At 37.9% G+C, this 1153433-nt stretch overlaps 8 protein-coding genes and 6 pseudogenes across 35 annotated transcripts; 7 read left to right on the top strand and 7 right to left on the bottom strand.

Annotated features, from left to right (window-relative positions):
* Nucleotides 1-75414: 75414 nt before the first annotated feature.
* LOC131834580 (L-lactate dehydrogenase A chain-like) lies at nucleotides 75415-77259 on the bottom strand (annotated as a pseudogene).
* Nucleotides 77260-77651: 392 nt separating this feature from the next.
* Nucleotides 77652-78457, top strand: LOC131834579 (L-lactate dehydrogenase A chain-like; annotated as a pseudogene).
* A 172948-nt stretch (nucleotides 78458-251405) lies between these two features.
* Nucleotides 251406-251847, bottom strand: LOC131833128 (large ribosomal subunit protein eL33-like). The gene has a single exon (XM_059176331.1). It carries the CDS (start codon nucleotides 251781-251783, stop codon nucleotides 251433-251435), a length of 351 nt encoding a protein of 116 aa, XP_059032314.1. The 5' UTR covers nucleotides 251784-251847; the 3' UTR covers nucleotides 251406-251432.
* Nucleotides 251848-282279: 30432 nt separating this feature from the next.
* Nucleotides 282280-282634, top strand: LOC131833127 (large ribosomal subunit protein eL42-like; annotated as a pseudogene).
* A 105051-nt stretch (nucleotides 282635-387685) lies between these two features.
* UBE3D (ubiquitin protein ligase E3D) lies at nucleotides 387686-548145 on the bottom strand. 8 transcript variants are annotated; one of them, XR_009354561.1, is made up of 11 exons: nucleotides 547788-548145; nucleotides 538159-538355; nucleotides 534723-534813; nucleotides 516439-516667; nucleotides 512143-512212; nucleotides 503467-503536; nucleotides 502379-502487; nucleotides 500376-500539; nucleotides 484117-484234; nucleotides 454441-454579; nucleotides 387686-388248 (listed from the first exon to the last, which is right to left on the bottom strand). XR_009354561.1 is itself a non-coding variant. In XM_059177202.1 (10 exons), exons 1-10 carry the CDS (start codon nucleotides 547862-547864, stop codon nucleotides 388228-388230), a joined length of 1167 nt encoding a protein of 388 aa, XP_059033185.1. In that variant the 5' UTR covers nucleotides 547865-548145; the 3' UTR covers nucleotides 387686-388227. The 8 variants fall into 8 exon arrangements, 7 of the variants coding, with proteins under 7 accessions (XP_059033185.1, XP_059033186.1, XP_059033189.1 ...); XM_059177202.1 differs by lacking the exon at nucleotides 484117-484234; XM_059177203.1 differs by lacking the exons at nucleotides 484117-484234; nucleotides 547788-548145 and adding an exon at nucleotides 547003-547222.
* LOC131833263 (uncharacterized) lies at nucleotides 538913-546984 on the top strand (annotated as a pseudogene).
* A 2187-nt stretch (nucleotides 548146-550332) lies between the features above and the next one.
* On the top strand, nucleotides 550333-655589 carry DOP1A (DOP1 leucine zipper like protein A). Of its 12 annotated transcripts, XM_059177188.1 has the most exons (43): nucleotides 550364-550434; nucleotides 554381-554531; nucleotides 576906-577096; nucleotides 580678-580859; nucleotides 588382-588552; nucleotides 591751-591940; nucleotides 595117-595215; nucleotides 601302-601401; nucleotides 602128-602237; nucleotides 603125-603233; nucleotides 604424-604544; nucleotides 606092-606211; nucleotides 608132-608246; nucleotides 608629-608658; nucleotides 608977-609210; nucleotides 613916-614543; nucleotides 615204-615478; nucleotides 617123-617275; nucleotides 619072-619172; nucleotides 620692-620951; nucleotides 622598-624587; nucleotides 625781-625892; nucleotides 625995-626177; nucleotides 627674-627799; nucleotides 632452-632586; nucleotides 634432-634487; nucleotides 635627-635731; nucleotides 638297-638363; nucleotides 638535-638679; nucleotides 638853-638932; nucleotides 639814-639923; nucleotides 640197-640346; nucleotides 640484-640545; nucleotides 642347-642499; nucleotides 643666-643802; nucleotides 644626-644681; nucleotides 645757-645921; nucleotides 648922-649051; nucleotides 649894-649953; nucleotides 651789-652660; nucleotides 653155-653287; nucleotides 653369-653422; nucleotides 654412-655589. In XM_059177188.1, the coding sequence occupies exons 3-40, from the start codon at nucleotides 576959-576961 to the stop codon at nucleotides 652092-652094; spliced, it is 7464 nt and encodes a 2487-aa protein (XP_059033171.1). In that variant the 5' UTR covers nucleotides 550364-550434; nucleotides 554381-554531; nucleotides 576906-576958; the 3' UTR covers nucleotides 652095-652660; nucleotides 653155-653287; nucleotides 653369-653422; nucleotides 654412-655589. The 12 variants fall into 12 exon arrangements, with proteins under 12 accessions (XP_059033169.1, XP_059033171.1, XP_059033174.1 ...); XM_059177191.1 differs by having other exon boundaries at nucleotides 602155-602237; nucleotides 651789-653287; XM_059177189.1 differs by lacking the exon at nucleotides 653155-653287.
* Nucleotides 652801-677224, bottom strand: PGM3 (phosphoglucomutase 3). Of its 2 annotated transcripts, XM_059177198.1 has the most exons (13): nucleotides 677119-677224; nucleotides 675362-675567; nucleotides 673391-673575; nucleotides 670725-670792; nucleotides 665878-666011; nucleotides 664550-664745; nucleotides 661691-661848; nucleotides 660887-660970; nucleotides 658477-658575; nucleotides 656937-657050; nucleotides 655803-655925; nucleotides 654428-654601; nucleotides 652801-653240 (listed from the first exon to the last, which is right to left on the bottom strand). In XM_059177198.1, the coding sequence occupies exons 2-13, from the start codon at nucleotides 675563-675565 to the stop codon at nucleotides 653151-653153; spliced, it is 1629 nt and encodes a 542-aa protein (XP_059033181.1). In that variant the 5' UTR covers nucleotides 675566-675567; nucleotides 677119-677224; the 3' UTR covers nucleotides 652801-653150. The 2 variants fall into 2 exon arrangements, with proteins under 2 accessions (XP_059033181.1, XP_059033182.1); XM_059177199.1 differs by lacking the exon at nucleotides 677119-677224 and having other exon boundaries at nucleotides 673391-673571; nucleotides 675362-675493.
* Nucleotides 677225-677255: 31 nt separating this feature from the next.
* Nucleotides 677256-682808, top strand: RWDD2A (RWD domain containing 2A). Of its 2 annotated transcripts, none has more exons than XM_059177201.1 (3): nucleotides 677256-677341; nucleotides 678271-678609; nucleotides 679615-682808. In XM_059177201.1, the coding sequence occupies exons 2-3, from the start codon at nucleotides 678409-678411 to the stop codon at nucleotides 680290-680292; spliced, it is 879 nt and encodes a 292-aa protein (XP_059033184.1). In that variant the 5' UTR covers nucleotides 677256-677341; nucleotides 678271-678408; the 3' UTR covers nucleotides 680293-682808. The 2 variants fall into 2 exon arrangements, with proteins under 2 accessions (XP_059033184.1, XP_059033183.1); XM_059177200.1 differs by having other exon boundaries at nucleotides 677273-677385.
* A 7116-nt stretch (nucleotides 682809-689924) lies between these two features.
* On the bottom strand, nucleotides 689925-893684 carry ME1 (malic enzyme 1). The gene is made up of 14 exons (XM_059177184.1): nucleotides 893500-893684; nucleotides 869651-869784; nucleotides 865134-865283; nucleotides 827940-828015; nucleotides 821487-821648; nucleotides 806459-806562; nucleotides 738667-738776; nucleotides 724424-724521; nucleotides 722126-722239; nucleotides 708589-708694; nucleotides 707108-707250; nucleotides 703802-703975; nucleotides 695774-695872; nucleotides 689925-691526 (listed from the first exon to the last, which is right to left on the bottom strand). Exons 1-14 carry the CDS (start codon nucleotides 893575-893577, stop codon nucleotides 691356-691358), a joined length of 1719 nt encoding a protein of 572 aa, XP_059033167.1. The 5' UTR covers nucleotides 893578-893684; the 3' UTR covers nucleotides 689925-691355.
* LOC131833645 (chromobox protein homolog 3-like) lies at nucleotides 892956-940223 on the top strand (annotated as a pseudogene).
* On the bottom strand, nucleotides 897919-906913 carry LOC131834578 (acyl-protein thioesterase 1-like; annotated as a pseudogene).
* Nucleotides 940224-980331: 40108 nt separating the features above from the next.
* On the top strand, nucleotides 980332-995559 carry PRSS35 (serine protease 35). The gene is made up of 2 exons (XM_059177183.1): nucleotides 980332-980497; nucleotides 992773-995559. The coding sequence occupies exon 2, from the start codon at nucleotides 992792-992794 to the stop codon at nucleotides 994028-994030; it is 1239 nt and encodes a 412-aa protein (XP_059033166.1). The 5' UTR covers nucleotides 980332-980497; nucleotides 992773-992791; the 3' UTR covers nucleotides 994031-995559.
* Nucleotides 995560-1004807: 9248 nt separating this feature from the next.
* On the bottom strand, nucleotides 1004808-1151822 carry SNAP91 (synaptosome associated protein 91). Of its 8 annotated transcripts, none has more exons than XM_059177179.1 (29): nucleotides 1151729-1151822; nucleotides 1150185-1150344; nucleotides 1102643-1102785; nucleotides 1101944-1102019; nucleotides 1101083-1101185; nucleotides 1099298-1099391; nucleotides 1098276-1098387; nucleotides 1088187-1088293; nucleotides 1083210-1083251; nucleotides 1076901-1076971; nucleotides 1071973-1072000; nucleotides 1068892-1069001; nucleotides 1066773-1066891; nucleotides 1053242-1053256; nucleotides 1052928-1053095; nucleotides 1047034-1047141; nucleotides 1046135-1046398; nucleotides 1045853-1045930; nucleotides 1045607-1045678; nucleotides 1045070-1045153; nucleotides 1043705-1043788; nucleotides 1035119-1035253; nucleotides 1033511-1033660; nucleotides 1029791-1029821; nucleotides 1028802-1028913; nucleotides 1015699-1015782; nucleotides 1014955-1015059; nucleotides 1010580-1010682; nucleotides 1004808-1008574 (listed from the first exon to the last, which is right to left on the bottom strand). In XM_059177179.1, exons 2-28 carry the CDS (start codon nucleotides 1150312-1150314, stop codon nucleotides 1010590-1010592), a joined length of 2718 nt encoding a protein of 905 aa, XP_059033162.1. In that variant the 5' UTR covers nucleotides 1150315-1150344; nucleotides 1151729-1151822; the 3' UTR covers nucleotides 1004808-1008574; nucleotides 1010580-1010589. The 8 variants fall into 8 exon arrangements, with proteins under 8 accessions (XP_059033162.1, XP_059033157.1, XP_059033163.1 ...); XM_059177174.1 differs by having other exon boundaries at nucleotides 1151647-1151807; XM_059177180.1 differs by having other exon boundaries at nucleotides 1033511-1033645; nucleotides 1151647-1151806.
* Between the last annotated feature and the right edge of the window lie 1611 nt (nucleotides 1151823-1153433).

Below are 1153433 nucleotides of genomic sequence, written 5' to 3'. Positions count from 1 at the left end.
GGAAATCATGTAACGTGTAGGGTCTATCTTGACAAATTATACTTGTCTAACCCGAGCATCTCCAGCAATGAAGAGGGAAGGTAAAGAAGAAGGAGTGACTCTATCATTCTCCCGAAATATGAACTCTTTTGCTTTCAGATGTTACACAGTTGCTAATTTCTTCCAGCCTTTAACATGCTTTGGCTTCTAGTCACTAAACAAAAAGGGAAGATGCCAGTTGAGATAAAAATCCCTCTGCACACAATAAGTACACACATTTTTGAGCAAACTACAACCAGACCTTGGGTGCCTGAGAAATAGCCTGGGCTGAATTGAGTCACAGAAAACTAATCAGTTTTCAGTTGTCTAGCCAAAGTCATGTTTATCTAGTTGTTTGCTTATTCCTTGCCCAAACAGTAACATCAAAGTAACAAGAAGGTGCCAGAAACTAGCACTACTTAAAAGAAGACACTGTCTTTAATTTGTTCATTTATTCAACAAATATTATGGGGTGCCTGTCTTCCCAGATATTGTTCTAGGCCCTGGGGATACAACAATGAGCAAGAGACCCTTCCCTGCAAAAGAAATCCTCCTTTTATATTATATGAGATGTCTTATGATTCATTATGTGAAAATTATAGTAATGATAATGAAATGGGTGAAATAATAGTACAATAAATATGTTTTAATGGAAGAAGGAATATGGCTGGGAAAACATTTTCTTTAAACTCTGAAATAAAGCTTTCTCTTAAATCTCAAGTAAAATTAAAGAAATCTCATATTTTTTTAAAGAAATCTCATGCTTTTATTTTTATTGTAAAGATTGTGCTCAGAAGAAAATGGAAATGACTTCCGACCTCGTGAGAATAGATGAATATGGATGTAGATCTATGGTCTGTGACTACCGATAGGTTTCCCTAAGCCTTCTTTAGGAGCACCTGTTGAACTTTCTCAACTCCATTCAATGAACCAACTAAAAACAGAGAACAGGAGATTCTTTTCTTCATGCCATCCACGAAATCAGCTTAAAGTCCCTATGACTAGGCAGAAGTCTTTTTTTCCTTTTTTTTTTAACGTATTTTCCTAATAGTAAGTCTAAATCCCTCTCCCTTGGGATCAAATATCTTTTAAATATTTATTGTATAAGCCTTCATATAAACAATGATTTTCTAGAGTTTTAAATTAAATCGAAATAAAATTTAAAAATTCAATTCCTCAGTTACACTATCTGCATTTCAAGTGTTCAACATCCATATATAGCAAGGGCTATCATAGATAAAGAACATTTCCACCATCACAGAAGGTTCTATTCTAGCACTGTTCTAGGGAGTTAGAGCTCCCTTTAATTTGCCTGTTTAGAGAGAGAAATTGGAATTATCTACTTATATTGCTTTTATTAGGGTCATTTTCATGGTTAGTACCAAGAAACATCTGGGGTAGTCTTTGGGGGATTTGCAGTGCCAATAGAAGGAAGAGGTTGAGTGGATCTTAATGAGTCTTTAACTCATGGTATTTTGCGACCAATATTACCTCTCAAATATAATACCTCAGGGGTGGGCACCATAGGAGAACATCTGACTAGGTCCACCTGGGACTCTACTCTTGTCCCTTAGTGGTTTAGACAAAGAGGTATACATAGGACCACAGAGGTGTGGTAGCAACAAAAGTCATAACTTTCCTAAATTCATAAAGCATGGACCATAACCCACAACCTGAGTCACCCCATGCCACATGCATCTCAACATCTGCTACAGCAAGATTTATATGGAAAACTGGTTAATCTATTCAATACAAATACCACTGAATGGAGAATGACACCATTTGAAGCTTAATTAAGCCAAAGGAGTATTTAAACTTATTAATAAAGAAGCTAATGAAGGGTGCCTTTGGATCCTAACCAAACTACAACAGAAAATTCACAACAGCAGCATACTTACCTCGAAACTAAATGTTTGAGCATAATCAATATTGTTGAATGGAATTAAATTTGCGGCATCTTAATCTAAGATTCTAAAATACAAAGGAGGCATCTTTGTGAAATGCCTGGATTTTCTTAGGCAAGCGTGAAGCCAATAATTTTGATTCGATGACTTCTTCTACCTTCTTTGCCTTAAGTCCTCTATCACAGTTGTTTGCTTCCCCAAGAATAAGGAATAATCTTGCTCTTTTTTGTTGCTGTTGTTAACATATAATGTGTTATTTGCCCCAGGGGTACAGTCTGTGAATCATCAGTCTTACACAATTCACAGTACTCACCATAGCACATACCCTCCCCGATGTCCATAACCCAACCACCCTCTCCCTACCCCCCTTACCCCCAACAACCCTCAGTTTCCTGAGATTAAGACTCTTATGCTTTGTCTCCCTTCCTGGTCTCATCTTGTTTCATTTTTTCCCTTCCTACCCGCCAGGACCCCCTGGCCTGCCTCTCAAATTCCTCATATCAGTGAGATCATATGATAATTGTCTTTCTCTGATTGGCTTATTTCCCTCAGCATACCCTCTAGTTACACCCACATTGTTGCAAATGGCAGGGTTTCAGGTTTTTTAATGGCTGTATGGTATTCCATTGTGTGTGTGTGTGTGTGTGTGTGTGTGTATAACATCTTCTTTATCCATTTTACTCTTAAAGTCATTTTCCTACTTATACTGTTCTCCTTAATCTAGTGTTTCTTCACACATAAATATGATAACTCCTTAGCAACTACTTTTTTATTTGTAATTACTAAAATATACCTAATAGTCTTGCAAATCATGGTAATAAGGACCTCGTCATACCCTGTAGAATGCCACAACTGGAAGGGACTTTGGGGATACATAAGTATTTCTGATCTCTAGTCCATTCGTTTTTCAACCATGCCATGTTATGGAAAGTTTGTAACAACAATAAGAACTATCATTTATGGACACTTACTATGCTCCAAGAACATTACCAAGGACTTTATTTGTATTATTTTTTAAATCTTTTCCCCAACTCTTCAGTTACTGCTTTAATTAACCCCATTTTGAAGGGAGGAAACTGAAACTTGGAGGAGTAAACAATATGTCCAAAGTCACATACTGGTAAGTACCTGGACAAAGATTCAAAGTCAGGTTAGACCCCAGAGCACTCAGCCACCAAACTGCACTGTGCCAAGGGAGCCAGCTCTAGCAGGATGGCGAGAAACATACGCATGTCTAGTAAGAGTGAAATATCATTTTTATTATTAATGAAAATATTCTTTGTTTGCCACAGGCATTATTTACATTTCAGAGGTAATATGAATTATGTTAGTAGAATCCAGATGGTTATGATATGAATTTTAATTCATATCAAATAATAGTTACATACTTTGTTCTATCTTCATCAAAACTAGAAGGCAATACTCACCTCGAATTTAGGTGATAAGAAATACCTCTAACTTGCTTCCTATCTAGGAAAAACTATTCTATGTTTTTTTTTTTTTCTTAGCTTAAAAAAGAAGCAGTTCTGAGGGGGAAATGTAACATAAAACATATCAACAAATCTAAGAAAATCAACACAGAATAAATAGGGTAAAGGATTTTCTTTTCTTTCTTTCTTTCTTTTTTTTTTTTTTTTTTTTTTTTTTGAGACTTATTCCTGAGAATTCACTTAGGTAATTTTCAGTTTGAACAAGTTGTACAGAATGACCCATCTGGTATATAGTCCTCAACAAATTCTCATATAATTAAGTATATTTTGTTTTTGATTATGTGAGATATATTTATATGTGTATATATGTATATACACATACTTATATAATTATGTAACATATTCCTATGTATCAATATCTGAATCAAAAAGTAAATAACAGAGATACATGAACCCATAAGAATGGAATGGTGGGCAAGGAACTGAAATTGTTTATTGAACATGTATAGTTGTCATTGATTCTTTTTTTTTTTTTAAGATTTTATTTATTTGAGAGAGAGAGAGAGAACACGTGAGAATGAGCTGGGTAGGAGGGGGCAGAGAGGAGGAGGGGGAGGGGCAAAGGGAGAGGGAGAATGAATCTGAAGCAGACTCCCTACTGAGCCCAGAGCTGGATGAGGGGCTTGATCTCATGATCCTGAGATCATCAGCTGAGCCAAACCGAGTCAGAGGCTCAACAGACTGAGCCATCTAGATGCTCCTGTCATTGATTCTTACTCTTACTGTTAGGACCAGGGACATCTAACAAATTTAAACAGAAACCTATGCTAAATTAACAGATGATTTGACATACAGTATTACTTTCTTTTTATAAACTTCTCAATTTTTGGTGGTGACACGCATATTGCTAACAATTCAAATAGCCTCAAAATCCTTGTAATGACAACATAATAATCTTAGGTCCCATGCCCTCCTTACTTCTCAACTCAGCTTCCTAGGAGCAACTACTTAGAACTCTTTTATTTGCTTCTTCTACTAGTTATGTCCAAACTTCCAAATAATATGCTTATCAGGCTGCTCCTTGATCTATCCATTGTAGACATCATGCCTTAACTTCTTTATTGTGTCAGATGAGGGTATGAGTCCTACACACAGATACACACATCTCTTACTACTATCTTCCCCAAACAATCATATAGCTTTTAAGTTAAATTGACAATATATACATTTTTGTACTGGAAGGCTAAGAAGCATACTTTGATTACATTTACTTTCTTATACAGCTTCTTTTCCTAGATCTCTGTTGTTTTCCTCTCCTGCATATTTGCCCATTGTCATGTGTTCAGATTTTCAAGTGAGGCATTATAACAGGGTGCCCCGATTCCCCGTTTTCTGTTGTCAGAGGCCCTTTTTCTCTTGCTCTAAATTGGACTGGATATGCTGTTGACCTGATACACGGTTGTCTTCTTGGGGCTTCATTTTTTGGATTTACTTTTTCCTCTGTTCTATTTTTTCTTTTTCTAAGTTTATGTCCTTGCTTTGTTGAGCACGTCTTCCAATAACTTCCTAAGAAAGAGTATGTGGGAGGTTGAGTTTTGAGTCCTTGCATGACTGTATTAAAAAAAAAAAAAAGAATTCTTCATGAGTGGGTGAGTATAGAATTTTAAGATGAAAACAGTTTCTTTCTCAAAAGCTTGAGCATCTAGTAATGCTGTTGGGAAGTCCACTGCTGTTTTGATTTTTACTTCTTTGAAAGTGATCTTTCTCTCTAGAGATATTTGGATCATCTCTTCATTCTAGAATTTATGAAATTTATAATTAGATTCCTTGGTGTGGGTGTCTGCCCCTTTGAAAAGCTGAAACATCAGTGGGACCTTTAAAGCTGGCCACCTGTGTTGTCCTTGACTCTGGAAAATTTTTGTCCATTTATTCTTTGATTATTTCTTCTTCTCTGGACCTCCTAGATTGATCTTTGAACTTTTAGCTTTTCTTTCTCATTCTGTCTCTTCTTTGTTTTGTTCTGCATTATGGGAGATTTCCTAGACACTATCTCTCAAGCTATCTATTGTTTTGTGTTTTGCCAATCTCATTTCTAATCCTCAAGAACTCTTTCTTATTCCCAATTGTTCCTTTTCTGCGTGTGCTGACTTAGTTTTATGGATTCAATATCATCTCCTCTATCTCAAAAGATGCTAACTGAAGTCTTTTCTTTGCCTTACTTTCTTTTTCTTTTGTGTTCTATGAGCTGGCTTTATTTTCTTGGAGATCTTTTTGTTTCTGTCTTTCCCCACCTTGTTTGCTTATTTTCTCTGCTGTTCACATTGGAGGCTTTTCCCAAATGTCTGAGTTTTAGTTGATCCCTCATATTTAAGAATGAGTCATTAAAAACTGATTTGGCTTGTTGACAGGCATTGCTTGGGTGGATCAGACAAGGAGCCATCCCTATTATTACAGGATGCTATTATGTTCTTCCTCCAGAGCTGTTCAACGACTCCAAATAAAAGACGTTCAGTTTTCTGCTTGGAAGTTTAACTCTGGCTTACAGGTGATCTCTGTTTCAGAAAGATTTGTCCAGTTGTTCCAAATACATACTTTTATTTGACCCCATTATTTCCAGTCCTAGACCTTGCTTCCACTCTCACTCCAGCTCTACTCTTCAGCCTCTCTCAAGTTCTAGGAGGAAACTCTGTTCCTTTCTGGTCCTTTTATTCTACATTCAGTAAGGTTTCACTTTCCTCTGCCCTGTTTTACCACCAACCACGACTCTTCCTTTTGTTCTCCAGAAAAACCACTCAAATCCCAAACAGTCAGACTCCTTGGCTTAAATATCACCTTTTTCAAGAAGACTCCCTGATTTAAGATTGGGACAGAGGGAACTTAACCTTGAGTTCTTGCATCACTCTCTTTGTTACCTATTGTAGCACTTGTCACACTGTAATGGAGCTGCTTGTTTGTCTATCTTCCCCACCAGACCATAAACCCCATGAGAATGGGGACGTGGTCTGTATTGTTCACCTGTATTTGTAATGCCTAGCACTACGCTTGCACAGAGTGAGTGCTAAATAAATACTTGTTGAATGAGTGAATAATACCATCCCACTTTTATAAAGCTGGATATATTCAAAGATTTAGAAAAAATATAAGATGCATTCTGTGCTTGAATTTTCCTCTTTAAGGATACAAGATGACTTTTCTTATGGTATTATTTAGAAAGATAGTGGAACAGTCATTAAACGACCAATATTCACAAACTTAGAGGACAAACCAGGACCCTCTATGAAAAATCACATCCAGTTGAAACAATCAAACCCTTCTTTCCCTCCTCCCCCACATAGTTCTTCCCACCACGATGAAGCATTGGAGCTTTGTAGTTAAAGGAAATTCAACAACTCATTCAAAAGTTGGTATTGGTTTTGATTTTATTACTGCTTCAAAGTCAAGCTTCTACTTAATTGCTCTGAAATCTAAATAATTCCTCATCAAAAAAAAAATAGCAAAGAAAATAAAAACCACTCTCTGGATGGTTTCAATTTGGTGGCAAAGCTCGAGGCTATAAATAGACCCAACAAATGTGTTTCCATTTCTCCTTCTGGAATGCTTTCTTCCTTAACCCCACCACTTGGATAGAGCTGCCATCGCCAACTAAAGAGCCACAGCCTTAGCAAAAGTGACCTATTAAGAATGTAACCTATTATTTGATTTACTTATTGGATTGTTCTGGGCACTCCCTTTTGTTCAGGAGTAATTAGGAGAAATGATGACCCTTTGTTGTTCCTGTTTCTGAGAAGGATGGAAGACTCTGGGGTTTTGACTTAATACCTAAACTACCCAGGAGATGTAAAATCTTAGATGATCAATCTATTTCAATGTATTAGTGATTACAGAACTGTTGAATGTGGTGATAGCAAGACTGAAAATCGGTCTTTGTATATTCTGCCACTGTATTTAGTAAAATTATTGAGATGGAGACTCTGTCATTGATACTATTCTTACTATCTTTGTTATTTTATTTTATTTTTTTTTTTTTTTAAAGATTTTATTTATTTATTTGACAGAGAGAAATCACAAGCAGATGGAGAGGCAGGCAGAGAGAGAGAGAGGGAAGCAGGCTCCCTGCTGAGCAGAGAGCCCGGTGCGGGACTTGATCCCAGGACCCTGAGATCATGACCTGAGCCGAAGGCAGCGGCTTAACCCACTGAGCCACCCAGGCGCCCTATCTTTGTTATTTTAAACTGATAGTAATCTTAATGATCATCATTCTAAACACTTCATTTTATAGATGAAGAAATTAAGGTCCCAAAAGTTTAAAACAAGATGGGATCAGGAGGGAGACAAACCATAAGAGACTCTTAATCTCAAGAAACAAAATGAGGGTTGCTGGGGGGTGTGGGGATAGGGTGGTTGTGTTATGGACATTGAGTATGTGCTATGGTGAGTGCTGTGAAATGTGTAAGCCTGATGATTCACAGACCTGTACCCCCTATAATTAACATATAATATATTATATGTTAATTAAAAAAAACCTTAACCGAAAGTCAGTTTCAAATCTATACAATAATGGGAAACAATATAAATCTCACCAGACAGAAATCCTGACTTCCTATAAACTGGTAAAACATAGCTATATTTGGGAATATTATCCTTGAAAATATGTGACTCAAGTATCACAAACTTTATGCATTAGTTTAGACCACAGTTAAAATATTTGTGACCAATTAGTTTATATATTCTGATGGGAATTATCTGCATATAGAAATTCTTGCTTAGGTCTGCAGTATAAGATGTATTTTCCAGATAGACAGAATATTAGGAATAGTTAGAGCCAAACAATGCTTTTTGAGAGGATGTCTCTACTCTTACGTCTCTAATGTTTCAAGATACAGAGGCAGGAGTAGTATACAGAGCAAGTCCACTTGTGGATTGATAAGGGGGGAGAGGGAGTAATGTGAATTACGTTTTTCTTGAAAGTTACATAATTCGCAGCCTATAGAGATATTTTGGATAGACAATATCAGGTGATCAAAGATAGTGTCAGGTGATAGACTTGTCAGGTGATCAAAGTACAGTTTATAATATATTTACTGGTAGAGACATCATTGAGCTGAAAGATGGTTTTGAAGTAAACTTAGATTTTCTTAGTTTACTTGATTCATTTCTATGTTACCAGTATAGTGTGCCTGAATATCATCTACCTGTGAGATTGGTGTTTTTCTTGAATTTTTAATCAAGGGACCATGATGACAATTTTTATTTAATCACAAGTTTTAGGAAAATAGTAATTCTTATTTAACCTAATGAGTGACTCACTTCATAAGAAACATAAATATTGTGTGCAAGGGCATTAGTCTGAGAATAGCTATTACAAAATATTATCCCAAAAGTGGCAGAAAATCGATCATAAGCACACCAATTTGTACAGTGATTAGGCTTCATTTTTCAGTGGGATTGATGTGCTAATGCTGAGCAAGTAAGTCGCCTACTGGTTAGAATGTTGTTATCTTAAAGGTGATCTTTTTGGTTTTTAAGGAAGCTAAAGCTAGTTAAAATCCTCTTGAAATTTTCACTTTTGAAAATCCATGAATAATTTCTACATCCAGATTGTTTGTTTTTTAATTAATGTACAGGAATATTTAATCTTGCCCTAGATAAGTTAAAATTTATAAATGATATTCAGTTATGGCATTCTTCATTCCTAACTATATATTCTGAATGAATTATTTCAATGTTACTATATGATACTATTGGTTGCAAATACCCCAGTAAAAATGGTCCCTGACTTATGATGTTCCACTTGTGATTTTTTTTTATCTTACAATGGTGTAACAGCAATGCACACTCAGTAGAAACTGTACTTCAATTTTGAATTTTGATCTTTTCCTGAGATAGTGATATCTGGCATGATCCTCTCTCATGGTGCTATGTAGTCAAGGAGCCACTGTTCTCAGTCAGTCACTTGATCAAAGGGTAAACTTTCTTTACCCATACAGCCATTCTGTTTTTCACTTGTTTTTAAAGACTTATTTATTTATTTTAGAGAGAGAGAGAGAGAGAACAAGAGCATGGGGAGAGGCAGAGGGAAAGAATCTCAAGCAGACTCCCCACTGAGTGCAGAGCCTGACAGGGAGCTTGAGTTCACCACTCTGAGATCATGACTTGATCCAAAATCAAGAGTCAGATGTTTAACCAATTGAAAGACCCAGGTGCTCTTGTTTTTCATTTTCAGTACAGTATTCAATAAATTACACGAGATATTTAGCACTTTATTATATGATAGTCTTTGTGTTAGATGACCGTGCCCAACTGTGGGCTAATGTAAGGGTTCTGAGCACATGTTAAAGGAAAGCTAAGCTAAGCTATGATGCCATGATGCTATGATGTTATGAGGTTTGGTTGGTTAGGTATAGTAAGTGCACTTTCAACTTATAATATTTTCAATTTAACATGGGTTTTTAATGGATACAACCCCATCATAAGTCAAGGAAGATCTGTAATAAGAGCTTAAATAATTAGAGAATTTTATTGATGTAGGAACAGAAAAGTCCAGAGATAGGGTGAACTTTAGGCATAGTCCACCCAAACTCTGGGCCCAGTTTTTGCAGTTTGCTCAGATCTGCCCAGCTCCATGTTGATGTCATCTTTAGGATGGCTTCCTCCATGGTTTTATTACAGTTTCTTATACCAGTGTCTCTCATGCTTCCTCATTCATATCAACTGTGGGTGGTGGGGTGAGGGAGCAGGAAAACTGCAGAAGTAAGAATCTTTTTTCCACAAACTATCAAGTAATATTCCTGACCTTTCAGTTAATTGGACCATCCTTTATCATTCACACTGATGAAGGTATGCATTTTCTGATTGGATAAGGTTATCAGAGTCCATCTTTGCAGGGGAGGGCGGGTGAAGAGATCAATTACATTTAAACTCATTGTAGCCACAAAATGGGAAGGGGAAGGATGGGTATTGTTAAGACCACCTCAATTTTCTTTACATTGAGCAAGTAGAGAATGAATTAGTTATATATACTTTTCATCCTAAAACCCAAGAATTGTAAGAATAGAATTATCATATAAGATGATGGTTCTCAACATTTATTCTGTTCTATAGTATTCTGCCATACTTCATTGAGAGAAGATATTATCATTCATTCTACATGCGCCTAGGTAGATTTATTCCAAAATTTTCTTTTTGCTCCAGGTCTGTCTGTCTGGTTTTTTTGTTTGTTTGTTTGTTTTTGTTGTTGTTGTTTTGTTTTTACCACAAAGAGAATGTTGAAGTAATGAGAGAAAAACTAGAGTGGTCCATTTTAGTATCATTTATAATTTCATTGGATCCAATTCAACTGACTAGAACATAACAATGAGCCATGACATATGGTTAAGAACCTAGATTTTAGATAGAATAGCACCTATCAGTTATATGTGGTATGAATATCTGCTTTATTAAACATAGACCGTGCCAAAAAAATATATGAAATTCTGCTTTAAAAAAAAAAAAAACTTTGTTAGTGTATTAGTCAGCATTTTCTGGAGAAACAGAACTAACAGAATATACATATCTATAAAGAGATTCACTGTAAATTGTTCACTCACAACTTTGAAAGCTGAGAAATCTTATGATCTTCCATCTGCAAGCTAGAGACATAGGAAAGCCAGTGCTGTAGATGTCAGTCTGAGTCTGAAGGCCTAATATGCAAGAATGGTGAGGACAAGAGAAAAGTAATGTTTCAGACCAGTCAGGTAGAGTTATTTCTGCCTTTTTGCTTTATTGAGGCCCTCAGTGGACTGAATGATGCCCGCCTATAATAGAGAGGCCCATCTGCTTTACTCAGCCCAATTCAAATGCTCATGTCTCTTAGAAACACTCTTATAGACACACCCCCCAAAATATTTAACTAGATATCTGGGCATCCCTTGGCCCAGTAACAAGTAGACACAAAATTAACTATCACAGGTATGCATAGTGTAGTATAATGAAAAGAGCACAAGATTTGAACCAGCATGCTCCAACAAGAACATGGGCAAGGACCAGGCAACTCACTTCACTTCTCTGAGATTTAAAGACATAAAAATGTGTAATCTACCTACCATGTAAGAAGATGTTAAAAGCTTAAAAGAGATAATTTATATGAATAAGTTTTATAAACTGTGAAGTGACATAAAAATTTCATTATTAATTGGAAGTTAAATACTACTAGAGACTGAAAATTCCTCTATTGAATGTAAGCTCCTGAGGATAGAGAATTGTTTCTTGGTATACATTCCTCTGCTGTGTTTGTCTACCAGTAATTGTTTATTGAATAAAAAATGACATGAAAATCAGGACAATAAAGTTGATGATGGTAATTAGAAAAAAATATTTATGGTTTTGGTAAAATGAGTTAAGTTGAAGGAACAAATAAATGATATCAAGTAAAAGTGAAGAAAATGTAAGGAAAATATGAGTTCTTGAATTGAAGTTAATAATCTGTCATCAGAATATTTGGTGTTCCCAAGTTCTACCATGCCAGTGGGCTATCCATGGTTTCACTAATTGCTGGCAGATAAGATTGTTAAAAGATTTTTTCCTTTTGGGAAATCAAGTCTAACTTGAAAAGGACATCCAAGGGAAATTGGATAAACCCTAAAGCTGAATTTGCTGGAAGGCATCTATACTAGTTAGCAATGTATATTTTTACATTCAGGATGTGGCTAGGGGATCTACACAATTGATGAAGTCCTTGTAAATCTCCAAGAAAGAAATAAAAAGTTTTGCTACTTCAAGTATGCTCTGTAGTCCTATAAAAGTCAACAATACTCTTCACAGGAAACATGGCACATGTGTTTTTACTCTAAAACTTCTTTCTATAACCAAATGCAATTAGTTGCCACATGACCTCAATTTACTGCCATTTACCAACACTAAAAATCTTGCTACGATGTGCATAGAATGTACAATTAGATATAATTCCAGCTGTGTTGGGGGCAGGGAGAGTTTCCCCATAAAACAGTCAGTGAAGCATCTTTGGCAAACAGCAATAGGCAACCCACGAATTCCAGCTACAAATCTTGCAAACGGTACCATTGGGAAACAACACTTTAACTGATCGTCTGGTATTTCCAAAAGATAATGTCACCATGACATTTTCAGTCTTTTAATATCCTTTTATTGAGTCCCTTTCGTATCATCCTATTGCTGAAGCCACTTGAGCTAGAAGAGATGAAATGCATTTTTGTTGTTTGCCATGTTCTGTTTTGCCTAGCTAGCTGAGCCATCACAACATAACCTCCTAAGTTCTTAGCTGGAGGCATCTTACCCTCCTCACCACAAGAACAAAGATGTCACTTGTTGTGAAATAAGAAAATGTTCCTTCTGCCATGGCTCTGTTTTCAGTAAAGAAGTGTCCACTATTGGAAGTCTCCTTGGGTTGAGCTGCCATGCTCATTCTATGTCACCCTGGAAGTAACAGAAATCAGCAATGCTCTTCAAGTCTATAGACTCAGGTGGGTATTCTTGGCCAAGACTGTTTATGTGCATGTGCATGCACGTTTATCTGGCAAGTTTGGGTATAAAATGCATATACAATATATAAAGTAATCTAACTAGTTTATCATACAGAGGACTAGGCTCAAAACTAAAAGTCCTCTGTGTTCAGGAAGGAATACCATCAAAAGATAAATGTTTCAGTTGGTCTTTTTCTTCCACATACTGGAGCAGCTATTCCCATTGCTGGTAACCCATGTCAATGTCACAATCATGTCTGTCAAACTCTCAATTTTTCATTTTCCTCTCTTTTGACAAATATATAGCTAACTATATAGATGTTGCATTAGGGTTTTTCAGAGAAACAGAACCAATAGGATGTGTGTATATACATATTTCAGGCAGTGACTAATTTATTATCTTATCCATTGCCAAAAAGTATTCTTCCCATTATTTAAAGTAAATTTCTATTATTGTGAAAAAGTTGGAAAAGATAGAAAATTATAAGGGAAAAATACCATCACCCAAAATGGTGACAAATTAAAAATAACAACAACAACAACAAGAACAAAAACCCTTTTTATTTTGGGAAATAACAAACACATACAAAAAGAAAAAGGATAGTGTAGTGAATGTCCATGTCCCCATTACCCAGATTCCTTAATACCTGGTATTAATTCTTTAATACCAATTCCTGGACAATCATAGAAAAGAGATTTATTTTAAAGACTTGGCTCATGCGATTATGGAGACAGGCAAGTTGGAATTTTCAGTAAGGACCCACAGGCCTGAAGTCCAGGAGAGCCATGGTGCAGAGGAAGTCTGAAGGCAGTGTGCCTGGAGAACTCCCTCTGCTTTGAGAGGCTGATCTTTTTGTTCTATTTAGGCCTTCAACTGATTACATGAGGCCCACCTATGTTAAGGAAGAGCAATATCCTCACTCAATGTTCACCAATTTGAATGTTAATCTCATCCAAAATCATGCTCTTAAATTGACACAGAAGCTTAACCATCAAAGATTTATATGGGCCTATATCTATTTCTACATCTATTTATGACTCTCTATATATAGATATACCGATATATCTTTTGCTCTCCCTCTTTCTCTCTTACTTTCATCAAACAGACCTGAAAATCCAAATCACAGCCCCCAAATTATGTGTCACTTATGGCATATTATTGAACCACCATAAGAGTCAATCATTTAAACAAAAAATATATCACACGTATTCCTTAGGGTCTAACAGCAAAAGTGTTCAGGATGGAAATCCAGCCCTCTTGAGTTCTGAAAATGGCATCCCTTTTATTCTGCTCAACAATGTGAAAATGCTCTTGATAAGAATTTTTGACATAATGAAAGTGAAATGTGTTATCTCTTTCTTCCTCGATGCCTGCTTAAAATGGAACATGTGAATTGACCTATGAAGAAAAGCATGCCAGTTGGAAGCAGAGCACGCTTACGAGAGAGAGCACACAGGGCTCCAGGTCCTACTATCAAAATCAAATGTTGACGTTTGAAATATTAAAGATTAATTTTGCTATTGAATCAATATTAAAGCAGGTGGGACACCAGAATGAGGTCTCTTCCATTAAGCAATCATATTTTATGTTTAGTCTAAATAGCATTTGATCCTTCCTGCACAAACCTTTGGACTCAGTGAGTGAAAGAGGTATACCATGGCTTAGTAACTCCAAATCTGGCCTTTTAATATCTTGATGTAAAAAAGAGCACCGAGGTGAGTCAAATAGAGGCATTTAACCCAAATTCCCAGAATCAAGAAAGCCATAACAATGCCTGCCTGTGAGTTATAAAGGGAAAATGTTGAATCCATACCTTACATGTATGCTTGCACAAAAGCAATCAGTCTAGGCATGTTTTTCAGTAATATGTCTTGTTTTTTTTTTTCTTAAATAATCTTTGATTTGCGTCTTCCATCAACTTCAACCCTGACAAAACATAAAAATTAGATTTTTGCTACACTAGCAGGATATAAACAAGCTGCTTTAACATGGCAATTAGCTGTTTTGTTTCTCCTTTCTTTTTTTTTTTTTTTACTGCTCTTGAAGGGTTTCAAGTTTAAGTTGTCCTTGCCCTCTATGAAAAGGCGAACTGGCTTTGATTGATTGTGGCTCTCAGTTTGTTTTTCCAGAAGACTTAAAAGAAAAGGGATTTGTATCTATAGACAAAATGTTTCTTAAAAGCAGACAGGAAGTGGAAGGTTTCTTCCAGGCAAGAAAATATTTTCTCTTGCCAGTGTGGGGTGGGAGGAAAAGAGAAATAGAAAGCAGCAATGGTCTCTCTAAAGGAGAGTCTGTGAGAGCCTTCTAGGTAGGAGGCTTCCTGGGCCACATTGCTGGGACTCTTGCATCCCACGTAAGGCACATGAAGCCATAAAGGAAACCCTAAGAGGCTCACAAATGGGGAGGGAGTGAGTCGTCATCCTTGGTACCACTTGATTCTTGCAAGCATGGCCTTGCTGGCATGGGCAATCTATGCCCTGGGACCTTGTCCCTTTCATTGTTGTGTCATCACGAGTACCTCGACAGAGGTTGCAAACCAGAACTGATATGAATGATGCCTCCTCTATACAACTTATTTAGGAATTTATGTTGGTCCCTTGTAAATAAGTTATTTGCTTAATAAACCTTCTTGGGCAGGGCTTTGTAAAAACTAGGAATGTCTTTGCTATACTTACCTCACAGGAAATATATTTTTTAAAGATTTTATTTATTTATTTAAAAGAGAGAGAGAGAGAGAGATCACAAGTAGGCAGAGAGGCAGGCAGAGAGAGGGAGGGAAGCAGGCTCCCCACTAAGCAGAGAGCCCAATGTAGGGCTCTATCCCAGGACCCTGAGATCATGACCTGAGCAGAAGGCAGAGGCTTAACCCACTGAGCTACCCGTGAGCCCTCACAGGAAATATTTTAATAATTATTCTCACTGAACCCCTAAATATAACATTGCAATATCGAATACCCAGAATCCCAGCAAGAATGAACCACTGATTTTGCCTTTAGAATTTTTTTTTTTAAATAATGAACATAGCTTCTGCCTTCAACCTCCTCAGTTCTCTCCATTCAATTAGCAAGAAACACCAACCTTAGCAAGAGCAATTTCTAAGAAGTAAGATAAATGCAGCTATATTGCTGTGGGAAGTGGATCTCCTGAACTGTTAAAGATTATGAATCAGTGTCACTATTTTGATGATTTCCAAGATAGATGACTAAGGGCAACTGCATCAAGCTATAGGAGAAGACAGAACTGGCCGCCTGAGTTTATTTCAGACACAACGGCTCACAGCCCTGACACAGTTTCCTCTTTGACCAATTCCTAATGAAAAGGCAGTAGTGGACCCTCCTTTTCAGTAATGAGTTACCCAGAGACAGAGTTACTCTCTTCTAACCCTCTAACTTGGGGAGAGGTATTTTCAGATAGTATCACAGATTCTGTTCTATGTTCTCATCTCCTTTAGGAATACATTTTGGGCTCCTTCGGAAATGACACATAGTTAGCATTCTCACTGAAGTGGAAAGAGCTGGCAAGTGCTTACCCTCTCCATGTCCCCATTGCCTACAGATACCATCCCCTGTATACATAAACACATTCACATACACCATCATGCTTTCAGAAAAACCATGAAGAAGTTAGGATATTCACATTTTGTGATAAGTCCAGAGTTAAAAGTTCCATAAAGTTTTTCTTGATTTGAATTATTTCAGTCTTGCAAATTTGTAAAAAACAAACAAACAAACAAAAAAAACCACATTGTATGCAAAAGATCTGCTATGCTTAAGAATTTGATATGAATAATACAGGTATCATGAACTTCCTTTAAATTTCCAGGTGAACTTTTCCCAATATACTAAGTCCTGCTACCACCATCTTTCCATTTTCTGTAAAGAACACGACGCAGTTTTCCTGCCCCTGCCACAATGACTGGCTGGCAAATTAAGCCGACGGATCGCTGCAGGCAATTGACTAAAGACATGTTCCTCCCCAAATTCATTGATCCCACAGCAATATAGCTGCATTTATCTTACTTCTTGGAAATTGCTCTTGCTAAGGTTACTCATGACCTAGCAGAGTCAATCCAATGAACATATTTTGGTTCTTACTTTACTTGGCTATCTCTCTTGCACTCTTTTCTTCTCCTGTGGTATACTCTCCCTCACAGCATTATGGCTTCCCAACCTGTATTTCTGGTTCCAACATTTTCCTAAATATCTCTATTTGGGGGGCCCAGAAGCATCTTCAACTCAATACGATCTAACCATATTGGAATATTTTTCAGCCCTCTTTCCTTATAAACCTGCTTTTCTTGAATTCCCTACCTTCCTTGATGATTGGTGCCCTCCACATGTCCCTTGATGGGATAACAATGGCTGCAAAAGGGGAGAAGATTACCCAGGCCAGGCCAGAGCTCAGAAGAGAAGTTTATTGGGCCCAAGTTAGACACCTAAGTCAGGGATATGTGCACAGCGAATAGCCAAGTTGGAAGTGAACTCGGGACCAAAGAGGCCTTGATTGGATGTCAGAACCCAAGGGACCCAAAGCCAGAAGTCTGAGTACCAGAGAGAATGAAGGCAAGACAGAAAATCTGAGGAAACTGCTTAAAAAAGGCACAGTAGATTGAGACAGGCCATTATGTACTAGAATAGTGTGCAGGCGGGGAAAGGACAGTCAGTGCTTTACAAAACACTTTCACACTTTTATTTCTTTGAAGCAACAGCTATGCTACAGAGATGAGGACTTGAGTAGCATACTCCAGGCCACATGCTTGGAAAGCGAGGAAGCCACTTCAAGCTAGGCCACTGACTCTAGGTCCTACATCTGCCTGCACTCGAACTCCACCCAAGTTGACAGCCCCAGTGGAGGCGGCAGCAATGGCAAGTGCTAAAATGATGCGGATATTTCAACCACAGTTGTACCTGCTGTTGTAACATTCTTACTTTCTATTCTCTCCAACCTCTACCTGGGACCCTGAGGCCAAGAGAAGACAAAGGTTGCCTTCTTTAGGCTCTTGCTATTTACCAATAATACTTATTTTCATGGAAAGCAACCCAAAAGGAACAGAAAGGAGAGCTGATATATCGTTACTTGGAAGGCTAAGACTGATTGATCTTGCCCTGGGCTCACGATTTTGGTGACTCAGGTTTTTAAAAATCCTTAATTGAAAACCACAAGTGTCCAGCACTGAAGCCAATCATCATGGAGTAAGACAGAATTTTCTTTTGTCTTTCAATTGCATCTTAAAAATGATAAACTTTTGGATGATGTGTGCTTCTTTGCAATTCAGTACATTTTAGAACATGATGGGCTGTGACTCCAGAATACAGTATTTGCAAAATGGAGGTTAATGAAATAGCAAGAAAAACAAACCAGCTGAAGTACCAGTTTCAAAAAATCAAATTACAAATCGTGTACCAAGTAATTATCAATATTTTCCCTGATGGATTCTCAGGAAGGCACACACAGTTTCACAATTCTATTCCATTTCACAAATTACAATAATTTATGGTATACAGTTGCTTGAGAAGAATGGGCCATTATGCTCACTAGATTGTTTAAATTTCAAGAGTGTGGGACAACTCTAGGTAATGGACAATTCTGACTAGATTTTTTTTTCTCGTTTGTCAAGGAAAATTGGCCTGGAAAGCAAATGTTTAAAGTTCCATTATATTTCTCTCATACACAAAATATACCTTAAAATTATTTTTGCTTTTGCTTCTTAAAAATGTAAATACTACAGAACCAATGGGAACTGAAAACAACAGCAAAATGATTCCATACGAAATGCCACTACCATTATACAACAAATGTTTTTTTAATCATTTTTTTGTGTGTATTCCACAGTTTTTTCATACACATATCTTTTACATGGTGATAATGTACAATCCCATTGAGTAGATATATCACAGCTTATCAAGTCACTCTTGTTTGACATTTAGATTCCTTCTTATTTTCCATTGTAAACACTGGCTTTTTAAAATGCTTAATGGATAGGGGCACCTGGCTGGCTCAGTCATTAGAGCATGCAACTCTTGATCTTGGGGTCATGAGTTCAATCAAGCCTCATGTTGGGCATAGAGATTGCTTTAAAAAAAAAAAAAAGAGTCTGTAAAATGTTTGATGGATATAGAATACGATTGTCATTATTTTCCCCAAGGCGGAGAAAGGTATCATCCTTATATATCCTAAACAACTATAAGCCTCAATTCACTTAAGAACCCTTTTTGGATGTATTTTTTGACCTCCTTTGGCCTCCAATTTTGTCAAATACCTGTTTCTACCACTGACTGTCATTAAGCCTGAAATGGCTCTGCTCCAAAAAACCTAAGGTCCTTTGTATTGAGTGTTACAAAAAATGGCTAACACCTGCAACTGTAATATAATACATCCCCATTTGTTCCTCTAATTGCTTGATAAAAGGATAGATCATATTTCTAAAACCCAAATGTTTATCTCAGTATAGCTCAGTGATGACGAGCATGGGTTATGAAGTCAACCTGACCCAAGGTTCAAGCTCTGATTCTACTCAATGCTGTGGACAGGACAGCTACCTTGTCCACCTCCAGGAACATAATCACATTATAGTCTATATGAATGGCATCCCCCCAAATATGACATTGTAACCACTTATGTACGCCCATGGTAATGTACCCATGGAGCTGTACGAGGTAGCTGGACAGGCTTTCGTTAAGCTATTCAATCTCTGAGCCTAAGCCTTCAGATTTGTAAAACCAGAGAGTGATAACGGTGCCTAATTTATCAAGCTCTGTGCAGATTACAGAGGAGAGTATTGTAGTAAAGTCTTTAAAATAGTGTCTGGCTGTGGTAAGACCTCAATACATGCTCACTCCTTTTACAGTTTTCTCAAAGATGTGTACTTTTCAAAAAAGAAATTAGAAAGATAAGGGTTTTGTGGGGTTTTTTGCATGATTTTCCATTGCATGGTTCATCTTTGCTCTCAATTTCTACATCAGTCTACTCAGAATGGTAGAACAGCATGAAAAAGAATGGAATAGACTAACCATCTGCTTATATTCTCCATTCCTGAGCCGAAGGCTGATCTAATCTTATCTTAAACCAAAGTTTAAGAAATTGCCCCTTAACTAAACTGGTTGTAAACCAAAGCTTCTTAAGAAATCAGGTATAGGAATCTCTTTTCCATTGGGTAGGATTCCGTGGGGCCACAAGCTACAGGAGGGACTCCTTAACCAAACTGAGGGAACAGGAGTAGTTGAGGACTAAGTCTGGGTAGAGTTGGAAAACCCATATTTAGGAACAGTCAGAGAAAAAGAGGATAAACACAGTCATGAGTCTATAGAAAAATCATTCACAAATCTAATAAACATCACCAAATGCCACAGTGTGCTAATTCTTGGGGAGAAAGATGGGAAGAAACACAAGAGATAATAACATCACTTATTCCTATTCTACTTTTATTTGTATACTGGGCATAGGATGGGGGTGGACTGAGTCAGAGTAAAGAGCATCACTAGAATAGACATGACGCTAAGGTCCCAGTTTAATCACAAGTTGTGGAGCCACTCAGATGCTTCCTAATGAAGTTCTAGATCTCCTTAATTCTTCTAGTAGCTTACAGATTGGGAGGGAAAGAAAACCCCTGAGGTCAATGGAGTGTCTTCCTCTGCTGTCTCTTTTTCCAACCCTCCAGGGATTGGGAATAGATCCAACTATTTAATAACTAGCCAGAGGAACTGGGGGTGAGAAAGGAGCATGTAAAAGAGTTGTCTAATTGCATGCAGCCTAAGCTCTGTTGATTCCCTCAAGGAACAGGCTACAATGAGTCAGATTGGACTTTGGGCTTGTGAATCGAGAGAACATGGACAAAAAGAGAACCTGGGAGTAGACAATATGCTGCAAATTAAGAGATTTTTTGGACCTGAACTCTTCTCCACAGGATGACAGTTTAATCATGCTGATTCTTCAGCATAAAATGTAGTTTTGTCAGATAGATTTTAACCATAATTTATTTTAACCACCCCACTGTAGTTCTAAGACAGAAGACAGCCAACTCTGTCAGAGAGAGCTCAATTTTGTTCTTTGCATCGTCAAAATGTTCTTGTCTCAGGTGAGAAGCCCTGATAACTATGCACAAATCTCTTTATAAATTATTTATCTGTTAGATGCTGTATATTTGCCACTTCATATATTTCTTTGAGGTTTAAGTTTGCAGGACATGACTCATATATTTCTAGAAGGCCAAAGCAAAGTAAATATGCTTCAATATAGTAACATTCAAGGATGCAATTAATCTTGCAAGCTTCATTTAAGGAAGGTATAAAGTAGGACAATAATTCACTTTAAAGTCATTGGTGTAGGCCCTTGAAATAATTTTTTTTTAGCAATAAAAAGGATTGCTTTCTGGAAGAAATAGAATTTCCACATGATAATACTAATATATAATACTAATACTAATATAACATGCTAATATGTTCAATTCCCCTATGGAAACCTTTATCTATCTGCAACGTTCTTGCTTCTGGTCAGGCAGAAGATTCTCCCAAGTGAATTAACATTTCTGTACAATGGTGGAAAAGGATGTGGTGTGAAGAAAACAGCTTCTAGGGAGCAGCCAAGGAGGGTCTGCATTCCACAAGAGGAAGAAAAGGACTGGGCATTGCTGAAGAGATCAGGTTTAGGGGGCCCACTCAGAGCCAGTCCCAGATATAGGTGGTAAAGGAGCTTAAGGATTGTCCGGTCGGGGACTGTTTGGTTATAAGAGCTGAAATTCACTCCAGTGAGCTTAAGAAAAAGGTGTGTGTGTGTGTGTGTGTGTGTGTGTTTACTTAAAGACCCAAGGACAAGAAGCACAGTCTGGTCTCACAAAAGAATGGAAACATCTCTGACAAAGATCTTTGCTTTTCTAGGACTCCATGATATCTCATCTTTGTTACTTTCAACATTTATATTTAGTTTTACTCTCTACAGACTGACTTCCCAAGTTTTGAGACACACACAGACCAAATCTGGCTACGGGTCTCAGCTTTACATCCCTTCCTGTGATGTAAAGACTCACCAGAGGCCCTGAGTCCCAAATCCAATTCTTTTTTTTTTAAGATTTATTTATTTATTTATTTGACAGAGAGAGAGATCACAAGTAGGCATAGAGGCAGGCAGAGAGAGGAGGAAGCAGGCTCCCTGCCGAGCAGAGAGCCCGATGCGGGACTCGATCCCAGGACCCTGAGATCATGACCTGAGCCGAAGGCAGTGGCTTAACCCACTGAGCCACCCAGGCGCCCCCCAAATCCAATTCTTGTATGAGAGATTCTATTTGGCTCAGCTTGGCTCAGACATCCACTGGGCTGGCGGCCCACTTAGTGAGGGCAATGGGGGCAGATACTTTGAAGAATATTGGGGTGGGAGGAATGATTGGCAGAGGAAATGATTTAAGAAACACAATGGCAATTCTTTAGCAAAGTGTCTTCTCCCTTGTTATTTAATCATAATCCCTCTTTTAGCTCCCTGAAATCGACTAGAAAGTACTCTTAAAAGATACTTGCATCACCTCACAGGGGTAGATACATTAATCCACTACCATCCATTTTAAGATCCTATCACAAAAGAATCAGGTTAATCAGTCAATAACCTATTCAGCCTATAACTAATAGCTTACAAAGTCCCTAAAGGGAGTGTTAAGGACAAATAAAACATGATTGCCATTAAGGAGAAAGAGAAAGTGGTTAGCTGGAGGAGTTACCCAGATGATGTGTAACAGATGGGGCTTACTGGGTGCTCACTAGACAAGCCTTATCCATTTCAGCTCATTATAGATCCAAACTACCTCTCACCCCTGTGCCTTTGCACATAGACACATCACCTCTTCTTTACCGTGCTAACTCCTACTCTCTCTACAGTACTGCTGTGGGTTGACTTCTCTGCCCCCAGGAGATACGTTGATGTCCTAACCCCAGGTGCCTATGACTGTGTGATTTAGAAATAGGGTATATGCAGAAGTAGTTAAATTAAGATGTGATCACACTGGATTAGGGTAGGCCCTTAACCAAATGAATGGTGTGTTTACAAGGAGATAGAAATTTGGAGACAAAGACCCACACAGGGGAGAAAGCTATGTGACAATAAAGGGTATGTGCCAATGGAAGTAGTGATGTAGCTATAAGCCAAGGAACCCCAAGGCCTGCCGATAGTCACTAGAGGTGAGATGAGGCAAAGTAGGAATCCTTTCAAGAGCCTTCAAGGAGAGAAGGCCAACACCCTGGTTTGGTCTAACTTCCAGAAAGCTGAGAAAGTAAATTTCTGTGATTTTTAAGCCATGTAGTCTGTGGCACTTTGTTATAACAGTCACAAGAAACTAATATAAATGCTTCTACTGAGGGGTTGCCACCCCTGGGTTTGCTTCCCAGATAATGTCTGCATAGATCAAATGTCCGGGTCCCCCTAAAATCCGTAGGCTGAAATACTAACCACTAAGGAAATGGCATTAGGAGGGGAGGACTTTGGGAGGTGATTAGGTCATTCATGAGAATGAGCCCACAGGAATGGGACTGGTGCCTTGTAAAACAGAGCCCAGAAGGCTGCCTTGCTCCTTCTACTGTGTGAGGACACAGTGAGGAGACTGCTCTCTAGGAACCAGGAAGCAGGCCCTCAGCAGACACTGAGTCTGCCAATGCTTTGATCCTGGATTTCTCAGCTTCCAGAACTGTGAGAAATTTCTGTTGTTTATAAGCCACCCATTTATGGTATTTTGTTATAGCTGCCCAGACAAAGGCAACAAAGGCAACATTCAACTGTGCTTGTGACCTTTCTGTGCACTATCATACTGTGCTTCTCATTGCCGTAGCTACCTCCTGCCTCACTGTACAGATGACACAGTTCTATAATTGTATACTTTTCTGTCTCTGGATTGTAAAGATTTTGAGGTATCAGAAACTGTCCTTATTTTTATACCACCAATGCCTGGCAGGTAGTTGGAATTCCATAAGTGCTTATTAATATGAAGCAGAGATTATTTCCATTTGTATTAAATCTACAATGCTTTTGTGTGAAAATATTTACATTTCAAATATTTAAGACAGGCAAGTATGGAACAAAGTAAACTCATACTGTTTAATTTTACCCCATACATTAAAATATGATTCCAAAGAAATTAGGAAGCCAAATAATTAAATAACTGAAGGTACCAACTTGTAGTTGGTTGCCCCCAGCCCCGGTAAAATAAGGAAAAAGTTCTTTGCATTTAAAAAGTGTACTTTGTTGAGGAGGGAAAAAAAGAGGCTTCAGGTTGGCTTTATGAATTTAACTCTCCATAGAATCCCTTTCCATTGGAATAAAGTAATTGTAATTCATGAATTCAGATATGTGGTACAAATGCAGATGAAGATAAATAGCACATGAGCCATTTGAGACAGACAGATTCACGGGGGAAATTAGAAGCTGTCGTCAGGAGAGTTAATGGAAAGCCTAGTAATCCTAATTTTCAGACAGGATAAATGGGAGTCCTGCGCTTCCCATCCAATTTACTCTCACAGGAGGTCTGCTTCTCTAGAGAGGATGGGAGGGTGGTTCCATTTACCTCCAATTACATATTAGCAGCCACAGTGCCATTTTTGCGGTGTCTGCTATAAATTTTGGACTTATGCTTTTTTTTTTTTTTTTTTTTTAATAAAGAAGTAGCTGGGGTGCCTGGGTGGCTCAGTGGGTTAAGCCTCTGCCTTCGGCTCAGGTCATGATCCCAAGGTCTTGGGATCAGGTCCTGCATTGGGCTCTCTGCTAGGCAGGGAGCCTGCTTCCCCCACCCCTCTCTCTCTGCCTGCCTCTCTGCCTACTTGTGATAGGTCTTTCAAATAAAAAAATAAAATCTTAAAATAAAAAAAAAGGAAAAAAATAGCTAAGAGACTGTTATATATGGATTTAGTTCTCTCTAGTGTGAATAATTGCTACTTAATGTTAAACCGTTCTTCAGATAAGTGGCACAAACTGTCTGCTAAGTGGCACAGAGTTCAGGGATGCTGGGAAGCACATTTAATGGCACAATTACACATTCTATAATGTATGCCACTGTGGTAGTTGGATAGGTAGGGTCTATTTTTATTTTTGTTTTTTTATATTCAAAGGAATTTCAAGTTCTAAATCAAGATTCCAAGCATAGTCTCTGAGAATCATTCTTCCATTGTATTTGTTATATTCACTTAACCAACCTTCTGAAACTTATTTCTCATACCCAGTTCCTTATGTAGTAGACCTGGAGGATCCTTTCCCAACTGTCGCTGCATTTTTGATGAGTATCCTAATCCAGGTCAGGGATTGGTTTAGAAATGCTTGTGTAACACAATTCTGGCCAATGAGATAGGAGAGAAGTTTGCTGCAGAAGGGCAAGGTGGTGGGGGGAGTGGGGTGGTAGTGGTAGAGCTTATGCTAAGAAATTTGTCCTTGCTTCTAACAGACAGACAGAAGAGATGATTCCACTTCTGCTTCTGGACATTGTTTGGTCTGAATGTAAGGCCTGAAACTATTGCAGCCATCTTGCCACTTGAAGAAGAAAGCCTCACCAAGATGGCAGAGTAGGGAAATGAAGGAACTTGGGCCTTCAGTGACATCTTTCAACCAATAAATCAAAGAACTCTGAGGTCTTCTCCACTTGGAAAGTTTCCACTGGTATTAAGTAATACATTTCCTCTTTATTTAAGCCAGGTTTTATGTTAGTTGCATCTGAAGGCAGTTAAACTTCTATACTCTGCTTAAATTCCATGGAAGAGATGATGGGCCAGTGACTCAGCTGCAAGTCAGTGACTGAGTCACTACCTGTAGTGGGCATGTCTTTTTCAGCCTAAAACTTCTTTGATGTACTTTCTTGTTTTTATCCCATGTGGTTTCAGGGGCTGATCCAAAGTTCCACCTCCACAGGGGTCTGCAACCCAGGATCTGGCCACTGAAATGACCCCAGCAAGCTGGCTGTGGTGACAGGTTCCAGGAAGGGCTTGTGACCGAAGCTAGGCCAGTGAGAAGCATCACTAGCAAATTGACATTAGCTGTTGGGAAAGGAGAATATTTCTGTGCCAGAACTGCTAATCTGTGAAGTTATTATCTTAGAGCCATCAGTGCCATTTCTGGCTTTACATGGGAAGGGCATGACTGAGAATGGAGCCAACAGAAGGAAAAGGAACTGAGAGAGACAAGGAGAGGGAGCGCATGTACCATAATGACACTTGTTTTTGTCTGGGCAGTCTGCTCTTAAATATAGATGGGGTGGCTTAAACAACAAAAATTTATTTCTCACAATTCTGGAGGCTGGGAAGTCAAAGACCAAGACCCTGGCCAATTGAACATCGGATGAGGGCCCATTTCCTTGCTCATTGCCACTGTCTTCTCACTGTTTCTCAAATGGTAGCAGGGGCAAGGGAGCTTTCTGGGGTCCTAATCTTTTATTAAGCACTAATCCCATTTATGAGGGCTCTCTCCCCATGACCTGATCACCTCCAAAAGACCCTACCTCCAAATACCATCACAGTAGGGGCTAAGATTTCAACATATGAATTTTGGGAGACACATACATTCAGACCATAACAACACTAACCCTAACTATGCCAGAAGCTTGGCTTTACACTTAGACTTTTCAGTGACGTAAACTGAAAATCTCACTTTGGCTTAAATCATTTTGAGTTCCTTTCTTTACTTGTAAACAAAATTATCTGAATTAATACAAAATTATATCATTAGCTACCATTTTCTGATACCAATTATGTTCCAGGCATATTATATCATTATTTCAAGGCTCACAGTGACTCAGCAATATATTACTTTACAAATAAAAATGCTGAATCTCAGAGGCTTTCAATGATAAGCCCACTTCACACAGTACGGACAAGCTGAGCTGAGATCCAAACCCGGTCTGTCAGACTCCAAAAGATGGTGCTTTCCCTCCTCATTAGCATTAGTAACACCCACACTGCATTTCACAGAGCCCACACTTCTTTTAAATCTTATTTTTCAAATAACAACTTATCCTTTTAATATAAGACAGAAATGAATTTGAATTTCTAATACTATCCCTTCCCTTGTTTCCCAGGATTTTTTTGTACACAGGTAAAGCTATCTGATGAAACACTTATAATTTCTTATTTTCTTTGTTCTTGTTTTCTTCTGGAATTTTCTTGTTTCCTCATGATCAAATCCCATGCATCCTTGATGCTACAGCTCAAATGTTATTCCTTTCACATAGTCTTCTCCAACACCTTGAGATAAAAGCCACCTCTTCTTTGAACTCTTCTTTCACTGTGTTTGTGCATCTTTAATGACAATTTCCTTTAACTCTTAATGAAGTTACTTGGGCAGGAACCTTTTATCCCTTAATAGAATGCAAGTTCTTTAAGTAATACGTATCTGATCCAGCTTTGGATATAAATCCAGAATGGTGGGATCTATAAATGTTGACTGAGCAAATGGATGAATGAAAGGCATTAACAGACCCATCTTCACAGCTCTAGGATCCCACTGGCAGCCTGCAGGTAAGTCTATCAGGGTCTTTGGATACCATTTAGCAAGTAACCTGAACGAGGTAGGCATCCAATAATAAAACGACTTGAGCTTAGCATAATACATAGAACCTTCAAGAGTGAGAACAACTTTATTCTGAACTAGACTCAACTCCTTGTTTTCCATTAGGGCCATGCATTCGTTCAGTTGTATCAACCTTCCTATTTATATTTCTCACATTTTCACATATTATAGTAAAACACTGCTTTGAATTCTGATTTCATGTCTTTGGTCTATTCCTTCAATGACTTTGTCTCTCAGGCTACTGTTTTGCCACTTCATAGGAGACCCAAGTCCTTTATTCTGAGAATATGGTTTCTACTAACATTAGGTGTTCTAAGTAAAAGTCAATTCTATTCTTGATTGATGGTGGCCTCTGCCTAAACTGTTTCTACATAAAGGATAACTTGCTGTTACTTTTCTAACATCTGCTCCTCTGTGATTACACTATTTGAATTCATATGAATATATCTGCTCATTTTTAATAGTCTCATAGATGAGTCCTTTAACATTTTTTACTTCCAAACTACCTTTGAAAATTCGTATTAAATAAATGTTCTTACCAACCAGATTCCAAAGGGTGGGTGGGGGGAATGTCATTTGTCTCAATATAACTCTAGAAGAAAACTTTCATATCAAATGTGTCATGTGATGAAGTAAATTTAAAATGCCATGTAATACTGTGTTTAAATTTTTTAATGTCAAAATTACCTTATGATTGGTGTGTTGAGAAACTAAAGGAACTTATTATAAAGGCTCAGGTAAGCCATTTGCACTTTATCTCATGTATATTACAGCTACATTTTAGGTGGCAATATTTGACTCACTTTTCCTAAATTTTTGCATAATTGTGTAAAAACAGAATAATATTGGCATAGAAAGATATAGCAATCAGGAAAATAAATACCCAAAGCCAATGTAACAACTAGCTGAATATAGTTTATATACATCAGAATAACCTTTTCCTTAACTCATGGATCACCACTACAAATGTTGTCAGATTTCAAAGCTTCCTAAATTTACATCCTCAAAAGCAAAATCATGAAAGCCAACTTATAATTACCAGTAATAGATAAGCTTGCAATGAGTTGCTTGCATTTCATTCAGGTTTAGTTTAGAATAGCAAGGAATTCCTAACCAGGTATTGGCAGTTAAATTCCTCCTCTTGACTTGGGTATGACCCTATTCCTAAAACGTGCTTTTTAGTAACAATTTTCAAGGATCTCTCAAAATGATGGGATACTTAATTTAGATAAACTTCTCTATCTTTCTCTCTCTATCTTCCCTCTCTCTCTGCCCCTTTCTTTTTGTAAAGGGCTTTACTTCAGCAGTGTTGTGTTGACAGGAAAAGAAAACCTAAATCATACACACATATTTTATTCTTTTCCTCTCCCTCTTTTTTACAGCCTGAACTCCAGGATTAATTTTCTTTTTAATAACTTACACCATCACACTTTAAACTCTGGGAACTAAGGCTATATAAGAGTTTTCATGATGGTAACATTCAAATATTAAATATTAGGTGCCTGGGAAGATTTGAAGCATCTTAGAGTGTTTAAGTAATTTATTTTTCATACACAACCTTAATGGAAAAACCTCTTCTTAAAGTAAATCCTTGCATTGGTCTCAGTTTAGCTCAACTTCAGATCCCTTAATAGGGAAAAAGTCTCTATTTCCTGGAAAGGAGAAATAATATCCTAATTCATGATAGTCAGAGGCCAGAACGCAAAGTTCTAGTTTCTTTTTCTGACTCTTTTAAAGATGTATCTATTTATTTTAGAGAAAGAGAGCACTCAAGTAGGAGGGAGAGGTGGATGGAGAGAAACTCAAGCCAACTCCATGCTGAGCCTGGAGTCCCACAATGGGCTCAGTCCTACAACCCCGAGATCATGACTGGAGCTGAAATCGAGGGTCAGGTGCTTAACTGACCACCACCCAGGAGCCTCTCTCTTTCCCACTCTTAATTAGATATGTAGACACAGGCCAGTTGCTTCAGGTTCTCAGGTCTCACACACATCCTGAAACTGACAACTCCATGATTTCATAGTCTACATTAAGTTTTCCTTAAGTGCAGCAGTAACAGATAGTTAAGTCTGTGCTTTCAGGAGTTCAGGATCTCATTGGACACTACGATTTCCTAAAGAAAATTAGTTACTACATTTTATAGTTTTATTTATTGTAAAATGTTTAGCTTTCATTGCCTCTGAACAGTTGAGTACATGAACATCTCTAGAACCAGAGTGATTTTCATGTATTTTCCTTACCAACATTATTTCAGAGAATTTAACAAATACTTATAATTCAGTTTTAGAAAGTGGAAGTCACATTCACACTATGATTGTTTGCTTAACCCACAAATTATGCAATATTAGAGTGTTTTATAAGTTGAATATTACGTCCCTAAATATTATGATCTAGTAGCCCTGAGATAAATGGTTCACAACTTACTCTTTCCTTCAGAGCTATAGCTGGTGTTCCTATTGTCTGTCAATTTAGCTATGGGACTAAAGTTTCTAGCAAACAAGAGTCCCCAGTTACCAACTGCAATCCACTTAGATCCAGATAGACAGAGACACATGTCTACACCAGCATAGACACATATACCAAATTTCAAACATTTGAAAATGTTTTGCATGACAGAACAATCTCACTATCTGCAATAAACTGGAACACCATTACCAATGAAGAAAGGAGAATTGCACATTAATGTTCTGAAGAAACAATATTTAGAAAATAATGCTTGAAATGCTTAAAGACAGAAAGTCTCTTGGCATTTGTAGGAGATATTCAAGGGTAAGGCATTCTGATAAACTTGATCTCAGGTGATCTGCCCTTCAAAAATACTCACTAATATTCAAAAATATTCAGCATTTTCCCCTTGCAAGTGTTCTTTGCTCTTTTATTTTTTATATGATAATTATGAATATCATTGCATCATATTAAAAAAACTTTAAATCATCATGGTCATTTATATTTTTCTGCTTCATATATAACTAATACTAAAGCTTGTTTTATATTTATCTATGAAGTGCAGTCTTCTTTGGAAAAGACACGGAAGCAATCATGATTTGATGTTAATATGTTTCAGTAGACTATGCAAATTTCACAAGATAATTATGTCATTATGTTTATATATAACCAAGACCAAAAAATTGCTAAGACTATTCAAAGAACTTAATCTTTATAATTAAGTGCTTGCTATTATTTTTATTCTATTATGGATTACCAAGTCATCCTTAATGCTTCTCTTTATTATGACATTCATCAGGCAGTACTTTTTTTTAAAAGATTATTTATTTATTTATTTGACAGAGACCACAAGTAGGCGGAGAGGCAGGCAGAGAGAGAGGAAGGGAAGGAGGCTCCCCAGTGAGCGGGGAGCCCGATGCAGGGCTCTATCCCAGGACCCTGAGATCATGACCTGAGCTGAAGGCAGAGGCTTTAACCCACCGAGCCACCCTGATGCCCCCAAGCAGTACTTTTTTATGTCTCTGCACTAGACTAGAACTATTTCATAGGCAAGGACTACATGGTATTTATTCATTCTAATGTCTGTGTGTTATCTGAGAAAGAGAGATGATAGATTCATACATATATACATACGGATTCCTTCCTGTGGCTTTATTTTTTTATTTTTTTATTTTTTAAAGATTTTATTTATTTATTTGACAGAGAGAGATTACAAGTAGGCAGAGAGGCAGGCAGAGAGAGAGAGGAGGAAGCAGGCTCCCTGCTGAGCAGAGAGCCCGATGCGGGACTTGATCCCAGGACCCTGAGATCATGACCTGAGCCGAAGGCAGCGGCTTAACCCACTGAGCCACCCAGGCGCCCCCTTCCTGTGGCTTTAATCCTCCAATATCAAACAAATGATAATTAAGCTTGATATCTTTTTTATAGTCATGGTTAAGTAATGTCTAAATAGAAAAAGCAGAAACCAGAAGATATTTAGGGATAAGGTTAACAAAATTTTTAAAATACTAAAATTGATTCTTCAGAAGATTGATTTAAATTCACATAAATTGTTTACAGTAAGTGTTTATAGAGCAGCTAAATGAGGACGTATACAGCAAAAAAAAGGAAAAAGAATGAGAAAAGTAATCTTTAGTGATGGTTAAAACTTGTTAATCTAAACTGAAGTCCAGAGTCAAGATGGCAGAGAAGTAGCAGGCTGAGACTACTTCAGATAGCAGGAGATCAGCTAGATAGCTTATCTAAAAATTGCAAACACCTACAAATCCAATGGCAGACCGAAGAGAAGAAGAACAGCAATTCTAGAAATAGAAAATCAACCACTTTCTGAAAGGTAGAACTGGTGGAGAAGTGAATCCAAGGCCACGGGAAGACAGACCCTGGGGCTCCCGGCAAGTGGTGGAGCAACGGAGCACAAAATCAGGACATTTAAAAGTCTGCTCCACTGAGAGACATCACTCCAGAGGCTACTGGGGTGAAGCCCACGTGGGGTCAGCGTGGCCTCAGGTCCCGCAGGGTCACAGAAGGATCAGGGGTGTCTGAATGTCGCAGAGCTTACAGGTATTAGAACGGGGAAGCCGGCTTCAGAGACAGAGCCGAGGAGTGAACTCCCAGCTCAGGGTTACCTTAAACTGGTCGCAGGCTTGGTGAGCTCGGAGCGCGGCCGGAGCGCGGCCGGAGGCCACGGAGATGGGAGTAATGGGGCGCTGTTCTCTGAGGGCGCACTGAGGAGTAGGGCCCTGGGCTCTCGGCTCCTCTGGGGCCGGAGACCGGAAGGCCGTCATTTTCATTCCCGTCCTCCGGAACTCTACGGAAAGCATTCAGGGTACAAAAACTCCCGAAAGCAAACCCGAGCAAATTACTCAGCCTGGCCCCTGGTAAGGGCAGTGCAATTCCACCCGGGGCAAAGACACTTGAGAATCACTACAACAGGCCCCTCCCTCAGAAAATCAACAAGAAATCCAGCCAGGACCAAGTTCACCTACCAAGGAGTGCAGTTTCAATACCAAGGAGAGCAGCAGAATTTCAGAGGAGGAGAAAGCAAAGCACGGAACTCATGGCTTTCTCCCTATGATTCTTTAGTCTTGCAGTTAATTTAATTTTTTTTTCTTTTTCAATTTTTTTTCTCTTCTTCTGCTAATTTTTTTTTAAACTTTTACCCTTTTCTTTTTTAACGTTTTTTAACTAGTTTATCTAATATATATATATTTTCTTTTTTATACTTTTTCATTATTTGTTTTCTTTTTTAATTGTTTCTTTTCTTTTTTTTTTTTCTTTCTAAACCTCTTTTTATCCCCTTTCTTCCCCCATCCATATTTTTCAAAGAAAGGGAACAAATAATCCTAAAATTTATATGAAACCAGAAAAGACCTCGAATAGCCAAAGGAATATGGAAAAAGAAAGCCAAAGTTGGTGGCATCACAATTCCGGACTTCAAGCTCTATTACAAAGCTGTCATCATCAAGACAGCATGATACTGGCACAAAAACAGACAGACACATAGATCAATGGAACAGAATAGAGAGCCCAGAAATAGACCCTCAACTCTATGGTCAACTAATCTTCGACAAAGCAGGAAAGAATGTCCAATGGAAAAAAGACAGCCTCTTCAACAAATGGTACTGGGAAAATTGGACGGCCACATGCAGAAAAATGAAATTGGACCATTTCCTTACACCACATGCGAAAATACACTCAAAATGGATGAAGGACCTCAATGTGAGAAAGGAATCCATCAAAATCCTTGAGGAGAACACAGGCAGCAACCTCTTTGACCTGAGCCACAGCAACATCTTCCTAGGAACATCGCCACAGGCAAGGGAAGCAAAGGCAAAAATAAACTATTGGGATTTTATCAAGATCAAAAGCTTTTGCACAGCAAAGGAAACAGTTAACAAAACAAAAAGACAACTGACAGAATGGGAGAAGATATTTGCAAACGACATATCAGATAAAGGACTAATGTCCAAAATCTATAAGGAACTTAGCAAACTCAACACCCAAAGAACAAATAATCTAATCAGGAAATGGTCAGAAGACATGAACAGACATTTCTGCAAAGAAGACATCCAGATGGCCAACAGACACATGAAAAAGTGCTCCATAGCACTCGGCATCAGGGAAATACAAATCAAAACCACAATGAGATATCACCTCACACCAGTCAGAATGGCTAAAATTAAGAAGTCAGGAAATGACAGATGCTGGCAAGGATGCAGAGAAAGGGGAACCCTCCTACACTGTTGGTGGGAATGTAAGCTGGAGCAGCCACTCTGGAAAACAACATGGAGGTTCCTCAAAATGTTGAAAATAGAACTAACCTATGACCCAGGAATAGCACTACTGGGTATTTACCCTAAAGATACAAACGTAGTTATCCGAAGGGGCACGTGCACCCGAATGTTTATAGCAGCAATGTCTACAATAGCCAAACTATGGAAAGAACTTAGATGTCCATCAACAGATGAATGGATAAAGAAGAAGTGGTATATATACACAATGGAATATTATGCAGCCATCAAAAGAAATGAAATCTTGCCATTTGCAACGATGTGGATGGAACTAGAGGGTATCATGCTTAGTGAAATAAGTCAATCGGAGAAAGACAACTATCATATGATCTCCCTGATATGAGGAAGTGGAGATGCAACATGGGGGGGTTAAGGGGGTAGGAGAAGAATAAATGAAACAAGATGGGATTGGGAGGGAGACAAACCATAAGTGACTCTTAATCTCACAAAACAAACTGAGGGTTGCTGGGGGGTGGGGGGTTGGGAGAAGGGGGGTGGGGTTATGGACATTGGGGAGGGTATGTGCTTTGGTGAGTACTGTGAAGTGTGTAAACCTGGCGATTCACAGACCTGTACCCTGAGGATAAAAATGTATTATATGTTTATAAAAAAATAATAATAAAAATAAATAAATAAATAAATAAATAAATAGATGACCATTGAGAGTCAACGTGAAGATAGTATCACCATTCTGAGATGGGTTCAAAACATTGAAATCAGATAATGTAGCTAGAAGTTACCATAAACACTATAAAATATAAAAATGTGAATCGTAAACTTGGAATGTTAGAACTGAAAAACAATTTAGAAGAACACCTTAATAATCTGCCAAATTTAGAGATACTGTTAATTTCTGTGTTAAATCTGACAATGTTGTCACTGTCTTGGTAGTGAAGAGGTGAAATTTCAGTATTTGAGGACATAACGGACTCCAACTAAGGGGCAGATGCCATTTCTTTTTCCCCTATAAATTCACTGCCCTTCCAATAACTGGTATTTCCAGCTCTCCACTCTTGTGGTGTTTGGAAGTGGACCACAAAGGAATATTGACATCTTCCACCTGAAGCTCTGCAGACTGGACTTTTCCTACCAACAGGAGAGGTTGTACAGACCCATTTTACTCTTCTCCCTAGGTAGAAATTATGGGTCCAAAGTGAATTGCAACCAGATTCTAACTACCTCCTGCTTTCAGTGTGATATCTTACTCATTTGAAATATAGTAAAATCATTTGTTCTGCTTCTATTCTATTTGGGCTCACTCTCATCTATGGACTTTCGTATTGTTTTGTTATTTTTAGCATGTGAAATATTAACATGGCTCTAGATGTTAGATTTTCATAAAAAGGTCTTTTCAAGGTGTTATCCTTACCCCTATTCCTTCTACCATATTCCACCCCTCTATCCCCCTGTATCTTTCTTACATATAATGTAGTGTTTTTATTACACAAAAAGTAGCACATTATACTCTTTCGTACTTTGATTATTTCACTCAACAATATGTTGTAGAAATCACTTGATAACATTTCAGAGATTTCCCTTTTTCTTTTTTTATATAGATGCATAGTTATACAGCACTTCATTTTGTTGGCTGTATTGAGTTTATTTAAACATTCTCCTATGTATGAGTATTTTGGTTGTTTCAAATATTTTGCCATTACGAACAATGTTGTAATGTGTTTTTGTATTGTGGGAGGTTTATTCAAAGAGTAAATTTCTAGACTTGGGATTGCTGTACCAAAAGATAAATTTATGTGTAGTTTTGTTATATATCCACATTTCCTTCCAAAATGATCGTACCCATTTGTATTTCTACCAGAAATATACATGTGTACCTGTCTTCTCAAAATCATGCCAACCAAGTGTGTTAACCATACTTTCTAGTTTTTATCAGTCTAAGTCATAGATGATATCTCTGTGATTTTTAAATTTGATTTTTTTCTAAGTATGAGTAAGACTGAATATCTTTCCATATGTCACAGGGTCATGTATACACACACACACACACACACATAGTGCAAATTGACTATGTTTTTTTTAACCTATTTTTCTACCAAGTTTTAAGCATCTCTTCAGGTGAAATTCACAGAAATGCGATTTCTCCCTCAAAAGATAAATGAATATGTAGTTGTATTAGATATTGCCAAATTCTCTTCTAAAGGGTTATATTGACTTGCATCCCCACCAGCAATGGGTGAAAGTTCCCACAGCCTAGCCAATAGAATGTGCTATGATACACTTTTTAGTATTTGTTAGTGCTATGGTCTGAATGTTTGCACCCAACCACCTGCCCCAAATTCACACATCAGAATCCTAACACCTAGTGAGATGGTATTAGGAGGTGAGGCCTTTGGGAGGTGATTAGGTCATGAGGGCACAGCTTCATGAATGTGATCAGTGCCCTTATCAAGTCGGGCTGAGAAAACCCCTTGTCCCTTCCTCCATATGAGGTTACATGGAGAAGATAACCATCTGAAAGGAAGCTGGGTCTCATTAGACACCAGATCTGGCGGCACCATGATCTTAGATTTCCCAGCTCCAGAACTGTTAGAGCTGTTAGAAATAAATTTCTGTTGCTTATAAGCAATCTAGTCTATAGTATTTTGTTACAGAGCCTGAATGGACTAAGACGGTCAGTCAGACAGGTGAGGAATGGTAACACATTGCTACAGTATTATGCCCTCTGAAGATGCAAAATCAGATGGCCAGCTTCCACTCCAGAACACAGTGCAAGTATATTATGGTAGACTTCCTTCACTGCCTGAAGCATCTCCCCAAGAGGCTCTTGTGTTCTCTCCTACTAGCAAACCTCAGGCAAGAATACTCCAGCACAATAGATAGAATCTTATCACAGTGAACCTCAAAAAGTAGATGGTCATAGTCTCCATCCCATTTCTCCCAAGGAATTGACATCTTTGCAAAATTCTTTAACCCCTACTCATCCACGAGCTCATAAACCAAGAACCACACAAGCTCCTGATATATACCTTTTTGCCAGGGCAATGACTTCTCTTGCATTGGCAGAAATAAGAGGGGCAATCTTCTGACTTTCTCTTGAGCAAAGATCTCTCTGTCCACCAGGAGAGAAGAAACAGCAACCAACATCACATTGATCACTTCTCAAAGTTCCAAAAGACTGATGATTCCACTGGCCCAATAGATGTCACCTCTACGAATGTTTTTCCATAATGAAGTGCCTCAAGGTTAATAAATATTACCCTCCAATAAATTAATGAGCAAGAGAGGGTTGAATTATGCAGTCACTAGTGAATATCAAAGGAAGTGATAGAACTTCTGAGGAACTGGATATCATAGCCACTGCTCATGTCTGTCCTTAGCACATTAGATTTTTCTAATGTTCACGTTTGCCAGTTGGTACAAACACTGAGCTTTCACCCCACTCCCATGTCAATGTTCTCAGGCCTCAGGTGTGACTGTCTTCAGTGAAGCAAAATGGCAGGCTTTTTGTTCCCTGTCAGGAGTGGCACATTCCCTTGGCTCTCCCCTATCCTACTCAGCAAGTTCTGGATACCTGGCAACCCTATGGGATCTGACCTATTTTAACCTCACATCCCCTTATATAGCATTCACCATTCTCAAAAGATGCTGAGGGATCAGAATAGCACACAGTTACTTCTATAAATAGATAATCCCAAAATGGACTCCCCCCATGAGACTTTTTAATAGATAAAATATTGGAGGAATGAGCCAGGAAGGAAGATAAGAGTTTACAGATGCTCTGTGACATAATGCCTTCTAAATCTACTGGTGGCCAGGCATAGTGACAACTTGCCTGCCTATTTCAATTTTGAGCAATTCTTTATTACTTAGTGAATATACAGTTAATAAAAAGCTAAGATCTTAAAATTATCCAGTATTCATGCCACCTGTTAACTTTCTGTAGTTTGGCAAAAGGAATAAAACTAAAAACAAAATTGAGAAATTTGAATTATTCAGACATTCTAATTATTCCCATGTCTACTCTCAAATAGCTATGTCATGTGTAGATTAAATAATTATGGAAATGTGAAGTATAGTTTTAACCAGCTACTTTTTTTTGTACACAGTCTGAATCCCACAGATTAATAGATCAATTTCTCAAATAATGAAAAATCAACATGCATAAGCTAAGTATCTAGCACATAGTAAATTCTCAAATGAGTTTTTGAGGAAGCTAGAATTTTATGAAAAGTTTCAAGTGTAATTTCATACATACCTTTTCTGGGGAGAGAATCTATTATCATTTTCAACTGACTATTATCCCTCAAAAGGTTAGCAGCAACCAAACTAGGATATAGAATTTCTTTTAATTTGTATTAGACGTTGTACACATATTCAAGCAATAGTCCTTTCACTACTCAACCTCATACTTTTCCTATATAAATAACATGATTTTTGCTATAATTTTAATGACTATTTAAAACAATAAAAACAAGATATGCAAACATTAATTTAATATAATATGTCCTTGAGAATTATTGCCTGTTGTGCCTGAAAAAAAAAAACTCAAACATTTTTCTTAACAATGAGCAGATAGGTTTTTTATTTTTCCTTTTCCTAATGGTATTTCCTTTTAAGGATATTCGCTTTAGGAAAAATATAAATGTTCACAAATATGAACAGAAGAGATTTTGAATTCATTAATTTTCTATCAATCATTATACTGTTTGGGGAGTACTAAGCATATTTGCCAGAAAATTCAGATCTTCTTATATATCAATTCTTCATTTATTTAAAAAATAGGCCATTAAAGTAATGAATGAGTATGGAGATGAATTATGAGAAACTTACAGGTTTTTTAAGGAAATACAGTAGCTGCCAAGATAAAAAGAAGCACAATAAAAATCTACAAGATGAGTAAATGTTTGACATTTAAACAGCTCAAGGTCATATAAATTACTTCCACCCAGAATTATTCATTTAAATTCTAGGCCCTCATGTAAAACATCATAAAGTAAGAGAAACCATGAAGTAACTCTTAGAACTTATTTCTGACCAACAAAAAAGGACTTAGTGGTAACATGGGAGTGACAGAAACAGGGAAAAAAGATGGTATCACCAGGGCATTCACAAAAGAAAGGGAATAAAGTGCCAGACATTTCTGGACATACATGCCAGACTGACTTAAAAGCTTGACTTCAAAAATTCCTGGGAATAGTAAGTATATGCCAACAGCCAGAGACACAAGGAAAAAATTGACTCATGAAGATCACAGATCCTGAGCAATGAAATTCTGACTATACATTCAAACAACTCCAACAAGAGCTTGAGGGGAGGAGGTGGGCATCAGACAGACCATCATGGCTGCTTAAGGAGCCCTCTGACAAGCTCACACTTTCCAGGACATGAGTCAAATACGAATCAAGAAAAGCAAAGGCAAGTATAAACAACAGGATGAACGTCAGGGAAGCCAAAGAATGAAAGGAACAGAGATGAGAAAAAAAAAAAAAGAGCAGTGGGGAAAACAGAGTTGTTGAAAGCACTTGCTATACATTGGATTGTGTAGACCATGCAGTATTTGTTGTTATTTCCTCCATTTTATAGAGGAGAAAACTAAGCTGCAAAGAGGTAAAGTAGCTTCTGTGATATCCTAAACCTTTTAAACAGTGGAAAGGAGATTTCAAACCAGGGATGGATCCTTATTCCTTATTCATGTTCCCTTCCATGTAAAGGAACATCCTCTAATCCTTGCCCTTCACCATCTCTCTCACCACTCCACTGTGTGGTAGAGGTATAAATACCCGATTAGTAGGCTTAGAAGGTGCAACTGTGCTAGCCAGCCCCTTGCCCTGGCTCTCTCTTTCTCCTTCTCCTCATTCTCTTCCCTCCAACTCCCAAGAGAGAGCTTCTTTTGCCAGCAATCACTCCAGGCTTGATGCAACTTAGAGGTAAGGTCTTGCCCCCTTGGGGAAATCTATAGTTGTCCACAGTTGCCTGTGACTGATGGGGGTGGGGAGGACAGTCAGATTCGGGGGTGCAATTCCAGCTCATTAGCTACCAGGTATGTCAAATTCCCCTATATCACCTCTATCAATCAAACAGTTGGCATTTTTATTCCCATAATGTCATTTTTGGGGGTTCTGTTTCTCAGCTGGTTCAGCATACAGGCTTCTCAAAGACTTCAACAAAATCTTGCTTTGTATGATCTCAGGCCTGAGCTCCTAACCACTTAGCAATACATTTTGCATATATTTTATGTCAGTTGGAATAAAGCTTACAGATGATGGAGAGAACAATGAGGTTATTTTGTGATAGTTTTTCCAGAAAAATGGAATATTTTACTAAATTAGAAATGGCAAAACATAATTAAGAGAAAACTGAAAATCAAGACAGAAAAGGGGATAGTAAAAGACCCTGTAAAATCTTTGAATAAATTTTTCAGGCCCAGAAAAATGATACTGCAGCCTAAACTAAATAGCTTATGCCTCAGAGGCACTGTTGGTCATAGCTGAGAAGTCATGGTGTATGGAAAATGTTTCCAGAAAACTGAGGATGAACAATCCCCAGGAAACTCATAGAACAGGTCAGTGAGAGAACGATATAATGAAAAACCAAAAAGCTGGGTTCACTAAGAAAGGTAAGTTGCTCTAATTTCATTTCATTAACATTTTTGATAATTTTACTCATGTGTTTATCAAGAAATGCTCAAAAACACAGCATGTCTTTATTTCAACAAAGCACTGAACAGAGACTTTCATAATACATTTGATCCAATGGTAGACAAGGAAATGCAAGGACATCACACTGTTAAATATCTTGGCACTTGGAAGATTCAATCATTGTGAATGTGAATGACATTTGTGAGACAAATGGGATGCTGGCCATATCCCATGTATCTATAATTTTTGCCTCTCAGTTATGTCTCAAAGATGCTGGAAAGAAATATAAAGCAAATACAATCTTTACATAGCCCTACAAGAAGAAAGAGCCCCAGGTCATGGAAAGAAACCTTCCCAGTGCACTCTTTAATAGTAAAACCATATTTTGAGTTTCATGCGAGATTCTAGATGCTACCTGTCGGGAGAGATAATGACAAAGAGGGACATGTTCAGAAAACAGTAAGAAAGGTTGATGATCCTGCATATCAGGTCCATTAGAAGGAGGTTGAGGGAGTTTGGAATTTTAGTCTGGAGAATAAAAGACAGTGATAAACATGTAGAGCAGCTTTGAGTCATTTAACTGCGCTGGGCCTCAGATTTTTCTTACATAAAATGAAGGGGCTTAAAACCGATGAAGTCTTTATGATCTCAGTATCTCGGATTATATGCTTCATCTGTCCAAACATTTGAAAGAAAGTGATGCTGCTTACAGAAGAAGGCAGAATTGAAGTGGATGGGTAACTGCTACAAAGAGGTACATTTTTTTTAACCCAGCTTGAAAGAACTTCCTATCAATGGGATGTATCCTAAAAGAATGGAGTGCTGATGGCTTGTAAGGAGACTGACAATGGAGATATTATGCAAGTAGTGGGTGGATGATGATGAGGATGAGATGAAATTTATTTATATTTAACTGTAATTCTTATCATTACAATAGATTAAATGTCTGTGCTCAGATAGGATAGGGACACTTTATATATTTAAATCACATGTATAGGTAAGCTGGGGGAGAGAATTCTTCAGTGGCTAGAAGGATGTTCTGGATCACTGTTCCTCAAATTCTAGTATGGAGGACATGGTGAAGCTCAGATTGTGAGGTCTTACCCCCAGAGTGTCTGATTCAGTAAGTCTGGAGAAAATGTCCAGAGTTCACATTTTTAACAAGTTCTCAGATACTGATGCTGCTGGTCCAGGAACTATGATTTGAAAACCACTGATCTAGATTATTTCCAACTTCATTTCAATCCAAAGACAAGGTTTCAGTAACTACCGTAACTGTCTCCATGAGAAACAAAGAGATCCTCACTCCGTCAGAGCAAACCATAACTTTAGCAAAATAACTTTAAATAAAAATAACAGCAAAATAACTTTAAAAAATAGCAGATCACTGAGAAATATCAGTTGGCTTAAGCACTTGGGCTACTGTGCCCCACATTTCCCTCCACTTCTTTCTTAAAATGCTGGGTTTTTTATGTTTTGTTTTGTTTTTTAAAGTAGAGTTAAGGAATGCTGTCATTTTGAAATGGGCAGATAAAAAAGTAAACTTTCCTTTCTTTGTCTCGGTTCTTCACAATTCTGCAATTTCAAGCATTCTTATTGTATGTAACCTCCCAGGATCTGGGGATTAATAAAATCTAATTTTAAAAAAAAGCTGTAAATGAAATTATTACCAGTATGACATAATGACAATACTGTTAAAGGGTTTTGAAACTCTAGGAAGATAAACTTTTTGGCAGAGAGCGAGCATGGGAGTATTTGTAGATGGGATGTGTGTGTCTATGTACATATATTCTGTAAAAACATAACATTTTATCCCTCATTGCTTCAGGTGACTTCTCTTTGCTATTTTTAATGCTTTCATTACTTGAATTTGCAACACCCCAGGGGTCTTTAGCTATTTCAAGAGGTGTCATGAAATTGTGAAAATTTCTCAAAATAACACTTAAGTCATTTCAACTGAAAAAAATATATATTTTCGGTATAGAAATTTTCCAGAGTGGTGAAAGGGACAAAGGGGGATGTTTAGAACTGAAACAAACAAACAAACAAACAAACAAAAAAAGGAAATTTGCTGATACGGTTATTTATATTCCATTCTGTGCTGGTTTCCAATGAATGCAAAGTTGTATTCTGTGCCCACAGACTCTTGGCAGCTAAATCAAATGCAAAATTCCTCACATATTTTAAAATGAATAAACACCCCATATTTTCAGGCAATTCTTAATTATCTCATTAACAGAGTGCTTGTAATGGCTGAAAGCCCTAATGATTGTTTCTCTTTAATCTGAGACTATTTTTGTACTTAGAGGTGAAAAGCTGTTTTCCTGATGACCTGAGCTTTAATATTAAAGGTGTCCTTAAGAGGAGGGGAAGGTGGTTCACAGCTCTTTTGCAAAAGACAGCTTTCTCCTCAAATCATGCAAAGTCTCTTTTCTCTTAAAACTGTTCCTAGAACTGGGGAGAGGAGACAGAGAGAATTTCAAAGGGCTTCTGGACTTCTGTAGATTAAAAAAAAGGAGCCAAGATACTACCATTATGATTATATCAATTAGATCCTAACAGAAAATTATTTTATCTTTAAAACAAATAAGCGGCTAATTGTCTGTATCTGACAAAGGAGGGCCACATTCCTTTGGAACACCAAGCACAGTGGTTTTGTTCTTTATAAATGAGCAGCAGATGGGCCAGGGAAGATCCCAGAGATCTGCAGACTGGACTGGCTGTACGCTGGGATGAAACAGAGCAGAGAGAAAGGTCTGAATTCCCAGGGTAGCGCCGTCATTTCCAGCTTTCCCTGTTCTTCACATCCACTTCCTGTACCTTCCACTCTCCCTGGACACATCATGGCTGCCCACTTCTCCCTACTCTAGTTTTCAACCCCTTAAATGGATGCCAACTTTTCATAAATACCATTCACACTTCCCCCAGCAATTCAAACACATCCCTCAGGATTAGGGGAGGGAAAATTCTAGTCAGCCAGCTCTGTATTTTCTTTGTAACCTAGCAACGAAATGGGTGTGGTTGTGTTTCCTTTTCTGAAGGTGGCATTATAAGTATGGTAGCTTTGTTTTATTTTATTTTTCCAAGATTTTATTTATTTATTTGACAGAGATCACAAGTAGGCAGAGAGGCAGGCAGAGAGAGAGAAGGAAGCAGGCTCCCTGCTGAGTAGAGAGCCCGATGCGGGGCTCGATCCCAGGACCCTAGGATCATGACCTGAGCCAAAAGCAGAGGCTTTACCCCACTGAGCCACCCAGGCGCCCCAGTTTTGTTATATTTTTATAAAATAAAAACAAATGACAAGATCAATTATGTCTTCTCAAATTTTTCAATTGCCTCCTCCCACCCCATCTCTCCACCCCCCAGAGACTGCTAGAATTTCTCTTAGAATCTATTTCTCCAGGTGAGGACTGTTGTTCTAATTTCTCTGTCAGGACCAGGACTAGCTATGTAACCTGGTGGGTCCCAGTGCAGCATGAATATACAGGTTCCCTTGTTAAATAATTATTAAGAATTTCAAGACAGCAACAGCAGAGCATTAAACCAAAGGTGGAGCCTTTCTAAGCTTGGGGTCATTCATGACTACACAGATCCTATGCCATGAAGTTGGCCATGATCGTGACTTTTTAGTTTCTGCTGCTCCTACGACTCTTTGCCTGTGTTTCTTATCTCTGATTCCTAAGACTACCAATCTGATGGGCTAAGACAAGCATTTTATTCCAAGACGTGTCACTTCTTGCTGGCAAGCCTATTCCCTGGAGGTTACTTGGTCAGTTAAATGTGTCAGGTCCAAGCAGTTGTGTGTGACAAGGGTGAAGGGGTTGGAATGGGAGTAGAGAAGGGATTTCCTAGCACAGGACATGGACACCCAGTCAGCAAGGACAGTGGACAAGGCAGTTTTCCTTAGGAGGGGATGTAGGTAGGCAGATAATCATTGACATTGTTAGTACAAAGTATAACAACATGTATTTCCGGTTTGAGCCTGGCCTCTGTGTGTGCAAAATGGAGTCACAATATTTTGGAGGGTTGTTCAGGGACTACAAATGAGGTAGTGGCCCAAACAAGTGGGCTGAAAAGCCCTAAACAATAACTGTGATTGCCACTGCAACTGAGGGAGCTCATACATAGTGAAAACTAATTTAATATTTCCAACAACCCAATATTCAAAAATGTATGTGTACAATACTAGGTTATTAAGACCCTGCTCTTGTGGGATATGCTCAGGATGACTATCACCGTGAACTAAACAACACAGATTCCATGTTCTGAAGGCAGACACACACCAGGGATTACAGCTCTGTTCAGATAGACAGAGGAATTGCTACTAGAACCAAATGAGAACCGAGAGACAAACTATTTAATAGACTGTGGCTGGTAGCATTTGCAATCTGTTGATGAAACAACATGTTTCCTTTAGGGGAAAAAAAAAAAAAAAGAATTTCCTAACATTCTCCCAAGAAAGGTCTAAGTTGTCTTTGATTCTGTCAGTAACTAGGAGTTACTGTCCCACTCTGGGTCATTATCATTGTGATCACACCAGTTCTTCCTCTAGGCTTAAAAAATTCATTCCCATATATTTCTTTCTCCCCCCTGAGGATTTTTGTCTAATCAATGATCTCCTTCCAATTTAACCAGTGGATCTAGTCATAGATCATTAACCCCAGGCCCTACATTTTACCCTCCCCTTTTCCTTGTCCCAAGTTGAATTTTATAATCTGTACCAGAATTTAAATTGGTCACACAAAAGATTTTGAAACATGAAGGACTCTGAATTCCCACAATGATATCAGTAGCTTTGGACATTCAGGAATTTTTTTCCCTATGTGAGACTGGGTGTGTGAATATGTCCATGTGAATTTAAAGAATATTTATATTTATAGCAGTATAAGAAAAAGTTCAAATTGTCAAAGCCAGGAGTTACACCACATAGAACTTCTGACACAGTCCTATGTGATAAATGCTACTCATCAAATGAGTTTTTACAAAGAAACTTTCACATTATTCAATACTAGAAAGAATCAGGAAAGTAAAAGTTCAAAAAGTAGTGGTTTTGGCGGCATTGGGGGTGCATGATAAAAAAAAAAAAAAAAGGAAGCCCTTGACAGAGCATTTTGTGAGTAGGTGAAGATCACTGGTTAATTGGGAATGCCTGTTTTCTTTGCTCCAGCAGTCTCGGACAGAGGGGGCATGCATCTGCCTAATCCAATTATGTGTCGGGTGCTACACTGAGCCCTCCCAATGATGACTTATATTTATCAGAAACAGTTAGGACACACACCACAGGAGAAGTTTCAACAGGTTTCCAAAGATCGATGGTGCACTAAATTTGAAGAATTCTACTAAATACCCTAAAAATATTTATTTGAAGAATGTGGGCTTGTATGTGCATGCTACTATGTGTTCGTGTACTTAGCCAGCATCCTGTAGAAAACTTTTTTTTTAACACTTATTTGCAGACAGAAATAATTTCAAAACCCCCCAGTTTTTTCAAATGCCAGCTCACATGCTTAAAGAAAATGGAATTACAAACAGCCTTAGGATATGACCCTTTCTCTTCCACCATTCAAAAATCAATCAACTTTCCATTTTTGTACAACACACTAGGACAAGTAAGCAGCACATAAGAAAAGTAAGATTTTAAAAATATGGTGAGGAGTTTATCAAAATGTCTTAAACAGTTCTCAGTGTGGGATAAGTTTTAGCTCACACATATTCCAGTGCTCTGAGGGGTTTATTGGGAGAACATATCAGCATAGGTTTTAAAAACCATCAATCTCATGAAGAACAGAATCTATCTAGATTTACTACTAAGAAAACGGATATCTTATTTTCTCACTATGTAGGTGAAAGCTCACAGAGCCCTATTTTAACTGTGAGTTTGTCAAGGAAGAGTAGGAAAACAATTTCCTATGTGTCCAGATTGGGACAAATGGAATTTTGAGCACTTTCAAGATCCTTCTATTTGGATTTTGCATAGAATTGGTAGAAACCTGATTCTCTGATGATCAGAAATTCACTTTGGACTATGGCTAATATGACAAAATGTTCCATTTTCCTGGGATAGTTGTGGTTTGTGCCTGGTATCTTGGTATCTCATTTGCTTTGCTATTAGTCCAGGCTGCATTTAAAATTTTTTTTTATTTATTTTTTATTTTTTTTAAAGATTTTATTTATTTATTTGACAGACAGAGATCACAAGTAGGCAGAGAGGCAGGCAGAGAGAGAGAGAGAAGGAAGCAGGCTCCCTGCTGAGCAGAGAGCCTGATGTGGGACTCGATGCCAGGACCCTGAGATCATGACCTGAGCCGAAGGCAGCGGCTTAACCCACTGAGCCACCCAGGCGCCCGCATTTAAAATTTTTAAATAATGCATTATTAATAGTGACATTAAAAGAACTGAGGGTGAGTTTGACAGACCTCCATTTTGTACTTTTAGTTCCTGTTACAGTGTCATCTAGTAGCATGCAAAACACGCATGTAGTGATCACAGTTCACACTTAACATGTAGTTAAATGTGAAAGATAACCAGTGAGTGACCCTTCATCCCTCTTGGGCTGACCCTTTCCAGATAGAATTTAATTAATACCTTGTGTATAAGCTATCTATTGCTATATACCAAACCACTCCAAATATAGTGAATAAAAATAATAAACCATATTAAACCACGATGTATTATTTTTCACAATTCTTTGGATTGACTGGTGGCTCTTCTACTAATCTCATCAGGGCTTACTTGTGTGGCTGCATTTAGTTGGTGACTGGGATAGGTTGCAATACCCAAAATGGCTTCACTCATATGTCTGTAGCCTTCGTGCTGGCTATCAGCTGGCATGCTTTGGTCCTCCTCCATGTGGCTTCTGATCTGGACTTCTTCATAGTGTAATGGTCTCAGGGTTCCAAGGTAGAAGCTGGAAGACTTCCTATTAAGGATTAGGCTTCAGAATTCACTCAACATCATCTCTCACATATTCTACTGGTCAAAGCAAGACCTAAGGTCAACTCAGATTAAGAGAGTGGAAAAACAGATCCCATCTCTTAATGGAAGAGTGACAACATTCCATTGCAGAAGAGCACTAACACAGAAAGCAGCCTTCATTGGAGACCTTTATTATACTGATCTACATTACCTTACGTTATTTTTTTTTCCTCTTCTTTTAATTTTTTATTTTTTATAACCATATATGTTTATCCCAGTGGTACAGGTCTGTGAATCACCAGGTTTACACACTTCACAGCACTCACCAAAGCACATACCCTCCCCAATGTCCATAATCCCACCCCCTTCTCCCTAACCCCCTCCCCACAGCAACTCTCAGTTTGTTTTGTGAGATTAAGAGTCACTTATGGTTTGTCTCCCTCCCAATCCCATCTTGTTTCATTTATTCTTCTCGTACCCACTTAAGCCCCCATGTTGCATCACCACTTCCTCATATCAGGGAGATCATATGATAGTTGTCTTTCTCTGCTTGACTTATTTCGCTAAGCATGATACGCTCTACTTCCATCCATGTTGTCGCAAATGGCAAGATTTCATTTCTTTTGATGGCTGCATAGTATTCCATTGTGTATATATACCACATCTTCTTGATCCATTCATCTGTTGATGGACATCTAGGTTCTTTCCATAGTTTGGTTATTGTAGACATTGCTGCTATAAACATTCGGGTGCATGTGCCCCGTTGGATCACTACATTTGTATCTTTAGGGTAAATACCCAATAGTGCAATTGCTGGATCATAGGGCAGTTCTATTTTCAACATTTTGAGGAACCTCCATGCTGTTTTCCAGAGAGGTTGCACCAGCTTGCATTCCCACCAACAGTGTAGGAGGGTTCCCCTTTCTCCGCATCCTCGCCAGCATCTGTCATTTCCTGACTTGTTGATTTTAGCCATTCTGACTGGTGTGAGGTGATATCTCATTGTGGTTTTGATTTGTATTTCCCTGATGCCGAGTGATATGGAGCACTTTTTCATGTGTCTGTTGGCCATCTGGATGTCTTCTTTGCAGAAATGTCTGTTCATGTCCTCTGCCCATTTCTTGATTGGATTATTTATTCTTTGGGTGTTGAGTTTGCTAAGTTCTTTATAGATTCTGGACACTAGTCCTTTATCTGATATGTCGTTTGCAAATATCTTCTCCCATTCTGTCAGTTGTCTTTTGATTTTCTTAACTGTTTCCTTTGCTGTGCAAAAGCTTTTGATCTTGATGAAATCCCAATAGTTCATTTTTTCCTTTGCTTCCCTTGCCTTTTGCGTTGTTCCTAGGAAGATGTTGCTGCGGCAGAGGTCGAAGAGGTTGCTGCCCGTGTTCTCCTCAAAGATTTTGATGGATTCCTTTCGCACATTGAGGTCCTTCATCCATTTTGAGTCTATTTTTGTGTGTGGTGTAAGGAAATGGTCCAATTTCATTTTTCTGCATGTGGCTGTCCAATTTTCCCAGCACCATTTATTGAAGAGGCTGTCTTTTTTCCATTGGACATTCTTTCCTGCTTTGTCGAAGATTAGTTGACCATAGAGTTGAGGGTCTATTTCTGGGCTCTCTATTCTGTTCCATTGATCTATGTGTCTGTCTGTTTTTGTGCCAGTATCATGCTGTCTTGATGATGACAGCTTTGTAATAGAGCTTGAAATCCGGAATTGTGATGCCACCAACGTTGGCCTTCTTTTTCAATATCCCTTTGGCTATTCGAGGTCTTTTCTGGTTCCATATAAATTTTAGCATTATTTGTTCCATTTCTTTTAAAAAGATGGATGGCACTTTTATAGGAATTGCATTAAATGTGTATATTGCTTTAGGTAGCATAGACATTTTCACAATATTTATTCTTCCGATCCAGGAGCATGGAACATTTTTCCATTTCTTTGTGTCTTCCTCAATTTCTTTCATGAGTACTTTATAGTTTTCTGAGTATAGATTCTGTGTCTCTTTGGTTAGGTTTATTCCTAGGTATCTTATGGTTTTGGATGCAATTGTAAATGGGATTGACTCCTTAATATCTCTTTCTTCTGTCTTGCTGTTGGTGTAGAGAAATGCATCTGATTTCTGTGCATTGATTTTATATCCTGACACTTTACTGAATTCCTGTATAAGTTCTAGCAGTTTTGGAGTGGAGTCTTTTGGATTTTCCACATATAGTATCATATCATCTGCGAAGAGTGATAATTTGACTTCTTCTTTGCCGATTTGGATGCCTTTAATTTCCTTTTGTTGTCTGATTGCTGAGGCTAGGACCTCTAGTACAATGTTGAATAGCAGTGGTGATAATGGACATCTCTGCCGTGTTCCTGACCTTAGCGGAAAAGCTTTCAGTTTTTCTCCATTGAGAATGATATTTGCGGTGGGTTTTTCATAGATGGCTTTGATGATATTGAGGTATGTGCCCTCTATCCCTACACTTTGAAGAGTTTTGATCAGGAAGGGATGCTGTACTTTGTCAAATGCTTTTTCAGCATCTATTGAGAGTATCATATAGTTCTTGTTCTTACTTTTATTGATGTGTTGTATCACATTGACTGATTTGCAGATGTTGAACCAACCTTGCAGCCCTGGAATAAATCCCACTTGGTCGTGGTGAATGATCTTTTTAATGTACTGTTGAATCCTATTGGCTAGTATTTTGTTGAGTATTTTCGCATCTGTGTTCATCAAGGATATCGGTCTATAGCTCTCTTTTTTGGTGGGATCCTTGTCTGGTTTTGGGATCAAGGTGAGGCTGGCCTCATAAAATGAGTTTGGAAGCTTTCCTTCCATTTCTATTTTTTGGAACAGTTTCAGGAGAATAGGAATTAGTTCTTCTTTAAATGTTTGGTAGAATTCCCCCGGGAAGCCGTCTGGCCCTGGGCTTTTGTTTGTTTGGAGATTTTTAATGACTGTTTCAATCTCCTTACTGGTTATGGGTCTGTTCAGGCTTTCTATTTCTTCCTGGTTCAGTTGTGGTAGTTTATATGTTTCTAGGAATGCAACCATTTCTTCCAGATTGTCAAATTTATTGCCGTAGAGTTGCTCATAGTATGTTCTTATAATAGTTTGTATTTCTTTGGTGTTAGTTGTGATCTCTCCTCTTTCATTCATGATTTTATTTATTTGGGTCCTTTCTCTTTTCTTTTTGATAAGTCGGGCCAGGGGTTTATCAATTTTATTAATTCTTTCAAAGAACCAGCTCCTAGTTTCGTTGATTTGTTCTATTGTTTTTTTGGTTTCTATTTCATTGATTTCTGCTCTGATCTTTATGATTTCTCTTCTCTTGCTGGGCTTAGGGTTTCTTTCTTGTTCTTTCTGCAGCTCCTTTAGGTGTAGGGTTAGGTTGTGTACCTGAGACCTTTCTTGTTTCTTGAGAAAGGCTTGTACCGCTATATATTTTCCTCTCAGGACTGCCTTTGTTGTGTCCCACAGATTTTGAACCGTTGTATTTTCATTATCATTTGTTTCCATGATTTTTTTCAATTCTTCTTTAATTTCCCGGTTGACCCATTCATTCTTTAGAAGGATACTATTTAGTCTCCATGTATTTGGGTTCTTTCCAAACTTCCTTTTGTGGTTGAGTTCTAGCTTTAGAGCATTGTGGTCTGAAAATATGCAGGGAATGATCCCAATCTTTTGATACCGGTTGAGTCCTGATCTAGGACCGAGGATGTGATCTATTCTGGAGAATGTTCCATGTGCACTAGAGAAGAATGTGTATTCTGTTGCTTTGGGATGAAATATTCTGAATATATCCGTGATGTCCATCTGGTCCAGTGTGTCGTTTAAGGCCTTTATTTCCTTGCTGATCTTTTGCTTGGATGACCTGTCCATTTCAGTGAGGGGAGTGTTAAAGTCCCCTAATATTATTGTATTATTGTTGATGTGTTTCTTTGATTTTGTTATTAATTGGTTTATATAGTTGGCTGCTCCCACGTTGGGGGCATAGATATTTAAAATTGTTAAATCTTCTTGTTGAACAGACCCTTTGAGTATGATATAGTGTCCTTCTTCATCTCTTATTATAGTCTTTGGCTTAAAATCTAATTGATCTGACATAAGGATTGCCACTCCTGCTTTCTTCTGATGTCCATTAGCATGGTAAATTCTTTTCCACCCCCTCACTTTAAATCTGGAGGTGTCTTCAGGCTTAAAATGAGTTTCTTGGAGGCAACATATAGATGGGTTTTGTTTTTTTATCCATTCTGATACCCTGCGTCTTTTGACAGGGGCATTTAGCCCATTCACATTCAGGGTAACTATTGAGAGATATGAATTTAGTGCCATTGTATTGCCTGTAAGGTGACTGTTACTGTATATGGTCTCTGTTCCTTTCTGATCTACCACTTGTAGGTTCTCTCTTTGCTTAGAGGACCCCTTTCAATATTTCCTGTAGAGCTGGTTTGGTATTTGCAAATTCTTTCAGTTGTTGTTTGTCCTGGAAGCTTTTAATCTCTCCTTCTATTTTCAATGATAGCCTAGCTGGATATAGTATTCTGGGCTGCATGTTTTTCTTGTTTAGTGCTCTGAAAATATCATGCCAGCTCTTTCTGGCCTGCCAGGTCTCTGTGGATAAGTCAGCTGCCAATCTAATATTTTTACCATTGTATGTTACAGACCTCTTTTCCCGGGCTGCTTTCAGGATTTTCTCTTTGTTACTGAGACTTGTAAATTTTACTATTAGGTGATGGGGTGTGGGCCTATTCTTATTGATTTTGAGGGGCGTTCTCTGAACCTCCTGAATTTTGATGCTCATTCCCTTTGCCATATTGGGGAAATTCTCCCCAATAATTCTCTCCAGTATACCTTCTGCTCCCCTCTCTCTTTCTTCTTCTTCTGGAATCCCAATTATTCTAATGTTGTTTCGTCTTATGGTGTCACTTATCTCTCGAATTCTCCCCTCGTGGTCCAGTAGCTGTTTGTCTCTCTTTTGCTCAGCTTCTTTATTCTCTGTCATTTGGTCTTCTATATCACTAATTCTTTCTTCTGCCTCATTTATCCTAGCAGTTAGAGCCTCCATTTTTGATTGCACCTCATTAATAGCTTTTTTGATTTCAACTTGGTTAGATTTTAGTTCTTTTATTTCTCCAGAAAGGGCTTTTATATCTCTCGAGAGGGTTTCTCTAATATCTTCCATGCCTTTTTCGAGCCCGGCTAGAACCTTGAGAATTGTCATTCTGAACTCTAGATCTGACATATTACCGATGTCTGTATTGATTAGGTCCCTAGCCTTCGGTACTGCCTCTTGTTCTTTTTTTTGTGTTGAATTTTTACGTCTTGTCATTTTGTCCAGATAAGAGTAAATGAAGGGGCAAGTAAAATACTAAAAGGGTGGCAACAACCCCAGGAAAATATGCTTTAACCAAATTAGAAGAGATCCAAAATCGTGAGTGGGGAGAAAGGGGATAAAAAGAGGTTCAAAAAGGAAGAAAGAAAAAAAAAAGAAAAAAGAAAAAGAAAAAAAAGAAAAGAAAAGAATTTTTTAAAAAACAAAACACCTAAGAAAAATGTAAAAAAGAAAAAATATATATATTAGATAAACTAGTAAAAAATCGTTAAAAAAGAAAAAGGTAACAGTTAAAAAAAAAATTTTACCCGAAGGCGAGAAGAAAAAAAAAAATGAAAAAGAATAAATTAAATTAACTGCAAGACTAAAAAAAAAATCACAGGAAAAAAGCCATGAGTTCCGTGCTTGGCTTTCTCCTCCTCTGGAATTCTGCTGCTCTCCTTGGTATTGAAACCGCACTCCTTGGTAGGTGAACTTGGTCTTGGCTGGATTTCTTGTTGATCTTCTGGGGGAGGGGCCTGTTGTAGTGATTCTCAAGTGTCTTTGCCCCAGGCGGAATTGCACCGCCCTTACCAGGGGCCGTGGTGAGTAATCCGCTCGGGTTTGCTTTCAGGAGCTTTCGTTCCCTGAGCGCTTTCTGTAGAGTTCCGGAGGACGGGAATACAAATGGCGGCCTCCTGGTCTCGGGCCAGAGGAGCCGAGAGCCCAGGGCCCCACTCCTCAGTGCACCCTCAGAGAACAGCGCCCAGTTACTCCCGTCTGCCTGACCTCCGGCCGCGCTCCGAGCTCACCGAGCCTGTGACTGGTTCAAGGTAACACCGAGCTGTGAGCTTACTGTCGGCTCTGTCTCTGCAGCCGACTTTCCCATTCCAATACCCGCAAGCTCTGCGACACTCAGACACCCCCGATCCTTCTGTGCCCCTGTGGGACCTGAGGCCACGCTGACCCCGCGTGGGCTTCGCCTCGGTTTAGCCTCTGGAGCGATGTCCCTCAGCGGAACAGACTTTTAAAAGTCCTGATTTTGTGTGCGGTTGCTCCTCTGCTTGCTGGGAGCCGGCCCCTCCCCCCGGGGTCTATCTTCCCGTCGCTTTGGATTCACTTCTCCGCCGGTCCTACCTTTCAGAAAGTGGTTGATTTTCTGTTTCCAGAATTGCTGTTCTTCTTCTCTTCGATCTGCCGATGGATTTTCAGGTGTTTGCAGTCTTTAGATAAGCTATCTAGCTGATCTCCGGCTAGCTGAAGCAGTCTCAGCTTGCTACTTCTCTGCCATCTTGACTCCTCCCTCCTACATTACCTTACTTTAAAGGAGAACACATATAGCTCTTGCTAATAAACTAAGGCATGCTTAGATAAAAGTAGCTGGGGACACCCATCCAATTCTGTTCTCTAGGGTGGGGAGAAAAGTATCTGATATCATTAACTCAGCTGGCCACTCTGAGATGCACAAATCTCCTGGACCTCTACCCAGCAGGTGCTGAGAAATATGGACAAAAGTAGATTTGGCAAGCATGAAATACATAGAGAGAAAACAGAAGCTAAGCAGTTCTACAAATATTGATTTACAATTTTGGTTACACTTTTCTCTTTTGCAAAAAATTATTTAAGAAGCAATGAACTGGCCCCTCATCCTCTCCTTCAGCCATGTTGATGGGAAAGGCAGAGAAGATGAGAGCTTCCAGCCCTTTTCTCACTGGAGAGAAAAACTTGTCATTTGGCTTTTTGGAGAAGGTTGCACCTTGTGCTCATAGTACCTTATCTTTACCACGTGCTAGACTATCACATCTAAAAGGACAAAAAATATATATAAAATACTTGAAAGAGCTTGTATTATAACCTTAATATTATTGAGAGTATCTGCTTTCTAGGTTGAAAAGACTCATTCATTATTCTAGTCCTGCTTTAGTACTTTGTAATCTGTGGTAATTATGCTTTTCTTTTTAATACAAAAAATGTATAAAAATAAAAACTTGAAAAGGCAAAAAAAAAAAAAAAGAAGAAGAAGCAATGAACTTTAAAAAGTTCATGACTGTGGCACGTGGGTGGCTCAGTCTGTTAAGCTTCTGACTCTTCGTTTCAGCTCAGGTCATGATCTCAGGGTAGTGAGTTAGATCCCTGCAGTGAACTTTGCACTTAACACTGAGGTTACTTAAGATTCTATCCCCCCTCTCTCTCTTCCTCCCTCTGCTTGTGTGCGCTCTCTCTCAAATAAATATATGAATAAATAAATACAATAAAAAATAAAAAGTTCATGAGTATGATGAACATGGGAATTGTACAAGATACTTACTAACATTTAACAACATTGGAACCACAAGGACAACACTGACTATTTCAGAACTAGAAGATACAAATATGATAAAAAAAGCAGCAGGAGCTACCAAAAAATCAGGATTTTAGAAATACTATCCCCAAAGAAAATGATTTAACACACAAGTAGCAGGTGTTAAGATTACATAAGACTTCATAAAGCATGACTTCTCATATAGATCAAATAACTGCTTCACTCTTATATCCAAGTTTTTGTGCACATATGAGAAATGAATCATTAATTGCTAAAACATTGGTTCCAATAATAGAAAAGGAAGTATAAATAGTTAAATATCAGCATGACATCAATATCATCAAAGGCTTCAATAGAAAATCAATTAAATTTACTAATAATTTTATGTTTTTTAAATCTAATTCATAAAGTTATAGTATTTTATGATTTCATTCTGTCAAAAATAAAATATAGCTCATTACTGTGAATGTAAAATCATTTTAAAAGTTCATCATTGAAGGAAAATTTATTGCTTTTGTTGGGAAAATACAAAAAAATTTTGGTGAATAAGGCATCATGAAAAAACAATATTTTTACTAAAATTAAGAAATCTATATATCAGAAATATCATTGGAATTGGTGGAGGCATGGTTCAGAGCTGATGTTGAAAAAATTTAGCATGGTAGTATGCAATTTCTCTTTTGGCTACCCATCAAAAGCTGGATTTTTAAAAGTTTGACCCTTTAAAGGACTGATTTTTAAGTGAACCTAATGTTCTACCATGATATTAGACCTCCCGCCCCCCCAAGATTATTTTATTCATTCATTTATTTATTTATTTGAGAGGAAGAGAGAGCCGGAGGGAGCCTGAGAAGAGGTGAGGGGCAGCGAGAGAAGCTGACTTCCCCAGTAAGCATAGAGCCCGATGTGGGGCTCAATCCCAGGACCCTGGGATCATGACCTGAGCCAAAGGCAGATGCTTAACTGACTGAACCACCCAGGTGCCCCCAGACCTTTTTGAAGACAAATCTTCTATATTGTTTAGTGCTGTATTTGTTCAAAAGCAGACATCTTTAGTCAAATAATCAACAAATGGAGTGACTAAAGTTTAACTTTGAAGTTTTGAGCAAATTTCAGTTAATAAAAAAATTTGTAAATATGAAATATTTAATGTATCTTAGAAAAGCAAAAATGGAAATGAACAAATTAAACCAAGAGAGTTCTAACAGTGAAATTAAATAATTGTACTTTGGAATATCTTGATTTAAAAAGAAAGTTTTGTCACAAAACAAACTGAGGGTAGAGGTGGGGGGTAGGTAGAGGGTGGTGGGGTTATAGACATTGGGAAGGGTATATATGCTATGGTGAGTGCTGTGAAGTGTGTAAACCTGGCGATTCACAGATCTATACCCCTGGGGCTATAATACATTATATGTTAATTTTAAAAAATTAAAAATAAAAAGAAAGTTTTGATATAGCTTATATTTTAATCATGTAAACTTATACTTTGTCCTGAAATCAAATAAAATTAATAAAACTTAAAGACCATTGTACTATCTAAATTTGGCAAAACATCCACATGAATAATGAAAGGCAGCTTACTGATGAGTTTTGTCTTATAAAAATACTTGCTGAAGAAAGATAATCTAAATGGAGGCAATAAATTCTTGAGGAAATAGTCTGACATGTAATGTAAAAAAATGTAATTGGCATTATCTTCCATCTGTCAGAATTTTCTCTGAGTTTACCAATTACATCAGCACCTACAGAAATAGTATTTTTTCTATTGAAAATATCATGGTCTATAGAAATGAACGAAATAAAAATACAATTAATCATAATTTGAACCTCTGAGGAAGATTTCAGGCATTTTGATTAAAAAAAGGACTATATTGAAAATTTTTTTTCAGAAAATGCTATTAATAAAGAGAGAGAAATTATATAATACTATTACCTGCTTTTATATTTGTAATGTTGAGGTAATTGATATAAAGGAGGTTTTTGAAATTTCTATTAAATGTATATTGATGTAATGATGCTAATATTTTTATTTGATTTATAAATAGATTTTAAATTTATAAAAAATAAACAAATTTTATAATAAATATAATAGCTGAGATAAATAAATTTATAATAAAATATTAATTTAGTATTATGTTAATATTTTGTCATAATTATAAATATATTTCATATATGTGTATATGTACATAAAAATGTATTTATTTCAAAAAGGTTTTAAATACAACTATTTTATAGTTCTACTATAAAATCAATATTTTGTCTAATTTAAAGATTTATAAAAATGATATATTTTCAGTTATTTTTATTGAGTCCCTTAATGTAAAACACATTCTTGATTTAGATAATGACTTAACCATATTATCTATGGTTCTTTGCACATTTGGTCCATAATCATCTTTGCATTCACCTCTCTCCCTTTAAACCTCTAAAAATTAACTTCTACTTCAGGAAGCTACCACTAGATTGCTTCTTTTGGAACTCCACCAGCCTTCATATTTATAATCTGACAAACCCAAACTTTTGCTCATCAAGTGTTAGTGTTAGTAGCTTCAAGTGTTAGTAAGCATGAAATTGCCTCCAAGGACAAAATAATGTGAAGTGTTAGAGTTCTGTGGTAATGCAGCAATTAACAACTATGCTAAGAAATAACAGTTATGAGATACAATCATCATTATTTGTCATCTGATTTATTGTTTGTTTGTTTGTTTTAGGTTTTTTTTTTTTAACTTTCTGGAGTTAGAAAAACTCTTTTCTTGGAATTTAGGCATCAGTGTAACACTGCTAACAATCTGACAGACTAAAAGTATGGATCATTAGTATTTATAATATATTTGATTCATATAGCAGTTTCCAAAGACCTCAAAGTAACTCCCCATACATTAGGTTATTTATCCTCATTGTTTCTACTGAAGTAGATTTTAAAGCCCATTATGCCCATTCTATTGAGGTTGAGCCTCATGTTCCTTACACTTCTTAAGAAAAGTATGTCTAATTATTAAAACACTTTTTACACATTTTGATCAATTACTCTGAAAAAACGTTTCTGTGACAAAATTATCCAGGCAGTTCAGGATACAAAATGGTAGATATACATATAACCTTTTCTCAAACATCTCTGACTAACAGGCCACTTTCTGATATTACCTAAGTAACACATTTCGACATCTGGGGCGGTCTACCATCTAACTACCTTACTTGGTTTTGTTCAATGTACTCATTAATTACTTGAAGACCTACTTATTCAGGACCCCCATTATATAACCACTGGTCTTTGTGCTGCAAAAATAGAACATGAAGAAGGGTTTACCATCTCAAGGAAGACACAGGACATCTACTTTGATGGCTGTAGTACTTGTTAGAAAGGAAAAAGAGATGAGATGTATAGATGAAATGCTTTGGCAGTTTCTATGATAAAGGGTTTATTTCAGCTTGAGATACTAATTAAAAGTCACATTATGATTTCCTTAATCCTTCCCTGCACTTACCTCTGAATCACTTTAGAGAGTTTCAGAAATATAGTAATAGAAGACCCAATTCAAAATGTTCTAAACAGGGGATTTATCACCTCATCTAATAAGAAGTCCTGAGGCAGAGAGGGTCCAGAAAGGATTAATTAAGTGGCTCAGTAATATCAATGACATCCCTTTATTTTACCACTCTGCCTGTCTTAACGCACCATTAGTCATACACTTCAGATCCCAAGATGACTATAGCAGTTTCAATCACCCTGGTTTTTCATATCAATGTCTGAAGGCAGGAATGGAGACCCTATTTCTCCCTTAGGCTTCTTTACAGGAACTACGAAATATTTTCCAGATGTGTTACCTCCCATGAGACCTCCCCTCAGTATCTCATTGGCCGGAAGTAGGTCACAACAATTCTCATAGATCTAACTCATTTACTTTACTACCTAAAAATTTCCCATTAATGAATAAATCACAATCTGTCCACAACCTTACCAATGGGCAGCAAGCTTGCTTCCTTTGTTTCCTGTTATAAGAATGTTACAGGGAATGACTTTGTATATGTGACCTTGTGCCCATGTGAATTTGCATTCCCAATCACGATCAAAGGGAAGGGAAGGGCTAACTGATAACAGGACGTAGAGAATGCAAGTGTCAGCACCAACCATCTTCTCTTTCCAGGTCCTTCACCGACCTTCACAAACACATATTTTTCACTTATTCTGGGTTATCCTGGGGAAGCAAGAAGGCTCTTCCCTCCTACTGTGCCTTGAGAAATTACAGGTTTGAATAGAATGTCAGATGAATGCCCCACAGCCTTCTACTGACCTTGCAAGAGTCAGGGCTGTTCACACATAGTCTGCCATCTGCCCACATCTGGCTTAACTGCCCAACCTTAACACTTTAAGTGAGTGTTTTCACACCTCTTTTGAAAAAGAAAAAATTATTTGAGCAAATCCCAGAGTTTACTGTGCGTTAGCTGGTTAAATGAACCGTTGGCTAGCAAGAAGGGACAGATCAAATATATTGGAAATGTGCCACTGTCTTCCTTTGCGATTACAGGAAAGTCACTTTGCCTTGCTGTATCTCCATTTCTTATACTCATGAAATTAAGGACTCTTATTCATCTTCTTATTAATGTAATAAATAAAATATCCGCAAGTGTTAACTAAGTATACCTTAGCATTTTAACCCTTATTTACAGCTGAGAAAATAGTCATGGGCATATATATTAACTTCAGGCATCAAAGGTCACTTGCAGTGATCCAAACATCTGGAGGCAACAGTGTGATTTTGTATGAGAGTAAATCCATTGCTATCACTAACATGAGCAGTCTTGAAAAGACTTTTTTTTTTTAATTCACTTACACTAAACTTCAAATCCTTCTTAAGACAATGTTTTTTTGTCCTATTTGTATATACTTCACATTACTGATAAAGACTGAAGTCATGATAATTTTACAATATTAGACTAGTGATTTTTTTATGGACCAAGATTAGATAACCCCCAAAATGCTTACTCTAAAGAAGAAAAGTAAATCATTTTGTATTTCTGATTCATACACACATTTCTCACACCACTGAGATGCTTTCTTTAAAACTTCATTAAACTTCTTTCAGTCACTCTTGATTATGGCAAACAGAACATTTTCTAGCCTTAGTTCTGAGAAGATTCCGTATCCACGGTGTCTAAAAAGATGAAATTGGTCATTTAACACTATTCTTTTCAAGATCCAAATAAAGCCTTAGATATGTTCAGACGAACCTTATTTCCCTAGAAGTTGAGTAACTGCCAGCCTCAAGGAAGTAATACTTAAATCATTTTGATTATTAACATTTTAAACAATTAGCTTATCACAAAAGCTAGCTGAGATTAAGATCCTTCTAGAAATGGGACCACAAAGGAGGTCCAGAACCCCAGACATTATTTGAGTATAGCAGTACAAATTGGGGTGTTGTAAAAAGAAGGTATTCAATAGGAAGAGGCAGTATCTTGGAGGCTGGGTCTATGTGGAGGAGAGATGGAGACTTTAAGGAAGAGAGATGGTCCTCAGGGCAAATTTTGCCTGTTTTCAAATTTAATCACTTCTGAGAGAAGAAGACAGGGAGCCCCATAGTTCCAGGCCTTTTAAGGGAGTTAGAGAGCCTTTTTGGAAAAACAGCTGATAAAATCTGAGAGAATGGCCCAGTCATACTGGTTATTCCACTTTCAAATCTGTGAAGTCCCTAAAATAAGAATAACCTAAATAAGAGGATAAGAGATAATAAGAACCACAGAAGAATAAATAATCACCACCTAGACATTATCTTTTTTTATTGTAAATATGTCTATTTGAAACTTAACCTTTCAAAAAGTTGAATAAATCACAACTTTATAATTGGTCTTTGTTTGACATGATGTGAATTGTTAAGCCATAGAGCTTCTTTTTTTTTTTCTTTCTTTCCAACCTTTTTGTAAATTCCACCTGGTTAATATACAGTATAATATTAGTTTCAGGTTAGAATTTAGTGATTCAGTTTGTTCTTTACACTTAAGAGTCTGTTTCTTGTTTTCCCTCTCTTGCCCACCATGTTTGTTTTGTTTCTTAAATTCCACATATGAGTGAAATCATATGGTATTTGTCTTTCTCTGACTTATTTTGCTTAGCATAATACTCTCTTGCTCCATTTGTATCATTGCAAACAGCAAGATTTTATCTTCCTGATGGCTGAGTAACATTCCATTGTATGTATATATAATGCCACCCAGGCGCCCCATTGTTTACTTGTTTTATTTGAAAACAAGATCATCCTGTTAAAAATATTTTCTGATGTCCATAGTTTTTTCTATTAATTTATAAATGTTGTTTCTTTTAAAAAATCAAGTACATAGGGACATTATTATTGTCTTTTTAATTTTTATTTCAAATTTATAATTACACTGTGGTCCAAGAACATGTGCTGTATGGATTCAAGCTTTTGAAATTTGTGAAAATTTGCTTTCTGATGTTCACAAGCCTGCCTTTTTTTGCTTAGCTACATTACACATTTTTAAAAAATAATACTAAAAATTTTTTTTAATAAAACATAATCTTTGGCTACTAATTCTTATATCTGAGGTCTCCAGTTTTGTTTCTCTTCCTTGTTATTTGGAAGTTTCACTCATATTACTTTGTTTCCTTGTTAGGTTTGTTATTTTTTACTGTGAAATCCACATATTTTTACTGGAAAATCATTTGTGAGACGTCTTTAAGGCCTACGATGAAATACTTCTTTAGTGAGGATTTTATTTTGATTTTGCTACAAATCTTTACCAGCCCAGGACCACTTTAAGCTAAATTTGGACTTAAGCTTTTTTGGACTGTTTAGGTGATATGATTAGGGCTGCAAACTGCAGGAAGGCTAGCTTGTAGTTATAAATGCTCAGGGACTTTTTCCCCTTCTTTTCTACACCATTTCAAGGGTACTTCTCTTTGCAGCTTCTTCAGGTGGGTAGTGATAGTGAGATGGGGAGTCAAGTTACTGTTACTCTAACAATAGTCTTCACGGTACAAACACTATTTTATTAAAGTCTTTCACCACCATGAAGAGGTAGGCATTCACTTTCTTTTACCTGATGAAAATAATGGCTGTGATTAAGTAGTTTTTCCAATTTCATATAACTAGGAAGAGTCAGAGCCAATTCAAACCTGAGTCTCTTTGATGACATACTCCATGTTCTGAACCACTACATTCCCCTACCAGACTCTCTAACTGGCCACTCCCTTACCGTGTCTCTAATGGAACAGGATTGAGGACATGGTGTCTCTGGTGGATGCGATGGAAGATGTGAGAACATGGGCCAGTACAAGTGGGCAGCTCAGGAGCCAGTGGCACCTCAGTGGAGGTGTTGTTAGGGTGAGGGGAGGTCATCAGACAAACCCATCATACTAAGCATACTTTGCATTTCAGCCAAGATGGGCCTGGGGTTCTATTGAGTCTTGGGAAGGGAAGTCAATGGGACTCAAATAAATCTAGACTTTTTACACTGCTTTGCATTCACCGTATGGCCTATCTTGATATACTATCACTTCCTCCCCCCTGTTTAAAAAAAAAAAAAAAAAAAAAACAACTTACGAACAACTTCAGAAAGTATTGGAAAGATTATAGGTTTTCACTAAAGTTTCAAGAGGCAGAAGCAGCATACAGGTGGTGTGTAGCACATACAACAAAGCAAAGCTTCTTTTCCCTTAGTGTTCTCCCTCTCCCCAAAGATCCACTCCTCATAGAAACTGTCTAAACTTTCTCTCAGCCACTAGCTGTCACATCCCAACTCACTTCTCCTTCTTTCTCTTTCTCTTTCTTCTTTCTCTTCTTTCTCTCTTCTTTATTTTCCTCCCTGATCTTCAGTGCCTTTTCTAGGTAGCTTAAGCCCCTTCTTACATAGAACCTTACATTCCACTTGTTTTGAAACTTTTTCTTCCCCACAGTACTACTGTACTACTATTGATCAGTCCAGCAAAGGCCTAGGAGTCAAAGAGCCAACAAAGAGTCAAGAGGTAGGAGAGAAGAGAGTCTTGAATACACTTTAATGTTTCTTTTTTGCTTTCTCCCAAGTTTTCAATGTACATAATCAAGGGCTTCCAGGAAGAGAAGATCAATAATATAACGATAAATAATATTAAATGTGAGGTAAGAGCTAAGTATAAAATGATCACTAAGGATATGAGAAAAGACATTTGTCTTCTTTGTAGACACTGAAAACACTTATTAGATAGGAATCCAATGTATAGGCTAGAATGGAATTGTTCTTTGTCCTTCAATGTCTTTGTTTGTTCTTGGTGATAATGTCTCTGTAAAACACTATTGCTAATCTAATATTGCATAGTCTCTTAAACCCTGGATCCTTTACGACCAGCTGTCATGTAAAGTGATTCAGTATCTATGTACAAGTGATTTCCAAAGAAACTGTGCAGATGATACAATGACTTGCAGACGTGCACAGTTGAAGTCAACTGCCTCTCAGCGATAAATCAAATGCTCTGATAACTGACTTGGCAGTTTTTCATCTTGGATTTCCATTTTACTCACCAGAAACATCTTTTGGGGAAAGCTTAAATGCTTTTGAAATGAACACAAATGATTGGTATTTTTACAAAAGATAACACTTTATTTGTTTTAAAAAAATTGGCTGGATTAATTTGAAAATTATTTGTCTTGGTCTTTGTGTTTTGTGCTATTTTTATCACTTACGTCTATCCTTTAAGAAGTAGATACTTCTCAACAGCCCACAAAATGAGGTTAAAAGAAAAAAACCCCACAAAGTAAGAGACTCATGTAGGTAAAATCAGCTTTCACCCTGCCTTCCAGCATACCAAGTACGCACAATAGAGCAATCTCTATGGCTACCCTCCTCCCTTCTTTAGTACCATTCACCGAGGCCCACATTATTAGAACACACACACACCTGTCTCTCCCCTTATCAGTCTCCATACTTCTTAATATAGGGACTAGAGGAATGATATCTGCCACATGGAAGTTGCTTAATGCCATATTTCATTAATTCTAATAGACATTCACTTTTTAAAATTTTAATAATTCATAAAGATGTTTCTTATAATAAATAGCATGCTATATAAATAGCAGCATTTTTTTCTCAGTGGCATATAAAATAGTCATGCATCTTATAACAGATAAAGTCTTACATTCATTGAAATATGGTGCTGTAATGTACCTAATAAGAGATACTTACACAGAGTTTGGGGAATCTGTTAATGTATTTTAGTTAAAAATACAAAGAACAAGGGCTCTTAGGTGGCTCAGTTAGTTAAGTATCTGCCTTTGGCTCAGGTAATGGTGTCAGGGTCCTAGGATTGAGCTCAGCTTCCTGCTCCCTGCTCAGTGGGGAGTCTGTGTCTTTCTCTCCCTCTTCTCTGTCTCTGCCCCTCCTGCCACCCCATTCGGTGTGCTCTGTCTCTCTAAAATAAATAAATAAAATCTTTTTAAAAACACAAAGAATAAGTGATCAAATAATAAAAACTCTGAATATGGACTGGGAAAGAAATTTTCTAAAACTTAGAAAAATCAGAGTTATAATTCAGACAGTACCTATTTATTGAGCATTTACCATTTGCCATGCACTGTTCTTGATGCTATTGATAAAACAGAGAACAAAATAGCTTTGTGGAGCTTACAACAATGAGGGGAAACAAACAAATTCTAAAAAAATATATAACATCAGTTGATAAAGGCTGTGAAGGAAAAAATTTGTCAGGATTAAGGTAAGAAAGGGAGGCAGAAAAAGATTGCTATTTTAGATGAGATGGTCACAGTGAACTTCTCTGGAGGCAACACTTGAAGAGAAAGAAGCAAGGATATAAGTTATGTGCCTCCTAGAAATACAGCATTCTCGAAAAGGAAAGAGCAATGAAGTAGAACATTCCAGAAAAGGAGAGCAAACACTAAGAGTGTTTGAGAACAGAAAGGAGGCTAGTGTGCTATGGTCAGTAAGTAAGCATACATGACAGTTCTAAGAGAAGAGGCCACAGGTGGTAGGGCCCAGGTATGTGGCGCCTCAGAGGTCACCGTGAGGATTTGGTCTCTATTCTGAACCATGGGGGAGGCTCTCAAGGTTTTCTTTGTTTTGTTTTATTCCGTTTTATATATATATATATATAAAACGGAATAAAACATATATATTTTATATATTTTTTATATATATTATATATACATATTATATATATATATATATATTTTTTTTTTTTTTTGAGAGAGAGAGAGAGCACAGATGTGTGTGAGCATACTGGCCTGAGTGGGGTTGGGGAGGGTGTTGGGAGGCAGAGGGAGACGAAAAGAGTGTCTCTTAAGCAGACTCCATACTAAGGGCAGAGCCCAAGGTGGCCCAATCTCAGATCTCATAACCCTCAGATCACAACCTGACGGGGAACCAGGAGGGAAATCCTTAACTGGATGTCCCTCCCATGCGTCCCGGCTTGTCGGGGTCTTGAACAAGGAATGATACACCTGGCTTTTGTGTGGAGTTGTGTGCTGCTTTGTGCAGTGGGGGTGAGAGGACTGGAGAAGAAGGGCTGGCGAGGATGGGAACACTAAGGACAGGAAGTAGGCTATTCTAATAATCCAGATGACACGTGATGGTAATCAGGAAGGGGTTGGTAGCAATGGAGGTAGTAGTATTCTGGATAATTTCAAAGATAAAGCTGTCAGGATTAGCTGATAAATTGGATGTGGAGTACTGAAGAAAAAAAATCAGCACTGAAGGCAAGATTTTTGGCTAAGCAACTGATAATGAGGTTGCCATTTAGTAAGATAGGGAGGATTGTGGGAGAAATACGTTGGAGGAGAGAAAACAAGAGTTCATTTTGTATGTATTAAACTAAAGATGATGATTATTATTGAAGAGGAGGTATTGACAAATGAGCCTACACTTCAGGAAAAAGTTGGAAGATAGAAATATAAATGGGTAGTCATAAATATATGTGAAGTTTTGGGATATATCAATTCTCCTCAGCTCAAGAAGAAGGGTAGAGATGGTCCAGGGGAAGGTCCTGGGGCAACACAATCTGAACCATCAGGGGGATGAGGAGGAACCAGCCCAGCAAAGAGAAGAGCACTCCAGGAGCTGTGACAGGAATCATGAGAAAGTGGCATCCCAGATGCTGAATAAAGGATCAAGAGAGTAATAACCTTGTTACATTCAACTGATGAGAAAAGTAAGGCATACACTGAGATGTAATTATTGTTTTTGAAAGCAAGGAGGTTATCAGTGACCTTTAGAAAAGATAATTCAGTGGAATATAAGGACAATACTTGGCTCGAAAGGGTTAAAGCAAAAATGGGAGCAGGAGAAATAATAATGAAAAACAGCAATTATAAACTACTTTTTCTGAAGGGACACAGGGGATGTCACCTGAAAGGATATAAGATCGATGAGAAATTTTGTTGTTTTTTTAAAGATGGAGACATAGCATGTTTGTACCCATGAAAGAAGGGTATCCAACCTCCGCTGAGTTCCTTCTCTCTAGTCTCTCTAAATTAATCACTTAATACAACTGGGGGAGAAGCATGCAATTGAGATCAAAATCTGACATCTTGTCTTAGTTAAACTCTGAGAAGAATATTTATTTACACTTTTCTTTAAAAAAGATTTTTATTTATTTATTTGACAGAGAGAAAAAGAACATGGGGGGGGGGCAGCAGGCAGAGGGAGAGGAAGAAACAGACCCCTACTGAGCAAGGAGCTTGATGGGGGCTCCATCCCAGGACCCTGGGACCAAGACCTGGGCTGAAGGCAGAGGCTTAACCCACTGAGCCACACAGGCATCCCTGTTTACACTGTTAATACTAACTCTGTTCTAGATTTCTGAAAGGCTTCTAGAGAATGAGTTCCTAAAAATATATTGATCTGCTTTGTTTTTTATTTTTTGTTGCTTTGTTTTTTAATAAGAAATATGGAGGAATGTATTTTCACATATATCTGATTAGCAGTATGAAATAAAAGAGTGCCCTGTGCCTGAAAATTCATTCATTTCAATATTAAATCATATTAACAACAGAATCCTAAGGTCTCATTCTAAAAAGAAATAATCCCATCACTATGCTCCTCTTTTTCAATATCCAAGCTGACAGAGAAGTCAGTCTCATTAGAAACAGGTAAGAGTCTCCTGACATCTGCTACAGTAGAAGGCTGACACTAACGCTAAAACACGGTGACTCTATTTATTACAAAAGAGCTACACTGAATCAATGAGGATTCTAGCCCAGCGGTTCATGGCCCTGGCTGCACATCTGACTTCCCCATACCCGCGACCCCCACCCAGCGATTCGGATTCACCGGGTCTGAGTTTAGCACGCACACCCTGACATGTTTGAAAACATCCCAGGTGACTGTAATGTGTGCATGGGGAGTTGAGAATCACTGCCCTGGCGTGTAAGCTTTTCACCTCAAGGTGGAAAAAAAAAAAAAAAATCAGAGCTGACTATAATTAAAAGGCTTGAGATGAGATCTACTCTCAAACACAGCACAGGAAACAGCCACCTCCACGGGCAGTAACCTCCCCTGCATTCTCTCAACCGCGGGAGCCCACTCCCGGAATCCGGCTGGCGCGGCAGCGGCGTGGGCGGCCCAGGGCACGTGGAGGGGGGAGCGACTGGCCATCTGTGGGCAGGATTTCTCTTCCCCCTGAGTGCTGCTGAAGGTCTCAGAGCCGTCAGAATCAAATTGGTTTTTCTTTGTTCTCTTTACTACATTTGACAGCAGGGTACAGAAGCCAGGAAGTCCAAAAGCTTATTTTAGGTGTTTGTTGGAGGGAGAGCAGGAGAGAGGGAGATGGAATTGTGAACAAGAAAACAGAAGGAGAACAGAATGAAAAAGACGAAACTCGGCTGAAGTCAGAGCTCTAGTGGCAAATTCACTTTGGGTTTCAACTGCTCACATAATTTAGGTCACTGCAGAGTTTTTTGCTGGCATTTTTGGATAATTATATCTATTTTGTCTTGTTAATGGCAACAGGTTATTTTTTCCTCTGGAAGGAACCAATACCTTAATGAGGATCTTGGACTAAAAGCAACTTTTCATTCTTTCATTTTGCCTCAGGAATTTGATTTATAGGATAAAATAACAACCAAAGGAAAAAAATCTCTCATCAACACAAAAACAAAGAATTGTTTATCACCAATTACTGCCATTACTTACATGTTTCTGTTATTCAATGTCTTTCTTTCTTTTTTTTTTTTTTTTTTAGATTTTATTTATTTGACAATGAGAGAAAATGAGCATTAGGGAGGGGCAGAGGAAGGGAGGAAGAGAGAGAGGGAGAGAGAGAAGCAGACTCCCTGCTGGGCAGGGAGCCCAACGTGGGTCTTGATCCCAGGACCCTGGAATCAGGACCTGAGCTGTAGGCACACACTTAACTGACTGAGCCACCCAGGCACCCCTGTTATTTAACTACTTCTTCAGCCCCATGAATTCTGTTATAGCAGCTTCACTAAAGAATAGACTTCTTTGCATTCTGACTTTTCACTACCATCTATGTTTCCAGTTGGACTTCAGAGGCCAAGGTGGATTGACACAATCAAGCCTCCGTGGCTGCCTCTGCCTCTGAGCATGTTAGTTTCATCAGTTCATCCCTGCTCCTCAGGGTAGTTAGTTCCGCTAGTTCCCCTCCTTGTGATCCCAGTCCTAGATTCCACCCACAGGCACCCACACTCACACACTTAAGGTATTTTCTTGCAGTACATGTCATCTACCTTATCTAAGTGCATATCTATCCATGAGCAATACAAACTCTTCATTCTGAATGGGCTTTTCCATCTATATTAATGATATCAAATGATAAATCACATTATTGTTTTTAAAAAATAATTCAGTGTTATGTTTTGGAGAATTGTGCATATGAATGTATGCAGTTTTATTTCTTTTGACTGCTGGATAATATTCCATTGTTTCTTTATGTCCTATTGTAATTTCTTTTTAATAAATTCTCTTAGTGTTTATTTTAAGGACTATATAATAGTCCAACACACTGATACACCAGTTTAAATCTAAATATCTTCCTGCTATTGCTTATTTAGATATTATTTAGTCTTTTTTTTTTTTTAAAGATTTTATTTATTTATTTGACAGAGAGAAATCACAAGTAGATGGAGAGGCAGGCAGAGAGAGAGAGAGAGAGAGAAGCAGGCTCCCTGCTGAGCAGAGAGCCCGATGCGGGACTCGATCCCAGGACCCTGAGATCATGACCTGAGCCGAAGGCAGCGGCTTAACCCACTGAGCCATCCAGGTGCCCATTATTTAGTCTTTTAATTAATCTGTAGAGACATACATATTTAAACATGTATTAGTTTGCTAGCACCGCCATAACAAAGTGTCAGACTAGGTAGTGCCAGACAGAAATTGATCTTCCCACAGGTCTGGAGGCTAGAAGTCTAAGATCAAGGTGTTGGCAGAGTTGATTTCGTCTAAGGACTCTCTCCTAGACTTGTAGATGGACGTCTTCTCTGTCTATATGTGGTCTTTCTTCTCTCTGTGTGTGCATGTCTATGTCCAAATTTCCATTTCTTATAAGGACAACAGTTATACTAGATTAGGAGCCACCCTAAAGACCTCGTTTTAACTTAATTACTTCTTTAAAGACCCTCTCTACAAATACGGTTACATTCACAGCTTTAGGGAGTTATGACTTCGACATATGAATTTGGAGGAGGCATGATTCAGTCCACAACTAAAAAAACTGAGTATATATAATATATATAATTATATAACTACATCTTATTACTAATTATAGATCAATATATATTCCTATATATGTGATATGTGTGTGTGTGTATATATATATATATATATATATACACATATACATACACACACACACACATAGTGTTTTTCTAGTTTTCTAGATTAGTTTTAAAAATGAATACCTAGAACTTGGAATATTGAGTCAAAAGATATAAACATTTTTATACACCTTTGATATTCATTGCTTTCCAAATATACTGTACCCATGTTTACTGCTGATCTCTTTAGGTGTGTGCCAGTTTTACCAAGTATCACAAGCACTGGAAACAAAATTTAAATTAACTTTTCTTTTTTCAGCAAGTTTAAAATCAACACCTTTTTTCTGAGCTGCCATAAGTCTCTGCAGGAGTAACTTCTGATCCCTATCAGCAAGTACCAAGTCAAAAGTATACTTTAGAGACCAAAAGTATAGCAGTAGATAACAGTAGCAAAATTAAAGTGTGCTGTCATAACTGTACATATACATCCTTATAAAGCATTAGATAACTTTGATGGTTTCTGTTTGGACTGTCAGGGTTCTCCAGAGAAACAGAAACAAGAAGATACATAGATACAGATATAGATTGATAGAGATAGAGATAGAGATAGAGATGTACATACACACACACACACACACACACACACACACACACATATATGGAAAGATAAAGACTGATTGATTGATTTTAAGGAATTGGGTCATGTAAATGTAGATGTTGTCAAGTCCTGAATCTGAAGGGGAGGGCAGCAGGCTAGAGACTAAGGGAAGAATCTGATGGGTCAGCTTGGGTCCAAAGGCTGTCTGCTGGCCCTCCCTCTTAGGAAACAGAAGTCTTTTTTTCTCTTAAGACCTTCAGTTGTTCAGGTGAGACCCACTCACCATATGGAAGGTAATCTGCTTTACTCAGAGCCTACTTATTTAAATGTCTATATCATCTACAAAATATCTTTAACAGCAAGATTTTGACCAAAATCTGGGTACCATGGTCTAGCCAAGTTCACACACAAAATTAAGAATTGCGCTGGGTATGCTGGGTTTTGTTTTATGTTATAACAGCCTTGTTATTGTATAATTCAATATAATTCACCATTTAAAGCACATATTTCAATGGTGTTTCAAATATTCAAAGAGCTATGCAATAATTTCCATAATTGATTTTAGAAAATTTTTATCACTTTAGAAAGAAGCTCCGCATCCTTTAGCTATTACCCTCCACTTTCCCTATCACCCCCAGACCTAAGAAACTACTAATGTGCTGTTTGTCTCTATAAACTTGCCTAATCTGGAAATTTCATATAAATTGACTTTTTTGTAGTCTTTTGTGACTAGTTTCTTGTACTATATTTTCAAAGTCGTTCATCTTGTAGTATGTATTAGTACTTCATTATGGCCAAATAACATTTTGTCTATCCATTCTTTAGTTTATGGACATTTGGGTTGATCTCACCTTTTGGCTATTGCATTATATTGCTGTGCACATTTGTGTCCAAATTTTTGTGTGGCTTTATGTTTTCAGTTCTCTGGGTTATATGTCTAGCAATAGAATTGCTGGGGCATATGGTAACACTATGTTTAACTTTTTGAAAAATTGTCACACTGTTCTCCAAAGTGACTACACCCATTTTACATTGCATGAGGGTTCCAATTTGTCCTCATCCTGGCCAACACTTTTCTAACTCTCAGATTATAGCCATCTTAATGGATGTGAAAAGCATCTCATTTTGGTTTTAATTTACATTTCCATGATAACTAATAATGTTCAGCACCTCTCTCTGTGTTTATTGGCCATTTGTATATCTCCATTGGAGAAATATCTGTGAAGGTCATTAAGGTGGACGGTCTTTTTATTATTGGGTTGTAAAAGTCATTTATATATTCTTTATACCCTTATTAGATATATGTTTTACAAGTATTTTCCCCTATTGTTCAGGTTGCCTTCTCACTTTCTTGATAGTGTCATTTGAAGCACAAAAGTTTTTCAGTTTTGATGAAGTCCAGTTTATCTATGTTTTTCTTTTCTCATTTTCTCTTTTGGTGTCATAAGTAAGAGCCACTGACACATCTAAGATCACAAAGTGTTACCCCATGTTTTATTTTAAGAGATTTATAGTTTTGGCTCTTACATTTAAGTCTTTGATCCATTTTGAGTTAATTTTTACATAAGATACAATGTAAGAGTTCAACTCCATTTTTCATCATGTGGCTATCCACTTGTCTCAACACCACTTGTTTAAAAAACTATTTTTCCTTATTTAATGGATTTTCTCCCACCAAACGACTAAAACATTTATGTTAACAAAGTGCACTGAAGAGTTTACATTTATTTCCACATATTTTGTGAGGAAAATCTCTATCATTGCTTATATTACATATAGAAAATCTAAAGAAAACTTTAATTTTGTTAGGTGAAGATATTTTTTAACTCTCAAAAGTATGATGGCTATAGGTACCAAAAATAAATAAATAAACATAGGTAGCCTGGGAAATGACCTTTGTGAAAGTCAGGGATCCATTATTCAACCTGAAACTGTTTTCCACTGTCATTCACACCCTACTTACGAAGCTGAGTCAAAAATTCATACCAACTTAATTCCTCCTTCCCACCACCTCGTCACAACTTTAGAAATTACTGTGGAAATTTAACCTTTAAAATGTAATAAACAAACATCAACAGCACTTCTCCTGTTCTCTCCCCTCTGAAGGTGTCAAAAAACATCATGCCATTATAGACCAAACTAGTGCCAGCAGAGGAGGCCAGAGAAGTCATCCAAAGAGCAACGCAGAGAGTTAAGATATTCTTGGGCAAAGTGATTACTTCTTTCCTTTCAGCTCTTCCTTTACCTTCCAGAAGACCAGTTCCATGCAAGAGGTTGCATTTCAAGTTCCTAACAGAGTTAGTATTGATTCAGGAGAATCTAAACTGAGCAATAGATTCTAAATAGCTCTTCTTTATAAGAAAACAAAACCTCACAAGCACCCAACGTCCTTTCCCCAAAAAGAATAAAATAGAAAGATATAGCCTACAAATACTTATTATTCATCTGTGTCAATAAAGATAGGAACAGATAAATGGACCAATGAAACAGAATACAGAATCCAATAAGACAGATACTTTATGTGGGATGTGCTGAAGCCAGCTTCTACCAGATCCTAAGAGCAGATTGTTAAATCAGAAATTTAGAAAATTAGAATCTTGAAATTGATATTTGGTTCCACAAGGTTTATTATGTAGATTCAATCCAAAGCTAATAGTTGATCTCTTACCTGAAATGTTTATTTTTATCATTCAGTATTTTTTGAGAAGACAGAAGGCTTATTTCATATTTGCTCTGTTATATAATTAATGAATTAAAGAATGAAGGAATATATTAACTGCCTTTAAACTTACAGGTCTTAGAAACAATTGTTGCCTTCTTGGCTTTTATTTGCTTGGATATGGGATTCAAAAGTTTCACAACATAAAGCTGCTTAAAACCTCAGCCTGAAGCAAACTTTTAAAAATATCTGGATTGGGGTGCCTGGGTGGCTCAGTGGGTTAAGCCCCTGCTTTCGGCTCAGGTCATGATCTCAGGGTCCTGGGATCGAGCCCCGTGTCGGGCTCTCTGCTCAGCAGGGAGCCTGCTTCCCTCTCTCTCTCTCTCTGCCTGCCTCTCTATCTACTTGTGATTTCTCTCTGTAAAATAAATAAATAAAATATTTAAAAAATAAATAAATAAAAATAAAAATATCTGGATTAAAATTGTGAGATAAGACTGGATAACTATGAAATATAGTGAGTTTACTTTCTTTTTACAGTCTCTGTTCAATCTACTGTTGCCTACTGAGCATAACAAGGTAATGGGGGGCACCCTAGATGCTTTGGCAAGTGGTTGGGGGAGAGGGACAGGAGTATAATGCCTTATAAGTTTCTACCCTGTTTGGGGCAAAGGATCTGCTTGTAGCTCAAACCTCAATTATAAAGACATTTTTCAACCAAAAGATGTTTCGAAACTTCTTCCAGCCCCTAAGGACGGTAAAGAGCACAGAACCAAGGGTGATGGAATATATTCAATAGAAAGATAGGTCGTAAACTGCAGCTTCCTGCAAACAGAGAGAAAAGTCCTTTGGGACCTTACTGGTAGCAAGCATTGTTTAAGAGAGAAAAAGAATGCCTTAGCAATACAGTGGAGAGAGCTTGTACTTAAAAAGAAACTTGCACAAGTATATAAGTGTAGAGTGAGTTAGGTCTTAACTATAAAAATGTATGTCCCACTAAAGCTCTAGAAAAAGGGTAGCAGGTCCTGTTAGACCATGGAATCTACGCTAGGACAGGGACTAGCCCCTAGAGAAGGAAATGGGAAGTCTGTGACAAAACCACTGCCATTCACTTGAGATTCACTGATAGGTTAATAATTTAATAATAGCTCTTTTCATAATATGAGGGGGTTCCACTATTCTCAATTAATCCTTTACAAAATCTGGAGTAAGCAAAATCCCTTGACATAGATCACGACTCTTAAATGGAATCACATCGGTACACTTGCAGGGATATTTGGATCAAAACTAAAGGTCTACACAAAATTTCATGTCAATATGTGAATTTTCCTAGGTAATGGGTCCATCAATTTCTTTAGACCCTCAAAGGGAACTGTGACCCTTAAAGGTCAAGAACCAGTATTCTAGATAAAAATCAAAACTGGACAGGTCATACCTCATTTGTCTAGTCAAGATTCTGGTGTTCAGAGCAAGAAAACTAAATAAACATCCCACAGATAAAAATACTCATTGACAAACTTTTTTCTTTCTGAGGTCCCTATGTTACACTATTTTCATGGTGGAAAAAAACCATAAAGTACAGCATAAACAGTTTTCTCCAAAATCATTATACTCAAAATGTGTCACCAATTATGAATCTTTTCTTTGCAAATATTTTCATCTATTTCCTGTTCAAGAGCAAAATCCCCTGGTCTACACATTCAGGCTCCATCTGTAAATATAGATCTGAAAAAACTAGCCAAAAGAGAAGGAAGCAGGAGGGACAAGGCACAGTAAGTGACTTGTAGGCCTACTGCCTTGTTTCATTTAGGTTCTGGGCACCAACACATGTTCCTTTTCATTGAGACACAGGCATCATGACTAGATGTGATGCTTTTACCTGTGAATATGAGCAGGGCAAGAGGCAAGATCAACTGACAGTCCTCACTGAGAACAAGAGAATTTCAGAAAAAGTTCTTCAGATTCTAGAATGGACATTATTCCCATTCCACACTTGGGGAAAATACTAAGGTAGAGAAATACTTGGCAAAAAAAAAAAAAAAAAGAAGGAGGAACATGTGTGTGTGTTAAGGATAAGTAACAAGGGAGAGGAGCAGGAGGACAGGTATCCAAAAGCTACAGTGCTAAGAGAAGTACAGTATCCTTTGTCAAGTAAACACAGATCCTGCCTCTGTGACAATGTAGGGTAATATAATTTGGCCTGTGTTGTGGGTAGAAATCTGTTTATTATGTGTTACATATTTAGGATGACCCATCATTATGTGTCCCTGTGGCCTCCAAGTGAGGCATCTGATATCTATAGTGCACAAAATCAGATCCTTTGGAACAGTTACACACAATACATGCAACACTGGATTTAAACATGGGATCCCAGCATGCGATTGGAGAAAAAAGTTGGACTGGGCATGGTGGGTGAAGGGACCTGTAACACACAGTAAACACACATCTGCTTCAAAGGGCAGTGGCAGCAGAGGCTACACTGGCAGCTGTGCCCCGGAGGTGGTGGAGCTGTTTCACATGGACCAATCTAGAACCACACCAGGAAGGATCACCCAGCATTGAGATATACCTGCAGGGCTTGTGAACCATTCCTGTCTGTAACTTTAGGAAACTAATGTGTTCCCTAGGCCATTTCAGTATTGCTACTTGAGCAATAACTGATCAGATAACAAGGACAACATATACAACCTCCAACTAAAATCTGGTTGTGGTTTAGACAATGAAATGGTACACCATTAGAAAATGTTAGAACTGCTGCTCCTCGGGATGCTCCAAAGTGTATGAGCACTCTCCTTCAAACGGACCTCTTCCTTTGGAGTCAGAGTCACCTTCACAGCATCTAAGATCCTAATCTGTCCCAAGATGCAAAGAACACTAAGGAAGACATCACCTTTCATTCCACAGAAACCCTGAGTTATGGTGGAAATTGGATGCATGTACCCACATAAGAGTCTTCATTATACTTTCTGCCAAATCTGCCACACACAGTCCAGTGACCCAGGAAGTGCAGCCTTCTGGTTGGCTCACCTTGTAGGCCCTCTCAACCACCTGTTTGTGAAACTCTCTCTGTTGTTCCTTATCTGCATCAGCGCCTAAGTTGGAGTGAAGATTCTTCATGGAGAAACCCAAAGCATTGACTCCACTCTACATAGGCATGCCGGCGTCTCTGTGTTCCACGAGTACCTACCCACAACAGCTCAATGGGCAAACTCCCAGCTTTCCCCCTTTAGGTAATGGAACCAGGATGGAACTGGACTGGATCCAGATTTCAACCACTTCCAATAACACTTGGAAAGACACTTATCTTCTAAGCCACATAAGTCAAGATATCCTCTGGATTGGAAACCATAAGCCACTTGCAGTTTGGGGCTCTATTTTACAGTGTTACAACATAACCTTTTGCTACTGGCATAGTTTTTTATTTTACTTCTACCACATTTTTGAGAACCACATAAAAATTAATATATGTTCATATAAAATTAAATATGAATATAAATATATTTTAGAATATATATAAATGTAAAAATATATTTTTATATATGCACACACATGTCAAGTCATAGTAAACGGAAAGGCTATCCTATATGTTCATCTCCTTGTAAAGGGCAGTCTATGATACTACAAATTCTGTTCAAGGCTGTGACTTAGCTCTACTTTCTCCAGAGCCCTACAACCCAAAGAGAGCTTTTCCTAACCTTCTACTGACCTTCTTTTCTAAACTGCTCACCTGAGATTCATATGTTTGTAGGTATATTGCCTTATATTGCGGCTTTATATCATTTTAAACTCTTGAACATTTGGATAGTCACAGTTTTTTTTTTTTCTTTCTCTAAGAAGATTTTATGCTCACTAAACACTATCCTTTATACTTTTCTGCAACCCCATGTACAGTTTTGGCTTAGAGTTGGCCCTCATTATCAAAGAGAATGCCTGGCCCTGCTAATTCACCGAATTTCTAGCTGGAGCTCTCCTCAGAATACCTGGGTTTCCAGAGTGGCTGGGTTTCCAAATCTGGAAGAGCATTATTCGCTCTCTAATAAAACATATAAAGATCTTTTTAAAAAGCATCAAACAATTCATGGGAGATAAACTCCTTATTTTCAAGGCTGTATGATAGAGTTGGAGGGGCAGTTCCCATAGGAAATGCCCTCTCTTTCTGAAATAACCCATCAGTTCCTTGGCAGGTGGGTCACCCACTGTTACTATCTCAACACCTTTAGCAGAAAGTTTCTTTTTGGCAGTCTCCTCCGCTCCAGTTGGTCCCTAACAACCTAGCTCCCACTAGAAGATTTAATTGAAATCTGTAAAATCTTCTTCACAAAATCAGAAATGCCACCTAATACCTACTTTATTTTAGTTTACTTTATTGTACTAGTCAGGGCTCTCCTGAGAAACAGAACCAAGAGGATGTGTGTGTAGTTACATGCACATATACACACCTATGCGTACACATATTTATATAGGAGATTCTAAGGAGTTGGTTCATGTACTTTTGGAGACTGGTAGGTCCAAAACCTGCAGGGTGGGCTGGCTGCCTGGGGACACAGAGAAGAACCTATGCTACAGTTCAAATCTGCCATCTGCTACAGGTTCTTCCCTTGCTCAGAGAAGGTAAGTCTTTTTTTCTGAAGGTCAGGCCTTGAAATGAGTGCATGAGGCCCACTCATTATGGAGGAGAATCTACTTTATTCAAAGTCCACCAATTTAAAAAGAAATCTTATCCAGATCACTCTCTTAGAAGCATGTAGACTAATGTTCAACCAAATATCTGGCACCATGGCCCAGCTACACTGACACATAAAATTTGTTATTACATTTGGTTTATTATTTTATTTTAACCACAGATGCCTCAACACTCCCTTGGCTTAATGTGACTCTTTTCTGCCCGAGAGCGGGGGGGGGGGGGGGGGGGGGAATCTGCCTGCAGCTTACTTATCAATGTATCCACAATACCAGTTTCATAGATGGATGAACACCAAAAATTGTTTCTGGCAAAGACTATAACATGACTGCAAACTCCAAGCTGCTTATTATCACAGCTGGGGCACAGCAGCAGGAGGGACAAAGCCGTCTTTAAATTCATCGATCCTAATATTGGAAAATACAGCCCAAACTGTAGGTTGCTTATTCTTTCCAATCCACTGGGATATCTTGACCTATGTGGTTTGGAAGATACATGTCTTTCTCCAAAACTGTGTTATTAGAAGTGGTTGCAATCTGGATCCAGCATGGTTCCATTACCTAAAGAGGGAAAAGTTGGGAGTTTTCCCACTGAGTTTGTCATGGTAGGTCCTCAGGGAGCGTGGAGACTCTAGTGTGCCTGTGTGCAGTAGAATCAATGTTGTGGGTGTCTCCTTGAGGAATCTGCACAAGGTGAGCCAACCGGAAGACTGCACTTCCTGGGCCACTGGACTGTGTGTGGCAGATTTGGCAGAGAGTATAATAAAGACTCTTATGTGGGTGCATGCATCCAATTTCCACCATAACTCAGGGTCTCTGTGGAATGAAAGGTGATTATCTTCCTTAGTATTCTTTGCATTTTGGGACAGATTAGGATCTCAGATGCTGTGAAGGTGACTCTGACTCCGAAGGAAGAGGTCCGTTTGAAGGAGAGTGCACATACACTTTGGAGCATCCCGAGGAGCAGCAGTTCTAACATTTTCTAATGGTGTATCATTTCATTGTCTAAATCACAACCAGATTTTAGTTGGAGGTTGTGTATGTTATCCTTGTTATCTGATCAGTTATTGCTCATGTAGCAATACTGAAATGGCCTAGGGAACACATTAGTTTCCTAAAGTTACAGACAGGAATGGTTCACAAGCCCTGCAGGTATATCTCAATGCTGGGTGATCCTTCCTGGTGTGGTTCTAGATTGGTCCATGTGAAACAGCTCCACCACCTCCGGGGCACAGCTGCCAGTGTAGCCTCTGCAGCCACTGCCCTTTGAAGCAGATGTGTGTTTACTGTGTGTTACAGGTCCCTTCACCCACCATGTCCAGTCCAACTTTTTTCTCCAATCACATGCTGGGATCCCATGTTTAAATCCAGTGTTGCATCTATTGTGAGATTATATATATATCAGAATATAGAATACATTGTCATTTAAAGTAACAAGAAAGGTTTGTATATAAACAATGCAACCAACTATCCGTGTGTCACACCAACTGAAATTCTAAATAATCTTTGAACAGTAAAAAAATAAAAAATGATGACCACTAATCTTTAATTATCTTTCTTTAAATCCTTCTGGAAAACTTGGTTTATAAATAAATCTTCCCATTTTAAATACTACCCCCACACACACACAATATTGGAAGTGAGGTGAGTGTATAGCAAGAGCTCTTGGTTGATGCCGTCTCAGCAATATTTAACTGTTCCTATGAATGCCATATTGTCATTCAGTGATCAGATCCCTTATGAATTAGGTTTTGAGCTGATTCTGCACATGGTTTCTTTCAGTCATTCTTTGTCTTCCTTCACTTTGCTCCGTTTAGGGAGGTAAAGGTGGGATACTGACCCTTGTAGATTGCATGTCAAAGGCCTCAGTACTATCTGGTTTCTGGCTGAGTTTGATCAACAAGGGCACTGGCAGTTCAGGGGTAAGAAGAAGCAGGGACAACTTTTCTCTTCCTTGTGAGCCTCAAGTTGCTGAAACACATAGCTCAGCATCATAAATCTTCCCATTTCCCAGTTTTGCCTTATGGAAATGCTCTCTGGAATACAAACCACTAGAAGGGAAGGGAAGACCATTTTCTTAAAATTAAAGTAATAATAATAAATAAATAAGGCAAAATAAAATAAATCAAATCGAAGGAATGGTAATGCAACTCAAGATAAGAGAACACAGTCTGCAAAGAAAATTTCTCACTTAATGCATTTTGTCAGCAAACTACAAAGGGTCCTTAAGAACCTTGGAAATGGTAAGGAGGAAGCAATCAAAATGATTTTTTAAGTCTCCTCCAAATTATAGCCATTGGGAGCTATTCTAAAGCTAGTGAGTTTAATCTCTATTTTTAAAAGTTCTTACAGGGCGCCTTAGTGGCTCAGTGGGTTGGGCCGCTGCCTTCGGCTCGGGTCGTGATCTCAGGGTCCTGGGATCAAGTCCCGCGTGGGGCTCTCTGCTCAGCGGGGAGCCTGCTTTTCTCTCTCTCTCTGCCTCTCCATCTACTTGTGATCTCTGTCAAAAAAATAAAATCTCAAAAAATAAATAAATAAATAAAAAATAAAAGTTCTTACAATAATGAAATTACCTTTTCTGTGAGAGACTAAGGAAGAATGTTCACAGATATTTGGTTTGTGGTAGTGCCACAAATTCCAAAGAATGCACTGGCTATATTCAATAAACAGATTATTTTCTGAAAGAATGATTTTCCATATCACAGTTGATGTAACCAGTTATAGACCATGCTCATCTATCAACCACAAACTTAACTCTTTTCCTCCCTGAAGATAGGCACACCTCCCAAGTTCTCTGTTTCTCTTACATTCTGTATTGACTCAATATCATTGGTACAGTCCTTCTTTTCTTCCTTTGCTATTTCTGGTTGAATTACTTAAGCTGTTTGAAACTATGGAATTCCCTTAGGAAATAACTATTGATCTGTTAGAACACAAAGATGACTCTTAAGCACCTTTTCCTAGAACTTTTGAGAAACACTACCTAAGAAAACAAACCCCAAGCTCAAATTGAAAGTCAAACAAAGTAGCTGACTATATTCTGGTAGAAATCATTAGAAACATTGCTCCATAGACTATGGATAAATAGTTCAACTACTATGAGTTCTAATTTTAGTGTTTACATGCCTAAGGTATTAATTTTTTGTCACTGAGACTGAGTCAGTATTAGAGGGTTTGAGGTCTATTCATAACGAACATATTTTTCTATGATATCCTACATAATCTTGAAGGATTCATATGCATTGCAAAATGCCTTTGATCCTTCATACAGACCTGCCCTGCCTCAGATAAGCTAAGTTGAGGTGCTATCTTTTGTCAAAAGATGATACCACCCCCTCCACAACTTGTTTTCCATTATGCGAAGATGGTGTAATTTTCCCCTGAGGTATAAGGTCGAAGTTTGATGTTTTACAAAATAAGACTTCAAATTGAAAACTCAGAAAAAGATATGTTTCTTGCAATTTTTGATTATGAGAAATAACAAAGGAAAGAATGACTTTCATTATAGGTTTGGGGAAGAAATACTGATGTGTAGTCACAAGTTGTCCAGCACATTGGAAAAAGCAAAACATTCGGTCTATCGAGAGAACCCAGAAACATACTGCTGCTTATAAGTAAAGAGTTTGGGCTTTAGACCACCGAAGGCTTTCTACTAGCTCTAAACTACTGTGATTGTAAATGGTGTAGTTTCTTTATGCTCTCTGATCTTGTGATGTGGAGCAGTTAAGGATTCTTTGCTTATTCATACTTTTCCCTGCATTTCTCTCTGTCATTTCATTTGGAAAAGATAATTATCAATGATATCTTCTTAAGAAATGTCCTTCTCTACCTTTTTTCCCACTTTGTAACAGAAATCATTGATGCCATAGATACCCCCTGGTGACTTTATGGATATTCTTCTCTGCCCTGTGTCCTTTACTGGGGCATATAAATGTTGACTTAAAGAAGCAGCTTAGACTTCTCCTTCCAGTTAGGATGAAGAAGGATGCAAAAGACCTTTGCTTTGATAGTAACTGCAGGAAAAGAACAAGACAAAATAAAAACAATACTTCTCTATGAGGCTAGTGAAAACACAGACAGCAAAGAGGCCTTGATAAACTACATTCCAGAAAGAAATGAGCCCATCATAGGTAAGCAGAGAATGGCAGTAGCTTTTATACCTGGATCCAGGGCCCCAGGTGAGCTGTCAGAGATAGGAAGACCTTGTGGGGCGAGGGGGGAAATAGCCAGTCCTTTCTTGGATGACTGGGCTGGTGAGCAAAGCGCAATCACATGGTCCTGGGGATTTATACAGTGATTGGACTTTGGGGCCAAAAGTGAATCCAATATATCTTAAAGTGCAGTCAACCCCTCCCAGCTCAAGATCAAAAGGCTCCAATGTTCTTTCATTCACAATGTTTGGAAATCTCTCTTCTCACTTCACTCTTTCACTCAGACTCATACCCTCTATCTTTCTCTCAAAAATCTGAGGAAGCAGAAAACCGTGAGAAGATAAAGTTTGGAAGACAGAGAAACAGACTCAGAGATAAACTAGTTGCTGAATTAGTAGAACTTTAAGCAACTCTACGCCAATAAAGTAGAACTTTAAAACAGGAACTTTAAAACAACTATTATAAATTTGTCAAAGAATTTACAAGAAAATGTGTATTAAGGATAAACAAATGGAATTTTCTCTTAATTTTCTGTGAAAAATGTAAACACCAAAAAATAACCAAGTAGAAATTCTATAACTTAAAAATGCAATATTTGAAATAAAAATTTATTGGATGGTCCTTAAAAGCAGATTGGATGGGTGAATATCGAACAAGTCAGTAAAAATTACCCAAACCAGGGATGCCTGGGTGGCTCATTGATTGAGGGTCTGACTTTTGCTTTCAGCTCAGGTAATGATCTCAGGGTCATGAGATTAAGTCCCATGTTAGGCTTTGCCCTCAGCGTGGAATATGCTTGAAATATTCTTTCTCTCTCTTTCTCTCTCCTCTCCCCTTGCCCCTTTCCCAACTCACACACATTCTCTCTCAAATAAATAAACAAATCTTTTTTTTTTAATTACCCAAACTGAAATAAAAAGGGAAAAAAGATTTTTTAAATCAGAAGATCTATAACTGTTAGATAGTATCACACAAATGTAATTGGAGTCCCAGTAGGAGAGAAAGTGGGTCAGGAAATAATTTGAAGTACTTCCTTTCTCTTAGCAACAATGTGTTCATTTCACAGTGGGGTCCCTCTCCTGCCTTCTAACTGCTTTCTCCCTTCTACCTCTCCCTGGGCTAGAACTGGTGTGGGTATATGGTCAGAGCCGTCAATTGGAAGCCTGGTTGGTCATGAATTAAAATAATTAAATCAGAGTATGCTTGCTCTAAGACTCAAGGTGTACTAACTTCCAAATCCATGGAAGACAATGAACTAATAAGTGCCAAAAACTATTGCATAGTTCTATTTTTAGTTCAAACATGGAAACCCAAACTCTGAATCTCTGGGGGAAGTGGAAGTTGCAGGAGGGGGGCATAGAAACAATATTAAACATTAACAGTTCATTTAATCAGTTTATAAATAATCCCTCTGTTTTCTCGGCATGAGATTTTCAAAATACAAAACTGAAACCACTGAAGGGAAAGGAACAGTGATATAACAAGTAAATCTGGAAGTGCTCCTTTTAATAACTTAATTCTGTCAAATCTTAACATGGAACGAAATGGAAGTGACCAGGTGTGGAGAGATGAAGGAGTCCAAGGAGCACAAGTTCATCTATGAAGTGGATTGATGGATGTGGTTGCATTGGATGAGGCTTAAACACTATCTCTGGGTCAGCCAAGAAGCTCCTAAATGGTGGTGAGAAATTCCTGTTCTTATGAGAAGATTCACGTGGGGCAGGGCGGGGGAGGGGGTTGTTTTGTCCACACTGGCAGGAGTGAAAGAGGGAGCAGTTACTACTGGCAAGCTACCTCAGCCTGCCTGCCTCTCCTGCTGGCACCTTGTCAAACGCCCTGCATAAACAGGACAAGAAAGGAAGAAAGATCAAAGATGTTTTAATCTTATATAATTATAAGAAGACTAAATGGGAAAATTCCTATTTCATTCCACATTTCACATTTCTCAGCTTGTCAGCCAGTATTTAATGAATCTTTGGCACAGTAGCCTCACTTTCCTACGTTTTTGAAATTTTCTGATCATAAATTGTATCATTATGTAAGTGTTGCCTATTATTTTGGAATGCTCTTGTTTGATGGAAGAAAGACAGAATGAAAACTTGTGATAATAGTTGGTTTGACCAGTGATTTTAGGTGATCTCTGCATGTAACATATTCTTGGGCAAGTGGGGATAAGAATCAAAAAGAACAGCTGTGAAGGTCGTTGAGGGTGATGATAAACCATGTTATTCTCCCACAGCACACTCCAGAATGATTGAGCAAATGTGCAAGCGAGGGTGGAGAAAAAGATTGGAGACTTCCTGGTAGGGGTAGGTATGGAGGACGGAGAATAAATGGATTTAGCTGAATGACTACAATGCTGTACAGAAAACAGGAAGGATAAGATTAATAAGAAAAAGAAAACAGAACCCACTACAAAATTATAGGAGTTACCTGAGCAAATTCCATGTAAGGTTTCTTTCAGCTTATATTTGAAAATAGCTGCCTGAAAGGCTTCTCAGACTATCTGCTATCCCTTTTCCTCGTGGACTCTCAGTTTTCCCTGAAGAAACAGTCTTCACTTTTTGAAAAGCTAGAGCGAGGGGTGAGTGGGTGGCTGGGTCATCTGCTTTTGACTCAGGTCAAGATCTTGGGGTCCTGGGATTGGGGTCCTGCATTGAGCCCCTCATGGGGCTCTCTGCTCAATGGGCAGCCTGCTTCTCACTCCGCATTTGCCCCCCTCAAATAAATAAATAAAAGCCTTAAAAAAAAAAAAAGCTATAGCGACCATGTCTCCTTTTACTTTAAGCTGAGCTGAGAAAAAATGGAAAAGCCTACAATTATTTCCCCTTTCCCACCACATCCTTTTTCCCGAGTATCAGCAATTCCTGCCTCTAATTCTGCAGTTAGAAGCTGCAGCCACATGTTGTTGTTATCTTATTTCCATTTTTGAAACCTAGAATTGTTTCCTCACAGGAGAACGTGACTGAGAATTTTATACTAGATGTTTGGCCAGAAACAGCTTAGAAAGTAAATTGTCTCTTTTCCGGGAACACTGACAGTCCTGAAAGGGTTAATTAATTTCCCACAGGATCACACTTGACTCAGGATTCTGCTTGATTCTCCTCAGGGTTAAAATAAGATTGAATTAATCTTGAAGGAGTCACAGTAAGAAAGTTTCTAAGTGACTATTAGCTCAGCTGAGGGAGAAACTCTATTTTATTAAAAGCATATAAACATGATACCCAATGTTGCCATTACCCCCCAAAAGTGCTAGCCAAATGTTATATTGCAAGCACTAGTAGAAAAATTCGGGGAGAGTAATATAAGTCTTTAAAGTTTTGCTTCCTTTTTAAGCAAATTATTAATGACCATGGGAAAATAAATTGATTTGAGGGGAGAAGCTTGCTGTGTACCAGCTGCTGCTGGAGTCAACTAATTTCAACATTCCACTTGATATCTCACTAGATACACATGCATGAACAAGAAGGGCTTCAACACTTTACAATGAGACTTTTAAATTACCTTCCTAGATGCAGATGTAGGCGAAAGTTAATGATTGCATAAATGAAACTGAGAAACAAATTTCCAGCTAGGTTTCATACAACCAATTTCAATATCCTCTTTGACATCTTATGGTCACTGAATCTAGTTCTCCTTCTCAGTGAAAGAAGTGGGCTATCTTCAGAAAGGAAGAGTAATTGCTACCATCAGTTCAATAACCTGCATCTCCCACTAGACTGTGAGTACCTCCTGGGCAGGGGCCAGCTGCTTTACTCTTGTATCCAGAGGACCAAGCATAAAGTCTACCATCTGGTAGGTAAATGCTCACTACATATTACTTGAATAGATAATGAGAAGGAAGCAATCACCACCACATCATGTATGATAGTGGTGCCTAGTGACTCCTTGGGCCCTGAATCTTTCATTTTTAACCTCTTCCTCGGATTAAAATGTTAATGACATTCTTCTGATAGACACCAAAGTAGAACAAAGGCAGAGACCTCCCCTGTTCTTGAATAGAATGATTCAGCGTTATAAAGATGTTAGCTCTTCCTGAGTTAACTGATAAGTTTACAAAAATCCCAATAAAATACTAATAAACCTTTTTAAGAAGTTAGGCAAGTTGATCCTAAAGTTCATGTGAAAACAAACATGTAATCCAGAAAGCACTGAAAACACTGTGAGAAAGAACTAGCTCTACCTAAAGCACATGCTATGGTAAAGCTTCTATGGTTTAAACCTTGTGGTACAAGTACATGAGTAGACAATAGACCAGAGAAAAAGAACAGAAACGGATCCAAAGACATGTGAAAATTTAGTGTATGATAAAGGTGCATCTTGAATTAGTGGGGCAAAGACTGAGTTTTTATTTTATTTTATTTTATTTTTTTAAAGATTGGCTTTTTTAATAAATGGTAGTCATTTAGCAAAAGATAAAATTAGATCCATACCTCACTCCATATACAATAGTAATCTACAAGTAGATCAGGAACCTTAACATGATATATGAAACCATGGAAGTATTAGGGAATTCCTCTTTTCACACAATACTTTATTTAACTAGATTTAATGGCATTGTTGTCCTATTTGCAGATTAAGACATGTTTACTTATTGGAAATTAATTCTGATGTCTTATGACCAGCACATAAGAGTAAATATAGATGTTCAGCATCCATCAGGAAAAGGGCAGGACACAGTTATTCATTTTTCTTATCTGGATGGAACCTTAGGTTACCTCTCTTTATGATCTTATTTGGCACCTTACAAATTCCAGAACTCAGTTCATTTAATATATTCTTTAAAGGAAAAGACAGAACATAATGGGAAAAAGTATTTCTTAGATTCTATCAAGAGATTTCAGAAACCAGGAAAGATTATGTCATTTAGCAGAAGGCTTATTTTTAAAGTTTAACCAGGCTCCAAGCTTATAATTGCCTTAACCATAATCTAAAGAGTCCCTTAAAATGCTAGATTCTCAAGAAGTAAAAGTTCTCCCCTCACCCAGGGGCCAAGGATGAATACAAGAAAGTCCGTTTCTTTGCTCATTTCAACCTCTTGGGTGATTCCCTTCAGCTCTTCACACTTCCTCCCTTTTGTCACTTTCAGGGATACTATGAGATCTGCCAAAACAAAGTCAAGTGACTGTAAAAAGGGTCGTTTCCTTGATTCCCAGGTTATGAGGAGAAATTCAAAGTTAAAAATTGTTTAAGCTTAAGAAAAATACATAAGAAAGCAGCAAAGTGTTGGCAACAGAAAAAAAAGGTGCTATGGTTGGAAGAACTCCTGCATACCTTGTTCGGTAAAAGTGCCCTCTCCTCCCAAATTATTCTTTTACAACAAATAAGCGAACTCATTCCTAAACTGTGGTGTGCCCTCTACCATAGCCTGCACCCACAGTTGTGTAAACAGCCTCTCTACTAAACCACCCCAGTCTGTGTTCTCCAGGGGACCATGCAGCCTTTTCACAAAAACAGCAGCCCCTCTAGAAACTGGAGAGTCTACCAGAAATGGCAACAGAGAAAGTTAAGTGTTACCAAAAAGAATTCTTCCATGACCAAGATCCATGCAAAAATATTTAAGATCCACTATATGGTTTCCATATTTTATAGATCCTTCAGACCTAAAATCATAAATGGGAAAACATGGGATTTTGTTACAAATTCTGTTATAGATGATATTCTGCCAAACATACCTGTTGGTATGACATAAATCTGGACTTGGAAAAATATTTTTTATTCAAGAGCCTGTCATTGCTGTGGGCTTAATTGTGGGGAGCTATGCAGAAACTTTGGTTTGGTCCAATTTACAAATGAATCACAAACATTTTCTGAAATAGAAGTTGTCAACTCACTCATTGGAAAGTAACTTATTTTTTCAAAGGTAGGATTTTAAGTTTCAAGATTATATAATCATAAAATTATCTGTGTTATTTATTTAATGCCCTACCTTAATACAAAGTAGATCTCAGGTCATTTACGGACTTATAAGTATCACGATGAGATTCTTTTTTAAAGAGAGAGAAATCAGAGCAAAGTGAAAATAAGAAGAAGAAAAGTCTAGGAGAGTTAGTTCACAAAAATGCATGCCTCAAGTTTCTGCATAGGGATAAGGGAAACCAATAGTAAATTCTGGATTCCCCTGTTACCCAACATAGAAGGGGAATATAGTGAGCTATGGAACTCATGCTGTCCGTAACACAGGGTGACATGGAAAATACATAACAACCGAAATAGGTTAGGCCCTAACTGACCTGATGCTTAACCTTAAAAATGTAATATGATTATATGTGATGAATGTTAACTAGTCTTATTGTGGCAATCATTTCACAATGTGTACAAATATCCAGTCATCCATTATACATTATGTCTGACACTAGTATAATGTTATATGTCAATTATAACTCAATTAAAAAATAAAATAATAAAAAATGTAGTAAAGCATCTCAATGTGTAGTTTTTGGCAATAAGAAATGTCATCCTTGGGACACCTGGGTGGCTCAGTTGGTTGGTCCACTGCCTTCGGCTCAGGTCATGATCTCGGAGTCGCGGGATCGAGTCCCGCATCGGGCTCCCAGCTCCACGGGGAGTCTGCTTCTCTCTCTGCCCTTCTCCTCACTCATGCTCTCTCTTCCTGTCTCTCTCTCAAATAAATAAATAAAATCTTTAAAAAAAAAAAAAAAAAGAAATGTCATCCTCTGCGGAGAAAGGGGAACCCTCCTACACTGTTGGTGGGAATGCAAGCTGGTGCAGCCACTCTGGAAAACAGCATGGAGGTTCCTCAAAATGTTGAAAATAGAACTGCCCTATGACCCAGCAATTGCACTACTGGGTATTTACCCTAAAGATACAAACGTAGTGATCCAAAGGGGCACGTGCACCCAAATGTTTATAGCAGCAATGTCTACAATAGCCAAACTATGGAAAGAACCTAGATGTCCATCAACAGATGAATGGGTCAAGAAGATGTGGTATATATACACAATGGAATACTATGCAGCCATCAAAAGAAATGAAATCTTGCCATTTGCGACAACATGGATGGAACTAGAGCGTATCATGCTTAGCGAAATAAGTCAAGCGGAGAAAGACAACTATCATATGATCTCCCTGATATGAGGAAGTGGTGATGCAACATGGGGGCTTAAGTGGGTAGGAGAAGAATCAATGAAACAAGATGGGATTGGGAGGGAGACAAACCATAAGTGACTCTTAATCTCACAAAACAAACTTTGAGGGCTGCTGGGGGTAGGGGGGTTGGGAGAAGGGGGGTGGGGTTATGGACATTGGGGAGGGTATGTGCTTTGGTGAGTGCTGTGAAGTGTGTAAACCTGGTGATTCACAGATCTGTACCCCTGGGGATAAAAATATATGTTTATGAAAAATAAAAAATTAAAAAAAAAAAGAAATGTCATCCTCTTGACTCTGCCATCTTTAGATTAAAATTATTTGAGTACCTATTCAGTAAAAGATTCCTTTGAAAATCAAGCTCATTGCTTCAAACAAAAGTATAGCTTATTTTTTCTTTGTTTCTCATGCTTTAACAGAAACTCGGTCAAGACTTCAAATTAAAATTTAAATTTTGACTTCTTTCTGGTGATGTTTTTAAGTTAAAAGTAGGAGAAAACCTTCCAAATATGTCTACTGGTGTTATTTCCTCTTCTAGATCTCATATATAGATACTGAGATTTCCAGAGAGTTTATTTTATGGCAAGGTTTTCCTCAAACTGAATCCCAGCGAGAACATCTTTGGCCTACAAGCAATAGAATGCTATGAAACTGGAGGAGGTGAGTTCCCTAAATAAACACTTGATTAAGTATTAAATGACTGTGTTGTCCTTGCTCTGCAGGAGGCTTCCATAACAGCTCCTCAAAGGAGAAAGTATTGAACAGAAGTGGAAATTCTGCAAAGTAACGTAATGAGGCAAAATGATTTCTCACGTAATTTCGTTCTTGGGAAAGGGTAGGAAAAAAAATGTTAGGGATAAAGGGTGAGTCTTAACCTAATCTCCCCTTGACTTTTCATGTAAACCTTTTCTAAGGGAATTTGTTTCCAATTATGTGGAGAAGTTTGAGAAATTTGTTTTCCCTAAGTGCCTCAGACCCCAACCAAAAGAGACTTGCCAGATTTCTCACTTTCTCTCTCTCTTTTTTAAGATTTTATTTTTAACTAATCTCTATGCCCAAGGTGGGGCTAGAACCCACAACCACACCCAGATCAAGAGTTGCATGCTTTACCCACTGAGCCAGCCAGGCCCCCCTTCCCAGATTGTCCTAAGTGAAGAATTCCAGGAGCATAAAAATCATTTCCAGATTCTATATTCTGAGCTTAGGAACCTTTCTTCCTTCACAGGTAACTATAAAGTATGAGTGACATGAAGGACTTTGACCAACTCATCCAACTGGACTTAACTGATCTTTGTTTAACATGTAATTTAAATCAGATTCTGGACTTTGATAGGCAATCTTTTTGTTACCTTATGTCCTGTCTCCTTAGAACAAAGGAGAAAACCAGGGAAGGATGTGTGACACTCAAAAGAAGAGAAAAGAACAGGAATGGGAACAAAATAGAAGAAGATGAGAAAGAAAAGAGGTATGCAAGTTAGACATTTCCTGTGGTGTGAAGGTAACTCATGATACCAAGAATATTCCAGAAGAAATTTTCCATAAAAATGGGACTGGCCATATCTGAGATGAGAATAAATGTCTTTGGGGCGCCTGGGTGGCTCCGTGGGTTAAGCCTCTGCCTTCAGCTCAGGTCATGATCTCAGGGTCCTGGGATCGAGCCCCACATGGGGCTTTCTGCTCAGCAGGGAGCCCATTCCCCCCCCCCCCCCCCGCCGCCTGCCTCTCTGCCTACTTATGAGCTCTCCCTGTCAAATAAATAAATAAAATCTTAAAAAAAAAAAAAAAGAATAAATGTCCTCTAGACCCCACCCATGCCTCAGTTGTGGAGTGGCCTTCTGTGGTCTCTTCTGCAAATGGGCTCCATGGTCTAGCGTCAGGGTCACCACCACCCATGATTGAGCAGCAAAGCCCACAAGATGTCACTGCCGAGTGTTCCATCAACCCACAAACAACAGAATGTCAGCCATCCCCTCCCACAGCTCACTTGTGGCCTATGGCTGTTGCCCACACAGTGTGGGCTCCACTTCCACTAAGAGCCCCTGCCGAAGTCCAGAGTCCCCTGGGGAAGCCATCCCTCACCACCCCAGTCTCCCCAGGCCGACCCAGGCCACTGGTGGGCAAACTTCAGTTGGGGCAAGTCCACTCTTCCATTCATAGCTACAGTGTTGGAGAGTCCCCAGGACACTCAGAATCTCCCCAGACCTCCAGAGGCATGATCACTTGCAATATGGCTTTGGAAGCCACAAGGAAGCAACCTGGGAGCCAGCCTGGCAAAGCCCACACTAGGCCCCGGTCCTGAGTGGCTACCACCGAGCCTTAGGAGACATTAGGCTTGGAGAGCCTCACCCCCCTCTTCCCCTTCCCACCCTTCAAACTAGGCAGGCAGCTCCAAGCAGAAACAGTTGGGTTCTTTTTTCTTTCTTTCTTTTTTTTTTTAATCAAAATAGCAAAATACCAAAAAGGAAGCTGACAGAACCCCACTCTTTACTAGCAAAGCCACACACAGCCTTCTTGACACCCTGTAACCCTGTGCCTTACACCAAGTGGAAAATAAACTATAAGCAGCCAGAAAAGGAAAGGAAAGGAGAGGAAAGGAGAGAGGAGAGGAGGGGAGGGGAAGGGGAAAGATGTGAGAGGAAGGGGGAAGAAGGGGAGGAGTGGGGGGAGGGGGGAGGGAGGAAGCAGGATACGGAGAGGAGAGGAGAGAAAAAAGAAAATAATAAATTTCCTCTGATAAAGTCTATATTAATTTAGATCCCTTGATACTTAAGTCTCCTTATACAGGTTGTGGGGAGACCATGAATACCTAGAGATTATATGCAACTTTGACACATGCCCATGTAAGTATGTGTGGTCTATCATTATCTTAAAGAGTCCTTCTGTTAAAAAGAAGTTAGAACCAGTGCATAAAAAAAGTAATTTCTCTGTAATTTAGTTTGAGTCACCACCTGAAGTTCTTAGTTCTTGGTTCACTTTACTGTGGAAAGATTCATTACCCTATTCCTGAGAAAGTTAACCTATGGATCTCAGATCTGGAAAAAAAATGGTAATGTTATGTGTCCCATTTCTCTGCCTTCAGAAAAAGGACTACAGTCTATAAAAAGTGAAAATACATCATCTTTCAAACTCTGCAGAGCAGATTTCAGTCCTTTTTTGGTAGCCATTCATGGTTCACATTTCTCACTGTAAGGAAGTTCTTTCTGTCAAGCCTAATTCCCTTACAGTTGCAAAATAATTTAGTTTCTTATGTTTAACAATCTAGTAGTATCCAATAGTATCCAATTAGTGGATACTATTATTAAATTCATGTTCAGATTTCTCTCCCTCAATACTTTGCTCTTTCCATATTTTCATTCTCACATTCATTAATCATCTTCATGGCTTTCCTCTGAACCCTTTCCAATTCTTCATACTTGTCTATAAATTCAGAAGTGAGTGCATTGAAGAGAGATTCATAAAACCCTCAGTTGACTGGCAAACTTCCCTATGGTCACTGTAGTTGGTATGTAATAATAAATTGTCAGAAAATAATAATTATAAGATTGTCCTCTGAGTGTGAATTTATAAAATCAATACAAAATGGCCCACACAGTTTTACTGGGAGTAAAAATCTAGAATCAATAAGGTGATCATTTGATTAAAGACTGCACATTAAAGGAAAGATGGTGTCACTCAAGAGAGGCATTGGTTAGCCATGAAAGCTTGAAAAAGAAGAATCATAGAGTCAGATCTTGACAGTGACCACCCAAACAGTATCCAGGTAGGAAGGTGTTGGCCAGATCATTCTGATAGCCTGGTGGTGCTTGTCTCTTCCTATTGAAGAAACAGCTGCAGTAGGTCTGAGTCCTGTGGTCATTACAGATTTGATCACTGACCACAGATGTGACCATGTCACTTCTGTACAAGAAGGAGATCAACATGACCCAGAGAACTCACTCAGCTCTCCCTATATTCCTGGAACCCCTAATTTCTATATTAAACCTCTTTATTCTTACCATACTTGCCAAATTCTAACTCAGATACCAGATATGATGTGCCTACATTTTCCTAGTTTTTTTTTTTTTTAAAAACTATATGCAACAAATTCACTTTTATTACCTTTGCTTTATTCCACAATACAAAATGAAAACTTTTTCCTGGACATTTAAATCCTGAAGGAAAGGAAAATATGAAGTTTGTTGGTTGCTATGCCAATATTTACTTGAGTAAAAGAAATCTTTTTTTCATTATTTCACTTTAGCATTTTCTTCCTAGTAATGGATAGTATAGATAATTAACAAGTATATTATTAGCTTCTAACTGGTATCCAACTCAAAATCTTTGCTGATGATACACCCTTAGCAAATTGTCCTTAACTTATTAGCTCTGAGAATGAAAACAAATACACTGCCAAGAAATACCATATCCATTTGAAGAAAGCCTCTCTGAATGAAATGCTATATATCATATAGGAAACCAAAAAGGATTCATCAAAATGTCTTAAGTGGGTAGGTCATTAAGAATTTCATGAGACATGGAAGAAGGTTCAAAATATAGACCAGCACTACTCTTCTTCCCTATCATGGGAGTAAGTTAATGATCACAGGATGGACATAATTGATAGAGTCCTCTTCCCAGGGTTTAATGGGCTCATTAGCAATAACAATTTGGAGATGTCTGCCACGCATTTAAGAGCAATTCATACATTTCCAACCAGTGACATCCCTAGCATATTTGATACACAGAAAACATTTTTTCCACTATATGACAACACCATTTTCAGTATTAACTATGACATGAAACAAAAATAGTATTAAAAAGTGTGGACTGAGTTTTTTTTCTTTATTCACCTTAGTAAATCATACCAGAATGATTTAGAAATCATACCAGAAATGAACAAATGGATGGATGGATGGATGGATGGATGGATGGATGAACATTTGGTTCCAAAAGGAAAAAATAAATAATGGATTATGTTCTTGTGATCTCAATTTACTCAAGATATTTTTTGGGGGAGGGAGGAGAAACATACCTATGTTGGTTTGTCATGATTAACATTTCAGTTTCTATTTTTGAGCTTTAGTTTCTGCAAATTTAAAAATCTTAGACACAAATTTAAAAATCTTAGACACAAATAGAAACTTCCACGTAGTCCCATTAGATGACAGAATTGAAATTATTCAAGTTTTGTTTTATTGTATTTACAACTATTATTTAAAACCCACAGTTTAAACACAAGAATATGTGAAGATAGAAACTATGGAAGATGGAACAGTGAATCTAAATCATTACAAACTTACTCTTGAAATAATACATGTAGCGGAGTCTCATGTGTCAGGGGGTAACTTTACATCTGGCAGTAATTTACAAGTGGAATACAATATTCAGGGAGGAATAAATCTTTTAAAAGGAGCTAATTTTAAACATATTATACATTATATATAATATATATTTAAAATACCACAGTAACTGCTATACTTGTTTATTTCTTAAGCTAACAAAAATTTTTTCACGGAGGAGTATTTTTCCACTGAGAGTGTTTGGACTTGCAGGCTCATAGTGATAATAAATAGCAGGGAAGATCAACGTTTATGGTTTGTTATTGTTTTTATGTTTGTTATTGTTTTTACCTTCCCTATACACAATGTACCTCTTTGGGCTTGTATCTGGAATAGATTGATCCCACTCAACCAAATCTGATAAGCTGCATCTTCCAATTTAATGATGTTGGATTGCAATTTTGATGGACTCAGGTTCATACAGTAATCTGAAATATTCCTTCCACCTCCATCCACAGATCAAATAATGTTATCTACTTTTTTCACAGTAGCCTACTGCACAAACTGTTCTTACTTAGGACCTACCGTCTGAATTCTTGGCTAGCTCCGTAGGACATCAATTTTAGAGTACCACCTGTATCCCATTCATCTCCCTCCCAACATAGTCAGTGTGAGACTCCCCAAGGGCACCTTCCTTCATCTTTTATGGTATTGCTGAAGTTAACATGCAGAGAACCAAGCCTTGTGGTACCTGTTCACTCTCAATGTTGTACACTTTCCCTCCCAAGGAAATAGAGAGGGCTCAAATTTGTCTTTAATGACTCTTCTATAACCCTAAAGACCTGCCAGATTTCTCTTACATTCTGGTATTATTTTATCTCCTTAATTTGTTTCTACACTTCTTACGGGCTTATAAGAAATTATTAACCATAATATTTAATCATAAAGTAATTTTCTACTTTTCATCCCTGATGTTCTTGGGATATTTTGCCTTTATGAAAATGTACTCTGAGTTTTGATTGTGTTGTATTCTAACTGAGAAAATGAACTTAAAACCTTCTTTGCCTGTTACCTAGATCTCTTTCCAAAAGAAGTATTTAGCAGTTAAAAAAAAGTTGTTTGGCTATGGAAAGTTAACCACATTCAAGCCCGTGCAGGCTTCGATTTATTGATTCATTGTATATGGCATATATAAATTATTTTATACATGATTTATTGTTTATTACATTAACATTTATTGTACAAACATATTAGAGCTTCAGATGTGACAGAAACTATGCCAGATGCCAGGGATACAGTGATAAACATGTCAGATAATCAATTCTGGCCACATGGAGCTTATAGTCTACAAGTAAATATATATTACATTTTTTACATTACTTGTAGAATTATCCAACTTCTGAAGTGACTTCAACGTGCACATTTGCAAAAATCTGTCATAAAAGACTGTGGTTTAGCCAAAGATCTCATTGTCTACAATATATAAGTACATTCAGTTAGAACACAGACTGGCCAGAGATAATATTCCATAATGATTAAGAATTCAGACTACAGTGTCAGGTGGTCCTAAGTCAAATCCTGGCTCTCCCTGCTGCTGGTAGTGGACACTGACAATCCACTTGACCTTTCTGATTTTTATGTTCCTCAGGGTCAAAGGGGACAGAAATAGTATGTATTTCACAGAGTCATTATAAGGATTAAATAAGATCTGAAGGGCTAAAAATAGCACCCAGCATATAGTAAATGATAAATAAAAGTTAGCCATCTTGAGTATCATTTACTACTATGATTTTTAATTTTCTACTACAAATGTTTACCTAAAAGCCCCATTAGTTGACAATTAGACACCATTCTGTGTCTAACTCTTAAGGAGAGTTTAAGTAATTTGTTCATAAATTTATCAGTTAGAATCCAGTCAGAAAAACAGAAGCCACACTGAGGAATTCAAATAGAGGGAACTGACTACAGAGGAGTTGGCGAGATGAGCAAAGGGGAAAAGGAAGGCATCCGGGCACCTGGAGACCAGGAGGCTGGTGACGTACCCTGGGCTGGCACCTGCCGGCTCACCCTTGCTGTCTTGCAGCTAGAGATGTCACCACCACAGCCAAGACTAAAAGCACCTTGACTGGGGCCAGAGTCATTCAAGAGGTACCACAGTTGCCAGGACTGGGCACCTGCAGAGATGTGATGCGGGGAAACCCCCAGTCATCTCTCCCATCCCCAGAAACAACCAGCAGCTGCCAGTCCCTGCCATGGAGTTGGGGCCCGAGGCAGAAATCTCTCTACCTTCAGCCTTCTGCTTTCCCATCAGTGCCGTCCATGAGGAGCAGCCAACAGAAAGGGAGGCAGGGAGTAGGGTGGGCAGACTACGAGCCCCCGCAGTACTGAGCGGGGCGAACAAGGGCAGGCATGGAGCTGAGGGACAGCAAGTAAATAGCACAGACACTAACACCTGCTCAGACCCATGATCAAATCAGAATTGAAGGATGCTCAAGATAATTTAACTCAACTTCTAGTTGGAAGATATAAATGTAAAGGTTCTCTTTTCCGCCCACTTTTTGTTGTTTTGGGATAGTTGAGGTTGTTTTAGCTAAGTTTCATGTTTATCTTGGCACATACACCAGCACAGAGTCTATTAGAAGTTTCTATGGAGGATTCTTTTAAAAGGATTTTTAAAACGAGAGGATTCTAATGTTTGCTATAGAATTTTAAAAGGCCCCTCTCTCCAGGCTACTAATCGATGCCTCTAGTTTGCTGTCTTGGTAATGAGCACTGCAGAGGGGTCAGTCCCCTCCTATCCGTCTGGGTCATTGAGTAGTGTGTGGAAGCTTGTGAATAGCTTCCCCAGCAAATAAATACCATGCCAAGAAAATGATGATGGGTGATGATTATTGCCCAAAAGATACATAAAGCAGCCTTTGGAAAGCATGACCAGAGGCAAGGTAGCCAAGTCTCATTATGCAGTCAGGAGAGAAAGAAGGCAAGTCACAAACTTTTCTTACCTTGTTCTTAAGTATTTTTTTGCACTCAAAAGGCCTTGAGGACCAATGTGAGGAGAACAGTCATTCAGATGTTTAGACACATTACCAAAACTGTGTCCTGATATAAGGTCTGAAGTAGTTAGTTCTAGTAAGAATCGGTGTGAACAAAAGTAAGATAAAGAGTTAATCCTTACCTGGGCTGGTTACTTTCACATGAAAAATAGAGCTGTAGGATCAGGTACGGCTGGATTGAGACAAGGATGTGGGTAGATACGTTGGAAAGAATTAGCACGTAAGTAGAAATAGGCAGTCACTGATGTGGTAGGGACACATACATTTATTTGAGGGTCTTTATGGTGAGACACTCATTAAATCTCTTCTACCCTCTTGCCAAAATCCCTCCTCAACAAGAATAAGCTTCATTTCCCTAACGAAATTTTAAAAACCCACCTCTCCCCTCAATTAATACTTCAGAGTGGGCCATACCAAGTAATACATTTGTGAGGTTTACATATTATTTAGCTAAGAAACAGGGGAAAGCCATGGGATGTAGTTACATCAGGAATGCCAGGACTGAGAAAGGGGTGATACAGAGAGATGGAAAGCATTAATTGCAAATTCTGCCTAAAGGAAGCTCATCAAATATATGTATTATTTTAAAGGCAACATGATGTTCCAGAGAACACAGGCTCTGTCGTCACTCAGACGGGAACTTAAACATGATTTTGTTTTCATTTCTTGGAACCTTAGGGATAATATATGTAAAATCACCGAGCACAGAGTGACCCTCGGTAAAAGGTGGCATTCATTTTTTATTATAAACACATAAATATAAAGTGTGCGTTTGGTCATTATGACATAATAGTCGGTTGACCCTGTGAATATAAAAAGTGCGGTTGCCTCAGTGGGACACCAAGTTTCTCCTCCTCGCATCCCTGGGATATTTGTATATTTGTACAGCTGGTCCCCCACACTGCCCATCAGCCAGGGAGCAGGCCTGACCCCCAGCGCACACTCAATAGCCTAGGTGATAATACTGAGAAGTCATGGAAGGAAATCCTGCCCATGTGCTACTGGAATTTTAGAATCCCTTACCAAAGTGATAATTTGAAAGATTGGGACCAGGTTGTGTATGTTACCAACAAAATAAAACAAAACTTGAAGATCGCGCCAGATAACGGGGAGGACATGAGGGCAGGAGGAGAAAACCGCCTCTGGTTTTCACCACCAGCTCTTGGTGCCACCCTGGGGAGTTCTTTGCTCTCTTTACCATGTGAAAAGCCCCTTAAACAATGCATCTGGGAGGGATTCTCAAAGGAAGGGAGACAGGAGGGATAGGAAGGAGCCAGGTCAGGGAGAACCTGGCTAAAGAGCCTGGGGGATGGAGCAAATAGCAAGAGCACAGGCTCTGGGACCGGAGAAAGCGCAGAGTGCTCAAGGAGCAAGGAGAAGGCCCACGGAGCTAGGGCTCTGTGAGCACTGGAAACGGGATACCAGCTGAGGTCCAAAAGCACATAGGGCCTTGATCGTGTAGGGCCTTGATCATGTTGGGCCTTGAGTTTTTTCCAATAATCAGTGGAAACCCCCTGGAGGGCTTGAAGCACATGGAGGACATGAAGTGAATGATATTTTTAAAGACTGCTGTGGCTGTTGTTCAGGGAATAGTGTAGGGGGCATGAGTGGAAGCAAGGAGGTTATTTAAAGCCTATGTTAGGCAGGTGTTGAACCAGATTGGAGTTTCCCCAGGTGAATATAGTAGAGGAGAGATGGGCAAGAGGGAGGGGTTATGCAAGACCGTGACTCTTCAAAAGTGGCCTAGAATCTTAGGAGAGATATAAGGATACAGGTAGACGGGTGATAGAGCATGAAAAAGCATGGGAATCAGTGGATTGATGGTCTCTATTATCAGCCATTGACATGCAGATGCTATAGTAGTTACCAGCATTCTAACTTTTGGTAAATTTTTCAACAATTTTTCAAAGCCTCAATTTCTTCATCCAGAAAACAGGAGTAAGAATACCTACATTACAGATGAATACCAACCGTGGGGCTGGTATTCAATTATTTCATGTGTATAAAGCATTCCTGGGAGGGCCTAGGACCTAGTAAGTGCTCAGGAAATGAAATAATTTAAAATAATAAACCCCTATCCAAATCCCTTTCAATTTCTCTGGGCCACAGGTCCCATGATTGGTATTTATGCAACACCTATAGAAAGTAGAATGCGATTGACCTTTCAGTTACTCTTCCCCATCTAGCGATCAGGTAAATGTGAAGAATTTCAAACACACAAAATTTTCATCATCACATTTTAGTGTTCATAGCATCTCTGTCCCCAGTAAGTCCCATTTAGCAAAGTGTCAATTAGTTAAAAGAGGACATTGGGAACCATTTAGACATCTTTTACTTTTAGGAATTAAGGCAACCCCTAGACTCAGATCCCAAAGATGCCATCACCAGCAAAGTCCATGTGTCTATCTCCTGGACTTTTATGTTGCCTTCCTCTGACTTGTTCTCCAGAGCAATGCCCCATGTCTGACTTGGAGAACCCTGTTCTCCCAGGACAGGCTTCTGGGAGCAGGTCAGTCATTTTCAGAAGCTGCATTAACCTTTCAGGCATCATTTAGTGGATTAATGTTTTGATGCACTAAATAGTACCCTAGTGGTCCATTCGGATATGATGCAGCCTTTAAGGAGAAACTGGGCTAAAAACTTTGTTGTTTCCTAGAAAAAAAGAGCCTTAATATTTGCATTTGGCTTTACAATAGTTCTCTAAGGACCACATGATGCAGTAGAACGTATTATGATTCTGGAATCAAGGGAAAGGAATAAAACTGGCACAATGGTATTAAAAGCAATGCAAGTGATGTGATGTATTGTGTGGTTTAACAAGAAAATTTATAGTGATGCTTTTCTAAACTGGCAGGAATTAGCCCTATTTTACAAATATAAATGTGAAAAGATAGACACATTCAGTGTTCTAAAAATGTAATTCCTCCAAGTAATCGATGACATTTTTCAATAGCTAACTCTCACTTGAGTACTTTCTATGCACCGGACATATTCCAAGTACTTTGTATTGTTTTACTTATTTCCTCTTTACAGCAACCTTATGATTCTACTACCACCATGCCTGCAGTATGGATAAGCAAATGGATGCACAGAGATGTTAAATGACTTGCTTATGTAGCTAGCAGGTGGTAAAATCAAGATTCAAATTCAGACAGCCTAGCTTCACAGACTGGTCTCTTAATCATGCATTCTAACTATGTTTTCCAAACTTTTTTGGGCCATGACTCACAGTAGAAAGTCCTACTATCCTGTAAACTAGTAGAAAGAATTTTAAAGATAATAGTTATCCTACCAATTGGGAACACCTTTCATTATTTTTCTTTTTATCCTTTTCCATTTGCTTTTAAGAAATGCTGATTGAGACTCCCTGAATTTATTTTGTGACTCAGTAACATCTTAGGGTCCTTGGTTTTCCAAACAGTGCTCTAATTATGCTGGCTCCCAAACAATAGAACGTAGGATTCATAAAAAAAAACCCGCACTGGAATTGAATAGAGGCTGAAATAGGCTTCTCTCTCATTTCCCGCCTCTAAATCTCACCTGTGCCCAGTTAAACAGCCAGCCAGCAGGGGAAGATCAGGGAGAAGAGGAAAGACTGATTTGCTGAAATGTCCTAATCCGTCTTAGGTTGTTTCCTTTCTTTTGTTATACCATTCAAATCATGCCTGGACCATTTTAATAGAGAATAAAAAACATCACCCCAAAAATCCAATTCCTATAAGCCCTAGAATAATGGCATTTTTCACTAATGAAACATGCAAACTACTGCCGAGTCCATTAATAGCCTCAATTTTTAATCTCTCAGATGATGGAACATTAAGGTTTCCATAGCAGCAGATGCTAGCTGTTGAGGGATCCCAGGCTTTCAGTTGTGTGACAATTAGGGTGAAGCATCGCTGAGAGTTTCCAGTGTTTCCCTGTCTTCATTATGCAGCACTTAGTGGTTTTGTTTTGTTTTGTTTTGTTTTTTAACACTGATTATCATGATGTATTGGTTTAAGGAGCTTGACATGTTGGTACCTACCCTGGGAGAAGATAGTAATTTCTTGCAGCCTATCACCAGGAGCTGTCTGACATATTCTGAGCGATGATCTGGGGATGATCATTATTTCAGTGTTTGGCTTATAAATTAATAAGTCTTGGTGAATTCAATTATAGACAGTTTGTATTCCAGAACTCTGATGATTTTTATGAGGACAAAAATCGAATAATCTAAGATAAGATCAGGAAGGACTTCTTCATCTCTAATACACATATATCACAAGGCTGCAATATGTAAAGCCCAGTTAGTTTGATAAAAATTAACAAGTTTTTTGGATTAAGTATAGCTAAAGGGAGAGAGACACCAAAGCGGCAAAACCAAATTTGATCATTGAGTTATTACCAACTACTATCTAATGCCATTGATCAGAGGATACACAGTATAAGATCATCAAGTGTTAACTTCACTAATTTGAAGGGCACAATTCTTTTTCTAAAGAAGGGTTGGGGGGGACAAGAAGGCAGGGAGAGGAGGTTGGGGGGGGCAAGGAGGATTATACCCATTTTTCAAACATGAGAAAATATTCCAGGAACTCAAATGTTGCTCATATAAACTATAGCATTCACATATAACACCTTATGAAGTAGGTTATTAATGGTCTCATTTCATTAATAAGGTGGCAGAAGCTCAAGGATAGGGTGGCATAGTCAATGCTTTACATTAATCAAACCTAGAAACAAAAATATCCTCGTGGACATACAAACCCATAGCTAGACCATATTTCTTCCCCTGCCTTGCATTTAACTAAGATCGTGTGAGTTCTGGCCAGTGACATATAGAAAGCAGTGGGGTCTCTCCTCCTATCTGTTTGCTGGATATTGGTGCCCAAGATGATCTTGTGAGCCATGTGTTGAAGATGGGAGATACATCTGTCAATCTGGTTCTCTAAATGACTATATGGAAAAAGATCCTTCTCAAGACCCATACTAGAATGTGATGAGGGAAATTAATAGATGTTTAATGGGTTAAGTCCCTGATATTTCTATGTTGGGATTCTTGTTGAGAACCAATAGTGGTGTTAATTATCCCGCCTAACATCGAAATTAATACTTTTGTTGAACGATCCTGCTGTAACACAAAATATGTGGCATTAGGAAAGAAACTAAACATGCCAGAAGAATGGCAAGTTAGTGTTATACTGTGGCAAAACATTTGAGAAAATTGCAGTATTCCTGAAAACAGATAATTTGCCTACTGAAGTGGCCATTCTGGAGTAAAGGGTAAGAAAGAATGAGTGGATTAGTGTGTGTTGATGAACTTGGCTGGGTTTGGTATGAAAGTTAAAAAAAAAAAAAAAAGACAATTGTAGAAAAAAGCTGATCGGTGTGTAAAAATTTGGCCAGGACTGGAAAAGTCAACTGCTTTTCTATCCCAATTTAAGATTTGAGGATTAAGATCAAAACAGCCTTTGAGCCAAAGAAATCTTTAAAACCCAGTCCCACAGCAAAATCACCTTAAGAATGAGGCCTTCTATCTCAAGATTAATGGCCTCAAAATATTCACCATTTAATTGAGAGAGAAAGGATTGGGGAAGTTTAAAGGGGAATCCAAGAAATAAAATAATTTGCAAATCATATCTAGTAAAGAATTTGTTATGAGGTTACTGGCATGTGAAATGACTGGAAGAAAATAGATCGAAAGTTTTTAAAGGAATTTCATTACAAGAGGAACCATAGTATGGAATTAGAATGGCTTTGACTCTTTCGGACTTAAAATAACACCAGAATCTTCAATCTTCCACATTCAGAGAACTCTACAGCTTCCAACAAAGGCATACTAATACCCCTTTCAGATGTGGCCAGGAAGAGAAATAAAAAGGAAGAATTCCCTAGACATTGGATCCAGGAGCCATGAAGTACCTACAGGAAAGCAGAATTAAGTTTAATCAGGGCTAATGAGGACCTGAAAAAATTTCATAATGCCATCCCCATGGGATTACCACATTGCTCTGCACTGACTGCTGTGGCACGTATGGCTTCCATTCTTCCCTTTGCGGAATGGGAGTGCTTATTGTGGCCATCCTTCCCCTCCTTTATCATTACATAGTGTCTTTAGAATTCAAAAGACATCACATCATGAAATAGCACATATGTATGCCCATACCAGCCTGAAGTCCTAAACTTTGAGTGGATGAAGTGGTTGTATAGGATTGTAGATTATGTAGCTTGGGGTCATGCAGCTGTGTATAGAAGGAAGAGTAAAACAAATATTTGGTAACCTAATAGGAGTACTGAGGAAAGGACAATACTGTGTTCACCAAACACATTTCCTTTTCTTCCAAGGCACACAGTCCAGACTCCTTTACAGTTAATAGGCTGATTCAACAATCCTGACCAAAGAAATATTGGTATTATTGACATAAACACTACATTCAGACTTTGCTCATAAAATCTATGGCATAATCTTCTATTTTCTCTCCTCTTTCCCACCCCTGCCATCTGGACATCAACATCCAGGGAAAACTTGAGACTACACATTGAAGATGACAGATTATTTAGCAACTTGGGTTAAAATGTTGTATGGAGAAGAGCTCCCACTCCTTCACTCTAACACACACTGGACTGCACAAGAATGAATATAATCTCCCCAAACTGGAAGCAGCCAGGATGTTCCTCAATAAGTGAATGGATAAATAAAATGTGGTAGACCCTTACAATGGAATTTCATTCAGCAGAAAAAAGGAATGAGTTATCAAACCATGTAAAGACATAGATGAATATTAAATATACATTGCTAAGTAAAAGAAGTCAGTCTGAAAAGGTCAATTTATTTCATTCCATTTATATGACATTCTGGAAAAGGCAAAACTATAGAGATGATGAACAGATCAGTAGCCTTCAGAATTTAGGAAGGAGAAAGTTGGGGAAGGGTTGAATAGGTGAAACAGAGGGGATTTTTTTATGTCTATGAAACTATTCTGTATGACATCATAACAGTGGATACACAACACTAAGTATTAATGAAAACCCACAAAATTTTACAGTACAAAGAGTGAATTTTATTATATGCAAATTAAAAAGAAATCATTTAAAAAGTCAGAGGATCACAGGATAGAATGCAGAGTGTGACAAAATAATCTAACTATTAAAATGTATGAAACTCACTGAAGGGATAAGATGTGCTTACTTATGTAATTTTGGAAATAAGGGACACCTGTAAGACTAAAGACAGAAGGAACTGTACCCAAGCACTACTCTATAGTTGATAAAGTTGTTTCATACAGGGGTATATGTTAAAACTCTAAAATCAATTTATATAGAACTGAATAGTTACATAAATAGATAGCAGATGATGAAAGCAGTGTATCTCACAGTGGGAGTGGAAGGTTACACACAAGCAGAGAGAGAAGTCTAGAATGATCCATGCAGTAATGGACTAGAGAGGAAGACATCAATATGAACTTATGTTTAGCTTAATATAGACACAGTTGATGACATATAGAAATATTTATAAATATATGTATATACATGGGTTGGTATATATATTTATATTCCCCTGCTCTGCCAGTTGATAGTGCCCAGAAGTAACAATACTCCAGTAGTCACAAGTAAAACTTGCATCCATATCTTTCCTAATACCACTCTCCAATAAAAAGAGCCAAGATTACTTGTGAAAATGGCTGATTCTAGGACTAGAGCAGGAAACATGCAAGATGAACTACTGCAACATCTAGTAGTGCCAGAAAGTTAGCAAATGCTTAAAAACAAAACAAAACCCACAATGGTGGAATTACATCAGAAGAAATAGGAGTCAACTGAAAGAGCTCCCAATGATCAAAGGTAGAACAACTTAACAAACAAAATAAAGTATTGGATTCTATCTCAAAGTATTAAATAAATATCCCCAAGTCTATAATGACATAAAGAAATGATTGAATTAATAAATTAATAAACATCTCTCATGTAAAAAAATTCCAAATAGTCTAGGTAGACATTTCAGTCTCAAAGAAGGTTCCCACTCCTTAACCATGGGCTACACATAGTGACTTCCCCACAAAGAGAACAGTAGGAAACAAGGGAAACCCAATAACTACAGTAGGGAAATCTGAAAAATTACCTGAGCCAGGTGATCAAGATCAACATCAACTATCACATTGGTAGTATATATTCTTAATATGATATCATAAAAATGGCAATTTACCTCTGTGTCTTCGCCAAAATTCATAACTCCAGCCTAATTGTAGAAAAATCTGATAAAACCCAACTGAGGGGCATTCTACCGAATGAATACCTGGCCAGTTTTCCTCAAAACTGTCAAAAACAAGGTAAGTCTGAGAAACTGGCACAGCCAGAAGGAGCCTAAAAAGACCTGACACCTAAAAGTAATGCGCCATTCTGGATCAGATCCTGGAACAGAAAAAGGATATTCATTATATAAAAATTAAGGAAATCTGAATAAAGAATTGACTTTAGTAAATAATAGTAATATTAGTTCATTAATTGTTCCACATGTACCATAAAAATGTAAGATGATAATAGTAGGAAAAATTATGTTTGGAAATTCTTTGTACTATCTTTGCAACTCCCTGCATATTGACATTCTAAAATTCCAAGTTTGGGGTGCCTGGGTGGCTCAGTGGGTTAAAGCCTCTGCCTTCAGCTCGGGTCATGATTCCAGGGTCCTGGGATGGAGCCCCAAGTCGGGCTCTCTGCTCAGCAGGGAGCCTGCTTCCCTTCCTCTCTCTCTGCCTGCCTCTCTACCCACTTGTGATCTCTGTCTGTCAAATAAATAAATAAAATCTTTTAAAAAAAGAAATATATATAAAAAATAAAATTCCAAGTTCATTTCAGTAAAAAAAAATAGTGAATTCTTTGCAGAAATGTCTTCTAACAAATATATGTTTATAAAAAATAAAAAAAAAAAAAAGAACATAACAAAAAAAAAAAAAATAGTGAATTATGATATATTAAGATCACTTATTCTTTTATTCTCTTACTAACTTTTTCTCAAGCTAAGTTGATAGGGTTGGATAGAGGATTTATAAGTTTATTCCTATTTCTAAAATTCTGTGATTTCATGACTTAAATCTTTTAAGAAATTTATCACAAGTAAAAAATCCTAAGAATATTGGCATTAATAGCCCACTAATGTTACTATTAACTTTTTTTGTTCCATTCTATGCCTATCTAATAACTAGGGGAAAAAACCCAACTTAATGTCCATTTTTTTCTTGACAATAATAAATGTGCAGTGTTAGCCAGATCTTTCCTCCAACAACATCACAAAAGCAAAAAGTCTCTTCTAACGTAGAGTGTTTACTGAGAATGAGCTAGCACAGCATGGAGAAAGAGTGGTTATTTTTAAGCAGACCCATGATATTTCTCTGGAGAGCAGTGGTGTACATATTCAAGTAAATTCATTAGGACATGGGGGTGGATGATGAAAGAATATGACTGAAAGGTACTGCTGTGGTTTCACATTAGTAAGCTGGACGACCCGTGGCAGGCTAGCCCTGTGGGAACACCAAGAATGGAGAATGGAAGGGAAAAAAGAACTTCCTGGTTCTTCTCTAAAATGAGAGTTACCATTTCCTAAAGCTGTATGCTAAGTAAGAGGAGAGGCACAGTGTGGTAATTGTTATGAAGTTTCTCAGATGGGGATTAGGAGAAGGATGGCTGATCTGCATCAAGAACACACAGTGGGTGAAAAACTGTTAAATAATTGTAGACAATACAAGATATACCCTGTATTTAGTCAATTGAACAGCAACTAAAGTTCAGCCTGCCATTACCTTACAAAAAAGGATCTCCTGAGTGATGGGGTAAGAAGATTCAGTGAGCTACTGTTTGTAACATGTCTGCCAGAAAAGGGAGGTCTTTTTTTTTTTTTTTTTAAGAAACTGGTAAATTTAATATTCACATCTTAAAAAAAAAAAAAACTCTCAAGAGGAGATTTAAGAAAAGCTGAGAAAAGACTGAGTTGAAATAAGAAAAACCTTGTTTGATTTATGCAATCAGTATTTTAAAATTCCAAACAAGCAATACATTTTTATTAAGCACTTGTTTGCTCTTGTATTATATTCTACTCTTTAGAGATTATAAGAGGATTGCAAAAGAAGATCCCCCTACTGTGAGGGAACTTGACTCCCATCGAACAGCAGAACCAGAGCAGGTAACCACACATGGAAAATTAGAGAACCCAATTGTTTGGAAATATCAGTAAGAGGATGTCAGAGATGGACTTACTGGAACAAAGGTCAGTAAAAAATAATTAAAAGTTTGTCTCCTAAAATATGTTTAAAGAAACAATCTGAGGGGTTTGAAGTGGCAGGGGCGTGGGAGGTTGGGGTACCAGGTGGTGGGTATTATAGAGGGCACGGATTGCATGGAGCACTGGGTGTGGTGAAAAAATATTGAATACTGTTTTTCTGAAAATAAATAAATTGAAAAAATTTTTAAAAAAGAAATATATTTTTATTGTTTATGGGTGCTTAAAGAGAATTATGCAATAATGAAGCCTTAACAAAGAGGTAAATGCAATCCTGCCTAAATGACCAGTTACTTGGAAAGGCATGCCAGTAAATCCCCAGTGGGAAAGAGCACAATCTTGGAAATAGTCTATTTCAGTCATGCCCACATCCAAAAGATAGTCACAGCATCCCTTTATTCTCTAGGTCCCTGTCTAGGTCACCGTTATCCACAGTTGGGCTCCCAAAGATCTATTTTCCCAAAGTCTTCTCATAGAATCTTAGCTTCTTCCAGCTAGCTGCTCATTGCTATCAAAGCCATGGGAAACCATTCCTGGATCCATTCTGGGAGAGCAAGGGTGGATTCTTTATTCTTCAGAGTAGGATATGTAAAGGACAAAAAAGATCCTGCTTTTGCCATTGCTTCTTAAGGCAAGATCTAATGCATTATTTTTCTGGAAGAACTCACCACCATTTATAAGGAAGAGGTGAAAGAATAAAAGAGGTAGAAGGAATAGTTTATGCCATGTATACATAGGTTTGTGGTGCTAAGGTACTTGAAAATGGTGTGTTCATCAAATACATTTTCATGTATTCTTTCTAAACTAACATATCTATGCTAGCTCTTTAATAAAGAAAAATCTTAGTTTCCTATAGAAGCACATAAGATATTTTCAGTTTCAATTCTATCAGAATTATCAGAATTTGCTATTATGGGAGACCCCATAAGTGAGATATTATATTATTAAGACACTCTTTTTATAATTCTGTTCTTTTGAGTCATCTGCTTGCTCTCTGAAATATTTTTATCTCTCCAGCAAATGCTCACATTTCAGTCTTAAACTAGAAATATTTTTTAAAAGGCATTGTTTTAAAAAGATATAAAATGGCTTTCAAAATAAAACTTTTTAAAGATTCTACTTCATGCAAATGAAAAGCCCAAATATAGCTTCAATGCTGTTATGATGAATAAAATGAGAAACTCCCACAAAGAAATTTTAAAAATCCTAGTCCCAAATGAAGACCTGCTTATTTGTGTCATTTTATTTCTGTTGAGACCATGGTAACAAGGTAAATGACTAAGACAGGTATATTGTGTTTTCCAGAATGGGATCATTCCTTTGCTTTTATCTTACTGGTTTACTATTAAAATTTTATATTAAAATAAAAATATAATATAGCATATTATATTAAATATTTGAATAAAATGTTTTCTGTTAGATATATTTCACCTCCATATTCAGAAATTTAAAATAATGAAATGTGTAATTCAGTGAGATTAGCAAAGGGACAAGGAAGTACCATTTGAGACAAATCTTGAATATAAAAATAGTTCTCAAATGAATTCATCGTTCATTCATTTGAAAAACATTTATGCCAGACACTATTCTAGAGAAACAAAACTCAGAAAGTTCTACTGTTGGCCCCTGGTCTCAAGAAATTTACTAGCTGGCAAAAAAGAAAAATATGTAAACAATTAATGAGGTCCTTGGAGTGAGAGCTAATCCAACCTCGACTGATGTCCTCTTAAGAGGAGAGATTAAGTAGGACACATAGAAGGACATCAGGTACATAAGTACAGAGGAACGTCTGGTAAAGAGGCAGCAAGAAGGCAATCGCCTGCAAGCCAAGGAGAGCCACCTCAAGAAAAACCAACCCTGGCAGCACCTCATTCCTGGACTTCCAGCCACCAGTACTGTGAGAATATACATTTCTGAGGTTTAAACCACCCAATGTAGGATTTTGCAGCCCGAACAAATTACTACAATGCCACGGTCACCCACCCACTCCGTGACCACCACCAACAGAAAATTCTGATTCAGCTGAGGTTAGGCAGGCACAAATCTGAATGTTTTAAAAGCACACAGACGAATCCCATGCAGTGCTCTCAGGGTTAGATCTTGAAAAAGGCAGCTACCAAAGAGAACTGTGTGTTTTACCAGAGACATCTCCTTCTGGCTGCATACCTTCACCTATCTTCTGTATACGATCTCAACCACCACTGTGGTGCTGCTGCTGTCTTGGTTTGGAGGTTTGGGACCAAAGATGATTGCTCTGATCTGACCCCAGTCATCACAAAGATGGAGCAGAACAACGGAATAGGAAGCCTGTTAGGCCCATCGATTAGGATGGGCATCCTACATATGTTCCTGCTATGACCCTGCAATTCAAATCTCATGGATGCACTGTTGTGTCAAACTTATTCCCACTTGGCTGTGCCTCTCTCTTGAGGCTCCTTTTCAGTTCTCTAACTCTGGGTTGTAGTTAAGTTTTTTGAGCACTTCTGGAAAAAAAAAAAAAAATCACTTTCCGGATCTGGGAAGTTCCTGCAGAAAGAGTTCTTTTACAGATCAGGGTCTTCAAAATCTGACACTAATAATGTAAAATTGTCACAAGGCACCTGGGCACTTGGTAACAGAGTGAGCCCTCAAGCAAAATTGTGAGGTTAGAGAAATCTGTCTTCAACATTTTAGCCTCTTCTGTTTGTCATGATCTCAGTGAGGCCACTCATTAATCTTGGCTCCAGAAGTAGGTGGTTCTTCTGCATTCTACTGACATTTGATTTGGAGAAAGTTCTCCTAAAATTCGTTTATTCCGTCATTCACTCACCCAGTACTTACTGAGTTTCCTCTCTATTGCTGCTGGCCATTGAACTAAGCGGTAGGGATACACAGTAATATTTTCTGCTCTGAAAGAGATTATAGTTGGGGACAGGGAGAGGGGATTCAGCAAATACTGTTACCAAAGAAGATATAATTACACAGAGATTTTTAAAAAGGAGCAAGAGTAGAAACAAGGGCAACCCAGAAACCCACCCGAGGAATGATCTCAGGGGAAGGGAAAAAGCCCCTCTCCAGGCTCAAGCCAAGGTGGATGCGGCTAGCTCAGGAAGTGTCAGCTTAGAGTATAGCAGACACCTCTTTGGAGCATGAACCCAAAGAGCAAGGTGGGAACCCGACTACACAGGGCTCCATCACGGAACTGGAGTGGAGGCAGCGTCCTGTGCATGAAATCATCTGGTTAATGAGAAAAAAGACCAGCACATCATTTCTATGCCAGTGTGATCTTAATAGCACAGATTTTCACTGGCTACGTACCTTCCAAATTCTTATTCTATGTGGTGATAGAAGCTGGTTTGCTGATATGACAGTTGTTGAGCACAAAAGCAGTGTTTGAAATAGCCCCAGGCACAACAGGTTTCTTTCTGAAGCAATCCACATGAGAATTTTTTTTTTTTATTGTATCAGATGTCACAAAGATGACATCCTTTTATCCACCATCCAAATGGAATATGATTTTTTCAGCCAAATTTAGCAACTGGAAAATGTTTATACATTTAGGAATGTAACTTCTATGAAATAGCAATACTGAAAGTAGATATGCTCTATGGAGGGCTTTTCCGAGCGGGCCTTTTGTAGAAGACTTGTCTGTACTTGCCTGGCTTATCTCCCCCTTGAAGATGAAAATAATAGCTAATCCTGGCATAGGGACTGTTTCAGGGCTGGCTACACCCGGTCCCCACCTCTTTTCTCTTCGAAAGCAAAACTATACATTTCCACATAAACAACAGCCAGTGAGGAGGCACAAATGCTAAATGGGAAATTAACTTAGAGTGGGTGAGACAGACTACTAAAATTTTGACTATCCTACTAAATTTAGCCAGGGAAGATTCATCTATGCCAATTTAAAATGGTTCCCAGGAGCTGCTGGATCACACATTTCAGCAAAAGACAGAGGACCAAAATAGAGAAAGGAAATGTAGTTATTCCCTGCATCGAAATGTGCTTCTAATTAAGGTGTCTATGCACACCCTGCTTTACAGAAGAAATAAATAGCTCCTTTCTGCTGGACAAGGATTACTATGTTTTCTGATGAATTCACTCTGGCTTGCTGACTCTTTCCTTCACTTAGCGATCCAGACCCAGATGAGTTGGAGCTGTAGGAGGGGAAGAAAATTCAGAACTGCCATTATGTCAGGGGGAAATCCCACCGGTATTTTTTACTTTTTCAGTGAATTTCAGTTCAATATGAAAATGCACCAGGTACACTTTATTTAAATGTATGAAGTCAATTCCTTCTTCTATAGTACTTCTCTCTCTAGCTCCAGTTCTGTGTTGCAAAGACTGCTTTATCAACATAATTAGTGGTTTCTTATCGCAAATATGTTTTCTTTCACACTTCAACTACCACCGGCATAAATAATATTGTTAGAAATAAATGATCACACAGGTGTGACTTTGATCTGGAGAGATTTTGGAGATGATATTTGCATTATTTTAGAAACAACCACCACATAGGGTGTGTTTTCGGTTGTTTTGCACATTGCCATAATTATATGACCTATGGTTTTACAATCAGGACTCTGAAATAAATATGTAGTTCTACCCCTGACTTTCTACATAACCTTGACAAAGACATTTACCTTGTCTTGGCTCAGTTCCTCTATCTGTAAAAGAGGGATAAAAATATTGACTTCACTAATAGGGCTATGATTCAGATTAGTTATCCCAGCTTTGCAAAGTGCTTTCAAAAATCACCAGGCTGCAAAAATCACACTCAAGCAAAGGATATACTTATTCTGCCCATCCTTCTGAATACCATCCTTTCCCACTCAAAGAATTCATTCTCTTCTCCCACATCATAGATTCTTTCAGGTGAGGAAAAATAGCCTAATGGTGGGTGTTATCAGGCACCCCTTCTGAAATAATCTCATGAAATGTGAGGCAATACATAAATGAGTAACTAAAACAGAGTTAGAATTAGGTTCTGATACCAATTACCTCTTTTTATTAAGACTGTACTGAGTTTATTTAGACTCCTGGTTTTTGTATTATGTCAATATTGTCATCATACTGATCATCATTAATGTTTATTGAATGTTAACCAGGTGGCAGAACTAGTTATTTACTTTATTTAATCCTCATTTAATCTGGAATAACTCATTTAATCCTCAAAACAATGCAGAAAGTGAATTGTCATTATTATCCCCCATTTTACTGGAAAGGTAGTTGAGGCTTTACAAGGGTCAAATAACTTGAAGTCACAGGATTTGTAAGAGGTAGAATTGGAGCTCAGATTTGGTTCCAATTGATCCCAGAGACTAAGCTTTTTTTTTCTTTAATGTTTATCTTATTTTTATTTCATTTTTCATTTTTCTAAGTAGGTTCCACTTCAGGGCAGAACCAACATGGGGCTTGAACTCACAACGATGAGGTCAAGACTTTAGCTGAGGGTCGCCTGAGTGGCTCAGTGGGTTAAAGCCTCTACCTTTGGCTCAGGTCATGATCCCAGGGTCCTGGGATCAGGCCCCACATCGGGCTCTCTGCTCAGCGGGGAGCCTGCTTCCCCCCCCCTCTCTGCCTGCCTCTCTGCCTACTTGTGACCTCTGTCTGGCAAATAAATAAATAAAATCTTTAAAAAAAAAAAAAAGATGAGCTGAGATCAAGAGTCAGACACTCAATTGACTGAGGCACCCATATTTTTAAAAATTTATTTACTTATTTTAGAGTGAGAGAGCACAAGCAGGGGGGAAGAGGAAGAGGGAAAGAGAAGCTCAAGCAGACTCCACACTGAGCATGGAGCCCAACATGGGGCTTGATCTCATCACCACAAGATCACCATGTGAGTCAAAACTAAGAGCCAGCTGCTCAACTCACTGTGCCACCCAGGGGCCCCAGAGACCCAGCTTTTAACAACTTTGCTATATTCCCATCATGTAGCCTTTGTGATTAAATTATATAGCAACCAAAAGTAGAAAATACCTATGGAAATGAAGACATCAAGAAATGGATGTTACTGCTGGTGTAAAAAATGCCCCAAACTAGGAGCCTGGGTGGCTCAGTGAGTTAAAGCCTCTGCCTTCGGCTCAGGTCATGATCCCAGTGTCCTGGGATCGAGCCCCTCATCGGGCTCTCTGCTCAGCAGGGAGCCTGCTTCCTCCTCTCTCTCTGCCTGCCTCTCTGCCTACTTGTGATCTCTCTGTCAAGTAAATGGATAAAAAAATCTTTTAAAAAAATGCCCCAAACTAAAGCAGCTCTTAAATTAAACATTCAAGCAAACCTATACTCAGCTGAAAGGAGGAAAATTAACCCTCAGAGAGAATATAGTTAATTCTTCTAATTGAATTAGAAGCATGAATAGTAGCAGCATGAATAGAATATACTTTTATATTGAATATATCTGACATATTATTTTTCACATGGCCCCTAAATTATTTAAAAATATAATTAATGTTTTTAAAATAAAAATTAAATCTGTAAGGGGTGATTAAAAAGACACTGCATTAAGTTGAGCATTAAAATAAATGGATTCTAAATTTCCTTCCATCTCAAAAGTTCAATGATTCTCTGAATGATTGGTGAAAATATAAATGAATTGAACAGCACTATTCTGTGCATATACTGTATGAGATCACTTTTACATATCTCATGGAAGCTTTTTAAAACTCTCTACTCCCCATTAGTCTCCTTTAATTACTCAGAATTCCTTCCTCTCACAAGGTAATTTTTTTTTTAAGATTTTATTTATTTATTTATTTGACAGAGAGAGAGAGAGAGAGAGAGAGAGATCACAAGAAGTCCAAGAGGCAAGCAGAGAGAGAGAGCAGAGAGCCTGATATGAGGTTAGATCCCAGAACCCTGAGACCATGATCTGAGCCAAATGCAGAGGCTTAACCCACTGAACCACCCAGGCACCCCTCACAAGGTAACTTTCATTCATTCTGAGATGAATAGACAATTTGGGATCCACACCAGATTTTTGATACTAAAAGGGGACCAAAAATTTGAAATTATATATTGTTCTGAAAAACATTTATTGAAGAAGATAGTTTTTAAAATGTCATTGGAAGATTTATAAATAGTTGTACCTAGAAGCTATGTCCAAAATTAAAATTCTTTATGAAAATTAAAAAGACATGCATATTTGTGTTTTTTTAAAATAAAGATTTTATTTATATACTTGAGAGAGAGAGAGCATGAAAGGGGAGAGAGTCAGAGGGAGAAGCAGACTCCCTGCTGAGCAGGGAGCCTGATGTGGGACTTGATACTGGGACTCCAGGATCATGACCTGAGCTGAAGGCAGTTGCTTAACCAACTGAGTCACCCAGGCACCCAGACATGCATATTTAAAGCCAATTTTTCAAAACTTCTTTATATTGATAATCTCAATATTCAAAAATAATATAAACAGAATAGCCGGTGTCTGCACTGTATCTATTCTAAATACTTAATGTAATGCTAGTATTTTTCTTAAAAAAATTCAATATTCTATCATTTCTTTTTCATGAAATTGTTTGCAATCTTTAGGATGCATTCAGTTTATATATTTGAAATTGTTGAAATTTTCAATTGACTCTTTTCTGTCAATCACAGTAGTTTTCATCCAATGAGTTGTCTAAATTTATGATCCTTTTCAAAGTTCCAACTGATTTAGAGGATATAAAATTTTAGTCTTCTTCAATTTTATTCCATTCTAGCAAAGAATATAAATTCATTGTTAAGAGACAATTCTCCATGGGTATCCCACATTATTGCATATCTTCAGAGTGACAAGTGAGTATCTTTTGTTCTAGACTACCTTTTCAAGGATGTTTATATAAAGAACAGCCTTGGAAGATAGAGATAATGTTTCTCTACAGAGGACAGTATTAGAAGATAAAGATAGTATCTCTCTCTGAAGCAAAATGAGGGCATATTTACTGCCCATTATAAAAAAAATTCAGGCCCTCTAACATCAAGATTTCTCTCCTGTAATACAATTCATTCTGTACACAGGATTCATCTGGGGCTCTTTGCATCAGATATGAGAATTGAGGCTTAGGGAATCAATGCCAAAAATGTCAGTACTCTGGCTATTACTATTGTTACAAATACTAAACTCTCCTTCATCTCTGACCCAGGAGGCTTATGTCTTCTAGCATCATCCATAAAACTGGCAGACCAATATAGAGCTTGAATATAAGGTCAAACGTCAGACTTTGTCACAGTTCTTGCTAGCTGGTATAATGAAAATTGCATGCTGATGGAGACATGAATTTGTAGAAGAAAAAGAGGGAGTAATTTTTGGGCCAATTAAAGGAATTTGAGGGAAGTCTGTAGCTTACTTGGACAACTGGGCAATAAATGGTCCTTCAATTCATCACCCATTAATGAGGAAGAATTGAGAAGGTGGTTGTATATTGAGAACTAGGAAGTCAGTTCAAAGATAGCTGCCCAGAAGAGAAGATGGCCACAGAGTAGAAGGACCCTAGACTTGCCTTATCCCATGAATACAACTAGATAACACCTAAATACATAAAACAGCTAATAATAAACACAGAACTAACTGATAGGGAAAGAATAAAAAAAATACAGCAACAGTAGGAGACTTTAGCATCTCACTCACACTCACTTACAATAGACAGATTGTCTAAATAGCAAGTCAACAAGGAAAAATGGCTTTGAATGACACACTGGAACCAGATGGATTGAACAGATATATTCAGAATATTCCATCATCCTAAAACAACAAAAAACACATTCTTTTCAAATGCACATGAAATACTCTCCAAAATAGATCACATATTAGGCCACAAAGCAAACCTCAACAAATTAAGAAAAGATTGAATTCATACCATGCATCTTTTCTGACAACAATCCTATGAAAATAGAAATCAACGACAAGAAAAAATCTGGAAAGAACACAAATACATGAAGGTTAAATAACATGCTATTAAACAATGAATAGGTCAACCAGAAAATAAAAGAGAAAAAGACAGATGGAAACACATGAAAATGAAAACACAGTGTTTCAAAACCTTTGAGACACAGTAAAAGCGTTCTAAGATGAAAATTTATAGCAATACAGGCATACTTCAAGAAACAAGAAAAATACCAAGCAACCCAACCTTAGCCCTAAAAGAGCTGGAAAAAGAATAACAAACAAAACCTCAAACCAGCAGAAGAAAGGAAATAATAAGGATTAGAGCACAAATAAATGGTGTATAAACTAAAAAAATCATAGAACAGACCAATGAAACCAGGAGCTGGTTTTTTGAAGAAAAAAAAAATCAATAAAACTGATAAACTGCTAGCCAGGTTTATCAAGCAAAAAAGAAAAAGCACCCAAATAAATAAAATCACAAAGAAGAGAGGAGAAATAACAACCAACTCCAGAGAAATATGAATAATTATAAGAAAATATTATATGCCAAAAAACTGAACAATATAAAAGAAATGGATAAATTCCTAGAAATATATAACTTACCAACACAGAAGCAGGGAGATACAGAATTTTGAACAGATGGATTACTAGCAAAGGAACTGAATCAGTAATCAAAAAACTCCTCTAACAAACAAAAGTTGAGGGCTACGTCTTCCCAGGAAAATTCTACCAAACATTTGAAGAAGAGTTCTTCTGAACCTATTCCAAAAAATAGAAAATGAAGTGAAAATTCCAAATTTATTCAACAAGGCCAGCATTACCCTGATACCAAAGCCAGATGAAGACACCACAAAAAGAGAGAATTATAGGCCAGCATGTCTGATGAACTTAGATGCAAAAATCCTCAACAAAATACTAGCAGACCAAATCCAACAATATATTTTTAAAAAATAATTTATCATGATCAAGTGGGATTTATTCCTGGGTTGCAAGGGTGGATCAATATCTGAAAATTAATCAACATGGTACATCACATCAATAAGAGAAAGGATAAGAACCACATGATCATTTCACTAGAGGCAGAATAAGAATCTGACAAAGTACAACATACATGCATGATAAAAACCCTCAAAAAAAGAAGGTTTACAGGGAATATACCTCACCTAATAAAAGCTATATATGAAAAACCTACAGCTAACATCCTCAATGGGGAAACACTGAAAAATTTTCCCCTGAGGTCAGGAACAAAGCAGGGATGCCCATTCTCACCACTTTTATTCAATGCAGTACTGGAAGTCTCAGCCACAGCAATAAGACAACATAAAGAAATAAAAGGCAACCAAATTAGTAAGGAAGAAGTAAAACTTTCACTATTAGCAGATGACATAAAATTATGAATAGTAAACCCAAAGACTCCATCAAAAAAATGCTAGAAATGGTAAACAAATTCAGTAAAGTCACTGGATATAAAATCAATGTACAAAAAAAAATCAATGTACAGAAATCTGTTGCATTCCTATACACCAATAATGAAGTAGCAGAAAAAAAATTAGCAAAATCATCCCATTTATAACTGTACCAAAAACAAAAAGATACCTAGGAATAGAACTAACCAAAGAGGTAAAAGACCTATACTCTATAAACTGTAGAATGCTGAAGAAAGAAATTGAAGATGACACAAAAAACCAGAAAGATATTCCAAGCTCATGGATTAGAAGAAAAAATATTGTTAAAACATCTATACTACCCAAACAATCTAAACATTTATTTCAATCCCTATCAAAATATTAAAAGCATTTTCCTCAGAACTAGAACAAACAATCCTAAAATGTATATGGAACCACAAAAGACCCTGAATAGCCAAAACAATCCTGAAAAAGAAAAGAAAAGCTGGAGGCATTATGATTCTGGACTTCAAGTTATATTACAAAGCTGTAGCAATGAAGACAGAATGGTATTGGCACAAAGACAGACACAGAGATCAATGGAACATAACAAAAATAAACCCACAATTATATGGTCAGTTAATCTTCAACAAAGCAGGAAAGAATATCCAGTGGTAAAAAGACAGTCTCTTCAACCCAAATGGTGTTGGGAAAGCTAGTCAGCTACATGCAAAAGAATGAAACTGAACCATTTTCTTATATCATACACAAAAATAAATTCAAAATGGATTAAAGGCCTAAATGTGAGACCTGAAACCAACTTAAAAGAGAGCATGGGTAGTAATCTCTCTGACATCAGCATAGCAACCTTTTTTATTTTTCCATATTCATTCATGAGGCAAAGGAAACAAAAGCAAAGTAAACTATTGGAGCTACAACAAAATAAAAAGCTTCTGTACAGCAAAGGAAACAATCAACAAAACTAGAAGGTAACCTACCGAATGGGAGGGGATATTTGCAATAACATAAACAATAAAGAGGTAGTATCCAAAATATATAAAGAACTTGTAAAACTCAACTCAAAAAACAACACAATTAAGAAATGAGAACACATGCACAGACATTTTTCCCAAAGAAGACATACAGATGGCTAACAGACACATGAAAAAATGTTCATCATCACTTACCATCGGGGAAATATATATCAAAACTACTATGAGATATTACCCTACACCTGTCAGAAGAGCTAAAATTAGCAATACAGGAAACAACAGGTGTTGGCAAGAATGTGGAGAAAGGGGAACCCTCTTGACCTGTTGGTGGGAATGCAAACTAGTACAGCCACTGTGGAAAAGAGTACTGAGGTTCCTCAGAAAGTTAAAAATAGAACTACCTTATGACCCAGCAATCACACTAGTGGGTATTTACCCAAGGAACACATAAACGCCAATTCAAAGGGATACACACATCCCAATATTTATAGAAGCATCATTTACAATAGCTAAGATATGAAAGTAGCCCCAACTGATATCATCAGTTGATAAATAAAGATGTGGCATATATATAATAGAATATTATTCAGCCATAAAAAGGGTGAAACTTTGCCATTTATACCAACATTGATAGAGCCAGAAATATAATGTTATGTGAAATAAGACAGTCAGAGAAAGACAAATACTGTACGATCTCACTCATATGTGGGATTTGAAAAACAAAACAAAGAAGCGAAGGAAGGAAAAGAGAAAGAGACAAACCAAGAAAGACTTAACTAGAGAGAATAAACAGAGTTATCAGAGGAGACATGGGTGGGGGATGAGCTAAGTAGGGGATTCGGGAGTATACTAGTCATGAGGAGCACCAGGTGGTTGATGAAATTGTTGAATCACTACATTCCTACACCTGAAACTAATAGAACAGTGTATGTTAATTAACTGGAATTAAAATAAAAACTTTAAAATAACAGAGATGGTTGCCCCAAAGGTGCCTAGATTGTTGTGAACCTTCATCCAGATGGGTATGCTTTCTTAACAATTAGGCTATCAACCTTAAGTCCTCCACATTGTAACAACTAGTATTAAGATTCATCCTGGAATTGCAGGAAGTTCCATCCCAACAGTTACAGAGATGAGCATCTACATGGAATGTGAGAGAAGGCAAATTTGCAGAAACTGCCAAACCAACCAGTTTTAGTGTTCTGCCTGGATTGTTTGGGAGACAAGAGGGTGGGGTACTTAAGGATTGTTTAAAAAAAAAAGAAAAAAAAGATGGCAGTAGGTGAGACACCTTATTTCTTCCTTCTTCTGCAGGCACCCAAAAGTTTGCAACCCAAACTTAGAGTCATTCAGAGATGATAGAAAAAGGTCTCAGAGTTTTTTTAGTGGGTTCTGGCTGGATTTGGGTGATCTTTAACCTTTGTGGAGAGATTTCTCTGAAAGAAATAAAATCTTAGGGGGAACTGCAGCTGAGTCACTGACTAGTATTCAAGCTCTAACTGCCCAGTTGGATTTATAATGCTGATGAAAGGCAAATCAATGGAGAATGAAAAACTAACCCAAAGGACTCTGGATATATTTTTACTGTCAGCCTCATTACCTTGGAAAACTCCCTTAGCTTTTATGTTAAAATTGAAAAAAAAAAAAAAAACCCTCAAGAAATGATACCATAATAATGGGCCAGCCAATGACCCAAACTAAGGCAATTTTTTAAAAATTATTTTGTGCAAGTCAAAACAAGTCACCAAAGTATGCAAACCCCATAGCCCTAGCCTGAAAACAATATGGCTGTGGCTACTAAATCAAGGAGTCCTCAAAGTAGGAATAGACAAATGTTACAAATAATAACCTTGTCACTCAATGTGGGGTTGTGGAGGAGATGGTGGTAGGAAGGCAAAACATTGGAAATTTGTCTGGTTGAGTTGTTAGCAGTGGATACACCACTTGAAACCAAACATAAATATGTCTTAAAGTCATAGAGCTCTCTTCCTAGGTGCTCCCGGATCCCTTCTCCCCGACTATTCCACCTCCGTTGCTTAAGAAAAATGATTAGGGGTGGGTCTGAGGACTCTTGGTCCCCAAAGGCAAATCAAAAGCCAAATATAACCATCTGAATACCCCAGGGAATTTTGGAATGGGAGAGATTCAAACCTCTATGGCTGTCTTGGCTGTAGAAAATCAAATCATCATCCTACTTAGACACGTGGAAGGAAAAGGCACTTGGATTTAGCTAATGGGGTTTGAGCTGGGTTCACAATGTGGAAGAACAGATTTTGTGATACACTAGGAAACTTTGGGCTAATTTATTGCTATTTCTTCCATATCTGCATATATAATAAGAGTTGAGGTGTTACATCATAAAGGCCAGAAGGAAGTCTCCCAATTGCAAAGAGCCACATGGAGAGAAGTGATAACAAGACCTATAAATTTATCTTTGTATCACTTCCCTGTCCCCTCCCACATGGTCCAACAGAAATAGTATAGCATCCCAAGGGGGAAAAGGGAAAATGACAGCCTCCAAGACTTGACTTAGAGGAATAGTAAGAGACACAATATCTTACAATACTAACTCTATATGGCCAGTGGAAAAGGCTAATGGGACCATCAGACGTACTAATTTCAAATGCTGTTCCCAGTACACTGGCTGTACAGACACTGTGACTATAACTGAAACCACTGCTCAAACTGGTATGATGTCGCAGACGTTGACAACACCCTCTTTCCTAGCTCACTGGTACCTTTGAACAAAAATCAGTTCACATTCATGTAGCATGGCCTTCAACATGCATTTACAATATTCTCCTTGGGAATATCTTTATAATGACCTAAGTCTCCTACCATTTGCCAGCAGTGGGTGAGTCAGGATTAGGACAAATGCCTCTATCCTTTGATATCCAAAGCTTTCACTGTGTAGATAACATCCTTTGGTTGATAAATGAGAAGACTCAGTTTCAGCTACTCTAACTGCAATGTTATCACATTTCTGCCAGCAGGGGTGACTGATAAACACTGATGAAATTCAGGGGTCTGTGCAGCAAAGTTTCCTGGGACTATGTGGGTGGAATCACAATGTATATTTCCTTTGGCAGTCAAGGAAAAACTGCTGTTTCTGGTCTCCAACCACCAAAGAGGAGATCAACATGTTATTTGACTCTTTAGTACTAGAGACAGCATGTACCTCACTTGGGCATTCCACCTGGAAGTTGATATCCGCTAACTAGCAAATTAGTATCCATGGGGTGGGGATCCAGATGAACAGGTTGCATTGGAAGTTGTCTGGCAAGATGTGGGAGGCTCTCATCTCAACCTTTGACCCCAAATCCCAAAGAACCCTTCTGGGCTACAAGTTTCTGTAACCATGATTTTTCTCAATTGAGCCTCTGGTAAAGAGAGCCAGTCACCATCCAAACGTGCCTCTTGTAGTTTTAAATTTGTCACCTCCCTGACATGCTTATTAGGAACATGCTAGCTTATTACTGAGGACATGTTGAAACTGAACACTTGACTCATGAAGACCTCATGAGTCTCCATAGCCTGATACTGTCATTTTGGGGTGAAGATGACTCAATTAACAACACAGGAAGGGCCTAACAAGTCTTGGTTGTCACATGGAAATGGTATATTCAAGAACACAGCTGGCATGGCCTGAGTAACATCTCAGCTTTACATGGGGAAAAAAAAAATGACAGCTGTTCCTTTGGGGGAGAGTTTATCCTCTACTTTACCATCTGAAGGAAACATGGCTCATTGGCTCCTTCAGTTCACTGCCGTTCACCCAAATGCCTGAACCTAGCTGACTAATGCTTTGGCTAAGTTGAAACCTAATAGTGTCTGCTGGCTGCACGGCTTTTCAACCTCAATACCAGCTATGCAAACTAAAAATGGACACGGTTGCTCCACTGAGTAAGTAGAACACCAAATACTCATGGCTTGAGCAAATATCCTTTTTAATGAACTTTGTTATATTTTTATTAACTCTTGGACTGTTGCCAATGGCCTGGCTTTTTGCTCTGCCACTTGAAAAGCTACAGACTGAACAACTAAGGACAACTCCATATTTTCCACTCCAGTTGAATAGGCAATTGTGTCAATACCGTTTTTTAAATAATCCATCCTTTTTCCACTAAATTGAACTTCCACTCATAAAATACAAACTTCTCATAGACCTTGAGATTTCAAACTATTTGTCTCTCCCTGCGCCCATACTGATTATGGTATACGAGATACCTGGTATTGAAATGTCCCCATCACTGTTCATCCATTTCATGCTTGCTTTCTATTTTTAAGCATTTATTTTTTTGGTCTGCACTTTCGAATGATTTTATCTAATGCCCTCTAAATTTTGTTCCTGGAATTTCATTTAAATTACATATTATTTTTGGAGAATTTAGATTTTAAATAATAAGAAGTCTTTCCATTTCACACGTTTTTCCATTTGTCCAAATATTTTTTGTATGTCTTCTCATAAGGCTATAGTTTTCTTTCTATAAGTCTTGTGCTTTTCTTATCAAGTTTTGCCAATTTTTAAAACTGTTTCCTTCATGAGTATACGTGTACTTGTTCATAGATGTGACTGTTACAGATGAAATATTCCCCCCCATTACTATTTCTAGGTCTGTATTGCAAGAGTAGAGGAAAACAATTTGTTTATCTTTTGTCCAGTTACCTTACCAAATTTCCTTATTAATTCTTGTGGTGTTTCACTAGATGGTGATTGGTTTTCAAGGAATAAATCTGGAAAATAAATCTGCTGATCTCTTCTTTTCCAGCACTGTTTCTTTCATTTTCTTATTGCACTATAGTTGCTACTCAAAAAGATGCTGAATAGCAACAATCATAATAAGGATCAAGTGACTCTTAATCTCACAAAACAAACTGAGGGTTGCTGGGGGGAGGGGGTTTGGGAGAAGGGGGTGGGATTATGGACATTGGGGAGGGTATGTGCTTTGGTGAGTGCTGTGAAGTGTGTAAACCTGGTGATTCACAGACCTGTACCCCTGGGGATAAAAATATATGTTTATAAAAAATAAAAAATTATTAAAAAAAAAATAAGGATCTCTGATTAGTTACAGAGACTATCCAACATAGGACTAAGAGCATGATTTCTTAAGCATTAATGCATAACTTTGAACCACAAGCTTGCCACTTGCTGTTTGTGTGTTCTTGGGAAAGTTATTTAACCTTTCTATCTATTATATTTGGTCTTGATTTAAGTGAAAGTTTTAGTGTTTTGCTTATTAGAATGGCATTTATTCTAAGTATATGGTAAAACAACGTAATTACTATAGAGGTTTATTTTTTACCTAATTAAACCGAATTCATCTTTTAAATTTTCTTAACCAGTTTTACTGAGTTTTTATTAGGAAAAACTGCTTTATTAAATGCCTTTTTAACACCTATTTATATGAGCACATGGTCTTTTGCTGCGGTTATAATGGATTATGTTGATATTGAATCACCTTTGGATAGCTGACCTACCTCTTAGTAATAATGTATTATTATTTTGATATATTTTATTTTCCAACATTTTATTCAGAGTTTTAGCATATATTGATAAATGAGTTTTGTTTTGTTTTGGGTACTATATTGGTAGTTGGTCAAGTTTTGTTATTAAGTTTGTGAGATTTATAAAATAAAGTAGGAAAATTGTTAGCTTCTTTCATGGCTTGAAATAGTTTAAATAACCTGGACTAAACTTTATTCTGTAAAGGTTAGATAAAACTTGGCTGAGAACCCATCTGGCCTTGGTGTCTGTCTGAATGGTACATCTTTATTCACCTTTTCAAGCTTGTCTTTTGTAACCGGTCTTTTCAAGGATCCTATATCTTCTTAGATCAAATTTCTTATTTTATCATTTGCTAGAAAATTATCCATCTCCTCCAGATCTCTGAATTTGTTGTGAAAATATATGTGTGGTCTTTCATAATTCTTTTACATTTCTTCTGTGTCTGTACTTCTGTCTACTTTCTCATTCCTAATCTTGTATATATTTTCCTCTCGCTTTCTCTCCTATCATCAGGTTTATCTGTTTCATTGGTATTTTTTAAAAACTGTATTTTAGAGTTACTTTTTCCTTTACTATAGAGTTTTATTTTTTACCTAATTAAATCCAGTTCATCTTTTAAATTTTCCTCTTTCTATTTTCTTTTGGTTTCTTTTGGTATTGTTTTTCTAATTTATAAAGATGAATTCTTAGCTCCTTTATTTTCTATTTTTTCTTCAATATTGAGGACATTTAAGACTATTGATTTTCTCCTGAGTGCAATTTTTGCTGTGTTTGGTAGACTTGGGGGTGAAGTATTCTTATTTTCTTTGCTTCCCAAATGACATGTCATTTCTTCTTTCATTTCCTCACTGGCCCAACATAATATTTCTATAAGTATGATTATAAATAGTTGGAATTTCTGGTTATCTATTTACTATTCATTTCAAATATGATAGATTTATGACCAGAGTTTGTGATCTATAAAAAGCTGAAAATACCATAAATAAATTTAACATTCTGTGGTCAAATTCATGATCAGTTTTTGTGAAATTTCCAGAAATGCATAAAAATTATTATTCTCCTTAAGGAATATAAAGGCCCACTTATACCTATAAGATTTAATGTATCAATTATATGATTCAATTCTTCTATATCTTTGCTATTTAATTTTGTCTACCAGAATTTTTAAACTCTGAGAGTAGTATACTGAATTTGCATACATTCAAATGAATGAATGAATGATAATCACTGTATTCAGGTACACACATGTGAATTGGGAAGTATTATTTGTAGAGTGTTGATTAGGATTGCATTCAATAGTGAGTATGAGAAAGCCCAACAAATGGTGACTAAATAGCAACTGATTTATGTAACAAAAGGTTGTATGGAGGCAGGAGGTAGGTCTATGGGCTGTACAAGAATTCAAGAGTACCATGAAGAAAGCAGGACCCTTTCTTTTCTCTTCTGTCGTCCTTACTGAAGACTGATACAGTTCTGGGATGGCTTCTATGTTGCAGGCAGCAGAAAGCAGGGAAGAGAAGAGGTGGTACCAACAGATTTCAATGGTTATGTCTCATGGCCAGAACTGAGTAACAGGGTCATCTATAGTGAAAATGGAGTCTGAAAAACATAAGCTTCTTAACTTTAGATTTTCCAAAATGGAGGAAGACAAATGAAAAAAAAAAAAAAATGGAATGGGTGTTCTGGTAGTCAACCAATAGTATCTGCCACACATAAGAACAGTTAAGACATATATTCAGAATTCAAAGTTTTAATATTTGCTGCTAACTTTCCTCAGTGCTGCTCCAACATCCCTTCATCTTCCCTCTTCATTTTAAAAAGTCATATGAGTTAAAGACATTAATGCCTAACTTAGGATATTCTCTAGTGATCAGAAGAATTAAAAAGAGGAGACCTTCTTGATTGGATTATTTGTTCTTTGGGTGTTGAGTTTGCTAAGTTCTATATAGATTTTGGACACTAGTCCTTTATCTGATATGTCGTTTGCAAATATCTTCTCCCATTCTGTCAGTTGTCTTTTGATTTTGTTAACTGTTTCCTTTGCTGTGCAAAAGCTTTTGATCTTGATGAAATCCCAAAAATAGTTCATTTTTGCCCTTGCTTCCCTTGCCTTTGGCGATGTTCCTAGGAAGATGTTGCTGCGGCTGAGGTCGAAGAGGTTGCTGCCTGTGTTCTCCTCAAGGATTTTGATGCATATCACTCGGCATCAGGGAAATACAAATCAAAACCACAATGAGATATCACCTCACACCAGTCAGAATGGCTAAAATCAACAAGTCACGAAATGACAGATGCTGGCGAGGATGCGGAGAAAGGGGGACCCTCCTACACTGTTGGTGGGAATGTAAGCTGGTGCAGCCACTCTGGAAAACAGCATGGAGGTTCCTCAAAATGTTGAAAATAGAACTGCCCTATGACCCAGCAATTGCACACCTGGGTATTTACCCTAAAGATACAAACGTAGTGATCCAAAGGGGCACGTGCACCCGAATATTTATAGCAGCAATGTCCACAATAGCCAAACTATGGAAAGAACCTAGATGTCCATCAACAGATGAATGGGTCAAGAAGATGTGGTATATATATACACAATGGAATACTATGCAGCCATCAAAAGAAATGAAATCTTGCCATTTGCGACAACATGGATGGAACTAGAGCGTATCATGCTTAGCGAAATAAGTCAAACAGAGAAAGACAACTATCATATGATCTCCCTGATATGAGGAAGTGGTGATGCAACATGGGGGCTTAAGTGGGTAGGAGAAGAATCAATGAAACAAGATGGGATTGGGAGGGAGACAAACCATAAGTGACTCTTAATCTCACAAAACAAACTGAGGGTTGCTGTGGGGAGGGGGTTTGGGAGAAAGGGGTGGGGTTATGGACATTGGGGAGGGTATATGCCTTGGTGAGTGCTGTGAAGTGTGTAAACCTGGTGATTCACAGACCTGTACCCCTGGTGATAAAAACATATGTTCATAAAAAAATAAATAAATAAATAAATAAAATTGAAAAAAAGATAGAAAAAAAAAAAAGAGGAGACCTTCAAGAGTTACACAAAGAATCCTTTTGGGATTTTGACTTAAGTTATATTAAAACTATAAATTGGCATAGGAAGAATTCAAGTGTTATAACATCTTCCATGGATGAGCATGGACTACTAGTATATTTTTAAAATTTAAAAAAAAATTAAAAATGTTTTATACTTTTCTATATATAGGTTTTACACATTTATTATTAGATTAATTCTTAAATATTGTATTTTTAATTATTATAAATGGTATCTTTTATAGTTATTATTACACTAATTGTTTCTGGTTTATGGAATTGTAATCAACTGTTTTTGTGTATTGATCTTATGTTCAGCTACCTTGCTCAACTCCCCTATTATCATTATTACTATTATTTTATTATTATTAATATTACATGGGGGATTTCAAATAGACAATCATGTCATCTGAAAATGACCTTTTTTCTCTTTGTCTATTTTTATGATTTTTAATTAATTCCTTTTTCTATAGAATTGGTTAGAAACTCCTATATAACTGTTGAACAGAAGTGGTGATAATATGTTGTTGAAATAAAGTTTAAAATTTTAAGAGAAAAATATAGATGAATATCTTTCTGACCTTACTGCAGAAAATGACTTCTTAAACTACCACAAAAATATTTAATAAAGAAAATATTAAAATTTTGATATTATTTATAAGAATAAATATAAAATTTTTATAAATTTTTTAAAAATATAAATTTTATATAAATATAAACTTTTATTAGTCAGTAATAAAATTACAAAAATAAATGACACATAGGCAAAAGACCTAGATAGCTATTTTACAGAAAATAAAACATGTGTTACTAAAATATGTATGAAGTCAGGCTCAATCTAACTAGTATTTAGAGAAATGTGGGGGAAAAAATAGGAGGAAAGTTATTTTACACTCATTAAATGGGCAAAAGCTAAAATGTTGACAATATCAAGTATTGCATAGATTGTAGATCAGCGTACTCACATATTGTTGAAGGGATGTAGCTTGAAATAATTGCTTTAGAAAACAATTTAGCTTTAATTTCTACAGTTGAATATTTGCACACCCAACAAATTAGCAATTTCATCCTACGTATTTACCCAAGTGAGGTTTAGCAAATGTATATCATGAAAAACCTAGCCACAACATTATTAATGACAGCACAAATCTAGAAACAATCCAGATATCCACTGATAGGAGTTTGACTAAACTATAACAAAATCAGAGAAATATTAAATATCAATGAAAATTAATGAGGAAAACTACAGGTAACACATGGATGAGTCTTATTATGATAATGATGGGTGGAAGAAGGAAGTCCCAGAAGTTACATACATTATGATACCCACCTTCTAAAATTCAAAAAGAAGCAAAACTAAATAAAATATTTTAAAAATTTAGGCATATAATATTTTTTCTTTAAGACAGGACAAAGATAAATAAAACATTCAAAGTAATGGTTATTCCAGGACAGGCAGAAAAACAGAACTGTAAACAGCAGAGAGGTATATTAAATTCCAGTTCTTGAGTTGGGCAAGAGATTCATGTAATTTGATCACATTGTTAATGAATATATTAAGTAAATAAAATAAATGAAGGCCATGAATAAGCAATGATGGCAATATGTCATAAACCAAAGGTAATAATTAGTCCTATGTGGTGTCTTCAGGTAAAAAAATAAATAATAATCATAATTATATATAACAAAAACAACAAACAAACAAATAAAATGAATTCCATTTACAACTTCCATCCTGCTAAACTAGTGAAAATTTAAACTCAAGTATTTGGAGGATTTCCCTATCCATGCCCTATAAAGGTCTTAGGGTCTCATCAGAATACAAGCATTGGAAGACCCCTGCAGTCTCCTAGCCACTACAATTATTACTGAGATTCCCACTGTCCAAATTAGTTCCATGTTGTTCTTTTATCTCTGTCATGCTTTTAGTCTATAAGCAATTTTTCCTTCCAATCTGTGACACAATCCTTCCTAGAAGCAAAGGAACACAAAGTGTTTGATACCTTCTAGGAACTGAGCAAGAAAAGACAAAATACAGAGAAAAGGTAACAAATTTATACCCAAGAAGATTACTCTAGACACCACTAAAAAGAAAATGTAGCCTCTATTATATTTACTCACCTGTAAGATGTACTTTAGTAAGGCTGTACATCTTTCTCCAATTTCAGATTCTCTTGGTCAGATTTGTTACATTCTTCTGAATAAATTAAGAAAAATCTTACTTGCTATAACACTAAAACATTTGCTTTGCCTCTAAATTCAACTCTTTGGTGACTGAACTTGAGGAAAAATTTAATTACGATTTTACATGTAACCTTGTTCACTTCCAAAATCAGAAACTATTGCAATAAACGAGAAAATGAGTGAAGGCATAGAAAACAAATTAAGGAACTGTCATATCAAGAGGGAAATGGGCCTTTTGGCAAATTGTTTTTATTGCTTTTTTCCTATTTATCTGAACATAGAATTTATTAGCATTGTATTGTCAAATGAAGCAGCTGAATCTAATTCAAGCTTATTATTAATATTATCATTCATTCATAATAAATTTATAAGCCAAATAAGTATTTCATAATATTTGCATGATCCAAACTGTGACCTACATTACAGCTATTTAATGAAGGATGATCTTGGGTCAACTTGCTAAAAATCAACAGTGCTTGCCCTTATAACATAACTTCATTCTCTCAGCCTGACATGTTTTTCTTACATCGATTAATGAGCTCTTCTATTTTTGTCTTTTCCATGTTTAACTTGCAAAGAGAAAAAAAATATCTAAGTTGATACATCTGAGTGTCAGGTAGAGAGGAGCTGTGGAGCAGAGAGGATTTTGAGCGGAGAATTAAATTTGCAAGGCAGCTGTGGGATGGTAAGGGTCTAAGCTGTAAGAATAGAAGAACTCTCCCATTAAGGGAGGAAGCAGGTGAGAAGAAAATGGGCATTGTAAGTGCTTTCCAGGATGTGATCATATATAAAAACTTACTTTCATTTACCAAGTATAAGATACATCAACTTTCCAGCCCAGAATAGAACAATAATAATAAATACAGATTTTCATCTGTCTTTAACATAGACATTTTCCTCTTTTATTTTTGTATCTCTCAAGCTGACAAAGGAAAACTAGAGTAAATGTGAATCAAAAAGGTGTTTCTTGGATTAAAGCTACTCTTAAACATTTGAAGAAACAGATACTAAATTTTTGAATGAACATAAGCACATAGAATATGTTTTTAAAAATCTTTGTGGGGGTGCCTGGGTGGCTCAGTGGGTTAAGCCTCTGCCTTCAGCTCAGGTCATGATCTCACGGTCCTGGGATTGAGCCCTACATCAGCCTCTCTGCTCAGCAGGGAGTCGGCTTCGTCCTCTCTTTCTGCCTGCCTGTCTGCCTCTCTCTCTCTCTCTGACAAATAAATAAATAAAATCTTAAAAAAAAATTTTTTTTTAAAAAGAAATAAACATCTTTGTGGGCAACTATCATTTTTCATGGGTATACAAAAATTACAGTACAAACAATAGGCTTGGCTCTTGTGAAGACAATGTAATCTAGTGATATATATGCTATATTAACTATATATATGAATATGTTCACATATATAATATATATATCAAATTAAGTGTTAGTCTTCATTTTTATAAGATTACTGTCCTGACCTTTGATGTCACTTTTCAATGGTGTTTGATTAATTAATTGGAATAATTAAAAAAAAAGACAAACACATCCTAACAACTGGCCAATAATATGTCTCAAGTTCAAGTCCATGCATGCCCAAGCCTCTCCTTTTTTCAGAAGTAACAGATCACTTTTAAAACCATCAATGCAAACTTACAATTTTATTTCATTTTTATAACCACCACCAAGTATATGAGGTCCATGAGATTTTGCCTCATTCATTATGTATCTCATAAATATGAGCTCTAAGTTTTCCTGGCCAAACAGTGTCTCTCCCAACTTTAACACTACCTGACTCACAAGCACAAATGGCCCAGAACACTAATCCTGAAAAGGAAGCTGTGATCAGAATTGAACACACATTTTCCCTTAGAGTATTTGAAGGAAATTTGTCATGCCTCTTAGGCACTGCCAGAAGTCCAAAATTCTCAGACTGTCCTGATAACCACAGAGTACTTGATACGGCTCTGTCCATTCCCTAATCCAAAATCTTTGCCCTTCCAAACTTTTGCACTGTACTCTCCTAAACTCACTCTTCCAACTCTCCTCTAGAGCTTCTTACTCTCCTAGATATTAATTCCAGCTTTTTCATCTAACAAAAATTTAGCTACTCCCTGAAAATGCTGCCTCCTCACAAATGGCTGCTTTTTTCTCTCATATCCCATCAGACACCACAAGACTGGATATCAAGTTAGTGTCTCTAATCTTCATTGTTGCTTGTCAAAAATGTCCTTTCTTCCTACCTCCCATTAAAAAAATCTCCAATCTTTGAAGCATAGTCCATTAGACTGTACCTTATCATTCTATAGTGGTATAGATAGTGATGCTATAGGCACCCTCAAACTTGGATCCCTCTCTCTCATGTCTTGTCCACTCCACCATTATTTTCCACCATTACTTCTGTCATCATTCTTAGTGAGCTCTGTATTCCTGTTGATATCCATTTAACACCCAGGCTTCTCATTCACTGACTTCCTTATTCCAACTTTTTTTTTTTTTTTTTTTTTGGTCTTTTCTACTTAAGCAATCCAATCTGAAGGTTGTGTCTCAGAAATTTTCATTAACAATTACTCACTGCATCACTTCCCAAATCTTACTCTACTCATTTCTATCTTTCCAGATCATGAACAGGCATACCTTTGAGACACTGCAGGTTTAGTTCCAGATTACCACAATAAAGTGAATATCATAATAAACCAAATCAAATGAGTTTTTTGGTTTCCCAGTCCGTATTGAAATTATGTTTATATTATATGTAGTCTATTAAGTACTCAATAGCATTATGTCTGAAAAACAAAGTACATACCTTAATTTAAAAATACTTTATTGCTGAAAAGCAAATGCTAGCCATCATTTGAGCTTTTAGCAAGTCATAATCTTTTTGCTGATGGAGAGTTTTGCCTCAGTGTTGATGGCTGCTGACTGATCTGTGGTGACTGCTAAAGGTGGGGGTTAACTATGGCAATTTCTTAGACAAATTCAACAATGAAGTTTGCTGCATCAGCTGACACTTTCTTACATGAATGATTTCTCTGAGGCATGCGATGTTGTTCAATAGCATTTTACCTACTATAGAAGTCTTTCAAAATTAAAGTCAATTCTCTCAAACCCTGCTGCGCTTTATCAACTAAGTTTACGCAATATTCTAAATCCTTTGTTGTCATCTCAACAGTCTTCACAGCATCTTCACCAGGAGTAGATTCAATCTCACAACAATATTCTCTTTCCTCACTCAGAAGAAGTACCTCCTCATCCCTTCAAGTTTGGTCATGAGATGGTAGTAATTCTGTCCCATCTTTAGCCTCTACTTCTAATTCTAGTTGTCTTGCTAGTTGTTTCATTATCTCCTAACAAGAGAGTAAGCCTGTTTTTAGAAGCTTTAAAGCCATGCATTGACTTACATAGACTTGCAACAGGTATTGACTTCTTTTTTTGCTCAGAAAGTCCTTGATGGCATCTTCTATGATTATAAAGCTATTTCATCTACATTAAAAATCTGTTGTTTAGTGTAGGCACTTTCATTAACTATCTTAGATAGATCTTCCAGGTAATTTGCTATAGCCTCTACATCAGTAATTGCTTTACCTTCCATTTTTATGTTATAGAAGCAGCTTCTTTCCTTAAATTTCATGAACCAACCTCTGCTATCTTCAAACTTTTCTTCTGTGGCTTCCTCACCTCTCATCCTTCATAGAACTGAAGAAAGTTAGGGCCTTGCTCTGGATATAGGCTTTGGGTTAAGGGAATCTTAAGACTGGTTCGGTTTTCTATTGACCATTAAAACTTTCTCCTTATTGGCAATAAGGCTGTGTCACTTTTTTACCCTTCGTGTGTTCATTAGAGTAGCACTTTTATTTTTCTTCAAGAACTCTTCCTTTGCTTTCACAATTTGAGTAGCTGTTTGGCACAAGAGGTCTAGATATTGGCCTGTCTGAGCTTTTGACATGTCTTTCTCACTAAGCTTAATCATCTAGCTTTTGATTAAAAGTGAGAGACATGTGGCTCTTCCTTTCACTTGAACACTTACAGACCATTAAAGGGTCATTAATTGGTCAAATTTTGATACCATTGTGTCTCAGGAAATGGGGAGACTCATGGAGGTAGAAAGACTAAGGAATGGCTGATTGGTGGAACAGTTAGAACATAACATTTATCAATTAACTTTGCTGTCTTACATGGTAAGGTTCATTGTGCCCCTCAAATAATTATAAGAGTAACATCAAAGATCACTGAGCACAGACTATAACAAATATAATAATAATGAAAAAGTCTGAAATATCGTCAGAATTGCCAAAGTGAGGAAAAGCTACTTGAAAAATAGCACCAAGAGACTTGCTCAATGTAGGGTTGCCTCAAAATTTAAATTTGTAATAAATAAATAAATAAATAAAATCAGTATCTGTGACGTACAATAAAGTGTTATAAAACCAGGGATGCATGTATTTTAATATCCCAACTCCAAAGAAGTTTGCATCTCAAGTTCATTGGCACATTTTAAAATTCTCTTAGTCCCTTTATATTCTCACTTTTCTCAGTTAGGATTCCATAAAGCATCACTGTAATCACTTCATTGCATGAACTATCCACTCTCTTTCCCTTGTCTCCTTCTCTGGCATTCTTGCCAGTAAGAAGGGGGAAAAAAACAAAATCAAAACCAAACCAAACAAAAACAACTCAGTGCTAGTAAAATGCAACTCCATGCCAGCTCTACATCTACTCTATAAGAGATGAATTTGGCTGTAGCAAAATTCACAATCATTACTTTGCAAATCATAACCCAGATTTCAAAGTGTCCAAGAAATACTGCTCTATTTCTCTTGTATAATTGCTTTCTCGCGTCTTAAAAGAATTATTGTACAATTTCTCCTATCTTCAACAGCTATTCCATGCTTTCTCAAATGATTATCTCAATTTTTATTCCTTGAGAAGATAGAAGCAGGGCGCCTCCGTGGCTCAGTCATTAAGCGTCTGCCTTCAGCTCAGGTCATGATCCCAGGGTCCTGGGATTGAGCCCTGCATTAGGCTCTCTGTTCAGCAGAGAGCCTGCTTCTCCCTCTCCCCTCTGTCTGTCACTCTGCCTCCTCGTGCTTTCTCTATCTTTCTGTCAAACAAACAAATAAATAAATAAATCTTTAACCAAAAAAAAAAAGAAAAGAAAATAGAAGGGATCAGATGAGAATATCTCAAAATCACACAGCAAAATTACCAGCAAATCTTCTTGCTTTTGCTGAAATATATCAAGTGTATTTCTGCATGTGGACCTTTTGCCTATAAGACTCTTTCTTCAAATGTCCACTAGGACTTGCTCCTTAACATCATTTTAGCCTCTGTTAAATATTCACTTTTTCAGAGAGATGCTTCCCAACTACTCCATCAAAAATGCACCCATTTGAGGGCACCTGCATGGCTCAGTCGGTTAGGTGCCAGACTCTCAATTTCAGCTCAGGTCATGATCTCAGGGTTGTGGAATGGAGTCCCACGTCAGGCTCCATGGAACCTACTTAAGATTCTCTCTCTCCCTCTGCTCCTCCCTACCCTCTCTCTCCCTTTCTAAGGAAAAAAAAAAAAAAAAAAAAAGACAGAAGGCACCCATTCACTACTCTGTTCTTACAGGGGATTATTTCCATTACAATCTTTATTAAATGTAAAACTATATTGCTTATTTGTTTTTGTTCTATGTCTTACATTTTAGAATGAAAACAAGGAATTTGCTGATCCTGTGTCTGAAGCATCTAAAATGGTGCATGATGCTCAATACCTACTTTTGAATAATTAATTAAAATCATATCATTAAAAATGTAATGAAAGATTTTCAAAACCTCTGAACTAAAAACAATGTTAACAAGAGAAAATAAATATCTAAAAAAATAGAGATATACCATGTTCATGGATTAGAAGACCATACTGTTAAGATGTTGATCTATAGATTTAACACAGGCCCATTAAAAATGCATGAAAGCTTCCTTTTAAAAAAAAAATTTTTTTATTTATTTATTTGACAGACAGAGATCACAAGTATGCAGAGAAGCAGGCAGAGAGAGAGGAAGAAGCAGGTTCCCTGCTGAGCAAAGAGCCCCATGCGGGGCTCAATCCCAGGACCCTGAGATCATGACCTGAGCCAAAGGCTTTAACCCACTGAGCCACCCAGGTGCCCCAAAGCTTCCTTTTTTTTTTTAACCTAGATATTGACAAGGTGATTTTAAAATGTGTATACAAATATGAAAATACATATAATAGCAAAAACAACCTTAAAAAACAAAGTAAAGTTGGAGGACTTATATTACTGACTTTAAGACTTACTATAAAGCTACATTAATCAAGACAGTGTGGTATAGATATTGGGTAGGGAAATTAGATCAACAAAATATACTGAGAGTCTAAAAAGAGGCAAAAACATATACACAATTAATTTTCCACAGAGGCATTAAAAAAATCCAATGAATAACAGAAATTCTTTTCAATTGTACACCTAGTTGGAAGAAAAGGCACACCACTCTCTCACAGTGCACACAAAATTTAAGTTGGATCATTGGCCTGAAATACAAACTGTGAAGCTTCTAAAAGAAAATACAGAATATCTTCATATCTTTAAGGTAGGATAAATTTCTTAGACAAGACACAGAAAGCTCTAATCATAAAAAAAGTGCTAAATTGGACTGCACTGAAATAAAACTTTTCTACTCAAAGACATTATTAATAAGGGGTACTGGGGTGGATCAGTAGGTTAAGTATCTGCCTTTGCTCAGGTCATGATCCCAAGGTCCTGGGATCAAGCCCTGCATCAGGCTCCCTGCTCAGTGGAGAGCCTGCTTCTCCTTCTGCCATCCCCCTTGCTTTGTTCTCTGGCTCTAGATCTCTGTCAAATAAATAAATAAAAATCTTTAAAAAAGACATATTAATAAAATGTGTAGGTAAGACACAAACCAGGGGAATATATTCACAAAACCCGTATATGAAAAACAACTGATAACAGGATACACAAATAACTCTTAAAAATCAATAATAAAAAGATAGACAACCCAGTTAAAAATAGAATAAATATTTCCACCAATACTTCTTAACTGAAGAATATAAAAGACCAATAAGTACATTGAAAAGTGCTTGGCACCATTACGCATTAAGAAAATGCATATTAAAAAAGTTAAAAATGGAACTACCTATGATCCAGCAATCACACTAGAGGGTATTTACCCAAAGAATACAAAGCACTAATTCAAATGGATACATGCCCCCTTATGTTTATAACAGCATTATTTACAATAACTGAGATAACTGAAGTAGCCTGGGTCCATTGAATAATGAATGGATAAAGAAGATGTGATACACACACACACACACACACACACACACACACACACATATTCACACAATGGAATATATTCATCCATAAAAAAGAAAAAGAACGAAATCTTGCCATTTGCAAGCTTAAGAGTATAATACTAAGTGAAATAAATCAGTCAAAGAAAGACAAATACCATATGATTTCACTCATATGTGGAATTTAAGAAACAAAAATTAAAGGGGGAAAAGAGAGAGAGAGACAAACCAAGAAACAGACTCTTAATTCTTAATTGTAGAGAACAATGGTTACCAGAGGGGAGGGTGTGGAGGGATGGGTTAAATAGTTGGTAGAGATTAAGGAGTGCACTTATCATGATGAGTTCCAGGTGATATATGGAAGTATTGAGTTTTTATATTGTATATCTGAAAATAATATAACACTGTATGTTAACTAACTGGAATTTAAATAAAAACTTTTTAAAAAGCAGGAGAAAAGGAAAGAAAATGCAGATTAAAAGAACAATAATAGGGGCATCTGGGTGGTTCAGTTGTTTAAGGGACTGCCTTTGGCTCAGGTCATGATCCTAGAGTCCCAGGATCGAGTCCCGCATGGGACTCCCTGCTCAGAAGGGAGTCTGCTTCTCCCTCTGACCCTAACCCCCTCATTGTCTCTCTCCCAACCTCTCTCATTCTCTCTCTCAAATAAATAAAGTCTTTTTTAAAAAAATAAATAAGTAAAAGAAGAATAATATATCACTACATACCCACCAGAATGGTTAAAGTTTAAAAGACTGACAGTGTAGCAAAGGACATAGAGAAACAAGAATTCTTACATTGCTGGTAGAACTATAAAATTATGTAATAGTTTTGGAAAAATATTTGGCAGTTTCTTGTAAAATTAAACATATTCTTTCCATTTGACCCTGTAATTCTACTCCTGGGTATTTACCAAGACATATGAAGACATATGTCCACACATAACTTGTACATGAGTGTTCACAGCAACATTATTCATAAGAAGCATAAACTGGAAACAATCCAAATATCCTTCAACATCAGAAAGGATAAGCAATTTGTGGTATAGTCATTTATTGGAATATTACTGAGCAACAAAAAGGAATTAACTACTAACGCATAAATGGAAACTCAAAATGAAATGGGTATATCTTTAAAATTTTTAAACTTTAAAAATTTTGAAGTTTAAAAAGATGAAGAAGTCAGATTCTTAAAAGTACATGTGGTAGAATTCAATTTATAAAAATTTTCTAGTTATCTACTATGTTACAGACTATTCCAAAACTTAATTTAAAAAAATTTTTTAAAAATTAAAATTAGGTATTTTGCTCTCAAATCTGCAATTTGGGAAGATTTGTGAATATCCCATCTCCACTCCATACAATGTCAGCTGGGCAGCTCCACTGGGACAGTCAGACATACTTTCAAGATAGCTCACTCACATGGCTGGGAAATTGGTGTTGGATGTTGAAACTCAGCCAGGGCTATTGGTTAAGGTCCTCAGTATCTTTCCACTTGGATTTTTCTATAGATTATTTGGACTTCTTCACAATATGCTAGCTGGGTTCTCAGAGTGTCCCAAAATTCACAAAGCAGAAACTGCCCATCTCATAAAGCATGAGCCTGAAAATTGGCACAGCATGACTACTGCCATTTATTGGTTAAATTTTTATACAGTCCTCCTATTTTCAAAATGTTGAGGATACAGATCTCACCTCCTGATGGAAAGAGTATCAAAGAATATGTGGTCATCTACCAGACACACAGTACTAGAATATAGAAGGCTAATCTATGTTGATAGGAATCAGAATAGTGTTTGCCTTGGGGTAGAGAAAGTAGTAGGTATTGACTGGCAAAGCACATATGGGAAATTCCTCAAGTAGGAGAAATGTTCTATATCTTCATTAAAATGGTAGTTACAGAGGTGTATAAATCTGTCAAAATTCATCAAACTGTAACACTAAATATCTATGTATTTCACTGTATGAAAATTTACCTCTACTTAAAAAATAACCTCTTTATGTGGTAGCAAGTTCCTTCTAAGCAAACATATTCACACTAACTAAAAGTTTAGATGTCAGTTTACTATATACTGAGTTCTGTTGAAAAATCTCTTCTTTCTTATTTTTGAATTACTTTAGTAAAAGAAATCATAAAATACTGTATCTTAAATCATGTTCAAGCCAATAAGTTCAAGACTGAAAATTCTGGGAAAAAACATTTTTATTCAGCATATATGTTAAAGTGATAGATATGCATATATACAAATTAATATTTACACATACATAATTTGATTTTGATTATTTTATTCAGTTTTTATATTTGGGCTTTGAGAAAATTCAAAAAAAATCCTAGCTAAAACCATTTAAAAATCAACTGATTTCTGAAGTATGTTCTTATGGTGGCATCAGATTAAGAACCATTTTTGACATCCTAAACTTGATACCCTTGATGAACTTTAGGAAGGACAAATTCTCCTAGAGTTTCTTAAATCACGAAGGAACTACTGGATTATCAAGTATATTGCATTATATTTAATTCTCAATAATTATTGATCTATAGATAATGCTAAAGGCAATTCTATTTTAAAAAATCCATTAACCAGAAAATTCTGTTTTTTAGGAATTCTGTATAAAGAAAGAAGGTAACAGAATAGGAGTTTAAAACTATAAACATTATTCATGACTGTTTACCTCAGTTGCAAAACTAACGTAGTATCTATGTTCACTAAGGATGTTAGCTGGAGACTGGGTGCCTTGAGCTATAATTCTAGCAGTTCTCTTTTGCTGAGCAAGTTTTCTTCATGTGAGTGTGCCCTCCAAGCAGGCCAAGTCAATGGTTCAAGAATTAGTGTTGATGAGTTAGCTATTCACTATCTTCCAAGAGATTCCCCATTGAAACTATGCTTAAGGCTGTCTGTGACTTTGTCTTCTTTCTCTCCTTGGTTCCCTTCCCTTCAAGTGACTGTCCTCTGAATACAAGTCTGTGGCTACTGAATGTCATGGGTGACTGCATGCTTGCATTTGCAATTAGAGGAAAATAACACTTGGCTACCTTTTAACTCCATTCCTTCTTCTTTGTCTGCAGACAGCACTGCCCAGCACAAGAACTATCATGTGCATTTGACCAGCCCCCTTCTAATGCTGGAGTTCATGTTAGTATTCAATGCTACACATGTCTACAGCACAGTGTGTATACAGAGGGTCAGCCACCAGGGAGAGGGGTTGATATCACCCTCTTACTTACAGGCAGCCTGTAACTTCAGGAGTGCTTCATGAATATCCAAATGCCTGAATGTAGGATGTCACCATGTCTACCTCTTCTAAAGTAAATCATCTCTCAAAATAATCTCTTTTCTCTCTTCACATCCTGATTCCTAGGAGAGTCCCCAGGTCCTCAGCATAACGAATTAAATAAATTCTTCTAAAACAGAATGAGTGATAGGTTTAGACTTCACAGGACTACTTATAGAAATCAATTCCTAATTAATGGAAGAGTATCAAAAGTGTCAAAAGAAGGGTATGTATATGCATATATTTTTCGCAGAAGCCATGTGTTCCATGCCTATTTTGGATTCCCATCTTAAAAAATTTCCCTCTTTTTGCCCCCATTCTGTTGGCTTACCAAAAGAATAAGTTTCAGTGATGAAAACCCATTCAGAAGTTTGCCAGTCAATATAATAATGGGTTGATAGTTGGTGTTTGGAGAAAAAAAGTTGTGGTGTTAAGATATTTTTATTTGTTTACCTGAGATTATTGTGGAGGTCTGGATGAGCAGGGATACTCAGTTTGTATGCATGGGTTCAGCCCTCCACTTTTTAAAATATCAAAATCCTTTCATACCACCTAATAAAGATGCACTGCCCCAATACCCATGAAGGACTTCCTTTTCCCCCCAAACTCTGTCCCAGACCCTTAAAACTCCCTAGGATCCAGCCATTCAAGAATTAATGTCTGGCATGTCCTAGAAGGGTGCCTCTGAACCCCTGTTTCAGTCTATTGTAATTAGTCAGTGATCACACGGGACCAGTTGGTTATAATGAAAGTCGATGAGGTCATATAATTGTATACTTTTTTCCATTAATCATCTGTGCATATGGAGTCAACTCTGAGTTAGCTATATCAATGACTAATTGATAATATAAAATGTAACAAACCATATTAAATGCTCTTCATTTTACTTTGGAATACATTATGTGATTTTCAGCAAGTTCAAACCTTTAACTATGGTTTGATGCTAGTAATAGGTCAGTAATACAAACTAACTTGTTATGATGTCCCAAATATCCAAGATAACTAACACCCCAAGGGAAATTAAGGGAATGAACAGGTATTGATCATTTTCCTATACTGGCTGTTATCTCATTAAATTCTTTCAAAATCCTCTCAGTATCATTATTTCCACTTTTTAGTTGCATTTCATATGACACAGCTCTCTAAGCACCAGCACAAAGATGATCTATTTTATGCTTTTCGAAAAAAGCATAAGAAATATGACCGTGCCAATTTCATTTTAGGAAAAGACTCAGGTTAAGTAGCTTGCTCAGGACTACACACCAATAAGGAACAGACCTTAAGTAAGGATTGTAATTTTTAGACTTCTACTCCAGATTCCCACTTCCTGGGGATATGTCATAACTGCACTATTTGAGAATTATATTCCATTCAGGCTATCTTCCCTATGTCAAGATACCTCTTGGCAACAACAGAGCCCCTGTGTACTTTCTCCCACCCTCCATCGCGTTGGCATCAGTCCTCAACATAGCCTTATTATTGTCTGGCTCCTCCGCAGAGAATGCCCTTGACAGTCCCTCAGAACTGTGGGTCAGTACACACACACACACACTCACACACACACTCGCACACTCCCCTCTCCTTGTGTCAACAGGATTTTGATTAGTTAGAATTTTAAATGATCTCAGAAGCTTTACTTTTGTTTTCAGATGAGATGTCATTTCTTTGTTGCTGACAGCCTCCACCAGGCAGAAAGGAGAGTTCAATGTTTTCAGCTGCCACTGTGCACTGGAAGTTTCTTACCACTATGCAAACTCTCATTCTTCCCCTTGTCCACATAAACAAATTAATCTCATCATGAAAGGAGGTGTTAAAAAGAAAGGAAGAGAGTGAATGAAGGCGGGAGCAGAGAAAGACAAAATTAAGGAGGGGGGAGGCAAGAATAAAGACTCCAAACAGAGATTGCCATGGAAGAAAGAATGTTTCCCAGTGTAAAAGACTCGTCTTTCAGAAGAAAACTACTTCTGGCTGCAAAATAAGCCTCCTACTGTTAGACTATTTAACTCTAGCCAATCTCCAGGGGTCCCATCCAAATTAATATCATTCCTTTGTCAGAATCCTCCTGTCTTTAGTTACCCCTCTCCATCTGTCCCCTTTGAAAGATTGCTGGGCACTCCAGCTTCAATATCCTTCTTCCCGGCTGCCTGCCTTGGGCTTTAAAGACCGATCTCTCACACAGAAGCAGCTCATCCTGGGACTCGGGGAGTGAGAACTAATTGGCAAGGGCCATCCTCTATACTACCAAGAAAACCCCAAACAAATGGAAAATGCCAAGCTTGTTTTAAACAAAAAGCTATCCTTATAACTGTTGATTCCACAATTACCATGTTACGTAGCTCTGGCAATGAATCTCTCCAGTTACATTTTTCTCTAGAAAATCTGCATGTAAGGAAGCAATTACAAATGTCAAATCATTCAGTAAATAAAATTTGTATGAAATGCAAATCAGTTACTTAGCTAGCATACCCCAAACAACAGAACCATCTACAATGTTTGAGTTCCAGAAGGCATAATTGAGATCATCTAGCCAATCTCTTCATTTCGAGGTGAGAAAACAGACACATGAGGCCTGAAAGTTTCCCTGCTGCACTACACAGTTAGCTAGTGGTGATGCTAAAAATAGAAACCAGATCTGAGTTCTGGTCCAATGATCTGATTTTTTTGTTATAAAATGTGAAGATAGATAAAGCCAGAAAGGGCTTACATTTAGAACAATGGGAAGCACTTTTATATTTATAAGCCCACGTATATAAACACATGACCACTTTGCAAACACCAGTTCTCTTTCCCTTTCATAGCTCAGGTTTTGTGTTAAGAAATAAGAGCTATTCTTCATATAAATCTAGCAGACACTGAAAGGGAAATGTGCTGCTTCAGAAATCATATCCAGTGTGCTTTAAATTCAATCTATATATTTGGAGTTTATCTACTCCTCTGCCTTACCTTAACATTTTTCCCTTCCTTTATTGTAGATAGCTGTGTATTGGCTAAATTAGAATAAAACAAACAAAAACCCTCAAAAACTTTATAAAATTTGTATTTTTCACATTTTCCTCCAAATACCCACTGGCATTTAAAAATGCTCCCATACATACCCTCATTTAATTATCTTCACCCCAGTTCTGAAAATCGGCTTGCTATTACCCTACACTGTCTAGCTTCCTTTGCCCTATTTACACTTAAATTCCTTTCTCCTTTTCTGAATTGTCTTCTACCTATACTCCTTAAATGTGATTCTTTCACCAGGTCTTTGCTCTGAACCCACTCTGGACAACAACAATTTCAGCTTCTTTCTTAGCTTTGCCCGATTGAGAATAAATCATCACCATTACGCATTCCTCTTCCTTAAATTCAGTACTTCATAATTATCCGTGATTACTTCTCCTGTGTTGACATATATTTAATTACACAATCTGAACACTCTGCCTTCCATTTATTTTCAGTTTAAGTCAATTTAACAAACATTTACAGTCCCCTTATTTTATGCAAAGCACTGTGCTAGGCTCTAAGTGGTATAAAAAATGAGCTACTTATATCCCCTCATCCCAGGGTGGTTATCTGTCAGTCGGGAATATCTTCTCCAATAATGTGTCAATGATAATTTGTCTACTTTATAGAGGTATTTTGAGAAGTAAATGAACAAATGCATGTAGATCTCAGCACATAATAAGTTCTCAGTGTGTATTACCTGATACGATATTGCTTTTAGTGTTATTGACAAATCATTTCTTTGATCCTCTCCAGTCTTAAATGCTATGATAAAAATATATAGAATACAAAATTAAATGTGTCAAGAGCAATAGGAGACCTTGCAGACAGCATTCTAAACAAGTGATTAAACAACACTGGTAACGTGACATACTGATGTCATTTGCCTCTTGATAATCATGCACTGAGAAGGGTCATTGACCTTTGTGATATTCTTGCTATCTATAAGTATATAGCCTGAATCAAATCATGAGAAAACATCAGGCAACCCCAGAACAAGAGGTGGTCTACAAAATAACTGCTCAGACTCTTCAAAATTCTCAAGGTCATGAAAACAGACTGGAGAACTCTCTCTGATTAGAGAAAACTGAAGAAACATGCCAGATAAAGGACCAGATAAATGCCATTAATGGGATAATTGCTAGAATCTCAAAAAGGGTATGGATTAGTTAATGGTGGTGTATCAATCTAATTTTCTGGCTCCAATCATTATGTTATGGCTATTTAAGTTATTGAGATTTGGGGAAACTGGGTGAATGGTGTATAGAGTTCTTTGCACTATTTTAGTAAGGTTGAAATTATTTCAAAATGAAAGGTTTTCATTAAAAATTAGAGCACTATAAAATGCAAATGTAAGATAAGGAAAGTGAGAATTGTTCCTCGATGCACAGGTGAAAGGGAGAGAATGAAGTAGATAGCAAAAGGATTTTAGAAGATGCAAGCACCTAAGCCAGGATTTGAGGCCACTGATATCAAGGAAAGATATTCTAGGCAAAAGAAAAAAAAAAAAAAGAGCAGAATTATAAGCAGCAAAAAGCAAAAAGGAAGGTGTGTTTGGATAGAAGTAATCATGTTCTTTTGGGATTCAGTGTCTTTGAGGGGGAGTAGTGTGAGACAGAAGCCAGATTTGAATATTTTTATATCTCTGTAGTATGGTATATAATGTGCATCCTCACCAAAATGTCCACATCCCAATCCCCAGAATCTGTGACTATGACTTTACATCGTAGAAAAGACTTTGTAATGTGATTAAATTAAGGATCTTGAGAAGGGGAAAGGATCCCAGGTTATACAGATGGGCCCAGCAGAATCACAAGGGTCCTCATGAAAGGGCAGGAAGAAGACCCAACGCAGGAGGATATGGAACAAGGGAAGCAGAGGTTGGAGCAACAGGCTTTGAAGAGGGAAGAAGAGGTCGTGAGCCAAGGAAAAAGATGGGCCCTTGCAGCTGGAAAAGACTAGGAATTAGATTCCTCCCTTAAGTTTGTGGAAGAAATAGTCTTGTGAGCACTTTTATTTTAGACTTCTGACCTCCAGTATTGTAAGAGAATAAATTTGTGTTGGTTTAAGCCACTGAATTTATGCTACTTTGTTACAGTGGCAATAGGAAGCTAATACAGTCTCTATTACCCTTCTTGGGGCCCACTGCGGTTTTACTTCCATCTGGACTATTGTTGTAACCTCCTCAGTGTTCTCTCTGCTCTATTCTGTATCTCTGCCTTCTATGAAACGATATTAAATTAATTTTTTTGTCAAGTCCTGGACTGATCATGTCATTCCTCTAAACCAAAGCTCTCAAGGGAACCCAGTACCTGCTAAAAAAAAATCCGTGCTTACTATCCTGCCATTTACAAATCTGGCCCCAACACGCACTTCCAACTTCATCTGGGTGTCTCTGCAGCATTGATTCTTCACCCAGGCAAATGAATTTGGTCGCAGTCTCTGGGACTCTCCTCCTGCATCTCAGAATGCCAGGTTTAAGGTCCAGATCATGTCCCCACTCTTTCATATCCTAGCCCATAATAATGTCTCTCTCTATTGAATGCCTATCGGCTACTGATTGTGCTCTCAAACCCTCATTCCAACTGTTTCTAGTGCCCAGGCCCAAAATAAAGAGGCCCCAAAATTCACAAACAACTTTATATCTGAGAATTGATACATGGAAAAATCCCAGTGAGCGGGATTGCCATTTGAAGACATGATTCAGGATTTTGTAAGTATGTACAAATCTGGGATGCAGATTTAGAAAATCCTCAAGGCAATTAAAGTGTGTAAAACATGGAGGGGAGGGGGATGGGGGGATGGGTGATGGACATTTAGGAGGGCACGTGATATAATGAGCACTTGGTGTTATACACACCTGATGAATCACTGACCCTCTACCTCTGAAGCTAATAATACACTTATGTTAATTAGTTTAATTTAAATTTAAAAAATAAAGTGTGTAAAATAGAATTCAGGAAGACTAAAACTGATAAGGAAAAAATGACCCAAACAACATGTTATAATGGTGGTTTTGTAGTCATGTTTTCTGGGTTCAAAACCTGGATCTATCACTAAGCAGTTTTAGTTCCATAACTGGGATCACTGTCAATTAAGATAACAGATTGTCCTTCCTCGTGATGTAATTATAAGCACATTTTCTGATTATAGTACTTAGTTTCATACATAGATCTTTCTACCAAGGGAGAAATTACCAGCATGAACTGTGGTTCTCAATGTAAATTTCTAAAATGACATTCGGGTTCTCACATCACCCTCTTGTGAATTTGGTTAAGTCGATCACTTAGGCTAAGTCCGTAATCAACATAAATCAAGAGAAGCAATCTGAAGCAATCTGCTGCATCGCTCTGGCCAGTGAAAATAACTTCGTATTATTTGCATCTCAATTATTTAGACTGGTTGTCTGTAATGATCAAATCCACCAGATTTTCGCTCAACTTTCCACTGTAATTTGCATAGATAACCTTCTTGTGCACCTGGCATTGTCCCGGAAAGTGTCAGGCAGCTGCTCCATTGAAAACAATAACAGCTGTGAAGCTTAAATCATTTCATGTTTTAGTAAGATGACAACAATATAATATGCAAGCAGCAGACGGGAAATTCCTTTTGGACATTGCTTGTTGAAAATGCAGAACAGCAAAGAACCATGCAATACAGTTATGTGTGTTAAACTCTGCAGATAGAAGCCAGTGACACTTTCAGAAAAACCTGGTGATTCACAGTTTCAGAGAGTTGCCAAGAGCATGTTATCTTAGTACATACCTTAAATCCCTGAAATCTCATGCCTAAATGAAACTGAGGAGAACTAAGAAGCACTTCTTAGCCTAATTCCTAATTCCCTTCATATGATGATATTGAGTCATATTAATTAGTTTGTCTATAAACACTTTTTGATAAAGTCCCTCTACATTCTTTTTACTTAAATTCTCTTTGGCAAATGGTTATAGAACCACATACAGTCCCAAACTCCCATATATGTATATAGTAAAAGACAGAAAGAAAGACAAAGAAAAGAAATATCCCATGCTTATTTGCATAATTTCTAATTCCTGTATAGTAGCATGCCCCTGCAAATGAGTACAACCAATTTCATGAAATCAAACTCCTAAAAACTCTCTCTTTAGAAAGGTGACAACACAGAAACCTACAGATTACCAGACACTCAGAGGCAATGGAGACTGACAAATTCAACAAGCACTCTAGCTGACCTTTAGATGATTTTGATGAAGAAAAGGGCAGCTCACTTGAGTCGGAGAAAGAAGTGCTCACCTAAGTGAAAATATTTGGCAGGCACTGAGCTGGGTCCTTGGTTGGTCCCCAGTGAATCTCAAGTCACTGTCTGAAGATTTGCCCTTCTGCTATTTTTGAATTTGAAAGCAAAAGACCTATTTCAATCCAAATATTCCAGGAAACTATCTACCTATGTATCATGAGGATACTTTGAAAAATTCATCTTTAATGCTCTCCAACCCAGTATAAGTTATTTTCTTGCTTAAAAAAAATCACCAGTTGGATTCCCATTGTCTCTAGTATGGAATCCTAACATTTCATGACATGGTCTTTGACACTTTCACCTTGTCATCTTTTCTTCTTTCTCATTTTTAAGCTTTGTTTAATGAAGGTTTTCCAATTACAAAAGTATGTGGTTAAAATAAGCAAATTAAAAATACATGGAAGTAGGGGCGCCTGGGTGGCTCAGTGGGTTAAGCCGCTGCCTTCGGCTCAGGTCGTGATCTCGGGGTGCTGGGATCGAGTCCCGTATCGGGCTCTCTGCTCAGCAGGGAGCCTGCTTCCTCCTCTCTCTCTCTGCCTGCCTCTCTGCCTACTTGTGATCTCTCTCTGTCAAATAAATAAATAAAATCTTTAAAAAAAAAAAATACATGGAAGTATAAATATTAAAATAAAAATTAAAACCCAAAACTAACCACTATTATTCATATTTAATTTTATTTCCTAACAATTGCTTTTTACTGTGTGGATATACATTCTCCCTCCTTCTGCTTTTGTTCTTTTTTATATCCGGCCTTTACTCTAAGCACTTTCACAAATATTTTTAGCCCTACAACCTAGGAATTCATTACAAAAAGATCATAATGAAACAGTTTTAGACTCTACGTTATTAAGAGGATAATACTTTTTATGTTAGCCAACATTCCCCACTATGTTTTCTTCTTTTTTCTTCCTTAGGATATGGGTGTTAGAGAAAAATGCAGGGAAAAAGTCCAATTCTTGACTTTTGAGCTTAAGAACCCTAGACTTTGAGGACAACATGATGTAAACTTATACCATAATGTGTGGAACTATAGGTTTAGTAGGGCAACCAACATGTCGTGCTTTGCCCAGGACTATCCTGGTTTGAAAAAAGGAACCTCTCATGTTCTGAGAATACCTTCAGTCCTAGGAAAATCAGGACAGCTGGTCATCCTACCAAGAGCCAGCTTTTCTTGCTCCTTGTTTAGCCAAATATTCCATGGTCTTGGAAAGCAAGAGTCCCCAGGGCAGGGCCATGTGCCTTGCCAGCAGTCAAACCTTGGAAAGACTGATTCAATGGCAGGTAGGTGAGGGAATTTGAGAGTAGAGAACCTTCTCCTCTTTCTTTAGTAGTACTCAGAAAGGTGCCAGTGGGTCATGAGATAGGGAGGAAAAATTCTGATTATCTTCATTTTTCTGTCTGAGAAACAGGAAATGAGAATGTTAGGAAGTATGAGGAGAACAGAGGAAATGGTGGCTAAGGGAAATGTCAAAGACCCTGACCAGGGACAGCAACTACAGCACATCTGGTGGCCCTGCTGAAGGTAGAGGCCAAGGCGAGTCAACACAGTAATATCCCTGCTTTCAACTGTATCCAACAGCCTCACTCAGGAGCTAATGAAAGGATTCTTGAAATGATTAGCCATAGTTTCTCCAGAGGATTTTCAAAACACTGATCTGGTTCCCCTCATTTTATAGATAAAGAAATGGAGTCTCATTTTATAGATGAAGAAATAGATGAGGAACAAAACTTCCTCAAGATCATTCACTTAGTAGTAGAAGCAGAACTAAAACCAAGATTCTATACTGATCATGGTCAGTTTGAAATGTTTGAAATGATATAACTTACAGGACTTATGGGTGGGAATAGAAATATCTCCAAAGTACCAGGAACTGTGTAGGGTTTTGAACTTTTACCATACTTATTAATAAATGAACATGTTGCTATTTCTTGGATACTGACAAAAGGCATGAGACCAGTGGGTTGGAAACAAAGAACTCTACTACTCACAGCAAAAGCAGTGGTGAGCTTCACGGTTATTTGCTTCAGGTCTCCATGTTCCCAAGTTTCATGAGGGCAATGCAAAGGGCTCATGATGGATGCCTGCAAACAAAACAGGTTGCATTTAGAGGACAGAAATGCTAAGCCTGGGTTATTCACCACTTTTTTAGTAAGCAGAAGTAAACCAGCCTTGCTTTTGGTAAAGATGGTACCTCATCTCTCAAAACTCCTTGCTGCTGCACACAACTCTGATAAATGGTCCATTAAAGAGTGAGAAGATTCCAGCAAGAATGCACAAGGAAGCTCAGGGCCTGTGACAGACTGTTTCTCCCAATAACTATCATTTAAACTAAATGGTGAAATGAACTTACATGGTTATATGGCATAATACAGCCCATTCATTTACCCATTCTTCCAAAAACTGAGATTTGACTCACCGCATTATAGGAAATAAAATGTTTTCCAAACATTGTGGAATGTTTCTAAACATTCTAAAGTAGTATTACTAATAAACACTAATACTAATGCTAATTCTAATTCTAATAAATACTAATAGAGTATTCTAAATACTTTCTGTATTTCTATAATCACGTATTCCACATATCAGTGTTAAAGTATGGCTATTTAACAAGGGTAATAGTCCAAATATCTAATATGAGCACCAGTCAATCAGAACAGAAACTAGACATAAATAGCAGTATACTTCATGATTGTACTAGCTATTAAGTTCTATTAAGACTGAGCTCATGCTTAACTTAGAATATAGAAAGTTGAACACCAAGAATTTGTAGGAGTCCATCAAAAATGTGTAGCATTTGCCTAGGGACATGTGAATGCATGTTAGTGATCACAGTCCCAGTCTGTTTGCTCTAATTCAATTGGAAGTCAATCCAGAAAATAACTCTGTGACTCAAAAAAACCCTGTTAACTTCCCAACTTTCAAATGAGTATGAGGAAACCTGTTTGCATAGAAATTAGGTTGTTTGGAAGGCCAGGGTAAAGTATGGCTTCAGCTAAAAGGAATTCTCTAGGGAGCAGCTGTTTGAGAAAGGTCAAAGCATTCTTTTAATTAACAAAAAGGTGAAATAATTTTGGGTGATGTTTTTATAGTCTTGAGGAAGGATTATGAGTGACTAAAGCTCTGGGGACAACACAGTGGCACTTAAATGCTTTTTCTACATATTGTCAATGGAATCTCTCTGGTTAGTCTCTCCAGGAGGTAAGATATAATTGGCAGTATGAAAAATTTCCCCCCAAATTCTGTTATTTTCTATCTCATTTGGAAGAAATGCTAAGGCCTACGCATGGCTCATAGCCACTAAATCAACCACTTACAAACCCAGATGCATCTCAAAGAGAAAGTTCTCGCTTACTTTCTTCTAAGCCTCTCAAGGAAAATTATTTTACCGTTTTTTTCTACTTTTTTAAGTTTTTATTTTAATTCCAGTTCATTAACATATTACCATCTGTTTCTTGGGAGTGACACTAATTTCATCTTGCCTCATGGCCCGAGAATCCCAATGAGAAAGTCACCAATGACCTTGTATGGTAAGCAGAGAAACCAAAATACAAAAATGAAGTCCTTTCAGAGGCACTGTCAGTTGTATTGTAGAATAATGTAGGACTCTGTTAATTCAAATGAACTGAACAACTGTCTCATGTTTCTACTGCATAGATCTGGAATCTCTGAGTCAGCAGAGATTTAAGCTTCATTCCTGTTTGGAACATGTTTATGGGTTTTTTCCCCCCCTATTAATAAACATGAAAAGATGTGAAAATATCAGAGAATTCAACATTCAACTTCAAATTAATAAGAATCATTTACTAAGAAACTCTCCTGCTTCCCCAAATGGTTTGATGATTTATGAATGGTATAGAGACAGTAAAGTTCTCAAATGAAAGGTGATATATTGATTGACAAAATTTATAGTATCTTTATTGAAATGAAACATAGCAGTGAGGCGCTTTCTAATCCATACATGTGTACTGTAATTTAGGAGGTAAAATCTGTTTTTGCAAGTTCATTTTTCTAATGTCAGTTGTAGAGCTGGATAAAAATGGCAGCTCCTGAGCAACTCAAAATTCATTCTACAAATTTCCTAGTCACTAAAATATAAAATCATTATTGAACCAAAAATATGAATATTAAACACCACTTCCAGACTCCAAAGAGAAATCCCACTGAATGAAGTGTAACTGACCCAGAAGAGCAAAGCCCAATAAGAAGGAAGAAAATATTGGTTGGAAACATAAGTTTCAGAGTCAGATTGTCTTCCATTTGAATCCCAGCTCTGCTGCTTATTAGCAGTGTGTCCTCAGCTATTTCCCTAAGTTTTATATTCCCTTATCTGTAAATTGAAGACAGTTATTTCTATCTTAGAGGGTTGCATTAAGAATTAAATATCATAATACATTTACAATGTTGTTCAGCAAAGTGCCAGGCACATTTTAAGAGCTTAATAATGAGAGCTGTTATGGTTAGTGAGAATTTCTCTCTCTTCCAATGTATCACTGTCCTTGGATATGCAGGGTATTTGCAGAAGCTAACAGTCACACTCTTACTAGGATAGCTGTTTTCTAAAGTAATCAATGAAATATCCTTCATCCCATGCAACAATAGCTCTCTTCCTTCATCTGTTTTATAGCTTATAAGTGTAAGTAATTCAGTATATCTGGGAGTAAAAAATTAGGCCAGGTGCATTAATTGCACCTAGTGTGTGCTGGCCATAAGAAGGAGTAGAAAGGACAGGTAGAGTCATGGGAATGACAGATTCTGGGGTCTGAAAAAGGAAAAATACAGATGGGTTCAAATTATCAAGAGTAATTTCTGTCCACGTATCACAGAATCAGGCAAAAGAAACAAGTTCTTTTCCAGCCAAGCAGATACACAGTAGGTAAACACTAGTTGCTGTGTAAATCTCATGGTTCTAGGAGCCAAAGCGATTCCTTCAAGTCCCAGGTGAATGGTGAGTGGGAGCGAGGGAATCCTACACTAGTTGGAATACAAATATCAGGCCTGGCTGGCATCTCCTTACTTAGAGATAAGAAACCAGAAAAAGAGCAAGCTGAGGCCTAGGAAAGAATTTCCAAGATAAGGAAAAAGAAATACTACCCAATTAAAAAATGAGCAAAAGATCTGAACAGACATCTCACCAAAGAAGACACACAGATGGCAAATAAGCATATGAAAATGTGCTCAAAATCATATGTCATCAGGGAAATGAAAACTAAAACAATGAAATACCACTACATAACTCTGAGAACGGCTAAAATTCCAAAGATTAACAATACCAGTTCCTGGTGAGGATTGGAGCAACTCATTCATTTCCGGTGACAATTCAAAATGCCACTTGGGAAGACAGTTTGGCAGTTTCTGACAAAAGTAAAAATACTCTTATCACATAAAACAACTATTACAGTCCTAGGTATCCCAGGTAATCACATTTTCATCTGATACAAAAACATAAGTTGGCAGAAAACCCGTATGTAATTGATTATAGCAGCTTTGCTCAGATTGCCAAAAACTGGGTGCAACCAAGATATCCTTCAACAGATAAGTGGATAAACAAATTGTATAATTATTCAGTGATCAAATATAGATTATTATTTCATGATAAATGAGATATTGAGCCCTGGGAAGACCTGGGTGTATATCTTAAGTGCATATTGCTAAGTGAAAGAAAACATTCTGAAAAAGCTATACACTGTATGATCCCATTATATTACATTAAAATACAGAAACAGTAAACAAATCAGTTGTTGTCAAGAGATCAGGGACTTAACAGAGATGGTTAAATAGGTAAAGCACAGGGGATTTTTTTAATGGTAATAGAACTGTTTTGTATGATACTCTTATGGTAAACACATAGTATTATGCATTTGTCAAAATCCATAAAATTTTACAGTACAAATAGTGAACCTTAATATATACAATTAAAGGGGTGCCTGAGCTGCTCAGTCACTTGGGCTTTGGACTCTTGGTTTTCACTCAGGTCATGATCTGATGGTTGTGGGATTCAGCCCCATGTCCAGCTTTGCACTCAGTGCAGAGTCTCCTTGAGATTATCTGCCCCTCCCCCTGCTTATGCTTGTTCACTCTCTCTCACATAAATAAATAAGATTATATATATATAAACATATATGCATATATGTATACATATATATACATATACATATATATGTATATATATAATCTCCACAATGATGAGGTATGTCAAAAAGATGCATGAGCCATTTGAAAGAGCTCCAATGATGAAACAATTTTTAGAACAAAATTTGGTATTAAATCATAACCTAAAGTATAAAAGAAATAGTCATGAGTCCATACTGATGGACTGAATAAATGAATAGATGGACAGAAAATAGACAAGTCTCCATGCAGAAAAATTCCAAATAATATGTGAAGATATTCTTCCCTCAAGGAGAGGTAACCACTTCCTTCTGAAGAATATGATATGGAAAGGGAAGAAAAAGAGTGATTTTATCGTGGAAAAATCTGACACATATTACCTCAGCTAGGTGATCAAGGTTAATATCAACAGTAATAAGCCATGTTGAAGTATGCTTGATAGATTATGATCAGAATGGCACTTCTTCTTTAAAACCTATAACTCTAGTCTAATCATAAGAAAAAATTTTAGACAACTCTCAACTGAGGAATGTTGTACAAAATATTTAACTGGAACTCTTTATACATGTCAAGGTCATCAAAAACAAGAAAAATCCAAGAAATTGGCACAGCCAATAGGAGTCTAAGGAGACACAATGACTAAATGTAATGTAGTATCCTGGATAGGATCCTACCTTGAGTTAGGCATTTAGCCCCACCTACGTCTCTAATCTTGGGAGTTAAATAGAGTTCAGGGAATCTTCCATGGCTCACAAAACGCTGAACCATGTACCTCAGGCTATGTAGGCTGCCAACTATGAGTATCTTGCATCTGCACTCTTTGCTCGAAATCTGAAGAGACAAAGTTCATCTCTTGGCATCCCCTGTGCCCACCACACACAAACATACCCTTCTCCTTGTCCAGTATTTGTTGCACTTAGCAGTTTTGTGTTTATTTTTCAGTCCAGTGTTTGAAGTATTTTTTAATCTCATCAAAGTAAAGTTTGCTACTTCTCATCCTCCTCTTTCTTTGAAGTTGGCTTTTACATAGAGATAGGGAGAGAAAGATCTTTATTCCAGTGTCTTTAACCAGAAAGTCCAATATTACCTTATTTCAAAGGAAAGTAAACATTAAAAAGAAAAATTACCTGCAATGCTCAGCACTCTTTCCCCTCACTTCCACTATCTTGTATTAGCTTTACATTTTAAGACCAAGTAGATTGCAATGGTATTTTGTGGTACTTTTTGAACTTTAAGGCAGTTAGAACAGTAATGTCCTATATGGATTTTAGCATGATAGCAACTGCCAAAAGAAAAGATAAAATCAGTCTATATTTCCTGTAAAATTTTGTCAAACTTTTGGTTAGCAACAAGGAATTCTAACATATATATGTTATATGTATATGTATATATGTATATGTATATATATGTATACATATATGCATATATGTTTATATATATATAATCTTATTTATTTATGTGAGAGAGAGTGAACAAGCATAAGCAGGGGGAGGGGCAGATAATCTCAATCTAACAGATTGACGTGGAAATTTCTTCCAGATTCTGCTGAGACTTTGTAATAAAAGTTCCCATATTTAAGTGTTTGCATTATCCAAACAGTACTTTTCCATAAGTTATTTGTACCTATTATGTGTGAGGGATTGAGTCTCAGGAACCAGTGAATTTGACTTTTGAAATTTTGTTGAAAATAACACTTAAGATTTGATATTATCAATAGGCACTGAGGGGGGTGTAGTGGCAAACAAACAAATAAACAAAAATATTTGACACTGTCATCAAATCTCCCCCAAAAGTTTTTTTGATTATGCCACTTCTTTGGTTTTCCATGTACCCACTTAGTATATATTAAATAAAAAGTCTCAAAAAATAATGTGTTTAAATTCAGTGCAGCGAGTTAGTGAGTTACATTTAATAACATTTATCTGCTAAAGATAAACAGTATCCTCTTTTAAAGAAAATCACACAATCATGAGGCTCAAATATCTCAACTTTCTGTAAGAAAGATTTAACTAAAAAGATATGGGATTTTCTTATAACTTTCTATTTACTCCCAAATCTTCTATCCCCTTAAATAAGTAAAGATAGCTCTATGTTAGCCTTCCTCACAATATTTGAGCAGCTAACATCGCTGTTGGACCAGTGCTGGATGCACGGACCTCCTGGGGCTAGGGGAGCATGTATTCTATGTAGATTGTGCAAGTCTGTGTACTCTCCTTGGGGAGAGTACAGAACGTTACCCAGATCCTGCCCTCTGCCCTCATGCATCTGTCCCCATCCCCAAGAGGTGTTAGTCCAGCACAGTAGACTTTGCTACTTCTATCATCTTGGTCTTTGTGTTCCTCTTCCTTCATTGGAATTTTATTTATTTTAAATATTTTTCAACTTCAGAGGACATATTGTTTTAGCAGCATTTATCTCTAAAATCACCATTTCATCTAAACTAAATCATAGTATGCATGTTAAAGTGGTCAAGAAGACTCCTAGATCTGGGCAGGTTAAGAATTCAAGTCCAGGACCCACCCCCTTCCCATTCAGCACCTACAGGGGAGCCTCTCACCTGTATGCCTTGCTTTCTCTTGCTTCAAGGGAGGAGGAAGACAGTAACACTGACCTCACAGAATGAGTGAAAGGATTACATGAATTAAAGTAGAGTCCCTGGTAACTAGTAAGCTTCTACTGTAAACTGGCTATTACAGTTCTGAGGACAACATGTTTCTTCAGAATTGTCTTATACCTTCTTTTAGTATTTAAGCTTCTTGATTTTACTTTTATCTTCTTTTAAATCATTTAAATTTTTTACTTACTATTTTTATGCCTTTAGTAATCTTTTATTCTACCCTTTCAAAGTTTTACAGTTTCTTTTTAAGTTTCTTTTGCTCACTGTTAAATTGCATTATTGAAATTAACTTTAATTCTTTTATGGTTACATGTGTTTTATTCCTGAGTTTTTATCCTTTTTTTTTCCTTTTATGTTTTGCCTCTCCCTTTATTGAAACTTTACATTGCTAAGCTTTTAAAGTTTTTTTTCCTTACTTGTTCTTACTTTGATTATATTTTAACATCTATATCTCAATGTTTTAAATATCCTTTATTTGTCCTTTATTTCTCTCTCTTCTTTACACTTTAGTCTCAACTTCTATTCTCAACCTTTCGCTTTTGTGAGTTCATCTATTCCTAATGTCCTCTGTATCTTGATGTCACTTCTTTGACTTCCTTCTGTCTCATTTCTTACAGGTCCAGGAACATGGGAACAGGGAGAATTATGAAGTAAGGCACCCAGTAGTGGAAGTGATTAGTACTTATTTTCTTCCAGCCATCCTCCAGCTGTCCCTCAGGCTCCCATTAATGGGGTCCATATTCCTTCAATGTTTTTTTTTTAAAAAAGATACACATACAATGAGTAATTTGAGAGATCCAACAGACAAAAAAAAAATCTTCCCTAGCTCCATAAAAAATGTTACTGAAATGGTACACTCAGATTGCTAAAATAATGCTATTTTGTTTTTTTAATCACCTCTTATTATAAAGGTAATAGATACTCAAAAGAAAATTTAAAAATTCAAGAATGCATTTTAAAAAGCCCTAAAAAAACTAAAAAATTATTTACAATCCCATTGGCCAGAGATTACCACCTTTATACTTCAATGCATTTCCCTCCTTTCAGACTTTTTTTTTTTGAGGTATATAAATATATATATTTTTTCCTGTAAAAAATAGAGTTATACCATATGTAGTGATATAGTCTGCATTTTCCTACTTAACATACAATGATTATTTTCCTTTGCCTTAAAGATCTTCCAAAAATCATCTTTAATGGTTTCTTATATGCTACTAGATAGGTCCACCATGTGTAAGCATACTTAAAGTAGGTATTACTTCTCTTCATGCATAATCCAGGCTTCTTACGGGAAGTTAAATATTCTTAGTCCATAATCTATCACATGTACAATAAGAAAGGAAGTAGACTAGATATTGTCTTTAGAACAACATCATGCACAGTCTATTTGTAGTAAGTTAGAAACTAGATGATTTTGGATCTCTGTACCAGGAATCTTAAACTCAAGTGGCCATAAGAAACCAAGAGATGACATAGGGGTGCCTGGGTGGCTCAGTGAGTTAAGCCTCTGCCTTCGGCTGAGGTCATGATCTCAGGGTCTTGGGATCGAGTCCTGCATTGGGCTCTCTGTTCAGCAGGGAGCCTGTTTCCTCCTCTCTCTCTCTCTCTCTGCCTGACTCTCTACCTACTTGTGATCTCTGCCTGCAAATAAATAAATAAAATCTTTAAAAAATAAAAAAAGAGAGAGAGATGACATAAATACTGGCCAGGTGTGGGCATGGGCAGGAAGTGATAAGGACGAGGTAAACCAGAAAGTAGAGACTCCTTTAAAGAGAGTAGCTCTATCCAGCTCAAGACAATTGTTACCATGTCTGATATCAGACCCCACTCTTCTCATTTTTTTCAAGTGAAGCCATTTATAACGTATTTATAAGGGTATTATCTAATTCTGAGGAACTAGGAATATGGACAGTTTTTAGGAATATTATTCAGGCCAACACTATGCAAACAAAACCAAACTGTCAGAGTTAGGCCCAGTCCATAGGCCACAAATCCAGGACCCAACACTAGCTGATTATCATGGAAGGAACCAAATTAAAATTTGGAAAACTGGATACTCTCTGAATCATAAAATCTGATTGAGGTTCACTACACCCTTATCATTTTAGTCTTGTCCACCTATCTGTTTTAACCAAACATGTACAAAGGGTGTGGAACAGACCCAGGAACACATCCATGCACAGATATTCATTCAGGAGAACCAGAAGCACTTCTCAGTCTGTGATCCCCTCCTGCCTTGAGAAAAAAAAAAGTTTATACTAAAGGCAGGGGAGTCAGGGGAAGAGTCTTCTTCCCTTGGTTCTACTAACAGTGCAAACTATTACTTCTGGCATAGCTGAGGAGCAAGGGAAATGGCTTCTAGAAAGGTCTGAATCAGCATAAAGATATGACTACACAACCCCTTAGAGAAGAGTTGAAGGGAAAGAGTTTCAGAGGAATCATAGGATAGAGGAGAGACACTATAAATCAAGGTTGACATTTCCACACACTTCCTCTAGCCCTGATCAGCAAGGTCTTAGGACCATCAAAATTCCAGTATTTCAGACAGGTAAAAGGATGATTTGGACCTAGATAAAACAAGGCCAAAGAGAAGTAAAAGGAGCTTTACAGAGCTTTTTTTATTTTATTTTATTTTTTTCAAGGGCAGCTTGATATTCAGTTGTAGGATCATAATAAACTCACACTTGGTTGGAACAAGCATCTTTCACTCAACAGGTTTTCATAAAGTACTTAATATATTCCAGCCTTAATATATGCTAAGCATGGGAATTCAAATGTGGGGGATCCTATAAAATCTGGGGACTGAGGTAACAGATAAGTAAACAGGTAACCCAAACTGGAATGTCTTGGAAAACCTTTAGAATCATTAGGGTTATAAATGTTTGGAGAGTGGAAGTAGGAAACTGTTCCCTACGAAAGGATATACACATAAAAATACTCAGACACCAAAGATAGCTTAAAGCCTTAGAAGAACTAAAGTAAGCTTAGTATAGTTGGAGTACTGAGTTCCAGAGGCAGCAATGAGAGACGAAATACCTAAGAAGATGCAACATGGTTGGTACACTTAAAAGGAATCTTGGTAGTAGATTCCTTTTGATTAGTGGATTGAGATGGTGCAGGGAGCAAGACTCTATTGCAGAAAAGGGGAAAGGCTAGAGCCTGGCAGGGTATCAAGAGCCCACCAAGTGTGCTTGGGCTGAGGATGGTAAAGAATTAGGTGCCATTCAAGGATAGAAGCCAAAGTTCTGTCACACAGATTAGTCAGAATAGATATCTAGGGCACACTACAGTATAGAACTATAGCCACAGGACAAACTCACAACCCTACTAGATGTGGGCAAGACTGTATGGTTAAGATTGGTTCATGGCTGGAAATATCTGAGGAAGACAAATCTTGGGTTGGAAGACATAAATTAGTGATTTCCGGTATGGGGAAAAGACATGAATTAACAAGTAAGAAGCGTCCTTTTCACTGAGGCCTCAGTTGAATTTGTTTTTAATCTACTTTTAATAGAAATTAAGCAGAGTTTCAGGGTCTGGATGGGAACCTCCTTGAAATCAGTTATTCTTTAAGAAAGCCTATATAAGCTATATTTCAGAAATTCTATTACAGAAAATATTAGTTCAGCTGAAGCATTATGGGAATAAAATCTCCATTTGGCAATAAATCTTAAATAAATGAACAAAAAAGGCACACATGAAAACAACAAATAATATCAGGTCTCACTTCTTCATGATAAAAGAAAAGATTTTTCAAGGTTTCCATTATACATTCACTAATTAGAAACATATTTGTGGTTGAGAATTGAAGTGAGCTTATACTAGACAGATGGTGTGAGCACAATAGCATGAAGTCATGCTACAAAAATAAAAATGTGTCTTTGTAAACATCCATTAAACATTAATCTCAAATTATACAAACTAGTAACACAATGTGGAACTTTTTTATATAAGCCAAATAAAACAGTAATATCAGGATTCACCTCTTCTCTAAACAGAAATGAAGAAGTGAACAAAACAGAAATGAAAAAAGTGAACATATTATGACACACAGTTCATATGCTATTTATTCTGTTTTATATGACATGCTCAAACAATATTTTTCAAACAGTTATCTGTGCACAAATATTTGATGTCATTGTACTCTCACCCTAAATAAAGATTTAATGGAAATATTTAATAGCATTTGTAAAGCATTATGTCTCACTGCAACCTCACAATGATTCCATAAGGTATTATTTAAAGCTTAGAGAAGTACATTGTCCAAGATGATGGAGCCAGAAGTCATGTCTAGATTTCATAACTCTAATATAGTACTATTCTCAGACTACACATTGATATATTCTTTCTTCTTTAATGAGTAGTTGTGATTCCAGAGAACTGTTTTCTTCCCTTTTCTTTCTCTCATCCTTGGTGTCTATTTTTTCAAACTAAAAACATCAGACTACAATCTCTTCCTCAAGCTATAACAAATGTCCTTACTCAACTCTCAAACATACAGTAAGTGTCAACCATATTCTTGATACTGTGCAGAGACCAATGAACAGAACACCCCCTCACATTCATTTTTTTTCAATGTTAGAAAAACATGCTGAGATTGATATATAGCACCACACAATTTTTTTTTTTTTTTTTACCACACAATATTCTTAAAAAAAGTTTGGCATGCAGTAATGAAGAATTAATTCAAGTGGCATAGATATTTGTCCCAACAGGTAAGATCTGAGGAAAGTGGATTGAGTCAGCGTGTCAAGTTTGAACTTGCCTTGGCCACAGTACATGAAAACATGGCTAGCAGAATCTAAGGTGGCATGGTGAAACAAAGATGAGCAGAATATTTGGTCGGGTCATGTTGTCAAACTAAAGGGGCATAGAGAAGCAAACTAGACATGTTGAGCAAAAAAGATAAGGAGATAGGAGGCAAAAAACTGAAAGAACTGAAAAACAAAACCAAAAAACCCACAGGTGAATCCACTATTATAGCTGGAGACTTCTTCACCCCTCTATCAGTAATGGACAGATCCAGCAGGGAGAAAATCAGTAAAGACATAGCTGAACTCAACAGCCTCATCAATCAACCAGATTTAATTGACACCTAGAGAATCATCATCTAACAAAAGAAGAATACACATTCTTTTCAAGTTCACATGGAACATTCTCAAAGACAGACCGCATTCAAAGTTATAAAATACACCTTAACAAATTTTTAAAAAGAAAAACCATACAGTGTATTTTCTCACATCAGAGTGGAATTAAATTAGAAAGTGCTTTAAAAAAAAAGCTATAAAATCCCCAAATGCCTCAAGATTAAACAACATATTTCCATATAACACATAGTCAAGGAAGAAATCTCAAGAGAAACTTTAAAAATATTATGAAATAAATGAAAATGAAAATATAACTTCTAGAATCTTGTAGAATACAGTGAAAGCCGTACTTAGAGGGTGATTTATAGCATTGAATACAGATTTAAAAAGAGAAGAAAGTTCTAAAAATCAATATTCCAAGCTGCCAAATTAGGATATAAGTAAAAGATAACAGATTAAATCCAAAGTAAGCAGAAGAAGAGAAATAATTAAAAAAAGGAAAATAGAGAAGAAATCAATAAACTGAAAACAGAAAACGAACAGAGAAAATCAGTAAAACCAAAGCTGGATCATTGAAAAAAAAACTAATAAAAGTGATAGGCTTCTGGTCAGGCTAACAAAAGGGAAAAGAGAGAAGACACTAATTACAAATAAGAGAGAACATGACGACAGAGTCAATGAACATTAAAAGGATGAAAAAGGGATACAATGAACAACACTATGCTCACAAATTTGACAACTTAGATGAAATGGAGCAATTCTTTGAAAAATACATCTGTCAAAACTACATAGGAAGACATAGACAATCTGAATCGGCCTATATCTATTAAAGAAATTAAATCAATTATTGATAACCTTCTAAAACAGGAAACACCAGGCTCAGATATGTTCATTAGTGAATTCTACTAAATATTAAACAAAACAAAAAAAACTATACTAAACTATACTAACAGAATCTAGTGTTCTCAAAAATCTCTTCCAAAAGATAGAAGTAGAGGTAATTCTTCATAATTTTTTCTGTAAGGCCAGCATTACTCTAAATCCAAAACAAGATAAAAACGTTGTGAGAAAACTATAAGCCAATATCCCTCATAAACATAGATGAAAATTCCTCAACAAAACATTAGCAAATGAAATTCAAAAATATATTTAAAACTATATACACCATAATTAAATAAGATTTATTCCAAGTGTACAAGTCTGATTTAAAATTTGAAAATAAATTAATGTAATTGATTATATTAATGAGCTAATGAAGAAAAAACACACAACTATATCAATAGGTACAGAAAAGTATTCGACAAAATCCAACACCTGTTCAGGATAAAATAAAAATTCTCATCAAACTAGGATAGAAAAGAATTTTCTCAACTTCATAAAAAGAAAAACCTACAACAACCCTGAAAACAAACATCAGATTTAATAGTAGAAGCTTTCTAGCTAATATCAGTTAAGAAAAGATGTCTCCTCACACCACTGCTTTTAAACATCAAACTGGAAGTCTTAGCTAATGTGACAAGACAGGAAAACAAAGGGTATACAAATTACGAAGGAAGAAATAAAACTGTCTATTCATAGATTAAGTTTGTCTTTGTAGAAAATCTGAAAGAATCAACAATAAAAATAAACCCTCCTGTAACTCATAAGTGATTATAGCAAGGTTGCATGATGCAAGATGAACAATCAAAAGCCAACTGCTTTCCTAATATTAACAAATGAACAATTTGAAATAAAAAATAAAATACCATTTACCTCAAAAAATGAAATACTTCAGTATAAATCTAGCAAAATGTGTATAAGTTCAATATGAGAAAACCACAAAAATCTGATGAAAGGAACCAGAGAACTAAACAAATGGTGAGCTATTCCATGTTTATGGACAGGAAGATTCAATATTGTTCAGATGTCAGCTCTTTTTGATCTACAGATTCAATACACTCTCCAACAAAGTCCTAGCAGATTATTTCGTGGGTATCAACAAACTATTCTCAAGTTTATATGGAGAAGCAAAAGATTCAGAAGAGCCAACACAACATTGAAGAAGAAAAAAATCAGAGGACTGCCATTACCTGATTTCAAGACTAACCATAAAGCTACAATAATCAAGACAATGTGGTATTGGTGAAAGAAAGGACAAAACAGATCAATAAAGCAGAGTACAGAGTTCAGAAATGGGCTCACAAAATATAGGCAACCAATTTTTGACAGACAAGCAAAAGTAATTTAATGGAGAAAGGATAGTCTTTCCAACAAATGGTGCTGGAACAAATGGGTTTCCACATGCAAAAACAAAAACAAACCAAAAATTAATCTAGACACAGACCTTACACCCTTCACAAAAATTAATTCAAAACCTAAATGTAGGGCGCCTGGGTGGCTCAGTGGGTTAAGCCGCTGCCTTTGGCTCAGGTCATGGTCCCAGGGTCCTGGGATCGAGTCCCGTATCCAGCTCTCTGCTCAGCAGGGAGCCTGCTTCCCTCTCTCTCTCTCTCTGCCTGCCTCTCTGTCTACTGGTGATCTCTGTCTGTCAAAATAAACAAATAAAATCTTTAAAAAAAAAAAACTAAATGTAAAATGCAAAACTATAAAACTTTTGGATAACATAGGAGAAAATGTTGATTACAGCAATGACTTTTTAGATACAATACCAAAGTCATTATTTGTGAAAGAAAGAATTAATAAGCTGGACTTCTGTAAAAGTCCTGTTGTGCAAGAGACACTGTCAAGAGAATGAAAAGATAAGCCACAAACTGGGAGAAAAATCAGAGCAAAATACACAAAAGTCTGTTACCCAAAGTATACTAACAATTCTTAAAATTCAACAATAAGAAAATGAACAACTTCATTTTTTAAAGATAATTTTTTAAAGATATAAATAGACACTGTACCAAAGAAAATATACAGATGACAAGTGAGCACTTTCAAAGATCTCAGCATCATACATCATTAGAGAATTGCAAATTAAAGCAATAGTGAGATAGTACTATATACCTATTAGAATGGCTAAAATTCAAAATACTGATAATATCAAATGTTGACAAGGATGTGAAGCAACATGTACTCTCATGCATTGCTGGTGGAGATGCAAACTGGTAGAGCCACTTTGAAGAATAATGTGGCAGTTTCTTACAAAACTAAACACACTCTTACTTTATGATCCAGCAATTGCTCTCCTTGATAGATACTCTAATGAGTTAAAAACTTACATCCACAAAAAACCTGCACATGAGTATTTATAGCAATTTTATTCATAACTGCTAAAACTTGGAAGCCACCAAGATGTCCTTTAGTAGTTGAATGGATAAACTGGTACACCCATACAATGGAATAGAATTCAATAGTAAAAAGAAATGAGCTATTAAGCCATGTCTTGTCATGGAGGAAAGTTAAATGCATATTACTAAGTAAAAGAAGTTAATCTGAGAAGTCTACACACTGTATGATTTCAACCATATGACAATTTGAAAAAGACAGATCTATGGAGAGAGTAAAAAGATCAGTTGTTGCCAGGGATTAGTGAGGAGACAAGGATCAATAGGTAGAGCACAGAGGGTCTTTAGGTAAGTTATTCTATATGATACTACAATGGCCCACACATGTCATTATACATTTGTCAATAACCATAGAAGTACAACACCAAGGTAAGCTATGGGCTTTGGGTGATTTTATAATGTGTCAATGTTGGTTCATGCATTATAACAAATGTACCAATTTGATGCTGGATGTCGATGGATGGGGAGGCTGTATGTGTGAGGTAGAAAGAGGTAGATGGAGACTGTGCAACCTCCATTCCATTTTGCTATAAATCTAAAGCTGCTCTAAGAAGGTCTACTAAAAAAAGAAAGAGAGAGAGAGAGAAAGAGATGAGTAAAGTAGTGGGTCCTGGAGAATCCTCCAAGACTCAAGAGATAGTTACAACTTAAATGTATGGTCCATTATTATGCCTAGGGAGAAGCAGGGCTGGAGAGACATTAAGGACACTGACCAGACTCCAAACTTACATGACATGAAAAAAGACCCTTGGATCAAAAAGAGCTAGAGACTTGGAGTCAAGTGACTTAGTCTACCACTGCATAGCTGTGACCTTGACGTGACCTTCAGTTTCCTTGTTCTCGTAACCATGATTACGAGAATCACATGAACTGGCAGGTGTGAAAGTCTCAGTAATACAAATCACATTCTTGTGGATGATTGAAACCACAAACAGGTACAGCGCTGAGATGGGGGAAATAATCCACATCTGCCAAGAAAAGGGCCGAAAAAGTCCTTGTAGGAAAGGATGTTGTGAGAAAGAGTTAGCTAGTTCTAATGAGTGATTACTTACAGAGAAGTTGAGGAGAGGAAAAAGCCAGTAGTGATGTTAGGATTTCTTTTTGGTGGTACAGGGAAAATAAAAGGGAAGGATGTCCTACAGAAACAGGACAGGTTAGGAAAGGCAAGCAGCTTTTCATGGAAAGTGGTGAGTTAGGCTTATAAGGGCCAAATATTAGTCTCCAAGTGGAAACATCCAGTGAAAAATTTAATACATGTGACAGAGACTCATAGAGAAAATGAGGACAGAGATGTAGAGGTAAAAGCCATCTGCTTCAAAGATTGATAGATGAAGACAGGGCACTAGTGAGACCTGGAGGCACTGAACAGAGAGACAAACAGAGGGCTAGGAACCAACATCCCAATGTTGGACTCTGCCTGAAGTGCTCAGTTTCCTAGATGGCTGGTGGGCTGTTAAAACCAAGTCACCATGGGGTGCCTGAGTGTCTCATTTATAAAGCATCTGCCTTCAGCTCTGGTCATGATCCCAAAGTCTTGGGATCAAGCCCTGCGTCAGGCTCCCTGCTCAGTTGGAAGCCTGCTTCTTCTTCTCCCTCTACCTGCTGCTCTCCCTACTTGTGCTCGCTCTCTCTCTCTCTCTCTCTCTCTGTCAAATAAGGAAAGAAAATATTTTTTAAATGTTAAATAAATAAATAAATAAAACCAAGTCACCAGACATCCATCATTCCAAGTGCTGCCCTTTAAATCGTTCTCCTCCAATTTAAACCTGAGGTAATTAATCAAACAAGACAACATTTTCAGAGATTTGTTCTTTTTTTTTTAAAGATTTTATTTATTTATTTGACAGACAGAGATCACAAGTAGGCAGAGAGGCAAGCAAAGAAAGAAGGAAGCCAGCTCCATGCCAAGCAGAGAGCCCGATGCGGGGCTCGATCCCAGGACCCTGAGATCATGACCTGAGCCAAAGGCAGAGGCTTAAACCACTGAGCCATCCAGATGCCCCAGAGATTTGTTCTTTTCTATACTAACCATCTCTTGTCTCTTGGCTCTTCTCCAAAGTCTTCATTGAATAGTTTCCTAAGCCTGCTGGAGTTTTTACTAGCTGTCTCCCTCAGTAAATATCTGCCAAGGAAAGTCTTCAAGTGTGTGGTATCTAATAAGCTGGACACTTAAAGCAGTTATTGAAATAGGGCCTGTGGACATGACAGCTTGTGATAACGACTCCAGAACTATTATTGGCAAACATTTCAAGGCTTTTCAAAATTTTTTTTTTTCTTTTTAATTCCTGGACCACTGACCTCATTAGCTTGGAAGCTCTAACTACTGTGTGAGCTCAATGCTGCACCCCATTGTCAGAGTCAATAATAGCCTGTCCTCTCTGGTCCAATTGCTTCTCAGGTTTTCTGTCATGAATACATTCACAATCCTTTATATTTCAAGGACAATGGATGTCCAAAATTTGGCCAGACAAATCCAGAGAAGTTTGGATTTTCTTTTATTACTGATTCTTGTTCTTTAAAACTTGGATAATTGAAAGTCATTCTTTGAGCTAACAAGGCTTTTGAGTTTTTATTTGGTTTGATTTGGTTGGCCCCCATCCTGACCGAATGAACAGAGCAAGGCATTTCATCCACATGTTTCATTTCCCTGCAGCCAGGCTCACCTCTATTACAAACACGTCTCAATGCCAGCTGCCCTGCGTCTCCTGAGAGAAGTGGCTCATGCCCTAGACGGCATGCAATAGGGATGTTCAGAAGAACTGGAATCAAGCTCTCCTGGCACCTAACAAGGCAACCACGTGGGGACCTCAGTTCTCATCCACAGAGATAAATACCATTTTACCACGTGTCCCCAGGGATATCCCCATACTTCCTCTAAAGAGTCCCCCAAAGAGGGTAAGAAGCATCATGTGAAATACGATCTTTATTTTAGGTGACTCAGAGCCCTTTTTCACTTTTCAAACATTGGCTCATTATCCAAGCACATTTTATAATTTCCTGTGTAGAGAGTTGTGCTAGGCATTTTACAAAGCTAATTAAACAGACACGGTGTCTAACCTCTAGGCATTTATGATTTAAGGAAGATGAAGCAAGTGGAGCCAGAAAAACTAATTCAGGACATAAAGGAAATTAAATGAGTACCACACAACTGCATAAATGAACTACACAGTAAATACGGCACTGGTCTCTACTGGCATCAACAGGACCAGCCAGCCTGCGTGGGGACCCCTAAATGTTCTAAAATGAGTTTACTGAAGTTCCTTGTGACTATTATTTATCTGTACGATCCTGTATACTCAGGAGCTTGCTAAGCCTAATGAAATCAGATAACAATACATTCTTGTCCTTCCATTCTGTAGACAGAGTTCCTCAGAAGATAGACACCTTCTAACACAGACCCTGTGCCCTCCTTAACCTATATAAGCTTCAATTCTATATGTCTCTGCTTGCTTCGTTGTATTTGTTTTAATGAGTCTGACTTAGGGTCTATTCTGGCCTCTCTAGACTTCCTTCCTAGAATTATCTGCCTGCCACAAAGTCAGGTTTCTCCATTTCATTCCCGGTAACTTAACCATTTCAGAGAGGCACTAGCTGGGCACAGTAACTACAGCCAATGAAAGGGCCAGAGTCACCAGGATTACTGCTGGATATCAGGAGTCCCAAGGTCCCCAGAGAACAATAATTGTATTTTGACAGTGTGGGTTTGGATAACTTTACAAACTAGGTTAGGAAAATGAATGCATTAGACCAGTCGCCTGACAAAGAGCTTAAAAGGAGAGGGTAAAGTTCTTGTTATGGCTCAGTAGCAAAGCAGAATTACATTTTTATTAAAGTGGTCAGTTCTGCTGTGAAAGTGTTGGTTACTTTATACTAGTAAACAGAGGACAGTATCCAAAACTGCTGCTGGGAGTAATTCAGGAGGGCCAGGAAAGACCTGGGATCTTCCATGGAGCCAAAGTGCCAGGAGACCCCTGCAGTTATTGGTCTGCAATCTACCCTGGTGCTACCATAGTAGCAATACACTGTAGTTCTGTGGTCCCTTCAGACCCAGTGTTCTACTGCTTCTGCACCTAAACAGGCATCTTTAACAAGGCTGGGAACTTCCTAGCAGGCCCAGCCCTGCCTTCTGAACCATGCTACCTTCTCAGGGTCTGCTGCAGAGCAGAGTGCAAGTCCCTGCTCTTTCTGGAACCTATGCTCAGATTCCACTAATTCTACCATCCTCTTTTTTATAGATTCTCAACAGTCCTATCCTCTCTATGGTGGTGTTGACCTCCAATATACCTTGCATACTTACTCAATAGGTTTAGACTTTTCAAAAATCCAGAAGGTGTGCATCTTGCAGGAAACTGGCTTTTGGCTCAGAAACATAAACCATTCCTGAGTCAAGAAGGCCATAAAATTTTATTTGCTTTGAAATGGGGAAAGGGAAAAATGTAGGAAGAAGAACTATTCTTAAGAGGTATACTATGGCTATAACGCAGACACAAAAGTCAGGGGTCTAACTCTGCCCAAGGCAAAGATGAGGCCCAGAGATGGTTAAACAGAGAAATGATTTTAAGATGAATCTCCACATATATAAAATTTACATTTAACATTCAAGAATATACATTTTGTAAATTGGGGATACCCTCCATAAATCATTTTTTTTTCCAATTCACAAATTAAACTCCAGGTGGTCAAAGAATGTAGCATAAATCATAGTTTTTAAGCATGTGGTAGATTTCCTAGTGATGACAATAACAGCAGTGACAATTATAATGAAAACACAGAATGGCATGAACTAATAAAAATTTTCTGACATCCATATATATTTTAGGTTTGCCTGGAGGGACTGTGGAGATCAAGTTAGTCCCTACTTTCTCTAGCCTTGTTCCCCATGCCTAATTGTAACATGCACAGAGACTGACATGAGTTTGAGTGATTGAGTGAAATCAGACACATTGAACTTCCCAGGTCCAGTAATTAATACCTTGTCAAGTAGGAAGACAGTGGTGCACTCAAGGGGAAAAGCCCAGGAGTAATTATACAGTGGCCAGGTTAGGACTCAGTAAGTGACACTGACTTATTGGCCTTGAGCTTCTGACATTGCCTGTCAAGATCGATTTATAACAGGAATGACTCCTCTACCCTTCTCATTCTAAGATCAAGTGTGTGTCCTCTGCTCAGGGGAGTCTAACTTTCTTTGGCAGACTGATGGAGTCAAAGTCTAATTAACATGAAGATAAATCACATGGAAGCCATTGCCTATTACCTGATTCTCAGATAACCCATTCCATGTTCTACATTGCCACTGGTCTCTGCGCCTTTTGAGAGGATCAATGCAAACCGCCCTGAATTAAATTACAGTGTTTCTTGGTGGGAAAAAAAAAAAAATAAAAAAATAAAAAAAATAAAAAATAAAAACCTGTGTCTACTGTAAAACAGAAAGCAGGAAAGAAGGATAAAAGCAGAAATGGGACATATACTGAGCATCTTTAAGATACAACTAGGCTCTTTCTGCGTGTTTGTCATACAAACACATACTATTGTTTGTATTTTTCACAAGTCTGCTGGATCCCACCAAAAAGCCAGGTCACATACTAGAATTGCCTTGGACATAATGACTCAGGCTGGGAGTGCCTCAGGCTTGGCCAGATAGGGATTATTTCGTATGTCTGAGGAACCTGTGGAGGTATATAAGTGGTATATAAGCAAATGAATTCCAGTAAATGCTGCAAAAATTGAGAAAAGCAAAAATTTTGTGTGGTCAATCTATATATCATTGTTCTATCATTTTCTAGCTGACAGACTTGAGATCAGGTCCTTGACTTAAGCCTCAGTTTCTTGTCTCTAAAATAGGTAATTAAATAGTAGAATGTGTGTAAAGTCCTTACCACAATGCTTGGTAGATATCAGGTGTTTTGTCATAACTTTTATAGAAAAAAAAGACAGGAAGAAGAACTGGTTTGGAACAGAGAATGAGTTTGATTTTAAACTCTGTGAACTCAAAGGTCCAGAAGCACTACCAGGTAAAAAGTTGGAAGCATATTAAAATCAATATTGAAATCAGGCCAATTAAGAACTCTTCAATGGCCTCTAAGTGTTCAAAAGAAGAGTTGCATTCTCTCACTTTAAATCAAAACCTAAAAATGATTAAGCTTAGTGAGGAAGACAGAATAGGCCAAAAGCTAAGCCTGTTCAAACCAAGAGTTACCCCAGTTGTGAATTCAAAAGAAAAGCTCTTAAGAAAATTAAAAGTGCTACTCCAGTGAACACACAAACACTAGCTATCTTCACCACCATCACCAGGGTGAAGGGACTCAACAGAGGCAGGATAAGAGAATAAGAGCCCACAGCTGGAAGCCAAGAGCTATTGTCTGAGACTTGCTCAGTTAAGAAGTTCAACGGTTTAAAATCTAAAACACATTTTTCATTATAATTTCTAAGGTCAATGAGATTTATATCTTATATAAAGTTACAACTCATTTCATTTTTCAGAAATTTAGTTACATATCCAAAACTACCATAAATTCCATAATAGGGTGTTTATAATACTAACTGGATGAAGTCATACTTCATATCCTGCTATGATAAATGTTATTTGTGACTTGATTTTACTGTGTTTTCTACATAGTCCTATATGTAGTTATTTTTTTTAAAGAGGAAACAGTTAGCACTTTATAGAACAAAGCTGACTTTATATAAAACAGCTAAGTCTTCAAATACAGGATGAGATTAAATTTAATTTTGGCCAGGTGGCATGTTAGTAAATCACTTCCCAGAACAAAATGGAGAAATAATGGAATAAAGCCTTATCATGATCATGAAATTTTGAAATAGTGTCTAGAGTCAGTCAAGATCTCAGTAGTATTTCTCAATTAAAATAGCAGTTTACATGTCTATGTCTATCTTTTTTAAACTGGGATAAAATAAACATAATATGAAGTTTATCGCCTTAACCATTTTTAACTATACAGTTCAATAGTATTAGGTACATATACACTTTTTGCAACCTATCTCCAAAACTCTTTTTATCTTGCAAAGTTGAAGCTTTAAATCCTTTAATCAACTCTCCATTCACCCTCCCACTAGCCCCTGGCAATTACCATTCTACTTTCTGTCTCTTGATTTTGACTGTTTAAGGTGTCTCTCGTAAATGGAATCAAACAGTATTTGTCCTTTTTTGTGACTGGCCTACTTAGTATAATCTCAAGTTTTTACCATACTAAAGCATGTGTCAAAATGTCTTTCTAAGGCTGAAAAATATTCCAAAAATATTGTATGTATATATCACATTTTGTTTATCCATTCATCCATCAATCAATATCCATCATCCATCAATTATGAATAGTGCTGCTATGAACAGGGATGTACAAGTATCTCTCTAAGGGGTACCTGGATGGCTCTGTTGGTTAAGCCTTTGACTCTTGATTTTGGCTCAGGTCATGATCTCAGGGCTGTGAGATGCAGGCGTGTCAGGCTCCTGCTCAGTGCAGAGTTTGCTCAAGATTCTTTTCCCCTCCTTGCCCCTCTCCCTATGATCCTCCTCCCCAACATACTCTCTCTCTCTATCTCTCAATAAAATAAATTAATTAATTACAATTACCTGTCAGTAGAAGCACTAACTCTTTGACTGGATTTTCAGGAGCAGTCAAAATAGAACTTCAGTCCATGCTCCTATCAGACCCTGCTCTGTTGTGTTCTTCCTTCCTTGCTTTGCGCATGCTGTCCGCCCTCCTGTCTATGTTTCCTCTACCTGCTGAATATCCTCACCCCTTAGAAATGATTTCACTTGGTATTTGTGCTGAGTATTCAAAATGACCCTTCCAAATCTGAGTGTCTATCAGTCTGTGATTCATTGATGTAGTTTCCATGCATCTGTGTACCTGCCCTTGGAAATAGTCTCCATATTCGTAATTTCATATTCAATGTCTTATTCTCCACTACACTAAAAACCTTAAGGACAGGGGAGTGATCTATTTCATTTGTTGCTACAACCCCAGTGCTCTACATTGCTAGTCAACTGATTGTTGTTCAATATTGAAGGCTTCATATTTTCCTAAATATGAATTCTGCTCTCCCTTTTGAAATTCTAAACTCTTAAAATTGAATCAAATTCACAAATGGGCCCTCTGGAGATATTCTGAAGTCTCTTTATTCAGAGCTTAAATTACCCAGTTTGACTGTATTGATCATACCAAAGAGATAATGGCTAAATATCTGCTTCCCTGGGGCAGTACAGTCAGACATCACTAGATTTCATATTGGACTTTCTGCAATTAGCTCCCTTTCCCTTAATTATAATCATTGTCTTCCACATGCTCTATGTTAATAAATAAATTATGATTATCTAATATTAAAAGGATCTCATGGAAATGGATTTGAGAAATATTATTCAATAGGCAGAGCATTACTATCTCTGTGAGAAGTTGAAAACCTATCTTCTTTTTAATTGGTTTGTTTTATTATTCTTTTCCTGCTCTGTTGGACAGAATACAATAAAAAGAATCACTACTTTTGCCAGGGAGAGACAACGTAAAAATAAGTTAAAACAGGAAACAACTCTACATGCATAGTGCAATTTTAAAGTAAAATTAGAATACGTAATAAAACTCAAAATGAGTTGCAGCTGTGGTTTGAAAATCTTAAATATATTATTGAAGAGAAAATTGAGAAATAAACAATCTCCCACACATGAACAAATCAGTGTACATATGCAAATAAAATTAATCCATGCTATAAATGCTAAAAAGAAATCCATAAGCCATGTAGTAAGCTGCCGTCTTTCCAGATGAGTTGGAGGAGAAGCCGGAGGAGCTCCCATCCCACTGAGCCTGGGGAGGGAACAGGAGAGAGGAAGAGATCAGTATGCCAGGGAGAGGAAGATGGAAGCAAAGCCAGGATGTGGTATTAAGGTGAACAACTAAGAGAAACCTGAAGGCCTTCCAGAGAGGAAACAGGAGGGGAGAACACAGGTAGTCAAGAGAACACAGTGAGGAGAGAGGCCCAGGCTCCTACACCTGAAGGGTTAGCACTTTGGGCTGGGAATTCTGCATTTCTCTGACTGGGTGCCTGCTCACATTTTACCAGCCCAGAAGCAGCATCTTAAAGGAGGTGAACCAGGTTGTATCTCCCATCTTTTACTTCCTGTTTGATTTTAAGCTCCTGTAGGCCAGAATCTGTCATTGACTCATGACTATCCATATTCCAATGTAAGAACTTGCGCACCATAAAATGCCTAGTGTGTGTTTAAAAAATTAAGAGATGGATGAGATACTGCAGTATCCTAGAGTCCACACTGAAGTATTAATTCAGATTATTCGGTGCTCTATAACCAAGGTCTTCATGGATGCCAACTTGCTGGGATAGTTCTGATTAACCCCTGTCCCAATAGAGTCCCCCCCACCAACTTCACTCTCAAAAGTACCCAGGTTTCAGAAATAAATTTTATGGTGTCTCGAGTCATAAGACAGTCTGAAAGGTGATTTCTAGAATTCCCTGTCCAGTTGTTCACTGGTCCTTGTTTCTTTCTGATCAAAACAGAGAACAGACTATTCAAATTCATACAGCAAATACCCGGACTCTGGATTACAAATATACATATTTATTTATCATTATTCTGACATTAGCAAATTTTTTTCTACAAAAAGTATTTTCTAAACTCAGTGAGTATGTATAGCTTACATAATGATTTCTATCACCAATTTTTCCCAGTATGAATGTACAGCAGAAATGCTACCACTTTCAAGCTTCTAGAATATCAGTATAATAGTTCATTAAATATCAGGCCACACCTATATTGAAAATTGGTTTTTTATATATGTATTCATACATACACACACATACACATGCACACACATACACATATTTGTGGGAATGGAAACATACTTCGATGTTCCCAGAAACATAAAAAAGACTTTGTAGCATGGGTGCCTTACTTGGCCATCATTTCACTGTCGGATTTGTTTAAAAAGATAAATAAGAGTTAAATTTTACCATTTCCAAAAACATTTTAAAATTACTTTTAAATGCATCTTACTCAGTGCAGCACTAGCTTATCCCATGTCATTTATAGGAGTTAAAAAAAAAAAAAAATCACCTCGCTGGATGGACCAAATAGAAGAAGGGTCCTTTTCCCTTAGCTGAGTTTGGGGCTGGATCACAAGCTGCATTTCATCTGTTTGCTCCTGCAAATGTGAGTCGTGAGCCTGATGTAAAACTAATTTTTTCCCACTTACAAAATACAGTCACATAAAGGTTGCCTGTGAAGTAAATCACCATATTTTACATCCTATTTATTTTTATTAGAGCTTTTCAACAGTGTCAATCTGAGAGGAAAAACAAAAGCAAGCCTCATAATGTGTGTGTGTGTGTGTGTGTGTGTGTGTGTGTAGGTGACAGGGAGATTCTACTTCATAGTGCAGAGAAGCCTGAAGTTTAAAGAAATGTAACAAGCATTTGATAAGATCATAAATCTATAATTCATATTTAAAAACCTATGAATTAGAAATAGCTGGAACGCTTTAATTTCAGGATTGTATGCCAAAGACTGAAGATTATGAGAACAGACTAAACTGAGCTTAAAAGTCTTTAGTTTTTAATTAAACCTCTAAAAAGTGACATGAAAACATGCTCTTCTCTTACATGGTTCTCAGATTCAGCTTCTCAACAGTGGTTGCAGAGTGGTGGTTAAAATAATGATAATGACGATGATGATGAATATTAATAACTGGCTGCAGGACTAATGAAGAACAAAACCACCAATGTGAGAGAGTGGGATTCACAATGTGTCAGAAGCAGGCGTTGGTGCTATAGTGGTGAGCATAGCTGCCTTCCAGAATGTGGCAGAAAGCAGCAGATGAAAGAGTGAGAGCCCCAAATCCATACAAGAATCACAGCAATAGTGGAGCTCAACAGTCACCAAAAATCCATGACTGAGAGGACTCCCCAAACTCTGAAAGCATGCCTTGGTAAAGGAAAGCAAGCACTTCCCTGACTTACGACACATGTAGGAGTGCATTTGTGCGCCTCCAATACCTGAGTGAGGAGATATACGGGTAGCTTTCTATTTTATCTCATGCTATAATTACAACATAAAAATAAAACCGTCAGACTGGCTTTAGCATAGATGTTATCACTGGAGTGGTACTGTATAAACAGTATTTTTATGTACTCGGAACTGATCTGTCCATTGTTTATTTCTGCTATTACAATGGCCCCCAAATCCAAATGAAATAAATGTTTAAAATGGTATTGTTTTATCAAAATACTTGTGGTTTCCTAGAATAAGAGAAAACCATTCCACATCTTGATGTGACATTTTTACTGACTGGTGAACCAAATAATTCCAACTGCACTTATCTGTGAGGAACACAATCTAGAGAATGCAGTCCTGAAGGAAACATTGCTGGTTGAGCAGGAAAGAAATCACATCATTAACTATCCTTATCACGGTATTTCCATTTGATGCCAGACTCTTCAGTGAGTGTTCAACCTGAGATTTATTTATTCAACAAGATTTTGAATGGATTTGTTAAACAAACAAACAAACAAACAAAAAACAGGCAGTGTTCATACTAGTAAGTCCCCATAGCTTTCCATTAAAGATTCTTTTTACAGTTTAGTATATCTTTCAGTTGACATTTACACTTTGTGAATAGATTCCATTTCCTTTATTGTCACTTTTCTTCATCCTAGTACTTTGAGACATACAACATGGCTAAATGTAGCTTTCCTTCCTCACCTCTATATCTGCCATTACTGGACTGCCACTATGCTATAACCTATTGATTTATATGTTCTCCCCAAAATACTTTATTTCCAATCATAAAGCTTCAACTTAAAACTAAGTTTCCCCTTCACCCCACAAAATACCTCAGCACCCAGTTTAGGTGCTGGTTCTCTTCCTTGCAATGGTTTGGAGCCATTCCCTGTGAACCAATTTGCATAGTGATTGAAAAAAGCACATCCTGAGAAACACTGGTACCAACAAATAAAGGAGATCAGAAGTACCTTTTAAGAGGTCAAAAAAGTGAAGTTATAGCACAAAAATAAAATTAAGTACTAAAATAAATTTTTTTCCGGGGGGCACCTGGCTGGCTCTGTTGGTAGGTCATGTGAATCCTGATCTTGGGGTCAGGAGCTTGAGCCCCACATTGGGCAGAGAGAATACTTAAAAAAAAAATTTTTTTTAATAAAATTTCCTGGGAAACCTGTAGTCTCTATGAGGAATCTTGGACAGAGAGTGTGGGCAAACAAGTTAAAATCAAAGGAAAGGGAAGAGAAGTATACACACACTGCTCGGTACTTAACATCTGCACGTGTAGCTTGTCACTACTCCTTCCTTATAGGGAACAAAGGCACCCACATTCTGTGTCTAGACCAGGACAGCTACCCATCAGCCAGCAGACCCACTAATGTGAAATGCCGTCTTAACAAGAGAGATTGTTTAAACAAACAAGCAAAAGAAATAGCATTATTTATAAGACATAATCTTGTCTTTTACCTTTTGGCTCAGGATGCTCTTTATATATCAATATAAACATGCAGAACCCGAAATGCCACTCACTGAGAGCAAAGTCAATCTTTTAAATCTAATTTTCCTTGACAATCAAGTATATGTATTCAGTTGGTCACTAAACCCAAAGCTCTTTAAGAAGAGTGACTAAGTGCTAATGATTGCTACCGTGTGTGCCAGATGAATGAAGGCAGGCATGGGTAACTTTTTCCAAAAGCTAGAATGATTGACACATGATGGTGATTACTGATAATAATAAAATAGCACCATTCACAGAGTGCATACTCTGTAAAAACACTATACAAAGGTTCAACACAGTGTCCCTGCAACCACACTGTGAGCACCAAGATTAACCTCATTTTTTAGGTAAGATCATTAAGGCCCAAAAAGGTTAGGTCACCTCCCCATATCATATAGTCCAGTAGGGCAATACCACAATTATGACCAAGGCCTTTCTGATGTCTGATCCTGAGCCATATGCCCTATGAATTTTGAAAAGGTAAAAATAAGCCTTCTCCTTAGAAAAGTAATCATACAAAGGATGCTTGGAAAACTGGATGTTTTCATGTCAGTCCTCATCAACTAATTATTTGCTATTTATACTGAATCTATTTTCAAAAGGGATTTGAGGCAAATTCCTGAGTAGAGGATAGGATAGGTATATACATATGCATGTGGATAAATGTGTGATCGTATCAGCTTCTACAATGAATGGCTGGGAAGCAAGGCTGATGAGAACAGAGGCTCTAACAGAGGGTGGTCATGGACAGCAAGTCTGATGAGAACAGAGGCCCTAACAGAGGGTGGTCATGGACAGCAAGTCGTGACAAACACACAAACGCACTTCCTGTTGATTTAATCCTCCTCTGCCCCATAATACTACGAAGTGTGAAGTAATTAAAAGCTGAAGCCGGGCACCAATCTGTTTGCATTCAGATTCTGTGCAGTTTCATGTCAGTTTGTTCGTTTCTCCTAGTCTCAATTTCTTTGTCTTTAAAAAGGAAAGGACATTAGTTATCGTACTTTCCTCAAAGAGTTGTAAGTAAAAGAACCCTACAAATAAAGTTTCTTGCATAGCCCTGGTAGGGCTGGTAGGCACTCAAAAGAAAAGAAAAGTTTTGGCAGCAGGAAATGCTACGAATAAAATCACTGAGTAACAGCAAGAAGTCCTGTTTCTACCACTCCTATAATTTTCCCCTACCTCCTTTCTCAAAAGTAAATGTGAAAATTACAAAAGCGCAATCCAAGGAATGCTTCCTGATGTGAAATCTTACATTAGTGCTCTCCAAGAATCTCATAAAACCACCAGAAGCAGAACAGCAAGGAAAGAAAAAAAAAAAAAAAGTTCCTTCAATAGCAATAGCAATGTCCATGATGTCCCTGGAGAGCTGAGGCATTTATTAAGTGTTGCTTTGGAAGATGTTAGGAAAGATGATTAAAAATAACAACAAAGGATGACCAGATTCATTGGTGCCTGTGAGTAAAGGCCCCGGCAGTTCCTGAGCCAATTAGAAAGGCTGGAACAGCCAGGTCAACTGAGGGTCAATCTATATCCAGAAGCCAATAAGTAGATAATAAATACATTGTTCTGGAGTTTCTTGGTGAATGTGGTTTATTAGTACAAGGATGAACAATCTTTAATGAAACCCAGGTTTATTGACAAACAAAAGGAGCCCTGGGAGAAAAGGTCCATTTCCTCTCCTGAATGTCCATGCATTTGTGTGACGGTTTTGTTTATTTTTCCTACTAGGAATGTTCTTCTAATGAATAACATGCATTTATTATCTCTCCGAGGCATGTGTTTTACAAGTGATTTGTTATCTTCCCTTTATTAGTCTCTTAATCATATTCTCTTGCTGCGGAGACTTTGGCATTGAACTATATTGGAAACCATTAAGTTTGTCTAAACATCACAAGCAGTGAGGTTAATTCCACTTCTAAAGATCGCTTTGGACAGCAGAAGACATGAATAGAACTAGAAGCATATTTGATGTCACTAACCTTAGAGACAGGAGCATCTAATACAATTCATTAAGTATAATTGAAATAGAAATCCTACAATGAGAACGTAACAAGGAACATTGTGTAAATTGACTTTTTGAAGTATATCCTTCCCTTGGTGCACATATTCAGCTCCCATTAATTTTAATGGACATAACTTGCTCATATATCAACTGAAAGATTTCACCTGCTTCTGTGTAAAACTAGCTGCATAAAGAAAAAGGTGCCCATGAAGAAAAAGTGAGAATGCTCATAAAGACTGCTTGGATAATTGAGTCGAAGAGTACCACAGATAATTAAATATAAGTTATTGCATTGAATAATAAAGGAGGAATTGTTATGAAATGAAGCCAATTGTTGTTGCTGTTTTAAAAATAAAGCCCCTAGGAAAATAATGTTGAGATCAAGTCCTGTGTATCCTGGACTTCTTTCCCACTCAAAACCCGGTGCTCCTGTAAGAACTGTGAGCTGAAGATAGAAACTCTGTCTTATTCCCCAGCACTGTATACATGGCATGAATCTGCCATACAAAAGACACTCTGCAAATACTTGGCAAAATGAAATGGACTTTCTATTGTTTTTTAAATTCTCTTCGAACTTCCACACCTCTGGGCTTCTACTCACATTGATCCTCTGCCTAGAATGTCTTCATACACTGGCCCCAATCTTCAATTGCTAAATTCCCAGCCTACTGATGAAGAACCCATCCAATGTTAGGAAATTTTTGATTTTCCCAAGTGAATGCTGATAGATCAGTGCCGTTCCAGAATCCCATTATACTCTTAAAACTTCATAAAGACGTCAAAGACATTTTGTTTAAATTAATTATACTTATTAATGTTTATCATATTAGAAATTGAAACAAAAAGTTTAAATATTAATTCATTAAAGCCAACAATAATAAACTCATTACATTTTGGCATAAGTAATACAATTTTTGTGAAAAATAACTATATCCCCCAAAATATTAATAGATTGACCTTGCTTTACATCTTACAAATCTCTTTCATGTCTGGTTTAATAGAAGACAGATGGGTTCTCATATCTGCTTTCACAGTTAATACATTGCAACTTATTGTGTGATTGAAACATGTAAAGAAAAACTAATTTCACATTATATGTAGTTGGAAAAGGAAGGAGTATTTTGGTAGCCTTTTCAGATAATTGTGGGTATTTCTTTTTTGATGCTCTACCAAATCTTTCAAAGGGTAAAACTTTCTTAAATGTTAGTTTCAATGTGGAATCTGAAACAATATTAATGAATTTTTCATACTGTTAAATTCTTGTTCTATTTTGCACTTAGAATAAATCTGTCTACCCATGCATGATTTTTTAACATTAGTATTCATCATTTGAAAAATACTCATTCATTAGTTATGCAGAATTTCCAAATATTCAACTCCATAGACTTTTAAAAACTACATTACTATCACTAGCAATCTCATCATTAAAAACCTTCAACTATCGAAAAACAATAAAACTCATGAAAAGTTTCCCAAAATTCCAATTTTCACCAGGAAGTTTATGTCTTATCACTGACAACAAATACTGCCAAATGGTTTTCTTTGAAGTGATAAGCTCACTTAATTCATTTTGAGAAAATGTCTACCAAATACCCAGGTCTGAATAATCAATTTGTCAATCATTGTGCCATGAAAAAAAAAAAAAAAAAACTGCTAACTTTGCTCACAACAAAAATAATTGTGCAAATGTTTGTCCTAAGATGACCATTGTACTTCAGTATTCCATAGAAATTCCCATTTCATCACGGGATATTAAAAACACACATATGCAAGGATCAAGATTTGATAAAATCAGTGATTTTGACTGCTTCACCAAGGACATTCCTAGGTGAAACTAGCATTTTGTTTTATCATGAGTGTGTGGCAATTAAGGAATACGATGACTTCCCATGCAATTGGAGCCACTTCTTGATTTCCGCAACAGCGTTTTTATCCACTGTTGTTTTTGTTCCATCATTACAAGTGATGAAGTGAAAGGAGAAATATCATTTTAGGATTACTTTGAAGTAATTTTAACCACATGGACCCCCTGAAAAGATCGTGGGGAGCCCCCAGGGGCTTGTGGCCCCACTTTGAGAACCACTGTGATACAGACTTCAATGCTGACCTTGAACCAATCACTTAACCATATCTGTAAAACAGGGATAATAAATCCTGACATATTGGGTTATTGTGAGAATGACATAACATATGGAAAGCACCGTATGCTACCTGTCACATATTCAGTACTGAACTAATCTTATTCTCTTGTCAGCTCCCCAAACTTACTTTATATCTATGACTACACTTAGAGCATGGCTTATAAAAATGCTTTTTTGTTTTATTTCCCTCTTGGATAATAACTCCTTTCTGTACCTTACTCAAATTTTCTATCCTAGGTAGGGAGTCATTGTCTGATGTACATGTAAGGCCTTCCACCTTCTCTCTCTCTCTCTCTCACACCCACACACACACACACACACATAATTTTGTTTACCACTGCAAACCGGAAGACCCCTTGAGATGGATCTGTGATTCCCCCAAAGAAAAATTTTTTTAAAAAGTTGATCCTTGAAACATCTGCTTCAAAATCAACCCAAACATTAAAATAATGATTCCTGGGGTGCCTGGGTGGCTCAGTCAGTTAGGCATCCAACTCTTGGTTTTGGCTCAGGTCATGATCTATGTATGGGTCATGGGATCCAGCCCTGCAGGTCAGGTTCCCCACTTATCAGGCAGTCTGCTTGAAGACTCTCTCCCTCTGCCCCTCCCCCCACTCACATGAACATGCATGCTTTCTCTCTCATAAATAAATAAATCTTTAAAAAAGAAGAGTAATATTAAAATAAAATAATGATTCCTGGCCCCCTCCCAGAACTACAAAATCTGTATCTTTGGTGGTCAAGCCAAGAACTTCATTTCAATAGTTCCCCAAGTGTTTCCTATACCCTTTCAAGTTGGATCTCCAAGGGAATTCATTAGCCTGACTTTAGAAATCCTACCTCATAAAAGCTATTTTATGGCTGATACTCCATCAGTATACATTAATCTGAATATACACATACTTTGGAAATCAATGAAATGGCTAGAAGCTCATAGAAGTTTAAAGTGTAAACAATCCCCATATTTCCCAAACCCTCACTAATCAGCACAATTACTTGAGGGTTGTAGTTTGGTTTGGTTTGGTTTTAAAGCAAGCATTTACTCGGGCTTTTCTTCTAGAGGTTATGATTAGGAAGGCATGGAGTGAGATCTGAATATTTAAAAGTTTTTATAAAGTTTCCCTCTAGTGATTACCATTATGAGGACTTTTTTAAGAACCATTTTGTGTTCCTCTGCACAAAGCTTGCTTTGGTAAAAAAACACAAGATATACCTCCTGTCCCTACAGGTTTATTTGATCTCAGACTTAGATAATTAATAAATCCAGATTTATCTTTGACAAACGTTTTTCCTTGCCAACTTGTTTTCTTTGCATTTATAAATCATAAGACCACTCTAGGATAGTGGCTTTCAAAATTTGCTGCACTATGGAATAACTTGAAGAAATTTTAAATATCCCAACAGGACCCCAATCCAATTAAATTACAATCTGTAGGCATCAGTATCTATTTAAAACTCTTCAAATGATTCTACCTTGCCGCCAAGTTTGAAAACTATTGCTCCAGAATTTATGGTCAGAATTGTAAGAAATTAAAATGTGTTTCTTTTACTTCCTCTCATCAACCCTGGCCATAAAAACCCTCCTGCTATTTTGGATATAAAACAGAAAGAGAGAAGTTGAAGATTAGGAAAAAGAGGTGGGATATGAAGTAGGAAAAAGTAGAGGGATCACTAGTAATAACTACTACTTTGTTAGTGTCTAGTATGTGCTCGCAATTTTTTCTGAGCTATGTAAGATTATATTGCAATGCCTCTCCACCTGCAAATACTTCAGTGTATTCAGTTCCATACCTGTAAGGATGTCCAAAATCCAAAACACAGACAAAACCAAATGCTAATGAGGATACAGAGCCACAGAAACTTCTCCCATTGCTGTTGGGAGTGCAAAATGGTACCGTCACTTTGGAAGACAGTTTCTTATTAATACCAAATACCCTCTTACCATACAATCCAGCAACTGTGCTGCTTTGTATTTATTTAAAGGAGGTGAAAACATGCATCTATCTAAAGCCCTGCTCACAGATGTTTATAGCAGTTTTATTCATAATTGCCAAATCTTGAAGCAACCAAGATGTGCTTCAGAATGTGAAGGGATAAACTGTGGTATGTCCAGAAAATAGAGTATTAGTCCTCACTAAAAAGAAATGAGCTATCGAGCCATGAAAAGACAGAGGGGAACCTTAAATACAAATTAGTAAATGAAAGAAGTCAATCTGAAAAGGCTACCTACTGCGCAATTCCAACCATATGACATTCTGGGAAAGGCAAAACTATAGAGCGAGTGAAAATATCAGGGGTTGCTAGGGGTTAGTGGGGAGGAAGGACTAGATAAACAGAGCACAGGGAATATTTAGGGCAGTGAAACTACATTGCATGAGACTACAGGGGTGTGAATACATGTCATACATTTTTCCAAATCCATAGAAGACCCAGCTCTAAGAGTGAACCCTAATGTAAACTCTGGACCTTGGCTGATAATGATGCGAGTGTAGGTTCATCAGTTGTAACGCATGCACCGCTCTGGTGGGGACTATGTTAATAATGGGGAAGGCTATGCATGTGTGGGGACCTGGGGATAAGGGAAAATCACTGTTAACTTCAGCTCAATTTTTCCATGAACCTAAAGCTTCTCTGAAAAATAGTCTACTAAAAAGAAAAAAGTTAAGTACCAAAAACTTATTAAGTAGGTTCCTTCCATTTTCTGCTATGCCATCCACCTCTTCAGCATATTGACTGTTTTCTTAGGCTGACCTCCACCCCTCCTCAGCTCAAGATGTCTGGCTCAGTTTCAAGTGTTCTGTGAGGTGTTAAACATATCTTTTGTGGTCTCTTTTTAAGAGTGAGGGAAAAAATTCTTCTTAGAAGTGTTCCATAGATTTCCCCTAATGTCTCACTGGCTGGGCTTTGTTGCATGCAAGCATTTAAACCTAATTACTTATTAAAGAAAATGAGACCTCTACAATTGGCTTAGATGAATCATAAGTTACCTCCTTGATTGGAAAAAGCCCACCATCCTTGAAGGAAGTAGACATAGGAAGGTGAGCAAAAATCAGAATCCTGTTTTCGAAGGGGAATGGTTATTGATGAAATCAAAAGTGCCTGTCACCTTGAACCTTCTGCCCTGTTGAGTCTTCCTCTAGAATCAGCCTCCTTTACTTGAGGAAAAGGGCACTTCAGAAACAAACTGCAGCCAATAAATCAATAGATAAACTTATAGAAAGATAGAGAACATGGTAGGTTATTAATGGTACTGCTCACATAAGAAATCTTTTTCTACCCCACATTTTAAAAGACTTTCTCAATTTTACTTTCAAGGGTGTCATTATCATAAAAGCCCTAAACTATGCCAAATTAATGTTTAAAAATCAGACCCTTTTTTAGTGGTTTACATTTGCTTTTCTGATCCAGAGAATAACATTTAAGATTTATTGAGTGACATCTGGTTAATTAAATGTCTATTTCCTCCCACCTCTTAAAGAGATCATAACACAGAAAGACAACACTGGGAAAATAATTAAAGTGCAGCCAAAGAGCAGGACTAACCTTGTAATTCACCGTAATTAAAAATAAAACATCCCTTCCTGATCAAAACTCTTCAAAGTGTAGGGATAGAGGGCACATACCTCAATATCATCAAAGCCATCTATGAAAAACCCACCGCAAATATCATTCTCAATGGAGAAAAACTGAAAGCTTTTCCGCTAAGGTCAGGAACACGGCAGGGATGTCCATTATCACCACTGCTATTCAACATCGTACTAGAGGTCCTAGCCTCAGCAATCAGACAACAAAAGGAAATTAAAGGCATCCAAATCGGCAAAGAAGAAGTCAAATTATCACTCTTCGCAGATGATATGATACTATATGTGGAAAACCCAAAAGACTCCACTCCAAAACTGCTAGAACTTATACAGGAATTCAGTAAAGTGTCAGGATATAAAATCAATGCACAGAAATCAGTTGCATTTCTCTACACCAACAGCAAGACAGAAGAAAGAGATATTAAGGAGTCAATCCCATTTACAATTGCATCCAAAACCATAAGATACCTAGGAATAAACCTAACCAAAGAGACACAGAATCTATACTCAGAAAACTATAAAGTACTCATGAAAGAAATTGAGGAAGACACAAAGAAATGGAAAAATGTTCCATGCTCCTGGATTGGAAGAATAAATATTGTGAAAATGTCTATGCTACCTAAAGCAATCTACACATTTAATGCAATTCCTATCAAAGTACCATCCATCTTTTTCAAAGAAATGGAACAAATAATTCTGAAATTTATATGGAACCAGAAAAGACCTCGAATAGCCAAAGGGATATTGAAAAAGAAAGCCAACGTTGGTGGCATCACAATTCCGGACTTCAAGCTCTATTACAAAGCTGTCATCATCAAGACAGCATGGTACTGGCACAAAAACAGACACATAGATCAATGGAACAGAATAGAGAGCCCAGAAATAGACCCTCAACTCTATGGTCAACTAATCTTCGACAAAGCAGGAAAGAATGTCCAATGGAAAAAAGACAGCCTTTTCAATAAATGGTGCTGGGAAAATTGGACAGCCACATGCAGAAAAATGAAATTGGACCATTTCCTTACACCACACACAAAAATAGACTCAAAATGGATGAAGGACCTCAATGTACGAAAGGAATCCATCAAAATCCTTGAGGAGAACACGGGCAGCAACCTCTTCGACCTCTGCCGCAGCAACATCTTCCTAGGAACAACGCAAAAGGCAAGGGAAGCAAGGGAAAAAATGAACTACTGGGATTTCATCAAGATCAAAAGCTTTTGCACAGCAAAGGAAACAGTTAACAAAATCAAAAGACAACTGACAGAATGGGAGAAGATATTTGCAAACGACATATCAGATAAAGGACTAGTGTCCAGAATCTATAAAGAACTTAGCAAACTCAACACCCAAAGAACAAATAATCCAATCAAGAAATGGGCAGAAGACATGAACAGACATTTCTGCAAAGAAGACATCCAGATGGCGAACAGACACATGAAAAAGTGCTCCATATCACTCGGCATCAGGGAAATACAAATCAAAACCACAATGAGATATCACCTCACACCAGTCAGAATGGCTAAAATCAACAAGTCAGGAAATGACAGATGCTGGCGAGGATGCGGAGAAAGGGGAACCCTCCTACACTGTTGGTGGGAATGCAAGCTGGTGCAGCCACTCTGGAAAACAGCATGGAGGTTCCTCAAAATGTTGAAAATAGAACTGCCCTATGACCCAGCAATTGCACTATTGGGTATTTACCCTAAAGATACAATTGTAGTGATCCAAAGGGACACATGCACCCGAATGTTTATAGCAGCAATGTCCACAATAGCCAAACTATGGAAAGAACCTAGATGTCCATCAACAGATGAATGGATCAAGAAGATGTGGTATATATACACAATGGAATACTATGCAGCCATCAAAAGAAATGAAATCTTGCCATTTGCAACAACATGGATGGAACTAGAGCGTATCATGCTTAGCGAAATAAGTCAAGCAGAGAAAGACAACTATCATATGATCTCCCTGATATGAGGAAGTGGTGATGCAACATGGAGGCTTAAGTGGGTAGAAGAAGAATAAATGAAACAAGATGGGATTGGGAGGGAGACAAACCATAAGTGACTCTTAATCTCACAAAACAAACTGAGGGTTGCCGGGGGGAGGGGGCTTGGGAGAAGGGGGTGGGATTATGGACATTGGGGAGGGTATGTGATTTGGTGAGTGCTGTGAAGTGTGTAAACCTGGTGATTCACAGACCTGGGGATAAAAATATATGTATATAAAAAATATATGTTTATAAAAAATAAAAAATTAAAAAAAAAATAAATAAAAAAAAAATAAAAAATTAAAAAAAATAAAAAATAAAAAAATAAAACAAGAGCCGTATGCTGAGAGAATTGCCTGTCTTTATCAGGACACCTGTCTGTATATTTGAAACCTTATTCTGGAAGTCTCCATTTTGCTTTTCTCCATTTTTATGTGCAAATGAAAATTTCATTTTCTATGGAATCGTTTTAGCAAAAATCTTTCTCTCTTCACCCTTCAAGAAAATTCACCCCCTATAAGACCAAAAGATAGTGTCCACCTACCTCTATACAGGAGAAGTAACCTCAAGTGTCATTAGTAAAGGAACCATAACAGGGGTCAGCCAAGAGAGAGCAACTTGCCTGATAGCTGTCATTGGTGGGAGAGGGCAATGATCCTAGGCCTTCAGATGGCTGAGAGCAAGACTGGGGGTGACAGTGTATTAAAGACCTCTCCAGAATAATAAACCAATAAGAGTTTTAATATGACACTTCCCCATACATTAATAAGCTCATACTTGATGTTTCATCTTTTTTTTAAAGTTTTTATTTAAATTCCAGTTAACATATGGTCTCATGTTAGTTTTAGTGTTTCATCTTTTTCTAAAGGAAGAAATTACCCACCCTTATCTTTCCAAAAAGCCTATGGACCAAATATCAGAGGAAATATAACCTAAATGTGTGTCCCTAAAATTTTTTTTTACCTTAGAGAAAAAGGAAAAGTACTTTTAAAGGGATTAGAAGGATCTCACCCCCTCATTCCCTACCAGAGGCTGTTAACACCTCCTTCCAAAGGGGCAGTGAAGATCCATAGCTCAACACACTATGTCTGAATCTTGATTCCAGCGTTTTCTACATATGGGTTATTAGCCGCATCATTTACCCTCTCTTAGAATCATTTTCTTCATCATGAAAATGATCATGGTAATTGGGCCTGTTTATCATGAGGATTAAATGAGATAACACATGCTTAGTGCCTGCTTGGTTGAAATGTCATCTGTTATTTCCTCCCATTTGGTCAAGACTGTGACATAGTGTCATGGGCTGAATTGTGTCTCTCCATATTCACATGTTGAACTTCCAACCTCCCATACTACCTCAGAATGTAACTGTATTTGGAGACAGGACCTTTATAGAAGTAATTATCAGGGTACCCGTGTGGCTCACTTAAGTGTCCAACTCTTGATACTGGCTCAGGTCATGATCTCAGGGTTTTGCGATTGAGCCCGGAGTCAGACTGCACTAGGCACGGAGGCTGCTTAAGATTCTCTCTCTCCCCTTCCTTTGTCCCTCTCTGCCCCTTTCTCTTTCTCTCCATCTGTAAACAAAATTTATAAATAAAGAAGAAATTATGGTCAAGTGAGATCATATGAGTAGATCTGAATGAATGTCTGGTGTTTTCCTATGATAAAAGAGAAAAACCAGGGAGGCACACACACACAGATTCAAGGCTATGGGGGAACAGGGAAAAGGCAGCCATCTATAAGGCAAGGAGAAACCAACCCTGACAACACCTTGATCTTAGACTTCAAGGCTCTAGAATTGTGAGAAAATAAATTTCTTTTGTTTAAGCCACTTAGTCTGTGGTATTTTATTTAAGGCAGCCCTAGCAAACCAACATACAGAATATAGAAAAAAGTCTCAGAGGCCATCTCCCATTACCGAAAAACAGTCACTTGAGTTTTTTCTTTATATTAACATCTCGAGTAAGGAAAAGAAACCTCCACAAGTCATTGACATTTGTGTCATTGTTTTCTTCTGTTTTGTTTTGTCAGTGAACTGCATTTAGCACTGGCCTGGAAATAGAGAGATGGCTTTAATCTGATCCTATTTAAAGGATCCATGGTTTCTGAACTGGCACTTAACTTCTCTGGACTAGAATTTTCTGAGAAAATTAGAGACAACCCAAATCATAAGGCTTTTAATATCTATTATTCACTGATAAAATGATGATTTACAGATATTTTTGGCAGAAAAGAAATTTCAACTCATTGAGACATCCTGAACTCCTATCCTTTTTGTTTCTGATCACAACTATGTTTAAGCTTCTTCACTTCTTTAAACTCTATGTATTCTTCAAAGCTTAGGTCTTAGTACTTCTGGGAAACTTTCCCCAATCTTCCCAAGTCAGGGTTCTGTTCATCCTTTGAATTCTCATAGCTGCACTGCTTTTATCTCTCTAGCATCATCACGTCCTACTTAGCGTCCTACTTAGCATCATAGTTTCTTTTGTCCTTGTCTTGACTCTCCCCCACTCCCCACAGCAGGGAGTTAAGCTCCTCATGAACTGCTTCTACTCTATGTCTGATTACTAGATCTTGGGAGCAGGAAGTGGTTTTACTCATCATATCTCTTACAGCCCACAGCATAGCACCCTCCACATGGCAGACACATGTTCAGAAATGGTCAAATCAAACTGGATGAAACTAAAATGAAAGAGAATTTTAATGCAAATATTTTCTATGATGAGGATTCATCATATTGTTAGTAAGTTTCTATGTCATTAAAACTTAAAGCTGAAACTATAGTGGTGTAACATATGTTGGGATTAGGGCATATTAATAGAACATTTAAAAGAATCATTGTCTTTCAGCATTTCCGAGAAAATTTTTTTTAAGTCTGTCATTTGTCATGTTTGGTAATTCCAGTTGAAATAACAGTTGTGCAAATATTTTATAAAAGGTAAGTTATTCTATAAACATTGTATTTTGAAAGTATTTAGTATGTATATAATATAGAACACCATTTTCTTGACTTGAAACCATATAACAGAGAGATTTCCTACTGAGGATAAAGAGAAAAAATCTACTTTTGTACTTACCCAATTTGGCAGATTCATGGCAATCAATAAGTTATATTTTATAAACTTTTTTTTTTACAAAAATGAACCATACCTTGTAAAAGATTTAGCTTTTCATATCTAGAAAAGACACATGGATACTTTTATTTTTGTGCTTCCCAAGGTGATGACTGTACGATCAGTAATAGACACAATCATTCATTGTGAGAATTGCACTGACTTAAATAATTGCACCAGATTCATCTGGTCAGTCAGTTCTTGGTTATCCACACTAACATAACCAGTCAAGGCTGTTTATCCCATTAGTTTGAATAGTGTCAAGTATTTCAAGAATGTACCACAAATAAAACCTTTCTAAATCTCCCTGCCTAATCTCCTAACTTCTACCTTTAATCCACGTCATATATTCATATCTGGTTAATTAATAACCCCAAGCAGAGTTTCCTTCTCTAGGCCTCTCTGCAGTGCTGCTAGGGTTTTTCTAAGTACTACTTCCCCCTTAAATAATGTGAGATGACAAGAACTAGACAGTAGATGTGTCCCCAGATACGAGTGTTGCTGACCTAAGGGGGATGGGATAAAGAGAGAACTAGCAATACCTCTAAGACCCCTTTTGAAAGTTAACATTGTCCTTAAACTTTCCAATATGGAGCACCAAGCTAGGAATAGCTGAATATTGATTTGGATGAAATGTTCAGTAATTATAGTAATAGGCCATGAGCTCCATTTTTAATGGAAGTTTTGTAGAATTATCTCCTATCGTCATAGTCCCACCACATATTCCATGTTGCATCAAAACTTTATATTGATTGTGAGCTTCAGAGATCTTCTTTGGTCTTTTACTAAGGTTTCCTTGTGTTTGTTAGTATTAGTCCTCATTTCTCTGCAATAAAATTAGCTTCACATTCCATCTCTGGTACAATTATAGCACCCAGAATAAGACTCTCACTGGAGAACATGATCAATTCTTTCAAAAGCACTGCAGGCCTTCCCAGAAGTACAGTCATTATTTTACTTGCTTCCATCTAATGATATGGGAAATTTTTATAATATGTTTGCATTAGCATTTTTTTCAAGAAAACCAGAAATTTATTTTTCTCCAGAAATACATTAAGCTGTTTCTGCATTCAAACAACTCCTAATGCAATAGTTCAGTAGACCCCAAACTTATGTTATCTCATTTTATAATTTAATTCCCTAAATATCACTCACTTTGGTTTTTGTTACTCCCGAAGGATAAAATTTCATTTGTACAACTTTACAAAATATGCTTTTGTAAGAAATCTTTTTTTGCAACCAAGTAATGAGTATAGCTAAAGCATCCCAAGGGGGTTCTGTTGTATACAAAAAACAAAGTTTCTACATCTATGTTGAATGACTAAACTCTGTATTTACCTGTTCAATCACTTGCCTGCATAAATCCTCTAGACCTGATACCCTAATTAGCATTCATAGTATCCCATGTATACACAGTTATATTACCTGCTAATGCATACTTATATATTTCAATGGATTAAGTAAACATGCTGAAAAATGTATTTTGTGGTTTGGCCAAATAAGCTTTACTTCCTACATAGTTATTTAGAAAGAACTAAAAGTAACACTGTTTTCCTACCTGAGTTTGGGCCCCGAGGTCTCTCATGAACTCATGATATGTATAGACTATGGACATAAGAAAATCTTATTCTGAGACAGCACAAATGAATAAATGGATGATGGGTGGTAAGATCTAGATTTCTCACTACTGAGACATTACAAATCAAGGTAGAAGCAGAATGAAACATACGGCCTTGGCTTAGAGTCAGAAACATCAACATGAACTTGTGTTTAGTTTAAAACAGATACAGATAGATACAGAAAAGATTTTACACATGTCCTAGCTCTGCCCACTGAAAGGGCCTAGAAACAACAATATCCTAGGAACAATGAACACATCCAATGCCCAGATCTGGGTTTCTAATAAAAGAAGCCAGAGTTCCATGGAGAAATGATTGATTTTAGGACTTAGGCACAGAATATAAAAGATGAACCCAGAGAATCTGGCAATGTCAGAAAGTAAGGAAGTGCTCAATAAACAAAATGACTTGGGCACATCAATGATGGGGGCACATCAAAATGACGGGGACACAGGAGCCAAACTGAAAGTGTTCTCAAAGGCCAAAGCTGAAATAATTTGAGCAACAAAATATATAAGGTAGTAGTGAATTATAACCCACAGTATAAAATGCATATTTGTGAGCCTTTACTTATACAAATAAATTACTGAATAAATAAATGGAGAGAAGTGACAAATCTTCAATGCAGAATTCCCAATAATTTATTTAGATACTACCCCCTCAAGGAAATAAGGTTTTAACTCCTTACAGCTTGAGTGTGGACTGTACTTACTGACATGCTTTCAAATAAGGAAGCAGAGCATGGGAGGGCCGTACATTTCCAGTAGAGAAAGCTGGCAAACACTAGGTAAACCTGGTGATCAAGCTTAACATCATCATTAACAAGTAATGTTGATAGCCTGTACCCTTGATATAATGAGAAGGGCACTTGACGTCTGTAGTATAATTTCAAAAATCTCATAATTCCAGGTTGATTAGGGGAAAACATCAGGAAACCCTAAACTGAGGGGCTTCTATAAAATATTCAAAATTGTCCAAGTCCTGAAAAACAAAGAAAATCTGAGAAAATGTCACAGCCAAGAACAGCCTAAAGAAACGTGATAGCTAAATGTAATGTGTCTTTTGTGGTAATAGGATCCTGGAACAGAAAAAAAGAACATTAAGGGAAAACTAGTTAAATCCAAATAAAATGTAGACTTCAGTTCAATGTAATGTGCCAATATTGGTTCCTTAGTTATGACAGAAGTTCCATAGTAATGTAAAATGTTAATAATAGGGGAAACTTGGTGAGGAGTACTCTAGGTACTATATCTTTGTAACTTTCCTGTAAATCAAAAACTATTCTAAAAGAAAACCTTGCTCAATTTTTTTTAATGTGAAAGCAAGTTTCAGTTGGTTTCCTAAAATAAGGAGCTCTGAGTTAAAGTTGTTTTGTTCTAGGACAACCAATGCAATAGACCCTCAAATCCTGAAAACAAAGCAGGTGCACGTCTTTTATTCTTAAAGAAGACCCTTCTGCAGTGGACTGGCCCAAAGAGCAGGTATTTTAGAGGGAAAAACTGAGCAGTCTGTTTAGTTAGGTAAACTGGGTGTATAGTAAGTTTGGCAGATTTATGAGTAAGCAGACTTTGTTTTTCACTTTAGAAAGAACATGCCTGAATGGCTTAAATCATTAGGTGTTCTTGAGTAGCAAGGAGAAGTGGAGCTAGAAAAGACCTTGGGATGGACATGCAAGCAAATATTCGCAGATCCCCTGCCAGATATTATGCCATGATAGACTGGACTAATGCACAGTGTGGTCACTGTTTAGGAAATCTGCACCTACTTTTACAATACTTAATTTATTCCTACCTGCACCATTGGGAGGAAGCACCCCTCCTGCGTTTTCATTCTCCAAAGCTAAACAAAATTTACCCCATCTTTATATATGGGTGCTGAAAACTGGGGGAAAAAAACAAAATTAGATCAAAGCTAAATTTATTAGATGGACTTCTGGGGAATAGACAGTCAACAGTCTGATTATTTATTCTGAAGGAAACAGTTTTGACTAATATGGCTTTTGATAATAATGTAGCCTCTAAATTCTGTGTCATGAGTTACAAATCCAAATGTCTACTAGGTTCAAATAGGTCTCAGAGGGTGCCTGGTGGTTCAGTGGGTTAAGCCTCTGTCTTCGGCTCAGGTCATGATCTCAGAGTCCTGGGATTGAACCCCACATCGGGTTCTCTGCTCAGCAGGGAGACTGCGTCCCCCCCTCTCTCTGTCTGCCTCTCTGCCTAATTGTATCTCTCTCTCTTTCTCTCCCTGTCAAATAAATAAATAAATAAATCTTCAAATAGTTATCACAAAAGCAGAAATCAAGTTTAGAGAGACCCTGAAAGTGATGGCCCCTACTTAGCACCAACTGACTATTACCTTAAAGAAATACAGATCCAGTGTTAATGAAAACTTTTAAGACAAAGCACAAAAGCCTTATTTTTGTGCATAGGATCTCAAATTTGGAATACTAGTAACCAATTAAAAAGTTTAATTGGGCCAAATTAAATGCAGATGAAGGATGCATTTATTTGGCCTATAGGCCATCTATTTGTTGCTTCTGGCAACTACATTATTATAACTCCAGGTTTTGTCGTTCTTTTTTTATTTTTTTAAGATTTTATTTTTTTATTTGACAGAGATATCACAAGTAGGCAGAGAGGCAGGCAGGCAGAGAGATAGGGAAGCAGGCTCCCCACTGAGCAAAGGGTCTGACAGGGCCTCGATCCCAGGACCACGAGACCATGACCCAAGCCGAACACAGAGGCCCAACTCATAAGCCACCCTGGAGTCCCAGGTTTTGTCGTTCTTGAACTTTTTCCAAGACTTTCAGTTATACATTAAATACATATGTCTCTAGCCAAATGAAAGAAACAAACTTATAAAAGAGTGTTATAAGATGATGACGTTGAAGGGAAATAGGGATAGTCATTTCAGGAAAACAGGGCAGGGCTGGGGGAAAATTCCTGACTTTAAAAGTTAGTAAATTCTAAAAGATGTTACCAATAAAGAAATTATAGTATCTATTTCACTAACAATTTTATTTCATTCAACAATTCTAATAACAGGCTAGATTGTTTAGACCATCAAGCCCAACTAAGGGCATGGCTAAGCCACAGTGAAGGTCATACATAGATACAGGGAGGGCTGGATACCTAGTGACAAGTTGAATGACAACTGGCAAGATCACAGGTAATGTCAAGGAAAACCCAAAAGTACTCAGCAATGCCAACTATGGAGGGATGGATCTGATAGAGATGAACTGTCGCAGCAACTTTAAGAGGAAGTGGTCATCTCAGGTAGGAATTAAACTTGATCATCATTACACAAACCAAGTAGTGCTTCCAGTGCCAGACCAAAGGCAGGGAGGTAGGAATGGTCCTCCTGAGTGCAGGCAGTAGGTGGACAAGTCTCTTTAGAGTTTAAAACAATAATAAAACTGTGAAGAACTCATTCTGTTTCCAAATATGAGTCAGTGAGTCTAAACAATTTCAGTGACATCCATTCCTCCCACCGAAAAAATTATTTTCTCACTCTAAGTTCTAAATAATTGCTGTGATGACTACTTTTTAGTATTATATACATGAGACTCAAATTAGCACATTTTTAGTTGCATATCTTTTACAAAAACATCTTTTACATGGAAATCAATTCAAAGAACTTCCCGTTACAAGTTAGCACCCTGTGTTAATCCAATGAGTAAATCTGTCTTGATTCAATACTGTTTAAGTTTACTTCAGGAACAGTTCATATCTCCAACCCCTATGCTACCACACATTCTCCAATACAGGCAGTCCTTGCTTTGCAAGGCATTATGGAACCAAAAGAGACTACACATGCAGAAATCTTCATAGTCACTGCAAAACAATCTTCATAATCAATGGAAAATGTCAGCTTCCCTTGTGACTTTTAAACTTTTTCATTGAAACATTAAAAAAACTCATTATTATAATTAACTGGGAAATGAGAAAGAAGTAAAGTTTGTATTTATTTAGTATACTGTAATTTAAAACATTGGAAACATCGTGAATTAAATGTTTTCTTTCTTTGTAAAAAAAAAAATTATCAAGAGTAGTTTGAATGAATGATGCTTGCCTTCATCTTGTTCTAGAACTTATCATATGGAAGGAGCATTTGTTCTATGCCTTGAAAAACTATCATACTCCTTTCTAAGTTTGGATAAGCTTCCAATATTCTATCCTTTGCTTTTCTAATGTCATGAAATATCTCCAAGAGTTCTTATAATGTGAAGTTTTTGCTGGCATCAGTTCCTCAGGGACATCTTTATGTTTTTTCATTATAGCCACTTGCCTCATTAATGTCGTAAATTCACCTTCACAGAGTTTCTCTGGCTCCATATCTAGAGTCCCAAATGAAGAAGTGTTAACACTTGCACGGTCAGCTACTTCTTCCATAAATGTTCAACTTAGATTTGAGTTTCACTTTTAGTATTATCACTCTTGTTTCTTTGTTGCACTTCATTTTTGATGGTCAATTTCCTCCTTTGGTTATCCATTTTTGTAAAATGACATGTGGATTATCACCAGACAACAAGGATGTAGCACAACTACACACTTCACTGTCTGTGCATAAACTGATCAACAGATACACAGTGACCAATCACCAAAGATTTTTAAGGAAGTGTCATAATTGGTTACTGACCACACCACACAACTGTTATTTATTTGTTTGTTTATTTATTTATTTATTTATTTATTTTAAGATTTTATTTATTCATTTGGCAGAGTGAGAGTGATCACAAGGAGGCAGAGAGGCAGGCAGAGAGAGAAAGAAACAGACTCCCCACTGAGCAGAGAGCCTGATGCAGGGCTTGATCCCAGGATCCTGAGATCATGACCTGAGCTGAAGCAGAGGTTTAACCCACTGAGCCACTCAGGTGCCCCACAACTGTTATTTACATAGGGAGTTGTGGACCAAAGATTTACAAGGGTAAGTTTGTGCCCTGTGAAATTATTCACAGTTAGTGAACTAAACTAGTAACTGAAATTTGAAGCTTGATGTTGAGGAACTGGTATTATTTAACTAAGTTGTGGTAACTGAAATTCATGTTCATTAGAATCCCACAAAGCAAGAACTGTCTATAGTAGATTCACAGTGATAGTACAGTGATTATAAAGATGAATACACAGAACTTGTGTTACTTCAGTTTTGTCAGTCTGTGATCAATTGATGTTTTGATTTGTGCCTAAAATTTCAAACAATGAAAAGAGTGCAAAAAAAACAGGTGTTGCTTAGTACATGTAAATTTTAGTTCATACTCAAAATTAGATTTCAATCTTCAAAACTGGGATTTACTTTTTAGATACTTAATTTTCATTTATTTTAAAAGAATTTTATTTATTTACCTGATGGACGGAGATCACAAGCAGGCTGAGAAGCAGGCAGAGAGAGGAGGAAGCAGGCTCCCTGCCAAGCAGAGAGCCAGATGCGGGGCTCAATCCCAGGACCCTGGGACCAAGACCCGAGACGAAGGCAGAGGCTTTAACCCACTGAGCCACCCAGGCACCCCGATACTTAGTTTTTAAAAAACAAAGTACCAAAACTACTGAAAACAGCTTTGTCACATACAGAAGGAATGTGTTTTTTAAAAAAAATAATGGACTCTGTGTTCAAATGTGCCAGGTATGCAATAGGATCTTTCTAAAAGGCAGATCTGATCTGGTAAAGACCCTGATCAAAATTTTTCACTTTTTATCACCTACATCAGTAATTCTTAACCACTATCATCTGTGAAGGTTTAAAAAACACAGATTCCCAGGATGTATACACACAGATTGCAATGCAGGTCTAGTTTAGGGCCTGGGAAACTGTACTCTTAAAACCTATTGATGATTCACCCAGGCGCTGATCCACCAACACACATGTTATGTTAAGTTCTTTTGCATGGAAAGTAAGGGTCCCTAAAATCTGGAGTGTAATCCTACAAACTCATCTCCCGCTACTGATTTTCCCCACTTTTTACAACTTGTAACTGCTTATAGCTCCTGAATTAACTATGCATCTTTACACATTGTGTTCCACTCCCATGAACTGTTCTAGTCTCCCAATCCCATGTCTGGGTCCACTTGCAAAACCTCATTCCTATTTAAGAGTTAACTCAAAGCTCATGTATTTTAGGTACCACCCCTTCCATATACCTCCACTGTAGCAATTACCTCACACACTGCAGTAACTGAATAGTTCTGTGACAAACCTCTTGAAATAGGACCTGTCTTTTCACCTCTATGTATCTCTAGCATTAGGCGCATTACCCATTTCTTTAATACCTGCTGTATTTAGCAAGAATACTTCCCACTTTAAGTAACAGAAAGATGGCAGAGACTTAAAAAGAATAGAGATCTGTAATTCCTACATGATAAATCTTGAAGGAATTGAAGATTGGTGGGGATTCATCAGCTCAACAACTAAAGTTTGGTTTCTCTGTGATTCTCCAAGCCTTTCTCTCATACTTGCAGCCTCAAGGTTGCAAGGAGGTGCTCACAGCTCAACGCATCACAGCCACAGAAAGGAGGAGCAAGAAAATTGCGCCTGTTGTCTATGTACTCTTTAATCAGAAAAGAAACATTTTCCAAAAATCCCTCAGCAAACTCCCTGTGAGGACTCGTTTGCCAGAACTAGGTCACATGACCACCATGAGCTACAAAGGAAGCTAAGGAAGCAGATAGGATTGGTGTGTGACAGGATTAGTATGATTAATTTATAACGTTAAATTAATTATGATCCATGGCTTCAGACAGTACAACATTGGTCTGAATAAAATTACATTTCTGTTAACAGAGAAGAGAAGGGAATGGATATTGGGCATACACTGTCAGTATCTGCCACAGTAGGTATTCTATGACTGTTATAAGTATAAATGAGAGAATAAATGTATGAAAGACTAAATGATTAACTTTCGAGATAAAGATAGGCAGATAATTCTGATAATTGAATAGAGTGGAGAAGCCAAGGGTATATATACCAATGCAGAATGATACAAGTAACAGGAAACTCAACTCCTACAATTCTAGGCAAAGACAAAACAAAGGACTTAATTTGTGTGTCTCTATGTAGCTTTCCTCATTGACAGAGCATTAGACAGCTCTAGGCTTAGCAGCTTCAAGTTCATAGGAAGTGCAGGGGGGAGGGCACAGAAAGCACCACAGAAGCCAGAGAAGGAAAGAATAAGTTCATGCTCAGGCTAGCATTGTATGGCCACCCTGGCCCAGCAGTTCCATCCATCACTCTTGGACTGAGTCAGGGGAGGGTGAAGAAAATCAGAAGCTATTACCAGCAGAAGGAAAGACAGATGATCAGCAAGCAAAAATTATAGATGCAAGCGTAGATGGAGCTCCAAAATAAGGACTGGGCTTTCTCATAAGTGAGAATGAGAGATTAGCAAGGCAGATGTATGGGACCAGACAGGTCTCTGACAATCAACATGATTTCACTGTCACCACCCTCCAAGTATCACCTCCACATCATTAGTTAAAGGAACTTGGCAACTCAGTTTAATTTTACCTAGGTAATTAGATTTACAATCTAGCAGTGAGAGGACAATATTTCTTAAACTTTCCCATCCAAATAGCCCCAACAAGCCATGGAGAGTGAGCACTATGGAATTTGGGGTGAGTAGTGGAATAGGAGGCTAACAATATATTTTGAGGAAGTCTGCTGCAAAACCAAAATGTATTTCAAGTCTTGTGCTTTTTCTTAGAACTGTCTATTAACTGTGAGTTTTATTCCATAGAATATCCATGTAATTTTTAAAATGTTTTCAATTACTAGCCACATAAAATTTCCTCAAGTTTTGCTTTTTTTTTTTCCAAATGAAACCTACACTTCTAAATGATATAGCATTTTATTCACTTTTGTACACAGCCACTTACCCCTGGACTATATTTACTCCAGTTCAAAAGCAAGGGATTAAGCCCCCATATTAATTTCAACTCTATTATTCTCAGATAGTTGTTTCTGGCAATGACATCATCTATTAAAACTCTCATTAGAAATAAATCTATATGATAACTGCCCTCTATTTAGTAACTACTACATTCAATGCTGTTTTATACATTTGCTGATTTAATTCTCTAAATAATTCTGAAAACCAAATATTATCCCCAAATACATGAGAGAAGTAAAAGTCACAGAAGGTCACTAATTTCCCTCAAAGTTACACAGCCACATATCAGGTCTGAAATCCAGAACCCTCTAGCTCTAAAACCCATGTCTCTTCCAACATGTCTCATTTCTTCTGCTTTCATATTGTTTCTTTAAGCTCCAGGAATGTCAACTATAAGGGACTACTTAGCCAGAGTGAGCCATTTTGTTGTTTATGCAGTAAACTTAGATTGAACCTGCCCCTTCCCCCCTAGAGGAAAGCGCTTAGAAACAGAACTGGTGAAATAACGGCCAAATAGCCCCAATAACTGAGCACAGATACCAGGACATGTCAGGCAGGGCAAAAATAATGGAGCCCAGATACAAGGACGTGTCCGGCCAGGTGGAAACGTCCAATCAGTAAAAGCGCATGTATTACCTCCCTACCAGCCAAGGACGTGTCCGGCCAGGTGGAGATGTCCAATCAAGTAAAAGCGCAAGTATTACTCACCAGGGAGTGTGAGCCCCGCCTTTTGGTTGCCAGACAAAGGCGCCAATTCTAGCCAAGGTCATAGGCTGAATTAAATTACTATCATGAGGTAGAATGTAATTCAGTTGGCCACCTGTATGTGGCCAGGCTCAACCACATGGCCTTTGCTCCATAAAAGTTAGTCTGTGAGGCTGGGAGGGGTCGCCTCTTTGCAAGAGACAGCCCTGGCCGGTGAGTTTGATTCTCCATGCTTGGTGCGAAATAAAGCTTTGCTTTACCTTCGCTTTATATCAGTCTCATCCTTTGGTCTACTGACCCTTTCATCAACCTCAACTGTGAAACAATCCACAAATTCAAGCACAAAACAAAATAACTAATGCCATTATCCTCCACATGCTGAGGTCTCCAATACCAAGGATGTATGAAGAAAAAAGAGCAGGAGACCTGTGGTCAGGAGGCTAAGTTCTTTTGTCAACTCTACCCGGAGCAAAGTGTGGAGTTTGAAAAAGTCTCCTTACCTATCAACCAGAGTGTCTTCACCTATGAAATGAGAGCAGAACTTGTCACTTTTGTCATCTTTTCCAACTCTGACAAGCTATCATTTTAACATCATAACATCAATTCCTCAGGACTCAGTTGCTTAAGTGTAGAATATGTCTCATATGGCTATTGAATGTAACATGCCCTATAAAAGAGACCAGAAAGATCCAGTTGTAGACATGCACTCAAAAACAGTATCAGGTGAATGTTAACTCCAACCTCAACTTCTGAGAAGTAATGATGATGATGGCAATTACTACTGATTTGTTACCAATCTGTCCCAGTGACTATTCTTCTGTAAGTATCATCTCATTTAACTTCCACAACAACCCCATGAAGTAAGCCTCACCATTATTCCTATTTTATAGGTGAAGAAACTAATGCACAGAAAGCTTAAGTAATTGCCCAAGATCAAATACATAATCTATGACAAGTCCTCAAGCAAATAGCTAGTCAGTCTCCATAGTCTGACTCCAGATTATCATGAAAGACTACCTGCCTCCTTACCAGGCTGTTCTCACTGAGAAATCTATACTTGAAAAGTTTCTTGGAGAAGAAAATAAAATCTCATCACTAATGTTGTGCCATGGATTAAATTTAAAATTCAGTGTGTTTTACCCTGTCAGCAGAGGCATACCAGAGTTACAACAGTGTCCGTTTTGTCCATTTGGCTTTGTTAACCTTGGAGCCTGTGGGGCTTAAAATGGTCAGTGGGGAGGGAAAGACTGCTCTAGTGGGAAGGAGTCTGGTTGGGACGAGGTGGCAAATACCTTATACAGAAGGATTCACTGCATTGCAACCATTTAAAAGTTGATGGTAACACAGAATTACCATTATGATTTATCAACACAAGTTAGACATACATAATCATCAGGTGTCAAGCTGAAGGGGAAAATACTAAATGTACTTAACGTTCTTCCTCTAGTGCTTCTGAAACTGAGTTGAACACATAATTATTTTCTTCATGGAGCCTCCTTTGGGACCATTATTTCGCAGAACACATTTGGAAAATTCTGCTCAATGGAATACAGCAAGTTTTGACCAGTGGACCACAAAAAAGGGAACGAGTACTCTAAAGAGTCCTCAGCTCCTCATACTATCTATCCAGAGGGTCCTGCTGCCCCAGACAGCTGGAGCACGTGAGAGAAGGCAGTTCCTCATTCTTCATCACTCCCATCAGGGCCAGAACAGAAATGCCTTCCCATCAAGACAGAAAACGATTCACTATTTTTAATTGAGCATTTATTACAGATAAGACACTATAAGAAGCACGTCACATACTTTAAATATTTAAAAGTTTGAACATCTGTATCATTTATAGATGTATGAAAGATAACTTTTGGAAATAGAACCTTTGCTGGTAACCAATATAGCTCCAAGAAGACTTAAGTAGAATTCGTTGATTAAAATTTGCAGGGAGGCAGTGAGGGATTGATATGAGGTAATGTCCTTAACATGTTCTGCTTAATAGAACTGTCGCAAACATCCTTTCCAGGAAAAGAACGTCCTATCATCAATTTTCATCTCTCTCTCTTTTTTTTTAAGTAATTTCAGACTTCATACATACAACCCATTTTTTGCAACTGAATTCTCTAAGAACCTTTATCCAGAAGGAAATTTTGATTAGATAAGTGAACTTCAGATATTTATAGTCCTTGAAAGAAACAGTTACCAAAAATGAAGGAAAATGAAAGATGGTTGCTTTAAGAAATGAACAAAGAAGGAAAGTAGGTTCCCAGCCACGAGACGCACACTGAAAGAAATAGCTGGATTCAGAATGTTAATGCCGTCACTGCAAATTAGTTTTAATATAAGTAATTAATCAATTTTTGTCACTTTTTGCAATACATTGTGAACATTCTGTGTGAGGTCCGTCCTTCACTGTACTACTTCAAGTTTAAAAGCCTGAGGCTTTTAGAACTTGCCTTTTGACATTGGCAAGGCCCTTTTTATAGACTAATTAACATGCCAAGAATTTCAAGCCAACAAAAGATACAATGTACCCTTTTCCAGTTTTCAAGAACTTTTCTGTACCCACTTCAAGCACATTTTACCCTTTGCCCCTCTCTGCTCGGATACCATCCAGCTCAGAAGAGGGACTGCCTTTTAATTTCACCTTGCATGCCATCACTCCCGGGACCCGTGAGGAGGGGAAATAATGACATCACATTAGGCAAGTTTCCTTTGGTAACCTCTCTTTCTAGAGCCATTGGTGGAATTCGCAGAAAAATAGAAACCCACACTCACTGAGATTAAATTTAAGTCTCTAAGCAAAAGGACCGCATTGGATCAGAGGAAATATAAGAGATTTCAGCATGGACTTCAAGCACTCTAGTCCCCAAGAAATGCACATGCTGCCAGTCACATTGTACACATAAGGACCTCAGGGATCTGGAATGACAGGTGCTGGCTTTAAATTATTATTGCTATTGAACTGCTGCCATTCCATTAAAGTTTAAATTATCAATAATGCTAATACAAAAGAACCTATATTCACAAGCCGTAACATTTTTGGAAAGGAATGTTTATGAACAACAGGATTTCTTGTTTCTTGACCCTAACTTAGCTGCTAGAGCAGATTCTCACCCAGGTGGAGAAATTTTAAATTTAATTTATCAGTATTTCCATTATATATGTAAATGTACCAATTATGGAATATACAGAAAAATAGAAGTGAGAATTACATCACATGTAATATACGAGTATTAACATTTTCCAGTAATACTGATGTGAGTCCAAGTAGTTTCTATGATCTTTTTTCTCCCATAACTTGGATTTTATTATCATGCTCCCATTGAGAAGAAGCACAATTGAAACTATGGGTGAATTTTTAGCAAATATATCTACTAACTATGCCAGACTGAAGAGGATCTCTTGGCCATCCTCTGAGAGCTAACGCAGATGAGAGCCACCATGTCTCCCTACCAACGAGGAAACAGGACTTAGTGCCTCACAGATTGCACACTTTTGATCTTCCTCACAGTGAAGCAGGGAAGACAGAAGAGTGAGGATTATTAATCAGGGAAAAGTGAAGCTAAACCACCAGCTCACTCTTTGTTTCTCTAATATCACCCACACTTCCTTCTTTGCCCAGGCACAGTTTCCCTTTCCTCACTAGGGTGGTCCAACTTCTCAAATGAGCCCTCCTCTGCTCCCCTGAAGGGCACTCCCATGGCTTCAAAGCCAGCTTCTAAATTAGCTAACCCCTCAGTCCTTGTGGGTTGCCCAGGCGAATCTCCCAGGGCCACTGCATCCGATGGGAAGCTCTGGGATTTCTCTGTACAAATGTATTCTAAAATCCTTCCTTCCTTCCTTCACGGCAATCTCACAGAGATTCATCTTGTCACTAAGAGGGAAATGCCAACATTTCTGCTGTCACTGAGGTACTCCAAGTGTGACTGCCTTTACTGCACTTCTCAAACACTAGACTCTGCACCAAAAATAAAATTTCCATTACAAGATGGGTTTTAACACGAAATGGGTGAAAATCCTTCAAAAGAGTCACTTAAAAATGAACTGTGTGAACATGAACAAGAAAGCTTTCTGTATGTGAAAGGAAAAACCTAAATGAATAAACATGGAAAAATAGGTTCAACCTCATGAATAATCAAATGTATGTCAAACAAAGCATAAAGGCTTTCGCTTCTCTAACTAGAAAAGATTTTTTTAATTGTATATGCAGTGTCAGTGTTGGCTAGCAAGTAGAAAAACCTGCTGGTTATATATACACTATTGGTGAGAGGAGATTGATAAAAAACAATTTCCCAAACACAATTTGGAACTCTGTATTGAGAGCAAAAACCACATAATCTCTGACCCACCAATTCTACTTGGGACCCAAAGGATGTAATTAGTAGTTTTCATAAAGATTTATATTCTCACAGCTGGTAATAGAAATTGAAAAAGCATTCAACAATAAAGTAGTGATAAAATATGGCTTAGTTACTCAGCAGAATGTTTTGCAGCCATGAATAAGAAGCTGGAGGAAGAAGTTTGCAAACATGGAAAAAAGATAATTATAAAACAACACACAAGACAGAATCCTATTTTTTGTGGAAAAATTCAGTTGTCGAAACACAGACATCTAGAAAATGGTCTGGAGAGGAGCGATAGTTATCTTGAAGTTCAGTGGGATGGAGTCAAGACTAGCAGAGGAACATATAGCTAAGGATGAGGGTCTGAGACAGATTCGGTACATATTCTAACTGCTGCTGTGGGAGCTGTGGCAACTTACTTCAGATTTCTTATCTGTAACATGGGGATAATGCTACTTCTTAGGGTTTGGGAAAGGATTAAATGCAATGATGCTAGTAAAGTACAGAGCACAAGCCCTGATACAAATAAATACTAATCAATAAAATTGTAAATTTTTTATCTGAAATATCAAATTTTCAGCAATGGACACATATTACTTTTATAATTTAAGTCATTGCAAAAAACCTATAAGCAAATATAGAATTCCAATTAATGATCTACATGCTTAAGTACTTAGGAGGGCAGTATACTGACATCCAGAATCATTCTTTTTTTTTTTTTTTTTAAGATTTTATTTATTTATTTGACAGAAATCACAAGTAGATGGAGAGGCAGACAGAGAGAGAGGGAAGCAGGCTCCCTGCCGAGCAGAGAGCCCGATGTGGGACTCGATCCCAGGACCCTGAGATCATGACCTGAGCCAAAGGCAGCGGCTTAACCCACTGAGCCACCCAGGCGCCCTATCCACAATCATTCTGATATGCATCAGAAAATAAGATGGATTGATACAAACATTTATTATAAAATTCTTTCAGCCTTGATATATGTTTGAAAATGTTTATAATAAAATGTTGGGGAAAGGGTATTTCAATTGAAATTACCTTTTTGTTTATATATGTAAAGCATACTCATTTTTTAAAAGAAATTATTTATTTGAGAGAGAGCACATGAAGGCACACAAGCAGAGGGGGGTGTCAGAGGGATAGGGAGAAGCAGGCTCCCCATCGAGCAGGAAGCCCAATGTGGGGCTCAAGCCCAGGCCCCTGGGATCATGATCTGAGCTAAAGAAAGACACTTAACCAACTGAACCACCCAGGCACCCGAAAGCATTCTCATTTTAACACAGTGTATAAGAAAGACATATTCAAAGAAAAAATAGTCTGCCTAACACTCCTCACCAATTCCACTGTTCTCAAAAGGTATTTTTTTTTTATCCTTCTACATCTCTGTGATCATAAATTTAAAGGAAGCTTTTTCGTAAGATCAAAATGTTCATGATACTGGGCAACCAGTATTTTTTTACACTTAGAAAAGTAACTTATATTTAAAAAATGAGGTCTACCTCTTACTAATAAACCTGTAAGTCACAAATCAATTTTCTTTATAGATAAGATAGCAGTGAGAGCATAGCTACTTCAGATATTTGATTTGTATTATTATTAAAATTTTGCTTCAAAGTAAGAAATAAGATATTTTCATTTTTCAAATGAACAAACAAAAAGCAGAATCAGATGTATAAATACAATGAACAAATTGATGGTTCCAAAGGGCAGAAGAGAAGGGGAATGGGTAAAATGAGTGAAGGGGAGTAGGAGATGTAGTCTTCCACTTACCGGATGAATAAATCACAGGAACAAAAGGCACAACATGGAAATAAAAGGCATGACTATATAATCGATATCATACAGTTAATGATATTGTGATAGCTTTACAGTGACAGATGGTAGCCATATTTGTGGTAAGCACAGCATAATGTATGGAAAAGTTGAATCACTATGTTATACATCTGAAACTAATGTAACATTATATGTCAAATATCCTCAAATAACCTTTTTTAAAAAATTTATTTATTTGCGAGAGAGAGAGAGAGAACACATAAGCAGGGAGAGCAGCAGGCTCCCATTTTGCCCCATGTAGGACTCAACCCCAGGACCCTAGGATCGTGACCTGAGCTGAAGGCAGACGCTTAACCAACTGAGCTAACCAGGCGTCCAAACTTTTTTTTAAAATACACTTTGGGTCTTGAAATTCTTTATTTTGATATGAAAATACAATGTAACTAGGAGTCTGTGAGTCCCACTAATCGGCTAGGGCTTTATTCTCACTTCCTCCTGCTGGTCCTGAGCCCACTCACCTAAGTCCTTGTCTGCAGTGACAGTATTGTGACTGTTAAAATTAAGGCCATTTTTCTGAAGCCACCACTCCAGCCCAGGGTAAATAGAAAAACTTACCTGAGATTTACATGCCTCTAAATATGCAGGGCCACAATTTTTACTCACATTTATACACAGAATATGAAGGGGAAAAAAAAAAAAAGCAGCATTGCATAATGCATTGCATAATGCATTGTTGTAGCCACCCCACAGAAGCAGGATAGACCCTACCCTAAATGTTGTTGGCATGTGGAAACTGATGATGCCACACACAAACCAAGAGGATTTCCAAGAAGCATGGAAGAGGGACTACAGATGCCCACATTTTTATTTGCATTGTCCTGAGTCAGTAATTTGTGGATAGCCAAAATAGGATAGAATTAAAGGATCCTTGGGACACCTGGGTGGCTCAGTCACTTGAGCATCAGACTCCTGATTTTGACATAGGTCGTGATCTCAGGATCGTGGGATGGAGCAATGGGCTCCAACTCAGCAAGGAGTTGGCTTGAGATTTTCTCCCTCCACCCCTCCCCACATCCGTACAAGTTCTCTCTCAAAATAACTAAATCTTTAGAATTAAAGGACCCTTGGTCCAAACATAAGGGTCCCAAGGCTATTATTATTTAACCAGATGCTCAAATTTAGATATGAGATGAACACACATTATAAACATGTGCATCAGAAACATGTAAAGAGGAAAAAGAAAGCAGAGGTTAGTTTTGCTCATTAAGAATATTTCACCAAAATTACATTTGCCTGAAGATGTGTTAAAGAGAATCAGCTTACCAGGATCCATGAAAAGAACCTATCCATATTTTGATTGGAAGTGCTTTGAATCTATAGATCCACTGATATCTCTACAATTTTGTTTTGTTTTGTTTTGTTTTGTTTTGTTGGTACAAGATGGTGGTTTATTAAAGCAGGGGGATAGGACCTCCTTGGGCAGAAGAACTGCTGCATGGGGCTTGTGAGGGGTGGCTGATTATATACTGGAGGTCAGGGGGAGGTTAGGAAAACTAGAGGTTTTGAAAGAACTTTCATATGCTAAAGAGGACCTACAAGATACTGGAGGCTTTGCCATTGTCAAGTCAAGGTTGTTTACCCCTCTAGGAAGGCATTAACATTATCTTACCCATAGTTTCTCCCTCCATTATTCAGGTTTTCAGGTAATGTCTCCTTTATAGTTGTGTATATTAAATGTATATATCATTTTATAGTTTTCCACAGAGATTTTGCATGTCTTTTATGAGATTTATTCCTGTTTACTTATTTGCTATTTTCTGATACTTCCCAGATATCTTCTAGGTATTTGTTGCTGGTGTAAAAAAAATGGAGTTGACTTTCATTTAAAACAAAAACAAAAACAAAAACAAAAACTGATATATATCCAACATGTTTAATTCTATTATTTCTAATGAATTATCTGTAGATTCTTTTTCATTTTCTGCAGAAAGGATTCCAACATCTGCTAATAAAGATACTGTTTAAAAAATACAGTTACATCGGTGAGTTGCATAAAATATCTCTGGAAAAGCATACAAGAAACTGTTAACATTGGTTGCTAACCTAGGACCTTAAATAATCTTTTCTAGGGGCGCCTGAGTGGCCCAATAGGTTAAACATCTGCCTTTGGCTCAGATCAAGATCCCAGGGTCCTGGGATTGAGGTTGGGCTCCCCGCTCAGCAGGGAGTCTTCTTCTCCCTCTGCCCTTCCCTCCACTGGTACTTGGGCTCTTTCTCTCCACTCTCTCAAATAAATAAATTACACCTTTAAAAAATAATAATATTCTTTTATACCTCATGTTCCTTTTGAATTTTGAGCCACTTTACATATTCCCTGTTGCAAATAACTACAGTAATTTTTTTCAGAAACAATACAACTTTTAAGGGAGCTAAAATATGACTGAACAACTGGGTAAGTCACAGGCTCTCTGAGCCTCAGTTTCCATGTACTAAGTGCCTTTGACTGGACTAGATCTGAGGTTGTAAATCAGATGTCCTTGAGTTAAACCCAACCTGCCCACTTGGGATGTCCGGCTGTCACAGTAGGGTTTTTGTTTTATCCAGGTGCCAACATTAAGAAACAGGTTTCAGGTACACGTTTATACATCCAACTGTCTTAAAACATCTGTAAACTCCAGAGCAGAGCACTGACCTCCTCCCTATAGGCAAGCATGGGCTCCTCAGGGTGCCAGAGTCCCAGCCAGTAGGATTTCATCATTTCCATTCTCACCTGTCTGGGTCCCTATGAGCACTTAACTTTGCAACTTCTTCAGAAGAAGTCCCTGCTCCCTTCCTACTCCATATTACTCCATATACTCTGAGAAACTATACACCTTAAGCATGTGTGTCTGTGCGTGTGTGCCATTTTAAGTTGGCTGGTAAGGAAAATACTGTTTTATTTAAGGAAACAGTAGTCAACTGGTAAATGATTGTTTTTTTCAAAAGAGGAAAATTATTAATGACAGTCTTAATAAACTGTTCGGTGAGATGGAAAATTGCCTTACAATTCAGATTTGTAAAAAAGAAAAAAATAGGTCTATTATTTTATCTATAATTGATCTGGTCTTGTTCATCACCACCATTCACTGAGTTGCAGACAGGGAACAAACTGTTTGGTCCCACTCAATAATCTCAATCCAACAATTTAAAATGTGTCCATAAGGAACTCAGACTTGGCTTATATAAATCAGGAAAATGAAGAACATTTCAGAGTGCTTTTCTCCTCTGCTCCCAAATAATGTCTGGGTGTAGGGAAAGGAGTGTGGCTCAGATAACCTCATGGCCTTAGTCGAGGAGGGAGACACCTGGCCCCCTGTCTGAATACTTGACTATGAGCTAGCTACAGAGGCTACTAAGGGAGTTTGGACTAGTCTAGCCTCCCTTGGCATTCTGTTTTCTGTTGCTGATGTCAGGGACTGGCACTCACAGTCTGTTTGCTTTCAGCTAAGCCGGAGCTCTATAATTTTCCCATGCTGATCAACCCCACGTGGGTTGTCACTAGTATGTCCCCTCTAAGTCTGACCATGATTTCCGTTGATTCCACTGCCGTTAATGGTTAAGTTCGCCTTGATATGGAAGCTCCATCTGGATGATTCTACAGTGAGGCTCAGCCACTTTGAGATCCTGTCCACACACAGGGGAACTAGGAGACTCAATAAACCTAAACACCAAAGTCTCGCTCTGCTGAGAGAACAGGGTGTGCTTTGATGTATTTAGAATGCTACTGGGTAGGTGATTGCTTCTAGACTTTCTCAGGAACAGAGATAGGCAAAATATGTTCTTCAAAATAGAATATATCCTGATTTTATACTATTCTCCCCAATTCAAATTTGATCTATATATTTGTATTTAATGTCCCAAGTATGATAAATGTTAGCTCTTTTCTCCTATGCCAAAAATCTCATTTCTCAACACCACCATACTATATACACTATATATGGATATCAGATTCAGAATAAAAATACAAAAATTATCACCAATAATACATTTACTGAAAATAGTTTAAAAATTTTTAAGTTCTTTTTGTCCTCAGGATGATACATTCTACTAGGATGAATGATCAAATTACTCAGTGTTAGAGTTATTTGAACTCATTTCCATGATACTACCACCCCATAAACAGGTTCATTTCCTTTCAATTATGAGAATGTTTTTCTACTATTTTATTTTAGAATTACGTGAAATATTTGCATGGTTCCAAATCCAAATCTACAAACAAAAGTTTAATCAGAGAAGTCTAGTTTCTCTTTCCTTTACCTCTATTCTGTCTCTTCCTTCTTTAGCCTCTTTGTTTTTTCACGTTTTGTCTTCCCGTTTTAAATATAATCATATCCCCCAAATATTCTTAAATAAAAGAGAGTGTACTCTTTTGTATGTACTTTAAGTTGGACATTTTAAATACGTTGAGATGTAGCGTTTTAGATCAGGAAGTCACTTCACAGATTATTCAGTCAAACACTTAATCCTAAAAAAGAAGAATCAGAACAGATTTGGAAAGGTTAAATCACTTGCCAAACACATACAGCTAATTGCTAGAGCTGGGACTCAGATTCACGTCTCTTGACTCTCCATCTTGCCTTCTTTACTCACAAAGAAAAATTATAGGCAATCATAATGGTTTCGTCATAAATTAGTAAGTGATTTGAAGCAAAATTCAAAGAAACATGAACACCTGGATACAACCAGACAATTCATGTTATTCCCTTGGTTGTCTATTTGGCTTGACTCAAATCCCTTTAATAAGTATGAGAAGACCAATTCACTCTATTTTTCTCTTACAGTGACCAGCATCTCCCAAAAATACGACTACTGACTGCTTTGCACTTAGCAGCTATAACAGCAAAGTCCTTGCACTCCTTTTTCTGTTTTTTTTTTTTTTTTGTTAAAAATTGTTAACTATCATGATTTCCCCCTACTTAGCCCTAGCATTTTCCACCTAATGCCCAAGTCACTCTAAGCTTGGGGAGGAATATACATTTCCATTTTGGATTACTTGGTACCATCTGTGGAAGGGATCAGGCAAATGTTGAACCCTTGTCATTGGTTTTATACTGCTAGAAAATACAATCCCTTGGTCTTTGCTAGTTTAGAACACACACTGGCAAACACTGCCACCTGTTTTTATGCTGCCTGTGAACCATGAATGACTCTTATATGTAAAAATAGGGGTATCTGCTGGAACATAGCCATGCTTATTCATTTATGTATTGTCTATAATTCTTTTGCCCTATAACAGCAGAATTGAGTAGTTGTGACAAAGGGACAAAGACCATATGGCCTGAAAAGCCTAAAATATTTGCAAACACTTTGCCAACCCCTTCTTTGCAGGTTTCTCCTTTCTGTTCCTACTTTTGCTTCATAATCTGTACACAATTCTCTTTGACAATTCACTACCAGGATCTCTCTCTTCTAGATACTGATTTCTTTCTAAGCGATCTAAGATTGCCAAATTTTTGTCAAACCCAGAGTGATAGTTTCAAAAGCTTTATTGAGCTCAGCTAAGTTTCAAAATGGCCATAACCTGGGTTTTTACCCATTACAACATCATCTATCTTCATATCTAGTATTCTTTTATTAACAAATTGAACATTTACTCTGTGCTCACTTATACATAAGGACCCCAGGTTTCCTTATTCTGCCTAGCAACTGTCTTCCCCATAACTCTCCTGTTACCACCTACCAGGAGATCACAATTTTAGAACCGGCTCTGGCTCCTCCAAACAGACAGGGCCCGAGTGAATGACCCACAGCTAAACTGCCCACTATACATGCTTATAACTTTCACGCTGATAGCTACAAATCTTGCATGGATAGTAAATTTATTTTTTGAGAGCAAGAGAGAGAAAGCACGTGCATGTGCATGTATGTGCATGACCAGAGTGGGTGGGTTGGGGGGAACAGAGGGAGAGGAAAAGGGGGGAAAAAAATCTCAAGCAGAATCTGTGCTGAGCACAGAGCCCCACACTGGCTGATCTCACAAGCCTGAGATCTTGACCTGAGCCAAAACCAAGATTTGGATGCTTAACTAACTGAGCCACCCAGGTAGTCCTGCATAGTAAATTTTTTTGTGTGGCTTTGTATTTCTGAAATAACTTTATTCTATCCTCACACTTGGATGGCAGTTTAACTGGGTTAAGAATTGACAGAACTGGGGGAAAAAGACAACAACATGAATCTACAAGTAAGGAGAGAATAATTTTCCCTCAGAATTTTGAAGATTTTTCTTCTAGTCTGCAGTGTTGTTGAGAGAGCTGATGTGACTCTAATTCATAATCCTTTGCATGTGTCTGCTTTTTCTTTCTGGAGGCTTTTTGAGTTATATCGCTATCCTTGTTGTTCCAAAATTTCATAATGACATGCTCAATAGGGGTATAGTTTTCATTCATTGTGCTTGATACATGGTGGGTCCTTTTAATCTGGAGACCCATATCCAAGGAAATTGTCTTTTGTTACTACTTTGAAAATGTCCTATCACTATCTTTTTTTTTTTTTTCCTCTTTCTGAAACTCCTATTTGTGAGGATACTGGACCTCCTAAATGAAGCCTCTACTTGTCTTAGTTCTTCTCCCTTCATGTTCATGTCATTATTGCTTTTTCTTCCTGGGAACTTTCCTTGATTTTATCTTCCAAATCATGACAAGCATTTTTAATCTCAAGTATCATTTTGAATTTTCAAGTGCTCTTTACTCTGACTATATTTGTTTTATAGCTTTGCATTTTTATTTCATTAATGATATTAACTAGAGTTAATTTATAGGGTTGTGTTTTGTTTTGTTTTAATTCCCTGCATTGCCTCTGTTACTTCTGAGTTTTTTAATTTGGGTGGGGGGGGCACGTTCATGTTGGAGGCTTTCTTTAAATGTCTGGTCATTTGTTTATAGTTAAAAATGAGGCATTAAAATGCGGATCAGGAACCTTGCTATACAGGCAGGGCTTGACAACTAGTGAACTTCATTGTAGGGCAATCAAGTAGGGATCTAGCTCTTTATTGAGACCCAACCAAAATATCTTTATTTGTAGGTCTGGTCAGTTTCTGAGTTTCCTTTAATCCCTTCCCTGGAATAGGACTCTGGCTACTGGTATTCTCAAGTGAGGTAATGAAAGAACTCTGCAGAGGCCTCTTTATTATAAATACAGAGTTTCTTGTAGTTCCTCTGTTTGCCATCTGGAGCCAAATCACTGCTTTCTTCTATGTGTGCTATCTGTAATTCCAAAAACTATTTCTGAAATTTCTCCAAGACGTAGATCTCTCAACTGTTATTGGGATACAGGAAGGGTAGTCATCTAACTTCTCAGAATGAAGGTAGGAACTGAGGTCCAATTGCTCCTTAAACAAATGGATCTCTTGTTTTCAGTTTCCTGACTCTTCCATCCTGTGTGGTACCTGGTGTTTTCTAAGAGTTCCTGAAACTTGACAGGGTAAATCACCCATCTTCTCACTGATAACCTCCCCCAAATACCACACACACCTCTTTAGATTCAACCTACCTTTGATCTGCTAAATGGATGAACAGTCACACATCCACTTCCCACCTTCCTATACTAAACTTTGGAGTTTCAGATATTTCCTGGCTTTGGAAATATTTCCTTCCTATACTAAACTTTGGAGTTTCAGATATTTCAAAGATAAAGTTGAACACCTGTAATATTATGGCTGTTACCGTTCTTATTTTGCAGTGACTTCTGAGAGGAGACATGGTCAGAGACACTGTTCCTTTTACGTCCCGTCCTCTGAGAGTACATCAATAGTCTTCTTAGTATGGGAAAGATTCTTGTTTATTTTTTAAGTGAGGACAGAAAGTTATTCTCTTCCAATTAGAAAAAGCCTGTTATATTCCTTATATTTCTTATATTTCTCAACATGAATTCTCACCTAAATGATTTATTTATTTCCTTTGCTTTATGCCTAAGACATAGAAAGTCAGAAAAGTTATGGCAAGAAATCAAAAAGGAAGCAGTTCTTTTGCTCTCTGGCAGTTTCTTCAACAATCTGGGCTTTATATATTATCTCCACTAGGTGAGAGAAAGAGAGAGAGAGAGAGAGAGAGACTGAGATAGCATAGAAAGCCAAAATGTTGAAGGAGATTATGCTAAGAGAAACTATCATCTACATGTAAGACTGGAGTCTATCAACCCAAAGTTTTCTTTTCTTCTTTTTTTCCAAATTTTCTTTTTAGAACACTGAAGGAAAAAAGTGGGGGAGGGGAGAATAACAAAGAAATAAAAATACTTCTTATACAGTGAGATAGATACAAAACTTTACCAAGCAGTTTATTCCTCCATAGTATTTTTGATGTTATATTCCAAACACAGAAGCATAGAGCTCTTCCCCTAGATGAGCAAGAGCCTAATTGTTGCAAATGTCCCTCCATCTGTGCCCCTCCCCAAGATTCCTCTAACTGCGATCAAGTTGACATCTCTCCTTATTTGGCTACCATTCCTCTGAATCTCCTCCCACTCCTCAGTTGCCTGAAAATGTTCTCTCTTTACAGTCCTGTTGGACTCTCCCCTTTCCTCTCTCCCACAACCCAGGCTTAGCCTGTCAGAGTCTCACTTTCTCAAGCCAAACTTGCAACCAGGGTGCCAGCACCTGACCAAATCAGACACACCACCTCCTGCCAGCAACATAAAGCCGAGAGGATCACAGGAGGGAGGGGAAGCTCGCTTTTGCCCTGGTAGCTATGGTGGCAAGATTAGGTGTCCTGCAGGCAGCAGTATCAGCAGCATCCGATCTCTGTGCCCGCCGGGTCCAGGTTGGTGACTTAAGTACAGCACCTAACACTCTGCAGCTGTGGTGGCGAGGGCCTCAGGGACATGGAGCTTGAGCCCGGTGCTCCAGGCTGCTAGTAATTCTCTCCATGACCCACTTTCCTGGTCAAGTCAGCTTTAACTAAGACTCAGACTCATATATGCAAGTTTCATATTTTGATTATTGAAATAACTATAAGAGGGATGCCTGGGTGTCTCAATCAGTTGAATGGCTGTCTTTAGCTCCAGTCATAATTCCAGGGTCTTGGGACTGAGTCCCACATAGGGCCCTTGCTCAGCAGCGAGTCTGCTTCTCCCTCTGCTTGCTGCCCCCCTCCATGTGTGCTCTCTGATAAATAAATAGATAAAATATTTAAAAATAATATTGAGAACTAAAGATATAAATCTTGATCTATGAAACAACAACAAATACTATAGATAGGTAAGTATTATCCATCTATATCAACACTATGGATAGGAAGATATTCCTTTTGTGCCAACAATTCTTTATTAATTTGAATAATACAAGCCTCTGTTTTTAGAGCACCAAACCAAAAAACCCTGCTAATATTCTACTCTTGCAGATTTCAGGGACCAGACTCAAGGTTCTTGTTGGTTCCTTTACAAGTTGAGACATATGAGAACCAAAATGAACAAGCCAGTAGGCCTTCCTCATCATCATTACAGCCTAGACCCATTCTTCAGACACCAGTGTTTAAGGACCTTCCTGGATCTATACACCTGCCTTCAAAATGTACATTCAGGTGAGAAAGCAAGCTGGCAGAGGAGGGAGGAAGGGGGACAAAAGGAAAGGGAAAGATCGGTGGAGGAGACGGGGATGGAGGGAGAGAAAGAACTCACACAGGTGGTTAACAGCTATAAGAATCAGATTTGATATAGAAAGAGAATTTAGAGAATCAATTACATTTACTATAGCACCAAGAACCATAAGATACCTGGGAATAAACCTAACCAAAGAGGTAAAGGATCTGTACTCGAGGAACTACAGAACACTCATGAAAGAAACTGAAGAAGATGCAAAAAGATGGGAGAGCATCCCATGCTCATGGAATAGAAGAATAGAATATATCTATACTTCCTAGAGTAATCTATACTTTCAATGCTTCCCAATCAAAATTCCACTGGCATTTTTCAAAAGGCTGGAACAAACAATCCTACAATATGTCTGGAACCAGAAGAGACCCCAAATTTCTAAGGAAATGTTGAAAAAGAAAAAACAAAACTGGGGGCATCACATTGCCTGATTTCAAGCTTTACTACAAAGCTGTGATCACCAAGACAGAATGGTACTGGCACAAAAACAGACATATAGACCAGTGGAACAGAGTAGACAGCTCAGATATGGACCCTCAACTCTATGGTCAAATGATCTTCAGCAAAGCAGGAAAAAATATACAGTGGAAAAAAGACAGTCTCTTCAATAAATGGGGCTGGGAAAATTGTACAGCTATGTGTAGAAGAATTAAATTCAACATTCTCTTACACCACACACAAAGATAAACTCAAAATGGATAAAAGACCTCAACACAGGGCAGGAATCTATCAAAATCCTAGAGGAGAACATAGGCAGTAAACATTTCAACAACAGCCACAGCAACTTCTTTCAATATATGTCTCCAAAAGCAAAGGAAACAAAAGTGAAAATGAGCTTTTGGGACTTCATCAAGATCAAAAGCTTCTGCACAGCAAAGGAAATAGTCAACAAAACAAAGAGGCAGCCCACAGAATGGGAGGAAATATTCACAAATGACACTACAGACAAAGGGCTGATATCCAAGATTTGTAAAGAACTCCTCAAACTGAACACACACAAAACAGATAATCATGTCAAAAAACAGGCAGAAGACATGAACCCACACTTCTCCAAAGAAGACATACAAATGGCTAATAGACACATGATAAAGTGCTCATCATCATTAGCCATCAGGGAGATTCAAATCAAAACCACATTGAGATACCACCTTGCACCAGTTAGAATGGCCGAAATTAATAAGACAGTAAACAACAAGTGTTGGAGAGGATGTGGAGAAAAAGGAACCCTCTTACACTGTCGGTGAAATGCAAGTTGGTGCAGCCACTTTGGAAAACAATGTGGAGATTCCTCAAAAAATTAAAAATAGAGCTACCCTATGACCCTGCAATTGCACTACTGGGTATTTACCCTAAAGATACAGATGTAGTGAAAAGAAGGGCCAGCTGTACCCCAATGTTCATAGCAGCAATGGCCACAGTCGCCAAACTGTGGAAAGAACAAAGATGCCTTTCAACAGACAAATGGATAAAGAAGATATGGTACATATATTCAATGGAGAATTATGCCTCCATCAGAAAGGGTAAATACCTAACTTTTGTATCAGCATGGATGAACTGGAGGAGATTATGCTGAGTGAAATAAGTCTAGTAGAGAGAATCAAGTATAATATGGTTTCACTTACCTATGGAGCATAAGAAAGAACACAGAGGACATGGGGACATGGAGAGGAGAAGTGAGTTGGGGGAAATCAGAGGGGGAAACAAACCAAGAGAGACTGTGGACTCTGAGAAACAAAGTGAGGATTTTGGAGGGGAGGGGCTTGGGGGTTGGGTTAGCCTGCTGGTGGATATTATAGAGGGTAGGTATTGCACAGAGCCCTGGGTGTGGTAAATAAACAATGAATTCTGAAACACTGAAAAAATTAAATTAAATTAAATTAAAATGAAACAGATTTGAGCACTCTTTAATTAGGCAGAACTAATGAGTGCTGGTGCCTCCCCCTTTTTTTAAAGCAGTATTAGGTGGTGTTTTTTAGTATCATCACTATAAATAAAGGCAGTATAAGCTTTAGGAAATCATGGGTAAACTCCTGGGAGAATTTTATTTTCTACTCAGGATTTAAATAAGAAACTCAAAAAGATGACACAGGCAAAGGAAATTTTTTTCCAGTAATAAACAAATAGCTATAAAATAGCTATTTATTTAATGTTATTAAAATATTGATTAAAATTTATTTAATGTTAGTAAAATATTGAGAATTAATACATTAAAAGAAATACTTCTGAAGACAGTACCCCACTAGGTTCTGAGGAGTATCTAGAGATGAATAGGGTTTTGGCTCCACTCTTACCTCAAGTTGGCAGTCTGCGTGAGTGTTAGTAGAAAAGTGGAAGAGGTATGTGAAACCAAGAAGATATGTAATATAACAAAAGGCAGAATGTGACAAACCAAAAAAGGTGTAGAAAAAAAATCACATTTTTCATTTGTTTTTCAATATCTCTATTTTTCATTCCAAATGAAACATTCCCTGGGGCTCCCCACACACTGAGAACAATGTGCTCACCATTTTCAGGGAGAGGGTGCATCTGCCTAGAATAAAGAACTCAGAGCCACATTTTTTTTTTTTTAATTTAGAGGGTTCACAATAGACATGAAAACCCCTAGCTTTCAAATACAAGAGCTAGACACATGAAAAGCAAAGGATTTTCTCAGGAATTTTCAAAGATGTTCTTCAAAACACTATCTGGCCAATCACAGAAGACAGGATTGAACAGTTTTAACTGTAAACAATAGTAGGGAGATGGTAGGGAAAAGAAGAGGGATTTGAGGAAAGTCCATCCTGAGGCTGGAGGAGGAAACTGAGGAAAGGGTGGGAAGAGCCAGAGAGCTGAGATGCATCTGTCTTGGGTATCTCTGGGACTGAAAGCTTTGGGTGGGGAGGGAGGATGCAGAAACAGGTAGGCTGATAATCCCAGGGTGCAGGATGCTTGAGCATCATTTCCTACAGGGACCCTTAGAGGAGAGTGACCCAGTTCACTCCTCACTGAGTGAATGGGGCCACCCTGAGCCCATAGAGTAGCAAGTTGTGTTTAGGCTGAGAGAGTCCGAGATAAACCCCACCCTCTACTCTAGAAAGTAACCCAGAAAAATCTCTGGAGTCCTTTCAGAGGGACATGGAAGCTATCTGAAAATGAAGAACCTCAGGGTGTGAAAAAGAGTCCTTGGACCTACCTGAGAATGCTGCATCAGGGAGATGGGGGACCCTTAGCAGATGCTGAAAGGCCAGGGGAGTATGGGGACAGCTTTACCAGCGGGAGTATTATTGACAGAGAAGATAGTAGGGAGACACTGATCATACCTAGAACGCAGATGAGCAATACCAGCCAGAGCTATACCAACCAGAGATACCTCCCGAACAGAAACAGTGAGATGTCATAGAAGACCAACCAGGCACACCTGCGTCCCCCTTCCTTTCTAGAGTCTGGAAAGGCGAAGGGAGATACCTATAAGGGAACACCAGCCCTGGTAGGAGGCGTGAACCTAAACTGACTGAATTTGAGTCCCAACTTGACTAGTGAATGAGTAAACTTGAAGTGGAAAAATCAAGTCCTTTCTATAGCTAATGGGGATGACTAGTAAGTTAGATTCATTGATAGGAAACCACCTATATTTCTACATAAGACAGTGTGAACATGGGTCCCACAACACAAAGGTACACATCAAGTATTGCGAGGAAACTGAAGGAAGGAGACATTGTATTACACTGAGGGACAGAGGGATATCAGGCCATATTTTTTAAAAAGATTTTTTAAGTGTGCCTTAGTGAATTTATGGGATTTTGAGAAGTAGAAATGAAGTGGAGCCATTCCAGATGGCAGAAAGAGGTTGATGAAAGCCTAGGAAATGGGAGGAGGTGGGAAATGTTCAGGAAAAAATGATGGTCCAATTTGGCTGGAACCTAAGTTCCTCTTTTAAAATTCCACACATGCTCTGCCAGAGCCCTGTGCTTTGTACCTCAATGACAGGAAGAGTTTTATAAATATCTACTGTATAAAATATATTCTGAGCTGAGGGATGCCTGGAAACACACCCATTCCTTAGAAGTCCTATTTTCTCTGTATGTTTCCTGCCACTTCTACAAACATAGTAAACAGACTTGCCACCAAACGATGAAGATACTCCTCTTGTGGAAATACTCCTCTTGCTCTGTGTGCAGCCTTTGCCTACAGAGAAGGGATCTTCCATCAATATTTTGTCCTTTCACCAGATGTTAGGAAAGCTTTCACCATTCTGGCTTCCCCTATTCCTTGGGTGGAGGCATGACTATCATGAGAAGGTGGTGGTTCACTGGGGTATGAGGCAAATTCCAGGCATTTCTATTTTGACAAATCTCCAAAGGTGATCCAGATATGCAACCGTGATCTCCCTTTTTTCCCTGTCACTTTCCTTGCCTCCCATTCCTTCATAGCAATTTAGAATAATATATGGTACATATTTGGTGGCAACAGCTATTATGAATGAATCCATAAATAGATGAATGGACACACTGATCTATTTTTCAAACTTTAGCATGCAGTGGAATCACCAGGAGGACTTGTTAAAATTAAGATTGCCCTATTCCTGAAGAGAACCTGAAGAGCTTCTGATTCAGTGGATTTGAGGGAGGGGCAGAGAATTTGCATTTCCGACAACCCTTACTCTCCCCACTCCCTGGTGATGCCAATACTGTTGGTGGAGGCAAGGGGTACACTAAGTACTGGTTTAGATCAATATGGAAATCCTCTGAATACTTCAATCATGACACAAATCTGATTGATATCTTTGAATGTTTTGTCTACCATTTTGGGGGAAGCTTTTAGAAAAAGATATTTCTCTATGTTTATGTACATAAATTATAAAAGCAACTTAATAGCACAAATTATAGAATTGAAACTATGGAATTTTTATTAAGAATTCCAGAAATCAGAAACTTCTGAATAAAATGTGAATTGGCATTTTCCATTCAAGGACTGATGTTTTAATGATGCATTAAAAAAAAAAAAAAAAGCCATGACTTCTATTATTTTACCCTAAACTGATCTCCTTTAATATCACAACAAAACAAAAACCAGCCCACCCCTTCTGGAGGGATTAAGAATTGAATAAAGAGAAGTGTGTTTCTGTCCCTTATCTAGATAAGAATCTATTTTGAGAATCTAGGCCTGTCCTATTATCTTTTTACTCCTACAAGGAAAACAAAATAACACTTTTCACATTATATCAAGCACCCATAAGAAATCAGGCTTTTGCCTTGTTTTTCAGACACTATAAAGAGTCCTGAATTTCTTCATTAAGAAAATCTTCTTCAAAAATTTAAGGTTTTGTTTTGTTTTGTTTTTACTTTTAAACACTAATGCTTAATATTCATATTGGGCATAGCTTTCTTTGGAGAAATTATTCTTGAACTTTCCTCACCTGGTTTTTCCATTCTGTTAGTAATCTATATAGTCAAAGACACTCAGGTTTTGCTGAATCACTGTAAATAAAAAGGGTTTACTTTGTAATGGTGCATATTCTGTTTACCATGTGGACTCCCACTACTCAGAAATTTAAATGATCAAATGCCCTTGTTCCATGAGAACCATTAATTCCAATTAAATCTAATTGAATATATATTATAGAACTTGGGAAAATAACATTTGAGTTACAAAAAAATGTCTTTTCCTTTCTCAGAACCAGAATGCACATGAAATTCCCAATAAAATATTGGACATAGTCTGAACTACAAAGATCCTCAAATTAGCCACAAACCTGATTTTGATAATAGTCTTACAGTGGACAGAAATGATGCTCTTAAGGTCAGAAAATATCCTTTAGTCTGCAGAAGTGTCCACTGATCTTGTTGTTTTATTAATCTCACTCACCAAAGACTGATGCTCATTTAACTTGACATAACTCCTTCCAGACACAAGCCTTTGGCTTCAGATTTATTTTCCTTGCTGTATTTTATGAGATATGAAAAATTAAATACTCCTATATGTAATTATTATTATTATTTGTAATTGCAGGTTATATTTTGCATGCTAATTGTTCCCTGCTCTCCCAGTGTTCTATATGTAATTTTATAATGTGCTCTAATTATACATTAGAGAATTTTCCATTTATCTTACAATGGGTTATTTTACCAAAATGCAGGCAAGCATTGATATTAAAGGCCTTCATAGCAGTAGCAAAAACAGAACTTGGTTAAAATCTCTTTTAGGCAAGGAAAATTAACTTTTCCTTTTTTTACATAATTTGGCAGAAATTCATGACTCAGTCTCCTGAGTGGATGAAGGCTAGCAGAGGTGGGTAGAGGTCAAGAGGGAGAATAGATACAGAGCTCCGGTTCAAAAGTGGAGAGCATCAGAACAGATGAATGTCAAGACAGATAAGGAAAATATTGGCATAAGAGCAACAATAGCAAGAATGGCAGCATAGGGATGCAGATTTGGGAAGCGAGCGTGTAGGATGAGTAGGAGGACCAGGGAGTTAAGGACACCACGTGGGCATGCCAAGAAGAAAAGGGAAACTTATGCAGAGGTGAAACTGGCAGATCCATGTAGAGGGTAAGAAAACAAAAGTTAGAGTCACAGCCGTGGCTAAGACTGTAAGACTAATGGAGATGTCCGAGACTGAAGATGGAAGCAAAACAGACAATCTATTTTGACTACCCTAATGAGCCTTAATTAATACCTTTGGCTGGAAACTTCCCATGACAGACCATACTAGCCTCCAGAGCAGCTTGAAGAAACTGCCAGGATGCAGATTAGCTGTTAATTGAATACATAGTTTGAGTTTTCTTTAGCCAATTGTTTTCCATTGTATAGGTGAATGGTGAAAGATATGAATCTGTATTCCCCAACAAGTGAACCGGATAGGAGGAAAACAAAAAACAAAAAACCTATGAACTCTATTTCTGTAACTAATAGCAACCCTCCTTACGGGCTGTGAAAATTAATATTTCAAGAGATCCTATTAATAAATGTTTACAACCATTTCAGGCTTAAAATTTTAAATTCCTCAGGCAAGCGACCAGGTTAGCTGTAGAAAAACCCACAAGGCGGTCCTGTAAGCCATGTTCATCTGCTCTCTCCAGGAATGAATGAATGTTGAATTCAACACTTAAGCGACAGGCCCTTAATTAGGCAGCATATTGGATTTATAGAGGTGAATTCTGATTTGTCCAGGAGCATGAGCATCAGTATTTCTTAGAAGCTCCCCACATGGAAGAAGGGCTAAGAACCACTGCTACTCAAAAGAAAGCTCCATGATGAAAACACAACTCTAAGTGCCACAACATTAAAATACATTCTAGGATGTAGCCAGGATTTCCTAGGATTTTGAGCAACTTTTGCTTTTATTTCTTTGTATAATAGAAGGCATAGGTGACTTTGGCTATTAGTAAATAACAGGGTTTACCTCCTGAGGTCACAACAGTTCTTTTGCTTTCAAGAAAAAGAAACATGAGAACTGGTTGCTCAATCGTACTTCAGGAATATATCTGATAAGTTTAAATTGTTGGTGGACTACTATTGATGGGTGCTGTTCCTCCTCTGTTTGTTATGAGTTGTATAACCTGATTTAGCCTTTCAGTTTATGTATCCAATTCTTTGTTGTGACAAAAAGAGGGGAAATATCTGTATTTCTAATAGAGATCTAAAGCAATGGGATGTTTTAACAAAGGCAACTGTTAAAAAGCAAAGAAATGGTGTCACATCCAGGAGAAAAAGACATTACATCATTAGAATACTTTCTAAAAAGTCATATTGTGAAGTGGATATAAACACATAGTTGCAGATTCAAACAAGTCATTTTGATGCAGCAACAATGTCTAATAAAAATTTAGGAATCATTAATAATAAAACAAGTTTATAAATAAATGTGGCTATAAACTCAACTGAGTTTGAGATCATATGCACATATGAAGCAGTTGATGAACATTAGCCATGACCCACAAATTTAAATAGAAATAAGAATCCTGCCAAATATCAGATTAAAAAAAAAAAACTTAAGTCCTGGAAAATCTTATATGCATATGAGGAAAGTAGTAGCATAATTTTAGTATGAATACCACTCATTTTGACTTCTGAGTTAAATTTTCTCCATATCCCAACATTCTATATCAAAAGGAAGTAGTATTCAAACCTTCTAAGGCATAAAACCCCCTTCTAATTAAAACAACAACAACAAAATCAGAAAAACTTCTAAGGAAACATGATAAGTAAGAGCCTTGTCTGATTGAAATCGAGCTCTGGCCCCAAAACTCCACACACAGCTTGCTGTTGGCCCCTTGGAGCCCTAGGCCACTGACCTGAAACCAGACTTTTACCACCATTTCTCCCTCTCATAGATTGAATTCTTTCCTATGAGGTTCTTTGGTTTGATAAAGTAATGATCCCCCAACTCCCCCATGAATCCTAGGGAAGAAATAATTTAGATTTAATCTGGGACCCCTACTATCTTAGATATTAAAGAATATATTAATTATCATTTGGCAACAAGTTTGGGCTACTAAAGGAAAAGTGCTGAACAGCAGGCAGTAGAAATCTAATTTCAAGTATCTCAGTAAGTAACTCCACACTGAAATGTGAATGAACTCATTGTAAAAGGACTTATGCAGCAAACAAAGAAGGTAGTAAAGAAAGAAATACAACTCGGAGCCAGAGAGTGTGCTAGCCTGTTAACAAACACAAACTGACTTAATCCTCATTGCAAAAGCAGGTATTAACTCCTAAGTAAGGAAGAGAAAACTGATACAGAAATTGAGCTACTTGTCCAAATTCACACTACTAAGTGGTAGAGCTGGAATTTGAATTAAGGAATATCTGACTCCCAAAGCCTATGCCCTTCTCTCTCACCACACTGGCAAAGAGGGTGCCTACTAAGTATCATATGTGAAATCAATTTTGAACTTAAAACCTTATAAAATTCAGTATGGTCTCTACCAAGAAGACAAATTATCAAATTATTAAACAAACATTTCTCACCAGTCACCCTGCTTCCTGTAATTTATATGTTGAAAATATTTCATTCAACATTAAAGTAAATAAATGAAAGAAAAAATCCAATGGGATCCAAACCTGGATATTTCGTGAAATTATCAAATATTATCGACCCTAATAGTAACAATGTAGAGATTTAAATTTCACCAACAAAATGAACACAGTGAAGGTATTACTAGAGCATGTCATAAAACATTTTACCTCTACCTCGATGTATATATTGTTTTTCTATTGCTGCTGTAACAAATTACTCCAAATTTAGTTGCTTAAAACAACAAATTTATTATCTTACAGTTGTGTAAGTCAGAAGTCTCATACACATCTCATCAACTGAAATCAAGGTGTCGGCAGAGCTACATTCCTTTTTGGAGGTTCTCAGGGAGGATCTGTTTTGTCAACTCTTCTACCTTCTAGAGGCGGTCAGCATTCGTTAGCTCACAGCCTATTCCTCCATTTCCAAAGCCAACAACACTGCATCTTCCTGACCCTTTTTTACTGATCACATCTTTGGGAAAGGTTCTCTGGTTTAAAGGACTAATATAATTAGACCAGGTTCATCTCCCCAACCTTAATCACAGCTGCAAAAGTCCCTTTGCCATGCAGGGTAACAGAGTGACAGATTCCAGGGATTAGTTACAGACATATTTGGAGGACACTATCCACCCACTACAGTAAAGAAAACTGGATCTTCTTCAGAATGAGCTAAGCTCACATTTTCGAGTCTTCCAGATGTCATCCAATGCTTATGCCTTTTTCTCCCCAAATCAGTGGGGCATCTCTTTCTCTATAGGGGTTCATAAATTCTGATGTCCTTCAACCTGTGCTCTTTAATTTACTACACGAGATGATGTCTTCTTCCATCCACTGAATAGAAATTCACCTAGTATATCACTTGAGATATTTGGTATTCCTTGTACTCAATTAAAATATCATAATTTCACTTGTTTTTTGTCCTTCATGTATACACACAACTGATATATCAAACACTCTCCCAGGGGCAAGTACTGTATATTTAACTCTCTTTGGATGATTTCCACACAGCACCATGGAGATTGAGGATTTTATTGATGCTTCTACCATTTAACAAGCATATGGCAAAACAAGTTTATATTTTATAGAGAGACAACAAGAGATAAGTGGTTATTTTAAGTCCAGCTATCAAAACACATCAAATTAGGTGAAGTTGGAGGAAAAAACTTTCCAAAGCAGGTCACTAAAAATTTCCTTCAAAAACCATTTTTTGGCATGTTTAAAATTCAATTTTCTACATGTATTTTTTTCAGAAACTCTTTTGCTACTTAAGATGAGGTTTCCCACTGATGAGCTACTTTCATCCTCTTCTCAAGGCTATCAGATCATAGACACCACAGGAGACCAGAGCTGGAAAGAAACTCTGAAATCTATGTTCTCCACTTAATAGACAAGGAAACTGAGGCTCAGCAAGGTAAAAAGAACAAAGCAAGAGAATCACATTGGTTTTGTGGGTGAAAAGACAGGCTTAAATTGCTAGTGAAAGATTCTCACACTCTCAGCCTTCCAACTAATAACACCCTTGTTCATAGCTTAACCTTGAGAATGGTAATGGCCATGAGCCAGTGGAGCGGAAGGCGAGAGGAGAGAAGGATGTCACTCACGCTGATGGAGTGAGTGCCCTGCCAATAATAGGAACCTGCACACAACCCCTTAAGCAACGGTGGTTCAGCATGGTTTCCCCCAAAGAGTCTGTTTTCATTAAACATTTTCAGCTACAGCTTGCTTGCTTTTTAATAAATAGGCAAGTTGATAATCTTTCTTCTGAGAATTTTATATCTGGTGTTAAAACGAATTTAAATCAGCATCCCATGTAATTGTACATTTTCACCAGAGTATAAAAACATGCAGTAGCAAAGAGCTCACCTCCCACAGTCCTTACCCAACACTTAACCTCTTCCTCACCCCCTCTTCGTACATAACATGTGACACCTGGGAAGACACCAATAAGTCAGAGAGTGTTTTGTCATGATTCATTTAGGCCACATACCTTTGGTCTCTGAGAGAAATCTCCATTCTCCCACAGTCTCCTGCCTCAGATATCCTACAGCTGAAAACAACGGGAAAGTGAGAGAAAATATAAGGGCTCATTAGACAAACATAATATCCCCAACACATGTAGCGATGAAAGTTTAATCTGGTTTTAATTTCAGGGACCTCCAAGGAAAGCTTCACACAAAATATGCTCCCGTATTCTCTCTATCCCTCTGTCGCCATCACAGGAAAAGGTTCCAGAAAGCGTTTGTTGGTTCCCCCTCCCCAGACTTATTGAGGTATAACTGAGAAATAAAATTGTGTACAAATTGTATAAAAAAGTATACAATGTGATGATTTGATATACACACGCACTGTGAAAAGATTCCTTTCATCCGATTAATTAACACATCCATCACCTCCCACATTCACCCTCTTTGTGTGTGAGAACATTTAAGTATTACTCTTTTGGCAAAGTTTAATTATTCAATACAGTGTTATCAATCATAGTCACCATGTTATGCATTAGAACCTCAGACCTCATTCATCTTATACCTCAAAGTCCGTACCCTTTAACCAACCCCTACCTAGCTCACACATCCCTGGCCCATGACCCCACTTTTCAATTCTTTGTTTCCATGAGTTTGATTTTTTTTAGCTTTACATATAAGTGATACCAGGCAGCATTTGTCTTTCTCTGAGTTATTTCACTCAGCACAATGTCTTCCAGGTTCATCCATATTTTCATAAATTATAGCCTTCTTTTTAAAGGTTGAATAGTATTCCTGTGTGTGTGTGTTTGTGTGTGTGTGTGTGTTTAAGAGTGAGAGGGAGATATCTATTCATCCATTAATTTTAAATTAGGTTGTCCCCACATCTTGGCTGTTGTGAATAATGCTACAATAAACATGGGAGTATAAATATCATTTCAAGATAATAATTTGTTTCCTTTGGATATATTCGGAGAAGGGATTGCTGAATCATATGGTAGGTCTGTTTTTAACTTCTTGGGGAACCCCCATATTGTCTTCTATAATGGGAAAAAATTCCACCAACAGTGTGCAAGGGTTCCTTTCCTCCTATCCTTGCCAGGACTTATCATCTCTTTTTCCTTCATCCAACATTTTTATTTCTCCTAATTTTACATCTTTTATTCAAGTATAATTAACAATGCTACATTAGCTTCAGGTGTACAGTATAATGGTTTAAAAATTCTATACATTTCTCAATGCTCATCAAGGTAAGTTCACTCTTTAATTGCCATCCCCTGTTTCACCCATCCCGCCCACACACCTCTCCTCTGGAGAAGAACCATCCGTTCTTCTCCGTATCTAAGAGAATATTTTATGTCTCTTTCTGTCTTTCTTTTGTTTCCTAAATTCCACATTTGAGTGAAATAAGTCAGACAGAGAGAGACAAATACCATATAATTTCACTCCTATGAGGAATCTCTTGTCTTTTGAGAATAACTAGTCTAACAGGTACCAGGCGATATCTCACTGTAGCTTTGATTTGCAATTCCCTGGTGATTAGTGATGTTGAACATCTTTCCATGTACCTGTTGGTCATTTGTATGTGTTCCTTGGGAAGATGTTTATTCATGTCCTTTGCCGTTTTTTAAAAATATTTCATTTATTTGAGAGAGAGAGTGTGTGAGTGAGAGAGCCTGAGCAGGGGGAGGGACAGAGGAAGAGGGAGAAGCAGACTTCCCTGCTGGGCAGGGAGCCAACGTGGGGCTTGACCCCAGAACTGGGGGCTCATGACTGGAGATGAAGGCAGACATAACCAACTGAGCTACCCAGGTGCCCCTGCCTATTTTTTAATTTCATTTTTATTTTCTGTTTTTAAATTAAGTTGCATGAATTCTTATGTATTTTAGATATTATTCTTATTCTTATGTATTCTTAGATATTATTCTTATTCTTATGTATTCTTAGATATTATTCTTATTCTTATGTATTCTTAGATATTATTCTTATTCTTATGTATTTTAGATATTATTAAAATATAATATGCTCCTGTGGTTTGCAAATATTTTCTCCCATGCCATGGGTTTCATTTTGTTGATGGTTTCCTTTGCTGAACTTTTAGTTTGATATAGGCTCACTTGTTTATTTTTGCTTTTGTTACCTTTGGTGTCAAATGCAAAAAATCATTGCCAAAACCAGTGTTGAAGTACTTACTTGTTAAGTTTTCTTCTAGTTTTATGGTTTTGGGTCCTACATTCAATTTTTAAATCCACTTGGCGTGATTTTTGTGTATGGAAAATTCAATAAATTTTTGATGCATGAAAAATACTAAGAAATAGTTTGTTCTAGGATTTTTTTTTCCTACTGTGTCTAGGAAGGTCCAGGAGCCCATCAAAGACAAAAAAGGGGGGGGGCAAAAATTGTCACAGAAACAATGCTGGGAAGGGCATATAAAAGTTCTCATCACCAGAAATAGAACTTGAAATAGAGCAAGTGATGGACAGATCCAACTGAGAAACAGAAGGGCTGTGGCCCCATGCTCTGCTGTCTGACTGCTTACCAAGGCCACTGTATATAACTTTCTATCTACTAAGATTCTGGATCCCTCTCTTCTAGGTCCTTAGAATATTTTGATCCCCTGGAATTAATTTATTAGTCCCTGATTTCATCTAGTCCAATATCCCTCTTTCAATTGTACCCAGTTCTTCCTTGGGCCCTGTCAGACCACTCCTTGCTGGGATGAAGCTGTCTCCACATGGAAAGGACACTGAAATCATGAAAAGTAATAGGGAAGGGGTGCCTGGGTGGCTCAGGTCATGATTCCAGGGTCCTGGGATCAAGCCCCACATCAGACTCTCTGCTCTGCAGGGAGCCTGCTTCCTCCTCTCTCTCTCTCTCTCTCTCTGCCTGCCTCTCTGCCTGCTTGTGATCTCTGTCTATCAAATAAATAAATAAAATCTTTAAAAAAAAAAAAAAAAAGGAATAAGGGAGTAAAGGAGCCAAGAAAAAAAGACAACAAAGGAATACTCCTAAGTATAAGAAAAGTAACACAACATAGAAACTGCAAGAGATGTGTGTAAAAGGGTGAAGGAGAGACTTCGAAGAGATCTAAGTGGTGAAAAGCAAATAGTTTGGAGATAGAGTGCTAGATTTGAATCTAGCTCTGCTGTTTACCAACTGGGTTAATTTGGACAAATTACTTTCTCTCTCTGCGTCCTAGCTTCAACAGATAAATAATACTACTTACCCTCATAGCAGTTTGTGGAAACTAAATAAATTAATACACTTTAATGCTTAGCACATGGTTTGTGCTCAAAGTTGGTTAATATCATGAAAGTAATATCACTTGAATCCTTGACTCTTTTACAATATCTTAAATATAAGTAAAAAGTCTTAACATGTGTATATGTAAGTGCCAAATTAGTGCCATATTCTTTCCAAGAAACAGAAAAAAAGTATTGTCTCTGGAAGAGAATATAGGAAAAGGGCTTGTGTTGGCCCCTTCATTCACAGTAACACATATTCCTCCCTGGAGGGAGTTTGACAGATTATAACATATCGTTGCCGTCAGGAGTGAAAAACAACCTTGTAGTAAATCAGTTTTTAATTTGTGTGTTTGAAAAATTGGGACTATGCTTTAAAATTCTTTGAAATTAGCCACTGGTGAGTATATGATTACAAGAACACAGTGCTTTCCCTTTCCTCAGTGGCAGCAACTCCTCAAAACAAAGCAAACAGACCAGTTCTTCCTGCTGCAAAATGGAGCCTCATCCTCCAATCCCCAAGCTGGAAAGTCTTTTCCTCGATTCCTAATAAAGGAATCATAGCTGTGGCTCCTCCCAGCAGCAGTCTGTGCTTTTTCTCCTCTACCCATTCCATGCTCCCTGGATGATGACAATGAGAATAATTTGGTATTGAAAACAATCTGGTGTAACGGATGGAGAATAATCAAACATAGTTGGGTTTTAGATTTTCCAAAGTTGATTTCAAAGTGTGTAACAAGAAAAGACCAGATGATGAATTCCTGGGAAAGATGGTTCTCACTGAGTGGAGCACAGGAATCTCAAATGAGACATGGAAGCCTTAGATGGGGTGAAAATGCCAAGGAGAATATTAATTCATGAAAGAAAATATAAAATCCTGTCATAAAAGCCAGCCCACCAAAAGCACAAACAATGAATGTGTGTTAAAGGAAGAGGGCAGAATCTCCAAGACTCTAGAGCAGGCTGTATGCCCAGAAAGTCTACTTCGGAGGCATGCCAATGGAAGATGTAAGCAACCTCTGGGGCCAGGTGTCTGAACAATCTTAGCCTGGAACCAAATAGAGAAGGGAGCTTACCTGTTACAGAAGCAGAAGAGCTGAGAGAGCAGTGCCTGAGCTCCAGGTAGACTGGATTGTTCTTATCTACCCTTCATTCATTCCTGCCTTCTTCCTCCCTAACAGTCTTCCTTTCCTTTCATGGATTTTCTCTTCTGCTATACCCCCTCAGAGAAACCTGACCCCATCTCCAGCTGTTAGGGTGAGTCTTAGCTATCTAAAGGAAATCTCATCCTCCTTTCCAGAGGTTGATAAATTATCATGTGACCCACTGATACCAGGAAGAGGCTTCCTGGAACTTCTGCAAGTTTCTCCTCATCTTCTGGAAGATACTTTGGGCATTCCTCAAAAATTGTTCCTTGTGATGCAAGGCCCTGAACTGCCGCCAACCTGGGAATGAACTCAGTACACTAAGAAGAGAAGAGCTAAAAAATACAAAAACTGGAAGCAGGGGCCCTGAGAGTAAGTTACTTGGAAGCTGTCCTGCCTAGGAATTCCAGTTACGCTAGCAGATAAAATCCTTATTATGGTTGAAGTCAGTATGATTTGGATGCTTTTGTTATATGTAGCTAGAATACACTAATAAAGAAGTGGGAGCTGGAAGAGGAGGAGGAGGAGGATGACAAGGATGAGATGGAGAAACTAAAATCTTCAATAATAGGTAAGACTCAGGAAAAATTACCACAAATTGCAATAGCTCATGTCTAGCTAACTTTGAAAGCCTATATTTTCCCACTATTATCTCTTGTTGCTTTTCTACAGTGAAGAGCAGAAAAGAACACACTCTTAATTTCCTGCCTGAGTAGGATGTGCACTGGACCTCCACACCAGCTGATAAAATAGCTTCACTTGAGAAACACAGGTCTGTCTACAAGAGGGAGTGAAAGAGTACTACTCCTGGAACTCAAGTCTTGGAAGGAGAAACCTAGATCCTATGGAGGTTATGGGAGCAAAAACTATGACTGGCCTTAGTTCTGTTCTATGGCTTCCCCAGGTTAGGTTTCATCACAGTGCAAATTCTGGAAGTATCAGAAGGAAACTGCTAGCAACTTCCATTCTCAAGGGCTTAGCAGAAATAAGTTGATGGAGAAAATAAAATGCTAACAGTGGAGTCAAAACATAGAGAAATTTAGAACACTTCTCTAAAATGAGCATGGAAAGTTATACCCTTTCTCATTTGTTTTGATTTTCCTACCCTTTAAGGCATGAAATAAGGCATGTATTTTCCCCTTTAAGTCAACAGAAATTCAGTGTGAACACGACTTTTTATACACAAAGTGCTTCTTCCCAGAAAATGTTTTATTAAAGGCATAGGTACTTTGATTATCAAAGAACTCTTTGACAATCAAACAGAACACTCTCTTGTCAGGAATGTAGTTGCCTAAGATGGAATTAGCACAAGTAATATGGTTATCTAAGATAGCAATAGTTAAAAAGAATAACAAGTATCTATTCTAGAGTACAGATTCCCTCCCTGCCCCATCTCAGAAAGGCATCTCCTTCTTACAAGGGAACAGCAGATGAAGATTCTGAGCCCTCTGGCGCCTGATAAGGAAGAGAGCAATGGGGAAGTACCCTCTACCTTGATGGATATCCTACCACTTCCCAGGAACAGAGGGTCTGCATGTCACCACATGGCTCATGATTTCTCCAAAGGTTATAACAAGGGGTAGGTGAAGTCACATGAGAATTATTATCATATACCACAGTTCCCTTGCCTCCCCTTCCATGATATTCATCTGGAAATGCCTAAACCTGATTACACACAACTATTTTTCTACTCTGCATTTGTGTCTAAGTAGTTGCCTGGTCTCTTTGAATTTGTGATCACAAATCTCCAGTGGGCCCCAGAACTGCCCGGCAATCCTTCTCAATTTCCCCTATGCAATTATTTTCTCATTCTACCAATTATTTACCTTCCTCTCCTTAGGCCTCCAACACTCCCTACCTTCCTTACTCTCAACGCACAGCTTTTCTTCTTATTTCAATGAGAAAATAGATGAAAACAGAAGAGAATTCCATATCTTCTCGTTATTACACTTATAAATTTTTCATATATATAAACATTCTTGTTCTTATCCAGCCAATTCCTCCCCATGTACACCGGATATCACCCCCTCTCATCTGTTCTTAATTATGAAAGAGCCTCAAGGGTTTGGTGAGACTCTTGAAAATACATGCAAAGTGTCTTCTGCATAAGTATTTTTTTCTGAAGAAACATCCATAGTTTTCACAAAAATCTCAGAGGGAGCCAAAACATTTAACACAACTATGAGCTAATATTAATAATAATAGCCAACATGTACTGAACCTTTAATATATGTCTAGTACTAGCATGAAACACTTAATTTAATTCTCAGTGCAATCTTACAATAAAACTATTATTGAGATACCTGTACCACAGGTGGGCAAACTGATGCTAAAATGCTTAGAGAGTTTATATAATAAGCTCAGGTTTTTACAGCTAAAATTGCAGGGTTTCAATTTGAGTCCAGACAGATGCTCAAGACAATCACAATAATATTACCTCTATGTTGTCTGGGAGGACTGGCTACCAGGGGATATAGAATTTACAATTATTTTTTTCCTTGTCTGCATCTTATATCTGGAAAACTAATACCAAAAAACCACACAAATTTTCTTAAAGAAAATGCTATTTTACAATCAAAATTATTCCAATAAACCATAAAGCAGGGGCAGGTGAATGCTTTTCTTTGTAAGTAATTTAAGTGATACATTGCTTTCTACATCGTGCATCATTTTTAATAAACTATTATGAAATATTATGCAAATTTAAAGTTATCAGCCTTCTGTAAATAACAAAAAGAACTTTAAATATTTAATCAGTGATTTATAACTGCTCAAGTGATCAAAGAAGGTAATTTAGCCTGTTCCTTGCACTCTATATATTTGGATAATTAAAAAATTGCTTGGCTTGTTTTTAAAATGCCAAAATATGGGTCACTGTAATACATCCCCACTTGTTACACCTTCACTACTGTTTCAGCCTGACTTCTTTATGCCCACAGACCAAGGAACAGGAGCTCAAAACGCTCAAATGTCCCTCCTTAAAGCTCAAAAGAAAACAAAATATTCTTCTGAAAACAAAACTGCCAAGATGTAGTCACCTATCCATTGCTTCATATTGCCTGGCCTTCATTTCTTTATTTGCAAAAGTCATAAGCACCATGTCCAACTATTTGGAATAGACAGAAGCACTCTCTTGAGCGTCTACAATCTGCCAGAATACATACACCAAAACTATAAGAAGTCCCATCTTGTCATGTAGGAGGTATGTTCCTGGCTATAAAATGATGAGAGAGGGATTTACCCAGGAAAACCAATACAAGAAAAAATGTCATCTCTCACCCTCGGTTTCTTCTGCAGAAGGGTTATATATCCAGGAAACATATTACCAAAAACCCTTAGGGCAGATATTCTTCAGACTCTAACCACCACTTACATTAACACCTGGAAAGCATCAAGTCTACTCCCAAATTTCTCAAACCTTCCAATAAATTCCCATACCCCTTACAGCACTTGCTGCACCTATATTAAGCTCTGCCATTCTGTAAAACCATTCTTTGTTGACACTAGCCTCGTTGCCTCTGCACGGAACACCCTCTCCTTCTTCCCTCTCCCACTTTATTTGCTCAATTCTTCATTCTCCAACTCTCACCTCAGGGATGTTTTCCTTGAGCACCCCCACCCCAACTCTGGAATAGGTGGCATTCTATGGATCGTTAGTGCCCTGTTTACTCTTAGCTTAGCCACAAAGTCTGTTATTATGGTCTACTCCCTGTCCCCCTTGCTAGACTCTACCATCCTTGGAATGAACAACTGTATCTATCCTTAAAACTTGTGTCTTTTATCATAGCCCAGTGCCTCTATTAAAATAGATGATAAATAAAACTTACTTATTGAAGGAATGAACAACTGTCCTCATTTATCATATACTCTATTTAGAACTACATGATTGTAGATGCATGTAGAAAAGATGCATGTATAGGAGTGTACAGAGACACAGAACAAAGAGAGAGAGAGAGAGAGAGACAGAGAGGAAACAGCCTTACCCCAACATATGAAAATACATATTACATAAAAACTGCCCTCCAAGGATCATTTCCTTCTTCATCTTTATTTCCATTCTTCCTCCTACACTACTACCTCACTGATTTTCACAATATGCCCTCCTCCTTTCTCATCATTTTATTTTTGCCATATCCTCTACTGTCAATTCCTGATCATTCTCACAACTTGCCTTTCTCCCCACTATCTTCTAATGGAAAATTTAATCTGAGTTGAATAGTTGTCTCATTCTATTTGGATGTCAAAACAATATGGAATTAAATGTATAAATAAAGTGGTACACAATATACAGCATTCGTTGATTTATGCCTTACCATACATACTTGTTAACAAGATATGTTTTTAAGGCATAAGCAGTATATCTGAACAAACCACAGCATGTCAAAAGATCAGTGAAAGACTCTGGCTAAGATGAAGGAAACAGACTTATGACTGAACCTGAAACAACACACACACACACACACACACACACACACACACACAAGCTGCAGAAAATACATGAAACAACAGTTTTAAAGACAGTGGGCATCAGGCAATGAAGGCCAGTAATCCCCGAAATCGGATAGGAAATAAATGAGGTAATTCCTATCACTGCCCAGTTTACAGCCTTGAGAGAATTTCCAGGCTATGGTAGGGAAAAGGAAGCTGGGTGGAGCCTAAGTAGACTCCTTGAGTCTAAGAGATAGAGCTTGGAGTCCAAGCAGATAAAGGAGGCTAGAGTTTGCAGAATACGAGAACCAGAGAGGAGAGAGTTTCGCACAGAAGTCTAAAGTCTCAAAACCCTGAGAATGGATCAGCTCATGCATTTGTGAAAACTACCAAAAAAAAAAAAAAAAAAAAAAGAGCCACTTTAAAGAATGAGAAGAAATAGTATCTCAGTACTTACAGAGGACCAGGAATAGTGTCTATTCCCACCAGTTAAATTGGAAAAACCTTGTAACTCATAAGAATTGATAGAATACTTAATTAATACTTGCCTTTGAGTGGAAAAATAATAGTACTAAACTAAATACAACTCTGCTGGTGCCTCACAAATATTAAAGGCAAGAACTGAAAGGATCCAACTATTACCAAGTAAGCTAGCTGCACCCCCCAGACCAAAACTCAAGAATAGTTATATGAAAACAAAAATATCTAGCACTCAACAAAGTTATTTATGTATTGCTGCTAATCAATAATTACAAGGCATGAAAACAACAGAAAATGTAATCCACAATGAATACTACATAAACCAAGCAAATGAAACTGATACAGAACTGACAGATATTAAAACTAGCTGAATATTAAATAATTTTTATAATAAAAAAGAAGATTAAATCAATTTTATAATAACATTCCTTATGCTTAAAAAGTTAAATAGAGACATGGAAGATATAAAAGAAGCCAAGAAGCCCCCCTCCCATTTAAACCTCTAGAGATAAAAGTCATAAGGTGTGTATACTGGTCTTCCTTTGCTAGTGAACAAATTATCCTAATTTTGGTAGCTTATAACAACAAACTTAAAACAACTTAATACACAGATTATGGGTCAGAAGTCCCTGATTAGACTGATTAGAGTAGAACTGAAATTATGCTATTGGCTAGATTAGTTCTTATCTCAAGGCTCTGAAGAAGAACTCAATTTCAAGATCACTCAGGTTATCAGCAAACTCAACTTTTTTGTGGCAATAAGGCTGAGATCCCCCACTTTCTTGCTGTGAACCAGAGGCCACTAGGAGCCTAGACGTCACTCTCAGGTCTTTTTTATTTGGATCCCTCTATCTTTAAGCCAACAACAGTGCACTCAATCCTTCATTGTTTCCTATCTCTCTGGCTTCTTCTGAAATCCTGAAGAACTCACTTACTTTAAAGACATATAATTATATAGACCCACCCAGATAGTCTCCCTTTTGACTAACACAAAGTCAACTGACTAGTAACTTTGACTACATCTAAAAAATTCCTTTTGTTATGTAGCATTACATAATTGGGAGCCTGATATCTCATCATATTTACAGTTCTAGGGATTAGGCAAAAACTCTCAGGAGTCATTTTGGAATTCTGCCTACCACAGATGAGAAGAAAAATACACTGAGACTAAAGGAGTATCAGACATTTTGGAAAAAAATTTTAGTGAACTTGAAGACACAGTAACAGAAAATTTCCAAAATGAAACAGAGAGAAAAAGATATAATAATAAAGCACCAAAATGAAGCATCAGTAAACTCTCAGGACAATTTCAAAGAAGGTAGAAAATATTTGAAGGAATAATTGTTCAAAAATTTCCAAAACTAATGAAAACTGTAAATCCACAGTAGCAAGATCAATGTACTCCCAAGCACAAGAAATATTAAAGAAACTACACCAAGGCACATAATAATCAAATTGCTCACAACCAGTGGTAAGGAGAAAATCTTAAAAGCAGGCAGAGGAAAAACATACGTTATTTACAGAGACAGATTAAAAAGAGAGCAAAATTCTCACTAGAAATAATGCAAATAAAAAGACAGTATAGCAACATCTTTAAAAATGGGTGGAGAGTAGTGTATAGTCAACCTAGAAATGTATACACAACAAAAATTACTTTAAAAAACTATGGTAAAGGCACCCTGATGAAGAAGTGAAGAAATTGAAAGCACAGATTACAGTAAGTACAGTGATGTTAGGATTCAAAATTGGCTGCAGGAAAAGCATGCTGACTTCAGAGCCTTGTAATATCTGCTCAGTCCACACCAGTAGCTCCAAGAAAGGAACCTGTACACATATCTGGTGCCCCATCTTTTATGGCTGCTGTCCAGAGGTCACATCCCTTGATAGCCTGGCACTGATGGCCAGTGGGGTTTGTGGTCAGGTATTCAATGGGACAGTAGCAAACAGATCTATCACTCTAGGCCTCCACATAGAGGGAACAGACAGAAATTCTTATGTCCCAGGCTTCATTTTGAAGGAGTGTTCTCATATAGCAGATGAATCTTACTGTTCAACCTTGTCCTAGCTCTTGGCTGTCTCTCAAATCTTTGTGATTGTCCAAGCAGCCTAGTTTATTTTTAATAGCTCCCAGTAGTTGAGAGTGTGTCAAAACCTGTCTAGGATCCAAAGACAAAGACCTCCATCAGCATCTAGTCTCAGGCTGATTGGAAGGTGAACCCCAGTCAGCAGCTTTTAAAGTATGCAAATATACCTCTTTCAGAGGAAGACATCTACAGTAGATACACAAAAGATAAAAAGAATCTAAGATACTACTATATAAAATTACCAAATCACAAATGATGAGAGCCAGAGAAGAAAGTAATGGAGCGGAGCTACAAAACAACTAGAAAAGAATTAATAAAATGGTAATAATACCTACCCACAATTACCTTCAATGTAAATGGGATAAATTCTCCAATCAAAAGACAGAGTGACTGAATAGATAAAAATACAGACCCACCTATATGCTACCTATAAGAGACTCACTTCAGATATAAGGATACACACAGACTAAAGAGTCTGTGAAGAGATGCAAATGGAAATGGAAAGAAAGCTTGGTAGCTATATTTACATTGGACAAATAGGTCTTAGGACAAAGACTATAATAAGAGACAAAGAAAGTCATTGAATAACGATAAAGGTGTCAATCAAATGAGAGGATTTAACATCTGTAAATATTTATGCATGCAACATAGGAGCAGCTAAACATAAAGCAAATGCTAACAGAGGTAAAGAAAGAAACATATGGCATTACAAATATAGTAGGGAACTTTAATATCAGACTTTCAGAATGGACAAATTATCCAGACAGAAGAGCAATATGGAAACATTGGCCTTAAACAACATGTTAGACCAGATGGACTTAATGGACATTTACAGAAAATTCCATCTAAAAGGAACCAAATAAATGCCATTCTCAAGGTATATAGAACATTACAGATCATATGACAGGCCATAGAAAAAGTCCTAATAAATTTAAGAAGATTGAAATAATAACAAACACCTTTTCTGACAATTGTACAAAAAGAAACCCACAAAAACTCAATTATAAGAAGAAAACCAGATAACCCATAAATACATGGAGATCAAACTACATATAACTGAACTACCACTGAGTCAAAGAAGAAATTTTAAAAATGTATATCTTGAGACATATGAAAATGAAATACAACACACCAAAACTTACGGTATGCCTCAAAAACAAAAAACCTCAAAAACATTAAGAGGGAAGTAAATGGTGATGAATGCCTATATTGAAAAATAAGAAAGACCTCAAAAAACAAACAAACAAAACAAAACAAAGAAACAACAACAACAACAAAAAACCTTTATACCATAAGCAACCAGAAGAAAAAATAAAATAAACTAAGTCTAAAGTTAGTAGAAGGAAGGAAATAACAAAGATGAGAATGAAAATAAATGAAATACAGATTTTAAAGACAATGGAAAAGATCAATAAAACTGAGTTGGTTTTTTGAGAAAATAAACAAAATACACAAAACTTTAGCTAGACTTACTAAAAAAAAATTTTAAAAAAGGAGACTCAAAGAACTAAAAAGAGAAATGAAAGAAGAGAAATTACAAAGATCATACAAAAGATGCTTACAAAGGACCATAAGCAACTACTGTGCTTTGAAAAATCATATGTCAAAAAATTGGACAAGAAGAGGATAAACTCCTAGAAATATACAACCTACCTAACTTGAGCCATGAAAAAACAGAAAATCTGAAAAGACCAATTACTAGTAAGGAGATTGGATCTGTAATAAAAAAAAAAAAAAAAAAATCTCCCAACAAACAAACTCAAGGACCAGATGCCTTCACTGGTGAATTCTACCAAACATTTAAAGAATTAATGCCAATCCTCAAACTCTTCCAAAAAACAGAAGAGAAAGAAACACTACCAAACTCATTTTATAAAGTCAGAATTACCCCAATACCAAAACAAGACAAAGGACAGTTCAAGAGTAAAAATTACAGGCCAATATGCCTGATAACATCGATGCAAAAATCCTCAAAAAAAAAAAAAATTAGCAAACCAGAGCACCTAGGGGGCTCAGTCAGTGAAGTGTATGCCTTTTGCTCAGGTCATGATCCCAGAGTCCTGGGATCGAGTCCACACTGGGCTCCCTGCTCAGCAGGGAGTCTGTGTCTCCCTCTACCTCTCCCCCTGCTTGTGATTTCTCTTTCAAGTACTCTCTTTCTAACAAATAAATAAAATCTTTTTAAAAAATTAACAAACCAAATTAAACAATACATTTTAAAAACATACAGTGTGATCAAGTGAGATTTATTCCAGGGATGCAGGGATGGTTCAAAATCTGCAAATGAATCAGTGTAATATACTACATTGAAAGAGAAAGTATAAAATCATATGATCATCTCAAGAGATCCAGAAAAGCATTTGACAAAATTCAACATCCATATGTGATAAAAACTCAACAGAGTGGGTATAGAGGAAACATACTTCAACTTAACAAGGCCATATATAACAAGATCACAATCAACATCATATTCAGCAGTGACGAGCTAAAAGTATTTCCTCTAACTTAAGAATAAGACAAACATACCCACTCTCACCACTTTTATTCAACATTGTATTAGGAGTCCTAGTCAGAAAGATAAGGCAAGAAAAAGAAATGAGTCATCCAAAACAGAAAGAAAGAAAGAAACAGAACTGTCTCTGTTTGCAGACGACTTATATGAGAAACCCTAAAGACTTAACAAAAAACTGTTAGTATAAACAAATTCAGCAAAGCTGAAGGATACAAAATCAACTCCATTACTATACACTAATAAACTATCAGAATTTTTAGGAACGAGAAGCAAGATGGTGGAGGAGTAGCAGATTGAAATGACATTAGGTCCCAGGAGTTCAGCTAGATACTTATCAAACTCTTCTGAACACCTACAAACTCAACAGGAGATTGAAAAGAAGAAGAGCAGCAATTCTAGGAACAGAAAATCCACCACTTTCTGAAAGGTAGGACAAGCAGAGAAGTGAATCCTAAGTGATGCGTAGATAGATGGCGTTGGGGAGGGGCTGGCTCCTGGCAAGTGGTGGAGCAGCAGAACACAAAATCAGAAATTTTAGAAGTCTGCTCCACTGACGGTCATCGCTCCAGAGGCTAAATGGGGGTGGAATCCTCGCAGGGACAGTGTAGTCTCAGGTCCTGCAGGGTCACAGAAAGAACGGGGATGTCTGAGTGTGGCAGAGCTCCAGGTATCATAGCAGAAAAGCCAGCTACAGAGACAAAGCTAAAGAGTGCAATCTCAGCTTGGGATTACCTTAAGCCATGATCCTAGGCACAGCTGGGCCACTGCTCTTTGGGCAGAGACCTCACAAGTGGCAGATCTGGGGAAACCCCTTCCTTCTTCCTCCAAGAGGAGTGGCACACAGTGCACTACAGAAATCTGCTGGGTTTGGAGACTCCAAACAGGGCCATGCACTAGAGATAGAAAGGCTCGGTGACAGGCCAGGTGAGCTTGGAGTGCGGCCAGACATCAGGGAGACAGGAGGAATTGAGAGCTTTTCCTTGCCAGCACACTGAGGAGAGGGACTCCGAGATCTCCACTGCCCCTGGGCCAGAGATTGGGAGGCTGCCATCTTCATTCCCATCCTCCAGAGGTCTATGGAAAGCATTCAGGGAACAAAAGCTCTGAGAGCAAACCCGAGCAGATTACTTAGCCCAGCCCCTGGTAAGGGCAGTGCAATTCTGCCTTGAGCAAAGATATTTGAGACTCACTGAAACAGGCCCCTCCCCCAGAAGATCAGCAAGAACATCCAGCCAAGACCAAGCTTACTGATCAAGGAGAACAGTGGAACTCTAGAGATAGGGAAAAGTAATGCATAGAATTAATGGCTTTTCCCCATGATTCTTTAGTTTTGCAAAGTTAAATTTTTTTTCTTATTCTATTATTTTTAACTTTTCCTCTTTCCTCTTTTAACATTTTTTAACTAGTTTATCTTAATACCTTTCTTTTTAAAAAAACCTTTTTAGGGACGCCTGGGTGGCTCAGTTGGTTAGCGGCTGCCTTCGGTTCAGGTCATGATCCCAACATCTTGGGATCGAGTCCCACATCAGGCTCCTTGCTTGGTAGGGAAGCCTGCCTCTGCCTCTGCCTGCCATTCTGCCTGCCTCTGCTTGCTCTCTTACTCTCTCTCTCACAAATAAATAAATCATTTAAGAAAAATTTTTTTACACCTTCATTGTTATAGTCATATTTTATCCCTTTACTGTATTTAACATTGCTTTTTTATACATAAAGGGTTTTTTTCCCTAAAAAATTTTAATATACAATTTCTTCTAATAGATGAAAACATACCCTAAATCTAGCACATGGTTTTTGTTCTAGTCTCCAGCCTGAGCACATTCTCTCCTTTTTTTTTCCCTTTTTCCAAACAACTTATCAATTCCTTTTTTATAATTTTTTTAAATTTTTACCTTTACACTCATATTCCATCCTTTCATCATGTTTACCCTTATTTTTGTATTTATACATATAAGGTTTTTTTTCTTTAAAATTTTGGGAGGTAGTTTCTTCTAAGAGACCAAAATACACCCAAAATCAAGTGAGTGGCTCTAGCTCTGTTCTATTCACCAGTCTCTCTTCTTTCTCATTCTCTCTCTCTATCTCTCTCTCTATATATATATATATAATACATGTTTTTTTTTATTTCTTTTTTTTCCCTTTCTTCTCTGCCTGGTTTTAGGTCTCTTATTTGGTTAGTATACATTTTTTCTGGGGTCTTTGCCACCCTTTTAGTATTTTATTCTCTCATTCATATATTACTATCTGGATAAAATGACAAGGTGGAAAAACTCACCAAAAAAAGAAAAAAAGAATAAGAGGCAGTACCGACAGCTAGAGACCTAATCAATACAGACATTGGTAATATATCAGATCTAGAGTTCAGAATGACAATTCTCAAGCTGATAGCTGGGTTCAAAAAAGGCATGGAAGATATTAGAGAAACTCTGTCTGGAGAAATAAAAAACCCTTTCTGGAGAAATGACAGAACTAAAATGTAACCAAGCTGAAATCAAAAAAGCTATTAATGAGGTACAATAAAAAAATGGAGGCTCTTACTGCTAGGGTAGATGAGACAGAAGAGAGAATGAGTGATATAGAAGACCAAATGATGGAGAATAAAGAAGCTGAGCAAAAGAGACACAAACAATTACTGGATCACGAGGGGAGACTTCGAGAGATAAGTGATACCACAAGATGAAACAATATTAGAATAATTGGGATTCTAGAAGAAGAAGAAAGAGAGAGGGGGGCAGAAGCTATATTGGAGCAAATTATTGAAGAGAATTTCCCCAATATGGCAAAGGGAACAAGCATCAAAATCTAGGGAGCACAGAGAAGCCCCCTCAAAATCAATAAAAATAGGAGCACACCCCATCACCTGATAGTAAAACTTACAAGTCTTAGTGACAAAGAGAAAACCCTGAAAGCAGCTCAGGACAAGAAGACTGTAACATACAATGGTAGAAATATTAGATTGGCAACAAACTTATCCACAGAGACCTGGCAGGCCAGAAGGAACTGGCATGATATCGGAACACTAAATGAGAAAAATATACAGCCAAGAATACTATATCCAGCTAGGCTATCATTGAAAATAGAAGGAGAGATTAAAAGCTTCCAGGACAAACAAAAATTAGAATTTGCAAACACTCAACCAGCCCTATAGGAAATATTGAAAGGGGTCCTCTAAGCAAAGAGAGAGCCTCGAATTAGTAGACCAGAAAGGAACAGAGACAATACACAGTAACAGTCACCTTACAGGCAATAAAATGGCATTCGATTCATATCTTTCAATAGTTACCTTGAATGTAAATGGGCTAAATGCCCCAATCAAAAGACACAGGGTATCAGAATGGATAAAAAAAAATAAAACCTATCAATATGCTGTCTAGAAGAAACTCATTTTAGACCCAAAGACACTTCCAGATTTAAAGTGAGGGGGTGGAGAACAATTGACCATGCTAATGGACATCAAAAGAAAGCTGAGGTAGCAATCCTTATATCAGATAAATTAGATTTTAGGCCAAAGACTATAATAAGAGATGAGGAAGGACACTATATCATACTTAAAGGGTCTGCCCAACAAGAAGATCTAACAATTTTAAATATCTATTCCCTTAACATGGGAGCAGCAAACTATATAAACCAATTAATAAAAATATCAAAGAAACACATTGACAATAATACAATAATAGCAGGGCACTTTAACACCTCCCTCACTGAAATGGACAGATCATCCAAGCAAAAGATCAACAAGGAAAGAAAGGCCTTAAATGACACACTGGACCAGATGGACACCACAGATCTATTCAGAACATTCCATCCCAAAGCAAGAGAATGCACATTCTTCTCTAGTGCTCATGGAACATTCTCCAGAATAGATCACATCCTGTGTCACAAATCAGGTCTCAACCGGTACCAAAAGCCTGGGATCATTCCCTGCATATTTTCAGACTACAATGCTCTGAAGCTAGAACTCAATCACAAGAGGAAAGTTGGAAAGAACTCAAATACATGGAGGCTAAAGAACATCCCTCTAAAGAATGAATGGGTCAACCAGGAAATGAAAGAAGAATTGAAACAATTCATGGAAACATATAAAAATGAAAACACAATGGTTCAAAATCTGTGGGACACAGCAAAGGCAGTCCTGAGAGGAAAGTATATAGCGATACAAACCTTTTTCAAGAAACAAGAAAGGTCTCAAGTATACACCCTAACCCTACACCTAAAGGAGCTGAGAAAGAACAGCAAAGAAAGCCTAAACCCAGCAGGAGAAGACAAATCATAAAGATCAGAGCAGAAATCAATGAAATCAAAACCAAAAGTACAAAAAAAAAAAAAAACAAAACAAAACACCAAAAGTATAGTAGAACAAATCAATGAAACTAGGAGCTGGTTCTATGAAAAAATTAGTAAGACTGATAAACCCCTGGCCAGACTTATCCAAAAGAAAAGAGAAACAACCCAAATAAATAAAATCATGAATGAAAAAGGAGAGATCAAAATCAACACCAAGAAATACAAACAATTATAAAAACATATTATGAGCAACTATCGCCAGCAAATTTGACATTGTGGAAGAAATGGATATATTCCTAAAAACATATAAACTATCGAAACTGAACCAGGAAGAAATAGAAAACATGAACAGAACCATAACCAGTAAGGAGATTGATGCAATCATTTAAAATCTCCCAAAAAAAAAGAACCCAGGGCCAGAGAGCTTCCCAGGGGAATTCTACCAAATGTTTAAATTAGAATTAATACCTATTCTCCTGAAACTGTTCCAAAAAAATAGAAATGGAAGGAAAAACTTCTAAACTCATTTTACGAGGCCAGCATCACCTTGATCCCAAAACTAGACAAAGACCCCATCAAAAAGGAGAATTACAGACCAATATCCTTGATGAACACAGATGTGAAAACTCTCACCAAAATGCTAGTCAATAGGATCCAACAGTACATTAGAAGGATTATTCACCACACCCAATTGAGATTTATTCCTGGGCTGCAAGTTTGGTTCAACATATGCAAATCAATCAATGTGATACAATACATTAATACAAGAGAAAACAACAACCATATGATCCTCTCAATAGATGCTGAAAAAGCAGTTGACAAAGTACAGCATCCTTTCTTGATCAAAACTCTTCAAAGTATAGGCACAGAGGGTACATACCTCAATATCATCAAAGCCGTCTATGAAAAACCCACAGCGAGTATCATTCTCAATGCAGACAAACTGAGAGCTTTTCCCCTAAGGTCAGGAACATGGAAGGGATGTCCATTATCACCACTGCCATTCAACATAGTACTAGAAGTCCTAGCCTCAGCAATTAGAAAACAAAAGGAAATAAAAGGCATCTGAATTGACAAAGAAGAAATCACTCTCACTCTTTGAGGATGATAAGATATTCTACATGGAAAACCCAAAAGACTCCACTCCAAAACTGCTAGAACTCATACAGGAATTCAGTAAAGTGTCAGGATATAAAATCAATGCACAGAAATCAGTTGCATTTCTATACACCAACAACAAGACAGAAGAAAGGGAAATTAAGGAGTCAATCCCATTTGCAATTGCACCCAAAACCATAAGATAACTAGGAATAAACCTAACCAAAGAGGCAAAGAATCTGTACTCAGAAAACTATAAAGTACTCATGAAAGAAATTGAGGAAGACACAAAGAAATGGAACAATGTTGCATGCTCATGGATTGGAAGAATAAATATTGTGAAAATGTCTATGCCACCTAAAGAAATCTACACATTTAATGCAATCACTATCAAAATGCCATCCTTTTTTTTTTTTTTCAAAGAAATGGAACAAATAATCCTAAAAGTTATACGGAACCAGAAAAGACCCCAAATAGCCAGAGGAATGTTGAAAAAGAAAGTCAAAGTTGGTGGCATCACAATTTCAGACTTCAAGCTCTATTATAAAGCTGTAATCATCAAGACAGTATGGTACTGGCATAAAACACAGACACATAGATCACTGAACAGAATAGAGAGCCCAGAAATGGACCCTCAACTCTATAGTCAACTAATCTTCGACAAAGCAGGAAAGAATGTCCAGTGGAAAAAAGACAGTCTCTTCAACAAATGATGTTGGAAAAACTGGACAGCCACATGTAAAAGAATGTAACTGGACCATTTCCTTATACCACACACAAAAATAGACTCAAAGTGGATGAAAGAACTCAATGTGAGAAAGGAATCCATCAAAATCCTTGAGGAGAACACAGGCAACAACCTCTTTGACCACAGCTGCAGCAACTTCTTCCTAGAATTGTCACCAAAGGCAAGGGAAACAAGGACAAAAATGAACTATTGGGACTTCATCGAGATCAAAAGCTTTTGCACAGCAAAGGAAACAGTCAACAAAATGAAAAGACAATGGATAGAATGGGAGAAGATATTCATAAATTGCATATCAGATAAAGGGCTAGAATACAAAATCTATAAAGAGTTAGCAAACTCAACACCCAAAGAACAAATAATCCAATCAAGAAATGGGCATGAACAGACATTTCAGCAAAGAAGACATCCAGATGGCCAACAGATACATGAAAAATGCTCAACGTCACTTGGCATCAGGGAAATATAAATCTAAACCACAATGAGATACCATCTCATACCAGTCAAAATGGCTAAAATTAACAAATCAGGAAATGACAGATGTTGGCAAGGATTCAGAGAAAGGGGAACCCTCCTACACTGTTGTTGGGAATGTAAGCTGGAGTAGCCACTCTGGAAAACAGCATAGAGGTTCCCAAGAAAGTTGAAAATAGAGCTACTCTGGGACCTACCGATTGCACTACTGGGTATTTACCCTAAAGATACAAATGTAGTGATCCGAAGGGGCACGTGCACCCGAATGTTTATAGCAACAATGTCTATAATAGCCAAACTATGGAAAGAACCTAGATGTCCATTAAGAGATGAATGGATAAAGAAGATGTGGTATCTATTTATAATGGAATACTATGCAGCCATCAAAAGAAATGAAATCTTGCCATTTGCAAGGATGTGGATGAAACAAGACAGTATTATGCCAAGCAAAATAAATCAATCAGAGAAAGACAATTATCATATGATCTCTCTGATACGAGGAATTCGAGAGTCAGAGTGGGGGGGTTGGGGGTAGGGAAGGAAAAAATGGAACAAAATGGGATCAGGAGGGAGACAAACCATAAGAGACTCTTAATCTCACAAAACAAACTGAGGGTTGCTGGGGGGAGGAGGGATGTGGAGAGGATGGTTGGATTATGGATATTGGGGAGGGTATGTTATGTGTAGAGAGCTGTGAAGAGTATAAGCCTGATGATTTACAGACCTGTACCCCTGGGGCAAATAATATATTATATGTTAATACAAACAATTAATAAAAAAGAATTTTAATTACTAAGAATTGCTTTATTTTCTTAAAGATTTATTTCTTTGAGAGAGAGCACTAACAGGGGAACAGTAGAGAGAGAGAGAGAAGCAAACTCCCCTCTGAACAAAGAGCCCAATGTGGGGCTTGATTCCAGGACCCTGTGATGAACCAGGGTTGAGACCATGACCTAAACTGAAGACAGATGCTTAATCAACTGAGCCACCAAGCACCCCTAAGCACAGTTTTAAATCCCAGATCCAACTCTCCCTCAGTCCACCCTGCCAGCTGGTTAAGCCTCAGTTTCTTGGGCTGTGGGGACAGGAGCTGTGTCTTTCCTGTACTTAAGTGAATCGATGAGTGATAAAGTGAATTGGTGAGTGAGTGAAGTCTGAATGGATGGAAGACATGGACAAGTCTAATACGTGGCTGGCTGGAGGAGGGATGGATGGAGGGATGGGTATATGGATGAATGGGTGGAGGGACAGAGGGAAGGAAGGAAGCAGGGGTGGAGGGATGGATGGAAAGATTGATGGATGGGTGGAAGGGTTGAACGATGGGTGGAGCGAGGAAAGGAGAGAGGGATGGAGAGAGAGATTGGATGGGCAGATCACAATGGTACAGTGGTCCCAGCTTGAGTATCATTTTGGATTTGGCCCCACCTTACTGAGTGTGTTGATAAGTAGGTGGGATGAGTACATGTGCAGAATGTTACCTCATTGTTGTTTTCACAGCAAATAACTGGAAAGCACATAAATGTCTGTCCATGGCAAGTTGGTTAAGTGAGTTTCCCTAGAGTCATACAACTAAATACAGTGCACCATTAACAAGGATGCAGTTCTCTATGGCAGGGTGGCGGTGGGGCGGGGGTTTGGTGAAGGGAACATGTGCTGGAGGTGACATCATGGCCTGGTTCCCTGCTCTTTGGGAAGCCTGCTTCTCCCTCTCCCATTCCCCCTGCTTGTGTTCCCTCTCTTACATTCTCTTTCTCTGTCAAAAAAAAAAAAAAAAAAAAAATCTTAAAAAAAAATTGCAATCACATAAAAAAAAAACCTAGGCATAAATTTAACCATGGAGGTCAGTCTATACTGAAAATCAAAAGACAATGATGAAAAAATAAATGCAAGATAAATGCCCAGTTAAACATATGAAAAGAGTATTGTTAAAATGCCCACACTATTCAAAGCAATCTATAGGATTCAATGCAATCCTTATCAAAATACCAAAGGCATTTTTCAAAGAAATAGAACAATTCTAAAATTCACATAAAATCATAAAAGATCCCAAATAGCCAGAGCTAAGCTGGAAGCATCACATTTTCTGATTTCAAACCATATTACAGAGCTATAGTAGTCAAAACCATATGGTACTGGCATAGAAACGGAGACATAGATTAATAGAACAGAACACAAAGCCAAGAAATAAACCCATATGTATATAGGCAATTAATTTATGACAAAGGACCCATGAATTTAAAATGAGAAAAGGACAATCTCTTCAATAAAGGGTGTTGGGAAAACAGAACAACTACATGCAAAAGAATAAAATTGAACCGGTTTTATTTATTTTTTTTGAACTGTTGTCTTAAATCAAACATGAAAATCAATTCAAAATGGATTAAGAACTTGAACATTACTTTTAAAACCATAAAAATCCTGGCAGACAAAAAGGCATTAAGTTCCTTGACATCTGCCTTAGTGATGATTTTTTTAAAAGAACACCAAAAGCAAAAAAAAGGGGGGGGGCAAAATAAACAAGTGGGACTACATCAAACTAAAAAACTTCTGCACAAAACAGGGAACTCATAGATACAGAGAAGGGGCAAAAATAGATAAGGGGAGTGAAGGTGACCAACAAGTACAAACTTCCAGCTATAAAATTAGTAAGTCCTGGTGTCACTCTGGTAACTATAGTTAACAATATTGTATTGTATATTTGAAAGTTGCTAAGTTGAATCTTAGAAGTTTTCAACACAAGAAAAAAATCTGTAACTATGTGTGCTGATGGAGGTTAACTAGACTTATTGTGGTAATCTTTTGCAATATTAAATATATCAAACCACTGTACACCTGAGATGGATATAACATGTCAATTAATCGCTGTACAAACAAACACAACTAATTTCCATTTTACCTCCTCTGCACTTTTAACAAAATCTTGAAATAACTGTGCGGCAACAATTGTATTTAAAACTCCAGGTCTTCTTTTGCTGAGTCCTTCTGGCAGCCTAGTTCTGCCCCCATGACCCTTGCAAGGTCTGGGGAAACAATGGTGGCTGCAGCTTCCCCCACTCACCCTGGAGCCTGCCCAGCTGCACCTACTCCAGGAGGAGCTGGAGCTCCACCCAGCACCCTGTGCCTTGACAAGTCCCAGAATGCACAGCAGGTAAGTGCCTGGGCTTCACAGATAATCTGCTTCACAGATAAGGGACCATGGGGAAATTCCAAAAAAGTTAAAATGAAACAAACAAAACCCACTAAGAGGCAAAGCTTTTAAGCCACAGATCCCAGGCAGTGGCATCCTTTCTACCACTGGCCAAACTAATAAACAAACAAACAAACAAACAAATAGTTTAAAAACAATTTTAAAATGCTAATAAATCAATCTGTATTAAGCTTTTACAATACTTAGGTGCTAGGAACTGTTCTACAAACTTGAAATATGGCAGTGAGCAAATTAGACAAAATCTCTAGTCTCCTCGATTTTACCTAAGTTCTTAGTGATGAGACAGAAGGAAAAAAGAAACCACAACACATGTATTATTACCATAATGTTAACACTTCCTTTAAGAAAAGTAAAGAGAGCAAGAGGAGGACTGAGAACTATTTTAGATCAGATGGAGTCCTCTTAGGTGACATTTGAGCAGAGATCTCAATGTAGTGAGAGAATGAGCTATGTAGCTGGCTGAAATGAAGAGCAGCATGTGCAGAAGCCTGAGTCGTGAATAATCCTGTCAAGCCTGAGGAGCAGCAAGGAAGTCAACACAGTAGATCAGAGGGAATAGAGAGAAGAGGGGTGGGCAACGGGGTTGGAGGGGTAGCCAGAAAAGACCGTCAACCATCAATGTGCCCTTGAACCATCTGGGGAATTTTTATTTTTTTAATAAATTTATTTTAAAGATTGTATTTTATTTATTTGACAGAGAGAGAGCACAAGCAGGGGAAGTGGCAGGCAGGGGTAGAGGGAGACTCAGGGGATTGATCCCCCTTGGCCCTGAGCAGAAGGCAGCCGCTTAACTGGGGAGCTTTTAAAATTCACAGATCCTAAACCCAGAGAACTGACTTCAGGTGTTTGGGGATGGTCCCCAAGCAAAGGTAATTTGCAGAACTCCCCAGGTGATTCTAATGTCCAGATATATGTTTGAGAACCACTGATAGGGGGCCTTGCAGCAAATGTGATAGGAGGTGTGGTAAATTTGAGCAGGGGAGTGAAATGATCAGATTTACATTTTTTAAAGGATCTCATATGAGCTGCCAGGTGTCAGAAGAAAGCAAGCAAGGAGGCTAGAGCAGAACTAGGGAATACCAGCGAGGAGGCCATTGCAATAGTCCTGGTGAAAAAGAATATGGGGACTAGGGTGGTGGAGGCAGAAGTGATAAGAAATGGCCAAATCTGTGATGTATTATGAATGCAATGCCAACAGGATTTGCTGGTAGATTAGATGTAGGATGTGAAAGAAATATTCAATGATGACTCAAGAAAGTTTGGGGCCTGAGGAACCAAATTTGTGAGTGAGACAAGAGTCCTTCACTGGGGGAATGGGAAGAGAGGAATGATTTTGGAGGGAGAAATCAGGAGTTGATATAAAAAGAATGTTATTAACACTTTTCTACATTTTTTTTTTTACAAGAGAACAAATCTACACCTTTATTTATTTTTCATTAAATTTAAATCCTTGAGGGGCAGCATCACACGGATTCTGTGGCCAATGGCTTTAGCAGGAAGGTTGCTTCGGAATTTGGCACGAACCATGCCGCTGTTTCCATGAGCACGAGTTACTTTTCCCCAGATTACTCTGGTTTTGTTTGGTTTGCCATCAGGAGTCACTGTGTTGTTCTTTGCTTTGTACACGTAAGCACATCTCTTGCCTAGATAGAATTCTGTTTCATCTCGAGCACATACACCTTCGATTTTAAGAAGAGCTGTGTGCTCCCTCTGGTTGCGGAGACCCCGCTTATAGCCAGCAAAAATGGCCTTGGACCACAGACTTCCAGACATTATTCGGCGTTTTAGAGGAGTCCTGTTCCCAGCAGGCCTCCACAGGCCCCAAGATGGCGGGGAGAAAAGCACTTTTCTACATATTTGTCTTCTTCCCTTTGTAAAAAATTTTATTTATTTCTCTATTTATATGTCAGAGAGAGAGGGAGCACAAGTTGGGGGGTGAGGAGGAGCAGAGAGAGAAGCAGACTCCCTGCTGAGTGGATGCGGGACTCCATCCGAGAACCCTGGGATCATGACCTGAGCCCAGGGCAGATGCTAAACCAACTGAGCCATCCAAGCACCCTGTCTTCTTTCTTTTATATCTTTCATTTGGCCATAGCCTAAGTTCCACCCTGTCCAAACCACAAACTGCAGCTCATCTCCCTTGTGAATCCAAAGCTCAAAACATTTCCATATGGTGATATTATATGACTATAAAATAATGTACCTGTGCAGATACTCTAAAGATCTGAGGAAAGACACACCCGCTAAATCTACAACTTCTGGAAAAGGCATTATAAGCATCTCCACAAGGAAAGTTTTAGCTCTCATCAATGCACTCCTGTGGGCAAATTGGCAGTTAAAATTTGGTTCAGCCACATTCCTGAGTGGGAGTAGGTCCTGAAGCTTCTAAGAGTCAGACCAACTAAATTTCAAGAAGTATCCAATCTTCTCCATTAGCATTCTTACATATAAAATGATTGCATGATTTAGATTTTGCAAAAATCAGATGCATTTCTTTATTTACATATTATAAGCAAGGCTCATTAAAATTTTTTTTTAATATCTCCATTTTTTTTTTTTTAGAGAACTGTTGAACTTCTGATCCCTCTTCTCAATTTTAACATGAAGTTTAATCCGATTTCTAAAAAGCAGTATTGACTGTTTAAATTTTTCTAGTGGCTGATTTCCATTCTGGAATCAGTCTAGCCTATTTGAAAATAATCTCTCTGAAAAACATGTTAGAATAGTTTTCCTTTTTTTAACTCCTAGAGGGCCCTGGATTACAATATTGCTTTAGCAATATTCATTTCTATAAAAAAGAATTATACATTTAAATTAAGAGAAAATATTTTATATCTTTATCAAATTTCCTTTATCAAAACAAAAATTTAAAGTTGTAAAGTGAAGACTTTAAAAGACATCTTTAATAAACTATAAAAACTACATGAATATTAAAATCATTTTATAGAAATATACTGATAGGACAGCTAGCTGTAAATATCAGTTTTTATGTTTAAAGACAGTACTAATCAAGCCTTCTTAGTTAAACAAAAATTAGAGATATCACAGCCAATGTATTAAACTAAATTACTTCAGAATAAAGACCAGATACCCAGGTTATTTTTCTTTGGTTGGTTGTTTTTAAAGATTTGTTTTATTTATTTGAGAGAGAGAAAGAATGAGCGAGAGGGATGGCGGGAGAGAAAAATCCCAAGCAGACTCCCCACTGAGCACAGACCCTGACTCGGGACTCCATCTCAAGATCCTGAGATCATGACCTGAACTGAAATCAAGAGTATGCCACTCAACAAACTGAGCCATCCAGGCACCCCCAGCCACCTGGGTTTTTAACTTATTGGGAGACTCTGGGGGAAAAAGTAAATAAAATGTCATAACAATGCTATTGATAAGAGTTTGCTTATATGTACTAATATGTTGATGAAATAAAAGTAGCTCTTCATATGTTGAAAAGAGATTGCATGTGTGTATAAATGAAAAAAAAAAGTGGACCTTTTTTTTCAAAAGAAGAGAATGTCAAAGAAGGACATAATAAACTGCTCTTGACTAAGGGAAGAAAAAGATCAGAAACATAGTTTTCCTTTTATGATAGTGAGTTTCTGAACAGTGTTTTGTTTGCCAGAAAATTTGAAAGCAAAGGAAAAAGCTTTTCAAAGTGACAAAAATTTCCCAACCATGTTATAAAGTAGACTGATCCCATAGGATAGGTTATAAAGTAGACCTATCCCATAGCAATAGGTTTTTGGAGACAAGAATTCATCTCATGCTAATAAATATATTACTTTATTTTTCTGCTAAATTCCTTTGCCTTGAGCTTTTTCAGTGCTGTCAAAGCATTGCTCAATCACACTTAAAAACAATTGTTAATATGAAAAATTAATGATGTTTATAAAACTATGTTGATATACACTGAGATAACTCCTTTATAAAAACCTAATAGCTTCTTATTAGTACATTTATTCAAAGCATGCAAAGATCTAATTATCTTAATGGTGTTAATAGCAATATTAACCCAATTATCTACATAATGTTAACTTGAATGGCAGAATCTTTTTCTATTTCAATTTTTTAATTTTTTAAAATATTTTTCCAGTTTTATTGATATAATTTATATATAATTATAGTAGTTTATGACATAATGTTTTGATAGATGTTATATTGTAAAATGATCAGCACAATAAGTTAACACCTATCACCTTGCAGTTTCAAGTTTTTTTCTTGTGATGAGGACTTTTAAGATTTTCTCTCTTAGCAACTTTCAAATATATAACATGGTATTGCTAACTGTAATCACCATGCCATGCATTATCTCCTCTGGGTTCTCTTTCCTATGGCTACCAATCCCATTCATGAAGAACTCCTAATGCCATTACATCAGGAATTAGGTTGAAATACGACACAAACATTCAGTCTATAGTGATGCTAAGAATTGACAAAAGTTAGAGATCTCCAAAATAAAGGAGTCCAGGGAAGAATCTGGAATGATTACCTAGTTTTGGAGAAATTGATTCTGTCCACTGAATTAGGGTAAAATTGTTTCTAGTGGGAAGCTGACATGTTTAGTTTTGGAATTTCCAAATTTAATTCACCTGTTGTACATCTAACTAAAAACCTGAAACATGGGTCTGAAGTTTAGCAGAGAACTAAACTGGAAGAGAATTGGATACATGTTGGAGAAGTCTTAAAATCTTAAAGCCTTAAAAATAGCAGGTACAGTAAAAACTGCCCAGAAAAATTATGGAGAAAAAGTTAAAGACACAGCACTTGATTATTACATACAGAGGGGCAATTAGACAAGGGAACTATAGAAATCTATCAGATTTTTCAGGGTGTCAGAGGCCCAAAGGCAGTGATTTGAAATCCTAGAACCCAGAGAAGGAACAATTTCAACCTAAAGGGTAGGGATGGTGTGATGGTTAGTCTTATGTGTCAACTTGAACGGGCTAAGGGATGCCCAGATAATTGGTAAAACATTATTTCTGGGTGTGTCTGTGAGGATATTTCTGGAAGATACTAACATTTGAATTGGTAGACTGAGTAAAGAAGGCTGTGATCTCCAACTCCAGTGTGCATCGTTGGCAAACCACTGAGCTGAATAGAGCAAAAAAGAGGAGGAAGGGTGAATTTGCTCTTTTACTGGAGCTGGGGCATCCATCTCCTCCACCATCAGACACTCAGGTCCTGATTTTCAGGCCTCTGAACTTCCTGAAGTCTGAATCACACCATGGAATTTCCTAGTCCTTTAGCTTACTGTCAACAGATCACGGAGCATCACCACCTCTGTGATACATGTGCCAACTCCTGTAGGAAGTTTCTGTTTATATGTATACCTATCTATATCTTAATGATTTTGTTTCACTGCAGAACCCTGACTAGTACAGGGGACCTTCTGAGAGGAGCAAAATGGAGGGTTGCTGGAGAAGTTTGTTTATCTCTCCAAAATCTTTCACAAAATAGTGTAATATAACAGAAAGGGGTGGGGAGATGCAGAGAGAGAAAGAAGAGAGGAAGAGAGAACCTCTATGAAAACGAATCCTCAAGTAATGAGTGGGGCTGAGGGGCAGGTGTCTCTCCTCTCCCTGGTGTCTCCCGGTATCAGGAAAGCTGCAGAGGACATCTGACAGCTCTGAGCTGGGAAACCGGAAGCAGCCCACCAAGAGATCACACTCAGAGGGAGGAATCATGCTTCCAGAGAAGATCGTGGGGCACCACACTAATGTGCAGGGGCTCTGAAGGCTCTTACTTGGAGTATGTGCAGAAAACCTCCAGAGACCCAGAGAGGTCATGGGAAGACAGAAGATGGAGCAGGAAAGGAGTGATCTGAGCAATCACAATCAAGGCTCTCAGAGCCTCAAACAACACTGAGATTATGGGCACCAAGCCCCCCCACATTTGAAAATCCCCATATAAGTTTTGTCCCCCACCAAAAAAAATTTTACTAAAAGTTTACTGTTGACTGAGAGCCTTTACCAAAAACAGAAATAGTTGATTAATATGTATCTTCTATGTCATACGTTATTATATACTATATTTTTACAATAAAGTGAGTTAGAGAAAAGAAAATGTTAAGAAAATCATAAGGAAAATACACTTATAATACTGTATTTAAAAAATCCACATATAAGTGGACCCATGCAGTTCAAACCCATGTTGTTTAAAGGTCAGCTGTCCTGGGATAATTACCCCGTAGCAGAAAAAAAATAATAATATATGGCCACAAAGGAACTGACAACTGTAATCTAGCATTTCAAAATGAGATACAATACATTTTAAAGACCAGAGAAGCGATGAAAGAACAGCATAGCACTCACAAATGGTACATCCAGAACACAGAAAAATATGAAAACAGAGCCAGCAGAGCTCAGGGGCTACCAAACAGAAGGGAAAGGACATAGAAATGGCATAGAGGGACGCTGGAGACTCGTGTCACAGATATCACCATTTACAACCTGGTTCTCACTCAGAGAACCAATAAGGGCTAAGTTCTCTAGCCAGTTATGCCTCTAGAGCTCTGTCTTTGGGCTTGCCCCCCAACTGACCTTTGTTTGTCTCCACTACAGCATTTTGTATTCTCTTCCACAACGTCCCTTAGGTTTTCCTTCTTAGCCTCATACACTTTCCCTAACGCTCTCTGAGCCACGTTCCATGAAGGTGGCTAGTATCACTACTTGTACCTATGGGGCCCGTGTGTTCACACTCCACAAAGAATCAAATGTCTTGACACTGACATTCTCTTTGTTCCCTTAAAACCCTCCACCTCACCCCTAGCAATGAGTCATTCAGACTTTGACTTCAGAAGCAACACTTGGCAGCTGGTGACAGTTTCTCTTGGCAAATTCATGTATCAGATAAGTATACACGAGACCTGGATTATGTCAATTTCCTGGCAGATGATATGGTTTTTAAAAGTGGAGGTAGGAAAAACTCCCTTGCGTGTATGTTGAGCTGACTTTAAGTAAACAATAATTGGAATAATTGAGGTCTGAATATTGTGTGTAACATACTTAGTTGTTTGTGCTGTTATGTTAATATCAGTCAGAGAGCAGTGGCATTATGAAGCCCTAAGTACATCAGTAATTCCAGAAAGAAGCATTCTCTCCCTGAGATTTCTTCTCTCTGTTCACTGGATAGCCTCCCAACAGCCTGACTTTCATAAAGACAGAATACTTCGTGGTCAAAAATGTACTACTCCGCCAAAAAGACCAAGAGAAGTCACTGGGGAAGGAAAAAAAAAAAATCAGCGAGTAGGGAATAATGCCATCATCCTTTGAAAGTAAGAAGCATCTTTGATTTTATAAACCAGATTGCAGAAATTTTAATTGCCCTACCCCTTTCAGCTCTATCCTTTATTTTAAAGTTTCATTCTGAATTTCTCTCTTAGTTAGGGATAGTAAAACCACCTTGATGCTTGGAAAGCTATGGTGATTTAGCAAGCACATAAATCTGAACTTAGTATATAAACCAAGAGTTTCTAAAGACTTATGGATTTTACTCCAAAGATGACAGCACGTTCTCCCAAACGGCTCCCCGCCACCAGGTAGAGGACAGCCTGACCTCTGAGGATTAAAGGTGGTGATGATGAGCTTCCAACTTTCCTCATAAAAATCTAAGTACATTTCAGGTAATGTGCTCTAACACTGATACAATAGGACGGCATTTCTGATCCCATAGCTGCGGCTGAGCGAGGATGCTTAAGGTACTCAGTATTCAGGTAGCAATAGACCATGTTGCAGATGTAATGTACAAGCAAGGAGAAGCCTACTGCTTTTCATTTGGCAGAATAAATAATTGCGAGAATGGTGTCAAATTTCAAACCCAGACCACGGCTCAGTTAGTTGAGGAACGGGGGAGTAGGCGGGGAACAAGGACAATCAGGATGGTTTATATAGCTCATTTTCTATATAAACAAATTTTGATGTGTGAGAATGTCAGTGCTGGCAGACTGTTTCTATAGTAATATCCTAATAGCTTAGAGACCTCCTGGGGAAATTATTTCTCTCTCTGCTCTATCTGGTGGTATGTGAAACCAATAACGTCCAAAATAAAACACAGAACAGCACAAAAAGTAAGCATGGAGAGAAGAAATGTGTTATATGGCTACCTCCCCTTCCTAAGGAAGAACTAGAAAATTGAGGCTGTTCTTAGCCGCAACTTTTGTCCAGTGATTTAAGCAGAAGATGGGGGAGGGGGTGCTCCTTCTTTATTTCTATTGTTCGTGAATTTGAAAAAAAGACAAATACTCCCACTAACAGAGAACGTGATGGGTGAATGATTACCAAAGGCACTTTTCCTCTCTTTGCCTCTCCTTCTGGGTTAGAGACAGAGGCATTTTTGTTTGCTCAGAAGCCCTTCTTATAAAGTTCCATAATTATTTTAAGGAGAATAGCCTCTAAATCTAATATAAATTAATACATATGATATTAATATATATAACATTCCCCATTGTCACTTAAATTAACTGAATTCCATTTTAGGTCATTCCACGTAATAAAATCAGAGCATTGCTAGCACTCCCAAAATAAGTATGGTGAGGGCATTTACTCTGTTCTACTGGAAGTGTTGCAGGTGGAAAGCAAAGGGAACATCCTCTACCAAAAGACTGTTTACTTTCTGCTTAAATTTAATTAAAGCCAATTCCTATCTCCAACTGCCCTGAGACACCTAGAATTTCCAAAATAACCTTACTATTTTGTGCTAAACTCAAGAGATAGTGCAGGATTGGGGGTAGAGGTGAGGCACTGTTTTCTTTTAAATAAGAATTAGGCAATGTTTCCTGCTTTTCCAATAACTTAGTGAATGAAAAGATGTCTGGGTCAGACTGTCTCACAGTAAAATTATAGCAGGAACACATGACGCTTTTATATACATGATTTAGTCAATAATAGGTATAATGCAAACCCCGCCTCTAATGGTCTGACTATAAGCTACAAACAATACGGGGGAAAAAATGCAAAATTGCTAATTACTTTGAAAATGCAAACATGGTCTATATCAATGGCAGGAAAGAGTTCAGTCTGGGAGGGACCAGAGGAGGAGGAAACACTGCACATTTTTTTGTCCTTAACAGAGTACACGTGACCACACTAATAGCATGGGAGTAGGCTAGCAATGTCATTATCCACAGGAGTGTAGAAAGTGTGTGAAAACTGTTCAAGCCACTCGGGAAATTCAGGTTAGTAGGAGATTACAAACCGCTCTTTCCTCTGCCTGCACGCAGATCATGAGGCTCTTTGCACTCATTTTGAAGGCATAGAAATACAGGCCTAATATCAAGTACAGCCTATAAATATGGACCCAAAAAGGGATTCAAAGGAACAACTTTAGCCCGGCACCATATAGAAAGCCTTGCTAGTACCTCCTTGTACTTAAGCTATGAGACGAGAAATTCAAACTAAATAGAGTTTTAAAAATCCCTAAATGGAAGCCTGTATCCCTTTCTTTAGGAAAGGCAAAAAAATAAGCCATTGACTTTTTTTTTTTTTTTTAATCTCTAACTTAGCCAGCATCCAAAAGGCAGTACAAGGCGGGATATTTATCCTACCACACTTTGCACAAATACAGATTTCCATAAAATCAATTAATCAAGGGTCGAAGGGGCTTTGGAGGTCATGAAGCCCAATCTCCTACCGAGTTACTCCTACAGCCGGAAGATTATCCAGCTGTGTTCAAAAACCTCCACATGGGGAGATTACCGCTCTTAAAGCAGCTCCATCCACTGAGGAAGAGCAGAAGTTATTAGAATGTTCTAATATTGGGCTGAAATCTGCCTCCTGGTAATTTCCACCCACTGGTCCTAGTTTTATTCTCTGAAGCATTTCAGGGTCTAACCCCTCATCATCACCATGACAACTCTTCAAATATTTGAGGGCAATGAGAGCTTTCTTCACCCAGGCTATACATTCCCAGTTTCCATACCTTTTCATTTAGAGACAGGCTCTTCATTCACCTCAGGATGCTGTCCTTGAAAGTATATCCTACTTGGTCAATGTCATGTTAAACTATACAGACCAAAATATGATACAGTAACACATTTGGGTCTGGGTACAAAGACTTCCACCCCTTTCCAGGAACACACATTTTCTTACATAAGAATAAAAGTGTCGTTCAATCACTCTCCCTAGTAATGCCCGCTACCAGAGACATAGGTGGTAGCACTCAATCTTGACATCTCCAAAGTAGAAGTTTTTCCCAGAAAACATTACAGAACTGACTTCAGTTCAGTAAATGGTTTCAAGCACTCGTGATAAAGAAGGCTTTACACAGGGGACATAGAAGGTATAAAATCCTAAAAATTATACAAAAGTTTATTAGATATGGAGGAAGGCAAAACCATTTCCTTAGAGAAGTCTGGGAAGGCTGAATGGAGAGCAAATGAAGAGACAGGTATTGAGGAATCTTGAAGCTTGGATGAGATTTTAGTGAGCATAAAAATATGTAGAGACAGTGAATTTCAAGATAGAATAGACAACTGAAGAGCAAGGACTAAAGAAAAGGCTATGATGCTACCAGGAAAATAACAGCTCAATGAGACTGTGGTGTATAAGACAAGAAGGGAAGGATTGGGATATAAAGCTTTGAAATCCATTTGAAGAAACTGGACTTTGTTTAAATGCTTACCAGTGATGCCAAATGTTTAAATCTGGCAAATCCTCTAGTCATGGCTGATGACTTTTTTACTCAGAATAGGAATCCCTAAAATATTCATTTCTATACTCATATTCTAATGGGATTTGGCCACACAAAAACTAGAGGTACGTGCCTGTTAAAATGGCCATCATGATAAAGACAAGAGATAACAAATGCTGGTGAGGATGTGGAAAAAGGCAACTGTGAGGCATGGTTGGTAGGAATGTTAATTAGTCCAGACACTATGGAAAACAATATGGAGGTTCCTCAAAATATTAAAAATAGATCTTACATATGATCTAGCAGTTCCACTTCTGGGAATATATCCAAAGGAAATGAAAACGCTAACTCAAAATGATATCTGAACTCCCATGTTCAGCGTTAACATTATTTACAACAGCCAAGATATGGGAACAATCTATGTGCCCATCAATGGATGAACAGATAAAGAACTTGTGATACACACACACACACACACACACACAACCCACTGGAATATATTATTTCACCACTTAAAAAAAAGGAAACCCTCCCATTTGCAACAACAAGGGTGGAACTTAAGGACATTATGCTAAGTAAAATAAGTCAGAGAAAGAGAAATAATGTATGGCCTCTTAAGTGTGGTATCTAAGGACAAAATCAAGAGCAAAAATTTCTTTAAAACAATCAAATTCATAGGAAAAGAGATCCGATTTCTGGTCATCTGAGGCCAAGGGTTGAAGAGAGGGGAAATAGGAAGAAAGTGGTCAAAAGATAGAAACTTCCAGTGATAAGATAAATATGGTGACTACAGCTAACACTGTTTTAGAATACACAGGGAAGCTGTTAAGAGAGTAATTCCTAAGAGTTCTCAACGCAAGGAGAAATTTTTTTATTTTTTTCCTTCTCCTTTTATTGTATCTATATGAGAGGATTGGAGGCTAACTAAGCTTGCTGCACTAATCATTTTACAATTTCTGTAAGTCAAACCATGACGCTGCATACCTTAAACTTACACGATGATGTATGTCAATTATATCTCAATAAAACTGGGAAAAATCAGAGATCTATCATATGCACATATTTTGCAAACACCATAACAGCTAACATATTGTACTTTATGTTGTACCACGCACATGCCAGGCACTATACACTAAATGTTTTACACAAATGAACTTACCGGAGACTTAGAATGTCTATTTGAAGTAGGAATTCTTAATTTCCTCCTTCTCCATAAGAAGAAACTGAGGCACAGAGGGGTTAAGAAACTTATCCAAGATCACAGAGCTAGTGAGTGGGAGGAGTAAAGATTTGAACCTAAAGCCCGGCTCCAGGGCAAATTTGCTGCACCATGCTACCTCTCACATTAAGTATGTGGTTATTTATTCTAGCAACCTGCTTATAACCTTACTAATTCAGGTTTTTAAAAGCTGTTTTTAGCCTTCAGAATGAGCTAAAGCCACTTTTCGGTTTATATCTATCGGCTCATCTTCCAGAACTCTTAACGCTATTCTGGATCCTGATTAAGGGGCTCAGTTAGCCTGCTGAATCCCAGGAACTCTGAATCATCACATAAAACGAGTCATTCCTCCATGGCTAACTGAAGGGAAATTTGCCTGTGGTAAAAATACATCTACAGATCATACACAGTTCCCCTCATTCCTCCTCTAAAGCAGATTCCATAATTAAGGGTAGGCTAATCTCTTCAAGCTGCCACTCCCTCCCCACTTCCAGGACAGTTCACAGCTGAACAACTCTGACAGATAAAAATGTAACCTGCTGTTAAGATCCCCAGGAACGAAAATTCCACAGCCACCCCCAAGGTAACAAATCCCCTTGCCTGACCACTTGGAGCCATGGCTATTCATCAAATGAGAAAGTTTATTTACATACTTCCAATGAAACTGCTTTCTCTTGATTTTCTCGGGGGCCCTCTGGTCCCTGAAAACTGGCTTTGTTCTGTGGCAGCTGGCGCTATTTCAGATTATGGGATCACTTAATTGGGTCATGACTTGTTTTCTAGTCCTGACTCCTCTGCCACCAAGGAAATTTGCTGAAGTTAGCAGACTGAGAAGAGGTGACTTAAGGGGAACCTGGACCCTTAGAGGGAGGTGTTCTTATCCTTGACCAAAGAGCTGGGATATATGCAGGTCCAACATGCACCAACCCAGGGAGGCTTGCCCTCTCTGAGTAAATCCTATACCTTCCTCTCCATGTCAGTTGAGTTTCTGCTCTGATAGTCTGACTTACCTTTTGGGGGACTGACCTACTTTTCAAATCCTCAGAAACTTCCAGGTCAGGGCTAGGCTACATTGGGCAGGAGAGTCCCCAAATCTCCAATTTTCAAGAAGCTTCAAAACTCTGTAATAACTAGGAATTAATTTAACCAATGAGGTAAAAGATCTGTACTCTGAAAACTATAAGATATTGATGAGAGAAATTCATGACAATACAAATACACAAAAAGATATTCTGGGCTCATGTATTGGAAGAACGAATACTATTAAAACGTCTAAACTACTCAAAGCAAACTATAGATTCGATGCAATCCTTATCCAAATACCGTGGCGTTTTCCACAGAACTAAAACAAATATTTCCCAAATTCGTATGGAACCACAGAAGACCCCTGAATAGCCACAGCAATCTTGACAGAAGAACAAAGCTAAAGGTAACACATCCCCTGATTTCAAACTATACTATAAGGCTATAGTAATCAAAACAGGATGGTACTGGCACAAAAACAGACACATAGATCAATAGAATAGGATAGAGAGCCCAGAAATAAGCCTACACTTAAATGGTCAATTAATCTATGACAAAGGAAGCCTGAATATGCAATGGAAAGACAGTGTCTTCAACAAATGGTGCCGGGAAAACTGGACAGCCACAGACAGAATGAAAATGGACCACTTTCTTATACCATAAACAAAAATAAACTCAAAATGGATTAAATATTTAAGTATAAGACCTGAAACCATAAAAATCCTAGAAGAAACCAGGCAGTAAGCTCTTTGACCCCAGTCTTAGCAATATATATATATTTTTTTTTTGGTACGTCTCCTCAGGCAAGACAACAAAAACAAAAACAACAAACAGACTACGTCAAACTAAAAAGCTCTTGTCTAGCAAAGAAAAGCATTAACAAAATGAAAAGGCAACCTAATAACTGAGAGAAGATACTTGCGGATGATATATCCATATGGGGTTAATATCCAGAATATTCAAAGAATTCACACAACTCAATCACAACAACAAAAACAACCCAATTAAAAATGAACAGAGAAACTAAATAGACATTTTAAAAAATACATACAGATGGCCAACAGGTACATGAAAAAAAAATGATCAATATCACTAATTGGGGAGTTACAGATCAAAACCACGATGAGACACCACCTTATACCTGTAAAAATGATTATTATTAAAAATACAAGATATAGTAAATGATGGTGAAGATGTGGAGAAAAGGGAACCCTTGTGCACCATTGTTGGAAATAGAAAGTTGTGCAGCCACTATGAAAAACAATATGGAGTTTCTTCAAAAAATTAAAAGTCAGGGCGCCCAGTGGCTCAGTGGGTTAAGGAGCTGCCTTCAGCTTAGGTCATGATTTCAGGGTCCTGGGATAGAGCACCTCAGCAGGGAGCCTGCTTCCCCATCCCCTCTCTGCCTACTGGTGATCTCTCTCTGTCAAATAAAAAAATAAAATCTTTAAAAAAAATTAAAAGTCAAACTACCATAAAATCCAGTAATTCCACTTCTGGATATTGATCCAGAGAAAATGAAAACACTAATTCAAAAAGGTATATGCACCCTTTTATTTATTATAGATTATTTATTAAGAGCCAAGATATGGAAGCAACCCAAGCAATCATGGATAGATGAATGAATAAAGAAGAAGTGATAAAAATATACAGTAGAGTATTACTCAGCTGAAAAAAGAATGAAATCTTGCCCTTTGCAACAACATGGATGGACCTTGTGCGCTAAATGAAGACAGAGAAAAGACAAACACGGGTACGATCTCCCTTGTGGTGTCTAAAAACAAAACAAATGAAGAAAAAAAAGCAGAAATAGACTCAGAGATACAAACAAACTGGTGGTTGTGAAATAGGTGAAGGGGATTAAGGGTACAAACTTCCAGTTATAAAGTAAATAAGTCACAGGAACCTGATACATAGCTCAAGAAATATAGTCAATAATATTGGAATAACTTTGTATAGTGACAGGTGGTAACTAGACATGTCATTTCATTTTATACATTATGATCATTTCATAATGTATAAAAATATTGAATCGATATGTTACACACCTGAAACTAACATAATATTGTATGCCAACTATAATTCAATAAAGAAATAAAGATAAAGCATCTCTAGTTGTGAAAAAAATATTCTTACAATGAACATTCTTGCACAGACTCTCGGGGTACTAGTTAGGCCCCCCTCTACCTCCCAGCCAGCAAAGATAGAAGCATAAGACACAATCACCCTCCATTCATTTCATACTTTTATTCACATATTATCTTGGTATTGCTAAGTCTGGGACACAATTATCCCGACATTAATGACTCTACTCAGAGCATGAACGTCTCAAACTGTCAACCTCTCCTGACTCAAAGCAGCCCCTGTCTGAGGTAACAGGATGCTTTCCCTGCTCACTCTTCATTCGCTTATTCAACCAACACTTACCAAGCATCTTCCAAGTTACCCCAAATACTGCACTATGTGCTTGGGGGCACAAAGATGAGCAAGTCACTGCCCATAGCTTCCAGGAGCTCACAGTCTAGTGAGATAGACTGATATAAACCAAATCACTGATTTAGAGGCTTATGAGTCCTAGATCTGTTGTGATATGTTTATATGTTATGGTAATATACAGCAGGAAGTAAATAAGTATCTGGAGAAGTTGGAAGATGCAAAATTGAAGCTGAGCCTTAAGAATTAATGGGTATATGCATGGAAGAAAGAAGGAATAGAATGTTCTTGTCAAAGAAAGAACATTGAACAAGACACTAACATATAAAATATATGCCATATTCAGAGTCAAGAGGGTGGTCTACTATGGTACTTAAGGCCAAAGGGAGGAAGAGAGGGCCAGAGAGAGTAACCTGAAAGACAGGTTGTGACTAAACTGGGTAAGCCTTGCCAAGGACTCTGGTTTCATTCAGTGGGCCACAGGCTTCCGGAAGGGCCAGGAGTTTTCTCTTTATTTTAAAAAACTCTCTCCAGTATGGAACAAGCTATAAAGGACATAAGTACTGGAGATAGAACGGTTGGTTAGGGGATCATTCTAACAATCCAGATGCCTCTCCCATGTTCTCCCTATTCCTGATGCGGAGGAGACTATGAGGGAACATAGTGCACTCATAGGGCTTAGTGCACTTCTCCAAAGTCCCTGAGAGTAGGGTGAAGCACCAAGAAAGAGGAACATTTCACCTCAATAGCAGGGACCGGCAAGGCTTGGCACTGAGGACAGAAAGTGCCTACAAATGGTGCCACGCTGGGGCGCCTGGGTGGCTCAGTCATTACATGTCTGCCTTCAGCTCAGTTCATGATCCCAGGGTCGTGGGATCGAGCCCCTCATCAGGCTCTCTGCTTAGTGGGAAGCCTGCTTCTCCTTCTCCCACTCCCCCTGATTGTGTTCCCTCTCTTGCTCTGTCTCTCTCTGTCAAATAATAAATAAAATCTTAAAAAAAAAAAAAAGTGGTGCCACGCAACAGCATTGGAAGAGATGGGTACTCTGTTTCATGTTCCTCTCAAATCCATTTAGAATTACATATTACACTAAGGACATACAAAAAGGTTCCCAAAGGACTATCCACTATGATCCTACTGCTATGTAGGAGAAATACAAGGTTTGGTTTTTTGGGGTTTTTTGTTTGTTTGGTTGGTTGTTTTGTTTTGTTTTGTTTTGTTTTGTTTTGGCTAAGGGATAACATGGAGATTTGTGGTTAATATAAAATATTGCTGAATGTTCCTCAAGAAGGAGCCAGCAAAGCCAATATTTACTAAACCCCTTTGTATACTGGGACCATACCACAGCTAAGATCAGCTTTTCTTTTGAAGGCTCTATTTCTAGCTTTCCAGAATAGCTACCTTTATGGATCACCTGCTCTACACCAGACTGTATACTAGCTGCCTTATTATATAATCTGAATCCACACAAACCACCATATGAAGCAGATATCATTGTTCTTATTTTGCAGATATTGAAATGAAAGTACAGAGGGGGAAACTTACCTAAAGCAATTGTGCTGGAAGGTGACCAAGATGAAATTGGGTCTCCCCCCAAGTCCTACATGTTGCCCTGGGCTGCCTTGGGGACGGTGGGCAAGCCTGGAGAAGAGCTTTGACCTGGAATGCAGAAGCTGGCGTTGGAGCTAGGAAAGATATCAAATGCAGGGCATGGCTCTGGGAAGCCATATTTGTTTAACACACTTTTTCTAAGTGAAGCCATTTCAATTCAGTATTTCTCCAACTGTTTCTTAGAATAGAAAGAGAATGGTTCACAGACCCTGGGAGGCCAAAATTGACTCACTTTCCAGTTCTGCCTCTTGCTTTGAGGGAATAACCTAGGTCAGCATCCCCCAAAGTGTGTTTGGTGAAACTTATGTCTCCTGAAAAGACATTTTTAAAGTAAAACACTTGCATAGTTTTCTATAACTCAAAAGTGCAAAAACTCACTTGATCAGAGCACCTTTTTTCCATACGACAGCCAGCGCCCTGCAGATCGACAGTTCAGAGAACACATGGTGACAGAGGCCCCTCTCCTGCAACCCTCATCTCCTCCAAGGCAATCCCAGTAGTGAGATGTGGATTAGCCTCGTAGGTTATGACCAGACCAGAGCCTTCTGCAGACAGTGTGGGTGTGAAGAAATAGAAAATGCCTTGTTCTGATGACTGCTTGGGTGAGTCATTAACTCCTGTGAGCCTCAGTTTCCTTATCTAGGAAATGGAGGAAACAGAACGTTATCTTGGAGACTGATGAAACAGTGCACCGAATGGGTTTCATATAACTGCCTGACACTTAATAAGACTCAGGGAATGTTAGCTATTATTTTTGAAAATCATATTAAATGCTGAAGGTGACGTTACATGAGACTTGTGAAAATACTTTATAAACTCAATAATACTATATAAATGTCAATTCTTCGTTGTGGTTGTTATTAAGAGACACTTCCTAGTTTCTGTAAAATGCTGCAGCTAAGTCCTTGGAGTGCACAGAAATACTCAGCTGCTGAAGATTGATTACCCTGTTTGTTAAGGCTTCATTACTCATGTGGCCCTGACCTGCAATGGAAAAGAACAAAAATTCTTCTTTTCCCCCTCTCTATAAATGGAAATTACTTTTCAAGAAGCCACTTCCTTTTGGTATGAGAAGGGAAGCAAAGAAAGCACTTGAGGAGGGGCTGTTTGTAATCAATAAAGTATAAGGAAGTAAAGAACATTTAAGCAGATAAGAAAGTTTTAATATGGCAATCTGAAGGATCTTTAGCGTTTTTTGGTTTAAGCAGTCAATCTTTAGCTAACTGACCCTACACTGGAATTTCAAATAATATTGAGAAAAAAGAGATCCTGGAAAATAATCCACTGAGCTTCTAGATGCGGCTCATGAGTCCTTGCCTTCTTCTCTATGGGCCTCTGATGAACAGGTTTCCTATGCAAGTAGGAACTTTGTGAATGTTTCCTTTTCCACAGGTCTTGTTTATTCATCTAGACTCTTAGAGGAAGTAGCTGACACTCTTAGCTTAAGCGTGGCCATTGGGGCCCAGCAAGGTGTTCATCTGGAGGAGTTCAGTATCCTTCCCAAAAAGAGTAATTCCCTACACTAAGATGCCCAGAGTACGTTGGAAGAAGTTGTCCCAACACACTGTAGATGTGTCCATACTGAGTGCAGACACTTGATAGATAGGTGACGTCACCCATTCCACAGACGCTCCATCCCCTTGTCCTCCCTCAGTTGGGGGAGGGGGACATGAACACGGAGAGGAGAGCCCCTGCCCTAGTCCTGCAGCGCTCAGGTCTCTCCTCTCTCATTTCCCGTCCTCTCTACTCCCCTCCATTTTCTTCACTCACTTTCTCTCTTTCCCCAAAAGAAATGCCATACCTAGGACAACACTTTTTAGTTTATAAGGTGATTGTACAGCTGTCCCTAACACATGGGCTTGTGAGTCCAGAGAAAGGAGTCTGTGTTTGAATCCATCTCAGGCCACTCACTGACTTCGTGCCCTTGGGCAAGACTCGCTAACTTCTTTGAGAAGAGGCAGATAAGAATACCTAATGTGACATAACTAAAAAAAATTAAAAATTAAAAAAAGAATTGTTGGGAAGATAAAATGATGTAATGTATGAGAACATTTTTCCACTGTGACTAACGTGGAGAAAGTACTTGTTAAGTAGCAGCTATTCATCTTGTTTTGTTTGTTTCTTTTTTTTTTTTAAGATTTTATTTATTTGAAAGAGAAAGAGAAAAAGCATGAAGAGGGGGAAGGGTCCTGGGGAGAAGCAGACTCCCTGCTAAGCTGGCTTGATCCCAGGATTCCAGGATCCTGACCTGAGCCGAAGGCAGACACTTCACCGACTGGGCCAGACAGACGGCCAGTAGCTACTATTCCTTATCAGGCTTCTCTGAGTTAGGGACTAATGGCACTGTTTTACATAAGAGAAATGGAAGGCATAGAGGAAGGGTGACATTGCCAAGGCCATCCAGTTAATAAGGAACAGAACTAGACTTTGAAACCAGGGCACTCGACTCCCTGGACACTTTTTACCAACCCAAGAAATCTATTTCTTAGTAACACACAGAATGAGTCTATGAGATTTGCTTTATTTTCTAGCTCTGGAGACCAAGAACTGATATGATACAACATGATGATATGATATGATATGATATGATATGATATGATTTGATGTGATACATCCTACAATGGCCAGGAAATTATGATCTTACTTAGACAATCTATAGCTTTACACGGGAATATATGTGCATATGTATTTATGCATACATGTATGTATATATATGTATAGAAAACTATACATAGTTTCCTTTTTTTTGTCCAGAAATACTATAGATAGGTTAGGTATGGGAAAGCTGCAGTGACATTGAGGGAACGTTCAAGAACAAAGGAGAGGCTATCCAATGACATGAGAGGAGAAAACACATTCAGTTTCCAACTTTGCTGCAGCAATGCTGATTCAGTGTTTTCATTTCTTCAAAGAAATATTTGCAGTAGCTCTAATATTTAACAAGCCAACTTATGCTTAGTGTTTTATAAATACAAAATAAGAACACAATTTAAAAAAAAAAAAGCAAGAACACACAATAAAACCACATAGTGCTGAGAAAGCATCATAATTTGGTACAATATATTTGATGTATAAGAAAAGAATTTTCCTGGGCACAGTTTGGATAGTTATGATCTTAGAACTCAAGAAAATATACATTAAATACTAAGACCTTATCAAATATAATCATGTCGAGAAGCCAGAAAACTTTACTATAACCTAAATAAACACTTGTAAATTAAATCTACTTTTTATTACAATCTGCTTGCAAACTAGATGGGCAATTTCTTTTGGGTTAAAATCTGTAGCCCTTTAAAATGCATTTTATTAATATTGGACCCATTGGAAAACCCTCAGAATGTTGGGGGTGGGGAACAACTAATTTCCTTGATCCTCTGGAATAGCCCCAGGAGTTCTTCAACCTGGGTATCCTTATACTCTGACACCAAAGTGACCCTGGTTTATTATTGGAAGGATAGGAAAACCCAGAAAATGTAAAGGCATCTTCATGGAATCACTGTAAAAAATAAGTCCTTTCACCCACAGTAGAATTTTATTGCTTATAATAAATATACTTTCAGTATTTAGTATTAAATATACTTCCCTTTAAAGAGAAATTAAGACTTTATATTCCAGGTACCTGTGTGGCTCAGTCCGTTAGCATCTGCCTTCAGCTCAGGTCATGATTCCAGGCTCCCATCAGGCTCCCTGCTCAGGGGGGAGCTGCTTCTTCCTCTGCCACTCGCCCTGCTTATGCTCTCTCTCTTGCTTTCTCTCTCTCAAATAAATAGATAAAATCTTTTTTTTTTTAAAGATTTTATATTCCTTTAGGTTCATAGCAAAATTAAAGGAAAGGTGTAGAGATTTTCTTGTACACCCTCTACTCCCATGCATGCATAGCCTCCCCATTATCAATCTCCTCCACCCCAGAATGGTACATCTGTCACTATCAGTGAACCTACAATGACACATCATTATTACCTAAAGCTCATAGTTTACATTACAGTTCACTCTAGGCGTTATACAGTCAATGGGTTTGGACAAAGGTGTAATTCTCTGTGCTCTGCCTTCCCCTCCCGGACTCCTGCCAAGCACTGACAGTTTTATGGTTTCCATAATCTAGGGTTTTCCAGAATTTCATATAATCGGAATTATATTTAATCATGAATAGTGCAAATAACATGAAAGTAAGATAGAATGCATAAATTCTCAGAGTTTTAGGGTCTAAGACCCAAATCACGTTATAGAAGACAGCTCCAAGAAGATGGGTTTAAATCTTGGCCCTACTACTTATGGAGCCGTGTGCTTTTGCACAAAACATTTATCCTTTGTGAGCATTTGTTTCCTCAGTTATAATATAGGAATAATAATATATACCTCACATGTGCTTTGGGAAATGGGCAAGGTAACGTGGACAAAAACTCCTAGGATGGGGCTAGACATACAAGAAGGAAGAGTTCTGCAAATGTTGGTTGAGACTGAATATGAATTGAATGTGAAGCTAGATATATCCAGTCCCTGAAGTCAAATATATATATTTGACTAAATCTCTTCTTGCCCCCACCCACCCCAGATCCCTACAGAAGAATTCAGAGAATAGTGAATTTTCAATCTGTCAGACTGTTCTTTCCTTCAGAAAATCTCAAAATTCTTTGACCACTTTACTCTCAGAAAGAATGACACATTTACTTTGAAAGTGCCAGTTTTGAAACAGGAGGGGGTTTTGTTTGTTGATTTTATTTTTTGAGGTGGATAATCTTTATTAACTGAAACTTTATGTTGAAGTACAACAATCTCCATAAAATCAGTAGAATCTGCGAGTATGTGATAGTGAAGTTGTGTGAGTTTGGAACAAGGTAGGGTCTGGCCTTGAGCCAGGTGTCTTGTCTCTGACAACCAGCCTCCTCCACAACCCCCAAGAGCCCCCAGATAACTCTCAGAAATCCCTGGGACAGTCTGAAAATCTCTGTTCTCCAGGGACAAATAAGCCTTCACATTCCAAGGTAGGAAAGTTGCCAGGAATATTCTGCTACAATCTTCTGCTACAATACCAGTTTTTAAATACCAATAGGGCCACCATCTCTGGAGAAGTCACAACTAAATAGAGATCTACCCCTTCCCCCATTTCATTTCAAATTCTTGTGATCTTTAAAACTACCTTGGTTCAGTTAATTAATAAAGGCTCTAGTTGGGATTCATTTTAACCTAACTTATTAACCCATCCTTAGTATTGGTTTGGTAATGAGTGAAACAAATGGAAGTCACATGGGGTATTTCCGATTGGGGCATAAGAGATCAAAACTGCAAGATTCAGTGTTCTGCAGCTTTAAAATCATCTAATGCTTAGTGCCTAGTTGCAGACATCCTCCAAAAAAATTTAAAGATAGATACAATCCACTTGGGTCTAAATTGAGCGAAGTAGGCATAGTGATATGAGAGTATTAGAGTTGAGACCTTGCCCTGGTGTCAAGTTTACTTTAATCTCCCAAGCGGAAGGAATAAAGAAAGTACTGTGTTTTAATTTGGGGGCTATTTATACACCTTAGTAATTACAGATGTGAAAGCAATGTCTTTGTAAGAAAGTTCTGGCTAAAGCCATAGTTTTAAGGATCTGGATAATAGCTTTCCAGTAGCTATTTGTATTTCTTTCCAGATTGACTATCAGTGGTATCTTTACTTACAAAAATGTGCCCAACACAGCTAAATCTAAGATTATTATATTTCAGAAAAGAGAAAGGCTCTCTATTTGGTTGGAAACAGACAGAAGGGTATCTGTATTAATTCTCTGTAGCCCCAAACATTTTCCCCAGCACCATACTTAACAATTAAACCATTTTAACTATTGGTTGGAAGTGACTATATAACACTTTGCAAGTTAAGCTCTTGTCTTAAATAATATATATATTGCTATTATCACTCATAAATTCATTTCCAAGTAAACCCCATTTATAAAAGGCAAGTGTTAATAACAAACAAGCTGCACTATTTCCCATGGAGAGTGGTATCCATTAATATAACTTGCTTCAGTCTTTTAGAAAATGGGCTTTTTAAACCAGTGAGTAGTTTCTAATCTAGTAAATACAAATCAATCTGTATTTATTACACTTCGCTCTTTTTTTGCCCTTTTCCGTCTTAAACTTTAAAGATGTGTACTTAGTCCTAGACTTTGTGTTTGCTCTTGGAGCTATGTAAGAAAATTTTCCTGAAAGAATCATGTTTTCCTAGTTGTGAACCATGGAGAAACAGAATGTGTGGGGCTGTGAGACACCAAGGAGGCTAACTTGGAAACAGAACCTGCTGCTCAGCCTTATGGCTGAAGATCTGAAAGTGCCAATATTCCAGTCTGAACGGGTAGCTGAGTTTCATAAATATCCATGCTGTTGTGTGATTAGCCACAGAAAGAAGAAACTGTGAGTCATTGAAATGCAAGCAAATTAAAACAAACAAATAAACAAAAACCCAGAAAAAACCAAAAGTATGATTCAGTGCAGTATTCAGGGATAAATGCTGTGTCATTGCCGATGGCTCCAGAGATCACACTCCAGTGCTAGCTGGGAAGCTCAGTATTTCCTAAGCCTGGACACAGATTCAAGATGGAAAACTGAACATAGGCATTGTGTATCCTTCCTCGTCTTGTGTCCTATTGAAATGGGGAAAATAGATTCATTTTTTTTTAATGAACCTATCACAATGTGGGCAAGAAAGGAATCAAGCAGAAGAACAGAAAATTCAAAGGAACCAGGAAGAGAGAAAGCAAATGTGATCAAATGAACAAAGGGAATAGGGTAGGGAAAACAGCACTTCAAAACTATAGTGCTCAATGAAACTTCAAGACTTAGGTCAACTAATACAAAAAGCAGGAATGGAACCTGGGGTACTTATCAAGGTAATTAACAAAGAACTGAATGCCTGTTGAGCCAAATAGACCCTTCCAATTTCTGGAGTTATAAGGACTGACATTTGTTGAGGATTTTAAAAAGCCAGATACTCACTGAACCTTTACAAACTCTCTGAAGCAGGTATTATTATTATCCTTGCTAAATAAAGAAACTGAGGCACAGAGAAGTTAAGCAACTTACTTACAGTCACTTGGCTATTAAGTGATAGAATCCAAATTCAGGAACAGTTTGGCTCCAGAAAAGATGTTTCTATAGCCATAGATAGTATACCGCCATAGAAGGCCAGCTGTAAACTGCTCCTTTATGAAACTGAGGAACTTCAAAATCAGGATGGCACACTGAGCACCAGTGTTAGCCTTACCTTCCCAGACCATCCCCAGAAATAATAGCCACAAAAAATTTTTAGTATTCAATGAAAAGCAAGGAACGCCTTCATAGAACCAGAAACTTTGAGGACTCATGAAAGACAGAAGTCAAAGGGATCAAAGAAAGAAACCACAAACCAAAACACTTGCAAAAAAAAGGACTAAAGAGAAAAGAGGAAGGAGGCATAGGGGTTTTGAAGACCAGACTTGGCAGTTACGGGGGAGAGAAATAGGCCTTGGGGCAGCTGAGGAGACAAGCACCCCGCCCTGCCCTCAGGCTGTGCTGAGGACACAGAACCAAGCCCTGGGTAAAAAGACATGCATATAAGCATGTCTACCTGTCCTCCGGTCACTGACCGTCTCCCAAAGGCAGGTTTCGTGGAAAGGTTAATCGGGAGGCTCCAATCGGAAGAATGCAAAACCATGAGGCACCAGTACTGCATGTCAACGCAATAAGCAGAAGCAGCTGCAAACAGAAGAAACCTTGAGAATAGGAAAAAAACAACATCTTGAATGTCATAACAGTGAATATGACATCTATACAGTAAGTCAAGTGTAGGTCTTGACAACTAGAAATGTGATCGTTTAAATCAAAAAATAAACTCAATAGCTAGGCTAAATGACAAAACGGACAATTAAAAGCAGATTAATGAGCTCGATGATCAGAAGGAGGCATTCTTGCACAACATAACTCAAGAGATTGGATATACAACAAAAAAGGTTAAGAGGCTCAGAGGTTAGACCCAGATGTTGTCAATATTTATCTAATTATTATCCCAGAAAGGAGATTATATAATATTGAAGTGAAGAAATATTGAAGGCAATAATGGAAGATAACTTTCAACAACTGAAGACTGGTATCTCCAAGATGGGAGGACCCACTAAGTGCCAAACAGGATAAATAAAAAAGACACATTATAGTATATACTCAGCACTCCAAAGATAGAGACAAAAATCTCAATTGCTTCACAGAGGAAAAATATCCTGAGTCTAAATAAGGAAACAAGTATCAGACTGACACAGGCCTTCTCATCATCCACAGTACATGCAAAAATGTCTTCTTGGGGCCATCTCTTAAAATTCATATGGGGGGGTTGTCGCCTGGTTTTGGGCACTCAATTGGTTAAACAACTCTTAATTTCAGCTCAGGTCATGATCTCAGGGATGTAAGATCAAGCCCCTGCTTGAGATTCTCTCTCTCTCTCCTCCTCCCCACCACTCTCACTCATTCTCTGTCTTTAAAAAAAGAAAAAAAATCATGCAGGAAAATTAACCTAGGATTATAAGTCTAGCAAATTATCTTTCAAGAGCAAATCAAAATAAATACATCTTAGAACACACAAGGAATCAGAAATTTTCTTGAACCAATAAACTTTCTCTCAATGAATGATTTGGGTTTACTTCATTAAAAAAAAAAAAAAAGACACACCAAAAAAAACCCCGCAAACAAAAAAATGAATCTAAGAAATGGATCCAAAAAAGCAATGATAAGTAAAAATATGAATATTATTATAATATATATACTATATCATTAAATGTGTTGTAATATATAAAATTATAACTTATAAATATAAAACATCTATTATATATAAGGTATATAATATTATACTATATAACATATTAAACATAATAATATAAATAAAATATCAAGTATATAAGTATTTCTGATAATCTGGAACTAAAATATCAGATAATCTCAACATGGGAAATAGCTAGGGGACAGAGAAGTAGGACATATAAGCATTCTAAGGTTATCTTTTTTGGAGAAATTATATAGATATTGACTTAAAAAAAAACACTAGAAAAATTTTCATTGCTATTAAAGTTTAAGATCAACCAGAAATTATAAATAAAATGTAAAGATTGTAAAATTTCCAAACCTTAGGATAGACGTAGAAATGGAATAGAAAAATGATCTCTCCAAGAAAGAGTTTTTAATTGAATGGAAACTAGAAAACAAAAAAGACAGTATGTAGAATAAATCCAAGCATATCACTAACCACAAAAAATATGAATGAGTTTAAAAATCTTTAAAATTAAAACTATTAATGAGGATAAAAAGAACACGAAGAAAGATTATAACAACAAAATTGAGGGGAGCTAGAAACAGAAAGATAAATGGTCACTGACTTGGGGTACCTGGACTAAAGAGAATCTCCTGACTGGGGCAAATTAGATACAGCTGAGGGAAGAGTTACCATGCCAAAAACAGAGAAGTAAATGAAAGTCTAGGTAGGTATATACAGAATCTTGATACCCAGTGCCCTATTCCCACCTGCATCCCAAAACATTTTCAGTGGTGCTTTTTCCCTTCAGACAGGGCACCAGGAGATTCTTCTCTGAGAAACAGGATGACCCAAATAACAGACCAAAGGATACTGACACCAGGGATTCCCCAATTAAACTGCCTGGTCAATATCCCTGCTAGAAAACCAATGGTCAATAGCCCCAACTATGTTCACAAAGCTTCCCATCAGCTTTTTAGTGCCCCATTCTTATATGAACATAGAACCAAGGATCTATAGATATAGATATAGATACAGATATAGATATGTGAAGAAAGCATAATCGGAAAGACCAAAGCTATATCCAGAATAAAGAAAGTTAGAGGAAACAGTCTGTTTTAAAGAAAACTTTGAAAAATACTATCTTTAATATTCTCAGAGAAATAAAGGAAAGTGTTATAACCATTAAATAAGATTAGGATGCCTTTAATAAGAAGCATGCAGGGCAAAAACATCTCTTAAAATTAGATATGTGATGGATAAATATTAGAAGACTGTGAGCAAAGAGAAAATCCTAAAAACTTTCAGAGGCTAAAAATACACCTATTTTTAGCGGGCACATTAAAAAAGAAGAAGAAAGAAAAAAGAAGAATCAAAATTGTATCAGACTGGGGCGCCTGGGTGGCTCAGTGGGTTAAAGCCTCTGCCTGCAGCTAGGGCATGATCCCAGGGTCCTGGGATAGAGCTCCACATCGGGCTCTCTGCTCCACGGAGAGCCTGCTTCCTCCCCTCTCTCTGCCTGCCTCTCTGTCTACTTGTGATCTCTCCCTTTCTCTGTCAAATAAATAAAATCTTTAAAAAATATAAATAAATAAAAATAAAAATAAATAAATAAATAAAATGTTTTAAGAGATTGTATCAGACTTCTCAATGTCAAAACTGGAAACTTGAAGAAAATGGAACAGGGTCCTCAAAAATTCTGAGGGAAATAGAATTCAACACAGAATTTATATTAAATCCAGTTAATCATCAATCAAATATGAGGGTAGAATAAAGATGTTTTCAGAAATGTAAGATGTCAAAACTTATATCTCATGCACTATTTCTCAGAAAACTGTAGGAAGAGGCATTCCTCCAAACTGAGCAAGTCAAATAAGAAATAAAATCTGAGATTCTGGAACAGGGCATTCAACCTAAATGCAGTGAGGAAATTCCCAAAATGACTATGCAACAAGCCTGGAAAGAAACAGGTCCAAATTGGAGAAGTTCAGACATTTCCAGAGAGATTTCTCCAAAAAGACAAAATTGATAGCATACCACATGTGCTTAAATATATATGTCAAAAGAATATTTAAGAAGTAACAGAAAATGTGGGTATAAATCAACGATAAATATATATTTTTAAACTAACATTAAAAAAAGCTTTCTGAGTTTTGATCAGGAAGGGATGTTGTACTTTGTCAAATGCTTTTTCAGCATCTATTGAGAGTATCATATGGTTCTTGTTCTTTCTTTTATTGATGTGTTGTATCACATTGACTGATTTGCGGATGTTGAACCAACCTTGCAGCCCTGGAATAAATCCCACTTGGTCGTGGTGAATAATCTTTTTAATGTACTGTTGAATCCTATTGGCTAGTATTTTGTTGAGTATTTTCGCATCTGTGTTCATCAAGGATATCGGTCTATAGCTCTCTTTTTTGGTGGGATCCTTGTCTGGTTTTGGGATCAAGGTGATGCTGGCCTCATAAAATGAGTTTGGAAGTTTTCCTTCCATTTCTATTTTTTGGAACAGTTTCAGGAGAATAGGAATTAGTTCTTCTTTAAATGTTTGGTAGAATTCCCCTGGGAAGCCGTCTGGCCCTGGGCTTTTGTTTGTTTGGAGATTTTTAATAACTGTTTCAATCTCCTTACTGGTTATGGGTCTGTTCAGGCTTTCTATTTCTTCCTGGTTCAGTTGTGGTAGTTTATATGTTTCTAGGAATGCATCCATTTCTTCCAGATTGTCAAATTTATTGCCGTAGAGTTGCTCATAGTATGTTCTTATAATAGTTTGTATTTCTTTGGTGTTAGTTGTGATCTCTCCTCTTTCATTCATGATTTTATTTATTTGGGTCCTTTCTCTTTTCTTTTTGATAAGTCGGGCCAGGGGTTTATCAATTTTATTAATTCTTTCAAAGAACCAGCTCCTAGTTTCGTTGATTTGTTCTATTGTTTTTTTGGTTTCTATTTCATTGATTTCTGCTCTGATCTTTATGATTTCTCTTCTCCTGCTGGGCTTAGGGTTTCTTTCTTGTTCTTTCTCCAGCTCCTTTAGGTGTAGGGTTAGGTTGTGTACCTGAGACCTTTCTTGTTTCTTGAGAAAGGCTTGTACCGCTATATATTTTCCTCTCAGGACTGCCTTTGTTGTGTCCCACAGATTTTGAACCGTTGTATTTTCATTCTCATTTGTTTCCATGATTTTTTTCAATTCTTCTTTAATTTCCCGGTTGACCCATTCATTCTTTAGAAGGATACTGTTTAGTCTCCATGTATTTGGGTTCTTTCCAAACTTCCTCTTGTGGTTGAGTTCTAGCTTTAGAGCATTGTGGTCTGAAAATATGCAGGGAATGATCCCAATCTTTTGATACCGGTTGAGTCCTGATTTAGGACCGAGGATGTGATCTATTCTGGAGAATGTTCCATGTGCACTAGAGAAGAATGTGTATTCTGTTGCTTTGGGATGAAATATTCTGAATATATCTGTGATGTCCATCTGGTCCAGTGTGTCGTTTAAGGCCTTTATTTCCTTGCTGATCTTTTGCTTGGATGACCTGTCCATTTCAGTGAGGGGAGTGTTAAAGTCCCCTACTATTATTGTATTATTGTTGATGTGTTTCTTTGATTTTGTTATTAATTGGTTTATATAGTTGGCTGCTCCCACATTGGGGGCATAGATATTTAAAATTGTTAAATCTTCTTGTTGGACAGACCCTTTGAGTATGATATAGTGTCCTTCCTCATCTCTTATTATAGTCTTTGGCTTAAAATCTAATTGATCTGATATAAGGATTGCCACTCCTGCTTTCTTCTGATGTCCATTAGCATGGTAAATTCTTTTCCACCCCCTCACTTTAAATCTGGAGGTGTCTTCGGGCTTAAAATGTGTTTCTTGGAGGCAACATATAGATGGGTTTTGTTTTTTTATCCATTCTGATACCCTGTGTCTTTTGACAGGGGCATTTAGCCCATTCACATTCAGGGTAACTATTGAGAGATATGAATTTAGTGCCATTGTATTGCCTGTAAGGTGACTGTTACTGTATAGGTCTCTGTTCCTTTCTGATCTACCACTTGTAGGCTCTCTCTTTGCTTAGAGGACCCCTTTCAATATTTCCTGTAGAGCTGGTTTGGTATTTGCAAATTCTTTCAGTTGTTGTTTGTCCTGGAAGCTTTTAATCTCTCCTTCTATTTTCAATGATAGCCTAGCTGGATATAGTATTCTTGGCTGCATGTTTTTCTCGTTTAGTGCTCTGAAAATATCATGCCAGCTCTTTCTGGCCTGCCAGGTCTCTGTGGATAAGTCAGCTGCCAATCTAATATTTTTACCATTGTATGTTACAGACTTCTTTTCCCGGGCTGCTTTCAGGATTTTCTCTTTGTCATGTGTAGGGATAGAGGGCACATACCTCAATATCATCAAAGCCATCTATGAAAAACCCACCGCAAATATCATTCTCAATGGAGAAAAACTGAAAGCTTTTCCGCTAAGGTCAGGAACACGGCAGGGATGTCCATTATCACCACTGCTATTCAACATCGTACTAGAGGTCCTAGCCTCAGCAATCAGACAACAAAAGGAAATTAAAGGCATCCAAATCGGCAAAGAAGAAGTCAAATTATCACTCTTCGCAGATGATATGATACTATATGTGGAAAACCCAAAAGACTCCACTCCAAAACTGCTAGAACTTATACAGGAATTCAGTAAAGTGTCAGGATATAAAATCAATGCACAGAAATCAGTTGCATTTCTCTACACCAACAGCAAGACAGAAGAAAGAGCTATTAAGGAGTCAATCCCATTTACAATTGCATCCAAAACCATAAGATACCTAGGAATAAACCTAACCAAAGAGACACAGAATCTATACTCAGAAAACTATAAAGTACTCATGAAAGAAATTGAGGAAGACACAAAGAAATGGAAAAATGTTCCATGCTCCTGGATTGGAAGAATAAATATTGTGAAAATGTCTATGCTACCTAAAGCAATCTACACATTTAATGCAATTCCTATCAAAGTACCATCCATCTTTTTCAAAGAAATGGAACAAATAATTCTAAAATTTATATGGAACCAGAAAAGACCTCGAATAGCCAAAGGGATATTGAAAAAGAAAGCCAACGTTGGTGGCATCACAATTCCGGACTTCAAGCTCTATTACAAAGCTGTCATCATCAAGACAGCATGGTACTGGCACAAAAACAGACACATAGATCAATGGAACAGAATAGAGAGCCCAGAAATAGACCCTCAACTCTATGGTCAACTAATCTTCGACAAAGCAGGAAAGAATGTCCAATGGAAAAAAGACAGCCTTTTCAATAAATGGTGCTGGGAAAATTGGACAGCCACATGCAGAAAAATGAAATTGGACCATTTCCTTACACCACACACAAAAATAGACTCAAAATGGATGAAGGATCTCAATGTACGAAAGGAATCCATCAAAATCCTTGAGGAGAACACGGGCAGCAACCTCTTCGACCTCTGCCGCAGCAACATCTTCCTAGGAACAACGCAAAAGGCAAGGGAAGCAAGGGAAAAAATGAACTACTGGAATTTCATCAAGATCAAAAGCTTTTGCACAGCAAAGGAAACAGTTAACAAAATCAAAAGACAACTGACAGAATGGGAGAAGATATTTGCAAACGACATATCAGATAAAGGACTAGTGTCCAGAATCTATAAAGAACTTAGCAAACTCAACACCCAAAGAACAAATAATCCAATCAAGAAATGGGCAGAAGACATGAACAGACATTTCTGCAAAGAAGACATCCAGATGGCGAACAGACACATGAAAAAGTGCTCCATATCACTCGGCATCAGGGAAATACAAATCAAAACCACAATGAGATATCACCTCACACCAGTCAGAATGGCTAAAATCAACAAATCAGGAAATGACAGATGCTGGCGAGGATGTGGAGAAAGGGGAACCCTCCTACACTGTTGGTGGGAATGCAAGCTGGTGCAGCCACTCTGGAAAACAGCATGGAGGTTCCTCAAAATGTTGAAAATAGAACTGCCCTATGACCCAGCAATTGCACTATTGGGTATTTACCCTAAAGATACAAATGTAGTGATCCAAAGGGGCACATGCACCCGAATGTTTATAGCAGCAATGTCCACAATAGCCAAACTATGGAAAGAACCTAGATGTCCATCAACAGATGAATGGATCAAGAAGATGTGGTATATATACACAATGGAATACTATGCAGCCATCAAAAGAAATGAAATCTTGCCATTTGCAACAACATGGATGGAACTAGAGCGTATCATGCTTAGCGAAATAAGTCAAGCAGAGAAAGACAACTATCATATGATCTCCCTGATATGAGGAAGTGGTGATACAACATGGAGGCTTAAGTGGGTAGAAGAAGAATAAATGAAACAAGATGGGATTGGGAGGGAGACAAACCATAAGTGACTCTTAATCTCACGAAACAAACTGAGGGTTGCCGGGGGGAGGGGGTTTGGGAGAAGGGGGTGGGATTATGGACATTGGGGAGGGTATGTGATTTGGTGAGTGCTGTGAAGTGTGTAAACCTGGTGATTCACAGACCTGTACCCCTGGGGATAAAAATATATGTTTATAAAAAATAAAAAAAATAAAAAAAAGCTTTCTGAGCTGATAGCGCTCTCGCAAACATGGTGAACTTTCCTAAAACCCGCCAGACTTTCTGCAGGAAGTGTGGCAAGCACCAACCCCACAAAGTGATGCAGCACAAGAAAAGCAAAGATTCTCTTTATGTCCAGGGAAAGCAGTGTTATGACAGGAAGTAGAGTGGCTATGGTAGGCAGACTAAGCCTATTTTCCGGAAAAAGACTAAAACTACAAAGAAGATTGTGCTGAAGTTCAAATGTGTCAAGCCCAACTGCAGATCTAAGAGAATGCTGGCTATTAAGAGATGCGAGAATTTTGAACGGGGAGGAAATAAGAAGAGAAAGGGCCAGCTGATCTAGTTCTAAGCTTCATATTTTGTTATATTATGAAGACAATAAAACCTTGAGGTTATGTTAAAAAAAAAAAAAAGCTAACAAAAAAGAAGTGAATGACTCTAGGGAAAGCAAAAAGATGTGCAAGATAGCTTTGAATAAAATGTACATGATAATAATCATAAAAAATGTTAATATTGACCTAATCAAAATTCTGAGTTCATCAGAAAGATGGGTGGAAGACTGCTTGGAGGACCAGATTAAAGAACGATAAATCTTGAATTTCCACCAATGAAAGATCAATAGATAATGGCCAAAACTTTGAAAAAAAGAAGTGACAGTAAGACGTTATTTAATAAGCTTTTTAGAGCTATTTGATTCAATCAACAAATAGCAACAACTTGGAATCATGAACTACTTTGCTAAAACAGGACTCCCAATTACCTATAGGCAATGAGAACGAAACTGGCAACAGGCTTCTCATCAACAACACTGAATTCTAGAATGCTAAGTCACACACCTTTCAAGACTCAAGGAAAAATAATTTTCAAGTTGAAATTTCATACCTATCTGAATTATCAAATATTATTAGAATAAAATAAAACATTTTCAGCTCTGTATGGGTTTGAAAAGTTTACATTCATGAATCTCATAGGAAAACTATTTCTCTAGAGAAAACTTAAGCAAAACAGAAAGGGAATGCAAGAAAGAATATGAAATGAGATAAAAGGAACCATGGAAACTGAGTATTACCTACAAGAAGACAAGAAAACTAAAGACACAAATCCATATTCTTTGGCAAATGGGATATATTTTTTTCCCAGTAGGTAGTATTCAGAGACATGGTATTTTATTTCTTTATTTTTGGGGAGCAAAAAGAAAACCTTACTTGGCAATGAAGAATATTTAATGACTGTGTTATCTTTATTTGGGTTTAAATTTTTAGAAACAATCAGATAAATCAGGGAATGCTGAATTATAGAGATTATATCATAAATGTTATAGACTTTGGCCATGAAAAATAAGAATAAACCTTTTTTAAAAGCAGAAAATTGAAGGGATTATGACAGGGGTGATACTCACCACTATAATAACGAGGACTGGCTGTTGGAGGGATTATGGTTAAGAAACAATATGTACAAAGTTCCTCATCTTTTACCTTGAAGGATTAAAAGGTGCCATCTAAATTATGAATTATGAATCATAAATATTTAAATAACAAAGGAAAGTCCCAGAGGATATTAAATAAAAGCAGTTGAAAGTACTAGTATTCCCCTTAAGAAATGGGTTTAGGGTTAGGGAGAGATGACAACTCTTGTTTTTCATTACATATATATTTTTTCCTTTTTGTTTGAATATTTTTACTATGCTGCTATGGTCTGAATGTTTGTGCCCCCTCAAAATTCATGTCGAAATCCTAACCCCTACAGATGATGGTAAAAGGTGGGGTGCCTTTGGGAGGTGATAGGTCATTAGGGTAGAACCCTCAATGGTGGGATCAGTGTTCTGGAGATCCTCCAGGGCTCCCGAACCTCTTCCACCAAGTGAGGACACAACAAGGAGCAACCTGAAAAGGGCTCTTACTTGATCATGTTGGCTCCCTGTCCTCAGACTTCCTGCCTCCAGAACTGAGAGAAGTAAATTTCTGATGTTTGTAAGTTACCCAGTCTGTGGTATTTTGCTGTAGCAGCCTGATATATGGCTAGATAAAACTTTTATTTTCATATAAGACTAGCTTAAAATGAGAAAAATAAAATGAGGTTAGTTTCTCATCAATAGGGAATTGGTATTACCATCCAATCGATGGTGCTGTATCCATGCAGGAATCCTGGTAGACATTGGAAGGACAGAAAGGAAGCTCAAGGCCCTCACAGCAGAATGTCTATAGTTGCTCATAAAAATGGTTTGTATTGGGCGCCTGGGTGGCTCAGTGGGTTAAGCCGCTGCCTTCGGCTCAGGTCATGATCTCAGGGTCCTGGGATCGAGTCCCGCATCGGGCTCTCTGCTCAGCGGGGAGCCTGCTTCCCCCCCTCTCTCTGCCTGCCTCTCTGCCTACTTGTGATCTCTCTCTGTCAAATAAATAAATAAAATCTTTTAAAAAAAATGGTTTGTATTCACTTATTTAGTTGATATTAAACAAGGGATTGGGGCAGCTGGGTGGCTCAGTGGGTTAAAGCCTCTGCCTTCAGCTCAGGTCATGATCCCAGGGTCATGGGATCCAGCCCCGCATCATGCTCTCTGCTCAGTAGGGAGCCTGCTTCCTCCTCGCTCTGACTGCCTCTCTGCCTACTTGTAATCTCTGTCTGTCAAATAAATAAATAAAATATTTTTTAAAAGTGGGGGGGATTTTTAGGAGCTTGAATTGTGCTAAGCACTAGGCACACACTGGAGAATAACAGTTCTTAAGGAGCTCATAATCTGGTGTGGAAGATAATAAATAAATAAACATAGAAATAAGCATATAATTACATTACAACTTCTGTACAAAGACTGAGTCCTAAGAAAAGGCCTTTAGGTTGCAGAAAACAAATATGCAACATGATCAGTTTTATGTTAAAATATTATATGAATATAAAAGTATGCACTATGGATGTAGGTTTATGCATACATTAGAAAGAGGATTGAAAAGTTGTACACCAAAATGTCAGAACCAGGAGCAGTAGGTAGAGGAAATGAAAGATTTCCATTTTTATTTTCCACATGTGTTTCCCACAAGTATTGATTTTGCAATTTTTATAATTTAAAAATTAAAATAACACAAATTTATAATAAAACTAGTCAAGAGAATGGACAATTGAGCAAAATGATATTCATCACTTCTGGAAGAAAAAAAATAAAACATTTTCCCCAGGAATAGTTGTTTGCCTTATATTCCTATAAAAAGGAAGAATGCTATTATTTATTATAATTCATTGATTATATTTATTACTAATAAGTATATTAGCCAGCCCTTAGCCAAAGATACTTTCTAGAGTGTTAATTTACAGTCCTTTAAAAAATATTGAATTACCCAAGCATTCATTCTTTCTTCTGTATCATAGGCCTCTTAAACATTTTAATTAAGGTCATTTTTTTTAGCTCCAATACAGCTCAGTATTTTGCAAGTCTTTAAAATCTAATAATTCAATCTACTTATACTCAACATACTTTTAGACGAGAGTCGGGGTGACAGAATTCTTGCTAGGACCTGAGGGACACAAAGATGAGTAAGACAGAAAAGCAGCTCACAGGAAGTTCATAGGGGGAGTCTCAGTGTCTATATTAGGATCTCACCATCCCTTGAGAGCCATAGAAATCTTTCACAGCTAGCCTGTGGTTCTCATCTTCTCATTTCTGTATCAAATTACTAGGCTATTTTTTTGAGGTAGCCAGGATTCGTGTGGCTCTTTTGGTTAATAGCCCTTGGTTTGAAATGTGACCCTGAGGCATTAAACATGGTTTCAATATTTGATACTGTGCTCTTTTCTTGTGTGTGATATCAACGACCAAAATTAGAGCGATGCTGTGCCCAGAACTTGACTGAAACTCCGCTTGTGTGTACCAGTGTTAAAGCTGTAGCCGCCTCATTCCCACTGGGGCTTGGAGGTGCTCCGACCTGTGTGGGTGGAATATTGGCTCTACTTCTGGAAGGCTCCATTTTGCATTGATTTGAATTCAGCTGCAGGTCTCTCTCAGGTGACCATAAGCAGGTCTAATTGCTCTTTTGTGCCTCCCTATCGCCAGATTTTTGGTCGCCAGAGACCAAAAATAGCCAGCACCCCAGTGTTTGTACCATTTTTTTTTTTAAGATTTTATTTATTTATTTGACAGACAGAGATCACAAGTAGGCAGAGAGGCAGGCAGAGAGAGAGAGAGGGAAGCAGACTTCCTGCGCAGCAGGGAGCCCAATGCGGGGCTCGATCCCAGGACCCTGAGATCATGACCCGAGCCGAAAGCAGCAGCCCAAACCACTGAGCCACCCAGGCGCCCCTGTTTGTACCTTTTTTATGTAAACTAATAAATGTTTACACATTCACATGCCTATCCTCCTCTTTGGACATGCATGTGAGCTCTGTGGAGACAGGAGACCTATGTCATTGTTTTGTGTCTCCTGGGTTCTGTGTAAAATGTTCAGAAAAAAATTTTTGATTGGTACATGTTTAATGAACTTTTAAAAATAGTACTTAGTGGACAGTCTACCCTCTTATTTCCGTACATGCTCACCCCCCTTTTCCCCGAGGTGCTGAATCTCCGACTCACCATATGAAGAGCACTTATGAGAATTGGGCCCTAATCACAGGAAGACCATGAGCTAAGTATGTGTGTGTATTTATTTACACATTCCACACACACATCTTTATAACAATCTTAGCCAGGATCCATTGTATCACCACAGCATACATGAGGAATCAAGGTCTAGCAGCAATGTGCCCCCCCATCAAAGCACAGATCATAAAGGGCAGATACAGGATTTGAACGTCCACCCATCTGTCTTTTGAGCCTAAGCTTTTAATCACGGCATTATACTAAAGGTGGCATTCCCAAGACTATCAGAGAAAATGGTAAAGAAATGTATTAATCTCAAGAAGTAGTAGAGACAGGTGGGGCAGTTTAGAAAGGCACGGCTATGACAGGAATGCTGATCTTGGGGTTGGGTACAAGTTAATTCCGGTGACATGGAATTCCTTTGCTTTAATAAAAATAATGTACATGACAAATCATTTCATTATGTGTTTCAGGAATCATGTAGTCACTTGTCATTTATTGACAACATGGGAATAATTACAACTCGTTTTGTAATTTGTACAAATATGCATAATGAATCGTTACAATACACCTGTGATTAGGGCATATAATTATAGCACAATGGCTTTGGGTTTTTTGTTTTTTGGTTTTTTTTTCACAAGGGTTGATAAAATCAATCTTCTCTTTTTTTTTGTTTTGTTTTGTTTTTTCCAAAATGCCTTTTAAAAAATCTCAGTGTTTAATTATTAGTATTATCTTTTTTTTTTTCTAAATTTTTTCAGTAAACTTCTCTCCCCTTGCCATGAAAGTTTTTAAAGCCTCAGCATCACCAAGGACTGGGTTTATGTCTCTGTCTGCCACTCTCCGAGTTGTGTGTCATTGGACATGTTACTTAATCTCCTTAAGTTTCAGATATCCACATGAAAAGCAAGAACAAGGAGTCCTAACTTGCCAAGTTCTTTGAGAAGAGACAAAGTACATGAAACTCTGAGCACAGAGCTTGGAACCTAGTAACTCTGATGACGACTGATGATGATAACAATGACGATGAGGATGACAGCAACCTTTACTTACAATTTGCCAGGCACGTTTCTGACCATCTTATATGAATAAACTCATTGACTCCATACAAAGGAACCAGCAGTAGTCACTGTACTAGCACTGCTCGGTTTGAGGACTGTATGCCCATGCCTCTAGTTCTCCACTGGAATCCAGGGATGGCAGGTTTTAAAAACTGTAGGGGCACCTGGGTGGCTCAGTCGGTTAAGCATCTGCCTTCAGCTCAGGTCATGATCCCAGGGTCTTAGGATCAAGTCCCAAGTTGGGTTCCGGCTCAGCAGGGAGTCTGCTTCTCTCTCTCTTTCTCCCTTTGTGTGTCCTCATGTTCTCTCTCCCTAGCTCTCACTATCTCTCAAAAACATAAAACCTTTCATTAAAAAAAAAAAAAAACACCTGACTGTAGCTCCTCGGTATTTACCCCAAATGAGTTGAAAACTTAGATTGACACAAAAACCTGCATGCAAAGGTTTAAAGCAACTTTGTTCATAGTTGCCAAAACCTACAAGCAACCAGGATGTTCATCAGGTGAATGGATAAACTGTGGTACATTCATACAATGCATAGTTTTCATTAATAAAAAAATGAATGATAGAGCCACAGAAAGATCAAGGAAGCAGAAATGCATGTTACTAACTGAAAGAAACCAATCTGAAAGGCAACATACTATATGATTCCAACTATTTGACCTTCTGGAAAATGCAAAACTATGGAAAAAGTCCAATTGTTTCCAAAGGTTCAGGAGGAGGGCGGGAGGGAGGTCTAGGTGGAGCACAAGGGATTTTTAAGGCAGTGAAACTATTCTATATGACACTGTAATGGTAGAGACATGTCATTACATATTTGTCAAAACCCATGGAATGTACAAAGAGTGACCCTACTGCAAATTTGTGGAGTTAATAATAATGTATCAATATTAAGATTGAATCATCAATTGTAAAAAATGTACCACACTAATGCAAGATGATAAATAGGAGAAATTATGTGTTTTAGGAGTGAGGAGTGTACTTTCTATACTTTAAGCTCGATTTTTCTTTAAACCACAAATTGCTCTAAAAACTACAGTCTGTTAATTTGTAAAATCATGCCAGATTGTACACTTAAAACCTATAGAATTCTTTCAGAGAGTTAATTAATAGGTTTTCCCTTTGCAAAAAAAAAAAAAAAAAATCCCCTTAGAAAGAAGTAACTGTAAAAAAAACTAAAAGTTGTGAATGGTCCTAGTTAAATAAGATTAGATATGTTTGGGTTCATGATTATGTATCACTGCTTCTTTTTCATACATGCACCAAAAAGGGAAAGAAAGAAAAGTTTTCAGAGACAAAATAAAGGGAACCCACCTTGAGTGCACACTTCACATATGCTGAATAATTTCAGACACAGGTTTGCTGGGCTCCTATCAGAATCAAGAAAACTGAGGAAAAGAGGTACAAGAGGTGTCAGAAGGAAGAGGCAAGGTGGAAGAAAGGGGGAGGGAGGCACAGATTATGACTAAGAGCATCACTCAGCCAGAACCTTACCTGAATTCCAGGAGCTGAGAAACTGGAGGTCCTGAATGGAGAATCAGAAGTGGCAAACCCATTAAAAGAAGCAGAAGACAGTAACACTGAATTAAATGGTCAGTTAACAAATTTCAAGTGAAGGAAACTGTGAAAGACTTCAGCACAATTCAACCTTGTCAACTCAAGTGGTGAGTGAGGGACTGCCAGAGCAATTATTATTTTATTTTATTTTTTAAAGAAGAGTGCTCAGTTTAGGAGTACTGACCAATTTCTGGGCACCTGAGTCATTCTGAATGGAGACACTCAGCATCGCTGTGGGAATCCACCCCCCTGGGGTGATTTTGGCAGGGCTGGACTTTGCAAACTGTTTTCTTTTTGGAAAACCGTATTTGTCTCTCTCTGTAATTGTTGCTGAAGACCTGCCGCTGAGACCCGGCAGCAGCTGCAGGAGGCAGAACAGGACAAGGCTCAGCAGGTTCCAGAAAGAAGGGCTCCAGCTCAAGCTGAGAAAGCAGATATAGAGGAAACAGACTGGGCAAGGTAAAGGTCCCCCTTAACCTGTTGCTAAGAAGGCAATTGCCAACAGACAGTAGGGTCAAGTAAAAGTGGAATAGCACGGTCATTGCTTTTTGAAACAGAAAGGAGAGGAGCTCCTCTGGGTTATTGGCATAGCCAGAAAGAACTAGAATTCTGCAAGATCCATTTCTCAGGGACAGCCACTGGGCATCTGAACAGGGCCCAGAAGGCTTTGATATTTATCAGGATCAGGGTCTATCACCTCTGTTTAGCAAGTCATCAAACTAGAGCCATCACTGGGACCAGAAGTAGGAAAGGAGGAGGGGGGCACTACAACGCACAGACCCTGCGGAACAGGAAAGAGCCGTGGACTTGTTCTGGTAACCTGGTGCTCCCTGACTGCCTCTATCTCATGCTAGTGAGCTATGGGCTGTCCTCGTCAGAATATTCTTCATAGAGGAGGTCAACACAGGCTGACTGGGTCCAGGAGAAGAAGCCACTGGCCAGAGCTGAAGTGCAGACCAGCTTTGGATCTAAGGAGATGTTGACCCTGGGACTACACCAAGGGAGGAAAAAAAGCAAGTTCTGAGAGAGAGTTCTACCAGCCTAGAGGTCATGCCAACCTTAGCGCTGAAGGGAAGGCAAGAAATTCAAGCTGAGATCCTGCAGGGTCTGTCAATGGGTTACATAATGATTTTCCTAAAATTAAAAAAATATATGTATATGTATGTATATATGTACATACATACATATATTTGTTTTGTTTTTCTTTTAAAGTTAAGTACTCCTCACCTGTGAAAATACTAACTTGTCTTCGGTAAATTGGGAGTAAATGAATTTTGTCACAACTTGAACATAAAAATGAGGCCAAAAAGTGGAGATCTTTGCATGATAGAGCAGGGAGTTTTTGAAGATTTTTGAATTACCCAGTGACATGATGAAGTCAGTCTTCAAGGAGAAAGATCTGAGCTGCACTGTACGTGATGAATCAGAAGAGAAGACTGAAGACACAAAGCCTAGTACTACATGCTGCTGAAACGATTTAAAACCTAAAATAACAATTGCTAGGACTTGAGGGTAGTAGAAAGGGACAAATCTGAGAAAGAATTGTTCAGAGCTGCACATAGGGAGAACAATGAAGGAGAGATGGCTCCGCATCTTCTAGGGGCGGGGGGCAGCTAGAAAAATGTGGGGGCTCTTGGTGGCAATAAGGAAAGGAAGTTGAAGTGACTGAGGGGAGTAGATCATGAATCCTTGCAATGTGAGATTTTAAGAGAAGCAGAACACCTATCTTTTGTGGGCAACTAGAGATACGGTGATGGAGAGAGAGTGAGATGTCAGATAAAATTTAGGAAAGAAAATACCCGGGTTGAAGCTATGTGCACAATGGTAGAGAAAGATCCAAGGGTACAATAGTAATAATAATAGCAAAAAGAATCATTACAACTACTGTGACTTACTGAATGGCTACTATGCTCTAGACACCATACCAGTAATGTCACCTGGTTCATCCCTAGATACCATGAAATAGGTTAAGTGGTTCCTATCACAGATGGGAGATTGATGCTCTGCAAGGTTAAGGGACTTGCCTAAGGCCACCCACCCACTGAAGAACCACGACTAGATGTCCAGTCTGTGGACTCCCAATTCAGTCTCTTTCCACAGGCCATTCCTTTCACGTGTGTGATGGGTCAGTCTCCTTGTCACAAAACACTGGAGGTGGAATTATGAAAATAGGAATATCGTGAAGATACCACTGGAGTAACTTCAATGGAAGAGAGGAAGGGAAATCAGGGTATTAGCACTGGTTGAGCCCAAGAGAGACACAGGTCTGGTAGAGAAAGAAGCCAAGAAATGTGTAATGTCCTCCCACAATGAAGAAAATCAGTAAAGAAAGCATTTCCCCCTTGTCCTAAACCTGACACAACACAAGGCGAGAACTCTGAAACGTAATTTTGTTTTGGAACACTTAATTACCTCCCCCATGGATGCAAAGGGAAGATGAGATCTAGGCAACAGCTTTTGAGTGAAGCAGAAGTTCCAATAGGGAGTTAAGCAGAGAGAACTGAGATGCTTTATAGCTTCATTAATAAATTCCCGGAACATTATACATATCCACCATTGCTTATAAGCCCCCCACCTCCTTGTATCCTCCCTTTGGCCCCATACATTCCAGAAGTGAATGTAAGCAACTTCTATTCTTATTTTCCTAGGATTGACTATAATAATTATATGTAAGTGTTGAGGTCAAAGGATATATCATAAAATCAGTGCCATTTAACAAGTATTTTCTAATCAATTAATGGGCTCTAATCTTGGTAGACACAGAATGTGTTAGATATTTCCTGCCTTCCAGAATCTCATCGTCATCACATAGGCAACCATAAATCATGGTATGTGATGAAGGTTATTAGAGAAGTATGAAATGAGGATTTGGGGCATAAAAAAGGAATGAAAATCCTAGTGTAAGGATTTACATTACACCTAGAAAGGCCAGATGGAAACTCATCAAGAGATAATGTTTGTTCTGGGCCTTCAAAGGTGAGTAAAATTTTTCCAAGAGGCTCAAAGACAAATAAGAAAGATGGAGTATTTTATTTGGGGCCGAAATGGAGGCTACAGTAATTGGCCAGCCTAGAGCTGGCCCCAAAGGGAAATAGTGCACAGCCTAATGGACATTGTATTAAGGAGCCTAAAGGATATATACCCTTTTTCAGGCCTGATATTGAACACAATTCCATCAGTTGGGGGATCAGCAGCAGGAGCCCAGACAGCAGGGAGCTTCTGAAGTCCCAGGGTCAGTGGAACCATGATTCTAGGCCTCTCTCTCTGGCCTGAGAACCCAAGCCTGGGAGAGGCTTTCACCGAAGGCTCAACTATGGGTTCAAGACAGTACCACTCGGTGTTTAGGTACTTCAAAAAATAGAGGCCCAGAGAGAATGGTCCTGGCCATTCCCTTGATAAGCAGACTGCCAATGCCTGGACTTCAATTCAGAAACACCCCACACCAGGTCTGGGACAGTAAAATTAACCTGAGACCCTACCCAGCCAGCATGGGCTAGTTTCAATTCTTTTTAATATTTCTCCCAAATTACTACTACCATGATTTACAGCAGGTAAGTATGCAATATGTATTTTCTGAACAACTACCTGAATATATTTTTATGCTACATTAAACTTGTTTTGCTTCCATTTCCTGAAGGACTACAAGCTACATTATCATTGTCATCCATCATCATCATAATCGCGTTACTGGCTTCCAATTATGGTGGGTTTACCATGTGCCAGATACAATGTTGGATGCCAGGAATCGCTAATCCTCATAACAGTCCTACAAGGTAAATACTATTGGCCACACTTTATAAATGGAGAAAGTCAACTTCAGAAGAATCACAGATCTTGCCCAAACCCACAAAGAGCTAACAAGTGGCAAAATAGTGGGACATCGGGGTGCCTGGGTAGCTCAGTTGGTTAAACCACTGCCTTCAGGGTCATGATCCCAGAGTCCCCGGATGGAGTCTCGCATCAGGCTCTGGGCTCCGTAGGGAGCCTGCTTCTCCTTCTTTCTTCCCTCTCATGCTCTCTCTCGCTCTCTCTCTCAAATAAATAAATAAAATCTTTAAAGAAAAAATAGTGGGACATCAACACCATGCTCTATGCAGTATGAAAACAACCCACCTCAATGGTAAATAAGGAAATTTCAAAAATTTGATCAATTACGAGGGCGCAAAAATTACTCTACTCGGTTGGTTTTGTGAGAATGTAACAAATGCAGTGACTCCTTCAAAGGTTTTATTGACTTTATTTATACAGAAAAGTATACAGTTTGATGAGTTTTCACCAGCTGACAAAACTGATTTTTTCCATTTCGATCTGCTATATTAGAGTTCTGTGAATATAGCACAAAAATCACATTTTCTTTGTCTATTATAGCCATCTTACAAATAAGAGGGGAGATATCAGTTTCCAATTTACAGACGCGTATGATTGTATTCTAAAGTTTACAGACAGTACTCTGGCACCATATTTCGAATGCCTTGTCTTCTTCCCTACCCTTCACGTGCTAGCAATTCTAATAGTTAATACATGCAATCAACTCCCTCACCAAGAGCTGCTAGACTGACTTGAAGACATTTTTACTAGACTACATGCAGGTTATCCTTCCCAAAGAAATATCTTAATTCTCCCCACTGTGTTCTGAGGAAACTCAACTCCCCCAAACTCAGATCTGAGTGCTTCAGAAGTGAGAGATTTGGGGGTACCCGAGAACCCCCATTTATCCTCATCACACAAAACTACAAAATGTAGCAAGGAAATGACATCAGACGAGCAAAGAACCTTGTAATATTCTTTTTCCAAAGTGTTCCTGTCTGTCAGGGCACATGAATGATTATGCTACACCCCTGATTGCTAAATCTGCCCCCTCTCGTGGAGGGGCCAGCTGCTGCCTGTTCACCAGCAACAGCTCTGTCACTTTTACTTTGCATCCTAATTAAGAAGACATCGAGAGACACATGGAAGTACAAGTACCAGAAGGATTGTGCTATCTGTCATACTTTTTCCAGATGTTCTAATGATGCCTTTGAATTTGGATGGAGGAGACACACAGAAAGAACTCGGGTGCCATGAAACCTTTCTGTGACTACTTGTTGAAGAAAGACAATTAACGACTGAACAGCTGCTAATGGGAACCTTTAACTGGAAAACTTGCTAGGAAGAGCACTTACCAGCTCTCAGAGGAATTCATACTGATAAACACCTTAGTTATGCTTCTTATTTTTGTTCCAAAATGCACAATTAATCCTTCCTAAATCAGTTTCCTTCATTTACTAAGAGAGCTCATTAAGATAAGAAAGATTTATCACTAGGTTAAAAAAAAAAAATTCTGTGAGCTCCTGGAAGCCTACAGTAGGAATCATTCCCCTGAAATGTTTTTAAAACTTCCCAAGTATTTGACTGGAAGTTTCTGGTATTGTACTATAGGGGAATTGCAAACATATAGTTTTGAATACTGAGGCCATGTTTTAGGAGCTTTCCTGTTGGACATACGTATCACTAAATTACTTTTTAAAGGAGATTGTGCTTAGAATACTGTGCTACACCTCCATACCCCAATCCAGAGGCAATCAATACAAGTTCTTTTGGATACATGTGGCTTATGGGGGGCAGGGAGGGTATAAAGAGTTGGAGAGAGAGAGACAGAAAGAGAGAGAGAGAAAGAGAAATTTTTTTTAAGATTTTATTTTATTTATTTGACAGATAGAGACAAGTAGGCAGAGAGGCAGGCAGAGAGAGAGGAGGAAGCAGGCTCCCTGCTGAGCAGAGAGCCTGATGCGAGGCTCGATCCCAGGACCCTGGGATCATGACCTGAGCCAAAGGCAGAGGCTTTAACCCACTGAGCCACCCAGGCGCCCTGAGAAAGAGAAATTCTTAAATTATCATTTTGGCAGTGGGCCTTGTCTTTGGGGTGGCCAGACTTTATTATAATGATGGTGTACTAGTGTTCTTAGTTGCTCTAAAGTGTAGGGTGAAATTGAAAGGTAAGCTTCCTATAAGGAAAGTGATCTTGAGCAAATCTCAATCAGTGTTGACCTCATCCCCTGTAAGGGGAGAAAGACTAATTAATAAAATGGTCTTTTAAATAGAAACTCTGACAGTTCTGTCCAATTTCATTATTCTAACAACCTCTTTCTCTACCCCTAAAGAAAAATGAACAACTCTTCCTAATTTTCATAAATACTGTACTATGCAATCAGGAAATAATTAATTTGGAGCTCTTCATCAGTAATGGGGATGAAGTTCTTTAATGAACAGCCTTCCTTTAACTCGATGATGAGGCAACTATTCCTGAAATATTTATTGGTATAAAACTACATCAAGGAAAGAAAAAAAAAAAGCAATTTTTTTAAAAAACCAGGCCAAATCTTAAATAAGGTACAGTTGGTGGCTTGTCCTTTGGGGCACTGAAGGAATGAAATTCTAAAGAGTATTGGAACTTTAAAAAAATACCTCAATATTATTTTTGTTAATTTAATAGTCACATTTCTATGCATCTTGTCAGTCATAACACTATATTAAATTACACTGAATTATGCAAGTATGAAAGAGGACTTTTCCTCCAATAAAATTAGCATCTGAGTTAGACTATCTCAATGGCAGCTCTATCAACACTTTGGACTAGATAATTCTTCATGTGAAGGCTGTTCTGTGCATTGTGGAATATGTAATGGCATCCTTGGCCTCTACTCAGCCTCTAACACCCACCACCTCTTGCCGCAGTTACAACAACCAAAAATGTTGCATTCAGGACATTCAGGCCAATGTCCCTGAAAACAAAATCACCTCTAGTTGAGAACTAATTGGATCTAAAGCTCAAAAAAACTTCAAGTACATGGTTTTCATAAGAAGGATACAATGATAGATTGAATAAAAGCTCAGCAACAAGAGAGGTATCTAAATAGCTAGACGATTAGGTGATCTAGTGGTTAGGAGCCCGTTGGTTTAGGTTTGCATCTTGGCTCTACTTTTCACTAACATGGACAAGCTATCTGTCTCTTCTAAGGCTCTGTCTCTCCTCTACAAAATAGGGATAATAATAGAATTTACACATAGGCTTGTCTTGAAGATGAGACAAAATAAAGCACAGAAAAATCTGGAATGATTTGCTACCATTGATCAACTACCATTACCATAGGTAGCCATCAAACTTTGTTTGGGTAGACTAGACTTATAAACATTTGTCCATCCATCATTCATATCGACATAAACAAGTACAAAATAGATTTGAATGAGTAGTGCTAATGGAAATGCAAGCTTTTATTATGCATTGGTAGAATGCTACTTACATTTTAAATAATATGTTTTATAACAAATATATCATGTTTAATCTCATGAGTTTTTTCTTTAGAGGAAAAGGGCACACACTGACCCAGGAATAATTAATCCAGAATGATAAAAATTGAGATATATCCTAGAAAAGTTTATTGAATTTTAAAAATAAGCCCCAAATCTTGGTAACAGCCAGGCAAAAGTATCAAACAATAGATAGGAAATGAGAAAAGAAATAAAGCTGACCTAGCTTTTTCCATAGACCCCAATGCCAAAACCCAATAAATCAATACCTGTGAAACTATCAAAGAAAGAATTGTGAGCTGAGGAATTTATATCCAGTCAAGCTATCCTTCAAGTTTTATAAACACTTCAGTCAAACCACTTAAGATATGTAAAAAATTCAGGGAGTATTGCCAGGATTCTTCCTTAAGAAAACTACTGGATGACAAGATTCATCCAACCAAAATATAGCTGGGAAAAGTAAGCAAGAGATGGCTGATGAACACTGAATGTATTTCACTATAAATCAAAGAAAGAGGGGTGCCTGGGTGGATCAATGGATTAAGCCTCTGCCTTTGGCTCAGGTCATGATCACAGGATCGTGGAATCAAGCCCCTCCTTGGGCTCTCTACACAGCAGAGAGCCTGCTTCTCCCTCTCTCTCTGCCTGCCTCTCTGCCTACTTGTGATCTCTCTCTCTGTGTCAAATAAATAAATATAATCTTAAAAAAATCAAAAAAAGGAAAATTTTAATATGATACAACTAACTAAAATCATGAGAGGACTGTGAAAGAAGGTGATAGTTTTCTGCTTCTCTCATCTTTAGTATCTGGAAATCAAAGGCTGTCAAAGGTAACAGAGCCAAATAATACAAATTTAAACATACTCAGCTGTTCAAAGGGAAACACTTTAAAAAGCTAGTAGTACTGACTAAAATAAGTTAATAAAGTACAAGAAAAGAAGAGGAAGGAAGAGGGAACTTGTGAATTTCAATATTGCATATAGTAGGAAACTAACAAGTACAGTCTAAATACAGGGAGGAACCAAAGATAGTATATAAAATTATCAAAAGGTAACTAAAATGAAAATGCAAACTTCTTCATATCAGAAAAACCACACAGAGACAAACTGAATGAAAACAGACCACAGAGTAAAATACTTTTCAAAGTAGAAAAGATAGCATGAACTAATATGACAGAATTCAGACAAAATATACAGATCGCACCAGTACATCTAATGGCCTACACTAATTGAGAGACAAAAACTGAATCACAAATCAAAACCCAATTCTATGTGGATGAAAAGTAAAAATGATTCAGAAAGTGAAAATAAAGAGATAACATTTTAACAAGCAAAAGCAAATAAGAAAGCAGGGCTTATGATTTTAAATGGCAGAGTAGAATCCAGAGCAAAAACCATAAAACAAGACAAAGAAATCTACTTGTAATGACACTATGTAAAATCTGCAATGAAGATACAACTGCTACAAATATTTCTGCACCAAAGAACAGCAGTGTAAATACAGAAGGAATTTTAAGAGATTCAAGGAAAAATACTGAGAAACACATTAGAAGTAAGAGATTTGAAGTCATCTCTCTCCATCTATTGACAAATAGCATCGAGGAAAAATAAGTAAAGTTATAGAAGAATAAAAAGAGGATTAATAATAGAGATCTGACTGATAAATATAAAATTCTGCCCCCTGGAAAATTGAGACTAAACCTTCATTTCATATATACATAAAGATTCACAAAAATTAACAACCTATTAAACCCCAAAGATAGCCACACCTTGAATCAGGATCATTTCTAGATGGATTAAAATGTTAAAAATAAAAAATTAGACATAAAAATACCTGGTGAAATGTCATGGGAGATGTATTTTTATATGACTTATGATGTTCTAAGTTTGACACAAAATCTGGAAGTCACAAAATAAAAGACCTATAATTTAAAATACTCAATGTATAAATTTCCACATGGCAAAGGCAAAATACAAAGAAAAAAAGTAAAAAAAAAGAAGAAGAAGAACCACAATCTATTTACACTACATTTCCCAATAGCTAATATTACTAAATTAGAAGGAGCCCCTATAACTCAATATGTGAAAGATCAACCTAGAGGAGAGATCACAACTAACACCAAAGAAATACAAACTATTATAAGAACATTCTATGAGCAACTCTACGGCAATAAATTTGACAATCTGGAAGAAATGGATGCATTCCTAGAAACATATAAACTACCACAACTGAACCAGGAAGAAATAGAAAGCCTGAAAAGACCCATAACCAGTAAGGAGATTGAAACAGTCATTAAAAATCTCCAAACAAACAAAAGCCCAGGGCCAGACGGCTTCCCGGGGGAATTCTACCAAACATTTAAAGAAGAACTAATTCCTATTCTCCTGAAACTGTTCCAAAAAATAGAAATGGAAGGAAAACTTCCAAACTCATTTTATGAGGCCAGCATCACCTTGATCCCAAAACCAGACAAGGATCCCACCAAAAAAGAGAGCTATAGACCAATATCCTTGATGAACACAGATGCGAAAATACTCAACAAAATACTAGCCAATAGGATTCAACAGTACATTAAAAAGATTATTCACCATGACCAAGTGGGATTTATTCCAGGACTGCAAGGTTGGTTCAACATCCGCAAATCAGTCAATGTGATACAACACATCAATAAAAGAAAGAACAAGAACCATATGATACTCTCAATAGATGCTGAAAAAGCAGTTGACAAAGTACAGCATCCCTTCCTGATCAAAACTCTTCAAAGTGTAGGGATAGAGGGCACATACCTCAATATCATCAAAGCCATCTATGAAAAACCTACCGCAAATATCATTCTCAATGGAGAAAAACTGAGAGCTTTTCCCCTAAGGTCAGGAACACGGCAGGGATGTCCATTATCACCACTGCTATTCAACATAGTACTAGAGGTCCTAGCCTCAGCAATCAGACAACAAAAGGAAATTAAAGGCATCCAAATCGGCAAAGAAGAAGTCAAATTATCACTCTTCGCAGATGATATGATACTATATGTGGAAAACCCAAAAGACTCAACTCCAAAACTGCTAGAACTTATACAGGAATTCAGTAAAGTGTCAGGATATAAAATCAATGCACAGAAATCAGTTGCATTTCTCTACACCAACAGCAAGACAGAAGAAAGAGAAATTAAGGAGTCAATCCCATTTACAATTGCACCCAAAACCATAAGATACCTAGGAATAAACCTAACCAAAGAGACACAGAATCTATACTCAGAAAACTATAAAGTACTCATGAAAGAAACTGAGGAAGACACAAAGAAATGGAAAAATGTTCCATGCTCCTGGATCGGAAGAATAAATATTGTGAAAATGTCTATGCTACCTAAAGCAATCTACACATTTAATGCAATTCCTATCAAAGTACCATCCATCTTTTTCAAAGAAATGGAACAAATAATGCTAAAATTTATATGGAACCAGAAAAGACCTCGAATAGCCAAAGGGATATTGAAAAAGAAAGCCAATGTTGGTGGCATCACAATTCCGGACTTCAAGCTCTATTACAAAGCTGTCATCATCAAGACAGCATGGTACTGGCACAAAAACAGACACATAGATCAATGGAACAAAATAGAGAGCCCAGAAATAGACCCTCAACTCTATGGTCAACTAATCGTCGACAAAGCAGGAAAGAATGTCCAATGGAAAAAAGACAGCCTCTTCAATAAATGGTGCTGGGAAAATTGGACAGCCACATGCAGAAAAATGAAATTGGACCATTTCCTTACACCACACACAAAAATAGACTCAAAATGGATGAAGGACCTCAATGTGAGAAAGGAATCCATCAAAATCCTTGAGGAGAACACAGGCAGCAACCTCTTCGACCTCAGCCGCAGCAACATCTTCCTAGGAACAACACCAAAGGCAAGGGAAGCAAGGGCAAAAATGAACTATTGGGATTTCATCAAGATCAAAAGCTTTTGCACAGCAAAGGAAACAGTTAACAAAATCAAAAGACAACTGACAGAATGGGAAAAGATATTTGCAAACGACATATCAGATAAAGGACTAGTGTCCAGAATCTATAAAGAACTTAGCAAACTCAACACCCAAAGAACAAATAATCCAATCAAGAAATGGGCAGAGGACATGAACAGACATTTCTGCAAAGAAGACATCCAGATGGCCAACAGACACATGAAAAAGTGCTCCATATCACTCGGCATCAGGGAAATACAAATCAAAACCACAATGCGATATCACCTCACACCAGTCAGAATGGCTAAAATCAACAAGTCAAGAAATGACAGATGCTGGCGAGGATGTGGAGAAAGGGGAACCCTCCTACACTGTTGGTGGGAATGCAAGCTGGTGCAGCCACTCTGGAAAACAGCATGGAGGTTCCTCAAAATGTTGAAAATAGAACTGCCCTATGACCCAGCAATTGCACTATTGGGTATTTACCCTAAAGATACAAACGTAGTGATCCAAAGGGGCACGTGCACCCAAATGTTTATAGCAGCAATGTCCACAATAGCCAAACTATGGAAAGAACCTAGATGTCCATCAACAGATGAATGGATCAAGAAGATGTGGTATATATATACACAATGGAATACTATGCAGCCATCAAAAGAAATGAAATCTTGCCATTTGCAACAACATGAATGGAACTAGAGCGTATCATGCTTAGCGAAATAAGTCAAGCAGAGAAAGACAGCTATCATATGATCTCCCTGATATAAGGAAGTGGTGATGCAACATGGGGGCTTAAGTGGGTACGAGAAGAATAAATGAAACAAGATGGGATTGGGAGGGAGACAAACCATAAGTGACTCTTAATCTCACAAAACAAACTGAGGGTTGCTGGGGGAAGGGGGTTTGGGAGAAGGGGGTGGGATTATGGACATTGGGGAGGGTATGTGCTTTGGTGAGTGCTGTGAAGTGTGTAAACCTGGTGATTCACAGACCTGTACCCCTGGGGATAAAAATATATGTTTATAAAAAATAAAAAATTAAAAGTAAAAAAAAAAAAAAAAAAAGATCAACCAACTGAATTTTATTTTATTTTATTTTATTTTTAAATATTTTATTTATTTGAGAGAGACAGTGTGCACAAGATGGGGTAAGGTCAGAGAGAAGCAGATTCCCCACTGATCAGGGAGCCTGATGCAGGACTCCATCCTGGGGCTCCAGGATCATGACCTGAGCCGAAGGCAGTCTCGTAAGCACCTGAGCCACCCAGGCACCCTGACAATTGAATTTTAAGAGGCTATGTACAGTTCTCAGAGGAGTAAAAATGGCTCCTGAGCATATGAAAAGACACTAAACACTGAGACGCTGTTTTCCACTTGTATTGGTAAAGGCATTCTCATGCAGTGTTGCTGGGAGGCCAGATGCATTCGACCACCATGGAGGAGTTTCAAACAATAGCATAACTACAACGTCCCCGCCCCCCCCCTCTTCAGTTCCACAAATGTATCCTATGGATAGATGTAGAGTCACATATCTGATGTGGTGTTTGTACAAAGGTACTCATAGTTCTTGCAAACATTTGCAAATAACCAAAATGGACACATTAACAGGGAAATGGTTACACAAACTTTGGTACATCCTTACAATAGAATCAGAAAGAATAATAATGTACTGAAAAGGAATGACCTCCAAAAAATAATGGTAAGAAAGGGAAGGAAGGAAAGAACGGAGGTGGGGAAGGAGGGAGGAAGGAAGAAATACGTGGTGTAGAACAGTGGTATAAAGTTGAGATTCAGGGTGTGGGAATGGACACACATATTTGTTTATTTGCCCATGTGCACAAACTATACCTGGAAGGATACATAAGAAATTGATTACAGTTTCTCAGCCAGGACAGTGGTAGAAGAGAGATTTGCCTTTCCCTGTACAGCAAAAAGATGCCTTTGGAATTTTTTTAAATCTATTTTTTGAGTCCATAAGTTGCATTTGCCCTATAGATTGCTAGTTTGAAATATCATCATAATCATTAAGCCAAAAGTGATCATTTTTTTAATCATAAAATTACTTTCTGTCTAATTTTATCTGCCTAAATGCATTATAATATTGGAGTTATGCAATCGACTTTATCCTAGCATGACAATTATTACAGTATAAGTACTTTAACTCCTAATGCCCCAAATTCTAAGTCCATTCCAAAAATAAAGTATTTTACTATGTCAGAGATGGGATTATTCTACTGCAGACTAAATCATACAAGGTTTTGCTTGACAACCCTTCCATCTCTGACATGAAAACCCTATAGTGCAGGTTGATTCATTTAGACTGAAAAAAATTTTTTTAAATCTGTCTTGTTAGAAAATCAAGGAAGAAAACAAAGAAAGAGAATAGGAGTTTATTTTGCTCTGTCCATGTCTCAAGAGAAACATATGCTAGATTTGCTCATATTTGGAGCTGAGTTTAAAAACATAAAGGCTGATAAATAGTAAGTAATCATATAAAAAGAGAAAGAGACTCATCATATCTGACAGCAGCATAATCTCAGAAAAAATCTTTCCTTTTTTATCGGAAGGGGCAGGAAACAAAATCACCCCAAATTGAACAATTTGCTCTATAGATTCAAATCCCCTTTGTCGATCCCTGAGTGGTCCAAATTTCTCAGATTTGAAGGCCTTTTGACTTTTTGTAATGTTTATATTCTCATTCCACACAATTGCCTGCATATATCTGACTCCCAATTAAATCTGTATTGGATTTCAACAAAACTGATGCTTCCTATTTTGAGTAATAGTTAGTGCCATGTCTAAAGATATCTACACAATGATCTCATTTTCAAGTTTTCCTTCCCAAAAGACTACTTCCACTTCTCCCCATATAAACTGAAATTACCCACAGTTTTTATTGCACTGTTTATCCATATACTCAGGGCCATTATTTCATATAAAAGTTTTTTGGAGAAACAAGAAGAGTGTCCTCTTGAACCTTGCTCTTTAATTAGTGTAAGCTCCTTGGAGACTGATAGTCTGACTTCATAGAAGGTAGGAGAACTGGTCTAGGAAATAGTGCTAAAATTAAACATTCCTTCCAAAGGTTGCAGGCAATCCTAAACCGTGAAATGCCTGCCAACCCCCTGAGAAGATCAATAGAGCAACTACTGGGCATATGAAGCAGAACCGCCCACTGAAAAGTCCACTTAATGAAAATCCCCAATGGGCGCTAGGTCTGCAATATAAGCACATTCTTACAGAAGAATAGATTCCCTTTGTGCTTCTGACTCCAGTGGATGGTCCAATGAGCAATTAGGCTTACAAACACTAACACCTACCAGCCCCACACTGATTAAATGGCCTCCCATAAATAAGACTAGGTTATTTTGGACTTTTTGCCTTTAGGAATCAGTAGACTACTGATATTAAACCCAAGTGTTCTGGGGTCATCTGAAGCAATGAGGCTTTTTTATTAAGAAATTCAACTCCGATCAGCAAACATTTAGATTGGCTTTTGTAGAAACAGCGCTTTGTCTTTTACCCACTAGCAAATTTATCCATGTCTTTTGGTTTGCTTCATTAAATTTAATGCGCATGTATTGAACATTATTTTTAGGAGGAAAGACATGCTCAAGTGTTACCAGCTCTTCCTAATAAATCCATCAACACAGAGGGGTGGGGGTATATGCTGTATCTACTTTGCAATTCAATAGTAGGTTATAATCTCTCTTCCAACAGCAAGTTATTTATCTTACTAATAAATCCATCAAAATAAATATCTCCTAAGGTACAGTATTATTAAATATTTTTCACAGCTGAAATTCCCCAACCTCCTTAGGCAGAATTAATAGCTTTTGTTCATACATACATCATGATGCTCCTCACATTTTTAATGGGTGCTGTTGTTGATAGATCTTTTATTACCAGCAGATTGGGACCCCCCGAAGGTGGACCACAGGTCTTATTCATCTCTGAATAAGTCCCAATAACTTGCACAGAGCCTTCCACAGTATGGATGAATGAATAATAAAAGCTTGTAGCCAGAGGATTGTTGATCCCCATAGCCATGCTGGGATGCAGGCAGCAGGGCAGAGACAGGTGGAGTGTTGAAGCACTGAAACTATTTCCCCTGACCTCCCCTCATCCCATAGCCCTGGTTCTCCTTTTCCCTTCAATTCTATTGCTACAATATAACTCACATCTGAATGTGGCAGTTGCTGCACAGAATGGCAATTTAGACCCACGACAGTTCAGTGCAGGGACAAGCAGCCTATGGCACTGAAAGGACAACATGTCTGTAAAGTCCCTGGTGGTGACACACTGTGACACTGCCCATTGCAGAGTCCTCTCTCAAGTCTCTCCCACAGAGTCTCTCCCCTCTCCCTCACTCAGCTTCTTCTCTGCTCCTCTCTCTTCTTCCCTGCTCCATTATTCCCATTGTCCTGCTTGTGTCCAGGATAGCCCTTGGCCTGAAAATATCGCTGGGTAGGGATAGAAAATGATGAGCAGAGTGTCACCACTCATCTTTCACTTTCCCAGGACAAAAATCATTAGAGGATTCTTAATACACTTACCTGCAACCTCAAAAGTCTAAAATAGGGCTAGATATAGCCACCAGCAATTAATATAAGTGGCCATGGAAGATAAAGTTTACTTGCAATCTCTAGGAAATTGTTACTTTCTTGGCAGTAGAAAGTATTACTTTATTTAAGCCTTAGTACTGAGCTTTTCTTCCTTTTCTTTTCCTGAACTGCCCCCTGCTCCAAGCCCATTCTGATTGGTAATGGTTCTGCTGGAGCACTGTGTTTATGATAATTAAGAGGTAGCGTCCTGGCCCAACAAGGAAAGTTATTATAGAGGTACCTGGGTGGCTCATTCAGTTGAGTGTCTGCCTTCAGTCAGGTCATGGTGCCACATGGGACAGATCGAATCCCACAGGGGACTCTCGGCTCAGTGGGGATCCTGCTTCTCCCTCTCTGTCTACTGCTCTGCCCACTTGTGCTCGTGCTCTCTCTCTCTGTGTCAAATAAACAAAATCTTTAAAAAAGGGGGGGGCGGTAGAAAAGAAGAGGTATTATAATGCATTAGCAATGTCTTGCTAAGTGATCAAGAATAAAGAGCAATGACATACACGCTAGTTACTTGCCCCATTTGCCCAAGTCTCTCATCTGGTAAATTACTACTCTTGATGTAATCATCAGGGCTTGTGAAGTTTATTTGATTCATTCCACAATTAACTGAACTTGAGTACGACTTAATTAGAATTGAGTATGAGCCAGCACTATGCCGGACATTGGACATGTAAAGATAATAACTCAGCACAGTCCTTCATCTCGGGCAACAGAGGCTAGCTTCTCACAACCGCAATATTCTGTTTACACTTCAGTAAAGGCAGCCAGCAGGCAATGTGGTCCATGTTCTTGCAGTTTAGGAAATGGCTGGCATAGAACCAACCTTATAATCCAGCAAAGAAATCTTAAGCTTGGATTTCCAAAAACCTAAACCTCCAGAGGGGAGAGGAGGTAGGGAATGGACGACATAGGTAAAGGGGATTAAGAGGTACAAACTTCCATTTATTAAATAAATAATTCATGGAGATGAAAGTACAGTTTAGGGAATATAGTCAACAATTTAATAATAACTTTGTATGGTAACATAGTAATTACACTTATAGTGAGCATTTGGTAATGTATATATTTGTCAAATCATTACCTTGTACACCTAAGACTACTGTAATATATGTCCACTATACTTCAATTAAAAATAAAATAAGTAAAACATAACTGAAATAAAAGTCCCATTTACAATAAACTCCCACAGTGTAAAAGCAGGTAGACAGAAGTCTAATAAATAGACCTACATAAAAAATAAAATATCCAAGAGAAGATATTTTTAAAAAGCCTAAACCAGTCAAAAATACTCCAAAGCATCTCCCCAGATTTTTGGACTACATCTGAATGGGGCTTAGGGCCTTTGATGTAGGTTCAAGCAATTAAATATTAAGCATTGCCACTCCAAACAGTTTGAGGAACTGTAGATGACACTTAGCTAGTACACGATCCTGGTAACGGCAGCTGAGATGAGGAGAAGCTTAGAGAAATAACAGACGAAAGCAATATGGCTCCATCCAGACATGAGTATCTGCCCAGCAAACAAGGACTAACTTTCCAGAGTAATCAGTTCTGGGCAAATGTTGGAGCTGTCACATGGACACACTCTCGCTAGGAGTCACCACCCGTCTGTCTGTGCTAAGAAGTGCTGGTTCCTTGTGGAAAGAGGAAACTTTCAGCCTGAGAACCAGAGCAGAGGCAGAACGAAGAGGACAGATCAGAATGGAAGACCCATAGCTTGGTCCTCCGAGCTGAACTGCAGCCTGCCCTTGAGGGTTCCTTCTCTCTCCATCCATCATCCTGGTGGTTTCCCATCCAGAATCCTCCCCAGCACTGGGCTGCTGCTGTGTTGTAGATCTCAAAAACTTGTTTCTGATGGAACGGCCTTGGACATGTATTCGGTCGGCAAATTTGGGGTTCTCTTTCTTTACCTGCTTACATAAAACTTGTACATAGGCTAAAGAAAAGCCTCTTAGCTTTTTTTTAACTAGGTATATGCACTATATTAAATATATAATTTTTAACTAGATACATGCCAACAGGAATTCCCCCGCATTAGCCAAAATAAATCCAAGAATTAGCTTACTTTCAGCTGTGGCTCTCTACCCTCGTTAGAGTTAAACGGAACTGGGATCTACGTGACAAGGTGTTTCTCAAGATGCAGTCCTAGACCATCCATCTCAAAATCGTCCTAGGAAATATGTAAATGCTGATTTCTGGGCTCCACATGGGAATTATAAAGGGCCCATAAATCTGCATTTTAACAAGTTCACCAGAGGATTCCTAAAGGGATTGACATGTAGGAATCTCTAACATGTTAGGGTGATTGCTCAATGGGAAAGGGCTTTTCCTATCCAGTCCTTAAAGGCACTTAAAATATATCAGCAAGGGGCCCTGGCCTGGCTCCGTCAGTTAAGCCATTGACTCTTGATTTCTGCCCAGGTCATGATTTCAGGGTCAGGAGACTGAGCCCACCTAGGGTTCTGCACTGCTTGATATTCTCTCTGCCTTGCCACCGGCCCCTCCTGCTGCTGCTCATGCTGTCTCTCTCTTTCAAAAGTAAAAACAAAAATAAACAAAACATATCAGCAAATATAGTCACAGCAGTGCGGTAGCGTTAGGATATTTCAAAGTTCAGATCACTGGAAATTCCCTGAAAGTTCGCATGAGCTACAACCCTCCCACCTACCCCCCCCCCCATCCTGTCAACTCCATGGGTTTAGAATAATCTTAGTCCCTCAGTACAAGGCAAAGGAAGCCTGCGGTGCACGAAGGCTAAGACTATTTACAGACTGGAGACAGATCTTCAACCCTCAGAACCGCCCCCCCGCCCCGCCCCACAGCGCGGGGAGGCTGGGGGCGGGGAGGGGGGGAGCTAGTCCCCACCCTTCGCAGGATGGTCAGAGGCCTCCGACCCCCTGCCTTGCTATTTACTGGAGGATATTCCTGACTCCGGAAGGGCAGCTCCCAAACTGAGTCACAGAGGGATTTTTGCCTGCATCTCTGGCGGTGCTTCTCAGCCCAGCACCCATAAATCCTCCTGCCCCCATGAATCAATAGCAGACACAACAAAACTGGAACCTGGCAAGTTTAAAGTTCAACGTGGTCGCTGAGGGGAAACACACTGTTGTCTGATTCCGCAGTTCTTTTTAAGGAAGAAGAGCTCGGAAAGAAATACAGAAAATCATTGTCTTGCTATTTTCCTATATCTAACCTTTCACTTTGTTTAGCTTCCAACAATTGCCTGAGTTGTCACCACTTTTAAAACCAGGTTCAAGTTAAATACTAAGTTCCCTACTAGATTTTATTCAGTATAGATTTTCTTCTCCAACACCTCAACAGAACAGTTATTCTGATTCAGACACACGTCGGGTCACACTTATTAGCACACACAAGAAAGTCCCCATGCTAATGCTGGGATAGAATGAAAATATTGAATTTCTTCATTTCCAACGTATTTGTATGCCTCTTGGTACTCCTATCGTGCTTCTAGCAAATACACTTCAGCCCATCAAATTCAAAACATGGCTTTGTACAGGATCATACATCCGTGAAAGATCTACCACCAGGGAAAGAATTTAAAAGGTAGAGACAAAAATGACTAGAATTTAGTCTACAACCTTCATCTTGCAATTATAGAGACCGGATTCTGTAGGGTGAACTCAAAATTTCCTTCCAGCACTCAAAACTGTGATTTCCTAATATGGCAGAAGCTATTGGTGCCTTCCTTTACCCCTTCATCAAAGTTCCCACATCTGCCTTCAGCTTCCTACAGCAAGCCCCTGTGCCTCTCCACCTGCCTGAGGGAGAGCTGGGCCTGCCGGGTAGGAGGGAGGTGTTGGAGAGTGAACGCCCCAGCTCTCAGCCAGTGATGCAAAGAAATTAGATTATTAACCATCTCTGTGTCCCCAAGTGGGACAGCTCGAAGGTGTGCATTACACCATATCCCAAGCCTGGGTCACCTGCCTGCTGACATACCCTGTGTTTGCTTCCCTGTCCTGCTTGGCCACTCCCGGCTGGTGCTCAAATCTTGTCTCAAGATGTGTTTCTGGGGGTTACACCCATGTCCCCCAGCTATGGCAGAAATGGAGAGCCATGATAGCTTGGTTTTTCACTTTAAAAAGACAAATAGATCAGATTTATATCATGGGAACTTAGAGGACGAAGTAAACAGTTCTGTCTCAAACAGCGTGAGAGGTATTCACCTGGTTCTCACAAGTGCCAAGTTTTCAGAATCTTTGTCTTAATTCACACTAGGAATTATTATGCATTGAATAAGAATACATATCAATCAGTCTCAAAACTGATCTTATGAGCAATTTTGAGGTAAAACTCAAAAAGTGACCATATTTTCTCAAAATCCTAAAGTGGCATTTGGGATACTTGCCTTAGGAGAGCAAAACTTAAGAATTCTATAGCTCTCTCATTTAGTCTGTATAAGCCTGCTGTCTCCATTGGTTCATTATTTTTCACTTTTACTTTAAATAAGACATTTTTTCCACTTCATTCAATTTGTATTGAAGTAACCCTAGAAATACCTCTTTTTTTTCATTTATTTATTTTCAGCATAACAGTATCATTATTTTTTCACCACACCCAGTGCTCCATGCAATCCATGCCCTCTATAATACCCACCACCTGGTACCCTGACCTTCCCCTCCCCCTCCACTTCAAACCCCTCAGATTGTTTTTCAGAGTCCATAGTCTCTCATGGTTCACCTCCCCTTCCAATTTACCCCAACCCCCTTCTCTCTAACTCCCCATGTCCTCTATGCTTTTTGTTATGCTCCACAAATAAGTGAAACCATATGATACTTGACTCTCTGCTCGACTTATTTCACTCAGCATAATCTCTTCCAGTCCTGTCCACGTTGCTACAAAAGTTGGGTATTCGTCCTTTCTGATGGAGGCATAATACTCCATAGTGTATATGGACCACATCTTCCTTACCCATTCATCTGTTGAAGGGCATCTTGGTTCTTTCCACAGTTTGGCAACCGTGGCCATTGCTGCTATAAACATTGGGGTACAGATGGCCCTTCTTTTCACTACATCTGTATCTTTGGGGTAAATACCCTGGAGTGCAATGGCAGGGTCATAGGGAAGTTCTATTTTTAATTTCTTGAGGAATCTCCACACTGTTCTCCAAAGAGGCTGCGAAATCAGCCTGAGATCAGAATTATACACGTCTGGATCTCTACTGGAGAAGAAGACGCCAGTGGGCAGGTAGAAATATCTCACTAAAACGTGAATTTTTACTCTCTGTTCTTACTAAACTGCTATCTGATAGCACTTGAGTCTCTATAATAGTACACAAGTTTTATTAAATAGGTTTGTGGAGAATTTACAGGTTTTCAAAACAAAGGCTTATCTGTCTTCCATTGTTATATTGATAAGTATGTAAAGCCATGAAAAGATGACTTTAAATTTGAGCCTGTATTCCACTGAGTCTGAGGTCACTCAAAAGATGAATTTAGGATGAAAAATGGTAATATGGTATATTTCTTCCCAACTAAAGATATTACCTTAAAAATAATTATTGCTGCAGCCACAGAGAAGAAAGAAAATCTGCGTTTTCTAGAACAAACCAAAACACTAAGATTATAAGTGAGCACGTGAATTGCCTGAGACTACTCAGTGAGCCAAATATCTGAGTGAAAACAGGCTGCAGGACCCTAATTCCAGATCATGCTGTCTAAATAGTGGGTTATTGAGTCTCACTGCCAGGCCAAGGTGGATTTACCCTACATCCAAAGAAGCCTTACTACATATGTATGCAATTATTTCTTGAGCTCTGGGTGGTTCTCTTGTATGATCTCACATGTCATAGGGTTTTGTAAAATTTGCAGAAGCACAATTCTTTTAACTGTAGTTAGTTTAGTTAGTTAAAGTCTGTCCCCTACAGAGGACCTCCCCAAATGTTACAAGCTTCAGATTCTATAAAATCAAAAGCTTTTAGGGCGCCTTGGTAGCTCAGTGGGTTAAGCCTCTGCCTTTGGCTCAGGTCATGATCCCAGGGTCCTGGAATTGAGCCCCGCATCAGGCTCTCTGCTCAACAGGGAGCCTGCTTCCCCCTCTCTGTCTGCCTCTCTACTTGCTTGTGATCTCTTTCTCTGTCAAATAAATAAATAAAATATTTTTAAAAAATCAGAAGGCTTTCTTCTGCTGTGTCTGCATGAACATTCCCTGTATTTTCCAGCTGAACACTTAGTCTCAGAACTCACAACCCCACCAAGTGTGCTCTTCCCAGAAAGACTTCATATCATAACATTAGCTCGGGCCTCACGGCACCTCCCCAAGTAACAACTTCACTCATCTATGAACTTCCAGAAAATATTTGGCCATGACTTGGTACCTTTGTCAGAAACTTAGGAAGCTTAATGCATCAGTGAGCAGTTAACATCTGCGGGTTCCCACTGAGATCTAAGGTATCAATCAGTGGCAATAAGGACTCTTTCTTTCTTTTTTTAAACCAGGATTCCTTGCCATGGGCCTTCATAGAAAACAAGCATATGCTGATGTTTTAAATTAAAAATGTACTGTTCTGTAGAGAATGTCTACACAGCATTCTCCTTCTTGGCCCAAATAATTCTTATTATATTTTGTCCTCCAAAAGTGATTATGGGACTCATGGAAACACTGAATCCCAAAAGAAAATATTTCTTTATAAGAAACCATAATGCTTTGAATGCCATTATTTTCTGGACTTTTAATCATGTAACTCTTTTTATCTCTGGTTTTGCCCCTGCTGCTCATTCTTCATTCTCTACCACCAAACCCCTCCAAAACACTAGATAAAAAGAGATGAACCCTAACATAATGGCAGGATACCACTGAGTCCTGGAAGGTGTTACCCTCCTTTTAGGCTTTGGGTAGACCTACAGAAGAGCTGGCAACTTACCCTTCTCTCTCTTATTATTGTAACTGATATTGCCAAGTGTGCCTTAGCTGGTTTCATTAGCAATAATAATGGCTAACATTTATTGAACTCAGACTATGTGCCAGACACTACACTAAGCACTTGACATGCATTATCTTATTTAAGTAAGCCAATGACTATAAAATGTTGGTATTCTCTAATGGCCCCATTACACAGGTGAGGAAACCAAAATACAGCAAGGTTAAGTAATTAGCTTAGTAATTACTTTCTGTTTGGGACTCTCGGTCCCAGCCTCTCCCAGTGCAGGATTAGACATGCGATTCAGGCTGGCCAGGTAAAGAATCCCATCCTCCTGGTCATAACTGTTGATTCAGAGAAGGGAATTATATTAGTTTTCTATTACTGCATAACAAACCATTGCAAACCTAGAAGCTTTAAACAATATTCATAGTTCTGTATGTCAAAAGCCTAGACACAGCATGGCTGCATTCTCTGCTCAGTTTACAAAGCTAAAATCAAGGTGTTGGCCAGGTTGAGTTCTCATCTTGAGAGTCTCGGGGGGATAGGCGTGGGGAAGTCCACTTCTAGAATCATTCTTGTCATTGGCAAAATTCAATTTCTTGCCATTGCAGGTCCACGCTCCCTGTTCCTTGCTGGCTGTTAACCCTGGGCCACTTGTAGATCCAAGAGGCTACCCACATTCCTTGCCACATGACCTCCCTCATCTTCAAATTGGCAATAGTGTGTTGAATGCTTCTTATACTTCAAATATCTGACATCACTATCTCTGAGCTCAAGACCCGGATTTAAAACATCTGTGTGATTAGATCAGCCTACCTAGATAGTTTACCTATCTTAACATCAACTGATTTGGAGACCTTAATTATATCTGCAAAATCCCTTCACAGCAACATCTAAACAAGTGCTTTACAGGATAACTGCAAAAGAGTATTTTGTACATTAAGGGCTGGAAATTTTCAGAATCATCTTAAAATTTTCCCTACCACAGACATACAGCTTAATCCATGCCAGTCAGAACCCTCTAAACAAAGAAGCATTCCTTCTTCTCTGGGCTCACTAATTGTAATTCCCAGCCTAGAGCTGGGAAATGGAGAAAGTGTGCCTACAAATGAAGCCAAAATAAAGGGAAAGAAAGTTGAGAGGGAGAGAGAGGTCACTGATAATATTATTTGAATATCTGGATACAGATACCTACTAACTTGATTGGCATCTGTTACTTGCAACCAAAGAGTTCTGGCCAACACAACTAAATCTTTCTCACTCCAAAGCCCAAGCTCTTAATGATGAAATTTCTGATTATGTTAATAATATCAGTAACAAGTATGTTTTAGGGGAGAAATAAGAGTGTAGACTTTTTGTGTATGTTAAGTTTTTATCTATTACAGTTAAGTTTTTATAAATTAGATGTTTTAAGGAAACCTCATGGTAATCACAAAGAAAATACCAATAGAAGCCACACAAAAGATAAAGAGATCAGGGGTGCCTGGGTGGCTCGGTGGGTTGGAGCCTCTGCCTTCAGCTCGGGTCGTGATCCCGGGGTCCTGGGATCGAGCCCCGCGTCGGGCTCTCTGCTCCACAGGGAACCTGCTTTCCCCGCTCTCTCTGCCTGCCTCTCTGCCTACTTGTGATTTCTCTCTCTCTGTCAAATGAATAAAAATTTAAAAAAAAAAAAAAAGATAAAGAGATCAAAGAACATCACTACAAAAATCAACCAAACACAAAGAAAGAGAGCAAGAGGAAAAGAGAAACAAAAGAACTGTAAGAAAAAAAGAAAATGGCAATTTTAAGTCATTCCCTATCAATATTTACTTTAAAAAGAAATTGATTAAACTCCTCATTGTAAAGATTTATACAATGGTTGAGTGGATAAAATATAAGACCCAACTATCTGCTGAATAAGAGATTCACTGTAGATTTAAGGACACACATCAGCTGAAAATAAAAAGATGGAAAAAGTTGCTCCATGCAAATAGTTAACTAAGAGAACAGGTGTGGCTATGTTTATAACAGACAAAATAGACCTTAAATCAAAAACGGTCACAAGAAACAAAGAAGGACATTACATAGTGACAAAAGGATCAATTCACCAGGAAGATATAATAATTACATTTATATCCAACAGCAGAACATTCAAATATATAAAGCAAACATTAATAGAACTGAAAAGAGAAACAGCATTACAATAATACTAGGAGACTACAATACCCCACTTCTGGCAATGAACAAAACAGTCAGAAAGAAAATCAGTAAGGAAACAGCAGTCTTGAACAACACTGTACACCAATTGGACCTAACAGATACATACAGGATATTCTACCCTATGGCAATAGAATATACATTCTTCTCAAGCACACTCCCAACATTCTTCAGAGTAGATCCCATATTAGGCCACAGAACAAAACTTAAAAAATTTAAGATCAAAATTGCACCACATATCTTTTCTGACCACAATGGTATGAAGCTAAAAACCAATAAAAGGAGGATAATTGGCAAATTCAGAAATATGTGGAAATTACACAACACTATCCTGGAAAAGGGGGGGGGGGTTGTCAAAAAAGAAATCAAAGGGGAAATCAGAAAGTATCTTGAGACAAATAAAAATGAAAACCCAACATACCAAATTTATGGGATACAACAAAAGCAGTACCAAGAGGGAAGTTTATAGCAATAAAAGTCTATATTTAAAAAGGAAAAAGATTTCAAATAAATAACCTAACTTTACACCTCAAGGAACTAGAAAAAGGAAAACAAACCAATTCCGAAGTTAGCTTAAGGAATTATAAAGATTAGAGCAGAAATAACATAGAAACTAGAAAAACTATAAAAGTAAGAGCTGGTTTTTTCAATAGATGAGCAAGATTAACAAATCCTTAGCTAAACTTGAGGTGGGGGAGGCTCAAATAAATAAAATCAGAAATGAATAAGGAGATATTATAACTAATGCCAGAGACATACAAAAGATCATTTAAAAAAAACTAGTAAGAACAATTGCATGCCAACAAAATGGATAATCTAGAACTGGATAAGTTACTAGAAATATATGATTTATATTTTTGTGAATCATATGTATGAAGTGAATCATAAGGAAATGAACATACATGCAAAAATTCTCAATAAAATGTTAGTAAACCAAACCCAACAATATATTAAAAGGATCATACACCACAGTCAAATGAGATTTATTCCTGAGATGCAAGCATGTTTCAACTTAAGCAGATCAACTAATGTGAGGCACCAAATGTAATGATAAACAAAATGAAGGATAAAATACCTCAAAAGATACAGAAAGAGCATCCAACAAAAATCAACATCTATTCATGATCAAAATTCAACCTATTAGCTATAGGAGTAATAAAGATAATAACCTTATCTTTATTACTTCAAGATAATAAAGACCATATATGACCAAACTCAGAGCTAACATTGTTTAACAATAAAACCTGAAAGCTGTTCATCTAAGATTAAGAACAATACAAGCATGCCTGCTCTTGCCAAGTGTAGTACTCAAAATCCTAGCCAGAGCAATTAGGCAAGAAAACAACAGAGTGAAAAAGTCAATCTACAGAGTGGGAGAAAATATTTTTAAACCATATATCTGATAAAGGTTTAATATATAAAATGTATAAAAAATGCCTACAACTCAATAACAAAAACATAAACAACCTGATTTTTAAATGGACAGTGGATCTGAACAGATGTTCCTCTGAAGAGGGCTACAAATGGTCAACAGATAAATTAAAAATATGACCAACATACCAATCATTAGGAAATACTAGTCAAAACTACATTGAGCTATCACCTCACATCTGTTAGGATAACTATTATCAAAGAGACAAGAGATAAGTATTGGTGGGGCTATGGAGAAATTAAAACCCTTGTTCACTATTGGTGGGGATGTAAAAGGATGTAGATAGTTATGGAAAATAGTATGAAGTTTCCTCCAAAATTTAATACTAGACCTACCAGATGAGACAGCAATTCACTTTGGGGTTTACATTCAATAAACTTGAAATAAGAATCTCAAAGAGGTATCTTCACTCCCATGTTTATTGCAGCATTATTCATAATAGCCAAGATATGGAAACAACCCAAATCTCTGTTAACAGATGAATGGATTAAGAAAAATGTGTATACATGGGGTGCTTGGGTGGCTCAGTGGGTTAAAGCCTCTGCCTTTGGCTCAGGTCATTATCCCAGGGTCCTGGGATCGAGCCCCGCATTGGGCTCTCTGCTCAGCAGGGAGCCTGCTTCCTTCTCTCTCTTTCTGTCTGCCTCTCTGCCTACTTGTGATCTCTGTCTGTCAAATAAATAAATAAAATCTTTTTAAAAAAGAAAAGAAAAATGTGTATACATACATGAGATGTTATTCAGTCTTTAAGAAGGAAATCCTGCCATATGCGACAACATGGATGAACCCAGAGGACGTTGTTAAAATTAAATACAAACTGGAGAGGAGACTTGGAAATTCCCCAAGCAGACAAAAACATTTGAGCCATATAAATGAAACTTAATTTAGCTTATTCTGCAAAACAACCTGAAACTTAACTTGGGTCAATTTTTTAAAAGAAGCAAGTATTTTCTGAAAAATTGTATAAGATAATCACTTTTATCCCATTCCTTGCCTTTTGGAAACCCTCATTGCAATAACTAACCATTGTAAAGATTAAGCAATTTCCTCACTTTCACTTTATAAACCATCATGTAGTATCATGCCCCTGAGCTTCACATCAGTCTTAGAATTAGAGACATACAAAAGATCATTAAAAAAACAACTAGTAAGAACAATTACATGCCAACAAAATTGATAATCTAGAACTGGATAAGTTACTAGAAACATGATTTATATTTTTGTGAATCATAAGGAAATGAACATACATGCAAAGAACTGTTCAGAACTGTTCTTCTATCTACAATAAACTCTTACCAAGTACTTCTTGTTGATTCAGTAGTTTTAATTTTGCTATTTCTGGATTTTTGACAACATCACTTTAAGCAAAACCAATCACAGGAAGACAAATACTGCATGATTCCACTTATAGGGGGTATCTAAAATAGTCAAAATAATAGCAGAGAATAGACTGGTTTCCAGAAGCTGAGAGCTGGGGGATATGAGGACGGTTGTTCAATGACATAAAGTTTCAGTTACTCAAGATAAATACATTCTAGAGATCTCCTATAAAACCATGCAATAGTTAACAATACTGTGTTGTGTACTTAAATTGCGTTAAGAGAGTCGATGCCATGTTTTTATCATATACATGCACACAAAGTATTCCTACCACAAGAAGAATAAACAAAGGGACACAAGGAAGTTTTTGGAGGTGGTGAATGTGTATTACCTTGATTATGCAATGTTTTCATGGATGTGTGAAAATGTCCAAATTCTAAATTGTATTCATTAAACACGCCATTTTTAATATCAATTATAGTTCAATAAAGGTGTTTTTTAAAAATTGCTTATGGAGTATTTTTCCCACCGACTTCCATGATAAATCCTGAGGTGCATCTATGAATACATATGCAGTAGAAAAGGGTGACAGTGACAGAGCTTAAAGAATGCTTATTCTTCTTAAGCAGTGTCCTACCTTCCGAGATTTTGTTTTCATTGCTCTGCAGCATAGCCTGAACCTCAGGGTTTTTTTTAAGCCCCCAGGTGATTTCAAAGTGCAGCCATGGTTGAAATCACCTGGTGCTCAACAGTGCCTCTCCACATGAATAAACATACACATCCCCTAAGGATCTTGTTAAAATGCAGATTCTTATTCAGGAGGTCTAAGGTGCAGCGCAGGAGTATATATTTCTAAAATGCTTCAGGGGATGCTACAGATGCTGGTCTGTGCCTCACTCTTGGACCAACAAGTCTATAGTACGTAGCCATTTGTAAGAGTGGTATTAATTGAATCAGAAAAACCAAAAGGGCAATTTAGATATAAGAAAAGTGGCACCCATAAAAAACATACACAGTGCTTCTTCAGCTTCGGCTACTGTGGAATCACCTTGCAGGGAATTCGTGAGTGGAACTACATCTTCCTTGTTCTGTTTCCATAAACTCATCAAGTAACCAGAACATCATTGATCTGTTGTAGTAATCTAAACCCATCATCGCTGAGATGGGGAGAGAACATCTTCCTTTTACGCAGAGACAATCTGGAGTAGGAAAGATGCATTCATCTTCTTTTTGTATTGCACTAGTCTGTGACAAGCTGTAAACAACAGGGGAACTCATTTGGCATATTTTCCCTGCAGCCATTTGTCAGGTGTCATAATTCTATGAGAAAAAAAAAAAGCCCTTGGGAAATTATAATAAATGTATTCCTTACTATTGAGTTTCTATTCATGCTGATATCTCTTAAGAGTTTCAGCTTTTATTTGCATGGCAACATCATTTTAATATTAATATCATCAAACATTATGGAGAATTTTTATTTGATACACAAACACAAAATATTTTTGGTAAAATAAAATAAGTACAGTATTCAGGATTTCCATTACCCATAAATATTTACAGCTAGAAATAATCAGAAAAGACATATGTTTCACAGTTACACCTCTATTAAAATTTTTTATAGCTATTTTTCCACATCATAGAAATAGGAGTGCTAGTTTTCATTTCCATACTAGCAAATAGAAGATGCATAAATGAAAGGATTTAAAGGTGACTTCAGCATTTGTTTGGTTTTTTTCCTCCCTAAGCCAGTGGTTCCCAAACATTTTTTTGTCCCAGAACTCCTTTCATCCTTAAAAATTATTGGGGATACAAATTGCTTTTATGTTGGTCCTATTCATATTTACTCATTTAGAAATTAAAACATAAAAACCAAGTACATTTAACTCATTTAAAAATAACAATAGTATATGCATTACAATCCACTATAAATAATGTATCCATAGGAAAAGCAAGTAAAATTTTCAAAGTAAGAAATATTTAGCAAAAAAGAATATCATTATTTTTTTAATTTTAAAAAATCTCTTTTTGAGTCTGTCTTCCTAGAAGACAGATGGATTCTTACATCTGTGTCAGCATTTAATTTATTGTGATATAAAGTAAATCTAGCATCTCAAGATCAATAATCTGATGTGCTATGGTGAGTGCTATGAATTGTGTAAGACTGATGAATCACAGACCTGTACTCCTAAAACAAATAATACATTATATGTTAATTTTTTTAAAAGATCCATAATTTGGAAAAGGAAGAGTATTTTAATATTCAGATAATTGTGGATATCTTCTTTGATACTACACCAAAACTCAGCAAGAGATCATTTCTGAAAGGTTAACTACAATTTAGAATCAGAATCCATATCAATAAACTTTTATTCTGTGTTACACTAAAATCTACTTGTCTAGCTTGTTCTTTGAATAAATCTTTTACTCATACATGATCTTGACATTTGGAGCATGTTGATTCACTGAATTATGGAGATCTTTCAAATGTTGACATTTCATTATACAATTTCAAAAAAACAAATCCATTAATATCACCACTAATCTGATCAGAAAGGTTTTTACATATTGGAAAGCTATGAAGCTAATAGTAGCTGATACAAAATTTAATTTTCTCTTAAAAGCTCAAACTTGATCATTAATAACAAATGCTACCAGTTGTTTTCCTTGTAGTGACAGGACCAAGTCATACACTTTTTAAAAAGATGTCAGCTAACTATTCATGTCTCAATACCAATAGTTTGTTTGTCATTCTTTCAAGTGAAAAGGAAACTTCCTGGTATTCCAGGAAAAACATGGCTAGCTTACCTAAAATTCAAACAAACCTACAAATACTTTTCCTCAAGAAAACCAGCCTGCTTCACATAGAGTAGAAATGTTATATGCATAATTCTCACATATCCATCTTGATTATTAAAAATAGTGTGCTCAGTACTCAAGGTTTAATAACTTTATTATTTTTTACAGATCCACTGAGGACATTACCAAGTAAAACTAACCTTTGTTTGTTTTTATGGGGTTTTCCTTTTAATTTTATTTGAGTATAGTTGACACACAATATTATATTAGTTTCAGCTGTACAACTTAGTGATTTGAAAAATTTATACATTATGCTATGTTCACCACAAGTTTAGCTACCATCTGTCTCATTACAACACTATTACAATATAATTGACTAATTCCTTATACTGTGCTTTTAATTCCCATGACTTATTCATTTCATAACTGGAAGTCTATATCTCCCTCTCCCCTTCTCCCATTTTGCCCAATCCCCAACTACCCTCCCCTATGGCAACCATTCTCTGTATTTATAAGTCTGATTTATAAGTCTGATTCTGTTTTGTTTATTTAATCATTTTTTTAGATTGGAATAAAAAGTGGAATCATATGGTTTGTTCTTCTCAGCCTACCTTATTTCATTAGTATAATACATGACACTGAAAGTCGTAGCCACAACAATTAGATAAGAAAAAGAAGTAAGAGGCATCCATATTGGTAAAGAAGAAGTTAAACTGTCCCTATATGCAGATGCATTGATATATACAGAAAATCCTAAAGACTCCACCAAAAACTACTAGAAATAATCAATTAGTTCACTAAAATATCAAGATACAAAATTAATACCAAGAAATCAGTAGCATTTCTACACACTAATAATGAAGGAGCAGAAAGAGAAATTTTAAAAACAATACCATTTACAATTGTACCAAAAAGAATAAAATATCTAGGAATAAACTTAACCATAAAGGTGAAAAGCTGTACTCCAAAGATTATAAAACATAGATGAAAGAATTTGAAGATGACAGAAACAAATAGAAAGATATTCCAAGCTCATGAATTAGAAGAACTAATATTTTCGAAATGCCCATATAAAGCAATTTTATTTTTCACATAACTAGAAAAAATAATCCTAAAATTTGTATGGAACCACGGAAGACCCTGAGTAGCCACAGCAATCCTGAAAAGAAGAACAAAGCTGGGGATATCACAATGCCTGATTTCAAGGATTTCAAGGATTACTACTACAAAGCTGTAGTAATCAAAATACTATGGTACTTGCATACAAATAGACATGTATATCAATAGCATAGACTAGAGAGCCCAGAAATAAACCCATGACTGTATAGTCAACTAATCTTTGACAAAGGAGGCAAAAACATTCAATGGGGGGTGCCTGGGTGGTTCAGTGGGTTAAGCCGCTGCCTTCGGCTCAGGTCATGATCTCAGGGTCCTGGGATCGAGTCCCGCATCGGGCTCTCTGCTCAGCAGGGAGCCTGCTTCCTCCTCTCTCTCTGCCTGCCTCTCTGCCTACTTGTGATCTCTGTCTGTCAAATAAATAAATAAAATCTTAAAAAAAAAAAAAACATGCAATGGGGAAAAGACGGTCTCTTCAACAAATGGTGCTATGAAACTGGGAAGCTATACGTGAAAGAATGAAACTAGACCATTGTCTAACATCATATACAAAAATAAACTCAAAATAGATGAAGGACATGAATGTAAGGCCGAAACCATAAAAATCCTAGAAAATAACAAGGGCAGTAATTTCTCTGACATAAGCTGTAGCAACGTTTTTCTAAATATGTCTTATTCGGTAGGGGAAATAAGAGCAACAATTAACTATTAGGACTACATCAAAGTAAGAAGCTTTTTCATAGCCCAGGAAACCATCAACAAAACAAAACAATTGAATAGGAGAAAATATTTGCAAATGATATATTCAAAAAGGGCTTGGGGCGCCTGGGTGGCTCAGTGGGTTAAGCTGCTACCTTCGCTCCGGTGTGATCTCAGGGTCCTGGGATCAAGCCCCGAGTCGGGCTCTCTGCTCAGCAGGGAGCCTGCTTCCTCCTCTCTCTCTCTCTCTCTGCCTGCCTCTCTGCCTACTTGTGATCTCTCTCTGTCAAATAAATAAATAAAATCTTAAAAAAAAAATTTTTTTTAAAGGGCTTAATATCCAAAACATATAAAGAACTTCTACAACTCAATACCAAAAAGACAAACAATCCTATTAGAAAATGGACAGAATACCTAAATAGACATTTTTCCAAAGAAGATATCCAAATGGCCAAAGGACACATGAAAAGATTTTCAACATCACTCATCATAAAGGAAGTGCAAATCAAAACTACAATGAGATATCACGGGTTTCTTTTTTTAATTTCCTTATTTATTTTTTAACCAAAACTGTGTGACAATGAAGAATGATGACTAGTACACTTTGGAGACACTCATCTGATTTGTGCTAAGGCACCAGCAATTGTACCCACCATTGATTTTATGTCGTCATTACTTGACAACAGGAAGTATTTATTTATTTCTTGAAACTAAAACTGCCTTCTGCAATAGTATTCCATGGAACACATTTGGAAAAATGTTAAATGCCTCTTTAGTCCTTTCCTACCTCTAGAGTTCATGGTTGCATCTATCTCCCATATTATCCTTCAAATTGACATATATTTAGGGAGTAGAGAAACTTGACCAATTTTCATTAAGCTTCAGTGTTCTTATAATTTACTAATCAAGTTTTGACATCTAACAGTGTCTGGAACAGAGATGTGTTTTGAAAATGTATGTTTCTTTATACTTTATCTTTTTTTTAAATTTTTTATTTTTTATAAACATATATTTTTATCCCCAGGGGTACAGGTCTGTGAATCGCCAGGTTTACACACTTCACAGCACTCACCAAAGCACATACCCTCCCCAATGTCCATAACCCCACCCCCCTTCTCCCAACCCCCCTCCCCCCAGCAACCCTCAGTTTGTTTTGTGAGATTAAGAGTCACTTATGGTTTGTCTCCCTCCCAATCCCATCTTGTTTCATTGATTCTTCTCCTACCCACTTAAGCCCCCAAGTTGCATCACCACTTCCTCATATCAGGGAGATCATATGATAGTTGTCTTTCTCTGCTTGACTTATTTTGCTAAGCATGATACGTTCTAGTTCCATCCACGTTGTTTCAAATGCCAAGATTTCATTTCTTTTGATGGCTGTATAGTATTCCATTGTGTATATATACCACATCTTCTTGATCCATTCATCTGTTGATGGACATCTAGGTTCTTTCCATAGTTTGGCTATTGTGGACATTGCTGCTATAAACATTCGGGTGCACGTGCCCCTTCAGATCACCACGTTTGTATCTTTAGGGTAAATACCCAATAGTGCAATTGCTGGGTCATAGGACAGTTCTATTTTCAACATTTTGAGGAACCTCCATGCTGTTTTCCAGAGTGGCTGCACCAGCTTGCATTCCCACCAACAGTGTAGGAGGGTTCCCCTTTCTCCACATCCTCGCCAGCATCTGTCATTTCCTGACTTGTTTATTTTAGCCATTCTGACTGGTGTGAGGTGATATCGCATTGTGGTTTTGATTTGTATTTCCCTGATGCCGAGTGATATGGAGCACTTTTTCATGTGTCTGTTGGCCATCTGGATGTCTTCTTTGCAGAAATGTCTGTTCATGTCCTCTGCCCATTTTTTTTTTTTAAGATTTTATTTATTTATTTGACAGAGAGAGATGACAAGCAGGCAGAGAGGCAGGCAGAGAGAGAGGAGGAAGCAAGCTCCCCGCTGATCCGAGAGCTAATGCGGGACTCCATCCCAGGACCCTGAGATCAGACCTGAGCCAAAGGCAGCGGCTTAACCCACTGAGCCACCCAGGTGCCCCCCATTTCTTGATTGGATTATTTATTCTTTGGGTGTTGAGTTTGCTAAGTTCTTTATAGATTTTGGACACTAGTCCTTTATCTGATATGTCGTTTGCAAATATCTTTTCCCATTCTGTCAGTTGTCTTTTGATTTTGTTAACTGTTTCCTTTGCTGTGCAGAAGCTTTTAATCTTGATAAAATCCCAATAGTTCATTTTTACCCTTGCTTCCCTTGCCTTTGGCGATGTTCCTAGGAAGATGTTGCTGCAGCTGAGGTCGAAGAGGTTGCTGCCTGTGTTCTCCTCAAGGATTTTGATGGATTCCTTTCACACATTGAGGTCCTTCATCCATTTTGAGTCTATTTTCGTGTGTGGTGTAAGGAAATGGTCCAATTTCACTTTTCTGCATGTGGCTGTCCAATTTTCCCAACACCATTTATTGAAGAGGCTGTCTTTTTTCCATTGGATATTCTTTCCTGCTTTGTCGACGATTAGTTGACCATAGAGTTGAGGGTCTATTTCTGGGCTCTCTATTCTGTTCCATTGATCTATGTGTCTGTTTTTGTTACTTTATCATTTTTTAAAGAGGATTTGAGGCATTTTAGAAAATACATACAATATGACAAATGCATTTAAAAATCTGACCAAAGGGGTGTCTGGGTGGCTCAGTTGGTTGAGTGTCCAGCTCTTGGTTTCTGCTTAGGTCATGATCTCAGTGTCCTGGGTTTAAGGCCTGCATTAGGCTCCAGAGTCAGCTGGGAGTCAGCTTGAAGATTTCTCCCCTCACTCTCTGCCCCTCTCCAAACTCATGTGCTCTTGCTCACCCTCTCTCTTTCTCTCAAATAAATAAATCTTTAACATAAATAAACAAAAATAAATAAAAATCTGATCAAAGAAAAAAGTGCAGCATGAACAATTATAAGTGTGTTGAAAATTTGATTCAGAGTTTCTGATGGTCAAAAAAACATGGAAAGCTACATTATGAACTTAGGTTTTAATGAACTGGGCAGAAGAGAATTCAGGGTCATAGAAAGTGATCTCCATTCATATTTAAACGTGAGTTGAGATAGTTTAATAAAAACCAGATGTAGATTTAATTTGGGGCTAGTAAAATATTATCTCTCTATAATTTTATTGTTTCACTTATAATTTTGATCAAATCTACTTAAAAAAAATAAAATCTACTTCCAATTATAGCTGTGAGGAATCAAGTTGTTCAAGAAGTGTCCAAGGTATCGTTTGCCTCATTTATTGAACAAATTAAAAATCCTGTCACCATGAAAACTTCAGAATCACAGCAGCAGCACATGGCAATCATTCTCGAAGGATTAAAGCTTGTAAAGAACCTAAATGTATTTATTCTTCTTTTCAGAAAATATGTATTGAGTATCCTTTATATGTAAAACCACTGTCTATGAGGCTTAAGTGCCTAGATAAGACCTTCATATTTCCTTGGAATCAGGTATCTAGACGATGTAAATCATACAGATAATTTTTTCCTAAAAATATAAATAATAATACTTAAGAAGTAGCTAAAAGTGATCAACTTTGCATTCATTAGGGCATCATCTTTGACCATTGTATACAGGGCTTGGATCACAGCTTATATTATATAGATGTGCTAATTTAGGTCTGCGTATACACAGCACAATATGAAATGTAGGCTTAAAGAAAATACAAATGGATTTGAACTGGATTTGGGACAGATGAATTAAATGTGGTGGAAGAAGAGAGGAATATTGCATATTAGAGCAAGAAAGTTATTACTGATACAATCTTTATTGGAACTTTTAAAACTTTTTCTCCCACTTTTATCTTATTTATTTATTTATTTATTTATTTATTTATTTATTTATTTTTTATTTGACAGAGAGAGATCACAAGTAGACAGAGAGGCAGGCGGAGAGAGAGGAGGAAGCGGGCTCTCTGAGGGACTCCATCCCAAGACCCTGAGATCATGACCAGGGCCAAAGACAATGGCTTAACCCATGGAGCCACCCAGGCGCCCCTCCCACTTTTCTTAAAGGTAAATACTTCATTACACCTGGTAATTATTCTCATGTCTTGGAAATTCAGATTTACTCCAACTAATCATAGTGACTTTATTCAAGCTATTCTTTACCAAAATGTAGATGGTAGATAGATGGTAGAAAAATAGATAGATGATTGATAGATAGATAGATAGATAGATAGATAATAGATAGATGATATAGAGATATATTTTCCATTCCTTTCCTTCCACTCAAAATTCTATCTGTTCTTCAAGACACAGTTCAAATTTCATGTTATAATGAAACATTCTCCAACATTCTACATCGCCTACTATTCCCACATCTCTCAATTCTTAGAGCACGTGTAATATGTACATCATTGATTTAGAAAATTATTCATGAGCTTTTGCTCTTAACTATTTGGCCATCTATTATGTCATATTTACCTACATACCTGATATGTGCCTCAAAATGCTAAATTCTAGCTTCTCAGTCCCTAACGTAATACTAAATATCTACATGATGGGTGCCCAATAATACGTGTTGAATTTAATGGAATTTTACTGATCTGTGTAAAAGAAGACACACCATCTAGCAATGATGAAGCGACATTTCTGTTAACAACGGAACAGTTGGCAGTTACCAAAGTGATCCTTAGAACATCTGATCATTGAAACTCTTCTCCCAGTAGCCTCCATGGGTGTCTTTTAAAGGATGGCTTCCTTGGGGCACCTGGGTGGCTTCGCCGGGTAAGCGTCTGCCTTTGGCTCAGGTTATAAATCCAGGGTCCTGGTTGAGCCCCACACTGAGCAGGGAGGTTGCTTCTCCCTCTCCCTCTTCTGCTGTCCCTGCTTGTGTGCTCGCTCGCTCTCTCTCTCTCTCTGGCTTTCTCTCTCTCAAATAAATAAATAAAAATGTTTTTTTAAAAAAAGGATGGCTTCCTCAGAATACTCTATGAGGGACTTCATGGTTTTTACTTCATATTTTTATTAAGCAGATCCCCTAGGCTTTCTTGTCTTATGAATGTCCTGTGTCTCATTTTGCACAGTGTGACAGAACTGGTATGATTATAGTGAGTAAAAAACATTTTATTTCCCATTTTTTTCATTTGGGTATCTCAGGAGCTTATATGAGAACATTATTTTTATCCTTACTTACTGAGCTCTTTCCTGTTTATAGTTTATATAAGTTTATATATGAGTTTATAGGCAAATAAATGAAGATACATCATTATTGTTACAGCATGCTTGGCAAGTTATGTTTCCATGGATCTTAACATGATTTTGAGTTGCTTCTTTCATAACTAAAAGAATAATAATGTATATATAGCACCAGAAAAACAGTTATTTTACTATATCAATGAAGAAGTCAGTTCACATCCTGAAAATCAGCACAGTGTCTTGTTAACACAGCCAAGTGCCCAGATGGATTAAGTTTGGCCCTGGGAAATTTAGGTACACATCACCAGAATGACTAGAATTATCATGCTTCAACTGTGCCAGCCTATTAATTCTTCTTAATTTGGCATGTCTATTATTCCTATTCTAATTCTTTCTTAAATTTTTATCTCAGAGGATAAAAGAGAAGAAATCTCTTTAAAGAACAAAAGTGTAGGCTTCATCTAGTATCCTACATGCCAATGGTCTGTTAGGACAATATATTTCAGCTAGCTTTTCCGAACAACCATCATCCAAAAGATCAACTTGGGTTAGACATTATATAAATAATAGACCTAAAGATCCAGGAATGACATTTTCACAAGCTTGAAACAATTTGAACAACATGAAATGAATACCCCCTTTATAATTAACTTGAGAGTAGTTGATCTAATTAAATTCTTCATTTTAAGTATCCACATTGCCTATTTATGGTGACTAAGTTTTAATGGTTTCTTCATGCATCATTGACATAGCGCCAAACTGAAACCTAGGAAAACTGCTGAATTTTAAAAATCTCCAACTCTGTTAATTAACTGACCAGGGAGGACCTACAATAAAAAGCCCTTAAGAATGTGTCTTACTTGTCCTGGTAGCACTTCAAAGCCTGGAATGAATTACATATCTCAAGGATCCACCCAGAAGGCTTTGGGAATTACATTTTGTATCATAAATGGGCCTTCCCAAAACACTGATGACAGAAGACTTATAACATGGTGTTTTGTGATTTGTATTGAACAATCCATTTGAACAGAGATTTGAATTTAGATAGAATTAGAATTGCTGAAATTCTCTAACAATTACTAGAAACCCACTACCATTTATGGTATGATGTGTTCCAGACACTAAGCATATCCCCATAACTGCAAATCTGTGAAGTTAAAAAACTTGAAGTAGGTCATATAGACAAAAAGTAGAAGAGATAAGAAACAAATGCAAATCTGTCTAATTTCAAGGTCCATGCTCATAAATACTCTGCTATGCAGCTCTCTGGCTTTTCTTTAAAAATTATTTTTAAATAATTTATGAAGAGGATTGGAGGTGGCTTCCAATAAAGAAATAAATGTAGTTTAGGTATTAAAACAATGGTATAAGAAATTTAAACAAGGAAGGGAGATCATTATACCAAAGGTCCCAATTAAAATACAATTTCCTAGAAAGCCCTTAGGGTAAAAACAAAACATACATCATATATTTTTCTCTCTCTGATAAAAGAAAACAGAGCAATAATGTGAGAGTTATCGAGTTTCCTGGCACTTAAGTTCTAAAGAAATGTCATTGTGTCCGTGGTTAGAGATGGGTCATTAAACACAATTTCTTCCATGCAGAGATTTGTAAAAAAAAAAAAAAAAAAAAAAAAAAAATGTACAAGTATTCCTTGGGTTACTACTACTAAGATCAGTCCTCAAAAAAAATATTGAGAATATAATGTTAAATCACCATCCTATGAAAGAAATTCTATGGTACATAATTTTTTAGTGATCTAGTAGAAGTATAAATCTTGGAGTGTATAGAAATAGTTGTTTAAAATGTTCCTCAGATGGAACTTTCACCCTGACTTTGAAATATTAACTGTTATAAGAATTACCATCCTGCCATAAATAACTAGAAAGTCAGATGAAATATGACAAATGAATACTTTTATCCAATAGACATCAAGCAGTGTAGAACTATGATTGCAGACAAATGAAGAATACCTACAATTACCCCAGCTTACTGGCTGAAGGGTTTTCAGGGTGTAGTATAAAGAAAGGAACCCAAATAGAGCCAGTACTAGAAGCCCTAGTCAGTGCTGTAAGTTGGGGGAAAAAAGAAAAAGGCATATGTAAATTGGAAAGAAAGAAATTCAGTTGTCTTTATTCACAAATGACATGATTATCCATATAGAAAATCCTAAGGAAGCTATTAAAAAGTTACTGAAGCTAACCAGTAAGTTCAGCAAGTTCACAGGTTACAAAGCTAATATTAAAAAAAAAAAAACCTATTTCTATAACTTACAATGAACAGTTGATATTGGAATTTTAAAAACATAATTATAGTATCACCAAAAATCATGAAATACTTAGAGATAAATTTAGCAAGATATGATCAAGACTCATACACTAAAAACTACAGAATATTTCTGAGCAAAACTGAAGAAGCCCCAAGTTCATGGACTGAAAGACTCAATAGTGTATGAATTTTGCCTAAACTGATTGCTAGATTCAATGCAATTCTAATAAAAATCCGACCAGTTCTTTAAGTAGAAACTGACAAGTCAGTTCTTTAGATTTATATGGAAAGGCAAAGGATCTAGAACAGCTGAACAATTTTGAAAAAGAAGAAATGTTGGATGACTTACAACAACAGTTTCCAAGACTTACTCTAAAGCTAGTTATTAAGATGGTGTAATATTGATATAAGGAAAGCACAGAGATCAGAGATCAATGGAACTGATTATAAAGACTAGAAATAGACCCGCATGTATATGGTCAATTGACTTGTAGGTGCAAAGGTAATTCAGCAGAGAAAGTACAGTCATCTCAACAAATAGTGCTAAAACAACTCAATATTAATATAGAAAAAAATATCAAACTTACCTCATGGTATATATAAAAATTAATTGGAAATAGATTATAGACCTAAGTATTAAAGATAGAACTAAAAAACGTCCAGAAGAAAAACACAAGAGTAAAATTTTATGACCTTTTAGTAGGTGAGGATTTTTTATGTAGGACACAAAAAAACATGAATCATAAAAGAAAAAAAAATGATTAACTTCCTTTAGCAATCTTGTAGAACAGATCCACTAGTAATGATATCCTTTAGCTTATATTTATCTCAGAATTTCTTAATTTCTCCTTCATTGCTGAAGGGTAATTTTGCCAGTATAGAATTTTTGGTTGACATTTTTTTTTCTTTCAGTACTTCTAATATGTCATCCACTACCTTCCAGCCTCCATGATTTCTGAAGAGCAACGATCTTCAATAGAATTGGCTTTTTCTATCATGGTCATAAAAGAAACCAGATATCCAAGGCAGGCAAATGATAGAAACACTACTGGCTAATAAGCAAATATAATCCTCTCTTATCAAGCATAAAACTCTCCTCTTATGATGGGCCAGGTTTAGCTTCAGCAATGATGGAAATATATAGGCAAAAAAAATTGGTATTATCATACTATGGTTTCTGTAGCATTAATAAGCTATTATCAGCTTCTCTAATTTAAATTAAAATAGGCTGTGGCTGTGACTTCTTAGCTCTTGACACCTTGGAATCTTCTCAGTGTGTTTCTTAGCCTCTCTGTGTCTATCATCTTTTCTTCCATCTCCCTAACCAAATACACACACATTTCTTTTTGCAGATAAAATATAAGTTACTTGGAAAATTGACCTAATTTTAATTTTTCTTCCTTGATGTTCTTTTTCTCTGTGGAATCTAAATAAGAATCTCCCTCTAAATATAAAATTATTTATCTAACATTTGTACAGCCTTGCCATGATGATAAGCCTTCTATCCAGGAATTAAAGCAAGGAATTTAGCTATGACTATGTTAAAGAAATAGTAGAGAAGAAAACATGAATTATAAAATGAAAATAAATCATTCATTCAACAAATATTAATTGAGTACCTTCATGTCAGGAGCTTTTCTTATGCACTGGGAATACATTGTAGGCAAATAAAAGGGGTTTTTGCTTTCATAGAACATATTCAGTGGGCAAGAAAGATATTTAACAAAAATCAACAATGCTATGAATATACCAGGGGAAAAAATAAAATAAGAAGTGGGCTCTGTGGAAAAAAATGTTAATCTATGACTGCACATAACAAATGAAGATTTTAAATTCTGGGAAGACTTCCCTGAAGAAGGGACTATTGACCTCAGATTATAAGCATGATACAGTGTTAACTGCATAAAGAGAATGAGGCCCAAAAGAGAGCTTTCAAAGATGGATTTGTTTGTACAAAGGTCATGTAGTAGGAAGCAGGAAGGAAGGTTTGGGAACCTGAAAGAAGACCCCATGGTTATGGGAAAGATAGCAGGGGAAAGAGTGTGAGGTTAGTTGTAAGAAAGACCAGCCTATAAAAGTTACCATAGCATCATAAGGATTTTGTTCTTTATTCTAAGAGTAATGTGAAGCTACTGGAAGATTTTAAGAAGGACAAATGGGTTGACATTCTACAGAACAGTTCTGGGAACGCCATTTGAGAGGCAATATGATAGTTGTCCAGACAAGTATGGATAGTGAATTGGATTAGAGTGATGGTAGGAGAAAGGTTGAGAACAGAAACATTTTGAGGGTTATTCAATATAATAAAATTGACAGGACTTGGTAATACATTTGATATAGAAAGTGAAGAAAAGTCCAAATCCAGGATAACTCATGAGTTCTGCATCATACAAAAGGATTGATAAGAGTATCATGAGATAAGAAATCCAGAAAGAAGACTGGGAGAGTACATGGCAAGATTCTAAAGTATGGGTTGGACATGTTGAGTTTAAGGTATGTTTGAAATACCCAAGAAAAGTCAGTGGGCAATTGCATATTTAGGCCTCTATTTAGCAGAGTCCCCTTATTTAAAAAAAAAAAAAAAAAAAAGATATAAATTGTCGGTCAGTCATCTGAGTCATCTGGGCATCCACAGGAATTGAACTATAGTTCTAGCTGAGATTCCTTAGGGAAGGAATAACAGCATGAGAAAAAGAGGGGTATGGAAATGAGGTATGGGCTTTAGGGAGATGAGTATGAATAAAAGACACAGAAGAAATGGCCAGAAAATATAAAATGGAAATAGATGGATATAAGAGAATACTAGGAGAGCTGAGAAAAGAAGTTATCTTAAAAGGAGGGTGTGGTCATCAGTCAGGTCAGTAACTGAGGTCCGAGATTATCCACTGATTTGGCAACACAGAGGATATGGGTGACCTTCACAAAAGGCATGAAAGGTATTTTGGTGGATTGTTGAGGGCATAAATTAGACTGTAATGGTTTTCAAAGGAGTGAAGAATGAAACAATGATTGTAGATGACTCTTCAAGAAATTGAGCTGTGAATGGGAAGAGAAGAAATGGGATAGAAACTTACATGGATATCTAAGGTTCAAGAATTTGTTTTATTTAGAGAAACTTCAACAAGTATAAATGTTCATAGTAATGATACATATTCAAGGTGGAGGTGAAGACTTTGATTCAGATGCCAAAATTATCAACAAGTGAAAGAGACACAGGAGCTTCCAGAAGACATGAACCAAGATAAAGAAAGATGGAGTGAAGTGGGTTTCAAAGAACAAGACTTTGAAAGATAGTAAGAGAGTACTAAGTTGAATACTGATTCCAACTCCACAAGGTGTGAGACGAGAGTGTTAAAAGGATAATTAGCACCACTTTGAATAACTACAAGGGATGCCCTGTCCTCTGAGAAGAGCCTGACTTCAGTTAAAGTAAGAGTGTGTTGGGAAAACTGACAATAAGGGCATCTGTCTAGCATCTCTAGACAGTAAGAAACTTGAGATCAAGAATTGGGTCTAGGGGCACCTGGATGACTCAGTGGGTTAAAACCTCTGCCTTTGGCTCGGGTCATGATCCCAGGGTCTTGGGATTGAGCCCCTCATCATGCTTTCCTCTCAGTGGGGAGCCTGCTTCCCTCTCTGCCTGCCTCTCTGCCTATCTCTGTCTGTGAAATAAATAAATAAAAATCTTTTAAAAAAGAAAGAATTGGGTCTATATTGAAGGTAGTTTACACTTTAGTATTGGGTCTATATTGAAGGTAGTTTACACTTTAGTATACACCAGAAGCACCTGAAAGGTTTGTTAAAACACAGAGATCTGTTTCCTATCCTCAAAGTTCCTAATTTAGAAAATCTCAGGTAAGCCCAAGGATGTGCATTTCTAATAAGTTCCCAGATCTGCTCATGCAGCCAGTCTGTATACCACACTTTAAAAACCACAATAAATAAATAAATAAATAAACAAACTGCTCTAACACTCTGAAAAAATAAAACAAAATAAAAATAAAAACCAATGGGATAATCTATGCTGTGATAAGAAACAAACCTTAAAATTCCAACAGGTTAATAAAGCAAAAGTTTATTTTCACTTATTCAAAATCTAACTGAGTTGAGGAGGTCTCTCAGACATTCTTTTCTAAGCAGAAACCAAGGAATCCAGGTCGTTTCTACCTTGTAGGAATGCCATCTGGAATCTGTGGTCTCCAAAGTCATGTGGTAAGAGAAGACACCTGGACAGTCACATGGTATGTTTTCAGGGGTCACGTCTGAAAGTGGTTTACATCCTCTCTGCTCTGATCTCATTAGTCAAAACTTAGTCACATGGTCTAAAAACAATAGCAAGAGGTCTGGGAAATGTAAAAGAGAGCATGAGTATTTTATGAGCATTAACAGGCTCTGTCAGGGCATCTTCTGTGTCTAACCTGAGCAGAGCGAACAATGCCAGTCAAGATAAGGAGCTCAATATATGCTGACTGGTTCAGTAAATTGAATAGAATTTAATAGCTATTGATTGAAACCTGGGTTTCAGTTTTCCCTTAGACAGGCAAAACATCCCCTACAACTGACTGTTGTTATTCACATATATCCTCCAACACACACACACACACACACACACACACACACACACACACACATTATTGCCTTCTCTGAGTGCCCTTCTCTGACCTTGCCAGGTTCAACTTTACATTGCTACTCTTGGGACATACATAGATTGAAGTGATATAAACAGGCTGAAATGGAAAAGAAAATTATACTGATGGAAAAAAACAAGGCTGTATCATGTTCACTGCCCCCTGCCATGAATTCAGACATTTGAGGTAAAGTATTTAGTTCAACACACAGCCTCATTTTTGAGAAGGTTGTGCCCTTGGGATGTTCCACTTCCCGTGTTACCTTCAAGGTCTTTATTGTATTCAAGGGCTGGTGATGGCTGAGTGACAGGAGAGCTGACAGCTCTATTAGCTGTAGAAGCAGGACAGGTCAATCAAGACTTCTCACATCTCTAGGTAACAAGCGAAGTTTCCGAAGGCAACCCAGATTCCAGCAGGATGAGCTGCAGAGCCTTGTTACAAGATGAAAAGGGCTCTTGAGGGCTCCTGTTACCTCTAGGATCCTCGGCCACCACTTGAAATGGAAAGCATTAGTCCTACTTCGAACTTGCTTCCTGCCAGCCTTTGGTAGCACCAAGTGCAAGAGTACAGAAATACAAACCGAGAGGGAGAGAGCAATTTTCTGGGCTCTAAGGTGTCAGGAGAGCAAGCTGCCTCTTCGACTACTTGCAGTCTTTCAGGAAGGAAAAGACCCTCTGATGGCACTTGAGATAAGCAGAGTTTTGGGTTCGTTTTGGTTTCAATCTATGAAGATAAAAGGGGTCTTGTTTTAATAATTTACTTCTTCTTCTCTCCTTTTGAAGCACAAATCTCACAATGCTGAAGAATTCCACTCTGTTTAATAAGCATATTTATTCAGGAGAAAATGAGAAAACCTTGTGAAAAACATGAGGGAAATTCCAATGGGGAGTAAAGAATGTATTATTTGGTTTCTCAATACAGTTGGTGTCATGGGATGTTTCCACTTCAAAAGTTAGTTAGATTGGCATTTTATTGGGCATGTAATTGTTACAGTATTTCATAGATAGCAAATATATTAGAACATGGAGTATCTAGCTGCTGCTTTGAATCTTTGCACAGTTTAAATCTTATTTATCTTCAAATTCTCATGATAGTGACCAAAGGAACAGCATGGCAGTTTCTTAATTCCTGACTGTGGTGAGCTGCCTTAGAAAAGGAAGCTGAGACACTTGTATCAACTGTCATTGAGTTCACTTTTCAGGTTAAAAAAACATACACTAAGGTTTATATAAAGTGATCTGCATTTCAGACCCCTACACATATAAAAAGCCACCTACACCTATAAAAAAGCCACACAAATCAAGAAATCACTGGCTGAATAATATTGGATTTGTAAAATGCCAGGTGGCCTGAAAGTTACTCCACAGGGAAGAGTTGTTGTTTCGGGAAGGAAAGTCTTATTTTTTTATATTCTGCCATAGTGATCTGGGAACCAGAGCTGTCCAAAATCTCCAGCAACACACAACACTCCACATGTAAGTGTTTATTAGGGTGTTATTTGTCCTTTAAAAAGACAAAATTGATATTGCTTTTGAATCAATTGTGCACTCAATCAATACATATCTGTTCTGGCCTATTATGACCAGTGAAAATAATTCCGCATAATTCTACATGATTTTTACTGAGTATACACAAAAGTGAAATCATGAGCCTAGGAATCAGGCTTTATGTTTCAATATACAGACAGTGAGAGGAAATCAAGAGATAAGCATATATTAAACTGCATTGTAACTTGTTCAGAGACTGTGTGATATAATGAAAAAGGTTTTTATGAAATTTTTAAAATATTTTATTTATCTATTTCGGAGTGAGAAAGTATGTGCACAAGTTGGGGGAGAAGCAGAGGGAGAGGGAGAGAGAATGTCAAGCAGACTCTGTGCCAAGTGGGGAGCTGGACACAGGGCTTGATCCCACAACACAGAGATCATGACCTGAGCTGAAATCAAGAGTCGGATGCTCAACTGGCTGGGGCACCCTGGTTTTTATTAATTTTTTAATTAGTAAGACTTGGGTTTTTTCATTACCTCTTATTTTCAATCTGCGGGATCATAAGAAAGTTACCTAAGGCTCAGTAAACCTCAGTTTCTCATCCATAAGAGACATAATATTTTGACTTGGTAGAGTTGCCATGAGAATTAAATGAGAGTTATATGAAAGCCAAGTATATAGTAGATGCTTAGTGAATGGTAGCTGTAACTGAACTATAGTTGTTATTATTCAGCCTTCTATGAATAGGTGACTGTACAAAATATTGTTTATCAAAAAGAATTTGATTTGTAAATAAAAAGTGCTGCAGACTGAATGTTTGTGTTTCCCGAAAATTCACATTAAAACCTAATCCCCAGTTAGGTGGTAATTTGGAAGCTGTAGATCATAGGAGTGAAGCCCGCAAGAATAGGACTTGTGCCAATACATAGGAAGCCCTCTATATGTAAATGAGATGCCAGAGAACTCGCTTACCCTTTCCATCATATGAAGACACAGGGAGAAGATAGCATCTATGAACGAGGAAGTGGGCCTTCACCATACATGGACTCTGCCGATTCCTCAATCTTCGACTTCCCAGCTTCCAGAACCATGAGAAATAAATTTCTGTTGTTTATGGGCCAGCCTATGGAGCTTTGTTGTAACAGCCTAAACAGATAAAGACAAAAAACTTCCTTTGTAATAATTTTTAAAAAGGATCTTACTGCATGATAATATCTTTGTATAACTGCTAACGTGAAAGATACATCAGCTTGTAAATGCCCGCTAACCGAAGGAGCTGGTTTATATTTCAAAATAAATGAGAATGAAAAATAAGAGGAAATGAATCCTGACCTCCTATTTGATTATACTTTCTGTTATGTATTTAGATCTCTTAAATTTCCATTGACCTTTAATTTAAACTGTTTATGTGTCACAGAGTGTATTTTGAACATTCTTTTAGACAAATCCTTAGACAATTTAAAAGAACCAGGCTAACAGTGGATATCAACTAAGCATACACATTGAAGTTTATCAAACACCTTATGAGAGAAAGATGATTCCTGAGTCAGAGTCCAAAGAAGCACAGAAGCGGAAAGTTATTTTAAAATCTTCTCATTTTTAATTAGTTCCTATACCATCATTTATCATAAAGTGTGAGAGACTTCTTCATAAATATTGGAATTTGAAAGTCACATTTATAGATGATATACGTGCGAGGCTTTCTCTAACTATCCAATTGTCCAGAAGTAGGTCGTTTTGCAGGTGGACTAGACACACATTTTTCTAGTTCTCAAAAAAATTTATTTCTTGGAGGTTGTGGTCACAGTTCCCAAAAGAAAAACTTCAATAGATATATATTGTAAAGAAATTAATATGTCTTTTTACCAATATGAAGTTCCTGGATTCACTTTCCACACTGTTCGACAGATTTAAATGTCAGAAATCAGGAGCAAGGCTTAAAATTTCCATGCCATCTCTGCAAAGAGTGTAAATTAAAAGGCTGTCAAGCTATTTAGTTTTAAAAATGAAGGTGGACTTCCCAGCAGTCACTGATGATTCTGACCATATCCAGAGAGGATATGAACTAACAAAACCATGACCGGCAAAGGAGAAGGACAAAAGGAAGTGAGAAGCACCATGAAGGAAAGAAAAATAGGAAAAGAATCATTTTTAAACCAAGAATAGAAATCATCAAGTTATTTTTCCAATTGCAAATACCAAGAGAATTCAAGAAAATTGAAAATAATTTCTTAGTAAGATGTGGTAAATAAACTAAAAGAGGCACCCTGTCTGAATCATTAACACTTGGTGCAATTGTGCTTGCATGAGAAGAGGCGCCTTAGGCCAAAGTTTTCAAATTGCATTCTATATACAGATTACTTTTCATGTTATAGTTTTGGGAGTGGCCAGACAAGCCTGCCAGACATTTGACTTTTCCTGTCAGATCCAAGCAGTGCACTCTGATGGGTGACATCTCTGATGAATTGATTTGGGGGATGAAAGCGAGATTTGGGAAACTAGTTTTCTGATCTAATTTGTCCTGTGTGAAAGAAATGAGATTCATTTCTTTCACAGAAATAAACTCTAGAACAAGGAGTCATCTGTGCTAATTTGTGTTCTTTCCTTTACACACATTAAGATATCTGTATATTCTCCTACAAAAAAAGCCACACAAAAGATTAGTGTTAACCTGTTCAGATCACAAATTTTTATAGAAGCCAAGGATGAATAGATAATGGTATTTAATCAGTACAACAGAATACCACTGAAACAGGTGGATTTAGACACACTGCTGTAAAAATATATCTAAATACCATTTGTCACTGAAAAGAACCAAGGCTCCTTCATAAAATAGTTAATTTCAGGGCTGGAACAAGGAAAACCTAAGATGAACCAAGAACATCTTGTGTCAGAAAAACTCACAGAATGAAGGAGACATTTCAAAGGAATCAAGAAATCATCCTGAAAGTGATCGCAGTGGGCAAATTTGAGACAATTAGATCATCAAAATAAATATAACACAAAAGAACAACACAAATTTGAAACTGTGAGTCCATTTACACACAGATTTTTTTCAATAAATACAGTACAGTATTTTTTCTTCCTTACGATTTTCCTAATAATGTTTTATTTTCTCTAGCTTACTTTATTATAAGAATACCGTATGTAATACATATAACACATAAAATATGTGGAATTGGCTATTTATGCTATTGGTGAGGCTTCCAGTTAACAGTAGGCTATTAGTAGCTAAGTTTGGGGGGAGGCAAAAGTTGTATGTGGATTTTTGACTGCACAGGATTTGGCATTCCTAACTTCTGTGTTGTTCAAGAATCAATTATATATCCATAATTTTGTGCAATAATGATGACAGAGTGATCAGTTTAAAAACCTTCCACCAGGAGGTATATTACTATAGGTTTTGAAACAAGAATAAAACAGAAATCTAGCTTAAATTGAAAACTAGAACAATGTAAAATGTCTGGCTAGTAATGACAATGTCATTCATGCATTTTTAAAAATAGGTGATGGTGTATCTCAAATACTGTACTATTTTGATTCCATACTGAAACTCATCCATACATTTAAAACTAATGTAAACAATTTTATTTTCTATGGTGAGATCTGTGAAGTATGTAAACCTGGAGATTCACAGACCTGTACCCCTGGGGCTAATAATACATTATATGTTAATTTAAAAATTTTTTAAAAAATTTATTTTAAAATTGGACTGGAAGTTATGCACTCTTCCAGATAGTTATACATTCTTTTGAAAACTTCAACTGTTTATTTGTTTATTTTAGAAAGGGGGGGAGCAGGTGGAGAGGGTTACAGGGAGAAAGAGAATCTTAAGGAGGCTCCATGCCCAGCTCAGAGCCCAATACAGGGCTCCATCTCGTTACCCTGAAATCATGACCTGAGCTGAAATCAAAAGTCAGGAGCTTAACTGACGGAGCCACTTAGGCACCCCCAAATATTTATTTCTATTATTTTAGGGGTTATCCTTGAAATTTTACCATGAATACTTAGCATGGTGCAGCCCATGGTTAACAGATTAACCTTCTCTCAGATGATACAAAAATTTAAAACACTTGATTTAAATCACTCCTTGTATTAGTTGTCAAGTATTTTAATTCTTCTCTGTGTTTAAACTCTCACTTTTGTACAAATAAAGTTTGTTTAGGCTTATAAGTTTATTGATTTCCTTGTTCACCACCCCTTCTTGCTTTTCAGACCTTCCTTCTAGAATAGTCTTTTTTCTTTTTTTTTTAATTTTTAAATTCTTTTATTATTTATTTTTTTATTTGTCAGAGAGAGCGCAAACAGGGGAAGCGACAGGCAGAGGCAGGCTCTCCACTGAGCAGGAAACACACTGCAGGGCTCTATCTCAGGACCCTAGGATCATGACCTCAGCGGAAGGCAAACCCTTAATGTACTGAGGCAGCCAGGCACCCCTTTTGGTGTTAAGTTGTGTAAGTTCTTTATTTTGACATTAACAACTTATTAGATACATCTTTGCAAATATCTTCTTCCATTCTGTGAGTCATCTTTTTGTTTTGTTGATGATTTCCTTCACCATGCAAAAGTTTTATTTTGGTATAATCCCAATAGTTTATTTTTGCTTTCATTTCCCTTGTCAAAGGAGACATACCAAGAAAAAATAAGATTCCAGTCTATGTTTTCTTTAAGCAGTTTTATGTCTCATATTTAGGTTTTAAATTTACTTTGAGGGTTTTTTTTTTAAAGATTTTATTTATTTATTTGACAGACAGAGATCACAAGTAGGCAGAGATGCAGGCAGAGAGAGAGAGGAGGAAGCAGATTCCCTGCTGAGCAGAGAGCCCAATGTGGGGCTCGATCCCAGAACCCTGGGATCATGACCAGAGCCAAAGGCAGAGGCTTTCAAGTCACCCAGGCCTCCCGACTTTAAGTTTATTTTTGTGTGTAGTGTAAGGAAGGGGTCCAGTTTCATTCTTTTACATGTAGCTGTCCAGTTTTCCCAAGACCATTTGTTGAAGAGACTGCCTTTTTCCTATTGCATATTCTTGCCTCTTTTATCATGGATTAATTGACCATATAATTGTGGGTTTATTTCTGCACTCTCTATTCTCTTCCATTGATCTATGTGTCTATTTTTGTGCAACTACCATACTGTTTTGACTACTACAGCTTTGTAGTATATCTTGAAATCTAGGATTATGATGTTCTAGTTTTTTCTTCTTTTTCAAGATTGCTTTGGCTCTTTAGGATCCTCTGTGATCCCATACAAATTTTAGGATTATTTGTTCTAGTTATGTGAAAAGTGTTGATGGTATATTTATAGAAATTACATTAAATCTGTAGATTGTTCTAGGTAATAGGGACATTTTAACAATATTGGTTCATCCAATTCATGAATATGGAGTATCTTTCCACTGGTTCATGTCATCTTCAATTTTTTTATCAACATTTTATAGTTTTCAGAGTATAGATCTTTTACCTCCTTGGTTAAGTTTATTCCTAGGTATTTCATTCTTTTTGGTATGATCGTAAGTGGGATTGTTTTCTTAAATTCTCTTTATGTTACCTCATTATGAGTGTGTAGAAATGCAACAGATTTCTGGGTATTAATTTTGTATCCTGATTTTACTGAATTTACTTATCAGTTCTACTAGTCTTAGTAGAGTCTTCAGGGATTTTTATACATAGTATCATGTCTAGTGCAATAGTAAAAAAAAGTTTTACTTCTTCCTTACCAATACTGGTGCATTTTTTTTCCCTTGTCTTACTGTTGAGGCTAGGACTTCCAGTACTATGTTGAATAAGAGTGATGACAGTGGACGTCCTTGTCTTGTTCCTGATCTTTGTGGAAAAGCTGTGGTTTTTCACCATTGAGCATGGTGTTAGTTGTGGGTATTTCACATATATTGCCTTTATTAGGTTGAAATATGTTCTGAAACTACTTTGTTGAGAATTTTTATCATGAATGGTTGGTGTACTTTGCCAAATACTCTTTCTGCATCTATTGAAATGATCATATAGTTTTTATCATTTCTCTTTATATGAGGTATTACCTTGATTGATTTGCAAGTATTGAACCACCCTTGCATCCCAGGAATAAACCCCACATGATCATGGTGAATAATTTTTTTAATGTATCATTGGATTCAGTTTGCTAATATTTTGCTGAATAATTTTGCATCCATATTCATCAAAGTTATTGCTTATAGTTTCCCTGTTTCTGTAGCTTCTTTTTCTGGTTTTGGTATCAGGGTAATGCTTGCTTCATAGAACAAATTTGGGAGGTTTCCTTCCTCTTATATTTTTTTGGAATAGGTATTAACTCTTCTTTAATTATTTGGTAGAACTCACCTATGAAGCCATCTGGTCCTGAAATTTTGTTGGCTGGAAGTTTTTTGATTACTGATTCAGTTTCATTGCTAGTAACTGGTCTGATCAAATTTTCTACTTCTTCCTGATTCGATTTTGGAGGACTGTATGTTTCTAGGACTTTATCCATTTCTTCTGGGTTGTCCAATGTGTTGACATATAATTTTTTATAATATTGTCTCATAATACCTGTGTTTCTATGGTGGTGGTTGTATTCCTTCTCTCTCATTTCTGATTTTATTTATTTGAGTCCTCTCTCTCTCTTACAATGAAAAAGATTTATGTTTTGTTGATCTTTTCAAAGAACCAGCTCCTGGTTTCATTGCTCTGTTCTATTGGGCTTATTTGGTCTCTATTTCATTTATTTCTGCTCAATTTTTATTATCTCCGGCCTTATTTTGGCTTCAGATAAACCCAGAGATTTTAAATAGTGCCTTGTAGCTGGCACATTTTGGTCATTCCATCCTCTATTTCTTTAACTATGTCATAAAATGTCATTTTATGTTCCACATCTTATGGAACTATATTTTATGGCTCCAATGTCTGTAGTCTTTTAGGGTCTAGGTTGTTGTAGGTTACCTATCCTATCACTAATGTCATTTATTCATTTCATTTGCATGTTTAGTAATCTTTGCTTGTGGGCTTATGTTTGGTTAAGCTTAATCAGTGGAAAACCTGAGATTCTAAAATAAGAATGCTTTTAGCAAGGAAAAAGACATGAGCCACGTTAAGCCACCAACCTATGACCACTTCAACCACCCTTAATATTCATAGGTTTAATCTGGAGACAGTACGTGTTAGCAATCTCTCACCCCCCATCTTGTCACCAGGCGAGGGCAATTTCTTGGCCACAGTGACAATTTGTTTCCTGACTTTGAAGGAATCCCTCCTTTCATATGTGTTTGTTGTTTGCTGACTCCTCACAGCTTTTCCATTCCCCACCCCCACCCCCATCCCTGGCCTCTTTGAGATTTGCCTTAATTCTTTAAACCCAAATACTAAAAATTATGTCTCATGAAAGATTTGTATTTTTTTCCCCAATAAGACCTCTCCCTCAAGACACATACACACACATCAACACATGCACACAAAGGTATTCCATTCATTTTATTCCAAGAGCTATAAGTTATGTAAAGAATCTTCACCTACAAGTCTCCCTCCCAATTAACTATGTATGTCCCTCAACCAATTACATCGTTATTTCCCTAGGTCCTGAACATAACGCTTAAATATATTTCAGCAACTGGAAAAATATTCACATTAGATTTCCATCTCACAGAGTAAGAGCTATACAAAAATAGATTCGTGTGGAGCCTGTGTATCCCTTTTTTTGTGCAGATTAGTAAGTCAAGAGCAATACCATACCCCTAGGAGAAACACAGAGATTATTGCCAACATTGAAGGCTGGAAAATGCAGGGTGGTGATTCTAATATACCCAAATGAATTCTCTAGTTAGGTTAATGTGAAATAACGTTGATTTTCAGAAAGGAATAATGAATTTTCTTAACTTGAGTTCGTTGATGATGCCAAGAAAAGCTGTTTGAGACATAATCTTTTTAATGGACTAACTTAGTATAACCAATGTCTCCTGGTAACAAGCTATTGATCCAGTGTCTTTATTTATTCAAACTCAACAAGCAGAAAATAGCAAAAACCATTAGATTCCCCTGAAAGAGAGAATAGTACATCTTTGTTATCCTGCCTCAGGATAGATCAACCCCTAGCTTTGTGTCGCAACTTAGTTCTCGGAAAACTTGACAATTTCCCAGTCAACAATGTATCTCACTGGTTTACCACACTGAAGATAAAAACAATATAACCTGAAGAGCAGAAAGTTGCAAGTTGCTTAGAGGCCCAAATTAGACATAGACTCAACAGGAGATGGAAGTATTCTTTACAGAATTAGAGGGATATCCCATATGAGGGATATGATAGAGGGATATGATAGCTCAGTGAAGTCTTTGGCAGACCAGTAACCTGTTACAAGACAGGCTCTTCTCTCCAAAATTAAAAATAAACTGTATTAACTTTCACCTACAATTCATGGTAGGATCTGTGCCTTTTGGAAACTATGCATACTATCCTTACCAGATTATTTATTTCATTATCTGGAACTCTACCTGATTTGGATGGGGTCCAGAGCAAAGGAAGAGTCCATCTTGTCCAAGCTACACTGCAAACAGCTTTACCCTTTGGTCCCCATGACAACCAATTCTACAGCATAGCAAACTAAATGTCTTAGGCAGATTAAGATCAAGTATTATACCTGTGGCAACTCCCAGAAAAGTCACAGCAAAGCCTCCTAAGAATATGGAAGAAAGCCACATCCTCTTTGATGTTTAACTGTTATTCTTTTAGGAAACAACAGCTTGCTTGCCACTGAGTTCTGCTAACCATGGGACATCTGGTAATCAGAAACTTCAGTCGACCATCAGATACTTAGATTTTCAGATCTACCTAGCCCTAAAACTGACTGTATGTAATGTACTCAACAATCAAGGAGAAGTTGGTATATTAGAGACCAGCTTTAGGAAGATCCTCAGGGCAAAAATTTAAAAAGAATGTTGTCCAGAATAATCGGGTTATGTCTCTCATGCTGCCCTCTCTCCCTCAGCTCACTTCATGGGCTCACACTGCTTCGTGAAATGTCCCATATGACTGAGTGGTGTGGAAGAAAAATCTGTGGCTGACAACAGACAGAGGTAGATCACCATGATATTAAAGCCCACTCCAGAGTGCCCCTGAAGAGAAGTAAATTGAAGGAGAGAAATCTTCCCTGGGAGCAGAACTTAAGTAAGTTTTTTGGTCCATATTGCTCAAGAGAAGGTCCTAGTTGGTTAGACTGAATGTGTTCTCAAGCTCTTAGAAGAGACAGAATCAGAGGACCAATGACAAGGAGAATATCTGTGTCTCACATTGACATTAATTATAATGGTTTCCTTACACAAAAGTGCAGTTAGTGGGCCTGAACCCTTCAATATTGTAGCCATATTGCGGCAGATTGATAATGCTGAATCCTGCTACATTCCCTGAGATAAAGATTTGTTCAGGATTTGGATATTCCTTCCAGGTTGGAGAGGCTTTTCAAGTTACACCAACCGTAAACTTACTGTTATGTTTTTTTCATTTTCACAGCACACAATATTGCTTCTGGGCAAGAAAGTCCTTTCACTATAAAAAGAAATAAGTCAATGCAATAAAAATTCACTGGTTATATCTGTTTCCCCATTACCCAGATATCATAGAAAATGTCTATTAAATACCCAGTTACCATATCAAACTAGTGCACAACATTTTGCAAATGTGAAATGCTATCCTACAGGATAAATGCCCTGGAGGGAATTCAGTTTATGACTAGAAGACATGGGTCCCAGCAAGGAGTGAGTGAGGTTGGCATCTGTTAGAATTATACCCAATGACCCATTTACAAAATATTTTCTCCCAGTCTCCATGAGTTTTTATTCTGCTGACTTGGAATTTTCAATATCTAAAGAGAAATGTTTTCGTCAAAGGATTTAGTAGTATTTTGACTAAATTGGAGGTGGCTACTGCAATCTGTCCATTTGGTCCTCTTGGGGACAATAAATAAAAGCAAAATAAGTGGTATTTGGTCCTGGCTCACTAGGGGAAATAGGGTGACTGCAGCAAAATGGGAGCATAAAGAAGTCTAGCTAGAGCCTAGCTGATACCAATGTGCTTATATTAAGTCAAGAGGTAAAGATTAATGGAAGAGTCCTGCAATCCAAGACAGATTGGACATCAAGAGTTCAGATTCCTCAGGAATGAAGGTTTCAGTGAGAAACACAAAAACCTAAAGTGCTTGCTCACAGTTATATCAACCATGGCTCATGCCAGCTGCATATTTTTTCTCTCTGTGTTATGTATATATTCATATACCTACACAACATCCTTCTCTTTTTTTTCCTTTTCCCTCAGATAGTTAACTTTGATGTATTATTACACATGTATTGCAGAATTTGAGATGGTAATCTGATTGAGATCCTAAATAAACTTTAATTCCCCCCCTTTGAGAGTTTTTGATCATCCAAAAGATTGCACAGCTTTAAACATTGTTTTGGAAGTTTAAATATGGGATTCGATTTTTATTTTTGTGTACATAGCACATAACACAATATATAAGATAAAGTCTATACAGTGGCTAACTGAACATAGTAAAAAAAAAAAAAGAATAGAGTTTAATACATTATATGTTAATTTAAAAATAATGAGGGTTGCTGGGGGGAGGGGGTTTGGGAGAAGGGGGTGGGATTATGGACATTGGGGAGGGTATGTGCTTTGGTGAGTGCTGTGAAGTGTGTAAACCTGATGATTCACAGACCTGTACCCCTGGGGATAAAAATATATGTTTATAAAAAATAAAAAATTAATAATAAAAATAAATAAATAAATAAATAAATAATTTGAAAAAATTCAAAAGAAAAAATATATAAGATAAAGTATATATTTGAAAGAATGTTTATTGAATGGATATATTGAAATGAAGGATTAATGAATAGGCAGATGGATGAATGGATGGGTCTGTGGTAATAGCAAAGAAGAAATGTATGTGATTTTTTTTCTTTTGAGAGAAATTCTAAACTCTATTTCTTCCTTTTAGAATTTGAATTAGCCATATATGTTAGAACATTAGTCTATTCTTTATGTCTATCACTAGTTCATTTCATCCATAATTTTATGAGTTACAATGCAAATAGTTTTCTTCAGATCTATCTTCTAATTCACTATTTCACTTTTAGGTGTGTCTAATATCCTATCCAGCATAACTGAGTTTTTATTTAAATGATACATTTAAGTTTCTAGAGATTCTATTTGTCTCTTCGATACTATCCATGCCATGTTCTCTTATACTTCTTCTTTTAATCATGTTAATACAACTTTTTAAAGTCTAATTAATAAAAGTAACATCTGAATTTCTTCAGTTATGATCCAGATGTTTGTTTACCGTCTTTGGCCGATTCTGGCTTAGGATGAATGACTTCCTTAAATATTTTGTAATTTTAGATTGTAAGCTCATCTTTAGCATATCTATTTCTGTGAGAAACCTCTGTGGTCATCTGGGTATTTGCTTTTCCCAGGTACCCATGGTTTCACTAACCTGGAACTATATTTCATGTTGATTCTCAGTTTGTGGGGTCATGAATCATCAGACTGAATATATATATAACTGAATCATAAACCCATGAGATGACAAGACTGTGGTTGTGAAATTCTCTAGGAGATTTGTCTCTCAGCAATAAGGCTTAGCTTTAAAGCTTCTACATGGTCTCTTTGTGGGGGTGATCAGAATTATTTTCTAGTTACTCTTATGGAATATGTTGCCTTCCAAGAGTCTCATCTTTCTACAGAGGTCTCGGTTCCAACCCCTGCCTCTCACGGGCCCCAAGCCTTGTCATCTAACCCTCCATGGTGTTGCGCTCTAAATCCCTAAGTTTTCATGACTACTGGCACCCATCCTCTTACGCACATGCACACACACACACACAGAGCAATAGCAGTAGCTGCTACAGTGTCAGATATGGCTTTTTATTCACCTGCTTCTAAAGATTATGTTTTGTGAACTCATCTAGGGATTTAAATGGGAGGTTTAAAAAATATTCATTCAGAATTTCTAGCTGTTTTATTATGGGAGAATTTTCAGGTCGTTTAATATAAAATACTGTTTGGAGAGAAAGTCTCAAGTAGGAGGAAACGGGGAAGATCTGTGAGCTAATGAGTCTTAAGAGAGGGTTTAATTTGCTGAGAAAGGAAAAGAGAAACATGACCTGAGGAAGGAGAAAAAACTCTCCCCAGGCTGAAGAGGAGCACGTGTAAAGAATCCATAACAGGAAAAGATAAAGCAGTTGGCTTCCACAACGAAGGGAAAACGCTGTCCCAGGCAGGAAGGACTATTAGATAAAGGGTCACAAAAGGGGTGGAATGTGCTAGATTTTGTGTTTTCTGGGAAGAGACTGGAATTCTCTATCAAAAATCTAAGAGATCACCATAAAAAGAAGCAAACAGTACATGTGACTTTAAGAACAGCCTACCTTCTCACTTCTAGGGAGAAGCCTACCTTCTCACTTCTCTCTTTCTAGGGAGAAAGAGACATAAGAAAAAGTCCTGACAGTTTTTAAATGAAAGCTCATTTGACCAAAGGAGATATAACAGAGCTAGCAGGCAATTGTTGAAGTCCAAAAGGAGACTGAACCCTCTGATACAATTTGACATTGAACAAGTGCTGACAGATTAGCATCCACAAGCATTTCTGACAAGATATAGTTCCCTCAGGCTGTGGACAAACCTGGAAGTGGGCAACTGACAGCCTGTAATATGCATTCCACTTTTTACCACCTTGACCGCATTTTATGATTACGAGTCAGTTTCCTTTGACATGCCCCATTTTTCACTGCAGCATCCTCATCTCAGTGCCTTTATCAGTTATAACTTCATCAGAGCATTTGAGTGCACCATTTACAAAATTGCTTTTTTGCTGAAAGTAAGAGTACAAAGCAGTGCAATTCTGCAGAACAAAAGAGAAGAGAGAAGTACTACCTAGAGACGCTAGCACAGATGCCCTTCATTTCTCTAACAAAACACCTCTGTGAGGTGTTTTGCCAAAAAATATCTTTATGTTTTACAGTTAGATGAAATTATCATTGAGTTGATCAAGCACTCAGTTTTTCTCCATAGGTGGATAAGAGAAGAAAGTAAAAACCTTCAATGTAGTGCATGTATGGTAAAAAAAAAAATTGGGGTATGCACATTACCCACATGCAAGCTTCTCTCTCAAGTCCTCTAGCTCATAATAGCATCAGTTATTCCTGTTGCAAATGAAAAATCAGCTCTTTTTATAGGTGGCTCTATTTTATGCCCTTCCCTGTCTGTGTTCCCAGCCTTCCCTAATAGACTGCAAGGCCTACAGTAGAGAACTGGCAAATCCTCTAATTTCTAGAAGCTGTCTGCACTGTCAGCTGAAATTTGGCTTCTATTGACAAGATATGCTTGAATTTATTCTCTCATCCCGTGCAGTAATGTAATGGAAACCATCATAGCAAGATGGGCTCCAGAGGCTTCACTCATGATTATGACCCATAAGTAATCTATAACCCATGAATAGAACCCAGTAAATAGTATCTTATTAAATATCATATCCTTAAAGTCCCAGTATCAATCATGAAAAACAGAGATTGGCATTTGAAATGTAGCTTCTGCTATGCCTCAAAGGTCAGATCCCTGGGACCAGATCAGCTTCTCTGTGTTCTAATCCTAACTGTGCCATGAAGCCACTGGTCCAGAGCTGGTAATTTACCTTCTTTCTGCCTTAGTTTTTCAATCAGCAGAGTGAGAGCAGGCTACTATTTACAACTGGGCTAACAGAGTTCAATAAATGTTATTGAGCCATGACTATAAATGTTCTTGAAATACGCCAGCAAAACTACCAGGTGTTATTGTCCTAACGGCTAATTACTTCAAATTGTAAATATTTAGTTTAAAAGTTGAATCGAGGCCATTTTTATATGCCAGAGCCACTTCATATAACAAATTATCCTAGCCTAACACAAAATAAACACCTGTCACACTTGGGTATCTACCAAATCCTATAAACATAAGACATGTAATTTATTTAGCAAAAAAAAAAAAACCCATACACACACACACGCAACAAAAACCAAGTAAATAAGAACAAAATGACCAAAAAAACCACCACCAACAATAACAAAAAACAAAAACCTCCAGCTGCCCTCATGGAAAGTTACTGTCTGGATGAGTGTTGACTCCCAAGAGTCTTCATTTGGGTGGTGGCTGACACTTTCCTGAATCTGTTTTGCATCCAGTCCAGTGAACAGGAAACAGCTAATGATTATTGAATTCCCACAGCCCTGCAGTGACCAGAAGCAGCAAAGACCACGTCTTTGCCCAGGGTGGGAAGGGGTGGTCAACTGATTCATAAATGATACTGCTGTCATCTGTCCTTATACTTTTTTGCCCTTTCTTTCCTTTTTTGGGCAGTTTTAGCAGATGGATCAGTGAAAGCCCCAGTGCTTTTGTGCCTGAAAAGAGAGCCCTGCTAAACCCAACATATGACTGAATTTCACCAACACTCATTTTTCACCAACAACTACTACCTGTTGAGAAGGATGGTTGTTAAGTCACCCCTTCTTGGGCTTTGCCAAGTGGGGGAGGGTACAAATAAGTTATGACTCATTCCATCTTCAAATTGCTTTCTCCTCCTCCTCTTCATCTCTTATCACCTTCATATTTGGTGTTAACATTTTTGCAGAAGAGTCCACAGTAAGTGTTTCATGAGTGGCCTTCCTTAATGGCTCGCCACCACTTCTCTCCCCTCCCCATCACTTACACCCCCCCCCCCAGCAACTTTCTCATCACAGATGCTACTTGGGGTGGGATGGGGTTGCGGTAAGGATCGCAGGATCTCGCACACCCGTATACCTGGGTGACAATGGCACCTGTATCTTTTTTTTTTTTTAAGATTTTATTTATTTACAAATAAATAAAAGAGATCACAAGTAGGCAGAGAGGCAGGCAGTGAGAGAAGAGGAAGCAGGCTCCCTGCTGAGCAGAAAGCCCAATGTGGGCTTAACCCACTGAGCCACCCAGGCACCCCATGGCACCTGCATCTTTGTCCAGTTACAAAGGGAAAAATATATCACCTTTTGAACAGTCAAATCCTTCACATGCTATAAATAAATGGCATACCTTACTCTTCTGATGTGCCCGGAATTTCTCCCAAGGCAACTTCTTTTTCCCACTGCACTGACTGGGTCTCATGTATCATGTCCTCCGTGTTTTCAGATACTTATGTTTGACGCACATGTATAAATGTAGAAAATTTATTGTAGGTCAACTAGTACCCATCAGCTCAAAAATTATCTTTATGAAGAATCTTGCTCTACTACCTTGGGCCACATCCTTGTATGTGGCACTTAGAAAGTAACCAAAGGCTTGTGATGCTGTCCTCAGAGCTTCTGTGGCAGTGACAGGGTCTGGAGCACTTAAGGACTGTTCTCTTTCGGCCTGGATCCCATCAACCCATCCAACATCAGAGCTGTATTTATAATGTTCATCCAATCCCTGGCCCAGACTGTGGCTCAAAGTTTTCAGCCACAAGGCCAGTTCACCCCAACCCAGTGGCAGCACCTAGCCATATTCCATATCTCTGGTACCCCTCCTCAGGAGCAGGCAGAAAAACTCCTCTGTCTTGTCCAGGTCACATGAGGAGCCAGGATTTCTCACAAGAATTCAACTCATACCTTTCTTCCTGTCTGCAGGGATTTCAATGAAATGTACCTCTCTGGTCAAGCCCGCCAGGCCTTGACGCATTCATGATCATTAAAAGAATCAGAACAGGGTGCCTGGGTGGCTCAGTGGGTTAAGCCTCTGCCTTAGGCTCAGGTCATGGTTTCAGAGTCCTGGGATCGAGGCCCGCATCAGGCTCTCTGCTCAGCAGGGAGCTTGCTTCCTCCTCTCTCTCTGCCTGCTTCTGCCTACTTGTGATCTCTCTCTCTCTCTGTGTCAAATAAATAAATAAAATCTTTAAAAAAAAAAAAGAATCAGAACATTCCTTTGTCTTAAAAAGTCTCACTCTTAAACGTGCCTCCTTGCAAAATTCTACTTCAGATTTCAGGAGCTAATTTAAAATGTTCTCGCTTTTCTTTTCATCCTGTTCTCCCTGACTCCAGCCCCACCCCTATCCGAAACTCAATTTATCCTATATCCCTCCTCCCCCTTTGTGTTCCTGTTATAACAATCTTCAACCTCTCCAACGCAAAGAACGATCTCCAGAATAGTGTAGGGGAAATGCGAAAGAGAAAGTATATATATAGCTTAACAAATCATCCCCCTCACAAGTACCCATCCTATCTGCCACTCAGTTGAGCTGCCTGACACGCACAGCTCACTGCTTTGTTTCCCTTGATTCCTACTTTTTTATTTTTTTTTTTTTTAAGTAGGCTCCAATACCAGTGCAGAGCCCAATGCAGGGGGTGAACTCACAACCCTGAGATTAACAGTCAGCCACCAAACCAGCTGAGCCACCCAGGATCCCCTCCCTCAGACCCTCTTAACAAGGTGAGCCATATCCTCTGTACTTCTTCCTCCTGAAACCCTTCCTGGCACCATCTTCATTTTCCCTGTTTGTCTCTTTCAATCATTCTCCTCTCCTCTCTGCCCCTCACACACTCTGGGGATGGAGTCTTCACTGCTACCTGAATATCTTTTTCTTCTCATCTCCATGACTCTATCCAAACATCTCACTTCTCCTTCAATTTTTACCATTTGACTTACACATCATCGCCTCTGTCCTCTCTGGCGCCCGTCTCTAGAAATGCTTCTGTGCCTGAGGATATACATTTTAAGTTTTAAAGTGTTCTGATTTGAGTTCTTCCTCCAAGTGCTTCTGGAACACAGCGGGGGATATTTAATGTTGTGGTCCAGGGAGTCTTAGAAGTTATGGACTGGACGTCCATTCTTAATCTAAGGCCCAAAGGAAGAAAACTTCCTTAGCAAGAAGAAACCCCAACCATGAAAATTGAGGACCCAGGACCGAGAAAGGACCCCAATAAAAAAAGAGTCAGGGCTAGAGACGGAGCTACAACAACAAGAGCTAACAACAGCAAGAGGCCATTTTTCAAGTTAGAGTTTTTCAGTAAGGCAGGCAGCCAGTATTTTGCAGAGCACAGTTAAGGAAAAGCCTCTATAAAGACTGCACTTAAAATGAACAGTTATATTTGCATATTCATTGACTGGAGGCAATTTGCAACTAATAATAATATCCCTGAGAGGAGAGAAAGAACAAACCCCACCACTATTTACTGAGTGTTTACCATGTGTTGGGCAGAATGCAAAGTGTTTTCCAGCATTATCATAATTAATTTTCACATCAACTCTATAATGGAACCATTATTTTAGCAATCTCACTGAAGGTGAAACAGGTTCAGAGAGGTTAAATTAATTGTCCCAAATCACACCGTATATATGTGACAGAACACAGGTAGTAGAAGTCATAAGATGTAAGGAGGATCTGGACGATACAGGACAGGAACAATCCAAAACAGACCCTTCTCATCCTAAAGAAGGATGGTCATCTAATATTTGAAGAAAAAGAACATGATTTTGAATCAGAATCCCACTCAGCCTATATTACCGATGTATATATTTAAACTTTAAAAATTATATAATAAAATAATGTCACTCTTTTACAGAAGGTAAAATAAAACCTTCTGAATGGATTATTTTTATATCTTCATAAAATTATATGCCAAAGGACCCCTCTGACTGTTGTCAACAATAGCTACATAAATATTTCAGTCCATATTCTAGTAGAAAGAATGGAAAGCTGGACAAATAGTCCTCTTGCTACAGATTTATATCTTAAATAGCGTTTAACTTGGTGTGCCAATTAATTCTCTAGTTCATATTAGGTGATATGATTCTATATTATCTTGAAAAGAAACAAGAGGTTCTCGTTTTTAATCATTTTAAATCATATACTAACATTTTCTCTTATTTAAACAAGAGGATTTTTATTCTCTATGTATTCTTTGCAAAGTGTTCTAGTGCCTGAGAAATTATTTTAGTTATTGCCAAAGCATGATAAGAGACACCAATCGTTTTACGTTATATATATTTCATAATCACTGTTCTTTTTAGTTCATAATCCTATTAATTCTTTTGGTCTACTTCCTCTTTGGTAAATATTTATACTCCAAAGTATTAGCATATGTACTTAGATAAATACCTTCCAATTCTTCCTCTTGGAATCTGGTTAGAAAATGTGATGGCAGCATTACATTGTAAACTCCTTGAGTTTACACAACTTATTAATGATGTTAGCAGAGTGCTGGGCACAGTAAAAGGTACTCGGTAAATATTTGTTTACAGGCTTAGTACCAATACTACTACTAATAGTAGTAGTAATAATAATTAACATTTCCTGAGGGAAAGTAACAATTTACCATGTGTTTGGCATTGCGCTAGGTTTTAAATTACTTTTCTCATGTGAATCTCATGAGAACACATTATTTCTATTTTGCAAATAAGGAAATTCAAATTTGGGGAGGTCAGATCCCTTCCTAAGATCCCACATCCAATAAGTGAAAGCACCAGATTCCGTCCAAGGCGTATCTGATTCCACCACTGAAATAGTATACTATACTATCATCTCACTACCCTGTCAACTTTCCTACAAACCTGCTAAATAACCTTTTAACCTCTCCATTTCCTTTCACATTTCCGTGCAAAACAGATATATTTATGAATTTTATTTCCCATACCCCTCCAATTCACATGCACGCCCCTGCAAGGAAATGTCAGGTCTCACCTCATATGTTCATTATTTATGGTTCTTTCCAGTGCTGCACTGCTAAACATTTAACATTTGACTCTGGGGGTGGAGGGTCCAAAGAAGCCCTGATTCGTAGAATTTATCTGATCTTCATAGTCTATATTCTGCTACCATGGATGACTTCCAAGTCACCAAGATGATGTCACTGAACATAGAGGTGGAAAGAAAAGTGTGGAAATGACATTCTTTATCTGGGGCCAGTGTATTTCAGCATACCACCAACTCTTCCCCATATTGAGTAGTGTGAAACTGGGAAAAAAAATTCTAAAAGTCCTCCCTGTTAGGAGTAGCTTTGGATGAGTACCTAGGAAACATGTCTGTTTTAAACACTCACGTACTGTCTGATGAATTAAAGTGTTTTTGGTTTTTTGGGTTTGGTTTTTTTTTTTTTTTTTCACTCTTCTAGATTAGTGGTCCTCAAAGTGTGGTCTCCAGACCAGCAGCATCAGCATCAGCTGGGAACTTGTTACAAATGCAAATTCTGAGCCCCATCCCAAACCTACAGGATCAGAACTTCGGTGGCGATAGGGGGAGGTCAGCAGTCATTGTCTTCAGGAGCCTCCAGGTGGTTCTGATGCACAATAAGGTGAGAGGTGAGAGCCACTATTGTAAATTTCAAAATCTCTCTTCCAATTCAGCCCACCAGGGAAAGAATTCAAGGTAGAGAAAGCTAATGAGGGGGACCCTAGGTCATTTTTACTGGAAAAAGAAGTATCAGTGGTCACAAGCAAGTAAGTATGCAATGCAGACCATGGAGAGGAAAGGTCTCACTTACCACTTACCAAGTACCCCTCACATGTCAGTCAGAAGTGAATGTAAAACCAACCTGTGGGAGTTCTCTCCACAACAGAGAAGATACTCATTGGCTCTTTGAGACTCACCCCAGAAGCAGTTTCTTAGCAGGTATCCAAAGAGAAGGGATCCAACTGGAAAGCCTCACTCTTTAGCGTACAGCTGGAGGCGTTCTCTACTTGTCATAAGGGAGTGAAAACACCAGTTCCCTAGATACACACAGCCTGGGTTTACCCTGGGTCTACTTGAGAGTCACTTTTTTCCTGTCTACCTCTGTAGTTCACCGACATCAGATTCTCCTGCAGGGCTTGTTAAAACCCAGATTGCTGACTTCCCTCCCCTCCCTTCCCCTACCACACCCCGTTCCTGTTCGAGCAGGTCTGGGGTGGGACCCAAATATTCCATTTGTTATAAGCTTCTGGCAATGCTGCTGGTGTGGGAACTACACTCTGAGAACTCTGGCCCTACCTGCAGGCTCTGTACAGGCTCCCACTGTGGATAGTGCTCTCAATTTGCTAGGGAGCTGTCCGATTTTCCTGAGAGGCTGGCCTGATAGAGTGGTAGGTGAGAACATGTGTCTGCTAGAACCGGCAAGAGCAGACCTTTCATTTTGGTAAAGTCTTCACCGCAAAACAGAGATACAGTTTAATCAGAGCCATAATTGGCACATTGCATAAGGATTTTCATTTATTTTCCTGCATCTCATTTTATTCTGAAGAGTCATTTACTACAGACAGTTTTTACAGGAAAATTTTTATAATTAGAGAATATATGTGTAATCAGTTTTGACTTATGGGAAGACTCCTCTGGAAATCAAAATGCATACTGGCATTCAATACACAAATATTCCAGAAACAAACATTATGCAATTTACAAGGTATTCATTAATATCCCAATATACTATTTCCAGCATCTCATTCAGGAGCCAGCTGATACTTTGTCTGGGAAGACTCAGTGTTCCTATTACTGAAATGACCCAAAGGCAGCAAAAGTAGTCAGTACAGCCTGTCTTCATCATTCTGCTCCGAACCACATAAATAACCAAATAGCATTCATTAAGTTTGCAGATGGCATCAAGCTAGAAGAGAAATTACCCCAAAGGGGTGAAAAAGTTTTAAGTATAGTATGATATTGATCATTTGGAGCAAAGAAGAGAAAATATAACAAACATTATCTGAGCGAGGCAATCCATTGAAGGAGAAAATCCAAACTGCAAGATAAAAAGGTCAATATTCATGCAAGTTTGCCACTTATTTATTTATTTATTTTCCTATTTAGCAATTAATTATTGAGCACCTATTATGTGCCAGGCTCTGGGGATAGAGTAATGAGAAAAACGGATATTGTTCCTCACTCCTGGAGCTCACAGACAAGAGAGAAGAGAGGCCTTAAACTAGTCAATAAACAAACAAAATAATGTAATTTCCAATCATGGTCAGTGCTTGAAGGAAAAGAGCAGACTAATATGAAAAAGAACAGCTCAGTGTGTGGGAGGGCCTATTTAGATAGAGTGGTTGGTTAAGGAAGCTTCTCTGAGGAGGGGACATGAGCCAGAACATGAAAGATGAGATGCAGTTAGCTTTGGAAAGACATTATTCCAGAAAGAGAGGATTGGTCCAGGGCAAGCCAACATCTTGCAGTAATTCTCTGGACAGGAAAGGTGAGCACCAAGACCTTTCCTAGGAACTGGAAGACCAGTGAGACTTGAGCACAATGAACAAGCAAGAGAATCGAGAGAGATGAGGGGGAGAAAAGGCATCCAGGAAAACAGGCATCAGCAGCAAAATAACATTTTAGGGCAAGAGTTCAGCAAACTTTTCCTATAAATGGCCAGATAGTAAATAGCATAGGCTTTTATGGGCCCTAAGGTCTTTGTCACAAGTACTCAACCCTCTGGTAGTAGCAACAAAGCAGACTTCCACAATACTTAAGTGAATACTTATTTGTGGCTCTTTTCTAATAAAACTTTATTTACATAAATAGGCAGTGGGTGGACTTAGCCTACAGGCCAAATTCTTTCTTTGGGCCCCTTGGAACATAAAAACAGGCGTGAGACAGTACTAGAAAACATAAGTAGGAGCAGGAAATTCATCTTCCAAATGAATCAAACCAGCTACATTAGGCCGTCACTCCATGAAATGTCTTCCCTCGGCTCCACACTCAAGTGGGATATAATTAAACATGCAAAGGTTCTAAAATAGGGATGATTACAGCTTTGGAAAACTCTGGCCATGTTGATGTGTTCAACCTGAACAACAGAGAAAAGTAGTAAAATCGCTTTCATGGGTCCCGAGTGTTATTTTGCTGAAGATGCATCCAGCTGTTCCCAGTGTTGCAGGAGTAGAAAGCTGCGGGAATCAGAGGTAAGGGAGAAGGGAGAAGGAACTGGAGCTGGAACCGGCAGGACGCAGCGGCCTGACCAGGCAGACCTGTGAAGGGTGATCTCTGCTGGCTGCCCTCCCTGTGTCTGTGGCACGCGAGTCTACCAGTAGAGCAATATTTTCATCGGTGGGTCTTAGATATACCACTGTTTAAAGGACTACCGTATTGTACACTTTTGTCAAGTGAATAGTCGTCCCATAATTCATCCATTTCTAAACACAGCAGTTTCCGATTTAAAAAGAAGCCGGCATATATTGATCACTGACTGCATGTCAGGTGTGCTGAGCACCTTCCTTGCATTGTCTCACTAGCTCCTCAGGAAGTCAATGTTTTTCTCGCCCTCATTTACCAACAGTGGACTGCCTGCTGTTATTACCCTCATTCCCAGAAAACTTAGACTGTAAAGATATTAAATGATTTCCCCAAGATCAAATAGCTAATAAATGGTAGACCCAACTTTTTTTTTTTAATTTTATTTATTTATTTGACAGACAGAGATCACAAATAGGCAGAGAAGCAGGCAGAGAGAGGAGGAAGCAGGTTCCCCGCTGAGCAGAGAGTCCGATGCGGGGCTTGATTCCAGGATCCTGGAATCATGACCTTAGCCTGAAGGCAGAGGCTTTACCCACTGAGCTACCCAGGAGCCTCCCAACTTACTTTATTTTTACAAGAAGGCAGATTAAGTGAGCACTGCATAATGCAAATCCTAAAATTTCCGCTTTTTTTTTTTGCTCAAAGGGTCAAAGGTTAGAATGCACTCTTGAGAATAGCCAACTTAGCTAGTCACAGCTCTATAAACATTTTCAGAAGATCAGTGATTTCTATTTATTGTCTATGTGCATGTGCGTATTATGTGAAGAGGTTCAATCTTGGAATATTCTAAAAGGTTTACCTTTATAACCTCTCCTAATATCCTTTGCAGCAATTAAGGTTTTAAGTTTCTTAAGCATGGAAAGCATAGTCATTTTATCTAAACCCAGTCAGATACTTCTCAAATCCAAAGCATCTGTGGGCCTGTGCCTGCTGTCTCTTATACTGTTCATTCTTACTCTTGTGTCTTCCTTCCTTACATGCTCATGTATCTTTTACTGTAAGATGCTCATTTCCTTCAGAAAACTATTTGTGAGGGCATGTGTCGGTGTCTTCATCAGCTGAACATCCAACTCTTGATTTCAGTTCAGGTCATGATCTCAGGGTTGTAAGATCAAGCCTTGAATTGGGTTCTACGCTCAGCAGGGAGTCTGCTTGAGGATTTTCTCTCTCCTTCTGCCCCTCCACCTGTTTACTCTCTCTCTCACTCTCTCTCCTTCTCTCTCAAATAAATAAATTAGTCTTAAAAATATACATTTTTGAGAATTCTTTGAGGCCTATGATAAAGGTGTGCTCCCCCAGAGAGGACTGGAATTTTCTCCTTCCAAGTGTTGGAGGCTTGGCCAACTTAAGGCCACTTTAAACAAAATTCACAGCCTGGGTTTCATTTGACTGCAAATCTGGGAGTTTAGGCTGCAAATCTTTATTGGGATTAGTATGCAGTTGCACGTCAGCTTTCCCTCCTTCTGTCACTGCTTGGTGCCCAGGTAAAAATCCTTGCGTTCTCTGGGAGGAGGGTGTGAGGTAACTATTTCTGGTTTGCCCTTTCACTTTGAGGTTCCAGTCTGCTGTTTCCAGCTCTCACCTTGGGCTTTTTCTGGCTCCGCACACATTTGGGGCCAAACTGACAAATCCACCAGCCATGCGGTTGTCCTCAAGGGGAGGGGCTTCCAGGATTGCTTATCTCTCTGGGTCCCACCTTCACTTAATTTTGGCCTAATAATTCTGTTGTCAGTGCCGTGATGTTCCTAAAAAGGGGGCTTTTAAATATTTTGTAGCAATTTAGTTTATTGTATAGTAAGGAATTTACCTTATTCAAAGAGAGGTCTGGCCTTTGGTCTTGGTTCTGGGGAGGTTGATCTCTAAGCTCTTGGAATGTACTGCCTGAAAAGAGTGTCTTGGTTTACCTAAGGGCCTGGGGTCACACCAATAGTCTGACAATGGGATTTAGGGTAGGGGCTCGGAGTCACTCAGCATCAGCTCTGGAGGGTGACCTACACAGGCTATCAACCATGTCTTCAGTGACCAAGTCCCAATAAAAGCTCCAGCCCACGAGGTTTAGATATCTAGAGCTTCCATTTGTGGCAATACTTTGTGCATACAGTCACACATCGTTCTGGGAGAAGTTAGCTCTAGCCACGACTCGACTTGGACAAAGTAATGGAGGCTTCATACATGAAGCTTTCCTGGATTCTTCTCCCCTTCTCCGCCCTTGTCAGATTTTAATCTCTCTCCTTTTACTGTAATAAACAATAACCTCCAATATAATTGCCTTCAGGGAGTCCCATAAGTACTTCTAGCAAATTGTCAAACATATGGGTATCTTAGGGAGCCCCAAACGTGAAATTGATATAAGAAGTAAGGATGGTCATGGGGACTTACCCAGTTCTGCAGTTGCTTTCAGTGGGAAGAAAGTCTCATTACCTAGCTAGCCATATGATTAGAAATGGAAGAGTCTTTAATAATTAGGAAATGTGGGGGGAGGAGTCAAGATGGCGGAGAAGTAGCAGGCTGAGACTACTTCAGCTAGCAGGAGATCAGTTAGATAGCTTATCTAAAGATTGCAAACACCTGCAAACCCATAGGCAGATCGAAGAGAAGAAGAACAGCAGTTCTAGAAACAGAAAAACAACCACTTTCTGAAAGGTAGGACTGGCGGAGAAGTGAATCCAAAATGAGGGGAAGATAGACCCCGGGGGGAGGGGCCGGCTCCCGGCAAGGGGCGGAGCAATGGAGCACAAAATCAGGACATTTAAAAGTCTGTTCCACTGAGGGACATCACTCCAGAGGCTAAACCGGGGCGAAGCCCACACGGGGTCAGCATGGCCTCAGAAGGAGGTCACAGAAGGATGGGGGGAGTCTGAGTGTCACAGAGCTTGTGGGTATTGGAACGGGGAAGCCAGCTACAGAGACAGAGCCGACAGTGAGCTCAGGACTCGGTGTTACCTTAAACCAGTCACAGGCTCAGTGAGCTCGGAGCGCGGCCGGAGGTCAGGCAGACGGGAGTAACTGGGCGCTGTTCTCTGAGGGCGCACTGAGGAGTGGAGCCCTGGGCTCTCGGCTCCTCCAGGCCGGAGACCAGGAGGCCGCCATTTGTATTCCCGTCCTCCAGAACTCTACGGAAAGTGCTCAGGGAACAAAAGCTCCTGAAAGCAAACCCGAGCGGATTACTCAGCCTGGCCCCCTGGTAAGGGCGGTGCAATTCAGCCTGGGGCAAAGACACTTGAGAATCACTACACCAGGCCCCTCCCCCAGAAGATCAACAAGAAATCCAGCCAAGACCAAGTTCACCTACCAAGGAGTGCAGTTTCAATACCAAGGAGAACAGCAGAATTCCAGAGGAGGAGAAAGCAAAGCACAGAACTCATCATGGCTTTCTCCCTGTGATTTTTTTGTGGTCTTGCAGTTAATTTAATTTTTTTTCTTTTTCATTTTTGTTCTCTTCTTCTGCTAAAATTTTTTTAACTTTTACTCTTTTCTTTTTAGCGTTTTTTAACTAGTTTATCTAATATATATATATTATACTTTTCTTTATTCATTTTCTTTTTTTAATTCTTTTCTTTTCTTTTTTCTTTCTTTCTTTCTGAACCTCTTTTTATCCCCTTTTGCCCCCCTCACGATTTGGGATCTCTTCTGATTTGATTAAAGCATATTTTCCTGGGGTTGTTGCCACCCTTTTAGTATTTTACTTGCTCCTTCATATACTCTTATCTGGACAAAATGACAAGGCAGAAAAATTCACCACAAAAAAAAGAACAAGAGGCAGTACCCAAGGCTAGGGACCTAATCAATACCGACATTGGTAATACGTCAGATCTAGAGTTCAGAATGACGATTCTCAAGGTTCTAGCTGGGCTTGAAAAAGGCATGGAAGATATTAGAGAAACCCTCTCGGGAGATATAAAAGCCCTTTATGGAGAATAAAAGAACTAAAATCTAACCAAGTTGAAATAAAAAAAGCTATTAATGAGGTGCAATAAAAAATGGAGGCTCTCACTGCTAGGATAAATGAAGTAGAAGAAAGAATTAGCGATATAGAAGACCAAATGACAGAGAATAAAGAAGCTGAGCAAAAGAGGGACAAACAGCTACTGGACCACGAGGGGAGAATTCGAGAGATAAGTGACACCATAAGACGAAACAACATTGGAATAAATGGGATTCCAGAAGAAGAAGAAAAAGAGAGGGGAGTAGAAGGTATACTGGAGAGATTATTGGGGAGAATTTCCCCAATATGGCAAAGGGAACAAGCATCAAAATTCAGGAGGTTCAGAGAACGCCCCTCAAAATCAATAAGAATAGGCCCACACCCAGTCACCTAATAGTAAAATTTACAAGTCTTAGTGACAAAGAGAAAATCCTGAAAGCAGCCCGGGAAAAAAAAGTCTGTAACAGACAATGGTAAAAATATGAGACTGGCAGCAGACTTATCCACAGAGACCTGGCAGGCCAGAAAGAGCTGGCATGATATATTCAGAGCACTAAACGAGAAAAACATGCAGCCAAGAATACTATATCCAGCTAGGCTATCATTGAAAATAGAAGGAGAGATTAAAAGCTTCCAGGACAAACAAAAACTGAAAGAATTTGCAAACATCAAACCAGCTTTACAGGAAATATTGAAAGGGATCCTCTAAGAAAAGAGAGAGCCTACAAGTGGTAGATCAGAAAGGAACAGACACAATATACAGTAACAGTAACCTTACAGGCAGTACAATGGCACTAAATTCATATCTCTCAATAGTTACCCTGAATGTTAATGGGCTAAATACCCAATCAAAAGACACAAGGTATCAGAATGGATAAAAAAACAAAACCCATCTATATGTTGCCTCCAAGGAACTCATTTTAAGCCTGAAGACACCTCCAGATTTAAAGTGAGGGGGTGGGAAAGAATTTACCATGCTAATGAACATCAGAAGAAAGCAGGAGTGGCAATCCTTATATCAGATCAATTAGATTTTAAGCCAAAGACTATAACAAGAGATGAGGAAGGACACTATATCATACTCAAAGGGTCTGTCCAACAAGAAGATTTAACAGTTTTAAATATCTATGCCCCCAACGTGGGAGCAGCCAACTATATAAACCAATTAATAACAAAATCAAAGAAACACATCAACAATAATACAATAATAGTAGGGGACTTTAACACTCCCCTCACTGAAATGGACAGATCATCCAAGCAAAAGATCAACAAGGAAATAAAGGCCTTAAATGACACACTGGACCAGATGGACATCACAGATATATTCAGAACATTTCATCCCAAAGCAACAGAATACACATTCTTCTCTAGTGCACATGGAACATTCTCCAGAATAGATCACATCCTCAGTCCTAAATCAGGACTCAACCGGTATCAAAAGATTGGGATCATTCCCTGCATATTTTCAGACCACAATGCTCTGAAGCTAGAACTCAACCACAAGAGGAAGTTTGGAAAGAACCCCAATACATGGAGACTAAACAGCATCCTTCTAAAGAATGAATGGGTCAACCGGGAAATTAAAGAAGAATTGAAAAAAATCATGGAAACAAATGATAATGAAAATACAACGGTTGAAAATCTGTGGGACACAACAAAGGCAGTCCAGAGAGGAACATATATAGCAATGCAAGCCTTTCTCAAGAAACAAGAAAGGTCTCAGGTACACAACCTAACCCTACACCTAAAGGAGCTGGAGAAAGAACAAGAAAGAAACCCTAAACCCAGCAGGAGAAGAGAAATCATAAAGATCAGAACAGAAATCAATGAAATAGAAACCAAAAAAACAACAGAACAAATCAAGGAAACTAGGAGCTGGTTCTTTGAAAGAATTAATAAAATTGATAAACCCCTGGCCAGAATTATCAAAAAGAAAAGAGAAAGGACCCAAATAAATAAAATCATGAATGAAAGAGGAGAGATCACAACTAACACCAAAGAAATACAAACAATTATAAGAACATACTATGAGCAGCTCTATGCCAACAAATTTGACAATCTGGAAGAAATGGATGCATTCTTAGTAACATATAAACTACCACAATGGAACCAGGAAGAAATAGAAAGCCTGAACAGACCCATAACCAGTAAGGAGATTGAAACAGTCATTAAAAATCTCTAAACAAACAAAAGCCCAGGGCCAGATGGCATCCCGGGGGAATTCTACCAAACAATTAAAGAAGAACTAATTCCTATTCTCCTGAAACTGTTCCAAAAAATAGAAATGGAAGGAAAACTTCCAAACTCATTTTATGAGGCCGGCATCACCTTGATCCCAAAACCAGACAAGGATCCCATAAAAAAAGAGAGCTATAGACCAATATCATTGATGAACACAGATGCGAAAATTCTCACCAAAATACTAGCCAATAGGATTCAACAGTACATTAAAAGGATTATTCACCACAACCAAGTGGGATTTATTCCAGGACTGCAAGGTTGGTTCAACATCCACAAATCAATCAATGTGATACAACACATCAATAAAAGAAAGAACAAGAACCATATGATACTCTCAATAGATGCTGAAAAAGCAGTTGACAAAGTACAGCATCCCTTCCTGATCAAAACTCTTCAAAGTGTAAGGATAGAGGGCACATACCTCAATATTATCAAAGCCATTGATGAAAAACCCACCGCAAATATCATTCTCAATGGAGAAAAACTGAAAGCGTTTCTGCTAAGGTCAGGAACATGGCAGGGATGTCCATTATCACCACTGCTATTCTACATAGTACTAGAAGTCCTAGCCTCAGCAATCAGACAACAAAAGGAAATTAAAGGCATCCAAATCGGCAAAGAAGTCAAACTATCACTCTTCGCAGATGATATGATACTATATATGGAAAACCCAAAAGACTCCACTCCAAAACTGCTAGAACTTATACAGGAATTCAGTAAAGTGTCTGGATATAAAATCAATGCACAGAAATCAGTTGCATTTCTCTATACTAACAACAAGACAAAAGAAAGAGAAATTAAGGAGTCAATCCCATTTACAATTGCACCACAAACCATAAGATACCTAGGAATAAACCTAACCAAAGAGGCACAGAATCTATACTCAGAAAACTATAAAGTACTTATGAAAGAAACTGAGGAAGACACAAAGAAATGGAAAAATGTTCCATGCTCCTGGATCGGAAGAATAAATATTGTGAAAATGTCTATGCTACCTAAAGCAATCTACACATTTAATGCAATTCCTATCAAAGTACCATCCATCTTTTTCAAAGAAATGGAACAAATAATTCTAAAATTTATATGGGATCAGAAAAGACCTCGAATAGCCAAAGGAATATTTAATAAGAAAGCCAAAGTTGGTGGCATCACAATTCCGGACTTCAAGCTCTATTACAAAGCTGTCATCATCAAGACAGCATGATACTGGCACAAAAACAGACACATAGATCAATGGAACAGAATTGAGAGCCCAGAAATAGACCCTCAACTCTATGGTCAACCAATCTTCGACAAAGCAGGAAAGAATGTCCAATGGAAAAAAGACAGCCTCTTCAATAAATGGTGTTGGGAAAATTGGACAGCCACATGCAGAAAAGTGAAATTGGACCATTTCCTTACACCACACACAAAAATAGACTCAAAATGGATGAAGGACCTCAATGTGAGAAAAGAATCCATCAAAATCCTTGAGGAGAACATAGGCAGCAACGTCTTTGACCTCAGCTGCAGTAACATCTTCCTAGGAACATCGCCAAAGGCAAGGGAAGCAAGGGCAAAAATGAACTATTGGGATTTCATCAAGATCAAAAGCTTTTGCACAGCAAAGGAAACAGTTAACAAAACCAAAAGACAACTGACAGAATGGGAGAAGATATTTGCAAACAACATATCAGATAAAGGACTAGTGTCCAAAATCTATAAAGAACTTAGCAAACTCGACACCCAAAGAACAAATAATCCAATCAAGAAATGGGCAGAGGACATGAACAGACATTTCTGCAAAGAAGACATACAGATGGCCAACAGACACATGAAAAAGTGCTCCATATCACTCGGCATCAGGGAAATACAAATCAAAGCCACAATGAGATACCACCTCACACCAGTCAGAATGGCTAAAATGAACAAGTCAGGAAATGACAGATGCTGGCGAGGATGTGGAGAAAAGGGAACCCTCCTACACTGTTGGTGGGAATGCAAGCTGGTGCAACCACTCTGGAAAACAGCATGGAGATTCCTCAAAATGTTGAAAATAGAACTGCCCTATGACCCAGCAATTGCACACCTGGGTATTTACCCTAAAGATACAAACGTAGTGATCCGAAGGGGCATGTGCACCCGAGTATTTATATCAGCAATGTCCACAATAGCTAAACTATGGAAAGAATCTAGATGTCCATCAACAGATGAATGGATCAAGAAGATGTGGTATATATATACACAATGGAATACTATACAGCCATCAAAAGAAATGAAATCTTGGCATTTGAAACAACGTGGATGGAACTAGAGTGTATCATGCTTAGCGAAATAAGTCAAGCAGAGAAAGACAACTATCATATGATCTCCCTGATATGAGGAAGTGGTGATGCAACATGGGGGCTTAAGTGGGTACGAGAAGAATCAATGAAACAAGATGGGATTGGGAGGGAGACAAACCATAAGTGACTCTTAATCTCACAAAACAAACTGAGGGTTGCTGGGGGGAGGGGGGTTGGGAGAAGGGGGGTGGGGTTATGGACATTGGGGAGGGTATGTGCTTTGGTGAGTGCTGTGAAGTGTGTAAACGTGGCGATTCACAGACCTGTACCCCTGGGGATAAAAATATATTATATGTTTATAAAAAATAAAAAATTTAAAATTTAAAAAATAATAATAATTAGGAAATGCAATACTATCCTGCCCTTACTCCATGTTTACATACAGAGTTATTTACTCGAGTTAAGCAGTATGATTAAACTAATTTTATTTATATATTTTATTTATGTATTAAAGATTTTATTTATTGAGAGAGAGAGATCATGAGTAGGGGGGACGGGTAGAGGGAGAAGCAGACTCCCCACTGAGCAGGAAGCCTGATGGGGGACTCAATCCTAGGACCTTGGGATCATGACCTGAGCCAAAGGCAGATGTAAGCAATTGAGTCACCCAGGCACCCCTGACTGAACTAATTTTAATCAAAATATCAGAACCATCTTTTATGAATCAGACTTAGTCAAACCCTGACTGGGTGGTTTCCAACAAAGTGAATGTCACCATATATGTGTGAATATATACACGCGTAACATATGCATATATATGGCTCTATTTGTATTAATAGGCCTAAGAAATCGGCACTGGATTAGTAATCAAGTCACATGGGTTATACTTATAGTTTTGGCTTTACTATTTTCTAGAAAAGTCACTATCATTTTTGAGTCTGCTTCCTCATAAACCAAGTGACCTAGTTCAGGGATTCTCACTGGGGTAATTTTGCCTACCAGGGGTCATTCTGGAAATTGTTGGGCCTACTCTCAGTCGTCAAAACATTTGGGAGTCCTATTGGCATTTATAGGGAGCCAGAGATTTTAATACTCCATGACAGAACTGCCCAAAAAAGAGTTGTTCTGCCTCCTGCACAACTTGTGGATGTTTTATCAGACATTTGTTTAGGTGAACCATCTGTTTATAATTGTCTGAGTCTAGAACTTAACTCTTTTTTATACGTGAAAACAATCTATGTTTTTGCATCACTTTAATGTTCATAGATTTATAACTACTATGTAAACCAAAGGAAGGCTGCACATTGTCTTCTTCGGCACTTTCCCAGAAATGCCACTTACGGGTTTGAGTTACTGAGACCACCCACCCGCCTGAGTCTACAGGTGCAGCTTCTACATTCAGGTCCCTCGCTGTAGCCCTAAACTGAACCTTTACATATTGAAATGTAGGTTATTATATCACGTTCTTTTACTTGCTTGTATAACAGTCAGTGGAATAGTCAGTGAAATATATATATATAATTAAATATAGAAAAAATATATATATTTCTATATTTCATTTCTATGTGGGGTCCTAGTCTGCCTGTCCAATTTGCCTTAAGCTAAACAGAGAATGACTTGGGATCTCCCTTTTGTATGAAAGTTTTCCATATTAAGAATACACCAAGGTAAAGAATTCATAAACTCTTTCTTCCTTCATTTCAGTGAATTAGTCTGGTTTGGGTGTTGTAAACACCCAAAGTAAACACCTTTGGGTATGTTTCTAAGTCACCCTGCCCTGTGTGGCTTCATTAATCCCCACTCCCTCAAGGTATGGTCTGTTATCAAGGATAATCCCCCGGTTAAGGGAGGAAAAAAGGGAGCCATTAATTTCACTTTCAGAGGTAGCCTCTGCACAGGACTAGGTAAGTACGTTTTTATTTCAGCAGAGTTCATGTCAATGAACTTACTACAAAGTAACAGAATCACACTGATGAGTAAGACAATATCCATCATCTTGAAATTTAACTGGGGAGAAAATCTTAAACCCAAAAAGCTATGCCATGATGCAGCGAATGAAGGAATCTGAAGTGTGAAGTATCAGCAAAATGCTACGGGAGAACTCCTACGGGGAGTAACTAATTTGACCAGGGAGAACGAGGAAAGGTTTGAAGAGTAGAATGGGGTATTAACAAGTGGTAGCGTAGAAGCTAGAGTGTAAGGCAGGCCATGGGAGAGTCTGGTGAGTGATCTCAGAAAGTTAACATCAGTAAGGAGTCTTAGACAAGGCAGGGCTAGAAAGGAAGGCTGTGACCCAGTCACGGAGGGCCTTGAATGCCAGGCTGAGGAGTCTGGACAGAATTATGCAGGCAAATCTATGGAAGGCCATGAAGTTTTGAGGAGAGTGATATGAACGGAGCCCTGGTTTCTGAAGATTTTCTCTGGTCTCTGTAAGATCTATTAGGGGTTAGGAGAAGATAGGAAGAAAAGAACTTGTGTTAGAAAGCAGTTGTTCCAGCCCAGGTGAGACTAGGAAGATGGGAAACAAGAGTAGCTGAACTGGAACAAGGAGGTGGAGGGGGAGACTTAAGTGGGTTTAAGGGGAAGGGGCTGCACCTTGATGCCAAGGGCTCTGGCCTGTGTGCATGAGTGCCTGTTGTAACCCTGATAACTGCCAACTACCAGGGGAGGGTTGCCCAGGAAGATGGGAGTGATAATGAGGTTTGTCTTTAAACCAGTTGGGATTTTTTTTTTTTTAAAGATCTTATTTATTTGTCAGAGAGAGACCGTGCACACAAGCAGGGGGAACAAGAGGCGGAGGGAGAAGCGGGCTCTCTGCTGAGCAAGGAGCCTGATGCAGGACTCAATCCCAGGACCCTGGGATCATGACCTGAGACGAAGGCAGACGCTTAACCAACTGAGCCACCCAGGCGACCCTAGACTGGTTGGATTTGAAGGGCAGATACTATATTCATGTGGAGATGTCCACAAAACTATTAGAAAAAGAGACTGAGGGCTCTATAACTTCCATATTATCTGGCACTTCTCTACTGCCCTCTCCGCCTCTGAAAAAGTCCCTCTTCTCTGGTCAAGTAGAGAGGTTACAGATAGCCCTGTAGTTATAGGAGCTCATGCTTTGAACCCTACTGCCTTAGCTTTGCTACTCTCTAGCTCCATGAGCTTGGCTGAGATCTCTAGGCCCTCAATTTCTTCACCTATAAAATGGTGATAATAAAAACATCTTCTGCATAATGTTGCTTTAACAACTAATTGAGTTAGTAGCTGGCATATTGTAAGTGCCTAAAAATGTTACCTGTTATTAACCTGATGATTTATCATTCCCCAAACATACCTTGAACTTTGCTACCTCCCGTCATTTGCCCCGGCTGCTGTTCACAGCTTAGAATGCTCTCCTACCCCGACCCCACCCCATTCACCAATGGAATTCATTCCAACTATTCACCTACTCCCTACTCCAGATCCTGAACTCCAACTTACTCTTGAGTCTCAGAGCCACGGTGGGAATGTGGAATGATCCGTAAGACTGGAAGAGTTTGCTCATGCAGTGTTCTGATTACACAAAGTCTTGGCTGGCTCGGAAGGGGAAATCCACAATGTATTCTGTTATAGAAAATACTCTGATTCTGTGAGGCTACCTAATATGTTTTAATAGAGGGAACTGTGTAGCAGAGCAGGGGCCAAAATGAAAAGCAGAAAAATGAGAACTTGGAGAGCCCAAACAACTTTGGACACATCTAATGTTTGCTATCCTTTTTGTTTTGTTTGTTTTGCATGGACATTTAAGCAGTTTTTCCTGGGCGCTTCTATTTTGGATTTCTTTTTGGCAACATTTTCACAGGTGAAAAGTGCTACCAGTCAGTTCTTTCCTGCTACCTTCCACCCACGCTTTGTTTTGGCAAATGTAACTTGCCTGAGAGCTGCAGAAATGTTACTCTACAAAGCCCCAGTGCCAAATTGGAAGAAACATTGTTCTCTGTGAAATTAAGATAAGAGTTCAGAAGGGCCAATCGGCTTCAAAATAGGATTTTAACCATTTTTTTTTAAGTTAACTGAAACAGAAGCTCAATATCATTCTTTGGGTTTCCACTTATTAGAGTATCTTTCTTTTGTTTTAGAGCAGTTCCTATAGCAATATAATGAAAATAACCTTTATTTTTTGTTCGGCTGCAAAGACAGAACTATAAATTATTCCTTACCCTAGTTTCCTTTCAGCACATACAAAAGCCAGTGCTTCCTCTGCCCCAATAAATCAAAGCCTCAGAAAGGGCAAGGCAGCTAATCAGAGAACGCAGCTTCCACTAACTAGACAATGAAATCCAGTGTCTGTCATCTTTGGAATTAACGAGAGATAAAGTGCCACTTTACACAAAGTTTCCAAACCAGGTCAGGAAAGAGTCAGGACACAGAATGGATTTGTAAAGCTGGTCATTACATTCATCTAAAACCATGTAATCCAATAAAGATTGAATTTCCATCTGCCTCTTACTGCCATGGGTGAATGTCTTCAGTGCATTTCCAATAGGACCAAAGACTTCATTTTGCTTTTGAAAAATATATTTTCAAAAAAGAAATAAATATTTTTGAGCGGGGACTGATAAGGAAAACGGTTCTGAGAAGAGGCAATATTAGAAATAAACCTTGAAGGATGTAAGACCTTTTAGCAGTCGCAAAGATACATAAATATTTTGTAGGAATGAGTTGATTCAAATCAATCCCACCCTAGAGTTCCGGTTCACCAGTTTTCAAATATTAATGCCCGCAGTAGAGTAATTAAGGAAGCCAACATGTATTGACTATATTCTCTAAAACAGGGATCAATGCTAAGCATGGGATTAAGAAGATGAATACAACGGCCTACCTTCAAGGAGCTCTCACTCTTCAAAAAGCTCCACTCTTGCTTCATTTTATTACAAAAAATAAAACAGGGGATTCATTATAAATTGATCCCAAGCTTCAATTGGAAGCTCTACATGAAAGTTTTGCATCACAGCAATTTCTCTGTAAAATGAAATCGAACAAGCAAAGATACAAAGAAGACAGCTTTTTGAGGGCAGAATGTAGTTGCATAAATTCACCATAACCATAGCCACAAACTTAGTAATTGTTATAAAACTGCTTGAAAACAAAAAGGGAAAAAATTGGCTAACGCTTATGTTACAGCACTTTTGTAAGGGCAGTATAGTAAAAAATATCAATGTATTTGGAGTCTCAGCTAGAATCCAAATGGTGCCAATATCTAGGATTGCCGGCCTGAGTGCGCTGATATCAGGGACCAACAGATTTACTAGAAGAAATTCAGTTTAAAAGAAGAGAGAATTCTGCACATGGGTTTGGTTCAAAAAATGGTGTGTTCCTGTATAGTTACTCAAAATTTGTCTTTAAGTCTAGCTGTTGGCTGGGCTAGGATCGTCAAATTTTTTAAAAATGATAAAGCAATTTTTACTAAAACTTTATAGACACGGGGGTGCAGCTAACACTGCTGTGGGAATCCATGTCACCGAGTACTGCACAAAATGGAGAGAATCTACATTCTCCCTATTTCTTTGCACTACACAGCTGAACTTTGGCTAATCAAAGTCTCCAAGACAATGGTACCCTTCTACTCCTTGGCACACCCAGGAAGGTGAGGTGTCACACTTCACACAGGAGAGCCCTCCTGGCGACACCTCAGCAGTGGAGATCACCTGTGCCAAATGATGCTGATTAAGAAGAGAAGGAAGAATGTAGCATGGTAGCATTGAGGTAGATGACAGGTGGTGGGCGATACATAGGAGCAACCCCTAGAGAACCACAGATATAATCTGAGCATTTCGCTGTGAGTTGTAGGACTTTCCATAGTTGGTAGGTATAAGAACCCAAGATACGGTTCATTCCTGTTCACTTGACCCCATTTGTCTGCTTCCCTGAGCTGGAGTGGACTATACACACCACATAAATAGAAGTCATCCAAATGTTAGGTCCTAATTCATTTCAAGAATATGCTGAATTGTTCTCTAAAAAGAAAAGGACTCAATCATCTGAAAGTTAGTAACATATTCAACAACTTCTTTTTGGCTGTGGTATTTTTGGTCAAGCACTCACTCTTTGCACTGCTGTGACCACAGCATCCTTCTGAACATTGGGGGCAGAGGGGGGAGAAACCACACAAGAGAATTAAGAATACAAGGGAACAGGGTTTGTTTGCTATGAAGCCTGCCTTGTTCTCCTGAGAACCAGCAACACGGAACAACAAAAAAGGATTCCTGGTACCTCTGGAAATCACTTAAAAGGTAAATTGAGCTTTAGTCCAGAGGACATGCCTATAAAATGTCTGGTCAGAAAGTTCTGGGCTGGATTCCCTTCCTCATTTAAAGATTTTTGCAAAAGCTTTTCTGCTCACAAGAGGACTCTGAAAAAGAACTCATTTTAAAAGGTGTATGTGAAAATGGTCAAAACGGGTTATCTTGCTCGGTTCGACCTAAACTGACTGCAAATGGAAAAACAAGTATTCTATAGCACTATCAATGGCCTTCAACAATAATTAAAAGCATAGTAGGAAAAGCACTGACCAAGTTGTCTGGTGAAGACATTCTTTGATAGTTTTTTGGAATTGGAAGCCTCTTCCTCTTTTGCAACAATGTTCTTTCTTTATTCTTCATCTACATTGTGCTCTGCTACCAGATTAATTTTTCTAAGGCATCACCTTCATCATGTCATTTGTCTGACTACAGCCTAAGAAAATAAATTTCATAGGCAATGGAAGGAGGACTGGCAGAGAAGAGAAAATTCATAGAGTAATAACTATAGCTAGACTGTTTTAAACACCGTGCATATGGTGACCCATGTAATACTCAAAACTCCTATGGGACAGAGGTTAATTTTTCACCCCATTTTAAAGATGAGACTAAAGAACTAGCTCAAGGCTATACAGGTGACATTTCAACCCAAGCACTTTGATGCTAGGCCTTTCTTATTCTTAGCCATTGCATTTATTTATTTATTTTCAAAGATTTTCTTTCTTTATTTAGAGAGAGCACGTGTATTGAAGTAGGGGTTGGGGAGCAGAAAGAGTGGGAGAGAGAGAATCCCAAGCAGACTGTGGTCTGAGCATGGAGCCCGACTCAGGGCTCGATCTCATTATGACCCTGAGATCAAGACTTGAGCAGAAATCAAGCACAGGGTGCTCAATCAACTGAGCCAGCCAGGAGCCCCTTAACCATTGCATTTAAATCCTAAAACCCAAGAGGCCCTCAGGGATGCACATGCATGTGCTCGCGCGCGCACACACATTTCCTGTCCATGTTGCGCTTCATCCCTGAGAACTTAAGACAGGCATTCAGTAACTTCCACATTCTAAGAACTCTTCCCTATTTTATCATTCATTGTCCCCTCATAATTCCTCCAATCTGGCCAAAGGTTCTTGCTGTTTTGAATGCTGCTCTTTCTCAGGGCCTCTGTCTTCTTGCCTTTCCAAATCTTAACCGTCATTCAAAGCCCACAACAAATCCTGCTTCCTCTGAACAAAAGCATCTTTTCTGCCACATTCATTGAGGGGACCGCTTCAGACTCCCACAATCACGGGGGTCCATTCAGGGGTCATGGTGTCATCACTCACTGCTTGGCAGGGTTCTCTTTCCACAGGCTTTTTCTCACCTCCATTCTCAGTGTGAATCCCAACAAAACCAGGTCTGATGACAGTACACGTTTCAGAAACACTTTATTGATTGTGTAAGAAATACAAGCACCAAATGTTCCATACACAGAGGCTTGACAGGATAAAGCAGAGGAACAAATAAACACAAGTATTGAAACGAGTTCTTCTAGAGTTGCCTTGAACAATTGTCATAGGGTAGAAGATATACACAGGAAATGTGTTTTATTGATCAAGTCCTCTTTGTTTCCTCTAGTGATTTCTAACACATGTATTTCCAATTTACTGGTGATTTTGTTTAAAAAGTTTTAAAAATAGATTTCGACTTATTTTCTCTTAATATCAACAATAAAATGACTTCTTTTCACTGTGCTCAATGAGAGAGTACCTTGGCCACTTTTTCTTTTCTTCTTGACATCATCACTTCTCAGATTTTATTGAATTAAAATGTGAAATTTTATTTAAATGCTTTTGTTAACGTATGTACCTTTCAAGAATTCTTTCTTAACATTTGGACTAAGCTTTATGATCACAAGGACATTTGAGAGCATTTATAGTGCCTTTTGTTGAGTTTATTATTCAAGACATTTGGAAGAAAGGGAAGAAGCTGTAACTAATTTTTTTTTCCCCCAGAAAGTATAAGTGGATGGTATACTTTGTAAGTCCAATACTATTATAGAACATAAAATTTATGATGACTGTAGTCAAATTAAAAGTAAAAGACTTTATCGTGGAAAAAAACTAATAATGACAAATTTTATCCTACGAGGAGAAAGTTCTATAGATAGGACACTCTGGCATGAAGAGTATGTTGAGCTGAAGGCAACAGAGACCCTGTCGGCTCAAGAGAAACATTTGCCCCTCCCATAACTGCCTAGAAGAATCTAAATCGGGGGTTCCTGCTCAGAATAAGGGTTATTAGCAGTGATAAATTTTATCTGAGTGACCCATCTGTGTGGCAGGGCAAATACCAATTTCAAAACATCTGTTCTACTTATCACCCAGTGAATTACATTTTTCCCTCTGAAGTCCCAGATCTCTACCCACTTCTCCTTAGTGCAGGATGACATATAGACCTCATTTTGCCTGTCTTTGGAATTTTCATGTCTGTGTGGGTTCCTCATACATAGGCTATTAAATTTGATTTTCTCCTGTTCATCTGTCTCATGTGAATTTCTTAGTACAGCTAGAAATCCCTTTGAGGGGACAGGAGTTCTTGTTCTCCAACAGTTTCAAATGAAGAGGCCCTAAGTGTTGATTCTGGAAGGAAATACAAGAGTAACCAAGGCTGGCAGTTCTGGCTCATTTTCCTAAATACGAGATTGTTCAGGGAGGGGCAGGGAGAGTGGTGGGAAATGAAGGGGAGGTAAAGGTCAGAGAGATCTGTTCCTGTTCCCAAGCACGGGTTTCCGAAGACTCACTGAAGAAATAGATTTTTGTTATTTCATGAGCATGTAGAAAGTGCTTTGTTTCCACAATTCTTTTTCTAGCTTAAGTCTATAGAAAGCCTACCATGGTCTACTCAGGCCTGGAAGGTTCTGGGCAAGGAGTAACGTGCCCTATTTTCTTGAGTTTAGAAACGGTTCAGCCAGAAACCCCAATTAAGTTTTAAGTTACCCACTTACAGTGTTCTTGTTTTGGGTCTTTTCGGTAGAGGTACTGAAATTTGTAACCAAGACACTAAGAGAGTGCATATAAATAAGCTATGGCAATACAAATCCTTCTTTTCCTCCAAAACATAAGATACAGGAAAAAATTTTTACTGAAACATGAAATGGAGTCATTTTGTTAGTAATTCCCATTCTGACCAGAAAGGCTATGGATGGTCACAAGGGGGTCTGGGCAAACCCTTCTGTTTACTGCACCGTGTAGACAAGGGGCCCTAAGATAAATGTGGGGCCTTGAAATTGGGTTTCTTTATCTGTAACAGGTCTGAGGACAAGTTGGTTTAGTCTATTCCTGAATGAAAATGAAACCATATTTTAAAAAGAATAGTAAAGTATATAGGTTCGATGCTTTCTGAAATGTTCTTTTAAGGGGCACCTGGGTAGCTCAGTTGGTTAAATGTCTGCCTCTGGCCAAAATCATGATCTTGGGGTCCTGAGATCCAGCCCTGCATCTGGCTCCTTGCTCAGCAGGAAGTTTGGTTCTCTCTCTTCCTCTGCCCCTCCCCCCTGCACATGTTTGCTCTCTAATAAATGAATAAAATCTTTAAAAAATAAAATAAAAAAATATTCTTTTAAGTAAGTGTTTATCATTCCTCTTAAAATTAGGAAAATTTCCCTGTTAAAAGAACTTATTTCCATGTAACTCCCTCCCACTTTTCCCCCCAGATTAAGGAATGATGATGAGCTCTGGCTCAGTAGATAAAAGCTTGTAGCATCTCAAGAGGCAAACAAAGAGAAATTGTTATATTAAGTCACACTGAGTGATCTTGAGTATTTAAGATGATGTAGGACTCTTAGATAAGCAATTAGTGGGAACCATCCCTCTGATGTGTAAGATAAATGTTAATGCTTTTCTAACTACAGACTAAGATATACCAGTCATCCATACATTCCTGAATTATAATGAAATGTGGGTCCCAATTAATCTTTGTTATACATTAACGACAAAAACAAATGTCCCAGGGACAAAAACTAGACTGGCTTTATCCATCATACAAAACCATTTAACCTTGTGAGCATTTTTTACTACAGGGGCCACAGATCAGGTTTAATTACCAAAGTGATTAGTACAAGGTCAATTACTTCCGAGGGCTTGGTACTGGTCAGATTTTCTGTAGTCAGTGGAATCAAACAAGCTTTGCTAGTATTGGTGTATCCTTGTCTAGTCAATGTATTTTGGCAAAATGGCATCAGGTTGTGGTTTTGACTCAATCTGTTGGCATTTAATAACCTATCTCCATAGTCACTGGAGATGGGAGTTCAAACATCGTGAGAATATATGGCACCAAAAGTAAACAGACATGTAAAGCTCAGTCTGTCTGAAATAGCACACTCCCTACACTCTTATTTGACCCGAATTACTTTTTCTTGCTTTATTATTATTTTCAGAAATTGTATTATTTTATGACAAAGCATTTTATAATAAAATATAGTATTTCGATTTTGTCTGTTCCCTAATGAGTATGTAAGCTCATTAAGGGCAGAGACTTTATTTGATCCTATCTGCAATACATAGAACTATGCCTGGCATGTAGTACATTTTCAATGAATACACATTAAATGAACAAACTTAGAGAGTGGTTTGCCAAAATGGGTGGCCAACAGAAGTTTTCAACAGTGTCTAGCTATTGTTTTTATACAACGTAAGAATGAGTTCCTAGAACCACTCATTTACAGCAGTTTTTATATATCCAAAATGGATTGGAAATTTGGTGTTTTAATTTTAATACGGCTCTGGTCCTCATCAACCTCCTTCTCCTTTTCTTTTTTTCTTTCCTTCCTTCCTTCCTTCCCTCCCCCACCCCTTGCCCCACCTCTCTTTCTTGACTGTTTTAATTCCATCACTGGTATCCAAGAGGTTCAATGGAATAATGATTAGGTGCTTGTGCTCCAAACCCAGCTCTGCTTCTTACTGTGTGTCTGAAATAGCCACCTACCCTCTGGCCCCCAATATGCTCACATGTAAATAGAGATTCTAAGAATTCCCCCATAGGATTATTTTGAGGATTAAAAGAGATATAATACATAAAAGCACATAGAGCAGGCTTGGGATATGGCTAACAAGAAGTAGTACCTGTAATTATTATTATTTGACCATCATTTGGATTTTTGCTATTTCTGGGGTTTCTCATTTATTTTTTACTTTCCCTGTTCCTTTTCTTAACTTCAATCACTTTCAAATACTACATGGTATTTTTCTTGCCTTATTCCCAATTATTTAAAACACCTGCTTCATTCTATCTATTCTGTTTGATCCTCTTTCACCCAGAGGCTTCTTACCCAGAGTCCTCGGACTATCTGAGGCAAACTGCCCAAGTGGCTCTCTTGTCTTGCTTTTTTACCCTGTTGTCTGTAAAACAGGCAAATACTAGCAACTGTCTCTCAGAGTCCTGGAGAGACCTGCAGGAGGTAATTTTAAAAACCATCAACAGTGTCTTGCATAGAATTACTCAATTAATGACAGTGAACTTTTTTTTTTTTTACCCACAATGTCCTCTCCTCTTTTTGCTGGCTAATCTCTGGTCGTTTTGTTTTGTTTTGTTTTGTTTTGTTTTGTTTTGCAACCTCTTAATAGTATATCAAAATTCTGTGTTACCACTATCTAGGGTGGCCCCTGAATAGATTCCTGAACTGTACTCCTAAGATCCGGGAGGATTATGTGGAATGACTTCCAAGGGCCAACACTGAACTTGTACAGCCTGCTTCAGTTCTCTCTAGCCCTTTTTATGGGGTTTAACTAAGTCTCTTTAATGCTGGATATTTCTGTCTCTCCTCCGAAAGAGAGAAGCAAGTTTTTCTTTTTCTTTAGCAAAGAGAAAAGGATAAATAAAACGGCTCCTTTTCCCCTCCTTTCCCCATTCCCCGTGGCCCTAAAGACGACGACTCTTACAGGTTTACATGGTACCCTCAGGCCCATCCAGTGCTTAGATGTTAACACTCACTTGGGGCACCGGTTCAGTCATGCTGGCCCTCTCTTTCCATCCCTAGAAGAGCCAGTGGAGGCCTGTTAAGGTTGAGAACCTCACCATGGCAAGATTTTAAGTTGCACGATGGATGCAACTTCACATGGTCCTGCAGTCTATAGTCAGATACTCTGTGTGTGTGTGTAAGAGAGAGAGAGAGAGAAAGAGAAACAGAGAGAGAGAGAAACAGACGGACAGACTGAACTCCTCTTAATCCTGCTCTCCTTCAGAGGTTCTCACAGCTGGGAAACAAAAGCAGAAGAAAAGTTATTAAATTTCCTTAATACCTAGAGCCCACTGACAAGCCCTTGAAACAGGCAGAGACATTCCTTTAGGGACTCAACTGTCTCCACCTTAATACTTTGCTAAGGGCAAAAGGCAACCTTAGCCTGACCACCCCCCACTGCTAACCAGGATCCTAATGTAGTCTACTCTAACATATAAAAATTCCTTTGGAAACTTCCTTTATCTCTAAACCCTCTAAGATACGTGCTGGCAATCATCCTCCAAGCATGTGACCCACCGACATACATTTGAAGGGTCTCATGACTAAGGTTTTATTAGATGGTAATAAATGAACTTTTCCCAACAACAGCTAGCCCCCTCAAGGTCCTGGAAACCTTGCTTCCAAAATTCCTTAGAGACGTACATTCTCCCTGACCCCCTTCCAACTTGCAAGTGTATAATGGACCACTCCTTACAGCCCTGGGGCAGCCCCTCTTTCTGCCCACGGGGCAGCCCCTCTTTCTGTCCTGTCCATTTTGCACCAAAGATGTCTCAAGAATTCTTTCTTGTTTGTTGGCTCTGGACTCCACCCCATTGAACCTCACTTATATTCTAAGACTTCATCACAGCCACTCCACCTCTCAGGAAGAAAGTGTCTTTGCTCTTTTTGGCTTAGCTCCTCCCAAGACTCAGAGCAAGCTGAAGGGGTCTAACTATAATGGACTCAACTTGATTTTACGTAGACAAGGTTGTAAATTAGAACACTCTTCTAGCTGGGTTTTGTTGACTGGTAGAGTTGTCCTGAATCCTGAGCTCCTTCCCCATCTAAACTGCAAACAAACACAGTCAAAGCTACTTCCCTTTCTAGAGTTAGAAAGACTACTTCAGAAGACTCTTATTTTAGCACAGACTGAACTGGGCTTCAGTGAGTTGATTCCAGTCTCCAACAAGAAATACTCACACATGAAATTATTCATCATTAATGCATTCATTTGTGAAACCAACAGTATACTAAGGCCAGACCACATGCCACAAAAAGACCTAGATTTGGTAATGGCTGTGTCAGGGGCAACACCCAACTATATGTAGTCACCATGTTGTGGAACCTGGACTGGATCCTGGCGGAAGAACCAAGTGGCTCTCGGAGGCTTAGGAGGATCAGAGGTTTATTTAACACCGGTGGGCTCAGACGAGGTTGTTCTCCAAAGGTCTGAGCCCCGAGCACAAGCAGGGAGGGGAATTTATACATTTCTACTTCCGCATACTTGGTACTTTCGGTGCACGCGGGAAACAGAGTAGGAAAGAAGAACCTGGAAGGGCTTTGTGACAGGGACTGGAATTTCCTTGCAGGTTTGGTTGGCCATCTTAGAATACAGTTTTTCCCTATCACTCCCCTCTTCGATGCCCCTTTAAACACCTAGTTTAGAGGGTATCGTTATCTATTACTATGGCCCTGCAAGCCTAGTAGTTGGGCAGTGGCTCACCTGGTAATAATGTTTTCTATGAACTTAGCAATCTATCTTAAGGTTCCTAAGGCTACCCAGTAAGCAGTAACAATTAAGTTTCTGGGAGAAAGTCCAGCCAGAAGGGGGAGCAAACTCCTGAGGTGAAGGTGTCAGTGTCATGTCGACAATAGCCAGGGACCACAGTGAACAGATGTCCATCAGTCAGTGGAGTCTCATCGAAGATGGAACCAGAGCTGGTCCATAGGATCCGGTTGGGCTTTCCACAGTGTGATTCATCCAGCTGGTGAGGGCCTTCTTTACTCTAGATCGGTGGACCCATTCAGTGACACCTGAGACCCTGAGGGCAGTAGGGGTGGTTCGAACAACAGTGTGGGGCCCTGTCCATCATGGTTTGAAGGTCCTTTCTAATGCTTCTCAGGAGATGCACCTTCGTTTCCCAGGGCTTAGAGGCATTGGGACACTTCTAAGTTTCCAATCTATTTGAGGTCTCCTCTAAGCCTACTTACTACAGGGGGAGCCCGCAATAGAGCTTTTGAGGTATTATAGCTGTGGCAATCTTTTAAATCCCGTTGATTAGAATATACAGTATCAATGACCTCCAACAGTTATGCTCTACAGAAGTACAATGTTCAGGTCCAGGCATAAGGGTAGCTGGATTTTAAAGTCTGACAGGTTTTAGGGATTATTTCAGGCATCTCTATCAATGTAGCCTGGTATTTAATAAGTTAGCCTCCATCATACATCAGTAGCCTTTGGTTTCTTTTTATTTATTTTATTTATTTTTTTTTTAGATTTTATTTATTTATTTGTCAGAGAGAGAGAGAGAGCGCACAAGCAGGCAGAGTGGCAGGCAGAGGCGGAGAGAGAAGCAGGCTCCCAGTCAAGCAAGGAGCCCGACGCAGGACCCAATCAGGACCCCAAAATCACCTGAGCTGAAGGCAGATGCCCAAATGACTGTGCCACCCAGGCATCCCTGGCCTTTGGTTTCAAAGACAAATCTGGACCTGATGCGACGTCATTACCATCAGTAATGTCCCATAGTGAGCTCTGATGTTCCTTTTATGAGGATGGCTGTTCTATGCTTAGCTATAGCCTTATTTTGTAATTGTACCTCAATAGAGGTGGCTTCTAGGATAAATATGACTAAGGGTTGAAACCATTAAGAAGCCCTTTTCTTGAGTGATCCAGCCTTAACAATATCCTAATTATAAGAGATCACTGGCAAGTGGGAGAAAACTTGTCAAAATATAAGGGGAGCCCCACATGCATCTTCCAATCCAATCATAAAGAAAATGGGGTCATCTATTATCTCCACAAGTCCATAGTTAATCCTATCAGATGGGGTATGCTTCTGGATTTTAGGCAATTTCATTATCCTAGCCCCAAAGAATTGGTTAAGGTGATAGTTAAGTTATACAATTGTTGGGGAATCAATCCAATTCTCCAGTTGTTTAAATAACTATGTGCACATGGGGTTCTGTTATTATCCCCACAGAATAATCAACAGAAGATTGTCTATATAGGAATTACCGTGGTGATTTCTCTTAAGTTTACCTCTAGTTATCCAGCTTAGGTAGACAACAAACATTTAAAGACAATCAAATATAGAACTTAACATCCACAAAGGTGTGTTGCTGAAACATAATTTTTCTCTCTAAAATAACCCTCATTTCCAAAGATAGCCAAATTAGGACCAATTTATTTGAAAAAGAAGTCCAGTTTAAACAGATTTGCCTAATTATTTACATAAGATCAGCAAGAACAGTGAGTGATCATATAGCTCTTTTAGAATCTGCTTTGCTGGAACTTCTTATAAGGAATCTCTAGGTTGAACTTTGAGTAGTTTCTCCAGGCCAGAAGCCAAGCCAAGTACTAGTCAGCAGACATGCCTGCAATACTTGTCAATTTGAGTGAATTCCTCTTCCTGAGGACACCAAAGTATCCCGAGGTTCCTACACCTGCCAGGAAGTGACATTCTTTACCCACCTGGTGAGGCTGCTTGGAACTTTGTAAACAAGGTACCAGGCCAACAGTTCCAAGGGGCTTTATGGCTCCAGGTTTCATAAAGTCAACCTTAGTTCCTTAAAGCTGTCTGGTCATATCTGAGTCTCTGCATGTCTTTCTCAAATATGACATTCCAGTCAAAGCCTTGGTAAAGTAACCAATGTTTCCAATGGTGTCCTGTTACAAGGAGAACAGATTCTCATTGAACTTACGCAAACAACTGATTGCCATGGAAGAATACTTACTGAGACCATTTGAGTTTCAGAGGGTTCAGATAGAGAGAAAAGTTGAATGCTTTGATTTGTTTACAAATGAATATTTTTATATTTCTCTAAGTCACAGATAAGTAAAATTTTTCTTAGTCTGGAAGAGCAAACATTAGAGAACGAGCAATGTGTAAAATAAGAGACATAACACTAAAATCTTTTTTTTTAAAGATTTTATTTATTTATTTGACAGACAGAGGTCACAAGTAGGCAGAGAAGCAGGCAGAGAGAGAGGGGGAAGCAGGCTTCCTGCTGAGCAGAGAGCCCGATTCAGGGCTTGATCCTAGGACCCTGGGATCATGACCTAAGCCAAAGGCAGAGGCTCTAATCCACTAAGCCACCAGATGCCCCCATAACAGTATAATCTTTTAGTTCATTTAGTCCCATGTTACTAATTCTGGTTTAGTTTGAATGTAGCTTTAGTTAGTTCTGGAAATTCTTACTCATTTCAGTTCTGATCTTACAGATATTGAATACCTGTGTTGTCCTGAAAGTCCTTTTTATGAATCTCCTTTAAGGTGAAACTCATTTTACAAGAGAATTAAAACAATTATAAATAAAAAACCCTCAGAACAAATATGGTTAAAGAGCTGATGAGATGAGAATTTACAATTTAGCTGGCAAGGAAATCAGGTTATTTCTGTGATATATAACACTTCAGTAATTAAATTTCAAGTGATGACCTTATCAAAACATTAAAACTTTAAGAAATGTATAGATCATCTAGAATTGTTACAGCATTTTACCCAAATGTAACCCAAGGTTTATCATTTGTTTAACAGTACTTCCTGAGTAACTTAGCATACCAAGAAAAAGCCTAATGAGTTAAAGAGATTTCATTTACAATTTAAATCGTCAACATTTGCTAAAATCTTAGAAGTTTTAATGCACATGCCTAAATATAATTAGGGATGTTAAACACCTGATATAGGCAAAATGTGGAATATGTTTTTTCTGGACAGGCAAAAATGAAACTGTAAGGGCCTATTTAGCCAAAGTTTGTGAGGCTGGGAGTCGCTCACTCTCTCTGTAAGAGGCGGCCCCGAATGGTTGGTTTGATTCTCGATGCTTGGCGCAAAATAAAGCTTTGCTTGACTTTCGCTTCGTATCAGTCTCGCTCCTTTGACCAGGGACCTAACAGAAACAACTGTTTATGTTTTCTTCTTAACAGCAGATCAATTAACCTAAGAAAACTTTGTCCTTTTTTAAACAGAGAAAACCAGCTTTCTATACCAGTGTCTTTTTTTTTTTTTTCATTTCAATCTTAGTCCATCATGACCACACTCAAAATTCTTTTTCTGAAGATTTCCCTTCACAAACCTTCTACAAATTTCCTTTGCATTTAGGTTTTGCCCCAAGCCATTTCCTTCCAAACCACCGTCTCATTTAGGACAAAATTACCTTCTTCTCCTTCAACAAAATGCATTCCCATTCCTTATATCTTTCTTACATATCTCCTACATTTCCACATAGAGTTGTTTCCCTTATTTCCATCAGTCATACTTACAGTCAGCAGAATTTAGTACTCTTAGAAACACCTTAACATCTAGTGATGGCTAAGTATTAGCCATTTGTGAACTGTTACAACAGAATTCTTTAGAATGCAAATTTATGGATCAGTTAAGCACAAAACATGCTTACCAACAGATTTAAATATTTTTATTTCTTTGCAGCAGGAAGTCAAAGGCACAAACCTATGTCCAGTAATCAATGCTTTAGTATTTTATCCCATTTGGAAAAGACCTAGATGTCCACAATTTAATTCCATTTGCAATCCATTCAAAACTTTAAAAGTTTTAGGTTACCAAAGACTTTGAAAGTTATATTAACAATTAACCATGAAAACTTTGAGACAATTAACCATCAGTTTAGTCATCACTTCAACAGAGATAAAAACTTCAACAGAGATAATGAGCTTATTTGACCTTCAGTAAACCTTGACAGAAGAAAAGTTTCACACATTACCACTGATAACTTAAAAGACACATCTGTCTGAACTAAACCAACAAACTTAGTTTAAATGCTGAAATATGTCCCACCAGGATCTTCCCCATGGCTAATTTTCACCTGAGACGCGTGGGTAAATCTGGAGAGGGTGGTGTTAGGTCCTGTGGGTGCTCTTCTTGCTCCTTGATAGTGGTGCCTACAGCATTGAGGATGGTCTAGAAGCCAGTAATGCAGGCTGTAACCCAAGGTGGTATGGAAACAGGAAAAAGGGAAATGGGGAGGCAGAAGAGACAAAGTGCTGCCAGAGGGCAGAGAAAGGCTTCCCGGTTCAGATGATCATCAGCTCCAGAGGAGCAGGCACCATGTTTTCCTGCCAACAAAGGCAGAGATAGACAATCTATATTGGGCCAGAGAAGACAGAGAATTTCCCTGAAACAAAGGAGGTTTGGCAGCTGCTGCCAAAGCCCCCATCCTGATGGACACCAGGGATCCTGACCTGAGCGGAAGGCAGATGCTTTAACCCACTGAGCCACCGAGGCACCCCTCCCACTTTCTCTTAAAGGTAAGTATGAGAGCTCCTGTTATTTTACTGTCTGGATCAAGTTTTCTATGGGCGATCAGAGCTGCTAAATCGGGTATCTCCCCCACACATGCCACTTACAAGAAGCAGGAGCACTGACTTCCTGAAGCTCAGCTTTAGGCCCCAGGTCAGAGGGGAACTGTAGTCCCTACACTTTATGACAGGTTCATTCTTGTCCAGAGCTCTTCCATATTGCTACTCCTGATCTCTCCCACCCCTGCCCCACCAGCCAGGGCCTCCCTGATAGGCTTTGCTTCCTTACAGACATTGAGCTCTTGTACTTGGGTTACAAATGTCCTACTTTGGTCCTTCCTATTAGCACAGAATTGGACCCATGGGGGGGGGGGCAGAGTTTGGGCTATCTGAAGCCAAGAATCAATATATGGGAATTGGTAAGGGTATCTGGAAGCCCCGACCATAATTTTGTAAATGACATGGACAGTGAGTACGTCTTAGGGCCCCTCAGAGGGCTAGTTGACCCCAAAGGTAGCCCATTCCAGTTCACATAACGTGCCTAATTTTCCAGATGTTTTGATCCCATAATCTCCTGAGAATTCACTTCTTAAAATTTTGAGCATACAGTCTAAGACCGTAGGTTTTGAAGAGCTTCCACCGTGATGGGCAGGGAGGCTCCCTTGGCCACCGCATGTGTTCCCTCCCTGTGTCATTGGCATGAAGACAACGGAAAGGTGGGTATCCCTTCAAAGGAGAGATCAATCAGATGCCCCCCTGTCCATCATCCCAGAGGACACCTGGGTGCCTCTTAGCCTTAGCAAGTCAGTATGAACACTAGACTGGCACCCCAAAGGGGCTCGCCTTAGACCCTATGAGGTCACCATGCAAGAAAGTTAGGACCACTCGGACTCCGAAGGCTTCTGGGGACCCTAAGTGTGCCCACCTTTGGAGCCACAGAATCAGTCCGCCCGACAAGCCAGGTAAAACTGTACATTTACTCACATATTCACACCAAAGTTATTACAGTTCCTCCCCTTCAGGAGGCCCTGACCTGTGGAATTCCTTCTGGAAATTCCTTCCTGTCTCCCCTTACGGGGGGTGTCTGATCTGATGGACCTCCCCCACCAGGAGGCCCTACCTGTGAGACCTCTAAGAGGTCTCTGAGAGGTGATCAGTCTCACCATCCGCCCTCAGGGGTGGGCCTGACTGGGTCCTGGGGCCCCAGGTCTTACCGGAAATCTGATGCCAGGACCTGGTCTTCACCTGTCAAGTTTCCTTTGAGTCTGGGTGGGAACAGTGGGGTTGGCTGGCCTGAGGGGACCCGGCAGAAGACTGCCGAAAATCAGGCAGGGCGTGTCTTCTCCCTTACAATCCCTCCATCCGTCACTGTCCCACCATTTCTCCAAACCCGTGGCAACAATGGACCAGTGCAGTTGGGTTTCCCGGTCAGGGAACCAAATGTTGCAGAACCTGGACTGGATCCTGGCAGAACCACCAAGTGGCACTCCAGGACTTTGGAGGATGGGAGGTTTGTTTAACGCCAGTGGGCTCAGATGAGGTTTGTTCTCCAAAGGTCTGAACCCCCAGCACAAGCAGGGAAGGGGATTTATACCCTTCTACCTCCACATACTTGTACTTTTGGTACGCATGGGAAACAGGGTAGGAAAGAAGAACCTGGAAGGGCTGGAATTCCCTTGCTGGTTTGGTCGGCCATCTTAGAGTACAGTTTTTCCCTATCAACAAAATCTTGTTTCATTCTCTAAGGCAGTGGGTCTCAACTGGGGTCAATTTTGGACACCAGGGCAATGTCTGCTGATGTTTTTAGTTGTTACAAGTGGGTAGGGGGCAACTGGAATCTGGTGGGTAGAGGCCAATGATGCTGCTAAATAAATACCCTTTTGTGCCCTGAAAGGTACACCAGCCGGACTTCGTCACCCCAACATCCACCCCTGGGACACAAGGATTATTTTGAGCTAAAGACAATCGAGAGCAAGCAGAAGCAGAAAAAGCTCTTTACCTCCATGTAACTGCCTAAAAATAAGGTATAAATTTCCTCTTTTGCAAATGAAATTTACATTTATAAAGGAAATTTCCATTTGTAAGGACATGTCTGTACCGGAAGAGAGCTACTCTGGGAGACAACTCTTATCATCTGAGAAACTTATCTGCATAACAAGACAACCCTATTACCATACATTTCCTTCCCTCACCTTCCTCTAATTTGCCTACCCTGCCAAGAAGCTCAAACTCTTTTCCTTCTTTGTTTAGCCTAAGATAGTATATAAACCTCAGTTATCTGACCACCTCCTTGAGTATCATTCCTGGTGAAACTCCCATGTGGAGGTATGTAATTGGTTTTTTTTCTTGTTAATCTGTTTTTTATCAGTTTATTTGCAAGCTGCAGCCATTGAACCTAGGAAGGTATAGGGAAAAAGATCTTTCCTTCCCACAGGACAGGACAGTCTCCCACAACAAACAATCACGTAGCCCCAGAGGTAAATGGCAACATTGAAAAATCCTGCTCTATACAGACAAGGAGAAATCTAAAGCACGAAAAACCAGCTTTGAGTTTGGGAGCTTAGTAGCCTATGAGAAGCCAAACTAATTCTTGTCTCTGGCCGTGTGTCTTGGACAGATCACTGAGATCTTCCATGTTTCCGACTGTGCTTAATAAAGGGGCTCTGCAGGTCAAACAGATGGGTTTTATGCCTCTGCCCGTCTGCCAGTGACAGATTAGAAGAGCCCACCATGCTGCGTGGCTGGGAGGCAAGTGTCTTGGTGAAACAAAAAGTTCCGCAAAGCTCAAGGCTGAGGAACACTGGTATTTTGAGTATTAGGAAATTAGAGGAGGTTAAACCCTGCGTGTTTGGGGGAGAGAGTGTGGTGGTAGTCTGCAGGCTCGGATGAACCCCAGTAGGCTGGATGTAGACGCAGCCCCTCCTCTTGACTGCAGGTGGGAAAGGAGATCTGCCCAGCTCCGCCCCCATCCCAGCTTTACCCGGAGACGGTGACAGCAGGCAAGGACAGAACCTTCTCTGTGAAATCAGCAGCTCACCCGAGCTCTGTTGGATTCCCTCTAGCTCTGTCCTTCTCCTTCCAGGGTTTCCTCGCCACCTGCTTTGGCACACAAGGATTAAGACACTTCTGTACCGGGAGGCTAGTGAGGTCCATTAGTCGACAGGCCACAGTATTTGGTAAAGGGAATAAGGAACAACAACAACAACAAAAAACACGTGCAGGTTTGCACACACAGGAAAACCTTTAATTTGATAATCATTCATTCAACACACATTTATTCACAGAGCATCCCTTCTGAATCAGGTATACAAAATTCTGTATTTTTCTTTCTAAAAATTTGTTTTCCACAAACTGAATGGGCAGTTTATAAGTCTCTCTGCTTAGATATATAGCAGTTAACATTCGGTTCCACCAGCAGAGTCCCCACTGCAGCCCCCAAAGGACAGATGGGATTCCACGAGCAAACATCCTTCCAGGTGCTGCTGACATAGCACATACCTGAATATTCTCTCTGTGGGAAACAGAGTCATAACTTCTCTGCTACTGGAACATTCTTTGCCACCTTACTTCTTGTTACATTTGAAGTGAACTCTTCTCTTAGAGACTATATGGCAACAGACCAACTCACAACTTCAATGCCACACACTGACTCTGGAGCTCTGGTACCTTTGTCTGTGACCACGGCCCACCATGCAGAACATGGACCTCCCGCATGCTCCAGCCGGAGAGCTGTCTGTGGGGAGAGGAGGCCTCAGCTCCAAAAGTTACATCTTCAAAAAGGCCACCTGGAGAAGCAAGAAAAACCCATGATGCTTTATTATACAACACGATGAAATGGCTACATGCACATCAAATCAGAATCGAGTAAATCCAGTCAATAAGAATGCAAGCTGATCTAAGAATGAAAAATAACTCTTCATGGGGCCAGACACTGCCATTTTACAGCGGGAGCCAATTACTCCTTTTTTAATGAACCATGGAGTAACTAACATGATTCACATGCACTTTAAAGAAAAAAATAAATAAAAGTTTAATTGACACTCGGATTGCACTGCTGTGAAGTGATCCAGTCTTCTTCGGGAAATCACTGGTCCCAATGACTGTTTTGGCCCTTCCTTAAGCAGAATTTTAAGTCCTGAAGATTCCTGGGCAAGTCCAGTTCCTCAAGGCTAGCCTCTCTTCAGTCATGCCAATGCTTTTCATCACATTCAGTTATATTTATTGTGCTTGTCAGTAGCAACTGATCTTAAAACTTAGTGTGTAAAAAAAATCCAGGCAAGTCTACTTACAAATTGAATGAGGCCCAGATCAAATACATCTATTTTCCCAACAGTTTTAAACCACAGAGAAACAAACAATAAAGCTAAGCATAGAAGTTTAGAATATTTTCATTCAGTGGTGATAATAAATTGGGAAGTGTGCCAGTATCAGGAAGAGAGCAGACTGCAGATTAGTGACAAAGATGGGGGAGTGTGGGAGGCCTGGCAAGCTCATGCTTGGCCTTGATGGGCAGAGGGAAGAGTGAGCAACAGAAATAAACACATTCAGCTCTTGGATAGTTGGTTCTTAAGTCCCCAAAATGCAGTCAAAGGAGGCATGTATTTAATGATACTTGTTAAGGGGAAAGGAAAAAGGAAGAGTCATGCAGGGCAGAAAGCATCTGCTTTATGTTGAGTAATTCAGAAGGATGTTACTCTTCATCCAGTGCTGGTGAGAAAGGCCCCTGCTGAGTTTCCATATCAACTTCCTGCTGAGTTTTCTCTATCAGGTTCTGCAGTGAGGACACCAAAGTTGAAGGAGCAGGCCAGGAAGAGAGGTTATTAAGATTTCTAAACAAAATGTAAATGCAGACAATAGATACAAACTTCAAGGGCTTACTGTGAAGATTAAACGAGATTATGGGTATGAAAATACATGGGATTCTCTCTTGTGCCTCTTCAGTGATATCAGGGGTCCATGCATCTACCAGATGAGAAGTGGCAGTTCAAGAGACAACAGTGGGGCCCCTGAGGGGCTGGCCACAGAATTAGAGGGGAAGGTCACTCAGTGTGACTTCTGGCTCACTATAGACAGTGTCTCTGCCTCTGTAGGAACGGTTCACGGGGACCTTCCAGAGAAGACAATGCCCCTGTTCATATTCAGAAATAGGGAAACCACGAATGAAAATCAGGTATCTCCTTTTTTAATTAAAAATTTGGAAAATTGCTATGTTATGGAGTGTTCCGATCAGGAACCACTCAGAATAATGGTAATACTGATAAATGTCATCATCCAAGTTGTTAATAACTTCAGCTCTCAAATCACAGACCGGTGGCTCTCAACTTGAGGTAATTTTGCCTGCCAGGGGACATGGGGCAGCGCCTGTGGACATTTCTGGTTATCATAAATTGGGAGATGCTCTTGGCATCTAGGAGGTAGAGGCCAGGGGTTTTGTTAGACATATGATGCTGCCCATGACAGCGCCCCCACAAGAAAGGAATTATCAGTCCTAAAATGTCAATAGTACTGATGCTGAAAAATATCAACATTATAGACACGGGATCTTAAAAATAGATTTCTCTCTTATTTTAAAAGATTTTACTTATTTATTTGACAGAGAGTGACACACAGAGAGAGAACACTAGCAGGGGGAGGGAGGAGAAGCAGGCTTCCCGCAGATCAGGGAGCCCCCAAGCAGGGAGCCTGAGGCAGGGCCTGATCCAAGAATCCTGGGATCATGACCTGAGCCAAAGGCAGATGCTTAACAACTGAGCCACCCAGGTGCCTTAAAACTAGATCTTTATTCGCCAATCATGAGACCTTCAACAAACTTGTCAGCAGTCTCTCTCAGCCCTTCCTCATCTGCAAAATGGGAATTATAACAAGATCTACCCAACACTTGCAAAACACTTCATAGCATAGGAAGCCTCTTTGGAATGTATTCACCCTTGGCACAACCTGTGATTTACATAAACCAAATGAAGAAACAGAAGCTCAGAAAAACTAAGTGTCTCACTCAGGAGACAGAGCTATTAAGTGGCAATCACGGACTCAGGAAGAAATTTTGATTCTCAATGCATGCTTTTCCCACTAGAAGTTTTCAGATGAATGAGGTAAACTGCAGAGGTTTGGGGACTTTTAATCTTCATTATTGCTTCAAGTATCAAAGGTTTATTTTCTTTTGCATGCCTGTGAATATGAACTTGGGATGGAACAGCTGCATAAGAGACTGTGCTGATTAAATAATGCAAAATGGCACTGCACTCCCTGGACCTAAAAAGAAAAACTTTAAAATTTGACCTATTATGTCTTTTTTTCATCTCTGGTTTTCATAGTTCTGCCTGCTAAGTATGTAACGTATTTTGCGGACTTCATAACAAGAAACTGCAATCATCGTTAGGAACAGGTACTGTATAATGCACTTTAGCTTCTTTTTATTTAAAACACTGTGAGTTAATGTATGTCAAACACTGATTTTGTGTTCTCTAACTTTTATCCATGACAGCAAAAATTGCTTTCCATAACTGCCATTTATTTTGAGGATAATTTGTTTCATTACACTGAGAAAACTCCCTGTATTTCATCTTTTTAGTTTTATTCTCAAAAGTAAAGCTACAGCTTCAGGCTCCACTGTTACATTTCTGGAACATATAGTTACTAAAGTATGCATTATTATCATAAAACAGGGAAAGTGGGTGCCTGGGTGGCTCAGTGGGTTAAGCCTCTGCCTTTGGCTCAGGTCATGATCTCAGGGTCCTGGGATCAAGGCCCGCACTGGGCTCAGTATGGAGCCTGCTTCCACTCCCCCCTCTCCCCGCCTGCATCTCTGCCTACTTGTGATCTCTCTCTCTGTCAAATAAATAAATAAAATCTTAAAAAAAAAAAAAGGAAAAGAGGGATTCTTTCTTGTTGGCTATAAGGTTGGAGTCTCTGGAGTCTCCATATTCTGTGCACCTGAATTGGGAAAGCTGGGAATAGGAAGAGGGAGAGGAAGTTAAGAGTTAAATAAATGTTTCTGCTTTGAGTCATCACCTAAAAACAATCTTCTTCAACCACAACAAACAGGGCTAGGCTGATATGATATCTTGACCAGATGTTAAGTTTAAAATGCGTCCATAAATTTATGTAATATGTTAAACACTTTTTAGTGTTCTTTCATTTTAATTAACAAATTCATATTATTAAATTCAATTCTTCAACACAGATTTGAAATTTCAATCAGTAAAAAAATATGCTGTTAAGGTAGGCTGCACAAGATAACATTAGCATTAAAAGCAAAGGCTATCTAAGTGCTTTGAGGTGTGCTAAACAAGACAGATAAAACAGAAAATACTGGAAAATGTGAACTTCATAATAATTGTAAGCTTTAGAAAAGACTCTTTAGAATAAGCACAGCCATACCCAAATGTTCCTTTTCAAGGGTGCTGTAGACTTTAAAAAATAAATGTATAAAAGCATGCCTTCAATATGTATTTTTGTGTAGGTATGGCTCATGTTCAAAGTTATGTTCTGAAACAGAATGCTTTAATGGCATGGAAAAGAGAGTTTATACTTTATATTATAAAACAAGTTTCTAAAATCAAACCTCATTTACAGAATAAAAACTAAAATGTAAATATAAAAAATCAGAAAATGACTCTTTCAAGCACTTGTCAAATATATGTAACATCTTACATAACATGAAGCCATTTTTACTAACTCACTAATTCAGCATGGGTCCAGCCCATGCTGATAGTTCCTGGACTCTACTTTTTAAGTTGGGTAAATAGGATAAGGTATTCCCTTCTGGGGCCGCAGTCTGGCTTTATTCATTCAAGTCACTGAATCATGGCATGTCGTCTAGGTGCCAGCGATTGACCCAGTCACAGACCACACTGAGAAGGCATCCTCTCTCACAGTGCTAACTTGCCAGTGGGGGAGACAGCCCGGGAACGAGATGATTCTAATAAGGCGGGATAAGTTTAAGATGGATGCCTAATGCCTGCTGGGAGGAAAAAAACTATTCTTGGGTTATGAAAGGAAGGATGATTTCTGAGGCAGGACCCTGAGAGAGGTCATTATTACTCTGATTATGAATACTGTGTTGACGGGGAGGCAAAAAGCTGGCACGGCCCGGCGTGGCAAACACTCTTTCCTTCTCACGGGCGGTGGCTTGCTAAAGGAATAACTAGCAAACAGGAGGGATGAAAAAAGACCAGAGAAACAAATCAATGAGGAAGAAGAGCCTGTCCCTCTAAAATGACAGCAATTATGTGTCCACTTAACTGTAGACTGAAACTCTAGACTAAGGGAACATCGGCACAGTCTTCCAACTCCACGGTCTGCATAAAATCAGTAAGGGCTTTTAGAAAGCAGGAAAAAAGAAGACGGACATCTGTGAATTATTTGAAACCTTGACCTTGTATTTTCTCTAAGCCATGGATGCACTATGATAACTTACATGTAAATAAAATGCCTGCCAATTTTCATCAACGGGGGAAGCAGGTAAGCATGACTGTTTTGCAGTAGACATCTAGGTGGGAAGTCCACAGTATGTCAAGTATCAGAAGAGAGGTTATGTGCGGGGAAGGGAGGAAGACTGGTGCCCTTTCCTCTCTAGACAGGGCTGCAAACGTGGACTGATTCGACAGTTACTGGATCTTGGTCCTACTCCCCCAAGCAAGTAGACTCCAGCCTTAACATTCTCATCAGTTCTTGCAGAATAAGGGGACAGTGGCAAATACTGCTGAAACTGGACGGTGCTCTTGTAACACTGTTGTGAACCATGAGTTCTGATGCCAGCACTGAAGCTTCCAGTTCTGGGAAGCAAACCCAGTAAGTGGGCTAATGACAGCAGATGCATGGGGCCAACATTTAGATAGCGGGAGTCTTTACATGTGACGTGAAAATATATGGCCTCAAGCACAAGATGCATTTGTTAAAATAAATTAATTCTGGGTGGGTGTTCAACTGCATGATATAAAACTGTACACCACAATACATACACCACCACTCACGAATCAAAAAGTCTTTGGAGTTTCTCATTCCTACAGAATAACTACCGCAGGAAGTCAGCAGGGGGGACCTCACAGTACCAGCGCAGGCATGGACATGGGGCTGTGAAAACCCAACTGTGCTGTCCCGTTGGTGACAGGCGTCAGACCACATAAGTTCTGTCAGAACTAGAGTTATCAGAGCTCCGAAACACAGGAGTGTTTTCCTCCAGTATTAAGACAAATATTTAGCAGCAAAACCACTTTACTAAGTAATTTTTAAAGAAAGCTATGCTCGTTCTTACTTGTCTTTCTCACTATTGACATGCACGAGCAATATACATGGGGTATCAGTCCAATTAGAAATCCCAGGTGGGGATCTGAACCCTGAACTCGCCTGGGAAATAAAATCCCTGCCTATAGCAGATGACTGGTTTCTGCCATCTAAACAGACTTTTTTCAGTCTGTTTAGATCTTTTTTCAGTCTGCTTAGATATTTTAAATTCCTATTTTACTCGTACATAGTAATTCTTCTGAAAGGCAAGCAAGTGAGAAACATGCCAGATAAAATGCTTTCTGACCCTACTGTCAGGGATGCAGGAGAGACTAGCTTATGAGGCTGTGGCTGTGAGTCCCCCTGGTTAACAGTGACAAAGTGCTATGAACACATTAAGGAGGCAGAATTGTAATGCTGTGAGGGATGGTCCTGGGGCCAGAACTATTCAGGTGCATGAGTGCAGAATTTTGCCAAGCAGGAAGAAGGCACAAGTTGATTTACCACACTTTTTAGGGAAAGGGCTATAGAGAGCCCCTTGGATAAATACCCAGTAGTATAACTGCTTGATTATAAGGTAGTTCTATTTTTAACTTTTTGAGGAACCTCCATACTGTTTTCTACAGTGGCTGCACCAGTTTGCATTCCCACCAACAATGTAAGATGGTTCCCCCTTCTCCATATCCTCGGCAACACCTGTTGTTTCTTGTGTTAATTTTAGCCATTCTGACAGGTGTTGAGGTGGTATCTTATTGTTTTCATTTCGCAGTTTTGATTTGCATTTCTCTGATGACAACTGATGATGAGCATCTTTTCATGTGTCTGTTGGCCATCTTGTGTCTTCTTTGGAGAAATGTCTGTTCATGTCTTCTGACCATTTTTTAATTGAATTATTTGTTTTTTGGGTGTTGAATTTTAAGTTTTTATATATTTTGGATATAACCCTTAATTGGATATATCATTTGAAAACATCTTCTCCCATTCCATAAGTTGCCTTTTAGTTTTGTTATTTCCTTCCCTGTGCAGAAGCTTTTTATTTTGATGTAGTGCCAACAGTGTATTTTTGCTTTTGTTTCCCTTGCCTCAAGACACCTATCTGGAAAGAAGTTGCTATGGTTGATGTCAAGGAAGCTACCACGTATGTTCTCTTCTAGGATTTCTATGGTTTCAGGTCACACATTTAGATCTTTGATCCATTTTGAATTTATTTTTGTGTATGGTGTAAGAAAGTGGTCCAGTTTCATTCTTTTGCATGTAGCTGTCCAGTTTTCCCAATATCATTTGTTGATGAGACTATTTTTCCCATTGGATATTCTTTCCTGCTTTGTTGAAGATTAATTGATCATACACTTGTGGGTTTATTTTCTGGATTTTCTATTGTGTTTCAATGTATGCAACATTTTGAAATGAGAAAATTTTACAATATATGACAGGATAGCAGATGCCAGGGGCTAGGGGTGGCAGGGAGGGGAGAGAGGGTAGGAGTACTATAGGGCAATAGGATAAATCCTGGTTGAAATGCTGATAGAACTGCTCAATGTCTTCACTGTGGAGGTAGAAATACAAACATACACAGGTGATAAAATTGTATGGAACAACATACACATGTACACACATACACAAAGAAGCAAAATAAAACCAGAGAAATGTGAGTGAGATGGGAGAGACGGTACCATGTCAATATCCTGGTTGTGACACCATACTATATAGTTCTGTACGATGTTTCCATTGGGGGAAACTGGGCAAAGTACACAAGCAATCTCTGACATTATTTCTTATAACTACAAGTGAATCTACAATGATTTCAATAAAAATTTCAACAATAAAAACATGCTTCAATTCTTGGCAAATGACCTTGTCTAGCTTACTTCAGTCCAGTTACCTCTACATGTAGCTTTCAGATGCATTATTAAAAATCTTGCCCACATTGATGTTCTGGTCAATATATCACTGAGATCCCATTTTCCTCCGTGGAATGACCTGACTAAGCCAGCCAGTTAATTTTGGAAGGAGTCCGAAAGCAGATGGCTATCGTGAGACAGAATACCATCACATTTAATGGGTTGGGCTGACAGCCTAGTATTAAACACTTAGGTTACACACCGTAGCACCTTAAATCTTAGTTTGTATATGAACTACTTATTCAAAATAGTCCACTAAGCACATTCTTTTTTGCCTTTTTTTATTGCTCTGGAGTAAATAATGAAGAAAGATTCTGGCATGTTTTTAGACTCAAAATGTCAAAGCAGATTTTCTAGGCACATAATAAGCACTCACTAAATATTTTTTTTCAGACTGAATACATTAGACTTAAATTCTAATTTTACTCTTAAAAGTAATATTACCTTAAAAAAACAGTAATATCACCTTACAAAATATTTGGAGAAACAGGAAAAAAGAAAAAAACATATGCTATAATAATCTAACGTAATTATCACTTGTGTCTACGGGCACCCGGGTAGCTCAGTCGGTGACCGATTCTTGATTTCAGCTCAGGTCATGATCTCAGGGTCGGGACTGAACCCCACACTGGCCTCTGCACTCAGCAGGGAGTCTGCTTGAAGATTCTCTCTCCATCTCCCTCTACTCCCACCCCGTCTCTGTTCCTCTCTCTCAAATAAATAATCTTTAAAAAAAAAACTGTCACCTGGATCTATTTCTCTATAGTTTTAAGATGTACTTTTTTCATATCTGTTATTGTGTATATTTTTTGATATCATAAACATTTGTACATGTTGCTTAGTGAGTATTCTTTTTATTTATTTATATTTTTAAAAAGATTTTATTTATTTATTTGTCAGAGAGAGAGGGCACAGGCAGGCAGAGTGGCAGGCAGAGGCAGAGGGAGAAGCAGGCTGCCTGCTGAGCAAGGAGCGCAATGTGGAACTTGATCCCAGGACACTGGGATCATGACCTGAGCCGAAGGCAGCCGCTTAATGGACTGGGCCACCCAGGCGTCCCTATTTTTATTTTAATAGCATAAAATAATTCATCCAAACTTAATCCATTACAAACTTACATTGTTCCCAAGTTTATTAAGCTCATAAGCAATGGTTAATCAGTTTTATGTTTCTAGATTTTTCCCATATTTTATAATATTCCTTTAGGATTGACTCTCCAAAGTGGGATTACTAGATTGAAAGGTATAAATATTTTTATAATTTGATGCATATTTTTTCCAATGAGCTGCACCAACTGGCAATGTCATCACCAGTAGGTCTTTATTTTTTAATCGGCACTAATTTAAAAAATGACATCTCAGTGCTTTTTGAATTTATTTAATTGCTCTGAGTTTAAACATTCTCCCAAATGTTTATTTAATAATTTGTTTTTCTTGTGAATTGGTTAACTGAATTCACATCTTTTTCTTTACCTACCAACAGGGTTTAATTTCTTTTTTTAATAGTTTGTAAAAGTTCTTTAGTAAATGTTAATATGTTTTTTATGCAGTAAAAAAAAATTAAGTACCAGGCACAGTTTCATCTTACTAAATCCTTACAAAATCCACTTGAATTAAACATCTAATTTAATTGTCCCCAAATTATAAAAGAGAAACCAAGATTCAGAGAAGATAAGTAACTTTTGCTTACTACTATAAGCAAGGAACAAGACTGGGTTTGCAAACAGGTCTTTATTTCTGAGCCTAGTATTCATTCCATCATAAAAGCTCCCTTCTACTTAATTATGGTTAAGAGATAATTGCTATAGTAACTTTAGTTGAGGGAAGAATCCATAATATCCCAATTTTAAGCCAGATTTCATAGCAGTTAAAATGATGCAGGCACTCTATTTCTTAAGAAGAAAGTAGATTACTTCTTTTGGATTAGACGTCAAAAAAAGAAAGAAGAGCTAGAATCCAGATTAAAGCCTTTCTTGTAAAGAAAAAAAAAATCTTTGATTAGAAGAGAAAGCTCTGGCAAATGAGGAGAGCCAAAAGGACAGATGAGAAATTGGCACAAAATCTCAGAAAGGAATTTTTGTCTGTAAGTTTAAAAAACAGGATGAGTTATATTGGCATAGTTTAGGCAGTTCAGTAAAAAAGATTATGACTTGGAATCACTGAATAACAATTAAGGATTGGCAAGAAAGGGATCAAATTGTAACCAGATGCTTATTTTCTTTGGCTATTTACTACTTGGACATTACTTTGAAAATATAATATTTGAGAACACATAAATCTTTAAAAAGGAAAACATGGTAATATATCCATTTTTAAATAAAGAGCATTTATTTCTTAAGCCAGTTATTTGGAGTTGCTAGAAATAAACAGGATGACAAAACTGTTAATTCACTATTTATTTTAAAGGGCAGGTAGAGAATGGCTTATGGGGATGTTATAACTACAAAAGTAAACTCTTGCACTGACAGAGGGGAACACACTGAAGAGGATAATGCTATGTGATATTTTACTTCAAGCTTAACCTTTTTTCACTTTATGCTCCAAGAAAACAAAGAGGGGCTCTTTTACATGGAACTGCTTACGGGGTTTCTTCACATCTAGAACAGCTGAGGGTCTGGAACTAGAAAAGGGCGTGTAATAATCAAGGTTCAGAGTCATAAGTTTTATGCACACCATCTAAGCTCCAGGAGAAGCCACAAGATCAGAGGGATATTAGGAAGGTACAGGAAGGTGAACTCTAATTGATATGGAAAGACTGGAAAGCTGTAGATAGATTATCATAAACAGAGTAATATAAAAACAGATTAGTATAAGAAGGCACCAGTCTGCACACAGCTACAAGCTGTAGAAGAGCAAAGATCTAGACTCTGGACTAAGGGAAAGCTGAGACTAAACCTATACCCCCCATCCTCCACCCTGCCTCCACCCTCTGAGCCAAATGACCACTGAGACCCTTGGCTCCCTCTTACTCTGACCACTGAAGGCTTTAGGGATAAGTGATAAAGAATGTAAATGGCCTGGCAGCCCCTGAACAGATGAACCCCTCAATAAATGAATAAAGATTATTATTATTATTGCTATACCTAAATGTTTCGTGTATTTTATAAATATTGCTACAGATGTATCTCCTTCTGTCTGCTGTTCATGAATGAATCTATGCTTCTTTACTTTTTTTTTTTTAAGATTTTATTTATTTATTTGACAGACAGAGATCACAAGTAGGTGGAGAGGAACCTCCACCTCTCTCTCCACAGAGAGAGAGGGGGAAGCAAGCTCTCTGCTGAGCAGAGAGCCCAATGTGGGGCTCAATTCCAGGACCCTGGGATCATGACCTGAGCTGAAGGCAGAGGCTTTAACCCACTGAGCCACCCAGGTGCCCCTATGCTTCTTTATTTTTAAAGAAAGAAGTACAAATGGCATATATATATATATTATATATATATATAATATATATGCCATTTGTACTTCTTTCTTTAAAAAAGAAGTACAAATATATATATATAAAATCTCCAAAGTTTAACTAAGGCTGGTTTTTTGTGTGTGGTTTTTGGTGGTTTTTTTTTTTTTTTGCTTACACTACCCTAAGTAACAATAACATTTACCAGTGACAGTTGCCAAAATTGCAGATATTGAAGAAATATTGCAAACCTATGGTATCTGCAAATACAGAATGTAGAAGGCTTAGTGCAAAATATCACCTGCTATGTGGAAAATAACTCCAAGCCCAGAGGCCACTGACAGGATTGTGTAGGTACTCTCTGGAGGTGTGTAATGGGTGGCACTCACAGGGGAGTAACCCCCGGATAACTAGCATATCCTTTGCTAGGGACATAAACTACTTAAAAATTCAGCTCTGAATGCAGGATGAAAGACTACACAATTGAGACTTTAGTACATGAAATTATTTGGCTGCATGTACAACAATCGGGCCCTTATCAAATATATGTAAACTGTATCATTAATATTAACTACAAAGAAGAGCCTGGCCGATTATTCAAGATCTTTGGTAAAACAGTGGGAATGCATCAGTGGATATAAACACAACCTATTACCACTCATTCATTATAATGTGGACTAGACTATTCTGGCTACTGGGGCATCAAATACTTGGAAATGACCAAAGTTCAACTATATTTTGTTGGGAAATACCAGCATCCTTTAAAATCAGCTAACTGCCACAAAATGCTGGCCTTTAATTCATTATGAAACCTCGATCTTGGCATCTCTCCACAAAAATGCAAGTTCTGTGAGCTGGCATCACTAAATGAAGATTCAATGCAAGTCAGGGCTGACACAACATCTACCTGAGACAGACAGCCTTGGTTTAGGAGAAAGAACACATGTATTTTCCAGAGACAACATGGTCAGGTCTTCATGTCTTAGTTTCTTCATCTATAAGGGGTCACCCTCCTCCTCTGTTGGTCAAGGATTACACCAGACACTTGTCATGTTTGTGACTGGCTCCAAACAGGTGATCTCTTCTTCATACTCGTGTTTGAGAAAGCTTACTTAGTCAAAAATTTTTCCTCCATTTGCCTGAAAAAGGTCTGAAATTCATGAATGGTTAAGTTACAAAATGGAACATCAAGTATCTAGGGTTATTTCACAGCGAAATGAGAAATAATTTTTGCAGGATTAGAGTTTTAAGAGGAGACATGAAAACACAAGTTTTGATCTGATGAGAGTAAAGACTCTAACTTGTCCAAGTCAATCAAGAGAGAAAAAATATATTATGTTTCGATGGGGAATGAAGCAAATTTTGAAACTCACATATTGTTTTGGGTGTCTTTAACATACCTCGATTGCTAAAAGGCTGTGAGCATAAACAAGTATTCTACTGGGTGTGCTGTGGTCTCTGAACTATTCCACTCGGTATAGGCTTTAATCACTTTTGACAAATGCTTTCTATTTTCCATTGATTTAGGGGTAAAAAATGTCTGAAAAGAAACAATGCTTTTTTAGAAGTTTCCCTGAAATTTCTTTCCCTGAGAGGTCTTCATCTTTCTAACCCATAAGAAATAAGTAGGTCCAGATGGCAGTCCCTCAGTAAGGCCATTTGGGCAACCAAAACCTAGTATGAGATAAGGGTGTATAATCTCATTGCTTTTCTCAAGAACCCTAGGTTCTTAACATTAATATGATGTTAATAAACAAACAGGAAGAGAAAATTGTTGGGTGCAGGTTGATTTAGTGGGATACTGATGATGTTGTTCTGAAAACCCTATAAAGAAACCCAGCAGGATAGGGCTCCTTACTCTAGTCCAGTGATCCCTATCAGCAATCCCTCCCTTTTCAAACTCCCACCAGTTAACCCATGACATCAGCAATCTGCAAGACACCTAAGAGTTTTTTGCTTTTAAGAAAAATTTCAGATATTAACATTTCCTGGTAAAGAGGACAGTATAATAAGTCCATAAATGCTACTCAGAAACAATAATTACCAGCTCATGGCCATTCTGTTTCATCCAAATCCCTGCCACAACTCTTGAAGCAAATCCTAGACCTAATATTTTGTATATAATTCAGTATGTATCTTTAAAAAGAGACTACTATAAAAATAAAACCACAATGCCATGATCACATCTAAAACACTAATAATTTCTTAATGTAAATATCCAGGTGGTGATCAAATTTCCACAACTAGCCCATAAAATGTTTTAGTAGTTGTTTGTTCAAATCAGAATCCAAATATGCTCCCATTATTACAATTCATGTGTCTTTTAAATCATAAGGTCCCCTTCTCTCCCTTTTTCTCCTTTTGCTTTTTATGTTTCAAAGAAAGCAGATTTTTTTTTTTGTCCTGTCAGGTTTCCCATAGACTGGAATATGGTGACTGTTTCTGTAGTTTTTTGTCATTATGAACTCATGCATTTAAAATATATTTGATATGCTTTAATCCAATGCAGCCATTATGCTTATTGATACTCAACTTGTACTTTCTTGGTCCGTGAGAATCTTTCCACCGTGGAGCCTAAGTCCTATTGATAGGCTCCTAGTAGTTTATAATAGCTTTTTGTTTGTTCATTTGTTTACCTTTCCTTTCTTTCTTTCTTTCTTTTTTTTTTTTTTTTTTGCCTGCTGGTAGGAAAGATTTGGGAGGACTCAGCCTCACCTTACATATTTCATATCCTAGACATAAAAATCAGCCATTTCCCCAAGGAACCTGGTTCCTTTAAAAAGGGGATGGTATTTAGAGATCACAACTACAGATTACACTTTGTGCCTGTTACCTCATGTATACATAAGACGCTTTCCTCTGGAACTCAGCATATTCCATTTTCAAAGCTCAATGAGAAAACACCAAGCTTCAAGCACCCTGGCAGCCTGTTCAGAAACCAGGTCCTAAACAACTCAGAGATGAATCTTTTTGTCTGGTCAGCAAGGGAACAGGTTTAAAAAAAAAAATACCACATTAGCAACAAATTATTTTGGTGGACAGAAACTAAAAACAAAGAAAGCTCATGAGTCCCTTCCTTTTCCACTGGAATTAAAAGAGAATAGCTTAGTTCTATTTTGAGAACTTAGATGGAAAAAGGCATCTTTCTCCATAGAGAACTTTTTTTTTTTTTTTTTTTAACTAGGTAAAGACATTCCTGTATGAGTAAAAGAATGCTTCCAGAAAAAGACTCACCAAGAACCTCTCTTAGACATAGAATTACAAAGGTGACTCACTGCCTTGTGTGGGGACAGGTCCCTGCTGGTAATTTGTCAAAACTGTGGAAGGAGGACATAGGGCTGATTGTTGTGTGAGGATGCGGGCATTCAAAGACTATCCCAAAGAAAACAGAAGTGGTTTCATATACTTGTCTGGCTCATTAGTAGTATTTCTGACCTCACTAAAGGAAAATACTCTCTAAACCTCACAGTATGTTTGGAAACAGAGAGAACAAAAAAAAAAAAAAAAAAAAAAAGGGTATATTTCACAATGCTTTTTATAATTTGGCCCAAATATATTCAGATGGCAAAAGGTTTCTCAGTCCCTGAGGCACAAAAGCAGGTTCCTCTGAGACTACTATGTGGGGTAGGAAGTATAATGGGGACTCCTACAAATTAATCATAAACTGACTTTAAAAGACACTTAAAAAAAGAAGATGAATGGCCAGAAAGCACCTGAAAAGGTATTCAACATCTTAGGTCATCCGGGGAATGCAAACAAAAATCATGAGATACCCACCAGAACAGATGAAATAAAAGAGACTGAAAACTCCAAATGATGTTGTGGATGATGACTTGGAACAACTACAACACTCAGACATACCTTCTGCGAGCATAAAATGGCAGAACCCTTTGCAGAAGGGTTTGGCAGTTTATGGAAAGTTAAATGTACATCTACCCACAACCTAGAAATGCCATTCCTAGATCTTTACTGAGAGAAATGAAAACATGTCTACAAAAAGATATCCACAGAGTATTTGTAGCAGACTTATGCACAGGAACCCCAAATCAGAAACCACCCAAGTGGCCATCAACAGCAGAATATTATTAACAAATTATGGCATAGTCATACAATGCAAGACTATTCTGCAACGAAAAAGAATAAACCACTGATAAATGCAGTAACATGGATAAATTGTAAAAACATCATGTTACGTGAAAGAGACCAGACCAAAAAAATACACAGCATATGATCCAGTTTATGCAAAGTGTGAACATAGGCAAAATGAACCTAAGATGATACAAATCAGATACCATGTTTTTGGAGGGAAGGTAGATTAATGAAAGAATCTAAAGAAAACTTTCTGGAGGAATGGATATGATCTATATCTTCTTTTCTCAACATTAGGTACATGGCTATATATCAGTGGTTCTAAACTGGGGTGATTTTGCCTCCCAGGGGACATTTGGCAATGCTTGGAGGCACTTTTGATTGTTATGACTAGGAGGATGCTACTGGTGTCTAGTAGGGAGAGGCCAGGGATGAATAGGACAGCTTCCCTAAAACATAGAATTATCTAGTCCAAAATATTAATAGTGCCAAGGCCAAGAAACCTAGTATATATACAACTGTCAAAACTCATCTGAGTTTTTAAGAGCTGCACATTTCATTAAATATTACATATTACTGAAAGAAGGAAAGAAAAAGAGACCTCAATAACCCCCTCCTCACCGCCAGAGTATAGTTGGAGAAGACTGGCAAAAAAAAAATTTTCATATTTTAAACTTAGGAGTTCATCTGCTTAATAAATGCATTTCATATCCAAACTGTACTGAATTAATGTTTATTGAAACAAAAAAATATTGAAGGAGCTTTTAGTTTCTGGTTCCACATGTGAGGAGCTTAGAAGTTGCCAGTCCATACAAACAAGTAAAAAGCTGAACAGACTGAAAAATCAATGACTCTTCTTGGATCAAGATGAGTGGGGTAGACACTACCTCTAAGACTACCTCTAAGACTGGAGAGACAAGAGAGTACAGGGAGTTGTGGCTTACTGGAGCAGAAATTGCTGTGAGAACTAGTGCCACAGTAGAAAAACCTGAACTCATAATTGATGCAGTGCTGGAGGCTCTGTGTGGACAAGTCTGAGAGCTAAAGACTCCAAGGGGATCCATTATAATGTGCCTCCACAATTTGTGAGATTCATCTCCTAGGGCTCTACCAATGTTCTCATAGCAAATACCAAGAAAAAAAAAATCCTCTCATTCTTCCAGATTGGGAAAGGGAGAAAAGTTCTATTCAGAAGTACCAGAGCACTCTCTTCTTAACAAGGTCTGTCTTCTGGGGATGCCAGGTAACCACAGCCTAACCTGCTGGGGTATTACCAGAGCCCAATTTACCTGGGGAAAGGGAAATAGCCAAATCCAGTCAGGTCTAGCCATTCTGTCCCACCTGAGGGGAGAAAAAATACTGAGAAACAATTGTGTAGTTCACAGTCCGGAGGCATAGGCTCAATAAGGGACTAAGACAATCATAGGGCAACAGAATTCTTCCTCTCTTCATATACCTCACCACCATATTCTTAAACGCTTATTTATAGAAGTTCCTTTTACCCAGTGCATCATGTCTAACTATCAAGAAAAAATTACAAGGCATACTAAAAGTTAAAAACGAATTTTGAAGAGACAGAGCAAGGATCAGAACCAGGCATGGCATGAAGGAATTATACTGAGAATTTAAAACAACAACAATTAATACACTAAGGACTCTGATAAAACAGGACATGCAAGAACAGATGTATATTGTAGCAGAGAGATAGGAATCCTAAGAAAGAAGTAAAAAGAATCGCTAAAGATCAAAACACCACAACAGAAATGAAGAATGCCTTTGATGGGGTTAATAGTAGACCATACATAGATGAGGAAAGAATCACTGAAGTTGAGGCTATAGTAATAGAATCACTGAAAAACAAATGCAACGAAAAAAAGACTGATTAAAAAAAATAAAAACAAAAAAAACCGAACCCAGAATATCCTGTGGACTTGTGAGACAACTACAAAACACATATGTAATGAGAACTCCAGCAGAAGAAAGGAATGGAAAAAATACCTGAAAAAATAATGACTGAGAATTTTCCCCAAATTAATGTCAGACATCAAAGCACAGAGAGCTCAGAGAACATGAAGCAGGATTAAATGCCCGAAAAAAACCCCACTGTAGTTAGCCACATCATTTTCAAATCATAGAAAATCAAAGATTAAAGAAAAGATCTGAAAAAAGCCAAAGAGGGGGGGAAAAAACCCTTAACAATAGAGGAACAAGGATAAGAATTAGATCCACTTTTTAATCAGAAACCATGTAAGCAAAAGAGTAAAGTAAAATACTTAAAGTATTGAGGGGGAAAAAAAAAAGCCCACCAACTTAGATTCAGTATCGTGCAAAATTATCTTTCAAAAGTGACAGAGAAATGGAAGTTTTTCTCAGAAAAACAAAAGTTGAAGGAATTTGTTGCCAGTAGAATTGCCTTTTCAAGCAATGTTATAAAAGAGGTTATTTTTTTTCTTTTTGGAGAGAGAGAGCATGAAAGCTGGGGGTGGGGGTGGGAGTGGTGGCAGGAGAGAGGGCAAGAGAGAATCTTAAGCAGACTCCACATTTAGGGCAAAACCCAACCTGGGGCTTGATCCCACCACTCTGAGACTATGAGAGCCGAAATCAAGAGTCACACATTGAGCCGACTGAGCCACCTAGGCACTCCAAAAGTTCTTTAGAAGGAAAGTGATATAGGTCAGAATCTCAGACCTACATAAAGAAAGAAAGAACACTGAAGAAGGAATAAGTAAAGGTAAAATACAACCTTTTTTTAAACTGGTCTAACAGATAATGGTTTGTTCAAAAAGTAATAGCAACAATATATTTGATTATGTATGCTTATGTATATATCTTGTATGGGTGTTTGTATACACAAGTGAAATGAGTGACAGAAATGATATAAGTGACAGGAGGGAGGATTAGGATTTTTTTGTTATTATAAAGTATTCACACTACCTGTGAAGTGGTGTAGTGTTATCTGAAAGTGGACTTGGATTAGTTGTAAATGTATATTGTAAACTCCAGAGCAACTGCTAAAAAGGTTTTTTTAAAAAAGTATAACCGTCACACTAACACAGGAGAGAAAATGCAATCCTATAAAATACTCAATTAAAACCAAAAAAGACAGAAAAGGAGTGGAAAACAAAAACAGGAACAAGCAATATAGGCAACAAATAGAAAACAGCAACAAATTCGTAGATATTAACTCAACTAATATAAATCATCACTTTGAACATCAACACCAATGTTGGTGTTGATGCACCAATTAAAAGACAGAGGTTGTCAGAGTGAATAAAAAATAAGACCCAACCAAATGTTGTTTAAGTAGAAAGACACACATAGATTAAAAGTAAATGGGTAGAGAAAAACATACTTTAGTAACACTAATCAAAGAGAGTAGGAGTAGCTGTTATTTTCAGACAAAGCAGACATGCAAGAGCTATTACCATCATGATAAAGGGATCAATTCTCCAAGAAGACCTAAGAATTCTTACCCTGTAGGGATATAACAACAATGCATCAAGCTACATGGGGCAAAAACTAAGAGAAGTATAAGGTGAAGCAGGTGAAACTACGATCATAGTTGGAGACGTCAACACCCTCTACCCAGCAATGGACAGAACCAGCAGGCACATCACCAATAAGGACAGAGTAAAATGTACAAAGAACTAATCACTAAGAAAAAGATAGGAAACCCCATTTAAAAAATGGGCAAAAGACCTGAGTAGACACTACACCAAAAAGGATGTCCATGTGGCCCATCGACAGAGAAGGTGCTCAACTTCATTAGTCCTTAGGGCAAACAAATTAAAAGCACAATGAGCTGTCACCACATTTATCAGAATGGCTGAAAAGAGGGAAAAAAAAAAAAGACAGAAAATATCGAGTGTGGTTGATGATTTAGGGGAACCAGAATTCATACACCCTTTGGGTTTAAATTAGTACAAATACTTCGGAAAACTGCCAAGTATCTACTAAAGCTGAACATCCATAATTTTCGTCCTAGGTAAATATCCGCCGGAAAAGAACACACAAGCACCAAAGACTCTACAGGGATATTCATAGTTGTGCTGCTTGCAGTAGCGACAAACTATAAACCACCCGAATGTCTGTTCACAGAAGAATGAACTGCAGTTTATGCTCATAAACTAGCACACTATACAGCAGTGGGAACGCATGAGCGACCGCCACATGCAGTCCTAATGTTGAAAGAAGACAGACACAACGGGGCACCCCTGTAGGACTCCACCCACAGGATATTTTGGACTAGGCCATAATCACCACTTATGACAGAAGTCAGAGTGGAGGATGCCCTTTGGAGGTCAGGATCCACACTCCATTTATTATTTCTTCATCTGCATGCTAGTTAGACAGGTGGACCTACTTCTTAAAAAATCACTGAGGAGTGTGCCTGGGTGGCTCAGTCGGTTAAGGGCCTGCCTTTGGCTCAGGTCATGATCCCTGCCCAGTGTTGGTATCAGGCTCCCTGCTCAGCGGGAGTCCGCTTATCCCTCTCCCTCTGCCCCTCCCTGCCCCTGCTCCTTGTCTCTCTCTCTCTAATAAATAAAATCTTAAAAAATATTCACTGATGTACATTTATGTACTTTCTTGCATATTATACTTTAATAAAAACTTGACTAAGAAAATATCCAAAAAATGCTGGGGGAAAGTGGGTGTGGGGAGTCATTTCAGTAACTCTTCTCAAACACGTTCTTCCTATCTTTCCTTCTTCCGCTTGTATAACTCATAACTGGCCTACTCTAACTCAAACTTCCCGAGGGGATTACATTTGGGCCTCAGGGAAATGTTTAGACAGTCCACGCACAGACAGTCCTGGGGCGAGAAAGCAGCCCGGGACTGGGGCAGGGCCAGGGCCCAGGCTGCGCGTGAGTCAGGCCAGGTTTCCCTCCCCCAGCCTGGACCGCCACACACTCGCTGGGCCCCTTCGCAATGCATTCCACCAAGCCTTGGGGTCTGAGGCAGCCACAGGGAGAGGAGCCACAGGCGTGGGGCAGGGAGATGGAATTCCAAAGGGTGTCCCTTTGTCCCACAGGTCCCAGGAACAGGCTTGTAACTGATTTGTGTGGTTCTATCTGAATCTCCAAGGAAATTTCCAGGTCAAAGTAAAAGGTTGCTCATAAGTGGAAAGAAAAATGCATCCGAAAATGTAATGCTGTGAACTAGTTTATGGTATAGGTACTATTAACTCTGATGTTTGCAGAAAACGAGTAGCTCATGACACGGGTTACAAAAGTTGAAATTCATAAACATTTCTTTCCTTGGGGGAATCTGAACTGTATAACATTAGCCTTCCTGCCCGTGATTTTCAGGCCTTCCCTAATCTTACAGTGGTACCTGGAATACATTCTCTCCTAAGCCTGGAGGCAGCCCTGAGTCAGCTTACTTGTACACCTATATCATTCAGGAGATATTATTCAGAAATGCCTCCGGAGGAGATGCTGCAGAGCTCCTTCAATATTCTGGCCTTCTCCCTTGCCAAAAACTTTTTCTTTAAGTTTAAATTAACTGACTTCTAACACAGGCATTCACATCTGCTTTCTTTCCCTTTATGGAGGAGTTGCTGCTTCATTCTTGGGTGGAGCACTAGAACTCCCAAGTTAAAAAAAAAAAAAAATGCTCCACAAAAACTTCGTCACTCACTCACTCTCAGAAGCCGGATATTCTATACTTGTCTCTAACCTTCACGTTGATTCTCCAGGATTCGAGGTCTGTAAGCAATGAAGCCCATTAGCTAAATTCTTTTGGAAACCTGACAACCTCACACTGCGCTGTTGTTCCTGTGGGCACATCTGCTGCACAGTAGGGGAACGAAACTGGATGCAGTCCTTCCCCCACTGCCTAACTTTACTGTTTAAAATGGCATGGAGTTTTAGAAGTGGTAGGTGGTGGACAAGAAAGGCATCCTTACACTTTGGTCACTATCCTTGACATATTCAAATACTCCAGCTTTATGTTCATCGATCAGACACTTGAACCACTGATTCCAGAGAAACTACTTTGTAGAGAGGGATTCAAGAGACAAAGCACTAGTGAGTTTTAACTCCCAAACCTTGCACGTAACATGGCTCTCTGGCATGCCAAGCAGCCCCTGCTCATGCACACAGACACTGAAAGGGGCACCGCATGTCTCTCCTTGCTGATGCTCAGTGTTTCAGTTTTCCCAGTAAAAAACATTCTTTTACCCCTTCCCCACAAAACCAAACTTGCATGTGAAATGGTGATGTCTTATCTAAATCTCTATTATGTCCCTGCCTCCCACGCAGGAGGCTTTGAATAAACATTTGTTGGCTGGAAGGAATAAATGATTAAATTAATGAATTATGTAACTAGAATCCAGGCTTATTTCACTTCTGCAGGAATATCAGAGAAGATCATGTTTTCCAGGATTGAGCTAAAAAGAGATGGGAATTCTGTGTTTCCTATCCCAGTACTCCACTACTTCTACTATGGGACCAAAACACCCTGGCCAGAAAATGCCTATGCTTGGAGCTTTGCCCAGCATTGCTACATAGGCCTCAAAGTTGATACCAAGAGCACAGACCCTCACTGCCCTTCCCAGCTCTGTGAGGAAGTAACTATCACATGGGGTCCTGAGGATTCTGGGGTGATTTTGTTTCTTACAAAAGTTATTTGTTGGGGTACCACTATAGGATTCCAAGAATTAGAATCAGGATATCAGAGTCTTCATACTGACTACGAGAACTTAAAGATGGCCTCAATCATCAAGTGATTTAAATGGTAGGGATTAGGCAGACGGCAACATTGACAACGTGAAGACTGTTTCAAGTGTTAAGCTGAACACTGAGGCAGAGTCTGCTTCTTGACAATGACCACAGCTCACCGTTTTTTTGTTTTTGTTTTTGTTTTTTTAAAGATTTTATTTATTTATTTGACAGAGAGAAATCACAAGTAGGCAGACAGGCAGGCAGAGAGAGAGGAAGGGAAGCAGGCCCCCTGCTGAGCAGAGAGCCCGATGCGGGACTCGATTCCAGGACCCTGAGATCATGATCTGAGCCAAAGGCAGCGGCTTAACCCACTGAGCCACCCAGGCGCCCAGCTCACCGGTTTTTTAAGTGTTTGCTTTCCATGCATATTTTGTGTCATTCTAGTCAGTTTAACTCAAAAGATTTAATCCCACAAGATCACCTATAATTAGAGAGTGATGATGCATTCTTAGAAGACAAATATAGACACCACAGACGTGATGCATCAGCAGTCTGAAAATAATTAATGCTTATCCTCACAAGGCCACCTACACCAAGACACTTGGGAACAGTTCACCATTGCCATAATGTCATAGAAGGATGGCAAAATCATTTTTCTTATCTGCGGAAGTAGGTCACAGCAAGAACATTTGGCCAAAAAAAAAAAAAAGTTAAGAAAGAAAGAAAAAAAGAAACCCAGACTGGACATGAATGGGTTTTGTGACCTAATCTTTTTAATTTTTCAACTCACTGTAAGAATGTAAGACTCGATCACTGGTTCATTCTGTACTCTCTAAATATCTCCCTACACGCGAATAGGACCAGAGTGAGGCTTTGAAATGCAATATTTGCAAATACAGCAAAAAGCCCCATTACTGGAATGCTGCTTCTAAACTGACAAGAGTTTGAGGATTTGAGGCAGCCACTGGTTTTGTTGTTGTTTTATTTCCAGTGACAAGAAAATAAAACCTATCATCATAAATTAGCACATTGCTATCAGGAGTCTGAGCTAGGCAAAATATAGTCAAGAGAGGCTAAAGGTTACAGCATTTCCAGCAACCTTTTAAAATCAGCATATGGCACACATGGGGCAGCATTTCTGTCTGTATTTCTATTTAAACTCAACAGACCTTGCAAAAACAATCTGAGTTGTGTGCATTGCACTAATACTGCTGCCTTCTAAATAATAAATGCCTTTCCCAGTGCCAATGAAGAGGGCAGCAAAAGGGGCAGACAGTACTGGGAAGGAGAACCATGACATTGACATGCACGATTCTGTAATCTCGGGAAACTCACCCGAGAGGCCGAAATCCACACTCCCTAAGGCTTTGTCCTGTCATCAGTCAGAAAGACACAACATTGATTCCCACACCAGCTGCTTTCCCCATTCACTGCTGATGCTCTTTACAATCAGGCACTTGGGTTCACAGACTGACTGACACTGGACTTGCTTCTTGGAAAAGAGATAAATTATCTCCAGGAACCCAGGCTTCTCTCCTAACTATCTGCTTTTATTGACCTATATTTTTAAAGAAATTTGTTCCGAAGTTGTGGTAAGGGCTAGAACCCATTCTTTGGCTCCAACTCTGAGCTACCTGTTTGGTGCCATCCTTCCTCTCTTCCCCTCAAATGTACTAAAAAAGCTTTCCTCTTTTTTCCTTTCTTTCTTTACTTTCTTCTTGCTCATTTTTTACAGAATATGATTTTCTGTGTTCACTTCCTCATTTTTCCTCCTCTTGGTGTCACTAATGACCTTCGAGCTTATTCTCTGCCTTCTCCCTCCACATTCGTCCTTATTTTTTCTCCCATTTTAGCATTGAAGGACAATTGTATAATGAGTAAATTGTAAAGTTTTGTCACAGTTCCCCTCGGGACAATCTTTTTCCTTGAGCTATTAAATTAGAAAATGGCTTAAAAAAAACACAAAACATTAAGGTTTTGTCACAGAGCAGGTGCAATCATTACAATGTAAAATTAGTCCTTTTTCCAACAAAAGTGGTGTGATACTTCACTTGTAACTGCACAAAAGGATTTAGGAAATGCAACACAAAACTATCAAGAGCTTTAAAGAGTTACAAAGTGCAAAGTTACAGGATATTTTGTTCCTACCACATGTAGAGGATAAAGCCAGATTATGCTGGAATGCTATAACTTTGCTTTCTGTATTCACCATTGCAAGATTATTGACCTGTTTTGTTATTCACGCACACATCCGTTTACTCATCTGTTCAACATATTCATTGGGTTCTTCCAGTGTGCCAGAGTAATAAATTAAAATGAAAATTAAAAAAACAATTTTTTTTTAATCCAGATAAACATGGTCCGTTGTCGTCCTCTATTTTAGACACGCCACTCCGTTGGAAGCTTATCTCATAAAGTGTGTTTACCTGCAGAAAACGAGGAGGGCCAATAATAATAAAACTGCCTGCAGGCAGATTCATGAAGGCAGCCGTGGTTCTATAGTACTCTGTAAAATCTGACAGTTTCATTAGTTATTAACTTGTGGCCTGGTGGGCCTGGACCACAGTCTAGGGGAAAGGCCTTGGGCTTAGATTCTTGCTCTGTGGTTTGCAGCTTGTGTGGCTTTTCTTAGCCCCTCGGAGCCTCAGTTTCCTTCTGTGAAAAAGAGAACTAGCTGCACCAGTCTCCAAGGGTGGGTATGATGATTAATTGAAAATAAAATCCACACATCTTCTATTACTGTGCCATCTTGAAGTTGATGCTCAACAGATTGTAATTTTAGTGGTATCATTAACATGACTGGGGTTTACAGGTGAGGAGAAATGACTACCCTAAGCCAAGGAATTTTCTTCTTCTCTGGAGGGGAATGATGAAGTTGATTTCAAGGAGACACAGGTTGAAAATCTGTGTATCCCATGTATTAGCTTGCCCCTCCTGAGTTGTGCTATTTCTCTCACCAAGCACCCCATTTATTATCTCCGTAAATGCCCCTCTACATGAGCACACTGTTCACTGACCCTTAGTTGCCATCATTACCTTTTTCTTTCTCTAGCCCAAACTTGTCAAGAGATAGCTGAACACAGGGAAGTAGTCAGCCGCTTTACATGAGTCAACAAAAGGGAAGGTGATAAATCAATTTTCTTTTTGCTTAGGGTGAAGGTGAGGGAAATATGAGGAAGAGAATAATAAGGATGTAGGGATAACTGGGCCCCCAAAAAAGAGGGACTTAATGATCCACGCCTAGCAATAGAAACTATGTTTGGCTGTAGAAAGGACTATTGATTTAATGTGTTCACCTACATTTGGTTCATAAAATTACACAAACAAAGAGCTAGAAAAGATGTCAAAAATAATTCAGTCAAATCCCATCTTTTTACAGATAGAGAGACTGAAGTCCAGAGAAGTCTCAGATGTCTTGCTGAGGTCAACGCAGCTAACTGCTGCAGGACTAGAACATTCTAGAATCTAGGTTTCTTACATTTTCATTCCAAGAGAAATTTAAAATGACTAGGGTACAGTGTGTTTAGGTGGTTACCTCTGTTTGCTGTTGTGTTTATGTCTAGTGTGAAAAAGATTCAGGCTGAATTTTAAAAGGGGTTTGGACCTGGGCAATTTACTCTGTGTCTGGTGGGGTGGTGAGTAGTCCATGAATGCCCTGAAATTACATGCAAAATCTTAAGTGGGGCAGGGGAGTGGCAGAGGGAGAAAGAGAGAATCTTTTTTGTTGTAAAAGATTTTATTTATTTTGAGAGAGAGAGAGAACTCAACCAAGCACATGCAGAGGGTGGGGCAGAGAGAGAGGGGAGAGAAAATCCCAAGGAGACTCCCCCACTGAGCATGGAGCCCAGTGCAGGGCTGGATCTCACGACCCTGAGCCGAAATCAAGAGTTGGATGCTTAACTGACTGAGCTATGCCCTGTAGATGTGCATTTTTCTAGGAATAAGGTCCAAAGTTTGACATAGTCTTGAAAGTATCTTCAAGCAAAACAAAAATAAGTGCAGTGAGCTGGGTAGAGACAAGAGTAGTAAGACCAGGGGTTTCCAAGCTGCTACAGGCTGGGATGCTCCTAGTACAGACACAGAGGATGTGGGGGTAGGGAGAGGCTAGCTGGCAAAGCGAACTCTGTGGTCTCACCTTGCTTTCCAGAAGGGAGGCTTTACTTGAAACCTGCTTTTCACATTAGTGTTCTGCTCAGTTTGCTGAAGGGAAGGCTGCTGCTGCTGGCAGTAGGGGGAGCGAAAGCCGCGGCTGGGCCATATTCTATCTAGTATTTCAACAAAGGTGTGGCCCTCCGCCCATTTTAAAAAAAGTAATCTTCAGCACTCTGCACAAAGCCCCTCCCCCTGACTGCATCTGTTGCTCTATACTTCCATATTTAACAATCAAGGTGTCTCTTGTCCTCCTCACATCTTCATGGACACCGGCTACTGGCAAGAAAATAAGGACCACAAACTGAAAGTGGCTGAAAAAAAGAACCTGAGTCCTTCCTTCTTACTCCGTGAGGAGAACAGAAATCACTTTTTTTCTTTCTCCTGGCTTCTCACAGGATGATCTTCATCCCAAAGGCCTAGGTGCTGCTATAGCTGTATCAGAAACCCCAAGTGGATTGTCCACCTTTTTCTTTATAACCTGAGAAGAGCTCTCCCCTCCACTTTGCTCAGGTAATACAGAGTTGAGAGTATATACTTAGAAACAAGTAGTTTTAAGTTTTATAGAATGTTCGATAACTTAGGATGGGGAAAAAATGAGAACTAGAAAAAAGCAATAAAGCTTAGAAAGCAATATATTTGGTCATTTTCACCCAAAATTAGAACTTCATGCCCCTAAGACACAAGCCTAAATAATGTTGTTTGTGTTGCATTAACCTTAAGCTATAATATGGCAAAAGTAGATTATAGGAAATCACAAAAACCAGTTATAACATTAGCAGCAGCTAGCAGGAGTATTTTGGCAAGCAATCACTCTTACAGATTGAGTTATAATCATCGAGATCACGGCCTGGGCCTGTGTGAGTTTAGACACAATTCGCATATAAATACATGACTTCAAAAATAACTACCGTATTGAAAAATGGCCATCCCACAAGATATTTTATTTGAGAGCTGATGGTCCTCTTGTTTTGCCTTTTGCCCTTTACTTAACATATCTGTGAAGGATGGGAGAGCCCCAGGGTTGGAGGGGTAGTTGGAGATCAGTTGGTTCAACTCCACTTCTCCTGTTCTACACAACTGTAACCGTTTCTACTTGGCAATACGGTATACGCTAGATTTAGGATTTTCAGAGATACTGTCTCATTGAATAGCTGGGCCTATACCCAACAGTTTTCTGGGTATTTTGAATTATATTATGAAAGTGTAAGATAGGGGCGCCTGGTGGCAGAGTCTGTTAAGCATCCGACTCTCCATCTCAGCTCAGTGCATGATTGTGAGATCGAGTCCTGTGTGGAACCCCGCTCTGGACATGGAACCTGCTTAGGATTCTCTCTTTCCTCTCCCTCTGCCCCTCTCCTCCTACACACTCTCCCCACTCTCTCTCAAATAAATTAATCTTTTTTTTTTTTAATGTATAGGATAATGTTCCTGTTTTTGAGAAATTTATGATCTCACTGGAAACCCTGGACATACATTTAAGCAGCTGTTAGCCATTCTAAGTGGTGGCAGCCAGAGCAGGGGTGATGAAAGCACACTGTTCATCTTATTGCCTTCTCTGGTATCCTTCACAGTAAGCAGCCGATATGAGGTAATAACGTACAATGTAGATGTTGCACTAGAAGAACACAGATAACATAGCCCTGGGCGGGGACATAAGGGGCCATGTGTCTCATAGTAATAGAAGTAGATGTTCAAAATTAGAAATAGAAGGAATAGTCAAGGGGATAAAAATAACAACCATTTATTTAGCATTTATTATATTCTAAGTATTCCTCCATATATTCACTGACTTTATCACTACAATATCCATAAGGTAAATAATAAAATTATTATATGGATCAATGAACAGAGGCTCAGAGGCATGTCTGCCTGAGGTCCTACAGCCAGCACATACAGGGGCTGAGATTTCACACCAAACCTATCCAATTTCTAGACCTACACTTTAATCCCAACTCCTCAGTCCTGTTATTTCCAAGATTCTACAAACATGTTAACACAACTATGATGATGCCATGTTCAATTATGAAATACAGCAAAGCTCATAAAGTATACAGACATTTCTACAGAAATTTTTACTGATATCTAAGTGTGTAATAATTTTCTACTTTTCAATATTAATATATGCTAGAGACTATTACTACAGCATCTTCAAGATAATGGGATAGAGGACCATAAGCTATACATTGTATTTAGTTTCTGAAGGTTCATATCATTCAGAATACATTCATAACTGGTAAATTGTTTAGCTATTTTGTTAAGCTCTGATGAATGGAACACTGAGATGAATTCGAGATATTTAAGCATTGGGATGGATGAATTCAGAGTTGGTGGGTGAAGGCAGACACAAATCTGATATATTTAGTGGTACTGTTAAAAGAAAAGGACTGTAAACAACATCTACATGCATTTCAGGTACAACTTCAAGTAGGAACAAATACAATGGACTCTACCTTCAGTACAAGGAAAGCATACTTATTAAGGACCCACCTGCTGCTTGAAGAAAGTCAGCTGAAGGTACATTCACTTCTGGATGCAGCAACTAATTCTTGTCATGCCTGGGCATGTTCAGCCCGATTCCATAGTGCCAAACTTATTTAATTTTGGATTATTACATTTTAGAAGGAACCTTTTGCTTTACCTACCCACCTTCCGGCACTTGCAGCGTCCCATTGGAAGTCAGACACTACTTATTAAAAGCCGGTTTCTATAGACGGGATCTGGAGATTAAGGCGGACTGAGGAGAAGGAGTACACGGGGCCACTTAGAGAACAAAGGAAAGGCTAAGCTTCGGCCTCAAAAATCCTGCGTAAGCCTCCTTTTCTAAAGGATGTTGAAAATGACATTTCACATGGAGAACTTACCAATTCTCGTAAGGAAATGAATTTCCACTTTTCCTAAGAGATTACAGAAGTTCAACAGGGAAATAAGGAGAATGCAAGGTAGGCAGGCCTGGTGCAAAGGGCAGCAGCAAAGGCAAAAGGAGAGGAAGTTAACTTGTTTTGGCAACAGTTTTGTATTTGACTCTGAGGCATCTTTCAATTTTTCAAAGCACAATACTCATTGGTGTAGGGCAGTAAAAAGAAAGAGCTGGCAAAAGACCTTTATTTCCTGAGTCTTACGGTCACAGGAACTCTTCACAAGTTTGAGCTTTCTAGGCTATATACATGCATGATTTGGATGGTAAAGATTCAAATTTCTTAAAATCATTTTACAAATGAGAAAATGATGGCAAGAGCAACTAAGAAACATACCTGAATTTACTCAATGAAAAGGGAAAAGAAGGCCAAAGCACTTTCCAGAATAGGTTCCTAGTTTAGTTTAGATAATTACAGTGCCTTGGAAACATAAGGTTTCTAACAGGATGACTTAATGAGACATAAACTAGTGTACAGTCTTTGCTGCTACGGATCCCTTTGCAAATGACTGTTAGAAGAGTTTTCACTCTCCTTCCTTTTCCCCATGCATAGGAAAGGCAGGAAGACCCCAGTGAGTTTGAATACTGGCCTCCCTCACCCTGCTTGAGGCCAGAGCTTCCAGAGGCCAGGGAAGGGGGCCACCCAACAAGGACAAAGGAGGCTTCCTGAAATGCTAATCAGGGGAAGGGTGGGTTGATAAGTTCCAGAGAGGTGGCTCAGTTTTTAGTGCCTGGCATTAGAAGTATCAGATCGTGGGAGGGCAGGCAGTTGTAAGGATGCCAGGGGAGATGGTGCAGGCAGCAGCTTACGTTCTCCAGAACTAGCCTGGCACAGAGGGAGTCAAAACTCCAAGGAAACCATCTACTTTTGAATTTGGGCAGAGTGTCTTACCAGAAATCCTTTTTCTGATTTTCCTGGACTGACAGAGACTGATTACATTAGGGGAAAAAAAGTTGGATGAGAAAAACATACATTGTTGTCTCAATATTTATCTCCTAACTTGCAAACAGAAAACTGTCACACACAAAAAAGAAATTTTACTGAAAACACTTACTACCTGAGAAACAGTACTCCAAATTACTGTACTAAAATATTTTCCACATTTTCCAAGTCTGATTCATAACATGAATGTTCAACTGGAAAAAATAGTTAAATTTCTAAGAAAAACTTTCACAGAGGGAAGTGTATATTAACATTATAACCAAATACCACACAGTTGGCTGAAGTTGAGGGAGAAGTGTTTTGTGATGAATTATGGAACAAAAGATATCCACGTCTAGCAATTAATCTCTTAAGTCCTTGGCCAAAGTTTCTCTTCTCATTCAAGCTGACAAATGTGTTTTGGGATTTGATAGCCAGAAAAATCCTTGGGAGGTATTTTAAGAGTAATTTTTCTTAAAGAAGGCAAAAGAGTAAGGAAGGCAAGGTGAACTGCCTTCAGTATTTCCTTGATATGCTTATCTTTTTAATAGGATAACAAGACACTGATCTGCAACAACACAATTTAAATGGAAATTTAAGATATATTAAACATTTTGCTGTCTTTCAAAATAGCAGTGCAGGAAACCTAAAGATTTCATCAAGTATAATTTAACCTTTTCTTGATGACCCAAGGTCAATATTATAAATTACCTATTAGTTATATGATCTTGGGCAAATCTCCTGAACCTTCATTGTCCTCATCTTTACTGTGGGAATGATAGTATTTATCTTACAGAATAGTGGTGATGGATTAAATGAGATCATCCTTGCAAAGCACTTAGTATAGAGCCCTTTACACTATTAAGAGACCCAAATTGGTAGTTACTGCTTCTTTTTAATATCTTTCTCTGCTCTTGATTGTGACCTAGAAAACTGAATTGACCTGTTAAGTTTAACTTCTGAAGCTACCCCATAAAATTTAAAACTTATATTTTTAGGAAAAAAGATCTAACTCCCTTTCTTCCAATGTGGTGTAGACTTGAGGTTAGAAGCAGCCCTCGGTATAAAAGACCAAAAATGCTGAATAAATATTTTTAAAAACTTAAATACACTGAATTGTCAGGAGAATAACCAAATCCTATGAGGTAGGAAAGAATTCTGAAACCCCTTGGTAAGCCAAGGCTGAAAAAAGAAAGACTTTTCCCAGTGGATTCTGCTCATCCTTGAAGGTCTGGACTAGAGCATGAGCTTGAACCTGTAAAATGCTGGGGGTCAGAGGACAAGCCTGGAGTCCTGTAAAATAAAAGGTTGGATCACAAGCCCTTGAGATACCCATCCCTTTCTTCTCTGCTATTTTCCCATGGTAAATGGAATTGGAGAAACACAGCCTTCCAGAGGAAGACAACAGATGAAGCTATTTGCCCGCCTCAGCCTTGGTTAGTGCCCGGCAAGGAGGGTGGAAGCAAAGGCACCTCTGAGAATTCCTAATCACAAGCCTACTCTAGGAATGTTTGGGCAAAGAATTCATACTATTTATGGGACCTCACAAATAATCCTTTCTGCGGGAACATACTTTCAGCCCAGGCCTCCAAGAGCTCCCACAGATAAATACTAGGGAGAACGTGAGCTCCTAGTCATTAGCACTTAACTACTTTGTGAGCACAGACAACTTTGAACATATTTCTGTGACTCAGTTTCCTCATGTAACAAATGTAGATGATAGCAGTACTTACCACAGGGACTCCTGAAAAGATTAAATGAGTTACTATTTATAAAGTGCTCAGAAGAGTGACTACCACATAGTAAATAACAAATATTAGCTATTATTAAATGATTCAGGAAGTTATTCATGACATAAATGAAGAACGTAGGGTTTAACATATATAACCTGATTCTGGTTTCGTAAAAACAACTGCCCTCTTTCTCTTTTAAACTGCCCTCCTTACATCCAAGCATGCCTGCAGAGAAAACACTGGGAAGGAAACACACCAAAATGCTTAACTCTGTAGGATAGGACTCTGGAAATTTATTTATCTTTTAGATTTTTTTAGTTTTTAAATTTCCAACAATTACTATATATTTCTCTTAAAATTAGAAATGCTTGGGGGGGGGGGCAAAAAGACTCCTGTTTCTTCTAGCTGAATCCCAGTATCCACCCTCCCCCTGCCTCCATGCCACCATGCTATCGTGCTCATTTTCTTCACAGAGACCCAATTTAGCCACATAATTTTCAGGTTAGTAGGTAAGATAAGAGAACGATGTCTAAAGGAAAAAAAAAAAAAGTCAGAAAGGAAAAATTGGCAGGTTCCCATGTCATAGAGGAGAGAAATAGTTTCAATATTTCCATGCAGAGAAACAGACTGGCTAGTGATGGCACTCATGTTAAAAGCCAGCAGAGGTTTGGGGGTAAGGAAGATGAGTTTTCATCTCCTTTGGTTTCACTTGCTTAGCTTTTGTGATTATGGCCTACAAAGTCAGTAAGTCCTATATGTATAAAGCCAAGTTTTTGAATGATAAGGGCAAATGACACAGTTATGTCTGAAAACAAAGTCTACTTTAAAAATAAGACATGATTTGAAGAAGGAATAATAAACCAAAATCACCTTTCTTATAATTTAGATATATTTTAGTCTTTATGAATCAATCTACTATAATAAAAATGTCCCAGGAGTACTGTCATATTTTCTGCCTGCCCAGCACCTTGTGAACACCCTTGAAATGTCTGAAGAATTTCTTTCTTTATTGGTCCTACTTTCCTAGGTCAGAGCCAGAAAACGTGTTTCCCTGTCCTTCCATGAAGCCAGGGCAGCACCATGGGAGCAGACTCCACCAACCAGATGCCATGCTCAGCACTTAGCTTGGGAAGCACTTAGCTTGAGGAGGAAATAATGGCGAATCCACCCTACAGTGACCATAGAGGGAAGTATCAGACTTTCTGAGGGTAGCAGGGTAGGTAGGGTCCCTGGATAAGTGATGTAGTGATGTTTTCTCTTAAATAACCTGGTTGGTGTACTGGGCTCTGTTCCTGGCTGCACAAGTAACTACCAGATAGCCTTTAATAAATTCTGCTTCTGTTGCAACTAGCCAGAGTGGATTCTGTTGTTTTAAAGAATCCTGAAAATATGAGGAATGATGATAGCAGCCTCTAAAACATGAAGACTAATAGATGACCCACAAAATTACAAAAACATAATAATGTAATATATAATGTAACAGAAATAAAATAAAATACTAGTCTTTCACTGATTGATTGGTCTTTGGTTCCTACTAGAGACTTAATTCTCATTTACAGGTGGGGAAATTTTCCCAAGATCACACAACTTGTAAGCACATGGTAAAACTGGTATTCAAATCCACATATTTTCTGGCTCCAGAGTCTGAAATCTTATAACTGACATAAACCTCTCCCCTGACACAACCCAACAGGGGATATAAAACAAACATCCAATGACACTTCAAAAATACTTCCTAAAGAGGGAAATCCCAGTGTGCTTTACCCAAGCCCTTTTTCAGGCTTTTCAGTTCACTCTACTGTGACTTCTAAACTTAAACACAGAAATGGAATGAAATCCATGCAAAAAGTGAACAAGAATGTGAAATTTGGTCAAATGCTGAAATGGATCCTGGGAACCACACATATGAATGACTTTCCTTTTGAAGCCAATTCCTAACAATCACTAAAAACAAAACAAGACTATATGTGAGAGCATTATTAATGTGACATGTGAGAGCATTATTAATGGTGTTACATATATCATAGAAAGCAGAGGAATAGGAAATAATATGAATTTTTAAAAATATAGTAGTTCAACTATATCCTGATTCCTGACATCAGCTCTCTATTGCAAACTGCCACATCAACATGGTAAATTAGCAGATGTATTGGCAAACTTCAAAAGATCTTTTAACACCTGTTTTAGGGAGACCAAGCACCTTATATTAGCCCCTCCACACATTTAGAAAACAAGATTCATTTACCAAGTCCACTTAAATCTTAAAACATGAATGCATTCGGTGATAATTTTATTTTGCAGAGTAGAAAGAAACACAAGGGAGCTTCTAAATGTTGGCTCTCATTATACTTCCAATTATTTCAATTATTTCAGATTATGCATAAGGCAATTTCTCCTTTGACAAAATGCTGGATAAAGATATCCAGGGGAATCTAAATAGCAGCAGTCTTTGTACATATGGTAAATTATGTTCTTGGGGGGAACAAAAAGCTCTAAGTTAGGGGATGTAATATGAATTTGATTTTCTTATGGAGATGCTACTGTAACAGAGTCTTGCATAACTGAACCTAATCTGAACTTTATATATAATGATTATAAACATCTAATTTAATCAACTGTTTTGCATTATTTCAAACATAATTCCAAAAAAACAAAATGGCAACCAAAATAATAAAACCATGCCTACTATGATTCCTGCTTGATTTTATGGTAAAAACCAGAAATGGCATAATCAGAAACACAGAAACAATAAATCTTTCTTTGGGTCAACATAAAATGTCCAATTAGCCTACAAACCAATAAATGTTTTCTAAAGGATTTTCTAACTTCATAGGAATTTTCAATAGCCATGTTTGTCCTGCATGACCTTGGGCCCTGATCATTTCGGATAGAGATAAATTCTAACCTAATAGAACTGTCTATCTTTTCGCAGAACTAAGACTTTTGGGGGGGAAATGGGTAACTTCACACTTTTTGAGAAAATATCACTTTTGCTAAGCTTTTTTTAATAATTAAAGGCCTAAAATATTTCCAATTCCCTTAAGATTCCAGCTCTTCAAAGCCACTAGCTATTCTTTGAACACTAATGATGAGAAGGCGCTGGAGTCTTTAAAAAGTTGAAGATAACGGGGCACCTGGGTGGCTCAGTGGGTTAAAGCCTCTGCCTTCAGCTCAGGTCATGATCCCGGGGTCCTAGGATCGAGCCCCACATCAGGCTCTCAGCTCAGCAGGGAGCCTGCTTCCTCCTCTCTCTCTGCCTGCCTCTCTGCCTACTTGTGATCTCTGTCTGTCAAATAAATAAACAAAAATCTTTAAAAAAAAAAAAAAAAGATGAAGATAACCCAACATTTACTTTATCAGCATTCTTCCATCCACCTTCCATCCCTCAGAATGTGAATTCACATCATTATAAGCTCCAAGGCTCTGAAATAAACAGTGGCCAAACTGAAAGACAATTAATTATGGTGTATACATGAAAAATTTCCACCTCTGCCGCAAGGCTTATGCTATCTTATATATTATAGTAATAAAGGAAACTGCACTCAGTCTCGTGCCTTCTTGATTTGTAACCAGCTACCTCCTGGTACCAACTCTCAAAAGGAGGTTGGTCATCCTCTTTTCTAGTTAGCACCAGTATGTTTCCTTTCTTAAGGCTCGAAGGATAAGCCTTGGTTTAGTCCCCCATCTTGTGTGGAATATATTTACTTTATTTTTTTGGTTTGCCACCAAATATTTTTTTTAAATATTTTTAAATTTAGAGAAAAGCTGCAAAAACCAAACCAAACCAAAACAAAACAAAAACAAGCATGCCCATATGCACCTTACCCAGCTTCTCCTAATACTAACATCTTATATAACCACAGGATAATTATCAAAACCAGGAAATTAATATTTGTACAATATTATTAATTAAACTATGGAGCTTATTCAAATTTCATCGATTTTTCCACTATCATTTTTCATTTGTTATATTTACATTTCTTATCAATTTGGGGTTTGTTGTTATGTTTGGTGTGACATGTAGATCTAATTTTGTCTTTTTCCAAAAAGCTATCCAATTGTTCACATCAGTATTATTTGCAATAGTCAAAAGATAGAGACAACCAAATATCCATTAACTTATGAACAGATAAAATGTGATATATTCATACAAGGGAATATTATTCAGAAATAAAGGAGACTGAAACACTAATATATGCTATCACATAGAAAAACCATGAAAACTATGCTCACTGAAAGAAGCTGATCACAAGAGATTTCACTGTCATCATTTTTTTAAAACCCTGCAATTTCAATTCATATGTCCCTTTCCACCAACAGGTTGTTAATAAGAGAATTTATTAATATCTATGTAACAAAGGCTTTCCTCTTTTTTGTTTTTGTCGGTAAACTATGGCTTTTAGCATTAAAAAGTGTCCTTTATGGGCGACTGGGTGGCTCAGTCATTGAAGCATCTGCCTTCAGCTCAGGTCATGATCTCAGGGTCCTGGAATCGAGTCCCGCTTTGGGCTCCTGACTCAGCAGGGAGCCTGCCTCTCCCTCTCCCCCTGATCATGCTCTCTCTTGCTCTCTCTCAAATAAATAAATAAAAATTTTTAAAAAGTGTCCGTTAGTATGTTTAATGCTCTGTGGCTTACATTCTATGTTGTCTGGTATCAGAATCACTACCATTCCTTTTTGTTTCCATTTACATAATACAAATAGAATTCCACCTTTAGTTATCTTTTCTTTTTAGAATATTTGACTCACTGTTAGATCTAGGTCTCTGATATAGTATACCTGGGTTTCACATTGCAAGTCAAATTCTAAATCTTTTTCTTTTAATAAGTAAATTAAGCCCATTCATATTTATTGATAGGACTGATATGTTAAGTCACACATCTATCATGATATTTTATAACTATGAATTAAAAATTCTTGTTTATTTCCCTAAAAGAGGCATAGACTGGTATTTAGGATCTGGTTACTACATTTCTCTTTTGGTGAGGGGTATTCTTTATCACCCACTTACTGTCTATTCAAAAATGATTTTTTTCTATATTCCTCTTTCTCTATCCCTTCTCCTCCCATTTTTAAAGTTACATTATTTCACTTTGTCACTGTACATAACATTTGTGTATTAGTCTTCTTCTACCGTGCCCATCTATCTTAAAGGCCATGATCAATGTTAGTCCTATGCTGAAAATTTCTCTGTCACTGTTTAGGAATTCTCTAGTATAGAGGTCAGCATATTTTTTTCTGTAAAAAAACCATAAAGTAAATACTTAGGTTTTATGGGCCATATGGTTCTTATTGCAATTACTCAACCCTGCCATAGTGTAGCAGAAAATCAGCCACAGGTGGCATGTAAACAAGCAACTGTGGCTATTTACCAATAAAACTTTATTTACAAAAACAGATGGTAAGCCATGGTTTGCTGACCCCTGCTCTAGTACATTCTTTAAGAAGGACTGATAAATGCAGGACACCCTAAATTTTTATATGGTCAAAACCATTTCAGTATTACTTTGATATCTGAAGGAAAGCCTGGTTGTATGCAAAATCCTTGATTTATACCTTATTTGAGTGTATCTGTTGTTCACTTTTTCTTTTTCTTTTTTCTTTTTTTTTTTAAATGAACCCTCCTACAGTGTTGGTGGGAATGCAAGCTGGTGCAGCCAATCTGAAAGACAGTCTAGAGGTTTTTCAAAAAGTTGAAAATAGAGCTGCCCTAAGACCCAGCAACTGTACTACTGGGCATTTACCCCCAAAGATACAAATAAGCAGTGATCTGAAAGGACACCTGTATCCCAAAGTTTATAGCAGCAATGTCCACAATAGCCAAACTATGGAAAGAGTCTAGATGTCCTTTGAGAGAGGAATGGATAAAGGAGAAGTGGTGTACACACACACACACACACACACACACACACACCACAATGGAATATTACACAGTTAAAAAATATGAAACCTTCCCATTTGTGAGGATGTGGATGGAGGGTATTATGCTAAGTGAAGTAGGTCAATCAGAGAAAGACAATTAGGGTAAGAGAGGAAAAAAAGAAACAAGACAAAACCAGAGAGGGAGACAAATCACAAGAGACTCTTAATCATAGGAAATAAACTGAGGGTTGTGGGTGGGGAGGGGTTACAGGGATGAGGTAACTGGGTGATGGACACTGGGGAACGTATGTGATGTAATGAGCACTGAGTATTATATAAGTCTGATGAATCACACACCTGTACCCATGAAATGAATACATTGTTAATTAACTGAATTTAAATTTAAAAAATAAATGCTGCCCCCACTATCATCTCCATTTGTAGATTTTTAAGTTTCATGCTATTCTAATTATTTTGCCTTTTCAAGTTATTTGATCTTTTGACCTAGGACACTTGAGTAATTTATCTTTATCCCTGAAATCTAAGATTTAGTCTGATATGTCTCAGATTTGATCAGTCTACATTAACTTTCCCAAGTACCCAGGGAACTCTCTCAATGTGTAGAGAGATTCAGGTCTTTTTCTGTTTCTGTAATTTATTTTTAAATTATAGTTTTAAATATTATCTCCTTGTCATTGTTTTGTTTCTGGGACTCTGAAAAAATTTTTTAAATAACTTCTTTGCTTATGTTTGATTCTCATTTCTCTTGGACCTGAAGGGTGGCAGAATAAGGCACTCCAAAATATGCTACTTTAACATAAAAATTATTTTAAGTTAAAGCACTAGAAAAAGAGCAAATCAAAGAAAAACACATTGACCTTCCTTCTTTTTCTTAAAAAGTAGGATATGAAATTCCCAGGTGAAAGATGTTCTTCCTAAACCAGAAGGAAAGTAATATTCTTATGAAGGACCAGAAACTGAGAGCAAAAAAAATTTTGTGCAAACAGACCTAGTTAAAATAATTCTTACCTTCCTTTAGCCTCCTCACATAGTTTTTCTCAATTGCTTCTCTGTTCAACCTACTATAAAAGAATGTGGGTTTGATCATTCCTTGGGGCTTCACTCTTTATGAAGACCTTTGTGTCATGCAAAACTTATCTAAATTTGTATGTCTTTCTCCTGTTAATCTGTCTTAGGGCAGTTTCTCAGAGCCAGCCAAAAAAAACCTAAGAAGGCAGAGGTAAAAATCTGCCTCTTCTTCAGACCCTTATTTCCTTCTTTATGTCGTTCTCATTTTCCTGGTTATTTCCCTGTCTTCAAACCCCTTATTAAATTTTCATTAGAGTCTATTTTCAATTGGGCACTTTAAAATTTATGCTTCATTTCTAAGACCATTTTGTCTTCTTCTTTCCATTTCCTTAGTTCAATCAACTCGGGTTGATTTTTTATTTATCCTGGGTTTTGTCCATTTTGCATTTCTGACTCACAGTTGTTTTTCATATCTTCAAATGCTTGATGTCCTTAATTCTGTCTGGAGTGTGTACTTATACTTTTCTTTTGCTTCATGGTCACTGTGCAGAGAAGGATTTTCCAGAATTGAAGGTTTTGATTTTGTGTTTTCTGATTTTCTGCATAATTTCTCTACTGACTTTCTTTTTCTCATTTTTATGATATTGGGGTGTTTTTTTTTTTCTTTTTTTCTTTTTTTTAATTAGCTATTTTGAAAGGAGCCCTTTTCTGTTAGCCTAGCAAAAGCCCAGGTTCTTCAGTGGGTTTTTCTGTCAGTAGGTTTGTTTTGGTGGTAGGAAAAAAGCTGTTGAGTTCTCTGATTATCTGATTCCCTTTGTCTTACAGAATCCTAAATCCACCCCCGTGTTCAACCTGCTTTTCTTTTCTCCTTCATGTAACTGCTAAAAAGCCCTTCTTTTCTTTTTTTTCCTTCCTCCAGAAGCTGTTTTCCCCTCCTCCAAAAGACTGCCCCAGTTAAGTAACGTTTACTCTTTTAAATTATTACCTTTTAAACTGTGCCTGTCTTTTAAAATGTTATACCTGGTACTATATGTCACCTGACCCTTTGAATCACACGTATTCCAAAATCTCTTTCCTATACTCCACAAGCTCTGATCTGCTTGGACACTTTTCCAGCATTTTAAAATTTAGGCTGGATTTAACTTTTCTAGTGGTCATTCAAAATCACCCTTAGGCACTTTTGCTAGCCTCTGTCTTCTGTCTTCTTTGTAGTTTTTCTTATTCTGCTTTTGCTCACAAAAAAGCCTTATGGCAGAGTGGAGGTGGGAAAGAAGTATAAGGAATTGAACGCCAGAACTAGATTTATTTTCTATTTACTCACAGTTATTTTAACTTTTGGCATTGTCCGTCTCCAAATATGTGTGGAGAGCTTTCATAATTGGGAAGTTTTTTCATATTGTTTTCAGTTTGTGAGATGGATTACTACATAGCTACCATTATTTTCTGCTAGCCGGGAAATGTATAGAACACTTTTTGATTCTCCAGAGCATGGAGAAAGAGCAGGATGCAAATTTTTCAATTTAAAAAATGACCAGTTTAGGGAAAAAAAGCAGGGCTCCAGCTGACTATTGCCAAGAATGTGGCAGAATCCTAGGATTTCTTCTTTCAAATTGAAAGAAGAAAACATTTAATTCTGTGTATACAGAGTCCAACTCAGGCTGCAACTTCTCTCACTGTCTCTCAACACCTGCCAAAGTACAGTTTTTGTTTTTGTTTTGGGGGCAGAGGAAGGACACAAAATGGCTTATAAAACTAATAAAAAGCATCATATCCACAGTGACACCCTCCAAGCCCTCAACATTATGAAATGAAAGAAATAATTAACAAAAGACATAATATAAGAAACCCTTGTACATCCAGAGCAAGTTTAGTTTAAATGGGTTTTAAAAAGCACCTAAACACTAACTAGCAAGGTACACTGTAGGTACTATCACTGGGTTAAAAAAGAAACAATAGGAGGAGTCAAGATGGCGGAGAAGTAGCAAGCTGAGACTGCTTCAGCTAGCCGGAGATCAGCTAGATAGCTTATCTAAAGATTGCAAACACCTGAAAATCCATCGGCAGATCGAAGAGAAGAAGAACAGCAATTCTGGAAACAGAAAAACAACCACTTTCTGAAAGGTAGGACCGGCGGAGAAGTGAATCCAAAGCGACGGGAAGATAGACCCCGGGGGGAGGGGCCGGCTCCCGGCAAGCGGCGGAGCAACCGCGCACAAAATCAGGACTTTTAAAAGTCTGTTCCGCTGAGGGACATCGCTCCAGAGGCTAAACCGGGGCGAAGCCCACGCGGGGTCAGCGTGGCCTCAGGTCCCGCAGGGTCACAGAAGGATCGGGGGTGTCTGAGTGTCGCAGAGCTTGCGGGTATTGGAACGGGAAAGCCGGCTACAGAGACAGAGCCGACAGTAAGCTCGCAGCTCGGTGTTACCTTGAACCGGTCGCAGGCTCGGTGAGCTCGGAGCGCGGCCGGAGGTCAGGCAGACGGGAGTAACTGGGCGCTGTTCTCTGAGGGCGCACTGAGGAGTGGGGCCCTGGGCTCTCGGCTCCTCCGGGCCGGAGACCAGGAGGCCGCCATTTGTATTCCCGTCCTCCGGAACTCTACGGAAAGCGCTCAGGGAACAAAAACTCCTGAAAGCAAACCCGAGCGGATTACTCACCCCGGCCCCGGGTAAGGGCGGTGTAATTCCGCCTGGGGCAAAGACACTTGAGAATCACTACAACAGGCCCCTCCCCCAGAAGATCAACAAGAAATCCAGCCGGACCAAGTTCACCTACCAAGGAGTGCGGTTTCAATACCAAGGAGAGCAGCAGAATTCCAGAGGAGGAGAAAGCCAAGCACGGAACTCATGGCTTTTTTCCTGTGATTTTTTTTAGTCTTGCAGTTAATTTAATTTTTTCTTTTTCATTTTTTTTTTTTTTTCTCGCCTTCGGGTAAAATTTTTTTTTTTAACTGTTACCTTTTTCTTTTTTAACGATTTTTTACTAGTTTATCTAATATATATATATATATATATATATATATATATATTTTTACATTTTTCTTAGGTGTTTTCTTTTTTAAAAAAAATTCTTTTTTTTTTTTTTTTTTTTTTCTTTTTCTTTCTTCCTTTTTGAACCTCTTTTTATCCCCTTTCTCCCCACTCACGATTTTGGATCTCTTCTAATTTGGCTAAAGCATATTTTCCGGGGGTTGTTGCCACCCTTTTAGTATTTTACTTGCCCCTTCATTTACTCTTATCTGGACAAAATGACAAGACGTAAAAATTCAACACAAAAAAAAGAACAAGAGGCAGTACCGAAGGCTAGGGACCTAATCAATACAGACATCGGTAATATGTCAGATCTAGAGTTCAGAATGACAATTCTCAAGGTTCTAGCCGGGCTCGAAAAAGGCATGGAAGATATTAGAGAAACCCTCTCGAGAGATATAAAAGCCCTTTCTGGAGAAATAAAAGAACTAAAATCTAACCAAGTTGAAATCAAAAAAGCTATTAATGAGGTGCAATCAAAAATGGAGGCTCTCACTGCTAGGATAAATGAGGCAGAAGAAAGAATTAGTGATATAGAAGACCAAATGACAGAGAATAAAGAAGCTGAGCAAAAGAGGGACAAACAGCTACTGGACCACGAGGGGAGAATTCGAGAGATAAGTGACACCATAAGACGAAACAACATTAGAATAATTGGGATTCCAGAAGAAGAAGAAAGTGAGAGGGGAGCAGAAGGTATACTGGAGAGAATTATTGGGGAGAATTTCCCCAATATGGCAAAGGGAACGAGCATCAAAATTCAGGAGGTTCAGAGAATGCCCCTCAAAATCAATAAGAATAGGCCCACACCCCGTCACCTAATAGTAAAATTGACAAGTCTCAATGACAAAGAGAAAATCCTGAAAGCAGCCCGGGAAAAGAAGTCTGTAACATACAATGGTAAAAATATTAGATTGGCAGCTGACTTATCCACAGAGACCTGGCAGGCCAGAAAGAGCTGGCATGATATTTTCAGAGCACTAAACGAGAAAAACATGCAGCCAAGAATACTATATCCAGCTAGGCTATCATTGAAAATAGAAGGAGAGATTAAAAGCTTCCAGGACAAACAACAACTGAAAGAATTTGCAAATACCAAACCAGCTCTACAGGAAATATTGAAAGGGGTCCTCTAAGCAAAGAGAGAGCCTACAAGTGGTAGATCAGAAAGGAACAGAGACCATATACAGTAACAGTCACCTTACAGGCAATACAATGGCACTAAATTCATATCTCTCAATAGTTACCCTGAATGTGAATGGGCTAAATGCCCCTGTCAAAAGACACAGGGTATCAGAATGGATAAAAAAACAAAACCCATCTATATGTTGCCTCCAAGAAACACATTTTAAGCCCGAAGACACCTCCAGATTTAAAGTGAGGGGGTGGAAAAGAATTTACCATGCTAATGGACATCAGAAGAAAGCAGGAGTGGCAATCCTTATATCAGATCAATTAGATTTTAAGCCAAAGACTGTAATAAGAGATGAGGAAGGACACTATATCATACTCAAAGGGTCTGTCCAACAAGAAGATTTAACAATTTTAAATATCTATGCCCCCAACGTGGGAGCAGCCAACTATATAAACCAATTAATAACAAAATCAAAGAAACACATCAACAACAATACAATAATAGTAGGGGACTTTAACACTCCCCTCACTGAAATGGACAGGTCATCCAAGCAAAAGATCAGCAAGGAAATAAAGGCCTTAAACGACACACTGGACCAGATGGACATCACAGATATATTCAGAATATTTCATCCCAAAGCAACAGAATACACATTCTTCTCTAGTGCACATGGAACATTCTCCAGAATAGATCACATCCTCGGTCCTAAATCAGGACTCAACCGGTATCAAAAGATTGGGATCATTCCCTGCATATTTTCAGACCACAATGCTCTAAAGCTAGAACTCAACCACAAAAGGAAGTTTGGAAAGAACCCAAATACATGGAGACTAAACAGTATCCTTCTAAAGAATGAATGGGTCAACCGGGAAATTAAAGAAGAATTGAAAAAAATCATGGAAACAAATGAGAATGAAAATACAACGGTTCAAAATCTGTGGGACACAACAAAGGCAGTCCTGAGAGGAAAATATATAGCGGTACAAGCCTTTCTCAAGAAACAAGAAAGGTCTCAGGTACACAACCTAACCCTACACCTAAAGGAGCTGGAGAAAGAACAAGAAAGAAACCCTAAGCCCAGCAGGAGAAGAGAAATCATAAAGATCAGAGCAGAAATCAATGAAATAGAAACCAAAAAAACAATAGAACAAATCAAGGAAACTAGGAGCTGGTTCTTTGAAAGAATTAATAAAATTGATAAACCCCTGGCCCGACTTATCAAAAAGAAAAGAGAAAGGACCCAAATAAATAAAATCATGAATGAAAGAGGAGAGATCACAACTAACACCAAAGAAATACAAACTATTATAAGAACATACTATGAGCAACTCTACGGCAATAAATTTGACAATCTGGAAGAAATGGATGCATTCCTAGAAACATATAAACTACCACAACTGAACCATGAAGAAATAGAAAGCCTGAACAGACCCATAACCAGTAAGGAGATTGAAACAGTCATTAAAAATCTCCAAACAAACAAAAGCCCAGGGCCAGACGGCTTCCCGGGGGAATTCTACCAAACATTTAAAGAAGAACTAATTCCTATTCTCCTGAAACTGTTCCAAAAAATAGAAATGGAAGGAAAACTTCCAAACTCATTTTATGAGGCCAGCATCACCTTGATCCCAAAACCAGACAAGGATCCCACCAAAAAAGAGAGCTATAGACCGATATCCTTGATGAACACAGATGCGAAAATACTCAACAAAATACTAGCCAATCGGATTCAACAGTACATTAAAAAGATTATTCACCACGACCAAGTGGGATTTATTCCAGGGCTGCAAGGTTGGTTCAACATCCGCAAATCAGTCAATGTGATACAACACATCAATAAAAGTAAGAACAAGAACCATATGATACTCTCAATAGATGCTGAAAAAGCATTTGACAAAGTACAACATCCCTTCCTGATCAAAACTCTTCAAAGTGTAGGGATAGAGGGCACATACCTCAATATCATCAAAGCCATCTATGAAAAACCCACCGCAAATATCATTCTCAATGGAGAAAAACTGAAAGCTTTTCCGCTAAGGTCAGGAACACGGCAGGGATGTCCATTATCACCACTGCTATTCAACATCGTACTAGAGGTCCTAGCCTCAGCAATCAGACAACAGAAGGAAATTAAAGGCATCCAAATTGGCAAAGAAGAAGTCAAATTATCACTCTTCGCAGATGATATGATACTATATGTGGAAAACCCAAAAGACTCCACTCCAAAACTGCTAGAACTTATACAGGAATTCAGTAAAGTGTCAGGATATAAAATCAATGCACAGAAATCAGTTGCATTTCTCTACACCAACAGCAAGACAGAAGAAAGAGATATTAAGGAGTCAATCCCATTTACAATTGCATCCAAAACCATAAGATACCTAGGAATAAACCTAACCAAAGAGGCACAGAATCTATACTCAGAAAACTATAAAGTACTCATGAAAGAAATTGAGGAAGACACAAAGAAATGGAAAAATGTTCCATGCTCCTGGATTGGAAGAATAAATATTGTGAAAATGTCTATGCTACCTAAAGCAATCTACACATTTAATGCAATTCCTATCAAAGTACCATCCATCTTTTTCAAAGAAATGGAACAAATAATGCTAAAATTTATATGGAACCAGAAAAGACCTCGAATAGCCAAAGGGATATTGAAAAAGAAAGCCAACGTTGGTGGCATCACAATTCCGGACTTCAAGCTCTATTACAAAGCTGTCATCATCAAGACAGCATGGTACTGGCACAAAAACAGACACATAGATCAATGGAACAGAATAGAGAGCCCAGAAATAGACCCTCAACTCTATGGTCAACTAATCTTCGACAAAGCAGGAAAGAATGTCCAATGGAAAAAAGACAGCCTTTTCAATAAATGGTGCTGGGAAAATTGGACAGCCACATGCAGAAAAATGAAATTGGACCATTTCCTTACACCACACACAAAAATAGACTCAAAATGGATGAAGGACCTCAATGTACGAAAGGAGTCCATCAAAATCCTTGAGGAGAACACGGGCAGCAACCTCTTCGACCTCTGCCGCAGCAACATCTTCCTAGGAACAACGCAAAAGGCAAGGGAAGCAAGGGAAAAAATGAACTACTGGGATTTCATCAAGATCAAAAGCTTTTGCACAGCAAAGGAAACAGTTAACAAAATCAAAAGACAACTGACAGAATGGGAGAAGATATTTGCAAACGACATATCAGATAAAGGACTAGTGTCCAGAATCTATAAAGAACTTAGCAAACTCAACACCCAAAGAACAAATAATCCAATCAAGAAATGGGCAGAAGACATGAACAGACATTTCTGCAAAGAAGACATCCAGATGGCGAACAGACACATGAAAAAGTGCTCCATATCACTCGGCATCAGGGAAATACAAATCAAAACCACAATGAGATATCACCTCACACCAGTCAGAATGGCTAAAATCAACAAGTCAGGAAATGACAGATGCTGGCGAGGATGCGGAGAAAGGGGAACCCTCCTACACTGTTGTTGGGAATGCAAGCTGGTGCAGCCACTCTGGAAAACAGCATGGAGGTTCCTCAAAATGTTGAAAATAGAACTGCCCTATGACCCAGCAATTGCACTATTGGGTATTTACCCTAAAGATACAAATGTAGTGATCCAAAGGGACACATGCACCCGAATGTTTATAGCAGCTATGTCCACAATAGCCAAACTATGGAAAGAACCTAGATGTCCATCAACAGATGAATGGATCAAGAAGATGTGGTATATATACACGATGGAATACTATGCAGCCATCAAAAGAAATGAAATCTTGCCATTTGCAACAACGTGGATGGAACTAGAGCGTATCATGCTTAGCGAAATAAGTCAAGCAGAGAAAGACAACTATCATATGATCTCCCTGATATGAGGAAGTGGTGATGCAACATGGAGGCTTAAGTGGGTAGAAGAATAAATGAAACAAGATGGGATTGGGAGGGAGACAAACCATAAGTGACTCTTAATCTCACAAAACAAACTGAGGGTTGCCGGGGGGAGGGGGTTTGGGAGAAGGGGGTGGGATTATGGACATTGGGGAGGGTATGTGATTTGGTGAGTGCTGTGAAGTGTGTAAACCTGGTGATTCACAGACCTGGGGATAAAAATATATGTATATAAAAAATAAAATTTAAAAAAAAAAAAAAAAAAAAAGAAACAATAGTTAAGAAACACTGAAAATACAGCAAATGGTTGAGCTAGCTCTACTATCATTAAACACAATTTCCTTTCCATTTCACACAACTCTAAAAGTAAAAACAAAGCCACAATCCATTTGCTTCTAGAAACTACTCTGCAATTTGTGACCTGAACTGCTGACAACATTTAGCAGACAACTAAAAAATCTGGGGATGTGTAATTTTATCATAACCTAACATATTTCATTTCCTCCCCATGCCACCCACCCATCCTCAACAACTCTGACTTCAAAGAGAGAGTAGTGGTAAAATGTGATACCAATTACATTAATTATAAAAATGGTCACACCTTGCCTTTATTCCTTACAAAGTGCTTTCAGACAGTAAGGGTAGCTATTCTCCTACTACAGATATGAAACGAGGGTTAAGTCATAGAAAGCCAACGACGACACTAAAATTCTAAAACACATGAGAAATCAAATCCTAAATAGCACAATATTAACAACTAGAAGACTGAGCAGCTGCAGACAAAATTAAAATTATGAAACAAATGAAAAAGACTTAAGGGCATGTGAATTTCAAATTCTCATTAAGACTTTTGAAACTTGGTATCTTGGAAATAAAAAAAAGTCGATATCCATTGAAAGAAAACTCAATAATGGGGATAAACACCAGAATGAGTGAATTGGAAAACCCACTACTGAGAGATTTATCTTGAATTCAGGTATATATATTTGAAAAAACATTTAAGAGACAAAGGAGAATAGCTTGAAAGACTCCAATATATGTCTCATAGGAGATAAAAAGAAGGAAATGGGAGGGGAGGGATAATCGAAATTTACTATACAACTGTTAACAACTTTCCAGAACTAATTAAAAACAGGAGTCCTCAGATGAAGTGGTCTCAGAGTATTAGGAAGGAAAAAAAAAATTTTTTTAAATCTACACCTGGACATCACTATAAAAATATAGCACATCAAGTACAAAGATAAAATCTTACAGACTGGTAGGAAAAAAAGGATGGATTATCTTCAGAGGAATAGCAAATAATTTTACAACAGCTGTCTTATCAACAGAAATAGATGGCAGAAGGCAATGAGTGATAGATCTTCAAATTGAAAAGAGGTACAGAATGCTATACCTAGCTTAGTGATCTTTCAAGACTGTGAACAAAATAAAGACATTTTAGACACAGAAAGACTAAGTGAGTATGCTATTCATAAGCTGTCAGTGAAAGCAATACTAAAGGATATGGGATTTAAGAGAAAAACAAAAAGCATGACAACTGATATATACGTATGTAATGAACATTAAAATACTTAAAACTAATAACTAATTTATTTGTTTTTAAGTGAAACAAACAACAAACAAACAAAAAACAAATTTGTTTTTAAGTGAAACAAATAACAAAAACAAATTTGTTTTTAAGTGAAACAATAAATTTGTTTTTAAGTGAAACAGTAGACAATAATGGGGAAGATGTGGTGTGAGGGGGAAAATGTGCTTAATAGAGAGTTAAGGAACATGTTGAGGAAGACACAGAGAAGAATGATCCTGAGCTCACCTCGTGCCATGGATCCACCAAGGCAAGTACATCCATTATAACTAACTCTGAAAATGAAGATGGGCAGAAAGGACCTTCCACACCTAGTCAGAGGGAGAAGGCCACAGAGGAAAGGGTATGAGGAGCAGAGACACAGATGGGAACCAAAGCCTGGATGACTACCCAAAATCTGGAGGGATATCACAAACAAGAGAAGTGGGGATCAGACCTACACTGGGCACCCCCAACCCTGGGGATCTGTACTGGGAAGATGAATCCCCATAACACCTGGCTTTGGAAATTAGTGGAGCTTAAATCTAGGAGAGCTAGTGGATGTAATGAAATTGAGTCCCCACCCTTAGAGAGCTCATGCTAAACTCAGCCTGACACACAGCAGAGAAGCAGCAGTTTGAAAAGCGCCTGGGATATAGGTGAATGAGATTTATAGACTAATCTTACATCCATGCAAGAGGGGCAGTGATCTGTAGAAGACTTCTCTAGGCAGGTCCATTTCTCTTGCTCTCCCCAGATGTTTGCAGAAGCCAGTTCTAACACTATCCATCTATCTTGCAAGCACCAAATGCCCCACCTGGCATTCCCTGGCAGACTCACTTCCAATGTAACTTGTGCCCTGGGAAGGCAGGGAAGATAATTTCACACAACAGTGTGCCCACAGTTCCAGCTACCTGTGCAGAGACTAAGACCTACCTTCTATATACCGCAGGTGTGGCAGAGTTTAATTGCACACAGCCAGGCTAAGGACTGGCCTCACCCACCAATGAGCCCCTACTGTCACAGCCAGGCCTCTCAACAGTGTAGGGAGTGAATTATGCCTAGTGTGCCCACAGCAGGCAAATCAGTTTACTGCAGCCTCCTGGGCTGAGTTCCACCACAACAGGAGGGCAGACACAACTCAAAAAGGGACCACTGGAGCACCTGGTTCTAGTGACAGGGGGGATTGCACTACAGGGCACCAGAGGAACTCTTCTATACAAGGACACTACTTTCAAAACCAGGAGATATAGCTTATTCATCTAAAATACAGAAACAAACGCAAAGTTAGACAAAATACAGAGACAGAGAAATATATTCCAAATGAAAGAACAAGACAAAAATCACAGAAAAGAGCTAAATGAAATGGAGATAAGCAATATGCCTGATAAAGAGTTCAAAGTAATGATCATAAAAATACTCACTAGACTTGCGAAAAGAATGGATGAACTCAGTGAGAACATCAACAAAGAGATAAAAAATATAATAAAGAAGCAGAGCTGAAGAATACAATACCCGAAATGAAAACTACTGTAGAGGGAATCAACAGCAGATTACAGCATGCAAAAGAATGAATCAATGATACAGAAGATAATGGAGACCAACCAAGCTGCACAGTAAAAAGAAAAAAATAATAAAAATCGAGAAGAGGTTAGGGGAACTCCATGATGTCATCAAACATAACATCATTCACAATATAAATAAGAATGACCAAAGTTAGTAGAAGGAAGGAAATAATAAAGATCAGGATGGAAATAAATGTATTAGAGATGAAAATAACAGTAGAAAAGAACAATGAAAACAAAAGCTGGTCCTTTGAAAAGATAAACAAAATTGATAAGCCTTTACTAGATTCAACAAGAAAAAAAATGAGAGAACTTAAATAAATAAAATCAGAAATAAAAGGATAGAAATAACAATCGAAACCACAAAAATACAAGGAATTATAAAAGAATACAATGAAAAATTATACGCCAAGAACCCGAACAACCTAGAAGAAATGTATAAATCCTGAAACACACAACCTTCTAAAACTGAATGAAGAAGAAATAGAAAATGTGAATACACAAATTATGAACACCAAAATTGAACTGGCAATCAAAAAACTCTCACCAACAAAGGTCTAAGACAGATAGCTTCATAGGCGAATTCTACCAAAAATTTGAATAAGAATACCTATTCTCAAATTTTTCCAAAAAACAAGAGAGGGAGGAAAATTTTCAGATTCATTCCACAAGGCGAGCCCTACACTGATACCAAAACCAGACTATGACACTGCAGAAAAAGAGAGCTACAGGCCATTATCTCTGATGAAAAGAGATGCAAAAGCTCTCAATAAAATATTAGCAAACCAAATTCAATATACACTAAAAGGATCATTCACCCAACCAAGTGGGATTCATTTTAGGGATGCAAGTGTGATTCAATATTCGTAATTCAATGTGATACACCACATTAACAAAAGGAAGGATAAAAAAATCATGCAACTATCTCAACAGATGCAGAAACACATTTCACAAAATACCATTCATGATAAAAAATCTCAACAAAGGAGGTTTAAAGGGAAGATACTTCAGCATAGGAAAGGCCATATATGAAAACCCCAGAGGTAACAACATACTCAATTGGGAAAAGCTGAAAGCTTTTTCTCTAAGATCAGGAACAAGACAAGGATGTTGTTCCTTTTATTCTACATGATACTGGAAGTCTCAGCCAGAGCAACTGGATAAGGAAAGAAAAAGGCATCCTTATTGGTAAGAAGTAAAATTTTTATCATTTGTATAAGACATGATACTATATAGAAAAAACTCTAAATACTCAACCAAAAAACTACTAGAACTAATAAATAAACTCATTAAAGTCACAAGATACAAAATCAATGTGCAGAAATGTTGCATTTCTATACACTAATAATGAAGTAGCAAGAGATTGTTAAGAAAACGATCCCATTTACAATTGCACCAAAAAGATTAAACTACCTAGGAATAAATTTAACCAAGGTGAAAGACCTATTCTCTGAAAACTAGAAGGCAATATGAAAAAAAATGAACATGGCATAAATGGGAAGATATTCCATGCTCACGGATTGGAAGAATTAATATTGTTAAAATGTACATACCACACAAACCAAACTGAAGATTCAAAGCAACCCCTATCAAAATACCCATAGCACTTTTCACGGAACTAAAACAACCTGAAATTTGTATGGAACCACAAAAGACCTCAAATAGCCAAAGCAAACTTAGCAATCTTGAGAAAGAATAAAGCTGGAGGTATCATACCCCCAGATCTCAAGATATATTAAAAAGCTATAACAATCAAAACAGACACAAAAAAGGCATAAAAACAGACTCAGAGCAGTGAAATAGGATAGAAAGACCAGAAATAAACCCATGTATAAATGGCCAATTAATTTATGAAAAAGGAGGCAAAAATATACAGTGAAGAACACAGTCTTTTCAAAAAATGGAGTCGGAAAAAGCAGACAGCTACATGCAAAAAAATGAAACTGGAATACTTATGACTTTTAACAAATAAACTCAAAATGTATTAAAGACCAACCTGTGAGACCTGAAGCCATAAAACTCCTAAAAGACAGCATAGGCAATCATCTCCTGGACATACCCTTAGCAGTGTATTTATGGATATATCTCCCCAGGCAAGAAAAACAAAAGTGAAAATAAACTACTGGGACTATATCAAAATCAAAAGTTTTTGCACATCAAACAAAACTGCCAATAAAATAAAAAGGCAACCTACTGAATGGGAGAAGGTACTTGCAAATATATATCCAACAAGGAGTTAATATCCATAATAAATAAAAAAAAATTTACTGAACTCCAAAAACCAAGCAATTCATTTAAAAAGTATGCAAAGGCTCAAATAGACATTTTCCCAAAGACATACAGAAGGCCAAGAGACAAATGAAAAGATGTTCAACATCACTGATTATCAGAAAAATGCAAATTAAAACCATAAGGACACATTACCTAATACCAGTCAGAACAGGTAATATAAAGAAGATAAGAAATAATAAGTTTTGGCAAGGATATAGAGAAAAGGAAATCCCCCTGCACTATGATGGGAATGTAAATTGATGCAACCACTGTGAAAAACAGTGAGAAGTTTCTTCAAAAAATTAAAAATAGAAATACCATATGCTCCAGTAATTCCACTACTATGTATTCACTGAAAGAAAACAAAAACACTAATAAGAAAAGATCTATTCACCTCTACATTTACTGCAGTGTTATTTACAATAGCCAAGATGTGAAATTAAGCCAAGTCACCAATAGGTGAATGGATAGAGGAGCTGCGGCTTCTATATACAATGGGATATTACTCAGCCATAAAAAAGAATGAGATTTTTGCCATTTGCAAAAACACGGATGGAAAAGAAAGGATTATTTTAAGTGAAATAAGTCAGACAGAGAAACACAAATACTGTATGATTTCTCTTATATGTGGAATCTAAAACCAAAACAAAACAAATGAACAAATAAAAAACAGACTTTTAAAAGTCAGAGAACAAAGCGGTAGTTGCCAGAGGGGAGATGGTTGTTGGGAGGCATGGACAAAACAGTTGAAGGTGACTAAGAGGAACAAATTTCCAGTTCTAAAATAAGTAAGTTACAGGGATGTAAAGTACAACATAAGAAACACAGTCAATAACATTGTAATAACGTTGTATGGTACCTAACCTTAATTGTAATAAGCACTGAGTAATGTATAGAATTACTGAATCACTACACTGTATACCTGAAGCTAATATAATAACATTGTATGTCAACCATATACCAACAATAAAAAATAGATAAAATGTTGATAAAACTCTTGCCTGTTTGAAAGAAGTAAAGATATTGAACAATTTTGTTTTTGCTAGAAAACTATCTGTTCTATATATTTTAAATTTTTAAGAGCAACCACTACCAGGAAAAAACAAAACAAAACAAAAAACCCTGCACACTATTGCTTCCAAGAGAGCAGGTTTTTTGTTTTTTTTTTTTTAGGATGAAAAAAATCAAGATAACAGAGAATAATATGAAAAAAGGAAGAAAAATATGACAACCAAAAAAATGTATACTATTCTCATCACACTCAAATATGCAAAGATGGTATACATAATTCCCACTATATAAGAAATTACAACCATGTAAGCAGATTTAACACATCTATTTAAAATAAAAATATCAAGAACTATGTCTTCTGTTTCCACTGGGGCATCAGAGTCTTGCTGGGCTGAATCTCCTTCTTGTTGGTTCAGTATTTCTTATGAAGAACTGCAGTATAGAGCTTGAAGTTATTTAAAATACTAAATCATTTTATTTTACGTTTCCATTTTATTAACGGGATGTTGCAATCATTTTTAAACTAATAAACTTGTAAAGTGATTGGCACAAAAAATCCTTAAGCAAAAGCTGCCCGGTGACGTACAGAAAGTTATCTAATTTGGAGACTCTTAAAATTTTTGCTATAGTCATAACCATGGCTTTTGCATTGAAAGACTAATAGGAACTCTACATGTGTTCATTCTTTTATAAAACCTGACTCTATTCAGTGTACCTCCATTTTATTGCCTTACCTGAATCAATCCTGTTTGGTTGATGATAGATTTTTTTTGTATACCCAAGTTTGATTTAAAAGTAAATTCTAGTTATTAAGCACTTTTAACATGAAATCCAGAAGCACATTTTCTGCACAAACAAGTTACAAAATTCAAAAGTGTTTCCTATGCATTTGCTCTATGTTTCAATTTTTAACTTTGTAAACCACATCAGAGAAACGTGGCACTTCTGCATTATTGTGTGTGTTTAATTTCTTTTTGTTCTATTTTGGTTAAGAGGACAGTAGAAAATTTTTCCGGAATTTTTGTTTACTTGGTTACATTTGTATAAAGTTCTGATTACCAGTTGCTGAGATAACAAGTGACCAGGCAGAATTCTTTAAGGCATTAAAGTTCCTTAAACCTAAGGCTAAATCTTGAACACATTATTGAATTCTTTAATATCCTGATGGTTAACAGATGGGACAGCTGCACATTTGGCATGCTTTGTTTTTTGGGGGTTTTATTTTTCATTGCAGATTTATTTGGCAATATACAGTAAATTTTGTAAACTTGCATCAAGTTTATGAATAAAGAACCATTTAAAAAAATGTTTGCAATGCTCTGATTTCTGCTTAAAATATTAGTATAATAGCAAGACTTGCTGAAAAGCATCTGGCAGTTCAAATGGACAATATCTGAACATTTATTTCCTTTACAAATAATACCCAAGCTGAAGTTAAATGAGAAGAAAACAATAATTAAAGACCAGAAGGAAGAGAGTCAGAAACATTGGAAGTATGGACAAATGAAGTTGTTTATAAAGCTGTTGTTATGTACATATGTTGTGTACATATGTACAGTTGTAAAGAGACAAGAAAAGGCACCAGCATCTAAACATCACTCTGATCTTTTTGCGGGGGAGGGTGGTGAAGGGCAGCAAGAGAGGGAGAGAGAGAATCTAAAGCAGGTTCCATGCCCAGGGTGGAGCCCAGCGTGGGGCTTGATCTCACAATCCTAAGATCATGACTTATGCTGAAATCAAGAGCTGGACATTTAACCAACTGAGCCACCCAGATGCCCCCCGTTAATTCTTTACTCCAATTTAGGTTGTGTTCTTTCATTACAGCTTCAGACAATGCACCAGAATTCTTCTGTATGCTACAGATTAATGCAATTGCCTTGTACTGTTGAAAGCTAACTCCAGATATTAACTGCATGAAGCCTCAGCTGAAGCTACAGACGTACATTCCCTGCCATTCCAACACAATCAATCCTCTGCAACCATCACTCCCAGCTTCTAAACTAGTAAGAAGAAACATGCTGGTCTTTATCTTTAAAGGGATGCTAGTCTTAGATTAGACACCAGCCTTGCTTCTTCGAGGGAACTTAGTTCATAAGCTTTCACAGTACTGTGAATCCTTTAACCACTGAATCTTAGCATCAGTGAATTTCTAAGAAACCTGAGCTCTAGACAGGTGAGTGACTTGTAACCCATCATACTGATGCAGGTGGAATAGATCAGAACCCAAACCCATCTCTCACCTCTATTCCAGGGCTTTCCCCCGTGTCAATTATCAGGTCTAGAAGGGCACGTTTGGAAAGGACAATAAAATAACTTCATTTCTCACAGTCCCTTTGGCCTGGTTCCCCAACACCTTTCCTGTTCTAAATCTCCTCGCTTTGCTGCAGCTCTAAGTTGTTGCTAGGACGGATCATGAGAGGTTCTTGGTGGAGGCTTAAAACAATGCCACCCTCCAATCCATCATACCCTTGAAAGTTGGCATCATTCCCAGACTGTTCTTTTCCCCTCCCATCAACAAAGCTCTAGTGAACAACACACTAGCTTCTTCCACGGGAGAAGCAAGTTCAGTGATTTCAATTATGATGCCACTTTATTTCTAAAAGCAGACATACAGCTTTAGCTACCTTTCCAAGGAAGCAAAACCTGCCACCACGAAGCCACCTGACTGAACCACAGCTGTGCTAATAAGTGTGTGAGAAAGAACCAACTCCTCTCCTTAATGGCTCCCAGCAAGGGGAAAGGTTCACATTTTAGACAACTTTCTTGGAATAAACACATTTACAAATAAACGCAAACACAAAAGCACTGGAAAATTCTTAAGTCACAAATGTTTCAGTGTGGACCAGGATCCAGAGTCAGACAGAGGAGGTGAACCCAAAAGCAGAAGAAGACTGAGGGGAGGGTGGAAGGCTATCCAAAGGAAGCTTTCTTCCCCTTCCTTTTCTCTGACAGACAGCCCATTGGTGGGGACTGTTCCATGAAGGAGTGACCTGGGTCTCTCAGGCAGGAAGAGAAGGCCAGGCAGATCTCTAGTCTCATCATTCCCGATCTTTCCTTGGGGCTATTAGGAACGTCTTGTGACCTGGACTTCATTCTCTTGGAGAGGAAAGAGAAACTACATAATGCGGCTTTATCTATGCCTTTCTTCAGTGAAATAGTTTCAGGACATCCAGGAGAAACCTAGTCCCTTTAAGGAATAAAGTTGTATTATTCAGCCTTGGTGAATAAATTAGGAACAGCCGGGAAGAGACAAAATGACTCTGTGTACATCTACTTTAAAAGGAACATTTTAATCTAATCCAGACTCCTCAATGTACAGATAAAGAAACCAGGACCCATACAGGTTACCTACCTAGACCAGCGTCACAAGTCCAGTTGGTGGCAGACCTAAGAGTACAAGCCACCTTGAGCATCCTTCCTCAGGATAAATGACTGTCCTACCAGACCATACCGGAGAGAGAACTCCAGAGGTTGTAGATCACCGAGAGAAGGAAGAAACTCAGGCTGGGAGACACTGGGATGCTAGATGTTCATCCTGAATGACAGTGAGATGACTTACAGAGACAACTAACACCTGGATTCTACAAAGCACCCCAGTGTGAAAGGGAGAGGTATTGGAAGAAGAAAAAAAAGGAAAGAAGAAATACAAGCTTCTTGACGATTCACTTTACTTCAATAAGTAAACTTCAATAAGTGCAGACTGATAATAAAAAGTGAAGACAAGAGGAAGATAATTAACTTATTTGAGCTAGTGACCAGATTTTCATCATAATTAAAAGGTTTTTTTCCTATTTGTCTTCCAGCCTCCCCCCACCACACCCATTTCAGAGTAGAAGTGCAGACCAGGAGTGCTCTTGGAGCCTGCCAAGCCTTGCCATCAAGCTTCCTCTCCCCACCATGTCAGGAAGGACAGATGGACTGAACTGAGCTAGACAGTAGTTGGTTTAATTTCAAGATTCTATTTTTTTAGGCTACGAGTATGCATTTCCTTTAAAGTTGGGACGGAGGGTGAGTTAACATCCTAAAACAAGCAAAACAAGAGATATTATTACTGACTTTCTGGGACAAACCTCAATTCCTGCTTTTTCCAGTGAAGCCAAAGGCAGAGCACCCCCAGCCCAGTCAAGCTACCCAAACCCAAGTCTAGCTCCTCAGATATAGACCAGTGTCAAGGGATGGTCTGGGAACTAACCTGCTCTGTTTACAACCCTAACTCCTTGGTAGGGACAGAAATCCGTGAGGAGCGAGGCACACGGCAGGGAACGTGGGAAGGGCGAGCGGCCACTGGCTGGCTCTCTGCCTGGGCCCATCCTCCGAGTTCTCCTGGGAATAAGTCAGCATGGTAGCCAGGTAGGTAAGAAGGCAGAGGAAGGCAGAATCCACACTACAGAGCTGGATTAAACTAAGGATACTTGCTCATTTTCCCAAACCAAGAATGCCCTGCAGGGCAAAAAGGGATGAAGGAGGCAACATCCTTTTCACACCCAAATTGCTGAGCAATTCTCAGAAATCTGTTTTAAGGAGAGAATGAAAATAGAGCAGTAATCACTGCCTTTAAGAACTGGATTGCCTAAATATATTGGGTAGCACTCAACTCCTGATTATCTCTGCCCACTGAGGACAAAGGAATCAGCAGGAAAGAAAGAAGGCTGACACTTCTCAGGACTTGAGGGTGCCAACTCTATTCCCTTAAATCTCTGGAATGCATACAAGGATTACCAAGAGAGCCAAGCACAAATTCTAGCAAGTGCCTGCCCATCTTGATGAAGGTCTATCTACCTCCTGTTAAGTCTGCAGTAAGCCCAGGACATCTGCAATGGCTTACTGCCTCCCATCTTATCCAGGTTCACCTAATAATAGGACCTTTATATAAAAGTACCCCAAGGCCCTTTAGCAGTCTCCAGGAAGATTGTCTTTATGCCAGAAGATGAAGCAAGGGAAAGAGCAGAATACTGCCAGTATCTCATTCCCAGCACTTCCAATGAGGCCAGTTTTATACTAAAATGGTTTGTATTTGGGTATGTACATTGGCATGTGCATTTTCAAAGCACACATAAAACACACTAACAAGAATAACCCTACGATGCCGATGTTGGTTATTCACAGAGATTTCATATTTTTTTTTTTACATTTTTCTGTACTTTCCAATTTTTATCATGAAAGTCATGATCTTTTCATAATCAATTTGTAAAATGTTACTTTAAAAGATAATAATGGGGACACCTTGGTGGCTCAGTTGGTTAAGCGGCTGCCTTTGGCTCAGGTCATGAAACCCAGCGTCCTGGAATCGAGTCCCACACTGGGCTCCTTGCTCAGCAGGAAGCCTGCTTCTCCCTCTGCTTCTGCCAGCCATTCTGTCTGCCTGTAATCATGCTCCTCTGACAAATAAATAAAAAATGTTTAAAAAAATTTTTAAAAAGATAATAATGGCTATAATTTACTCAGAGATGAACATAGCATGCAAGAGAAAGATAAGGGCATTTGAGTAGTGTGGTGTCTGAAAGTAGATGAAAATAAAGGCACAGAGATAGAAACCTCACTTTCTCTTCTCTGAAGCCCTTTGTTGCTACTGTATCTGTAAAGTTCTCAGCCCTCTGCCTCATGATTTCTTGGAGCCCCTATAGATTATATATTTCTTAAAATGTACATCCTTCAAACTACTCTATGATCAAAACTTTTTACCTGAGATGCCAATAAATGGCCAACTGATTAAAGCAAATTTTCATGTGTTACTTTCCTTCCCTCTTCTCTCATGACAGGTCTTAGCAGTAGCAAAAAAGCAGAAGGATGGGAGAATTATTTGTAAAATTATTAACTTCTCAACAATTGAGAGGTTGAATATAGTTTTTACATCACAGAAATGATGAAATCCAACTACCAGTGGATTTCTTAAAGTTAAAAATCAAGCTACATACAGGTAACATAAATGAGATTCCTCTTCTCTAATCTGTCTACAGGTCCCTTATTTAAGATTGATTCATTGGCTTCATCCCTCTGCAGTGAAAATTGTATGATTTCAAATCCATCTAGAGCTGAAAAATATCCCTAACCAACCCTAATTATCAGATGAACTCTATAAAGCTTTTTCTGTTTCTTCTTTTCTACATATTTTCACTACATAATTCAATCACACAGCATAAACATAAAACTGTTAACCTGATGAAGCTCAACTTTTTTGCTAGGATCCATAATGCTTGAGACTGTTACTCATAATGTGCCCATGTTTGAAGGTTGTGGTTCTCTAAAGGATGATATTAATAAAAGAAAAACTTTTGCTGCCAGATGGTAAAAATAAGGTAATATAAAACTCAGGACTGTGAAAAAGGACCATTTACCCTTTTCTTTGATGAAATTGTCAGGGGATGAAATAAATAATAGACTCAGAACCAGAGGACCTAGGTTAGCATTAAAATAAAAAACATAGCTGTGCATATTAGCAGTTACATGAACTTGTCTAGATTACTTCCTTTCTATATCTTTAAAATAGGGTTTGTTGTTGTGAGGATTTAAGAAAGGATGATATCTGTGAAAACATTTACAATTATTACAGAACACAGCAATCTACCTGAGGGGAAACAAAGAAGCTTTAATTTGGGGGCTCTATGCCCTTAGAAATGCCACCCACACAGTTTGGAAGGCCGGGAGCAGCTGATGGAAGGGGAGTTAATGAGGTAAGGTGTGGGAGAAAACAAAAAAGATTTCCTCAGTTCAGGGCTTGAGGCAGTGGAACACTCCTTATCTCCCAGGTGAGTATAAGTTTCCAAGGAAGACTCTTAGTGGGAATTCTCTGTGGGAGTCAAATCATAAATTAGGAGAGACAGAAGATTTTGGCCAGATGACTGCATCTATTAATAGAGTCCTCTACCATGTTACCACTTAGTTATTCTATGCTTAGAGTGAAAGAGACCCAACTGCAGAAGAAATGGAAGCACGGTCAAACTGGGAAAGCAATGTTCAGCTGGGACCTTTGGGGCCTTGGGCCTAAGTAACTATCTACCAAGAGTGCCAAATGTAGGTCTTGCTTCTGATAAGGTGTTTGGATTTTGTTCTCATTGCAACAGGAAGGTTGTGGAAGAATTTTAAGCCATGAGTGACAGAAATCCATCCTTCCTCTTGGGGCGCAACAACTACAGTATGTGCTTAGCAATCAATCAGTGATCCTCAACCAAATCTTACATTCTGTTTGCTCATAGTCAAACTATGGTACTAAGGTATGGTAACACGGTACAAGTTAAAATTACAACAAATCCATCAAAAGATGTACTTATTGGCCTAAAAGAAATGTTACATTGTAACTTAAGAAGTTAAAATTTCATATATTTTAATAGCTCTAATTAATAAGGTAGGCCTGTCCTTTTGGGATCTGGCAGTGATAGTAGTTCAAGCAGGAGGGCCGTTTGAATCCCTGGAACCTAAAATAACATTTTTACAAAAAAGCAGCAGTCACTAAATTGGCCTGGAAAGTAAGAGAACTGGAAATGTAAAGATGGTATCTTTAACAAGTGTCATTCTACTATTTTACAGCTCTTGCCAATACAGCGCTTTAAAAGATGTGAATTTCGAATTGAAAAAAGTAAATCCCAAATATGGGTAAAATTAGCAGCCCCATTCCTTGCCATTGTAATAAATGATTAAGTAGGTGTTACGAAGATGAAAAAGCAGAGCATCTCTTTCTAATCCTGACAGACATCTTCCCCTTCTTCACTGATCCTTTATCTTGCAGTGAAGACCTGCATAAGGAAGTCGGTTCCTGGTATGGTCCTGATAAGAACGCTTCTTTCTAGAGGTAGCAGCGGCAAGGACTACATCGCTTTTGCAGACACTGTTTGTGAACTTGTGCCAAGTTTCTCTGAAGCTTGGAAACTGGGAAAATGTCTGTGCTTCTGATTAATAATATTCCGCAACCAGGCTGAAACCAGAGGAAGTATAATCACAGGTGGGGAGGGAGTCAGTCACAGAGCTCCTGCGGTTGAGCGGCTATGAGAGGGCACTAACACCGCTGAGCGCACACAGCCTTTTCGTGCCCAGGCGCTGACATGAGCCTGAGCTGAGATCCGTCAAGGGATTAAGACCTCCTCTGTCTCAGGGACAATACAGGATGGGCCTCCTCTCAATTCTGCCCCCCCTACCCAGTTTAAATTACTCTTCTACCTTAATCTCTTTAAGACTCAAGGCTACTTTGTAATAAAATTATTCTCAATTTATATCACACATGGATGATTATTCTATCTCCCTCATACGCTATAACATCCTCCAAGTCAGAGTCGTCTCTCTTGATCCCCATTCACCCATCATATAAACATTTCGAACAGTACATGAGAAAGTGACTTAAATAGTAAATGTCTTACAGCTTTGCTCCCCAAAGATAACCACTATTAAGTTTCTTACATCTCCCTCCATAAATGTTTGTGGGCATATACAAACTTTTATGTTATTCAATGTTCAATCCAATGAGCACAACTTAAAAGAAATAGGGATTGATAATACAGAATTTTAAATCATTTCTGGTTCAGGGTAGTATATAAATAATTATAAGTAACTGCAAAATAAGGTGTGTTTGTGAACATCCCAAGGCAGATACAACCTGTCTCCATCTACCACTCACACCCCCTCGATCTTCCAGGACTTCAGCAAGTCCTGAGTTTGGGTAGCAGGTGGAATTACCAGGGCACAAGCCTGGTGAGTCCAGCTCTGTCTCTAACACGGTGGGTATTCCCTGGCAAATTCACTCTCTGAATTTACCTCTCTGAATCTCAGTATCCTCTCTTACAAAATGAGATGGTATTTTCAGAGGTTCCTTTGAGAGTTCAGGATTGAAGCTGATAAATAAAACAGGTACACAAAGCCCAAACTATCAAACATAATATCACAGCTTCCCAGGAGAACATGCATGCAAATTAGACTGGAGCAGTTATTTAAAAAATATTTTTAATTGAGATATAATTGACATGTGATGTTATATTAGTTTCAGGTGTATAACAACTTCACATTTATATACAGTACAAAATGATCATCATGATGATAAGTCTAATAAACATCCAGCACAATTCCAGTTACAAAAATTTTTTTCTTGTGATGAGAACTTTTAAGATCTAATCTATTAGCAACTTTCAAATATGCAATACAGTATTATTAACTATAGCCACCATGATGTACATTGTATCTCCAGAAGTGAGTTGTTTTATAACTGGAACTCTGTACCTTTTGATCACCTTTACCTGTTTTGTCCTCACCATATTTGTGAACTTGGGTTTCTTTGGTTTTGTTTTTTAGAATCCACATATAAATGAGATCATATGGTATGTCTTTCTCTGTCTTGACTTATTTCACTTAGCAGAATCTCCTCTAGGTCCATCCATGTTGCCACAAATGGCAGGGTTTTATTCTTTTTTATGGTTGAATTGCATATATATGCCCCACAATTTTTTTTGGGGGGGGAGAGCCTCTTCCTTTTATTAGCCAGCTCACATGGTGAATGAATGTATTCGCTTATTCCACTGCCCTGGCCCCAGCCAAATGTTTGTACATTTTGGTTGCACATTTTCACAGCGTTATAACATGAAAAATAAGGCTCTGCCTGTGTCTTTGGTTCCTATCAAGAGAGGACTTTCTTTTTCTTTTCTTTTTTTTTTTTTTTAATAAACATATAATGTATTTTTATCCCCAGGGGTACAGGTCTGTGAATCGCCAGGTTTACACACTTCACAGCACTCACCATAGCACATACCCTCCCCAATGTCCATAACTCCACCCCCCTTTCCCAAAACCCCTCCCCCCAGCAACCCTTTGCTAAGTTCTTTATAGATTTTGGACACTAGCCCTTTATCTGATATGTCGTTTGCAAGTATCTTCTCCCATTCTGTCAGTTGTCTTTTGGTTTTGGTAACTGTTTCCTTCGCTGTGCAAAAGCTTTTGATCTTGATGAAATCCCAATAGTTCATTTTTGCCCTTGCTTCCCTTGCCTTTATGCCCCACAACTTCTTTATCCATTCATCCATAGTTGGTACGCTCAGTTTGTTTCCATATCTTGGCTATTATAAATGATGCTGCAATGAAGTAGGGATGCACAGACCTTTTCAAGTTAGTGTTTTCATTGCTTTCAATAAACATGCAGCAGTGTTATTGCCGATCATATGCTAGTACTATTCTTAAATTTTTGGCCAACAGGTTGCTGTTTTCCACAGGGGCTACACCAATATACATTCCCACAAGAGTGCACAAGGCTTCCCTTTTCAACACAACCTCACCATCACTGGTTCTTATATTTTTGATGATCACCATCCTAACAGGTGTGAGATGATAGCTCACTGTGGTTTTGATCTGTATTTTTCTGATGACTCGTGATGTTGACCATCTGTATGTTGATGTTGGCCATCTATATGACTTAATTGGAAAAATGTCTCTACAGATCTTTTGTTCATTTCTTAATTGAAGTGTTTGGGGGTTTTGCTACTGAGTTGTAGGAGTTCTTTATATATTTTGGATATTAACCCCTTACAAGATCTACGATTTGCAAATATTTTCTCCCATTCAGTAGGTCATCTTTTCATTTTGTTGACAATTTCCTTTATTGTACAGCAGCTTTTCAGTTTGATGTAGTCCTTTGTTTATTTTTGCTTTTGGTGTCAGATTTAAAAAATCATCACCAAGACCACTGTCAAGGAACTTACCTCCTACGTTTTCTTCTAGGAGTTTTATACTTTCAGGTCCCACACTCAAGTTCTTTAATCCATTTTGAGTTAATTTTTGAGATGATCCAATTTCATTCTTTTGCCTGTGGCTGTCCAGTTTTCCCAGCACCATTCACTGAAGAGACTACACTTTACCCATTGTATATTCTTGGCTTCTCTGTCATAAATTAGTTGACCATGTATATACATGGGTTTATTTCTGGGCTCTCTATTCTGTTCCACTGATCTATGTATCTGTTTTTATGCCAAGACCATACTGTTTTGATTACTATAGCTTTGTAATACAGTGTGAACTCCAGAAGCATAATATTTCCAGTTTTGTTGTTCTTTCTCAAGACTGCTTTGGCTATTTGGGGTTTTCTGTGGTTTCACACAACCTTAGGAATTCTTTGTCTATCTAGTTCTGTGGAAAATGCCATTGGAATTCTGATAAGGATTGCACCGAATCTTTAGGTTGCCCTAGGTGGTATGGATATTTTAATAATATCAATTCTTTTAATCCATGAGCACAGACTACCCATTTATTTGTGTCTTTTTTGATTACTTTCATTAATGTCTTATAGATTTCAGCGTGCAGGTTTTTTACCTCAACTTTATTTATTCCTAGGTATTTTATTCATTTTACCCAATTTATTATGATATAATTGGAAAAGGGATTGTTTTCTTAATTTTTTAAAGGTTTTATTTATTTATTGGACAGAGAGAAAAAAAGAGAGAGAGAGTACAAGAAGGGGAAATGGCAAAGGGAGAGGGAGAAACAGGCTCCCCACTGAGCAGGGAACCCATGCGGCTCGATCCCAGAACCCTGAGATCATGACCTGAGTTGAAGTCAGATGCTTAACCAACTGAGCCACAGATGCCTCTTAAGTTCTCTTTTTGATATTTTGTTATTAGAATACAGAAACACAACAGATTTTTGTATATTGATTTTGTATCTTGAAACTTTTCCTTCCATTAGTTCTACTGGTTCTTTGGTAGTTTTTAGGATTTTCTCTATGTAATATATCATCTGTAAATAGTTTTACTTCCTTTTCTTTCTAATTTAGATCCCTCTTATTTCTTTTACTTACCTAACTGCTTTGGCTAGGACTTCTAATACTATGTTAAATAAAAGTAGCGAGAGTGAGCATCCTATCTTATTCCTGATTTTATCATTGAGTATGATGTTAGCTATGGGCTTGTCATATTATGGCCTTTATTATGTTGAGGTATGTTCCCTCCATACCCACTTTATTGAGAGTTTTTAATCATTAATGTGTGCTGAATTTTGTCAAGTGTTTTTTCTAACTCTATTGAGATGATCATGTAATTTTTGCCCTTCATTTTGTTAATGTGGTATACTGCACTGGTTGATTTGCAGATGTTGAACCATCCCTGCATCTCTGGAATAAATGTCAATATATTCATTGTATATTGAATTTAAAGGTTTGCTAATATTTTGTTGAGGAATTTTATACCTATGTTCATCAGGGATATTGGCCTGTAGTTTTCTTTTCTAGTAGCATTCTTTTTTTTTTTTTTTTAAGATTTTATTTATTTGACAGAGAGAGATAGTGAGAGCAGCAACACAAGCAGGGGGAGTGGGAGAGGGAGAAGCAGACTCCCCTCCAAGCAAGGAGCCTGATGTGGGACTCGATCCCAGCACCCTGGGATCATGACCCGAGCCAAAGGTCACACTTAATGACTGAGCCACCCAGGAACCCCTTTTTAGTGGCATTCGTGTCTGGTTTTGGCATCAGGGTAATGCTGGCCTTGTAAAATGTGTTTGGAAGCATTCTCTTGGAGTACTTTTTAAAAACAATTTCCTGAGCTGTAATTCACAAGAAAATCCACATCTTATTGTTTTTTGTTTTGTTTTGTTTTTTTAAGATTTTATTCACTTATCTGACAGGCAGAGATCACAAGTAGGCACAGAGAGAGGAGAAAGCAGGCTCCCCGAGGAGCGGAGAGCCCGATGCAGGGCTCGATCCCAGGAACCTGGAATCATGACCTGAGCCGAAGGCAGAGGCTTTAACCCACTGAACCATCCAGGCACCCCTCAGCATCTTGTTTTGACACAGAGGTATATCAAGCAATCTACACTGATCCTGAAGTTATTTTAGGATGCAGCCACAATCCTTCAGAAGTAGAGCCAACCTATGTTTACTCACTTCTCAGCAATGCATGTGACTTTCTCATCAGCCTGAGAGAGCTCATGACTATTTTTCCATTGTCAAGAGTCATAGGTAAGTTCAATGTTACATTCAGGAGCTATGGATCAAACTTAAGCAAATAATTAACATTTAATTCCCATTTGCCACCTCAGTACAATGAGCTGCCTACCAGGGAGGAGGAGGTCTTCCTGTTGATTAGACCACATATGTTGTTTTGTCCTATTTGTTCTATTCTGACCATGTCCTTTACCAGGAGCACAGATAATTATCCAAAGGAGTGTCCAAGTGATGAGGGAGGACTTGGGAAATAGGGAAAAGGTCCTGGAAGTGGGTAGGGAACCATTCATGTTAAACATCTATTTGGCGATTCAACTGCAAGCTAACAATAGCAAAGCTACTAATAATGGATGAAAATCTTTGTTCTAGGGCAAAGCTGGGAAAAGGAAAGCGGCATTCACAGTGTCTTTGTCAAGTGTTTTTGCCATTTCTCTCAGACGCAGGAGATGGAGGTTAAGAGAACAAACTCTGGAGTTAGACTGATGGGGGTTCTGCCACCATTAGACTATTATCTAATCAATTGTGAGCCTCTACTGTTTATTTATTTCAAAGAGACAGACAAAGCATTACATGCCTTGGGCTTATCATTATTATTATCTGGAACTGTGAGTTCTGTGGGCTGTCTCCTGTGAAATAAAAGACCCTTAAAAAAACAATTACAAGTAAAACTGAAAAATTATCTCCTGATAAATAACTGTATTTACCTGAAAAGAATTCATAGAGCGAAGGGATGGAGGCAGTGTGGCGTTATTCCTTGATAATATCAGCAGCAGCTCCAAGCAGGTTGCAGAGGGCAGGGTTAGAGAGTGGATGCTGATGTCACTTTCCCAAGCACTGCAAAGCCTGAAACACATTGATGTGTATAATTACATAATTGTTGGGCACCTAGGTGGCTCAGTCGGTTAAGCATCCAACTCTTGATTTCAGTTCAGGTCATGATCTCAGGATAGTGAAATCCAGCCCAGTGACGGGCTCCAGGCCCAGCAAAGAGTCTGCTAAATATTCTCTCTCTCCTTGTGCCTATGTTCCTCCCCCACCCACTCTTGCTTTCTTTCTCTCTCTCAAAATATAATAATAATTTCATAATGTATCTGGTCATAATTATTTCAAAAATCTGATGGAGAAGGAGAAGACTTTCAAGTGTAGAAGGGAAAAGCAGTAGAAGTAGAAGGGAAAACACTAGAAATAAAATGGTTATACTAAAAATTCAGAGTAAATATCTAAGACATTTTTATAATGTTTTTAATAAAAGACAGATTTGGCAATTTTTTCAGGTCAACACTGCATACTCAATGTTTAAGAGTCAGATGAAATGCAGTCTCATTTGTGAGGGGTCTATTTGGGATGGGGGATGGATAACAGGTAGCATATTGAATGCTTCCTATATTCTATGCCCTCTTCTACATGTAACATCATGTTCGTCCTTCAGATACCTATGAAATGAAACTGTCACTATCCTCATTCTACCGATGTGGAAATTGTTTGAGCTGGATATGCCCTATGAAGTGTCTAGTTCGTTGATTTTCAAACCTTTAAAAAGTGACAGAATCCTTTTATCAAAAAGTCCTGTGAAAGCTCCATTTATAATACAAATAAAAGCAAAGCTGCTCTGTTGGAAGGGGGAAGGTTGGCAGGAAGCTCCCTTCATCTTCCAAAGTAGCCTAGGAAGCATCTCTGCTACATCCTGTTGAACCTACTTGAGAATATTTCATTCAAGAAATGAGGAAACCGAAGTCTAGAAAAGTAAAGAGCCTTCTCTGGGATGAGGTATGTGTTTAGAAACGATATGATTGGGTATAGAATCCTGGCTTCCTCAATTCCTATATCTAGTGCTTTAAGTAAAGGGGGAAATCAGAAAATCATTATGGGAAAAAAGTGTAATAAGAATAGGATATGTCTTATCTGTCAATTCTTCTATTTACTTATTTCCTATCTGTGCCCCTATCAAAGTATCTCTTATCACTGTCCTAATTTTTAAAAAGAAACGTGTGTGTATGTGTGTGTGTGTGTTTTTGTTTTGTTTTTTTTTGTTTTGTTTTGTTTTGTTTTTTTTTTGGCCATTTACATTAACTTCTTTTGTGAAGCTACCTTCAACCCTATCAGTGAATTCTGGAATGTCAGAGAGCACTGGTGGCTGAGGGCATAATGTTTGTATTGTAAGTGATAGCAGATAGGTTAGTTCTGTCATCAATCAGATTACTTATACTAATACATCTCTGATGTGGGATAGGGAATTAACTCTTCTTTGAAGCATTTGCCAATTAGTTGGACTAGAATAGGACACTGCCCACTTTCCCCCAAAATGCTGTGTTTTCAGCAAGGGCACATTTGGAATGTCTTCTCCGTGTTTTAAACACTTCTTTGTTATTTTCTGTTGATTGGTGATGTTATTCTTTCTCCTTTTATTAGTTATACAACATTCTCAACATTTCCCTGGGATAGAAATAAAAATCTCACTGTCTTTGGCAAAAGTCAAATGCAGTACTAGTGCAGTGGCTCTAAGCTCATTCTCCACACCATTACTTGCATGACACTAAATACAAGAAAGTCTTGCTCATGCAGTTTTCTGGACCTGGAAGGCTGTTAGGCTACCTGGTGAACTTCTGTTCAGCCTGCAAGAGCCACATAAGTATCATTTCCTTGGAGACAGCCTCTTGTTCCCTTTATAAGAATTAATTACTTGGGGGCACCTGGGTGGCTCAGTGGGTTAAGCCTCTGCCTTCAGCTCAGGTCATGATCTAAGGGTCCTGGGATCGAGCCCCACATCAGGCTCTCTGCTCCACAGGGAGCCTGCTTCCCCCCTTTCTGCCTGCTTCTCTGACTATTTGTGCTCTCTCTCTGTCAAATAAATAAATAAAATCTTTAAATTAAAAAAAAAAAAAAAGAATTAACTACTTGCCCCATACCATATTTGTACCCATTACAACACTTAACCACCACCCTACTTGTATTCTTATTTGAGCTGTATGACTCATCATAGATCAAACACGAGCAATCATAACTGCAGATTCCTCTAACTTTGCTGCTCAGTGTGGAAAGATGGGATTAGTTGTTCTTCTTCAGGCACACCCAGGGATTAAACTTTTAGTGCTATAAGAAAAACATTCCACTTACATTTGTATGTTCAATAACTGAATTTAATTTTATTTCCAAGTATTATTTTTATAATCAGAAATGGGATTTTTGGGTTATAGAAAGAAATGTTTAACTGTTACTCAAAGATGTTAACATGCTGCTAAGTGGCTATAGTGTGATCTATCAAAATCGACACACAAGTAGAAATTAAGATACATTAGCACTCCTTGTCACTGAGGAGTAACAAGCACTCGTGGACAAGTGTGGTTTCCTCATGAGATCCTGGAGTTCAGACATAATCTATACAATGTATTAAACCACCAAAATTTACACAAAAGGACATTCATCACACTAATAATATCCATAGTCACCAAAAAAGATATAATTAGTTATACATGTTAGTTATTCACATCTCTATGTAATTACAAATATTTGCATGGTATGTGAATTCAACTTTGGCATTTTATTTTTATTATTCTTTATTTTTTTATGAGATGCCACTAAAGCTGTATTTACTCACTATTTTTTATTTTATTTTATTATGTTAGTCACCATACAGTAATTTAAATCTAATCCTTCAAGTATTCTGTGATTTAACAACTTTTAACCCTACTGAAGCTCATGAAGGTGACAAGTGTTGTCCTAATCACATGGTAAGTGATGGAAAAGAAATTCAAGCATGATCCTCTCCACATAAATTTCATTCTCTTTTATATCCAGAAATGCTTCATATTTCTGGACAAATTCTACCCCCCAAAATTGAAAGGCCCAAGGGTAAGTGATGGAGTAAATTTTAGGGATCTTAGAATACCTCATTTTCTAATAATTTGAACCACCTTATTTTTAAAATTAGACAACCCAGCTGGACCTAGGATGGCTCAAATGCCTAATATTCATCCTTTATTTATCCCAATATTTATCCATTTATTCTTTCTTTTCCCATACTATATATTCATTAGCCCCAGGATTTACCTTTTTATTGTTAAATTTCCTAAATGTTCTCTATAATCTTAACCACATCTTAATCACACGAAACATCCATATATGTGGACAAAGAGTAACACATGAAAAAATAAATGGTAACAGCTGTTTTGGAAATTTAGAACTATGTGTAACTTTTCCCCGAAACTTCAGTTAATGTTTTTACATTGTGGTTTCTGTTTTGTTTTGTTTTGGTTTGATTTTGTCTTGCTTTGTTTTGACTTAGGAATAAAGAAATAAAAAAAGCAGGAAGATGAAGAAATGGTCTGGCATATTTAAAATTCAGTTTATCTTAAAACCACGACCAAACTCATTATGAAAATTTAAGGCATGTGTTAATTAAGCCAGAAGTGATCCTTGAGACTATCTATCCCACGGCTCAAATATCAATATAAATTTCTGTTAATGATATAAACATTTTAAGAAATACAGGATTATAATAATCCAGAATTTGATTATTTCTGGTATTTCCTGCAAAAACATCCTAGTCCATTAGACCTAAATCTTCCACTGTAAAACTGGCAAGAAAGATAATTCAAAGAGAATTAGAAACTTAACATTAATTGAAATCTATTTTGGTGACTTTTAAAAAATTTTTATTTTATTTTTTCAGTGTTCCAAGATTCATTGTTTATGCACCATAGTCAGTGATTTTTTAAGTAGTGGGAAAGAAGCTTTCCTAAGAGACTAGAATCATCAGCCAGGTAACCTTAGTCAAAGAGACCAAAATGGAAGCAAAGGACACACCATCCTTATTTCGGAACTTTTGCCTTGACAAAATTCCCTAGAGAAGCAACTATGGCCTCTCTATTTTTAAAGAGGCAAAGAGAAGGGGGGAAAAGTCACTTTCCATCACTTCTAACAAAAATAGTGAAATTCAGAATGAATCAAACACCAATAAATATCAAGAAAAGAACTTGAAAAAATAGAAAGGTGATACATTCTACTAAAAACCAGAGGTTGTTAATGTAATAGATGAAAATGACAAATAGAGATGATAAAACAACTCTACCAAAAATTAAAATATTTCAAATGAGTCCAACATACTTTATAAGAAAAAAGTAATATGGTATGGGAGAACTCAAGATGAAAACAGTTAATTTAAATGTCATGTTTTTCATATTTTCGCAATGGATCTGGATTCTTCAGTCCTTAGAAGGACCTAAGAAAGCAAATACCCTATTAATGATGTTAAAATATAATATTGTTTATACCTGTATATTTTTAAATTTTAATTTCAAAGCTATAACAATGATAAAGCTCAATTTAAGCTCTCAAAATACCAAAACAAGCAAATGACCACAACTAAATGATAGATTTATTATGAACATATAACTATTTAATAAATAATTTAGAGAAGGAATCAAAATTTTATAAATTCTTATATTATCAAGAACACAAAATTCAGAAACAACCAAATATACTGTTTAACTATTATAATAAACCATCTTAACTCCAAGATATTTAGATATTTTAAAAGAACAAATTCATAAAAATAGAAGCTGGAAATGATGTAAACCAAATGCTCCTTATAAATTTAAAAATAAGGTTCAATAATTCACGAACAGCACTTCTTTGAAATAACAGTATTTTCTTTGAAAATTATACGAAAAAATTGAGTTTTTTAAAGTCCAAATGTCAACACTGTTCTTCCGTTCTCTTTAAGAGGCTCTTAAGAGAAAAAAAAATTAGGTACACAATTACTGAAAGCTGTGCCTTTTAAACTTTGTCCATAAGACATAGGAATTGTTAAGGCAATCTCTCTCTCTCTCCCACAAATCAGAAAGCATGGGGAAAATGGTTCTGCTTTGATAAGCTACCAACAAGGCAATCTCAAAATTAAGTGCATTTATTTGTGCCAAAAAACAATAAAAGACTTTGTTTTTCATAAATGCATGCATTATTACAAGATACCACTTGTTGAGAACTTAAGGATTATACTGGCAACACTTTATTTATTTATTGTTGTTTCCGAGTATTTTGCAATTTATAAACACTGGTTTTATTTTATTTTATTTAAAAAAATTTTTTGAGTGTAGTTGACACACAATATTATATTTGTTTCTGGTGTACAACATAGTGATTCAACTTTTCTGTACATTAGGCTATGCTCACAAGTGCAGCTATGATCTGTCACCATACAATGCTATTACAATACCACTGAACCATGTTTCCTATGCTGTGACTTAAGTCATTCCTGGAAGCCTGTATTTCCCACTCTTCTTCACTCATTTTGCCCACCCCATAACCCCCTTTCCTCTGGAAACCATCAGTTTATTCTCTGTATTTATAGGTCTGATTCTGGTTTTTGTCTATTCATTTGTTTTATTTTTTAGATTCCATATATGAGTGAAATCATATAATATTTGTCGTTCTCAGTCTAACTTACTTCACTTGGCACAATACTTTCTAGATTCATCCATGTTGTCGCAAATAGCAGGATATCATTTTTTTTATGGCTGCCTAATGGCAACATTTTCATTAAAGGAGAGAATATGAATATGAATATGCTTGCCAAAAACTTCAATAACATTAGAATAGTTAGAAGTCCATCAAAAAAGGCCAGCTAACTAGTCCTTCAGATTTTTTTAACTTTTTGTTACAAAAAAATTCAAATATATGAAAGTGTATTTGGAAGGAAATAAATCCAAAAACCAATCTTATACCCTATTCTAAATTAAATTCAGGTGTATTAAAGACATAAACATAAAAAAATTGATTAAAAATTCTTACCAGAAAATCTAGGAAAAGTATGACAAACTTATAAGCCATATGGTTTTATAATTTTTATAAAAAGTGTATTGTTAAGAAATTTAAAAATTTTTTAAAAACATAGGCAGAGGAAAGGAAACTTTAAGATAGAAAGAACTCCCATATTCTCCTATATGCTTCTTTTTTTTTTTTTTTTTTAAGATTTTATTTATTTGTCAGAGAGAGTGAGCGAGAGCGAGCACAGGCAGACAGAGTGGAAGGCAGAGTCAGACGGAGAAGCAGGCTCCCTGCGGAGCAAGGAGCCCAATATGGGACTCGATCCCAGGACGCTGGGATCATGACCTGAGCCGAAGGCAGCTGCTTAACCAACTGAGCCACCCAGGCGTCCCACTCTCCTATATACTTCTAAAAGGAAGACAACACAAATCCAATTTTAAGTAGTGAATTTTAACTTTCGAGTAGTGAATCTTAATCCATTTGAAGGTGAGAGGTCTCTATGACAATATGATTAAAACTATAGACTCTCTCCCCACAGCAGTGCTCATTTTTTAAAGACTGATTGATTGATACAGCAAGAACGAGAGAGAGCAAGAGAGCATAAGCAGGGGGAGTGGATGAGGGAGAGGGCGAGGCAGGGTCCCCACTGAGGAGGGAGCCCATGGTGGGTGGGCCCAATCCTAGGACTCTTGGATAATTACCTGAGCCAAAGGCTGACACTTAACCGACTAAGCCACCCAGGCGCCCCATCAGCAGTGCTCATTTATACGAAAAAAATTCTGCACATAAATTTGAATGTTTCCCAGGTCACCCAATTCCCCAAGCCTAATCATGTCCTTCTTTCATATTAATGGAATTATATAATATGTGACCTTTTTTGTCTGGCTTCTTTGACTTAGCATGTTTTCAAGATACATGGATCTCAGAGTAGGACCTCTTGCTTTTAGATTAAAACCTGATTTCTAATTTACTACTTTTAATAAAATATTAAAAACAGTTCCACCTTTAACTATGTATCATAATATCTGTTAGCATATTAATAAGTATAACCACTTACAAAAAGCTTTCAAAGAGTTTTTGAAGAGGTCTCCTGGCTCACATTTTTACCTCATTCCATTACCAAGGAATATCAATTGAAGGGAAGCCTGAGAAAGGCACTTCCAATGCTTTAATCATTTTACTGAATAACTGGAAATCAAAGTATGAGGGTTGGGATGTAATAAATTAGGTCCACTCCAATAACATTCTCCAAAGTAAACCTCACACTGGCAACCACTCAGTTCCCTGTCCCATCGGGGGCCAACTCAGCCAACACGTTCATTAATCAACACTGCCCAGTCTGCCCCACACAGTTTAAGTCCTTTACCAATGGAGAGACAAAATTGTGATGGACAAAATACAAAGCAAAAATTTAAGGCTGGTTTTATTTCCTAGGCTTAGTAAAACATATAGGTTTTCTTCATTTTTCAATTCAAATTGGTTGGCAGTGATTGTATTGAGATGTACTGTGAAACCAAGTTTGGTCTCAACAGAAGAGAGAGAGATGATCTGTTAGAGTTCTAATGGCCCATGGCTTCAGACGGATATATTTCTGGTGGTCTGACACTCTCTCCAACTCCACTCTCACCTGCCTTTACTGAACACCGTCAACTTTAGTACCCCCGGCTTCTCTCTTCACCTCTTTCTAAATCTAACCTCAGATGACCTTCTCCTGGAAATTCATACACTGCATAAAAGGGTAACTGGCAATGGTGTAACTCAATTCAGATGAATTAGGCCTGGCTAATCCTAGTATCTTAGTTATTAAGCTATACTAAATTACATAACCCAAAGTCATAATTGGCTCTGTCTGACCCATTAAAAAAGCAAATCCCAATGACTAAAATTGTGTCCCTCCATGTGGAGAGATGAGAATTTAAATGCCAAGATTGCTAACCTACTCGTGCTCTCTATGCAAAGATCCTTGATTTTAGAAAATGTCCTCTTATTTAAGACTTTAGACCTTCTGTGAAATCACCCATCAATGTAACTCCGGTAGAATGAAAGCACAGTTGGACACATCCATTTCTGGTAAAGTAAGAAAATCAATTTTCAAGTAATTTTGCATAGAGAAAATTAATTTCTACCAACTTAAATTCAATTCCTCTGATTCTTCCACACCTTAATAAAATAAACACTAAGATCAACCAGGTCACTCCAGAAAGTCTCCTAAATTTTATGTCTATCATTTACCCTTTAGCCCTAAAAAGATATGATTTTAGCAACTGTCAAATATGCTCTGAAGTTCTATTCAAAAATTTTATGAGTTAAGACGTATTCCCTAGGAGGAATAGCTTAAGTCAAAGAACAGAAATACTTGACTAAATTTTTCCAAGGCAGAATCAAATATTATTAAATGGAAGCTTTTGGAACCTAGGAGGAATTTCATTGAAACCTTCAGAGGCAATGATTTTTTTACAAAATTACTAAATACATAATATTCTCTTTCCTTGCCACCACACCCTTAAAATGAGGTGTCTCCGGTAGCTGACTTCACTATTCTACATTCCGTTCATTTCAGAGAGGCTACTCTCAATATCTGAAACCAAGGAGGGGGAAAAAAAAAAAGACAAATACAGTGTCTGTATATATAATTGAGGTAGAAAGGAGGGAAAGTGTTAAATATGGGATATTCAAGAGATCAGCATTTTAGGAAAATTTTAAACTTACTCTCAGAAATTGGTTAAAGGTACTTAAGCACCTAAATTTACCAGTGCTAGAAGAGCTAGAAAAGTTAACTTGTCCCTTTTTTCAGCAGTGAGACATCATACTGTGAATATAAAAAATATTGTCATCTTCTGAACCAACTCATAATGATGAGAAATTATTCATGAATGTTAAGGGAAACTTATATATTTTAGCCTATAAAATAGAAAGAAAGCAAAACAATGTTTCTTGATGATCCAAATAAAAGAAGCTTATTTAGTTTTATTTTAAAAAACAAAATAATATATTTATAACCAAAGTATTTTTATTAAACTACTGATATAAACATTCAAAAATATAAATTTGCTTTAGTTAGTAAAATAAACAAATAATTTTCAGTGAAAGTAACAAAATTATATTTTTGATACCCGAGTTCATCTCTTATTAACAACCGAAGTACTTAATTCTGCTTTCTAATTTACTCACAACACTGACTTTAATAAGTCACTGCTTCAAAGTATGGAACCCCCCAAAATCAAGACTTAAATAATAATTATAAATCTATACTGACATTGACTATTTTGATCAGTTTAAACACACACACACACATAGCAAAACGCTGTACCTATTTTGGCTCAGTGCTTAAGTGTCTATCTCTTGATTTCAATTTCGGAGTCATGGGATAGAGCCCCAAGTCCAGCTCTGTGCTCAGTGGGGAGTCTACTTCTCTCTCTCTTTTTCTGCCCCTCTCCCCATACCCCTCTGTCTATTTGCAGGTGCTTGCTCACTCTTTCTCTCAAATAAATAAATAAAATCTTTTTTTTTAAAAGAAAGGAAATGAAACTTATTTTGGAATGTTTATTAATATGTGTATTAATATTATATCAAATAAAATCAGCCTTTTAAGCAAGAAACAAATCATCTTACCAAGTACTTTAAATCTTTCATTTACCCAAAACTAATCCAATAGGTAGTTTTTTCCATGAAAAAACGTAGTTGAGATGATAAATTTGGAATTCAAGATTTTTATCCTTGTGAGCATCCCTCAAGTTGATCTAGATATTAAAAATCCATTGCCTACAAGTTGACAAATTTGGTGGTTGCTATTAATAGGATTATTTACTTAGATCACAAAGAATAGAAAATAAAACAAATGACTGACTACTTGAAGTGACCTGAGCAGCTATATTATCTATCAAGAGACTAAATAAAGAGATGTTAATAGTACTAGAGAGCTTTATTTTCTTTCCTTTTTTTTTAATGCTAGGAAAAAAGTTTGCATCCAAAGACTATAAGGCACAATTACTTCAGAAAATTTTCCCTATGACCTTGGAACAAGGTAAAAGCCTAGGGTTATTTGCCTTAGCACTTTGCCAAAACAAACCAGGGAATGTGAACCCTTTGGAAAGTCAGTGTCCAACCTAGCATCCATTCATATTTTTGTTATGTCCAATAAGATCATAGTAATAGCCAATCTGCCTGGTGCTATGATCCCATTAGGTCTTACAACCTAAGCAGAGTCAGCTTAAGTCTAATCAGACCAAACAGCTGTTTTAACAGTTGGGTTTCTCCAAAATTAAAATATTCTATTCCTGACAGTGCCTAGCAACTCAACTGTAGGAACAGCTGCTCAAGTTGAAGAGGTAAAACCAAGTGTACATAGAGTCTTCTTCCCATTTGCAACTGCTATGAGATTCTTTCAGAAAAGAAGTTCCTAAACTTAAGTTCATGTTGACATTTCCCAACCTGTTTAAAATTTTATACTTGCACTGCCTCTCTCTCTCTGACCTTCGGTCAATATTTCTGCCATCATCATCTCTCTTGGTGTTTGCCCTTTGTCTCTACCCACAATTGCCAGCTGGTGGTTCTGTACTTCCTTCCTTAGAAATATTATCTGTGTGCTTTATACTCTCATTCCTCTCTCTATTGTCTTGGAAGTATTTTTACTACCTATGAAATAGAGGTTATAACTCAGGAGTCCCCAGACTCCACTAAGTGATATACTCTTTCCTATGAATTACATTAGCACTATTCAGGTTAACTGTTGAAGTAGGAACCTTAAAAACAATCTTAAAATGCTCTCTGGCTAATGGTTTTCATTTTTGGTTATTTTATAAGTGTTTTCAAAATTCTGGACTTGTCACCATGATCTCATTCAGATATGTCATCTGTTCAATTTTTAATATTTACTCTGTAGCTAAGAAACCTTTTCATCAACAGTCCTATTACCAATAATGAGTGTTTCTGTCTCTCCATCTCTCTACCCAACCTCTCCAACCATGCATTCATCACTTTTCTAGCACCTTCTCATTTTAAAATTTCTGCCAACTGGACTGGACATTCCCAGACTAAATTGACTTTGATAAGCTCTTGAAGTCTGCACAAGATCTTGACCCTGATTTTGTAACATTTGCTTTTTCCCCTCACAATGTCCTCACTCCTTTAAATTGTACTGCATTACCAATAATTTAAAATCCTGGTTCCCAGGGTCTGTCTAAGAATAGATTTAGGACAGGACCCAGACTCATCAAACCAGAACATACCTACAAAGACGCTGAATACGTTTCACGATTACAATTTTTTTCCTGCAGCAGCTCCAGCTCTTCCGCTAGGCTATGTATGGAGTGATTCTGGCACATTAATCTTAGAAACAACCTCTCTCCCATGCCCCACTTCTCATTAGGGGAGGGTAGAAGCCAAAGATATGCTTCAACAAGTGTAGATACCATAAATGAAGAGGTGCTCACAGTCCTGACAACACAGTCCTGGGGCAATATGACTCTAAGGGAGGCACCAGAGTGCTCTGTGAAACAGGGCTCGCGGGCTGGAAGTCATTTTAATATGTCATGTCAAACCCTAAATTACAAGTATCGCAAAGCTAAATTTTTTTTAATTAAAGGAGACTTTGAAATACTGCTGGTTCTGCTGTCACTATCCCATTACCACGATGTCAGTGCAACACTGGCCCCAAAGTTACCTAACTTTGTTTCTGAGTTGATCTGCAGAATAGGATTCATTCTTCCAGCTTACAGTATTGTTAAGATCAGTTTTGCTTCATGGAGCTAAACATAGAAAAGTTTTCATTTTTAATAAGAGCTTAGATAAATAACCCTAAATCCCAAAGGACCTCGTTAAAGCAGTCTCATAAAAGTTTTACACTTGCATATGAGTTTGAAAAAAAAAATGTCTACCTAGCAGTTTGAGCTCCTGCTGACTTCTCTAGCCTTGGGGAAGTTATTGTTGAAATTCATATGTCTTGCTATTTCTGATGATTTAAAGCAGTCTATTATGATAAATCACCATGAAGTACACCAAATGAAAGACACTGTTCAAACAAAAATTTCAATTTTAAATATACAAAATACACACAGTGCACTCATCCGTATGTTTAAATAGCACTAAGGTTCTTATACATTCCTCACCTAGCCACATATTTTATCCTCACAGTCTAGGATGCAAAAACATATTTTGTATGAGGTGATCTATTTTCCCTTTCTTTTTTTAGGAGGTTATTTCAACACACTTTGACTCTACTCTAGAGAATTAAAGTCCTCACAGGAAAGTTCCAACGAAATGGGAAACTAAATCAGTTGGAATAACAAGAACATAAGCAGTGGGCAATGTTAACATTTCCTCATATCCCTCATAGGACCTGGGAAGATCAAGACTGACACAGTATATTTAAAAGGTGAGAGAAGGATTGAAAACAGAACAGAATCTCCTATGTTCAAACAATAAAACACTAGAGATGGCTTTTTAAAAATGCCTCAGTACACTGCACCTCATCTTGCAATATGATAAGTGCCTCATTAATAGTCACTTAGTGAACTTGAAAGAAATCAGCTTATAGATCATTTCCTGCCATTTTATTCCATTATGGGACCATCACTATTCGTGCTTCTCAGGCCTTGGAATCAGTGACCAGGAGTCTTTGCTCAACTCTCAAAGTTTGTTAGATGTCAGCGATAGAACTTTAGAGCAAAATCCACCTTGAGAGAATTCAGCCCCTCTGCGATATTACTCACATGTGACTGTGTGGTCTTTGCTTGAAAAACACCAGTAACAGGGAGACTCACTGCAAAGCAATTCTTTAAATGGAGTGAAATCTGTTCTTCAGAACCTGAGCTTTTCAGAAAGTACCTCACAACATCTAACATTTTCTCCTGATTTTTATCTAAGATAGACTTTCCCCATTTTCTCTAACAGGAAATATCCCATTTGCTAAACATTCCTTTTTTATGACCATTTATTAAAACAGCCCTACCATTATCTTCATCAGTGCAGAATGAAAATCTGCATAGGATCTTATATGTCACCAGACTCTTTCCCATGTATCAGTTCATTTAGTCTTCACATGAACACTGTAAAATGAGGTTTCACTACACCTGCTTTACAGAGAAGCAAAATTAAGTTCAAGAGGTTAAACAACATACATATGGCCTCACAAAAGCAAGGCTCAGATCAATACCTCTGACTCCCAAGTGTTTTCCATTATACTTTTAAACCTCAGTCTTTTCACCTATAAAATGGGCGCAATAGTATTTGCCCTTTAAGTCTCAAAGGTTTCTTGTGAATATCAAATGAGATAAGGTATGGAATAAAACATAAAAAGCAGGTTTTTACTGTTAAGATCATTCATATGCAGAAAATCTATGCTCTTTCAAGTATTTAATTTATGAATAGGAGAAGTCCAAGTCACAGGTAATGTGAATGTCATTGCTCTTAGCTTTCAGAATTCAAAGCATATGGCAACTAAATGATCTAGGAATATAAGGAGACTAACCCCTAAAAAGATATGGCAAAGTCATTCATCCTTTGGAGTTTAGAATTCAATTAAGAAAGCACTTTCCTACAAAAATTATTTAATTTTTGCCTTTAATAAATGCTTAGTATGCTGTCAGCCTTGTAAATTATATTACAGTATGTTATAGATTTTTGTGGACTAGCTTGGAAATTTGACATTTGATAACATAATTCTATGAGGTACTCTGTTCTAGTTCTAGGAAGGAAACCTTGGGACATATCTATTTATAAGAGCTTTTTTCCCCCTTTTGTTAAGGTTTATTAATTTTCTAAGGCATAGTAGGATGTTTTAAAATAATTAGTCTTATTTTTCAAGGAGATTAAAGTAGTAGTATATATTCTAGAGCTAGTTGAATGGAAAATCGACTTTAGATTCAGGTACATTTCACCAAGTACTGCTACAAAAACATCACAATAAGATGAGGATTTTCTTCATTTAATTGTTTTCTAGAAGTATGAATTGATAAACAAGTAAGCAGAAACCTATAATAAACTGTCTCTATTTCTCAATGAAAACATCTTAAGCTAAATTTTAAAAGTGTTTTGTCAAAAATTTGAAAGATACACAAAAGTATGAAGAAACACAACGGACACCCACATCCCCGTCACAAACTACAACATTATCAATGGCTAATCTTATGTTTCCGACCAAATACCCTCAACCTCTGATTTTTTTTTAAAGTAAGTTCTACAAATATTACCATGTTATCTGTAAATATTTCATTACATACTCTGAAAGACAGGGACCCACAATTTTATCACACCTAAAACAAATTAATAGTAACTCTTCTTCAATGTCATCAAATGTTCATGTACTCAACTATTTTTAATATTTTTTTCAGTTCATTTAAATTGAGATCCACATAAGCTCTATCATGTATTGTTTGTTAAGTCATAAGTTTCCTTTAATCAATAGATTCTCCATCTCCTTATCTTTTTGTTTTCCACTTGCTAACTTCTCATTGAAAACTAGATTGTCTTATAGGGTTTCTCAGTCTGAATTTTGCCAATTACAACCTGATGATATAATTTAATGTCCTTCTCTCCTGAATTTCCTGCAAGCTGAGAGTTGGATCTGGAGACATGACCAGGCTTGATGCGTTCGGGAAGCTTACTTCACTGGTAGGGTTATATACTTCTGCCAGGAGACATAATAATCACCCCCCACGCCCCCTACATACACCACCAATCCCTTTTTCTTTCTTTTTGTGATGTTTCCAAGTTCCATGATTTATGATGGACCAGTAAATGGTGAAATCCTAATTCTAGGATTCTTTCCGATTGAACAGCTGGAATCTTTTTAAAAAAGAAACTTCCCTTCTTCATCTATTTGGTTGCTCTGAGGTAGGGTTCAAAGAAGGAAAGCAGGACGAATGCTAGATTCTTTCCCCCCTTATGATCCTGTTTTCAATGCAATGAGATGGTTCATTAGCATCTTCCAAAAGTAATGCCCAGTTAAATTTCTTGGATTTTTTTTTTAAAGTATCATTAGGAACTTATGGATCTAAACGCATTTATTGCTTTTTCCTTATATTAAGTTCTCACCCTACTGATACTCAGATCAACCCATCTTTAGCTGGTGGAGCCTATTCAAGTTGTCTCTTGAGTCCATCTGACACGACCCTCATATTTGAGAACTTATTTTCAGTTAGAAGATACTACAAGTTCTTCTTATACACTGCCTGCACACACCTGTAATCATCCACTGCTGGATGGAATCTTGGTTGCTTTTAGTGGGAAATGGTAACTAGAGACCAAACAATCTGGGTTCTAGGAATGCACTGTCACAGGATTAGTCAATGCTTTTAGGCCTTTCTCAGCAAATAAAGCTAAAAAGTGTTATCTTTTAGGCTTAAAATAAGTGTTTTCATTTTAATTTTTTATTTCAAATCCAGGACTATAGAGTTTTAGGTTAACCTCATCAATCTTGCATTAATTAATATCTTTTTCCTTCGCCCAAACTCCCAGTTTTCATGACACCAACAAAACTACTCATTGATTTACCCTAAAATGCACATAAAACAGTCTCAGTGCAATCAGTACCACACTATCACCAATAATATGATTGTTGAGAAATTTTAGGATTTTTAAACATTTTCTTCTGTGTCATTAGGGTATGTCCCAAGAAAGATGTACAATCCAATTACTGTGTTTTAAAGTCTCTTGGAGCCCTTCTTCTTTATGCATTTATGTTACCAACTTATATGCTTCTAAAATTTCCTTTAGAGTTTTAGGGATGGCTTTTAAAAATTATATTCTGTCTTATAATTAAGTAAAATATATGCTTGTTCCAAAGACAGATCTATAAAATCAGGTAAATTTTTAAAAGTCTGATTTCTATTTTTATTCTATTCATCCTCTTCTTACCATCCTTTTTAATAAACACCATTTAAATTTTCAAATATATTCTAACTACTCTTCAATAAACAGTGGCCTACTCTATTCAAAAACTTTCCTCCCATCTTCACACATTTTTCTTCACTTTCCCATAGCAGTCTGTCATGACGTTTTAGTTTTATGGTTCTTAATTGCAAGCATGCTTCAAAATCAATCCAGTCCTCTACTGATGGACATTTGGGTTGTTTCATTCATTCATGTTACTGACAATACAATAGTACTAAATTGAATAGTTCTGTGTGTTTGTCCTTTCATCATTTTTGGCCAATGTCTCACTGAAATAAATTTCCAGAAGTGAGACAGCCCCATCAACAAGGTGAGTGCCTGGTAATTTTGCCACATTTCCCTCCATAAGGATTTTCGTTTTGTGTTCCCAGTATTGTTCGAGACTTCCCATTTCTGCAGTTTCACCAGTAGAATATGTTGTCAGACTTCTGGATTTTTGCCAATCTAATAAAATCTAATATAATGTTTTATTTTGCATTTCTTTCATTAAGTAGAGTGAACATCTTTTCATATGTTTAAGAACTGTTTTGCATTTCTTTTCCTATGAAATATCTGTGAATATCTGTAGTCCATTTTTCTATAGAGTTGTTAGCCTTTTTTCTTCTGTGTGTGTAGATCTTCATACATGAGGGGTATTAGCTTTTGTCTGTGGTTGGATTTACAGAAAGTTTTCATAGTTATTCTTTTTTTACTTTATGATGATTTTTGAACAAAAGTTGGTTTTTTTTTTTTTATTTCTATGTACTCAAACTCACCACTCTCTCATTGCTTTTAGATTTTGAGACATAGAAAAAATTTCCTCACTCCCAGGTGATGAAAGAATTCAGCACAGTTTTTTTGAACTTATGCGGTTTCCTTTTTTAAAAACTCTGACCTACTTGGAATGTGTCATAGTGTCTGATGTGAAAGTTAAAATCTTATTTTTTTCTTGTATATATCCTATTAACCCAATACTAATTATAAATTCTATATTTACTAATTTGTGCAGCCACCTTGATTATATTTTCTATTTCCATATGAGATCAGGTCTATTTCTACTAGATTCCAATGGTCTGTCAATTCATACTATTTTAACTACAGTACCTTAATAATATGGTATGTAGTATCTTAAAGGGCTAATTTCTCCCATGATTTCTTTTATTTTTCAGGGCTTTCCTAATTATTTTTGTTTCCAAATGAACTTTATAATCAAACTGTCCAGCTGAAAACAAAACAGAATCTTATAGTATTTTTATCAAGTTTTATTTTATTGGGTTTATACATTAATTTAGGGATGACTGATATTTCAATAATATTTAACCTTCTTATCCAAGAATGCAGTATATATTTCCATTTGTTTTAGATCACTTTTTAAAATTATGTTCAGTTAGCCAACATATAATACATCATTAGTTTTTGACATAGTGTTCAATAATTCCTAAGTTACATATAACACCCAGTCTCATCACACTTGTCCTCCTTAATACCTATCACACCGTTACCCCATCCCTCCAACCCCCTCCTTTCTGTAACCCTCAGTTTGTTTCTGGGAGTCCAGAGTCTCATGGTTTTTCCTCTCTCTCTGATTTCTTCCCATTCAGTTTTCCCTCCCCTCCCCTGTGGTCTTCTGCACTATTCTTATGTTCCACATATGAGTGAAACCATATGATAAACTGCCTTTCTCTGTCTGACTTATTCACTTAGCATAATCCCCTTCAGTTCAATCTAGATCACTTTTGAAGTCTCTTTCAAGAGTATTTTACAATTTTTCTCATATAAGTTTTGAACATTTCTTGTTAGGTCAATGTATTCTTTTTCTATTTTAAATGGACTATTCCCTTCCATAATATAAGTGAATTTGATTGTATATTAAAAAATAATGACCTTTATATAATTCACTAATAAATTATCTTACTGTGTATAGTAGCTTTTTCATGGATAATTTGTGTTTTCCTGATACGTAATTGTAACACCCTCAAATAGTTTTATTTCCTTTTTTGTAATTCTTATGTCAAAATTGCATTCTCTTATCTAACTGCAGTAGCTACTAACTCCAACACAATGTAAAAGAGTTAAAAATTTTTAAAGTTTTAAAATAGAGCCAGTGCTTAAATTAATCACACTAATAATTAGAAAAATACTATTTATAATAACAAAATATCGAATTGGCAAGTTAAAAAGTGCTGACCATACCACAGAGTGAAGCAAGAGGAAGGCTTATGATGCTGGTGCGGGTAAAATCTGTACAGCTACTTTGGACAGCTACCTGGAAGTATCTAATAATATTGAAATGTGACTTTACAGAGAGTAAAGAAGAGAAAAGTTCACACAGACTAACAAAGAGAGATGAATAAGAATGCAAACTGCTGCATTATTTGTAATGGTAAGAAACTAAAAACAACTTGAATGTCCATTGAAAGGATAATTAATAAATAAGCTGTGGTATATTTTGACAAAGGAATATTTACAGCAATTAAAATGAACAAGTATCAATATGAAAAAAACTTTAAAAATGTTAAGTGAAAAAAGCAAGTTGAAAAAGATAAATACGACAGGATACAATCTATATGGCATTTAAAAACATGTAAATTCATAACATATAATCTTAGTATTTCTTTTTTTTTTTTTTTTTAAGATTTTATTTATTTATTTGTCATAGAGAGAGAAGCGAGAGAAAGCACAGGCAGACAGAGTGGCAGGCAGAGGCAGAGGGAGAAGCAGGCTCCCCGCCAAGCAAGGAGCCCGATGTGGGACTCGATCCCAGGACGCTGGGATCATGACCTGAGCCGAAGGCAGCCGCTTAACCAACTGAGCCACCCAGGCGTCCCAATCTTAGTATTTCTATTTAGCAAAAGTATAAAAGTATACATATTTAGTAAAGGTATGCATGGCAATCAATAGTATATAGTCCTATTTATAGAAGTATTCATGGCAATGAAAAACACCAAATTCCAGGTACAACATGTCCTCTGGGGAAGGATAACAGGGGACAGATTCAGAGGAAGTTTTAACGGTTTTATTTTTATTTTTAAAAATTACCTATCTACCTACCTACCTATCACAAATACGGTAAAATAGTAAGGTGTATTAAAAACGGGGAAGAAAACAGATATTCATTATATTATTCTCTAATGACTATTCTATAAATTCAAAACAGTTCATAGCAAAAGGCAATTAATTAGATTATAAACTTGGTCAAAATTCTTAGGAAATTAGCTAAAGTACTCTGAGAGACTGGTCTCTTGACTGAAGTATAAGATGTGAGGAAAACAAATATTCTCACTGACATAATCAGCAATACAGACAGAACTCTTAAACAATTAGCTTCAAATACAGATGCATGAATTTGGTAATTGCTCTTCCCTGCTGAGGACATCAGCCAGTGTTTTCCAGAGGTCTCTGTGAGTATATAGTGGATACAGGCTCGAGGAGGGGCACTTGGACAGCCACAGTCAGCAGAAATAAGATGAAATGACTGTATAAAGCACTGGCATGATCTACTACATGCCATTTCCATTCTTGACAGTTTCTAAACCAAATCATCAATAAAGCTTGAGAAATGTCTTAGATATTTAAGGACAAACATTTAGCACATTGGAACCGAATGCACAAACCCAAACCAGCTGTTGCCAGGAAATTAACTGCAAGAAAATGAAATCAGACCATAAGTTCCAGGATCAAGCCCAATACTAAAGTGAGTATCACTTTTATCTGGAACAATCGATCCAGAACTCTTAGTGACAAGAGAGTTCACAACACTATATACAAAATGGAATTAGAAAGGAAACAGACCTGAATCTTGCCCTCAAGCACCTTATTTCAAAATAATGTATGCATCATTTATATATCAGGTTTGTGAAATTCTTTGGCTAAAAAAAGTAAGATGTTAAGTTGTCCAGACAAATATAGAAGAAGCAAGAGCTCCTGTATAGTAAAAAATTACACAGGCCTCTCCCACTTCCACTCTTCATGGCTGAAGAGCCTCCTTAGCAGGTTAAGGCCCCAGTGTGTTCACCTCACATCCAGCACATCGTTAACCCTTGCCCTCTGGTCTACAAATCTCATTTCTCCAGGAGGCTGTCCAGATAGCCACTTTTTCCTTAGACCAGGACAGCAGTTACTCCTAGGGGACGTAAGAGTCAATATTAATGTATTACTTAGCTTTAACACAGGCCACTCCATGACATGCAGCACACTCACTCATCAGTTAGGAAGGTACATTTGAGCTACCACTTTTCTGCCACAAGAATGCCACCCTCACTTCAGTATTAAAAACTAAAGGTCAGCAAACTTTTTCACACAATAAAGGGTCAGATAATAAATATTTTAGGCTCGTTGGGTATCTGTGTATGGTAAAAGCAGCCATAAACAATGTTTATATAAATAGGCGTGGCTGTGTTTCAATAAAATTTTATTCACAAATGCAAGGGAGTGGGGGTGGGGTGGGGTGGGAATCTGGACTTGTCCTGCTGGCAAAAAATTGCCCACTCCTTATCTAAAGCAAGCAAGCATACTCTGAAAGAGAACTGTCCCATATGACCATGTTAGTTCTTTTCATTTTTTTAAAACTCAATTCATTCCAGTTTTCATCAGCAAATACACATCAATTACTTATATATAAGAGATGTTTCCCACAGTGAAAGCTTTCTATTTCTCTGAGCCTCACTGCTCTATCTCCTCTGAACAAAAACAGATTTATAGCCTTTCACAGATTAAGAGCTCTGTTTAGAAGCTGATGCAAGCTTTGAATACTTGCATTAAAAATACATATAAGTAACACAAATAATTTTTTATCCAATCTCAGGGGGTTCATAGAACCCCATGAAATCTGCTGGAAGTGAGGGCAAAATGTCTAAGAACTCCAGGTTTCTCTCTTAGCACTTGAGTTAGTTATCTACTGCTACAAAACCACCTCTAAATTGGGCACCTTAAAAAAACAAACATCAGTTTCTGCGGGACAGGAATCTTGAAATAACTTAGCTGGGTGGCTGTGGTTCAGGCTCTCTCACAGGGCTGTAGTTATCTGAAGGCTGGGCTGGGGCCCCAGTGTCCTCATGCTGGCAGCTGGATCCCCTGAGAGTGAGTGAGACGCACAGCAAAAAGGAATCCCCTGTGCCTTTTATGACCTACTCTCAGAATTCACCCTCTGTCACATCCACTTGTTCTAGCCATTAGAAGTGTTTCAGTAGGTCCCACCCACATGTAAGGGACAAGGAAATTAAACTCTACCTCTTAAAGAAGGGAATAAAGAGTTTGTGGGCATATTTTAAAACCATCACATATTCCAAGTCACCCAAGGACGCCAAGAAGGTGGGATTCTCTTTAATCTGCCTGTAATACTTCAGCGTTCCCAGCACCATGCTTATCAAATAAATACCTGGCACCAATTCATTAACACATGGAGTTAGGCAGGGATCAGGTTGTTTTTTTTGTTTTTTTGCTTTTTTTTTTTTTTTTCAAAATAATCCTGTGAATTTGGTAGCATATCATTTTTAGAAGTATCTAAACAGAATCCTTAGTTATTTAACTTGCACAAATGAATTAAACTCTAAAATAAAGATAGGATGATGACTCCTGAGCTATACTGCCATGGCTTATGGGTAAATCTTCTTCCCTCCAAAATTTTGGGTTTGGGAGGTTTATACAAGAAGGTAAGAAGGCCAAATTTTGTTGGTAACAAAGAGTTATCATTTTGAAAATTAAAAAAAAGAAAAAAGAAAAATAGCATAGCTATCTCTAGAGCTAATTAAGATTTACCTTCCAAAGTGGCTGAATGAAAATTATCTTCCTCTGAGCGTTTCCTGAAATCCCAACTTTTGGAATTTTCCCTTAAGGTTTTTCACCAAGGCTTTGATTATCTATAAACCTGCCAAGCACACAGCCTCAGGAGGTAGAGCTGCCAGGCATAATCAATATGGTCAGAGAGAAGTAGATGTACGTGTCACATTAGTATTAATTAGTGTCACCTGCAAAAGTCCCAAGTGCATCAATAAAAAATTAAGATCTTCATATAAAAGAAAAAGTCAGAAGTTTAAAATTTTCCATTAAATTTTCTTTAGTTTCAATTGATTTCAGTGCAAATATGTACAGAGTTTATATAAATATTCCAAGATGTCAAATAAGTCCTCCAACATTTATAGGTCATGTCTCCAAGGTACAGAAATGAGATCTGTAGTTAGTCTGTCTCTGTGAAAACATCTGCATTCTTTAGGGAAGGGAAGATAAAGTAAGAGAAACTGAATTTTCCAATGGAAGTGTGAGCTGGAAGCAGGACAATAGCTTTAGGACAGTTGGTTACCTGTCTACCCACTCTCTTCCTTATGGGACCTGGGCACTATAGTGAGTAACACTTGGCCACATATGTGTACTTGACAGAAGAGATCCAGTAGTGGTAATTCCTCACAGGCTAGCTTATTTCCAGTTACAATCCTGGGAGCCCAGCACACTGGACATAGTCCAGTATGGGCGGCTAGTGTACATCTTGATGCTGTTGGACATATTTTATAATATAAACCATTCTAGGGATTGCTCCTATTTGAGTCCTTTACTAAAAACTAACTTTGTCTTTCAGGTATTTTCCGTGCAGTCACCAGAACACATAATACATATACTAGATGAATACCAGATGCAGATGAATTCCATCCTAGACTGCATGTTATACGAAGTTTTTATTCACCAATGTGTACCTACCACCTGACACACTATTAACTGAATGCATAAACAAGCACATAAATAAACAAATCTTCCACCTTACCTGTGTGTACAGTAGGCAAGGTTCTTGTGAATATGCATGTGTTAGCAAAATACAATATACTATTTAAGGGACTTAAAACATACTAACCTCAAAACTGTAAATAAATATAAATTCTCTTATGAATTCCCTTCCTTTGGTATACATGCACTCATGGAAATTACCAACATGTCGCTGCCCTCCTTCAGTCTCTACTCCTTGCTGGATATAACCAAGCTATACTTGGCGTACCCTGACACCTACTGGCTGACCGAAAATGTCTTCCATGGGTGTATATACATTCTCCAATCTCTTTCTTCCCTAAATTCTTAACTTCCAACTTTGTTTCATTTAAGACCAGAAAGTCTCTCTCCCTCTTTGCACTCTGTTCCACTAGTATATAGGATCTTCTTGTGCAACTTTTCAAAAGTACGTTCTTTGGATCTACTGTTCTCTTGAGAAAGGGTTCCATAATCACATAAAATTTGTATATGCTAACTACTGTGTATGTTCCTTAGCAATTCACCCTGGACTTTACTGTGATTTGGGCAGTCTAGCAGTAAAGATGCTTACATACAATTTAATTGAGCCCACTGATTCACATATATTTTTATTAACAAAAATGACAATAATAAGCAAAAATTATTGGATAATATGAATCTCAATTAGTATTATTTGACTATAGCATCCTTTTTTGTTCCCACAAAAAACTATTATCTTTTGAAATTCATTTTGGGAAATGCATCCTGCAATTTCCTATCTTAGCTCAGAAAGTCTCCTCTTCAACTTCCTGTCCCCATTATCTTTCTATCCCTTAATTCTCAGATCAAATGATACCTTCTCTATGGAATTTTCCTTAATTAGAACTAATGCAAAAACTCTTTGTTCATCTCTATCATAGGACAGAGAATGTGTACCTTTTAGAGCTTTTATGTAACTTGTAAGTTTCCAAGATTAAACACTGAAACTCTGGAAGTAAAAATTCTGTCTCATTTATATTTTTATCTTCTATATCTCTAAGCAGAAAGTTTTACACACAGGAAGCCTAAGTGAATGTCTCCATTGAGCTGAATCTGAGGCTAAGCACCACCTTCATTAAATACCTGTAGCAAGAGAAAACTAAGTCTTCAGTTTATAAGACAAACTAAACACAACAGAGCTTGAGATCACATTCTTTAAAATGCTTCCAAGTGTCCCAAAGCCATGGAATTGCATAAAGTTAAGTATATTCACCCCCAAAGATGAGGAAACTAAGGGCCGGATTAGAGGTTATCACTTGGCCTGGCAATGTAGTTAGTCAATGGAAAACGTGGGATGAGAATCCATGTCTGACTCCAATCCCATACTCTCCCTGTTGTAAAATGTCAGGTATCCTCCTACAACTTCTAAATGTTCCAAATGTTTCAGGTCATCTCAGTATCAGATGCCCTGACAATCACCCCCAATTACAGATGATGGAATCATTCCCATGACTGACTGACTTCACAATGAAGTCCCATGCCCAGATAAGTTTATTAAATTTAAGAAATACATTTCTACTACAATGGGGCATCATGAAGCCCCATGCTTGACTTTTTCAATTAGAAGATAACACAGACACTCTAATTTTTCTAGGTTCACTCTATTCTTCTAGTACAAATTTACTGAGTTATATGTAAAGTGAAATAATAGTTTGCATGCATCTATAAGCATCTGAAGAGTTGTTTAGGTAGAAATTTTGCTAAGGACAAGGCATTTCCAAATGATCTCCTACCCTAAAGTTCTGTTTTAACTGCAGTTGTTTTTTAAATAGAAACCAAATAGTTTCATCGAAGAGGTAAAAAGTGGCTGGTAAGCCAAGAAGGTTTCTCGATGACTAAGACTGTTACCCCACACTGGGAGAAGAATGGTGTGACTACACAAGCAGGTATTGGAATTAGGTCCAAAGAAGTCCAAGGAAAGCAAATCAGGTAGGAGACCTAAATGAGAACTCAATATGGAAAATGTTGAAAAAATAAAGTATTTGGAAAGAAGCCAAGCATGTGAGTCAAAGGTGGAAAAGAGAGCGAAGGAGGTCAGCCCAATAAGCGTTAACAAGGTTAGAAGACATTTGTGAGTACCTGGTGTAAAAATAGACTAAGATGGGCCTGGGAGCAGCCAATTAAGACTGGGGCTTGCAACCAGCAAGGGAAGAAAGTAGAGACTGAAATTAGGTTTAGAAACAGAAGCCAAGTTTAGGCTTCATTAGGTAGGTAAAAAGAGTGGATTAGTTAGTCTTACTTGGGGGCTAACAGGAAGAAGACTTGATGGTATGAAGGTATCAATGTGAAGAGTCCAAAAGCAGGACTTATTAAATAAATATGTTTCTTTTTTTTTTTTTTTTTTCTGCTTCTACAGGCAAGGTTTTTGACGGTGGTCTGTCTGTAAATACTGACACAAGGACACATAGCAGACATAACCAAAGGTTTAGAAGACAGACCTGTTTTTGAATCCTAAATCTATTACATCTTAGCTGTGCCTCATTGGACCAGTAACCTTAACTTCTATGACTTATTCTAACTACAGCACTTTCTCACACATATGTTAAAAGGATTCAATGATAAAATGTACTAAAAAGTTTAGAACAAGTCTGATATATAATAAAAGCTCAAAGATAGTAAATATTATTAGATGATTAAAACCACAATATCCTTAAAGACTTAAAAAAGGAGATTTATAGCAAGCTTACCAAAAGAGGATATAGACGCACAGAAAATAATAAGGTATTACCAAGAAAAGGGAAAGAAGAATGACAGTCTACATAAACCTTATTTGAACCCAAAGACACTTCTATTCAGAAAACTCAGCTATGCCTGAATAACTTTTCAGAGTTAACCTGAACAGCCTAGCACATAAAATGTCAGCCGTGCCTTCCAACCTCCCCCTTTTAGCCTTATCGATTTAGAAACAAACTCCATGATAAAATTAGTAAGGTTAAGTCACTTCACCAGTAAAGGTATCATTATTTTATGTCACTAAAAAGAGAAAAGAAGAAAAATGATGGAAATAAGAGACGCTAAGAAAATAAGAGTTAAAAATCCCAGAAATCCACAGAGCTTAGAATATATTTTTATATATTTATCTTCATATAATTCCCCAGGATGTCAAGAATAGTTTATTTGCCCTGCACAACAGAAGAAAAAATTCTGAAGGTCTGTTAATGAAGATGTTACACTGTAAGAATATTTATAAACAAAGATATCCATTTCCATAACAATCCCCTTCTTATAGAAATATTATAAAAATAATATGGACATTGGTTGAAATGGAAATCTTAGAATCTTACGGGTAATTATACACTCTTAAACACGATGAACTATATATGATCTGCACAGATGAGTATTTGAGAAGCTGTAGAATTCCATTCTTTTTTTTTTTTTTTTTTTTTTTTTTTTTTTTTTTTTAAAGATTTTATTTATTATTTATTTGACAGAGAGAGAGAAATCACAAGTAGGCAGAGAGTCAGGCAGAGAGAGAGAGAGAGAAGCAGGCTCCCGCTGAGCAAAGAGCCCGATGCGGGGCTCGATCCCAGGACACTGAGATCATGACCTGAGCCGAAGGCAGTGGCTTAATCCACTGAGCCACCCAGGCGCCCCTAGAATTCCATTCTGATTGGACATGAGAGATGATGTGTCAGGCATAGAACCAGGCAAGGCTAAGGTGGTTAAATCAGAGCCAGGCTGTAAAAGAACTCATATAATGATCCAAGGATATAAAAATTTGAGGGAGGCACTTAACAAACTGAGGGTTGCTGGGGGGAGGGGGTTTGGGAGAAGGGAGTGGGATTATGGACATTGGGGAGGGTATGTGCTTTGGTGAGTGCTGTGAAGATTCACAGACCTGTACCCCTGGAGATAAAAATATATGTTTATAAAAAATAAAAAATTATATTTAAAAAAAAAAATTTGAGGGAGGCAGAAAGAAAGGGAGTGATGTGAGTGGGGATGGCCAACGAATGTAGGCTGGTTTACAGAGTTCTGGCAAGCTCAAGAGATGCCAATAACTTCCACATGAAGAGTAATGGAACACCTGAACTAGGCTGGCAACAATACTAAAGGAAAAATGAATAGATATGAAGAGATTTTCAAAGAACACTGCACATGATCTCCTAACTGGCTGGAAGTAGAAAAATTAGAAAACAATTAATGGTCACCTTCAGGATCTGAGCCTGGGTGACTAGGAGAATCATGATGCCACTGATACAAATGGGAGGAAAACATATGTTCACCAGGAATGCTAACGAATTTCTTCCACATTGCACATATTGAATTGGAGAAGCCAGTGGGATATCTGGCAGAGATTATCTGGAATTAAGATGGAGATATAAGCAAAGAACTTAGTGAAAGTTAGGTCTGAAAATGAAGACTTGAAAGTTTTTACTCAATAGAAATTAGAGATTCTACCATGAAAGCAGATGAGTTTTAGCAAAAGGGAAAATGAAGTCTGGGACACGGGGCTGTCACACTATAGGAAAAAGTAGAAATGGCAAGGGAGGAAAGGAAGAGGTCAAAACAAAGGAAAGGGAGGAGGTCAAATAAGCCAGAAGAAAACTAGGAAAATGCTATGGCAAATATGTCCAAGAAGAAACAGTAAATAAGGATGAATGCTCATGATTGAGCATGATTGACTACATGAGATCTTTGGATCATCAGCTTCAGTGACTAAACTAAAAGCACAGGTGGACTTGTTAGAAGATCTCCTTAAACACGACACAAAAGCAAAAGCCTACAAATTCTAATTTTACTTTTGACAGGATCCAATTATGATAGGATCCTAATTTTGATAGGATCAAATTCGTCACAAGACATCATAAACCAAGTTTAAAAGTAAGCTACAGGCTAGAAAAAAATATTTCCAACAGATAAAAGACTAAAATTCACAATTTGTAAGAAATCCTAATACCAAACACAGGTGCACACAAGTGCCCACACACATGTAAAGGTGCACACACACACACACACACACACTCTCTCTCTCACATTCGAAACACATATTTAAGTATGCAAAATAACACGAACAGGCTATTCCCGAAAGAGCAAACTCAAATGGCTGGTACACATAAACATAGATGTTCAACTACACTAAGGAAAACACTCATTTAAAAAAGATGCAGTTCTATTATATTGGCCAAAATTAGTAAACCTGATGGTATCAAACACTGGAATAGGTATGAGGAGAAGGGTAAAAGTGCCAAAGAGAATAGCCCCTGCGAGAACAACTAGACAATATCTATTAAAATTTAAAATATCAATAGTAAGGGGCCATTCCCACTCCCTAATAAAAAGAACCAGGGCTCCTTGGTTGGCAGATTCTAGGGCTGGGGCAGGGAAAAATAAGAGTCTAGGGCATTCTGCAGTATCGGGGAGTTAAAAGGGTGATCAAAAATTAAAAATACAGGGGCATGTCAAAGGAGCACAGGAGCTAGCCTAAAAGAGCTCCCAAAGGCCAAAACGGGAACAATTTGAACAACAAAATAAATGAATAACAAACATATAAAAAATGAAATATATAACGTGGTGTTGAATTATAACCCAAGGTAGGAAATAAATATATATGAGTCCATCAGATAAAAATAACTGAATAAATAAATAGAAGAAATAAATCTTTCTTATGTAAAAATTCCAAATAACATATATAGGTAATACCCCTTTTTTAGGAGAAGGGGCTTACCCTTCCCCCTCCCCTTTGGTATGTGCTGGACTCTGACTTGACTCCAGAGAACAGAATATGGAAAAGAAACAACAGTCACTTCACAGTGAAAAATTGTCCAACACCACCTTAGCTAAGTGATCATAGCGTGCCACACCAGTAGTGGCTGTGGATAGCCTGTACCCCGATATAATATGATGGTATTCTTTCCCAAACCCATCATCTCAGTCTAACCAGGAGGAAAATATCAGATAAACCCAAATTAAAAGACATTCTAGAAAATCTCTAACCAGTCTCTCTGGAAAATAAGGAAGGTCTACAAAACTATTCAAGACCAGAGGAGACAAAGAAGACACAATGAATGAATGCAATGTAGCATCATGGATGGGATCCTGGAACAAAAAGGAACATGAGTAGAAGACGTGGTAAAATCCCAAGGAAGCTTGGGATTTAGTGAATATGAATGTGCCAATGTTGGTTTTTTAGTTTTGAAAAAGGTGCCAGGGTAATGTAAGGTGATGTGAGGCAAACCTGGAACTGGGTGAAGGGTTCATACACAGGAGCCATCTGTCCTATCTTTGCAACTCTGCTTTAATCTAAAACTAACCCAAATAAAACACTTATTTACAAAATGTAAAAGAAATATATCCCAGGAGCAGCAACTCCACTTCTTCCCATCCACCTTAAGTCTTGGCAGAACTGCTTGGGGAAGGTGTACAAGGGTCTTCACTGCAGAATTGTTAGAATCAGGAGAAAAATGTAAAAACTGCAACAGAATGACACAAGAAACCATGGACTACCTACATTATGAAACAGCTTACGGCTGTGAAAAATGAACTAGATCTATATGTACTGAGAAGATATAATGCTGAGTGAAAACACAGACTGTGGGAGGGTACTACGATGTATCATGAGAAAAAGGGAAAGATACACAAAAGCTAACACACTAAAGATACACAAAATATAACACACAGAACATTTCTATAGACTCTCCTGGGTGCATTTATATACATATGTCTATGTTGAGATAAACAGTGGTTACAGGGGGACTTCTATAAGGGGAACTGGAAATTGAGATGGTGGCCAAGGGATCTGAGCTTTATTCCATGATCTTAAAGTTGTTTTACGAGGAGAATGCCTTCAGCATTTACCTGGGGGAGCTATGAGCGATTACTTTTTTTTAACGTAGGGAGATAATATTCCTCTAACACAGGAGATAAAATTGTTAGCATGAGGTTCTGGCAGTTGCTGTGATGCAGGGATATAGAGGGCATCCCATGGAGACCAGCAGTACTGCAGGAGGTCCTGGGCCTGAAGCCCCACCTAGATCCCTGAGACAAGCACTTACTTGCACAGTAGATGTTACAATAGTGGCCAGCCTTAACAATGGAGGGGCCAATGACAGAAGTTCAATGGATCTTGTTTCCAATTGAGGTACCCGGAGGGCTCCAGGATCCTGCAGCCATCTGATTTAAAAAAAAAAAAAAAAAAAAAAATTCCAAGTGCTACTGAAACTGACTTCCCTCTACTCTAGCTGACCTCAGAATCAAAGGTTCATTTTTCACTCTTAATGACTAGAATAAAAGCAGAACCAACTAGGACCACTGCAGTTGCTTTAGACAACAATGTCAAACTGAAATTCTGGCAGACATGGAAGATTAAACACCCTTTCTATGATACTCATTATCTTACATTAAGCCAATACATTTCCTTATAAATTGCAATTACAAAAATCTTATCTTACAAAAATTTTGTGGAAAATCTTGAAGAAAATTTAACTCAGAGCATATATTTAAATAAGTGCTTAAAGCTCCATTTAAAGTACTACAGTTTTCCTTAATATATTTAAAAGAGGTCACTTCCCATCAGTAATCTAATATGTTTAAAATGACATTTGATAGGCTTTAGCTATGCAATTAAAAGTAAATTTCTCCCCTACTGCAGCTACATTTAGTAGCTGAGAAGCCAAGGTCCTTTTCCAACTCTCAGTCTTCGTTCAAACAGGCCACATAGATTCTGTAGTCCATCATTTTAATAACACAAAATAACACAAAACCCTTTGCATCAAGACAATAAAGCTTGAATCTTGCTGACCCCAACTGTGCTTTCTCTGTGCTGATCTCAGATCAATGATACACTGGCCAAAGTCACACTGTAAATCCACAACTGCAAACTTCAATGGGCAATGAACACTGCCTACCAATCCCACAAATCTCTAGTCGTCTCACTCACCTCCTCCCTAAATGACCATTTTCAATCTTCTCCATTCTCCTCAGACTTCCAACTGTCCATTACACCCACCCTTTTTCCTCTTATGCCTCTTTCCCCCATCACTCCTACTTGATAGATAAAATAGAAGCCATCACAGGATGCGTGTCCTATGGTCCCCAAACCTAGTATGTAAACCTGTTCCATCCACTCCAATTCTGATCTTCCCTCCTGTTACAGAAAGGGAATCATCCCTGTTCCTAAGGTTACTTGTTACACCTGAGTTGGAGATACCAGCCTCTCCCGCCCTGTCGGAATGAACCACCACTTATTTCTCATGTGTGATCAACCTCTTCTTTTCAACAGGCTCTTTGTTGTTGGCTTTTTAACAGGCTCAAGAGGGTCTAACCCTACCTGCCTCACTTCAGTCAGCTCCCCATCCACTTCCTATCACACCTTCCCTTCAAAACCAAACTACTTAAAACAGTCGTCTCTGTCACATCACCTTCCACTCACTGCTCACCCATTCCAATCCAGCTTCCAGCTCTGTCACCTGACAAAACAATCCCTGCTAAGATCACTGATGACTGTTTCAATCTAAATCCAATACACGTTTTACACTCAACATTTTATCTGACCTCTCAGCAGCATCTGACCACTTCTTCCTCTTAAAGTACTTTGTTCTTCCCTCGGCTTCTATAGAACAGCACTCTGTTGTTTTCCTCCTACCTCTCTGCTGTTCCTTTAGCTCCCTCCTAGGCTCATCCTCCTTTCTCTAGCCCATAAATGTGGGTAGTTCTTCACAGCTCAGTCCTCCCATCCTATTTTCCTAAACAATCCCACCTGTCCTTTCCTAAACAATCCACCTTCAATTATGACCAATATGCAGATGACTCACAAATTTAAAAACACAGCCCAAACCTTTCATCGGAACTCCAGGTCTATATATAACTTTCTATTTATTATTTCCTCTTGAATGACTCAAATGGTAACTCAAACTCAACATGTATAAAACCAGACCTCATGATCTTCTCTCAAAACTTGATCTTCTTCCAATGTTATCTACCCCAATAAATCGTGGTTTGGTTCCAAAATCCAATCAATCACAAACACTGCAATATTACTAGAGTATCTCTCAAATCTATCTCAGCTGCCATCATCCACTATAGTCATTTCTCTTGGGCTTCTGTAATAGCCTCCTATCTGATCTACCATATCCAACCGTTTCCTGGTTGGCAGCCGGAATAATCTTTCTGAAACATAAATTAAACCATCTCACCCTGGACAAAACATTTAATAGATTCTATTTTTCTTAGGATAAACACAAAGACAAGCTCTCTAAAATGCCTCTAAGATCCTGAGTTGGTCTAGCTCCTCCTATCCTGTCCCTGTTTCTCACTCTCTCCAGTATAGCCACTTTGGTGTTCTTCCCATCTCTTGCCCTCACTATGCTCTCTCCCACCACATGTCCTTCTGTATTGCTTTCTTATGGGCAAGCCCACAGCCTCTTCACATAGTTTGCTTGTTCTCATCTTTCAGACAGTAGTCAAGCATCAGTTCTTCCTGGAGTCCAATTCTAACCTGGCTGTCCTCCCTATGATTTGCTCTCCTAGCACTATATAGTTTTTCTTTGTAGCACTGATCATTTATATGCCTTTCCCACAGACTCTACTAAGATCTGTGATGCAAGGCATCAGATCTCTTTTAGCTCAATTTTATATTTCTAGTACCTACCTCTGTAGTATGAATTTAATATTTGTTGAATCAATGAACAAACGACCATCTTTAACACCTGAGGTTGAATACTTTTTTTTTTTTTTTTAAGATTTTATTTATTTATCGGGTGGGGGGGAAAGTGAGCACAGGCAGACAGAATGGCAGGCAGAGGCAGAGGGAGAAGCAGGCTCCCTGCTGAGCAAGAAGCCCGATGTGGGACTCGAACCCAGGATGCTGGGATCATGACCTGAGCCGAAGGCAGCTGCTTAACCAACTGAGCCACCCAGGCGTCCCAAGGTTGAATACTTTTTTATTTAATGTCCAAATTCAATGGGCTCTTGAAATTCAGTCTCTCCTGTCTGGTACCACTGTAAATGCTTTCTTCCCTTTATATCTAAATTATCTAAAACAGCCCTGGAAGATGAATCTCTAGCTCTAGTTGTTCTCTGATTCACCCTATTATATAAAGCTGACAGGATGCTGGGGCAACATCTTTTTATGGGAAATCAAAATGGTAATAGGAAAGGAGACGACGTTAGAAAAAAAAGCAACTGCACAAAAGGAAGCTTGAAACCATTCCATTTGAGGCTATTAAGCTTGGAAAAGAGAAAATCTAGGACTGAATGTCAGATTATCTGAATACTTAAGGAGCTGTCATATTCAAGAATCAACAGATTGATTTTTGGTAGCTCTGGATGAGAGTTTCTGGGAAATAGATCTCAGCTCAGTAAAAGGAAGACCATTCAGTCGATTAGAACTATCTCAATGTTGTCAGTCTTGCTGAGTAGTGACTTTGCCACAACTCAGCGAATTCAAGCCCAGTCTGGTGAAATGCTCAGCAGAGAGAACAGTGGTTCTCAGCTCTGGAACCCTTTCTTCAAACAAAAGCTTTTGATGAGACCCTCATATGCCACAGAGATAAATGGAAGCATCTCTATGAGCAGATGACTGCCACCCTCCACTTCCCACTCAACCCCTCTGCAAGCCACCTGCCATTGCATTGGGAACAGCCTACTGGAGTTCCCTACATGAAAACACGCATGCTTTCAGGGTGCCTGGGTGGCTTAGTCAGTTAAGTGTCTGCCTACAGCTCAGGTCATGATCTCAGGGTCCTGGGATCAGGTCCCACATTTGGTTCCCTGAACAAGGAGTCTGCTTCTTCCTCTGCCCCTCCCCACTGCTTGTACACTTTTTCTCTCTCGCTCTCAAAAAATAAATAGTCCTAAAAAAAAAAAAAAAGAAAAGAAAAAAGAAAGAAAAGAAAAGAAAAAGGAAAGAAAAAACATGCACGCTTTCCCTGCCCAGCCCTCTACATCTTTTACTGGTGTGGTAGTGGAGTGGAGGAAACTACTTCTTAACTCTTCTATTTTCTTTGATTCAGCTATGAATATGATTTTCTATGAAAACCCTTCCAGCATGTAAGTAGATTTTGCTCTTTTCAAAGAACTTGTCTTTGTACATGTTATCTTAACTTTACTATAAATTTCTTTATGGCAGTAATCTTTGGTCTCCTGCTTTGGAATCACATACAATACCAAGTATAGTAGGAGGTAATAAAAAAGAGGAAAGAAAAACCCAAACCCTTCTGCGTGAAAAGTGAAGACAACTACTTCAGGTTGGACTCATAAAAATACCTAACACATGTTTAGAAAACACAGGAAAGTGAAGTAACAATTTCATACTCACATTCTCCATCCTGCTTTAGACAATCCCAGTCCCCTTGCCCTTTCTGCCCCTACAGTTTATGATTATACTTATCTTACATTCTTGCATCAGAAGAGGGAAACCAGAATCCTTCCAGACAGCGATTCCAAGAGATGAATTGCATTCATGGGTAAAACCTGTTTTGACTAGAATCTTGAGGGCAAAGCTCACTTTTATTAATACGTCACAGTCTTATTTCCTGTATCTTCTTTAATAATTATAAATTCATGGATAAGAATTACAAATAAAGGAAGCACGTTTCCAACTTGCTTGGTAATGAAGAACAACTTCTAGATGGGTACATCTAGGTGGTAATATGGTATTAGCAGACAAATGTGTAAAAAGTATTTGCCAAAGAAGCATTTTTCTTTTCCCAAATGTATTTGATAACTTTGCTGTATTTTTAGATTAATTTTCTTTCAGTGGATTCCTGTTCTAAGAAGCTAAGGCACTGACTTCTGAAAAAAATCACATTTGTATCCTTAAATTCTGATCTAGAAGATCAGATATGAACATACTATAAATCAGAAGTTTCCACTGCTGATGTTACATATTAAGATACATAAATATTTACTGAATATAGTATAGTAAGCAATATATTTTGGGGAGTAATCAAAATGCTGACACATTCTAAACTACCAAAGGAACTGTTCTTGAGGAAGAATATACATTTACGGTGACATTTTCAGATCTCCTAAAATTTTATGGTGAAGGACTACATGATATAATGATAAAGAAGTAAATTTGGAATCAGGACAACCTGGCTCAAATTCTGGCTCTATCACCAACTATAAAAGTGACTAATTATTTCTCTAAGTAAGCCTCAGTTTCCTCACTTATAAAATCTAAGACTTGGACATTTATACCTGAACTCTAAGTTAATCCTATTCTGCAAAAGCAATGCCCCTAAGTAGAGTGCACTGACAATGTCAGCCTGTGACTTCTATGTGCGGACAAAGAAGACACTTTAAATGGTTTAATAAAGTGCTCGTTAGGGGTTGGTAACACAAATTTATTCTTTGCTCATTCATTCATCCATTCATTCTAGCATAGTATCCTGATACTATCCAAATGAATTCATGTGAAGTGTTTTAGTAAGTCATGTAATTATTAAATAACAGGTCTTAGATATTTTGCTGAATATGAAATTAGCATAAATTAACATCTGATTTATGTTTTCATCAATCAAAAAGGACAAATTCCTCTAAATCTCCTCAAAATCACCTAATTTAACCTTAGGCAATGATAGTGACTGATATGTCAGATAGGGCACCTCAATTAAGCAAACTTTAACAATGATTTTATGAATACACAGGCAACAAAGCAAAAATAAATGGAACTGCATTAAACTTAAAAGATTCTGTGCATCAAAAATGCAATCAAAAATCATAATCTACGGACTAAGAAAAAAATACTTGTAGGTCATGTCTAATAAAGAGTTAATATCAGGGTACATTAACTCCCACAATTCAACAACAATAAAAAACCAAATAACCTGATTTAAAAGTGGGCGAAGAACTCTGGAAAATAGTATGGAGAGTCCTCAAAAAGCTAAAAATAGAGCTACCCTACAACATGGCAACTGCACTATTAGGTACATAGCCCAAAGATACAAATGTAGAGATCCAAAGGGGCACCTGCACCCCAACGTTTATAGCAGCAGTGTCCACAATAGCCAGACTATGGAAAGATATCCATCAACAGATGAATAGCTAAAGAAGATGTCATGTGTGTGTACACACACACACAGATATACACACACACACACGCACAATGAAATGCTACTTAGCCATCAAAAAAGAAAAAGAAATCTTGCCATTTGCAATGACATGGATAGAACTTGAGGGTACTATGCTAAGTGAAATAAGTCAATCAGAGAAAGACAATTACCATATGATTTCACTCATATGTGGAATTTAAGAAACAAAACAGAAGCACAGATTCTGGAAGGGAGGGAAAAATAAAACAAGATGGAATTAGAGGGGGAGACAAACCATAAAAAATTCTTTTTTTTTTTTTTTTTGAATTTATTTATTTATTTGACAGAGAGAGATCATAAGCAGCCAGAGAGAGAAAGAGAGGAGGAAGCAGGCTCCCTGCTGAGCAGAGAGCCTGATGCGGGACTCGATCCCAGAACCCTGGGATCATGACCTGAGCCGAAGGCAGAGGCTTAACCCACTGAGCCACCCAGGTGCCCAACCATAAAAAATTCTTAATCATAGGAAACAAACTGAGGTTTGCAGGGAGCAGGGGTAGAAGGACAGGGTAACAGGATGATGGACACGAAGGAGGGCACGTGGACAGGACTGGGTATTCTGTAAGACTGATGAATCACTGAACTCTACCTCTGAAATTAAAAATACACTATATGTTAATTGAATTTAAATGGAAAAAAATTTTAATTAAAAAAAAATGGACAAAGAACTTGAGCACACATTTCTCCAAAGAAGATATACAAATGGCTAACAAGTATATGAAAGATGCTCAATATCACCAATTAGAGAAATGCAAATCAAAACCACAGTAAGATACTACCTCACACCCATGAGAATGGTTATTACTAAAAAAAAAAAAAAAAAAAAAAAAACAGAAAATAGGAGCACCTGGCTGGCTCAGTCTGTGGAGCATGCAACTCTTGATCTCAGGGTTGTAAGTTTGAGGCGTAAAGATTACTTAATAATAAAATCTTTAAGAGGCGCCTGGCTGGCTCAGTCGCTTAAGCATCTAACTTCAGCTCAGGTTATGATCTCAGGGTTCTGGGATCAAGTCCCATATCAAGCACTGTGCCCAGAGTAAAGTCTGTTTCTCCCTCTTCTTCTGTTCCTCTGCCACCCCCCGCTTGTGCACTCACTTGCACTCATAAATAAATGAAATGTAAAAATAAAATAAAATCCTTAAAAAAAAAAAACAGAAAATGATTGTTTGTGAGAATGTGGAGAAATTAGAAGAGCTCTTAGTGGGAATGTAAAATGCTGCAACTACCATGGAAAACACTGTGGAGGTTCCTCAAAAAATTAAAAATAGAACTACCATTTGATCCAGTAATCACACCTCTGGGTATATCTCCAAAAGAACTGAAAACAGGATCTCAGAAAGATATTTACACACCCAAGTTCAAAGCAGCACTATTCATAATACACAAAAAGCAGCCCAAATGTCCACTGACGGATGAATGGATAAACAAAAAGTGATACACACACACACACACACACACACACACACACACTGCAATAGCACTCAGCCTTGAAAAGAGAAGCAATCTTGTTACATGCTACAACACAGATGAACAACCTTAAGGACATTATGCTACGTGAAATAAGCCAGTTACACAAAGACAAATACTCCATGATTCTACTTACATAAAGTATCTAAAGTAGTCAGTGTTGTGAACTGAATTGTGCTCCCCCAAAATTCTTAAGTTGAATAAGAACTAGAGTTAGGGCTCTAGCCCCCAAAGGGATGGTATTTGAAGATAGGGCCTTTCAAAAAGTACTTAGTTAAATGAGGTCATATGAATGGGGCTCTACTCAGAACTGTTGTCCTCGTGAGAAGAGAAAGAGAAGCAAGATCTCCTCTCCATCTCTACTGCTTCCCTATCTACTCTCTCTCTGCTCTCACAGAAAGAAGGGGCATGTGAGGACACAAGGAGATGGTGACTGTCTATTAGCCAGGAAGAGAGGCCTCACTAAAAACCAATCTTGATGGCACCCTGATCCTGGACTTCCAGCCTCCAGAACTTTTGAGAAAATAAGTTTCTCATTTTTTTTTAAAGATTTTATTTATTTATTTGACAGAGAGAGATCACAGGTAGGTAGACAGGCTGGCAGAGAGAGAGAGAGAGGGAAGCAGGCTCCCTGCTGAACAGAGAGCCCGATGTGGGACTCCATCCCAGGACTCTGAGATGATGACCTGAGCTGAAGGCAGCGGCTTAACCCACTGAGCCACCCAGGCGCCCCAAGTTTCTCATTTTTAAATCATACTGTCTTTGGCATTTTGTTATGACAGGCCTGGCAGACTAATATAGTCAACTTCTTAAAAACAGAAAACAGAATGGTAGATACCAGGGGCTGGGGGCAGCGGGAAAAGGAGTTGTGTAATGTAGAGTTTCGGCTGCAGAATGTTAAAGTTCTGGAGAACTTTCATGACATGTATGTGAATATACTTAACATCACTGAACTGTATACTTAAAAATGGTTAGGATGGTATATTTTATACTACGTTGTTTTTACCCATTTAAAAAAATAAAGCAGAATTTCAATTTTTCTGCTAAAAAGGAGAACACAGATTTAAAAGTACTATTTCACAAATAAAAACAACTACTATTATTTTATGCACATGAAATGTATATGGGTGTGATTTATGTGTTTCTATTTCATTAGAAAAAGCAATATGGGCGTGCCTTGGTAGCACAGTTGGTTAGGAATCTGACTCTTGGTTTCGGTTCAGGTCCTGATCTCAGGGTCATGAGATCAAGCCCCAAGTCAGAGCACAGAGCCTGCTTCAGTTTCTCTCTTTCTCTCCCTCTGCCCCTCCTCATCATGCTCGCTTACTCCTTTCTTTCTCTCTCAAAAATAAATAAATCTTTTTTAAGAAGCAATAATGACAACTGTCTTAAGGCAAAACAACACTTCCTTTTTAGAAATAATTTTTACCAAGACAGAACCAACAAAGGAAAGCCTAGTTAGTTTACAAATTATAATCTCTAAATTTGCCAAAACTAGCAGTGAGTATAACGTATCATCATTTCCTCCTCAATATATTTTGCCAAAAAATGCTTCTACTAAATTGTGGAACACAGAATAATTCTCAGTTCAAATTCTCCAGATTTTTTATCATGTATTTTATCTTTCAAAAAACAAGGGAAGAGTTACTACTAGTACTCGGACTCATTTAATTTAAATAATGAAGAGAATTCAATTCAGCTTTTAAAAAAATCCACTTTTTTACACTTATTGATTACATTCCCGTTAGTTCTTTTCTCTTAAATACATAAGAACAAAGGAATTGAAACCTCTAAAATTCTTCATCATTCCCTACTACAAATAAATCTATTTTTCATGTTTCCCTAAGAGAAAATGAGAGAAGTGTAACAATAATCATATAATATTTGTAGTTAGCCAGTTTACTCTAAGTTAACCTGGGGGATTATAGAGGTTAGTAGCCATGCTGCAGTAAAACTTTTCTTATTCGCTGGCCTAAATAAAATTTCAAGAAAATTGTGGGCTGTGAAACCCAGAGGGAAGGGTAGACACAACTTGATTTCAGGAGATAGACTATGACAGTGCTTTTCAACTTCGGCACTACTGGCATTTTGGGCTGGATAATTCTTTGTTATAGAGGCTCTCTGAGATGTGCTCGCTTCGGCAGCACATATACTAGAGGCTCTCTGAGGCATTGTAGGATATTTAAGAGTATCCTGGGCTTAATAGTCACATGAAAATTTGCTCAACATCCCCTGGCATCAGGGAAATACAAATCAAAACCACAGTGAGATACCATCTCACACCAGTCAAAATGGATAAAATTAACCAGTCAGGAAATGACAGACTTTGATGAGGATGTGGAGAAAGGGGAACCCTCCTACACTGTTGGTGGGAATGCAAGCTGGTGCAGCCACTCTGGAAAACGGTATGGAGGTTCCTCAAAAAGTTGAAAATAGAGCTACCCTATGACCCAGAAATCGCATTACTGGGTATTTACCCTAAAGATACAAATGTAGTGATCTGAAGGGACATATGCAGCCCAATGTTTACAGCAGCAATGTCCACAATAGCCAATCTATGGAAAGAACCTAGATTTCCATCAACAGATAAATGGATAAAGAAGATGTTTCATTTATATATATGTATGTATGTGTGTATGTGTGTGTAATATATATATAATATATATATATATATATATGAATACTATGTAGCCATGAAAAATGAAATATTGCCATTTGCAATGACATGTATGGATCTAGAGGGTGTTATGCTAAGTGAAATAAGCCAATCAGAGAAAGACAATTATCATATCTCTCTGATATGAGGAATTTGAGAGGCAGGGTGGGGGGTCGGGTGGAGAAGGGAAGGAAAAAATCAAACAAGATGGACCGGGGAGGGAGACAAACCATGAAGACTCTTAATCTCAGGAAACAAACTGAGGGTTGCTGGGGGTTCGGGATGGGTAGGGATAGGGTGGCTGGGTTATGGACTTTGGGGAGGGTATGTGCAACAGTGAGTGCTGTGAAATGAGTAAGACTGATGATTCACAGACCTGTATCTCTGAAGTAAATAATACATTATATGTTAATAAAAAAAAATGACCCCCCCAAGAAGAGTATCCTAGGCTTTACTTACTAGATTCCAATAGCACCTCAAGTTGTAACAATAAAAAATGACCCAGACATTGACAAATATCCCCTAGCAGCAAAATTACTTCAATGGAGAGACTATGAGGCCATGGATGAATTGATGAATTAGCACAATTAAACTGCAGACATTAACTTAGGTTAATGTTGAAAGTTAACATTTAGGATCTAAACTCGGATATGTAAACCAAACAAGTAAGTTGTAGGATAACTGTGGGTAGGGGATAGGGGAATAAAAAAACAATAGACTTCAAAATGTTAAGAGACATGTGTGCCTGTTACTAGAAAGAAATAACATTCTAAATATATTACCTGCCACTTTTTGTGTGTGCTCAAGGAACTAAAACCATAGTTACATTTGCTATTTTCCTCTTTTAGACTGCCATCTGGCAATCCACACTTCCACTAAAAAAATAAAAATAAAAAAAATAAAATTGCAGTCGATTGGACTAAAATAGTTAATGTACCACCCCACGTGCCAAAAATATGCCAGGGAGTCTATAGTTTACTCAGTAATGCCCCCAAAGAAAGAAACTAATGTCTCTTAAACATCAATGTCCTTAAAGACAAAAGCAAGTAACTCACAGGATGCTTACCAAATGTATGAAGTTCCTTTACTACCTTTGGGGGATACATAGTCAACCAATAGTAAAAGAAAAAGCAAAACAAAAAAAGTTACATACAATAGGCAAACTGAACTCATCAAACTCATTTATTATGACCCCAAGACATAACATACAAAGTTTTGAAAAAAAGTCCACTAATCAAATACAGCAGAACACAACTAACTATAGTCATTGTATTTCCAGTGTCACGGGGATTTGTTAAGAATGAGTGAAATAATGAGATAGTACACTGAATCCCTGCCACTCTCTAGAAAGGCAGTGTAAAGATTCTTCACAATAATGAATATAGGTTCACCACTGTAACTTAATCTACTACCAATTCCCTTTCCTTAGCACCCAAAAGCTGTCAAAAGACAAACTGGCACATCCAAACTGGTATGCCCTTTGAGTTCTCTTTCACGAATCCATAAAAGCAGACTATGGTAACAAGACCCTACAGTCACCATAGATGAATAGTAATTATCAAATATAAAGATGAGCAGAAAACAATGAACCATTCACTTAACAAATGTTTTGTTAAATGTGCCCATAAATTGTATATATTGAGCACTTCTACAAGAACTCATCTAGGGGCACCTAAGTGGCTCAGCCAGTTGAGCATCTGCCTTAGGCTCAGGTCGTGATACCAGAGTCTTGGGATTGAGCCCCACATTCTGCTCCCTGCTCAGTGGGTAGCCTGCTACTCCCCCTGCTTATGCTCCCTCTCTCTAAAAAAAAGAAGAAGAAGAAGAAGAAGAACAACTCATCTAGATGTAGTAATGAGCAAGATAGATGAGGTCCTGATTCACATCAAGTATACATCCAAGCCCAGGAATTCTAGTGGAAGCATCAAACATTTGGGAAAAGCAACATCATGAAATAAAGTATCAAATACAAAGAATCTTTCAAAGAGAACAGTTAACACCCAAAGGAAAGAGTTAATGGAAAAAACAGAAGACTTGAAGCATCACTATTATTCTCAGATATTGAGGGAATACTTCATTTGTAAGATAAGAACAGATTGTGACAGGAGAAAATTCTGAATAAACACTAAATTTATATATATGTGTATGAAATCTTAGAAAAACAAAGATAAAGAGAAATCCTATAGGTTTTCAGAGAGATAGAAGAGATTATTAGGTATTCAAGGACTGGCTACAGTTCAACTTTAAAAGAACTATGAAAAGGCATATTTTATCAAAGCAAACAATGAAACAAAGACCATAAAGTAAAGAACGAAGGGCAAAAAGGGCAAAAAAAAAATACTATAACACTATTTATAAATATTTTTAAAACATCAAATATTTTTAGGAAATAGACATACAATAAAAATATAAAGACATTTATGGCCGCCATGGGGGAGGGCTTCTTTAAGAAGAAGGAACCACTAGCAGCAGAATCATAGATGATCTCAACACAGAGGGGAGTGCATGAGACAGGGAAGAAGAAATGTGAAACGTTATTAAAAGTCTTTTCTTGGGGCGTCTGGGTGGCTCAGTGGGTTAAAGCCTCTGCCTTCGGCTCAAGTCATGATCCCAGGGTCCTGGGATCAAGCCCTGCCTAGAGCTCTCTGCTCAGCGGGGAGCTTGCTTCCTCCTCTCTCCCTCCCTGCTTCTCTTCCTACTTGTAATCTCTATCAAATAAATAAATAAAATCTTTAAAAAAACAAACAAACAAACAAACAAAAAGAGTCTTTTCTTGCTCTGGTGAAGAGTGTGGATATGAGTTAAATCTAGAAATTGATAAAAAACAAAGTTTAAATACATATGTTAAAAGTTTCAGGTTAACCACTAAAAATCACCTTGAAATAGATATTTTTTTTTACTTCTAAATCATCAAGAAACGATACAGAGAAGACAATCAGTGTAAAAGACCATAGACTAAGTTCAACTAAATCAATAATCACAGTAAGTGTGGGTTAAATTCACTTTTACAATAGACTGCCATATTGGAGTTTGTTTTCGCCTGTTTTTTGTTTGTTTTTTAATGGACCATTTATATTTGCTTTATTCCAACACCCACCAAATATCTATATCTTTGGCTAATTCTTTTTTTTTTTTTTTAGGGGGGCATGTACTAGTTTTTTTTAAGATTTAAATTCAATTAATTAACCCATAGTATATTATTGTTTCAGGGACATAGGTTTGTGATTCATTAGTCTTATATTATACCCAGTGCTCATAACATCACATGCCCTCCTTAACGTCCATCACCCAGTTACCCCATCCCCCCACCCACTACCCCTCCAGCACCTCTCAGTTTGGTTCCTAAGAGTCTCTTTTTTTTCCTCTCTGGTTTCATCTTGTTTCATTTTTTTCCTCTCTTCCCCTATGATCCTCTGCCTTGTTTCTTAAATTCCACGTTATCAGTGAGATCATATGATAATTGTCCTCTGAATTCATCTGTTTGGTTTTTTTAAAATTTTTCAATTTAAGTAGGCTGCACACAATGTAGGGCTTGAACTCAGGACCCTAAGATCAAGAGTCGCATGCTCTACTGACTGAGCCAGCCAGGTGCCCCAGTCAGTTTCAAAATATCCACCTACCTAGTTTATAAGGTACATGTTAGCAAGACACATACCTAAGACAAAATAACACAGGACAGCTGTAAAAAAATGAATGGAAAAAAATTCCCCTTTTCCATGGGGCTTCTATTTCAAGACCCCCCAGTGGATTCCTGAAACCGCAGAGAGTACCTAACCTTATATATATTATGCTTTTTTCCTATACATACATACCTCTGATAAGGTTTAAGTTATAAATCAGGCATGGTAAGAGATTAACAATAACTAGTAATAAAATAGAACAATTACAATGATATGTAAACGTGATCTCTCTCTCAAAATACCTTCTTGTACTGAACTCTCCCTTCTTACAATGGTGATGATGCGAAATGACAAAATACCTATGTGATGAGGTGAAGTGAGGTGAGTGATGGAGACACCGTGACCTAGCTAGCTATGACTGACCCTCTGACCATACATCAGGAGGAGGGTCATCTGCTTGTGGATGGCAGGTACCACAGGTGAGAAACCACAGAGCATGAAACTGCAGGAAGAGGGGACTACTGTACACCAAATTAGTAATTTTTTAAAAAAGGAAAGTAAATATAATATTAACATTAGGCAAACTGGAATTAAATGCATCAAATGGGAGGAGAGCAAAATCTCTCATGGATAAAATATGCAACTAGTCAACATGTCATGGCACAAACATTTATGTACCTAAAAACAGCTTCAAAACATATAATGCAAAAACTGATATCAAAATCAGAACAAAAAAACTTCTATAATCATAGTGTGATTTAATATACCCCTCTCAAAAATGCACATTTCAAAGGAATAAAAAATGTGAAAGGTTTTAATAAGCTTCACTATATAAGTCTAAATATATAAAAATACACACACGCACAAACACACACAATAGAGGATACAAGCAACCAACAGCTTAAAACATGACTATGTATTAAGGCCACACATGCACTGAAGTCCCCAAAGTATCAAAGCTAAGTGATAGTCTCTGATCATACCTCAAAACAACACCAGGGTAATCATCTGGACTGTTTCATTTAGCCTAGCATCAGATGGGCAAAAATCTAAATGGCAGTTTGTGAGGCTTCAGGGAAGGGGCATTTATAGAAACCTTAGGTAGGAGTATAAATGGCCACTGCCTTTTTTACACAGTAAGTTGATACTATCTGTCAAAATTTTAAAGTCATACCTTTGCCACAGCAATTCTACTTCTAGAAATCCCTCATAAAATAAGTACACATAATTACAGAACAAATTTGTGTAACAACACAGTGCAATGCTAATTATAGCAGGAAAATAGTAATAACCCAAGAATCTAACAACAGAAAAATAGTTAAATTATTTATAGTATATCCATTTCATAAAATGCCAAGCACTGACATGGAAAGAATCTCCAAGACGCTACAGTGTTGCCTTTTTTGTTGTTGTTGTTTAAGTGTAAAAAATAAATCTGTATCATTCAAATTATGTTAGGATAAAAAATAAATAGAAAAAGGAGTTGAAGAATACACAACATACTTTTACTTCCGGAGAGGGACATGGTGGAGAACTTTTATATTTTACTTTACATATGTCTCAACTGTTTGAATATTTTAGGATTTGTACTGCTTGTACAATCCAAAAGAGAAAAGAGCGATTTTTCAAAATTTCTTATTTACTCCCCAGAAAAAGACTGGGATCTTCCTGTTCTTATTACAAATTTGATCAAACTCATTGGAGAGAACAGAACAAGGGTAAACTTCTAAGTGTTCCCTCTGCCAGAACATTGTTCTCTCAGATAAGGCTCACTCCTTCACTTCCTTCGAGTTTTCCACTTAAAATATCATCTTATCTGAGAAAACTTCCTTGACTTTTCAATATAAAATGACAACCTCTCACACCTATTCTACTGCCCCCCTCACCCCGCCGACTACTTTGCCTTGCTTTCTATTTCACTGGAGTACTTTCAATACCTGTGTCTTAGTGTCCCTATCTCTAAAATGAGGGTGATAACAGTACCTATCCCACAGGTTGATGCTACGCTTCAGTGAGCCAGAGCCCTCGGAGGAGTGCCGGGCTCTCAGTAGGAGCCCCGTCAGTCCATAATTTTATGCCACTTTTGCGGATGGTCCGCCTTCCCCCTATTACAATGACACACCCAGGAAAGAAAGGACTGTGATTTGTTCCCAAGTGCATCCTGAATGTCTGGAAAGTGCTTTTATCAGTAAATACTCATAGCTGTTGATGCTTGATTTAGCACTGCAGCCATATGCACAGACAGCTGAGATAACAAGAAAAAGATCAATTATTTTCAGTAAAAGTAAGCTTTCTGCAACTAACATGAATCATCTGTATTAATTCAATCTACTTTAAAGCATAATATTTAGCAGTAGGACTCCTAGAAGCTTCAAATAGGGAGTTGGTATGGTACCATTTAATTCATTAATTTCTCAACACCAAATGGCAAAAGAAACTAAAACATAATGTGGAATGAGAAAAATGAAAGCACAACTTACTCTGCATTCCTGTTTTTGATGCATGGCTGGTAGAGGACCTTGACAGCATTCCAGGCAGAACAGGAATCTGCCTTCAAGTTATCTTCCAACAGGGGGAACTTTTTGATACTTTTGGAACTTCCCAAAGATTCAATCACCAGACTATCTGAGTTTAAAAGCCATAGCTAAAGATACAGAGAGAAAGGTCCAAGTATAAGGATATTATCATCAACCTATCTGTATCTCATACCACTAAAAACAAAATACACACAAAACTATAAAAACACCAGAAAAAAAAAAAAAGACAGGAGAACCCTGAAATAATTTTTAAGTATGGTAAGTCTTTCAAAGTGTAACATCTGGTAGAGCTGCTGAGATCATAAAGTTTAAAAAAAAAAAAAAGAAAGAAAACCAATTAGGAGAAAATATTTAATATGTAGATAACAAAGTTATTATCTGTTATATATAGAGTTCCCAGGAATTAAGAAGGGGGTAAAAACAGCCCAACAGAAATAAAGGCAAAGAATATGAACAGAAGTAACAGAAGAAATAAGTGATGAACATATATAAAAATGTTAATAATAAGGAAATGTATAAGTTATATGCCACCATTTTTCACTTATTAGATTGGCAAGTACAGAAAGAGGGTGACATTCAGTTCAATAGAGGAGTTTGACTGCCGGTGGAAGAGGGTTTTTTGGGATTTGGATACATGTTGTTCATTGAGGGGCTCAGCTGGAGTCAGACTTCAGCTTGATCCCATGGGGAGCTCTGATGCAAGAATGACACCTACATTGTCTGTCCCACTTCGAGACAGGAAGCCTCTGCTTTCTGTACCCCAGGGTCAAATCACTGGCAGTAGACTGACCAGGGCAGGGGCGGGGAAGACCTGACTTCCTGAACAAGGTGGCACCTGTCATGTGAGGGCATGCCTCTGGAGACAAAGCAGCTGAGCACCATTAGCAGCCCACATGTCTCAGCAGCTGGGAAATGGGTGCACCAGCCTGAGTAAGGAGGACCTGGGCGAGGTACCAAGAATGTCTCACTACATGGGACAAATGAGTACATTTTCTGGTGGGTGATAATCACCAGTTTAAAAAACACAAATTCTAATACCATCTTAGATTAGAAAGGTCTATTTCTAAAGAAGTACTAAAACACACATGCAAAGATTATTTTGAAGCACTCATTTCTTTAACAGCCACACATTGGAATTCTAGGCATTAAAGACCCTGGTCTATATTTACACACACAAGGAACAATCCTTATGATATACTGTTGAGTGTAGTAAACATGATAAAGAAAAATGCTCGTCATGTGATTTGGGTACGTTTCGCAAACAGAAATGCAGGAATGTGAGTATATGAACAAGAGAGCTATACACAGAGAGGAACACACCATACCGTTAGTAATGTTTACCTTCAAATCCTACGATACAGCAAGATGAGGAGAGAAGAAAAGTTGGGGGAATACCACTTCTTTTACATTCCTCATGTTGTCTGAATGTTTCAAGAAGGTATTACTTTTATAACAAACAGGTTTTTTGAATTTAGTTTTTTAAAGATTTTATTTATTTGACAGAAAGAGAGGCCTCATGTTAAGCATTCTCACCCCATACACACACACAAAAACAGGGACAAAAGAACATATTTTAAACAGAAGTGTATCAAAGGGAAAAATAGGGGAAAAATCCATAGGGGGAAAAAAGTGACAGAAACAGAATTAAGTTAAAGTGACCAACAAAAGCCATGAACAACTTAGAGTAAAGAACTTTATTTTGTGGTGTGAGCAGGAATCAGGTTTTATTTCTTTCTATATCCCCAGTACCTAGCACAAAGAGGCACTTGATCTATTGTTATCAAATTAAGGGAGTTGATTTTGAATTAAACTGATATTACAAACTCAAATTTCTGATCATTTCTTTTCTAGACCTGAGACTTAAAGAAAAAAGAATGGCAAGACTAACACATTTCGGAGACCCTGGATTACCACGCTACAGAAAGCTGGGAGAAATCACTTCTTACCAGGATGTACACTTTGCCATCATGACCTTGAATAGTGAATCTGAAAGTGCTTCTAGCAGCGGAGAGTTCCACTAGACACTGGGCAATAACACTCTGTACAAACTGAGACCTGTTTGAATAGAAATAAATTTTCACAATGTGCCTCTCATAATAACTCTAACTGGCAAAAGGACCCCAAAATACCCAGAGGGTACCTAAAAGGCAGACGTGTGTGCAGCCTGACTTTTCTATATGCTGCCCATCCCTTCGCAGACTGTGCTAATGTGGATTTTAATATATTTTAATGTATTTGTGTTTCCTCCAGTCTTCTTATAACCTGTTCTCCAATCCTTAGCACAATTCCCATCCCAAGCCTAACTATTCCCCTTGACTGAATAAAAAATACTGTATTAGTCAAGTCAATATTCCATTTGTGCTGCCCCACATTAAACAGTAAGTTAAAAAAAGAAGGTGAGGTATTTCGTCCCAAACATTAGACAGTATTATATCTGATGTCTTCCACTTGCATCCATCCCCTCAAAGAGTCAGAGCTGAGGCACAGAATCAAAATATTTACAGGAGGATAAGTTTTAAGGTTATATTCAGATTGCCATAATTTCTAGATATCCATAAATAAACTGAAACAGTTAACTTCTGTTTGCAAAATAAAAAGATTCAAAAGAAAGAAAAAGCTAATGAATTTAGTGGCTAAGTAACTTTTTTTTTGAAAACAGGAGTCAGCTGAAAACTGACTCGTGTTTTAAATTTAAATAAGTCAAATTAATCCCAGAAATAATTATTCAAAAACCTATTGGTGATTAAGTTATGAGGTCCTGGATATATGACAAATAGAAAGAAGCACAAAAAACTTTCAGGTTTAGAAGATTTATATGATGAGCACATTTATTTATGCCACTATGTAATAAACAAACAATAAATGAATCCTCAAGTCTTTTGTATGTGTGGTTTGGTTCAACTGCCTCAAAAACCTTTATTTTTCTTTTCCAAATAAAGAGAGGTATAAATAAAAATGAATTCCCAAATAATTAATTGTACCTATCATTCTCCACATTTGAAACTGCAGAATAAACTTAATTTGCTATTTGTACCTTGGTATGATAGAAAATTTTCTTTCAGATGGCTGAATAATTATCTCCGTCATATAAAACTTGGTGGTTTCTAGAAATAAAAATAAGAAAATTAAAATCTAATTTTAAATTTTAAAACATTTTTATGGTGGGCATACTGGTCCTAATTACAATATCCCAAACTAAATATTTTGTACACATACTGGCAAAATTCACTTTCAGTAAAAATTTTCCCAAAATGACTTAGTGTAAAACACCAACAAGACACAAGGAGAGCATCCTGAGACTTAGGGGGGCCTGGTGCTTTAGAACACATGCCCAAATGAATCCTGGCACAGCGACACTCTGTTCACATGCATGTAAGGTTAGAAAAATCAGCCACATTACAGCCATAGCTCACTTAGTAGAAACTAGTCATTTACTTCGCCATTTCTATAGTCACAAACCTAGGAGTCACTGGAAAAGGCTTTTGAATCACAGTGTCCCAAAGCCCATGAAAAGATGCTGTAAACCTCACTTTAGTATTTCCCAGAATCTCACTGAGTCTATTAATGCATAATTCCCAACAAATCTGGTTATCTAATTACTTAGTTTATAGAAAAATTTGAACAGTAAACTAAGTATCTTATAGAAATGAATAGAAACATAACCATTCTGAATTTTTAAAAAATCCATGAAAAATGTTTCTTTTCATTAGTAATAAAGGAAATACAAATTAAAAGGAGATATTCTGCAGCATCAAAAACATATTTGTGAATGACAAAACATAGCAATGATGATGATATGGAGAAATGGGTACGCTTAGACACATATTGCTATCAGAACTGCTAATGATACATTTCTGGAAAACCACTTAATGAAGACCTTAAATATATTCTGATGTCATCATTAAACACCTAAGAATTTATCTCAAAGAAATATTCATACCTATAAAAATGTTTGTATTAATTAAACTGAAAACAAATTCTCTAAAAATTGAGAATGGTTGGGCTAAACAACTACACATTAAGGCAAGTGAATGCTATGCAATCATTGAGAATGGTGTGCCAAATAATTTTAACTGTCTAAGTAAAATGGAGAGTTATTCTCAGTACATTTTCTGAAAATGTTTTCAATTGTTCAATATAACATACAAAAAAAGGCAAAAAAATCAATAGACAGTTTAACAGCATATTACATATCTAGAGCCATGATGATGAATTGATCTACTTCTCCTTTACGTTCAACTTTTCATTTTGCTATTTTGAAATCATGTTACTAGATGCAGAATTGCACCTTTTAACATTATGAAGTGATCCCTTCCATTCTAGCTGCTGTTGAACTATAACTTAATTCTATAACTTTAATCCTATAAGATATTGTTATTATGGCTTTATGCAGTTAGCATCCCCTTAAAGTCTCCCACATAACTACCACTGTCTATACCAATCCTTCTTGAATTTAGACCTTCTATTTGGGATGATTTTCTTCTATTCTATAAAGATAGAATTCTATTCTTCCACAAGTACAATTTCTTTTAATTAAAAAAAAAAAAACCCAAACCAATAGAAATGAATTATTCTAGTTTTTGTCAGGAAACATCTTAGTCTTGATTCACAGGAGAACATTTGCACCATATAAAATCCTAGGTTAACAGTTTTTAACCTTTGTGCACAATGACGCTTGGATTCCATTATCTTCAAACTTTCATTATTACTGGGACGCCTGGGTGGCTCAGTTGTTTGGGCAGCTGTCTTCGGCTCAGGTCATGGTCCCAGCGTCCTGGGATCGAGTCCCACATCGGGCTCCTTGCTCAGCAGGGAGCCTGCTTCTCCCTCTGCCTCTGTCTGCCATTCTCTGCCTGTGCTCGCTCTCTCCCTCTCTCTCTGATAAATAAATAAAATCTTTAAAAAAAAAAAACTTTCATTATTACTGCTCCTTTGAAAGTGATGTCATTTTTCTTCAATTGTTTTTAAGATGTTCTGGTTTTTGTTTGTTTTGCTGTATCATTCTATATGTCTCACTATAGACTTCTTTTCATCGCACTTGGGTTTCATTTAATTAGAATTCTTGCACCTCCTCAACCTTAAGCTTACTGTTTCTATCACCTTTGTAAAATTCTTAGCAATTACCTCTTCAAATATTGCCGCTTATATTTCTTTTCCTTCTATAAGTCAAACTAAAAATAGATTAGAGTACAAACGTTCCTCAAAAAGTTAAAAATAGAACTACCCAATGATTCAGCAATTGTAAAACTAGGTATTTACCCAAAGAATAAAAAAAATAGTAATTTAAAGCGATATGTGCACTCTGTTTATAGCACCATTATCAACAACAGCTAAATTATGGAAAGAGCCCAAATGTCCGGTGACTGATGAATGGTGGTGTATACACACACACACACACACACACACACACACACACTGAAATATTACTCAGCCATAAAAAGAATGAAATCTTGCCATTTGCAACAATGTGGATAAAGCTAGAGAGTATTATGCTAAGTAAAGTAACTCAGACAAGGACAAATACCATATAATTTCACTCATATGTGAACTTAAGAAACAAAACAAATGGGGGTGCCTGGGTGGCTCAGTCAGTTAAGCATCAGACTCTCAATTTTGGCTCAGGTATCTGGCTTGACACTCAGTGTGGAGCCTACTTAAGATTCTGTCTCTCCTACCCCTCTGCACACTACTCCACTCTCTCCCTCTTAAAAAAATTTCATAGAGGAAAATAAAAAAACAGATTCTTAACTACTAAGAACAAACTGATGGTTACGAGACTGGAGATAGGTAAGAGGATGGGTTAAACAGGTGATGGGAATTAAGGAGGGCACTTGTTTAATGAGCACCAGGTATTGTATTGTAAGTGCTAAATCACACATACACTTGAAACTAATATTACAGTGTATGTTCACTGGAATTTAAGTAAAAACTAAAAAAGCAAAAAAAAAAAAATGTTAGATCTTCTTGGTGTATGTTTTACATCTTACTTTCTCCTCTATTTTTGCCTTCTGGTCTTTCTGTGCTGGATTATGGATTCTTCTTCTTATCTACTTTCTATTTATGAATTCTTTTTCCAAGTTGTACATAATCTGCCTTGAAGTCATCCACTAAAGGGGAGCTTCGGTGGCTTAGTTGGTTAAGCATCTGCCTTCGGCTTAGGTCACGATCCCAAGATGCTGGGATTGAGCCCCACATCGAGTTCCTCATTCAGCGGGGAGCCTGCTGCTCCAACTCTTCTTATGCCCCTCCCCCAGCTTGTGCTCTCTCTCTGTCAAATAAATAAGCAAAATCTTTTAAAAAATATCATCCACTAAATTCCAAATTTCCATTATATATATTTTTTAGAAATTCTATTGTAGATCTTTTCCAAATATGCTTGCTGTTGTTTCCTTTGCCTTTGATACCTTCAAACCTTTTATAATGTTCAATATAGGAAAGCATGATTGTTCGAGTTTACATGTGTTAATTCTAATAACAGAAGTCTTTTTCTGTTTGTTTGCTGCTTTTGTTAGTTGTCGACGGAAGTCTAGTTTACTTGTGTACTTATTTATCTTTGGATGTATGGGGAACACTGTACTTGACAAATTATTTGTGGGAATAATATGAGTTTTACAATGAAGGCATTTTACTCCAGAGGTGATTCGCATTTGCTTTTGCCAGGCTTATGGGTTTTATAGCTATTCCAAGGCAGACTAACCAAGTTCAAGACTTGAAACTCCCTAAAGTACCAAAGGGTTGATACAGGTCTATAATTCCACAGGGCTGTTCCACCTCCCATTCACCTTCACAGTAAGGGTTTGCCTCTTTAGGGTCCCAAAATTTTGTTCAGAGTTGTCTACTAGGTTCCCTTTTGGTGCAGTCTTTATGTCCTTACGTCTCAAACCAATCAAAATAAAAGTTCTAGGTGCGCCTGGGTGGCTCAGTTGTTAAGCATCTGCCTTCAGCTCAGGTCATGATACCCAGGTCCTGGGATTCAGCTCCGCGTTGATTACTCAGGGGGAAGCCTGCTTCTCCCTCTCCCACTCCCCCTTGCTTGTGTTCCCTCTGTTGCTTCATCTCTCTCTGTCAAATAAATATTTTAAATAAACACACACATAAGTAAATAAAAGTTCAAATTTTAGAGAACTGGCATATTGCAGGGAAAAGTTGGATTCTTTTTTGCTAATCTTTGAGTTTGCTTGCTTAATTTACCCATATATTTTCTATTTATCTTGATCTTCATTCTTTCCTGTGGATTCCAGTCCATTTGTTTTCTTTCACTCCAGCCTGAAGAACTTTTTTTAAGCATTTTTGTAGAGAAGATCTGCTAGTAATGTGTAACCTCCCTCTATATGAAAATGCTCTTAGTTTTGCCTTCATTTTTGAAGGGCGGTTTTGCTGGATATATAATTATTAGATGACAGTTTGTTGGTTTTTTTTTTTAATTTCCTTCCAGCATTTTGAGTATCTCATTTTAATGTCTTCACTATTTCTGCAAAGAGTCAGCCTTAATTGTATCATGAAGTTCCCTGTATGTGATGCTTCATTTTTCTCTTGTATTTTTAAGATTCTTCATCTTTGGCTTTTATCAATTTGACTACAATGTGCCTGGGTGATGTGTTCTGTGTGTTTATCCTATTTTTCATTGCATTTCTTGGATCTAAAAGTTAATGAATTTCAGCAGATTTGCTAAGGTTTCAGCCACTGTTTTCTACAAATATTTTTTCATGAGTTATTCTTTTTCTTACCTCTGAGATTCCATTTACACATTAACTGAAACATTTTGATATTGTCCCACAAATCTCTGAGGTCCCATCCATTTTGATTCAGACTTTTTCCTCTCTGTTCTCTGCATTAATTTTTATTAATATACCTTCAAGTTCAATGATTATTTTTCCTCCTGTCATCTCAAATATGTAGTTTAGCTGATCTAATGAATTTTTTAGTTACTGTAGTTTTCAGCTCTGAAATTACCAATGGTTCTCTCTCTGTGAAGTTTCCAATTTGTTGAGATGTGCTATTATTTCACTCGAGTTCCCCCCGCTTTTAGCCGTATTTATAACAGCCACTTCAACATCTTTGTCTAATATTTGCACAAATCTAATATTTGCACTTATTCAGTACCTGTGTTTTGAGTCCCGTTTTTTAGTATCGATCACTTTTTTCCATTTATTTGTATGTCTAATAATTTCTAAATGGAAGTAGGACACTGTATGTAATATAATGTTGCTATTCTGGATTTTGTTTTGTTCTTTTAAGGGTTGTTGACTTATAATAGTCAATTAACTAGCCCGGACTCAAACTATGAAATATGTCTTCCCACAGAGTGTAGTCGCTAATGTTTCTGCTCAGTTTTATTTTGCTTAGCGTGGCTCCCTAAAGAGTATTCATTATACCTGCACAGGTTAGCTGTCAACAAATCCAGGGACAGGTTTTGATCAAATACCTCAAACCATTAACGCTCCCACCTTCTGCTGCCCAACTGTATGAGGATTGAGAAATGAAATCAAAGGCATGGGAAATGTGCAGGTCTCCCTGAGCTTTCAATTCTTATTGAACTCTCTGGAATCTACTGTGTGCATTTAACAGTCACCCAGAGCTCTGTGAAGAAGTTATTGTCTCAGCCCATCCCTTACTTTTTTGCTTCCAAAATCTCCCTCTTAAATTTCTAGTTTCTCCTTTCCCTACCTTGAACCTTACATTATTATGTCTATAATGATATTATGGTAATGTTTCCTTTCTTGTTCAGCCTTCCATTTTCCTGCAGTGAATAACTGCTTTCTTTTACATCTGTTTAGTTTTCCAAGCACTTTTACCTAACTCTTCTTCTTCTAACAGTCTCTTTTATAGTTGGAGGCTTGCTCGAGTCTCCACATCTCCACATCCATTTCTCATCTGATGAAATGGCTTATCTCAAGACTGTTACATGCAGTCAAACAAACCAAAGAATGTACCAGTTTCATTTTGTAATTGAAAAATGTTTATTGCAGTCTTCTCTCCTTCACTTCAAACTAGACTATTATTCCCAAGGCCTGCCCCGTGTGTCCCTCACCCTAGGTCTCCCTTATCTGTGTTAGATAATCTGTTCCTCAAATCCCACATCTTCTCTCTAAAGGTTAAATCCTTAGGTTTGGTGAGATATATCCTATGGTACATTTCTAAGGAAAATATACATTTGAGGTCTGTGTTTTGAGACACTGCATTTCCAAAGTTGTATGTGTTATCTTCATACTTGATTCGATAATTTGACTGTGGTAGAGTTATGGGTTAAAAATCTTTTTCCTTCCAAATTATGAAGGCATTACTTCACTGTCTTCTAGATTTCAACAATGCTGTTAAGAGCTCGATGTCATTCTAATTCCTGATCTCTTGCTTTTTTCCTCCAGAAACTTCTTCCTTGGTATTCAGAAATTACTCAATGATATAGCTTTGAGTAGCTCCCCAGGAACTGCATTAGTCATACTGGACGTGTAGTGGGCCCTTTCAGCTGAGAAACCAAAGCCCTAGCTCTGGAAAATAGCCTTGTAATTTTGTTGTTGTTGTTGTTGTTGTTTAGCATTTCTGTTCTTTGATAATTTCTTAAACTCTGTTGTCTCTATTCTTTCTTTCTAGAATTTCTATGAGCTAGAGGCTGAATATCCTAAAAGTCTCCATTCATTCATTCAACAAATATTTACTGGTACCCACTATATGCCGGATATTTAGTTCTGAGGTTACAGTGATAAATGAAATAGACAATATCTCTATCTTCAGGGAACTTACGTGATGATTTTTTTTCTGTAATTCCTTTCCGATTTTCAATCTCTGAATTTTGGCTCTGATTTATGAGATAAAATAGTTCCTTAATTTATTTTCTAGTCTTTTGATTAGGTTTTTTAAGCAATCACACCTTTCATTCTATATTCTTTGAATTATGAAGGCAGTATTATTCCATTTCTCTAAGAACATTATTTTTGTTCTGTTTTATACATACTCCAGTTCTCCTCAGTGCCTTAATTCTCTCTACTTCATTATTTCTTTACTTTTCTTTTACAGTCTCTTTTATAGTTGGAGGCTTGCTCGAGTATCTGTTGATTCTCAGCAATCCATTCGTATTTAAGGGTAAGATAATAAAATGCTAACAGGAAAACTCTCAGGTGTAGGTACAAGGCTTATTGACTATAGGATGGCTGAATCTAAGTTCACTTTATCGTTGAAGGAAGCTTACAAATCAGAGTCTCCACATCTCTTCTCTGGTTGGTATCCTTCCATTTTTCAAGAAAGTGTCTTCTAAACTCCTGCCTTGAGAGTATAAGCAAGTTGTAAAGAGAGAAAGAATTTTAGGAGTCCTACAGCTCCATCTAAAAATTTTGAGTTAGGCATCTTTCCTCCAGCTCCTTGTCTCAGACTGCTTTCCCTGTTACCTGCTGCCTCCAAATTCTGAGCAGACCAACTCTGTGGCTCTACCGTGGGCGCGAGCTCCCTCCTCACTCAGATGAACTACAGAGCTACCAAGTGTGCTACCATACTCTCAGCTTTACAGCTTTCAAAACAGTCTGTGTATACCTCTTGTTTACATCACTGTCGCTTCCTCTCCATGTTTCTTTGTCTCTGTGGATGTACATCTTTTTTATTCCTTAACTGATGTTTTAACTGGGCTTCAGGGAGAAGAGGAAAGAATTAAAAAAATCAATTCACCTAATTTGATTGAAAGCCTTAAAATGTTCTAAGTTGTTGGTTAAAGTGCTTGGTTTCATTCTCCAAAATGATGCTGAGGGTGGCATCCTTTAGCCCTACTCATTCTTCCTTTTCTGTTTCCTTTGAGCAAGTAACTACTTGCCAGATTCTGATAATTTTAAAATACAAACAAAAAAGACCACCATCTGCCTTCTTTTAGGTATACTAGCTTCACTTAAATCCCATCTTCTAGTTAATTATATTAAAAACAATTATTAATCACCTACAGAGCTGATGCAGAGTGTTGTAGCTCTCCAGACACTTTTAAACCTTATCTTTAAATAACGAGGTGATTTAATTATCAGGATTTTATTATATTTGAAAGTGGTATAACATAGACTTTACATAAATACAATGAACACTATTGGGAAAAGAACAGGAACAGAGTACAAAACTCAGAATGTGGTTTCTTTCATTTCAATCCCCAGCTCTAAAATACAGCCCTGAGGAAGAGGGCAGCCAAGAAAACTTCTTCATCTTCTCCATCAACCAATCCTGACTGAGGAGTTGTACTGAGAAAAAAGCTCCACTTTCCAGGTACAAACTTTATACTGTTGCTTTATATCCACAGAGAGGATATGAAATATTAAAAATGACCCAACTTCTCAATGCTTAAAACTCAAAACTATGTACTTATAAAGGTCAAAATACACAAACTTCTTGGCGTGTTGGATGATATGTTAGCTAATTTCTATTTTTTTAAAAGATTTTATTTATTTATTTGACACAGAGAGAGATCACAAGTAGGCAGAGAGTCAGGGGAAGCAGGCTCCCTGCTGAGCAGAGAGCCCAATGTGGGGCTCGATTCTAGAACCCCGGGATCATGACCCGAGCTAAAGGCAGAGGCCTTAACCCACTGAGCCACCCAGGCGCCCCTAATTTCTATTTTAAAAATCATCAATTCTACAACATATATTAGTTATCTATCTTCCATACAGATTTCCTATAAAATCTCCTTCTACTCTTTTTTAACAAGAAGGCAATCATTTTGGCTTTTTTATTATAAAATTCTTACCTGATGACATGGTCTCTCCCAACATTACCTTGCAACGCTTACAAATTGCTTTGGTATTTGCCTTTGGTTTCTGTAGAACAGAAAAATGTCATTTAAATGTCATTCAGCTTTTCTTAAAAGGAATATATAATTTTAACATAGTCTCTAGAGTATACATTGAACTTTACATTTTATTTTGCCCTCTACTAAATACTGGGAACACATTTGGCTTGTATGCATAATTCGCATGCACAGAGATCATTTTTTTTTTTAAATCTAAAGACAGAATAATGAATAGACTGATTTTTCTAAACCTAGCCACTTCTTGATAATCTAATTGTTGTAAATAATTTGAACAGGAAGCACCTTACATTTCTAAAAAGCACTTCCAAACATCCATTACCATTTAGGACAGGCAGATGGTAGACAACAAAGGCAGACAGAATAGGTGACTTGTCCCAATTCATGTGTCTAGAAAACAGGAGAATCAAAAACTGGAGCCATTATTTTGATTCCCAGTCCAGTATAATTTATGTAAAAGTAATCTGTAATACATAACATAGATGGAGTTCCATGTCAGGCTCTGCACTGGGTGTAGAGCCTGCGTAAGATTCTCTCTCTCTCCCTCACCCTCTGCCCCTCCCCCCACACTAGCTCTCTTTCTAAAAATTAAAAAAAAAATTAAAATAAAAAGATGAAATAGTATAGAAATATCACAGTACTTCAAATAGAGTATAAGTACTGCTTCAAGAAACTTTTAATTGATATGTATTCATATGTGATCTTGATATAAAAAAATCTTGATATTTTTGATATAAAATATGATATTAATATTAAAAAGATCTTGATATAAAAAATTATTTCTGGGTTGTTTGGGTGGCTCAGTTGGTTAAGTGTCTGCCTTCAGCTCAAGTAAGGATCTTGGGTCCTGGGATCCAGCTCTGCATCAGGCTCCCTGCTCAGCGGGGAGTCTGCTTCTTCTCTGTCCCTCTGCTTGTGCTCTCTCAAATAAATAAGATCCTTCTAAAAATATGTATTTCTTATTTAATTAGAGGTCAAAAAATATCAAAGCCACAGACACAGAAACTATGACAGGTGACAATCTGTTCAGATGTAGGCAAGAATACAGGAAGAAGACAGCTCAGAAAGTAGGCATGCTCAATGGTGAAGTTTGACATATGGGCAGTTTCATGCTTTCTTACAATAAAATCTATCTGTATGGCTCCAAATTGGTATTAAACACACTTTTTAAAGAACCCATTTGTATGAGTTAAATCAAACCAACCTCATTAAATGTTACTAAAAACTAAAGGCTTTACTAAAAACTAATACAGGGTATAGAAGTAGCGAAGCTAGAGAAGAAGAAATTTTTCTATTCTGAGCAGAACATTTTTCATCAGGAGCTCTGTTATATATTTCATTTATAATTGCTGTTACAGCACATTTTGCTTTGTAATGAAGTAGGAAGTAGGAAAAGTGGTTACTTATTGGTTTAAAAAAAAAAAGCAGTCTACCTTTTCAGGACACTGGTAATCAAGATTCTAAAATATGACCAATAAAAAACAAATGATCTCAAACAACCAAATGTGTGATTTTGATTCAGATAGTAGAAGTTACCTTTAATAGAACTGATAAAATCTGTATATGGTCTGTATTTTATCATCAAGTGATAATTGGTCCTTTTGTCAAATGTGAAAAGACACTGTGGCTATTTAAAAAAGAAAAATCCATATGGGATGGAAAGACATGTCTGGGATTTGCTTTAAACTAAGGGGTTAGGGGGAGGGAATTAAAGGGACAGAGGAAGCCTACTTTATGAATCAAGAGGACTGATATATTGAAGTTTACAATTCTTTCCTTTTTACATTTATGAATGTTTAACAAAGCTCAACACAATATTTTAAGAAAATTTAAAAAACAAACAAACAGCCTTATAGATTTAACAAAACAAATGATCAAAATCAATAAATTATTGCCAACTACCCCCAGAAAAAAAAAAAGCAAAGCTGTCAGTCACACTCGCCAGATGTAATATAATCAAAGTTCAATTTCATTTGTTCCTTAAAACAGCTTGAAGTCAGTGTGGACTATACTTTCTAAGTCTAGAATACTATTATGAATCTTATAAAAGGTTGAAGTGCCATCTTTGTCATCATATTTTAAGATGCTGGTAGACACAAAAAAATAGCATAATAATAAGTAAATGCAAGAAATAAGGAAATCTTCAAGAGTCTCTTGATAACAAAAGAAAGGTATATACTACCACATTAACAGGCACAAATACTGTATACTCAAATGGGGTATTGAGGGAAAGCAATAAGTGTTGGATTTTATTTGTTTATGCTATTTTTAAAATGAGGGCTTTTTAATTAAAATATGATAACACTCAAAACTCTGTTGAAAGAGAAACTCTGTTTTGTAATGCATTTTTCTTGACTAGTCCTTAAAGGAAATAATAAAGCAAGTTGTGCAGTGAAGCAGCCTAACAGTGTGGGAACTCAACATCGACAGAGCAAACATCAAAGAAGGACCTTGTTGTAGACTAATTAAATCAATATATCTGAGAGACGGCACCACTGCTCCGAGATGTGGATTAGCCTCCTGTCCTCGTTTTGATTTCCCTTTGTGTTGTTTCAATTTCTAAGGACCCTTGATATTGTCTCGCCCAAAAAATGTTTCCCAAGAGATGTCATTAGGATGCTGTGTCACCATATGACATTTCAAAACCCTGCTAGATGGCTAGACTTGGTGATATGAGAAATAGGTTTTCAATAGCACAGAGCACATAGTCTTGTTCCCACAGGAGCCTTGAGAGCACTGTTTAAGCAGTCCCTCCAAGTATATGTTACTATTTTGGTCACAGGCATACTCTTTCAATGGCTGCGATATGCAATTAATGAGAACTTCCATCTAGGCTAACTGGGAAACAATCTCGTCAAAGCAGCTTGTCATGACAGGAGTTTCCCACAGTCTCCTTGATACTAAACCCTGTGCCGTCTGAATATGAAGGGTCTTCCTTTAATACATAGGATGGCTGTTCACGATTAAGAGAAATTCTTGTAAATGACATCATATAACTGATAAAGATGTAAGTGTGAAGAATATATTTCCATATAGGGAAGGGAAACTCATGGTTTCTCTCATTTAATCTTTTTCCTCTCCTCTTCCATTCACACCTTGCAAATATTTTAAAAATTTAGAGCTTAATTGTGAGAATGAAAGTTAAAACACATAGGACAGTGAACTATTAGTCTATAAATTTAGATTAAAATACGATTTTAACATAACCATTTTAAACATAACAGATTTATATTAACTTCTTACCATTTGTTTTTGAAAACTATACAAGGATAAAGTACTATAATTTTAAACAAGCCATATTTAGGTAAAGAAATGGGTGTTTATGGCGAGAGATAAGGCACTTAAATAATTCTGATAACTTCAATCTTTGATGAACTTCCTTAATCTTCCCTCAAAATATAAAACAGTTCTATAAACTAACTTAAAACCTGAGAGCTGCCCAACTAATGCACATTTCCTGAAGTTTTTGTTACAAAAATTAAATGAAATTTAATGTACAATGCTTTTATTCCTACCGATAATCAGATGTTAAAATGAAGATTGTCTGGCAATGAATTTCTTTACTTTTTAAATCAGATCTGTATTGACTTGCCATCAGGAGAATGATTTCTCACAAGGGCCAAGTCAATGCCATTGATTTTCTTTTAAAATAAGGTAAACCACTTGTTCTCTGCAGTGAAAGGAAGCTGCTTTCTCCTTAAAGCAACTTCTACAGCAAGGGGCAGCTGACCTCACATGGTCCACCACCAACTTGGAGTTGGCAGCACAAGCTTCATTTTCACATGTGGACTCCTCCACTTTCTTTTTCCTTGATGGTATCTGCTTTTATGACATCAGCAGAAGTATTAACTAGGGGCAGACACAGGGAAATACCTAGGCCTAACTGTATAGTACATATCATGGAATAAAAGAACACTTTTAATTCAAATCAGACTATATAGAGTATGGTATGTTGTCCTAAAAATAAGAAAGTAGGGCATTTGGGCTTGTAAAATGGTAACATTCCCAATTCTATCCATGAAAAAGTCCTCTTCCTCCAGCCCTAAGCTATTCTGGTCTAAGGCCTTATGCTCTTCCTCTATCAACAGAATAGAGTTGGTGAATAGAGACAGTTGAAAATCATGGATTTTGGTCCTTGGAACAGTATGTATAGCATGCTGTAATTAAAAAAAGATAGGAGAAGCCAGTTTCTAAGCCAACCTCCAAATTAGCATTTATTTTGAAAAGATATTTTACCAATTTAAAATGGTTCTCAGAAGAACACTGTGTCTCCACTGGGGCTAGTTCAGGTCTTGGCTGCCATAAATCACTTCTAAAATTCACCAAGAAGAAAGAGTCTCCAATAAAACAGTCATTCTCTTGTGGATGAAGAGGCTTATTAGCAAAGGGGTCAGGATGACAACACCATTCTTCAACTAGCGCTCCCCAGTTCTCACTCGGCAATGGGAGCACCCTGAGGAGCTTCCTAGTAGAGAGAGGAAGAACAATTTTTAAAGAACAAAATGGAAATGTAGCAGTTTCTTAATTAAATCAGCATGAAAAATAAAAGAAACTCATTAACCACATTGTCTGCAGTGATGATTTTTTCCCCCAGATTACAAAAGTAATATATACTTACCCTAGGCAGTTTGAAAATGTATAAAATTATAAAAGAAATAAAAATCATCCTTTCCTTACCACCCAAAGACAAGTAACTACTTTGTAAATGATGGGTTATTTCCTTGCAATCCTTCCAAGAAACATAACTGTATGCACGTATGCAGTCTGGGATCAGAAGTTATACACCAACGGTATCTTGCTTTCACTGTTTATTTAATTATATTAAGATTCTTAATGACTCCATTCTATTCTACATGCTTGCAAAAACTTTAAGATCATTCCCTTACTGGTGGATATTCAGTTTCTCAGTATCAACAACCCTGTGACGAACCTTCCTGTTAAAAAATTTGTATACATATCTGACGATTTCCTTGGGAAAAAAATCTTGCAAATGTGAGATCACAATCACAATGATATCCATATTTTAAAACCCCATACATATCAGCAAACTGCTTTTCAGAAAGGCTATACGAATCTATAATTCTTCCACCTACCTTCTTCAGAATACTATCACTTTTCCATGTAAGGGTGAAAATATTCTCCATACATACTGCTTTAATTGGCAACTCTTTAATTACTAGTGAGATTGAACTAGCTCTCATATTTATTGACCAGCATGTTTCTTCTGTGAGTTGTGATCAGTGACTATTTTCTAATGAGGTATTAGTATGTTCTTACTAATTTTTAAATGTATATTCTATCTTAAAATATTAGCCTTCATCCATCATCTGTGACAAATACTTTTTCAATGTTATTGCCCTTTAATTTGGTTTGTCTTAAATTTCAAATTACCTAAACCTTTCTTCTGTGATTTCTCCCATTAAATATTTTGCAATAAACTTTTTATTTAGGTGTAATTTTAAATTTACAGAACAGTTTCAAAAACAGTATAGACAGTCCTCATACACACTCCACCCAGCCTTCTCTGAGGTTAACATCTTATATAACCATGGAAGATTTGTCAAAACTACAGACTTTATCTGGTTTTCCCTAGTTTTTCCATTACTGCCCTTTTTTCCTTTGATTTAGGATCCAATTCATGATAACATAATGCCATTAGTCATCATGTTTCCCTGGTCTCCTTTAGTCTGCTACATTTTCTTAGTCTGTCCTTATTTTTTAGGACCTTGAAATTTTTGAAGAGCAGTGGGTCTGGTGTTTTATAGAATATCCCTCAATTTAAGTTTATCTGATGCTTTCTCAAGATTAGACTGGGGTTACAGGTTTGGGAAAGAATATCACAGAAGTGAAGTGACCTTCTCAGCACATTTTATCAGAGGGTACACTCTCTCAATCAATATGACTTATCACTGGTGCTGTTAAACTTGAACACTTGGCCAGCCAGTATCTACCAGGTTTCTCCACTAATGAAGCTACTATTCCTCCCTTTGCAAACTCTATTCCTTGGAAATGAGTCACTAAGCCCAGACCACACTCGAGAGGAAAGAAACTGAGCTCTACTCTACTATTATGTTTTTATGTTTAAAAGAGCCTCACGATTAAGTAGGCCCTTATATTTATTATCAGTTCTGGTTTGTTTGTTTGTTTGTTTGTTTTTTCCAATGGTTTCATTTTTTTCTGGACAACAATTGATACCTCGGACTTTATCAGAAGAAAAGCTAAACATGATTTATCTCCATTCTACTCTAAATTAGGGAGACCCATAGTCTAAGAGGAGAAGAAATATGGGCAGAATCATGAGAAACTTCAAAATAATTAATCCTGAGAAAAACTGAGACTAAAAACATGTTCATGGTCTTCTTAATGCCAGTGAGTAGTATGAATGTTTAAAGCAGCCTGAATACTTGCACACCTCTGTTCCTATGCACAGAAACATGTGCTAAGAGTCAACTGTATTTGATCACAGACCTGTTTATGCCTTAGTTTAGTTACATAATTTAATTAAATAGTATGTAAACCAAGGAAATACAAATTGCTATTCCCCTGAAACTAAAAGTTTCAGACAAAATAAAAGCCAGCTGTAAAAAAAAGAAATTAACTGGTAAGACATGGGAGATATAACAATAGAACATTGGAAAAAGGGAGGAAGAGTAAAAATATAGAAAAGACTACAATTCCATTGCTTTAAGAATGTCTAACTTCTCCTTCCATTTAAGAAAACAGATGCTAGAACTTGTAGATGATGAATCTGTTGCCTCTGGGATAAAAGGGTTAACAATGAAATACCTGATAGTAAAAAAAAAAAGCTACACAACAGTGGAGTCATGTTCAACAAAAAGATACTGGTTCCATAATAAAATATTAGTAAATTAATATACATTTGCATGTTTTAAGTTAAAATATTTGAGATGCAAATGTATCATTTTTTAATGATTTCCCCCATGTTAATCCTTTTTCCTTTATCTCCTCAACTATGAGTATCATAATAATAACTACAAAGAACAAACTGATGGTTACCAGAGGGGAGGGGAGTAAGGTGATTGGTTAAGTAGGTGTTGGGGATTGTTGTGATGAGCACCGGGTGTTGTCTGGGAGAGCTGAATCACTAAACTGTACATTTGAAACTAATATTACACTGTACACTAACTAACTGGAATGTAAATAAAAGTTAAAAAAAAACACCAATAAAAAAATGTCAGGTGAACATACTACTTTCTCCCACTGGAGTCTCTGGAAAGTGAGTTATGGAAGCAGGTCTTTGGGCAGCAGTTCCATGACCACCTCACCCAGCTTTTCAAGCACCAGCCCAAAGCCAAGATCCACAAAGGTTAACAGCTGCTCCACTGCACTGATCCACCACAGGCCTCTACCCAGTAGTTCTGGATCCACCAGCAACAACCAACCCAGGGAACCATCAAACATTCCACCTAGAGCCCTATCAGCAAGTGCACTCATGGACTGCTTCTTGGCTATTTGATCAGGGATGGGGGAGAGGGATTGGTAAATATAATGTGATTTACTCTCTTACTATTTAATGGTTATTCTTCTAAATCTCTTTGTTACTGTTCTTATATCAATATAAAACTAAAATATATTAAAATATGTCAATCTAAAGAAAAAAGGCAATTACAATATGGAAGAGAGTAGACATTTAATTTATGAATCCAGAGGACAAATAGGAAGAAGAAAGGCTGATTTTGGTTTAACATAAAGAAGAACTTTCCCTTTCAAATTAGGAAATGTACCCTAGTAGCATCACTCAAGCTGCTGAGCTTGTTTAGGATATTAAATGATTCTTTCAACATCCATTTTCTAAAAGTCTTCTACGAGTAGGCATTCAGTTGACAAAAAATATTAATACAGTTCCCTCTCTCAAGGCACTCAGGGTTCCAGCAGGAGATATAGACCTATGAGCAAATAATAAAACTTTATAATATAAATATCACAAATGTTCATACCAAAGTAATGGTTCTAGGGAGAAGGAGCTAGATGGCAGAGGCGTAGGAGACTGAGATATCATCAGGTCCCAGGAATCCAGCTAGATTATTATCAAACCATTCTGAACACCAACATATTCAACAGGAGATAGAAGAGAGGAAGAGCAGCAACACCAGGAACAGAAAATCCACCACTTTCCAGAAGACAGGATGTAGAAAGAAGTCAATCCTAAATGATGGGACCATAGACCTCAGCAGGGAGGGTCCGGCTCCTGGCAAGTAAGAGAGCAGCACAGCATCAAATTGGAACTTTTAGAAGTCTGGACGTCACTCCAAAGGCTAAGCAAGGGGTGGAGCCCTCGCTGGGTCAGTGTCGTCTCAGGACCCACGGGATCATGGAAAGACACGGGTGTCTGAGTGTGGTAGAGGTCCCAGGTAATGGAGCATGGTAAATGCCAGCAGAGACAAAGCTGAGCAGTGGGCTCTCAGCTCGGGATTAATTTAAACAATGATCCAAGGCACAGATGTACCACTGCTTTTCAAGCAGGGACCCCACAAGCAGCAGATCCAAGGAAGGGAGACCCCCTCCTTCCTCCTCCAAAAAGACCAGTGCAGGAGAGTGCTGCAGGAATCTCCAAATGGGTTTGGAAACTCTAAATGGGGCCATTCGCCTGAGATAAAAATACTCAGTCACAGGCCGGGTGAGCTCAGAATGCAGCGGAGACCAGGGAGATGGGAGGGATTGACTGCTTTACTTTGAAGGCGCACTGAGGAGTGGGGAACCTGAGTTCTCAGCTCCTACAGAGCCAGAGATTGGGAGGCTTCCATCTTCATTCTATCCTCCAAAGTTGTACAAGGGAACAAAAGTTGTACAGAGAACAAAAGCTCCTGAGAGCAAATCCAAGCAGATTACTTAGCCTGGCCCCTGGTAAGGACAGTGCAATTCCAACTCCGGCGAAGACATTTGAGAATCACTACAACAGGCCCCTACCCCATAAGATGAGCAAGAACACCTAGCCAAGACCAAGTTCACTGCTCAATGAGAACTGCAGAACTCCAGACCCAGGGGAAAGCAACACATAGAATTCATGGTTTTTTGCCCAAGATCCTTTAGTCTTTCAAAGTTAAATTTTTTAAATTTTTTTTTCTTATTCTACTTTTTAAATTTTCCACTTTCCTACTTTAATGTTTTTTAACTATTTCATCTTATGAACACCTTTTCAAAAATATCTTTTAATTTTCATTGTTATATTCATATTTTATCCCTTCATTGTATTTAACCTCATTTCTTGTATACATATAGGTCTTTTTTTCCTTAACATTTTGGCATACAGCTTCTTCTAATAGATCAAAATATACCCTAAATCAAGTGCATGGATTTGTTCTATTCTCTACCCTGATCACATTATTTCTTCCTTTTTTTTTTTTTTTTTAACCAACTTCTTATCTTATCAATTCCTTTCTAAAAATCTTTTTTAGGGGTGCCTGGGTGGCTCAGTGGGTTAAAGCCTCTGCCTTCAGCTCAGGTCATGATCCCAGGGTTCTGGGATCAAGACCCCCAATCGGGCTCTCTGCTCAGCAGGGACACTGCTTCCCTTCATCTCTTTCTGCCTGCCTCTCTGCCTACTTGTGATCTCTGTCAAATAAATAAATAAAATCTTAAAAAAAAAATGTTTTAAAATATTTTTAAGTTTTCATCTTTACACTCATATTCCATGCCTTTATCATGTTTGCCCTTCTTTTTGTAGATATATAAGTTTTTCTTTATTTAAAATATTAGGAGGTAGTTACTTCTAAGAGACCAAATACAGCCAAAATCAAGTGTGCAGCTCTGTTCTATTTGCCTAATATTTATATTAGAGTCTAATATAAATTATATTTATATTATATTAATACTTAATATAATAAATATTAACATTTAAATTTTAAAATAAAAATAAAATATTTAATTTTAATAATTAATATATTAGATTATGTTAATATTAATATAAATATTAATATAATATTTACATTAAATTTATATGGATGTGTGTATATACATACATATATAAAATACAAACACACACACACACACACATATATTTTTTGTTTGTTTCCTTTCTTTCCCCCTTTCTTCTCCCTCCAGTTTCAGGTCTCTTCTGATTTGGTTAATGTATGTTTTTCTGGGGTTGTTGTTACCCTCCTAGTATTCTGTTCTCTCATTCATTCATCTACTCTTATCTGGATAAAATGACAAGGCAGAAAAACTCACCACGGGGCACCTGGGTGGCTCAGTGGGTTAAGTCTCTGCCTTCAGCTCAGGTCACGATCTCAGGGTCCTGGGAACGAGCCCCGCATCGGGCTCTCTGCTCAGCAGTAAGCCTGCTTCCTCCCCTCTCTCTGCCTGCCTCTCTGCCTACTTGTGATCTCTCTCTCTGTCAAATAAATAAGTAAAAATAAAAAATTAAAATTAAAAAAAAATATCACCACAAAAAAAAAAAAAAAGAACAATAGGCAGTACCAACAGCTAGGGACCTAATTAATACAGACATTAGTAAGATGTCAGAAATAGAGTTCAGAATGATGATTATCAAGGTGCTAGCTGGGCTCAAAAAAGGCATGGGAGATATTAGAGAATTCCTTACTGGAAAAATAAAATCCCTTTCTGGAGAAATAAAAGAACTAAAATCTAACCAAGTTGAAATAAAAAAAGCTATTAATAAGGTGCAATAAAAAATGGATGTTTTTACTGCTAGGATAAACGAGGCAGAAGAGGGAATTAGTGATATAGAAGACCAAATAATATAGAATAAAGAAGCTGAGTAAAAGAAAAACAATTACTGGGCCACGTGGGGAGAATTCAAGAGATAAGTGATACCATATGACAAAACATTATTAGAATAATTGGGATCCCAGAGAAGAAGAGAGAGGGGGGCAGAAGTATATTAGAACAAATTATAGCAGACAATTTCCCTAATTTGGCAAAGGGAACAAGCATCGAAATCCAGAAGGCACATAGAACCCACCTCAAAATCAATAAAAATAGATCCACACCCTATCATCTAATAGTAGAATTTACAAGTCTCAGTGGCAAAGAAAATCCTGAAAGCAGCTTGGGACAAGAGGTCTGTAACATACAATGGTGAAATATTAGATTGGCAACAAACTATCCACAGAGACCTGGCAGAACAGAAAGGACTGGCATGATATATTCAGAGCACTAAATGAGAAAAATATGCAGCCAAGAATACTATAACCAGCTAGGCTGTCACTGAAAATAGAATGAGAGATAAAAATAGAATGAGAGATAAAAAATAGAATGAGAGGAAAAAGAAAACTTGAAAACACCAAACCAACCAGCCCTACAGAAAATATTAAAAGGGGTCCTCTAAGCAAAGAGAGAGCGGAAAAGTAACAAACCAGAAAGAAACAGAGACAATATACAGTAACAGCACAATGGCACTCAATTCCTATCTTTTGACAGTTACCTAGAATGTAAATGGGCTAAATGCCCCAATCAAAAGACACAGGGTATCAGAATGGATTAAAAAACAAGATCCATCAATATGCTGTCTACAAGAAACTCATTCTAGATCCAAAGACACCTCCAGATTTAAAGTTTGGGGGTAGAAAATCATTTACCATTCTAATGGACATCAAAAGAAAGTTGGGGTAGCAATCCTTGTATCAGATAAATTAGATTTTAAGCCAAAGACTATAATAAGTAATGAGGAAGGACACTATATCATGATCAAAGGGTTTATCCAACAAGAAGATCTAATAATTTTAAATATCTATGCCCCTAACATGGGAGTTGCCAACTATATAAATCAATTAATAACAAAACCAAAGAAATACATCAACAATAATAAAATAATAGTAGGGGACTTTAACACCCCTCTCACTGAAATGGACAGATCATCCAAGCAAAAGATCAACAAGTAAAGAAAGGCCTTACATAACACACTGGACCAGATGGACATCACAGATCTATTCAGAACATTCCATCCCAAAGCAACAGAATACACCTTCTTCTCTAGTGCACATGGAACATTCTCCAGAATAGATCACATCCTGGGCCACAAATCAGGTACTAAAAGATTGGGATCATTCCTGCATATTTTCAGACCACAAGGCTCTGAAGCTAGAACTCAATCACAAGAGGAAAGTTGGAAAGAACTCAAATACATGGAGGCTAAAGAGCATCCTACTAAAGAATGAAGGGATCAAGTAGGTAATTAAAGAACTTTAAAAATTCATGGAGACATATGAAAATGAAAACACAACTGTTCAAAATCTTCTGGACACAGCAAACATGGTCCTGAGAGGAAAGTATATAGTGATACAAGCCTTTCTCAAGAAACAAGAAAGGTCTCAAATACAAAACTTAACTCTACACCTAAAGGAGCTGGAGAAAGAATAAAAAAGAAAGCCTAAACCCAGCAGGAGAAGACAAATCATAAAGATCAGAGCAGAAATCAATGAAATAGAAACCGAAGAACAGTAGAACAAATCAATGAAACTAGGAGCTGATTCTTTGAAAGAATTAATAAGACTGATAAACCCATGGCCCGACATCCAAAAGAAAAGAGAAGGGATCCAAATAAAATCATGAATGGAAGAGGAGAGACCTCAACCAACACCAAAGAAATACAAACAATTATAAGAACATATTATGAGCGGGGCACCTGGCTGGCTCAGTCGGTTAAGTGGCTGCCTTCAGCTCAGGTCATGATTCCAGGATTCTGGGATCGAGCCCCATGTCGGGCTCCCTGCTCAGCAGAGAGCCTATTTCTCCCTCTCCCTCTGTCTGCCTTTCTGCCTACTTTTGTTGTGTCTGTCAAATAAATAAATAAAATCTTAAAAAAAAAATATTATGAGCAACTATACACCAGGAAATTTGACAATCTGGAGGAAATGGATGCATTCCTAGAGACATATAAACTACCAAATCTGAACCAGGAAGAAATAGAAAACCTGAACAGATCCATACTCATTAAGGACACTGAAGCAGCCATCAAAAATCTCCCAACAAACGGGAGACCAGGGCTAGATGGCGTCCCAGGGGAATTCTACCAAACATTTAAAAAAGAATTAATACCTATTCTCCTGAAACGGTTCCCAAAAATCGAAATGAAAGGAAAACTTCCAAACTCATTTTATGAGGCCAGCATTACCTTGATCCCAAAACCAGACAAAGACCCACTCAAAAAGGAGAATTACAGAGCAATATCCTTGATGAACACGGAAGCAAAAATTCTCACCAAAATACTAGCCAATAGAATCCAAAATTATATTAAAAGGATTATTCACCACGACCAAGTGGGATTTATTCCTGGACTGCAAGGTTAGTTCAACATATGCAAATCAATCAATGTGATACAATACATTAATACAAGAGAAAACAACAACCATATGATCCTCTCAATAGATGCTGAAAAAGCATTTGACAAAGTACAGCATCCTTTCTTGATCAAAACTCTTCACAGTGTAGGCACACAGGGTACATACCTCAATCTCATCAAAGCCATCTATGAAAAACCCACAGCAAATACCTTTCTCAATGGGGGAAAACTGAGAGTTTTCCCCTGAGGTCAGTAACACGGCAGGGACATCCACTATCACCACTGCTATTCAACATAGCAATCAGACAACAAAAAGAAATAAAAGGCAACTGAATTGGCAAAGAAGAAGTTAAATTCTCACTCTTTGCAGATAATATGATACTCTATATCGAAAACCCAAAAGATGACTCCAAAACTGCTACAAAACTCATACAGGAATTCAGTAGAGTGTCAGGATATAAAATCAATGCACAGAAATCAGCTGCATTTCTATACACCAACAACAAGACAGAAGAAAGAGAAATTAAGGAGTCAAACCCATTTACAATCACACCCTAAACCATAAGCTACCTAGGAATAAGCCTAACCAAAGAGGCAAAGAATCTGTACTCAGAAAACTATAAAGTACTCATGAAAGAAGTTTAGGAAGACATGAAGAAATGGAACAATGTTCCATGCTCAGGGATTGGAAGAACAAATATTGTGAAAATGTCTACAGTACCTAAAGCAATCTACATATTTAATGCAATCCCTATCAAAATACCATCAATATGTTTTAAAGAAATGAAACAAATAATCTTAAAATTTATTTGGAACCAGAAAAGACCTCAAACAGCCAGAGGAATGTTGAAAAAGAAAGCCAAAGTTGGTAGCATCACAATTCCAGATTTCAAGCTCTATTATAAAGCTGTAATCATCAAGACAGTATGGTACTGGCATAAAAGAAACACATAGATCACTGAACAGAATAGAGAGCCCAGAAATGGACCCTCAACTCTATGGTCAACTAATCTTTGACAAAGAAGGAAAGAATGTCCAGTTGAAAAAAGACAGTCTCTTCAACAAATGATGTTGGGAAAACTGGACAGCCATATGTAAAAGAATGTAACTGGACTATTTCCTTACACCACACACAAAAATAGACTCAAAGTGGATGAAAGACCTCAATGTGAGAAAGGAATCCATCAAAATCCTTGAGGAGAACACAGGCAACAACCTCTTTGACCACAGCTGCAGCAACTTCTTCCTAGAATTGTCACCACAGGCAAGGGAAGCAAGGGCAAAAATGAACTATTGGGACTTCATCGAGATCAAAAGCTTTTGCACAGCAAAAGAAACAATCAACAAAACCAAAAAACAATTGACAGAATGGGAAAAGATATTCACAAATGACATACCAGATAAAGGGCTAGTATCTAAAATCTAGAAAGAACTTTTCAAACTCAATACACAAAGAATAAATAATCCAATCAAGAAATGGGCAGAAGACATAAACAGACATTTCAGCAAAGACGACATCCAAATGGCCAACAGAGACATGAAAAGGTGCTCGACATCCCTTGGCATCAGGGAAATATAAATCAAAACCACAATGAGATACCACCTCACACCAGTCAGAATGGCTAAAATTAACAAGTCAGGGAACAACAGATGTTGACAAGGATGTGGAGAAAGGGGAACCCTCCTACATTGTTGGTGGGAACACAAGCTGGAGCAGCCACCTTGGAAAACAGTATGGAGGTTCCTCAAAAAGTTGAAAATAGAACTACCCTAGGAACCAGCAATTGCACTACTGGGTATTTACTCTAATGATAAAAATGTAGTGATCCAAAGGGGCATATGCACCTAAATATTTATAGCTGCAATGTCCACAATAGCCAAACTATGGAAAGAACCTAGATGTCCATCAACTGATGAATGGATAAAGAAGATATGGTATACACACACACACACACAGGAATACTATGCAGCCATCAAAAAATGAAATCTTGCCATTCGCAACTACGTGGATAGAACTAGAGGGTATCATGCTACGTGAAATAAGTCAATCAGAGAAAGATAATTATCATATAATCTCTCTGATATGAGGAATTTGAGGGGCAGGGAAGGGGGCCAAGGTGGAGTAGGGAGGGAAAATGTGGGACAGGATGGGGGGGGGGACAAACCATGGGAGACTCTTAGTCTTATGAAACAAAATGAGGGTTGCTTGCAGGGGGTGGGAGTGTAGGAATAGGGTGGTTGGGTTATGGACTTCGGGGAGGGTATGTGCTATGGTGAGTGCTGTGAAATGTGTAAGACTGATGATTAACAGACCTGTACCCCAGGGGCAAATAATACATTATATGTTAATAAAATTTAAAAAAAAAAAAAAGAAAAAAAAGTAATGTTTCTAAGTTCACAGGGAGTTGGGAGAGAGAACAGCTTAAACACCCTTGAAAATTTAATGAAAGCTTTTGTCCTTTCTTCAGATATATATTCCCACGTGCATACAACATCTACATATTACTTTAGGAGATTCATGGATTCACAAAACCAACCCACAGATTCAGGGCAATAAACACAACATGCTAGGGGAGTAGAGTGTACCTGGATTTCAGAGAAGAATACCTGCGCTGACCTTTGAAAGATAAATAGTTCTTCAGGCAATAAAAGGAATTAAGGCTATCATGGATGAGCACCGTAACTGTTTAACTTATAACTGTATGCCCCGTGTCTAGCACAGTACCTGACTCAGTATAAGTTCTTAAATACATGTTAAAGGAATGAACAAGCACGTATGGATAACTATAACCTGATAACTATAGGCCCCTTTGTTGAGTCTGTTATACACTGGGATAAAAGGGTTAATAAACCTTTTCCCTTGCTGCCTGAGAATCTACTTTTGGTTTAATCAGTGAGCTCTGTTGCCCTGGAAACCAGGTAGATGGTAGGCATGAATTATATTGCTAGGCAACATCACTTATGGTAAAAATGACCCCTGAGTGGTAAATTGCATCTGGACTGAAAGGAAGTATGAGTGAGCTGCAAATATCTGATAAGGGTGCCATGCTTTGGACTTGCCTGAACATGGTTCTTTGCAAGGAACCTAGAAACTATGCCAAAGAACTGTTACAAGAGATACTGGCTGCTTAGATCATGAGGCCTCTTCTCAAGGTAGCTCCTGCACCTGCTTGATTGTGGATTTGGGGCTTTATACCTGGAACTATGTCACATGGGAAGACAAGAGTCCCCTGCTACAGGACTCCTGCTGACAGAGCTCCTGATGCTGCCCTGCTGGCAAGATGGCAAAGAAATGTGGCATGTGGTAGTGTTGTGAGTCTGCATATTTCATTTATTTATTCGAGACAGAGAGAAAGAGGGAGCACAACTAAGGGGAGGGGCAGAGGAAAAAGAAGATGCAGGTTCGCTGCTCAACCTGACATGGGGCTCAATCCCAGGACCCCAGGATCGTGACCTGAACTGAAGGTAGATGCTTAACCAACTGAGCCAACCAGGCGCCCCATGAGTCTGCATATTTAACTGACTTTCACGAGACCTCTGGTGGGCACTACACACACCTTATTCCATTTACTGCTTACTACAACTTCATGAGGTAAGACTTTCTATTCCCCTGCTACAGAGGAGGAAAGATAGGCTCTGAAATGTTAAATCATCTGTGTAAGTTCACAGAGCTAGAGGTGATGAATAAAGGCAGGATCTCAACCCAGGTCTTCTGGATTCCAAAACTGAATTCTTTCCATTGGAATACCTTCCCTCCCCTGACAATGCAGACCATCAGAAAAGGTGGGATGGGGGCAAACTGTGTGGGGTGTGACATGCCGACCTAAGGGGTAGGGACTGGTTTTTAGAGATAGGTTGGAAGCATTACATAATTTTAAGCAGGGATGTGATAGGTCAGATTTGAATTTTTATAAAGAAGCAAGTAAGAGAACCTGTTTAGAGTGTGAAACAGGCCTAAATAGGTTCCTAAATCTTCTCCAGCACTAAGATTCTCTGTCTCTTGACATTTTGCATGTAGTGTCAATGAACAGATTCCCAATACAGTGCAAAAGACACTGATGCCAAAATCTCACACGTGGTCACAGAGAGGAAACTGCACCAAGATTGACAGAGATCTGAGAGACATGATGCACATTAGCACAAAATGTGGTATTTCAAACTGAACTTGAGCCTGTGTCACAATGAATAAAAGCTGTATTATATCCCATAACTATCTACATACGACATCAGGAGCAAGAAAGTGCCTAATTTACAAGTCATTGCAAAGATAAAAGTGTTTTTACAACAGAAAGAAATTTTTCTGGTATTTTGAAAAACTTAAAACCTTTTGGAAGAAAGGATGTATTATAATCACAGCTCTACTCGAAGTATATCTGTCGAAAACTCTGAAACTTTGATATGATCTACTTCCCAAAAGAACTTTCAAAATAAAATAGATACCATTTTTTGTCAAGGCAGTTTTTAGGTAAAAACCTGCTGAAGCCCAGAAAAAGAGTGAAGTGATTTCTTGAATTATCTCTTATCTTAAAATAACATGAACAACAACACATGCTTGCAATAAATTAAAATTTGCTCGTTATTTTTAATGCATCTTAACCACAAGCTTTAGGGACAAATAAAATACACAATGTTAATCAATGCTATTGATTGATGATGCTAAACATGTAGACAAGAAAATGAAATGCCCCTCAACTTTAAAATTAACCATTAGTGATAATAACAATGGTAACACACATAGAGCCTTCACAGACTGTGACCAAGTGGACATTAAGAATCTTAAGAACAACATCAAATATGTAAAGCTCAAAGTATGGCTGCCAAAATTTAGATAACTTCAACTGGTAATGCCCAACTGGTAGACAACAAATCCTATGAGCCGAACTTTACATTTTATTACCATTATGTACATAGTACAATTAGACTTCATAAAAGTACCGTTTTTTTCCCAAAAATGTTATCAACAATCTAATTTGTGCCTGTACTCATTTTTCCCTTCTTTGTTCTCTTTCAAAGAAAAGTGACTGCATTCATAGGAGGAGTTAGTTTCAGACTGTAATTATAGCTGGCCTGTCAAGTGGACCAAATGGTTGGATACTCTGACATCTCTTATGTTTCCATAAAGTCCATTCTACTTGTTTCCTTCTAGAATTCTCAAAGCCTCCCTAACTGTTGGCTGACATCCAGCTCTGCTGGTGCAGGTGGAATGAGGAAGGCCTGTCCAGAGACCTTAGGAGACCTCACAAATGGACTGAAAATCAAAAGCTTTTTATGTCTGAAAGTCTGTTTAGCCAACTGATGTATGTAACTCACATCTGGCATGAATTTATTTCTAGGAGATACAAACAAATTCTATACACGATGAACATGCAGCTGTTTCTGAGACTATTTTTCAAAAAAGTAAATTCTGTCATTATTATTACTTGGTATTAAGGCCTAGCATAATCAAAAACTGTACCTGTTTTTAGCGAGGGAGAGTGGGGGAAGGGGCAGAGGGAGAGGGAGAGAGAGGATCCCAAGCAGGATGCACACTGACTATGGAGCCCAACATGTGGCTCGATCTTACAAACCTGAGATCATGACCTGAGCCGAAATCAAGTTAGATGCTTAACTGACAGAGCCACCCAGGTGCCCAAGTTAAGACAATTTTTATACAAATACTCTGAACTAGTAAAAATGTAAACTGGAGAATTTTATGGTAAGGAAATGAGGCATTATCTATTTTCAAATGACCAAAACAGAGGGCTAAAATCACATGTTCCTAAATTAAGAAAAAAAGATTGCTATGATCAGCAGATTTCATGCACCTTGATTCTAATAGGTATTAAAAGCCATCAATGAGTCTTAATAGATTAAATAGTCCTCTGTACCTTATTTCTATAATTTGCTTGACGAGAATAATTTCAATAAAGAAAATAAAGGAACAAGGATTAGTCTTGCACTTTCCAAATGGCCATCAATCACAGAACCCAAGGTACAACTTTATGCGGTTCACTCATCACAGGATTCTCTGCTGGTAGGACTCCTATAATTGTATCTAATCCAACTCACTTTACAGATAAGCAAACTGAGGCCTAGAAAATTAAAATGACTTATTCCTAGATATTACGGCTAGCCAGTATGCAGATCTTAACTCTCCTCCACCCGTTTATCAGAGGAGTTCCTGGTACCAATCAATCAACCTAACCCAAGGTGCCCTCCTGGAAAAGATGCTTAGAGTTAGCTGGGTTTGATTATAAGACACATAAACCTCTTTGGGTTTTGTTTTATACTTAACAAGCACAAAAGCTGTCCTTACCACCCACATAAAACAGATAACTGAGGGAAAAATGAGAAGACCACTGGGTTTAATGCAAAAAGTCAACATGAAGTCCTTGTGCAGATACTGGAGGATGCTTGTTTTTCCAACAAATTGGCATGGGGCATGCTGCCCAAGAGTGAAATGTAAGCAAAGCCTTGAATCTCCTACTAAAGATTTTTCTGCATTGTTCAAGAGGCATATACTTGCCAGAAACACAGGTGTGACAGGAAAAGGGTTTCAGGTAAGCCTTGTTTAATCGAGGCAAGGGTTAAGTCAAGTCAATGTTTATCTTCTCAGAAAGAAAAAGGGAGAAAAGAAGGTCATTTCCCTGGCACACCTTAAAAATAGAGTCCTGAATCAAAACGACCTGACACACTAAACAAGATAACTTGCTAGTTTGCTAATAAGACCAAAGTGCAAAAGGGGGTGGAAGGAGTCTATAAAACCAACTAAAAAGAGCTTGTCAAGCTTTTGCTATCATATATATGACAGCCTTTAACTCTTCCGACAAGTTTGGAAAACAGGCCTTATTATGTCCACTTAAGAAGAAACACAAATCAGAAGCATTACAGAATTTTAAGCAGGAAGTGATAGGTCTTCTTTCTACAAAGAAGAGAAAGAAACCCAACAGGGGTTCCTGTTTAGAATGGAAGTTAGGCCTAAATAAGCTCCTAAGTTTTCTCCATCGCCAAGATTCAGCCTCCTGACATGTCGAAGAAGACTCATGTCAACTTGAGAAGTGCCTGAGGTGACATGGACAAGGCTCCCCAGCTATTAAGTGGTGAAGCTGGAGTTCAAACCCAAGGTCCCATTCTCCCACTCCTGCTTTACACCACTCAGCCTCCAGATGGTCACAGTTAGGGAGAGCGAAACTGTCCTGCTGGGTTCACCTGTAAGGCCTTCTCAATTCCATGATCAGAAAAAGGACTGACAAAAAACCAGAAGATTTAGTTCCTGCATGGGAAAAATCACTACAGGTAACCATTTTTTTATATCATCATCCCTTCCCAAGGAAACACAAATATCGGCCAATAATGAATGAGCATAGCCCTTATGGGGAGCAGTACAAGGAAACAGGGCTACACTGCACTTCACTTGCTCTTTCTGTGACTACTAGGTCCCCCCATTGTTATATAGGCATGCATGTTCCAGAAACTTCATGTGAGAATTCAACCAAAGCCTGAAACAGACTGAGAGAAGCACAAGTTTCTGAGTTTAACTACAACATGAAGTGGAATCCTCTGGACATTTCAGGCTACAGTGGATCTGTCACAGACTGCATACTCTATAGCAACTTCAGCCCGTTGGTAATCTGAGCAAGGACATTCTCCTCTCTTCCGTGGATTCAGTCACCTCATCTCCTACCCAAGATAATCACTCAGAGGTGCTCCATTCAAAATCCCCCCACTTATACTAGGGTAACTTTCCATGATCTCATCTACCTGGGGCACCGCCAGGAATCAGAAAGTAAGCAAGAGAGGCTGGTGGAAGGCTAAAATAAACATCCTACTGTTTATTCAATTCAACCCAGGAAGAATTTATTGAGAGTACACTATTCATCAGGCACTGTGGCCTGATGCTACGGCTGACGGTGATAAGAATAATAATTATAGCAGTAGCCATCATATACTGAATGCCTACTATGTGCCAGGCACTGCTATAAATATTTAAAATCACTTGATTCTCCCAACAGCCCCATGAGGTAGCTCCTGTTGTCTGCTATACTTTTGAATAGGGAAAGTGATTAAGTAACTTGCCCAGAGCCACAGCTGGTAAATGGTGGATGCAAACCCCAGCAGTCTGGCTTCTGAGTCTCTACCACTAGCCACTACCCTACACTGCACTCTAAATATGAGTGGAGGTAAGAGATACAGGGATACAGGTCAATAAGACTATTCCAACATCCCAGAGCCTGCAGCTCAGATGGGAAGACAGACAAATAGACCTGGGAGGAGCATATAAACCAACCCAAGGTTCAGGGAAGGCTCCTGGCAACAGATGCACTGTCAGATAAATTTAGGTAGTAGCTAACTAGAGGGAGAGAGGGGGTGTGGGGCACATTCCAGGGGAGAGAGGAAGCTCTGTGCAGGTAGAATCTGGCATTCATTGAGACAAGGACCACTGAAAGAGGAGCAGTTTTCAGAAGTGGAGAAGGAGCCATCCCCAGGTAAGTCTCAGGTACCCATCTCAGAGGAAACATATCTAATGAAAAAATCTAACTTCTTTCTTTAAGGATGGTTAACAACAATAAGGTTTTGATCTGTCTTTACAACCTACGAGTGGAAGCTGAAAACTCAGGGGAAAGGCTCTGTGCCCAGGAAACAAGTAGGTTGACAGAAGGAAAGGAGAAGATGGAAAAAATAACGAAAAGAGACACCTTGGGAATACAAAGAATATAGCAAAAGGTCTTTTCGCATCTCAACAGAATAATCACAGCACACTGCAAGGACAGGTAATAAGATTAACCTAATCACCAAGAAAAGGTTAATTTGTGCTCTGTATGCTCTGTTTTAATAAGCAGGGAAATAGGAAATGGATTTTCGAAAGGGACTAATAGAAATAGGTCAAATAAAAAGATGCGTTGTAAGAGCCTCTGGGATTTAGAAAATTTGCTTAATGTGGAACAAACCTCATTCACCAACATGATGGATAAAACATGCACCAGAGCCCATGCCTCTTTTCAGAGGAGACATGCTTCAGTGATCAGCACAGGCTTCCATCAAGATAAGTCTTCCTCCCTCAAAACCAGCATGCTATGTTCCCCTCTGTCACCTTTAGAAGGCCTAACTGTTCTATGATTGCTGGAGAGTTTTATAGTTGATTTTGTTCAAAGTGACATTAAGCTGGCTCTCATTCTAAGGCCATATACAGCTTCCCTGGTAATTACTTCAACAATTCTGATAGAAAAAAAGAAAAGCATTGCCAGGCACAGAATTAATCAATGTAAAATACATTCCTTACCTGTCCTTTATTATGACTTCACCGCAGGACTGGCAATAAAATGTGCAACATCCTTGGGCTTGCAAGCTTTGATTAAACATTGAAATCCGTTCTAAAGAGAAATCGATGAAAGAGCAAATCTCAGAGATGTGGGACAAATATATTAACATACTTGAAGAGTTTAACAGCCACAATAAATTACTATCAACAAACATTGTTTACGATCCACCCAGAAGTACACATTTAATTAGCATTATCTGATGACTCAACCAGAAGCAAATATTTTGACATGTTCTCAAAAACAACAGATTTTGCTAAGTGTTTCAGAGCTAGGTATCGCCCCAGATTATGCCTGTAACATACCAGTGAGTTATTTCACTCATTCCATAAATACCAACATTAAGAAAGGAGAAAGGGAACAACTGCTTTCACATCAAGCCAACTACAAGGGGCCTCACCATCCTCAGCCTTCCTCGGCTATGTCCTACATCCAGTTTTTCATCAGCGTGACTGCTGCTTCTACTTCTTAAATTTAAGTTTCATTTGATCAAAACAAAGTCTAATTCCCCTCTGGCCGATCACCAGTACATATAAACAAGAAGAATCCTGAAACTGGTCTTCATTGGACAGGTTCCTGGGAATGGAATGGCTCCTAAGAAGAATTCAATCTTCTAAGAGCAAAACTCGATTTCTGATTAAAGCTGTGGAAAATATTATTTCCTCCATTTTGTGAAGCACAGCATTCCCTCAGTTTCCATTATTTTATTCATGAAGAAAGGAAACTTTAATTTCCCAAAAAACTCCCCCAAAACAAAACATCCACACACGAAAATATGTCTGTAAAAAAAAAAATTTAAAGGAATGAGATCATACTTATTAGAATTAAGCAATTCGAACTTGGTTTATGTTACTTTGTATGTATGTTAAGATTTTAAAGACTGATGGTAGAAAGTTTAATCCTTGGCAATTAAAAATTCATCCTTTTAATTTCTGGGGGTATCTGCCAATCCCTGTAGCACTGAGGTGAAATAAACGGTGTTCTTTAATTTTGAGCAGATATTAAGTAGACCTGGATAAGTCATCCAAAACAGTCTTTTCCAAACCAAGAAACAAATTTTCAGTGAAACACTCCCCTCTGCTGGTCACCCAGCACGATTCCCACGGCTCAGGGTCAAGTCAGAACTGCCAGACCAGGTGGCATCGCGGGAAAGCACTGCCACCTGGGGATGAATCCTATGCTGGTGCTGTCTCAGACTTTATGTAGCCACTTCCATGTCAAGGGTCCTGATCTGACCTATGTTACATTCAGAATACCACAACAATAGGCTTACTATAGGCCTTAAAAGAACATTTACAGGTGAAAAGTCAATTTTTTTAAAAATTTTTTAAAAATCTCAAAACACAACTGAATGCTAACAATGTCAAGTCTTCCTACACTACATTTTGATTCAAGTCAACATCAGTATGCACCAGTCTGATATTTATTCCTTCAGCAAATATTTACTCACCACTTATTAAGCGAAAAGCGCTAAGGCTATTAAGTACTGCGATCTATTTTGCATATCCTTCCATGCACTGCAGAACAGGGCTTTGAAAGTCTTCCTTTTCAGATATTTGAGTAAAATGTTTTAAAAATGTAAAGCCAGAGCAGACCAATGGAATCAAGCAATATGCAAACCAACAATCAGCAGCCAACTTACTCTGTCCTACAGTTACAATGAAACAATCCTGCTTGCTGATTTAACTTTTCTTTAATAGTTCAAGTTTTGCTATTCATTAACCATGCAGGCAACAAACCAACTGTGTCTGTAGAAGACCCCATACCTCCTCAGTATGGGACCTAAGATCACAAATCCAGAAAACCAGCAGATCTGAAAATACCCCAATGCAGCTTTTGTGCCCACCTTTGCCCAGTTTCCATCATCAGTCTATTTTCCATCTTGGTGACCCCATTCTTCTTTCCATGGTTATTACAGTAGTCATTCTTAGCATGTGGATATGTCACTTAAGCTCCATGACATTTTGGTTCCCTATGCCTTATTCCTAAATCCAACTCTGCCCAACTCAAGACTAGTTATTCACTGATTAAGGACTTGAGTAAAAATTACTCTCCAACGAAAAAAGCAGCAGAGAACTCGGGGGAATGCTCCACATCTCCTACATGGCTCTTCAAAACCATCCTGCTGACCCCACCTCGAGACTCCACGAAGCTCAAATGAAAGGCTTAGTATAGATGAGGCAGCCACGAAGTCTCAGAATGCAGTTGAAAGAATCATAATCCTTTCCTGATAATGAGCATCTCACGGGTCTGTTATACACTATTTTCCCTTTTCACATCATTTTTAATTCTCTAAAGCACATTGCTTACATGGGAAGAGATGCAATGAGCCAATAATTTTATTCAATAAGTTATTCTGAGAAATATTTCTACCATCTTACTGACTCAACCTGGCAATAACAAAATACTAGAAATATAACAAGCATAGCAATAACCAAAATCAAATTATGCATGAAACTCAATTTCAAAATCTGTATCTATAGTGTTCTATTTGAAAATGTTTCTCCATGGATGGGATCATTTCCATCACTCAGTTCTCTGGGCAAATATTGTCCCTTCTCAGAGGGGCCTTCCCTGACCACCTTTTACCCTAGTCACTCCCTACCCCATTATTGTGCTCCTCTTTCACCACAGCACTTTTCTCTATATCCGAGTAACTTATTTGTTCATTATCTGAACGTGAGAGTGTTCACTTCTGTATCCCTAGCACCTAGATCAAAGCCTAGCACACAGTGTAAGGCAGTATTTGTTGACTGGATGAATTTCTATGTCACGCTTTAAATTCCACCAGGTCTTGCACAACTACCATCTGATTTCATCTTCCTATCAATGCTGTGAGCTTGGAATTTCACAATTAAAGAAACAAAGCAGGGGTTATGTGGGAAATCTCTGTGCCTTCTGCTAATTTGCTGTGAACCTAAAACTACTCTAAAAATAAAATCTAGGGGCGCCTGGGTGGCTCAGTGGGTTAAAGCCTCTGCCTCTGGCTCAGGTCATGAACCTAGGATCCTGGGTTCAAGCCCTGCATTGGGTTCTCTGCTCGGCAGGGAGCCTGCTCCCCCCACCCCCGCCTCTCTGCCTACTTGTGATCTGTCTGTCAAATAAATAAATAAAATATTTTTAAAAAATAAAATAAAATCTACTAAAAGAAAAAAAAAAACCCACTAACCACCCCTTCACCCCCAGCCCACTGAACAAAGCTCTAGAAAAGTAAGCAGCAAGCTCAACTGCACAGCTAATAACTGGCAGAGCTGACAAAGAACCTTCTGACCAGCTCTTTCTATGCTGCTGCTGAACAGGCTTTTTCATCTGGGAAAAGGTCAACTTTTCAAAGAAAAAATCACCTTTGATCTACAATGAACAACTAAATGCAGAAACAGGAGCGCTGGGATCACTCACTGGCATCAGATTCTGCCCACACCTGCAGTCGCAGGTGCAGTCCCTCTCCCGGGACATACTGCAGTCCTCGGCAGGAGGAAGGCACGAGCCTGACCTCTGCTGGAAGCTGGAGCTCTGTGCAGCCTTCCGGGGTCTTCACCTGGAGTGAGCACGGCACTACAGAAATATCCATGGGCATACCCCCTTCTTTAGGCTCCCTGGTGATTAAAAACAAAACACACAAAAAATTACTTCTCAGGGATGAAAACCACAGGATAAAACAGACAAAAATGGCCAAGGATCTGTTTCTCTTCAATACAGTCTACTGTCTAAAGTCACTGCCCCCAAAAGAATAGCAGGGAATGGATCATAAAGGAAGTCATTCTATACAAGATTTCGATCAGGTCAGAGAGTACTTTTCACTGTCACTGTAACATGAAAGTTTGGGGATGTATTTCTTATTCTTGGCTTTTTTTTTATGGCAATGATGCATTTATAAATGTGCACTTTTCCCCCATTGCTAATAGTGATCCTGTGCCCCAATTCTCTATCCTAATGCTTCCTGTAGCTACTCCAACCTGGACCTTCCTGGGGTTGCTCCCACAGCCATTCTGCTTGCACCGTCCACCTTCCATTTCCTAAAGCCCACTAATTCCTCCCAGCATCGCCCCAACTTCAGGTTCTTTGAATCAGCACAGTCTAATGCTGGTCTATTGTACATTAGGCACTTGTTCTTTAGAATATTTTGTCAGAGGACTCAAGACATCAACAGACAATGGCTTTTTCATCTTTGCATCCCATGACCCTAGCACAGTTTCTTAAATTCATTCAATCTCTCTTTCATTCATTCAATACAGCTTCTTTGAGTTCTGTAACTGCCAGGTACTGGGACTACAACCATTAACAAGATACCTTCTCTGCCCGTCACCGCCCACCCCAAGTAGGACACAGGCAAGTAACAGGAATGCGCAAGGGAGCCTGAAAACATCGTGTTGGCCAGGCCAGGGCCAGGAGCAGCAGGCCATACTGTGAGAGGGGGTTGGGGGGTGTGGGCAGCCCACCACCCCAGGGACAGGTTCCTCATAATCCAGAACCATAGGACCACCATCTTCACGGACACCAAGGAGTGGAGCACCGTGCTCGGGCTGAAGTGCATCCTCGAGGACATCCTCAAGCGGCCATCCGATGAGCAGTATCTGGATGACGACAAGACACTGGGAGAGTGTGGCTTCACCAACTGGATGGTGCGGCCACATGCACAGTGGGTGGGTCTGGCCTTCTGACCAGCTCTTTCCACCCAGCTGTCCACCAGTGGAAGGGCTCCAGGCCCTGTGCGTTGAGCCCTTCTCCAGCCTTCCTGAGCTGCCTATTGTGATGAAGCTGCAGGACTCAGGAAGCAGTGCCAGTGAAAGGCGGTGCAGAGGGAGTGCCTGGGCTGGCCCCCAGTGCCCTATCCCCTCTAAGAGATACGGCTGTCAAAACAAAACAAACAAACAAACAAACAAAAACTGCATTGTACTGGTCTGATAAATAAGGAGTACTATGGAAGCATAGGGAGGCCTGCAGTGCCTATCACAGGTCAAGCAGTGTTATTTGAACAGTAAGTGGATAAGCCAGGGAAATATCCTTGCTTCTAAGACTAGTATTACAATTTTTCGTACAAAATTTTTTTGAACAATTTTTTTGTACAATTTTGTACAACTTTTTTACAAATAATTATAAACTATTTTATTTACAATAAAGCATTGTCATTTGACATACAGGATTTTGATAAGGAGACCAGGATTACATGAAACAAAAGGTACAGGAGAAAAAAATTTGTCAATTTTTAAAATTAAAAAATAAATAAATAAAACAATCTAGTGATGTATGACTATGAAAGAACTGGCGAGTCCAAGTTACTACAAACACAAATCATTTGGTATAGGCAATCGAGAGTAAAATACAGTCTGTTGCCTGTCCACTAGGGACCAAAAGTACAGCAGGTGATGAAGACATAGAGAAATGGTCCTCATATAAAGCTAAAATACATTTAGCATTGTAACAGAGGTACCGAACCTTCAGATTCCGTTTTAAGTGTAGACAGCAGGGAGAGGCCAGCAGCTCAGAATAACTTAAACACAGAAGGCAGTCCATCTACTTGAGTATTATCTAAGCACAGAGATCATACCATGCGTTCAGGTGTGAATCCTGATTAGGCCTCTTAATTTCCCTTAGAAAATCTTAAGATTATTTTCTGGCTAGTTCCTTTTGAAGGCATATGGACCTGTATTTAACTGGCAAGAACCTAAGTCTTTTCCAAGAAACACAACCTTAAACTCCTGAGTCAAAAGTCTAGCTTTTTTGTTTTGTTTTGTCTTAAATTAAATTAAAGAGAGAGTACCAGCAGGAGGAGGGGAAGAGAGAGAGAGAGAAACAGAACCTTAAGCAGGCTCCACGCTTAGTGCAGAGCCCAATGTGGGGCTCAATCTCATGACCCTGAGATCACAACATGAGCCAAGATCAAGAGTTAGATGCTTAACAGACTGAGCCACCCAGGTGCCCCAGAGTCCAAAGTCTAGTTTTAAGAATTGATGTTTAAGAAATAATAATCCTCTGAAGAAGAGGTCAGAAGGACCAGATGGCATATATTTCAGGTTTTGCAGGCTATATATGATCTGTTGCATATTATACTATGTATTCTATTTTTTACAATGCTTTAAATAATGTAAAATCCATTCTCAGTTCATAAACTGTACTAAAACACACCACAGGTTAGATTTGGCCCATGGGCTATAGTTTGCTGAACATTGCTCTAAAGATATTTAAAGATATTTCTAAAGAAATTTGTCCATTTTGCTACTTCACTGATTTTCAAACTGGACTGTGCCATTGGCACCAGAAGTGCCTCAAGGGAGATAACAAACACAGTTAAGATTTTATTTATTTATTTGACAGAGATCACAAGTAGGAAGAAAGACAGGTTGGGGAGGGGGGCAGACTCCCTGCTAAGCAGAGAGCCCGATGTGGGGCTCAATCCCAAGACCCTGAGATCATGACCTGAGCCAAAGGCAGAGGCTTAACCCACTGAGCCACCCAGTTGCCCCGATAACTGTGTTTCTAAGCCTCAGCCCCACCCCATTTCTGGCTGACCACTATTCTTCCCCTTCATGAAAAGTTCAGCCCATTAGAGGTCTGAGTAAGGTAGGAGGTATCGATACAGTGTGGGAGAACCACAGTCTTGGGGTGGAGGTGAGGAAGAAGGGCATCCACTAGGACAGCCACCCCGCAGGGATGTCAGATGTTAAGAGGGATGAGGAGTCTAAGGGAGTGGGAGTGGCAACTCAGGGTTCCAGAGCCTGCCTCAGACTGCTCAGGCTGCCAAAACAAAATGCCATAGACTGGGGGCTTAAACAACACACATTTCTTATAGTTCTGATGGCTGAGAAGTACAAGATCAAGGCACCAGGGGATTTGGTTCTCCTTGAGAGCCCTCTACCAGGCTTGCAGACGGCCACAACCTCACCGTATCCTCACAATGTGAAGAAGAGAAGCAGCTTTGGTATTCCCTCTTTTAAGAGCACTAATCCCAACACGGTGGTTCCACCCTCATGACCTCATCTAAACCTACTTACCTCCCAAAGTCCCCATCTCTCTTAATACCCATCATATTGGGGGTCAGGGTTTCAACACATGAATTTTGAGGGGACACACAAAAATTCATTCTGTAACAGAGCCCAATGAGGAGCCCAGATGAGGAAGGTGTCAACACTGACTGAGGAGGGGGAGGAAAGCAGCAAAGGAGGCCAGCATGAGATGTCTTACATAGAGGGGAATCGACTAAATAAATGTAAGTCCTGAGAATAACGAAAGCCAGGATTCTCAGTGTCGGAGACCAGACTTACAAAGAGGGAAAGGGAAAAAATCAGAATGGATCCTATGGTGGTAGACCAGAACTGAAAACACCTGTGTAGAGTCACGGTTTTTAATGTACATATAAAGAGGTCCAGTAATACAGATGTCTATGTATGTAGATGCACCTACGATATACAAACACATGTGCCTACATTTGTACATGAACATTATGTATATGTCACATACTCACTCTAGTTTTGTCCACGAGGAAAGAGTAACATGTCAGTCAATAGTAATGAGGATACTTTGTGCTTAGATTTTGGTTTCTAAAGGTCACTTTCCACTTTAATTTTTTTTTTTAAGTTTATTTATTTGAGAGAAAGAGAGAGAGCATGTGCGCACGCAGGTGTGAGATTGAGAAGGGGCAGAGGGAAAGAATCTTAAGCAGACTCCACATTGAGGAGGGACCCCAATGCGAGGCTCGATCCCCTGACCCTGACACTGAGACCTGAGCAGAAATCAAGAGTTGGATGCTTAACCAGCTGTGCCACCCAGGCACCCTGGTGATTTTCCACTTTAAAACAAATGAACATACACAAAACAAAATAACATTCCTTGAAAAAATAACTACATCCAGGGATGGAACAGGAAAAGAATGAGATAAGCCTGGAACACGTTGCTGTGCAAAGAAAGAAAATTAATCAAAGAATAATAGGAACATGTTAAAAAAGAACATTTTTAAAAAAGAATAATAGGAACATATTAAAATCCTCTTGAAGGGACTCCCCCAGACACATCTGGTATAACATGAGCAAAAAAAAATGTAACCCAATGAATAAAAGATCATGGGTCCATGCTGATGTAAATAAATGAATGAATAAAATGCAAATCTGATGAGGAACAAGGGTATTTACACATAGTTGCAATGGACTTCTCCAATTAATACTTATGGAATATAAAGAGAAAAAGAGTCTTGCCCGACTGAATCAGTTAAGAGTAGGAAGCGTTAGAACTTGCTATTGGACTCAACAAATCTGATATCAGAAGCATGAAGAATTCTCGTGTCCTTTGTCAACCTTATAACATTCTTCCTGAATACTGAAGCTCTTTGCAGTGTATATCAAAACTACCCATAAGCGTGGGAATACAAGAGGTTTGCATTCCTGTAAATGTGACAAAAGGTTTATGTTTGTGTGTGTGTGTGTTTACTCCACTACATATTCGTCTTTCTTCTTTCCTGTAAAAGCAGTAATCCAGTCAGACAACTTTACCGAGGCCCTGTTCTGATGTGCATTGAGCTTTTGCCTGCCTGTGCTTTTACTTTTAAGCCAGAGCACCCAAGCTTCTGCCTTCTGGAATATAGAGAAATAGTTTCATCCTGCGCTCCCCTTGTTCTGTAGTTACTCTGATGGTAGTAGGTAGGGTTCCTAAAGTTTGCAGTATTCTTCTCTTCTTTGAATGGCTGAGGGAGGGGAAGGGAAAGAGCATCCTATTTCTTTTATGACAGTGCACATTGGCTAGTTTAAAGTGTATGCTTGTATTTCCTTATCATTAAAATACTGTTCAATTTCATTTTCATAGACAAGGAAAAATATTTTGCATTAACTCCTCTATTTAAAAAGGGATGGTTTAAGTTGAACCATTATAGCTTCACACTAAATCTTTTCCTAAATAAAAATGTTACAGCCCTTAAGAGAAAAAAAAAGAGTAACTTTATAATGGCGACAGCAGACATTATCCACGTGCTCAAAGTTAACATGAACTTTAATGGAATAAGGCAAAATCATGTGATACCTGATAGGATGTAATAAGAATGCAGCATCACTTCTGTGATATTCCTGCCAGAGATATATAATCTGAACCCAATCTTGAGGCAAGGATATTCCACAAAATAATTAGGCGGTAATCTTCAGAAGCGTCAAGATTGTGAAAGTCAAGGGAAACTGAGGAACTCTTCCAATTTTAAGAGACTAAGGAAACATGACAATGAAATGCAATGCATGATTCTGAACTGTGTTCTTTTACTATTAGAGACATTATGTAGACATGTGGCAAAATTTGAGTAAGGTCTTAGTGTAAGATGGTTGTAACATATTCCCCAGCGTTGAAGGTTGCATGGTGGTTACAGGGGAATGTTCTTTTTTTTTTTTTTTTTTTAAGATTTTATTTATTTATTTGACAGAGAGAGATCATAAGTAGGCAGAGAGGCAGGCAGAGAGAGAAGGGGAAGCAGGCTCCCTGCTGAGCAGAGAGCCAGATGCAGGGCTCGATCCCAGAACCCTGAGATCATGACCTGAGTGGAAGGGAAAGGCTTAACCCACTGAGCCACCCAGGTGCCCCGGAATGTTCTTATTTGTAGGAAATCCCCAATAATGTATTCAGGAGTGACCATAACTTATTCTCAAGGTTGAGGCTGTCCAAAAATAAATTGTTTGAGACACTAATTGTCCACAGCTTTTACATACTTGAGGCTTCCTTCACCATGTACTTACATTCTTTCAGATACCACACCCTGCTTGAAACTATCCAATGACTTCCCATCAAACTTTGATTACAAGCTAAAATTCTTTCCGTGGCCCATAAGACCCACAGATATACTGGAGACAGTTGTTAAAATTCCAGGGATTTTGCAAAATAGTTGACATCACTTGCCTGACATCATCCATGGTGAAAGACTATCTCCACCACAGGAATCAGTAAATGCTACAAATTGGGAAGATTTCTTGTTAGTTTCATTGGTTTTCTAAGAATGCAGGTTGTTAAACATTTACTAACATACCTCTTGGTAAGACCATTTACTATGTGCTCCACCAGCCCACCCACATCTCTCTGAACTTGGCACCTCTTCGTACTTGCTGTTCTCTTAGAGGGAAACAGTCTTTCATCAGATATTATATAGTTCTAAACCTCTCCCCTTTTGGTTCATTACTCAAGTATTGCTTTTTCACTGGAAATAAGGGGTTATAATTTTTCTTCCTATCCCTTTTTGTTTTATTTTTTCTATGTACTTATCTCCTTTCAATATCATATATATTTTATTTATTTTGTATAATTTCTGCTTACCTCTCATCCACCGCTACCATTAGACCAAAAGCTCAACAACAGCCAAGAATTTTTGTCTTTGCTATTGTCACTGCTCACAGTTGGATACCCAGCACTTAGAATCTGAGCTTTCAGCACTGGAAGAGGAACTCAGTAAACATCTGTGCACTGAATAAATGAACGGCCAAGGTTTACCCCAGGAATACTAAGATGGCTTAACAAAATATTTTTCTAATGCAATTCACAGATGTAAATATGAAAGGAAAAAAAATGAAATCACAGTACATGTACAAATCATACAGAAAATAGTTATCTATTCACGATCAAAACCTGTAGTAAAGTAGGAATAGAAAGGAACCATGCAATTTACCACATAAATTTGCCAAAGGTCAATTTCATTGTACTTAGTCATAAAATGCTAGAAACATTTAAGATTAGGAACAAGAATAAAGCTCAATCATACCATTTACACTAATTGTAAACAGACTAAAAAGTTTAATTAAAATGCAGAGACTGTCAGAGTGGACTCAGAAACACTCCACTCAGCATAGGATTTTAAATATTTATATATAAAGGCATATGTTAAACAGTAAAAGGAAAGAAAGACATACATGATGCCAAACAGTACAAACAGTACAGTCAAAGGTTTCCTGACAAAGACATTGTGTTATTTCAATGGGAGAAATAGCACTCTTTTAAACTAATGGTGATGGAACTATCAGATATCCTTATAGGAAAAAAAAAAAAAATGAAATTTGGCTTCTATCTCACTCCAAACACAAGAAATGAATTTCACTTAAATATAAAAGTTAAAACTATATAACACATAGGAAAAATTTTACAACCTTGAGGTAAGTAAAGATTTCTTAAGATACAGACAACACTAACCATTAAAGAAAAAAATGCAATAAATTGAAGTTTGTTATAATTAAAATTTCCTGCTCCTGAAAAGAAACTATTAGGAAAATGAAAAGGTAAATTTCTGACTGGGAGCAAGTGTTCACATATTCACAAGGCATAAATAAGATAGGTCTTATTTCCAGATACTAGAAAGAAGTTTTTAAATTCAACAATAAGAAAAACCTGATTTTTTATAATGGCAAAAAATTAGAAGACACTTTCCAAAGGAACACGTATGAATGACCAAAAAGCAAATGAAAAGATACTCAACATTATTAATCAGGGAAGTGCAAACTAAAATGACAATGCGACTTTACACCATAATAGAATTAGGTAATTACCTAGGAGAAATGAAATGTATGTCAACTAAAATGCTATAGCAACTTTATTCTTAATATTCAAGTTCTAGAAACACACAAAATATCCAGTAACAGAATGGGTAATTGTCTATTAATACAGTAGAAAATTACTCAGAGAAAAATAGACACAGATAAAACAGGAATCCCAGAAGCACTGTTGATGGAAAACAGCCAGAAACAAAAAAGTACATACAGTATGAAATCCTTTATATACAGTTCATGAAGTAGCAAAACCAATCCTTATTGAGTGAAATCAAGAGTGGTTGCTTTTGTTTTCCTGAGAGGCAAGTTGGTGATAAAACTCAACAGCCAAAGACCATTAGGGATAAACTAGTAGTCTAGCAAAGTCAGGTTTCTTCACTTGCTTAAACACAGGAGAGTAACCCAGAGAAACTTTGAGGGTCCCCTTCGATGACAGGACGTAGGGACTTTGTCTTGCTCTTGTTTTGCTAAGTTTGGGGCTCCTCATAACCCTACAAAGTGGACTGTAATTGGAGATACTTACCTGCATCTATGATTTAAGATGGAGAGGGAGAAACAGAGAAACAAAAGAGAAAGAAGAAAATAATAAATATCATCCATATTTGACAACTGAAAAAACAGATTAAACGATTCTGCTCCTGCGAAGAAGCCAGGATTTGAACTCCGTTCTCCTGCCAAACCCCAAACTGCCACACCTATACCTGGAGGATTGAAGGAAAAGGCCGATTAAGGAAAAGCATCAGCCTACCTCTTGAGCGGCCCCGAGTAGTCAAAGCTCCAGGATTTTAACATCTAACTTACTCTCTTTGACACGGCAGTCACAAGGGAATACTCGAGGGGGCCACATACTACCAAGCAAACGAGGGAACTTTCCTCCTAAAAGTTTCCTGCAGGTGTAGTGAATAACAAGTGAAACGTACGGTGACTTCTCATTGGAACGCGGAACGCGAATGCAAGAATGAGCTCCAATAAGAAGTCTGCACGCTTTGTTCGTCGTTCAGTGGACGGGTCAGTTTTGCTGCAGACAACAGCGTGGGGGCGAGGGGGGAGGCGAGGACCAACCCGAGTTTACGCACCAAACAGGAAGCTCTCACACTGGACCTTATCCTCTAGTGAGGATCCCCCAAAAGAAGCAGGCAAGGCACTTTTTTGGGGGTGGGGGGCACTGTTTTTGGAAAAGCCTGGCACTGTTACTTTACATCAGTGCGCCTCAGACTTTTTAGTGTGTATCTTGAGTCCTGGAAAGCGTGATAACATATAAATTCTGATTCTGCAGGTCTGGCGTGGGGCTGAGACTCTGCATTTCTAAAAAAAGCTCCCAGGTGATGCCGAGATTACTGGGGGAACAAAAGCACGAGGGGTGGGAGGGGGAAACTCCACTTTGAGGAAATGACAGGCTCTAAGCCATTGGAAAGAAACTCCGCCCTTTGGAGGGAGACGGAGGCTCCGGGACAAGCAGAAACACAGCGGAACGCAGCAGAAAGGCGGCTACGCGCCGCGCCCAGCTGCCCACGCGCCCAGCGCCGGCCTTACCCCAGGATCAGCAGCGCGCTCTGCAGCCGTCTCCGCACCTCCAGGAACACGCGCGTCCCCGCCGCAGCGGCCGCCATAGCCGGCGCCCAGGCGCAGGTTCAGGGGAATAGGGGTCCGCAGGGCCCGACGCGGTTGCACGTGCGGCTGTGGCGGCCCTGCGGCGGCGGCCGGGCGCGCGTCCGGGACCCGATCCTTGGCCGACACAGCCCGCCAGCCCACAGCGCCGCCTGCCGGGCGGAGAACGCGCTGCCGCGAGAACTCGACCTGGGGGCGTGAGCGTTTTCACGTCCCTGCCGGAGTCGGAGCGCCGACCAAGGTGGAGCAGCGAGAGACAAACGGTCCTCCCCGCTTCCTCTTGTGGGCGTGGCCCGGCGCGGTAGTCGGCCAGGAAGTGACCTTAAAAATCCGAGCCGAGGGGCACCTGGGTGCCTCAGTGGGTTGGGCCTCTGCCTTCAGCTCAGGTCATGGTCCCAGGGTCCTGGGATCGAGCCCCGCATCGGGCTCTCTGCTCAGTGGGGAGCCTGCTTCCCCCCTCTCTCTGCCTGCCTCTCTGCCTACTTGTGATCTCTGTCTGTCCAATGAATAAATAACATATTAAAAAAAAAAATCCGAGCCTAGTACAGGTGTCAGAATGAGGCTGGAGGGGAGGGGGATGATGGAAGGAGAAGATATAGAAGGGCCCTGACCCCAGAAGGTTGGAGAGCAGATATATTCCCCCCAAACACAATCTTGTTTCATTTTTAAATCAACTATGGTATCTTTTTTACGAACCGTGTCAGTTCTTTGGTAGCTCTCCACTGTTTGAGGCAACGAATGTCCGGGATTGACCTGACATAACTTCTGCATTTAGACACAATTGGCTCTAAGATAGAAACAGTTGCAAAAATGTTTTCTCTTATCTTGGGGCACCTGGGTGGCTCAGTTGGTTAAGCAACTGCCTTTGGCTGAGTCATGATCCCGGGGCCCTGCGGATCAAGGAGGATTCTGCCTCAGGCTGCCTGCTAAGCGGGGAGTTTGCTTCTCCCTCTGACCCTCTCCCCTCTGCTCTCTCTCTCATTCAATAAAAAAATAAATAAATTTTTTTTAAAGGTTTTCTGTTATCTACATAAGAGTGTGCGGGTAAATCCAGTACCATGAATCACAAGATTAGCTATTCCTGTAGTCTTTGGGAAAAAAAGGAAGATGAGAATGATTCCACAGGTACATTAACAGTCGCCACGTTTCATAGAAGTAGAAACTGATTGACAGAAGTCATAATGTTATTGGTGCTAGAAGATAATTTCACAAAGTTTCACCTAGTAAAGAAAAGGATCTATTAAAATGTAAGTACTTAAAAGGTGGTGGGAATGCTTAAAATAGGGTAATATTAAGATCTAAGGCTAGGGTGGTAAACTTAGAAGGATTCTTTAAAAGAATTCTTTAAAAACAGGGGGCTCGGGGCTTGGTCAGTGGAGCATTGGAGGCTTGATCTCCAGGTTGTTAAGTTCGAGACCAGGTTGGGTGCAGAGATTACTTAAAAATAAAATCTTAAAAAAACAAACAAAAAACCAAGAGACTGTTTAGGTTTTAAAAACAGAAACAGTGATGACGTGTCTTCATAAAATCATGTTTATTGACAACCTCTTAGTAGGAAGATTTTCCAAATAACAAATCCACTTCCCTAGAGATACTATTTTAAGACAAATTTTCTGAAATCAGTATCTGCAGTTCGTAAACTTTATTGTGGTGCTTCACAAATTCCTGTATCCACCACAGTAATTCAAAATCATGGATGGAGGTAACAATGCAGCAAAAAGAATTAAGTTTATTACTATTCCACCTCAAATAATGGTGATCATGAGTGATGATTTCAACTCCTAATACCTTCCACCTTTAGTTCTCAAAGCTATTAAGTCTTAAATGCTGCCACATTGTATGGAAATATTTGTCTTAGCACAGCATGGTCTTCATACTTGGGTGTTTGATTATTTTTAAAGATTGCTATATTGCTGTATTTCATATATATATTTCATATATACACTTCTGTCTATATTATATATATAACATATGTTATACATATATTTCATATACACATTTGCAAAAAACAATTTTTTTCCTTTGACCCTACGGTTTAGGTAACACAATGCAATCTTCCTTATAGTGACTACATGATTTAGAGAGACATAAACTCAAAATATTTCTAAACCTGATGACAACTATTTATCTGCTAACTTCATCAGTCTCCCAACTTCTCTGGGCTTCAAGCTCCCCATATGAAATATTGAGGAATCGTTTAAATAACACTTAAATAACTGTTTAAATAATATATAAAAGCTGTTCTCAATTCCTAGCATTCCTTCCAACTCTCCATTAAGATGTGGCTGGCGCTGGCGAGTTGAAAACATCCGCTATTCCCTTTCCAGGCCCATCCGAATGGTCTTCGGCTTCCCCGACCGTCCGCTTGAGGGCGCTGTGGCAACAGCTTGCGCCGGGAGGAGAGGCACGGACCGGGGGCGGGGATCGCGGGCCGTCGACGTCGACGCTAGCGTGGGCGCGGGCGCAGTGCACGCTGGGAGCTGTCACTAGGCCCTTCGGCTCCCGGCCTCCGCGTCGCTGCCGCGGTTGCCAGGAGAGCGGCGCCGGCGGGGAGCGGCCGAGCCCACGGCAGGTAACAGCGTCCCCGCCCCCAGCGCGGTCGCGTGGCCGGCTGCCGGCCTTGAGCGGCCTCCTCGGCCTGGCTGGTTCCGGAGCCTCGGGGACGCCCCGCGGGGCAGTCTGCTGTGGCGTCGGGGGTGTTGCCGCCCTGGCCCCGCCTGGAGCCTGGAAACCGGCCGGCAGCCCTCCGGTTTCCGGAGAGACTGGAGCTGCGCGGGGATGGGCGGGTCGGGGCCGGGCGGAGGCTCGAGGGCGGTCCCAGGCAGGGGTGGCTGCTTCCGACCCTCCTGCGCTGGGGCCCTGCGGCGCGCAAGGTTGGGGTGGAGGTCGCACCTGTGAGATAAAGGCGCGCGGAGTGACCTCTTTGTTGGTGGAATCCTGGCTTCGTGCGGTCTCCTTCATCTGGTGGGTTCTTTTAAGATTGAGGAGACAAGAATGCCTGCCATAGTTAATGTTCCATGTGGGGGGTTGGAAAGGAGTGCAGAAGTTTATTAGAGGAAGTCGGGTTAGTCATACGGAAGTTGTTAACCATTATCACCTTTGATTCTCAAGCCTTTTAAAGTTGCAGCCTAACAATAGTTACTTGTTGGTCTCGTCCTGCCTTCCCTACCCTGAGGTAGGGGAGGGGGAGTGGTGCACAACTACTGGAAAGCTGAACGAATTGTGTTTCTGACACTATCTTCTCGTTCTCTGGAGTTGGAGAAACATTGTGATAATCTGATTTGGAGACTTAGTTAAAGCAATCAACATTTTTTTTATTAATTACCAAAAGGATAAGAAACCAAGTGTTTGCCTGACAAATAAGCCCAGAACTGTAGAAACACAAAAATCTCTCAATTTCGATGTTGTTGGCTTTCTTCTACGCAGACGGGTCTCCTATGTTCTCATGGACAGCATATGAGGACGTTAAATGCTAAGAAATTCACCACCTAATAACAAAGTGACAGTTGAGCTGACAGAAGTTGTAACAAGAGTAAATTAAAACCAGTTGTAGTATAGATGCTTTATTTCAGTGATTCCTTGATGCTGCCACTCTGAACGAAATCATTCCTCATTAGTACTAAACAATAGTACATCTCCGGGTGTATCTAATTATTAGGAACCCATTTCTTGAAGAACTAAAAATGCCCAAGTTAATATACAAACCAGAAAATGTGACACCATAACCGAAATGTTAAGCATAAATTAAATGTTTGACTACATACAGTTTGAAGAGCCTTATTTTGTAGTTAAAGTGGTGGAAAGAGCTCTGGCCTGGGAATAAAAGATCTTGTTTGCTTGCTTTCTTCTCCAGCTAACCAGATGTGATCTCTCTAGGCCTCAGTTTTGTCATCCGCTTAAGGGAATTTCGTAAGATCAGAGTTTTCCAAACTGATGTTCCTTGAACCCTGTTTTCAATCTAGGAACCGCTTTACTGCCCCCAAAACAGTGCTCCATGACAAATAATTTGGGAGCATATAGGCTTAAAGTAGTCTCACCTGGCCAGAAAGACTTTTCTCATGACCAGCCTGTTAACATCTAGAATATAATTACATAGAATACCAATTTGAAAATTGCTGTACCGATCTTCCTCACTTTATGATGGGGGTTATGTCCTGATAAGCCCATCATAAATTGAAAATGTTGTAATTTGAAAAGTCATTTAATACGTCTAACCTATGTTACACCTGCTCACAATACTTACATTAGCCTATAGTTGGGCAAAATCTGTCAAAGCTCATTTTACTACAAAAGTTTTGAATATGTTATGTAATTTATTGAATATTGTACTGAAAGTGAAAAACTGAATGATTGTGTGGATAAAGAATGAGTTGTTTACCCTCATGATGGCAGGGCTGACTAGGGGCTGAGGCTTGCTGCCACTGCGAAAAATTGTAAATCGAATTCTCATGAGTTGGGAGTGCCTATATTTGAGCCGGGTCTCCTTCAGCTCTAAAATTCCCTACATTATGCTTTCCTGCTTTTAGTTTAAGCTTTCTGTGGCATAAGCACATAGGGCAACGCATGTTACTTTTGTTACTGATGTAACAAAAGGCTTGTTTTTCCTTAGTAAAACATGAAGGATGCACATAGATTTCAGTGCACTTTAATGCTTTCATTTATGGCAGAGGAAGACTATCTTTTTTTTTTTTTTTTTTCTGATCTCTTGATGCTTTTCTATAACCATAATTAATTCACATTTTGGATTTGGTTTTATGGTTAAGTCATTGATTTTATTGAGAATGGCATTATAAAGTTCCAAGAAGACTTGTTGATAATAACATTATTTTTACTATGCCTGAGTTCCCTCTCTCATCGTGAGTGCTTAAACTATGAAATGTAATAAAAGCCACTTGAAATGTACTTAATAATTAATAACTAAATTTTAAGAGCTTAGGTCATTGGAACGAGTTCAAGGTTAAAACAAATTCTAAGGCAGTCCTTTCTGAGTTGCTTACAAATAGGATCTAAGTATTGAATACAATCTTAAATTATTTTGCTAAATTCTGTCAGATGTCACTAGCACACAGCCAGTATGGCCACTTTAGTCTATTCTTTGTTACTTTGTTAGGAGTGAGTGCTATTAACATGCTCCTTTGTTTGAGGGGGGACAGAGATGGGAACAATACATTTAATAGATGACACTTAATTCAGGTAAATTTTCTCCCTGAAATGGAACTGTTGAAAGTATAGAGCTACAAGTTTTGTGTAATAGCTTACAGTTTTTATTGAAAATTTATGATATAAAAATAAGTATTTTGATTCCATTGCCTTTAAATGATGATTTCCTTTTATTGTATTTACCTTTTTACTGCCTCCCCCCCAATCTATTGAAGCCTAAAACCTCAGTAATTCTTAATTGCATCGGTCAAAGACATACCAGATTTAAGGAAGAAATTACAGATAAGGTGCATTCATTTTATGTGTACATTATATACACACCAAGGTAACCACCAGCACAATCACGATTTAGAACATAACACCACTCAGGCCTGTGTTGTGCTTTTGCTTTCTTCAAATGCATGCTGCATGTCTTGGCATGTCCACATCATACTGTTCTAGCTCCAGTGCCACCTTGTCTGTGAATCCTTTTTTGATTACCTCATTTTAAAGTAACTTTCTTCTCTTCTAACTTTCCTGTCAGAGTTTATCTTCTTTTCTCTCCTTGGTGAATAAACCAATGGTATGCTCATAGTTCATGGTAGGCACTTATATTTATTTCTTGACCAAATGGGTAAGTGTACTATTTCTCAAATGTTAGTCATTCTTACATCATCTTCAAAATTTTGGCCATATCTGCGTATTTCCTGTATCCTTGCTTTCTTTGTATTTCTTTATATCCTTGTAGTTATTAATATAATTTTTAATGAAAAATTGAAATAATCACCATAAAGGAAAAAATATCACTATCAATAGAAAGTAGATGTAAAGTTGAAAATAATGAAAACAAAACTTTTTACATGTTAGAAACTACTGGCTACTGAACACTCTTGAGCCAAAACTTAAACTCAAAAACTTGCTTTCCTTGTTTAAAAGGGAGATTAGCAAGAATTACAGAGGTGTTGATAACATTCTGCCATTAATCTGAGAACTTCCTGATGCAGTCAGAGGCATTACAACAGAACGAAGAGGGAATAAATTCTTTACTGATTCAGTGTCGCTTAGCCCTCTCCTTGGGCCCCATAAAATCATCTCACATCTGATGGGTGGCCAAAATTTGGGAAGACACAGAATTAATCAGGGCTGAAAATTCCTTAGAACTTTATCTGTGAAAGAATTGGGAAATAAAACCTAAATTGCCAATTAAAAGGTATACTAGAGTTAACTTCAAAAATGCAATAAAAAGACTAAATGGTCATTATTGAATTAGATAAGTCTTTTTTTTTTTTTCAAAAATGTTTTTAATGTTGTTAATGTTACTTTTCCAAATAAAACATCCACTTTTTTTTTTTTTTTAACATCCACCTTTTTATTATTAGGATATGATAGCTATAAGATAAACCTTTGAATCTGAAGAAATCTAAAAATCAGTGGAAACCTTTTATATGACAAAGTGATGACTGTTGATTCAGTAGTGATGAAATGTTGGTAATATATTCATCTGGCAAAGCTCCTGTAAGGATGGATAAGGTAATAAGCTTAAGAGAATATCATATCTCCCTTACTTCTTCCTTTCATCACTTTTTAAGTTTGAGTTGGATTTTAATATTTCCATCCTATAGAAGACATTTCTGGCCTTTTGTTTTTTTGGTGGTTTTTTTTGTTTTGTTTTTTTTTTTTTTTTGCTTCTGAGGTAATGAAAAATTCTCCTCTCTCATGGAAACAGTTTAACGTGAATAGTCAGGAAAATAAATGCCCTGCTCCTGTTCTGTAAAATATGTCCTGTATTTCAACTTGCTGTAGTTATTTTCAGGCCTATGTATGTATTGTGAGCTTAATGTTTAAATTACTGTTATTTTGTGTTCATGAACAAGGAGTTCAGGTGAATAGACCATTTAGTTTGGTGTTTCTGTTTTCTAAAAAAATAATTTACCTGAATGGTAATACTAGGTTTATGAGTATACACAATAATTTGCTACTCAGCCAGAGGTCAGATTGCTGTTAATCTAAGGTTCTGGGATACAACCTTTATTTGGAAGTAAGAAGAGAGCCCTCTTGATGAATAGTCTTTATTAAAAGAGCTTTCACCCAAACGAGTAGTTTCTTTCCTGTCTCTACTATAAAATAAAGCTGCAGAATAGAAGCGGTGCTGATAAACTCTTGCATTTGAAAGTAACAACTGACAACAAGTAATCAGAAAAACTATAAAAACATAGCAGTTTTAGTCCTTTAAGTTATACAGGTAAATAACCATTTGCTTTTGTGTATGTGGGCTATATAAGCTACTTGAAACCCTTAGAATATGTGTTAGTGTAATCAGTCAGATTTTCCAAGTAGCTGGAACTTTTCTATATTGTATACCACAGATGCAGTCCTAGTCTGCTGTTATGCTTTCTGCTTGTCTTCAACATGATGTACTTTGCACAGTGGCTTTTCATATACACTTAACACATGTCTTACATTGTCTTGATTTTAAAATTTCCTGGACAGAAGTTTTTCTCTGTAGGGGGAGAGAAATAGAATATAGTACTTGCTTTAAAGTTTGTGTCTGTCATTTTGGAAGAAAATGACTTCCATATTGTATACCAGCAGTTCCGTAAATGTTACCACCAATTAGTCAGGAGTCCACCCTGAAGCCCAAAATGGGATTCCAGCAACATGATTATTTTTATGGCACCTGTCATTTTATTGGAAGGCTGTCTTCAAAGCATTGTGCCCCAAGCCTACCTCATTCTATTAATTTGAGGTTGCCTGTGTGATGTGATAACTGCTGTTTTTATTATGTTTAAGTTATAGAGGTTTTGGTTTAAAAAGTAAATATTCAGTAAGTTGCCTTCTTGGGGATCGACTTCTTCACTGTGCAAAAGGTTTTTATTTTGATGTAGTCCCAGTAGTTACTTCTTGTTTTTCCATTGTCAAAGAAGACCTATCTAGGAAAACGTTACTTACCCTGGTCAATGTCAGAGAAATTACTACTTTTGTTCTTTTCTAGGATTTTTTTGGTTTCAGGTCTCACATTTAGGTCTTCAATCCATTTTATTTTTTTGTATGAGTATTAGAAAGTGGTCCAGTGTCACTCTTTGTCATGTATCCATCCCATTTTCCCAGCATCATTTATTGAAGAAACTTTTCCTCATTGTATATTTGCCTCCTTTGTTATAGACTAACTGATCATGTATGTGTGGGTTTATTTCTGGGCTCTCTATTCACTTCCATTGATGTGTCTGTTTTTGTGCCAGTACCATACTGCTTTGATTACTACAGCTTTGTAATATTTCTTGAAATCTGGAATAGTGATACCTCCAGCTTTATATCCAATAAGGGGTTAATGTCCAAAATTATAAAGAAGTTATACAACTTGGCACCAAAAACCCCTCCCCAAACAATCCAATTAAAAAATGGGCAGAGGACCTGAATAGACTGTTGTCCAGAGAAGACATACAGATGGCCAAGAGTTATATGAAAAGATGCGCAACATAAGTAATCATCAGGGAAACACAAATCAGGACTACAATGAGATATCACCTTACACCTGCCAAAACAGCTAAAATCAAAAAGACAAGAAGTAATAAGTGTTGGTGAGGATGTGGAGAGAGGAGAACTTCATGTACAGTTGGTGGGAATGCAAGTTGGTATAGTCACTGTGGAAAAGAGTATGGAGGTTCTCAAAATTTAAAAACATAAATACCATATGATCCAGCAATCCCCCTGGGTATTTATCCAAAAAAATGAGAACATGAGTTAGAAAGATATATGCATCCCTGTGTTTGTGGCAGCATTAGTTGTAATAGCCAAGATACAGAAACAACCCAAGTGTCCACTGCCAGAAGAATGGGTAAGGAAGATGTGGTGCATACACACAACAGAAAATTACACAGACATAAAAAGAATGAGATTGTGCCATTTGAAACAAAATGGATAGACCTAAAGGATGTTGTGTAAAGTGAAATAAATCAGACTGAAAAAAAGACAAATACCATGTGATCTCACGCATACCAGGAGTCTAAAGAAGCGAATGAACAAACAGGATCAGACCTATAAAAATACTGAGAACTGATGGATATAGGAGGGGGAGAGGGTGACAGGATCCACAAAAATGAATGAAGGGTAGGGGAGATGCAGGCTTCCAGTTATGGAGTGAATAAACATGGGAGTAGAGTGTATACCTTGAGAAATATAGTCAGTGATACTGTAACTGCACTGTATGGTGACAGGTGGTAGCTACACTTGGGGTGAGCGTACCATAACATGTAAACCTGTCCCATCACCTGAAACTAATGTAACATGGTGTGTCAACTATACTCAAAAAATTTTAAATGTTTTTTGACAATATCTATCTAGTCCTCTTTGGCTGTATAACAGAATATCTCAAAATGTAGTGATATAAAGCAGTAAATAGTTTCTTTCAAAAAGGAATTGGGGAACAGTTTGGCTGTGAGGTGCTGGCTTAAGTTTTGTGAGGTTACAGTTCAGAGAGTGGCCTGGACTGCAGTCATCTTTAGGTTCAGTTGGAATCAGAGAACCCCTTTCCAAAGTGGTTCACTTACATAGTAGCAGGTTATTTCTGGCTGTTGAAGGAAGGCCTAAGCTTCTCCCCATAGGGCTCCTTTAAGTGTCCTTATCACATAAAGGCTAGGTTGCCCCAGAATAAGTGATCCAAGAGACAGCACATAGACCAGCAGTGATTTTGAGTAGGAGGGTAATTATACAAGAGAAGGAATATCAGGAGTTGAGGATCATTGGAGGCTATCCTGGAAGCTAGCTACCACATTTTATAAAGCTAGTATGTGTATATGTCACCAATAAGCAGTACATACTTATTCAATGTGCAGTTTATACACAGCTCATGGTTTTAGAATAAAGACTGACTTAATATGAGAACTTGATTATATTACTAAATGAAGCACATACTTTATCCACAAAATTCTTAGTTTCTGTGGTTCTTTGTGGGGGGTGGGATGACTCTGGGTTCAAATAGAACACTAAATATCTAGATTTTAGTCATTTTGATTTTCTTTTTGTTATTAAATGAAGGAGGGAGGGAATGCCATGTGTTACACAGCTGCTATTTGATTTTCTATGGGGACGTTACTCCTTTATTTTTTAAAAAATTAAGCTTATTTAGTACCAAAAAGATTTTAAAGGTATAAAAAGAACTATACAGAGAAAAGTCTCCCTCCTCCTGACCCCCGTCTATGCAGTTTCCACCTGGCCAACTGGAAGTAATCAGTTTTACTTTCTTGTGTGTTCTCGCAGATCTATATCCTATATATACAAATTATAGGATTATTTTTTTTCTTTCTATATAAATGGTAGTATACTATGTACACTGTTGTGTACCTTGATGTTTTTTTTTTTTAGTTCATATATTTTAGGAACACTTTCTAAATCACTACATAGACTTTATTTGTTCTTTTTGCCAGCCAAGTATATTCTGTTGTCTTCAGTTTTTATAATCGTTATTGGTCATTTACTGTGAGTCAGGCAAGGACTGACTAGGAGCTAGGGATGTGAGAGCTAAAAATGATGAGTACTCAATCATAGGATTAATACCCTTGGGAGTCACACAGCAAAGTAAGTTCTGCGATAGAGGAAGTACAGTGTGTAGTGGGAGGTCACAGAAAGGAGGTGTATATATGAGTGTTGGAGAGAGAGAATAGTTAGGGAAGACTTCACAACTGGGGTAAAATCTGAAGCATAAGTAAGAACTAGCCAAGTTAAGTTGAGATTTAGGTTTCAGGCAGAAGGAAGTTTTTAAAAAGATTTTAAAATGTATTAAAAAGCTATAGTCATTTTAAAACAGTATGGTACTGACATAGAGACAGACATGTAGGCCAGTGGAATAGGATAGAAAGCCTTGAATTAAACCCTAGTGTATGTATGGTCAAATAATCTTCAACAAAGAGTGCCTGACCAATCAGTCTGGTAAGGATAGCCTCTTCAACAAATGGTATTGAGAAAACTGGATATCCACATGCAAAAGAATGAAGTTGAAACCTTATTTTATGCTATATGAGAAATTAACTTAAAACAGATTAAATCCTAAACATAATACGTAAAACATAAAACTTATATTAGAAAACATAAGGGAAAAGCTTCATGATGTTGGGTTTGGCAATGATTTCTTTGGTATGACGACAAAAACACTGGTAACAAAGGCAAAAAGAGGTAAGTGGGACTACATCAAACTTAAAAACTGTTAAGCATCAAAGGATACAATAAGAGATATAAAAAGGTAACCTACTAAAATAGAAAATTTTCAGAAATGTGTCTAAGGGGCTGATATCCTGATTATAATAAGAACTGCAACTCAGCAACAAAAATACAACCTAATTAAAAAATGGGCAAAGACTTGAAATAGACATTTCTTCAATGATTATATATAAATAGCCAGAGCATATGAAAAGATTTTCAGCATCATTAATCATTAAAGAAATGCAAATCAGAGCTACCATGAGATGCTACCTCACACCTATTTCAGTGGTTACTGTCAAAAAACTGAAAAGTGTTGGCAAGGATCTGGAGAAATTAGAACACTTATGTACTGTTGGTGGAAATGGTAAATGGTGTGGCTGCTATGGAAAACAGCTTGGTGGTTCCTCTTAAAAACAGACCTGCCATATGGTCCAGCTTTCCCACTTCTGGGCATATTCAAAAGAATTGAGGATCCTGAAGAAATATTTGCACACTCAAGTTCATAGCAGCACTATTCACAATAGCCTAGAGGTAGAAATCATAAATGTCTGTGAACAGATGAATGGATAATTATACACATAGAATTTAATATTATTTAATCTGAAAAGGGAAGGAGGTCCTTAGGGTCCACACTGGGCATCAGCCTACCTTAAAAAAAAAAAAAAAAAAAAAGTCTTGTCACACACTACAACATGGATGAGCCTTGAGGACATTATGTTAAATGAAATCAGTCACAAAAAAAGCCAAAATGCTGTATGGCTCCACTTGCTTGAAGTATCTAAAGTAGTCAGATTAGAAGCAGAAGGTAAAATGCTGGGTGCCAGGTGCTTGGTAAAGAGGGGAAATAAGGGTTTTTTAATGTGTGTAGAGTTTTAGTTTTACAAAATGAAAAAATTCTGAAGGTTAATTACACAATGTGAATATACTTAACACTACTGAACTGTACACGTAAAAATAGTTAAAATGATAAATTTTATGTTTGGGTTTTGTTTTTTTCTACCACAGTTGGAAAAGATAAATATTAACCTTTGGAAACATGAAGGATATATGCATTTTAAAAATGCTATCCTGCAATGAAAGCCGTGTTTCTAAACATTGAAAAAGGGCCGGATTAAAGAATGAGCCTAGAGGGGTTGAATCAGGAAATACTGTACTGGCTCAGTTGGTAGATTATGTGACTCTGGATCCCGGGCTAATGAGTTCAAGCCACACTTCGGGCGTAGAGCTTACTTGGGGAAGGAAAAAAAAGATATTATAAAGAGTCGTAGCATTTTTGAATATAGTTAAGATAAATTAGATAAATTTTAAGTGATGAAAGGGAGCATGGGCCATTCCCAGAAAAGAGCATATTTAAAGTCCCTGAGGTGGGAGGCAATAAGTCTTATACAGTTGGCTAGTTTGTAAAAATACGCATTGGCACTTGTTTTTTTTTTTTAATATTTTATTTATTTGACAGAGATCACAAGTAGGCAGAGAGGCAGGCAGAGAGAAAAGAGGAAGCAGACCTGCCTCGATGCGATGCGGTGCTCCATCCCAGGACCGTGGGATCATGACCTGAGCCGAAGGCAGAGGCTTAACCCACTGAGCCACCCAGGCACCCCGCATTGGCACTTATTAAAGATGGAAGGCCAATTTTATTAAGTATCATCATGATAGGTAGGGAGACCACTGCGATGGGATTTTATAGTGAAGGAGAGAGATGAACCTCAACTTGGAATATAGCGTGGGCAAGTGTTGGTTTGTAACCTTCTCAGAGCCTGTTACCTGAAATCTAAAACCAGCTCTGTCTGTGGCAAGAAAGGAGTGACAGAACAAAGGGATCAACCACTCCAGATTTATAGGTGGCAAGTTTAATAACTGAGGGAATTTACATATGAGGCTTGTCTTGGATGGCCTCAAAACCAGTAGATCTCTACACGCACTCATTTGCTGAAATCTTAAAAGTTTATATAGACACCTTTGCTGGGTTCAGTTATGTACCCGGTCCAGGTAGCCCCCACTCCATGTTTCTATCTCAAGGCTGTATCCTTAGAGAAGCTTCTGGGATCAGGGAAGGCAGACAGAACACACTGTCTAAGGACAGGAAAGGAAGTGAGGAGCCTCCAGTTGCCTATGCCAGCTCATGGGTCAACAGGCAGTCACATCTTGATGACCTCCAACAAGTGGGATTTTATAGCCAAGGAGCAGAGTGAGAGTCAGAACATGGAAAATGACTCTTAAGAGGAAACATCAAGGGTAAGGGGGGCATTCTGCCTGAACCGACCTAACAGGATTCTTGCTGAAGATAGATTGGGGTGTCCAGATGATGGACGATGAGGAGCCTAATCAGATATTGAGTGTGGTCAGAAACTGAAGGTGGGAGTTTCTGGTTAAGCTGATAGAGCAGAGTTCTTGATAAAACTATGTTTTAGCAGAAAGTGCACAGGTGGGCCTAAGAGAGAGGATTCAGAAGTTTTACTAAAGTTTGGTCAAGCAAAGAAATTTTGTCACCAGGTTTTGCTTAGCTAGGATAAAAATATGAACTATAAGATTGAACGAATGGGTCCAGTTTATGAAAAGACTTCATATGACTATATGGGTAAGAGGTTGCATTTCATTTCTAAGTAATTATTACTGTTACAGCTGCAATAGGCTATTTCTTAGGTGTTAAGTAAGCCTTGGGCTAAACTTGTGGACTCTTTTACTTTCAGAGCTTCAAGCAGGGAGTATGCTCAAACTGTGTTTTACTGTGTAAAATTAATTGGCTCTTAGAAAGCTGAAAGTGTTGAGGGTGCCTGGGTGGCTCAGTGGGTTAAGCTGCTGCCTTTGGCCCAGGTCATGATCTCAGGGTCCTGGGGTCGAGCCCCACATTGAGCTCTCTGCTCAGCAGGGAGCCTGCCCCTCTCTCTCTCTCTCTCTTTCCCCCCTCCCCCTGCCTGCTTCTCTGCCTACCAGTGATCTCTCTCTCTCTCTGTCAAATAAATAAATAAAATCTTTTAAAAAATAAAAAAATTAAAAAAGAAATAGGATCTTTAAAAAAAAAAGAAAGAAAGAAAGAAAAAGAAAGCTGAAGGTGTTGAAAGTAGAAGACTGTTACAGTACTCCAGATGGAAACTATTCAGGAGACACGGTAAAAAGACCATTCTGAAAGATAGTGTTTACCACAGCCAACTTTGAGTGGGGGTGGAAGTGGGTGGTGATTTATAGATCGATTTGATATAAGAGTAGGAAATAAGGCCATAGTGCAAGCTTGTGTGATTGGGAAGATGAGAGTACTGTTTATTTCAGTAATTAAGTAAAAATAAAAAACTGAGAGTAATAATAGCAGTGCTTGACAAGTTATATTTCTAGTGTTGGAATGATATCCTAAGAAAATGTAAGAACAGAGTATGAAAGTGAGGAGCAGTGTAGTAGTAATGATAACAGTTTGTGGTTTATCAGTGTTTCGGAGGATACCCAGTTTTCGTAAAAGGGCTCTGAATAAAGATTTTACAATAAGCAATACCATATTTTGGTTCTGATTCTGTTAGGTGCTTCAGAATCTACCAAAATACCTACAGTTAATTCTCTTTCTTGCCAGGTAACACCTCAGCAAGGTTTTTTTGTTTTTTTCATGATATTAATACTGTTGTTCTATTTTCATCTAAACTTTAAAACATGATACGAAATGCACATTGGAAGAGATATAAAGGCAGAGGCAGGCCTGCCACAGGTAGTTTCCCATTTTTCTCTGTGTAGTGTCTTGATATCTTCTAAATCAATTATAGCTGCTTTCCTTTGCCCATTAGGGGATTTAAGCCCTGCAGTGCTACTTACTATCCAGCAGTATTCTTTTACAACTTTGAGTAAAGGGATGTTCAGACACATGCATAGTTTGTGTCCACTGTGAATCCTTTTTTATATATCCCTATAGATAAAATTGCTCAGCCAAAATGTTAGTTTCCTCCTAATATTTTGATCTTATTCTTTAGATGCATAGGCGCAGTTGAATTTGCATGTTTGTGTATGTGTGTTTTCCTCATGATTTTACTTTTGGAACAGTTTTAATAAAATTTAAAAACAAAATAAAACTCTGCATGGGATTTTTTTGTTTTTTGGGAAAAATTGCTTCTTTTTTCACAGGCTAGAATATTGGTTTACAGATACTCAGTAAAACACACTGAGCAATACAGAAAATCTTGGACTGTTCCTTATATATAATATAGCATTTTTTTGTGTTCAAGCAATAACCAGTTTCTATTTTTAAATTAAATACTATGATTAATAGTATGTCATTTATTTTAAAAAATGCTGAGAACATTACTACTTTTTAAAAAATGATTAAATTTTATTTTCTTGGAAATAATTATTTAACTTAATATGGTGCTAAACTTTGATTTTAACTTAACATGGTGCTAATATGGTTTAACTTGTGCTAAAAATTTTGTTTTTGTTTTTGTTTTTTTTTTTACATTTTTTCTAGTAGTTTGTTTCAGTTAAGAATATATTTCTTTAAAGATTGGAGCACCTGGGCAGCTCAGTGGGTTAAGCCCCTGCCTTCAGCTCAGGTCATGATCTCAGGGTCCTGGGGTTGTGGCCCACATCTGGCTCTCTGCTCAACGGGGCCTACTTCCCTCTCTCTCTCTGCATGCGGTTCTGCCTACTTGTGATCCCTCTCTCTGTCAAATAAATAAATAAAATCTTTTAAAAAAATAAACTATTATTTGTCATTGTTAAATGAAGAATAATACTCAGCTATTAATGAGCGTATTTTGAGAAGGATACTTTCTGAGAAGGGATGTTTTAAATAAACTGGAGGAAGTACTTGGTAGGATAGCTAATATTAGTGCTGTACTTCATCTTGTGTTTCACATCTTTTTAATCATTCTATATAGTCACACACTCATTGTTACTTAGCATTATCTCACATTTCACCTTCTGTTTTTTAAGAAGGAAGTAGTGTTTTTTCTTTTTAATTGACAACAGGACCAGAATATGGCCAATCTAAATCATTTAGATTTTCTTTAAGTATATTATGCTGACATTCTCAGGCTGACTCACCCTGGCCACCTAAAAAGTTAGTTTCATTTCTCACCACCGAATTCAATCAGTGTGTATATAGGGAAATCAAATGGATTTTAATATTGACAAATACCAAACATTAAAAAGATATGTTTGAAAAAACATTATAAATCCCAAAGTCAAAATTTAGTTGTTTGACATTCTCAGTTTTAGATTATTCACACAACTACTTCTTTCTGTGGGTTGATACAAATATGATATGACTAAATCAGAATATGTAATTGAGCCATCAGTTCCAACTATTTAGGTTCTGCCCCTTCCACCATGGTCACTTATTGAATAGGATCACTGTTTTACAGATACCCAAGCAAAACCCTTTTATGTCAAAGTTTATAGTTATTTCACCTTGTGCTTTAACCTATACACTTTCAGTATTAAGCAGTGATAATAGGTTTGGGGTATTCAGAGTTCAGCTTTGGTCCTTGTCCCTAAGCCAAGGTCTAAAAGGAACGACAGAAATATATGTACTTACACCATTATAGTGTTTTTAAAAAGTAAGTGGAATAAGAAAAGAAAGAAAAATGTCTAAAAAATGAGGACTGAAAGAGTTATTTTGGTTTTTTTTGAAAAATTCAGTAAGAGAGGAGAGGTGGAATATGTCAGGCAGAAAAATTAAGATTGGTGAGTGCTGTGAAGTGTGTAAACCTGGTGATTCACAGACCTGTACCCCTGGGGATAAAAATATATGTTTATAAAAAATAAAAAATTAAAAAAAAAATAAAACAGTAACCTAAATAAAAATAAGACCAAAAAAAAAAACAGAAAAAAAAAAAAGAAGAATTAAGAGTTGTGATTTAAAAAAATAGTTGACAAAGACAGTGATTATGGACCAGGCCTAGGTATTAACCAGCCAGAGTTCTTCCTGGTTCCTCCTCCTAACTCTATGTGAAACCTCAAACACCAGAATGTTCATGTGTACATGGCTGCATGAATGTACTTGCCCCATGGATTTGTAATGAACATTACATGAGAAAATTCGTGTAAAAGGGTTTAGCATGGTGCCTGCTACACGAAGTCAGTGTGAGCTGCTGTTAGTAATCATCATCATCTTGAATAATGTTTGGGCAGTGTTTGTTTGGCTGCTGTGCTGGGGGACAGGATATTACCTTTAACTCGAGGGCATATGTTTCATTATTACAGCTATTAAAATTTGAAGCTTACAAAAGACTCCTCGCTACACATTCATGGATCATTTTTGGTGGTATTATGTGCTTACACTGTTCTATTTTCTAAATTACTTTTCTTTATGATGCTTATATGTCACAAAAATCAGAGTTTATAGCAAGAAGAAATCTTTAGTTATCCTTTTTACAGAATTCAGAGTATTTCTAACGGATGGGTAATTTTTTATATATCAACTAATTTTGCTATCTTTTTTCCAAGTAAATAAAACTTGCTCTTTGTCATCTTTTTAGAATTGTGGGATTTTTATTTTTTGAATCATAGGTTTTATTTTTATAATTTTTACCAAGATCAAAAGTGAAAATATAAATATATAACTGGAGTGCACTAAAACTCTTTGTCAGAATTTTCTTCAACTAGAGATTTGAATCTAATTTTGAAAAGCCTTAACCCCTCGGAATATCACATTTAATAAATGTCTTTTCAGGGGGCTAGAATGACATCCTCCATATATAAAGATGCTAAAACTGAGCTAGTTTTTTAAAATGTAACTGGACAACGCCCATTTTTTAAATAGGTGTTCTTAGGAGAATCTTCCAGTTCAAAGTGTTTAATAACCACATGAATAGTCTGTTTAAAGGGACTGAAGTCTGTTTAAAGGGACTGAAGTCAAGTGTGGCTACACTGATTGAAAAATAGAGTGTAGTTTTTCTCTTTTCTCCAGAGTTTTTCTTAGAAAATAACAAAGCAAAATGGTTTGTGAGCTGTGTTCACACTGACAGATTTATTTATTCAAAAACATCTGAGGGCCTACTGTGTACCATCCACTTTTATGGGTCCATTGATTGAAGAATGAACCAGTCCATTATTGGACATTGGCTTCTGACCTCATGGCATTTGCATTCCATTAAGGGAATGTAGATAGGAAATATACAAATAATAGGAAATTTCAGATTGAAGTGCTAGAAAGTAAATAATGTGATATTCTAAAGTAGATGTTAAGACTGTGTGCTTGGCCTAGGCCACTTGACATCGACTATTCAGATAAAACTTTTCTTAGGGTTTCATATTACTTGGAAAATAGGAAGGGATTTGTCACGTTGACCTAAGAGCCTTCCGGTACAGAGAATAGCAAACACAAAATGCCCTACGAGGCAAAAAAAATGTTGGTGTATTTAGGTTTAGATATTCTTATAATGACATAATATGATTTTAAAAGATCTCTGACTTCTCTGGAGAATGGATTATAAGGGCTTAAGAGTAGAAACAGGATTTGGTGGTATAGTGTAGTGTACTCTAAGAATAATGGAAAAGTGGTGGTGGAGACATTTAGCATATATTCTTAATAAATGCTATTTGAAGCTATAGGAGTATAAGAGATAACTCGGGAGAAGAGATGAGAGTTCCTGATTGAGTCTTGAAGTCTTCAGCATTTACAAAATAATAAATAAAATTTGAATAGAGAAGAGGAGCTGACATAGACTGAAAAAGACTTGCTAAAAAAGTCAAAACATACCTTGAGAATAAAGAGACTTGGAGGCCAAGAACCAAGTACTGAAAATTCCTGAGAAGCTGATTAACATGAGGGGCTGAAGAAATGATCATTGGCTTTGGCTAATGCAGTTTACTGGTGACCCTTATTTGGGTGGTTTCCTTGGAGGAAGAGTGTCATAGGCATTTTTGAGTGGACTAAAGAGTGAAGAGGAGATGAGGAAATGAAACAGTATAGAAAAATCCTTCAGAAAGTTTTGTAATGAAAGAGAACAGAAAAATGGGTTGGTATCCAGAAAGTCTATGAGAGTCAGGAGGAAGCTATAAATTTTAGTTTCTCACCATGGGAGATACCAGGAGTTTGTCTGTAGGCTAATGGAGAGTGATCCTGCACAGGAAGAGAAACTTACTGAAGAGTAAACCATTAAGGCACTTTAGGAAAATCCTTGAGAAAGCAAGGGGAGATGGAATCCAAAAAGAGCAAAACAGTAGGTCTTTGACAGAGGAGGGTCCATTGTTCTTTGGAACAAGGAAGAAGGTAAGGAATTTGGGTAAGTGAAGACAGGTTTACAGATTGTTTGAGGGAATATAAGCATTCCTTTTGCTTCTTTTTTTTTTTTTTTTTTTTGTTCTTGTTCTTGCATGATCTTCAGTTCTTTTTAATAGTTGAATATCTTACTGAATTCATGTGCTAAAATTTTTTTTATTTAAATTCAATTAATTAACATATAGTTAGAAACATATCTAGTTTCAGAGGTAGAGTTCAGTAATTCATCAGTCTTAATCACCCGCTGCTCATTACATCACATGCCCTCCTTAATGTCCGTTACCCAGTTACATTTTCTTCCTATTCCCCTCCCCTCCAGCAACTCTGTTTGTTTCCTGTAATTAAAGTTGCTTCGGATTTGTCTCCCTTTCTGATTTTGTCTTGTTTGTTTTTCCCTTCCTTTCCCTATGATCCTCTGTTTTGTTTCTTAAATTCCACATATGAGTAAGATCATTTTGATAATTGTCTTTCTCTGATTCTCTTATATCACTTAGTGTAATACCCTCCAGTACACCATATATAAATACCATCCACATCATTTCAAATGCAAGATTTTACTTATTTTATTTTATTTTATTTTATTTTATTTTTTTGATGGCTGAGTAGTATTCTTTTGTGTATATATGCCGCATCTTCTTTATCCATTCATCTGTCAATGGGCATTTGGGCTCTTTCCATAGTTTGACTATTGTGAACATTGCTTTTATAAACATTGGGGTGTACTTGCCCCTTCGGATCACTACATTTCTATCTTTGGGGTAAATACCTAGTAGTGCAAATGCTGGGTCATAGGATTTGCTTCTGTTTTCCTAATTAAATTTATTAAATGTATCACATAATACTTCTATACCTCAGTCTCTTTATCTGTAAATGTGGGCAATAATAATGCATACTTCATAGGCTCAAATAGGATTAAATTGATTAAAATAATGCAAGCAGATGTGCAGAGAAAAGCTGAAGATCTATTGATCACATATTTGGAGTTTCTTAGTGTTTTGAAGGTTTGAGATTGGGTCAGATGAGAGGAAATACAGAACATAAGGATTCTGCCCACTATTGTGGGCAGAAAAGATGCTTGGTATGATTTCAGTCTTAAACTTATTGAGACTTGTTTTATGGCCTAACATGTGAGGTATCCTGGAAAATGTTCCACATGCACTTACAAAGAGTATGTATTCTGCTTTATTGGGATGGAATATTCTGTATATGTTAGGTCCATCTGGTCTAATGTGTCATCCAAAGCCATTGTTGCTTCGCTGTGTGGCTGATTTATCCATTGGTGTAAGGAAGGTGTTAAAATTCCCTACTATTATTGTATTGCTGTCAATTTCTCCCTTTATGTCTGCTAACATTTGCTTTATTTATTAAGAGAGAGAGAGAAGGAGGCAAGAAACTTACTGGAAGAATTAATAGCTAAAAACTCCCCTAATTTGAGGAAAGAAACAGACATCCAGGTCCAGGGAACATAGAGAGCCCCTAACAAGATTAACTTAAGGACATCCACAGCAAAACACATAAAAATTTAAAATGGAAGAAAGTTGGGGTGCCTGGGTGGCTCAGTTGTTAAGCATTTGCCTTCAGCTCAGGTCATGGTCCCGGTGTCCTGGGATCGAACCCCACATCAGGCTGCTGGCTCCGCAGGAAGCCTGTTTCTCCCTCTCTCACTCCCCCTTCTTGTGTTCTTTCTCTCACTGTGTGTCTCTCTTTCTCTGACAAAGAAATAAATAAAATCTTTTTAAAAAATAATAAAATGGCAGAAAGTAACAATAAAGAGAAAACTTTAAAAGGAGCAAGAAGGGGTGCCTGGGTGGCTCAGTGGGTTAAGCCGCTGCCTTCAGCTCAGGTCATGATCTCAGGGTCCTGGGATCGAGTCCCGCATCGGGCTCTCTGCTCAGCAGGGAGCCCGTTTCCCTCTCTCTCTCTCTGCCTGCCTCTCCATCTACTTGTGATTTCTCTCTGTCAAATAAATAAGTGAAATCTTTAAGTAAGTAAATAAATAAATAAATGGAGCAAGAAAAAGCAGTTACAAACAAGGGAAACCCTATAGGCTATCAGCTGATTTTTCAGCAGAAATGTAGAAGGCCATAAGAGAGTGGCATGATACTAAGTGCTGAAAGGGAAAAACTTAAAACCAAGAATGCTCTACTCAGTAAGGTTATCATTCAAAATAGAAGGAAAGATAGTTTCCCAGACAAAAGATAAAGGAGTTCATCACCACTAACCCAGTCTTACAAGAAATGGTAAAGGGAATTCTTTAACTGGAAAGAAGAGGCCAGAAATAGAAGAAAATAAGAAAAATTCCACAGGTAAAAGCAAACATGTGGTAAAGGTAGTAATTAATCACTTGTAAAGCCGATTATGGAGATGAAAACACAAAAGTAATCCAGTCAGTTATATCTAGAAAAAAATAGCCAAGAAATACGCAGAAGGAAAAGGCATAAAATATGACATTGTATATATAAAATATGGAGGGGGTATAGAAATTTAGTGCTTTTAGAATGTGTTCAAACTTAAGCAACCATAGATTTAATATAGACTGCTATATACGTAAGATGTTCTGTATAAACTTAGTGTTAACCACAAATCAAAAACCTACAATAGATAAACACACAAAAAAGATAAAGGAATCCGAGGTGCCTGGGTGGCTCAGTAGGTTAAGCCTCTGCCTTCGGCTCAGGTCATGATCCCAGGGTCCTGGGATCGAACCTCGCATCTGCTTCACCCTCTTCCTCTCCCCCTTCAGCGGGGAGCCTGCTTTCTCCTCTCTCTCTTCCTGCCTCTGCCTACTTGTCAGACAGACCTCTGTCTGTCAAATAAATAAAATCTTAAAAAAAAAAAAAAAAAAAAAAAAGATAAAGGAATCCAAGCATAGCACTAAAGCAAGCCATCAAACCACAAGGGAATGGGGCGCCTGGGTGGCTCAGTTGTTAAGCGTCTGCCTTTAGCTCAGGTCATGATCCCAGGGTCCTGGGATCAAGCCCAGCATCAGTCTCCCTGCTCAATGGGAAGCTTGCTTCACCCTCTCCCACTCCCCCTTCTTGTGTTCCCTCTCTTCCTGTATTGCTCTGTCAAATAAAAAGCTTCAAACAAATAAACATGCACAAGGGAAGAAAGCAGGAGATGAAGAAAGGAAGGGGGGAAAACTACAAAAACAATCAAAAAGCAATTAACAAAATGGCAGTAAGTACATGCCTATCAATAATTAACTTAAATGTAAATACACTAAATGCTACAATAAAAAGACCTAGGGTGACAGAATGGATTAAAAACAAGACCCATCTCTATGCTTCCTAGAAAAGACATCAGACTTAAAGACACATTCAGACTAAAACTGAAAGCATGGAAAAAACTGCAAATGGAAGTGAAAAAATTCAGTATAACAATACTTATATTAGACAAAATAGATTTTAAAATGAAGATTGTCTTTTGTATTTGGAAGCATATGTTGCTGCTATGTTTGTTTATACTTATGTTTAAATTGAATTGTAAAAAATTTTAGAATATAAAGATTAATGATAAAACAGCTTACAGGATTTTTATCTCACTTCCAGTCTTAACTATTATACTTAAAACACCGTGTGTGCATCCAGCTTGAGCTTGACTATTTTAAGTTACATGCTGTGCAATATACAAATATGTATGAAATACAGTTCCTGCTTTCAAAGACTTCATCTCTAATAGGGCAATTGCATAGCTAGTTCTTTATGAAACAAATCAATGTTGAAAGGGAAGGTAGTTAAGATGAGTTTTGGTTCATTTATCATTTAAGTTCCTATTCATCTTGGGTTTCTCACAGTACTTCAAAATACTGCTTTATTTTATTCCTGTGAAAATCCAGAGTAGGAAGGTATAACAATAAAATACAAGTTTTTTTCCCCTGCCTAAATTTTGCATTATTTTAAGGGCCTACCCCTCCCAATTTGGAAAGAAAGTATCATGAGGGCAGAAGTATTCTCTTTATTCAGCACCCAGACATAGGGCTTGGCCCATGGTATACTGAGGTGAATAAAAGTCAGGTGACTCTTCATTGAAGATAATCTCTCTAAAAATGGGATGTGGGGATTTGTCTTTTTATTTTTATGGATAAAAGAATTAAGATAGAGTGTTGAGAAGTTTGCATCATTCTTTTTGTCACAGTCTTAACCAACCAAATTTTGATTTAATAAATTCATAGATTTTTACCTTTTTTTTTTCAGTGCAAACATGTATTAGCAATATAGCTTGTAATCTCTAGAGTAGTGACTCTTAACCTTTTAGAGGATTTTGTTAAGAACCATTTTTGAGATTATTATAAAAGTAGTAGACTATCGGGGCGCCTGGGTGGCTCAGTGGGTTAAGCCGCTGCCTTCGGCTCGGGTCATGATCTCGGGGTCCTGGGATCGAGTCCCGCATCGGGCTCTCTGCTCGGCAGGAGCCTGCTTCCTCCTCTCTCTCTCTCTCTGCCTGCCTCTCTGCCTACTCGTGATCTCTCTCTGTCAAATAAATAAATAAAATCTTTAAAAAAAAAAAAAAAAAAAAAGTAGTAGACTATCTCCCAATAAAATGTAAGAGGTAAATTTTGCATGTAATTTGAAGTAATTCACAGATCCCCTAAGACCCATTATATAGGGGAAAAAAGTATGTAGGGATATACACACATAACTTCATCAAGATTAATTCACCTACCACACAATTCACCTATTTCAAGTGTGTAATTTAGTAGTTTTTAGTACAGAGTTGTGTGACCATCCTTACAATCAGTTTTATGTATTGAAGTATAATTAACATACAGTCTTAGTTTCAAGTGTACAATATAATCAAAAGTTCTGTATTTTACTCATTGCTCTTCAAGATACATGTAGTCTCAATTCCCTTTCTTTTTTTCCCACATACCCCAAAAGACCTCCCCTCTTGTAACCACCATTTTGTTATTTGTATTTAAGATCTTGGGGTTTTTTAATCTCTTTTTCCCTTTGTCTATTTGTTTCTTAAATTCCACATTTGAATAAAATCATGGTATTTGTCTTTTTCCCTTTGTCTGACCTTTTTTTTAACTCAGCGTCGTACCCTCTAGGTCCATCCATGTTGTTGCAAATGGCACTATTTCATTTTTTTTAATGACTGAGTAATATTCCATTATAGATACATATCATTCATCTATCAGTGGACACTTGGCTTATTTCCATGCCTTGGCTATTATAAATAATGCTGCCATAAAGATAGGAGTGTGTGTATCTTTTCAAGTTAGTGTTTTCATTTTCTTTGGGTGAATTCCCACTGGTAGAACATATAGAAATTCCATTTTTAATTATTTGAGGACCCTCCATACTGTCTTCCACAGTGGCTACACCAATTTGCATTCCTATTGATAGTGCATGGGGGTTCCCTTTTCTCCACATCTTTAACACTTGTAATTTTTTGTCTTTTTTATTTTAACTGTCTGACAGGTATAAGGTGATATCTCATTGTAGTTTATCTTTCATTTCCCTGATGATTATTGGTGTGAAAATCTTTTCATGGGTCTCTTAGCCATCAGTATGTCTTCTTTGGAAAATGTCTGTTCAAGTCCTCTGCCATTTTTAAATCAGATTCTTTTGGTATTGAGTTATATAAGTTCTTTATATGTTTTGAAAATGAGCTCTTTTTTTTCTTTTTTCTTTTTTTTTTTTTTTGTTGCCGAATTTTTTTTTTTTAAATAAACATATAATGTATTTTTATGAAAATGATCTCTTTATTGGATATAACATTTACAAATATTTTCTTTTCAGTAGGTTACCTGTTTGTTTTGTTGATAGTTTCTTTCACCGAACAAAGCTTTTTATTCTGGTGTAGTACCAGTAGTTTAATTTTGCTTTTGTTTTCCTTGCCAGAGGAGACATATGGAGAAAAATGTTACTGTGGCCAATGTCAAATTACTGCTTTTGTTTTCTTCTGGGAGTTTCATGATTTCAGGTCTCATATTTAGGTCTTTATTCCCTTTTGAGTTTCTTTTTGGGTATGCTGTAAGAAAGTGGTCCAGTTTGATTCTTTTGTGTACATGTCGCTGTCTAGTTTTTCCAGCACTACTTGTTAAAGAGACTGTCTTTTCTCCATTATATATTCTTGCCTCCTTTGTTATAGAATAATTGACCATATAAGTATGGGTTTACTTGCTCTCTGTATTCTGTTCTATTGATTTATGTGTCTGTTTTTGTGCCATTACCATATTGTTTTGTCCACTACAATTTTGTGATATATTTTGAAATCTAGGATTATGATAACTTCTAGCTTTGTTCTTTTTCAAGGTTGCTTTGCCTATTAGGGGTCCTTTGTGGTTCCATATATAGGACTATTTTTCTAATTCTGTGACAAATGGCTGTTGGTATTTTTATAGGATTTTGCATTAAATCTTTAAATCTAGATTGCTTTGGAGAGTATGGATATTTTAATAATATTGATTCTCCCATTCTGTGAACACGGAACATCTTTCCACTTGTTTGTGTCGTCTTCAGTTTCTTTCATCAGTGTATAGTTTTCAGAGTACAGGTCTTTTACTTCCTTGGTTAAGTTTATTTCTGTGTGTATTTTGTTCTTTTTTGGTATAATTAGAAATGAGATTGTTTCCTTAATTTTTCTTTCTGCTACCTCATTAGTATAGAGAAATACACAAATTTCCTTATATTAGTTATATATTCTGTGACTTTACAAATTTCATCCATCAGTTCTAATATTTTTTTTGATAGAGTCCTTAGGGTTTTTTATATATAGTATCATGTCATCTGCAAATACAACAATTTTACTTATTACTTACCAGTTTGGATGCCTTTTGTTTCTTTTTCTTGTTGCAGCTAGGATTTCCCAGTGCTATGTTGAATAAACATGGTAAGAGTGAATCTTGTTCACTCTTATCTTGTTCTTGATATTGATAGTGAATCCTTATCTTGTTCTTGATCTTAGAGGAAATATCTTAGAGGATAGATCTTAGAGGAAAGCTTTCACCTTTTCACCATTGAGTATGATGTTAGCTGTGGGTTTTTCACATATGGCCTTTATTTTGTTGAGGTATGTTCTCTCTGAACTTATTTACTGAGAGTTTTTATCATGAATATATGTTATCCTTTGTCAGCTGCTTTTTCTCCTTCTATTGTGATGACCACATCGTGTTTATCCTTTCTCTCCTTAATGTGATTTATGTAGTGATTGATTTGCAAATATTGAACCAGCATTACAGCCCTGAAGTAAATCCCACTTCATCATGGTGAATGACTTTTTAAATGTATTGTTGGATTCAGTTTGTTAATATTTTGTTGATAATTTTTTGCATCCAATGTGATGACCATATGGTGTTTATCCTTCCTCTCCTTAATGTGATTTATGTAGTGATTGATCTGCAAATATTGAACCAGCATTGCAGCCCTGAAATAAATCCCACTTGATCGTAATGAATGACTTCTTTAATGTATTGTTGGATTCAGTTTGTTAATATTTTGTTGATAATTTTTGCATCTAAGTTCATCAGAGATACTGAACTATATAATTCTCTTTCTTGTAGTGTCTTTATCTGGTTTTAGCATCAGGGTAATGCTGGCCTCATAGAATGAATTGGAAGCTTTCCTTACTCTTCTAATTTTTTGGAATAGTTTGAGAATAGGTATTACCTCTTCTTTAAATGTTTGGTAGAAATCACTTGAGAAGCTGTCTGTTCTAGACATTTGTTTGTTGGGAGTTTTTTGATTGTTGATTCAGTTTCATTATTAGTAATTGGTCTATTCAAATTTTCTCTTTCTTTCTGATTCAGTTTTTGGGAGGCGATATGATTCTAGGTTGTGCCATTTGTTGACATCTAAGTTCTTCATAGTATTTTTCCTGTAACCCCTTGTAGTTCTGTAGTGTTCTTTCTTCTTTTCTTTCATTTCAGATTTTGTGCCCTCCCTGCTTTTTGTTTTGTCAGTTGTTGATCTTTTCAAAGAATCAGCTCTTGGTTTCATTTACCAGATCTACTAGGGTTTTTGTTTTTGTATTTTATTTTGTTGTAATCTTGTTTTTGCTCTAATCTTCATTGTTTTCTTCCTTCCACTGGTTTGGGGTTTTGTTTGTTCTTCTTTTTCTAATTCCTTTTCTTTTTTTTTTTTTTTTAAGGTTTATTTTAGCGTGTGAGCAGGGGAGGGGGGGTGGGTAGTGACAGAGAGGGGGAGAGAGAGAGAGAATCTCAGGAGATTCCCCACTAAGCGCAGAACCTGATGCAGGGCTCCATCTCACAACCCTGAGATATGACCTAAGCTAAAACCAAGAGTTAGATGCTTCACTGACTGAGCCACCCAGTTGCCCCTTATTTTTCTAACTCCTTTAGGTATAAGGTTAGGTTGTTTGAGATTTTTCTTTCTTCTGCAGGTAGGCTTGTAAACTTCCTCTTATAATAGAACTTCCTCTTGCTGTAAACTTCCCTCTTAGACCTACTTTTGTTGCATTCCAAAGACTTTGGACCATTGTGTTTTCATTTTCATTTGTCTCCATGTATTTTTTATTTCTTCTTTGATTTCTTGGTTGTCCTATTCATTGTTTAGTAGCATGTTGTTTAAACCATGCCTTCCAGCTCCTTTCTTCCTGGAAAAGTCTCCCTAAGATCCCTGCCACTCCAGCATGTGCTTTGAGATTAGTAAGCAGATCTTCCTCCCAGATACCCAGGCTTTTTTCAAACTGCTGCTTCTATGCCCTATCTTACTGGAACTGTTTGTTTTGCTGTTTCTTTAAGGCTGTGGGCTCAGTTTTCTCTCCCCCTCACTGTTCTCTCACAAGCCTCCTGATTTTTTTTTTTTTTTAAGATTTTATTATTTATTTGACAGACAGAGGTCACAAGCAGGCAGAGAGGCAGGCAGAGAGAGGAAGGGAAGCAGGCTTCGTTGCAGAGCAGAGAGCCCGATGCGGGGCTCGATCCCAGGACCCTGGGATCATGACCTGAGCTGAAGGCAGAGGCTTTAACCCACTGAGCCACCCAGGCGCCCCAAGCCTCCTGATTTTTAAAGGACCAGGTTTTAAGCCCCGCTGATTATAAGAACTTAAAAATTTGGCCCCTCTGGTTTTCAAAGCAAAATATTATGGTGATTCATTGACCCAATGCAGGCTCCCAGGTGTGGGTCGGTTTTTCTCCTCTCTCAGGCCTGGGGTCTTCCTCCCTCACTGGATCCATTTAGCTCTCGATCTTGTCACTGCCCTTACTACCTTCTTTGATATGGCCTCTTCTCTACATTTAGCTGTGGAGAGTTTGTACTACCAGTCTTCCGGTCATTTTTGGGGTTATTTAGTTATTTAGTTATCTAGTTAACTAGTTGTATCCTTGGAACAAGGTGATCTTAGAGTCCTCCCACTCTGCCATCTTCCCCAGAAGCCTTCTCTTTTCAGTCAGATAATAGCCTTTGAAACAGAAAGGTTTTTCATTTCAGTGAAGTCCTATTTATTTATTTTAAAGTTGACCAATAGTTTTGTAGCAAGACCATACAAACCTGTTTTAATATTTTACTTTGTAACTTTGGTTTCTTCTAACTTTTTTATAGGTAATGATTTTACATGACTTTGGAACTGGTCTCTAGTGGGACGCTGTGGGAGGATGAACACAGAAGAGCTAGAATTACTGAGTGACTCTAAATACAGAAACTATGTAGCTGCAATTGACAAAGCACTAAAGAATTTTGAATATTCCAGTGAATGGGCAGATTTGATATCAGCACTTGGAAAACTTAATAAGGTATGTCCATTTTATCCATTTCATTAAAAAAAGTAAAAATCAGAAATCTAAATTTGTCCTTACTGAATTTCTCTAAAGGTTGAAGTGAAGAATTCTGAAAACATAATAAAAGTTCAGAATTACTTTTGGTACTGCTATTTTACTTCCTGAGTTGCCTACTTATACAGCCAGGTATATTTTTGTGGCCAGAACAACAACAGTACTTGAAAAATATAGTTATTCCATTATTGGCATTAAAAACACAAGACTAGGAAGCAAATATGCTAACTCCAAGGGATAACAAATTTCTGTAATTGATCATCAGATATGGTTCTGCAGTTCCTGACATCAAAATTTAAAACTCCAAATGGAATGTAGTAATCTTACTCTGTCCTTTGCAAGTGTTATGTAGCCGTAGGGGAAATTTTGTATCCAGGAAACCCTCAGATATATTCAGTACTTTTTACAAAAGTCACAAGTTGTCGCTTAAGCCTTGGAGGTTCACCTTGAGAGTTTCTTCCAAAGATGTCTAGTTTTAATCTAACCCTGCTGTGGTGGCATTATGGATCAACTCATAGCTTTAAGTTTTAATACTTTTCTTTTGTTTCTTTCTTAACCTAGAACAAACTTTTCTCACCTTACATCTATAGTTTTGGGGATTTTGGAGGTTTCTGATTTCTTTTAAGATTTTATTTATTTATTTATTTGACAGAGATCACAAGTAGGCAGAGAGGCAGGCAGAGAAAGAGGAGAAAGCAGGCTCCCTGCTGAGCACAGAGCCCGATGTGGGGCTCGATCCCAGGACTCCCGGATCATGACCTGAGCTGAAGGCAGAGGATTTAACCCACTGAGCCACCAGGCACCCTCTTGTCTCTTTTTTTTAAAAGCAGTTTTTATTGAATTGGGATGCTTTTAAATATTAAGTAGAGTGGAGAAGATAGGAAATGAGCTCTTCCAGTAACTTTTAACATGAAACAGCTGAGCATGCAATTATTAGTAAAGAAATTGTCTTAATCGGGCGCCTGGGGGGCTCAGTGGGTTAAGCTGCTGCCTTCGGCTCAGGTCGTGATCTCAGAGTCCTGGGATCGAGTCCCGCATTGGGCTCTCTGCTCAGCAGGGAGCCTGCTTCCCTCTCTCTCTCTCTGCCTGCCTCTGTCTACTTGTGATCTCTCTCTGTCAAATAAATAAATAAAATCTTTAAAAAAAAAAAAAAAGAAGAAGAAGAAGAAGAAATTGTCTTAAAATGTACTCTAAGGGAGGACACTATTGTTCAACCTCATACATACTATGGATAATTATTTTTGTATCTTAAAAAAACTTTTCATTTTTAATGTGCCAAGGATTTATCTTAAAATTAGATGTACAAACTTTTTTAAATTTTTTTTAAGATTTTATTTATTTGACAGAGATCGCAAGTAGGCAGGGAGGCAGGCAGAGAGAGAGAGGAGGAAGCAAGCTTCCTGCTGAGCAGAGAGCCTGATTGAGCAGCGGGACTCCATCCTGGGATCATGACCTGAACTGAAGGCAGAGGCTTTAACCCACTGAGCTACCCAGGCACCCCACAGATGCACAAACTTTGGTTTGACATGTTAACTTGTAACATTTATCGTTTGTGGTTTGATAAATTCTCAATTTTTTTACAGTAGCCTTATGTATGAATATGCTTAAAAGTCATTAGTTTCTTTGTTGTTCTGAAGCTGAAAACTTATTAGGAACTGTTTAATTTTACTAAATTGCAAAATTAATATATATAATTGAGTACGTAAGTAGTTTCTATATGTAATCAATAATTTATGAAAACATATTACTGTATCCAGATAATACAAAGTAGGATATGCAAGTCATTGAAAAAACTAACTTTAAGTTGAGAAACAGTCAAGGATTATATGTACTATATATAATATAAATTTGTTGATGATAGCCTAAATACATTAATATGATTTTATTACTTATTAATATACTAAACTTTCACTTCATTTATATAGGTTTTTGAGGGGTTTTTTTGTTTGTTTGTTTTTTTTTAAAGATTTTATTTATTTATCAGAGGGGGAGGGGAGAGAGCGAGCATAGGCAGACAGAGTGGCAGCAGAGGCAGAGGGAGAAGCAGGCTCCCTGCTGAGCAAGGAGCCCGATGTGGGACTCGATCCCAGGATGCTGGGATCATGACCTGAGCCGAAGGCAGCTGCTTAACCAACTGAGCCACCCAGGCGTCCCGGTTTTTGAGTTTTGAAATACTTTCAGAAAATGCTGCTTTATTTTACTTCTTAAATTTTATTTGGTATTAATAGAATTTTTTATTAAACATTTTGTTTAATAGATCATTAAATTTTCCACAGAGGTAATAATACTTTTTCTTAAAATATATGTAAATATTGGAGTGCCTGACTGGCTCAGTTGGAAGAGCATGTGACTCTTGATCTCAGGGTGTTGAGTTTGAGCCCATGTTGGATGTAGAGATTACTAAAAAAATAAATTAAAAATTTGTAAATATTGACTCCTGGCTACTGTGTTTAAAATTCAAATTAATATTTTGGAACAGAAGCAGCTAGTTGAAAAGTATTTTTCATAACTGTGTTCTTACTGGTATTTTGCCCTTAATTTGCTTTTCATGTATGGATTTTATTTACATTCATTACATCCAATTAAGACTGAATTAAAAGCTAATAGTAGGAAGAACATTGAAAATGGTATATCTAAGTGGATCTCAGAGCTTCCACTTTTGTTATAAACTGGGAGATCCAGTCCTAAGTTTTCTACTGCACTGCCTTTGGCAGGTCATTTTACACATTTTAACTTCAGTTCTTTGTTTTGTAAAGGACAGGACTTCTTTTATATTTCTTCTAAATTCCCATTCTAGCATATTTTAATGTTTTCATTCTGAGTGTTTTTTCTGTAATTTTCTGTCAGCACTTTACTATAATACTTGGAAGAACTTTCAAGTTCTTTTTAAATAACTAGTCTCCTTTGGGTGGTTTGTAAAATAGAATCTTCTATAAGTTCTACCCTGACTATTACCTCTAAAAAAATGTTATGTTTGAATAAATGCAGTTGTATTTGACCCACTTGGGAAGTTATGTTAGCAAAAACAAATGGGAAATTATAATCTTAAGTAGATTCTTCTAAGCATTAGAATTCCTTGCTATCATATGATATACTAAAGCAATGGTTGTTGCTCCTCCAACTACATATTTATATTGAGATCCAGTTTCCTTCAGATCTTTCAAACAGTGTATCAAAAATAGATTGACAGATAAATGACATTAAAGATTTGCAAAAATCTAAATCATTGCCTCTCTTCTGAATAAATTTGTTGGCAAAATATTATGTGGGTTTTTTTTTAAATAAAAATGATACTTCTGTTAACTTGTAGTGGGTTCTTTTTCTTTAACAAAATAATTTTTTTACATCCTCTGTTCTAATTTTAAATATGGCATATACTGATACATATAACTGACTAAGACAAGAATTGTTTGGCACCCTCTGTAATTTTTTAGAGTGTAAAGAAGTCTTACAAGGATTTTTTATAATTCTGTGCTAGAAAATGGAAATAAAAGATATAATGTTTTTATTTTACTCAAATGAATTAAAATGTTTTCTTCAAGGTTTTACAAAATAATGCAAAGTACCAGGTAGTACCCAAAAAGCTGACCATAGGCAAACGCCTAGCTCAATGCCTACATCCAGCATTACCAGGTGGAGTTCATCGAAAGGCACTTGAAACATATGAGATTATCTTCAAAATCATTGGACCTAAGAGACTTGCCAAAGACCTTTTTTTATACAGGTAAGAAAAATTTTATTATTTATGTAAAAATAAAAAACATTTTTAATTGTTTCATGTTTTGGGCAATAAAAGCTAAAATACTGAAAAGTCCTTTAAGGAAGTTTTTAGATGTCAGTGTCAAATATTTTGATATTAAGTACTTTAGAAAAATTTAGGATATTCCTTAATATAAGGTTTTTTTTCTTCTATGTCATTAATGAAAAATTTTTGCATAAAATTGTTGAGAGTACACTACTTTTTGCTTTTTTCAACTTGAGGACTACACTGAAAAGATATGTTACCTTTATCTCTCAGCAGCTTTCAATGTAGTTGATCATTCTTTCCCTGAAATAGTCTTTTTCTATTGGCTTTTATTCTGCAGTTTAATTTTTCAGTCTTCATATGGACATATGGAATTTCTTAAAGCTTGCATAGCCTTGCCTTTGCCTTTATATTGCTTTCGTTGGGGGAGCTTATCCATACCCATGTTTTATCCTTTAAGTGCTAACTCCCAACTTGGTAATCACCAGTGTTGGCTTCTGCTTTAAACTTCTGACTTACTCACCATCTCTGTGTGTTTCTTTAACTGAAGTTCACCCTATTCCAACCTAACCTCATTTTCTACAAACCCAGCCTTCTGCAAGTACACTAAAGTTCAGTAAATGGCACCATTGTCCATCCATTTACACAAGCCTGAAATCCAAGGGTTACACTTAGTATCTTGTTTTCTTTGCCCATATTCTTCTTCCTCCCATGTACAATCTGTCACCAAGAGTTTTGTTTCATAGTGGTAAAGAACAGAAGCTTTGGAATCAAAATGGTTTGTCTTTCACTCACCAGCTCTGTGATCTTGGGTCATTTTCTTCACCTGTCTGTGTATTCCCATTACCAGTTTCACAGGATTGTTAATTAAGATAAAAATGTAAATATTTATAAAGTACTTAGAACAGTGCAGCATATGGGAAGTGCTAAATAAATGTTAGTTATTGTTCTCATAGATCTTCCAGTCCATCTACTTCTTTTCACCCTCACTGGCAGCATCTGCTCTAAGTAAGCTTTATCTCCGGCTTGGTCTTTGGCACTGGCCTCCTAACGCACACATAATATTGTTCTTATTCTTTCATACCCTTTTCTTAACACAGTACCAGAGATTCTTTCATACCCTTTTCTTAACACAGTACCAGAGTAAACTTTTTAGTACAGAGAGGCAGGAGGAGAGAGAGGGGGAAGCAGGCTACCCACTGAACAGAGAGCCTGATGTAGGGCTCAATGCAGGGCTCGATCCCATGATCTCGGCTGAGATCATGACCTGAGCCGAAAGTCGAGGCTTAACCCACTGAGTCACCCAGGCGCCCCCAACTTTTTGATACTTTAAATAGAGGTCATTCTCCTGTTAAAAATCTCCATTGACTTCTTCCTGCTACTTAAAAGTAAAATTCAAAGTACTTACTCTGGCTTCTGAAGTTTTATGTACTTTGGCCCTGCATGTCTCAATTACTTCCAATTCCTACTTTTTTCCACCCAATTCACTTTGTTCTATGATACAGATCTCTTTGCTTATACTTCCTCATCTTTTTCTTTGTTTCCCTCACCCTCAATGCTCTAATTCAGGTCTCTGATTAAATATCAAATCCTCAGAGAAGACTTGCCTAGAGAAGACTTACCTATATGTAAGAGCCTTTCCTCTACATCTTTGTTGTTAATACCCTGTAGTTTCACTGCCACGTATTTAGAGGGTGGTATCTATTTATTTATCCTGGTTTGATTCATTGGGATTTTTACATCTGTGAATCAGTGACTTTCATCAATTCTGAATCTCTTCAAATTGTCTTTACTCCATCTATTCTCTCTCCGCTTTTTGGAACTATGAGTAAGCACCGTTAGGTCTTCTCACTCTGAGTTCCCCATCTCTTATTCTCTCTTTCTTGTTTTCAAACGTCTTGTCTGTCTTTGTTGCATTCTGGATAATTTCCTGTTACTTAACTTCTAGATTACTAATTCTCTCTCTTTTTTCATATCTGTGTGAAATTTTTTCTGATCATTATTAAGATGTAATTGACATACAACATTATATAAGTTTAAGTTGTATAACATATTATTTGATAAACGTATATACTGTGAAATGATTACCATATGTTTAGTTCACACATCCATCATAACCTCAGTTATGATTTTTTTTCTTATGATCAGAACTTTTAAGGTCTATTCTCTTATCAACTCCAAATACAGTATTGTTTTTTTGTTTGTTTGTTTGTTTTAAAGATTTTATTTATTTATTTGACAGACAGAGATCACAAGTAGGCAGAGAGGCAGGCAGAGAGAGAGAGAGAGAGAAGGAAGCAGGCTCCCCGCGGAGCAGAGAGCCCGACACGGGGCTCCATCCCAGGACCCTGGGATCACGACCCGAGCCGAAGGCAGAGGCTTTAACCCACTGAGCCACCCCCAAATACAGTATTGTTAACGGTAGTCACCATCATGTACATTATATCATCAGAACTTACTTATCTTGTAACTGGAGGTTTGTATCTTTGACCACCTTCACCCACTTCTCCCCCCCACCCATCCCAGGCAACCACCATTCTCTTCTCTGGTTTTATGCACTTAGTTTTCTTAGTTCCTGCATTTAAGTGAGATGCAATATTTTTTTTCCCTACTTACTTATTTCACTTAGCATCATGGCCTTGAAGTCCATCCATATTGTCACAAATGGCAAGATTTTTTTTTTTAAATGACCAAATAATACTGCATTCAGAGAGAAAGAGTGCACATGCATGCACAAGCACGAGCACGTGTGGCAGTTTATCTTTCATCTGTCAATGGATACAAGTTGTTTCCATGTCTTGGCTATTATAAATAATGCTGCAGTGAAATGGGAGTGCAGATATCTCTTCAAGTTCATGATTTCATTTCTTTTAGATATATATCTAGAGGTGGGATTTCTGGATCATATTGTACTTCTATTTTTAATTGTTTGAAGGACCTTTATACTGTTTTCCATAATTGGTGTACCAATTTGCATTCCCTCCAACAGCATACAAGGGTTCTCTTCTCCACATCCTTGTCAGCATTTGTCATCTTTTGTTTTTTGATAATAGCCTTTCCAACAGTTGTGCGGTAATACCCCATTTTGTTTTTGATTTGTATTTCCCTGGTGATTAATGATGTTGAGCACCTTGTCATGTACTTAGTGGCCATTCCAGTATCTTCTTTGGATGATATATCAGGTCCTTTGCCCATTTTTTAATTGGATTATTTGAGATATTATGCTGTTGACCATGAGTCCCTTATATTAATTTTGGATATTATTTTGGATATTTACTCTTTGTTAGGTATGTGGTTTGCAAATATTTTCTCTCATTCCATAGATTACCTTTTCATTTTATTGATTATCATTTATTGTGCAGTACCTTTTTAGTTGGATATAGTCCCAGTTATTTATTTTTGCTTTTGTTGCTTGTGCTTTAGATTTCATATCTAAAAAACAATGCCAAGACCAATGCAGGGAGCTTTTCCCCTATGTTTTCCTCTAAGAGTTTTATGGTTTCCAGCCTTATGTTTAAGTCTCTACTCCATTTCAAGTTAACTATTATGTGTGACGTAAGATAAGGGTCCAGTTTCTTTCCCACGTGCATATCCACTTTTCCTCTTTCACTCTTGATATTGGTAACTCAGACCTTATTTTTTCCCTTTGATCAGTCTTGTCAGGGGTTTATCAATTTTGTTAGTCTTTTTAAAAACAAACTTTTAGGCATACCAGGATAGCTTAGCCGGTTGAATAAGCCACTTGATTTCGGCTCATGCTCAGGATCTCATGATCCCCACATGGGGCTCCATGCTCAGTGCAGAGTCTGCTTGTCCCTCTCCCCCCACCCCCACCATCTGTCTCTCTCTCTCAAATAAATAAAATCTTTGGAAAAAAATTAAAAATAAAAACAAATTTGGGGTACCTGGGTGGCTTAGTTGGTTAAACATTCAACCTCTGGTTGTGGCTCAGGTCTTGGGGTCCTGTATGGAGCCCTATTTCAGGCTCCTCACTCAGTGGGAAGTCTGCTTCTTTCTCCCTCTGCCTTTCCCCTTGCTCATGCTCTCTTTCTAAATTAATCAGTCTTTTTTTTTAAGATTTTATTTATTTATCTGAAAGAGCAAGAGTGAGAGACCACAAGCAGGGAGAGCATCAGAGGGAGTGGGAGAAGCAGGCTCCCTGCTTACCATGCGGGCTTGATCCCAGGACCCTAGGATCATGACCTGAGCCAAAGGCAGACACTTTAACCAACTGAGCCACCCAAACAATGCTAAAATTAAAAAAAAAAAAAAAATTTTTTTTAAATAAAAACAAACTTTTAGCTTTGCTGGTCTGCTTTAGTGAGCATATATGTTTTTTCTTTAAATTCTGCTTGGATGTCATGGTTGTTTTTAATAATAATAAATACTGCATTCCAAAAAACAGCACTTTAAAAGAAAAGCCAAGAATTTCTGAATTTGTGTTGCTTATAATTCTCTAGTAACTGATAGATTTTCCTTTTTTAAAAAGTTATATTTAAATTCAATTTTGTTAACATTTAGTGTATTATTAGTTTCAGAGATGGTAGTTTCCTTTCTTAATGCAGGACTTTATAAGTCATGCCTGCTACTTTTCAGCTCTTCAGTAACACAAATTTTACCTTAAAAACAGTTATTTTACAAAATTGCAGTATATCTGATTTTTTCAGCAGGATGTTACCAGAATAGTAAATTATCTCTATAATACCACACCTAGGAAAACATTTCTACATTTCTAGATTTAGCAGACATTCTTACACAACATAGATTGAAATTATATTGCTAGTCTATATTTTTTCAAAGTGCATCTAATTTAAAAACTAAATTTTATATTAATGTTGGACTTTATGTTTTTCATTTGTAATTTTGTTAATCTCAAGGTGTATGGTTGTACATAATTATATACAAATACTTTTTTTTTTTTTAAGATTTTATTTATTTATTTGACAGAGAGAGAGATCACAAGCAGGCAGAGAGTCAGGCAGAGAGAAAGGGGGAAGCAGGCTCCCCGCCGAGCAGAGAGCCCAATGTGGGGCTCGATCCCAGAACCCTGAGATCATGACCTGAGCTGAAGGCAGCGGCTTAATCCACTGAGCCACCCAGGTGCTCCTATACAAATACTTTTAAAGTTGAACAAATTGTTATATGGCAAAATACCATATTGCTGCTTTAAGCGTTCTTTTTTTTTTTTTTTTTTTTTTTTTTTTTTTTTTTTTTTTTTTAAAGATTTTATTTATTTATTTATTTGACAGAGAGAAATCACAAGCAGATGGAGAGGCAGGCAGAGAGAGAGAGGGAAGCAGGCTCCCTGCTGAGCAGAGAGCCCGATGCGGGACTCGATCCCAGGACCCTGAGATCATGACCCGAGCCGAAGGCAGCGGCTCAACCCACTGAGCCACCCAGGCGCCCAAGCGTTCTTTTTTTTAAAGATTTTAAGATTTTATTTATTTATTTGACAGAGAAAGAGAGATAACAAGTAGGCAGAAAGGGAGGCAGAGGGAGAGAGGGAAGCAGGCTCCCCAACAAGCAGAGAGCCTGACGTGGGGCTCAATCCGAGGGCCCTGAGATCATGAGCCGAAGGCAGAGTCCCAACCCACTGAGCCACCCAGGCACCCCTTAAGCTTATTTTTTCTTAACATGATGCAGTACACAGCAGTGTTACTAAGAAGGCTGGATGTGCAGTTTGAGTACCATGAAATATTACATATAGTCAGCGTTTGGTAAGACAAATTTGGACCTCAGTCTAGAGATTTTACAGCAGTCATCATTTAGGTGACAGTTGAAGACGTGAAAATAATTGAGATCACCCAGGTACACTGAATGAGATTGAACACAATTGTGTTGAAAGACAAAGATGTAAGTGGAAGAAGAAGGACAGAAGTTACAGGATGGGGGCGCCTAGTTGACTCAGTTGGTAGAGCATCCAACTCTTGATCTCAGGGTTGTAAGTTTGAGCCCCATATTGGGTGTAGAGATTATTTAAACAATAAAATCTTTTAAAAAAGAAAGATAGAGAGAAGTTAAAGGGGGGAAAAAAGGAAAGTGGATGAAGCAGGACTTTGGCAAAAGCCAGCATTGGGCCCTGGTGCTTATGAAGGAAAGTAGCTTTGACTATAAATTTAGATCAGACTACCTAAAGTTGGAGGCAGGATGACCTCTATTTACTATATAAACTAGTAGCAAGTAGTAACCTCTATTTACTATATAAACTAGTAGCAAAACAATCTTTATGTTTTTGTTATGCACCTAAGTGCAAGAGGACTTGGTGCTAGGACCTTAGGATACAGAAACAAAAAGATAGGGCGCCTGGGTGGCTCAGTGGGTTAAGCCGCTGCCTTCAGCTCAGGTCATGATCTCAGGGTCCTGGGATCTAGTCCCGCATCGGGCTCTCTGTTCAGCAGGGAGCCTGTTTCCCTCTCTCTCTCTCTCTGCCTGCCTCTCCATTTATTTTGTGATCTCTCTCTGTCAAATGAATAAATAAAATCTTTAAAAAAAAAAAAAAAGAAACAAACAAACAAAAAGATAGTCATAGTCCCTTGCTTTCTGATATTTACAGAGCTGCCTATTAGAAATACTCAGTAAGTACAGAATAACTTACTAGAATAAGTAGGTATTGGACACTAACAAAACAGGAAGCCTAACCTGGTCTAATTTGAAGACAGTCTCCTCCAGGAAATGGCTTAGGCTAATTCCTGAAAGTCTAGAAGTCACTAGACAACAAAAAAGTTGTAAGTAAAGGAGTAGGAATTAAACCTAATGGACCAGCATATGGAAAGACCTAGACACTAAAAAGAGCATGGAAGGTTCTCAAACAAATCTGAAAGGAATTCTTCAGTATATGTGGAGCAGAAGGTGCAAGAGCAAAATTGGTGAGCTTATGTGGGCTGAACAGGTGTGTAGTAAAAAAATCAAAAAATGTTGAAAGCTACATTAAACTAGACTGATCTGAAAGGCAAAAGAAAGCCAGTGAAAGGTTTTCCCGAGGATAGGTGCTTCAGGGCAGTACTGAAGCAGTACATGGTAAGTCAGGATGATTGAGCACTACATAATAGTCGAGTCTTCTAGGGAAAAGTCTGGTAGAGATGGAGATGATTTACAGTATTCAAAGAAAAGTATCTGGAAGAGTGATGTGGAGAGAAAACTTGGTGACTTAATACAAGTTAGAGGAGAAGATTTTTTTTTAAAGGAGTCAAGGATCACTCCTAAATGTATAAGTTTTTGGTCAGCCAGATGGATAATGATGCCATATTTTGAAATTGTGAAATTTGAAGTCTTTATAAAATAGCTAGGTGGCCACTGGGTTTATGAATATGAGGCTTAGGTGAGAGACTCGTGTTGATTAAATTGATGTAGAAGAGGATATCATTTTGAGTTGATTAGGAGAACTTCTTATTTTGTCAAAATATAAGTCAAGATTTACATGTATATGTAGGTACATATGAATTAATGTTTTGTAGTTAATGTGCTTCTCCCCACCCCCTTTTGTTTCTATGTTTTTAAATAGTTCTGGGTTATTTCCTCTTCTTGCAAATGCTGCCATGTCTGTGAAACCAACATTGCTAAGTTTGTATGAGATCTATTACCTGCCTTTGGGTAAAACACTGAAGCCTGGTCTACAAGGATTGCTAACTGGTATTCTGCCTGGCTTAGAAGAAGGATCAGAGTACTATGAGAGGTAAGATGGTACTGTTATTAGTGCAACTAAGTAAGCAAAGTCATAGATTTGTCAGCAAGCATCCTTGGATCAATAATGTTTTAACATCACAAAAATTAATTATTCTAAACACTTGACCTGAAGGTTTCTATAACAACTAAAAAAATATTGTGGTATGTATCTAATTTGTGTATTGCACTGAAAATGTAGGTAGGTTATAAGAACACAAACTTGGGAGGTAGATGCACTGGGTTCAAATCCTGGCTCAGTAGACACTAGACAGCTTAGACAAGCTTTTCAACATTTCAGAACTTTATTCAGTTTCTTCATCTCTAAAACAAACAGTACTTATTCCATTCTGTTACTGTAATAATGAAATCACTTAGTCAAGTCCTAGCACATACAAGTTACTCAAAAAATTGCAACCCATAATTTAAAATAATCAATATGTAGGAACTTAAATTAATAAAACAATGGGAAATTGGACCATGTGTTAACAGTTTTTAAGTTATTAGTGATGGAAAAGAGCCTAACACCAAGTACAGTGCTGTTTCACTAGCTGTGACATGATGCTCTTGATATTTTAACTTCTTAAAGAAAATGAATTAATCTATTTTGGAGCCTATTACTGCTTCTGAGGAAGTTTATAGTTATAGACAGTGCATGATGCATTAACTATCTTTAGTAGCTTGTTACTAGTATTCTTCCCAAAAAGGAAATTGTGAGTTGAGGTGGCAAGAACAGAAAATGCCAAGCTTATTTTATGAGTACACTTAATGATTTGAATTTAAATAATTGATTCTGGTGTATTGTCCAGCTACTCTATTTTATTTTGGTTCATATGTTTCTATAATGCGATAAGAATCTAATCCTGAAAATACTGGATTACCTTCCTAAACTACTTGGAGAAAATAAAATTTATGTCTAAAAACATCATTTTCTTTTGTCAACTTTTTTACTCCCTTACAATTTTAGAAACATATGATGTAATTTCATTTAGTGTATAGCTGAGTTTTGTTTCTAATTGTTATATTTATTCTAGGGAAACACTTTATAAGTCTGCTAGTCACAATTAAAAATTTAACATAATGATTTTTATGAGTGTGGTATCTCTGATTTGTCTCGTTATGTGTCTTGGTCCGTTTGAGCTGCTATAACAAAATACTTATAAACAACTAATCTGTCAGTTCTGAAGGCTGGAAGTCCAGTATCAGTATGAGCAAGGTCATTTTCTGGTGATGCACTCTTCCTGGTTCATAACTAGAGCCTCCTCCCTGGTCCTCACACAGTGGAAGGGACTACGGAGTTCTGTGGGATTTCTTTCATAAGAGCACTAATTTCATTCATGAGATTTCCACCCTCAGGATTTAAGCACCTCTCAAAGGCTCTGCCTCTCCTGGTATCATTTTGAGAAGATAAGGTTTTAACATGATTTTTGAGGAGACATAAATATTCAGACTGTAGATTATGTTTTAGCAGTTATTCCACACAAATTCTAATAAAGGGATTTATAACCATGTTCTTTTAATCCAAAGATAAATTAAGGCCATGAGGGAGTATAGTGTTGGGTTAAATCACATAGCAAGTCAATAGATGAATGGATAAGGAAGATGTGGTCCATATACACTATGGAGTATTATGCCTCCATCAGAGAGGATGAATACCCAACTTTTGTAGCAACCTGGATGGGACTGAAAGAGATTATGCTGAGTGAAATAAGTCAAGCACAGAGAGTCAATTATCATATGGTTTCACCTATTTGTGGAGCATAGCAAATAGCATGGAGGACATGGGGAGTTAGAGAGGAGAAGGGAGTTGGGGGAAATTGGAAGGGGAGGTAAAGCATGAGAGACTATGGACTCTGAAAAACAACCTGAAGGTTTTGAAGGGGCGGGGAGTGGGAGGTTGTGGGAGCCTGGTGGTGGGTATTAAGGAGGGCACGTATTGCATGGAGCACTGGGTGTGGTGCAAAAACAATGAATACTGTTACGCTGAAAAGAAAATTAAAATAAATAAATAAATAAATCACATAGCAAGTAAACAGTAAAATGCATCATCAGATTCTTTTGATTCTGACTACTATACTACAATATAATAAATTTTTAGGTATTATGTTATTCTCTGCTTGAAGCAAATCAAAAGTAATTTATTTTTAAATATAGTCCCTAATAAAGCAATAATGCATCTTTGATTTTGTTACAGGTCTGATTAAATTTTTATGAATTGCAGGATGTGAGGGCAATCTCGGTGTGACATCTGTCACCCCATGGATCACTAGGGTTGATTCAACTGACCTGGCTGGCTAGGCAGGTGTCCTCTTCTTCCTTCACTGTTCCATGTGTGTCCCTCCTGAAGCTGTGTGCTTGATCAAAGTGGACAGCCTTCCACAATAGAGGCGGACTATTCTTTGGTCAAGGCTATATTGGTTGCTGTGCTCCCCTGCAAGAATCTCCAGCAAACTTTTTCAAAGTTATTGTGAATTATATAATATGATTTCAAAGAAAAGGAAACATTTGGAAAACGTCCTTTCAGAATTCATAGGGAGAGCACCTGGGTGGCTCATTTGGTTAAGCATCTGACTCTTGATCTCAGCTCAGGTCTTGATCTCAGATGGGTCATGAGGTCAAAGCCCCATGTTGGGCTCCACATTGGGTGTGGAGCCTACTTTATTTTATTTATTTATTTTTTTTAAGATTTTATTTATTTATTTTACAGAGAGAGATCACAAGTAGGCAGAGAGGCAGGCAGAGAGAGAGGAGAAAGCAGGCTACCTGCTGAGCAGAGAGCCCGATGCGGGACTAGATCCCAGGACCCTGAGATCATGACCTAAGCCAAAGGCAGAGGCTTAACCCACTGAGCCACCCAGGTGCCCTGGAGCCTACTTTAAAAACAAAAAAAATTCATAGAAATTCAACAGAAAATATATTCTGCTATAGGATTACTGTTAACTAAGATGTATGGGACTGAAGATTCTTTTACAGATCAGGACATGGAACTAGAGAAAGATTAAGTGACTTCTCCATAGTAAGTCAATGGGGGAGCCAGGACTGAAATCCAGTCCTCTTGGAGAATACACTTTTAGTCTATCACACTTGTGTCCAGGGCAAAGCATGGAACAATAGTGTGAATGCTTTCATACATTCCTGAGGAGAATAATTTCCTTTTAGCAACATGAAACTAAATGCTTGTCTTCTTAAGCCACTTTGTTTTGTCCCTCAGAACAAACACCTTGTTGGAAAAGGTTGCTGCTGCAGTGGACCAGTCAGCCTTCTACAGTGCCCTCTGGGGTAGTCTCCTTACCAGTCCTGCTGTACGGTTACCAGGAATCACATATGTCCTCGCCCATTTGAACAGGAAGCTTTCCATGGAAGATCAACTTTATATAATTGGCAGTGATATTGAACTAATGGTATGTCTATGTATGATTGCTCACATAACCTACTTCTTCAGAGCCAGGCACACTGTTCCAGACAGATGGTGAGAATTGTGCCACAACCAGAGTTCCTGTTTCCATGGAACTTGCATTTTTCATCAAGGAAGCTTAAAGACCAAATTAGTCGCTAAATGTTGTTTTTAAAAGCGTCAAAAAATTTTTTTCATGGAAAAGGAATTGTAGATTATATGTTGTCTTCAGCTGTTATTCAAGCAAATAAATGGTCTTTATTGCCATCTTGCTAACTGATCAGACCTCTGTTAACACAGCCACATTAATTATATCATTCCAAAGGAGACATTTTCAGTCATAGCTTACATTATAGGAAAGATGGATTTTCAACAAAGTGACAGCCAGATTCTTTTTTGAATTTGTACAAGAAGATACAGAACCAAAGGAGATGGTGAAAGATAGTACCCCAAAAAACACATTGATTGCTTATACTTTTTAATTTCTAGATTAAGAACAGAAGGAAACCTTTTCTCTCTCTAGAGTGCTATACTATGAAAATTAGCAAGGAGTAAAAAACAAACCCTCAAAGGTCCCTATGAAAAGTTTTTTTTTAATTATGGTTAATCATCCTGCACTTTTTTCCTATATGATTATAAAATGACCGAGATTTTTATGCAGATTTATGGTCACATGTATTAAACTCTAATTAACATACATGGAAAATAACAACTTGTGTGTACAGTTTATGAATTTGGATAGAGCCTACAGCCAAGTAACCAATACTACAGTCAAAACAAAGACTATTCACATCACTCCAAAAAGTTCTTCTGGGCCCCTTTGTAGTTATTTCTCTTCTCCTATACTCCCAGGCCCTTGCAAATACTGGTCTGATATCAGTTCCTGTAGTTGTACTTCTTCTAGAGTACTATATAAATGAAATCATACAGTATCAGCCATTAAGTCTGGTTTCTTTCACTTTGGAGAACACATTGGAGATTCATCCATGTATTTATGCGTATCAGTGGTGTGTTCCTTTGCATTGCTGTGTAGTATCATGTTGTATGAATGTACTACAATTTGTTTATTCATTCACCAGTTAATGAACGTTTGTTTCTCGTTTGGGCAATAATGAATAAAGCTTCTGTAAACAATTGGATACAGTTATTTGTGGAGACCTATGTTTTTATTTCTTAGGGAAATACCTAGGAATGAGATTCTTGGTTCACTTGGTAAATATACATTTTTTAAATAACAACTTTATTGAGGTACAGTTCACATACCATAATGTTTATCCTTTGGAATTATATAATCCAGTGGTTTTTAGTATATTCACAAAGTTGTGCAGATATCACTATCTAATTTTTAGAACATTTTCATCACCTCAAAAAGAAACCCCATAGCCATTAATCACACCATGTTTTTCCCTCACTCTTGCCCCGGCAACCACTAATCTTTCTGTTCCTATATATTTGTCTATTCTGAACATTTCATACAAATGCAGTTATATAATATATAGCCTTTTATGAATGACTTCTTTCACTTATCAATATTTTTAATATTCATCCATGTTGAGCTGGTATCAATACTTCATTCCTTTTTATGGTTGAATAATAGTGCATTGTGTGGATAATACCACATTTTATTTATCTGTCCATCAGATAAGTTTTTGGCTATTATCAATAATGCTCTGAACATGACATGTAAGTTAATAGATACCTTAGCAGGTGTAAAATATTATTGTTTTGATTTGCACTTCCCTAATGACTAATATATTGAACATATTTTCTTATGGTTATTGTCATTTTTAAATCTTCTTTGGAGAAGTGTCTCCTCAAATTCTTTGCCTGTTATTTAAGTTGAGTTATTTCGCTTTTTGTTGTTGAATTGTAGTTCTTTATATATTCTGGATGTTAAGACCTTTGTATATATGATTTAAAACCATTTTTGCCCGTGCTATGGACTTGTCTTCTTCTTTCTTAATACTGTCCTTTGAAGCAGGAAAATTTTTATTTTGATAAAGTCCGGTTTATCTGCTTTATCTTTCCGCATTTGTGCTTTTGGTATTAGATATTTTCTAAGAAATTTTATCTAATCCAAGATCACAAACAGTTATACCTGTATCATCTTTTAGTGTATGTTTAAGTTTATAAGAAACCACCAAACTATTTTCTGAAATGACTATACCATTTTTATGCAGATTTTTAAATGTATTGTTACATTTCCTTTTAATAACTTAATGGAAATTTTAAGCAAGTCACTTTTTTTTCTTTAAAAAACAAATGACATAATTGGAAAACTATTTGTAATACATCACAGAGGACTATCCTTCATTATTATTCAGAGAGCTACTATAAATAAGTAGGCAAATATTAATAAGTATAAAAATGGATTTGAACAGAAAGGAAATAAAACTAACTCAAACATATGAAAAGACGCTCAACATTACTTACGATAGAAATATAAATATAACTACACTGGGATGCCAACTTTCACTTATCAGATTAGCAAAAATGAAAAAAAAACCATACATGAGTAAACATGGAAATATAAAAATTTGTCACACAAAGTTGGTGGGAATATAAATATATATAACCTTAATGAAATGCATTGCATTATTTATATTGCAAATGCATATACCCCAGGACCCAGCAGTTCTATTTCAAGGGATTTATCCTGTAAGAGTACTTGTACATCAGTATATTGCAGCATTATTTACAATAGCAAATATTTACAAACAGCATAAATATCTTTGATCAGAAGCCTGTTAAAAAATTAGCATTCATCTATGAAATAGAGTATTTCTTTAGCCACAAAAAAAATAATGAAGCTCTGTATATAGTGTTAAGGAAAGATCTCCAAGATCTGTTATTAAAAGAAAAAGGCAAAATTTGGGATATATGCATGTATGTTTTTATTTACTTATATTCGTAGGAAATATTCACTGGTTATACTGGCTGCATGCAAAAAAGGAAATTGAGTGGTTGGGAGACAAGTGTGGGAGAGAACTTTTTGCTGTATATACTCTTGTATACCTTAATTTTTTTAAACCATCGTAATATATTTACCTATTCCAAATACTGTAAATACATTTAACCAGTGATAAGAAATTAAGAAGGTTGGAGAAAATGAAGTGTTCCACTTGCATGGTAAATCTTTCCCAATGTAACAGGCAATAGATACTAAAGGCTCTCTTATTTCAGGTAGAAGCAGTAAGTACTTCAGTGCAGGACTCAAGTGTACTTGTACAGAGAAGCACGCTGGACCTCATACTCTTCTGTTTTCCATTCCACATGAGTCAGGTAAAACATTAATAATGATATTAATATAAGGAATTCTTTGGAAAATCATAGGTTCCTGATGTGTAGTTATTTTTTAAGTTGGATTTAAGTTGAATTCTTTTGTTTTATGAATGGGTAAGTGCAATACATACTACATACAATACATGCAGAGCTTGAACTCATAACTCTAAGATAAAGAACCGTAGTGAGATCAAGAGATGAACACTTAACCAACTGAACCAGGTGCCCCCAACAGTTCCTTTTTTAAGGAGTAGAATTTGTGGAAATTTTGGGTTGTGGGGAAGTTTATTAATTTGCTCAAGAATATGGGAATTGAAATAGATTATTTCATACCTTTAAAAAGAGTTCTAACCTATAAGAAACAAGAGATAATCATTGCTAGCTCTGAGTGAGGCAGGACTCTGAGACCCAGGCCTTCTGCTCAGCTGTTATGTCTGTCCTTTTCTTGGCTTGGCGATTTGGTGATGTATGTCAAACTCTTAGCAGAGTTGGCTGTTTAAAAGTCAAATATTCAGTCACTATGACATTCTCTAGTACTTTTATTACAAATGAGAACAGTTAACAAATCATGAGTGAAGTGTTTCATTGGTGAAAATGTAATCTATGTCTTCATTTTTAACCCACTGAGCCACCCAGGCACCCCTCAATGTCTTCATTTTTAAAGAGGTAGTCTGAATTCTTTTGAGTTCTAAACTTTGATGAGTTATGTAGAACACCAATATGTGAACATTCAGAATGGAAGAACAAAAGTAATAAGATGGAAAATTTCTACCCTGGAAAAGGATGTTTATTTCTAAAAAGTCATTAGCAGAAAAGACTATTATTTGGGGGTTTGTAAGAACTATGGTTAGTAGATAACTAGTGAATTTTCATTATCTGTCATGCTCACATTTTTCTTTATTACTTTATTCAGTTTGAAATTGAATTATTAATAATTGGAGAATTTCACACTTCATTGCCTATTGTCCCTAATTGGAACATAAACTGTCTGCTTTGCTGTTTTTGAGATTTTCCACTCTTAAACCAGAGGCTTTTATTGTATCTCTTGCTTTTCACAAACACCTGCTGGGACATCAGCATAGTCTAAATTTATCAGTACAAGGGTATGCAAACAGCTCATCAGGTAGTAATGAGTTCGACTTTTTTAAAGATTCATAAAAGAAAGCAAAGAAGAATATGCTAAAGTAATGTATATGGCATAAAAGCCTAAAATATTTATTACATGGGTCTTTATTGAAAAAAATGTATTGACCTTTACTCTTAAGCTTTCCCATTGTTTTCTTCCCTTCTAAGCATTCAGCATTATTAGTCGTTCAGTATACTGATGGGTGACTCAGCAAGATCTGAGGGATTAAGTCATGGTAGATTTAAATTGAGAAGAACTTAAGTTTGTAATCTCATTAGACCAGTATTTCTCAACCTTTTGTTTAGCTGAATTTTCTTTGATACTTTTTTAATATACCAGCCAGAAGATTTTCTTAAGCCTTATCTTTTATAATTTGTATAATAAAACCAATAACTGTTTGTTTTTTTTTAAATAGGTCCCCTACCCAGACCCAGTTACATCTTCCCCCTATTACTCTACTGGATTTTTAGGTTACTGAGAATAGGGATGAAGACAAATCATCTTTGTTCCCCACATTTCCTCTTTTCATATCTTTCATATATAATAAATTTTAAGCAAATACTGATTGTAATCGTAACTTAAGAGAGCCTTCATTACATTGTCCCAAAAGTGATTGCTGTTAATAGCTTCAGCAGTTAATGGGTTCCTAGGATCTCTCTACTTATTTCATGGAAAGTTGGCCCAATCTCGAATAATAATTCCATAGTAGGAATGTGTGGTAATGTCAACGGTAGTCAAGAAGTGACTTCTTACTTTCTTAAGAGTAGTTTGGGAGAGGGGAAGGTGCATGGGTGGCTCATTCAGTTAAGCAACTGACTCTTAATTTCAGCTCAGGTCATGATATCAGGGCCCTGAGATGCAGCCTGTATCAATCTCCACACTCAGCAGGAAGTCTGCTTCTCTTCCTCTCTCTCTCTGTCCCTGCCCTCTCCCCACACGCTCACATTCTCTAAAATAAATAAATTTTTTTAAAGAGAAATTTTGTTTTTGTTTTCAAAATATGATTTGGAGACATTAGTATTTTTTAAGAAAAAAAAAATTTTTTTTAATTTATTTGAGATTGAGAGAGAGAGCAAGCACATGTGCAGAGGGGAGGGGAGAGGGAAAGAAGGAGACTCCCTGCTGAGCATGGAGCCAGACAGGGGGCTTGATCCCACAACCTTAAGATTGTGACCTGAGCCAAAATCAAGAGTCCAACACTTGAAAAAAAAAAAAAAGAAAGAAAGAAAGAAAGAAAAAAAGAGAGAGTCCAATGCTTGACCAACTGAACTACTCAGGCACCCCAAGACATTCATACTTTTCAGGATTTGTGAAAATACCTGTAATCTTCATATCTGATGTTAGATCAGCAGTTCTCAACTGCTTTAGTTTTAGGACCCTATTACACTCTTTAAAAATATTGAAGATCTGGGACGCCTGGGTGGCTCAGTTGGTTAAGCAGCTGCCTTCGGCTCAGGTCATGATCCCAGCGTCCTGGGATCGAGTCCCACGTCGGGCTCCTTGCCCCGCAGGGAGCCTGCCTCTCCCTCTGACTCTGCCTGCCTCTCTGCCTGTGCTCTCTCTCTCTGACAAATAAATAAATAAAATCTTTAAAAAAAAAAAAAAAAAAAAAAAAAAAAAATATTGAAGATCCTGGGGTGCCTGGGTGACTGAGCTGGTGAAGCATCTGCCTTCGGCTCAGGACATGATCTCAGGGTCCTGGAATCACGCCTCATGTCCAACTCCTCCCCCCTGCTCGTATGCTCTCTCTCACTCTCTGCCTCTCAAATAAATAAATAAAATTGATGATCCTGGGGCACCTGGGTGGCTCAGTTGGTTAAGTGTCTGACTCTTGATTTTGGCTCAAAGAGTGATCTCAGGGTCTCAAGGTCCTGGGATGAAGCCCCACTTGGGCTCCCTACTGAGTGAGAAGTCTGCTTGAGGATTCTCTCTCTCTTCTTCATCTGTTCCTTCCCCTGCTCATATGCTTGCTTGCACGTGTGTGCCTGCTCACTCGCTCTCTCTATAAAATAAATAAGTCTTGAAAAAGAATATTGAGGATCCTAAAAAAATTCTTTTGCTGATGTAGGTTATATCTGTTTAAATCATTAGAAATTAAAACAGAGATTTTTAAATATTTACTAATTCATTTAAATACAACAGGTAACAGATGACTCAGTCAGTTGGGCATCTGCCTTCAGCTCAGGTCATGATTTGGGGGACCTGGGCATCAGTCCCAAGTTGGGCTGTTTGCTAGGTGGGGAGTCTGCTTCTCCTTCCGTGCTCTCTCTTTTTCAAATTAATAGGTGAAATCTTAAAAATAAATAGAAATAAAGATAACAGTAACAAAGTTATCATGTTTGTCTAGATAACATTTTATAAAGTAACTTTGCCAACACATTAAAAAAATTGGTGAATAGAGAGAGTAGCATTGTTTTATTTTTCCACAAATTAATATCTGGTCTAATAGTACAGAGCAGAATCTGCTTCTGCGATCAGTCTTATGGTTTTTTTCTTTTGGTTTAAATATATGGAAAAAAAATCTCTCACTGATACATAATTGGAAGAGAGGAAGTTTTCAGCAGTCTTTTGTTGTTGTTGTTAAAATTGTTAAAACAGCATATTCTTCTATACTACACCAAAACTCAGTAAGCTGTAGTTCTAAGAAAATTAATTGCAATATGGAATCTGAAACCAAATCAATGAACTTTTCATATTCTGTTTCATGAAAATCTGCTGATCTGTCTTGTACTTTGAATACATCTTTTACCCAAATAAGGTTTTGTTTCTTTGCTGGGCATGGGGTGGGGCTTGAACTCAGGACCCTGAGATCAAGAGCTTAGCTGAGGTCAGGAGTTAGTCGCTCGACCAACTGAGCCACCCAGTCGCCCTCAGACACGCTTTTGTAACATCATGATTGGTTATTTGGAAATGCTGCTTCAGTAAATTATGCAAATCTTCCAGAGATTAACACAATAACAGACTATCACATTGCTTACTACTACCACCAATCTCATGGGCAAAGTTTTTTAGGTATTGGAAAGCTTTCAAGCTTATTTAATTTAATTCAATATGTACTATTTCTAGCCAAATACATATTTTCTAAAATTCTAATTTTCTTGGGGTGCCTTGCTGGCTCAGTTGGTAGAGCATGTGACTCTTGATCTTAGGTTTAAGTTTGAGCCCCATGTTAGGTGTAGAGATTACTTAAAAATAAAATCTTGAAAATACTTCTAGTTTTCTCTTGGAAATTAGATGAAAAATGAATCTCAAAATTTATTATCTGTAATGATGAGTATTAATTGTTTTTCTTGAACTGACAGTCTCACTTTATTTTTGAGAAAATACTGCCATGTGTTCAAGCCTGAATAATTGTAGTTTGTATCATCAATCCCTCTTTCAGTTAAAAGTGGTACAAAAATGGGTAGTACACCTCACAATTCAGTTACTCAGGTGCTCTTCCTCAAGATATCCGTCATGTAATGTCCAAAGTGTTTTGTGTATACTCCCCATTTCATTCCACAATATTAAAAGACTTCTGTGCAGGGGCTAGTATTTAACAAAATAAACTTTTTTTCTGCTTCATTTACAACATTCCTAAGTGAAACTGACTTTTTCCCCTTTGTTTTTAATTTTACTCTAAGTACATGAGAGTAAAAAATCCCCTGTCTCCAAGTACAGTAAGTAGATGCCACTGCTGTATTTCTTCTGTTCATGCTCAGGTGCCGCAGGTTTACCCAGTATTCCTGGATCACAGCAAATGTCAACACATCTCAGAGGGCAGATAGCATTGTGAAATTGTTAGGAATTTAGTTTTTACCTCGTGGACCTCCTGTAAGGGTTTTAGAAATCCCCGGAAGTTCAGGAACCACACTTTGCTTAGAATTGCTTAGATTAATAAAATCAGATGAGTGACCACTTTTTCAGCTATTGATGATCTGTGTTCTGTAACATCTCAGTTAAATTTCTAAGATTCCATTAAAACAAATAAACTGAGTGAATCCTTTTCCACTACTGTCAAGGAGCATAGTACTGAAAAGTTGACAAGTCAGTGATTAATAAGTCTCTTCTCAAAAAAAAAAAAAGTCCACTCTCTATTCAGATGAGTCACTAACCAGGTATTTGAATTTGGTTAAGTACTCAAGTCCCATGAGGCTCTGGTTTTTTATTCTAGAGTGATTTTTAGACTAGTTGATTTCCACATTACCTTCTAATGTTCAGATTCCAAGATTCTATTCTAAAGTGATTATCTAGTAATATCCTTAAAATTAATAGCTATTTAATTAGCTGCCTTCCTTTTATTTTTCTTTTAACTTCACCTCTTTTAGCTAAAACCAGACCTTCATTAGGAAATCATTTTTTGAACATCTAATAAGGCTGTTAGGAAAAGAAAAAAATGAACTTTCTCTTTAGAAGATCTGGAGTAAAATTTAAAAAATAAGCTGTGTTAAAGGTGGATTTGGGTATAAAAGCATTCATTATATATATTTTTTATTTTTCTATATGTTTGAAAGACTACCACATAAAAATGTTTAAAAGGTTAGGAAATGAAAGACTTGGAATTGATGAAGATAGTGAGCTTCTAACGTAATTACTGGCAGTTGACACCAGTATGAATGTGAAAGACTGATTTTCTTCAATCTGTTCTATTTTGCTCCATTTTTGTTTGATTGTTTTATGTCAGATCTTGCTAATGTTGGATAGGATAAAGAACTTTAAACTGGAGATTAGAATAATTGAATTATGCAACTAAATAGCTGTGCTACCTTTTCTCACTGATTTGTAAAATCAGTAATTTTTCCTGATCTGTAAAATGGAAGTAATCATTCCTGTGTTTGAACAGTCAGATCAGTCCTATATGAAATTACCTCCCAAGCCCTAACATTCTGAGTACATTGCAAGGTGGGATTGTTTTAAAGGGTAAAGAAAGGAATGTGTTTTTGTATATGATTAAGTACAACCACATTTCTAATTTTTTCAGGCCACTCGACCAGATATGATCAGGATCTTGTCAGCAGCCCTTCACGTAGTACTGAGGAGGGATATGTCCCTGAACCGGAGACTTTATGCATGGCTTCTTGGTAGGTGTCTGATGTGTATGGTCTTAGCTGAGGAAAGACAGAGGGAAATTTGCCATACATAAGTATTACAAGTTGTGTGTATGTCCTAAATGAAGAAATTCGTAGTCTGCCTAAATAGACAATAAAAATATAAATAGTGTGTTATATGAAGAAATTTCAAAATCTTTTAAACCATAAGTCATGTTTCCTTGGACAAGATTTTTCTCTTACAAATGGAGGCTGTTATACTGTGAGTGTATAGACAAAGAAAGATAAATTAATAACTGAAATAACATAATTTCCAAGACTTTGAAGTCATCAGAGGAATCAGAACAATTACTATTAACCTGCACATGGTTCCTTACCTGTCTCACACTCAAGCAGTAAGTTCCTTGTTCTTCCATACTTTCTGTGAGTGTTTGGCCTGTCTTCACAACTCCTTACTGCCCAGAGTGAAAAGCTACAATGTAATTTTTCTTGGATTTTCTGAATCTTCAGTTATTTCACTCTTCATAAGATTGAAAAAAAAAAATAGAGGATAATGCTAGAAGAATACTAGGATACTTATGTATTGAATTGATTTCCCTTTATTAAACTATCTAAAATGATCTCTCTTGCTGACATTGATTGGGCTACTAATTGGTAAGTGTTTGGTGCTGTTTTTGAGATACTTGCTGTTTTGGTATTTAATGAACAACAGTTTTGAGAATTCCATTTTAATTTTTTGTACTGTTTGTTTCCATGGAGGTTTTGATAACAACGGTGCTATCATAGGACCCAGAAGCACAAGACACAGTAATCCTGAAGAACATGCCACTTATTATTTCACTACCTTTTCAAAAGAATTGTTGGTCCAGGTAATGAATGCTTTCACTCTATTTTTTGGTTACCCCCTGATCAATGGAGTTACTCAGCAAATCTAAGAAAAGGTCCTGCCTGAATTAGTTCATCATTGAGGGGTGGAGACAAGACTCACAAATATCCTAAGAATGACTATAACGAGTAAATGATTACAGTAAAATGAGTAAGTAATCTTAAGATAGACTCTGTAAGTTCAGAAATTTTTTCTTAACTTTGTTCTCATGACTTTATTAATACGTAGTTTCATCTTCTCACCTGTCTGCCCTATGAATTGGAGCTCTTCCAAAAATGAGCTAGGACCTGTGTTATTTTTCCTCTGAAGTCTCATGGAAATTTGGGTTGCAAGAGGAATCTAAATGTGGTAAAACTACTACTGTAATGGGAAGCTTAAAATGAGCCACAGTTTTCTTTTATTTTTACTTTAATTATGAGATATTCAAGATAACTTAAAACAAACAGAAAATAAATGGCATTTGAAGCATTTTTAAATGAGTGAGGTTTTAAGAATATAGCTTTGAGTTACCAGTGGGAAGACAATTGCATAGTAGCAGACACTGTCAATGGTTCTATGGCATACTTTGGGGCCTGTTGATGGTATTAGGTGAAAAGTCAAAATAACTCATAAATTTATTTTTTTAGATTTTTTAATTTAACTTTTCCACTTTTTTTCTAGAGAAAATGTAAGCACTCTTTTTTCCCTCAAGACAATTGAATATTAACTTTTTTTTCCCCCCTTGGCAGGGGAAAAAGCTAACTTCAATGAGAGAACTTCAGAAAAGCAATAGATGTAAATCTCCATTATGGTCATACTTAAATTATTTCTTAAGAAGACGTCTTTGCATCTGTTTATTTAAATGACTAATATACTTTTTCTTTTTTAAAGGCAATGGTGGGGATCTTACAAGTGAATGGATTTGGAGAAGAGAGCACTTTAATGCAGGATCTAAAACCTTTTCGTATTTTAATCAGTTTACTTGACAAACCTGAGCTAGGTAATACATACCGTCCTAGGGCAAAAGATCATGTGTGGTTGTTTTGTACTGTTTCATAATAAAAATAAGACAAAGTCATTACAGAGAGAAATTTCTGTATTTTGAGGTGGCTTTCAAATATAAGTTCTCAACAATTTCTTACCTCAAATTTACTGTAGAACATTAAGAGATACAGATGTATACATCCAAGCCATATGTTCTCATATTTTATCTTATGCTATGTATGTACATATAGATACATTTTACCTTGTACTCTATATGTAATGGAGGAGTCATCTTAAAAATACTATCTAAGCTCTTCTTAATTCTGATTAAGTTACTGAAGCATTTATGATTTGTCATGACTGTGTCTTAGAGTTCACAAGATTCAAGGACTAGACAGACATATCTGGGTTCTGTCCCTCAACTTGATTCCCCACATCCCCCTTGTTTTGTGTGTTTTCCCTGTCTTTTTTGTATATTTCCCAGATATTAGATATCTCTATTGGGAAGTTCGTTATGGCACGTGAGAGAGGAATTAAGAAAAACCAAAAATATTAGAAACAATTAAGTGAAATAATAAAGTATGTAATTTTATTAAGTTACATGCAAGTGTTTTAGCAAATATGCATGTCTTCTCACTAACTCTTAAAATATAAATGAAGAATTTTAAATATAAAAATAATTTGAGTTGCATTGTTGGCTTTGAGAATTTATTTTAGCTATCGTGAGTTAATAGATGAATTCCAGAAGTTTTTTTAAGGAGATTAGCATCTGTTGTAGCAAAATTTGCCTTGTGCATTTTTGTATCATTTAAAATAACATTAGTACTAATATAAGTATTTATTGAATACTCACTATATTCTGGGAACTATGCTTCTCACCTTACAAATATTTTTTCCCAATCCTGGTATTATCTTCATTCTAGATGAGGAAACCAGAGCTCAGAGAAGTTAAATAACTTTTCCAAAGATATTGCTATTAACTGCCAAAACACACTTCCTTGATTTTGTAATTTTTGTTATGTCAGCCTATTGGTAAGCAAACATTTGTTCAGCTCAAAATGCAAAGTTCAGTATAGCTTCCAGAAAAAAAATTTTTTTTTTTCAAAATACTAGTTTTAAAGCATCCTGTGATCAGGCCAATTTGTAAATAATCCTGATTTGTCAATGCTAATTAATTATTGTCCTTAATATGTATATTAATTTTAGGACCTGTAATCCTGGAAGATGTCCTAATTGAAGTATTTAGAACATTATATTCTCAGTGCAAAGCAGAATTGGATCTTCAAATGGAGCCACCCTTCAGCAAGGATCATACTCAGTTAAGCAGGTGGATTACCAGAAACCTAATAAGCATGATATGTTCTCGCTTATTAATATTCATGAAGTAGACACTGCTCTTATTAATATTCATAAAGTAGACACTACTCTATGAAATTTTTGTTCTGAATGATTACATCTGATTTGAAATATGACTGTATTGGGCAGTGTGAACTCTCATAATTAACTGCACTGATCTTTCAAACAGGCATTTTATAGCCTGGCTACTATACAGTGGAACTACCACATTCCAGCGTTGGTTTTCAGTCTGTCTCGTTAGAATACTGAAGTTTAGCAATTAATGTGAAGATATAGATTCCAGGCAATTTATTCACACTTTCCAAACTCAGAAGTGATTAACTGCCACATGTCAGTTGGGGATGAAAATTGTACCTTGCTTGGTACTAGGCTTGGTTGTTTTCATGGGGTTGTGCGTCTTGGTTACTTGACACACTCAGGAGACCAAATTATAGTTCAGAAGAAGATTGACCGTAGAGTTAAATGAGTCAAAGGGCACCAGCTGTTCTTTCAACAGGTTTTTTTTTTTCAAATTATGGTTATTTCTTCTTACAGATATATATATATGTATTTTTCAATCCCTGGGGAAAGTCATGTAATTTTAGTATATGCTTTTCTCCAAGTCAGTGGTAGATTCATGTTGACATGGTCTTACTTTTTCATTTCTTCTCTACTTTCAGCAGCCTGCCTGTCTTCCAGTCTCATCTATCATTATGACAAAGGTTTCAAGACTATAGTTACTTTTACTGAATTTGCATTCCATTTGTGTCTCCTTCATGGGCTTTGGAGATAACCTGGGCTTTCCTAAAACACAGTTTTACATATTAAAACATTTTTAGACAGTTTTTGATTTCTGATAAATATTCCTGTAATTTTTGTTTGAGAAGTTAATATTGACTACCTTGGTATTCAATTTCATTCTGTATTCTGCCTGATAATCTGTATTGCCCTATAAAATATTTAGTTAGTCTTTCATGCTATAATATGCTAGTTGTATTGATAGTACCTCACTATATATAAAAACAACTGTTGTAATAGTTAGGACGGTTGGCAGGAGATGGTAGGTAGGTAGGTGCTTTATAGTCCAGAGGTTCCCCACTTGAAATGTTATTTTTCTCTGATGGAATTTCTGTAATCTTTTAATTTCAGTAATCAGCAATTTACAGTATTGTTTTTCAGCTAAGAATAATGATTTTCAAGGGAAACAAAAGAATGTAATGCCAAATTCACAGGCACTCAAAGTTCAAAAATAACTTGCTCTTCTTTGGCTGAAAGCACAGATATTTTTTCTTATAGGCTAATTTCTGATCTTGATCATACATTTGAGTTATGAAAACCTGAATTTGGAATAGTAACTACACATAAAGTGATAAAATGTCAATGTATTAAAAATTACTTGTGGCCATTTTTTCACTAACAAGTGTTCTAGCAGCTGCCTAGGAATATGTACTACCCTAACAACATTGCACTCAAATTTAATTCTGAAAAAAAAATGAATGTTAGTATTTCTTAGTTTTTGTTTCTCTTTTTCTTTTTTAGTAAATTAAGGGAAAATAAGAAAACAGCAGAGCTGATTAAAACTGCCAACCTTCTCTTTAATTCCTTTGAGCCTTATTATATGTGGGATTATGTTGCACGTTGGTTTGAAGAATGTTGTAGGTATGTCAAACTGTTCTATTTGTTTTAATTTAATAGCATCCAAAGTCGATTTTTTTTAAGTTCAGTCTAATGAAAAGAATGTTCTTTTATTATATATATATATATGTATATATATATATATAATATGTTTTATATATATGTATATTTTTTACTGCTACTGACAACTGTTAATTATTTAATAACCGTAATCTGGCTCTGTCATGTCACTCTAGAACATAGAATTATTGATCGTATAATCTTAGAATCGAAAAATTTAGAAAACAAGTTATTTAGTTACCAGCATAAATGATAGATTTTCCCTCTCCAATCTATAATAATCTGGTTTTTCTTCATTGTAAAGAAAATAACAAAATTTGTGGCTGCTACCTCAGTACACTTTACAAAAATGATTCCCACTTTTAATAACAAATTCCTTGGTCATTCTTGTGTTTTCAAAATCTTGGAACCAGCCCATTTTGTCAGTGTTGAGTGATAAATGCCCTCTACCTCTTAGGGCATAAGGTTTAAAAACTTCGAAAACCCAAGATTACTGGTGAACCTGAGTGGAATCTCTGGATTCTAGACCAAATCCTCTCAGAACCAGATTAACCTCTCAAGCCTTGGGAGCATGTAGTCAAAAGTAAGCATGTGCAATCTTGGAATAAGAAGTCATTTAAAAATACAAAACAGTAATCCCTAAGATGGTTTAGAAAGTTGTTTGCTTACTCATTCAGCAGATAATGAGCACCTTGGAATACAGAGAGTCCGAGTCTTTCAGAGACCTTACAGTGGGAACAAGTCAAACATGCATATTCCTAGTATTAAATTAAAAATTACCTTGGGGCACCTGGGTGGCTCAGTTGGTTAAGCCTTTGGCTCAGATCATGATCCCAGGGTCCTAGGGTTAAGCCCTCTCATGTCTTCAGACCCCTTGATTATCAGGGAGCCTGCTTCTCCCTCTTTCTCTGTATCTCCCCCCTCCACCCCTGTTTGTGTTTTCTTTTTTCCTTTCTCTCTCTCTTAAATAAATAAATAGTCTCTTTTTAAAAAGTTATAGATGCCTTAATAGATTAAAATGTGGTAGCAATATTGAGGAAATTATGAATATCTTTTTGCCACCCAGTCATGGCCTGGGTTTCCACCTTCATTTCTACATTCACAAAGACTCATCTGCCTTTATTTACCTTCTGTACTATGCCCTGAACACACAGGGCCTGAGCTGTCACTCCTGCTGCTGAACCTTCACTTGTGTTATTTCTTCTAAAATATTCTTCCCCCATCTGGGAGGTCCTATAGGGAAGTGACCCACCTTTCAGTAACCTTCCATGACTCCCTCAAATCTCCCATCAGAATCAACTCCTACACTGCCAAATTGGTATATTTATTTGTCTATATGCTTATATTTTTGCTGGTTAGGGACTCTGTCATATTCTTTGTATCTTCAGAGTGTAGGGCAATGTAATGTCTTATATAGAACTAATATGATTTAAAGTGAATGTTTGTTGGAGGAATGAGCGGAAGAGGCTTCCTGGAGGAGATGTTTGATCTTAAACCATGAAGCATGGGTGCATTCTGGATTTGAGAGAATGGGGTTGAGGGAGGACATTTGGTATTTTTTTAAAAAGCCCTGAGGTTATCAGTCAAGAAGCAAATAATCCATTTTAACTAGGAGATGATAAGTGTATTGGGAGCAAGTCCAAAAAAGTGAGATCTACCCAGAACGCTTGGAAGTGCAAGATGGGGGTTCCAGGGAGTTGAAACCATTAGGAATCTTGCTTTGTAAATTTTCCACTTGGAGTTAAGTGTCCTGGGGAAAGGGAATATTCACAGGAATGTCATTGTGTGTGTCCCAGTGTTGACTCTCATTGAAAAGAAATCACATATATGTGATATGAATATTCATATCACTTATACTTGATAAAGTGAATTTTGTCCTTTTAGGAGGACATTGCACGCCAGACTTCAGATTGGACCTGGAGATAGTAGTGAGTCATCTGAGTTACAGCTGACGAATTTCTGCTTACTGGTGGATTTTTTGTTGGATATAGTTTCTTTGGTAAGACCACCTTGGTTTAAAAAAAAAAAGTATTGGGGAAATGTAATAACATAGTTCAGGTATTTCATGTTGGAGACAGACTTCATCTTTAAATAAATTTCATCTTTAAAGTTAAATTGGTTTTTTTCCCTTTGGCTTAGCTTTGTTTTTTCATAAATTTTTCCAAGTGCTTTGTCCTCTGACATATATAGGATACATAAATAAGTCTTATGTACTCCTTGGAATATACTTCATAGCTGCGTGTTATTGAAATCTTTAATGTTTAGTGTATAGTGGTCTAATGCTGAATTTATACTCATTAATAATTCTTTCTATTAAATGAAGACTGTTGGAAATATTTTCTCCTTTTCTCTCCTCAATTCTTTGCTTTCTCATTTTGAAGCCTACTAGAAGTATGAGGGTGCTGTGTCAGGTATGACATTCGGCCTGTCTTTTGTCTTTAACTGATTGTATTCACTTTTTTTATATTATAATTTCTGTAACATAGCAAATTAAACTGGGGTTATTTTATAATATATACCTTGAAGTACTTAAATTGAGAATTTGGCAACAAATTTTTTAAGGCAGTAATAAAATGAGCATACAATGTTCATTAAGAGCATGATACGTATAAAATATTGCAGATGAGTAAAATTATTTCTTTTGTTATATACATTAAAAATAAATGAAGTAATAGAATTTGGGGTTTATACATTATACGAACTTTTGTCATTTCACTTTCCATCATCAGGAGACTTATATTGAAATCCAGACAGAACATTTGCCCCAGTTGCTGCTCAGGATGATTTCTGCCCTGACAAGCCATCTCCAGACATTGCACTTGACTGAGCTTACAGATTCACTCAGGCTCTGCTCAAAGATCCTTAGCAAGGTTCAACCTCCACTCTTATCTGCCAGCACTGGAGGTGTGTTGCAGTTTTCAAGTGGGCAGAGCAACTCAGTCAAAGAATGGGAAGACAAAAAGGTAAGGTATGCTATTATTTTTGGGATTAGACCAATTATATTTCTTCAAAGCAGAATATTTTGTATATAGTCATTTAAACATTAGTGAATTTTTTCTAGATTCAAGTGTTGTGGCTCCAGAATTCCCTGCACTTTCTATTCTTGGTAAATATAATCAACCCAGAGAACATTTCTGGACTTTGATCCTGTTAAATGCCCCTAATACTTTAGAAATTAGCTTTAGCCACATCAGAGGCTTAATGCAGGTGCAGGGGCAGAGTTTAAGGAAGGAGCAAGCTGATCTGGTTCTGAGCAGCCTTGGGAAGTACAGCCTGACTTCCTGTCATCAAGGGGAGACACACATTTCAAGGCTACAGATTATAACAATGCTCAGAGGTCTGGCAGTTTCCAGGAGAAACAGCCTGCCTCTTTCTTCCTTCCCTATGTACCTATTTTAGTTTAATTTCTAAGAAATTAAGTCTAATTTACCCTACCATTCTCAGGTCTTTCATTTTTATATTATATTACCGTTTGACAATGTTTCCATAAAGATCATGGCAACGGATCCTCAAAATGCCTGGAGAGGTAGACCGGTCACATATTGTGTTTTGGGGTTTTTTTAAATATTTTTATTTATTTATTTGACAGAGAGAGAGCTCACAAGTAGGCAGAGAGGCAGGCAGAGAGACCGGGGAAGCAGACTCCCTGCCAAGCAGAGAGCCCAATGTGGGGTTTGATCCCGGGACCCTGAGATCATGACCTGAGCCCAAGGCAGAGGCTTAACCCACTGAGCCACCCAGGTGCACATAGTCTTCCAGATTCTTACTGCTACTTTTATGACGTTGAATAGAATTATACTAATTTTAATGTCTGGTCATAGTATCATACTTAAAACACCTGTGATGCATCGATGGGAAAAAAAACATGTATGTAATTCCATTGAGTTTAGGGACAGTGCCTGTATTTTAAGACAAAGGTTTAAAATTCTCTAGTTTTCAAGGTTCCTTACCTAAATCCTGGGTTTGTATAGTTGCCCTTACTTTTTCAGTAAGGTTTGTTTTTTTTTTAAGGTTTTGCTTTTTTTTTTCTAATATAACCTTTTTTTTTCTAATATAACCTTTTTTTTTCTAATATAACCTTTCCCATCAAGTATTATCCCAAAATTAATCCTAAAATTAATTCGTATGAAATGAATGTCACTGACCCACAATCAATTTAAATATATCCCAGGATCATTCTACATAAACTAAAACCAGTCTTTTATTTTCCTTCCTACCTGCTTATTATTTATATGTGACATATATACTGATTCTGTTGGAGAATTTATTTTGTTCTGCTATTTCCTTAATTTTTGTCTCTAGGATCTTCTTAGAAATTAAACTAAAATAGGTATAACTGCTTTGGAGTATTGTCTTGTTTTTTCTTTTTTTTTTTTTTAAGATTTTATTTATTTATTTGACAGAGAGAAATTACAAGTACACTGAGAGGCAGGCAGAGAGGGAGAGAGAAGGAAGCAGGCTCCCTGCTGAGCAGAGAGCCCGATGCTGGACTCAATCCCAGGACCCTGAGATCATGACCTGAGCCAAAGGCAGCGGCTTAACCCACTGAGCCACCCGGGCGCCCCGTATTGTCTTGTTTTTGTTGTTTTTTGAATGAGATTAGTTTGAGGAGGGGGAGGACCTCAGGATTCTCTCAATAGCATATTCAAATATGTGAATATTTACCATTAGAAAATTCTGGAGGCACTTCTTGATGGTTACAGGTTAAAGTAAATGGGAACATCTACTCATATTAAGTGAAGGATAATTAAATACACTTTTTTTTTTTTAACATAATGGTTCATTAACCTGAGAGTACGCTTTTCCCTCTCTCCTTGGTTTTCTTCTATATTCTCAAGCCTTAAGATGTTCTTTACTTTTTTTTTTTTTAACTGAAACATAATGGTATTGTCTTCACTGAAATGTCTAAAATTTATCATATTTGAAAGCTAAGGGTATTTTCTTTATTCCTTTTAAAAGTGTAAGTGAAGTAATGATTCTTTTAAAAGAATTATGACTCTAATTTTGTCTATATGCACTTAGCACATTTTTATAAAATCAGTGTATTCGATACCTATAACCAAATGTCCAAGACACGTCATTTTTTTCTCTTTTCAGAAAGATATTTTATTGTAAAATAATCTGAAACATAGTTACATAATACAGACCATGCAACTAAATAAATGCATATAAGTTTAACTGAATTTATAGCTTGAATTCTCTTAATGTAATGCTCATTGTTTTATGATCCTTATATGAAAAAGATTAATATACAAATAACTTTACAATAAGTTAATGACAGTTTTATCATTTAAGGCTTCTTTTCAAAAAGGTATTAATGTAAGGTTTTAGATGGCCTTTAGCCTTTCTTTTTTATTTTAAGATTTTATTTATTTATTTGACAGAGAGAAATCACAAGTAGACGGAGAGGCAGGCAGAGAGAAAGAGAGGGAAGCAGGCTCCCTGCTGAGCAGAGAGCCCGATGCGGGACTCGATCCCAGGACCCTGAGATCATGACCTGAGCCGAAGACAGCGGCCCAACACATTGAGCCACCCAGGCGCCCCAAGGCCTTTAGCCTTTCAAGTAGAAATGTCAACAGTTCGATTCTGATAGCTGCCTCTGAAGTTTGGGGTTATAACAAAAAGTTCTCATACTATTATAGCAGTAAGATATGTTAAAAATATCATGAACTTTAGAATCACCTAAGCTAAGCTCATCTAATAACTACTAACCTTATTTGTCATGTACACTTGGGCAGGTTTTGTTTTTAACTTTAGTGTGCTTACCTTCGAAACAGAGAAAACAGCCTCTTTATCCATTACCTATTCTGTATTCAGTGGTGAAGTAGACACAGTCCCTGTCTTCCTGACCCATTTTTGCTAGTTGGGAGACACACATTAAACAAATAATTGCACATTTAATTATAGTTGTGATAAACACATGAAGGAAAATATAGAGTGATAGAAAATGCTGTGATCTGACCTTGATTGTGGGTGTAAGGAAGGCTTTCGTAAAGAAGGATTGTTTGAGTGAAGCCCTAGAGAATTGGGGGTGGGATGAGGTAGAAAGAGAGCTCTTGGGAGAAAAAGAAGCATTCCCAAAGCCTCTTTGGCAGAAAGGAATGCTGTGCACACAGCAAGGGGAAATGCAGTCTTGAGATAGGCAAGGGCCAGGTCATACAGGGTCTTTCACTATACTGGGGCTTTTAGTCTTTATTTTGGAAGCAGTGGGAAGATGCTGAAGGGTTAAAAGGCAAGTGACATAACATGATTTGTGTAATAGATAAATTACTTAGCAGTGTGCAGCATGGATCTCAAACAGCGTGGATATGGGGAGAGCAGTAGTGCAGGTAACAGGTGGTGGTAACATGCTAACAAGATGGGGGCGTGGAGACAGAAATAAATGGATTAGCTGCACATGTGAGAGCAAACAATCAGTAAGCCATAGTAATGGATTGGTGAAAGTAATGAGTGATCACTAAAATTTATTGAGTGCTTAACTAACTGGCAGGCACTAGGCTGTGTGCTTTAGATATACTGTGTTAATCCTAACAGCAACTGTGAAATGTAGGAACTGTTGTTATCTCAGTTATATTTATCAGGAGACTTAGGTTTAGAGATGTTAACTTGCCAAGCTAGTTAAGTGGCAGAACCGTAGCTGACTCATGGACAGTAACCTTCAGCACAGTTCGAAGTGGATGTAGAGGAAGTGTGAAGGAGAGGTGGAGAGGATCCCAAGAATCTCGCCTAGGTTTCTGTCTTCTGATTTGATGGATGGTGGTTGCCATTCACTGAAGCAAGGAGCGCTGGGGGAGACCCAGCTTCCTAGCAGCAGAATATTTAGTTTTTATCTTCAATATGATCACTTTCTAGTTACTAAAAAGTCCTCTTTTGCAAATTTAACTTCTACTCCGGCACAGTCCCAAAACAATTTGTGATATGTACTTTTGTTCCCTTAAACTAAGTCAGAAAATAGGCTTGGTGATTGTACTGCTCCTATCTTTGTGGGAAGGGGATGATGGTTACTGCATTCCAGCCGTACTCTAGCAGCTGGTCTTTCATTAATATTTTAATTGTCTTCCTGTCTTTTCCTTCAGATCACAAACTATTCCTTTCATTCCTAGTACCTAATACAGTGTCTGGCACACAATGTGGGGTCAGTAACTGTTTGTTGAAAGAATGTAAGATTAATGGAACACATTTAAATAGTACTTTATGCAGAAATTTCACATTCTTGGGTTTTGAACAGATGACCTATTAGACTTTATTTCTAGTTTTCGAAATTTTTCATTCCTTGCATTGTTGAGACATTAGGGAAGTGATTTTATGAAGTAGACTGAATATATTGTCAGTCATTTGAAAACAAGGACTATGGATCCTACAGATTTGTGCATATACATATTTTGCCCTCAAGAACCCAGCCTTACTACCCATGTAATAAATAATAAATACTTAGCACTTGATTTTATATTAATATATTCATTAGACCCATACCACTATTTCCTAATGATTATCATAGACATATGAATCGGTGGTAGAAACTATTCTAAGATTCATCTGGATACGGAAGACAAAGTTTTAAATCATCTAATCCAAACTGACTTCTCTTAAAACATGGCCATTTTAAATTTTTAATTTCTAATATACAGACGTAACCACTTAGCCTTTGCTGTTTTTAATATCTATCAGGTCTCGTCAGTTTCTCTTGAAAATCCTACTGAAGTGTTTGAAGATGGAGAAAATCCACCAAGTAGTCGATCATCAGAGAGCGGATTCACTGAGTTTATACAGTATCAGGCAGACCGAAGTGATGACATTGACAGAGACCTGAGTGAGGGGCAGGGGACAGCTGCCATCCCCATTGGCAGTACATCCTCTGAGACAGAAACGGCCTCCACTGTGGGATCTGAAGAAACCATCATCCAGCCCCCTTCCATAGTCACTCAGGGGACAGCACCTCGAAGTGGGAAGACAGCCCAAAAAACTGCAATGCAGTGCTGCTTAGAGTATGTCCAGCAGTTTCTCACCAGACTTATCAACCTCTACATCATTCAGGGTAACACTTTTTCTCAGGCTTTGGCTGCAGAGCATCCAGGGGATCTCAGTCGAGAACGAGAGCAAGGAGAGACTCCCAAATGGGACAGAGATTCGCAGGGAGATGTGAAAGACAGAAACATAAGTAAACAGAAAACATCAAAAGAATACCTATCTGCCTTCCTCTCTGCTTGTCAGCTCTTACTGGAGTGCTCCAGTTTCCCAGTTTACATTGCTGAAGGGAACCATACCTCAGACTTGCATTCTGAAAAATCAGAAACTGGTAAGGTCATCTTGGCTTTATTTAAATATTTTTTATGGCACCTTTTTTTTTTTTTTTTTTTAAGAACTCAGATATTAAAACTGGGACCTTTTTTTTAGCCAGTTTCATAAAGTGTTATTTAATATTTGTAGATTTTTCTAATGAAATATTATCTTTATGGAGAGATATATATTGACATTGGAAAATGTTGTGCTTTTGATGTCTTTCACAGTTTGCATGCAAATGAGTAGAAACTAAGAAGGACATTAACTCCTTTCTCTGGAGAAAAGTAATGCAACTTTCAGATCCATTGGTTTCCTTTATTAAGACTAGTATCATATATGTTTACCATTATTTAATTTTTATATATGTACACGCATAGTGCAATGGGTACTATGAGTGCTACATAATGTGTGTTGATTAATGTACCATTTTTTCAGGACAGAGAAATAGATTCATGATTTGGCATAAGAAAATTACATACTAAAAAAGTTCATGAAATTCTTGTTGCTGTTTTATTTTCTTAAAGCTCCAGTCTAGGTGAGAAACCATGGTTTTACTAACAGATCAAGGCCTGAAGGTAGTAAGAAAAGGTGCTTTGTTTTTTTTTTAAATTAACCTAGAAGTTAGTATGTAAGATTTAGCAGGATGAACCCTGTTGGTTTCTGTCTTTCGTTTCAGACTGGGAGCACGTGCAGCCTCCGCTGTGGCTTCAGACTCTGATGAATGCTTGCAGCCAAGCAAGTGATTTCAGTGTGCAGAGTGTTGCTATTTCATTAGTCATGGACCTGGTGGGACTGACGCAGTCTGTGGCCATGGTCACCGGGGAAAACATCAACAGCGTGGAGCCTGCCCAACCCTTAAGTCCAAACCAAGGAAGGGTAGCAGTGGTTATTAGACCTCCCCTCACTCCGGGCAATCTGCGATACATAGCTGAGAAGACTGAATTTTTCAAGGTAAATTCTAAGAAGTACATACATGACTAAGATGGTACTTGACCTACTTTGCTTAGCTGAGATTTTAAAGATGGTAATCAGGCTTCATTGAATACCTCTTTGTATTATACTGCATAGAAAAAGACCAATACCATGCTCACTCTGTACTGCTTTGCCAATCTTGTCCCCAGTTCTGTGAGAGGGAAGAAGATAAGGATGAGAGGAGATGGAGATTAGGTTAGGGAAGGCAAGTATCAGGGCTCTAAAGCACAGAGGGGATGATTTCAGCTAAAAAAGAAGTAGGATCATTCACACAGTAAAACTTATTTCCATATGTTGTAGTGATGACACTTGTGATTTTCGTAGAGTCAGGTCTCAGCTCTCCTCAATTCCCTGGAAAACTGTCTCTGACTCTGTATTAATTGGTCATCATCTGTGGTGTGTGATGCCATTCAGAAAAAAAAATGCAGTTTTTTTATTTCCATCACAGCAGTACAGATGATACCGTCTACATAGAAAGAACATCAAGTATATTGGATTATATTACATCTTAACTAGGTAGATTATTTTTATCTAAAACAAAATTCTTAATTTCATCTCATTTCATGTCATTGTGCTCTACCAGAGCGATTGTCCTGCTAGGTTGGAGTTGGCATTTTTTTTTTTAAGATTTTATTTATTTATTTGACAGAGAGAGATCACAAGTAGGCAGAGAGGCAGGCAGAGAGAGAGAAGAGGAAGCAGGTTCCCTGCTGAGCGGAGAGCCCGATGCAGGACTCGATCCCAGGACCCCGAGATCATGACCTAAGCCGAAGGCAGCAGCTTAACCCACTGAGCCACCCAGGCGCCCTAGAGTTGGCTTTTTTAACAGTGTTATGGAGGGAAACCCTAAAAATGGTTACATTTTTTATTGATGCTATGGTAGATCATCACCTGTTGTGTTAACACATGTAACTCTGAAATACATACAACTTATTTTGTATGTCTTAAATAATTTGGATATTTGGACTATGAATTAGATTTTATTTTGTAACATATAACCATAAATATTAAACAATATTCAGTGTGGGGTTTGTATCCTCTTAAGAATAATGTATTCTAGCAACACTTTACTAAATGTCACTAAAATAGTGAAATGGGGTCTTCCCTGGGCTCTGGAGAATGTACTTCCATATTTGATGTTTAAAACAAATATTAGGGGCCCTGGGTGGCTCAGTTGGTTAAACAGCTGCCTTTGGCTCAGGTCATAATCTCAGGGTTCTGGGATCAACCAGGTCAGGCTCCCTGCTCCATGGGAAGTCTGCTTCCCCCTCTTGTTCTTCCCCTTTCCCTGCTCATGCTCTCTGTCTCTGTCCCTCCGCCTCTTAAATAAATAAATAAATAAATTTTTAAAGGAAACAGAATAAATATTATTAGGGGGGACCTTAAAAAATAAAAATAATCAGTCAGTTGTTAAAGGTCTATCATAAGAAGTTCTAATGGTCTATATAACCAAAAAGCACATCAAAAGGTACACTTGTAAATATCATCCTAGTGGCATAATGGATATTGAAGACCTTCGAGATCTGGCATTCAGAGGCTTGTTGTACCTAACAGGAAATGCTTGTTAAAGAAGGTTTAATTTATGGTTTCATAACATTGTCACTTTCACATCTTTTTCTATAGCATGTAGCTTTAACATTGTGGGATCAGCTGGGAGATAGGACACCTCAGCACCACCAGAAAAGCGTGGAACTGTTTTATCAATTACATAACTTGGTTCCTTCTTCTAGCATCTGTGAGGATGTTATAAGTCAGCAGCTAACCCACAAAGATAAGGTAAATTCTTTTTTTATCTTGTCCCACCCCACCTGCCCCACTCCCATTATACCAAAAGTTAAATTAAAGAAACTCTATGAAAATTATTGCAGTTAGTATCTGATTAGAGATGACATAAATTCATTCAGAGTGACCTTCATATCTTTAAAACATGTTTGTTCTATCCTTTTTGGAAGAAGGTTCTTTAAAACAGCATCAATATTATGAGAAATCAAATACTGGATTTATTTCTTGGTTCAGGACACAAGTTGTGGATGGCGATGATTGAACTTGTTGCCATTGAACTTGTTGCCGGTCCAAGTTCTTGGATCATTTAAAGAGGAAGCCTTGGTGAAGGAAGTATGGATGTTAATGAATGCATGTGAAATGAAGGAATGTGTGTGTCAAGTGACATTTATAAGCCACAGAATGCTAATATGTGATATATTATTTGCCTTATAATAAATATCCAAAATAAGGATTTTGTATCCTAATGTATACAGAATGATTCAAAGGTCAGTAAAGTAAAACTGATAGAATTCTGGGTGCTCCTAAGAAAAAGCCAGAATTGTCATTTTGGTTGACCTCTTCAGGGCAGTTCAATGAAGTGTGTGGTTCCTGTGCCCGCTCTGTAGGGTTAATCCAGGATTTTATCAAACAGCTTTTAGAAGTGCATCACCCTAATTTTTAAGAACTACAAGTACTAATGAGTTTGAATGGGTCCTAAAAAAAGGCATTGTGTTGAGTAAATGAAGCTTTTGGCAAGGGGAATTGGCAAATGGAGGAGTAAATGAGAGGAGTAAGAAGTTTATTCTATTAAAATTCTCTTTCTATTTTAGCACATTCTTTGAAAATTGTTTAGGAATAAAATGTTTAACAAAGCCTTGCATTTAATTTAATTTGTTTACATTAAATATAAATCTAGGACAAATTATATACCTGAGTTGCTTGTGTAATATTTTATTTTTGAAGAAATGCTAAGTTCTGAATAAAGGTATTATACATCCATGAAAAAAATTACAATACTTTTTTTTTTTTTACATGTTTGTATTAGTTAGTTGATGTACAAACACAGGCTTTATAGGAAAAGCATTATTAGGCCTGAGGAAAAAAAGAGAGCACTTCTCTAACTGATCACAAGCAATTTAGAGAGTTTCAGTCCCTGATGGGGAGGCTTTTACTCAAAAAATTCCACAGGTGCTTGAGGAAAACTAAAAAATCTTGATAACTTCATAATTCCTACCTGATTTAATTCGTGTTCATTATCTAACACCAAAAGCTGCTCCTTCTGAATAATGTATTTTTCCATTGTTCTTTCCATTATTACCATAATGCTTAACGTTTTCAAGGTAATCTCAAAGGGATATAATGTTTTTCTTATGGAAATAATCATTTTTAGGTATTTAAATTTTTGAATCTAATAAACTAGCTTGATAAATATTCACAAATTCATTTGAGATTAATATATAATTTCTGGGAGCAAAAGCACATTGCATAGTGTAATAAAATAAATTCTGACTGCTAAGTATTTATATTAAAGTAAGAGGGAAAGTTCTTATACTGAAGTTCTTTCCATTCCCTGTTTTGCAGTGATCTAGAGACTTGATTACCTAGTCTAAATCTAGTCTATGAGGTAGTATGAGATGATCCTTCAGGTTTAATATTTCTGTGTATATTTAAGTCTTTTTTACATTTCTACTTTCATAAAAACAGTTTATTGTGTTGTGTGTTGAGTAAAATGCAACTTTGATTTACTAAAATCTCTTAATATCTTCAAGGGAGAATAAAATAACTTAATGTCCCATATTCCTCCTCAGAAAGTAAGGATGGAAGCACATGCAAAGTTTGCAGTTCTTTGGCATCTCACAAGGGATCTCCATATAAATAAGTCATCATCTTTTGCACGTTCCTTTGACAGGTTGGTTGCATTTGATGTTGGATTTACAGTAAGGTATCTCAGTGTCTCTTTTCTTGAATCCTCTGCCTCGTTTGGCAGGGGTAGAAAATAGCAATTTACAGATTTTTTAAAGAGAACTTATAAATTATTATTTTTTTAAATCTAAGCTATATTAAAATGAATGGCATGGAGCACCCAGAGACGCTTCCTTTCACTAGGTGATGATTCCTCAAGACCCTGCTGTGTGCCAGGCACCATTCTAAGTGTCAGAGACAGCCCTTGAGTCTCTATTCACAGTCAAGTTTCATTTAAACCGTACATTATGTAACTGTTTCTCTAATCGTTATTTTCAGTCTTCTGCCTGACCTAATAAATCTATAGCTAAAATACTGAGAGACCATAGGGCATCTGGGTGGCTCAGTCATTGTCTGCCTTCAGCTCAGGTCATGATCCCAGGGTCCTGGGATCAAGTCTCACATTGGGCTCCCTGGTCAGCGGGAAGCCTGCTTCTCCCTTTCCCACTCCCCCTGCCTGTGTTCCATGTCCTGCTCTCTGTCTCTCTGTCAAATACATAAATAAAATCTAAAAAAAAAAAAAAAAATACTGAGAGACCACTTATGTGGCTGCCTAAGAGTAGTTTCACTACTCATCTAGATGACTCATCCCCCAAATGTGAGATTTGCATTAACTTCCAAGGAGATGCTATTACACCATAGATTCAGATACTGGCACAGGATAATGGCAGTCTCTCTAGGAGGTCTTCTAAAAGAGGCCACAGATACAACTGTGCTTATAGCCCCAGCTCAGGACCAGATGTGTGTTTTCCTGAACATTACTTTTTTAATAGCATCACCATTTTTAAATGATCTGCTGTTGAACCAGTACAATGAACTAGGTCTTTGGCCTAGGTACTTTACAAATACCATCTCTCATTTGAAGCCTGCCATTTCTCATCATACAAATGAGACACTGAAGGACCAGGGAAATTAAAAATGGCTTGCCCAAAACGACACATAAGGTCGAGTAGATAGCCCACATTTGAATCTTGGGTTTTCTGATTTCAGACCACACCTCCATACCTTTCACAGAAGGTCCTTCCTTGAATTAAGCTCATAGGTTTGACTCTTAAAGAGATTGTGTGCAAAAGAGCATGGGAGCGGTGCTGACTTGCAGGGAGTTCAGTATTTAGTGACATGAATAGGACTATGTTGCTAAAACAAGACAAAGGGTTTTTTTTTTTACCCATTCTTTAGTATTTATCTTATAAGAAAAATATATGCTTGTGAACTTTAAAAAGAAAACGTAAGTATGTAAGAAAAGAGAAAAAGATGATTTTTCTCCTTTCTCATATCCACTGGGACTGTAGGGAATAAGATTATTAAAATGCTGTGGTCCACAGTTACCCTGAAGGATGACTACTTTTTAAAAAGTTAATTCAAAATAACAAAAAACCTATAATAATACTGATTTAAGAAAAACTAGTGTGTGACAGTTCAAGTAGGTGTTTTCTTCTTTGTTTTAATATTGGTATTTATTGTAGGTCGCTGTTCATCATGTTAGATAGCCTGAACAGCCTCGATGGTTCTACCAGCTCCGTGGGACAAGCCTGGCTGAACCAAGTGCTACAAAGACATGATATTGCAAGAGTTTTGGAACCATTACTATTGCTCCTGCTTCATCCCAAAACTCAGAGGGTTTCAGTGCAGCGTGTACAAGCAGAACGCTATTGGAATAAAGCTCCCTATTTCCCCGGAGAAGAGAGTGACAAGCATTTCATGCAGAATTTTGCCTGCAGCAATGGTGAATATCAATGGAAGTAGAACAGCTTTCTTTATTTCTTTAATTAAGTTATGAAAATCAAGGGAGAGGTGAACACGGCGGAGATCAGCAACAGTGAGATGTTCTCCACAAGTGTTCTCGACCATGCCCTGGTGGTGCTCCTGTGGGCCGTGTCGGAATGTACTTCGTCAGTGAGCACCTTAGAGGACTTGGATCTCTCTTATCAGATTACTTTTTCAAGGGAGGAGTCAACCCAGTTCTGGGCAAAGACAGTCTTCAGTTTTGTTGAAGATACCTTTAGAGTTTAATTAGCAATTTTGGTCCTATAAGGCCATGGAGCTACTTCACTGGGAATGTATACTAGGCTTGTAGTGCACACTTAGATTTCATGAGTCATTTTCTTCCTTTCTGAAATGGGAACAGTAGCACCCACCTTTCCAGGCTTCATTGTGGACATCAGATACTGTCCTGTTTGTGACGTGATCGGTGCAGACTGGTATATCATAAGTGTTGAATATTCGCTATCATTACTAGAATTCCACACTTAACAAACTCTCCGATGATGCCATCTATGATACAGTGATAATGGCCCCATAGATTAGATTAGTTTACTATACTTCAGAGACAAAAGATGCTCACATATCTCATTTCTATCTTGACAAATAACCCTGTGAGGTCAGTAATAAAAAGGTCATTTTACTGAGCAGGGAACTGCTGCTGAAAGGGCTGTGGCCGTCTTACCCTCCCATGGCTGCTGAGTGAGGAAGCTGCAACCAAGCCTGTGTGCTAGCTACTTCATCTTTAGTGTTTCTCCAGAGCCTTCTTTCCTTTCTCTGCCTTCCTTTCCACTGCTTCCCCTGAGTCTTCTCAGAGCATGCACTACCCTGTTCATTGCCCCAACTTTCAGCCTCTTTGTGTTAGCATTTTACCCTATCTGCTGAATTCGCACCTTGTCTTGAGATTAGTCTCCTTACCTGTAGGGTCATGATGCTTTCCCTGAGTTTTATAGCACTTGCTTGGTACTACTCATATGGAACTAAGCCTTCTGCTCTTTCTAAAAGGAAGCCGGCAGCCTAGTATACCCCCCCAACAAAGTATAGAAATGAATAAGTGTGTTTGTAATCCCCTACTGAGTTTAAACTCTATAGAGAGCAGTGACGTCTTCTTTCTCACCGCCATTGTCTCTAGGTTTAGGGCCTTATTCATACTAGGTAATTCCTAAATGTTGAATTTTATTGAACTCAAGGAACTACATCTATACATATTATAATCTATGACCAAATTACTTGAATTCTTAGAATTAGCATACCTAACGGGAAGCATCACACGGAGGAAAAAAAACTAAAATTTTGAACTCCAGTAAAAAAGGTACCTTATTTGGGGATGAGGACAAATTTTTATATCTGTTTTAAATATGTTGTTCTGTTGAATTCAGTTGGATTAATCGGCTTTCTAATGTTGTCTTTACTAAATTCTAGTTAATAGTCATCCACATAATTTTCTAACTTAAAGGGTCTAAAAGAGTAATGAGTCAAAATACAATTTTAATAGGAAAATACAAGTCGGTGTTGAAGCTAATGATTAAAAATCTTGAGTACGGTCTACCATTTCAGTTATTTTAATGTGTTTTATCTTTTTTCTTCTTTGCTGTTTTCTTCAAATACCAGTAAGCCAAGTACAACTCCTTGCATCTAAAGGGAATGGTGAAAAGCCACTTACCATGGATGAAATAGAGAACTTTAGTCTCACTGTTAATCCATTGAGTGACAGACTTTCCCTTCTAAGTACCAGCAGTGAGACAATTCCAATGGTTGTATCTGATTTTGATCTTCCAGACCAGCAGATAGAAGTACTTCAGAGTTCTGACTCTGGATGTTCACAGTCCTCTGCTGGGGACAACTTGAGTTATGAAGTCGATCCCGAAAATGTGAATGTTCAAGAAGATTCCCAAATGCCAAATGCGAGCTCCCCAGATGACGATGTTCAGCAGGTAGTGTTTGACCTGATATGTAAAGTTGTAAGTGGCCTCGAAGCAGAATCTGCATCAGTTCCATCTCAGTTAGAAATTGAAGCTCTGCCCCCAAAGCACAGCGATGTTGGTGCTGGCGAAGAGGTGCTCCAGACTGACGATCAGTCTGCTCAGCAGAGCCACAGTGCTTTGCTGAGTAACGACAGTTCTCAGTTTCTCTCTGTGTCAGCTGAGGGAGGCCCTGAGTGCCTGGCAAATGGAATCTCCAGAAATAGTTCCTCCCCTTGTATTTCAGGAACCACACAGATACTCCAGGACTCCAATGTTGCTTCCACAGAGACCAAATCTAGACAGAGGAGTCACAGTAGCATTCAGTTCAGCTTCAAGGAAAAATTATCAGAAAAAGTCCCCGAGAAAGAAACCATCGTTAAGGAGTCCGGTAAACAACCAGGAGCCAAACCTAAAGTAAAACTTGCCAGAAAAAAGGATGATGACAAGAAAAAAACTTCAAATGAAAAACTCAAACAAACCAGTGTGTTCTTCAGCGATGGGCTGGATTTAGAGAACTGGTACAGCTGTGGAGAAGGAGAAATTTCTGAGATTGAGAGTGATATGGGTTCTCCAGGGTCCCGGAAATCTCCCAATTTCAACATCCATCCGCTCTATCAGCATGTGCTTCTGTATCTCCAGTTGTATGATTCATCGAGGACTCTCTATGCTTTTTCTGCCATCAAAGCCATCTTAAAAACTAACCCTGTTACTTTTGTAAATGCCATTTCAACCACTAGTGTAAATAATGCATATACCCCTCAGTTGTCTCTGCTTCAGAACCTCTTGGCCAGACACCGTATTTCTGTTATGGGCAAAGACTTTTATAGTCACATTCCAGTAGACTCAAATCATAACTTCCGGAGTTCTATGTACATAGAAATCCTTATTTCCCTCTGCTTGTATTACATGCGTAGCCATTACCCAACCCACGTCAAGGTCACCACACAGGACTTAATAGGCAATCGAAACATGCAGATGATGAGCATAGAAATTTTGACGCTCCTCTTTACTGAGCTGGCAAAAGTAATAGAAAGCTCAGCAAAGGGTTTCCCAAGTTTTATCTCTGATATGTTATCTAAGTGCAAAGTTCAGAAAGTGATTCTTCACTGCTTGCTGTCATCTATCTTTAGTGCACAGAAATGGCACAGTGAGAAAATGGCAGGTAAGAACATGGTTTCCGTGGAGGAGGGTTTCTCAGAGGACAGCCTTATCAATTTCTCAGAGGATGAATTTGACAACGGCAGCACACTCCAGTCACAGCTTCTTAAAGTGCTTCAGAGGCTCATTGTTCTAGAACACCGGGTAATGACTATCCCCGAAGAGAACGAAACAGGTTTTGATTTTGTCGTCTCTGACCTGGAACACATCAGTCCACATCAGCCCATGACTTCTCTCCAGTATCTTCATGCTCAGCCTATTACGTGTCAAGGCATGTTCCTTTGTGCAGTGATACGAGCTTTGCATCAACACTGTGCTTGTAAGATGCACCCGCAGTGGATTGGTTTAATCACATCTACTCTGCCTTACATGGGAAAAGTTCTACAGAGAGTGGTTGTTTCCGTGACACTGCAGCTCTGCAGGAATTTAGATAATCTAATCCAGCAGTACAAATATGAAACAGGATTATCCGATAGTAGGTAAGATTGATTTTTAACTTTGTCATTGACATTTTTCACATCATGGCAATGTAATTGTCCACAAAGTCAGTTACAATTTGGGTAAATAAATTAGTGGTTATCATTAGGTTACAAGTAGTATGTTGTTTTCACGAAAATGAAACTCCGCTTGAGAAAGTGTATCAATAAAAGAATTCAAGAATGGAAGAAAGGAGTGTGTAACAGACTTTTTTTCTTAGTTGAAATTAATTTTGATGTTCTTCTTGACTGAACTGGTAAGAGTAATGAAAAACCCAGCAAAGGGTTTCCTTAGTTTTATCTGATAAGTTATCTGAGTGGCAAATAATGTCATACTAAAATTATTTTTAGGGGTTGCCTAGGTGGCCCAGTCGGTTAAGCATCTTCTTTCGGCTCAGGTCATGATCCCAGGGTCTGAGGATCGAGCCCCCACGGGCTCCTTGCTCAGCGGAGAGCCTGCTTCTCTCTCTCCCTCTGCCTGCCACTCCCCTGCTTGTGCTCTCTCTCTGTCAAATAAATTTTTAAAAATAATTGTTTTCCCATCCGATTTTATTTCTTGTTTGCAATTTTCATAATTTAGTGGTGAACTCCATCTGTATCTCCATGTTTAATTAGTCTGTCAGAATTTACCCAAATGTTTAATAGACTAGTATATGATTTATTTCCTGTGCAGTCTTCGCTACTACATGTAAAATATGATAAAACTGCCTATATCATTTCATATTGATATGCCTTCTGTTAGAGTTGCTAGAAATTATTGACTACATTTATTTTGTATTGAATTCTTTAGCCAAAAAGAACTCTAGTACAACTCACTTATTTTAGAGATGAGGATATAAAAGCTTCTAATGTATGCTCTTAGTCATTTATTCTTTTTTTTTTTAAGATTTTTATTTATTTATTTGATAGATAGAGATCACAAGTAGGCAGAGAGGCAGGCAGAGAGAGAGGGGGAAGCAGGCTCCCTGCCGAGCAGAGAGCCCGATGTGGGGCTCCATCCCAGGACCCTGAGATCATGACCCGAGCCGAAGGCAGAGGCTCAAACCACTGAGCCACCCAGGCGCCCTTAGTCATTTATTCTTATAATATTTATTGAGCACCTATGATGTGCCTAGAAACTACTGAACATTTACTACTGATAAAAACAAACTTTTCCACAGAACTTGTGTTCAAATGAATGCATTTTTTTTTTTCAGGCCTCTGTGGATGGCATCAATCATTCCACCAGATATGATTCTTACTCTTTTAGAAGGGATCACAGCCATTATCCATTACTGTTTATTGGATCCTACTACTCAGTATCACCAAGTAAGACTGTGCAAATATTTGACTCCTTTAAAAAGACTGAAGTTTAATAAGTACCCATTTGTAAACCTCAGTAAGTGATATGTGTTTTTCCCCCAATTTAAGCTTTTGGTCAACGTAGACCAAAAACACTTGTTTGAAGCCCGCAGTGGAATCCTCTCGATCCTTCATATGATCATGTCCTCTGTGACATTGCTCTGGAGCGTCCTGCATCAGGCTGATTCTTCCGAAAAGATCACTGTTGCTGCCTCTGCCTCAGTTACCACTATTAATCTTGGAGCTACAAAGGTTAGACAATTCACATTTTTCCTCTGGAGCTCAAGAGTTTGTTCAGGGACTTTCCTAAAGATTGTATTCAGAATTTGTGAATAATTTGAGTAATGCTTTTGGCATGCTGCTTGAATGGAGTAATTAATTCTCAAATAATTTTAACTTGTTTCATTTGAGAAATGACGTATCACAGAATTCACCATTTTAACTATATACACTACAATGATTTTTTTTTCCTAGTACATTTCTAGAGTTGTGAAACTGTTACCACAATCTTTGAACATGTCCATCGCCTCAAAAAGATTCCTGGTGCCCGTTTCCAATCACTCCCTGTTCCCCTCACTAAGTTCAGTCAACCACTAATCTGTTTTTTCTACATATACATTTGCTTTTTCTGGACATTTTTAATAAATGGCATCATGTGGTATTTGCTCTTTTGTATCTGGCTTCTTTTATGTGATATATTGTTTTTGAGGTTCATTCATACATATTATAATTTTATTCCTATTCTTTAGGACATCTTAAGTTGACACTTTAATATGCAAAACCCTCCTGGAAAACAATTTAGCAATATGCACAGAGAGCTTTAAAATTCTTGTAGGCTATGACCTAGTAATTTAATTTAGTAATGTATTTTAAGGTAATCAAAATTATACAGAGATACATACCTATCATTATAGCCTTGTGTAGTGGCAAAAAGAGAGCCCCTAAACAGTAAATGTGGAAATGGTTAAATTATACTTTTAATGTTATATTACATAGCTACTAATAATGGTTTTGAAGAAATCTTAGTGGATGGAAAATGTGTAAAACTTTAGTGAAACAAGGACATTACATAATTGAACAGTGTTGTATTTATAATTCTAAAAAAATTATATTCAGAAAAAGAAATTAATGTGGTTAATAGTGATTATATTGGCATAATGTGATTAATGGTTGAGTGTTTAAATTTTTTTCTTACACTCTGACATCTTCCAAATTTTCTACTTTAGAGGAAAATTCTATCTGAAAGCATGTTATACAACATCAAGTTGTTGAATTGATAGCTCCTCAGTTACCTTAATCTTACTCTTAGACCTGACTCCCTAGATCTGGGAGTAATGGGAGCACAACTGAAATTGGGGTAAGAGGAAGGTTGGAAACTGTTCCAAAATTTTATTTAAGTACTTATGTTTAGATTAAACTATGCTTTTCCTTTGTATAATTTCACTTAAATATTCCTTTTTAAAGCAATCTACTAATGCAATTGGACTTCATATATGCTGTTTTCCTGCTGTGTTATACAGAATCTTGCAATTGGCTGGTTGACAGTTGTTGTTTTATAGGTTTTTTTTTTTCTTTCCTAGTTAAAATAACCGTGATTGCCTCCCTTAACACTTCTTCTACTGTTACTTAGGTGGCAAAACATGAAAGCACTATATAATATTTCCCAAAAAACCCAAAAACCAAAAGTACAGTCTATTTATTATTGTTTCATAATTTTTATCACTTGTGGTTTATTTAAATTGTTTTAGAACTTGAGACAACAGATCCTTGAATTATTGGGCCCCATTTCAATGAATCATGGTGTTCACTTTATGGCTGCTATTGCATTTGTATGGAATGAAAGAAGACAGAACAAAACCACCACCAGGACCAAGGTATATGTTTAACCATTTGGTACTTTTGTTGTTTCATTTGATAAGCATTTGGTGAGTACATGCGAATTTTCAACTCTCCTTCAGTTATAGTGGGGCTGGAATGGAATGGGAAATAGAAAAGCAATAGTTTTTTTACAGGTGGATGGAAAATGTATAAACTTAGATAATGTTAAACTTAGGTAATGGTGTATTTATTGCCCAAATGTCTTAAATAAGCATGAAAAGCATCATTTTATGCAAAAAAATAAGAAATTAGTATGATATTAACTATATTTGAAGTAGGAACGTTAACATGGTACAGAGTATTTTTTTTTTTAATATTAGTTATTCAGGACACAAAGCAAGGATATGGAGAGTTTTCATCTTGACTAGATTTTCATTTTTTTTCATTTTTTTTTAAAGATTTTATTTATTTATTTGACAGACACAGATCACAAGTAGGCAGAGAGGGTTGGGGGGGAAGCAGGCTCCCCATGGAGCAGAGAGCCCGATGGAGGGCTTGATCCCAGGACCCTGAGATCATGACCTGAGCCGAAGGCAGAGGCCTTAACCCACTGAGCCATCCAGGCGCCGCTTGACTCGATTTTCATTAAGACACAATAGCTTAAGTATTTTCTTTTCTTTTTTTTTAATTTAATTTTTTAATTTTTTATAAACATAGATTTTTATCCCCAGGGGTACAGGTCTTTGAATCGCCAGGTTTACACACTTCACAGCACTCACCAAAGCACATACCCTCCCCAATGTCCATAACCCCACCCCCCTTCTCCCAACCCCCCTCCCCCCAGCAACCCTCAGTTTGTTTTGTGAGATTAAGAGTCACTTATGGTTTGTCTCCCTCCCAATCCCATCTTCTTTCATTTATTCTTCTCCTACCCCCTTAACCCCCCATGTTGCATCTCCACTTCCTCATATCAGGGAGATCATATGATAGTTGTCTTTCTCTGCTTGACTTACTTCACTAAGCATGATACGCTCTAGTTCCATCCATGTTGTCGCAAATGGCAAGATTTTATTTCTTTTGATGGCTGCATAGTATTCTATTGTGTATATATACCACATCTTCTTTATCCATTCATCTGTTGATGGACATCTAGGTTCTTTCCATAGTTTGGCTATTGTGGACATTGCTACTATAAGCATTCGGGTGCACATACCCCTTTGGATCACTACGTTTGTATCTTTAGGGTAAATACCCAGTAGTGCAATTGCTGGGTCATAGGGCAGTTCTATTTTCAACATTTTGAGGAACCTCCATGCTGTTTTCCAGAGAGGTTGCACCAGCTTGCATTCCCACCAACAGTGTAGGAGGGTTCCCCTCTCTCCGCATCCTCACCAGCATCTGTCATTTCCTGACTTGTTGATTTTAGCCATTCTGACTGGTGTGAGGTGATATCTCATTGTGGTTTTGATTTGTATTTCCCTGATGCCGAGTGATATGGAGCACTTTTTCATGTGTCTGTTGGCCATCTGGATGTCTTCTTCGCAGAAATGTCTGTTCATGTCCTCTGCCCATTTCTTGATTGGATTATTTGTTCTTTGGGTGTCGAGTTTGCTAAGTTCTTTATATATTTTGGACACTAGTCTTTTATCTGATATGTCATTTGCAAATATCTTCTCCCATCCTGTCAGTTGTCTTTTGATTTTGTTAACTGTTTCCTTTGCTGTGCAAAAGCTTTTGATCTTGATGAAATCCCAATAGTTCATTTTTGCCCTTGCTTCCCTTGCCTTGGGCGATGTTTCTAGGAAGATGTTGCTGCGGCTGAGGTCGAAGAGGTTGCTGCCTGTGTTCTCTTCAAGGATTTTGATGGATTCCTTTCTCACATTGAGGTCCTTCATCCATTTTGAGTCTATTTTTGTGTGTGGTGTAAGGAAATGGTCCAATTTCATTTTTCTGCATATGGCTGTCCAATTTTCCCAACACCATTTATTAAAGAGGCTGTCTTTTTTCCATTGGACATTCTTTCCTGCTTTGTCGGAGATTAGTTGACCATAGAGTTGACCATACTGGAAGCTGTATGGCCCTTAGGTAGGAATTTGAGGACTGGCTGCTGGGAAAATGACCTGATCAAGAAAAAAAGACCTATAGCTACTAAAGTTTTTGAGGCTGCTAACAAAACACTAGGCTGCAGTCACGAGACAGGGAGGCCTCCCTACCCGCCAGTCTTGCACACAAATGCTTGACTTCTCATCACTTTTTAATTTCTTTTCCAAAGGTAATTAATAGCAGAGTTGTTAAGAGCACAGACTTTGAAACCAGCTCCCTGGGTTTCAAATCATTACTTTACTGACTAACTCTCTGACCCTAGGGTAGAAATACTACTTCCTGGGGTTGTGAGAATTAGAAGAATTCTAATTCTCACACAACACCTGGCACTTAATAAGCACCCTGTAAATATTAGCCATATTATTATTCCTGACATTTAAATATGAATAAAAAGCCAAGGATTACCAACCACATGAAGAAACCCTCTACTATTGATTGACAGTCACCAAAACAACTAGATAAAGTCAAAAGAAACAATGCAGGTAACAGAATAATATGTAAGTAATAACAGTAATGCATTTCCAAGAGGTGAAGCTGTATTGCATCCATGATGTAAGAAGATTCTAAGAAAGACCTTAGCAAAAATTAAAATTTTTCTTGGATATAAAATTTTTTTATAGCAGAAACCAAACTAAATCAGTACAAATGTCAGAAGAGAAAGTAGATAAATACCAGAAATAAAAACTTAGAGAAATGGGAAGTAGGGGAAAGGAGATCAGAAAATTAGGAGAGCAATACTGGAGGGTCAATCTTTTTTGTACAAAGAAAGAACAGAAGAAATGAAGGGAAAAAATATTAACGAAATAGTACAAGAAAATTATCCAGAAATGAAGGAAATGAGTTTCCACAGACACTATGAAAAGAGAGCTACACAAATATTAGCATGCAGTTTCAGAATGCTGGAGATCAAAGATCTGAAAATCTTCCTGAGAGAAAATACTGTTCCTATTCAGTGGACTAATGATAAGACTTATCGAAAGCAGTGCTAGAAATTGTGATGGGAAAATAAGTTTCAACCTGTAATGCTATATCCAGTCAAACTGTCACTCAAGGCGTTTTGAACCATGCAATATCTAACTTCTAAAAAGGCATTACCAACAGTTCACCCTTTCTCAGCCACTAGAAGATGCATCTCCATGAGAGGAGGAATAAACTAAGAAGGAAGAAGACATGGGATCCAAAGATTAGGGGTTTGGACACAGAAGACAAGGAATGGGAATCTCTAGGCTGATGGTCACAGAAAAGATATCAAGATGTTACTTTTTAGTAAGCCCAGGGTAGAGCAGAAAGACCTCTAACAGATGTCTCAAGGGAAAAAAAAAAAGCAGGAGGAAAAGGTAGAAGATTAATTACCTAATATATTTGAATATGTAATGAGAGGTTTGCAGTTGGAGTATTTGGGGATGAATTTGTGATAGAGATGGAAAAAATACATAAAGCTATGTATAACTCGGAAAAACAAAAAGTAAAAGAAATGTAATGACAGTATAATACACAGTACAACCGTAAATAGTTATATGAATATTAGATATTGATTTAAATAAAATTATATCTATGTGGGGAGGTTAGGGGAAAAGTGTAAGGGAGCTAAATTTTTGTCTTCTGAGGTGGGAAGTCAGTAGGAAATTTAAAATAAAAGTCATGAGGGGTTCCTGGGTGGCTCAGTGGGTTAAAGCCTCTGCCTTCGGCTCAGGTCATGATCTCAAGGTCCTGGAATCAAGCCCCACATGGGGCTCTCTGCTCAGCAGGGAGCCTGCCTCCCCCTCTCTCTCTGTCTGCTTCTCTGCCTATTTGTGATCTCTATCAAATAAATAAATAAAATCTTTAAAAAAAAAAAAGTCATGAAATAGGAAAAAATAGCTATGTATATTACTCAAATAATAGAAGAGAGCTAAGAGTTGAGCAGGGTTGCTTTCGGATGTGAGATAGAGGATAGGACACTGCTATCTTTTCTTGTAAGGCTTATTATTACCCTATTTGATTTTTTGAAATGTTGTATATGCATTGTATTGGTAAACATATATATATATATATATATATATATATATATATATATATACTTACTTATTTATTCATTTTTTTAAGATTTTTATTTATTTACTTATTTGACAGATCACAAGTAGGCAGAGAGAGAGAGGAGGAAGCAGGCTCCCTGCTGAGCAGAAAGCCCGATGCGGGGCTCAATCCCAGGACCCTGAGACCATGACCTGAGCCGAAAGCAGAGGCTTTAACCCACTGAGCCACCCAGGCACCCTATTTATTCATTTTTACCTAAGATAGTCCAGAGACTTGCAAAGTCTTATATTAAGAGCCCATGAGGGACGCCTGGGTGGCTCAGTTGGTTGAACGACTGCCTTCGGCTCAGATCATGATCCTGGAGTCCCGGGATCGAGTCCTGCATTGGACTCCCAGCTCCATGGGGAGTCTGCTTCTCTCTCTGACCTTCTCCTCGTTCATGCTCTCTCTCACTGTCTCTCTCTCAAGTAAATAAATAAAATCTTTAAAAAAAAAAAAAGCCCATGAAATAGTCTCTTAATTCTGTGACTTCTGTTAAAAGACTTATGTACCCCCCTACATACAGAAATACAATGTTGTGTTTATCCAGGTCATTCCTGCAGCCAGTGAAGAACAGCTTTTACTAGTAGAACTGGTTCGCTCCATCAGTGTTATGAGAGCAGAAACCGTTATGCAGACTGTGAAAGAAGTTTTAAAGCAGCCCCCGGCCATAGCCAAGGACAAGGTAAGAAGAGCTTTTCTTTGCCTTTATTGACAATTCTCTTTCAGAAATTATGCTGGTAGGTAAGGTATTTTTTTGTGCAGTAATGTCCTTTCACAGATTGGGGAGAGGAAATCATGTTGACCTCATAATCAAAACATTTGTCAAGGGCACCTGGGTGACTCAGTGGGTTAAGCCTCTGCCTTCGGCTCAGGTCATGATCTCAGGGTTCTGGTATAGAGCCCCGCATCAGGCTCTCTGTTCGACAGGGAGCCTGCTTCCCCACTCTCTCTCCGCCTACCTCTCTGCCTACTTGTGATCTCTGTCAAATCAATAAATAAAATCTTTTAAAAAAAAATTTATCAGCACCTGCAGGGACTGCTGTTGTCATCATCCCTGTAGCTGGTGAGGTTAGATCTCTTATGTAAACCTCTAAGGCAATTCAGATTTGTATAACTGAATTCGTAGGGGTGGTTTTTCTGGTCATTTAAGGGGGAACACATAAGCCAGATCACAAGGTCAGGTGACCTCAATTGTTGCCTTACTACTTTTTTTTTTAATAGCTTCTTCATTGCTTTCTCTTTGGAATGAATATCAAATGTTTGGCCATAACCTTAGTTCTAGTCAGAGTCATTTTTTGACCACATACACACCTATGCTTTGCAAGGGCTACAGAAAATGAATAATAGAGTCTGCACTCACAGCGCATTGTCTCTAATTAGGCAGATACAAATGTCTGCAAATGAGTAAAATTAGGAACTTCTCTACTTTCTTTTGCATTTTGTCCCAGATCATATTTTCTGAGAAAATATTTACAGCCTGCAAACATTAGAGTTTAAGCCTAGCCAAAATAAACCTAATCATATCCTAAACAGAATTGTTACACAAATCTGAAAATTTTTTTTAATTTTATCTTTTTCTTGAATTGCCAATGGGAAGAGAAGACTTATGTGTGTGAATAGCTAATACCCATATTAACTTCTAACATGCTACCTATTCTAACATCAGCTCTGGGGCATTTGCAATAGGATTTTAAATTGGCATGTAAAAGCTCAATTCAGCATAATATTTTGAGCATCTGCTTGTGCCAAACATTGGACTCTAGGCATGAAGGATATGAAAATAAGAGCAGATTCCACCACCACGCCCTCCAAAGGCTGCCTCCTTGCTCTGCATCTAAATTCTGAATCCATTAGATACTGCATTTTTCTGTGTGTGTGATAAGGGGGAAACTTCAAGGGAACACTTGGTACTAAAAAGGAACAAATTGGTAAATGTCAGTGGACATCAGTATCATTTCCTTGCCTGTTACTGATTTCTACGGCAACTGTTTCCTTTTTTTATTATATGTTACATTTGGCACTATGCTAGTTAAAGACTACTTTAGGAGACTTTTAGAAGTTGGTCTCAAATTTGAACAAACTACACTAATTTCACAGGAGTTTGTAGTAAAACAGTTTTAGATTCAGATTTCGTAAAAATCTTCAATCCAATTATGCTAGCACCAACCAAGTATAAGCTGATTAAAATAAACTGATGTCGGTGCTTGCAGAGTAAATGGATCATTTAAAAATAATGGCTGGAGTATCGATTTTTGATGTATTGTGAGTGGGGATTGAGAACCTTTTGATTTCTAATATCCATTTTCAAATTTTTAAACAGCTCTCGGGTTGAGTTTTTTTCTACTAAAAGAAAGCATTTGAGTGGCTTTATTTTTTATGATAAATTAGTGGTTTTGTTTCCTTTTAGTGTTTTATATTAAAAATTGACATTAAAGTACAGAGGTGTTGCAAGGATAAAAAAGCAAAGGCAGCGTTTTTCTTCAGTGTAAAATTGAATTCTTTTGTTTGTTTGTTTGTTTGTTTATAGAAACATCTTTCTTTGGAAGTCTGCATGCTTCAGTTTTTCTATGCTTATATTCAAAGGTAAGATAACTGATGTAGATCTCTCCTTACTACATTGGTCATGTGTAAAAGGGAATAGAGGAAAAAAGCACCTGAATCCTTTCAAGAAGTTGCTAATTTTTCCTTTTAAAACTAGAAGAACAAATGCTAGAAACATTGCCTGTGGATGTATTTATATTGTCAATGGGTATGTTAATGAACCAGCCACACGGATCCTGCAAACCTAAAGACCTAAGTAAGTGTATTGGAGATTAAGTGGCTACTGAAACAATGAATTGTAAGAAAATCATTTAAATATAAATGAAATGCTGAATCCAGCTCTAGAACCCATGCCTGTTGCCACCAAATCCGGTATTATTTTCATATAGGTGAACATGTGGTAATCTAATCTGATTTTTTTTTTAATGTTAGAAATGATGATGAAACAGCCACTTATTCTGGTATTCCAGTTTTGTGTTTAGCTGACCCCTCAGTTGTGATCAACTTCTTACTGAAGACTGGAATCCTAATCCTCCCTTATAGGGCAGCTGCATTTTAATCACCAAATGAGGCATCAATTTGTGATCTTTAACCTTTATAAAGTTAGGTTAGGTAGCATATTTAATACTGATTTTATACTGATTTGGGGATTTAGAGCATTAGGAGTAGGGCTTCTTAATGTCTGAACTTAGATACATAGGGGTGTTAGGGTGAAGGCCAGATTGAAACAGATCATTTTAATTTCTCTAGATGTGAGACCTGTGTTCAGGACAGATTGATAACTCTCCCTTTGATGAGTTAAAGACTCATAGGTGAAGGAAATAGAGTTAATACTAGTAGAATAGGACTGAGAGCAAGTGACTATGGTATCCATAATTAAATTGAGACTTACTGCAATTGTATTTTACCTCTTAAAGTCCATTAAAACTGGGATTTCTCTAGCAAAATTTCTATACTAATAAGTCACATTGGATATTCTAAATACATTGGGTTTCTTTTTATATAATATTAATAGAAAACAGAGCTTTTAGGAGTTTTGTTCTATCGTTGTCTATACAAATTTAGGGAATGTTTCAGAGAAACTAGTAGAAATATGTGTTAAAGGCTGTGGGAAAAGATAAAGAAAATTTAAATTTTACTGTGCCTCTATCTATATAAACACAACTACATTTATCTTGCAGAATTCCAGTGCCCAATTTAGTGGATAGCTGGGCATCACTGTTGATACTTCTGAAAGACTCTATACAACTGAGTCTTCCAGCCCCAGGACAGTTTCTTATACTTGGGTAAGCAATTTCACTTAAAAGTACTATTTTGAGGAAAAGAATAATGTTTACTGTCCTAATCACTGAATAATAGATTATTTGTTTATTGTTATTAATTAGTATTGTTATTAATAAATTAACATATTATCTTGTGTTATTTTGGATGACCACATGATCTCTCTGTCTTCTCATGGATTTCTCAAGGTATAGAACTAGATGTATGGTATGAGGCTTGAAAAAAAAAGGGGTGGAGGGATGTAGGGAGGAAATAATGTGTGTTTATACAAAATGTAAATATACTAAATGTAAATTGTACTAACATACAATTGTCATAGTGAGTAGGATGGCTGATGGGGAACTTCATAGAGGAGAGTCATTTGAGTTCAGGGCCCTGAACATAAACAGGCTTTACCCCAGACCACCCAATTAGAATCTGCTTTCTAGAAGATCCCCAAGTGACTTGAGTGAAAACACACTAAAGATTGAAAAGGACTGCTTAAGATATAATGGCGGATGGAAAGAAACTAGAGTAAAATTTCCGCCACCTTTTTACATTACCTCAGACAGTCCAGTGAGGTCTTTAATGGCCAGTGACAGTCAACCTGTTCTCATGTTGAATGGATATAAATTCAACCAAATCCAAAGAACTTTGACCTTTAGGTTGATTTCTGTAGTTCTGATGGGGATTTTATATGTGTAAATACGTGATCCTCTATACCCAAACTTAGATTTAACTCTTAATATTTTCCTTATGGGAGCTAGCAGTTCTGGTTTGGCAACCAATTTTGAAGTGGAGAAGGAATGTGAAGATTCTTCAGTGAGATGGCCTCAAGTTTTCTGGTAACTGTAGTCTTGCACCAGGAAGCAGAGAGGAGGTAGAAGAATCGTAGTGAGAGCTTAGTGAGAACAGGTCAGGCTGAGGAGGCTGACTAACACTGAGGTCCCAGCCCAGCCAAAGTGAGCCAGAGACCCTGCCCAAGAATTCAGGGATCGTGATGCTTCCCAGCCCCTCACACTATCTGTTTTGAAAATTATCTAAATCAAAGAGCTGAAGGAGTTTTAGACGTCAAAGATGTAATGAAAAGAGCAGCAGACTCAATGTCTGCAATTCCTGGATTAAAAGTTAAGATAACAGGTGTGTATGAGTTTTATGATTGAGAAGACCAGTGTAAATCCCAGAAATCACACAACATACTCATGAAGGTTTCTAATTCTTTTCTAATCTCTAGTTCCAGCCCTCATCCCTGTGAACTTGGGTACCTCAGTAAATCTCTCTAAGGCTATTTTCCCATCTGTCAAGCAAAAATAATGGTACCTGCCCTACCTACCTAAGTTCCCTACCTATCTAAGATGTTTTAAGGCTCAAAGAGGGAATATATGTACAGTTCTTTGAGTTATCAGCAAATAACTCTGCTGCCTAATTTCATAGAAAGTAAAGCTATTTATTGTGACCTGTAGCTTCCACATAGGAGACTGTCTCCTCATCTGCTTTTTCATCCTTTCTCATTTCTCAAAAAATAAAGGATCCTACCTCCTTCTCAAGTGTGTATACTCAGATTGTTTAGGTAAAAAGTTTAAAAGTTTAAAAAAACTTGGGACATCTCAGTCTAGAAACTTAATTCCCTTTTTAAATTTCTCGTGTGTTTCTTTATTACCTGCCATTCCACTGATACTCCAAAAATTCTTAATTACAGAATAGAAATTTATGTGAAGGTTGCTTTTCAATATAGCCTCACATGTTAGTTTGGAAATAATTATGCATATAATTAATCTTAATAAAAGATAACTGTCAGAGTAAATATTGAGTGGAATTTTAACAATCAATAGAAGTAGAAATTTTTTTTTCACTCATGAAGTATTTTTAATCTATCATACACATAAAGGGTAAGAAGCCATTTCTGTTACAGTTTAAAAAAAACCCTATTTTTATAGGGGTTTTTGTTTGTTTGTTTTACTTTTTTGTTGATATATAAAACAAACAGAAAAATATACAAATAATTATACACTACCCCTCAAGTTAGAGTGAACACATCAATTATATATTCAAGTCTAAATTCAGAAATAAAACACCATATGTCTCCTCGGGTCCCCCCCCAATTACTGTCCTTTTCCTTCTCCCAAAAGATAACCATTATCTAACACCGCAGATAAATTTTGCCCTTTTTTTAAACTGAAAGTATATAAAAATATTTTATTTTGTGTTTGCTTCTTTCATACAACATATGTTTTTAAGAGTCATCCATGTAATTTCACAGAGTTTTAATTTATTAAGCTTCATTTATTCTCATTACTTTCAGTATTTCACTATACGAATATGCTACAAATTCTCTGTTGTTGCTGTGCTTTGGGGTTCTTTCCAATTTGGTGCTTTTACAAGAAATGCAGTCATAAACCTCCTTGTATATGTGTTTTTGTGCATATGTTTATTCCTTTCAACAGAGTCCTAGGATACTCATACTTTCATTAAACACATAGATAGAATTTAAAGCCACAAGGCCTCTTGGTCACTGGGAGAAATCAGATTGTATCATTTCCTTTATCCTGATATTTCCTGGTTTTTTTTTTTTTTCTTTTTGGCCCTTTTAGGGTTCTGAATGAGTTTATTATGAAAAACCCTAGTCTGGAAAATAAAAAAGACCAAAGAGACCTTCAGGTAAGGCATTCTGAATTGAGGACTGTTGCCAAAACTCTGTGTCAGTGCCCTCAACTCCAGAAAGATAAGGTCAGATAAGATCATCTCTGAAGTTTCCCACACGTGTGTGTGTGTGCACCCATGCACATGCACATATAGACATGGACTGATTTGTTTACCTTGTTTCTTTAGGATGTGACTCATAAAATAGTGGATGCAATCGGTGCCATTGCTGGTTCTTCTTTGGAACAGACAACATGGCTGCGACGAAATCTTGAAGTTAAGCCTTCTCCCAAAATAATGGTGGATGGAACCAATTTGGAATCTGATGTTGAAGGTATTGATGTCAAACATTGAGGTTTCTATTTGTAGGCTCCTGTTTGCTATGAAATCATTGTAACTAGCACTGTAAGCACCGTAAAAATCATCCCTTTTCTCATGTTAGCAGGTAGCTATTTTCCACTGGGAAAAGGCCTAACTGTATCTTTACATGTCTTTTCTCTTATTTAGATATGTTATCACCTGCAATGGAAACCTCGAACATAACTCCTTCTGTATATAGTGTCCATGCATTGACCTTACTTTCTGAGGTAAATACCAAGTTTTTCCACATGAACTTCCAAGTAAACAATGTCACAATTCGGTGTGAGCAGTAATTCTTACGGAGGAGTTTTTAATTTGAAAAACCATTTTGTACTTCTAGAGATCACTATATAGAATAAATAAAGCTTTGACTTTGTATTAAGGCTATTTATTTTGTTAAGTATTAGTGATAGCTTTAGATACTACTTCTTTTCCCATGCACTATTTCTTAAACATGATTTTTTAAGTATGATTTTTAAAAAGAAAAGTGGTTTTGTATCACAGTATAATCAGAAAGGTTCGAGGTATTATAATGATGCTTGCCAGTGAAATACTTTATAGTTTAGCAAACATTTTTAGATCTATCTATCCTCTAACATGCTCTTTTTTTTATTTCCTGTTATATAGCCTTGTAGGTCACTTTTGTTTCCCCTTTCAGATGTGGGTACCAAGCCTCACAAAGATTAGAACAATATGACTAAGGCCAAAGAATTATTAATTGATAGAGTTGGGACTTAAACAGCTCAGTTCATTCGGTTAGTTTATTTCAAGCCATTTTTTAACTGAGTCAGAGAAAGAGAATACTGCGTGTCTAGTCTTTAATTCACTGTTTACTCACTGTCATATTAGAAGATTCTTGATCTCTCTTTTTCTATACTTCCCTGTCTCAGTTGGAAATAGTAAAAATTTGCTCATATTCCTATCATGTATTTATAGTGGGGGAAAAAAAAGAGTGGTAGAAGTCATTCATATAAAAATGGCCTACTGAGATCTGATTTTAGATTTTTCTAATTTTAAGGTATTCTAGGTATTCTTACAAACTGAACCCCACCTCCATATGCTGTCAGTTTTAGCTGCTAGATTATACTTCATTTCTTATGTTTTTTAGGTTTTGGCCCATCTTTTGGATATGGTTTTCTATAGTGATGAAAAGGAACGGGTTATTCCTTTACTTGTAAATATTATGCATTATGTTGTGCCCTACCTCCGAAATCACAGGTACTGTTTGAAAGTAGATTTCTTCATTCAAAGCCTATTAGAAACATATTGTGTTCCCTTTTTGCCGTTTTGGAATTACCACAAAATAACATTATTTTTGCTTTGAATTGTAATGATTTAAAAAAAATTATTTCTTTTATGGTTTCCTATCATTCATATCATATATCAACTTTGTTTCATATCATCATTTTAGGTGAATGTGAACGTTTATGAATCATATGATTCAAGTTAGACCGTATAGGTTAAAGTGGTTCTGGTTCTCCTTCCTCCTAGTGCACATAATGCCCCTAGTTACCGAGCCTGTGTCCAGCTGCTTAGCAGTCTTAGCGGGTATCAGTACACACGGAGAGCTTGGAAAAAAGAAGCCTTTGACCTCTTTATGGATCCCAGTTTCTTTCAGATGGATGCCTCTTGTGTTAATCAGTAAGTCGTTGTCTTGCTTTTATTCAGTGTGATAATGCATCTCACTGAAATCAACGACTCTCCTGCCAAGCAGAACACTATTTTTAATAGTAACAACAGAAATCTTAATTACATATCATAATCTTTGTTTCTTTCAGTTGGAGAGCAATTATGGACAATCTGATGACACATGATAAAACAACATTTAGAGATTTGATGAGTGAGTATTATGGGATGACCACCTAAGCATTGTATTTCCTGATCATGACCCATGCTTAATGTTTACCTTGTTCTTCTCTAGCAATTACTGAATTAGCTCTTTGTCAAGTTATACTTAGTATCCTATAGGGATGGAATGTTGAAATTTAAAGAGGACAGGATGCCTTGGTGGCTCAGTCAGTTAAGTGTCTGACTTCAGCTCAGGTCATGATCACAGGGTCCTGAGATTGATCCCAGAGTCCAGAGTCCTGCTTCCTGCCCAGTTGCTTCTCCCTCTCCCTCTGCCCCTCCCCCCACTCCTGCACGTGCTCTCTCTCACTCAATCTCTCAAATAAATAAAATATTTTAGGGGTGCTTGGGTGGCTCAGTCGTTAAGCATCTTCAGCTCAGGTTATGATCTCAGAATCCTGGGATTGAGCCCCACATCCGTCTCCCTGCTCAGTGGGAAGCCTGCTTCTCCCTCTCCTGCTCCCTCTGCTTGTGTTCCCTCTCCCGCTGTGTCTCTCTCTGTCAAATAAATAAAATCTTAAAAAAAAAAAAATCATTAAAAAAATGTAAAGAGGACAAAAAGGTGATAAGTAGTAAGTAGAGCTTTTTTGTCTAATTTGTGTCTAAATTGTTTCCCCAGCACATGGCACAGCACTTGGCACATTATAAACACTCAATAAGAAATTATTAAATGAACAGAAGACCGATATGTGGGGAGGCAGGGAAAGCTTGGCAGTTGGATTGAGCCTGTCAGACAAGTCACTCCAAATCCTGGGGCTCTCTTTATCTCTGAAGGAAGAAAGAGAAGGGCCAAGAATACCAGAATTACTCTCTACCTCACTTCTACTCTGTCTTGATTGCTTTTATATAGTACGATTCCTATAGTATTTCATCTGAAAGAGGAGTTTTCTTGTTTAGTTTTGTTTTAATTTTATTTATTTATCTAAAGCAATCTCCACATCCAGCATGGGGCTTGAACTCACCAGCCTGAGATCAGGAGTTGCATGCTCCTCAACTGAGCCAGCCAGGTCCCCTGGGTTTGTTTTTTTGTTTGGTTGGGGTTTTTTTTGTTGTGTTTTTTTTTTTTTTTAAGTTTAAAGTTACTAAACTGATGACCTTAAATAGCAGTAAAGCTGGATGAGTCTGATGATTTCGTGTAAATTCTTGAACACAAGCTGTAGTTTCCCTTCTGGAAAAGGGGCAGCATATTTTCTCCCCTCTGAGCATCACAGGTTGTTTTAAGGTTCAAATTCATCTGTTCAGCAGACAAAAATAGGCAAGGCCATTATGCTAACCTTAATCAAATAAATAAGATGATTTCAGGGAGTCAGTAGTTGTGAAGGAAGTAGGGTGAAAGAACAGATTTTAACTCATACCTAAAGAGCTCACGTGTGAGGTGAAACTGAAGACTCCAACCCTGGGAAGGCCTAGGGACAAAGTATTCCACGCACAGGGAACAAAAGTTACAAAGGCCAGGCCAGATACTATTTTTAAAGCAATGAGGTGTTAGGCAGATGGCATGAAATGTGAAAGGGTTTTATAAATGGTGTTTGTTGTTGGTGTTCCGAATTTTCTAAATCGTCTTCTCTCCACGTTCACAATGGCTCCCCCTTGCTCTCCTGGCTTCTGGGTGCTGGATCTGTTTGCCAGCCCTTCTGCCCCAGAGAGCCGGGACTCCTCTACCCCAAGCTCCTCCCAACCTTGGAAGTCACAGGGGGTCCACCCATTTTGAAAAAAAAAAAACCAGAATAATCTTTTTTTCAGATGACCACACAAGTGTATCAGAACCTCTCTCACTTGCATTCTTCTTTCAGCTCGGGTAGCTGTGGCTCAGAGCAGTTCCCTTAATCTCTTTGCAAACCGAGATGTGGAGCTAGAGCAGAGAGCCATGCTTCTCAAAAGATTAGCATTTGCTATTTTTAGCAGTGAAATCGACCAGTACCAGAAATATCTTCCAGATATACAAGGTAAATAGTGAAAAGCTATTTTCTCTGTCTTCCAAACTATGTTTTTTTGTTGTTGTTACTTAGGGAATACTTTCCCTAGGGTGTCAATTGGGGTGAAATATACCAAGTGTAGGTGAATGGAGAATGTTCGAGCAACAGAAATCTGTTCCGTGGAATCAACAAAAATGACCATCACCAGCATATTTAAAAAAAAAAAAATCAAGCACTGAATTTGGAGGACTTGCCTAAATATGGTCTCTATTTATATTGTTTGATTCAACTTTCCTAAAGAATTCATGTTTAAGGGTGAGATACAAGACTGCGTTGCTGCCGGCAAACATATTAGTGGGATTTTCTTATTGTGAATAAGAGGTGGTATATTTTTAAGGAGAACTAAAATACGGGCAGAGTCAAGACATTTTGGCCAAAAGTAACATTTGGAGAGCTGTCGCTTGGATGGGGGATTGCATAAAGTTTTTGATAAGCTTTACCAAATGGGCTTCGTGGCCCTCTGTGTCCTGAAGAATAGCCATGTGCTCATCATCACTCTGCAGGGATGAACTTGGCCTAGGGCAGAACTGTTCCATATCCAAATCAGTGTACTTAGGCAGCCACCAGCTTCAGAAGCCACCATTGGGAACTAGGCAGGAAGGGTCATTTGTCATCTCTTTAGTGAGATCATTTCTCTCAGAAGATAAGTGGCTCCTTCTTTCCTAACCTTTTCTACTAGCATCAGGTATACAACACTACACACTATTTGTCCTGTGATTTTATTTTTTTTTTAATATAATTTTTTATTTTTTATGTCCTGTGACTTTATTTTTAAAGCTGACTAAATTAGTGCTACTCAAAAGTGTGCTGTGTGGACCGGCACCAGGCTGTTATGCCATCCGTGATTAAGTACAGAAATTTAGAGTAAGCATTTTAAACTTACTTACAAAATTTGACAGAATCTGTTGAATCTATTAAGAAAATGGCATTTGCATTTTATATCTTTTGATTTTTTTCCTAGTAATTCATTTTTATAATATTTTATGAAAGTAATCTGCAGCGGTTTGGAAATTTACTTTTTTAAATCGGTCCTTCATCAGATAGTTTGAGAGGTAGTAGGTTAGCTTATATGGAAAAGTTTACATGAAAATGATGTTCATTATTGATGCATTGAAAATATACTGCATTTCTTTCAGAGAGATTGGTTGAGAGTCTCCGTTTGCCCCAGGTGCCAACTCTTCACTCGCAAGTGTTCCTGTTTTTCAGAGTGTTACTTTTAAGAATGTCTCCACAACATCTTACCTCACTCTGGCCTACCATGATTACAGAACTTGTGAGTTCATTTTAATCATCAGGTTATCCACCTAAATTATAAAAGTGTGATTAGCATCCACATGCTTACTGGATAAAAACTAATCTTAGAAAAAAGAACTGAACTCTCATTAAACTTGTTGAAAATGGCAAAACTAGTCAGATTCCATCTCCACACAGAAATGTCCCATCGTTACTTCCTCTGAGCTGGTTTCGTGTATTCCCTTCCACACCAAATTTCTGACTTGGTCATGGCTGCCAGGCCTGGTCTCAGGCTGTAGCAGTCCGTCTGGAGGGCTGAGAGATGGCTTCGCTGAGTTAACAGCTGTGAGGCTCGTGCTCACTCTGGAAGGGCAGCACTTACCGAAGCTAAGCTTCCTTTACAGAGACTTTTACAGATTTTATAATCTCCCAAACAGTCGGCTTCCTAAGTCCCCACTACACCCATTCCTTCTCCTCCCTGGGTCATAGCATCGTCCTTATCTGAATGATTTGGGGAGCTCCGGAAAAGGACAAGAGTAAAGAAAGGGAAGTGAATCTGTAACTCCGAAAACCTAAGCGTTTATAATCTCTTAATGAAGACATTGGCTTTAATATATTTTTAAAATAACTGTAACTGTGTTGCATCATCATCAAATAAAAGCCTGGCTTCATCCCAGCTTGGTCATTAGGAAGGCCCTGTGCTAACTGTGCAGTTTAACTTTCAGAAACTAAGCATGGTTTAATTTGATTGAATTCTGAAATTTATTTTTGGGTCAATGAAAACATAGCATAAGGAGAACTTGTAAGAAGCATTAAATATCAAGTTTAAATAAAACATATAACATGAATTTCACGGTCTTCAGGTACAGGTATTTTTACTGATGGAGCAGGAACTCACTGCTGATGAAGATATTTCACGGTAAGATGTAATACATTTCCATATGTTCTTGTCAGTGTTCAGTATCCTAAAGTCATCCAGAATATTACAACTAGAACAGTATAGATAGTGTTTTATATGAATACTTTATATATTCGTTAGTTTATGTAATAGTCTGTTATTACCTAAATGACCATATTTGGGTATAATATAGTATCGTTTATTCCTTAACCATTTTAGACTTCATGGCCTTTGTCTTCCAGTCAGATTTAGTTTAAAGCAATATTATTTCAGTTACTCCAGCTGTGTTGGTTTTGGTAGGTCACATGTTGTCCCTGAAACATCAGCAAAACCTATCATGGCAGGTAACCTCTAACTAAAGTATCCTTATGTCCTGATTTTCAGAATGATCTTTGTGCACTACACTTTTATTCTTTTAGTTCAGGCAGTATACTAATATGACTGAATATAAATTTTTATTTATATAGGAATTTTTGTATAAATAAGTTTATAAATTGAAAAGTTCCTTTAACACCATGTGTCTTAAATATATTTTATTCTACAGTGCTAGGTTTATTTAAAAAAAAAGCATTCCCCTCTCCTAATAACTGCTTTTATAGAAAGACCTCCCCCCACAATCTTTGCAGAGACACATCGAGTAATAGGGAGGTCTCTTGGCTTTACACTTGTATTTTTATATTTCTTGAGTGTAACTTAAGTTACTCTGTACTATTTTTACATTATCAACATAAGTGAACTTTTTAAGGGTGGCTCAGTTAAGCCCCCAATTCTTGATATCAGCTTAGGTCATTGATCTCAAGTCATGAGTTGGTGCCCTGCCGCAGGGTCTGCACTGGGCACAGAGCCTGCTTGAGATACACACATACACACACACACACACACCCTTTCTCTACTCTTTCCCTCTTCCCCACATTTAAAAAAAAAAGGGGGGGGCGGGGGAGGACTTTTTATTTGAAAACAGCAAAGCGAACTTAGTCATGACCTTGCTCAGCAGTTACTAGTACACATACTGGAGTAAAAAATATTAGCTGGCACTTTGGGAATTACCTCTTAGGAACTGGGTACAGCTGCTGACAGCACTGTCTCCTGCTTACAGGACTTCAGGCCCCTCTGTGGCTGGTCTGGAGACAACCTACACAGGAGGTAATGGCTTTTCTACTTCATATAACAGCCAGCGGTGGTTAAACCTCTATCTGTCTGCTTGCAAATTTTTGGATTTGGCTCTGGCATTGCCCTCTGAAAATCTTCCTCAGTTTCAGATGTAAGTAAAAACAAAGATATTAAATGGATATTGTTGAAAATGCATTTGCTTTGGTGACTGACATCTAGGACCAATTTAAAAGTTTTTTGTATAAGTTGAAATATAATTTTTACTAGAATGGGGAGGTGCAGTTACTGGAAGTAAATGGTTCCTGTGAATAAACTAACAGCATTTAGTTGACAAATTGAGTACCCGCCTTATGTGAGGGGATGACATATGTGACTCAGCAGCTTCCGGTCCAGTGTAGGGGACAGACAGTTGAACACGTCCTGGCTGTTCTGATAGCGGACGTGCAGGAGGCTGTTGAGGTCACACAGCTGAGACCCCCTCCTAGCTTGAGGCCCCGAATACAGATTTATACTGAATGTGGTGAAGAGCAAGGGGACACACGTGGAGTCTGGGGGATTGGAATGGACCATGGACCCGGTTTGTGTGACATGCTGAGGGATCAGTGTCATGGGAGCAGAATGTTATGAGAAGAGGCTGGAAAGGGGCTGAACGATGAAAGGCCTTGGGAGCTGTATCAGAGCATTAGACTTTAAACTAAGGACAGTGGAAACCCACTGAATCATCATAAGGGATGAAGTGATGTTACCAGGCTTGCATTTTAGGAATTTTACTTCGGCTGCGTAGTTTGGACACAGGACTGGAGATGGGCAAGCCTGGAATCAAGGCAGCTTTCATTTCAGATTATAGTTAACTGAACTGGAGAGATGATGGCAGAGGGGACTGGGGAGAAACTTAATACAAGTAAATTCCCATAAGTGTTCAAAAATATTTCCTTATGGCTTTTCGTATTTAAATTTTTAAATAGGCAAGGTAAGTAAGATTGTTTTATCAAATGTAGCTAACTTGAGAATTGATCCATATGATCAAATATGTTTTTATATATAATGTGTTTTATTATTCTTCTGGAATGGAGTAGCAGTAGTAGGATAAAGAGTAAACTACCAGAATCTGCTTTCTATACTGGACATGCTTAATTCTCTAAAAGTGCTGTTTCATAGGCTTACTTTTTATTAAATTTATTTTTTTTTTTTACTTTTTATTAAATTTAATGGTAAGAACTAGAAATTCTTTTTAGATTAATTCTAGTTCCTTTTTTTCTTCCATTTGAAAGCTATCTTTCTTAATAAATTTTAATAAATTTGAGAAGTCACATACCTGTTATACTGATGTTACTCCTGAAGAGTAACATCACTTCTTAATAAATTTGAGGAGTCACATACCTGTTATACTGATGTTACTCCTGAAGAAATTCAAAAAGAAATCCTAAGCAGAATTGTCAGAAAGTGGTCAGAATTAATTAGGAACCTTACTGTCACAAAAGTAATACCAACCTGGCACCTGGGTGTTTCAGTAGGTTAAGCATCTGCCTTATGCTCGGGTCATGATCTTAGGGTCCTCCCTGCTTGGTGGGGAGTCTGCTTCTCCCTCTTCTCCTCTCTCTCTCAAATAAGTAAAATTATATATGTATATATACTTTTTAAGGGTGGCTCAGTTACCCACTCACCATATACATATATATGATAGAAAGTATAGTCTTTGGTGCTCTAGGAAGAACATTAAGCAGTATGCTCATGGTATTAACTTTTTGGTTTCTGTGATGAGAACCAAAATGAGTTCATCCTACTTGTCAGGACAACTTTACTAGAAAGGGGATGAAATAGGCTCTAATACTAAAAACTACTAATCTTTTTTAAACTACTATTTTTAACAAATCTATAAAGTAGTAGATGACATGGAGAATTTGATCCTGAAAGAGTAACACCTTTCTAAACATATGTATTTCAAAAGTTAAAGATACTTGATAACCACAAAAAAATCTTAAAAAGTCTCTGTGTGACCAAAAACTACCATAAAGTGGAAAAGTTAGCAATGAGTTGGAGTAACATATTTGTGAACTTCCTTACAATGTAAAAATATCAATGACCCAGTAGGAAAATGAGCCATTGACAGTTAATAGTTCAGAAACGAAATGGCCCATAAGCACTGAAAAAGCCATATTCATAAGAGACATTCCACTTACAAATAACCATCATAATGATAAAGATCTAAAAGTATATTTCTTTTTAACCTTAATAGAAGCATTATTCTAGTTGCAAGAATACACAGATATTGTCCAGTTGTTCCCCAAGGAAGTTAGAGTTACCAGAACTCAAAATACACCATCTCCTTAAGCCAGGAATTCTATTTCCAAGGACTTCTCCTATCACTATACTGTCAGATGTGTACAAAAATCAGCATTATGTACGGGTTGCCACTGTGGCATTATTTTTAATAGCAAGAAATGGGGCAATCTAGGAGACTGGTTAATCAGTTCATTCCAACACCAGAGTACTGTGTAGTTGTTAAAGAGAATGGGGTTTTATGGGACATTATCTCTAAGATATCTAATTAAATCAGAACAAGCAGCAGTGAGGCTTTTTTATTAAAAGGAGGAGGTTGGTTGTGTGCAGATGTGCTCTGTCATGCATGAACTCTGGATGGATACACGGGAAACTGGGGGTATTGGTGGACCCTGTGGTGGGAGACAGACTACTTTTCTTTAGTGTATCCTTTTATACTATTTGACTTTTCCCATAATCAGATATTTACTTACTGAAGACAAAAATAAAAACAAAAATACAAGGGAGGTATGAAAGAAATCCTACATAATTTTTGTAGTTCTTTGCCCCTTTGTGTGTGTGGGATCATCTGGCCAAGCACATGGTAGAGATTTTGCCATTAACAAATGATGGAATCAGTTACTTGCTTTGTGCTCATGAAAAAAAAAAAAAAAATGAACACTTTACTGTCTAGCACCCTATGCAGTAGGTAGCAGTATCTTTATTTAATAGTGAAGGGAAAATTCTTTCCTAGCTGACAGGGCTGCAAGCAGCACAGCTGCCACCAGAATCTGTTTAGGTGGTGGGGCCATGACTTTTCCAGTATACTTATGTGGCCTTGTCTTACGTGGCACACCTTGTCTTAGCAGTGTTGATGTTCTTCTGTTCATAGGTACCGATGGGCCTTTATTCCAGAAGCCTCGGATGACTCCGGTTTAGAAGTCAGAAGGCAGGGCATACACCAACGAGAATTTAAACCTTATGTAGTTCGACTAGCAAAACTTCTTCGGAAAAGGGCAAAGGTATTGTATTCTTTTTCAATGTAGTTAGAACTATAAAATGTATTTATATCATGTCTTCTGTACCATGTGTCTTTCAGTATGCATCAGGCTAATTAGAGATCTTTGCCCCCAAAAATGATGAATTTGGCACACTCACCAGTGAGCCTTTGTTCCAAATCTTTTGTCTTTTTCAGACATTAAAAATTTTTCAGGGACACCTGGCTGACTCAGCTGGCCGAGCATCCGACCTTTGATCTTGGAAAGCCCATGTTGGATATAGAGATTACTTACAGAAAACAAAAATTTTTTTTTACATTTTTTGAAAAAAATAAAGTTTGGGGATGATGTGGGTTTGCAGTATGTGCTTTGAGTGCTCAGAAATTTCCCAGTCTTCTGGGGGTCCCCTAATCAGGCAGCTACCCCTGAACTAAATCACACTCCACAAACAATGGGATGGAGGAAAGTGATTAAAGAGGAGGTTGTGTTTGAAGGATCTAAGGAACTTGATTTCCAAATCAAGTTGTTTCTTTAGGAACTAAGTGAAAGGGCAGAGATGAAGGTGAAAGTTGGAGCCAGAGTTTAAGGCTAGGACTTGGGTATTTCTCACTTTGTTAAGGTTAAAAAGGTTAAAAAAAAATAATCATGGTGACAAATCCAAAAGCCAAGTGATGATATGTATGACCCCAGGCACATGCACTTTATCATCCCTGCATCTCATAAGTATTGACCGTATCTGTAAGACCACCTTCTGTATCTAAGGGATTAGATTAGAGAGCATTTTCTACACTTTAAACAAGGTCTTCATGGCCAAGCATACTTGTCATTGGAACAAAGGCTCTGAGTTCTCCTCTTTCCTTCCACAGGACAAGGAGGAGGACTTTAAGACAGTGATTTTGGAGGGATTGGAGATGGCCAAGCATCAGGTGAGGGTGGCTTTTTGATGCTTGTGATGTGGCAGCAAAAGTTGCCACATCTGGACCAAATATTGAGACACAAACCCAGGTCTGGATCTCAACAAGTACGAGAGAGGTAAAGAGGAAGGAAGTTTGTCTTCGAGCGTAGACTGGTGAAGTGAAAGGAGAAATCATTTTTATGGAAACATGTCTGACTTTTTAATTTTATTATTGAGGAAGTGTAGTTCTGATGAAGAGAACACCAAAACAAGGGTACTTGTTATGGGTCAAGAGCTTAGTAGTTAAAGTCCCTCTCTTACAGGTACATCTTGGCAGGAATAGAAACAAAAGATTACACCTCAGTTACATTTGAAAACTAGTTGTATAGAGGGTTCAAGCATGCCTTTTCCCTCAGGATAAATTCATGTCTATTTACTTTTTAATCACTGTGGGATTGCAGTTTGACTTAGGGGACTGGAAAGGTGGTATGGTCCACCACCCAATGGTTGCCAGTGATGAGAAAGTCAGTCTGGGACACTCATTAAAGCCAGTGTTCTAGTTAAGCAAAAGGAAGCGGTTTTCTATATCCTGTATTTTAGACTGGAGGTTAAATACTTGCTGTTTTTTCTTTTTTTTTCTGGCTATAGAGAACTGGGTGATCTTTTTTTGTTTGCTCCTATTATAACTTCAGTCTGTTTTCCTTTCTCAGGATTTCATTTTTAAGTTAGCAAACACAGCTTGTGATCACACGTAAGAAAAAAGCTGGATTTTGCATCTGCTCTCTCTACTAGGAAACTAGTGTTATTAAAAATTAACAGTTTTTAAGTTTAACAGTTTAAAAGTTTCTCAGCAGCATCTGGTCTGAGAAGGCAAAATCCATTTGTTAACCAATAGGACAGATTGTAGTTCTGCTTTTTAAGTCCCCCTTGGTGATTTTTCCCCCATTTTCTATCCAGTCCATGTCTATCTTCATTCTCTCCACTCTGTGTTTTTATATCTGTGGTTCTGCCCTAACTCAGACATCTCCAACTCTCTCAGAACTTTCCCTAGATAGACTGAGGTCTACATCTTTGTATAATCTGGTTGGCTTCTTAAATCAGCCTCTTGGTACACAAGATATTTTAATTGCATTGACATTTAGTTGATAGAGTTTTCACCTACGTTCTTATTTGACTTCTCTGCTGGATAGATTATACTTCCCCACTTTTTAAAATGAGGAACCTTTCTGTATCTTACCCAAGGATGTCCCTCAGTGAGTAAAAGGCAGTGCCGTAACACCAACCCTATTGCTTTGACGCCAGGTCCAGCTTTCCTCCCCATGTTGTTTAACACAGTGAAGCAGATGGCAGTGCGTCTCCGAGTGTTCCTTTACTTTCTCTCATACTGAGTTGATCACTTTGAAGCCTGCCACCCTGTTGTGGCAAGTATAAGCCATTTGGCTAAAAGGGAACTACCTACCTGATTTACAAGTGGTGACATGGAGAAGACTGCTGTCTCTTCCTAACCTTCTTCTCTTCTCCTGGGTCACCTGCGTGGGAGTCCAGAATCTGGGAGCTTTTTGAGTATATGCAAAGCACAACATAAACTGTTAATTTTTGACTCTCCCTCTCAAAAAACGAATTCTGCTAACGAAGTGTGCTCATGCACTCCAGTTGGAAAATGGGCCTGCAGTGTTGGGACTCTTCTGTCCACACTTCGTAACTGGCACAAAGAGGCTTCAGTTAGAAGCAAGAGTCTAATCAAGTCTGGAATGGAGACTTAGTGTGATCGTTTGCATTTGTTAACCGTTGCTGGTGTTTATACCTTTGAAATGTTCTCGTGGACTGTACTCATCCGTTAATTACCATCCCCCGTGTCTTCTACAGAAAAATCCGGAGGAAGACAACTCAGGGAGAACGTTGGGTTGGGAGCCGGGACGCCTGCTGCTCACCATCTGCGCCGTGCGCAGTATCGAGCAGCTCCTGCCATTCTTCAACGTGCTCAGTCAAGTCTTCAACAGCAAAGTCACCAGCCGATGTGCAGGCCACTCAGGGAGCCCCATCCTCTACTCAAACACCTTCCCTAACAAGGACATGAAACTGGAAAACCACAAACCATTTTCCAGCAAAGCCAGGCAAAAAATAGAAGAGATGGTAGAAAAAGATTTCCTGGAAGGGGTGATAAAAACTTGAAGCACTACAAGTGGTTCCATTTAACTATATGTAAATGTAATTATTTAAAACAAACATTGCTCTGAGTTGTATAGTTTCTTTTTTTGTATGTAACAAAACATTTCAGGTTGTATTTAATTTAAATATTTGTAAATACAAGCAAATGTCTGAATGTGGCCTGAATCAAGTTTAAATATTGTTGGCTCATATTGATTATGGTGCCTGAGAGAGATCTATATATACATCTACAGTCCACTGTTTTACTGTCCTGAATTGTCTTAAACCTGCAAAATACACACTGCACATATTTTGCTATTGGTCAGGCTTTGTTCAATTTAGATTTGTTGGGATCTTCTTTCGGTTCTTGACCACATTCTAGTATCCGAATGGTGTCACTTCTCTGTGAGAGGCATGGTCATGTATGACCGTTTTCTCCCACATACCTTCATTAAGCGGAGTAAAGCATAACCGGAGCCCAGGCCTTGCATCCTCCCAAATGTAGCACCAGTACTTCAACCTCCGTGCAGAGTAGAGACGCACAGTCTCCATCTCACACCTTGGAACTCCTGGTGATGCTCCTCAAAGAGGTAAGTCATTTAAGAATCATCCTAAATTTTGCTGTGGAAGAACTGGTTGTGTTAAGTCTTCTCCACCCTCCCCATTCATATGAACAGTGGGGAATCCTGCAAAATAGCGGGCGTGGTTACGTAAAGCGATGGAAAAGGCATTCCCAGGAGCTGATAATAAGGTTTAATTTTCCAGCAGCCCTCATGAATTTTCCCTGCATGTATTAGAAAGTTAACAACTGAAACACATAGTGAAGCCCAGGTGCTTTACATTAGTGAGACTGAAATTGGATAATTTTTAAAAACGAAATTTAACAAGTATAAGGCTTACCTACTTCTAAACAATTACTATGGTAGTGTTTAAGAAAAACAATCCATTCTAGAAGCAATCTAATAAGATGCATTGTAAACATTTTGATTACAAATGTCTTTGAATCTGTCACAGTAATGGCAGTACTATTTTGTAAAAACTTTTCAAAAATCCAGTTTCTCATGATCATAAAAACTGTCTTCAGAGACCTAGTTGGGGTGCTTCTCCAACTCCTCCAGCCAGCTGAAATACTGCCAGGCTCACTGCATGTGCGAGGCTATCCGCGTTTTCCTGCAGATTACACGAAAGGAGATTAGATGGGCACTAGCATCTATCAGGTAACTTGCAATTCTGAGGGAAGGGGAAGGAACTTCTTGATTTTGTTTCACTAACATATTCAAATGAAATTTTTTTTTCAGTAACAAATTTCAAGACTCTTAGAAGATTTTGAGTTTTCCACTTGTTTAAGGCAGGTGAGTCCTTAACTGATTTTATAGTCTAATTTGGTCATCATTCTGAAACAGTAATTCAACCAAACCTACTCCTTAGAAGCAAGGCCACAACTGGCCTAAGAGTAAGTAATTGTTAAGATCCCAGATGGCCTAGGCTTCTGCCAAAAAGCTGCCAGCTCCCTTATAAAATGCCTCCGTCTGAGGGCTTACTCAACCCACTCTGTATTGCCTCTGCTATGCAAACACTGTTACCAAGCGTTTAAGATGACGGTGTGTGAAGAGGGCAAATTTTAAAAATCCACACCGTGAGGTCTTTACCCTCATCTGGAGAATACCAAAAGGCAATGCTGTTGAAAGGTAATTATTTTAGAAAACAAAAGTCGAGAGACAAAGGGGTGCCTCGGTGGCTCATCAATTAAGCGTCTGACCCTTGGTTTCGGTTCAGGTCACGCTCTCAGGGTTGGGAGATGGAGCCCCACACCCAGCTCCATGCGGATGCTTGTCTCCCACCCTCAACTTCGACCCCCAACTTGCGCACTCACTTTCTCAAATAAAAAAACGTCCAAAGAGGAATTTTAATCATCTTACCAGTAAATTTAATTTACTGGTACCAGTTAATTTAAACATGGACCTCAAAGCTGGTTGTTTCATAAAGCAGCACAATTATGTTTTTAAAGGAGGGGGAAAAGGATAATCCACTTCAGGCAACATAAAGCAAACCAAGTCTCTGTTAGTTACTCATGCCATAGTAAGAAATAGGGCATTTTCAGGAAGTCTGGAATAAATCAAAAGAAAAATATTTGGGAAAATAAACTGAGTGGGTCTAATTTTGTTCAACTACTGATGAAAATAATTTTGCATTAATATGAACCTAAAAATCTGCATAAATCTCAGACATTAAACCTTTAATTATCATAGTGATACCATTAACACTATTAAAGTAGTTTTTTCTCCCGCTACCACCCCCACCACCCATGTTGTCAGACTCTCACGGCACATTTTTTCAACAGAACTGTCCTAGCTTACCTGCGAGTCCGCTTCTGCATATACTCGGACTATATCTTCTGTACCAGAAGGCCGGACAAAAGCTCGGGAAAGCTTGTACTTCTTCACCAGGTCATTGATGGCCTCCTGTAGCCCCGGAGGTGTAACCACTTGTCTTTCAGCATCAGTGGTGCTAATAACTTGCCTGTCTGCAACCTATGCACAAACATGTCCTATTTATCACTGTATCGCACTTCCTTGCAGAAGCCTGACCTCTTTAACACAATTCCTACCAAAATACTGTGGCCATTTCATTTTAATAGTAACAGATCTACATCTCAGCTTATTGTACCCCCAGGTGCAACACTGACAAATAGTTAGGTACCAGAATTAGCACAGAATGTAACTGCATTGAAATGTTATGGGGCCCCTGGGTGGCTCAGTGGATTGAGCATCTGACTCTTGGTCTCAGCTCGGGTTGTGATCTCAAGGTCATGAGATCGAGTTCCACATGAAGCTCCGCATGGAGTCGACTTGAGAGTCTCTCCTCCCTCTCCTCTGCCTTTCTACCTGCTCCAAGTTCGCACATTAAAATCTTTTATAAAAAGTTTTACAATTTTTTATTTCTGACAAAATTAGTTATTAATACCAGTTGTACAGCTTTTCTTCTGTCTCTACAGTTACCATTAAAATAATGGCCAGTAAGTACTGTAGGACTTAAGCCACTAAATAAATAACCATAAGTATTTTTATAAAGTGGAGAGTAGCAACCTGTTATGTAAGAGGATCATGATAAAAATCTTCTAAACATGCCAAAAACTAATCTGAACAATCAGTAGCCATTTGTGTGAACTTCGGCTTTACTACCTCTTTCTTTCACAAAGTCTACCTTTGTCTTTCAAAATTCTGTTGGTGGATGTAGACACTGGTGTAAATCTGTACAGACATTTATATGAAATGCCTTTTAAAAAAAAGCAACATCTAGCCCCAGGAAAGTACATAGGAACCAAGAATTGTGCCAAGGGAAGATTTTCATTTGAAATGAAAGGCTATCAGGATTGCTTCCGAATGACAAGGGGGAGACGGAGAGCGGTGAAGGACAACGGCTGACATCTGTTGACGCTGAGCCCATGAGGGTTTCATTATTTTGTTCTCCCATTTACATGTTTTAAACTTTCCATAATAAAATCTTCATTATAAATAATCATATGTATCACTTTTTCTTTAAAGTTTGTAAAGTGAATACGTCTCAAACAATTGAAGAAGATGTGAGAAAATAACATGATATAAGGCATTTTCTATGCAATATATGTACACAATGAAATGTGAAACAAAGGAAATATTTTATGTAAAGCTTGGAGATAATACATTTTAGTTAATGTTCAGAAAAGAAGTCATTTTAAAATCTTGCTCCCACCTTAACTTTGAGCTGTCTGTTTGGGAGATCCGTATAAAGAGCATCCCACTGCTGTACAGTCAAGCCCTTCAGGATCAAAACTGCCTCAATCACCAGCATGTCAGAAATAGCATCACCAGCTGTCTACAAGACATAATGGAAGAAAGTACTTTAACACTAGCAAAGCTTAGATATGAATGCTCTGTTTAGATCACCAATCACAGTATCCTGTGCTTCCTTCCTGCCCCCACATAGGATTATTGAACTAGAGTGGATGGAGAAATGAAAAGGGAATGGAAGGCCATAATGAGTTACACCAAAGAACGCTGAAACTAGCTATTGAGAAACATGCCTCTCATCTTCATTGTAAATTAGAATGGGTAACTCTTAAGGTTCCAGTATTAACATTCTCTGACTCAAATTTTCCTTTTTAACTAGATCCCTTGAAATATCGTACCATGACAACAGAAGGCATCATGGGGGTAAAGTGGTGAAAGACACACCTGAAGATGGGTCCATACTTTTCACTTAGTAACTCTGAGCCCTTGGTTTCTTCATTTATGAAATGGGAATTATAATAACCCACCTCCCTCTGTTACTGCAAGGATAATAAGACAATGAGGTATGTCGAGTGCCTCGTATGTGCAAGATAAATCTTAGTTCCACCACTTTTCCTCGTCCCACTCTTTGTTCTTCCACTGCCATAATATTGTAGACTCTAATCTCAACGATGCAATGCATATACAGAGACTCGAGAGCTGACTCGACTCTAGGAGGAAGCAACTCCTTATAATTTTAATCATAAAACACAGGAGGAGGGAAGCATATCAATGTCCTATCGCCACATTTCAGTGTAAATCTCAACTATATATACCACTGTGGCAAGGAAGCTGCCAGAACTTTGCTACTTTAATTATTTTCAGGTGCACCTAGGTGTCTCGGTCGGTTAAGCATCTGACTTCCCCTGAGGTCATGGTATCAGGATCCTGGGATTAGGCTCCCTGCTCCCTGGGGGTCTGCTTCTCCCTCTGCCCTCTCCCCCACATCGATCTCGCTCTAACAAAATCTTTAAAAAAATTTATCCAGCATACTATTCTGTCTTCTGAATAACCTAAAAATAACCAGGAGCCTGCCACCCCCCTTCCCAGCTCTGACCTGGTTAATCAAGTCAATAACATTTTCAAGCATCTTAGCAGCTTTCCTTTTCTTATCTTCTAATTCTCTTGCTAGTTGTTTTATCTTTGTTTCAGCAGCTTTACTAAACAGTACCTGTAATAAAACACAAAATCACAAAACACTATCCATGCCCCAGGCATCCTAGCTAAACCACTTTGAAAACTCTCAATGAATCTGGAAAAACTGAGGGGAAAAATAATGGTAGCCTTAGAATGAATTAAATTAAAAAGATCAAATCAGAACCCAAAAAGATACTACTGATGGGGGGGATTCATTTATAAATTACAAAACTGGTTATCAAAATTTTAAAGAGCTGGAAAATACCCCTGGCAGAGGCAATGTACATAATGAGTTCATTGTGTTTGCCCCTCGGCCAGCTGCAGCCATCCTGTGCAACCAGATTTTTAAGCCTATCTGTATCCATTTTACTTGGAAGACTACGTAATTCAACATAAGTAGTGCAGTTTTCTTGTCCTAAAAATTTCAAGGATATAAGCTAAGTAAAAGTAGAGGATCATATTTATCACATTATGGCAAATAGTACCAAGGATATTATATACATCAAGCTCCTCAAGATTCCTGTCATTTTAAAATTCATTGGCCATGATTTTAGTGCCTTCCAAGGCTCAACACTACAGTTGGCACTTGATGGAAATAGATGTTTGTTGGTAAACTAAAGTACACTCTGATCAGTTTTTGTTGGAACACAGCCATACCCACTCACTCACCTTACACCAGCAACAGAGACCTTATGGCCCAAAGATTAGAATATTTACTATCTGCCCTTTAAAATCATTTATCAATCTCAGCATTAATTAGATCACTGAAGTTATATTTTAACTGCATTTCCTAAGAACTTCTTTTTTTTCTATGTTCAAGACCCCTGAAGCCAGCTCGGAATTAAGGAGGAAAATAATCTGACCTAGATAACATATTTTCTATTGGCCACCTCCAATCCATTTATGAAATGAGCTGAGGTATAAAAATGTTTAAAAAAAATAAACTTTATGAATATGCTAAAAGCCACATGATAAACTTCAAGATGGTGAATTTTAAGGTATATGAACTATATCTCAAACTTTTTAAACATTCTACCTACAAAATGCACCCTAGAAATTTTATATGCTTATGGCTAATTACATTCATTTCTAGTTGTTCATAACTTAATTCCCAAGCGTTCCAACACTTCAGTTCGCCACAGCTACTGAATTTTCCTTTTACCACCTATGGCCAGTTCAAAGAAAAGATTTTAAACAATATGTAGATGATCTGCTTATAAAAAAAGAACTGCATATTTTTTAAGAAACAATCATCTCTTCATACTCAAGGATCACTATCAATCTGAAAACCATTCTCACAACACATAGGAATATAGTAAGTTAACCAAATAATCTTACTCTACCATCACACCAATCATTTCAACAAAGGGGGATATAGCCTCTTAGCATCCAGATACAGAATCCCCATCATACTAAAAAAGTTCAGCTAAAGCTGGTTGTAGCTGATTAGGAGGACTTACCGTCCCATGCCCATTTGCTTCAAAATAAACTCCAATGTCAAACTCTTGAGCCTTGTGGTGTAAATGTTTTACACCAGTTTTAGTACAATAGACAGGTACCTATGAGAGATATTTAAAAAGAAAGATAACAGCAGTTATTCAAGGACAAATGTTTATTACGTACCTACTCTCTAAGGATAGAACAGGGAACAAACCTCCTGGAGCTTGCTACTGAGGCAGACATTTAAGCAATTAAAATACAAAGTGGTGTTAGTATGGAGGAGAAAAGGCACTGTAGAAGCCCACAGCCAAGGAAAAAGCAAGAAAGAGCTCCCAGATAAGATAATGAAAGATTATAATTGGGGAGTGACATGATCTAACTGTAGAAAGCTCAGCTACAGGAGAATGGCTTACAGGAGAATGGCTTACAGTAGGGGTCTGCAAGCTTTTACTACAAAGGGCCAGATGATAAGTTTATTTTAGGCTTTACATACTGTATGATCTGGGTCACAATGGCTCACTTCTGCCACTAGTATAAAAGCAACCACAGACAATACAGAAACAAATGAGCATCGCTATATTCCAATAAAACTATAAACACGTGGCAGACTGGATTTGGTCCACAGGCCCCTGTTTGCTATCCCCTGGCTCAGAAAGTTCAAAGAGATTGATTAGGAGATTTCTAGGACTAATCCCATTAAATTATGGTGGTCAGACTAGCAACACTGGGCAACCTAAGTCTTGGATAGATCTGAAAGAGAAGAGTGGTTAAGACTGACAGTGGCACGACTGCAAATACCAAGATCAAGTGAGATCAGCATTTGACTGGATTAAAAAGACCTCTGGAAAGGCTAGAGCTCAAATTACTTCATTCATACATAGGAGAATGGGCTGATGATTAACAGTTTCTACTGTGTTCAGTTTCTTAAACAGGGTAGCTTACCTATAAAAATTTTTTACGATAGAATGTAAGAAATTACTAAAACATGTAACCCAAGTACTGGGAATAATCCTTGTGACAAGCAGACAACTGGGCCAGTTGGAGGGCCCAAATGTGTTTACTGGAATCTTATACTTAAATCGGGTCACAAACTCGCAGCCTTCAGATGTGTCTTATTTTGTGTGCCCATTTCTTTGGAATTTTGCATCAGTTGCCAAGACTTAAAAAGAGGTTCACATAAAAATTCAGATTTTCAGCTTGTCTTCGAAGAATCTGACTAAAGGCAACAACAGCTGGCCTGGTGGGTACTGTTCCCAGTCCTTATCTCCCTGCTGCACTTCTTCACCTCACCTATCCAGATTCTACAAGAATCTGACCTTGCCAGTCTTGCTTAAAAAAGAATGAAAAGGCAACAAAAACTAGTAAAATGCAGAAATTTGAAAAGGGATACACACAAAAGTTGGAAAATACACTAACTAGTGAGAAAGAGTAAAGGCAAACATCTAACTGTGGCCATGGACCCTCTCACTCACTCATGCAGCAGGGAGTGTGGTATAGAGGATGGTCAGTCAGCTGGTGGCAAAACTACTAATAGATTGTATCCTCAGACCAAAGTTTCCCTGTGAGCCTCAAGAGATCCTGTCCCCGGGCTTGTCTTCCTCGGCAAGAATGTCCTACCCTCAATAACTGATCAGAGTCCTCACACTGTACCATCCCCGGGGTAACATCTCATTACCCAGCCTGCCTACAGGAGTTAAGGTAGATTTAGCCAGAATCCTCCCTGACCCCGATGACTGCTCAGTAACTTTCCATCTACCGGCACCCTCCCCACTTGCTCCTTGGCTACAAAATCTCCACTTTTCCTTGTTGTATCAAAACTTGAACCTGGTCCGTCTCCCCCACTGTGAAACCCCAAAGCAATAGTCCCTATGCCTACTGAATGGGCTCATTCTACGGGGCCATTTGTCACACGGTTTCTTGTAAATATGCCTGATAACTGTGCTGGCAATCAGTGTTTAGTCCTTACCAAAAGAATAATAAAGGCTCTCATATCTCTACAAGAAGTAGTGAAGTGGCTGGCTCCTAGCTCTAACAAATGGAAACTCTCAAGGGCCTGGGAGACAGGGGTGCTATCTTCCCTGAAGTTCACGTTTCAATGAGGGGACTCCAGACCCTTATGGAAAACATTCCTGAACTATGAAACTTGCTTAGCCTTTAAAAAGATTTACAGCCATTATAGAGGCAGAGAAAGAATTTATAAGTTTTCTAAAAGAAATGCTCTAAAAGGGAGGCAGGAGAATCTCTTTCTCTTTTCACATCAGTGACCATTTTTTTCCTATTTTTGACTTCTACTTACCCTTAAATGGACAACAGCTCAGTTTCATGTATTACATTCATGTATTACATTCATTCACCTACATGAGGGCCTCGTTTTCCTCACAGAAATATCTTAGATTATGATGCTACCAGAAAATGGAAATGGTTCAATACCTTCATAACTTCTTCAAGATAGCGTGTTGAACTTCCATTTGCATACGCAGTTTGTACAACACCAATATTCAAACTTTCTCCAATCTAGATAAAAACAATGATAATTGCCTGGCCATCAAAGGTAAAGACACTAACTATAAAAGCAAACATATGAGTTCTAAAGGATGACAAAATCGTCACCCAGTTTCAGCTGTGTCTTAGTTTATGCAATAAAATGCCTAAAATGAAAATTTACATGAATGCCAGAAAAAAAGCTAAAATACTTTTAGCTGAGTATTATTTAAATTCCGTGAAGAATCCTTTTCTAAAGTTTGTGATTTCTTGCTCTCTCGTTTTTTAAATAAAAATCTGTACTGTATTCTTAAAGTATACCTTTTCCCATATTATAATAATTACTTCTCATTACATTCTATACATAAAGCTGGCCTGAGATTTCCAAAAGAGCAAAACAGAATAAACCTGTCTCACATTATTAAGCATATTATAACATAGTAAATACAGCTCTCAGAGGATGAGATTTTATGTTTAAACTTGAGGCTTTGGGAGTGATGCTGGAACTCTCATTAAAGTCAGTTATGAGGAAACCAATGAAGCTTCAAATCACAACTGCCAGTATAAAGAAGAAGGGCACTACCTTCAGGTTCCAAATGCCCCATGCTGAAGTGACTAAAATTACCGTATCTTTTTGTATTTTCTGGTCACAGAGGTAAGGAACTCCTTAAGAACAGTGCCTCTGAGACATCCAAATGCCTGTTAGTCACCAGTTAGTCTTGTTTTAAAGGGTAGTCAATCACCCCACCATACCTCCAACAGGAGCTCTTTAAGGAAACTGCTAATTAGTGTTGCTATCTTGTCTCCATCTATGAGATGAAAGTGACCATCTACATCAAGGTAGTAATAAACAATTCTGTCTGCATCTCCATCAAAGGAACAGCATCTTTCATTAGACTTCATTTCCATTCCTAGCACACAGAATTTTAAAATGCATTTCAGTCACAGAAATGGGAATAAACCTCCATATAAAAAGTTTTTTGTCTTACATTAGTTACAAGGGAAAAATATTTCACTAAAGTATGATCAAAACTGGCCTTATGGTACTTAAAATTATCTTTCCAAATAAAAGCCAATGTCTTAATCTTTAATCTTGAAATAGTATAAAGGCTTATTATTTGTTTTTATAGGGTAAATTCACAGCTAACTGGAAAAGAATTCTATGCTGAAACTTGATATAATAATTCTATGCTGAAACTTGATATATAATAAAATTCTGTTTTATAAGCCAGTTGGTTTGGCAAGACAGGTTCCCATATAGTTTTTTGAAAGCTATAGATATTCATGAATTCAACTAACCTAGTACTATGATGTCCTTTACATATAAAAAATAATCAGCAATAGATGATGTGCTTTATTTCTACTAGAAATGTTTTTTTAAATAACATATAATGTATTATTAGCCCCAAGGATACAAGTCTTGTGAATCGCCAGGTTTATACACTTCACAGCACTCACTATAGCACATATCTTCCCTAATGTCCATAACCCCACCACCCTCTCCCTACCCCCCACCCACCAGCAACCCTCAGTTTCTCTTGTGGGATTAAGAGTCTCTTATGGTTTATCTCCCTGCCAATCCCATTAATAGAAGTGGTTTTTATTTAATTCTAACAGAAGTGGTTTTTATTTGTTCACACCATCAGTAACAAGAAACACTGGTAACTAAGAGCAAAGAATTACAATCCGCAAGAGAAATATTGCTTGTGTAATTTACATAAAGTTATCAAAATCTCAGCAACTGTCATGTCAAACTTACTAGAAAATTTCGCTGTTCCTTAGTCATGACTAAGGACAAATCAGGTGGACAAATCCAACAAGAGACTCCATGAGGAGATAGAGAGGAGAAGGGAGTTGGGGGAAATTGGAAGGGGAGGTGAACCATGAGAGACTATGGACTCTCTGAAAAACAATCTGAGGGTTTTGAAGGGGTGGGGGGTAGGAGGTCGGGACACCAGGTGGTGGATATTATAGAGGGCCCAGATTGCATGGAGCACTCGCAAAAATAATGAATACTGTTATGCTGAAAATTAAAAAAAAAAAAAAAAAAAAAGACTCCATGAGGAATACAAATATAAGGCTGCCTATAGGGCATAATGCAAGCTTCAGGAAAGTGAGTGGGGCCTATGGTTTTGTTCATACTACAGCTTTGTAATGTGGGGCTACCAAGTGCAACAGTCAAGAAAGAATTCTTGAGACATCTTAAAGTACAAAGACGTGCTTTTATTATAGCAGGGACAGGACCCATGATCAGAAAGAGCTGCACTGGGATTAAGGCATGACTGATTATATACTTTAAGTTTGCACCGGGACCGGTATGGGGGTGTGAGAGAATATGATCAGAGATAAGTTTCTAAAGAATTTCTGCATGCTGAAAGTGAGGTTTACAGGACCTTGGCGATCTGGTTATTGTCAAGATAAAGTTGTTTTTAGTCTATTAGTAAACATCAACATGAAGGCAGCCTTGAGTTTCTTGAGGTATGTCACACTCTGCGTGTCTCAGGTATTAATGGGCTACGAGTTGTAAAGAGATTTAATTTTAGCTCCATTTTTCTTGCCTTTGTTCTTCTCATCCCAGTGCCCAGAGCAAGGGAGAGGAAGAGCTTAATATTTAGTGAATGGACAGAACCAAAGTGTCAGTAAAGGTCAAAACAACTCAATAAAAAGGAGTTCAAACTGGTGGATTAAACTAAAAATTTAAGTGCTTATACAGAGAGGCAGAATAACATAAATGACAGAGGCGACTGGATGAGGTCTGTGGCGTTCCGAAGAATGCAGGTCCTGTCTGAAATGGGCAGGACCACTCCATGGCACTCGATGACTGCCATGTGATCGTGGACATGTTCTGATTTTGAAAAAAGGCCAGAATTTTCAATATTTAAGTAAAATCACATAATTTCTAAATGGCGACAATTAAACACAGCAGACCAAACAAAACACACCTGCAAGCCAAGCAAGACCACCCATTAACAATTTAGTATCTGTAATGCAGTTAAACATAGAACACCTCTTAGTACAACTAAAGTCTACAGAACAGTTTTCCTCCTAATATACCAACTGTAGAAAATAGTGATTTTACAGATAATTCTAATTAAGCAGAGTTGCATCCCCTTTCCACAGTGTGTCTAATTCAGATAAGGTGAAAAATACCACTTACTATTGCTGTCCTTTAGATCAGTAGTTCTCAAAGTGGGGTCCCAGACCAGCACCATTAAGGAATGTTAGGCACTTGATAGAAATGCAAGTTCTTATTGTACCTAAATCCTACCTCAGACCTACAGAATCTGACACTCTAGAGCAGAGCCCAAGAATCTGTACTAATAAGCCCTCCTGCTGATTCTCATGCATGCTACCATCTTGAGAATCATGGCTCCAAAACACCAATTTGTGATTTTGCTTCCCTACCACCCCCAGAGATTTCCTACACAAAATAGGAGCCATGTACTTACGGGCAGGGAGCAGACCATGTTCTGTATGGCACTGCCAAGTAAGGAGACTCCCAGATGTCTCAAGCAGCAGCCAGGACTAGTTGCATGACTTTACTCACTTGGCCACCTCCATCTGGAAATTAGATTGGTTTCAAAGAGCTCTAAAAACAAATTTTCTACATACCCTGTGGAGGCTTCTGATGACTTTTCACAAAGTCAGCCCCACATAAATGATTGAGTTTCCCTTTGGTCCCATCATTAAACAGCTGAACTGACAGCCCCTGGGTGATGTAGTGTTCCATTTCTCTCAGCTTCAGGGCCCCTATGCCATTTGCACAGTCAACTTTAAGTGATCTATTTTCATCTCCACTGCAAGAAGCCTTAAAAGGAAAAGACACACAGAAGAAAAATCTCAAGTTATAAAAGAGTGAAACATAAAGCACATATAGTTATATGTAAACATCTTCCATTGTTTCAGTTAACTTATCTATTTTAACCTGGGAAACAAAAGGGTACACACATTCAGGTGAAAACTGTAGAAAACCAAAGTAAAATTTAAAAACTTTTTTCGGGATGCTGACACTAGAATAGTTTCACTGACTGAAAAACTTATGGAAATGGAGCTTTGTCAAAATTTAGCCTCAGTTAAGTGGGGTCCCTTTAAAATACTACTACAGCCTGTATTACATGACAGGCATTCAAATGTGGCAAAGAGTATATAGCCAGAAGAGCAGAATAACGCCTGTCATTCTCTTCACAGCACATAATACCACTGGGCATGTCTGGGTTTTTCCTTGTCAGTCTCCTCTCTGGCCCATCCTCACTTCAGAATATAAACTCTATGAGAACAAGGGCTTTGTTTTGGTTAACAACATGCACTCAGTATTTGCTGGTCAAATTAATTACAACCCCCAAATCTCAACCAGGTTTAAGAAGCTAATCGACCCATGGGGCACCTGGGTGGCTCAGTGGGTTGAAGCCTCTGCCTTTGGCTCGGGTCATGATCCCAGGGTCCTGGGATCGAGCTCCACATCGGGCTCTCTGCTCAGCGGGGAGCCTGCTTCCTCCTCTCTCTCTGCCTACTTGTGATCTCTGTCTGTCAAATAAATAATAAAATCTTTAAAAAAAAAAAAAGAAGCTAATCGACCCAGAGGAAAATCTTTCTCAGCAGTGAACACATCAGATGTCACAGTGCCAACAGCACCTACTATTAAACCTACAAGAAAATGCATCTGAATGAGTATTTATGAAACCACAAGAACCCCACGTTTTCTCTCCCAATGATCTCTGAATGTACTATATGCCTTGCCAAGTAAATGCCAACAGATACTCAGCAGGATACAAGGGTCAAACCTTGTGGGGCCCTAGAAAGATAACGAAAATACACCATATTTTTGAAAAAAAAAAAAAAAAGAAGAAGAAGGAAACAGTGACAAAATAAGTTAAATTATTCAACAGATGTTATTTTAAGCATTTGCTTAAACACTAAACCACATTCAAGAGATTTTTCACCTGTTTGGTAAGTTCCATAAAAGCCTTAGAGAGTTTCTCATAGTAACCTTCTATGGTTGCCTTTCCATACTGGCCACCAGTATTTCGACAGTACACCATGTAGTGCAGCTGGGGTGTTGTTAATAAGCCATAATCTGTCAGAGGAACACAAAAAGCAATTTGTCACATTTCTTAATAAACAAGCAAACAAAAATGTTTAAATGGATTCATACCATATGAATTTGAGTGACCCATCTTTAAAAAAAAGACATCTCAGAAAACTTAAATGCTAATTTCCAAACTATTCAGAAATATGCATAAATATCCACTGAAATCATTACAACTAACTTACATTATGATGTTGTGATTTATAGTAAGAAATAGAAAACTGGTCTTTGTCTCCATTGCTGGAAGGGCTTCTAAACCCTTAGAATTTCTAAGTGATCAGAACAAGGAATTAACTGTCTTTTGTTATGCTAATGAGATGACAAGGAAGGCTCCCAGAGCCCCCTAAGATGGGGCTGTTGCCAGGGAAACCAACCAAGTGATTAGAGAGTTGGAACTTTAAACCTCTCCCTTATTTCTGGGTTCCTTGCCACTCCAGGGAGAGAAAAGAAGGGGTAGAAATTGCGTTCAAATAGCAACGGCCAATCACTTATTGGTCATGCCTATGTAATAAAGGCTCCATTAAAAAAAACAAAAGGCTGGGGTCTGGCTTGGTAAATGTGCGCAGACTGGGGAAAGTGGTTGCCCAGATAGCAAGGAAGCTCCATGCCCCTTCCCACATACCTTGCCCTTTGCAGCTCTTCCAACTGGCTGCTCCTGAGTGCTATCCTTTATAATACACTGGTAATCTAGTAAGTAAAATGTTTCTCTGAGTTCTGGGAGCACTTTAGCAAACTAATCAAACCAAGGAGGAGGGTGGTGTCAGAAGCCCAGGTGACTGAATTCTGAAATGGGGGAGGGGAGGAGACTTGTGGCACTGAACCCTTTACCTGTGGGATCTAAACCTACCCTCTGGGTAGATAATGTCAGAGAATTAAATTTATTGGTAGTTAGAAAAACACACACACTGGACATATACTCAAGGCCAGATGAAATATGAACTACTACTGATGACAAAAAAAATAATCATTTAGAGGTGCCTGGGTGGCTCAGTAGTTAAGCGTCTGCCTTCAGCTCAGTTCATGATCCCAGGGTCGTGGAATCGAGCCCCACATCGGGCTCCCTGCTATATGGGAAGCCTGCTTCTCCCTTTCCTACTCCCCCTGCTTGTGTGCTCTCTCTCTGTGTTTCTGTCAAATAAACAAAATCTTAAAAAAAAAAATCATTTAATAAGGGCAGGTAACATAAAAATAGAGCAATATAGGAAGATAGTAACAGTTCTATTTCCAATAACAACTGCGTAATTCGGATGAACCCTCCTCCTGAAAACTACCAAAACCGCTAGATAAAAGAAGTATCTCTTTTTTATAAAGCACTGCTGAGACAATAAGTTATAGAGGACTAAGGTCAAAATGTGAAGAAAGAACTCCAAAATTTGAGTGCTGGGAACCCGGTTTTGCTCTGAAACCATAAATTCACCTACTGCTTTTGGTACAAAAATCTGTGCTGACCCAAGATGAAGGAAACCCAGTTAGAAGTCCAGCCCCTCATGAAGCGGAAGCATCAAGAACTATTCTGCAGTGCAAGGCTGAGTCAGAAGGGAATTAGCTCCAAGTGCCCACTCCTAGGAGATTTGTCTTGACACCGCGAAGAGCAGGAGATAATCCATCCCTGAAGAGCTGTCACCAGATAGGCCTCCCCGGATTTCTAGCCTAAATCACATAACCACAGGGGTCCAGGAGAACTTCATCGTCAAAGCAACTCGTCATCTACCAGTCAGGTAGCACCCCCAGCCACCCAAGCAAAAGCAATAACCAAACTTTGCCACAGAAAGAGGCCTTCACCATAAACCTCAAAAATGTTCCACAAATGATTTCCCAATAAAAACAAGCAGCTTATAGTCAAAAATAGCAAACCACACAAGAAAAGCACCAAAAGCAAAAGCAAGAAACAGAAGAAATAGCAGAGATGAACCAATATTTAATAAATATTCAGTAACTAAAGCCATCAGAGGTCTTCAAAGTCAAGCACAAGAGTTTGGACTATAGATGAAAAGTCAAGCTACTGAGCCCTGCAGGTATACAACAGAAATGGTAATTATGAAGGCAGTTAGGGCTCTGATACAAGGATGGCAGGAGAGGAGGAGGAGGAGCTCAAAAAAGTAGATCAGCACTTAACCTAGTTTAGTGGAGGTGTATAAGGAGAGGAAAACAATATTCCAAAAGACTTACTCAAGGCTGGAACGAAAGGATTTTATGACCAACATCAACATTAGCAAATAAACATTTACTCAATAAATTTTTACTCAAAGAAAAAATGACTATTATGGGGTTAACTCATCTGTTCCACCGATCAACCCCGAAACCAAGAAGCCATTCTTCACAGCTCTAGCCTCATCAAGTATCACAAAATCTTTTCAAGTCACTACTAATTTCAAACTTTTCCATTCTCTTCCTATCATTTTTTTTTTTTCTGTCATCACTCTTAAATGAACTGTTGTACAGTCTCTTTTCCTTAGAACCTTCCTATCTCTCTACACAAGAGTGAAAAGCCAGAGTGACTGACTTAAAATGGAAATGTGATCATATTCCCATACATAAAATCCTTCCATGGAGTTCCTGTGCATTTGAATTAAAACCCAAATCTTTACCACAACCCACAAGGCTTCGGATGTTATGACCCATGTCATGATCCCTAACCTTATCTACTAGTTTCCCCATCCTCCTTTTGCTGTGGCTACATTGACCTTTCATTTCCTCAAGTACACTAAGCTGAAGGGAGAAATGATGGAAAGGTTAAAAATAAAAAATTTACTCTCAAGTTTTTATAGACTAAAACATTAGAAAAGTGATGGTATAAATAGTTTTAGGCCAGGTGAAGCTGGGGTAAGGGCAGATCACCTAAGTGGAGACCTCACTCAACCAGTGCTTTACAAACTGCAGACCTGAGGGGTCATGGAATCCACTTAGTGAGACCCGACCAGCAGTTTTGCATTTTTTTTTTTTTTTAAATAACACAGATGAATGCATGTCATGCAGTGTAGGTATTACATTTTGATACTTTTATGTCAGTTATACATACAAGTACACATACACACATCATGACACAAAATGGGTTTCTTACTGTAAGTTGTGAGTGGCCTGAAATAAACTCCCTGGAGGGTTGTACATAGCAGGCCGTGAAAAATGTTTGATAAGCTAATAAATGAAAAGTTAAACTATACATAGCTGGAGCTTTGGCTGTAAAGATGATCATTCAGAAATCAAGCAGAATGGAGAGAGAAATAAGGAACACCCATATGGCGGGAGTGAGCCCACACAGAAGACTGATAAGGAATAGTGGCCAAGGAAGTAGAAACTTCAAGAAAGAAAGAAAGAGGTCACAGTATGGAGAGCTATAAGACAGCAACTAGAAAACTTCAAAATATAAATTCTGGAAGTTATTTCTTAGGTCACAGATCCCTCTGACAAAAGCAACAACTCTTCTCCCTAGGAAAATACATGCGCCAGTAACACTCTACACACCGTATCAAGAGGTCAGCCAGGTCCCTGCAGCTTAACCACACATTTCCCAGGTTGCCCAGGCCCCAGGCTAAGAATAAAAGCCACTTTAAAAGCCTCTGGATTTGGCAATTAGAATTCAGTTGAGTGTTGAGAGGGCTACTTCGCTGAAGGGACAAGGATGGAGACTGCCTGCAATGGGCTAAGTAATGCCTAGAAAAGCAGAGAAGTAAGCCAGGAGAGCTCTTGGAAGAGGCCAAATTAACTTTGAAAAGAAGAGCACAGGGGACGTGGAAAGGTTAAATGTAAATGCCTTTGCATTTACAAGGGGCATGACCAGTGAGAGAAGAGAATTCTAGTCTCCATTTTCTGTCATGTAATTCTTCATTGGATAAAATAAAACTACCTGCCAAAACTTAAAATCAGATGATGTAGGTAGGCCAAAGATATCTTCCACCATCTGATAGGTCAACATCTGAGTCCACATGTGATCAGCTATTTGGGACTACACGATATTGACAAAAGCTCCCCAGAATGAACATCTTCAAATAACTTCAAAGATTTTTATATCAGGAATTTGGCCTTATTAAAGTAAGGTAAGATCAGTATTTCTTATATATAATCTCTTACAGCTAAAACAAAATATGTACACCCAGAAAATTTTTTTTATGAAAAGCTAGTATTTTATACCTAGAAATTCTTTTTTTTTTTAATTTTTTTTTTTTCTAATTTGAGAGAAAGAGGGAGAGATTGAGTGCATGTGCAAATGGGGGGGAAGGGCAAAGGAAGAGAATTTTTTAAGATTTTATTTTTTTACTTGACGAAGAGAGAGATCACAAGTAGGCAGAGAGGCAGACAGAGAGAGGGAGGAAGCAGGCTTCCCGCAGAGCAGAGAGGCCAATGTGGGGCTCAATCCTAGGACCATGAGATCATGACCTGAGCCGAAGGCAGAGGCCTAACCCACTGAGCCACCCAGGCGCCCCAGGCAGAGAACCTTTAAGCAGAATCCTCAGCAAGTATGGAGCCCAATAAGGGGCTCCATCCCACGACCCATGAGATCATAACCTGAGCTGAAATCAAAAGTCTGATGCTTAAATGACTGAGACACCCAGGTGCCCCTGTACCTGGAAGTTCATTTTTTAAAAAGTTCTTTTATCTGTACTTTCAAACTTTTCTAAAATAAACTGTACTACTTTTACAACTTTCTTAAAAAATTTTTGTTTTAAGTTTTTTAAAGGGTTACAACTCGGGATAGCTACATACCTTGGAATTGACCTTCTAAAACAGTCACACCATCTATTACAGACTGTGAAAGTTTCTCACTGCTGGGCCTAGAAAAGAAAAGGAAGAAAATAACACACCCCTTCCTGAAACCAAGAGATGCTAGGTCTGAAAACAAATACAGAAATTATGTGCTACAAATGCCAGGATAATAGGTTCACAGTATCTGAGCTGAAACCTGCAAAGTTTGAAAACTCTGCAAAGATAATACAGGTAGGGTATTAGCATTTTCCAGCAGCCTTTTACAATATATTTCTTGGAGTCTGGCTTTCAAATGAATTTAGAGAACAAATATAAAAATACATCAATTACGCCACACCCAGAAACCTTTTCAAGTTTGACTGTAACATATACATTATCTAAAAACAGTAGCAATAAATACTGAATGCGAACACTTCATATAATGCAGTACTGGGTATTAAACCACCAAGGAGGGGCGCCTGGGTTGCTCAGTGGGTTAAGCCGCTGCCTTCGGCTCAGGTCATGATCTCAGGGTCCTGGGATCGAGTCCCGCATCGGGCTCTCTGCTTGGCAGGGAGCCTGCTTCCTCCTCTCTCTCTCTCTGCCTGCTTCTCCATCTACTTGTGATTTCTCTCTGTCAAATAAATAAATAAAATCTTAAAAAAAAAAAATAAATAAACCACCAAGGATATAGAACTTATTTTTCATTTGAAAAAATCAGAACAAATTATCTGCCTGAAAATAAAGGAGATAATTATAACTGCCTTGCAGAAAATGATGTTCTAGATCATTTAAACTAGTTAATTGGTAAGAGGCAATTACATGTGGGACGGCTTTACCATGGGATAATAATTTGTTTCAGAACATAAGTCACTAGGCCACTTCTGATACCTATAAATCCACAATTAATGGTATTTAGAAATCTCTCTGGTAACACATTAAGGATAAAATACCAGACATTATCCTAATGTCCTATCATTAAGACTATGACTAGAAATTTTCTTTAGAAAGATACTTGGGCTAAAATGAGATCTCACAGTAAATCTTGAAACAGAATCCTCCTGATTCAAAGTACACTTTTCATCTAACACTTTACAGTATCTTTTTGTAAAGGAAGACAAAAGCTGCCAAATATGGCAAGCAGTCCTCTCCTATCCATGGTTTTGCTGGCCATGGTCTGTTACCTGAGGTCAACTGTAGTCCAGAAGCAGATGATCCACCTTCTGACATACTGTCAGGTCAACAGGAGCCTAACACTACATCACAATGCCTACATCACATCCTCTCTCACACACGCATTTTTATCATCCTACATCATCACAAGAAAGAGAAGCGGGAGTACAGTACAATAAGATATTTTGAAAGAGAGAAGAGAGACTACACTCACAACTTTATTATAGTATGTTGTTACATTGCTTTTATTATTATTTATTGTTGATCTGCTGCTGTGCTTAACTTATAAATTAATCTTTATCATAGGGGCACTTGGGTGGCTCTTTTAAGCATCGGACTCTCAATTTTAGCTCAGGTTATGAGCACAGGGTGGTAAGATCAAGCCCCACCTAAGGCTCAGCACTGGGTGCAGAGTCTGCCTGGGATTCTCTCTCCCACCCCCACCCCCCCGGCTTCTGCCCCAATTCATGCGCTCACTCTCTCTCTAAAATAAATGAAGATCTTAAAAAAATTAATCTTTATCAAATTATGTATGTACAGAGAAAAACATGATAGAGTTCAGTACTATCCATGGTTTCAGGCATACACTGGGGGTCTTGGAATGTATCCCCTGCAAATAAGAGGGGTGGACTACTATATGTAGAAATAATATATTGTTGTTGTTAAGATTTTATTTGACTGAGAGAGCGCGAGCAAGAGAGGGAACACAAGCAGGGGGAATGGGAGAGGGAGAAACAGGCTTCAAACTGAGAGGGAAACCCGATCCAGAACTCCATTCCAGGATCCTGGGATCATGACCTGAGCCACCCAGGCGCCCCTAGAGATAATATATTGTCTTCTGGAAAACTCCAGCATAGGAAAATGATATAAATATATAAACCAACAATAACGCAGATTATGAGATGAATCTATAAATATTAAATTACAAGCAAGGGTTCTTCCTCTGTAGGAATAAGTAGTTAATCTCCAGAAGTAAAGGGGTGGGAGACATATGTTATGTACTTCTCTCAGGTCAGGAAACAGGTATTTTCATACACTATCTTATGTAATCTCCACAAAAGCTCTGTGTTGGGCTTTAACATCAACATTTTAGAGATGGGCATATGGAAGCTCCAAATATTAGGTAACCTATCCAACTATACACGGTTAGAGCAAATTAGCTCCTACATCCTACTAAAAACAAAAAGGCCAGGTAGGTAGAGGAGCCTCTTAGGGGAGTTCCACTTAATTCTTTCAATTTATCATGAGTATTTTTTTTTTTTTAAAGATTTTATTTATTTATTTGACAGAGAGAAATCACAAGTAGGCAGAGAGGCAGGAAGGGAAGCAGGCCCCCTGCCGAGCAGAGAGCCCAATGTGGGACTCAATCCCAGGACCCTGAGATCATGACCCGAGCCGAAGGCAGCGGCCCAACCCACTGAGCCACCCAGGCGCCCCTATCATGAGTATTAAAACTAACGCAATCACTTAGGTCCAATTCCCAAAGCTGCTTTCACCAGTAATGTGACGGTCACCTGGTATCTCTACCAATCACTACGAAGGCATCTTGTTGCAGATTTACGGCTGCTTTCACACTGATGTCCATCAACACTCCTGGCAAGTCTTTTTCTTCAGCATTTGCCAAACGGGTAGCATGTTCCTCCCAGGATGGTGCCAACATTTCACCCAAAGGATCAACCAATTTTACCCCATTGTCTTCCTTAAAAGAAAAGCAAACAATAAGCCATCTGTGCATATTCACAAGGGTGAGCTGAGGAAGTAAACTCAATCTGTTTTCCCCTAAATAAGACACTGATGGCAGAGTGGCTTTACCTGTGACCTTACGGCATGCCAGGCACTGGACTAGGTGTTTCTTATAAATCCTCGTAACAAACATCAATCTTACTAATAATCCTATTTTTATTCCAATCTTACTTTGAAAAAAAAAAGATTCAGAGCAAGTGAATTCACCACCAATTACATAGCAGGACACAAATGGAGGGGAAGGAGGGCACCAAGAGATCCTTCTCATTATGACCCTGCCTTTTTAAGCACATACTGGCCAATGTATCACAAGTGGGTGACAGAAGCTGAAAACTGACTCCCAATTCTGTTCTGCTCAAATTTGGGGGAAGAAATAAAGTGTAGTTCAGAGTGAATGTCAACTGAAGGAAACAGTTCAGTATTGTTTTAAGAAGTACTTAAAGAAAGAAAGAAAGAAAAAGAAAACCAGTCTAAAAAATTTTCAAAATGCACTAAATCTTTTTAAATATTTTCCCTTCTCCCCACCTTGGCTCCAATCTCTAATCCCTACTAAATTAACACAAGTAATACTTCTTGTTACTGATACTGTCTCAATGCAACTAACTTGGAAGGACATTCTGTTATTTCTTTAATATGGACACAGTCCAAGAAATAACTCTCATTCTCTCCACACCCTCTACAGTCATGAGCTAAATGACCACTCATTAAGAAAAAGCCATTTTAGGGGCGCCTAAGCGGCTCAGTCATTTAAATGTCTGACACTTGATTTCAGTTCAGGTTGTATGTGGTCTCAAGGTTGAGATCCAGCCTGGTGTCACACTCTGCCATTAGTGATGAGTCTGCTTGGGATTCTCCCTCTCCCTCTGCTCCTCCCCTCGCATGTACTCTCTTTCTCTAAAATAAATTGATCTTTAAGAAAAAGCCATCTCGGGGCGCCTGGGTGGCTCAGTGGTCAAGCCGCTACCTTCCGCTCGGGTCATGATCTCAGGGTCCTGGGATCAAGCCCCGCATCGGGCTCTCTGCTCAGCAGGGAGCCTGCTTCCCTCTCTCTCTCTCTCTCTGCCTGCCTCTCTACCTACCTGTGATCTCTCTGTCAAATAAATAAATAAAATCTTTAAAAAAAAAAAAAAGAAAGAAAGAAAAAGCCATTTCGGGGGTGCCTGGGTGGCTCAGTCATTAGGCATCTGCCTTCAGCTCAGGTCATGATCCCAGGGTCCCGGGATCAAGCCTGGCATCAGGCTCCCTGGTCAGCAGGAAGCCTGCTTCTTCCTCTCCCTCTCCCCCTGCTTGTGTTCCCTCCCTCACTATCCCTCTGTGTCAAATAAATAAATAAAATCTTTAAAAAAAAAAAAGAAAAGAAAAGAAAAGAAAAAGCCATTTCAAATACAAAGGCACATACTGAGTAGGCACATTCCTAGAATTAGATTTTGTACTTTGGGTCAAAATCTAGTGCTCAGACACTAAGATGTGTTCTTGTAAATAAAGGTTTGCTTTAGGGGCGCCTGGGTGGCTCAGTGGATTGAGCCGCTGCCTTCGGCTCAGGTCATGATCTCAGTGTCCTGGGATCGAGCCCCGCATCGGGCTCTTTGCTCGGCGGGAGCCTGCTTCTCTCTCTCTCTCTGCCTGACTCTCCGCCTACTTGTGATTTCTCTCTCTGTCAAATAAATAAATAAAAAATCTTTAAAAAAAAAATAAATAAATAAAAATAAAGGTTTGCTTTATAACAGCACAAAAGGCGTCACCTCGGGATTATGTGATGCGGTTACCATGACTCCTATTGTAGACTTGGTCTGTTTTGACCTCAGGACAGCTAACAATCCCATGCGAAACATGACATGATCAAGATGTTCTGCTTTTGTTCGAAAACCAGCAGTCCCATATTGAAGAACGAGTCCACTGGGCTTGGCATGTAATGCTGAGTGTTCTTTTACAGCATCTAAATCCATGCCTACAAAATTAAGGAATATTTTTCAAGCAAAAGAAATTTTTACAGGACCATTTGTTTCAACAACTGCCACCCTGAACTAATAGGTCTGCCTCGTTCTGAAACCCCACAAAAACTTTTTTGAGAAAGAAAACAATGGTACAATAAAGTTCTGGAGGTAGACTTTACCTAGAAGATCCTGCCCAACTTGTATCATTCCCTCCAGGGCACATGGCAATTACCCCAGCACATCTCTCATTTTGGCTCCAGGGCTATTCCTGGACACGGTAAATTTTAAATGGTCTACTCTCAACTAAAACGAAGATTCCACTCATAGACTCATAGACTCCTACACAATCAAGATTACCTCATTTCACAAATGGAAAAACTTAAGCTTAGACCTCAAATAACCTAAATTTACATAGGTAGTTAGTGACAAATGGGGCCTAAGGTTATACTGTCAAAAGAACTGGGACTACATATCCAAAATATCTAGGAAATCTGTTGGTTCTTCTGTTGTTCTTCCCAGACCACACACAGAGACATACGCCCAAAGGAAAAGGGAAGGGCAAAAGCTTCCTAAGACTGCCCAGACCTCCTACTACACCTCACAGAGGATTTTTCTATTTTTGTAAGGGAGGATCAGGATACCCTTCTAAATTAAGCTCTGAAAGCAACATCTTCCTTTTACCTTTAATTAATTTAAGAGGCCTGTGCTTATAATTTTAGAGTTAATTGTCTCCTAGCCCACTACTAATTCCTTCTCTGCCATACTCCAATTTTAAGTGGAACTTGGGGGTTTCCAACCTCAGCTGTATGTACTTCTTGGATCAGTCCCATTCCCAATTAGCCCAGGGATGAGCACCAGTCCTATCTTGTTTTCTTCATTTTCCTTCATTGCTTCAATGAACAAAAGTTAAAGGAAATGATGAAAAATCTTTGCTTTTGTCCAGCTAGAAAAAACTGGTATTCAGCAAGCTAATTTAGTTTGATCCAAAGTGATCAAATCTCTTTCACAAACATCAATACACTTTGTTTAAAAACTGACCATTCGGTAATAAATCATGATTACTCATAAGGGCGTAAACCAGTCCTGTAAAATCTAGGGGAAATTTTTTTTTTTTTAAACTAAAAAAGATAAAACGCTTCCACCCTTCAAAGCGTCTTCGGCCCTAAAACTACTTTCAGTGAGTGTGCGAATGCTTTTATTCAAAGCACTTAAGAGCCCAAACAGCGACCACTCTAAAAAAGTTGAGAGCATCCCCCTCCCTCCATTCAATTATCAACCGCTGGTTTGTTCCGCTTCCCTTCCAGCCCCCAAACGGCCGCACCCTTCCCGACTCTCAACCGGGAGCCACCACCTCCCGCCCCAGGTCTCTGGGCCAGAACACCCAGCACGAGACCCTCGGGCCCGCTCTGAAGGCGCGGGGCGGTGCGTCCCGCGCGCGGTCTGCGGGTCGGTCCGCGGGTCAGTCCGCTAGCCTGCCCACTAGCCTACCCGCAGCCCAGCGGTAGGCCGAACCCTTACTGACTGGAAACTCCATTCCAGTCGCCTAGCCTAAGGGCCCCACTCACCTCCGCCAGAAGACACCCCCTCACCTCCACCTCACGGAACAACTGACCCGCGGCAGCACCTCCTACCTACTGAAGCTCTCCGAACCCGCAGACGTGGCCCTGCGTGTCTTCCGGTCCAGAGCCGCGCCCCCCCAGCCAATCACGGCCGGGGAGGATCCGCCGACCCCGCCTCTCCTCGTTGCGGATCATGCGCAGCTCGCGCCTGCGGAACTGCGGATCCCGGGTCTGACAGGGTTTGGGGCTGTTTCCATTGAATGACCGGGAAGGGTGAGGCCCCCGCGGTGGCCCAGGGGTTGGAGCCGAGGGTCGTGGGCCATCAGAGCACAGCGACCGGCAAAAAACGCAGTCCCCGCATCCAAATTTGGGTCTCAGAGGGTGGCAGTCTTGCGTTCCTGGGAAGCCAGGGTTCCTAGTGGCCGCAGATGGGGGGTACCAACCCTCCCTAATGTGGGGCATCTGACAAGGTGGCCTCGGGCATTTCCCCTTTTCCCGCTTCCCCATCTAGATCTTCGAGGTTCATCTCCCCAAACTGACTCCCGGAGCCTTCTCGAGCCGCTGCCCCCACCCCATCTCCCCGCACCAGCTCACACTAAACATTGTTTCCTTAATGTACCTGTAAGATTCCCCCTTAGTCTGGGCCCCTCGGGACAGAGGCCGGATGGACCCAAATCGTCCGGAGCTATCAAGATGCCATCCCGGGGTGATGTGGCTCCCCGGAGAGTCGTAAAGACCCGCTCAGGAGGGGTCTTTGGCGCTGGGGCCGAGGCTCCGCAACTGGCATTGGGGGCGGCGGGGTCCTCAAGACCCCAGAACCTAGGGATGCGACCACAGCCTCTCCAGACTGCCACAGGGCGCAGCTCCGCCCAAGCCGGAGACCCTACTGGGATTCTCAAGCTGGGCTCCTTGCCTCTCCCAGAATTCAGGCTTGCAGAGTATCTGCAGGTGTTTGCGAACCACCTGCAACGGAATAATTTGGAACACCTGTTGAAACTCCAGATTCCCGGATTTGAAGCGGGGGTGGGGGTGGGGAGGTAACGGACTGGGAATCTGGATTTTAACGAGGTGGTCTTAAGGGATGCTGTGTATACTAGACTTGGGGGTTGAGAGATAAAGCGAAGAAAGAGTGTAAGTGTCCCCTGTTTTTGCCCCTAGCTGTCGTTGCATAGCGTTCCTGCAAAACTGCTGAACGGAAAAGGACCTTCAGGAAATTTCTCTGGACACCGCTGAAGTTAACAAACCTAGTGGCCCTGGGCCTTTCCAGTTTTTCCCGGCAAGTGGATTCGAGGCAACATGTCTGCTTCAATGAAAGAATGCCTGCAGCTTCAGCTGCTGGAGATGGAAATGCTGTTTTCTATGTTTCCTAACCAAGGAGAAGTAAAACTTGAAGATGTAAATGTCCTGACGAATATAAAGCGTTATTTGGAAGGCACTAGGGAGGCGCTGCCGCCAAAAATCGAATTTGTGATTACCCTCCAGATTGAGGAGCCCAAGGTAAGTACTCTGCGCTGTTTTCATTGTTGCCAGGTGCCCGGTTTTTTTTAGTGGAAACACTTGGAACATGAGATTTCTGTCCAGGAAGCAAATAGAGAATATTCCAAATTCATATATCCTTTATTTGCTTGAAAGTGAAATGTGTAAAACGTGGGATGCCCTTGTAAATTGTCTTCAATAAATATCTTGAATTTTACATAAATATGCTCATCTTTTTAACAAATATGTGGTGTTTTTATTAAAAACGTCTGGCAGTCTCATACTACCATTACTATTCTGTTCACTCATGTTTTTTATGATTCCAACTATTGTAGTATGTGTTGTACATGTATCATGATTTTTATAAAGCTAAACATTGCCTTTAGCAAAACTGACTTGTAAGGAGTGGATGAATGTTTCTTGGGTGGCACCATGACACAAAGCAGATACAGACAGGAAATCTAAATCCTTAAAGTGAATTTACCTTCATCTTATGATCCATTGTCTCTAGCAACATGAGCATAGCATAGGTAACAAGTGGACTAGGCTTTTGAGAATGCCTCCTCTAGTGATATCCTGCTCACCCTTCAGCTGTCATTTCCTTAAAGAGGATCTCCTGCTTCCCAGAGTGACTTCTGTCTCACCAGTGACACATTTCATCAGATCCCTGTGCTTCTCACCACTGAAATTAAGTACTTGCGATGTGTAATTATTAGATTAATGCTTTCTCCTTCACTAGGCTCTAGTCTTCAGGAAGAGCAGAAATTGTGTTGCATCTAGCTTCTTCACTTCTTCATCCTAGCATGGGGTCCCTGACACATGGTGGGCGTTCAGTAAACACTGGAATGCGTGAATGCATAAATGGAAGAAATTGTGTATGTGATGTTCTCAGTACAGTGTCTGGCCCATAGCTGACACTTAGTAGTAGCGATAACTGTTATGTTTATCAAAATCATGCTGTTGCCACTGATAAACTAGCTTAGTTGATTTTCTGGTTCTTAAATCTATTTGATTTTCATTTTTAAGGTGAAAATTGATTTGCAAGTAACCATGCCTCACGGCTACCCCTATGCAGCGTTGCAGCTATTTGGACGGTCCTCTGAGCTTGACCGACAACAGCAACTCCTGCTCAACAAGGGTCTCACTTCCCATATAGGGACTTTTGATCCAGGTGAGCTCTGTGTATGTGCGGCAATCCAGTGGTTGCAGGACAATAGTGCCTCCTATTTTCTGAACAGAAAGCTTGTTTTTGAACCATCTACACAAGCAAAGCCAGTCAAGAACACATTCCTCCGAATGTGGATCTACAGTCACCATATATATCAGCAGGACCTAAGAAAAAAGATTTTGGATGTTGGGAAAAGGTTGGATGTGACTGGATTTTGCATGACAGGAAAGCCGGGTATAATCTGTGTGGAGGGCTTCAAAGAGCACTGTGAGGAGTTCTGGCACACAATTAGGTACCCCAACTGGAAACACATTTCCTGTAAGCATGCTGAAAGTGTCGAAACCGAAGGAAACGGAGAGGATCTGCGCCTTTTCCATTCTTTTGAAGAATTGCTCCTTGAGGCCCATGGCGACTATGGATTAAGGAACGACTATCACATGAACCTGGGCCAGTTCTTAGAATTTCTCAAAAAACATAAAAGTGAGCATGTGTTCCAGATATTATTTGGTATTGAAAGTAAAAGCTCAGACGCCTAGGAAGCTAGTAAGAGGCCTGTGCTTATAATTTCTCTAAGTCGGTATTTCTGTGAACAAGACCAAAATAAAAGGGCCAGTGGCTGTTTGGCATCCTCTGTGAGACCCCTAGCCCCACAATTTTTACCTGGTAATGAAACACAAAGGCCTTTTAACTTTAAAACAGTGCAATTGTAATGTTATCTCTATGTTCTTGTGTTAACTGAAAACTATTTAATTGTAAATTAATAAAAACGGCCAATTTAACCAGCGAAACTGACTTGATTAAAGAGGCGTCCAAAGCCCGTAATTAATATTGATAGTCAAACTGCAGCTCTGAACTCATACATAATATTCCTCTCTCATGCAGTCAGCACATGATGACGCAGCACATTTTCTTTCTTTCATTATTGGGGAATGGATTCTAAGTCAAGTTTAAAGTGAGAAGAGCACATCTTGACTACATTCCTTGCTTGAAGTTAAACCCTCTGTTTATAGTTTTTTTTTTTTTTTTAGTAAAACTCTATCCTGACTATGGTAACAGAGGAATCAGAGCAGCAAAGTCTCAAGAGTAATGAAGATGACACGTAGTGCTCTGTGTTCTCTGCTGGGCTGTTTTCACCAGCTGATTCATGATATTGAGGATAAGGATACCATAATAGTCTTAATTCTCATTCACAAAAAAAGATGTGGTTTCATGCATACAAAGTATTCCCCGAGTACTACATACTGGCAGCCTTTGCCTGTGCACAAGGCACAAGGTTTGTAGGACGGGAGTGTTGAGGAGGACCTGGACCTGCTGATGGAGGCTCTGCTCCATCACCTTGGGGAGCGGGGGGGAATCAAGCTGTGCATTTCGGTGAGAAGTCACTCTAAAAATCTCCTCTAAAAATATGGCTTCACCAGCCTTTGTCAAAAGTGAGTTTATTTTGATGACAGGGACCCCTATTTAACTAGCACCTGCCACACCTTTTCATTGCAAAGTATCCACCCTCCCCAGGAATTTCTGGGAGTCCTACCTGTGTTAAGAGATGTCCTGAGCTGACCCTGCAACTTTCTGTGGTTTCCGTGGTCTCTCTTTAGCCACTACTGGAAGCATTTCATTTTCTTTCTCTGGAAGCATTTCATTCTCCAGCTGCTGTCAGCCACCCCACTGATGTGCTGGTCCCTTCAGGATGCCAAAAATGGATGCTGAGGGTTAGTAACTTGAAGGGGAATGAGTGCCTCACTCCCTAGGTCACATTCTCTTAGACACCAGACATTGCTGCATGTGCCGGGGAGTTTACAGAATTTTTGGTGAAATGGTACATTCTGTGTCTAGGATGGAGACACAAGTCCTTGAGCTAGGGCAAGGATATAATGCAACAGCAGACCCTGCACTAAGCTGACTGCCTTGACCTTGAGGCCTTGGAACTGGGTCTATTCTGTCCTGCCCACACTATTAGCTCAGAATGAGTTTCTTTCTGGAGCACAACTCAGACCTTTAAACCAAGGCTCTCGTCGTGAGCCTGCCTTGCCAGATGATCCAGTTTGCCCATTCATGTCTTAATCCAGCCTTGGATGTGGCTGGGGCCCAAGCCAAGGACCTTATACTTTACCTTTATCAATATACAAAGGGAAGAAGTAGAACTTATATTGCCAAAGACTCATTTCTCAGTCTTTGTCAGGACAGAAAACCAGATAGTCTAGGAGCCAGTATCCTGCATATTCTCCCCAAGATCATCAGTAAGTAGCATTCACAAGCTTTTAGGCCCTAAATATATGTGACTCAATTTTTTTTCCATATTAGGTGTCATCCACCTAATAATGTGCCTAACCCTCTCATAGAGGATTTTTTTTCTATGATTAAATTAGCAGAAGTTGTGATGGAAAGATGAAGCTGAAAGAAGTATAATATAGAATAAAAAATTTGCTTAATTCACTAAATGAAAGGAATAACTTATTTTATGAACTCTTTACTGCTTCTGTATTCTGGTAGTAATTTTTTAGGACCCATTTTTACATGCTTGTTATTACCATGCAGTAATATATTTTTCCTATCAGAAACACTAATAGTAGACATTAATTATGGGAGAAGTATAGGTTTTATAGAAAAATATATACATATATTATAATTCAAAGCTCAGCTTTGTGTGTATAGTAGACTGCTAGTTTTCTTTGCCCAGACTGAGGGGCACAGGCAACCCTCCTCCACACACACACACACACACCCCACTTACTCTGAGAAACTACCCTTTCTCTGTATGGTTTGGGAGAAATAACTGGCAGCCTTCTAGAGAGATGGTTTTGAGCTCTTGCCGCTTAAATCCATAGAGCCATCCTCATTTCCAGCCTACTGAATGTTTAGTCGCTCAGCACTTCTGAGGTACCCAACATCTGCCCTTTTTTTTTCTGGAAAGTCAAACATCAGTCTGAATCACTTGGAATTTAAGGATCGTGATATTGTATACATTATATTTTTAAACGGTTATTTGGAAAGTATGTGCTTTATAAATATTGCAGTGTCTTTTTAAAACTTACTGATTAAATCAGCCTTTCTTCACCTATGTTCTCTGCTTCTCATTCCTTACTGGTCTATTATGTGTTAGGCTAAAGGCTGAGGATACTTGCATAGTGGATTAAGGAGTGGGCCAAATGAGTTGACAGACATAATACAAGAACCTCTAAAACATCCCTATATTAAATCCGAAGTATGTTGCCTGTGAATTTGAGTTTCCATATATGACTGTTTAACATGCCAACCATTCCTTCCGAGAACTTGGGAAGGCCTGAGGGAGCCTACTGAGGTCTTCACAGAACTTTTTGAACAGAACAGTTTTCTTTCATTTTCTTTTATCTTATGTAGCCCAGTAGTAAGTTGAAAGAACGGGTATTTTCTGAAGATGACATGCTTTGCTCCAAAATCCTTGTTTTATACAGAATCCTGATTTACCTCAAAACTCAGCCCATTGAGTCTCCCTCATAAGGTCTACATGGTAGAACTACTTTCCCTGCAGCCCAGGCCAGCTAGAACAGCCTTTTTCTGAGCCCAGTTAAAGCTAGAAGCATTTGGATCAACCCATATATCAGTCTGAGGAGTGGACACAAATTTCAAGGAAGCCCAGCAAACATTGAAGGACCTCCTTGGTCATAGGGGGAACAAAGTCCACAATCAGTTATTCCCCATGGAGGTAACATCCTAATACGCATCGGACATTCAGTTTCCACATGCTTGGCTGAGGTGGCAGACTCTTGTACTTTCATGAGATCTTAGCCAGGAATTCAGTAAGTCTCATGCCTGTGCTCTACGTCCTATGAATGTATCATCAATTTGTCAGACCAGCGTGATGCCCTGTCTAGCAGTGAGATGATCAAGGTTTGGTGTCAAGAATTAAATTCTGGTGCAGAACCAGAGAGTTCATGGAACATTGAAAAAAGGCAATCTATAATGTTTATTGGTAGCACAAACTGCTTCAGTGGCCCCCTACTTAATGGAATATAGGAAAAACAAGAAAGCATCGGCCTAATCAGTAGCTACAAGAAAGAGAACTTGTCTGTCAGCTGCAGTTGGAATCACCATCTGATCAAGTTAATGTGATCCAAAGATCATACTGAGTTTAGATGTGCTAAAAATCACACCCCTGTTTCTCTTAAAGATTTTGATGATGAGACTTACCGCTGCAAATTATGGGTGGTTCCAGCCAGAATAACCCTTTTTGTGTGTGTGATTAAGGATCCAATGTGGTGATAGATGATAAAGAAATTAATCTTCAATGAGAACTCATCACTGAGCAAATGACTAGACAATGGATTTGTTCCTATATACACTTGGTCCTAAGAATACACTTAGTTCCATAGACCACAATAATTTCTAAGGGCCTAGAAATTTGCATTTATTCAGAGCTCTGTTTCCAGGTGATTTCCAAAAGGACTAGTGGTTTCCTTTCTGCAATGCATCGTTATTCTAGTAAATGGAACCTCAAAGGAAGACTTTGAATATTACAGAGTTTATCACCTTAGGGGTCTTTCATTCATATCTATGCATGGCAATTTGCTGAAGGCCTTGACACTCTATATTGGGGGTTCTAGTCAGGTTTTTCTGTTGCTGTTGTTATACATGTCAAGTAAGGCCTACATTGGGTTGCCCATCTATTTGGTCCTAACCCCAGCTGATATTTAGCTGATATACAGTAGTGTGGCTGTATCAGTTCTATACTGTATGCCAGTATACACTGGCACTCATTTTACTTAGTCAATATCTGTGCTGTCCGAGTTGTTAAATTTTGCAACATCATTTCAGGCTATGAGGCCCAGTGATTTACTGGCCACCACCAAAGATTTCTGTATGCTGATTACAGTGGACCAGCTTCCTATTATAACTGTTTCTACTGTGTCTCCATTTGTTAATTGCTGCAGAGCACTGCTATTCAGCCTCTATCAACCCTAAGATTCTGATGTTTCCATTAAAATAGGGAGCCCATTAATAAAATATAATAAAATATTAATAAAACAAAAAAGGGAGCCCATTTTTAACCACAGCGTTTCCCACAGGTCTCCCAGAGCCATCAAAATGTCCTCAATTAAAAAAAAAGTTAATGAAATGCTGATTCCACTAATACATGAAAAGAGTCATACACCATGACCAACTGGGAAATATTCAAGGGATGCAAGGATGGTTCAACATCAGTAAATCAGTCAATGTGAAACATCACTTCAACAAAATGAAGGAAAAAATCATATGATCATCTCAAAAGATGCAGCATTTGACAAAATTCAATATCCACAATAAAAACTCTAAACAAAGTGTTTATAGAGGACATACTAAAAGCCACATCTTATAAGCCCACCGCTAATATTATACTAAATGGTAAAAAGCTGAAAATTCTTTCAATCAGGAAGAAGGCAAAAATGCCCATTCTCACCACTATGTTATTCAACATAGTACTGTAAATCCTAGCCAGAGCAATGAGGCAAGAAAAATAAATAAAAGGCATCCAAATTGAAAAGAGAAATAAAACTTCCTCTATTTGCAGATGACTTCATAAGTATTTGTATATAGAAAACCTTGAAGACTCTATCAAAAATCTTGTTAGAACTAAAAAATTAATTCAGTAAAGTTGCAGGATACAAAATCAACATACAAAATTTGTTGTATTCCATACATGAATGACTCATACATGCATTAAAAAACCCTTGAAATAAATTTAACCAAAGTAATGAAAGATCTGTACACTGAAAACTATAAGACATTAATGAAAGAAATTGAAGATAACAAAAATAAGTGAAAGGAAAAAAAAATAAATAAGTGAAAGGTATTCCATGCTCATGGACTGGAAGAATTAATATTGTTAAAATATCCATGCTGCCCCAAGCAATCTACAGATTCAATGCAATCCCTATCAAAACTCCAATGGCATTTTTCCCAGAAATGCAAAAAACAATCCTAAAATTTGCACAGAACCACAAAGGAACCCAAATATTCAAAGCAATCTTGAGAAAAACAAATCAGGAAGCATGATGCTTCCTGATTTCAAAACATATCATACAAAGCCGTAATGATCAAATAGTATGCCACTGGCATAAAAACAGACATATAGATCAATGGCACAAAAGAGAGAGCCCAGAAATAAGCCTACACATATATGGTCAATAAACAACAAAGGAGTCAAGAATACAACAGGGAAAATTGTATTATTGGAATTATTGTATTATTGGAAAGTCTTCCGATAACCATTAGAAAAACTGGACAGCCACAAGCAAAAGAATGAAACTCAGCCACTACCTTACACCATTCACAAAAAACAACTCAAAATGGATTAAAGAATTGAATGAAAAACTTGAAACCATAAAATTCCTGGAAGAAAGCACAGGCAGTAAGCACACTGATGTCAGTTTTGGTGATTACTTTTTGGATTTGCAACCAAAAGCAAAGGTAAAAAAAGTAAAGATAAACAATTGAGACTACATCAAAACTAAAAAACTTCCACACAGAGAAAGAAACCATCAACGAAAGGAAAAGGCAACTTACTGAATGACAGGAAATAGTTGGAAAGCACATATTTGATGAGGTTAATATCCAAAATATATAAAGAACTCATACAACTCAATAGAAAAAAATCCTTTAAAAATAGAGGATCTGAGTGCGCCTGGTTGGCTCAGTGGGTTAAAGCCTCTGCGTTTGGCTCAGGTCATGATCTCAGGGTCCTGGGATCGAGGCCTGCATCCGGCTCTCTGCTCAGCAGGGAGTCTGTCCCCCCCACTGCCTCTCTGCCTGCTTGTGATCTCTCTGTCAAATAAATAAATAAAATCTTAAAAATAAATAGAGGATCTGAATAGACATTTTTCCAAAGAAGATATACAGATGGTCAACAGACACATGAAAAGATGCTCCACATCATTAATCATCAAGGAAATGCGAACCAAAACCACAATGAAGTTTTATGACACACCTGATAAAATGGGTATTATTGAAAAGAAATAAATGTTGGTGAGGATGTGGAGAAGAGAGTAAGTACACTTGTGAATCCTTGTTAGGTATGTAAATTGGTACAACCACTATGGAAAACAGTATGGAGATTCCAAAAAAATTAAAAATAGAAATACCATATGATCTACAATTCCACTTTTGGGTATTTATCCAAAGAAAATGAAAACGCTAATTTGAAAAGACATCTGCACATCCATGTTTATTGCAACATTATTTTTAATAGCTAAGATATGGAAACAACCTACATGTCTAATAGCAGATGAATGAAAAAAGAAAATATAATTTTGTGTATATATAAATAGTTCAGTCATACAAACGTAAAATCTTGCCATTTGTGTCAACATGGGTGGACCTTATGGGAGTTATGCTCAGGGAAATAAGTCAGAGAAAGATACCATGTGATCACTTTTAGATGTAGAATCTAAATAAATAAATGGGGATGTTATAAACAGCTTGGTGACTATAGTTAATGCTGTATTGCATAAAAGTTGCTGAGAGTAAATTTTAACAGTTCTCATCACAAGAAAAAAATTTTGGTGATGGATGTTAACTGGACTTATAGTGGTGATCATTTTGCATTTATATACACAAGTATCTAATCATGTTGTATATGTGAAACTAACATAATGACACCCCAATTTTTTAAGAAAATGCTTTTCATGGGTGCTGCTACTCCCATCACTGTTGTATTTCTCAAGTCTTTAGTGAAAGGAGGGTCAGTGACAGGTCTTGTTGGGAGACTTTAGATCACCAGGGATTAAAATGGTTTGATCGCACATGACAAATGTGGAGTGTGACAAATGTTGGAGTGGTCCAACATTCCTATCACTGTAGTCTTTGAATTCTTTTACAGTATTTCAAAGAACGCTTGCATTCTCAATTTCATTTAATGCGGGCCACTAGTAAGTCTACATTTCAGTCAACTAATTGAACCAACAAGTAGAATGACCTTTAGCTGCTCAAGGCAACACACGGGATCCAGAATCTGTGGCAAGTGCACCTCTATCCATTCTACCCAATCCAAAATTGCACTTCTCCTTTCTCAGTACATTTTCAGTAGCCCATACATTTTCCCTCAGGTTTTGCCAATATAAATTTAAAAAGTCAAGAATTCTTTTGGTGGGATTCCCTTTCTAACTATATCCACCACAGGTCCACTATGGAATGTGATATTTAGTGTGTGGAGGTAATGAAGAATAATGTGGGCAGAGTGGGAGGTAAACTGAGGGAGCTGAATACAGGATTTCCAAGCAAGGCAGTTAACAACCTCCTTAGACAGGAAGAGCACCCACTTTGATTAGCAAGGGAGGACAGGTCCATTCTTCCAGTTTGCTTAGGGGGTAAGGGTTTTCCTGGGATACAGGACTTTCAGTATTCAAACCTGGGTTATTGTTTACACTAGCTTAGGGTATCACATATCTTCCAAATCCCCCTACCCATAAATCCCCATTCCAAACCAAGGTCCTACTGTTTCTTTTTTTTTTTTTTTTTAAAGATTTTATTTATTTATTTGACAGACAGAGATCACAAGTAGGCAGAGAGGCAGGCAGAGAGAGAGAGGAGTTAGCAGGCTCTCCGCAGAGCAGAGACCCCCCATGCGGGGCTCGATCCCAGGACCCTGGGATCATGACCTGAGCCAAAGGCAGAGGCTTTAACACACTGAGCCACCCAGGCACCCCGGTCCTACTGTTTCTGATCAATATTCTTAAATACAAGATCTGGTGAAAGCTGTGAATGCAATTCCTGGTGGAATCTGGCAACCAGGAGGCAACCAGGAGGATCAAGAATTATCTTGTTATCAGTTATTTCAGTCTTACAGCTAGCAAGATAGAAAATATTCTTTTGGTAAAAACATAGGCAATTTCTAGTTTTTATACTACGCCTTGAGCTGAGGCTGTAAGCCTTTGAGTCTATATTATCTCTTTCTTAATGAACCCATCTCTGTAGAAGCAACCACCCCTTCCCACAGTCCTGGATTTCTTCCCCCTTTACACTGTTTGATGGCAGCAGCCATTTGCCAGCCCAAACCTTCCCATCCTCGGATAATGCATTCCATCCATTTTTTGCTTCATGTTTGTGTTTTTGAGGCCCCAAAGATATTTTGCTACATTACTTTGTATTAACTTTATATTTTTACTATTTATATTTAGCTCTTTAACCTATCTGAGGTGTCCCTTTTTATATGATGTAAGGTAGGGTTCTAGTTTTAATTTTCTCCATGTGGGAGGCCAGTCTTCCCAATTCTTTTACAAAACAACTTATATTCCTTTTATCTGTTGATTTTTGTGCTACCTTTGTAATTCACATAATCAAGGGGTCTGTGAGCTTCCATGACTTTGATGTATACGAAAATATCTGGATTTTGGAGGTTAGTATAAGGTAATGTAAAATATTTCATTAATATTTTAATATCAATTATGTATTGAAATGATATCCTGGAAATGTCAGTGTACATAAAATGATAAACATGGGATTCCACCTGCTGCTTCTTTTTATGAGACCACTAGAAATTACAAAAGTAGCTCACTTCCTTTTTCTGTTGGGCAAGGCTACTCTACACAGCACTCTAGTGAAGACAGAGTAGACTATGAAGCAGGATTAAACATGGATTTAGAGCCCATCTCCTTCACTTATCAGCTCTGTGGACTTGGTAGGTTCCTTCAAAAATCTGCTTTGTATGGAACTTGTAGGGACTACAGGAAACAGAATACAGTAAATACAGCAAATACAGAAGACTTGAAACCTGGTAAGTAATCATCCAATGCTTATTTCATTACCTTTCTCTGAGGATAAGAAAGTAGTTCATTTATTACAGTATACAGCAAGTATGACAACACATGCATTAAATGAAGGTCATGCTGAAATTTTTGAATAGTTTTAAAATGTATGCCCTGTCACATGACTGTAGAGATTCAGCATTATCATTTTAAAAATTTTTTTTTTAAGATTTTATTTATTTATTTGACAGACAGAGATTACAAGTAGGCAGAGAGGCAGGCAGAGAGAAAGGAGGAAGCAGGCTCCACGCTGAGCAGAGAGCCCAATGTGGGGCTCGATCCCAGGACTTTGAGATCATGACCTGAGCCGAAGGCAGAGGCTTTAACCCACTGAGCCACCCAGGCACCCACAGCATTATCATTTTAAAATATAACAAGATTTTAAGGGAAAAAGACAATCATAATTCTATTCATTCACTTTTTCTATGCTTTAATCAATCTTTTGCATAGGTAATACATTTAAGTTAGAGCTACAAGACAACATGAAACAGACAAGAAATCAGCATTCTGGATCTTTTCAAAGTAACTATATTGAGGAAACTCTTCACTAAATGTTACTTTCAGAAATACTCCCACCCCTTCTATTCACATCTAAAACAATCTACGTAACTGTCAACCTTCAAAAAATCATTTTATACTATAGTTTTTCCTTGAATATCATCTTACACGTTTTAAAAGCTTTACTTCACAAAGTACTTCACAAAATCCTTCAAATAGTTCTACAAATAAATAGCAAATGTTATTGCACCTGAGCTTAAGGATTTAAAATTGTTTCTGTTTGTTTAATATTAATATCTGGCCTATAACTACTGATTGTAATTAGAATATCTCAATACCTGATGCCAAGATAATTTCTGGTGTTGGAGAACTGGTTACAAAATTTCCTCCAAACTCAGAGTGAGCTCCTCATTATCTGAGCTAATCAAGGAAACACGAGGGCAGGTCACTCATGTGAGAATCCAGCTTGTCTGGGAACCACGCTCTCACTCCTGACTCTGGAATTCTCTGCCCTAAGAGGTCGGCTCCACAGGCAGCCCTTTCTCAAGGAGATTATCTGCTCCCTCAACTCAGCTCTTTCCACAGCTATGCTGAACTGAGAATACCAACCTCAGGACGGGGATCACTATCTGCAAGTGCCTGGCAGCAATAGCACGGGGGACAGGATTCAGTCAGCGGAAGAAGAAAGGTGCTTTCAGAAGGGATATCTGACTGAGGACCGAGGTGATAAGAATATGTAACAATGGAGCAAGAATATTAAAATCTAAGGCTGCACAAGGCATTGTAAACAACAGTGATCTTTCTTAAAAATGTTGGAGTTCAGTTGAGCTAAAAGAACTACTATAATCTAGGATTGGAATAAAAATACCTGAGAAGTTATTTTTCTCTAGGCAACAAAGTAAGTGCTGTTTCTGTTTTTAGCAAAAGTTCACCTAAGCCTAAATTCATTTGTCTTTATATATTAAAAAAAAAAAGGTAGATTTTTAACGAAACAGTCAACAAAAGAACTATGGATTTTAATGTTGAGTATATCAATTTATTACTATTTTGGTCTTTCCATTAGTTCCCGATATAAAAATGGTGTGTTTCTCAGTAGTAGGTACAATAGCTTTTAAAGAGAACTTGGGCAAAATAATTAAGAGAGAAACCATAAATAACAAGAAAGTAAATGAAGCAAGATTATCTAGTGTGATATTTACCCTAAAGTATTTTAATATCCTTCCATGAACTTTTATTGTTAAAGTAAAATTCTTAGTCTAATGAGTTATTACAAAAGATCCCAATCTTTAAAAATTATGAAAGACTTTAAGATCTCATTAACAGAATTAGAAATGTCAGTTATTATGCTACTGGTCAAGTTTGGTCTGTATTTTCTGGGCCTCTTTAGGCCAAGAATAACAATCAGGTAGAATCTGGTCATAATCAGTATTATACATCTGAGAGCGGACAAACTCTTCCTTGTTTGGGGGTTCAGGATAAACTGTGGCTGTCTTTTCTTGGTAAGCATCTTTCACAATCTAGGAATAAAAAAAGAGTATTAATTACTTTAATGAACAGAGTTGATGGTGAGCACATGTCAGTTTTTATCTGATTCAAAAAATTAATTCATGTCTATTTAAAAAAATTAAGTTAGATTATAATAAAAGCACACATACACAAAGAAGGTCTAAAATGAAAATGCAATTTTAAGTCATACAGCAGGAGGAAAATATGATATAAACAATGGAAAGCAAGCATAGAAGAGATGTATCAAATGTGATCAGAACAGATCTTCACAGATAACCCAGTGGTGAAAGACTCGACAAGACCTGAATGATAATTAACTTGAACTAAAGGTATTTATTCCTGCTTAGTTTGAACTCAATGTGCAGTGTCAGCAATCCCTATGCTGAACACAGCCGCCTACAAAATGTCCTTATTCATCACTGCTCACCTAAGCAGCTGGACTCTGCGGTCAGTTTCAATGCTCCTCGCCAGGATCACAGTATCTTTCCCTGTCCTGCTGTCACACTCGCTATTCTCTAGTCCTGGGTCTGGACAACCCTTAGTGCTGGCTTTCTTCCTTCATGGCTGCACCATACCATGCCATACTTTTCCTAACCCTATCTGGGTCACACATTATGCCTTTATTCCTTTCTTTAACAAACAAAAACCCTTTCTCTCCTAGTTCCCACAAGGCAATTTCAAACCTTCCTCTGTCAAATCTACATTTGAATGTTACCACTGGAATGAGAACATTCCAGCTAATCTGAGAAAACAATCTCTATTTCCCCTTGGAACAACTCAAACTATGTCCTCTGTATCTTTAAACCTTCGTTCTTCCTTTCTTTGAAAAGAATGGATTCTCCTTTTTGTCAAAATTAATCACTCTATACATGTCTTTAATTCACCCCAGTTGTTAAAAAAAGAAAGAGTTATTTGGATAAGTCTGATTTTGAAGATTATTGGAATGATTAAGTATCTCTTCTCAATGCAAAATTATGCATTTGTGAAAAATTATGGTTACAAGGACTGTGCCATATTATGGAGAAATGTTTGTGAAAAACATGAAATAGATGTATACACCATGATTAGGATGACATTAGCAAAGAAAGTCATGCAAAAGAAAAAAGATTTGAGGTGAATACAAACAATAAAACAGCTTACGTTAGAAAAATAGAGAATTGGGTAGTTTCTTCTCTTTTTCCTAAAGTATCTATAGTGTGTTGTTATTACTTTTTAACAGCCTTTTTGAGGTATAATTCACTGACTACAAAATCCAAACATTTTAAGTGTACAATTAAATTATTTTTAAATGGGCAGAGTTGTGCAACTGTTACCACACCCAGCTTCTGAACATCTCCATTACCCCGGGGGCCTCTGGTGCTTTTTGCAATGGCTGCATTAAGTTTATGATGAAACCCATTGTTGCATTCCTGACACAGACTGTGTTCCCTCCTCTTTCTGCTCCCAGGACATACTGTATCAATGATCTCCTCTCTCAGTGAAGTCTTCACTTTCTCCTTGTCAATGCCAGACTCTGCAAGAGCAGCTTGGATTCTCCTGTTTTCCTCATTCTCCCCAGACTTAACTTCTGTGCTACTGAAATCACTTTTGTAAAAGGTTCTGGTAACTTCGTACGCACTAAAAGTTCACCCGGGTTTCTCACTACCACAGCTGTGTCTATCGTAATTTCCACTACCATCATGACACTGTGTCTTATCTAATTTCCGACACACTGCTTCTTTCTGAGTCTGTTAAAATCCTGACTTCTCATCACTGGCTTCTTGCCTCTGTCTTCTGGACAGAGTGACAAACCACATTCTATTCTTGATTCTTGCCTGTCTGTACTTGCTGTCTTGGTCGCCCCAACTACTCCTGGCCCTTCCCCCATAACCATGTGGAAATACTGCCCACACCTTTATTATCTAGTGTCTCTTTAAGCTTCAGTCATTTTCATCAACTTGCTGGAACTGTAGGGATTGTATACGAATGTGCTCTGAAACCTCAAGCCTGTGGTCCCCTGAGCCCATCTTCCTCCTTCGACTTGATTCTTTGTCCTGACTTCCCAGTTTCTGTCTCTGCACTCTGCAGAGACATTATTTTCCCATTATTCTAGGTTTAATATCTGAATCTTTCTAAACTCCCCCTGAGGCTCAGAAAAGGGTGCTTTTGTACTTTCTCCTCCAATCAAAAGCTAATACCTTCTCATTTAAATCTTCAAATTGAACTTAAAAATGATAATGTGTTGTCCAGAACATTAACAATCCAAACTCCTTAAAAACTAAGAGATATAAATAGTAGAAAATAGGATACTCTTTTGTGGAATCATAATCAAGCAGATCATCTATAGGTTTTGGAAGCATTATGTGTTTTTGAAGCATGCTCCCTCCCTCAGTCAACGAGACAAATAATGGTATGGGAGTCCTAAATATGGTATTGCTTTGATAAATTTGTTAATGGTTTGATTTTCAACCAAAAGCAATTTTGCTCCTGAGGCGACACCTGGCAATGTCTGGAGACATTTTTGGTTGTCACAATGGGGCAGAGGCTGCTGGCATCTAATGGGTAGAGGCCAGATGTGCTAAACATTCCATAACATCCAGGAAAATCCCCACAACAGAGTCATCCAGCCAATATGTGCATAGTGCTGAGGTTGAGAAACCCTAGTTTAATCATAAAACATACAAATATAAACATTACGGGCTGACCTCTGCCACCCAAAATTCATCTGTACTAATCCCCAGTACCCCAGAGTGTGATTCTCTTTGGAGACAGGGCCTTTGAAGAGGTAATTAAATTAAACTGAAGCTGGTTGGTGGGCCCGGACCCAAACTGAGTAGTGATCTTACAGGAAGGGTATGTCTCTCGTACCAAGAGAACCAGGGATGTTTATAACAAAGAAAAGGCTGCATGAGGACAGTGAGGAGGCAGTCATCTACAAGCCAAGGAGAGAGCCCTTTGAGAAAATCCAGCCTCCAATCCCCCATCCTAGATTTCTAGCCTTCAAACTCTTGTTTGAGCCATCGGGTCTATGGCTTTTGTTATGGCAACCCTAGTAGGCTAACACATTTATGCTGAAAAAAAAAAAAGTCAATTTCTCACTCATCTCAATTAAAGAAAATTTCTCTGAGTTTAGGTTCTTCTTGGCTAATTGTTCCAACAGCTCATCTGTCAGCCCAACAGCTTTGTTTGCCCTCATTATTCTGCGTCCCCTGCCCGACCCTGCCCTGCCCAGTATTATCAGTTGTGATCTTGAAGATGCTAAACATCAAGGCTACATGGACAAGACAGGGGACTCGGGGTCTAAATATTATTCTACCACATCTGCAGTATTTTGGACACTATAGCAAATGTAATAGGGAAAACACTAAGCAGAAAAAAAAAGATCAAGTGGGGAAACCTAACTGAAATGAAACCCTACTAACTTATTAAGATTATGGAAGAGAAAAGGAATGATAGGGTAATTAATGATTCAGCCCAATTTGTCAATTCCTAGGGATGAATAGTAGTTACTAAACTCTGCTGAAGCACAGTGTCTCATTTCCCTGACAAAATAAGCTGATACAAATGTAAATCTCAAGGTGTAAGGGCCTATTCAGCCAGAGCAGCCCCACCCCCAGTTGAACAGCCAATATGTTGTTTATGCGGTAAAACATAAATGGACCCTGCCTGCCACCCCCCAGGGAACTTACTTAAAAGCAAGTCTGAGAAACCAGTCCCAAGTAACAAAGCCCAAATACAGGGGCGGGTCCGGTCAGGTGGAGATAACAGCCCACATGCAATGATGAGTAGGGCCAGGTGGAGACATCCAATCAGTAGGGGGGCGCATACTGTCTCCCTAGTTACTCCATAAGGAGTATGGGCCCCACCCTTTGGGAGCCTTTTGGGCGCCAATTCCGACCAAGGTGATAGGCAAGTTCAAATATCTACTAGGCTAAATTGTAATTCAATTGGTCACTTATGTATGACCTAGCATGACTGTGCAGCTTTCTCTCTGTGTTACAATTTCATTGGCCACCTGTGCGTGACCAGGCCCAACCACATGGCCTTTGCTCTATAAAAGTTAGTCTGTGAGGCAGGGAGGGTTCGCCCTCTCTGTAAGGGGTTGACGGTGGGCTTGATTCATGATGTTTGCCACGAAATAAAGCTTTGCTTGACCTTTGCTTTGTATCAGTCTCACTCCTTTGACCACGGTCCCATTATTTGGGGACCCAACAAAGGAAGTACCTAAAAATGCATATTTAGCAGAAAAATAATGACACCTGAACAAGAGTGGTTTTACCTTTGCTGCGATTTTCAGAGAAACATCTCTAATGGTGTTCAAAGGAGGATAAAGCCGGCCTTCTTCCAAGTGTTTATCCGATACTTCCTGGGCTATAACCTTTTGAAAAAAGAAAGACAAAACATGTTTTACTTAAGTGTAAGTAAATGAATAGTCACATGTAGTGAGGTATAGATGTGGGTCACATTAATGTGATCATCTAATTTCGTCTCTCCCTTTGTCAGGGGTAGAGCTGACTCCAGAGAGACTTGGGGATTGGTGGGATCACATCATTAGTAAAGACGGGAATGGACTCTGCATTGTCTCTTACTCCAGTTCCTTTTCTACTGTGCCATGAAGCGCTGGAAGCTTTTCCTTCTCATATAGTAGAGGAACAGGGGAGAGGGTCAAGGAAGGCAGAGCAGGATGACAGAAGGGAGGGAAAAGGACCCTGACAGTACAGGTGTAAGGGGGCCAAGGCTGATCATGCTGCTTCTCCTGGCTCACATATTCCTTTTAAGTTAACTAGTTAATTAATTTACTTTTAAATTCAATTAATTAACATATAATGTATTCTTGGTTTCAGAGGTAGACTTCAGTGATTCATCAGTCTTAAATAACATACCCAGTGCTCATGACATCACGTGTCCTCCTTAATGTCCATCATCCAATGACCCCATCCCTCCACCTCCCTCCCCTCCAGCAGCCCTCAGTTTGTTGCCTATGATTAAGAGTCTCTTATGGTTTGTCTCGCTCTCCGATTTTGTCTTGTTCTATTTCTTCCTCTCTTCCTATACTCTGGCACAAGAGGTAGAGCAGGAGGCTGAGAAAGCCATGTTGGAGTCACACTCAAGGAGGATTTCGATTTACCCAGATTCTGAATTATCCAAATCACCCAACTGGCCTCAGCATTTGGTATCCCCAGACCCTTCCCTTTTTCTAAATCAAATGGCATATACTTAAACATTTGCTAAGAGAGTAGATCTTGCAGTAAGTGCTCTTATCTCTCTTTCTCAAGCTCTCTCTCTCTCTCACACCCACACCCACCACACAAAATAATAATAAAGAGAATAGGGAAGGGCTTTCAGTGGTGATGGATATATTATTTATGGCATACACTTTGGTGATCATTTCAAAGGTATAGATAATTTATCTCCAAACTTATCAAGTTGTAAATTAAATATGTATTGCTTTTTGTAAGTCAATTATACCTCAAAAAAATATATTTTTTAATGAGACGGATTGACATTAGATGCCTCCTGATGTGATGCACTGAGAAGGATGCCATTATTAGGCATTTAGTACTCCTAACAAAACCGCATACCTTGAATTCAATCATGAGGAAACAATCAGATAAACCCAAAATGAGGAACATTGTAAAAAACAACTGGCCTGTATGTTCCAAAATGTCAGCACCGTAAAGGAAAGACTAAAAAATTCTTGCAGATTAAAGGATTAGTTTAGAGGCTATAAAGGCCTTTTTTTGTGGATAATTGGCAAAATTTGATTCTGGACTGTGCATTAGATAATAATATTACATCAGTGTTAAAGTTCCTAAATTGAAAGATGGTGCAGAGATAACATTAAAAAATATGTCCTCAAATATCTAGGGATAAAGGGACATAATATTGTAAGTTGCTCTCAAATGGTTCAACAATAAATTTCTATATCCTAAGTTCTTTGCTAAAGCTTCTGGGGCACAGAGGTAGACTCAGCAACCTTGAAGTTCCTTCCAGCTCTAAATCTTTGATTAGGTATTTCAGTTGGCAAGTCTAAACCAGTGGGTCTATTATTTAATAGACCTGAGGATGCAGAGAGGAAGGAGAAAATCTTACTCATTTGAAACATTTTGAATAATCACACACTTATTTTTCTGTATCTCTTAATATGTTTTAGATTGTTTTAATCATGAAATTATTTCTGCAATTGTTTATTCCATCAGCAAGTATGAAAGACATGAGTGAGCATAACACCAAGAGAGGTTAAAAAAGCAGTTCCTGCCTTTGAGACTTACAGTTGAGTGAAGGAGAAAGAAAATGTTGAGAAAGGAAAGCCTGGGCTAAAGGTGAAATGTGAGTGTTAGGAAATCCAGAGGAACACTGGAGGGAGCTTGCGTATGGGACTGAAGGAGAACTAGAAGTTAGACCAACAGGGAAGGGGTGGGCCCTCCAGAAAGAAGATTCAGACCGAAGGCAGAGATAGATGAGCTGGACACAGTCAGCCCCGTGTGTCCGGATCAGGAGAGAAGGGGGTCCATAAAGACAGTAAGGATTGGAGCACAGTCAATGCCAAATTAAGGAGTTCTGGTGAAATCCTATGAGTGACTGAGGACTTCTGAGCAAGGATATTTAGGCAGGGGTGTGGGGTGAAGGAAAGCGAGATGAAGTTACTAGTATAACTATTGTTTAATATAACATCACATATTATGCAAAATATTAAAAAGTATAATTATATTGACACAAGTTGATCATAAAGAATTTTATAATAAAGACACTGTTTAACTCATTTATTTCTTGTCTTTGAAACAGGATGTTGAGTAGAACTTTTCCTTTGCCCCAAATTTGGTGATCAGGGCCCCCAAATCTAGTGCAAAGAGGATGAAATATTTGACATTATAATGAAGCCACCAAATCAGTGGGGACTGTCCCCTCCCTCAGAACCTAAGAGGGGGTGGAATCATGCCACCCCCACAAACACAGCCAGCCCTTCCCAGACGCTGATATGGGGAGGATCAAGGACAGTCGCTTGAATCACGATTTGGCCTCGTGGGTAAAGCAGCGGCTTTTCTCCCCTTCTTGGCTGCATGCTGCCTCCTCTTGAAGGCATGAGGTGCCTTCAAGGAGGCGGCACTGGCATTCTGTTCCCTACTCAGCCGGAGCAGTTACAGACATGTGGATATAAGTAGAGGCAAAGAGAACGGGGAGGGGGCTTGCTGGGGAACAGCTTGTACCCCTGGAAGGCATGTGCTTCCACGGCTGAGTGACCACTGCAGAGGACAACCCAACAGGCTGGGAAAGCCGAGGGAGGGGAGGGAGGCTGAGCTGGAGCCCAATCTCTCAGGTTCATGCCCCAGAGTGTCCTTTAAACTCCTGTATACATGCCCTACAAGAAAGCGAGATGCTGGCCCTGCCTCAAATGGCCTGATGGCCTAACAAAATGGAGAGTTAATAAAAGACATGTGTACCCTCTTCCACACCCCTCTTTCCTGTTTCCAATACATTTGAGGGAATAGGCCTTGATGAGAAGGGGGAGAAGGTTTTTCAGAGCCTGGCCACACTCTTTCCCCCCAAGCCCCTCATGGTGCTGGGGTGGGGGGCCAGTAAAAGCGAAGGGGGCCCTCTGCCAGATGCTGCTGCAGGCTTCTTGTACTGGAGAGAGAGGACCCGATATCTGAACTGGATACAAATTCTGAACCGGACAGATGTTTAATCACTGTTCCTTGTTCACTGAGGTAACCCCGGCACCCAGAATAACGCCTAGCACATAGTGGTACTTAATTAATACTCGTTAAAAGTATGAGTGGATCGAAACAGAACTGAATGTTACGGAGATGCCATTAAGGGAAAGAAGAGAGAGACTTGATAAAGAATTATTCCAAACAATGAGTGGGACAAAATAAAACCATTTTATGTTGATTCCCTATAGAATATAGGCTGCTTACAAAATCTTGTTACTTCTTGTTTTTCTATAAAGGATTTTTAGCAGATTTAAATCAGTTGGCATTTCTTCGATGTTAAAGCAAAAACTTGCATGGGGGCCCAGTATTGTTATTTAACCGTTGAGTGAAAACCAGCAAGGGAAAAAAATGAGTAGCGCAATCTTGAAAGGATAGATTAGCACAGTGGTTGAAAGCTCAGGCTCTGATGGGAAGTAGGTCCATATTCAAATTCTAGCAATTTGAATTGAATTCAGGCAAGTTAATTAACCTTTCTATGCCTAGTTTCTTCTTTGGTGATATAAGACTAGTAACAACTCCTAATTCAGGGGGTTAAATGAAATCAGCACCAGTAAAGAATGTATTTACCACACTGTCTGGGAAAGTAAGTGTTCAATCAAATTAACTATTTTACTTAAAACAAAAAACAAAACAAAAAAAAACAGATGGCGACCAGCATGGCAGAATGGAAGTAAAATAGCTTTTAGGGTCAGATCTAGCTCTACAACATACTGCTAGCTTATTAGCTTTTTGATTTGGAGGCAAGTTATATAACCAACCAACTGCAAATTATTTCTAGGAGATAACATGTATAATGCTCCTCTCACCATTGGCATATGCTGGTATCCAACATTGTTTCTTCTCAAGAATGTTACACAGTATCATTTTAAAGAATTGAGGACAGTTAGAAGATGGCTGAGTCAAGAAAAATCAGTGTAAGTCTTTGCTTTCCATGGCTGCCTGTCATACAGAGAGGGAGCCAAGAAACTGTGGAACAAAGTCAAGCAGCAACAGGTAACCATGGAAGCCTACTGTTAGGAACCAAACCAATAAAATGGAAGGGACTGACTTGGGGAAAAGGAGAGAGTTTACAAGGGTCTTAGTGTCACTCTCACCTATTAGCTCATTCACTCAAAAATTATTTGGGGCTCTTGATATGCCATTAGTGTGTCTCTAACTACACTGGGTGCACTTTCAAATGATTTCTCTTCATTTCATTTTGGCAATGTTACAGCAGTTGGATTTTCAATTATCCAGTGACTGAAATGAATCCATTTCCTCCAGATGCTATTGTCTATGGGGGTCAATCTCTAGTGTCCTCTGGACAGACACCAGGAAGGGAATGGGATGAGGCAAGTGCTGAGCAGATGGCTCAGGAGGAGTAATGTGAGGGTAGGTGACCGAGGCTTGCATCTCGGGTGTGGACAGGAGGTGCAAAGTCTGTTCCCAGGCTGCTATACAGACAAGGCAGGGCCAGGAGGGCTAACCCAGGGGAGAACTAAGTGCTCTTATCAGAGGTCCAGAAGGCTGCCAGAGTACCAGGAAAGCCAGAAATCTCTTTGTGTAATAAAAATGCTCAGAAAATCTTCAGGATTGATACTGATCCATGCACTTTCTAGTTTCATAAGAGACCCAACTAATATTCCAGCAATAATCCTAAATTAATAAATTTTGGATTGCCAAACAAAAAGATTCACCTAGATCTCCTACATGTAAACTTTGTTAACTACAAAATATAATCTAGACAAGGACTTCGCTCTTTGGGCCCTCTAGCAGTGAGCGTCTGGGGTGTTGGATTTATTCTTCTTGCTAAGATATATAACTACTTCTATTTAGCTCAATTCAGTAAGTATTTACTAAGTTTCTAGTATGTGCTTTAGCATTGTTCTAGGTGCTAATGGTGTTTTGAAAGAAGTATATGAAAGACTGTCTTTATTTATTTTTTTTTTTATTTTTTTTTTAAAGATTTTATTTATTTATTTGAGAGAGAGACAGTGAGAGAGAACATGAGCGAGGAGAAGGTCAGAGAGAGAAGCAGACTCCCCGTGGAGCTGGGAGACCGATGTGGGACTCGATCCCGGGACTCCGGGATCATGACCTGAGCCGAAGGCAGTCGTCCAACCAACTGAGCCACCCAGGCGTCCCGAAAGACTGTCTTTAAAGAAGATAATTTACAATGTAATTGTAAGGCAACACTTAACTGTTTAAAACATAAAGCTCTCAAGAGCATAATACAAGTAGAAATTAAACTCAATATCAAAGTGTTTGATAAAGACAGCCATGGCTAAGGAAAAAGATCAAGATGAGCCACAGTGGTCACAGAAGGATTCAGGTGTGAGATGGGACCTAAGCAGAGAAAGATAGGCTTAGATAGGTGAAAAACAGTTCTCAGAGTTTTCCAGGCAGGTTAATAGAGCAGCTATACAGGTGTATGTATGCATGCTGTGTTTGAAACTTTGGGATGAGTGAGAATGGAAGAATGTCAGGCTTTTCTAAGCTTTAGTGTCTCCTTAGAAAAGGGTGTTACTAATAACAATGCAAATATTGACGGTGAAAAGGTTTTATGCATCTTGTGTTTAAGGAGCAGGTCATTTCTGTGAAAATATCCATCAGGTAACTGGAGACATGGGAAAAGATAAAACCAGAGATACATAGATTTGGCCACTTTTATTTTTATTTATTTTTTATTTTTATTTTTTTGAAGATTTTATTTACTTACTTGACAGAGAGAGATCGCAAGCAGGCACAGAGGCAGGCAGAGAGAGAGAGGAAGGGAAGCAGGCTCCCTGCTGAGCAGAGAGCCTGATGCGGGACTTGATCCCAGGACCCTGAGATCATGACCTGAGCCGAAGGCAGCAGCTTAACCACTGAGCCACCCAGGCATAGGACTTGGCCACTTTTAGAATTAAGATAATGGAAACAAAAGAATGGTTGAGATCCCCAAAAGCATAATAAAAAGGAAAGAAAAAAGGACCAAAAAAAAAAAAAAAAAAAAAAAAAAAGGATGCTAGAGAAAAGCTCTTAGTTAAAAGAACAGGAAAGAAGACAAACAATGAGGTGGTATGAAAATCAGGAATGTTGTGTTGAAGCCTGAGAGAAAATCAGGGGAACAGCTAAAATGATTTCACCAGAGAGATCACTATCTATGATAAGAAGAAGACTATAGACATTACATTTTTTTTTTCTTCAACGTTTTTATGTAGTGATCATTACTTTGCCTGGATAGAAAATAAAAGAATTTTTTTTTCATGAGCCTTGTCACTAGATGGTGCTGGAGTTATTTAGGAAAGCAAACATGGGCTACAATGAGTAAAAGATCTTTCCCCCCTTTGATGTGACAGTTACATAGAACAACGATTACATTTTCTTTAATGTATAAACAGCTTTCAAAATCTTTCTGAGTAATTAGACATCTACTTATGTTTAACAAGATTTTTTGAGTTAAATAAACTCTGAGACATCAGCTGTCATGGTTTTAGCACAGTGAAGAAAAAGAAAGGAGCAGAACATTATAGCCTTCAGACACCTGTTCTCACAGAATGAGGACAATTGCTAAGCACTGGGATTATAATCCTTGGATCACATCAATAGCGTAAGACTCCATCTATATTCCTAGAGCTCCCCTTCAAACAGAAAAAACAGCATGTTTGCAAGATGAAAATACTTGAATTTTAACCAATTTTTATTTAATTCAGTTTAGGTATAATGTTGTCCAGTGGTTTAATTTTAGAGGAAATTCAAATTTCTCATTCATGAATTGCATCCTGTTCAAACATGGTATCAACCAGATGAACATTCTGATTATCAAAAGCTCATGATTTTACAAATATTTGCCCCATCGTTGTACCATCGCCCTGAAGCTTGGGGGGAAAGGGGAAGTGATGGGAACCTGAAGGTTATCTATTGTACCTCTTGTGCCTTAAGTAATAAAGTCTTTGGTCTCTGACTCAAGGCTTTTGTGCCAACATCTAGGAAACTGTGGCAGGAGAACTTGTTAGCTGGCAGCTAGGGTAAATTTTAGATCCTTCAGTTCCTAGGAATAGCTTAACATTCCCTGTTGGGGCTGCTATGTGATATTCTGAGAATCTTTCCTGAAGGTCCACACTCAAACACACATCTGTCCTTTTATGACTTAATAAATACTAATTCCCTGTTTTAATTTTCTTGCTGCTTAAAATATTAGTTCCTATTTTCTGCCCTGAACCTCAGTGATAAATACTTTTTCACTATGCCAAATAAGACTTTCATTTTCAACCTTCAAAATGTTGTTATTTAGGAAGTTTTGGAGAAACGCAGAAATACTTATCATTCCATTATGATGTGGAAACGGTATTTTTAATTGTGTCACTACTGTCAAAGAATTAGACTGGAAGTGTGAAGACAAAAAAGGGTTCCTCGTAAGAGATCAGAACAGTTTTCTACCTTCTATTTAGTGACTCAGTATGAACCAGCTACCCACCCCTTATTGTTCACTAGGAGAGATTTTCTTCCCCTTTTGACTTTGCACCTTATAGGGGTGAGCTGAGATGTTATATAAAGAAATCACTAAACCGCCTACACTGAGCTCGTCTGGTGTTATACAGCCTTGGTGAATGTAGAGTATTTTACAATACCTCAGCCGTTGTGAGAAAAATCTTATCCGTGATATGTCTCAGTCCACAAGCCACGACACCAAGAGCCACTCCAGGAAACACATAGGAATTGTTTCCTTGGCCAGGATATAGGGTCCGTCCATTTGGAAGAGTGACTGGATCAAAAGGACTGCCACTGGCAAAGATCGCACGCCCCTACAACACAGACACACGACTAACTTTAAAAAGAAGTGTGATATTTTAAAACGAATGTATCATAACAGAACTACTCCATAGTTAAAGTACTGAGTGCTTAAAAGAAGACTAATTTTCATTGACTCTCTAATAAGTCCAGGCAAGTTTTTCTGATGTTTGCAGTAAGTTCTGGAGTGGGTGATTATTTCTGTTCTCTGTCTCACTCTCCTCAGAGAAGTGTGCAAAGCACAGGATACCCTGAGATCGCCACTCTCTTCTCTGCAGGGGTCCAACTTGCAAGCCTAGCAACCATTCTATAGGGGCTTCAGATTATAGACTTCTGAGGATAAAAAAAATTGATAGGTTAACATTAGAGCATTGGAAAGAATGACATTTTAGGTTAGAGTTTAAGGATCTACACATTTCAACATAATCACTTGGACAAATTTTATGTTTTCCTATGTTGTAAAGAATTATATAGAAAATCATGTAGGAAACAAATTTATTGGCACAAATGGAATAAGCAAATAAAAGGAAGGTTAAATTATCAATAATTGTCAAAAATTATCATATTTTCTCTAATCAGCATATTTTGTCACACTGTTTTGGAGAAACCTCATGTATCGCACGCTCCAGATGGCAGTGACTTAGGGTCTACCAGGTGCTGCAATTCCATACTGCTAATCACAAAGGAAGAGGGGCATCTGGGTGGCCCCATCAGTTAAACATCCAGCTCCTGCTTTCAGCTCAGGTCATGATCTCAAGGTTGCGAGATAGAGCCCCATGATTGTCCTGCACTGGGTATGGAGTCTGCTTGGGATTCTCTCTGTCCCTCTCCCTCTTCCCCCTACTCATGTGTTTTCTCTCTCCCTCTCTCAAAAGGAAGGAAGATACTAATCTGCAAAGATGAGGGTAGAAATATAGCTGAGAACAGTCAGGCTTCTAAAGAAGGTATAGGAAACCCTTGACAAATAAAGTATCATAAGCTAAGAAATCCATTTGAGAAGTCCATAGCACCAAATCCCAAGACATCATCTAAATGATCACAGACTGGGCTATAACTTTCATCCCTATTTAGAGTCTAAATCCATTAAAATGTTAATGGTATTAACTTAATATTCATTTTTAACAAAGATCATAATATACCTTTTGTATACAGGTAAAGTTGTATGATTCAATCTTCATTAGGGTATAAAAAGATGAAAACATATAAGAAAGAAAACAAATTCTCATCTAGATGTTTGTAGAACACTTACATTTTAGAGAACATTAGGTTCTGTTTTCAGACAAGTCTGATACATTTTGCTCTGTTTAGCGATAAAATATTTTATTAAAAGAAAATCTAATATAACTTATTACTTGATATATAGATTATATATCTTCAAAAAACTGTATCTGAGAAAAAGACCTATAACATCATCTCTCTCCCTGCCTTCAGTGCCTGCCTACTCTTTTAGAATCATCATTTTAGGGAGGAACGACATTCAGTAAATGACAGCTAAGCACTCTTATGTATGTGGATTGTTAATATGGGGAAGAAAATCTCTCTAAATATGTTGGATTATAGTTTTTCAGGATTCAATAATCTTTCTTTATTTTATATTTTTAACCTGTCCTGTGGTTAACCTCACCTCACCTGTGCCTGAATCTCTACTCGTCTTTGCTTGTGCCCTTTGGCTGAACCAGTATTTAAATTTTTAGCCTCAAAATGACTTTCAATTTTATTTCCTTGTTTTTTAATAACATAGAACATTAAGAGGATAAGAAAGAGTTTAGACCCTTTATATTAGACGCATTCAGATTTAAAACTACAATTATATAAATTTGGTTAATTGTGTTTGTGTCTATTACTGGTGAGTCTCTAAATTCTTCACACCTACTGAGATATACGGCAAAATCACTACATAAACACTTATTATATGCCTACTATGTGCAATGCACCATGCTAAAATTTTATTGCCCAGAGGAATTTGTTTTCCCTTGTAAAGACTTAAGGACTACCGAGGTGATGCCCTGCAAATTCCCCAGTCTAGAGATGGGTTGAAAATTAAAATTACTGAGGAGACTGAATGCCATCCCAAATAAGAAAGATAAGCAACAGAGTAGCTCCTTGCCAACAATTTCAATAATTCTAGTACTGAGCATTTAAGGTTATAATATTAAAGAAGCAGGGCCATCAAGTACTAATTTGTGCAGTGACTTAACTTTGCGTCATGTTTACCTTCTCCAGTTCATTTTGGATTTATTTCCAAAATAAATGTGCTAGATATATATGACTCAACCACTATTTTGTGGTAATGACATTTTCAAGTCTTTAAAGGGAAGACAGCTCTTGTCAACCTATCAGTCAGGTATATATTAATACAAACATAGTATAAAATAAGCTATTTTTTAAGAGCAGTGAAGTACTGAAGCTCTGAGGACTCCTATTGCAACCTGACTGGATGTCAAAATAGACGCCCAAACGTACCATCCATGGTGTCCAATTCAAACCCAGGATTTAGCAAAGCAAAAATAATACTGTGGTTCTATACTGTATGCTTCAATGTTCAGAAATAGCTCACTGAGAGTTATTTTCATAAGCATCTAGAATCAAACTTTTTCCTTTTTAGCTTTCATACTTCAATCTTAGATACTTCCAAATCACTTGAGGAAAACTGTCATAAACACTGCAAAGTTTATTTTGTTTTACCAAAGAGGAGGATTTGTACAACCACATTCTAGAAAAGGAAATAGCTCTTATCCATTCTGACTTGTTCACTTTTCTTTCAATCTTGGCTGTTTCATTTTTAAAGATTAAGAGGTAAGAACCTGGGGCGCCTGGGTGGCTCAGTGGGTTAAAGCCTCTGCCTTCGGCTCAGGTCATGATCCCAGTTCCTGGGATCGAGCCCCACATCGGGCTCTTTGCTCAGCGGTGAGCCTGCTTCCTCCCCTCTCTCTCTGCCTGCCTCTCTGCCTACTTGTGATCTCTGTCTGTCAAATAAAATAAATAAAATCTTAAAAAAAAAAAAAAAAAGAGGTAAGAACCTGAGATATCCTTGGCTCCCCTACAAGGAATAAGAATTAGGTTATTAAAATATCAGTCTGCACCAGCACTGGCGGAGCTGGGGGATGGGGAGGGGAGGGTAGAAATCAGTTATACTTTTGCTTTACCTTGGTTAGTTTATAGCACTGCTCTGCAGTACATTCTGCTTTGCTAGTTGGATTACTCAAAGCAAAAATAATGGGCCGTTCATTGAAGGCAGCCATATCTTTGAGAATCTGTTCTGAGAATGCACCACCAATTGCAGCAACTCCTGATGTAGAAACGAGAAACCAGTGAATAGACTACCATTGGTTAATTAATCTAAGAAGTCCCTGCCCTCAAAACAATGAGACATGTCAGGTCACTTTCTAATAGATCCTAAACAAAACACAGAATATTTACATTAAAGTGACAAAAAAGAGGTAAGTTTGTTCATGCCAATGATCTTTAGGGTTACAAATCTGTAAGTATCTACACGAAAAACCAGATATAAGATTTAGTTCATAATACATTGAGTTAGTGATCCATTCACTAGGTATTTTGATTACAAACACTTATATTAGGAAATTAAAATGGGCCTAGTATATGTTATCTCTCTATGAACAATTCTATGAGTATATTCTAGTCTCTGAGGCTATAAAGTAATTATGCTTTATAAACCAGTGCTAACATTTAAGTTAATCATCCAATTCAATTGTAAAATTTAAGTATCACTCAGTGAAAGAATCCTAACAGAAGAATAAAGCAATTAGCATAATGGAAATGGAAAAAAATAATATTCCAAATATAGTATTTTATAAAAAATAGCAATAAAGGCTTTTTACAGTTTCTGTTATAGAGTATTCGCTTTTATTATGATCAACATCATTATTCTCGATACTGTGACCTGTTTTACAAGAGCTTCTAGGAATGAAGTATGATACAAAGTAAAGACTAACATTATATATACACAAAATAAGGCATAAAGTTTTATAACTATGGCTGAGTTTTTTAGCCACATTAAATTTGACTATATTTAAGATCTTATGTGCACATGCACTATGTAAGCTCCTGTGTTAAGTGTTATGAGGAATATAAGTATGGTCCCTGTCTTCAAGGAGAGTCCAGTTGGATAATGCTTTGTGGGGGGGGGCAGGGCTTTCCTGTGTATTGTAGGATATTGAGCAGCAACCCCCGGTCTCTATCTGCTAGATGTCAGTAGCCCTGACCACCTTACCTTCAACCCCTCCGAAGTTGTGACAACCAAAAATATCTCCAGACAATGCCAAATGTTTCTTTGGCATCACTCCCATTTGAGAACTACTGTCTATCTGGAGTAATCAAGCCTGGTGAAGAGTTGATTATGCCAAAGATCAAGAGGTTGACCGAGTTAGCAGAGGGAGCCCCCACTGGGGCTGGAATTGGTAAGACTGAGAAGACGGTATATATTAAATTTACAAATCTAGGTGTCCCTGGAGTACTAATGATTCAGTGAATGTGTAATTGTGTTGGTGAATTCCAAATGACAAAATCTCAAAAAAGTTAAATTATACCTTAAAAATCAGTAGGAAAATGAATCAGGCCAAAATGGGGTCAGAGTGGGCTTTACTGCAAAGAGGGAGAAGTTTACCTATGAGGGCAGTTGGTTTTATTTCTTGAACAATGGCTTCCAGGTTCTTCATTTCTTCATGTTCATGGGCAAATTCCTCCTTCTCTTGTGTTAGGGCAGCTCTTCCCTAAGTAAAGCAAATAAAAAGAAATGTTAAATCTGCCAAACATATGTGAGCCAAAGAAATGTCAGAATATTACACATATTACCGGTATTTGGGCTTATTAACATTTTCATGTACCATGTGTTATAGCTGCTCTTACACTCTCTTCTCCAATTATCAGAGTATTCTTTCATTCAGTTTTCAACAAATACTGTGTCTCAGAAAATGTTTTAGGAAATGGGGATGTAACAGTGAAAAAACTTAAGTGTTTCCCTTTCTGGACTTTTATTTAATATTAAAAATCTTAATTCTTCAGACATTTGTGAGAAACCAGCACTAACAAATGGCAATGTGCAATGTCACTTAAATATCATTTACTAAACTTTGTGTTAAATAACAGTGTCTTAGAATGCAGAGCTGGCTTCAGCCACAGTACTTCCAAATTGCGTACCATTGAGTAAAAATAGAACCTGATGCCGTATTTATACCATAGTTTGATTTTTCTGAACAAGAACTAGCTTTGCATATTTTTATCTTAATGTTTTGTTTACAAATGTGTCATGTATTATATCTAGGAAACATCTGGTTGTAATTTTCTAGCTGCAAATTTTTAGGATTTTGACTTAAAATAATAAAGCCCCGCCTAATGTTACATGGAGCTTTAAGACTTAAAAGTTGTTGTCATGTATTTCATATAATCCCCTCAACAATTTTAAAAAGCAGGGCAACTACAGGGCGCCTGGGTGGCTTGGTCAGCTGAGAGTCAGACTCTTGACTTTGGCTCAGGTCATGATCTCAGGGTCGTGAGATGGAGCCCCTTGTGGGCTCTGTGCTCAGTTGGGAGTCTGCTTGGGATTCTTTCCCTTTGCCGCCACCCCCACCCCGGCCCTGCCTCTGCCTTGCTTGCAGGCATGTGCACTCTCTCTCTCTCTCAAATAAATAAATCTTGAAGGAAAAAAAAAACAGGAAGAAGTAGGGCAAGTAATTACAGTCATTTTACATGAGGAGACAGAGGCTCTGAGATGTTAAGGGACTTGCCCAGGACAGATGCTGAAACTCAGTCTTTCTAATAATACATACAGCACAGTACAGTCCTAGAGAAAAAGCTTTACAAATGGTATGTTTGTTTTAGTACATTTGTTCTTAAATGGTGTATGTCCGATTGCTTATAAATTGTTACCCCTGAAGATGGTACAAATTTCTTGTTTTGAAAGGTTATGACCATTTTATTTCTGTTTTTAAAGATTTATTTATTTTAGAGAAAGAGAGTGTGTGTGTGAGCAGGGGAAGGGGCAGAGGGAAGAGGCAGAAAGAGAAGCAGACTCCCCACTGAGGAGTCCCCATATGGATCCCACACTCTGAGGATCATAACCTCAGTTGAAATGAAGAGCTGGATGCTTACCTAACTGAGCCACCCAGAGGCCTCTATTTCTGTTTTTAAAATACATGTGGATTCTGCTTGGGATTCTTTCCCACTTCTTCTCCCTCAACCTTTGCCCCTTCCCCTGCGCATTCTCCCTCCCTACAATAAATAAATTTTTAGAATCTTAAAAAAAAAAGTACTTGGGATTATGCCAGGTTTTACTGTGTGTGTGTGCGTGTGTGTGTGCGCATGCACCAGTTTTTAACAAGAGCTCAATGTTAGTTGCAGTCATAATTAAAATTATCGCAAAGATAATATTTCATTTTATGTGTATGTCATTTTTTTTCTAATCTATTCATTCATCTGTTAATGGACACTTGGGTTGCTTCCTGTCTTGGCTACTGTAAATAACACTGCAGTGAACATGGGCATACAGGTATCTTTTCTAGTTAGTGTTAAGATTATTTTTCAGTGTCTCAGAAGAAAATGTTAGATAAATAACCTCTTAGAACTAAGAAATGACTAATGGTGATAACTGAAAGAAATGTACCAAAGTTATAGCTGTTGGAATTATGACTCTTTTCTTCTTCACAATAATTTTAATCATTATGTTATATACCTGAAACTGACACAAAATGATACATCAATTCTATATCAATAAAAAAATCTTATTCATTCAGAACAAAATTTGAAGCTTACTGTTTCATATTCACTTGAGAGAACATTCTAGTCTCTAGTAATATTACATTGAGTACAGTTAGGTCACATTCATTCATCTTGTTCATTAAGAAAAAGTCAAAAGCATCAAGTAAATTCAGTTTCCACTTTTGTTAGGAAGCATCAAATTGTTCAGTAAAACTTATCTATTATCATAGGCTTTTCAGAATTAGTCGTAGGTCCAACAACAAATAGGTTATGCAAACCTAGACTAATTTCATGAATAAACACTAAATATTCTCAGTTTTTCTTTTGTATTTATGACACATGATTTTTTAAATTTTTATTTTTTTATTTATTTGACAGAGAGAGAGATCACAGGTAGGCAGAGAGGCAGGCAGAGAGAGAGAGAGAGAGGGAAGCAGGCTCCCTGCTGAGCAGAGAGCCCGATGCAGGACTCGATCCCAGGACCCTGAGATCATGACCTGAGCCGAAGGCAGAGGCTTAACCCACAAAGCCACCCAGGCGCCCCGAGACGTGATTTTTTAAAAAATTCCCTTTTAATAATATAAAAGAATGTACAATACTGAAATCTTTACGACTCTCACCAAATTGCAGGGAGGGGCTACCTGGGGCTCTTATCCTCATCTCTCTTAGCTTCTCAGCCAGGAAATCTATTTCATTTACATATCTCAATTACAGAGATTAATTCAATATTATCCTAATATATAAACAAAGTCCAGGTTTAAGGATAATTTATTAGTCACAAATGATTAAAAAAAAAAAAGGCATTTGGGAGTACCTCAGAACTCCCTCCAAATATTTTGATAATTCAGACTTTGACTCAGATCCCAATTCCTCATCATCCATTTCCTGTGTCAGTGTTCTTTGCACTGTAACTTGACAGTTCCTTCCACAAAAGGCAGTTATACTTTCCAAGCCCTTGTCTTTGGACTTGAATATGCAATTTCTTTAGTCAATAAAATGGATGCTGAAATGAGAGTGTGCCAATTCCAAGCTTAGGCCTTAAGATTAATTGTTGTTTCTGCTTATTCTCTCATGCCTTTGCTATTTGTGCTTTAAAAGTATGCCACCTGGCTAGCCGTCTGGTTCATCAAGGATGAAAACCTTGTGAAAAAGACCTGCACCCAATCTATGACTTAGAGCCACCCGGCCAACATTATCAGAGCTACTCCACCTAGCCCTTAGGTATGTGAGAAATAAATCCTTATTGTTGCATGTCACTGATTTTTTTGTGGCTTTTGATAACTCAGCAACAGCTGAGTGAGACAGGGGATAATTTTTTTGGATTCAGGGGATAGTTTTAACTTCAATTATACATTCCATCATTTCTTTTTACTCATTGTTCTTATCTGTTGTTTTGGGGATAAGAGGTTCCTTTTCCTCAAATGATTTAATTAAAGTAATGCTTTTACAATCTATCTGAACCTCAATGCTCTTATTACTGCTTACTTATTTGGCCAAGAAAATAATCTTGTGGGGCACCCGGGTGGCTCAGTTGTTAGGCATCTGCCTTCGGCTCAGGTCCTGATCCCAGGGTCTTGGGATCCAGCCCCGCATCAGGCTCCTTTCTCCACAGAAAGCCGACTTTCCCTCTCCCACTCCCCTTGCTTGTGTTCCTGCTCTCGTTATCTCTCTGTCAAATAAATGAATAAAATCTTTAAAAAAAAAAATCTTGCATTATCGGAAAAGAAAGAAAAATTCTGGTCTTGGATAGGAATAAAAACTTGGAACCATTTGAGAGTTATAGTATTTAACTAAATTATTTCTGAACTATTTCTGGAAATAGTATAAGCTAAAATTCATGACTATTTTTGTTCTCACGACAATGAAAATTTCTAGGACAGATACTAAATAAAGTTGCAGCTTGGGGAGACATATTTCCGGGGAATAATAACTTTTAGCTTCCAGCATTCTAAACTAAATACAATGTGTTTTGGGTTATTGCTCTTTCCCAGAAATGCATATACTCAATTTCAAGTATAAAGATATTAGACTAATATCTACCCGAGGCTAGACATGGCAAATGCTATGGAACTCCACATTGTTTCTAGCATGGTTCCTGCACATCTGAGGCTAAAGGGCTAAATGAGATCTTGCAGCTAGAGCTTCTACTTTCAACACAGCAGTCACCAAGCTGAGGTACCTTCAAAGGACCTTGAGGGAGACAATGCACATCATGAAGCAGTGGGCATATGGCTCTTCCCCAAGCCTATGGTAGTGCTTGTTCGTTTTCAGGCAAAAGCAGGAGTCTCTAGTGTCTAGCCCAACACCCACATGTGAGGCCCAAGTAATGGTGGTGGTAGCGGCCACCATATTTGGCAGCTTTCCTGTTTTGGCAGAGACTGATTCTCCAGCCCGCAGTTAACAGCAGTTTCCTCACTAATGCAGATACGCATTACAGCTATTCCTGAACACTGAGCCTGTGTCTACTTCCTCTTTGGTTTTCCTTAAAGATTTTATTGATTTACTTGAGAGAGAGAGCAAATGAGTGGGGGCCAGGGGGGAGGAGAAGCAGGCTTCCTGCTGAGCAGGAATCCCAACTTGGGATCATGACCTGAGCTGAAAGCAGACACTTAATGGACTGAGCCACGAAGGCGCCCCATGTGTCTACTTCTTCTAAGGTTTAGAGATTTTTATTTCACAATGTTTTTATGGACAAGGGAACTTTAATGTGTGCTATGTTCTCTAACAGAAAAAGATCTCAGGATAATTATTCAAACTACTCCAAACTGACTAGAGTCACCGCAACACAATGTTATGTAATCTTCAGGGCTGCTGGGAAAATGCATAACTCAGAGAGAAGACAGTGTATCACAGGGTTTGCCTACTGGTCTTTTCTGTTTTCCACCTGACAAAATGTAAGCATTATGCAAATATAATTCAATAAATTTACTATAGTATCTGAAAATGTCATATTACTTTTTCTTTTAAGATTTTGTTTTTAAGTAATTTCTACCTCCATTGTGGGGTTTGAACTTACAAACCCTAGATCAAAAGTCACATTCTCCACTGACTGAGCCAGACAGGCACCCCCTGAAAAGGTCAATTTTATATCCAAATCCTGAAACCCTTTTCATCTATGGTAGAGAATCCTAATTGTCCACCAATAGTCATGCTCTCCTTTTTAAATTTTTTTTAAGTTCTATTTTTGTAATCTCTGCTCAGTATGGGGCTCAAATTTACAACCCCAAGATCAAGAGTTGCATGTTGTTCTGACTGAGCCAGCCAGGTACCTCATGTTCTCCTGTTGTTGTTGTTTTAATTATATTGTTGTGAAAACACAATATGAAATCTTAAATTTTTAGGTGTACAATCTCTCTTTAAAAAAAAAAAACAGCATTTTTTTCATTCACTCCTTTTTGATAATAAAACTTCCCAGTTTTAGCCAATCACATTACTACCCAGGTGGATGCTCTTTTCTAGACTCCTTGCAGCCTAGAGTGCCTTGAGACTTTCTCTGGTCAAAAGGACGGAGTCAAAGTGATGTGTACAACTTCTGACCCAGCTACCCTGTCCCCGTCTTGCCCCGCCCCCAATCCCTGCCCCATCCATTCCCCACCCTCTCTCCCTGGCTGGCTGGAACAGTGAGACCTGGAAAGCTTCTCTGTACCCAGGGATAGATGATAGACACACAGATGCCCCTTTTCTGCCTACCTACATACTATTAAGTGACAAAGAGATAAATTTCAACTTAAGTTACCATATTTTGGGGTCTCTTTGTATAACAATTTAACTTAAAATCTAACCAATCCATACCTTTAGGCTAGAAATCTCTTCATTTCATATCTGAAAATAGCACATAGACAGTCAGAAAGAAACTGCCTTGACAAACCCTTATCTTCTGGGAAGGCCAATGAGCAAAACATTAAAATCAAGAAATTTTTCCAGATTCATAGCAAAGTAAATTCTACCACTTCTCTATACTTAAACAATTGTTGTTTTTTATTCCCAAATTCTTGGCTCACTGCATTTTAATACAATTCATTTTTTTTTCAATTTTGTAACATTGGCTGTAAATAATCTTCTGCGTAGGGGCGGCGCTGGGTGGCTCAGGCTGTTAAGCATCTAACTCTTGGTTTCAGCTTTGGTCATGGTTTCAGGGTCCTGTGGCTGAGCCCACACTGAACTCTGATGCCCAGCTCGGAGCCTGCTTGTCCCTTTCCCTTTGCTCCTCCCCTCACTTGTGCTCTCCCTCCCTCCGTCTCTCTCTCCCTCAAATATATAAATAAAATCTTTAAAAAAATAGCATTTTGTATATTTGAAAACAGATACTGAATCACACTGTTTCCTTTCCCAAGGGAGGAACCCTGATGTTTTTAATCTACTTTTTTACTTGAACCCATCTCTCTTCCCTATCACAGTTAGTGGCTCAACTGAACTCTCATATGCTCTTGTTCCCCTCTGGATACCACAGAACTGAAAACTGCACTGGAATAACCAGTGTTGAATATGGCCAAGGAAGACCACACTTCCTAGATCTGGCTTTAAATGTTCTATTATTGCATTCTACCATCATGTTTTCTTCTTTAATAGCAGTAAAATATGATCAGTCTTCCCCTGTGGTTTACTTCAAGTAGAAAGGAGAAACCCCACAGAAAGGATGGTAGGGGAAAGGAACATCGGGAAGATTTCCAGAACTATCAATAGAAATAGGAAAGACTAAAAAAGAGGAAAACATGCCACTGCTTTGTTTATTTTAAAAAGTGCTTAGGCTAGCCAAACAGTAAGATTCCACACAATCCATGGAAAAATGGCCTGGCCCAAAGCAAGAGGTAGAAGAATCAAGAGAAGAATCACAGTGAAGGCTTGCTGAGGGCATCTGGTGTTCCTAGTCTGAGAAAACAACCAGTTCTTGACCATTTAACTTACTGACAAACTACATGACAAGGCGAATACATCCAAAATGCTTCTGGTATACAGTTTAAAATAAGTTCACACATGATCTCTCTAAAATTGGAAATCTATTCATTTTCATTGATTGCTATAAATATAGCATTAATTTGTGATAAATTTTATTGGCTAGGGACATGAATAAATCACTAGTAGCAGAAAGCATTCTAATAGTTAACAGCAAATAAATTTATGTTACTCCTGAAAACTTCTCATGATATTCAGAAAAGTAAATAAAAGCTCCCCAGTGAGACACAGAAAAACGCCATCCACAAATGCTAGAGAGAAAACATGGGACTAAGGCTCCGGATCACAGCCCCAGGCTCTTCCCTTCACGCATGACCTAGGGCATGTCCTTTGAGACTTCCATGGATGTTGATTTCTCCTTCTATACAAACAGTTTGGATTAGTGGTGAGGACAATGTGATGAAAGTGAGCCAGATCTGAACTTTCCAGAGCACCAGACTCACCTCAGGAAAGAGATTCCTGAGCCCTGCTTTCAGATATTCTAATTTAAGTCCAGGAGGAGGCTCTGGAATCTGTGAATTTTTTTTTTTTTTTTAAAGTCTCCCAGGCGACTAAGATGATGTCCAGTTTTGAGAATCACTGCACCAACTGATTTATCAGATTTCTACCAGATGCATTTTAAAAAGATATGTGATATATTTCAAAAACATACAAAATGCTTTTTCTTTTACTAAAGAAGAAAAGCTGTAGAACAACCAATTATTATTCACAAATTTCTAGTACTGCTTTTTTTGACTGACAACTTTACATACAATGAAAAATATTTAATGTTTAAATCTCCTGAATTTCCTGGAATGAGAAGCAAATTACAAAGAAGATGGATAACCATTGTATGAAAGGCAAAGGTATATGATTTCAGCACGAACACTTTGCTTTCTGAATCACAGCAACAGCACAGGCAGCGCCCAGCCAGCTGAAGCCAGATCTTGACCAGAAGACATCTACCCAGTAAGAAACACAGATTACCCACAACCTCTCCCCCAAAGGCTTGATTCTTTCTGGTGACTTAGGAAGGCCAGGAATCATGAAATGGAATACAAGCACCGCTGAAAGCCTCTACTTGCCAAAAACAGAAGAATCAAAAGACAAAAAGCAAGGTCTCTCAAGTAACTGCTGTACCATTTTCAAAGTCTATTTGAAGAGCTGGTTTAGATGAAGAAAATTCTGGAATGGGACCTCTAGGTCTGGCGGTATTAAGGCAACTGCCTACACCTTCAGACTTCTATTTTCCAAACCAATGGCTCATTTTCCTCCTTCTTTCAAAATCTGATTTGGAGTCCATATTCTTTATGCTACTCCTGTCCGTTGGATATGGATATAGAAGATTTCTTGTCTATTCATTCCCACTTCCAGGATCCCTTACTCAAACACTTTTTGCCTTCTTTTAGCAAAGTGAACATGGGCATTTCTTATTGTAGAAATCCCAAATCCTGTGTGTGTGTTTTTTAAAGAGTCTTTAATTACACCAAATGTATTATGGATAGCTGAGATTTTTTTTTTTTTTTTTTGAGTGTTATTATTTCTTCAATCTCCCCTACCCCTTATTTTGTGCTGATTCTTAGGAGAGGAGAGAAGATATAGCTAAACCATACTGAATTACTACCTTTTTCAAAAGTACAGATGTTCTGGTACGGGTGGAAAGGATAGGTAGCAAAGACCTCAATATTTGGGGTTAGCATTTCACGGCCCACGATAGATAGAAAAAATTAACTATGGATTGTTACTGATAAATATTTATTCCTTCCTACACACAGGCACTAGAAGACTTCTTCCACAAGGGTTTTCGTTTGCCTTCTCTTAGAATCCATGCCTGCTTGGATATTTTGCCCCATTGCACTGGCCAGGTCTGCTGTCAGGTGATCAGTTTATCAGAGTTGAACTTGGCCCCTCTCTGCATCTGTACACGGGGCCCTCCTTGCAGACTGCCAATGCCATTTCACTGCCAGAATAATTATCACCTTGTCTGATGATGACAGAACTCCATAAATGAGGGAACCACGCAGTATACTTTTTAGTTTCTGGTTTTATGTCTTTAAAAAGTGAAGGAGTTTATTCTATGTTATGTATTATAAAAAATTACATGACAAATAAATAAAATTAATAAAATGATGCTTATTGGTTTTCAGGAGAGGTTGTGAAAGTACTAAGGATAAAGGACAAAAAACAAAAAATCATGTAAATCTGAAAGCAAGATTACACTAATTTATAAGTTATCCTCAGACTTACTAGTTCTATAACAAAGATCAACATAATAATTTTGACTTTTTAAAAACTTGAAAGAAAAAGTGGTTAATTGAAGCTTCATGCTTCTTTTATATTAAATAGCACATAAGCTGTTAAATATATAACAATCTTTTAAAATGTAACTTTATCTTGGCAAGCAGAATATATGCAGTTCTTTATTCTGGCAAGTAAAAGACATGAGGTAAGAGTGACTGATTAGGTCTAGGCAACAAACTTCACAGTTATTCCAAGTATTGTAATCCACAGAATTTGGAGTCTCACTTTAGTAAATCTATACTAAAATTATTTGAGATGCTAAAATCTGTATATTTTCTATAAAGATTTCACATAAAAATGTCATTAGAAATCACAAAAGAAATCCACAGTCATAGACTTCCACTTTTTTTTTTTTAGATATTTACATGTATTACATCCCTAAATACAATGTAATTTGTATATCTTTTTTTCCATGGCTCCAACTTTTTACATGCAGATATTCCCAAAATCTCTATCTGCAGAAGCCAAGACCCTTATCCTGAGTGTCTGTCTTATACCTCTGATTGCCACGGGGACATCTCCATGAGATCAGCAAAGGTAACTTTAACCCTAACTTGCTATGTCCAAGCTGAATGACATTATCTTTCTTTTTTTTTTTAAAGATTTTATTTATTTATTTGACAGACAGAGATCACAAGTAGGCAGAGAGGCAGGCAGATAGAGAGGAAGTGAAGCAGGCCCCCTGCTGAGCAGAGAGCCCGATGTGGGACTCGATCCCAGGACCCTGAGATCATGACCCGAGCTGAAGGCAGCGGCTTAACCCACTGAGCCACCCAGGCGCCCCACATTATCTTTCTCTTAAACATGATCTCTTCGTTATTCCTTTTCTATAGTAATAACCACATCATTTATCCAGACACCCAAGGAGTCCTGCTAGATTCCTGCCTATACCACCCTACCCTATTCCTCCCTCCATATATAGTGGTTACTAAGTATGCCAATCCTGTTTACTAAACATCTACTGAATAAAATGTCTTTCACTTACCCCCCATAATCACTGCTTTATTTCAGGCACCGATGAATTTTTATTACTACAACAGCTTTGTAACTAGTTTCCTTTACTCCGTTTGCCCTCATTTCAATCCATCCTCCACAATGCCTAGAGTGACAAGACACTAACCCCCTCTGCATAAGTTTCTTCAATTGTTCATTGTCAGGATTTAGAAGAGCCTTTGTCACTGGTCAGTCATCTGCTTCCTTTCAAATCTAAGCCCTGAATGTCTTTTATAGTGAAATATCCTCTTTAGCAAATACTCTTCCTCTGCCTGGAAGGCCATTCATCAATCATTTATTAACAAAATATGTATTGCCAATTATGTGCTAGACACTATGCAAGGCTTTGAAGACACAGAGAGATGAAAGACATGATCACAGGTTCAGCCAAGATCTCCTAGTGAAATTTCCATAATACTTCCCTTGTCTCACTTCCAGATAGGAGACATTTAAAACATCTGTGGAGACTCAAGAACTCCTAACTCTTCCTTTCAAACTGAGGTAAAGAAACACCTTTTCTAGGAACCCTCCTCTGCAGGTCCATTCTTCTCCTCAGTGCAGCTGGGAACTTCATTTCCAGGGCACCCCTGGTAGCAAGAATGTATTTCTATAACACTTTCATATAGAGACGTAACTTTCAGATTGATTTCTTCCCACTAGTTTGTGGGCCTCCTGAGACCAAGGGATTTACTAAGTTCTAGAGTCTAGTACGATGCCTGACCAAGAGGCAATTTCATTCAGCAAATCTCATTTCATGATCATGATATAAGTTGTGTGCTCAAAATGTATAACTTTCTCTATTTATGACGATTCTTCAAAGCTATAGCAGTTTTTAAGCCAAAAAATTTTAAACTTTGTTTTTCTTATATTATAAAAAATTACATTTCAAGTTAATAAAATTAATAAAATGATTATTATTTGATTCTCGGGAGATATTGTGAAAGTACTGCCTGTCTTATCTTACTTTCTTATACTCATTTGCCACAAAAAGTTATGCATATACTCTTTATTAAGGCAAAATTTGTCTATATTAGTTTAAAACCTTTTTTCTAGCTTTAAAAGAACATAATTGCTTAGGAGAATTTGGAATATACAGAAAAGCATTAAAATAATATGTTTTAAGCTAATACATATTTTATACATTTACTTCCATAATTTTATATGCAACTCAATGTTTTTTAGATTTATTATTTATTAGAGAGAGAGAGTATGCATACATGCAAGCAGAGGTAGGGAAACGGCAAAGGAAGAGGGAGAGACAGAATCTGAAGCAGACTCCCCACTGAGCATGGAGACTGACATGGGGCTCAATCCCTGAGATATGACATAAGCTGAAATCGAGAGACAGCTGCTTAACCACCTGAGCCATGCAAGAGACCCTACAACTCAATTTTTAAAATATAAAATAATAAGATATAACATGGTGTTTTCCTTCTTTCATCTAACATTATATTAGTAAGTCTTTAATGTCATAGTTCTTTAAAAAAATATATGTATATGTATATGGAATGGAATATTATTCAGCCATTAGAAAGGATGAAATCTTACCATTTGCAACAACATGGATGGAGCTAAACAGTTATTATGCTAAGTGAAATAAGTAAGTTGGAGAAAGACAAATACTATATGATTTCACTTGTGTGTAATTTAAGAAACAAAAAAGAGAGAAATTTAAGGGAAAAAAAAGAGAGACAGAGAAGCAAACCAAGAAAGAGACTCTTAACTACAGAGAACAAACTGATGGCTACTACAGGGAAGGTGGGTGAGGGATGGGTGATATGGATAATGGGGATTCCGGAGTGTACTTGTGATGAGTAAAGGTATATGTAAGTGTTGAATCACTACACTGTACACCCAAAACTACTATTACATTGAGTGTTAACTAACTAGAATTTAAATGAAAACTTAAAAAATGAAAAGAAAAAAAACATAAAACATTGTGTACATCTCTATTTCTATAAAATATATTCTTACGGGGCGCCTGGGTGGCTCAGTGGATTAAGCCACTGCCTTCGGCCCAGGTCATGATCTTGGGGTCCTAGGATCGAGCCCCGCTTCGGGCTCTCTGCTCAGTGGGGAGCCTGCTTCCCTCTCTCTCTCTCTCTGCCTACTTGTGATCTCTACCTGTCAAATAAATAAATAAATGAAATCTTAAAAAAAAAATATTCCTACAATGGAAACTATTGGCTCAGAAGCATAAACTTTTAAAGGTCTTGGATACACAAAAGCCAGTTTTCCAGAAAGTTTGTACACCTTCACATTTGCTTCTATACTAAATTCCAGAAGTCTATGCTGATCACTGGTTATTTTACATATTCACCTTCAGGCAGAAAGGGAATTCATGAGTTTTTTTTCTGGCAGTTTAAGGAAGAGCACTTAATGTGCAGTAATATTAATGCCTTATCACTAGAAGTAATATTAATGTATAAGTAATATGAATGCCGTATAACTATGTAGCAATATGGTCAACATACCTAGTCTTTTTTTTTTTTTTAAGATTTTATTTATTTATTTGACAGAGACCACAAGTAGGCAGAGAGGCAGGCAGAGAGAGAGAGGAGGAAGCAGGCTCGCCGCTAAGCAGAGAGCCCGATGTGGGGCTTGATCCGAGGATCCTGGGATCATGACCTGAGCTGAAGACAGAGGCTTTAACCCACTGAGCCACCCAGGTGCCCCAACCTACCTAGTCTTACTTGGTTCTCACAATAACCTAGGAAGTAGGTCCTGTTATCTTTATTAGAGCTGGGGAACCACCTTGTAGTTAACACTGAACAGCCCACTTATTAAAATCATTCTCAGAATTTCCATTCAAACCCTCAAGAATTTATTCCAGAGAAAGTAGCAGGCAAAAGAGTAGCTATTTCATCATCTGTTCTTTTTTTTTCCTAGCTAGTGTGCAATTTGACAGACAGCCCTTAATAAAAGGAGCTAACCTAGGTGTTTCAGCAACAAACTGCCTCATCTGGAAACTAATTCAAATGCACTGCCAACCTATAGAATTGTAAGGGGCCCTCATACTTCACAGGCTGCTTCTGTAGCCGAGCCGGTCTTTTTTTTCAGAAGAGTATCAGTATCATTGTATGACATGGTCATTCATGTAAAATGGCTAGTCTTTTAACACAGTGTTGGGGGTAAGATGAGTGGAAGTAGTGATAATCTTTGAGATGGGCACCCAGAATAGCACATTAATTTTTCTTCAGTTGGAAATGTCAAATTCTTACCTTAACTATTAATCCTTTTGAGTCAACCAACCATATCTTCTTCATGGCTTTCTCTTTTGGTAAACCTTCTTTTTGCATGGCCATTACAATCAGGTGTGCAATCCCTAAGGCAGCCTGAGAAGGACATTATGAAAACAAAACTTGGAAAAGTTGTTCCACATAATAACTTACCAAGAGTTACATTTCCCTCCATTTTATCTTTGTTAATAAGAAAGAACAAAATGGTTCCACTGACTTAAAAAGCTATATTCCTTCATTTATACTGAGAGCAAAGTATTTTTGTCACATTTTGGAGTAAGCTAATGAACAATTTTCTACTCTTCTTATCACAACAGAACCACTATTATGTGGTTTGCTCTTTAGCTACAGATAAACCAGTGATATCCTTGACTGTCATTACTTTAATCCTGTTAATGCAATTAAGATTTGCTCTAATGAGAAAATATTGAGCTTAAAAGAATGGCCTGGTCAGCCTTGCTTATTGGACTGTATTGTTTATTGTTGGGCTCCAGCTCCTCTAATTGAATTTGAAGAATGAAGCCTGGTCATTTGGATGGGAACTTGACCAATTAGGCAACAGAATAAAACACATAAATTCTCTGTCCCCAAGCATTTATTTATTCTGTTAATTTGGACAAAGAAAGTACTGTGAAATCTCTTGCAAGATTAAAGGAATCAACTTCTTTGGTATTTGATAAATTTTGTGATAATTTGTGAACATCCAAAACCTTTTCAGGGACAAACAAGCACCAGTTTTGAATCATCCAACCATGAATACCTCTGCCCTGCTGAGTATCAAGAAGTGGCCTGTACCATTCATCAAAAACCCTTTGGAAATTCAAAGAATTTGAACTCAAATAAGTTGACTAAAAGTAAATACAGCATGTAACAGCCGCACAAATAAAAAACTCAAAAACAAACAAACAACAAAAAAGCAAACAAAAAAAACCCTCGAATTTTAATAAGATGTAATTTAGCCTTGATTTTTATTTTGATGTGAAAATGAACTTGTAATTTACGTTCTGAATACTTTGACATGTATATCTTGGCATTTAAGATTTAGCTTTGCGTATTTCATTTTAAGAACTAAATCAAAACCAACACAATATACAAAATTTCTACCAGTATAATACATTTAATCATATTTAATTTAAAAATCTGAAGCTTCTTATATAACCACAAAAGTATTTCTCCATTCATTATATTCTATAATTCTAAACAGATTTGGGCAGCTTTCTCACAAGAAGCTCAAACTCGATTGACATTTTAATTTCTATTTTAGGGGGTGAATTATCACTGGAGTCTAGTTTTCTTCTTTCAAATGATTAACTCATAACAAAAGAGAACAAAAAACAGCCCACTTTTGCCTCCCTGCCATCTCCTTCCAGCAATTATAAATGTTTTGCTTCTTTTGCATGGGAACAATGCACAACAAGTCTCCATTCAAATTTTTTTTTTCTTAAAAACTTGTATGTAGTTATATATGTGCACACTGGCTTGTGAGTCAAATTAAGAAAACTCTCATAGGTGCCTCCAGAGGATACTAAAAGTGTCAGATATAATATCTTAAATACTTCCAGGCTTTTTTTTTTTTTTTTTAAGGTTTTATTTATTTATTTGACAGACAGAGATCACAAGTTGGCAGAGAGGCAGGCAGAGAGAGAGCGAGGGGGAAGCAGAGAGCCCAATGCAGGACTTGATCCCAGGACCCTGAGTTCATGACCTGAGCCAAAGGCAGAGGCTTAACCCACTGAATCACCCAGGTGCCCCTACTTACAGGCTTTTATACATAATCACAAAATGTAAACTTTTTGTTCCTGCAAAATATGCAAAATAAAAGACCACGCCATGGTGGCGTGGTCTTTTGTTTTGATAATCTCTAGAAATTTAAGATTGTGGAAAGTATCACTATACTTCTATACTAAAGCCTCCTAAGACAAATGAATATGCCTTAATAAGTAACTGGGGAATCTTTCCAAAAAACCTATAGCTGGGGGCATCTGGGTAGCTCAGTGGGTTAAAACCTCTGCTTTCAGCTCAGGTCATGATCCCAGGGTCCTGGGATCGAGCCCTGAATTGGGGTCTCTGCTCAGGAGGGAGCCTTCTTCCCCTCTCTCTGCCTGCCTGTCTGCCTACTTGTGATCTCTGTCAAATAAATAAATAAAATCTTAAAAACAAACAAACAAACCTATTGTTGCAAAACACTAAAAATCTGAAAGATATGTCAAATTAATTAATTAATTAAGATAAACTCTATTCATTAATTTAAGGAAATGTAAGTCTTGGATAAGCAGGTACCTCTCCAGCTCCTTGAAACAGTACTGTTTGATCAGACAGTTTGTTCTTGGTTATTCGAAGAGCCGCAAGGATGCCAGCTACTGCCACAGACGCTGTTCCTGAAACAGGTAAGAAATAGCCTTGAGTAAACCTGAATCAGATCCTGCCAAACTTGACACCTGGAATCTTTATTCACATCTTGAACCCGTCGCACAACAGGGTAACTGGTACAGAAAGGGAACCTGCGGTTGGCTGACCCTGTGCTTAGAGGGGAGGTGAAATTCTCAGGCTACTGACATCAGTATTTTAGGATAGCAACTCACTACTATTCCTGATCACTTTCCAAAAAGATTCTGTGACTTAATGTGGTGATTTAATGAATAAGAGCATGGGGTTTGCATTCTTATGTGGATTCCAGCTCAGCCTGTTTACTAGGTGGATGAATTTAGAGAAAAAAAATTTTTTTAAGGTTTTATTCATTTATTTGAGAGAGAATGAGAGGGAGAGAGCACAAGCCAGGGGGAGGGGCAGAGAGAGAGGGAGTAGCAGACTCCCTGCTGAGAGCCCAACCAACCACCAGGGCTCAATCCTAGGACCCCAGGATCATGACCTAAGCCCGAAGGCCAGATGCTTAACTGGGGCCACCCAGGTGCCCCTAGAGAAATTATTTTGTATACCAGTTCCCTCATTTGTAAAATAGTTGTACTGTGTGAGATAAAACAGTATTAAGTGCTATTATATTCTTCCACCTAATTACTCTAGGGACTCAGAAACCCATTACTGATCCCTCTATACAAAGCGAGCACGCAGTAAATGCTTGCTGATATTAGTGGTGGTCATAATGATGTTTTCAATACAATCTGGTATTTAACCTTTTAATCGTTGATCTGAAAAAGTGACAGTTAATAGCTATTAAAATCTGGTGTTATGCATCTTTTAATTGGCTTCCTACCTATAATAATCAGGGGTGGGTCCCAAAGGGGCTAGATAAAATTAGTGTAAAATTTACCTACATAAAGATAGTTTTTCCTTATCATGGCCCAGGTTCATAGAAACTTCCAGTTCTACTTTTATTACTTGGACATATAAGCTTTCATAGACCACAGAATGGTTTTCTTGCTTTTAAACATAATTATATATCTGAACTTTATTGGCTCATGTCTGAAATAAAACTTTGTACCCTCCTGCAGTACTTTCCAGCTGCATCTACATTTTACTTCTCAAAAAAAAAAAAAAAAAAACCGCCAGGAAACTATAATGGTTCCTAGATCCCTCACCTAGGTAGCAAAGCTTAGTTAAACTTTAAACACTCATATTTGGTTTTTAAAAAAATAGACTCAGAATAGTTTGATGAACAACACAATGATAAAGTGTTATATACGCCAAGTGCCGAAGATGAATGAGCATTTTACCATCAGTATGTTTGTTCCTTTCAATCTTTTGGTTCGTTGTTTCTTTCTTGTAGAATGTGGTGGTCATAAATAAGATCATGATAAATGATAATTACTGAAGACCTGTGTGTCGCTTGCATTTTTTAAATTTAGAAACAATGTAAAACATGAAAATAAAATGCTTGCAATTTTGAGCCAGCATTATAATAAATTATGAACTCTGGCGAGTCATATGCATTATGTAGAAGCTAATCTTCTATACATTATTTAAAATGAAAGCCTGTTTTCTTTTGGGAAATACCTAGCAGTGGAATTATTGAATGATATGGTATTTCTATTTTTAAGTTTGGGGGGAATTTCCATATCGTTTTCCCCAATGGCATGCCAATTTGTATTCCCAGCAACAGTGCCTAGGGGTTCCTTTTTCTTCACATATTTGCCAACACTTGTTATTTCTTGTCTTTTTAATTTTTATTTTATTTTATTTTATCCAATCTGACAGACATAAGGTTATATCTCATTATGGCTTTGATTTGCATTTCCCTAACGATGAGTGATGTTGAACATCTTTTCATGTATCTGTTGGCCATCTGTGACTTCTTTGCAAAGATGCATAGTCAGGTCCTCTGCCTATTTCTAATTAGATTATTTGTTTTTTGGTGTTGAGTTGTATAAGTTCTTTCCATATTTTGGATGTTAACCCCTTATTGGATATATCGGCAAACAAATGAAAACACTAATTCAAAAAGATATATGCACCCCTATGTTTACTGCAGCATTATTTACAATAGCTAAGATACGGAAGCAGCCAAAGTGTCCACTGAGAGGTGAACAGATAAAGATGATGCGCTGTGTGTATGTACACACACGCACACAATGCCATAATGAGATCTTGCCATTTACGACATATATGGACCTACAAGACATTAGGCTAAGTGAAGAAAGTCAGACAGAGAAAGACAAATATTTATGTGTGGCATCTAAAAAAATAAATGAATAGGGGCGCCTGGTGGCTCAGTCAGTTAAGCATGCCTTCAGCTCAGGTCATGATTCCAGGGTCCTGGGATCACGCCCCACGTTGGGCTCCCTGTGAATCTATTTCTCCCTCTGCCTGCTGCTCGCTCCCCTTGCTTGTGCATGCTCTCGCTCTCTCTGTATTAAATAAATAAATAAAAACTTTAAACAGAATGAATAAACAAAGAAAAAGCAGAACTAATCTATAAATACAGAGAATTAACAAACTAATCGTTGCCAGAGAGGAAGGATGGGCAAAATGGGGGGACGGCAGTAGGAGATACAGGCTTCTGGTTATAGAATGAGTAAGTCACAGGGATAAAAGGCACAGTGTAAGAAATAGTCAATAGTAATGCAACAGTGTTGTGTGGTGACAGATGGTGGCTACACTTGTGGTGATCACAGTGTAAGATATAGGGTTATTGAACCACTCTGTTGTACACCTGACACTCACAACACTATATGTCAACTATACGCAAAAAAATAGTAATAAATAAAATGAAATAAGAGCCTGTGTAAAACTATGGCTGATCTATGCAGAAACAGGATCAGAATGGCTTGTCACTTATATCAAGACAGACTCACAAGAGCAGTTAAACAGAAGAAAAGAGGATTTTAGAAAGGTATGAGCATCCGGTCACTAGATAAGTAGTTACTCACTAATAGTAGCTCAAGCTATTTCAACCTCAGGCTTTTTGAAGTAAACTGGCCTGAAGTTTGGATTTGGGGGACTCTAAGCTCTCTTCCAACCCTGAGATCCTATCATCTTAAGGGTCTCAATAAATTCTACCAGAACCATAAGATCTGTCCAGCTGAAGAACCAAAGGTAAAGTATTATCAGCAATCACTGTGTATTATCATTTTGATTTTAAATAGAACTGGGCATTTAAGAACAGAGTAAAATATTTCAGGAGATCCAAACTATAATGTGGTGACATCTTTATATGGTTACGCTGGATCATTCTGCATTAAAAGCCAAGATGCTTTAAGTCTGTACACATTTCCTCAAATTAGAGAAAGTAAATCTCTGTCTACATTGGATGTCAGAGGCTTCTATTTAAATGTATATTCCATAACATCTCATGAGGACATAAACTTCTCTCCATAGAATTAGTTAATAAAAATCAAAAATATATTTTTAGCACTACCAAAAAGTTAATTTGAGCATGATTCTTGCACATGTCCTAGTCCTACTTCCTGGTACGACTTTGATTTAAAATTTAAATCTACAGTCAAGGAAATAAATGTGGCAAAACAATATTCTATAAAAACGCAAGTTTCACAATAAATTGTTTCAAAGTAATTTTTGTTTTGAGATTGAAAGATAAATTTTTAGGAAAGCAGACAGAGGCAAGCTGAAGTTTCTTCGTGCTATGACTTTTAGAGTACTTATTATTTAACACTGATCAAAGAATGACCTCTACTAATGCAGCAATTTGTTAAATCTGATTGGAATGACTATGTATAACTAGCAAAGGAGACTTACATGTAATCAAATAATTATAATCCTCATGTGCTACTAACTAAATAGATCAGACAGAACTAGAAGCAAGGGGAGCAGGAGTAACTTTGTTGAATCAGGGGCCACAGTATTAGAAGTACATGTCACCCGAGCATGGTATCAAAGGATTAACAGAAGAGGTCCAGGACCTCCGGTAGGGTGAGCATGTGCAAAGACGTGGAGGCAGGGAGGACTGGTCAAAATGAGGGACCGAACACACAATTTAGTTTTCCCTCCTCCCAATAAACTTTACTAAAACACAGAATGAAGATTACAAAAAAAAACAAAAAACAAAAAAACAAACAAAAAAAAAACCCATAAAGGAGCCAGAAGAGGATAGCATTTTAGAAGCTAGAAAGCAGATGGGCAAATGGCAACAGACATTAGATGTGAAAAAGCTGACTTCTTGGCCGCCATGGGGAATGCTAAGAAGCAATCGGATTAAGAAAGCAGAACTCTCAAAAGGCCTGGCTATAGGAGGCACCAAGCACCTCTGAAAGTGTAGATGAAGAAGAGGTGAAAACCAGGGGGCTGCTCAAAAATCTGGTGAGAAGTAATTAGAACCCAGATTCATTTTCCTCACCTTCTAGCAGACGGTTGACCCTCCACACTCTGGAGGTTTATTTAAAAAACTGGGAAATTTATTTTCTAGAAAGGACATCTGGATTTTAAGACAACAGGCATAAGTGTAAGGCATCGGGAATAATTGGGTGCAAGGATGCCATACTTGAAAAAGAGATTAAATGCAAGTTTATACACTCAATATGGTGGACCCCCAATCTTCCCCTACTTGGCTCAAAGAATAATGGCAAAAGCTCATTCTAGCAGAAAGCTACTATCAGGGGCACCTGGGTGGCTCAATCAGTTGGTTAAGCATCTGCTTTGGGCTCAGGTCAGGATCCCAGACTCCTGGGTTTGAGCCCTTCAATGGGTTCCTTGCTCTTCGGGGCATCTGCTTCTCCCTCTGCTCCTCACCCTGCTTGTGCTCTCTCTCTCTCTCAAATAAATAAATAAAATCTAGAAAAAAAAAAAAAGAAAAGAAAAGAAAGCTAATATCAAGAGAGAGACTGAAAAAAATCTTTTCTGTGGAATCTGAGCAGTGTAAGAGAAAACAACAACAACAAAAAATCCCCCCAAAACCAGAGACTGATACAGAGGATTTCCTGAAAGAAATGGCTCACTCAAATCAAGTATTGGGTCAGTAAAGACCCAGAATACAAGCTCCATTTGTATACCAAACCTCCCAGAATGTAACAGGAGGGAGAACACAGAACACATGTGAAACTGTAGGTATTAGAGTGTTGTTGATACTGGAGAAGAGTTGGGAAAAGATCATGCAGGGACTTCTACTACATACTAACAGTAACTATATATATATATATATATATATATATATATTTTTTTTTATTTATTTATTTATTTTTTTTTTTAGATTTTTTAAAAATTTATTTGTCAGAGAGAGGGAGAGAGCAAGCACAGGCAGACAGATTGGCAGGCAGAGGCAGAGGGAGAAGCAGGCTCCCTGCAGAGCAAGGAGCCCAATGTGGGACTCGATCCCAGGACGCTGGGATCATGACCTGAGCCGAAGGCAGCTGCTTAACCAACTGAGCCACCCAGGCGTCCCAATATATATATATTTTTATATACATAAAAAAACCTAAAACTATAAGCTTTATAATTATAAAATTAAATAATTATAATTTATTACAGGTAACAGCTGGCTGCTGAAAGATTCTAAATTCAGAGAACAGTGTGGGGAGTAGGTTTGAGAGTTGGAGGCTGGTGGTATGTAGGTAAGTTAGGAAGTCATTGCAATTACTGAGAGGATATTGCAACAATCCAAGAGGGAAGCAAGTTAAGAGGGAGGAAATATTTAAGAGATAAAAATCAACAGGTCTTAGTGATTAAATGTATAGATTGGGTGAGGAAAAAGTCAAGAATTATTATACATTTTCTTGTTTGGATGACTAGAAAAAGTTTGCAAGGAAAACAGGAGTTCAATTTTTGAACTTATGAGCTCTGTCCCTTCTGTCTATGTGCTGCTCAGGGGGCAGTGCCAAGAAGGTAGCTAGATATACATGTCTGGAACTCAGCCTAGAAATCCCGGTCAGAGATAAAGAGATAAATATCTGGAATTTAAAAACCTGTAGTTGTATTTAGGTCATGTGGGTTGATAACACTATTCGGTGAGTGGCTAAAGGAGAGAACCCAAATGAAGAAAAACATTTAAGGAATAAGCAGAAGAATGTAATATAGGGGAAGATGGCTAAGTAAAAAATGGTCAAAGAGGTAGGAGAAGCAAGAAAAGTATGGTACCATGGAACCAAAGGGAAGAAGTAGTGATAAACAGAGAAAGGTCAATCAAGAAAGAAAATGGCAAATAACTACTGGGTCTGGTGATTCCCTCCTGGTGACCTTTCAGAGAGCTATTTTAATTCAATATGCTAGAGCCGAAGCTGGAGGGCAGTGTGCTGAGGAATAAATAAAAGAAGAACAGAAATAGCAGGTGTGGAGTAGCCCTTGGAAGAGCGTAGATAAAAGAATGAATGAGAAGGAGATGGGAGTGGGAGGGGAAATGGGCCAACAAAAAATATTTTATTTTTATGTTTTTATGAGAAGAATGACAAGGACTGTTGGAGGAAAGAATTTAGGGTCAAGGGAATTATTTCCAGAATTAAAGCAATTTAAGCATGATATAGGATAATGGGAAGACGGCAGCAGAGAAAAAGAGGCTGAAGACACAAGAAAAGAAGCTATCTACTAATTCTAATGAGCTTTTCTTAATTGGTCTGGCTTCACTATTAGGAAAGCAAAGTAATGTTTTAAAAATTCTGCTCAATTAAATTCTTTAGTAAGAAGATTGTGACAAAATAGTCCTACATTATAATTCTTGTGCCTCTTTTTTAAAATAAATATGACAAAATAAATTCTAATATAAGAAAATAATCCAAAAAAAAAAAAAAAAGAGGAAAGAAAATAGTCCAAATAGATTTTTGTCTTCTAGTATAAAGACATCATAACAGAAATGCAGGGGAATGTAATTATGGTGTCTACATACAAAATACAGTGCTTTGGAATAATAATGTTACATCAACTAAGTATTAACTTAGAGTCTACAAATAAGAGGAAAGAGTGTCATCAGAATACTGTTTTTTTCTGTATAACTTATCTTGTATGATACAGTTATATCTAATATTCTTTCACATAATTAAGTGGTGACATGAACAACATCTTTTCTAAGAGATGACAGCAAATACCAAATTACAACATAAACTAGTAACAGTACCACTTTGAAAAGAACACTAATAGAAACAATAGGTTTTGGGGATTAAGTAATGAAAAGATTATATTTTAGGTATCTTTGTGTTACAGCTCAACAACTCAGTAAAAAGTGCTGTCTTTTTACACTTGAAAAATTTATCCATAAGTACATTGTAACAAATGCATTAAACCACTAAAATCCAGATGGACAAAGACTAAAAAGATCACCTATAATCCTACTGCCTAAGTCAAAACATTTTCAACATTCTGATGAATATTCTTACAACTGCTCTCTATATTTGATAATGCAAACTTAAGAAAATTTTAATTTGTAAAAAAAATCTCATGTCATGCCTACTGTTTTAACACACTTTCTGTATGTATTTTGCTATTTTTTTTTGCTATTAAAAATAACATTACATGCCTGCTTGTGCTTTCTCTCTCTCTCTCTCTCTGACAAATAAATAAACAAATAAAATCTTAAAAAAAAATTCTCTTTGGGGCGCCTGGGTGGTTCAGAGGGTTAAGCCTCTGCCTTCAGCTCAGGTCATGATCTCAGGGTCCTGGGATCGAGTCCCACATTGGGCTCTCTGCTCAGCAGGGAGCCTGCTTCCCCCTCTCTCTCTGCCTGCCTCTCTTCCTACTTGTGATCTCTCTCTGTTAAATAAATAAAATATTTAAAAATAAATAAAATAACATTACAGTAGAGACTGCATTCCAGAGAGGGCAATGGGTGGCCAGGGCCCTGCTCCAATCCAACACAATCCTCTTTCCCTGCTCTGGGAGGCAGCCCTGTCACCTGCCACCTGGAAAGGGATAGAGCAACGTTTGCCCCTGTCTGGTTCTTCTGGGTTTCTTTGCTAAAAGACTGTGGCTCTTTACCAAAAAAAGAGGCAATCAGAGAAGTGGAAAATACACAACATCAAAACAGAAGTTGATCCATGCTTGATGATGTTCTTTGAAGACGGGAGAAAGGCAGCATATTGTTCTGAGATATGGAAGAACACACTTTTGATGACAATACGTCGGTCAAAGAAGGGGTCAATTCTGAGGCAGTTCTGAGGGTGTGGGAAGAGGCCAAGTCCAAGCAAAATCTCACAAAATGAGAAAAGGAATATGCTGTGGGTGTTCGCATGTGATGGACTGCCAGAACAACTCCTGTACAAGCCCAGAGATGCAACAACCCAGCACTGCACCACTTGGTACAGAACACAGTTACCACAGGAATGTTGTCCTTACTTGGAGCCGGCTGTGCATGCTGCTTTTCTACTATAAAATTCTCATACAGACTTACCTCATAGCACCATATTATCTAAAGCTGTGTAAAGAAAGCAAAGGGCATAAAAAAATTCAGATCTCAGGAATCTCTGCTTCCATTATTTTAATGTTAACAGTCACGGAGCTGTTGGATGTCTCCATGGAGCTGGGCTGCTCCCTGGCCAGAGTGCTCATCTCTTCCCAAGGCCACGTGGTTACCAAGGAGACCCTGTCTTAAATTGAGCCTATTTGTGACTTCTTGGTTATCATTTTCCTGGCATCCATATGTAGGTCTTCAGCTGTTTCCCACTTTTGTGGGGTGTCGGAGCTCACCATACTGATGACTTTGTCGATGGTGATCATGCAGTTTGCTCTGGCATCTCCGGGTCTTATCTTCTCTTGCTAAAGACTAGCCTAGGCATCATGTGGATGGTGGCCATGGGGGCCCAAGGGAGCAGGTTCTCTTCCAGCTTGGGAGCAAAACACACAGGGCAGGCATCGTTTCTTAGAGGCATACCTCCTAATCCTGAGTGGGACCATGCTCAGCCTTTGACTGTTCCCTGTGGTGTGGAGAGCAGCATTACCCAGTATGAGCCACCTCCAAGAGATAGCCAAGGCCTGAGGGCTTCCAGATGACCCACGACTGCACAAAGTGAAACCTGTGTGTCAGAATGCAGAAGCTTGGGACACTTCTGTAATTGTACATTTAGTGCACACTTCTGGGAGCCATCTACACCAGGAACAAAACACTCCATTAAAGGGGGGGCTTCGTATCAGCCCTGCTTTACAACTATTACTGCCACAGTTTAGGCTCTTCCAGACTAGTTTACTGCATTCGACTGATCAACAACAGTAAGAATATAATGCTGCCTTTTACAAACCAGCTTTACTGTTTTGTTTGGATGTGCCTTTCCTTTTGAAATGAACGTTAACTTCCTATTGTTCCTTCATTAGTTCATGATTTTTGGCTTAAAAAAAATTAGGGTTTTATTTATTGTTCAACCTAAGTATGTTAATATTTGGTATTAACATTTTTGTGATGTGAAATTTTAATTCTGGCAATGAGTTTGAGAAGTTACTTATAGTGCTTAAAGCCTGTGTTTTCTACAATGAGACAAGTACCTTCTAAATGTCTTTGTCTTCTAAATGTCTAAATGTCGGGGCGCCTGGGTGGCTCAGTGGGTTAAAGCCTCTGCCTTCGGCTCAGGTCATGATCCCAGTTCCTGGGATCGAGCCCCACATCGGGCTCTTTGCTCAGCAGTGAGCCTGCTTCCTCCCCTCTCTCTCTGCCTGCCTCTCTGCCTACTTGTAATCTCTGTCTGTCAAATAAAATAAATAAAATCTTTAAATGTCTAAATGTCTTTTTATTATAATAATTTAAAGTAAAACACTTGTGTCGATTTTATTAAGTATATCATTCTTTTAAAATATTTGTTTTGAATCTCAAGAATATATATACATTAAAAAAGATCATTTATGATCAGAGTATAATTAATTGAAAAAATAACATTCAGTAATAATGTTAATAATAAATAAATAATGTTAGCAATAATAAAATTAATAAATTTTAAAATTAATAAAAATAAATATCCTTATCTAAACAGACATTTCTCCAAAGAAGATACATAAATAGCAAACAGGTAAATGAAAAGGTACTCAACATCACTCAGCATCAGGGAAATGCAGATCAAAACCACATGAGATATCACCTTGTGTCCTAGAACGGCTATTACCAAAGACAAGAAGTAACAAGAGTTGGCAAGGATGTGGAGAAAGGGAACCCACATGTTCTGCTAGCAGAAAAGTAAACTGCTGCGGCCACTATGAAAAAAACTATGGAGATTCTTCAAAAATTAAAAATAAAACTACCATATGAACCAGCAATTTCTCTTCTGGGTATTCATCTAAAGGAAATGAAATCACTATCTGGAAGATATCGGACCCTCATGTTCAGTGAAGTATTATTTACAATTGCCAAGACATGGAAACAATGTGGATGTCCATCGATGGATGAACGCATAAAGAAAATGTGAAACAAACAGAGACACGCACACACCCAATGGAGTATTATTCAGCCGTAAGAAAAGAAGGAAATCCTCATATTTGTGACAAGAGGAATGAATCTTGAGATCATTATGCTAAATGAAGTAAGTCAGATGGAGAAAGAGAACTACTATAGGAGCTCACTTATATGTGGACTCTAAAACAAGCAAACAAAAACAATTCACAGATAAGGAGAAGAGAATGGTGATTGCCTGAGGTTGGGGGTAGGAGTGGGGAGGGTGGAAAAACAGCATGAAGGTTGTCAAAAGGTACAAACTTCTAAGTAAGTCCTGCAGATGTAATGCACAGCATGGTGACTACAGTTAACAACATCATATTGTACATTTCAAAGTTGCCAACAGCCCATTTTAAAAGTTCTCATCACAAGAAAAAAAACCTGTAACCATATGTGGTGATGATGGATGTTAACTTACTATGGTAATCATTTTGCACTATATACATATATAACTCATTATGCTGGACACCTAAAACCAATACAACGTGATATGTTAGTTATCTCAATTTAAAAAGTAAATGCATATTTAAAATAAACAAATAAATGCCCTTGCACATTTGCTTTACACACCTTTATCTGCTCAGGATAAATTTCTAAAAAGAAAACTGCTGGCTCAAAGAACTGTATGTTTTAAGGTTTTTGATTTTTTTTTTTAAAGATTTTATTTATTTATTTGACAGAGAGAAATCACAAGTAGTCAGAGAGGCAGGCAGAGAGAGAGAGGGAAGCAGGCTCCCTGCTGAGCAGAGAGCCCGATGCGGGACTCGATCCCAGGACCCTGAGATCATGACCTGAGCCGAAGGCAGTGGCTTAACCCACTGAGCCACCCAGGCGCCCCTTTAAGGTTTTTGATATACCCTGCCTCCCCAAGAGTTGCACCACTTTATATTTCCATCAGTATATAAGAGTGCATATCTTCTTACAGCATCACTAACACTGGGATTATAATAAAAATTTTGGACATTTTGATAGAGAAAATCAGTTTCTCATTTGCCATTTCATAAGCTTTTTAGAACTTAACGGCATTGAACTTTGAAGCAGGTTTTCTGGCCAGTGGTCTCCTTTTGTGCAAAGTCTGTTCTTACCATGTCTGATTTTTATCTTTTCAATGACCAAAGCATTTAGTATAAGATTGGGCAGTATTTACCTTATTTAAAAAAAAATCCTAACAATCAAACTAGTTTATTATGGCTAAAACTTCTACATAAAATATTTACAATGTCATGGTAGAAAACAACCATTCCAGAGAGGTCATTATGAGAACAACACTCTTTATAATTGATTTTATTTATTTATTTATAAGATTTTATTTATTTATTTATTTATTTATTTATTTATCAGAGAGAGAGAGGGAGAGAGAGCGAGCACAGGCAGACAGAATGGCAGGCTGAGGCAGAGGGAGAAGCAGGCTCCCTGCCAAGCAAGGAGCCCGATGTGGGACTCGATCCCAGGACGCTGGGATCATGACCTGAGCCGAAGGCAGCTGCTTAACCAGCTGAGCCACCTAAGCGTCCCTATAATTGACTTTAAATGACCAAACGATGAGACATTATTTTCATCTGAACTGGCTAAATTCTGATAGTCTCCTGAATATATTATTAAATGTTCAATTTATTTCCTATTTTTTTTTCTTTTTAAGATTTTGTTTATTTGACAGAGACATAGCAAAGTAGGGAACACAAGCAGGGGGAGCAAGAGAAAGAGAAACAGGCTTCTTGCTGAGCAGGGAGCCCAATGTGGGACTCCCTCCCAGGATCCTGGGATCATGACCTGAGCTGAAGGCAGACACTTAATGACTGAGCCATTCAGAAGCCCCGTAGTGTCCAATTTCTTAATAGATTTAACCAGCACATTTTCCCAGTTAAATATAATTTATAGTTAGAATGCATTAAAGTCCAAATCTCTACCCAAGACCAAAATCTCTATCGTTTAAAATTATTTTAGATCAGTAATGTAGAATTTTAAGTATTTTTAAAATCAAATACTTTTCATAAGCTATCTTTAAATAACATAAATGTTCAAAAGAGAAAAAAAAAAGTTCTCCCAAGGGTTCAGTGTGAAACATTTATTTACATGGTAAAGCAGTAATAGCTACATAATTATTTTCCTTGGCCCCAAAAAGCAATTTCTATGCCCACAATGGGGAAAGTATTACATTGTGGGCAAAATGGTAAAAACATAAGGTTAAAAAGGTAAAATGGAAACATATGGGGGAAAAGTGTCACTAGGGACACTATTTTGGTATGGAGAAATGCACAAAATGGTCTGGTCATTTCTAATCAGAATCCCACTAACTTGCCAAAAGTTTTCTCTAGTCAGAGATTGGGCCCATTTTTCGCAAATTTGTCTTTTTGTTGGCTAAGGCAGTAACTCTTAAATTCTATGTGTAAATAGGTAATATGCAGATTGTGCTTTAGGACAGGTTAGCTGGGGTGAAATCTTAAATTATTTAATGCCTCCACTGTGGTGACCCATTGGGTGGAGCGGGGAGCATTCTGCCATGGGTCCTCCAGGGCAACTTCTCTTGTAGTGTTCTTGGACTTGGCTTAGCATCTGCCTCAGATTTCCTGTACTCCTGACTTTAATTCAGATGCAGCCCAGGCCTTGACCTCTAAATTCTTTGTCCTAGTTAATAGGAGCTCTGACCCTAGTTCCCAAATGCTCATTCTGTTTGATGATTTGGATTTAACATTCTTTGTCTTAAACTGAACTCTGATGCTTACTAATTTGGCATAATCATTCAAAAGTATGTAATATTGGTCTTTAACGTCTATATGGACATTTCTGTGGGAGCCACAAAATCAAAAGATAAGAATATTAAAGAAAGGACAGTTTGTTCAATAGTTGATGTGGCTATTTATTTAAAAATTTTTAAGATATTATTTTTAAGTAATCTCTACACCCAACATAGGACTTGAACTTAAAACTCTGAGATCAAGTCGCATGCTCTATACCTGCTGACCCAGCCAGGTGCCCCTAATGTGAGGATTTGAGAGACTACTGCAAAATGAACTGTAAGTGACTCAGACACTGGTCTACAAAATCTATGTTTGCAGCATGGAAGGCACGCTATAATACCTGTATCTTCAAGTTAGGGCCATAGCTCTGGAAAATTAGACTCCTTACTTCCCTTCTGAAATCCTCCAAATATTCACTTCTTATGAATAAATACTCAAAAAGAAATTTAATAACACAGGGAGAAAACAAAGTTGAAAGAATGTAAAGCATCTTTGTCATGAAAATGGCACTAAAGTAACAATGTGATTAAGATCGCAAAGGATCTGGGAAAAAGAAAGATTCGACCACTTACTTTAGCACGCCCCAAAAGGTACAGAGGCTTATTGCATTAAACACATCATATTTATCTAGCTATGTCACACAACAGATTTTAAGCACAGTGAATTTTTAAAATTATATCTGTAAAGTATATTTTAGTACATAGGGTCTTTTCACAAACAAGTGTTTGTACACAACACAAACTCTCTGAATAGAGAAACATCATCCTCGTCTTACATTTAAGCTTTTCTTTAACCACCTCATTTCCAATAGCATTCACCTTTTTTCACTTGGGCTGTCCTCCTCCAAAGTTCCATGTTGGTGCTTCCCATCACTCAGATCTAGTCCTTCGTGGAAATACTACATTAGAATACCTCACTCATAGTTTCCAATCTCCCACCATTCCAGTTTATTCAACTGTTCCCATTATACCTATTCTTTAACTTAATGGGAGCACATGGGCCCTTCTGTCTTGTATCTTCACTTCCTTTCCTATCCAGCTTACCTTGAATATCATCATTGAACGTGCAATACTGGTTTTGATATTTCTTCAGGAGACGAAAGGCATTTATATTGGCAAAATCTTCAAACTGAATAAGGCAATTCATTCCATACCTACAAGACAAAAAACCATTCGCATGAGAAGAAGTTCATGAAATAGCATACAAAAATAAACCTTTAAAATTAGCCTACAGAAAAGACTAAAACATTTTATTTATTTTATTTTATTTTATTTTATTTTATTTTATTTTTTTTTTAAAGATTTATTTATTTATTTATTTGACAGAGAGAAATCACAAGTAGATGGAGAGGCAGGCAGAGAGAGAGAGGGAAGCAGGCTCCCTGCCGAGCAGAGAGCCCGATGCGGGACTCGATCCCAGGACCCTGAGATCATGACCTGAGCCGAAGGCAGCGGCTTAACCCACTGAGCCACCCAGGCGCCCTATTTATTTTATTTTTATTATGTTATGTCAGTCACCATACAGTATATCATTAGTTTTTGATGTAGTGTTCCATGATTCATTGTTTACGTATAACACCCAGTGCTCCACACAACCCGTGCCCTCCTTAATACCCACCACCAGGCCAACCCATACGCCACCCCACTTCTCTCTAAAACCCTCAGTTTGTTACTTGGAGAAACAAACATTTTCTTTTAAAGGTCCTATCTTGTTACTTAGTATAAGTATGTTACACAATGTCTGTTCAGCAAATATTCACTGTACACTTACTACAGGAAAAGCACTGTGTTGGCTCTGTGAAATAAAATGACAAAAATATGGTCCCTACCATCAAAGAATTTAAAATTTAGTAGAAACAAAAATATTTTAAAATAAATGAAAAGTAATGTAAAAGTTGTATAAACAAGGAATTGTAGATGTTGAGAGAATAGGTATCATTTCTGACTGGGGTCACAGATCATGTAATAAATGAACTGAATTTTAAGGAATAGCTATGATTTCAAAAATAGAGATGTAGGTTTTTACAAGCCAGGTAAATACCAGAAGCAACATAATTGAGGTGAAAACTGAGAAAGAATACATTTTTCAAAAAACAGCAAAGAAAAAAATAAAATAGGAAACCTAAAAACAAAATAAAAACAAACCCCCAAAAAACCAGCAAGAAGTCCTAATTGGCTATCATGTGGAGATACATGTAAGGGTATACTGAAAGAAAAGGTTAGATTTTTATATTGGAAACCTTAAAATTCAAGCCTAGGATTCTGGTTTTTATTCTACAGCAATGGCCAAACACTGCAGGGTGCTGAGCTTTGAAATATATTGGGCAGATTTTTATTTCTGATATGAACAGCTTACTTGTCTGACTCTTCATATGTATGGTCATCCACCCACATAACCTAACCAAGGCAAAAGAAATGAACATTACTGATAAGCCAAGATTCTAAGCATTGCTGGAGAAAGCCATATAGCCATTACAGATTTATGGTCTCTGCCTGAGCTAGACTCTCACTGCTGCTCGATGTGGGATTCCTCTTACTTGTTCCGGGTCAGCATCCACTTCCATTACACCCAATGGTTACTCCTAATGTTTCCCAATCCTTTTAAATTTTTCCCTCTTTCCCTTGTCTCCTACACATGCATATGGTTTCCCTACTCTAGTATACTGCACCATTAATCATGTACAGTATTCTTATTTGTTTTTACAAAAGAAATTCTAAATTTTTATATAGTCAGAGCTTTCACTTTTTATTTATAGTTGCTGTCCTTGATATTATGCTTATTGTGGTCTTCTCCACAAACATTTATTTAAATATTAACAAAAAATTCCTTCTAGTGATATTATCGATTTAGGAAATAATCTCTACATCTGGTATTGTTTTGATTTCATTTTTTACAAAAAAGATAATCAGAATTTCTGTTTTATATATTTATGAGTCAGTATATATAGTTGGTAATTAAAACCGTGAACATGATTGAGATTCTATTCGGATGCACACACACCTATGTACAGTAGCCAAGGACAGAGTAGTAGGAAACACAGATGCTTAAGTGCCGAGGATGTCACCAAGGAGAAAGAAGAAATGATTCCATGTTTAGAAGAAGGCACAGAGAAGTATGACATCCCAGAAGTCTAGGGAATAGAATTTTTTTTTTAAAGATTTTATTTATTTATCTGACAGAGAGAGATCACAAGCAGTCAGAGAGGCAGGCAGAGAGAGAGGAGGAAGCAGGCTCCCTGCTGAGCAGAGAGCCCAATGTGGGGCTCGATCCCAGGACTCTGAGATCATGACCTGAGCCGAAGGCAGTGGCTTAACCCACTGAGCCACCCAGGCGCCACCTAGGGAATAGAAATTTAAGAAAAAAGAAAATTCATGCAACTATTCCAGTCCATCATTTCCTCTCATCACCTGTGACCAGATACTATATTCTGTTACATACTAGGTTTGGTTTCTGTGCTTTTCCTCTTTTATTCTACTATTGCTAGTGGCAACAAATATTCTTTCACTTTTCAATAATACACATGTGTCTGTATACACTTGCTTATTCTTTACAACCACCCCATGGCACAGGCAGTAGTACTGTTATCTTACATAGGAGAAAACAGGCAGAGCGTGTTGAAACTGCCTCGTAAAAATAGCTCAGTGGTAATGATTAGTGTGCTGATCTCTTTATCCAGAAAAAAAAAGTCCCTGTTTTAATTACTATAGTTTTTAAATCTCTTAAATACTTAGTGAAATGAGAATAACAATGGCATACTGTCATATGTTTATCAGAATTAAGTGATAAATGTAAGTTCTCAGTGTGTGAAGACTGACACGTGAGTACCCTATAATCATGAAATATTTTTTACTTAATAACAACAGTAGAAGCAATGGTCAGTGGGGATCTTCAAAGACCTAGAGGAAAATAACTGTCATCTTAAAATCGTATGTTTACCAAAGCTACTCTTCAAGTGTAAGGTTGTGATTCAACTATACTTTGAAAAAGAAAAAATGAAAATAAAGCATTTTTTAAAAGTAGGGTTGAAACAAAGACATCTTCAGATAAATAGAAATCAAAGGACTTCAACTAAGGCAACTTTCCAAAGGTGTATTTCACACAAAAAAAGAAAATAATCCCGCAAAAAGTCTATGATAAATTAAAACAGTAAAATATAATAACAAGGAACTTTTGTCCATATAAAATAGTAAAGAGGAATAAGCCTGACAGAGGGAGGAGACCGGGAAAACTTTTCCCCAAATAGCAACAGTAGAGCAGAACAAATCCTTCAGAACAACCATTTCAGGGCTCTGGAAATCAACTAAAGGCAAAGGGAGCAAAAATTTAAAAGGAAAAGGTAGGAGTGGGATCAAATCTTGAAAGGAACATCACGTTTCAATGCTCCTTATGTGTATGATGCCATTCTAGTGAACTCTTCAGGTAGCTTTATTAGAAATTACTAAAATGTTTTTAAGAACTGGTAAAAGCATTTCTCTGGTTAGAAATCACTACTTTCCTTTTACAACCTCAGCAAAGCAGCACACTTTGTGTTAGCAACTGGTTACCCCCAAACTCGAGTATCAGTTGACAACCATCTGGTGCTTGTGATGGCTCCTTCCCTCCTCCTCTGCTTTCCACACAGAAAGTAAAGGCTGCACGCTTGTAGACAGAGTCCTCATACAGCTTGCTCCTCATGGGTCAGGTACCCATGTCTAGCAGCACCAGATGATCTGTCATTATGTTCAGAAGCAGCAGAACCTTGTGGTTTCAATATGTGAAGACGAATCAGAGCCTTCTCAGTTCTATTCCTGGACCCACTACTTACTCGGGTCCTGAGGTTTTGGACTTTATACAGTTTCTCTGTGGTTAAAATGAAGGCAAACCACAATATGGTTTGCCTTCAGTGTTTAGGACACAATGTGGTCAGGCTACAAGTTTATAATGTTTTCTAAGTAAAATCTAGGAGTAACCATCCATAGGGAATAAAATCCTACGCAGGATACTTCAACATTTACAAATGTTTATTTTAGAATTATCCCCTGGAGAATATTGTGTGTCTGTTTTAATTTTATGACTTTTCTCTACCTGGTAGTTAACTCTGATTTGACTCTTAAAGATTTAGATAAAGATTCATTTTGTAATATAGCATCCTGCATCATATAATAAAAGAAAACCATGCGGGAGATATTTTGTTCCCTGTTGAACCAACCTTGTCGCTATGAAATTATAAGTAGTGGAACACAAGGAACTTAGCCAATTCAATTCTACATAACTATGAAAAGAACCTACTATTTTATGATCAAAATATCACATAAAACAGTGGGTAAAATGGTTTTAAAAGTTAACAGAAATACCGCCCATAAAATTAACCTGTGAAAATTGCAAATTTTCTCTTGTGGCATTGTTAAATCACAGAAAACCTTGTTATTGTGATTGATCATAGCTGACCCATCTAGCACTAGTGAGGGCCAGGCACTGTGCTCTGCTCGCTGCACAGATTATGTCATTTAAATTCTTTCATCAACCCGAAGAGGAAGGTAGTTATTACCCCTTTTACAGATGAAGAAACTGAAGCTCAGAGAGATTCAGGGTCATAGCTGAGTGCATTACTGCCAATACGTGGTAGGGCCTGGACTGAACAGCAGGGCCCATGGTTTTAAATACTATCTATACTGACTTCCACAGAGCACCAAGGTCATGATTAAGTCAATGAAGCGAATAGTATATTTACAAATAAAAGGATGGCAGTGATAAAATAAAGGAGTTATAATTTTACAAAACTAGCAAGATAGCATTTGTATGTATTCAATATATTAGGCATTGTCATTATAGAAAGCATATAAAACAGATATTGGTGAAAACAATGAGTCTTTCTTTGATTATGAACTTTTAAGAATTCACTGTATCCAGGTCAGCCAAGCACATTTTGAGTTTCCCCAAGAGATACAGTGTCATTCTTTGAGGAGTAACTGTATATATGGCACTATACCGTACTGAAGATCTGAGTTACTTTAACTCTGATGGGTACTCAAAGATAATTTATTACAATTATTCATTTTTAATAATGTAATTGAGATCTGAGGGTGCTCAAAGAATTAAGCAGCACTAGGACCCATGGATCTGGTATTTTATTTATTTATTTTTTTTAAATTTTTTTTTTTTTTAAAGATTTTATTTATTTATTTGACAGAGAGATCACAAGTAGATGGAGAGGCAGGCAGAGAGAGAGAGAGAGAGAGAGAGAGAGAAGCAGGCTCCCTGCTGAGCAGAGAGCCCGATGTGGGACTCGATCCCAGGACCCTGAGACCATGACCTGAGCCGAAGGCAGCGGCTTTAACCCACTGAGCCACCCAGGTGCCCGGATCTGGTATTTTAAACGCTTCCAGTCTCACTGTGAAGACAAAGGATATAAGCAAAAATTTAAAGGTTCAGGTTAAAAGGAAAATCAGGAGTACAAAAGAGACCATTATTGGATTTAGGGAAGACAGCATGAATTAGAGGAGGCTTCAGCTGGGCCCTTGGCTAGGATTTCAATGAGGAAAAGAGTTGGGTGGGGAGTAAAATCACAGAGGTCTCAAAGTTTGTGCTGGAGAACATGGAGGATGCTAGTTTGAGGGACTTCAGAAGATCAGTACTGGGGGCTGAGTTTCAGAATATGAATATTCTAGAACTCTAGGATAAGTAATTTGAAGTTTACTGAGGTTCCCTCTGGCCAAGAACCATCCAAGTGTAATTCTTCCTTGTAGGTAAGAATTTAGAACAGAAAATTGTTCACTTCCTTGTTGGTTCATGGTAATGCACTGCAGCTCCACTTCCTGCTATCTTTACATCTGTATCACTGCATCACATTTAGATATTCCTCTCATTTCTTTTGTCACCCCTTCTATCATACTTTGCCGAGACTTCTTAATTATTCTCCGTGAGAGTGGAGATTACAAAGATTCAACAGTAATCATCCATTCTTTCGTTCTTTTCCCTCTACAGTTTTCCCCTTACCAAGTTCACCAGTTCTTAGCGAATCATGAGTCATCTTTAGACAAAGGACTTCTAAATCTTTATCTCTGTTGCTGATCTTTCAAAGAAGCTCCAATTCTCTCTTGTCAAATGACAGTTAAAAAAGACTTGGTGAAATGTTATATTATGGGTCTTTTTTTCTTTAAATGAGAAATAAATGTTTAAGATAACATTTTTATATATTGTCAACCATTCTTACTCTGTAATGGATTTCTGTAAAATTTTCCATGGCATCAAAGAAAATTGCAACTCTTTTATGTCAAGGCCAACCAAGAATCACAAGCAAAACTGAGTCATTTTGTTTAGGTGTCAACTGCTTCCCCCCAAAAAATAGCAGTTTGTGAGACTGTGAGTTCCTTAAAATTCAACAAATTGCAAAGCTGCATTTATAACTACAATTTCCGCTTAGTATTTTTTTTTAAGATATTATTTATTTATTTGACAGAGAGAGCTCACAAGTAGACAGAGAGGCAGGCAGAGAGAGAGAGAGGAGGGAGGCAGGCTCCCTGCTGAGCAGAGAGCCCAATGTGGGGCTCAACCCCAGGACCCTGGGATCATGACCTGAGCTGAAAGCAGAGGCTTTTACCCACTGAGCCACCCAGGTGCCCCTCCACTTAGTGTATTTTATTGAAAAGCATTTTAAAAGTTACTTCTTGCCTCCAAAATCAGTACACTTTTTCCTTTATGATTTTAATATGTATATATAAAGCTCCTAAAAATTCTAAACTTTTCCTTACAAAACTTACTACCCAAACTTTCCCTATTTCTATCATTGGTACCACCAATGCCAAAAGCACTAAGGCCATTTTCTATTTTGCCTTCCACCTCGCATCCCAGTGGTCAACATCTGTTATGCCTTCTCCTTTCTCTAATAGTAATTTTTATGCTTTCTGTTCTAAGTGCCTCAATTCAAGTTCCGGCTCTTTGGACCATAGGATTGCAACAGTACTACAATCTCCTGATTAGTCTCCTCTTGCTTTTATTTTCTTTCCCACTGCAATCACTTACACGCTAAAAAAAAAAAAAAAAAAAAAAAAAAAATTTGTCATGGCATTTTAAACAGATACTATGTGATGAGATACTGTCTAACCTTATCTCTGCTATTCTCAAAACCAAACCTTATCCTTCCTTCCCTTATTTATTCATCTATCAAATAACATACCGAGTGCCAACCAGGAGTCAGGAATTACTTGAAGTGCTATTGATACATTCTTGCCCCTCACAGAGTTTATAACCTTGTGGAGGATACAGTAAATGGGAGATTACAATGCAGTTTCATAAGAACTATAATAGAGGAAATTTAAGGCACCAAAATGCAGAGCAGGGGCTCCCATCTAGAATTAAGGGGCTTAGGAGAGGCTTTCTAGAGGAAGCTAGAGCCTGATGGATTAGTAGGAACTTGCCAAGTTAAGAGAAAGAGGAAGAATTTGGGAGGCAGAGAGAGCATACCCAAAGGCCCAGAGTTATATAAATCAGTGTCATATTGAGGAGCTGAAGTAAACTAAATATGATTGAATCACAGTGTTTACAGAGAAAGAGATAAGACTTAAGGCTAAAGAGGTAAACAGGGCCAGATTATGCAGGGCCTCTAACCAGGATTAGGGGTTTATACTTGACCCTAAGAGTGGACGTTAAATTGGAGTGTGACATGATAATTTCCACTTAGGACTCATGGTGTGATCAGGGTGAAGAATGGATATCAGAGGGGCAGGACTAAAGCAGGAAGCTTACTTAGGAGGCTGTTGCAGAGACCCAGCCCTGCACTTGGAAATGAGAATAAGGGCAGGGACAAGTAGATGGATTTGAGAAACATTTATGACACAGAATTAACAGTATCAAGTGAAGAGAAGCAGATGGTGAGCGAAAAGAAATCGAGAATCCCAAATTTATAGCTTGGGCAACTTGGTAAAGGACGGCTTATATTAAAAAAAAAAAAAAAAAAAAAAAAAAAAAAGGAAATCTCAGGAGAAGAAGCAGGTTTGATAAGGAAGATCATGAGTTCAGCTTTGGGTAGGCCGCATTTGAGCAGCCACAGAGATATGTAAGGAGAGGAAGCTGTCGGGGATATTAAGATGGATGACTTTAGTATTTTAGAGTTTGAACAGCTGCAGGGAAAGATAAGGCCCATGACAACGGCCATGAGAGTGCATCTCAAGTGATGTGGCACTAAAGGCCATTAGAAATGAAAATCTTAAGAATAAAAAAAGGCCAATATATAAGAAAGGTCATTGACATGAAAGTTAAACGGGGCTAAGAACAAGACTTTTAAGAGTAGTTAGGAGTCTTGGGAGAAGCGAGAGAGATGATAACCTACTTGACATAAACCTCAAAGAAGCATGTGAGGGAGGAGGGTTACGTAAGGACAGAGGGTTGGTAGTCTGACAGGGACAGAGGAGAGAAGACGCTGATCTCATCTCCCAACCCTAAAATGTTGTGTGGACCAATAAGCATCACTGTTTGAAAGCACTACATGAAAAGTGGGAGTCTTACATGGGAGCCATGTTGCCTTGAAGCAAGAAGGGAAAGGGATCATCCCGTGAGGAAGTGAGGACAAAAGGGAGCCTTTTATTACCAAGACAGTGGAAAGGTGTGAGGGGGATGGGAGTGTTGGGAGTTTGGTTTAGTGGACGTTAAAAGTAAAGCTTGAAGTATGGAAAAGCATCAAGTATGTGAAGGAGTATATCGAACTAGACAAAGGGCATGTTACTTTTACATTGTAACAGTTTCTACTTTAAGAGGAAACCAGTAATAACGATGACATGGAACAAGATTTTCTAAGAATTATGTCTTGAGGTCACGTGATGGACTGCAAAGGTGGAGTGTGGAGAGCTAGGGACACAGGAAGGGGCAGGTTGCATCCTGGTCTCTCCAGTTCGAGGGCAGCACCCACATAGGCTGAAATGCTCAGGACGGTTTTGGCTCTAAAGGACCGATCTGCGCTTCTGCGAACCACTGTACTGTGACCTTCCACTTCTAGCCTGCATCATTTCTTTTGGCCAGAATGCACTCACAGAAATTTAGAAAATGTTTTTAAAAACTCCATCTGCAGATTTAACATAGAGAATCAAAGGTCTCAAATGCAAGTTTTGGTAAATACCTTATTCCCAACCTCAATTGTGTCCTTTACTTCTGTAGTTTGAATCACAAAATCTGGCTATATCTCCTTTTCAATTTCATCTAAATCAAACTGTTTATTTCTAAAAGTCAACGACTTCCACAAAACACTAGGGATCAAGTTTTGAGCAGAAAAAGAACTGTATGCTATTTTGCTGCAGGTGATTAGAGGCATAAGATTTTCAAACTAGAAAGATCCTCAGACACCATTTAGCAATAAGCAATGCCCAGAAATGTTGCATAACACTCATGATCACAGGAACAGATACACCAGTGAGTACTGGCCCTAAGAAAAAGAGAGAGAAGTCAAGTACTTGATGCTTAGGATGACAGTAGATAGTAAAGTCCACTAAAAATCTAGTAAATCTATTATAACCAGTTCCACTGTTTTCAAGTTCTATCTTGTAGGTAGTGGATTTGAACAAATACTTAGCGAAATAAGAACTAGATCCACATACGGACTTGGATCAATACCCTCATTCTGACTATTCCCAAAAATCAATATCAGCCTCAAAGAATTTTTCTTAAATTGTTATCATTGTGATATTTAAAAGATTTGCTATAGGTTCTAAAGATAATCTTCAAAGAGGCATTCCAAAAATACTGTTAACACTAATTATTTACAGAGTTCTAGGGTATTAGTTTGGAAAGAGATACTATTCATTCAGATCCAGCTTTGTTAAAAAAAAAAAAACACAACACATTATTCTATAATGAAACCTTAAAATCAAAGTAAAAAATGAAAGACTGCATGTATAACTACTCAAAATAAAAACACTGAAAGACGATATACATTCTTGTGCCACTGAATAACAGAAACCTACACATAATATTCAATACAAATCGGAGAACTGTACATTTAGAAATAGCTGGGGGCACAAATCCAATGTAAATGACAAATCTGGCCTCTTTGGCACAATCATCTGGGGTAATGTCAAAGTTTGAACATGAATCATCTTCCATAACTACAGCCCACTTACCAATAATGTGTTCTAAATTTATTCTATTTATAATTCTATATTAGTGGTATTTCTTATAGGAGTATTATTGCCTAATACCAATAAAAATACCAAAATATCATGTTCCCTGTTTTATTAATAAGCTCTTTTCTTCCCTGGGGGCCTTAATAACTAAGCCATCTTATGCTCCAGTGGCACTGAGGGTCTTTTAAACCCAAACTGGTTTAAAACTATTTCTACTGGCATCTGTATGGGTACATTTACCTGCCCTGTCAATGCTTTTTTCTCTTTAAAATACCTTAATAAGGGCGCCTGGGTGGCTAAGTGGGTTAAGCCGCTGCCTTCGGCTCAGGTCATGATCTCAGGGTCCTGGGATCGAGTCCCGCATCGGGCTCTTTGCTCAGCAGGGAGCCTGCTTCCCTCTCTCTCTCTCTCTACCTGCCTCTCCATCTACTTATGATCTCTCTCTGTCAAATAAATAAATAAAATCTTAAAAATAAAATAAAATAAAATAAAATACCTCAATAAGTGGTTGAACTGATTCAATCTAACATAGCAAAATTAGAATTCTATTGTAGAATCCCTAATTTTAAACAATTCTTAGGAACAAAATATAACCTCGTGCTAAAATAGTTTTAACTTCTTTTTACATTAAACCATTTTTAAATGATGGTGATACTTTCTTGAATTAACAAGTACACTTATAGTTCAGTCTAAATTTTCAAGAATGCAACTCTGTCTCTGACAAACTGACAGATTTCCAAAATCTGATTAACAAAGCTATCTTTGTGTTAGAAGGATAATTTTAGGTAGTTTACTGGGTATGTGGAAGTAAATTTACGATTTGTAAACTACTAATTTTATTCTAATATCACTGAGAAATATAAGCCAAGACAAGTAATTTCTGTGCCTAAAATAATACTTATTGAAAAGAACACTTAAAATGAATTGAATAACCCAATGAGCTTAGAAACTAACTACCTGGATTTAAGCTCTGCCTTTTCACTTATTAACCTAATCTCTTAACTCACATTCTCAGTCTTTCCACTACTCTTCTGAGAACTTCTTTGGCAATTCTAAATCTATAAAAGAATTGGAAAAATATACTCAACAGAGGTCAAATTAACAACCCAGGCCACCTACTAGTATGTAAAATATTCAGTTTTTGAAAAAATCTGACTCTGTTACCAATCTGATTTGTGAAAGTAAGAAAATAAAAATCCAATCATTTTGCTCTCACTATTTCCTGTCTTTTTGGTAGGAACCATCCTGACAGGTGTGAGGTGATACCTCCCTGCAGTTTTGATTTGCATTTCCCTGATAATGAGTGAGGTTGGACACCTTTCTGCATATCTGTTGGCCATCTGTACGTCTTCTTAGGAAAAAAGTCTATTCAGATCTCTGCTCATTTTCTAATAGAATTGTTTTCTTTTTGAGTTGTATAAGTTCTTTCTATATTTTGGACATTAACCCCTTCTCAAGTATATCATTTGCAAGTATTTCCTCCCATTCAGTAGGTTGCCATTTTGCTTAGTTGATGGTTTCCTCTGCTGTAGAAAAGTTTGTGTTTGTGTCTTTTAATTTTGGTGTAGTCCAATAGTTTGTTTTTCTTTTGTTTCCCTTACCTCAGGAGACATATCCATAAATAAGCTGTTAAAAAGGCCAATGTCCAAGAAATTATAGCCTATGTTTTCTTTTAGGAGTTTCATGGTATCAAATTTCACATTTAGGTCTTCAATCCATTTTTTCAAGAGTTTAATAGAGAGAAGGAAAGGGACAACATGGGCACATGAGCTGGGGTACAGGGAGAGAGAAAAGCACACTCCTTATTTAGCACAGAGCCCGGAGCCTGACAAAGGGGCTTGATCCCAGGACACTGAAATCATGATTTGAGCTGAAGTCAGATGCTTAACCAACTGAGCCACCCAGATGCCAGATTTTTAAGCCATTTTGAGTTAATTTCTGGGTATGGTATAAGAAAGTGGTCCAGTTTTCCCAACACCATTGAGTAAAAAGACTGTCTTCCTCCATTGCATATTCTTGCCTCCTTTGTCACAAACAACTGACCATATGTGTGTGCATTCATTTCTGGGCTCCCTATTCTGTTTCACTGATTTATGTATCTGTATTGGTGTGAGTACCATACTGTTTTGGTCACTCTAGTTTTGTAGTATATCCTAAATTCTGGGATTGTGATACCCCTGGCTTGGTCCTTTCTCAAGTCTACTTTACCTCATAAAACCTTTTAACAAAGGATTTCAGAGAAATGGTATAGAACTTCCTGGAATATATTATTTTATTTTGGGATCTATAAATAGGATGCCTGCAAATGAATAACTTTTAGATATGCACCTGTTGTTTCACTACTAAATACCTATTTATACTTTGAAAGACTAATTTAATCATAGAGAAAAGCACGAGAGAATAATATTAGCTAACATCCATGTGCTCCCTACACAATTTTGTGAAATGCTGACATTATGTCATATTTATTTCAGACCAAAAACAGGGCCATATATCACTTGAAACTCCTTCCACCCCTCCTCGATTCCACTTCCTTCAGGTAACCATCCTCTTAAATTTGACTTAATATTTCTGCACATGTTATAATTTTACTACAAATGTATGCTACCCAAAAGCAAACCTGACTTTATTCTCAAGTTTTATACACATGAATAACTGTATATACATCTGATGGGTGTTGAATGGTATCTGAGTCTTATGAAATGACATCTTAATTATTAACAGCTCAGGGTAAGTGGATTGAACTGTCATCTTTTGCAATTTTTTCCCCCAATCCTGTAATTTTTAAATATATTCACGTAGACATATGAAGCACTAGTTCAGTCCATTTTAATGTGCTGTACAATACTGTATGTTATATACATGACACAATTTATCTATTCTCCTGTTGATGGACATTTAAAATACTTTCCATTTTTCACTACTAGAAACAATGCTGCTCTGAACATTTCTGAGCATGGCTCCTTGAGAACTAGTTTCTCTGGGCTACAAATGCCATACAGTAGGTTATGAGAATCCTAACTAAACCTCCCAAGTGTTTTACAAGTTAGCGCCCCTGAAAGCAGTGCAAGTATTCATCCGCAGGCTCACACGCATTTGACTTAAACACTGCTGCCACTCTGATGGAGGCAATGTGGTTGGTACTTATTTCTGGGCAATGGCAGTGTGGTGCTGGGTAGCCAAGCAAAGAGGCTGCTTGGACTGCCCTTGCCTAAGAGTGCAGCTAGACAGCTGCCTCTACCACAGTGGTTTAAGATCCGAGAGAGGCAGCATTCCATCCACAGCCACACTCTTCCCAGGGGGTCCCCAGTCAATGACGGAGCACAGCAGGAATGCTGGGGCCAGGGCATTTATATTCAAGGTGAACTCATCTAACAAGCACTTTGGGCTCTAGAGCTCCATATTAGGTTGGCTGAGACTCCGTCAGATATATATTACAGTCCAAGGTGCTCTCTGCCCAATTCTGCTTCCCAGATGTTCATTATGCTCTGAAGGCTTTTTTCCTGCCTAATCCTCCCTTCTCGTTAATGTGTCACAGGCATTACCCCTAATATACTTCTCACACTTCAACACCATCTCAAGAACTGCTTCACAGAAAATATAAACTGATGTAATGTATAGATAAGAGCTCGAGCCTTTCCTGAATCACACTGCTTATTACCTCTAGAAGTTGGGCAGGTTATTTAAATACTTTGTACCTCAGTTTCCTCATCTCTGAAATGGGAATAGTAACAGTACCTGCCTTACAGGTCTGAAGGAATTAAATTAATATAAGCCCTTGGAACAACCTCAGGCACATAAGAAGCACTCAGTAAGTATCAGTTTTTATTTGTCCAATGTGACTTCCTTATTTATCACAAGAGTTGTGATTAAGCTTGAGGGTATCTAAAACCATAACTAAGTAAACAATGACCTGAGAATATTTATGGGTCCTTTCCTTGGATATGTGTGTGTACTGAGGTAAGTGTTATTACACGTGAGTAAAGACAGGGTAATCTCAAATAAAATATCAGTGATAAATAGTTCCCATCTGATTATCGTTGTCAATGATAAATCTATATTCTAAAACATGCTCCTCTACCATTTGTTTTGATTTTTTTTTTTTTGCTCATAATAAATTACAAATACAGGTAACATTAAAAAATGCTAACTATAACACTCAAGAAATATCCTTGGGGAGGTTTGATAAAATGCCTTTTATAAACTAAGTTATACTTTCAGATTTTATAGTCTACAAATATTGAGACTGTTCTATTAGTTTCCTTTAGGGGTGATATCAAGAATCAGTCAAATAATATCATAAATATTTCCTAAGATAATGTAGAAGTCAGAATTAGTATTCTTTTTTAAATTGATTTTTTCCTGAAATTATTTCCTCAGAAATATCCACCAGTTCCTCTTTTTTAATCAATAATTTTTCTAAAATCTAGAGTAATTATAGCCCCAAATTAATTTATCTATGCAGAAAGATCAAGAAAGGTAAGCAATTAATGCATTCTCCCTAAACTCTTGTCCCCAGAGACTAGGTTAATAAGAATTTAGAAGACAATTAAGTCTTTAAGAATGACCCAGTCAAGAATTAATTGTAATCAGATTCTATTCCCTATCTTCAGTTTTAAAACTAGGGAGCTTGGCCAAATATAAACTTCCAGAATAAGTAGATGCTTATAAAAATAAAAGTCTTCATTAACTTTGTGAAATGTATTTTCTGTCTCATTTCAAAATTCTGTATTTCTCCATAGCAAGAAAAATAACCTCTGTATTATTCCAAAATCCCATATGAAATATATACCCAGAGGTCTGGGCCTATAGACCTCTGTAATGCATTTGTGAAAATAGATCATATATCCCATTCCACCCAATGGAAAAAACACCAGGATAGTATATCGGAAAATAGTGCTGAAGCAAGTGGTGGAAAGTGACAAAGATTTGTACTATCTTATCAGTAAAATGAGTAATATTACCATCTTTCAATTGACTTGTATAATAAATCTCTATTGAGTTTCTAAGACATATATGTTATTAAAATATATTTCTTATCAGACTGTATCTGCTTTTACATACCATCATTTAGCTCATCTTCTTCATTACCACTTTCATTTCTTTTTTAATTGTTAGCGAAACTTCAGAACAGATCAGGTTCCAGGTTTCTGGGTAAATGAGTAATGATCAAAACTTCTCTTCCCTCTAAACCACCACCTCCCCCCCCCCCCCCAAAAAAAAAGGCCTGATCTTTATGCAGGACAAATCCTATTTAATCATTAAACTTTCCTCTGAGTAAAGTGATCACCACTTTATTTAGCGATTAGAAACATCTAAGAAATTGGATTTTTCAGAACCATGTGCTACAGTATGTTGACTAGGATTTTGCAAAAATAGCAGTCCTTGAGCAAGTGATTTTGAGAAACACTAGACAAAACAAACAAAAAAAAATAGGGCTCCTTCATTCAGCATTTGAGTTCTCAGAACTCTAAAATACTATTGTGAGCTGATAATCTTTGAGAAGAGGCTGCATAACATGTGAATTAATCATTCTTATTTAACTAGAAAATACCCTTTCACAGCCCAAAAAAGAGTTGTAAACAATAATGAAAGACTAAGCATGTGCAACTGTTAAGACAGGGTTAAGAAAGCCCTTAAATTGGTCAACAGTTTATAACAAAGATCAAAACCTATAAGCAGTAGTTATTATTCTATACTAGAATAAGGATGGCATTTTTTGGAGAAAAAAATTTTCATTCAAAAGGAGGTATATTTATCATTAAAGACAAAAATTGACTTAATTTCAAATGAAGGGAGATTTGTGGTTGAGCTAAGTAGTAAAATATAAGTCTAACAGGGGACCCCTACACAAAATTTTAGAAAAGGACTTTCCACTTTCTAGTAATACAAAATAAAAACATCTCAAGGAGGAATCGGCTTGAGATTTGAAGCTATTCCTCTCTTGGGATTATTTATTGGTATAGCTCCTTTTCAAAGTTGAATTTATTAAACAGCAAGAAACTTCACAAAGTTTCACAAAACTCAAGAGGGATCAAAATTTTAAAAGTCAAATATAGTTTATAGACATGGTTTCATGAATTCACCCTGTTTTCTGTTCTGAGGGCTCGTCCTGTCATTTCACGAGAGAAGTGCCCAGCAGCTGAGCAGGGCAATGCGGCTACAACTGAGTCACTGGGAGGCCGCAACTGGTTTAGGGAAAGCTAGCAAAGCTTAAATCATAAGCATATGTGGAGTAAAGAAATCCCCGCTCTTCTTTCTCATTCGAGCTGTATTAGTCACTTTGTTTTCCCATAAGCTGATAACAATAACATTTTGTGGATTCTGTGGTATCTGGAAAAAGAAGGAAGGTTTATATTTTCAAATCCCCAGTTAAGAAGGAATTTTTCAATAGAGGAGATTAAAAATTTGGAGTGATGCTGGTTGTAAGTAAAATATCAACTGTGGGACACTCCAAATTCTTCACATACCAAGCAATGTAAAGGCAATATGAAAATTATGACTTCAAGGGAAAGTTTTCAACTTCATAATCTGAATGTAAGACAGTAGGGACAACATTTAAAAATGGGCACATCATTAAACCAACTCATCAGGGTAGGCTAAAGGACCTAAAAGACACGAATATGAAGTATTCCTGATACTCCACCACCAAATGAATGAATAAACAAATCCATGAACTCTTTGAAACCATAGCACAGGAAAATCTTAACACGATCATGAATCAAACAAACATCTCTTCTAACAAAGAGAAGGATTTTTTCTTGAAACATAATATGAAACCTTACAGTTTACATCGCTGTGTATTACATTTTAAAAGGTACCAATTTCAAGTGTTGTAGAAGATAGTCTGTGTTTAACACCCCTTAATTGTATCCAAACACAATATCCAAGGCCTTAACACAGAAGTATGTGACAGGGGCGCCTGGGTGGCTCAGTGGGTTAGGCCATTGCTTTCAGCTCAGGTCATGATCTCAGGGTCCTGGGATCGAGTGCCGCATCAGGCTCTCTGCTCAGCAGGGAGCCTGCTTCCCTCTCTCTCTCTCTCTCTTCCTGCCTCTCTGCCTACTTGTGATCTCTCTCTGTCAAATAAAAAATAAATAAAATCTTTGAAAAAAAAAAGTATGTGACAGATTTCTAAAAACCATCTGAAGTAAGAGAAAGTGAAACAAAGGATACCAGGATTAAAGCTGGGGAGATTTCCATATTGTGCTTTCAAATAATCCCGAGGTTCTATGTATCAGGGAAGCTGTGTTTTGCTCCTTTTAGGGGTAATTGGAAATGAACTCAACTACTTACTCTGACTGGCTTCCTAAAGCTGAGGATTAGGTTCACACAACTAAAGCCAAGATGAAGCTTTCCTTTAAAACAGATGACATACATATATATCTACAAAATACATACATAGTCTCTACTGACTTAGCATGCAAATACTTACCATGTCTATAGCTATATGCAAATGAGTTTATATATGCATATTTTTATATATCTATAGTTCTATATATCTAGAATTTATATTCATATTTATTTATCTGTTTATAGAATTAATCTGTTTGTAGATTTGGATTAATTCCATAAAAGCAACTAACAGCTCCTTGGAATAAAGGCAAAAGCTGCAATATTAGTTTCTAAAATGGGAATTTCAAGTGACCCCTTTTAAGAAGATACACAAAATAAGAAGGTTTTAATATTCCCAAGAGCAAATCTTCTCCAAGACTCCAGTTCAATATAAACAGTGACTAAACATATTATAGAAAAATGATATTTTCTCCAGCTCAGAGTCACAAGAGCCTTGGTTTAAAGACTGCTTTCCAAGTTTTCCACTGTTATCAACTTTTAACAAAATATTTAAAAAGTTATAAAATAATCAAACGTCTCAACTCAAAACTTATTTTCAACAAGAACCCCTAAAAGTTAAGTCTTTTCCTGTGACCAAAAACAACATCTCATGACTGCAAACAAGTTTTTCTTCTATGGCAAAGTATTTTTTACCTAAAAAAAGGCAGAGGTTGGTTTTCCCTTAAGCTCTTTAAATATAATTATACTAATAGATGCAGATGATTGATTTTAGAGTGCCAAATCAGGTAAAATCACTACCATTTTTGAAAGGAGATTCTTTCTGCCAACAACAAGATGTATTTCATGTTATGTGTTAATGAGTTACAGACACTATCTCTGTTGCTTTTGTTAAGTCTTACTCCGCTGAGGCTCCCCCCTCCACCCCATTGTTGTTGTTTTTTTTTTCCCCAAGTTTTTATTTCAATTCCAGCTAGTTAAAGTACAGTGTAATATTAGTTTCAGGTGTACGATATAGTGATTCTGCCAAGCCTTTTAACTGTACCCACAAGTGTGCCTTTGTGACCTTATTTAGTTAAGTGCCTGTTAACCCCTTAAGTCAAGTACCCTATTTTCTTAATGAAAAAAGGTTGCATTTTCAACTGCAATTTTTAAATCCTTACGTTGCTTGATTCACTTTTGTGTTGGACCCTGTTAGTCCCTCTTTCCTGAAACTCATCGTTTAGTCTCACTGCTACCTTTCCAACATCTGGCTCCTTCCCTCTGCTGGGCTAATACCCAATAATCTGCTAACACTGACATATGGAAAGGGAGAATATAAAATTATTTTATGTTTACTCCCTGATTTTTAAATTTCTATTCTCCTGCAGTATTGTGGAATAATGGATGGAAAGTGTGTTTTTATTAATTTCTTGATTGCAAAAAGTTCTATCTCTAGTAACAAATTGCCAGGGGAAAAGAGACAGTAACTTACATGCTATAGTTCTCTAGGTCTAGGATAAACTGTTAAAGATTTTTAGACTGAATTCCAGTACATTGTCTTAAGACACTCTTTGACATCAGACACAGCAACTTCTTTCAAGACATGTCTCCAAAGGCAAAGGAAACAAAAGCAAAAATGAACTTTTGGGACTTCATCAAGATCAAAAGCTTCTGCACAGCAAAGGAAACAGTCAACAAAACAAAGAGGCAACCCATGGAATGGGAGAATATATTCGCAAATGACATTACAGACAAAGGGCTGATATCTAAGATCTATAAAGATAGTCATCTGTTTTGAAATAAACTTAATCCCACCTCAAAGAAATACTTGAGAGGAATGATAGCATTCCTTTATAAGAAAATACAGCAATATAACAAATACAGCAAATGTAACTTTTAATATAGTTTGTGAACTCCATAATTAAAATAAGCAAGTCACTTAGATATCCATTATATTATCTTTTATAAACAAAATAGTTATATTCTTGTATTTAAGAAATAAGATATGTAATGCCAATCACTTACTACCATACTTTTTTTTTATAGTGTGTGAAACTCAGTGCCTTTTGAATCTGAACTCTCAGTCTCTACTCAGTATCAGCCAACAATTCTACATTTGCAGTAAATATACCTGAAAAACAGTGCGCACGTTACCCACCGCAAGTATGCTAGGTCTGGGTCATGGATAATCAGAGGTCATGGAAGATCAGAGGTTTAGTTGGGCTTATGGCAGAACAGTTAGAACACTATGGAATTCAAGATAATACAACATGGGGAAAGGATTCACACAGGATGTGCTAAGGCAAGTTCAATAGTTCGCACTATAGAACAAAAATAAAATTTGTAATTCAACTCAGTGTGCTGCAAAGGGTCCTTATTTTTTTGGACCTCCTGCTATCTGCATCCCAGACTTCCGAAGCTAGGGTCAAGGTTTCTGGTCTAACATGCAAACAGATTGGAAGCTGATACTACAGTCATCACAACAAGAAAAAGCTGAACAAACTCAAAATTAACAACTCTTTTTAGACCAATCATGCTGCCTGCAAAATTGAAGAGACAAAAAGCCAAATACAGATACTCATATAGTTTACTGGGAGCAGAAGGCCAGGAGCCACCCTGACACTGGAGCCAATTCTTTGAACTCTAATTGAAGAATTGCTGGCTGCTCAGTGAAGACTAACTTGAGGGTTAAAAACACCCAGGGAGCTCACCCATGATTGGGGGGGGGGGGGGGGAGGTGTGTGACCCTTCCAGTTTTATCCTCCAGGAACCTTACCAGGTTCTCACGGTAAAGATCAGAAAAATTCCTTTATGCTTACAGCAGAAGGAAGGCAAAATAACCATTTTGAAATACTCCCAAAGTTTCTGTTCTCCTTAAAAAAGAGCGCTGCTAGCCTTCAAAATGGGGGAAGGGGGTTAGCCATCTTAGGCTCACTAAAGACTGAGACCTAAACAAAGGACTGGATCATGCCTCCCCTCCCCCAACATTTTATAAACACGTCAGCAGGGCTCCGGTATTACAGGAGATGACAGGTAAAAGAACTGCAAGCCTCAGACTCTATTTAAGAAGGATGCAGGAAAATCCAGAAAGAGCAACAGAGACAAAAACAAGGACACTGAGAAAATTTTGCCTCTAACACCACAGCTACAGCGGACTCTAATCAACCTAACTCCAAGCCAGAGAACAAAACCCGTACAACTAAAGGCCTATCTACTTTACTTAGTTTCTTTTACACCATATATCATAACCAGCTTTCAACAAAAAATCACAAGGCATCCTAAAGAGGTAAAAAATACAGTCTGAAAAGACAAAGCAGTCATCAGACCTAGAATTAGATATGAGAGAGATTTTGGAATAGTCAGACCAGGAATTTAAAATAACTAAGATGAACATGCTAAAAAATCCAATAGAGGGTACCCGAATGGCTCAGTTGAAGTGACTGCCTTCGGCTCAGGCCATAATCCCGGGGTCATGGGGTCATGGGATCGAGTCCCACATCGGGCTCCCTGCTCAGTGAGGAGCCTGCTTCTCCCTCTCTCTCTGCTGCTCCTCCCTCTGCTTGTGCTCTCCCTCTTGCTGTCAAATAAATAAATAAAATCTTTAAAAAAATACAATAATAAAAGAGGATAACATGCAAGAACATAAGGGTGATGTAGGAGAGAAATGGAAACTCTAAGAAAATCAAGAACTCTGAAAAATCAAAATCATAGTCACAGAAATCAATACTGTATTTGATGGGCTTGTTAGTAAACCAGATACAGGAGGAAAAAATTTAGTGAACTCAAAGATATGTCAACAAAAACTTCTAAAACAAAAATGCAAAGAGAGAAAAAGAATAGGATACTCAAGAACTGTGGGACAAAAGATATAATGTATGTCTAATGTGTATACTAAAAGGAGAAGAAAGAAGGGAACAGAAGAAAGATTTGAAGTAATAATGCTAAGAATTTTACAAAATTATTGACACGTGCCAAACCACGGATCTAGGAAATTCAGAGGGCTACTAAGCAGGATAGATACCCTATTGCTCCACCGAAAAAAACCAAAAACCAAAAAACAATTTTTCAGATAGAACTACACAAACTGCAGAAAATCAAAGATGAAGAGAAAACTATGAAATAAACCTGAGGGGCAAAAACACCTTATCTACAGAAGAAGAAAGTTAATGATACATCGGACTTCTTCTCAGAAACCATGTAAACAAGAAGAAAGTACAGAGAGATACTTACAATGTTTAAAGAAAAAAAAAAAAACACCATCTAGAATTCTGTATCCAGCAAAATTATCCTCCAAAAGTAAAGAAGAAATAAAGACTTCCTCAGACAAATTGAAGAAATTTGGGCCAGTAAACCTACCTTGCAAGCAATATTAAAAGAAGTTCATCAGCAAGAAGAAACTGATATAGGTCAGAAACTCAGATCTACATAAAGAAAGGAGGAACATTACTTTTCTATCTTTATTTAGCTAATTGATAACAGTTTGTTCAAAATAATAATGATAATAATGGGTGTGGACAAGGGAGATAAGTAACAGCACTGTTATAAGGGACAGGAGGAAGGAATTGGTACTATTGTGTTTTAACACTCCTAGAGTGTCCATGAAGTGATAATAGTGTTACTTGAAAGTGGACTTGTATTAGTTGTAAATGTATATTACAAACTCTAAGGCAACCACTCTAAGTTTTTTTTTTTTCTTCAAAGAAGTATATGTGATACACTACTGAATAGAAAATGAACATAGGGGGCGCCTGGGTGGCTCAGTGGGTTAAGCCGCTGCCTTCGGCTCAGGTCATGATCTCGGGGTCCTGGGATCGAGTCCCGCATCGGGCTCTCTGCTCAGCAGGGAGCCTGCTTCCCTCTCTCTCTCTCTCTGCCTGCCTCTCCGTCTACTTGTGATTTCTCTCTGTCAAATAAATAAATAAAATCTTTAAAAAAAAGAAAAGAAAAAGAAAATGAACATAGGGTCAGATTGTTTCTTATATTAATTAACCCCTTGGCCTGCCTTTACTTACAGTACCTGTTACATAGGTCTTTAGGAGTTCTGTGTATTTCCAGTTTTGGATCCTCCAATTGTTCTATCTTTTTCCTGTTCATCTTTCAGCAAGATGGTGAATATGTTAAGGAAACAAACAAAAAAAGCTGCACACAATAAAAGATCCAACAACCACACTGACCAAACCCGTGGAAGTTTGGCCCTTGCCTCCCCATGAACATATAACTGGGTATTCATTGAATACGAAAGAACTCTCTACAGACATGTCTAATAATACTAGTAGTAAAGATAGATCTCTATCTCCAGTGTCTAGAACACTATCTGGCATACAGCATACACTCAACAGTTATTGAATGAATAAATGAATTGATGTTAAAAAGAAGAATATTTGATACCTACTGAGGGGCAACAAAAAATTTTTTGAATGTTATTTTGTCAACTTGGTTTAACATCCATCTTAAAAATAAGATGAAGTCTCCCATATTGTTTTGTATTTCTTTTTTTTTTTTTTTTAAGATTTTATTTATTTATTTGACAGAGAGAGATCACAAGTAGGCAGAGAGGCAGGCAGAGAGAGAGAGGAGGAAGCAGGTACCCCGCTGAGCAGAAAGCCTGATGCGGGACTCAATCCCAGGACCCTGAGATCATGACCTGAGCCGAAGGCAGCAGCTTAACCCACTGAGCCACCCAGGCGCCCTTGTTTTGTATTTTCGAAGTCTAACTCTACACAAGTATTTAAGACTATGCCTGGGAAAAATCTTTTCTTTTTTTTTTTAAAGATTTTTTTTTTTTTAATTTATTTGCCAGAGAGAGATCACAAGTAGGCAGAGAGGCAAGCAGAGAGAGAGAGAGGAGGAAGCAGGCTCCCTGCTGAGCAGAGAGCCCGATGTGGGACTCCATCCCAGGACCCTGAGACCATGACCCAAGCCGAAGGCAGCAGCCTAACCCACTGAGCCACCCAGGTGCTCTGGGAAAAATCTTATATCTGGCATATTAAAAGGTGGTGAGACCAGGTGTCTGAGTCCTTAAACATAAAAACAGTCACTTGTGAAAAAATACTTTGAAAGCTTTTCAGATATGCTTGCATATTTAGGCAGCCTCTCCCTGTGATTAAAGCCAATTTCATGGAAACTGATTATAACTTTTCAAAATATCTAGGGATGATGGTGAATCAAAATGTACAAAGCAATCAAAATATGCCCTTAATTTTAATTTCATATGGTTTGGCACTTAAGAAAAAGAACAGTTAATACAAAACTATTCCTTCAACAAAAGCCAGAAGAGACAAGTGAAATAGGACCTCTCTGACAACTCATCTCCCCCACAATATTTATTAGGTACACTATGTTCTCTTACAGCACCCTACACTCATTTTCACTGGAGGCTTATTTAAAATGTCTATTTATTTATCTCTCTCCCAAGTTACACTGAGTTCCTTAAGAGCATTTACCAGAATGAATGCTTGGCACATAAAGACACTCAATGTGTTTGTTCAATGAATATATAATTCAAAGTACCCTAAAAATTTTCTTCAACTAAGTTTACAGGGATCACAGACATGACTGGGGACTAGCTCTAGAAGACCAGGCAAATTTCTCGGTTTACTGGTTGATAACGTTTTTGTTTTTGTTGTTCCCCTTACCCTATCATTTATTTGTGTTCCCTTAGATCAATATAGCATACCCAAAGGGAAGTAAAACTTAGACAGCTATAAAAATTATTGGTATGACTGTGAACCCACACCAAAGCACATTCACATTACGTCCTGTTCGCCTACAACATGTTCTTTTCCTACATATAGCATTATATTGCCAAAAATCAGTGAAACTATCAAGTTAAAGTGGCTATCCTTCTATGTGAAAGATGTCAGAGAAAATTTTTTACCTCTGCAGGATAGCATTTACAGTTTCAGACAATGACTTCCTTCCTCACTGAAAAATAACACATAGCTAATAGCTAATAGCTAATAAACCAACATCTAATGCAACCAATGCACATCAGAGGCATAAGGGTATTCCAAAGAAAAACAGAACTTCCATTCTTTTTCAGTTTTTACCAAAAAAGCCACATGAATTCTTACTAAAGTGACATATAAACATCCACCTCAATTAAGATAAAATTTAGGAAAAAAGGCCAAAACAATGTGATGACTTCCAGGGCTTTAGCTGGATGAAATCTCCTTGTGGGGCAGAATATAATTTCAGAAGAAACCTATTTACTCTGTGTTTACCATTTAATATGCATAATTATGGTATATATCTGCTTGTTTTGTCTTTTCTTGACATTAGAATGAAAGATTAGAAACAGGGATAGAATACATTATAAAACTAACACAACAACCTTAAGAACCATAGTATAACAGATATCTAAAAGTTTAGTCTTGCTAAATGATAGGGACTATTCAAAACCAAATGGATTGGTTTTCTCAATTTTGTTCTTTAGTTGCAAAAGAAGCATGAATATTTTAATTCTAGTTAACTACCAGATAAATCTTTTTTTCCCTTTTTTAAAATAGATTCAATTAGCCAATATACATCATTAGTTTCAGATGTAGAGTTCAATAATTTATCAGTGAGGTATGACACCTGGTGTTCATCACATCACATGCCCTCCTTAATGCCCATCACCCAGTTACCCCGTTCCCCCATCACTTCCCCTCCAGCAACTGTTTGTTTCATATAATTAAGAGTCTCTCATGGTTTTTCTCTGTTCTCTAATGACTTCCCATTCAGTTTTCCCTCCCTTACCCCATGATCCTCTGCGCTGTTTCTTTTTTTTTTTTTTTTTTTTTTTTTTAGACTTTAATTTTTTTTATTTTTTATAAACATATATTTTTATCCCCAGGGGTACAGGTCTGTGAATCACCAGGTTTACACACTTCACAGCACTCACCAAATCACATACCCTCCCCAATGTCCATAATCCCACCCCCTTCTCCCAAACCCCCTCCCCCCGGCAACTCTCAGTTTGTTTTGTGAGATTAAGAGTCACTTATGGTTTGTCTCCCTCCCAATCCCATCTTGTTTCATTTATTCTTCTTCTACCCACTTAAGCCTCCATGTTGTATCACCACTTCCTCATATCAGGGAGATCATATGATAGTTGTCTTTCTCTGCTTGACTTATTTCGCTAAGCATGATACGCTCTAGTTCCATCCATGTTGTCGCAAATGGCAAGATTTCATTTCTTTTGATGGCTGCATAGTATTCCATTGTGTATATATACCACATCTTCTTGATCCATTCATCTGTTGATGGACATCTAGGTTCTTTCCATAGTTTGGCTATTGTGGACATTGCTGCTATAAACATTCGGGTGCACGTGCCCCTTTGGATCACTACATTTGTATCTTTAGGGTAAATACCCAATAGTGCAATTGCTGGGTCATAGGGCAGTTCTATTTTCAACATTTTGAGGAACCTCCATGCTGTTTTCCAGAGTGGCTGCACCAGCTTGCATTCCCACCAACAGTGTAGGAGGGTTCCCCTTTCTCCGCATCCTCGCCAGCATCTGTCATTTCCTGCCTTGTTGATTTTAGCCATTCTGACTGGTGTGAGGTGATATCGCATTATGGTTTTGATTTGTATTTCCCTGATGCCGAGTGATATGGAGCACTTTTTCATGTGTCTGTTCGCCACCTGGATGTCTTCTTTGCAGAAATGTCTATTCATGTCCTCTGCCCATTTCTTGATTGGATTATTTGTTCTTTGGGTGTTGAGTTTGCTAAGTTCTTTATAGATTCTGGACACTAGTCCTTTATCTGATATGTCGTTTGCAAATATCTTCTCCCATTCTGTCAGTTGTCTTTTGATTTTGTTAACTGTTTCCTTTGCTGTGCAAAAGCTTTTGATCTTGATGAAATCCCAGTAGTTCATTTTTTCCCTTGCTTCCCTTGCCTTTTGCATTGTTCCTAGGAAGATGTTGCTGCGGCAGAGGTCGAAGAGGTTGCTGCCCGTGTTCTCCTCAAGGATTTTGATGGATTCCTTTCATACATTGAGGTCCTTCATCCATTTTGAGTCTATTTTTGTGTGTGGTGTAAGGGAATGGTCCAATTTCATTTTTCTGCATGTGGCTGTCCAATTTTCCCAGCACCATTTATTGAAAAGGCTGTCTTTTTTCCATTGGACATTCTTTCCTGCTTTGTCGAAGATTAGTTGACCATAGAGTTGAGGGTCTATTTCTGGGCTCTCTATTCTGTTCCATTGATCTATGTGTCTGTTTTTGTGCCAGTACCATGCTGTCTTGATGATGACAGCTTTGTAATAGAGCCTGAAGTCCGGAATTGTGATGCCACCAACGTTGGCTTTCTTTTTCAATATCCCTTTGGCTATTCGAGGTCTTTTCTGGTTCCATATAAATTTTAGCATTATTTGTTCCATTTCTTTGAAAAAGATGGATGGTACTTTGATAGGAATTGCATTAAATGTGTAGATTGCTTTAGGTAGCATAGACATTTTCACAATATTTATTCTTCCAATCCAGGAGCATGGAACATTTTTCCATTTCTTTGTGTCTTCCTCAATTTCTTCCATGAGTACTTTATAGTTTTCTGAGTATAGATTCTGTGTCTCTTTGGTTAGGTTTATTCCTAGGTATCTTATGGTTTTGGATGCAATTGTAAATGGGATTGACTCCTTAATATCTCTTTCTTCTGTCTTGCTGTTCGTGTAGAGAAATGCAACTGATTTCTGTGCATTGATTTTATATCCCGACACTTTACTGAATTCCTGTATAAGTTCTAGCAGTTTTGGAGTGGAGTCTTTTGGGTTTTCCACATATAGTATCATATCATCTGCGAAGAGTGATAATTTGACTTCTTCTTTGCCGATTTGGATGCCTTTAATTTCCTTTTGTTGTCTGATTGCTGAGGCTAGGACCTCTAGTACGATGTTGAATAGCAGTGGTGATAATGGACACCCCTGCCGTGTTCCTGACCTTAGCGGAAAAGCTTTCAGTTTTTCTCCATTGAGAATGATATTTGCGGTGGGTTTTTCATAGATGGCTTTGATGATATTGAGGTATGTGCCCTCTATCCCTACACTTTGAAGAGTTTTGATCAGGAAGGGATGTTGTACTTTGTCAAATGCTTTTTCAGCATCTATTGAGAGTATCATATGGTTCTTGTTCTTTCTTTTATTGATGTGTTGTATCACATTGACTGATTTGCGGATGTTGAACCAACCTTGCAGCCCTGGAATAAATCCCACTTGGTCATGGTGAATAATCTTTTTAATGTACTGTTGAATCCTATTGGCTAGTATTTTGTTGAGTATTTTCGCATCTGTGTTCATCAAGGATATCGGTCTATAGCTCTCTTTTTTGGTGGGATCCTTGTCTGGTTTTGGGATCAAGGTGATGCTGGCCTCATAAAATGAGTTTGGAAGTTTTCCTTCCATTTCTATTTTTTGGAACAGTTTCAGGAGAATAGGAATTAGTTCTTCTTTAAATGTTTGGTAGAATTCCCCCGGGAAGCCGTCTGGCCCTGGGCTTTTGTTTGTTTGGAGATTTTTAATGACTGTTTCAATCTCCTTACTGGTTATGGGTCTGTTCAGGCTTTCTACTTCTTCCTGGTTCAGTTGTGGTAGTTTATATGTTTCTAGGAATGCATCCATTTCTTCCAGATTGTCAAATTTATTGCCATAGAGTTGCTCATAGTATGTTCTTATAATAGTTTGTATTTCTTTGGTGTTAGTTGTGATCTCTCCTCTTTCATTCATGATTTTATTTATTTGGGTCCTTTCTCTTTTCTTTTTGATAAGTCGGGCCAGGGGTTTATCAATTTTATTAATTCTTTCAAAGAACCAGCTCCTAGTTTCGTTGATTTGTTCTATTGTTTTTTTGGTTTCTATTTCATTGATTTCTGCTCTGATCTTTATGATTTCTCTTCTCCTGCTGGGCTTAGGGTTTCTTTCTTGTTCTTTCTCCAGCTCCTTTAGGTGTAGGGTTAGGTTGTGTACCTGAGACCTTTCTTGTTTCTTGAGAAAGGCTTGTACCGCTATATATTTTCCTCTCAGGACTGCCTTTGTTGTGTCCCACAGATTTTGAACCGTTGTATTTTCATTATCATTTGTTTCCATGATTTTTTTCAATTCTTCTTTAATTTCCCGGTTGACCCATTCATTCTTAAGAAGGATACTGTTTAGTCTCCATGTATTTGGGTTCTTTCCAAACTTCCTTTTGTGGTTGAGTTCTAGCTTTAGAGCATTGTGGTCTGAAAATATGCAGGGAATGATCCCAATCTTTTGATACCGGTTGAGTCCTGATTTAGGACCGAGGATGTGATCTATTCTGGAGAATGTTCCATGTGCACTAGAGAAGAATGTGTATTCTGTTGCTTTGGGATGAAATATTCTGAATATATCTGTGATGTCCATCTGGTCCAGTGTGTCGTTTAAGGCCTTTATTTCCTTGCTGATCTTTTGCTTGGATGACCTGTCCCTTTCAGTGAGGGGAGTGTTAAAGTCCCCTACTATTATTGTATTATTGTTGATGTGTTTCTTTGATTTTGTTATTAATTGGTTTATATAGTTGGCTGCTCCCACATTGGGGGCATAGATATTTAAAATTGTTAAATCTTCTTGTTGGACAGACCCTTTGAGTATGATATAGTGTCCTTCCTCATCTCTTATTATAGTCTTTGGCTTAAAATCTAATTGATCTGATATAAGGATTGCCACTCCTGCTTTCTTCTGATGTCCATTAGCATGGTAAATTCTTTTCCACCCCCTCACTTTAAATCTGGAGGTGTCTTCGGGCTTAAAATGTGTTTCTTGGAGGCAACATATAGATGGGTTTTGTTTTTTTATCCATTCTGATAGCCTGTGTCTTTTGACAGGGGCATTTAGCCCATTCACATTCAGGGTAACTATTGAGAGATATGAATTTAGTGCCATTGTATTGCCTGTAAGGTGACTGTTACTGTATATGGTCTCTGTTCCTTTCTGATCTACCACTTGTAGGCTCTCTCTTTGCTTAGAGGACCCCTTTCAAGATTTCCTGTAGAGCTGGTTTGGTATTTGCAAATTCTTTCAGTTGTTGTTTGTCCTGGAAGCTTTTAATCTCTCCTTCTATTTTCAATGATAGCCTAGCTGGATATAGTATTCTTGGCTGCATGTTTTTCTCGTTTAGTGCTCTGAAAATATCATGCCAGCTCTTTCTGGCCTGCCAGGTCTCTGTGGATAAGTCAGCTGCCAATCTAATATTTTTTCCATTGTATGTTACAGACTTCTTTTCCCGGGCTGCTTTCAGGATTTTCTCTTTGTCATTGAGACTTGTAAATTTTACTATTAGGTGACGGGGTGTGGGCCTATTCTTATTGATTTTGAGGGGCGTTCTCTGAACCTCCTGAATTTTGATGCTCGTTCCCTTTGCCATATTGGGGAAATTCTCCCCAATAACTCTCTCCAGTATACCTTCTGCTCCCCTCTCACTTTCTTCTTCTTCTGGAATCCCAATTATTCTAATGTTGTTTCGTCTTATGGTGTCACTTATCTCTCGAATTCTCCCCTCGTGGTCCAGTAGCTGTTTGTCCCTCTTTTGCTCAGCTTCTTTATTCTCTGTCATTTGGTCTTCTATATCACTAATTCTTTCTTCTGCCTCATTTATCCTAGCAGTTAGAGCCTCCATTTTTGATTGCACCTCATTAATAGCTTTTTTGATTTCACCTTGGTTAGATTTTAGTTCTTTTATTTCTCCAGAAAGGGCTTTTATATCTCTCGAGAGGGTTTCTCTAATATCTTCCATGCCTTTTTCGAGCCCGGCTAGAACCTTGAGAATTGTCATTCTGAACTCTAGATCTGACATATTACCGATGTCTGTATTGATTAGGTCCCTAGCCTTCGGTACTGCCTCTTGTTCTTTTTTTTGTGTTGAATTTTTACGTCTTGTCATTTTGTCCAGATAAGAGTAAATGAAGGGGCAAGTAAAATACTAAAAGGGTGGCAACAACCCCAGGAAAATATGCTTTAACCAAATTAGAAGAGATCCAAAATCGTGAGTGGGGAGAAAGGGGATAAAAAGAGGTTCAAAAAGGAAGAAAGAAAAAAAAAACAAAAAGAAAAGAAAAAAAAAAGAAAAGAAAAGAAAAGAATTTTTAAAAAAAGAAAACACCTAAGAAAAATGTAAAAAAGAAAAATATATATATTAGATAAACTAGTAAAAAATCGTTAAAAAAGAAAAAGGTAACAGTTAAAAAAAAAAATTTTACCCGAAGGCGAGAAAAAAAAAAAAATGAAAAAGAAAAAATCAAATTAACTGCAAGACTAAAAAAAAATCCCAGGAAAAAAGCCATGAGTTCTGTGTTTGGCTTTCTCCTCCTCTGGAATTCTGCTGCTCTCCTTGGTATTGAAACCGCACTCCTTGGTAGGTGAACTTGGTCTCGGCTGGATTTCTTGTTGATCTTCTGGGGGAGGGGCCTGGTGTAGTGATTCTCAAGTGTCTTTGCCCCAGGCGGAATTACACCGCCCTTACCCGGGGCCGGGGTGGGTAATCCGCTCGGGTTTGCTTTCAGGAGCTTTTGTTTCCTGAGCGCTTTCCGTAGAGTTCCGGAGGGCGGGAATACAAATGGCGGCCTCCTGGTCTCCGGCCCGGAGGAGCCGAGAGCCCAGGGCCCCACTCCTCAGTGCGCCCTCAGAGAACAGCGCCCAGTTACTCCCGTCTGCCTGACCTCCGGCCGCGCTCCGAGCTCACCGAGCCTGCGACCGGTTCAAGGTAACACCGAGCTGCGAGCTTACTGTCGGCTCTGTCTCTGTAGCCGGCTTTCCCGTTCCAATACCCGCAAGCTCTGCGACACTCAGACACCCCCGATCCTTCTGTGACCCTGCGGGACCTGAGGCCACGCTGACCCCGCGTGGGTTTCGCCCCGGTTTAGCCTCTGGAGCGATGTCCCTCAGCGGAACAGACTTTTAAAAGTCCTGATTTTGTGCACGGTTGCTCCGCTGCTTGCCGGGAGCCGGCCCCTCCCCCCGGGGTCTATCTTCCCGTCGCTTTGGATTCACTTCTCCGCCGGTCCTACCTTTCAGAAAGTGGTTGTTTTTCTGTTTCCAGAATTGCTGTTCTTCTTCTCTTCGATCTGCCGATGGATTTTCAGGTGTTTGCAATCTTTAGATAAGCTATCTAGCTGATCTCCGGCTAGCTGAAGCAGTCTCAGCTTGCTACTTCTCCGCCATCTTGACTCCTCTTCATTAGTTATTTTTATTTCTATTTCCTGAAATGGCGCAAGTCACCATCCTAAATACCATCTTCAGCTAAAGGCGAAAAGAAAGATACTGGCAGTTTGGAAGCTTTTGTCCCTCTTCAATTTTTGGAAGAGTTTAAAAAGGAAAGGTATTAAATCTCTTTGAACATCTGGTAGAATTCACCAGTGAAGGTGTCTGGCCCTGAACTTTTGTATGATGGGAGATTTTTGACTATTGATTCATCTCCTAGTTATCAGTCTAATCACATTTTCTATTTCTTCATGATTTTAGTCTTGGAAGATTGTATATTTCTAGGAATTTATCCATTTCCTCTAGATTATCCTATTTGTTGGGATACAATTATTTATAGTAATCTCTTATGATCCTGTGTATTTCTGTGGCATCATTTGAAACTTCTTTTATTTCTGATTTTGTTTGAACCATTTCTATTTTTTTCTTGGTGAGTCTAGCTAAGGATTTATCAGTTTTACTTAACTAAGTCTTAGTTTTTTAGTATATGTGCTGCTGAAGCAAGCACAAACTAAGTTTTAGTTTTAATCATCTTTTCTGTTGTCTTTGGTTTCATTTATTTTTTCTCTGATTTTTATTTCCTTCCATTCAATTTGGGCTTTGTTCTTTTCTATTCCTTTAGGTATATAGTTAGATTGTTTTAGATTTTTCTTGTTTCTTGAGGTAGGCTTGTAGCCTATAAATTTTACTTTTAAAACAGCTTTTGCTATATCCAATAGATTTAGAAATGTCCTATGTCCATTTGAATTTGTCTACATATATTTTTTATTTCTCCTTTGATTTATTCATTGACCCATTTATTCAGTAGCATGTTGTTTAATCTCCACATATTTGTGGGGTTTTTTTAGTTTCTTTTCCTGTAATTAATTTCTCATCTAATATAAGTGTCATCAGAAAAGATGCATGATCTAATTTTAATCTTCTTAAATTTACTGAGATTTGTTTTGTGTCCTAACATATAATCTATCCTGGGTAATATTCCATGTGCACAAGAGGATATTGCGAATTCTGCCTTTGGATGGATTGTCCTATATATATCTAAGACCATCTGGTCTAATACATTGTAAGGCCAATGTTCGTCTACTGATTTTTCTCTGAATAATCTACATACTGGTGCAAATGTGTCATTGAAGTGCCTTATTATTCTATTGTTGTGGTTATCTTCTTTTAGGTTTTTTTTTTTTTTTTAAATTTTTTATTTTTTATAAACATATATTTTTATCCCCAGGGGTACAGGTCTGTGAATCACCAGGTTTACACACTTCACAGCACTCACCAAATCACATACCCTCCCCAATGTCCATAATCCCACCCCCTTCTCCCAAACCCCCTCCCCCCGGCAACCCTCAGTTTGTTTTGTGAGATTAAGAGTCACTTATGGTTTGTCTCCCTCCCAATCCCAGCTTGTTTCATTTATTCTTCTTCTACCCACTTAAGCCTCCATGTTGCATCACGACTTTCTCATATCAGGGAGATCATATGATAGTTGTCTTTCTCTGCTTGACTTATTTCGCTAAGCATGATACGCTCTAGTTCCATCCATGTTGTTGCAAATGGCAAGATTTCATTTCTTTTGATGGCTGCATAGTATTCCATTGTGTATATATACCACATCTTCTTGATCCATTCATCTGTTGATGGACATCTAGGTTCTTTCCATAGTTTGGCTATTGTGGACATTGCTGCTATAAACATTCGGGTGCATGTGCTCCTTTGGATCACTACATTTGTATCTTTAGGGTAAATACCCAATAGTGCAATTGCTGGGTCATAGGGCAGTTCTATTTTCAACATTTTGAGGAACCTCCATACTGTTTTCCAGAGTGGCTGCACCAGCTTGCATTCCCACCAACAGTGTAGGAGGGTTCCCCTTTCTCCGCATCCTCGCCAGCATCTGTCATTTCCTGACTTGTTGATTTTAGCCATTCTGACTGGTGTGAGGTGATATCTCATTGTGGTTTTGATTTGTATTTCCCTGATGCCGAGTGATATGGAGCACTTTTTCATGTGTCTGTTCGCCATCTGGATGTCTTCTTTGCAGAAATGTCTGTTCATGTCCTCTGCCCATTTCTTGATTGGATTATTTGTTCTTTGGGTGTTGAGTTTGCTAAGTTCTTTATAGATTCTGGACACTAGTCCTTTATCTGATATGTCGTTTGCAAATATCTTCTCCCATTCTGTCAGTTGTCTTTTGATTTTGTTAACTGTTTCCTTTGCTGTGCAAAAGCTTTTGATCTTGATGAAATCCCAGTAGTTCATTTTTTCCCTTGCTTCCCTTGCCTTTTGCATTGTTCCTAGGAAGATGTTGCTGCGGCAGAGGTCGAAGAGGTTGCTGCCCGTGTTCTCCTCAAGGATTTTGATGGATTCCTTTCATACATTGAGGTCCTTCATCCATTTTGAGTCTATTTTTGTGTGTGGTGTAAGGGAATGGTCCAATTTCATTTTTCTGCATGTGGCTGTCCAATTTTCCCAGCACCATTTATTGAAAAGGCTGTCTTTTTTCCATTGGACATTCTTTCCTGCTTTGTCGAAGATTAGTTGACCATAGAGTTGAGGGTCTATTTCTGGGCTCTCTATTCTGTTCCATTGATCTATGTGTCTGTTTTTGTGCCAGTACCATGCTGTCTTGATGATGACAGCTTTGTAATAGAGCCTGAAGTCCGGAATTGTGATGCCACCAACGTTGGCTTTCTTTTTCAATATCCCTTTGGCTATTCGAGGTCTTTTCTGGTTCCATATAAATTTTAGCATTATTTGTTCCATTTCTTTGAAAAAGATGGATGGTACTTTGATAGGAATTGCATTAAATGTGTAGATTGCTTTAGGTAGCATAGACATTTTCACAATATTTATTCTTCCAATCCAGGAGCATGGAACATTTTTCCATTTCTTTGTGTCTTCCTCAATTTCTTCCATGAGTACTTTATAGTTTTCTGAGTATAGATTCTGTGTCTCTTTGGTTAGGTTTATTCCTAGGTATCTTATGGTTTTGGATGCAATTGTAAATGGGATTGACTCCTTAATATCTCTTTCTTCTGTCTTGCTGTTCGTGTAGAGAAATGCAACTGATTTCTGTGCATTGATTTTATATCCCGACACTTTACTGAATTCCTGTATAAGTTCTAGCAGTTTTGGAGTGGAGTCTTTTGGGTTTTCCACATATAGTATCATATCATCTGCGAAGAGTGATAATTTGACTTCTTCTTTGCCGATTTGGATGCCTTTAATTTCCTTTTGTTGTCTGATTGCTGAGGCTAGGACCTCTAGTACGATGTTGAATAGCAGTGGTGATAATGGACACCCCTGCCGTGTTCCTGACCTTAGCGGAAAAGCTTTCAGTTTTTCTCCATTGAGAATGATATTTGCGGTGGGTTTTTCATAGATGGCTTTGATGATATTGAGGTATGTGCCCTCTATCCCTACACTTTGAAGAGTTTTGATCAGGAAGGGATGTTGTACTTTGTCAAATGCTTTTTCAGCATCTATTGAGAGTATCATATGGTTCTTGTTCTTTCTTTTATTGATGTGTTGTATCACATTGACTGATTTGCGGATGTTGAACCAACCTTGCAGCCCTGGAATAAATCCCACTTGGTCATGGTGAATAATCTTTTTAATGTACTGTTGAATCCTATTGGCTAGTATTTTGTTGAGTATTTTCGCATCTGTGTTCATCAAGGATATCGGTCTATAGCTCTCTTTTTTGGTGGGATCCTTGTCTGGTTTTGGGATCAAGGTGATGCTGGCCTCATAAAATGAGTTTGGAAGTTTTCCTTCCATTTCTATTTTTTGGAACAGTTTCAGGAGAATAGGAATTAGTTCTTCTTTAAATGTTTGGTAGAATTCCCCCGGGAAGCCGTCTGGCCCTGGGCTTTTGTTTGTTTGGAGATTTTTAATGACTGTTTCAATCTCCTTACTGGTTATGGGTCTGTTCAGGCTTTCTACTTCTTCCTGGTTCAGTTGTGGTAGTTTATATGTTTCTAGGAATGCATCCATTTCTTCCAGATTGTCAAATTTATTGCCATAGAGTTGCTCATAGTATGTTCTTATAATAGTTTGTATTTCTTTGGTGTTAGTTGTGATCTCTCCTCTTTCATTCATGATTTTATTTATTTGGGTCCTTTCTCTTTTCTTTTTGATAAGTCGGGCCAGGGGTTTATCAATTTTATTAATTCTTTCAAAGAACCAGCTCCTAGTTTCGTTGATTTGTTCTATTGTTTTTTTGGTTTCTATTTCATTGATTTCTGCTCTGATCTTTATGATTTCTCTTCTCCTGCTGGGCTTAGGGTTTCTTTCTTGTTCTTTCTCCAGCTCCTTTAGGTGTAGGGTTAGGTTGTGTACCTGAGACCTTTCTTGTTTCTTGAGAAAGGCTTGTACCGCTATATATTTTCCTCTCAGGACTGCCTTTGTTGTGTCCCACAGATTTTGAACCGTTGTATTTTCATTATCATTTGTTTCCATGATTTTTTTCAATTCTTCTTTAATTTCCCGGTTGACCCATTCATTCTTTAGAAGGATACTGTTTAGTCTCCATGTATTTGGGTTCTTTCCAAACTTCCTTTTGTGGTTGAGTTCTAGCTTTAGAGCATTGTGGTCTGAAAATATGCAGGGAATGATCCCAATCTTTTGATACCGGTTGAGTCCTGATTTAGGACCGAGGATGTGATCTATTCTGGAGAATGTTCCATGTGCACTAGAGAAGAATGTGTATTCTGTTGCTTTGGGATGAAATATTCTGAATATATCTGTGATGTCCATCTGGTCCAGTGTGTCGTTTAAGGCCTTTATTTCCTTGCTGATCTTTTGCTTGGATGACCTGTCCATTTCAGTGAGGGGAGTGTTAAAGTCCCCTACTATTATTGTATTATTGTTGATGTGTTTCTTTGATTTTGTTATTAATTGGTTTATATAGTTGGCTGCTCCCACATTGGGGGCATAGATATTTAAAATTGTTAAATCTTCTTGTTGGACAGACCCTTTGAGTATGATATAGTGTCCTTCCTCATCTCTTATTATAGTCTTTGGCTTAAAATCTAATTGATCTGATATAAGGATTGCCACTCCTGCTTTCTTCTGATGTCCATTAGCATGGTAAATTCTTTTCCACCCCCTCACTTTAAATCTGGAGGTGTCTTCGGGCTTAAAATGTGTTTCTTGGAGGCAACATATAGATGGGTTTTGTTTTTTTATCCATTCTGATACCCTGTGTCTTTTGACAGGGGCATTTAGCCCATTCACATTCAGGGTAACTATTGAGAGATATGAATTTAGTGCCATTGTATTGCCCGTAAGGTGACTGTTACTGTATATGGTCTCTGTTCCTTTCTGATCTACCACTTGTAGGCTCTCTCTTTGCTTAGAGGACCCCTTTCAAGATTTCCTGTAGAGCTGGTTTGGTATTTGCAAATTCTTTCAGTTGTTGTTTGTCCTGGAAGCTTTTAATCTCTCCTTCTATTTTCAATGATAGCCTAGCTGGATATAGTATTCTTGGCTGCATGTTTTTCTCGTTTAGTGCTCTGAAAATATCATGCCAGCTCTTTCTGGCCTGCCAGGTCTCTGTGGATAAGTCAGCTGCCAATCTAATATTTTTTCCATTGTATGTTACAGACTTCTTTTCCCGGGCTGCTTTCAGGATTTTCTCTTTGTCATTGAGACTTGTAAATTTTACTATTAGGTGACGGGGTGTGGGCCTATTCTTATTGATTTTGAGGGGCGTTCTCTGAACCTCCTGAATTTTGATGCTCGTTCCCTTTGCCATATTGGGGAAATTCTCCCCAATAACTCTCTCCAGTATACCTTCTGCTCCCCTCTCACTTTCTTCTTCTTCTGGAATCCCAATTATTCTAATGTTGTTTCGTCTTATGGTGTCACTTATCTCTCGAATTCTCCCCTCGTGGTCCAGTAGCTGTTTGTCCCTCTTTTGCTCAGCTTCTTTATTCTCTGTCATTTGGTCTTCTATATCACTAATTCTTTCTTCTGCCTCATTTATCCTAGCAGTTAGAGCCTCCATTTTTGATTGCACCTCATTAATAGCTTTTTTGATTTCACCTTGGTTAGATTTTAGTTCTTTTATTTCTCCAGAAAGGGCTTTTATATCTCTCGAGAGGGTTTCTCTAATATCTTCCATGCCTTTTTCGAGCCCGGCTAGAACCTTGAGAATTGTCATTCTGAACTCTAGATCTGACATATTACCGATGTCTGTATTGATTAGGTCCCTAGCCTTCGGTACTGCCTCTTGTTCTTTTTTTTGTGTTGAATTTTTACGTCTTGTCATTTTGTCCAGATAAGAGTAAATGAAGGGGCAAGTAAAATACTAAAAGGGTGGCAACAACCCCAGGAAAATATGCTTTAACCAAATTAGAAGAGATCCAAAATCGTGAGTGGGGAGAAAGGGGATAAAAAGAGGTTCAAAAAGGAAGAAAGAAAAAAAAAACAAAAAGAAAAGAAAAAAAAAAGAAAAGAAAAGAAAAGAATTTTTAAAAAAAGAAAACACCTAAGAAAAATGTAAAAAAGAAAAATATATATATTAGATAAACTAGTAAAAAATCGTTAAAAAAGAAAAAGGTAACAGTTAAAAAAAAAAATTTTACCCGAAGGCGAGAAAAAAAAAAAAATGAAAAAGAAAAAATCAAATTAACTGCAAGACTAAAAAAAAATCCCAGGAAAAAAGCCATGAGTTCTGTGTTTGGCTTTCTCCTCCTCTGGAATTCTGCTGCTCTCCTTGGTATTGAAACCGCACTCCTTGGTAGGTGAACTTGGTCTCGGCTGGATTTCTTGTTGATCTTCTGGGGGAGGGGCCTGGTGTAGTGATTCTCAAGTGTCTTTGCCCCAGGCGGAATTACACCGCCCTTACCCGGGGCCGGGGTGGGTAATCCGCTCGGGTTTGCTTTCAGGAGCTTTTGTTTCCTGAGCGCTTTCCGTAGAGTTCCGGAGGGCGGGAATACAAATGGCGGCCTCCTGGTCTCCGGCCCGGAGGAGCCGAGAGCCCAGGGCCCCACTCCTCAGTGCGCCCTCAGAGAACAGCGCCCAGTTACTCCCGTCTGCCTGACCTCCGGCCGCGCTCCGAGCTCACCGAGCCTGCGACCGGTTCAAGGTAACACCGAGCTGCGAGCTTACTGTCGGCTCTGTCTCTGTAGCCGGCTTTCCCGTTCCAATACCCGCAAGCTCTGCGACACTCAGACACCCCCGATCCTTCTGTGACCCTGCGGGACCTGAGGCCACGCTGACCCCGCGTGGGTTTCGCCCCGGTTTAGCCTCTGGAGCGATGTCCCTCAGCGGAACAGACTTTTAAAAGTCCTGATTTTGTGCACGGTTGCTCCGCTGCTTGCCGGGAGCCGGCCCCTCCCCCCGGGGTCTATCTTCCCGTCGCTTTGGATTCACTTCTCCGCCGGTCCTACCTTTCAGAAAGTGGTTGTTTTTCTGTTTCCAGAATTGCTGTTCTTCTTCTCTTCGATCTGCCGATGGATTTTCAGGTGTTTGCAATCTTTAGATAAGCTATCTAGCTGATCTCCGGCTAGCTGAAGCAGTCTCAGCTTGCTACTTCTCCGCCATCTTGACTCCTCTTCATTAGTTATTTTTATTTCTATTTCCTGAAATGGCGCAAGTCACCATCCTAAATACCATCTTCAGCTAAAGGCGAAAAGAAAGATACTGGCAGTTTGGAAGCTTTTGTCCCTCTTCAATTTTTGGAAGAGTTTAAAAAGGAAAGGTATTAAATCTCTTTGAACATCTGGTAGAATTCACCAGTGAAGGTGTCTGGCCCTGAACTTTTGTATGATGGGAGATTTTTGACTATTGATTCATCTCCTAGTTATCAGTCTAATCACATTTTCTATTTCTTCATGATTTTAGTCTTGGAAGATTGTATATTTCTAGGAATTTATCCATTTCCTCTAGATTATCCTATTTGTTGGGATACAATTATTTATAGTAATCTCTTATGATCCTGTGTATTTCTGTGGCATCATTTGAAACTTCTTTTATTTCTGATTTTGTTTGAACCATTTCTATTTTTTTCTTGGTGAGTCTAGCTAAGGATTTATCAGTTTTACTTAACTAAGTCTTAGTTTTTTAGTATATGTGCTGCTGAAGCAAGCACAAACTAAGTTTTAGTTTTAATCATCTTTTCTGTTGTCTTTGGTTTCATTTATTTTTTCTCTGATTTTTATTTCCTTCCATTCAATTTGGGCTTTGTTCTTTTCTATTCCTTTAGGTATATAGTTAGATTGTTTTAGATTTTTCTTGTTTCTTGAGGTAGGCTTGTAGCCTATAAATTTTACTTTTAAAACAGCTTTTGCTATATCCAATAGATTTAGAAATGTCCTATGTCCATTTGAATTTGTCTACATATATTTTTTATTTCTCCTTTGATTTATTCATTGACCCATTTATTCAGTAGCATGTTGTTTAATCTCCACATATTTGTGGGGTTTTTTTAGTTTCTTTTCCTGTAATTAATTTCTCATCTAATATAAGTGTCATCAGAAAAGATGCATGATCTAATTTTAATCTTCTTAAATTTACTGAGATTTGTTTTGTGTCCTAACATATAATCTATCCTGGGTAATATTCCATGTGCACAAGAGGATATTGCGAATTCTGCCTTTGGATGGATTGTCCTATATATATCTAAGACCATCTGGTCTAATACATTGTAAGGCCAATGTTCGTCTACTGATTTTTCTCTGAATAATCTACATACTGGTGCAAATGTGTCATTGAAGTGCCTTATTATTCTATTGTTGTGGTTATCTTCTTTTAGGTTTTTTTTTTTTTTTTAAATTTTTTATTTTTTATAAACATATATTTTTATCCCCAGGGGTACAGGTCTGTGAATCACCAGGTTTACACACTTCACAGCACTCACCAAATCACATACCCTCCCCAATGTCCATAATCCCACCCCCTTCTCCCAAACCCCCTCCCCCCGGCAACCCTCAGTTTGTTTTGTGAGATTAAGAGTCACTTATGGTTTGTCTCCCTCCCAATCCCAGCTTGTTTCATTTATTCTTCTTCTACCCACTTAAGCCTCCATGTTGCATCACGACTTTCTCATATCAGGGAGATCATATGATAGTTGTCTTTCTCTGCTTGACTTATTTCGCTAAGCATGATACGCTCTAGTTCCATCCATGTTGTTGCAAATGGCAAGATTTCATTTCTTTTGATGGCTGCATAGTATTCCATTGTGTATATATACCACATCTTCTTGATCCATTCATCTGTTGATGGACATCTAGGTTCTTTCCATAGTTTGGCTATTGTGGACATTGCTGCTATAAACATTCGGGTGCATGTGCTCCTTTGGATCACTACATTTGTATCTTTAGGGTAAATACCCAATAGTGCAATTGCTGGGTCATAGGGCAGTTCTATTTTCAACATTTTGAGGAACCTCCATACTGTTTTCCAGAGTGGCTGCACCAGCTTGCATTCCCACCAACAGTGTAGGAGGGTTCCCCTTTCTCCGCATCCTCGCCAGCATCTGTCATTTCCTGACTTGTTGATTTTAGCCATTCTGACTGGTGTGAGGTGATATCTCATTGTGGTTTTGATTTGTATTTCCCTGATGCCGAGTGATATGGAGCACTTTTTCATGTGTCTGTTCGCCATCTGGATGTCTTCTTTGCAGAAATGTCTGTTCATGTCCTCTGCCCATTTCTTGATTGGATTATTTGTTCTTTGGGTGTTGAGTTTGCTAAGTTCTTTATAGATTCTGGACACTAGTCCTTTATCTGATATGTCGTTTGCAAATATCTTCTCCCATTCTGTCAGTTGTCTTTTGATTTTGTTAACTGTTTCCTTTGCTGTGCAAAAGCTTTTGATCTTGATGAAATCCCAGTAGTTCATTTTTTCCCTTGCTTCCCTTGCCTTTTGCATTGTTCCTAGGAAGATGTTGCTGCGGCAGAGGTCGAAGAGGTTGCTGCGGCAGAGGTCGAAGAGGTTGCTGCCCGTGTTCTCCTCAAGGATTTTGATGGATTCCTTTCATACATTGAGGTCCTTCATCCATTTTGAGTCTATTTTTGTGTGTGGTGTAAGGGAATGGTCCAATTTCATTTTTCTGCATGTGGCTGTCCAATTTTCCCAGCACCATTTATTGAAAAGGCTGTCTTTTTTCCATTGGACATTCTTTCCTGCTTTGTCGAAGATTAGTTGACCATAGAGTTGAGGGTCTATTTCTGGGCTCTCTATTCTGTTCCATTGATCTATGTGTCTGTTTTTGTGCCAGTACCATGCTGTCTTGATGATGACAGCTTTGTAATAGAGCCTGAAGTCCGGAATTGTGATGCCACCAACGTTGGCTTTCTTTTTCAATATCCCTTTGGCTATTCGAGGTCTTTTCTGGTTCCATATAAATTTTAGCATTATTTGTTCCATTTCTTTGAAAAAGATGGATGGTACTTTGATAGGAATTGCATTAAATGTGTAGATTGCTTTAGGTAGCATAGACATTTTCACAATATTTATTCTTCCAATCCAGGAGCATGGAACATTTTTCCATTTCTTTGTGTCTTCCTCAATTTCTTCCATGAGTACTTTATAGTTTTCTGAGTATAGATTCTGTGTCTCTTTGGTTAGGTTTATTCCTAGGTATCTTATGGTTTTGGATGCAATTGTAAATGGGATTGACTCCTTAATATCTCTTTCTTCTGTCTTGCTGTTCGTGTAGAGAAATGCAACTGATTTCTGTGCATTGATTTTATATCCCGACACTTTACTGAATTCCTGTATAAGTTCTAGCAGTTTTGGAGTGGAGTCTTTTGGGTTTTCCACATATAGTATCATATCATCTGCGAAGAGTGATAATTTGACTTCTTCTTTGCCGATTTGGATGCCTTTAATTTCCTTTTGTTGTCTGATTGCTGAGGCTAGGACCTCTAGTACGATGTTGAATAGCAGTGGTGATAATGGACACCCCTGCCGTGTTCCTGACCTTAGCGGAAAAGCTTTCAGTTTTTCTCCATTGAGAATGATATTTGCGGTGGGTTTTTCATAGATGGCTTTGATGATATTGAGGTATGTGCCCTCTATCCCTACACTTTGAAGAGTTTTGATCAGGAAGGGATGTTGTACTTTGTCAAATGCTTTTTCAGCATCTATTGAGAGTATCATATGGTTCTTGTTCTTTCTTTTATTGATGTGTTGTATCACATTGACTGATTTGCGGATGTTGAACCAACCTTGCAGCCCTGGAATAAATCCCACTTGGTCATGGTGAATAATCTTTTTAATGTACTGTTGAATCCTATTGGCTAGTATTTTGTTGAGTATTTTCGCATCTGTGTTCATCAAGGATATCGGTCTATAGCTCTCTTTTTTGGTGGGATCCTTGTCTGGTTTTGGGATCAAGGTGATGCTGGCCTCATAAAATGAGTTTGGAAGTTTTCCTTCCATTTCTATTTTTTGGAACAGTTTCAGGAGAATAGGAATTAGTTCTTCTTTAAATGTTTGGTAGAATTCCCCCGGGAAGCCGTCTGGCCCTGGGCTTTTGTTTGTTTGGAGATTTTTAATGACTGTTTCAATCTCCTTACTGGTTATGGGTCTGTTCAGGCTTTCTACTTCTTCCTGGTTCAGTTGTGGTAGTTTATATGTTTCTAGGAATGCATCCATTTCTTCCAGATTGTCAAATTTATTGCCATAGAGTTGCTCATAGTATGTTCTTATAATAGTTTGTATTTCTTTGGTGTTAGTTGTGATCTCTCCTCTTTCATTCATGATTTTATTTATTTGGGTCCTTTCTCTTTTCTTTTTGATAAGTCGGGCCAGGGGTTTATCAATTTTATTAATTCTTTCAAAGAACCAGCTCCTAGTTTCGTTGATTTGTTCTATTGTTTTTTTGGTTTCTATTTCATTGATTTCTGCTCTGATCTTTATGATTTCTCTTCTCCTGCTGGGCTTAGGGTTTCTTTCTTGTTCTTTCTCCAGCTCCTTTAGGTGTAGGGTTAGGTTGTGTACCTGAGACCTTTCTTGTTTCTTGAGAAAGGCTTGTACCGCTATATATTTTCCTCTCAGGACTGCCTTTGTTGTGTCCCACAGATTTTGAACCGTTGTATTTTCATTATCATTTGTTTCCATGATTTTTTTCAATTCTTCTTTAATTTCCCGGTTGACCCATTCATTCTTTAGAAGGATACTGTTTAGTCTCCATGTATTTGGGTTCTTTCCAAACTTCCTTTTGTGGTTGAGTTCTAGCTTTAGAGCATTGTGGTCTGAAAATATGCAGGGAATGATCCCAATCTTTTGATACCGGTTGAGTCCTGATTTAGGACCGAGGATGTGATCTATTCTGGAGAATGTTCCATGTGCACTAGAGAAGAATGTGTATTCTGTTGCTTTGGGATGAAATATTCTGAATATATCTGTGATGTCCATCTGGTCCAGTGTGTCGTTTAAGGCCTTTATTTCCTTGCTGATCTTTTGCTTGGATGACCTGTCCATTTCAGTGAGGGGAGTGTTAAAGTCCCCTACTATTATTGTATTATTGTTGATGTGTTTCTTTGATTTTGTTATTAATTGGTTTATATAGTTGGCTGCTCCCACATTGGGGGCATAGATATTTAAAATTGTTAAATCTTCTTGTTGGACAGACCCTTTGAGTATGATATAGTGTCCTTCCTCATCTCTTATTATAGTCTTTGGCTTAAAATCTAATTGATCTGATATAAGGATTGCCACTCCTGCTTTCTTCTGATGTCCATTAGCATGGTAAATTCTTTTCCACCCCCTCACTTTAAATCTGGAGGTGTCTTCGGGCTTAAAATGTGTTTCTTGGAGGCAACATATAGATGGGTTTTGTTTTTTTATCCATTCTGATACCCTGTGTCTTTTGACAGGGGCATTTAGCCCATTCACATTCAGGGTAACTATTGAGAGATATGAATTTAGTGCCATTGTATTGCCCGTAAGGTGACTGTTACTGTATATGGTCTCTGTTCCTTTCTGATCTACCACTTGTAGGCTCTCTCTTTGCTTAGAGGACCCCTTTCAAGATTTCCTGTAGAGCTGGTTTGGTATTTGCAAATTCTTTCAGTTGTTGTTTGTCCTGGAAGCTTTTAATCTCTCCTTCTATTTTCAATGATAGCCTAGCTGGATATAGTATTCTTGGCTGCATGTTTTTCTCGTTTAGTGCTCTGAAAATATCATGCCAGCTCTTTCTGGCCTGCCAGGTCTCTGTGGATAAGTCAGCTGCCAATCTAATATTTTTACCATTGTATGTTACAGACTTCTTTTCCCGGGCTGCTTTCAGGATTTTCTCTTTGTCACTGAGACTTGTAAATTTTACTATTAGGTGACGGGGTGTGGGCCTATTCTTATTGATTTTGAGGGGCATTCTCTGAACCTCCTGAATATTACACATAGGAGTGAAACTGTATGATAATTGTCTTTGTCTGACTGACTTATTTCGCTCAGCATAATCCCCACCAGATCCATCCACATCAATGTAAATGGTAAGTATTTATACTTTCTGATGGCTGAGTAATAGTCCACTATGTGTATGTATCTCACATATTCTTTATCCATTCAGACCAGATAAATCTTATTGTGAAATATTTTGACATCAGAAATAAACTGAATGCACTCAACAAATATTTCCTGAGTGATTCCTAGCAGCCAGGCTCTGAGGATATAGCAGTGAGGAAATCCTTGTCCTCACAGAGGATGCATCACATTTGTGGGAGATAGACAACAAATAATAAGTGAATTATATACATGTTATGAGGTGATAATTAGCACAGAGAAAAACAAATAGAGCAGGGAGACAGAGAAAGCCAGCCCCAATGGAGAGGTGCTATTGAAGACAGAATGATGCAAGGACAGCTTCACTGAATTGATAAATGAGGAAAGACTTGAAGGAGGGGAGGGCAAGGGACAGAGAAAGGCACGCAGCTTCAAGAGAACAGCAAGGGCAAAGATCCCGAGGTGGGAGCGCACCTGAAGTGTACAAGAAACAGCAAGATTTGGGATGCCCACTGAATGAAACCGCCACTGAATTCACATAGATTTCCTATCTGTTTATAACCCAAATCCCACAAAACATCACCACACTGTTTGGTTTGTTCAGGGAATTATAACATTTAGGGAGAGAGAGAAATTTATAGTTTTCAACCAAATTACCTAGCTTTCCACAACTGCTTTTTCACAGTTGTTAGGGTACTGCTTATCTTCACAGCTACCAGTTTAAAATTCAGCCGAAAGCTCACAGTTGTTGTCATTTCTATTTTCACCATTATACCAAAAACTGCATTTATAAGATGTCTGTCCTACAGATGCATGTCATTTGCATGTGATATATCTGGATAACATTCCTTTAGATCCGGAGAGGAATGTCATGCAATGATTAAGAGCCTGGGCTCTAGAGCCAGACTGTGTGGATCTGAATCTCAGCCCAGTCACTTTCTAGTTGGGTAGTTCCTGAAATTTACTTAATCTCTTTATGTCTCTGTTTCTTATCGGGAAAAAAAAAAGTAATAAAATGGATAAAATGTAAAATGAATAAAAAATAAAATGTAAAATGAATAAAAAAATAAAAATAAGAGTCTCATAGGGCTGGTTATGAGATTAAGAGAATGTAAAGGCACTTAGAGCCTAACATATGCCTTTAAAATATGCTAGCTGTTGAGGCTATTTTTACTCTTACTAATACTGATGGAAGACATCTGGGTTTTGTTTTTGTTTTTTCACATGTCATAACCAAACTAAGGAAAAGCTCTTCAATTACTCATCTTTCTCTTGATGGCAACAGTAAAAATCATTCTTTAACTTTTTTTTTTTTAAAGATTTTATTTATTAATTTGAGACAGAGACAGTGAGAGAGAACATGAGCAAGGAGAAGGTCAGAGGGAGAAGCAGACTCCCCATAGAGCTGGGAGCCCGATGTGGGACTCGATCCCGGGACTCCAGGATCATGACCTGAGCCGAAGGCAGTCGTCCAACCAACTGAGCCACCCAGGCACCCCCATTCTTTAACTTTTTAAGATTCAAATGCATAATAAGATTTGAATGCAGATGCATCCCTGTCTTTAAAGAGCTATTTTTAAATGTCAAGAAAACAAACAATACATTCAAATCAGGTCACCTTCTGATAATTTCTAAGTTAGAAGAAAATATGACTTTTAATACCTAATACATATGAGTGCTCAGCAGAGTGTAAAAGGTACACTTAAAAACAAATTCTTTGGTATTTTATAGCATTTAGGAGAAAAATACAATCAACTGATAAACAGAGGAGCAGGCAGGGTAACTATTCCGAGGATATTTAGTCCTTACAAAGTATAAAATATTTCTGGAAAATGCATATTTATATTAAAAGTTCCCTTATAGCCTAAAGGTGTTCTCTGTGTCTATAAATATCCCACGTGAAATACTAATTCCCCCACATTCTTTTCCCCAGACTTTGGCATCGTCTCTCTACATCCTTTTTTTTCCTCCAGCGAGGAAGAGAGCTCATGCTAGCACGTGAGGTAGGGGAGGGGCAGAGGGAGAGAGAATCTTAAGCATGCTCTGTGCCCAGCCAGAGCCAAAGTTGGGGCTCAGTCTCACAACCCTGAGATCAAAACCTGAGCCGAAATCTAGAGTCCAGCGCTTAACTGACTGAGCCCCCCGGGGTGCCATAGCAATTACCTTTCTCCTTTCTAGTCCTATGATTCTGACTGCCTTAGATACTTCACATGAATATACCCACACACAATTTCTTATGGGAAGAATTTTCTTTAGGTATGTTTTCCTGAAACTGCAGATTCAGTGCCTAGCCTCTCAACCTAAACTGAATGGAAATGATTTATTTCCAGGTGAATCCACCATGTGTACATGTGGGATAGGATAAGGGAGTCCATGGGAGGTGGAAAGAGAGGTCAACTACATCTGCTTGCAGGCCAGCTGCTTCACTGCATTTGCCCTCGTTCTAGGGTAACTCCTTAATCTCTCTATTAACAAATTCCTATTTCTAAATAACATCTCCCCCACACAAATTCTCCAGGGCCACTTTTAACACAAACACCACTAGAATGGACTAAACATTTTAAGTCTTCTCATGCATTTACTTGCAGCATTTTGATTCTCTGAGGCCATGTGAGATTTATAATAGTTGCAAATTCCACTGAGCACAGACTACAGGTCTGGGGTAATCCAAATATTACAGTAATCCAGAGCTTAATTAATAAAACTAAAAAAGTTTAAAGATTAATAGTCATTACATCTTTAACTGTTTGTAACTGAAAAACAACATAAATGCTTGCTAATTACATATATCACACATTAAGTATGTGACATACATAAAGCTAACCTTTCATTTCCTATGTAAAAATCCTATTACCTTGAAATACACAAACAATACTAAAGTTTGTCCAAAAACATTGAACAAATACAAAATCATTCTATGTTTCACTCATTAATGAAGAATTGTTAGTTTTACTCTACAAAGCCATATTTCCTTACATAATTCAGAATCAGTTTCAAATAATCATCCAATATACATTCCCTTAAGGTTATGCAGTCTTCAGATAAGATATCTCTGACATTCCAGAACAGAAGATTTTACCTGGGCTCTCAATCGACAACCATTTGTTGAGCATCTATTATGTATTATGATAGTTGTTCTAAAGAAAAAGAAAAAAGACCTAATACTTGACTTCTGGGATCCTCAAGATTTAGTGCCAACTCAGGTGAAGAAATGTAATTAAATTTGGTGTGATACATGCTATTATAGTGCTTCCATGCTCAGGAACCATACAGGAAGTGTCTTTAGACTGGGAGAGTCTGGACATTTAAGCTGAATTATATTAGCAGAAACAGTGGGGCATGAAGCAGTATGTACATAGAAGTGTGACAGACAGTGACATGCACAGGCAGCAAAAATCTTTCTTTTTAATGACTTACTTTATATTAGAAAGAAAGAGCGCACGAATGAGGAGTTGAGTAGGGGCAGAGGGAGAAGGAGAAAGAGAATCTCAAGCAGACTGCCTGCTGAGCGCAGAACCCTACATGGGGCTTGATCTTATGACCCTGAAATCATGACCTGAGCTGAAACCAAGAGTCTGATGCTTAAGTGACTGAGCCACCCAGGTGCCCCCAAAACTGGTTCTTCATGAGTGGTGCAAAGAATATGTGGTAAGAAAGGAAAGTGAAGTGCATGGGCCAGATCAGGAAGGGATTTTTATGTAGAAGATAAAATTCAGTTATAAAAGGATAAAGATAAGTTCATGAAAACTTATTAATATAATACAAAAGACAATGAGAAGTTACTGAAGGGTTCTGAGATGGTGATAAAGGTCTAGGGAAGTTTAGCTATGCAAATGGAGTCAGGACATGGATCAAGGACATAACAGAGGAACTCTCTGGATGGATTTAGTAATGAATCTGTTCTTGAGGTAAGTGCACAGGAAAACATTGGAGGGGGTCATAAAAGATACTCCAGAAGAAGAAAGTATTTCAATTTTCTTTGGGGTATAATCAGATGACACAGATATAGATGTCTGAAAGAGAAAGAAAGAAAGAAAGAAAGACTGGTCTAGTCGATTGGCATAAATGGCTGATAAATGCCCCAGCCTCATTTTAGTCTTTGCAAAATTAATTCAATAGTTTTTAGTACCTTTGTGTCATTTTTATTATAATTATTTTTATTTTATATTATAAACATACTTTGAAGCTGACTATAAATTAATATATAGCATAGGGAATATATTGTAAGGCAAATAAAAACTATTTGTGAAATATTTTCTCTTGAATCCATCACCTTGCCATCTATTTCTTGAGCTCCTAATGAAATAAACTGAAGAATGCAAGAGAAAGTTAAAGTTTATGTAAAACAAAATAGTTTAAAACATTGAATGAGAAGCTTGTTCCTCTGAGTCAGGCATAATTATATAATGTGATGATCAAACATTTCCAACTGACTCATAATGATAACAATGATCAGTGAACTGCTGAATTTTATGATACAGATCAACCCTGAATGTTGAGAAAGAAAATACAGCTTCTTTAATATTTTCTTAGAATCCTACAGTTTATTTCATTTCAGAGACTATTTAGTTCTTCCATCCTCCACTTAAGGCAGAAATATTTATGTATTAAGCATATCTCCCCGCAGACTTAGAGTGACAGAAAGGTCACAAATATTAACAATAAAAATGACTAAGAGTAACAACTAGTGAGTGAATTTTATGTACAAGGACTTTAGTTAGTATTTTTATATACATTATAATTATAATTCCAATCATTAAGTGTTCCATCTAATATTAAGCCAAATTTCTCAACCTATAACTTTTATTATAAGTTTATGGCTAAATAATTAGCCTTAATCATGCTTCCTAGGGGTAAAAATTAAAATTACTATGTATAGCACTTAATAAAAGTAATTTTGGATTTTTTAATGTTTCGTCTCAATCATCACATCAACCCTGTGAAGTAGGGGCAGTTACTATTTTTCACATTTTTCAAGAAAAGGAATTATGCCATAGGGAAGGTCAGTAACTTTTCCAAGGTTGCAAATGTAATAGTTGATGGAGCTGAGGATCGATTTCAAAACCCAGGTTTTAACTTACCACTTGTCCCTGAGACATGGTCTGTGTAGGCTGACAAAACCAGGTTTCTAAACTTCCTGATGAGTCAGATTTCAAGCCACTAAAGTAAAAAAGTCATGCCATGAGGCCTCTAAAGAAATGGGCTGTGAACCTATTCCAAGCAAATCACTCCAACATGTGCTCAGTATGACTGAACCTTTCCTCCATTCAAATTTCTACACATCCCAATCTAACCATACTGGTTAACGATAATTCTAACAGCTGTTTGTTTTGTTTTCTGTTTATAAATGTGGTGATCGTTACCATGAATACTACAGGATATGGTATGATTTTGACTGAAATGATAGAACTTTGAAATCTATTAGCTCAAAAAATATTTAGCACCAACTTACATTAAATGTAGTTGTTTTATGTAACATACCAACCTCAGTACTTATCTCCACCCCTCAAAGGATAACCTGTTCATGAGGCCTGAGAAAATCAGGTATTCACCCCTCGCCATGTCCTATGGTTCTCCCTTCCACATAAAAACAATGCTACTAACTCATCAAAAGTATAACATAATTAAAATGTAATTTTCTAGCAATGGTGAAAGACTTGTGCAAATGCACTCACATTCTCTTGTGTGGCCTCCCTTCGAGTAGCATAATTCAATTCAAAAAGATTTATTGCATATCTATTCTGTGCCAGGTGCTAATGTAGGAACCTGTTCATAATAAGAACTGGATCCCTGTCCTTGGATGCATATGTTCTAGTGGCTAAGACACACGATCAACAGCAAATGCAATAAATGCTAAATTATATGAAATTATATAATAAGAAAAAATAGAGCATGGGTAGAAAGTGGGGCAGAGTTCAGTATTACCTGGGGAAATCAGGATAAGTCCAGAAGAGCATAAAATTTCAACAAACACTGGAAAAGATTAGGTTGTTAACAAGTTGGTTTCTGGGAGAAGACTATCTCAAACAGAGGGAAGAATGAGAACAAATATCCTAAGTGGGGAACATGGCTTGGGAAGTCAATGACTTCAAAGGCCGCACAAAATAGGATGGCTGCAGGATAGAGCAGAGAGATCAGGAGCGGCCATGAAAAGGGACCAGCTTTTACTCACTGAAATGCAGCACCGGTCAACACAGGATATTAATTACAAGTTGCTTTCACATTTCCTACTGGGCAAAAAAGTCCCCTTAATTTCTGACTTTACCACAAACCAACATTCCAAGTTTGCTTCTGTAACAATTCTTTTCCTTTCAGCATCTTTAATCCCCATTAATGAAACTACGTCTTATTCAAATATTGTTATACTATTACCCATCAAACTGGCTACATAATCTTTTTAAACATAAAAACCAAACTGCTTTCATAAGCACATTCCTGCTTTATCTTTGCTTATAAATACATTTAAGTAAAGAAGGGCAAGAAAAGATTACAACAAAGGATCTATTTTGACCCATAAAGGGTTGCTGCTGATGGTGGGTTTTTTTTTTTTTGCTTCTGTTACTCTGGTTTTGTTTCAGTTTTTTGCTCTTGTTCTTTATCTATCACCACAATTAAGGAAATCTATTCTAAATCTCCTTTTTAAATATTACCAATGAGCATATGTATTCCTTCTTATTTTCAATTTATTACACATGATAATATACATGGAAAACTATAAGAAACAAAAGCTTTTAAGGAACTAGCCCACTTTACCTTGCTAAATAAAAGTCAAGAGAACAAAGAAGAGAGGTAAAAAGGAAGCATGATCACAGACTTTGTCAAACCTTAATGATCATCTATAAATAATAATTAACAAACATAATTTACCTTTAATAAACTCAGATAAAATATTTAGGGATTCCACCATATAGACCTTGATGTCATTCAAAAAGAAAAAGTAGCATGTCTCTTGGCCATCTGCATGTCTTCTTTGGAAGAATATCTATTCGTGTTGTCTGCCTATTTTTTAACTGGATTATTTGTTCTACTTATTGTGTTCACTTCTATAAATTCTTTATATATTTTGGATACTAACCCTTTATCAGATATCTCAATTGCAAATATCTTCTCCTATTCCCTAGGTTGCCTTTAGTTTTGCTGATTGTTTCTTTTGCAAAAGCCAGAGGTTCTTCAAAGAGTTAAAAATAGAACTACCCTATGATCAAGCAATTGGACTACTAGGTATTTACCCAAAGAATACAAAAACACTGATTCAAAGAATACATGCACCCCAATGTTTATAGTAGCATTAAGAACAATAGTTAAATTATAGAAAAATATCCATAGACTGATGAATGGATAAAGAAGATGTGGTACACACACACAGAGGAATATTACTCAGCCATAAAAAAGGAATGAACTCTTGCTATTTGTAAAGATGTGGAAGGAACAATAGAGTATTACGCTAGGTGAAATAAGTTCAGTCAGAGAAAGACAAATACTGTATCACTTCATTCTAATGTGGAATTCAAGAAACAAAACAGATGAACACAGGGGGATAAAAAAAGAAAGCCAATCAGGAAACAGACTTTTAATTACAGAAAACAAAATTGATGGTTACTGGAAGGGACGTGAGCAGGGAGATGGGATAAATAAGTGATGGGGATTAAGGAGGGTACTTGTGATGAGCACTGGGTGTTGTATGTAAGTGCTGAATCACTAAATTCTACACCTGAAACTAATATTATACTATTTGTTAATTAACTGTAATTTAAATAAAAACTTGAAAAAAAAGATGGATACACTAGGAATTTATTAAAATATTTTTCATCTTTAGAAAAACTTTAATATCTAAAATATACTTGTATTTATGCAACTAAAATCTTTAGTTTACACAAGCAGAATCACTTTATTTGGGAAATTGTGTGTTTCTCTAGCTTACATTAGTGAACCACCTTTCCTTTGTACACGTCGCTGTAGCTTCATTCAAGTTGGATTCAATATTTAAGGCATGCTTTTTCAAAAGCAGTTATTTTATAAGCATATGTGGTAGAGTATATTGTGGGATATTCAGAAAATATTGATAATAAAGTTCTTTTTCTGACATAATTCGCATTCTAGTAAGAAAAATAGGGCATAGTAGAATAATACAGTCATTAGACTCAAACAAATAGAATAAAATCATGTACAACATTACACTTATAATAAAGGAATGCTGGAATTAATGCGACTAGAATCAATGATTTGAATAAAAATGATTAGTCAAGGAAAGCACCTAAAAGGAAAATGCTATAAACCATGTTCAGCAAGACATAGTAAATTTGACTTGTTCCTCAAATTTGACTTGTTCCTCTTCTAAGGGTGGGCCAAAATACAGGCAAAGATGCAAAACTAACAAAATATCCACCTTAAATCTCTGAAGAAATATAAATCTATGTACATACTCTTACATACATACACATAAAGCATACTGGCAGATTTCTTTCTTTTTTTTTTTTTAAGATTTTATTTATCCATTGGACAGACAGTAGTAGTAGACACAAGTAGGCAGAGAGGCATGCAGAGAGAGAGGAAGGCAAGCAGGCTTCCCGCTGAGCAGAGAGCCCGACGCGGGGCTCGATCTCAGGACCCTGGGATCATGACCTGAGCCGAAGGCAGAGGCTTTAACCCACTGAACCACCCAGGCGCCCCTACTGGCAGATTTCTAATTCTTATATGACCTACTTTCTTCATTCACTTGAAAAAAATAGAGAGTAAGATACAAACAAACACAGAATTTTTTAAATAAATCTTTCTTTCTTTTTTTTTTTTAGAGAGAGTACAAATGGGGGAAGGAGGAGCAAAAGGAAAAAAAGAGAGAAAATTCCAAGCAATTCGCCCTCAACATGGAGCTCAGTCTCACAACCCCGCGATCATGACCTGAGCTGAAATAAAGAGTCAGACGCTTAACCAAATGATCCACCCAGCCACCCCTAGAAATAGAATTTTTAAGAAAAATATGGCTTTGGTTAAATTGTCAATCTGATCTTTCTTTGTATGGAAAAGTGGAAAAAAAAAACTCTGAGTCATAAATTCGATTTGAGTCATGTTCCTTGGTAAGTAACATGGTTGCTGATTTTTCTCATATTGACAGACATTCTTTCCATTTGATTTATTTTTTTTTTTTTGGTTTACATCACCTTTGGACCGCAGAGAAAAATAGCAGATGGTGTCCCACAGAGTCATATGTTTTCATTAAATTTCTTATGAAAACCAAAGTAAGTTATGCTGATTAAAATGATGGATGGAATCCAAAAGTCCTCACAGATTTATAGATAAAATCATCTAAGTTATAAATATATCCATTCAATGAAAACACGTATCAGGCATTAAAGGCAATGACTGGAACAGGTGGAAGAAGGCGGCAAAGAAAGTTAGCCATGAAATTCAGTGCAGCAGAAATAGCAGAAAGACAAACAATAGGAATGTATGTTAAGGTCAAAAATTTAGTGTAGCATGGTGAAGAAACTATCAAATTGCAATCTTGTGTAAGGGCAAAGAGCATATAAACTTGTATTTCTGATGACTTCTTTAAAAAGAAAAAAATATTATAAATAATAATAAAATATTATTTTATTTTATATTATTTTATACATAGCCCCACGATAATCAGGGGCTATGTATCTTATTCCTTTGAAATCTGATATATGACTTTCAAGAAATTTGACCAAATTAATACCTTCTCTCAACAGTCTGAATAGTGTGAATGACACACAGAGGCTTTATTTTTATACTGAATGAGTGAAAAAAAAAAACATCACTTTATGAAAACATCATCATCATACCCTGCAGTATATGGCATATGGTATGATTTCAGACTAACATTATTTCTCTTAAATATTACATGACAAATCATAATAAAATTTGCGATGGCAGCCAAAGTTGGGGAAAGTCATCTAAATATTATAGTAATCATTACTGCGTCCATTCCTAGTGTATCCAACTGACTTTTAATTTTGATCATTTAAAGTGAAAAAGGAAAAAATAAAAATAAAAGGAGTTCTTGATGAATAGTTTTATTTCTTTCATTAAAAAATTTAACACTAGCATTTTATTTTTTTTAAAAGATTTTATTTATTTGATAGGCAGAGATCACAAGTAGGCAGAGAGGCAGGCAGAGAGAGAGAGAGGATGAAGCAGGCTCCCCACTAAGCAGAGAGCCTGAAGCGGGGCTCGATCCCAGGACCCTGGGATCATGACCTGAGCCAAAGGCAGAGGCTTTAACTCACTGGGCCACCCAAGCACCCCTAATACTAGCATTTTAAAAACTCACTTGAGGTACAGTTATTTTTCTCATATAGTTAATAATCACCAATTCTAATATAGAGAATTTAAGGCAGCTGAGTTGAAGCAGTCATTACGTGTCTTATTAACATTCAGGAACAACTGATTCAGGGAAAAGAGGCTACTACATGGGGGGGTGTAAAAATGTAAAGTTTTAGAATGTGTTCAAATTTAATGTTTTATCAATTAAATGTTTTATCAACCATTATAAACAGAATGTTATATGCAAATCTCACAGTAATCACAAGGCAAAAACTTGCAATAAATACATAAGAGAAAGTGACAAAGAAGTCTGAAAATAACAATAAAGAAAACCATTAAATAAGGAATGAGAAAGAGAATAGAGAGGAACAACAAAAACAGCCAGAAAACAACAAATTGGAAATAAGTAAATACCTATCAATAATTACTCTAAAGAAAAGTGAAATAAATTCTCTAATCAAAAGACAGAGTGGCCCAATGAATGCAAAAACAAAATGCATCTATATTCTGGCTACAAGAAACTAACTTCAGAAGTAAGGATACACATAGATTTAAAGGGAAGGGAGAGAGATAGATATTCCATGCAAATGGAAATAAAAATAAAGCTGATGTAGCTATACTCAGACAAAACAGACTTAAACAATGTAATAAAGGACAAAGAAGAACACTACATAATGATACAGGAGTCAATCTGGCAAGAAGATACAACATTTATAAATACATATGCATCCAACATAGGAGCACCAAAACATATATAGCAGATACTATCAAAGCTAAAGGAAGAAATTGACAGCAATACAATAATAGTAAGGGCTTTTAACATCCCCCTTACATCAATGGAGAGATCATCCACACAAAAAATTAGTAAGGAAACAATGGCCTTAAATGACACATTAGACCAGATGAACTTCATAGATATATCCAGAATATTCCATTTAAAAGCAGGAAAAATACACACATTTTTCTGAAGTGCTTGTGGAAAATTCTCCAGGGGTGATCATATGTACTGTCACAAAACAAGTCTCAATAAATTTGAGAAGACTGAAATTATATCAAGTATCTTTTCTAACTACAATGGTATGAACTAAAAATCAATTACAAGGAGAAAACTGGAAAAACTATATGTGAAGATTAAACAACATGTTGCTGAAAAACCAATGGGCCATCATATAAATCAAAGGAAAAATCAGGAAATAGCTAGACACAAATGAAATCAGAAACACAATATACCAAAATCTATGGATGCAGCAAAAGTAGTTGTAAGAAGGAAGTTCATAGTGATACAGGTTTACCTAAAGAAACAAGAAAACTCTCAAATAAATATCTAACTTCACACTTAAAGGAATTAGCAAAAGAACAAATGAAGCCTAAAGTTAGGAGAGGGAACAAAACACTAAAGATCAGAACAGAAATAAGTGAAACAGAGACTAAAAATTCAATAAAAATGGTCAATGAAATAAGAGCTGATTCTTTGAAAGGATAAACAATACTGACAAACTTTTAGCTAGACAATCCAAGAAAAAAGGGGGGGGGCTCACATAAAATTAGAAATGAAAAAGCAATTACAGAAATACAAAGTATTATAAGAGACTACAATAAATAATTACACAACAGATTGGACAAACTAGAACAAACGGCTAAATTTCCAGAAATGCACAATTTTCCAAGACAGAATCATAAAGAAATATAAAATCTGAATAAATCAATTTCTAGTAAGAAGACTGAATCAGTAATCAGAAACCTCCCAAGAAAGAAAAGCCTAGGATCAGACAGTTTCACTGGTTAATTCTACCAAATATTCAAAAAAGAGGTAATATTTATCCTTCTAAACTCTTCCAAAACAAATTGAAGAGAACTAAACACTTCAAAACTCATTTTACAAGACCATCACTACCTTAAAACCAAAACCAGATAAGGACACCACAGAAAAAGGGAAATTTCAGACAATATTCTTGATGAGCATAGAGGCAAAAACTGTCAACAAATATTAGCAAACCAATTTCAACAAAACATTAAAAGAATTATACAGCATGATCAAGTGGGATTTACTCCAGGGATGCAAAAAGGGTTCAACATCTGCAAATCAAAGTGACACAGAACATTAACAAAATGAAGAGTAAAAATCATACAATCACCTCAAAAGATGGAGAAAAAGCATTTGACAAAATTCAACATCAATTATGATAAAAATTCTCAACAAAATGAATATAGATAGAATACAGTTCAACATAATAAAGGCTATATATGACAAACCCACAATGAATAACACTTAATGGCAAAAAGCTGAAAACTTTTCCTCTAAAATCAGGAATGAGACAAGGATGGCCACTCTTTTTTTTTTTTTTTTTTTAAAGATTTTATTTATTTATTTGACAGAGAGCGATCACAAGCAGGCAGAGAGGCAGGCAGAGAGAGAGAGAGAGAGAGGAAAGCAGGCTCTCTGCTGAGCAGAGAGCCCAATGCGGGACTCGATCCCAGGACCCTGAGATCATGACCCGAGCCGAAGGCAGCAGCTTAACCCACTGAGCCACCCAGGCACCCAAGGATGGCCACTCTTACCACTTACATTCAACATAGTATTGGAAAGTTCTAGCCACAATAGACTTGAAAAAAATAAAAGGCGTCCAAATTGGAAAGGAATGAAATAAAACCATCTCTATTTGTACATGCTGTAATACTATATGCAGAAACCATAAATTCTTTACCAAAAAATTGTTGTAGAATACAAAACTGTTATAAGATATAAGACTGATATACAGAAATCTGTGGTGTTTATATACTATAATAAACTACCAGAGGAGAAATTAAGAAAACAATCTCATTTAAAATTGCATCTTTAAAAAAAATCTAGTAATAAATTTAACCAAGGAAATGAAAGACTTGCACACTGAAGACTATAAGACACTGATGAGAGAAACTGAAGAAGAAGAAGGAAAAAAGAAAACCGAAGAAGACCAAAATAAATGGAAAGATATTCTATGCTCATGAATGAGAGGAAATAATTTTGTACTCTGAAAACTATAGAACACTTATGAAAGAAATTGCGTAAGTACACAACCGGAAGAACATTCCATGCTCATTGATTGCACAAGAACAAATATTGTTAAAATGTCTATACTACCCAAAGCATTCTGCACATATAATGTAATCCCTATCAAAATGATACCAGCATTTTGCACAGAGCTGGAGCAAACAATTCTAAAATTTGTATGAAACCAGAAAAGACCATGAATAGCAAAAGTACTGCTGAAAAAGAAAATTAAAGCTGGAGGTATCAGAATTCCAGACTTCAAGCTGTATTACTTCAAGTTGTAAAAATCAAAACAGTATGGTACTGGCACAATAACAGACACAATGATCAATGGAACAGAAGAGAGAACCCAGAAGAGGACCCTCAACATTATGGTCAACTAATCTTCAAGAACACAAGAAAGAATATCTAATGAAAATAAGATTATCTCTTCAACAAATGGTGCTGGGAAAATTGGACAGCTATATGCAAAAGAAGGAAGCTGGACCACTTTCTTACATCATACACAAAAATAAATTCAAAAAGGATGAAGGACCTATATGTGAGACAGGAATCCATGAAAATCCTAAAGGAAAACACAGGCAGTAACCTCTGTGATCTTGGCCACAGCAGCTTCTTGTTGAAGTGTCTCCAGAGGCAAAAATGAACTATTGGGACTTCATCAGGATAAAAAACTTTTGCACAACAGAGGAACTAAAAGGAACAAGAGAAGACAGTTGCAAATGACTATCAAATAAAGGGCTAGTATCCAAGATCTATAAAGAACCCATGAAACTCAATACCCAAAGAACAAAAAAATCCAGTCAAGAAATGAACAAAAGACATGAACACACATTTGTCTAAAGAAGACATCCAAATGGCTAACAGACATTAAAAAAAAAAAAAAAAAAAAAAAAAAAACCAAGAAAGAAAGAAAAAAAAAAGAAAAAAAACCCTCAACATTACTTGGCATCAGGGAAATACAAATCAAAGCCACAACAAGATACTACCACACACCAGTCAAAATGGCTAAAATTAACAACTCAGGAAACAAAAGATGTTGGCAAGGATACAGAGAAAGGGGAACCCTCTTACACTGTTGGTGGGAATGCAAGCTGGTGCAGCTACTCTGGAAAACAGTATGGAGGTTCCTCAAAAAGTTAAAAGTAGAACTACCCTATGACCCAGCAATTACACTCCTAGGTATTCATCCAGAGGATACAAAACAGTTATTCAAAGGGGCACGTGCCCCCCAATGTTTATAACAGCAATGTCCACAACTGCCAAAATATGGAAAGAGCCCAGATGTCCATTGACAGATGAATGGATGAAGAATATGTAGTATATATACACAATGGAAATTTTAAAAAATTAACTCTTGCCATTTGAACAACGTGGATAGAACTAGGGTGTATTATGCTAAGTGAAATAAGTCAGAGAAAGACAAATACCATATGATTTCACTCATATGTGGAATTTAAGAAATTAAATGTCCATAATACCCAAGGCAATTTACAGATTCAATGCAATCTCTATGAAAATTCCAATGCCATCTATCATTGAACTAAAACAAGTAATTCTAAAATTTGTATAGAACCACAAGAAATCCCAAATAAGCAAAGCAATGCTGGGAAATAAAAACAATGCCGGAGGTATCATGCTCCCTGATTTAAACTATACTACAAGGTCGTACTGGCATAAAAACTGACATACAGATCAATAGAACAGAATCAAGAACCTAGAAATAAATGCACACTTAACAGACAACTTATGGCAAAGGAACCAAGAGCATAAAATAAAGCATAGTCTCTTCAATAAGGGGTGCTGGGAAGATAGACAAACAGTCATGTGCCAAAAAAAACAAAGAAAGAAAAAAAAGAAGAGAAATGAAACTAGAACGCTATTACACAAAATCCATAAAAATTAACTTAAAATGGATTAAAGACTTGAATGTGAGACCTGAAATTTAAAATTCCTAGAAGACATATGCAGTAAACCCCATGACAATGGTCTTAGCAATCTGTTTCTGGATCTGACTCCAAAGGCAAGGGAAACAAAAGTCAAAATAAATAATTGGGACTATATCAAACTAAAAAGTTTATGCACAGTGAAAGAAACCCACAATAAAAACAAAAAGTCAACCTACTGAATGAGAAAACAAACCCTGAAAATCATAAATCTGATGAGATTAATATCCAAAATAAACAAAGAATTCATACAGTCAACAATTAAAAAAAAATCAAACAATCTGATTAGAAATGGGCAGAAGATCTGAATTGACCTTGTTCCAAAGAAGACATACAGATGGCAAACAGATACATGAAAGGATGTTCAAAAATCACTGATCATCTGGGAAATGAGCTACCACCTCACACCCATTAGAATGACAATCACCCCTCGCCAAAAAAAGACAAGTCTTAGAGAAGATGTGGAAAACAGGGAATGTAAATTGCTGTAGCCATACTGGAAAACAGTATAGATTTCTCAAAAATTTAGGAATACATCTAGAATATAATCCAGCTATTCAACCTATGGATATTTATTTAAAGAATATGAAAATACTAATTTGAAAAGATATATTTACTCCTGTGATCACTGTGCATTATTTACAATAGCCAAGATATGGAAGCAACCCAAGTGCCCATTGATAGATGAATAGGTAAAGAAGATGTGGTGTATGTACACAATGGAATATTACTCAGCCATAAAAAGAATGAGATCTTGCCAACTGTGAGAATATGAATGGACCTAGAGAGTATTAGGTTAAATGAAATAAGACAGACAGAGAAAGACAAATACTATATGATTTCACTTATATGGGAAACCTAAGAAGCCAAACAAACAAAAAACAAAAAAAGCAGGAACAGTCCCATACATACAGAGAACAAACTGGTAGTTGCCAAGAAGAGAAGGGGGTGGAGGGAGGGGCAATATAGGGGAAGGAGAAGGAGAGATACAGGCTTCCAGCTATGGACTGTGTAAGTCACAGGGACAAAAAGTACAACATAAGCAATACAGTTGATGGTAGTATAATAGTGGATGGTGACAGATCGTGACTGTGATGAGCATAGCATAATGTATAGAGTTGTTGAAATGCTATGTGGTACATCTGAAACTAATATAACATTGTGAGTCAACCATGCTTTAATTTTTTTAAAAAACTGAACACACAACCAAAACAATAGCAACAACAAAAACAGAAATAGCTCAGAAAACGAACTGGTGGTTGCCAGACAAGAGGGGGATATGGGAATGGATGAAGCACATAAAGGGGATTAAGAGGTAGGAACTTCCAGTTATAAGATAAAAAAGTCACCAGGATGAAAAGTACAGCATTGAGAAAATAGTCAATAAAATTATAATAACGTTGTATAGTGAAGATGGTGATGACGCTCACCATGGTGAGAACTGTGTAATGTATAGAATTGTTGAATCATTGTGTTGTCCACCTGAAACTCAAAAATGTTAAAAATAGAACTACCCCATGATCCAGTAATTATATCACCGTGTATTTATCCAAAAATACAAAAACATTAATTCAAAGGGATACATGTACTCCCATATTTATTGCAGCATTATTTATAAAGGCCAAACTATGGGACACCTGGGTAGCACACTGGGTTAAGTATCTGACTCTTGGTTTCATCTCAGGTCAAGATCTCATGGTGGTTAGACTGAGCCCTGCATTGGGCTCTGCACTTGGCACAGTCTGCCTGAGATTCTCTCTCTCTCCCTCTGCCTCTTCCACTTGTGTGTTTTCTCTCTCTCTCTCAAGTAAGTAAAAAATATTAAAAAAAAAAAAAAATACCCAAAGTGCATTGGGCAGCCCAAGTGTCCATCGACTGATAAATGAATAAAGATGTGGTATCTGTATACACAGAAGAATATTTTTCAGCCACGAAAAACAATGAAATCTTGCCATTTGCAACTACATGGATGGAGATAGAGAGTTTAATGGTAAGTGAAATAAGTCAGTCAGAGAAAGACAAATGTGTGGAATTTAAGAAACAAAAAAATGAGCAAAGGAATAAAAAAGACAGAAAGAGACAAATCAAGAAGCAGACTCTGAACTATAGAGAACAAACTGATGGTTACCAGAGGGGAGGAGGGTGAATGGGTGGTGAGGACTAAGAGTATACTTACCATGGTTAGCACTGAGTAATGTATAGAATTGTTGACCCACTACACTGTACACCTGAAACTAATAGAACACTGTATGTAACTAATAGAACACTGTATGAAACTAATAGAACACTGTATGTAACTAATAGAACACTGTATGTAACTAATAGAACACTGTATGTAATTTACTTAAAAAAATGAAACTAACATAACATTGTATGTCAACTATACTTCAATAATTTAAAAAAATTGAAAATTTTTCAAAAAAAAAGGATGAATGACTAGATGATGTCCCCGAGGAAGTGAGGATAGAGAGTAAAGAAAAGGGTTTCAAGCTCCAGACCTGAAGCACTCTGAAGTAGAGAGCTTAGAGGGATGAGAATAAATAAGTTGAAGAAAGTGTATTAGAGCAATCACTGAGGTAGAAGAAAACCGAAGAGAGGGGTCTATTCTGGAAAATCATGTAATAAAAATGCTCAGTGAACCTATTTGGGCATAAAATTCATTCCTTATTTAGGATTATTTCCTTTTTCTTTCCTTAGGATTATTTGCTTAACCTATAAGATATAGAAATACTAGGCCCAATTGATAAAACTGTTGAAAAGGCAAGTTCCAGGAAAACAGATCTGTAGTATTCCACTGGAGATGCTAATTAATATCCAGTCTAATTAATCAGTGCTTTCTGAATTCAGTTTTCCCACTGTTTATTAATTTACCTAGGTATAATCAAAGAGTTCATGTTAATTGTCAAAAGCATCATTACTGAAAAAGTGTAAGGATTTTGGCAATAAACTTCATAAAAGAGATAACCATATCAATTAATAAAGTAAACAGAAGAAAAGTAAAGTCTGTGCTCAAAAAAAGAGATAACAATAATATTCACCAGATTTACATAAATTAAGTCACATATTATTCTTAGACAGCAATTTGTCTCTGTTATATTTATTACGATTTCATTGTTTCATTTTATTATTCACTTGTTCATTTGTTATCTGTCTATTCTAGCAAAGAACAAGCTATATGAAAAGGATTATTTTTGTCTTATTCATCCCTATATCCCCAGAACCAAACACAGTGCTTGACTTTTAACAAGTAAAAATTAATCAGGGGCACCTGGGTGGCTCAGTGGGTTAAGCCGCTGCCTTCGGCTCAGGTCATGATCCCAGGGTCCTGGGATCGAGTCCCGCATCGGGCTCCCTGCTGAGCAGAGAGCCTGCTTCCCTCTCTCTCTCTCTGCCTGCCTCTCTGTCTACTTGTAATGCCCGGCACAGGGGACAGTCCAACTGTTCCAACTCTCACCATAGTAGGGTCAGACAGTATATCTGCAGAAGGGAACTCTTTAGCTAGAATGATGTGTGAGGTGTTTGAGAAATACAGCAGAAATACTAACTATATGGACAACAGGAAAAGATCACAAAAAGTTGAGGACAAGCAATCATCAATGTAAAAACCAGAGGACCTCCCAAGTAGATATAAAAATGCTCTCAGATTCTACAGCTTCTGGCTGGAGAGAGCTAATCACCACGAATAAAGATTAATCATCACAGTATTCAAATACTCACAAACTTCAGCAAGGCAGGCCTGCTAAGTCAGGATCCTGGTTGGATCCTGACACAGGAGATATTTGGTTTGATGCCTCCCCAAATCTTGAATTCCCAGATTCCCTAAAACTTTCTGAAGCCACAAAAATGGTCTGCCCTTTCCTCCTTGGGAATCCTATACACAGAAGCTTCTTCCTCCTCAGACAACATGTACCACCCTAACTTTCATCTACCTTCACCTCCTCTCCAGACCCACAGGCCCATAAGAAGGGTTATGTCACAATATAACCCAACTAGGACATATTAGGCCTAACAAAGAAAGAAAGAGGATATTCTACAAAGGAACTGCAAGATCTAGCTGGTTTATATTAACCAGAAGAGTATATATGTGATTAATTTCTGAGTGTGTTTGCTCAAAGAGGTTAGAATTTAACCATTAGTTAGATAAGAAAAAGTTTATTGATTTGAGATACTCTCCTGAACTATAGGATTTACAACCGGTAAGAATCTCAGATGGCATAAACTGACTTGTTAGAGTGGTTCCTGGAAACATGGGGAAAGTAATGACTCCTATTAAATGTTGTTGAAATGCCAGAAATGCTATGGCAGATGGCAGAAGAGGGGATCACAAAGCTCTGAGAGTACATTCTAGAATACAAGTGCTATGTAAGGCCAGAAAACCCATCAGATATTATGTTCTCCCTGAGGACCCAGGAAACACACAATTTACCACACCATTTACCAAAGCCATAAGGAAGATACCAGTGAGAAGATATCCATATTAACAAATTCTGTGGCGATTCTCTTCTGAAAGCCAGAACTGACAGAAGGGAATGCTGTTCTAGAACTGGGCTCATTGATAGCAACGGGGATGATAGGTCCAGATGAGAATCAGAAGCCATGAGAAGCCAGGAGAACCCAATTATCATAAGAACCCAATTATCATAGTGGGGGGCTGACACACAGAGAATTATTGAGGTAGTTTAAAGGATACAGCATCCCCAGGTACAAAACAGACAGCTGACAAGTCTACCAGTGAATGTGTACAATCAAAATAAATCAAGAATGAATGAACAAATCTGAGGGAAGTTGTCCCAACGAAGTCACCATATCTTTTTCAACTACCATGCCTCAGCGAATTTTTGGACTCAGAACCCTCTAATGTAAGAAGCCAAAAATCCAGAAGGAAAGAAACTGCAACACCATGGTAAGAATATGGGGTAATAATTCCCTCAAACGTTCTCCAGTGGGACCTACAGCTCTTTATTCAGGTAACTATGCTCTGGGGGCAGGGAATACCCAAACATTTCAAGGCCACAGAGTTGACAGTGATACCAGAAGACCAAAAGCCTCTATATGCCATCACCCTCCTCATTAGAGTAAAGGCATTTGGAAATCAGTAATAAATGGAGCCTTGGCCAAAGTCTAGCTCATAATGGGTCCCATTAATTAGCACCACAGACTGACCTGGTGATTTTCTCAGTCCCCAAATGTATGATTGGAATAGACTAACACTATTAGTAACTGCCACAACACCCATATCAAGTCCGTGGCCTATGAGGTAAAGAGTATATTATGAAGAAAGTTAAGAGGAAGAATCTGAAACTGCCCCACCCAACCCTGCGAATGCAGTAAGTAAAAACAGCAGCAAAGTATGGTGCGGTAGAGAGAGGCAGAAAGTAGTTTCCCCTTAAGTACCTAACTGGCACACAGGAATGATTCTAATGAAATTGTCCAAGGCTGTTGGTGGTGCTATGCTAAAGCCCAACTTCTCACTTTATCCACTACCATCATCTACCTTATCCTTCTCCCTTTATCCACCCCTTCTGTCCCCCCACCTTCCAAAGGGGTTCATTCTAAGGGCACTCCTTAACGCCATCTTAGAATGGGATTCCTGAGTAACTCAACTTGCAACAGTCATTTTTCACTTTGAATTTAGGTTACATTTTCTTTTTAAATAATCTTGGGCTTATCTTCAGGACCACTTCCCAATTTAATTGGGTAATGTTAGGTGTCACTTCTACAAAACTTTTCCCAAAGCAGCAGCATGCTAGAAACTACTTTTGAAAAGTCTTTGTGAATCTTCTCTGGGAAGAATCTATGGTAGAACTCCTGATGTATAGGTATACTCTGCATTTAAAATTACTGATTTTGTCAATCATCATTTCTTTTTTTTTTTTTTTTTTTTTTGGAGAGACAGAGCACACAGAAGGCAGAGGGAGAAGCAGACTCCCCACCGAGCAGGGGCCCCGACGTGGGGCTCGATCCCATGACTCCCGGATCATGACCTGAGCTGAAGCCAGATGCTTATCTGACTGAGCCACCCAGGCGCCCCTATGTCAATCATCATTTCTTTACCAAAGATCTTAGGTAATCCTTCAATTCACTATTTGAAAAAAAAAAAAAAAAAAGCTTTACTGACTCTATATTGACACAGAGCATTCAAAATTAGCTCAAATCTCATTTTCTGAGGAAAGCTTCTCATTGATTCCAAATGGAATTATTTTCTTTTCATTTCATCAGCACTTAAGTATATAAGCCATATAAACTATGTTCATACTCTTGTTTAACAGCTTCTTTGAAAGTATACTCAAGTTGTATATATAGACTCTACTTACACAAATAGACAATAAAGACAAACATGATAAGACCTGGATTTTCTTTTTATTTTACATAACATTGCAATGTTCTCTACATAATCTCCCAATTAACACTGCTATCTAAAGAGTTATGGGTAATTTCAAAACATTACATTTTATATAAGAAACTACTAGCAATTAACTGTACCATGCAATCTTGAGGTTAAACTGTACAGTTCCTCAACTATTTCTATGAATAAGTACAGCTTAACCAAATAAGCTAATAACAACAATAAATAAATCAGGCCTATGTTTTTAAAAAGTAGCCCATACTAACTGGCAAATATACTCTGCCTTGAAACCTTAGGCAATGAGAGAGTCAACGCATTCTAAATATTGTGCAAGCTGACGAAAGCACTTTCTGCTGTTGCATACAACTTCTTAAAATTAAACCTTATAATAAAAAAAAACCCCAAACTATGTCTCTAGTTACAGCTGATTCTACTGATGAGTTTATTTCTATGAAAAACCAAGGCAACATACAGGTTTTAAAATAGCCCATGGTTTCTGTGGCTGCACAATAACAAATGGGATGGCTGTCCCATTAGTGTGACAAAATTCTCTCAGAATACTTTACTAACTTATGGAAGTCTCTTTGCTGAAAGAAAAAAAAAAATTGGAAAACTTCATAGTAGCACTTGGCCCACAATTAAATGTTACTTAAAATAGGTGTAATAGAGTAATGCATTTTAATCAAATAGTATAGACTTAATCGGAGACTCATGAATTGTAATTGGATGTCTTGGTTCTTAAACATCATTCTGGACTTGTGGATTATACGAACTCACACTCAATCCCCACTACCTACAACAAAAGGGTCAGATATACCCACAAAGATGACTGGAAACCACATTTTATTAGCAGCCAGAAACAAAGTACAGACTGCCAATCATAAAATAGCTTGCTCAGGTAATTTGGTCAGTGACCAGTGTCTCATTCACCATAATCATGTGTTTCAATAACCACACAATCTAAACATTTTCATAAAAGTATCTTCAGGAACAACAACAAAGACAACATTTTTTGAGATAGATGCATGACTTTATCTTTAGGTCACTAATAATTAAGACTGTGTGTGTATGCATTTCATATAAATCACTTCTAATTACTAAATATACTACACCAAGCTTGGACACCTTCTATAGTTCATTATGTTAGGTTATCTTGAAATTTTTGAAATTCAATTCAAATATAAATAAAATAAAGATTATACATACTTGGAAGAAACTGCCTCCATGAATTCATCCAAAAATTCATCATATTCAGGACCTCTCACTCTTCTCTGCCGTAGCCCAATGTACAACGGATCTTTGAGTAAATCCTATTAAAAAAAGTTACCACAGATATAGAAACCATAGGGATGTCATTCACACTTTCTTTTTTTTTTTTTTTAAGATTTTATTTATTTATTTGATATATATAGAGAGAGATCACAAGTAGACAGAGAGGCAGGCAGAGAGAGAGGAAGGGAAGCAAGCTCCCTGCTGAGCAGAGAGCCTGATTCGGGACTAGATCCCAGGACCCTGAGATCATGACCTGAGCCGAAGGCAGCGGCTTAACCCACTGAGCCACCCAGACACCCCTCATTCACACTTTCTGAGCTCAGTTTCCTCATCTACTGATGTACAGAAATGGAAAAAAAATCTTGCAATACTAAGTGAGAATTATTACTACAGTATTATTTTGTATTACACAGAATATGTCCAGAGTATATGTCAAATAGGAAAAAGAATTTTTTTTTAAGATTTTATTTATTTATTTGACAGACAGAGATTACAAGTAGGCAGAGAGGCAGGCAGAGAGAGAGAGGAGGAAGCAGGCTCCCTGGCTGAGCAGAGAGCCCGATGCGGGGCTTGATCCCAGGACCCTGGGATCACGACCTGAGCCGAAGGCAGAGGCTTTAACCCACTGAGCCACCCAGGTGCCCCGGAAAAAGAATTCTTAAATATTAAAACATTCTGTTTTATCTGGCAGAAATAAAAGGAATTAAAAGCTTTTAGTGGTGCTAATTAGAAAAGTTCAATTCTCATTTTACAAGCAAAGTTTTTCACATAGAAAAGTAATACTGAGTTTTGAAATATTATATTAGTTTAGGAAGTGGAAAGATACCAATTCTTTTCTTAGATTTTCTTTGTTTCTGAAAGCAAAAATCAACAAACATTTTGATTATACCTTTAGTATATTAGCTGGATGATGTTAATAATAAATTTTTAGCCTTAACTAAAGTTTTCTTAAACTTTTAAAACTTTACAAAGTTCAAGTTTTTTCTAAAACTGATAGATATAAGACATTACTCTTACAAGTTTTAGTATATGGTATAATTTATATACTATAAAATACATAACAAAAGCTCCCAGTAAACTAGGAATAGAAATGAACTTCCTCAACCTAATAGCGGGCATCTGAGAAAAAACCCACAGCTAACAACATATTTCACAGTGAAAGATTGAATGCTATTTCCCTAAACTGGAAACAAGACAAGAATATCTACTCTTTTTTAATAAAAGATTTTATTTATTTATTTGTCAGAGGGAGAGAGTGCACAAGTTGGGGGAATGGCAGGCAGAGGGAGAAGCAGAATCCCCACTGAGCAAGAAGCCCGATGCGGGACTTGGTCCCAGGACCCTGGGATCATGACCTGAGTAAAGGCAGATGCTTAATGACTGAGCCACCCAGGCATCCCAAGGATATCTACTCTTGCCACTTCTATTCAACATGACATTGGAGAACCTAGCCATTACAATAAGGCAAGAAAAAGAAAATACAAGAATATGTATTAGAAAGAAGAAAGTAAACTTTTTATTTGTATATGCATGATCATGAACATGAAAAATATTTAGAAATCTACATACAAAATAATCCACTAGAAAAAATATGTGAACTTAACACAATCATGGGCTCTAAGACCAATATATACAAATCAACTATCTAGCAATGAGCAGTTGAAAATGAAATAAAATACACAACTCCATTTACAATATCATTCCAAAACATAGAATTCACAAGGACATATTTCAGAAAAATGTGTAAGTCTTATACAGTGGAAACTACAAAATATTGCTGAATGAAGTTTTAAAAGACAAACTGTTTCTATGGGCCAGAAAAAAAAAAATTACAGTCTATGTCATGTAATAGACACACTGTCATCTTCAGTGACCTGAAAAAACAATATACCGAAAGAATTGTGAATCTGGTGAAAGAGATATCCAGGCAGAATGCCAAATATGTACACTGACTTGCCATAGTATAATAAAGTTAAAACAGGGGATGAGATGAAGAAGAAAATGTTCAGCTTGTGAGCAAAATTTAAAGAGAACATGGAAAGCACAGGACTTGCTTGTAAAGAATTTCCAAAGTAAAATAAGGTCTGGCGTCAAAAATCAAGTGTGTGGTTGTAACAAGTTTTGTGAAACTTACTTTAAATCATTAAAGTGGATTTAAAGTGGAGCCCAAAAAACCATCCTGGTTTGCTAAAAAGAGCTGGTTCTGCACACACGGACATGCTAGTCAATATAGGGAAGTCTGTTCTAAAAAGAATGATGAGTAAGTCCTTCCTCTAACAGCGTAAACATTAGTCTGATACATAGAAAGCTTAAGAAAAATTTAAGGGTGCTGTACTATTTGGATGATTTGGTACAGACACTTCAAAATGAACATTCTTATCTGCGCCCCCGACTTTCCACAGGCGGAAAGCAGACAGAGAAAGCTGTTGAGCGCCAAAACCACCATTTCTTATGGAAAAGGAGAGATATCTCAAAGGACAGACCCAGGAGCTCAGAGAGCAGACCCAAAGGCCTAAAAGAACAACGAACTACAGAACCATTCTAAGGAAACAGAACGAAGCCCCATTTAAAAAATATCCCGTGCCTTCAGGGTAGGTGGCCTGGCAACTTGAGTTCAGGGGCAATTCAGAATTGCCATGAACCACTGAGGGCAATATGATTTCCATTCATCCATTTCAAATTGAAGTGTGGATTATGATTATTCCATCCCTGTCTCCATCGAACTACAATGAGGAGCCACCCCAACGGGCAGATCACAAGAAGCTTCATTTGCATCTAGAACTTATTTAGATGACAGGACTCTGAACTCTGTTATTAGTGTGATGAAACTTCTGGGAACCTAGGATGGAGATGTGCATATTTTACATGTGGACTGTGAACAATTTGTGAAGGACAATGGAGAAAGGCTGTGCCAAGCATCCTGGCCTTCCTAGCAATCCTAGTGAATCATAAACATTAATAAAATAATAACTGTTTTAAGTCACTAATTTTGGGGGTGGTTTGCTATGGAAAAATGATATGTTTTTGCAGGTCTTATAATGTTAAAAGGTTAAACCATTTAAATGATCTGAGTTGGGATTTGCCTAGAGCCAATAGAAATTACAGCCCAGTTCATACCTATTGTCCTGGTATAATTATTAATAGCATCCTCTTTCAACGGTTTGGCCAATAGACTCAGTATACACCCAATAGACCCAATTGGGTCTATTGGGCCAATAGACCCAATATAAGTGGGTCATCCCACTTATAATATACTGCATAGCAATGAGTTAAGGCTTTCCAGCTAGCTGTAAGTTAACATATTTAATCACATAAATGTATTTCAGATGAAATGTAAAATCCAAAACAGTGCTGTTATAAAGCCCAGCTGTTTTGTGAGGACTGAAAACAGTCCACTGGCAGGCTGCTGAACATACGGGGTTGAAGCACCAATGAGCTACCAATGGCTGCCAGAATAAGAACACTTTCTCCACGTCTGGAATGTATTTGGATTTCTACAGTATGAATTAGACAAAGCACATAATTGAGAAAAGATGATAATGTGTTTTGCCTTTTCTCTCATTCTTTCCCATGCTAATAATTAAAGTGTGTATCATTAAGAAGTCTGACAACAATGAAGAGTCAATTATGAGGATTTATGAACACTTTATCTTGTTATCTTTGAATTAAATCAGGAAGTTATAAAATTCTTTCAGTCACAATGTCCCTGCCAAACTTACTGTCTTTTAAAAATTTCACGATAATTAAGCCTTGAATAATGAGGGCATTCTTGGAAATCTTACTGACCAAAAAAATTAGTATCTACAAAAAGCAATTTAACAAGATTACCCAGTTTTGATAATGGCTCCATCCACCAAATAGCCTGGCACAGAAGTGATACTAATTCATCGGATTAAAAACTTCTCAAGTACACATTTAAGGGATCTTTGTTGGAAAATAAATGAAAGACTTGAAATTAAGCAAGGACTTAAAAAAAAGTTAGACTTCTTTTAGCAACAATTGTCACATACAATATACGTGGTGTCACTATGGATTTACAAGCATGAAAGAAGGAAAAAGAGTAGGGAAAAAATAGTAAGACAAAAATATATAGCAATAGAAGAGTTCCAAAAAGGAGATAAGGGGGGAATACATTGGTGAAGGTCATTACTTATGATTAGCAATCGCTCAATTTTGGAATCTTGGAAACTTTTATTTGAAGTATTTATTTACTTAATGCTAATAGAAATCATTATCAACTCTCACCTTGCTCCTTTTTCACATTCCTACCTTTCTAATCCAGTTTGAGAATTAAAAAATATTTTCTTACAAATGAAAAAAAAGCAAAACATAAATAAATAAATAAGAAAGAAAGAAAGCAAAATGAAAAAAGTAATTTATTTTTCATTCCTAAATACACCTTGGTGTATGTTTAGGGTTGCCAGGCATTCTATATACAGGGACATGTCCTGAATTTAATGATTTTTATCCTGTGTCCTGTACTGACTTTGTCAGAATACCCTAAATATTCTGTATTCAGCTTTTTTCAATAAATTACAAAAATTTGGGTGCCTGGGTGGCTCAGTTGCTTAACCGACTGCCCTCTGCTCAGCTCATGATCCTGGAGTCCCAGGATTGAGTCCTACAACAGTCTTGGGGCTCAGAAGTATATCTGCTTTTCCCTCTGACCCTCTCCCATCTCATGCTCTCTCTGTGTCTCTCATTCTCTCTCTCAAATGAAAAATAAAATTAAAAAAATAAAATAAAATAAATAACAAAATTTTGGTAGTCAGGAAAATTTTTTAAAAATATTTTAAGGTCTTCTTTATCATCAAAAAAGCAATATTACCTATCAGAAAATTTGAGAGGACTGAAAAGTAAAATTAAAAACAAAGAATACCAGTAATCTCTACCCACTATTAGCATCTTGATAAATATTCTTCTAGGTCCTTTTCCATATGTTTATGCATGCAGAATACTATCTTCTAAATGTGCAACAATATCATAGACTGTTTTATAACCCTTTTCACAGAGCAATATATTTAGAAAGTTTTCATGTCACTAGATGAACATTTTAAAAGCTTGCAAACTGTATTAAAACTCTGCCCTCCTAGAGAGGATGAACAAATTTAATCTCTCAACCTAGGGACATCTAAGTATAAATCTTCCTGAACTTACAATAGAATTACATCCCAATAAGCCCATCATAAACTGAAAACACTTCAGGTTAAAAATGCATTTAATACACCTCACTAAATGAACATCATATCTTAGTCGAGCCTCCCTTAAATGTGCTCAGAACACTTATATTGGGCTACACTTGGGCACAATCATCGACAAAAAGCCCATTTTTAATAACACGCTGGTATCTCATGTAATTTCTTGACTAGTATACTGAAAAACAGGATGGTTGTCTGGATACAGGATGGTTGTAAGTGTAGTGGCTGTTTAACCTCCTGACCACATGGCTGACCAGTAACTTGTTGCCTTTAACCAGCATCACGAGTGAGATCATACCTCATACCACAGCCTGAAAAAAGATCAAAATTCAAAATCTGAAGTATGGTTTCTACTGAATGCGTATCGTTTTGGCACCTTTGTCAAATCCAAAAATCAGAAGTCAAACCATCATAAGTCAGGAAACATCTGTGTATCTATTTTGTTGCAAAATCAAGTAAAAGTATCTTTCCATATATATGTGTAGATGTATATGAAATATACACATAAATATATAATATGCAAATGTTAGATATATAAAAATAAATACATATATTTTCATATACAAAATGTCAAGCAGCATTCACCTGTATTTCTCTTTTAACACTTTTGGATGTTTATTATGTTTATTGACCATTTTTATTTCTTCATTTGTAAATTATCTGCGCCCTTATGCCCTTAGGCAATTTTATATTTCATATTTGACTTTTCTTACTGTCTTGAAAATGTTCTCTGAATATTAAGAACATTATTGTTTATCTGCCATAATGTTATGAATATTCCCCACTTCAGCATTTACTTTAAAATTTTATTTATAATATACAGATGATCATCTTCTTCATTGCCATTTACTCATTTTCAAATGAAAATAACAGGTTCTGAGGGGCGCCTGGGTGGCTCAATGGGTTAAGCCTCTGCCTTCAGCTCAGGTCATGATCCCAGGGTCCTGGGATTGAGCCCCGCATCGGTCTCAAATAAATAAATAAAATCTTTTTTTTAAAAAAATCAGGTTCTGTAAAGGATATATAATTTTGGCTGTTTTTCTGGCTCATATAATCAATACAATTAAGGAAACTAACTGCTTGGGTGGTGGTAAGCATCTGACTCTTGGCTTCAGCTAAGATCATGATCTTACAATCATGGAACTGAGTCCTGTGTCAGGCTCTGTGCTCAGTGTGGAGTATGCCTCAGACTCTCTCTCCCTTCCGTTCTCTCTCTCTCTCTCTCTCTTTCTCTCTGTCAAATAAATAAATAAATAAAAGGAAACTAACTGCCAACATTTAGCCAAGAGTCTGAGGCATAAAATTTTAAATATTGCATAAAATCAACACTTTAAATGTCAGCAAGCATATGAGCTAGCATGAATGTTAAAAAGTGGTAGAAATAAAAATGATTAAAATTTGACTGTGATTCAGTAAGTCTGGAGCAATGCCCAGGATTTGGTATTTTTAACACATGCCCCGGGTGATTCTAAAGTGATTGGTTCATGGAACATATATTGAGAACGAGTAATTTCAAATTTATATTATTAAGTTAAAATAAAAGTATTCTACTTCCCAAAAGGTTCCTGTCTCAGGTAAATACCTTGTCTATTTTAGTTTATATAATGGGTATTCCTAAAATACACCACAAATTCCAAGGACTTCTGGATAGTTTCAGTGCATATAAAGCCAAACTGAAGAAAGACCCCACCTTGTTCCCAAAGCATTGGTGTAGTATTTCAAAAAACAAAGAAATTCTTGATATGATCCATTATCACCTAATTTAGAGAAGGTGAAATAAAAATAGATAAAGAAGAAAAAACACACCACACTCTAAGCTGAAAGCCTGGAAACTAAGTAATCTTTTCTCCTCTTGCTTTATGAAATGACTAGTGCTCATTCCAGTGCAGGATCACTTCTCTGCAATGACAAGAAATTCCATACTGTGAAAGGAAAAAGACAGAAAAGAAGTGTGTGAGAGGAGGGGGAGGGCACGCGTGTGAGAAGGGGGAGGACATGCGTGTGAGAGGAGGGGGAAGGCAACTGTGTGAGAGGAAGGGGCGGGCACATGTGTGTGAGGAGAGGGAGGGCACGCGTGTGGGAGGATGGGGAGGGCACACGTGTGAGGAGGGGGAAGGCAACTGTGTGAGAGGAGGGGAGGGCACGCGTGTAAGAGCAGGGGAGGGCACATGTGTGTGAGGAGGGGGAGGGCACACGTGTGAGAGGAGGGGGAGGACACACGTGTGAGGAGGGGGAGGGCACGTGTGTGAGAGGAGGGCGAGGGCACGTCATGACATTCTAGCTGGGACTTCATGGTAAGCAGAATAATGACTTCCCCCATCCTTTTAACTTGTAAATATGTTACCTTATGTGGCAAAAGAGACTGCAGATGTGATTAAGGGTGAGTCCTTGAGAGGGAAAAGTCTTTCCTGGCTGTACTCAAAGAAAGAGCTGTGACGACAGAAGTAGAGCCAGAAAGATACTACACTGCTGGCTTGAAAATGGAAAAAAGCACCATGAACCAAAGAACAGAGGAGGGTCTCTAGAAGCTGGAAAAGACAGGCTGTGAAACACAACCCTGTGGACACCTTTCATGATTTTAGCCGTTTGAGACTTGTGTCAGACTTGTGACCTTTAGAACTATAATATCATATATTTGTGTTGTTTAAAGCCACTGAGTTTGTCATAACTTTTTATGGTAGCAATAGAAAACTCACATGGGCCACATTTTAGTGCCAACACTAGTCTCTGACATATGGCAGCTACATGTGACAGAAAGTCTATCAGGTTTTTCTTTTCTTCAGTTTCTCTCCATCATAGCCAGTTCATGCCAAATATAAAGGGTATTTTCTGGAACATAAGAGTGAACTTTCTAAATGATAGGAGGCTTCAACTTTGTGAGTTCAAGTTCCAGCAAGGATTCTAGATCTAAAAACACTGTATACATGAACTAAAGGTCAGACTAAACATAAAACCAGAATCAGATATCTGAGACCTGGAACATTGATTTAATAAATGAAGAATAACTATGCAAAAACAACTGCCCATGCCCTCTTGAGCATTAACCAAATGTTATGGCCCAAATTGGGTCCTCACCAAAGTCATATGTTGAGGTCCTAACTCCCCAAACCTCAGAATATGACTGTATTTGCAAACAGTCTTTAAAGAGGCAATTAAGTTAAATGAGGTCATAAGGGCAGGTCCTAATCCAATGTAACTAGTGTTCTTTTAAGAAAAAATTACAAACAGAGGAAAGACCATATGAAGAAACTGAAGGAAAACCAGAGGAAGAAAAGCCAAGGAGAGAGACCTTAGAAAAAATTAATCCCTTGGACACCCTGATCTTGGATATCTACCCTCTTGAACCACCCAGTCTGTAGTACTGTTACCACAGCGCGACGAAACTAAGACACCACGTAATACATGAAGCACATGAAGCAGTCTTTAAGACTGCTAGGTTTTAATAAAACCTAAAGCAGCATGTAGCGAACATAAGGAACACCTACTAACATTTTTAATCAAATATCAAACTTTGATATTTGCCACTTATAAAAGAAAAGCAGACAAATAATAAACATAATAGCTATGAAAAGATTTTGCAACAGTGATTTTAAAAGAAACTGAATATGGTATACTCTTAAAAGATAACTGAAGAAAATTTACTTCAGGTAACAGAAGTAAATTGTATACAGCTACAGTTTCACAAGTAACAAAGAAAATGTGAACTGTGAAATAACAGATGATGTCTCTGCCTACTTGTGATCTCTGCCTGTCAAATAAATAAATAAAATCTTAAAAAAAAAAAAAGATGAAAACACAAATATCCTACCTAATAAATGCTTTGTTTTATTAACCTAAAGAATAAGAGTATTTTTTAGCCAACCACTTTTATGGCTTGGTTTCATTGTCTTTGGCTTTTTTTTTTTTTTAAGATTTTATTTATTTATTTGACAGACAGAGATCACAGTAGGCAGAGAGGCAGGCAGAAAGAGGAGGAAGCAGGCCCCCTGCTGAGCAGAGAGCCAGATGTGGGGCTTGACCCCAGGACCCTGGGATCATGACCTGAGCCAAAGACAGAGGCTTTAACCCACTGAGCCACCCAGGCAACCCCCACCTTTTTTTTTTTTTTAAAGATTTTATTTTTAAGTAATCTCTACACTCAATATGGGACTTGAACTTAAAACCCCAAGATCAAGAGCCACATGCACTACTGACTGAGCCAGCCAGGGGCCCAATCAGTGTCTTTGTTCTTTAAACCTCCTTTAGATTCCTTAGGTGAGAGCTGCAGAGATTAAAGAAGTCAGGCAAGTGTGATCTTATAGCAAGTGAAGAATGCCCTATCAATTGGCTCCTAATTTCTCCTCTATAGGTATTTATGATAAAAGAGGAAAGTGTTTCTAACTTACAAAAAAAGAGATCTAGAGTATTCTGGATAAGAAAATAAGCAATGTTATCAATTTGTTTTTATATTTTTATCATGAGGTAAATTGGAGAGAGATTCACAAAAGAGATGAGATTAAAAGGTTTTACCACAGGAGGAAAAAAAAATTTTTTTTTTAAACCACAGGAATGTTTTTACTGAGAGCAGTTTTCCACATATGAAAATGGAACATAAAGTAGCAAATAAAAACTCCATTACATTTTACACTTCGTCATATTTTATTGAATTAAATTTTCTTTGACTTTTAGTAAAGCAGCAGTACAAAATAAGAAGAATAAAGTGTCAGAATGAATTGAAGAAGGATATTAAGTGTTAACAACTCATCTCTAAATATTTTTCTATTCTCCCTTATGTATTAACTAAGAATTATAAACATAAAAATTTAGGTTAGACTGCTTATAAGTTACCATGTTCTAACATACTTTGAATTCCAATAGCTCACAAGAGAAAAAGAAAGTCATGTGTTGGAGCATTTCTATCTATTTTAGGCAATATAAAAGTTAATTTAGAATCTAAATGGCTTCTATTCTTCCTGATATTATTGTTAATAGAATACAGTTGATATGTGTGTCCCAAAAGCAATCACCTTACTAAGAGCTCTAATTTGGTCACAATTTTTACTTGATTTTCTTGGGTTTCATCAATAAACATGTTACCTATAAATAATGATAACTGATCTTTCCAGTCAAGTATCCCATTTGTTTTTCTAGTTCTATTGCAAAGGCTAGCACTTCCTGAACAATGAGAATAGTGATAACAAATATCTTGATAACTTTTTAAAACAATGCCTCTAGGGGTACCTGGGTGTTACAGTCTGTTAAACATCAGACTCTTGGTTTTGGCTCAGGTCACAGTCTGTTTCATGGGATTGAGCCCCATTTCAGGCTCCGTACTCAGCAAGCAATCTGTTTAGAGATTCTCTCTCCCTCTCACTCTGCCCCTCCCTCCACTCCTGAACGTACACTCTTTCTCTCTCAATACCTAAATCTTTAAGAAAGAAAGAAAGAAAAAAAAAGAACCACTATTAATTGTGATGTTGCTGATGGTTTGAATAGTTTTTGACATTAAAAGTATTCTGCAAGATTCAGTTTGCCAGTATTTTATGAAGGACTTTGCTTCCACATCTATGTGCATAAAAGCTAACATTTACTGAATGTTTACAAAATGTCAATCACAATCACAAACACTCTAAGAGCATTAACTCATGGCAACTTTGTAAGGTAGGTACTTGTTTTACATAAGGAAACTGAGGCACAGAAGAGTTAAGTAACTTTTTCAAGATTACACATCTATAAAGTGGTAAAGGTAGGAACATGGGTAAATGTGAGACAAATTAGCAGTTTCTTATTATGTGTTTGTTTGTTTGTTTGTTTGTTTTAGCAGGTTTGAATATCAAGGTTATGTTCTTTTCATAAAATGAGACGTGCTGGTGTGGATTTTCATATGCCCTGGAACATATGCTCTGGAACACATTATATTCCTTAAAAGTTTGAAGGATCAAATTCATAATCTTTTATGAGTTAAAAACTGCATTCTATTTAACATTAAAATTTAGACCTATTTTCCCTTTTGTGTGTTTGTCTCTTATATTTCAGTCTAATGCTTGCATAAATCTGGTGACCTGGTTCACAAGCATTTAGCCATTTTGGATAGAGCCTGACCATTTTACCTCACAGCCTGGGAGCCCCAAGAGACACTAACCATGTGATCTGGGGTGAGGGGCTTTGGTTCAAATGTAATCACCAAAGCCCCTCACCCCAGATCAAATGTAATCAGCCAAACTGGTACTTGAGTTCATATGGGTAATCAATCAATTAATCATGCCTAGATAATGGAGCCCCAATAAAAACTCTGATCAGTGAGGGTACATATCAACCTCACACATTAACCCCACAGGATAACTTGCCCCTGAGTCCACAGAGAGGAAAACAGAAGCTTCACACTTGGAACCCTCTCAGACTTTCCCCTAAGCATTTCTTCCTTTGGGTGATTTTTTTTTTAATTTTTTATTTTTTAAAAAATATTTTTTTATTTATTTGACACAGAAAGAGAGATCATAAGTAGGCAGAGAGGCAAGCAGAGATAGAGGGGAAAGCAGGCTCCCCACTGAGCAGAGAGCCCCATGTGGGCCTGGATCCCAGGACCCTGGGACCATGACCCGAGCTGAAAGCAGAGGCTCAACCCACTGAGCCACCCAGGCACCGCCCTTTGGGTGATTTTAATGTGTATCCTGTCCCTTTAATGTACCATAACTGTGATTATAATAGCTTTCATTGAGATCTATGATTCCTTTTTTTTTTTCATTTGTTTATTTTCAGCATAACAGTATCATTATTTTTTCACCACACCCAGTGCTCCATGCAATCCGTGCCCTCTATAATACCCACCACCTGGTACCCCGACCTCCCGCCCCCCCCTTCCCCGCCACTTCAAATCCCTCAGATTGTTTTTCAGAGTCCATAGTCTCTCATGATTCACCTCCCCTTCCAATTTACCCCAACACCCTTCTCCTCTCTAACTCCCCATGTCCTCCATGATATTTGTTATGCTCCACAAATAATTGAAACCATATGATAATTGACTCTCTCTGCTTGACTTATTTCACTCAGCATAATCTCGTCCCGTCCATGTTGCTACAAAAGTTGGGTCTATGATTCCTTTTAGTGAATTATCAAGCCTGAGGGTCAGCTTTGGGGAATCTCCCCTCAAACCTGTAGTTGGTGTCAGAAGTAAAGACAGATGTGGGGACTTTGTAGTGTGGCCAACTCCACATACAACTAAGTTATCTTTTTAAAAGGAACAAATAATTTACTCTTTTTAAAATAGGGACTTCTAGCTGGTCATATATTAACATACAATTTCACCATTACTAAATATGATTTATAGAAAAATGGGAGTTATAAGCAGATAACAGCAATACAGAGACAACAATATATTGTAACTGGCAGAGAAATGGCTTGTTGACTGTTCTTAATGGTTTGCCAAATGTCCTTATCTAAGCATTTAATGTATTTTGAAACTAGTTACATATGTATCTTCTTTTCTGGCTTCAGAACATCTTGCTGGCAAGATCTTAAATTATTGACTCCATTATTATCTAGGTTTTGCTTAAACCTTAACAGACAGTAGGTGCTCAATATTTGTCTAAGTCAAGTAAATCTATATAACAGAATTTGAAGAGTTTTGGAAAGGTCTCTCAGGCTAAAAACATATTCTTAGTGACCCATCAAAGAGTTAAAATTCCACTATTCATTTTCCCCTAATATCTCCTACAGTCCACTAGCAATAAGTAAAAATGTCTAGAAATAACACACAGCATTTGAATAACAGATTTATTTAAATTATCAGATTATGTTCTAATTTAGTAACTTGAAAATTTTTCAAATGTAGTAAGTACCAATCATGCTTAATGAGAGAAGAGCAAAAGAAAGCAAGATCTACAGCAAGGCAAAGCAAGAAATTTGATGAAGGATCAGTGGACATGGATTCAGTAGGCTGAGGAGGCAGGACGCTGGGCAGAAATGGAGTAAAATAAAAAGCACTGGATGCCAAAAGAGGAAAGGGATATTAGGAATACTAGGAATTAATGTGAAAAAATTCAAGATAACTGACCAATTTGAGAATTTTAAGACCTCCTTCCATGAAATAAAGTATTTCATATAACTAATACAAGCTATCAGTGCAAGAGTCCTGGTGTTATGGCTTAATCTTTAGTGTATAACTTCATGTCCACATTACACTGACAATAAAAGACCCAAGTTTAGGGGTGCCTGGCTGGCTTAGTCAGTGGAGCAAGGGACTCTTTATTTCAGGGTCATGGTTTCAACCCCACACTGGGTGTGGAGATTACTTTAAAAAAATAATAAAAATCTTTAAAAAAACAAAACAAAAACCCAAATTTAGAAGTGAATTCTTAGACTTTTACATGCCTTTCTCATCACTCCTTACTCCTCTTCATCTTCCCCTGGAATTCCTAAGATGTTCTACAGATAATTTGTAATTTTAAGATTTTATTTATTTATTTGAGAGAGCAAGAGAGAGTGTGAGAGAGAACACAAGTGGGGAGAGTGGCAGAAGGAGAGGGTGAAGCAGACTCTCCACTAGTAGGGAGCCCAATGTCAGGTTCGATCCTGGGACTCCAGGATCATGACTGGAGATGAAGGCAGATACTTAAGTGGCTGGGCTACCCAAGTGTCTCCAGATTTTGTAATTTTAAACTTTATTTACTGTCACTGTTATTTACTACAGAAGAATATTTTTTAAATAAATGAAGAAATAAAAAGAAAATCCAAAGTTCTATGTATGTATATTATTTTAGGATGATTGTTCTAAAAAGTCAGCTTTGATAATTTTTAAGTCATTTCTATTAGTATCAAAAAGGAAAATATCAGATAAGCAGTGTGCTTTTATAAAATGTTTCCTTTATGAAGGTAAATAAGTACTCACATATATAGGAAGTTAAATATTGTAACTTTCTCTATTAATGAATATCAAAAATGTTCAAGTTAATATTATACTATTAATGGGTCGACTGCTTTAAAGGGGAACACAGAAAATGACTATAAAATCTGTACATATTCTACCTTTAATTTCTAGGGTCTATCACCATTAACTGAACCCAAATATTAGCAATAAAGAATGAGCAAAAATATGTACTGATATACAACTTTAAGATTCTAAAATACTGATGCAGGAATGAGAAACCATAAATTCCAAATCATCAAGGGGCACATGGGGGGCTTAGTCAGTTAGGCATCCAACTCTCGATTTGGGCTCAGGTCATAATCCCAGGGTCCTGGGATTGAGTCCTGCATCAGGCTCCCCGCTAAGCATGAAGTCTGCTTGTCTCCCTCTCTCTATGCCCCTTCCCTGCTGCTCTCTATAAAATAAACAAACTTTAAAAATAAATAAAAAATAAAAATAAATTCCAAATAATTTACCACAGGTTTAAAACAGACTTTTAGAACAAGATTTCATACTGATTAAATTTAGTAAGTCCTTAGGGATTGATTCCTACATAGTACCAAAACAATAATTTTTAAAAAGAAACTACGATCTCCTAAAGTAAAACATACACTCTACAGAATAATGGTGTGAATGTTTTTCAAAGGATAAAACACTAAACAAGTTGGTGAAAGACTGATCACACTTTAGAGAAAGGCGAAAAAAAGGGAGAGAAAGAATAATTTTCTTATACTGTTTGGGGAATGAGTTTGAGGAGGGAGGAAGGAACCAGACAGAAAAGAATGAATGTCATGAAGTTCCTGGAAAACAAGCTCAAAATACAAGAGCTGGTGCTATTTTTTTAAGGTGTCCAGCTGTCTTACAGACTTAAATTGTTTACCTCATTTTCTGTTCCCACATCCAGAGTAACAGGCAGACATTCTTGAGGATTCATCCCTCCGCAGGCTGTATACAGTGCCAGCTTGCCCACAGGGATGCCCATCCCATTACAGCCAAGGTCTCCCAAGCCAAGAATACGCTCTCCATCAGTCACCACGATGGCCTAGAAGAGAAAGAAAAAGCATCCATTAAAAGATGTTTACAAATCCAGGGGCACATTCCCTTGCCTCTGCTTCTGAAATTAACACTTATGTAATGAAATATTAAGCTGTCAAAAAACATAGATTGAATATACATCTAAGAGATTTCATATGATCTTAACTGTTGAAGAGTGGAGAGAAGAAATAAAGTTGATATTTTTTTTTAAAAAATACACATATATGATTACTTTAGTCAGTGAAGAAAGAAGAGATGGTATGCACATAAAGATTCAAATAACATCGCAGCAAGCGGGAAGAGTACAAGGAAATAGGACCTCAAAGTGGGAACTAAAGAGAAACCAGTCCCATCCACCTTAAGCAGAATTCTGGGAGCGCTCTAATTAAAAAATACATGATTGCTAAATAGTTCCCAAGTGCTCTGATGTTTAGTTTACGCATCTTGGCACCATCCTCCTATTTTCACAACAATGTTGATCCATCCTCTTTAACTCCTGTAACCACTAGATATTGTCTACCATTTTTGAAATTTATGAAGTACAGTTTGCTACTGCTCTTACCTGATAATCTTCCACTAGGCTTAAATGAATTTTGTTTAGGTTCTTTCCAATCACCCTGAATATCTATGAGCCATTCATTTTAATCATGGGGAGATTTTATTTCTATTTTATTTGATATCTGAGTTAACTGATATCTGAATTAATGCATTTAATTAACGCACTTAACATCCTTGTTCTGTGATTCATGGACATTATATGAATTTAAGCCAAACCAATCTTGTGAAACACAATTTATTAGATTTTCCCAAAACTCCTACACTCATCTTTTCCATAAAACCTTGGGAAAATGTCAGTTATTTGACCTTAAATAAACAGATGAATTAAATCTTCTTTTCCTTATTTGTAAAATAGGAATAAATAAAGGTACTTTTCAGAAGAGCAGCATGAAAATAGGAACCGACTCTATTTTATTCACTACTGTGCACCAACACCATGCACAGCATTTGAACATAGTAAACAATGAATAAACATTAGTTAGTTACATAAATCTGTTGTTCAATAAATGAGGAATATGATATACAAAGTACATAATACCTGGTACATTACAAATTCTCAACAAATTGTAGCTATCAAGATTACTATTACCATCAAGAGCATTATGCAGAGTCATGGTATTTTAGAAGGGAAATTTCGAGTATATTCAGTCCATTCCTCTTATTTTATAGATTAGGAAACTAAAGATTAGAGAACTTAAATTGTCTAAGGCGACCTGGTTAATACCAAAGAATGGGAAACTGTATACACAAACTCCTCATACAATGTTTTTCCACTATGCCACAGTGCAGAACATATTTTAAAATATACTTTTGAGATCTTTTAATTTTCTGTTCACCTATATTATGCAGCTCTTAAAGAACTACCTTAAAAATAAATACATTTGAGAAGTGGGCAAAAATTATTTTTGCATATCCCATAAATCTGGCCTATATCAAATTTTCCACATCTAATTGCAAAGGATCAATAGGTTATGCTGTTTTAAAGAAGGCAACTTGATACCACTGGTGTGGTTGGCTCTGATTTAAGATAAGAAAGATAAACAAATACTACAGAAAATTGTAACCTTGCTTTTTAAACTAAAACTAATTTTTTTAAAAGATTTTATTTATTTGACAGATATGGATCACAAGTAGGTAGAAAGGCAGGCAGAGAGAGAGAGGGAGAAGCAGGCTCCCCATCGAGAGCCCGATGTGGGGCTTGATCCCAGAACCCTAGGATCATGACCTGAGCCGAAGTCAGAGGCTTTAACCCACTGAGCCACCCAGGTGCCCCCTAAAACTAATTTTTCAAAGTCGAGCTACTCCAAATACATTTTTGACATTTATTTATCACACTGTCACAGAGGTACTTTTATCTATTACTGATACTATATACTTTTATGTATGTGTCCTTTAAACAGGTAAAGTCTAAGTTGGTCTGCAAATATTTTTAAAATATTTTAAAAGATATTTTATAAGGAGAGCAACATTGTCATATAACTTAGGTATGATCTGAGTAGTAATTTATGTAATGTTTTCCAGGTTCATTAAAGATATTTAGACCCAGGGAGTTGCTACTTATGATTTTCATCCATTTCAACATTTTTGAAAAAGGGTTGCAAATAACAATATTTTCACTTATTTTTGATAACACAACTAAGTTAAAATAATCTATGGCTTTTATATAAAGTCAAGGAAAAATGTTATTTTTCTTCTTTTCTTCATAAATTTTATTCCTTAAGCTCTCCTCTCATCCTAAGCTATTAATTTTTTTTAAAAGATTTTATTTATTTATTTGACACAGAGAGAGAGAGATCACAAGCGGGCAGAGAGGCAGGCAGAGAGAGAGGAGGAAGCAGGCTCCCTGCTGAGCAGAGAGCTCGATGCGGGGCTCGATCCCAGGACCTGAGATCATGACCCGAGCTGAAGGCAGAGGCTTTAACCCACTGAGCCACCCAGGCTCCCCTAAGCTATTAATTTTATTACATAAATATGCCATGGGCATGTAGATAGGTGTTAGTTGAGTAAGTTTTTCTAAAGATTTGCTCATTTATTTGAAAGAGAGAGCATGAGGAGGGGAGGGGCACAAAGAGAGGAGAGAGAGAATCCCAAGCAGGCTCCACGACCACCAAGGAGCCCGACATGGGGCTCCATCTCAGGATCACCTGAGCAGAAACTGAGTTGGACACTCAACCAACTAGCCACCCAGGTGCCCCTTGAGTAATTTTTAAACTCTGTTTTGAGGCGTTTGCTATTTGATCTGCTTATGCCTTATTACAAATGCACATTTGTAACATTAATTCACAAACATTTCAACACTAAGGTGTAGATTTTAATAGTAAAGGAATCTTCTGAAAAATAATGTGTCATCTACACAGTTTATCATTAAATTGACATTCCTTTGGCTTTTGTTTTTACCTACTTCATATCCCACTTAAGGAAAATCAAGCATTTGCATATCTTCTACACAATAATGAAGTTAGAACAGGAGGATTATCTCAGTAAGACAATCATAATTCTCTCAATGATGTCTGCATTTCAGAAATTCCATCTTCCTCCTACTGCATCAATTATTACCTGGGCATTAGCTCACTAGTAACTCTGCATGAGTAGGCAGGGGTTATCCTGAATATACACAGACACCCTCACCATGTGTCCTGTCTTCATGCCTTCTTTTCCTTCCCCAGGGCCTTTCTGATGTGGCCTACACTTGGATGCACAACTCTTGCCTCTTCTCCTCTCACTGGTGAGCCTTCCTCAGGTATTACCTACATAAAGTCATTCCCATCTGAAAATAGGACATTCTATTACTTCAAGTCTAAATCCCTCTTTATGAACTTCAAGATCTTTTATAATAATTTGGTCACCTCTTACTTAAGCCATCTTAATGCCACTATATTTCCATAGTTACACTTCTTAGTCAGACCAGCCAGTTAATTCACTTACAGCACAAACACACACCATTCTCTTCCGGAACTAGGACTTACATTGATCTGTGCCCTTCTTCGGATAGTATCTTCTTCCCATTCTAATTATCAATGACTAAATTTAAGTTCCCATTTTGATATAAAAATTTAGCCATTTTAGCCTTCTCTGAATGAATACAGCATTTATAATTTATACCAGTTTAATTATATATCATCTAATAGATTGCCTTTGTTTCATGTATACTTTCAACTACAGTAGAGACCACATCTTATTCTTCAGTATTCTATTACAATAAACAGCTGCCATTAAGTGCCTATTATGTGTCAGATACTATGCTAGGCTTTTAAAATAATAATAGGTATAGTTAGAATCAGGAATAACAGTGAGAGACCAACATTAAGAGTTGAAAAAATATGGGCGCCTGGGTGGCTCAGTGGGTTAAGCCGCTGCCTTCGGCTCAGATCATGATCTCAGGGTCCTGGGATCGAGTCCCGCATCAGGCTCTCTGCTCAGCAGGGAGCCTGCTTGCTTCCTCCTCTCTCTCTCTGCCTGCCTCTCTGCCTACTTGTGATCTCTCTCTGTCAAATAAATAAATAAAATCTTTAAAAAAAAAAAAAGAGTTGAAAGAATAAAGGTAGGCTACTAATGAAGACAAATATTCAGATATGAGCTAGCAGGAAGAGCACAAAACAAGGTGACTGTGTATTGCCTAGCTGTTATGATGATGTGGTTATTAAATAGTCCCGATACCAACTCATTCTTAAAAACCCTCTCTAGATTCCAGTCAAAATGTAAGCGTCTTCTCAGACATTTTATACTACACAGAATTAACTCACTTTGGGGGAGTTTCTGAGGACAGGACCCAAGGCTAATGCAGTCTACCTGGGAGAAAAGCTGAGGAAGCAACTTTGGTAAGAAAGAAATCTGGGAAGATTAGAAATCCTGAAAAACATCTGGCTTTACAAGTTAGCCTGGCATAAGCCTTACAGAGCAGAGTCCATCAGTACTGGCCACAACTGCTCAAAAGAATGGGAGCGATGCTTTGGGAGTCACAGCTAAAGTGACTCTGTACCCCTAAAGGCATCAGCTTGTTCAACCCTACTCCTAAAACACAGTGATGTAGGAAACCAAGGCAGAAGAAAAATTATTAAATTTCCTTACTACCTACAGCCCACTGAAAGGTCCTTGAAATAGGCAGAGTGACATTCCTCTAGGGACTCAATAGCCTAGATATTAATACTTTGCTGAGGGCAAAAGGCAATCCTAGCCTGACACCTGTCCTCCAGCCGCTCCATCGGGATCCTGTAAGTGTACTTTAACATATAAAAATTCCTCTGGAAACTTCCTTTATCTCTAAATCCCCCCAAGCCATATGCTGGTAATCATCCTCCAAGCATGTGATCCACCGATATACATCTGAAGGGTCTCATGACTAAGGTTTTATTAGACGGTAATAAATGTCCTTTTTCCAACAATAGCTATCCCCCTCAAGGTCCAGGAAACCTTGCTTCCAAAATTCCTTAGACGCTTACACTCTCCCTGACCACCCCCCTCCAACTTGAAAGTATCCAATGGGCCACATGACTGTGGTATAGCTCTTTCTGCCCATGGGTCCTGTCCCCATGCTTTAATAAAATCATCTTTTTGCACCAAAGACGTGTGAAGAATTCTGTCTTGGCTGTCGTCTTCGAACCCTAACGGCTTACCTACTTCAACAGCACAAAGTTGCTTAAAGTTGTTTGGCACCTAACAGAAAATTAATTTAAAAAAAAAAGAGCCAGGAAAGGGACAAGTACATCTCACCTTCCTTTGACAAGGAAAGCCATAGAGACCAGCTCTAAGAGCAAGGGATCTGTGACCTGTGTTCAGTTTCCACCACCACCAGACACTAGAGTATAGCCCATCCTTCCTTCCTTTCCTCACTGAATTATGATAATTACAAGAGTCAATCCAGGTAGGGTCTCATACAGAAAGCTACTAAATGTTGGATACTATTCTTGTTTTATTTTCATTAGGTCATTCAGAGAGGGAAGTCAGATGAACAACTGAAAGCCATAATGATAAAGGAAGTGAATGAATGTATTTTTTGGGGGGGGTGGTCTGTGTTCCTCTTAGCAGATGATTAAAGCCAACAAATGTGAAAAGGGACTTTGCTTCAAGAAATTCACAGGCAACTTCAACATTCATTATCAATGGGCCAAGAAATGCTAAGAAATCAGATAGAAGTAATAGGGAAACTTAGTCTTTAATCGGTACCAAAATAAAATTAACCCAGTATGCAAAAATCGAAGAGATGATAAATTAGGTGGCATTCAGTAGAAAAGACAGTGAATGCTGATGTGAAGAACAAAGGCAAAAAGGAAATGCATATAAAATTAAAGGTCTGTATAACCTGCAGCCCATTGACAAATACCTGAGGCAGGCAGAGTATGACATTTCTCCAGGGACTCCCAATCCTAATGTTAATGCCTTATTAGAGGAAAACACCACCATAGCCAGAGGATAGCCAGGGCTCCAGGATCCTGCGAGTCTTCTTTAGCAATATGAAAATCCTTTAAGAAACTTCCCTCGTCTTTACCACCCCCAAACTCCATAGTATATCATCAACTGCTCCTCAGAATCCCGCAGCAGTCCTTTGTGCTGGTCCTGTTCCCGTGCCTTAATAAAACCACCTTTTCACACTGGGAATGTCTCAAGAATTCTTTCTTGGCTGTCGGCTCCAAACCCCAACATTTCCATGTCAATGCTATCTAATATCATGAAAATTATTAATATGTTATGGAATAGGTAAAAGAACAAATTTGCCACAATAGCAAAAAATTAGATGACTCACCTTGATGACGTCTTCTGGCCATGCATTAAGAACTGAAGCAATATGCCCTCGATCATGGATACTAATGAAGAGACCTCTGGCAGAAAAAAGAGTTTTAATATACTTCAGACTTGCCAAAATATCATGAACTTTAAAAAATTTTTTCCAAATCAGTTTAATACACCTCCTTTTTTATCAAACTAGTGAAAATTACTCCCTTAAACAAATAAAAGCTAGGGATCTTATAAATAAGGTAGAAATTACTTTAAACATTATATTGACATCTATAACAAATTCATTCTTATATTACATATTCTTAAACATTTTGTAATTAAAGTAGTATTCACTCTTTTATTTACAGAGGATTTAAGTAGCATCATGAATTCCACTCATAGATTCACTTAGTTTGTTATTAAATAATATATGTAAAAGCACCTAGAAAACATGAAGCATGTATAAACAGGCTCATATACTCCACTTACTGGGTATTCATAATGTGAAGAGGAGAGACTGTGTTAGAAATGGCTTTAAGTGACAACAGTCCTTTTGTGTGAAACATACTTTATTTTTTTTTTTAAGTTCAAACATCCAAGTTATAATTCTTTAATTTGCAGTCTTAGTTGTTCTCTGCAACTCTGTCATTTGGACTCAACTGAAGTCTTTAATACTGCTCCTCTCCCATCCCCCATTCCCTAGGAAAAGTCTAACAATGAACTAAAAATTCAACTGAGAAATAAATGTAATGTCTTAATTTCATTTAAAACTTCTACTTTACTATTTACTCTTGCTAAATGTAACTCAAATACAGAGAACCACACACAACCAATGTACAGCTTAGTGAATTTTTAGAAGGCGACCACCCTTGTATGTAACACCCATTTAAGCAGACACTCTTGTCAGTATTCCAGAAGCCCTCCACGTGTTTCCCCCAATCAAAACCACTTCCTCTTAAGAGTAACAGCTGTCCTGACTTTTATGGCATCATTTAATTTATAGTTCTAGCATCCAAATGATAAGCCATCTCTAGTCACTACAATTTATCTTCTAACGCTTCCCATAATCTGGATTTTGCTGGTTACATTCCTATGGTATAGATTAACAGATTAATCTTTCTTCCCTACTTCTTGAGAAGTTGGTAATTGAATCTAAAAGCTTAACCAGATTCATATCCATTTTTTAACAAGATACCTCATGGTCTGGTGTTATCAGAAGATGTATAGTACTGTCACTAGCTAGACCCCAAGACCTGATCTTTATTGTCCACCTGCTTGTGCTCACCAACCTATGTCCCACATTATTCCTAAAGCTCCTCTTTCCACCTTCTCTCTTAGGCATATGAAAAGCAAAACCATCTCTTAAGCCATAGCAACTGGCCTGGCAAAACTGGCCCAGACCAGCCAGATCAGCCTTGAACTTAACCCCTGACTTGCATCTGCACAGATGGACCATGCAGTGAGCTCTAAAATGATCAACAACTATCTTTATCTGGTTAATAGATACTAAAATCTATATTGAAGGAGGGGCACCAGCCGAGCCTCATTTACACAATGTACAATGTGTACATATAGGCCTGTTTCCTTAATGGCACATACGCCACCTTCTGCCTGCCTCTACTTTCAAAGATAAAGCTTCCCTATCTAAATATTCACCCCACCCCAAAATAAAAGGCACCCATTCACCCTTGCTTGGGTAGTCATGGTTTTGGAAGCTATTCCGGGTGATCTCCTTATCTGCCACAAATTTGTGTGTCAACTCAACAGGGTGCTGTTTCTGATTCAACAAGGAGGGAACTCACATTGGTTCAGTCACAGTATATTGTAGTCCTTTATGTGATTTTAACACTGGCAATGCTTAATATCTAAATTCCTTAATTCATTAGGGGTTACAAAATGGAATATTCTAATTCTGTCAATTATTCCTAATTTACTTGCTGAAATTCTTATTTAAAGAGAAATTTCACCATACCTATTGTTTGGTTACCCAATGGTAAAGCTGATACAAATGCTGGATTCTTTCTCTTTACTTGTCAGTTTTTGAAATAAAGAGCTCACTTGTCAGGCACCTGGGTGGCTCAGTTGGTTAAGCATCTAACTCTCGACTTCGGCTCAAGTCATGACCTCAAGGTGGTGAGACTGGGCCCCAAATGGGGAAATGGGGCTCCACATTCAGCAGGGAGTCTGCTTGAAATTCTCTCTCTCTCCATCTTCCTCTGCCCCTCCCCCTGCTCAAATGCTCTCTTTCTCTCTCTCTAAAATAAATAAAGCTCAAAAAAAAAAAAAAAAAAAAGAGCTCACTTGCTAGAATCCTTCAAGAGTCTCCACTAAAGTGTGTGTGTGTGTGTCTAAATGCATGCGTGGGTTGTGTATGTGTTATGTGCGTCTATGTTTTGGATCAATATGAACTCATGGATTTAAACATATCTGATATGTTTTAATCCACTGCAGTTATTTTCTTTATTAATACTTAAATTGTCTCATACTTAACCAGTGGAAGACTCTACATGTTGGCCTCAGAGTCCTTTTGACATGACTATAATTAGTTGGTTTGCCCAATTCAGCGCTTGAACTCATGACTCTGAGATTAAGACCTGAGCAGAGATCAAGCGTCTGATGCTTAACCGACTGAGACAAGGGGCACTGGATGATGATAGTTTTTGACAGCTTCCTTGTTCTCTGTTACGACAAGATGTTCCTTGTTGTCTTGAAAATGTCTGCCTCAGAACTGAAATGAGCCATTTCTCTAAGAAGTCCTGGTTTCTTTTAGTAGAAAATGGTATTTCAAGACCACAATATAGGTAAAAGACATCCCACCTGCTTCCGTTTGGTGAAAGTACTGTTATAGAAAAATTACAAAATAACGTTAAGATTCACGTCCTATCTATGGCCAGAATTCTCAAATTCATTCTCTTCTTTTTTTTAAGTTTTGTTATTTAAATAATTTCTACACCCAACATCGGCTTGAATTCATGACATCCAGAGCTGGACACGCTTCAGACTAAGCCAGTCATGTACCCCCACGTTGGCATTCTTCTTTTGCGAAGTTTACCACTATGACTTCCTAGCAACTTCAACTTAGCAGTCTCTGAGAAGCCATTTCACACTTCCTCATTTCTCCTCACCTACATGTATCTCCCTTTCACACTCAGTTGATCATCAAATCTTTTTTTTTTTAATTGATCATCAAATCTTAATTTCAAACAGGAATAGACTCAATAGGGTGAAAACTGCTTCCTCTTTCTAATATAAACTCTAGTAATCCAACTGCATCTTTTTAAATAGAGTTCATTATTTAGAGCAGCTTTAGGTTCACAGTAAAATTGAGCAGAAGGTTCAGAGATTTCTCATAAACTTCCTGCCCCCACCATGTCTATCCTTCCCCATTATCAACATTCCTCATACCACAGCAGGCATGGACACATCATTACCAGCCAGAGCACAGGGTTTATATTATGGGTCACTCTTTTTTTTTTTTTAAGATTTTATTTATTTATTTAACAGAGATCACAGGTAGGCAGAGAAGCAGGCAGAGAGAGAGAGAGGAGAAAGCAGGCTCCCTGCTGAGCAGAGAGCCCGACATGGGGCTCTATCCCAGGACCCTGGGATCACGACCCGAGCCGAAGGCAGAGGCCTTAACCCACTGAGCCACCCAGGCACCAAACGTTATGGTTCACTCTTGGAGCTGTACATTCTGGGGGTCTGGACAAATTCATAGTGCTATGTATCCACAACTGTAGTATTACTCAGAACAGATTCACTGCTCGGAACGATCTCCCTGCTCTACCTATTTGTCCTTCCCTCTCAAGCCCCTAGCAACCACTCATCTTTGGACTGTTTCCACACACTTCCCTTATCTAAAATGTCAGAGTTGAAATCATGCAGTTTATGGTCTTTTCAGATGGGCTTCTTTCACACAGTAATATGCATTTAAGTTTCCTCCATGTCTTTTTATGGCTTTAAAGCTCATTTCTTTTTAGCACTGAGTAATATTCCATTGTCTGGATGTACTACACTGTGTTTACCCATTCACCTGCTGAAGTATATCATGGTTGATCACAAATTTTGGCAATTATGACAAAGCTGTTGAAGACATTTGTGTGCAGGTTTTTATGTGGCCATAAGTTTTCAATTCCTTTGGGTAAATACCAGGAATGGAATTACTGGATCATGTGATAAGAGTAGGTTTAGTTTGGGGTTCCTGGGTAGCTCAGTCGGTTAGGTGTCTGCCTTCAGCTCAGGTCACAGTCCCAGAATCCTGGGATCAAGCCCCACATCATGCTCCTTGCTTAATGGAGAGCCTGCTTCTCCCTCTCCCTCTGCCCGCTGCTCCCCCTGCTTGTGCTCCCTCTGTCAAATGAATAAATAAAAAATCTTTATTAAAAAAAAAAGAGTAGGTTTAGTTTTGTAAGAATTCACAAACTCTTCCAAATATTCAATCCACAAGTGGCTGTATCATTTTGCATTCTCACCAGCAATGAATGAGAGTTCTTATTGTTCCACATCCTGACCAACACCTGGTGGTGTCAGGGTTTTGCATTTTGATCATTCTAATAATTGTGTAGTGGTATCTTGGTACTCTTTTAGTTTGTATTTCCCTGATGTGCAATGTGGAACATCTTTTCATGTGCTTATTTGCCATCAATATAGATCTTCTTTGGTGAGGTGCCTATGAAGATCTTTAAGCCCATTTTTAAATTGGTTTGTTTTCTTATTGTTGATTTTTAAGTTATTTGTATATTTTAGATAATAGTCCTTTATCAGATACATCTTTTGCAAATACTTTTTCCCAGTATGTGGCTTGTCTTTTAATTCTCATGACAGTGCCTTTTCTTTTTAGGTAAGTTCAATACCCAGTATGGGGTTTGAACCCATGCCAAGAGTCACATGCTCTACCAAATAAGCCAGCCAGGCAACCCTGACAGTATCCTTCATAATGCAGAAATTTTAAGTTTTAATGAATTCCAGCTTATCCATTCTTTCTTTCAATGGATCATGCCTGTGGTGTTGTATCTAAAAAGTCATCACCATATTCAAGGCCATCTAGATTTTCTCCTATGCTATCTTCTGTTATTTTCTAGGACTTTTATAGTTTTACATTTCACATTTAGGTTTGTAATCTTTTTTTTCTGGGAGACAACATGACTGTGAGCAGAGGATGGAAGGCAGTGAGGGAGAGGAAGAGAGAGAATTATTAAGCAGGCTCCACATTCACCAGAGCCTGAAGCAGGGCTCAATCTCATGACCCTGACATTATGAGCTGAGCTGAAATCAAGAGTCAGACATTTAACCATCTATGTCACCCGGGCCCCTCTGTTTCTGATCCACTTTCAATTGATCTTTGTGAGAGATATAAAGTCTGCCTAGATTCATCTTTTTGTATGTGTATATCTAGTTGTTCCAGCCCATTTATTGAAAAGAATACCTTTTCTCCATTGTGTTGCCTCTGCATTTCTGCTTTCCCTCATGTTGTATTGGAAGAAATTTCCCATTATCAAGGCCACTGTCTTACATGTGCTCTAGACTGTATTCCAGGTAGCTTTTCAAAGGTTTCACTCCTACAATTACCCATCTCTATGCTATAACATCACTTTCTCTACTGGATTATTCTTATTGGCATAACAACCTGCCCTGATAATATCCATCTTTTGTAAAAATTGGATTTTGTCTGCTACTCTTCACTCTTCATAACAAAACCCCTCAAAGACACTTTTTTCCCTTATTGTCTCTACTTTCTTACCTCCTATTCTTTCTTCAATCTCTTAATAAGGCTTTTCTCCCTCACTGCTCCACAGAAACAACTCTTACCAAAGTGACTGAAGACTCACATCTGCTAAAGACAAAGGTCAAGTTTTGACTCTCATCTTTTTTGACTTCTCAACTGTGTTTGACAGGGCTTTAAATATCATGCTCATAATGACAACTCTCAAACTTCTCTCTTCAACCTAGACCACTTCTTTGAGTTCCAAACTTAGCCAACTGGTTAAGTTCCAACTGGTTCCAAATTTAGCCAACTGGTTAACTTCTCTCATCATTCAGGCCCCATTCTGATAACAGCAATTCAAGTACCTTCACCCTAACATTTTGATCATCTTCACAGTATTTCCAATTATTTGAAATGATCTTACCCTAACCCTAACTACCCCCTGCCCAGTACACATACATACACAATGCAACAAGTTCCTTAAGCAAATAGTCTATTTTGCTCACCTTTAGAACCCCAATGCCTGTAACTGTGCTGGGTTTGAGTCCAACAATACATGCTGACTTTAGTACTTAAAAATAAGGCTTCTAAAATTAATTTTTTTTAAAAGTACAGAAAACATGAAATAAACCCAGACTTACATTGACTTAAGTAACTGAAAATTATATTACGATAGTAAGTGTTAACAGGCAGATTATCGATGACTTTCTGACTCAACAAAAATATTAATTTACCAAGTTGGCACTAAATTATATCCTTTCCTGGTTTTTTTTTTTTTAAACATGAATTTATTTTGTTTCTCCAAGATGATAATAAGCTCTATAAAGTAACATATTTTTTTTTTGGATCCCTGTCACATCCCTGCAACCAACAAGAACTCAATAAATTATTCTAAAGTTAAAATGAAATATATTTGGACTTTTTAAAGAAGGCAATTTTGTTGAATTATCTAATATGTTCTTGGCAATATAACATTAAATAATATTTCTTGGGAACTTGTTAGTTAGCCAAGACTTTTCAAGCACCACTAGTCTCAGGAAATAGTATTTTTTTTTAAATGAGGACAATGAATGATATTAAAACTTATATCAATTAAATGTAAGAGACATTTGGTCACCTGTAATCTCTTACACTGAGCAGAGATTCATTTGTGATTAATGTGCTTAACTTTTTTTTTTTTTTTTTTTTAAAGAGAGGGAAGGAGAGAGAGAGAAGGAGGTGGTGGGAAAGGAACCGAGACAGAGAAGAGAGTCGTAATCAGGCTCCATGCCCAGCGGCTCAATCCTACAACCCTGAGATCATGACCTGAGAGAGTCAAGAGTCAGGCACCGACTGAGCCATCCAGGCACCACTGATGTGCTTACTCTTCCAGAGAGCTCAATAAATGAAGGATCTGTGATGTCCCACTGAAGTCAAGCATTTTGAGAGAATAATCTGCAAAACGTCATGGAATGCCTCCTTGATTAGAAACCTAATGAGATACCCAAAAGTCAGCAAGACATGACTTATACTTGCTGGTATAGAGATAAATATGAAACATGAATCCTCAACATATACACAGTTACAGTTATAAAATGAAAACTTCAGAAGATTATTTATCAATGACATTTTAAAAAATGAATGGAATGTCAATAAACATTTTTTCTTCATTCATGTTCTTGTTGGTCAATTTGTTTAGAATACTTAATTTTTATTTGAAGTATATTAAACATGCCAATTCAAAATACTTATGCTTCTATATCTATTTCATGTCAGGACTAAGATAATTTTAAAATACAAATCATTTTCTCATGAACATAGTTCAAACTTTTCTCATAACCTCTAACATTGTATACATTGCACTCTCAAAACAGATTTGTGAGATATTACTTCTTCATGTTGTCTCAGATAACATCCCTAATTAAGTTTATTTCATATCAAAACAGAATTAAATTTCATGCAACCTTCTATTATACCTAGACTTGTATTTTCTTCTGGAAATTAGTTCATGACCCTGCTCCTGACCCAATGAAGGAGGTAGCCACTCTACAATTTTCTGTAAGAATCCTCTCTTCCATACAGAAGCTCATTTTACAATCTTTTGATCTTTTGAAATAAGAAAATTAGACCCCGTATTTTTCACAAAATATGAGTATGCACTAGTGAGTCTTAGGAGTCAGCCCAAAGTTGAATTCTATCAGCAGATCTGAGCTGTTAGGGAAAGAAGTGTTTAAAAAAACAAACAAACAAACAAAAACCTAAGTTAAGGTAATATGTAGGTTTAATTAGGAGCTACCTTGGGTAAAGATACAGAGTTAAGAGGCATATGCCTAAGAGTTGAAAGGAATAGAATAGATTGCCAAAGAAGAAAGAAGGGAAGGCCAAGGGGAAATCATTACAAACTAGTATCCATATAAAGAACAGGATGACTAAGAAGAGTCTGGAAGGAAGGAAGGAAGAAAAGGTAAGGAGGGAGGTGGAGGGAGGGAAGACAGAACAGATGAGAGAAAGAAAACGATCTAACTGGACAACCAGTGTTTCTAAAGTCAAGGGAAGTCAAGGAAGGAAGGACAGTGTTAAGAAGGCATGGATCAATATTATCTTCCCACAGTAAATGCTTAGAAGAATTCTAGGAGGGAGAGAGAGAGTGTTTTGAGAGAGAGAAAGAGAACACATGCAAGCGGGGGGAAGGGGCAAGGGGGAAGAGACAGAATCTAAAGCGGGCTTCATGCTCAGTGCAGAGCCTGACACAGGGCTCAATCCCACTACCCTGAGATCATGACCTGAGCTGAAATTGAAAGTTGAATACATAGACAATTGAGCCGCCCAGGTGCCCCAATTTCTTCTAAGTATATTAAGAATTGTTTTTTCCTGAACTATTTGAGGGTCAAATAGCCAACATGATGTCTCATCACCACGAATTTAGCTCATTTCCTACAAACAAAACCTTCTCCTACATAATTAGAATCAGAAAATTAATACAGACACATTACTAGCCTCTGATTCTCAGACACCATTCACATTACACCATTTGTCTCCATGATGTCCTGCATAAGAAAAGTCCAGCTCCAAATCCCTTCTTGTGCTTAGTTGCTTGTTTACTCGGTCCTCTTCTATGTGGAATATTTCCTCAGTCTTTCCATGAATTCCATGACCTTAATACTTTAAAACTTACAAGTCAGTGTTTTGTGGAATGTCACTCTCATTTGGGTTTGTGAGCTATTTCCCCATGACTAGATTCAGACCATACATCCACTGCAGGAACCTCACAGAGGTGGTACTGGCTTCTTCTCACTGACCTTCTTGGTGGCGCTGCTCCTGGCTTGTCCCATTATTGGTGAAATTCACTCTGATCACTTGTTTAAGGTCGTGTCTTCCTGGCTTTTTCACTGCAAAGTTACTCTTTTTTCCCTTTGGAATTAACAAGCGTTTTATGATATGATGCTTCAAAACTCTCTGTTCCTTGGTCCCACTTTCAGTTTATCTGTGCATTTATTTGTATCAATGTGGCTTCCTGTTTCTTATTTATTTATTTATTTATTTATGAGAGCAGGACTTACTGTATTTTTTTAAATTTTTATTTATTTTTAAAAATTTCTTATTTTATTCAATCTGTTTTAATCCATAGCAAATATTTATTTGAGGCTCAAAATGTCCCAGATGTGGCCAGCAGCAACCCCTTCAAGTGGGCTGCTGTGTCCTTTTAACACGTCCCCCCCCCCACTTTGAGCACTTGCTTCCTTACCAGTACATGATGTCCTAAGCTCCCCTTTAATTATCCTGGTACAGCCCTAAATCAGCCATTTCTCTAAGGAGCTCTGCTTCCTTTTGATGCAAATGGTACTTAGATTTGAGTGTCAGGTGTGCTCATTGTTACTGGAGTATGGCTGCTCCCAGGGCAACTCAATGGACAGAAAAAACAATACATGTATAGACATACAAACTTAATATGTGTATGTGTTTATATACATACATACACACACACACATACATTTCTGTAGCTACCCATCCTACCTATCTATACACTGAAAACCGTATGTTCATACTAAAACCCTCAATTCCAATTCAACACCAGAAGGTTCATTCTAGTGTTCCTCCTTCAGGTTTCACCTTACAACAACTTTCTCCTGTAGTGAGAAACCCAGGTCCCATTATGCTTCATGTATTGACTTACTGTCCTCTTGGATGAAACCAGTCTTGGCCCCTCCCTGTGCAATCGCCCTGCTCACTTCACTAAGAATCCCATCTCTGAAGTAGGCAGCCTTCCTCTCCATCCACTGGGGCTCGGACACCCAGCACCGGACCATCCTCCTACAGGAACCTTCCCTTCACTTTGCGTGGCTCTCACACCCTAAGTCAAACTGCTCTTCTGTGTGGGTGTTCTTAACCCTGCCCAAGCTCCAACACTCCAGGTCCCCATGCTTTGCATCACAGACTGAGGCACCATGAAGCAGAGGGAGCGGGCGGCCAGACTGCTGCTGTCACCTCGGAAGAACATGAGAAAATGGCAATGAATGTGTAGAAAGAAGCTATAATTATCCTCAGCTGCTGGAAGAATACCAACCTCTAGCACATCTTTATAGATTAAGGATTTTTATCTTAGAAATACTTCCAAATTAAAAAAAAATTTAAAAAAAAGAGAAGTATTTCCATGTCCTCAGCTCATCATACTTGTGGAAATTATTTTCCTAATTTTATCTTTCACTTTTGTCTGTTGTTGTTTCCTATTTATATACAATGAAACAAGTGATTTTTCTTTTAGATTTCTTACATTTCTTTGAAGCATACAAAGTCCTGACTTCATCAGGAAGTATATACTCTATAAATACTATATAATCTGTGGTATGAGGATCTAATATCCCACCTCATACTTTTCCAATTATCACACTTCTGCTATAACTACACTTTGACCTCTTTAATGTCTTTTGACACCTGCTTTTATTTTTTTCTTCTTCAACTTATCAGTCAATTCTGACTGAATTTCCTTCTTTATTCAACTAAATTTTAACCATTCTGCCAACTATTCTTAACTACCTTGCCTTCCTCTCTTTCCATGACACCCTTTCTGAAAACCTCCAAATCTAAATCAATCTATTTGCCTTCTCTTTTCCTCAGGCCCTATAGGAAAATGATGCTTGAAAAGGCCATTTGGGGCACCTGGGTGGCTAAGTTGGTTGAGCAGATGTCTGCCTTCAGCTCCGGTCATGATCCTGGGTCCTGGGATCGCGTCCTTCATTGGACTCGCTGCTCTGCCGGGAATCTGCTTCTCCCCCTACTTCTGCCTCTGCCTCTCTGTCTCTCATGAATAAATAAATAAAATCTTAAAAAGAAAAAGAAAGTAGGAAAGGAAGAAAGAAAAGAAGGAAAGAAGAAAGGGAGGGAGGGAGAGAGGGAGAAAGAAAAGGCCATTCACTCAGCTGTGTCCGAGTCATTAAAACCTCAGGTCTCCCATCCATACAGATAAAAGGGACGTGGTATGTATATACAATGGAGTATTACTCAGCCACAAAAAGAGTGAAATCTTGTCATTTCATTGGACATGGATGGAGCTAGAGAGTAAAATGCTAAGTGAAATAAGTCAGAGAAAGATAAATAACATATGATTTCATTCATACGTGGAATTTAAGAAGCCAAACAAATGAGTCAAGGTAAAAACAAGAGAGACAAACCAAGAGACAGACTCTTAACTATAGAGAACAAACTGATGGTTACCAGAGGAGAGGTGGGTGGGTGGGGGGGGAAGGGTACTTATCAGGGTAAGCACTAAATAATGTGTAGAATTGTTGAATCACTATATTGTGCATCTGAAACTAATACAACACTGTATGTTAACTATACTGGAATTTTAAGCTTTAATAAAAACAAAACAAAAACAAATACCTCACAGTCTCTCCAGGGTCAGCTGGGTCCTCACAACTCAACATGACTTTCTTAAGCATCTTCTACTGGCTATTCTTAGATTACCCATTAAATCTACTGCGTATTCCCCCATCCCCACCCCTCTACACTATCCTCAGATCAGCATAAATCTCTGAGGAAAGAGACTTCCAGCTCCTAGCTATCCACCAATAAACTTCCTTCCAATACTCATTGGTGACTAGTGTGTCAATATTGCTGTCCTCTGGTCTAGTCTATCCTCATGCTGTCACCCTCTGACTATTTAGTCCTCTTCATTAAATGCTGGTATTCTCCAGGTTCAAAAAAGCTCCCTTTTCAATCTACTGCACAGTGAAGGCCTAGGGACTTTGCTTTGCTCCCTGCCTTGGAGTAATTTTTGAAGTCCCCTTTGCCTCAGCTTCAGCTGAATGTCTGATCTCTCTCCCTTTTTGGTCCCATCCTTGCTTTTGGCATTTGATCAACTAATTCAGCCTGAGAACGATCTAGTTTCCAACTCTGGATGATCTTTTAGGGATTCATTTAGGCATCCCTCCAGTACCTCCAGTTCCTCTTCATTGCCAGGCTAGCTCCTAATTGCTTATCAGAGGCAGTTCAAGCGTTACCTCCTCTTGGAACTATTTCCTGACCCCCATTCAAGAGAAGTTGGACTCTCTCTGCAATCCATAGAACCTAGCTGTTTTTCTCTATTATAACATTTATCAGATTTGTCATACAGTTTTTCACTTTCTTATATGTCTATTCTACCAGATCATGAACTCTTTAAGTCAGGAATTCTGCTTTTCTTACAGAAAGAAAAGATGAAAATAGGGAGTTTATGGAAAGGCTATTGGAAACGAGAAAAGAAGGTCATTCAGATGTGATTGTGGCACCAGCTGGTCCAATGGTGGTGGGTAAAGTGCTAGAAACCAACCAACCAAAGAAAAACTGGAATGCAGAAGACTCAGGAACTCTGAGGTCAATCCATGTAGTTCTGGAGGTCTTTTGAAAATGACAAGACCAAGAACCAGATAGAAGAACTCAAAATTTAGGGGAGACCTCCCTAGGAAAGTATAGCAAGAAGCAGAGCCAATGCTCAGCTCAAGGACATGGAACACCCAGAGGCCAAGAGATCAGCAATGTGAGATCTGTGTTAATACAGGAGCAACAGATCTTAGCAACGGCAAAGGACTTGAGAAATAACAAGGGAACCAGAGCAACTAGGTCTGAGGAAGAATCATGAATTATAGGATCACACTAGCTTTAAAAGAAAAATGAAAAAGTGGTTCAGGCTTCGGTCTGGATAACTCAGAAACAAAACTGTGATAAGATGAAGAGGGACTCAGCGGAAGGTGTGGGGGACAAAGGATGGTGACATTCTGGGGACTGAATACCAATTCTATTACAGAAGTAAAGAAACTTTTTAATTGAGGCCAGAAAAGAAAGGTAGATTTCCCATTTCCTCGAGTACCCTGCTTCTAAAAGTCAGGTTTTCCATCGTCGCATAAGATCCTAATTTTAATAACACGAGTGATATTTTTCGTGGTGTAACTAGTTGATTTTGCTGTGCAATGATAATCTTGTGAATCTGTTTTGTTTATGGAGGACAACGTTTAAAGTTCTGTTTCTAGTCTTAATCCTCCTGAGAAGGTTAAGTCAGTGTGGTAGGCAGATTTCTAAGATGGGCCCCAAGACCTTCCAGCTGCTGGAGTTCATATTCCCAGTACTACACACACGATGGATTTTGCTCTAATTAAGTTACATCAGAGAAGGAAATATGCCCTTTCACAGGTCAAAACTTGGCAGTTATTAAAACAAAGTCCTATGTATTTTTAATCAAATAAACCTTAGTACAATTAGATTTAAGCAGATCATGGGTAATTTTTTAAAGAACCTTCAAAGAACAGCAAAGAGAATTTAATGTTTTAAAAGGAAACCATCGGGCGCCTGGGTTGTTTAGTGGGTTAAAGCCTCGGCCTTTGGCTCAGGTCATGATCCCAGGGTCCTGGGATCGAGCCCTCCTCATCAAGCTCTCTGCTCAGCAGGGAGTCTGCTTCCTCCTCTCTCTCTCTCTGCCTGCCTCTCTGCCTACTTGTGATCTCTGTCTGGGGAGAAATAAATAAAATCTTCAAAAAAAAAAATTAAAAAAGGAAACCATCAAAAGATGAGTTTTTAAAGGACGCAGCAGAGGAGACATAAAGGAAAAAGGTAATAATTCTTAAATATTACAGAATAATTACAAAAAGTATAAATGACTATTTCTTAAAACCTCAATCAAAAATAAAAACTTAGAGGCACGTGGTTGGCTCAGTTGGTTAAGCATCCAACTCTTGGTTTCATCTCAGGCCCTGATCTCATGGCTCCTGAGATTGAGGCCTGTGTAGGGCTCTGTGCTTAGCAGGAGCTGGCTTAGCTGTTCTCTTCCTCTGCCCTTTCCCCTACTTGTGAGCACTCTTTCTCTCTCATATAAATAATTAGATTAAAAAAATAAAAATAAAAACTTAGATAAAACATAAGCCATTCGTGCTTGCATTTGTAGAAGCTCTTCAATATTAAAGGAAAGCTTAGGAAGATTGTAGAAGTTTTAAAGATTTTCTGTGATACTGGAAGTTAAGGAAATAAAGTAGCTAACATAGCCAGGTTTTTCTCGTTCTGTCCTACTATTATTCCAAGATACTATATGACGAGCAAAAAAAGGCACAATAAATTTTATAATTTATCTCTGCTGGGCACAAAACCAGTCACCCTCACTACCTTGTGTTCAGTCCCTTATGTGATACTTGTTTCTCCTAAACTCCCTTGTAGTAGAGACAGTGGTAACAAAGACACCAGAAATATCTGCTGGATGGACTAAAATTCTTTGAATATGGCATTATAATGAAGAAAATTAAAAATACCCAGAGCTAAGAAGAAGTTAAAATGAAGACAGAGAAAGATGGAGAAAAGACCATAGAATGGTAAATTCCTGTACACAAAAACAATTGCAATGGCACCGATTACCTGCCAAGCATCCATCTTACTTACCCTGTCTGAACCAGCAATTATTCTATCAGAATAGAATAATTACCTAGTCTTGCATCTAGGTTGGTATCTCAAGTTCCTTCCCTAATCACAAAGAGTAGCAAAGAAGTTAAGGGGAAAACTCTTCTCACTTTTAAGGGAAAAAATATATATCCTATCAAACATTTTTTGGCAACATAAGGGGGAAAAAAATCCTTAAAAAAAAAAATCGTCCAGTTACTTGATGTCTATGGAATGAGAATCCTATCCAAGGCCAGTATAAACTGACTATTGCAGTGGGATCCAAGAACGGAAATAACAGAGACACTCGATGATGGCACTACAGTTATGCCACTGATTTCATGCAAGAAGTCAAAGCACAGAGGACAAATAACAGCAATGAAAACAATGAAATCAACTTCTCCTACACATATAACATTTTATTCAGACCATTAAGATCTGCCCCAGTATTTACATGAAATTTACCCACTTGAGCTCATGATCCCATGTCCAAAATCTTTAGGGAATCTCTACATTAATGTAACAACCTCTATCATCTTGTTGCTATAAATGGACTAGAGTTTAATTCTTTCATTCTCATTTCTCTGATAAACAGCATTCTTGGATAGCAACAACTTCTTAGCTGAAGCTTTGCTTTGGGGTTCCTTTCAAATAGCTAATAAAGTAAATCCCACAGCCTTAACTCCGGGCCTTTATCCAGAAGCGTTTCCTTTTGCTAATCTTTACTTTCTTTGGAAGTATTCTTGCAGGCTATTTTATCTAAACCCAAAATTAGTGATCAAAGCATTTAGCCAATTAGTCTCATTTCCTTTTCTAATATTAAAGAAAACTGAGAGACCCATTATATATATATGCTGAGAATTTCAGGGATAGGTCTTTATTAACCTAAAAGAAAAATACTGCTGTGTACAGGCATTGTCCCTAGGTAGCCTCTTTTTTTTTTTTTTTTTTTTCCTTTTCAGAGAAAGAAAATTCATCAACAGAAAAATATAAGCCACATGGGCAGACTTGGTATACTGCCAAATATAGTTCAAGTAAATTCTTTTAATATGAGGCTACTTTTCCAAAGAATTTTCCAGGGGAGGTTGCCACTGCTGGATCCTAAGAAACTGAAGCAAGTCTTACTCCAAGAACCAAACACTGACCATCTTCCCTCAGATTTAGACCATCCTTTCACAAATTCAAATTTATACTATCACTGGAAATCTGTCACTGGTTTCCTTTAAGTCAAGTGTAAGTGAGAAATACGCTTTCAAAAAGCCGAAGCTGTATGATCACCACTCAATAAGACTTCCAGAAAATTAAAGGACAAAATTAAACAGCATTAACTTAACATAATAGAGTTCTCAGGTTACTTCCTTTGGGAGTTGGGCCTCAATTCCATTTCCATCTGTGTTAGGAACCCCTCCTCCAATGCCCTAGTACTGTGTGCTCTCCCATCACAGTGCTTGTCACAAATTGCTTGTTTAGGGCTCATCTCCTCCACGACACCATCTGCTTCATCAGGCAAACTGTCATGTGTGTTTTGTGCATGACTTCACTACAGTGACCTAACAGACCGTTCAGTAAATAGTAGCAGGTTAAAGTTGGCCACAGATGCTTTGACACTCCTACCATAGAAAAGTGGGATCTATGTTCCCTCCTTGATTTGCTTTGACCAACAGAATATGCCAAAAGTAACACTGTGCTAATTTCTAAGCAATTCATGAGAAGCTAGCAACTGTCTCTCAAATAAATAAAATCTAGAATGAATGAAAGACAGACTAGCAACTCTGTTTCCAGTCTCCTTTGAACACTTGCTCTTAAAGCCCTAAGAATGACAGATGTGGCTAAGAAGTATTTGTATAAGGAGAACAAATACATGAATAGTTTCAAGGGAACCAATTTCCAGATATTTACCTTCTATTTCTCTGTTTCCTATAATTGATCTAATACAACCTGGTGTGGTTCTCTAAAGACTAATCCCCTCATGCAGAATATCCAGTTTTTCTTTCCTTTTATACCAGACCTTCTATTTTATAAAAGAGAGACACTGAGTTACCTATCCTGGATTTTACCAAAATGCACTATCTCAAGGTAGAAGACTTTTGGGTTTGTACTGGAACTGGTGATTCTCTTACAAGTAAAGTGTGGCACTAGAATGAGGGTATTTTGGTTAGTAATTCAGACAAGGCATAGCGTGAATCAGTGGGAGCTGGCCTCAGTCTTGATGGAGACACCAACAAAGGGCAAAAGACTCACACGCTGAAAAAGCATTTTCTTCCCCTCATATATTTAGGGAGAAGCATAACCTTTTCAGTTACTCTCAATAGTTAGGATATGTCTACTAGAAAGAAAGAAATTTTCGAACAGCTGGAAGCAGTAAATGGTTATTAATATTGATTGTTTTAAATATACACTGAATACGTCCCCAAATTACTAAATATTTCTGGATATGTTGGGTATCTTTTAATAAGGTATTATATAATTTTATCAAATTTATCACCTACTTATTCCTATTACAGTTAACCCTATTATTCTATTATATAAAATAGATTTTTTTCTCCATTATGCACATATATTCAAACTGCTGAAAATGAAAACAATGGGAAAATTTTGAAGAGAGTGGAAAGAAAGACACATTATTTACAAAAGAACCAAAGATAAGGTTTATAGCAGTCTTATCAGAAACCATGCATTCGATACAACAATGGATGAATATTTTCCAAGTGCTGGTTTCAAAAAGGAGGACAAAAACTTAACCCAAAGTTACATACCCAGTGAAAATATACATCAAAAAAAGTAAAAGAAATGAAGCCTTTCTCAGGCAAACAAATAAAATAGATATTATTGATGTCTTTGTCTTAAGGGTAAAATTATTATCTACCAAATTAACCCATTTTTAGCAATATGTATTCTTTCACTATGTATGTTTCCCATTACATCTGAAAAAATTAGTGAATTTATTATTTACATATATTTCTTACATAATTATATCTAAAAGCCCAAAACCAGATTTTAATACATGCATACATACACTCTTAGCCAAGTAATATGCTTTCTTTCATACTCTTTACTTCATAAAAACTTATAAATTGAGGTGTATATTATTTCGCCATATAATGAATGAATGAGATACCAGTATCTTGTTTTACATTTTACTTTCTAAATGGATGTCAATTTAATTATCTGTACCATTTTAATCTTGACGAAAGGACTTTCATTATCAACCATCTATAAATTATTTCTCATTGTTCTTTATAATATTAAAAAAAAGAAATATTAACACATGTTTTGAATTGGCAAGTCTTCGGCTGAAAGACTTGATAAAAAGGACTATTCAGGCCAGTAAGGGTATACGGCAAGTACCTTACATGAATGAGCTAAATCTGCAACTTCCAGGTTGTGACAAAAGAATAAGATAGATATTTTCTATTTAAAAAGTCTGTACTGTAAAAGAAGTATTGAAATTAATGTTTCAATTTTCCCAAAGCTTTCTGAATATATCAGGTTAAACAACATGCTAACAAGTAAAGAGTAACAGACATTAGCAGCTATTTGGTAATATATAATATATATAATAAGTCTTGGTAAAGACTCTATGATACTTCTCAGAAATTAAAAAAACTGTGAATCTCAACAACTGGGTAACAAAGTATTTTGCAAATTAGATGGTTTCTAATTTTTTGTTGTCAACTTGAAGGAGGAAGTAATTGGGTTGTCATTTGGTGAGTCATTCAAAATAAATGTTTATGATGTAGCTCTATATGATTTTTAGCACATAACTTGGAAAGAGTTCAAAAAATTAAGTGATATTACTATAACAAAATTCTCTCCAGTCCTGTCTATATATTTGCATGAATAAGGTTTTGCAGCACATACATGCGTAAGTATAAGAAATAGGAATAAAACTGATCTCAAGAATTATCTTCTGCCTATAGCTAACATGTCTAGATGTAAACAAATCGGGAGGGGAAAAAAAATCCCCATTTCATTAAATAATTTATTTCCAAAACAGTTATTTTTTATGTTAATAATCAAAATTTAATACACATACCTATTGTTAGATCACCTGTATGCCAGTAATAATCCTAACAAATTTTAACACTTGAAACTTAATTGCAGAGAATAAAAACATTAATGTCACTTAATACATATAGTTTCATTGTACCGAAGTATAACAATCAATAAAAGCTTTCAAGCATTAAAATGTATTAGACTAGGATATTATCATCAATAGGAGTGGAATGAAAATATAAATCCAAGGAGATAAATGGATATTACAATATTTCTGTTAAAACATCATTTGTTTTTATGTATTTTAAATAGATAATAGAATATGTAAGACTGTATTCCTTTGGATATATTTAAATGAAAAATAACATCTATATATATCATGAAAAATATATCAATAATTTGAATATGTTAGAAACTGCATTTTTTGCAAGTATTCAAAGTTATGATGTAAGTTTTTAGATGTCAAGTTAAGAAGGGCATGGGTAAAATTTTTCAAAATTCTCTCAAGGGGTTTGTAAATGAAATAGTAAGATGATTACTGACACACAATAATTCAATGCTGTTGAATTTTCACTGATGTTGACAGAGATTCCCACCTTAGTTCCCTAAAGTTCAGTGTTAAGTAACATTTATTCCTGAATATGACCAGCCACAGAATTGAGCAAAATTCTTAAATCAGTTGAGTGGCAAACCAAGAAAACGTACTTCGGTAGGGATTAGCAATGACTTAGAATCCAAGAAATAAGAGTTTTTACTGTTTTTAAGATGAAACATACATTTTGAAAGTCATTTTTTACTGTTTCTAGATTGTTCTTACTAAGGATTTGCCTTTCCCATACATTGTGAATAGCTGCAGAATTCTCCCAATGGTGTAGTTTATACACTGGCCCATTTATAGTATGACCTGAAGTATCAGGAAAAAAGCTAAGTTCCCATCAAGCATGCCTCTTCAGAAAAGGAAAGAAAATTCTTTGGCATTGGTGAAATTACCACAGTTATTGTTACTGGAAATTTTAAATTTATACTAATATTTGGCAGTTTATTGGTAACAGAATAATTCAATCTTTTAAGCTCCCAAATACATAACAAATTACTTTAAAACAGAGAGGCAACAGGTTGATGAAGAATAATTTGAAAGAAAATTGTAGGAAGCCTTTGGGATCTCAGCCATCGGGCTCTCTCTCAAGATCTTGCTAATTAACTACGTCACACATTCATAGCTGGAAAAACAAAGGGACTGATGCTTAGAACACATTAAAACAAAGGCTAGAATGATGGTTTTCATTTCTGGTCTTTTGTTTTTCATTTTAAACTAACAGAAAACAGAAACAACAAATTGATCAAGGTTTTCACTAAATTAATAAAGGTTTGAGGCAGTAACCAACACAAATTATAGATTCAGGAAAACCATGAACTCCTTGTACAACAGTACAGAAGACTGGCAAGCTGTAGTCTGTTTACTCTGAGCTGCAGGAAACCACTCACCCTGGAGGGGAGAGATGTGAAATCCTAATAAGATGCCTTTATAAAAAAATTTTTTTAATAGAGGACATAGGCTTTTCACTTAGTCTGGAAGGAAGTTGGGGGCTAATGACTGTCTAAAACCTAGGTTTGCAAGACATACTCATTAAAGAGAATATAATGAGGGGGAGGGGAGACAGGAAAAAGAAAATGGTCTACAAAAACCTACTGTAATTGAGTACAAAATATAGCCAAAGCCCAAGGGTGAAAAGAGAGTTAGTTCTCAAGTCTAATTAAATGACGTATAAAATGGCATCTGGAAAGAGGAAAGAAGCATTTCTTCAATTTTGAGAGGAATTTATCAAATGATCTTTATATAAAGGACATTGAACAATATATTAGACATTGTTTCCATCAAAAGTATTGCTAAAAAGATATAGAAGACTCTTCTCCATTTGGAATTTCTTTTTCTTATGGATCCCAATAAAAACAGAATAAAATGTTAAGTTTAGAATGCCTGAAAATCGGGTTGAATAAATCAAAAATACACTTCATTGAAAATAGTTTGTTGTATTGTTAAAATATCAAACCAGGAGGTATATTCTTTACCCAGTAATTATTTATCTACTGATTGGGGGCATACGAGTAGAGGGAAGGGTTTGATACAAATCCCAGGTGGCAGTTAGCAGATACGTGGACAAGGGAAATCCTTCATATAAAAAGTTTCTTTCAGGGGGAACACCTGGATGGCTCTGTTGGTTAAGTATCTACCTTTGGCTCGGGTCATGATCCCAGGGTCCTGAGGTGGAGCCCCATGTTGGGCTTCCTGCTGAGCACCAAGCCTGCTTCTCCCTCTCCTCACCATTCATGTTCTCTGTCGCTATCTCTGTCTCTCTCTCAAATAAATAAATAAAATATCTAAAAAAAAATTTTTTAAAATAGCTTAATACATAAATGAGACTTCCAGCAACTTATGCATCTGTTTTCCAACCACAAGGAATTCTTCCCACCATAGTCATTGGTGGTTTTCTCTGGGTAGAGAGCGAAAAAAATTATCCTCTGTGATTGTTTTGTATTTTTTATTTTTAGGGGACTGTATCTCATTCCAAATAAGAGAAGAAAGCTGTTCTATATAAATACTCCTTGGTATTGCTCATGTTAGTGAGTTACATACTTTAATATACACAGTGTTCAAATTACTTCCTTACTTATGTTACTAATAAAATGTATTTTATTAGTACATTTCACATTACTTAGTGAACTTTGTGCTCTGTTTGCTACATGAGAAATAAAAGAAAAAGAAATCACATTGTCACATCCAAGACTTTGTCACATTAGAAATGTCTTGTAACAGCAAAATATTAAATTAGAAGCTAAATTTGGTAGAGAAATTATCTTTGCAAAAAGAAGTACATGACATCACTGTCTTATGTACCTTACTGGAAAAATTAGCTCAAGCTCACCTTGAGTTAAAAAAATAGAACTCCCAATGTTAAACAGACATTTTTCTGGGTGAGGGCTTCCTTGAGAAACTTTAAATACTTTCAATTATTGCTTAGACTTAACAGTTTCTATCTATTTTCAGAAATATTCATATTTCCTTGGGCATACCTAATGTAGTATACTGACCATTAGGATGAATAACATACACACTTCCTTTGTGTTCTATGAATACTCAAAAACATGTTCTTGGTCATTTTTTTAAATGTCTTTACTTGCCAGTGTCTTAGAAATATCTTCATTAATTATATTGATAATACATAACTTATATTTGTATATTGTTTAAAATCTTCTAACCCTAAAAATAATTTGGGTTGATGATTCACATTATACCTATACTTTTCTATTCTTTTTTTTTTTTTTAAGAGTTTATTCATTTCACAGGCAGGTCACAACTAGGCAAAGAGGCAGGCAGAGAGAGAGAAGGAAGCAGGCTCCCCCCTGAGCCAAGAGCCCGATGCGGGGCTCAATCCCAGGACCCTGAGCATGACCTGAGCTGTAGGCAGAGGCTTAACCCACTGAACCACCCAGGCACCCCCATACATTTTTATTCTTACAGTTATCCAAACACACTCTTTAGCAGAACTAGTTATATTCCAGTTAGCTATTGTAGTCAGTGTTAAACTAAGTTGCAATACTTAGAAAAATAAAATTTTGCCTCATAAGATACTTGAGAACTGTAGATATATCTGAACTTCAGATAAATCAGTTTGGGTTTTTTTGTTTTTTTTTTAAAGATTTTATTTATTTATTTGACAGAGAGAGATTACAAGTAGGCAGAGAAGCAGGCAGAGAGAGAGGAGGAAGCAGGCTCCCTGCTGAGCAGAGAGCCCGATGCAGGACTCGATCCCAGGACCCTGAGATCATGACCTGAGCTGAAGGCAGCGGCTTAACCCACTGAGCCACCCAGGCGCCCCAGATAAATCAGTTTTTAATTTCTGCTGTACACTTCCTGTCAAAATAGGTTTTAAAAAGATCACCTTATTTAAATATAATCACAATATTCATTTTACAAACAAGGAAACTACAGATTAGGGAGTTTATGTTACTGACCCAAGATCACACAGTTAATAAGAAGCAAGAAAGGGATCAGCACCAAGCCTCTTCGGGTCCAAACCACACTATAGGCTGGACATGTATATTCCCTCACCTGCCCATTTATGCACTCAACAAAGACTGTGCTAAGCTCTGGTAGGTTCTGGGATAAAGGTAAAGGGTACAGTTGCTATCCTTAAGGAAAAAGAAATGGTCAAAAGAGAGACAAACAGAAAAGAGTCAGTTGCTATATGTCATTGTGAAAGTGTGAAAGCAGCCACCCAGGGCCTTGGGTGATACTTGACTTGAGGTGGGGGTCAGGGTGTGAAGAGCAGGAAAGGGAAACAATGAAGACAGAGAGATAGGCAAAAGAGCCAGATTACAAAAACCCTTGAAAGCCATGCTAAGGAGCTTGGATTTTATGGTGGTGAAAATGGGGAGTCATTCAATGAGTTTAGTTCGGAAAGTGACACCATTAGACATCCCTTTTTGAAAACTCACTCTCTTTTGAAATGAGAAGGGCCTGATCCGAAAGGAATAGCAGGAGGATTGAATGGACAAGAGCGACTTGGCTGGTAATAAAGAGGTAGAGCTGGCATGGCTCCAACAGCAAAAGGAAGGGGAGAAACTCCCGACCATCTATGAGGTGTGTGGTTTAGGTGACTGAGTGCGTGGTGTTGCAACTTACAGGGTTAAGAAACCAGGGACCACAATGCTAAGCTAAGGAGAAACAGTTCCAAGAAGAAAGCATTAGCGCAGAGATTTTAGTGGGTGGGATGGATCACTGTACTTAGCTGCACAGATGAAGATGGAAATATGTGAAAGAGCGGAAATGTATTAGGGCTAGATCATGGAAATAAAATGTTAAGCCAATGAATTTATATGGGACATGGGAAAGAATATATGATAAGGAGGATAAAGCTGCAGAGTGTTTACATTCTTACAACCACAAGAGTGAGATGAGCCAAGCACACAGCTGGAGTTAAACTCTGTGGAGTAGAAGGGCCAGCTGAGACTGAGCCGTGCAGGCAGTTATAGAACTCCACCCCTACAGTAATAATATTTTAATTTTAAAAATAGGTTTGCAGAAATGAAATGAATAGTATTTCATGGCGCATAAACATTGTCTAGTTATTCTTCCTTGAGGGAAAGAAAGAGTTGGCTCGGGATGGATTTGTGCAGTGGACCAAGGACAAGATCGTAAGAGTACTGACTTGGGTAGTAAATAAAATAAACTGTACTGGGCCTGCATGCTTGGGAAATTCTTATGTCCAGCAGATCTTCTTACCTCCTGCTAATGATGTTAGGGTCACTGAAATACACCATGTGTTATATACCCACATCACCTCACCTGCTTACAGCCATCACTGCAGGACTAAGGGACTTGCTAGATTTCCTTGCTCCATATCTTGAGAGGATCAAGTCCACTCAGAGCAATGACAACTGATGGAAGGAGAGGCAATATCACAACAGTCTTATTGGTCTTCCTATTCTATTCTAGCCCCTCATTTCTAACCATTTATCCACATGGCAGCCAGGATAATCTTTTAAAACTTCAACAGAATGCTAACATTCTTTTTTTTTTTTTTAATTTTATTTATTTGACAGAGAGATCACAAGTAGTCAAAGAGGCAGGCAGAGAGAGAGAGAGGAGGAAGCAGGCCCCCTGCTGAGCAGAGAGCCCGATGCGGGGCTCGATCCCAGGACCCTGGGATCACGACCTGAGCCGAAGGCAGAGGCTTTAACCCACTGAGCCACCCAGGCGCCCCAAATGCTAACATTCTTGTCTGCAAATATTTCAATGGCTTCCCAAGTCAATGAAGAATAATGATGGAATGCTACCAGGCCCCACGAGGCCCTGCAAGGGACTCCTGCCTTATTCGAATCACACCTCCAACCATCTTCTTCACTTTCACACCTTTTGAACATGCTACTTACTCAGCCTCAAATGCTTTTTTTCTCTCCCTGGTTTTCATAAGCCAACTCCCTACCCTTCAGGAGTCAGCTTACATAGTGTCTCTTCAAACACGTCCCTCAATACACCATGAAAGGAAATGCCCTGGATACTCTTTATCACCGCCTTCTGTTCAGATCCTTCATAATACAAGCTGTATGCATGTTGTTCTTTGTTCACTTGAGTGTTACCTGTGAATTTCACAAAGGCAGGAAATATGTCTTTTATTTATCTGCACTCCCTATTAGTCAAGTGTCTGGCATGCAGTGCACACTCACTACATTTCTATCAAAGAAAGGAAGGAGAAAAGAAGTAACGAGCACAGAGAATCAGCAAAAAGATTTTGGAAAGGGGGCAAAGTTGGGGAAGAAAATGTAGCAAGAACTTCTTTTGGAAGAACTGAGTGAGCAACAATGTTATTTGGCAATTTCTAAAACTAGGTTTAAATCTTAAATTACTTTTAAAGAAAAACCATATTTTGACAATACTCATATGAACTATTAGGATTAAAATCTTATAGAATGCAAGATATGAAATTCTTTGCAGGTAAATGCTACAGTATTTGGGAGAATAATCTTAATTTATCTTGTTAATCTTAATTAACAAACATAATATATAACTTTAGCTTTTTAAAGTCACAACACATATTAGTCAATGAGGAAAAGTCTAAGAAACTACATAAGAGTGCAGCTTCCCTGAATAGCTCAGGTTCCAGGTAGAAAAATATAACCTGAGATTTAAAAAAAAAAAAAAAAAAAAAAAAAGACCCAACACTGGTCTGGGAGGATGTGATAGTTAATTTTCTATGTCAGTTTGGCTAAGCATGGTGTCCAGAAATTTGGTCAAACACTACTCTAAATATTTCTGTGAAGAAAATGTGTGTGTGTGTGTGTGTGTGTGTGTGGGCATGAAAGTAATTTTCAAGTGAGATTAACATTTAAGTCAGTAGACTTTGAGTTAAGCAGATTACCCTCCATAATGTAGCTAGGCCTCATCCAGTCAGTTGAAGGCTTTATCAGAAAAGACTCACTCGTCCAAAGAAAGTAGTTCCAGCAGACTACTTTTGGATCTGACTATAGCATCACCTCTTCCCTGGGTCTCTAGCTTATCAGCCTACCCTGCAGATTTTGGACTTGCCAGCCCCCACAATTGTGTGAGCCAATTCTTTAGATTAAATAAATCACTATACACACACACACACACACACACACACACACACACACACACACACACTCCCCTTCCTCTGGGGAGCTCTAATACAGAGGTCTAAACGGTAGAAAACATAAATTCACATCCCAGCTCTAGTACTTAAAACTGGGTGATCACTGAGTTTCCTTGGAATGATTGTTTTCAATTACAAAATGAGTGGATTGAAAAAAATCAACAATTACCAAACGTTAATGATTTCACCTCTGTATACCACAACTTAACCACTGTTTCCAAATAAACATGAAATGAAAATGTACATAAAAATAACTTTAGGTAAGCTATTATTCATTTATTCATGTTAAAGTTAGTATGAGCATACCAATTAAGTAGAAATTAACAGATGTTGTTCTGATAGTTAAAATCCAAAGTACTTTCCATGGTAGAAAATACTGGAAAGAATCCTAAGATAACACTGAATTCAACAGACAGATGGCATTTATTTGGCAAATTATCAATAAAAATTAACTTCTCCCAGGAGAGAAATAATATACTTACAACATTTTCAGCTTTTAAAATAAATTACCTCATTTCACAGTGAAAATGTTTTACTTCACAAGGTAACACTATTTTTACAAAATATGATAGCCTCCAAATTATTATGAATGTCATTTATTCAGCCATGAGTCAATCATATTAGGACTAGGACTTACACTAGTAAATGAGAAATTTCTTTTCTTAGAAAAATGTAGAATTCAATAATTTCATACGTAATTAAATAATCTGGAATTCTATCAAATATTTTATAAATTTTACTTCTGTGGATGTAAAATTTTGGAGCTAAAATTGATTATTTCAATTATGCCTTTTATTTTTTTATTTGTTTTTTTTTTTTTAAGATTTTATTTATTTATTTGACAGACAGAGATCACAAGTAGGCAGAGAGGCAGACAGAGAGAGAGGGGAGAAAGCAGGCTCCCTGCTAAGCAGAGAGCCCGATGTGGGGTGCGATCCCAGGACCCTAGGATCATGACCTAAGCCGAAGGCAGAGGCTTTAACCCACTGAGCCACCCAGGCGCCCCTCAATTATGCCTCTTAATAGTTATATACATTTTTTAAAGATTTATTTAGTTATTTGAGAGTGAGACAGAGAGAGAGCACAAGTGGGAGGGCAGCGGAAGAGGAAGAGAGAATCTCAAGCAGACTCTGCATGGAGCACAGAGCTGGACGTGGGGTGGATCTCAAGACCCTGAGATCATGCTCTGATTTAAAACCAAGAATTGTTGCTCAACCAACTGTACCACCCAGGTGCCCCTAAACACTTCAATTTAATCTATAAAACTACCTAGGCATACAATAGCCAACCTTTTTAAGGTATATAAAAGAATTCTTAGATGATAATTATAGATTATTTTGTCAAGAAAACTGATGAAAACAAATCTTCATATTTCAGAAGCATACCTTAAAGGCACATAGGAAATTTTGGAAAGAGTAATACAAGCAAATTCTAACTGGGCAATTTCCCTTCAACACTGATTTGGGCAGAAGGAGCCAGTAGGGGAGGCAGAAACAGCGCCTTAAAGAAAATTTTTACTAATAATGTCTCTAGTAGCTAAACTGCAACTAAGTTAAATATACAAATATATATATATATATATATATATATATATATGAGAGTTTAAAAGAATATACAGAAAAACAAATAGTCTGAAAAAATTACAAGAAAGATTAGATCAGAAGGATGTAATTAAGTAAGAAAACGTCAACATTAAACTTTTCATCCATCAAAATTGGAGAAATGTTGAAACCAAAACATTGTAGCCAGGATACAGCTGTGTAAACTGACATGTAATTTGTGTGTTTGGGGAAGGGAGTAGAATTTTGGTGAGCTGTGTCATCAAATCACTTTAAATTTGTTTAAAATAGTTTTTATTTGAAAATATATTATTTTTAATAATTCCTAATTGTGATTAAAATTATCACTAAAATCTTTTTGAATTAGAAAATAGGGTTATTTGAAATGAGGAGTGAGATATTCCGGAATACCTGGAATTCTTCATCTGTAAACTGCTCTTTTAAACATTCACTGAATTTTCTAGTTAAAAGTGACCTTAGAATTCAACCAGTTTACAATCACACTCAATGCAAGAATGTCATTTATAATGTAAATGACCAGGAGATTATCCAAGCCATGTGAATATTTCCAATGAGGGAGGGTAAGGAAGTCTATTCCAATGTCATATAGTTTTAGTTATTAGAAAATCTTCCTCTATATTGAAATTAAATCTGTACCCCCTGTAATAATGTCCATCTGATTTTAGCTCTACACTTGAAGGCTCAACCATGCAAGCATATACTTTTTTTTTCTCACATGTAAATCTATCAAAGAATTGAGGACTTAGCTATATCCCTTTCAAGTCTTTTCTTTTAGCTGAACTACTTCTATTTCCTCCAACCCTTTCATATATAGCACGTTTTCAACAACTGTCACTGCTTTGGTCACTCTTTTCTGTCTGCCAACGACCCTGAAAAGTATGGCATCCAAACTAAACACGATATTCCAGATGTGATCTGGGTATGTGACGTAAAGAACTACTGCCTCCATTTGGAAAAAAAAAAAAAAAAAAAAGAAAAGAAAAGAAATCTTTATTCTTAGTAATAAAGATGGGGATTTATAACCCCTCTTAAAAATTCATAATGATGCCCTAATTAATATGTTTTCATAAACACTACTGGAGATAAAACTTGGCAGTTTTTCTTAATTCTCTGTATGCTGTGTGGAAATTTAAATCAAAACACCTGGATGTACCACACAGATGGTAGCAGAGTTATTTTTGGACCCTAAACTTACATTTCCATTCAAGTTTTCCACACTTAAAGTCTCTACATGAATACAGAGACTTGATGAACTGTTACTTTACACTTTAAAAGGTTTACAGTAAAAGATAAGTTTCACTGCCTTGCTAAGGAGATTTATGTCTATGCATATGCTCAGATAATCTTTAGATCATGATACGTAGAATTTATGTTTGAATCATACCTACATTCTTCCCATACTCCAAATTCTTTCTAATTATGGCAATACTTAGGAAAGAAGAAAGTTTGGGATTTGAAACTACTTCTGGGCACACACTGTATTTCCAGGACTAAGATACAGGATATTCTACCTCACTCCACTCAGCTCAAGTCACAGACATTTTCCTAAATAGAAGCATTTAGTGTGCTCAGAAAAAAGAAGTTAACTTGAATTACTAATTTTAGAAATCACAAGATCTACATCTCCATAATAAATAAAAAACAACTTTTTGCAAATAATTATCTCCAAGAAATCAGCTGAAGTAACAAGAGTCTTGAACTAGTACAGACATTCCGCACCTCACTTGTTTCATATCTTTGGGGGAAAAAAATTTCCAACACATAGTACTTTTTCTCATACTTTACAGTTGAGTAGATGCAAATACTGAGCCTATCTCAAGGGAAATGAAGTCAATTAACATAAGAATATTCTGAAGTAAGTATAAATCAAGATCAAAGGCTTATTGCTGTAGATAAATGGTGAAAAGTTTATTAACATATAATATTAAAATGATTGCTTTTTTAGAAGCATTAAAAATTAGCTATTCCCTTAAACTTCAACTATTTGAGTTTCTAGAGATATAGAAAATTTCAATACAGTAAAAAATAGAAGTTACAAACTAAACCAGGGCTTAAAGCCAAAAATATTAATTCCCTGGTTCTCAAAAGTCTCCTAAATATCTCTAAATGGTCTAAAGTGGTTTGACTGAAGAAAGCCAAATCCATCGAGAATAGTCCTGATCCATCTGAGCAGCTGTCCTATCCAGGACGACTCAGAGGGGTAGGACCTGCTCTCACTCCTTCCCAGAAACCCCCGTAGCCTGGGGAGTGAGGTGATGGAGGAGAGCAGGAGAGCTATTAACTTCTGGAAGCTAGATCACTTGACTGTTTATATCACAACAGTCCAGTAACAACTAGACAGCATTAAACTACTGAAAGGTGCCACAGCCTTACTTCAAGAGTTCAACAGTTCCTTCACAGCTATCAGAATTGTCTGTGAACCCATGTTTCTTTTCCCTAAGCAGCTTAAACTCTATTTATAAATACTGAGGTACTGAAGTACTTACAGCTTAGCAGAGTGAAATTCCCATCATATACCTGTACAGCACATTATAAAAATAGATTATGTTTAAAATCAGGTAGATTTAATATGAGAAAATTTAAAAACAACATGAAAGTGTCCATTCTAAACTGTTCAATAATAGTTATTATCATTCAAATCTGTACTATATCATTAGAATATTACTGGGTTAAAGGGGTGTTTAGCCTTGGGAAGGTTTCTTTTTCTATTGATTCCCTTTAAGCAGCTTTTCTTACTGCTGTTTCACAGATTAAATGACAAAAGCAACACTCTCACCATGTAAGACTACAAAATTTGCTGAACTTTTGGCACAAATGCAGAAACTGTTTCCATAGAGTAAATAATCGCCATTTCTTTTTTTCTAATCAGTTGCTTGCTTGTTTGTTTGCTTGTTTATTATGCTCCACACCCAGTGTGGAACCCAGCATGGGGCTTGAACTAATGACCCTGAAGATCAAAAGTTGGAGGTTTAACCAACTGAGCCACCTAGGCGCCCTTTATTTATTTATTTTGCAAGTAATCTCTACACCCAACATGAGGATCGAATTCACAACTCTGAGATCCAGAGTTAGATGCTCTACAGAGTGAGCCAGGTGCCCCAACAATCTCCATTTCTAATCACAGTCAAATCATGGTATGGTTATGACTTTCTATATCACAAGGTATTCATCCTCATACAAAACTGCACTTGGGGTAATAAAAGCTTTAGTCCTTACAATTTAAGTCACAAACACTCTAAGACCTTTCTGGAATTCTGAAGGAAATATGTATGCAAACAAACTCTAAATGTAGAAAAACTATTTTAGTATTTTGTTTTGGTTCATCTCATTTCCTTTTATTCATTTCTCTAAAATTTTTCTGGAAAAAAAAAGAACAAAATATAGAATATCTTATTGACTGACTCTCTGACCATTAGTCTTATTGCTAAATTTAGTCATTGTCAAAATCAAAACAGGTATCATTTATGTAGCTTTTGTAATGTGTGAATTTAAATAAAAGAAGCTTTACATATATTATCTATTAAGTTCCAGGTCCATACATTTAATTGCCTACCAGACACCCCAACTTGGAAGTCACACAGACAGTTAAAACTTAAATGTCCTGGGGTTCCTAGTTGGCTCAATCGGTTAAGCATCTGCCTTTGGCTCGGATTATTATCTCAGGATCCTGCAATCAAAGCTGAGCCCTCCATGGGGCTCCATGCTCAGTGGGGAGGGGAGTCTGTTTATCCCTCTCCCTCTACCCCTCCCCCCTGCTAATGTTCTCTCTCTTTCAAATAAATTAATTTAATTTAATTTAAAATTAAAAAAAAAAAAAAACCCTCAACACATCCTGAAAAGAATTTTCTATCTCCCTTACAAACATATTCCGTTATTCTGAAACTGGGTGAATGATACCATCATCCATTTGGTCATCAAGAAACCTGGGAGTTATAATAATACCAGCTACTACTTGGGAACACCTACTTTGTGTCAAGAATTATGCAAGGTATATTACCTATATTAAATCTATTGTCCCCCTCCAAAAACTTGTAAGATAGGTATTATTCTAAGAAATCTTATAGTAAAGAATCCTGTTTAATTTCAGGTAATTCAACTTTTCTTTGATTAATTTTAGCACTGAATGCTTTTTTCACCCTACCTTGTGGCAAACCAATTAATGGTACTAATCAGATCAAACTCTAGAAATGCCTTTTTTTAAAAAACTGTCATCAAACTGCTTATTGTTTTTGCCAAAGTCATATTAGTGATCTACTTGATAAAGATGAGTAGTTAAAAGGAGCATAATATGAGTTTAAAGTTGTATTTTCTGTGTGTAATTGAAATTTTACTTCCTCATAGCCTGATTCCTTAGTGTAAGTCCAATTTCTTTCAGATCAATTATTTATGAAAATTTACCTTTCAGAATAATATGCTTAAATAGTAGGAGAAATAAAGAACATACCAGTACTTTATGTTTTGACTAGAGTAATATTGTTACTCTTTCTATGAGGCAGCAGATAACATATATTGATTCAGCACTAACCAGGCACTAAGCTTAAAAGCATGGTAAATACAGGAATAATTTTAAAGGATGATCCCTTTTCTCTAGATGCTTATACTCTAGTTGGGACTAAATAAAGAGTAAAATGCCAACAAGAGAGACCAAGAGGAGAAAAAAAAAAAAAAAAACTGAGCTCACAGAGCAGATTGTGATTGCCAAACATGGGGGGTGTGAAGTAGGTGAAATGGGTGAAGAGGTTCAAAAGGTACAAATTTTCAGTTATAAAATTAGTAAGTCATGGGGATACAATGTACAGCACAGTGACTACAGTTAATAATACTGCATGTAATAAATAATGCTGCATATAATAAAAATGTACATTCAAAAGTTGCTAAGAGAATAAATCTTAAAAGTTCTCATCAAAGTAAAAAAAATTTCTTGTAACCAGGCATGGTGATGGATATTAACTAGACTTACTGTGGTCATTATTTCACAATACACAAAGACTGAAACTAATATGTTATATGTCAATTATACCTCAGTAAAAAATAAATAAGAAAAATAAAATCAGACCAAGAGTACTTTGATAGAGTATTAAAAATACCAAAAATAGCAACATGGTTAATTGCCAAAAGCCTGGTAAAATGATAGGTACCTAATCAGAGCTTATGAGAGAGAGAGAAATGTTTCTTGGAAAGTATAGTGTAAAATATAACAGGTAGAAATATTTCCAAAGAAATTACATAAGTCTGCTTTTAGTTGCCCTTTATATATATCTGCACTATCAATTCACACAAAATTTTCCCTTAAAATAAGTTTTACAGAATACGAGTAATTTAAGTAACACAGTAAGCTCAGCATTCTGCAAAAATACAAAAAGAATCATCTCTAGTTCCAAAAATCACACCTCTACCTACAAATTAGCCACAATTAGGTGTGCTGACATAAGCATATTGCACTTTCAAATACTGGAAATTCTGCAAGAATTGAAATGTTATGAGTACATGGGAAGAAGATAATCCAAACAAACTGGACATTCTTAAAAGTCATTATCCACAACATCTTGAAAAACCCACACAAAGTATCTATGGCAAAGAAAAAAGAAATTCCACCCAAGACCAATAAATGGATACTCCAGCATCATACCTTAGGGGAAAAAAAAAATGCTGGAAGAGCTATCCATATAAGAATTTATTTTTGGATACCTAGACAGACTTTAATACCATATTCAAAATGAAAAATAAATATCCAGCCATAGAAAAATATCATATTGTGACAGAGAAAACTAAAAGAACCCCATGAAAAATTGCTTTATTCACTCTTTTTCCTGCTTCCACTCTTGCTGAGACATGCACCTCAGCCCTTACACACGTCATATAGAACACAGAATAGATGTCCTGCTCGTAAAGGTCAACTATTTAATGATTTCTTTGGACTCTTCGAGCACAATAGATAACATCAAAGGAGTTACTACTGAGCAGGGTCATCATGAACATTTTCTAAGACCACTGACTCCACAAGACCCTTGGCTGCAGGGCACAGATGATTTAGGGAGAATACCTAAATCCTATTCTTTGTTCCCGATTATCAAGAAGACATGTGTACGGACCACCAACCTCAATAAAAATTCCAGGCTCCAGGCAAAGACAAGACTCACTCTTCCTTCCTTTTGCAGTCCCCCAGAAGCTCTGTCAGTATCTACACTCTTTCTATACCTGCAAAAAACTCTGCTCTCCCCCTCTTGGCTCCAGTTTGATTTTATCCTGCATGAAATTAAGGTCCCTCTTGGCTGGTCCTGTAGAAACTTCCCTCTGGGTCCTCAGAACCAAGCAGTCTGCATCAGTATCATAAAGATAATATTTAAAATTCTGAGATCAAAAGATCTACCTCTTTGCAATGGTATTAAGCTCAGTACTTGAACTACTATCCCCTAACTTTCACTTATTATGTTCCTAATTGCTACCACCAAATACACAAAGTAAATGTAACAAGAAGTATAATACTCCTGTTCATTTTCTGAATGTCTTAGAATACTTGCTGTTGCAGCAGGAAAGATTTAATAGACATTTTTCGATTTCGGCTTTAAAAAATAGTCTACTTGCTAAGGTCTGAAATATCCATCATTACTCAAACACAATCACAATTTCCTTTACAATTAAATACAATGTATAAATATATATGCCACATGATGTATTTTCAAATAGGTTCCTTTTTTTACAATTATGGGAGAAGTCAAGAGAATTAATCTATTAAGAAACTTCAAAATCATCAGAAGTTTAGCAAGATATACACATTAAAAATCAACAAGACAGGGCTGCCTGGGTGGCTCAGTTGGTTGGGCGACTGCCTTCAGCTTGGGTCATGATCCTGGAGTCCCGGGATCAAGTCCCACATTGGGCTCAGCTCCACGGGGAGTCTGCTTCTCCTTCTGACCTTCTCCCCTCTCATGCTCTCTCTCACTGTCTCTCTCTCAAATAAATAAATAAAATCTTAAAAAAAAAATCAACATGACAAAAAACTGCCATAAAGAGATCATATAGAAATAGTTTTAAGAACTTTACTTTTTCTGTCAGTAAAGCATTCCTTTACCTAAATTTCAAATACTGTGGAAAAGTTGAACCAATAAGATGAATATCTCCACCTACATTCAACATTGTGAGTCTTCTGCTATAAATGTTATGCTACCTCTTCCCTTTCCCTTTATGTATCAGTTAATTTAATTTTTGGGAAATCCCTGTGTAATCAAATACATTAACTGTTCTAAAGAAAAACAGATGACACTAAGTCAGTTAAATGCTATAGCTACCCGTATCTAAATTTAGTTCCACTTGCCAATGAATGGGTTCAGACAAATCAGGTGTTATTCCAAATGAGAATTTTTTAATATTTTGGCTTTCAAATTTAAAATTTAAAAATGTAGATAAAGGATGGTGGGCTGTAGCTTAATCCCCATGTTACAGAGGAAACTGGAGCATACAAAGGGTCAATAATTTATTAAAGACTAAAATAAGTAGCAAAACCAAGTACAATGAAAACAGGCAATCTTGGTGCCTGGGTGGCTCAGCTGGTTGAGCGACTGCCTTCAGCTCAGGTCATGATCTTAGAGTCCTGGGATTGAGTCCTACATCAGGCTTCCTGCTCAGCAGGGAGTCTGCTTCTCTCTCTGACCCTCTCCTCTCTCATGCTCTCTCCTGATTCTCTTGCTCTCAAATAAATAAATAAAATCATAAAAAAAGGAAAAAGAAAACAGGCAATCTACTCCAGACACTATACTTGTAATCCCAGCTCCAGGAAGCCTCCAATTCAACAGGAAATCCTCGTGATTTTATCTGTCTAGAATAATTCCATAACCCCTAATTCCAATGCTGCCCTAATCTGAGACACCATCCTCTCTCACTGGGTTTACTGCACTAGGCTGCTAACCAAGCTATCTGATTCTTCTACCCGTTTAACGAAGAGTAAGAACCAGTGTTCTTTAGCCTACAAGAAACTCCAGGTTCTGTACCCTCTCATTTATTTTCCATCAATGACCTCCCCTACTTCTCTCCCCTCCCTCACACTGCCAGCACACGGCCTTTCTGCTGCTCCTTGTCCCCAGGTATGTTCTCCCTTACGGCTTTGGCACTGACTAGTCCTCCTGCCTGGCACACAGTTCCTTTTGTATCTACATTACCACCCCCTCACTCTTGCAGTATCATTTCCAATTAAGCCCTATACTGTAAACTTTATTTAAAATTGCAACTGCCCCCCCCACACACACAAAGTAACTGGCACTCCAAATCCCCCTTTCCTGCTCTAGTTTTTCTTTTTAACATTTACTACCTTCGAAAATTCTGGACAATTCACTTATTTTTTATTTCCCTATCTCTTCTGCTCTTAGATTTTACATGTATACCAATACATCCTAAGCCCTTAAAAAACCATCTAGTACATAGTAAATGCTGAAAAAATAATTATTTCCATTGAGACTTTTATGTCAACTTCAACCCAAATACTTTGAGCTATACTTGTCTACATCTCTTATAGTTGTTAGCATTTCTCAGGATCTCACAAAAAGTTATAATTTCAAAAAATGCTTAAATTACATTTTTTTAACAGCCAAGTGTTGCATGCTCATGCTTTTACTAAGATTGCTTATGTAGAAATATACTTTATAGACATGGAGAGATGTTCATGACATCACTCAGAGAAAATAGGCAAGAAAGAGTGTATATAGTATGATCACTTATATATGGAAAGAGTATGTATTTGAATTTACAGGTTTTTCTTGTATGACGACATTAGGTATTTTTAAAACATTTCTCCTTTCTGTATATTCATATTTTCTAATTTTTCAATAATGAGTATGTATTATTTGTCTGATTAACAAATAAATACACTTTTTTGCCCCCCAAAGATTATCTTCACAATATAATTACCAGCTAAATTCTCACTCTTGCTCTATGAATAAAATATGTATTCACTGTTAATAAAACTGTTTTATAAATGCAATCTAGATATGTGCTACAAATGTAATTTAAGTGACCATCTACAGCTATTTATCTAATTACTTTCTTTATACAAGGGATGATGTGGCTAATTCTTTTGTTTATACAGAAAGTAATGTGGCACAAATGTGCTAAATATTACCACTACATCAATATATCTATGGGAAATCCACATATTCAATCTAACTTTCAGATATTAACCTTGAAGTACTCTTTTCAATGGCAGTACTTTTAATAGGCTTTTATATTTGCAGTATAAACTTATAAACATTTCTTTTTTTATCTTTAAAGTTAGAAGCACAAGTAACATAAATATATTCAACTTGAACTTTGGTTGTTGTTGCTGTGAAAAGTATTAATATTTACTTCAATTGATCCCTGTTTCAAAAGTATTTAAAGTAATGTAATTAACAAAGTAAAGCTATGGATTTAGAAAAACTGTATTCTATATTTTACACATCCCGTTTTTTTAAAAACACATCCTTAAAGGCTATTACTATTTTGCTAAAGGAAAATCAACATAAGAGTTACTTTAATGCCAAGTCTTAATTTAGAAAATACATTCACTTTTCAGAAAGGTTTGGAATCCTTGCTTTAACTTCTAAAATGTACACATAATGGTATTAAAAACTCTAAGACAAGCTTAATAATGATCAATTACTTTCTTTCCAAACAAAAAACAAATTCAGTTATTGTCTATAAAAGGAAACCTAAATTGATTTGTAATACTTTTCCATGATCTTAAATCTAGAAAGAAAATATTATTTTTTTAATATTTGTGTATATTTATATCCGAACTTCTTTGAAATGAAATTTGACTTAGGTTTTTCCAAACTTAAAATGCATTCAACAATTTTTTAAAATTATTGCAAAAACTTTACAAAAAAATAAATTCACAAAGGTATTTAACATGAAAGTTTACATACCTTGGCTTCCGAAATGCTAAACTATATTGCTGGCAAGCCAGACCCACAGTGGGGGTATAAACAATAGGCATGAATTTCTCAATGTCAGACATTAGCACACTATAAAAGAGCTTTTCGTTTCTGTCCTGAAGATCCATTAAAAGTAGATACCTGTGGAAATTGGACATAATGAGATCCATATTCCAAAAGTCATGAAACAGATGCTTAGAAATATAAACATTTTTCAATAAAGTATTTTTTACATCACATAGAAAACAACTGATCAAAAAAGACTTTAGAAATATTCTTAAACACCTCAAAGAATGAAGAACCATAAACCTGAGCAACTGTCATTCAAACTTTAAAATCATTGCTAAAACAACACAGTTTTATTTAATACCTGGAAAGACTTTATCCCTATTTTAAATTGAAAATACCACTAGGGATATAATTTAAACATTAACTTAACTAAGTAAATAGACTTTATCCTGTAACTTGTAATACTGAATAACCAAGGGAAATGACAAGTAGAAAATAAGGAATTTAGTAAACCCTAAAAATTACTAAAGTAGGCAAGTTCTTATTGATTGTATCAAAAGGGCTTTTTCTTTCTAGAGGCATTTCTAACCCAAAGTTCTCTTTCTAAACATCAAGCTTACCATGTTACCTGTAACCTTTGATAATTCATAGAATAAAGCCCAACTGCTCACTACAACTTAAAATAGTCTTGCAAAATTGTACTTAATCTTACTAGCCTTTTTAAGTTGATTTCCATTCCCTAGAATAGTTGAAAATGCACAGAATGGAGAGTCAGAGATACAAGGATTCTAATGTTTGGCAAACAGATGGGTTGTACCAAACCCTTAAGCATTTGGGAAGATGATGACTGACAGGCATGTTAAAACTGATTTAGTAATGTGGAAATCATCAATCCTAAATCAATAATCAATTCTCAGACCTCATCTTATTTTACCTGTCAAAACATTGACACAGATGCCCTTCCTTGGAGCTCAATACCCTCTTGTCTTCTGGGTCATCATATTTTTCTTGATTTTCCTTCTGTCTCACTGGTCATTCCTTTCCTGTTCCTTTGTTGCTTCCTTCTCTTTTCTGAAAGCTCTCTAACTTCCATATCTAATATATAAGGAAATTAGGTTGGCTTTACCTTTAACATATACCCAAAGTCTAAACACCTTCATTGCTACCATCCTGGGTCTAACCTCTTACCTGGATTAATGTGATAGTCTCCTAAATATTCTTCTGGCCTACATTCTATTCTCAACATGCAGACAGTCTTCTTGAAATATAAGTCAGATCATGTTGATCTTCTGTTCAAAACCTTGAATAGTTTCCATTTTACCCAGAATAACAACAGAGTCCCTTAATGGCCTTCAAAGCCATTCATAATCTGTCTTCCCCTCATCCCCTCCCAACCTACCATTCTCCCCTGCCTCATTCTGCTCCAGATTCAGCTTTCTGCTGACCCCTGAACACACCAGCTGCAGAACCTGTTCCTCAGATTTCCTCATGGTTAATTACCTCCCTGCCTTTGACGATTCCTTAATGAATCATCTTCTCAATGAAGTCTTCTCCTGATTGATATAACAATATAACAACACAAACTGACCATCCCAACCCTCAGCATTCTCAGCCCTTCTTACCCTACTTTTTTTTTTTCATCAGCACCTGTCAATTTTTAGCATATTAACTTACTGTTTTACTACTTAGTATTTAATAATTTTTTAAAAATAATTTACCTAAATTCCATGAAGGCAGAGATCATGGTCTATAATCCCAATATCTTAAAGAGCACCTGACAGTCAGTCAGTTGATGCTCAATAAATATTTGAGGAATAGCCTGTGGTAAAACATGAATGTGACCAGCTCTTAGGAGGTAGAGGTAAACAGCCCAGGAAAAGAATATAAAGTAAAAACACTAGAGTCTGAAGGATAGACTTATGGAACAAATGAAAAGGAGTATAAAGGAGTTTAAGAAGCAGCAAACATATACATTAAGCACAGGTCAGCCTCTTTCCCCAGCTGCCTCTGTCTTCACTAATGAAAGGTAGCCATGGCAGGGGTGGAGGTTATCCATGGGCTCAGCAACATGGACTTCCATTCACCAAAGCCAGCCTCGCTACAGACACTCATGAACACTCCATCTGCAAGAACAGACCAGTGCTGAACACCTGATAAGGCACCACGGGGGTGATCAGCAATCTACCTGGTGGCAGACTACTTCCTTCATGTAAGGGGTGGTGTTAGTTCTTACTGGAATAGATACTCTGGTTACAGATCTGCAAACAATACTTCTGCCAAAACTACAGTCCAAGGATTTACCGAATGCCTTAAACACCATTATGGTATTCCACACAATACTGCTTTTAACCAAAGAACTCAGTGGGCCCATATTCATGGAATTCACCATGTTTCCCACCATCCTGAAGCAGCTGGCTTGACAGAACAGCAGAATGGCCCTCTGAAGTCTCAGTATTAGCACCAGGTAGGTGGCAACCTGCAGAGCTGGGGTGAGGTTCTCCAGGATGCCATATATGCAGAGAATCCGTGTCCGCTATATGGTGCTGTTTCTCCTACAGCCAGAACTGAGAGGTGGAAATCAGAGTGGCACCACTCCCAATAACTCCCATGACCCACTGGCAAAATTTCTGCTCCCTGTCCCCATGAACTTATGCTCTAATGGCCTAGAAGTCTTAGTTCCAAAGGGAGGAATGTTTCTACCAGGAGACAATGACTCCACTGAACTGGAGGTGAATACTGCTGTTAGCCACTTTGGCCACCATACGCCTCTGAATCAACAAGCAAAGAAAAGAGTTATTGTGCTGGATGGGGTGACTGATCCTGACTACCAAAGGCAAGTTGGACTGCTACTTCATCGCCATCATCATCATCAGTATTAGTATTATTTAAAGATTTATTTATTTATCTTAGAGAGAGAGACACAAAGAGAAGAAGAGACAACACAAGCAGGAGGAAGGGCAGAAGGAAAGAATCCTCAAGCAGACAGCCAGCTGAGCAAGGAGCCCCATGCGGTGCTCGATCCCACGACCCTGAGATCACGACCTGAGCTGAAACCAAGAGTCGGCTGCTCAACGGAGTGAGCCACCCAGGTGCCCCATCCACTCCATTTTTATTATTAATCTTCAACCCCCAGCAAAAAGGAATGCCTTTGGACTGGACTCTGTTTGGAGTTCCAACTGCAACTCATCCCTTGGTTTCCAGCCTGCCACTCCACCTACAGATCTAGGACTTGCCTAAACTCCATAATCATGTGAGCCAATTCCTTAGAAATAAGTAAGTAAATAAGTAATCAGTCAGTCAGTCACTCAGTCTCTTTACATAGAACCAGCAGAATATGTGTATATTTTGGTCTTTTTCTCTGGAAAACCCTAATACAAACACTTCTTAGGCATGGGTTTGTTACCTTTTCCAAACTTTGCAATAATATTTTGAAATAACTATTATTTCTTTAAATCCACCAATAAAAACCTCAGGTTTAGAGAGTTTCGGTGCCTTAATAGGAAAGGGCCAAACCACAAGTACAGGGCACAATAGACAACAGTCATGGCAATGGTTGCAATAGGTGGTTTGCTTAAGGCCCCTCATGAAACACAACCAGAATTTCAACTGAAGACTACCCAGTTCAAGGTAGGGAACAGTATTACCTTCATCTTTGTGCAAACACAGAAACTGGGTTCTAAAACTAACTGACCCAAATCTGCAGTCATGTTAGAACCAAGCTTGGAAGTGGGAAAAGTGTACTTTTATCTACAATGAACCTAAAGTCTTGACTAAAAGCTGCTATGTCCTGTTTTATTCTGTGTAAAAGGGCATTTCCTGATAACTCACCTTCACAGTAACCATCTGATCACAAGGGAAAAGTAGTCTCTTTGAGGATATATTTAGAAATGAAAATGTTGTATTATTCGAATGTTCTTACCAAGGGTAAATTTTTGTTAAAACATCATTGTACTTATGGGGCGCCTGGATGGCTCTGTTGGTTAAGTGTCTGCCTCTGGCTAAGGTCATGATCCTGAGGTTGTGGGACTGAGTTCCACACTGGGCTCCCTGCTCAGCGGGGAGTCCAGTTCGTCCTCTCCCTCTCTTACTCCCCCTGCTTGTGATCGGTCTCTCACTCTCTCTCTCTAAAAAAATAAAATCCTTAAAAAGGGGTTGCCTGGGTGGCTCGGATGGTTGAGCATCTGCCTTTGGCTCAAGTCATGATCCCAGGGTCCCAGGATGGAGCCCCGCATCGGGCTCTCTGCTCAGCGGGGAGCCTGCTTCCCCCTCTCCCCCAACCCCGCTCATGCTAGCTCTCTCTCTTGCACTCTCTCATGCTCCCTCTCAAATAAATAGAGTCTTCAAAAAAAAAAAAAAAAAACATAGTATTTATAGGTAAATTCTCAAACTTAACTGCTCTTTCCAAATCACTAAATATTTTAACTTTCTCATCCCATTAAAAAAATAAACTAGACAACTGCCTAAGAGAAATATAAAAATCATCTTCAGGAATGTGTTACCTGTCAAAGTCAGAGGTCAGACGCTCAAAATTTTTAATTACTCTAAGAACCTGGATGTCCTGACTGATGAAGCAAGGTGGCAACAATCCGTGAATATTCAACTGCTGTCTCTCTTCCAGGGTAAAAGCCAAGTCCTATGGAGAAAAGAAAAACAATAATTTGAAGGGAATAAAACCCAAAACCTATATACATATACATACACATAAAGTCCAACAAATACATGAAATTAAAAATCAGAATTAAAAATACATGGTATTATCTAAACATGGCCATTCAATTGTGAGATCATGTCATCTCTCAATACCTCAGTTTCTCATCTTTCAATATTAGAATACTATAATATTTTCAGATCTGTGTCATTCACATTGTCAATTTTGAAATTAAGTAATTCAGAAAATGATGTAAAGATATGCAAATGAAAGATATAAATATTAATAATGTTATCTAATACATAAATAAGTAGGAATTATAAGAGATTTTAAAATTATGAACATGAGTAGGTTACCTATAACCTGCTGTGCCTTCCCCTATAAAATAGATTTAAAAATGCCTTACAGGGCGCCTGGGTGGCTCAGTGGGTTAAGCCGCTGCCTTCGGCTCAGGTCATGATCTCGGGGTCCTGGGATCGAGTCCCGCATCCGGCTCTCTGCTCAGCAGGGAGCCTGCTTCCCTCTCTCTCTCTGCCTGCCTCTCCATCTACTTGTGATTTCTCTCTGTCAAATAAATAAATAAAATCTTTAAAAAAATAATAATAAAATAAAATAAAAATGCCTTACATATAATTGAGGCATCTGTTCCAACACTTGTCTCTCAAATTATCTCCTACTATTCTTTTTTTCAAATTGATGCTTTTTTTTAAGATTCTATTTATTTATCTGATTCTATTTATTTATCTTTCGTTTCTAAACGAAAGCTAAATATAATAAGCTATTTATTTATCTGAGAGAGGGCGCATGCATGAGAGAGAGAGCACACGCATAGGGCACAAGCACAGGAGTGGCAGAGGAAGAGGGAGAAGCAGGCTCCCTGCTGAGCAGGGAGCCCAATGAGGGGCTGGATCCCAGGACCCCAGATCATGACCTGAGCCAACAGCAGATGCTAACTGACTGAGCCACCCGGGCGCCCATCTTCTATTATTCTTATTATACTCTCAGCTACACAAAATTTTTCACTGTTCCATAATACAGCAGTCTTTTACTCTTTCATGACACCATGGACAAAAATGTTTTCCTTGCTTTTTGCCTTTGAAGTCTAACCTCAAATGCTCCCTCTTCTCTAAAGCCCTTCCAGACTTACCCAGTATGCCCATTAGAACCCTGTTATTATTCTATGTTGTTTACAAGAACACTGACTGTTTTATAAAACCTGAGGCTTGAAACCAAGCAATGAAATATAACTGATGGGTGGAATAAAAAATCCAGAATGGACCAAAGAGATTTGCTGGAACATAATATGAAGGGAAGTAATAGCAGAAAAACCTCAGTAGTCATTAATCTGGGAGAACAGGATGTACAGTTCTCCTGGAGAGGACTCCTCCTGGAGCTACCAAAGCCGGGGGCGTCTCTGAGTAGACTGACGACTGTTCCCCTTGGTCTGGCAATAGTGTGCCAACATGATGATGATTGTGTCCACTCACTGTAAACGTGCCTGTTGCTTCTTAGACAACCAGGATGGTACAACGTGTTCACTAAATTTGCACTGGGTGATTCTGCACCCATCTCTTCTGCCCCTGAAAGCTTCCTGCAATGGCAGAAGAGTGACTCCTGAGTATTACTCTGGGAGAAAGACAATTTGGCTCATCCTGGAGGTAGACAACACAACCAGCCTCAGAAAGTAGGTGAAGAAGATCAACAGACAAACCACTGTTTCTTCTAATTTTTTATATGTTTAGGCCCATTAATTCATGTCACTGGCGGAAAGCTTTATGTTTGATTCAACTCCTGAGTCGGGGGCAGCCTGAAGAAAGTCAAATGAGACCCCTGGTGGAGCTCTCTAAATTCCAACAAGGGCTAGCTGGGACCAGTGGCTTGAGAACCTCCAGGACAAGAAACTGCTTACAATCTTGACTTCTCAGAAGGTCCCCAAATGTCTCAGCACAGGTGGTATCCAGTTCCCAGTAAAAAATCTCAATAATACAGGAACATATGTAAAAAATAGTAAACTCCTAAATATTATGCCTTAAAAATCTGCCTGCAAAATAATAATCAAAATTATCAATATTCTGAGGATAAGGCTTATTATCAAAAGCACTAACATATGCTCCTGCATTCACTTAATATTGGCACTTAATCATTTATTGGTATATTAGTCTTTCTTTTGACATAAATTTCCCATTGTTGATCTGACCTATCAGGTCTCCTGTATCTTTTGCCATGTAAATGACAATGCCATCTAGCTATCTTTTGCTATCCTTGGATGGTTAGTAACTACAAACACTACACACTGTTAGCCAATAGTCTATGGCATAATAAAGTGTCAGTTCAACTCTTAAACAATAATAACCACCAAAAACAAAATTTAAAAAAAAAAACAAAAAAACTTGGGATTAAAAATCTGGGGAACTAGGCCAAGTTATTGGGTCCTATTACTACTCTATGAATTAAAAAAAAAAAAAAAAAAAGGTAAGTCAGTGAGTAAGCAAACTTAAATCTTAAAACCCCTGAAAACTTAAAATTACATTTGGCATACAAATATGCCAAATACATTATGACTTCACTTAAACCAGTGTTTAATAATGACACATCAATGTGATTCCTACCAACCAGCAGCTCCCCAGAAAGTATTCAGAGCAACAGTAAGTAGAATCTTGAAATATTTAATAATCCTGGCTCTTTCATTTTTTCATACTAACAGATATATTCATATATATTTTGCAGAGATCATACACAGTAGCTTAATACATTCTCCTTATTAAACACTAGCTTAATACAGTGAAACACTAGCTTAATACATTTTCCTCATTAAAAGCTGATGTGACAAATATCTGTTTCAAAGAATTTTTACCTTAGAGTTATGCGGTGGGGGTTATCCAACAAAGGATAGTGTATCCAACATATACATGCAGCTTCTAACTTTCATTTGATTCCTTCTGAGTCTTTCATGTCATTAAAGTTTAGACCTCTGTACATATATTAAGTTTCCAGACCACCTATAATTCTAATTCCCTAAAAGCTTTCTTGTACACCCTAGGTTCAACCCTGGTTTTCTCATTTTCTATCTTTCTTTCACTTTCCCTCCTCCTCACAAAACCTTTTGGACTAGATCCCTAGACAGCAGAATGGTATGCTATTTCACCACGGAGGACAGCACACAGGACAACCATTCTTCTGGGCTCTACTAATTGCTTTTTGTATATCTTCTTGAGAAAATTGAGACTATCGAGCAGAAATGAAAACAAAATTCCTGGCATAACAAGAGACCTATATTAGAAATTGTGTTTGCACCTGAGAAAGAAACTTTGTCCTGAGTAATTTATCAGAAATGATTACCATAAAAGCAGAACAGATACAACCTGAATTCCGCACTAATCATCTTTAATGTTTGCAATGAGCTTCAGTAATTTGCCTTGTTTTTTTCCAGAATAAGGACTCAAAGTAATCAAGTCGAACGGCAAAAAGGAAAACACTGCCTAAATCACAAAATTCTTTAATCTATATATGAATAATTCATTGTAAAATGCCTTTATTGTAATGTTTGTTTTTATTATTTATTATTCTGAAATAAAGAGATCAAAGCGAGCTTTAGCTTTAAATGTCAGTATTTTGATGGGACGCCTAGGTGGCTCAGTTGGTTGGACGACTGCCTTCGGCTCAGGTCATGATCCCGGAGTCCCGGGATCCAGTCCCGCATCGGGCTCCCAGCTCCATGGGGAGTCTGCTTCTCCCTCTGACCTTCTCCTCGCTCATGCTCTCTCTCTGTGTCTCTCTCTCAAATGAATAAATAAAATCTTTTAAAAAAAAATGTCAGTATTTTGAAATGTTTTATAGTTTTAGTTTTATAAATATAACTGTTTTATAGTTTATGTGCATATTCTATGCCTATAGAAAGAGAAGTTATTCTAATTTGTCATGGACATATATTGAAGGGTTCTTTCCCCTAAGTCCTCCAGACTGTGAATTATTGTTCTTTGAAATTAGCTGTTTAACTATATAGAAAATGACTTCTAGAACTTTCCTGGGGTATGTAACCTCATTTCTTCAAAAAACCAATCAGCTAGATGGGATACACATTTCCAAGGTAAAGTTTTCAAATGATTATTTTGCATGCATTCAGCTGTGCAACCAAATCCTCTAGTGATCGTCTCCTGTAAGGCAGAAAATCAATTATTTAAAACTAATAATATATTAACAAGAGCTTCTTTAAGAAAAACATTTGGTGTCATTACACAGCAATTAATTTTTACTCATAGTTTATATAGAGTAATTTAGACTGGTAGAAGTAATGATTACAAAAATAAATCTAAAATATACTTGGTCTTAAAGGGAGGGAAAAATAAAATAAGATGAAATGAGAGAGGGAGATAAACCATAAGAGACTCTTAATTGTAGGAAACAAACTGAGGGTTGTTAGAGGCAGGGGAAAATGGGGTAACTGGGCGATGGGTGATAGGCATTGAGGAGGGCACTTGATATAATGAGCACTGGGTGTTTGATTTTTAATAGATTTTATTTATTTATTTGACAGAGAGAGAGATCACAAGTAGGCAGAGAGGCAGGCAGAGGGAGGGGGAAGCAGGCTCCCTACTGAGCAGAGAGCCTGGTGTGGGGCTCGATCCCAGGACCCTGAGATCATGACCCAAGCTGAAAGCAGAGGCTTAACCCACTGAGCCACCCAGGTGCCCCAGCACTGGGTGTTAAATGCAACTGATGAGTCGCTAAATTCTACCTCTAAGTGTTAATTAATTGAATTTAAATTTAAATTATATACAAACATACACACACACACACACACACACACACACACACACATATATAGTTGGCCCTAGATGCCCTAAAATTTAGAGCAAAATCTCATAACCATAACACCTAGAAATCATTTCACCTAGGTATTATAGGATATTAGCAAGTATAACTATTTTGTAGTTTAAGTGACATGTTTGCTTAATTAATGAAAAGAAAGAGCATCTCTACCTAAGGGAGCAAATGGATTTTTAAAATATTGGATGAGAGGCTTAATTAAATTGTTTAATTATTTCTCACTTAAAACTTAGCAATTACTAGTCTTTGTAGATTCCTTATAAGGCTGAGAAATTGTTAACCATCAATGTTAATAATACATTTTCCAAACATAGCTCTTAAAATCATTAATAAGATTTTTAAATTCTTGGGGCACCTGGGTGGCTCAGCTGGTTAAGCATCTGTCTTTGACTGAGGTGGAGTTTCGGGAGTCCTGGGACTGAGGCCTGTGTCAGGCTTCTCTCCCTCTGACCCTCTCCCCATGCAGGCATGCCCTGTTCCCCCTCAAATAAAATCTTAAAAAAAAAAAGATCTTAAAATTCTTCCTGGCCCCAAGGAAGTTTTAAGGTAAATTTCACAAAGTCACCAAATCAGTAAAGTACCAGTTAAGTAAGCAGACTGGAGTGAGCAGACTGGTTGAAATGCCAATGAACAAAGTGATTTTAAAAAAAAGTGAGATCTCATCCAAACCAAATGGGTAATACTAATCGCCAGCAGAGGCCCTAATAATCACATGCACATTTACAACATTCTAGATATGTCCATGGTACCATGTATGGTACCATGTACTGAACCAGAAACATCAGGATTAGAAGATAATGTATTACAACTTTGATTTCTCAATTCTTTGACCTAGTCGAAGAATTTACAGAGTATGGAAATTAGATGGCATAACATTAAATGACACATGAATTTGTAAATGTCCCTTGCCTATTCCTAAAAGAGGAGGAGGAGGACTGGCGAGGCGTCTTCCTCTTCCTCTTCCTCTCTAGACTGGCGAGGCGTCCTCCAATGTCCTCCCAAAGCATCAAGTACTTCCATCATGCAACTTCTCATACTTCATGATTTCTGCTGAAGGGCTGTTTTATCCAAAGGTCTAGGGGCTTCTTAAGGACAGGTACTATGATATTCACAATTGAATAGCCCCCAATAAAATGTCAAAATGGAGCAAGGCCTCAATAAGTTTTAAGTAAGCAAATGGATGAATATATGAATCTGAAACAACTTTCCATTTCCATGTAGTTCTGTTCTATGTACAGCTCTTCCTCAGCTTACAATGGGGTCACATCCCGACAAACTCCTCATGTGGCTGACCAGGACCTGCAGCCTGCTGCCACTGCCCAGCACCACAAGAGACGATCGTACCACATTATCATTAGACCAAGAAAATATCAAAATTCAAAATTTGAAATACAGTTTCTACTGAATGCGTATCACTTTCACACAGGGACCTTATCACAGACACTCAAGGAATTAGTAGATATAATTCAGGAGTCTTTAGATGTGGGCATCTTGGGATGCCTGGTTGGCTTAATCCGTTAAGTGTCCGACTCTTGGTTTCGCCTAAGTTCACGGTCTCAGGGCAGAAGACATGAATAGATGTTTTTCCAAAGACATACAGATGGCCAACAGACACATGAAAAGATACTCAACATCACTGATCATCAGGGAAATCCAAATCAAAACTATAATCAAGGGTGCCTGGGTGGCTCAGAGGGTTAAGCTGCTGCCTTCGGCTCAGGTCATGATCCCAGGGTCCTGGGATCGAACCCCACATCGGGCTGTCTGCTCTGCGGGGAGCCTGCTTCCTCTTCTCTCTCTCTCTGCCTGCCTCTGTGCCTACTTGTGATCTCTATCTGTCAAATAAATAAATAAAATCTTAAAAAAAAACTATAATCAAATGAAAATCACACCTCTCAGAATTGCTAAATCAGTAAAACAGGAAGTAACAGGTGTTGATGAGAATGTGGAGAAAAAGGAAACTTCGTGTACTGTTGGTGGGAATGTTGGTAGTGCAGCCACTCTAGAAAACAATACGGAGTTTCCTCAAAAAGTTAAAAGTAGAACTACTCTATGATCCAGCAATTGCACTACTAGGTATTTACCCAAAGGATACAAAAATACTAATTCAAAATAATACATGCATCCCAATGTTTATAGAAGCATTATCTACAACAGCCATATTATGAAAACAGTCCAAGTGTCCACCAACTAATAATAAAGAAGATGTGTGTGTGTGTGTGTGTGTGCATGTGTGTGCGTATACACAATGGAAAAAGAATGAAATCTTGCCATTTGCAATGACATGGATGGACTAGAGTGTATAGTGCTAAGTGAAATAAGTCAAAGAAAGACAAATTCCACATGATTTCACTTATATGTAAAATGTAAGGAAAAAAAAAAAAAAAGCAAGGGGAAAAAAGAGAGAGGCAAACCAAGAAACAGACTCTTAACTATGGTGAACAAACTGATGGTTACCAGAGGGGAGACAGAGGAGGGGCATGGGCTAGATGGGTGATAGGGGTTAAACAGGATACTTGTGATGAGCACTGGGAATTGTATGGAAGTGCTGAATCACTATATTGTATACCTGAAACTAATATTACACTGTATGTTAGCTAATTGGAATTTAAGTAAAAACCTAAAAACAAAACAAAACAGAACTGTTGCAGAGATCAGTGCTTCAGTTTCCAAGGGATATATATTTCACATATCAACATGATATTCCCAGAAACACCACAAGATGGCTTTCTTACTTCAGATCCACAGTTGAGAATTTTAGAAATGTTTTACCTCCTTTTAGTTACTTTATGGGAAATTATCATTGTTATTGGTCAAGGGTCTCCAGAAAAACAGAATGAATAGGGTGTGTGTATAAACATCACATATATGAAGAAATTTAGTATAAGGAATTGGCTCATGCAAATATGAAGGCTGACAAGTCTCCAGATTTGAAGTTGGCAAGGTGGAGACCCAGGAGAGCCAATAGTGTAGTTCTAATCCACACCCAAAGGCCTGAGAAATCAAGATAGCTGACAATATAGTTCTAGTCCAAAGGCCAACAGGCTTAAGAACCAGGAAGAGCCAGTTTTTCAGTCTAAATCCAAAGGTAGGAAAAAAACTGAGGTTCCAGCTTGAAGGCAGTCAGGCAAGAGGGGTTCCCTTTTCCTCACAAGAGGTTCAGCCTTTTTGTTCTATTCAGATTTTCAGCTGACTGGATGAGGCCCACCCACATTAGAAAGGGAAGCCTGCTTTCCTCAGTCTACCAATTCCAATGTTAATCTCATCCAGAAACACCCTCACAGACAAACCTAGAATAATATTTGACCAACTGTCTGGACACCCAGTGGCTTAGCTAAAAATGACACATAAAATTATTCATCCCACTCACACCAAATATTTTTCACCAAATTTGCTGAGTGAATGTTTACATCTGTAAGAAAAGCCAGTGAAAGAGGGATATGTCAAATATGGTCCACAATCTCATGAAGCTAACAATCTCGAGAGCTTAACAGGATATCACATGAATAGCTACACAAATAATTATAAAATAGCAATGTGATAAGTACAGGGGAAATAAAAGGGAAATTGTCCTATCTAGCTTAACTTAGGGCCTTAAAAGGAAAAGAGTTCACTAAGCAGTGATATTAAAATGAGATCTGAAGGACAAGAAAAAGAGTAGGAGTTGAGCAGGTGAAAGGTTCAGGGTGATTGTGCGGGAGAGAACAGCAGGGGCACAAACCCCAGGGCAGAAGAGCTTGGCTTCTTAGAGAGAGTATAGGGAAGGAGACATAAACTATGAGAATGATGAAAGATGACCCTGGGAAGACAGGCAGGAACCAGAGCAGGCCAGTCCTTGTTAGCTAAGTAAAGTACTAAACTTGATCCTAAGAGTAATGGGAAGACCCAGTTCTTTGCCTGATTGGTGATGCCATTTTGTGAAAACATTACAAGTGAGTCAGCAGTGCTCACCCACAGTGTTTGTTATTCACCATGCTGAGGAATCTCCATATGAAGGCTAGCTTGTTAAAGAAAGAGAAAACAGTGCTTCAGAACCAGTTTCTGAGTACCAGGCAGATGAGAAGGTTCAGTGTGGGCTCATGATTCTCAATCTGTCTTCCATGGCTCTGTATGATTCACTTACATATTCCCAACTGCATCACTTGTCTTCATAACACCACCTCCTATCCACCACACTAAGGGTGGATCTGATCCATGCCCTTCCCCAACAGTGTTTTAGAGCACCTGAGTGGCTCAGTGGGTTAAGTGTCTGCCTTCGGCTCAGGCCCTGATCCCAGGGTCCTGGGATCCGGGCAGGGAGTCTGTTTCTCCCTCTGCCCCTCCCCCTGCTTGTGTGCTTTCTCTCACATGATCTCCCTCTCTCTCTTGAGTAAATAAAATCTTAAAAAAATTAACATTTTAACTTAGAAAATTAACTTTAAAAATATATACTTTAGGGACACCTGGTGGCTCAGATGGTTAAGCGTCTGCCTTCGGCTCAGGTCATGACCCCGAGGTCCTGGGATCGTGTCCCGCATCGGGCTCCCTGCTCGGCGGGAAGCCTGCTTCTCCCTCTGCCTGTTGTTACTCCAGCTTGTGCTTGCTCTCTCTCTCTCTCTTGCAAATAAATAGATAAAATCTTTAAAAAAAAAATATATATATATATATATACTTTATACAATACTTCTAATACATAATGTTAACATCTAATCACTAGAAACCATAGTTACCTGTAGGAAGGGGAACTAACTAGCTGGGGTACCAAATTGGGAGGGAGACAAACTTTTCACTTGTTGTATTTTTAATTTTATACAGTCAATCTGTAACACTATGAAAAATATTAAGAACTATTAAGAACCATTTCTCTCCATCTCCAAGAATAATATAACCATACTTATTTACATTTGTTAAATCTCTATCCTTATGTTTCTGACAGTTCTAGCTATGGCAGAGACTGCTAATTGCCTACTATAACATCTGTTTCTCCCTCTCTCTCCCAGCAACAGGACCCCAACATTATTTGGGGTAGTAATGTATGACCTAAAAAACTAAAATTCCAAACTACCCAAAAGTTAGATGAGGCCCTGTGACTGAGTTCTGAGCAATGACATGTAAGTATAAGTGATGTGTGGGATGTGGGGAAGGACCCTTAAAGAGAGCTGACCTCACTGGAAAGTGGCCATTCTTGTGTTTCTCTCATTTCTTCCAGAAGCCAGCTTGGAATACACAAATGATATCTATACACCAACTGTCAGTTAAGACCATAAAGTGTTCCTGAAGACGGAAGAGGAGCAATGTTCCTGAGGATCCTGTGACCCACCAAACAGGCCTAAATGTCTACCTCTGATTTCCTTCATACACCCAAGAAAAACAAGCTACATTTTAACCAAGTCACTACTATTTGTTTTTATTGGTGGTGTTGTTATATATATCAAAACTCGATCCTAAGTGATATACCGATCATCCCTATACCCACTAAAGGAAAGAGATTCTCCAACACACACCCAATAGCATAATCACCCCACAACGTAGAATGTGATCTTTGGAGAGGTTATAGACACTTCTGAAAGGCAGAATAGAGGTATAATAAGTTACTTCAACAAATACCCCTCATTTACCCATTCAACAGACGTTTATAGTATACTAACTATACTCCAGGACCCAGGTCCCAAGGGCAACTACATTAAAAGATAAAGCTATGATATAAGCCACCTCCCCAGAGGAATTTTGAACCTTGTAATTTCTGTAGTATTTTCTCCAACACAGCATAAAAAGAAACAGAAAGTGAAACACATCATACCAAAAAGGCCAAGTGGTGCTTGGGAAGCTGAGTCAGTTAAGATCTTACTCTTAATTTTGGCTCAGGTCATGACCTCAGGGTGCTGAGACTGAGCCCCACATATAGCTCCTTGCTCAGCAGGCAGTCTGCTTGAACATTCTCTCTCCCTCTGCCCCTCCTCCTGCTCTCTTTCTCTCAAATGAATAAACAAATATTTTTAAAAAGAAAAAAAAGGCCAAGTATTTTTCTAAATCCTTAGAATATAGGAATTTTATAAATTATGTTGAGTTCTTATTTTTACATAAAACATTTCCCACAGAATAACCTTTCTTACTAATATTACTATAGCAAATATGTACTGAGTAAATGGGGGGGGTGAGAATATATATTTGAGAGGAGGTTCCCCTGATTATCCCCCTGAAACCTAAAACCAAGTTATACTGAGTTTCACATGTTCATATCCTAAAAATAACAATCTAAGGGTTCTGGCTCTGTGCAAGATGGTATAAGCATATTTTTTCTTGTTTCTCCCCAAGAACCCAACTATAAACTTGTACAGAATGCACTGGGCAGCTACCTGAAGACTGAAAATTAAATGGCAACATAAAAATGGGCAAGAAGACCAGAATCCAAGGTATCACCAAACCAACAGTGAATTTTCTGGTTTTGCCTTTCAGTGCAGCCTGGCTTCCCCCCACCCTCATCTGTAATCAACTGGCCTTGACTTAAAACACAGCACAAAAGCTATAAGTGAAACTGAGCTCAGACAGAAAGAGGGCCAAGAGAAGCTTTCTTTTTCTGGCCCAAGAATCAGGAAAGGAGAATCTCAAAGGTCTCAGAAGCGGGAAATCCATTATTATCTTTCATTCTCTCCAGCCCCAGCCCCCCGGGAATCCCATAGTCAGTGACAGGGGCACAATCACCACACATGTCTAAATTGTAAGAAAGGAAAATCATTCTTTTTAACCAGAAGAGCAATGGTCCTAAAATCATGGATCAAATGTCTGTTGCATTTTTCTCTGTCTTCCAGTCACTTGGCCCTAAGTACAAATGCAGGTAAAGAAAGCATACTGCAGAGCAAGGAAACTAAAGGCCTAATTTTCTGGCTAGTAGGCTTGGAAGGGGGGACCTCAAGGAGACAAAGTATCAGCAAGATCATAGAAAGAAGGGAATTCAAGAGAGCAATCCCATTAAGTTGTATATGAACTCCCGAACTCACCTCTGAGCTACACATGTATAGATCTGATCTTAAATAGTCTCACAAAGGATTTGAAAACTAAACTATGGTGTAAATCACTGCACAGAACCTAGCCTGGCCACTGGGCAGTACACATGATGGAACAGATCCAGATGGCACTACAAAGTGGCTTTGAAAATGGAATACTGGAACCACAAACCACAGAAGATGGGTCCACCTTATGAACCGATCTAACCAGGTTAAAAATTAAAAATTAAAAAGAACCGTACTCCCTTTGGGGTTTAACCAAAACCTAAAATCTCATAATATGTGTATGTATAGGTTATATGCAAAAATTACTCAGCAAAGAAACAGGAAAATGTTTACTTTCGAAGGAAAAGAAAATCAATAATGATACAGAGAATAGAGTTATCAGACAATGATTTAAAGTTTTTGTAATCATACCCCAAATCATAAGGGCAAAATCTTCTGAAATGGTGGGAAAATAGAATATCTTAGCCAAGAAGTTATGCTATAAAGAACCAAATGGAAGTTTTAGAAATAAAAAATACAATAACTAAAATAATAAATTCATAGGATAAGCTCAAGAACAGAATGGAGATATAAAAGCAAAGAGTCAGTGAACTTGAAGATGGATCAACCAATCTGAAAAACAAAGAAAAAAACAGGAAAAGAAGTCAGAGTCCAGGGACCCTTGGGACCATAACAAAAAACCCAACATTTGTATCAACACAATGCCAAAGGAGAGGAGAAAGAAAAAAATATTTGGAGAAATAATGGTGAAACACTTATAACCAATTTTGGCCAAAGATGTAAACTTACAAATTCAAGAAGCTCAGCAAACCCCAAGAAGATAATCTAAAAACATTAACAACAGCAACAACAAAACCTAAATCCAGAAAAATTGTTTCAAAATGCCAAAAACTAGAAACAAAGAAAACATAAAGGAGCCAGGAAAAATGACCCATTGCAAGTATACAATTTGAATGACTGCAGATTTCTCACCAGAAACAAGGGAGGCCAGAAGGAAAAGGAATGATAATTTTTTTAGAGATTTTTTATTTATTCATATGAGAGAGAGAGAGAATAAGAACAGGAGCACGGGGTAGAGTCAGTGGGAGAGAGAGAAGCAGACTTCCCTCTGAGCAGGGAGCCTGATGCGGGGCTTGATCCCAGGACCCCAAGAACCCAGGACCATGACCTGAGCCAAAGGCAGACCCTTAACCAACTAAGCCTCCCAGATGCCCTGAGGAATGACATTTTTTAAAGTGTTGCAGGTAAACATCTGCCAACCCAAAATTCTACAACTGGTAAAAATACTCTTTGGAAACAAAATTGGAATAAAGACATTAGCAGATGAAGGCAAACTGAGACAACTGGTCTTCAGCAAACCTGCTCTAAAAGAAATGCTAAAGGCAATTTTTTAAAAAGAATTTTAAAATTTATTTATTTTAGAGAAAGAGACAGCATGTAAATGAACAGGGGAGGAGCAGAGGGTGAGGGAAAAGCAGACTCCACTGCACTGAGCATGGAGCCTGACTCAGGGCTCAGTCTCACTACACTGAGATCAGGAACCCAGCTGAAACCAAGAGTCAGGCACTTAACCGACTGAGCCACCCAGGTGTCCTGTTAAAGGCAATTCTTTAGATGGAAGAGAAATGATACCTGAGGAAAACCTAAAATGGCAGATATCTGGGTAACTGTAACAGGTTACCTTTTCCCTCTTAAATTCTTTAAAATATGTATGACAAAGATAACAAACATTAAATTATTACATCAAAAATTTTTTCATAATAACTCAATAGCAAAACAAACAGACCAATTAAAAAATGGGCAGAGCATCTGAATAGACATTCTTCCAAAGAAGATAAACAGATGGACAACAGATACATGAATAGAATCTCAGTATCAGTAATCATCAGGAAAATGCAAATCAAAAGCACAATAAATCACATTATACCTGTTAGAATGGCTATTATCAAAAAGACAAGAAATGACAAGTATTGGTGAGGATGTGGTAAAAAGGGAACCCTTTATTCCACACTGTTATTGGGAACAGAAATTAAAAATAAAACTACCATATGATCTAGCAATTCCACCTCTGGTTTTTTATCTACAGAAAACAAAAACACCACATGGAAAGGATATGTGCACCCACATGTTCATGGGAGCATTACTTAAAATTGCCAAGATATGGAAACAACCCAAATGTTCATCGATGGGTGAATGAATAAAGTGTGGCACATATATATGTAACGTAACCTTATTCAGCCATAATAAAAAAGAAGGGAATCTCACCATTTGCAACAACTTGGATGGATCTTGAAAGCATTACACTAAGTGAAATAAAGTCAGAGAAAAACAAATATATATGGTCTTACTTACATGTGGAATCTAAAAACAAAACAAAACAAGCTCATGGATACAGGGAAAAGACTGCTGGTTTGCAGAACTGGGAAGTAGGTGGGTAGAAGAAATGGGTAAAAGTATTCAAAAAGCACAAACTTTCAATCATAAAATAAACAAGGCATGGGGATGAATGTACAGCATGGTGACTATAGTTAATAATAATGTAAACATGGAGCACTGGGTGTGGTGCAAAAACAATGAATACTGTTATGCTGAAAAAAATTAATTTTAAAAATAATAATAATCAAAATAATAAAAATTTTAAAAAGAAAAAAAAACAAAAAATAAAACCTAAAGAATACAATTGAAAAATAATAATAATATTGTAAACACTGTATTGCATATTTTAAAGATGCTAGGAGAGTAAGTCTTAAAAGATCTTATCACAAGAAAAACATTTTTCATAACTATGTATATGACAGATGTTAGCTAGACCTATTGTGGTCTAGCTAACCAATATATACAAATATCAACTCATTATGTTGTATACTTGAAGCAAATTTAATGTTATATGTCAATTATATCTCAATTTTAAAAACTCCATGTAACGTATGGCAATTTAAGTGGATTTAATAGTAACAACTATAACATAATCAGAAGATAGTAATAAGACATGATAATAAAGTTTCTACATTCCAATTGAACTGGTAAATGGTCATTTTAAGGAGACCAAAAACTTATGTATAGCTTAATTCTTAGAACAAGTACCAAAGAAGGACTATAGAAATAGATACTGTCAAAAACTCAAAGATAAATTAAAATGGAATAAATATTCAAACAATATAAAAGAAGACAGGAAAGGAGAAATAAAGAAATGAGACAGAGGAAACAGATACGTAATAATAAAATGGTGAACAGAAATCTAGACATACCAATAATTATATTAAGTGTAAATGGTCTAAAGACAAAAACTAAAAGAGTTATTATCAGAAACTGACAACAGCTACAAGCTAAATTGATTAGATCATTACCATCTCTCACCTGCATATTCCTGTAAAGATTAGGAAATGTTAACTTTAATGTGTGACTCTGTATGTCACTATTTCCAGCTCTTCCTTTTAACTTACACTATTGGATCTTTCTAACCAGTAATATCTGTATGTTTTAATTAAGCTTTGATTCTCAAAGGATAGTTATAATACTGTTTTCCATTTTCCCAATTTCTCAAGTGAATTTTCTCATTATTTGGTAAAACAAATTTCCTAAGAAATTTGAGGAAGGAATTCTTACAGGGAAACAGTTTTTGTCCCTTTGATATGTCCTGCACTGACAACAGTATTTTAAAGTCTGCTAGTATTAGTGTTTATTTCTCTTTGCATGTCCTATAGCAGGGTCTTTTTTTATGAAGGTAGTTGCTGTTATTTGGTGCATAGATATTCATTGCTTTTTAATCTCATTCAAAATTGTACTTTTCAGCATTATAGAGAGTATTGTGTCTCATTTATTGTTTTTTGATATGGATTCTACATTGTCTGATGTCAGGTATAACCTTGTTTGCATTTTCCATGTCTTTATTTTTATCTTTTTATAGCATTTTGTTTTCAATATACCTCTCATCTATAGCATCATTTGCTTATACTTTGTGAAATGATCTGAAAATAAATTTATTAATAGGTGAATTATTCTCATTTATATTTACTGATACTGATGAGGGATAGAAACATTAAAATATTCATGTTTAGCCCAGAAGTCTATTCTGCTGCCAGAGGCTATTGGAACATTGATAGTTCCAATAAGGATCAAAAACATGCTGGTGGCTAAATTCTTTTTCTTTTTTTTTTTTAATATTTTAGAAAAAGAGCACATGCATGTGCACAATGGGGAGGGGTAAAGGGAGAAGGAGAGGGAGAATGTCAAGCAGACTCCCTGCTGAGCACATAGCCTGATGCAGCACTCCACTCCGGCAACCATAAGATCATGACCTGAGCCCAATCAGGAGTCAGATGCTTTACTGACTAAGCCACTCAGGCACCCTTGGTTGCTACATTCTTAAAAGGTCTCATGACTTCCTGGATTATCTCATCAATAGTCAATATCAAACTAAATGATAAACACCAGAGAAATCTTGTGAAAGTAGTTTTATGAGCAGAAAGTCAAAGAAGACATTTATGATTTAATACTTCTTGCACATCCCCTATCCCTTGAGTACCAAGCATATAACCATCAGCTTCATACATTAAAAGCGCAGCTCTTTTGCTCATGGATCCTGTCCCCATGCTACTCAAATAAATTTACCAAACAGCACTATAAAATGTCTCAAGAATTCTTTCTTGACTATTGGGTTTGACAACCCCACAACAATATGACCAATATGTTTACTCTCAATTCTGTCACCATTATGTTACAGTTATCAAATGTACAAATCAAGTATAGGATTTTGAATAAGTAAAATTTTTTTTTTTTAAAGATTTATTTATTTGACAGAGAGATCACAAGTAGGCAGAGAGGCAGGCAGAGAGAGAGAGAGGAGGAAGCAGGCTCCCTGCTGAGCAGAGAGCCCGATGCGGGACTCGATCCCAGGACCCTGAGATCATGACCTGAGCCGAAGGCAGCAGCCCAACCCACTGAGCCACCCAGGCGCCCTTGAATAAGTAAAATTTTAAATGCTTACAAAAATGCTCATTAATCAAGTTTTGTTTTTCCTGGCTCTGAGCAACCAAGTCAGGACTTACTGTTTTGCTAACTAACCAAGATCTGCTACTATCAATAACAATAATGTTCTCATCATTTCAAGATTATTGGTTTAAAAGATTACCTCAATTTGGACATGTAGATAGAAAAACAGAAGGAGGTTGGGCCAGCACCACCAAGGCAAACTAGAGGCTCATATGTGCAACACTAAGACACAGAAAAGAAAGTTATCTCTAAAAATAGTAGTGAAAAGAAAGTTACTCTCTAATAACAGTAGTGAATAGTAGTGAATGCACTACTTAAGGAAGTTATGCAGCATAAATTTTTTTAACTCTGGATTGTGATTCACTTTAATTTAAAAGATTTTATTTATTTATTTGAGAGAGAGTGTGTACACAAGTGGGGGAAGGGCAGAGGGAGAGACTCTCAAGCAGACTCTGTGGGGCATGGAGCCCAATATGGGGCTCTATCTCACCACCCATAAATCACAGTCTGAACAGTAACCAAGAGCTGAATGCTCAACCAATTGAGCCACCTACACACCCCTCACATTAAGAAAAAAAAAAAAAAAAAAAAACTGAAATAGAATAGGTACTACTAGAATGCACTAAAGGCAGGAAAGTATTGTATTATGATACTTTGTTCCAATTATGTATGTATTAGTTTGCTAAGGCTGCCATAACAAAGTACCAGACTAAGTGACTAAAACAACAGAAATTTATTTTCTCACAGTTCTGAAGGCTGGAAGTCCAAGATCAAAATGTTGGTAGGGTTGCTTACATTCTGAGGCTTTTCTCACTGACTTTTCTCTTGGTGTTCACATCTTCCTTCCTCTTCTTGTAAAGACATCAGCCATATTGAATTAAGGCCCACCTTAAAGACCTGGTTTTAACTTATTACCTCTTAAAGATCTTAGCTCCAAATACCATTACATTGTGAAATACCAGGGATAAGTACTTCACTACATGACTCTTGGGAGTCATTCAGCTCATAACATTCACTTATATATATACATCATGTATGCATGCTCTGGGTCACAATCAAAAAAGTTTTAAAAGACCTTCTTAGAGGACTCTGAAGAGACAATTCAAATATATTTGAATTAAATATATTCTAAGCTTAAGGGGCCTATCCCTGATTTTATAATAGAGTCTTAGGACTCCATCAGTCTCCAGATTTCCAGGCCTTTCTGAGGCAGTTTATAATTTAACTACCCCAGGGATACTCATAATGCAATTATGAAAATTCATCTGAACATGTAAGTACTTTGTTGATAGTCTCACTCAACATTACCTGATTAAAAAAATAACCTTAGTGTTTTAGATGTTGGGTTTATTAGTATAAAGCTCTAATAGTTATATTTCCATGTTTTTAGAGACTAGGATTCATTATTATATAGATTTCCCAAGCTACCAGATTAAACTATAGACACTTAAAGCCATACTGTCTCTTTCTTCTCTTAAGTCTCAAAGGCCTCAAATATCTTAACAGTTTATCAGTAGCTAACCTAGATATATTTTTAAGGCCCGAGGGAAAATATTGACGTTTTAAATTCTCTAAATTCACTTAAAACAACAATTATCCTTTGTTTAAAATGTATTACTTCATATGCATTAAGCTAAAAACAGGACAAACTAACATATACGCCATAAAATATTTTAAATATCATTTTAAGAATACAAACATCCACATTTTATATTTAGGCCCCATGTCCACGTCTAAGAAAATTTCCTAATCATTTAGGTTGGAAACATTTCCAAATTTATTCTACTTAATTGCAACATATCTTATGATTTATTCTGGATCTATATACTATCAAAGTTGGTTGAGTTAGTTCAATAACATAAAATAATGAAGTAACGAATGGGCCAAATCAGGGCAATCTTGAATCTCTCACATTATTTGGTCATGTCAATTTTGAAAACCATTGGAAAACAGTCCAAATATTTGTTTTGTCAGAGTAACGATTTTTTCCAAAGTCAAACAGAATCAAGTAAAGGCTGGTTTCACACCACTGGAACTTCTAAATTTCCTGTCTCTGCAATTCACTCCATCTTCTCCCAATAATTTTAACTAGAAAAGCATACCTCTACCTTTCTCTAACAAGTCAAGTTCTTTCATACTTCCAAGCCTTTACATACTTTGAATAGAGTGTTGAAAAGCAAAAAACCTTTTCTTTTTCTATTTCTTCACAAATACATGCTTTATACCTGGCATTCTTCGTGAAAGTGTATGAAAGATTGCAAAGGTCATGTGATGTCAGTCAAGCTCAATTATATGAATCTGAGGGTAAAATATAAATCTTCCTTCCCCAGAGAGAAGATATATTTTTGTTTTGTACTACAAAATAAAGAAGGAACACAATCCTATCATCCAAAATTCAAGAGAAGGGGGTTAGTACACTACAAAAATAAGTACTTTATAATTGCTCCAGCTATGAGCTCAGACTTTCTATACAAAAGTAATGTATTAATAATGATAGGACTAAAAGACTTCCTGTTTTTAGAATATATAATTTAGAAAAAATTAATATTCACTATCTCAATAATCTTTTGAATATCTGAGTGAAGAGGCAAGGTAGAAACTGTATTACAACAGAAATGTAAGTGCACTAACAAGAATCTTCTTCATTGCTATATTCTTTGAACCAGAATCTGACCTAGTATAGTGGGTTCTGAACAAATATTTTCTAAATAAAAAAATATAAAGTAATGAATGAAGTTAATCATTTTATTTTTTAAAGACAGTAACTAAAGTCAGTTGAGAAAAGCTCACTCGAAATCTCACAACTGCTAAATGGAAGAATTGGGGCTTATGCTTTCCTCTAGATACAATGTCTTAGAATGTTCATTGCACTACATTGCATTTCTCATACTTGCCCAAAAGTTAGAAGGAAATTAGAACACAAAAATGAAAAATCTCAGACTATCTTCAGTATTTCCTATCCTCCATATCACCGGTCTCAAAAGTCCTCAGATGAAACTCATCTTTCTATTCATTCAAGCACAGTATTTTGATTTTATGCTACCCTATACTACCGCTGTTGTTTGAGGTACAGCAAAGTAACAGGTATGGAGGCATATAGGTACATCCACATCACAATGGCATTCATATCGGTGGGGTTCCATTAAATAATACATCAGTTTTTCATACTGCTGAGGCAATACCTACCTACCTGTGGTAGGTAAAAATTCCTGGATGATTAACTCTGTTATAGTATACACTGAAGAAAAAGAGGAGGTTTAAGGTATCTTTCCCTCATAGTCATGAGACATTTCTCTCTTTTCCCTACAACACCTCCAACTAGGTCTTGACATGCCGAGAAACAAACATCTACAAATGCACTTGCCCAGAAGCTCATTTTTTAGATTTAAAAGTTAATAATGCTGGCCAAACAAACTTCAATAAGTCACTAACTTAAACTGGATTAAAATGCCTAATATATAACAGAGTGGTATCTTTTGGAGATTTATTTGTAGGTCATGTTATTATTTAATCTTAAAGACATGAAAACCACATAAGCACAATTATGATAGAACTATCAATAAGAATTTTCTACCAATGCTAGAGAAACAAAGCAAATGAATACATTCAGAAATAAAAAACAAGTGATTTTTATCGTGTGTAAAATTTTAATTTTGAAGAGTGATTTATGAAACATTATTAGTCAGATGAAAATTCCTGAGAAAAAATGTGAAATACAACTCATCTAAATCAGAAGGTATCCTTAAAAATCATTAACATTAAACATTAAATTAGATAAGCACATTTAACACAAAGAAAAGCACCTCAAAGATAGGGTTATGTACAGAAAGATACTGAATCTCATAAATGTGAGGTACTTTCCCAAATACTATGATGCAATCCTACCAGAAATTATGTAATTTGAGTATAAGCAAATAGTAAGAATCATATTACCAATAAAGAACCTTATTTCTCTTCAGTTTTTATAATTTTTAATTTTTTTTAATTTGGATCACACCTACTGTTAACCTTGATTTTACCAAGACTAATCACCTCCTTAAGGTTATATAGCAAGTAATTAAAATTTCATGGATGATCAGATTTAAACCAAATTCCAACTATTCTTCTGTATCCATTATACACTATATAATGTATAGTCAACTGAGCTTTAGAATTCAGTGCAATTTACTTCCAAGAAATTATATTAAACAGGATAAATGTCTTAAAATAATGTTCAAACTACCACTCTAAAGGCTTTTTGCTTTATATTTTTTAAACTTTTTGCTTTAAAAGCTGAGTACTGTTTAAAAGACAAAAGAAATAAAAATGGTTCATTCATTCATTAAATAAACACTTATTCAAAGCCCAATGAGCAAAATTCTGTACTATGATTCCTGACCTATGACAATCAAAGTAAGAAAAAATAAATAAAATACAGTAAAAACACAAAATGACATGATACAACTGGATACGTATAAATAGAGGTGTCAAGTAATGATAATAGAACTGAGACAATTAGGAAAGTCCTCCCTAGAGAGATCATTATTTAATCAACTAATGCTATTTTAATTGTAGGAAATTACACATAGGCAAAAAGGAAAGCATTTAGAGATTTTGCAAATATATTTCAAGTGGAAGACTTAATTGGGGGACTAATGAGATCAATTTGGATAAGATAGTAAACCTGACAAGACTGATTTTACATTCAGTGTAATAGGAACTATTATAACTCCTTGGATGACAGAAGAGTAATGTGAGGAAAACACTAACTGACAAAGGTATGCTTCTCATATCTACATGTAGGACAGACCATAACACTGAAAATAAAACCAGCATAACTGCTGCAGTTACCCAACAGGTAAGGTGATGAAGGTCTGTGTTAATATGGCTGAAGGCGGCTTCGTGTAGCCAGATGACAGACTGGAGTTCTAGAGAGCATGATCTACTTGCCAAAGTTCCCATAAAAATCAATAAAAATTCCTGGGTTATCAGTAAACTTTAAAGCCAAGAGATCTTCAGTGCACGGCAGATCAAGACATCCCACAGCCATAGTTTCAATGGTACATGAAATTGGTACATGGTACATGTACCATGAAGTCACCATGAGCAAAATGGTGTACCATTTTGTACCATTTTCTATGTACCATAGAAGTCACAATTCTGTGACTTCTATGAGGCGCCACACAGCTACCTTAGAACTGAGTAAGAAAAGTAAAGCTTATTTCTTTAATCATCCCAGAGTTGGTGAACTAGATTTTTAAATCCAATCCGACACCTATGCAGACAATAAAGTTCTGTTATAAATTCAAAAATGTGTTCTTAACATATTATGATGCACCCTTCAACTTGGTGGAAGATCTCTGTGATATTATTGTTAAGTAGGAGTTAATTCTTCTTAGTGAACAGGAGCCAAAAAGATTTCAAGAACATACATTCCTGATGCAAACAGTAAAGGCATAATGACTCTTGCTCAGTGATTGCCTATTCCATCTACCCACTCGAAACACTCTTGCCCATGACTTTGGGAAATTCAAACAGGTTATACCACTCATGCAGTCCTTCTTAGGCGACAACCCATTATTTGGTCATAAATTACAGGAAGCAGATACATATGAAAGTCACAAACTGTTCTGTCACATCAGATTTTACCTTTTTAATCTACTGAAAATAGACCCCAACCTGCAGAATAATAAAAAGAAAAATCAAGCTAGCAATTAAATTTTTTTGAAGAAAAAAAAAAGTAGAAACTATCAAAATTTCACGTTTTATGACCACAAATATTGAATAGCCCCATTTTGTAAAAGTTACCTGTTACCACGAAATCAAAAAGAACTCACACTAGCTACAATTAATTAAAACGAATCACAAGTCTTCAAGCCATCAACAAATCACCAGCAATGCGACCAGAAGGTAAGAGCTGAGGTCCAGTTTCTAATGAGAAAGAGCATCTACTATAGAGATGACCAAAATGACTAAAGAGATCTCTGTGCTGATTGATGCCATTCCGCATATCCTAAAGAAGAAGGATAGGTCAAGAGCACAGGTCCACAAAAAGAACAATCTAGAGACAAACCTGGCTATAACATAAGTATGACGGTTTAGTATCTACCTAAGCAAAATTATAAATTAGGTATTTTTCATTTGAGAGAAATATTGGGTGTTTACACTACCTAAGCAGTGAGGAAAAATGAAATGTCACCAGGATCTGAAAAAGGTTCTTTAAACTCCACTGAATTCCTGTTTTAGTAAGAGGTCTTTAAAACAACAACAACGTTTTAATTTCCAGAAGGCCAGATTCAAAAAACAGGACTGGCTTTAACCCACAGCCCCGTGTCTAGGGAAGCATTCTGCACCAGGCCACGCAAAGTGTCCAAGGCTGAAGCCACCCACCACGCATTCCCAGCCTCTTCATCGTGTCGCTCCAGAAACCAAGAGGCCCTGACATCGAGCTTGTTAATGGGATCGGAGCCTTTCAGAACGCATTTCTGCCGGGATGCACCAGCAGGGCCACTTCTCTCCAGAGCAGCCTCCAGCAACTGCCACGCTGAGGGGAACCGGTAAGTGGGTGGCACGTTCAGGCTGAGCTGGCAGCCCACCTGCTGTCTTCACCCAAACAGCAGTTCACGCACTCCGCCTGACACTACTTTCTCCGGCTTGGCTCCCGAGAAGCCAAAAAGTACTGTAAACAAGTTACATCTTCTTCCCCCAAACGGGATGCCGAGGTGCACCAGCACCGGGCTCCCATCACACTGAGGGGCGCGGCGCCTACCGGGCGGGCCCTCCATTCCGCGCGCACGGAGGGCCGCGGGTGCCGGGAGCGCCGGCACAGGGGCGAGGCCGAGCCCGGGACCCTCCGCGGGCCTGCGTCTGAGCGCAAGCGGCCGCTGGGCCGCCAGGTGGGCGGCGGGCTCACCTTGTTGAGGTGGGGGTTCCGCGTCACGGCGTAGCCGCGCTGGTGGGTGTGGCGGCGGCGGGGTGCTGCGGGCTCCATGGCGGGTGCGCGGGTGGGCTGCGGGGCCGGGCCGGGGCGTGCGGCGCGCGGTGCAGGCGGCGGTGGATGCTGCTGGAGCGCCCGCGCTGACTGCGGCGGCGGCGGCGGCCGCGCTGGAAAGAGCCGGCGGTCGGGGGCGGGCGTGGGTGGCGAGAGGGGGTGGACGCGGCGGGAGGAGCCCGCGAGAAGCCGGTGTCCCCAGCCGGGCAGCCTGCGAGAATCGCTGAGTCATGGCAGGAGATCAGCCGGGCCGGCGAGTGAGGAGGAGGAGGAAGAGCGAGGCTCCGGCGGCGCCGCGGGGGCCCGAGGGGAGGCGGCCGCGGCAGTTGCTCCCTTCCACCCGCAGGGCTTCTGGTCACAATCATCCTCGCCCGTCGCAGCGTGGGGCGTGCCTCCGTTGTTCGGGGAACGCTCTTACCCCCCGGGACCTACGCGGGCAGCAAGGCCAGGTTCCCCCCGCGCGCCCCGGTGGCCTTGTGGGTACCGTCGCCTCTGGCCGAGGGGAGCCCTTAGCGGGAGCCCCCAGGGAAGCTGGGAAGGAGCGAAATGGAGTGGTGCAGGCAGTCACAGCGGCTGCGGGACCAAGGGATGGGACCGACCCCTCACGAAGTGGACTCGGGGGCGGTTTGGGGAACACCTCGACTGACTGAGACTCAGACCGCTCTGTCCCTTTCTGTTAGGGGGGCTTCGAAGCTCTGCCCCCCATCCCGAGGCCGGCCGCGCCCAGGGGCCAGACAGAGCCAACCTTGACCCAGAAACCAGAGGCCAGAGTAGAACTAGGAGAAAGGAGAGTGTGGAGCCGGGACACTGAGGGAGTCTGTAGATAATCAGTGGGAATGTTATTTTAATATAATTGAAGTAAAAGTCAAGGTGTGTTCCGATGAAGATGTGCTGGGTCCACTGAACGGTTCCATTGATCTTGTATATAATTTTGTGAAAGTTAAGAGATCAGGATGTTAAATGAACCTCTCTGAATATTAATGAGTAACTCAATCTTTAAGGGCTTCAGTTTCTTCTTTGGTCAAAGGAGAGGGTCAGAATAAATGATATTCCAACACTGGAATTCTGTTATTATTGACATTTAGACTTGAAGTTTCAAGGAATGGAGGGGCAGTTGGAACCAAGCCAAAAGGAGATTGTGACACGCAAAAACCGCTAAAGGTTTCTGTGTCCCATTTTCTTTTCTAGGTAAATAGAATCACTAGTTTCTGCCCTATTCATTTCTACCTCATGATCGTACAAAAGACAGTATTAGGGATTAATTAGGGGTTCGTTTTATATTGCCATAAACTAGACACCCATCTAATGTTTTATGATACTTATCAGAAAGATTGCTACAACTGTATTTTGGGGCCACACTTCCATCCAGAAGCTTCTTGGGCCTGTTTTTTGAATTCCTTAGAATCATTGGTTTCAAGGGAGAACATTTTATTAATGAGGAACATTCAATTGGCATCAGAGTTCTTTAAAAACATTCCTTGTGTTTAAGCAACCCCTTTCACCAGAAATGTTACAATCCATAAATATTTCACCCTACCTGGGAGACGTGAGAAAAAGGTATGCTTTACAAAACTCACTCCTGGGAGTTAACTGAGGCATGTTACAATTAGAGTGCTTTATCAGAAACAGGAACAGTTTAATTACAGGCCTAATAAGCAACATAAGATGCTGAAGAAACAAAAATGTCAGTACACTGGAACCTTATTAAATGCCCCTCGCATAGAAGTTACCTGTCTATGTTAACTGTCTATTCCTGTTTCTATGATGTATGATGTACAGATAGGAAAGCTGACATAAATATAGGGAGAAGCTCAAAAAGTATGGGGGCTCTTCCCCCACACCATCACTACAAAGGAATTACAAGATCCTGTTAGTGCATTTAAAGAGAAGTAAACATACAGGAGATGTGAATTTATGAAAGGAAATCCAGTCATCTTGAATGTTAACAGTATGGGGCCTAACTGGGGGAGCCACTTTGTATATTCATGTGCAGTTCTAAGATAACTGAGAAGCTCTTTTTCCATGCACATGCTATCCACAACATCAAATTTCAGTCCTTTTTACTTGTTTGTAAGGTTAGCTTTTAATGTAAAAGCAAAACAAACCCAAAACTTTGGGAAAGAGAAAAAAAAAACAAACTTGTTTTAATTTTCCTTTTATGAAACTACAATTGTGCAGTCAGCTCATAATTGGTAATGTTAAGAATGGGTGAGATTCACAAACTAAGGGATTAGAACCTGTAAGTTTCTGTTAAACAGGTGAGAACACGGTCAGTCAAAATAAATTTTTTTTGCCCAATTTGATGCACAATGAACTGTAGTCATTAAAATAGGATTATAGTTTTCTGATCTAATATCATTGAGATTAAGTACTAAAAAATTCAGGAAATATAGCATATACAGCATTTAAAGTGTTTTACTTTCATGGTAAACATAAAAGAACATACAGCTCCCGCAAAGAAGGATTAGTCTACATTATTGGTGCATATTGGCAAAACATTTCAACACCACGAATGTTAAGTTTCAAGATAGGCATTGGAAATGTTTTACTTTCATGAGGATAAAGATAGTCTGATAGAAAGATGTGGCTATAGGATATCAAGTAAATGATCCTTATTCATATAGAAAGCGTGTTACTGCTATGTTAAATAAGTGATTTTTAAGTTGAATACCTCGAGATGCCTGGTTCTTGGTGTGTTTCTGCATGAAGGGAAGACCTTCAAACTTTTGAGGTTTTAATTTGAGACTTCCAGTGTTCAGCCTATTAGGAAAAAGTCCACCGGGAGAGCTGACCCCAAAATTTGAGAATTTAGTGTAGGCAGTTGCTTCCTTGGGATGGCCAGCCCCAGGGTAATTGCCAACCAAGGAAAGAGTTGACTTTTTGCCTGCATTCTGCAGTGAGGATATGACTTAGGTTCTCAAGTGGCACTCTTTAACAAGAGGACATCAACAAAAGAAAAAGTTTATTATTAATGTTTGCAGTGTGCATCACACCCAAGAAACCAAAAGCAAAGAATAACTCAAAGCAGCAGCTTTAAACTATGGTCTAAATGGGATCTTCAGCAAAGAACAATACATTTATAGAGAAATGACAGCACGAAGGAAAGCAGTTTTAGGCTTTCAAAGGCAGCAAACTAGAAAGGTAAATATATGGGAAGAAACTAACAGTAAGCTTTGTTTCCTGATTCCTCTACCCCAAAATATTTATTTTGGGGTGATCTACCCTGGTTTCCTTCACTAGGTTTTATAGCTGCTTCTGAGGTGTCCCTGATGTACCGGGCTCTAAGTTATTGGTATCTGAGTATTGTAAGTGAAATGGGTGTAGGAGTCATTTCATTAGAATGTTTAAAAAGATATACCTTTATATTATTCTTTAAGCAAAATTTTATGCAAAAGCCCCAGAATGTCTGGAGCCCTATAGAGCTGTTTGGTTTTCTTTTTTTCCCCGAGGAAAGTGGTCTTACTCTTTAACAGCTAAAAGCATTATTCCCGTTAGAGATAATATAATATCACCTCATTCTTACTATGCACTACAATCATTACAATCACAAAAACACATATTTGTACGTACGTACAGACACTGCATGTTGACTCTGGAATAAATCCATACACGAAGCCACAGCTTGTAGAGATCATTTATTTCTTAACTGCTCATTTATACCTGAACAAATTTTCATTAAGTATTTTATTAATTTTCCAATGACATAATTTGGTTGTAATATTTTATCTTGTGGAAGTGCATTTGAAAAAGATGCCAGCTGTTTCACTTACTTTAACACTAGTATATTCTGGATCATGTTATATAGTACTTGTATAGAAACTTAAAAATATATATTTCCCATGAGGAGACAGTTGGTTTGTAGCATTGGTGTGTATTTACAAAAACATTTTAACACTACTAACATAAGCAGTTTCAAGGTGGGGCACATGAAAATGTTTATACGTTGCTGAAGTGATGCAGGTGTACCTTTTACAGAGTTAAAATGGAGTCTGGAGACAATGAAGGGAGAGTTCTCACTCAGTGGCACTCCAGCAGCTTACTTAGCATACCTCAGCGGGAAGGCAGAAGATTCTCTAGCCCAGCAACTGCCCAGCCAGTGAGAAACCACATGACCTTAGCCAATAAGACGCCCTCGCAACCTCAAATTCTCCCTCTGCTCAGATAAACTTTTGTTCAAAGCAATCGCTCCCAATTTCCTTCTTTTCTCTATAAAGGGATACTTTTTCCTTCCTTCTTGGGACTTGCCTTATGGTTTGCCCTAATTTGCAATCCCAAATTGCAATTCCTCTGCTACTCCTAAATAAAAAAAAAAATTTTACTGGTTAAATAACAATTTTGTTTTTAAGGTTGACAAAATTTACCAATGAATTGCTTGATATCTATCATTTCCTGGTGACATGAACCATGCATCATGCCTTCATAGGTTTTTAAGGTTACATTGGTTAGATTTACCAATTTTTTTTTTACCTTCCAACAGTAAGAGAACCAACCATTATGGAAACCAAAGAGTGGTAATCTCCATGGCACAAGAATAAAAATATCTGTTAGCCTTTGATAGGACTCCATGGAATGAAAGCCCACAGGGGAAGTCAGTGAGTACAGGGATAGCTGCCAGCTTCTGCTGTGTGGTCCAGCAGTACATAAAAATAAAGCTCTGCCCTGAGAAAATCCTCCCCAAATAATAATGGTAAAAGGAATGCCATTCTTCACTCCTGTTCTATCAAAGCTTTCACATTTTCTGCTAACTCCAGGTTCGCCCTCCTTTGAATCTGGTGAGAGCCCAATAATGTTAAACCAAGAAGGCATAGCCATGGTCACAGTTAATGTAACAGGCATAATGGGCACATGTAGGTAAATAGATTTGATGCATGAACTTCTGATACCTGCAAGGTCTCCTGCTCGTCCGTGCCCGGTATCTCCATGGTGGGAAGTCTTAGGACATCGATAGTACTGCCTGGTGAGAAGCCAGAAGGAAAGTGGAGCCTGTGAACTGTGTCCCCTCTAGAAAGCACAGTTTGAATATCATGGATCTAGACCAGTGGTTTTCAATCTTTATCCCATTTGAGAATCATCTGGAGAGCTTTAAAAAACACTCTTGAGGGGCACCTGGGTGGCTCAGTGGGTTAAGCCTCTGCCTTTGGCTCAGGTCATGATCCCAGGGTCCTGAGATCGAGCCCCACATCAGGCTCTCTGCTCTGCAGGGAGCCTGCTTCCTCCTCTCTTTCTGCCTGCCCCTCTGCCTACTTGTGATCTCTGTCAGATAAATAAAGAAAAAATCTTAAAAAAAAAAAAAAAAAACACACTCTTGAGTGGGCCAAAGAGTTGTTGATTTCACTGGTCTGGGATTGTGGCTTTAGCACCAGGAATTTTTGCCCCAAGCTCCCCCAGATGATTCTAGTTTGCAGCCAAAGTGAGAACCATTGGCCTAAAATAATGGTTCTCAACCTTTTGCATCGATCAAAATCAGTTGGAGGGTATGTTAAAACAGGGCCCCACCCTCAGAATATTTGATTCAGTAAGTCAGAGGTAAGGTCTATAATTTGCTTTTCTAGCAAGTTCCCAGGTGATGTTGATGGTCAAGTTACCACATTTGAGGACCATTAGTATAGAGCAATGTTATCCAACAGAAACATAATGTGAACCACATATATAATTTAAAATTTTGCAGGGAGCCATATTTTTTTTAAAGTAAAAGGAGACAGGGGCATCTGAATGGTGAAGTTGGTTAAGCACCCAACTTTTGGTTTCATTTTAGGTCATGATCTCAGGTTCTTGGGATCAAGCCCCAAGTCTGGCTCTGCGGTGAGTATGGAGTCCACTTGGGACACTCTCTCCCTTTCCCTCTGCCCCTACCCCACTAAAATAAAGCTTTTTTATAAAACAACAACAACAACATAAAAAGAGAGGTGCCTGGGTGACTCAGTCAGTTAAGTGTCTGCCTTCAGCTCAGTTCATGATCCCAGAGTCCTGGGATCAAGCCTTGCATCAGGCTCCCTGCCCAGTGGGGAGTTGGCTTCTCTCTCTTCCTCTCTCCTTCCCCCTCATTGTGCTCTCTCTTTCAAGCTCTCTCAAATAAATAAATAAAATCTTTTTTAAAAAGTAAAAAGGAACAGGAGAAATATATTTTAGTATATTTTATTTAACCTAATATATCAAAAATACTATGTCAGTGTTATCAATATAAAAATTATTAGTGAGATATTTTACCTTTTTTTTTGGACTGTTTTGAAATCTAGTGTATTTTACACTTATAGCACATCCCAATTTGGACACCAGATTTGTATTAGAAATACTTGTTCTGCACTTAGATTTTATAAAATTTTACAGTTGAAATAGTAGATACAAATACCCAAGTTGTTGCAAACATACTTAAAAGCTTCCAATGACTAAATTGAGTATACATTTTATATTTAAATTAAAACCAAACAAAAATTTTTTTTCCTATGTGAAAAACATGTTAAGACTATTTACTGAAGGGGGCGCCTGGGTGGCTCAGTTGTTAAGTGTCTGCTTTATCATGATCAGGTCGTGATCGCTGGGTCCTGGGATCGAGCCCCCACATCCGGCTCCCTACTCTGCAGGAAGCATGCTTCTCCCTCTCCTATTCCCTGTACTTGTGTTCCCTCTTGCTCTCTCTTTCACTGTCAGTTAAATAAAATCTTAAAAAAAAAAAAAAAAAAAAAAAGACTATTTACTGAAGGTCAGTCATTAATACTATCTACCTGTTTGTACAATTTCATATTGTTAATACATTGTGCTTCCCAAAGTTCAGATGCAAGCCAAAGATTTAAAAATCAGATTACATTTTGTCATAGAATAATACAACAAATGCTTCCAGGGTATCCTCTTGATGCCCCCTTTAACAAATAATGGCAGAAATATACAAAGAATCAAAGAGTGATTCCCTGCAGAGTTTTTTGTTTGTTTGTTTTGTTTTTGAAGACCTCCTGTATTTGAGAGGGGTGGGAAACACAATTGGGGAAGGGGCAGAAGAATAAGCAGACTGCTTGTCAGGCACAAGGTCCCAGGACCCCAAGATCATGACTCAAGCCGAAGTCAGATGCTTAACCGGCTGAGATATTAGACGCCCTTCCTGGCAGTTTTTAAAAATGAGATGTTTCTGAATAAAATAAAATGTTTCTGAATAAAATATCAGACAAATTTCCATTTGTCTCAGTATTCCATGAGTAGAATTCTCTTCTATATATGCTCTCTGAAAATAGATGAGCAATATAAAGATTTAGTTTCCAACAGATGTGAACTATATAACTTGCTTTAGAAGTCAGAATCAACTACAATCACATTTGGTTTTAAATAATTGTTTTCATCTCACTACATAAAGGACATTCATACAATCTTTGCATTAAAAAAGAAACCATGGGGGGGGCGCCTGGGTGGCTCAGTGAGTTGATCCTCTGCCTTTGGCTCCTGTCATGATCTCAGGGTCCTGGGATCGAGCCCCACGTTGGGCTCTCTGCTCGGCAGGGGGCCTGCTTCCTCCTCTCTGCTTCCTCTCTGCCTGTTTCTCTGCCTACTTGTGATCTCTGTCTGTCAAATAAATAAATAAAATCTTAAAAAAAAAAAAAAAAAGAAACCATGGGAATATTTCAAAATGTAAAATATAGTTCAGATTTTCTCTACTAAACTTAAAAACAACTAATTCTAAACTTAAGTGCTCTGCTCAAAATTTTCCAATGGTACCCCACTCATGCATAGAAGCAAAGTTATTAATGACTTACAAGAACCACCATGATCTGCCCTAGTCCCCTATCTCTGTGGCTTTGTTACCTTTCCCCTCCTTTCTTACTCTGTTCCAAATATCACTGACACCCCCCTCCCCAACAGGACAAGCACATTCCTGCCTCAGGGCCTTTGCTTTTGCTATCCCCTATAACTGGAACACTCTTCACGCAGATCTCTACATGGCTCCCGCAGTCCCTTCAAGTCTTTGCCTAAATGTCATCTGGGACTTCACCAATCATCCCACGTAACAGGACAATTACTACCCCTCCTTCTCCAACCTTCCTTACTCTCTATCATTCTTCCTTACTTAACTTTTCTCCATGTAACTTTTCACATTTAAATATAAAATGCAATTCACTTATTATTTGTCATCTCACTGCCACCACCACTAACATGTCAACTCTCTGACAGTGATAATTTAATATTTTTTGGTCTTTTCTACAGAACTGTACACTTTTATGTTCCTGAACTCTACCTAAGCAACTTTTCTAACTTATTTCACAATCTATTTACTTATATACACACTTCTTTCACATGTACAATTTTTATTTGACTGTCTCCTTTAAGTCTTCAGCATAAAGGGAACAGATCATGTCCTCTTTGGCAAAAGATTTATCTGGAAATAACTAATGAGTCATTAGAATTAGAGACAGAAACTTCATTGTTGCAATAACTGGTGAAACAGCCTTTCAAATAGTTGTTGGACTTCAAATCATTCTTGAAAATTGATGTTTTCAGAGTGCCTGACTGGCTCAATCAGAGGAGTGTGTGACTCTTGATCTCAAGATACTGAGTTTGAGCCCCATGTTGGGTGTAGACAATTACTTAAATAAATAACATTTTAAAAAAATTTTGTGTTTTCAGTATTCCTCTAGAATGACATAAATTTGGTTGAGGCTGTTCTCCAATCAATATTCATTTGGATTGTGTAGTTGCATAACGTTTTAGTACCCTGTAGAGTTATATCTGCTGTCAATAAAGTACCTATTCATGAATTGCATTATTATATTATTTAAACCTAAAAGCACAACTATTATGAAAAAGATCCAGTTCAGTGATTTTTTCATTTGATTTCACTGAATTAAAGTTTTACTACTTTCTAAAATCTGTTTTTTTTTTTTTTACCAATAAATCTAGATAAAAACCGATTCCCATCATTGTCATGAATAAATCTGTATCATTCCTTGCAAGTAGTTTTTAGTGGAGCAACTCACCCATTTGTTGGAGTGATTTTTTTAAAAATTAAATTTATTTAAACTAAAAGAAAAAGAAAAACAGTTCACCCATTCCCCCCCGCTACAGACACATAAACATACTCCAACCTCTGGCAACCACTAACCTACATCTATAAGCTTGGTTTTATTGATTGATTGATGATTCTACATATAAAAGTGATCATATGGTATTTGTCTTTCTCTGTCTGGTGTATTTCACTTACCATAATGTCCTCAAGGGCCATCCATGTTGTTGCAAATGGCAAGATTTCATCTTTTTAATGGCTGAAAAATATTTCATTTTATCTGTATATGCATACATATGAATACCACATTCTCTTTTTCCATTCATCCATCAGTGGAGACAGGTTGTTTCCATATCTTGACTATTGTAAACAGTGCTGCAATGAACATAGGGATACACAAAGCTTTTCAAGTTACTCTTTCATTTTCTTTGACTAAATATCCAGAAGTAGAATTGCTGAATCATGGTAGCTCTATTTTTAATTTTTAATTTTTTGAGGAACCTCCATACTGTTTTCCACATTGGCTGCACCAATTTGCACTCCTACCAGCAGTGTAAGAGGATTCCCTTTTCTCCACATCCTTGCCAACACTGGTTATTTCTAGTCTTTTTGATAATAGCCATGCTAACAGGTATAAGGTTTTGATTTGCATTTCCCTAATGGTTAATGCTACAGAGCATAGTTTTGTGTAACTGTTAGGCATTGGTATGTTTTTGAATGTTGAATTGAGGGTCTCATTTGTGCTGACCACATTTCAAATGCTTAATAGCTACATGTGGCTAGTGGCTACCAAATTAGCACAAATGTAATCCAAAGCATTTGGGTTCTTAAATCAATATTGTAAGTGACTGAAGAGGTCAAATATACGTATCCATATTTTTGTCATATTCCCTCACATAGTCGTTTGTCCCTTAATTTATTCAAAATGGTTATTGAACACTTAATATACTAAGCCTTAGGCTAGGCACTGATAAACAGAGATAGACTTATGAGGAGAAACAGCTAGTACACAAGTAAAAAAGTTGATAATTACAAAACATGAAGTGTGAAAGAAATTAATGTGCACTTCAGCAATCAGTAACAGGAAGACTAGTTTAAATATTTATAATGTTTCTTCAACTCTATCTTTTCATAACACTCGGGTTGCTTTTTATGTAAGTACTTGAGAATATTTCTGAATGACAGTGTTTCTTCAGGTGTCGCTACAGATAACATCATAAGGCTTTGGTTACATGTGTATAGCAGATTTGTTCCCAGTGGAGTATTTCCAGAAATATTCTATTAATTGGGGCACCTGAGTGTCTTAGTCGGTTGAGCGTCTCACTTTCACTCAGGTCATAATTTCAGGGTCCTGAGATCGAGTCCCACACGGAGCTCACTACTCAGTAGGAAGTCTGCTTCTCCCTCTCCCTATGTTGCTCTTCTTGCTTATGCTCTCTCTCTGTGTCAAATAAATAAACATCTTAAAAAAAAAAAAGAAATATTCCATCAAATATGAAAGGAGAAACGCAAGTAATCATACAAGTAATAACTAATGTTCCTGTCAAAGAGGTTAAAAGTAGTAATTTGAGGGCACCTGGGTGACCCAGTGGGTTGAGCATTTGACTCTTGGATTCGGCCCAGTTCATAATCTCAGGATCCTGGGATTGAGCCTCCTTGAGATTCTCTCTCCTTCTCCCTGTGCCCCCCCACTCCTGCTTGTGTGCACAGGAGTGCACATGTGCACACACACACACATACACACACACACACACTCTCTCTCTTTCTTTCTTAAAAAAAAAAAAAAAGTAGTAGTTTGGGATATAGATGTATAGACTGGAACCAGACTTCCCAGGCTCCTATTCCAGCTTCTCCCCTTCCAGCTTGTTTGCCCGTGTTATACGACTTACCACCTCTGTCTCCTCAGGTGATTTATTCTCACTAGCACTAACACTGCATGAATATTTCTCAAATGAAAGCAAACAGGATAAAGAAATCAGGCACACTATACACTTAGCTTGAACTTTTAAAAAGAAAATACTGGGTGCCTGGGTGGCTCAGTGGGTTAAGCCGCTGCCTTCGGCTCAGGTCATGATCTCAGGGTCCTGGGATCGAGTCCCGCATCGGGCTCTCTGCTCAGCGGGGAGCCTGCTTCCTCCTCTCTCTCTCTGCCTGCCTCTCTGCCTACTTGTGATCTCCCTCTGTCAAATAAATAAATAAAATCTTTAAAAAATAATAAAAGAAAAAGAAAAAGAAAATACTATCCATTCACCATCACTAGAAGAAATTAAGTGTCCCAAGAATATAATTTTTACTTAGAATTTCAGCAAACAGATGTTTTGGGAGAATTGAGACTTGACGGATGTTAATACTAATCCTGGGGTATTAACTAATGCACAAGATTCTTTGCATTTTTTGTTCTCATAAGTAAATAAATATTGTTTGGAATTGCCTATTTTGTTTAAGTCTCGTGTTTTTAAATTTGGAGATGAAGGTGCTTGCAAATACAGGTGAATCCACAGAAGTTCTTGAAGTTTGTTTTGTTTTTCCCAGATATCACAGTATAGCTTCCATTATCCATCTTTTATCCATCTCGATTAACTGTCTGCATGTGAAGCTCACCACGCAATTGCCCCTTGTACCTGCACCAGTCCAGCCGTCTTCCTTAAATGGAGGAGTGATAGAACTGTTCAGGTTCTACAAGAAGCAAAGAAATTACATTACTAAAAACTTGGAAAAGCTTGTAGGGTATTCTAGTAGGGGATTGGTATGTAACATGTTGCTCCAAAACTTAGTAGCAAGAAATGATAACTGTTTTGTTATCTCTTGTGGATTCTGTGCGTTCAGAATTGGGGAAGGGCTTAGCTGGTTGGTGCTGGCTCAGGATGTCTCCTGTGGTGGCAGTTAAAAAGGAGCTGAGACTGGGAAAAAGTATCCCTGGAGAGGCTGGGGGTTGTAGAAGGACCACTCTCCTCTCTTTCCCTCCCTCCCTTTTCATGTAATCTCAGGCTCTCTGTGTGAGATCTCTCCCTGCGGGCTGGTGGGAGCTCCTCACACACAGCGGGGCCACCTCAGGACAGTGAAGCGACTTCTGTGGACCTTGAAGACTTCCAGAACAAGTATTTCAGAAAACAGGATAGAAAGCGACTTTCCTTTTGATTACCTGGCCTTGGAAGTCACATAGTCCCATACTCTGTATCCAGACAGTCACAAAAGCCAAAGAGGAGGGCCAAAGTCACATGCAAGAAGAGCTTCAGGAATAGGAGATGTGCTGCAGCCATTTGGAAAACACCATCTACCACACATGGGTGAAGAGATCTATTTACATTTAGTCTCATCATTATATACATGTATATCATTAGTTTGCCTGAAATAGGCAGTGGGTGGTGCACTCGACATAGACAAATTATCGGTACCAATATAAAATATGCATAGGTAAACAAGTTGAGAAAAATTTATTCCAGAAAAGCCAGAAAATTTATTTATTTATTATATTATTTATTATTATTTATTTATTATTATTTATTATTTTATTTATTTATAGTAAATAAATAAATGTATTTATTTATTATTATTTATTTATTATTATTTATTCCAGAAAATTTAGAGGTATTTCATAATTCAGTTTGCATTCAGGCCCTATCCCTTCCTACATCTTTGGTGCATCAGATTTTGGAGCCACTGGTGAGTCTGAACACAAAGAGGTTCCCAAGTGCTTTCTAAGTTGTTCTCAATGTGTTTTAACATGGTATGTTTTCTTCTAATACTTTGAAAAATGGCAGCTCTTCAGAACATACGTGTTAGTGCTCAGCCAGAATATTAAATTAGCCCTCATACACCATTCTGGAGTATCTTCACTATCTTAGGAGATTATTCAGTCATACACTGTTAACAAAGAACAGTAAAAGAATTGTATATTAGAAACCAAAGGCATTTAGGTTTATTAGAACCATGTACTGATTTAGCTGTAGTAGGAATACCATATTGAAACCAGTAATGGACACTAAATACTGACTAGAGAGAACTCCTTTTTTTTTTTGAGAATTTTTTTTAATAGGAAAAAAATGTGCTCCAAAGTTATTGATGGTTTGTTTCATTTTATTGTTCTGTAGTGTTCAAAATTTGTAAAAAGAGTATATATTACTCTCATATTCAGAAAAAAAAAAAAAAAAACCTGAAAAACTCGGAACATACCCAGAGGAGTGTATGTAATTAAAGCAACATGCTGTAAAATTTTAGGAACCTCAGTTATTTTCCTTTTGCTCCAAAGGTTATTAGAGATGATATCTTGGCATCCTGCCTCATTACCTTTCTGCTGTATGGATGCATTAAAATCTGTCGCTGTTTGCCAGTAGGCTCTGGAGCCAACAACATAATGCAACTCTGAGACAGGGAGGGTGAGTTTCATAATGTCTTATTCTGCCAAACACCTGTGCAGATCCACCCTACTTTTCTTACTTCGAAAAAGCCAGACTAAAAACAACCCCCCCCCCAAAATCTAAACTTAAAAATTTAAAGCTAGGGCGCCTGGGTGGCTCAGTGGGTTAAGCCGCTGCCTTCGGCTCAGGTCAAGATCCCAGAGTCCTGGGATCGAGTCCCGCATCGGGCTCTCTGCTCAGCAGGGAGCCTGCTTCCCCTCTCTCTCTCTCTGCCTGCCTCTCTGCCTGCTTGTGATTTCTCTCTGTCAAATAAATAAATAAAATCTTAAAAAAAAAATTAAAGCTAAAAAAGTTTCTAGAAATATAACCGTTTTTCATAACAATATATGATAAAATTTACCATTTAAGTTCAAGTCTCATTCAGAATAGATTTGCATGTAATTTAGTTAATAAATCATTGATTTTCAGATATAACATGATGTTCATAGGAATTCTCTAAATTGTGATATTATATGGCTTTTCACTTCCCAGTATCTTATACATATTTTGAAAATGTTGATGTTATAATTAGAGAAAATAAACATTAAATATGATTTATCTCCAAGTCAGGTTTTCAATTGCGAAAAGATAATGTTTCAAAAATCTACTTAACCTTCTCCTTGGAAGGAATAGCTGGGCATTGCTTTAAAATTGCCATTAGTTTCTGACACTATATTAAATAGCCTTCATATCTCAAACAAGTATTATTTTTTTAAAAATGAACCAAAATATCACCTACATGAAGAGTTAGCCTGGTTGAGTTGCTTTACTCAAGTGGAATTTTAAGTGAGAATATTCTTGTTTTGCAGATCAACTCAAAGTACATTGACTTTGGTAGTCTGAGCTCCATGGGCTGCTCTAGTGGTTAACACCCAGTGACCTGCCAGAAATACAGCTAAGCCGGCATTAGGCACCAACTATCAATCTGTGATGTCACCACAAACTTGGCATTTCAAATCTAGCTCGAAGCTGAAGCTCTTAATGCAGTGGCCAAGCTCCAGATGCTCTGGTTTATGGGTGAGGGAGAATATGTATATGAAAGTCTGTACTCAGGAGAGTTATACAAGAGATTCATTCATGACAGATGAAGAGACACGAGAGAAAGCACGTAGGCCGAAGGGGAAGTTTGAGGACTAAAATAAATCTTGCCACAGTGGAAACAGCATGACCAAACCATTTTTCTGAACATATGGTCCAAATTCTGAAGGGAAATTGGGAATCTTTGGGTAGGGGATAAACACTGAATGGATTTGGTAGCAAAGTTATTAAGTCATTCTGGGGTTTTGAACAAATAACCAGTCTTTAAGTACTTGTTTTCCACGCAAATCCATGTAATCATTCAAGATTTCCCAGTTAGAGGAGAATTTATATTGACCCAGGAAATTCACATATAATAGTTTGCTTTCAGATTTAGAGATCTATATCCTTTGCTAGAACCATACACAAAATCCACTGGAGAAAGTAGTCAGATCATTTGTCCTGCACCCCGCCCCCCATGTCCATCCCCAGAGCGTGTTTCTCTTCTGTGGCCAGCAGAGCTTCAAACGAGGATTCTTCCTCACCTTACACTGTGGCGGCTGCCTGTCCTGCAATTCAAATGGGCTTTGGAGAGACCTGAGACCATTATACACAACCCCCACCCCCGACACACCCACGGCCTTACTGTGATGGTGCATAAGGGCCGGGCAGGAATTAAGTTTTATCAGGTAAACAAGAACCAGACAGAGACAGGAATAATCCCCCACACTTCTTTCTTCATGCTTTAGAAACCACTTTTGAGGCAACGGAAAAAAATAAGGAGCTAGAAATGACAAGATCATGCTGAGCAAAAAGGGAGGAAACATTGAAAAACACGGGCAAGTTTAGAGCAAAACTATAAAAATCACTGTGTTAAAAGGAGTATATCAAAATGCTCTCAAGGGCTTGGAGTGAAGTTCAGGCCTTGCTCGAGGTCTGTGGGAGAATAAATGTTTCAACATTTTACAGGTCAAGTCCCAGAGACTCATACCTTGATTCATACTTTAACTTGCTTGCCCTGTCTACAGAGAAACTGATCTATAATTGTAGAAAATATATTACTTAATACAGATATTAAACTACCTGCACTTTGTTTTCTATCATTTTTCTTGCAATTCTTCTGATGTTGGAGAGACACCAAGTCTATAAAATTTTTTATTCATAATTATCTTTCTTCAATCTATGTATTTTCTTCATAAGTAAATCTGCACAAAGAAAAAGTAAAACGACATAAGAATAAAGCTCCATACAGTTGAAGCTTTGTGGTAGTTTCTGAAAAATTAAAAAGTAGCAGAGAGAGAGAGAAAGAAAGAGACACCGTACTAATTATTAATTCTCTGGTACCTAAAGATCCCACTTTTTCATATGCCTCCCACACCTCTGAGGAGATAATGTTTTATGAATTTGCTAGAATTAGCCACTTTGAAATCTATATCAAACACAGAGGAGGATTGCCTGGGTGGCTCAGTCAGTTAACATTCAACTCTTGTTTTCAGCTCAGAGCATAATCTCAGAGTCGTGATACCAGCCCCAGGCCGGACTCTGCCCTTGGTGTGGAGTCTGCTTGAGATTCTCTCTCCTTCTCCCTCTACCCCTCCCCCACACTCTTATGAGTGTATTCTCTCTCTTAGAAAGAAAGAAAGAAAGAAAGAAAGAAAGAAAGAAAGAAAGAAAAAATTAGGACATCAGTGTGTTCCTGGCAGTAGATAAGGTAGTTCTTGGTGTACTTGTTATCTACTAATATGTAAGAAATTGCCACAAAACAGTGGTTAAAATAACAGCATTTTTATCTCACAGCTTTTGTAGGTCAAGAATCCAAAGGCAGCTTAGATGGTTGCCCTGGTTCAGGGCCTCTCACAAGGATGCGGTCAAGGTGGCTGCTTTCATCTCTAGGTTCGACCCCCTGGGAGAATCAGATGCTAAGCTCGAGGGTGTTAGCAGGATTCAGTTCTTGGTGGGCCGAGCTTACTCTTTGAGGCCTTCCATAGGGTAGAGCAATCATAGCAGCCTGCTTTGTCAGAACAAGCAAGCAAGAAGATCTAGAAAGAGAATATGAGCAAAATGGAAGTCAGTCTTTTATAACCTAATTTCAGAAGTGACATCACATCACTTTTGCCATATTCTATTCTTCAGGGTAGGGGACTGGCAGACAATAAATACACTAATATATACAATATTGGGTAGGACAAGTGCTGTGGGAAAAATAAGCAGGATATACCTGAATCCTCTGACTCATTAAGGGGAATATATAGTTCATCTTAAATCAGCCCTCAAGTCTTGCATAAAACTTTTTATGTCAATAAAGTACACTCAGTTCAGTCCAGCAGTTGTTTATTAAGCCCTTACTATGGGCTAGGCCCGGAGCTAAACTCTAGGGAGGCAGGAATGAGCTTGCTGCTCTGAGAAATGGATTGTCCGGACTTAGAGGGTATAATTTCCTCTGGAATCTCGCAGGGCTGGATTAGGGTTTCCTCTTTTGTGATCATAAAATAATGGGAGCATTTATGGGTTCACCTCCAAGTCGCATCTGTTTTAGTGTATCTCTTTGCTTCTTGATTGTGAACTGTTTGAGAGCAAGACTTACATTTCATTAATTTCTGAATTCTTAATGCTTGGGGGCTCAGCGGGAGGTCAGTAAATGTTTGTGGAGGCACACCTGAAGAGACAGGGATTGTGCATGCCCCGGGACTCTCTCTGACTTCTGTCTTAAGTGGTAAAACACAGAGTGGCAGTTTTCTCTCTTAGGTTTCAGTCAAAATCAATGAGTGTCATTGATATGAGACCTGATAGGAGGTAAGAAATGTATTTATCAAGACCATATGCATTATTTCCAAGGAAAACTGGTTAGAAGCCCATTGCTATGTTTTAGTAACCAAAAGTCCTTCTTTATCTCAGCCCTTCCCATCTTCCCTGACCCCAGCCTGTGCAACAGTCTCACCCATCATGCTCTCCCTCAGTTCTTGCCCTAAAATGAGTGAGTGATCTGGGTGCTGGAGAAGACAACCATATTATTAAGGGGATGACCCCTGCTTTTGCTGGTTTTACTGACAAGTCTTAGAAAAAAAAACACAGATGAAGTTTTAAGATAATTTTTACAAAAAAAGAATCAGAGTCAAATGTCAGGTCTTCAGGGAAATAAAGAGATAGATAAAAATTTGAATAGAACTGAACTTCTCAAGGTCAATGTGTTCTGTGTGTATATTGTATCAAAACAATTACATCATGTAGCCTTTTCTCTGAATAAGGCCTAATATCTGCCCACACCCAGCAAAATGGCTTTTTGATTCTAAGTTTTTCTCAAAGGCAAATGTTTTCCCACACTCAGAAATGTGTTCTTGGCCCTTTGAGTATTCGTTTTAGTTCAAGTTTCAAACTTTTGATTCTCAATTCTTTTGTTTAGCTTTTTAAGCATGCGCTAGCGCAAAAGAGAACATTATTTTTTTCTCTGCTTGATTGACTCAAATAGTTAATAATTATTTCTAGGAATTTTTGGTAAAAATACTTTTAAACCAGGAAGTAGGAAGAGAAATTCCACCAGACAATCTTGTGTTTTGAGAATGTAACAAATAGGAGGACTTAGAATCAAAGGCCTGCCTTCTTCTGGATTGTTCTGTTGTTAGCACACCACACTAATAAACTATTCAAATGGGGCACCTGGGTGGCTCAGTCGATTAAGCGTTTTTCTTTGGCTCAAGGCATGATCCCATGGTCCAGCGATCTGAGCAGGGAGCCTCTCTCCCTCTCCCTCTGCTGCTCCCCCTGCTTGTGCTGAATCTCTCTCTCACCCTCTGTGCCAAATAAATAAATAAGTAAATAAATAAATAAAATCTTAAAAAAAAAAAGAAAGAAAGAAAAAACTACACATATGTTACTATTGCCCAGGAAGAGTTGGATTAAATTAACAACCCTGATGGTAAATCAACAGCCTTGAATCAGCCTAGAGGGAAATCTCTAATTGAATGTCACTGGGCTCTATCATTTTCTATATTCTTTAACACTCATCAGCTTTTTAGATGAAAATGTGAAGGCACACCTTTTGAAAAATAATGGGATATGTCTTTTATTTATAGCTTTTTATTCTGATTCTAAAAATAGGTCATGCTTACTACAGATAATTTAGAAAGCACCAGAGGAAATTACCGATAGTAATGTGACTTTTCTTTCCCAGGGGCAAATTGTATTTCTCAAATAATTTAACATGGCTCTGAAATAGCTTTGCATTTGCCAAACATCTATTTGATAGGTCTAGCAACATATTAACTAAATTGATGACCGACATAGAGATTAAAAGAAGAGTTAATAGGTAGAAGAGAGTTCTAAGATTCAAAAACTCGCTGCAGTCTGGAAGAATTAGGTTGAAATGAACAAGATAAATGGTAGCAAAAGGAAATGGGAAGCTCTGGTAGAGAAACCAGTGTGCACACTGAGGGACCAGGCGCTTCTCATTGATGACAATTAAGTCAGCATTTGGCTATAGTTGCTACAAAAAAAAAAAAAAAAAGCTAATGCAAGCTTGTGTACCACTGGTGAAACACAGAACCCAGATGAAGGGATTCTATTTCCCTTGTTTCAGGCTACATCTAGAGAATCGTTTTCATTCTACATGCACATTTAAAGACAGTCTTGATAAACCCAGAGTCTTCCCTGTTAAAAAAATTTTTTTTAAATCATGGGATATAAGAAATAGTTGGAGGGACTGGTGATGTTTATCTTTAAAAAAAATTCTAAGGGAAGATATTCTAGCTGTCTTCAACAATTTGAAAGGGTTTTTTCTTTCTTTCTTTCTTTTTAAGTGGGCTGCTCCAGAAAGCATGAGGAGGATCAAGAGGTATAATTGTCATTCAGATTTCAGCATAAATGAGATTTCCTCAGCAATGTCTTGGCTGAAGTAGCCACCTAGTAATGAGTATGTTACCCTATTTTAATTTTCTGTAAAACACGTTATTGCTTTCTATTCATTTGATTTTTTTTCCCTTTAAACTTAATTCATTTACTTATTGACTGTTGGACTGTGTTTTCTCACTGGAATATAGCTTCCTTGAGAATGTGGCTCCTTCTACCTTGTTCACAGTTATATACAGTACCTTGACAGTGTTCCTATAACTCTTTATTGAATGAATTAACTTATGGAGAGGCAGTTTGGGGCTTACCAGAAAAAAAGAATTTTCTTTCTGTGGAGACAGAAAAAGCAGAGGTGGGGGTATCAGTCACAAAGCATATTTTATATTAACTCGTTTTATGTTCATAGTTTATCATTAGCTATCCTTTGAGCACTTACAGGACAGAAATAGGCAAGGAAGTAAAAAAGCTCAGAGAAGATAAGTAACTTTGCCCTACCTCAGCTTGCTTGAACTGGGATTATAATCCAGCCTGTTTCTAAATTTAGTGGGATTTGTACTATGCCATAAACAGAGCAAGATTTGGGGGATTTTATGGAGATGAACTTTCCCTCACTTGAGCCAAGGCTAGATGGTCATTTATCAAGGGTGCTAAATTATGCTAGATATGGATTCTTGAACTGAGTGAGATGCTGGACTAGATCCAACTCTAAAATTCTGTGATTCTATGATAGAATCAGCCCATTCATGACAGGAATTGATTCTGTAATAGGATTTCTTTATGTGGCAATCACAAAAAAGAAAAGAAAACTTTTCTGAAACTATTGCTTGGAACCCAAGAATGTGAACTCACACAATTGCTGAGACGTTATCCCTTAATCCTAGCTGAATGCCTTGGAAAGTGCACACAGAAATATACCCGTTTCAAATGCAATTGCTCCTATAATCTGCAAGTGAAAATAAAAATGAAAACCTCAAAACTATAAAATGGAAAGTTTTCAATGAAGAAAGCAAATTGTACAATGATTGTGGTGGTAATTGTTCCATATGAATGTCTAAGCAAAGTTCATATCATGAACTGTGAAAGGAGTCAAACAAAGAAAAAAGAATATTGGCAATGTTCCAGACGTCATTCTTGGAACGCATTAGTCTAACTATTATAGTATTAGCCATGATAGGATTAGCTGATACAAATCACCTCAAAATGAGAATACGTTCTATAGGAGCTACTTGTTACCTTACACCTTGAATATATTCAGAATCTTCTTTTATTTGAACCTCCCCGAACATTTTTTCATGTGTCTGGTAGCCATTTGCAAGTCTTCTTTGGAGAAGTGTCTGTTCATGTCTTCTGCCCGTTTTTTGACGTGACTATCTGTTTTGTGTGTGTTGAGTTTGTATGTTGAAATGTTGAGATCTCTTGAGTTCTGTTGAGATCTGTTGAGTGTGTTGAGATCTAGGATATAAGCCCTTTGTCTGTAGTGTATTTTGCGGCTATCTTCTCCCATTCCGTGGGATGTCTCTTTGTTTTGCTGACTGTTTCCTTTGTTGTGCAGTTTTTGATCTTGAGGAAGTCCCAAAAGTTCATTTTCACTTTTGTTTTCTTTGCTGATGGAGACATGTCTTGAAAGAGCTGTCTGTGGCCAATGTCCAAGATGTTACTGCCTATGTTCTCCTCTAGGATTTTGATAGCTTCCTGCCTCACATTGACATTTTTTATCCATTTTGAGTTTATCTTTGTGTATAGTGTAAGATAATGGTCAAGTTTCATTCTTCTACACATAGCTGTCCAATTTTCCCAGCACCATTTATTAAAGAGACTGTCTTTTTTCCACTGTATATTCTTTCTTGCTTTGTCGAAGATTATTTGACCATAGAGTTAGGTCCATATCTGGGCTCTACTTTGTTCCACTGGTCTATGTATCTGTTTTTGTGCCAGTACCATGCTGTCTTGGTAATCATAGCTTTGTAGTAAAGCTTGAAATCAGGCAACACGATGCCCCCAGTTTTGTTTTTCTTTTTCAACATTTCCTTAGCAATTCAGGGTCTCTTCTGGTTCCATACAATTTTTAGGATTGTTTGTTCCAGCTCTTTGAAAAATGCAGTGGAATTTCAATCAGGATGGCATTGAAAGTATAGATGTCTCTAGGCAGTATAGACATTTTAACAATGTTTACTTTTCCAATCCATGAGCATGGAATGCTCTTCCATCTTTTTGTGTCTTCTTCAATTTCTTTCATGAGTGTTCTGTAGTTCCTCGAGTACAGATCCTTTACCTCTTTTGTTAGATTTATTCCCAGGTATCTTATGGTTCTTGGTGCTATGGTAAATGGAATCAATTCTCTCATTTCCCTTTCTGTATTTTCATTGTTAGTGTATAAGAAAGCAACTGATTTCTCCACATTGATTTTGTATCCTGCCACATTACTGAATTGCTGTATGAGTTCTAGTAGTTTGGGGGTGAAGTATTTTGGGTTTTCCATATAAAGTTTCATGTCATCTGTGAAGAGAGAGAGTTTGACTTCTTCCTTGCCAGTTTGAATACCTTTTAAAATTTATTTTTGTTGTCTGATTTCTGTTGCTAGGACTTCTAATACTATGTTGAACAACAGTGGCAAGAGTGGACATCCTTGTCGTGTTCCTGATCTCAAAGGAAAAGCTGTCAACTTTTCCCCATTGAGAATGATATTCACTGTGTGTTTTTCATAGACAGATTTTATGAAGTTGAGGAATGTTCCCTCTATCCCTAAACTTTGAAGCATTTTAATTAGGAATGGCTGCTGTATCTTTTCAAATGCTTTTTCTGCATCAATTGAGAGGACCATGTGGTTCTTCTCTCTTCTCTTATTGATTTGTTCTATCACATTGATTGATTTGCAAATGTTAAACCACCCTTGCATCCCAGGGATAAATCCCAGATGGTCATGGTGGATAATCTTTTTTATTTTTATTTTTTTCAGATTTTATTTATTTATTTGACAGAGAGAGAGAGAGATCACAAGTAGGCATAGAGGCAGGCAGAAAGAGAGAAGGGGAAGCAGGCTCCCTGCTGAGCAGAGAGCCGGATGTGGGGCTCAATCCCAGGACCCTGAGACCATGACCTGAGCCAAAGGCAGAGGCCTAACCCACTGAGCCACCCAGGCACCCCTGGATAATCTTTTTAATGTACATTGGATCCTATTAGCTAGGATCTTGTTGAGAATATTAGCATCCATATTTATCAGGGATATTGGTCTGAAATTCTTCTTTTTGTTGCTGTCTTTGCCTGGTTTGGGGATCAGGGTAATGCCGGTTTCATAGAAAGAATCTGGAAGTCTTCCTTCTGTTTCTATTTTTTTAAACAGCTTCATGAAAATATATTTCTTCATGAAAATATATTTCAATATTTCTTTGAATGTTTGGTAGAATTCTCCAGGGAATCCATCAGGTCTTGGTCATCATTAGCCATCAGGGATATAAAAATCAAAGCCACATTGAGATACCACCTTATACCAGTTAAAAAGGCCAAAATCAATAAGACAGAAAACAACAAATGTTGGAGAGGATGTGGAGAAAGGGGAACCCTCTTACTCTGTTGGTGGGAATGCAAGTTGGTACAGCCACTTTAAAACAGTGTGGAGATTCCATAAGAAATTAAAATTAGAGCTACCCTAAGACCCTGTAATTGCGCTACTGCATATTTACCCCAAAGATACAGATGTAGTGAACAGAAGGGCCATCTGTACCCCAGTGTTCATAGCAGCAATGGTCACAGTCATCAAACTGTGGAAAGAGCCAAAATGCCCTTCAACAAACAAATGGTTAAAGAAGATATGGTCCATATATACAATGGAATATTATGCCTCCATCAGAAAGAATGAATACCCGACTTTAGTATCAACATGGATGGGTCTGGAAGAGATTACGCTGAGTAAAATAAGTCAAGCAGAGAGAGTCAATTATCATATGGTTTCACTTACTTGTGGAGCATAAGGAATAGCATGGAAAACACTGGGAGGTAGAGAAGAGAAGTGAATTGGGGGAAATTGGAGGGAGAGACAAACCATGAGAGACTGTGGACTCTGAGAAACAAACTGAGGGTTTGGGAGGGGAAGGGGATTGGTGGGAGTTGGGTGAGCTTGGTGGTAGGTATTAAGGAGGGCACATATTGCATGGAGTTCTGGGTCTGGTGCATAAACAATGAATCTTGGAACACTGAAAAAAATGAAATTACAAAAAAAATAATTTTTAAAAATCAAATCCTGAAGTTTCTTTTAAGGGGTTAATGTAAATCAGATACTGGTGAACAATTAATTAATTACTTGATTGATTGATTAACTCAGATTGAGAGGAGTTACATTTAGATATGTGGACAAAAGATATTCTGCAAAAGGATTATCTATGAATCAGAGGTTAACAATATATCAAGGCTTCTAAATTATTATAAGGGACTAACATTGTCACAGAATTTTTTTCTGAAATCTTAAGCACTTCCCAATCTTTGCTAATTTTTTTTGTTTAGCTTTTTAATGCTTATAAATAAGGATATTCCTAGATAATGTGCATAAAAGTCTATGCTGAGTTCAGTAGCTATCTGTGAGAAACTAATGTGCTTTTTAATTGGTATAGAAATTGAAAGTGAAATCAAGTTATATATTTGTAGAATATAAAATATTAGTATGTTTAATCAGTCATCACAACATAAAGGTGACTTTATGTTATGTTATGTCAAGGGAATTCAGCACAGGGTAGATGGGAACTAGAAATGTCTTCACAAAATAGGATTAGAAGAGTCTTTCCTATATGTGCACCTGGCACAGGAAACTTACCAGGCAAATTTAGTTTCCTTCCTTCCTGTTTATCTAGCAAAGGAATCATTGTTATGCACACACAGGTCCTTGACTGATGATGATTTGACTTCCAATTTTTTGACTTTGCAATGACACCAGAGCAATACACATTCAGTAAAAACTACTTAGAATTCTGATTTTTGATCTTTTCCTGGGCTCGTGATGTGTGGCACATTCTCTATTGTGACCCTGCTCAGGGGCCGCTGGGCTCCTAGTCAGCCACGTGATCACAGGCGAACATAACCAATCCGCTGACAAGCGTTCTGTACCCACACAACCATTGTTTTTCACTTTCAGTACAGTATTCTGTGAATTACATGAGATATTCAACACCTCATCACAAAATAGGATTTGTATTACATGATTTTGCCCAACTATAGGCTAATGTAAGTGTTTGTAGCAGTTTAAGGGAGGCTGGGCTAAGTGAGGATGTTCAGTAGGTTAGGTTGTATTAAATGCACTTTCAAATTATGATATTTTCAGTTGATGGCAGGTTTATTGGGATGTAATCCCACTGTAAATTGAGGAACATCTGTAGCTGTGTCTTATTCTGTGAACTAAATATAATTATTTTGTAAACTAAATATCTTAAATGGATTATTAGCACTTATTTTAGAGATATGTAGCCAGGCCTCATCATTTCTATATTGTATAAAATTGTATTGTGTTAAGTAAATTTTGCTTAAACAAAGAAACTTTTTAAGCTCTTGAGTAATGGATCATACCTGCTTGGCATTAAGATTCAGAATAAAAAGGCAGTATATGACATCTGCATATTTAAATCAATGAAATAAACTACTAAATTCATTTATTCTTACATGTCAGTGTGGTGGGATCTGAGATCAGATGCTCCATTATTCTGCTTTTGGTTGAATGGAACATTCCAAACTCTTGAATCAGAAGGGTAAATGTAGTTTATTCAAAATAATTATTCTTTCATATAAATACACCGATCAAGTTATAAAAATATTACCATCTCTTAGGGACAACTTATCACTGTACAATTCCCAAGGGAAATTTGGGACGACACTATTGAACACAAGTGACAATACATGACAGTGACCAACAGAGGAGGAAACATCACACATAGGAGAGAAAAGTATCTGGGAGAAACCAGCCTTGTATCTACAGCTTGGTAATAGAATTCCTGATGGCTTAGGCTATAGTAACTGCCCTTTAGAGTAAGGCTAATTGCAGTAGCCAAGATCTTCATACTCTGCTGAAACTTGTTTGCCAAATTTATTCTCTTTCCTCCATTATATATGCTTTTTTTCCTTTCCTCTTCTGTGTATCCCACATTTTTAAAGGTAAAATGCACTGTCCGTAGAAGAGATACATTCTTTTAAAAACACACACATATAATCTATATAATATAAAATCATTTATTTGGATCAGAGGAAACTTCAGACAATGTATGTTCTGATTTAGTCTTTACCTAGCTTTTGTTTATTTCAATATTCCATGGGAAAGAGTGCATCAATATCATGCAATAGATGATTAATATTAAATCAATATTGAGAGTAACCCAAATGCTTGCAATTTCTGATTTTAACATCTGACTTTTTTATTGAAGTCAATATAAAGAAGGTGACTGTGTTCAAGATTAACTAACTTCTTGTGCATCTCAGAAGAGCAAGAGTTCTTTTTGCCTTGAAACAAGGATGAACATGAGCACATCTGTTCCTAAACATCCACCTAACCAAGGCCCTATTGTTTATTGTGTTCTAGACTGTAAAGACCCTGCCACAGTGATTTTGTGCTCCCCTGAAGGAGGCTGAAAAGGAAACCAGCATTGTTGGCTATCTCTTTTGTAGGAAGCATTTTGAAGGCACTTTACACTTTACATACAATATCTTAATTCTCACCACCATCCTGCGGACTGAATGTAAGTATTCCTGTGCTCCACTGATAGCCCAGGTCATAGACACTACATTTGATGAAGCGATTTAAAGACAGAAGCAGAAAAACTGATTGTGAGATAGATTTGGAGGATGCTTTGTCCAATATGGCAGCCACTAGCCACATGTGATTATTTAAATTTAATCAACTAAAATTAAAAATTCAGTCCCACAGGGTCACTAGCTACATGTCAAGTGCTTAGTAGGCACATGGGGCTAGTGGCTACTGGATTGGACAGCAGAATGTTCTAGTCTATGCAGAATGTTCTCCCCATGAGGTTTGCAAAAGTTAAAATAGATGGCACTTTCATTCCAGAAAACAAAAAATAGAGTTTGACATACTACTGAGTAAATAAATTGAGCAAATATTATTTCAATTTTAAATGAAAATTCATCATGTGGGGGCCTGGGTGGCTCAGTGGGTTAAGCCGCTGCCTTTGGCTCAGGTCATGGTCTCAGGGTCCTGGGATCGAGTCCCGCATCAGGCTCTCTGCTCAGTGGGGAGCCTGCTTCCCTCTCTCTCTCTCTCCCTGCCACTCTGCCTACTTGTGATCTCTGTCTGTCAAATAAACAAATAAAATCTTAAAAAAAAAAAAAAAGAAAATTCATCATGTGACCAACAACAGAGATGGCCTTAACCTTTCTCCTCAGCCTGACTAATCTTCAGATAGTCTTCTTCCTCACACTGGAGCCCCTGACTTCCTTTCTCTTAGCTCATTTTCTTTAGAAAACTTATAATTGTAAATGATTTCATTGAGCCTTTGAGGTAGATCTTTTAAGAGCATTCTCCTGGTTTTGCAACCCAGGAATATCTTTCTCAATGACTTGGGAGCCAACTCTTTGAAATATTAATCATCAAAGAAGTTAGCACTCCTCTCTTCCAGTTCCAGTGGGAGGGTCAAAGCCTAACTTCAATGGGCACCTTTCTCCAGGTTACAGAATTACGAGTTTACGAGTTTATTATTTTTTTGGATAAAGCCAAATAGCAAACTTATGGCCTATGGATCCCCACCCAAATGTTTTTTAGTACTTTCCCACTACCTAACCCCAGCATTTAAAAAGCCCTACATTTTCTGCTTCAGTGAATTTTAGTTCCGAGTTAGTTCTGACATCTCTCCCCTAATGCAACAGGCGTGAGTAAAGTCTTTCTTGCCTACTTAACTGCCACCTCCTGACAGCACACGGGAGAAGAATGAGGCACAAAGAAATCAGCTGCAAGAGAATGGGGGCAGGGGACGACAATAGAAAAGACTGTCACCCTGAACAACTCCTCAGTCTCATATTTATTAGAAAGTGATTAACAACCAACAGAGAAGCTGGAATAGGTTACACAGTGACCATGAGTCTTGTAGATGCGTAAGAAGAAAGGCAAGATACGTCTGGTCACTAGTACATGACCTATAGTGAGAAAACCCAAACAAAAGGATTGTCTAACTAACTGCTGATGCTCTCTGGGCAAGGGGAGATAACGGGAAAATGAAGCAGGCGGGGCTCCATCCTGATCAAGCCAGGCATTCCCAGCTGCTTGGCTTCAAGGACCTATATTGTCCTCCCCCCCAGAGGCCTGTTGCCAGTACATGTTCTTCTTAAGGCTGTATCTAAGCATGTTTGGTAACTAGTATAATTTCTCGTAGATTATATTTTAAGCAGTACGTTGTTCTGAGGGACAGTTACATTAACTTGGTGTCAGTTTTACTCTGACATCAGTTTTCGGAAAGTGGAAATAGTCATTCAAAAATAGTTTTTTATGTTTTCTTAAGATAAACCAACTATTAAATGGTCCACATAGTTGTAATCGTATAGTTCTGTGAACAAAGTGAAATGGTTTGATTTCAAAGGTAGGTTCAATTCCAGGATTTAAGGATATAGAACTGTAATTACATGTAGCTTTGCCTGACACCACTTCAAATCTACACATGTCTATTTCCCAGTTTAACTGCTCTACCATGAAAATATGATGGGAAAGGAAAGCAAGTTTTTTATCTAGGAACACTTTCTCTAGAACATGCTCCTCCTCTGGCTGAACACTGAAGTAAACCTCATCTAGGCTTAAAATGGTAGAGCTGGGTTCACTGGGGCAACCTTCCAGCAACCTCCAGTAGTGCCCCCACTTATCCATGGTGGATACGTTCTAAGACCCTCAAAGGATGCCTGAAACTATAGGTAGTATCAAACTCTCTCTATATCATTTTTTCCCCATATGATAAAGTTTAATTCATAAATTAGGCACAGTAAAGAGAGGAACAACAATAACTAATAATAAAATAGAACAATTATAACAATAAACTGTCATAAAAGTTGTAAGATATGGTCTCTCTCTGCCTTTCAGAAAGTGTGTCTCCTTTCCACAACACACAGAACTCACTGCTGTATTGAGTAGCTCAAGTAAAGGACAAGTTGCACATAGACTTTAGTAGCATGAGAAGGAATTTTAGTCTAAAATAGAACTGAAGGATATAAAATGGGAAAATCTCACACATGTGTCTGCAGGAATATTAAACTTAAGGACTGGGATATCGATTTCCTATAAATGCCTGATTCATAGAACACTGATAATATTGGAATTTTCTTAAATGACAGGGAATTGGTCAGGGATTGCCTCATATCAACTTTGGGAAGTTCCAGTTATGGCTTCGGGAGGCATCGGTAAGAAATGACCCGGCTCAGGCTGGTCTCACAAAATAAGCTGACTTGAGCTGTTTGTGTGACTGGACTGATTCTGTCTTCTCGGGAATTTTCAAAGTTGGTCTCCACTTGGTTTTGGTTTCCACAGACTCTAACTGAGCTCTCTTCTCTTTACATTCCTGCCCATAAATGCAGTCCTCCCCAAACCCTCAAGGGACTTGCCTTTTACCATTTTACCATTTCACCATTCACATGTCCTGAACTGCAATTCCTCTGCTGTGCCCTAAAAACTTACCTTTTTGACATTTTTGAGATTGCCTCAGTTTGTCACTTTATTTAGGTTGGCAAGGCCAAAAAGAGTAGAACACGGTAATGGTGGAGAAGGTAGAAGTGGTTCCCTCCCATTGGAGCAGCAAAGGACCAACTTCTGTCTTCAAATATATAGTGCCACCTACACTTCCAGTAGTCTCCAAGGTAGTTGCAGGACAACTATCCTTACAATGCATTCAAGAGAAAACTTGAGTGGGGGGCACTGGGGTGGCTCAGGTGGTTAAGCAACTGACTCTTGACTTTGGCTCAGGTCATGATCTCAGGGCTGTGAGATTGAGCCTCATGTCAGACTCCATGGTCAGTAGGGAGTCTGCTTGAGATTCTCTCTCTTTCTGTCTCTCCCCCTCCCCCTCCCTCTCCTCATGAACTCTCTCTCTCTCTCAAATTAAAAAAATTTTTTTTTTTCTAGAAAAGAGAAAATTTGATTGGATTCAAAATACATTCTCATCTTTACAGGAAATGTACTATTATATTTGTCAATAAAAAATGAGTGATAATACCTTTAAATATAGTTTTAAACATCATAAACTTCTGAGTGCTTATAAAAATGTTCTCTTTTTTCAAAGATTTATCTTAGAGAAAGAAATAGAGAGAGCATGCACATGCCAGCAAGGGAGGGCCAAAGGGAGAGGAAGAGGGAGAGAAGCAGACACCCCACTGAGTGTGGAGCTTAGTCTAATGACCTTGAGATCTTGACCTGAGCCAAAATCAAGAGTTGGACACTAAACCCACTGAGCTACACATGCTCCCCCTTACTTTTTTTTAATTATTTAAGTAAATTTCTCACCAATGTTGATGATCAAGAATCTGAGAATCAATCTTCTCTGAACAGAAGAAAATAGCCACATCTGTTTTAAGATGACAGGGCATGTGGGCGTCTAGAACCCGACTCCCTCATATACCAGCTGAGAGGCCTTAAAGCCTGTAACATCTCTGTCTACCTTTTCACTACTTTGATTCTCAAGCCAATGTGCCCCCAGTCATGGCACCCACAGTGTTTAGCTCCAACAGAACTCTGCTGGTCACGAGGACCGTGGATTCCAAGAACAAGATCCTGGCCTAGAGCAGCAGTGCTAAATTGGTTGCAAAAACACTTTCTTTCTTCTTCTTTTTTTTTTTTTTTTTAAAGATTTTATTTATTTATTCGACAGATAGAAATCACAAGTAGGCAGAGAGAGAAGAGGAAGCAGGCTCTCCACAGAGCAGAGAGCCCAGTGTGAGGCTCAATCCCAGGACCCCGGGATCATGACCTGAGCTGAAGGCAGAGGCTTTAACCCACTGGGCCACACAAGCACCCTGCAAAAATACTTTTGATCAGACCTCCTACTCCAGCTCAGTAATTTCCTGGGATGCTACGTTGGTAGAGAAAAGCTTTAAACTTCTAAAACCTATCAGTGATCAGGCCCTGTCTCCTCCTGAAAGTGGTTGGGTTTGACCTGCTCTTAATGCCCAGCTGCGGCCCAGCGGAGGTCACCAAGTCAGTGAAAGTCCTTTGTTCCCTCACTCCTAGCTTCCCAATGGCCCTCCTCTCCCTCTTCAAGCAGAGAGGTGCACTCTCTGCCCCACGGAGGAGAAGTCTCCCTCTGCCTCTCAGGCCCCAGTGGCAATGCCACCACCTAAATCCCACTGAATATTTGTGATGAAGATGCTAAAAGAGCTACCAGACATTGCTGCCATTCCCTCTTGCCTTCCATGGCTGCTTGTCACTGCCTGACATTCCTGGCAGAGGCAGACGCTCCTACAGCCTCTGACTCCCTAACTCTCCCTAGAGACTGCCTCTGATGTCCCATCAGATGATGATAGGTCCCCAATGCATTCTCTTGGGCTCCAGCTCCTGGAGAATCATATGAGTTACATCTTTAAAACAGTGTTTATGAAGAAATACAGATCACCTCTTTCCCCAAGATGTCGAGAAATGATCGTCTTACCTGAAATGATCACCTTATCTATGTCCTGCTATGCTGTGTTCTGAATCATGTTGCATATTCTCCTGTTCATAGCTTCATTCAAAGAAATTTGGAAGAGAAAAATAATTGAAGGCTTTGGAAGAGAAAAATAATCTGAAGGGATTATACATTATTAGAAAGTTTATCCATTCCATTGCAAACATAAAATCTGATATTAGAAAGTCTGTTGCAATACTATATAAATTCAATATTTAGCACCCATACTTTTTTTTTTAAAGATTTTATTTATTTATTGGACAGACAGAGATCATAAGTAGGCAGAGAGGCAGGCAGAGAGAGAGGAGGAAGCAGGCTCCCCACGGAAAAGAGAGCCTGATGTGGGGCTCGATCCCAGGGCCCTGGGATCACGACCTGAGCCGAAGGCAGAGGCTTTAACCCACTGAACCACACAGGCACCCCAGCACCCATACTTTTAATTTTCTTATTGTAGTTATGGAATAAAAAGAAATTATTCCGGAATGCATTGTGCTGCGCCCCCCCCAAAAAAAAAGATATGTTGAAGTCCTAACAACCAGTGCCTCAGATTATGATCTTATGGGGAAATAGGGTCATGACAGATGAAATTAATGAAGTTGAGGTCATACAGGAGTAGAGTGGACTCTTTGATTTGATATGACGGGTGTCCTTGCAAGAAGATGGTTACTGAAGACAGAGGAGACTCAAAGGAAGAATGCCATGTAACGACAAGGGCAGATATTGGAGTTATACCATTGCAAGCCAAAGAAAGACAAAGATTGCTGGCAAGCCACAAGACACAAGGAAGGATTTCCCCTACATGTTTCAAAAGGATCACAACTCTCCCAATATCTTGATTTTGGACTGAAAGTCTCCAGAACTGAAACAATACATCTCTATTGTTTAAAGCCACCTGGTCTGCAATACTTTTTGTGCTGTCCTAGGAAATGAATACAGAAAGTAATGAAAAATTTTACCAAGCCCATATAGAAACCCTTAAATCTCTTACAACTTGCCCGCAATGTGCCATGCAAATGTTATTTTCTATATGTGCTCGGATATGTAAAAGCTGGGCAGTAAGGTCCTCCACCCTTTCTGAACACACTGGTGTTTCCTAAGAGGTTCTGTCCTTAGCTCTCTTCTCAGTTAACCCATTCTTGGTGGGTAATCTTCTCTACTCAATATACAGCTGAACGTTGAGTACTTTAGTTTTGGGTCTCCAAGCTCAGATCCATCCCATGAGCCCAGGCCCAATAACCAACTATCTGCTGAACTTTTAGTTCCCACAATCAGTCAAGACTGCAAGGCTAAAATAAGATAATAAAAGGAATTCAGGGTGGCTTGAATTCAGGTGATACAGACAGGCTTGGAAATGTAGGTGTCTGGGCATTACTTCAGGGCCTAAATCTACCTTTTTTTTTTTTTTTTTTTTAATTTTAAGATAAAGATCCATCCCTAGGACATTTCTTGAGCCCATTTCCTATCACAGTGAAGACAGGGTTAAGAAATACTCCTGATCCTAGAAAAGAACACAGTCAATAGCTTCTTTGACATCAGCCATAGCAACTTCTTTCTATGCGTCCTCTGAGGCAAGGGAAAAGAAACAAAAAAAATAAATAAACCATTGGGACTTCCTCAAAATATACAGCTTCTGCACAGTGAAGGAAACAAACAATGAAGCTAAAAGACAACCTATGGAATGGGAGGAAGTATTTGCAAATGACATATCCAGTAAAGGGTCAGTATCTGAGATATATAAAGAACTTCTAAGACTCAACACCAAAAGCCAAATAATCCAACTTAAAAAGGGCAGAACACATCAATAGACATTTCTCCAAAGAAGACATACAGTCGACCAACAGACACATGAAAAGATACTCAACATAATTCATCCTTAGGGAAATGCAAATCAAAACTACAATGAGATATCACCTTACACCTGTCAAAATGGCTAAAATCAACAACACAATTGTTGGCAAGGATGGAGAGAAACAGGAACCCTTGTGTATTGTTGGTGGGAATGCAAATTGCTACAGCCACTCTGGAAAGCAGTATGGAGGTAATGGAAAAAAGAAGTTAAAAATAGAACTATCATATGATCCAACAATTACAGTAGTGGGTATTTACCCAAAGAATTCAAGAACACTAATTCAAACGAATACATGCACCTGTTTACTACAGCATTATTTACAAGAGCCAAGATGTGGAAGCAGCCCAAGTGTCCCTAAACTGATGAATGGATAAAAAAATGACACACACACACACAAATGGAATGTTACTCAGCCATGTGAAAGAATGAAATCTTACCATTTGTGATGACATGAAAGAACTAGAAAGTATTATGCAAAAGGAAATAAGTCATTCAGAGAAAGACAAACACCATATGATTTCACTCACATGTAGAATTTAAGAAAGAAAACAAATGAGCAAAGGGGAAAAAAAGAGAGAGAGGAAAACCAACAAACAGACTCTTAACTAGAGAGAACTAACTGATGGTTAGCAGAGGGGAGGTGGGTGGGGGTATGGGTTAAATGGGTGATGGGGGTTAAGGAGTGCTCCTGCTGTGATAAACACTGGGTGATATATGGAAGTGTTGAATCACTGTATTGTACACCTAAAACTAATATTACATTGTATGTTAGCTAACTGGAATTAAAGACTTAAGGGGAAAAAAAGAACTATTCCTGAAGAATATCATCTTGGGGAGCTGAAAATGCTGGCTAGATGTAGTACACCATCTATGAGAAATCTCCTACACTGAGACGGAACCAAACACGTCACACATAGTAACTGGCTGGCTCATGATGTTAAAGAGAAACCATTCACCGGACTCTTATTAAAGAAGCAAGACAGATTTTACCCAAGCTACTGCAGCATGGGAGAGACTTCAGTATAGAACTGAGGTAAGTTCTGCAAACTGAAGGCAGGAGGCTTTTTAAGTCCCGAGTGTTTAAAAAAAAAAAAAAAAGAAAAAGAAAAAGAAGGAAAGAAAGAATTGCAGGATACAGTGTGTTGGGAGGTGGGTGGTCAGTGTGGTGAGCCCATCTGTGTCTGCTAACGGAGGTCGAAGTTATACTCCCCCACAGAGCCTAGGAGATAAAAACCCTATCTTTCTTGATGATTACATTTCAAAAGGATGGTCCCATATCCTTGAGAAAGGCATTCCTGGATTGTAGAATACACAATCTGAAGGACAGAGAAAAGATTTACAATCACGTATTTTCTAAAGTAAATATTCCAAGAAAAGGGAGGTCAGGGGCTTATAGGCAGGTTTTGTCTAGGACAAACAATAAATTCTTTAGGCAATGCTGAGTTTTCTCAGGCACGGCATTTTGAGGGGCCTTGGGTCCTCATGCTACGAACACAGATTTGAGCTGATAAAAACTATATTTGTGTTTGTTCAAGTCTTAATGTGGGAGGTGGGTGAAGTCATTTGTGTTGAAAGCTACAAGTTCTCTAGAGGCAAAGGTTGAGGCCTAGTTAGGAACCGTACTCAGAGGAGTCTAATGAAAGTTTAGGCAAGGAAGGAGACTTTGTCAGTGACTGTAAGAATTCATAAAGAGTTCCTCCAATGACACCAGTGTTCTCCAAGAATAAAATGACACATGTTAATTTTTTACTATATTAAAAATACCCAATAGTCTAGGCTTATGCCTTTTGTAAAAAGCAGGGGTCAGACTCGATGAACTGGCAATGTCTATTATCGCTCATGTCCAAGAGGCAGAAATTTAATTCATGTTAATGAGCCTGAGAAAGGAGTTAATTAGAAAAGCAAACTAGGTGGTCTCTGAATCTTTGGGTTGCATCTTTTATCATAAGTAAGCAAATGGACTTTATACCCCGCCTGGGTATTTTACCTTGAAACATGCTTCATGCTCTAAGGAAAAGCCAGATCTTTCAACAAATATTGTGTGCCTACCACATACTCTCATGTCTCTGTTTCAGGCACTGACGATACAGTGGTGAATAAGACAGATAGACCACTACTTTTAGGGGGTTCATGCTTTAATAGTGGGATACAGACTATAACTTAGAAAACAAGTAAGACCATTTTAGTTGAATTTTTTTTTTAGAAATTTTTTAGAATTTTATTGAAAATTGCTATAGGATAATCCAAACAAGATAAGGTGATAGAGTGTGATGGGCTGGGGGAGATCTGCTTTAAATGTGAAGATCAGGGAACCTTTCTGAGCAGACATTTAAACAGACCTGAGTGGTCCTAAGGTCCTACAAAGATCAGGGGAAAGGGCATTTTGGACAGAGGGCACATGTGCAAATGTCTTGATGTGAAAATAGTTTTGGTGAGTCAGCAGAACAGAGAAGAGTGGCTGGAGCATAATGTGAGAGCAGGGAATGGTCTGAAATGGGGCTGAGATGGACAGCCAGGTTACATAGGATCTTACAGACAGTGATGAGGAGCTTGAATTTTATTCTATGTGTAATGGAAACTCATGAAGGACTTTATTTTTATTTTATTTTAAATATTTTATTTATTTATTTGAGAGAGAGTGTGAGATAGAGAGCATGAGCAGGAGGAGAGGTAGAGGAAGAAACAAACCCCCGCTGAGCAAGGAGCCCAACTCGGGGCTCGATCCAGGACCCTGGGATCATGACCTGAGCTGAAGGCAGATGCTTAAACAACTGAGCCACCCAGGCTCCCTCACGAAGGATTTTACATGGGGGATGATCTCGAGAACATTTTAAACCTTATGTATTTTTTCTCTTCAGTGATTTTGGTTGTTGTGAAAAAGAATGGTAGACAGGAAGAGTGGACGTAGGAGAGCAATTTTGAAGGTTTTCGCAAAATCTGGAGCATATGTGATGGCAGTTTTTACCAGGCCGGTATGGTGGCAGCAGCAGAGAGCAAAAAGACACAAACAGATTAAGGATGTATTTGAGAGGGGAGCTCATTTATGAATAGATTAGATATTGGAAAAGGAGAAATTAAGAAAGGCACATTTACAGCTTGAGGGAAATGTTGAGGGAAAATAGGTTTGGGGAAGTAGATAAGAGTCAACTTTAAAAGGAAATATCAATCAGGCATTGCATATATGCATCTAGGAGTTAGCAAGGGTTCAAGTGTGAGCTGTATATTTAGAACTCATCTATTTAGGGTCCGTGGGTGGCCAGTTGGTTAAGCATTTGCCTTCAGCTCTGGTCATGATCCTGGGCTTCTGGGATCAAGTCCTGAACTTGGCTGCCTGCTCAACACGGAGTTTGCTTCTCCCTCTACCTGGGCTCCCCTTGCTTGAGTGCTCTCTCTCTCTGTCTCTCTCTCTCTGTGAGTCAAACAAAAAAATAAAATCTTTTAAAAAGGGGGGGGGGGGGACTCAGCTATTTGAACATCACCTTTAGGATTTGAGGAGCACAAAACAGAACAAAAAGTGGGAATATTGTAGCCAAATGGGCAGAAGAAGAAGAAAATACAGTTGTCTGTGTTATTTGTTATACTTAATAGTAGTTGTTACCATATCTTGCAAATGGGCATTTTGTATGCTATATGTTAAATGTACCCATAGGCACATCCAAAAATATCATGGGGGAAGACAGAGAGACTTTGCCATTATGTTTTATGGTGTCAGAATCCTCAAAGTGTATATTAATTTTGCAAGTTGAAAACAGTGCACTCCCTGGTAAAGAGGCGGAGACCAGAAGTGCCAACCATCATCTCCTGGTGCATTCCTGAGTTATGCATCATCAACACTAGTAAATGCAGTGACTCCACACCCTCACTCACTTATGGAAATAGTAGGGTGGAGCATAAGAGCTCCACACAGAATGGCTCCCACCGGCCACCCAAGGCTATTGCTCACGGCGCCATTCATGATCACAGCGTGATTGAACAAGCCTTTCCCAACACATCCCCAAAGATAATCAGGCTGGGCCCCTCTCAACCAGTAGGCAGTTTGGCCATGACTGCTTATACCCAATCCCCACTGCTCATATGTTTCAATAAATTCTTCTTTTTATGAGATTGTATATTGTCCTGCAGCAGGTCAGACCACTCTAGAATTCTGCCAACCCTGTTCAGGTATGGGAGATATAATTTAGGAAAGGTGCCTTTCTCCTTGGCTTTAGGTCGAGCCTCAGCATACTCATGCCCAGTTTCTGTGGCCTTCTGTGTGTGACAGCAGCTCCATAAATATTACTGTGCAGCCAGAGTTAAATAAGCATTTTGTGGAATTAGAGTAAAAAATTATGCTTTTTTATTTGTGGGGTGGTTGGATGAAATTATTATTTTCTTCAAGCTTTAATGTTCTATTTATTTGAAATGAATGCTACAGATTACTCTTCAGTAGAAACTATCCCTGCAATACGGTCTTCTAGTCTTGATGAAATGCCTCCAGTGAACAAAAATTTTCAATTCTCAAACTCGGTCTATTCTCAGGGAGCGCTGTTGTCGTTTAAAGCTGGTGTATTCCTGGTACGTACAGCAGCGTCTGGCACCGAGTAGAACTAAAAATAAGAACTCACACGCTTTGGATCAGTTATGGTTTCATATATCAGTTTTTATTCTTTAAAACTGTGTTTTTGGAAGGGCGCCTGGGTAGCTCAGTTGGGTAAGTGTCTGCCTTCTGCTCAGGTCATGATCCCAGGGTCCTGGGGTCAAGCCCCGTATGGGGCTCCCTGCTCACTAGGGAGCCTCCTTCTCCCTCTCCCTCTGCCTGCCCCTTTGCCTACTTGTGCTCTCTCCCTATCTCTCTGTCAAATAAATAAATAAAGCCTTTAAAAAATAAAAAATAAAACTGTGTTATTGGAGATGTAAAGCTTGCAAATCTCACTTTCAGGCTCTATAAAACGCAGTTAAATTGTTTTTCTCCTTATGAGTCATGAGCGCTCAATGTGAAGTGTGAGCAATGTTCAGCGATGCCGAGCATCTGTAAATGGTGGTAAGGTGAAATGCTACTGCCCAGCATGAAGGCTTCTCCTCTCATTCCTCTCACTCCATGACTCTCAGTCATTTGGCCACTAGAACTGCAGTCTAAACCTTCCATTACCTCGGATAAAACAACACTTCAAACTGTCAAATTATTTTATTTTATTTTATTTATTCTATTTTATTTATTTTTTCAGTTCTTCAAGAAGGACCTGGATGCATAAGTGACCCAATTCCTCCCATCCTCAGAATACATAATGATCCTCTGAACTGAGGGAGGCAAGAGGTGGGGTTAAAGAAAAAGCTAAAGTGTGCGGCTGAGTGTCCCCAAGCCCTGCCCACCTGGCATTCCCCCCCCCCCCCCCAGCACAGTCACACAGGTTCTGCAGCTTGGCACACACAGCTGGTGACTTCTATCTAAGCCCTATGCTCTGCTGCACAGCCTGGTGTGTTTGCAGAGGGGAAAAGGCCCCCCTTCTGGGGAATCTTGAACTGACCTAGTTTACACTGATAGGACCTTTTCCCTGCAATTGGAGACTTGAGATAAACATCTGGTAGATGCAGAAAAAAACGAAATTGTTTTGCAGATGTTCGTATTTGACTTACAAATCCTACTGGCTATAGAAACATTTAGCTTTATATTAACCAAAATATTAACATACTCAATATACCACTCTCCTTTTAATCTAGTGATCATATTTCTGCCCCTGCCCCTGCCCCCACCCCTATGCCATGGAAATATAACTTACCATTTTTTTAAAAAAAGATTTATTTATTTATTTTTATGAGCAAGAGAGCATGAATGGGGAGAGGAGCAGAGAGAGAAAGAGTGAGAATCCCAAGCAGCCTCCCCTGAGTGCAGAGCCCTGTGCTGGGCTCAATCCCAGGACCCTGAGATCATGATCTGAGCCGAAATTAAGAGTCAGGCACTTAACCGACTGAGTCACCCAGGGCCCCAAATATATCTTATCTTTTACCCAGTAACTCTGCAAATATTTTATTTTATTTTTTATGATTTTATTTGTTTATTTGACAGAAAGAGACACGGCAAGAAAAGAAACACAAGCAGGGTGAGTGGAAGAGGGAGAAGCAGGCTTCCCACTGAGCAGAGAGCCCAATGAGGGGCTTGATCCCAGGACTCTGGGATCATGACCTTTGCCGAAGGCAGATGCTTAATGACTGAGCCACCCAGGAGACTCACTGCAAATATTTTAAAAATGGAAATTCTATCTCTCAGATTTTCTCTAAGTAGTATTCTTAGGTTCATTAATCATTTATCACATAAAATGAATCTAGACCCTTACTTTACAGTTACTGTTATCTGTAAATGGTCAAGCATATTTATGTGTCTCTCTTAAAGGCCAGTAATCAAACTGCGTTTTGTTTTTTATGCACAAATTGTATTCTGCTAAAGGGGATAACCTTCTTGACACTAAATTGCTAAAGAACATTTGAAATAACTGCTTTAAAACATAGTGACACATTCATCTATTCATATCTGGGTAAAATTACAAGGCAGAACAACTCACCACTCAGGCAGTACTGATGGCTAGGGACCTAATCAATACAGACATTAGTATTTGTCAGAACTAGAGTTCAGAATGACAATTATCAAGGTACTAACTCAGAAAAAGCATGGAAGATATTAGAGAATCCCTTTCTGGAGAAATAAAATCCCTTTCTGGAAAAATGAAAGAACTAAAATCTAACCAAGTTGAAATAGAAAAAGCTATTAATGAAGTGCAATAAAAAATGGATGCTCTCACTGTTAGGATAAAAGAGGCAGAAGACAGAATTAGTGATATAGAAGACCAAATGGCAGAGAATAAAGAAGCTGAGCAAAAGAGAGACAAACCACTACTGGACCACAAGGGGAGAATTCGAGAGGTAAGTGATACCATAAGATAAAACAATATTAAATAATTGGGATCCCAGAAGAAGAAGAAGAGAGAGGGGGACAGAAGATATATTGGAGCAATTATAGCAGAGAATTTCCCTAATTTGGTGAAGGGAACAAGTATCAAAATCCAGGAGGCACAGAGAACCCCCTTAGAATCAATAAAATGGGTCCAAACCCCATCATCTAATAGTAAAACTTACAGGTCTCAGTGGCAAAGAGAAAATCCTGAAAGCAGCTTGGGACAAGAGGTCTGTAACATTAGATTGGCAGCAGACTTATCCACTAACCTGGCAGGCCAGAAAGGACTGGCATGATATATTCAGAACACTAAATGAGAAAAATATGCAGGACTATATTGAGCTGGGCTATCACTGAAAATAGAGAGATAAAAGCTTCCAGGACAAACAAAAACTAAAGGAATTTGCAAACACCCAAGACAGCCCTATAGGAAATATTGAAAGCAGTCCTCCAAGGAAAGAGAGAGCCTAAAAGTAGCAGACCAGAAAGGAAGAGACAATATACAGTAACAGTCACCTTACAGGCAATACAATGACACTAAATTCCTGTCTTTCAAAAGTTACCCTGAATGTAAATGGGCTAAACGCCCCATTTAGACACAAGGTATCAGAATGGATAAAAAAAACAAGACCCATCAATATGCTGTCTGCAAGAAACTCATTTTAGACCTAGATTTAAAGTGAGGAGATGAAAAACTATTTATCATGCTAATGGACGTCAAAAGAAAGTTGGGGTGGCAATCCTTATATCAGATCAATTAGATTTTAAGCCAAAGACCATAATAAGAGATGAGGAAGGACAGTATATCATACTTAAAGGGTATATCCAACAAGAAGATCTAACAATTTTAAATATCTATGCCCCTGACATGGGAGCGGTCAACTATATAAACCAATTAATAACAAAATCAAAGAAACACATCAACAATAATACAATAAATAATAAGGGACTTTAACACTGCCCTCACTGAAATGGACAGAATATCTAAGCAAAAGATCAACAAGGAAATAAAGGCTTTAAATGACACACAGGGCCAGATGGACATCACAGATATATTTAGGACATTCCATCCCAAAACAACATTCTTCTCTAGTGCACATGGAACATTCTCCAGAATAGATCACATCCTGGGTCACAAATCAGTTCTCAACCGATACCAAAAGATTAGGATCATTCCCAGCATATTTTCAGACCACAACAATCTGAAACTTGAACTCAATCACAAGAGGAAAGTTGGAAAGAACTCAAATACCTGGAGGCTAAAGAGCATCCTACTAAAGAATGAATGGGTCAACTGGGAAATTAAAGAAGAATTTAAAAAAATCATGGAAATAAATGAAAATTAAAACACAACTGTTCAAAATTTGGGGCCATGGCAAAGGCTGAGAGGAAAGTATATAGCAATACAAGCCTTTCTCAAGAAACAAAAAAGGGGGGCACCTGGGTGGCTCAGTGGGTTAAAGCCTCTGCCTTCAGCTCAGGTCATGATCCCAGGGTCCTGGGATCGAGCCCCACATTGGGCTCTCTGCTCCGTGGGGAGCCTGCTTTCTCCTCTCTCTCTGCCTGCTTGTGATCTCTGTCTGTCAAATAAATAATAAATAAATAAAATCTAAAAAAAAAAAAAAGAAGAAAAGAAACAAGAAATGTCTCAAGTACACAACCTAACCCTACACCTAAAGGAGCTGAAGAAAGAACAGCAAAGAAACCCTAAACCTAGCAGGAGAAGAGAAATCATAAAAATCAGAGCAGAAATCAATGAAATCAAAACCAAAAGAACAGTAGAACAAATCAATGAAACAAGGAGTTGGGTTGTTTAAGAGAATTAATAAGATTGATAAACCCCTGGCCAGACTTATCAAAAATAAATGAGAAAAGACCCAAATTAATAAAATCATGGATGAAAAAGGAGAGATCACAACCAACACCAAAGAAATACAAACCTTTATAAGAACATTTACGAGCAACTGTACACCAGCAAATTTGACAATCTGGAAGAACTGGATGCATTCCTAGAGACATACAAACTGCCAAAACTGAACCAGGAAGAAATGGGAAACCTGAACAGAACCATAGCCAGTAAGGAGATTGAAACAGTCATCAAATTCCCCCAACAAACAAGAACCCAGGGCCAGACGGATTCCCAGGGGAGTTTTACCAAACATTTAAAGAAGAATTTATACCTATTCTCCTGAAACTGTTTAAAAAAATAGAAATGGAAGGAAATCTTCCTAATTCGTTTTATAAGGCCAGCATTTTATAAGGCCCAAAATCAGACAAAGACCCCATCAAAAAGGAGAATTACAGACCAATATCCTTGATGGACATGCAAAAATTCTCACCAAAATTCTAGCCAATAGGATCCAACAGTACATTAAAAGGATTATTCACCACAACCAATTGGGATTTATTCCTGGGCTGCAAGTTTGGTTCAACATCTGCAAATCAATCAATGTGATACACTACATTAATGCAAGAAAAAACAACAACCATATGATACTTTCAATAGATGCTGAAAAAGCATCCTTTCTTGATCAAAACTCTTCACAGTGTAGGGATAGAGGGTACATACCTCAATATCATCAAAGCCATCTATGAAAAACCCACAGTGAATATCATTCTCAATGGGGGAAAAACTGAGGGCTATTTCCCTAAGGTCTGGAACATGGCAGGGCTGTCCACTGTCACCACTGCTATTCAACATAGTACTAGAAGTCTTAGCCTCAGCAATCAGACAACAAAAAGAAATTAAAGTCATCCGAATTGGCAAAGAAGTCAAACTCTCACTCTTTGCAGATGATATGATACTTTATGTGGAAAACCCAAAAGACTTCACTCCAAAACTCCTAGAACTCATACAGGAATTTAGTAAATTGTCAGAATATAAAATCAGTGCACAGAAATCAGTTGCATTTCTATATACCAACAGCAAGACAGAAGAAAGAGAAATTAAGGAGTCAATCCCATTTACAATTGCACCTGAAACCATAAGATACCTAAGAATAAACGTAAAGAGGCAAAGAATCTCTACTCAGAAAACTATAAAGTACTCATGAAAGAAATTGAGGAAGACACAAAGAAATGGAGAAACATTCCATGCTCATGGATTGGAAGAATAAATATTGTGAAAATATCTAGGCTACCTAAAGCAATCTACACATTTAACACAATTCCTATCAAAATACCATTCATTTTTTTCAAAGAAATGGAACACTTACTCCTAAAATTTATATGGAACCAGGAAAGACCCCAAATATCCAGAAGAATGTTGAAAAAGAAAACCAAAGTTGGCGGTGTCACAATTCCAGACTTCAAGTTCTATTATAAAGCTGTAATCATCAAGACAGTATCATACTAGCACAAACGTAGACACTTAGATAAGTAGAACAGAATAGAGAGACCTGAAACAGACCCTCAACACTATGGTCAACTAATTCTCAACAAAGTAGGAAAGAATGTCCAATGGAAAAAAGACAGTCTCTTTAACAAATAGTGTTGGGAATATTTTAACAGCCACATGCAGAAGAATGAAATTGGACCATTTCCTTATACCACACACAAAAATAGACTCAAAATGGCTGAAAGGCCTCAATGTGAGAAAGGAATCCAACAAAATCCTTGAGGAGAACACAGGCAGCAACCTCTTCGACCTCAGCCATAGCAACTTCTTCCTAGAAATATCTCCAAAGTCAAGGGAAACAAGGGCCAAAATGAACTACTGGGACTTCATCAAGATCAAAAGCTTTTGAAAATCAAAAAACAAACAAACAAACAAAAACAAAAAAACAAACAAAAAACAAAAACAAAACAAAAAGACAACTGACAGAATGGGAGAAAATATTTGCAAATGACATATCAGATAAAGGGCTAGTATCCAAAATCTATAAAGAACTTGTCAAACTCAACACCCAAAGAACAAATAATCCAATCAAGAAACGGGAAGAAGACATAAACAGACATTTCTGCAAAGAAGACATCCAGATGGCCAAGAGACACATGAAAAAGTGCTCAGTATCACTCGGCATCAGGGAAATACAAATCAAAACCACCATGAGATACCACCTCACACCAGTCAGAATGGCTAAAATTAACAAGTCAGGGAACGACAGATGTTGGATGGGATGCGGAGAAAGGGGAACCCTCCTACATTGTTGGTGGGAATGCAAGCTGGTGCAGCCATTCTGGAAAACAGCATGGAGGTTCCTCAAAAAGTTAAAAATAGAGCTACCTTATGACCCAGCAATCACACTACGGGGTATTTACTGTAAAGATACAAATGTAGTGATCTGAAGAGGCATGTGCACCTGAATGTTTGTAGCAACAATGTCCGCAATAGCCAAACTATGGAAAGAACCTAGATGTCCATGAACTGATGAATGGATAAAGAAGAAGTGGTATATATGTACAATGGAATACTATGCAGCCATGAAAATACTCCGAAGTCTTGCCATTTGTGGCAATGTGGATGGGACTTGAGTTTATCATGCTAAGTGAAATAAGTTAATCAGAGAAAGACATTTATCATATGATCTCTCTGATGTGAGGAATTTGAGAGGCAGGGCAGGGGGTCATGGGGCAACTAGAAGGAACAAATGAAACAAGATGGGACTGGGGAAGGAGAAAAACTGTAAGAGACTCTTAATCTCATGAAACCAACTGAATGTTGCTGTGGGGGCAATGGGTAGGGATAGGGTGGCTGGGTTATGGACGTTAGGGGAGTTATGTGCTATGGTGAGTGCTGTGAAATGTGTAAGCCTGATGATTCACAGACCTGTACCCCTGGAGCAAATAATATGTTTGTTATATGTTAATTAAATGTTAATTTTTTTTTAAAAAGATATTTGAGGTGGTTGGAGCTTGAGGCACCCAGGGCCCGAGATGCCGCAGACCCAGGACCTGGAGCAGCTCGGAGGTGGTGAATAATAGCTCTTCATTCTGCTATAAAAAATGGCCTCCAATAAAACTACATTGCAAAATATGGGAAAGAAACAGAATGGAAAAAGTAAAAATGTAGAAGAGGCAGAGCCTGAAGAATTTATGGTGGAAAAAGGACCGGACCAACATGTAGTGAATGGGAAGGTGGATTATTTCCTAAAGTGGTTGGGATTTACAGATGCTGACAATGCTTGGGAGCCTGAAGAAAATTTAGATTGTCCAGAGTTCATTGAAGCATTTCTTAATTCTCAAAAAGCTGGTAAAGAAAAAAATGGTAAAAAAGAAAATCTCTATCTGACAGTGAATCTGATGATAGCAAATCAAAGAACAGAGATGCTGCTGATATCAAAAGGCTTTGCCAGAGGTCTTGATCCTGAGTGAATAACTGGTGCCACAGACAGAGAGAAATTAATGTTTCTCATGAAATGGAAAGAGTCAGATGATGCACACTTGGTGCTGGCAAAAGAGGCAAATATGAAGTGTCCTCAGATTGTAATTGCTTTTTGTGAAGAGAGATTCACTTGGCATTCTTGTCCAGAAGATGATATATATCTATATGTATACCTATATCTATCTATCTATAATCTGGGTCTTTGTTTTTTGATTTATTAGTGTGAAGAAATAACATTCTAATGAAAATCAAGTTTGATATGTTTGTTTTGAAGTAGTATTGGGGGAGTTGTTGGTGTTTTTGCATATATAGCATTGGTTACTTTGAACAAATAAGAGCTTTCTGTAGTTGCTTCCTTTATCAGAAAAGAATATTTGAGACCATGGTATACTATCCCCCTGCATTAGAAAACACCTTCTCTAAATGTTGGGGGAAATCTTCAGTCATTACTCAGTCAGAATTTGTGTTTAACTCCTATATGCCTAAGGACCATTCTGGGTTCTTTATTTATTTAGGGTTTTTTTGTATGTATACTTAAAATACATATTTAAGTGGTTTTTGGTTTTTGCTTTTAACATTCACCAAAACAAAACCAGCATTTTATAACCATGGATAAGCCCATGGTCCAGGAAGCTATCATTTTCAGCTATTTAAGAAATAAATCACTTAAATTTAAACTGGTTTTTCCTGAAGCCTTACTCTTTCAAATTTTGTAATTAATTGGACAATTTAAATATAATGTAAATAATTTAAATTGGATAATTTAAAAACAGCCATATCAGCATCCATATCCTTATCTACAGTCATATAAATGCAAGTGTATTTAAAGATCCCTGAAAGGAAAATTTTATCACCACCAACAACCTCCCCACCCAAATGACAAAACTAGACTGGTCATGTGTTTTAATTAGGTAAGCAAAACTTTAGTTAAATGGACATTTAAAGGTTCCTTCTAGTGAACCATTCCTTTGCAAGAAGGTGAAATCTCGGGGCACCTCGGTGGCTCAGAGGGTTGACCCTTGCCTTCAACTCAAGTCATGGTCTCAGGGTCCTGAGATGGAGCTCTATGTTGGGCTCTCTGTCCTGCGGGGAGCCTGTTTCTCCCTATCTTTCTGCCTGCCTTTCTGCCTGCTTGTGATATCTCTCTCTGTGTCAAATAAATAAATAAAATCTTAAAAAAAAAAAAGTTGAAATCTCTGAGCTGTATTGACTAAAACCTCATGATTCATGAACTAAGACTTTGTTCATGGAAACTAATCATAATCAGATGGTTAGAGATGTTGGCAGTTTAGCACCTGCTGGAATAAATGGGTGGACAGACTTCTGTAATCCAAATTCTTAACCTGCATATTTTTTCTTTACCCCAATTCATTCTTGACATGTAGGCTCAATCTTTTCAGTATTTGGGTTACTTACTGGTTCAGCAGAAACCAGGAAAAACAATAACTTTGTAATCAAAATAGTATCCAACTGTATATTGTTTACTTTATTGTAAATACTGGTAAACAGTGGTCAATAAGTAGTTTTATATTCCTTTAAAATATGTGAAGAATGAAAAAAGCAATAAATGAGTAAATGAAAAAAAAACATAGCAACACCTATAAGGGTGTAGTAGGAACTCAAATTTTTGTCATTTAAATAAATTTCTCTTGTCCTCATTCTGAACTTGGTCATCTCTTTCAGATTCTTCATAAATGCTAACATTCATTATGGTGATTATAAAAGAACTTTGTCCCTCAGAAAAAGCCTTATTGATCATACCTATAAAATTTAATTAATTAATTAAAAGTGAATAGCATGCAATTAAAGTGAATTCCATACTCTCTCATTTATGTCTTGGAGAAGATTACAGATTGTCTATCACATAGTATGGGCAAATGGCAAATGGTGTGAATATCAGCCAAATCCCAAAGAAAAAAATCAGTCTACTCGGAATGTAAAGCAATTTTGTAAGGGTTTTGCATTTCCTACTTCCCCATGGCCTTACACAAGCAATGACTTCAGTTTCCGGTGGATGTCAAAGATGATGGCTTGTTAGGCAACAAACAATTCTAGTATTAGAGCTATGAGTTAGTGTGTTGACAGCTACCACCAGTATAACCTTCTCCGGATCAAACAGCTTGCAAGTTGACATCTCTATGTTGTTCTCATTACAGTTTAAGCACAGCTGGACAAAACTCTTTGTTTTGCCCCAAAGAGAACTCTGCAGTTGTGCAGCAGGGACAAGAGGAGCTCCTGAGTCCTCAGGGATGCTTGTCACTGCTGACTGAGAGCAGCGTCTAATCCTAGGCATTATGCTGCATGACCTCCTGAGCAAAGTCTGGGGAAGAGGTCAGGATTGACCAAGTCCATTCCTGCCTTGCAGCAGATTTCTGCGCAACCAAAAAGGAACAATTAACAGGTTTGTATCAGCAAAATTAAGTCATTGAAAGCATCTCCATTTAGTAATGAAATGGTTTTATAAGGATTTTAATTTTTCATTTAGCTCCTCAGCCATTTACTTTTTATTTTTTAAAAAAGATTTATTTATTTATTTGAGAGAGAGAGAGAGAGAGACACCCTGATCTTGAGGGGCAGAGGGACCAGGTGAGAGCATCATCTCAAGCAGGCTCCACACTGTGTGCAGAGTGTGACATGGGGCTCCATCTCACAACCCTGAGATCATGACCTGAGCCAAAATAAAGAGTCAGATGCTTAACCAACTACACCACGCAGGTGCCCTTCTTCTACTTCTTCTTCTTCTTTCTTTTTTTTACAATTTTTTAATTCTTATGTAATCTCTGCATGCAATGTGGGACTCACACTCACAACCCTGAGACCAAGAGTCTCATGCACCACCAACTGAGCCCACCAGGTGCCCCCTCACCCATTTTCTGATGGCTTTCCTCTTCTATCATTGCCAAAGCTGTTTTTTGTTTGTTTTCTTTTTAATTTTTTTTTTTAGATTTTATTTATTTATTTGATAGACAGAGATCACAAGTAGGCAGAGAGTCAGGCAGAGAGAGAGGGGGAAGCAGGCTCCCTGCTGAGCAGAGCGCCCGATGTGGGGCTCGATCCCAGGACCCTGGGATCATGACCCAAGCTGAAGGCAGAGGCTTTAATCTACTGAGCCACCCAGGTGCCCCTGTTTGTTTTATTTTTAACTGTAGTAAAATATACACAACATAAGATTTCCCATCTTAACCAGTATACAGTTCAATCGTACTAAATAGATTTGCATTGTTTTGCCACCAACCTCCAGAACTCATTCATCATGTAGAATAGAAACTCTGTACTCATTGAACACAGCTCCCTGGTCTCGGCTCCCTCACCTGCCCCTGGCAACTCCATGTTACTTTCCATCTTTATGAATTTGACTGCTTCATATAAGTGGAATCATACAGTATTTGTCTTTTTGTGACTGCCTGATGTCCTCAAGCTTCATCCATATTGTAATATGTGTCAGAATTTCTTGCTGAATTTTTTTTAAGGCTGAATAATATTCCATTGTGCATATACACCACATTGCCTTTACCCGTTCACCCCTTGATGGACACTTGGATGGCTTCCACCTTTCGAATATTGTGAATAGTGCTGTTGTGAACATGTGTGCACATGTATCTCTTTAAGCTCCTGCTTTCAACTCTTTGGGGTATATATCCAGAAATGGAGTTGCTCAATCAGACGATAATTCTATTTTTAATTTTTTGAAGACTGCTGTACTGCTTTCCACAGCAGCTGCATCGTTTTCCATTTTCATCAGCTGTGCACAAGGGCTCCCATTTCCCCACAGTCTCACTGACACTTGTTATTTTCTGTTTTTCTGGTAGTAGCCATTATGGACTGAATTATGTCCTCCCAAAATTGATATGTTCGGGCGCCTATATGGCTCCATCAGTTAAGCTCTGCCTTCAGCTCAGGTCATGATCCCAGGGTCCTGGGATTGAGTCCCACATTGGGCTCCTTGCTCTGCCCCTCCCCCAACTTGAGCATTCTCTCACTCTCTTCTCCCCCCTCCCTGGGGGGGGGATTTTTAAAGAGAGTCTTTAAAAAAAATTCATATGTTCAAATTCCAATCCCCAGTAAATCACCATGTAACCATATTTTTAGATAAGGCCTTTAAGGGGTAATTAAATTAAAATGAGGTCACAAGGGTTAGCCCTAATCCAATCTGCCTAGTGTCCTTATAAGAAGAGATTAGGTTATCCGGAGAGAAACCAGGGGTATGTGCACACAGAGGAAGGGCCACGTGAGCACACAGGGGAAAGGCTGTCACCTGCAAGCCAAGGGGAGAGTCTGGCTTTAGAAGAAACGGAACATCTAGCTTCCAGAACCATGTGAAAATATGTTTCTGCTGTCTAAGTCCCCCAGGCTGTGGCATTTGGTTGCTGTAGCCCCAGCAAGCTAACCCAGTCATCTTCCTAAAAGGTGTGAGGTGGTAGCTCATTGCAGTTTTGTTTTGTTTTTAAAGATTTTTATTTATTTGACAGAGAGAGAGAGACAGCGAGAGAGGGAACAAAGCAGGGGCAGGGGAAGTGGGAGAGGAAGAAGCAGGCTTCCTGCCTAACAGAACCCTGGATTATGACCTGAGTTTAAGGCAGATGCTTAATGACTGAGACACCCAGGCGCCTGCTCATTGCAGGTTTTTTGGTTTTTTTTTTTAAGATTTTATTTATTTATTTGACAGAGAGAGATCACAAGTAGGCTAGAGAGGCAGAGAGAGAGGAAGAAGCAGGCTCCCTGCTGAGCAGAGAGCCCAATGTGGGGCTCGATCCCAGGACTCTGGGATCATGACCTAAGCTGAAAGCAGAGGCTTTAATGCACTGAGCCACCCAGGCGCCCCTCATTGCAGTTTTGATTTACATGTCCTTAATACTTGCAGCATCTTTTCATGTGCTTCTTGGCCATTTGTCTATATTTTGAGAAATACCTATTCAAGACCTTTGCCCATTTTCTAAATTGACTTGGTTTCTTTGTTGTTGAGTTGTAGGAGTTCTTTATGTATTCTGGATGTCAATTCCTTATCAAATACATGACTTGCAAATATTCTCTCCCATATGTCATGTGGATTGCCCTTTGAGGCACAGAAATGGCAGGAATGGAAAAAGAAAATGACAACAGTGCCCACCAGAACTTATTTTTCAGCAATGCCATTTGTTACCTGTTGCAAGAGTGTTTCCCTACGTTGAGCCTCATCCAGGAAACTGACCTATGAGAAGCCCTGTTACCACAGTACAGTTGGTGGCAGTTTCCTAATAAGTTAAATACATGCACTGTGTGATACATAGTTTCACTTAATGATAGGATTAGAAAGGAAATAAGAACAGAGGCTACTGGGGAGGATCTCTAAGCCAGGAGTTAGGAAATACTGACTCTGGCCAGCTCTGTCACCAATATAAGTGACAGTTCAGAGGTGCTCCTAGGCCCCATTCACCTCTGCCAGCTCATTTAGCAAGCAGGGGCCATGATTTTGGTCTCACCAGGGCTTCTAGGAGCCTCAGCTGAATGAATGAGGGCATGTGACTATAAAAGAGTGTCTTACAGAAAGTCGGGCTCCGGAAACGAAAAGACAGTCTAAAGGCTGCTGTGCAGGGAGGCAAAGACAATCTGCCATCAGGTCACCCAGGAGAAGAGCAAATGAAGGTAGAGTTCCTAAGTCTCTAGGGCAAAGCCAGAGCAGATCTCCTGAAAAGCCCATACGAAGAGCAGATACCCTTTGGGGGCATTCCTTAGCCACAACTCCGGGTGTGAAATGAACCAGTAAAAACACCAAGACAGTTCAGACATGCTCTTAATTAGATCCCTGGTTCATTGTTACTCAAAGCAGGATCCAGGAACTAACGATCTAGCATCACCTATGAGGTGGTTAGAAATGCAGAATCCTAGCTCCATCCCAGAACTGTTGAATCCAGCTCTGCGTTTTTAACCAGATTTCTGGTTGATTCTCACACTCATTAAATTTTAAAAAGCATTATCAGTGAATCATTTGTATTACCACATGCTTCCTGGCTGTTTATGAGCACCGTGGCTCAGAGGTTTTCAACAGGGAGAGGTACAACTCCCTTAGACACATTGGGAAGGTTGTGGGGGCATTTTGTTGTCACAATGACTGTAGGGGTGACTGGCATTTAGTGGACAAGTGCCAGGGATGATGAACATCCCACAATGTGTAGAATGCCCTCTCAGAGCAAAGAATTGTCCCACCCAAATGCCAGTGGTATTCCTAATGAGAAACATGTTGGCTATTTCTTAATCTGTAAAATAAGCCATTGGACTAAATGGATTCCAGTGTTTTCTCCCAGCTCCAAGAATCTTCTGTTCTACCACTGTCTTCACGCTGATTTAGAAAGTTCTCAGCGCTGTCTTCCGCTCCCTCTCATTATGCCTGCTATTAGCCCATGTCATTTTCACTTAGACAATTCAATGGAGCTAGTCACAGAGATTAGCCTTAATGAGCATAAATTCATATCATGCCCTCTTGCATATAACTTGCCCATTCTGGTGAGAATTCAAAGAGCCCTTTCAGTCAACTTAATGTATTTGTCACTGTGATGCTGGTAACACCACAAAGTCTGGAAACATTATGGTCAGCAGTTCATAGTTCAAGGCCACCATTGCCGTGTCAGAGTTGAGCTCAAGCGGCTCTCCCCACTCTCACAACCTCTGCCCTGTTTGGATTAACTGCCAGTTGTGCCGGGAAGGCATGGGAGTAGTGACACAGCCCGAGAGGCATTGCTCCAACAGCTGTTTAACATTGTCTCCAAAGGGAGAGCTCAGGCGGCTGACACGTGGAGGGTCACAAATAGGGCGTGGGGACCCTGACCACGCCAAGAGTTTTCGGACTCTGCGGGCCTGCTGGAAGAGATTCGGTAAGATGGGAACTGGGAGAATCACAAGAGGATCTGAGTCAACAGTTGAGTTTCTCTTGAGTGTAATGTCTCTTTTGAAAATGAAAATGTGAACTCGCTCCTATTTACCTCTTCGTCCTCGAAGGCAAGTATCTGTTAAAAACTATGAACTTCCTGGATGAAAGATAGTGTGTTCCTCTAAAGCACTGTCAGTATTTGCCATCATGCTGCACGCGACACACCACAGGTGCAAGGGTTAAGAAATTAATGTTCTTTCCATCACTATAGCTCAAGGGAAAAGCAATACCCTAGAGATGACTTTTCCCTGGTGTTATTTGTTCCGGGGTTCTATGGAGCAGTATCTGCCAGCGGGCTCACCACGTTACCTTCTCGTTTCAAAAATTAATGGCATGACTGGGGCTCCTGGGTGGCTCAGTTAGGCAGCTGCCTTCGGCTCAGGTCATGATCCCAGAGTCCTGGGTCAAGCCCCCCAGTGGGCTCCCTGCTCGGGAGGGGGCCTGCTTCTCCCTCTCCCTTTCCTGTTCCCTCTGCTTGTGCTCTCTTTCTCTGTCAGCCAAATAAATAAATAAAAAATCTTCAGAAAAGAAAATTAATGGCATGATTGACAAGCACAGCCTTCTGACTGTTGGTGTGCATGTGCCTTCTCTGTGTATACAGGTCAGTGGCTGGCCATTGAGATACACCAGCAAGAGACACAGTGCTGAAGTCTGTGGCTTACTCTGAGTCAGTCACTAGTGAACTAATCATGCTCCAATCTAGCCCTGATCAGCAGTATAAGAGACATTTTGTTGTTGTTACGTTTTTAAAGATTTTACCTATTTTTTTTGCCAAAGAGAGAAAGAGAGCAAGAGACTACAAGCATGGGAAGCAGCAGGCAGAGGGAAAAGCAGACTCCTCCGTGAGCAAGGAGCTCAATGCGGGACTCAATCCCAGGACCCTGGGATCATGACCTGAGCTGCAGGCAGATACTTAATCTACTGAGCCACTCAGGTGTCACAAGTAAAAGAGGAGTTCTACTGGTGTGATTAGGAAAAGCAATTGGTTGCTAAAGGCAGTTCAAAATCATAAAAACATGTCTCCTCATTTTATTTTATCATAAAATATATAAATGCACATGACTTGTCAGCCCTTACTGAAATCTGTTCTTTGAATCTGCTGATGTGAGGGATACCAGGACCACAGATTTACATAAACAACACGCATACTGCATTTTTCACACTGTCCACTCTCAATTGCTTGAAAGTGGAATGAGAACTAAAGCCACTTCTGAAACACCCTTAGTGCAGATTCTGGACTTTTAGTGTTTTCTAATCTATTATAATTGTTTTGTCAAGTATTTTCACATTTTTAAAACTATTGAATCTTTCCAGGAATGGACAGTTGAGTTTTCACAGTAACTTCTTTTCACTTTTGTACTTATTAGTTTGCAGATTAAATAATATAATTAAAATAACAGGTTCAACAGGTATTAACAAGTTTGGGAATCAACACAAATTTTTTTTTAAGGTTTTAAAAAAATTTTACTTATCTGACACAAAGAGAGAGCATGCACAAACAGGGGGAGCAGCAGAGGGAGAAGCAGTCTCCCCACTGAGCAGAGAGCCTGACTCGGGGCTCTGACATGCTTAATTGACTGAGCCACCCAGGTGCCCCCAACACAACTGACTCTTAAGACGCTCACCATTCACCACATGAGAATAGAAGTGTGGGGCCTATTAGTGAGTAGGCTTCTAGCCATGAGCGTCTAGCCATGAGTTGTCAGGTCATAAGTATGTACATCTTTTACAAAGGGAATGGAAAGGACCAATTTACCCCCTTAAAATTTGTGAAAGGCCTAACCCCCATAGGACTGCATGTCGAGTAAGGAAGTAATTAAAAGTTAAATGAGGTCTTAAGGATGGGGCCCTGATCTGAAAGAATTAGCATCCTTTTGAGAAGAGAAGCTAGAGCTTACTGTCTCTCCATGATGCAAGGGCACAGCAAGAAAGTGGCCATCCACAAGCCAAGAGGAGGGCCCTCACCAGAAGCTGACCCTGTGGACCTCAGTGCAGGACTCCCAGCCTCCAGAAGTGTGGGATAATAAATTTCTATTGTTCAAGTCACCAACGTCTGTGGTGTTTTGTTTAAGCCACCCAGTCTTTGGTATTTTGTTACGGAAGACTGAACAGAATAATGTACTATCCCTTTATACTTAACGTTATGTCTTTGGTTCTAAGGAACACTTAACAGCAAAGTTCATTGGAGAAGTACAAATTATTACCATTTCTGGAGAACTGACTTTAAGTGCAGAGCGTAAGCTAATGGATCCTGATAAACATTATATTCAATTTTATTTCAGGCAAATATTGGAAAGGATTTACAGGCCTAATTCTCATAGTGAACTATTGAATGGAGCTACTTAATCAGTTCCTGGATTTCTCACTAAAAAATAATCAGGGAGTCCTTTATATGTTAAACATCTTTTCTTCCTATAGGATCTGTCAGCAAGAATGTCAGGGTGTTATTATAGTTATATGATATATTTACATTACATAATTAGTATATATAATTATAAAAGTGGCATATTATATAATAACATATTATCATATAATATAGCTATAATATAGTAATAGCACATACATATAGGTATACTAAGTCTATACTATATGTAGTTGACTCTTGAACAGCATGGAGGTCAGGGGTGTTGATCCCCATGTAGTTGAAAATCTGCGTGTAACTTTTGACTCCTTCGAAACTTAAGTACTAATAATCTACTGTTGGTTGGAAGCATTATGAATGACATAAAACATCAATAACACATATTTGTATGTTATATGTATTATATACTGTATTCTTATAATAAAGCTAGAGGAAATATTAAAAGAAAACCATTAAAAAGAGAAACCATGTTTAAAGTACTATAATATATTTATTGGAAAAAATTTGCACATAAGTGGACTCATGCAGTTCAAATCCATGTTGTTCAAGAGCCAACTGTATATATACATTGATATCATATATTATACTCTACCATATACTTTATTATATATAGTAATATTGTATAGTTAAGTATGTATAGTAATATTATATACTTAAGTAATATTGTATAATTATAGTAATATTATATATAGTAATATTATATAGTTAATATTGTATATTATATTATATATAGTAATATTGTATTACAATAGTAATAGTGTATATAGTAATATTGTATAGTACTATTATATTGTATATAATATACCCTACAATATACTATATTATATAGTAATATATATAGTAATATTGTATAGTGTATATATACAATTATATATAGTAATGTTCTATACATAGTAATATTTTATTATATTGTATAATAGAGTTAATATCTTATTATACAGTAATATATATAGTAATATATTATATAGTAATATTGTATAGTAATATTGAATAGTTAAGTAATATTGTATATTATATTGTTATAATAATATTATACAGTAATATTGTATAATTGGATATAAGGATTCAAAAAAAGTCAAAATCTGTAATTATTTTCAACTTATATGATTTTCTACACAAAAATATCCAAAGGAACAAAGAGATAAATGGTTATGCAAACCAACTACATCTCTCCAAACCAATGACAAATAGTTCAAAAATATAATTTTAAAGATGTTATTTATAATAACATATATAACATATATAACAACAAGACATGTATGGTATCTAGAAATAAATCTTTAACAAGTGTAGAAGGCTTTTATAACAGAAAAATAAAAAGAAAACTTTTGAAAGATAATAAAGAAAGAAATGTTCACAGATGGAAGTCTCAATAACATAAAGACATCTGTTCTCCCCAAATCCAAAGTCCAACAGACTTTTTTGATAAAAGTTAACCAGCCTTATTCTTGAGTCCATTTGAATGAATAAAGGACCAGGAATTGCCAAAATAATTTTGAAGAACAAGGGGATTCACTCTTCAAAATAAATCATGAATCTTCCTTTCTAAAGCTACTGTACTTAGGGTAGTGTAGTTTAATACAAGGTAAGACTAGCTCAGGGATAAAACAAATAGATTGATGGAAGGCCTATAAATAGTTCCACTTCCATATGGAAGCTTGTTATGAAACAGAGGAGGTATTGCAAATGAGTGGGGATAGGACAGGAATAGCTAGTTTTCCATACTGAGAGAAAAAAAAAAACTCAATCTCTACTTCATATTTTTCCTCAAAACAAATTTCAGGTGAATAAAAATATAAATGTGGATAGAAAATTTTTAAAAACTTTTAGAAGAAAATATAGAAAAATGTCTTTATGAGTCTAGGTTAGGAAAGGACGGTTTAGATAAGATTTAAAAATTACACATCATAAGGAAGAAGATGAATAAATTAGGCTAAATTAAAATTTAAAAATTCTGTATACCAAAAGACACTATAATTGAAATCAAGATAAACCCCAAAGTGAAGGAATTTATTTACAAAGCATAGATTAAAGGACTAGTAGTGAAAACATGTAAAAGCAGTTCTACAGATAAAATTTAAAAATATATTCTAATAGAAAAAAGATCAAAGGGCAGGACAGATGGTCAATGTATAGAATAAGAAATTTGAATGAACAATATAGGAAAAGATGTCTAATCTTATTGGTAATTGGTAAATAAGAAATGCAAATAAAAAATTAGCTTCTATTTCACACCTATTGCACAAATTTAAAAGTCTGACAATATCAAATATTAGGAAGGATGTGAAGAAGCAAGCACTTCATACACAAGTAACAAGAATGCTACCTTGCAGAGCCACTTCAGAGAGCAATTGAGTGTATCTTGAGAAGTTGAAAATATGCCTTCCCTATGACCCAGAAATTCTCCTATATACCTGGACTCGTGTAAAAAAAAAATTAAAAAAAGTATTCTCTGCAGCTTTGTTTGAGATAGCTAAGGATTAGAAAAAATCCTAAGTATTCAGGGGTGCCTAAGTGGCTCAGTCGGCTGAGTGTCTGTCCTTGGTTCAGGTCATGATCCTGGGATCCTAGGATGGAACCCCGTGACGGGGTCCCTGCTGAGAGGGGAGTCAGCTTCTCCCTCTGTCTCTGCTGCTCTCCCCATCCCCCACTTGTTTTTTCTCTCCCTATCTCTCTATCAAATAAATAAATAGAAAAGTCTTTAAGTTTTATAACCTAAATATTCATGAACAGAGGAGCTGATAAATGGTGATATAATCACAAAATACACAGTGAAAATGAGCTAAGTACAACTGTGTTTCCTGGGCTGCCTGGGTGGCTCAGTGGGTTAAGCCTCTGCCTTCAGCTCAGGTCAGGATCTCAGGGTCCTGGGATCGAGTCCCACATCAGGCTCTCTGCTAGGAGGGAGCCTGCTCCTTCCTCTCTCTCTCTCTACTTGTGACCTCTCTCTGTCAAATAAATAAAATCTTAAAAAAAAAAAAAAAGAACTTTATTTCCCAGCATGGCTGTAAGAAAAAGGCTTACTCTATTTTTAAATTTTTTTTATTTATTTATTTTAGTGAGAGAGTGAGAGTGTGTGTATGTGAAAAGGGGAAGGAGCAGAGAGGGGTGGGGTGGGGATAAGCAGACTCCACCAAGAAGCTTGCAGCAGGGTTCAATCCCACGACCCTGGGTTCATAACTCTAGCCAAAACCAAGAGTGGGAGGCCCAACCAACTTGGGTCACCCAGGAGCTGGAGCCGGAGGCTTCCTCTGTTTTTGATGGCTGACTATTGACAGCCCTTAGATCCTAATGCCTCTTCTCTGTCTGTGCCATATCTAGGTAACCTAGATAAGATAGCTAGAGCACACCACTCTCACCCTTTGCACAGTGGGCAGTTCAGACCTTCCAAAGCTCAGCCTGTACAAAAGAACTCTTCCCTAGTCTCATCTCCTACCCAGCATAAGAGCCCAATCCATTTCTTTGGCTTCATTCTTTCTTCACTTCTGACTGAACCTGACCCCTTCTCCTTAGGGACTCCTTTTGCCCTTTCTGTGTGAGTAATAAGCTTTATTTCATATCCATTGGTGTCTGTGTGTCACTCTTTCCAATATCTTTATAAATTCCTGGGTGAGGGACTGTCTAGCTTTCAACCAGGAATATTAGCTACCCAAATAAAATAAAACTGTTAACAAAAGCATAATATTGAGTAAAACAAAACAAAACAAAACAAAAACCAGTTTGCAGAAAGTAACAGATAACATGATGTCATTTATGTAAAGATAAAAATCACACAAAAAAGTATATTATATATTATTTATGGATACATATATGTTTTTAAAAAGTATAAAAACATGTGGAATGAGAAACATCAAATTAAAGATGGTGAGTAACTGAAGTGAGGACAATAGGACTCTGGGGAGAGTACACATGGTTTTTATATGGGGCAGTAATATTTTATTTCTTAACCCTGATAATGCATACAAAGTGGTTTACTAGATTCTCTAGACTTTTTTCCTGTGCTTGAAATGTTTTCGAACTTTTGAAAAAAAAATAGGAAAAATTTAGAAACCTGATTATACTTTGCTGGGGATACATTAGTCAAAAAATATACCCATAAAATATTCCTGATAAAAATGAACATGTCGGGGGCACCTGGGTGGCTCAGTGGGTTAAGCCACTGCCTTCGACTCAGGTCATGATCTCAAGGTCCTGGGATCGAGTCCTGTATCGGGCTCTCTGCTCAGCAGGGAGCCTGCTTCCTCCTCTCTCTCTCTCTGCCTGCCTCTCTGCCTACTTGTGATCTCTCTCTCTGTCAAATAAATAAATAAAATCTTTTAAAAAAAATAAAAAATGAACATGTCTGGAAGCAAGTTGTTTATCTCTGAGAATAGTACCTACAAAGAAGGAGGTGAAGATACAGGGAAAATGGGCCACTTTTCTGCATAATAAATTATCACAAACTTAGCAGTTGAAAACAACACCAATTCATTAGCTCCCAGTTCTACAGGTCCGAACACAAGAAGATATCACCTTACCCCTGTCAGAATGGCTAGAATCAAAAAGACAAGAAATAACAAGTGTTGGAGAGGACATGGAGAAAGAGGAGCCCTCATGCACTGTTGGAGGGAATGTGGATCATAGTATGGACATTCCTCAAAAAATTAAAAACAGGATTACTGTATGATCCAGTAATTCTACTGCTGGATATTTACCCAAAGAAAACAAAAATACAAATTCAAAAATATACTCACTTGTATTTTTATAGGGGTTTATTGCAACATTACTTACAATAGTTAAGATAAGGAAGTAACCTGAGTGTCCATCAAAAGATGAAGAGATAAAGAAGATGAGGTATAGATACACCTCTATATTAGATTAGGAATATTATTCAGCCATTATAAAGGATGAGATCTTACCATTTGAAAAAACATGGGTGGATCTAAAGGACACTAAGTTGAGTGAAATAAGTCCAACAGAAAAAGACAAACACCATATTATTTTACTTATATGCGGCATCTAAAATATAAAACAAATACACAAACAAAGAGACAACAAACAAACAAAAACCTGACTCTTAAATGTGAAGAACAAACCAGTGTTGCCAGAGGGGAGGTTGGTGTCGGTTGGATGAAATAGATTATGGGGATTAAGAGGTACCAATTTCCACTTTTAAAATTAATAAGTCACAGGAATGAAAAGTACAGCATAGGGAATATAGTCAATAATATTGTAGTGACATTGGTGACAAGTGGTGACTATGTGTATGGTGAGTACTGAGTGATATATAGAATTGTTGAATCATTATATTGTCCATCTGAAACTAACATAAGACTGTATGTTAATTATACTTCAATAAGATATATATTAAAAAATTAAAGTCCCCCAATTAAGCAACACCCATTTCATTAAACACCCATTAAACAGCACCCATAGCTCATAGTCTTCTGGGTCAGAAGTCTAGGCATAGGATGGCTGGGTTCTCTGCTCAGGATCTCAAAGGCTAAGATCAAAGTGTTGGTTAGACGGAGTTCATGTCTGGAGGCTCTGGGGAAGAATTCTCTTCTAAGCTCATTCAGGTTGCAGGACAGAGGTCCCCTTTTCCCTTGCTGGCTACCAGCCAGGGGGCTACTCTTGGCTCCTAGAGACCACCTGTATTCCATGCCACATCACCCCCTCTGTTTTCAAAGCCACCAACTGAGATTTTCTCCCCTGTTAAATTCCTCTTATATTTTAAATCTGACTTCTTTTCTTACCTCTAGAGCCAGATCTAAAGGATGGATATGATTAGGTCAGGCCCACTCAGACAATCTTTCCATTTTAGGGTCAGCTGATTTGGGACCTTAAATTACAACTGCAGAATTCTTTTCTAGTGAAACCTAGATTAGAGCTTTATTCAATCACTGGAAGAGAGTGCATGTGTACCAGGAGTTACGGATTTAGAGAACCAAATTCCACCTACCACAGACTGAACTATGGAGGGAGAACATAGAATAGAACGTCAACACAAGGGGAATTGCCAAGTGGTAGACATGTTTGTCCTTGAAGTTTAATGTTAAAGATGGGCTAGTATATCTGACACATGAAGTCCCGAATGCTTAAGACTTGGGGGAAGAAAACAAGGGCCATGGAAATCTCTGTGATCTTGGCCGACTGAAGTTCAGTCAGTAAGAGCTACCACAGGCACGTGTTACTGACAAAGGCAGCCACAGGCACATCAACAGAAAACTATTTTGCTATTTGAACCAGCTTTCCAATTAATGCAATTGTAAATGATAGGTAAATATAAATCTAATATAAATACAAAGTTAAATAGAACAATAACTGAATATAGGTATAAACAAAACATTTTTTAAAAACGGAATGTTTATAAAGTTGAAAAGAACAGAGATAATTTAAATTGGGGGGAACTGTATTTTATTTCCTGTGCACATACAGACCATGTAATTTTTATTCTTCTGAATTTCTGCATAGCAGTTATTCCTATTTTGAACATATTATAAAGGAAATTAGAAAAAATTGATTGCTTAATTAGTAATAATGAGAGCTTGGCATTTAACATACTTTGGTGTGGTCTATCTTCTCTTTTCTGAGTTTCTCTTACTACTTCCCTATTCTCTTACTACCTTATGTACCAACAAAACAGAATTGTTCTTTTTTTCCCTAAACCCATCACTTTACCTTTGGCCATGTGTCTACCTCTGAAGATACCTTCAATGCCATCAAATTCTATCAAACTTGATAGTACCTGTCAGATTCCACTGATCCTTTAGGTACATCTCAATATCACCTCCTTCTCGAAGCATTCTTTGACCTATCCTAGCCTCTGATGAAAATAATCTTTTCCAGAAATTCAGGTTCATGTCAGTTCCTACCCTACCCTACAATTATTTGTGTTCATATTGTAGCTCCTTCAACTTAACCGTGTCTTTGGCAGCACTCATTTGGACTCTGACCTTTCAGATTACCCATGGGACCAGGCAGAATACCTAGCACTACACGTATTTAAAAATCGTGGATTTGGGACACCTGGGTGGCTCAGTCGTTAAGCATCTGCCTTTGGCTCAGGTCATGATCCCAGTGTCCTGGGATCGAGCCCCATGTCGAGCTCCCTGCTCAGCAGGGAGTCTGCTTCTCCCTCTCCCACTCTCCCTTCTTGTGTTCCCTCTCTTGCTGTGTCTCTCTCTATCAAATAAATAAAACCTTTTAAAAAAAATCATGGATTCAACTATTAAATGCATATATATTTTTGTCTATCTCACAGTGCCAAATCAAGGTAAAAGAAATGACTGTAACTCCTGCTGCTAAAGAAGACCTCAACCACAACAAATAGACCTTCGTTACAATTATGTTTCACAAATTATTTCTCAAAATTCCCCAAAGTTTAGTTTCACCATTTCGGCAAACAAACCCTTGGTTAAACACAGTCTCCACACATGCACAGCCTTGCGTCAGACCTGAGTGCTGCCAGCCTCGACAGTGTCAGTCCCCGAGTTCCTCTAGGCTGCCTGCCCCAAACCTTTCCTAAAGTCTCTCTCCCCCTGAAGCATTCCAAACAAAGTTTGTCCACATCACCAGAGGGAGAGGAAGGTGTTTTCTTAAGAAATCAGTGAAAAGGGGCACCTGGGTGGCTCAGTGGGTTAAAGCCTCTGCCTTTGGCTCAGGTCATGGTGTCAGGGTCCTGGGATTGAGCCCCGAATTGGGCCTCTGCTCAGCAGGGAGCCTCCTTCCCCCTCTCTCTCTGTCTGCCTCTCTGCCTCCTTGTGATCTCTGTCTGTCAAATAAATAAACAAAATCTTTGAAAAAAAATAAAAAGAAATCAGTGAAAAAAGAAAAATTCCACAAAAAAATGAAACAAGTCTATGTTTCTCTGGTGACAGGGGTGGCAGACATGTCACCGTGCCATGGCTTTCATGAATTTCACAAGATTTTTTTGGCACTATATACTGAATTAAATTAGGACATCACTCATATCTGCCCCTGGAGATATTTTACGAAGATACAACTATTTTCTTCAAACACCTGAGTTAAATTTTGACCTATAAGTTAAAATGGTTTGACAGAACCATTTCTTTGGATAGGCCATTACGCTGTCATTTAACAGATTACTTCACTGTACTGAGAAATTAATGAAGAGATATAATGAAGTTATGAAATATGCTATTAAAGTTCTTTACTTAGGACTTCAGGCAACATTCACATGGCACACTCTAAAGGCAGGCACGTACACACACATATGTCCATGCACACACATACACACAACACATGCACATATGCAAACACACATACGCACTCACATGCACGTACACATACATATCTATACATATGGAACACATGCTCTGTAGTGGGAAGCCAAAGAGTTTCACATAGCAAAAATTATAATCACAATGCAGAAGCATAAAGTTACGAAGTATGACTGTGAATTTTGGTGCACAAGGTTTTTGAGTTAGTGATTCATTCCCTAGATCATCAACACATCCCAAGTTAATATAATAGAATGGCTAAAATAGGGGGGGAGAAATCTTGACCAATCCAAAAGAAGATAGCAAAGGAGGAGCAAAGACAAAAAACAAAAGAAACAAATGAAAACAAATTCTAAGATGGTAGACTTTAAATCATATGAGCAATTACATTAAATATGAAAAGACTGAACATTTTAACTACAAGTCAGATGTTATTAGATTGACCAAAAGAAGACTCTACAATATTTTTATAATGAACTTTATATATTAAGACATAGAACAGTTGAAACATAGAACAATAATGAAAACATAAATATCTTAAACCATGTAAACACTAACTGTAAGAAACTTAAAAATTAAGGTTATATTTATAAAAATTATAGCTGTGGATATAATAGCAAAGACGACTCCAAGGCAAAATATATTATCAGGTACAAAGAGGGGCATTTAATAATGATAAAAGGACCAAGTTAGTCGGAAGGTATAATAATCCCTGATGGGCATGTTCTTGATAGTATAACTTCAAATAGAAAGTAAAAATTGACAGAAATAAGTAGGTAAATCCATAATTATAATTGGAGATTTTAAAATATTTCTTTCTGTAATGGGTGAAAAGACAGACAAAAATTACTAACAAGATATAAGATATGAACAATCTGACTTAAGTGGACATTTGCAAAGTACTTATAGATTTTTACAGCCAACAACTATGAAAAAGAAGAAATAATACATACTATTTAAGTGCACATAGATCATTCACCAAAGTAGACCATATTCTGAGCTATAAAGCATACCTTGCTAACTCTCAAAGGACGAAAGTTACACAGAATGTTTTGTGACCACAATGTATTAAACTAGAAGTTAGTAACAAAAAGTTAGAAATCTCTCAAATGTTTGGAAATTAAGCAGTACATTTCTAAATTATCTATTTGCCAAAGAAGAAATCAGAAGAGAGATCAAAGTCAACTATTTTGAATGGATAATAATAATATTAATTAGCAAAACACATAAGATACAACTAGAACAATGCTTATTAGGAATTTTATGTTTAAACATATAGGTTGGAAAAGAAGAAAGTTTTAAAATCAATGGTCTAAGCCTCTACTTCAAGAAGCTAAAAAAGAAGCTAAAAAGGAGCATTAAAAATTATGCAAGATCTATACAGTGAAAATTAACAAACATTGTTCAGGAAAATTGAAGAAGACCTAAATAAATGAAGAGAGGCATCATTGATGGGATATTAAGATAACTGTTCTTCCTAAATCGATCCATAGATTTAACACAATCTCAATCAAAGACCTAGGGAGTTAATTTTTCTATCTGTAGAAATCGGTAATCTGAATCCATAACTTATTTGGCAATGCATAGGACCTAGACTAGCCAAAACCATCTTTAAAAAAAAAAAAAAAAAAAAGGAGGGGCGCCTGGGTGTCTCAGTTAGTAAGTGTCCAATTGTCAGGTCATGATCATGCGGTGGTGGGACAGAACCCTGCGTCAGGCTCTATGCTCAGTGTGGAGTCCGCCTCGGATTCTTTTTCCCTCCCCCTCTGCCCTTCCCTGCTCACGTGCACATGCGCTCTTTCTCTCTCTCAAATAAATAATTAAATAAAATCTTAAAAAAAAAACCACATTGGAAGATCCACACTAACAGATTTTAAAATTACCCTAAAGTTTTGGTAATTAAGACAGTGTGATATTAGCATAAAGATAGATAAACAGATAATAGAACTGGAGAGAATCTGGGAATAAACCCAGGTCTGTATGTTCTCTTGATTTACTAAAAAGACCTTTATGCTCTTCAGAGAGAAAGGATGGTATTATTAACAAGTGATGCTACAGCAACTCTACATTCATATGAAAAAGAAATAAAACTTGACTCTTTTCTCAGCCCATACACAAAAACCAGTTCTAGGGAGATCAAATGCCAACTTGAAAGCTAAAACTACCTCTGAGAAGAGTTAATAGGACACAAACAGCACAAACCAAAAAAAAAATTTTAATTGACAAATTGGTCTTCCTGGAAATTTTAACATTTTCTCATCAAAAGACACTATTTAGGTAGTGAAGCAGGCACTCCAGAGGCTGGAAGAATGTGTTGACAATACATACACCTGATGGAAGACTTGTATCCAGAATATGTGAAAGACTTTTACAATTCAATAGCAATAAAACAACCCATTTTTTAAACTGAATGAACCACTCAGGTACCCTCACAAACAACCCATTTTTTTTTAAAGGCAAAAGATTTAAGGAGATAATTTACAAAAGAAGATGCATAAATAGCCAATAAGCAATAGAAAAATATTTACCAATATTTATCAGGGAAATGCAGATTAAAAACATGACGAGATCCTTCTATACACTCAGCAGAGTTCTACAGACTGACCGTTACTTGTGTTGACAAGATGTAGAATAATTGAGACTCTCACACTGCTCTTTGGCTGTTTCTATTTCAAGTGAAACAAACACCTTTTCTATGACAACTATGCCCATAAAAAGACTTACGTTAGACTATTCAATTGCATATTCACTTATAATAGGAAAAAATTAGGAAGCATCCAAATATTCATCACAAGAAGAATGAACAAACAGGTCACGGTATATGCACATAATGGAATGCTTCACCATAATAAAAAAGAAATATATATATAAGCATGGGTGAAACTGAAAAACACGTTGAGAGCAAAAGAGAATACATAGATACAAAGCAGTGCATACTTATGATTCCATTTATATGAAACTCTAGGACAGACAAAGCTATTCCCTAGTGACAGAAGTTAGCACGGTAGTTCCTTTGAGGTTGGTTTTATTGTCTGGGAAGATATACATGGGAACACTTTTAGGAAGATAGATATGTTCTACATTATGATTGGTGATAGTTACACGGGTTTGTTTATTAAAAGTTTATCAAGTTGTGTTTTTAAGATTTGTGTATTATACTCCATGGAAACTATAAGCAACTTTCATGTTAATTGTATATTAAAAATAATCTTTAAGCTATATACATTTGTAAAATTTTGACAAATTGTTACCTAAAACACAAAAAGAAAAAGAAAAATATGGGGTCTTCAATTTGTAATATAAGAAATACATTGAAGCTCTATTCCACTCAAAACTGAATTTTGAGGGCTGAGTGGCTGAATTCCACTAAAAATTGTGCAGTAAGTTAATGCATTGATGGTAGGCTCAAAACCCAGTAGCAGCTCAAATTCCTAATTGTATCATAAATGTCATATTTTAATTAAGTTGCTTGAATCAGAATCCAAATAAAGTATGAATATTGCAATAGGTAAATATCTTCTAAGTTGCCATTTAATCAACAGGTTCTCCTCCATATTTTATTTTTTCCTTGCACTTTATTTTTTAAGAAAATGAGTATTTTTGTTTTGTAGAATTTTCTACAGTTTGATTTTTGCCAATTGCATATCTTTTTTTTTCTTTAAGATTTTTATTTATTTACTTGATAGACAGAGAGAGATCACAAGTAGGCAGAGAGGCAGGCAGAGAGAGAGGGGGAAGCAGGCTCCCCGCTGAGCAGAGAGCCCGATGTGGGGCTCGATCCCAGGACCCTGAGATCACAACCCGAGCTGAAGGTAGAGGCTTAAACCACTGAGCCACCCAGGCACCCCGCCAATTGCATATCTTGCTTTAGTTCCTCTAGCTCCTGTCAACTGATAGCAAAAATTAGAGGTTTAATCACATTCAGAATCAATGTTTTTAGCATGACTATCTCATCTTTGACATTACCTGTTGAGCTTTTCATTTCTGTAACCATAATCTCATTTTGAATAATTCTCTTTGGTTCTTTTTTCAAATATCTTGGCTTCTTTAAAAAAAAAAAAAAAAAAAAAAAAAAAAAAAAACAAAAAACAAAAAACAAAAAAAACTCTTCTTCTTTATGCATATTTTCTTTTCTTTTTTTTTTAAAGATTTTATTTATTTATTTGACAGACAGAGATCACAAGTAGGCAGAGAGGCAGACAGAGAGAGAGGAGGAAGCAGGCTCCCTGCTGAGCAAAGAGCCCGATGCGGGGCTCGATCCCAGGACCCCGGGATCATGACCTGAGCCGAAGGCAGAGGCCTCAAACCACTGAGCCACCCAGGTGCCCTTTATGCATATTTTCAATTCTCTCTTTTATTTCTTTAAATGTGTGAAACAAACTTGTTGAAAATTTGTCTTATAATTCCAGTATCTGCAATCTCTGTGGGGTTGGTTCTCCTGAATCTTGCTCCTGTGTCTTGCATCTTGATGAGCTTACATTCCTCAAAATGTGTCTGAAAGAATTATCTGAGTCTGTCTTGAAAATGGTTCAATACAAATGCAATAAAGTGATTCAGAACTCCCAACTTCTTGAGCCAGAAGCCATGGATCCAGAGGAGTGGCCACAAGACCAGAGTAAAACAGGTGGCAATATGACAGATATCACTCCTGTACCATATTCCTAAGCTGATCCAGTGTCCCATGACTCTTAGGAAAGCCGTGGAGACCTCTCATGTCAGCAGCTCTCTGCCTGAGCAGTTTATACTTTGCTCTTCTCCTTTTTTTTTCTTTTTAAGATTTTATTTATTTATTTGAAGGAGAGAAAGCACAAGAGGGAGGAGGGTCAGAGGGAGGAGCAGACTCCCTGAGGAGCGGGGAACCCCATGCAGGACTCGATGCAGGGAAGGCGAGAACATGACCTGAGCCCAAGTCAGATGCTTAACTAACTGAGCCACCCAGGCACCCCTCCTGTTCTCTTCCTATTATACCCTAATTTTCTGACAGAATCTTTTTGAGGTTGAATAAAGGAGCAGGGGCCAGGGAACAACTATTGAGGACAGAGAGCAACATGCGCAAAAGTAGTCTTTTAAGATGATCAGATTCACTTCAAAATAATCCCGGATGGGGAGGAGGATGTGTGGAGTATAGATGAAAAAAGACAATAGTTGAAGGAGGTGCTGGGGATGTGGGCATTCCTTCTATTCTGCTATTTTTGTGTAGAGTTGGAGAATTTTGAAATTCTTCAAAATAAAAAGTTTTTGGGAAACCAAAACATCGATAGATGGGTTTAACAAAAGATGGGTTTAATATCCTATATATTTTTAACAAAAGAAACTGGAAGATGGATTGGAGAAAAGTTGGACAGAATTTAACAGAGAGGGGGAGAAAAGGAAGCTGAGAGCCCAGCACCATTATTGAAAGCTGGAGCATAGAAGTTGATAAAAGTAGAGGGAGAAGAAGAAAGGGGGCGGGGAGTACAAAGAGAGCGCTCCCGGGAATTTACCTGGAACGATAACGTAGGTTTTGGTTCTCGGGGTGCAGATACTCAGTATGGACTGATTCAGGATCCCTTCCTTAATGTCCCTGAAGAAAGGGATCTATCTTCCTGGCAACACCATCACCTCAACCAAGGTCCAGTGGGAAGGAGTGCCCCATCTTAGCGAAGCACAAGTACCTGAGAAGGGGATCTGGACGACACTGGCTTCCCTCCTCAGGTGCAACCCCACTATTTGGGAGACTAAGAGCAAATGTGAAAATAGCAAAATTTGCAGCATTTACAGATGCTCCAGATGAATATAACTTGCCTTTAAAAAGTGAAGCACCCAGCCATCATCATTAGGTCACAAACATGCTGTACTTTCAGTTGATTTGTGATGAGTCTTCTGTGAAATGAAACAACAAAGAGACAAAAACCCCTTAATTTTAAAATGTCAATAGCAAACCGTACAAACATTTTCAAGAATATGATAGGCAACTGGAGAATGTAGGTATTGGTGGGGGAAAACATGGTTCTTGTCTATGATAAGAATATTGATTTTAAGCTTTACAATAAATAAGCTGATTATATTTCTGGTAATAAGACAACATTTTGTTAAATCCTTTAAAAAAAAGAATATTGACTTCAAAAAGGATTAATAGACTTTATGTTTTAGAACAGGCTCACAGAAAAATTTTAGGATAAGTACTCCTGCACATAGTTCCCTTTATTATTATTATTTTTTAAAGATTTTATTTATTTATTTGAGTAGAAAGAGAGAGAGAATGAGTCGGGGATGGGTGGGAAGGCAGAGGGAGAGGGAGAAGCAGGCTCCCCACTGAGCAGGGATCCCAATGTGGGGCTCCATCCCAGGACTCTGGGATCATGACCTGAGCCAAAGGCAGCCGCTTAACCGACTGAGCCACCCAGGCTCCCTAGTTTCCACTATTATTAACCTCTTGTATTAGTGTGGTTAATTTGTTACAACTGATGAGTCAATATTGATACATTTTTATTTATTAAAGTCCATACATTATATTAGGGTCCACATTTTGTTGTATATTCTGTTTGTTTTGACAAATGGGTAATGCCATTATCGTTCCAGGTAAATTCCCAGGAACTATTACCATTACAGTGTCCTACAGAATAGTTTCACAGCCCTGAAAATGCCCTGTGCTCTACCTATTCAAGTCTTCCTTCCTTCCCCCAATCCTCTGGCAACCACCAATGTTTTTATTGACTTTATAGTTTTATCTTTTCCAGGTATCAGATAGTTGGAATCATACCATGTATTTGTCTCCTCAGGTTGCCATTAGGAGATACCACACAGTAGGTGGCTCAAACGACAAAATATTTTTTTCAGAGTTATAGAGGTCAGAAGTCCAATATCAACACCATAAGCATTGGTGGCTTATAGACCTCTATTTCTGGCTTCTAGACAGTCCTCACATGGTTGCTCTGTGTTCACACAGAGAGAGAGCACTGGATCTCTTCTTCTAAGAGCATGAGTCCTAGTGAATAAAGGTCCCATCCTTATGACCTCATTTAACCTTAATTGCCTCCCCAAATGGCCAATCTTCAAGTACAGTAACATTGGGGATGAAGTCATTAAATTATGGATTTGGAGAGACACAATTCAGTCCACAACATACCATATGTGGCCTTTTCAAATTAGTATCTTTCACTTAGCTATATGCACTTAAGGTTTTTCCATGTCTTTTCAAGGTTTAATAGTTAATTTCATTGCAGAATAATATTCCATTATTTGGGTATACAACTGTTTGCTTATCCATTGACTTACTGAAGGACATCTTGGTTGCATCCAGTTTTTGGCAATTATGAATAAAGCTGCTACAAACATTCATGTGTAGGTTTTTGTGTGGATATATGTTTTCAACTCATTTAGGCTTTAACCCACTGAGCCACCCAGGCGTCCCTATACTAAGTTTTGAAGTCAGGTAGTATTATTCCTCTTTGTTCCCTGCCAGTGATGTGCAGGTCATTATGGGTCTTTTGCCTTTCCATATAAATTTTTTTTTTAAAGATTTTATTTATTTATTTGACAGAGAGAAATCACAAGTAGACAGAGAGGCAGGCAGAGAGAGAGAGAGGGAAGCAGGCTCCCTGCCAAGCAGAGAGCCCGATGCGGGACTCGATCCCAGGACCCTGAGATCATGACCTGAGCCGAAGGCAGCGGCTTAACCCACTGAGCCACCCAGGCGCCCTCCATATAAATTTTTGAATTAGTTTGTTCATAGCCACCAAAATAATTTTTTGGAATTTTGAGAATGCACAGAATCTATAAATTAAGTTGGGAAGAATGGATATTTTGATAATATTGAGTCTTCTTACCCATGAACATAGACTGTCATGGAGTGCCTGGCTGGCTCAGTTGGTAGAACATGTGATGCTTGATCTTGGGGTCGTAGTTTCAAGCCCCACACTGAGTGAAGATACTTCTTAAAAGTGAAAAAACAAATCTTTAAAAAGTAAAAAAAAAAAAAAAAAAAAAAAAGTCACCTCTCTATTTACTTGAGTATTCTTTGATTATTTTCATCTGAATTTCATAGTTTTTCTCATATTGATCTTTAACATAGTTTGTTAGATTATACTCCAGTATTTATTTAAAGAAATTTTTTTAGTGTTTATGTAAATGGTGTTTTTTTAAGACTTGAGAATCCAGTAGTTTACTGCTGCATATGGAAAAATCACTGCCTTTGTACTATTAATCTTGCATCCTGCAAACTTGATGTAATTGCTTATTGGTTCTGGCAGTTTTTAGTTTTTAAAATTCATTCTTTGGTATATTCTACATAGCCAACCATGCCACCTGTGAACAAGGACTGTTTGATTTCTTACTTTCTAATCCATTCATTTTTTCCTTGTCTTGTCTTTTTGCATTAGCTGGAACTTCCAGTATGACGTTGAGTAAGAGAGAGAGGTGAGAGAGGACATCCTTGTCTTGTTCCTGATTTTAGAGGAAAAAGGATCTAGTTTCTCACCATTAAGTATGATCTTAGCAATCATTTTTTGCAAATATTCTTTATCAAGTTAAGGAAGTTCCTCTATATGCCTAGTTTGTTGAGAGTTTTTATTATGAATGGGTGTTGAATTTTTCAAATGCTTTTTTTGTAATTTATTAACATGATCATATGATTTTTCTTTTTTAACAGTTGATGTGATAGATTATACTAGCTGGTTTTTAAATGTTGAACCAGCTTTGCATACCTGAAATAAATGCCATTTGTTCTTGGTAAGTATACTGAAGTCTGAAACTTGTTTTGAAATGTATTTTTTTTTAAAGATGGATAGAGATAGATTTTTGTAACAAAATGTTAGAAAAAATTATAACTCTATAGACAAAGAATACAGAATCAGAGAGAAATATAAAAATGAAAAGGATGTGATTTGTGGTGTTTGTGTTATTGTGAATAATTTGTTTTTCTCTTTAATTTAGGGCATTCTGAATGTTGCCAAAAATTTTTTTAAAGCATCAGTGGCAAATCTTCACTGAGTGGGTTTTTTTTTTTTTTTTTAAAGATTTATTTATTTTGAGAGAGAGGGGGGGAGAGAAAGAGAAAGCCAGTGGGGTCAGGAGAGGAGGGAAAGAATCTCAAGCAGACTGTGCTGAGTGTGGAGCCAGACTCAGGGCTTGACCTCATGACCCTGAAATCAGGGTCAAATGCCAAAAATCAAGAGTCAGATGCTAAACTGACTGAGTCACCCTGGCACCCCTCCACTGAGTTTTTTAAAAAGTTTCTTTTAATTCTGTAAAAATGTTTCTATTTTAAAACTCACAGTTTTTAGCCTAAATGTCAAAATTCTATCCAATATAACTTTTTCACCAACAGCAGAAATATTCCTTCTCTTGCACCCTGATGCTTTTTTCTTCCCTTACTGACTTAAAAAAATCTAATTAAACACATAATTGTTTCATTTTTTTCTAAAGTCCCAAATTTTATAAGGATGTACTAGACATTATGGACAGGAGTGAAGGAGTTAAATTTGTAGCAAAGTATAAAACCATCAGTCAGCCTCTCACCACACGTCTATTCATTACCACTGGATTTGGGGAATGATTTCTCTGATCTTGGAGTTCCACAAGCAGAACTATAGTTCTTTGCATTTGGGTTGCTCTTTTACTGCAGCTCTGGAAAAACTTTTTTTTAAGAGAAAAGAGGACAAAATTACTAAAAAAGTCTGATTTTTAAAATTTTTAGGTTTTTAAAAAAATTTAAGTAAACTTTATACCCAACCTGGAGCTCAAACTCAGGACCCTGAGATCAAGAGTTGCATGCTCTTCCAACTGAGCCAGTAAGGCACCCCCCACAAAAGGATGTTTTCAATAAACAGAGTTCAGATTCAAACATCTAAGTCCAGCAATATCAAAAGGAAATGTTTATTGCTGCATTGTTTTTCAGATGTTTTCAACCTTAGAGAAAAACTTTGACATTTCAAATGAATAAGCTTAATTATCCACAATATTCAAGTTATTGTGCTAGACATATTTTGGAAATGTAACAATGAAATAGAGAACGTCCCTATTTCCCAGTACAGAAATCCCAACATTTCAAACATCATATGGTAAGAACACCACCAGCAGGAGTGGGAGAGAGGCCCATAGTGCTGACTTTGTGGAGAAGGGGGTGTTTGCGCTTAGATGAAAAGCAGCTTCGGGGGGAGGGCTTTTCAGAAAGGAGCATGTTATCAGGGTTCTCTGGAGAAACAAAACCAATAGGTTGTACATATAGAGTGGAAGACTTACTTTAAGGAATGGGCTTATGGGATTGTGGAGGCTTGGCAAATCCAAAATCTTCAGGGTAAGCTGACAGGCTGGAGACCCAGACAAGAATTGCATTTCAAGCCCTAATGTGGTCTGCTGGCAGAATCCCCTCTTCCAGAGACCCACCCACACTATGGAGGGAAATCTGCTTTATTGAAAGTCTACTAACTCAATCTCATCTAAAAAATACTTTCATAGATACATCTAGAATGTTTCACCAAAGATCTGGGTAACACAGCCCAGTCAAGTTGACATATAAAATTAACCATCACAAAAGAATTTTGAGGTGAAGAGGGAAAAGCTGAAAAAAAAAACAAAAACCCTCATATTAGATAACTTTGATCTCTTAGAGGAAAATGAGGGATTTGTTGGAAGGAAGACTCAGGGTTGGTGGCAACTAAAAGCACACCCTGGGGACAAGGATGGGATTTGGAGATGTAGAAAGTATTAGGAATAGCATTCAGAATAACCTTTATGTTTTAAGAAATGTTGAACTTCAGTCAGGTTTCTTTTTCTTCTTCAGCATAATCTCTTAAAGAGGAAGAGCTGTAGAATCACATCAACTGAAATTTGAGTCCTAGAGACCCACTCACTAACCCACTATGTGGCCTTGGGAAAATAGTGTGAATTCTCATAGTCTCTGCTATAAAGAGCAAATAAAATTATTTGTGTCAAAGTGTCTAGAAAAGGGGTGGTTATTTAACTAAGGGTGATCTTGCCCCTCAAAGGACATTTGGCAATAATTGGGGACATCTTTGGTTGTCACAACTAGTGATGATGGTGGTGGGGAGGCGTGTTATTGGCATTTAGGGAGTAGAGGCCAGAGATCTTGCTACTAAACCTCATTCAGTGTCTGCGACAGCATGCTCACCACCGCCCCCTAGCAACAAAGAATTATCCCATCCAAAATGTCATAGTGCCAAGACTGAGAAATCTTGGTCTAAGAGGCATTATAGAAACAGTAAATGTTGGTTTCTGTCTTTATATTAATCATGGTAAACCAAATGGAATAGAGTTTTTACCCACAAGTGACCACAACTGAAGGTTTGTTTTTTTCTAAAATATTTAAAATATTCTGACATAAAGAAGGACAGTGTAATTTAAAGACAAAAAGGAGACGCCATTCAAAAATAGAATTCTCTCACAAATAAAATATGAATTAAATCAACAACTTCAAGAAATACCAAAGTCCAAACTCCTGGTTATAAAAAGGGCCTTCCTGTTACTTTTGAAAAACTCTGGGCCAGGACAGACTCATTCTAATATATTGTACGCTACAGAAGCAAATTTTGAGGGAAACTTTCAGTTGACTGGGATTTACATTTATATACTTGTTAATGTGTTTTTCCTATATTAATGATGTATTTTAGAAATAAAACAGAGAACCCAGAAAATTGAATGGTTAGGTTTTATCTAGCTTTATGTGTAACTTCTTTGCTAAAAAAAACCATCTGAAATTCTTAGGCAACTTCAGAGTCAACACAGTATAGCTTTACCTATAGAATATCTCAGAACCTCTGGTTTCTCCCAGTGTAGACACTGAACATTCAATATGCAAAAACAAGGCAATTTTAATTCTCCCAAAATGATTTGACCATAGTTGCATCAAAAGTTCAAATGACGTCTATTCTAGCTGAATGGGGCTGGGAGGGAGGGCAACTCTGTAACCCCATTAGGTCGTCCTTGAGCACTTAGTAATGCTGTTATATCTAAGGTCCACCTTTATTTTTAGTCTTTTTCTTTACATTGTGGTAAAACACGCAAAAACAAAACTTGAGAAACCTGCAAAAACAGTCTTTTCCTCGTAAAATGTGGACAGGAATTTCAAAAACTATTTTGAATTTAATGGTAAGCTTTATTTATTTATTTTTAAGATTTTATTTATTTATTTGACAGACGGAGATTGCAAGTAGGCAGAGAAGCAGGCAGAGAGAGGAGGATGCAGGCTCCCTGCTGAGCAGAGAGCCTGATATGGGGCTCCATCCCAGAACCCTGGGATCATGATCCAAGCCGAGGGCAGAAGCTTTAACACACTGAGCCACCCAAGTGCCCCTTAATGGTAAGTTTTAAACTAAGAAGTCAGATCAACCAAAAATAAGACAGGGAAGAAAGTACATGTAAGGCCTGATGCTTGCTCACTGGCCAGCAGCCTAGAATTCCTTCCTTGGCTTCAAGTCACTAACTAAACTCTCGAGAAAAGGGGAGGAACCATTACTCCTAGAAATGGACAGAAAGGTGTCGGTGGAGGTTAAGGAGGAACTCAAGACCATGGCTGAAATGAGTCATGTTACCGTTGTAGAGAGTGTTTTCTAAGAGCACTGAAAAGAGGAGTGGCCATCTAAGCAGAGCCTACTATGCCCCGTACTTCTGAATATTCTATTTGATCCTATAAACAGTCTTTCAGGGTTGGGATAATCATTCCCATTTTTCACATAAGACAAATCAGGATGAGAGGGAGAAGACATACCCTGCATGAGTTCGTCTAGCTGGTAAACAGCCATGGTGGGATTTACACCTAATACAAGAGGAATGTTGAGTGACTGGAAACTGTACTTTGATTTGTGCATGTCTATGACGAAAACAGGCCTATTGTGGATGTGTAAAAAATTAATAAACTTTGTTTTTAAGAAGTTTTATGTTGCTAGCTTGTGGGGGTTTTACACCAATTTTATAAATAATCTGTAACAAGATGAGAAAATTGAAATCCTTTGGAGTCCCTCAAATCCCATGTAACCATTTCTTGCATCTTCTGTACGGTTATACATTCCTAGGCAATTTGACAAAAATGGAATCATGTATGTTCTTTAACAATTCAAACGCATTTTATAATATAGATTTTTTTGCTCTTGTCTTCCTGCCTCCTCCATTTCATTCGCATAATCACGTACACGTCTATGGATATATACATATCTGCCCATATATACACATTTAGGTTTTCCGATTGTTGCTTTTATATCGATGGGATCATTGGTATATGACCCTCAGTGTACTTCACTTACTCTTTGAAGAACTCTCTCCAAGGCAGCTGGTTCCTCAGGCCCTTTCACTCTGACCTCTGGTGGTCACTCCTTGTTCGCTCATCCTCTGGGAGATCACTTCAATGTAATGAAGGCTGTTTGATTTAATTGAGGCTTTGTCCTTGGATCTAGTCAGAGTGTTGGGGCATGAGAACAGAAGGGAAAGCATCACAGAGAGAAGAGCTGACATTAGAGGTCCCTGGTCTATTACCTCTCCTGGGAATCATGTGGAGGCACAGAAATCAGCTTCTGCTGGCCCCTGGGGAGTGAAGTAGTGATCTCTGCCAGATGTCACCCCTACAACTCTATTCAGGGACCACTTCTCTGGATCTATGGAGTTGGAATTTTAGCTCTATTTATTGCAAGCCCATGATGTGCCAGGCCACAGATGAAGATATTCACATACCTTCCCGCATTTATGCTTCATAACCAGGTGAGTTTTATCATGCCAACTTTTTGGATAGGGAACTTGGGCTTTGAGAGTTTAAGTGGATCGCCTCAAATCATTTAGCTTATATGTGATAGTGTTCAGTTTCAAATCTCAGTCTTCCAACTTCAACTACATTTCCATTGAGTGCACTGCTGTTACAAGCCCAAGATGGATACAGTGCCATATCCAGGGGCCATTGTAGAAGGAAGAGGAACTTTGCTCTTTCTGATTGGATACATGATGAAGAGTACAGTTTGTGCGGGACCATTCTGACCTCAATAAAGATCTTTATTAAAAGTCCATTAGTTATTTATCACTATTTCCAGAATAAAAGCACATGTAATAATAGAAGAATGCTATCAGGAGCTTCCAAGCTTGAAGCATAAATGATTGTGCCCCATTAGCCTCAATTTACATTCCTATGAATTCAGCTTTATAAGAGTCTATGTGCTCCAGCAATGTCTGGTGAAATCCTGTTTCTGAGAGACTTTCTGGTTACAACACTATGTCTTCATCCTAGCTATCATGCCTGGAGCTCATGTCTTCTTCAGGTTTTTTATTCATACTTATTTGTGATGGCTCTAGGTTAAGTCTCAGTGATTTCTGTGGGAAATCCGGTTTCTCCTTTTCTTTTTTTCCAGTTTCTTCTGATGATCCTCTCTACCCTCTAAACTACAGAGGAGAGTGGCAAAAAATCCCTAATTCCAGTCCATTCTTGGAGGCTTTTATATTTTCTCAGTTCATTAAACATCTAAATTCCAGATACTGTACTTAGTGCTAGAGATGGAAGTTCTGGTGCCCTTGAGGCCCTCATAGTCCAGTTTGGGAGGCAGATATGGGAACAAATTCCAAAAAAGCGCTGCAAGTACCCAGATCCCAGGGTGGCACAAAGGAGGAGGAGAGGAACACTGCCTATCTGAGAGAGCAAACGGAAGAAGGGCGACACCATGGCTTCAGGGAAGGACCCAGTTTTTCAGCCTACATTTGGGAACACATCATTGCTTCTCCTCAGGTTACACAGAAAGATGGTGAGAGTCAGTGGTTCTGCAGGTGGGTAGCTCCTCTTGGAGCACATCTAATCCGAGGACAAATGCCAACTTATCTTTTACTTTGTCTTACCATTACATTTGCTTAATGTACTCAGTCTGTCTTAACCAAAAAACCCAGGTTTTTAAACATGCAGGTCTATACTCCCTCATGGATAAAGTGTTTTGAGCAAACTTTGGGATTAAAAGTTAACAGAAAAGCTTCCAGCCACAGCACATCATGCCCCTTCTATAAGGTTGAGTCATCACTTAGACCTTGACCATAGACCATGAAGCATCTCCTCTTCCTGACTTTCCATTGCTAAAACTTTCCAAGTACATTTCCATGACAAATAAGATGTTGCTTTGGATAAGGGAGCTGTTCTATTTTGGTCGGAGTCTCTTGGGAAATCAAGTCTAGGGAAAAAAGAGCTAAGCAGTATAGCTTTAATCATGGCCAGGAAAGACAAGGATCACCACTTCTCCTTAGATCACAATATTCCGAATGCCCTAAAATGTGACAAGATGTATCCAAGCATTTTGGTTCATTTCTGGTGAGTTTATACCAAAGCTCCCATTAGGCTAGGAGCCAATAAAGGACGGGTAGTTACGAATTCTATTGGTGTATTAATGGAGAGATTGGGTTGTATTAAAAATAGTTTCATAAAATCGTTCATCATGACCGTCAAAATATTGGAACAACAAGTCTAGGAGTGTTGGCGGGGAGGAAGGCTAGCAACCTCAATATGTGTGTGTGTTTTTTATTTTTTTAATTTTAATTTTAATTTTTTTTAAAGATTTTATTTATTTATTTGACAGAGAGAGAGAGAGATCACAAGTAGGCAGAGAGGTAGGCAGAGAGAGAGAGGAGGAGGAAGCAGGCTCCCCGCTGAGCAGAGAGCCTGATGCGGGGCTTGATTCCAGGACTCTGGGATCATGACCTGAGCCGAAGGCAGAGGCTTAACCCACTGAGCCACCCAGGTGCCCCGTGTGTGTGTTTTTTAAACAATTTAAAAAATTGATAGCATTCCCTACAATGCATTATTTACTAAGATGGTAGGAGTCACACAGTACAAAGTATCCATTCCCATGTAGAAAACTGGGTGTAGAGTAGTGGAAAATTGTAAGATCATCATAACAGGACCAGAATGGGGAGCATAAGGTGTTAGAAGGCGCTCATTTGTGCTATAGTTGGGTGTGGGTGTGCTAAAGGCTACAGAAAAGCTAAGGGATTGTACTAGGCCAGGAAAAGGAATCTTTGTTAAGCTAGAATCCTGAACCAGAGAAGCAGGAGTTATCAAGCATCAGGGCCAGATGAATGAATGCTAGAAATGAATTAATTAATTGAGTTTTAAAAAGTCAAGTTGATGCTAAGACAGCCTCAGATAGATGCAGAAATAAAGTGCGGTAGGGCCCGAGGTAGATTGAAAAGTGATGTCACCCAGGAGGCAGAGTCGGAGACCCCAGACTCTGTACCCCACACAAAAATCAACAACTAGGCAGCTCTCCATGAATAAAACAGATCTGGAAGACCTCTGGAAGCCAGTCCAGAAATTTCAGCAACATACTGAAACAAACAGCATAAAAGGCAAAGGAAGACAGCTCGATTTTGCCTGCATCATCCCGTCCTCCAAGCCGGCATTGCTCCACTTCAAGAAGAAACTTCCAGGCTACAAAAGAATCCCCCCTGGGGTGTCTGGGTGGCTCATTCGGTTCGATGTCCAACTCTTGGTTTTAGCTCAGGTCATGGTCTCATGGTAGGGAGCCTGCTTGCAGATTTTCTCCCTCGACCCCTTCCCTTGTGCTTTCTCTCCAATAAATAAACAATTCTTAAAGAAAAAAAAAAAAGGAAAAAACAAGAGAAGAGAAGAGAAAGAAAAGAAAAGAATAAAAAAGAAAAGCATTCTTGCAGGGAAGGAAAGAACATCCCCATCGCTGGCCTCCACCACTATGTGCCTGGTCAAGGCTAGTTCCTCTAGCTGCACCCTTACGTATTACTAGCCTGACACCCATCACTGGCCTTCATTGATATGCATGTGCTCTGGGAGAAGACTGCAGCCATGGGAAAGCATGCCTATAGCCAGAATCTCTACAGCTGCTTATGGGCCCCAATCAAGCCCTGGTTTTGGTCCCTACCTGCAGCGAGCCGCTCCAGCTGTACATTTGCATGCCCCAGCCCAACCTCCATTGCCAGCCTCCACTGCTGTGTGCCTATGGCAAGACACAGCCGCCACAGTAGTACATGCCAAGAGCTAGGGCCCCTGCAGCTGCCAGTACACCAGTAGGGAGCCTTGGCCCCTGCCACCTGCCTTGTCCCCCACCACTACATGCGTTTTTGAAACCAGCTCCTGCCATGACACAGGCACCTGCATTTGTCCCCCACAGCAGTGTGTGTGTGTACCACTGACTCTGGGCACTACTAGTACTTGCCTAGTCCTTAGCTGTAGCCTCAGCAGACACCATGCTGTGTTCACCCAAGACACCATGTGGACAATGTTGTGGACCCTGAGGCAATGGCCTGAGGCAATGAGTCACATGCCCCCTTGGACCTGGTGCTGCCACACATACTTGGCCCTCAGTGGATTTTCAGCACTGAACTTGCAGACCATAAGAAAATGTGTTCATATTCTGAGCTCTGAACGAAAGAAACTGCCAACAGAGAATACTTTACTTAGCAAAGTGGCAAGATAGAGTTTCCCCAAAAAACAAAAGCTGAGGCAGTTCATTACCACTAGACCTGCCTTATAACAAATGCTGAAATGAAAGGATGATAATTAGAAACATGAAAATATATGGACATAAGCAACACACTGGGAAAGGTAAGTATATAGCCAGATTCCGAACACTCTACTACTGTAGTTTCAGTGGTGTGTTGACCACTTAATTCTAGAATAAGGATTGAAGGACACAAATAATAAAAATTGCTATAGCCGGGGCGCCTAGGTGGCTCAGTGGATTAAAGCCTCTGCCTTTGGCTCGGGTCATGATCCCAGGGTCCTGGGATCGAGCCCCGCATCGGGCTCTCTGCTCAGCAGGGAGCCTGCTTCCTCCTCTCTCTCTCTGCCTGCCTCCCTGCCTAATTGTAATCTCTGTCTGTCAAATAAAAGAAATAAAATCTTAAAAAAAAATTGCTATAGCCATCATATTATGTCAATGGATACAGAACATACAAAGATATAAATGTCACATCAAAACCTCAAAAAGTGGTAGGAGATAAGAGTAGAGTTTTTGTATGTGATTGAAGTTAAGTTGTTACTAGCTTAAAAATGAGTGTTATGTTTATAAGATTTTTCAGGTAAGTCTCAGAGGAATCACAAATGAAAACCTGTAGTAGATACATACAAGATCAGGAGAAGGGAATCAAAATATATCACTATAGAAAAGTCATCATTTCACAAAAGAAGAAAGCAAGAGAGGAGTAAAACAACAAAGAAACTACAAAATAGCTAGAAAACAATGAACAAGATAGCAATAGTTAAGTCCTTACTTATTATTAACTACTTTAAATGTAAATGCATTAAATGCTCCAATCCAAAAGCATATAGTGGCTGAATGCATAAAAAAAAACAAGATCTGACTATGTACTGCCTACAAGAGACTCCATTCAGCTTCAAAGGTGTATATGGGCACTTTTGTATATAAGCAAATGGAAACCAAACAGAGCAGGTAACTACACTTATATCAGACAGATTTCAAGTAAAAAACTGTAACAAGAAATAAAGAAGGTCATTATGTAATGAGAAAGGGGTCAAAGTATCAAGAGAATATAACAATTTTAAATATATACCCAACATAGGATTACCTAAATATATTAAGCAAATACTAACAGATCTGAAGGAAGTAATAGAAAAAGTCACATTAATAGCAGAGGACTTCTATACCCTACTTTAAACAAGTGAGAGATAATTCAGATATAAAATCAAAAAGGAAAAATGGACTTGAACTACATTTTAGATCAAATGGACCTAACAGCCATATATAAAACATTCCATTGAATAGCAGCAGAATACACATTCTTAGGTGAACATGGAACATTCTCTAGGATAGATTATTTGTTAGTTACAAAAAAAAATCTCAGCAAATTTAAGATTAAAACCATATCAAGTATGTTTCTGACCACAATGGTATGAAACTAAAAATCACTAATGGGAGGAAAACTGGGAAATTTACAATATGTGGAAATTAAACATCACACTCCTGAGTAACAAATGGGTCATGGATGAAATTTAATGAGAAATCAAAAAATATATTAAAACAAATGAAAATGGAAACATAACATACCAAAACCTTTGGGATACAGCAAAATCAGTGCTAAGAGGAATGCTAATAGCAATAAATGCCTGCATTAAGAAAAAAAAAATCAAACAACCTAACTTTACACCTCAAAGAACTATAAAAACAAGAAGAAAATAAGCCTAAAGTTAGTAGAAGAAAGGAAATAACAAAGACTAGAATAGAAATATATGAAATATAGAATACAAAAAAATAGAAAAGGTCAAAAAAATTTAGAGTTGGTTTTCTTGGTTGGTAAATAAAATTCACAAACCTTTAGGTAGAATTACTGAGAGAGAAAGAGAGAGCGCTCAAAATCAGAAATGAAAAATGAGTATTACAACTGATACCACATAAATACAAAAGACCATAGGAGACAAATATTAACAGTTATATGCCAACAAACTGGACAACCTAGAAGAAATGAATAAATTCCTAGAAAATACAACCTAACAAGTCTGAATCATGAAGAAATAGAAAATCTGAACAAACCAATAACAAGTAAGGAGATTGAAGCAGTAATTAAAATCTTCCCAACAAAGAAAAGCCTAGGACTAGATGGCTTCATGGATGAATTCTACTAAACACATAAAGAAGAATTAATGCTAATTCCTCTCAAACTCTAAAAAAATTGAAGAGGAGGAACACTCTCAGACTTGTTTTCCAAGGCTAGCATTACCCCAAACAAAAGCCAGACAAGGATACTACAGGAAAGCTACAGGTGAAGATCTTTAAAGAACATGCATGCAAAACTTGTCAAGAAAATACTAGCAAACTGAATTCAACATCACATTAATTCTTTTTTTTAACACATTAATTCTTTTTAAAAATTTTATTCATTTCATTAGAGAAAGAGGAGGGGGAGTGAGAGAGAGAGAATCCCAGGCAGACTCTCTGCTGAGTGCAGAGCCAGATGCAGGGCTTGATCCCATGACCCTGATATCATGACCTGAACTGAAATCAAGAGTTAGATATCCAGTGAACTGAGCCAGGCACCCCTCGACATCACATTAAAAGGATCATATATCATGTTCAAGTGGGATTTATCTTGAGAAGGCAAGAACGGTTCAATAGATGCATATCAATAAACATGTGATAGGCCACATTAATAGAATAAAAGACAAAAATCAAATGATCTTTGCAGTAGATGCAGAAAAAGCTTTTACCCAAATTCAACAATTCATGATAAAATTCATGATAAAAACGCTAAAAAAATTGGGTACAGAATGAGTATATCTCAGTATAACAAAAGGCCATATATGACAAGCCTACAGATTACATCATACTCAATGGCAACAGGCTGAAAACTTACCTTCTAAGATCAGAAACAAGCAAGGGTGCCTACTCTCACCAAACTCTTCATTATATTACTGGACATGTTAGCCTGAGCAATTAGGCAAGAAAAAAATTATAAAAGCACTTGAATCAGAAATGAAGAAGTAAAGTGGTCTCTGTATACTAATGAAATCATTTTATATATAGAAAATCCCAACGACTCCACCAAAAAAAAAAAAAAAAACACCTATTAGACCTAATATAGCAATCTAGTAAAGTTTCAGGATACAAAAATCAATGTACAATACAGAACAAACTGAAGGTTGATGGAGGGTGGTCGGTGGCGGATGGGATGTGCTAAAAGGGTGATGGGGATTCAGGAGGGCACTTATCGTGATGAGCAGTTGGGTGTTCTATGTAAGTGATGAACCACTGATTTCTACTCCTGAAACCAATACTACCCTATATGTTAACAAGAATTTAAATAAAAACTTGAAACAAAAAACCCAAAATCATTGTACACAAATCAGTTGCATTTCTATACACTAACAAAGTATCTGAAAACAATTTCATTTGTAATAACAAAAACAATAAAACACTTAAGTATAAATGTAACCAACCAAGTTAAATACCGATACACCAAAACCTGTAAAACAGGGAGGAGAGAAACTGAAGGCAAAAATAAATGGAATGATATCTTGTGTTCATGTATCAGAAGAGTAAATATTGTTAAAATGTCTGTAGTACGTTAAGGCATCTACAGATTCAATGTAGTCCCCATTTTTCACAGAGATAGAAAAAGAATTCTGAAATTCTTATGAAACCCCCCCCCCCCCCACACACACACAAATCCAAATAGCCAAAGCAATCTGGAGAAAGAACAAGGTTGGAGATACCACACTTCCTGATTTCAAACTATAGTTAAAGCTACAGTAATCTATACAGGATGGTACTGGCACAAAAACAGACACAATTATCAATAGAACAGAACTAAGAGCCCAGAAATAAACCCACATATTCATAGTCAACCAGTATTCAACAAGGAAGCCAAGAACACCCAAGAATGAATGGTCTTTTCAAACAATGGTGTTAGGAAAACTGGATATCCACATGCAAAAAAATAAAGTTAGACTTGACTCTTAAACTACACACAAAAATTAGCACAAAATGGGATAAGGACTGAAAAGTAGGCTTTGAAATCATAAAAATCCTAGAAGAAAACACATGGGAAAAGCTCCTTGTTATTGGTCTTGGCGACAATTTTTCAGATTTGACACCAAAAGTACAAGAAATAAAAGTAAAAATAAATAAGTGGAACAACATCCAACTAAATGCTTCTGCACAGCAAGGGACACCATCAACAGAAAAAAAAAAGGCAACCTATTGAATGGGAGAAAATATTTGCAAGCCATCTACCTGATAAGGGGTTAATATCCACAAATATAGGGAGCTCATACAGCCCAATAACAAAGAACCCCAAATAATCTGATTGAAAATGGGTAGAGGACTTTTCCCAAAGCAGATACACAAATTATAGCTGAAAATGAACTCAATATCATCATTATTAATTATTATTATTTATTATTTATTAAAGCTGCAACAAAATAAATGTCAACTCACACCCATTCGAATGGCTGTTATCAAAATGATATACGAGAACAAATGCTGGGGGAGGATGTGGAGAAAAAGGAACCCTGGCTCACTGATGGTAGGAATGGAAATTGGTGTAGTGACTCTGGAAAATGGTATGGAAATCCCTCAAAAAATTAAAAATGGAGCTCCCCTATGATCCATCAATTCCATTCTGGGTATATATGTAAAGACGAAATCACATTTCAAAGAGATGATCTGCACTTCCATATTCATTGCAGTATTATTCACAGTAGCCAAGACATGGAAGCAACCCAAGTATCTTTGACAGGTGAATGGATAAAGAAAAGTCATACATCTATACAATAATTATATATTTATGTATTTAATGGAATATTATCCAGCTGTAAAAAAAGAAATCCTGCCATTTGAGACAACATGAATAGACTTGAGAGCTCTGAAATCTAAAAACATTGAATTCACAGAGGTGGAGTAGAATGGAATATTTGCCAAAGGCTGAGGGGTGGGGGACATGGGGAGATGTTGGTCAAAGGGTATAAACTCTTCAGTTATAAGATGGTTAAGTTTCAGGGATCTAGTGGACAGCACAGTGACTATACTTAACAATATCGGAATTCTGAAAGTTGCTATGAGAATAACGACTTAATGTTCTCACCATAACAACTTAAAAACGACAGTGAGGTGAGGTTAAGGATGGGTTAACTAACCTTACTGTGGTAAACACTTTGGAAGGCATGTGTGTAAAAAATCATCACACTGTTTGCCTTAAATGTACACAGTGTTATAAGTCACTTATATCTCAGTAAACCTGAGGTGCGGGGTGGGAGTGGTCAGGGTGGAAGGTTCAGGATGAGGGCCCTGAAAATGTGAGAGTTCTTACAGTCAGTTTCACCTGGGGTGATGACTGAATTAAAGAACTCAGTCCTGGGCCCGCACTAAATCCTCCTGGATTTATGCAGCATTAAAATCCCCTAATGTCTGAGAAGTGCAGACTCTAGGACCACCTCCCCCAACCAACACCCCCCCCCCCCCAACCCAAGCTCAACCTTCTTGATACTTTGCTGAAGAAAACGAGGCCCGGGGCCCAGGTATTTAGTGCCAGATGGGCCTTCCACTCTGAGTTCTGGGCTTTCTCTAGGACTCCCCCATGCTCAATTTCACTTGCAAACTTTTTTAGTTGACTACATACTCGACGTCTATTATATGCCAGGTCTATTATACGGCAGAGGGTGGGGATTCAAAGATGCCTATGAAGGTCATGACCTAATTAGGGAGACCGAGGGCTTCAGAACTAATTATTTTATACCAGATAAAAAGTATTAATAGATTTTAATTATAGTAAGTGCATATGTGAAAATGCTAAGTAAAAAAAGGGAAAATTACATGCGTGCGTGTGTAAATATATATATATATATATTCTGATCTCATTTTGTTAAAAAAAATACACAGAAACTCGAGAAAGGCAACAACCCACTAATGAGCCAAGTGTTATGGAATATGCGAAGACCTTGCGTTATAAATCCTTGTGCACTTCTTTGCTCTCCCCGCTTGGAGGGCCACGACCCAGTTTATGGGTGCATCTTGCGCAGACCTGCGGCCCAGTAGCAGTTTAGTAGATGTGGAATCCGTGAGACTCCGTTCCCCAGGTGGTCCACACTCCAGAGAGGCACGTCTGCCAAGGAGGAGAAGAAGAGCGTGAGAAAAGACGAGGTTAGCACGCCGGGAGGACCGAGGGGGACAGAGCTGGGCGAGAATCGGACACTCCTGGAGAAGCCAATGGGACTCTGGACGGAGGGAAACTGACGCTCTCCCCCTGGCGGCGGCCCAGGACGCGCGGCGGGAGCCCGCAGCCCGGCCCCGCGAGGGCGCCTGCGGCCACCTGAGGTTACACGCAGCCCTCACCCAGCCCACTGTCCCGAGTGGGATCTGCCCCGCGGGGGATCTTCCCCGTGGGGGGATACGCACCAGGAAGCGAGATCCCCGGGGAGAGACGGCTTGGGATGGGGTTGGGGAAACAGCTCTGGTTCTTCGGGATGGCTGGGGTGTAGACCGAGAGGCGGGGTAGTGAGACTCCTGAACAACTCCCACACACTCCCCTCACCCTTGCTCCCCAACTTTCAAGTCTCTTCTCCAGACAGCGTGCGAGGGATGCCCACCCTCGGGGGACAGCCATCTCTTGCGAACCGAGTCACGCATTTTCCCGGGTGCTCCGTTCTTGCACTCTGGGGACAGAGATGCTGGGGTGAGAGGTGGGGGCCCGTCTGCTCCGCGCGTCCGAGGAACCCCCCTCCTTCGGGCCGGCCCGGCGGCCGGGTTCCTTCCCCCTCCCTCTTTCCCTGCCTCTCCTCTAGCCCACCTCCTCCCCTCCTTTGCCTCCCCCCTGCGTCCGCCCGGCGTCATCGCCCCCTTTCCCCTCCCATCTGCCGGCCTGCGCACAGCTCGCCTCGGGCCTCCGCCGCAGTCTCCGCCACGAGCTGCTGGTGGTGCGGGCGGGTCCGCAAGGCTCGTAGCAGCAGCCTCCGGCCGCCCCGGCCAGCGCTCTGACCGCCTGCGGGGAGCCTTGATTCGAGCTGGGCAGCGCCCCGAGCACCGGCTAAGCTTTGCAGGTAAGGACGGAGCCACCCCCGCAGACAGGGCAAAACCCACGATTCTGGACGTTTCCCCGAGAAAGGCAGACCCACCCAAGGAGAGTTTCTTTGAAGGGCCCCAAAGACAGGGATCGAACTTAGCACTTCAAGTCCTCCAAGAAACTACTCTCCCTATAGGCAACTCTGTGTGCCGCCCCCTCACAGTTGAATATTAACAGTAAGAGTGTTTGCATTGGACCCTAAATGGAATTCTTTCTTATAAGCAGTACCAGAGAGGGGACCCTCTTTATTTTTATGATTATTAACAGATGCCGTTGAAAAAGGTGTAAAGCCATTCTTGGACAGTCTTCCCTGGTTGAAAGCCTCTTTGGCAGGTACTATGAAAGCGAGGAATCTCTCTCTGACTTTCTGTCCCTCTGTCTGTCTCTCTGTCTTTCCTCAGCTTGGCTGCACAGGTCAGCAAAAGGAGCAATGAAAAACATTTTTGAAATGAAATGGAAAACTCCTGTACTTGTTTAAAATTCAAGTAAGGGGGGGATAGACAAAGCAAGATTGGCAAAATATTGGTAATTGCTGGAGCTGGGTGATGGGCGTATGGTGTTATGTTTTTTTCCTCTTTTATTTTATTTTTTAAACTTTTCCCTCTACTTCTGTGTAGTTGGGAAATTTTCCACAATTAAAGTTTTTGAAAAGTTGTAGGAACACTCCCACCAGCTTCCTTTGGCCTTTTTACACTGTCACTGACTTGAAAAGGGACTGCTTGTCCTATCTAGTTATCCATGCCCTTTAATTAACCCTTCTCACTTCTAAAATTAATTCTCATTTTATCCCAGTGCATTTGTCTCTAAAGAATATTCTAAAAGTAATCCTGTAGAATTATGCTTAGAATCTGGTTTATAATTTAGAAGGGAGAATGTCCAAGTTCCAGCCAAGTAAGAAATCTAGGCTTAAAAGTAGAGGCCAAGTATACGGAATTTTATTTTTACTAGAAGATATTAGAGAAGCCCCTTTAGTGTGAGAGGAGCTTGAGCATGGACATGCTGCCCAATTTTCTTGCACACAACTCAGAAACCTGTACACTCTTAAGATTCTTTTTCATGTTTTTAAATATGAGGTTTTTAGCTTAATGCTTGGCAGATAGGATGTGCTCATTATATGTTAAAATAAGCTATTGCTAATGTGAGTTAATTTTCCCCATCGAGTCAATTATTTATCTTTCTCTGCCCAGTGCTCAAATATCCAAGGCCAGCATATTGCATTTTAGCAGTAGGATCAGACTTGGAATTCTGGAGGCTGAAGCCCCCTCAGCTGGCACTGAGTTAACTTCGAAATGAGAAATCTGAGCTGAGCGGTTGGGAAACAGCAAAGCCATATTAGTGGTATAAAAGTTATTTTCTAACTCCGCTTAACCCCCACTTTCCCCTCAAAGCTTCAAATAGCTAAACTGACATGCAACTAGCCAACAACATCGTGATCCTAAGATGCTTTAAAGCCTGCAGAGTAGCAAAACTCATACATTTACATGTATTTTTTGCTCTGAAAGGCCAACTCACAAGATAAAAACGAAGTCAGGAGCCATGTGCTGTGGGCTTCCTATCTCCATGTATGAGCTAGCCCCCAGAGGGTTCCCTTGGGGTTCCCTTAGTACCATTCACCCTAAAGTTGATTTACACACTGGTGGGAGTGTTCCTACACACAGCATATCCATTCCATAAATTGAAATGTCCATGTCTTGGAAAAATAGCTAAAAAACAAAAGAGGTTTTATTTTTTATTGTGATGAGAAACAGAAGTTGTGGGTCACTGTAAAATAATCAACTCTGTAACTTTACCATCTTCCTGCCCTCAAGGACTGCCAAATTTTTAAAGCAGACGTTACTTTGTCTCCATCCCCGAAACTGAACTTGAAAATAGTGCTATGGTATGGTATTTTGAGTAGAAATTGGCACACTGTCAATGAACTTTCTTGCCGTTTCTTTTCAGCATTGAGTCATGGAGAGCTTATCCTTTGGTAATGGATTATATAAAGTATTTGATAAACATATGTGAAATAGTTGGCAAGTTGAAGATTTTTCTTTGTGTCGAAACGACATGCAGCACATTTTCAGAGGCTGTTTAGCAGTGCTGGAGGTCAGAGTGGAAAGGTGCTGGCACTAGGATGGGTTTTGGAAAGCCCACCTGCCAGAAAATTGTCTGGTTGTAGACAGCACCATCAGCCCTCAGTTCATCAGGATAGGCTCTGTGGCCTGTAGATGGGTTTTCTAAATGTGATAAACTCCATATGTGACAACCATTTAGTATATTATTAGCCAATTGGATTTATTCCCCTGCTGAGTCCTACATGCATTCAAAATAAATTCTGTATCACAGCTCAGTGTAAACAATTCCAATGCAGGGCTTTAGATCGGCCTTCCGCGGGCTAGCGGTGCCATCTAGTGGTGGCAGTGCGAACAGCAGGAAAGTTCCTATCCCGGGCAGGGGAGCAGTGATTTTCTCAAGGATCACTCTTGACTCAGTTAGGTGTTTTCTCATTGGTGGTTTAGCCTGAGACTTTCGAGCTGAGTGGTGTCTTAGAAGTGTTCTCTTCCAGCTCGGCAGGTCGGGGGTGGGGGGGGGGCGGGGATTATCATTGAGGTTCTCAAACAAGGAAAGAAACTTTGAAATGGTGCATAACATAGTAAGGACTCAGTATGCGTTTGTCAAATAAACAAATTTATCTACACGTTCCAATTCTTGTCTCTGTCTACCATGACCACCAAAAAGTTTTAACACGCTCTTCTATTTTTAGTTGGAAAACTGCATGACTGTATCGTTTTCCTTAACATGAAATTTTTCATTTATGTCTAAGCCTCTGAACCCAACTTTCTTTCCTACTTATTATTTGTAAACATCCAGGAGAGACAGTTGCAAAAACTAGACTCTTATCTTTATCTACTGCTGCTATAAAAATGATAAAAAATGTAGAGATTTAAAACACAGTATCTTATGCTTCTGGAGAAGTGTCAAGAGGGTCCATGGGGTTGCATTTCTTCTGGGAATTCAAGGAGAGATATTTGTTCTCTTGCCCTCTGCCAGTGCTAGAGGCCGCCCACATTGACCCTCCTCCCTATAAGGATCCCGGTGATTACCTGGGCCTCACCTGGATAATCCCAGCTCATCTCCTGTAAGAAAGTGTCAGGAAGTCACAGGTGCAGTCTCTCTAACCTTAGGAGGAACACATTCACAGGTGCTGCGGATTCAGGTATATGGCTCTCTTCGGGAGCCATTTCTGGGCCTACCACAGTGAGGTGCATGGCCATCAGAGATGCAGGAGATCCCTTGTAAATATCTGCCTATGTTTTGGTTCCTGTGGGTTGACATTCATAGTGATCGCTCTCATTGTGGATGCTTGCTGTGCTTGGGCATTGGGTTTGTATACAGCATAGTAGTTTCCCACAAAAAGACTCTCAGATCTCATTCCTGTTTAAACAATGTAGGAACTAATGTTGGGAGAGTTTAAATAACTTTCCTGAAAATCATACTGCCCTCAAGGCCTACTGCCTGCAGAATCCCTGAACACTTTACATCACTGATTACTAGTTACTGGTACTTACATCATGTTACTGTTACTTACATCAGTCGGTTACTAGTAACCGATTACCAGTTACTGTTACTTTCTCATCACTAACGCTAGGTGAGGGCCTCCAGTGGGCTGAGAATTAGACTTTTTAAGCTACCCCTGCTCCAGGTTTGTGAGAGTGACTATTAAAGCTTTTCCAAGTGCTCTCGACAACCTAAGCCACGCGATGCCCGCCTCGCACCTGCTTTCTCTCTCTGCTCACGCTCCTTCCCCCCGTGCAGCAGCCCTTTTGCTTACACCAGCCCTTCGATCTGCGGTGGTTGAGAATGTCCGGGCCAGGACACGGTGTCTACCCATTGTGTGTCCATCTTTCCTGGGCAGGTGGAGGCTGAAGGAGGGAAAGGAGCGAGGATGGCAGTGTGTGTTTCCGCATGTTTGTGGCGTGTGACTGGAGACAGTGCTGTTGGGAGGGGCAGCCAGCTGGAGACGTGGACAGCTACAGGCATGTTGTCAAAAGTGGCTATGCAGTCGTTTCTGTGTCCTAACAAACACATGAGGTAGAAGGCAGTGTTAGCCCTCCAAGGTCATGGATCTGAGCAGTCCCTGACCCCCACCACTCCTGGACCATGTGTAACAGGTTCATGCAAAGTTATGTCCTAGGGCAGCACCATATTCACATGAACTTGGACAATGGTGATACGTAACACGGACCAGGTACAAAGACAGCCACGAGTAAGGGCAAGTCTATTACCCGGTGAGGGAGGGTAGCTCCATGCAAATTCTTTTTTTCTTTTCTCCTCCTTTATTGAAGTACGATTGCCAAAAATATATATATTTAAGGTATACATCATGTTTATATATATATATATATATATATAGTAAATATTTAAATACATATATGTGAATAGATATACGTGTGTGTATACATAAATATATATATACATGTTGTGAATGATGGCTACGACCAAGACATTTAACATATCTATCATCTTACATAGTGCAGATTCTTGATGGTAAGTCCATATTCTTATTTTCAGATACAGGAAAAGTAATTCATTTGAAATATTTAATATGGTGAGTAATCATTTAATCTTTCATTAGTCTGCCTGTCCTACTTCAGTTAAACGATACACTTCTCAGGGTAAAAAAAAACCCAAATCAGGAGAGGTACTGAACCTTACAACAGAATTATGTCGTTCCATAGTAAAATTCTATACACTCTAGATAGACTGGTTCAAAAACTTAGGTGTTTATTTTGCTGTAAACCACCCTCTTGGAGTAATTATTTTGACATTGACTCTGTTTCTTTTCAGGCTGAGGGTCTGAGGCTGTTCTAGAATTCCCAGTATAGGTCCAGGTTATAAGTAAGACACAGGAAATGCAATTCGAGTGTTCTATGGCTGGGTAATGTTTAATCACACTTAAGTTTAATAGCTCTGAGAAAAATATATTGCAAAGCCACAGATATTCACAGGCATGAGTAATTAGGAAAGCATTCATTTGGGAAGTCTATAAAATGTAGCTGTCCTTGAGCAAAAAGCCTAACAAAACAAAGAAAAAGGGAGTTTGAGGGTGTGTCTGAAACTACCCTGAAATAAAAATATTTGGTTGTTTGGTTTTAGAAAGCTGAGTGCTATAGCTTTGGCTGAAGTAATAAACTATTTTAAAGTGATATTAATTCACCCATTAAGGTAGAATAATAATTATAAAAGCACCTATTACTGACTGCTTACTATGCTCTGGGCTCAGAGATAAATTCTCTGGATACATTATTTTACTTAATCCCCACGGTTATGTTCTGAGGTAGAGATTACTAGTCTCCCGGCTTTGCAGATGAGGATGCTGAAACCGAAGTTAACGAATTGCCCAAATTCATGTTCCTGAGAAGTGGTAAAGCTGAGACTTAGCCCAAGTGTTTTACTCCCTGCTCAATACACATAACCACTATGCTGGTTCAGAGGCTCCTGTATTTTAAATACTAACACAGTCACATCTCTAAGAAAGAATAAGCAAACAATGGGGTGCCTGGGTGGCTCAGTGGGTTAAACCTCTGCCTTCAGCTGGGATCATGATCCAAGAGTCCTGGGATCAAGCCCCGCATCAACGGGCTCTCTGCTCAGCAGGGAGCCTGCTTCCTCCTCTCTGCCTGCCTCTCTGCCTACTTGTGGTCTCTGTCTGTCAAATAAGTAAATAAAATCTTAAAAAAAAGAAAAAGAATAAGCAAACAAGGAGCGATAGGAAGTTGTCTCTTGTAGATTAGTGTGGTTGTTTCTATTAACATAGACCAAGTACGAAGATGGAGTAACAGCTGCTCCATTGGTAAAACTTCATCTACAAAAATCCCTTTTTCCACTCGGTTTGTCTCCCTGAGCCAACCCCTGATCAGCTGTGTGTATGCTGACGCACCGTGGAGACCCATGACTGCAACCTCACTTTTGTTAACCAAAATTGGAATTTGAAGCCCAAATCCAAGGCATCTGGAAAACAACAGTCAAGGTCACAATTATAATGGAAAACAGGAAAAAGGAGGATGAGGGGAGACATGGGACTTTAAAGCTTTCAAAATGTTAGGGCTGCCCCGCCAGTGGGGACTGTGTCTCTTTATATCAATGAGCTGGTGCCTTTTGGATGATGGGCCCGTGGAGATGTGTCCAGTGAACCGTGGGTCGCTCTATCAGTAAGAGCTATCATTTACCTTACGCTGACTGTTAACCACAAGGCAAACTTAGATTTTCCAAAAGCAAGTGTCCTTAAACATTTGTCCAGTTTTAAATTATAGGCCAAATTAGACAGGCTAACTAGATTCATGTCCTCTTATTACTGTGATTCTGAGGTCCCATTATAAAGCGCTGCCCTTCCCATGCCCGAGGATAGATGTGGGCATCGCCTTTTTTCCTGTGGTGCATTGCTCCCTCCAAGGGCACCAGACAGGGCTGGGAAACCCAAGCTCATGCCTGATTTGTAGCATCAGATGTTGGAAGCATTACCTACAAGCCTACTGAATGTTTTTTAGTTGAGGTATGGTGGACATGCCATGCTGCATTAGTTTCCAGCATCGAACCGTGATTTGGCAATTCTCTCAGCTCTGCTGGGCTCTTCACAGTGGAGCCACCATGCGTCACCATACAATGCTATTGTAATACCATTGCCTAGACTCCCTTGGCTGTACCTTTTGTTCCCAAGATTTGTTCCATAACTGGAAGCCTGTAGTTCCCCACTCCCCTTCACCCATTTTGCTCATTCTCCCCCGCCCCCTAGCCTAGTGAGTTCTAATCTTTTTGGATGTATTATTAACTTATTATATAAAAGTATGTTTTTTCTTTATTAAGAGCTGAACCATTTCATAGTAACAATTGCCAACACAGTAAAAGAGCGAAGTTTAGAATAAATTTGTTTTGTACACGAAGAGGAAGCAGAGGTCTTTTGGAAACTTGGTTGAGCAATCATCCCCGGAGGAACTGCCTTCTAGGGTGTGGTTTGGGAGGCTGCCCCAGGACCTTTACTGCTACTGTGGTTCTCAGACTTTACTGAATATCCAAATCGCCTGGAGAGCTGGTTAAAACACGGGTAGCTGAGAACCCTACCTTTCTTCCTCCTCGCCCCCTCATTATGGAGAGTTTTGTAAAGGAGCTCTGGGTTCGACTCTAAGAACTAGCATTTTTAACAAGATCCCAGATGAAGCTGACATTGTTGATCTGGGAGGGAAATCTGGGTATCCTTTGATAAAGAGAGTTTATTTTGCCATATACAGGTATGGAATTTTATCAACAAACTATAACATTCTTTTGAGTTGTTCATGTTTCATTTAGAGTCCAAAGGCAGGAAAAACAACAACAAAAAACAATGTCCCATCTCAAAGCAGGCAGGAGGAGTCAGTCCCCCCTTCCTCCCAGGAGGGTCTGCATTTTCATTCTATGCAGGCCTTCCAGTAATTAGATGAGGCCCACCCACATTCAGGAGCCGAAGTCTGCTTCACACCACCTATCATTCAAATGCTGCTGTCTTTCAGAAACACCCTCACAGATGCACCCAGAACCATGTTACCCTCTGGGTAATAATGTACTCTCTGGCCTAGTCAAGTTGACACATACAATTAACCATGGGCTTTCTTCAAAGTCTGCCTAGAGAATTACGGCACAGAGCCCGTATTTTATTTGGGAAAGAGTAGGGGGACTTCTATATTTGAGATTCATGGTCCAATTCAATGATTGGTGTAGCAAAAGATCATCCTGTCCGTCGCCATTTAATATTTGCATTCTGCCTTTCTAATCCCTAACGAGCTTTAGTTGTAAGGCCAAATTAAATAGCAGTGAAAAAAAATAAAACCTAATCAGGGAAACGGTATCACAGGATCATGATTTAGATGTCCTCTGTCTGGCCTTGGAATGCCTTCCCCACACCGATTATTCCGTGGATCATTAGTACCAAGGGTTGGAATGTACAGAGTGATTCTTTGCATTTCTCAACATGGTTATTTGGCTGACTTTCAGTCTTTGGTGTATTTTTTTTATTTTAAAGATTTATCCATTTGAGAGCAAGAGAGAGCTTGTACATGTGTGTGAGTTGGGGGTGGTGGGCAGAGGAAGAGGGAGAGGGAGAGGAACAGGTTCCCCATTGAGCAGTGAACCCACTGCAGAGCTCGATCCCAGGTCCCCTGAGATCACAGCCCTATGCTGGAATGAAGAGCCAGTTGTCCACCCCTGACTGAGCCACCCAGGTGCCCTTCGTTGCTGTCTTCTTTGTTGTGGTCTTCATCATCTTATTCTTTTTTTAAAGATTTTGTGTATTTGAGAGAGAGAGAGCACAAGCAGGAGACAGGGCACAGAGGGAGAAAGAGACTCCCCAAGTCATCTCAGGACCCCGAGATCATGGCCTGAACCAAGGACAGATGCTTAATGCACTGAGCCACCTGGCTACCCTCTTTGGTGTATTCTTATATTAGTTCACAACGGACAGCTGTTGTCATAAAGGAATAAATGAAAAAAGTCAATTTTTAAACATTGTGTCACCCACACAAAAAAATTTTCTTGATTGAAATTTTGCTAAGAATCAGTAACATAAAGTACACATACACACATTTCTAAAAATAACCTGTTTTGCTCTGTTGTTAGGCAAAGAGGCAGCAAATAATTCTCTGATTTTAGCTTTTTATTTTTTTAGACAAAAGCATAACATTTCTTTTTTTTTTTTAAAGATTTTATTTATTTACTTGACAGAGAGAAATCACAAGTAGACAGAGAGGCAGGCAGAGAGAGGGAGAAGCAGGCTCCCCACCGAGCAGAGAGCCCGATGCGGGGCTCGATCCCAGGACCTCGAGATCATGACCCGAGCTGAAGGCAGAGGCCCAACCCACTGAGCCACCCAGGTGCCCCAAGACATAATATTTCTTCTTGGGAACTACCCACTAAAACATGATTTCAAGGCCTCAGTAGAGTTACTGAGTTGTTAGCCTTTTGACTCCAATTCAATGAAATAAAATTGATGAAATAGTCATTGTGAAAATTGCATTGGAGGGGTGCCTGGGTAGCTCAGTGGGTTAACACCTCTGCCTTCGGCTCAGGTCATGATCCCAGGGTCCTGGGATCGAGCCCCGCATCGGGCTCTCTGTTCAGCAGGGAGCCTGCTTCCCTTCCTCTCTCTCTGCCTGCCTCTCTGCCTACTTGTGATCTCTGTCTGTCAAATAAGTAAATAAATAAAAATCTTTAAAAAAGAAAATTGCATTGGAGATAACAAAAGAAAATACTAGCTGGTTCAACAAAACCACTGCCAATATACTTACTACTTCGTATAAAGTGACATTTGCCATGGTGATGATTAGAAAATATTGGGACATGAGTGTGGGTTTTTTTCTGAATAATGTTTTTTATTGATTTTTGATGATATCCATCATTCTGTAGGGAAGAATGCCCTGTCTCCAAAGTAAAACAAATTATAAGCTATTCAGCAAACAAGATAGTCTAATATTAACCAGAATCACCACTGCTCTGTGTGCAAGTATGAGTAGGTAAAAATGGAAATTGCCAAACTTCTGTATAATTTTGGTGATGCAAATCATGGTAAAGTTTATATATGATGATACAAATTTGTAATGTCATGTTTCAGTGAAGATATCATGTTTAAACAATAAAGTGGATCATGTAGCATATGTTTTGTTTTATCAAAAGAATACCATTAGTGTTGTTAACAAACTTCTCTACTTGTATATGGGCCAAATGAACTCTGTTATGTCAAGAGATGCCATATTTGGGCATCTGGGTGGCTCAGGTAATCGGCTGCCTTCGGCCCAGGTCATGATCGCAGGGTCTTGGGATCGAGCCCACGATGGGCTCCCTACTCAGCGGGGAGCCTGCTTCTTCCTCTGCCCCTCACCCTGCTCATGCTCTCTCTCAAGTAAATAAATAAAATCTTAAAAGAGAGAGAGAGATGCCCATATTCAGCCCTGCCTCAGAGATAACTTTTGCTTGTCATGACAGAGCTCCACATCTTTTGCTAGGTTGTGGACCTTTCCTAACATTTCTTGTTAGCTTTTGTTCCATGCCAAAACCCAAACCAAAAACCAACCTTCTCAGAAAGCATCAAGATAAAAGCATTGTAGGAATAATCGAACCTGGAATTGTCCCAGCTGTCTATAAAATGAAGAGCATATGCTAAGCCTTGATACTTTAACTATTAGTTTAAAATGACTCAGAGAATATAGCTCACAAATAGTAGTGACCTGGAAGTTCAAAATTGCTCTAAAGACACGAGCAGACACTTCTCCAAAGAAGACATACAAATGGCTAGCAGACACATGAAATATTCAGCATCATTAGCCATCAGGGAGATTAAAATCAAAACCACATTGAGATACCACCTTACACCAGTTAGAATGGCCAAAATTAGCAAGACAGGAAACAAAATATGTTGGAAAGGATGTGGACAAAGGGGAACCCTCTTACACTGTTGGTGGGAATGCAAGTTGGTGCAGCCACTTTGGAAAACAGTGTGGAGATGCCATAAGAAATTAAAATTAGAGCTACCCTAATACCCTGGAATTGCACTGCTGGGTATTTACCCCAAAGATACATAATGTGCATAACAGCAATGGCCATAGTTGCCAAACTGTGGAAAGAACAAAGATGCCCTTCAGCAGACGAATGGATAAAGAAGATATGGTCCATATATACAATGGAGAATTATGCCTCCATCAGAAAGGATGAATACCCAACTTTTGTATCAACATGGACGGGACTGGAAGAGATTATGCTGAGTGAAATAAGTCAAGCAGAGAGAGTCAGCTATCATATGGTTTCACTTACTTGTGGAGCATAAGGAATAACATGGAGGACATTGGGAGATGGAGAGGAGAAGTGAGCTGGGGGAAATCAGAGGGGGAGCCAAACCATGAGAGACTGTGGATTCTGAGAAACAAACTAAGGGTTTTGGAGGGGAGGGGGCTGGGAGGTTGGGGGAGCCTGGTGGTAGATATTAAGGAGGGAACGTATTGCATGGAGCACTGGGTGTGGTGCATAAACAGTGAATTTTGGAACACTGAAAAGAAATAAAATAATATAAAATAAAATGGAAGAAAAGACTAAAGAATGCTCCCACTGTCCCCTACCCACACAAAGCAGAAACTGGCAAACATCAATTCTATGAAATAGCTTTACATACCAGTGAGCCTAGGGAAGCAGGAAAAGAGGGCAAGAAGATGTAAGCAATAGAAGGGGTATTATATAATGTATCAAACACTGGCAACTAAAAAAATATTGAACAAGGCACTGTTCTTAGATGATGAGACTAATGATGAAAGGGATTCTATTTAATCAGGACCATGTTCTCCCAAGTGGCAAATCCAGAACCACAGCCTTAAATTCCACAACTAATTTTAGTCTGAAGTTCTACTGTAAGGCACTTCTTGTATGTTGCTTTGCTTTAGATGGTAGTTCCAAGCACAACTTGGTTTTAAGAAAAGTGCATGGTACGTCACACCACTGGTCAGCTTGGTCTGCAAACCATGGTTTAAGGAAATTCACTGCATTATAATGAACATTTTTGGAGCTCTGTGCTAGGCATTTATGCTCTAGTGATGAGGAATTTGTAATTGTTGCTCTTGAAGAGGTAAGAGCAGGGCGAAAATTCTGGATATCTGCTGCCATCTTTGTTTCTAAATCACCTGGAAATATGTTTGTAGGAGACCTAGGGAGAGAGAGTGGCTCAGGCAATAGGGGACCCCAGTTCACCACCCCATATTACCTTCCCATGTGTTGGGCCGTCTGGGGAGGTAGAGGTAGATGAGGCATGTGGAGGTGGGGGAAGGTAGGTTAGAGTTTGTGGAAGGAAGATTGGGTGAAATGCAGTTTACTAATTTTGGAGCCTATTTGGCAGGGTGTTTATCTAATCTCAGTAAAATCTAATAAGGATTCCAAGTTGTGGTGATGGTACATTAGGGACTCAAGGCCTAAATGAAATGGGTAAGTAACATATTTAAAAAGAGGACATGGGGGCGCCTGGGTGGCTCAGTGGGTTAAGCCGCTGCCTTCAGCTCAGGTCATGATCTCAGGGTCCTGGGATCGAGTCCCGCATCGGGCTCTCTGCTCGGCAGGGAGCCTGCTTCCCTCTCTCTCTTTTTCTGCCTGCCTCTCCATCTACTTGTGATTTCTCTCTGTCAAATAAATAAATAAAATCTTAAAAAAAATAAAATAAAAATAAAAAGGGGACATTATAAAGCTTCTCTTTCTTTTTCTATCTTTAAGGACAAAGGAGAAGAACAAAATGGAAAGTATGCTATTTTGCTGGATCTTTCTCACCCTTGGGTGGACCCTCATTGATGGATCTGAAATGGAACAGGATTTTATGTGGCACTTGAGCAAAATACCCCGGGTGATCAGTGAAAGGACTTTCCATCTCACCAGCCCCACCTTTGAGGCAGATGCTAAGATGGTGCTCAGTAGAGTGTGTGGTATTGAATGCCAGAAAGAACTCCCAGCTCCCAGCCTTTCTGATCTGGAAGATTCTCTTTCCTATGAGACTGTCTTCGAGAATGGCACCCGAACCTTGACCAGAGTGAAAGTTCAAGATGTGGTCCTTGAGCCCCCTCAGAATATCAGCAGGAAAGGGGCATCTGTTAGGAGGAAGAGACAGGTGTACGGCACAGACAGCAGATTCAGCATCTTGGACAAAAAGTTCTTAACCAATTTCCCTTTCAACACAGCTGTGAAGCTCTCCACGGGCTGCAGTGGCATTCTCATTTCCCCCAGCCACGTTCTAACAGCTGCCCACTGTGTGCATGATGGAAAGGACTACATCAAAGGGAGTAAAAAGCTAAGGGTAGGATTGTTGAAGATGAGAAATAAGGGTGCTGGCAAGAAGCGGAGGGGTTCTAAGAGGAGCAGGAGAGAAGCCGATGGTGGTGACCAGCGAGAAGGTACCAAAGACAATCTGGAGAGAACCAAGGCTGGAAGAAGAAGAAAGGAATCTCATCGGGGTTGGAGAGTTGATGAGGGGAGGCCTTCCTTCCAGTGGACCCGGGTCAAGAATACCCACATTCCCAAAGGCTGGGCTAGAGGAGGGAAGGGAGACGCGGCTTTGGACTATGACTATGCTCTTTTGGAGTTGAAGCGTGCTCACAAGAAGAAATACATGGAACTAGGAATCAGTCCGACCATCAAGAAGCTGCCTGGGGGAATGATCCACTTCTCAGGATTTGATCATGATAGGGCCGATCAGTTAGTCTACCGGTTTTGTAGTGTGTCCGACGAATCCAATGATCTCCTCTATCAATACTGCGACGCTGAGTCAGGCTCCACTGGTTCTGGGGTCTATTTGCGTCTGAAAGAGCCAGACAAAAAGAATTGGAAGCGCAAAATCATTGCCGTCTATTCAGGCCACCAATGGGTGGATGTCCACGGCGCGCAGAAGGATTACAACGTGGCTGTGCGCATCACTCCCCTCAAGTACGCCCAGATCTGCCTCTGGATTCATGGAGATAATGCCAACTGTACTTACGGCTAACAGAAATCTGCAACAAGTCAATGGATCATCTAAGTCGCAGAGCACACCTGCTATGATTATGGTAGCAAGATCACTTCCTAGGTTATGCCTGGACTTGAACCCTATCAACATTTTTATAAATTTAGCTTTTCAAAATTAGGAGATTTTCGTATGTTTAAAAAATACTTAGGTTTAAATAACTGAAACTAGACGGGCACCTCAATGTCAAGTATATATTCTTCTTTACATGGTGATAAGAATCATTTGGGGGAAGTCTTTTATTTCTTTCTGCCTTCTTAAGATTAGACATTTTAAAAACTTCAGACTGGTACCATAAATAATACGTGATTTCTTAATGGACTTTTTCTCAGGGTCCTACTCGATCAAGAATCTAATAGGATGCTTGCTAGTTGCATATTAAATGTGAAACTGCATATATAGGTACAGATGGTAACATGATTAGAGTCAGGGTAAAGACAGTAACTTACAACAGCCTGTATTACTTGGAGATGGACCCATTCAGCTCATGCCCTTTGTGTTTATATAGTGTTTTCTGTTGGGTCTGAGAAACTTTGGTTGAGTTGTTGTTGTTGTTTTTAAGAATTACAAGATCCAGCAAGCTTTATAAACAAAGCTAGTGACTAATTTACTGCTTTAAAAAATATCAACTGAAGTGTGCATTATTTAAAAATGGGAAAAATGCTTTGTTCTAGGAAATGAATCTAGTTTAAAAATAGGGAAGATCTCGAGTTTTAATGCTTAAAATATGGACTTTTCATGAAGGCAGAGGGAAGATGGTTCACAAGTTACAGATGGTCATATTTTGAAAGCCTCGTCATTTAGCACTAGTCTTCTCTGTATGAGGTGTTTAGAGTTTAACGTCCAAGAATTTTAGTCTTTCTCAAGAGAGAGGCTTTTCCCCCTTGATAGATTTCAGCATTCTTAATGAGGCCACACACATATTATTTTGGTGATTGCTCTGACTAGGAGTTTTAGATAAATCCCTAAAAATGAATAGTATACATACAATTTTTACAAGAAGGTTCTGATTCTTTTCATCACAGGCCAAGGCTGTATACTCGCTCAGGCCATCGTGACGGCCCCAGCAGAGAGAAGGTAGTGGCTTTGTTCAGGCAAACCACAGTTGTTACTCACAGTTTTCTTGAATGAACAGATATTTTTTGAATGGTTGTAAAAGTGGGTTTGTTCAGGCCATTATGTCTAACGGGTTTTAGTGATTTGCAGTTGAGTGCACCATAAAATTCAGGAATTACAAGTCTAATTTCTGGTCTGCTATTTTTGGCAGTTTCTAGGGCACACATTCTTCTCACCTAAGTCACTGATTCTGTCAGAGTTCAAATTTATTTTGTTATTTTTTTTAAGAGCATGGGGAGTTATACCCTTGATTAGTATGCAAAAGAATATTGACTATGTTATGATAAAAGGTGATTTTGTAAATCTTGTCTAAAATAGCTGGAATTCAATACAAGTATACATTCTTTTATAGTGTGAACCTGTTTAAAAATCATTCAATAAAAATTAAAAAAATAAATCAACCGTAATTCTTACTCTATCCACATATATATTTTATATACAGGGTTTTAGCAAATATTAAATTAACTGTGTAATTTACTAAAAAATGATTTTATTTAATTCTAACTGCATTTCACTAAGCAGTATTTTGTCATTAGTGCAAGTGGGATAGGGCTACAGACTCAAAAGTTTTGATCACATCTTTTTTGGGGAAACATCTATATGATCACTGCAACTGAAAGTGTGTTGACATGAATTCTGCACACTTACATTATGGCAAATACACACATACAATCTTCATCTTAGACCCTTAGAAAATAATTCTTGGGATTTGCATAAGTTCAGAATAACTTGGTTATTATAGCTTGGTATTAACAGTTTGGAGCCTACACTTAAATTCTGAATACATATGATTTCCTTAAAATTGTAGTGCTTTCTGAAAATATAAAATTTAACCTATTTTATTTGCAGGGGTTTATTTTATTTTGTCATTCTTTCTTCTTTTCCAAGTAAATCATGAATCTTATGTGACCTCTTTAGGACCACCAAAGCACATTACCTTACTTGGAAAGTGTTACTTTGCATACTTTTCCTGTTACACTTCTCAGATCTGAAATAGAAATTGACTTCACGTAGCTAAAGAAATACACTGATGCACACTCATGATGTCTTTTGGGTATAAAGGTCTATTGTGAGTTTCTGTAGAAGAAACTTATCAGTGATTTGAATTCAAATAACTATAGTATTTACAGAACAACTAAAACTTAAAATGTGTGATTTTTTTAGGCAAATAATGTATTTCATTTTACATTTTTTTTTTTTTACTCAAATGGATAAACGTGTGGGCAGAAGAGACAAGATTTTTTTTTTTCTTTTTTGATGTGCTTATTTAAATCCCAAATGCTCTGGGCGCCTGGGTGGCTCAGTGGATTAAGCCGCTGCCTTCGGCTCAGGTCATGATCTCAGGATCCTGGGATCGAGTCCCGCATCGGGCTCTCTGCTCAGCAGGGAGCCTGCTTCCCTCTATCTCCCTCTCTGCCTGCCTCTCCATCTGCTTGTGATCTCTCTCTGTCAAATAAATAAATGAAATCTTTAAAAAAAAAAAAAAAAAAAAAAAATCCCAAATGCTCTTTTTGAAAAAAAAGACTTAAGTGCATATGTGGCCAGGATCAGAGTTCCAGACAAATCATTAGCTTTTTTATTTGTAGATCAAAGGATACTTTGAAATTCTTTTTTCATAGAAAGAATCTCAGGATTAGAAGAAATCATAAAGATCATTTAGCTTAACTCCAAAACTTAGATTTTTAACTTCCCTCCATGACATTCCCTTCAAGTGGTTGTCCAGTAATAAGAACTTCACTGCTTAAATATCGGTTAGTTATTAAAATTAATTCAGGAATATAACTTACTGTTTTAGTTTAAATTATTAGTCCAGTTTGTTACATTCTGCAAAAGTTACATTATCTTTCATTTTATCCCAATTTCCACATTTCAATCACTCATAATTCTTTGACCTTTGGGTAGCAAATTGGGTATTTGCTCTTATCAAAAATGAACTATGATCCTTAATTAAGAATATTGGGGTAAGGCAATTGAACCAAGCACTGAGCATTAAAGAGATGTGAATCTCTAGCTAGAAATGGCCTGGAAATAGGATCATATATTCTTTTTTTTTTTTTTTTTTTTAAGATTTTATTTATTTATTTGTCAGAGAGAGAGAGAGCGAGCGAGCACAGGCAGACAGAGTGGCAGGCAGAGTCAGAGGGAGAAGCAGGCTCTCTGCGGAGCAAGGAGCCCAATGTGGGACTTGATCCCAGGACGCTGGGATCATGACCTGAGCCGAAGGCAGCTGCTTAACCAACTGAGCCACCCAGGCGTCCCTCTTTTTTTTTTTTTTTTTAAGATTTTTTTTTTTATTTATTTAGTTGACAGAGATTACAAGTAGGCAGAGAGGCAGTCAGAGAGAGGAGGAAGCAGGCTCCCTGCTGAGCAGAGAGCCCGATGTTGGGCTCGATCCCAGGGCCCTGGGATCATGACCTGAGCTGAAGGCAGAGGCTTTAACCCACTGAGCCATCTAGGTGCCCCACAGGATCATATATTCTTTTATGTGGCGGTGTCACTGTAACAATTAAATATATTTTGGCTACTGATTTTAAAGATTACCTGCCAAGGCTTAAAAAACAGTTTTACGTTTATTTAGTAAACATCTCCAATTAATTAATGGAAGAATACTTCTAATAAATTGATTTTTTAGAAAAATCTGGAATTGCTTTTTCTCTAATGCCCTAATCATAAGGTTCAAAGATACTTAGGAGATCTGGTCTAATTGATTGTGAAATCATGTTCTCATCAGATGAGATCAGTGTTTTGGGGATTCGTGACTATTGATTCACTATTAACTGAGGGGAAAACCCTCTTTGAAGGTTTTCTTTTCTACTTATAAATAAAGCCTAGGGAGGGAAGTTCCTTGCACACTACTTTCTAGGTTTGGTACTGGCAGTTTGATTCAGTTTGATTAGTTCAAGTGTCTAGAGCATGGTGGCCAATTTCTCTTGTAATCCAAATCTAGGCTAGTTTGCTTTCCCTCCAGGTAAGGCATTGTCTTAGCTTGGGCTACCATAAGAAAATACCATGGACTGGGGGGCATAAACAACTGAAACTTTGTTGGGTACCATCTTGCTGTGGACTCACATGACCTCTTTGTGAACATTCAGAAAGAATGCAAAACGAGCTCTTTGGTGTCTCTTCTTATAAGGGAATAATCCCATTATAAGGGCTCCACCTTCATGATCTCATCTAACCCCAATTCCCTTGCTAAGACCCCATTTCTAAATAGCTTTACATTGGCGCTATGAGATTGGGGGGGAGCACAGTCAGTCCACAACAGATGTCCAGACAAAAGCCTGAAGTTGTACCTTGTGCCAGACGGAGGAAACCTCACAAACACAGCAGGCCGCTGAGGAACTAAGCAAAGGTTGTGAACAGCAGCTCAAGGCAACCAACCACTTTTTCACCACTTTGATCATCATTAGCTCAAGTGCTTGTACCTGGTGCAGAGGAGGTGTTCTGAAAAATATCACCAAGTACACCTCGAGGCTTCCTCTTTCAGGACATCACATTCTGTGCGAGGCTCCAAAATGCTAGAGGCACCGTCTTAACTGTATATTGCACTAAAGATACAGCTACATATTTAAATAATGGTAATATTTATTTGTAATGAATTTTATCATGGGAACACCATAGCATGGCAATTAGGGAATCAGATATTTGCCATATTCCCTCCTGACTCCTGTGTGTGTTTCTGATAAAACGACCTACAGACAGACAGGAGCCAGGTACCCACAGTATCCTCACCCTCTCTATCTGCCACATTAACATTTAATCAGATCATCTCTGCTTCAAAATTGGCCCTGAAATCTTTTGGCTTGAGTAGTATTTAAAATTTTCCAGTAACATCTTAAAATCTACTTACTTTCATCAAGTAGGGACAAGCAGGCTACTCAGCATATCTACTTCAATCTACACGGCAGTCCATGTGATCATATGAGCCATGATTGCTTTCCAGCCTGGTCTTACCAAACTGAGGCCATCACATTCCCATCAGTGCTGGTAAACGTTTTACTAACACTGAAATTCAAATTTATGTCATTGAAATCCTATATGTATCGATTCATAAGCTGAAAAAGTGTGTACGCTTTCACCCAAGTGGCACAGATAAAGGGAATACTTCAGAAACTGCTCCCACAACCGAACACAGAGCTTGGAAGCTTCCTCCAGACTCTTGCTCAGCCTGATAACCACGCATTTACTTACTCTTCTATATATTTTACTTTTAATTTCATCAGCAATATGCTGTGCAATTAACATCTGCTACCTCGAATTTCCTTTATGGGTCATTTCAAGTGTCCAAAATATAACAAAAAAAATACAAGGCCCAAAATGAGTGGTATGAAACTACTTTTGCTCTATCTCAGGAGCCTGAGATCATGACCTGAGCCAAATCAAGACTCTGATGCTTAAGCGATTGACCCACCCAGAGGCCCTGTTAACAAAGGTTTTAAAAAAGTTTTTTGGGGCACCTGGGTGGCTCAGTGGTTTAACCCTCTGCCTTCCACCCAGGTCATGATCCCAGGGTCCTGGGATGGAGCCCCGTGTTGGGCTCTCTGCTCAGCAGGGAGCCTGCTTCCCCTTCTGCCTGTCTCTCTGCCAAGTAAATAAATAAAATCTTAAAATAAAAAAAAGTCTTATTTAAGAGAAATATCAGCGATCTACATAATTGACCCATTTTTATACTCAAAAGAAATTTTAACCTCAAAAATCAAGAAAAAATATCTTTCCCAAATCTTTTCTCAAACCCCCAACCTCCTTCACTGCTAAACATTTGTGCATCACGAGTGTTAATGTGTTACTGCAGGTTCAGAATCCATCCTACAGCTGCATCCAAGGTGCACCTGCACTTCGCACTAGAGCTGAGAGATACAGTGACTCTGGTGTGATGGAAAACATTCGGGATGAGGAATAAAATACCTTTAATTGTCTAACTACACTAGACTGCCTTGCATAAGGTCAGCAAATATAATATGCTGATAGTTACAGTTAATTTTATAGAATTATAGAAATTTCCTGATATAAGTGAAAGAAAGAAAGGCTGGCACTTCCTCTGAGCAGAGGTCAACAATCATCTCTCCAGCAGACAGGGAGTTTGTGTGGGGGGCACGTGCTGGGAGGGTTAGGGTATTGTACCTCGTGTTCTCTGAAGCTAGTGCTCCCTGCTCCTCACCCTCATTATGCTACTTCCAAGCTTCCAACTTACTGGGGTTTAGCTAACAACCTAACGTTTTTCTAAAAACTGCCCATCAAGGAGCTTATAAACTAGGTAAGCAATTCAGGGATTTCCTGAAAGTAATCCAGTACTGATGCTTCGGGATGCTAAGGGGAAGTCCCTCTGGGCTCTAAACGCCTTCCTCTTACTAGTCCTTCTCCTGCCATTAATTGGCAGAAGGCAAGACTTCGCAATTTTTGGTTTACTTAAACTATTGCTAATGACTCAGATACCCGATCACGAAACAACATAAATCTCAGGTTATAGGAGAAAAGAATGCGCTAGTACATAGTAGATATGGGAGGAGACGTGAATTTTTTCCACCTCAAAACCACTTTAAATGGATCTACTGTTAGAAAAACTTGCAGCTAACAATCTCAGAAGACACAGCTTCAAATTTTTCAAGGATTTTTCTTTGCAATATCTACAAACTCGCTGTTTATGCTTTCTTTTAAAAATCACTGTAGGCTTGGGGCGCCTGGGTGGCTCAGTGGGTTAAGCCGCTGCCTTCAGCTCAGGTCATGATCTCAGGGTCCTGGGATCGAGTCCCGCATCGGGCTCTCTGCTCAGCAGGGAGCCTGCTTCCTCCTCTCTCCTCTGCCTGCCTCTCTGCCTGCCTCTCTGCCTACTTGTAATCTCTCTCTGTCAAATAAATAAAATCTTTAAAAAAAAAAAATCACTGTAGGCTTGGTGCCAAGATTATACTGCCAAACAAAAGTACCATCTTATAAAGCAATTGCCTAAAAATAAAAGCATGTTGTTTTGGAGACGGGACCTTAATTTAGTATTTTGCTGCTGCACTTAGAGCATTTACTTTAAAGGGCTTTCTTTGTGGCCCGGGAAACTAAGGGACACTCCTGTACCCACCAAATGGGCAGCTGTGCCACTTCATGTAGACCGCCATGTGACTGATGTGGTTCCACGCAAGGATGTCCTGGGCGGTTGTAGGCCCACAGATGGCGGCATCTCTCTCCTGCACATACCCTCAAATGAAAGCTTGGCTTTGGGTGGAAACTATTGTATCATCATGTAACACGGGCCACCTTTTTTATGAGTGGTAACTAAATGTCTCAATTTTTAGAGGAGATGAAACAAAATACTCTTTGTGGCTTTCCTAGTTTGAAGTCTTTAGAAAGTTTCTCTTTTCTAAAATTCTCTGGAATCATTTGTAACTTTTAAACAGAGCTACTCACTGTGATTCCAGTGGCTCTTTGGGTTTTCAGTGGTTTCCCTTAGCCTAGTGGTTTCCAAGTTTGGCTGCTCATTGGAATGCTCTAGGGAATTATTTTAAAAAGCTTGTTTCCATGGCCTCCCTAAGATTTTCCCTGGAATCCCCCAGAGTGAGGCCCAGAGATTTATATTTGATAAAGCTCTCCAAGCACTGATGATCACGGTCATCAACGTGTTTCCTAAAGGAATCGTTCCTCCACGTTCCACAGCTCTCCCTTTGTGCATAATGAGGATATGTGTCTTTCTCTTACAGGTTAAATGTTTTCTCAGCTTTACCTGCCTTTATACATGTTCTGTAAGCTACCACAAGGATTCTGGTAATGAAAGTGGTGGTAGGGGTGCCTGGGTGGCTCTGTTGGTTGAGCATCTGCCTTCAGCTCATATCGTGTTCTGAGGTGCTGGGATGAAGCTCCATATCGGGCTCCCTGCTCTGTGGAGAGTCTGCTTCTCCTTCTCCCTCGGCCCGTCGCTCCCTCTGCTTGTGCTCTCTGTCAAATAGATAAAATCTTTGGGAGGAAAAAAAAGTGGTCATAAGCTATCACATACATAGATAGTATTCTTTTCAGTATTTTTATAAAGTGGAAATACATTTTAGCAATATCATTGTTATAATACTGTTTTATGATGGTAAGAAATGAGTCAAATTTCCAAAACTCGAACATACGCGATCATTTTACAATCTGTGACAAAATCCAAGTTTACATACTTCCTTAAAATCAGAAACTATATAATTTTTATTTATAATCCACTTCACAATGTAGGTTAGATCAATTTAATATAATTCAACAAACTTTTATTGAGTCCAACCTTAGGCACATAGGATATAGAGTGAAGTCCTAGATTCTACCCTTCCTCAAAAAATTCATAACATTCTAAGGAAGTCAGACATATATTTTAAAAAGTAGTGTGGAAAAGGTTTTAGTATAAGGTGCTGAAGGAACACATTTAAAAGGATTGACTCTCTCAGGGTAGGCACATATGAAACAAGAAAGGTTTCTTAGAGTATGTGACACATAAGTTGGGTTTTGAAGGATAAGTTGAAGTTTGCCAACCTATCAGTGGGGATTTGCAGGGAGAGGAGGGCACTCATGGGAAGGGAAACAGCCTGTGCTAATGTATGGAAGTGGTGTGTTGAGGCAACAGTGAGTATTTAAGGATTGTTGCTATAGGAGATTAGCACTTCCTACTGGTGAGGAATGGCAAGAAATGAGGTTACCAAGCTAGACTTAGAGCCTTTGAAAAGATTTCTGGACTTGAATGCAATGTTAGAGTTTTGGCTTTAACTTAGTTGACCAGGAATTGATGTAGGTTTTTAAGTTAGAGAAATGTGATCAGACGGGTATTCTGTGAAGGAAACCTGGCAGTACCTTTAAGGCTGGATTCAGGTGGGTTTGGGTAGGGATTAGACTGGAGACAAAGAGCCCAGGGAAGAGGCCGCTGGAGCTGCTGTGCTAAGTAAGTGGTAGTGGGAATGGCAGGAGAGGGCAAGGGGGGAGACTCTCTGAGAGCAGAATGCTCAGCAGAGGCAGGAGAGAATCAAGGGTGTCATGTCACGGAAGTGGAGACTTGGGAGACTAGGGAGATGGTGAGACCAGCAAGCAGGACAGAAAAACTAGGCTTGAGGAAAAAGATTAATGACTTCACTTTTAGACATATATGTTTAACATTTTTGTAGACTATCAGTAAGGTTGATAACATCCATACACAAAGAATGCAATGCCAAGAGAGTTATGAAACAAACGTGTGGTTTTCTTAGTGAACTAACCCTTAGTTAACACATAGCCACCCAGTAAGCCATTTGACTATATTTTACTCTGAAGTCAATCACATAGCAACCACACCTTTGTCTCTGTTCTAAAAACTAAATGGTTCTTTTATTTTTATTTTATTTTTTAAGATTTTATTTACTTATTTAACAGAGATCACAAAGAGGCAGACAGAGAGAGAGGGGGAAGCAGACTCCCTGCTGAGCAGAGAGCCTGATGCAGGGCTCCATCCCAGAACCCCGGGATCATGACCTGAGCTGAAGGCAGAGGCTTTAACCCACTGAGCCACCCAGGTGCCCCTAAATGGTCCTTTTAATTTGGCTTTGAAGCCACGGTTTTGTTTTTCCTTGAGAAGGGATAGGTGTCCTAAAAATCTGGCCCTTAATTTACATTTAAAATATTGCATACATGGTCACAGCTCCATTTCCCATTTTCAACAGAGTGCCAAATCCAGGTGGCCCCAAATAGCAGAGAGTTTAAAAAAAAAAATTCCAAATTTCCTTGGGATATACTTATAAGTCTTTTCAGGCTGTAAAGTTTACTTCTTGTTTAGGTTTTACTAAGACAATTATAAATTATGCAATTAATTGACTTACCCCAGAGATGTTCTCTGAAAGACAGCAATGAACCATGGGGATGTTTGGGTGTGTAGAGATGAATCTAGTACTCAAGACTGGGCTAACAGCAGAGAACACCATCATGAAAAGATGATTATCTCCCCCTCGCCTGGCTGGATAGGACCCTTCTGTGTCCTGACCCTTCTGGGTGCTGCCGTCTGCAGGCCTGGCTTCCGTTTCAGGCTTAGGTCTCTCGCAGCCATAGGTGATTAATCAAAATTATCTCACTCTCACAGCCCTGATGGCTACCACCTGCCCATGTCGTGTTCCTTCTGGTTATACTTAACTTCGACAGTATCTTCCATCTCCAGTCATCACTAAATAGTTTTTACCACCTGCCCATGTCATGTTCCTTCTGGTTATACTTAACTTTGACAGTATCTTCCATCCCCAGTCATCACTAAATAGTTTTTTTTTTTAAATCATTGTCAAACAAAGTATATTTATTAAACTTTTTGATCTCCAGATAAACAGACTTAACTCCATTATAAATAATTTATGATGACAGCAACTTCCATTTAGGTTCTTAAAAAGTATCATCAGGTATTGGAAACTCTAAGAAGGACTCTGTAAGAGAGTGAGTGGAACTCTGATGGGTGTTGTGCCCTGTCTGGACACCCTTTCCCAGCTGACACACTCTTCTCCCGCTCTGTGTTGAATTGTGAGTTGCAGTTTTTTAGTTTTGATCGAGACAAGAGTGTGCAAATGGGAGGTGGGGGCACAGAGGAGAGAGAATCTGAAGTTGACTCACTGGTTAGTGTGGAGCCCGATGGAGGGTCAATCTCATGACCCTGAGATCATGACCTGAGCCGAATTCAAGAGTCAGATGCTCAATGGACGGAGCCACCCAAGTGGCCCTTCATATTTTTATTTTTAAATGAATTAAAGACATTTGAAGGTTTCTGTATTTTAATTTCTAACATCAGAAGCATTGACACAGAAAATCCACATAAATGAGAGCTTCTGGAGGGCCTCAATAAAAAGTGCAAAGGTGCAGTGAAACCAGAGTTTGTAAAGGAGATGCAGAGTTACCTACTACGGAGTCCATTCCAGAATCCCTTTAGGCTTCAGAATTGTTTGGACACACGTGCACGGAAATGAACTCAGATGATGCAGGGCTGCAGTTCGGAGGGTTTAGTTCCGGTTAATGACCTCGTCACTAACTCCCCAACACGGCTCCCTCACGTTTCCTCTCACAGAGGGGATCCAGATAATGCGTGCGGTAGTGAACTCTTCTGTCAGCAAGGCTGAAACTGAAATTTTCTTAAAGCCCAAGAGGATCCACAAGAAACTACCACAAAACCTGTTGCCTTGAAAACAGACCAATGTGACTTCTCTACCAAGATGACACTGATTTTTATTTTGAAATAAATAGGACTTCCTATTTATTTCTCCCACACAAGAAACACTGTGATCATCACTGCTGGCAGAGCATGCCCCTCTTCCACCAACAAAAATATGGGGCTAAATTATTAAAGGTATCTACCTAAGAGGCAGAAGGAGGCTTTCACATAATTTTTCTTTCTGTGACTTGCCATTTCTTTTTACGTGTACTCCTTTCCTCCTCTTGCAAACCCCATGACTCCTCTAAAAAAGTCTTTGGCCTTTCTTCTTCTTCTTTTTTAAGTATAACAAATAACATAAAAGAGAACAAAGGAGACATTTTAATATGGTGGAATCACTTGTTATCATTATACCAAATAAAAAGTGACTCAATATCTTCAGCCCAAGACTTTTTAATGGATGTTAGTTCTACTAGAATGAGCTGACAACTATTAAAACTCTACTAACATTTGACAATAAATGTCCATAGGAGAGTTATTCTTCAGTAGATAGAAATATGGTACTAGCTCGGCAGTGTCCGGGTAAGGGACACCTCTCAGAACTACTGGTATTCATCCTGCAGACACTCATCCAGTCCCCATAGAAGTGCTAGTCCCTGAGGATGTGAACTGGCAATGTTTCCTGCCTTTGAGCTCACAACTGGCCAGAGCAGATGCCACAGTCACAGATGATTATAAGATGGCATGTTAAGTGCCTTAAGGGTTGATAAGAGTGGGATGAGGAGTCATGACAGACAAGTGCGATTGAGCTGGACTGCTGGAGTTGGGGAGGTCACGTCAGGCAGAGGGCCCTGTGAGAGCCAGCTAAGTGCTTGGTGTCCCCTTGCCTCAGGACTGCTGTGGCAATGTAGAGAACCATGTGCACGTGCCCACAGCCTCATGCACAAACCACGTGCATGTGCCTACAGCCTCATACGTGAAGAGGTGAGGCAAGAAAGGCAGGCTCACATGCAGAAGGACATCGTGGCTAACCTGGACCCATGTTGAAAGTAATTCAGATTCATTTTTTAAGCACCCAGAGCAACTCATTCAGCATCTCATCTATATGACAATTGTACAAGGGCCACCAAGAACCTCACTGCCACCGAGGCTTGAGCGTCCGATTTAAAAACAGTGCTCTTGCAGTTTCACCTATTAGGAATTTATACCCTGTGGGCCATTCAGTGAAGAAAAAAAGCTGATTAAAAATCCACTATTAAACTGAAAACTACTTAACGTCTCAAACACATTTCTATTACAAATGCATACAGGGTAGTATATGACCAAAATGTAATCTACAAAAATCATAATACATAACCAGATACTAGCTTCTGAAAGTTAGTTCTCGAGATACAAATCCTAGTTAGATAACGGCAAGAAAGTTTTAGAAATAAGGATATTGCCTGTGGCTGAGAAACACTTCTCTTTGGGAGCGGACTACCTTTTGAGTCATTGTCACAATTGAGTTATGGGCATAAAGTCAGCCAGGTTTCTAGATTTTTGCGTCCGAGTTTATGGGCAGACAAGTGTGTCTGTAAACTATCAAGTCTTGGAATTCTTCAGCTTTAATGGAGAATTCTTAGAAAACTATTATAAGGCTTGCAGAATTTAAAAGAAAGTTTATCCTTTTCTTTTTTGAAATATGATGGCAGCCACCGAGTCCCAAGTTTAAAGACAGCTGATTAAAATGTTCTTTTCTCCCCCCTTGTTTTTAATTTGTTAGAAAATAATCGGAACGACGTTGGCATGAACAGCATTTCTCACTGTGACTGTTTCTAAGTTTTCAATATTTTGTATATGCTGTGTGTCATTTGAAACAGACATTTTCTCTAAAAAATAACCGAAAAGAGAAAGATTATGTTTGCATTTTCTTTGTTCAAGGTGTTTATTGCATCTCAGAGGGCGTACATGCACTGGGTTTTTAAACTGAAATAGAAAGAAATGCCATTTTGAAATTGGTTTTAGGTAATTTTTCCCCATTACAGTGTATGTTATCCCCACAGTAAATTCAGATACAACCACTTTTAAATGGTACCATACATCTATTAAATAATTTGAAAAATAGGCAAACACCTTTCCAACCCAATATGCTTTTACAAAGAGCTGCCAAGCCACTAGCAACACTGATCAACAGTGACCTCATTTATACATCAAAATCTTAAGCCAAGCCATCAGCACAGACAGTATGACAACAAATTAAAAATTAAAGAATACAGTATGTACAGTAAAGGATACAATTCTCTGAATTAGTTTAAATTCTAATCACAATGGTACAACAAAACCTACTTTGAGCTCAGTTGAGGGATGGAAGAACACTAGTCTACAGAACACACAAAGAAATACCAAATTAACAGATGTACATAAAACCCACAATAAAACAAAAATATTTGCAGTAATCTTTAAATTACACAAATACCTTGGGGTGCCTTCATCATCATTTGAATAGCACATCTGTAATTGCATTTTCACGGACGGGATAGAAACGGACCCTTTGCTTTTCAGTGCATTTAATCAAGAATGAATAAATAGGTCAATTTAGATGCAAAACCTGTCAAATATAATCAAAATATACATTTTAATATAGTAGTGATTAAATATGGAATTCTTTCCATATGATTTTTTTCATTCTTGATAAGGTAGATTCAAGGAGAAATATTTATGATGGACATTAACCCTTATATATTTTTTTAAAACAAAATTTCTGAACATATACAGTGCCACAAAAATAAACATTTCTCACAACAGTTGAAGTTCCTGTGATTGGAAAAATGTACTCCACACCGAAAAAGTTTTGTATATTTAAGAGTGTTTTCCTTACTATTTGATATTATCACACTATGTTTGTAACAGAGATACAGAGAAAAAGAGAATTTATGGGAAGAGTTTAGGTTTGTCCAAAAGTCATATATACATCAAAACCCTCAAAAACACAGACACATCTTTCCGAATGGCTCACCATACAACAGCTGCGTCATCCGTCCATGGGCGAGGTCCAGAAAAGCACTAAAGGCATCAGAAACATCCATTCATTGTTTTTACATCGTACAACACACAAATAACCCAAATACACTACAGTTTTGAGAGTAGGGATAACAGCTAAGGTAGTACACATTCCTAATGTTCACTTTCACAGCTGTGCTACACATTTTGGAAGAGAAGTTACGAGTAAGCATTGGGTTTGGTACCGGTGGCTCACTTTGAAACTCTGAGCATCAATTTTACTTGAAGTCTCCAAACTCATTATTTTTTTTCCTATTCAGTCACAAAAATTGCAGCTGTAAAGATAAAAAGCGCTTGAATTAGAAAACAACATTACACATTCCTCAAACATACTACCTTGCTTGCCATTTTACCTCATAATGACTACTTAGAGTCTTCATGCAAAAGGTTTCTTTATAACAAATGCACATTTATATACTTGTCATGATTCTCTGCTTAAAGTTTCAGCTGGGAAGAAATTTTTAGGAAAACTCTTAACGTACAGTTTTTCTTAGATAAAAATTCTATCAGCGAAATTTTGAAGTCTGGATATTACTAGAAATCTCAGGAGTGAGACATCTACTATTAAACAAGAACAGTTCACCTTTTAAAAAGGGCAGGGGTGGAAATGCAGTGGCAGCAATTTTCAGTATTTTTGGCTTTTTTTGTTTTCAGTTAGGGTATTCAGTGAGTCACTCAACAACTGAACAAGTAACAGAAGAGAAGGAGGGGGATGACACGGGAGACTCCACGCCTTTGTAAACATCACAGCTCCTCCTCCGTCCCCAGGAACACCAGTGGCTGCCTCACCAGTCCTCTCTGCCAGGGAATCCGCCTGGGGTGAAGGCTTAGCCATGTGGGGAACTCTTTTTCATAAATGAGTCTGTGTCTCTCTTTTGACTGGGAACCTCTGAGGGCAGGAGCCATCTCAAGCATCTCTGTTTCAAGCACTTATCAGAGCTCTGGGCACAGATGAGAGTGGTATTCACTGAGCTAGAGGTGGAGAAAGGGCTGCTCCTGGTAGCACCCTTAGTCAGTTCTGAACCTGTAATACCTAAGAAGAGCTCCCTGTCTCACTTATGCCTATACCAGCCCAGTCGGACCCAAAAGGGAATAGAAAAGTCAGGCACAAGGAGGAATTACTTGACTGAGATGTCAGAACCTCAAAATGAAAAACTCATTAACCTTGTATAAGAAAAAAAAATTATCAAGTAGGAATCCACAAAAATCTTAGTACACATTACAGAAAGTTAAAAAATATATATGTGTGTGTGCACACACACACACACACACACACACACATATAGGTTGTAAGATGCATAATAAAAATTATATTGCCCCAGGCAATATATTTATTTATTAATATTATATATTAATAAAAATAAAAAATTATTAAAAAATTGGACAGTGGTCCCAATACTTTGACCATCTTACTCCTCCCTTCTATATGTGACGTTGAGCAAAGCACTCAATGCCAAGGATCAGATCCTTTAGCTGTGAAAAGGAGACAAGAAGTATCTGGCTAGTTTATGTCACAGAGCTTGAGTTCCCATTGAGAAGAATGAAGGAGCTCATGATGAGGAAGTGGGTATGAAAAGTACCATGTGAAGGAAGAGCTGCATTACTGCTGTTTATCCACTTTCTGCAAGTACTTGTTCAGAATCGACCCACTGTGTTAGGGGCTGGAGTTAGTAGTAAACGATTTTCCTTTATCAGTTTCCTTCCATAAATCCATTATTAGTCATGTCATAAATCATATTAGAAATTTCGAACTAGAATGTTAGAAATTTAAAACTCTGCTTGAATGTTAGAAATTTAAAACTTCTGCTTGAGTGCAGAAGTTGCAAAGCATAACAATCTGAGCTTTATTTGATGAGGCCAAGTAAGGATAAACAAATAAAAAAATACAGTTTTACAGCCAAATTTATTCTTAGATGGTTTCTAAATGCAGTGTAATAGATGGTAGCTTTCCATAAATTCCTGTCATCAGGTAATACAGTGGTAATTTCCTAATTTACCGATCAGCTTGGGCAACTTTTTGCTTTATCAGTAAAATGTTTGTGCTTCTTAGAACAACTTGGAGGCTTTTCTCCCTCTTAGTTTTATAAATTAATCAAGATTTTAAAAAATTTATTGATAATTCATTGATGGCTTTTAGTACTGATTTAAAAAGCATAAACAACTCAAATTATTATTACATACATGTGTTCAAAGCATAGAAGTACAAATACCATACCTGAAAAAGCTAAGCATTGCAACGTCATTATAACAAGCCCCCAGGAAAAGCTCAATATTAGATACCTTAAATTGTTTACAAGAAATCCTTGATGTTAAGATCCGCTAATGGGTCCTTTGCTGGAGGTTTCTTGGGACTCTGAGTGGCAGGTGTAGGGCTTGGAGAAAGCTAGTGCAGAAAAGCCAGCCCAAGACAGCAGAAACAAATCAAACAGAGAGACAGGTAAGCATTAGGCAGAGCACATACCACAGAAAACAAACATGCAGAAGATGAGATGGCTAAAGGTTTACAAAATCTACTTTGTTCTACTCAGTGACAATGCTGTTTAATTTTGGTTTCATAAAGTACACTTTAAATGATCTTTGGCTTTCTTGAAATTCTTTGACATCAGATCTAGCCGAAGTAAAATTTGAGGACTCAAGCACAACCATATGGAGACGAGTTAGGGACGATGTATCAAACTAGTCACATTCAGATATTATGAATATAGAGTACAATAACACAACAATCAATTGCTCTACACAAAAGCATTTTTGAGTTATTAGTACTATTAAACCAATAAAGAAATTTTAATGACTCTTCCTTAAAACTAGAGTGAGTTTGAGGGCAAAACTTGTGAAAGAAAATAACTTGCACAAAGTCACTTAAGAAATTACTTTAAATTATTAGCTAAATATAGTGAATTTTACGTGAAGTGTTTTAAGTGAAAACTGGTCAAGTTGGGAGGCACTGTTTGTTTCAAATGGAAAAGAGTTTCCCAGGTGTGAATGTCACTAAATTCCAATATTCCCTGTCCAGCTCACAGAGAAGACTAATTACTAAATGTTATAGGAAAGAACTATATTACACTTGCTAGCAAAAGCAGCAAAGAATTAACTTACCTTGTTTCTGTTTAATTAATACTTAAATTATTTCATTGTGTGACAGACATAAGCTTTTGAAGCAGGCTTCTGCAAGAGTGTTAGGCAATGATGGCTTGAAAAAGGTCATGTGATCTGTATAGAGTAATAACTGACACAGATCTTTTGCATCTATTCCTCTCCTATGCTTATATCTTATAGAAATCCCAGAAATCTGGGATTATGAGGGTTGCAATGTACGTTTTTATTGGGTCAGCAAACAGAGCTCGAGAAATAAAGATTTTTAGATTTGTCTCCAGGTCCAGAAACTACTGACTGACTGTACTACCTATCAATCAAATTTCCATTTTTAAAAATAGGAATCATTCTTTATAGAAAGATCAGAAAAGATAAATGCAAGGGTTAAAGTGGTTTAGAAGGTAAGAAACTAAAGAGTTGAGGGATGCCTGGGTGGCTCAGTCTGTTAAGTGTCTGCCTCTGCCATGATCCCAGGGTCCTGGGACCCCACACTGGACTCCCTGCTCAGTGAGGAGACTGCTTCTCCCTCTGTCTGCTACTCCCCCTGCTCGTGCTCCCCTCCTCTCTCTGACAAATAAATAAATGAAATCTTTAAAAAAAAGAAACTTAAGAGTTGACTCATCATTAATCATTTGGTGAGATGACAACATCATTAAGGATGATACCAATCAACTGAGATGCAGTGGACTAGTCCAGGCATCAGTAATGGTAAACAATGCAACAGTATTTTGTATTCTGAAGTTATAAAATCCTATTTATTTTACTATTTAGTATAATCACCTCTGCTGCTTCTCTAATATAGGAAATACAAAACTCTAAGCTTTTTTGTTTTGTTTTGGTTTGTTTAGAGAGGGAGGGAGGGACAAAGAGAGAGGGCAATAGAGAATCTTAAGCAGGCTCCATCCCCAGTGTGGAGTATGACCCAACACAGGGTTTGATCTCACAACCCTGAGATCAAGATCTGAACCCAAATCAAGAGTCAAATGCTTAACTGACTGAGTCACCCAGGCGCCCCATGTAATCTAAAACTTTTATAAATACGGCATACCACTTCCAAAATCACAATAAATTCAATTAAATATTTAACACCCTGTTTTCATATTATCTATGTTTCATTTTCATTCTTTGAATTAAGTAAACTGATGCTACATAACACTGATAGCATGCAAGGAAAATATAGGAAAGGAAAATAGCTACTTTAATAAAATTGTGTTAATTAATTTCTAAAGCTTTTAGTACAAAAAATACAGTAAGATTTTAAAAACCTTAATATTATTCTTCTAAGTTAATAAAAATAGAAATGTCCAGCCTTTTTTCAAAAAGCTGTTAAATAATCATAGATTTATTTATTTTTTTAAAAAGATTTTATTTATTTGACAGAGAGAGATCACAAGTAGGCAGAGAGAGAGAGAGAGAGAAAAAGAGAGAGAGAGAGGAGGAAGCAGGCTCCCCACTGAGCAGAGAGCCCAATGTGGGGTTCGATCCCAGGACCCTGGGATCATGACCTGAGCCGAAGGCAGAGGCTTTAACCCACTGAGCCACCCAGGTGCCCCTAATCATAGATTTATTTAACCATCAAGGAAACATTCATAATAAATGAGATCCTTAGGATTTTAAGTATATCTAGATTAAATTTAACCCCCACGATTATCCCCCAAATCTTCCTCACCCTCCTCAGAAACAATATAAGGCAGAGTTCATTAGTCTCAGAGGAGACTAGAAAATTTCTCATGAAGGCAGTGCTTTGAGTATAGCCTTGAAGGCTAGGGTTTGTCACATTCTAAATCTATCTCTTTGAACACCTACCATTGTCTCTTCTGGTCACTGTGGCTTTCAAAGGGTTAATGTAAAGAAGCCAAAGTAAGATTTGGGAAGAGGCAGACAACAGATTTTGGAGATGATTAAAGGTAGCAAAACTCAGAAAGTTTAAAGTAGGAATCCTATAGATAACAATATAAACACCCATTTGGTAAGTAAAAAATACCACAGAAGTGGGTCCCTGGGTGGCTCAGTCAGTGGAGAAGCAGACTCTTGATTTCCACTCAGATCATGATCTCTGGGTTGTGAGATCGAGTCCTGCGCAGCAGGGAGTCTGAGATTCTTTCCCTCTACCCCACCCCCTCCCCTCCCCTCTCAAAATAAAAAAATAAATCTTTACAAAAAATATTTCCGAAGCGAAACCATTTACTGATACCATTGTAATATATTTGAGTTTTTTGTTTTGGTTTGCTGGGCATGGTCCTAGTAAAGTCATAACGCGGTGTTTTGACTCCATCCATGTCAGTTTCTTATGGTAAACACCCCTTTGGTTCTTCCTACACCTCCACCTTAAAACAGTTATTGGCTAGGCAATTTATAAGAGGAATCAAGAACTGGTTACTCAAGGGCATGACTATCACTGTCAGCAGCAAAACAGTTCAACAAAGTGTGTGTTTCACCATTTTGGTAGTAAGAAATTCAGCCTCATCTAAAGAGAAGTTTGTCCTTTGTCCTGGATCCTCGTAGGTAACCTCTAAACCCTCAGAACTTCCTGAGTGGTAGGAATGTCTTTGTCACTCGGTGGGTTCCTGGAACCACCTGATGGTTTACGCTAACAAGAGGCCTCAGGGTGGGGACTAGCCCACCAGAAAGACCAACAATGTAATGAGAGTGGTAGATCTTGGGGCCAAGTGGTATCAGCCTGACTCGGAGTGACCCTGGGGAGCTGGAGGTTGAGTTCAACCACACGGGCAAAATTCAATCAATCATTCCTCCATAAGGAAACGTCAATAAAAACTCTGCACGCTGAAGTGCAGGTGAGTTTCCTGGGTTGGCAACGCTGCATCTGTATTGTTACGCATGGGTGCCAGGTGAGTAACACATCCTGGAAGACAAAGAACTTTCCTGCTTGGAACCCTCCAGTTCCAGACTTCACCCTGCACTGCTCTTCTTTTGGCTAGATGCAGTTTATGTCCTTTCACGCTAATACAACTGTAATAAACTTCATGCCTTCCTGAGTTCTGTAAGTTGTTGTAGGCTACTGAGAGCCTCCAAATCCGTAGGCAGCTGGCCTGAAGTGAAGGGGTCACCCTCGGGACTCCCAGACTTGCGGCCGGTATCTGAGGTGCGCAGAGTCTTAGAGGGACTGCTCCCTTAGACTCTGCCGTTTGGCAAACTCGTTGCTGTTAGCTTCACAGTTCTTGGGCCCAGCGGGCAGCCTGGAGGATGGTGTCCCTAAACTTGAGTTTGGCTACAAGGTTCTGGGAACACATGATAAAACTATGGATCAGAAGTACTCATTTCTTTGGACTGAATGCACAGATACTTCAAATGTCTAGCTGTCCTCAGGAACTATTCTGAATTAAGTAGGAGAAGGATGGAGGGACTTAGGAGAATGAGTTATGCTCATTCTCTCATTTTCCTCTGAACCTCACACTATTGGTAATCTGTCTTCCATGTTCCCCCCTTCCTTCTGAAGTAACAGATAGGAGGATTCTATCAGGTAAAAACATTTTTAAACAGTTTGCCACATGGCAGTTTTATACTTATAAAGTTATTATTTTAAGGACATTAAAAAACTGACCTGTGTGCCCGGTACAGCCGCAGCTCCGAAGGGTGGCCTCATCATGGGCTGGGCAAACATGACTGGCTGCTGAGGCATCATGGGCATGCCTGTCCCAGCAGGAGGCTGCAAAGGAAGAGCGGTTCACAGCATGAGTGGAATCCACTGTGGGAATGCCCGGACACTGAGGACTTTGATGTTTCTGAAAATTTGTGAGGAATGCAGGTCTGTGAGAAAGTGTAACTTGTAATTTTGAACAATGGGTGCCGTGAGGCTGACAGATGGCAGAGAATCACCGAGGTACAGTAGAAGTCTGGCTGACCACCTATCAGCCTTCTTCCAACCATGCTTTGCTGGTGATTATTTGTCTTCTGTGAGCATGATTCTGAGGAGGGTAAACCTTGTTTATTTATGGAAACTGATTCTAAAATTTGTTAGTGATAAAAGTGATAAAAGAAAAGTTTTAGAATAGTGATTAAGAGTTGATTTTGATGATTGAGCTAAGAATGTGTTTGGTAAATACTACTCCAAAAATGAGAAAACTATATACTACAGAAATCATTTTGATGACAGAATTTAAGTATTTTATAGCTGACTTTATCAGGTAATGTGTAGGCTTCTTAATGTCTAACATAGACGACTTTATTTTTTAAATTTTACATTACTGCATTTGGGAAGGAATTATGTAGCTGTATTTGTTAATCTGGGATTTGGCAAAGGCCTCAGAAACCTCAGTTACAATTTCTAGCGCAGGTTGTCACTCACCATTCCAAACCCTGCTCCAGGCTGTCCAACAGATGGGGCCCCAGCAACAGGAGGAACCGAACTGGCTGGAGGTACAGCTCCTTGCTACCAAAAAAACCCACAACACACACACACACACACACACACACACACACACACACAACACCAAAAACAAACAAAAAGAACCAACATAATTTGGTTTTAAAATGACAGAATATAATTTAAAAATGCATGCCCCTTTAAATATGTGTGGCTATGTAAAGAAATACCATATTTCAGTTTTAAATTTTAAAAAATGGCTCCAGCACCATGCCAGTGATATGAACAAGGTTGCTAACCAGATGTTCACAGCTGTGGTGCTGTCACTAGCTCCCTGGCTTGCAGCCTACTGAAAGCACTGGGCTTCCTCTCTACCTCCTTATAAGCTTCTCCTCTACCCTCACTGTAAATGAGTCAAATTTCTCCAAGCTTGTCTTTTCCTCTCGTTATATGCTCCTACAGACACTGGGGTAGACATATGAAGAATGTGTCTTCCTTCATCTATCAATGTTTGGTTTCCATCTGCCTCCCATTTTGTGTGTGTGTGTGTGTGTGTGTGTGTGTGTGTGTGTGTGTGTGTTTTACGAGGTGGGGAAAGGCAGAGGGAGAAGGAGAGAGAATCTTAAGCAGGCTCCATGCCCAGCACCATGGGGCTTGATCGTACAACCATAGCCTGAGTTGAAAGCAGGAGTTGGACACTCAAACAACTGAGCCACCCAGGTGCCCCTTGCACCCCTCCTTCTCCACATTTTTAGATTCTCTTTTTCTGTTATATTTTTCTCTGACTTTTTGACTGCTATACATTTGCACAAGGGTCAAAATTAATTCTAAGTTTTAGGAAGCATTTAGAAGACTACACATAAAAAGCACAAATATCCCATTTCAGGTACAGATTTTATAGTTTTCAGTCATACAACAAGGCCTCCGAATATTTCCCTTATGTTTAGAAAACTAACCCTGGATGCTTGTTTGGCACAGTCAGTTAAGCATCTGCCTTCTGCTCAGCTCATGATCCCAGGGTCTTGGGATCGAGTCCCACATTGGGCTCTCTGCTCAGTGGGAGCCTGCTTCTCCCTCTTCCCACTGCCTGCCACTCTCCCTGCTTATAAGCTCTCTTTTTCTGACAAATAAATAAATAAAACCTTTTAAAAAAAACCCAAAACTAACCCTACTGCAATTCCTTAAACTTAATCATTAAAGCAAAATCTTAATGAAAAAAAGAAAATACTGTAGTGATGTCAGCAAAAATGGTGAAGTAAGGAACTCTGAAACTCTCCCCAATCTGTTAAGTCAGTGGAAAAACAGGCAACAACTATGAGAATCAACTATTTTAGAACTCAAAGCTAACTAAAAGCTTACAGCAACCAGGAAAGTACTTATTCAAGAAAATCAGCTGGATGTTGGCAAGAAGAGTAAGCTTTGTGGCATCTTAACTTACCCTTGTTTCATCCACTGTTCTCCAGCTCAGCTGTAGTCTTGAAAATAACAACTTACATTCTCAGTAATAGTACCAGAGGGAGCAGAATATATTTATTTATTTTGTCTCCTCTGGGTGGCTCCCTGGAAAGACTGGCTCAAAAGGCTTGTCTTTGTCTCACCAAACTGGGAATGTACCTAATGCTAAAGTTGTTGTGGAAAACATTTACAGGCAAATGTTTTAGTTGTTGCTGTCTGAAGCAACAGATAACAGGGCAAATAGTAGACTAAACAAAAAGCTTGGAGGAAGTCTGGAGAAGGAGATGTTTGGGGGATTAAGGGTGTAAAAAGTGCAGACCTACTCCTGGGAGTTCGGAAGCTCATGCACAGGTCCCAGGGTTGTATGCGTGCTCAGGAAAGCAACGAGAAGGCCTCCAGCTGACCTTGAGGCTTTGAGCAAGCAACCAGTGATTCTGATCACTAAGGCAGAGCCGCAAACTGCCTGGTTGACTCTGCAGACATGACCCAACTCAAAGCCCCTCTCTACAAAGACTGGGAGATATTCTTATTCAAGGAATTTCAGTAATAGCTATCTCATCCTTAGCCGACCCCTTAGCTCAAGGAGCAGAGGCTTTAGTAGTCACACATAATAAAGAACAGACACTACAGAATTAGTTCAGAGTGGTCACTCAACAACAACAATAAAACAACAAAACAAACAACAACTACGGAAAAAGTAACCACAACAAACCTGTGGGGAAGAGACAGAATCTGATTTCTAGAGTTGCCACATGATAATATTCATAATATCTAGGTTTCAACGAAAAATTCTGAGGCATACAAAGAAACAAGAACATACAGCCCAGATGCAGGAGAAAGATCTGAAATCAATGATCTCAATTTCCATATTGAGGAATTAGAAAAAAAGAAACTAAACCCAAAGTAAGGATAAGAAGGAAATAATAAATATGGGAGCAGAGACAATAAAAACTAATTGAAGAAGTCATAACAAATCTAAATGGATATAAAGAAAAAGACTATGTCAGAAATCAAAAAACTTCCATCAGCAATCAAAAAAGGCCTGAACCATATGATAATTTCAATAGCTGTAGAAAAAGCATTTGATAAAATACAGTATCTGTTAATGATAAAAGCTCTCAACAAAGTTAGAGGTAATATACATCATATACATATATACATATAAATAATAAAGGCCATATATGAAAAACCCATAGCTAACATCATACTAAATGGTGAAAAACTGAAGACTTTTTCTCTAAGATCAGGAATAAGACAAGAATGTCCACTCTCACCACTTTTATTGAACATAGTACTGAATATCCTAGCTGCAGCAACCAGACAAGAAAAAGAAATAAAAGGTGTTCAGATTGGTAAGGGAGAAGCAAAACTCTCACCATTTGCAGAAAAACTCTCACCAATTGCACTATATATAGAAAACCCTAAAGACCCCACCAAAACACCATTAGAACTGATAAGAGAATTCGGCAAAGTCACAGGATACAAACAATATACAGAGATCTGCTGCATTTCTCTAAACTAATAATGAAGTAGCAGAATAAGAAAACAACTACACCAGAAAGAACAGCATACCTAGGAATAAATTTAACCAAGGAAGTGAAAGATCTATACTCTGAAAACAATAAAATTGATGAAAGAAATTGAAGATGATATAAACAGACCTTGCTCATGGATTGGAAGGACTAATATTATTAAAATGTCCATAATACTCAAACCCATCTACAGATTCAATGCAATTCCTATTAAAACAAACAAACAAACAAACAAACAACTAATAGTATTTTTCACAGAACTAGAGCACATAACACTAAAATTTGTATGGAACTACAAAAGACCTTAAATACGCAAAGCAATCTTGAGAAATAAGAACAAGTCTGGAAGTACCATAATTCCAGATTTCATAATTCCATACCAACAGTATGGCCCTGCACAAAAACAGATAAACACATATCAATGGAACAGAATAGAGAGCCCAGAAATAAACCCATGCTGATGTGGTCAATTCATTTATGACAAAGGAGGCAAGAATATACAATGGGGGAAAAGACAGCGTTTTCAATAAATGGTGTTGGGAAAACTGGACAGCTACAGGCAAAAGAATGAAACTGGACCACTGTCCTATATCATTTGCAAAAATAAACGCAAATGGACTAATGACCTAAATGTGAGACCTGAGACCATAAAACTCCTAAAAGAAAGCATAGGTGCAATCTCTTGGATATTGGCCTTAGAAACATATTTATGGATATGTCTATTTAGGCAAGAGAAACAAAAGCAAAAATAAACTTGAGACTACATCAAAACAAAAACCTTTTACACAGCAAAGGATATCAAATCCAAATCAACAAAACAAAAAGGTAACCCAGTGAATGAGAGAAGATATTTGCAAATAACATATCCAATGAGGGCTTAATACAAAATATATAAAGAACGTACATAATTCAACAGCCAAAACCCCAATCTGATTAAAAAAATGGGCAAAGGACCTGGATAGACATTTTACCAAAGAAGACCTATAGACGGTGAACACAGGAAAAGATGCTTGACATCATTTACTATCAGAAAAATTCAAATTAAAACCATAATGACTTGTCACCTGATACCTGTCAGAATGGCTAATATAAGAAAGACAAGAGATAACAAGTGTTGGTGAGGATGTGGAGAAAAGGGAATCCTCACATGCTGTTGGTGGGAAAGTAAATGGGTGCAACCACTGTGAAAAACAGTATGGGGGTTCCTCAGAAAATTAAAAGTAGAAATATCATATGAGTCAAAAGAATAAATAAAATCTTTAAAAAAATCATATGATGCAGTGATTCCACTATTTACCCAAGAAAATGAAAACAGTCATTCAAAAAGATACACGCACCCCTATGTTTATTACAGTATTATTTATAATAGCTAAGATATGGAACAACATAAGATGGGGGTGCCTGGGTGGCTCAGTGGGTTAAGCCTCTGCCTTCAACTCAGGTCATGATTCCAGGGTCCAGGGATCGAGCCCCACATCGGGCTCTCTGCTCAGCGGGGAACCTGCTCTCTCCTCCTCTCTCTCTGCCTGTCTCTCTGCCTACTTGTAATCTCTGTCAAATAAATAAATAAAATCTTGGAAAAAAGATGTGGAATATATATGAAATGGAATATTACTCAGCCATTATGAAGAAAGATTTTGCCATCTGTGACAACATGGATGGACCTAGAGGGTATCTGCTAAGTGAAATAAATCAGACCGAGAAAGACAAATACCATATGATTTCACTTAAATGTGGAATCTAAAAACAAACCAAAGGGGCACCAGGGTGTCTCGGTTGGTTGAGTGACTGCCTTTGGCTCAGGTCATGATCCTGGAGTCCCGGGATCAAGTCCCATCGTGCTCCCTGCTCAGCAGGGAGTCTGCTTCTCCCTCTGACTCTCTCCCCTCTCATGCTCTGTCTCTCACTCTCTCTCTCTCAAGTAAATAAATAAAATCTTAAAAAAAATAAAAACAAATAAATAAACAAAAACACAGATTCTTACATCTGTCTAACTGGTAGTTGCCAGAGGGGAGGTAAATGGGGATGAGCAAAATAGATGAAGGGGATCAGGAAGTATAAAATTCTAGTTATAAAAAAAAGTGCAGCACAGGCAATATAGTCAACAATAAAAAAATTCCACCACAGAAAAGCCCAGAACCAGATGGCTTCACTGGTGAATCCCATTAAATGTAAAATGAGGAATTAATATCAATCCTTCTCAAGCATACATAAAAGAAGAAAAAAAAAAAAAACTGGGAGAACACTTTCTAATTATTCTTTGATGGCAGTATTGCCCTGACATCAAAGCTAGATAAGGAGATTAGAAGAAGACTACAGACCAATATCCTTTATGAACCCTGATGCAAAAATTCTTGACAAAATACTAGCATACCAAATCCAACATATACTAAAAGAATTATATACCATGAGCAAGTGAGATTTATCCCAGAAATGTAAGGTTTGCTCAATCAAGGTAATACATCATATTAACAGAATGTAAGGAAAAAACCCTACATAATCATGTTATGAGAGGCAGAAAAAGCATTTGACAAAATCCAACACTCTTTCATGACAAAACAAGCAAAAAGACAAACATCACTCAACACACTAATATTATAAGGGAAATTCCTCAACTTCAACAGAGGCATCTGCAAATGCTAGGCTATCATCATACTTAACAGTGAATGACTAAAAGCTTTCTCCTTAAGATGACAAAGATGTACTGGAAGTTCTAGTTGTGGCAATCAGGTAAGAAAGAAAGAAACAGCATCAAGAAAGAAAAAAAGAAATTAAACAATCTCTACTTGTAGATGACATCACCTTATATATAGAAAATCCATAGGAATTTAAATACAAAAGAAACCATCAGAACTAATAAATAAGTTCAGCAAAGTTGCATGATATAACATCAATATAAAAAACTCAGTTCACTGTCCACTATCAATGAACAATTAAAAAATACAAAGGCAATTCATTTACAGTAGTGCTAAAGATAAAATACTTAGAAATAAAATTAAGAAAAGAAATATAAGACTTGGGGCATCTGGCTGGCTAAGTTGGAAGAGTTTACAACTCTTGATGTCAGAGTTGGGAGTTTAAGCCCCACATTGGGTACAGAAATTACTAAAAACAAATATATAAATAAACTTTTTAAAAAAGGACAAGACTTGTTGAAACATTGTTAGACAATTTGTTAAAGCACTGTTGAAATAAAAAGCAACTTAGATAAACAGACATCCTGTGTCCAAAGATTAGACAATTTAAGAGTAAGATGGCAATTTTTCTTAGTTGCTTTATAGATTTAGTGCAACCCCTATCAAAATTTCAATTGCTTCTTAAAAAAAAAAAAATTTCAATTGCTTCTTTTGGAAAAAGGGACAATTGGAACCTAAAGTTTATACGGAAAGGCAAGAGATCCAGAATAGCCAAAACCATCTTGAAAAAGAAGAACAAATTTGGAGGACTTACACTTCCTGCATTCAAAATTTACTAGAAAGCTACATGGGAACAGTGATGTAGGTACTGGCATAAGGACAGACATATAAATCAATACAAGAGAACAGAGAGTCTGGAAATAAATCCATACATCTATGGTCAACTGATTTTTGACAAGGATGCCAAAACTAATAAATGAAGAACATTTTTTTTTAATAAGTTTTTTTCGGAAAATTGGATTGCCACACGCAAAATAATGAATATGGACACTATGTCACATCATATATGAAAATGAGTCTAAAATAGTGAAAGGGCTAATGTAAGAGATAAAACTATACAACTCTTAGGAAAAAACACAAGTGTAAATCTTCAAGACTGTGGATTAGGTAACTTTTTTTTTTTTTTTTTAAGATTTTATTTATTTATTTGACAGAGAAAGATCACAAGTAGGCAGAGAGGCAGGCAGAGAGAGAGAGAGAGAGAGGGAAGCAGGCTCCCCACTGAGCAGAGAGCCTGATGCGGGACTCGATCCCAGGACCCTGAGATCATGACCTGAGCCGAAGGCAGCGGCTTAACCCACTGAGCCACCCAGGTGCCCCTAGGTAACGGTTTCTTAAATATAACACCAAGAGCCCAAGGAATAAAAACAGAAATAGGTAAGCTAGAGTTTATCAAGGTTTATTATATTTATCAAAGGACACTGTCAAGAAAATAAAAAGACAACTCATAGAATGCGAGAAAATATTTGTGAATCATATATTTAATAAGTATCGAGTATACAGAGTACAAAAAGATCTCTTAGAACTCAACAATAAGAAGACAACCCAATCATAAAATGTGCAAAGGATATGAAGACATTTCTTAAAAAAAAAAAAAAAAAAGGTACTAATGGCCAAGAAGCTCATGAAAAAGTGCTCAACATCATTTGTCATTAAGGAAACGCATATCAAGACCTAAATGAAACCTTACACATTGCTGGTGGGAATGTAAAAGGAAGTGGCTGCAGGAAGGTTTGGCATTTCCTCAAAAAGCTCAATGGAGGGTTACTCATGAACCAGCAATTCCATTCTTAGGTATATGCCCAAGAGAACTGAGGACATACATTCACACACAACCTTCTATACAAATAGATGATGAATGTGGTCTATACAAACCATGGGTTACTGAGCCATAAAAAGGCATGAAAGTACTGATACCTGCTACAACATGGATAACCTTGAAAACCTTGTGCTAAGTGAAAGAAGCCAGGCACAAAACCCTCCATACTATAGGAGTCCGCTGATATGGAAATACCCAGAATAGACAGATTTATAGGAATGGAGTAAATTATTAGGTGCCAGGGGAGAGGGAGAGGAGGAAATTGAAAAGGGGCTGTGTTTCTTTTTGGGGTGATGGAGATACTGTGGAATTAGATAATAGTGATGGTTTTACAATATTGCAAATATACTGAAAAATCATTAACCTGTACACTTTAAAATTGTGAAGATGGCAAATTTAGGGTTTTTGTAAATTTTATCTCAAAAAATTAAAAACATAAAAGAAAATACTGCAATACTTGAGAAGCAGCAGATGCAGTCGAAGTTCTGAAAACAGAGTCCAGTACAGAACGTCTGTAAGGGACATTTACATTACAAAGGAAATGTCCATCTGTCTGTCAAGGTCTCTCCAACTGTACCAGGAAGAGAAGGTCGACTAGATCACAGAAGATCTTATCAATGGACAAGACACTGCTTGAAATCTACACAACAAATCTTACCTTCAGATTACCCCGACTTTCCTGGTAATTTCTCCCCAGCCTGGCCACCCAACAGCTTGCTTGCTTTTTGTCTTCAGCAGCAGATGGTGTTGAAGCCAGTGGCATAGGCTGCCTTGGGGAATTACTCATTTTTCCCTGGGTAGCCCCTATACGTGAGGTATATATGCTAATAAACTTCTGCTTTTCTCTTGCTAACTGGTCTTTTATTACAGGAATCTCAGCCAAGAATTCAGAAAGTTAGAGGGGAAGTCATTTTTCCTCCCCTACACTATAGGTATTGTATTTTCAGAGTCACTCTTTATTCACCATTTCAACATGTTAGGTGGCATTCACCAGACCCAGAATCCTGTCCCTTAGCAAGATTGTATCATACAGTGATATTGTATTATTTATCAGAACTTTATCATTAAAACTTCATCCTATGAAAGAAAAAAGGTTTTTATTAGTTATCAAAATAAAATGAACTTACTGGAAATTCCTGAGCAAATAAATGGGCCAAATAATTTAAAGATAGTCTAAGTTTGCTATTGTGCTTACATAGATTAACTCTAAATTTACTCCTCGGGTTATTTTTATTTTCTTTTTCAATGTTCAACTGAATGTTTCATCCATAGACATATAAATATTAGTTGTTTTTAGGGAAAGAATTGTGGATTCTGTGGTCTCTTGCCAAATGCATTTATTTCTGAATTGCAAGTATCTTCCCCGTTTGATGAAAACTTAAGAGGTCTCCTGTGCACTGGAAAACAGGAAGAAGTAGCCACCGAGACACAGGGTTCTTGATGGCCATGATGACAGAGCCCTGCCAGCAGATGTATCTCAAGGGTTCAAGTCCTGTTACGATGCTCAGATCTAACTCCAATTCTGTGCTCTGGCAAATTCTAGAGCTGAACCTCCATGCAGCAACTGAGGAGAATTTGAAACAAACTGGGAAGAGGAACCTCAGCTCTTGTCTACCAGTACAAACTTTAGAAGGCAGCAGCAGGACGTTCAGCCCTACATCTGCCCTTTCATCTCCTACTTGAAAGGAGATGTCTACAGACTACCAGGAAATACGGAAACGCTGCTTTGCTGCTTCTGAGGCATAAGTTTGTTTGTTTGTTTGTTTGTTTTTTCAGTCATTTCTCTTCTTTTTCTTGAATATTCTTAGAAAAAGAGACTCAAACATTTTTTAAGGAATAGGAAAGTGGAAGAGACCTTTTATGAAAGAAAGAACTGGAGGGAAGAAGCCAGAGGCCTTCTTACATAATTAAGTCAGAATAATTTCTTCAGTAAAAGCAAAGCCAGAGCTTTGTTAAAGAGCTGCGCCGTAAATGGGATAAAGGGCAGGGAATTTACACAGGCTGCATCTAAGAGTTTATCTTCATTAAGGTAAAATAACTCTGCATTTGACTGCTTTCATCTTGTTGCCTAAAATGTCAAGGAAAATAAACAAAAGAAACAGAAGTACAGTAACTCTGCCCTCCTGATAAATTATTTCTGTTGTTCTAGTTTCTCTTTGCACAGCTGTTGTGGATTCTTTATGCTAAAGCGTACTGTCTATTACTTTTCGGAGTTTAATTACAAACAACTCAAAGTCCTCCGCTTCATAAATAAAAAATAAGGAGTTTTGGAGTTTTAAAAAACAATGAGGATATTAATCTCATTCTTAGTGATGGTGCCTGCCAATCAGACAATTAGTGGCTTTGTTGTCTTGAAGAAGCAAAACAGCTGTTAAGTATTTGATGAATTCCCAACATTGTATGGTTAAAGGCGGGATGCAGGAAATGTGTAGACTAAATAAGCTCTCCAACTTAACACTATTTTTTTTGTTGTTTTTTGAGAGAGAGAGAAAGAGAGAGGGAGGAGGTCATGAGGAAACAGAAGGCTGGCTGAGGACAAAGCAAAAGGCTGACACCCTGCAACCTTCCCCCACCCCCACTCCTGGGTGGGACATTTGTGACATTCTTTAGGAATCTCCCAACTATCTTAAAATTAATACCTTGCTAGAGGGAAAAACCTTGACAATGAGGAGGCCTCAAGGCCTTGGGTATCTTGTAGGTCCTCTTTAGCATATGAAAGTTCTTTTGAAACCTCCCTTTTTCCTCACCTTCGCCAGCCCTATAGTATATAACCTGCCACCCCTCACAACCCCAGTGCAGCAACTCTTTTTCTGCCTGTGGGTACCTGTTCCTGTGCTTTAATAAACCACCACATTGCACCAAAGACGTCTGAAGAATTCTTTCTTCGTCATCGGCTCTGGATTCTGAATTTTGACCTGTATTTTGAATTTTCACCTGTATTTTGAAACTAATTCAGAGGGGCAGAGTGGGTAGAGTAGTTCTCCCTTGTCTGCTTCCTGGTTAAATGGCCGCATTGTTCAGTGAACTGCCCAATAAAGAAACCTGGACAACCACTGTCTTCTGGCATCATTCACAATGATCACCAGTTGTGTGGATTCTACTTGAAATTTTCTTTTTTGTTTTCCTTTTCACCTTCATGTCAGGCTCTCAGCCACTTTTTGTTTTAATCCTACAGCTGATCTACCAAGCGCACATATTCTCACCACCCTTTCCTCCTCCTGACTACCTTAGACTGTTAGCACTTACCACCATGACTGTTCTGAAATCAACCTGTTAAAAAACTGTTAAAGCTTTTTCCTGCTGATGAGGACTACACTACTAAAGTATAAGCTCAGAACACATGGTGCCTCTCTAATTTTGCATAGAAGAGAATAGGAAAATTAGTTCCGTTAATTTGGTAATGATAATATAAATTGTGCAATTTAATGTCAATATGTGGTATTCAGAGATTTATAAGATCAGTTCTAAAGAAAACCTCTCTTTAGGGATTCTATTTACATTTATTGAATTTCTCCCCACCCAGTCCCCAATAAGATAGTAGCTCTCAAATGTCTCTGTTTCTGAGAATGGAGTGCAGCCCCCAAGACAGAGAACTATTTGCCTATGGTCTCTGCGTTTATCTGGGCCCCCAGCTACAGGTAAAGGCTTGAGATCTAGGGTAATAATTATGCTCTTTTTCACCCTCAAAATAAACCTGGTTTGGACAATAAATTGTATGTTCATCCCAGGCGTGGGTTGGTTTAAGAGATATATAGTTTTTTTTACTATGTATCCTTTGTAAAATTAAAATGGAACTCTTTATTTTACAGCTAAATATGGTCCTCTTAAACACTGTTTTAAGACAATGCAGAGAAATATTTAAAGAGATAAATACCTAGACACAATAGGCAGTTTTCTCATTGTTGTTTTTTAGAAATTATGCTTTAAAATTAAGATCTTTTGGACTTTGAACTCACCAAAGGCAGAGAATATTAGTCCTTAAATTACCTTCTTTCTAACTAACAACCATGGGATTGGGTGGGGAGACAAGAGGTTGTGAGAACTCAAGACTGAGCCTAAAATGTTTTCTCTTATAGAAACTGTAATATAAATTATAATTTGATTAATACTATTTGTATTGTTTAGTGGTAAATTTTAGTTCCAAAGATCTTTTTCCCATTGGTTTAAACTTATTTTTATTTATAAAACTGTAATAAAACTGTTTATATATAAAACATTACTATTTATCAAGTGATTTAAAAGAAAATGTTTTAAATCCTAAAATTCAAGTATTTAAATTTATGGAGTATGATTATTATTATTTTGTTAAGATTATTTATTTATTTATTTGACAGAGATCACAAGTAGGCACAGAGGCAGGCAGAGAGAGAGGAAGGGAAGCAGGCTCCCTGCCGAGCAGAGAGCCAGATGGGGCCTCGATCCCAGGACCCTGGGACCATGACCTGAGCCAAAGGCAGAGGCTTTAACCCACTGAGCCACCCAGGCACCCGAGTATGATTATTTTTAATGGCATCTAAAGTGTTTATATTCTAATTTATATTAATTCACTTCCATGCATGTTTGTTTGGCTGGGGTTGGTGGGTGATGGCTAGGAACTAATTCTGGCAATAAGGAGAGATGGCATCCAGAAAGCCTTAGAGAAGACTGTGAGTTAGACAGGTTCAGGGAGTAAGCCAGGGTGAAATTACGAATAAGCCTGAACAGTGACTAGCATTGTTTTTGCTAAAAATGGAGCATATACAGAAAAACAGTAAGTTTTCCTACCCTGGAAATGTCCTTTTTGTGGTTGCAAATCTCACAAAATAATTAGTCTTTATTTCCAGTAATATGCTCTTTCACAGACTGAATGATGGTATTGAGATTCAGTACACAAAAATGAAATCTATTTAAATTCTATAGGAAAGATGGTGTTGGTAGTTTCAATGTAAAAAAATGGTGAGCGGAATTTATAATAGAGTTTTAAAATGAAAGTCTAGTTACACAATAGAAAACTGCCTTATATTTCTGGTTAAGAAAAAAAATTTTACTTATTAAGACAATCAGGTAACTTAGGCAAGAAATGAGATAAAAATATAGATAATAATCAATTATGTTTAAGGCTTTTGTAAAGTTGTTTCCATAACTGTGCAAATATAGAACTAATATCTAAAGAAGCATAAATACTATTTTGAAATAATGAAAATAAAAAATAGGTTACAATCTTTATTAAACAGAAAGTCAATGCAAGTTGCATTTTGGTAAATATTGCCTCGGATTAGGTTCCTTCTACATGGGTGAAAAAATACAGTATCAGGGACGCCTGGGTGGCTCAGCTGCCTTCGGCTTAGGTCGTGATCCCAGCGTCCTGGGATCGAGTCCCACATGAGGCTCCTTGCTCGGCAGGGAGCCTGCTTCTCCTTCTGCCTCTGCCTGCCATTCTGTCTGCCTATGCTCGTTCTCCTTCCTTCTCTCTCTCTGACAAATAAATAAAATCTTTAAAAAAAATACAGTATCAGTAGCAAAATTAAACAAAGTGCACTTGGTCCTACACACTAGAAAAGTGGCAAACTATCAGCACCACCCCGGCCTCTTGTGGCTACGTACCAAAGGTGCACTTGGTGGGACGCCTGCTGACCAAGTTGCGGGGGCGACCTTCGGCTGCCAGTTGGCTCCACCAGTCAACTTTTTCTCTCCTGCATTCCACTGAAGATCTCCCCTAAAATCAAGCATGCAAAAACACACAGAAGTATTAAAACACACTAATCAGAAAAGAGTGTGTATGGCTCATTAGATTAATTTGGAGTTAGAAGCAGTTCATTTGAGTTGTTGAGAGAACAGGTTAAAAACTATAAAGGAGTCTTATCATATATCTAAGAAAGCATAAAAGCATTTGATTAAAAAAAATCATTTAGAGTTTGGATCTCAATGGTAACAGGAATTTCCTATCACTTCCAATAGAATAATGTGTCACAAAATTCAACTGAATTCCTCACTGGTTATAAAAAATTCCAAATAAGTATATTTGTAAAAACTGTTATCTAGACCCTGTCAAATACCTGTATTTTGTTTCATACATGATGGCACTTCTAGATCTGAGAGGGCTCATTGGAAGGTTTCACACAACTACATCACGACTATAACCTGCCTTATAGTGAACTGTAAGATACACCTAATCCCAATTTTAGAAACGTTGAAAAACGCATCTAAAGAAAGGACACATTGTTTATCATTCTTATTATCCTCCTTAAAATTGATCCTCCATGAGAGAACTTTTAAAACTAGTGTTAGCTAGGAATAGTGTAATGATTCTAGAATTTAAAGCTATTAAAGCACTCAAACCATAATTCCCAAGTATTTCTAGCTATAATTTAGTGGCAATCTTGGAGACTGAAATAGATTGTTGTCTCTTTTCATTGTAGAGCCAACAGTTTGGAGGTTCCAGCAGAATAACAACAAAAACAAAAATCCAGAATATAATAAAAACCAATTTTGAAATTACCTAGCCTAGAGTTATTGCTTCAATGAGGTTAACAGTCTTAAATAAATATAAATACACGGTCACAAGAAAACCAGGTAATTTCAAAAACACTTACTTTTTGGATGTGGTACCAGAAATTCCAAGATCTATAAAAGGATAAAAGAAAACAGAATTTAAACCTCTATACTCAGCTTAAATGATATGACATTTAAAAGATCAAAGATTCAGAGGTCTAGAAAAAGTCCATATTTTGCCTAAGAATGACTGTATTCAATTTTACAAAGGAGAAACTATGTTAGGAAACATGTTCAGAAATCTAACATTTTCTTTTACTTCACGTTATACTTAAGGATCACATTTTAATGTCAACTGGTGTCCAGGAGAGAGGAAACAGAGCAGGCTCAAGACTGTTCTCTTAGAAAGGCCTGTGTGCCTGGCCTCTGGGACCCAGCTCAGTAAACTGTTCTCTATTTCAAGAGAACACTTTTCCTAATGATACGGGTGGCTTTACAGTGTCTAAACTGCTTGTACAAACCATGTGGTTTGTGCTGTACACCTGCTTTCCTTCTACAAGACTGAAATTTGTGGCCATGTCAGGTGGAGTACCTGATTAGCATCCAGTAAAACCCCTGGGTGTGGTCTCTATAGGGCTTCTGTGGGCAGAAACATCATGTGTGTTGCCGCATTTTCTTATGCTTTTCCCCTCATGGGAAGGGGAGAGCATAAGGAAGTCAGCATGTGGATTCTTCTGAGCTTGGCTTTGTCTTTTTCCCTGATAACCCAGCTGCATATCCTCACCATGCTGCTCTAGTAGGTCTTAGCTGGGAGGACACCCATGTGCTCTGAGTGAAGGTGGTCTTGGGGACTCCTGACACAACTGGCTTATCCATGCTACTCTAATCTCAATTCCTTTACTACTTCAGCAAATATTGATTTGAGTCTCTACAGATGTCAGGCACTGTTCTAAGCACTTGGGATATATTAGTGAAGAAAACAAAGATCCCGGCTCTGGAGAAATTTGTATTCTAATAGAAATTTCTATTCTAATAGTTTATTTTAAAACAATAAAATAATAAATTATATAGGACCCTAGAAGGTGTTAGGAAAGCCCATGGGAAAAAGCAAAGGAAGACCAGGGTGCCCGGGATCTGGTCGTAGGATGGTGAGGGATAGGCAGCATTAAACAGGTGCTCAGGGAAGGCCTCATGGAGAAGGTTGAGATTTGCATGAAGCTGAGCAGAGGCATGGGGGAAAAGCGTTCTAGGCTAGTCCCGTGGTGCACTCTCTGCCTACGGGTAAGTCTACTTCACATTTGGAGAAACTGCCAAACTGCTTTCCACAGTCACATTTTCATCCGCCATCCGCGGTGTTAGAGACATTCTCATCAACATTGGTTATTGTCTTTTCTAATTATAGCCATCCTCCTGGGTGAGAAGTGGCATCTCACATGGTTTGGATATGCATTTCCCAGAAGACTGGTGTGGAGCATCTTTTCATGTGCATATTGGCCGCATGTCTATATTCTTTGCAGAAATGCCCATTTAAATCATGCGACCATTTTAAATTTGGGTTATTTGTTTTTTCATGATTGAGTTGTAAGAGTTCTTTATTTATTCTGGGTATAAGTTCCTTATCAGATATATGTTCTACAAATACCTTCTCCCATTCTGTAGGTTATTTTTCACTTTCTGGATAGTGTCATTTGTAGCACAAAAGTTTTTAATTTTAATGTGGTTCTATTTATCTATTTTTATCTATCATGGCTTGTGCTTTTGGTGTCATATCTAAGAACATTACCCAATCCAAGGTCATGAAGATTTATTTACTAATACATTTTCTTCTTAGAGTTTAATAGTTTTGGCTCCTACATTTAGTTCTCATCCACTGTGAATTACTTAATTATTTTGGAGAAGGCAAGGTATCTAACTCTATCCTTTTGCATGTGGGTATCCAGCTGGCCCAGCACCATTAGTTGAAAAGAAAACTTTTCGTATTGAACCGTCTTGGCACCTTCACTGACAATCAATTGAGCACAGATACTTAAGTTTATTTCTAGACTGTCATTCTATTCCATTGAGGTATATGCCCTATCCTGTGCAGCAGTACTGCTTAATGACTACAGCTTTGTAGTAAGTTTTGAAATCAGTAAGCGTGAGTCTTCCAAGGTTATGCTTTTTTATTTAGAGTTTTTGGCTATTCTGACTTCCTTGTATTTCCATATGAATTTTAGGTTCAGCTTGTCAATTTCTATAAAAAAACAAACTAGAATGTTGGTAGGGAGTATGGAGATAATTTTTTTCAGTTTTGAAAGAAAACTTAATTATTATTTTATTATTATTATTTCAGAGAGAGAGAGCACGAGGGGCAGGAGAGGGAAAGAGAGAATCCTGAGTGACGTGAGGCTTGATCCCACAACCCTAAGATCATGACCTGACCTGAAATCAAGAGTTGGACACTTAACTGACTGAGCTACCCAGATGCCCTGGAAGATATTTTAATTAAAAAAAAAAAATTATCTGTAGAGAAAATCAGTGGGTTTTTTTGGGGGGGAGTGTTGTTACATTCCTATAAATTTTGGTAATAAATGAATTCATGTAATCAATACTATAATCAGGGTACATAGCAATTTGATTACTCAAAAATATTCTCTCTTGCTATGCTTTGCAATAAAAAATGCACTCTCAGCAGCTAGAGGTTTAAATCCTTTATTTCTAAAGGAGAATATGGATGATACATTGGAGTGCCAGCAAAAGCAGTTACCACTAGCCAACTAGCCTTCAGCAAGATGAAATTTTAGAGTAGGAATACTCAAATAACCTCTCTATGGGTGTCATCAAAGCATTTCCATGGATGCCCAGGCCAGGGACAATGAATGGGAAAAATATGTCCATTGGATAATTCATAGGGGAAAAAAAAAGTCTGTATCAAGGACCTTCTAAATCCGTGAGAAAAATGAAAGGTATCTGCAGTGGTGAACCCATTCACCTTAATGAAAAATCAAATTCAGAGTTAAAATAATAGGACAGCTTTATACCAGATGCCCTCATCTCCTAGGATTCTCTCCTTCACTTGCTCATGTCCAGCCTCGGGTCTTGTTGTTCCTTGACTATGCCAGGCAGTTTTCTGCCCCAGTGCCTTTGCACTGGCTATCTCCTTTGTCTGCAAATATTCTCCTTCAGATATCCCTGTGGCTCATTCTTCTCCTTTCACATCTTAGCTCAGATTGTACCTTCTCAGTGAGACCTACTCTAATTCCCATTCTGCAGCATTCCCAGTTCCTCCTTGCCTGCTCTGTTTCTTCTCCATAGCACTTATGACTTAACATACTATAGAATTTGTTTATTTGAAAATATTGTTTGTCTCTCCCCCTGCTGAGTACCCTAAGAACAGAAATCATACCTGTTTTGTTTGCTGATTTATCTTTAGAGCCTGGAAGAGTGCTTGGTACTCAACAAATATTTGTTCAGTGAATAACTTAAAATCATATGGATGCTCAATTGTCAATATTTAAGTTACTCTATGCTCTTCTATCCAAGTGAACTAAAAAATTAAATGCTTACTTAATACTTAATGTTCTTGGTTTCACACTTGCATATGCTAATTAAACCTTTAGTAATTTAGATTAAAAAATGGCATGGGTACTGCTTGTGAGACAATGGCAAAGGAACTGTTTATCTTCCAAGGAACTGTACTGGGTAAAGCACTAAGAATTTCTGTCCGCTCCTTGATATTCTCACCCATACGTGAATCCAGAAAAATAATACATATAAAGAGATAGAGGAAAAAAACTGCCCAGGATGTAGTAAGAAACAAACAAAAAAACTGTATTACTCACTGCCTACTAAGCTGGCAAGAGATGAGTCAAGGTCACTCCCAAGGGCTTTGCTTGCTGCCATAGCTGGACTGGGGGGTACCATTGAAATGGGTGCAGGCTGCCCAGTTGGTGCCATGGTTGGCATCAGTAGATCACCTAGACCATCAAACACTGGAAATCAAATAGACCATGTTCAGAATGACTGGGGAAAAAAAAAAGGCTATATGCAAAATTAAATGGAAATTATTTTCTGAAAAACTATAAAATAAGTAAATATACAATCTTACAAAAGAAGGCACGTAATTGACACTTTTTATGACTATAACACCAAGAAGAACATTTCTACATATGTCTACTCATAAAGTACAGAATTACTAGTAAACATAAACAAAGATGGAAAAAAAATATCTGTGTAATGTAAAGAAAGAGCACAGATTTTGGTGTCAGAATTAGGTTCAAATTTAGTTGCATGCTTCACTAGCTGTGTGACTTTGAGAAAGTTAACATCAAAGCTTTAGTTTTCTCATCTATAAACAGGGAGGGTACTACTACCACATAGTTTTATTGTGAAGATTAAATTAGATAATATGTATGCCTTTATTATAACGCTGCTCTATACAGGCAGTGGATCTCCTGGTTTCCTGTGAAGTCAGTGTTGGAATAAAACCTGATCTAATGGGCAGGACATAGTAATAAGTATCTGACAAACAGTTGACCATATTTTAGAAGTAAACATTTTGACAACTTCCCTCATTATAAGCAGGCAATTTTGATTCTAACTTTAAAGGAATGTTTAAAGGGAAAACTATTTTAACTAAGGAATCACTATATAACAAATTACCAACTTGTTTAGTTCCTAGAATACAGAAACAACGTTCAAAATACAGATGCAGAGGATTTGCATAAATTGTTGCTAGTATCTTATCCTTGTCAAAATTTTTGTGGTTAATTTTCATTAAAAGGCTATGAATATTTACTATCAATACTACTGTACAGTCATTCTAAATTGGAAAAGGACAGCATTCAACTAGGCACTGGCAACAGAAGCAACCAAATTGTCAGGCAGGGGATATATTTAGGCTGTTTTCTGAAACACATTTAATTGCCAAAAACTCACCAATTGAAAATTTGTAGTAAGGACCCAGCATGGGAAGAGTAGAATGGAAGAGAATACAAACAAAATGACAGCAGGATGAAAGATTAAAGGCAGGCAAAGAATACTATTTGTGTCCCAACTTCATAAAACCGAGGGCCATGCAAGCTTCAGAGGGTGTAAGCAACAGCAGTGGGAGTGTTCACACATTCAGATACTGCATAAAGTGTTTGTTTTCCCTTAACCATCTCTAAACCACGGGCATGTAAGCTCATGCAAACAGATGGTGTGTGTGGTGGTAGATTTCTGCTAAAATTTAAAAAAGAAACACAGAAAAGGATTACAGGTTATCCTTAAATCTTCCAAAATGTACTGAAAATATTTACTTAAAATACAGCACAAGAGACTTATTTAAGTTTTAAAACCAGGTCACCACTCAGTATCTGCTTGTAAGCTTCCTGGTATCACACTAACCTCAGGGGGGCTAGTGTACAATCGAAACACATGAAAAGAACATTTGAAAATCACCACCTCACCTGATGGGTCAAAGGAGCTGCTGCTAGAAGTTGAAGGCGTTGTTCCAAAAGCTGCCTCAAAGTTGGGCTGTAGCAGGTTATTCTGAGCTGGAGTCACTGGTGATGGAGAAGGAGCCATAAAAGAACCCCCAAATCCTGGGGGGGGGGGGGGGAAACAGTTCCAGAAAAATATAAGCAGAAACAACTAAAGGTGGGAAAAGGCCAGAAAAAGTCAGGATGAATTATAGGACACTGAAAAGGGACTGAATGCATGTAGAGAGATGAGAAGTCAGTAAAACTGGGTAGTGTTTTTAAAAGTTTTTTATGTGTCTTGGCATCTGTCATGTACTTTTAAAAGATTTTCATTGATTTTCTAAATTGAAGGATAACATTCAGTGTTACACTAGTGTTTCGGGAGTACAGTACAGTGAACCAACACTTCGATACATTCTGCAGCTCTCATGCTAAGTGTACTTTTCAATCCCCATCCCCTATGTCACAGCCTCATCCCCCCCCACCTCCCCTCCGGGAATGGTCAGTTTTGCCATGTATCAATGAGATCAAAGTTAATTAGAAGGAAGCACTTAAGAATATATACCCTTGTTAAGAAAACCTATGGCAACCAAGTCTATTACTACAATGGAGCTACATAAAGCTAAGAAGTTCTCACTAGGGTTAAAATTGAGATAATTTCATTATATTACAACTTTGTTTCTTCAGATCACAATACTGGGTAGATAGAAAATGCTTAGTTGTACACACTGGCTCAGTATGATAATAAAACATGAATCAGAAAAATAGGCATGCACTCTTCTGCCAAATCCTCCTTAATAACCTTCATACATGTTCTAGTCCCATTGCTGCTACTGCTCTGTGTGGGCTTCCCCAGATCAGCTCTCAGGATTTATAAACAGCCACCCAGAGAAGCTTTCTGCTTTCCGTGTGGACCTCCTCCAATCTAGTCTCTGCCGTGCAGCTAGAGTGATCTTTCTGAGTAGAAAACGTTGACAAAGTTACTTCCCTGAAGTCCTTCACTGGCTCTTTGTAACTCTCAGATTCAGATCATGCAGATTCCTTTGCATAGCAATCAAGCTCTTCTGTCTCTGTTCCCCTCCCTGCAAACCAGGATGCTTCCCTAACACCAACACTGGGAGTCAGAGGCTCACTCTGGACTGAAGCTCTAGTGCCCTGCTGGCTGCCACAGCTCCGCCCACCCTCACACCCCAAATATGTTTGAGTTAACTCTTATGCATCTGATACACATCTTCATCCCGTTCCCACCCGAAGCCTCTGCTCTGGGGATGGCTTTTTAGTCGTCAGGAGCTGTCTTCTCCTGTTTTTCACTAGTATTCAGCACAATCCCTAAAACACTGAATTAATGTTTACCGAATATTGATACTTCGGAGTATAAAAGCTGAGGAGAAATCAGATGCCACTGTAAAGTAACCAAACTTAAAATTATTGACCTTTTGAAGGCTGGAAGCAAATAATGTCTCTCAAACAACAGAGAGAAGCAGAAGCAAATCTCACTCTGCACTGCTTCTGTATAAACACACAACCAGTGAGGGCAGCGATTTCTTAGTAAGACACTGGAAGACAGTCTATTACCAAAGAATGTATTACTTCTAGAAGTCTTTTCTATATTTATTGGGTTATAAATATTCCTTCCAATCTAGCCACATCTTCTCTTTCACAAACTGCTTGCAAAAACATGAAGAATACTTTAAAAAATCCTTAAACTTTCATTCTATTGAACTAGTTTATAAGTTTGAAAATGACTTCACTGAAATTCTCCGGTGACTGTTTTCTGCAGCTGGAAATAATGTTCAAGTCATGTTGCTCCCAGACCCTGATAATGACACAAGTTCAGGCTTTTCTTGTATATGTATGAAAAAAATGCAGTTTGGAAAAATTGCTACCTAACAGAGGATGGCCTTTAAAGGTCCCACTGGCTACCCTGAAGTGATTTTAGTATTTTAGTGACATAGGCATTATGTAACTTTTCTAAATGAAGAAAAGACATTCTCCAGATTTTTAAGAACTAACACTATGAAGCAAAAATGGGCTAGAAGGAAGTATTTTTGTGGTTGGGATCATTTGGTTTTAGGGAGAATGATGGTTGTGTTGATGTTGACTTCTTAGAAACATCCCACATCTCAAGCTGGAATATGGCTATGGTTAATTTAAGCAATTTTCTATGGTGTGGTTCTCTTTGTTATAGGTGAATGTGGGGACAAGTGTTCTTGGCTCTTAGTTTCGAAAACTTGACCAAGAAGGGACAAATTATTCTAGAATCACAGCATATGAGTGTTGAAGAAAGCCTTTTCATCATCTGATTCAATCCTGTCTTTCCATGACTGGAAGAAGGGATACAATGGGGAGGTAACATATCCACCCAAGATTCAGTGGTAGAAAGAGAAAAATAGGCATTTACACAAGGTTCATCAGCTTAGTACTGCTGAGTTTCATAAGTAGATCACATCCACAGGTGAATAATGAAAAAAAAAAAAAAATCAGTGACTTCTCCAAGAAAGGGAATGGTAAAGCCAACACTGGCATGAAGCTCACTTCATACCACCAGGGTCACTATTCTAAGCATTTTTTTAGGTTGAGCCTTATGAACCATATGGATTGCTAATATTTGACCATTTTGGTCCTACAAAAACAGCAGGTTTACATTGTTCAAACTAAAACATACATTAGCTCATCTAATCCTCACAACTCTGTGAAGTGTCACATATGAAAACACTGAGGCCAAAGAAGTTAAGTAATTGGCCCAAGGTCAAATGAGGACAAATGAGAGCCAGAATTCCACACAGGAATCTTCCAGAGTTTGGGTTTTTCACTGCAATACTACATGGCCTCTTTTCCACAGCTGGGAATAACTCCAGAGTTGTACTCTCTTGTAGGCTTATAAACTTGACATAGGTCTAGAAAGATTTCTTTTCCCAATATACTCAGTTCTTATGAGGTAGGTGCCCTCACAAATCTAGACTAATTAAAAAGCTATAAAGAGATATAAAATAACCAACTGATTAACTTAAAGAAAAACATCTATTGCTATACTCTGAATGGTTAAATAAGAAAATTATAGACATTAGTAAGAGGAATTCCCCATGTCAAATGAAAAGTTTTAGAGTCCTGGAATAGAGGTAAGTAAAAAGAAAACCCAAACCAGTACTCTTTCTTCCTCTATGGTTCTAAATTATATTAAGAGAGATGTTCTATGGAATTAAGGTAACAATCAGTAGGCTCCCAGATATCCTACAGGCATATTTGGTCTGTCTTCCACTATAACTGAATCATTGTCTCTCTTCAAGTGGTCAGACTTCTATAGATACACTGTCTTTGTCTTATGAATCTACCTTCCTAAAGGAAAGAGCTTGCACACTTAAGGAAGTTCTATTAACTGACATATCAAAACTGACAGTCACAGTTGATAAAACATACCACTTGGGTCAGGAGAGTGAAATTTTAAAACTACTGGTAGATAAACACACTCCCACACATACTACCGCCACACTCAGGTTTGCTCCATTATGTTAAAGGTAATGTCACCTCAATTACTCTGTAATGTAGTCAGCTGTTAACACATTCCATTTACTAAGATCAATCTGAGGTAGTTATTATCTCCAGGACTAATACCCTTTTGTCCAGCTTCCCCCACCCCAACCACAGCATGAAAGAATTGTTCTCTGTAGATCTTCCCATTCAGTGGATATTACTAGTTACTAATTCCACGCTAAACATATTTATATTTTAAATCAGCTCAAAGACCTCTGTGGCTCTGCTAAAAAGTCATCTGTGTGTGTCATTTGGTTAACAGAGAATGCCAAACTACAAAGGGTCTCATGAGACTGGCCTGTATCATTCCCATTATTCCCTGTCTTTAGAATTAAAGATAGGATGTGGCACATTCCTATACTAGTACAAATCTATGGTGCAGTCACCCCAGAATTGTGTCTATTATTGAAAAACATGGTTTTCTTGCTTGATGTCAACCTGAGAAGTTAGGCATAATACACCTAATCTCCCTTAATAATCCATTTTTACATCTGTCATCCACTAAGCTATGTATTTTAGACATCTACATTTTTAGCAGGGGCATTTGAGAGCTTTATTCTGCACTGTATAAAACAATACTTTTATTTGATATAAACTAAACTTTCAAGTTTCCAGTCAAACTTCACTTGAGGTATAGATAATATCTGTATCCTACCAATAATCACAAATGATTTGGAGAGAATTATTCCTTGAGTCTGTTCTCACTGGCACAAAAAGTTGTCTTTTCTAGAATATTCTCTGGTTCCACCATGCTGGGTACACCGAACAGAATCTGACACTTTTACTCCAGGGGCAGAAGATGACTAAGACGATATTTCATGAACAGTTCAGTTCTCGAATTGGTATTATTTGACAGTGCTACAAGTAAATTTGAATAAAGAAGAATAACCATTTTTATGAGAGATAGGCCCAATGTAAAAGACTATCCATTTAGTCCGTTTTCTTATTTTAAATTATATAACAATTTTTAACAAATCTTTCTTCCACAATTTTGAAATGATTCTTTATTTTTGCTTTAAAATCTCTAAAAATCATTTTGAATATTTGATTATATACATATTTATGCATTTCCCTTGTTACATATATGTAAGTTTATTCCCTCAAAAAATTTTTTTTAAAGATTTTATTTATTTATTTGACAGACAGAGATCACAAGTAGGCAGAGAAGCAGGCGGTTTGGGGGTGGGGTGGGGGGGGGGATGCTGGCCCCCTGCTGAGCAGAGAGTCGGATGCAGGCTGGATCCCAGGACTCTGGGATCATGATCCGAGCTAAAGGCAGAGGTTTTAACCCACTGAGCCACCCAGGTGCCCCTCCCTCAAAAATTTTTGAGGAGCAAGAGCCCCTGTTCAGCATTATCCCATTATTGTATATGTGTATTTTATCTTTTTATTCTCACAAAATAGTCTTATTACTAAAAGCCAATAATAGAAGAGTCTAAAGACTCACAGAATACATCTCTCTCTCTCTCTTTATTGGTTCAAATTCCTACTTGGAATCTGATATTTGTGGACTTCCTTGTTGTCTCTGATTGGGTTCATTTATCTTAAAAAAACAAAACAAAACAAACAAACTTCCTCTTTATTTCAACAGCTTGTGGACTTAACTGGTCTCTCCCCATAGACACCCACACAAGTATACTACATTTTTTAAAAAAGATTTTTATTTATTTATTTGACAGAGAGCAAGATCACAAGTAGACAGAGAGGCAGGCAGAGAGAGAGAGAGGGAAGCAGGCTCCCTGCCGAGCAGAGGGCCCAATGCGGGACTGGATCCCAGGACCCTGAGATCATGACCTGAGCTGAAGGCAGAGGCTTAACCCACTGAGCCACCCAGGCGCCCCAAGTATACCACATGTTAAGCTTCATTGCAGATTACCATAGCACAGTGCCCCAAGTATTTGTTCTACCACTGATATTCACTGAACAGAAACATCTGGGCAATCTGAAAACTCTGAAATAGCCACTGTCAGCTAGATTAAATATATTTAAGCGTGACTGGGATTTTATACTGTGTACATTAGGAGATTTTTTTTTTCTTTTTGGCTAGGAAATTTGCTTCTAGCTCATATTTAAAATTATATTGATATTACATGATATTTTTCAATGAGAACATGGGTTATTGCTGTTTTCTCCTAAACAAGTACGAGAAATATTTTTCTAGAAGCAAAACAGAAGTATGAAAAACTAGGCCAAATAATTAAGACCTAGAGAAATTAGAATTCAAAATCTCTTATATCAGGATATAATCTAAAAGAACAGTTGGCCTCCTGCCAAGTAAATCAGACTCAGATATGTACAAATTAAATTATAAGAATTGTTTGTAAAGTGGGGTGCCTGGATGGCTCTGTTGGTTAAACATCTGCCTTTGGCTCAGGTCAGAATCCAGGAGTTCCAGGATCAAGCCCCGCATCTGCATCTGGGCTGCCTGCTCAGCAGGGAGTCTGCTTCTCCCTCTGTCCTTCACCCGATTCGTGCTCTCGCCCTCTCTCAAATAAATAAATAAAATCTTAAAAATAAATAAATAAATAAAATCTTACGGAAAAAAAAGAACTGTTTGTAAAGCTGGACATTAAAACCCATTCACATCTACTTACACTAAAAGTTAAATAAAAAAAACAGAGAAAGAAGAAAATGTGCACTAATAGTTTCCCATCATTAAAAACGTCACAAGATGTTGTGGTAGAAAAAATGGGATGCGTAAAGTCAATAAAACGTACGGAAAGACACTGTCACTTCCATCACTAATTTCCTCCTTTTCTCTCCCATTTTACCAAGATTTTAGGACAGATGACGCAATTGAGCAATGTAAGCTTGCTTTCGGTGAATTGTTCTAACCTGTACTTTCTGTGTAGTTCCCTTTTGGGCTTTCCTGGACACAAAGCTGAGCTGCTGGGCTTGGGTTCCCGGTGATGAACGTGGCAGTAGGTGACGAAACTCTTCCTGTTTGTTCCAGATGCCTTTTAGACCCTATCTCACCCCTAGGAGCAAATCTCCTGGCTCTGCCACTGACTTCTGACTTTGAACTGAAAGGGAACAGTGTCTTTTCCCATATGCTTTGACCAGCCTCTCTGCACCTACTTCCAGTGTTCTTTGCTCTTTTGGAAACACGAGATCTCAGGTTTCAGCCCTGGAAGCACAGGGAGGTGAAATGGCATGAGGACAATGTGGCTTTGCAGCCCTGGAAATGCTTAACGTGGTGGCCCAGGCTCCCGCCAGGCTGCTGTGTGATAGGCTTACAACCCCTCTTTGGGGCCACTGTAACCCAGAGAGAAAGAAAGACTTCTCAGAACTCTGCAAAAAGCCAGAACACTTGATTTCATATGCTATCTCAACCTTAGTTATAATTGCAAAGCCAAAGGTTTATAATCAATAATCTCAATTTGAAATTGATTAGGTCATTTCCCCCAAATAGTGATTTAAAACCATGCTATTTCTGTGGCCTGTTAAAAATCTACTGCTGAACCTTGAAAACCTGAACTCAGGTTCTTGGTTTTGTAAGAGCTTGAAGGTTTCTGTGGCCAGTTTGAAGCTACGATGAATACCCAGGCCAGAAGAAAAATCAGGCAAGCTAGTATTTTTTTTCCCCAAATAACCAACTGTGTTTTGTGTTAGGCTTCAAGGTCCAGCAGAACCCTGGTTCTTCACCATTCAGGAAAATACCAGCTGGCAGTCACTGGTATGAAGTGGATTCAGCAACCAGCAGTGTCATATTTAACCAGGGTAGTCTGGAGCGAGGACAGACAAACGAACCGCTACTGCCCCGGAGAAAGATGGTGGAATAGCCAGTCTGAATGATGCTGGAAAGGAAGGGTAGCAGCTGGGCTGTGCTTACCCTTGCCGGGCTTTTGAGAGAAGACTGGACCTCATACCAAACTTCCTACAATACTGAAAGGTGACGGGAGTCCTCTTGTGAGGTCACTGCTCACTACTAATTAGAACAAGAATGAATGTTCTGTGCCTGCTATACCTGGCCAGGACTGTTTATTACATGAAAAAATAACACCAGGTCATTAACTCTTTCATGGGTAACGTGACCAGCAGGGATTTTAAACTGAGAGACTCTGAACATGGCAACTTCCTCGTGCCCATGTGACCCACACTCTCATCAATCCCCTGCCGACCTTACGACCAAAATACATCCCTTGTGGTGACTAGGGAGGGACACTGGAAGCTGAGTATCAGAGGCCTCACTGATGCTACTGCTGCACTTCCTGCTATGGCCACTTCTAAGCCAAGTCAGAGTGAGGAAAGCCAGCAGTGTCTTTTGAGTTTGATCAATAACCTCAGCCTGAAAGTCACTACTGTGGTTTTGCAAATGGCAAATGCTTTGCCTGTAAAAACAGTAATTTCTTGATCTGGCTATCACTAAGCACACTTTGCCTGGCCTCCAAGGAAGACTGATAGTTGACTTTTACGATCTTTGCATCTTTGAAATGTTACTTTTCATTTTATCTATCCCATCCTGTCAATAAGCGATACTCATAGGCATCTTGTACCAGTCTACTCCACACTATGGCCTGGTGAACTGGGATCTCACCAGAGGTTTTCAGATTAAAAATTAACAGCAACAACAACAACAACCCAACTAGTTAAAAAAAAAAAAGTGGCATAGGTAGCAGCCGCTTCAACCCTGGTAGAAATCTGACAGTTTCTCCTAGAGTGATTTGTGTTACAGAATCAGTTGTCAAACATAATGGTATCTTTCCACAAAAACTCCTTTAAAAATGGGCACAGGCAATACAAGATAAAATGTGCTACATAAGCATATTACTTTCTTAGTAAACAAAAAGAAAGGTACTTGCTGAAAGTAAGGCAATTTGGGAGCATCCAAGGAGCCACAGGGGTGACCTGAATACAACTATGATTTTATACTCATTTCATAAAATCCTGGGAGATAACCTTCTATAAGACAGTGTCTTGTTTTTCAATTTTATGTCTCAAAAGGGAAAGAAAACATGCACCTTGAAATTTAAATATCTGTTACTTACAAAGATATATCCAAACTTCCACAAAATAGCATTTTATTTTAATTTAATTAATTACCAGCTAGTAGGTCTGCCGACGCTGATGAACTAGAAGCAGCCTGAGGTGCAGGTTGGGGTTCAGAAGCACTACTTCCAAATGCATCTACCCATTATCCATGTGCAGCACAAAAGTAAAAGAGTGTGAACAGTAAGTACAGTAAGTAAATTAAGTGTTTTGCCAAGAAATGCATAAACATGACACTGTATGGCTGAGCTTATCACCTGTGGATATATGAAATGACTGAGTGAGCTGAATTACACTCTGACCAGTTTATTCTCTCAAAAAAGAGTTCTGGAATATCGCAGATTAACACCCCTTTTTAAGAGTCAGACAATTGTTTTTTTCAAGAATAAAAGTTTTGGTGTAAATCTTGTGATCTCTTCAAATATGACCAAGGTTTAAAAAATTTTGCCCAAAAGCAATACAATGGAATTTTCCCATTTAGAACTCTATTAAACTTAGAAAAAAAAATTAACAGACTGAACTCAAGCAGCAGCAATCACACTTGTACCCATTTATCAGAGTTCAGTATTTATTTGCCCCATGTTTTGACCTCCTGAATGTCAGAGACTGTGACACCATCGTCCCCATCACATACCCATCATGGCACAAACCGTGATGCTTCCATGTATACTAGGTAAGGTACTCAGTGTGGTTCAGCTTGCTGAGAATGGTTTTTTAGCCCATGGCATACACATCTATGGACATTCATGAAGAAATCACTTCAAACCTGTGCTTTTCTTTATAAATTTACTGCTAATAAATGACTTAAAAGGCATCACCTTCCTGAGTAGTACAAGAGTTAATTCAGTAAATTTCCCTGCCTTCAGTTAACATGTAGAGTAAGGGGAAGATATATTTAAAGCAGTGAAACATCTTCTGGTTCTTTGGAAGGATTTTAAAACATTAAGCTCAATAAACCCTACAGATTAACGAAGGGCTATATGGTTTATGTTCTCAGTTTTGACTGGCTTATTTGTTTTCAATTCTAAATCATTGAGTTAATGGGTATATTGCAATTAAGAACACAGAAATGTTGATGTAGCCAACAGATCAGCCAAGGAACAACAGTAGAAGGAAATTCCAAACAGTTGATTCTACATAAAAATGAAGAGAAAGTTAAAAACACAAAGACTTCAAATGAAAAATGATCTGGTTCTGTCAGGCATGCATTGAAAATTATGACGAACGGATGAGGATGAAGAGGATGATGGCAAAGAAATGGAAAAGATCTTAGAAACTTAAGTTTACAGTGAAGAGATGGAAATAACTTTGGAGTCAAAGAAAAAATGATGGAATATAACGAGAGAAAAGATGTAAAGACTCTTCTGAGGGGTAAGAAAATAAAGACTCTTTTCTTGTTGAAGGAAGAGAGATACGCACCCCCAAAAAGGTCTATCACACCTGAAGAATCCACCTTTGCTGGAGAGGCAGTGGTTGCAGGAGATGGTGTCGCAAATGCATCCACTGTGGTGAAGCAGACAACAGGGAAAATCGTGCGTCACCCAAGGGAAAATGAAACCATGAGCCCTGACAGATGGCTTCTTAGGATTTCAAGTTTAACAGCAGGCGGTAAGATTGCAGATAGTCTTAACAGTTAAGACAAAGCAAATGGATTCAAAAATACACACTTTGCAGAAGAAAATAACATCTGCCTTCTTGAACTCAGAGGGTTTAGTGTGGGCGGTGGTGGGGTGGGGGGGCGTCAGAGTTGTCTCTCTTCACCAGCATTAGGTTGGAAATTATGAACCTCATCAGTTGGTGATGGGCCAAAAGGAGATCTTTTTTTTCCCCCCAAGTGGATTTTGAGTTTCAAAGAACTCCAGATAAACCTGAATGTTTGGGTATCTGCCTCTCCACACATAACCCCCACCAGACACCACAGACGACAGACGGTTTGGCCTTGGCAGGAGCACTCACCGGATAAGAGGTCAGCAGTGAGAGAACTCTCAGGCACAGGAGAGGCCCCTTGTGGTGGAGAGGAGAAAGCATCTTCCGAAAGTGAAACAAACCAAAACCAAGCAGAGGTAAGTAGAAAGCTGAAATCAAAGTTAAATATCTAACAAACGCATTATCACAGGGGAGCACAAAGAGTTCAGTCATGAGAATCTCAGGGGGGAAACGAACGTTCAAAAACAAAAAGGGGGGGGGGGCTTCAGTTTTTACCTGTCCCAAACAGGTCTATGCTAGGTGCAGCATCCGGCTTAGGTGCCGCAGCGACTTCCGGAGGGGCCTCAAACAAATCTAAGACCAAGAACACACATGCCTTTACTCAACTCCACAAGCCCACCTGACACAGCAGCATCACTTCCCAGTTCTGCAGGAGCCCGGGGGCACAATTCCGAGACAAGCAGCGTGGAGTTTACACAGTGGTCATGCAGTAAGGGTTCTGGATGCGGGGCCTTACAGGTGCCAGATGGAGAGAGTTCAACAACAACAAAACGTTACCACCAAAGATATCTAGAGCAGGAGGAGCGGCGGTGGTGGTGGCGGAGGTGGTGGCGGTGGCGGCGGCGGTGGTGGCGGCGGCGGCGGTAGTGGCAGCAGTGGCAGCTGCGACAGCGGGAGCAGGAGAAGGAGCAGTGGCGGGAACCGGAGGGGCTGTGCTAGCTGTAGGGGTAACTACAGGAACACTGGTCTCAGGTGGCTTCATTGCAAAGAGGTCCAGCTCTGGCGCAGCCTCTGCACTACCTTCAGACGGGGCAAAGGGGTCTTTTGGAAAGGAAAGCGGAGACACACATTCAGCATCAGTGAGGAAAGAAGAAAGAGAGACAGAGGCGTCGTAACTATGGGTAAGAGACACCTGACACAGATATTCACACACTAGCTAGGCATTAGGCTGCTTGGACTGAACTACTATCCTATCAGCAAGGCTCAGTGATTAGGATGTTTTTCTAAAGAAAAAAAAAGAAAATTTAGTAGGTAACACAAGTTAAGGCTTCAATGTAAGGATAAGCCTACGGTCTAGGATCAGAGATTGTTTTTCTTCAAATCTGGGCAATTTGGTAGCTTTAAAAATTCATTAAAACATGCCTATATAGTAGAACTCAGCGCTACACAAGAGTGCAATCCAGCAGGAGGGGACAAAAAAACAAAAACAAAAAAACATTAAGAGAGCATACTTGCCCTGACAAAAATTGTCAATCTTGAGAAATTGTCAATTTTGATTAAGTATGCACGTCGTCATCTTAATGTTTTAAGTGCCAGCACTACTGAGTCAGTTATGATGAAGGATCCTTTATACTCAGAAGAAATTAAAGTCGGAAAAACCTATGGCCACATCTCACTACGGGCATTTCACATCGGGACAGAGAAAACAACAGACTTGCTCGCGACTGTCGACCCACCATTTCCTGAGCATGCATCAAGGGCTGCGGCTACGGGGGCTGGGGTCGCTGGCGCGGCGGCCCCTTCGGATGCTGCAGGGGCCTCCCCGGGAGAAGCTGCAAAGGCATCTTGGGTGCGGTTTGTAAAACAACAGAAATTAAAGGAATAAAAAGAGAAGAAAATATCGTAAAAGAACCGAGTTAAATTGCAGAAAAGGCTTCCTTATACAACATGAATTTCTTCAAATGCATTCTTACAGCCCATGCACTGATGGCGTCACAGAATCATGATTCTTGGTGCTCCTTCATGTTAGTTCCATGCAAGTGGTACAGGGTTCATACTGCTGAGGCCCTTTTAGGATCCATCAGGTAACAAGATTCTCATTGTATAAGGGCTCAAGAAGCATGTTTTATGTAACATTAGAAATTAATGGATGTGAAGATTAAAACCCCAAAATAACTTTATTACGTGATTTAAGACCTTACTCTTTTGTGGCCAGTGAACACTTATTCACTATGTTACCATGATGGCTCTTTGGTGGTTTCTATCATAGATGTCTTCTTTAATGTCAGTGAAATTAAACAAATGATGGTGATGTAAATAAATAATTATAGTTCAAAAAATTTTTATGGTCTAGTACAGGCAGAATTACACTGTGAATACGAAAGGTTTACTAAGTATTCATAAAAATGTTAAGTCTTCGCTTATCCTTGAGAATCATTTTCAGATACAACCAAGGATTTAAGGAAATAGATAACAAAATAATGCCTTTATTTCAACTTCAATTTATCATTGTTTTAAAATGTTGTATTATTTTCATTATTCAGAAAATGATCTATTTTCAAGAAACTAAAAACAGTTTCATGCTTTGAGACTATAAGCATATCACTATTTATAGCAGAAAATCCATTAATATACAGGCAGCCCCAGTTTATAAATGCCCAGTATATAAATGGCTGATGTGTACAAACAGCACCCAATGCGTTTCTGCCAGTAAACCATGTGAATTTGGTAAAAAAAAAAAAAAAATAATAATAATCCTGGAGCCTTCAAAGCGATTCTATAGTTCAAAGGTACAAATAATGAAGCTATCATAAGTATGATTTGCTTAGAAGAAAACTCCAAGAAATATCCACCTAGAATCTACCACTTACCTGCTAGACTTCTCATCCTAAAATACTGCCTTCCACAATATCTACAAACGTTCCCTAGAACACAGTTCCTCTGGCCATTAAGAAGGATTTATCATATAGGCTTGCGAAATGCTACACGGTATACCCTTTTTCGGAGATTTATGTAGTATACATTAGGCTGTAGGAAGTCCTATAGTCAGGACACTTGTTTCTAAGTTTAACCCAGCATGGTCTAAACTGATCTTAGTATGAAACAGACTTTCTTTCCTGTTTTCCTGTCCTGAGGCCGGGCATTAAGTAGAACAACACACACTCAACTGGTCACTTGGGTCAAAATGTCCTTTACAAAAACACAGATATCCTTAGAAGACACAATGAAACAATCGGTTATTCATATCTTACAGACTCATCTGAACTGCTTTCTTCCCTCAGCTACATAAGGGAATGTGTTTTTGGACCAAGGGTCTGTCAGGGGAGAGGCCAAATAATAGTGGAGTGCAGCTAGGCCAGGCTTGCTTCCCCAGACGCAATGCTAAGGATACTGTACTAGAGGGCCTAGAGTAGTACGAGAACCCCAAGAGCCACGGCAGAACACTAGAGAGTAGAAGAGGATGCTTGCAGGGCTGAAAGCATTTTGCCACAAGTCAGGTCTGTTTTCTTTCTTTTTATTCTCATAAAAGCTTGAACCAAGGCTAATAATACTAGGACTAGTAAAAACAGTAATAGCGGTCACTAGTGAATACTTACGTGTCAGTCACTGTGTAAATACTTTGTGGACATTATTAAATTTAATTCCTATAACTATCTCACAATATCGGTTCTATTATCTCCACTTTGTAGGTCAGAGAACAGAAGCTTGCGGACACTGAGAGACGACCAAGATCACAAAACAGGCAAAATGGTGGAGTCAGGATTTGGTTGTAAACTGACGGAGGTTTGTGTGTTTAAGTACTATGCCGCACCGTTGCAAGCCATGCCACGCTCTGTTTTGTCTTTGTAGGATGGAATAAACACCAGTTACATCAGTGTTAGGGGGTCAAATAAATACCCATGGGCTGGCCTCTTTAATTATTACCTTTGTAAAAGCAGGTAAAACCCGTATTTGCAACTATGTCCTCACAAGAGGTTTTTTCCTTCCCTGTCATCTCCTTTTAATGCTTCTCCTGTTTTAAAACTAGACATTATAAATTCATCTAGTCCCATCAGAACTTCTCTTAAAGACAGGAGCCCAGCTGCTCCAGGCCTGTCTGCTAAGTCTTCCAGGCCAGGAGGGAGAGATCCGCATGAGCGAGGCTGCAGCTGTCCCCAGCCACTGCCTGACTAGCCAGGAAGGAGACCCTAAATGACAATTGTCCAGCAGAGCTCAGCGGGCTCCAGAACTGTGAGAGGTAATAGAATTTTTTTTGTTGAAAATAAAACAAAACTTGTTCTACTACCTAGCTTTCTTTCATTATCTATGGCAGCATTATCCCTCCCGTTCTGAAAACTCAATCTTTTTCCAGGTAAGATCTCTTTCTCTTGGTACCCATTTGCAGTTCATTTTTACATTTTGCTTATTTTCAAAAAGTGCTATTTCCTGGACATTCATGTTCCGGCTGTTCTACAATTATGGACCCAGTCCAGACCTTCCCCAGCAAAATCATCTCCTTGATACCATTATAGACCAGGCTTCTTTCCCTTCTAGCAATCTAGGAAGAATTTTCTCTTTAATTTTTTAGCATGTGACTATCTTTCTAAAAATTTCAAATAGCTGTCATTTTCTCCAACCTGGATTCTCCCCATCTTCTCCAGTCACATAAGCCATCTTTACATCACATACTTGGCATAAAGGTTTCAGTCATTGTCAAAAGCCTGAAAGTCACCATTCTAAGTCTTCCTCAAAGGTCCCAGGTTATAAGACTCTATACATGAAATCCACTTTTAAGAGCTATATTTAAGTACTGGTTTTAAGGAAGGTTGATTATATTAGTTTCTCAACAAACCTGTGCAAATGAAAGCTAGCTTGTGAGCTAAGCTCTCTGTTTTCTAGCCACTTGGTTTCATGCCCACAGACTATGTCCTCATGAAGGGTTTGCTCACAAATTGACACAAGTGATTGAAAGGGTGCCCTGGTGAATGTGTAGAGGAATTAGTCTCACTTGAGTATTCTCATGCTTAGAGAAATCCTGTGTTGTCACAAATTAATGTGCTGCTGTTAGCAAGTTTTCAAGTGAAAAATAGAATATTTTAAATAACTTTGTCTTTTATTTTCATCAGTATTTGTAAATTTTACTGATTTTTTGAAAAGCACAATACTATCTTGCTGTCCTGTTCTGCATGACCACAGCAAGCAGATTTTTTCTTTAAAGTTCACTTTAAAAAATAAAGCATTTAGTAAATACAATGTTTCTGAAAAAAGGTTTTTAATGACTTACACTGAAATAACTAAAATGTTAGGTGGGGTATCAATATGAGTATTTAAAATTGATGGACATTTCCTACTTTTCAAATCTATAATGAGAATGCACAGAAAACATCAATGTTTTAATATTTCATATTCATGAAATAAATTAGCTACTTTTCAGAAATTAAAGATCTTTAACTTATTTCTAAAGCTATTTATTTAATATTGATGTACAAGCTAGACAAAAACCTTGAAAGCATGTTTAAAAGTCACGTAAACGAAATATCTGGTGCCCTTATATATTTAAGAGTTATAACACTTACCTATTTTAGTGATACAGATTAAGAAAAAAAAAATGGCCATACTACATGGCCCATCTCTAAATGATTCCTTATAAGTCAATAAAGAGCATGAAAGAAGTTAGGAAGTATTCTCAAAAAGTGCCTAACGGTGATACACATAGACTTCTGACCATAAATGATAGAAATTTTATAGCTCCAAGAGCTCAGGAGACAGTTTATGGGACTATCCAGATCAATAAAAATGATTGTGATGAGATTTACAGATGTACTCACTCTACCCACAGCCAAATGCCTAGAAAAGATATTGGTAAAATCCCAAGGAAGGCTCCATTCTTTGGCATTAAGTTAGATGGCTTTCTGAAGTTTTAGTCTTTGAAATCTGTATTTCAGGGCAGAAAAAGCCATGACAATATTTACAAACATACAGATTTTTCTGCTTGAGGAATGCAAAAAAATCAGTAATTAGTGATCAACACAAATGGCATGATGGCGCAAAGACTATTTCAAAGCAATATATTAGGCTTTATTACTCTAGAGAGCCATGAGGGAAGCAAGCTAGAGTTGATTGATTTCTTAAAGGCAATTAAGCTCCTTACAAATGTACTGAAAAACAAAAATCTAAATAGCTAAAGATATAGAAATGTTTAAGCACAAAATAGTTATCCATCCTGTTCATATTTTCCTTGAAGTTTTTCTGTCAACATAAGCCTATGAGAAACCACTCATACCCAATGCCAGTTGTATGGGGGGGGAGGGAGGACACGAAGAAGTTGGTTTTATAAAGTTAAGCTGAAAATTTAATTTTTGGTCTAAGAAGTTATAGAGGCATAACTGTAATTTTTGCTAGTGGTTGGCTATTTTTAATAAAATATTCCAAAGCTTTTCCCTACTTCTTAAACAAACAAACAAACAAAAAACCCCCGCTTTCTCCTATAGTAGGAATGGCAGCATAGCAAGGCAGCAGCAACTTCCTTGTGTGGAACTGGCCACGATGCTGTGTCCAGTTCGGTGCTTCTTGTCTCAGATGATGTCGGCCAGCCTCCGAGACTGGGCCGTGGCGGGGAGCACAGTGCTACATGGCAGTGTGTAAGCGTACGTTCCCAGGGGAATGCACAGCTCCACCAGAGCTGCCAAGTCTCTCCTGCTCTCCCCATCACTTGCTTCCTCCAATTCCTTTACCATGTTCTCAAAATGCCCTGGGAAAGATGTTATATGGTAATGAAACACAAAAACGATGAGGACTATAACACCATTTGATGTATGTATTTGACATGAGCATTTCTCCAGGTGCGGACGTCAGCACCACTCAGACTGGGAGATGTAAATATACTGGTTTCAGACGGTTCCTCAGGTCCAGGCCTATTATACTGCCAGAGTCTACGGTACCTGACTCGAGCTCACTACTATAAATCAACTCTGTCAGAATTTACATCTGCACGTAAAGTACATTTTCAGGCAATCATTTCAAAACCTGACCTAAACCTGTTTTCCATCAGCATTCTGAGTGTTGTATCAAAAAATCTCTCAAAGTTCCAAAGCCCAAGATGCTCCAAGTTTTTGCTTGTACAGAACAAGCTTATGGTTACAAAAATGGGCCTACCCTAACCTCTCTTCAGAGACCTCCAAGTCTGAACAACTCTTGGATATTTTTTTGTCTTACATCTTAAAAAAATAATTTAAGGCAGGACTTCCCTTTTCATATTTTCCAAGTACTATTCATTCAGCTGGTGTGAATCTGGTAAAAAAAAAATCAAACCTAGATATGATATAGAGGTCTGATACCACTTTCACATAGATTCTACGGGGCAGGAATGTGTATAGGACAAGCGTTCTAAGAGTAATTTAAATCCTTACTTTAAAAAAACCAGAAAAACAAAATGGGCCTAAACCATTGGAACCTTTGCTCTAAAACCACTAAAATTAAGTCAAGATAAAGTTATAAATTTAGCAAAGATAACTATCTATGAATAAACAGGTAAAAAGTAGTGAAACATTCTGACAGGCTGTCATATAATGTAGACACTTTTAAGCCCCTTAACTCTAAGGTAATCTTCGCAAACCCGGCAGGAAAAGGACCAGTGATGTGACCGACTAACCTCCAAAGAGATCGACGTCAGCAGTGACAGCAGTGACAGTTGTGGTAGTTGAGGCAGAGGCTGAAGCAGTTGCAATTTCAGAAGTTGTAGTAGGAGGGGTAGGTTCTGGTGCAAACGGATCTGAAATTTGTGCTTCAGAGGGAACAGAGGAAAGTGCAGCCAGAGAATCTTTGTTGTACCACCGACAGAGAACAGACAGGAGAGAAGAAGAGGAAAGGACACAAGATATACCAGACTCCAAATGACCAAAAAAGGACAGTTATTTAGAGAAGGAAGTCTCTCAGAACAGAAGTTTAAAATAAAGCTTTACTCACCCTCTCCCAAAAGGTCTATCGATGTCCAGTATGTGTCAGCATATGAAGAAATGAGAGAGAAAGCTGAAACATGCAACCACACCAATGTCCAAAGCAGGGTGAGGTACTAACTGAAGACATTTCAGTTGTATGCACCTTTCTGGACCATTTGTAATTTTAAATAGTGTACTACCTATTATTATCACGGAATGTTTCAGTGTGAAGGGACCTTAGGGATCCCCTAGACCAAGCTTCCAGTTTTATAGATGGGAAAACTGGGAGCAAGCAAGGTCAAGAGACTCACCTGAAGTCCACTCTAAACACCTCTGACAAACTCAATTTCTTACCAGATTTACCATTCATCTGCTTTGATGGATTTTACTAAACGATAAATGTCAATTCTTAAGAAACTGTAGTTAATTAAGTGGTATTAGTCATCTATTTGATGTGTCACTTCAGTCCAGAAAACCACAGAATAAATACAGGCTTTATGATAGCTGTAGTTCAATTGTAGAATGTACCAAACAGAGTCAAAGAACTGAGTCCAAGTTTAGGGGCTAGGGAAAAACAACCCTCACCTACACGATCTTTGTCTTCATGAATTTCACATTATTGGATGTTTTTCAATGTGATATATAATCTCCCCATTTATAAACATTATGTGACATTATGAGAATAATTTTTAAAATGAATGGGACAGATTGTATAGCATCAAAACTTTTCAGGCCATCTGAGGTCTGCGTTCCTTTCAGAGGTGCATACTTCCTTAGGGCTCAACAGTGGGATTACAGTTCGCATCCTAAATAAAAAGCCGAGGAAAAGTAATTCTTAACTATACTATGACTTTAGGCTAAACATTTAGAGAATCCAATAGCATTCCTGTATTCCCAGTCATGTGATAAACCCCAGGGCTCATATTTGAAATCATGAATGTTATTGGAAATTTATTTTAATCATAAAGAAATTTTATCAGAACTCATTAGGGAACTATTTTTTTAAGAGCCTTAAAAACAATGTGAGAAATCGGTAAACTAAAAGTTCTAGAAGACATTTAAAGAACTGGAAAACATAAATTTGACACTAAAAATGATCACATACATCTAGCCATGCAATTTGCAAACCCAATAAATATTAGATAAAGTACTCTATATGCACATTAAGGTTATCAAAGCCCGTCCTAACCAAATCTTATATATTTCATAACAACCTTAAAAAATTATAGCACAGGGCGCCTGGGTGGCTCAGTGGGTTAAGCCACTGCTTTCGGCTCAGGTCATGATCTCAGAGTCCTGGGATCAAGTCCCACATCGGGCTCCCTGCTCAGCAGAGAGCCTGCTTCCCTCTCTCTCTCTCTGCCTGCCTCTCCATCTACTTGTGATTTCTCTCTGTCAAATAAATAAATAAAAAATCTTTAAAAAAAATTATAGCACACAGGGTACTTCACATTAGAAACAGTTTTTAAATTTTAGAATGTATGTGTAATTAACACCAGCCAAAAGGGAACTATATTGATTTGGGGCTGTTAGCTGATCAGGTCCCAAATCCCAAGAAACAGAAGGTATTTCCAATAATTTCTCAAACCAACGGTATCAGGCTCAATACAACTGTTACTCTGTACTCATACATCCTAAAATATTAATTAGAAACCAAAATGGGTCATCAGAAGCCAGACAGACTTGGTTTCTCTATTCTTCTGGCATTGGTAGGACTCTCTTCTAGTCTTGTTTTATCAATGGCTAGTTCAAGATGCAATGTGACTTAGCAGAAGACCTAAGAGCCACGTGATTTAACAGTTTCCAGACTTGTTATTGTCTAGGAAAGGGAGTGGGAAATTTATTTTGTATATTTGGTAAGTGATAAAGGAGAAGACTATTTACGACTATTAGAAGGAGAGAGAAATAGAAATATTTTTTAAAAAGTATAAAGGATTAAAATACTTGTTCCATGTTTTTGACTAGTGTTTTATTCAGATGGAGGGTTATAAGACTTGCTGCAATATGACAAAAGATGGAAATGAAATTCCCAGGGAAATGTATGACAATTAAAAAATATATACTGGTGCATAACCGATGTTGAGAGCTTTCGCTACAGGTGTTAGTCTCTAAAAATCCTAATTTTCTGGAAGAAATATAATTTATGTTATTTCTTGCTTTATGCAAATTTTCCCTACTATTAAAGAAAGCCGTACATGAGGAAGATGAGAACGGTTATTATTCTCAAAGCTATCATTTTTTTTAAATTTATTTTTTTAAATTAACGTATAATGTATTATTTGCCCCAGGGGTTCAAGTCTGTGAATCGTCAGGCTTACACACTTCACAAAAGCTACCACTTTTTTATAAAATACTAAACTATACAAAACACTCCTCCCCAAAACCCATAGCAGCAGAGTTCAATTCACTGGCAAGTAGTACATAATCAGAGTTATTTTTTTTGCATTATGGAAATTACCTGAAAATATTCACTGTAATTGAGGAAATAAAACCACAACTAGATAAATAAGGAAATCTGTATTTTGCAGTGATATGAAGCAAAACTTCCTTGATTATTATAAAGATTGAATGAGTTAATATATTTAAGTGCTCACCGGTACCTGGAGCATATCAAATGCTTGCTAATAACAACAGCAATCGCTAACATTTAAGTCGTTACAATTTTCATTACAGTACTCTGACTTTCAAGCTTCTATAAATCTGTGTATATGTGTGTGTACACATGCATGTTTCCAAAACAGCCTGAAGATATGCCCGCAGATTTAATTAACAAGCAAATGGTAATACAGGTCACTAAAACTGCTTGTACTGTGGGTAATATTCCCCATGGAAACTATTAGAGTCATATGACTGCATGATAATGGTGAGCCTTCAAATGGATGTTGGTAATTATTTTCTATTAGGTCTCTTAATTCTAATAAAAACCATAACTAGGTCAACTAATTATAAAAAGACCCTAACACAAAATTCTGTATTTCTCAGAAAATAAATTAAAGAAGAAATTTAAAGAAGAAATTATCGGTTTCCCACTCTAAGATACACAGAAGTACAACACACATACTCACTTGTTTGTGCTGAAAGAGGAATTTATTATGAAGAGAAAAACACTCTCATTATGGGGCCAAAGGCAGGGATTTAAAAAATGCTGTCTTCTTTCAGTCAAATATGTTCATTATCAGCACACAGAATGCAAATCTTATATGCATTACTTAACTTAGGTTTACTAAAATACGAATTTGCTAAAATGTGGTTGTTTTACACCAATAGGAAAAATACTATCATTTACAAGATGCACCTGAAAATGGGAGTATTTATCAGTACCCATAACCCCCAAGACAAATTAATAAACACTTGAAATGCCCTTGGTGGTTGGAAAACAAATCCTCTTACTAGCATTACGGTCAGATAAGAATATTCAAATAAGTCTACAGTCTTAAGGTTTATAGTTTATTGTTTGGTTATACAAAATTAAAATGCACTTCAGTAATAGAGAAATATGATTTTATCAAAGAAGATTGAGAAAGTGATTTTATTTATTTTTGCTTAGAAATAACAAGCCAAACATATTTGTTACAACTTAGCATCATGTTCATTCACTTACTGGATATCTACAGGAAAAATGCAGACCAAAGGTAACAAATGTTTCTTGATTTCATATTATACAAGTTTACTTCAATTTCTTAAGGCTTATAATTTTTACTATTCTGCTTGGAATTAGAGAATTTATTACTGTTCTTCTCTCTGGCTGAACTTCTACTATTATGAAATACTGCAGTTATAGATATTTTCTTGAGACAGTAGACTAATGATGTCTAATTATCAAAAAGTGACCCTCAGGCCCTAAGCCAAGATTCTGCTAGCCTATCAGGTATTTTGTACAGTATAAAAAAGTGTTCCCTCTGCACCAGCAGATTAGGGAAAGAAAAGCACCTTTTTCTCAAGGAAGAAAAAGGCTCACAGTTTGACTTGCAGAAAGCAGGCTGGATTTTAGTCCCTCTTATCCTTCATTTAATCAAGACATAAACTGAATGTGCCCATTGAACACAGCTGACTAAAACCACACTATTCTGCTTTTGTCTATATCCACTGCTATCTTAATACTTCAATCACCAATAGTTACTTATTTCTAACAAGACTGAAATATATTCTGATAAAATTGGTTATTAGAATTTATTCCTTACAGTACAGTATCTTAGCAAAAAGCACCTGAAGATAGAAATGAATAACAATGTTTCCCTGCAATTTTAGAACATTTCACCTAGCTTTATCTTTTCACTTGGCATTCTTCTGGTGCAAAATTAAAAAAAAAAAAAAGAAAAGAAAAGAAAAGAAGAATAATTACTCTTCAATTTCATGCTAGAGAATAAGGTGAAAAGAGACGGTTTACAGTTTCACTGTTTATTTAAGTTCTAAGTAAACCATTAAATGTTTGATAAGTTCTAAAAATTACAGTATGTATACTGATTTAAATAGTTCACAGAATTAAAGACATACATTTATATAAAACTGAAAAAAAATTTGTATAACCCCACAGATTATAAATTAACACTAAATTTTAAAAGTTCTCTGAAAGTCACTTATATGAATTTATGACCAAAAATGTGTGGCTTAAAGATATGGATTCGAAGCATTTTAAATGAACTAGAAAGCACAATTGTTATAGAACACTGTGGTAATTAAAATAAATTCTTAGTAAATTGAAATAATCAAATATTTCTGAAAGATGAAGCTCAGAATTAAAGTGTGAGAGCCAGAAGACTGCACTTATAAAATCTGAGCAGCAATATTTTCCTTTTAACAACTGAAATTTAATAAAGTTAAGTAAAGTTGAAAGCGCAATTTTATTTTAAAAAATTGATAGCTATAAGCTTAGGAGTTGAACATTTCAACATAAAAGGTTTAAATATTTAAAGTGGAAAACACCAATATTTAAAATGCTCATATTTATAATTAGCATTATAGGACTGGTATGTATCCTACAGATAGATATATTATAAGACTGGTTATCTATAATTTATTTTGTTGCCAAAACAACTTGCAAATAAAATCAAGAGATTGTAGCATGTATTCTGATGTCATCCTGACACATTGTTTAGCAAGCTCACCTGAGGATTAGTTAATTATCTACGGGAATGTAACTTTATTTGACTTTGCAATTTAAATGTTAATTAAGTATTCTGATTCTAAAATGATATATTAAAAGTTACAGAACTTGTCTACTAGTGATTGAAGTAATATTCTGTCTTGGAGAAGATAACTTCAAGATTTCATCTTTTTTCCCTATTGGACATGAACTAATTTTGTATTTAATGTACTTAAAGTTATTCTTACATTCCTTTTCAAACATGGGTAAATACCAAGTTCCTCAAAATGTTCTCTGAACTGGACACCTGGGTGGCTCAGTCGGTTCAGCATCTGCCTTCGGCTCAGGTCATGATCCCAGGGTCCTGGGATAAAGCCCTGCATCGGGCTCCCTGCTCAGTGGGGAGTCAGCTTCTCCCTCTCACTCCACCACTGTCCCCTGCTTGTGCCCGCTGGCTCTCTAATAAATAAATAAAATGTTAAAAAAAATGTTCTCTGAACCATCATTTTCATCTTACTGATTTCCTCATCAGTGAGTTAATGTCTTTCACCTGTGCTGTTTTACCCCCCACCTTAGTTTTACTGATGTATGTATTCAAGGTGTACAATGTGATGATTTGACATACATATACTTTGTAAAATGATTAGTACAATCAACCTAACACATCCATCATCTCGCACAGTTACTAGTTACTACCTTTATTTTTGTGGTGAGAATACTTAAACTTTACTTTCAGCAAATTTCGAGTATACAATAGTATTACCAACTATAGTCATCAGCTGTACATTAGATCACCAGAACTTACTCATCCCACAACTGACCATTCCGACCCTTTGATTAATGTCTCTCCATCCTGTGCCTTACTCTCCATCCTCTGCCAACCACCATTGGCTTTTTGGGATTCCACATACAAGTGAGATCATACATATTTGTCTTTCTGTGTCGGGCTTATTCCCTTAGCATAATGTCTTCCACATTTACACCCATGCTTTTCCAAATGGGAAGATTTCCTTATTTTTTAAAAAATATTTTATTTATTTATTTGACAGAGAGAGAGATCAGAAGCAGGCAGAGAGGCAGGCAGAGAGGGGGTGGGGGAAGCAGACTCCCCGCCGAGCAGAAAGCCCAAAGCGGGACTCGATCCCAGGACCCCAGGATCATGACCTGAGCCACCCAAGTGCCCAAGATTTCCTTATTTTTAGGGCTGAATAATATTTCATTGAATTGATTAATAACACATTTTCCTTCTCTATTAGTCCACTGACAGACATTTAGGTTATTTCCATATTTTGGCTATTGTGTATAAAGCTTCAGTAAATATGGGAGAGTAGCTATCTCTTTGATATGTGTGTTCGTGTGTGTATATCCATGTAGAAGTAAAATTAGTAAATCATGTGGTAGTCCTATTTTTAATTTTTTGAGGACTATCTATACTGTTTTCCATAAGAGCTGTACAATTTACACTCCCATCAACAGTGCAGAGGGTTCCCTTTCCTCCATACCCTCATCAGTACTTGTTATCTCTTATCTTTTTGGTTTAGTCATTCCAGCAGGTATGGGGTGATATGATATGGTTTTGACTTGTATTTCCCTGATTAGTGATACTTAACACCTTTATACGTATCTACTGGCCATCTCTATGTTTTCTTTAGAAAAATGTTTATTCAGGTCCTCTGCCCATTTTTAAATCAAGTTGTTTGCTATTGAGTCCTTACATATTTTAATATTAACTCCATATTAGGTACATGGTTTGCAAATATTTTCTCCCACTCTGTATGCTACATTTTCATTTTATTGATTGTTTCTTTTGCTATGAAGAAGTTTTTTAGTTTGACATAGTCCTACTGCTTATTTTTACTTTTGTTGCCTATGCTTTGGTGTCATATGCAAAAAACTCATTGCTAAGACCAGCATCTAAAAAGATTTTTCTGTTTTCTTATGGCTTCAGGTATTATACTGAAGTCTTTAATCTATTTAAAGTTCATTTTTGTGTATGGTATAAGTTTCCAATATTATTCTTGTGCATGTGGATATCCAGTTTTCCCAACACCATTTATTAAAGATACTATCCTTTCCCTGTTGTATATTGTTGGTGTTGGTGAAAGTTAGTTGACTGTGTATATGTGGATTTATTTTTGTGCTCTCTGTTTTGTTCTGTTGGTCAAGGTGTCTGTTTTCATTTCAGTATCATACTATCATGATTACTATAGCTTTTATTATACTTTGAAATCAGGCAATTTGACGTCTTCAGTTTTGTTCTTCTTAAGATTGCTTTGACTGCTTGGGGTCTTTTGTGGTTTGTACAAATGACAGGCTTATTTTTCTATTTAAGGGAAAATGTCATTACAGGTTTTCTAGATATTTCACTGAATGTATAGATTACTTTAAGTAATATGGACATTTTGACAATATTAACTTTTCCAATCCATGAATACAGGAATACAGAAACACCAGTTTTGTGTTTTCAATTTCTCTCATCAATGTTTAATAGTTCAGTGTACAGATCTTTCATGTCCTTGATAAATTAACTCCTACATCCTTTTGATGCTACTGTAAATGAAATTGTTTTCCTCACTTTTTCAGATAATTTGTTGCTAGTGTATAGAAATGCAATTTATTTTTGTATGTCGATTGTGTATCCTGCAACTTTACTGAATTTATTTATTCTAACAGCTTTTTGGTAGAGTCTTCAGGGTTTTATACACACAAGAGTATGTCATCTGCAGAGACAATTTTGCTTCTTCCTTTCCTGTTTGGATGCTTTAATTTCTTTTTTTTGTCTAATTTCTCTTGCTAAGACTTCCAGTACTATGTTGAATAGAAATGGAGAGGGGCATCCTTGTCCCTAATCTTTAAGAGAAAAAGGTTTCAGCTTTTCACCATTGAGTCTGATGTTAGCTGTGAGCTGATCATATATGGCCTTTATAACATTGAGGTACATTCCCTCTACTTATAATTTGTCAAGAATTTTTATCAAAAAGGGATGTTAAAACCTGTTGGTGCTTTTCCCACATCTACTGAGATCATATGATTATTGAGATCATATGGTTTTTTTGTTTTAAAGAAGACTCCATGCCCAGTGTGGAGCCCAACAAGGGGCTTGAACTCACAACCCTGAGATCAAGACCTAAGCTAAGATCAAGAGTTGGAGGCTTAACCAACAGGGGTACCTAGGTACAATGAGATCATACAATTTTTATCCTTCATTCTGTAATACTATATATCATGTTTACTGTTTTGTATACATTGAATCATCCTTATATCCCAGGGATAAATCCAACTTGATTATGGTGTATGATCCTTATAATATATTATGGAATTTGGTTTGCTAATATTTTGTAAAGCATTTTTGCATTTTTGCTCATCAAGGTTATTGGCCTGTAATTTCCTTTTCTTGCAGGGTCCCTATCTAGCTTTGGTCTGAGGTTATTACAGGTCTCAAAAATGAGTTTGGAAGTGTTTCCTCCTTTTCAATGTTTTGGAAGAATTAGAGAAGGACTGGCATTAATTCTTGTTTAAATGTTGGGTAGAATTCACTTGTGAAGCTATCTGGTCATGTGTTTTTCTTTGTTGGGAGTTTTTGATTCATGTTTCAGTTTCCTTACTCATATGGGTCTGTTCAGATTTTCTATTTCTTCATGGTTCTGTCTCAGTCAGTCCTATGTATCTAGGTATTTAGTCATTTTTCTGGATTATTGATATGATGGCATATAATCATTCACAGTAGTCTCTTAAGGCCTTTTGAACTTTTATAATATTAGGTGTAGTATTTCCTCTTTCATTTATAATTTTGAGTTTTTGCTCCTTTTTTCTTGTTTAGTCTAGCTAAAGGTTTGTCATTTTGTTTATTAAAAAAACAATTCTTAGTTTCACTGATCTTTTCTATTGTCTATCTAGTTTCTACTTCATTTATTTCTGGTCTAATCTTTATTATTTCTTTCCTTCTGTTAATGTTGGGATTAGTTTGTTCTTTTTCTAGTTCCTTGAGGTATAAAGCTAGCTTGTGTATTTGAGATCTTTCTTCTTCTTAATGTAGGCATTTACCACTATAAACTTCCCTCTTAGAGCTGCTTTGCAGCACCTTATAGGTTTTGGTATGTTATTTTTTCATTTTCATCTGTTTCTTTTTTTAATGATTTTATCTCTTTATTGTGGTGGGGAGAGAGAGAGAGCAAGCGAGAGCACAAGCAGGGGGAGCGGCAGGCAGAGGGAGATAGAGAAGCAGATTTCCCCACAGAACAGGGAGCCTGATGCAGGGCTCAAGTCCAGGACCCCAAAGGCAGATGCTTAATGAACTAAGCCACTCAGATGATGCCATTTTCATTTGTTTCAAGATACTTTCTGATTTCATTTCAGTTTTTTCTTTGACCCATTAGTTGATCAGGAGTATGTTGTTTAATCTCCACATATTTGTGAATGTTCCAATTTTCCCTTTGTTACTAATTTCTAGTTTCATGCCACTGAGATTGGAAATGATACTTCATAGGACTTCAGTCTTCTTTAACTTGCTAAGATTTGTTTAGTGCCCTAACTTACAATCTATCCTGGAGAGTGTACCGTATGTGCTTGAGAAAAATGTTTACTCTTCTGTGTTTTTTTTTTTTTAAGATTTTATTTATTTATTTTTACAGACAGAGATCACAAATAGACAGAGAGGCAGGCAGAGAGAGAGGAGGAAGCAGGCTCCCTGCCGAGCAGAGAGCCCGATGCGGGGCTCGATCCCAGGACCCTGGGACCATTACCTGAGCCGAAGGCAGAGGCTTTAACCCACTGAACCACCCAGGCGCCCCTACTCTTCTGTGTTGAGTGGAATGTTCTGTATATTTCAGTTGAACCCTTTTGGAATAAAGTTATCAAGTCCTCTGTTTCCTTATTGATTTTCTGCCTGGATTATCTATCCATTGCTGAAAGTGGCATAAAAAAGTCCTCTACTGTTATTGTGTGGCTCTTTCTCCCCTTAGTTCTCTAATATTTTTTTTATATATTTAGGTGTTCCAATGTTTAGAGTGTGTGTGTGTGCGTATTTATAATTGTTATATCATCTTGATGGGTTGATCTTTTTATCATTATATAATACAATGATCTTCTCTGTGTCTTGGATAGTTTTTTGACCAAAAATCTATTTTGTCTGATAAAAGTAGAGCCAATATTGCTCTCTCTTGATTATCATTTGCATGTAATATCTTTTTTCTATCACTTCACTTTACCTATGTGTGTCCTGAAAGTTAAAATGAGTCTCATAGGCAGCATATTATTGGATCTTGTGTTTCTGTTTAAAATACTCGTTGAACCACTCTGTGTCTTTTGATTTGGGGAACTTAATGCATTTACATTTCAAGTAATTACTGATGTGTAAGGACTTATTATTGCCATTTTGTTAACTGTTTTCTGACCATTCTGTACTTCCTCTCTTCCTTTCTTTCTCTCTCAGTCTTCTTTTGTGACTTGTTGATCTTCCTTAGTGGTATGCTTTGATTCCTTTCTATCTTTTGAGTATCTAGTAGAGGTGGGTTTTTTTGTGTGTGTTTATCATGAGTCTTGTACAAAATAGCTTATAGTTTTAACATTACATTTTAAGCTAAGAACTTCAACCATATACCAAAAGTATACACTCCTAGTCTTCTTCCCCACCCCTGACATTTTATGTATTGATATCACAACTTTTACATATTGTGTTTATATTAACAAATTATGGTAGCTTTAGTTATTTTGAATTCTTTTAACTTTTATACTAGAGTTAAAAGCGATTTACCTACTACCACCACAGTATTAGAGTATTCTGAATTTGACCTTATACTTACCTTTACCAGTGAGCTTTATTCTTCCATATGTTTTCATATTGGTACTTAATAGGCTTTTGTTTTAATTTGAAGAACTCCTTTAACATTTCTTATGAGGCATGGCTAGTGGTAATGAACTTCCTTAGCCTTTATTTGTGGAGGAAATTCTTCATCTTTCCATTTCTGAAGGACAACTTTGGTGGGTACAGTACTCTTGGTTGAAGTTTTTATTTTTCCTTCCCGTGCTTTGAGTGTATCATCCTACTTAGTCATGGCAGGCAAGGTTTCTGCTGAGAAATGTGCTGATAGCCTTATCAGGGTTCCTTTCTATATGACAAATGGCTTTACTCTTACTGTTCTCAAGATTTTCTTTTTGTCTTTGACTTTTGTCAATTTGGTTATACTGTGCCTTCTTTGAATTATCTTGCTTGGGGACTTTTGAATATCACAGATATGAATGTCCATATCCATGTCTATCCATTTGGGAAGTGTTCAGTCATTATTTCTTTAAATAAGATTTTTGTTCCTCTTTTTCTGTCTTCTCCTTCTGGGATTCCCTTGATGCAAATATACATTCATTTGATAGCAACCACAGGTCCCATGTGCTTTCTTCATTCTTTTCCTGTTTTGTTCCCCTAATTAGTATCTTCTAATGATCTATCTTTGAGTTTGCTGATACTTTATTCTGTCTGATTAAGTTTGTTGTTGAAGCTCTCTATTGAGTTTTTCAGTTGAGTCATTATATTCTGCAGCTCTAGATTTCTGTTTAGTTCTTTCTAATAGCCTCTATCTTTCTATTAAACTTCTCATTTTGTTCATGCACTGTTTTCTTGACTATGTTTTGTTGTCTATTTTGTCTATTTCTGTTCTCTTGCATCTCACTGAGCTTCATTAAGATGACTATGCTGAATTCTTTGTCAGGCAATTTATAGATCTCCATATCTTTGGTGCCAGTTATTAGAGTATTATGAGCTTCCTTTGGTGGTGTCATGTTTGTTTCCATGATTTTTTGTAATCCATGTAGTCTTGTGTTGGTGTCTGTGCATTTGAAGAAGTAAGCAGCTCTTCTAGTCTTTAAAGACTCATTTTGGCAGGTAAAGACCTTCACCTGCTCTGCACTAATGACACTGCCCAGAGTATTGTAACAGAATCACAACTGAGTGGGGATATAGCTGCGTCATGTGGCTACCTGCTGGAAATGCTGTGATGCCCACAGTTGGCGGGCCTCTTGCCAGGAGCTTGGATGGGTTTGGGTCTGCCTCATTCCTGGGTGGACCTTCAGGACCTTGGTGAGTAGGGCTAGAACTGAGATAAGAGTCCATTTCAGGGTCTGCCTTTGAGGCCACAGATGGTGGGCTGGTTAGCAAGTGCATGGATAGGTGTGGCTCTCACCGGGTCCCTGGGTAGGCAGGTGTAGTCCTGGACCATAGCTGAATGGAGCTGAGACCAAGTCAGAGGGCTGCTTTAAAGTCCATAGTTAGGACCAAGGTCAGTGGGATTGCCTCTGGAGGCAGGGATAGGGGTGTCTGTTGCCGGATTCCTGGGCAGACAGGACTGACTGTTCCCAGACCATGACTGAGAAAGGCTGTAACTGAGTCATAGGCCATTTCAGAATTCACAGCTAAGACCAAGGTCAGCAGACCTGTTACCTAAGGCAAGGGCAAACATGGCTCTTTCTGGGTCCCTTGGTAAATGTTGCTGATGGCAGGACCAAGGCCAAACAGGACTATAAATGCATCCAGAGGGGCATGGTGGTATTTCTAGATCGGTAGCTAGGGCCAAGGTTGGTGAGTCTCCAATCTGGATATAGGCCTGCCTTCTCAAAACAACCTTCCTTGATCTTAGGTTCCATTGGGGTTTTACAACCTCCTATCTGGTTCTCAAAGCTCCCCAAAAGGCTGCCAAAATTATTTTTGCTATGGGGAGCTATGATGGGGTACCTCCTACCACCTTGCTTATGTTGTTCCCCCTGTGTTGTTTCTATAGTTGTATTAGTCATTTTTAAAGTTAAAAAATTTTTATTTTGATATTTTGGTACAATAGACAAAGTATTTAAAACCAACTCAGTGTAGCACTGAAAACAATTAACTTATTTTTATATTATTATTTAATTTTCTTTTTAATCAAATGCTTATAAAATTTTAATTTTTTCAAGATCCATGAATAAAAATGGGGATCAAGCACTTAGAAAAGTGATTCTTTTCAGTTAGCTAAGTATGGATCTTTTCCAGCACAAACAAGACTGTATACCAGATTTCAACTGCTTGAAGTCAAATACAATATGAATTAAAACCAATTTAGGCATATAGGAATTCAGGAAGGAGGCTACACCTGAACAAATCAAATTAGAGGTGCTGCCTTTGAGTAATCTCAAAAGTTCACAGGAACACCTAATCCTCTAATCCTCTAATGCCTGACTCTCTCTAGAGACCAATTGTTAAAAATAATCAGAATTTTAGAATAACAAAGAAAAATACTGCCCTCATTTCAACTCTTAAAATAAAAACTATATGACTACTACAGAGAGACTGTCTGTCTCTCTCTCAGTATATACTTAAACCAATAGGTGCCATTTTTAGCATTTTCTCTCCAAGTTTCCAGCAACATTTTGGACAACCAGAAGGTAAGTATAACAACAACAGCCTGAATAAAAACAACTGAATAGAAAAACAGCATGGCTGTCTCGTTTCACTCACCTCCCCATGCCGTGGCTCCTCCAGAAGGTGGCGGTGGCGCTGGTGCTGCGGCTGCTGCTGCCCCTCCAGAAGAAAAGTCTGGCTGGAGGTCCAGAAGATCACTAGATGGTTTAGAAGTGCTGAAAGGACAATACAATTTCAAAATCAGATTTTCGAATTTTATAATGTAGAGGTGTTTTTAAATGAAGACTGATGCCGAAAGCATTAAAGAATTTGGAATCTTTAAATCCAATAAGAGAATAATATTTTGGAAAGTATAGCATATGTTCTTCTAACCCAAGGGTTGGCAAACTACTGTGTAAAGGGCCAGAAGCTAAATATTTTAGGTTTGTGGGCTAGATTGTCTATCACTATTTGACTCTGCCAGTATAGCATGAAATATGAACAAATGAACGTGCCTTTGTTCCAATAAAACTTTATTTATAAAAACAGACAGTGGGTTAGTTTCACCCATAGGCCATAGTTTGCCAACTTCTGCTCTCTACACAATAACACAGGTAAACCATTCTTTAAGCACAGGGCACAACTCAACAAATAAGCCAGAAATTAAAGGGGAAAACCAAAATCCTTCAATTAAGGGTTTTTTTAAAAATAAAATATGTTAATTATTTTAAAAAATATGTTAATGTCCACTGAGCAGCAGCTGAAATGCTGGTTAAGAGGATTGTGATACTGTGATAAAAGGAAGCATATTCCAAATATTAAAGGTATTAGAGTAAGAGATTTAGGGGTAATCTTTCCCTTTTCTCTATTTTCTAAAAATTTTGTATGGAAAAAAATTCTTGCTTTAAGAATTTATTTATAAAGCAAAGAATATTAAAATGAATAATCACTAATAAACCTTTTTTTCTAAGTTAAACTATAACATATCAAGTTTGCCTAAAAGAGGACTCACCTAAAATACTTCTGTATTTTTTATTCTCATTCAGATAGGGCTGTGTTTTTCAAAGCTCCTCCATCTACAGAAGTTCCAAGGAGGAGCCTAGAGCTCTGCTATTCAAAGTGTGGTCTTCAAACTAGTAACATCCTGAGACACTGTTAGAAGTACAGAATTTGGGGTTTACTCCTATCTTCTATATAAGAATCTTTATTTTAATATGGCCCCAGGTGTTTCATTCAGGTTTGAAACACTGACCTGCAGGTTACCAGACCATGTACCAAGCCACTGGGGTGCCAGATTCCCCACTTTTCTTCACAAATAGCAATTTCAGCTTTTCCTTTCTAAAGATAAATTAGATCTTAAAAAATCAATTTTTTAAAAAATTTCAAACAACCTGAAACAGCTTAGTTTTGATTTCCTTTTCATAAACACAACGGTCTAAGAGCCAGGATAGGGAAACATATGATTAAGACCTGAATCAAAGCTTTGAGAAGAAGCAATTTATCTTAGTATAGAGGCAAAAAAGACTTGGTTTTATCAATTTGTGATTACAAACAGCAGAATTAAGCAAGTAAGGGTAACACACATAGTTAATATGGGTACACGGCATGGATTTATTGCTCAGTTCAAAATTCAGGTCTCCAAATATAGGGCATTCATAATCAGTCACAGATACATCCTCTCAAGACGAAAGAACCAAACAAAAGGCGACCTAAAATTATTATCTGAGGAAACCACTGAGAGTTGGGGTTTCATCTGAGGCAGCCCTGAGATTTTACCCAACACACAGTGTCTCCACCTTCTCACTACTCTTCTGGCCTTTAGGTGCTATAAAAGCTGATTAGGAAGATCCCCGTGTTCCCTTCGTATCACCAGTGTCAAGAAATCCTCATAGGCACCAGCTAACGGGCCTAGAGCTGCAAAGTTTTTTTTTTGTTTTTTTTTTTTCCCACATCTTCACAACTTCAGAAGACTCTGAAGTGTGTGTACCATTCTTCTACCTCCTTTCCTAAATGTGGGAGCAAGAAGATCATTTCTACAGCTTAGGTCTTTCTGATGCTTTGAGAATACAGGCCTAGGGAACTATAGAAAATGTGAACTTAAATATGGCCCAAACTAGCATATGCTATTAGGACTAGCTTTCATTTTGTGAAAACATGTGGGTTAAGTCCATAAAAAATAAAACAAAAGCCTAATCAAAATACTAATAAACAGCTCAGTGCATACTCATTAACTAACCTGACAGGGACAGCTGCAGACGCAGTTGCAAATAAATCAACCGGTGGGGATGTATCAATAGTTTTAGCTGGTGTAGAATTAGGAGACGTAACAGTTGTGGCTGGAGAAGACTGAAAGTGAAGATGCACAACACACTCTAGTCAAACGCGAATCTAAAGGACACAGCAACAGGACCGCCACTTTGCAGACCTCTGACATTTGCAGCCATTTTTTGGTAACTCCTTGTGGGAGGAAAAAAACTCAAGAAAATTTGAGATGGAGAACTATAATAAATAATCAATATTGGACAACACAGTTTTCAAATTTTAAAAGTTAAATGCAAGTTATATAAAATTATGTTTAAAATATATGGCTTAACAGTGCAATGACTTCCACTTATGTAATTTATATCAAGGCTAACTGGTATTTCCTAAACATAAAATTAGCAGGAAAGATCTTACCAGCTGCTAAAAATGAAGACAATTATCAATTGGAATAACCACTATAAAACCAAGGACATTCTTCTTCCTTTGCATCCTAACCAGAATTCACATAACATCTTCTCAAGTGTCTTTAAGTTCTAGAAATCAAACTTTTGAAATAGTTCACAGACGGCAGTGAACAATTTATAAGTAAGACTCAGGTCACTGACAGTTTAAAGGTAACATGACTATATTCTATCACTAATACAACATAGATAAAATTTAAAAAGTGAAATAAAATCTAACATTTATTGTCCTGTACTGGTTTATTTTTTAAAAGAGAACTTAATAGTCAGTTAATATATTAAAAATTAAGATTTTTGTTGAGGTAACTATTCTAATTCCATTTCCCTTTATGTGGTATATTTAATTCTCCATGTATTTACAAGAGAAAGATTAAAGGGTCATCTCAAACCAATCCACTGATAGTTACTGTGAATGAAAATGTGATAAACAGCAAGTAAAACATGAAGACCAAGACCAACCAAAGGCTATCAGATACTGCTATAAAGAGACACCTAATTTCAAAGAGACCAAACTTAAAGAAAGTTTCAAAAAGTATAGATTAAGAAAAAGGACTGAGGAGATTATAGTGAGGGGTTTTCAGACTTAAGTAGTATTTGTCTAGTATCTACTTGTCCGAGAACCAAGAAGTCAAAATTCAATAGATGTACAAATGTTAAGCATTTAGCAACTGATGAGCAGTATGGATACTGCCGCTCAGAAAACGTCAACTCAGGCCTTTCTCTTTAGCAAAAATTCAAAATTTTTGAATGGAATATGAAAGATCATCAAAGGAATAGAAAAGACCAAACAAATTTAATTTGTATGTTCTCCACTGTATACACTGACAACTCTTCTAAAAGAAATCTGTGGGTTTTTTCAGACCAAAACATGTAAATAAGCTTAGAAAGTAATGTTTATGAAGTTACCACTGAGAACTTAAAACCAACAATGAAGCTACCAACATAAATGTATAATGAAGGTCTTCAAAGGCTCACTAAAAACTGCTCTGTAACAATAAGCCCTGAAGAAATGAGAGAGCTAGGAAACAGAACCAGAAGAATCCTGTTATTACAAAAAGAAAATGTCAATAAAATTCAATTTGGCCAAAATGTAGAAATAGACCATCCCCAATGATGCCATTAATTTTTACCACACTCTATTCTGCAGTCGTACATTGGAATTTTTCCTGTAGACATAATGACTTTAAACCCGGTTTTACATTAGAATCATCAAGGAGCTTTTTGTTGGCTTGAGCTGCTGGAGGGACTCTTAGGCAGCCAGCCAGATACTGACACAGTACAGGGTATCTGGAAACCACCAGTGCCATCATAATGACATCCTTCATGTCTGTAATAACAGCAAACACAGAATGGAAATTTATCACAGAGGAAAGAGCACATTTATTACATTTTTGTCTGAAAAACACGATGGCAAATGTGAGCTACAGACCTAGGGAAATAAGTACTATTGTCACTGATAACCATAATCCAATCCTGTCCTTCCGTATGATTAAAAAAAGAGGGAGGAGAAAGAGTTATTAAAATTATGACAGTGAAGTGTCTAAAAGGCAAGCTTGCAGAAAGACACTCAACCACAACTGACTTCTTTATCATTCAAACACATATAAAATTATGTGTTCTATCTCACAAGGCTGGGATTTAGAATATGTATGTTCTTTGTAACTAGTTTGTTTTCAGTTGTAATATAAATGTATGAAAATTTCTCCTACTTAAAAAAAAAAACTTAGTCCAAATAGAGGACTATGTAGACACTGCTATACTACACTAGATAGAGAAACTAATATAAAATAGAATACACAAAATTTACCTTTCTGTTCCTCAAATAATTAAAAATAAAATTACCATAAAGACCTAGAAATTCCACTTTTGAGTAGATACCTGAAAAACTGAAAGCAGGAACTCAAACAGGTATTTATATACCAATGTTCACACAACAGCATTATTTACAACAGCCAAAAGGTGAAGACAACCCAAGTGGCCTACAGACGGATGGAAGAAGTAAATGTATGTATACATACAATGGAATGTTTTTCTTTTAAAGATTTTATCTACTTATTTGAGACTGAGAGAGAGAGAGAGAGAGAGATGGGGAGGGGCAAAGTGAGAGGGAGCAGCAGACTCACCACTGAGCAAGGAGCCCAGTGTGGGACTTTTTCTCAAGACCCTGGAATCATGACTTGCACCAAAGGCAGACGCTTAACTGACTGGGCCACCCATGCACCCCCATACAATGGAGTATTATTCAGACTTAAAAAGGAAGGAAATTCTGACATATGCTACAGCAAAAATAAATCCCCCAAGATATTACGTTAAATAAAATAAGCCAGTCAAAAAAGGCCAGACACTGTATGATTCCACTTATCTGAGGTAACCAGAGTAGTCAAATTCATGGAGTCATAAAGTAGAAGGTGGTTGCCTGGGGCTGAGGAGAAGCATGTGGAATTAGTGTTGAAAGGGTGCAGAGTTCCAGTTTTGATGGCAAAGTTCCAGAAATGGACAATAGTGATGGTTGTACAACAAAATGAATGTATGTAATGCCACTGAACTGTACATTCAAAAATTCCTAAAATGGTCAAAACAAACAGCCAACTTACCTTACTTAACGGAGAGGGAGCACCAGATCTAAAAGGCAAACAAAAAAAATTAAAACCGAATATACATGGATACATTTGTAGAAGCATTTAAGTTTGATATCATCTGGACAAGCATTAACTAGTTTACACACAGATGTTTTAGCAATGGATAAACTATTTTTTAAAAAAATAATTTATCCTTCACTCAATTATGACATCCTTTTTCAATGTTAATTGCTAGGTATTACAAGTTCTTAAAACAGATGTTTTTTTCTCTACTTTTAGTAACTTAATTTTTCGAGTTGATCATTATTGCCTGCATCCAACAAAAATTAGAATTTCAAAAATGTTGCCCAGACTTGGGGAAAATAAGGCTTTACAGAATTTAAAAAAAAAAAAAAACAACCCTCTGGTTCATTACTTTTAAAAGTTAGAAAAGTCGTTAAGGTACACTGTGATTTATTTAATCATAATTGTGATACATTAAAAGAACACCGGAATTTTAAAAATCCTTATGAGCCGTGTGCCTGAAATGTGTCTCGACTTCCACATATATACTCCTGGTTTGTTTTCTTCATGGCTGCAATGAAAGCTATTATGGAAAATATTCCCATTATCCTGTCAGGACTGGTGGGAGCTTGAAAAAGAACAGTAGCCTCAATGCTTGTTTCTAAGGAAGTGAGGAAAAATTGGAAAGGAGTAAAATTTTTTTTTAAGTGAGATTATTGCTAGCACTGACCTGTACATCATTTCTAGCAAAGGGTTTCAGAAACGACTACCTAAACAGCTTACATTTTACCAACCCCGTTGGTGAAAAATAAATTAATGATAAAATAAAATAAAAAATATTTTGATAGGAAGCCTACTGTCAGAGTCTTAGAGCATGGCAGGGACAGCTTTCTACTCATCTACAGAGAAAACAACACAAGAAGCACTAGCCAAAAAAATTAGCAGAGATTTAGTAACTGACACTTTGTACAATATCATGAATTTTTGTTTTATTGAGTGTAGCAAAACAGATTTAATAATACACTTCACATTAATACTTTTTATGTTCAACCTTATTTGCAAATACCTGCTATTAAAAATTATCATCCTCAAACCTAAGTATAAATATCATAACTGACACAAAATCATTTGCCAAGCTCCTATATGAGCACCATTACTAAATGACACTTGTAGTTACCCCATCGACTAAGCAAATAAATTAAAGTCTGTCTCTGTCTAATCACCATTCCACTTACCACATTGTATCTTATTTCTCTGTTTAGTTGTCTGTTTTTGCACTACAGGGTAAATTCTTTGAAGGGAATCCTGCCCTTTACACAGTACCTGGCATTTTGCAGGGACTGGTATTTCTGTATTATTTGAGTTTTATTTGAATTTTAGAATAAGAATGCATGTACTCTTTGTATAAAAAATGAGCCAAAAGTCTTAAAAATTATTTTGTGTAAAACTAAATTGCCAGGATGAAAGACCTCTGTTCCTATGGCCCACACCTAGACTTTGCCATGATTTCATCTAAGTGGTCAGAACCAAAGGTATGTACCCCCTATGATGCCATAGCCTTAAAAAGCATCATTAATCACTGATTGAAATCTGAAGGCTCGAGACTCACAGAAGTATATAGTTTGCTTAAGACTTAGCATTCTTTAATGGTGGATTTAGGACTCTAGTCTGAGTCTGTATTGATGCCCAGAGCCTGTGCTCAGTTCACATTCCAGCTTGTCCTGATACAAATTCAGATGGACGTGCCACGTGGGTTCCTCTCTTCCTTTTACCTTTCTTCATTGATTTACCACCCTACTACCCTACCATGGGTCATGCACCCTTTATAAGAAATGCTAAAATATTTTATATATATATATATAATGACACTTAGTAAAAATTAATACTTATTTTAATGATTTCAACAAGAAAAATCCAGTACATACTGAACTGCACTGGGAAGAATAAAGCACAAATATAATTTTAAAAGAGAATGAATTATCCATGTAGTCCTATTCCAAATTCTGTGAAATTCTACAAATAAATCTGTGGGTTTTTATGATGAACATAGAAAATACCAAGGTTTATTTCCAGGATGTTAACAGTAAGTCATCAAAAGAGGGAATTTTTTATGTCTTATCCACACCAATAATCTCTACATAATTTTGGCTATAAACGCTAGCCAGAATACAAACAAAAAGACAAAATACAGATGTGAAAAACCTATCTATGTCATCCAAATAATTTTAATTACAATCGACTTATAAGGTTTCCTGCATCCTCAGCACTTAGTAAACCCACATGTAAAATGAAATCAATTTCTCTTTTGTTTTATGGAATCAAAGAAACACACAGTATACAAATATACCACACAGTATTTGCATAAAACTTCAAAAATGAGTATGAGTGAATAAAAGCCATTAAATGTAAAGAGTATGCATATTTTTATAGCAGACATTTGAAAATGCTTCAGTGTCTCAGAGATTAGAATCACTTTATACTGCTTCTTAAAGACAAACAATTTTAACTTTCTTTGTAACATTGTCTTTGGCACTTCTGCCATATGCCATGGGAACATCTTCTGTTTACTAATCAAATAAAAAAACCTTTTTTCAAAAATCTAAGAAGAATGGACATACACCTAAGTGAGATTGTTAGCCTTGATTTGAGAAGACCAAAATAAAGTAAAACCATTTATGCCAGTCACCTTGCGAGACAAAAAAGTATGATGAAAAAACACAGATGTGTAAAAAAATGGACAGGAATCAGTTTTAAATGTTCTAAATACCAAATGTGAAGTCTTAAGAGTGCTTTTTGCATTTTTAGTAATAACCAAATGCAAAAAGTCACTCAATGTAGTACTCACCCTTCACTTAAGTTCCCAGGTAAGCACAAACATACAAAGAAGAACACAGTTAACTACTATATATAGTTCATTTATTTTAAAAATAGGGACTAAGCAAAAGACAAGTTCGTATGTGGTCTCGGCCAATTCAGAAAAGAAAAATGACAAGCATAAAATGATTTTAAAGGAGAGAGAAACATTATGATCAAAGGTAATTCAAAACAAGATCACTGGATTTCTATTTCCCTACCCTTAGAAATATAACTACATGTACAAAGCTGTTTTCCAAAGATAGCTTCCAGCAGCCACAAGAGGGCGAATGCAGACTTGAAATTAGGGCTCATGAAATTCACCCCGGGAAGGCGGCTTTTTCTGGTGACCACAGTACTGGCAGATGTACCACGGGGAAACTGTGGCTCTGTGCAGGGTGCAGGGGACTCTGAAGGGACAAGAATACAAAAAAGCTGACTCTTCACCAAGCATTCTGCATTGCCTTGTCAAGGGAGAGGCTTTAAGTCCTGAGGATATACATCTTTCCTTCATCAAAGATCCTTTCACCACAGGAGCAGGGACATTTGTTAGGCTTCCTGGCTCCTTTTGCTTAAATCCTACACAACTCCTTTGGCTTCTTAGATACTCCAATACTGAGTAGCCCCAGCAATCCCTAGAAGTGGGCATCTTAATACATTCACTCCCGTGTCTCTTAATGCACTCTCATGTCTTTTTAGTTGGCATCGATTTGTCTATAAAAGTCTGACCATCCATGGCCACAATGAAGGAGGGGTAGACCTTGCACTTGCACTGTGGTAACAATCTTAACAGAGTCCCTGGGAGGTCCTGTCATGCATTATACCAAACAGTTCCACCATAACTGCCTGAGCGTTTCCTACAGTGTTGTCTATCATCGAAAATTTAAAACATGCAATAATTTTTATACTAACTTGGAAAAGAAGACCGAAATGACACTTAGCTAATGAAACAACAAGCAATAAGTAACATCAGGACATGAATAGATTCTGGGCAAATGCTGAGAGAGAAGAAAACAGAAAGGAGTTGCATTTCGATGGCTGTTATCCCAGGCAAAATCGAGCATCAGCATACAACCCTGCAATGATCAGTTCATAGGTTGTTTCTGTTAACTTCTGCTGTCAACGGAAATGAAACAAGCATAAAGCTGCGACCAACAGGCAGATTTCAAACTGACTCTGTAGGGACAGTTACAGGTGGAGATAATGAAATATAAAATTGTCCTCAAACTTCAGAATCAGAAAATCTATCTAAACCGCACATGTGGGGGAAAAATGTCCACAACACATGCAGTGCATGATTAAGGAAAGCTTAATGAGATAGCTCTCCCAGGATGGGTAAGATTTACACACACACAGACAAGGAGGATAAGCATCCAAGACTAGCAGATTTATAATCTTTGAGCAAGGCACAAAGACTCGAAAGCACTGGGTCCTATGAAGAGACAGGTCTGATACTTTCCAGAGAGAAGAAAAGAAATGGAACCTGCAAATTTTTGCATGCCATGAGGAAAAATAGTAAAAAGATGTATGTGCCCAAGCGCAAAGGTATGCAAATCTAGTAAAACTGCACTTATTGCTGATTGATTGATATTCACTATATAAAAAAGATCCTGAGCAAAATACCAGCAGCATGCCATGCCGAAATGTTTCAAGTGGGGAGTGTCTAAAATGCAGAAAACTCTATTTGCGGCTTGGCTTTTTTCACAACAGGGTCTGTAATGTAACAGAATGTTCAAGGCTACCTGTGACTCATGCCCAATGATAACAGACTCAATTTTTAACATGAACAACTCTTTTTCAGCATATTGTCAATCCCCTGTAAGGGAAAGTATATACATCAGGAAGTTCAGGGAACCTAAGTACAAACTACTAATATGCTGCATTAGCCTGCAGACAGATTGCCTCTACATGGGGTCACACTGTCCTAGGTTAATCAGACAGGATGTTTGAGGAAACCTGGAAGAATTACAATAAAGCATACCCTAAAACTGTAGGAGTAAAAGTGGTACCATGATACATCTCATTCTTACAAAGAACGACTACAGCATTTTTTTCATCTTATTGAGAATTATACAACTAATGCATACTTGTTTCCGGGTTTCTTTCCTTCTAATGTATTTAGATGCTGTTCAAGGGTCTCCATAAGACTGCTGGGAGCCTACAATAAGAAAGTAAAAATAAATGTCTGCATTGCTTTCTTTCAAAGTAAGTACACTGGAACATCACTGTAACTTTGCGTGGTGGAGTTCTGTGGGTGGACCCCACTACAGATGTGAGGTGATTGCATTCCAGGTTCTATTGGCACTTAAATATTTAAATCCCATGGAATCTCAGACAGGCCCGTCTTACATGCAGTTAACTCTACTGCGCAGCCAGTGGTGCTACAGCGTGGTTTTAGTGTACAGATTACATTGGATAGACTTTTTCTGTGACATTACTTATATGCAGTAAACTCAGATCGAGTCTACTATATGTTTCCACAAGACCACATGAAAAAGGAAAAAGGAATGGGTATTTGTATCCAAGTAAAAAAATACAAGTGCCTAAATACAAACTTACAGAGGTCTGAAAGTAGAGTAAAATCTCATTTATCTACACTTGACTGAAATGTTAGGAAAAATTGTTACTACTATAAATAAAAGTTGGGGGCGGTGAAAATGATAGTTGTGGAGAAAAGGATACATCTTTAATAGTCAACAACAATTAAGATTTTCTTATTACTGAGCTATTTAATTTATATACATAATAAAGTAAATAACTTCAGTAAATGTGGTAATGTTAAACTACTGTGTATTAGAAGATTTAATGTAGTTCAACTCTTTTACTAAAAGGTACCTGAATGTTTGTTCTTATATTAACATTTTAGGCAATATAAAACGATGGCATTTTACTACATATTAGAAAGAGAAATAATAAGTTCATACATGTATTCCCTCCCTACTATTCCTCAAGCATTAGAAACTTAATGTTATCTTTAAGTAATTTTAACCTAAATTAGACCTAAACAGCAGTATAAGCATTCAGAGAACAGTACTCCATGAATGAAAATATTTAAGCACATTTATAGATACATTTAATTCTAATAATTATCCTTCAAATTAATATGAAATTAATTTTGAAGACCTTTATGCTAATTGCTAAAATAGCTCCCAGAATTCAAGGAAATTCATATAACTGTACATTTCACATGGTAACTATAATGACAAAATCAAGTAGAATTTGAAAATTCTTATTAAGAATTTTTAATTTAAATTTAAATTTAATTTTAATTTAAATTTAATTTTTAATTTAATTTTAATTTTAATTTAAAATTAAAAATTCTTATTAAGAATTTTTAATTTTAAAAGTTCAGGATATTTAGTATCTTTTTTCACTTCACTAATAGATTCATGAACCATCTTAACAATTATGTGATTATTATATATGTAATTATATGATTATTATAAATTATTAAGTGAACAGAATTTTTTAATTATCTTATTTCTTTTTTAATTTTTAATTTTTGAATTTTAAAAAATAAACATATAATGTATTTTTATCCCCAGGGGTACAGGTCTGTGAATAGCCAGGTTTACACACTTCACAGAACTCGCCATAGCACATACCCTCCCCAATTAAGTGAACAAAAATTTGAACTTGCTAAAAGTGATGGACGTAGGGTAGAAAGAATCAGCCCTATGAGAATTACCTAAGAAGTTATGGCCTATAGAGTAGAAAAAGTAATGATTATGGGGGATATAAAAAATTTAGAAAGTTATACAAATTAGAATTTAAAAAATATAACTCAGATGAAAATAGACTTACTCAACACAGTCCAATAAATTGCAACTAAGAGTATACCTCTAAGTTATAAAAAAATAAAATTTTAAGATAAAAGGAAAATTTTGCTCCATGGAACAAATAATACAATATATAGATGTATTCATTGAATAAATGGAATATACACTGTATTCTTAAAAGCAAGAAAACAGAAAAGGCTGTACATTTTTTAGGTGAATTAATTCCCAATAACCTCAAAATTATCATGCTAATTGTCATAATAATAACAATTACTATAATTGTCATAGTAATGGAACTTAGGAAGCCTGGACATATAACTTCAAAATATTCCTATATCTTTTTTTTTTTTTTCCCACTGGGATCATAGTGAGAAAAAATATATCAAGCCACAGAACCTCTCTCTGATTACAAGAGACAGGTCCTCTAAATGTTAAATGCAATGTAAAGAAAATGTGATTCTGTGTTAATACTGTTTAAAAGGATAAATGCTACTTAAAGTCACAAAACACAACAATTTAAGATAACAAAAAAAAGAGGTTGTGTTTTCTTTTATAAACTTCCTTACTTATCTTAACAAATAAACCCAAAACCAGAAAGGCAGTTTGCAATTTCATTCTTTTTGCAAGGTTTCTTAATAATTTGTGGATGGAAAGTTTAAAATAAAGTAACAGTCACAAAAATAACAATTGCTGAAAAAAATCTTACCATGAGTACAGAATACAAAATTGACTTTCACCTTTAAGGGGAGTTATTTTGTGATAAATTGCACATAAAATTAAGTTTGGAGCATTTTATCTTAAAAATTTAAAAATGTTTCATCAGGGTGCCTGGGTGGCTCAGTGGGTTAAAGCCTCTGCCTTTGGCTCAGGTCATGACCCCAGGGTCCTGGGAGAGAGCCCCCACTTCAGGCTCTCTGCTCAGAGGGGAGCCTACTTCCTCCTCTCTCTCTGCCTGCCTCTCTGCCTACTTGTGATCTTTGTCTGTCAAATAAATAAATAAAATCTTTAAAAAATAATGCTTCATCATTTATATTTCTTATGGACATGTGACATCTAATAGAAATAAATTCTTTAAATGCTTTGGAGGGGGGAAAAACCCTATTTTGATAGTAATGTGCACATTACTGCCTCCTAACTCTATAGCACTGAGTCTATCTTGGCATGTAGTAGACAAAATAGCAAAAATTGTTTCAAATTTCCAATGAGCAAAACTTTAAGAATGTCTCTGCTGTTATAAGAGGAACTTAAAAGAACAAACTATAATTAGCAGGGTCTTTAGTTGCTTATTTTTAAAAATACTCAAGTCAATAGACCAGTTGAATGGAAAACCGACCCAAGGATGAAGAGTCATTCTGTGGAAGTTAACAGGTAACTGATTCATCAGTGGTACAGGTTTTTTTTTTTTAAAAAAACCTTTTCTTTACCTGTAGTTTTCAGATCAACCAGAATTCCTAACATCAAAACCTAAGATGTTTTTCATAAAAGGAGATATTTTGAATTTGGAATGTGTGCGTGCATATTCATGCGTGCGTGCGTGCGCGCGCGCACACACGCGCGCGCACACACACACACACATGCCAAACAGGAAATGTTATTTTGAAAATCTTTATCCTGGAACAAGTTCAAAGCTGACTGTGAGCCGGGATCCAAAAGGAAGCATCCATCTACAATTCACATGCTTTAGATTCTAAAGCATCATTAAAATGGAACAGAAAAAAAAAAAAAAAAGCAACAAAAGGATCGTTCAAAATTTTGAAGCATTTGAAAGTGCTGAGAAATATTTCAGTTTTGATATCATATTCCACTTCGTATATAATACAGCACTTCTGAATGACTTATTAAAGATTCACTGAGGTTCATAATTTAAATGCAATCATGATGATATGATATGCACAATTATTTAAAGAGGACTACAGATGACCACGTTGGTATTTATATTGTGCATTTTCCAACCAAAATGATATCTATTAAATTCCTCTTCTCTGCCTTGCTGCAAGAGGAAGTCTAATCTTTTTTTCCAGTTACAAGCAGCCTATTCTTATTCCCAGACGCTAGGTAGCCTCCCTGTCTCCATCTCCTCGTTAATCCTTGTCCATGCTGGGTATTTTGGTTCATTGCCCAGCTAGATTCAGTTGCTGTGTTGACCGCAGAGGATCTGGCAGAGAGCAGAGATTAGGTTCTAATCTCAAAGGCATTAAACTGAGTCCAAACAACCAGGTGTCTCTGACCCATCTCCAGATTAATCCTGGTCCAACACTGTCTAAAGGACTAACTCTAGAATAGTTCACATCCAGCTCAGACCTGGTCATACTGTCATAGTGGGTCTATGTTGCCAGACTGATGAGAAGTCTCCACCAGACCTGTGGCAGAGGCTCTAAATAAGAATTAGGGAGAATGTTTAGTTCTGTCACTCACAATCCCAACAGAAACCAGAATTTGGTTACTTATTAAGAAATTTCAAAGCACGAAATACTTTTGTACTGAGATTTTAAAGAGACACTGGAGAAATGAACTAGAGATTTTTTGTGTGAGTATGAGAAGGTAGTTTCAAAATAAATGTTTACATGGAAGTTTATGTGACTCTTAAGGTCATAAAAGAAAAGCAGAGAAAAGAATAATATTAGATTATAATGAATATCACAGAATACCCAGAGCAAGATTTTACCTTAAGGATAGGATTTCTGTTCCCCAAGTTGTGATAACACAACGTACACCATTAAATAGTATATCTCTCAACTGCTTCTTCAGGGAAGGAGAATCTATAAATTATAATGAATATTATAGTAACATTCAAAATTAAACCCAAGTATGTGAGTCCTTCTTTCAAGGACATACTACAGTTTTCAAAAAAAAAAAAAAAGAACAAGCAGGGCCTGAACTGAACTCATGACCCTGAGATCAAGACCTGTGTTGAAGAGTCAGACACTTAACCAACTGAGCCACCCAGGTGCCTCAAACAAAAAAATATTTAAGTATCCTTTTAAACTTTTGTCTCTTTCAAATATTATACAAACTGAGACAAATGAGGACCTGTTTTCTTCTTAACTGAGAGCCTTTCTGATAATATAGTTTTACTTTTATTCCACAGTACGAGATGTCTATACAGTTGAAATAAAGATGATTTACCATTTCCAAAAGCTATTTATTGAACAAAATATTTTAATATCTACCTTTAGGTTAATAGGTATTATTTATCTAGGCTATTTTATCACACTACAATGTAAATATTTATTATCATTAAATAATTTAAAATTAAAGCACACTGATTGTCTTCATTTTTTATTACAGTGCTATCAAATTCATAAATCTGTATCTAATAAAAAGATTTTTAATAGTACCTTGTGCACACTTAATATTTAAGCCATATCCAAAGTGATACTAACACCTTATCCAGGTATGTACCTGATCAAAGAACACTGTCTTCTCATAATAGCAAAAGTATTTTATATTAATATCTGTCTACTAGAAGCAGTGATCTCCCAACTTTTAAAGACAAAAAATACAATGCCATCATATTCTGAATTATTTTCTGAATTTTATTTGTGAAAAATTATTGGTATTTAACTGGTTATTTTAATAATATAAATATAGAGGTCATTACTTTGGGGTTCTTTAATTTTTAATAAAAATTTAAGGTAAATATTACTTCAAATATAGAAACACTGCAAGGGATTACAAAGATAGTCAATCATATGCATTTTGGTATTATTAAAAAGGGGGTCATCTTTTATTGTGACAATTTTCTCTATTATGACTCTTTTTATTTACAAACACAGAAAACCCATACATTCATTACTAGTATATAAGATAGAAGCTCTACATTCTCTCTTATCATCTCAAAATCTCTAGTTAAAGGACATGTTTGGGATAGAAATTTACCATAACAGAGTAAAGAGTCAATTAAATAAAAATAGTTCCTGCCGATTTTGAGAAAAGTCACATGGTAACTCTGCCCATGTGAATGGTTCTTGATTCTACATCTTAGGAGCCCTACAATATACCCTCTTAACAGATAAAAGGATTGATATGCAACTACTGCTATTGTTTTTGCTGACTGGATGGTCCCCAGAAAAATCACTTATCTACCACTATGACTTATTGAAAAAGGTTCTTTCATAGTAGGAATTTCTCTGCTTCACAGGAGAGACAAGAATCAGTAGAACTATGATTTCAGAGTGTTTCTCTTTCATGCCCCTCCTTCATACCTGCAAAATACTGAAAACTAGGAGAACAAAAAGAAAGAATATTTCAAGTGTTCCAACTACATGCCTACCAATAGTCACTATTCATAGACAAAGCACTTTTAAACTTTACTACATAAGGCTTGATTTTGAATCAAGTTCAAGAATGAAAAGATGGTCTCAAAACAGTAAATTCAGTTGCTTATAAAGAAGAAACTATGTTATGAGGGCAGGTGAATCTTCATATTAACTCCAGAAATACATTCAATAGCTAGAAAAAATATGCAAGCTAGAATAATTTCCAAGAAAGTTGGTAGGCCTAAATTCAAAATGCATTAAATGCTTACAAGACTATGTCCTAGGTAAGATCTTTTATGCCAAACTATGGAGTAACACTATCATGCATATTACACTTTGCACTCAGAGAATCACTTACCTGCGTGAGGTCAGGAATGTCACCTTTATCAATGCCAACTTGCTGTGGATTAAAAAAAATAAGGAGTTACTTAGTGGGATTTCTTTTTTAAATTAATTTCTTTGCATTTAACAGAAGATCACCCACAGAATTAGTTAAAATCACAGCTCAATCCTGGTATACAAGAACTGTCAATCTCACTTTGAAAGTCTGACTTGTGTAGTTTTCCATTCAACATAATAGAGCAATGATTTTGTTCATGTAGTTAGATATAATAAATATACAAAATTTTACCAAAGGCCAAAAAAAGATTTAGGAAATTGAAGTATAAAATTTAAGGTTTCAGGGCTCCTGGGTGGCTCAGCGGGTTAAGCCTCTGCCTTCAGCTCAGGTCATGATCCCGGCGTCCTGGGATGGAGCCCCACATCAGGCTCCCTGCTCAGTGGGAAGCTTGCTTCCCCCTCTCTCTCTGAACTGCCTGCCTTTCTGCCTACTTGTGATCTCTCTCTGTCAAATAAGTAAATAAAATCTTTAAAAAAATAATTTAAGATTTCCTTCATGGCAAATGGCAGCTAAAAAGTTTAAAAAAAAAATGCTTAGCCTAAATCTAAATTGTTATAAATGCTCAGTAAATCCTCTGGACCGAGAATGTTCATTTAGTTTCAATAACTTGTTCAGGGTATATTATCCATCCCTCTTCCCACAGAGAGAATCATTTTGTTTCTTACATATCCTCTCAAAGTTTTTTTTTTTTTTTTTTTTTTAATTTTCAGCATAACAGTATTCCTTGTTTTTGCACCACACCCAGTGTTCCATGCAATCCATGCCCTTTCTAATACCCACCACCTGGTTTTTTTATGTATACCCAAGGAAACTGGAAATTTATAAATACATATTTATTTCCTACATTATTTTACAATAGTGTATTTATATATATGTATATATATATACACATACACTGACCTTATATTTTTCATTTAATAATATATCTCAGATCTATATCCATATTGACAGAGTTTCTTTATTTTTTAAACAGCGTCTTTTCCTACGATTTATTTATTTAACAAGTCATGTATTAATGAGCATTGGCGTTGCTTCCCTTCTCTGGCCATTGCAAGCCTTGCTGCACACAGCACTGTGCACCTGTGTGGACACATCTGTAGGATGCATGTGTAGGAGTGGAATTACTAGGTAAAAGCACAGTGAATTTTAAGTGTTGGTAGCTTGGGGAAGGGAAGCAGTGGAGCAAGGAAGAGCAGAATGGGGAAACAGCAAGAAGAGTCCAAATACGGGAATATATAAATGAAGGTGAATCAGAGAAGAGGGTATGTACGTGTTCACTCTACTGTACTATCAACTCTTTTGTGGGTTTAAAAATTATTCAAAATAAAAATTAGGGAAAATAGAAGTCATAACATCAATTCTTTCTTTTTATTTAAATGATAAAATTTAGGCTCAAAGAAACTAAGTGGGTTAAAATCAAGTCCCTCTGAGAAATAAACTGCTTTGCTCAAGTTGGTGGAACTGCAGAAGCAAATACGTTAAGTCTAAGTGTTGGGCTCCTACAAAGACAGTAAGGCAAACCAGAGATCAGGAAGCCCACTTGTTTGACAAATGCTCTTAGTTAAATTCTTTCGCTTTCTCTTTGTGTACAGCAGGGTTTCTCAGCCTTGCCATCATTCACATTTTTGGATGATAATGCTTTGATAGGGTCTGTCTGGTGCACTGTACGTTATTAGCAACATCCTTCTCTGCCCACTGGATGCCAGCAGACCTTCCCTTCCTCCAGTTGTGACAACCAAAAATGACTCCAGACACTGGATGCTGGGGAAGAGAAGGGAACAAAATCATCCCGTGTAGAGAATCACCAATGTAGAGCACTGACCCTCATTCTCCTAGAGCAACTTAAGCTGCAGGTTCCTCCCAGAGGTAAAGACATTACCTGCCAATGACCGAACTCTACTTTAGGGAAGCTAATGTCTTTTCCCTAAATTCACTTAACTATTATAATTATGGAAATTATAAACTAAGATAAATTCATTCCATTCCATTTATTTCCATACTTTAATATCTCTTTAGGTGATCCATTAAAATATTAATATGAATGAAGTCAGCATTTTTGAAATTAAAGTATTACAGGTCTTTAATATTGGAAACATTTTGATAAAAGGTGATGTGTTTCTCTTAAATAGATAGTTAACAGAACTTTCTTGAACAGAAAGACATAATTTAGGAATGCTTTCTCGACACTGCTATTTTCACTAACTTGAACTTCTGAACCATAATGTAATTGGAGGCTTGAGCTGAGGTGTGACTGTATTACAGAAATCTCATCACTTTCTGTCTGCAAATATTCTGGGAGACATAACTCCTACGACTTGGTATTTAATCTTAGAATAGCAAACTAAGAATAACTTAGTTCTATAAAAAGGGAAGTGTGTTTAGCAGAAATGCCTATTACCTATAAAATAACCATTTTACAAAGTTTCAGTTGCCTGCTTTAGGAGACTTTATTGTAAGAATTCAAAACACACTAAGTTTTCTACACTTCAAGCAATTTCTCTAGGGTATTTGAATATTTCCATATAAGTTGTTCAACTACTCTGTGTTTTTGTTTTTTAATATGGCAGACAATTTGTTAATGTTTGCCAAATACCTAATATATATAGTTGTATTTTAAAAATGGCAATCTTGAAGTCTTCAGGAAAATGGTACCAATTACAGGGTAGCTATTGGATCTAAGTCCATCCATAAGTACACCACACAAGAGCAGTTTGGTATAGAAAGAAGATTTGTACATTTCTTTTTTTTTTTTTTTTTTAGATTTATTTACTTATTTATTTATTTGGCAGAGAGATAGAGATCACAAGTAGGCAGAGAAGCAGACACAGAGAGAGAGGGAAGCAGGCTCCCTGCTGAACAAGAGCCTAATGTGGGGCTTGATCCCAAGACCCTGAGATCATGACCTGAGCAGAGGGCAGAGGCTTAACCCACTGATCCACCCGGGTGCTCCACTTTGTACATTTATTAAGAAATTTCTGTGTTTAGGGGCACCTGGGTGGCTCAGTGGGTTAAGGCTTCTGCTTCGGCTCGGGTCATGATCTCGGGGTCCTGGGATCGCGCCCCCCATCGGGCTCCCTGCTCAGTGGGGAACCTGCTTCCTCCTCTCTCTGCCTGCCTCTCTGCCTGCTTGTGATCTGTCTGTCAAATTAAAAAAAAATCTTTAATTAAAAAAAAAAATTTCTGTATTTACCAATACAAACCACTCAACAATGGTTCAAACAATTAATGTCTATATTATAAGCAATATAATTTAACTAAAGAAAACAAATGGTTATTGTTAGCCCATTGTAGGTTAGTGTCTATTCTATTAAAAATAATTTTGTAAATTAGTATCATTCTATAAAAAAGCCCTAGTCATAGTGTTCAAATAAAAGTAGAATATTTGTATTGAGTTATTTAGACTCTCAAAATAACATCTAATTTCTGTGTATTTCCTTCTCAACAGCCTGAAATGGGCCCATGCTAACATGAGGTGATCAAGAGACATGAAATAAAATTTTACATCTAAAAATAGAATGAGCTAATAAATAAGTACCCCATTTCTCGTGAAGACCTTACAGTGCTGATCAGACCTTACAGTGCTGATTAGAGAAATGTATACCCCAACCGTCACATGTCCAGCTCCTTACCTATCTAACATATATAATAAGAGGTGGGGGACTGGGTAGCATGTGCACCAGGAATTAATGGAACAATGAAAGGATCTTCCACTCTGGATGCGTAGGCATAATTGATCTTTCCATAGAAGAAAGTCAGGCAAATTTTACTAGATTATATTGGTAACTGGGTTAAACCATAGGAAAATCTTATCAAATAAAAAAGTAAAATTGTGTAGCAGCCAAACCAAAAGTTTCAAGCAATTCTATCCTTTCTTAAAGACAAGTCAACATCAATAAGCCCAAGAGAAATACACATAAATATGTATATGGAATTCCTATAAACTATTCCTTACCCTTTGCTTCCCAGATTATTTGTAAAAAAAACAAAGACTTCTATTCTGATCATGAATTCTATGGACCAAAGGTCAAGAGGCAGTATTTTGTAGTATCAGTCTCCTAATTTGAATGTGATAATCACTATTCCTGTGAATAAATGAAATTTGAAAGAAAATGTACGGACCAGAGTGCTTTTGGAATTGTGTGTATAAAATGCGTGTTCTTGTGCTATATTCTCAAAATGGCAAAAACAGCAAAACCATGGCATGAACCTCCCAAGCTCAAGGCCTTGTATGCTTTGCTGTTGGGCTTCAGAACTCCTCGCACATGGCGCTCCACTCAGCCCAACAATTTGTTCAGTGACAATGTAAGATAAGAATCAACTGTCCAACCTGTGAAAGGACTATAATAACAATGTCATAACTCCCAGTACCAGTATCAATCAATAACTGGATTTCATAAGAGGAAACTTCAACTTACAGGTAACCTCGGGAACACCAACTGTACGGTTATAGGCAACCTTAAGAAACAATTTATAGACTTCATAAAATGAATGATACTTTAATTTTTTCATTGTATTTAAATCACTGACAAAATAAAAAGGCTGTATTTATGATTTCTACACACTGAGAAAAATAAATGGACTTTCCTAAGGACTTTTTTTTTTTCAAGCTTCAATAAAAAGGAAGCCCTTCCGTATGATCAAAGATAGCTAGTAAGTGGAGAGGAGAGATGAACAACCTTGCAAAGCTATGAATCTGCTCAGTACCCATGAAACTTGTATTTGAACACAGAGTGATTATCTAATTGGGATGCAGGAGTGTAAAGTACTGTTGGAGTGAGAAGTTGGGAAGAGAGGACCTCTGCGATCACTTCCAACCCTAACACACTGGGGCTCTGGGACGGAATATCTTGTCAGATTATAAACCCTATTACTGACTCTAGATACGTAAGTGAATACTCTTAAATTATATTCCCAACACAGGTTACTATTACTTACCTCTGCAACTTTGAGAAATTCAGATACTCGTGTCATTCTAGTTAGAAATCGTTTGTAAATTTCTAGGGCATCTTTACATTGTCCTTTCTTCATTTCAAAAAACTTTTCTGGAAGAGATAGATAAGCATTTTGAAAAGACTATAATATTCAATTTTCTTCTAAGCTTAATACTATTAATTAAAACTTAAACAAATGTTTGGATCAAAACACTAGGCACTAAAACCTCTATGAGGTTCTAAAGCACCTAAACAAAAGGGAACCGTGAAGTTTAAGACCAGTGTTAGGTTCTAGGTGTTTCAAAGGGAAGCATTTAAATAATAAAAGCACACCTGAAGTAGAATGTATGAAGTGTCACAACAAGTTAACTCATGATCCATATATCCTAGAACCCTGCTTTAGAAAACAGCATCAAATATTTGATGATAATCTCAAAAGTTATGACTGCATTCTACAGCATCATTACTTTCTTACTAGCTCACCATAAACCAATAAGGTATATATCATAAAGCAATAAATTTCTCCAAGTTAAATAATTCTTTAAATTGTCTATACACGGGGCACCTGGGTGGCTCAGTGGGTTAAAGCTTCTGCCTTCAGCTCAGGTCATGATCCCAGGGTCCTGGGAAGGAGCCCCACATCGGGGGTCTCTGCTCAGCAGGGAGCCTGCTTCCTCCTCTCTCTCTGCCTGCCTCTCTGCCTACTTGTGATCTGTCTGTCAAATAAATAAATAACATCTTTTAAAAAAATTGTTTATACGCTGTATAAATTGATACTTTTGTTGGCCACAAGAGATTTCTTTCAAACATTATAATGTGTCTCTTAGTTATAAAGTAGTGGAGTTTTATGAAAAATATTTGGTTTACCAAACTCATCATGGTTTTCTAGTCCACAATTGTATCTTGTTTCTCAACCTTCAGCTTCCCAGACAGAAGAACAGAGGATCCTTTTGCTGCTCTCTTTTGTACTCCCAAGACTGGAATTCAGAATCACTAGGGTGCTATAATTCCATTATAATTACATTACATGAGTGTAGTTTCTCCATACGTATTTGGAAGAAAACCAGCACTTTATCAGTATTTTTGCCAGCCAGTCATTTATTGTTCATTCAGTCAATAATTACTGACATGGCAGATGGAGACAGAGAAGGCCAAGGTCTACAATAGCTTCCAGGCAACTCTGGATCATAACTGAAGATGATTTCGTATTCTTTATTATTTTATATTTTCACACAGTGAAACACATGCTATTTTTATATTCTTTCATAATTTAAGGTTCTTCATTTCATTCAGCATGTAATTTTACTACCTTAAAAGTATTTTGAATTTTCTCAAGAAAGGTTTAATAATATATAATTACACAAAGAACTAATTATTGAGGGTAGCTACTCATTACCTTCTGTTGACAGTCTGGGTAATTTTACATTTAACACGGACCTCCCCTGTAGGGCATTCAAGGGAGGCAAAAAGATCAAGAAAACAAACACATACTGTTTTCCACTTAAGATTTGAGAAGGATGTGAATCTTTTAAAAAATGGCCAAATCTAACCTAGGAGGTATTATGCTAAGTGAAGCAAGTCGGAGAAAGGCAAATACCATATGATTTCACTGAGACGTAGAATTTAAAAAGTAAAACAAACAAAAAATAAAGACTCTTAAATACAGAGAACAAACTGATGGTTGGCAGAGGGGAGGGGTGGGGGATGGGTAAAGAGGATGAAGGGAATTAAGAAGTAGGACCTTCCAGTTATAAAATAAATAAGTCACACAGATGAAAAGAACAGCATATAGAACACAGTAATACTGTAGTAACACTGTAAGGTGACAGATGGTGAATGCACTTACGGTCAGCATTGAGTGATGATGTATAGAATTGTCAAATCAGTATGTTGATACATCTGAAACTAATATAATATTGTATGTCAACTACACTTCAACTTTAAAAAATGGCTGAATCTAATCTTTATCTGCTCTATCCTGTTTTCTAAGGCTACACAAAGACTCTTGGTGCTGTAAGGGAACAAATCTTTTTCAGTTAACTTTTGGGGGAAAAAAAGGACTTATTCTGGTAAAATACACTTCTTTCTTTTCTTTTCTCTTCCTTTCTTTCTTTCTCTCTCTCTAAGATTTTATTTATTTGACAGAGACAGAGACAGCGAGAAAGGGAATACAAGCAGGGGGAGTGGGAAGGAGAAGCAGATTTCCCGCCGAGTAAAAGGCCCGATGTGGGGCTCTATCCCAGGACCCTGGGATCATGACCTGAGCTGAAGGCAGATACTTAACAACTGAGTCACCTAGGCGCCCCTCTTTCTTTCTTTTTAAACAATCTTCACATAAATAATTTCTTTCAAATGTCCAAATTACTTTTCTTTACTATAACTAAGGTCATTTCTTTGCATCATATCTTCAGCAAAACACAAAAAGAGAAACCAACTGAATAATCTCAATTTCCTTTTAGAACCAATGTATCAGACTCTTAAGCAATTTTTCTCTGTCTCTTCTGGATGCTTTTTAAATTGTTCCTATCTTTCATGGTAATTCAGGATTCAGGAACAAAAGTAATGACATTTTTATGGCTTTAGGTTATAATTTCCTCATTGTTTCAGTTACAGTGGGAATGACACATAAAAGCAACCTGTGCTGATGTAGGGGGAGCAGTGAGGTGCCCTTGTCCTCTTAGGGACTAGGGTAGGGCCAGGAGCAATTCATACTATTGAGAGAGGGGACGGGTCATCCAGAAATGAGCCTCTGTCTTTATTTCATACTAAAGATAAGATATGTGGATTTTCAGCATTTGAAATGAAATTCCAAACTTGGCTTTTGTAAAATTCATCTTTATAATGTGTTGATAAATTCCCTTTTCATATTAGTATTAATTTTCACAGAATAGCTGTCCTAAGGAACAAGAACCTGATGAAAAGGATCTTATTCCTGTGAAATAAACTGAGGCTTTGCATGTGGACTATTACTTATGCCCATAAGTCAGAAGGAAAGCATCTCCTTACTTGCACATCAGTTTCAATATAGTGATAAAATGTTTGCAAAGATTTGCAGCACCAACATTGATTCCAACATGAGATGCAGAGAATTGCTCATGAAGTCCTTGATTAAAGCTAACTCATGATGTATTTATAAAGTTAATTACTAGCACTACTTAGTAAATAAACAAAAAATACACCTGTCTCAAAATACTTAGGATAGTAAGTGTACATATCTTCTAGAGTGTTACTTTCTTTTTTTTAAAATTATGTTATGTTGGTCACCATACAGTACATCATTAGTTTTTGATGTAATGTTCCAAGATTCATTGTTTACATATAATACCCAGTGCTCCATGCAATACGTGTCCTCCATAATACACATCACCGTAGTGTGTTACTTTCAAAAGAGCAATTTAACAGCAACGCTGAATGAAAGCCACTCGATAGCAGAAGGTGATAAGGCAAGAATGCACACCTCTACCACTTCTGAGGTCAGGTCTTTAATATGAAGATACAACTCTTTTTCTGCTCCTAATGTTAGCCAATAGACTATCCTTTTCAAATTAGATGAAATAAAAATATATATTGCATGGTTATCATTTTAAAATACAGAGAAAATGCATTCTTACTATAATCTCATCTCTGAAGTCAACAAAAAGAGAAAATAAAACAGAGCGGCAGTAAAAGAGATCTAGGAGAAAAACATAGCTTAACGTGTTCAACTGCTAAATGAATTTTAAAGGCAGTAAGTCTGATGTCCTTAAAGCAGAGGCAAGAATTGTTTCCAACAAGGGTACACTAGTGAGAGGGCATGAGAAGGAATCAGCAGAACATCATTTCTGACAGCTATGGAGTTGGGTAAGATGAGCAACTCAAAGATAACTGAGGCTTTAGGTTTAAAAGACTATATACACCAACAGAAATGAGATTAGGAAGGGCACATTCAAGAGTTCAGTTTTGGACATTGCTGAATTTTAAGTATCTAAATTTAAGTGTCTACAAAGAAAGACCTGCAAAACCGAAGCTTGGAAGAAAGGTCACAGACTGAAATAATAGACCTGGGACTTATCAAAAGGACATCCCCATAGGAAACCATAGGGTTTCCAATGAAAAATATACACAAAAAGCAGAAAAATAACTGGCTAGAAATGAACCTTAGCAAAAACTCACATTTATGAGTGGTAAGGAAGAGTAAAATAGGCCCCAAAAGGGAGTGGGAAGATCAGTTATTTTGGTTTACTAATAAACACTCCCACCTGAAATAAAGGTAATACAGTGTTGGATTACCGATTAAGAACAGGTATCCTTCCCCAGTAAGGCAAAATCTCTAAGAGCACTGAGTTTGATTGCCTTACCCAACCCCCATTCTCTCTCTAAACTCATGAGAAGCCAGGATGGTGGATGCAAATTCAGTTCTGTAAGTTAGATGGACCTGTGAGAGATGTGGAAAGTAAACTGAGGCAGAAGCCACCTTCCTATACATTTTTGGCTATTTCTGTGACAAGAAAGTTCCAGAAGTGTAAGATTATCCTTCGGCAGCATTCCACTGTCCACCTCCAGCTTCTCTAGTTTTGAAAAGTAGTGGTTATAGTCACATCCATTTGATGGGACTCCCTGCTTCCTCGATTATAGCTTCAGGTGTCTGGGCTCTACCTCCCTACAGCTGCAAGGCAGCCGAGGTGGTGGCAGCAGCTTCTTATTTTTAGTGTACTGCAAAGTGGTGACCTCAGAAGTAGAAGCTTCCCCAGTGTGTAAGAATTTATGATTCTGGGGGCGCCTGGGTGGCTCAGTGGGTTGGGCCGCTGCCTTCGGCTCAGGTCATGATCTCAGGGTCCTGGGATGGAGTCCCGCATCAGGCTCTCTGCTCAGCAGGGAGCCTGCTTCCTCCTCTCTCTCTGCCTGCCTCTCTGCCTACTTGTAATCTCTCTCTGTCAAATAAATAAATAAAATCTTTAAAAAAAAAGAATTTATGATTCTGTAAGTCATTCAGGAACCACTTCCTGCAGCCTTCTGATAATTACTTAAGCACCCAACTCCCTACTTTACAACCCTTTCTAATTAGAGTGAGGAGAGTGGTTTCTGTTTCTTGAATAAACACAGTATTGGGTAAATGAAGTGGTTGTAGAAAATGAGACCCTCAAAAATGCCAGAGATGGGACTCTGGGATTAGATATGTAACTGGCTAGATCTGAAGGTAGTAATAACTACCCACAACTGTCGGAAAATTGGATTCTTACGGTCTCTGCTATGTAGGAGCAAAATGATTACTTAAATCATAACCTATGGTTTTCTGAAATGAGCAGCTAAAATGAAGCTCACCAGACCAAGCAGCTGCTGGGACAGATCACCATGATGAGAATAAGGCAAGAAGAATGCAGAGTGGATGGCTGCTCCTGACTCCAAAGGAAAATGACAACACAGGATTTTAAATTATTGGTTCATGCACCAGACAGTGCTACTCCAAAACTGCCCTCAGATAATCTTATCTCTTGCAGACATAGGGCTGTCATCAATGAAAGTCAGGGAGTCTAATCTCATAAGCTTCTGAATTACAATGTATATGGTTAAGTTAAATCCCTAGCCTCACCACAGTTTCCTTTGTGAAAGGATATTTGTTGAGAAGAAAAACTAGAAAGGGACAGGGTGATGGGTACTAAGGAGGGCACGTGTTGTGATGAGTACTGGGTGTTATACTTAACTAATGAATCATTGAGCACCACATCCAAAACTAATTATGTACTATATAGTTGCTAACTAAACATAATAAAAAAACAAAACAAAACAACAACAACAAAAACTAGAAAGGAGACTGCTTGGGTAGATTCAAATCAAAGTGAGCCACCCTTGCTAGCAGAAGCTTTTCCTTCTCAGTCTGAAAAGGCTGGTCCTGCCTTGCTTGGTAAAGGTGGCTGTAATCAAGCCACCTTTAAAGAGGGAATGAAAATTTTTCTCATGTCCAATCCATTTATTTCTCATCCCTGTCCCCTCGCCAACTGCCTCAGTACCTAGAATGAGGTTGAGAAGGCAGCAATCCCTGCATGGCTAAGGGAGACTAGTACAAAGTCTGACCCAAGAGGAAAAAATATACATGCTAAAAGAAGTCCAAGTTCTTGCAAATTTCTGTTGGCAGTAGGGCTGCCAGATAATGCAAGATACTAAGTTAAATTTGAATTGTAAATAGATAACTTTTTAGCACAGATATGTCCCAAATATTGCATAGGACTTACTAATATTAAAAAAAAAATTCCTGTTGAGCTGAATACAAATGTAACTGGGCATCTTACAGTTTTCCCTATGTATCTGGCAACCATTATTGATAAGAATGTAGAGAGTTGATATGGATTATAAAGGTTCTGAACAGGAAGGAAAGTTTATTATATTAGATTTTGTGACAGAATTGATAATTTTCAATTTGGGTGAACATGCCAAAAAACATGGATTCGAAATGCTAGCTGGAGCAACTGGAAGTAGGTCTAATACAGTGATTACCAAACTGAAATCCTAGACCAGGAGCAACAGCACCACTCTGGACCTTATTAGGAATGCAAATTCTCAGGCTCAACCCCAGACCTACTGAATTAGGAACTCTGGGTTAAGGTTTAGCGTTCTGAATTTTAATAAGCTCTCCAAATAGTCTTGAGAAATGTAATTGAAACTCAGCCAAGAGCACTTATTCCTCTTCTGCAGAAGAGACCTTTTTTTAGGGTGAGTAGGCCCAGGGAAAGGGTCATACCGAGACTTTTCAGGACCACTAACTCTAAACTGATGGGACTTCCTAGGGACTTCACTCTATGTTCTACCAACTTGAGTGGAAGCTTTTTGGGGTAGGTGATAAAAGAAAATGAGATCAGTGGATGTACACAACTATCTGTGGTCATTTCCCCAGTTAACCTGAATATACAGGTGGAAAAGAAACACTTTGAAACTGGCAGAGTCCCCACACTGGTTTCCTGACCTTTTGAAAGATACAGGGGTAGCAATTCTACCATTTCCTCAGTTAGCTTGTATATCTGGTTGGGGAAATGGAAGGTAGGTAGAGAGTTACAATAGGTTACTGTGAACCTAACCAGGTGATGACTCTAACTTGCAGATTTCTAGATGTGTTCTTTTTACCAGCATAAAATCAGCATTATTCTTTTTTTTTAACCAGCATTATTCTTGACACCTGATGGGCAGCTATCAAACTAGCAAACTCTTGGATCCCTATATCAATAAATGGAGCCCACAAGAAGTAGTTTGCTTTCATCTGGCAGTGACGACAGTATACGCTTGCTGACTTATTTCAAGGATATCAACCTCTCTGGCTATTACAATCCCATGGGTTATCATGTTAATGACATCAGGCTGACTGAACCCAGTGGGCAAGAATTTCAGTTATGCGAGGTGCCCTGATAAGTCCCATGTATGTCACGGGGTGGGAGAGAGTATTTATGAAAGTTCAGAGACCTGCTTCATCAACAAAGTCTTAGGGTCCAAAGGTCCCCTCCATGTGAAAGACAAATTACCTCACCTTGCAACCCTTATAACTAAAATAGGTAGGCAGAGGTTTGCTGAGCTTTTTTTAGTTTTAGAGGTAACATACAACATGCATGTGTTCTGCTCCAAAAAGAGTATCAGGTGTGGTGTCAGGTACAAGTAGGATCCAGATCAGAGGAAGGCTCTGCAACTGCTCCAAACTGGAACCACATGGCCCTTTGTTCCCGAAGATGTGAAAGTACTCAAAGTGCCTGCAGGAGATCCAAATGCTGCAGAATGCATCTGGCATACTCCAATAGGAAAATACAGTGGAAACCTCTAGTGCTTTGGAGCAGAGCCATGTCTTCTTCAGACAGCAACTAATCTCCTTTGGAAAAACTGTTCTTGGCTTGCTTATAGAGACCAAGATTCTAACCATAGAATATCGAGTGATCATAAGACCTCAAGTGTTAGTTATCTAATATACATACCCATGAGCTGGACAAGTACAAGAACACTCTATCATCAAATGAAAGTGGTATAGAAGCGGTCAGCCTCAAGGCAATCCTGAATACCCATGTGGGTTGTACAAACAGATGGCTCAGATTCCCACTGTACCTACTCTTCTGTTTTGCATCTCTCCAATCATACCCTTGGTCTCTGGGGAGTTCCCCATGACCACGGGTCTGAGGAGAAAAAGAATTCAAGGTTGGTTTAGAGATGGTTTCTCATGCCAGCACTAGTTATTACTATTTTTATTTTTTATTTTTTAAAAGACCTGATTTACTTGAGAGAGAGAGAATGAGTGGGAGGGGGGCAGAATGCAGATACCCTGCAGAGCAAGAAGCCCAACACAGGACTCGATCCCAGGACCCTGGGATCACGAGTAGAAGGTAGACGCTTAACCAACTGAACCAACCAGGTACCCAGTGTCGGCACTAGTTAAAAGTGGCTTGCTAAGTCATTATCCTGCCAAACGGGTGACTTTGAGAGAAGAAAGAAATCCTTTACTGTAGGCCAAACTTCAAAGCAGTATATCTATTTGATTTCCAATTTATATCATAGGAAAGATGGTGAGCTGGAGCGCCTGGGTGGCTCAGTTGGTTAAGCATCTGACTGTTGATTTCAGCTCAGGTCACGTTCTCAGGTTTGTGGGATTAAGTTCCACATCAGCACAGAGTGTGCTTGAGATTCTCTTTCTCCTCCCTCTGCTCCTCCCCGATGTGTGCTCTCCCTCTCTCAAATAAATAAATGAATAAAATCTTAAAAAAAAAAAATGATGGTGAGGGGGGCCTGGATGGCTCAGTGGGTTAAGCCTCTGCCTTCGGCTCAGGTCATGACCTCAGGATACTGGGACCGAGTCCCTGCATTAGGCTCTCTGCTCAGCAGGGAGCCTGCTTTCCCCCTCTCTCTCTGCCTACTTGTGATCTCTATCTCTGGTTCAAATAAATAAATAAAATTTTTAAAAAAATGGTGAGACAAATGGAACTATACCAAAATATGAGCAATGACTAACTGCTGTACTCAAGACCAGGGACTTGGAATAAAATAAAATTGGAAGGTTGGTAACAAGAAGGGCTGGAGAAAAGGTAGTGGGTGGACCTCTCAGAATGGATAAAGAGCAGGAGACAATTTTCATTCCACACAAAGGTAGACTAAAGCGCATATGCCACAAAAGGTTTCTCAGTGATCCAGGGATAAAAGGACTGATGAACATATGGCCTATTACGTCAGAAATGGAAGTCATGAATAGGTCCAGGAACATAGTATGATATATTTGCATCCTTGCTAAGTTCCCAGTGGGTCAATGCCCGAGATCAACCCTGAGCTTCTGTCATGGCGTCATTACCGAAGGACTATAGAGTCATCCACCAAGTAACAAGTTAAAGATTAATTCTTTTTACCAGAGAAAAGAGCAGTGATCCCTCTATTCCAGAATAGTTAGTTTATCTTGGGTAAAGATTTATCACCTCTGCCCATACGGCATTGCCAGTACCACCATCTGGGAAATTACTCTCCGTCACGGTATCGCACATGATATTATTTTGCTGCACAAGAAGTGAGACAAGAGACGTACCCCACAGGATTTGTCAGTCTTAGCATGAGTCCCTTTCCTCCAGAAATAGCGGACCTTACATAATGATGGAACAGTCTACAGAAGACACTATTTTAAACCCACTCTAAGAAGATACCTTTAGAGTCAGAGATTCTAGTATATGCTCTGAACCATTGGTCAGTCTATGGGCCACTGTTCACCACAGCTAGAGTACATGGGTCCAGAAACCTAGGAGCTGGAGTGGCTCTTCTATTATACTTAATGAGGTGGCAGTGGCTTCTTATTCCCTATCTGTCACCAGGGGTAGCATCAGAGGTAGCTGTGAGCACAGTGGAGCAGGACTTACTAGGACTTATTCTAAGAGGCAAAGCCTAGAAACTTCGGTCATTCTAGTATTTTACTGAGCACTGAAATCCCTTCCTGTTTAAAACATCTAGAGTGCTTTCTGTTTCTTGCACTTAATCTTGACTGATGTAAGAATAGAGAAATGTGACCTGAACAAATAATATATTTAGATTTATCTATTAAAGCTATGGTATCCAAATCTTCGCATTCTGATATAGTCTTTATTCAAAGATACCATTCAGCAGTTCTACGTACCAAGTAAGTTAATAACGCCATCATTGTAGCAAGCAAAAAGTTTGATAAGATCTTTGAAAAGAAGCATAAATGCAGCATTTATGACACCATTTGTTAGCTCATTGGGATGCACCTAGAAATAGATAAAAATGTAACATGTTAATTACATGTTATCAAATGACAATTTTTCTCAGGGTACATGAAAATGTCTCAAGGGATTACTAAGAAATTATTCCATGTTCTATAAATCTTCTTACATTGTCAAAATATTTTATTTTCATGAATCAGATATGATTATCTGAACTTTCCATTTTGAGATAACCACAAATCCACAGGCAGCGGTAAAAAATACAGAGATGCTATGCACGATTTACCCAGTTTCTCCTAAAGATAACATCTTACAAAAGTGCTATATAGCAGCACCACCAGCATATTGAGATTGCTATAATCTACTAGTCTTATTTAGATTTCCCCAGTTTCGCTTACACTTCTTTTGAACAGGGGCTTCTCTATCTATCGTACCACACATGCAAGCTAGGGCATTTACCACCATACTCAAGAAAAGGGTATGGTTTTAAGAGACATGTCGTGTTGGTATTGCCAGGAGGAAGGGCCATGACCAGACAAAAACAATTCTCTTTGATGGATGGTGTCATTTAAGCAGTCTATATAAAAAGGCTTCTAAAAGCAGGCTAAGATATTTAACTAGTTAGTTATCGTGGCTAAAGATCCATCTTGCAGCTACTTCACCCTGTTAAACACCACAGGAGCCCATCACCCTGCTCCGAACACAAGGTTCCAGGAATGCAACGTTTGTAGTTTTCCACGACTTAAGTAAACACCCAGGAAACAGCGCAGACAATCTGGATAACCACAGTCATCTCTACCATGCTAGGAGCCTACACGAAGTGTTCATCTGGTTCATCAAAATGAAGGACATCTCAATCTGCTTCCTGAGTAGATTTCCAGGTGTACCTGGAGCCCACCTTCAAACAGAAGACAGGACTAACTGTGTAGGGCACGTTATCTAGGGAGGTACATACATCAAACTCAAGCAGTGCATCAATCTGTCCCTGTAGTATCGGCATACTCTTCAGTAGCTTTTCAGGAGCCATTGTCCTCATTACACCATCGGCCCTACAATTGTTTAAGAAAAAGAAAAAGATGCAACTTCCTTGTTTGTAGAAAATTCGAGACCGCGTGCATTCTTCCAAGCTGCTCTCCCTCCATTTCCTTGTTAATCTTGTGGGAGGATTTTGAGATATTAAGAGGCTGTAGTTGACTCCCTCCTCTACACTACTTCTTCTTCCCCATTCTTATTCCTCAAGCACATGGGCAGTGCTTTCTTCCTCTCTGCACTGCCCTCAGGAAGAAAGCAGTGGTTTGGATAAAAGAGATCAGTTGAATTACCGGATGGATTTTCCCAAATCTGTAACAGAGGTGTAAGTTTTGTGAATGCCAGTTAGTTTTTTAAGAAAGAGAGAACACATGTCTTAGAAGTCTTCAAAACCTGTAGGACTTGGAGTGCAGAGTGTATACTATTAACTCTCAAGGGAAGAAACATGCAAGCTGATAGGCACAGGTTGGCCAAAAGAAGATAGTTTAACCAGCTGCGGAGGACACAACTGGAGATTCATGGGAGAGGGTGCATCAGGCAGGGCACTGAACCTGTGTCTGCCCACAGGCCCCTTATGGAGCCTCTGCCACCAGTGACGGTCCAGCTGGGTAGTTATTAGAGTAGTTGAGGAAATACCCAGCTCATGTCAAGAGGCTAAAAATGTCAACTTTCAGGGCATCTCCCACTTCAAGTGTAGGGAAAGCATCCCAAAGTATCCTTGTGTGCCTCTTTATGGGATGCAGAAGTTTCTAAGGCTATAGACCTACTGAAGAAAGGCTACAATGCAGCTGGGTACATCAGCTATGGCTGCCAGGGGCCATGTAAGAAGTCAGAGGAAGACATGGAAACTAGAATCATCTCTAAGGAGAAGGGGATGACATAAAAACCTTAAATTTGTAAAATGTTCACCCACCAGAAACTAATTTATTTTGAACACACAAGTTTATATTGTTCAGCACCATAATTAAAACATAATTGAAAGCTAAGGCTGGGTCACTGTTGGAAAAATAGAGTGTTGCCTTTTTGTGTGAATTCTTGAGACTAAAATATTAAACATTCTACAATACCTTGCCATTATTTCAAGTCAGGAACAGATACAAGATTTCCACAAGTTTATGGCTGAACACTTCTGATTAAATTCAACAACTATTTAGAGGGAAATAAATGGTAATTATGAATTAAAATATAAGTGTTTCAACAAGGTTTTGTCAATCCATGGTTAATATTAATAATCTGTTCAGTTATGGGGTGTGTGTGTGTGTGTGTGTGTGTGATACTAGGACATTATTACCTCTCAAGAACAGATTTAACCATATACACGGTTCAGTTTCACTTCAATCAAAACACACTGAAATAACCATTGTAAACTAGAGCCACTGTTCTTTGAACTCTGAATGAACTTTAAATTCTCTCCATTTAAAATTATTTAAAGGAATATATGAGCTTAAGAATTTTTATTTGAACTTAACAAATAAAATGTTATACCATGTCACTTCTGAGCAGTGAATCAGATTTTCTGCATGCAAATATAAATAAAATAACGTATACTACAACGTCAAGGCTAACTTCTGTAATACTATTGAGTCTCTTTTTTCAGGTGATTATAAACTGGGCCTTCATGACCAAAATTATCTGGCATCTAAGCTTTAGCTAAGTCAAGTATGCCTCAAAGACTTACTTTCAAATAAATATGAGAAAGAAAAAAACATACCCTTTCTTCACTCTGGCAAAATCAAATGCCATCTGTCTGTAAGAGAAAGCCTTTTCATTCAAATATCTACTATAACGCCTTATGAAGGTAGACATATCATAACCTGGGGGAAGGGGCAGAAGAAGTAAAACTAATTAATACAATACCTTCCATTGTGTTTCAATTAGTACCAATTAAAAAAAAAAAAAACTCTCCCAATGTAAATAATGCTAGAATGAAGTCAATAAAGGCAGCAGAAAATCCTCACTTAAAATCTTACTGCAAGCAAAAATACTTCAGGCATGAGACATTCCAAGACATTTCAATTTCGTTATGTTACCATCCAAATAGAGAATGTCTTTTCTGAATTTTCCTTGCATTTTTGTTCACCATTTCAACTAAAATGCTGTTTCAGGCTTAATATATGTAGCTTTCTGAGAACTATCCATTTGCTTGGTATGCTCACCTTATACATAATAGGTGACCAGTAACTACGATGAATGAGCCTATGACCGTAGTTTAAATTTACTAATTTACAAAGAATGTTTAAGACTGGAATCTCTTTTTTTTAAATTAGGAAAGTATCTTTTATTTCATTGCCTTTTGTACTTTCATAAACAAACAACTGTGGGTCTAGAATACTGACTGTTAAGGTAAATGCTGAAAAGGACAAAAAGTAAAATATGTGATTTATAAGCTGAGTTTTCTAACAATTAAATATTTTGAAGCTCTACAAAGTAACTAATTACTTTAATATTTTTTCTTAAATACCCAACAGAACTACCAGCTATACTAATTATATATTATGAACCTCATTTCAAAAAACAAAACAAAACCCTGTATCAAAAGCATTATCCAAAAATTTAGAGAACATATTCTCACCATGGGATCCACTTTTGTCCAAAAAATTGCTGAGATTGAACAGTGTATTTCTAGAGGCCAAGTACTGAATAAATCTCTGAAAAACAAAAACCAAAAATTAAAACCAATATTCCCACATCATATCTTTAAACAATTTCTGATGCTAAAGGATATTGCAGATTCTCACTGATTTTTTTTTTTTACTTAGTTATTATAAAGTTTCCTAGTCTGCTTTCTCTGAGGAGGAAAAAAGACTGAAAAGTACTCACTAAATTAGAATTAAATTTTATGATCATTCATTTTTTATATAACCAAAACACTGCAGTTTAATATGATTCAGTAGGTATTCCATATAAAATGGGTAATTTTTATTTTATTAATATTTTCCAAAATTAAGTATTTTTGTGAAAGCAATTTTCACTTAAAGGTACAAAAGACTGTTCCTAATGGGAAAAATACTTTTATTGTTTCTTTCTTCTAACAATTTTGCCCATTAATGTATTTATATGGTATATACCTTTTAGGTACGAGTAATATTTAATATTTCAATGTCTCCAAGAGAATGTTTAACTTCACATTTTTTAAAAAAATAGCTAAACAGAAGATTAAAATTGTACTCTCGATGATTTTGAACATATATTCCTGATTAATGAAAAGTAGAAGAGCCTTCCATAAATGCCTCCCTTCCAAAACAAGAAAAGTTAAGTTTACTTCATTTACCTCATTTCCATGCACCATGAGATGATGTGTAGTGACTAAAGCTTTAAATACAACCACCCAGCTACTGTTTGTTGCCCTCTCGAAGAGTGTGTCGGCCATCTGAGGAATATTAACATTGGTCTCATTGGTAGCCTGGATCAAATCTACAAAAGCAGAAGAAATCCAACAATAATATTAATCATTACATACAGAACGCCATTTCAAATATTAAACATTTAAGCTTATTTACTAAAACAGAAGTCCCAAAATTGCTTTGACAATAGCTAACAACCAAATTAAAAAAATTAGGACATAATATTTTTGCACATGCACACACAAATACATGATTTAGCCAATGCATTTGTGGTTTTTTTTTATTTTTTCCATTGAATTCTCTTCTGAATTTTATCTGTTTTCTGGTACGGATGTCATTCTTTAAAATTACAAACTCCAGGAAAGCTAAGTCTCTTGTTAATTCTTCTTTTCTAGTACAATGTCTCAAACACACGCAAGCTTACTTGATACACCAAGTGAAGGCAATAACATAAATGTATTTCTTTGAAACATTAAGCAGCTAAATGCATACTTCACTTAGATTTTAAGTTTGATGAGCACTAATAAATATATTTGCCACCGAAGTGGCAGAATGAGAGCAAATAGTAAAAAAAAAAAAAAAAAGAAGAAAAAAAGAAAAAAATTCCATTACACTTACCTAAGCTTCAAAAAAATACCATGCATGCATTGAATTACTATTATGTGACCTGAGTTGATAAGAGTAAACCTTTAAAATGCATTCACTGTCCACATTGACATATTATCTGTGTGATTCTAGCTGCACCTCAGGGAAAAAAATTTTTTTTATATAGTAGCCAGGGTGGGCTGCCCAGCATTCAGAGAAAGTGGTGAGTGCTGTGAAAAAGTTATCTGAAGCAAAAAAAAAAAAAAAAAAAAAAAAAAAAAAATTATCTGAGGCAATCAAAGATCAACATATTAAGAAAAAGAAGCTAAGCCACACTGGGGCAGACTTCAGAGTGGCTCAGTTGACCCTTGAACCACATGGGTGTGAACTGCAAGGGTCCACTTTCACACAGGTTTTTCTTTCTTTTATAGTCCAGTACTATAAATGTATTTTCTCTTCCTTATGATTTTCTTTTTTAAAATTTTTTATTTATTTTAATTTATTTGATAGAGATTACAAGTAGGCAGAGTGGCAGGCAGAGAGAGGGGGAAGCAGGTTCCCTGCTGAGCAGAGAGCCTGATGCAGGACTCCATCCCAGGATGCTGGGATCATGACCTGAGCTGAAGGCAGAGGCTTTAACCCACTGAGCCATCCAGGTGCCCTTCCTTATGATTTTCTTAATAGCTTTCTTTTCTCACTTTATTGTAAGGAATACAGTATTTTACACACGTAACATAAAAGAAGTATGTTAATTGACTATGTTATCAGTAAGGCTTTTGGTCAGCAGTAGGATTTTGGAGGAGTCAAAAGTTATGCTCAGATTATTGGCTATGCAGGTGGTCGACGCCCCTAACTCCCCGACATTGTTCAAGGGTCAGCTGGTGCTTCCTACAGCACAGTCTGGCCTCCTCAAGATGATACTACAAGACTTCCTTCACAGGCCACACCCATCTTGCAGAGAACTCATGATACTCAGCTACAAGAAAATCCCATGCAACAAATGCAGAGACACAGACCCATCCTTTTCCTTATTCAAAATCCACACTCAGTAATCATGCAACTATGCATCTGCTTTATGCATTTCTGTATTTTACAAAAAAAAAAAAAGTTTTTAAAAAGTTGATGATCCATGTCTGAAATAAATTCTAAACTAGAGGGTATCAGTAACTGTTCCAAATTATAAATGGACCAGACCAGGCTTAGTTTTTACTTTATTTTAAATTCTAGTCATCATCCCTATTCACTTTAACACCTTCCCTCAATGTTTTTCCTTTATTAGAATTCTACTCATCCTTCAGGAAATCTTTCTTGGTCCCCTTAAATGAAGCCCCATGTGGCCTCCTGCTGCTTTAAAACTTGAAGCATTTCGCCCCTGGTGATTATTCAGGTTAGATGTGTATGGGTCATTAAGTTTCTACCATACCAAAGCTGCCTGATGATGGAAACGGTCACGTGAATGTCTGTTTTCTGTGCAAAGCTTTGCAGAGCACTGTGGACAATAAACAATTGTTGAACAAATGGACACCCCCCCATACCATAACCCAAAATATAAGCAAACAGTTCTTCTTTTTTTTTTTTTTTAATTGACATATAAGGTATTATTTGCCCCAGGGGTACAGGTCTGTGAATCAATCACAATTCACAGCAGTCACCATAGCATACACCCTCTCCAGTGTCCATCATCCAGCCACCCTATCCCTCTCCTCCCGACCTCCCAGCAACCCTCAGTTTGTTTCCTGAGATTAAGAGTCTCTTACGGTTTGTCTCCCTCCCCAGTCCCATCTTGTTTCATTTTTTCCCTCCATTCCCCTAATAAGCCCCCCTGCCCTGCCTCTCAAAGTCCTCATAGCAAAGAGATCTATGATAACTGTCTTTCTCTGACTGACATTATGCTAAACGGTTCTTTAAAAAAGAAAAATCACTAAGCTGTGACACTGTTTTCTAAGACTCTATCATGGAACTATTTTACACTTGAAACTCAGTGTCAGTCACAAACTCTTCTATTCATTTAGTTATTGAACTGGGCTCTGGGGATACAGAAACATATTGCTGGTCAGAAGAGACAAATGCCTGTTCAGAGAATAGAGAAAATCATATATGAAACGAGCAAAGAGAGGCAGCAAGAGAAAGCAAAGAGAGCCCAGGTCTAGGGGCTAGCTTAGCCCTGACTAGTTGTACAACTCTGGCAAATTAAATGCCTCTTTAACTTAGGGCCTCATCTTTAAAATGGGAAGTAATCATTGCTACCTTTCAGGACTATTATAAGGGTTTTAAAGCGTCTGAACATAGCAGGCACCCAAAATAATTGTTTGTAAATACTGCTATACACACAATGCATTATGAGAACAGAGTGGGGTACTAGGAAAAACTCCATGGGGAGGATCCTAAAGTCGGTTCTTCCATGGGAGAGGAGTGAATAGGACATATTTACCAAGTGTGCAAAGTAGGGAGGCCTAAGAGGTGGTGAGTCCTTGGAGAACTGTGGTAGTGTGGGGGCTAGGTATATTGTGGGCTGGTGTTAGGAGGAACTTAACTAAAGAGCTAGGGGATGACCACTGAGGGATCTCACACATGACTGAACAGTTTGGACTTCACTCTATGGACCAACAGGAGTCCTTGAAGTATTTTAGCAGATTGTATGAGACTTCACTTCTACAGTCAACCACATCATTCAGTGATTACTAAATTCTATCTTCAAGGTAAGCAGAGGCATAGGATAAGGAACAATTACTTTTGTCTGGAAAGATATACTAGAAGACAGGAAAAGAGGAAGGTAGAAAGCCCAGTTGAGAGTCAGATGAGGTTAACCTGGCTAACGAATAGGCAGTGGGAACAGGAGATAATGAATGGAGCAGAAAGATACTCAGATCAGGAGGCTCAACTGATGGGATTTCCAGGTGAGCAAATGGATATTAAAGGGGAAGGGAAAAGGAATTGTGAAAAATTTCAGATATCTGATTTGGGGTCCAGTAAATGTTTTTTTTGTTTTTGTTTTTGTTTTTGTTTTTTACTGAAAAGGGAGGAAAGTTGGTTTCAAAGAAGACAAACTATTTTGAACACAAACATTTGAAGTAGCTGCTGGAGATCTGTGTTGAGATGTCTGATAAGGGACTGGAAGCATATTCTAAAGTTCAGGACAAACATTTAGCCTCAATACAAATTTGGGAGTCATCAACAACAAAATAGGAGCTGATATGAAAGCAAAAGAGGTAACCCTGAAATCCTACAAAAAAAAAAAAAAAACAATGGAAATTATGTTATACATAAGTGAAGAAGTAAGAATCAGAGCTAAGAAAGACCAAATTTTAGAGATGAATTGAAGAAGAGTGAGTGAAATAACAGTCAGATGGTAAGCAGAAGCCCAGGAAAGTGAGAGTGAGAGCCAAATAAGAAAAGAGCTTCAAAAATTCAAGAAGCAATTAGGGGTCACCAATGTCAAAAACTATAGAGTCCTCACAAGCTGAACATGAAGAACAGAACATGTGTAACTATGGGACAACTGCCATGGGAAGGAAATAAAGCTCAAATATAGAATACATATTTATAACATAAATAAGGGAGGAAGGTTTTTTTGTGGTTTAAAGATGGGAGATGTGGTTTACAGTTGTGGTTTAAAGATGGGTTTAAGCATGTTTAACACTAAGTAGGAAAAGGCAAAAAGAGGTGAAGGTAAAAACGAGAATAGAGATGACGTATGGGAAAGTCTAGAGGCAGAATGAACTCTAGAATTCAGGGCTCATAAGTCAGAGTTAGCCTCAAAGAGAAGGGTCACACACTAGGAGAGTAAGGACGGGTGTTAGAGAGGAAATGGAAGAAAGATCAGCTAAGAAGCAAGTCCTCGATAAAGAAGAAATTGTAACTTTTATTAAATCTTGACTTTAAAATATTCATTTTTAAAAAACCCTATGTCAGGGGTTGGCAAACTACTGCTTGTTCGGCAATCTGGCTTGCTTAATAAAGTTTTATTTATGGAACACAGCCATGCCCATTTGTTTACATACTGTCTAAGGCTTTGTTTACATACTGTTTTCATGCTACAGTGACACAGTTGAATAGTTACAACACTGAATTCAAACTAAATTCAGCGGTCCGCTAAGTCTGAGATTTACTCTCTGATCCTTTAGAGAAAATGTTCGCTGACCCTCCTCCATCACTAAATGGGAAGTTTGCATCACACCCCTCTGATGCACAACAGAGATTAATGGTTGTCTCAAGTAAAAGCAATTGCGTGTTTGAACTGGGAGCCGAACTAATTACTTGTGTAGACTACTATTGTACTTGAAAGAACGAACGACAGACTTCATAGTGATTCTGACTTGGTATTCAGCAGTTACTTCCTCAACAATAAAGTGAGTCTGTCACTTCAAAGAAAACAAATGACAGTACTGGTGGCCAATGATAAAATTCAATCGTTCAAGTAAAAATCAGAATTTTAGAAAAATTTTAATTTAGAAAAATCCTTACTGTGTCTGCCACAGTAAGCTTCACAATTTTCCCATTCTCTGATTGTTGGTGACATTAGTATCACTTATATTATATAATGAAATAGGAAAACATTTTGGAAGATGTATCTCAGTGAACCAATATTTTTCAAAAGACTAGTATGAAATGTTACAAAATAATACATTTGAGGCACCTGGGTCTGCCTTCAGCTCAGGTCATGATCCCAGGTTCCGGGGATATAGCCCCGCATCTGCTCCTTGCTCCTTGCCTGCTTCTCTTTCTCCCTTTGCCTGCCAATCCCCATGCTTGTGCTATCAAATAAATAAATAAAATCTTAAAAAAAATACATTCAGTTAACTCAAAGTAAAGAAGACCAATGCCAGTAGACTTTAATGTAACAGAGTACAAAAAAAAAATCCACTGATGTAGTTTCAGAATCAATATTGTGATTTAAATTCAAGAAAACACCACTTGAAGAGTTAGAGTATCAAAGGATATCCACAATTTTCTGAAAAAGCTATTAAAAGTGCTTTCTGCTTTCCAACTGTGTATCTGTGTGAAGACAGATTTTCCTCATACACTTTAACTAAAACAATACATTCCAAAAGACTGAATATAGAAACAGATAGGAGCATCTATCTTCTATTGAGTAAGACATAAAAAAGATGTATCAAGATATCAAACAATAGCACTCTTCTCACCATATTTTAGCTTTGGAAAATAATTATTTTCCCTACAAGTACTCTGTGTTAAATATATCAATAGGTTTATTATTGTTATTTTGAAATATTTTAAAATCTTCTCAGTTTTGATTTCTAATACATTAAATATCTAAAGATACAGGTCACATAATTGAAAGCTCTTTGAATTCCTAAATAATTTTAAACTACAAAAGTATCCTGAGACCAAACAGTTTGAGAGTTGCTATTCTTGATATATATCTAAAGAGAGAATTGCGAGGTTGTAGAGTATCCACATATTTAACTTTACAAAGTGTTTTTACATAGTGGTTGCAACATTTATATTCTTGCCAGTAATTTATATAAGTATCTGTCCATTGCTTTACTTGCTCACCAAATAAAGGGTTTCCATTTAAAGAATCTCAAAAACTTAAAGCATATATATAAACACACAGAAAAAAATGTTGCTGAAAATTGTAAATCTAAATGTTAAATATCTGTCATATTTTAATTCTTTAGAATTCAAAGCATTGGTTGACAGATCTGGTATCTACTTAGGATTTATGTATTTATTTGTCAGAGAGACAGAGAGAAAGATAAAGAGTGCGAATAAGCAGGGGGAACTGGAGGTAGAAGGACAAAAAGGTTCCCCATTGAGTAGGGAACCCAATGGGGGCCTTGATCCCAGGAACCTCGGATCATGACCTGAGCCAAAGGCAAATGCTTAACTGACTGAGCCACCCAGGCATACCAGATCTGGTACCTTTTTAAAGATAGGTTTTAAAATAGCTTTATTGAAATACAATGGACATTAAAAGACTGTACATATTTAAAGGATATTATTTGATAAGTTTTGACAAATATGCCTCCATAAAACTATCATCAAAATCAAGATAATGAACATATTCATCACCCCCAAAACTTTCCTGGAGACCTTTTATAATTCCTCCTTCCTACCCCTTGCCATTCTTTGCTGCTGTTTTCTTAGCAACCACCAATTTGCCATCAGTCAATGTACCTTAGTTTGTATCTTCTAATACAGTAAAAATTCTCTAATAAAGAGAATCATATATGGAGGGGAAGGGAAGCAAGGGAGAGATCTGGCTTTCACTTAGGATAATTATTTTGAGATTCCTCTGGTTGCTGCACATTTCAGTAGTTCCAATAGTTCATTCATTTTTATTACTGAGGTGCATTCTGTTAAATGGATACAGCAAAATTGTTCATTCATTCACCTATTGATGGACATCTGGAGTGATTCCAGTTTTTATTATTACAAGTAAAGTTGCTATGAACACTTGTGTATGACGATGTGGATGGACATATGCTTTCAATTCCTTGGGTAACTGCCTAAGAATAGACTGTTCAGATCATTTTGAAGTAAATATTTAAGAAACTGCCTAACTGTTTCCAAGATGGTTGTATCATGTTATATTCCCAGCAGCAGCGTACTGGCCCTCCAGTTTATTTTTTGCCATTCTAACAGGTGTTACATGGTGTCTCATGGTCTCATTTCTTTGCATTTCTGTAATAGCTATTAACGTTGAACACATTTTTCATGTGCTTTTTTGTTACTTTATTTGCCACAGGTATAAATTCTTGCCCATTTTTATCAGATTGTTTATTTTCTAATTGTCAAACTATTTTGGATCAAGTCCATTATCAGAAATATTTGCAAATATTTTCTCCAAATCTATGGCTTCCAATTTTATGACTTAAACAGTGTCTTTCAAAGAACAGAAATTCTCAATTACGATGAAGTCCTGTCTACTAAGTTTTTCTTTAAGCATTCATGCTTTTGTGTTATACCTAAGAAATCTGTTTGAGTCAAAGTCACAAAGATTTTCTCCTGTGTTTCTTCTACAAGTTTTACAGTTTTAGGATTATATATTTAGATCTATAATACATTGTTAATTTTTTTAAATAAATGAGGTATGGATACAGGGTCTTTTTTTTTTCTTCATCTATCAAATTGTTCCAGCACTATTTGTTGAAAAACCTATTCTCTCCTACTTTTTATTTTCTCACTTTGTACCTTTGTCAAAAATCAACTGACCACATTTCTTGGGGTCTATTTCAGGCCTTATTCTGTTCTATTGATCTATTTGTCTGCTTTTATCTCAATATCACAGTATCTTTATTAATGTAAATTTTAATAATTCTTGAAATCAGGTAGTGTTAGCCCTCTCTTTTTCAACGTAGTTTTTGTTCTTTTAAATCCTTTGTGTTTCTGTTTTACAAAGAATTTATCCATTTTAACAAAAAATGTCTGCTGGGATTTTGACAGAGATTATGTTGACTATATAGATCAATTTGGGGTGATCTGGCATTTTAGCAATACTGAGTCTTCCCATGTATATACATAGTCTGTCTCTCGTGTATTTAGATCTGCTTTAATTTGTCCCAACAGTGTTGCGCAGTGCTCAGTATTCAGGTCTCACTTGTATTTTATCAGATTCCTTCCTAAGTATTTCATATATTTTGATGATAAATATACAGTAAATGATAAAAAAAAGATGGTAAATGGTATTGTTTCTTTTTCATTTGCACTCCTAATTGTTTATTGCCAGTATTAAGAAATAAAACTTACATTTGTATATTGACTATGTCGCACAACATTGCTTGATTTTGTAGATTCTATCATAAATTCTGCATAGATGACATGATTTATGATAAAGCCAGTTTTTACTTCTTTCCAATCTTGATACTTTTTCCTTATTTTTAAAATTAATTAATTAATTAATTAACTCTTGGTATTGGTATTGGCCAGAATCTCCAATGCAATCTGAAGAGCAGTGAAAAACAACACCCCTTTCTTTATTCCTGATCTTAACAGGAAAGCATTCAGTTTATTCAGTTTCTCACTAGTAAATGTGATGTTTGCAGTAGGTGTTTCCACACATATCCTATGTCCCATTAAGGAAGTATCCTTCTATCCCTAATTTGTTGAGAGTGTTTTAATCATAAATGGATGTTGGATTTTGTCAAATATTTTTCTCTATCTATCGAGATGATCATACAGTTTTTCCTTTTCAGTCTATTACGGTAAATTACATTGATTTTTTGGTAAATATTTACTGATTTATTTGAGAGGGAGAAAGTGGGGGAGGAGCAGAGGGAGAAGCACAAGCAGACTCCCTGCTTAGCACAGCGCCGGACACAGGGTTTGATCCCACAGCCCTGAGATCATGACCGGAGCTGAAATTAAGAGTTGGATGCTTAACCAACTGAGCCACACAAGGAGCCCCTAAATTGATTACTTTTCAAATGTTAAAGTAACCTTGCATTCTTGGGATAAACTCTTTTGGTCTTTATATTTTATCTATCAGTCAGAAGAATATGTGACTCTTCCTCTCAAGGTCATGCATTTGAGCCCCACGTTGGGTGTAGAGATTACTTAAATAAATAAAACATTTTTAAAAAATAATTTTTACATTTATTTTCATGGGAGGTATCAGTCTATAGTTTTTTTCCTTTAATATCTTTGGTTCTACAATTAGAGTAATGGTCTCACAAAATCAGTATTCTCTCATTTTCACTTTTCTGGGAGAGACTGTGTAAAATTGAGATTATTTCTTTTTTAAATGTTTGGTAGTCTTGAGGGCTGAAATTTTTCTTTGATAGAATGTTTTTAACCATGATGTAAATTCCTTTAAAAGGCGAAAGATTTATGCGATCTGAAGAGAAACCAGAGTAATTCCTTTAATAGATATATAGGGAGATTGAATGAATCTGGGTAGTGTGTCTTTTTTTTTTTTAATTTTTTTATAATTTATTTTCAGCGTAATAGTATTCATTGTTTTTGCACCACACCCAGTGCTCCATGCAATACGTGCCCTTTCCAGTAGCCACCACCTGGTTCCCCCAACCTTGGAAGTTTGTCTTTTTCAACACATTCACCCCTTTCATATAAGGTGTATATTGGCATCAAGTTGTCAGCAGTATTCCCCTATTGTTCTATTAACATCTATAGAATAAGTCTTGATGTCATCTCATAATTACCTGATATTGGTAATTTATGTCTTTTTTTTTCTCTCTCTTTCTTTATGATCAGTCTGGGTAAAGTCATTTCAATTGTATCAATCTTTCTAAAGACTCAGCTCCATCTCTGCAATTCAGAGGAAACTCCAGTTCAGGTGGGGTCCTCCCCTTCGTGCTGCAGCCTGGAACCTCTCTCTTGACAGTAAGCTGGACGATCCCAGAACTCACTTTGTTCTCCATCTCACAGGGATCACTGCATCCCACCGCCTGATGTCCAGTACACTGATAACAGTTATTCAATAGAGTCTGTGTAGCGTCTCAGTTATTTCAGTCAGAGGGGTAAATATAAGCCCTGTTATTCCATCTTGCCACAATGTCTAAGTCTGTCTTTTTGGTAGTTTTAAGTAACTGAAAATATATTAGAAAATCTCTGGGAGGCAAGAAAGTATCAACAAAATTAGAGAATAAAAGAAACAAATGCAAGTGGAAAAAACTTTAACTTTTGAGAGTTGCAAATAATTGCTCACTAAAATAAGACAATGGCAACAAACCTGAATAGCTCTCAAATTCTTGAACACCTATGTCTTTTTCCACTACTACATGAGACTCTCAACCACTTCCACCATGTGGAAAGATAGCACATGACAGGGCCCTTGTTACCTCTTACCTGGACTGCTCTGTAACCTATTCTCTGGATCACCTCCAGCCCAACTAGATACACTTGTGGAAAAATAACTGCCTAAGTATACAGTTCTGATCTTGGCAGTCACATGCTCAAAAACCCCCTGGGGCCTCCTTCTGTCCACTGCATTAAATACAATTACCTCAGCCCTGAGTAAAAGACCTTTTATCAGGAGCAGCTACTTTCCTACTCTTTGCTGTGAGTTGTACACCAACAATACGGTATCAATACCTTTTCATGCTGCTCTTACTGCCTAGAACGACTCTGCCTTTACTCTTTTGTGATCTCAGTTTTTTTTTTTTAAGATTTTTTATTTTATTTTATTTATTTGACAGAGAGAGATCACAAGTAGGCAGAGAGGCAGGCAGAGAGAGAGAGAGAGAGGAGGAAGCAGGCTCCCTGCCAAGCAGAGAGCCCGACGCGGGACTCGATCCCAGGACCCTGAGATCATGACCTGAGCTGAAGGCAGCGGCTTAACCCACTGAGCCACCCAGGTGCCCTGATCTCAGCTCTTAAAGCAATCTCAAATACTATAACCTCCAAGAAGTCTCTTCTAACACTGGTCTCAGATGGAGAAGATGCTTTAAGTTTTTTCTTCCATGCAGAGTAGGGCAAAGGATGCTGGAATTGGGTCCACAGACCTGGTTTACAACCTAGCTCTGCTACTTATGGACAAGTTCATTTGACCACTCTGTGGCTCTGTATTTTCACCCTGAAATGGGGGTAATATTAACTACCTTATAGGACAGACATTGTCACTTGTTCTAATCTTTCATATCTTCATGACAGCCCTTATTACATAAAATTATAATTGTTAATTTACATATGTCTTTGCTCTACCGGAATTCAAGATCCAGTTAGTAGGAATGAGGTCAGTATCTGTATCTTTTGATCCCTGGTACCTAACACAGACAGTAGCATATAAAAGGTGAGACTTAATAGGTGTCTTAATAGGTGAGACAACTATGACTGTCTCAATATAAAGTACTTTCATACTAAAGCTGATAGTTTGTATTAAAAGTCTATTTCTTTCTATAATTCTTACTGGATACAACTGAATCACCAAATTAGACAGAAAGACTTACTTTCTATGTCATTGACTTATATATACTTTTATCAGCAGCTTAAATTTAGAAAGGGAACTTATATTCCATGTTTAAATCTCTCCCTAAGTTTAATTACAAGATTCTGTCACAACCCACTAGAACAGCAATTTTCCTTAGACTGAATGCCAGAAAGGGGAACAAAGACTGATCATTCCTTCATCTACAATCATCTTCTAAACTTATCCTTCCCAAAAAGAGACTGAGGAGCTAGAGACAACATCCAGCGATACACTAATACACAGATTTTAGACATTAATGTCTCAGAGTGTTTGCCACGTGAAATTATATGTAAATTTATTAACGGTTCTTTTAAATTTTTATCTTTTTTTTCCTTCCTTCTCTACTCTTTCCCTCCCCTCCTACTAGTTAACAACATTGGAGAGCGCAAACATTTGAAAACAGAAGGTAATCTTTCTAATGTGGGCAATATAAAAAGCTAATGATGCTGATGGTCTAAGGTTGTTTGAGCTCAGTATGAATGGCAGACATCAGTGGCTGCCTCACCAATACCTATTTCCTTCTCTCTTCTTCCTTACCAGCAAATGCCACCCATCCCCCCCCCTTCCTTACCAGCAAATGACACCCATCAGAAAAGCCAAAAAATGCCAGATATGTGCCATCCCTATTTCCCTTGTAGCTAGACATGGACACAGGAAGAGCAGTCCTTTGGAAAAAGCAGTATCGTATAATTAACAGAGTGGACATGTGCCTCCCCTTCTTCAGTGGACACAGCTGTGACTGCATAGGACGTCCTGGTCATCTTGAGACAGGAAGATGGACTTGAGCAAGCTGGAGCCAGCAGTGAAGACACATGAAAAGCCCCTAGGTCTTCGGTGCTGCTGCTGAGCTGCAAATCGAACCCTGGGACTGCCCCACCTCCAGACTTCTTATTAAGGAAGACAGTAAATTGGCTCATTAGTTCCAGACTTGGGGCGTTCCAACACTTAACAGTCAGAAGAATCCTAAGGGATACAAAACTGCAACAAAACACCGCAAAAAGGAGCCAGGCTCAAAACTTCTACAGTGTCTTCCAGCTTCAGTATCACTGGAGTATCACATTGTTTTTGCCCTTCTACAGAGTTAAACCACCCCCAGCAGTGTCTTCCCTTGAGATAAGGGGTCCTTTGTGTAGAAGCTCTGTTTCGAGTGAATTGGTTATAGGAACTAGGATACAGAGCATAGATGAAAGGAGCATGTTTTGGGAAAGAGAAAGTGAATATCCTTATCCTATGCAGAGAGAAGAACTAATAATATGAAATAATTTTATAAAATACAAATTTTGCATATAGAACTTCTGAAGTGACATGGGGAAGGCTGGAAAATAATCAGAACAAAAATACGAAGGAGGTAGCTGGAAACCCCAAAGGTTGGGGAGAGGTGCTGGGAGAACTGTAGCCAGTCTGGTAGGCAGGGCTGGGCATGTGGAATGAAATGACCTCATGAGGGTTGAGGTGGGAGTGATCCCTAGAGGGGAGGTGCTGAGAGCTGCATAAATGACAGCAAAGTTGGGACAACAGTGTGAGAGTTGATGACCCTCAATTGTTAAGTGTAGACAACAAGGCTGACTGGGGCAGGAAATAAGAGAACAAAAACCAGTGAGGGGGCAGCTTGGAAATGTGCCCTATATGATGAACAGTATTTGCAGAACTTAATAACAGTATCCTTCTTCAAATAAGTTCTCCTTTAAATAAAAGGTACAAAATGTGAGTTTTTAAATGTTTTTCACTTAATTTAGTCAATATAGCTACATAAAACTTTATTTGTATCTTTATATTATTACAATGTGAACTTTAATGTAACCTAGTTTCTACACTAGGTAAATTATTTCTAAACTATTTTTTTGTATCTCAAAGAAAACTATGTATACTTTGCAACTCTCTTGCGGTCCTTTATAGAAACATGTACAACAAAAATCTTCTTACGCTATTTGTTCTCCTATAGGATGTTGGCAGATTCCCAAGAAGGAGATGCAGTATACCGCATAGTTAAGTCATTCAGTTAAGGTTCTGGAGCCAGACCAGACCCATCCAGTTCAATTACCATCTGTTATTTAATAACTGTGACCTTGAGCAAAGTTGCTTCTCTTAACTTCCATTTCTGCATTACTATGATGGAGCTAATAATGGTACCTATCTGACAGCTATTTTATTAAAGTGGGTAGGGCACACAAAATATCTAGCACAGAGCCTGAGACACAAGAAACAGATATCAAAGCTCCATAAATATGTATTTTCATATATATAAACACATATATTAATATATATAAGAAAACATAATGGATATAAATCCATTATTCTATAAACAGTACCTAAATTTACATAGAGATATACATACTCTACTATACACATAGCATAATGCTCACTAAAAGGGATGGATACACATATACACAACTATAATTAGATTCACCGTTTGGCTACTTATATCAGAAAGGGATTGGAATACTTTGTTAATTCACTGAACTCATTAACAAACACTCACTGAATGCTTATCATGTGCCCAGCAGAGAGAAGTACTGTGATGGAAAATAAAATAAGGGGATAGACAACAATAGTGGGTACTGTTTCAGAGTGACAAGAAAAGGCTTCCTGAAGGAAATAACATTTAAAGAGACATAAACACAGCAAGGAGGGAAAGAGAAGCAGTGTAGGGGAAGCATGTGCTTGTATATATGTTGTTTCTCTTTCTACCCACTTTCCCCTACTCTGTCCTTCTCTGCTTTGACTTCACTCCCAAACACGGGGAATGTCATGCCTTATGTAATGTTTGACCTACAACCAAAGGTAGGTCTGTTGTCTGTGTCCTCAGAATTATGTCAATCATTTAGGCATCATGGCAAACTATACCCCAAACTATACCCCAAAGTATTCTAAACATGGGTCAGAGGAGCAGGCATCAGAAACTTTTTGAAGTGCATATTATAAATTATTATGATTCTTCTGACCCATTGGAGTAGAGCAGATGCTGATCATGCCCTTCCTCAGTGTAACATCATGAGTCACAAAGCATCAAGGAGCCAGCTTAAGTGCCCAACTACCTGCCTGTGTAAATCTGAGAATCTGAGCCCAGGGCCATGTACCACATATTGTGCGAGACTGGGGTCTGGAAAATAGGTAAGCAATCTATGTGCCAAATGTTGCATCCTCAGTTAACTCTGGTTAAAACTCTGGTGGTAGAAAATCATTAGGATGTGGTGCCTGGGTGGTTCAGTCCATTAAGCATTTGCTTAATGCTTAAGTCCTGGGATCGAGTCCTGGGTCCTGGGATCAAGTCCTGCATCAGGCTCCCTGTTTAGTGTGGATTCTGCTTCTCCCTCCCCACTGCCCCAACCCCTCATGTTCTATCTAAAATAAATAAGTAAGTAAGTAAGTAAATAAAATCAATCTTTAAAAAACAAATCATTAGGACACAAACTGGAAGTTTGTGTTGTCTTTTAGGATCCATCCACAGCCTGCTCTGATATTAACAATGTAACCTTTAAGCAAGTCACTAGATTTCTTTAGCCTAGAGTCTTCATCCATGAGGGAGAAATAATCACCTATGACCACTAGCCATAATACCACATTGCCTTTTTTTTTTTTTAAGATTTTATTTATTTACTTATTTGAAAGAGATAGACAGTGAGAGAGGGCATGAGAGGGGAGAAGGTCAGAGGGAGAAGCAGACTCCCCATGAAGCAGGAAGCCTGATGCAGGACTCCATCCCAGGACTCTAGGATCATGACCCGAGCTGAAGGCAGTCGCTCAACCAACTGAGCCACCCAGCCACCCAACGATGTTGCTTTTATATCTTATTCTCTTCTGAATGTTTTGTTATAAATTACCATGTAGTTCTCAAAAGAACTCTATGCTTTAAGGACCAGATGACAATTTATATGAATAGAACTTTAAAAGGACATGTAAAGAGTAGGTAGCACTATAAAGGTAGAAGATGACATTTGTAGCAGGCCACTGAAACAGAAGATCTTGGTGTTCTGGGCAATCCACAAAGAATCTCAAGCCAGTTCTCTAAGCTGGCAGTAATTGCTGGAAGGATGGCCTTTAATGACTTCGTTGCCAGGGAGATTTTAGAAGATACGTTTTGTGTGGGTTTCTCCTTTCCTTCTACTGCCACATGATGACGATCAATGACCTGTGTCTAGTCTTCAGGGGCGTCAGGTAAATTCACTCATGTCCCATTTACTTCATGACCTTAAGTTTTGTTTTTGTTTTTTTACAGAGCCTAGGTCTAAAAATAAGCACAAGGGGTTTACAGTTAAATCATCGCAAAAAACAGTATTCGAGGGGTCTCTCGAGTAGAGTTTGCTGTGTTGGTAAATTTACCATATCCCAGTACTATCAACTCTGCATGTCTTTTTGAATATCTAACCTAAGTTCTTCATGCTCTGAACACGGCCCATCATTTCGTATTCAGTCTTCAGAAAGGACGAGCCACTTCATCCTCAGTTAAGTCTTAATATGCAACGCCTCCTTTTTGAGTGTTCTCTGGCCATTAAGAAAAGCAGCATTTCATAGTGGGGACCCAAACAGCAGAAAGGCGGCATTGGTTTTTTGTTCCAATCAAGCTCCCTACCAACATATGTTCAGCTTATGTTTCCTAAAAATAAACAGTATCCCAAAATGGCAACTCCTGCTGCAGACACTCAAGACTTTTCCCCTTTGCTGTAGCTACCGCCTGAACTCTAGAATGTCTCCCAAATGCATATATCCATCTTTCACTCCATGGCTAGTGCAGGGCCGGATTTTATCTACCTTCCATTCCTGCTCCTCCCTTAGGCAGGATTCTTTGGCAACACTTCCCAACATTATCCTATGTCTCTGACCTTACCCAACGTCTTACTTTTATTTTTCAGAATCTTTATGGAATTTCCTAGAAGGAAACATCCAAAAAACCCGCCTAATCCTGTTTTCTTTCCGTAATACCAAGGAATACAACTCTAGTTCTTAATACATTTTTATTATTTAAGTATAAAACTTAACTGCAGTAAAAGGAAGAAAAAGAATATTAAAATGAAGTGAAAAGAACATGTAAGCCTCCCCTCCACACAGATGCTTAATTCCTGAGAGGGAAAAATAAGAGGAAAAACTGAGAAAAGTTTCTCTATTCGCTTGAGAGGCACTGAACAGGAGATGCTGAGACTACATTTACTGATGAGCTGATGTAGGGGGAAAAGTAATCATCAGAAATTCAGATATAGGGGCGCCTGGGTGGCTCAGTGGGTTAAAGCCTCTGCCTTTGGCTCAGTTCATGATCCCAGGGTCCTGGGATCGAGCCCCAAATTGGGCTCTCTGCTCAGCAGGGAGCCTGCTCCCTCCTCTCTCTCTGCCTGCTTCTCTGCCTATTGTGATCTCTGTCTGTCAAATAAATAAATAAAATCTTAAAAAAAATAAATTCATATGTAACAAGTAGCAGCAGCAGCAGCAAGGTAAATCAGTAAGTTGACTTCTAAAACACAGGGTCTTCTCACTATCTCTTCTTTTGCTCCCAGCCCTGAATAGAGGAGAACCCCCACCAGGCCGAGACCACTCTCTTCCATTCGATGACCAGAAAGAAAGAATTAAGTCCCTGGTTCCATAACAGATGTGGGGGGTTGGGAGGGAAATATCTTTCTGATGACCCATAATGGAATTCACTATCTTTGACCCTAAAAATATTGCATCAGCAGTTTCTTTGGAGGTTAGTCCTAAGCGTCACTATTCTCCAGGTACATATGATTACTACAGGCTCTGGTGAGACATATAGGGAACTTAAATGCTGATCAGAACATTGTTCTAGAGGAAGGTGGTATCTAAGATTTACAAAGCTTCAGTGTCATAACTGGCATCAAAATGTGATATACTACTCACGTCCATTTCTTCAGATAAGCTAAATCAAAATATAACCACATTTCCTATTACACAATGCTTCATTATTATTCATTTTTAATAGTTTTTTTTTTTAAAGATACCTTAACATCTCTTTGGCACTCAGAGCTAAGAGCAAGTCAAGTTAAATATATTTATAAAATCTTCTGTGTCTCACAGTTAATTTATGTCACAGAAAAAGCTAAACCTCTCTTGTGTATATCAGTAAAGTCTAAAAATTTAGGACTAAAGAGTTTATCACACCATTCATAACTGTACCACAATCTGTGTCTAGAACTTCATGCAATTAGTCCACAGTAAAAGACACATCCATCACTATACAATTTCAAAGGAGCAAGTTAGGTTTTAACTTCTCAAACCTTCTGTTGTAGCTACTTCTTACCCTATTCTGTAACATCTGACCTCATTTTAATTTCCCTTCATTCATATGGTCTATAAAAAACCTGGCCCTGTTATTTCCCACCAAAAATTTACTCTTTCGTGGTCGAACTCTTTAAAACTCTCCATGTCTAAATGCTCGAAGCATGTTCTGCCGACAAAAATCTTCCCAAATGTAGGATATGCTGGCCATCAGTTTCACTCCATTCTCTCCAACTTTAATTCTTCTCAGTTGTGTCCATGTCCTTACAAACATTTTATGCTCACCACTAAGAAGTAGGATATATAACTTACCAAGTGTTTTCTTAAGTTCCCTGGTGCTCAGTCTAGAAGTCCCCTAGCTTTGGTACTACTGACATTTTTGGGCTAGATAGTTCTTGGTTGGAGGGGGCGTGGGGATGGTGCTCTCCTGTGCATTGCAGGATAGTCAGTAGTTCCCCTGTCCTCTACCCATGAAATGGCAGTAGCACCTTCCCTCCCCCAGTCAAGACCGTCAAAACCATCCCCAGATAGTGTCGATTTTCCCCTTTGGGACAAAATTGCCCCCTGTTGAAGACTGTTGTCTAGAATTGGAGTTTGGAGGTCTCAGGAGATCAAGTCAGGCTAGAATAGGGCTCCCAGGAAACTGTCCCAGCTTATAATCAATATTTTCTCCAGTTTGGGTTGTGGGCAGAGGACTGTGCTATATGAGTAACAACCTACATGAATGAAATATACAGCATTTACTTTTAGCATTTATTGTCATAACCAAATAATATTTACAGAAGAGAGACTCACACTTATTTAAGGACAGGAGTGTCCAGCTTTTGAAGGGTTATGATCTAAAAGTTTACAAGTATATTTAGAATCAAGAATACATTCAGTTGCGGGGCACACGGGTGGCCCTGTGGGTTAATCTTCTGCCTTGGCTCAGGTCATTATCTCAGAGTCCTGTGATTGGCCCCCTGCCCCCCTGCATTGGGCTCTCTGCTCAGCAGGGAGCCTGATTCCCCCTCCCCCGCCCCTTGCCTGCCTCTCTGCCTACTTGTGATTTCTGTCAAATAAATAAAATCTTTAAAAAAAAAAAACCCACATTCAGTTGAACTATCCAAAATAACCATTGTTGTCTCAGTTTAAAAAAAAAAAAAAAAAGGCTTAACAACATCAGCAATTTCATATAATTCAACCTAGTAATTTCTTTCTGTAGCAATGGTAGGTTCCCATAAAATCCTATTGAAATATTCTCTCAAAGTCGCCGGGTACTACTGACTTCATTTTCATTTTCCCCAAGAGCAGTCATTGCTTCTGTTGAGGCTGTCACCTCTCCAGGCCATGTGGAACAAGATGCACACAGCCTCAGAACTGTTTTGACCCTGCAGTCCAAGGACAGAGAGGCCTATTTTCCCACGTTTCTCTAAAGCTCTTTTCTCCCATTTGTGTAGATCCCCAAAATAAAGACAAATGATGAGTCTTTGGATATACAAAAGACAGAAGACTCATCTATAGTTGGCAATATGACAAAGATTACTAGCCAACTCTCTCTCTCTCTCTCTCTCACACACACACATACACACACACACACATACATACAGCATCAAGGGAAAAACAGATGAAGAAAGAAAAAAGAACTGCACTTGTTGGAGGTAAAAAAAAAAATACTAGAGAAAACAGATAACTGAAGGGCATACACTTTGAGCAGCCACTGTCTATCACAGATGACAGTGAGGGTTTTGAAGTAGATTAAAGGGTTCTCTATCAATCAACAGTCAACTCTGAAACCAGTAACTCATCCCAAAGATGACTAACCATGGTCTACCACTCCCCCCAAATGTTCTGAAATAGGGAGTGATGGCAGGAATTCTGGACTCAACAATCCTTGAGATATGGGTTTTAAATGTGAAGCTCTATGGGTCATAAAGCTCGCATTATTGAGTCAGAGAAGTAGATCCCTTGAACTCTGACACCCTCTATACCTTCCTTCCATTTGGTGACAAGACAGTCCCCCATTTTCTCTCAACTCTGAAGAAAGATGAGCCTTTCTAGCCACAGCTCACTCTGGGCTCCCGCCCCCTTGGCCTTTCTCCCTACTTACTCCCTACATCTTTAATTTTTCTTTCGATTATACCCTCTCCATTTTATCTTTTTTAAAAATATTTTATTTATTTATTTGAAAGAGAGAAAGAGCATGTGTGGGGGCTGGGGATCAGAGGGAGAAGCAGACTCCCTGCTGAGCAGGGAGCCCCATGCGGGACTCAATCCTGAGACCTTAGGATCATGATCTTAGCTGAAGGTGGATGCTTAACCAATTGAGACACCCATGTGCCCCCTCCTCTGTATCTTTTAAACATGTGCTTAATATAGTCCATTTCTGAGAACAAAAAAACATGAAATCCCTCTTTTGACTCTGAGATACACTCTAGACTCCCTAAACTCACAACTTTTCTGTTTCTTCACTCACGCCTCTGGAATCCACTACAACTTGTCAGTTCCTATGAGCCTCTAGGAAATGACTGTAATCCTCACTGAATCTGCTCCAGGGTCAGCAGTGATCACTAAACTGCCAAAACCAATGGAAACTCTCTAGTTCCCTCCCTAATGCATTTCATGTCCCACTGGGCAATACTAACCTCATTTTTAAAGTTGCATGTCTGGGATAGGGGAGAGCCACCCTTTTTTGGCCCTTTCCTTAACTCCACTTTTTCTTCTCAGTCACCACCAAGGCTCTTCCTCTTCATCCAATCCCTTAAATAATGGGTGTCCCCAAGACCACTTTCTCAGTCCTTCTCCTTTCTCAGTCAAGAGAAAGGTTTGCTTTCTCTTTTTAAGCAATCTTTTCTTTTTTTCTTTTTTTTTTTTTTAAGATTTTATTCATTTATTTGACACAGAGAGAGAGAGATCACAAGTAGGCAGAGAGGCAGAGAGAGAGGGGGAAGCAGGCTCCTTGCTGAGCAGAGAGCCCGATGTGGGGCTCCATCCCAGGACCCTGAGACCATGACCCAAGCCAAAGGCAGAGAGGCCCAACCCACTGAGCCACCTTAGGTGCCCCTAAGCAATCTTTTCAATGCCTCTACTTCCACTAGACCTGGATAATCTAAAAGAGACTAGTAACACAAAAATGGAAATCATTACCTTCTCAAACCTAATTGCCTAGCCCATAAAACAGTACCACCATCAGCAAAGGCACCTCAGCTTTCTAGCTCAGCACTTTCCCTTCTTCTGTCTTGTCCTCCATAATCAATTCCCAACTCATACAGATCCTGCCTTGTACCGGTCTCTGAAACTTTCTCTGCTCTGCCTTAATCATCTTAATATCTTCTCCTTTGAATACTATCCTACTTATCTCATAACTTGTTCCCTAACCATTTTTTATTTTTAATTGTCTCTCAAAAGTATACTCCTAAATGCAAATGTGAGCATGTCATTCTACTAATGAAACAAATAGCTTCATATGGGCAAGTCCTTCTCAACTAGGTTCTTCAATATCCTAAAGCAGCCACCATAACATGACAAATTGACTTCTCTTTCATGCATCTGGGATGGTATTAGTTATATATCATCACTGGAAGAGCTGAGGAAATAGTTACCTGAATCATGTTCTATGTTCTGTAGTTCAGACGAGGAGCCCTGGTTGAGAAAGGCTGCCACAGGCTCCTACTGCCCAGCCTCCATCATAACCTGCTACTTCTTCACACACAGACTCCAAAAATGGAAGCCCCCTCTGCTCTTTCACACCTGTCTGTATTTGCATATGCTGTTGTTCAAGCCTGGCATTCTCTTCTTCCTGTCTACTCTAAGGCTCTCATTCATGCTGGCTGTTCACACAATGCTTTCGTTGGGAGCTTCCTTGGGCTATGCCAAACAATCCTTTCCATGGTCTCTTTACACACCTTTAGAACTCATCTTATGATGTCATGCAGGTTTATTCACATATCTGTGTGATTTACTAGAACACGAGCTCTGGAAGACATCACCTAAAATATAGTGGATATAAAGTAAAACTTTTTTGAGAGCACCATATTAAAGGCTTCTTTTCTCCTTATCCCCAAAACCTGCGTTAGAAACTCAAATTCTTGGAGTTCTATCCATTATTTAAAAAGAAAAAAAATCAGAAACTAATATCACACTGATGTTAAAAACAGTTACAAGAAACCCTTGAGTCACCATGTAATGACTCCTCTTTCTCAAAGGAACAGATGGAAGGAGAAATCCATGACAGTTATTCTTAAAATGAGTTACAGCAGTATCTGTGCCTTTTTTCCCGAAGACGACCAGCATTGGCCAAAAAAAGGGGGGGTGTGGAAGGAGGATGTGTAATATCTGCATAGACCTTGCTATGATTCTTTTTAAAGATCATACCTGTTTGCTGCTCTACGTTCCTGTTACAAAAAAGGAGCAAAACTTGTTCCTTGCTGTGTAAACAAGGCAAAAATTATGACTGGATGCCACCTGACCAAAATTTATGCTTTCAAGAAAGCTATAATAAGGATCAGAACACACCCCACCCGGACACAGTTGCCTGGCCATGCCCTCAGAGCATGACTGTTGGTGGGGAGGAAACCCCTCTGTACCATCCCTAAATACAGAGAATTGTACCAGCTCATTCCATGCTGGAAGATATCTTATTTCTGGCAGAGGCTGTAAGCCGTAGGAGCAATACTTAATGTGTTGCTTGGCCCAGATGAACAGAGAGAATCAAGAAAATCATGAACACTTTGATTTTCCTTGTCCAAAAACATTCATCTCAATGAAATTAAAAAGAATTAAAGTGAGGTCCAACATAAACAGGTATCATCCCTCTTTTAGCAGGTTAAAGACTACTGAACACTCCTTAATTTCTCATTTAACCATTTTGTAGGGCAAAACTAGACACAGAACCTGTCCTCTTGAACTCTTTCCTTTTCCTTATCACCACACTAAGTATTATAAACTTCTTCGTATCTTTCACCCTATCCATTCTTTCCAGCGTCCTTGTACACACCATCTACCAGCCCTTCAGACCTGCTCTGGTCCTCCCAGATAGTCTTACCAAATGGATTACAATCCCTCCAGTCCTCTCCGCATTCAACAAGACCAATGTTTCCACAACATCTCATTGAGCTCATCATTCTCTTTTTCTAAACAACTTAATGGTCTATCACCTACACATAAAATCCAGTCATTTTTTTCTTACCCTCAAGGCCTTACCCAATGAATTCCTAAAACTGTGATTTCTTATTTTTTTTAAGATTTATTTATTTATTTTTAAAGATTTTATTTATTTGAGAGAGAGAGAGATATCACAAGTAGGCAGAGAGGCAGGCAGAGAGAGGGAGAAGCAGGCTCCCCGCTGAGCAGAGAACCCTATGTAGGGCTCAATCCTAGGACCCTGGGATCATGGCCTGAGCTGAAGGCAGAGGCTTTAACCCACTGAGCCACCCAGGCGCCCCTAAAGATTTATTTATTTTAGAGAGAGAGTATGTGTGTGCAAGTGGGGTGAAGGGCAAAGGGAGAGAATCTTCAAGCAGGTTCCCCACTGAGCATGGAGTCCACCATGGGTCTCCATCTCACCACCCTGAGAATATGACCTGAGCTGAAATGAAGCATCAGATGCTTAACTGACTGAGCCACCCAGGCGCCCCTCCCTACATCTGTGCTTTCATCTCTTTTTTTCTATAGAATTTTTTGTCTTTAACATTTTACTCAATTTACTTATTTATTATGTGTATTGCTTATTGACTATCTTATCTCTCACCTCAATTATAAACTCTATGAGGAATGCATTTTCATCTGCTTGGTTCAGACATAACCCTAGGCATTTAGAATAGTACTTGATGGAAAGTAGACATATTCATTAAATATTTGTTGTGAACCTGGAATGCACTCTGCCTTGATTTCAACTGCCTCATTCTAGCCTTCCTTCATATCCTAGAGTCAGCACCAGTTTTTTTTTTTTTTTTTTCCTTATGTCTTTTACTTAGGTTCTTCCTACATTAGGCCTAGGTAAATTCTTCAAAAATCAAATGAAGTCTCTCAGGTATAAGCTGACCACTATTTTTGTTAATCAAGTATTCTTTGGAATAAGGTGGTCACACGTATATAACTCATAATAAAATTCAGCATTTAGTTTTTAAACAGTTACTGGCCACAGAAGTATTTAACAACAGGGTGCGGGTGTATGTAATAAGTAAACAGAATTTAAATATTAAAGAGTCTCTCTTGTTCAAATAGCTGACGAAGCTCTGTGCTTAAACTGTAGCTAGAAGGTCTTTAGTGACTAATTCAGCAAATAAATTACTTAAATTTAGAGCCCAATAAATTACTTAAATTTAGAGTCCAGTCCCTTAAGTGGGGATAAAATCACTTTCACACTTTACTTTTCTATTGTCTTTAGGTAGCCTGGTTGAATCTCGGGTAATATATTAGTCTAAACATCCTTCAGGACAATGACTACAACCATTTGGATTAATGGAATGAGTCAATGGCCCATACTAAATTTACCAACTCTAATTTCAATTATTGGAGCTTAATCAAACTTTTCTTTAGTACTTTTGCACATGGGTGTACAACTGAGTAAGGATGAAAGGAAAGCCAATTTCCACAGAGATTAGAAACAACTTGAGGCACTCTTACTAGCATGTCCACAACTGCATATTTGGCTAATTAATAATAACACCTTTTATCTTGTTGATATGCATAAAAGTCCATTTAGACACTTCTGGTGTCTTGCTTTAATAAGACATGTTTACTAGGTTTTGGCTTTCTTGGATAATAACTCTTATATAAACACTTAAGTCATCAGTAAAGGTCAAATTTATCAAGTTTTGATACTGAAGACTGGATTTAAAATGATTGATTCAGTTGTAGTTAGCCAGGAGTTCTGTGCTTCATTTAAGCTAGCTGTTAACTCTTTAGTTTGCTGAGTTCATAGTGGGGTTTGATGAGCTCTTGTAATATAAGTAGAATGAAGTGTTCTGGGGGGGTCTGTGGCAAATTATCAATCTCTTCAACTGAACATGTTTATTGCATAGATTTAGCTGTTTTTACCTAAATTGTGACAAGTGAAGACATTTTAAGGAAAAAACAGCAAATTATTCCATGCCCTTCAGGAAATAATAATATCCCAAATGGGTCATATGTTTGTTAGGAAGTTCACCTGAAATTCTGCTACAGTGTAACGGTGGAGAAAACTTCCAAATCATACCCATATCACCAAAAACGTAAATATACCAAGAACTTAAATATAATTAATAATATGGCTAATAACATTGTTTCTACATATGTTTCTTTTTCTCCTACCATTTTGTTAGTTCATCTCAGGCAGAGACCATCATGCTTATCCATGAAGATACTTGAGGAAAAGGCATTTGAGGCAGAGGGAAGAGACGGTGCTAAGACAGAGGCCTCCCGGACTTGTTCAGAAACAGTAAGAGGCCACCAACGTGTCTGGAGCTCAGTGTGAGGCGCGGGGGGCGGGGGGGGGGGGGCAAAGGCCATATCATACAGGGCCTTGAAGTCCATTAAAATGGCTTTTAGTTTTTGGGGTGAATGCAATGGGAGGTTTTGAGCAAAGCAGTGCCATGACTAGAATTACATTAAAAAGGATCACCCTAGCTGTCATGATGAGAACACACTGTTGGGGGTGGAGGAAGGATGGAAGCAGATTTAGGCCGTTGAGGCAGTAATTCTGGTAAGAGAAAATGGATGCTAGGATTGGATGGTGGAGGTAGTGACAAGTGGTGGGTCTGTATATGTTTTTCAGTCAGGCAGAGCCAACAGGTTTTCCTGACTAAATGAATATGGGGTAGGAGAGAAAGAAGAGTTAAGAATGACTTTAATGACAAACGACTGGATGGATGACGTTGCTGTCAACTGCGATTTAGATGACTGACATGAGGTCTGGGGGCAAGATGAAGAGTCCAGCCTTGGATGTGCTGAGTGTAAGAGCCTGAAAGTGTTTTCAAACTCTTACATTTTGCCTCCATAGTTTACTCAGCTAAAGAAAGACATTAGGTTATCCCGGTCTCCTAGCTCTCCTTTCCCTTCAGATACAAGTCCACAGCTTCTTTTTTGTTCTTGTTTTGTAAGTTGGTTTTTTAAAAATTTAAATTCAATTAGCCCACATATAGTACATTAGTCTCAGATTTAGTGTTCAACAATTTATCAGTTGCATATAACACCCAGTGCCCATCACATCATGTGCCCTCCTTCATGCCCATCACCCAACTACCCTATTCCCCTACCCACCTCCCCTCTAGCAACCCTTAATTTCTTTCCTATAGTTACAGAGTCTCTCGTGGTTTTTCTGCTTCTTTCCCTCCCTTCCCCTATGATCTTCTGTTCTGTTTCCTATATTCCACATATGAGTGAAATCTTAGGATGATTATTGTTCTCTGATTAATTTATTTCACTCAGCATAATACCCTCTGGTGCCATCCATGGCAATGCAGATGGTAAATACTCATCCTTTCTGATGGCTGAGTAATATTGCATTGTATATATACACCACATCATAGCTTCTGCAGCAGAATTCTTTTCCCATCTAGCCCTTCCATTTTTAAAAAAAGGATTTCATTTATTTGACAGAGGAAGAGAGAGAACACAAGCAGAGGACGAGGCTCCTTGCTGAGCAGGGAGCCCAATGTGGGGCTTGATCGCAGGACCCTGGGATGGTGACCTGAGCTGAAGGCAGATGTTTAACAGACTGAGCCACCCACGCAACCAGCCCCAGCCTCTCCGTATTATTCCACTGGTAATGTCCTTGGGCAGGATTTCATTATCACTTAATTCTCTCCACTTTTATCTGACCTTGATTCTCCCTAAGGAGGCTATCTTCTACATAACCACATGTATATTCCTAAAAAATAAATCTGATGATGGTACACTTCTCTTTAAAACTCTGCTGGCTTCTCACTACTATATAAAATAAAACTTAGGGCTGGCTTCTCATTTCTGTACGACATTGCTCCATCCTACTTTTCTTTTCACTGCACACTAAATATGTCCTGCCCAGTCTTGCTTCTCTGTCTGGGAAAGTTCTATTCATCCCCTAATATCCAGCTGAATATCACAACTTCAAAAAACCCTTTCCTGACAACTTTCAGGCAAAATGCGCCACTCCTTCCTCTGTGCTCTTCCAGTATACACACCATACCTTCACTGTGTCACTCATAATGATGAATCATTACTGATTTGTTTATGTATCTATCCTATGAGGCTCTCAGCAGAGGCTGCTTGTCTTATCCCTGTTTTCCACAGCATCTCACTAATGTGCACCCTCTGCTTACTGAGCCCCTGAGGGAATTAAGTGTTGCTCAAATGGACCTGTTCAAGACCTTTCAACTTTTAAGTCTGTCACCCCTCTTGGCTCAGGGTGGGGCTTGGAACATCCTCTCTCATTCTGTCTGCAACATTAGCAATGAAGACCTTTAAGATCGTCCAAAGAAAGAGAAGCTGGTAGTAGGGCAAACAGCTTGATGACAAAGCAGCCATCACATAACTGAACTGTCAGCCAGCCCTTCTTCATATCTGAATATATTGTGGTCTTTAAAACAAGCCTCTGAGACTACATGGCACAGCTTTCAAATAATCATCTACTTAAATCCTAGAAATTAAAAATTCCATTTTGACTCTCCTACCAAATTATAAAACTATAAAAGCAAGAAAACCAACCCTAGCAGATTATAGTATGGTCTTCAATAAACATTTACAGCAATGATAAATGAACCTTACTACATTCTGCTCACATAAAGAACAGTAAAAAAAAAAAAAAATTACTACAAAAAATAAACACAAAAGAAGCACAAAAAGTGGAAACTTCCAAATAACTTTGGGATAAATATTTTTTAAATATGGTAAATATTAACTTAATTTCATATGATGGGTCTCCCTTTATTCTATGTTTAAGATCAAGAGAGTATGGGGCACCTAGGTGGCTCAGGTGTCTGCCTTGGGCTGAGGTCCTGAATCCCAGGGTCCTGGGATTGAGTCCCACATTGGGCTCCTTGCTCAGCAGGGAGTCTGCTTCTCCCTCTACCTTCCTCCCCCAATCCCCTGCTCCTGCTCTCTTGCTCACTCTCTCTCAAGTAAATAAAAATGGTACTCTTGAGTCAAGGCAAATGTTTGCCCTTTTCACACTTTTCATAGCAGCTGGCCAAGTTTTGCAGTTTAATAAATTAAACAAAAAACACACAAAAATGTTAAAAAATATAACATTTATAACCTATTTAAGAATTTGACAAATTCTAAGAACTACAACATTTCTAAAGTTTTGTCTGGTCAATTTGCTTATTAATAGTTATAAATTCTCAACTACAATTATACAGCGTACCTACGGTTAGCTAGAAGGATGAAATTCTTACAAAAAAATTTTTAAATGATTAAATTATTCAGCTAGCAGTTTTTCAAAAGGTCTTCAGTTCAAACAACGGACATAATATCCTAAACATTATATTTTGCTAGTACTAAACATCGTTCACCTTCCTTTTAGTATTAAAAATTGTCTAAGTCCTTCAAATATATTTCACTATTAGTATATACAATATAAACTGAGATTCACCATGAAAACTGATCTTACTTTTAAATCAATTTTACCAGCAACTCAAAAATTTTTTCTAAATATTAAGAAAAAACTCTTTCCTCAGGGCACCTGGGTGACTCAGTTGGTTGAGCATCTGACTCAGGTTATGGTCTCGGGGTTGTGTGATGGAGCCCCACATCAGGCTGTGCGCTCAGCTAGGAGTCAGCTCAGGATTCTCTCTCACCCTTTCCCTTTGCACCTCCCTCATTCACTCTCATGCACACACATGCTCTAATATAAATAAATAAATCTTTAAATCCAAAAAACTTCCTCAAGGGCAATTCATTAATGCTTAAGGCAGGGCAGTCTATCTAGTGTCTCCCCATTTCTATTCATGTTCTCAACTACAACCTGAGAGCAGTGCAAAATGCAAACCATGACAAATGTAGGCCCAACAATGAAGTCACTCCATATATTTCAGTTTTATCACTTCCTCCCTCTTGAACTTTTCCATGGACAGCTCCCATTATTTTTCTTCAAGAAGCAAGAATCCTCTTTTACGAAAAGACTGTATTTGAAAAGCTTAATATCTAAAAAAAATGCTAAATCCCAACCTACACCACAGAGTCTCAATATATTTCAGGAGATTATTTTAATCAAACATAAGTTACATTAACATTTTTATAATTAGTACTAACATGTGTTGACAGAACAAAACAAGATCATGAAACCAGGTAGCGAGGGTTTAAGCACCTCATTCCCTTCTCATATCTTCTAGGAATAAACTATTATCTCTCAAGTAATGCAAGATCCGCACAGAGCAGCTGAGGCTGATCTCCTTTTGCATAGTTACCGCTGCACACAGGACCTGAGAGGTACTTAAGAAGGTAACTGTCAGGACCCAAAAGGGTTTTGCCTCATAATTTGTACAGTACTTAAGGTCAAAGTTTATTGTTGTTATCCCTGTTTTTAAGAAATCTAGTAAATGCTACCATATCCCCAGGATGCCTTAGAAGAGATTGAGGCCTGAAGAAACAAATTTCATCTGGACAGTAGCCAGATCCCAGCCAGAAAGCAACAGAGCCTGCCTCATATTACACTAGGTCCTCTGATCACAAAAATGGGCTCCTCTGCTCTACCTTCCACCACCTCCCAAAGTCCTTAGTTAACTCATCTGATAAGTAAAGGCTTCAGTAGCAAGTCTTCAAAAGACAGAACCGATGAGGAGCGAGACAGGTTCAAGAACAGTCACTTGAACACAGCCCCTCACCTTTTTTCCCATTAGCCCGAGGGGGGCCTTTGGCAGGGGTTTTCCCCATCTAGTCAATTTGCTAATGAACTGCCTTTATAACCCACTCTTTTTTTCCTCTCTAAAAACAATCGCATGGTGCTTTAACTGGTTTGCTTTTGGATTATTGCTACTTGTGATACTAGAGACACAGACAACAAGCAAAAAACAAGACACAAAGGAAAATGCCCCCGTAAGTCTTACAGTGACAAAGTCTAATAAAATCCTGACTTCTCCCCTCATTATCTGCTGGACTTTTGGGGAGTTCCCTAACCTCTTCAGCCTTGTTTTCCTTCTCTGTAAAGTAGTGATAAGACTATTTACTCACAGGCTTTGTGAGGATGGCAGCAATCGATAACATGCAGTGATCATGCGTGAGCCTCTCCTTCACCAGAGAGAGCCTCTTTATTGTTCTCCATTTAAATCTTACAGGAAAAGGCAGTTAATGTACCACACATCAAAAAGTGAATAAGAAAGTATCTTACATTAGAAAAGAAACCATATCCATTGTAGGTACCTAAGTAAGAACCCAAAGAAAATTTCTTGGTACTGAAATTCAAATATGCTTTGTATAACATATTTCAAGGCAACTGATTGATATCAGACTTGATGCCTAAAGAAAGTTAGAGCTTAAACACAAAAATTCAAACATCCTTTCCCTGTCTCACATTATCTGTAACATTTCCTGTTAATGCAAAACATAAAACCAGGAACAACACCCTTTGGCTATTAAACAGAACAAGGAAGAACTTCTCCCCATGGCCTATCCACACAAATCACTGAATTACTAGATTTTTAAAGACAAAGTCATTGCAGGATGACTTCTGGGCTTGGAAACATCCAAGTTGAAAGCCAATCTGGAATTCTAGGTAAATCCAGCAAATGCTCTGCCTTACCATCTAGCACGGATAAACTGCCTAGACATGTGACGGCAAATGTGTTTCACCCTAAGTGCCGATTATGATAGAAAGCAGAAATCCAAAGCATTGTCTATGGACGCAATAGATGACTAAACCAGAGCTTTGAAGAAAATTGTGCCAGGATCAATCTGCAATATCTGCCAAGGACGGGGAAGTACACAGTGAATCTAATGGCTGGCTATTAGTCATCCGCTTCCAGAATCATCTGATCTCCCTGAAAGAAAAACTAACAGCAGCTAGCTTATTACTAGATAGTAACCATCACATGACTATAACAGCAAAATCCCTAGACATCTAAATGGCATACAAAAGTGTTTTAAGATATAAGTGACAAGCTTTAATCCAATTTCTTTTTCCATGGGCTTAGCAGAGTCAATGTTATGGTTTCATATGCAATTTCTTCCTCCTGGATTCACAGCTAGTCTTCATTTCCCACCTTCTCCTCCTGAGGCCACTGAGTTCTTGCCAATGGATTATAGGCTAAATGATGTCTAGGCCTGGACATAAATCCTCCCCTGCAGTACTGCCCTTCCACTCCCCCTCTCCATTCTGTCCTCTTTCCTCTGTCAGACAAATGCATAGAATCCAGTGCAGGACTCTGAAACCCCAGGTGACAGAATCCCTAGATGGAAGGAGCCATCCACAACAGACTGAGATGTGGGCAAGACATAAAACTTGTATCAAGTCACTAGCTCTTGGGATTACCAACAAGGTAGTTCTGGTTAAGCTTCACACTCACAGTATCATGTCACAGATCATAAAGATAAACCATAACCCTAGCAAAGCATATCAGAATTCTTCCCTATGAATCTGTAAAACTCTAGATCTAGGAAGAGAATCCCTTTTTCTTGGTGAGGCTGTGGTGATGTGAACCTGGAAGCTTTAGTTCACCATGTTTCCGGACTCACTGAGAAAGTCAGCTTGTGAGAACGGAGCATGCACTCGGGCACAATTGTATGAATGGGCTCAAGAAAAACAGGAGGGAGAATCCTAAATAAGCACCAGAGAGGCCCAGTTCACCCTGCCTTTCCTTCAGCTTGGTTATAAGGGCCAAAATGATCCTGTCTTTGCCCAAACTAGTTTGATCTACAGTCCTGTAACCCATAATCAAAAGTCATGATTAATATGGGTATAAAATAGGAAGTAAAAATCCTTCAACCCACAGATAACATTTTGGCATATACCCTACCAAAATATGCATCATGAGCATATACACACAATACTTAAGAAAAAAGAAAATTAGATCATATTTGATAAATTAGCTTTACATGTCAGATAAACTTTAATGTCATTTTCCAAGGTTGTCCACTATCATTTTGTTAGGATATACCACCATCTTTCAACCAAGTATTTAGGTGTATTCAATTTTGTACTCCTACATATATTGCTGCAACAAACACCTTTTAATGCATACTTTTCTGCAGTTTGCCAATTATTTATCAGATATAAATTTATAGTCATCAAATTGCTGGGATTTAAAGAGTTTTGAGTAATATTGCCAATTTCCCTCCCCCAAATTTGCACTAATTTATATTCCTACCAATTGAGTGGCCAATTTTACTCTTCTTTATCCATCTGAAGAAGTACTGCTGAACTCAACTGAGGAAGCACTTCTTTCTGAGTTCACAGCATTACTGCACAAAATGATGAGCACAGTCTGAAGTAGGGTCAAAGTACTGTATTCCACCAAGATATAGAGAACAGACCCTTGAGAGAGTAATGTTATTGCAGTACAGAGTTCTTCATAAAAATGCACTAAAGTATAACTAAAAGTTAAGTGACTTCTTTGGAACTATGATGAGCTCCCTTGTGGGGAAAAAAAGTACAGAATCACAAAGCAACAAGGAGATGCAGGTAGTAAAGTGTGGGTTCAGCCTGGTCCTTAGCACAGCCTCAAATCAGCCCTCCATGGAAACTTCCAAGGGTACACTCCTCTCATTCAAAAATCAGAATGTTCAATGTTAAAATGCTTAAAGAAGAGCCCAGAAAAATGAACACACTGCCACCCTGTTGAGGTAGGAAGACAAAAATAAAAAAAAAATAACAAAACTTCGTCAAGCCATGGTCTAACTATTTAGTCAGATGATGGGTTAATCTGTAAAATGTACAGTCTGAAGCAAATCAAGTTGATAGTGAGATTATATGAAGCTTTCTAAAATTTTATTTCAGATTTTAAGAAAAAAGGATACAATACTTTCTAATATTTTTAATACTAAAGGAAAAGCGTTACAGAGGATGATAATGTGGAAATGACTAACTTTGGAGAGAACATGAGAAAGAAAATTTTCACCCAGATATTTCCTTAACCTCAATTTTAATAACAATTTTTTTTTCTTGGGTATTAACACACTAATAAACCCAATGAAGTATGGCATGGACATACTTAGATATACTTAATATATATTGTGATTTGGGGGAGGGATACTTTTGTTTTCTGTTTTGCATTACAATTAAGCCTGATTATAAAATTCACCATTTATGGTGAGTTTGAATTCAGACTATTAAATTCCATGTTTGTATATGTATACACATTTAAATAAGTTTACATTTCTCACACAGATATTTCCTGGCACCAATTCAGCAATCAGAACTAGGTGACCAAGGCAATGATCCATTAAGGCACCTGCTCAAGGAAGACATATAAGAATTATTCAGTATTAACCCATAGAGAAGGTATCATTTTGCCTCTTTGGGACTTAGATTCCTCATCTGCAATAACAAAGATTCTCTCCAGCCTATCTGGTCCTGGTTCGCAGCTCGGGTCTTGCTTAACATCCTTGGCCCTTTTAAATTCAGTTTTCCAGTAACCTTTCACTTCTTTAAATTCCTAAAATGTGTCTTGTTCCCTCTGAACTTCCTCTTAGAACAGTGGTCAGCAGCTCCTGTCTGCACCTCACCTAGGTAGTCCACTCATTCTTCAGGTCTGGTCTTAAACATCGCTTCTGCAAGGCACCTCCACTGGAGTCTTCACTTCCCCTGTTAACACGTCATTCTTTTTGAGCCACTTGTAAGTATTTCTTTCATCTTCTGTCTCCCCTAAGTTGCCAAGGGCTGTATCTTGTTTACCATAGTATCCCTGCCTCCTGGAACAATTCCTGACATTCGGTAAATACCCAAATATTTGTTAAATGAATAAATAATGGCACTGTGCTAAATAAGTTACTAAAAGCCTCAATACTGAAAGTAATTTCTAATTTCTACAAACAGGCCATTAAAGCCAAATTAAATATGGAACATTTACTGCTCTCTTTGCAAAGGCAAAACAACCCAAAGTTTTAGCTTAATCTTCCTTGGAAATTTTCTAAAACCCTCATGTTTCTAATGATAATATTATCATGTTAGTGAATAGCATCACTATGTAATAAAGAATACCATTTTAATGAAAATTAAGAGGATATAGATACTTTGAAATAATGTTTTTTTTCTGTAACTATCCCTACCATTCATAAAGTTTGTAATTGCAAATTATAAAGTGGATACTGCAATACAGTGCTACCTAACTGTATCCAACTCAAAACAAACTAAAGCAAATGGGTACACACATATACACAATAAATGTTAATGAAGAATTTTCTCTGATATTAATAATCATCTATATCTAATCATTCATGATATGCACCAAGGGAAATATATATATGCTTAAATCCACAACCCCCAAAACTTATCATATCAAAGATCTAATTTTCCCCAAATGAAATATTTTAAGTAGGCTCCATGCGCATGGAGCCCAGTGCAGGGCTTAAACCCCCAACTCTGAGAGCAAGACCTGAGGTGAGATCAAGAGTCGGACACTGAACCAACTGAGCCACCCAGGTGCTTCCCTAGATGAAATTTTTATCACGTCGCAAGGATGTAAGTGTTGAACAACCATCAGGAAATGTGCAGCTATGTACATTAAGCAATGTAATGTTTCTTTTTTTTTTTTTTTTTAAGATTTTATTTATTTATTTTTCAGAGAGAGAGGGAGAGAGAGCGAGGGAGCACAGGCAGACAGAGTGGCAGGCAGAGGCAGAGGGAGAAGCAGGCTCCCTGCTGAACAAGGAACCCGATGTGGGACTCCATCCCAGGACGCTGGGATCATGACCTGAGCCAAAGGCAGCCGCTCAACCAACTGAGCGGACACCCAGGTGTCCCTATAATGTTCAACTGTTTGTTTTCCTCTAATATTACACTTTTATGGCTTTCAAAACCTTGAGAGAAAATGACCAAGTTTAACTCCTTGCTCTTCTGCAAGGTTAGCAAGTAAAAGTAAAATCTTTAAAGAAAAAGTTTATAGGAACAAAAAAGTTCTGAAATTTAAGAAATATGAAATCTGTAATAAAAAAATGATTCAGCAAATGTTTACCAAAACCTTCTTCCATGCTATGTTTGGTGTTAGGGACAGGCAGCCTCAATGAAATTGCAGATTAGAAGAAAAAAATTTCACTGAACAGGATGCCACTGCAGCTCTGTGAGTAATAGGACAGGAATACACACAGAGGGGCCATCAAAGTTCTGAGAAGAAATGACTGAATCTAGGTTTTAGAAATGAGATTTTTAAAATATATTAGAACACAGACAGCATAAAGGCCCAGAAGGAATACAGAGGATAGTGAACCTAATGAGTTTCAAAGTATCTCCGTAATGAATTGTGGTGTGTAAGGGGAGACGGGGAGAGGAAAGAAAGGTGGACTGGAAACAGGCTGCTTCCAATTCTAGCATACAGAAGAAAACACACCTGATAATTTAGGTAAGTGATACTGGAATCCTTCTACTCAGTTGGGTGAACTCACAAGAAAATAAAAGGTGATTCTCAAGGCCAAAACATAAAGAAGATGCAAAAGAAAAAAAAAAAAAAAAAAAAAAAAACCATGGTTAAGTGATACTGAGGAGAAGGCTCCTGGAGGCCAGGTATTCATATGGGTGGCCAGAAGCCTTCGATTTTAACAGCCTTACTGGGAGCAGAAAACAAGGTCTTTGAGACCAAGCAAGGTGGCAAGTTGAAAGACCTTTACAGAAAGCTGGGACCCTCAAAAGGTTATTCCCTTTGTAAAATTAATAGGAAAAAGAAAAACAAAAAAGAACACCTGCCAGCAAAGGAAGACAACAGAAAAGCTTGTGCCACTTCGTCTAGGTTCTGGGGAAATGAAGAGGAAAAGAAGAAATCTCTAGGGCTTTTGTAATCATAGCTATCCTTTTGCCCAAGTTTTCAGATTTAGACTACAGATTCACACTCTTCTATTCAAGACCTTCAGAGCCATATGTGTTTCAGAATTTATGATTGCTCAGATTTTACAAAAGTAACATGGAACATGCACCAGATATTAAGTAACACCCCAGTCTAATCTGGACAGCATACCATAATACAACACTACTTTGGTAGCTCAACATACAAACATTCATGGTAGGTAGTATAAATGTTGCTACTAAATGATTTACAAAACATAATTTTGGTCTTCTGAGTTTCTAGACTTTGAAATTATGGACCTAGACTTGCGCTAGACGGGAAACTCCAATAGCAGAAATCAACTTAAGATGCTCCCAGGATGGTAGCAATTGTGGGATCTGACAGAAGCCATTACTAAATCCTCTCTAGGTTATGCTAAGTTCTCAGGATTCCCACAGATGAAGCCCAAAACTACAAACACATGAGGAAACACTTCATGAGGGTCAGGCAAAAATGAATAGCAAACACAGAGTTTCATGTAATGGATCTATGAGATAAAGAATATGAAATGAATTGTGTTTCAAATGGTGAAGAAAAAAAGAGGAACTCAAAAATATGAGGAAGAAATAGAAGTCATCCAAAAAAGGAGTAAATTTGAAAAACTTCAAAAAAGAAAAATATAAATGAATAAAATTAAAAACTACAGATGAGTAAAAGCCAATAAAACATAGCTAAAGAGAGAATTAATAAATAGGAAGTATTCGAAAAACAAAGCATGCTAAACATTAAAGAAAACATTTTTAACTACAGAAGGTATATTTACAGATACAAAGATATGATGTGAAAATTTAGTGTATATAAAATCATATTCGAAGACAACAAAAAAGAAAATGGGTGTAGGCCATAGTCAATAATAAGAAACGCTGAGAATTTCCCAGACCAGATAAGAGAAATGAATACTTAGATTCAGGAAACCCAACAAGTTCCAAAGAGAATAAAGAAAAGGAAGCTACATCTAAGAGAAAGGAAAGTTTCCAAATTCATTCTAGGAGGTCAGCATTACTCTGATATGAAAACCAGATAAAAACACTGCAAAAGAAGAGAACTGTAGCCCAATATATCTGATGAACACAAATGCAAAAATCCTCAACAAAATATTACTGAGCCAAATCCAACAATATGTTAAGAAATCATTCACTACCATCAAGTGGGATTTATTCCTGGGATGCAAAGCTGGTTCAATATTTGCAAAGCAATCAATGTCATATCAACAAGAGAGAGGATAAAAACTGTATGATTATTCCAATACCTGCAAAAAAAGTATTTGAAAAAGTATAACATCCCTTCATGATAAAAACTCTCAACAAAGTAGGTGTAGAAAGTTCTTTCTAATGAGGTATGTTGAACATATCTCAATATAATAAAGACCACATATGAAACCCACAGCTAATATTGTACTCAATGATGAAAAACAGAGAACTTGTCCCCTAAGATCAGGAACAAGATCATGTTCACTATCACCACTTTTATTCAGCATAGTTCTGAAAACCCTAGCCACAACAATCAGACAAAAAGAAATAAAGGTATCCAAATTAGCAAGGGAGAAGTAAAACTTTCACGATTTTCAGATGACATGATACTATATACAGAAAATCCTAAAGACTCTACTAAAAAAACTGCTAGAACTGATAAATGAATTCAGTAAAGTCACAGGACAATATATGGAAATCTGTTATATTTCTATGCAGCAAGAATAAAGTAGCAAAAAGAGAAATTGAGAAAATAATTCCATTTACAATTACACAAATAATTAAGTGCCTAGGAATAAACTTAACCAAGGAGGTGAAAGACCTATACTCCTAAAACCATAAAACACTGATGAAAGAAGTTCAAGATGACACAAAGAACTGGAAAGACATTCCCTGCTCATGGGTTTGAAGAATACTGTTAAAATTTCTGTACTACCCAAAATAATCTAAAGATTTAATGCAATCCCTATCAAAGTATCAATAGGATTTTTCACAGAACTAGACCAAACAATCCTTAAATGTATATAGAACCAGACACACACAAAAAAAAACAACTAAATAGCCAAAGCATCTTGAAAAACAAGTATAAAAGATATCACAATCCCAGATATCAAGATATGCTACAAAGCTGTAGTAATTAAACAATATGGTACAGGCACAAAAACCAACACATAGATCGATAGAACAGAATAGAGAGCCCAAATAAACCCAGGACTATACGGCCAATTTATCTCCAACCAAGGAGGCAAGAATATGCAATGGGAAAAAGATGGTCTCTTCAATAAATGGTGTTGGAAAACTGTACTGCTACATATAAAAGAATGAAACTTTCTTATGCCATACACAAAAATAAATTCAAAATGGAGTAAAGGACTTAAATGTGAGAAATGAAGTCATAAAAATCCTAGAAGAAAGCACAGGCATTAATTTCTCTGACATTAGTCATAGTGATATTTTTCTATATGTGTCTCCTAAGACAAGGGAAACAAAAGCAAAAATAAATGATTGGGACATCAAAATAAAAAGCTTCTGCACAGCAAAGAAAACAGTCAACAAAATTAAAAGACAACCGACTAAATGGGAGGAGATATTTGCAAATGACATATCCAATAAAGGGTTAGTATCCAAAATATATAAAGAACTTATATAACTCAACATCAAAAAAGAGAAATAATTAAAAAATGGTCAGAAGTCATGAACAGGTTATTTCTCCAAAGAAAACATACAGATGGCCAACATACAGGTATTTCTCCAAAGAAGACATACAGATGGCCAATGTCTACAAGTACTGAACTACTATCTTGTACATGCGAAACAAATATGACAGGTATTTCTCCAAAGAAGACACACAGATGAACACATGAAAAGATGCTCGTCAGCATTCATCATCAGGGAAATGCAAATCAAAATCATAGTTGCTATCACCTCATGCATGTTAAAGCCAAAAACACAAGAAAGAGTAAGTGTTGGTGAGGATGTGGAGAAAAAGGAACTCTCTTGCATTGTTGGTGGGAAAACAAATTGGTGCAGTCACAATACAATATAGCAATTTCCCAAAGGCAAAAAATAAAACTACCATATCATCTAATATCATCTAATAATTCCATTCCTGGATAATTGCCCCCAAAATATGAAAACACTAATTCAAAAAGATATATGCACCCCTATGATTACTGCAGCATTATTTACAATAGCCAAGATATGGATATAGCCCAAGTGTCCACTGATAGAAGAATGGATAGAGAAGATGTGGTGTATATATACACACAATGGAATATTACTCAGCCATTAAAAATAATGGGATCTTGCCATTTGTAACAACATGGATGGATCTAAAGGGTATAATGCTAAACGAAATATGCCAGTCAGAGAAAGACAAATACCGTATGATTTCACTCATGTGTGGAATTTAAGAAACAAAAAAAGAATAACAACAAAGAGACAAACCAAAAAATAGACTCTTAACTACAGAGAATGATAGAGATGACAGAGAGAGAATTATAGAGAGAAGTACAGAGAACCATAGAGATGGTTGGGGGGAGGTGGGTGCGGGGAAAGATGAAATAGATGAAGAGGATTAAGCGTACACTTATCATGATGAGCACTGAGTAATGTCTACAAGTATGGAAAAACTGGACTGCTACATACAAAAGAATGAAACTTTCTTATGCCATACACAAAAATAAATTCAAAATGTATATGTGAAACTACATTGTATACGTGAAACAAATATAACACTGTTATATTAACTATACTGAAATTAAAATTTTAAAAAAATTAAAAAAAAAGAAAGCTACATCTACACCCAGACACACACTATAGGACAAGACAAACAAGATTATAAAAGCTGCCACAAAAATAGAGATTACCTAAAGGCAGGTAGGCTCATATATGACTTCTTAAAAGGAATAACAGAACCCAAAAGAGTGAAATTATCTTCAAAGGAAAAATAACTGTCAATCCAGAATTGTGTATATAGATAAACTATCTTTCAAAAATACGGGCAAAATTAGATTTTTTTTAAAAGATTTTTTTTTTTTTTAATTTATCAGAGAAAGAGAGGGGGAGAAAGCGAGCACAGGCAGACAGAATGGCAGGCAGAGGCAGAGGGAGAAGCAGGCTCCCTGCCGAGCAAGGAGCCCGATGTGGGACTCCATCCCAGGATGCTGGGATCATGACCTGAGCCGAAGGCAGCTGCTTAACCAACTGAGCCACCCAGGTGTCCCAAAATTAGATTTTTTTTAAAGACAAAATCAGAATTGACTACTAAAAACTCACTGAACTCTATCCCTCAGAAGGACAGATTTCAGAAAAATCTTAGGCATAACAAAGCAAAGGTGAGAAAAGAAGTCAGGATTTACTGACATAAACACTGCTTGAATCGAATAACAATGTCTAGCTTTGGGGTTTAAAACTATGGTAGAATTAAAATACTAGAAAACATAGCATGTAAGTAAGAAGTGGGTGGTTGGAGTAAAATTTCCAAGTTTCTCTTCTTTGGGAGAAAATAAAAAGATAACTGTTTTAGTAGGCATATTAAACTTTTAAAGGCGGATCACTAAAAGAAATAATACAGATTTCAAACTTCCAAACTAAAGAAAGAGAAAGTTGGAACTCATGTAAAAACTGAAGCAACTGAAAGCAAGGAGGAAAAAACAAGCATGGAGAAGTGGTAAGGGCAAATCACTAATGATCCTATCTGTCGTTACGGTGGTGGAAGTCGCAGTAATGACTAGCAAGGGCAACAGTAGCACCAACAACAATTGTAGAGTAACAGTTAACAGTAACAGTGGCAGTAATAACTGATATTCATTGAACTTTTGTGTGTCAAACTGTGGGCTAGGTATTTTACACACATTATCTCATTTATTCCTCACCAAAGATGAGGTAGGTATTACTATCACTAACCTTCCTTTTACAAATGAGGTTTATTACTGATCTAAAAGCAAAGCAGAGACAGTTCAGAAGGGGATTTCAGAGAGTTTTTAACCACTGAGCACCCACTGGATGTGAGAGATGAGGGATAACTCTCAAATTAGTGGCCTGCCCAGTTGGGTTGCCAATGTCTGGCCCCGAACAGCAGTCCTGTTACTTCAAGCATGGATCAAGCCAAAGACACAGAATATCCAAAGAGAAGGGTAAATGTGTGAGTGTTTTCTTTGGAATGGTGAACTTCTGTTTCAAGAAGCTTGGGTGTGAAAGAAAAACAAGGGACAATAGGTCGGTTGCTGGAAGAGGGCATAGGGTCCAAGGACAGTTGTGTGTAGGTGGCTTTGTTTGTTTTAAATGGAGATACTTGAAAATGCATATAAGTGAAATAGAGGAGAGCTTAAAAATACAGATGACGGAATAACTGACATAGAAAGGAGAGTTATCATTTAAAATAAAACTGCTAACCCTGGGAGAACGATTAATGATGAGGCCAAGAGACAAAACCACATGAAGCAGACAGTGATGCATCTTCTCTCTCTCCTGAGTAGCCAGGAATGGCATATCACAAAATCCTTTAGGAAACATTAGATCCTTCTTAAAGATGCATAATGGACGAAGTTTATGTATCCATGGGAGGGCAGGAAGGATCCTCACACGTTTGGTACAAATGAAGAGAGAGCAGGAACCCAGGGCTGTGGGCTTCAGGGTACACTTCTCTCCGCCTGTGCTTCCACCCAGCTGCTCCTAGGAAGACGTCATCCTGTCTTATAGCTGATCATGCAATTGATACTGGTATGCCATTCAACTAGTCTCGCCTTTACGAGAAAAACCTAGAGCACATTACAAAAACACCTAAGGGAAAAATAGCCAACATTTCCCTTCACAAGCAGACAGTGTTTTTCGGTGAAGAGAAAAAAATTTGCCAACAAGGTGAAACTGGAGAATACATATTTTTAATGGCAAGAAATGTGGCTTTTCAAATTGTTTAAATAAACTATGCTTATATTTGAAGGCTTAGTCAGTAGCAACTGGCTCAGGAGTTGAGTCACCTAAAATACAACTCTGTAAGGAAAGCATCTTAGGTGCTCAGGGAAGAGGGTTATATGTCACTTCTGACCTTCTTTACCAAGTATTGAAACCTAAATAAGCTCCAAGAATACCCTATCCCAGCATCAATCAATCTGAAGGGAGGAGGGAAGATATTTAAAGGATATTTATGTGTGAAAGCTAAGAGATAGATCCATAGCAACTAAGTGCACAGATTAAATTACAGGTAAGACTTCAGTAGCCATTTATTAAACATTAAAATTCATATGGCAATGTACCAAAAATCAAGATTTTAATCTAAAATGCTATAAGCTAATATTGCAATTAAGATGTGAATTTACCTACCCTAATATAATTTATATTTTTGCCATATGTTCAATTTTTGTAACATTTAAAAAATTGATCTGAGGGGCGCCTGGGTGGCTCAGTGGGTTAAGCCGCTGCCTTCGGCTCAGGTCATGATCTCAGGGTCCTGGGATCGAGTCCCGCATCGGGCTCTCTGCTCAGCAGGGAGCCTGCTTCCTCCTCTCTCTCCCTCTCTGCCTGCCTCTCCATCTACTTGTGATTTCTCTCTGTAAAATAAATAAATAAAAAAAAAAAAAAAAATTGATCTGAATTACCAACTTTATACTAGTTCCAAGAACATAATCTGCCAACCACACTGATCACCAAAGGAGAAAAAAAAAAATATATCTGAAGTGACCCAAATAGAATTAACATTATAACACACACACACACACACACACACACACACACTTCTCTGAAAATGTAGAAGTAAAAAGATCCAGAAAAAAATCCTTACTGTTTCACTAGCTAACATAAAGTCTGCTTAATTATTTTAAGTCATTTCGAAAGCATGCTCCTTGCTATTATCTGAGATTCTTTGCCACTCCTCTGCTTCACCTGCTCCTGCCAACCTCTGAAACTCCTAGAATTTCTCTGACCCACTCCTGGCATGGGAAAGTCACTGGACCATACAGATTGGGCCCCTTACACATTTGCTGAATCAATAATCATCGACTCAAAATACACTTTTTCAAAAGTGTATTTCCCCCAGCTCTTCCTGACTGCCTAAAAAATACTATCTCCATCTCCATGCCTGGGCTGGGTCTTCTGGTGAAATCAAGAAGAAACATGAGCATGCCTTGGTATAGCAGAATGAGAGGGTATATTTAATCAATATTAAATAATGAAATGAGAACAAATGGAACAGCATTTCCATATATAATAAGTATATTCCAAAATATACTTACAGCAAATTAGTATATTTCTCATGTTGAAAGTTACTCTAAGGTTCAGTAAACTTTTATACATTGATCTAATTAATTTTATTCAATAATCTTTGCTTACGTTTTGGATCTGTGCACTATAGAAAGCTTTGTTAAGTTATCAAAAATATAGGTGTGGTATCAACTGAATTGGTGGGCAAAAAGCATTTCTATAAATCAAAATATATTTTATTTTTACTAAGTGGGCTTAGGTGTAGCAAATAAACTTAAATTAAAATTTAATTTAAATTTAGGGTAAAAATTTCATTCTGTTTACTCACAAAATTCTTATTTACAGATATTTTATGAATAAAATTAAAGCAGCAGGTATTTTGTGGTAATTTGCCAATATTTGACTTGATTCAAAACACAGTCCATGGGGCGCCTGGGTGGCTCAGTGGGTTAAAACCTCTGTCTTCGGCTCAGGTCATGATCCCAGGGTCCTGGGATCGAGCCCCGTGTCAGGCTCTGTGCTCCGCAGGGAGCCTGCTTCCCTCTCTCTCTGTGCCTGCCTCTCTGCCTACTTGTGATCTCTCTGTGTCAAATAAATAAAGCTTCAAAAAAATAAACCAAAAAACAAAACAGTCCATATCTCCTATTACTTCTACCAGATATCCTAATAAAAAATAAAAATCTTTTAATTAAATAATTAATTTGGGGGGGAAAGAGAGTGCTTAACCAAGCAGGTGGAGGGGCACAGGGAGACAGATAGAATGTCCAGCTGACTCCCTGCTGAGCATGGAGCCTGATATGTGCTCAATCCCACAGCCCTGAGATCATAACCTGAGCTGAAATCGAGTCAGACACCCACCTGGCTGAGTCACCCAGGTGTCCCAAATTTTACTTTTTTCTTAATTTGGGAGGACAGGAATCATTTATAAAATTCCAGTCAGTATTTCTCAAACATAAAATTCAGAACCTGAATCATTTGCTCATTAGGTGGCATAAGGTCATTATTAAAAACCCTCAAGAGTTTTAGAATGAGAAACAGCATTATGATAACCGATCTGACTTTTCATGAGTTTGGTTTGATGATGTTAAAGATGTTAAAGATGTTTTTTTAAAAAACAATATAGCATATATAGAAACTCTTGGTAAAAGCTACGAACAAAAATGAATCTTATGCTAGAGCTGCCAAACTTTCCAAGTTTCTCCCTGCAGGTGTTATGTTGGGTTGACTCTATTTCTTGGTTGGTCTTTAGTGACACAGTACGTGGGTGGGTACTAGATGCCTTACTGGATCTTACTATCTTATTACTTGACTTGAGCTACGGTTTATGCCATCAACTACAAAACAGAAAAGGAAAAGCTGCTAAAATGTAAAACAGTTATAACCAAGAAGGTAAATACTTGCTGAATCCTGGATGTTTTTATGTGTTACCAAAGGAAACAGGAAAAAGAAACAAGGATGTACAGGTGCTCCTGAAAAACTAATGTCAGACTAACACTGGGGTCAGATGTTTATCAATGTTGATGTGCAGTGGCAACATTATTATAGTAGAGAATGGAATAAAAGCTTTACATAATCCAAAAGTACCTTAAGATACATAATCATTATTTAGAATATTAAAAATATTAATATTATTTTAAATTCAATATATAACTGTTGATTATGGTGAAGCTTTTCTGAATATATTTTTCTGCTCAGAAATTTAACTTATTGGAAAAAAAGGGGAATTTAGAATTTATCTCTACCTTCTCACCATGTATATTTCTGCCCCCAGATGTTAACAAATCATTCCTGCAAATGTTTAAACCATATATCATAAAGCATAATTTTATAAATCACCAGAATTAATAGTAATTTTCCTGGCCTATCAACCTACAGAGAAAAAAAAATACCTTTTAAACTAGTACTTTAAATAAATAATATTTGGAGCTCATTCAGTTAACCTAATACCTGGGGGGAAAATAATAAAACCATAAACTTTAATCTTATAAACTTCCAACGGAAACTCCTAACCCAAAAATTATACAACAAACAAATTAAAATTTAAAAATTTTTGGTCTCAGATCCCCAGCTCTACATTGTGCTCTTTTCCTCCCAACTACTATTCAATATTTTCAAAACTAAAACATTTCTTAAGGATGCTTCGGTGCCTATAGGAAAACTTAGTTATGCGTTTGCATGTTCTAATAATAGGTGTGATTCACTTTTATAATTCGTGTTATTGAAAACCTGTGAATAAATTACTAAGGTAGCCAACTATTATTTAAAAGAACTTCACAAGGAATTCCAAGCAAAGATGCCTTCTTACAATGCATATAAATACAACAATATTTCTATTTTCAAATTTTCTATATCATTTTTCAGTAATGTGATATCAGACAGTAATATGTTATCTGTCTTGTATTCTGCCCAAAGGTTGTTTATAAGTGCAGTTAATTTATTCTATTACTTATTCAAAAAGCAAAACATCAAAAAGAAAAACTAATACTTTTCAGTACTTGTCTTTCACTCATTTTTTTTAACTGACCGAATTTAAAGTTCTTCACATATGTCAAAGAGATTGCAATAAGGGTGTGGGTTGTGCTCCTTGATTTCACACAAAGTCATACAAACAGGATGGGTATTTTGAAAATTAAACCGTTCAGGCTAATACCGTTCCTTCCCCCTCCCAACAAAAACTATGACTAAATAAACCACAGACAGCAGTGAAGTGCAGTGGTTAAAAGCTGCTAAAGTTAATTACCTTCCCTGAACCGGTTAAGCAGTGATAAATTAATAATATAAAGCCCAGTGTTCGGCATATAGTAACTGCTCAATAAATGTTTAACTGTTATGATTATTCACATTAATAATTCAATACCAATTCCTGCTTCATCTGCTTTCTAAATACAGAATCTCCCCCCTTACGTTCCACATCTTCAAAATCACCCCACTCACTAACATATGCTGGAGATACTGGAAAACCTCCCACCTTGAAAATTTTTAAAAGGCCATCCAGATCTAAAAGATTAAGGTGACTAAATATTTAGATATGGAAAAGTGAGTCTTTATCCAAATGTTTTAATGAAATGCTCAAATCTGTGAATGCTCTGTGAAATGTATCGATATATTGATCCACCATTTTCATAGCATTTCGCAAATCCATTACCTACAGCTTTTTTATTACGAGTATTTCCTAGACTGACACATACCTTGAAGACATGAGTCACCTTTCCAGAGTTGGGGAAACTGATGGAAAGATGGCTAAATGATTCAGCATGCTGCAGCAAAATGAGCTGGTCATGAATTTATAATTTCCACTTCTGTTAGGTGCCCTGGCCCTGGCGGCCTCTTCCACTCTGTACTGCATATATAACACATGATACCATATCAACAAATTCTGTTAAAAATTCCCTCAGGAAAAAGGTAATGCTGTTTTCCCCTCAGACAACCCTCTCAAAGCAAAATTACTCAATTTTACAACACAACAGCCTCACAAGGCTGGACAACCCTTACAATGTCCGGCTGTAAGCTCCATCAAGCTGTGCTTATACACATAATAGGACTAAAGTCAATTATGCCATTTTCTCAGCTGCACAAGGCAGACACTAGGGAAGGCCTCAAGCAAAAGAAACTCAGAAAATGGGCAAAGGAAGGCAGATGGGAAATGGGTATGGCTACACTTGTGTCTCTTAGGCCAACACTAACCTTTACCAACAAATACCATATCAGAGCAGATCCTGAGCATCTCAGAAAGACTGAAAAGCTGCTATAGAACATATTTTGGGGACATGTTTTTAAATGGAAAGCCTTTTTCTAAGTCCCTATTTATCCTTCAATAACAAAATATTGACTGTGATAACCCAATGAAAAATTTATATTAGAAATCCATGGATTCCAAACTAAATCAAAGCTTTTTTTCCCATCAAATAGCCAATAAAAAGAAAAAGCATTATGAATGAAATGTTTTCTTGTAAAAGTGCACCATCTCGAATGCTGGGAAAGCACATCCATTTTGTGACCACAGCATAGTCATTCTGCCCAGCAGTTTCTGAGAAAGGGACAAAGAAGTGTGCCAGGATGTGTAAAATGAAATCGCCATTATTTCTGAAGTCCAGTTTCCTCACTGAATAGCTTGAATTTATTTCGGTTTGGTGTGGTTACATACAACATACACTCACACACCCACACTCACACACGAAATCTCAGCAGCCACAGTGGAAAAGAAGACACTATTTTAAAACTATTCAAAAATGTATTTAGAAAACTAGGGTGACAAGTTTGACCTTTTATGATTTCATCTTTCTTAATCTTTTCTTTTGGGGAGTGGTATATGACTCTGCAACCCCTGATTTCCTGTAACCTGGACAAAGGGGTGGGGTGTAGAGAAAGAAAAAAAGAGGTGAAAAGTGCCTAATCCAGGATGTACAATTCCTCCGTATTTTATAGTATTAGTACACATAGTTTTGTGGTTTTTCTTTTTTTTTTTTTTTTCCTCCACCAAGACCTTGGAGGTCAACAGGAGAAAATAAAATGGCACAAACAAGGTTTCTGAGTTGACCCAAGGCAACACCTCCAGGTCTGGAGATTTCGAGCTCAGGGGCAGCCCAGCTGTGACTTCTGCAAGCTGCAGCATTATCGACAGCAAGCCCAGGCCTCAAGCCGGCATCCAGGGCGCCTCTGCCGTGCGCATGTCCCACTTATATAAAAAGATGCTTACAGTCCAGGTGCTTTTTCTTGGGGCCCATCACTTCATGAGTGGTGGCTTTGCAGACCGCTCTCGCAACAGCGGAGCCTGTCACGCTGTACTGAGCGGCGGCGATCCGATCCGTAAGCGTTTGGCCCGACATCTTCTCCGGCCGCGTCTATCACCTCCTCTTCTGCGGGAAAGAAGGGGAGATGGTCCTGCTTTAAACCCGCAGACCCTACCCTCCGAGCACCCCGGCCTTGCCTCCTCCAGCCGCACGGCGGCTCTCTTCTCCTCCGTCCCCGCCCTGGTACCAGCTCTAGGAGCCAGCAACGCGCTAAGCCCCGCTGCTGAGACGCGATCTAGAGGGGTCTTCAACAAGAGTAGGTCCGTCACCAAACCCCAGCACGGGCTCCGGTCCCAGCTTCGTGACACCGTCCGGGTCCCACTCGCCCTGCAGCCCGCCTCTCCCCTCCGCCGCCCGCCTGTCAATCTGCACTTTGCCTGCAACCTGATCCCCGCGTGCCCGACCAGCCCCGGCGTGCGTCGGGCTTATTCCCTGGGCGCCGCGCCCACCGGGTGCCCACCTCTCGCTTGCCCGCCGCGGCGTTTCTTCCTCGTAGCCCGCAGGCTCCGGGGGATGAATCGGATACCCAAGCCCTGACCGTTTCCCTCCTCCTCCTCGCGCTGCTGCAGCAGTGGGCTCGTCCTCCCTCGGGCGCGGTGGAGATTATCCTAGCGTTGCGCCATATTATGCCCTCGCCTCCCCTTCCTTCCTCGCCAACGCCTCCAAAGCCCCGCCGAGGCCCTTCGCCCGAGTCCCCTCCCCTCGCCCCCAATCTCCGCCGCAGGGGCCGCCCGGGGGCTCTGCGGAGGCGCCAGAGTCTCTCGGCGCCTCGCCCTTCCTGGCAGTGGAGCAGAGACGGGCTGACAGCCCAGCCCAGCCCCCCGCCCGCACTCGAGCGCGCCGCGGAGCTGTCACCCAGCCGCTGCCCTTCTCCGCGCCCTAGGATTATCCTCTCCGGATCCGCGCGCTGCCCCGGCGCGGGGGAGGAGGCCACGCCGGGGCCGCGGGTACTCACCCCGCCCCAGGAGCGGCGCCTCCAGCCGCAGGATGAGCGGCGCCTGGGCCGCCGAGGGAAGCCGCGCCGGGTGGGTGTGTGCGGCCGCGCGCGGACCCGGTGCCCCGGGGCGAGATGCCTCCAGCCCTAGCGCGGCCCCCCGCCCTCAGCTCCGGGGTCCCTGCGCCCGCGCCCGTGGCCCCAGGAGCCTGTACCCGCCCGCCGCCGCCTCCTCCGCCGGCGCTGCCGCGTCTCTCTAGCGATCCGCGCCGCGTTCCCATCCCCGCCCCCACCTCAGCTGTGGCTGCTCCAACGAGTCAGGTGACGGCGGCGGACTAACCCGGGCGAGCTCTCCTCCGAGCGCCTCGCGGCCCCCTCCCAGCTACTCACACACGCCACCCCCCCCACACACACCCCCGGGACCGCCGGCTTACAGGCAAGGGGGTGCCGCGCGCGAGCATCCCCGGCCAGCGCGAGACGAGAAGGAGGCGGGATGGCAGGGAGGCCGACACCCACCAGCCAACCAGCCTCCGCGAGGCGCCCAGCAGCCCCTCCGCCGGCTAGACCCGCACCCAGCACGCACTGCGTGCGCGCGCACCGCGCACACCTGCCAGGCTACTGCGGGATTCGTGGAGGGCGGTGGGGGCGTTCGAGCAGCCCTGCCAGTGGGCTCCTCAAGTGCTGCTGCGAAGGCCAAGGCTAGCGCGTCGTCGCGCGCGGCCAGGCAAAGCCCAGCTCTTCTCTCCTCTACATTCAGTCTCTGACACGCCTGGCTGTAGCCGCGGCCGGGAAGGGCAGGGCGATTTAAATGTCAGATTCTGCAAGCCAGCCAAGCCGTTACCTGCGTTTCGGCTCCTTGATCTCCTTGACCCGTTTCAGTTGCAATTGGAAGCTAGGGTGGGCAGGTGATTCTAGCCACTTTCGTCTTAAACGGATACAGAGGTCTGCTGCAAGCGCGAAAAACGAACAAAGTCATCAATCAAGGCCCAAATTATATCCACAGTAATTATTTGGGTGTGTAGAGAAAACTCTTTGTATCCTTAAAAAGTAACGTCTACCCATTACATATAGTGTCTGAATGTCTTAAAGTATATTCGAATTGCATAGATGAATTTCTAAACGCAGATTTGGACTGGGTTAGTAGTTTCACATATTCCCATTTTCAAAAATTACTACTTATTGTAATCTTGAAAAACTCTTACATTCTCCAAGTAGAATCAAGATCAGAATCTAAGCTGTCAGTTTTCCTGACATTTTTTCCTGGCTGCACGTGGCCTCTATTAGACCTTAAGGGCTTAAAATGTCTACCTAAAGGTATCAAGGTTTTGTGGTGTACTCCTTTTAACTGGTACAGTGTTCATTATGGAGTCATGATTTCATAACTTCGGGGACTGAGTCTTGCATTAATTAGAAATGTGTTTAGTAAAGAAAGATAGCCTAAGACCACCATTCTTGGGTTTCAGATACTAGTCTTGCTGTATGATCTAGCAATAGGACACCTAGATATTTGTTCAAAAGAAATAAAGAGATAATTCCATTTAAAAAGATGTACCCAAATTTTGCAGTAGCTTTATAGAATGGCCCCAAGTTGAAAGAAACACAAATACTTTTCTATTTGTAAGTGGGTAAACAAAATGTGGTCTGTCCATACAATGGAATGCTATTAAGCAGTAACAAAGAACAAACTAACAATGGGGTTAGAAATACATTATGCTAAATCAAAAAAGTCCAAGCTCTAAATGCTACGTGTTGTGATTCCATCCATATAACATTCTGAAAAAGGAAAAACTATAGAGACAGAAAGCATATCAGATGTCAGGAGTGGGGGAAGAGACTGACCACAAAGGGACAGAAGGTGACTTGTCATAGTGATGGAAATATTCTGTATCATAACTGTGATGATGGTTACACAACCCCACATATTTCTCAGAACTTATCAATTTACACACTTAGAATTGGTGAATTTTGTTATGTGTAAATTATACCTCAATAAATCTGATAAGAAAAAAGAACTTTAATGACAATATTAACTTCATACAAAGTAGACTTCAAAGTAAGTAAGTAAGAGGTACATTTCATAATGATAAAAACTCATCAAGCATATGTAAAAATCCTTCATGTTTATTTACCTAGAAACAAAATAAGCTAAAGTAGGGGTGCCTGGATGGCTCAGTCAATTAAGTGTCAGCTTTTGACTTAGGTCGTGATCCTGCATCAGGCT

The sequence above is a fragment of the Mustela lutreola genome, chromosome 6 (assembly GCF_030435805.1).
Source record: "Mustela lutreola isolate mMusLut2 chromosome 6, mMusLut2.pri, whole genome shotgun sequence".
Classification (NCBI taxonomy): Eukaryota; Metazoa; Chordata; class Mammalia; order Carnivora; family Mustelidae; genus Mustela; species Mustela lutreola.
The sequence above is the reverse complement of the archived record's forward strand: the minus strand, read 5'-3'. Positions and strand labels throughout refer to the sequence as shown.

Coding starts and splice junctions, on each gene's coding strand:
- LOC131833128 (XM_059176331.1), bottom strand. CDS start 251,783: ATGTCTGGAAGTCTGTGGTCCAAGGCCATTTTTGCTGGCTATAAGCGG.
- UBE3D (XM_059177202.1), bottom strand. CDS start 547,864: ATGGCGGCCGCTGCGGCGGGGACGCGCGTGTTCCTGGAGGTGCGGAGA. Junction 502,488..503,466: donor AAATTTTCTATCATACCAAG/GTACAAATAGCA, acceptor CTATTCAAACAG/GTCTCAGTTTGTACAGAGTG. Junction 388,249..454,440: donor GCTCTATGAATTCTTTTCAG/GTAAATACAGTT, acceptor TTGCTTCTCCAG/GTGGCCTTTTTGAAGATGTA.
- DOP1A (XM_059177186.1), top strand. CDS start 576,959: ATGAACACAGAAGAGCTAGAATTACTGAGTGACTCTAAATACAGAAAC. Junction 639,924..640,196: donor CCCTACCTCCGAAATCACAG/GTACTGTTTGAA, acceptor CCTTCCTCCTAG/TGCACATAATGCCCCTAGTT. Junction 649,954..651,788: donor TGGAGATGGCCAAGCATCAG/GTGAGGGTGGCT, acceptor TGTCTTCTACAG/AAAAATCCGGAGGAAGACAA.
- PGM3 (XM_059177198.1), bottom strand. CDS start 675,565: ATGGATTTAGATGCTGTAAAAGAACACTCAGCATTACATGCCAAGCCC. Junction 670,793..673,390: donor GTGATTGGTAGAGATACCAG/GTGACCGTCACA, acceptor TTTCTTTTCTAG/GCCCAGCAGTGAGAAACTTT. Junction 655,926..656,936: donor TTATTGACTTGATTAACCAG/GTCAGAGCTGGG, acceptor TATGTCTTGTAG/ACAGCTGGTGATGCTATTTC.
- RWDD2A (XM_059177201.1), top strand. CDS start 678,409: ATGTCTGCTTCAATGAAAGAATGCCTGCAGCTTCAGCTGCTGGAGATG. Junction 678,610..679,614: donor TCCAGATTGAGGAGCCCAAG/GTAAGTACTCTG, acceptor TTCATTTTTAAG/GTGAAAATTGATTTGCAAGT.
- ME1 (XM_059177184.1), bottom strand. CDS start 893,577: ATGGAGCCCGCAGCACCCCGCCGCCGCCACACCCACCAGCGCGGCTAC. Junction 865,284..869,650: donor CTGACCTCTGACTTTGACAG/GTAACACATTCC, acceptor CAATTTCCACAG/GTATCTACTTTTAATGGATC. Junction 806,563..821,486: donor ATGTGGGAACAGAAAATGAG/GTAAACAATTTA, acceptor TTTTTTTAATAG/GATTTACTCAAAGATCCGTT.
- PRSS35 (XM_059177183.1), top strand. CDS start 992,792: ATGGAAAGTATGCTATTTTGCTGGATCTTTCTCACCCTTGGGTGGACC.
- SNAP91 (XM_059177179.1), bottom strand. CDS start 1,150,314: ATGTCGGGCCAAACGCTTACGGATCGGATCGCCGCCGCTCAGTACAGC. Junction 1,098,388..1,099,297: donor ATGCACTGCTTGAGTTTGAT/GTATGTACCTCC, acceptor ATCTATTTCTAG/GTGCATCCCAATGAGCTAAC. Junction 1,010,683..1,014,954: donor CGGCTGTACCGGGCACACAG/GTCAGTTTTTTA, acceptor TTTCTGCACTAG/CTTTCTCCAAGCCCTACACC.